Source organism: Simochromis diagramma, unplaced genomic scaffold (genome assembly GCF_900408965.1).
Source record: "Simochromis diagramma unplaced genomic scaffold, fSimDia1.1 OVJJ01000545.1, whole genome shotgun sequence".
Lineage (NCBI taxonomy): Eukaryota > Metazoa > Chordata > Actinopteri > Cichliformes > Cichlidae > Simochromis > Simochromis diagramma.
Window position 1 is genome coordinate 5,822,607 of NW_024387371.1, and position 1,098,078 is coordinate 6,920,684.

At 40.4% G+C, this 1,098,078-nt stretch overlaps 52 protein-coding genes, 4 long non-coding RNA genes and 3 pseudogenes across 145 annotated transcripts; 27 read left to right on the forward strand and 32 right to left on the reverse strand.

Moving 5' to 3' along the window:
- The window catches only part of LOC120718882, a 6,384-nt pseudogene extending 3,988 nt beyond the window's left edge, over positions 1–2,396 (reverse strand).
- Positions 2,397–14,428: 12,032 nt separating this feature from the next.
- LOC120719262 lies at positions 14,429–29,541 on the reverse strand (annotated as a pseudogene).
- A 3,605-nt stretch (positions 29,542–33,146) lies between these two features.
- LOC120719168 lies at positions 33,147–49,211 on the reverse strand (annotated as a pseudogene).
- Positions 49,212–52,891: 3,680 nt separating this feature from the next.
- On the reverse strand, positions 52,892–58,541 carry LOC120718883 (N-fatty-acyl-amino acid synthase/hydrolase PM20D1.2-like; the record flags this gene model as incomplete). Its single annotated transcript, XM_040007609.1, has 13 exons — positions 52,892–53,560; positions 53,782–53,881; positions 53,988–54,153; positions 54,231–54,302; positions 54,402–54,480; positions 54,574–54,635; positions 54,716–54,791; positions 54,932–55,051; positions 55,131–55,264; positions 55,359–55,445; positions 55,532–55,767; positions 58,205–58,291; positions 58,373–58,541. Coding segments are annotated over 13 exons (1,518 nt in total), but the record flags the coding sequence as incomplete, so codon positions are not given.
- A 284-nt stretch (positions 58,542–58,825) lies between these two features.
- On the reverse strand, positions 58,826–63,235 carry lemd1 (LEM domain containing 1). Of its 4 annotated transcripts, XM_040008171.1 has the most exons (10): positions 62,909–63,222; positions 61,678–61,786; positions 61,386–61,529; positions 61,247–61,299; positions 60,906–60,950; positions 60,640–60,783; positions 60,398–60,475; positions 60,207–60,296; positions 59,563–59,636; positions 58,826–59,398 (listed from the first exon to the last, which is right to left on the reverse strand). In XM_040008171.1, exons 1-10 carry the CDS (start codon positions 63,092–63,094, stop codon positions 59,119–59,121), a joined length of 1,203 nt encoding a protein of 400 aa, XP_039864105.1. In that variant the 5' UTR covers positions 63,095–63,222; the 3' UTR covers positions 58,826–59,118. The 4 variants fall into 4 exon arrangements, with proteins under 4 accessions (XP_039864105.1, XP_039864107.1, XP_039864108.1 ...); XM_040008173.1 differs by lacking the exons at positions 60,640–60,783; positions 60,906–60,950 and having other exon boundaries at positions 62,909–63,230; XM_040008174.1 differs by lacking the exons at positions 60,207–60,296; positions 60,398–60,475; positions 60,640–60,783 and having other exon boundaries at positions 62,909–63,231.
- Positions 63,236–80,087: 16,852 nt separating this feature from the next.
- mfsd4ab (major facilitator superfamily domain containing 4Ab) lies at positions 80,088–83,423 on the forward strand. The gene is made up of 10 exons (XM_040008363.1): positions 80,088–80,490; positions 80,589–80,787; positions 81,014–81,256; positions 81,396–81,558; positions 81,719–81,834; positions 81,975–82,148; positions 82,302–82,449; positions 82,544–82,614; positions 82,758–82,878; positions 83,005–83,423. Exons 1-10 carry the CDS (start codon positions 80,261–80,263, stop codon positions 83,112–83,114), a joined length of 1,575 nt encoding a protein of 524 aa, XP_039864297.1. The 5' UTR covers positions 80,088–80,260; the 3' UTR covers positions 83,115–83,423.
- Positions 83,424–96,334: 12,911 nt separating this feature from the next.
- On the forward strand, positions 96,335–98,303 carry LOC120719300 (CMRF35-like molecule 3). The gene is made up of 4 exons (XM_040008416.1): positions 96,335–96,568; positions 96,663–97,031; positions 97,809–97,860; positions 98,025–98,303. Exons 1-4 carry the CDS (start codon positions 96,532–96,534, stop codon positions 98,125–98,127), a joined length of 561 nt encoding a protein of 186 aa, XP_039864350.1. The 5' UTR covers positions 96,335–96,531; the 3' UTR covers positions 98,128–98,303.
- Positions 98,304–102,365: 4,062 nt separating this feature from the next.
- On the forward strand, positions 102,366–107,112 carry LOC120719020 (cell division control protein 42 homolog). Of its 2 annotated transcripts, none has more exons than XM_040007852.1 (6): positions 102,366–102,502; positions 103,037–103,186; positions 103,277–103,349; positions 103,449–103,558; positions 104,924–105,121; positions 105,293–105,902. In XM_040007852.1, exons 2-6 carry the CDS (start codon positions 103,082–103,084, stop codon positions 105,380–105,382), a joined length of 576 nt encoding a protein of 191 aa, XP_039863786.1. In that variant the 5' UTR covers positions 102,366–102,502; positions 103,037–103,081; the 3' UTR covers positions 105,383–105,902. The 2 variants fall into 2 exon arrangements, with proteins under 2 accessions (XP_039863786.1, XP_039863785.1); XM_040007851.1 differs by lacking the exon at positions 105,293–105,902 and adding an exon at positions 105,987–107,112 and having other exon boundaries at positions 102,369–102,502.
- Positions 107,113–109,847: 2,735 nt separating this feature from the next.
- Positions 109,848–112,355, reverse strand: LOC120718884 (F-box only protein 6-like). Its single transcript, XM_040007611.1, is given in 4 exon segments — positions 109,848–110,305; positions 110,532–110,690; positions 110,693–110,797; positions 112,266–112,355. Coding segments are annotated over 4 exon segments (519 nt in total). The 3' UTR covers positions 109,848–110,140.
- A 1,526-nt stretch (positions 112,356–113,881) lies between these two features.
- Positions 113,882–119,575, reverse strand: LOC120719019 (F-box only protein 6-like). 4 transcript variants are annotated; one of them, XM_040007849.1, is made up of 7 exons: positions 119,237–119,570; positions 118,818–118,934; positions 117,213–117,462; positions 116,998–117,112; positions 116,784–116,879; positions 115,307–115,442; positions 113,882–115,222 (listed from the first exon to the last, which is right to left on the reverse strand). In XM_040007849.1, the coding sequence occupies exons 2-7, from the start codon at positions 118,929–118,931 to the stop codon at positions 115,076–115,078; spliced, it is 858 nt and encodes a 285-aa protein (XP_039863783.1). In that variant the 5' UTR covers positions 118,932–118,934; positions 119,237–119,570; the 3' UTR covers positions 113,882–115,075. The 4 variants fall into 4 exon arrangements, with proteins under 4 accessions (XP_039863783.1, XP_039863782.1, XP_039863781.1 ...); XM_040007848.1 differs by having other exon boundaries at positions 119,174–119,570; XM_040007847.1 differs by having other exon boundaries at positions 118,818–119,079; positions 119,174–119,568.
- A 3,122-nt stretch (positions 119,576–122,697) lies between these two features.
- dnajc11a (DnaJ (Hsp40) homolog, subfamily C, member 11a) lies at positions 122,698–131,305 on the reverse strand. The gene is made up of 16 exons (XM_040007846.1): positions 131,177–131,305; positions 130,302–130,431; positions 130,099–130,172; positions 128,566–128,667; positions 128,292–128,420; positions 128,033–128,155; positions 127,814–127,887; positions 127,525–127,714; positions 127,351–127,436; positions 127,034–127,150; positions 126,502–126,657; positions 126,306–126,375; positions 126,044–126,101; positions 124,904–125,046; positions 124,579–124,708; positions 122,698–123,154 (listed from the first exon to the last, which is right to left on the reverse strand). Exons 1-16 carry the CDS (start codon positions 131,246–131,248, stop codon positions 123,129–123,131), a joined length of 1,680 nt encoding a protein of 559 aa, XP_039863780.1. The 5' UTR covers positions 131,249–131,305; the 3' UTR covers positions 122,698–123,128.
- Positions 131,306–132,948: 1,643 nt separating this feature from the next.
- On the forward strand, positions 132,949–410,487 carry camta1a (calmodulin binding transcription activator 1a). 12 transcript variants are annotated; one of them, XM_040007835.1, is made up of 24 exons: positions 132,951–133,081; positions 136,828–136,929; positions 145,581–145,684; positions 255,753–255,820; positions 288,209–288,344; positions 349,161–349,232; positions 375,227–375,380; positions 380,015–380,155; positions 380,778–383,095; positions 386,955–387,081; positions 387,510–387,644; positions 398,996–399,201; positions 399,329–399,525; positions 399,632–399,710; positions 399,833–400,181; positions 400,566–401,044; positions 401,836–402,014; positions 402,534–402,777; positions 403,630–403,701; positions 403,812–403,832; positions 403,955–404,154; positions 404,493–404,564; positions 404,927–404,957; positions 406,710–410,487. In XM_040007835.1, the coding sequence occupies exons 1-24, from the start codon at positions 133,057–133,059 to the stop codon at positions 406,740–406,742; spliced, it is 5,544 nt and encodes a 1,847-aa protein (XP_039863769.1). In that variant the 5' UTR covers positions 132,951–133,056; the 3' UTR covers positions 406,743–410,487. The 12 variants fall into 12 exon arrangements, with proteins under 12 accessions (XP_039863774.1, XP_039863769.1, XP_039863770.1 ...); XM_040007833.1 differs by having other exon boundaries at positions 132,952–133,081; positions 404,490–404,564; XM_040007837.1 differs by lacking the exon at positions 132,951–133,081 and adding an exon at positions 133,099–134,130 and having other exon boundaries at positions 404,490–404,564.
- A 1,210-nt stretch (positions 410,488–411,697) lies between these two features.
- LOC120719021 (urotensin-2-like) lies at positions 411,698–415,542 on the reverse strand. Its single transcript, XM_040007853.1, has 4 exons — positions 413,576–415,542; positions 413,109–413,219; positions 412,563–412,606; positions 411,698–412,468 (listed from the first exon to the last, which is right to left on the reverse strand). The coding sequence occupies exons 1-4, from the start codon at positions 413,679–413,681 to the stop codon at positions 412,355–412,357; spliced, it is 375 nt and encodes a 124-aa protein (XP_039863787.1). The 5' UTR covers positions 413,682–415,542; the 3' UTR covers positions 411,698–412,354.
- A 1,659-nt stretch (positions 415,543–417,201) lies between these two features.
- On the forward strand, positions 417,202–437,027 carry ccdc187 (coiled-coil domain containing 187). Of its 7 annotated transcripts, none has more exons than XM_040008401.1 (14): positions 417,203–417,566; positions 417,863–417,958; positions 424,556–424,618; positions 425,380–425,518; positions 425,704–425,794; positions 426,330–426,362; positions 431,566–431,644; positions 432,154–433,473; positions 433,966–434,087; positions 434,194–434,265; positions 434,350–434,484; positions 434,629–434,723; positions 434,808–434,902; positions 434,983–437,027. In XM_040008401.1, exons 2-14 carry the CDS (start codon positions 417,910–417,912, stop codon positions 435,129–435,131), a joined length of 2,442 nt encoding a protein of 813 aa, XP_039864335.1. In that variant the 5' UTR covers positions 417,203–417,566; positions 417,863–417,909; the 3' UTR covers positions 435,132–437,027. The 7 variants fall into 7 exon arrangements, with proteins under 7 accessions (XP_039864337.1, XP_039864335.1, XP_039864336.1 ...); XM_040008397.1 differs by lacking the exons at positions 417,203–417,566; positions 417,863–417,958 and adding exons at positions 417,965–421,851; positions 422,431–422,495; XM_040008403.1 differs by lacking the exon at positions 424,556–424,618 and having other exon boundaries at positions 417,202–417,566.
- A 920-nt stretch (positions 437,028–437,947) lies between these two features.
- Positions 437,948–441,818, reverse strand: tnfrsf9a (tumor necrosis factor receptor superfamily, member 9a). Its single transcript, XM_040008413.1, has 7 exons — positions 440,927–441,818; positions 440,220–440,339; positions 439,959–440,096; positions 439,791–439,863; positions 439,565–439,677; positions 439,324–439,482; positions 437,948–439,225 (listed from the first exon to the last, which is right to left on the reverse strand). The coding sequence occupies exons 1-7, from the start codon at positions 441,045–441,047 to the stop codon at positions 439,104–439,106; spliced, it is 846 nt and encodes a 281-aa protein (XP_039864347.1). The 5' UTR covers positions 441,048–441,818; the 3' UTR covers positions 437,948–439,103.
- Positions 441,819–442,205: 387 nt separating this feature from the next.
- On the reverse strand, positions 442,206–467,036 carry dvl1a (dishevelled segment polarity protein 1a). 8 transcript variants are annotated; one of them, XR_005692645.1, is made up of 17 exons: positions 465,926–467,036; positions 461,220–461,289; positions 457,445–457,566; positions 454,784–454,902; positions 451,233–451,371; positions 450,769–450,862; positions 450,552–450,621; positions 450,296–450,435; positions 449,769–449,845; positions 449,266–449,333; positions 449,064–449,141; positions 448,820–448,954; positions 448,084–448,251; positions 447,743–447,958; positions 447,460–447,509; positions 446,790–446,828; positions 445,664–445,774 (listed from the first exon to the last, which is right to left on the reverse strand). XR_005692645.1 is itself a non-coding variant. In XM_040008406.1 (16 exons), the coding sequence occupies exons 1-16, from the start codon at positions 466,093–466,095 to the stop codon at positions 445,164–445,166; spliced, it is 2,169 nt and encodes a 722-aa protein (XP_039864340.1). In that variant the 5' UTR covers positions 466,096–467,036; the 3' UTR covers positions 442,206–445,163. The 8 variants fall into 8 exon arrangements, 7 of the variants coding, with proteins under 7 accessions (XP_039864340.1, XP_039864339.1, XP_039864342.1 ...); XM_040008406.1 differs by lacking the exons at positions 446,790–446,828; positions 447,460–447,509 and adding an exon at positions 442,206–445,171 and having other exon boundaries at positions 445,280–445,774; XM_040008411.1 differs by lacking the exon at positions 447,460–447,509.
- A 126-nt stretch (positions 467,037–467,162) lies between these two features.
- LOC120719297 (matrix remodeling-associated protein 8-like) lies at positions 467,163–476,180 on the reverse strand. Its single transcript, XM_040008412.1, has 10 exons — positions 475,801–476,180; positions 472,635–472,661; positions 472,221–472,529; positions 472,005–472,106; positions 471,442–471,903; positions 468,938–469,093; positions 468,760–468,790; positions 468,607–468,686; positions 468,464–468,517; positions 467,163–468,364 (listed from the first exon to the last, which is right to left on the reverse strand). The coding sequence occupies exons 1-10, from the start codon at positions 475,814–475,816 to the stop codon at positions 468,339–468,341; spliced, it is 1,263 nt and encodes a 420-aa protein (XP_039864346.1). The 5' UTR covers positions 475,817–476,180; the 3' UTR covers positions 467,163–468,338.
- Positions 476,181–476,482: 302 nt separating this feature from the next.
- aurkaip1 (aurora kinase A interacting protein 1) lies at positions 476,483–480,604 on the reverse strand. Of its 2 annotated transcripts, none has more exons than XM_040008414.1 (4): positions 480,487–480,604; positions 477,550–477,655; positions 476,986–477,449; positions 476,483–476,775 (listed from the first exon to the last, which is right to left on the reverse strand). In XM_040008414.1, exons 2-4 carry the CDS (start codon positions 477,599–477,601, stop codon positions 476,659–476,661), a joined length of 633 nt encoding a protein of 210 aa, XP_039864348.1. In that variant the 5' UTR covers positions 477,602–477,655; positions 480,487–480,604; the 3' UTR covers positions 476,483–476,658. The 2 variants fall into 2 exon arrangements, with proteins under 2 accessions (XP_039864348.1, XP_039864349.1); XM_040008415.1 differs by lacking the exon at positions 480,487–480,604 and adding an exon at positions 480,161–480,214.
- Positions 480,605–482,408: 1,804 nt separating this feature from the next.
- rap1gapa (RAP1 GTPase activating protein a) lies at positions 482,409–537,428 on the reverse strand. Of its 19 annotated transcripts, none has more exons than XM_040008044.1 (26): positions 535,522–537,428; positions 514,556–514,591; positions 498,910–501,844; positions 497,220–497,255; positions 496,144–496,191; positions 495,654–495,692; positions 495,143–495,334; positions 494,227–494,330; positions 493,682–493,760; positions 493,530–493,583; positions 493,068–493,151; positions 492,016–492,116; positions 491,723–491,852; positions 490,676–490,831; positions 490,528–490,599; positions 490,358–490,444; positions 490,101–490,241; positions 488,714–488,845; positions 486,991–487,068; positions 485,920–486,029; positions 485,689–485,811; positions 485,377–485,512; positions 485,131–485,242; positions 484,617–484,684; positions 484,347–484,394; positions 482,409–484,041 (listed from the first exon to the last, which is right to left on the reverse strand). In XM_040008044.1, exons 3-25 carry the CDS (start codon positions 498,979–498,981, stop codon positions 484,386–484,388), a joined length of 2,163 nt encoding a protein of 720 aa, XP_039863978.1. In that variant the 5' UTR covers positions 498,982–501,844; positions 514,556–514,591; positions 535,522–537,428; the 3' UTR covers positions 482,409–484,041; positions 484,347–484,385. The 19 variants fall into 19 exon arrangements, with proteins under 19 accessions (XP_039863978.1, XP_039863989.1, XP_039863971.1 ...); XM_040008055.1 differs by having other exon boundaries at positions 501,751–501,844; positions 535,522–535,642; XM_040008037.1 differs by lacking the exon at positions 535,522–537,428 and adding an exon at positions 524,183–524,657 and having other exon boundaries at positions 485,689–485,808; positions 501,751–501,844.
- A 119-nt stretch (positions 537,429–537,547) lies between these two features.
- nt5dc2 (5'-nucleotidase domain containing 2) lies at positions 537,548–547,128 on the reverse strand. Its single transcript, XM_040008059.1, has 14 exons — positions 546,668–547,128; positions 544,568–544,752; positions 544,400–544,474; positions 544,241–544,296; positions 544,064–544,157; positions 541,340–541,468; positions 540,859–540,919; positions 540,663–540,765; positions 540,450–540,551; positions 540,248–540,329; positions 540,019–540,105; positions 538,948–539,088; positions 538,506–538,570; positions 537,548–538,152 (listed from the first exon to the last, which is right to left on the reverse strand). Exons 1-14 carry the CDS (start codon positions 547,041–547,043, stop codon positions 537,891–537,893), a joined length of 1,818 nt encoding a protein of 605 aa, XP_039863993.1. The 5' UTR covers positions 547,044–547,128; the 3' UTR covers positions 537,548–537,890.
- A 4,070-nt stretch (positions 547,129–551,198) lies between these two features.
- On the reverse strand, positions 551,199–571,386 carry zgc:162200 (uncharacterized protein LOC558638 homolog). Of its 3 annotated transcripts, none has more exons than XM_040008032.1 (10): positions 571,175–571,386; positions 568,830–569,171; positions 566,331–566,543; positions 566,001–566,153; positions 563,310–563,822; positions 561,514–562,380; positions 560,744–560,923; positions 557,114–557,265; positions 555,639–555,978; positions 551,199–553,712 (listed from the first exon to the last, which is right to left on the reverse strand). In XM_040008032.1, exons 2-10 carry the CDS (start codon positions 569,085–569,087, stop codon positions 553,707–553,709), a joined length of 2,682 nt encoding a protein of 893 aa, XP_039863966.1. In that variant the 5' UTR covers positions 569,088–569,171; positions 571,175–571,386; the 3' UTR covers positions 551,199–553,706. The 3 variants fall into 3 exon arrangements, with proteins under 3 accessions (XP_039863966.1, XP_039863967.1, XP_039863968.1); XM_040008033.1 differs by lacking the exon at positions 571,175–571,386 and adding an exon at positions 570,637–571,168; XM_040008034.1 differs by lacking the exon at positions 555,639–555,978.
- Positions 571,387–571,581: 195 nt separating this feature from the next.
- apex2 (APEX nuclease (apurinic/apyrimidinic endonuclease) 2) lies at positions 571,582–576,367 on the forward strand. Its single transcript, XM_040008061.1, has 6 exons — positions 571,582–571,794; positions 571,912–571,995; positions 572,215–572,395; positions 572,597–572,740; positions 573,209–573,278; positions 575,151–576,367. Exons 1-6 carry the CDS (start codon positions 571,680–571,682, stop codon positions 576,240–576,242), a joined length of 1,686 nt encoding a protein of 561 aa, XP_039863995.1. The 5' UTR covers positions 571,582–571,679; the 3' UTR covers positions 576,243–576,367.
- Positions 576,368–577,491: 1,124 nt separating this feature from the next.
- LOC120719121 (sodium-coupled neutral amino acid transporter 3-like) lies at positions 577,492–590,491 on the forward strand. Of its 2 annotated transcripts, none has more exons than XM_040008065.1 (16): positions 577,492–577,781; positions 581,618–581,684; positions 581,845–581,929; positions 582,029–582,144; positions 583,180–583,253; positions 583,342–583,434; positions 583,544–583,625; positions 583,736–583,818; positions 584,040–584,098; positions 584,186–584,320; positions 584,527–584,606; positions 584,696–584,796; positions 584,946–585,070; positions 587,233–587,377; positions 588,570–588,673; positions 588,791–590,491. In XM_040008065.1, exons 2-16 carry the CDS (start codon positions 581,644–581,646, stop codon positions 588,893–588,895), a joined length of 1,428 nt encoding a protein of 475 aa, XP_039863999.1. In that variant the 5' UTR covers positions 577,492–577,781; positions 581,618–581,643; the 3' UTR covers positions 588,896–590,491. The 2 variants fall into 2 exon arrangements, with proteins under 2 accessions (XP_039863999.1, XP_039863998.1); XM_040008064.1 differs by lacking the exon at positions 577,492–577,781 and adding an exon at positions 578,990–579,882.
- A 117-nt stretch (positions 590,492–590,608) lies between these two features.
- Positions 590,609–595,449, forward strand: LOC120719120 (wiskott-Aldrich syndrome protein-like). Of its 2 annotated transcripts, none has more exons than XM_040008062.1 (11): positions 590,609–590,915; positions 591,675–591,815; positions 591,907–591,993; positions 592,131–592,227; positions 592,584–592,613; positions 592,703–592,738; positions 592,847–593,045; positions 593,162–593,340; positions 593,466–594,067; positions 594,204–594,315; positions 595,181–595,449. In XM_040008062.1, exons 1-11 carry the CDS (start codon positions 590,814–590,816, stop codon positions 595,237–595,239), a joined length of 1,644 nt encoding a protein of 547 aa, XP_039863996.1. In that variant the 5' UTR covers positions 590,609–590,813; the 3' UTR covers positions 595,240–595,449. The 2 variants fall into 2 exon arrangements, with proteins under 2 accessions (XP_039863996.1, XP_039863997.1); XM_040008063.1 differs by having other exon boundaries at positions 590,797–590,908.
- A 20-nt stretch (positions 595,450–595,469) lies between these two features.
- On the reverse strand, positions 595,470–606,047 carry LOC120719117 (semaphorin-3F-like). 3 transcript variants are annotated; one of them, XM_040008057.1, is made up of 20 exons: positions 605,781–606,047; positions 605,447–605,569; positions 603,752–603,850; positions 603,508–603,644; positions 600,468–600,628; positions 600,283–600,345; positions 600,062–600,181; positions 599,786–599,879; positions 599,558–599,677; positions 599,294–599,439; positions 599,088–599,202; positions 598,926–598,995; positions 598,616–598,760; positions 598,265–598,487; positions 598,072–598,160; positions 597,930–597,971; positions 597,662–597,819; positions 597,506–597,573; positions 597,287–597,414; positions 595,470–596,889 (listed from the first exon to the last, which is right to left on the reverse strand). In XM_040008057.1, exons 4-20 carry the CDS (start codon positions 603,605–603,607, stop codon positions 596,512–596,514), a joined length of 2,220 nt encoding a protein of 739 aa, XP_039863991.1. In that variant the 5' UTR covers positions 603,608–603,644; positions 603,752–603,850; positions 605,447–605,569; positions 605,781–606,047; the 3' UTR covers positions 595,470–596,511. The 3 variants fall into 3 exon arrangements, with proteins under 3 accessions (XP_039863991.1, XP_039863992.1, XP_039863990.1); XM_040008058.1 differs by having other exon boundaries at positions 603,752–603,845; positions 605,447–606,047; XM_040008056.1 differs by having other exon boundaries at positions 605,447–606,047.
- Positions 606,048–613,039: 6,992 nt separating this feature from the next.
- On the reverse strand, positions 613,040–623,798 carry tspy (testis specific protein Y-linked). 2 transcript variants are annotated; one of them, XM_040008077.1, is made up of 8 exons: positions 622,269–623,798; positions 622,086–622,163; positions 621,892–622,003; positions 619,178–619,332; positions 616,435–616,511; positions 616,097–616,272; positions 615,853–615,900; positions 613,040–614,612 (listed from the first exon to the last, which is right to left on the reverse strand). In XM_040008077.1, the coding sequence occupies exons 1-8, from the start codon at positions 623,220–623,222 to the stop codon at positions 614,566–614,568; spliced, it is 1,647 nt and encodes a 548-aa protein (XP_039864011.1). In that variant the 5' UTR covers positions 623,223–623,798; the 3' UTR covers positions 613,040–614,565. The 2 variants fall into 2 exon arrangements, with proteins under 2 accessions (XP_039864011.1, XP_039864012.1); XM_040008078.1 differs by lacking the exon at positions 615,853–615,900 and having other exon boundaries at positions 622,269–623,795.
- A 1,307-nt stretch (positions 623,799–625,105) lies between these two features.
- On the forward strand, positions 625,106–636,501 carry si:ch211-167b20.8 (protein phosphatase 1 regulatory subunit 3A). Of its 5 annotated transcripts, none has more exons than XM_040008076.1 (5): positions 625,106–626,630; positions 629,742–629,782; positions 630,792–630,880; positions 631,212–631,261; positions 633,971–634,051. In XM_040008076.1, exons 1-4 carry the CDS (start codon positions 625,768–625,770, stop codon positions 631,236–631,238), a joined length of 1,020 nt encoding a protein of 339 aa, XP_039864010.1. In that variant the 5' UTR covers positions 625,106–625,767; the 3' UTR covers positions 631,239–631,261; positions 633,971–634,051. The 5 variants fall into 5 exon arrangements, with proteins under 5 accessions (XP_039864010.1, XP_039864009.1, XP_039864007.1 ...); XM_040008075.1 differs by having other exon boundaries at positions 633,968–634,025; XM_040008073.1 differs by having other exon boundaries at positions 625,107–626,630; positions 631,212–631,238; positions 633,971–634,083.
- A 3,276-nt stretch (positions 636,502–639,777) lies between these two features.
- Positions 639,778–645,130, forward strand: LOC120719148 (probable G-protein coupled receptor 173). 2 transcript variants are annotated; one of them, XM_040008125.1, is made up of 2 exons: positions 639,778–640,809; positions 641,924–645,130. In XM_040008125.1, exon 2 carries the CDS (start codon positions 642,091–642,093, stop codon positions 643,288–643,290), a length of 1,200 nt encoding a protein of 399 aa, XP_039864059.1. In that variant the 5' UTR covers positions 639,778–640,809; positions 641,924–642,090; the 3' UTR covers positions 643,291–645,130. The 2 variants fall into 2 exon arrangements, with proteins under 2 accessions (XP_039864059.1, XP_039864060.1); XM_040008126.1 differs by lacking the exon at positions 639,778–640,809 and adding an exon at positions 640,821–641,821.
- Positions 645,131–650,273: 5,143 nt separating this feature from the next.
- Positions 650,274–658,196, reverse strand: wdr13 (WD repeat domain 13). The gene is made up of 10 exons (XM_040008124.1): positions 658,117–658,196; positions 657,509–657,596; positions 657,150–657,381; positions 656,630–656,739; positions 656,244–656,374; positions 655,843–656,150; positions 653,406–653,586; positions 653,116–653,257; positions 652,845–652,963; positions 650,274–651,186 (listed from the first exon to the last, which is right to left on the reverse strand). The coding sequence occupies exons 2-10, from the start codon at positions 657,547–657,549 to the stop codon at positions 651,002–651,004; spliced, it is 1,449 nt and encodes a 482-aa protein (XP_039864058.1). The 5' UTR covers positions 657,550–657,596; positions 658,117–658,196; the 3' UTR covers positions 650,274–651,001.
- Positions 658,197–658,256: 60 nt separating this feature from the next.
- LOC120719149 lies at positions 658,257–660,835 on the forward strand. The gene is made up of 4 exons (XR_005692627.1): positions 658,257–659,042; positions 659,203–659,234; positions 659,320–659,389; positions 659,580–660,835. It is a non-coding gene; the product is annotated as an uncharacterized LOC120719149 (long non-coding RNA).
- A 140-nt stretch (positions 660,836–660,975) lies between these two features.
- LOC120719146 (protein-serine O-palmitoleoyltransferase porcupine-like) lies at positions 660,976–670,121 on the reverse strand. 4 transcript variants are annotated; one of them, XM_040008123.1, is made up of 15 exons: positions 669,679–669,893; positions 668,913–669,055; positions 668,622–668,814; positions 667,741–667,784; positions 667,440–667,621; positions 667,221–667,351; positions 667,088–667,108; positions 666,795–666,809; positions 666,562–666,687; positions 666,368–666,468; positions 666,168–666,244; positions 666,005–666,068; positions 665,711–665,796; positions 663,330–663,440; positions 660,976–662,768 (listed from the first exon to the last, which is right to left on the reverse strand). In XM_040008123.1, exons 2-15 carry the CDS (start codon positions 669,046–669,048, stop codon positions 662,667–662,669), a joined length of 1,389 nt encoding a protein of 462 aa, XP_039864057.1. In that variant the 5' UTR covers positions 669,049–669,055; positions 669,679–669,893; the 3' UTR covers positions 660,976–662,666. The 4 variants fall into 4 exon arrangements, with proteins under 4 accessions (XP_039864057.1, XP_039864056.1, XP_039864053.1 ...); XM_040008122.1 differs by having other exon boundaries at positions 666,368–666,687; positions 668,913–669,050; positions 669,679–670,119; XM_040008119.1 differs by having other exon boundaries at positions 666,368–666,687; positions 669,679–670,118.
- A 1,332-nt stretch (positions 670,122–671,453) lies between these two features.
- On the reverse strand, positions 671,454–677,841 carry LOC120719197 (testis-specific zinc finger protein topi-like). Its single transcript, XM_040008222.1, has 4 exons — positions 677,499–677,841; positions 677,276–677,369; positions 675,293–675,464; positions 671,454–675,089 (listed from the first exon to the last, which is right to left on the reverse strand). The coding sequence occupies exons 1-4, from the start codon at positions 677,680–677,682 to the stop codon at positions 674,031–674,033; spliced, it is 1,509 nt and encodes a 502-aa protein (XP_039864156.1). The 5' UTR covers positions 677,683–677,841; the 3' UTR covers positions 671,454–674,030.
- Positions 677,842–689,218: 11,377 nt separating this feature from the next.
- On the forward strand, positions 689,219–713,161 carry LOC120719265 (PDZ domain-containing protein 4-like). Its single transcript, XM_040008356.1, is given in 9 exon segments — positions 689,219–692,198; positions 705,988–706,041; positions 706,527–706,837; positions 706,990–707,077; positions 707,171–707,269; positions 707,360–707,422; positions 707,734–707,835; positions 710,392–711,274; positions 711,276–713,161. Coding segments are annotated over 9 exon segments (2,808 nt in total). The 5' UTR covers positions 689,219–692,138; the 3' UTR covers positions 712,424–713,161.
- LOC120719266 lies at positions 700,927–703,864 on the forward strand. 2 transcript variants are annotated; one of them, XR_005692642.1, is made up of 3 exons: positions 700,927–701,299; positions 702,392–702,547; positions 703,000–703,864. It is a non-coding gene; the product is annotated as an uncharacterized LOC120719266 (long non-coding RNA). The 2 variants fall into 2 exon arrangements; XR_005692641.1 differs by having other exon boundaries at positions 700,929–702,033.
- Positions 713,162–715,797: 2,636 nt separating the features above from the next.
- On the reverse strand, positions 715,798–746,679 carry kdm5c (lysine (K)-specific demethylase 5C). 5 transcript variants are annotated; one of them, XM_040008351.1, is made up of 29 exons: positions 739,241–739,388; positions 735,868–736,015; positions 735,172–735,249; positions 734,939–735,061; positions 734,652–734,822; positions 734,386–734,520; positions 731,772–731,828; positions 728,309–728,432; positions 727,763–728,037; positions 727,360–727,518; positions 727,128–727,247; positions 726,867–727,025; positions 725,940–726,121; positions 725,644–725,806; positions 723,956–724,075; positions 723,672–723,866; positions 723,364–723,545; positions 723,090–723,214; positions 722,844–722,991; positions 722,669–722,759; positions 721,666–722,048; positions 721,412–721,550; positions 721,125–721,304; positions 720,763–720,891; positions 719,863–720,612; positions 719,718–719,760; positions 719,439–719,638; positions 717,027–717,203; positions 715,798–716,936 (listed from the first exon to the last, which is right to left on the reverse strand). In XM_040008351.1, the coding sequence occupies exons 2-29, from the start codon at positions 736,009–736,011 to the stop codon at positions 716,928–716,930; spliced, it is 4,761 nt and encodes a 1,586-aa protein (XP_039864285.1). In that variant the 5' UTR covers positions 736,012–736,015; positions 739,241–739,388; the 3' UTR covers positions 715,798–716,927. The 5 variants fall into 5 exon arrangements, with proteins under 5 accessions (XP_039864285.1, XP_039864283.1, XP_039864284.1 ...); XM_040008349.1 differs by lacking the exon at positions 739,241–739,388 and adding an exon at positions 737,647–738,163; XM_040008350.1 differs by lacking the exon at positions 739,241–739,388 and adding an exon at positions 737,215–738,163.
- iqsec2b (IQ motif and Sec7 domain ArfGEF 2b) lies at positions 740,855–770,645 on the reverse strand. Its single transcript, XM_040008355.1, has 14 exons — positions 768,825–770,645; positions 749,000–749,294; positions 748,532–748,849; positions 747,216–748,270; positions 746,943–747,104; positions 746,543–746,665; positions 746,266–746,432; positions 745,990–746,129; positions 745,774–745,899; positions 745,567–745,666; positions 745,310–745,471; positions 744,956–745,150; positions 744,687–744,736; positions 740,855–744,389 (listed from the first exon to the last, which is right to left on the reverse strand). The coding sequence occupies exons 1-14, from the start codon at positions 769,283–769,285 to the stop codon at positions 743,214–743,216; spliced, it is 4,530 nt and encodes a 1,509-aa protein (XP_039864289.1). The 5' UTR covers positions 769,286–770,645; the 3' UTR covers positions 740,855–743,213.
- A 4,655-nt stretch (positions 770,646–775,300) lies between these two features.
- Positions 775,301–823,376, reverse strand: LOC120719058 (membrane-associated guanylate kinase, WW and PDZ domain-containing protein 1). 5 transcript variants are annotated; one of them, XM_040007933.1, is made up of 18 exons: positions 822,141–822,602; positions 809,164–809,453; positions 807,261–807,377; positions 801,433–801,552; positions 796,620–796,784; positions 794,264–794,462; positions 792,670–792,740; positions 791,501–791,662; positions 789,452–789,965; positions 787,870–788,416; positions 787,601–787,664; positions 786,166–786,552; positions 780,530–780,730; positions 780,357–780,433; positions 780,089–780,235; positions 777,485–777,623; positions 777,032–777,119; positions 776,454–776,572 (listed from the first exon to the last, which is right to left on the reverse strand). In XM_040007933.1, exons 1-18 carry the CDS (start codon positions 822,221–822,223, stop codon positions 776,566–776,568), a joined length of 3,378 nt encoding a protein of 1,125 aa, XP_039863867.1. In that variant the 5' UTR covers positions 822,224–822,602; the 3' UTR covers positions 776,454–776,565. The 5 variants fall into 5 exon arrangements, with proteins under 5 accessions (XP_039863866.1, XP_039863865.1, XP_039863867.1 ...); XM_040007932.1 differs by lacking the exons at positions 777,032–777,119; positions 822,141–822,602 and adding an exon at positions 822,686–823,376 and having other exon boundaries at positions 775,301–776,572; XM_040007931.1 differs by lacking the exon at positions 777,032–777,119 and having other exon boundaries at positions 775,301–776,572; positions 822,141–822,588.
- A 208-nt stretch (positions 823,377–823,584) lies between these two features.
- On the forward strand, positions 823,585–837,167 carry gpkow (G patch domain and KOW motifs). 2 transcript variants are annotated; one of them, XM_040007937.1, is made up of 11 exons: positions 823,588–824,048; positions 824,252–824,421; positions 824,496–824,638; positions 827,480–827,586; positions 827,902–828,106; positions 829,284–829,416; positions 829,817–830,006; positions 830,139–830,259; positions 831,854–831,923; positions 834,732–834,817; positions 834,938–837,167. In XM_040007937.1, exons 1-11 carry the CDS (start codon positions 823,726–823,728, stop codon positions 835,067–835,069), a joined length of 1,680 nt encoding a protein of 559 aa, XP_039863871.1. In that variant the 5' UTR covers positions 823,588–823,725; the 3' UTR covers positions 835,070–837,167. The 2 variants fall into 2 exon arrangements, with proteins under 2 accessions (XP_039863872.1, XP_039863871.1); XM_040007938.1 differs by lacking the exons at positions 834,732–834,817; positions 834,938–837,167 and adding an exon at positions 832,315–832,887 and having other exon boundaries at positions 823,585–824,048.
- On the reverse strand, positions 835,265–839,065 carry pqbp1 (polyglutamine binding protein 1). Of its 2 annotated transcripts, none has more exons than XM_040007943.1 (7): positions 838,951–839,065; positions 837,741–837,808; positions 837,518–837,629; positions 837,162–837,262; positions 836,769–836,978; positions 836,626–836,683; positions 835,265–835,698 (listed from the first exon to the last, which is right to left on the reverse strand). In XM_040007943.1, the coding sequence occupies exons 2-7, from the start codon at positions 837,805–837,807 to the stop codon at positions 835,548–835,550; spliced, it is 699 nt and encodes a 232-aa protein (XP_039863877.1). In that variant the 5' UTR covers position 837,808; positions 838,951–839,065; the 3' UTR covers positions 835,265–835,547. The 2 variants fall into 2 exon arrangements, with proteins under 2 accessions (XP_039863877.1, XP_039863875.1); XM_040007941.1 differs by having other exon boundaries at positions 836,769–836,981.
- On the forward strand, positions 839,026–849,643 carry LOC120719062 (mitochondrial import inner membrane translocase subunit Tim17-B-like). 2 transcript variants are annotated; one of them, XM_040007939.1, is made up of 7 exons: positions 842,051–842,163; positions 842,483–845,410; positions 848,188–848,327; positions 848,425–848,570; positions 848,875–849,027; positions 849,111–849,307; positions 849,417–849,643. In XM_040007939.1, exons 2-7 carry the CDS (start codon positions 844,940–844,942, stop codon positions 849,561–849,563), a joined length of 1,254 nt encoding a protein of 417 aa, XP_039863873.1. In that variant the 5' UTR covers positions 842,051–842,163; positions 842,483–844,939; the 3' UTR covers positions 849,564–849,643. The 2 variants fall into 2 exon arrangements, with proteins under 2 accessions (XP_039863874.1, XP_039863873.1); XM_040007940.1 differs by lacking the exons at positions 842,051–842,163; positions 848,188–848,327; positions 848,425–848,570; ... (1 more) ...; positions 849,111–849,307; positions 849,417–849,643 and adding exons at positions 839,026–839,111; positions 840,376–840,475; positions 840,560–840,623; positions 840,755–840,883; positions 841,064–841,174 and having other exon boundaries at positions 842,483–843,437.
- On the reverse strand, positions 841,547–842,101 carry LOC120719065. The gene is made up of 2 exons (XR_005692619.1): positions 842,010–842,101; positions 841,547–841,933 (listed from the first exon to the last, which is right to left on the reverse strand). It is a non-coding gene; the product is annotated as an uncharacterized LOC120719065 (long non-coding RNA).
- A 3,449-nt stretch (positions 849,644–853,092) lies between the features above and the next one.
- Positions 853,093–867,067, forward strand: LOC120719059 (voltage-dependent L-type calcium channel subunit alpha-1D-like). The gene is made up of 29 exons (XM_040007936.1): positions 853,093–853,253; positions 853,336–853,432; positions 853,531–853,660; positions 853,769–853,828; positions 853,954–854,060; positions 854,222–854,309; positions 855,599–855,706; positions 855,818–855,870; positions 855,959–856,105; positions 857,399–857,600; positions 857,689–857,847; positions 857,938–858,048; positions 858,150–858,233; positions 858,987–859,007; positions 859,477–859,611; positions 859,711–859,776; positions 859,960–860,051; positions 860,902–861,061; positions 862,753–862,880; positions 862,989–863,085; positions 863,174–863,276; positions 863,397–863,498; positions 863,682–863,806; positions 864,304–864,635; positions 864,740–864,880; positions 865,097–865,488; positions 865,796–865,908; positions 866,054–866,386; positions 866,798–867,067. The coding sequence occupies exons 1-29, from the start codon at positions 853,148–853,150 to the stop codon at positions 867,002–867,004; spliced, it is 3,999 nt and encodes a 1,332-aa protein (XP_039863870.1). The 5' UTR covers positions 853,093–853,147; the 3' UTR covers positions 867,005–867,067.
- Positions 867,068–873,960: 6,893 nt separating this feature from the next.
- sypb (synaptophysin b) lies at positions 873,961–893,844 on the forward strand. Its single transcript, XM_040007753.1, has 7 exons — positions 873,961–873,978; positions 875,274–875,339; positions 886,034–886,158; positions 886,686–886,884; positions 886,991–887,182; positions 887,277–887,589; positions 891,821–893,844. Exons 1-6 carry the CDS (start codon positions 873,961–873,963, stop codon positions 887,556–887,558), a joined length of 882 nt encoding a protein of 293 aa, XP_039863687.1. The 3' UTR covers positions 887,559–887,589; positions 891,821–893,844.
- A 2,556-nt stretch (positions 893,845–896,400) lies between these two features.
- LOC120718967 lies at positions 896,401–897,144 on the reverse strand. The gene is made up of 2 exons (XR_005692602.1): positions 896,598–897,144; positions 896,401–896,486 (listed from the first exon to the last, which is right to left on the reverse strand). It is a non-coding gene; the product is annotated as an uncharacterized LOC120718967 (long non-coding RNA).
- Positions 897,145–897,180: 36 nt separating this feature from the next.
- Positions 897,181–906,034, forward strand: LOC120718965 (proteolipid protein 2-like). The gene is made up of 5 exons (XM_040007755.1): positions 897,181–897,457; positions 903,988–904,143; positions 904,237–904,335; positions 905,315–905,411; positions 905,513–906,034. Exons 1-5 carry the CDS (start codon positions 897,362–897,364, stop codon positions 905,524–905,526), a joined length of 462 nt encoding a protein of 153 aa, XP_039863689.1. The 5' UTR covers positions 897,181–897,361; the 3' UTR covers positions 905,527–906,034.
- Positions 906,035–908,812: 2,778 nt separating this feature from the next.
- On the forward strand, positions 908,813–916,002 carry plp2b (proteolipid protein 2b). The gene is made up of 5 exons (XM_040007754.1): positions 908,813–909,172; positions 913,220–913,375; positions 913,472–913,570; positions 914,460–914,556; positions 914,658–916,002. Exons 1-5 carry the CDS (start codon positions 909,077–909,079, stop codon positions 914,669–914,671), a joined length of 462 nt encoding a protein of 153 aa, XP_039863688.1. The 5' UTR covers positions 908,813–909,076; the 3' UTR covers positions 914,672–916,002.
- Positions 916,003–918,337: 2,335 nt separating this feature from the next.
- Positions 918,338–941,743, forward strand: prickle3 (prickle homolog 3). Of its 3 annotated transcripts, none has more exons than XM_040007749.1 (11): positions 918,338–918,575; positions 927,205–927,287; positions 934,021–934,204; positions 934,381–934,494; positions 935,058–935,195; positions 935,454–935,657; positions 937,642–937,828; positions 938,572–938,913; positions 939,005–939,310; positions 939,413–939,805; positions 939,897–941,743. In XM_040007749.1, exons 1-11 carry the CDS (start codon positions 918,534–918,536, stop codon positions 940,355–940,357), a joined length of 2,454 nt encoding a protein of 817 aa, XP_039863683.1. In that variant the 5' UTR covers positions 918,338–918,533; the 3' UTR covers positions 940,358–941,743. The 3 variants fall into 3 exon arrangements, with proteins under 3 accessions (XP_039863683.1, XP_039863684.1, XP_039863685.1); XM_040007750.1 differs by having other exon boundaries at positions 927,208–927,287; XM_040007751.1 differs by lacking the exon at positions 918,338–918,575 and adding an exon at positions 930,723–930,827 and having other exon boundaries at positions 927,272–927,287.
- Positions 941,744–942,001: 258 nt separating this feature from the next.
- fam110a (family with sequence similarity 110 member A) lies at positions 942,002–945,190 on the forward strand. The gene is given in 3 exon segments (XM_040007756.1): positions 942,002–942,358; positions 943,410–944,280; positions 944,282–945,190. Coding segments are annotated over 2 exon segments (1,281 nt in total). The 5' UTR covers positions 942,002–942,358; positions 943,410–943,595; the 3' UTR covers positions 944,878–945,190.
- A 160-nt stretch (positions 945,191–945,350) lies between these two features.
- mfsd2al2 (major facilitator superfamily domain containing 2a-like 2) lies at positions 945,351–957,078 on the forward strand. The gene is made up of 13 exons (XM_040007752.1): positions 945,351–946,843; positions 947,445–947,564; positions 947,637–947,761; positions 947,858–947,990; positions 949,206–949,284; positions 949,375–949,526; positions 951,659–951,749; positions 952,199–952,320; positions 952,441–952,524; positions 952,647–952,730; positions 952,801–952,913; positions 953,152–953,295; positions 953,387–957,078. Exons 1-13 carry the CDS (start codon positions 946,715–946,717, stop codon positions 953,556–953,558), a joined length of 1,548 nt encoding a protein of 515 aa, XP_039863686.1. The 5' UTR covers positions 945,351–946,714; the 3' UTR covers positions 953,559–957,078.
- A 4,819-nt stretch (positions 957,079–961,897) lies between these two features.
- LOC120719195 (peptidyl-prolyl cis-trans isomerase FKBP1A-like) lies at positions 961,898–966,295 on the forward strand. The gene is made up of 5 exons (XM_040008220.1): positions 961,898–962,026; positions 962,128–962,175; positions 962,687–962,799; positions 965,467–965,638; positions 965,855–966,295. Exons 1-4 carry the CDS (start codon positions 961,990–961,992, stop codon positions 965,596–965,598), a joined length of 330 nt encoding a protein of 109 aa, XP_039864154.1. The 5' UTR covers positions 961,898–961,989; the 3' UTR covers positions 965,599–965,638; positions 965,855–966,295.
- A 1,539-nt stretch (positions 966,296–967,834) lies between these two features.
- Positions 967,835–975,375, reverse strand: LOC120719201 (syntaphilin). 3 transcript variants are annotated; one of them, XM_040008227.1, is made up of 5 exons: positions 975,250–975,375; positions 972,155–972,266; positions 971,583–971,714; positions 970,953–971,102; positions 967,835–970,785 (listed from the first exon to the last, which is right to left on the reverse strand). In XM_040008227.1, the coding sequence occupies exons 2-5, from the start codon at positions 972,196–972,198 to the stop codon at positions 969,495–969,497; spliced, it is 1,617 nt and encodes a 538-aa protein (XP_039864161.1). In that variant the 5' UTR covers positions 972,199–972,266; positions 975,250–975,375; the 3' UTR covers positions 967,835–969,494. The 3 variants fall into 3 exon arrangements, with proteins under 3 accessions (XP_039864161.1, XP_039864160.1, XP_039864159.1); XM_040008226.1 differs by having other exon boundaries at positions 972,155–972,271; XM_040008225.1 differs by lacking the exon at positions 972,155–972,266.
- A 272-nt stretch (positions 975,376–975,647) lies between these two features.
- On the reverse strand, positions 975,648–984,625 carry rad21l1 (RAD21 cohesin complex component like 1). 4 transcript variants are annotated; one of them, XM_040008229.1, is made up of 14 exons: positions 984,494–984,625; positions 984,026–984,192; positions 983,232–983,361; positions 982,136–982,235; positions 981,757–981,860; positions 981,532–981,639; positions 980,137–980,238; positions 979,857–979,979; positions 979,524–979,753; positions 978,620–978,701; positions 978,112–978,254; positions 977,889–977,999; positions 977,561–977,635; positions 975,648–976,412 (listed from the first exon to the last, which is right to left on the reverse strand). In XM_040008229.1, the coding sequence occupies exons 2-14, from the start codon at positions 984,170–984,172 to the stop codon at positions 976,224–976,226; spliced, it is 1,644 nt and encodes a 547-aa protein (XP_039864163.1). In that variant the 5' UTR covers positions 984,173–984,192; positions 984,494–984,625; the 3' UTR covers positions 975,648–976,223. The 4 variants fall into 4 exon arrangements, with proteins under 4 accessions (XP_039864163.1, XP_039864165.1, XP_039864166.1 ...); XM_040008231.1 differs by lacking the exon at positions 984,494–984,625 and adding an exon at positions 984,454–984,477; XM_040008232.1 differs by lacking the exon at positions 977,561–977,635.
- A 6,888-nt stretch (positions 984,626–991,513) lies between these two features.
- On the reverse strand, positions 991,514–1,004,574 carry opn7d (opsin 7, group member d). 2 transcript variants are annotated; one of them, XM_040008272.1, is made up of 6 exons: positions 1,004,219–1,004,574; positions 997,284–997,374; positions 997,049–997,193; positions 994,748–994,875; positions 994,293–994,627; positions 991,514–993,976 (listed from the first exon to the last, which is right to left on the reverse strand). In XM_040008272.1, exons 2-6 carry the CDS (start codon positions 997,372–997,374, stop codon positions 993,497–993,499), a joined length of 1,179 nt encoding a protein of 392 aa, XP_039864206.1. In that variant the 5' UTR covers positions 1,004,219–1,004,574; the 3' UTR covers positions 991,514–993,496. The 2 variants fall into 2 exon arrangements, with proteins under 2 accessions (XP_039864206.1, XP_039864205.1); XM_040008271.1 differs by having other exon boundaries at positions 997,049–997,211; positions 1,004,219–1,004,573.
- A 9,899-nt stretch (positions 1,004,575–1,014,473) lies between these two features.
- On the reverse strand, positions 1,014,474–1,018,828 carry emilin3a (elastin microfibril interfacer 3a). Its single transcript, XM_040007615.1, has 4 exons — positions 1,018,344–1,018,828; positions 1,018,092–1,018,211; positions 1,017,474–1,017,991; positions 1,014,474–1,017,255 (listed from the first exon to the last, which is right to left on the reverse strand). Exons 1-4 carry the CDS (start codon positions 1,018,502–1,018,504, stop codon positions 1,015,301–1,015,303), a joined length of 2,754 nt encoding a protein of 917 aa, XP_039863549.1. The 5' UTR covers positions 1,018,505–1,018,828; the 3' UTR covers positions 1,014,474–1,015,300.
- Positions 1,018,829–1,032,170: 13,342 nt separating this feature from the next.
- Positions 1,032,171–1,049,947, forward strand: samd10a (sterile alpha motif domain containing 10a). The gene is made up of 6 exons (XM_040008089.1): positions 1,032,171–1,032,750; positions 1,034,331–1,034,512; positions 1,043,025–1,043,193; positions 1,043,280–1,043,420; positions 1,046,163–1,046,285; positions 1,046,703–1,049,947. The coding sequence occupies exons 1-5, from the start codon at positions 1,032,738–1,032,740 to the stop codon at positions 1,046,258–1,046,260; spliced, it is 603 nt and encodes a 200-aa protein (XP_039864023.1). The 5' UTR covers positions 1,032,171–1,032,737; the 3' UTR covers positions 1,046,261–1,046,285; positions 1,046,703–1,049,947.
- LOC120719129 (uridine-cytidine kinase-like 1) lies at positions 1,047,182–1,076,096 on the forward strand. Of its 3 annotated transcripts, XM_040008082.1 has the most exons (15): positions 1,048,691–1,048,767; positions 1,059,197–1,059,384; positions 1,059,590–1,059,696; positions 1,062,768–1,062,938; positions 1,063,178–1,063,249; positions 1,063,387–1,063,576; positions 1,063,678–1,063,739; positions 1,064,823–1,064,839; positions 1,065,046–1,065,144; positions 1,065,225–1,065,318; positions 1,067,456–1,067,518; positions 1,067,619–1,067,741; positions 1,067,967–1,068,074; positions 1,068,325–1,068,481; positions 1,070,924–1,076,096. In XM_040008082.1, exons 1-15 carry the CDS (start codon positions 1,048,703–1,048,705, stop codon positions 1,071,004–1,071,006), a joined length of 1,599 nt encoding a protein of 532 aa, XP_039864016.1. In that variant the 5' UTR covers positions 1,048,691–1,048,702; the 3' UTR covers positions 1,071,007–1,076,096. The 3 variants fall into 3 exon arrangements, with proteins under 3 accessions (XP_039864017.1, XP_039864016.1, XP_039864015.1); XM_040008083.1 differs by lacking the exon at positions 1,048,691–1,048,767 and adding an exon at positions 1,047,182–1,047,286 and having other exon boundaries at positions 1,068,325–1,075,933; XM_040008081.1 differs by having other exon boundaries at positions 1,068,325–1,075,933.
- LOC120719131 lies at positions 1,050,368–1,052,895 on the forward strand. The gene is made up of 2 exons (XM_040008087.1): positions 1,050,368–1,050,721; positions 1,050,808–1,052,895. Exon 2 carries the CDS (start codon positions 1,051,228–1,051,230, stop codon positions 1,052,179–1,052,181), a length of 954 nt encoding a protein of 317 aa, XP_039864021.1. The 5' UTR covers positions 1,050,368–1,050,721; positions 1,050,808–1,051,227; the 3' UTR covers positions 1,052,182–1,052,895.
- LOC120719128 lies at positions 1,052,275–1,058,925 on the forward strand. Its single transcript, XM_040008080.1, has 2 exons — positions 1,052,275–1,057,792; positions 1,057,879–1,058,925. The coding sequence occupies exon 1, from the start codon at positions 1,052,304–1,052,306 to the stop codon at positions 1,057,347–1,057,349; it is 5,046 nt and encodes a 1,681-aa protein (XP_039864014.1). The 5' UTR covers positions 1,052,275–1,052,303; the 3' UTR covers positions 1,057,350–1,057,792; positions 1,057,879–1,058,925.
- Positions 1,074,842–1,095,963, reverse strand: si:dkey-70p6.1 (uncharacterized protein LOC570575 homolog). Of its 3 annotated transcripts, none has more exons than XM_040008086.1 (7): positions 1,095,556–1,095,963; positions 1,086,671–1,086,897; positions 1,085,673–1,085,730; positions 1,085,470–1,085,503; positions 1,083,277–1,083,824; positions 1,078,049–1,078,186; positions 1,074,842–1,077,239 (listed from the first exon to the last, which is right to left on the reverse strand). In XM_040008086.1, the coding sequence occupies exons 2-7, from the start codon at positions 1,086,802–1,086,804 to the stop codon at positions 1,076,700–1,076,702; spliced, it is 1,452 nt and encodes a 483-aa protein (XP_039864020.1). In that variant the 5' UTR covers positions 1,086,805–1,086,897; positions 1,095,556–1,095,963; the 3' UTR covers positions 1,074,842–1,076,699. The 3 variants fall into 3 exon arrangements, with proteins under 3 accessions (XP_039864020.1, XP_039864019.1, XP_039864018.1); XM_040008085.1 differs by having other exon boundaries at positions 1,083,277–1,083,623; positions 1,085,425–1,085,503; positions 1,095,556–1,095,962; XM_040008084.1 differs by having other exon boundaries at positions 1,083,277–1,083,740; positions 1,085,425–1,085,503; positions 1,095,556–1,095,962.
- Between the last annotated feature and the right edge of the window lie 2,115 nt (positions 1,095,964–1,098,078).

Below are 1,098,078 nucleotides of genomic sequence, written 5' to 3' on the forward strand. Positions count from 1 at the left end.
CAGACCGATGTAAAATCCCCTGCGTGGAGCATAGCCCTTTAACAGCAAGTACTCCAGCGCCTGAAGTATTCCCTAAAAGAAATAAATCAGCCGTTTAGCCAAATACAGGGAGTGCAGAATTATTAGGCAAGTTGTATTTTTGAGGAATAATTTTATTATTGAACAACAACCATGTTCTCAATGAACCCAAAAAACTTATTAATATCAAAGCTGAATGTTTTTGGAAGTAGTTTTTAGTTTGTTTTTAGTTTTAGCTATTTTAGGGGGATATCTGTGTGTGCAGGTGACTATTGCTGTGTATAATTATTAGGCAACTTAACAAAAAACAAATATATATACCCATTTCAATTATTTATTTTTACCAGTGAAATCAATATAACATCTCCACATTCACAAATATACATTTCTGACATTCAAAAACAAAACAAATACAAATCAGCGACCAATATAGCCACCTTTCTTTGCAAGGACACTCAAAAGCCTGCCATCCATGGATTCTGTCAGTGTTTTGATCTGTTCACCATCAACATTGCGTGCAGCAGCAACCACAGCCTCCCAGACACTGTTCAGAGAGGTGTACTGTTTTCCCCTCCTTGTAAATCTCACATTTGATGATGGACCACAGGTTCTCAATGGGGTTCAGATCAGGTGAACAAGGTGGCCATGTCATTAGTTTTTCTTCTTTTATACCCTTTCTTGCCAGCCACGCTGTGGAGTACTTGGACGCGTGTGATGGAGCATTGTCCTGCATGAAAATCATGTTTTTCTTGAAGGATGCAGACTTCTTCCTGTACCACTGCTTGAAGAAGGTGTCTTCCAGAAACTGGCAGTAGGACTGGGAGTTGAGCTTGACTCCATCCTCAACCCAAAAAGGCCCCACAAGCTCATCTTTGATGATACCAGCCCAAACCAGTACCTCCACCTTGCTGGCGTCTGAGTCGGACTGGAGCTCTCTGCCCTTTACCAATCCAGCCACGGGCCCATCCATCTGGCCCATCAAGACTCACTCTCATTTCATCAGTCCATAAAACCTTAGAAAAATCAGTCTTGAGATATTTCTTGGCCCAGTCTTGACGTTTCAGCTTGTGTGTCTTGTTCAGTGGTGGTCGTCTTTCAGCCTTTCTTACCTTGGCCATGTCTCTGAAGTATTGCACACCTTGTGCTTTTGGGCACTCCAGTGATGTTGCAGCTCTGAAATATGGCCAAACTGGTGGCAAGTGGCATCTTGGCAGCTGCACGCTTGACTTTTCTCAGTTCATGGGCAGTTATTTTGCGCCTTGGTTTTTCCACATGCTTCTTGCGACCCTGTTGACTATTTTGAATGAAACGCTTGATTGTTCGATGATCACGCTTCAGAAGCTTTGCAATTTTGAGACTGCTGCATCCCTCTGCAAGATATCTCACTATTCTTGACTTTTCTGAGCCTGTCAAGTCCTTCTTTTGACCCATTTTGCCAAAGGAAAGGACGTTGCCTAATAATTTTGCACACCTGATATAGGGTGTTGATGTCATTAGACCACACCCCTTCTCATTACAGAGATGCACATCACCTAATATGCTTAATTGGTAGTAGGCTTTCGAGCCTATACAGCTTGGAGTAAGACAACATGCATGAAGAGGATGATGTGGACAAAATACTTATTTGCCTAATAATTCTGCACTCCCTGTATACCTCAAGTCTGTTTAAAAGTAAGCTCACACAAAAGTAATATGTTTTCACACCATTAGATTGTTTTTTGTCATCTATGGTTCCTCTGCCGTAGATGAAGCCATCGATCTCCTTTGCAGAAAATGGCGGCGCTTCCCAACCATCTGACTCTGAAGCAGGTACTACATCAATGTGGGCCAGCAGCATGTATGGCACCAGTTCAGGCTGTGATCCTTTCACCCAAACAAGTGGCTGTAGTTTGCCACCAATTCATGATGAACCAAGCTAGAAGAGAAACTGTAGGGAAGGCTGACAAAACAAAAAAAATTAAAAACAAGCTGAAAGAGCAATTCTTATCTTAAATTCATCCTATCTTTCATGACTTATTTATGATAACTTTTTCATGATTATGACTTATTGATTTGTTGTTTATAGTAAAAATTCAACTACAAAAAGCATCTACTGGTTCCAGCTTCAAGCAAGTGGTGATCTATGGTAAATAAAATCACTATTGCACATTTTAGAAACTGTCGCAAGCTGTCATCTGCTAAAATTGAACTATAGAAAGTTTCATTTCACAAGTGAGATAAAAACAACTGATAGAGGAGGCTATGAAAATTGCAGCAAATGCTTTACAAATGCAATCACTGGTTACTTTACTAGGTGCACCTGTTTAGCTAGTCATTAAAACAATATCTAATCAGCTAATCACATGCAACCGAGTCAGTGCATTCAGGTATCTAGACATGGTCAAGATGGCCTCCTAAGTTCAAAGTGAGCATTAAAATGGGGGAAATAAATGTGACTTTGAACCCAGATTTGTTATTGGTTTCCGATGGGCTGGTCTGAGTATTTCAGAAACTTGTGATTTACTAGCATTTTCCCACACAGAAAAAACTGGCAGTTTTCCACTTGAACAAGTGAAGACCAAGCAGCAACATCTGCAATTCTTATAAGTAAGGACTTTTATTTGAAAATATTAGTTTTTCAATTGTTTTGGGGCAGAGTCAGCTCCTTTTCCTTACATGACTTGGCATCAAAATACACTATATTGCCAAAAGTCAAAACTCAACCATCCAAATCATTAAATTCAGGTCTTCCAATCAATTCCATGGCCACAGGTTTTATGCACCTGTGGCTATGGAATCAATCAAGCACCTAGACATGCAGATTTCTTCTACAAACATTTGTGAAAGAATGAGTTGATCTCAAGACCTCAGTGAATTCCAGTGCAAGTTCAGTCGTGAAATGTCCTTGCTACTAAATATTCCACAGTCATGTGAACAGCAGACGCTGAGCCACCAAAAGTTGATTCTGTTCATCTGGATGTAGCGTTTTCAGTGGGAGAAACGTTTCGTCACTCAGCTGACACTGAAGAAGTCACTTGGATGACTGCAGGTTTCCCCAATCTTATAAACTGTACATTTGCATAATGACTGAAACCAGCCCACTGAAGGAACAATCGGCTGGGAGGTCACCTTCATCATAATTATGCAAATTCTCATGACCATTGATCAACAACCACTGATCAAGACCACTGATCAATGTCCATTGAATACCATTCACAAAGAGTTGGGGAATGCTGCAGTCACAGCATGTAAGATGGTGAAAGGTGTACTCTTAAGCCCCCTCCGCGATTCAGAGATGGTCTTTCCCTTTTCACATAAATGGCCTCCTTGACTCCGCACTCAAACCAGCGTTCCTCCCTGTCTAGGATGTGTACATCCTCATCATTGAAAGAGTGTCCACTGGCCAGTAGGTGTAAATAGACTACAGAGTCCTGGCCTGAAGAGGTGGCTCTTCTGTGTTGTGCCATCCGCTTCACCAGAGGTTGTTTGGTTTCCCTGATGTATAAATGCTGGCAATACTCCTGGCACTTAACAGCGTAACACTATGTTTACTCTGTTGTGTCGGGGGACCCGATCCTTGGGGTGGACCAATTTTTGGCACAGCGTGTTTTGGGGTTTAAAAGCCACAGAGACGTGGTGTTAGAAAAAAATGTGTCTCAACTGTACTCCTTACACGTACGGGATCACTACAGGTTTTCGCTTAGGCAGCGCTTGTCCTTCTCTCCTGGATCAGCTGGTGCTTTCTTTAGGCACCTTCCCAGCTTTGACAAAAGTCAAGCTGGGATAACCACAGTTACTCAGAGCCTTCTTGATGTGATGTTGTTCTGCTTCCCTGGCTGCTGAATCTGTGGGGATGGTGTTCGCTCTGTGTTGTAGCGTTCTGATGACACCCAGTTTGTGCTCCAGTGGATGATGAGAGTCAAACATTAAATACTGATCCATATGTGTAGGTTTCCGGTACACATCAGCTTTTAGATGTTCCCCATTACTGATGGAAATCTCACAGTCTAAGAAGACTAACCTGCCACTTTTCATATCCTCCCTGGTGAATTTGATGTGTCAGAATCTGGCTTTGACAGTTGCCAGGAGAATGGTACTTGTCTAACTGACACAAACCAAGAGTAAAGTTTGGTGGAGGGGGTATTATGGTTTTTGGAGCATTTTCAGGAGTTGGGCTCGGTCCCTTAGTTTAAGTGAAAGGAACACTTGTGCTCCCAACAGGGAGATGGCCCTTTCCTGTTTCAACATGACTGCACACCAGTGCACAAAGCAAGACCCATAAAAGTCATGGATGAGCAAGTTCAAGATGGAAGACCTTCTTCCAACCAAATAGAACACCTTTGGGCAGGCCTGGACTGGGAAGAAAAATAAATAAAGTATCAGCCCTATACTTTATTATACACGTCCTGCCAATTGTGAGATACCATTCTGAGATAATCAGCTGGCCAAAGGAGGAAATAGAAGCTACTGACATCAAGACAAGGAAGTTCCTTGCCATGGAGGGTTTCACCCAAAGTTCAGCAACCTCAGGCTAAGCTAAGTGGAAGGAAGGATGCCGCGGACAAATGAGTGTCAGAACAACTATCCAGGATGAAACAACAACAATCCATGAGTACATCAGGAAGAGGTCCACTCTTGCTGCCCTTTTCTTGGCTTGTTCTAGCAATAGCCGCCTCTTGTGACTGCAAGGACTTTAGATTGGCTGCTGCTATGGTAAATGGCCTGCATTTGTAAAAAAAATCATTGTATAAAAGCAACAAGTCGCTAAGGACTAAGTAAGTAAGTCCCTAAAGCGTACTGTAAAGCTCTATCAGTGCTGTAAAGCTCTATCAGTGCCCTGGGGCGCACTGACAGAGGCGAGGCTGCCGGACACTGGCGCCACCGGGCCCTCTGACCACCACCAGTAGGCAAACATGGGGTTAGTATCTTGCCCAAGGATATCTGGCATGCAGCCTGGGATCAACCACCGACCTTCTGATTAGTGGCTGACCTGCTCTGCCACCTGAGCTACAACCACCCCACACTAGTACTACTGTTGACACATTTTGCTGCATCTGTTTTCAAGTTCTTTTTCTTTTTCTCACTTAGCTTTTCAGTCCCACATTTTTATTTCTTTTTGTTTGCCCATCTGTATCAACGCTTCTTCCACATTTAATTATGTTCTACAAGGTGGAATATTGTTGAGGGACTGCAGCCCTTCAAGATGGCCTGTAGCCTGTCTTATATTGACAAAGCAAAGGGTCTCACTGCAGCCACTGTGGAGCTCTACAGTAACTGGAAACACATGACCTCAACAGTAACCTGAAACCCATGACTTCCACACTAGGTAGAAACACGTCCAACATATTGCAATACGGGACACAACACAAAAACAAAGGACGTTTCTCAATTCTAAAGTACGTGAGTCCAGACTTCTTAGGCGCACACGGGAGTCCGAACTTCCCAAAAATGCAAGAACGCAGCACGATCATTTTACAATAGACCCTGCGCATGAGAAAATGCTAACTTCCTGTTTTAAGACCGGATGTAGGGTTGTAACATTTCCGGTAGCTTTATTTTGCAGTCAATTGCTACTGCGAAGGTGAACTCAAAAATCATGTCCAAAATACGAAAACGGAAAGATTACATAAGTTACAAAGAGCAGAGGGTGGTAACACTCACCATTGCTGTGTCATAAAAAAAAAATCAAATGATCAATTTTGATGTTTGAAAAGCGTAGATCGATTGTTTGTTTACATCACTCAACACAAGCAGAACTACATTACTGCATGCAGAAGACACATTGTCCACATTCAGAAGCACATCTCTCTATAGTGACAGTTCTTATGATTTAAACAGGCAAATGTCCAGCATTCAAACTACAGGTGAACAATAGTCAAAGCCAGATGTTTCCCCGTTATGTCGATATCAGTACACACCTACACAGGATGTCAACAAACCGTGAAAAAAAGCCACAGGATATAAAAAATACATGAATGATTGCAGGTAAGGTCTGTATATATTAGTATTTACGAAGGGTATGTTGTGACTTATTACTTACAATTACAGTGGTCCCTCGCTATAACGCGGTTCACCTTTTGCAGCGTCGCTGTTTCGCGGATTCTTTTAGTGCAATTTTGCATGCTTTTTCTTTTTTTTTAAGCACATTGTGTTCTGCGTCCCGATCGGCTGTAGATCATTGTCAATCTCCTCCGTGCCGTGCCGTGCTCTCCTGTACAGTACAGAATCGCTACATCGATCACTAGCAGTGTGACTCTGAAGTGCTGTACTGCATGTTTGTAAGTTTCTCCCCAATAAACACAACAATGCCGACGAAACGTTTTGCACCATCAAGGCACCTGCGGTAGCGGCCAGAAGGCAGAGGAAGATGCTAACCATCACACAAAAAGTTAGACTTCTGTACATGCTAAAGGAAGGTAGCAGTTACCCGTATTTTTTAAAAAAAAAAATTACCATACGGCCCACCGGATTATAAGGTGCATTAAGCTTGAATTAACCAATTAAGCTTAAAGTTAAATTCATTAGTTCTAAAATCTGTCATTATTATTTATAGAAAACAAATATACTGTATGTTTATTTCTCAAATAAATGTTTGGGACTGAAAACAGGTTTTGATCTTTGGTTTCATTCTATAATGGACTTTTTTTTTTTTTACGAAGGTTTGAGCTTTGAGAGTTTAAACAAGCGAGAAAAGTGTGAAACTGTTCATGCCTTTCTGAGAAAAGTGTATAAAAGTGTTGTGGGATTATAATATTATTTTATGCCATGTTATACCCCTAATTAAAGATTGTGAATTATTATGTAGTTTTAGTTTGCATTATTCTCCTGAATTAGAAGACGGTGATAACTATTGCATTTGTTAAACTGATTTGCATTACATTAGACTGCTGATTTATTGTGAATGAATGATATTGTTGTATGATGCATTATACTGCTGAGTTATAAGAAATACTGTTCGCAGAAAGTCATCGCCTTATTTGTCTGATTAGAAGAGAACAGAACATACTGGAGTTTTCTGCCCCATCTCAGCAGGAGCAGATAAACAGGGAGCCAAGGTCGTAGCTTAGGCGCCGTGTGAGAGAAAGAATGTGAAGGTTTAGGCTTTTATGATTAGGTGGGGGCCACTAGAGGCTATAAGAGTTTGATCAATGCTCCACCATTTTGAGATCTGATGCTGTCTGCGTACGGTGTCCATCTCCCACGCGTGTGATCATTAAAATCATCGTTTGACTCAACCCGGCCGGACCAGTGTTGTTATTTTGGTTTTCCTCTTGTATCCATCCCCAATATTTGAATCCGTAACAGTGTGTAGTGATGGGTTTTACAGCCTTACAACATTTTTTAAAAAAATTGTAAAAATAAAGCTGGCTACTTCGCAGATTTCACCTATCGCTGGTTATTTTTAGAACAACACCCGCGATAAATGAGGGAACTCTATATACAAATACTGAGAAATTTCAATCCCTTCTCTCTTTTGCTCTGAGGTGCGAGGGAAAAATATCGACAAGGTCGATGAACATCATCTACAGATATATTCAGTAAATGCCCAAGACACCTTGAGAAATGTAAATCGCCGCTTGGCTTGTTTTGGAAAACCCGACCATAACAAGATGCGAATATCACACGGAAACGAAGCGCCCTACAGGAGTTTCCCCACCGGAAGTAGCATATGCTAAGGTTGCACATAGTCTATTGGAACAGCAGCATACTAGATGACATCACCGTTCCGGAGTTTTTACTGGCCATCCCCTCTTAATTTAACTGTGATTAATATTTACAATGGAAATTACACATGATGTTTTTGATCTTCTCTCTTTTTTTGTTTTTTAAAGATAATTTTCAAAAAGTATCTTAAGCACTCTGGCAAAATTCGCTTTTTATGTATGATCTGTTCCATAATGTCTAAAGAGCTTCATGCAGTTTAAGCACAATTACTGCATGTATGAAAACACAAGCTTAATCTCTCTATTAATAAAAATAGTATATATGTATGCCTGAATAATAAGAAAGAGGTGAGATGTTAGAACACTTTTATATTTATTTTAATAGACACTGACCCTTACAATAGACAGCTGGGGTTTGGAAGAGAATTGAACAAATATTTAAAATATAATCGGATCATTTTTGGAGCAGCCGTCAGGATCTCCACGCATTAACATGTTGTTTTGCTCCCAGTGAAAATGTTTCCTCTTGAATTTAAATATTTTTAATGTTATATTTAATTCAGAGTCAGCTGTTTTAAAAAAGAACAGAACATTTTACATCAGGCGGTATAACAGGTGAAATTTAAAGTATACTGACAGCTCTACAAGTAAGACTTCAGTATTAAATAAAACAGTCCAGTTATAAAGCTTAACTTTAATCTGAGCCAAACTGATTTGCTCAGGAACAAATGAAACACTGAAAAAAAACAAACAATAAAATTTTTAAATGATCTAATTGACTTATATATCATGTTTAACTTGAGTAGTGAAGACCACAGGGGGGTTTGAAAACGATGTCCGCTATTGTCGCCTGGTCTAGTGAGCCTTGACCTCCCAGGTCAGCTATCAAGCTGATGGGTAACAGACGTCTCCGAAAACGTCGTCCCACTTTGGCAAATGTGTGATGTCTTGATAAATCGAGCAGATATTTGAAGTTACAAAGCTACATTCTCACCTGATGTCCTAAACGTTTATTTTGTGACCCAGAAAGAGTAATATTTCAAACTTTTATATGTACTGTGTACACACAAGCACACATATTGAGAACACGGCTTGTGCAACGTAACTGTGTTCAAATTTGAAGTCACATGTTTCCGGTTACTGTGGAGGTCACATGTTTCCGGTTACTGTGGAGCTCCGCAATTTTTTTTGTTTGTTTGTTTTTTATTAATTAAACAAATGTAACAAGTACAACAAATATGGCAACATTTTAGAGATTTTTTCCAACTTGAGATAATACCAGAACAGCCTGTATTTCAAAATATAAAAGACAGATAATGAAAATAATATAAACATAAGTAACTAAAGAAATAAGTAAAATTAATAAAAATTAAATTGAAAACTAAAAGACAAAAAATACAATTATAACCTAGGGTTTTCTAAAAGCTTTAGTTCATTGACCATGTGATGCAGATCCACAGCTTGTTTTTTGTCCATAAACTTTGCAGATGAGAAGAAGAGGCAGAGTTCTTCGTGAAAAGTGAAAAAGGATGGCTTAGTTTTCAGAAATCGACATTTATGAATGAACCCATAATAATTATCACATTTAAGACATTTTCAAGTTTCTTTTCTTTTCTTTGAGATTCAAAAATAATATCATTTTTAGAAAATTCAAGTAAGTTTGGAATCTTTGGGAAGAGCCAGTAGTGCACATCGTCCCACGGGGCTTTACAGTATATACATTCGTAAAATAAAAGTTCTGTCGAATCAATATTCCCATTACAGAAAGAACAAGACTTATTATCAATAGGAAAACGATGTCTGAGAAATTCTTTGGAACGGTAAACGCCTGGGAGTATTTCATAATGGACCTCCTTAGCTTTGGAGGAATGGGAAGTTTTAGGTCATTTGCTCTGATTTCTTTCTTTTGATCGCAGGAGAACGGTTGTGAAATGGAATTTGGATTTGATCTATATGGGGGGAAAGCATTAGTGAATAATTCTTTAATTTTAGAGTTTTTTAGACTGTTAGCTCCACAGTGGCTGCAGCCAGGTGCTCTTGGTCGACAAATGGTCATGGGTCATGTGACTTGAGTGTTTTGAACCACGTGCATCTCGGTGTAGGTTTCGACATACCTTGGCTCAGCAAGACGTGGAAAGGTTAATTCTGAATAAGGTGTACGGAACAAAGTACATCTGCACAGCAAACACTAACTGCGTCTTTATCCATTTATTAGCGCTATACAAGTTTGACATACAAAAACTACATTAACGTTTAGAGTTACAGCCATCAGCTAGTTCCACGTTGAGCACATTATATATAAAAGAAAGTTACTTTAAGCACGTTTTACTGGCAGGTTTACCTTTTCGGAGGAATCTGTCAAATTCAAGCAGCGCAGGTGGTGTTGCTTTTCTGTTTTTGAGAATGACACTGTGGGGATGCGGATTGCCTCTGGACAAATGGAGACAAATTGTTACCAAACAGAAGTGTCTCTACCTCCACCTACATCCACTACAACACGACTCCGAATACCTTTTAAAATTTGCTAGGAGCTCCTCTCTCTGATGGTGGTCAATGACGAGCGATTTGTTATTAGTCTTTTCCCAGTGTGCGAGTTGAAGTCCGGCGGTTAACGTCCAGTGAAAGAGTCCTGATAGCCGCTATTGTAAATAACAGCAGGACTGTAATAAGCAAGCTGCTAATAATTATCTTTAAAAACTTAAATATTCTTAACTTTGAACCCGACTCAGTCATTGTAATGGTTGTTGTGTTTACAGCAGAACTCGTCGACTGTGACTGTAGGCTGAATTTGCATTAGAGCCACCTGCTGGCACACAAGGACAGTCACGCCTACATTATGTAGAGAGCAGTTTTAAGAGCTTATTTCAGTTTTAGTTAAATCACCATCACCATTCGGGTGGAGAAAGAATATACAAAGCTTGCATTCAATCTCCCTCACGACGTGCAGCAAAGGTTTTTAGTAGTAAAATAATTGCCAAAATACAAAGCAAACACTTTATTGAAATACATTTTAAACATTTAAAAAAAAAATGCATGTAAGTACCATGACAAATTCTTTGAAAAGGCAATATTACAATTAGATTTAAGAAAATGGACAATTTTAAAATTAGTCCAGCATCACTTCTATAGTGACAAGACCACAGTGGCAAAATAATCACATAGAAAACCACATTCTATTTAACTAATAATAATGATTATTACTATTATTATTAGTAATATTATTGTTTCTACAGATCTTCCTCCACTTCCAACTGCTCACACAAACCTGAATCAGGAGACATCAACAAATAAGGATCACATTTTGCCTCATCCCAGACCATCAATCACTACTACAATTACTGACAACTTCTGTGCTACAGAAGTTGAATCAGAATCAGAATCAGAAAGGGTTTTATTGCCAAATGTTGAGCAGGTTTACAACATTAGGAAATTGCTGCGGTGCTTCAGTGCAAACATACTGTCATAAATTACGCTTAAATAGACATGAAAATAAAAATAAGAATAAGAATTAAAAGTGCTAAGTAGATAGATATATACATGAGTGCAGGTGGTGATCAGTGCCAAACATGGAATGATGCAGTGAACACAGCGTAGGGTCATGTGTTAGTGGTGGGAACAGTCATACGGTTATTGTTCATGTGTCCAACAGCAGAGGGGAAGAAACTGTTCTTATGGCGAGAGGTTCTGGTGCGAATGGACCGGAGCCTCCTGCCTGAGGGGAGCAGGTCAAACAGACTGTGTCCAGGGTGAGAAGGGTCAGCTGAGATCCGAGCTGCATGCCCCAGTGTCCTGGAGGTGTACAGGTCCTGCAGAGATGGGAGTCTGCAGCCAATCACCTTCTCAGCAGAGCGCACAACACGCTGCAGTCTCTGTTTGTCCCTGATAGTGGCTCCAGCGTACCACACGGTGATGGAGGAGGTGAGGATGGACTCGATGATTGCAGTGTAGAATTGCATCATCGTCCGTGTTGGCAGGTTGAATTTCTTCAGCTGCCTCAGGAAGTACATCCTCTGCTGGGCTTTCTTAATGACGGAGGTGATGGTGGGCTCCCACTTCAGGTCCTGGGTGATGGTGGTACCCAGGAAGCGGAATGAGTCCACAGAGGATGATGGGGGTGTCAGTCAGGATGATGGGGGGGAGTGGGGCTGTGTGCTTCCTGAAGTCCACAATAATCTCCACTGTCTTCTGGGCATTCAGCACCAGGTTGTTGTGGCTGCACCAGGACACCAGACGTTCAACCTTGGTTGGTGGGCTATATGCCAAACCTGACGCTCCAGGTTCTTTTTGTACCTGTGCCAATGGCATCACATGGATCCAAAACTGCCCAGCTAATTTAGTCTTTCAAGACTGTTGTAAGTGCTGTGACAGGCCGTAGAGACTCTTCTATATTTGGATTTACAAACAATCCCTGCCTTTATGGAAAAATACTGTCTTTGCATTTCCTTCTGTAACACTGATAGTGTAGAATTTATACTTGCAGTTTAAATTCATTCTTGTGATCTCCACATTGTATTTACTTACATTATTTATGAACATTACGCAACATCTAATCCAACTGGCATTACAATTATAACGGATCTGATTCTAAAAAGAATGTGCACATTTATAACATCCAGAAACATCTTTGTAATACATCATTTTCCATCACAAAGTACAGTTCTGTGCAACAGTTTAAGGCAGGTGAGAGAAAAAATGTTGTAAACAAAGAAATGCTTTCAAAAATGGAAGTGTTAATCATTTATTTTCATCAGTGAATGAACAAAAGAGAAATCTAAATCAAATCAATATTTGGATTGACCCCCCTTTGCCTTCAAAGCAGCATCAATTCTTCTAGGTACACTTGCACACAGTTTTTAAAGGAACTCAGCTGGTAGGTTGTTCCAAACATCTTCGAGAACTAACCACAGATCTTCTGCGGATATAGGTTTCCTCACATCCTTCTGTCTCTTCATGTAATCCCAGACACATTGATGATGTTGAGATCAGGGCTCTGTGGGGGCCAAACCATCACATCCAGTACTTCTGTTCTTCTTCATGCTGAAGATAGTTCTTAATGACTTTAGCTGTATATTTGGGGTCGTTGTCCTGCTGCAGAATACATATGGGGCCAATAAACAATCATTTATATTTTGTGAAAGCATTCTTTGTTTACAGCATTTTTTTTCTCACCTGCCTAAAACTTTTGGACAGCCACTGTATTTAGGAAAAAAGGCTGTATAAAAGGAGACACAAATGAAATTTGCTAGTGACGGAATCAGTCAGTCAGACGGAGGGTTTCAGCTTGTTTTTTATGGGTCAGTTATAATGTTATGCCACATTTGGACATTTGTTTTGATCATTTAAGCACAAATTCATTGTCCTTCATCTGAATTTTATGTTTTGAGGTTTGGCCTTCGGAGTCTAACCCTTGTGTGACCTAATCCAGGTTTGGCAACATATGAAATAAAATATTATTAATTATAATTATTAATAATTAGCTTATTCATTTGAGGATGCTAACTATGAAGCAAGACCCACTGTTTCTGTGTAGAAAATATTAAAAAGTAATTGGTTTTGGTTGCTGGAAACGTGTATACATTTGTAAAAATGAATGAAATTTTAATAAGATATGTTAAACACAAAGGAGTGACTTTGGTTTCACTTTGGGTTGACTTTTAAGTCAGAACAAATATTTTAGTTGAACAGAATAAGAAAAAACTACAACAGAGTACATTCTGTTGGCTCCTCAATAAAACAAATCAAAGCTTTTGAATGAAAGTTGAAAAGTACTTAGGTTTTGATGACCAAAATGACTTTGACATTTGTTCTATGACTGGTTTTAGACAAAGCTCATTACTCTATTTTTTACCAACTTAAAATATAAATTAACTAAAATAAAAAAATTTTAAAATGAAAAATTCAGAATCGTTTTTTTGAAATTAAAGTGTCGATTTGAGCAGTCTGACAACTGTTTTCAAAGTAATTAAATAAATGTAATTTGCATATAAGAGTTTTAATTTGCTACATCTTTTTTTTATTAAAAAATGTAAAAAACTCATGTATCAAATAGGACACATTGGGCCTTGAGGGAATAACCATCACATCGCTTTGAAATCTGCAAGTAAAAATCTTGCACTTACTCATGACTTTCACTTTAAGCATCTTAAGATTTTATTTTTAAGATTTCATGTTTTGGCTGCTGTGTTAATGCATTTTAATTTTTAAGGTCACTACGTTTCCATCTTGTGAAAAAGGGTAATATGCAAATTTGTGTGCAAAACCACTGTTGTGTCATTTGCTTTTTAATTAATAACTCTTTTCTTGTCTTCTTTCATCTACATTAAAGCTATTTTTATTACAGATGGAAGATTGCTACATAGGCTATATATAAACTCACATTTTCAGAAATTGTTACTTATTCTAAACCTGTTTGTAAAATTTCCTCATATTGTACTGTATATAGCACAAGTTGTAAAAAAGGAATTTCATTTTGATGTTTCATCAGAAGAATAATAGGGGAAAATTTCTGTTAGGTACAAAGTTAACTGTGATTCAGACTCATCTTGAGATTTTTAGTACATGTATACAGTATGGAATTCATTTTTGAAAGTCCTAGGTGACACAACACTCAGGCTGATGACAAATCATACTCGATCCTCCTTTTGTTATGGCTGATGGGTAATTAAAAATATAAAATGTGACACAGAGTTCAATTCACATTTACAAATCTTGGTAATCATTTTTAATGAGGTCAGCCCAAGTTAAAAAACAGCCTTCTTTAGAACATGTAGTCCAGTGTTTGATTCAAGTTAAGCATCCCTGTGGGTAGTGCTGTCATTTGTACCATTCATTATGAGCACTCCAAATCAAAAAAACATGTATCTTTATGACTGCACTACTATCAGTGTCCCACAATAAGACATATATAATAATTGGTTAATTGTATCATATCATACCACCATAGAGTTCAGAAAAAAATAGTACATCAGTCTGCATAGAGCACCAAAACTTAATCTTGAATGCAAAATTCTAGATAGCCAATTCACAGTGATTTTACTGCAGAAAGGTCAGTGCTCTATCTACTCACATATCACTGAAAAGAGTCAGTAGTCCACATAAAAGATAAAAGTACATCCCTCTTTGAAATTAGCAAAATTGTAGTTTCTGATTCTATAATGCAAAAGTTATTTAGTGCAATATCAATGATTTTGTATGCTATTCATGTGTTTATCTTATCACCAATGTTGTCAATTGCTTAGAGTTCATGGACAGAGCTGTGGGGCTCAGGGAGCTTCCTAATGTCCACAGTTCTGGATCAAATTGAAGTAAAAAAACGATCAATCTCTCGTAGTTCTTAGTGGAATCCTTTCATTGATGCCATGGAATCTGAGAGAAACAAGGAAAAAAGGATTCATGGTACCTGGAACATGAAAGTATTTTATATATTTTGCAAAGAAAAAGCGTGTCTGGCATTCTTTAAGTTACTTGAAGACGTTTCACCTCTCATCGAGAAGCTTCTTCAGTTCTAAGGTCAAATGGTGGAGAGTATCCCAGATATAAACCTAGTGGGAGTAACCCCCACAGAGGGACAAAAGGACCCCCTGATGATCCTCTAATCGCCTGAGCCAAGGTGTGAAACTGGGTGTGGGTCCCAATCAGCCAGAGTTTCGGGTGTGTTCATTGTGAAACCTGGCCCCACCTTATCATGCGAATTCCTGAGGTCAGATGGCCCAGGATGTGAGTGGGCGTTAAAGGCGTCTGGGAAGGGATCTCAAAACTGGATTTATAGATGGCAGAGAGTTTGGTGTCGTAAAACCCCGCCTATGTTCAAAGATGGTTGCTCACAGTGGACATAGATGGCTTCTTTCACTCCTCTTTCAAACCGGGGGAGCCCATGGCACAGCCATGTTTTTGTCTGTATGTAGTCTCTCTCTTCACTTGCATACCCACCACGGAGGCCGTGGAGACTGTCAGAAAACGACTACAAGAAGACAGCTCCTTGGAGGACAGGACCAACTTCACACCCGATCAGATTTGCACACTGTTAGACCTCTGCCTCACCACTACATATTTCAAGTACAACGAAGGCTTTTACAGACAAAAACATGGCTGTGCCATGGGCTCCCCCGTGTCACCTATTGTAGCCAACCTTTACATGGAGGAAGTGGAAAGGAAGGCTCTTGGCTCTTTCAAAGGAAGAGTACCCAGCCACTGGTACAGATATGTAGACGACACCTGGGTCAAAATGAAGACACAAGAAGTGGAATCCTTCACTGCGCACATTAACGCTGTGGATAAAAACATCAAGTTCACCAGGGAAGACACAAAGGATAACTGTTTGCCTTTCCTGGACTGCGCTGTGCACATTGAAGAGAACGGCAAACTCAACATCGAAGTTTACCGGAAGCCCACACACACGGACCAGTACCTCCTCTTTGACTCCCATCACCCTTTGGAACACAAACTTGGAGTAATTAGGACCCTACACCACCGGGCAGAACATGTTCCCTCTAAGCCTGAAGGAAAAAAGAAGGAACACACACATGTAAAGGAAGCACTCAAAACGTGCGGCTGTCCTAAATGGGCGTTCTTAAAGTCAGCAAAGAGGCACAGAAAAGAAGACCAGACACCAGCGAGGGAGGATAAGAAGGACAGACGCAACAACATTGTCATCCCCTATGTAGCCGGTGTATCAGAAAAACTCAGGAGAGTTTTCTCCAAGCATGACATCCCGGTGCATTTCAGACCCAGCAACACGCTCAGACAAAAACTGGTTCACCCGAAAGACAAAACGCCAAAACACAGACTTAACAATGTGGTGTATGCTGTACAGTGCAGCGAGGAATGCCCAGACCTCTACATTGGAGAGACCAAACAGCCACTTCACAAGCGCATGGCACAACACAGAAGAGCCACCTCCACAGGACAAGACTCAGCAGTCCATCTGCATCTTAAGGATAAAGGACACTCTTTCGAGGATGCCAATGTTCACATTTTGGACAGAGAGGACAGATGGTTTGAAAGAGGAGTGAAAGAAGCCATCTATGTCCACTGTGAGCGACCATCTTTGAACAGAGGCGGGGGTTTACGACACCAACTCTCTGCCATCTATAATCCAGTTTTGAGATCCCTTCCCAGACGCCTTAACGCCCACTCACATCCTGGGCCATCTGACCTCAGGAATTCGCATGATAAGGTGGGGCCAGGTTTCACAATGAACACACCCGAAACTCTGGCTGATTGGGACCCACACCCAGTTTCACACCTTGGCTCAGGCGATTAGAGGATCATCAGGGGGTCCTTTTGTCCCTCTGTGGGGGGATACTCCCACTAGGTTTATATCTGGGACTCTCCACCATTTGACCTTAGAACTGAAGAAGCTTCTCTGAGAGAGGTGAAACGTCTTCAAGTAACTTAAAGAAGTCCAGACGCTTTTCTTTGTAAGCTCTTTTGACTACGATGACCTGGATGACTGAGAACCTTCACAGACATATTTTATATTTCCCCTCTTCTATTCATGCTGCACGATCTGTTTCTAGAGTTGAGAAATAATCACTGCACGTGGAATTCTTCTTACTGTATTTATTCAATTTTAAATTGAGGTCTGCAGACATTTTGGTGAAAATATTTTGACAGTATTAAAAACTGCTGAATTCTCACCTCTCAGGGTCACCTGGCTTAAACCAAGCCGGGGAAAACCGATAAATATTTTTGGTCAGGTCGATGAAGTGTCGACTGTCTGTGTTTCCAATACAGATACCTGCACATTTAAATATGATATTAAATTACTTATAATGTCCCGAAAGATGCTTTAAAATGCTTCCAGCTAATTCATAAAAATGTCTACAAATCTGTGTGAACCCTACCTGGAGCAACTGTAACTGTTGGAAACAAGTCCAGCACCGTTTTCTTAATAACTTGGAAGCCAAAGGCCTTGTCATCAGCACCACTGATGGGTAGAGGGTCAAATCCATTAACAAGTTCTACCTTCACTCGCTGGTCGCCCACCGTATCCTTGATGATGTCCAGTACCTAAAAAAGACAGCACACATCTCATATTCATGTCAAAGTGTACATAGTAAGGCATTCATTCTCAAAAAGGACTCTACCTCTTGTACCGACTGCGCTGAGTGAATTCGTAGATTTACATAAGCTTCAGCAAGGGAAGGAATAACATTTATCTGCAGAGGGAGGAAGATATTGAATTTTTACAAAGAAAAGTAACAGGCTTAAAATCTTACTTCTTGTGAATTACATTCAATTTAAAATAATCACTGCACCTTTACTCCTGCATTAAAAAAGGTGACTGCTGTGGTAGTCCTTACAAATGCATTAGATACTGGTTTTCTTTCAAGTATCCTGAAACAAAAAACTGGTCTATTTCACTGGAACCAATCACAAGAAAACATGACATTTGAATTTATATTTAAATGATATTTAGTAGTTATTACCTGCTAAGGAGCGGAGAGAAGAGCCACAAATTCGACATTATGAACTTTAGTGGTAAACTGAACTGAAGGCAAAGAATTAGTAGTTGGTAAAGAATGAGTACATGAGTATACTACTAGTAAAGAAGTATTTAGATTACCCTACCTTGTGGGCCAGATGCTCAAAGGTGTCACCTTCAGGGCCATAACCAAATAACCTCGGCATTGGGTTGTCCTCTAGTCTGAGGAAACAGGATCACAGTTAAATCTTTTATACTAGCTTTTTAAACATGGGGTAGTAAAATTATGGAAGGCAGTGAAACATATGAACAGAGAAGCTAAACAGAACTCATTATAGTTTAAAAACAATGTTCCTCCACCTTTGACTGCTGTGGCTAAGATCCCAATGCTAGTTTCCCTGGGAGGCATCGGGAGTGACCAGGGGCCAAAGACACACTAAGCTTTATAACGGCCTGGCCTTTTTCACTTAACCCGATTCTGCAAATCATAAATCGTACACATACACATAAGATGTGATCAACACAAGTGCACAACACATGTTTAGACAGGTTCTTACAGAGCAGCAGGTCCTTCAATAGCAGGAATGATTCCATCAAGTATAGTCAGGCCCTCATCCATGACAAACAACAGCTGGACACCACGTTGCTTCAGAATACGCACTATGTTCATCGCTCCATTGAGACCACTGATCTTAAAAAAAGAGATTTGAAGAGCACAGCCATTAAAATGTGATATTTCCAATCCAATTTAAGTTTGTAATGTCTAGTGGAACTGTTAACATACTTCTTCATCATGACCAAGACCGATGTAAAATCCCTGCGTGGAGCATAGCCCTTTAACAGCAAGTACTCCAGCGCCTGAAGTATTCCCTAGAAGAAATAAATCAGCCGTTTAGCCAAATACAGGGAGTGCAGAATTATTAGGCAAGTTGTATTTGAGGAATAATTTTATATTGAACAACAACCATGTTCTCAATGAACCCAAAAAACTTATTAATATCAAAGCTGAATGTTTTTGGAAGTAGTTTTTAGTTGTGTTTTAGTAGCTATTTTAGGGGGATATCTGTGTGTGCAGGTGACTATTGCTGTGTATAATTATTAGGCAACTTAACAAAAAACAAATATATATACCCATTTCAATTATTTATTTTTACCAGTGAAATCAATATAACATCTCACATTCACAAATATACATTTCTGACATTCAAAAACAAAACAAATACAAATCAGCGACCAATATAGCCACCTTTCTTTGCAAGGACACTAAAAGCCTGCCATCCATGGATTCTGTCAGTGTTTTGATCTGTTCACCATCAACATTGCGTGCAGCAGCAACCACCAGCCTCCCAGACACTGTTCAGAGAGGTGTACTGTTTTCCCTCCTTGTAAATCTCACATTTGATAATGGACCACAGGTTCTCAATGGGGTTCAGATCAGGTGAACAAGGTGGCCATGTCAATAGTTTTTCTTCTTTTATACCCTTTCTTGCCAGCCACGCTGTGGAGTACTTGGACGCGTGTGATGGAGCATTGTCCTGCATGAAAATCATGTTTTTCTTGAAGGATGCAGACTTCTTCCTGTACCACTGCTTGAAGAAATGGTAAATGGTAAATGGCCTGTATTTATATAGCGCTTTACTAGTCCCTAAGGACCCCAAAGCGCTTTACATATCAGTCATCCCCCATTCACACACACATTCACACTGGTGATGGCAAGCTACATTGTAGCCACAGCCCCCTGGGGCGCACTGACAGAGGCGAGGCTGCCGGACACTGGCGCCACGGGCCCTCTGACCACCTTGAAGAAGGTGTCTTCCAGAAACTGGCAGTAGGACTGGGAGTTGAGCTTGACTCCATCCTCAACCCGAAAAGGCCCCACAAGCTCATCTTTGATGATACCAGCCCAAACCAGTACCTCCACCTTGCTGGCGTCTGAGTCGGACTGGAGCTCTCTGCCCTTTACCAATCCAGCCACGGGCCCATCCATCTGGCCCATCAAGACTCACTCTCATTCATCAGTCCATAAAACCTTAGAAAAATCAGTCTTGAGATATTTCTTGGCCCAGTCTTGACGTTTCAGCTTGTGTGTCTTGTTCAGTGGTGGTCGTCTTTCAGCCTTTCTTACCTTGGCCATGTCTCTGAGTATTGCACACCTTGTGCTTTTGGGCACTCCAGTGATGTTGCAGCTCTGAAATATGGCCAAACTGGTGGCAAGTGGCATCTTGGCAGCTGCACGCTTGACTTTCTCAGTTCATGGGCAGTTATTTTGCGCCTTGGTTTTTCCACATGCTTCTTGCGACCCTGTTGACTATTTTGAATGAAACGCTTGATTGTTCGATGATCACGCTTCAGAAGCTTTGCAATTTTGAGACTGCTGCATCCCTCTGCAAGATATCTCACTATTCTTGACTTTTCTGAGCCTGTCAAGTCCTTCTTTTGACCCATTTTGCCAAAGGAAAGGACGTTGCCTAATAATTATGCACACCTGATATAGGGTGTTGATGTCATTGGACCACACCCCTTCTCATTACAGAGATGCACATCACCTAATATGCTTAATTGGTAGTAGGCTTTCGAGCCTATACAGCTTGGAGTAAGACAACATGCATGAAGAGGATGATGTGGACAAAATACTCATTTGCCTAATAATTCTGCACTCCCTGTATACCTCAAGTCTGTTTAAAAGTAAGCTCACACAAAGTAATTGTTTTCACACCATTTAGATTGTTTTTGTCATCTCTGGTTCCTCTGCCGTAGATGAAGCCATCGATCTCCTTTGCAGAAAATGGCGGCGCTTCCCAACCTCTGACTCTGAAGCAGGTACTACATCAATGTGGGCCAGCAGCATGTATGGCACCAGTTCAGGCTGTGATCCTTTCACCCAAACAAGTGGCTGTAGTTTGCCACCAATTCATGATGAACCAAGCTAGAAGAGAAAACTGTAGGGAAGGCTGACAAAAAACAAAAAAATTAAAAACAAGCTGAAAGAGCAATTCTTATCTTAAATTCATCCTATCTTTCATGACTTATTTATGATAACTTTTTCATGATTATGACTTATTGATTTGTTGTTTATAGTAAAAATTCAACTACAAAAAGCATCTACTGGTTCCAGCTTCAAGCAAGTGGTGATCTATGGTAAATAAAATCACTATTGCACATTTTAGAAACTGTCGCAAGCTGTCATCTGCTAAAATTGAACTATAGAAAGTTTCATTTCACAAGTGAGATAAAACAACTGATAGAGGAGGCTATGAAAATTGCAGCAAATGCTTTACAAATGCAATCACTGGTTACTTTACTAGGTGCACCTGTTTAGCTAGTCATTAAAACAAATATCTAATCAGCTAATCACATGCAACCGAGTCAGTGCATTCAGGTATCTAGACATGGTCAAGATGGCCTCCTAAAGTTCAAAGTGAGCATTAAAATGGGGGAAATAAATGTGACTTTGAACCCAGATTTGTTATTGGTTTCCGATGGGCTGGTCTGAGTATTTCAGAAACTTGTGATTTACTAGCATTTTCCCACACAGAAAAAACTGGCAGTTTTCCACTTGAACAAGTGAAGACCAAGCAGCAACATCTGCAATCTTATAAGTAAGGACTTTTATTTGAAAATATTAGTTTTTCAATTGTTTTGGGGCAGAGTCAGCTCCTTTTCCTTACATGACTTGGCATCAAAATACACTATATTGCCAAAAGTCAAAACTCAACCATCCAAATCATTAAATTCAGGTCTTCCAATCAATTCCATGGCCACAGGTTTTATGCACCTGTGGCTATGGAATCAATCAAGCACCTAGACATGCAGATTTCTTCTACAAACATTTGTGAAAGAATGAGTTGATCTCAAGACCTCAGTGAATTCCAGTGCAAGTTCAGTCGTGAAATGTCCTTGCTACTAAATATTCCACAGTCATGTGAACAGCAGACGCTGAGCCACCAAAAGTTGATTCTGTTCATCTGGATGTAGCGTTTTCAGTGGGAGAAACGTTTCGTCACTCAGCTGACACTGAAGAAGTCACTTGGATGACTGCAGGTTTCCCCAATCTTATAAACTGTACATTTGCATAATGACTGAAACCAGCCCACTGAAGGAACAATCGGCTGGGAGGTCACCTTCATCATAATTATGCAAATTCTCATGACCATTGATCAACAACCACTGATCAAAGACCACTGATCAATGTCCATGAATACCATTCACAAAGAGTTGGGGAATGGCTGCAGTCACAGCATTGTAAGATGGTGAAAGGTGTACTCTTAAGCCCCCTCCGCGATTCAGAGATGGTCTTTCCCTTTTCACATAAATGGCCTCCTTGACTCCGCACTCAAACCAGCGTTCCTCCCTGTCTAGGATGTGTACATCCTCATCATTGAAAGAGTGTCCACTGGCCAGTAGGTGTAAATAGACTACAGAGTCCTGGCCTGAAGAGGTGGCTCTTCTGTGTTGTGCCATCCGCTTCACCAGAGGTTGTTTGGTTTCCCTGATGTATAAATGCTGGCAATACTCCTGGCACTTAACAGCGTACACTATGTTACTCTGTTTGTGTCGGGGGACCCGATCCTTGGGGTGGACCAATTTTTGGCACAGCGTGTTTTGGGGTTTAAAAGCCACAGAGACGTGGTGTTTAGAAAAAATGTGTCTCAACTGTACTCCTTACACGTACGGGATCACTACAGGTTTTCGCTTAGGCAGCGCTTGTCCTTCTCTCCTGGATCAGCTGGTGCTTTCTTTAGGCACCTTCCCAGCTTTGACAAAAGTCAAGCTGGGATAACCACAGTTACTCAGAGCCTTCTTGATGTGATGTTGTTCTGCTTCCCTGGCTGCTGAATCTGTGGGGATGGTGTTCGCTCTGTGTTGTAGCGTTCTGATGACACCCAGTTTGTGCTCAGTGGATGATGAGAGTCAAAACATTAAATACTGATCCATATGTGTAGGTTTCCGGTACACATCAGCTTTTAGATGTTCCCCATTACTGATGGAAATCTCACAGTCTAAGAAGACTAACCTGCCACTTTCATATCCTCCCTGGTGAATTTGATGTGTCAGAATCTGGCTTTGACAGTTGCCAGGAGAATGGTACTTGTCTAACTGACACAAACCAAGAGTAAAGTTTGTGGAGGGGGTATTATGGTTTGGAGCATTTTCAGGAGTTGGGCTCGGTCCCTAGTTTAAGTGAAAGGAACACTTGTGCTCCCAACAGGGAGATGGCCCTTTCCTGTTTCAACATGACTGCACACCAGGGCACAAAGCAAGACCCATAAAGTCATGGATGAGCAAGTCAAGATGGAAGACCTTCTTCCAACCAAATAGAACACCTTTGGGCAGGCCTGGACTGGGAGAAAAATAAATAAAGTATCAGCCCTATACTTTATTATACACGTCCTGCCAATTGTGAGATACCATTCTGAGATAATCAGCTGGCCAAAGGAGGAAATAGAAGCTACTGACATCAAGACAAGGAAGTTCCTTGCCATGGAGGGTTTCACCCAAAGTTCAGCAACCTCAGGCTAAGCTAAGTGGAAGGAAGGATGCCGCGGACAAATGAGTGTCAGAACAACTATCCAGGATGAAACAACAACAATCCATGAGTACATCAGGAAGAGGTCCACTCTTGCTGCCCTTTTCTTGGCTTGTTCTAGCAATAGCCGCCTCTTGTGACTGCAAGGACTTTAGATTGGCTGCTGCTATGGTAAATGGCCTGCATTTGTAAAAAAATCATTTGTATAAAAGCAACAAGTCGCTAAGGACTAAGTAAGTAAGTCCCTAAAGCGTACTGTAAAGCTCTATCAGTGCTGTAAAGCTCTATCAGTGCCCTGGGGCGCACTGACAGAGGCGAGGCTGCCGGACACTGGCGCCACCGGGCCCTCTGACCACCACCAGTAGGCAAACATGGGGTTAGTATCTTGCCCAAGGATATCTGGCATGCAGCCTGGGATCAAACCACCGACCTTCTGATTAGTGGCTGACCTGCTCTGCCACCTGAGCTACAACCACCCCACACTAGTACTACTTGTTGACACATTTTGCTGCATCTGTTTTCAAGTTCTTTTTCTTTTTCTCACTTAGCTTTTCAGTCCCACATTTTATTTCTTTTTGTTTGCCCATCTGTATCAACGCTTCTTCCACATTTAATTATGTTCTACAAGGTGGAATATTGTTGAGGGACTGCAGCCCTTCAAGATGGCCTGTAGCCTGTCTTATATTGACAAAGCAAAGGGTCTCACTGCAGCCACTGTGGAGCTCTACAGTAACTGGAAACACATGACCTCAACAGTAACCTGAAACCCATGACTTCCACACTAGGTAGAAACACGTCCAACATATTGCAATACGGGACACAACACAAAAACAAAGGACGTTTCTCAATTCTAAAGTACGTGAGTCCAGACTTCTTAGGCGCACACGGGAGTCCGAACTTCCCAAAAATGCAAGAACGCAGCACGATCATTTTACAATAGACCCTGCGCATGAGAAAATGCTAACTTCCTGTTTTAAGACCGGATGTAGGGTTGTACATTTCCGGTAGCTTTAGTTTGCAGTCAATTGCTACTGCGAAGGTGAACTCAAAAATCATGTCCAAAATACGAAAACGGAAAGATTACATTAAGTTACAAAGAGCAGAGGGTGGTAACACTCACCATTGCTGTGTCATAAAAAAAAATCAAATGATCAATTTTGATGTTTGAAAAGCGTAGATCGATTGTTTGTTTACATCACTCAACACAAGCAGAACTACATTACTGCATGCAGAAGACACATTGTCCACATTCAGAAGCACATCTCTCTATAGTGACAGTTCTTATGATTTAAACAGGCAAATGTCCAGCATTCAAACTACAGGTGAACAATAGTCAAAGCCAGATGTTTTCCCCTTTATGTCGATATCAGTACACACCTACACAGGATGTCAACAAACCGTGAAAAAAAGCCACAGGATATAAAAAATACATGAATGATTGCAGGTAAGGGTCTGTATATATTAGTATTTACGAAGGGTATGTTGTGACTTATTACTTACAATTACAGTGGTCCCTCGCTATAACGCGGTTCACCTTTTGCAGCGTCGCTGTTTCGCGGATTCTTTTTAGTGCAATTTTGCATGCTTTTTCTTTTTTTTTAAGCACATTGTGTTCTGCGTCCCGATCGGCTGTAGATCATTGTCAATCTCCTCCGTGCCGTGCCGTGCTCTCCTGTACAGTACAGAATCGCTACATCGATCACTAGCAGTGTGACTCTGAAGTGCTGTACTGCATGTTTGTAAGTTTTCTCCCCAATAAACACAACAATGCCGACGAAACGTTTTGCACCATCAAAGGCACCTGCGGTAGCGTCCAGAAGGCAGAGGAAGATGCTAACCATCACACAAAAAGTTAGACTTCTGGACATGCTAAAGGAAGGTAGCAGTTACCGTATTTTTTAAAAAAAAAATTACCATACGGCCCACCGGATTATAAGGTGCATTAAGCTTGAATTAACCAATTAAGCTTAAAGTTAAATTCATTAGTTCTAAAATCTGTCATTATTATTTATAGAAAAACAAATATACTGTATGTTTATTTCTCAAATAAATGTTTGGGGACTGAAAACAGGTTTTGATCTTTGGTTTCATTCTATAATGGACTTTTTTTTTTTTTACGAAGGTTTGAGCTTTGAGAGTTTAAACAAGAGAGAAAAGTGTGAAACTGTTCATGCCTTTCTGAGAAAAGTGTATAAAGTGTTGTGGGATTATAATATTATTTTATGCCATGTTATACCCCTAATTAAAGATTGTGAATTATTATGTAGTTTTAGTTTGCATTATTCTCCTGAATTAGAAGACGGTGATAACTATTGCATTTGTTAAACTGATTTGCATTACATTAGACTGCTGATTTATTGTGAATGAATGATATTGTTGTATGATGCATTATACTGCTGAGTTATAAGAAATACTGTTCGCAGAAGTCATCGCCTTATTTGTCTGATTAGAAGAGAACAGAACATACTGGAGTTTTCTGCCCCATCTCAGCAGGAGCAGATAAACAGGGAGCCAAGGTCGTAGCTTAGGCGCCGTGTGAGAGAAAGAATGTGAAGGTTTAGGCTTTTATGATTAGGTGGGGGCCACTAGAGGCTATAAGAGTTTGATCAATGCTCCACCATTTTGAGATCTGATGCTGTCTGCGTACGGTGTCCATCTCCCACGCGTGTGATCATTAAAATCATCGTTTGACTCAACCCGGCCGGACCAGTGTTGTTATTTTGGTTTTTCCTCTTGTATCCATCCCCAATATTTGAATCCGTAACAGTGTGTAGTGATGGGTTTTACAGCCTTACAACATTTTTTAAAAAAATTGTAAAAAATAAAGCTGGCTACTTCGCAGATTTCACCTATCGCTGGTTATTTTTAGAACAACACCCGCGATAAATGAGGGAACTCTATATACAAATACTGAGAAATTTCAATCCCTTCTCTCTTTTGCTCTGAGGTGCGAGGGGAAAAATATCGACAAGTCGATGAACATCATCTACAGATATATTCAGTAAATGCCCAAGACACCTTGAGAAATGTAAATCGCCGCTTGGCTTGTTTTGGAAAACCCGACCATAAACAAGATGCGAATATCACACCGGAAACGAAGCGCCCTACAGGAGTTTCCCCACCGGAAGTAGCATATGCTAAGGTGCACATAGTCTATTGGAACAGCAGCATACTAGATGACATCACCGTTCCGGAGTTTTTACTGCCATCCCCTCTTAATTTAACTGTGATTAATATTTACAATGGAAATTACACATTATGTTTTTGATCTTCTCTCTTTTTTTGTTTTTTAAAGATAATTTTCAAAAAGTATCTTAAGCACTCTGGCAAAATTCGCTTTTATGTATGATCTGTTCCATAATGTCTAAAGAGCTTCATGCAGTTAAGCACAATTACTGCATGTATGAAAACACAAGCTTAATCTCTCTATTAATAAAAATAGTATATATGTATGCCTGAATAATAAGAAAGAGGTGAGATGTTAGAACACTTTTATATTTATTTTAATAGACACTGACCCTTACAATAGACAGCTGGGGTTTGGAAGAGAATTGAACAAATATTTAAAATATAATCGGATCATTTTTGGAGCAGCCGTCAGGATCTCCACGCATTAACATGTTGTTTTTGCTCCCAGTGAAAATGTTTCCTCTTGAATTTAAATATTTTTAATGTTATATTTAATTCAGAGTCAGCTGTTTAAAAAAAGAACAGAACATTTTACATCAGGCGGTATAACAGGTGAAATTTAAAGTATACTGACAGCTCTACAAGTAAGACTTCAGTATTAAATAAAACAGTCCAGTTATAAAGCTTAACTTTAATCTGAGCCAAACTGATTTGCTCAGGAACAAATGAAACACTGAAAAAAAACAAACAATAAAATTTTTAAATGATCTAATTGACTTATATATCATGTTTAACTTGAGTAGTGAAAGACCACAGGGGGTTTGAAAACGATGTCCGCTATTGTCGCCTGGTCTAGTGAGCCTTGACCTCCCAGGTCAGCTATCAAGCTGATGGGTAACAGACGTCTCCGAAAACGTCGTCCCACTTTGGCAAATGTGTGATGTCTTGATAAATCGAGCAGATATTTGAAGTTTACAAAGCTACATTCTCACCTGATGTCCTAAAAGTTTATTTTGTGACCCAGAAAGAGTAATATTTCAAACTTTTTATATGTACTGTGTACACACAAGCACACATATTGAGACACGGCTTGTGCAACGTAACTGTGTTCAAATTTGAAGTCACATGTTTCCGGTTACTGTGGAGGTCACATGTTTCCGGTTACTGTGGAGCTCCGCAATTTTTTTTGTTTGTTTGTTTTTTATTAATTAAACAAATGTAACAAGTACAACAAATATGGCAACATTTTAGAGATTTTTTCCAACTAGAGATAATACCAGAACAGCCTGTATTTCAAAATATAAAAGACAGATAATGAAAATAATATAAACATAAGTAACTAAAGAAATAAGTAAAATTAATAAAAATTAAATTGAAAACTAAAAGACAAAAAATACAATTATAACCTAGGGGTTTTCTAAAAGCTTTAGTTCATTGACCATGTGATGCAGATCCACAGCTTGTTTTTTGTCCATAAACTTTGCAGATGAGAAGAAGAGGCAGAGTTCTTCGTGAAAAGTGAAAAAGGATGGCTTAGTTTTCAGAAATCGACATTTATGAATGAACCCATAATAATTATCACATTTAAGACATTTTCAAGTTTCTTTTCTTTTCTTTGAGATTCAAAAATAATATCATTTTTAGAAAATTCAAGTAAGTTTGGAATCTTTGGGAAGAGCCAGTAGTGCACATCGTCCCACGGGGCTTTACAGTATATACATTCGTAAAATAAAAGTTCTGTCGAATCAATATTCCCATTACAGAAAGAACAAGACTTATTATCAATAGGAAAACGATGTCTGAGAAATTCTTTGGAACGGTAAACGCCTGGGAGTATTTCATAATGGACCTCCTTAGCTTTTGGAGGAATGGGAAGTTTTAGGTCATTTGCTCTGATTTCTTTCTTTTGATCGCAGGAGAACGGTTGTGAAATGGAATTTGGATTTGATCTATATGGGGGGAAAGCATTAGTGAATAATTCTTTAATTTTAGAGTTTTTTTAGACTGTTAGCTCCACAGTGGCTGCAGCCAGGTGCTCTTGGTCGACAAATGGTCATGGGTCATGTGACTTGAGTGTTTTGAACCACGTGCATCTCGGTGTAGGTTTCGACATACCTTGGCTCAGCAAGACGTGGAAAGGTTAATTCTGAATAAGGTGTACGGAACAAAGTACATCTGCACAGCAAACACTAACTGCGTCTTTATCCATTTATTAGCGCTATACAAGTTTGACATACAAAAACTACATTAACGTTTAGAGTTACAGCCATCAGCTAGTTCCACGTTGAGCACATTATATATAAAAGAAAGTTACTTTAAGCACGTTTTACTGGCAGGTTTACCTTTTCGGAGGAATCTGTCAAATTCAAGCAGCGCAGTGGTGTTGCTTTCTGTTTTTGAGAATGACACTGTGGGGATGCGGATTGCCTCTGGACAAATGGAGACAAATTGTTACCAAACAGAAGTGTCTCTACCTCCACCTACATCCACTACAACACGACTCCGAATACCTTTAAAATTTGCTAGGAGCTCCTCTCTCTGATGGTGGTCAATGACGAGCGATTTGTTATTAGTCTTTTCCCAGTGTGCGAGTTGAAGTCCGGCGTTAACGTCCAGTGAAAGAGTCCTGATAGCCGCTATTGTAAATAACAGCAGGACTGTAATAAGCAAGCTGCTAATAATTATCTTTAAAAACTTAAATATTCTTAACTTTGAACCCGACTCAGTCATTGTAATGGTTGTTGTGTTTACAGCAGAACTCGTCGACTGTGACTGCAGGCTGAATTTGCATTAGAGCCACCTGCTGGCAAACAAGGACAGTCACGCCTACATTATGTAGAGAGCAGTTATAAGAGCTTATTTCAGTTTTAGTTAAATCACCATCACCATTCGGGTGGAGAAAGAATATACAAAGCTTGCATTCAATCTCCCTCACGACGTGCAGCAAAGGTTTTTAGTAGTAAAATAATTGCCAAAATACAAAGCAAACACTTTATTGAAATACATTTTAAACATTTAAAAAAAAAATGCATGTAAGTACCATGACAAATTCTTTGAAAAGGCAATATTACAATTAGGTTTAAGAAAATGGACAATTTTAAAATTAGTCCAGCATCACTTCTATAGTGACAAGACCACAGTGGCAAAATAATCACATAGAAAACCACATTCTATTTAACTAATAATAATGATTATTACTATTATTATTAGTAATATTATTGTTTCTACAGATCTTCCTCCACTTCCAACTGCTCACAACAAACCTGAATCAGGAGACATCAACAAATAAGGATCACATTTTGCCTCATCCCAGACCATCAATCACTACTACAATTACTGACAACTTCTGTGCTACAGAAGTTGAATCAGAATCAGAATCAGAAAGGGTTTTATTGCCAAATGTTGAGCAGGTTTACAACATTAGGAAATTGCTGCGGTGCTTCAGTGCAAACATACTGTCATAAATTACGCTTAAATAGACATGAAAATAAAAATAAGAATAAGAATTAAAAGTGCTAAGTAGATAGATATACATGAGTGCAGGTGGTGATCAGTGCCAAACATGGAATGATGCAGTGAACACAGCGTAGGGTCATGTGTTAGTGGTGGGAACAGTCATACGGTTATTGTTCATGTGTCCAACAGCAGAGGGGAAGAAACTGTTCTTATGGCGAGAGGTTCTGGTGCGAATGGACCGGAGCCTCCTGCCTGAGGGGAGCAGGTCAAACAGACTGTGTCCAGGGTGAGAAGGGTCAGCTGAGATCCGAGCTGCATGCCCCAGTGTCCTGGAGGTGTACAGGTCCTGCAGAGATGGGAGTCTGCAGCCAATCACCTTCTCAGCAGAGCGCACAACACGCTGCAGTCTCTGTTTGTCCCTGATAGTGGCTCCAGCGTACCACACGGTGATGGAGGAGGTGAGGATGGACTCGATGATTGCAGTGTAGAATTGCATCATCGTCCGTGTTGGCAGGTTGAATTTCTTCAGCTGCCTCAGGAAGTACATCCTCTGCTGGGCTTTCTTAATGACGGAGGTGATGGTGGGCTCCCACTTCAGGTCCTGGGTGATGGTGGTACCCAGGAAGCGGAATGAGTCCACAGAGGTGATGGGGGTGTCAGTCAGGATGATGGGGGGGAGTGGGGCTGTGTGCTTCCTGAAGTCCACAATAATCTCCACTGTCTTCTGGGCATTCAGCACCAGGTTGTTGTGGCTGCACCAGGACACCAGACGTTCAACCTTGGTTGGTGGGCTATATGCCAAACCTGACGCTCCAGGTTCTTTTTGTACCTGTGCCAATGGCATCACATGGATCCAAAACTGCCCAGCTAATTTAGTCTTTCAAGACTGTTGTAAGTGCTGTGACAGGCCGTAGAGACTCTTCTATATTTGGATTTACAAACAATCCCTGCCTTTATGGAAAAATACTGTCTTTGCATTTCCTTCTGTAACACTGATAGTGTAGAATTTATACTTGCAGTTTAAATTCATTCTTGTGATCTCCACATTGTATTTACTTACATTATTTATGAACATTACGCAACATCTAATCCAACTGGCATTACAATTATAACGGATCTGATTCTAAAAAGAATGTGCACATTTATAACATCCAGAAACATCTTTGTAATACATCATTTTCCATCACAAAGTACAGTTCTGTGCAACAGTTTAAGGCAGGTGAGAGAAAAAATGTTGTAAACAAAGAATGCTTTCAAAAATGGAAGTGTTAATCATTTATTTTCATCAGTGAATGAACAAAAGAGAAATCTAAATCAAATCAATATTTGGATTGACCCCCCTTTGCCTTCAAAGCAGCATCAATTCTTCTAGGTACACTTGCACACAGTTTTTAAAGGAACTCAGCTGGTAGGTTGTTCCAAACATCTTCGAGAACTAACCACAGATCTTCTGCGGATATAGGTTTCCTCACATCCTTCTGTCTCTTCATGTAATCCCAGACACATTGATGATGTTGAGATCAGGGCTCTGTGGGGGCCAAACCATCACATCCAGTACTTCTTGTTCTTCTTCATGCTGAAGATAGTTCTTAATGACTTTAGCTGTATATTTGGGGTCGTTGTCCTGCTGCAGAATACATATGGGGCCAATAAACAATCATTTATATTTGTGAAAGCATTCTTTGTTTACAGCATTTTTTTTCTCACCTGCCTAAAACTTTTGGACAGCACTGTATTTAGGAAAAAAGGCTGTATAAAAGGAGACACAAATGAAATTTGCTAGTGACGGAATCAGTCAGTCAGACGGGGTTTCAGCTTGTTTTTATGGGTCAGTATAATGTTATGCCACATTTGGACATTTGTTTTGATCATTTAAGCACAAATTCATGTCCTTCATCTGAATTTTATTGTTTTGAGGTTTGGCCTTCGGAGTCTAACCCTTGTGTGACCTAATCCAGGTTTGGCAACATATGAAATAAAATATTATTAATTATAATTATTATAATTAGATTATTCATTTGAGGATGCTAACTATGAAGCAAGACCCACTGTTTCTGTGTAGAAAATATTAAAAAGTAATTGGTTTTGGTTGCTGGAAACGTGTATACATTTGTAAAAATGAATGAAATTTTAATAAGATATGTTAAACACAAAGGAGTGACTTTGGGTTTCACTTTGGGTTGACTTTTAAGTCAGAACAAATATTTTAGTTGAACAGAATAAGAAAAACTACAACAGAGTACATTCTGTTGGCTCATCAATAAAACAAAATCAAAGCTTTTGAATGAAAAGTTGAAAAGTACTTAGTTTTGATGACCAAAATGACTTTGACATTTGTTATATGACTGGTTTTAGACAAAGCTCATTACTTATTTTTTACAACTTAAAATATAAATTAAATAAAAATAAAAATTTTAAAATGAAAAATTCAGAATCGTTTTTTTGAAATTAAAGTGTCGATTGAGCAGTCTGACAAATGTTTTCAAAGTAATTAAATAAATGTAATTTGCATATAAGAGTTTTAATTTGCTACATCTTTTTTTTATTAAAAAATGTAAAAACTCATGTATCAAATAGGACACATTGGGCCTTGAGGGAATAACCATCACATCCGCTTTGAAATCTGCAAGTAAAAATCTGCAATTACTAATGACTTTCACTTTAAGCATCTTAAGATTTTATTTTAAGATTTCATGTTTTGGCTGCTGTGTTAATGCATTTTAATTTTTAAGGTCACTACGTTCCATCTGTGAAAGGTAATATGCAAATTTGTGCAAAACCACTTGTGTGTCATTTGCTTTTATTAATAACTCTTTTCTTGTCTTCTTTACTCTACATTAAAGCTATTTTTATTACAGATGGAAGATTGCTACATGGATAAAACTCACATTTTCAGAAATGTTACTTATTCTAAACCTGTTGTAAAATTCCTCATATGTACTGTATATAGCACAAGTGTAAAAAGGAATTTCATTTTGTGTTTCATCAGAAATAATTATGGGAAAATTCTGTTAGGTCAAAGTAACTGTGATTCAGACTCATCTGAGATTTTTAGTACATGCAAGTATGGAATCATTTTGAAAGTCCTAGGTGACACAACACTCAGGCTGATGACAACACTCGATCCTCCTTTGTTATGGCTGATGGGTAATTAAAAATAAAATTGTGCACAGATTCAATCACATTTACAAATCTGGAATCATTTTAATGAGTCAGCCAGTAAAACAGCATTCTTTGAACATGTAGTCCAGTGTTTGATTCAAGTTAAGCATCCCTGTGGGTAGTGCTGTCATTTGTACCATTCATTATGAGCACTCCAAATCAAAAAAACATGTATCTTTATGACTGCACTACTATCAGTGTCCCACAATAAGACATATATAATAATTGGTTAATTGTATCATATCATACCACCATAGAGTTCAGAAAAAAATAGTACATCAGTCTGCATAGAGCACCAAAACTTAATCTTGAATGCAAAATTCTAGATAGCCAATTCACAGTGATTTTACTGCAGAAAGGTCAGTGCTCTATCTACTCACATATCACTGAAAAGAGTCAGTAGTCCACATAAAAGATAAAAGTACATCCCTCTTTGAAATTAGCAAAATTGTAGTTTCTGATTCTATAATGCAAAAGTTATTTAGTGCAATATCAATGATTTTGTATGCTATTCATGTGTTTATCTTATCACCAATGTTGTCAATTGCTTAGAGTTCATGGACAGAGCTGTGGGGCTCAGGGAGCTTCCTAATGTCACAGTTCTGGATCAAATTGAAGTAAAAAAACGATCATCTCCTCGTAGTTCTTAGTGGAAATCCTTTCATTGATGCCATGGAATCTGAGAAACAAAGGAAAAAAAAGGATTCATGGTACCTGGAACATGAAAGTATTTTATATATTTTGCAAAGAAAAGCGTCTGGACTTCTTTAAGTTACTTGAAGACGTTTCACCTCTCATCCGAGAAGCTTCTTCAGTTCTAAGGTCAAATGGTGGAGAGTCCCAGATATAAACCTAGTGGGAGTAACCCCCCACAGAGGGACAAAAGGACCCCCTGATGATCCTCTAATCGCCTGAGCCAAGGTGTGAAACTGGGTGTGGGTCCCAATCAGCCAGAGTTTCGGGTGTGTTCATTGTGAAACCTGGCCCCACCTTATCATGCGAATTCCTGAGGTCAGATGGCCCAGGATGTGAGTGGGCGTTAAGGCGTCTGGGAAGGGATCTCAAAACTGGATTATAGATGGCAGAGAGTTGGTGTCGTAAACCCCGCCTCTGTTCAAAGATGGTTGCTCACAGTGGACATAGATGGCTTCTTTCACTCCTCTTTCAAACCGGGGGAGCCCATGGCACAGCCATGTTTTTGTCTGTATGTAGTCTCTCTCTTCACTTGCATACCCACCACGGAGGCCGTGGAGACTGTCAGAAAACGACTACAAGAAGACAGCTCCTTGGAGGACAGGACCAACTTCACACCCGATCAGATTTGCACACTGTTAGACCTCTGCCTCACCACTACATATTTCAAGTACAACGAAGGCTTTTACAGACAAAAACATGGCTGTGCCATGGGCTCCCCCGTGTCACCTATTGTAGCCAACCTTTACATGGAGGAAGTGGAAAGGAAGGCTCTTGGCTCTTTCAAAGGAAGAGTACCCAGCCACTGGTACAGATATGTAGACGACACCTGGGTCAAAATGAAGACACAAGAAGTGGAATCCTTCACTGCGCACATTAACGCTGTGGATAAAAACATCAAGTTCACCAGGGAAGACACAAAGGATAACTGTTTGCCTTTCCTGGACTGCGCTGTGCACATTGAAGAGAACGGCAAACTCAACATCGAAGTTTACCGGAAGCCCACACACACGGACCAGTACCTCCTCTTTGACTCCCATCACCCTTTGGAACACAAACTTGGAGTAATTAGGACCCTACACCACCGGGCAGAACATGTTCCCTCTAAGCCTGAAGGAAAAAGAAGGAACACACACATGTAAAGGAAGCACTCAAAACGTGCGGCTGTCCTAAATGGGCGTTCTTAAAGTCAGCAAAGAGGCACAGAAAAGAAGACCAGACACCAGCGAGGGAGGATAAGAAGGACAGACGCAACAACATTGTCATCCCCTATGTAGCCGGTGTATCAGAAAAACTCAGGAGAGTTTTCTCCAAGCATGACATCCCAGTGCATTTCAGACCCAGCAACACGCTCAGACAAAAACTGGTTCACCCGAAAGACAAAACGCCAAAACACAGACTTAACAATGTGGTGTATGCTGTACAGTGCAGCGAGGAATGCCCAGACCTCTACATTGGAGAGACCAAACAGCCACTTCACAAGCGCATGGCACAACACAGAAGAGCCACCTCCACAGGACAAGACTCAGCAGTCCATCTGCATCTTAAGGATAAAGGACACTCTTTCGAGGATGCCAATGTTCACATTTTGGACAGAGAGGACAGATGGTTTGAAAGAGGAGTGAAAGAAGCCATCTATGTCCACTGTGAGCGACCATCTTTGAACAGAGGCGGGGGTTTACGACACCAACTCTCTGCCATCTATAATCCAGTTTTGAGATCCCTTCCCAGACGCCTTAACGCCCACTCACATCCTGGGCCATCTGACCTCAGGAATTCGCATGATAAGGTGGGGCCAGGTTTCACAATGAACACACCCGAAACTCTGGCTGATTGGGACCCACACCCAGTTTCACACCTTGGCTCAGGCGATTAGAGGATCATCAGGGGGTCCTTTTGTCCCTCTGTGGGGGGATACTCCCACTAGGTTTATATCTGGGACTCTCCACCATTTGACCTTAGAACTGAAGAAGCTTCTCGGATGAGAGGTGAAACGTCTTCAAGTAACTTAAAGAAGTCCAGACGCTTTTCTTTGTAAGCTCTTTTGACTACGATGACCTGGATGACTGAGAACCTTCACAGACATATTTTATATATTCCCCTCTTCTATTCATGCTGCACGATCTGTTTCTAGAGTTGAGAAATAATCACTGCACGTGGAATTCTTCTTACTGTATTTATTCAATTTTAAATTGAGGTCTGCAGACATTTTTGGTGAAAATATATTTTGACAGTATTAAAAACTGCTGAATTCTCACCTCTCAGGGTCACCTGGCTTAAACCAAGCCGGGGAAAACCGATAAATATTTTTGGTCAGGTCGATGAAGTGTCGACTGTCTGTGTTTCCAATACAGATACCTGCACATTTAAATATGATATTAAATTACTTATAATGTCCCGAAAGATGCTTTAAAATGCTTCCAGCTAATTCATAAAAATGTCTACAAATCTGTGTGAACCCTACCTGGAGCAACTGTAACTGTTGGAAACAAGTCCAGCACCGTTTTCTTAATAACTTGGAAGCCAAAGGCCTTGTCATCAGCACCACTGATGGGTAGAGGGTCAAATCCATTAACAAGTTCTACCTTCACTCGCTGGTCGCCCACCGTATCCTTGATGATGTCCAGTACCTAAAAAAGACAGCACACATCTCATATTCATGTCAAAGTGTACATAGTAAGGCATTCATTCTCAAAAAGGACTCTACCTCTTGTACCGACTGCGCTGAGTGAATTCGTAGATTTACATAAGCTTCAGCAAGGGAAGGAATAACATTTATCTGCAGAGGGAGGAAGATATTGAATTTTTACAAAGAAAAGTAACAGGCTTAAAATCTTACTTCTTGTGAATTACATTCAATTTAAAATAATCACTGCACCTTTACTCCTGCATTAAAAAAGGTGACTGCTGTGGTAGTCCTTACAAATGCATTAGATACTGGTTTTCTTTCAAGTATCCTGAAACATAAAAACTGGTCTATTTCACTGGAACCAATCACAAGAAAACATGACATTTGAATTTATATTTAAATGATATTTAGTAGTTATTACCTGCTAAGGAGCGGAGAGAAGAGCCACAAATTCGACATTATGAACTTTAGTGGTAAACTGAACTGAAGGCAAAGAATTAGTAGTTGGTAAAGAATGAGTACATGAGTATACTACTAGTAAAGAAGTATTTAGATTACCCTACCTTGTGGGCCAGATGCTCAAAGGTGTCACCTTCAGGGCCATAACCAAATAACCTCGGCATTGGGTTGTCCTCTAGTCTGAGGAAACAGGATCACAGTTAAATCTTTTATACTAGCTTTTTAAACATGGGGTAGTAAAATTATGGAAGGCAGTGAAACATATGAACAGAGAAGCTAAACAGAACTCATTATAGTTTAAAAAACAATGTTCCTCTCACCTTTGACTGCTGTGGCTAAGATCCCAATGCTAGTTTCCCTGGGAGGCATCGAGGAGTGACCAGGGGCCAAAGACACACTAAGCTTTATAACGGCCTGGCCTTTTTCACTTAACCCGATTCTGCAAATCATAAATCGTACACATACACATAAGATGTGATCAACACAAGTGCACAACACATGTTTAGACAGGTTCTTACAGAGCAGCAGGTCCTTCAATAGCAGGAATGATTCCATCAAGTATAGTCAGGCCCTCATCCATGACAAACAACAGCTGGACACCACGTTGCTTCAGAATACGCACTATGTTCATCGCTCCATTGAGACCACTGATCTTAAAAAAAGAGATTTTGAAGAGCACAGCCATTAAAATGTGATATTTCCAATCCAATTTAAGTTTGTAATGTCATAGTGGAACTGTTAACATACTTCTTCATCATGACCAAGACCGATGTAAAATCCCCTGCGTGGAGCATAGCCCTTTAACAGCAAGTACTCCAGCGCCTGAAGTATTCCCTAGAAGAAATAAATCAGCCGTTTAGCCAAATACAGGGAGTGCAGAATTATTAGGCAAGTTGTATTTTTGAGGAATAATTTTATTATTGAACAACAACCATGTTCTCAATGAACCCAAAAAACTTATTAATATCAAAGCTGAATGTTTTTGGAAGTAGTTTTTAGTTTGTTTTTAGTTTTAGCTATTTTAGGGGGATATCTGTGTGTGCAGGTGACTATTGCTGTGTATAATTATTAGGCAACTTAACAAAAAACAAATATATATACCCATTTCAATTATTTATTTTTACCAGTGAAATCAATATAACATCTCCACATTCACAAATATACATTTCTGACATTCAAAAACAAAACAAATACAAATCAGCGACCAATATAGCCACCTTTCTTTGCAAGGACACTCAAAAGCCTGCCATCCATGGATTCTGTCAGTGTTTTGATCTGTTCACCATCAACATTGCGTGCAGCAGCAACCACAGCCTCCCAGACACTGTTCAGAGAGGTGTACTGTTTTCCCTCCTTGTAAATCTCACATTTGATAATGGACCACAGGTTCTCAATGGGGTTCAGATCAGGTGAACAAGGTGGCCATGTCAATAGTTTTTCTTCTTTTATACCCTTTCTTGCCAGCCACGCTGTGGAGTACTTGGACGCGTGTGATGGAGCATTGTCCTGCATGAAAATCATGTTTTTCTTGAAGGATGCAGACTTCTTCCTGTACCACTGCTTGAAGAAATGGTAAATGGTAAATGGCCTGTATTTATATAGCGCTTTACTAGTCCCTAAGGACCCCAAAGCGCTTTACATATCCAGTCATCCACCCATTCACACACACATTCACACACTGGTGATGGCAAGCTACATTGTAGCCACAGCCACCCTGGGGCGCACTGACAGAGGCGAGGCTGCCGGACACTGGCGCCACCGGGCCCTCTGACCACCTTGAAGAAGGTGTCTTCCAGAAACTGGCAGTAGGACTGGGAGTTGAGCTTGACTCCATCCTCAACCCGAAAAGGCCCCACAAGCTCATCTTTGATGATACCAGCCCAAACCAGTACCTCCACCTTGCTGGCGTCTGAGTCGGACTGGAGCTCTCTGCCCTTTACCAATCCAGCCACGGGCCCATCCATCTGGCCCATCAAGACTCACTCTCATTTCATCAGTCCATAAAACCTTAGAAAAATCAGTCTTGAGATATTTCTTGGCCCAGTCTTGACGTTTCAGCTTGTGTGTCTTGTTCAGTGGTGGTCGTCTTTCAGCCTTTCTTACCTTGGCCATGTCTCTGAGTATTGCACACCTTGTGCTTTTGGGCACTCCAGTGATGTTGCAGCTCTGAAATATGGCCAAACTGGTGGCAAGTGGCATCTTGGCAGCTGCACGCTTGACTTTTCTCAGTTCATGGGCAGTTATTTTGCGCCTTGGTTTTTCCACATGCTTCTTGCGACCCTGTTGACTATTTTGAATGAAACGCTTGATTGTTCGATGATCACGCTTCAGAAGCTTTGCAATTTTGAGACTGCTGCATCCCTCTGCAAGATATCTCACTATTCTTGACTTTTCTGAGCCTGTCAAGTCCTTCTTTTGACCCATTTTGCCAAAGGAAAGGACGTTGCCTAATAATTATGCACACCTGATATAGGGTGTTGATGTCATTGGACCACACCCCTTCTCATTACAGAGATGCACATCACCTAATATGCTTAATTGGTAGTAGGCTTTCGAGCCTATACAGCTTGGAGTAAGACAACATGCATGAAGAGGATGATGTGGACAAAATACTCATTTGCCTAATAATTCTGCACTCCCTGTATACCTCAAGTCTGTTTAAAAGTAAGCTCACACAAAAGTAATATGTTTTCACACCATTAGATTGTTTTTGTCATCTATGGTTCCTCTGCCGTAGATGAAGCCATCGATCTCCTTTGCAGAAAATGGCGGCGCTTCCCAACCATCTGACTCTGAAGCAGGTACTACATCAATGTGGGCCAGCAGCATGTATGGCACCAGTTCAGGCTGTGATCCTTTCACCCAAAACAAGTGGCTGTAGTTTGCCACCAATTCATGATGAACCAAGCTAGAAGAGAAAACTGTAGGGAAGGCTGACAAAAACAAAAAAATTAAAAACAAGCTGAAAGAGCAATTCTTATCTTAAATTCATCCTATCTTTCATGACTTATTTATGATAACTTTTTCATGATTATGACTTATTGATTTGTTGTTTATAGTAAAAATTCAACTACAAAAAGCATCTACTGGTTCCAGCTTCAAGCAAGTGGTGATCTATGGTAAATAAAATCACTATTGCACATTTTAGAAACTGTCGCAAGCTGTCATCTGCTAAAATTGAACTATAGAAAGTTTCATTTCACAAGTGAGATAAAACAACTGATAGAGGAGGCTATGAAAATTGCAGCAAATGCTTTACAAATGCAATCACTGGTTACTTTACTAGGTGCACCTGTTTAGCTAGTCATTAAAACAAATATCTAATCAGCTAATCACATGCAACCGAGTCAGTGCATTCAGGTATCTAGACATGGTCAAGATGGCCTCCTAAAGTTCAAAGTGAGCATTAAAATGGGGGAAATAAATGTGACTTTGAACCCAGATTTGTTATTGGTTTCCGATGGGCTGGTCTGAGTATTTCAGAAACTTGTGATTTACTAGCATTTTCCCACACAGAAAAAACTGGCAGTTTTCCACTTGAACAAGTGAAGACCAAGCAGCAACATCTGCAATTCTTATAAGTAAGGACTTTTATTTGAAAATATTAGTTTTTCAATTGTTTTGGGGCAGAGTCAGCTCCTTTTCCTTACATGACTTGGCATCAAAATACACTATATTGCCAAAAGTCAAAACTCAACCATCCAAATCATTAAATTCAGGTCTTCCAATCAATTCCATGGCCACAGGTTTTATGCACCTGTGGCTATGGAATCAATCAAGCACCTAGACATGCAGATTTCTTCTACAAACATTTGTGAAAGAATGAGTTGATCTCAAGACCTCAGTGAATTCCAGTGCAAGTTCAGTCGTGAAATGTCCTTGCTACTAAATATTCCACAGTCATGTGAACAGCAGACGCTGAGCCACCAAAAGTTGATTCTGTTCATCTGGATGTAGCGTTTTCAGTGGGAGAAACGTTTCGTCACTCAGCTGACACTGAAGAAGTCACTTGGATGACTGCAGGTTTCCCCAATCTTATAAACTGTACATTTGCATAATGACTGAAACCAGCCCACTGAAGGAACAATCGGCTGGGAGGTCACCTTCATCATAATTATGCAAATTCTCATGACCATTGATCAACAACCACTGATCAAAGACCACTGATCAATGTCCATGAATACCATTCACAAAGAGTTGGGGAATGGCTGCAGTCACAGCATTGTAAGATGGTGAAAGGTGTACTCTTAAGCCCCCTCCGCGATTCAGAGATGGTCTTTCCCTTTTCACATAAATGGCCTCCTTGACTCCGCACTCAAACCAGCGTTCCTCCCTGTCTAGGATGTGTACATCCTCATCATTGAAAGAGTGTCCACTGGCCAGTAGGTGTAAATAGACTACAGAGTCCTGGCCTGAAGAGGTGGCTCTTCTGTGTTGTGCCATCCGCTTCACCAGAGGTTGTTTGGTTTCCCTGATGTATAAATGCTGGCAATACTCCTGGCACTTAACAGCGTACACTATGTTACTCTGTTTGTGTCGGGGGACCCGATCCTTGGGGTGGACCAATTTTTGGCACAGCGTGTTTTGGGGTTTAAAAGCCACAGAGACGTGGTGTTTAGAAAAAATGTGTCTCAACTGTACTCCTTACACGTACGGGATCACTACAGGTTTTCGCTTAGGCAGCGCTTGTCCTTCTCTCCTGGATCAGCTGGTGCTTTCTTTAGGCACCTTCCCAGCTTTGACAAAAGTCAAGCTGGGATAACCACAGTTACTCAGAGCCTTCTTGATGTGATGTTGTTCTGCTTCCCTGGCTGCTGAATCTGTGGGGATGGTGTTCGCTCTGTGTTGTAGCGTTCTGATGACACCCAGTTTGTGCTCCAGTGGATGATGAGAGTCAAACATTAAATACTGATCCATATGTGTAGGTTTCCGGTACACATCAGCTTTTAGATGTTCCCCATTACTGATGGAAATCTCACAGTCTAAGAAGACTAACCTGCCACTTTTCATATCCTCCCTGGTGAATTTGATGTGTCAGAATCTGGCTTTGACAGTTGCCAGGAGAATGGTACTTGTCTAACTGACACAAACCAAGAGTAAAGTTTGGTGGAGGGGGTATTATGGTTTGGAGCATTTTCAGGAGTTGGGCTCGGTCCCTTAGTTTAAGTGAAAGGAACACTTGTGCTCCCAACAGGGAGATGGCCCTTTCCTGTTTCAACATGACTGCACACCAGTGCACAAAGCAAGACCCATAAAGTCATGGATGAGCAAGTTCAAGATGGAAGACCTTCTTCCAACCAAATAGAACACCTTTGGGCAGGCCTGGACTGGGAAGAAAAATAAATAAAGTATCAGCCCTATACTTTATTATACACGTCCTGCCAATTGTGAGATACCATTCTGAGATAATCAGCTGGCCAAAGGAGGAAATAGAAGCTACTGACATCAAGACAAGGAAGTTCCTTGCCATGGAGGGTTTCACCCAAAGTTCAGCAACCTCAGGCTAAGCTAAGTGGAAGGAAGGATGCCGCGGACAAATGAGTGTCAGAACAACTATCCAGGATGAAACAACAACAATCCATGAGTACATCAGGAAGAGGTCCACTCTTGCTGCCCTTTTCTTGGCTTGTTCTAGCAATAGCCGCCTCTTGTGACTGCAAGGACTTTAGATTGGCTGCTGCTATGGTAAATGGCCTGCATTTGTAAAAAAAATCATTTGTATAAAAGCAACAAGTCGCTAAGGACTAAGTAAGTAAGTCCCTAAAGCGTACTGTAAAGCTCTATCAGTGCTGTAAAGCTCTATCAGTGCCCTGGGGCGCACTGACAGAGGCGAGGCTGCCGGACACTGGCGCCACCGGGCCCTCTGACCACCACCAGTAGGCAAACATGGGGTTAGTATCTTGCCCAAGGATATCTGGCATGCAGCCTGGGATCAAACCACCGACCTTCTGATTAGTGGCTGACCTGCTCTGCCACCTGAGCTACAACCACCCCACACTAGTACTACTGTTGACACATTTTGCTGCATCTGTTTTCAAGTTCTTTTTCTTTTTCTCACTTAGCTTTTCAGTCCCACATTTTTATTTCTTTTTGTTTGCCCATCTGTATCAACGCTTCTTCCACATTTAATTATGTTCTACAAGGTGGAATATTGTTGAGGGACTGCAGCCCTTCAAGATGGCCTGTAGCCTGTCTTATATTGACAAAGCAAAGGGTCTCACTGCAGCCACTGTGGAGCTCTACAGTAACTGGAAACACATGACCTCAACAGTAACCTGAAACCCATGACTTCCACACTAGGTAGAAACACGTCCAACATATTGCAATACGGGACACAACACAAAAACAAAGGACGTTTCTCAATTCTAAAGTACGTGAGTCCAGACTTCTTAGGCGCACACGGGAGTCCGAACTTCCCAAAAATGCAAGAACGCAGCACGATCATTTTACAATAGACCCTGCGCATGAGAAAATGCTAACTTCCTGTTTTAAGACCGGATGTAGGGTTGTACATTTCCGGTAGCTTTATTTTGCAGTCAATTGCTACTGCGAAGGTGAACTCAAAAATCATGTCCAAAATACGAAAACGGAAAGATTACATTAAGTTACAAAGAGCAGAGGGTGGTAACACTCACCATTGCTGTGTCATAAAAAAAAAATCAAATGATCAATTTTGATGTTTGAAAAGCGTAGATCGATTGTTTGTTTACATCACTCAACACAAGCAGAACTACATTACTGCATGCAGAAGACACATTGTCCACATTCAGAAGCACATCTCTCTATAGTGACAGTTCTTATGATTTAAACAGGCAAATGTCCAGCATTCAAACTACAGGTGAACAATAGTCAAAGCCAGATGTTTCCCCGTTATGTCGATATCAGTACACACCTACACAGGATGTCAACAAACCGTGAAAAAAAGCCACAGGATATAAAAAATACATGAATGATTGCAGGTAAGGGTCTGTATATATTAGTATTTACGAAGGGTATGTTGTGACTTATTACTTACAATTACAGTGGTCCCTCGCTATAACGCGGTTCACCTTTTGCAGCGTCGCTGTTTCGCGGATTCTTTTAGTGCAATTTTGCATGCTTTTTCTTTTTTTTTAAGCACATTGTGTTCTGCGTCCCGATCGGCTGTAGATCATTGTCAATCTCCTCCGTGCCGTGCCGTGCTCTCCTGTACAGTACAGAATCGCTACATCGATCACTAGCAGTGTGACTCTGAAGTGCTGTACTGCATGTTTGTAAGTTTTCTCCCCAATAAACACAACAATGCCGACGAAACGTTTTGCACCATCAAAGGCACCTGCGGTAGCGTCCAGAAGGCAGAGGAAGATGCTAACCATCACACAAAAAGTTAGACTTCTGGACATGCTAAAGGAAGGTAGCAGTTACCGTATTTTTTAAAAAAAAAATTACCATACGGCCCACCGGATTATAAGGTGCATTAAGCTTGAATTAACCAATTAAGCTTAAAGTTAAATTCATTAGTTCTAAAATCTGTCATTATTATTTATAGAAAAACAAATATACTGTATGTTTATTTCTCAAATAAATGTTTGGGACTGAAAACAGGTTTTGATCTTTGGTTTCATTCTATAATGGACTTTTTTTTTTTTTTACGAAGGTTTGAGCTTTGAGAGTTTAAACAAGAGAGAAAAGTGTGAAACTGTTCATGCCTTTCTGAGAAAAGTGTATAAAGTGTTGTGGGATTATAATATTATTTTATGCCATGTTATACCCCTAATTAAAGATTGTGAATTATTATGTAGTTTTAGTTTGCATTATTCTCCTGAATTAGAAGACGGTGATAACTATTGCATTTGTTAAACTGATTTGCATTACATTAGACTGCTGATTTATTGTGAATGAATGATATTGTTGTATGATGCATTATACTGCTGAGTTATAAGAAATACTGTTCGCAGAAAGTCATCGCCTTATTTGTCTGATTAGAAGAGAACAGAACATACTGGAGTTTTCTGCCCCATCTCAGCAGGAGCAGATAAACAGGGAGCCAAGGTCGTAGCTTAGGCGCCGTGTGAGAGAAAGAATGTGAAGGTTTAGGCTTTTATGATTAGGTGGGGGCCACTAGAGGCTATAAGAGTTTGATCAATGCTCCACCATTTTGAGATCTGATGCTGTCTGCGTACGGTGTCCATCTCCCACGCGTGTGATCATTAAAATCATCGTTTGACTCAACCCGGCCGGACCAGTGTTGTTATTTTGGTTTTTCCTCTTGTATCCATCCCCAATATTTGAATCCGTAACAGTGTGTAGTGATGGGTTTTACAGCCTTACAACATTTTTTAAAAAAATTGTAAAAAATAAAGCTGGCTACTTCGCAGATTTCACCTATCGCTGGTTATTTTTAGAACAACACCCGCGATAAATGAGGGAACTCTATATACAAATACTGAGAAATTTCAATCCCTTCTCTCTTTTGCTCTGAGGTGCGAGGGAAAAATATCGACAAGTCGATGAACATCATCTACAGATATATTCAGTAAATGCCCAAGACACCTTGAGAAATGTAAATCGCCGCTTGGCTTGTTTTGGAAAACCCGACCATAAACAAGATGCGAATATCACACCGGAAACGAAGCGCCCTACAGGAGTTTCCCCACCGGAAGTAGCATATGCTAAGGTGCACATAGTCTATTGGAACAGCAGCATACTAGATGACATCACCGTTCCGGAGTTTTTACTGCCATCCCCTCTTAATTTAACTGTGATTAATATTTACAATGGAAATTACACATTATGTTTTTGATCTTCTCTCTTTTTTTGTTTTTTAAAGATAATTTTCAAAAAGTATCTTAAGCACTCTGGCAAAATTCGCTTTTATGTATGATCTGTTCCATAATGTCTAAAGAGCTTCATGCAGTTAAGCACAATTACTGCATGTATGAAAACACAAGCTTAATCTCTCTATTAATAAAAATAGTATATATGTATGCCTGAATAATAAGAAAGAGGTGAGATGTTAGAACACTTTTATATTTATTTTAATAGACACTGACCCTTACAATAGACAGCTGGGGTTTGGAAGAGAATTGAACAAATATTTAAAATATAATCGGATCATTTTTGGAGCAGCCGTCAGGATCTCCACGCATTAACATGTTGTTTTTGCTCCCAGTGAAAATGTTTCCTCTTGAATTTAAATATTTTTAATGTTATATTTAATTCAGAGTCAGCTGTTTAAAAAAAGAACAGAACATTTTACATCAGGCGGTATAACAGGTGAAATTTAAAGTATACTGACAGCTCTACAAGTAAGACTTCAGTATTAAATAAAACAGTCCAGTTATAAAGCTTAACTTTAATCTGAGCCAAACTGATTTGCTCAGGAACAAATGAAACACTGAAAAAAAACAAACAATAAAATTTTTAAATGATCTAATTGACTTATATATCATGTTTAACTTGAGTAGTGAAAGACCACAGGGGGGTTTGAAAACGATGTCCGCTATTGTCGCCTGGTCTAGTGAGCCTTGACCTCCCAGGTCAGCTATCAAGCTGATGGGTAACAGACGTCTCCGAAAACGTCGTCCCACTTTGGCAAATGTGTGATGTCTTGATAAATCGAGCAGATATTTGAAGTTTACAAAGCTACATTCTCACCTGATGTCCTAAAAGTTTATTTTGTGACCCAGAAAGAGTAATATTTCAAACTTTTTATATGTACTGTGTACACACAAGCACACATATTGAGACACGGCTTGTGCAACGTAACTGTGTTCAAATTTGAAGTCACATGTTTCCGGTTACTGTGGAGGTCACATGTTTCCGGTTACTGTGGAGCTCCGCAATTTTTTTTGTTTGTTTGTTTTTTATTAATTAAACAAATGTAACAAGTACAACAAATATGGCAACATTTTAGAGATTTTTTCCAACTAGAGATAATACCAGAACAGCCTGTATTTCAAAATATAAAAGACAGATAATGAAAATAATATAAACATAAGTAACTAAAGTAACATCCCAACAACAGACTGTTCTCTCTGTTGAGGTCAGGAAAGCGATTCCGCTCCCTGAAGACCAACACAGAGAGACTGAGGAGGAGCTTCTTCCCGCAGGCGATACGGTCTCTCAATCACACCACCACACAGTACTGACCCACACATATGGTTCTTACACACACACTGGACTTTCTGGACTTTGTTTTTGCACAACACTGGTCACTATATTCTTCATTTCCGGTTAATACTTGTACAGCTGCTGTTATTGTGTATATATTTATTTATATTTAGATTTCTTCATACATTCTTATATAGTTCTATATTGTGTATTGTGTATTTTGTTGTACAGTTATTTTATTTTCAACTTTAATTTATATATTTTATCTTATTCTTCCCAGTTAAATTTACCCTTCATTCTAATTTGTGTTGTACAGTTATTTCATTTTTAACCTTAATTTATATTTTATTCCTTCCTAGTTAAATTTACCCTTTTTAATTTTTCTTTTTAATTTTTCATATTTATTTCCTATCTTATTCATAGCCTTTCCTTTTTTTGTTTTCTTTGGGTCACGAGCAGTTGTCCAAGCATTTCACTGCATATCGTACTGTGTATGACTGTGTACGTGACAAATAAAATTTGAATTTGAATTTGAATTTTAAAGAAATAAGTAAAATTAATAAAAATTAAATTGAAAACTAAAAGACAAAAAATACAATTATAACCTAGGGGTTTTCTAAAAGCTTTAGTTCATTGACCATGTGATGCAGATCCACAGCTTGTTTTTTGTCCATAAACTTTGCAGATGAGAAGAAGAGGCAGAGTTCTTCGTGAAAAGTGAAAAAGGATGGCTTAGTTTTCAGAAATCGACATTTATGAATGAACCCATAATAATTATCACATTTAAGACATTTTCAAGTTTCTTTTCTTTTCTTTGAGATTCAAAAATAATATCATTTTTAGAAAATTCAAGTAAGTTTGGAATCTTTGGGAAGAGCCAGTAGTGCACATCGTCCCACGGGGCTTTACAGTATATACATTCGTAAAATAAAAGTTCTGTCGAATCAATATTCCCATTACAGAAAGAACAAGACTTATTATCAATAGGAAAACGATGTCTGAGAAATTCTTTGGAACGGTAAACGCCTGGGAGTATTTCATAATGGACCTCCTTAGCTTTTGGAGGAATGGGAAGTTTTAGGTCATTTGCTCTGATTTCTTTCTTTTGATCGCAGGAGAACGGTTGTGAAATGGAATTTGGATTTGATCTATATGGGGGGAAAGCATTAGTGAATAATTCTTTAATTTTAGAGTTTTTTAGACTGTTAGCTCCACAGTGGCTGCAGCCAGGTGCTCTTGGTCGACAAATGGTCATGGGTCATGTGACTTGAGTGTTTTGAACCACGTGCATCTCGGTGTAGGTTTCGACATACCTTGGCTCAGCAAGACGTGGAAAGGTTAATTCTGAATAAGGTGTACGGAACAAAGTACATCTGAACAGCAAACACTAACTGCGTCTTTATCCATTTATTAGCGCTATACAAGTTTGACATACAAAAACTACATTAACGTTTAGAGTTACAGCCATCAGCTAGTTCCACGTTGAGCACATTATATATAAAAGAAAGTTACTTTAAGCACGTTTTACTGGCAGGTTTACCTTTTCGGAGGAATCTGTCAAATTCAAGCAGCGCAGTGGTGTTGCTTTCTGTTTTTGAGAATGACACTGTGGGGATGCGGATTGCCTCTGGACAAATGGAGACAAATTGTTACCAAACAGAAGTGTCTCTACCTCCACCTACATCCACTACAACACGACTCCGAATACCTTTAAAATTTGCTAGGAGCTCCTCTCTCTGATGGTGGTCAATGACGAGCGATTTGTTATTAGTCTTTTCCCAGTGTGCGAGTTGAAGTCCGGCGTTAACGTCCAGTGAAAGAGTCCTGATAGCCGCTATTGTAAATAACAGCAGGACTGTAATAAGCAAGCTGCTAATAATTATCTTTAAAAACTTAAATATTCTTAACTTTGAACCCGACTCAGTCATTGTAATGGTTGTTGTGTTTACAGCAGAACTCGTCGACTGTGACTGCAGGCTGAATTTGCATTAGAGCCACCTGCTGGCAAACAAGGACAGTCACGCCTACATTATGTAGAGAGCAGTTATAAGAGCTTATTTCAGTTTTAGTTAAATCACCATCACCATTCGGGTGGAGAAAGAATATACAAAGCTTGCATTCAATCTCCCTCACGACGTGCAGCAAAGGTTTTTAGTAGTAAAATAATTGCCAAAATACAAAGCAAACACTTTATTGAAATACATTTTAAACATTTAAAAAAAAATGCATGTAAGTACCATGACAAATTCTTTGAAAAGGCAATATTACAATTAGGTTTAAGAAAATGGACAATTTTAAAATTAGTCCAGCATCACTTCTATAGTGACAAGACCACAGTGGCAAAATAATCACATAGAAAACCACATTCTATTTAACTAATAATAATGATTATTACTATTATTATTAGTAATATTATTGTTTCTACAGATCTTCCTCCACTTCCAACTGCTCACACAAACCTGAATCAGGAGACATCAACAAATAAGGATCACATTTTGCCTCATCCCAGACCATCAATCAGTACTACAATTACTGACAACTTCTGTGCTACAGAAGTTGAATCAGAATCAGAATCAGAAAGGGTTTTATTGCCAAATGTTGAGCAGGTTTACAACATTAGGAAATTGCTGCGGTGCTTCAGTGCAAACATACTGTCATAAATTACGCTTAAATAGACATGAAAATAAAAATAAGAATAAGAATTAAAAGTGCTAAGTAGATAGATATATACATGAGTGCAGGTGGTGATCAGTGCCAAACATGGAATGATGCAGTGAACACAGCGTAGGGTCATGTGTTAGTGGTGGGAACAGTCATACAGTTATTGTTCATGTGTCCAACAGCAGAGGGGAAGAAACTGTTCTTATGGCGAGAGGTTCTGGTGCGAATGGACCGGAGCCTCCTGCCTGAGGGGAGCAGGTCAAACAGACTGTGTCCAGGGTGAGAAGGGTCAGCTGAGATCCGAGCTGCACGCCCCAGTGTCCTGGAGGTGTACAGGTCCTGCAGAGATGGGAGTCTGCAGCCAATCACCTTCTCAGCAGAGCGCACAACACGCTGCAGTCTCTGTTTGTCCCTGATAGTGGCTCCAGCGTACCACACAGTGATGGAGGAGGTGAGGATGGACTCGATGATTGCAGTGTAGAATTGCATCATCGTCCGTGTTGGCAGGTTGAATTTCTTCAGCTGCCTCAGGAAGTACATCCTCTGCTGGGCTTTCTTAATGACGGAGGTGATGGTGGGCTCCCACTTCAGGTCCTGGGTGATGGTGGTACCCAGGAAGCGGAATGAGTCCACAGAGGTGATGGGGGTGTCAGTCAGGATGATGGGGGGGAGTGGGGCTGTGTGCTTCCTGAAGTCCACAATAATCTCCACTGTCTTCTGGGCATTCAGCACCAGGTTGTTGTGGCTGCACCAGGACACCAGACGTTCAACCTTGGTTGGTGGGCTATATGCCAAACCTGACGCTCCAGGTTCTTTTTGTACCTGTGCCAATGGCATCACATGGATCCAAAACTGCCCAGCTAATTTAGTCTTTCAAGACTGTTGTAAGTGCTGTGACAGGCCGTAGAGACTCTTCTATATTTGGATTTACAAACAATCCCTGCCTTTATGGAAAAATACTGTCTTTGCATTTCCTTCTGTAACACTGATAGTGTAGAATTTATACTTGCAGTTTAAATTCATTCTTGTGATCTCCACATTGTATTTACTTACATTATTTATGAACATTACGCAACATCTAATCCAACTGGCATTACAATTATAACGGATCTGATTCTAAAAAGAATGTGCACATTTATAACATCCAGAAACATCTTTGTAATACATCATTTTCCATCACAAAGTACAGTTCTGTGCAACAGTTTAAGGCAGGTGAGAGAAAAAATGTTGTAAACAAAGAATGCTTTCAAAAATGGAAGTGTTAATCATTTATTTTCATCAATCAACAAAATGCAGTGAATGAACAAAAGAGAAATCTAAATCAAATCATGATTTGGATTGACCCCCCTTTGCCTTCAAAGCAGCATCAATTCTTCTAGGTACACATGCACACAGTTTTTAAAGGAACTCAGCTGGTAGGTTGTTCCAAACATCTTCGAGAACTAACCACAGATCTTCTGCGGATATAGGTTTCCTCACATCCTTCTGTCTCTTCATGTAATCCCAGACACATTGATGATGTTGAGATCAGGGCTCTGTGGGGGCCAAACCATCACATCCAGTACTTCTTGCTCTTCTTCATGCTGAAGATAGTTCTTAATGACTTTGGCTGTATATTTGGGGTCGTTGTCCTGCTGCAGAATACATATGGGGCCAATAAACAATCATTTATATTTGTGAAAGCATTCTTTGTTTACAGCATTTTTTTTCTCACCTGCCTAAAACTTTTGGACAGCACTGTATTTAGGAAAAAAGGCTGTATAAAAGGAGACACAAATGAAATTTGCTAGTGACGGAATCAGTCAGTCAGACGGGGTTTCAGCTTGTTTTTATGGGTCAGTATAATGTTATGCCACATTTGGACATTTGTTTTGATCATTTAAGCACAAATTCATGTCCTTCATCTGAATTTTATTGTTTTGAGGTTTGGCCTTCGGAGTCTAACCCTTGTGTGACCTAATCCAGGTTTGGCAACATATGAAATAAAATATTATTAATTATAATTATTATAATTAGATTATTTATTTGAGGATGCTAACTATGAAGCAAGACCCACTGTTTCTGTGTAGAAAATATTAAAAAGTAATCAAAGCTTTTGAATGAAAAGTTGAAAAGTACTTAGTTTTGATGACCAAAATGACTTTGACATTTGTTATATGACTGGTTTTAGACAAAGCTCATTACTTATTTTTTACAACTTAAAATATAAATTAAATAAAAATAAAATTTTTAAAATGAAAAATTCAGAATCGTTTTTTTGAAATTAAAGTGTCGATTGAGCAGTCTGACAAATGTTTTCAAAGTAATTAAATAAATGTAATTTGCATATAAGAGTTTTAATTTGCAACATCTTTTTTTTATTAAAAAATATAAAAACTCATGTATCAAATAGGACACATTGGGCCTTGAGGGAATAACCATCACATCCGCTTTGAAATCTGCAAGTAAAAATCTGCAATTACTAATGACTTTCACTTTAAGCATCTTAAGATTTTATTTTAAGATTTCATGTTTTGGCTGCTGTGTTAATGCATTTTAATTTTTAAGGTCACTACGTTCCATCTGTGAAAGGTAATATGCAAATTTGTGCAAAACCACTTGTGTGTCATTTGCTTTAATTAATAACTCTTTTCTTGTCTTCTTTACTCTACATTAAAGCTATTTTTATTACAGATGGAAGATTGCTACCTGGATAAAACTGTCACATTTTCAGAAATGTTACTTATTCTAAACCTGTTGTAAAATTCCTCATATGTACTGTATATAACACAAGTGTAAAAAGGAATTTCATTTTGTGTTTCATCAGAAATAATTATGGGAAAATTCTGTTAGGTCAAAGTAACTGTGATTCAGACTCATCTGAGATTTTTAGTACATGCAAGTATGGAATCATTTTGAAAGTCCTAGGTGACACAACACTCAGGCTGATGACAACACTCGATCCTCCTTTGTTATGGCTGATGGGTAATTAAAAATAAAATTGTGAACAGATTCAATCACATTTACAAATCTGGAATCATTTTAATGAGTCAGCCAGTAAAACACAGCATTCTTTGAACATTAAGTCCAGTATTTTATTTAAATTAAGCATCCCTGTAGGTAGTGCTGTCATTAGTACCATTCATTATGAGCGGTCCAAATCAAAAAGCCATAGGATGTATCTTTATGACTGCACTACTATCAGTGTCCCACAATAAGACATATATAATAATTGGTTAATTGTATCATATCATACCACCATAGAGTTCAGAAAAAAATAGTACATCAGTCTGCATAGAGCACCAAAACTTAATCTTGAATGCAAAATTCTAGATAGCCAATTCACAGTGATTTTACTGCAGAAAGGTCAGTGCTCTATCTACTCACATATCACTGAAAAGAGTCAGTAGTCCACATAAAAGATAAAAGTACATCCCACTTTGAAATTAGCAAAATTGTAGTTTCTGATTCTATAATGCAAAAGTTATTTAGTGCAATATCAATGCATTTTATATGCTATTCATGTGTTTATCTTATCACCAATGTTGTCAATTGCTTAGAGTTCATGGACAGAGCTGTGGGGCTCAGGGAGCTTCCTAATGTCACAGTTCTGGATCAAATTGAAGTAAAAAACGATCATCTCCTCGTAGTTCTTAGTGGAAATCCTTTCATTGATGCCATGGAATCTGAGAAACAAAGGGAAAAAAGGATTCATGGTACCTGGAACAAGAAAGTATTTTATATATTCCCCTCTTCTATTCATGCTGCATGATCTGTTTCTAGAGTTGAGAAATAATCACTGCACGTGGAATTCTTCTTACTGTATTTGTTCAATTTTAAATTGAGGTCTGCAGACATTTTTGGTGAAAATATATTTTGACAGTATTAAAAACTGCTGAATTCTCACCTCTCAGGGTCACCTGGCTTAAACCAAGCCGGGGAAAACCGATAAATATTTTTGGTCAGGTCGACGAAGTGTCGACTGTCTGTGTTTCCAATACAGATACCTGCACATTTAAATATGATATTAAATTACTTATAATGTCCCGAAAGATGCTTTAAAATGCTTCCAGCTAATTCATAAAAATGTCTACAAATCTGTATGAACCCTACCTGGAGCAACTGTAACTGTTGGAAACAAGTCCAACACCGTTTTCTTAATAATTTGGAAGCCAAAGGCCTTGTCATCAGCACCGCTGATGGGTAGAGGGTCAAATCCATCAACAAGTTCTACCTTCACTCGCTGGTCGCCCACCGTATCCTTGATGATGTCCAGTACCTAAAAAAGACAGCACACATCTCATATTCATGTCAAAGTGTACATAGTAAGGCATTCATTCTCAAAAAGGACTCTACCTCTTGTACCGACTGCGCTGAGTGAATTCGTAGATTTACATAAGCTTCAGCAAGGGAAGGAATAACATTTATCTGCAGAGGGAGGAAGATATTGAATTTTTACAAAGAAAAGTAACAGGCTTAAAATCTTACTTCTTGTGAATTACATTCAATTTAAAATAATCACTGCACCTTTACTCCTGCATTAAAAAAGGTGACTGCTGTGGTAGTCCTTACAAATGCATTAGATACTGGTTTTCTTTCAAGTATCCTGAAACATAAAAACTGGTCTATTTCACTCGAACCAATCACAAGAAAACATGACATTTGAATTTATATTTAAATGATATTTAGCAGTTATTACCTGCTAAGGAGCGGAGAGAAGAGCCACAAATTCGACATTATGAACTTTAGTGGTAAACTGAACTGAAGGCAAAGAATTAGTAGTTGGTAAAGAATGAGTACATGAGTATACTACTAGTAAAGAAGTATTTAGATTACCCTACCTTGTGGGCCAGATGCTCAAAGGTGTCACCTTCAGGGCCATAACCAAATAACCTCGGCATTGGGTTGTCCTCTAGTCTGAGGAAACAGGATCACAGTTAAATCTTTTATACTAGCTTTTTAAACATGGGGTAGTAAAATTATGGAAGGCAGTGAAACATATGAACAGAGAAGCTAAACAGAACTCATTATAGTTTAAAAAACAATGTTCCTCTCACCTTTTGACTGCTGTGGCTAAGATCCCAATGCTAGTTTCCCTGGGAGGCATCGAGGAGTGACCAGGGGCCACAGACACACTAAGCTTTATAACGGCCTGGCCTTTTTCACTTAACCCAATGCTGCGAATCATAAAACGTACACATACACATAAGATGTGATCAACACAAGTGCACAACACATGTTTAGACAGGTTCTTACAGAGCAGCAGGTCCTTCAAGACCAGGAATGATTCCATCAGATATAGTCAGGCCCTCGTCCATGACAAACAACAGCTGGACACCACGTTGCTTCAGAATACGCACTATGTTCATCGCTCCATTGAGACCATTGATCTTAAAAAAGAGATTTTGAAGAGCACAGCCATTAAAATGTGATATTTCCAATCCCACTTAAGTTTGTAATGTCATAGTGGAACTGTTAACATACTTCTTCATCATGACCAAGACCGATGTAAAATCCCCTGCGTGGAGCATAGCCCTTTAACAGCAAGTACTCCAGCGCCTGAAGTATTCCCTAGAAGAAATAAATCAGCCGTTTAGCCAAATATACCTCAAGTCTGTTTAAAAGTAAGCTCACACAAAAGTAATATGTTTTCACACCATTACAGAGTTTTTGTCATCTATGGTTCCTCTGCCATAGATGAAGCCATCGATCTCCTTTGCAGAAAATGGTGGTGCTTCCCAACCATCTGACTCTGAAGCAGGTACTACATCAATGTGGGCCAGCAGCATGTATGGCACCAGTTCAGGCTGTGATCCTTTCACCCAAAACAAGTGGCTGTAGTTTGCCACCAATTCATGATGAACCAAGCTAGAAGAGAAAACTGTAGGGAAGGCTGACAAAAAAAAACAAGCTGAAAGAGCAATTCTTTTCTTAAATTCATCATCTATCGCTTTAATTAATTGCAGCTCTGCAAGATCCCTCTGCTCCAGAAGGCACATGTGCAGGCCCGTCCTTATTTCACCAGCGAACATCTAAATGATTCAGAGGATTTGAAGAAAGTTCTATTGTCAGATGAAACCAAAGAACCCAAAGAACACCATCTCCATAGACAAGCATGGAAATGGAAATATTATGCTTTGGGTCTGTTTTTTCTGCTAAGGATACCGGACAACTTCACCACATAGAGTGGCTAATGGACAGGGCCATGTAGCATAAAATCTGGGATAAGAACCTCCTCCCCTAACCCACAACACTGAAGATGGGTCATGGATAGGTTTTCCAGCATGACCTAAAACATACTGCAAGGCAACAAAAGAGGTAAATGGTTAAATAAAGAAGCACATTAAGCTTATGGAGTGCCATAGCCAGTCTCCAGATGTCAACCCTTTAGAAAGTCAGTGGAGGGAGCTGAAACTTCAAGTTGCCAAGTCAGAGTCAAGAAAACTAAAAGTTTTAGAGAATTTCTGCAAAGAGAAGTGGGCCAAAATCCCTCCTGAAATGTGTGTAAAACTGGTGATCAACTTCTGTCTCACTTACTTAAAATTAAACTTCCATACAAACTGGAGACTGTTCTTTTTTTTTTTTTAAGTGAGCAAGCTCACATTTTCAGCAGGGGATCAAATAATTATTTCTCTCACTGTACAAACAATAAATGTTTTTGAGAAGTCCCCATACACCAAAGCAAAGAAAACTCTGAGACAGTTAAAGACAACAAGCTGTGATTGTAATGAAGTGTTTCAGCAAATATAATTTTCCCCCTGTTAACATACATGAGGCTTTTTCAGTTGTTTAGTAACAATCCAATTTATAAAATAAAACATACTGAGAAAAGGCTGCTATGTTTATTCTTATAACCGCAGTTAAATGTCTCCCACTTTGTCGGGGATGTTTGGAAAGAAGGGTGAATGTAATGTAATGCATGTATTATCCTTATTGTGAATGAAAATGAACAAGTGAAGATCAAGTAGCAATTTCTGCATTTGTTAAACATCCATCCATCCATCCATCTATTCGCTTCTCCTTTTCAGGGTCGCGGCGGGCGCTGGAGCCTATCCCAGCTGTCATAGGGCGAGAGGCAGGGTACACCCTGGACAGGTCGCCAGTCTGTCGCAGGGCCAACACACAGGGCCAACACACAGGGACAGACAACCGTTCTCATGGCACACCTGCAGCAGGTATACATAGGAATCATTTTACCAAAATACACTATATTGGCAAAGTCAAAAATCAACTGTCCAAATCATTGAATTCAGGTCTTCCAACCTGAGACTACACTAATGGAAAGAAGGACGCCTTGGACCACTGAGTGTCAGAACAACTATCCAGGATGAAACAACAACAAACAATCCATGAGTACATCAGGAAAAGGGCCACTCTTTTGTTGGGACTGCTCTGTCTCTTGCTGCACTTTTCCATGGCTGTGCTAGCAACAGCAGCCTCTTGTGACTGCAAGGACATTATACTAGTTGTTGCTAGTACAACTGTTGATGGTGCAACTGCTAACATGTTGACTAATTTGACACATTTTAGTGCACCTGTGTTTTTTTTTTAGCTACAAAGGGTAGGCCAGCATAATATTAAACTCTATGGCCAAGAATGGGATGCAACTCAGTTACTATTAGTGTGAAGGCAAACAAGCAAATACTTTTGGCAATATTGTGTATCAACGCACTGAAAGATACTGTTCCAAATAAATAGTAAAATATTAGATAAAACAGTGAATTGTGTGTCACTGACAAAGGCATCAATTAAGTATTTTACAGTGGAATTGAGGGTTACATTGTGGTTGCTGTGGGTTTCACTAACCAGCTGCCAAAAAAACAGTGCCATGAACTGCTGTGTAACTTGCTGCTTTATGATGATTATTATTTTTAAGCTTTCTGGAAGTTTACCTGTCATCAGATTTGTTCTACACTTCCAATAAAGACTAGAGTAAGCAGGTAAAACGCACCAAAACCTCAGGTCATGTGACTTGATGTTTTGAACCACGTGCATCTCAATGTAGGTTTCGACATACCTGGGCTCGGCAAAACGTCGAAAGGTCAATTCTGAATAAGGTGTACGGAACAAAGTACATCTGCACAGCAAACACTAACTGCGTCTTTATCCATTTATTGGCGCTATACAAGTTTGACATACAAAAACTACATTAACGTTTAGAGTTTGCTACAACTGACCGATCAAATCATGCGTGCAAGCGTCGACAGCTATCAGCTAGTTCCAGTTGAGCATATTATATATATAAACAGTGTTGGGGAGTAATGGAATACATGTACCGCCGTTACGTATTTAAAATACAAAAACTAAGCACGTTTTACTGGCAGGTTTACCTTTTCGGAGGAATCTGTCAAATTCATGCAGCGCAGTGGTGTTGCTTTCTGTATTTGAGAATGACACTGTGGGGATGCGGATTGCCTCTGGACAAATGGAGACAAATTGTTACCAAACATAAGTGTCTCTACCTCCATCTACATCCACTACAACACGACTCCGAATACCTTTAAAATTTGCTAGGAGCTCCTCTCTCTGATGGTGGTCAATGACGAGCGATTTGTTATTCGTCTTTTCCCAGTGTGCGAGTTGAAGTCCGGCGTTAACGTCCAGTGAAAGAGTCCTGATAGCCGCTATTGTAAATAGCAGCAGGACTGTAAATAAACAAGCTGCTAATAATTATCTTTAAAAACTTAAATATTCTTAACTTTGAACCCGACTCAGTCATTGTAACGGTTGTTGTGTTTACCCCGGAACTCGTCGACTGTGACTGTAGGCTGAATTTGCATTAGAGCCACCTGCTGCCAGACACAGACAGTCACGCCTACATTATGTAGAGAGCCGTTATAAGAGCTTATTTCAGTTTTCGTTAAATAACCATCCGGGTGGGGAAAGAATTTACAAAGCTTGTGTGCAATAAAGGCTTGTTTTGCAGTATGAAAAGGCGCATAGAAATTTTATTGAAGTACATATCAAACATTTAAGAAAAAAAAGAAAAGAAGAAAAAAGGCATGCAAGTACCGTGACAAGTTCTGTGAAAAGGCAATATTACAATTAGGGTTAAGAAAATAGACAATTTTTAAAATTAGTTCGTTTCGGCATCACTTCTATAGTAACAAGAACAGTGACAATATTATAGAAAGAAAAAAAAAAGAAAAAGAAAAAAAAGTATAAAACTGGTTTTTGTAGTTCGCTTCCACAAAGGGGAAACAAAAATCTGTCGGTGTGAAAGTAACACTAAATTAAAGCAATGTTAATCCTGTGCATAGTCAACATCTGCGTCCTGTGACTCTGCCTGAACCAGAAGCCTGTCCTCACCGTATGACCAATAGCTTAGACTCTCCTCAACATTAACATAAATAAGGTACAGGACACATGCTACAATTATGAAAACTAAAATCTGTATGTGAATGGGTACAAGATAGCGCTCCACCTCCCGTCTCTGCTGGGTCATGGGACTCACAGGACTGTCAGGGTAGGAATACTGGACAGGTCTCTGTGCGGCACCCTTGATGGGTCTCCGGCGAGTGACGCTGAAAAACAATGGAATACACATCCTTATAATTGAGTCAGAGCACTTACACCATGTGAAAGATGTTTATCTGCCAAACTTTTTTTTTTATTTTTTTTTTATATCTTTTTATTTTATCTCTTATGCAGCAAGTAAGAGTTTCAACAGGGTTTGTGTGGTACTTACTAGATCCCTGTCGGAGTGGTCTTACTGTCTGGAAGGATGTCCTTGAAAGCATCTTTCACAGGTTCCTGGGGAGGCTAGAAAGGACGGTAAAAATGAGTGAAATGACACAAATGAAACCAGAAACTGTAAAGACAGGAGCCCTGCATTTCAAGTAGAATTAAAAGATGGTGACCGTAATGAAAACAAACAAAGGTTCTGCTCCCAAGTTTGATGTACTGGGATGTTTTTTTAATTAAAAACAGAGTGGGTTGGGAAAGGAAAGACTAACCAGAATAATGACGATGCATGACATTAGTAACTGCAAATCATATACCAGAGTTTGGTAAAACATTTAAGCAATTGTTAAAGTTAATGTGCCGATTGAATTTTATAGATTGATTTAAAATAAAAATGACATCAAAGAAAGTTCAATCAACACCCCATCAAACATATATTGCTTGTGTAGTAAGTGCATGTGCATCCCATCAAGTGATATGGATCAAAATCCAAATCTTAAGAGCCAGTAAGATGTATATGACACCATTCTCCATTAATGTGGGGGAGAAAAAAAAAAAAAAAAAAACAAAAAAAAAAAACCCTCTGAAACAATTCAGCCGGCACCAAAGTTTGTGTGTAAAGTGTGACTGAACACTATATGCTCTGACCCCGTCTGACTGTGCCCAGTTTTCCTGCACACTGGTCCCATTGAACTCGCACGCATTGTCTGTGACAGACCGTGAGCTCGAATTCTCCATCTATTTACAGCAAGAATGTAAACTGAGCAACAACTCCAGCAGAGATTATGTATAACAAAAATAAAGACTGAATATGGAGCTTTAAATGTGGATCAACTTTCCTCCTCAACCATTTGAGTGATGCTGAAGTATTGAGAAGAACGTGATGAGTCATCAGTGGACTTTGATCTAGGTAGAACCTGCAAGGTATCATGTTAAAAGCAATAAAACATGATGCATCTCCATATGAATGGTAAATAAAAACCATCGAACTATGGTATGTTGAGAGGTTCACAAAGCAAAAAAAAGACTAAGGAATGCAGAGAATTTAAAATTCATAGGGCGCCTACTAAGACCAGCCTACCGTTGATCCTAATCTTGTGTGGTGATCTGCAGCGGATGTGCTAATAATCTGTGAGCACTGAGATTGACTCCGCTCTGAAGACTTTAACGCATTCCGTGAATTCCAGTTGGAACTACATTTTGTGTTCCTAGGAGGACAAGGGCGCTTAAAAAGCCAAGCCCATGAAAGAGGGGGGGGGGGGGGGGGGAGAAACAACTTTGTTATCACTTAACAATTCAGTTTGACAGAATGTTCTTGAAATGATATGAAATATCTGCAGTAATTACCAGCCTTGATGAGGGTAAAAAGCACTGTGGGTAAAAAATGTGATTCTGAAAAGTTAAAGAAAATAACATCAAAAGTTACAATTCAAATGCTTTGGCAAAAATCTGAATCCAGTATTAAAACTGCAATGAGTAACCATTAGGTGGCACTAGAGGGAAGTTTTGTGCTGTGATAGAACTGTTGAGTGGCAGTATGATACCCAGCAGATGGCAATAAGGCCAACTTACTTCCAGATTGTTAAAAAGAGAACGTTTTAAAAAAAAAAAAAAAAAAAAAAAAAAAAAAAGAAGAAAAAAAGTGACTTTCATCTAAAAGAACCAAAGTCTCTAAAATAATTCCTCACCTGGCTGCTCTCTTGTTGGGTTTGGTCTGAAGGGTCAGGTTGTTTTTCTGAACCTGTACAAGCCAGAGAAAAATACAACGTTGTGATACCAATAAAGCAAGATCTTATTCAAATAAACCCCAAACATTTCTTGTCATACCCAAGTTTTCATCCTTCTCCTGCTGCTTTTCCTCCTCTTCAGAGTCAGAGTACAGTATGGCTTTGTCTGCTTCATTCAACCTTTCACATCTGTCAGACTGTAGCAGTTTATGGAGTTTTCTTTCATACAAGACCCTAGTGGAGGCTGGCATTGAAACACAGCATGAAACCAATTTGCTCTTAAGGTCTAGGTCTATATAGATCTAAAAACCATCTGAATGTTATGTATAAAGACTTTCTTTCAATGGGAAAAAAAATTAAAAGGTGCTTAAAAATCTTTTCATAACCCTCACCAGTTATAGGCCCAGGTTTAACACCATGTTTGCGTAATGTGGCCTTGAGGTCCTCATCAGTCAGACAACTTGGAACAGGCATCTCTGCATCCTCTGGATCTTTCTTGTCCTAACAAAGACAAGATTTGCTCGATTTAAAGTGATAACAGCTGTGAGTTAAACGCCAGGAAGATCCAGGTGTGAAGATAGAAATAAAAACAGCTGGAGGCTGTCATTTATGGATCCGTTCAGTCTTCTAATCATGTTATAAGTCATTTGCGTTCATGTTTAGATATGATAGAAAAAAGATAGAAGAAGAAGAAGAAAAAAAAAAAAGCTATAAAGATTTTAAATTTTATTCACACTAAAGCCAAATAAAGTTACTTTGTTGTACCCCACCAAACCAACTGAAAAAGTAATATAAAATAAATATAATATATAAATAAATTTAAAAAAATATATAAAATACCAAATAAGAAAAAAAAACTTTGGCAAATCTGTTTTCTATTGCGATACAAAACACAAAATGACAGGACAAATTAGTAGTATTAGTCCCCCTTGTTGTTTAAATGTAAAGTAGGATCTTCAAACAAGCGCTGACTAGAGGGGGGGGGGAGAAGAAAAAAAAAAAAAAAGAGAGAAAAAGAAAAATGTATAAACTTAGGTTGCAACTCATAATTCACATTCAGGGGGGGGGGGACCAAGGAAACGTCACACATTTATTACCATTTCTCAGTTTAAACGCCTGTTCACTTTATCTTGCAGTTTCTAAAAGTGAAACTGACACAATGTTGTGCTTAGTTTTGATAGTTTACCCAAAACATGACAAGCGCCAGCGTTCCCCTTCATAACAGAGCTAGATGAGCGTGACAGGTGCGCACACGCCTGTAATGGTAGCCTCCATTACAGAAACATCTCATGTAACATATACCAACTGTACAGCAGGTGGTTTAAGTGCTTGAAGTCCTCAAGTGTGCAACAGCAAGAGGGCTGTTCGGAAGCAATGGTCCAGAGCTCCACACCTCCAAAGCACACAGCTGCTGAACTTGTGCTGCTGCGGTGTGAAAGAATTAGCATTGGCAACGTCTGGCATTATTGATACCAATTTAATGTATGGACATCAGTTGTGACAGCCGATACTAAAGAGCCGTTGCACAGAGCGAATACTTTGTCATTGTCACTCATTAAGTTCGTCTCTATTTCGAAAAAGTCTACAGTAGAAAAACCATGTAGCCACAAAATATGGACTCACATCTCCTGCACGGTCCTCCTCGTCGCTGGAGAAATCCGCCGCGTTTTTCTGATCAATGTGTTTGAGGTGCAGCGCCACATACACTGCCTTTTTGCTCGCTGCAGATGGCAGCGCGACGTTATGAGCGACTAAATCAGACTTTAGACGAGATTTAGAGAGATGGGCGGGCTCCTCCACAAACGGCATTTCACAAGAAAACAACAGCAGAATGTGAGAAAACAATACTGTTCGGTGCCCTCGGTGGAACTGCGAAGAAAGCCTTCTGCTGTAATCAGACTAGATTGAGAACAGCTGCAGTCCAAGACTTGATTGGCAGCAAGAAACTCCGCGTTACATACAGGAGACCAGTATCCAGGCTCGTTGTGAATTTATATGTTTCAGCTGCATGTAATGTCTGTTTGTTAAACTAAGTAGAAAACTGAAAATGCAGTCCAGACTTTGCAGTACAACTTTGAGCTAGAATATTAGTCAGAAAGAAAAAGATTTTTATTGTAATTTTACTTTAAAGCTAAAACTATTCATTCCCAAAAAATATTTCCGTCTAAATGGAAGTCTATTTATTAAAATTAGAGCTGGTGGAGACATACTGCCATTAAAAAGGAAAAGCACAAGCGTTTTTAATTTGTATATTTTAAGTCCCCTATTGTGATGGATACAGCCATTGACATTTAGAGGTTTATGATGAGTTCATTTTTTTTTCAGTGAGAAAAGACTGATTCTCATTATGAATTTAAAGATGTATACAGCAGTTTCAGTAAAATAATCACATACCTTTGACTTCCAGGTGTGACCCACACTTTGGTTGCTGCTGGCACTGTGATATATGCTGCTGCAGCAGCATTTTGACACGAGTGATGCATTCAGGCCGTTGAATTGGTGAGTTCTTATTTTCTGACACCTGTGAGCAGATGAAGAACAAAAGGAAAAACACTGGTTCAGGTGATTATCTGTTAAGCAGGGAATCTAATATGTCAGCAGACATTGTTTTCACTTGTTTTTAGTTACTTTTGTGACATTTACAATTAACCATCTCCCATATTGTACAATCTGACAATATATAACAGCTGTTGCTTTCCCACAAGTCCAGTGTCTGCAGAAATGTAGACTATAATATAATTCACAGAATGCATCATATTTGCATGATCAGACCTGTTTCCAGCAGTTTAACAGTAATATATATATATATATACACTTGCGCTATTTGCAATGTTGTCATAACCTTGAGGATTTTTCCACATAATGCAATTTACCAGCAAAGATAAATCCATTATCACTGTTGCATCAAGGCATGAGCTCATTGTCAAGGGTGCTAATCTCAATAATAGAGTTCACTTCACTGATTAATTCATATTTGATGTATTTCCATATTGTTGGGGTACAACAACAAGATGAAAACATCAACATCTCCTCCCAGCGCTGAAGATAAAAGTATTATCACTATGGTGATTATTCTGCAGGCTTGTCAGCATATTGGCATATCTATTCCCTACCACAAATTTTAATGTTTAGCTGCTGTTTAGGTGTAGTTCAGCTCACTCTGTGCTGACTTCTGACATAACAATCAGGTCTTGTTTAGCATACGACTGTGTTTTAAGCTCCTGTAACTTCTGATTTAGCTGAACTGGTTCTAAATTCAGCTAAGCTGGTCAGAAGCTGAAACTCAAACTGAGCTCTCAGATAGGATTAGTCTCTGTGTCCAGGATTCCTTGTCTTGCTTTCAACAAACCACTATAGATTACTAACCTGCAGAGTAATAAGAGAGATTGTTGCAAATGAATTTAATTCATTTGTTTCAGGTGCAATCAATTTTAAACAGCATCTCTATTGGAATGGAGTTGTTAAATATTCCTCTTCTTCTTTAGATGCATAGGATGTGTACATACACTCATCGGCCACTTCATTTGGTGCACCTTGCAGGTACTGGGTAGGACCTGCTTTTGCCTTCAAATTGCCCAAATTCTTAGATTCAACAAGATGCTAGGGGCCCAAAGTGCCAAGAAAATCCTCCACACCATTATGGCACCACTAGCCTGAACCATTGATACAAAGTAGGTTGGATCCATGTTTTCATGTTGTTTCTGACCCTATCATCTAGATGTTGCAGCAGAAATGGAGACTCATCAAACCAGGCAATATTCTTCCTAACTTCTATTACATATTTTATTGACCCCATGCAAGCTGTAGCCTTAGTTTCCTCTTCTTAACTGACAGGTGGTCTTGAGTTGCTGTAACTCATCTGGCTCAAGGTTTGATGTGTTGTGCATTTAGACGCACTCCTTTGCTTACCTTGGCAGTAACAAGTGAATATTTGAGTTACTGTTGCTTTCCCTTTAGATGGTAAATGGCCTGTATTTATATAGCGCTTTACTAGTCCCTAAGGACCCCAAAGCGCTTTAATATCCAGTCATCCACCCATTCATACACACATTCACACACTGGTGATGGCAAGCGACATTGTAGCCACAGCTGCCCTGGGGCGCACTGACAGAGGCGAGGCTGCTGGACACTGGCGCCACCGGGCCCTCTGACCACCACCAGTAGGCAACGGGTGAAGTGTGTTGCCCAAGGACACAACGACCGAGGCAACCTTCCGATTACAAGGCGAACTCCCAACTCTTGAGCCACGATTGCCCCGCTGATCAAAGTTCAAAGATTCTGGCCATTCTCAAAAATCCTTTTTTCTTTTCTTTTCTTTTCTTTTTTTCTTTTTTCTTTTTTAAAGAGGACTGCAGCACTGTGGATATTTTCATTTTTTCAGAACATTCTCTGTAAACCCAGGTGATGGTTGTTTGGGAAAATGCCAGCAGCTCAGCAGCTGAAATAGTGAAAGCCATCTGGCACCAACAACTATGACATGTTCAAAGTCTCTTAGTGTAAATCACCTTTCTTCCCCATTCTGATGCTCAGTTTGATCTTCAGTGGGTTTACTTGACCATGTCTACATGCCTAAATGCATTGAATTGGTTATATGTGATTAGCTGATTAGATATTTATTTAAACCAGGAGTTGAGCAGGTATACGTAATAAATTGGCTGGTGAAATGTATTAAGGAATTTATATACTCAGAAATTACATTGTCCTATTTGATATTGTTGCATATAGTGACATGCTGTTTGGCTAATAAGCTGGTATGTCTTAAAGTCTGACTTGAAATAAACTGAGTATCAGAGCAACAAGATACATCGTGACCAGAATGCAACGTCATGCCCGTTAAAGTGTCCACGGATAAAGCAAAACCGATCACCTGAACAACACAAGCGTCTTGTTAGCTCAAACACATGTAACTGCATAACTTCACTATATTGATCCGTGAATGCAAACATTACAGAAAATAACTGTTGAATTGTTGCTTATTGCCAATAATTTGCACCATTTTAGATCAGTTCAGTTAAAGTTATGAACCTGTATGCTGTTTTATGTCAATCCGCAGTGCTGCACTTGGCCAGTTGCTTTTGTGACTGACTCAGAGGAAACCGTAAAGGCCATTGTGTTAAAACTGGTGAAATGTTGCTATAGCAATCATCTCCGTTTGTCTTCAGAAGTCACTTAATTTTGTGGTTTTTAAATATCAAAACCTAAAAGATTTTTTTTAATGTACACAAAGTCTTCAGATAAGATTCAAGAAGGCCAATTATGGATATATCAAAGTCACGAGATATTCATCAGGGAGTTATTGTGGTCAAATGCTTTTTGAATCCTTTTGAAAAATCTAGTTAAAACGAGACAGCAGGCAAACCACAGCAATTCACATGTGAAGCACTTGATAAAAGTGCTGTGATTGTTCAGTTAGCTAAAGTGCAAACCATCTACTCGTGACATGAGTTTTGTCACTGATCATTGCCAGCTCCTCTAATTTATTTATTTATTTTAAAGTGATAATATTAAAACAATCGACCCTAGAACTAAATCAAGCCAAAGCCACTAAAACATTCAACATTCACAAATGTCATTTTATGCTACTTTTTGCTTTACTTTTAATCCAATTTGTTTTTATTTATTAATTACCCAATGACCACCACTGTTATTATTTCACTGGTCACTAGAAAACAATAGAAAACAAAGAACTAAGGAAACCTGGAAAGGAAATATTTCTTCTTTTTTTTAAAGTGACATAACATAAACCCAAACGCAAGCTCAGGAACTAAATCATTAGAAGACGGTACTTGGTTGGAAGAGCTGGAGGCAAAAGGTCCTTTTGGCTCAAAGGGCTCTGGGGACTCCCTGAGGGTAAATACCCACTGAAGGGCTGCCTTGTGAACTACACCCCTTTTTAAAGACTTTTGTTTTGTTTTTTTTATGCATTCACATCAACAGCAGGCATGCTAAAGTGACTTTATAGTCAGTCAGCAGTTGGTATGAGTCAAAATATTTTTCGTTTCCTTCACTGTGTATTTTCTTTTTCATTTTTAAATGCCAGTTGTTGTTGCTGCATTCATGAATGCACTTCCAAGTCTTGACCAATCGCTGTTAAACCTATGTTACTACGTGTCCCTGAAGCAAGATCTAGTACATCTCCTCTTTCATCATTTCAAAAAACAGGGTGTTTCCTCCAAAAATTAAAAGAAATGCAAAAAAAAGAGTCTATGCTGAGGCGAATAGGCTTACAAAGATCACAGAGTCCACTTTAAACGGGCAGCTGGTGCAGAACATTCCACATTACTGAATTAAACACATCTCTGTATGCAAAGAGTCGTGACTATGACAATAAACCTCCCACTAGAAAACAAAGCTCTTTGTGGATGTTTTGGAAAGGCTGGCAGCAGCAATAAAAGATTTGTTTCATTTCCTTAACCATCTGCTAAGTCGCACATTTTATGAAATCTAGTCAGTCATTTCCCAAAAAACATCCCTAGGAAAATATCTTATGTAAGCTGCAACTCAAACTGACTATATGTGCCCCCCAACTCCAAAAGTTTGATTGAAAAGAGCTTTGTGATCTCGATGCTCCAGGCTACAGCTTTGTTGATGTAATTACAAAAGATTTCAGAGGCAACAAATAGCTGGTCTAAATAAAATGCTACAAACCCAAAGTAACATAAATCATCCCGCATGCTGGGAATACTTTATTTGTAATTTATCATTCCCTAACTAGTTTGAACTGTATTTGGTTTTCCGGTTTGATTTGGGGGGGTTTGTTGGGGGGTGTTGTATATATGAAAGGAAATCACAATAAAGACACCTGACAATTTTTTTTTTTCCCAAAAAAAAACCCAAACCCCAAAATCTTCAAATAGAGTTCCTCAGTTGAAAGTCCACTGTGTATCCAATGGCTTTAAACCCTACATGACATGTTAGAAAGAACTCACATAGGAATAGAAAGCCATAAGACGCATGTGTGGTTTGATTTGGAAGGCAGTAATACACAAAGAGTGACTCAGATGCATTGAGAGAACTCATGTATTTAAGGTCCAGAGCTCGAAAACAAAAAGAGAGGAAAAACAAGGGTAGGTTTCAGACAGCATTCAGGATTTAAAACTCACATCCGCATGAATAATTAACTAAAGAAAGTGGAAGTATTCTTCTGAGGCCCAGGGGAGTAAAATGAGACTGTCTTGTGAGTCATTAGACAGTAGAAATTGTATTTTTCACAGCACAGACTCAAATAAATTGACCCCTTGCTGATGTTTGAATCTTACAGCAGTATTCTGCAAGGTCTTCAGTTCCTGAGGGGGTTTGGAGAATAATCTTTGATTAAAAATGCTGTTTTAAATCAATGTCTACAGAGAAAAGGTGCAGTGTTAATCAAAAGGATTTTGTTTCTGAATTCAAAACACATTACATAAACTATATTCTCTAGCAACCCTTGCCTGACTTCATTAAGCACAAATGAGATCATTTCCCCAGCACTGGGCACAAAGCTCTGCAATTTTTAAAAATGGCAGAGATTATTTTTCACAAAAATAAAGACAACATTTGCATCCATTTTGTCTAAAATAAAAGCCATGATACTGATAGGCTGAGCTTCATTCATTTGTTATATTTCTTTTGATATTCGTTCATACAGCCATGACTCTTGAATCCTAAACAAGTTCCAGAATTTCTGTATACTGAACCGACAGACCAGACTGTTCACCCCAATTTTAAGCACTGCTAACTATTGGAAGTGTTCTGGGCCATTTTCAACCCCTCGGTGAGTGGAGACTGAGCACTCAAGCTATGCAGGCCAAATCTGCTCACCCAGATGTCTTCTCAGATTATAGTAGCCTTTATAAAAACATGAAAAAATCTTGTGGACAGAAAGAAAAAGGGCCACTATGGAGGACAGAGGAGGCATTTGTTGACATTGTATCAAGTGTAACGCTGAGGTATTTGAGGCACAGAGAGGCCAGGTATTTGTCAGTCAGTTTTTCTTGTGCTTTTGCTGTCTCCAACTCAAACAACAAAAGCCCCATTGAGACAGCCTCCTCTTTTTTTTTCCTCTAGACAAGCACACAAAGCTTCCTGTACTAGGCTGCAACTGTCCGGTACTGAGACAACCACTTTTAGTTGCCCTTTTATGCACCTGTTTTATGTTTTACAGTACCAGCAAGAGCATAAAATACTTTATAAGACATTTTGTCTCATGATTTTTCTGCGTTTGACTTTGCTTTTTATGTGTTCGTAAGGCCAAACTTCCATACAAGGCAACTTTATTCCACAGAGATAACAAAATGAAGCACAAGCCCAGCAGGATTTCTTGAGGTTCCAATCATCTGACTGTTTGCACACTTAGATCAATATCTCGCTGGTATTGCATATGCTGGATATTCACATGACCTCTGACAGAGAGCATTAGCTACTTATTGGAGGAAAGTGTTTACTCAATCAGCCATTTCCAGGTTCAAAAAAAGACCATTGGCACCGAGCTTCAGGGAGCCTGTGCTCGTGCATGTCTCAGCATAAATTAGTAAAGCCCCTGTGTCAGTCTCTGTCCAGACGGGAAGGTGAATCTCAGCCACAGGCAGGATTAGCTTTAATCCCTAAACATCGTACGTGGTCCTTCTCAGCTGGGAGCCAATTCAGGCAATCATCATTGTCCAGATGTTTTTAAAGGCTCTTGATTATGGCTATGTTTTATCATTTTTAATGCATTTCCCTGTTTTGTAGCAGAGAGGTATGGGCAGTAAGCAAACTTTCTCCAAAATATACAGGTGCAAAGATACAAAAGCACAGCAAATGACTAATATTGAACAAATTGACATCTGGACACTGATTTTGACTGTTTATAAAAGCTGTGGAGGTATGTTATCCTATACTTAATTGTAATTAACCAAAAACACATGCATTTCACTGACAGACAAGACAGCCAAAACATGCTGAAGTACTGCATACAACATATGAAAGCGCTGGAACATTACTGAAGCTGCTTCTTTTCCTCACTGTCAGCTTTGATGAAAACAAACGTCTATTTTGGCCGGCACACTTCTTAAAGTGATGGTGACCTGCATTCATAGTGCCCGATGCATTCCTGCGCTATAAATCTGACTCTTACCTCCTTCTCCCTCTCCTGCGTCCCTCGCTGGACCAAGTATGGCATCCCGTCAGCCTAATACTGTATGGAGAGACAATGGGTAGTGGGGGGGAGGAGTTACTATGTGAGCAGGAGCTAAAGTGGGGAGACAGAGGGAGTAAAAGCAGAATGAAAACTGGGAGAGAGAGAGAGAGAGAGGGAGAGGAGGGGGGGCGCTCAGGAGGGAGATCGTTCGCTCACAATACTCTCAAAACACGAATGTGATGAAACGTTACATGAATGGCAATTCACCCCCCACACCACCCCCTGCCCCCCACAACCACCCCCTTCCCACCACTCCTCAAATACGGTAAAAACAGCAATCCAAAATCTGTCCTCATGTGGGAAATGTAAGGAAAAACAAGAGACCAAAAGAGAATGGGTCCTGATTTTAAACAAGTCCCTTTCTTTGGCTTTCTTTGAATGAGTTCTTAAGATTCGTAGTTGGCAGAGTGCCCATGGGTCCTGGATGGAAAAGGATAAAAGAGGGGCTGAGGTAGGGGGGCTGTCTATTGTGTTTGTTCCCTTCCTTTCAGTCTTGGCACTCCAGTTGATCTTTGCAGCCAGTTTGCTGAATATTCCACTCATTTATTCCTAGGTGGCATACAGAAGATTACATTTTTTTCTTATTCACAATGCCCATGTCTTCTCCCACTGATGACACAAACTTTGTCTTTTATCGTTCTCCACGTACAGCGTTGACGGTCTGGGTTTAAAATTTTAAGGCTTTAAGCCAGTGCTGCTCTGAAGAGCCTGGTGTCTTTAGAGTTTGTCAAGCTTTGTTTGGGCCTCTTTTCTCCCTCCTTTGTCTTCCTTATAGTCTATCACTAGTAGAGGGAGACTGCTGTTTTGCCTCGTGAATCTGAGCTGAAGACAGCAGGTGCTGTTGCCCCTCTCTGAGCCACACTCAATCACAGCTTTCTCCCCCTTCATCCATTTCCTCTACTAATACCCCCCCACCCCCACCCCCCACCCCACATCGACAGGGGGAGGAGGGGGGGTTTGGATAAGGAGAATGGGCTACTGTATAATGAAACACACCCTGTGAAAAGATGCAGTTCACCGAAGGTTTTAATTGAGTGACGTCACATTAGTGTGGTTAGAATGGCTTTATGAGCCATGTGGCACAGAAGCGAAGGCGATCATGTAAACAGCGTAAAGGATTAATGCAACTGTATCGCTTGACAGTCACCACTGCTGCTTGTGCTGCATCAGTGCCGCAAGAAAAGCCCTGTTTTCACTCAGTCTACACCCCCCACCCCTCTTCCTCCTTACCCACAAACCCTTCGTTCCCTCTCGCTGTCTTTCTCTCGCTTCCCCTCAAATAGACACACAGGCTTGGTTCATTACTATTCACCAGGTTTCACTAAGACACGCATCATTGCTCTGCTCTCTACAACTGTGTCGGGAGAGGCGCGGGGGGTGGGATAGGAGGACAGGGAGAAGAAGGGAAAAGCAAGAGATATCTTATGATAGAAAAGAATAAATCTCTATTGTTTTCTGTCCTTGGACATGTGTACAAACATATATTACCAGACAGCTGTATGTATGCATGAGTTGTTCTCTCCTCTGGCTGACAGAAAAATCTTCAGGGGGAGTACAGCTGGTTCAGTCCTCAGTGAAGAAATCTGTTATCCTTTGTGTGGTTTTGAATTCATCCCTTGCCTTTCATTGACTCTGCTGAGATCATACACTCTATCACAGCATTCAAATTATTATCTGCACTGATATACTGACAAATTATTTCATCCATGAAAATGGGCACAGTGCTTGATTTTCTTTCTGTGTGTTAGCTCAGTCTAAGGCATCTATAGTCTAGAGCACTTCACTGTGAAACTAATCCTTTGTTATGCTGCTTTTAATTGCACTCTTTACTCAGCTGCTGTCGCTAGATTACAATTATTCACAGGGAAATGCAAAACCATAAGACAGGAGGAAGCTATGGAACAGTGTTAAGTGGATTTACTGTTAAGTGGCGCTGCAGCGACTAGTTAGTCCTCAAAAAAAGGTATGACAATCATATGATTTGATGCTATGACCAGAAGTTCCCTGATATTAGCTTAACAACATTAGTATTTGAATAGTGTATCTTTACTGTTTATTGCTGAAATATTTGTGAACAGCCTTTTAAAAATGTAATAGGCATTTTTCTCATGAGCTGAGCGTCAGTGGCATCTGATGAGTAATATATTTAAAGATTAAATGTACTATTGCAAATTAGAGCCCATCAAACACAGTAAAATTACTCTAAGAGGTTTTAATGTGGGGCAGCATGGTGGTTAGGACTGTTGCTTTACAGCAAGAAGTTCCATGGATTTAAATTCACCATCTGCCAAAGCCTTTCTGTAAGGAGTTTGCATGTTCTCTCCATGACTGTGTGGGGCTCCCCAGAGTTCATAGACATGCAGTTAGTAGGGTTTAGCTAATTTCTGATTCTAAATTGGTCCTATCTCTAAATGGCTGTCTGTCTCTCTGTGTTAGCCCTGCGACAGACAAACTGTCCTGGGTATACCCTGCCTCTTGCCCTATGGCAGCTGGGACGGCCTCCAGCTCTCCCATGACCCTGAATTGGATAAGTGGAAGAAAATGGATGCATGAGTGATTTTAATGCCAACATTAAAGCATTAGATGAAAAAAAAAAAATCCAAATAGAGAAAAACCTAAAAAATAAATGTTTAAAAGTGAACGTGAATTAGAAATGCATTTTTCAAATGTTTTTGAATTATCTGTCAAAAACAGATGTCATACTAGAGCAAGAAGTGGCATAATTAGCTATTAAACAGCTATCAACAGAAGCAGCGCTGCTCTACTGGTGTGAACTACACAAGCTCCAGATGTGGGATCAGCAGCTGTGCTTTGAGCTGTCCTTGGTGTGGAATCCTGACTGAAGTCTTTGGATAATCATCAATGGTCCACTGAACTTAAACATCAATTGACATATTATTAAAGCCTCAACTATTAGAGGAAAAGGGTATTACTCAGTCCAGTTCTTTACAAAACCCGAGTGACATCCTCAAAGATGATTTATACTCATTAGAACACAAGAAAAGCCTTTTTTAAAGATTCATGATAAACTCTGGAGCTACATTAAAACAAACTCCCACAAGGCCAGGCCTTATTTCTCTTGCTTTCTTCTTTTTACTAATATGTATATACTACTTGTGCAACCCAAAATGTTTTGTTTGAAGTTTTTTTCTGTTTCTTTGTTATCATAATTAGAAAACTCTTTTAATTAGTGTACCTGCTAAATGTTTACTGAGGATATATTTCATTAATTTCTTCTGCAATATACACAAGAAGCAACTAAAAAGAAATGGGTTTTTTTGTTTGTTTGTTTTTTACAGGATATGATTATCCATTTTAATTCAATTCAGTTCAATGAAATTTTATTTATATGCCACCAAATCACCAAAACTGTTGCCCCTCATTGGACAATAGCCAGTTATTGTTGCCATTAATGTTGCCATAATAGTTACTGTCAAGATCCCAAAAGGGATGTTATGCAGGGTGGGATAGAAAATACACAGAACTGCAATGATGTGTAAATATCTACCCCTAAATTCAGACTAATCTAGCTTTTCAAAATGTATTTTCTAATGTTATAGAGAGAGATCATTATTTTGTTTAATAGTTCACAAGTCATGTTTGATCACGACAGTCGTTTGACTCAACATACTTACTTTTTTTACACTGGCAAATATTAGAATTTTCTTCCACAGGGAACACCATCCTGTACAGCTGGTTAGATGTTAATTGAGCTACACCTGAGATGACTTGAAGGCTGTGGAAATGCTATGTCAGAGTTCAAGACAGTTGTCTGTGTCACAAAAGTTGTTCTCACTTTACTTGATTAAATCACTGTGGTGACTCATAATGAACACGACTTTGTTTGAAGCCAATTATGTTCAGAGTTTCAGTCTAAGATCAACTGAAAGTTCTAGTTTAAGTGCTGTATACGTTCTCTGCTGGGGGAATTATAGTTCTTTATACTATATTTTACACTGAATTCTTTGTAGATTTTGTAATTATGGTTTTATGCTATTGAGTGTTGGAATTTTCTTTGTGTATTGTGAATGTGAAAGCCCAACAGGGGTAGAAAATTAGCAACAGCTATAAACTCCATATGCTGCACATTAATTTCAGCCTCCATATTGGTATGTTAAACTATTTTGTCCCTTTTAAAATAAGTAAATAACAAATATATCATTAGCGTTACAGTGTTACATAATGGACAAGAAACTGCTACTGTAGCACCTTAATCACTACTGATACTTTGCTGCTAAAATATTTATACCCACACTTCTATATTTACTCCATACTGTTACTCAGGTTGTTACTCAGGTTGTTGCACTTCACTCATTTGTGTTACTCTATTACTTATCTGTATTATTTATTACTTATTTGTATTATTTTATTGCTATTTGGTACTATTTTATTACTTGTCATTCTGTTGTTTTTATGGAAAACAACCTGGCCTCATGTAAACATGCAGTGAGAATGACAGTAAAGCTTCCTTGAATCCTTGAATCCTTTTTGACATTGATTTCTGGTGCATCAATCTATTGTCTCATTTGCAATACTTTTGCATTTAGGTTTTTTATGAGCATTTTGTCACGATCATTTGATAATAACTGATTGGAGCAGGCAGCGCTCAAATGTGTGAAGAAGAAGAGTCATACAATGCATGAAACACCCCTTTTTGCATGAGTGTACAAAGATCCTGAAGCAGGGAAGCCTGTGGTAACAGAGACTGGTGATTAACATTGTCGTGACACCAGTTATCAGTGACTGGGGTTTTTAGGTTTTGTCATTCCAGCTAACACGAAGAAAACTTGGCTATGTTGAACTTCCTTTCTTCCTTAGTATAGCCCTCTTCGTAGTGCACCTCTCTGTAATGAAAAGTGTTAGTTAGTGTAAACCCTGTAATCACTTTCAAATAACCTAATTTATTAAAGCATCATTTAAAGTCCTGTAAATAATTATAATTACACTAGATTGGCATATTCAAGCACAAAGGACATTCACAAGGGGGCGAGATCTTAACTGCATCACCAAATGCTAGGTTGAAAGCACAGAGCTTCAGAGAATGGCACTGTTTTGGCCTGCACTCATTTCTGTTTGCATACCACATTTCCCTGGCTCTATTTTGAGCCTGAGGAGATGTGAGGGGGTGCACTGCAGGGCATTTCCATCCAGGGCTACAGGGACTGTGGGAGAAATGTGGATAGGTGACCGATGTATTTCTTATTGCCTCAGAAGGACCCTGTGTCATGGCTACTTCAGCTTATCACTTTAGTTGTGTTAATGCATGATTTATGTATGCCTGCCTGAGTCGATAATTGTATACTATGTCATTGTGGCTTCTTTCTTATCATGCTCATTAAAATAATAATTTTATGTGATTATTTTTAACGTGTATAGAATTTTGAAGATGTATTTGAGAGTAGCATAGAATTAAAAGGGGTTTCTCTTCTATTACAAAACATTTGGTCCTTTGCTGAGCAGGCTTTTTGGATCCTAAATGAATGGTATATAGTATAAAGAAGCAAATACTAGAGGTGAGAGTGAGGAGAGAAGAAGGAAAACTAGCATTCATCTCATGATTCCTGTCACACTTTCCTGGCACTGTCTCTGGCCTCTGATTGAAGATTGGATAAATGTCAGCTTATGGAGATGAGAGAGAAGAGCAACATAATGCTATTTGGACCTTTATATAGCAGCCATCAGCAACTATGTACTCAACTAAAAAAAATGCTGTTCTGGAAAGGTAGACAGTAAAACAGTAAATGGACTTCATAAATATATAGTGCTTTCTGAACACTCTCTGTTCTCTGCATTCCTTTACAAGTAAGGGGGAGAATAGAGAGGACAACCGCTTAAAAGGTATCATTTGATACATTTAGTTATCTCTGAATTTGGTTCATCAACATATTTTTTCATTCTAAAGAGTCAATTGAGTGTTTAAATTTTTTTCAGAGGCAAACCAAACTGAGTTTACCTTGAATGGGATGAAGGCAATGCTTTTACACCATCTAGTGTTGAAAGGTTGAAGAGAAGCCTGCTGTTCTTGAGTGACTTTGTTCTTTCACTGGAATGTTTGAGTTTCACTTTGCAGAATTTAAACCATCTGTTTAAGAGGGTTTCAGCAAGTGAAATTAAACCAAACAATGGTGGATTCTACTTTAGATTTTTATCTTTCATCTATTTTCTGCTGAAAATGTTCCTGTGTCATTTCTGAAATTTTTATATAGAGTCACGTGAAAATGAAAGTAGACCCTCTTTCGATTCATCTGGTAATTAGGTTGTATTTACTTCATTTTAAGACAAGCTAACACCACGTGTCACTTTTTATTTAACAAAACAAATCCTAAATTTGGAAGTAGTGTACACCCTTACTGCTTCCAAAGGAATAAAGAGGAGAAGTAGCAGATGGGTGATGGTAATCAATACACTTAAATAACTGATCATGTTTTGGCATTTTGTTCATTTGGTGCATTCAAATGGGTGATAACACAATGTCAAAGAGGAAAGATATCAGCAATGATCTTAAAAGAACTATTATTGCTGCCCATCTATCTAGGAAAGATTATAAGGTGATTTTCAAACAATTTAAAGTCTGTAACTCTACTGTGAGAATGATTATTTACAAGTGGGAAACATTCAAGACAATTGACAGTCTTCACATCAGGATCTGCAATGCTCAAAGGAATTGCAAAAACCCAAGGGTTATCCTAGGATACAGGCTTGAGTTGGCATGGACAGACACGACCAAAGTCGAGATATCTGGTCATAATGCACAGTGCAACAGCATAAAACACAGCATATCTGCACAAATGCCTCATACCAGCTGTCAAGCACAGTAATGGAAGGATGATGATTTCAGCTTATTTTGCAGCCACAAGACCTGGGTAACTTGCAGTCATTGATTTGAAAATGAAGTCCTCTAAACACCAAAGTATTCTACTGTCAAATGTGAGGCCATCTTTCCAAGAGGAAAAGTTGGCCCTAATTGGGTCATACAACAGGACAAAGACTCCAAGTACAAATCTGCAACAGAATGGCTGAAAAAGAAAAAAAAATCAAGGTGTTGCAATGAGCCGGTCAATGTCCAGACCGCAAGCGGCTTGAAACGCTGTGCATAAATGAATCCCAGCAAACCTCAATGAACGGAAGCAACACTGTAAAGAAGACTGGGCCAAAATCCTTCCCCAATAATACAAGGGACTGAAAGTCATACAGAAGGCACTTGCTTCAAGTTATTGCTGTTAAAAATGGATGTACAAGTCATTCATGGGGTGTACTTAGTGTTTCACACACTGCTTCTACATGTCGTTAAATTAATATTAAACAAGTAATTTAAGTAATTTTAAAACCTGGCATAAAGCAGATGATTTTTTTATTGACCCTACATGCAATGCAATACAAAAAAAATAAAACAATATACGATTGAAATGAGCCATTCTGCACTGCTGATTCCTTTTAAAGTATATTCCAGTGCAAATAGTAATGAACTTTACATCTTTTTTAAATGTTGGCATTTCTTCAAGTACTTGTCTGAGATTTTTAATTAGAAGATCTGAGACCTTTTTTGCCACAGGCAATGTGAAAACTTGAAGGCTGCAGTCAAAATACACTCACAAGAGACTTTTCAGTGAAGTGGGAGAGATCTTATGTTTGGCAGTCTAATGTTAATTAGATGGGATTAGGTTGCAGTTTAAAAGCTCATAAAAAGATATATTTTTGTGGTTAAAAAAAATGTATTAAAAGCAATTTTAAACTAAGAGAACGTGCATGTGACTACACAAGTATACATTTTTACACAAGTATACATTTTTAAGGCAATATAAAGGCACATGAAGTATCTCTTCCTAAACTAACCAGGGTAAATAATAATTTAATTCAAAAGTAGATGTCCTGCTTCAGTAACCAGAAACTGCTGTTTATTTTTAACACTCCCTGACATGCCTCTAAGATAATGTTAGTTGACAATTACCAAAAGAAGCTGCTGTATCTCCAGAAGAGGAAATGGATGTTAATGAATGCCTGCACGTATTTCTAAAGTAACTGACCTTCATCTCCATGTCGAAGACAAATCAGTTACACATCTTACAGGGGCTAACTGTGAATCTTAAATACAACACTGTGCAGAAAGGTACAGCTACAGGAAAATGTTACTGTTTGTGAATGTTCTATATAAGAGGTGCAAAGACAACAAACAAAGAAAAGAATCAAGATTTTTTTGAAGAAGAAGAAGAAGAAGACATCTGAATAATGCATGCATCACAGTTTTGTGTTTATGGGGAAATGCAGTCACTGTAGATGAAAATAAACATTCAAATGATATACCAGATGATGTGCTGATTATTGATTGAATAAAATTGGACTAAAAAAATACTACAAATAAACAAAAAAAAATTTAAAAAAAGGTTGTCAGTATGTGAATATATAGTTCAGTAAAACTCCTAGTATCTTTTACTGCACCAGTGCCTGTTATAAAACCCCCGATTAAAGTTGAACAGAGTCAGTTTTAATGAAAAACCAGTGTTAAATTTGCCTCCACATTTTACAACCTTGCCGGAAGCCCATATTTGGTCACAACTAGTGGAGATTTGCTTCTTTTATGCAATCATTATAGGGATTAGCTATTAACTCCATTCATCCCTCCATTCATTTTCTTTCGCTTATCCAAATGTATTAAGTCCTTTATTTTATTCATACACCTCAAGGTTAAGTACTTCAACAGCTGACTCATCGCACTTCATTACTGAATTCAGATTGGGGGGGGGTTTAAATCCCAAAAAACTCTCCCAAAAATCAAAATCATGTTGGAGCCTTAAAGTGCAATTTGTCTGCTAGTTTCTCTGCATGTTGACATTAGTTCTTGAAGTGGAGGCCAAGGTAAAGACTGCAGTTGCTTTTCACACATTAACTATCCCCACTTGCCATCCTGAACTTTATACTGGGCCGGCACTACTGCTAATATGTTAAAAGTGCTGCACAAAAAAGGGGCAATGATTAAATTAACAGTCAAAATATTTCATACTGGAATGAAAGAAAAAGTAAGTAAGCTTCAGCATCCTGTGACAATGAATGTCTGAAAAGTTCCATCAGACTAGACAAAGTGTGTGCCAGTGAACTAATAGTTATAGGCACATTTATATAATATTGCTATAGACTATATATATTGACCTTTTTTTTTTTTTACTCAATTCTAAACAAAAATTATGTTTCTTAAAGATTTACAATACAATTTAGAAGCCTGAATGGATAGAGAGTGACATTGTCTTATTAATTATAGATACAGAGATTTTATAACCAACAAATACTATAGGCCTATTTGCAGTGGGCAAAAATGACAGTTGGCCGAAACACAATTTTTGTTTTGTTAACATTTTATATCATATTGTGATGTTTTTATTACACAAACTTCTTTTGTAATGTGTCTGAGTTTTCCAGGTGTCAAAGAAAAGACAACTTGTCAATGAGACACACATGTATAATTGCTTCCTGAGTGACACATTTTCCACTGTATGATTCGATACTACTAGCTTGTAGTATTTTACCTCACAAACCCGTTTTCAATGCTAATCATTGACACAATTCAAGTGGGGATATTTTTGTCGGAAGAATCTCCACTTCATCCATTAACTCGAGAGGACATCCTTTCCTGTTAAGCAATACAAAGTGGTAAGGGCTTAAAGCTTTAAAAGGGATCAGGAAACTCATTATGTTGCAGCAAGTATCCACGGAAACTCTGTGAAGCTGCTTTCCCATAACGCGTATGCAAAAGTTGGTTCTAAAAGGAAAAAAAAATATCTTCTTGAAAGTGTCACTGAGCTACATAAATTTTTATTGAGCCCAAGATGTTTCTGGATGAGCGGATTGTAACTCTGTTCAAAAGGAATGCCCATCACACACTCACTTACTGGAGTGTTTTCTTCAGCTTTGGACTCTGCATTGCTTTTCTTGGACCTACGATTTTAGACTTGCAATGTCAAACAAACTCAACACTTAGTCAGATCACCTGGGTGTTTTTTGCCCAACAGTTCTGCTTATTGATTGGCAGCTCTGTTGGTGGTATTTTCAAGAGAACGTAAGTATCACAATCTCGCAACTAGAGTCTGTGCTGTCATATTAAAGTCTTGAAGGCCTGCATAAATGACCTCTCGTTCTCTCTTTTCTTTTTTAAAGGTTGTTGACTGCTCTTGCGGCCTTATTTTTTTCTGCTCTTGTCATCTCTGTAATATTTGCCATCATCCCTCTGTGCAATAATGTCCTTGTTTTGGCCATTGCCATGGCTGTCTCTGGTTTGGCAATGGGTGTCATTGACACTATTGCTAACATCCAACTGGTGACCATATATCAGAAGGACTCTGCCGTTTTCCTACAGGTGAAAAAGTACCGACATGATCAAAATACTGAAATTCAATGAGCCGATTCAGATGTGTTTGCTTTGTCTGTCAAGTATTATCGAGATATTATATAGAGACAAAACGATGAGAATATTTGCAAAAGATTCTCAATAGGAGTGCACTGTGAAGTTAGGTGCTAGTAATATACTGTGTTCTTCAAAAACTGCAGTAAGTAATGTCCTTGGCCTTTCTACTTTTTTGCAGGCTCTTCATTTTTTCATTGGGTTCGGTGCCCTAGTGAGCCCACTGATTGCAGATCCTTTCCTCTCAGAGACAGGCTGTGGGAATCACACAGGGAATGAGACTGAGGTCATACATCATTTCAGAAGCATGCTGAGAAACAGTCCAATCGTAGAGCACAGCATACCTCTGAGCAACCTGTCCCATGGGGTAGAGAAAGAGGAGTCCAGTGTGCACTATGCTTTCTGGATCATGGCACTTATTAATGTAAGAAGCTGAACAGATGTACATGAATGAGAGGAGCAGGGTTTTGTTTGTTTGTTTGTTTGATTGTTTGTTTGTTATTGTATGATTATTGTTTCTTGAAATAAGAAAAAAAAAAAGTTGAATATTTGTGTACTTTCAGCTGCCTGTGCCCATTGCAGTCCTATATCTGATGTATCGAGAGCAGCTGATCCCATGTTGCCCCAGTGGCACGCCACGTCTTTTGGACAAGGATGAACTAGCAATGGAGAGCCAGCAGGGGGCCGAGGGCCCAGCTGTGGAACAGAATGAACATGAAGCTGGGGGTAAGGATATAGACGGAGAGATTTTTGCACCGGGACTATTTTAAAATGGAAAAATACACAATTTTTATGATTTTCCAACCAGTTTGGATAAAAAACAAAGGAATGAATTGCACTTTGTGTGCACCAATCTGTCATTTTGTGACTTTTTGCCCAGTTACAGGTCATGGGAGTATCTTTAGCTGCTGTCAGAATGATAACCTGCGCGAGCTGCCTTTATCCTTCTTTATGATTCATATTCTTGGTGGGATGGTGCTTTTTATGACTGATGGTATTGTGGTGAGTGAGGAGTGCAGATAAATGACATGGTGTTCATTTCACCTAATATTTTACACATAGTTTTATGTGTGCTTACAAAAATTGCTCCACATAAATCCCAGAAAGTAGAGCACATGAAAGAACGTCGATTTTCATTGCAGGGTGCATATGCCGGCTTTGTGTACACCTACGCTGTGGCACCACCGATGTCCTTGCCTCATAAGACGGCTGGTTACCTGGCCAGTATCTTTTGGGCAGCTATCACTGCTGGACGTTTGCTGTCCATACCACTCTCATATCGTTTCCAGCCTGTGAAACTACTCATATTCAACCTGGTAAGGCCAATAAAAAATTTAGAGGGCCATCATCACATCATATTGCATACACAATAGAAATAGAATATGCTGTAAATGTCAGACACTTGGTGATATATAAATGCTAAATGGAGCATATATCCTCTTCTTTGTTTTTTTATTTGTCTTTTACAGGCAGGAGCTATTGTTACTGTGTTGATGCTGCTCATTTTCTACACCAGCAGCGTCTTTCTGTTTGTCGGGACCTGTTTATGTGGCCTCTTTCTGAGCAGCATATTCCCTTGTATGCTTGCCTACACTGAAGACATCCTTGACTACCAAGGTAAGATGAAGTGTTATCTGCGCATTAAGAATAACTCAGCAGTAGAATGAGTGCAAGAGGTGAAGTAATAAACTATGCATGCATTTTTTTACAGGTTGTGCAACCTCTGTCCTTGTGACAAGTGCAGGGATGGGAGAGATGGTAATGCAAGTTCTTGTTGGCTCAGTAAGTGTGATGACTATCTTCATTATTAAAGAGAGAATGTGCAGAAGTTGAAAAATGGGCTTTTAATTGCGAAGAAAAAAAACAAGCCCAGTCGAGATTTAAGATTCATGTTCAGGAGTTAAATTTTGCTGTCTCATCTGCAGATTATTCAGACTGAAGGCAGCTACAGCTTCCTGCTGTGTGGAATGATAATTGCCTGCATTGGTTTTATCCTCTTTATTGGTCTCCTGCTGTTCCATCGAATGCACAGAAATTACCTCACAGGTACAGCATCAGCCAGAATCCTCAGACACTCCTTTGAAATAAATAATTGTGGGTGTGCTGAAAGTTTGTTTGTTTGTTTTTCTTTGCTCATCAACCCCCTCTCCAAACCCCCTGCCATCCAAACAGGAACCTCAAAAAAGTCAGCCATGGTGGAGGAGCCAGCAACAGAGCAGAACGGGGAAGTCAAAACAGAACAGATAGACAACGAAGAGAATATTCAAGAGAGCCCGAACTGATGTGTATTTAACCGCCGACTGGTAGAGACTGAGTATTGCAGTACAAAAAGGTCATCAAACAGTGTGTGTGCAAGTGTATCTTTTTTTGTGTGTTTTTGCAAAGCAGTACTGTTTTAGATGACAGTCTGGTCTCTTAGATTGTTTTTATAAATTACAACCTGCATTCATCAAATTGTGTTTTATTCTGTTTTATATTGCATATACAATACATGATCAACATCAGAAGAGCTTCCACCACTGGCTCCATTAGCTGTGTTCATTCTGGTTATTAGTGAAGGGGACTCGACTGGGGTCAACAGGCTGGAAAACTTCACAAATAAATAGTTATTGTTCGGATAGTTCTGCTTATGCCTCTGGATTTGTAGGGTGAGAGAGCGAGGAAAACCAAACCCAGCTTACACTTTAACAGAGCAAAGTACACCCTGCACAGATCAACACAAGTTCCTATAGAAATTGATTCCGTAATATATTTTCTTCCACATTTGGGCTGTTTTTGAGGAGATTAATTGTTGCGTACTTTCCTTAGCTATTAAAATTGAGTTATGGGGTTTGTAGTCATCCATAAAAGTAGTTCATACTATGGCATCTCCAAACTTGCTCTTTGTCAGCAAGTCAACCTTCAGGTGACCAGCAGGGAGCGATATAGACAGCATCATTATCATGATTAAAAACTTTATCTGGAAAATGTGAAATGAAATACAGTTAATCAAAAACATTTGTTCTTCCTTCCTATTGCAAAATGACCCTATTGCAAAATGGCCCTTCCTATTGCAAAATGGGAATCAGATTTATGAGTCAGCTTAGACCAAAACTTCCTGTTTCAAATATGCTTAAAAACCTTTAAATTGATTAGAAATCCAGTCTACAATTAATACAAAACAAAATACTACATAGAGTGCACTATACAGGTCAACGGATGTTCAAGATGGGCTTTACGTCTACCAGCAACTGCCCACACTGTCAAGGCAATACACTGGACAACTACATCCATGCTTTTTGGTTCTGTCCACCAGTTCAGAAGTTTTGGCGCGGGATATGTGAAGACTTACCAAAGTGTCTGAAATGTAACATTCCAACCTCCCCTCTAGTGTGCCTGTTGGACAACTTGGATGATGTCACTACAGAAATGAATACAGCCTGCATGGTTTTCACTGCGGTATGCATTGCTAAGAAAATTAACTGGAAATGAACTTGAAAAATAAAAATAATATTAAGTCTGACCAATATAGAGACCATCTAATAGATCACATGAGTCTTGATATAGCCTCTGCCACCACATTAGATCAGTACCTCTGGGCTCCTTTGATCAGCTCCATCCCCTAGTAGGGGTGGGGGGTTGTAGTTTCGTCCCGCCTTTGCTATTGTGGTTGATGTGGGGAGTAGGGATGGCCTTAGGGCGTCTGGGGATCCCCTAGGGACAATTCCCTGGCTTAACCCGGGGGCTGTGGTCACGACCTGGTTAGGGGCACTGGTGGCTCTTGGATGGTGTTTTTCTGGTGGCTGCATGCAGCAGGGCTGGGGGAGGGTCTGTGCTGGCGGACATAGGTTAATGGCCTGGTAGCCTGGCTGCCCCTGGGTGGGTCTTTGGCGGGCATGGGGCCTTTAGGGTTCTGGGGGTGCTCTGCCTCCGGTCTAGGGCTTTGGCTGGGTCTTGGGGGCTTGGGTCCTGGTTGTTGTGTCACCAAGGTTGTGGGCAGGTGCGTGCACGGGGGCTCAGCCCTGGCGCGGGGGGCCTCTGGTGCATCGGGCGAACTGGGGGCCTCTTCAACTGGCAGGGAGGTTATTACATCCTTGCAGGAGTTCTCTACTCTCCAGGAGTTCACCCTGCAGGTGGGGGAAAGATATAGGAGAGGTGGTCCTCCGTTGGTCCTCCTTGGGCTCTCGCGCTCTGGGGGCCTCTAGATCTTATCCATGCCTGCTTCATGCCCTGGGGGATGGCGCTGTGGCTCTCCACAACCTCTAGCAGATCGTAACATGCAGAAACCTTTTAAATACAAGCACGCCTGTCCACACAGCTATGCACACAGGTGTCACAGACACAAACTACACCTTTCTTGGCTGCTGCCTCAAAGCACATTGTGCGCTGTTGGTCTTGGGTGCTGCACAACAACATTCAAAATGTAGTATTTACTCTTACTTACATTTATTTAGGTTATTGCAGTGATGTTGTGTGTATTGTGTTGCTCTCTTTTTGGTTGTTTTCTCTTCTTTTTTTTTTCTCTCAACAGGTGATCCAGGTGATTTTTTTTTTCTTATTTTTTTTAAGTGCCGTCTCTCACTGTTCATCTTCCGCTCTGTTTTTCTTTCTTTCCCTCCCTCTCTTTCTTTCTTCCTTTACTATCCCCCAGTCATGTTTGTCCCATCTGTAATAACTTAAAATAAAATAAAACAAAATACAATAAATAAATAATATTAACAAAGGTCAATCAAATGGACCAATACTTGGTACCACTTGGTAAAGTAAATCTGTTGGGCATCTTTCTTGGCCTTCAGACAACAATTTTGATGGCGAAAGAACCAAACGGGACAGGCAAGAGAAAAAAATAAATGTTCTTTTCACCTTTCCTCCTATATGGCAAAGATAAATTCTTCACACTTAATATATGAATGTACTGAATACGTATAGGTTATGGAGATTAGACCATTTTAACTTATTTCAGTAACTCATCACAGCCAAAAACTGCCCTGACAAATGAAAAATAAGTATTCTCTGTGTGTCTGTACCCTTGATCTGGAAGTTCTTGATGATGTCATAGCCCATGGATATGCTGTGGTTTTTCTTTGTAGTCATATGGCAAATCCTGAGGCTGACTCCATACTTCAGTTACTTCATCCGTCAAAGACTCACAGATTCGTGCTGTCACAAAGCAGGGCATCAGTGACAGCATGAAATGTCATCAGTTATTTAATCAGGAGTGTGTCTTACTTTAAACAACCAACTTATTCTGAGGCCGTGCATGTGCTTTTGTATATATAACTGCAACTATATCTTACAGATGTAAACCTACAGAAACTGTGCGTGCGTGCGTGCGTGCGCTGTACAAAACACCCATTTTCAATGAAGATATTTGAATACTCACCACAGCTAAATAGCCACTCTTATCCTAGGAGCATTTGAAGTTACTGTACTCACAAACCATAAAATTCATATGTCATAATATTAATATCCAGGGCCTTAGTGGTGAAAAACAAAACCTTACAATGGCAACAGGTTTAGGTTAATTATTTCAGGGTCCAGGAGTTCATTTTTAGAGCCATTTCATTCAACTGCAATCCACTATAATGCTTCAAATGCATACTGGCCACACTTGTCAATATGATAAGCAGAATCAATGGTGTCCTTTCCAGCCAACACAGCAGCAGACATAAGAAGACAAGCCTTGTTGCACTTTGGTCTCATTCTGAAAGTCAGGTTTCATCTCTTCATCTGAATGTCAGCAGATATCAAATATTTAGTGCTGAACTTCAGATTTCATGATTTTTAATATGTTCAGGTGGTGAGCTGGACACCCCATGGGGTTTTATTGTGGCATTTTGTCACATTGCTATCAGGTACAGAATTATTTAAAGCTTACTGACACTAAAAGTACAAGTGGAGTAGAAGACTAGACACTCCAAATAAACAGATAAATAAATAATGTTATAATAACTCCAGGAAAACTGCTTGTCCTCAGGAGGACATTGTCTGAATGCTGGCTAGTCTCAGTCAATGTCAAATGCATACTTCCTCAGGAATTAAATAATTGAATTAATGATGGTCTGATGGTTGGCAGAACTCATGCTGGGGTGGAGGTGGATGTCAAAGCAAGTGGCAGGTTAAACAAAGAGAGCTGCCAATTAGTATCAGCTATTTGTGCATTTTCTTATCCTAGCCAAAATCTTATCCAGAGAGAAAATACTTGCTTGCTGTTTCTGCCAGTGAATCCAATACTTTGCACTGCAGTGACAACTAAACCACCCCCATACACCTAACTGTGTAAAATATTGTTCCTTAAATGAAATACTATGTTTTAAAAAATTCCAAACAAATTATTTTATGTACTCCTTCATTCTTCTGGCCATTGATCTGACTTTAAAGCACCATGTTTTTTAAACTACCCCCAAAAAATAATAGCAAAGGCATATAGAAGATAAGTTCAGGCTTAAGTGGGTGTCCACCTAAGTTAAAGACTGGATGGTTATCTTGGAAAACTACTTAACTAGGGAGATGAAACACATATGTGAATCTTAATAATTACCAGGAGCACCTACTGGACTGAAACAACAAGATACTTTTATATACAACCACAATTCCCAGCCAGTACTTTGCAAAGGAATATCTCCTACTAGGAGGTCAACAGGCTGACTCACTTTTATAGACACCTAATTTAACAAAACATTACAAAATGCTACATCTATGAAATGGGTTTATTTGCAGAAGATTTAACAAAAACATGTGACTGCTTATCAGGATTCCAGGCATAGTCTCTACAGGTATGCTTAGTCCTTGTGTGAAGGACTCTTCTATCCAAGGAAAACACAATTACAAAAGTAGTTCAGCAGCAAATAGCGAGCTGATATAAAATATTATACAAAAACCTCAAAAGACCATTGATAAATTTGTCAAACCTGTTTGTTTAGAATGCAAAACTACATTTAATACTCTCATCGAAGAGCTTTTTACTTTTTAAATTTCTAAAGTGTGGAATAAATGACAAACCAATGCCAAGAGACAGACCAAAACAAGATGAAAGATGGATGTTTATGATTTTCCGAAAGTGCAGGGATTAATGATATGAAATATGCCTTTGTGTCATGCTGTAAATTTTATGTTACTGTTGAGCAGTGACATAGGACATTAAGAGTCAACTCACACAAACAACAGACAAAATTGCCTTTGAAAACCTATTTAGGTTGCAGATATGTGATGATAAATATGTTTGACAACTCTAATCACGCCTAAAGAAGGGTCATGATATGTCATAAAGAATGATTTGCATTCAATCCAGTGCATTCCCAGGGTAAATGGAGACCTTATCTAGTCATTTCAGCTTCTATTATAATAACCCTCTATATCTTTAACTGTTTATATCATTTTTAAAGAGCTGCTGTCAGTGGAAAGCACCTTGGCTGAAACAAGAGCCTCAAAGCAGAAGTAGTCCCACTTGAATTTCCAAAACAATTTGCTGATGTGGCTGCAAAAAGCCAAAGGTCAAATAAATGTCAAGCAGGCTGAGAGTAGGATGTTTCATTTATATACTGATTTTTTGGTTACAAGTGAAAAACAATCCAGTTTAAGCTGTCACTAAGGGCATTTTGTCAATTCAGAAGAGTTAATTTAGTATACCCCAATTCTTACCTTGGGGTATAAGTCAAAGACCAATTTGTCATATATTATACACATACATTATACATTTCTTCACAAAAATATAACTCAAATATCTTAAATATTCACAAACCTGAAATGAGTTTCTTTGTATCTGGTAGAAATGATTCTCTATGTGTTATACATGAAATTTATGTAGCTAAGGGTTTTCAGATGTGCACATGGGTGTTGCAACCACATTGCTAATTTAGTCACAGGCACATGCATGCAATGGGATAGTTCTGTTTTTTGTAGGCTGACTATCTAAGTGTTAACACAAATTAGCATCATTAAAGGTTCCTCACAAAAAGTTTTGTATTAACAGTTTGGTTTTTTATTATGAGGCATAATATACAATGTGATATATCAGTTTTTAGTATGTTGTCACATTTGTCTTATGTTGAGATCGGGGCTCTGAAGAAGTTTGTTTGTGTGAGCAAAGCTCTAAACTGAAAAAATAGCTCTGTTAATTTTTCATACCTTTAGATACTATTGAAAGGCAATTTGTTATTTGCTACACGTGGAATACATAATAACAAATCAAAATATTAAAAATAATCTTCCCTTCAACATGAATAATCAAACTATCAAGTCCACTAAAGTTCTACAGTACAAATGTAATGGGTACATAAAATATTGAAACCCATAAAAGGAAACTGTAAGTGTGATTTTTTATTATAATACTGGCATCCGTTTCATCATTACTGAGCCATTAGAATGTATAATGGTACAAAATGGCAAAGAATCAAATTAGAGGAATAAAAGCCTGAGGAAAACCATACAAATGCAATATACAGTGGGGCAAAAAAGTATTTAGTCAGCCACTGATTGTGCAAGTTCCCCCACCTAAAATGATGACAGAGGTCAGTAATTTGCACCAGAGGTACACTTCAACTGTGAGAGACAGAATGTGAAAAAAAAATCCATGAATCCACATGGTAGGATTTGTAAAGAATTTATTCGTAAATCAGGGTGGAAAATAAGTATTTGGTCAATAACAAAAATACAACTCAATACTTTGTAACATAACCTTTGTTGGCAATAACAGAGGTCAAATGTTTACTATAGGTCTTTACCAGGTTTGCACACACAGTAGCTGGTATTTTGGCCCATTCCTCCATGCAGATCTTCTCGAGAGCAGTGATGTTTTGGGGCTGTCGCCGAGCAACACGGACTTTCAACTCCCGCCACAGATTTTCTATGGGGTTGAGGTCTGGAGACTGGCTAGGCCACTCCAGGACTTTCAAATGCTTCTTACGGAGCCACTCCTTTGTTGCCCGGGCGGTGTGTTTTGGATCATTGTCATGTTGGAAGACCCAGCCTCGTTTCATCTTCAAAGTTCTCACTGATGGAAGGAGGTTTTGGCTCAAAATCTCACGATACATGGCCCCATTCATTCTGTCCTTAACACGGATCAGTCGTCCTGTCCCCTTGGCAGAAAAACAGCCCCATAGCATGATGTTTCCACCCCCATGCTTCACAGTAGGTATGGTGTTCTTGGGATGCAACTCAGTATTCTTCTTCCTCCAAACACGACAAGTTGAGTTTATACCAAAAAGTTCTACTTTGGTTTCATCTGACAACATGACATTCTCCCAATCCTCTGCTGTATCATCCATGTGCTCTCTGGCAAACTTCAGACGGGCCTGGACATGCACTGGCTTCAGCAGCGGAACACGTCTGGCACTGCGGGATTTGATTCCCTGCCGTTGTAGTGTGTTACTGATGGTGACCTTTGTTACTTTGGTCCCGGCTCTCTGCAGGTCATTCACCAGGTCCCCCCGTGTGGTTCTGGGATCTTTGCTCACCGTTCTCATGATCATTTTGACCCCACGGGATGAGATCTTGCGTGGAGCCCCAGATCGAGGGAGATTATCAGTGGTCTTGTATGTCTTCCATTTTCTGATGATTGCTCCCACAGTTGATTTTTTCACACCAAGCTGCTTGCCTATTGTAGATTCACTCTTCCCAGTCTGGTGCAGGTCTACAATACTTTTCCTGGTGTCCTTCGAAAGCTCTTTGGTCTTGGCCATGGCGGAGTTTGGAGTCTGACTGTTTGAGGCTGTGGACAGGTGTCTTTTATACAGATGATGAGTTCAAACAGGTGCCATTCATACAGGTAACGAGTGGGGGACAGAAAAGCTTCTTACAGAAGACGTTACAGGTCTGTGAGAGCCAGAGATTTTCCTTGTTTGAGGTGACCAAATACTTATTTTCCACCCTGATTTACGAATAAATTCTTTACAAATCCTACCATGTGGATTCATGGATTTTTTTTTCACATTCTGTCTCTCACAGTTGAAGTGTACCTCTGGTGCAAATTACTGACCTCTGTCATCATTTTAAGTGGGGGAACTTGCACAATCGGTGGCTGACTAAATACTTTTTTGCCCCACTGTATGTGAAGCAATGGGAGAACTTTGTTTGTCCCACAGCTATTCATATCTTCAAAATAATTTTAAAGATTTGAGAAAGTCTGATGAGGCTATGCAGCAGACTGTTGTTAGAGACGAAGAAAACAACTGGATTAGGAAATCAGACTGTAAATTACGTGGTGTGGCAGGCTGATATTTAGTGCCACCTACTGTTGGAATAAATCAGCTTAATGTACCCCTTCTGAATTTCTCAGAAAAAGGATGAAATGTTAGACAGTCATTCCAAAGAGATGACAAAGAATAAAAGGCAGATTTCTGATGCTTTACATGAACATAAAAATCATTAAGAGCAAGACAGACAGATGGATGGATAGATCTGGTCACTCCCAACAAAAAACTTAGCATTTTCATCTCTGCCACCTCTGACTCAGCCTCCTGTCTTTTTGTTAGTGCCAGCATCTCCAAATCGTCGGATAAATCGTATCAGATCTCACTGACATCTTTTAAACTTCCCTGTTTGTACTTGCTGCTATCCTTCTATTACAAATCACCCTTAATATTCGTTTCCACCCACTACACCCTGCCTGCACTCTCTTGTTCAACCCTCTTGTGCTCTGTCCATTGCTTTGCATGGCTTACCCCAGGTAATTTAACTTACATATGGAAATAAAGTAACAGAAATTATACACAGCACTTTTATTTTAAATCAACAGAACGACCGAGTTTATATGCAGAGGGCACAGTTCTTCTCTTTTGTTCCCCTAAAGTATAAAGTCCCAGAAAACCGAATCTCACAAACAATTAATATCCAGCACTCTGAAAACAGTTCACACTGTAAGCATCTAGATAAATTGATTTCTTTTTCTTTTAGTAGAAGGCTTTTGAGTAGGTGTATCTTTAAGTATTTCTTTTTGAAACAAGTACAAGTAGAAGAACATTTGGTTACTAAGCTGTTACTTCATATAAAAGAAGCTCAGTAAATTTTAAAAATGCTGGAGACAATAATGAGGAAAGCATTAATCTATCACAGGGTTATCAAGGTGAGCTGTTTGGCCAAAAGAAACAGCTGAGTGTGTTCTAAAAAAACAAAACAAAACAAAAAAAACACACATAAACCCCCCACAAAACATTGGAAAATGGTAAATAAGCTGGTAAACCATGGAGCACAAAATATTGGACAAGTGAAATACGTTTTGATGGTGAAGGAAAAAAAACAACTTTTAACCACTTAAGAGACAAAAATTCTGATAAAACTGAGGTTATTGTACTTGGCCATAAAAATCTTAGAAATATTTATCCTAGAACAGTGTGATGAATCTTGGAGTCATTTTTGAAGAGGATATTTCCTTCAGTGCACATGTTAAAGACATATGTAGGACTTCTTTGTTCCATTTGTGCAATATCTCTACAATGAGTAACATCCTGTCTCGGAGTGACGCCAATAATTAGTTCATGCATTTATTACTTCAAGGCTGGACTACTGTAATTTGTTATTATCGGGATGTCCTAAAAACTCCCTGAAAAGCCTTCATTTGATCCAAAATGCTTACCAGATTCCCAATTTGAATTCGGGAGACAGACACCGTCCCTACTTCTATGATTAACCTTAAAACTTTCCTTTTTGCTAAAGCATATAGGTAGGGCTGGATCACATGACCCTGAATCCTCCCTTAGTCACACTGCAATAGGTGTAGGCTCGGAGATTCCCATGATGCACTGAGTATTTTCTTCAGCCACCTTTTCCAGTTATAATGTGTTATACAGCTCTCTTCATTTAATCATTAGTTATTATTAATCTAGTCTAGTCTTTTGTCCTGTCTTCCTCCCCTCACCCCAACCAGTCACAGCAGATGACCGCCCCTCCCTGAGCCTGGTTCTGCTGGAGTTTTTCCTTCCCACTTGCTCATAGGGGGTCATATGATTGCTGGGTTTTTCTCTGTTGTACTATTTTATTGTCTACCTTAGAATATACAGTGCATTGCAGTATAAATAAAACTAAATTGAATTGAATTGAAAATGATCAGGACAATGGAGAGGGTAAAAAAAAAAAAAAACACAAAATACCTCATGGCCCAAAGCATACTCTGTTATCTGTCAAACACGGTCGAGTTTCTGTTAGGGTTTGGCCATATGGCTGCCAATGTAGCTGGCCCCCACTGGCATTTATTGATGATCTCACTGCTGACAGAAGCAACAGGATGAATGCAGAATTATATGAGAGCAGTCTGTGTGCTCAGATTCAGCCAAACACATAAAACACATTGGACAGCAGTTCATCATTCAGCAGGACAAGGATACTAAACAAACAACTAAAGCAACCGAAGACTATACAACTACTTACTGGTAGGAGAGTACACAGCAGTGACAAAATCTTTCTTTACTTGACTGTCAAACAAAAATCTCTTCCTCATACATTGCAAAATGAAGGCTTTTCTCACTGTTACATTCTGTTGCCATGTTTTCTTATTTACTTGCCATGTCCTACAGCAGCTGTGACTCAGTAGTTAGAGCCTTCCAGCTACCAACCTGATGGTTGTTGGTTTGATCCTAAAAGTGTGAGTGTGTGCATGATAGATAGAGAGCCCTTAAAGGCATAGAGTAAAGCAGTGAATCAATGTGTAAGTCTCTAGAAATAAGGGTGCTATAAGAGGAACTATGGTACTGTATGACATTAGGATATTGAGGCAACTATATGAGGACAGTGTTAGGCTGTGTGGTCAGAGTGACAGATGGGTTTAAAGCGGTGGTGCGATTACATTAGAAAACCATCAGGAAGCCCATTCATGTTTGTGAGGTTGCCAGATTAACAGATGAGGTTAGAGAGGAGTTTGTGGACTATAATGTTTGCAGATGACACCGTATTCATGGATGTAGTGAAGGAGGACATGCAGAGGGTTGGTGGTGTGACACGGGAAATTACTGGGGATTCGTATTATTGTATTATGTTTGTATTATTGTAGATCTTTACCCTACAATGCTAATATAAAGCACTTCAAGGCAACTCTTGTTGTGATTTGGCACTTTAGACATAAAATTAAATTGAACTGAAAATTGAGATGGTGAGATGGAGTGAGATGGTAAATGGCCTGTATTTGTATAGCGCTTTACTAGTCCCTAAGGACCCCAAAGCGCTTTACACGTTCAGTCATCCACCCATTCACACACTGGTGATGGCAAGCTACATTGTAGCCACAGCTGCCCTGGGGCGCACTGACAGAGGCGAGGCTGCCGGACACTGGCGCTCTGACCACCACCAGTAGGCAACGGGTGAAGTGTCTTGCCCAAGGACACAACGACCGAGACTGTCCAAGACAGGCTTGAACCGCAGATCATCTGCTGTGGCCACTCCTAAAGGGAGCAGCCAGATGAAGAAGATCGAGAAGGTATATTCTTAATCTACCTTCTCAATCTACCTAAGATTCCTACCTAACCTAGCTAAGATTCCTAATTAAATTATCTATACTTAACAAAAAGTTATGTATTGTAAGTATATATGGCCCAAATGTTGATGACCCCTCATTCTTCCACGCTATTTTATTGAACACCTAGATTGCTCACTTGTTCTTGGGGGCCACCTCAACTTTGGACTAAATGAAGAAATGGACAGGCTCAATACAGCAGGAACTCAGCGCAACTGGCTGTTCACAAATATAGTTAAACAGTACATGAGGCATTCCGGACTTTGCGACACATGGCGTTCCCTTCACCCCAGCCGTAAGGAATATATTTTCTCCTCATATGTCCATGACTCCTACTCTTGTCTGGATTATTTCCAAGTCAGCAGCTCACTGTTGAATGACACTTCAGACACTGAGATACACCCGATAGCTGTCAGTGATCATGCTCCTGTATCTTTAATTCTAATACATAAGAAGATCATTCCGCCAAGTAAAAGCTGGAGATTTAATACATCATTGCTTAAAGATGAAGATTTTATTAAATATTTTTAAAAAGAGTGGGCTTTATATTTAGACTGTAGTGACCTGCCTGGAACATCAGCATCTGTTCTCTGGGAAGCAGGGAAAGCTGTGATGAGAGGTAAAATGATTTAATTCTCATCACATAAAAAGAGAAAACAAACATATTCAGAAATTATACGAAATCATCAAATCTTTAGAAGAAGCCTATGTGTCCTTCCAGGAACAGGAAATATTGAAGAAAATATGACCAACAAAACTAGAATTCAATGAAATTATTCATTAAAAAAACACACACACACAATTCTTAGTACAAAGACCCAACTTACTTAATTTGATAGACCATTCACGTAGTAAAAACACTGGAAAATTTTATTTACAGCTTGCAAAAATTTGGTTTTGGAAAGTCTTTCCTAACCTGGTTAAAAGTATTATATAATTCTCCAACAGCATGTGTCAGGACAAATGACCAAACATCCTCCAGCTTCTGTCACCAGAGAGGCACAAGGCAGGGACGCTCACTCTCCCCTTCACTGTTTGCAGTTTTTAATCGAACCACTAAGAGCAGCAAATCAGGAGGAAATAGTGATTAAGGGCATAAAATGATCTGGCTAGATGGAAATCGGTACCCATATCACTCATGGGAAGGGTTGCTTCAGTGAAAATGATGGTCTTGCAAAGAATCACTTATTCATTCTCAATGATCCTGAGTAAGCCGCCACTAGACTGATTTAGATCTCTGGAATCTTCTATTTTTAAATTCCTTTGGAAAGATAAACCCCCACGCATCAGCTTAAAAACTCTACAAAGACCAAGGATGAAGGAGGACTAGATCTGCCTAACTTAAACAGTACTTCTTAGCCAACAGGCTACAAGTCATCTCAGGATGGTTAAAACATGCCCTGTCAGATGAGCCCTAGCTAGACGTAGAACAGGCACTATGCAATATTATAGAGATTTCTGACCTACAATTCATTAGTTCAAACATCAAACGATATATATGCTTTAAAAGTATCAATATCAGCTCCTCTCTGACAGTATGGTGGGCGTTTCTAAAAATGACTGGCTCTTCATTAATCACATCCAAACCTACACCCATTTGGAACAACCCTGACATACAACAGAACAATAATATGATTAACTTCCCAGATTGGAGTTGTAAAGGAATTAAATACTTGAAACATATATTTGAAGGAACAGACTTTATTCCATTTGACAGATTAATTATACAGTATGGGATTAACAACCTTTCCTCCCCATCCTCAATTGAATCCCTCCTCCCACACCATCCCACCATCACACATGCAAGGCCTTTAGGTACAGGTGCATCACTGAGGGTCAGGGGAGGCATTCCTCCTTTGTCCCCTCCTGCCCCCCTGTACCTCAGTTTTATTCTACAACTTAGACACTCACATTGCTAAAACTCTCATACATATTGGGTATGGGCACACTAAAAAGCATCTTCCAGCAGGATAAAAAATGTATTATAAGATGAAGGTGATTACTTTAATCAACTTTGACTTTTTCTTCAGTGACACTTCCATTTAAGGGACTAATACAGATGAAAACTTGCCCTTCATTCAAACATTCTTTCTTTTGCGTTGTTGCCTGTTGTTGCCTAGTCCTGTGTCCTTGTTTATCGTGATGTCAAGAATTTCCTGTCATTTGGCTGTGGTATTTTGAGCAATGGGAGAGTATGACACAGTATGACATTACTGCGCAAGACCAAAGGAGAAGTTGCCTAGCTGGTGTTTTCTTACTCTTAACTTTTCATAACGACCATGAGGACCTCTGGAACATTTGTCTGCCTATTTAATGGTAATCTATCAAAAGTACTTGCCTTGCCATTTTTTTCTTCAATTGCAAACTTATCTGATTAACATGTGATGTTAAATGGTTTGGGATTTTGCAGGTCCAGCTTTCTGTTTGTTGTTGTGGATAATACAGCATGCAGCGGAATCACTTCTGCTTTCAGCTCCAGAGGTGGTAAAAGCAACAAACAGAGGGTCTGTAAAGGTGCCTTGTCAGTATGACCTTCAGTACAAAGAAAACACAAAGTACTGGTGCAGAGGAAAGATATATGAGCTTTGCAGGATAGTGGTAAAGACACCAAAGAACCGTTCTACCAACAGAACCTTCATTGCTGATGATAAGGAAGCAGGAGTGTTCAGTGTGACTATGACATCTATCAGACAAAGTGACGAAGATAAGTACTGGTGTGTCATCGCGACTCCTGGAAGAAATACCTTTACTGGTGTCAGCCTCCTCGTCTCCCAAGCAGGTAAACTTCAACTTCAGACACTTTATCATCAGATGTGCTATTGCTGATTCAGTAGTTTCTTTCTTTGATTACACAGAATAATCACCAAACTTTAAAGTTGTAAATGTAATCTATTACTACTCTAGAAAGGCCAGCTCGAGTGTTGTCTGAACCTTTTGGCTAAACTAGTTAACACATTGTTTGCCTCACAATCATGTTGTTTGTGATCTGAACGACCAAGTACGTTTCTGAGTAAGATTCTTATAATTTTCAAATCTAGATGACCATCTATATTCATCTGAGACACTGACAATTTATCAACATCTTAATCAAAGACTGATCATAATTGTGGTGGGGTTTTTTTAATGTTGCACCACCACAGCGAAATATAACCCAACCACAAGTTGTACCTTTGATTTGACCTTCTAACTATTAGCATATGAGTCTGAGAACACCTTTTAAATTACACTGCTTGTCATCTAGTAGGTAGTATGGAGCAGAAAATATATTGTATATAAAAGATGATTAAACTTTAACAAAAGCTATATTGTAAAAATGGTCATTTCTAATATTTGAATTTTTCCACTTTCAAATTTAATTGTTATTTCTCATTATTTCCATTAGCTTATAAGATATTATGTTATTATTAGATATCAGATTGTTTCTTGTTCTCAACATCTGTTGAAAACACCTGATAATGCTCTGAACTACTTTCTAATGCAATTATAAAGGGAAAGTCAGTATTAATATCATGAATATCATTTACTGACTTTTAATGCAAAGTCTTCTTATCCACAGTGACAACCCCAACCACCAGCACACAAATTACTCCAATTCAAGATGAAAAAAGGTGAGAAGAGTCTAAGGCTATTAAACTGTTTACTATATCACCATCAACTCTTTATATGTAGTAGTAAACATTAGAATAATCATCTGTCCAATACAAAAATAGTAACAGATAGTAGTACGTATAATTTATTTATTTATTTATTTATTTATTTATTTTAAATCTAGTTCGTGGGTGACTCTACGTTGGATTCTCTTTATTTTGATGCTGTGTTGTTTGGCATCAACACATATCGCTGAATGGAGAATAAAGACTGCAAGGAAAATATGACTTTGACAACCATTTTACCCTCAGAACCTATACATTAATAGATTAAGTCTTACACTGTCATCATTTTCAAAAGGAAACATGGGTAAATTGGTATTAACAAAATCCTACTAAAACTATTCTTCCAGTGGATGTTCATTCAATGTGTGACCTGAGCTGAAAATAAACCAAATGAAAAAGAGGCTTTCAGACTCTTTTGTTTTTTCTAAGTATTTAAATGATTTAAATGTCATTCATTTTAATGTCAGTGCCTAAGATAACTTTAGGCTCAACTATTGAATATCCTATCAGCTTAAAATTAACAGCCCAAAATCCTAGAGGGCCCTTGGCTTTCATTTAATTTATTTGCAGATCTCATATGGGCTGACACGATGATTGTTATTCTCTTTGCGATGAATCTCTGATATCTAAGATTTCTGTCAATATTGCATTCCACAGATCTGAAAACCATGTGGAATAAAATTTTCTTCATATTCAAACACAGGGTGAACTATTGTGAGGAGCTCCTTCTAAAAGTCAAAACACTCACAATAAGTAGGTTGGATCATTAGGATCTCTCTAAAGTTATTTGAGGATTGCAATAATATAGTTTCGCGCTTGCTTGACTTTTGCTTCTTGCCCTCAGTAATACATAATAGTCTAACAGGTTACCTGGAGCTGAAATGTAGAGTTACTATTCAAGTTAATTTATGTAAACTTGTTAAAGTGATAATCAAAAGTGGATTACACTGAAATTCCTCAAAATTTTCCCATATTATGCACACAAAGAGAAGCAGTGATGATTAGTGATCATTGTCAAGCAGATTTGATTACCCTGGTAGTAATGGCTGTAAGACGTTGAACATCTATGACTGGTGTTCATTGCCATTACACCCCTATACAATCTAATTCAATAACCCTGCATTTAATCTTATTTTATAGAAAAATATAATGTTCACTTTATCTCAGAGGCATTGAATCATTTATTCTCTCGCTGTGCTGCAATATGTGTTGCCTTTGATATTGTGTCCCTCGTGCAGGTGGGGGTGGACAACAACATCTCTGAAACCTTTTTAACTGCAGATATCAGGTATTTGTCACACGTTCCAGTAGCTATGTCAATGTAAAAGTAAGTCAGTATTCAAAATATCAGCACCATAGCACTAAAGCTGTCTGACTAATATCATTATTCACACCTGTGCTCTTCCAGCTGTTTGTGTAAAATAATTTCTGTCATGAGAGAAGAAAAAACACCAGTCCCTTCATATGTAAAAACAGACTATAAGGTTTAGGTGAAACATTTCATTTTAGTCTTCTAGGTTGTATAACCCAGACCCAATAGCTATTTCAGTGCGCATGTGGGAATGTGAGTACAGTTTTGAGACAAGAAATACATTGTTTAATGCAGTGGTTCTCAAACTTTCACAATGAGTACCACCTTATAAAATATATGGCTCTTAAAGTACCACCCTTATGACCCACATTATAGTACAGTAGTATAGGCCTATTTAACACCATATACAGTTTACATGAGACAATTTTATTTCTTATATGAATGTTATTGTCATAAACAGGATGTGACAAGTGATAATAATAACAACTGTACTGCATTAAAACATTCACAGCAGGTGGGATATCCGGTCTTTAAGTGATGAGTTGACAAACCCCGCTTCCTGTTTTTAACATGTTTTAATGCTTTGTATCTTGTTCCATTTATTCTGAACAAGCCCCTAAAAAGTTAGTGATCACTGTCGGCCTCTCTCAGTTTTTATCACCACTATTCAATTAAAGCTCAATTTTTAAAACCTTACGATGTAACTAACTGACTACTGCCCAGCCCATGCAGCAATATATTAATGACTAACCTCGTATTGTAGTTTGATTATCTCAGTTTTTCTCTGACTGAAGTTTGGTCCGTTTACAGCATCCTGCCATGTGATTACATTTGTCCCTAACCATCGGGAACCATTGCGTTAACTTTATCAAGTGGAAAAAAGTTAGCATTCATCCTCCAGCTTCACTCTGTTTATATTATGCTAACCACAGCTGTATAGTGAGCCACCACGTAGCACATCATTATATAACAGCTAGCCCAACTTCAGTAACCGTAAAACACTGTTTCGTTTTCTGTCTTAATTTATGTCGGAAGTGATAGCAGAACTGTACATTTTAATTTTTCAGAAATCCCTCAATCAGAACATGGTATATTATTTAATCTTACAATTTTGGGAGAGACTTCTTGCGTACCACTAGAGGGAGCCCACGTACCACCAGTGGTACGCATACCATAGATTGAGAATTACTGGTTTAATACAACACATCTACAGTACTGTACACAAGTTTTCAGCCACCCCTTGTTTCATTTTATTCAGTTTCCAAGGACCCATTTTCTCCTTTTTTTTATTCCATGCTATTGCTTAAAGTCTTAACCAATAGCAAAAGTCAGGCTTTCCAAGAGTCTTTCAAAGTTCCAATTCAGAAATTAGCTGTTTTTTCACTTATTTTAGGAGGAAACTTTTTCTGTTTGATAAGCCACTTAAACACTGACATATGGTTCATTCAAGAATAAAAAGGCTTTGAACTCAGGGGCTGAACCAGTGTTGGGTCTACACATAACCAGAGGTGTGAAGCAACAAAGTACAAATACTTTGTTATTGTACTTAAGTAGAATTTTCAAGTATCTGTACATTACTTGAGTATTGATTTTACTAACAACTTTTTACTTTTACTCCCTACATTTTAAACAAATATCTGTACTTTATACTCTTAACATTGGTTTAACGCATTTGAGAGGAGTTATTATTTTATAACACTGCAATCCTTCAAACTTCAAACTGATTTGAGCCTGAACAGTAACATGTGAAAGGCAATTATGTTTGCATTTAGTCACCAGGAGATGCGGCATAAAAAGAAATAAAAGATATAAAAATCTGTGTGTGCCATAGTCCGGGGTTGAAGGGGGATGGTGTTTTTAATCATTTATTTTTTGGCACAACATCCCATAAACTGCAGCTGCAGACAGGCGAGCATAAAGGCGGTAACATCTTTTATGTGACAGAATCAGCAGTTCAACTCATACTGGAGTACTGTTAACACTAGTATCTGTACTTTTCCCACCTCTGCACATAACAGACAACTTGGCAAAGAACCAATTTTAGGTTGCATTGCTAGATACTTAGTTACTTACTAGTAACTAAAATAAATTACTTAGTTACCAGTAGCCTGGTAAGTAAGTAATTTATTCAAATATCTTTGCTTTAAGATGATTCCTTTTAAAAGGCATAAAATTGTAACTTGGCAAATTTGTTAACTGTGTCTTAAAAACAAACAAAAAAACAACAGCAGATGAATAGTATCTGAGATTATTTTTCTTACAAAATGAGAAAAAAGAAGAAAAAAAACATTGCAAAGACTTGGTACAGGACCTGAGTAATGCATCTGGACTTTCAGCCTCATCCGAAATGTTCTCAGTGGAAGGGTTTGTGTCAAGAAGTCATTCTTGTGGAAGGGAAACTCGAAAAAAAGGCTGAGGTCTAACGAACTGCACAAGAACTGGACACCAAAGCATCTGATTGGCAACAGCCAACAAAAGGCAGCCAATATCCAAAGAATCCAAAGAAGAGCTTTATATGTCCTTCAACAAGCCTAGCCTCATGAGGCTGGTTAAAGAAACTGCTTGCCTTAAAGAGTTGATGCTGTGTTGAATAATAAAGGTGGATATATCAAATATTGACTTTCAAGCTCACTGGTGTTGCAAAACCTCTGTTTTGCCATTATTTCTGTATTTTCATGTATGTTTCAAGACATTTCAATTAATCACTGCTCTGATTTCCAATTTTCCTAGCAAAATCTATGCTAAATAAATATAATAATCTTCTTATTCATACGCATATCACAATCACATGTAAATCTTATGAAGTCATTCGGATACTGTGTTGTGTTTACCACCGGGAGGGGATACAAGGTGAGAGGAATTTAAGAAGATGACATCATAACTTCTGCAGCATGAACCGCGCGTTTAACCTCGTCTCAAGATACTACGTATCTTATAACAACGTGAGAGGAAGTCACCTTTCAGTCTAAAAGCACAGAAAGGAACGTTTGAAGCCTCATGCAAAAGAGTTCGTGCATCATATTAAACCTATATACAAAGAAAACGCCTTAGAATAAAACATTTACTTTCAGGTTTAGAGAACTAGCTTTTACAATGAATGGGTTTTGTAGCAACATGTAAATGTTTTACTTTGAAACTGTTGTCCGGTATTATTCCGTCTCGCTTGAAAGTCGTAGTGGAAGTCGCTACTCGCATACTGGCTGTACCAAGTTTTTGCTCGCTGGTGCCAACGCCCGGCGAAACAGACTGCTTACGTTAGCTAGCAGTGACACAAGAGGGACACGGGTACGTAGCTAAAACATGTAACCGGCATATTGGGAAGTTGTGCAGTCGTCTGATTTTGTTTGTGAACTACGCTTTTCTATATTGACCTCATAGAAACTAATGGAGCGTTTGTTTACACCCTTACGTTATCCGACTGGCTGCTAAACTAGCTAACAAGTTAGCATTGCGTTAGCAGAGTTTGCTAAATGATGCGCAAACATGATTCAGTTGCCAGTAATTATTTAAGTAGTTATCGCCACATTTTGTGACTAATGTAAAAAAATGTTTACATACACTAAACGTGGGAAGGTAATTAAATGAGTAAGCAAGTCATTAGCTAACGTTAGCCTTCAGAGAATGTTGTTGATAGCTGGGTGTGACTCTTAGCTGTTTAATTCTAGAAAACTCCGCTGTTCTACTTGGGTTCCATCGTCTCATTAAGAAGTTATTCGCAGTGGATACGACAGAACATTTTAATAGCTTAACATTGTCTTTAGGTGTCTAAAATATTGAATATTGGCCTAACCTTCGTCAGTTGTCACCTCCTCCTTGCAGGTAACGTGATAAACGTGATTGCCAGCAGCTTCAGAAAGCACAGAGATGCAGACTATCAAGTGTGTGGTGGTGGGTGATGGAGCAGTGGGAAAAACCTGTCTGTTGATTTCATACACCACCAATAAATTCCCCTCAGAATATGTACCAACAGTAAGTTTTCAACAACAAAAAAATAAATGTTTTCACTTCAATGTGCATCGTGGTTCAAAATATTCTGACATGTAACTTATTCTATCGCAGGTGTTTGACAACTATGCAGTAACTGTAATGATTGGGGGTGAACCATACACCCTTGGCTTATTTGACACTGCAGGTACAATTCATTTTAGTTCCACTTTTAGTTAAATGTGTTAGTTTTATTTAGTCTGTCTCTTGGTAAATTATTATGTGTATGTGTGTGGTCTCTCCTTAGGTCAGGAGGATTATGACCGGTTACGACCTCTAAGCTACCCGCAGACTGATGTCTTCTTAGTGTGTTTCTCAGTTGTTTCACCTTCCTCGTTTGAGAATGTGAAAGAAAAGGTATATGATTTTATTCTAAATACAGAATTTTTTTTGTTATTGAAACCCCGTAACCTGAGAAATTCCAAAATGGTCAAAATAGTAAAGAACATGAAATAGTGATAATGAAGACAAAGACAACAAGCAGATCAGGTTACCACAGATAATGGTCCTAATAAAAGAGGTTGGGGGGAGTTTTTTTTGTTTGTTTGTTTCGAGAACCAGACAACTCTTGCTGCTCCCTCCCATTTCTTTCTTTCTCTCTTTCTTTCTTTTCTCAGTTGCTGGATAATTTATACTTTGATCACTTTGGAACAGGTTTTGTGGGGAGAAATGCCAAGTCACTGATATGGATTCACCAACATCCCACTAGACCAATACCTCTAACCCTCATGTAGTGACCTCCCACTATAGGATGTGAGGGCCGCCCAAAACAACTTTAACTGGTCTAGATAAGTAGAATTGTAAACAATATGCAATAACTTTAGAGATAAAAGAAAGATTTATTGCACACAGAGCAGAAACACTGCTTGACCCTGGCCATTATTGACCCTTTCTGAGCCACCATGGCTACTTCTAATGAGGATCATCCTGAGCCATCCGTGGTGTCCAAGGTTATGACGAGCATAGTTTAGCAATAGTAGTGATGGTTCTAGTTTTATTATTGTAACTTTCCCCCCCCCATCGCTCTATCCTGTAAATAATATCAATTTGGACTGAATAGAGCCTCACATTTCCACATAACCTCACAACACGTTCATACACATGCAGCTCAGTCACACGCACTAATTTTAATGAAATGTGAAATATGCAAATATATACCTAATGTATGCATGTTTTTCTTGTTTTTTTCTCTCTGTGTGTTCCACATATTCTCTTTCGGGGTTTTTTCTGTCAGTGAACTAGGTTACAATGTTGTGCTGTGATTTCAAGACTGTATTTTATTTTTTTATCTTTTACAATCTATTGTAGTATGTAATTCAACCATACATGTTATGTGAAAATTAAGATAATATGGTTTGGTTAACACAATCTCTACTGAAGACACAAAACCCAGCCTTAGGGGGTCTAAAACTACTGTACTCTTACCGCTGGTTCTAAGCCTGGATAAATGGGACTTTAACAGCAGGTGTAAAATCTATGCTAAGTCAATTTTGGACCAAATTAAAATGTGACGACCCCTTGTAAAAATAATGGAGAAATTGAAAATGCCTATTTTAATTTTAGGAATTGTAGAAATATCTGGTTAGTTTGTGAGTTTCTTTTTCTCTGTGGTCCTCCAATAATAGAAAAGTTTATGAAAATGCAGTGCATTTTCTGGCAGTCATGTAAAATAATCTGTAGATCCCTGTTTTTGATGAGTTTGTTTTGTTTTTTCCCCACCAGTGGGTTCCTGAGATAACTCACCACTGTCCCAAGACCCCTTTCCTGTTGGTAGGCACTCAGATTGACTTGCGTGATGACCCGTCTACAGTGGAGAAGTTAGCCAAGAACAAACAAAAGCCAATCACTCCTGAGACAGCAGAAAAGCTGGCTCGTGACCTTAAGGCAGTCAAATATGTTGAGTGCTCTGCTCTAACACAGGTAAGATCTCTCATTACACAATACACTTAAAAACTGCTGTAACAAGCATGTTTCTGAATGCAATCTCTTAACATGGGTAGAAGTGTTTATGTTTTGCTAACACCACTTACCTAAAAACTCCCATCTAACACTGTGTACCTGTCTTTCTTCCTCCTTTTCCTCTTGCTGTAGCGGGGATTGAAGAACGTATTTGATGAGGCTATCCTAGCTGCTTTAGAGCCCCCCGAAACTCAGAGAAAGAGAAAATGCTGCTTGTTCTGATGTCTTCTTGAATCTTGCTTTGCCTCTCGATCGTATGCTGCTCATTCATTGTAAACAAATGTCTGTTACTAAAATAAGCCCCATGCTCTTTCAAACTTTAAACCTCTGTACCCATCAACCTTTTTCCTTTGTTTCATGTGTGCTTTCTTTTCAACTAATCTCAATAATTGTCCATGCTGCCTATTGACGATGGTGCCAATCTTTAGTTCTTCACCTTGCGGACAAGTCTGTGTAACCTGACATGTCTTTGAGGGGTGGTGGGTTGTTTTTGTTTTTGTTGGGGTTTTTTGTTGTTTGTTTTGTTTTTTTTAAGCAAACATTCCCTTACATCAGCATTGAGCTCATCCGTTGTACCCTATTTAAGCATCAGTGCTACTGTCTTTGACAGTAATATCTCTTCTTTCTTTTTTTTTCTACTGCAGCATCAAAATTTTCACAGGCTTTTGTCTTTAAGACAACTTGATCACGAGGAGAGACTTGTATAATGTTATTTCAATAAATGAAAATTTTGATTGCCATGCTCCATTTTTACTCAGCTTTCTTTTGCGCTCGCATATTTCCAGAAAATGGCTCTGTTTTGAATATTAATGTTTTGTTTCCACAGAAAGGATTAAAGAATGTGTTTGATGAGGCAATACTGGCTGCCCTGGAGCCACCTGAACCTAAGAAAAGACGTAAATGTGTTCTGCTCTAAGTTTCGCAGCAGTCTTCACACCAGTTTCCAAATCTAGGTTAACAGTACTGAAGAGGTTTTCTGCACAAGCACATTCCACTATAAGTTGAGATATTTTTAAATATTAGCCTTCTCACATAACCTTAAAACATACTTTGTGTAAGACTGATACACTTTGTCATAATTTGATGCCATTGAAATTTTGTACACAATGTGAACACTGAACGCTGACACTTAAGAAAATTCTAAGGAACACTTGGAAGTAATGTTTTGGTTTGGCCACGTTATCTTTGCAGAGGTTTTCTTGCAAAAGAAGTGATTATGCAAAGATATTTTTATAGAGCTCCTGTTTCAAGAGTCCTATAAAATAGAGCTTTAATAAAATCCCTTAAAGTTATAAATTTGCATTGACTACTTAGGTGTCTGTAGTTGCAACATACTGTAAATCCTGCTGTCATAAAATGCTTGTTTAGGGAAAGCTCCACTTAATCTTCTCAACATAGTCTTAAGGTAAATGTAAGAAACTTAAAGAAATATGGAACTTCTGGGTATGTTTTTATCTTCGGTCTGATAAAAGTGGAAAATCTATTTCACTGTTACTATAAGTTTGAGTACAACTATATCCCAGTCATTTGCTTTTTCTGACAAGCATCAAGGAGACAATGTATGTCCTCAGTGATCATCAACAGATGGTAAAGTTAAACTTTGGAAGTGTAACTACTCCTAATGCTTGGCCAGTGACCTATATTGTAAACTGCAGCACCATTAACAGGTTGAGATCCTGTGGAAGTTATTAAATTACTTAACTGATAATTATTGCCTTTGACTATCCATTCCTAGATTGTGGGCTTGAATTTAATTTGTAAATATAGTGAAAGTAACTCGTAACTTATTGACTGAAAATGTGTATGTCACTAATGAAAGACTGAAAGAACCTTAGCTGAAATCACATTAACCAGAATATATTTCTCTCTTATTTTTTATTCAATTTCAAAGTTGGGACTGTATTTTTGTTTGTAATAAAGGTTCACAATAAAGCAGTATTATGATTATTAAATCCTACTTTCAATATTTCATTTTGTCATGTTATTAGATGGTTCAAACTTGAGAACCTGCCTATAGTTACACATACATACGTTTGAACTACCAAAGACATCAAAACTGATTATTCAGTCATTTTTTGATCCAAATTTTTATTATCAATAAGGCACAACAGGTCAATGCAAACATAGTTCTATTGTTCGTGAGCCAAATAACACTTCTAAAGTATTACAATAGAATTCAGATAAACCCAGGATAATCTCATTATTGAGGCATTATTGCCTCAAATAATGAGATCACTCACTGACGCCTTCATGCAACTACAAATATGTTCTCACCCAAGTTTTAAAGTATATGAAGGAAAGGTCAGACACAACGTTCAAAAAGCCTAAGAGCAAAGCTGTATTTTTTTCAGGAATTGTAATAGCTCTTTGGTATTTAACCAACCTCAGCACAAAAATATGGTGATGTTAGAGATCCCCCATTGTGGAGTTTGTAGTCACTGTGGCTACATTACATGAAGAATGTTTCAAATGTTTTCTACAAGCCTGTTTAGATTTATACATGTGCACTGGTGGGGGAATAAAAGACATGGTACAAAGTAACTGTAAAGCACAGCAATACACTTTCATGAATACAGTATATGGTTTAATGTGTTAAAATTTAAGCTCACATTATCATTTCCAGTTCTCACGGAAAGTACAAAAGGCAGGTATCTTTAAGGCAAATGCACAGGTTTGGTTTAGGGCTGTAGCAATAATGTAAACAAAGTCACACTGCCAGACAAGCAAGTCAAGGTACACATGAACCCTTTCACACATGAATTATGACAACCTCAATCATCATCATAATTTTTTCACAAGTATTTTTATTCATCTTTAGGCATGAAAAGATGAATAAAATACTTATGAAAAAAAATCCTGATTGAGGTCATAATTCATGCATGACAGGGTGAAATAACAATAAATACAACGAAACATGTCATACAGGTATAGCAACATTAAACAGCCAGTGGGTGGCAGGGTATGGAGTGACACATCAGTGTCCGATGTAGTGGTTTATGTGCAAGTATACAAACAACGCTGACACGAATACAAGAAAACAGCCTTTGAATAGCTGCAGTGACCACTATACGTGAAAGGGTTAAATCACTGAATACTCAGTCATCTCATATCTGTAACGGAATACAAACATAAATCGTATAGAAATCATATTTGCACATTATTTGACAGAAACCTCATAAAGCCAAAAGGACAGGTTTTGTCCCCAATAACTGTGTAGACAGTCTAAAGCAAACCAATCACTCAGTGAAAGTAACTGGCTCCTGGTTCAGTAAAACTCAGGTGCTTGTGTCTGAATTAGTACCGTAGATGTTTTCATAAATGCCTGAAAATTTCAGGTGTCCCATTACATCTGGCATAAAGGTAATACAGCATTTCCATAAAGAAACAACAAGAAATCACAACGGAAAAACAACAAGAAAATACAGTGGTGGTAGTTTAATGGTCTGGGGCTGTTTAGCTGCCTCAGGACCTGGAAGGCTTGGTGTGGTAAATGGAACCATGAATTTACCAAAACATCTATTTCCCAAAACATCCTGAAACAAAATCTCCTGCCATCCATTCATGACCTCAACCTAAAGCACACTTGGGTTCTGCAGCAGGACAACGATCCGAAATACACCAGCAAGTTCACCTCAGAATGGCTTAAAACAACAACAACAACAAAATGAACACTTTGGAGGGGCCTAGTTAAAGTATTGATTTCAATCCGATTGTGGCATAACCTTAAAAAGGTGGTTCATGCTCAATCAGGAAGGGGCAAACACTTTCTCAAACCAGGGTATACAGGTAATAGCTTTTCAGATCTACATTAAGTCATGCTTCTCATTGCACCATAACGTCTCAGGATGATATACATACACATATACAAAACTTTCTATTCCAAACCTTGTGCACATATATTAATCATAGCTCCAGAAACATGAATGGATGATAAGTAAGATGTAAGAAGATTATGTGCAATTGTAGGCAAACTGTCAAAATATGATGCTAACTCTCAATATCAAACAGTCAAAAAACTGTTTTATCCATTTTGTTGGTTTAAGATGCAAAAACATCTAAATTAAAAGCAGGTTAAATAAGTTAAACATGATTAGTATAATTTCAGAGAAAGTTAGTAAGCACATGTTAAATGAATCCCACCGACTACATATGTAGTCTATGTGTCCAGTGTTGGAAATAACTCAGAGCTGCCAGTAATGTAAATTCCGAAATGTCCTTTCCACCACCTTAAATCCCTCCCTCTACGTGTAAATCAAATGTATCCCACTCCTGGTCCATATTTATGAAACACATGGGTAATCTGAAAAACAAATAATCAGTCAGACAAAAGTTGTCCTTGGGTTTTCATGCAAGCGTTTTGTTGTCATACCTGTTTCCATTCTTCACGTCCTGTGCCACAGTAAATAGTCTCAGGTGAAAAGATCTCAATAAGCTGCTTCTTTTGATCTAGCAACTCTACCCGGATATCATAACTGCCGCCACAGTCGAAATGTGAAAGAATCCTAAATCAATAACACAATCCAATGAAAAAAATCAAGAATACTTTTTTTTAATCTACACCATATTTGATACACAAACATGTATCAATAATCATTTCATCTTAGACTGAACTTTATGAGCACAAACTGTGCCTGGTGAGCCGTATGTTTAATATTTAAACCTCAAAAACCTCTAATGACACAAAAACTTTTTTTTTTTTTTTTTTTTTTTTACATTAGTGTTATTTTCATGTGCTTTTCATTTTTATCCAATGACATTTCCCATTTTATATGGAACATGGCCTTACTTATGAACAGTTACACTCACTGGCCACTCAGAAATGCCTCAATTTTTCATGGCATAAATTCAACAAGGGACTGGAAACATTCCTCGCGGACTGTATTCAAATGGTCTCCACAGTCAATCATTTTGCTTACATCTACTTTTCTTTAATACGACTAGTTATTAATAAGCAGTCTGTTAAAGACCCCATGTTTATTCTCACCAATCAGATATTTTGATATCTGGTTGGGCATGATCCATAACAGATGGACTGTAACCTTCCTTCTCCAAGTCAATCAGCTGTGACTTTATGCACATTCTGTGGGAAACAAAAATGGTTTTCATGCTACATAATGTACACACACACATTAATAAAGCAGGATTAATTGTTCAGATGCATCAGAACTGTTAAATACTCACTCAAAAGAGGTCACAAAGTTTGCTTTGATTGTTTCATCTGGATGTGGTTGCCTAATTTCCTTAGCAACCCATCTATCACCACCATTTCTCAAGATCTCCCAGCTGTTTAGTCTTTCTACAAAATAAGTAAATAAATAAAATAAGCCGTAATGAGAGTTTAAAGGTTTTGCATTTATTAAGATTGATCATGCCACCTTGTTAAGTAAAACTTGTTTTGTGGGTTCTTACCTGCTCCGTTTGGATTTTTGAGGAGATTTCTTCTCTTCTTGGACAAGAAGTAAAACAACTTCCAGTCTTGTTTTTTAGAAACATTATTGGTGGAATATCCTTCTCTTCTACACCTTTTTTTCCCCACAAAGAGTTACTGTCAGCTGCTTCCTTCCATTGACTGCACACTAACCGACAAACGTAAATCACCTGATGGGGAGGAACATTTAGGAAGATCTCCTCCAGGACCTTAAAACAGAAAGAAAGAAGAACAGAAATGTAGGTTTTTAAAAAGAGGTTTTAAAAATATATATAACTCAACCATTCTATGTAATCACTGGGATCAGTGCAGTTTCTTTTGGAGTCAGTGCCACAAGATAATTCAATTCACTTTTATTTATATAGCACCATTTCACAACAACAATTGCATCAAGGTGATTTTATATTGCAACGTAATATTAAAAGGAAATCCCCAACAATATTATCAAAGGGAAAACCAATAATAATATTAAAGGGCTGCCCCTCCCTGAGCCCAGCAGAGCTTGGCCAAGGAGGGACAGGAGTCCTAGTAGTAGTCCTACATATTTATTTAGTGTGCACATTGAAGGACATATCCTGGTCAAAAACAACTCCAAGATCCCTCACGGAGTCATTGGAGCCCAACATAACCCCATCCAGAGTAATGGATGATAGATAACAAAAATAAAACTGGTTTGTAAGTTCTCCAATCAGGGTGGATATGGCTATGGGTTAGGTGTTTAAATGAATTTAAACTGTCTGGTTCTGTGGTTAATTCATAAGCTGGAATGGAAGATTGCTGCCACTCTCCCTTCTTGACCTGTGCACTGAGAATTCTGACGGTTCATATGACTCAGTATATCAGGTATGACTCATTTAAACTAAATTTGTAAGCCAGAAAAAATCAATATGTTGATCAATTCATAAATAAGCTTGACTTAGAAGAAAGAGACCTAATGTTTAATAATCAAAATTTAACAGTTTTTCTTTTTTGGTGCAGCTGAGGACGCTATATTGTTCTTTCTCCTTTCCTCTGTGATTTTTTTTTATGTTTAAATCATGTTTTTGCTTATTTTTGGTTTGTTTTTTGATGGTCTGGGAGCAGATACAGTGTCTTTGGCGATGGGGTTTGGGGGGGGGGAATGACAGAAGACGAGAAGCTGCAGAGAGATATGCAAGACTGTAACACTGCTTCCTTGTTCCCACTCTGCTGATTCAAAAAGGGGGATGAATCACAGGTTATTCCTATGCCATCAGTTCCATGGAAGAGAACTTCTTCCTTCACTTTGACCTTGGCGACTTTTTGTTCAAAAAGGCAACTAGCGACTTTTGCTGGTGTTACTGGAGACTTATGACGACTTGAAAGCACGTCAATAAACAGCGGATAGTCCTCGCGCAGTAGTCACCCCCAGGAGATGTTCACCCTTAAGCGTCTAAACTGCAAATGAATTGCGCATGAGCGAAGCCGCCCCTCCCACCCTGACTGTAACGCAGTCAGTTCTTCTTTTACTGTTACTTTTTGTAGATCACGAGGTTTAAAACTACTTAAAAACACACACACACACACACACACACACACAAGCTCGGATAAAGGAGGTGGTTTGGAATTGTGACATTAAAAACAATAATTGCTGATTGCTTAATAAATTTAATTTGTATATCTAAATATTTTCTAAATGCATTTAACTTTAATGTCTACATTGAGATACGTGTCTGACGCTGTAGCAGCTGCTGAGGACTTCTTCGGCGGACTTTGGTCTGAGTCCGAGCTGCTTTGACTTTCATCCATAGTGCTCCTCTTCATGTCTTGGCTAACGGTCCAGGAAAATAAACCATTTCCCACGCGCGCCACGCGTTTCGTTTTTATTGGATGTGATTTAAGGGGGGGGGGCATCATGTCATCCATTTATTAAAAACGTGATAAACAGCAGATTCTAAACTTTTTTCTTTCTTTTCTTTATTTTTTAAAATTTATTTAAGATATGTATTGGAATGTTTCATTCCAATACATAAATCATAACTTTTCAAGACTGTAACATAACACATTACTGGATCTTATTTCATTTATACTGCAAGTATATACGAATTGATCATTTTTATTGATGGGATTTGCAGTCGTGTCAGCATAGACTTAAGGTAGATGCAAGAAGCCTCATAGAATATGGCATTTCAAAGTTATGTTTATCACAGCTCCGACAATATCATAGAAACACAGTAAAACACAATACACGCTAATCCAACCCCGAAAGAAATGCCACCCCACACCATTACTGACCCACTGCCAAACCGGTCATGCTGGAGGATGTTGCAGGCAGCAGAACATTCTCCACGGTGTCTCCAGACTCTGTCACATGTGCTCAGTGTGAACCTCTCTGGCAAATGCCAAACACCCTGCATGGTGTTGAGCTGCAAACACAACCCCCACCTGTGGACGTCGGGCCCTCATCCCATCCTCATGGAGTCTATTTCTGACCATATGAGCAGACACATACACATTTGTGGCCTGCTAGAGGTCATTTTGCAGGACTCTGGCAGTGCTCCTCCTGTTCCTCCATGCAAAGGCGGAGGTAGTGGTCCTGCTGCTGGGTTGTTGCCCTCCTACGGCCTCCTCCACGTCTCCTGATGTACTCGCCTGCCTGCTAGTCGCGACTCCATGCTCTGGACGCTACGCTGACAGACACAGCAAACCTTCTTGCCACAGCTCGCATTGATGTGCTATCCTGGATAAGCTGAGCCACGTGTCTGGGTTGTAGACTCCGTCTCATGCTACCACTAGAATGAAATCACCGCCAGGATTCAAAAGTGACCAAAACATCAGCCAGAAAGCATAGGTACTGAGAAGTGGCCTGTGGTCACCACCTGCAGAACCACTCCTTTATTGGGGATGTCTCGCTAATTGCCTATAATTTCCACCTGTTGTCTATTCCATTTGCACAACAGTATGTGAAACCATTTGTCAGTGTTGGTTCCTAAGTGGACAGTTTGATTTCACAGAAGTGTGATTGATTCATCTTCTTCTTCATCACTCACTGTCACTTAAAAGTAAAAGTGAAATAAACCCTTCAAAAGTGCCTGAGAGCAAAGTTGTAGTTTGTTTTTATCCCGGGATTACAATGGCTCTTTGGTATTAAACAAAACAAGAACATCAACAAAAGAAAACCGTGGTGATGTTAGACGTTTGTAGTCACTGTGGCTAGACTACATGAGGAAGGTTTTAAATGTTTCATGTTGTATGCAAGCATGCATTGATTTACACATTTACACTTGGTCTCTATATGGTGTCAAGACCAGGAAATAAAAAATATAGAAACAAAGTAACCGTAAAGCACAACAATACACTTTAATTTTTGTTTTCAAATTTCACACAGTGCTATATAGTATATGGCTTTCAAGTTTCCCTCTGAAGTATGTGTTAATATTTAAGCTTACATAATTATATCCAGTTCTCACACTACAAAATGGAAAGTAAAGGCAAGTATGTGTAAGGCAAATATGGATTAAGTCACATGCTGGCTTCCAGACAAACAAGTCAAGGTGCACAATAAATCACTGAATACTCATTCATCCTACATCAACAACAGAATGCAAATATAAATCATACTTGCATATTATTTGACAAAAAACTCAAAACTAGAAGGACAGGTTTTATCTCCAATAATCACAGTTAAACTAGCAGACAAATTAAACAAGTCAATCACTCAATGGAAATAATTGGCTTCTGACAACATCTTATACATCCAGTTCAATGAAACTGAAGGGGTTCTTATGTCTGAATCAGTAGCTGTTCTCACAAATTCCTGAAATTTTCCAGATAAAATTTAACAAATTTACAGGACAACACAAAATGTTTAATTTAATCAAATTATACAAATGTATCTTACAAATCATTACACAAAGTAAATTTTTCCAAACATTTTTTTGTTTTAATGTTGATAAACATTGGCTCATGAAAAGTTGTGGAATTAGGTTAATTGGTAACTCTAAATTGCCCATAAGTGTGAATGTGAGTGCAAATGGTTGTCTGTCTCTGTGTTAGCCCTGCAAAAGACTGACGGCCTTTCTAGGGTCTACTCTGCCTCTCGCACTAAGACAGCTAGGATAGACTCCAGCCCCCCCACAAACCTGAAAAGTATAAGTGGAAGAGAATGGATGAATGGATGGGCTCATGAAAATCTGAAATCCAGCTACAAAGTAGTGATCCTTTTATTTTGAATTTGGGTAAACTTTGAGATGTATTTGTACATGAAATAGTACTTAGCCTGTCAAATTAAACAATACTCAGTAATCTTCAGTATTGACATCACAATGACAATCACAGAAAGCAAGTTTAAGGTGTTATTTAAGGTGTTCTGTGTGAAACATTAAAGTAAATAGCTTTTCACTGGAAAACTTGTGCACATACAGAGATTATAGCTCTGGAAACATGAATAGATGGTCAGTGAGATGTAAGAAGATAATGTGCAATTGCAGGCAAACGCAGGATGGAAGAACTGGACAAATTCCAACAAGCTATGTGTCCACTGCTGGACATATTTCAACGCTGCTGTCTGTGACACGTATTCCATACCATCCAGCCCAGAACTGTGTGTCCTTGCCACCATGGCTAAAACGAATGTATCTCACTCCTGGTCCATAACCCCGGAATACATGGATCTTCTGAAAAATAAATATCAGTAAACCAAATATGCTGGTGGGTTCTGCACTGTTACTAAACTTTATTAAATTTCACTTTGTACATACCTGATTCCACTCCTTATCACTCCACTGATCAAAGAAAACAGTATCGGGAGTATAGGACTGGATAACCTTCTGCTTTGCATCCAGCAACTGCACAAGGATTGAATATTCACATCCACAATCCCATCGTGGTGCATACCTGTAACGAGGATGTATTTGTACAAAGATTAGGGATCACCAATCATATCAAGCTATGTTTTTCTCTCTTATTATTCAAGCCTTAAAAGGGATATATTCCTATATGTTATCAGTAAGTTTTGTTTAGTTCCACGGTTTCAAAAACTAAAAAAAAAAAAAAAAAAACTTCTTTTTTTTTTTTTAAAGATTACAACAGCTTACCTAAAGGTTTTTGTTAAGTGCAAATTTTTTGCATAAAGTAGGGTTTTCAAACTTGATCTCAACACCATTTTCAATATCAACAGGAAAATTCTGACCCCATGCCACAACAACAGAACTATTTGCAAAGAAGTCATGTCTCAAAAAATGTAATTTAGCAAAGCAAGTTTAGAGATATTATTTGTTTTACAAACTATTTAGATAATTTCATTACAGATCGAGAAGTATTTAAGAATGTATTAATAAACCAAAGGCCACAACAAACATGACAATACTTAACATCTAAATAATTTAATTATTGTATAGAAAACCTATATTGAAAATTTAAAAATGAACTTTTCTACTATTGCAAAAGTAGAAGTGTTATCATCTTGTCCACATCTGCCTGCAGTCTCTCTCTCATTCAATGTTCACACAGCTCCGCTTCTGTCTGCAGTTCTTTACATCCTCAGTGCTGCTCTTCAAGCCCAAACTTGTATGATTCGGCTGCTCTGCTCCAGGTCTCACTCTTTTTGCTCAGATTAGTCCTCCACACTCTGTGATCAGTTCAACTACAGTTTCCCCGCTCCTCTGCACAGACCGCAACCTGCCCGGTTCTCCATGTGTCCGTAATCCGCACTGTCACATCTCAATATTCCATCCACAACACATTCAGCCTGCAGTCATTTTTCATCTTTTATCTAACTACAGTCCGCTAGCAGCTAGGTTAATAATAACAGATGGCAAATGTAGCTATCAGTTAATTGCTAACAGAGAAATGGTTAATGTTAACATATGCATTTATAATAACGGGAGCTTTACTAACCTCTCGAAATTCTTGAAAAGTTTTGTTCAGTGTTATGAGGATTTACTATTTCATCTATCAGCGAGAGGAGGAGCTATGTGCCTGACTGTCTGCATTGGTCCTGTTTAAAGTTGTGCGTCAGCTAGAGAAGGCCCAGAGGGCTCTGTTGGTACCGGTGCTGTTGCAAATGAATATCTTAATTTTATATAATTTTTTTTCATATTGATTATAATCAAAGTATGATTTTAACAAATCTAATGTACATTTGAAATGCTTTTAAAAAGTGTACCCAAATCCTTTTTGCAACTAACTACGGAACTAACTAAAAAACTGTCAGCATGTCATGTGTATTCATCTCACCAATCAGATATTTGGATGTCTGGTTTGAACTTATCCATAAAGGTCGGGTTGTAGCCTTCCTTTTCCAAATCAATTACCTGCTCCTTTGTGCACATGCTGCAAAAACAGACATGATTTTAAAATAGTTTAACATTTAATACTAGTACATCATTTGAATTAAGCATATAAAATTAATTGCCATTTATTTTTTGGAGGACTACTGGTAAATACTCACTGAAAAGAGGTCACAAAGTTTTTCTTGACTACTTCATTTGGATGCGGCACCATAACGTCCTCTAATTTCCACCCATCACCACCATTCTCCTTTATCATCCAACCTGTCATTTTTCCTAGGAAAACAAAAACCCACAAAAGGTTTGCATCTCATTTTATTTTTAAACACACAAAAACTGTTTTTCAAATTAGTTGTTGAGCTTCAAGGATTCTGACCTTCTCCTCTTGGATTCTTGAGAAGATTTCTTCTTTTCTTGCGCAAGTAGTAAAATAACCTCCAGTCTTCAGGTGTTTTGGAAGAATCACGAAGGTTGTATCCTTCTCTTCTACATCTTACTCTCCATAAAGATTCACTGTCAGCCACTTCTTTCCACTGTGAGCACACCAACCGACAAACATGAACCACCTGTTCGGCCGGAACATGTAGGAAGATTTCCTCCAGGATCTCCAGAGGAACAGGGAAGAACTAGATTTAAAAAAAAAAAAAAATAAAAAAAAATAGCACTGATAAGAAGGAGCTTTAAAAAATAAGTTCAGTTTTCCATCACTGCACCTGGATCAATAGTCCCAGCTGTTTACATAATCTCACCATTTGAACTACATCAGCATTTTACAATATTATTGATTTCCACAGACAACACAAAAAAAGAAAAAGAACAAAACAAAAGCGTTTAAAAAATTAACTTTTCAAGCACTTCATTCATGAACTTTCATTCACAGGGTGGCTATAAAGCACATTTGGATTCCTTCTAAATGAGGTTCCTTTGTACTTGCACTGAAATAGTAACTATTTAAACTGTTTTAATCACAAAATCTAGAAACCAAAGATGTGTATGTCTGGCAGACAAAACCCTGCCTCTGAATGTATTTTTCTTTCTACATAAGGATTGTTGCTAGACTGGAATTATATTAAAAAAAAAAAAAAAAAGGAAATGTTCTGTTGTGCTATGATTGTTTTCTTTTTCTTCTGCTGACAGGCAGCTACTGATGACTTAAGCATCAGAAAAGGTTCCCCAGATGGTAAAAAATGTCAAGTTGGCCATGTTGCTTGTTTAAGTGACACAAATCTCCCTTTATTTGTTATGATGCAAGTTCAACTATCCAGCTAACAAAATCCTAGTTAATTCTCTTCATCTGGATGTATTGTTTTTTTATTGGGAACAATCATTTCATCACTCATCCAAGTGACTTTTTCCATTCTCCAAATCTGAAGATGTTTCTGAGTCACAGTCATTATGTGATGATGATCACATCAGTGTGATGCATAATCCTCTCTGCAAAAGTTTTACATTTGTGCCAATAGACGCAAAACCTTTGCACCTCTTTACCCACAAGATTCCAAAACCATTTTAGCTTAAAACCTGCGATTGTTCAGGGAATATAAAAGATAAAATAAAAAGACATCAAAGGATCCCATCTGACTCACTGGATGGGCTAGTTTCACCAATATTTCATTATATTTTGTATTCTTTCTCCTTAATGCAGATTTATGGTTCAGCAGGAATTATAAAAAAGGAATTGCAAACCCATTTGAAACTCTGTAACCTGGCGTTCACGTCTCTAAGGGGCAACCCCAAAACACTGTGATTGGTCTGTTGAGTACCCTTGTTTCCTTCTCCAATACTGCTTCGTCTTTACCTGACAATATAAAGCGCAATGAGGCAACTATTTGTTGTAAACTGACACTATATAAGTAAACCTGAACTGAACTTTATCACTTTGCTCTTTTCCGTTGCTGGCTGATGGACAACAAACAGCACATGCATAGACAAAGCTCATTCAGCAGTTACCTTGTGTTTAAAAGTCCAGTAAGGCACTCACCTCTTGAGCCGAGGACGAGCTTGCCTGCTGTGCAACAACGTAGCTTGTGCCAGACTTTGAACTCGCAGTACCATAGCTGTGACTTGCACCCATGACTTTCGTTTTCCTCTTCATGCCCTGCGACGAACCAAGGGCTGTGAAGTAGCCTGATGTTACTATACCCCCCTCGCTGTCTTCTCTAAAAACAAGTCTTTTCTAACGTCGTTGGTGCTGACCCACTTGTAGCCGACAACGCGGAAGTGCAGCTAGAGATAAGGTCCAACTGTTTTATAGATTAGAAGTCATAATGTTACAAGACTAAATTTAACCAACGACAAGTGACTCGTTTAATTTCTACAGTCAAAGTAATCACTTACGGGAATACATGGTTTGTACTCTCATGTTACGTTGCCCTTCCTGTCAGTTGCGGTGGTATTTACCTCGAGACATTCGAGCCGCCCTTCATAGGCTCTAAAATGCTACATAGGTAGTTCGTCCACAACAGTCACTCCCACTGTGATTGCACTCTCTAGCACGCAGTAACCGAAGAACACAGACTGATTATGTTAATACCGTAAAACACCGGGGATACTCCGGAAAACATACCTAGCTAACACTCTTCTAAGCCTTCTTGACGGAGACTTCCGCTATGGGTCATCCGGGGATTTCCCCCCTTTTTTTAATGAACAATTTCGAACAGCAAATAGACACTATTCATCAAATCGTTTCTATCAAATAATTTACGCAGCTTATTTCATATATACTGTAAGAAAGTTTTAAGGTATTTCTTTTTCCAGCTTTCAAACAACTTGGAATATTTTTTAAATATAATTTTTAATGCTAGAAAAGTAAATAATGAATGATAAAAAATAATAACAACAATTAATAATAATTAAAATGTTGTATTATACAAGTCTTGATGCATGCTCAAATATCCAGGTAAGGAAATTCCAGGATTTCACTTCACTGGGAGAGAAATCACTCATTCAAGTGACTTCTCTCCCACTGAAAAGCGCAACGTCCAGCTGAACAGATTCAACATTCTGGGTTATTATCCAACATTTCACATGTCTGCATTGCATAAAATCACGCAGAGATGAAATTTTCATTTTCATCTCTACGTCTATGGGTTTAGAGGATCAGTTACATTTGTATATCCGCTAGGGTTAAATACTCACTCAAAAGAGGTTGCAAAGTTTGTTTTGACTGCTTCATCTGGATGTGGTCTCCTAATTCCCCAAGCAACCCACTGATCGCCACCATTTCTCAAGATCTTCCAGCCATTCAGTCCTTCTAGAAAATAAACAAATAAATAAATAATAGTAATAGTAATGGTGTTTTAAATGTTTTGGATTTATGTGAAAATGAATCATACTACTATGTTAAGTAAAGTTCATTTTATGGTTACTTACCTTCTCCATTTGGATTCTTGAGGAGATTTCTTTTCTGTTTGGACAAGAAATAAAACAACTTCCAGTCCTGTTTTTTTTTTTGAAAAACTACAGATGGGATACCCTTCTCTTCTGCACCTTTTTCTCCACAAAGATTCGCTGTCAATCACTTCCTTCCACTGATGGCATACTAATTGACAAACACAAACCACCTGACAGGCAGGAACATTTAGGAAGATCTCCTCCAGGACCTTAAAAAAAGAGAACAAAAACAGAAAGATAAAGAGAGCACACGGACACAAGGACAAAATATAAACTGTTAGAAAGAAGTCAGTGATGTACACTAGTAAATGCATAAGGACTGAAATGTTAAGTGCATCATGTGCCGTTCCCAGCAGCCCGAGTTTATAACAAAACAACTAAGAATGTTTCAAGGTCACTGGATTCTGCCCTAACTGGGTTTTATTAAAAAGGACATTTTTAAACCTAATTTGAGGAGACGTCTGTAAATCAAATTGAAACTGGGAGCTGCTTACAAGGGAGAGAAGCTTGATAGCTGAATGCTCTGACTCACAATTTGCTTTTGGAAACTAGGAACCACAAGCAAACCTAGAATAGAAAGACCTTCACTGGGATGATATGATATTATAATGAGGCCTGGTTCCAGTAAGTATTGCTGTTGTACAATTTTGGATTCAATGGAGGTCTTTCATGGAGCTTTTTGAACAGCCTAATAATGAGGAATTACAACACAAAAAGACTACAGTAGTGCAGATTACTACTATTTACAAACCACGTTGGGTGTGACTGCTATCAGAACTGAAATCTGATATTGCAAAGAGAAGTCGAAGCGACAACAGTCTGACACATTTTAGACTCCTTAAAAACATGAATCATACGAATCTTGGTGCACTATATCTATTACTCCACCCAGCAAAGCGGGGGTGAGATATATCATAATTGTACCCAAGGCCAATGTTCGCCTGTATAAAATATTATCCTAGCAATGTTTATATTTAGTTAGAAACAAACTTTCTGGGGTCATTGGGGGGTTTGAGGCATTACTTTCCCAGCCAAAATACAGGAAAAGCATTTATTTCCAACTAAGAAGTTGTTTTTGTTTTTATTAAGTGCATATTTTCCTTTTTAAAAAGTGGTGTCTTGGGCAAAATGTTTGGCATTTACATTCAATCGAATGTAAAACCACTAGGCGTGGTTGCATTACTCGTCCAGCCAGCAGCTGACTGTGACTGGGGCCTAAAAGTAAGTGCTGGTGAAAGCACAATAGAAGTAATTAAGGTGCATATTGTTATTCTTCACTCTAACCTCAGTAGTGGGTCACTATAACAATGCGTTTACATCACTACAGAAAAAAAAAAAGTTTGTTTTCTGTAAATGAAAAACAACAAATTTCAAAATCATTCGAAATTTCGACCTAACTTTTTTTTAAGAAACAAGCTTCCGCATGAGGCAGCCCCTTCGGTTTGACATAAATAACTGAAGAGGGAAAAATGTTATTACTTGTGGACAAATATGGACTTTTTGTATCAAAATGTGCGAAACAGCAGAAATATTCTAAGTTGTAAGTTCTGAAACAAACAAAACTAAAAATGTTACAATTATGCACGATCGTAGTTCTTCTGTATCTACTATGTTTTGCCTTATGAGGATCGTCTTTTCGCCTTCATTGCGGTTTGATGAGAAGTTTTTCTTTCCTACAGGACTTTAATATCCAAACGAGGCAGGTTGATGTCAGATTTTGTGCATTTGTGGATAAACTGCCTTGATCGATTTCCGGTGTATTGGCTATTTTGCGAGGAGGATAAGGTGACTAAAAATGCAATTAACGCGGTTTTTGTTTCTGTTAACCTGATCGGTTCTTTCAAGTAACTTTTAGGGATTCTTACATCTGCCTTGAAAGATGAGGCTGACGCTGTTGCAGCTGCTGAAGACTTCTTAGGCGGACTTTGGTCCGGGTCGGAGCTGCTGCTTTCATCCATAGTGCTCCTCACGTCTTCGACAACCAGTCCAGTCCTCTGCCGAAAGAGTCTTAAGTAAAGGAAAACTGAAGTGAAACAGACGCCTAGATTTCAAGAAGTCAACTGACGTGGTTTCCTGTAAATTTCACGTGTCATCCCAGAGCCCGTTAGTCATCCCGAGCAGGCAAAGATAATGCTGTGACTCAGGGTTCCAGTATCTTTTACATTCATCCAGAAAGTGAAAGAACTGCGTTTGTTCATGGAGCGACATACAAATGCCTTCGGGGTTGTGGCAGGAGGGGCATCCACTATGAATATCTGGCAAATCAAACATGCTGAAATACCCGCACTTGTGAGTCAGGGCCAAAAGAAAGCGATTCTTCTATTTGTGGTAAAAACAAAAGAACGCTAAAAAGAAAGCAAGTTGACTATTTTCTTGGCTACAACAAAGTAAAGACAGTTCATACCAAAAGCATGACAAAAAAGGTGTTTTGGTTCTTTTTGTGTTTTTAAATAAAGGGGCAATAATAGTTCAACAACATGAGAGATAGATTTTAATCATATGGCAATTAAACAGAGGTGCATTCATGTCTTCAGTCACACAGGCACTGCAGTTTTTGTACAATACAGTACACAGAACTCTGTTATAAATTACAAGCAATACCAAAAATAAATGGATACCAAAGAGCCGAGGACACCCGGGAATTAAGATGGTAGCCATTGATTTTGGTGTCACATCAGAATTTTAAGCAGGCCGCGACCCAGTCCATAGACACAGATTAATCCAGTCTGTGATGATTTTATTCCTCTCTCCATATTTAAATGAATATAAACACAAAAAAGTAAATTCACAATTTCTGCGTAACAGAGACTTGAATCCATGTCGTATCTAAAACAGAGTTTTATCCATCTTCTGTTAAACAGTCAAGAGGTGAGTCTTTTTGGTCAGCGGGAGAGTGCTCCTATGTGTCTGCATCAATCCTGTGAGCTGTAAAGTAGAAATAACATCCACAAAGTCAGATCGGGCACGCCGAGATGGCAGATAGCCTAGCACGGTATATCTTAACAGACATTTTCAAATAAATAAAAAACAAATAAGCAAACAAATAAAAATCTCATGTTTAACATATCAAAGGACTTTTAGATTTGATGTAAATTTACCCTGCAGTCTAAAACATCTAAAACTAGGACGGGTAAGACAGAAAACAAAAGTATGAATCTGCAAGTATGTTAACTCTATAGAAATTGTGGAAATGCTGGTACTGTACTCACTTCCGGCCACTTCGTTTGGTACATCTTGCCAGTACTGGGCTGGACCCTATTTTGCCTTCTGAGCTGCCTCGATTCTTTGTTGCATAGATTCAATAAAGACTGGAAACGCTGCTCAAAGATTTTGGTGCATACTGATGGCATTACATTTAAAGATGCTGTTAAATATTTGCTGGCTTCGCATTCATCCATGATGCGCATTTGGTGTTCGACAGCATCTCAAAGATGCTCTACTGAATTGAGATCTAATGACTGTTGAGGCTGCAGAGTATAGCAACCTCATTTCCATGTTCAAGAAACCAGTTTGAGGCAATGTGACATCTGTGACATGACACACTATCCTGCTGGAAGCAGCCATTAGAAGACTGGTATAATGTGGTCATAAAGGAATGGCCATGGTCACCAACAATACTCAGGTAGGCTGTGGTGAAAATTCTCACTTTGCAGTGGTGCATTTGTGTTCGCTTGGATTTTTCTCTGTGTAAAGAGAAACCAAATCATGGGAAATACCTACAAGTTTATAAACTCAGCAACAGATTCGGACCAGAGTAAACAAACTATAGGTTTGAAAACATCCTAAAACTCTTTAGACCAGGCAAAGGTTTTCCAGTCTTCCTTTGTCCAATTTTGGGCTGGTCTGAATTGCAGCCTCAGTTCCCTGTTCTTAGTGGACAGGAGTGACACCCAGTGTGGTCTTTTGCTGCTGCTTCAAGTTTCAAAGAGCTGTGCATTCAGAGATGCTCTTCTCCATACCTTGCTTGTAAGCAGTGCTCAATTTGAGTTGCCACTGCCTTCCTATCAGCTTGAATCAGCCTGACTATTCACATCAACATGCCATTTTCACCTAGAGAACTCACTCTCACTTATCTTTTTTTAAACCCCAGAGATGGCTGTGTGGGAAAATCCCAGTGGATCAGCAGTTTCGGAAACACTCAGTTCAGTCAATTTGGCACAAATAAATATGCCACCTTTCTCCCTCCCATTCTCCTCAGCAGGTCATCATGACCGTGTCTACATGTCTGAATGAGACGAATTCCTGATATGTGACTGACTGTTAAGATATTTTGCATTTAAAAATGACTGAAGAGGTGTACCTAAAAAAGTGGCCAGTGAGTGCATAAGCATACTGTCCAAAGGACTTACATTGCTTTGGTATCCTGAGTGACTCTGTGTCTCCTGACAGGACTTGATGCATGACCCCGCGGAATTGATAGAGCACCTTCAGGCTCTTCTCCTCCCCCACACAGGGGTCGTAGAAGCCAGGGAGTCCTGACTGGAAAGGGAACACAAAGTCATGCAGCACTGCCAAGAGACTAACGTAGCGAGCCGTGGATGTCAACTTGTGAGGCTACTCTATTTTTCTGCAGGAAAACACTTAATTCTTAAAAAATTATTGGAATAAACACTATACTTGTAAAACTGACTTTTCAAGTGTTACATTTTGAGTTTGGAAGTCTTGACTTATTACCTTGGTAGCCTCAGTGAGGATGAGTTTCGAGTCTTTCACCAGACACTGCAGTGGCACGGTCACATCAATGACCTTTGCCCTCTCGTGTTTTCTGCTGTTGTCTGTGACGAACTTGCCGTACCAAGCGTTGAGGATAATGAGACCTGTTTAAGTAAGCAGCATCAACATTAAAACCTTTCTTCTGCAATAAAACATCAATAAAACACCCGTTTAGTATTAAGAGTTCAGAAAACCAAGGTTGACTATTAAACACAAATCTCTATTTTCACAGTTTGAACGTTATGTGCCAGCAGTTGCAGCTAAAGAGTCTATGAAGAGACCAGTGAACTTTTTTTTCGTCATTTGTAAAAGTAATTTTGCAAGTGCGCAATAAAAAGACATAAAAACACCATAATTCATTTTAATCACAGGCTGCATAAACAACACTGTAACCATTTATGAGTGCGGTCAATTAAATAGAAAAGAGCAGCTGCATGCCTGTCACTACACGCACACACACACTGTTATTAACTGTTACTTTATAGGCCTGAAGTCTTAAGGACCGCCGATGATACTAAAAATCAAACAATCTCAACTGTGACAGGTGTCATAAGGCAATTATCGCTCGTCAAACTCCCAAAGGTGAAAATTGTGCTGTCTGCTCAAAGCTTTTTGTTCCTCTGCTTATCAAAGACAAACTGACAAAGAAGACTAATTATCACCAGCGAAAAAGAAAGTAGCAGGGTCACAAAAATCCACTAAAAACTATAGTTCTTTATTAACTGTTTTAGCTTAATTTAAAAAGAAATTGGTGTGAACAATGCAAGTTACCTGATACTCAAAGGAAAGTCGGTTTTAGTGAACCGCTGAAGAAGATGATTACAGTGTTTTCTATGTTTTTTTAAGTGTGTGGTAGGAATTATCAACAAGTGAAAACAGAGATTTTTTTCTTTTGCTAATAAAGGATTTTTTTTCTTTTGATGTAGCCAAACGCTGCAATATGTGAGAATTTACACTTTGTACTGAGCAAAACTCAAGCCGACATCAATAGATTTCGCTCAAAATGTAAAAAACAGCTCTGAATCCAAAATAATTATATTTTTTCTTAACAAATAACATTATTTTCAGGATACCGCTTTCTTCAAATATTACTAATCTTACCCATCCGAGACTCCTCAGCTTCAATAATCCTGCGCACTGACTCCTGCATGAGCAAGACCTTTAGATATGAAAAGAGACACAAAAAATGAGGTTTTACATTGTGTGGATTAAACTAATGAATTTGACTAATGCTCTGCATTTTATCTAATCCCATCTCTCTCTACTGGCAAGAATAATACTGCTTGACAGACACAACACCTGCATCCCTTATCTAACGTTGACAACAACGCAGGATCGGCACCGCAGCTTGTAAAATACTCACAGCAGCTTCTGCCTCCTGTTTCTTTTTGGCTATATCAGAGGCCGAGCTCTCCCTTTGCTTCTCCAAATCTCTGTTGAGTTCAAAGATAAATGGAGAAATAAAATGAGCTCATAAAATCTGCCCATAATAATACATGTGGCGCTACTTCCAATAACACCGCTTGCGTGAAACAACTAAGGTAAAGAAAGTTTCTTACTGTTCCTTCTGGGCCCGCACATATGGCCGAATAATAAGCTGCTGCATGGCGAGGTAGAATACCAGTGGTCCCACTGTGGCGTAAAATACAGCACTAGGCAGGAGTTGGTCAGTCAGGTGAATAGGGAAGAAATACGTCTGGCTGGCTCTGTTAAGTCTGTGGATACAGAGTTGGTTTTAATATTTCTATCTATAGTCATATGCCTGAGGTTGAAAACACAGCAAAGTGAAAACACTGCAGAACTCCAGGTCAAGTGGGAGAGTGAGCTGTGCGCTGTTTCTCAGATGATTAATTTATGTGATATGCTCTCCTTAAGTCTGTCTGTGTCTAAAAATAAAATGTAAGCTGTACATACACTTGCTTTTAAATCATACCCCAGGAACACCTAACATCATATTGTATTGAATCCTGTGTTAACATGTGCAGATACACACTCCCAATTTGTGGAAAAAAGGAGAAATGGCAACAAGAAATTGAGGGAAACTCGGGAAACTCCAATGAATGGGAAATTGGAACAACGAGTTACACTTACTTAATCTTGAGGGAGACACCTTGGGGCACTCCCACGCTGACTGTGGCCCCCAGGACACTGTGTCGACTGATCTTCCTCTCGGCACCGTATTCTACCACAGTCCCAAAAAACCCTGATCTGCACCAAAAGCGCAAAGTTACAACCACTCTACCCATCATTTACTTTAACAGGCCAGTTCCCTGCACAACAATTATCCCACCCAAACTTCATTTAATAGAAACATTAATCACTCTAGAGTTTTACACCAGAAAAGCAACGTTAATATGACCTACAACAGGGGTTCCATTATGAACACATATTGCTCGTTAACAACATACTTTACTGAGCCCTTAATCTTCGTCTGGTCTTCATCCTGAAACTTGTACTGGTAGCTCATCATCATAAAAGTGTGAGGAATGCCAAGCTGCAGAGATAAAATGTGAGCGTTAATCTTGGTGATACTGTGATAACCGGCTGTGATTTTCAGTTAAATATCACTCCTGGCTCCTGACCTGCATTGCGAAGGTGAAATGGCTGCTCTTAGTGTCCCTCACTATGCTGGTGTTCATAGAAGACTGGATCCCCCAGCGCCACTGCAGGTACCCCATAGTGTTCTTGTCTAGGTGACGGGCCAGCACCGTGGTGAACCCAGGACGCACGCCTCGAGATGAAAACTGGAGCCCGCACTGAGCAGTCACAAAGCTGAGACAACACGCAAAATAAAGAAATCGGTGAAATTGTTCACGTTGTTGCAAAAATATCGAGGATTGACTTGTTTTTCTCTAGCACTTCTAAGCATACAATCGAGGCGTCAAGTTGCGGAATATCTTCATTCCGAGGAAAGGTCCGTGAGTGTCTCCGGCTCCCAACTCTACCTGTTTAAACACAGACAGCAAAAACGTCTCACATCTTAAAATGTCATAGCGTGTTATTAAAAACCCACACACGCCTGTTTTGTGACAAATCCCAGCAATTTACAGTACTAGGGAGTGTGCAATGCCCACTGAAAACACAGCATACCTCTCCCCACCCCTTAGCTGATGTGACTCTTCTCAAAGCCAGGTTAATAGAGCCGCCTCCGTTTCCATTGTGGGTTGACAAGGACCCAGACAGAATGGCTGTGTCTTTTGTAGTGAGAGGAGCCTGCAGTAGAATACATAAAACTGTGAGTCCTGTTATTAGCATCAAGTCAAACATCTTTTCCAAAAGCCATCACAGACTCATTGGCATCTCTTAATCCAATATATAGAAGAGCAAGAATCCTGGGGCAACCAGTTACCTCTATAGATTGTGATATGTGCATTTTGTTGATTTCCACATGTGGGACTCCACCTCCAACCATATCTTCATAGTCCTCTTCATACCGGTCAAAAAGGTCTGTGGCGTCAATGCCCACACTAATCGTTCCCTGCAAAATTATCACGAATCGATACAGTGTTTATTGAAAATTTTTTGTTTTCAAAATACTTTTTTGTTTTATTTTGTTTTGATGCACACCATTCCTGGGTTTTATTCACTTCAATGCGAGGTTTCTTATCTTCCCTCAAACATACCTTTGGGTTGGTCCTTTGCTGAAGTCTTCTCTCCTCTCGCTCTTTCTGAAGACGCTCATACTCTTCTCGAATCTCTGCAGGGGTTCTTTTCCTTTCCACCACCTGCAGGCGGAAGATATGTTATTTGAATGTAAACCGAGCAGAACTGACTGGTTGCAGATACAGGTTTACACTTGGAAACATAAATAAATAAAAATAAATATATAAATCACTCTCCCATATATTCTTCCTCTGTAAATATTTGTTCTTTCTGCATCATACTTTGTACAGTCCAGCATTATTAGATGAAGGCAAAGGTAGAACAGTTTCACACAAAGGCACCAACGCTACATTTTTTAAGGATGTTATTTTTTAATGCGTGCCTCTTGATGTTTCCATCAGCTTTCTCAAGATGTCGATATCCAGCTAAGAGATATTTGAACAATAACAAAGACAGGAGGCTTTTTCTTTTTGAATTTCTGAATATTGTTTTGTCAACTTGCAATGAATATGGTCAGAAGTTACAAGGTACTTTTGACTGCTCCCTTATTTCCCATGGGGTTACCACTGCAGACGGATCCACATATTTGATTTGGAACAGATAAGACTGGCACTGGAATTACACTAGCTTGTGAACCCCTGAAGACTGAGTTTGTGTTTTGGACCATGCATCTTTTCTATGAAAGACACAGACAAACCACAACACCACAGAGTTCTGAAAATTTAATTACAAAATTTACTCTACGTTTGGTTTTGACTAGCAACGCATGTCATATTTATCATGAATTCAATATACAGTATTTTAAGAATGAATAAGTTGACTCTTGTAATCGGTATTGTCGAAATTCAGAACGCTACAGAGCTGGTATTGAAGTTTTTCGCACGTGCAAAGGAAGTTACAGGTGTGTCAGTGTATATTACTTAATAGCAAACAATAGTTCAACACAACGACCATTCTTTCTAATTATGGATGTGATGTATGCTTCAGTGGGAAATCAACCGTGTAGGTACATTGTAACCGCAAACCCCTCTGAAACCCTACGATGTAAAGACCATCATAACCTGACGTGCACCTCCCTCCCCGTAATTACATGCCACGTCAACACAGCCCATAACTAGTGATTATCATTGATTCTTTCTATTCATTTCTAGCTACTTTTTCACTGCAATTTATTTATTTATAAGTGAGAGGATAACAATCATTGCCTCAATATAAGGAATAATAATCACAGTATCAGATTATTAGGAATCTCAAATGTCAGCAATTTCCTGGAATGAGACTGCAGAAACTATTTTAACTGATTGTACAAAACTTGAGGGATAAATATGTTTGAAGACACCAGACATTGTGGACCCAAGGGAGAAAAAAGTCCCAGCATTTTATTTGTTTCTATCGTTGCTGGCACTGGATGTAAAATATGACCACAAGGCACTCAATCAATCAATGGATCACACAGAACAATAAATGCTGGCAGCGACCTCAGCCACTCAACATAGGATATGTCATAGGCACTGAAGACGTCTAAACAAGTCACAAGTCACTGAGAGACTCACCTCCCATCCTTCAACATCAAGTCCTCGCTTGCCATAGATATCATAGATGGCACGTGCCTGAGGGTCACTGAGCACTAGAAAGAGATTCAAAATGTAAACCATCAGTATGCTTTCTTTACGTCAAAACATACTCAAGAGCATCAGCAGTTCAACACAGGGTTGAGAAAGGAATCAAAAGGAAATGGGATCAATGCTCTTCTTACCTTCATAAGCTTCGTGTACAAGGTTAAAAAGGTGCTCTGCTTGTCTCTTTAGTTCAGGATCCCGGTGTTTGTCTGGGTGATAGAGCATGCATAATCGTCTGTATGCCGCCTTCAGCTCCTCCTGCGTAGCCTGAAGGGAAAAAAAGAGAGCACAGCATAGTTACAACATAACATAACACGGATTAAAAATTGTTTTTAAAAATGTAATCTAGCCTACCATTACCCCAGCATATTTTATGTTTTAAAATCACTCGGAGTGATATTTTTATAACCGATTCGGAATCAGTTTTTACCTTCCTTGCTTAAGAATGTGGAAATTATAATAACATTTATAGTTCAGTATACTTATACACTTTAGCCTGCCAGCAAATGGTTTTCTTTTGCATAACGAATTTTCAGATAAACACGATGCTTTTTGCTGCTACGAGTAAATAATCACGACCAAAAACGTCCGATTCCTGCAGACTTAAAAAGTCAATTTATACTATAATCAGCACTGCGTGTTGCATGCTGCAGCTCCGAAGTTACATTAGCTACTTAGCACTCTCCAAAGTACATGACATACATGTGAAATTGAAAAAAAAAAACAATTGCCAGTCCGGAAACATCAACTACTACATTGCCACATAAACACACCGATTCTCTGTCCTACACAAGCAACATATTACGCTGCCAAAGCTGTCACCCCACGACTCTTCTGTGCTCACTGAAACAACCGAAGAGTTAATCAATGTCGAGGGTCACTAGTTAGCTGCCTAGCTAATGTTTCATCTATGTTTGGGAGCAACGCTTTAATAACAGCAGTATAAAGTTTATAGGACGACCGATGCTGAATCCGCACACGCAATCATTCAGATCCCAGCTGCATTTTGTACCTCTCTTCTGACATTTAGCAAGGAATAATAATCATCACTGGCGAGCTCATCATCGTCTAAGGGAGACGCCATGTTCACACCCGGTCATCTCTTCTTTGTGTCACTTATGTCGCTCCAAGTCTCCTCTTCGCGCTCTGTCGCCCCCTGGTGTTGGGATGAGCGACAACTCCGCGGCCGTTTCCTAAATGCTGACACATTGCGACGCGGTCCTGTGCATATTTAAGTTTGAATTCATTAATTGCAGTTGATGTGCTTATGAGGAATAATGCGTAGGAAAGAATTATGAAGTAACCCGGGTTTTTTTTTTTGCTTTTGTTTTGTTGTTGTTGTTTTTGCACTGCAGCCATCCGCGAATTTACTTTAAAGTTACTTTAGTGTTCATTCAACCTGATTTATTTTATTTCAGTTTTGCAAATGATACTATATAATGGCTAAATAACGTGCAGGGGAGAAATATTATGTATATACACCGAATGTTCTTTTTTATGTGAGAGAAAATGAATATTGCTCATTTTAGAGGGAACGTGTATGCCTTAATTCTAAAGGGATATTGCCTGCATCACATTCAGCTATAGAAGCAATTAAGGCAGGGGGTGAAGAAAATCACATTAGGTCTTTCATTAATTACTCTCCTCGCAATAACAACAAGCCGTTGACTGCACGAGGCGCAGCAGCAGGCAGCAGAGGAGCTGTTCTTTCAGCACCACCTCAAACACTGCATTTCAACGCTGACGGCCAGCAGCCTGTTAAAGGCTGTCCTTGAGTGGAGTGCCGCAGTTGAAGCGATTAAGCACAGTGATCTGTAATTAGATTGCCTCTAGCCATTTAACGTATATTGTCAAGCATGTGTGATTGCGCCATAATGATAGCAGTTACAAGAAAATCCTCCGTGGCATATAGCGGGTAGAGTTAAAAGTTAACTCTGGACCAGAAACAGCTGTTTACATGGACTCCACCGCCGGCAGCCTCCCTCATGGTGGAACAAGAGGTGGTATCCACATCTCCTGGAAATCAATGCAGTTTTCAGTATTGTGGTGAAATCATTTAGACAGGCCTACAGGGGGAAAAGTAGTCTGCAGGCTCCCCAATGTAAACGGACACATGATTGACAGTCTGCGCAGAGTACTGTCCAATATGTCTCAAATGCTTTATCATTTGTTTCTTTACAGGGCTGCATATTTGTCTTCAACTCAAACTCGGCGTCTTAAATACGGGAAAATGAAACTTAAAACAAAGTGCTCCATGATGGATGATTATGGAAAATTCTCTCTTTTTTTTCTTTTCTGAGGTTGAACCTCCAGTTATTAGTTGTACGAACCAGCTCGTGTCTCCAGTATCAGATTACATAAGCAGACTTTGATTAAAAAACAATTAATGAAGAACATTAGGCACTTAATTTCTTCTAATAACTGGTTTTGCGTCACTCGGAAATGACAGTGTAAAACAACTTGGGTGGGGTGGCTCAAAAGGGAAGCATTTAATATTCACAGTCTAATCAGTTTCTAAAAAAAATAAATAAATAAAGAAGGAAAATTATGAAAGCAACCTGCCAGACATTAAAGTTTTCTTTCCCTTTTTATAATACCGTCTTTTAAAGACCAGCATTGCCTCTGAGCTGTAAAAATATATTAAATAAAAATATTTATATTTTTAAAAACCCCTAACAAAATACGGCTGGTGGTGCCAAGGTGAGGTGAGATGTGTTGTTTTTCATCCCAGAGCCTCTCTGTCAGTCACCGCCTCACAGCCAATGATAAGTTCGCCTCGGTCGGACCGACTCGCCGCTTGCTCCTCCGGTCCCTCCTCGTGCTGTCCTCGCCGTGCACGCGCGTGGTACCCACGGTCGTGAGGAGGAGGAGGATGTTGCGCGTGAAGGGGAAATGGCTGCCGAAAACAAGCCGGAAGGTAAGAGAAATATAATGGGATTAATTTACTAGTATGACCGCGGTGTGGGTTTTGGAAGAGCTGCAACTCCGTGCGGAAATGACACACGCGTGAAGCCGAGCGGAGAAATTTTCGGTAGAAAGCGGCTCCGCTATTTTCCTCCGAATAGGCTGCTAAAACGTGGAGACATCACCTAGCCAGCTAATATTAGCTTGCATTCTAGCCAAGCTACTATTCCCATCGTAGCCCACATTTAAAAGCACGCCACTGGGACGAATAGCGTGGCAAAAGTGCCGTGTTTACCGTTTATTGTGCTCGGGTTCCTTGTCAAATGACGAGCAATTCAAGTTGTTAACAACAAGGCTAAGTTAATGACAACATGTCATTGGCATCGACCAACTTCTTCCCTTATTACCCAGCTTTAAAAGCGGCTTGGTTGTGTTAGTTTATATGTCAATACGGCTCTGTTTTCAAGCCGCTTTTTGCAGCTTGTTTTGACGGCATTGCAATAGGCTAATTATTAAGACGTGTCTGATTTAAAATGTAGCCTGTAAGTCTTGTTTTTTTTTATCTCTCTTTCTTTCTTTCTCCTCTTGGAGAGGGTCGTTTAGTCCCCCACCTCTTGAAGCGCGAGAAATTTCTTCGGCTTTCAGCGGATAGTGTTTATGAGCCAGAAGTGATGTATTGTTTTTAAACGAGCGAATATTAGCCTCCGTTTTCCAAATGCCAATTAATACTACTTGGCCTATATTTGGTCCGAAACACGGGCATCAAAGCGTTGTGATGCCTACTCCGCTCGCAATGCCCTATCGCACTTGAAATGCCATCACACCGGAGGAAGCAGGGAGGATGGAGAGTAGGATTTCCAGCAGCCTGCCTGCCCATTACACTACTTTACAGATAGGACAAAACGAAGACTTCCCTCCCCTCCTCAGCTGACTTCACACGGCTTGCTAACTTGAAATGAAATGCACTAGACTTAATTATTTTCCTTCTTAGTGGAATATTTTATTGCAACCCATATGCATAAGAGATTTGATCTCATTCAGACAGGCCCATGGATTTTTTGGGTGAGTAATTAAACAACGCCTGCATGAAAATAAAGATGTGATCCATGATTTTTAAACGGACCGGTTTTCCTGGCGCCTTTTCACTGATAATGGTATTTGAAGCTTGCTGGAGCCAGTTACTTATTTACAATCTCAGTGTTTTTGATACAGATGAAATGTGTATATGTTAAAATATATATTTTCAACAATGATCTTAGAATTAAACGCCTGATTATTTACATGTTATAGTTTGTGTGTATTCATACGTTTTTGCTATTGTTACTTTAATTGATTTATTGATAATTATCTAACTTTTTTATTGAACAGAATACAGTGGTAGATAATTCAAATCATATGTTCTTGTTTTTTTATATATATTTGCTGATTTATATAGAGCTTTAGGGTGCAGAAAAGAGTCTTTCTAGGTTTTTCTTTTTCTTTTCTTTTTTAAACTGGCTGCTTGAATTGAGAAAGACAACATTTTTTAATTAAAAAAAAAATGGTCCAGCTGTTTCTGAGCTGTTCTTTATGTTTTTTTTTTGCAGGGTTTAAAATTAAACAGGCGTCTGTCAGTCTTTGGTGTCAGTAACCTCAAACACAAATTCTTTTTGATGTAGAATTACTGTAATGTTTCAAATTGTCTCGGTCCATGTGAGGAGAGATGATAAAACGCTGGGATTTTAGTTGTTTGGATGTCAGTGTGCCAACCACTAAAGCGAGTCCCACCAGGGGGTGGTATTGAGCTACAGAAGCACACTTACATGAGGGATCAGTCTGCGGCTATGACAAAAAAAAAATGAAGACATCTGGTTTTGTGATAGTAATGACTTCACTATGGTGTATAGTCCTAATGAATTCATCTACATAGCTGAACTTAACAAATAGACTGTAGCTGATAATCGCGATGTCTCCCCCAACACGAGGAGCTCTCACTGCAAACCTTGACTTGAAAGTCCCATTGCTGAGCCGGTCAAGTTATTTTCAGAGTTCCTATGAGGCCGGTCAGTGGAAAAAGGAGGAGGAAGGGGGGCATAAAGAGACAGAGAGTGCTCCATACCTTCATGTAAACGCTGTATACTCTCATGCATACCTGGCCGTTAAAGCTTTTACATAAAGCTGTCGTGAATCATTCCACTTGAACCAAGTCTTTTTGGCTTTTCAGCAGGAATGTAAAACGTTTAAACGAACACAGCTTTTACAGTTTTTACATGACGTGTTCCTGAATGTCTGGCTGCCACTAAGAGAGCTCAACAGTGTTTCCTTAACCTTTTGTCCTTGTGGTATGCGGGCAGCGCCGATCGCTCTTAGCTGTTTGGCAGGTCTTATGATGGCCCATAACAACTGAGGGTTACATCTTGTGTTAAACCCAGGGGCCATGACCCAGCCTCACGTCGTGGTGTAATGTTTACATCCTGGGGTATTTCTCTCCAGCCTAACTGATCGTCTATCCCCTTGGGGTTATTTTTTTCCCCCCTTCACACTCATAAAAAGCTCTGTGTGTCCGTTACTTTAAGTACAAAGCCTGGAGGGCACTGAAAGGACATGCTTGATATGTCTCACACTGACACTGGTCTGGATAAAACTACAGCCAGTGGTCTTATGAATCCGCTAGAGCAGAAATTCCATATAGATATTTCAGTACTACAGCCAAATGTGAGAAATAAAACAAGGAGGTTTGTAAAGAAAAGAAAACACCATGTGAAAATGCAATCATGATATTAACCTCTGAATTGAAATCTTATGGTATTTTTCCCAGCCTAGCAGAATCATGTAGCACACTTTGATTAATATAAAATCAGGTAATTGCAAATCCAATGATGAAGGGAGTGTTTACTCACACTTAAAGTTCATACAGGTGTGTTAACCTGCATAAATCCAAGACTAATCCAAACAATCAATAAAGGTTGCTTTTTGAAATGTAGTAAATAAGGCCTGCGGTTTCTGCCCGTGTAGGAAGGGCTTTTTCTCATTTTTTTAACGCAGGCACAGTTTGAAAAGTTTCACGATCTTATCATTTCACTCAAAGTTCAGGGTGAAGCAGCAGGGAAACATCAAGTAAACACGCAGTCAGCCATTAACTTACAAAAGTGCTTGTGCAGCAATGGCATAAATATTTCTCTGCTGTTTTGTAAAGAAGGATGAATTTAACCTCCTTGTGATGCCAGACGACTTGCTCTGCCAGTTTTGTGTGGAATCAGGATATAGCTACATTTTTTCCCAGGCTTTTAATTGAATCAGTGAAGTATGGATGGGTGGGACCCATGTCCAGTCTGTGGTTGCTGAGACGTCTGCATGTAATAGACCTTTACCGACAGCTTTGCAGGGTCTCCACTGATTGATTGTATTGATTCTTCCAGCTCACCAATGACACAATAAGAAGTGTTACTGACCCATATCAAAACAGGCCAGAGCTATACTAACCTATATCAAGGGGCATTTTCCTTGTAGAGAGAAAAAGATTGAGTTGATGGAAAGCTTCACTGTTTTAAACAACCAATAGACAAATTCAATATGTATTATTACCCTGATTATTGTTGGTGTTATTATTATTCCCATCACATTTTTCCCAACAGCTCTTGTGTGTTTTAAATGCATTTCAAAAAACTGTGTGTAGTTTCTGTTGATGTTGCTTGCATGGGGGAGTTTGCTTAGGTATCACAGGCTGGGAGAATGCTTCTTTTCCTCGATTTTCTCTACTTTTCTCTTTGCCTCCTGAAGGACTGAAGAAAGTTCGTAATCCGGATCGAATGTACAGATCAGCAGTGTGTTATGCTGGCCATGGTCCACCTAAGAATATCAGTGATGACACAGAGACGAACAGTAAGAGTCAGTTATTAATACTGCATTGCTGCTGCAAGAGGCCACTAGCTGGCCAATCTATTATTCATCCATCAATTCATTTATTTACTTCTTGATTTCATCCGTCCCCATGCCCCCTCCCTCTTTTATTCTTCTCCAACACAACACCACCTCCGGCTGTTCTGTTGATTGAAGTGTCTGCTTTACAGGATCACGCTGTCAATAGTTGAAGTGTTGTCGTTAACTAAGAGTGATTTCAGGTTGAGGCCAGGGGATCAGGACCTGAGCAGACCCTCAGAGAGAAAGCTTACGCTTTGATCCATCAATTATGACCCAGGACTTGCTTTTTCTTTGCTTTTCTTAAACCTGTATTTGATGGAGGGGTATCAACTCAGGTTAACGGTATGTTGTAAAAATGCTGGAAAAATAAATAGTGTATGACCAAATATAAAAGAAATAGCATCCTATATATTTTTCCTTTATGGGTTAATATTCGTCTCTGTCTCCCTCTCATTTCATTTGCACTCGATCAGAACTCTAGATCAGACATCATAGAGGAGGTTTTTATGACTTGTAAAAGCCAGCTTCTGTAGGGATTGGTTCAGTGCGCTTACAAGTCTGTGCACAAGCGCTATTTTCTGTCATGACCAAAACAAGTCAATCAGAAATATAGGCCAAAGTGTTGACTTTATTTGTGGTGATTTTCCCTTCATTCCTCTTTAGAGAACATTGCCTGAATTTTAGCCTCTGTCTTTTTCCATTGAAAAAACGGTCCCCTCTAAAGCAGATTGTTCCTCTGCAAAAAGGAGTGCCTTCATTGTTAATGAATACACCAGTCTCTTCACTGCTGGGAGACTCTGTTGATCTAGGCTAGAGACTGGGTAATTAAGTGTGCTCATGTATTGTCATTTCTAAATAGTAAGTCTGAAATCACCCCCAACCCCTTGTTAGACTCTTCACTCGATATGTGTCACTGGAAGAGCTTTGCTGCACCAGATCTTTTTGGTATTTTTAACAGAGAATGTTTTGAAAGATTTAATGCCAAGGGAGTGCCAGTGCAGATCTATGAAACAGTGATGCAGACTGTAACGGGAACATTTTTGATAGACTTTTGCGTTACCCTTTCATGTGTGACAACTGTGACTGACAATACGTTTTGCCAGTGTTGCTGTTTTCCCTCATGTTATTGCATGGTATTACAGTATCCTGTTCCCATGTCAGACACCCCGTTTAATGTGTTCAGCCTGGAGGGTTTTCTGCCTACCAGGACACTCTGTAGCAGAATACAAGAGCTCAAACAAGCAGGTAAACCATTGATCTGAGTAATCGTCTGAGTAATTGTGGGAGTAGTTATGATACAGAAAGAAGGGTTTTGTTTGTGTGCATGTGTAAGCTAGAGGGAAAAAACAGAAAGAGAACAAGAGCAAGAGAGAGGGAGTGAGAGTGAGAGAGAGACCTCACCTCTGCTCTCCTTGAGATGGGATTTTTATGGATGGGTGAGCGTGGTGAGGGCTGAGAACACATAAAGAGTCATTTTCAGTTTGTTGCAGGCAGTTAACCATGTGTACATGTTTGTTGAACTTTCAGTAATAGGCGCAGGTTTTTTTTTTGAGCTGTTTGACTTTTTGACAGTCTTTGCTTATTATGCTACATTATAGTATACTATTAACTACACAGAGACAAAGTGTGTCCAGCATATGGCCATTGAGGTAATGTAAACAGTGTAAATGTAAATAGTGAAAGCTGCAATACTGCACATGTTGCATCTTGTAGCACAACAGCATAAGAAAATGTTCCCAGTGAGATTCAGTCCTATTCAGATCTCTCACTGGCATGCAGATGCTTTCTCCCTTTCCCAGCGGGGGAAAAAAAACCTTTAGCATTTTTTACAACAGCTGTTGTGTGCATTCCCTGGTCAAACAACCATCCTTGATTCTTTCACTAGACGCCGTATAATGGTCTCTTTGCTTTAGGTTTATAGTACCATAGCTGTGCTATAGCGAAGTTCACCAGTTCACTTTTTTTGCTCGTGGGCAGTTTGTAATTTCACTAGATGTAAGAGTGTTATCGAACAGGCTATGGGCCAAATGATAAAGATAATTGGTTTCCCCGTCCTACACTAAAACATAGCTATTTTAAGTCTGCGTCTACATACTCCTCTCTGTGTTCCCATCAAGAGCCATCAGGCTGTGGGGAGACCAGCCCCTGGACGATAGGCATTATTGTCGTTATTGCCAGGGAAATTTGACACTACTTAAATTGTCCTGTGTTGTTTTAAAGCTCAGCTCAGGATCTCCCACAAGTGCTTGGCTATAGACTCTCGTCTAATCAAGTGTTTGGTTCACTACTGGACAAGAGCAACCACTTTTTCTTTTAGGTACAGCCTAATCAGTGATATAGATTAAAGGTCTGCATGAATTAAATAGTGTTTTTGTAATATTTGGAAACATTTCAAGCCCGTTAAGATTAGAGATTTCAAATCAGTTTAATTAGTGAATTTAGATTTTCTGTGTGGAAATAAAAGAGAAACTTGAGAAAATCGTTGTTGTTGTGTGATATATTTAAAGCTGTATCAAGTTAATTAAAGATCAGCAGTCGATTAATTTTTTTTAGAAACAAGCCATTTTAGCTGTCAGAATTGTTAAATGAATGTGGAAATCACAGCGTTTGACCAAAAATAGTTTGTGCAAGGATTTGGGGGATTAGATGGATCACAGAAATGTGTACACATCTTTAGGCTACTGAAACCAATATCCCGTTACAGTAAATGCATTGGCCATAGACTCATGCAGGTTAAGCCCACTTTTTCTCTTTCCTCTTCATTTTTTTCACATCTCACAACTAGATTAATTGGTTTTAGTTTCCAGCGTGTTATCAGTTGACCATTTCCCCCTGGCTGCATAAGTTCATCTCTGCTTCACATTTGAACACACTTTGTCTGGATTTTCATCAAGCTAACATGTTCCCCGTTTCTACCGATGGTGTGAACTGTAGGTCCACTCTGTCACCTTCTGTATGTCTGGTCATTATATCTACTGCATGAGACATACAACACATTATACATTTCTCTACGCATTTCATGAATTTTCTTACTGTCTGTGCATGCATTAACTGCATGTGTGCTCTAGTATTTGTCTGCATGCTACAGATAGAAAGCATATATATCTTATACTTTTCTTCCTTCCTGTCTATTTTAGCAGGCCTATGCTTTTATGTTTTCATAGCCCATGGATATCTTACCTACAAACTGAAACATAATGCAGTTAATTTTTTATATTCCTTTAGAAGCAGTTGGAAAATTAGCTGCTTTAGGAAAAAAACATCACTGCTAGTTTCAAAAGATGCAACAAATGAAAGCACCACACATTAAATGGTGTTCAGGAAGTCTTGAGAAATGTCCCTTTACTTAATAAAAAGTCACAATAAATGCACGTATTTCTTCAAGGATGTTTAAGTGATCAAGATGTGACCATCATTGCAATTTTCATGTGGAAGTCTGCATCAAGGCAAAACCTCTTTGCATATGTTGTTTTTTGTTTTCAGTACAGCACTACTAATTTGTTTTTTGAATACAGCGCTTTGTAGTGGATAAAAAAAGCACATTTTTGCCTCTGTTCGCTTGACATTTTGTCACCTCAGTTGATGAAATGTGTCTGAACTTATCTCATTTGCCTAACCACACTAATTTCTAAGCTAAAGTCTTTTTTCAATTTTTGGTCCAGCCCAGTGGATGGCTGTCAAACAACATAATGATAACAGACACTGCCATAGACCTAATTCAGTTTCAGAGCACTTCTTACTGCACAGAGACGAGGGCCAAATATTTATCCACAGGACTGTTTGTTCTTCTCTGATTCACCTCCCATGTGTTCTAGGTATAGCTACAAAAGAACAGTTAGACTCCTCTTCACATCCATAAGCCATATTAGCCACTGAACTGTTGTGGAAAATGTTTGCATTCAAAGTTACTTTGGGTATGCACCACCAGCAGCGATTTGTTGAATGATCTATAGCCAAAACATTAGCTTGCTATTTCTCCACAATGTGGGCACAGATTAAAAAGAAAAACTGTCACTCCCAGTGCGCTCTGAGACAGAGACGGAAGAGAGAGGGTTTTGCGTTCAGGGCTCAGATATTGATTAAAGATTTGTTTTTGTCAGCCTTTCCAGTCTCATGACCCTCGCTCTCATCTCTAGGGTGGGGCTGGAGCAAGCTAGCATGACAGATACCCTTAAATTTGGCCCAAGTGTTTGCTTAGCAGCCAGGATCAGCGATAATCCAAACATCATCACAGAGAAATATATATATCTTTATACCCATTCGTCAAAGGGTGATGTAAATTATACAGCAGCATGCACAGACTGCCACTGTTCAGCTCATACATGGCCTGTGGTGGCAACATGAAAGCTGCAGACCTCTAGTCTCTATATTGAAAAGCATTCCTCTCCCCGTTTAGCCTTTTGTATGTGAGCTCACTCATCAAGACCTAGAATGTAATTGGCTCCAGTGTGCCAGCTCAGCTCAGCACATCCTCTCGTGTAACAAGCTCTGGTATCAGCCTGTCTTGCACTTTAGTGTTTTACAACCAAATAGTAGTTTTCTGTGGATCCTTCTCTTGGCTAATGTACAGGCAGTCATTAAGGCTGCTGTTTAAACTCCAAAATAAATATTAAACCTTACAGGGGTTCCATGGGAAAAGCAAAGAAGTAGAGTTGTTTATAGACTTTGATCAACTTCTGGTTAAGAAAAAAGAGCTACATTTACATTCTCAAAGCCAAATTTTAGTGGGTAAGTTCCTGTTTATTCACTGATCAAATCAGGCAATTTGATTAAGAAGAGCTTGTCTATATTCTCTAAACCTGCTAGGCCCCCTCAGGGCTGTTTTTGTATCACACACAAACTACAGGATATATACAAGATATCCATTCCACATTCCGCAATGGACAGATTTTTAATTAGTAAACAATACTTTGTAGGAACGCTCACAGTTTCTCCTTTGCATCAGTGGAAATGCCCGGTGGAAGAAAGACATACTGTAGCTGAAATATTGTTAGTTCTGATAAATAGCAGGTGACAGAACAAAAAGAGTTTAGAGTTATTAGAGTGCTGTAAAAGGAAACCTCAGTAATGAAGAGTTCACTTTTGTGTGTTTAAGAGCCTTGTAAGAAATGTTTTTTAAAAGACCCCATTCAAGTTAGACAAGGACTCCCAGATTAGAGAAGGCCAAAACTGAGCATCTGAGGAAGTGCCACATCTAAAAAACATGGTTTATTTAACAGCAAAAAGCACAGAACGCTGTTTGAAACATGACAGTAGTTAACCCGTTCGTCAAAGAAATGCAGTCATTCAAAACCCAGAGACAATAGCCCTATATATAATCTGATGTTTTGGTACTGTAAGGTCTCTGGTGTTTTTGTACCTGGTGTTAATAATAGCCTCCATAGTAAATGCCTAGTTTCTCTCCAGTTTATATTAAAATGGAAGGAAAAAAAACATTATCGCCGGTCCACTGAATGAATGATGTTAATGTCAAATATTAAATAAAAGCAGCAGAATTTCTTTGTGTTTTCTGTCTGGCTTAATTTGGACATTATGAAGATTTAGTATTAAAGTTAATAAAGCTTAACCTATATCTTTTCTCATAGATCAGTTAGTACTACTGTTAAAGGTTTAGTTGCAAATCATTTGCTGTCAATGAATAACTGAAATCCACGATCCGTAGACATAAACAGATACTTGGCAAATTCCCTGGAGATGCTCTGCCAGGTCTGTATTGCAGCCATACTCATTTCTTGCTTGTTTTGGGGACATTTTGCCTTCAGTCTGGTCTTCAGCAAGTGTAACACATGCTCACTTGGATTGAGGTCAGCTGACTGAATCGGCCAGTCAGAAACATTACGCTGACTGAAAAATAGTGAAAGTCAGCAGTTAAAGCCCACAGAGTGTGTCTCATTCAAATGCATTGTCCCAGGGAAACTGTTCTAAATGCACTGCATGTATGATATATTGATTTAAAATTAAATACAGAGGATTGAAAGTATAATTTTTTTCAGTATAAAATTAAGATTTGTTAACACCAAAATAAAAATGGCGAAATGCTTTTAACATTCAGAATGTTTACATGTAGCACATTAGTAATCTAATCATTCTCCAGTTTGGTGGTAACCTGATTTCAGAGGCATCCTTGTAAGGTTAAGGGATTAGGAGAGATCCAGTTAACACCTTGTTAGTCTTGCAGGGTTTACATAGGTTGCTTTGACGCTTGGGGGGTTGTTAGCTGACAAATACAAGACTGGCATTTTCAAAGTAGAAAGCAGTTATGTTGCAGTTGTGTCACCCTTTTCATGTGCGTGGCATACTGAGCCGAGATGCTTTTTGCATAATTCAGTGGTCTCTGGCAAAGTTGTAGAACCAAAGGTGCTTTACTCAAAAACACGTTGTGCAATGACCGGTGTGATTTTAAGGTTATGAAATGATTAAAACCAAGTGGGAGATTTTATTACATCTGTCAAGGTCCTCTATGCTGTTCTCATCCAAAATATTTCAGCCTGCTGGCAGGTTGAGCAGACATATCCTCTTACAGTAGATTTCTATCACAACTCTCTCGGTGAGGAAATCCTCGACATACTTGAGCTTGGTGTTGATGGTGTCATACGAGGGTGTGCCAGAGGGGAGCATTAACTCCCGAATAATCTGAGGAGAGACAGACTCTTCGTATGTACGGATGTGAGCTTTAAACAGCAAATCTTTTAGGAAGGGCGATGGCTAAGACTTTCTACTGACCTGTGAGGTATCAGAATGTGGATTTAATGTGTTTTTTTAGATCTGTTTCTTGCTCATATTTGAAGTTGTTGCTCCGAGAACGAGTATCCACATAAAACAGCTTCTTTTCATCTTTTGTCTCTGCCTCTGATCATTCACTTGCAGCATGTTATCTAGTTTTGACAGTGAAACTACTCTGGTGGTACCTAGGAGCAGATGCTGTGTGCGATTCTTAATTGGGTGAAAAAAATCATTACAGATACCTGTGAAGCTCACATAAAACAGGGTCTAGATGAGGCTACATGTAAAATAATAGGTACAGACGGATATAGCGGATACCACAGATATGCTTGCATTCCTTTGGGAGCGATGACGTTCCACCTTATGGATTATGGTATTCTTGGGATCCATCTCTATGGATCAGCTGAGTTGAATTTTCTCTATGGATGTTTCTGGGCAGTTGCACTGCACTCTTTCAGAGATATACAGCAAGCAGGCTGCAGACACTTTTGGTATAGTCTCATAATGAAGTGCACTACTGGATTATTTGTATTGGCTTTATAGTGGTGTTTTGCTTTGGTTGAACTTTTTCTCTATTTGTCTGATATCAGCTACCCCAGGGATCCATAGTCAGCACTCATATTCAGGCTTTTTTTTCCAGTCTCCCCCTTTACTTGCCCATTACGCCTAACCTACAGTTATATAAATGTGAAAGAATGCAGCTCAGTCTGTGATGTTTGCTTCTTGTTCTTCTATATTTTCAGACTATATTGCATTACGGATAAATGCTGTATTTTGCATTACATTTAGTGAATGTATTTACATTTAATTTGAACTCATAAGCACTGAATAACAGATTTATTTGCACATGCTGGGACATTACCTGGATTAAACAGCTCAACATCCAAGATTTACAGTGTAACAGACTTTAAATCCATTAGAAAAAAAGAGAGAAGAAGCTTAAAGTCTATATGAATAGAGGACAGGAATAATGCAAACTTTACTGGCAGCTACAGATACTAGACACTTCTTATTTTGCCCTTTCTTGATTGTAGACTATTCTCTCAGCCTTATACAAATCCCCATGCACACAAATGAACTGTTCCCTTTTCCCACATAGACTGTTCCGATTTTGTTCCATCTAATTGTATATTATTGTTACTGATACAAATGGATACACTGACAATTTCTCCTGTTTTTGTTTAAACTTGTTATCACTTGTAATATCCGTGCTTAGAATATTCTTATTTTTATGTAATTTACAATTTCTAACATATAGCTGTTTATATTAGATTTCTTTATGATATTGTTAATTTAATCTGTTTTGTTTTTTTCGCTCCCTAAGCAAATATAATTTGTCCACGCTTAAGTTATCTGCATATTTAAGCAAGAAAACAGCGATGGAATGAAATGAACATTTGAATGCATCCATGCAAAAGGGTCTACTGTTTCCTAATTCTTGTGAACTGATTGTGAAAAGTAAATTGAACAACATACATTATGATGTAAGCATTGGGCCTGGTAATTGTAATTATTTCCCTGAGTAATATACCACATTATTTGTGCAGCACACAGATTCCCAAATCCCCATACACTATGAAATCACTCAAGGGTGTTTATTGTGTTTAAATAATGAATAGATACAGCCTTTACAAGTTGACACTGAAAAATTTCTGGTGAGCTCCCCCGATAGAATGCATTTCACAGTAAAATAATTTAGTCGACCACAAAATAAAATGTATGCAATACTCTATCCTTAGATTAATTTCCTAATTCAGTTGGGGATAGTTGTTTTACTGTCAGCGTTTTGCTGCGGAGAGACTTGCAGACTGATAAAGAGGGATATGAGCAAGTCAATAAGGTAGGTGAGCTTGTGCTAAATATTCTTTTTTATCATGCTCTTTTTGTAGATGAACATGGACATTTGAAAATATACCTGCCCAAGAAGCTGCTTGAATGTCTACCAAAATGCACGTCGCTGCCAAAGGAGAGACACCGGTGGAACACTAATGAGGTACGGACAGCACTGCTAATCATACCTCTTTCCACTAAATCCATCTCTCTTCAAAGATAGCCGTACATAAGACACTGTTCTCTCGGGCCCTTTCCAGACATATAAATCATATGAAATCTCTCTGAAATAACAACTGCTACCTGTGATGTTCACTTTTACACCAAAATACACTGAACAATGCTGGTATACGTTACATGCTTAAATATGACATATGAAGACAGTGAAAGTGTGATTTTTAAATGTACCTATTAGGGTTTATTTCTAGCTCTTGTGCTCCCACTTCACATTACACCTGTTTCAGCATGTATCATAACTTTGCAAGAATTTGTATTTGCATTAATAACTATATTTGAAATTTAAAGTCCATCTTCATCTTATATTGACACACAGTTTCCTGTGATATTTGTTTAGATGTACTTTTGCCAACAAAGATAATTCACTGGTTTCAGTTGCAGTACGTTGTGCAGTGGATTTTCTTTTTATTTAACCTCACTTTTAAACTGAAACATGTCTCCGAGCCTGTAATTTGTGTTTACTAGAGATTTGGCAGCGCTCGTCGTGCATGAAAACCCTGTTTGTTAATGTCACTTGTAAGTTTTATTCACAAAACTTCACCCAGCGAGTTCAGCAAGCAGCGAACACGTAAATAGTGTTTTGCACTGGCAGAATGAAAGTGTTTCATGTTTGCATCACATTAGGTAAGGATGACATACCACATTGTACTTTTTTCCCATATAAATGTTTTGCTTTTTAAGATGTTAGAGATGGCCTTTGTTTTCCTTATCCTTTACCAAGAGATCAGACAGTTTTTGGTCATCATTTATTTATGGTGCTAGACATTAAAAAAAATATCATTTATACAGGAATTTGAAGTCTCTCTGGAAAGTAAGCAGTGTTTACCACAAGACTTTTTTTCCAGATCCAGACCCACGTAGACACATCCCAAATTAAAAAAATAAAGCATGCTAAAATGTTGAAAACAATAATAAATGTAATTTTCAGCAATCTTTATGATCCATTATCCACAGCGTAATTGATTTGCTCTATGGCAGTATTTTAGAGCGCAGACCAACGTCTACACAAGTCTTAAACACGAGTCCCTAACAGGGACTCGTGTTGCTTCATTTGCCTCGGAACTCATTTGTCAGCCTGCTTTCTTTCTCAGGGGATACGTTGATGAATTTATCGCTTTCATTTTCACTATTGATACATGAAAAACTTTCTTCTTTACAGAGAATAACTGGTAGCAATTAGATTTAAATACACTCCATGACAAATCTTAAAACCAATATGCAAAAATCAACCATCCATGCTCTTGATTAACAAATTGTGACCACATAAATACAGTCATCTGCAATGATGAAAGTTAATTGACTGAAAAACAACCAGATGATAAGGTACCAGACAGGCCCGTTTTTTAGAAAAAGGATATTCAAAAAGACAATCTGTCAGTAACATACAATTAAATATTATTTCACAGTGACTTTGTGTAGTCAGTCTTTTCAGAAAACACTTATGAGGGTATTAAGATATCTTACGGCGCTGATTAATACAGTAAGACCAAAGCATCTATCCTTGTACTCATCACTTCCATACTCGTGACTTTTCTTACACCTCTCTTCCAGTCTTCATTAAGTTCTCTATCATATCTTTCTCAATAGCCCAGCTGTAGTTATAAAAAATGTACAATGTGTGTGTGTTTCTAATTGGCTGGTGTTGTAACTTGTTTGCCCTGTTTGACCTGCATTGTGCTGTAAGCATTCTAAATTAATTAACATGGCTTTGAAATTGATCTCAAAGTGTAAGTCTAAGCATTTGCTCATGAACGCTGTCGGCCACAATTGTTAGCATGTCTTGTCATTTATTACCAAATTAAATCATAACAGACATATTTGAGAGAAAAAGGACCATGTTGTGTTACTGGCCTGCATATTCCTCCGTGGATTCTTGGCAGGATGATAGAAAATTGTGGGGGGAAAAAAGAAATTAGCAAAAAAAGATGGTTCTCTTGGTGTTATGGTATGCATGCCAATAGTGTTTTCCAGGGCTGAAAAGAGCAAGGCAACCTTTCCTTAAATCAAGGACATTTCTTTATTGTGCAGACCATGCAAATCAGAGTGTTTGGGCCTCACTGGTGGCAGACAGGCAGGAAGGGAGGGATCAGAGAGGCTCTTGTCGGTGCAATTGTGTGACTCTTAGTGAAAGTGACACCTCATCAATTCTGTGCATATTTTTGGCACCGGCTCAGCATGCTTAATGCACTAATTTCCCACATTTTATGTTTAAGGAATATGAGCAGTTTGGTAGCTTGGCTTCTAGTGTTCATTTGAGCCATTATTGTGCAACGTACCCCACAGTTATTTTTCTTTCATAGCGCTCTTTAGGCTGGAAAGTTTGGCCTCTTGTGGGAAAACTACAGCTATAGTGGGTTATAGCTATAGCCCACTATAGCTGTAGTTTAACATGGATGGATAACTTGGATGTGTATGTCATTTTTAAGCAAAAAACCTTCTTGTTCCTTGACTTTTAGGGTTCTTGTTTTATGCTATAATTACATGGATAAGTTTAGATTGTTGAAAATGGACAAAACAAGATATTTAAATTCATTTAAATGCACTAATAAATAAACATCCTAGTTTTGGGATTTTAGTCTGTTGTTAGGTGTTTATGAGTATATATTATAATATAATATATATAATGCTTAAATAAAGTTTTGTGGTATAATTTAAATGTTATTATTGTGAAACTATGGGTGTTCCCATGATATGGGATATGATATAATGCTTTAGGTGCTTTAGGTGTAAATGCTACAAATAGGTCATTTTGACCCATTGATGTTTGGTTCTTTGACAACATGGTGATGTTATAATATCTGATATAGATAAGAACCTGCAGGGAACTTAGCTGCACCTGTGTGCCAATCTCAGTTGTTCAGCTCCTGATTGTTTTGAGTTTGCAAACAAACGATTAGAGATTTTTATGTAAGCTAATAAAATGTGTGCAAAGATTCATCTGTTTCCAGATTTTTAGGGTTTTTCTTGTTTTATCATAGAATTACATGGACAACTTTGGATTGTTTTGTCCACTGTCTAAATAATGAGATTAAAGGAATGTGGATTTTTGTTCTGCTTTTGTAACAACACAGAACATTAATTTGATATAAATCATGTAATTTGCTATTAAATCACATCAGCTGTAATTTGCATAACATAATTTATTTAGCATTTTGTAGTACATTAATCGTGTCTCTTATTTATGCACATCCAAACATCTGGTGAACCTCTGATTTTGATTTATTTCCATTCCTAACATGTCTTAATAACTACTTATAAGTTGCACCTAACATAAAAAGGAATTTTTATAAAGAAATTGGTTGCTTATCCTTCTTGCAGCCCACATCTCATTAGAGTCATATGTTTTGCTGTTGTTTAAGTCTAGGATTATTCTGTTTCACTCTGTTTTAGAAGCTCACTTCACACATCTCTTTTTTTTTTTTTTTTGTGAAAGTGAATGAGGATACAACTTGCTGGTTGAAAACTTTAATCTGAAAAGAGAGTGAGGCGGGGCTGTGGTGTTGCCAGTGAGGTGAAGTGAAGCTAATGTAGAACTATTCATTTCTATCATTCTCATGATTCCCTTGTGTATTTTCATGAGAAGAAGGTGTGCAGGAATTCATTTCAAGCATTTACTGGAAAATTAGATAAACCAATCGAATCAAAATTCAAGGCAGAGGATGGAAGTTTAGAAGGTTGAATGGTACCCTTGTCAGTAAATCACGAGTAGCGTGCAAGGTACGGATATGCTATCAGCCTTTAAATTATCAATGGGAAAGAAGTACCTGGCTGCTCAAGAGAAAAACATGTTTTTACTGAAAGAAATGGAAAAGGATGTTGTGATTGAAGTAACACTTTTTTGTGTTGCAATAATCAGTGACATTTCTGTGATTTCTCATCTGTCAAAAATGATTCAAGATCTTAGCACACTTTATAGTGAGCAAGTTGCAAAAGAAAACAGAAAGACTCCCAATGAGTCTATACTTACTTTATTTGAGCAACTGCTTTTTGAGGCTCTCGGGTTAGACAGAGGAGTGAATCTTCATAGAATTCATCTCAGGTCTACAGCCAGCTGCTATTGTCTGTTTTGCTGCTCTGGCACAATGACCCCTATTTTGCTAGACATTTCTATTGAGATTAGAATCTTTTTAAAGAAGGACATCTTGCACAGGAAGGGCTTTAGGCTTATATCCTTTTCAAGATCAAACAGAGTGAGCCTGATGTTTGGTTATGCCGGCATGGAGGTTTCAGTACTTGAGTTGTGTTGGAGAACTGCTATTTTACCAGGGCTATTTCCCAGATGGACTTTTTGGGGGTTTTTTTTAGGTTCACTTTAGACTTCTGAATCAGGCTGTATATCATTATAGGATTCAAAGCAAGTGTCCATTGGGGAGCTACCAGTAAAAGAAAGGAGCTGATTTTATTTAGGATTGACTTTTCTGCTATACTGTTGGACTTTTTGGTCTAAATGGCAACATTTATGATGTGCTATTGGAGTCTTAAAGACAAGAGTGAGTAATATTTTCTACACCAAAACACGTTGGATTAGATCTCTCAGTGTTAGCCTCCTTGGAGAGATTCTGACTTTTAATAAGTAGTTCAAGTGTGACATTATGAAGCATTGACAAACAGAATAAATTTGCCAATTGTAGAGAGAGTGACTATATTCCTTGTCACTCCACGTTGAAAAGACGAGGCAGAGGAGTACGGCATGAAGCCTTGGTTGAGGGAGGACACTGGGCCTAAGCTGGTGTGACACCCTTAGCCTTTAATGAACGGCACAACGCTCTGAGTACTGTGAGCTTCCTCTCAGCTTAGAGGGGACTGCTTCTGAACTGGTGCTGAACCAAAACAGACAAGAGAGCATCAGCTCAGGCCTCCACCGGCCTGCTACACATTTAATGCCCCTGTCGTCAGGAATAATCCTCTCTGCCTCACGCCGCTGCCAGCAGCAGCGCAGCGTGGTGCCTACATGCAATATGCCACCGCTCAGGACAGAGCAGGAGAACCAGTAGAAACACTTAGTGGACTCACCGGGCAGCAGGCGTAGCAAGCAGGGAAACAGTGATCACAAACCACAGTAAATGAAATTAACTGCGATATCAGATACACTGTCAGTAACACTATAAGATAGGTACAATAATGACAAGCACAATTGGATGCAGTGTGGCGTAATCATTCACTCCTTATCTCCGACTAAAACATAATTTCTGTTAACCCACTCCCTGCCACTGTGGTATCTTGGAACCTGCTGTTTTGATTTTACACAACAATGCCCTTGCTTGAATACAATTACAGAGGGGAAATGAATCATTCTTTATGAATTCATTTGTTCTTTGAGAACTGTAATGATTCTTTTTCAGTGCTTTTTAAAAATATTTTCATTTAAAATATGAAAGGATAGCACAGCGATAGCTCTAAATCTCACAGATGTATTATTGTTATCTTTTCCAGCAAAAGGGTCATTTTAGCTTTTAAAACCCTCCATAATTTCATGCTTGTTTCCCTAGTCTGTTGGAAATAAATACCACAACCACCCAGCTTTGTGGCTTTCTCACTCCAACGTTATGCCCTAAAACGAAATTAATTTCAGGAAGTTTAGTTTGTGTGGGCTGGTGTCAGGTTCATGACCAAAACAAAAGTTTTGGCTTCACTTGCTGTGCTATGTGCAGGCGTGTCAACTTTTTGCAGTTTTTGCGTGCATTTATTGTTCAGTCTTACCACACTCACATCAACAAATGGTCAAAAAAAATGAATGTTGCTCATGCATTTTTATTAATGTAAGTCCTTTGGGCCACCTTCTTCTCTGACTGTGCTGTGTTCCAGCATGCAGCAGGGTTTCCTCCAGGAAATTGGTTAGCGCAGGTGGTAAGTGCTGTCCCCATCTAATCGCACCCGTAGGTGATGCAAGTCCAGCTGGTCAATAAAAACTTTAAACTAAGCAGCAAAGTGCTGTGCAGATTATTTATTACAAAGGAAATGTATGGTGCTGAGCTGAATCAAACAGCTCTTGAAGCGACTCGTTCTGTTATTAGTGTAGTTACTAGATGACAGCTGAAAACATTGTTTGCTTGATTTCCCTGCATTTTTAATAAGAATGATTTAACGTTTTGTAAGAATAGATCAGTTTCTCCTGACATTAGTGAAGGCACTCTTTATTTTAGATGAAAAAAACACCATGTGTCTAACATTATTTTGTAAACAGACAGACCTGAAGTTATAACTACTGTTTTCAATACTAGCTCAGCCAAACAAAACAAAATAAATTGAGATTTTACTTCAAGCCTCAGATTTGAACTTAAAAAACATGTTAAAAGGCTTGAGCATCCCTTTCAGAATATCCCAGCCTCTTTGAACGCTGTGTGAATGAAAGCTTTCTGTTATGAAATAGACTTATTTGTATTAGAGTGATCTGGTTAAGAATTATTTCATTCTTCATTCCTGGTTCTGATACATTTCAACCATTACACAGACCTGACCTCAGCCGTCAGTGTTTTCTATGGCCGCTCACCTAATAGAACACAAGGTTACGCTTGATTAAATGTTTATTTTTATTTGAGCTCCTTGCCATGCAAGGCTTTCTCTGTGGAGAGTAATTAAAATGACTCCCACCAATTGCAAATGTTTACAGAAATGTTCATTAGCTTCTCTGGGGCAATCAGTGAAAATTAAAGGTCATGCTTTTCCATCTATCTGTTTGTTTGTTGTTGCCTTTCTTTTCTTTGATTCTACTTTCTGGGTTAGATCCAATGTTATGTTTTGTTTTTTTTTTCCCAGTGAGAGGTACCGATAACATGTCAGCGTGTCTAGGTGAGAATCTTTTTAAAGTAAGGTTCAGGTTTTATTTATATCAGCTCGTCATTGAACTACTCAGTTGAGGTTTAGATGGCAAAATGCCTCTGCAGTTTATTCCGGCTGCTCGGGGAGCACATTTATTTAGCCACTGTGCTGCAGTGTGTCAACTTTTCACTTTTCTTTTCAAAGGGTTTTTAATGGGAACACCCAGGATAATTTATGTCTGTGTGTGGCGTGGAATGATCCTATACTTTCATCTGCTGTAGTTTCCACTCAATTACAGTTTACTAAATAATATATTTTGCTGTGCTTTTTTTCATCACATTTGGCTTGCGAAAGTAGACGACAGGAAGATAAGGAACTGGTGGAGTTTCTTTGGATGGCTGACTTCATAGTAACTTCCTGTGAGCTTGATAGCTTTACTGATTGCTAGTGTTGTAGCGTACTGTGAAGTGTCAATTGCGAGGCCACGATGTAGTGAGGCTGTTGTAATAGGAACCCACCAGTCAGGTCATCCAGGGGGTCCTGTATGCTACAGGAACCCTTTGCTTTTTCCTCTGGATGTGCACATCAAGGCAGGGGTCCTCAGTATCCTCTGAAGACAGGGGTATCCACTCAAAATTGCATGACCTCTATTGTAGCAGATACAGGTCACTCCACCTCCTGTGGGAAGCCTCTAAATTGAACCCAGCTTGTGTCTTCGATTTCTTTCTATTTCTCTCTTCCTCTGGTTTCCCTCCTTTACTCTTATCTTCTGTCTCTTTCCCTTTTCCCTCATGTGTTCACTGAGCTGCAAAGCTATTCAGGCATAGACAGAAAGATTTCTACCTTTCTCTCCGAATTGCTTGGTCAGGATTTTTCTGTGCAGAACCGTTTTGTAATGGAGTTTAACTTTATTTACTAGATAAAGGAAAATGAGTTCTGCATTTGATGTGCACATCTATGCTTCAATAAACTGTTATATTGTTCTATATACAGTAGATGTTCACCTACCTACCTGGCAGCCATGACTGGAATTGCATTGTATTATTATATTCAATATCATGATATTTTCTGTAATCTAAACATTTATTCTTGGAACTTTTTGAGTGTATGTTTTTGTTACTGAATCTGAATAATAAGCATAACTGAATAATACATTTTTCCACCGTGGCCGCAGGGTTATTGAACATGTCTATGCTCATCAGCAGATAAGGAGGTTGCCCATACTGTGAATGATTGGGAAGGTGATTCAGTGGAGTCTAAAAAGTTTTATTTACATAGACTGTAGGCAAGTATCTTGTCTTTTCTTTAGAATTTAGAAGCTGTAACCAATTAAAGGAACAATGTTTCGTTACATTTCTCAGATATATATTCAGAAAAAAGATATTGTATGAAAACAACATAATTTCCCTGATTTCAAATATCTCCAGCACCAATTAACTGATATGAAATTAACAACAAGCAGCTGCTTGCTATTTAAATTGGGGAGAAATTACAGGGATTTGGCCAAAATGGAAACAAAAAGAAAACCTAGACTCAAGTGGAGCTTGAAGAAAACGCTGCTGCTCACAAAGCAAGTACATCAGAGAAAACAAGTAATGAAAGGGACATTTGGTAACACATTGACAAGAGTAGATAAATAAGATGTATGGAAGGAGACGGCAAACAAAATTAATGCCAGCTTTACTCTTACCATTGGTACTCTGTGGAATACAAAAAATGTGGTTTAACATCCTTTGAGAAGTGTGTCAGGAGATTGCTGCATACAAGAAGGCCGCTGCTGCTAGTGTACGCTATGAAATTACTGTGTTTTGAATAATGCATAGTGCTTCAGATAAAGTATTGTTCATGACCAGTGCAATATTGTTCAGTGTGTGTACTTGATGCTTTGGGCCCACCGCCTGAACAATTAAGTACAATACATGCTGACATTAGAGTCTAAGAAAACAAGACCAAGACACGGTTTGATCTTTTTTGTATCGCAGGTTATAGAGAATAAGGTTTTCTACTTCAGCCTCAGACCTCGTACCTAACCATGACAATAAGGTGGCAGTGGTGGTACATTTAAGTAAGATACAACTGAAAACTGTACTTACCCAGACTGGCTGACTGGTTATTCGAGTAAAAGCTTCTCCACGAATTCATGCTCTCATAAAAACTAATGAGAGACATGCATATGTTTTCACATTCATTTCAGAATAATAGATGATTTTCACTCCCCTACTGTCTCTTTTCAAGTCGTATTTTTTTCTGTACTTACGAGCAACCTGATTAGTCAAACATCTCTTTACACATAGTGCTGCCAGAGCAGAAAGAAGCAGCTTTGCTCCAAAAGAGGCTCTTACTGTGATTAAAGTGGCACCTATAATTCTAGCATGTGTATGTAAACACTGACATCACACATTTAAGTTTGCTGAGATGTGTAAATCTACTCTGTATCAAACACACATTGTGCTCCCCGTGTGGATTGCTAGATCTACCATATGTTCTAACTGTGCATACTGTAAGTACAAGTGCGGATGATCATTCAAGTAAAGTTTGCTTTATTTAAACTAGGCCACACTTAGAATACTTTCTGTTTTGACACCACACAACCTAGTTTTTCTAGAGCTTTTAACATTTGATGTATAGTTCTGTGCAAAAGTCTTAGATCATCACTCATTTCTTTGTATTTCTTCCAAGAAGCAGCACTTTGTTGTAATTTTTTAAGTAGTCTTGAGCAATCTTTTGAAGTTGTTTTCTTTGGACATTGGCTGCTTTTTCATCCATTCATTTGTTTCATTTTCAGTCCAGTCCTCAAACCTAACCTTTTCCAGAAGAATCCTTTTAAAAAAATTAACACTTAACACTGACGTATGAATTATTCAAGCATAAAAATGGCACCATACTAAAGGAATGAGCCAGTGTTGTGTCTATACAGGCAAGCTGAATTTTTTGAATTAAAAAAAAAAGCCCATGCTAGCACAGTTTGGCAGGCATAAAATAGTATTTTTGCCCCAATAAGGTGATTCCCAAAGAGCTATTAGCTGAAAACTTGACATGTCTTGGCATAGTGTATACTGTATTCTTAAAAAAAAACTGAGAAAGCTTGCACTTCAGTTGATATACTGTTCGCTCGTCAGAAATGGTCTCAGTGGAAGGGTTTCTGTCAAGAAGCCTTTCTTAAGGAAGGGAAACGGGGAGAAAAGGCTGAGGTGTCAAATTACACAAGAACTGGCCTTAAAATCAGTGGTAGAAGGTCATTTCATATTGTTGCCAGGTGTACTGAAGAGGCTAGGAGAGAGGTCCGGCAGTGAGTGTCTATAGCCGTCTGTAAAACATGGTGGAGGCTCTGTCATGGTTTGTGTCTGTACTTCCAACAGCAGTGTAATCTTGTGAGAATTGATGGGATTGGGAGTGCAGAAAAGTCAGATTTCGAACCGTAATACAATACCATCTGATTGGCAACAGCTTAATTTTTCAGCATGACAATGGTCCCAAACACACTCTTGAAACCGTACCAGGGTAGAAAAGCACACAGTGGAATATATCAGTCATGGATTTGCCTCCCCCCAACAGCAGTGTGAGATCATCTTGACAGAGAATGGAACAAAAGGCAGTCAACATCCAAAGAAGAGCTTTCAATATTCTTCAAGAAGTCTGGAGAACTATTCCTTAAGACTACTTGAAGAGAATAAAACTTGCCTCACAGAGTTCAGACCTCTGTTAAAGATTAAAGGTGGTCCTATAAAGTACTGACTTTCAAGTTAGTTAGAAATGTACAACCACTATTTTTGCCTCACTTACTTCCTTTTATATTTGCATGTTTTAATAAATTTTCACACCTATTTCCCATTTTCCTAGTTCAGACACCTCATTTTATCACAAACTATAGGAGCCAATTGTTAAAATGCAGACTTAACCAGACGTTGTTTTATAACTCAGTCATGTCTTTGATAGAGCATCAATCTACTGAAACATCGTCTGCAAAAACAATTTAAATCAAATATTATTCAAATTAAAGGTAGTTATGCATAATATTATTATTGAACTGAACCAGACTTTCTGAGTGTGTTTGCTATACAACTACATAAATTCATGAGCAAGTTCTTTACATGACCTCTTACCAGTTCTGCAAAGGTTTTTCAAGGCTTAATTATATGATTAATATAGCTAATTTCTAAACTTATCTAGATACTATATTTATTTCAGTTTTATAATATTCTTGGTATTTTATACATCTTTTATTGCGACAGCACTGTTTATACATTTTAAGCTCACCAGAATCTCTCTGATGGAGCACATTCGTCTGAACAAACACTAACTCCTTGTGGAAATCTCCAGTAAAATTGTGCCTTTGCTGGGCTGAGGTTTAGTTGAGCTCGCATTTGGAAGGCTTGCCCTTTCAGTTATATTTTTGTTGTCCATTTTTAGATGTTCTAAGTTGTTTCGTAACGCTTCATGTAGCGCAGTATTTGTTCAGCTCTATTGCTTGTCCCATTTTGTATTTCACCAAGGTTAAACAACAGTGCTGGCCGGCAGAAGCACACCATGTATCTTTTTATTTTCGTTGAGAGAGTGAATGCAGAGAGAGAGGCTACTTCAGCTATTCCTCAGAGGAAAGAGGATCTTTTTTTAGAGTATCAAAGGAGCACATCATTTCCACACAACAAAATGTAACATGTTCAGATGGAACTGAGGTCGGAAGATACTTCATCTGGCACCGGAACGAGGAGGCTGCCCTGACTCAGAGTGTATGTTTCACAGACGTTCTCCAGGAAATCCCTTTGATTGTTCTTTGGACTCAGTAGGAGGCCGGGCGTTTGGGTAATCAGTAGAAGGCCACATGGGTTCTTCCGATTCATGGCATCCTTCCTGCTTACCCTGCTCACTTTTTGGTCCATCTCTTTCTATCTCCGTCTCTCTCTTGCTGTCTCTCTTGTTGTGTGTTGGTCTTTGATCTCTAAAGGTCCTTGAGAATAAGGAGCCAGCAACAACAGCAGGATGGGATTCTCTGTGGGCCGGTTTGGATCCAAGCCCATCATGCCCTTTTCTATCTGATGGACAGCTCCAGGCATGACTATGCCTCTATACCCTACTACAATAGTCCTTCATCTGATTAAACCCTTGCTCATTGTCAAAGGAGAACTAGAACTAGGGCTATCATTAACTTTGTTTGTAAGCAGCAGGGACGACTTTAAAATGTAAGCATGTATAAATCATTATATGTCTTAATAATTATTATTTTTTGCTTAAACAGAAGGGGTGTTATGCTGATGCTTGCAGTTCTGAAGAAACCTGTTTAATGGCTAAATTTTTATTTTTAGATCTCCTATTGCATGTGAGGCATTTATAGAATTAACAGACAAGGAATCTGAGCATTTGGCAGGCTGACATGACTGTGAGTAGACAGCTGCTATTTGCTCCTGTCTAAAATCTGGCTATTTCATCCAAAGGCCGTGTTGACTAACTTTGAAAATGTTTATGAGTCCAGTCTCAGATCTTAAAATGAGAGTGCTGTCAAATCACATTTATCCTATTTTATATATATACTGGACTGAACAACATATTGATATTTTATGGCACAATTCTCTTATACTAAAGTGAAATAACAAATAAACAAATTTAATACAAATAGTCATCAAGCATGTCTGCAGACCTGAAAATACAATAAATAACTGTTTTCTGAGTCTTGGGAGTATAAGGTTCTACTTTATTTTCACTGCTACTGTTGAAATATATCTTACTTTGTATCATTATTCCTACACAGGTCACCCTGACCTTTTGGATTATATATTTGTATTTCAGTGACTCACAATAGTAAAGGTTATTCCCTATAAGTTCATTGTTTTTTCTTATCAAAGCTGCCCATTCAGGCACCTTGTAGAATCCTGGTCCAGTAGGATTCAGACGTTTTTCGTTGGAAGTCCTTGAGCCCTTTTGTTCCTCTGGGCAGTATGTGAAGTCCCTTTTCTCTTTGAGATGTTTACACATCAATAAAACTGTCTGAATTTGAAAAATAAAGCTGACAAGGACATAATGATCTGTCCCACAGGTCCCAGATCCAGGACTGAGCAAGTTCTCAGAAACCTTTTTAGCACAAATAAAGTTGCAGAATAAGGAAACTCTCAGTGGGTTTTTGTGATAGATCATTTATTCTCTTTTTTTCCAATGGTCCATTTTGTAAAGTCATACGTAGGACACAAGTGAAAGAATCAACTTTGTGCGCTTGCTCTGTGTGTGTGTGTGTGTGTCTATGTGTGTATATATATATATACATATAAAGCAGTTTTCCAGTGAAGAATGAATTATACTAAACTTTGAGGAAAGTGTACACTGAAGTGATGAGTGACAGCAAAGTGAGGTGTTTATTTTATTTTATTATCTTTCTTTTGATTGAATTCAATTCTCCTGCATTGTTCTATATTCTGTGAATGAGCTGTATTTGAAAAATATATCTGTCAGAGAAAGCTTATGGAATTGCAGCAGAGGAGTTGATTGTGAGCTTCTCTGTCACAGGCTCTGTGGTGAAACGTTGCAGTATATGGTTTCTGCTGCTACTGGTGCTACAAAGAGTGGAAGGGGAACAACTTTAAACTGATCAGATACACCTTCCATTTAATGTAAAAGTCTTAATTAAAAACCTGTATAAATAATGATTTTTACCTAAAATATTTCCAGTGCTGTACTTGAAGCTACGCAGCATATTTAATCCCTCATATGTCAGAACTTGTAAAGCACTGAACCTGAAACTTACTTGAATGAATGTACCTTACAGATAGCCAATGTGGCTAACACAGCACTCTTATTCTTGCTTAGCTGTGGCTTTTACGTACTTTGACCAGTGACAGAAGTGGGAGCTGTCTTTTTCATCTTTTCATTTTACAACACTGAATGTCTTGGCTTAATATTTAGATATCGAGGTCAGACTAGTTGTAGCTTTTTTATGATGATGTATACAGGGTCGTTGTTTGACTCTACCATACTGGTTAGTGTTGATTGTTTTGGTGAAAGACAGCAGCGTTTGCTTTCCAGCTTGAGCCTAAAAGGTTGAGGTGTCAACACAGTGTATAGCTAGAGTCCATAATAACCTGTCCCCCTCCCCTACCCTTGCTTCCACTCCCCTAGCCTGTCCTTTAGCAGAACCTTGAGGCACCATTGAAATTCTGCACTGCCTTTTGAAATCTCTGTTGATGAGGCAACATAGACCCACAGTGGCTCTACTGTTCTCCCACTGCAGGGTATTTTTCAAAGTCATGTTTATATACTATAACTAGAAAGGAGAGAAAGTGCTTTGATGGTATGTAACAATGAAAATGCTTAGATATCTCCCCTGGACTGGAGGCATGGACGCTTCCGTTGGGCTGTGCTTCCCGTATGACATGTGCACTTTCTCAATAGGGCATGCTGGCAACTGTATTTCATGCAGTGACTCTTGGGTCATATTATGTGTATCCAATTCTGCGTGGCACACTGAAAAATGTTAATTGCAAATTCAGAATGCTACAGTGAGCTAATATATGTCTGAGCAGTCCTGTCTTGTATGTAGTATATAATTATATGTAATGGCAGAATGATGTAGCTTCTCAGTCTTGGAGGAATTCCATTGTCTGAGTTTTGAAAAACATATATTTTACTTTTTTAAATTTTATTTACTAGCAGTATTTTTGTGAGATGTATTTTTCCCACAAAGTGATTTTCTTGAATCTGGGAGAGAATTTTTTTTTCTCTTCTGCTTGACTGAGGAGTGATTTATGTTTATATTTGTTTTCTTGTGAAATTTCAAGTGCTTTATACATATCTCAGATTCTGTCAGATGAAAAAGGAATCTTCAAATGCAAATCTGATTGTGTCTTAAGTCTGCACTTTGCTGCTTTGCAGCTTATCTTTGAGAGATGATTGTACTTTACTATAAAGTCAGCTGCATGCACATCTTCATTAAATGCGGGTTGATAAACCATGAATTCCTTCAACCACTGTTTTTTCACATTTATTCTTCCTTGCCCGCAAAATACATCAAAAACACCCAAAAGTAATCCCGAGTATTTATCAACCAAAAACAGTGTTATCACATGACTCTGATGTCTGATGGTGTCTCTGTGTCTCTGGCGACCTTTAAAAAGACAATCTACTGTATTGAGTTTCCAAGTATCGTGTATAGTATGTGTAATTGATCATTAGAGGATGAGATATGTTCCAGTAAGACATCCCACAATGTGTTTGTGTGTGGGTTTGTGTGCATCCATCTGTGTGTGTTAAACTGTGCCTCTATTGCCATTCATGTAGTGTTGGGGTTAGGTCAATATTATATTAGCACCGCCATTGCATTTTCCACAGCCCCATGAATAATGTAAAAGTTAGATATCCCTTCATACAAATACAGCCCATTATCGCTCTGTATCCTTGGTAGACGTAAGACGTTTCATAGTTTCTTCCTACAGATTTGATTAACCTTATTGCGTGGCATCAGCATATGGTGGCCTAAAGTTGAGATAGACCCCTTTCAGTGGAGAAAGAGACCTTACTGTGACCTTGTTGGAAACAATCAATGGCCTTTATCTCCCCCAATGCATAATAAATCCTACCAAAGGGATGGTCCACACATCCCTGTAATGTATTGACCTACACCACCAACATTTATCAACCAGACTTGCTGGCTAAATAATTTAGCTTTTGAGCTTAGACTGTACTTAGTGGCGCCTAGAACAAGTTTGGCCTGCCAAGTTAGATTGATGTTTTCCACATAAAGTAAATAAATGGAGGAATGGAACTTTATTAATCCTATCAAGCAGAGAAACTGCAGTCCAACTTTTCATATCTTCTTGCTACACAGAAAATACAAAAACAGCATTCACAGGCAGGACCTGTTTTATTGAAAAGTTCAAACTGCAAGGTCAGCACCTGGGCATGTTTGTGATTCCACTAGCTCACCTCACGGACACTACCGCTAATAAAACACCTACGCAGTTAGTGTTTGGAAAAGTCAAACTACTTTGTGCCCAGAATGTAACCTTTCATCTTCTTCTGATTAGCCATTTTATCTCAAACTTCTTTCCTTTGAAAAACACAATATATTCCAGTCTACTCGAAGACAAACGAAACCTGACCCATGGCAGTATGTCTTTTATTAATTTTCTACACTGTACAATAATGTCGTGTTTACACAGTTTTTAACTGTCACATCAGGCCCTCAGGTCATACATCCTTGAATCAACATAACAGCTTAGCAGAGTAAACCTGCTTTCTTTTACAGCATAAACTACAGCTCAAGGCAGGAAAACACCCCAAATCTAGATTTTTTTTTCTTGAATACACCCTCATGTTCTCTTTTAGTGCTTGGCAATTTTTTAGAAATATTGAATATTTTTTGTTAAAATTAGTAAAGCTGGTGATGCAGGCATTTATTTGTCAAATCTTTCTGAATTATCATTAGACGTACAAGGGCATCGTGTTCTTAAAAAACAATAAAACAAAGCTTTGAATTCTGAGTCGTTAGAGGAGAAGAGAAAATTCATATTCATATTTTTCAGTGTTATTTCTTTGCTTTTTTTCCCCAAAATCCCCACTTTTCTGCTTTGCTCATGCTCCACTCCCTCCCCTTGAATATTTGCACTCTGTATTAATAAGAAATTGATGTTGCCGATGACTTTTAGTAAAGCAACCCCAGACTACCATACTCAGCATGAATACTAAACAAGAGAAAGGGACATGTTGAACCTTGATCCAAAACCTGCCTTTAACCAAATCATATTTCCCAAGATGAAAGAGGGAATTGTTCTGATAGGCTGATCAAAGCAGTGAATTTCAGTGTACTATAAAGGAACACCTGGAAACCTAATGAAGAATTCTGTTAGAGTAGTGAGGGCACTAGGCAATACATAATGCATTTGTACATAATGTTTATGTAAACATCTGCTTGGGGGTGTTCTTAACTTATTTATTTGATTTATTTCATTTGCCCTGCTGAAGATGTGCCGATCCTAATGGCCAAGTCCAGAGACACGAAGACTTATTTCAACCAGTGCTTGGTAGAGTAAGCGTACCGCACTGGTTTGAATGTGGCTGTATTAGTGATGGTTGAGGGTGTTCAGGTGGACCCAGATTTCTTTCCATCCTCCTCTTTTTGAGATTGTTGGATTATTAAATACAGAATAGAACCCGCCCCAAAAAATATCTGTTTAAATGTTGCTGGAAACACGAAGAGGAGAAACAGTCAAATGGTCAATGGTCACACTGAGATAGAGTAATTAGATACTGGGGCTTTGTGGGGAATGTTTTGCTGTCATTGTTTGGGTATCCATGTTCCCTTAGAGGGAAGGGTCTCTGCAAATCAATCCAAAGTACTTCCAGCATGTTTATCCTACAATGAAAACTTTCTTTTCTGATGGGAGCGGTCTCTTCCAGGATAACAGTGTGTGTTGTAGCCATGGACCTTGTTAAACCAATTTGAGCACCTGTGGGAGATTTCTGCTCAACAAAATCTTAAAGAAGTTAATCAAATATCAATTAAATTAAATACTAGAATCAAAGACAAAAGAGAAGATCTAATGGTACATGGTGCTCACTTTATGTTGGTTTTTATCAAGGTTTAAAAGAATAAAATATTTGAATTTGAGTATTTGATTTTTGTCATACAGTGATGCGAGCAATACTGTTAGGAAAACATAATTTTCACACGACTCTTTTCTGGAAATTCATACCAAAGTCAGACAATGCAACGTTCAGAGACACAGTGAACTGCATCTCAGACTCTACAGCCCTCAGTGGGCATGAAAATGTTAAAGTTCATCACAGTACAATTAGAAAAGGACTGAAAAAAGTGTGGCTTGTTTGGAAGGATTGCAAAAAGAAAAAAGAACTGGGCAGTGTGGCTTAGCTTGCAAAGCTGCATCTAAAAAACATAAAAATTCTAGACCAACGTCCTTAAGACAGACAGGACCAAAATAGAGATGTTTGGTCAGCACTACGTTTGGTGAAAATGCAAAACCACCTCATACCAAATGTCACGGTGGTGGAGAGGTGATGATTTGAGTTTGCTTTGCAACCACTGGACCAGGGCACAAGAAAATTATCCCAAGCACCCCAGCAAATGTGCAACATAATGACTGAAAAAGAAAAGAATCAAGGGGTTTCAATGGCCCTGTCAAAGCCCAGAACTCATGCTGTGATTGGCATGCTGCATGGGACCTTAAGAGAGCTGTGCATAAACAAATACCCACAAACCTCAATGAACTGAAACGGGGTTGTAAAGAATAGATGGCCAAAATTCTGCTGCAATGATGTGAGAGACTGATAAAGTCAAACAGAAACAGTTACTTCAAGTTATTGCTGCTAAAAGTAATTCTACAATCTATTGAATCATGGGGTGTACTTAGTGTTTTACAGCATTGCACGGAGTCCTGTGAAAACTTTCCTTTTCACATGACTGTACATTTGATCTGTATGCTAGTTTAAAGACACACACAACCACTTAGAAAAGTCCAACTCCATTGTAATGTGTGGGCAATTCATACAGTTGTACATTCATTTGTGAAATATCTTTATTTAAAATGAAAGGAGGCCCAAACAAAATATATGCATATACATAGTAATTTACGCACTACTTCTTTCAGTGTTTCTCAAGATTGCATCACTATGTATAAGCCAATAATTCCAGCTATGCTGATGTAAGCTTTAGATATGACACTGTGGCGAAAGCTAATGTCTGTATTAGATTGAGAAGAAAACAAAACAAAACAAAAAACAGTGACATTTTCAGACAGATTGTCTTGGTGGTGTGCAATAAGGCATCAAAGAAGGAATGTATATTGTCACTGCATAATGAACTGCATTGGGCTTCTTCTTCCAAACCTGTTAGCTCGACATGCTATCTTCTGCCAGTGTGCTGACATGATGGCTTTTCCAGTGAGTGAGCAGGACTGCCAATAGTGTCTGGGCTGGAATGGGCTCATGGTGTAGAAACGAGAGTGAGGCTCTGTGCTGCTCTATAAATACCCCTGTCAGGCTAATATCAAATCAGCCCCGCTCACGAAAGGGCTGGCGTGAGTGTTCGGGGTGTTTTTCAAACACGTCTTCAGAGGTCCGGAGGGTCTTGAAAGGTCAGTGTCACGCTCAATAGCACATTCGTATGAGTAGGTTTGTGCAATGATGTTCATTGTGATGGGTGTCGGAGATAAAAAAAAAAAAAAAAATTGTCATTAGAATTAATTATCCATGGGGTTATGGGACAAAGCTGTGAAACTGCGGCTCCCAACCGCTTGTGTCGTTGCCAGATGAACGACTGATTTAGACATTCACCGTACATGTGCTCTTAACATACACTGCTTTCCAAACACTGCCAAAAATGTCTTATTTGATGCCCAACACATCCACAAATTCTAATTCGATTTAGAGCACACGCAGCCTGCTCTTTTTTGTTATTTTACTTGAATTATAGCTTTAAGCCAAGCTGCTCATTTTTCAGTCTTGCAAATTAAATGACAAAATGTCTTCTTTGTCTGTTCCCTCCAGAATGCCACTTTTCTCTACTGATGCCACTATTGACAAGGCATTGCATGTGTGTCTTACACAACTGTTACGAAGCACAAATCAGAATTTATCTTTCTTTTTTTATTATTGTGGTTAAGGTTTGGTTAGATTTCAGCATAAAAGTGACTTGGTTAATTTTAGGAAAAGATTATGGCTTGGGTTAATATAAATAATGTATAAAGAAACCACCACTACTGACATTTTGTTGTCCCACACACACTCACTCAGCCTTGTCTCTCTTTGGGCTTTGTGGTATTTTAACACACCACATTACTTTCTTCTTTTCTCCTAATGGACCAGAATCCTAATTCAGCTTGTTGCCAGATTTTAATCATGTGTCATTTGTGGTGTACGGTGGCTCCACAGTGTTGGTGTTTACATATTGACTTAACAAGCAAAAATTCCCTGGTTTGATTCCAGAAGGAGACACTGCTTTAGTGACCCCTTGTGAATAAGGGAGCAGCTGAAAGTAGCTGCTTCTTCTCCTTTTCATTTTCATGGTACATATGGGGAACTATCCTCAGCACTGCTCTTAATCAGTCCTGTTTGTTAGCCTCATTACGTTCTGATTTGTTTCTAAGTTGTTTTCCAAAAAATGGGTCTCTCGTGGCTCTAGTGTTGGGGAACCCCTGATTTAAAAGGCAAACACACCTGCCTGACGCCACTGCCACAGCTGCTGGTGCCAGTGATGAAGAAGTTTCCAGGGAACGGATGATAATCCTGACACTACATCCTCCTAAGTCAGTGAGGCATGCAGTATAGATATGGATGTGTCGCTGGCAGATTGGGAGGTAGATTTCCCATCTACACCTCCTGTGGTGGCTGGTGCCTCTGGGGAGCTGCTATGTAAATAATGAATGCCTGTGGGTGTGAAACATGCACAGATAACCTTCAAGACAGGCGCGGATCAGTGCCTTCACATTAGCTGATAGGATTAAGGTTAAAATCTACAGAAACCTCTCCATAAGAAAACACAAATCTAGCTCACCGAATAGCAGGTTACATCAGTACGTTGTGTTCAGTGATAAGGAAAGGTGGAGGTAATCATGGGGAACTGGTAATAGTTCAGCAATCTGATGATGGAAATGACAGAGCGCCACAAGTCTGCCTCTCTCCACCTAAAAAAGATTTAGCAGTCTGACAAGTTCTAGAATATTTTTTGAGTTAAATTCAAGCTCAACTTGTTTAACAAAATGCAAAATTCATGAGTCGATGGTTGACAAGTCACTAGTGTATTTACACGACTGCTGAACTTCTCATATAAAATAAATACACAAACTTTAAGTCGACATGCAGTGCACTTCCTTTGTCTTGTCATAAGTTACCGGTCCCAGTGTTCAAATAGATGCTCTGTTAAGAGATGAACATATGTTCCATAAGAAAGGAAAGTACTAAAGGAACAAAACCATTCCCTCTGTTGTCCCATCTGTCTGCAGAAGGACATTGTGCACCCAACAGCGGCCTGTTAACTTCTCTTTCTCACAAGTCAGCTCTTGCTGAGCAGCCAAAGATGTCCCACAATTCCCTCATCTCCATGCTCCCAAATTGCTTCAGGTATAGTGACAATTAGAGGCTTGAGGGACAAACCCTTTAACAATGTCTGGTGCGTATTCCTGAGAAGAAAACCCACAATGGATGACCCTCAAGTCCAAATGAGGAAGCCTTGTTTGGCACTGATGCACACGTATTATGAAAACTAATTTTGTTAGCTGGGGATGGTGAATTTGAACATGTGTCCTTGTTTCTTATTATTTTGCTGTGTGGAAGAACTGTACCTGCTGGAAGAACTCATTAAACCAGAGTAATTAGCATCCACAGCTGTAACACAATGACGCCTATTTATCAAAGATATTGGTACCTGCGTGCTTCATAATGTGTTTTTGTTGGTCTGTCTGTACTTTCCGTCTGTCCCTCTGTTTATTTGACCATCAGTACAACTCTACTTTTAACAACGCAACATATTTTCTTGCATGTTCAGCTGGCATTGCCTGAAGGTCAAGGATGGATGATGTCCATCTGTCTTTGATTCTTTCCCCCTCCAGTGAAACGTTTATGGTCATAGTTGGAATGAGGAAATAGAGGGTGAGTGAAAGAAAGACTGCAGCAGCGATGAAGGGTTTGGGCATCATTGTTAAGCTGTGCTCCAGGCTGGTCTTGAAGGACGGTTAAACCTGAAGTCCAAACCCAGCATGGAGAGAGGGTTGGAAGCTAATCCCTCATCCTCAGGCAGGTGTATCACAAAGGCTAAACATATACATAGAAAGACCGACCAGGGGAGAAAGTTGGGATAATTGAAGTCTGCTAAGAAATGAGCATTTGGACCCTAAGGGGGAGTCAGCTCTGCTTTGTGGTATTACTTCTTAATGTTATCAAGGTAAAAGAGATGGGGGATTCATTCCCAACCTTTTTAACATTGTTTATTGCTACCCTATTTGGGAATTTAAGGGCGTATTGGGGTGGGAGTCCTTACAGCACTAGTGGGTGAACTGTATTTCCTCCATGTTTACATTTTTCTAAAGCTGCTTCAGGCAGAAATGTGGCTACTGGTACGACTTGTTTGCCATCAGTTGCAGTAAAACTGAATCTTAAGATGAAATGAAAAGTTTCCACGAATCCATGTGTTCTGATAAAAAGACACGTTAACAATTCGAGCCTTCACTGACCCAAAGAGAGGGAGGATGGGTGATTATTTCTGTTACACGAGCCCTAATCATTCATGACACTACCTTGTCTCTACAAGGTGTCTTTGTCTTTGACTGTCCTGATTCCCCTCAGCAGCAAAACAGCCAAAGTCAAATTGAATCCAGAAAGGAGGATTTTAAACGGAAAGATAAGGGGGCAGATATGCCTTAATCATCATTTGCTCTTGATTAGAAAATCAATGGCCTTTGATGCCAGAGTGCATGTCTGCCTTTGGAGTTAAGAGTGTGACAATGACAATGTGGACTGGAAAATTGGCCTTTTAAACAGCTACTATCTCTTTGTTGTTTGGAGCCCCATTCTTTAATGCAGTGAAAAGTCTCCTCTATCACATAATGTCTGCCTGTCAAAGAAATTACTTTTTCTTTCGCTCCTGTGTGAAACTTTGTTAAGAAATCCTTTCGAAGCTTAGAAAGCACAGGGAATTTCTTAGTTTGTAGAGCTGACTTTCACAGTATTTCCTTGATTTATGTAACAGATGAGAAATAAAGTTGTCACTCAATTCTCTGTGGCAGTTTTGAGATATGCCAAAGAGAGAAAATCTTTGATGCCTTCCCGGTTTACCTGTCAGAAAGGTTTAAAGGCACTGTGTCCCAAGTTATAGTATTGCTAGGCGGTTGCAGTCAAAAAGCCTTTGCACCTATGAACTGCATAACGGTTTTTGCTCTGTGTTGATATAAAACAGAAATATACAGTACCTAAAGCATTAACTTACTATTGCTGTATTTTTCAATACGCCTTCTGGCATTTAAAGTGGTGAATCTTTGCCTTCGTACCTTCATAGCACCTCGAAAATGAATATTTGTAACTCTAAAACAGCTGGTAAAGAAGTTGAGCAAACCGTCTATCCCATGAATAGAATATTATCTGTATCGTATCTCAGCCTACAGTGAATTTTATGTATATTTCATGCCTTATTTAACTACAACAGTCGAGTTTTCACCTCTTATTAATATGCTGTGAATGATTTTTTTTTAAACTCCTCTTACCAGGTATCTTTCATTCCCTTGTCCTCTCTAGTCTTTGCCTTTGTGCCATGCTGTTGTACTTGCTGTGTTTTTACCAGCTCTGCATATCGATCCTGCTTTATCGCCAGCCGCTCCCTTTGCAATAAGCCTGCAGGAATATGGATGAGGTCTGGTTGGCAGGGGATGCACAGCTGATTAATATGCTCTGCGTGAGGATATGATGAAAATTCACATTTATATGTCTATATGAACACTGTGATGTCTGTGCAAGGAAGGTCTGTGGTGGTGTACGAGGTATGTTAGAGCTTTGCTTCAATCCCAGTTCCTACATGTGGATGCTTAGGAAAAACCCCTTGCCATCATATTTAGCTTTTTAATGTACAGGGCTAATATTGTGAGTGGGCTTTATTTTTTATTACCAAAACCATAGCTGTCAAATGGCTGCTGGCATTGGTGCTAAACAAAACACCTTATGACAACAAAAGTAACCTGTGAGTGAATATGAGGTTAAAGAAAGTGCAAAAACAAAACTCTCTCTTATGATTTACGCCACAGCCATCCGTGCTGCTTCCTAATGACTTTGTTGCACTTTCACATCTTCGCTCGTGGCACCCTGAAGTAGCCAGTGTGTCACAACCAGCAGTTTTTACATAAAGTGTCAACGATATGACGATATGAGTATGGGTATTTCTGAGAAATCTCGAAATACTAGATGCATTATCTTATAGTTTGCCCCTGACGATCATGTACACCGTGCACTAGTGTACACAATATATTGATTGCAGTTCAAACAGAGAGCTGACAGCTTCTAATCGGTGTAAAGGTATTAGCCTTTGCTATCTGTAAATGGAAATGTCAGTATTCAGCCCCTGATCCGTTCTTCCCAGACCTAAGGTAATCTCTGGAAGATGTACAAACCAAGATGTATGACAGCAGTTTACTAAAAAGTAAACTGCTGTCAATTTAAAATGTGGATGCCATACCATTTAGACTTGAAAGACCTGAAAATAAAGTGAGAATTGTTAATAAATAAATAATGAACTAATAAATATATTAATAAGATACACTGCAAAAAATCCCAAATGTGATTTTCTAATAGTTGCAGTTAAGCTTTGTTTAAGCAAATTTGCAGAGTTTAGTTAGTTGTTGTTTTTTCTTTTTCAATTTGACGTCAGTTTAACAGCTTGTGTTTATTGTAATGAGTGCCTTAGTCAGTTGAAGGTATGTGTCACTGTGGGAAGAGTGCAGTAAAGGTGTTTGGTAAAATTAAAAGTCATTAAGTATTTGTAACCAAAGCTAGAACAGCAATTACTTAATCTCTAACAGTTTGAAGCATTTATAGGTGTATTCTCGATTTTTATGCTGCAGTAGTGACTTCTGCTATCTTACTAAGTGTTGCAATCTCGGGGAGATAAACAGAGTAAAGTTTAAAATGTGAAATTCCCTCTTTCTTTGTTGTTGGCAATACTTCATGAATATTATTGAGGGAGGCATGTTGCCATCTGCATCCTCTCCAGGCCATAATTGGGTGTAAGGCGCAGCACTGTGACAACGCTGCAAAGGGAATTGATCAGTCACCATGCAGTTAAGAAAATAAGACAATCTACCTGTAACTGGGATAAAAGTACATTTGAGTTTAGTAAGCAAAAATGCCCAATATTTTCTTGCGCTATTTTTTTAATGTATAGATGGATTTTCTGCATGTGATATCAACAAGAGCAAAAATTTAAGATGTCACCTTGAAATTTTGAGTTGTACTCTTTACCCTGATTTGCTTAATTTTATACACCCATTTCCTTGTAATAACAATTTCAAGCTAAAAAGAAAGAATCTCAAGCCAAACAGTAATGTGCTCTCATCATAGCTGTATTAAAAAAAAAAAAAAAAGATAGGCGGGAGAACATGGATAAAGCTGATATTTGTCAGAGCAGTGCAGGTAACTGCTTTTGCAGTTTTGCCCTTGACTTGCTTCAGTTGGTTTTGCACTGAATAAAAGCCTCATTTTAAGAGAATTACGTAGCCATAACAACCATCTCAGGTACAGCGTATTGTGTCAGGCACAGTTGTTGAAAGTGAAGTAGAGGCTTATTCTCCCTGGGGAATGGCCGCATCAATCAGACAGTAGTGATATGTCTTTCATTTTTACCTTTAATAGGCCTGTTTCCTGTTATGCCTTCCTGATCAGATTAGTGATTGAACACATAAGAAGAGTGGATCACCTCCAAGTAAGCCACTCAAGTACCTCCAGTGATGAAAGTTACCTTAAAGCCTGCTCTACCGTAAAAGAACAGGTTTTAACAGAATGTGACTTTTACAGAAGTGACTTTATTTGACACTTTCATTTTTAATGTTTTAATTTTGGGCTTTATTCCCTTGTTTTAGTCATTGTATTCCCTGAGTCCAAAAAGTTTTAGAGTAAACATGTTAACATATTAAGCATGCATTGGTTATACTTAATATGCATATATATATATTCTTTATTTGTGATGTGAAGTTATTCATGTAGATACATTTTTTCCTTAGTCTATCTTCATTTACTTTTTGTTTTTCGAGAGGATACGTTGTAGCTCTCTACTCTTATCCATCCAGCACTCTGTGCTCACAGCATGGCTACGTGTTCCACTGAAGCAACCCTGCTGTGTGACGGTAATGATTGCAGGTGTGTATGGAAACCACTTGTTAGCTTAACAAGATGCAAGTTACAGACAAACAAACATTATGTTTTTATTCTGAGTGAGGAGTCTGTCACACCCTCCCAGAGTGTGATTGTTCAAATCCCACCTGCACTGACGTTTCACCTCAGTGACACGTTGCCATTCAGACGTTGCCTCGTACACATACGTAAATTCCATATGGGCCAGTGTTTGTTTTGTTTTTGATATCTGATTTCGGGTTTGACTTTTTCCAATTTATGGTGCATATTGCATTATTCAGTGTAAAATATTTTCCTTGAAATGGCTAGGAAACACAAATATTAGGTATATACATTGCTCACAGAATTTAGCACTGGCCCCCTGGTAGATAGATAGATAGCTAGGTTGCACTTTAACTGGGTTGTGTTTAAACAAGAATTCCTGCATTAAGGCCACCATCTCGGATTCCACAGCTGAATATAAATAGCGGATGCATTATGTGCTCTGTGTGTTACTGAGCCCTTCTTGGCACTACTGTTTAATATGAGTACTTCTGTGACCAGAGATAAGGCCGTTATGGCCATGACAAGGCCTTGTCTTGCTCTGCCATGATGCTTCTATTGCTCCTAGTGGCGGTTTGCTCCCAGGGCCAAAAACAATATGCTGTAAATTGAGCTACGGACTCTTCAGGTTGATGTGCTGCCTGCAAACGTGATGTGATTGGGTATCGATTCACACCACAACGCTAAAATTGCCTGCCTCATGGCCCCAGACACCAATAGTGACAGCTTCAGTACAGGACAGGAAGAATGCCATGGCATGGGTCTGTGTCTGGGCGAAGATACCTTCTCTCTGCTCTCTGATCCACGCCCTCTTCTCCTCCCTCAAGAGGAAAGGATTAGAGATTAAAAGGACAGAGCTCCCCTACTGTGTTGCATGAACATATCACAGCTAGATATACGGCAATTTAACATGCCTCAGAAGCAATTTTTGTTGGCATTTTGCAATCCCTTTATATAAAAGAAAAAAAACATGTAAACATCTTCCTTTCATTAAAATGCCAGTGATATTTGCACATGAGCAGTTTTTTAATCTGTTCAAGTTTTAACATTTGCAACGCTGAACAAAGATGGGGTAGTTTTCTGCTGGCTTTTCATTCCAAAGTAGTGACACAGCACTGTCAATCTGCATTCAGCATGATTAAAACATGCCTCGGATCCTGTTGGAAGATGAATAATGCAAGAGAAATTGCTTGTGTAATGAATAAATGGCAAATAATCCTACTACAATTAACTCTTCTACATACAGTATGCAAACCAGTCATGCTCCATCTACTAGGACAAGGTGTCCAGCTAAGGAAAATCCACAGTAGCCTTGTACACTTGAATAAATATTGTTGAAGGTTTAGATGAGTTGAACATGTCTATGCTGTCAGCTTTAATGGAGGCATTGTAGTTTCAGTTTTTTGAGGTACTGACGATGAATTGGAAACTAGAGTCCAAATATTTGAATTATTTGAATGTATTTTTTGGTTGCTGTTTTCACTGCAGTTCACTAAACAGTTATCCAGCAGTTATCCTAATGTACTTACAGAAGAGACATTATAGGTGGGTGGCGTGCATCCCCTTATAATAACATTTCTGGACTAAACCTTGGCAATCACTGGGATCTTTTTTCATGGACTGTCTCTCCTTAGTTGGCAGTTAGCACTAAGAGATTCCTGTGGTAGATTTCTTAAATCACAGTGATACTCATTTTGTTTATATCTTTGCATGTATTATAATAAAATCTGATATCACCTACAAACTGTCAAAGCAAGAAAATGCTTAAGGATGAAACCCTGTGAAAAAGCTGCAGAGGACACAACAGCTTCAACCAGCTGCAAGCTGTTTAGATAGACTCACTTATGATAATATCTACACTGAACACAGTCATTAAACTCCTGGATTGAATTGGAATTGCTTCTTTTCCAAATGAGACTTTATCTCAGCGGAGTTAAAAAAAAAAAATGCTGAAAATCCAGTATTTTGTGTCATCCTTTGCACAAACACTAAATATTACAAATTTAAAAAATGAGAAGAGTATCACTTTAATTATTTAAGATATTGAATTTGTAAACATATTGCACTGTAAATGCTTTTAAATTTCAGTTGTGCAATGCAAAACACTGAGTCTCTCCACCTACACCCTACTCCTTTGGTATAGTAGGTGTTGATGTCAAAAGCTGAGGCAGTTTTCTTTACACACAGCAGAACAAAGCGTGATTTAGGGAAGTGGGAGGGCAGCTGTGGTTGATATATGTGTGTTTGGCTTCATAGGTGAGACGGATGATGAATGGATGAAGTCCACAGCCACCATAATGGTACCCTTGTGAGGGAAAAGAGGAAGGGTGTACTTGAGAGAATAAAAGTCAGCCTCTTTCAATCAGGACTACCTAAAAGTAAAATTCTTGACAATATATCCTTGTTGTGCTTTCATGATAAGCCTTATGCTTGGGGATGGGGGAGTAGGAGTATGAGAACTTAGGGGTGTCGGGTGTCGAGGGGGGGCATCAAATAAGGTGTAAGTAAGGGATTTTTCTATTGAAGAACTGAAGGAATAAAAATCTGTTTACCTGGCCACAGCTGCCTTAAATAAAGTAGGCTGCCTTGGGTGAAAGTCACTAAGGAGTTTGGTTATATTCCACAACAAGATACTGTTAATGGAGGAGCCTTTGAAACACAGAAACATGGGTATTCAAAAATGTTATTATCTCGCACATTTCCACCAGTGACATGCACACAGTACAGGGAGTGCAGAATTATTAGGCAAGTTGTATTTTTGAGGAATAATTTTATTATTGAACAACAACCATGTTCTCAATGAACCCAAAAAACTCATTAATATCAAAGCTGAATGTTTTTGGAAGTAGTTTTTAGTTTGTTTTTAGTTTTAGCTATTTTAGGGGGATATTTGTGTGTGCAGGTGACTATTACTGTGCATAATTATTAGGCAACTTAACAAAAAACAAATATATACCAATTTCAATTATTTATTTTTACCAGTGAAACCAATATAACATCTCCAAATTCACAAATATAAATTTCTGACATTCAAAAACAAAACAAAAACAAATCAGCGACCAATATAGCCACCTTTCTTTGCAAGGACACTCAAAAGCCTGCCATCCATGGATTCTGTCAGTGTTTTGATCTGTTCACCATCAACATTGCGTGCAGCAGCAACCACAGCCTCCCAGACACTGTTCAGAGAGGTGTACTGTTTTCCCTCCTTGTAAATCTCACATTTGATGATGGACCACAGGTTCTCAATGGGGTTCAGATCAGGTGAACAAGGAGGCCATGTCATTAGTTTTTCTTCTTTTATACCCTTTCTTGCCAGCCACGCTGTGGAGTACTTGGACGCGTGTGATGGAGCATTGTCCTGCATGAAAATCATGTTTTTCTTGAAGGATGCAGACTTCTTCCTGTACCACTGCTTGAAGAAGGTGTCTTCCAGAAACTGGCAGTAGGACTGGGAGTTGAGCTTGACTCCATCCTCAACCCGAAAAGGCCCCACAAGCTCATCTTTGATGATACCAGCCCAAACCAGTACTCCACCTCCACCTTGCTGGCGTCTGAGTCGGACTGGAGCTCTCTGCCCTTTACCAATCCAGCCACGGGCCCATCCATCTGGCCCATCAAGACTCACTCTCATTTCATCAGTCCATAAAACCTTAGAAAAACCAGTCTTGAGATATTTCTTGGCCCAGTCTTGACGTTTCAGCTTGTGTATCTTGTTCAGTGGTGGTCGTCTTTCAGCCTTTCTTACCTTGGCCATGTCTCTGAGTATTGCACACCTTGTGCTTTTGGGCACTCCAGTGATGTTGCAGCTCTGAAATATGGCCAAACTGGTGGCAAGTGGCATCTTGGCAGCTGCACGCTTGACTTTTCTCAGTTCATGGGCAGTTATTTTGCGCCTTGGTTTTTCCACACGCTTCTTGCGACCCTGTTGACTATTTTGAATGAAACGCTTGATTGTTCGATGATCACGCTTCAGAAGCTTTGCAATTTTGAGACTGCTGCATCCCTCTGCAAGATATCTCACTATTTTTGACTTTTCTGAGCCTGTCAAGTCCTTCTTTTGACCCATTTTGCCAAAGGAAAGGACGTTGCCTAATAATTATGCACACCTGATATAGGGTGTTGATGTCATTAGACCACACCCCTTCTCATTACAGAGATGCACATCACCTAATATGCTTAATTGGTAGTAGGCTTTCGAGCCTATACAGCTTGGAGTAAGACAACATGCATGAAGAGGATGATGTGGACAAAATACTCATTTGCCTAATAATTCTGCACTCCCTGTACTCTATGGGTATACTGTCTTCCTACAGCCATTTTCATATTAAAAAAGAAACATTACCCTGTGGTTGAGTATGACAGAATATACGTATGTGAGTGTATCGTGGCATTTGTGTGTGTGTATGTTTTCCAGCCTCTTTGTCTGTCTGTGTGTTTGCAGTTGTCCTGTCAGGTCATTTGTTGCTGGAGCTATTAATTCCCCCCAGTCCTCTGCCCCTGTTGTGCACTCATTTGCTGATATACTTGGTCTGTCATTAGTCTATATGCCTACTCTGCATGTTGGAGAGAAATATTGACATTGTCAAAGCACCGCTCATTGCTTCTGAACATAAGCCGTGCTTTTACATATCAGGTGTCAAACATAAAGGGTAAATTCATCAACACATTCACTTCAGTGATGTGGCAATTGTACTCCCCTTGGACACTGATTGGGAGAAGAGGCACTTAGAGGGAGAGAACGGAATGAGCAGCAAGAGACTGGAGCTGACCCAGCCATTTTGATGCATATGTTGCACAGAAATATTGACCAGCTCTTTAGTCTGTGACTCCCTCAGGACTAGGTAATTGTCTGTCTGTGTTTCTATTGTTTAAACTAACTGCATTTTGGCAGTCTTCCTCCTCAAATCAAGATGGAAACCTTTGCAGAACAATGATGTAAGACAATGTGCACGCACTGATCATTGGAGGGAGCTTCAAAAATAATTGTATTTTGTTGTCATACAATCTAAAAACCTATACTATAGTGCTATTAAATATCAAATTTATCTTAACATCCTGCAACCTAAACAAACCTTCAGATGTATTTAGAAATAGAACGTTTTTGGATTCCTCATAAGAAAAAGTAAAATTGAAGCAGATGCTGAATACATTTTTATAATCATCATGATACATTGTTCCCCCTGTGATGTATTATCACAAAATATTGTGTATTATCACAAGCAATTAGTTTTAAATGAGATATTCTTTGTTTTCTTGCTAAATATGATTCTGTCTTCATCAGCCTTTTATTGTTCTTTATAGGAAGAAAACATCTCTCTCTACTTATTTCTGTAAGACTATACATTGTGTGACATGTAAACAATTGTTCTGCTAATGATGCAGTGTTAATGTTAATTATTGACTATTTTATTTATATAAATAGCACGCTGACAACATCCTAAACCAAGCAAAGATCACCAAGCGAGTGGATGAACATTTACATATAGACATTGGAAAAACAGTTAACAAAATTACTGCCCACTTGGCAGAGTAACACAAGAACTGACTACAAAATGAAAGCAGAATGTGTTGTGAACAATAAAACAAAAGGCTGGACTCATAACATGCGAGTTTTTACTCACAGATGTAAATTTTCACATCAACTAATGAAAAATAGAGGGATAAAAAAATAAGTCACCCTTTTATTTTTCATTACCAATTACCAAGGGCAGGTCTTTTACTAAAAATTCATCTATGCAAAAATGCCAAATCTTTTTGTTTGTGTTGGGTTTTAATGTATATGCATGCCGTGGGCTTGGATGGGACTCGTGTTTTTCTTTTCTTTCTATATTGGTATTAAAACCTGTTCTGAAAGCAGACATTTTCAATTTGTAGATGCAAAATATTGCAACGCTGATCTTTTGATGACTTGCATCTAATTTGGAATTAGCATATCCCAGTGAAGTGTACTGTAATTTGTCTTTGATGATTGGTTCGTCTGTAATAGATGGGGGATTGCCTGAGCTCCCTACTGCCCTGTATCTCTCTCTCGCCTTCCCTCTGCTGGAGAGGCACACAGAATCTTTGAAATGTGATTTGACCATCAGAGCAGTGAGAAAGCACTAATATTTTACTGACCTGAAATGAAAGGGATTAGGTGCAAAAACCTTTTGCAAAAGGCTATCTCGATTTACAGGTGATGTTTTGTTTGTTTCTTTTTTTTTCATCCTTTAAAAAGAAGAGACTTGGATATAATCAAAAGATGTGTTCTAAAGCATAAAGCTTTGGGCTTTGAAGCTTTTCAAATGTTTTGCTGGGGGAGGCGAGGCGCTGGAACAGCATGTCTGCATTCAGAGTATCCATGAATCCCTGTCATCAGCTTCCTTCCATCTCCCTTTTCCTCACTTTTGCAAAATCTGGCTTTCACCACAGAGCAGATACAAATGCTAGATAATGAACGAGATGGCAGGGACTTTGGAAATGGGACTGTTTCAATTTCACAGCCAAGAGCAACATAGATTGCTTTTGTTTTATTGTGGGTATACGTGGCAAAAGAACTTTGCAATTATTTGCACAATTAGTTGTAATTATGGTATAAGCATTTATCTTGTGCACCCAAGAAATTCCAGTGTGTATTCTGCAGGGTAGGATAGGAAGAATTAGTATAGATTCTTTTCTCCAGAAACTGCTGGTTGTTTGGTTGACGGCAATTAGCAGCTAATACCTGTGGGATCTCCTGTCTGCTCAAACCTGTGCTGTTTTCTGTTCCACAATGATCAGACAATTACTTATGGGCTGAGAACACTTGCAGGACTACGGTTTACACTAGGCATTGTCACAGTGGTAGACTACACTGTACAGCAGTTATTGTTGTTTTCTGGTTGAGTGTTCCCCTGCCTTCGTGACACACAGATTATGATGAGGTTACATTTGCTCTGCATGCTTTATCTTAGGTAGTGGAACTAATCACACACAGATGCAAACGCTTCCGAAGTGTCTCCCCAGCCCTTGGGCTTTCTTTCCTGTATTTCATTGCACTGCCGAAGGATCTCAAAAGACATTTATTTGTGAGTTTGTGCATGGTCTTCCTGAAGTGCTAGACACTAATAAAACCTAGTTTTGTTTTGAAAGGTATTTTCGTTCTTGTTTCAGTGCTGATACGCTGCCTCGGGGCTTAATGTGTACGGAGTGTTGTCTTACATCTAATGTTGTTTGGTTTTCATGCTCTGGCTCGGTTGAGGACCTGGAAACATGTTTCTCTTTTGTAGAACCATTTATATTGTGCCTTTTTGCCTACTAAGGGTGACATCTGTTCCCTTGAATGCTCCTTTAGATTTTGTTATTTGAGATTAAGTTTTAATTAAGAAAATGAGTCATCGGCCAGTTGCAGTAAAGATGAGATGATGTTTTAGTGGGTGTTATATTGGACTCCATTCTAAAATTGGCAGTTTTTGTTGCTGGCATTTTTCTGTGCATGGACAATATCTTTCTTTCGCAATGTCAGGATCTGCATTGTTTTTGTTTCCTCTAATGAATTACAAAGGCTACATGTTAAAATGCTCTGCTGCTGACCCCATGGTAGTGCGGGGATCACGTAAACAGCATCGAGAGAGGAAAAGTGTAGAAATACTTTTAGAGACTGAAGATTTTGTTCAAGCACAACATGTTGAAAAACCCCAGAGTCGCATATTTGAATAATATTTGAAAGAATATGTTTTATTTGGTCTATTTTCTATCCACTTCACACAAACAATATCAAATAAATAAATGTGAACCATTTTATGCATAACAAAATGTGCAGACTTAAATAGATGAATAGTCTCTGCTTCCACTGCACAGCCATTTGTGTAGTTTTTCTTTATTTGGCAAAGAGTAATGCCTTTGTTGTCTTCAGTGTGCGGGAGCCTCACAGACTGTTTTCTAAGCCGGTATAGGAATCTTTCTCTGTTTTTTTTTTTTTTTTTTTTTTGGGTTGAGCAAAAAATCAAACACACTCTTTGTCTTACTAGTGTCTACACTGTGGTAGAATTTGCTTTGTGTGTTACCGTAGGAGATGGGGCAGCCGTGAAAGCATGAAACATAGAGCATGAGTGATGCTGGCGGTGCACTGGCGCTTTGCTTAGTCTACCTAATTTTGCTGAGAGGTTTTGAAACAAGCAAACCCTTAATTTACGGTCTCGACACGGTTATAGGATGATAAAAAGATGCCTTCAATTGTTTTAAAGGGCTGGAATAAGTGTGTCTGCGATTCACTAAACTCTGAAATTGCCCTCCACCACTTAAGGAAACTGAGCACTTCTGGTTTGTACATTGCTGTGAATCAGTGCTTACTACAGCATTGTGTCACATTAATATTTGAGTGCAACATATTGTCAAATAGATGTAGGGCTTAAACAGCACTTACAGTGAAGTGTACTTACTTCAACTCCTTGTTTATTTCTTCCAGAGACATCCATGCAGACGCCATAATGGTTTCCGTGTTTAAATTGAACTTGACCTCTGACCCCTGACCTCCTGCATAAGCTTGGTAATCATTTCACTTTTTTTTTGGTGCATTATGATTGATTTTAACCTTTTGCCATTATGTATCATGAACATTGCCATTATTTCTCACTGTCTTGTTTTGTTCAACTTGCTTCTGTCTACTTGCCTTATTTTGCTTCCATCTGGTTAACTGTTATAATTGTTTCAATTTGTAAAATTATAACTGTTCCGTTACCCTGATTTATTTGTGTCCCATTTATTTCACACTTGTCTCTCTCTGTAGTTTGTTATTTCCACTGTCCTTGAGCCATTAGTGTGGGACAAATAAATTGTCAGTTGTGTTTGCTAATATCTTTAATTTCTTTCTTATATTCTGTCATTTCATTTCATCATCTTTATATGATGAACCATCCAACCATGTTTTCATTGATTTCTTTAATCTATTACCAAGGATTACAACTCCCTATTTCACACATTGTGTACCGCAGTAAGTCTCTGTCAGTATCTCTCTCTTCCCTCCTCTTTTTCTCATATGTGTGTGGGTGGAGGCAATGTTTGAAAGTGACAACGCAAGGAAACTAAAGACAAAAAGGAGGAAATACGGCACAGCAGCGTATTGCAGTATCACATCCCTTGTGTGCATTGTGCTATTATTTCCTGAAATATCAACCGAACACCCACCAGTCAGACAATATGCACGGAATTGCATCGTTGTTTTTTGCCAGACGCAATCCAAAAACTTAGTGCTGGTAGACGGCAAGCATTCAGCAACAGCGATAGGCCAGTGGGCTGATGGTGTGGCAGGGCCTGGCCCAGACGTAAGGAGAGCTGGCAGCAGGAGGGAGAAGAGAGTCACAAGGTTGCAACCCAGAGCAGTAGACTTGCTTGTCTCAGCAGAGTAAACATCACCCCTCGTCTGCACACAGTAATGACTAACAGAGGGGGACGTGCACAGAAATACTATCAGGACTACTGCCTTGTCCTGCTAGACCCCACACATGCCATTCCTATCATCTCCCAGCCTTTGCATTCTGAAAACAAGCAGAGTGCTACAAGTATTATTAAAGGTGCTGCATGTCTTTTTACCTTTGCTCTTGTTTGGTTAAGGAAACATGGTCATGCTCTATGAGCCGCCCATCTTACCCACAGGAAAGACAGATGGTAGAGAGTTTTGATGTAGTACTCTGGGTTGAGACAGTTGCATATATGTCGTACTGACCAGCGTGCACACTGATTTATCAGACTCCAATCAGGAGCAGTCAAACACAGCATAACAACAGGAAATTATGACTGATTGGGAGCATCTTGAGATCTGACCCCAAGTTGTTTGACTGATTTTCTTTTAATTGGTTGTCGTCTCCCACTTGACACCATCAAAGCTTCGCGCTGGAGGTGAGGCAAACGGAGTGGTTCTATAATAATACAGCAAGTATGATAAGACGCACTGCCTTAGAAACATTTTAAAATTTGATTGCAATCACAAACTAGTCACCAGATTATTGTCCTGATGCTAATGAAGAAATGACAAGATACTGTATGATTGCACCAGTGTTTCAGCTGAAACAGGTATCTGCCAATGTTTTTCACATTTCCCATACATTTATACCTTAGTCATCTAAATTGTGAGGATCTCTGAAATAACAATAAACTGTTCAAATGTCAGCAGTTAATTTATGGACTTTGTTGTGTGGTTATATTTTTTAATTGCCACACCTCTTTTAGTGGTGTGGTGCAAATTTTCTATATCGGAGCCATCTGCTGTCCTAATGTTTTTACTGTTTGCTACTTTCACTTTCAAGCTTTAACTTTACTGTGCCCAAAGGGAAATTTGTCTCAAAATGCACAGAGTCTCAAGCATATGATACATAAAACATAAAACAGGAATACATAAAACATATGACATCAATATGTAGACCATATGCTAAAATTGTCTCCCTTTCATTATTAAAAGTACAGAGTAGTTGGCCAGTCAAAAGGAAGAAACCAGCATTTAAAGAGCAAACGCTCTTTAAAGTACAAGGCTGTGAGCTGATCAAATTCAGTATTGTTACCAGTAAGTGTGAGCTAAAATTTGAACCTCCAACTCTAGGAGCATCCATCTAATGTGCTTCCAATTAAGAGCTTTCTTTGCACTCCTGCACATAGTGGAATATATAAACACAGACAAATTTCACTTGGGTTGCATTTTATTTATCCAGCACATTTTTACTGCAGAAACATTTGTTATATCCTTCTTAACAAAAGCAAGCTGTACTTTTTTTTTGTAGTAAGGGCACACTCGCTTGCGTAGCGGGGCATTTGTTTAGGAGATACATTTTGAGAGCTTTAGAATGTATCTTATTGCAATCGAAAGCCATAAAAAGTCCATTTGAAAGTTGTTTACAACTCAAAGGTTTATCAAAGCACAATCCTCTATGAGAATTAAGGTGTGTTTCAAGCCATTCGTGTGCGCTGGTTTTTATCATCCAGCTGCATGAAGGGTAGTGACTGGAAAAGGTTGAGGACATAGTTGTAATACAAAGGAGGGGCACAGCTCTGAAATTTGCATGGTGAGGAGAAGCTGATGCTGCCTGAGACTCAGTGAAGACAAGTGTTTGCTATGCCTAGTGATGTGCGAGACAGAGCTAGTGGAAGATTATTGTTAGCATACTGAGAAAAGATCATGAATTCCAATGATTCCCCAAAGCGCAGGCAGACAATTTACTGAGACTGTGCTTTTACCCCCTCTATCTATGTATGTCACTACAGAGTGCCGTCACCACAGATGATTTTAGGTTGAGGGGAGCTGATGGTGTCCCCCTGTGCACTGATTCAACATCTGATAATGAGGAGGAAATGCTATTGCAGTTAAAAACACAAGTAATGTTTGAGGAAGGAAATAAGAGACGGCAAAGCCTTGCTCACCATGCAACACGATGAAGAAAAGTAAAATACAGATGACGGTGAAAAATTCATCCTTTAGAGCCTGTTTAATATGTGTTAAGGCATAGCATGTGAGACCTCTTAGCTCCAGTAATTTCACTACATCAAAGGCATTCCTCCTCCCCAAGCTCGTGTAGTCCTAAGAAGGGCTCATCATATCCAATCATACATTCACCCAAGGATCTTGCGAAGAATACCTCCAACCCTGTAATTTTGATCATCAAAACTGGACTAATACATGTTAGTCAACACCAAAACAGAGTGTTGTGCTGTGACGTCGATTGCAGCTGGTAGTCCTTGTCCCTCGTTGACCTGTTTTGTTAACTCTACTGCTGTATTTCACTGCCTGATTAGATGTCACTCAATTAAAAGCACATTTCTGCAGGGAGAGCAGGCTCTCTAGTTGCCATGGATGCTGTTGGAAAGGTAGCAGAACTGCGTAATGTGTGTCCCAGAGCACCATAATGAAATATCCACTCTCTTAAAGCAGAAATACACAGACAAACCAAACTTTCACACCCAATCAATGAAAGTTGTGTGGCAGGCTTTTTTTCTGTTGAAAAATTAAAAAGGATGTGCCTAGTAAGTCACAGAGGACTCACCCATTTTATAGTCAGCTATGAGGAGCACGAGGATTAATAGACCTCTTCTAATATGCCTCGCATTGGTGGTCCCTGAACACCCTGATCAGGTAAGGCCCAGCGAAGCAAAGATCATTTATAAGTGGTTCATTATTTTACCTTCAGATTCCTCTGTCTGGCATTGATTTAATAAACACTGATGTATCTCCTTGTAGAAGAGAAGTGCCATTTTTCATTTCCCAGATTTGCTATCTTTGTTATCACAGTTATCTGTTGAGCGCTGGCATTTCAGCGGTAATACGCTCCCAATCTCAGCTGTGTGCGGGAAGTGGGAAATAGTGCAATTCTTCTAGGGCAGATATTCCTTTTAATGTTTACTGAAAGATTCTTTAAAAGAAAATATTGTCTTTTATCACTTCAACTCTGTGCCTGCACGTCCAGACTTGGCTTTGTAAATGAACAGTTTGTTTAATGAAGTTCCACTAAAGTGCTCTGATTATCTGTGAAAGGATTCAACAACGTGTGACATCAACAGTGAGGTACAATAATTAATGATCTATCAATGTGTTCTGATGATTAATGTATTTGTTTTTGCAGTTTGATGGACCCAAACTGTGTGAAATAGACAATGAGCTCCGCCATTGTGTATTCCCTGTGGTGGATGGAGGAAACAGCACTGAGGCACACTATAAAAAGCACAGAGAAGTGATGAAAGGGAAGGGAAATGCAGCCTCTTTATTATTAAGGTTAACTGTCAGTAAAGGCTCACACTCCTACCCTATCGTTTTTGTAACTGAGAAGCTTGTTGAGCTTGTTGTATTTTTTTTTTTTCTGCTCAAAGGATTCTCCTCTGAAGTGTTAAAAGCAGTTTGTGGTCAGATTAGGTGTGTATGGCTCGCACATCAAATCAGGATGAAAATGAAATGGAATGATCAATTTGCCCTGCATTAATCCCTCCTCTCCAGCTGCATCCTATTGATTTTCTTGTTCAGCTTCCCTGATAACAAGAATCATTTAAAGGTCACATTTTGATGTCTGTCAAAAAGAAAACATTCTTAATGCATTGTGAGTGGCCTTTGAGGCTTATGTTTGTCAGAAAGCACAGGCTGAATCTTGGCACCTCAGACAGATTATAGAGAAAACACAGCTAAATGGGCTAAGTTGCACTGGTTAAAGGTTTGTGAATGCGATACCGCTTATAAGTCAACTATGAAAGTTTTACGATCATTCTTAGAAGCAATCCTCTTCTTTAAAAGCAGGGTAATAATTATGATGTACTAAAATTATTCCCATCCACGTATACATTTATAATTCATCAGAGGATTGCAGACGGTGCAAAACTCACTGGTGATGCATTGCTTAAAATAGCTTGCTGGATGCTGTCCTGATGGACATAGGAAAACAGTAGTAATGAGAGGCCTATGTTGAGCTGTGTGTTTACTTTACTTTACTTTTATCTTAGGTAGCATAGATAGGTTGATGTTGGTTCTAGTCTTGTTTTCTTTCTGTTTTGAAAATCAGTGTTAACCCCCGGTGCAAGATGGTACACATTCACTACTGTATGATACAATAACTGTTCAGAGACAGGCACCCCTCCTGATTTTCACAAACATCCAGTGCTGACCTTTACTTGCTCCAGCTCCAGGATATAGAGCCATGCATCATGGACCCCTGCCTCGGGCACTTAGGATTCTGGGAGGGGGATGTCTTCAGGGAGAGTTTGATCAAACGGAAAGCACGCGCAGTTATCAAAGCAGCTGCACTTTTTGTTTGTACAGTCTTATATAAATGCTAGCAACTGCAGTCAGTTAATTTACACGAAATAAAACTGCAGCAAAAAATGTTTTAAAATATTTTACTCCTACCCAAATAAAATGTTATATGTTTTATTCTCTGTTATAAAAATTAAATCGTATTCCTGTAATTTCTCAGGGGTGGCCACAAGCCTTGTACAAATTTTGATTACCATAAGCATGGGCGCAATTCTGGTGCAATGGAAAAGAAAAAGAGGATTAAGCTGAAATAATCCATTAATACGAAACATATTAGCAGGTTGTAGAGGGGTATTTTCAGCAGGTGCGGTCGGCGCGGGCTTCAGTAATGGCTAATCACATCAACTTTTCTCACCTTCATTAAAACCAGCAGACAGTTTAATGGGCGGGGAGGAACGTCTAGACTGGCTTCTCTGAAGAGAAGCAGGCTTTCTCTGGAGGCACCGGCTCTCTACTTCAAAATACAAACATGAATGTAAAAGAACCAAAAATAACTTCTTTTCATCAGTTTACAGGAAAATTTTAACTGTTGCAAATGAGTTACTGTTATTATAGTGGATGATAATTTTATGTACAAGTGCTTTGTTTAGTGGCACAGTAGGTTTTGTATGTTCTATTAGATGGTGTGCTCAGGAGACTTTAAAACATTGACTCTGCGCTGCATGTAACATTTATTTTTATTAATTCAACAAAAGAAAATCAGAGAATTGACAATTTGGATTAAACTGATAATTGTCTGGTAAAGTCAACAGAAACACTTTGGTTTCAAATGATTTAAATCGAGAAACGTGACCGCGGCGCACACTGCACAGGCTGCAGCAGCCGGAAGGATTGGCATTTATATCCAGACAAAACAACTAATAATCAATTAACAAAACAGTGAGCAATTAATCTTCTTTTCTGATTAATTGATGCACACTGTTTGAGCCTGCCTTGCGACAGACAGGCGACCTGTCCAGGGTTTATCCCTCCTCTTGTCCTATGACAGTTGCAATATGCTCCACACCCACCCACCCAACCCCAAACCTGACTTGCAGAAGTGGAGGAAAATGGATGGATGGAATGAAAATATGAACAAACTCAGTGTCCATGAATTGCATCTTTACAATAATAAAAACGACATTTTATTGAGCTTTTACATTTCTACTGGATAAAATAAATAATATTCAAAGCAAAGCAAAGCAGAATGAACACGAAACGGCAGAGGTGATATGATGTGAATATTTGTTCCCTCTAAAGCCTCTAAAATTGATGTTAGCGCTCAAGCAGTTGTGATGGTATGAAAAAGAAAAAAGTTTATTCTGTGCCAAAAAAAAAATCTTTTAGTTTCCTCACAGTTTAAGGAACTCAGCAATAGAACGAAGATGTGAGTATATGACGCGTGCCACGTGTGTAGTTGTGTGTTGTACCTCTGAGCCCATGCTGATTTTTGTATCCTACAGGGGCCCCAAATAGAGGTTGAGGAGAGCTGACTGGGTTTAGGAGAAGAGGAGCAGAGAGCCCTTCCACTCAACGCCTGGGTCAATATAAAACCTCATTACTGGGGTGTCATAGAAAATTTGTGCACTTTCTGCTCCATCTAGCAGCAATTTTGCTGGATAAGCACTGCTCTCGTTTGGCCCGTTTTAAGCATTTTCACTAAAAAAAGGCTTGCAAACAGGAAGCCATCGCTTCCCCACAGGGGCCCTGGCAGTCCATATCCCCCAGTGCTGCCTGTGCTCTTATATATATGTGGTGTTTTTATATATGTGTGTGTGTGCACGCCCGCTCCTATATGCATACATTATATAGACAGTCATTTTATGACTTTTCCCTACCGATACAGTGTAGTATGGTGGCAGTGCGGGTACAGAGCGTGAAGGGTATGGATTCCACATTTCCATCTTAAGTTGTTTTGTTAGTTTGTTGTTAGTTGGACCTCAATCTGTTGTTAAGACAGCCTTGTGCTTTTTCCCTTACTCTAAAGCTTGATGTTTTCCTGCTTTTTTCCTGTCGTGTGTTATGGGAACCATACATTTTAACCACTTTGTCTCTCATCTCCTCCCTGGTGTGAAAAAGAACATATCAAAGGAAAAATTACAGTTTCTTTTATTTCCACGGAGAAGCCGATGGGGTCAAGGAAAGGTATTCATATGTTGTTTGAATGTTTATTTTCTCATCTGTGCAAAATTGAATTTCATGAAAGCAAACAGAATGACACGTTTATAAATATGGATGCCTGAATTCGAGACAAGCCTCTCAGCCAGTGCCACACTGGCCCCATTGCTTTATGGTGGGACATTGTAATTTCTGAAAGTGGAGAGGAAAAAAAGAATGAATCAAAGGAAAATGATAAAGGATAGAAGTACCATTTGGCCATCCCTAAAGTGTTGTTCCTTTTTCTATTCTTTTTTTCCGTTTGTATACGAGCAGAGACAGTGTCTGGACAAAATGCACACAACAAAGATCCTGAATAAAACATGATCTGATAAAAGCCAAACATGCAGAAAATACTGGAAAGGTCAGAAAGAACCAAGGCCGTAATTATGGCAGGAGTATTTGCCAGGAATGCGCTAATTAAACCACAGAAAAATCTCCAGTCTCGACCTCCCCCCCTCACCCTACACCTCCACAGTAGGCCCACATATTAATCATTTGGAGGGGGGTTGTTGGTGCTGCTATACTAACGTAGTGTACTTTAAAACAAACACAAATACAATACACAGACACTCTCATAACAGACCTATTATACTTGAGACCAAACAAGAAGTAGGGCAAGAGGAAGATCTAGATTGGTTCACGCAGTGTAAAGCTGGACTGAGCTGAAGGTTGAGTAGCTTCCTGCTGAAATAAGGACTGGTACCAATCAGCGTCTCTAATTGAAGTAGGGTGGGAGGCCTTTTTTAACACTGGGGACTCTTGGCTCAGAGTAAAGGAAACAAAGATAATGGAGGTGGGCTGTGTTGTTGCGAGTATCTTAGGCAGCACCACACAGGTTAAAGCTAAGACTGGATCATGTTGTTTCCCACCTGCAGAGTTCCCTGTTAGTGCGTGTGTGTGTACATCTGTGTGTGTGCAGGACTGACTGCATCATGCTGTTCACCTCCAGTGGCGTGTCTGTAGGTGTCTTTCTCGTTAATGCCGGATGACTGGTGATAATCCAAGTGTTACCCCCTCTACTTTTGAGTTTACAATAGGTTACCACATACTGCCTGTGGGGAGAAGGGGGGGGGGAGCAAACAAACGTTTGAGTATCTTAAAAATTACCGAATATCAAACCACAATACACAGGTTTTATTTTAACGTTTTGCTCATCACGTAGAAAGAATATGAATTTTGTTATTGTATTCATTCGTGCGACAGAGCTCTAGTTGCCTCTCTCTCTCAGCTGCTCCTTACAGTCTGGTATGGGGGGAAATGTTTAACAGGCCCCTGTGATCCAGATGGCTAACTGTACACGACCTCCAGCACTGAATGATAAATGGCAAAAAAGCGCATTTCATCCATTGCCCAGCTTACTTCTCGACTGCACACTGATATTCCTGCCGAAAGTGTGGCGAAAAGCACAGTTGGATGTATGGATGTGGGCTGCACAGGAGAGGGTTTGATATAGAATAATTCCATTTCTACAGCTATTCTGCTGACAGAAGCTACTTCAACTTTTGTGTTCCCAGGTAAGGGGTTCAAGTCGAAACTACCAGCTGATCAAACAAAATGCTGTCGAGGAAGATTAGAGCCTTCTGTAATATTCTGATTGTGAGCTTATGGGAAGCTTTGGCTACATTTTGTCCTTCTACCGGAGAAGAAGAATTGGCAACTGTAAGGGTCTGTTTTCTGGTTGTTCTGAGGAACAGGTGTGTTCCCTCAACACATCAGTGCGATAAGCATTGTTCAAGGAATTTCTAATGTTAATTGTGTGTTATACCACACCCTGTGGGGTGCTCTATAAAAGCAAGCCATCCAGTGAATTAGATTGTACGTATTACAACACAGCCTGAATGCAGTATCTGAGGATTGTGCTGTGTTTTTTGTTGTGTTCTGTTGTGTTGGGCTCTCCAGTTGCCTGTTCTGGGAGTGGAGACCTGGGGCTCACTGAGCCACATAACGGCCCCTGTCAGAGGAGGCCTGCTGGCTGGCTGGAGTAGCCATAGAGAGTATGTGGCCTTCACAGTTAATCATAACGCCAACTCACTCTTGCCTGATTGTACTGGCGGCTCCAGGGATCTGCCATAATTGGATCCTTGTAAGTGGGATGGAGGAGCTAAACAACCAGATTGCTGTTTGTTTATACCTTTTCATATATTAGTAACGTGCCGAGACTTCTCAAGCAGTCTGGGACTTGTCTCGCTGCTTGCCGCTCTAATTAGTAATTCATTCTTAACATATGCCTCAATTGTGGCCCTATCCAGCTATTTGTGATTAACTCCACTTTAATTAGAGTTGCTCATGCAGACTTTGGCTCTGCGTGGATGTATAGTGGGCACTTAAAAACCACCAGCATGGGTTCATGTGGCAAAAAAGGTGCTGTTGATGGGTAGGCAGCGTTGTTAGAGCTAGAAATTTAAAATAGCATATGGTGCCAACGCCTGGGGGGAAAAAAGGTGGGGAAATAGTGTGGGGATAGTAGAGATATGTATCGTAAAGAACACAGAAACAAGAAACAAACAAATAAATCAATCAAATGAATGAAAGGTGAAATACATAAATATCTTTACATTGTTGCCACCGGCAAGCTTTCCAAAGCAATGTATTATAGCTATTGTTGAAGGCTGTGAAGGTGGCAGGTAGCGGAGTGTGATACAACTGGGATTATGCTTGATTTCAATGCATGAAAATACAAACATGGTATGAAATTGTCACTTCCAGGCCACTGGCTCTGTCTTGAATTGCATGATTTATTAACTTATACATTACACATACCAGTTCTTAAATATCAAAGCTTGATATGAATCTGTGATGGATTTTATTGTGCGCTGTGATCCCTCGACAGGCTGGAAAGACACACACTGAATTTCATCTAACGGTTTCTCACCTCTCTAATACTTGTCACCGCCCACTGGTTTAACAGCCTAACTTAATTAACTAGGATTACATATTTCTTTTATCAGTTTCTTTGCAGTAATTAAGTGACACATTTGTCAGACAGCCCCTAAGACACCTTGGGGAGCGTGTGTGTAATGAGCGTATATGTACATTTTCGTGATATCTCAAATGGCAAACACGAAGCTGCCCTACTGATATTATATAAATTTGCAAAAATAAATCAAAAAACGGTTAACACATTGGAACACTTCAATACCAAAAGCCAGTAATTAAAAGGCGACAGCTTTGCAGATTAACTGCGGAATTGGGTTTGTGGGGAAACTCATGCAGCGAAGGGGGCATTTAGTCACATGGCCCCGAGTTCCCCCACAGATAAAGCTCATTTTCTCTAGCAGTGGGGTAGAAAGAGTGGAGAACACAGCCCATTTGGTTTTGGCCTCACATGGGGCCCACAGGGGTAGCCAGCATTTTATTTAAGGTCACCAGGAATAAATGGAATTCAGACTGTGTCTGGCAGGTTGCAGTGGACAGGGCCCAGACTGGGGCCTTCCACCTCTGCTGCCCCCAGGCGCCCTCTCCATCTCTTCTCGCAGGAGAGCGCAGTCCTTTTCCTGCCTTCCATTTCACTGTCTGTAGCCCCAGCTAAATACCTCACAACTCTCCTACTTCTAATACCAGCACTGTGTCAGAGGGTAATAGCATGTTAAAATCCCCCTCAGGTTGTTCAAAAGGGCGAATGCAGAAAAAAGGATCCCAGTAGAAAAGCTCTTAATTCCATTTAGCTCAATAATGAGAAACAAAGAGAAGGGGAGGCATGGGGAGGGCCTGCATTGTTGGGCCTGCAGTGTGTAACACATGAAACACAGACACCCCATGGTAGACCACATGAGATGATCCTCTGTGGGGCGACACTATACTAGAGCCACTCTGTAATAAAACTCACAATACACTGTCAGGGGAATGAGTGGCCATCACAGTTTAAGGGCTTTTCTCTCAGGTGGAGGCAACAAAAAGCTGCAGAGATGGATCTGGCTGCCAGTCAAGCTTTGTATCAGTGACTGTGCTTTTGAGGAAATATGAGAGGCTGGACTGCTGTCCCATCACAGCATGATTCAGAGTGAGAGGGATTGGAGCTCATGCTGAAGCCAAGCTGCTCTGCAGAGCTGTGACTATTTGAGTGGGCCATGTGTTGTGCTGAGATGGGGGAGGGCCCTGCTTGCTCTACCTTCAGACCGAGGCATACTGTACAAGTGCTAAACAGGGACTAACAGCGTTTTCCATATCTGTCAAGTGCTCTGCCTAATCACTTCTCACCATTTCCAACTTGTTATCTCCTAATATCTTATAAATGTCTGAAATGTGTGAAAAGAAAAAGCTTAGTATGCATTTCAGGAGCATATGGACTATAATTGGTATACAGTGTGTAGCGAATCCCTTGCAAGCTGTTTCAGCGCATTAAAAAAATCGGAGCTAAACACAGAAGAATAATCTCTTTTTAATAACTGGTTATTTGTGAATTATATTAGTATTTATTATTATTATTTCCATTATAATATCATTAAAAACACACACAGAATGATTTCTAAGGTGGTTCATTTTTACTTTTGTTAACTTGGCTTATGATGAAAAGATAAGTAAGTAAAGTTTTTGAACCTGGTCTGTACACACGTTAATGCCGCTACCTAATTGTCACTTTCTGTGTGAAGTTTTTTTCCAGCTGCTTTTTTCCTGTTTGCTCAATGGGTTTTAAAAGAAACAGTAACTTCATCCCTCTATCCAGTCATCTTCTATTGCTTATATTGGTCTGAGTCATGGGGGCAGCATTCTCTGGAGAGATGTCCAGAACTCTCTCTACCCAGTCACCAGCTCCGCCGGAGGACAACGAGGCATTCCCAAGTCAGCCAAGAGATATAACCTCTCCAGCCTGTCCTGCCTCTGCCTCAGGACCTCTTCCCAGTGTGACATGTCCGAAATACCTCACCTAGGAGGCGTCCAAGAGGCATCCTAATTAGATGCCCAAGCCACCTCAATTGGCTCCTTTTAGTGGCTGTACTCAGAGACCCTCCCGAATGGCCAAACTCCTTTTTCAGTTTTCTCCGTGAATTAACACTCCTCTATGAATTGCCACCTTATGGTTTGTGGAGAACTTTGCTTCTCCCTGTGATTTCAGGAGCTATGGTCAATTTGATCCTGGTAGAGTCTCCCGAGACAAATTGGTTCTTGGTGAGGGACCAGACACAGAGTGATGGAAAAAAAGAACAGGGGGTCGGTTTGGCGAGCCCTGCCCTGGAGCCAGGCCTAGGGAGGGGCTCGAGGGAGTCTGCCTGGTGGCTACACCTTAGGCCATGTCTGAAGAAGCAATCTAGGCCCAAACCCCCGTATAGGGTCCAGGATTATGTGACTGGGGCATCTATTGTAGGTGCAGGTCCTATTGGTCAAATCCTACAGCTACTGAAACTAGCTATTGGGAGAAAAAGTAAATCAATAAAGAATTACACCAACATTTTGATTATTAGTATAGATCATAAATAAATGTAGAAAGTGGAAAGGCTTTTTTTAAGTAAGAAAAAACAACTTCTGGTTTGCATTTTGAATATCATCCATTAATCTTTGACATGAAGATTTTAAATTTTTGACCCTTTTTTCTTTCAAAATTCCTTCAAATACACAATGTTTGAGATTTTGCATGCATTACTTTTTTCAAATTCCTGTAAAAAAGGGGCAGAGATTTGAAATGAGATTCAAAACTGGGCTTTGACAAGGCCATTCCACACCCCCCCCCCCACTTCTCCTTTTTGAGTCATTCCTTGGTGAATTTGCAAGTATGAATGTGATCATGATTCGTTGAAAGATCCACTTTCATATCAGCTTCAAATTTTAGACAGATGGCCTAATATTATCTTCAAGCACACTTTGATATGATGCTGATTCATAGTAGAATCAATGACTGCAAGCTGCTCGATCCCTGAGGCAGAGAAGCAGCCCCAGACCATAACATTCCTATTACGGGGCTTCACAGCTGCTGTGAGGTTCTTCTCCTAAAAAGCTTTCTTTGCTCGGCTCTAAACATGTCCACTGTTACTGTGGTCAAATAACTCTAGTTTTGATTTATCTGGCCAGAGCACATTATTCCAAAAGCCCTGATCTTTGCCTTTGTGTTCACTGTCAAACTGTGTTTTTGTTCTAATGTTCTTTTTGGACCAAAAAACCCAAACTTTTTTTCCTAGCAGTCCTCCCTTGCAGGTCAAATTTGTCAAATCTCTTTCTGATTATAGATAAATGCACTTTGACACCAAACGTTGCAACAGCTTGGGGTGTTTAGACTTATTTTTTTCTGGATGAATTTGATGGTGCATCATGTCCAGTAACAGTAATAGGTACTTTTCCTTTCAGTGGCATGATTTGTTTAAAATCATTGCATATTTGAAATTCTTTCCCTTTTTATCCATATCCACATTTTTTGGGAGGAGGGGGTGGCCATAAAGAATCCTTTAAAACTTGCTATTATAGCACCAGATTGTTCAAGAAGACAGGAGCCAGGTTTAAATGAAACAGGTTTCACCTGTGACTTCTCAAAGGGTTTACAGTCATTGTTTGAACTGATTTAAAGGTTTTGGATTTGAAGGTGTGTTACATTTAGGGGTAGTTGTTACAAGCACTTATCTGTTTATTTATTAATGCTATCAAATATACTGTACAAGTGTTTATATGTAAACTCTGTTTCTAAGATGAAATGTTTCTTTTTAAAAAAAGATATGCCCAAAAAGACAATTTGAACTAGTCTTTTAATGTGATTATGAGGAAAAACTATTGTAGACTAATAAGGAGGTTCCTCTTATGTTCCTCTAAAAAATACTTAAATCAGCCATAAATATCGCATTTCCATCTGTGACCTGACAGCTGCTTTATTTGTGATATTATTCTCTTTTATAATGAAATATATAGCAGTTAAACTTGTAGTCGATCCTCTGGCATTTAGAGGATCTGACTAAATCTTACAAACATATTTATCTCTCACTCCTATTCGCTGCTGCTTATTTCATCTTTGTTGTTACGGTTACACCCACTTCAACTCTGGCAAACAATGGCAATGTTACCTCAGTCACATTTTGAAAATGCAAAATAGAGATATTTAGCTGGTGCTGATAGGCATAATTACCATTTTGTGAACTTGGTTGGCAAGTGCTTGAATTTAATAGATGTTAATTGTATGTGGAAAATTCCCTTACTCCAGCTTTAAACCTGTTGCGTTTTCAGCAAAGATGTGTCAATTTGCCAGGTCATAGAGGACCTATAATTAATGACACAATACAACTGCCTTGACTCCCATGTTGTGTCGTCCTATGTTTGGTAGATTTTTGTAAATAAAGCTAAGAGTCTAACAGTGTTCATCCTAAAAGGACGTGACAACCCACAAAGTGTGAGAATATAGTCAACGCTTCATTTGAATGGTAAAACAATGAAAAACCTGCCATGCACTTATGCTCATGGGCAAATGCATTTGTACAGCAGTGGCCTGGAAATGATCCATAGTATTGAAATGTCTTTTGAGAAAGTCCAATATAAGGGAGATGCAGTATTGTTGTCTATTGCTGTACCTAATCTTAGTACATGAAAGTATTTTAAAAATAATATTTTTTTTCATGTACTATTCAAGTAAAGTATATGATAATTACCGAGAGCCTTTATGCTCCGTCATGGGTCATATTTACAGCCTTTGTACATCAAAGGTGATGAGTACTGTACAATACCCAAAAGGTCTTAGCACAGCCTTTGATACTGGTGGTGTATGGTTCAGAGCGAAAAAAGTATGCTTAAGGATATAACTAATTATTTTTTATTCATGTCTTTTTTTCAGACTGATTATTTTTTGATGAATCAATTAAACATTTAGTCCACTTTTAACCCATTTCCCAAACTGGAGGGCATAGAGTGTCTCCAGGGAGGTATGGATGACCAAAGAATGTTGAATTGACTTAAACGAATGTGATGCATGTGATAGAATAAAGTGTTCTAGTGCTGCCACCAGTGCCTTGGTAATAACCTTTCTCTCTTTCTTTTTTAAAATGTCAATATAACGTTACATTTTTCATCTCTCGGGATGAAAAATAAGTCCAGTTTTCAGGGAATGGAGGCAAGAACAACTACTGAAGGGAGGAATTAATTAAAAGTTTTGCTAATCACTGTTTTACTTTAAGAAATGTCATTTAAGACAAAAAATAATACCTATCTCAGACTTCAACATCCTATCAAATGTTCATAACCTAAAGCTGTTCTGTATGTAACGATAAGAAAAGAAATTCCTTGTTTAAGAGAAGCTGCACCCAGAAAATGTTAGGCATTTTTCACCCACTGCTGTAGAAAGCTTTAAAATGTGTATTTTAACATTATTAGTAAGATGTTCGCTGTTGCTAATCTGTATATCGACCAATTGATTACTATAATAATCCTTTCAGCGCTATTGTGTATACTTTGGTACCTATACCTATCTAGCCCACACCACAATGCAAAATATTCAGCCTCATTTTTTTCCAAACATATGCATGGAAATTAGGTAGGAATGTGATTATGCAGATTGGGAGAAGAGCCATGGGTACCAAATGTCAGATGTCAGGTATGCATTTTCAGACCCTTGTGGGATGGAGATGATTATCATGGTAATTATTCAGCATTTGAACAATCCGTTTTCTGTGCGAAACACTGGGAAGCACATCTGCCCAGGGACCTGATGTTGGTGTTTGTCTGCTACCATAAACAAGAGTGTGTTAGTCAAAGATATAGGAGGAGACAGGAAGGCGAAGCGGGGTAAAGTGATGAAGAGAGTGCGGTGTCTGCAATTCAACTGAGCTAAACTTGGTTGAGGGTAAAAGAGTTGCTGTTCCTTGTGCCCAATTCCCTCCCCTTTCTCTTAGCTCCTATCCTCAGCTCCTTTTAGCATTAAAGAGATTGGGCTGGAAGTGGAGCAGATATCAGTCATCTTTATCTCCCAGCTGGGGGAGGGCTGGCTTGGACCCAGGTTTTCCTCTCTTTATGGTTTCTTCCCCTCTTTTTGTTTTCCCACCACGTCCTGTGCATCATTTTATACACTGTATATTCTGAGGCCAGTCTTGTGGTTTAATATGCATGATAAATTTTACTCCTGTGTTCATACCCATTATCCGTTGGACTGAACGCCCCGTTCCCAGACTCTGCCGTGCTGACAGGGAAATGTCATGCTATAGATGGCCTCCCCCATCCCGCTAGTCATTAACCCTGTGACTGGAAAGTGACCCCCAACACCTACACACCAACAGACACACACACGCAAACTACTTCAGGGCTTTGTTGTCGCTCTTTGATGTCCCTGTCAGTTCTGATGTACTCTGCTGAGCACACGGACATAGCTCAGTTCCCTTATGGCTTCCTACTCGCACAACACACGCCATACAATGCGCTTGTACTCTGAACAGACATCCATTAACTGCCAAAGGCATTGGTTAATATAATAGATAATGGACTTTACCTTGTTTTGTAAAGTGATCTGTCATGCAGTATTTAACCTCGCAAAGTTTTGTGCTCGAGAAGCTTAGGAAGAAATACATTTAATGGCTGTACTAAGACACAGCTGCGTAATATTTTCTGCTGATGTAATAGTGCAAGATTCAAATTGCATACACGTTCATCCTTCCTTGTTGAGGCCACTTGACTTGTTCTAATGATTAGGGGCAGCTTTGGCTTGAAAACTCAGTGTTCCATATCTGTGGCACTATAACCTTGACCTTCAGGTCTCCAGTACAAGGCAGACACAGAAGGAGAAGGCGGAGATGAAGAGGATACAAGGAACAGACAGCTTAAAAGGGGGTTGAGTGAGTGCACGGAGACAGGCCGGACACCTATTGGCTCCAGATGCATTTTGTGCCGAGTACTAGCTGAAAGATACAGAAATTTCCACCATGAATTGTTAATTAGGGTCGACCCAGGACAAGTCAAGCATGTAAACAGTCCAACTGGCCTTCTAACAAGCTTGACTCTTAATTTACATTCTTCCCCATTTTCTCTGGCTTCCATTATACATGAAATGCCTTATGAAAAAGTTATAAATGCATGAATGCATCCGGGAAATGGCAAACAGATTAATGACTGACAATCTTGTATATACTGTATTTAGGAAGGCTGCTGAACTATACTGCTAGTGGCGCTATTTTATCTGTAGTTAGCTGTGAGGACTCTAGAACTTTATTATGCTGTACTGTTAATATTGGCAGCGACAACAGTGCAACATAGAGATGAAACTGCGTCTTGAAGAGACAGCTGTCATTGGGCAAGAGACGGGTGCACCCTGGTTGCCAGTCGATAGCAGGGCTAAAACAATTTCTTGCCTTGTTTGTGATTTTACTGAATATATATTTGAATGCGTTATTGGAAAATCCAGTGTCATCATCATTGCTACAGGTGTATTAACTAGCCATTTGGTCTGAAGTCTTCTCTGACCCTCAGGTGCTGTTTACTGAAGTCTGCAAGTTTGGATTTAGGATGGTAGATGTTGAGCTAGTAGCCCGATAGTGCCTATGGTTTTAAGTAATTTCTGTTTTGCTGACTGTGCATGAGGAGAATGAAAGACACTTTCTAATGTATTAACTTCAAGGGGCTTTGCATCAAATCTTTTTGTGACAGCAACATTTCATTCCAGCTGCTTCCCTCTGCTTTATCTAATTTCTTTTGTTTTGGTGTAAATAAGGAATTTTTGTGAAAATTAAATTACCGGGGCCACTGGAGATTCTGCAAACACAGATGTATCGAGTGTGCATCTCCCTCTCCCACAGTCTCAAAAGTGGATAGCCAGTGAAGTTTTTAATTTATTCAATCAAAACTTTGCTACTTCTGTTAATCATGCAGAGTGGGCTGGAAGGCCCAGATCAGCGCATACGGGCACATCCTGAAATACACAAGCCTTATTTATTGAGGTTTGTGTTTTTGTATTCTGGAGTTGTGTAATGCATTCAAATAAGGGTGCAACAAGCCAAAGTCACAGTAAGTTGCTGAGGGAGTATGTCAAGCATTGTGGCAATGTTTTTATTCCTGTCTCCTTCCCTCTTCACTGCTCACCCTGCCATCAATAGATCTCATTCAGCTGAGGCTTTTCTTTCAGCCTGTGTTGGATTGTGGCAACAACTGCCTCTTGACGGAGGAGAAAGGATGGCTTGTCAAGGTCAGAACTGTGCGCTAATTAGCGTTCACCACTGAACTGCTGGGTTGACTCCCGCGCCCTTCACCCCTGAGGCCTCGTGGCATTATGTGTCTGTATGAGTGTTGTGTTTTCTATCATGTTTCCCCCTGCCCTTTCTCATCCATTGTAAAGGCTGGACATCTGAGACTCCCTATACAACATATACGTACTCTGTCATGCCCCTCATTGACTCAGATGGGGCAGTCATATAACAGACAGAGGGAAAAGAGAGGTAGATGAGGGGGTGAGTTGGAGGGTGGTACTGAGCATTAGCATCCCACTGGGCTTTGTGTGCTTGTTATAGCCTGAGATCACACAGACAGGAGAGGGCAAACGAGAGAAGGTGAGCAAGAGAGCTAGAGAACGTTTTCACAATTGCCGTAGCAGGCAATGAGAATCCAGATGATACCAACACAAACAGGAGGGATTGCTGAATAATGATGGCAACAGAGAATGCAGTGGCCAAAGTTCAGCCGTATCTTAAGGGATAATTTTAGGCCCTTCACATGGGAACAGCAATTTCCTCCAGCTCTGTGCCTAAGCAATACTACTGTGAAATCATTAGACTAATTCATCATCCTTGACTTCTTCATGTTTTCTGGTACACTATTGGGGGGAAAATGGTTGTTCTAATTGCAAGCCTTAGAAAGCAAATGTATGCTCTGAGTCCTCCTCATTGCTTCTTCCCCACTCTACTCAGAACAGTTTCAGAATTAGTCGTGAGCAGCTGTTACTGAATAATACACTGTCTTTGACAGCCACGGGATTCATTCTGATTGTCAAATGATCAGAATGTTTGTATTGCACAGTAACTTTAAATATTTTCCTCTATACCCCTCTTATTGAGATCTTACTGCATAGCGTATGTAGCCCTACAACACATTAAAATGAGTGATTTGCACTACATAACATTTGGCTAAAGATATTGATCCCATTTTGCATAAACATTATGCTTGGCAGGAAGATTTTTGCTTTATCATATTTTGTTGCTTTTTTTAATCCCTCCTACGTAGACTTGTATTGTTGTTTTTAAATGTGGCTGATATGTATTCCATCTATGTAACGCTTTGCTAGGCATAGTGAAGGAGATATGTTAACAAGTTTGCTCTCTAAGCAGCATCCATATGGATGCCTCTGCCCTGCTCCAGTCACTGTAGTGGTAACTCACAGGCCGATGAAACACATGCATGGCGCTCGCCTCCATTAATTTTTGTTTATTATGTATTTATGCTCTAAGCCCGAGATTTGCTGTGATCAAATGCATCTGTTTCGGCATGGATCAGTGGATAACTTTGGCACACCACCATCTCCATCACATCCTGCTTTCCATCTACACCTCTCCTCTGTTTCTGCTTTGCAAGCTCTCTCTCGTTTCCCCTTTTCCTCCACGCTCTCTCATCTTTCCCATTTCTCTTCCTACATTTCTTTTCTTTTTAGCCCCTAAAGTATTTGAGCCTGCATACCATGCAAAGCACTACTGTTTCTCTGAAAATAAGATCAGTTCACTTAATGGTCAAAGGGCATTTTCAGCTTTATTAACCAAATCCAGAGACTTAAATAAGCAGGTCTTGCAAGGGACAAAGCGCATTCTTCTCTCTTACTATTTCACATACTACTTGTGAGAAGAGCCCTTATTTATATCTAGAAATTCCCTCTCCTTTGAACTCAAATTAACTCACTGGCTGTATATGCTATGCAAACACAGAGGCTCAAAGATAAGGGCTAATTGTTAAAATTGTCATTATAACTATTTGTTAGGATATATATTTAAAAAAAAAAAACATGCACATGAAAAACCCCCAATATGATAAAATATATTCAGGGAGCAATGTGTGAATATTTTTTCTAAAGAATAACTTAATAGTTTTTTTTCCTTGGGATACTAATGTTTGTATCTTTGTAAAATTCTAGTGAAACTGGGGGAAAACTGTAGCATTTATTTCATTTTAAAATCTTCTTCTTCTTCTGTTAACTAACTACTGCATTAGTTACAAGGAAATATGTCCTGAGCATTTGCTGTCTACCGAATGGATTTGAGATTCAGTCTAGCATGAAAATCCCATCAGCTTCTTAGCTTGATGTAAGAGAGACATTTCTAACTCATTATGTCCTAATGCCATCTCTTTAATACTCTCAGTGCATTCTAGTAAAAGAAAGGTTTGTCCTCTCAGCACTTCTTCCATGAAAAACTACCTGTAAGTGTCTATGAACAGTTTCAGGTATTTTTTGTAGGACTCTGTAAACACATAATCCAGGCAGAATGACTGTTGAGTACAATAGTGAGTTATAGTGTCATATAATATGGTATACATGTATTGAGACACAGTGTTGTATAGAAAAGTTTGGAAAACAGTGAAAAGAATTTTAAAAAAAAATCAAACATATATCAATCGTTTTACTCAATGATACATTTAATTCATAAATTTAAAGTAACGAATCCACATTCACTTGCTGGGCTTTAATTGATTCTTTCAGAGTGGAAAAGGGCGAGAATTGTCATTAGAACCTGTCATGTGATGAAATGCCAAACTTTGATATATTCTTTGACTCTCAACTGAGTGAGGATTTAAAAAAGGACCTAACTGCCTACAAAGAATAAGGAAATATCAAAAGAAATATCAAAGCATATCCAGTGTGCAATTCTAGTGTTTGAAATGTCATTAAAAATAGAAGTTGTTGTGGAAATCAAGATAAAATCTGGAAGGTCGAGAAAACTTTCAGATAAAACTGCTGGAAGGCTGAACTGATGTACTTCACACTGCAGAAAGGATCTGTGCATAGATCCTTTGTGCAGTGTTGCTTGCACACAAACGGTTTACATCACATATGTGCAAAATGTGACCCAAGAACTTGAACTGGCCCCCAGACCATCTTAATCAAGGCCCTGATGACCAAAATATGACTATTGTTAGGTCTATAGTGAAACTGGATTTCAACAGAAGCTCAAAATTAAGCTCGTTTGGGCAAATAAACTTTTTACGTGAACACTTTTTGCTCCAACAGTAAATAAATAATAAGAATAAATAGAAAGAAAGAAATTAACAATAGGCTTCACGTGGATTTAGTACGAAATGTTTACCTAAAAAAACTGAAAAAAACAAGAATCCGCTCTTACCTGTTACGTCTGCCAAAATTGATGTGATTCAGTGCTGTACGCATTGTGTTTCAGTTCAGTTTGGCCCTTCAAATAATTTAGACAGTACGGTCCTCTGAGAAAAACCATTGCACAGCCCTGGTCGACATAGAAGAATCATCACCTCATCACAGAAGTAAATTGCTGTGAACAGATGAAGTCAAGATTGAGCTCTCTGGCCACAATCACCAGAGGTATATTTGGAGGAGAAAAGTAGCAGCAACACCTTGTCAACTATTGGGGTTATGTTGCTGCCAGCGGCACAGGAAACACGACAGAAGACATGTAAAATACCGGATGAAAAGGCGTGCGGTCAGGCAAGAAACTGAAACTGAAAAGAGCTTTTACAAGAGGTCAGCGATCCTTAAAAGCATGCCTTAAAATCCACCATGAACTGCTTTTAAAAAGCTAAACCTTTTTAAAAGGCCCTCACGGTCCCCTGGCTTGATCTTAAATATGCCGTGAATGCTACACTGCCTTAAAAATATCAGAACTTGAAAGTGAGCTGCAAATAAGAGTTTGTGAAAATTACAAAATCAATAACAGAAAGACTAGACACAAATCTGCACAGAAAAATAATTTGTAAAATGTGATATCTTGGTGTGTGCGTTTCTTTTCTTCAGAAATCATAAAAGAATGTTGCTACTGTTTGTTGTGTGTAATCGTTTTATTTGGAAGATGTTCTTCTGCTTGTATAAATTAGCGTAAATCTTAACTGTAGGAACACACAATACAGATACAACATCTTAGTTTAAGAAGGAAAGATAAAGTTTGTCTCTGCTTAGGGAAGCAGCTACTTAACCAAACTCTTTTAGTACAGTCAGCGATTGTGTGGTGCTTGAGCTCCACATGTCCTTTTAATCTCTTTGTTAGGTGAGGATGAAACTCCGATCACTTCTGCCCTGCTCATTATTTCAAACAGTTGCTTAAAGGTCTTTTTAGGTTCAGATAATGTGTTTTCTGTAAAGCATACTCAAGTAAGCTTGTCACATTATTAGCAAGGAATTAACTTGTTTTTCACAGAGAGTGTAAACGGTCAAACCTCTTAGTAAACAGAGGAACATTTGTATTTTTCCGCTGATATGTAAAGCTTTTAAAGAAAGTTAAGCTATGTGAAAGTTGAGTTTTAATCAAAAAGACGTACTTCTGTTCAGCCACTATCCTATGCTCCTCAGCTTTCCATAATCATCTGTCTTGAGGCTCCAGTATATGGCATGCATTTGTTTTATTCCGCTAGCGTATGACATCATTAATTGACTTAGGATACTGAATAGAATGGCTGAAAAATTGAACCCCAGTAGAAGACATTTGTTTTGAATTGATGATGAGAGCCTGGCCTGCTGTTTAAACAGCCTCGCAGGCTTTGGGCAGGTGGAGGAAGAAAGCTCTTATCCGTCTTCATCGTAATATCAAGGTCATGGATGGGTAGCTGAGCTAATCTCCTTCTTCTCATATCTCTTACGGAGCGAAAGAGCTGGCAGGCCTGCCGTGTATTAAGCCCTCTCCAGCCCAAGACAGAATACGATGTTCCACACAGGGAAATATGATAAACTACATTGAAACGAAATTCAGGAATGCGGAGGTCCCAGCATTCGTAAGTGATATACTGTACACATCTACACCCAGACAGCTGCTAAATCAAATAGGAGATAATCTATGCATATTCAAATTCTGTGCCAAACTATATAATCTTCGGCATCTGCTTCATTATGCATGGAAGACACCATTTTGAGCGTATATTTCCACCCAAACATTATAGCTGTGTAAGTGTACATGACTGTTAAATATTGTGCCAGCTCTATTCGGGGTCTTGATCAAAGCACAAAGCTTGTACGTGTGAGCCTAATAATGATAGACTCGTGTTGACAGATGAGATGGGCTAAAGGCTCTGAAGTACTGTATCTGAAAGAGAATTGGCTCCTCCTCTCCCACAAATAGATTTGCCCTGCACAATGTTTTATCCCCATTGTTCATTAGACTTCAGAAGGAATAATTAACAAGGCTTTAAAACACAGCTTTTATGGATCACCTGCTGTCCCCCCAATATCATTTTTGTGATTGCGCAGCAGAATACAGCAAGAGGCATTGATGCTAGCGTCTGGCACCCAAATGCCTTGCAGGATCAGTAACTCTCCAATTAAAGCAATATCTCTCAGTCTTGTGCCTGGCGCAGGAGCACTGAACTCGCCACGGGATTCGCCCATAGACAACCACCAAACTTTTTGATTACAAGACCGTGGCCTCGAGATAAGAATGAACTGGCTAAATGCAGTAATGCAACATGCAGATACATGGTGTTTTATGAAGCTGAACTGTATTGTATAATGGTACAGCAAGAACATGGCAGACTAATGGGCGACAAGGACATTGTTCATTTAAAAGTAAGAAAGGGGAAACCGGAATATTCTTTCATTTTAAAGTTTGAGATTAGGGCTAAGAATATTATCCCTTATCACAGAGTGAAGCTGCAGAGAGCATTGTCTCCTTTCAGCAGCACCCCGTTTTACATGAATCACCGTGCCTTCTCAAAATGCACAAATATATTTGTCATGTCTGGGGCCGCCAAATCATCAGGTAAATATTATCATCCAACAAGCAAACAAACAGTCTTTTGTGTGGTAGATAAAGGTGAGGCGTGCGGCGAGGTTAATGGGACCGGCCTATTAGCATTGTCACTCAGTCTGCCAGGTCTGACAGTGTAGCTCAGTCTGAGGGCCTCTCCTCCCCACGTCCACCTGCTTATCACCCAGATAAATTAACTCCGGCAGACTGGAGAGGCAGGTGGAGCGAAGGGGTGGGGGTACAGATCCTCACCTATCACAAGACAGGAACACCAGGCACAGATCGGCGCTCTGTTGACTCTAGTTAATAGCGTGGGGTCCGCGGTGTGTGTCAGATTTTTAGGGGTCCATGAGATTGACGTGTGGGGCAGCAGAGTAAACACTTGATAATTAAACACAACCGCATGTTTGTCAGAGGTGATGACAATGCCCACCGACACCCCCTCGTCCTCACTCGATCCTCCCAACTTTGTACGAAGCAACAGTTCTGTTCAGCTCAGCAGGAGTTCCTCAGACCTTAATGATAAAATGATAAATATGCCATTTGTCATTGCCTTCCAAAGGATCGGCATGAAATGTTTATTTGATGCTTGTCATTGCCCAGTGTTTCACAACTCCCTCTCCTATGGTTAAGATTTGGTTAGATTTTAGCAGATGCAGTTGTTTGACTATGGTAAAAAAAAAAACTATGTAATAATGGACACGATTTAAAAAGAAAACTGACAGACGCAGACAAGATTTTTGTCTGTTGTTATAAAATATATGTATATAAACTCCAGTAGTTGAATAGAGACCAACTTTATCATCACACCACACCTGTGGCCTTCATCAGGTTGATCTGACAATAACACTGTTCTTCCCGCCTTAGACATCGCTGGAATTTTAATCTCTCGTAACCTTCTCTGTGCAACTTAGAAGTACACGAAATTGTGCCTGAAATCCTTTTTCTGGCTTTTTAAGAATGACAGACTATGAGAGACAACAGCAATCATTTTTCATAGTCATTTTTAAACAGCACCCAGAGGTTACATGTCAGGAAAACCTACACATGGCCTTTTTTAATTAAGTTAGACATTGTATGAAATGTGCTGGTTGAGTTGAGTTGCTAGTTTTCTTGCTAAGAATGAAAAGAGTGAATTGATACCAATACAAAGTCTGTACTGTTGATATGGAGCTGTTAGCAGCACCTTTTACATACTTCAAAAGTCAGGATGCGTAGATGTTTTCATGGAAAAACAAAAGACTGAAGATTATAAATATGTGATGAAATCTATGGATTTGTGTTGCAATAAATGACCGCTGCTCTATCTGGAGACTTTTCACACCCCACAGGGCAGGATGGAGACGTGTTTTTTTGTGGAGTCTTTGCTGGAAACATGGATTGTTAATTCAAGACTTCAGAGAGACTTTAAGAAGAAACTGTGTCAATTGGAAAGCATACAGTTGGCTTTATTGGGCCTGGTTTGCCTTGTGGGTGCTCTCTGTTTAATTGAACACTCATTAGAGAGTACACTGTTATACCCTCACAGTTTATAGTGACATTCCCCCCAAATGTAACGTAATTAGGTTTAGGCAAATGGTGGGCTGAATGGATCGAGATCTGTGCTATAACTGTATCCAGTTTATTCTCTCACTGGCTGGTCATAAAAGAAATAATTTTGGGTAAAGTGTGTGACACTGGCTGGCACCCAGAGCATATGACTGGAACAGGAAGATTACAGGCACGGCTAAAAAGGATCAGTAATTGAATTCCAGAGATCCTGACGCACATTACACCAGACCAAGAGACAAGAGAAAGCTTTTTTGCTCGATGAGGGAAACTGGAGGGTAGAGAGAGGTGAGTCCTCTCAATACACAGCCCCTCCCCCTGTTAGTGCCACTCAGCAATGCTGGAGCCATTGCTGTGTTAACAGTTTCTGTTCTCACGGGACAGGAGAGTCCTAACTGTCGCCCACCTCCAGTTGGCTGAGAATGGTGAAAACCACTCCACTGTGTCTACTTTATATTGGTGGTTAGACGACGCAGCTCTGCCAAGGATTGTCTTTTCTGCTGCTGAACATTTAATGCAACCAAACTATCCATGAAAGACAAGCCAAAGGCCTTTATTAAACTGCCTGCAAATCTGCAAGAAGGAAAATCCATCACAGTGTCCAAGGGTAACAAATTGTTAAGTAATAGCTGGAAAATATTAGAATATCAGTATGTGCATCAACGTTTTGCTGCACAGAAAATTGCAAGCTTGTTATTGAGTGTTGAAATAGTTTGAAACGTAAGACATGCTGCTGTATAGCAAGAAAACATTCCTACTGAGCCCTGCATTGCAACACATTTGCAACAAAAGCCAGACAGTTAATTTCTCGCGTTTTCTTGGTTTTCTTTGTAGTCAAATGTTTCCCAGACTTCATGAAAGACCTGGCAGTTTAAATATTTTGCATGTGTAGACACAATGCAATTATTGATTGTTGAAAGACCAGTGAATGCTTTAGTACAACAGCAACAACAATTTTAGAAAAAACTTGAGTTTTTAATTGTCTTACTAATTGAAATCAAATTGAAGAGCTGTTACATTAACTAGCGTATTGAATAGTTTTCCATCACATCTGTATTTATTTTTCTGTTTTGTTTACACCACCAAAATAACACCACAATGATTTAGTTCAAATTGAACAGCGGTATGCATAAATAAGACTCCTGTAGACATCAAACATGCTTCAAGTCACACTCGTGACAAATCCTCCAAATGTAGGTATCACGGGAAAGAAATTTCACAGGTGTCTAACATCTCTCTGAATAAAAGAAGCCACAAACCCTTCTGCAATTTCGAGTTCTTGTGTAGTAATTGGAGCAAAGTGGGGGGAAGGGGAAAATCAGGAGGAGAGGTTTAAAATAGGTATAACAATTGTGGAAAAAAGAAGGAGATTGAATCTGTTAATAGAGGGTGTTGCTGAATCTCACTTGGTACCCTGGGTCTCATTAGGCCTCAACTGATGCTGCCGCAGCCCTGTTAATTGGCCGAAGCCAAAGAAATCACGTAAAGAGCAAACTGTGCTGCTTTTTCCTTTGATAGACCAAGACAAAAAAAAAAAAACTAATACCAGTGCAGAGAAATGGAAACAGATAAACAGGCAGAAAATGTGATAATTTGGTGGTAAATGGTGCTATCAAACCACTGACCTAGTAATTTACAAGCTCACAACAGCCCAGCCACCTTCCGTCTTGCAGCATAACTAAACATGACTGGTGCTGAGGAAAAAAAGTTCCTCTGCCCTCCTTCTAAAGTTTTCTAAGAGTGAGGAAGCTCATAGTGTGGATATTGAGGTGGGTGAGTGTGGTGCAGGTTGTGGGGTGCTTGAACTCTCTGTGGTGCAGGCAGTAACAGTCTTTACATTCAAGAGGGAGAAGATCAAAGAGTGCAAGTTTAAAGGGAGGAGGGGCAGTTTTAGAGTCTCTCCTCTGTTTGGGAGGCATCCAGGTATCTGTGGTGTGTATTGATGTGGAGCACCTTCGCGAGACACACTTTCCCATCCTTATTTCCTCTTGTCCTGTTGAAGCTAAACGGGCTGTGCTTCAAAAACACTGCTTTATCAAACACACCACTTAAATTGTCTCTCCCTTTTTTCTGTGCAGCCTCTCTTTTCTTCTGATAAATATTATGTGTCTTTCTGGCTGAAGCACTGCAGAGGAGCCTTCAGAGAGTGACTGGTTAAAAGTAATCCCAGAGAGAGGTTGAAAAAAGAAAAGATGCTGGTTAGCATTTCTTCAGAGATGCGGCACAGAATCATGAACAGAAGTCAGATGCTATTTCAGCATGCATTGTGTGCTTTTCCCACAGTGTTTCTTTGTCTGACCCACAGGGTCTAATAAGAGATGAAGTTCTTTCAAGCTGCTCTACAAATGACTTTGCTTTGCTGTTCCACCTGTGTCCTCCTCTGGCCTGCAAAATAATCAAATCAAGAAGTGGTTTGTCATTCAGATCAACAGAATGTGTGAAGCATAGAGAGGCCTGTCTGTGAAAAGGGGAGAGCTCCCTCTAGAAAATACATTGTGTTTTCAAAAGCTTGTACAATGTTTACTCCAGCTGAACAGCTACATGCTCGCTAGAATATGACACTGATGTTTAACTGTGCATATTATTTTATTAGCTATCCCTCTCCATATTTATTGTTTTGTCGCTATAATTATTGCACATGTCTTGCAACTGCATGGCCTTTCATGAGACCCTATTAAAAACCTGCAGTCACAGGGATTAGTGTCTGCATTCTACACAGATTGGCACAACGTCAAAATAAAGAAACCGAACTAGAGCAGGGGTAAATAGGGTCTGGCAGAGATTATAACAGTGGATATAATAATGCCGGTTTCCACTCTAATTGTGACACCAAGCCAAAGCTTTGCAATTGCCGTGCAACGAGCTGTACTCTAAGTCCACACAGCAGCGGTGGGATCAGAAATCCTCAACAACTTTAAGCTATAGTATCAGATTATGTCACTATTAATTAGGTGCTGTATGAGAACAATCCTGTACCGTGTCCTCTCCTCCCCACATGTAGCCAAGCAGGCAAGTAAACTTGGATCAATAATTACACGAGGACTGTCCTAGCTCCTCCACGGTTCTGTCACCAAATTTCACACTAATTGGCCACACCAGTGGAGAAACCCAGAAACAGATTTTTATTGAGTCAGGGTATGACCGAGCATAGTCTGGAGGGACACCTGCATTACCTAAAGTGGGTACCTCAGAAACCGAAGCTATCAATACAGATGCAGCTATAATGTTCATTTTAAATAAGGCTTGTCTGTGCATTAGGCATGCAAGCAAAAAAAGCATTGATCTGTTCATGCATAAATGCACTGCACAGTCTAGCATAATCATGTGATATATTCCCAACCAGCCAAGCATATATTTTCCAAGTCAAACTTAGCCATATGGCAGCATGCATGTGTAAGTTTCGTCTGTGTTTATTCGTATGTCCTCATTTGCCTCCTGATGCTGGCCGCTGTTATCCTGCCTATTGATTGACAAGAGTAAGAAGCCCAGGAGTACTCCAGTTTCATCTTTGTAACATCCTTTCCTTAATTCTCCTCTGCGGGTTTAATACCGAACACACAGGTCCCTCTTGACAAAAGCCTGATCGAGTGAAATGTTGAGCTACCGAAACAAAAGAGGTGAGAAACAACAACTCCTGGAAACAAAGGAGCAGTGAGACAGAGACTGAAAGGCTCTTGGCTTTCAACTGTCACAGATTGACTTGAGATTGCCATCCCAGCCCTTCCTGATCCTTGTATTAAATGGCATGATGAGGGAGAGTTAGAAGGAGCAGTGTTTATATTTTCTTATGGTTGGGGAGTTCTTTTCAGTATGTCCTTGTGCTTGTAAAGAGAGATATTTTATGGGTGCAAAACCATCCTAGAAACTCCAAGATTCTCACCAGAGTAGTCTGTCTTTGATTCACTGAGTGGCAGATAGTGGCTGTTTAAATATGGTTGGTGGGGGGGTTCGGGGGTCTGGCTAGGCACAGACAGACAGCCATCACATAAAAGTTTGCTTTCTATGCCTGACAGGTTTGGGTTTTCTTTAGTGTGTTTTTCAAGCAGGTCTTATCCAGGTAAATGAAAAGATCAAAAGCAGGGTCTCGAGCTAGCAGCACTTCCATCTGTGATGTAAGGCCTTCAGTTCTTAGATCTCGGGCATTTCTTTTGCCTCCATCCCTGTGCCATATCTCTGATGGAATTTTAATGATAACACTGAATTGTTATCTTGAATGCACTATCACTACATCCCAAACATTTCATACCCACACACAAACCCACCCACAAATCCCTGAGACCTGAATGAATGTATCCCTCCTGAAAAGTTTCCATTTGGCGAGCTATCTCTTTTGACATACTCTGCAAACACTGCATTTCTGTTTGCCTGCTAGGTTTTGATTAGTGGCAGCACTGATGCCTTTAATATTGAAAAAAAAAACAACAACTCTGGATGTACTGAGTGTTGATGAAGTGTCTTTTTTTAAGATTGGGTGAAGTGCTGTAAAAACCACCGTCTTCTCCCTGAGGGGACACACCCACTCAGCTAGGGTGAGAAAGAGAGTGCTAGTGTGATGATCGGAGAAGCAGACATCTCTGGTGTTGAAATTGAATGTGGTCCCAAGTTTGTTGTGGAAAAGCTAAAGTGACAGAATAGTAGATAATAGGTTTGCTGTAACGTCACGCCTGAGTGTATGGCCACACTTGGGCATTTCTGGAACAGTCCAGTTTCTGACGTCCTCGTGACAGGCCTCATCCTATTTCTTTTCCCGTTACACGGCTGTGCGGCGAGAGCCCATTTTACTTCCACACTTTTTGCATGCTCCGTGGATTGCTCTGTTGCCTATTACTTTGAATGCTGAGCTATCAAAAATGTCTGATTTGTTATTGATAAAGTAATGTTAAAATGGCCATAAAAATGAAACAAAGCCCATTTGTGTGTTTGCCCAGTAGGAAATAGTGCCGGCCTACTTTATTCTCTGCTTATTATTCTCTAGCTGCTTTGTTTTATTATTGTAAAGCCCATGTAATCCTCTGCACTTAAAAAGATAAGTGAACTGTGAAAATAAAAGAATTATTTAGGAACGATTATATCATAATTCTATGTTGTTTGCCTCAGTGTTTTAGTGTGCAGCAAAACAAAGGGTGGAAAAGTTTTCTGTTTTTATTTCCTCTTCGAGCCCAAATTTCTGGCCTCATCATCACTTCACCCATCTCTTTAGTGTTCCTCTATCCCCTTCACTTTCTCTCTTTCTCTTTTTTTTCTCTGAAAGTGACCTTGACGATATTCCTCCTGTGTTTGTTCAGACACAGAACTCTCTTTTTTTTCTCCTCCTTTTTTGTCTCCCTTCCCTTCCTCTGTTTTCATTAGCGGGCTCGGTCTGCCTGCCTAGGGACAGCCCTGTGCTGTGCTCACGTTACAGGCCTATTGACTTCGGAAGAGAGAGAAAATACTGTGGACATGATTCATCATCCATGAACCTCATGATACCAGTTTTATCTGTAACTTATTTTCAATAGAGGAGCACAGATAAACCACACTGCACTTTTATCACCCTCACTTTAGGCATGTCAGTAATCAGATACACAGACAAGACTAATTAACATTTTGAGATACTGCCATGTAACACAAGCGCTGCTCAAAAATAACAAAGAGTTGATACAAAGTGTGTGAGCCTAAGATTGACTGAAGACTCTTAGCTGTTCACTGCATTTTGCAATCGTATTTGCACGCTACCTACTACCTGAAATACTGATTGGGCAATTATTTTCAAGGTGGTAATCAATATTCTTTTTCAGAGTTGAAAAATTGCCACAACTGACGCGATGATAGAATAATGGGGGGGAAAAAATGTGCAAATTAATTTCTTTTTCATTCATTATGCATGCTGAATTCTCATACTGATGACAAAGCTTTTGAATGAAAACTGAGGTGGGTGTTCAGTCCTTGTTAACTTCCACGGACCAATCTGGCACCATATTGGGGATTAACCTTCGATAACATTTGTAGTATAGTATAGGCATTTTGCATCGGGTCGTTGCATCCAGTAGTTATGTATCTGCATATTCTTATGAGCTCTGAAACAATGAAGAAGGTATTGGCAGGAAGTAATAGCCCGCAGAGGTGGATGGGTGTTTTATCACACTTGTATCCCTGTAATTAACCAGGACTGCCCTGCAATTCACTGTCTGTTCTCCTATCGCTCCTTCTTCTTTTATTCCTGTCTCCTAATAGAAGAATGGGTTGGGGGTTGTCTCTGCTCATATCTGCAGCTGTAAAATTCAAGCTTTGAACTCTGCCATTGTGGCATTATGGTAATCAAAAATGGAATATATTTTGAGGAACTGTTTAATGCACAAGCACACTGTGCTCTATATACACACAGTTTTTGACCCCATGTTTCTGGAAGGAGTTGGAGATAAATTTTGTGGTGTGCTTATCAGTCCACATTTCAGTGATGATGCACCTGATAGGTTGGCAGCCATGCAGCAATCAGTTAAATGACAGACAGACAGGCTCAGTGCACAGCTGCACAGTGCAGTCTAAGCCAATTGTGTGACAATCAGAGGCTGCTATTTTAGGTTTCCCTCCCCCTACAGAGAACAGATTTCAGTGAATCAGTTGGCCCTCAGGCATCATAATTATGCAAAAGGCTGAGCAGAGAAAAGTTGTTTGTTCCACTATTGTTTTGACTTTCTTTCTTATCGCTTAATCATCTGAGGAAAGTGGCTGTGGTAATATATAGAGAGGTGCGCGCTTTTGTTGACTATAAACATTAGGCCTGAAAGCTATCTGAAAGTTAGATTAGAAATACATGTATATTTACTGAATCTAGAGGCATGCAAATGACTCAAATTTGGCATTTCAAATCAATTTTTTTAGGGCTGCTATTTTGAAAAATAGAAACATTGGAAAACATGATGTGGATCTTGCACATGCAGATTTAATATGTCAGATCTTCAAGATAAGAATTGATGGCCAGATTTAGACAGAAACGACTTTTTAAGGTATAATATAAGACTGGAGCAGTGGTGCTCAAATGTTGCTCATACGCAGGCATCACTTTGAAGGGCAGGTTGGCTTGAGGTCTGCCCATTTGAAAGGGACCTGTGAGAGGAAAGGGCACAGGCTGCCACTCGTTTTACTGGTTCTCCCCCGTGGTGAAAAACAGTGCTGAAACAATTACAGGGCACTGTGAGGTCTTTTCCCGTAGTCTGAAAATGTTATACACACATAAACACCCAGGCTCGCATGGTGAAGCCAAACTTATTAAAACTAATTAACTTGAATTAACATTTAAAAAACTTCTCGGTGCCCTTTAGAGATTTAGGTTGACTGCTGTAAGTAACATAAATCCATCCAGACCTCCAGGACGTGTGAGTTAAGCCTCTGGTCAGTCTATCAATGCAAAGTGAGAAAAGCTGTTTCACTCCCTGGGCTGCTCTCCCCCTTCAGCTGCACAGAGCACTACAAGTGCTCTTCGCACCCATGAAGGTGGAAGACTTATGTGTTAATCCTGAAGCCCCCACCTAAGCCCCTGTAATAAAGCACGCTCTCAATCAGGACCTGTCCCCTCCCTCCAGGCAAGGCAGCTTAGGCCTCTGCAATCACTAGCTGGTGAGCCACAGGAAAGCTAATGAGCCCCTTGTCTAGACGCCCAGCACCTGCATTCGTAGTTGTTCTAATGGGAGCGCTCTGGGATGTAGACAGACTGCAGGTGGAGATGATGGAGGTCTGCAAAAGGCCAGCAGCAAGCCCCCACCAGGGGGATCATCTGGTGACCATGCCATTTGCTTTTCTGAATACATAGTAGTCAAACAGACTGCTGCCACGGCCCCGATGGACGTCTTGAACTCACGGCTTACTTGAAGCTGAGCACTCACTCAACGGAGAGGCTTCTGGACTTCTGTGTAAAATAATTAATGAACTCTAATTCCATGCAAAGGTCCAGTTGTTGTTCAGTTTGTGCTTTCTACATAAAACATGCTCTGTGAACAGTTTCCTGCTCCCTGTGGATGACTATTGCACAAGATGCAGAATTGCTTTTTTAATGTGTTAAAGTGCACAGTTCGGAAGTCCTGTTTAGAAATTAGGCATCTGCTGACAATTTGGGAATGTGCCTGTGGGTGGATTCACGTGCTACCTTGGCTTTTTCATCCATTAAATTTGGAGGTAAGGATATTTATTAGAGATTCACTCTCTTTTTGTTCTTTTAGTGTGTTTGTGATACTTGTTGTTACTTTAGTAAAGAAAGAAAGTATTGTAAATAATCATGATTTGTTAAATTCCAAAACCTTTAGCTTTCACACTCTATTTTAGATAATTCCAAACCCCAGCTCTGCATATTATTAACTAACCGTTTTTGGGTTTTTTTGCCACAAGTAAAATATGTCAACACATGAACACTGATTGAGGGACCAACTAACAGATCTGAGCTGGTGTCCTAGATGTTTTCAGAATCCTGTTCAGGAGAGTAGAACACTTGTGTAAGTGTTTGTTATTCAGGTTTAATTATGTCCACGGGGCCTGGGAGTGTAGGCCAATCTACGCGGCGCCTCTTTAGCCTGAGCCACAGTGGACTGGCTTGATGTCTTCCTCTTCTTTCCTGCACTGAATGAGCAATTAAAGGTCATATCAATTAGAGCATGTTGTGGTCTCCAGACTCATTTTGAAACAGCTTGCTCCTGTTGCGCTGTCAAGAAGGAATAAGTTTACAAATGTTCAGCTTGGCCTTCTTTGCTTAAATGTTATTTTTTTTAATATATTTTGAATAAATCTCTGCTCCAACATTTATAAGTTATAAGTTGCCTGGCTTGGGCCTCGTTCCCCATGAAGCATAAGATGTATGCTGTACAGTGTATAACGCATTCATTTATCAGTTAATTTAACCTAAAGCAAAGCAGTGTGGAACTATGAGAAAACTACACTTCAATCATTCACTGGTCAGATATATTACAGTCGCTGGTGTCACAAGCAGAACAAAAATCTATTTAGTCTAAATATGGAGGGTCTATATTTTCATCTCCCTCACATTGGTTTGGAAACAATCATTCACATGGTGCCAAATGAGTGACAAAAAATTGTTTTCATTGATGATCCATGAATTCTAATGAAGAAGCATGCACAAAGAGACATATTGCAAAAGGTGATACGTGCCGTTGCCATAGCGAAGCCCCACACACCCACCCCTCTTCCCCTTTGTGTACTCCAAGATTAAATGTGTTTGTTTGCAAGTGGAACTACTGACGGAGGTTCCTCGGCAGTCTAGCAGTGAGGCTATGTGTAAAGGATGGTTGTGGTTGGGTGGGGGAGATTCCTGAAGTATGATTAGATGAATTTTAATTCATTCATTTATTCATGAAATTCAATGGGTCTCCTGTCTTGCGAGAACAAGAAAACCAAATGCCCTTGCTAGTTTCATCATCACTCTTTCTATTATATGTAAAGAAGAAATAAATTGTTTCCATCTCACACAAATAAGAAAAAGGACGAACCAAAGAAAGCAATACCAGCGCAGGGTACAAACATGATCATTGTGAGACAAGTTGTTTTGCATCAGTAGCCTACATTAATGGTGTGACACAGTTTTTAGTTTGTTTTTGTTGATAGCAGGATGTTTGTGTTGATGACAGGTGGTGTTCCGTCTGCAGACCCATTTCACACAGAATGTAAAAATCTCAACTGCTGTAATGCGAACGTTGTCATAGATTGCAACTAACTGCAGAGGGTCTCGAGGATAAGCGGTATTCTGGCGGGAGCACGGTATGAATAAAACAAGCGATGCCATGAAATATACTTTATAGGAACTTTTTTTTTTCTTAATGCCGATGACTAAAGTCATTTGGAACGGCAGCTCATCGGGGGCTTTCTTGGTGATTATCATAACCAGACCAGTGTTAGAAAGGGACCAGAACCTTCCACCGACCATCACCCACAGACCGAGTGAAGCATATTTGCGGAACATGTTTAGCAGCCACATACATCGCCATTATAAGGAGACATTTTAGGAATGTTTGGCACTTTCTAAAATTATTTTATTTTGGATTAAATATAATTTTATGTTGCATAGTTTTTCAGTCCCTAGCTCAAGAAGTGCTGGGCTGCCCTTCTGATTTATACACTATAAGAGTGTAGTTGTGGGAAGTGCATGCATATATCAATATGTGTCAGCAGTCTCATACAGTAAAGTGGGTGTCTTGATCCAGCCTGCCTCACTGTGGTTTCCAGTCCTTAGGCAGGTAAAACCAAGGTCAGCACAGTGATGATGGGCAATGCTATAAGATATTTTACGTAAAGAATATAAAAACATGTAAAACTACAACTGAAGTTGAATTCCTGACATTCCGTCACCTGTTGTTCTCTCCTGATCTAATTTTGCAACAAATGGCAAGTTGCAAAAGTCTGTTGTGCAGGGGAACTCTGTCTCACTCATCTCCACATCAAACAGCTACACAAGCAACAGCTAAAAAAGGAAAACCACAAAACAATAGAGTTGCTTCAAAGAACGAAGTTTCATAAGCATTCTCCATTCAAAACGCTTCTTTTTTAAATCCCTTTGGAAATAGTCAATTTATGTCTTGTGTATAATCTTATTCATGCATGGGGCTTAATGCCTCCTCAAGAACACATAAATCTCGCAAACTAATGGTTTTCTCTCTTTTTTATGTCTTTGGATCCTCTTGGGCTGTCACTGTCGTCACCAGGTAAAAAAACCCAACTTTTTTTCTCCCCTACTTTGATATATGTTGTGTTATACAAAGATTATAAAATACGGCGAGCACATGTAATGGTCAGATTATTTTCCTGTCAAACTCCCGTTTACATCCCTTGACCAATCATATTTGATGTTTGGCACTGAGTGCCGGAGTGCCGATGGGGTCCCCTGCTGTCTAAACAAGCCCCCACCTACTGACTGTGCAGCCCTTTCCTGAGCGCTGTAGTGGAGAGAAAAGGGCAAGAGAGCAGCGTTCAGGCGAAACAATAGCACCGCGAGGAGATGTCAGGCCCTGGGAGCTGTGAGGTGGATGATGATATGAGCCCACTGGTGTTGTTGTTTCTCACTCTGCTGAATGCTAACACATGGACCCCTGTGGCTGGGCGTCGACCCACTGTGTGGTCAGGACCCTGGCGGTAGTGGTGGGAAGGGGTACGTGGGATGTAATGAGCCCAGTCTGGACTGCTGGGCTGTGGTCTGTTGGAGCTGTTTTTATGTGTGTGTGTGTGTGTGTGTGTGTGTGTGTGTGTGTGTGTGTGTGTGTGTGTGTGTGTGTGTGTGTGTGTGTAAGCTTGCATGTATTCCTTAGTATGCCACCATTGATGCAGAGTGCCCTCCTCCTGTGTTCCCTCTTGTTGGATATCAAAGGCCTGTTGTAGTGTGACTCCACTCATCTGCAGTTGCCTGCTGCTTGCCTTTGACACTGTCCATAAAATTTAAGGCTTGATTTCACTGCCACCGTTTCACTCAAAAATTGTGAATTGACATTTTGCCAACTCATTTTTACGCCCAAGTCGCCACAGACTGACACCCGGTCAAGACCTGTGGACATCACATTGTAGCACGCTAGGTAACCGTTCCTAATGACTTTCCTGCATATAGTCATTAGAAGTCCCTTAGCGTCTTGAGTAGATGCCGTGACACCATAGGCAAAAGTAATATGCCGGTGGTAACCAAGGAATAGTCTCACAATCTTGTTGCAGATGGGGACATTTTGCCTTTTATCTTTTATTAAGGCTGTGTAAGGCTCTATTTTAACTAAAAACCATGATTTCATGACAGGAAGTGATGCCTGGCCAAGCGTCAATGTGTAACCAGTTGGGAGTCTGAAATTGCCCATGGTCAAACAATTTAGTTTTCCTTGTTTTTAATTCAAGAAAACAATATAGGAGGACAGAAAGCTACAGAAATGACCTGTCTTGTAATGGGATCAGACCAGCTACAATGCCCATCAACATAATAACTTTACAACCCGTGAGTATTAAGCAGTCATTACTACATTAATTCCTTTTTTTTTTTTACATCATTGCTCAGCACCACAAGGTTCAGACAGCACCAAAATTTCAAATACACCCTTGTAAAGTTTTGTGGTGCATTAACATACGGACCTATAAACACTTACCAAAATGATCACTAGCACTACAGTAAGGATTTCAAACACTTTTCCTTGTTTTAGTGGAAGACTAAAGGGGAGCATATTTTAAGAAAATCAGGGTATAAAAGCAAGGATCTTCAATGATCTTAAATAAATGACCTATGTGTTGATTTAAGATATCCAATCTTAACATAATATTTGAATAACTTCAGTCTGAATATCAATATCACATTGCATCGTGAGTAAAGGAGATTTAGATTATGGTAATTGCGTCTCAAAGTTTGTTTTACGGAGATGAGTAATAGCAGTGATATAATGTCGAGGTGGGTCGTCATCGTGTCTTCGCAGTATACATTCGGCAGCCCGTTTTTTTTTCGTCTGTTTCATTCTTTTTTAAGTGTGCCTGGAGGACAGCCTGCTGGCAGGCAGGGATGCAGAGAGGTTTTCTCTAGCAGTACATGAGTGAGGGAGACAGATGGAGCATGCCAGACAGTGGTTTGTGGATTTATCCAGATTTATGATGGGAGGAAGTGAGGCTGGATGTGAACAGGGAGAGTCGGGGAGGAAAGGAGGCGACGGGAGGCAGGAGGGCCAGCTTTCGGTTTCATTCTGAAACATTGGAAGCCCCTGGATGGCGGGGGAGGGTCCCAGCACAGTGGTGTTGTTGTTTGAATTGATTGTGTTTTATTTCAGCGCGTTGCTCTGTGTATTACTGCTTTGTCGTCTACAGAGGAAGGCGTCCTTGCCTTCACATTGAACTCCATTACATCCCTCCCAGGACACAGAGCTGTCTTTCAGATTGCTTGATTGGCATCTGCTGAGATTTCGCTAACACAAAGGCATCTTGTTTTATTTCCCACCAATTTGGCTTCGCTGGTCTCGCCACTAATATTAACAATACAAGATTGTTAACGCTTCCTCCCTTTGTCATGTCATTTAAATCGCTGAAAATCATGGGTAACATCAAAACAATTGCCAGAATTTGATAAACATCAGTGCCTGTCAAGATAGCAGCGTAATAAAATAGAGGAAAACGGGTGTAGTCACAAAGAAGAAAACTGCTGTATGAATTGATCAAGAGATAAAAGATGATGATAACTTATCATAGCAGATGTTTGTTTTCATGGGAAATATCACTTTGATAATTTACTTTTTTATTCCACGTACCATTGATGTTTACAAAGCTTCAAGGTTGTTAACTCCTCCTCAGGGGAGAGGAAAAAATAACAACCATTCTGGGATACAGGATTAAAAAATAGAGATGTTTTTCCTTTTTCAAAACACTGAAAAAGTTGAGCACATTCTTTTTAAAGGAACTCTGTTATGCTATGCTCTCGCAACATTTCACAGGTTAATAAAGAAGTCTATTATGAGGGAGGGGGCTGGGGGGCTGGGGACTGAAATCCAATTTAAAGAATATTGAGGGGGGATAAAAAAGCAAAATCATGTTTCTTGCCCCAAAAAGTTTGCCCAATTTTTCAGTGTCGTAGCTGCAGTTCTGAAGCGAAAAGATGACACATAACTGTGGCGTGTACATACGGGATTTTTATCCACGTTCACAAACAGCTTCTGTTCTCTTGAGTGGACCAGTGGGTTTCTGACGAATGATACCTTTCATCCTTCATCCATTGGTTGAGAATACATGGGGTTTGTTGGATCGGTAAGAATAAATCAATTTTCAAACAGCTAAAAAACATTGGGCAAGGCTCTCTCTGTAAGCCTGCCATTATTCCACTTCCCTGCATCCTCTGCTGTCTAGGATAACCCTTTTCAGGCTGGTATCCCTGCTTTTAGCCAATCGAGGGGAGGCTTCTGTTTGAGTCAACCAAGGTATAATGGAGCGTCTCCCTGTAGAGGAGTCACGTACCAATGGTTTTCATTCATTTCATTTGTAAACGTCAGGAGGGAATGGCCCTCTCAGAAAGCCCTGAGCAAGAAAGCGCTTGAGAGCGAGTGAGGAAAACCAAAAAAGCGCCATTTGAAAAGAGTGAAAAGGATCACAGCCAAAAAAGACAAGAGCAGAGAATAATAAAGGAAGATACGTCCAGAGAACAACTGAGGAAGAGAGGAAAACAGTGATAACAAAGAACAGAGAATAGCTAAGTAACAACAGTTGCATTAATTTTTTATTTGAGCTTTTACAACGCAGCAGTGATTGCAGGACTTTCGGCTTTCTCTAGCACACACAGAGTGACCTCATCTGAGTTCAACAGGGGGCTACGACTGCCCAAAGGGCACGTTGAGGGGCAGTTTTAACAACTCATTTTGTAGGCAAGCCCTAACCAGTAATGCTCAAAGCTACTGCGCAGTAGTTGGATGAAGGTCAAAGTCAAGGATATGATTCGGGAACTAAGTGTATGTGTCAGTGACTGTCCCCTGGAAACAGCCTGAGCTGTCATGGATCATATAGATAGGGAGGAGGCTGCACTCTGTATTATCTTACAGTAGAGTGACCCCGAAGTGAATTTTGGGATAGGTCGTGACGCAGACCAGTGGGATTTGGCAGTATCTAGGATGCTTTACTTTGTCAACGTCTTGATTAATATACTGACTTCCATCTTACAGTCGCTGTATGGTCCAAACCATCAGGGACGGCATAAGCAGCACACCGATGAAAGAGAGAAAACAAATCACCTCATTCTTTATTATAACGTGTGCGCCCCAGAGTATAGCCGCTAAAGAAATTAACCAGCAAATAAATAAATGACACTCATCAGTGCCTGAACAGGGGAAAAAATGAAGGTGCAAATGTGAGGAGCAGATAGTTCCTCATTAAGTTTACATCAAAAGATTTATGCAGTGTAGTCCCCCCTCTTCTTTTTTTTTTCACACTTGACTCATCTCTTTTGATTCCATTTGTGCAATGCAATTATGACAATCACAGTCTGGAGGATTGGCAAACAAGAGACCTTGTGAAAACTGTGAATGGAAAAACAAAGAAGCTTGATGAGAGAAAGGGAATCTTAATTACAAATCTGCATTAGGATGGTTGGATCCTAGTAGCCTTAGGCAGGAATGTCAAAAAAAATGTGATAAAACAAGGCCTGTTTGAAACTTCTACTGCCATCCATTCTTGTTACGTGAGCAAAAAGTTTTTATAGGTCCTGCTTGTATCGTCACAGTTCTATCTCTGTGAGAAAACAGCTTGTGCTCTGGAGCGGCACACTGCTTGATGAGCAGTGCTGCTGGTGAGAGGAGCTTTATTGTCAAAGCCCCCTCTGTCACAGCACCTCCCTGTGGCCTCTGCCTGCACCAACAGCCTGGCAGCCTGAGCATAGTGAGGATGGTTCCCTGGGTAAGGATTATTCTATCAAAGTTATACTTCACACGGTTCTTCATGCCGTTACTCTTAATTTCCCTCTTTCATAGACAAAGAGGCTCAAACAGAATTTCTCTCTCTCTGTCGCTCGCTCTCCCCCTCTTTTCATTCCACTTCCTTCTCCCTCGTTCACCCACTCCTCTACCCTCACAGGCAGATTGACTTTCTTCATCTTGCCTCCTTCATAACACCGGCCATTTTCAATTCTCCTCGTTCTCCTTCAAAAGAGCCCCCCTCTGTCTTTTCCCCACACTTGTCCCTCCCCAACCTCTCCCCACCCCACGCCTGTCTCTCTGGGGAGTTTGGAAGGGAGAAGGGGCAGTCATAAAAGATAAAGATGAAAGCGAACAGAGAGAAACAAACAGGCAAACAAATAAGACCCCTAAGTAAAGTAGCTTTTTCCATCTCAGTCGCGGCGGGAAAGACGCTGATAGGGAAACTCTGCTGACATGGGAGGGAATCAAAGCTTATTACGGGAGGGGGGATAGTGGTGGTGTGTGCATATGAGCGTGCGCATGAGTCCTTAGTAGACCCATTAAAGGACTAACCACCTAGATGTGGAGTGGATGAGTCACTACCATAACACCTGGGTAAGAAGAAAAACGTGCATTTCCATATTGTTTACCGGTCGTAAGTAAGGGTGTTAAAAGACTAATGTGTGTTAGGTGAACCCTAAGATTTGTGCTTCTGTGATGTATTTTCACATGTTTTATGATCTGTCTCAGCCTTCTTGCTAACCCATTAGTGTATGATGGTGTCTAGTAGTGTGTGCATGTTGCTGAAGTCAGAAGGACTCTGTAGGATCTAATGAGGCTAGGCTCCCAGCCATCTCAGCAGCCCAGCCTTACTTACTGGAGAGGGCTGGGTGAACACAGGGCCAGGGCAGGGAGGTAATTAGGCAGGGAGTGGTGGTCAATGACGGGCTGCCCTGCACCCCGGGCCTCCAACCTCCAGCTGCTTTGTGCGTTGTGTGGACCACACAAAAGGGCTGATGAGGAGGCACGTTGACCTTCAGGCCTGGCACACACTTCCAAGTGTGTGTACAAAAAAACCTGCTGAGCCATTGGAGTTTCAGCTTCCCTGTACACTTCCCGTACACGTCTTTTTGCAGCAGTATGTATTGTGGGCAATTCTCCTAAACTTTTAAAATCTTTCAACCCCAAAGCTCCTTGTGGAGAATTCGTGGACTGAGGAGTGAATACAAATGAGGCATCACCAATTCGCCTCAGCTGCTGGTGAAGTTTTTCCCGAATCCTTCTCGTGCTGCTTTTTTGTTCCCGTTTTAAACTTTCATCCGCCCAATCTATCCTCTGCATTTGCTACACAACAGACTATGTTAGCAAATGGCTATGTCAACTTTGCGTCCCAGTGTGTGAAGTCCAATGCTGCACAGATACAGAGTAATCTTCGCGTGGAGAAGCAGAAGATGTATTACACTGCTGTTTGTATTGTTGTTGCCTAAAAGTAAATTCTCATGCACAATTGCGGAATGAATCATTTGATCTTTAGCATCAAATAAGTCGTTGTTGGCTGTGGCTGTGACATTGGAAAATTTATTTCCTCTTCGGCTATAAAGCTGGCCATTGCCGGACAAGCATCTCTCTTAGATGGGCCACATAAAGGCACAAGACCCAATAAAAGGAATGTCACAGGAAGTGCACTGAATGTCATTAATAATAAATCACAATTGTCTGAAACTGACCCAGCACCAAGTATGGACGTAGTGGAAAACCTCGAAGTGGAGGGAGAGCACCTCTATTTATGTCAATCACAGTCTTGAATCTGGCCTTTTATTACTACAAGAAGCAATTAACCTTTCAGAAAACAGTGTCACTCAAGCACAGACAAAAGAGCATTTTGGAGATGTTCAACAAATCCTGAGACAAATGACTTTGATAAGGTTGACATTAATGGTCAACCTGCAAAAATAAGAGTACAATTCACTTCCCTTTTACATTGTTCTTCAAATATCCTCTCAATCTTCACAATTGACTCAGTCATGGTGGATCCTTCTTTATTTATACACACTGTTTTTACAAGGTTGGCAATCTTAATTAGTTGAATAGTTATGAGTGTATGTTTTCAGTTACAAATGACTAAATAATGTGATAGGTAATAATTTTGGTTGCTTGGGAGGTGTTCAGTGAGGCATGAACTCGGCACAGTACCAATAAAGCAGCAAATGGTATTGTAGCTCAGCAGGAACTCCGCTCTTACCTCTATTTTTAAGTTGGCACAATAAGCATAACTGCCTGGATCAGAGGCAGTACACGGTCTTTGAAGGGGAGAAAGATTTGAAGTACACGTGCATATGTATAAACACAAATCACATGCAAATACACAGCCATAAAAAGATACAATATAGATACTCATTTTCTAAAAGAACCAAACAAATACTTTTTTCCCTCTTCTTCTTTTTCTTTTTCTTTTTTTTTACTGAACAGCTGGACCCAGATGAAATTGGGTTTATTACACAGCTCATGTAAATAGATTTAAAACTATGCTGGGTGGAGCAGCAGGAGGGACAGCTCAGAGAAGCAGGCAGCGAGCGTGTTTTCGTTGAAGTGAATGTTTGCTGGCGAGGTCAGTGTGGAGGAATGTTTTTGGTTCTATGTGTCTTAATTGGAAGGCTTCCGGACCCCGGGGTTAGCACACCTGCTCATCTATCTGTAGCTGCAGTGGGAGTCTCCTTTATAAAAATTCAAAATGAGCCTAGAGGGTATTCAGGAAGTGTGTGTGTGCGTGTGTGTGTGTGGGGGTGGGGGGGTGGGGGTGGGGGGGAGTGGGTGTGCATAGGCAAATGTTCCAAACATTCAAAGCAGCAAAGCAATTTGGATGCGACTGTTGTGTTTGGCTGGGGATCAAAAGATAAGAAAAGGTCCTGCACGCTGTTTGATGCTGAACTAGATGAAATCCAACATTTTTTAGTTAAAAGACACCATTTAAATCCCACAAGTACTTTCTTCAAGTCTGTAAACCAAAATGTTTGCTTCTTTAAATACCACAGGTCATTCGATTTGTACGCAGCAACAGATCAACGACTGAAATGATTGAAAAGACGGTTTTTAATGCCTCTGAGTTTTTGAACAGGATACATTTAAAAATCAAAATCAAATGTATGACTTTAGTGATAACTCGAGTAAAATAGATCAATCTAAAAAAGGGTGACTATTGAAACAGATAAAGTAAGGGCTAAAACTTATTGGTTGTGTTTTTGCTGCCTTCAATGTGCTGCTTTTGTGGTCGGTTGTAAAAGTATATGTCCAAAATATGAAGATCATTTTCAGGGTGAATGATTTTATTAAAAATACCCTACTTATTGTTAACATATATTATTCTTAGCCATATTGAAATCAATCACTTTTCTGTTTGAGCCAGTGCAGGTTTCCTTCCACAATCCTGAGACATCCACGTTTGGTTAATTGGTGATTCTAAATATGGATGTGTGATTGTGAGCATGAATGGTTGCCTCTCTCGCTCTCTCTGTTTATACTGTGACAGACTGGCAACCTGATCAGGGTGTACCGAGCCCCAAATGACAGCTGAAACAGGCTCCAGCCCCCCCACAAACTTTGTGAATGACTTAAGAATGTAGGTACATTCATAAACATAGTATGACCTTTGAGTAGTGCTTAATTTTGCAGAATTTCATACAATACCACAAATACAATACAATATAAAAAAATCAGTTCACTTTTTATATATTGTATGTGGTCTATGAGAACATTATAATTATCACTCATAAAATAATTTCAAACCTCTTAAAAAGTTTTAACTTGGAGCCAGTGATGCAGAATGAGAGGAAACTCTAACTGTACTGTGAAAAACGGATTTATTGGCTGTAATGCAGATTTAATAGCAAATCTTAACATGTGATTCTTAGTTAATGTATCTAAATATTGTCTTTTCATAGGATACAAGAGACACAAAACACAGGATCAATTTAACAGAGTTGTGGTTTATTATATTGTAATTGGTATTTATTTTTGCTATGTCAGCTATTCATGGTTACAAATGAAGTGACCTTAGCTTTTTATTTCTTTTTTTTTTTCTTCTTTTTTTCAAAAATGCACCTTCCCCTCAAGGCTGTTAGATTGTAGGCCATCTTCTAAATGTTAATCTCCTGCAGATGGTTTTAAAATGAACTGTCGAGTTTTTTTGCTTTCAATTCTGACCCTGGCTTTGGAAATCCTGGGTAGATTTATTGTTTTTGCCCGTGTTTTCTGTAGTGCTGTAGTGCAGGACCAACATGCTCTGATGCGATAGCTGTTGCCTGCAGGTTTATGGATGTTTTGGCCCTGCAGTCACCACTCCCTTAAAGAGGCTCTACTCTGAGAGATTAAGACTGCCAAACCTCCACCTCTGCCTTTCCTTTTAGAGTAATTACGCAATTCTGCCTCTCTGAGCGAAGAAGGAAAAAAGGCACTCAGATTCATTGAATGCTAATTCAAGCAGGAAATTCAAAGAAGATCTACATTTTTTTTTTTCACAATATACGTACAAGGACAGGGTAAAATGCAATAATAGCTAAATATTCTCAAGCAAAATATTGTTTAGCTCTCACAAGGGCTTCTCCCCAACAAAACAAACCACTGCAAATAGGGTAGGTCTTTGAGGTCGGAGGAGACAACATGTCACGAGGCCTAGTTTTATTCCATTCTATTTATAATGGATGAGAGAGAGAGAGAGAAAAAAGCGCTGCACGGTCTGGCTGAGCCCTGGCAAATATTTTGGCATCTGGATGCTTAATATTTTATGAGATAAGTTGATGGAGTCTAGGTAGATGATGGACACCATGCAGAGTGCCACTGGTATTTATGTCTGGTAGTTATATATATCCTGATTTACTCCATGTTCTGTGGCATGAGCTTGTCATAAGACAGTTCTCTACTCCTTTTTGAGATGCATAGAGGGGCAGAGAAAGCTAGTGGGCTGACTGAGGCAATTAGGTCTATTATTAGTACGACAGTGGAAGGATTGATGCGCACAATAGTCAGTGTGTAAGCAGAAAGCCTGGCTACGTGAAGGAAATTCTAATGGTGAGAATTTCCTAGATTATATGGGCCTTCATTAACATTTTCACACATGGCTGCCTAACAAATGAGAAAAGAGCCCTGGCGTACCAGCAGATTTATCACGTGCGCACAACAGCCCAGCTAGTTCCTTCTACCTCTATACAGTGTAGACCAGACTCTGTAATGCTCTCACAGCAACATTAGCCGTGGGCACTTTGGGTTTTCTTAGCTTTTGAATAATTGGGGTGCAGGATCATGATATTGTCCCATGCTACATAAAACATAAAGGTACACAGTGTATACTAGGCCATTATTTCTATGGTAGGAGCTTCAGATAAACCGGCATTGTTCCTCACTGACAGGTTGCCCTGTCAGTGATGTCTGTCAGATTTTCCCAAATGAGGGAAGCAGGGACTTCACAACATTCTGGACTTATTCCTGTATATTCTCTTACTCCCTTAATTTGGCATGAATTGTCCCTGTTATGAACTGATACACAGGCAGGCCTCTTGCCTGCAGGGCAGGCCCACTTGAATTAACTGTGTTGCACACTTTACATTCTCTGCTCCCTGACATCTTGAGAAATGTTCCCTGGGATTTTTTTTCCCACAGAGAAGTTCATTAGAATGACAAATAGCATCCTGCCATAAAGTGGAAAACATCAACACGGCACAACAGAAACTGCGATCTGAGGAAAGTGACATGCAGGGAGGGAAATGAATTAGACTCCATTTGATTCTATGTGATATCAGTAGCCACGGCTTTGCCAGCCCATCGTTTCAAAGATTCTGCTGAATCACTCCTGTTTTCTGTAGTCGTTCTGCTTTTTCCATAGATTGGAGTTGCAGCGCTTTGTGCTTCTTCAACTTGGAAAGCCTGTGGGGCCTTTTCCATTAGCTTAGATCTAACATATTTGATTTAAGTTGATCATCTGGATAATATTGAGAGTTTCTCTTTGAAGAGTTGAGCCCAGCTCTCTAAGAGTGGTTTAATCTCCTCAATCTTGCCGTAGATGCCATGTCAGCAGCAGCTCGGGTTGGAGGTTGAGCAAAAAGGTCAAAGCTGTTGTCTCCACTCAGCTTGTATTGAGGATCGTTGTATGAACAACCTGTTGCTATGAAAAAGCCAGCAGCTTAGAGGGCTCTTCTACACTTCATCCTCTTCATGGTTGCCCTGGCCCTCTGCCAGCGCAGCCCATCGTTTCAATAATGAACGTTTTAAAGAACAGCTTAGGCAAGTGCAAACCTACCTTATGTCCTTAAGACAAAAGGAGATATTGCCATGGACAGGGGGGCTAGAAATCAATTTCCCATTTGCCGCTTTAATTTCAGCAAGATGGGCGGAGAGATTAGGGCCGAAGGCACCTGTAAACCCACTCTCTGATGAGCTTTACCTGGGCCTGCTGCACTGCATGCCCTTACCCCCTGGCTAATTAAAGTTCTCAAATTGATCCACAAACAGCATGATACAGATCTGTCCTTAACCACCCTCTGCAACATGTCTCGTTGCGAAAAGTGTCCCATGACGGAAGCACAGTTTTGGTCGTTTCCTGACATCTTTGCTACTCTCCATTAGATTGCCCATTTGCCATAATAATGAACTTTATTCTTAAGACTGGACTAACTTAATTACGCTTAAGCTTAAATACAGGATTTTTTAGAATTTTATTGTCTGTCCACAACACACAACAAACACAATTTCTGCTATAGCTCCATGTAACATATGTTGTAGACATTTAAACATGGTTGTATGCAGAGATGCTTTTCATATCACCTCTCCTGTTCCTCCATCCCTCTCTGCAGAATGAGGGCCCTGTGAGAGCTATGCTGAGGTAGCACTACTATCACACTACTATAGACCTCTACACATTGTTGGGCAATGTATGAATCTGGCACAGCCCTGTCCCCTATTTGTTTGATTTAGAACTACAGGAATTGAGCACAGTTCAAAGAGCAGCATTTTCTGCTGTTTTTCATCGTCTTACTTTACAAAAGTTATCACGGACTTTAGTTGGTCTAGTTTCCTAGCTAGTGAAATTACATAATGGCCCATCTTAGTAGTCATGTGCTGAGTTATTTTTAGAAACCTGCATGTTGCCCTTCCCTCTTGTACAATGGTTGCCGGCTCCATTGTGGTGAATTTTTAACAAGAGCCTTTTCCTAAGCCCCTCGGAGGAGTTAATTAAAGTGATAGAGGCTAGAGCTGATGAGCCACACCACCCTGACCTTGAGGCTCTGGTTTCTCCACCTCTCCACAATTATACCTGCATAATCAGGATACACTTGTGCACACACACTCTCGTGTATGTACGCACACATAGACATAATTGAGTCAGCCCAGAGGACCCCTACTCTTAATCCTGCCAGTCCCAGAGCTATGTGAATCACCATGGAAAAGCAACAGTTTTACCATGTAAAGACAATATCACAAGGGGCAGTTACACTATTTTGTAAAGACAATTTTTTGTATTTTCCAGCAGTGTCCAGTATTTGTATGCATGTGTTCAGATTTTCTGTTCTCTCCATGTCTGGCTTTTCTTCTTTCTACCTCTCGCTCACCTTTTCCCCGACTTTACTCAGCCTTTCTCTGTGTCTGACTGTCTACGGCAGACAGTATGGCCTCTGTGCAAAACAGGAGACGACTCGGTATTTGGTGATGGGGTGCATGCAAATGATCCCTCTGTCAAGGCTGCTTATTCTAATATGACAGCGTAGTGAGTTATCTGGTCCGCTCTATATTGGCAACCAGATCTGCAGCTGCCAACTAGAGGGTAGAGGAGCTCAAATGTTTGTGTGTGTGTGTGTGTGTGTTTGTGTGTGCGCGTGTGTGCCATCAAGCCAGACAGTCCGAGACAGGGAATAGATGAAGACATGCAAGAGAGAGAAGCCAGCCAAGACAGGCATCATATAAGCAAAGGATAGGAAGATGACTATGAGCGAGAGACAGAGTGTCTTCCCAGCCCTGTCCCCTCCCCACCCGTCCTACTCCTCCAGTGTTAGTGCTGTTTAGTAGAGCTGTCTCTTTCAAGAACGCCATCGAGACATGAATAAAGAGAAAATGAGGAAAAAAATGTTTTGGCGAGAATGGGGTGTCACAGCAGATAAGCATCACGAGCTGCTCCATATTTATTATGTGCAACAATTTGACTTACCAGAGAATTTAGATTAATAACATTGGGCCCCGGGAAGTAATTTCCTTTTTGCGAAAGTGATTTACATGGCGCATCGCTAAGAGAACAGCTCTCGCAGGCCTTTTTGTTGTGTCAGCTAAAAATAATGACATTTAAAGTACCAACCAAGGTTAATAGGCTTCCTCTATGGTTATGAACTTTTTGTGCCTGGCCCTCCCTTTGTTCTCCCTATGAATCAACCCACTGCTTTTATAGTTACAACATTCACACTCACAGTAAACCACCCATCTCCTCTTTTCCATCACCTCCCTTGGACACTGTTCTGCCCCTACAGCGATCCCCTTTTCAAAATGGATGTTCCTCTAAATCGTAAGGGAGTTATTTTTACTGTACAGTTACGGCTTAGCTTTGCAACAGACACTGGAAAGACTTTTGGACCATTACCTGCGATATTGGTGTAATCACTGTGCCGTGGTCCAGTTGAGCAAATGATTACTCATTTTCTGGGAAGAAAACTGCTAAACTAAATATTTCTACAAGCAGGTGCCAAAATGGTTTATTTAAATAACACCTTTTCTTGGTAAAACACAACTTTTACAGAGGTTTGGTGCAGTTATTAGATGTGGGTATATGTAAGCTCTTCTTTGCCTTTTCAAGGTTTGCTATCTCTCTGGCCATTTCTGACTCAAAGCCTCAAAGAAGCGTATGTAGTATGCTGTACAGATGGAAGCTCTGGAAATGTACTATGTGTAGTGGATGCAACTCCTACATCACTTTAGGCTGTATTCGTGGTTGGATTGGGGTAGTGGGCGGTCAGGTGCTGGGGGCTGCTAAACCTCTCTATCTCCGGTGGTAAAGCTGTTGCTTGGGCAAGACCTGCCCACTCCTGTACTCTCCCATATTTTGTATAGATCTATTTTTGATGTCAGGTCCCTCCCCATGTTGGGCAGGTGTTTTTAATGAGGTGCGCCCAACATCCTAGGCAGTCTGCAGGAGGGTAGAGTTATTGATAAATCATTAACGTTGGTAGAGGAGGTGTGGAGGAGTTGCAGCTTGCTCTCCTCTGGAGAGCTGTCTTACTCCTGAATATTTCATCGACACACAGATGTGCTGCTGTCTGTGTAACTGCTCATGACTCCTCAGCTCTGTGCGATTACATAGCATTGGATAGTAATCCCCTCTCCTCATCCACTAGATAAATCAAAAGCCAGTTTGATAAAGGAATTTCTGCCCACATCTTGTCCCAGCAGCCACCTCTGCTATCCTCAGAACCCCTCCCACACTTTGCTATAGTGTATGTGAAGAAGGGCAGCTGCCTACAACACATGCCCCACGATAGGGAGGAAAAACCAAACAAGTCTGTGTCTCATAACAGAAAGAGGTGTATTGCAAGTTTTACCCAGCTGTGGCTATGCAGTACTTCTAATGCTGCAATTCCATTAAACTTATCTCCAGTGGGGGAGACAGAGAAATGACTGCTGAGTCAGACCAGAAGGGGCCAGGGATTACTTATTCCCCATGTCATCTGTACAGAAGCGTGTAGTTCATATGCTGTCCTTATCCCCTGCTTCCCTCTCACAAGTGCTTACTCTCCTGTGATGCCATCCTCAGTACACCCATTTGTCTCGACTGTGTAACACTGCCACCTTCTGTCTGGGAGCTCTGGGGTGCCAGCAGGCATGGCCAAAGCACCCGCAGCTTACATCCAATGTGGGCGGGAGGAAAAGAGAAAATAGAAGGAGGGGTAGAACTGATAGAAAAGGAACGAGAAGGATAGGATGGAAACAGAGAGCAATAAGGGAGAGAAAGAGAGAAGAAGAGATCCCAGAGCTCACCCAGCCCTGATCAAAGAGCCGTCTCCCTAATCCTCCAGATTCAGCAGTCAGCCAGTTTCTGAGCATTTCCAGTTGCCGACAGAAAGTAAAGGAAAAACACTTGCGGCTAAAGTGCCCTGGAGTGATGCTATTTTTAATTTTTCAAAAAGGCAAAAAGTGGGACCCCCTACTGGGGATATGCGCAACGACCGGGCAAAATTAGAAGAACAAAGTACATGAAAGCAGCAAAAAAGGTATTCTTATAAAGACCAAACTGTCTCAGTGTACAGCTGTAGGTTTAAAGCAGCAGTTACTAAGTGTATTTAAAAGCAATATGGGCATGGTTTTGTGTTGCCAAAACTTGGTGTAAAGATATACTGTTATGGGTGGTTATACAGCTCTGAAAAGTGTCACTACCCTGTAACATAATACACACACAAACTGAAGCTTAAAAATTATATACACCCTGGATTTTTGCAGTCTACATATTCCTATACTAAAACACAAAGCTAAACATAAAGACCTTCCAAAAGTATGATATAGCTAGGGACAGGTGTGCCTAATGAACTGACAACTAAGTGCTTTTGATTATGTGTAAATCATATATCCAGTGGAAATGTATTTCCTATGACCCCTTTACCTACAAATAATCTGTTCTGGTGCGTCAGCCTTCCAAAGACTATAAATGAGAATCTCCAAGGCTGTAACACTGTATTCAGTAGAATTATAATGGCAAAGAGTTAATGGAAAAAAGACGAGAACTGGATGAATGCATTCTCGGATGGAGATGGAAAAAAAAGTGAGACTGGGTGGAAGGAAATAATGAATGAACCAAGGAAAGGGGCAAGGAAAAGAACGAGGAATGGGCTGAACAGGAGGCTGTAAATCAAGAGAGGGACTCGGGATGGAGGGAGAGGTGAGGTCAGTCAGATGGAGAAAGAGGGAGGAGATTTGGCCAGCAGCAGTAGAGGAGGAAGGGATAAAAATGCGTGGTGAGGTAATGGCAGTGATGAATAGCCCACGGCTGATCAGTAGAAGCCAGGTTTATGTTTGAAGATTAGATTTTAATGCAGCGCTTTGGCTTCACTCTGGTTGCAAAATAATCACAGGGGATAAAAGCAAATGAGGAATTATTTCATACAACACAAACAAATGATTTCAGACAGGTGATTGTGTTAGTTTGCCCCTGATGAGAAGAGCCTTCAGACCCTCACCGTGTTTAGGTTACAGGAAATAATTTGAGAGCAAGTTAGTTTGACATCTAAAAAATAAGGGGCCACTGAAGTCCCATGAAGTAATTTTATTTTTTAATCTTGCGTTTATAACTTGTTCTCACAGGGAGGAAACTTTTTTACATAGGATAAATCATTGCTTTCCTCCCCACGCTCCCCAACCAGTTGAAGCAGGTGGCTGGGACTTCTTGCTAAATGGGAGTTTTTCCTTCTCACTGTCACCAAGTGCTTGCACATAGGGGGGCTAGGGAGTCTGATCGTTGGGGTTTTCCCTCTCTTTAGCTTAAAGACCTTACAGAGAGCCTTGAGGCAACAGTTTTTGAACTGAACTGAATTGCACAATAACTAAAGATACTACCTTATGGGACTTTAAAGACTCTGTACAATTATGTCAAGTACCTCATAGCTGTAAACCTATAAAAACCTAATCATTATTTCGCATCCCATCCATGTTCAAAGTGGAGAACTCAAATTAAATGGATCATTTTAATAAGTTAACAGTAACATGAACAGCAGATTGACAGCCATTTCAAGAATTGTGTTGTTTGTGTTTATTGGCTTTGTTATGTCTTAATGTTTCAGTTTGGTTGCTTAGGAATAGACATGGCCATTAATGGGCTTGTTACCATGGCTGAAAGCAACTGATACAGAAGCTGCTGCATGTGTAGACATGAGACTAGACTGCAATTATGTGAATGAGATGTTCATGAATGGATTTCACTTGCGTGCTCAGGACTGAATTGCCATTGTCTATCATTTTCCTTGTGTCTAGCTAGATTTGCTGAGGTGCCCAAAATGTAAATGCATGCAGATATTCGTATCAGAGGCCTGATAAGATGTGTAACGTGATTCTTAGTTACTGCATGTAAGCCTGTCTTGCATATGCATGCGCGTGCCTGTGTGTGTCTGATTGTGAATGCGTGTGTCTGTGTGTAATCCTGACCATTAGCGGTGAAGATTCAGCTCGTCGTCTTACCAGCCATCCCGGTGGCCAGTGGGGGGACTAAAATAGTACCCTGTCTGTTGCCAAGGTTACAACATTGACAACATGATGTGGCCATTCATTCTCAATACTGTATCTCGCTGGCCTTCTGTGAGAAAGTGGCTGCTAATCTTAGCCCTCAATCTACCCGCCTGTCAATGTGAAGAGAGCAGCAGCCGAGGTATGGGATGAAGGGAGTTGGGTCAGCACCGTCGCCTCACATTGCGTTCCACTCATCAGCGGCCCCCCTCCGCCATGCACCGCCACCACGCAGCTTCTCTCCAGGCGGTGCGTGTTCCCTCAGCTTGCAGATAAAAGCCATTGGTCTCCCTCTCCTGCCAGTGTGTGATGGGTGAAAATCAGAGCTGTTTCTATGCAGACCCATGTGTCACTTTTCCTCATTGCAGGTACGCTGTGGCTTGAGGAGGAAAGAAGGGTTGAATGGCAACCAGATGGTAGTCACAATAAAACTCTAATTGAAAGATATGTTATCGTGACTACTTCAAGCTGAGGAAAGTGGTATCAAAGAGACATTCGTGCTAAGGAAAAAAAAGAGAGAAGAAAGGGAACCTCTTTTAATTAAAAAACAGTGCTCAAAGGGGCGACCAAAAGTTGAAACTGGAGGCATGTTTGGCATGAATAAGTTGGCCCTCTCCTTTGTGTGGTGACACTGACAAATAGAGCTTCGTGTGTGAAAAGGAGACTTATCTTTGATGGGTAATGAATTCAAAGTCATGGAGATGAACGTGCTCTTTGAGGTTCAGAAGGCTTTAGTTGAAGACATATTATCTCACTCCGACAAATGGAAGTGGCACTGTCGCATGGTGCCATCCCCGCGACTTGATTCGTCAAACGGCAAGTGTGATGTCTCTCTAGGCACAGCTGTACTGCAGTTGGTTCTAAGGTATTGTTATTGTGATAGCAGTTTATTTGTACATGCTGGTCATCCGAACTTGTGTTCTTTATGGTCAAGTTGTGTAATAGCCTGTGTAGCACACCTACGAGTCCCAGGCAGACAGAGAATTGATTTTTGTTGTATACACATTTCTAAGGCAAACTTACAATACAGTGAGTATGCTGCTGATGTTGTTCCAAGTCAACAGTTGCCCTAGCTGAGGACACCTGCAGGCTACTAGTGGCCAGATGCATGGATATTTAACCAGTTCTTTGTGCTGAACCTTTGTGTTTTTATGACAGACACAGTTTTCAAGATGTGCACAAACCCATTTCTGCTCAATTGCTCCCAGCGGCGGCTCCAAATAGATTTAGCAATGATACTGCGAGAGGGGAGACGGGGAGATGGCGTGAGAGAGGAGAGAGAGACATAGAGAACAATAAGAAAGCAGGAAGGGAGAGTGAAAAAGAAAAGGGGGGAAGAAAAGTCTGAAAATGAGCTAGAATGGGATTTTTGCAGTTCAGTTAAGAAAGGCTTTGAATGTATTTGAATCACAGACTTGATCTGCCAGCAGCCTATTTTTATTAGCTGCTTGACAGTGCAGCATAGTGTTGGGATTACAACCAGTGCCTGTGTTATTCAGGGTTCCTCACAGCTAAATTTGTATTTGAGCATTCCTAGCACGTCTAGGCACCCTCCTAGAACACTTTAATGCCTCTCTAGAATCTTTTTTTGTTGTTGTTTATTTTCAAACTGCATAATTTTAGTGTCATGGGTCACATATTAGGAAACAAACATGGCGGCAATTAGAAATGCTTATCTTGTTCTGTTTCTTCTCCTCGTTTTAAAAGAGTCATTCCTCATCCTAATATCTTGAGAGAATGGAGCAAAAATTCAAATGAGTTCTTTTATTACCGGCAATTTTAAAGCTAGGATTTGACATTGTTCAAACTCTTAATTGAAAAGAAATGTATCACATCCTCTTGAGTGGTGTACATCATATCCTTCCTCCATCCCCTGTGCGCTAGTTTATGTTATCTGTGGCTAATTTATGCCACACTTAATTTGGCCTTGATTGTAAATGTCCGGGGTGAGATGAGAGGCTTGTCGCTATTGTGCCTGTGCCTGAGCCGTACATGGTCTCGCAGGATTAGATGATTTTAAATTTCAACTGCGGTTCTCAAATGAGCATCTCTCTCATCAGATGAAAACCTCTTTATCATTGTGACAGTTTTTCCCATCTGCCTCTTCTCCCTCTGAGTAGAATCAGAGACAAGGATTTTAGTGTTTACACCCAGAGTGAAACATAAAATATTTTACAGGAAGGCAGAGATGTGTCCCCTCTGCCATTATTGTTGACAGCAGTTGCTTTGAGCAGTTTTTTTTAAGCATTCCTTATTACTGGCATTTGGTGAACAAATGCGGTGGATTTGTTGTAATTAAACCAGGGCTTGGCTTGGACTTGGAGAAAGATGCAGTAAAGACAACAGTTTATTTAGAATAAACCCCCCAGCTCCTGGGAGCTTCACAGGGGAACCTCCACACTCTAAATCTAGTTGCACGAACATATGAGGGGATAAAGTGGCTCTATTAAATTTGTTGACTCCTAAGATCCTCTCTGAAGCTGCAGCGTATTGCATTTGTTGGCGCTTCCATCCCTGCTAGGCTTCTCCACAGCTTCTGGGATTGAATCAGACAGTGCCCAGATCCTCACCATTGCATGAGATGAACACTATTGAATTGCTTGGCTTGTAGATCCACAATTCTAACTTCTTTAGACTATATTGAATTTACCATCCTGTGCAATCAATAATACTAAGTTTTGCAGGCAGTATTGAACTCTATCCTCACACATCTACTTGGTGGTTGGTTTCTCCCCGATTGCTCTGGAATCTGCAGGCTGTCACGTACAGAAGAACTGATTCAGAGTTGGCTTTTTAAAACAAGCTTTATAAAGCCATAGGAACATTGCAGACTTAGCCACACAGTAAAACAAAAGGAGTGTGCACCTGCTTAACTTGTAGTTCAAAAAATAAAAGTAGTCACATTCTGGCTTTAGCAAGAACGAGGGTAGGATGATATTTATCAAGGTTTGTTGCAGTGCAGATATCGAGAACAAATGTACTTTTTTCCTATATGTAAAATAACTTAATTACTTTGATAATCCAAAATGGCTTCCGGTGTCAAAAAAGACACTTTCTGGAACATTATTCTGTCCTCTGAAAGTCTGTCCATGATAGCAGTAGGCCTAGAGGGCAACAACAGCATAGCTGTGCAATGCTGTGGCATTCAGTGCATTGCGATTCACCATTGCCCCCTTGGGTAATGAAAGGCCTAATAAATGAATCCATCAGAGTGTCTGTGTGTTGCTCTCTGTGTGTATCTGGGATGCAGTCAGGCCCAGACGTGCCCAGTCTCCGGGCACACAGAGGAAAGGGATGCCATTGCTGGCAGAACTGATGAATGGGTGGCATGCCGCGCCATGACAAAGACGAATGTGACAGCCCCCATCTCCCAAAAGGGAGGCGGTACTCAACTACCAAGGGGAGATCATGTGATGCTGACCACCTCCCTTTCCTAGTTACATTCCCTACTGGCTGTGCCCAAGGTGGGGGAAGAACCAGAGTAAGGAAGAATATCAAACTGAATCCTACCAAATGACTTCTTCCCTTATGTTCTTCTTATCAAGCATGGTGTACAAAAGTAATCATAAAGTCAAAAGATGTGGGCCACGATACAGTGTATTCATTACTTTCTGTCAAGTAAATGATGGAAATAACAAACACTTCTTTAAACTATAAGTGCAGCATTTAATCATGGCTCTCGACAAAACAACAGGCTTAAACAAACACAAGGGAATTCATCAATAAATCTTCCTCGACCAGAATTGATGCCACAATCTGTGCGAGATAGTAAACAGTGGAAGGCCCGAAGCTCTATTTGGTTTTCAGCATTATTAGAGGTGGGAGGAAATTAAAGACTGCAGATCAATATCAATATTTGTTTTATATTACTCAGGTGTCCTTTGATTGCCTGCATGAGTGAGCGACTTGGAGTCTGATTTTGGTGTCTCTATCCGATAACTACTACGGTCTATTAGGCGGATCACTTATACTTAAAATGAAGAGGTTCTCGTACTTGTCCAAGTGCTTTTCAGTAATCACTTCTGTTAGAGGGCAGCTTATTATCATCAGATCTCAATGTGGGAAAAGGGTTATTGTAAAGAAAAATCTTCAGTGTTAATTGTAATTGCAAGTCAGTTTAAGATGCCATAATAGTCTAGTGTCCTACACAAGCATATGCATATATCTACCTAAATATATGGAGAGAGAATTATCCAAACAAAAGTGTTGCACTTTAATTGAGGAAAACCTCCTTGACCTCACTTCTAAACTCCTTAATAGATAGAGTCATTTTCCTTGTGGCAAGGAAGGGATGTGGGGGTCGGTTAACTATCCCCCTAAGATGGACCTTTGGTAAGAGAGAGAGAAGCAGTAAGTCAATGGGAAACTGAGATGATTAAGAGGCTTTCACTGTTAACAGAAGAGCAAGGATTGGTTTCTATTGCACCCTCCTCTTTTCATGGCCTGGTCTAGTGGACAGGCTGGTGCTACACGCTGAACAGAGCCAAGACTTGCCTATTAATAGACTATTGAGTGCTATTGATCCTTGGCTCGTGTGACACACAAGATACAATGAGCCATAGATCCCAGTAAAGAGCCGTGCCTTTCTTTTCACTTTACCACAATTGCATATGATTATAGGAGTCTGAAGATCAGTCAGAGAGGCCTATCTCTCTGTAACGACGACCAGAAGTGTGATGGTACCCTTGCTAAAAGCCGACTGCAATTTGGAAACTTTTGTCACAAATACAAAAGCTCTTGAACAAAATGGCCACAATCGAGACGCGGCTTTGCCTAGAGTGAATGCTGCCTCTCCATAATTTAATGGATATTTTGTGTGTGTGTGTGTTTTGGGGTTGTTGTTTTTTTTTTTTTGTATAAACCACTCAAACATGGGATATGTTTCACAAAGTGAAGATGCTTTCTCTTTGCATTCAAGGTGAGAACAACTCCAAAAAGCTGCTATACAATTACGGATAAATTAGAGGGATAATGATGAGGGGGAATGGTGGTTATATCAATAACCCCTCTAATGGTCAATTCCAGAATGCTGTCTGCTGTGTGCTAGATTTAGTGTAATGGATAAGGTGCCTGTTTAGCAGAGGCTTACTTGTCGCCAAACGAGGGAACAAACCTCAAATAGCCAAATTAAAAACTGAATAATAGATGAGCGATGCCAGGATGAGAGAGAGAAGAGGAGACAGCTGTAATTTCTACTCCTGGAAAAAAGAGAAGCCTTGGCATGCAATTGTTGATAATTTATAAGGGCACCGAAGAGAAATAGAGACAACAGGAGATATACAAAGTGATGTAAGAATCACCTTTACTGAAAGGCACTTAACAGTTGTTATAACACGTGGAAACACTGGAAAATCTTCCAAACATTGTAAATACTGTTTTGATTAACATTGATTGCCACTTTGTGTGAAAGACGGCCTCTTTTAGTGGGTTTTATCATTTTTTGCAGGAGCAGCAGTCTTGAATTGATGCAAACTTTTATTCTTTGTTGAAAAAACAAGGAGCGAGTTTGTTTTGGCAAAGATTTGTGCCAAATTGTTGAGTGAATGATTAACAAAAATGTGCAAATTGTTTGCTGTTCACAGGGTATCATTTTCAATCTGCATATGAAAGGCAAGAGCCTTTGAGTGCAAGAACTGTTCAATACTCTCATTCGCTTCCCAGAACACTGTGCCTGAGTGAAATTTTGACCTCTGTTCAAAGGCACTCCCAGTACCTGTGGAGTGGGCTGAAAATGCAAGAGGGATGCCACAAATTGTACCAACTATGAGTAATGCATACAAAAAATTGTTTCCAGTATAAGAAAATGTTGCACCTAGTACAAGTAGTATACAGTAGCATTAAAAAAGAAGGGACTGTGCACTGCTACATAGTTGCCATCAAGACCTTTAATATCAGGAACTGGATTTATGTAACTCATGTTCCAGGTGTGCTTCACCTTGCTGGTTTTCCAATAGTCACGATTTTTTCTGTGCACCTGCGAGGAGGAAGAAAGCAGGATTTCCCTGCTTGCCGACTGGTGATGCAAGCTGATATGAGTGGGGGCTTTGTGATCATAGAATAGCCTCTGTGGTGAAGAGGTGAAACTATTACTGCACCATTGAGTGCAGGTCATTTGCCACAGCCACCTGGCCCTCTGATCACTCCTTGGAAAGGGCTATTCATAGTTTTCTGTGACATGTGACTGCTCGGAGACCCTGGAGGGCAAAACGCTGTTCCAATAGGCCGGCTGGCCAACACTGGACACTCCAAAGAACAGACACAGGCCTGTCAATTTTCCATCTGTTTGAGGCTGGGAATACTTAGATCATCTTTCAAGAAAAGAAAAGAAAAGAAAAGCTGGAAGTTCTGGGCAGTTGTGATCCACATACAGCCCTATGTATAATATTCCAATCACTAAAAATAGCATTCCTGCTACAGATCCCCTTAAGGCACCTACAGGACTGTAAGATTTTAGCAATCATAAGTTTATTGCAACCCACACTGGATCTAATAAACTTGTCTACAACATCAAGTTTGATATACATTGTACAATGACAAAACCTTATAAATCACTGGCTAGAACACATGGCTTCAATTCCACCGCTATGTGTTTCAGTGCTGGGTCCCACTGGAGCGGTCATAATAACAGCTGAAGGATGCGTTCAAACAAACAAGACGTCTGCTGCCACAACTAGATTTTCTCCTTTGTTGAAATCTCAAATATTTATTTTGCATACTTTATCTCCATCTTTGCATTCGTCTGTGGGTTTTGATCACTGTGTCATTTCATGCATTTGTTAATAGACTTAGGACAGTCCAGTAGTCATATACTGAAATTGTGATTCCAATATTATTTGGTCTTTATATATTAATCATTGTTTATATTCTATGGCCAAAAATCACGCAATATATACATGTAGGAAAGATGAAGTCGAAATTGTTGTTTTTTCATTAACAAGGCCATTAAATTTGCCACAAAACTTTTGCTGCTCACTGTTGTGTAACAATTTGCAGTGATATTTTCCTTTAAAATGAAGCCAGTGTGGTAGTCCTAAAAAAAACAAAATTTGTTAAGTGACAACTTAAGCCTGGATCCAAAGGAGTCATTCCCTGTAGACTCCCATGTTAAAATGACTAGTTTTACATCAGAAATAATGAAGTTCATAGCCTAATACAAACACACAGTCCTAAGATTCAGGGCTTCAGAACAAACCAATGGGGGATGTCAAGCTGACTACATCAGTCTTTTCTGTACAGTGTATGGTGGAAATGTGTGAAATGCTCTGGAGAAGGAACAGTCAGTACAGTTTTGCGCTGCATTTGTCTTGCAGGGTTTACAGATATGTGTTTGCATTCACTTTAGCTGTGAACAATACAAGTAAAAATAACCACTGCCACAACTAGAAATAACTTGTGAGCACTGGAAAAAGCTGACTGGCCGTTCATTTAAAGATGTGATGTGACGAAAACAATAAATACAAGATGGACTAGTCACATCCCCTGATTCTCAGATATTCAGAAAATATTTTGTAAAATTAAACGTTAAAATAATTTTAAAAAACCTTCTCATGTCGGTGATTATCCTCAAAACTCTGAATATTTTTCAAGTCAAATCATTGTCATATATTCTGACTTTTTTTTAAAAGTAGGAGGTCATGTTTTACAACAGGAATTTCAGGTTTCTATCCCAGACCTAGACCTTCTGTTTGAGAGCCCTGCCTTCATGTAACTTCCCCTCTCAAGTTAGAGGAAGTATTTCAGATTCTATGTGCTGATGGTAGAAAGCTGGCTACCGCTACAAAGGAGTATAAAATCAGAAATACCTTCAACTGATGATTGGATTTGTGAGTTTTGACACTGCACAGTGAAGCACCATGTTTTTTTTAAGGGAAACGTCAAACTTGCACTCGCCTGTACAAATATTCCATAACTCTTTCACAAGTTGCACGTTGTAAACCACAGAACAAAGAAAGGAGTGTGTAATATATGATTCAAGGATGGTAATGTTGTTTTCAGACCCATGTAAAATTTATTTGAATTGGTTTATATAGTACATCGATCCATGTTCTTGTTTTTATACTTTTATGTTCTGTACATGTTTACATCGTGTCATGTTTAAATGGGACGCTATCTCATCAAAGTTTCAGTGCTGTTCGAAGAGCTTGAGAGGAAAGGTTTGTAATGGAGAGGCACTGAGATGGGATCTCAGCAGCATGTTGGTGAAGAAGGCCTGCTGGCTTGCCAGCTCATACACACAGATGGACGGTGTGTCAAGGGAATCTCACACACACTGATCAGAGGCTCCCCTCCCGTCCCGCAATGGGAGGAAATGGGACTGAACGAGAGGAGGAAGAGCGAGAAAAGGAGTTAATCACCGCACTAATGCTGCACTTCATCATCGTTTCCTGAGCCCGCCTGCTCACCCTCACTGCCAGCGCTTGACTGTCTACACAGCGCCCCCTGGTTTTACTTTTAACTATGGCAGTGTTTAATCCCACAGTTTGCTCATCACTTAGAGTGAGTGGAGCTCAAGTAGGATAGCATGTTTATGGAAGAGACACGCAAAGCACCAAATGAAAGTTGTTGATCCTTGAAGGTGATTCAAGTGGACGCCGATAGGGAGAGGATTTGGACAGACCTTGGCTGTTGTGCATCTGATATTTATGCAGGGCAGAATACTTTTCGTGCTTTTCCATGCATGCATTTGACACTGGTCCTTTGAGAAAGAATATTTATTTTTGAAAAGGCCCACATGTGGTGTGCTGACCCTGTGCTATGCATGAGCCTGCGTGACAAGTATGTGTGCACAAGTACAGACATATATTTTTAGAAGTGCACTTGTCTTAGTGTGTGTTTAAGTGCATGTAATATGCATGCTGTGCCTAGAGATGAATCTGAGGCCGACAGTGAAGGTGAGTAAGTTTAAGCAGGCTGCTCCTTTGGGTTTTTGTTCCATTGACAGTTACAAACAGGATCTTAGGAAGTGCTGCTGCGCATGCCCGACTACAGGGTTGGCCACTAAAACATACGGCCAAGTGCAACGTGCATAACTCATAGTCTTGCTGCCACATCCGTCCCACTGCCCCAGCAGGCACTCTCAGACTATATCAACCACCACAGCCTCTTAAACCCATTTAAGTCTGCTGGATAAAACACTGTAAGTCGCCATTCATGCCCAAGGTAATGCACAAATCCTGTCTTTGTCTTTGACAAATGCAACTACTTACATATACCTCAGTTGAGATCTTTGCGAAATTCGTGTGCTGTATAGCTAACGCTACCAATCTGTCTTTTATTTTGCTTTAAAAGCCAAAATGTTTGCTGTTATTTTCACAGTTTGTGATAAAATAGCCTCCAAAGAAAAACAACTGTCATAATCCTCTATTACTTTCAGTTATTCCAAAACAAAGTTTTGTCTTATGTTTACTTGGCTTTTTGGCACATCAGCTTACCTGACTGGTTCTAATCTACTACATTGCATATGTGCAGAAGGGTAATAGTCTGCTTTTCTAAATTTTAAAGCTAACATGCCATACAAGTGACAGTACAAAGGAACAAAGACTGTCTTTTAAGACGTGTCCATACAGTAGGCGTTAGCACGGCTGCAGCGTGGTATGTTGTGACGGCGTTGTGCGTGTGTGTGTGTATGTGTGTGACTGTGAGTGATAGAGTGACAGCCACATGACAGGACTGAGCTGTGATCACAGCTCTGTTGAGGAGACACCGTTGGCAGTGCTTGGCTGGATGCCTGTCAGTTTGTCTATCTGTCTGCTTTCTGGTCATACCGTAGGTACACATACACAATGACACACTTTAACATACCTGGATTTGGGCTTAATGGGCTCCTGTCTTTCATACCCACATTTCCACACAAACATAGTCAACAGACTCGTGGTGAAGATGCCACGGTGCAATGATTTCAGCTTTGGTTCCACATCACCTCCTGCTGATGGTGGTAATTAATTGATGAATGAGGTCAGATCGGAGATATCCAGGCACATCTCTATTCGGTTACAACCCCATCTCATCCCTGAGCTCACCTCTCTGCCACCCCCAAGTTGTTTTCTTAATGCGCAGTGCACCACATTCCCTCTGTGCTCATCTGCATAAGACCTTGGGATGAATGTTAACGATGTTTAATTAGACAAGACGTGGGATGGATGAGTGGATGGAGGCAGTGAGGCCAGGGTGGTGCTGCCCCCCGTTGGGGGGAGAGAACACATAAAACTCGCATAGAAACCGGTAAGCATGTACACACACATGCACTTGATGAACAATAAATGACCATTAAAAGGCCAAAAGCTACAGCTGAACATGACCTTACATGCGATTGGTGCATTCTAAGTTGTGCTACGAGCTCCCCATTCCATATTTCACTAACATCAAGGACATAGACCCCTCGTTGTTTAATGCAATATAAATGAAGCATTTCTAAATGCAGTATATTTCGAGGATATTATGTCGTGGGTAGTAACTGCCATTTATAGTAAATCTAATTAACCAAACTTTTATTTCTCACAGGGTTTCTGTTTGGAGTCAACTCTTTACTTGTAAAATGAATTAGCCCAACATTCAGTATTTCTGGAAATTTCTTCCTGAATTCCCTGACTCTGTTTAGAGACTTTCTAAAGTAATGTATAATTACTTAAACAGAGGGTTAATTGATAGAGTAGTGATACCATACAAAATGTTATTAGCTTTACCTTTTTGGGACTAATTAAACTCCAGCTTATTAAAATTTCTGGTCCACAATTGCTTGACTGAACATTGGGATCAATGCTAGGTGAGAGCACTGCGATCCATGCCTGAGGCCAGGAGGCTGGCTTCTCATGCTTATCTAAGACACTGAGAAAACGTTCCTGTCCCAGCTCGCTCTGTATAAACATTTCCACTACACTGATCTGTGAAAGAACATCAGGAAGCAGCTTACTGTAGGGTAATCCAGTAAATGATCGGCGTGTCATTTCGACTGTACAGCCATTGCTGAGATAAGGGGATGCAGATGTTTTCTCGCTAGCTGTTCCCCGATGAGGTGTCATTATCCAAGCTTGGTCTCAGACCTGCTGTTTTCAGCCCATCTCCTCAACTGGGTGACTGACTGTGGACTGGATGCAAAGGCACACTCACACGTGCACTTTGTGTCTATTGCTCTCTGCTGTCTCCTCCAGGCTTGTGCTTATCTTGTGGTCACGGCCAGACAGAGACACCTGCGAATGCTGTGGATTAGCATGCTGCCTGGGGTAAAGCATTTAATGTGTGCCCCAAGGATCTTGGGCTGAAGGCAGGCTGACTTGTGAGGCTGACGCAAACTCAACGGAGGCATCTTAGGGTCTAGGCTAGGATCGATGACTTCTCAAAGCTACGACATAAAGCATTTGATGAAACGGCCATTTGAGAGACATGAGTAAACACGCTTTGATTACAACAGAGAAAAGGGGAAATTGTGTTTGTTCTCTTAAAAGTCGTGCTTAAACAACAACAAGACTGCTTGTTCTCCTTTGTGTTGGAGATGCCATGTTAAATCTCCACTCTTAATTAATTTGGAGAGCACAGAGAGGGAGCGTTTGTCACCCCTGCTCTTGCCTGTTAGTGCTATTTGTCTCTGGGTGACCTTTGATTTCACACTGCATTGGTTTTCTCCTGTTATGGACAAGATGCGGTTTTTGCTGACAACAGAGGAAACCTTATCTTTTAAATAAGTAATTCCTCAACTGCTCAGTGAGTCCACCAGCAGCAAAATATTGGGATTGCGGAAAAGGCAAGCACAGAAGCTCACTGGGGAAAAGATCTCCTCTCTGTGTATGCTGTATATATACCTTTGCCTTACTCATTAAAAATTCCACAACAACAAAGTGTTTGCAAAAGGCTTTCTACACAATAGTATATAGGTTTCTGTGTGAGAGTGTATGAACAGCCTTTGGCTTGGCATCTGCTCTGTATGCGAGAGGGGCAGGTTTATCGTTGTATTGTTGAGGGGTTTAGGCAGTGACACAATAGCCCCAGCCAGGCCTTCTTGGCACCAGCTGTGGCCCAAAGCTTTAGGCTTTTGGGAAGAGAACATTGATTGGGGTGATGGTTGGAGTGACTGAGAGGTGGGACGGATGAGGGAATTGCAAGGGGATGGATGTGTTGGCACTTGGCTCTGTGGGTTCTGGCTGGGTGCTGGAGCAGTCTCCAGTAACATTGATGCATGGCCATGAATTATATTATGCCTTGGCAGCTGCTTACTCCCAGATTCATCTCAGCAGTCATTGGGTTATTTATTTATTTGTTTCCACAATTTGTCAAAGAATCCCCATGCAAGAGAAAAAAACTACCTAACAAGATTTAAAAATGAGGCAGATTTAGAGTATTTAATGAATAGGTACTTTTTCAGATACACACATTATGACAGTAATGTAAGTTTAGGCGTGGTACCAAAATTCTGACAGAATACCTAGTTTCTAACTTGATGCCATAGATTTTTTAAAAAGTGCAGCGACGTACATGACAGTTTTGTCAGAACCTCTCATGAACATCTGCTTGGAAACCTGCCTGGATAACACCTCATTCAGTAGCTGCCTGCACACTGTTTGAGATAGAAGTGATGCTTTCGGCCTTTTGTGTGACTCTGACATGGCTGTTCGGACACCTTTGTTCTGTGAGGAGAGGCCCATTCACAGTGTGCCCAGGGAACAAATTGAATCTGGTTGACAATTAATAGCCAAGCGGCATGTTTAATTAAGAGCATGTAGCCAGCAAGAGACATGAGGGAGATAAACAGAGGAGAGCTGCACAGAGCCAGACTGGGCTCACAAAGGAGCAGGCCATTGGAGCGGCTGGTTGATCGATTCCCTACCGTCTGCGAAGGCAGCCTTCACAAAGAGCATTCTGTGCCTCCCTTCTCAACGGGCTGAACTTTTAGAGGGGAGAGATGTGAGCCTGATAATGCACACGAGGCAGATGGGACTATGCAGATAGAGGCGAAAAAGTTGAGGAAAAGTTTGCTTGGTGAAAACGTCTACAAGTGAAAATCTATACAACTGCACAGACCCACTTCAGCATTTGATAGCTTCACTTTGGGTAAAATCACCTTGAACATGATTATTACTGGTGTTGAGTAGTCTCTGGCTGTGTCTCATGTGGATGGATAGTGTTACATACATGTCTGGCGCTGGAGTCTGCTGTTAGGAGACAAAACATTCATGCCAGCAAGCTGGTTTGACTTCAGGCATCTGTGACCTTCACAGTCCTACATTCCCGTTATTGTAACGTGAACACAAAGCGGCAGAGAGCCAGGAGAGAGAGAGTGGGGGAGAGAGAGGGGAAGAACACTTGACAGCTTGTCTGATAGGCCAAACAATACCGGCTATGGCCAGGCGATGCTTTGGACAGATAGCTACACACACGCGCGCGCACTCGCGCGCACTTCAATTAAAGGGAGCCCTCCTCTAGAACTAACAATCACATCATTGTCAGTGAGATGTCAGGAGCTGAGAGGAGATAAAATGATAGCAGTTCACGTGAGGATTTGACTGGTGCTATATGTGCACTTGCCTTTGCATTCGGTGTTCTTATACGTGTTTTTTTCGCCTGGATGTGTGCGCGCTGAGAGGCGAACAGAGAGATGACAAGAACAGAAAAGGAAGTTGCAGGAATGTAACTGCTTCGTGAAAGAATTAAATGTGTGTATGTGCTTGCGTGCTGTGCCGACGGTGTACACCAAGTAGCAAAAGAAGATAAAGGCATGGGTCTGACAGACAAAGAGTGATCCTTCCATGCTGATTAGTAGTTGGGTGGGGGGAGTTTCTTCTGGCTAATTGGCCTGAGCTGGAGATCTGACCGTTCGCCTTGGTAAAATTTCCAAACTGTCTTGTCTTCGTGTCTTTTCTCATTGTCTCAAAAGCAGAACATGTCACTTTCCGTGGATGGACGTGACAATTGGGCTCAGTCTTGTAGTCTTTTTCTTTTCAAAGCATTCACAGCAGTCAGATTAAACACATCACATTTTGCCCTTTTACAACATCTTTTGCTTCATTCTCTCCTCCATCTCTTTCTCCTTCTTGTCCTTCACCTCTTCTTTTCCTGCTTGTAACATCGTGAGCAAGCTTGACTTTATTGTCACATGTTGTCCTCGTATCAGAACTTTCTGCATTCAGTCCATTTCACTATGTAGTTGAACAAAGATTTTTACTTTTAACAAAGCTTCTCAGCACAGCAAACGGCTACTTTAAACAAATGTGCACCACACGCTCAAAGGCAAACATGGAAGATGCTGCCAAAGGAAAACTGCAGTTCTGGAGGAAGACCTGTAGGTGGTTCTGGGAGGCATCAAGGATTGAAAGTTAAAATTGGTTTCATGCAAGGGTGCACCAGTCATTTGGCTGCACTGAATAGTGGAATTCAGAGGATAATGTGGGCATTAATTGATTTTGGAGCTGAAATAAATAGGCTCTCAGGATCACATGAGACAGAATTCTGCTCATTTGTGCCTTTGAGGAAGACGTGAGAATCTCTCAGCCGCTTTCTGCTCGTCTTTCTGGTCCTACAGTTACCCTAAAATGAAAGCTGACATCATTTGATTGATATGAAGTAAATGGCAACCTTCTAGATTCCTCTCTCACTTCTTTTATGCATGATTCCATTGCTTCTTGACTTTTGTAGGGGGGGAAAATAATTTATGATATTTAAGGATATAATGCTCAGATTCTTACAATGTTTCCACCGGGAGAACTCACACCTCAATTATATTTAGATGACATTTAATGCCCTCTCGGTGGATTTTCACTAGAATATCTTTCTCTCCCAAAGCATAGAAATGCAACAAATGTAACATTTATGTCTGCTCGCGATCAAATCGTGAAATTATATTAGAAAGCACACAGACCTGCTGGCTGTTGGCTCACACGGCACTTCCAATATCTGCTGTCTACCAAAGCTGGAGCATCTGTCAAATGGGGGGGAACAAGAATAAGAAAGAGAGAAGACACAGAGAGAACCCTCTTGTCTAGTAAGTTTGACTGCTCCTGCAGTTTTTTGTTTTTTTTTTTACTTTTGTTGGCAAGAAGTTGGGTTTTGAGGAGGAGGATAAAAGTTCGCCAACAGAATGGGGTAACAGCCTGGAGTCTCTGCAGTGGGGCTGGGGTAAGGTCAGCATCACGGAGACTACGCCACTCTCCGTTCTCCTTGGTTGGGCTGTCAGCGGGAGGGAACAGACATCCTGCTGCATAGCTGATGAAGAAGACATGCAGCGCGGACGCCAGAGGTCAGACAGCCATGGGGTGTCAGGAAGTGAACCTGGCCACTTCCCGCCGCGCCCTGAAGCGAACCACCACAATGCATCTGCGTTTTTGCCCTGTTTACCAAGGTAGCGCTCCACATTTCCACCAAGCCTCAAACATATCTTAGAGTCTTGCCAGAAGTTAGAGCCTGCAGGGAAAGAGGGGGAGCAATAGATAAAAGAAGAAAGAGGTATAATAGAATTATTACACAAGACACATCTCTCAAGGGTACAGCAGTAGGTGGTCCCATATGGGCTTTACATCAGCAGGCACACACATCCATAGCAACAGCCACTGGGTCACAACGCACACAAATTGTGGCTGGCAAAGATGGATGTATTTCATCTCAGTCAACTTTATGTCCAGTTCACTTTTTGTCAGACACCACATGCTGCAAATCCATTCCCATGCCAGCTATTTTTTTTTTACTCTTCTAGGTTTGTCTTGTGCTTAGCTGTACACCAGTGTCTCTGCTTTCCTCCTTCATTTGTCTTTTGTGGTGATGTAGCCTCCTGTGGGAGGCGGTGGCTGACCATTGTAGTCCTTCAAGGCCAAATAATTACATCCTCTCAATGAACATCCAAGACAGCAGCTCTAGCACCAAAGCCAAAACAATCCTGCCTTCTGCCAGCTCCTTCTTGGTCCTGGTCTTCTTCTTTCTGTTACACTTTCCCTTCATCTTATAGCTGCTCGGATGCACAGTATTGAGAATAGCTGCTTGACTGTGGAATGAATATAATCATAATTGTTTGGGTTGATATAAAGATCATTTATCACAATCACTCATCAACTTTAAAATCATAATATATTCTGTTAAATTAAAAGTTTTTTATGGGTTCATTCCCTTCAGCTCTAATAACAGTCAGCTGCAGAGGTAAACAATGAGAGGCCCAGGTGGCAACTGACTTGCGGGCATCAGGAGACTTGGAGTGAAGCCACTGAGGGAGACTTATAGGGCTGAGCCTCCTCTGGTTCGACTGGCAATACCTTGTTACGACTTTTACTTCCTTCTTATTGATCTTGAACAGCTTGTCTAATAGATGCAGGTTAAATAAAGGTTCTCTACCTACCTTGGTTGGAGGTGCATTAAACGATTAAAATTGGGACTTTTAGGGATAGCACGTGACTAAAATGTAGTAATATTAAAGCATCCTTATTTTTTGTCTTGTCAAAGTCTGTCATAGTTCCTCAAATGACGTAGTGAACTGAGCTAGTTAGTATATTTATATTTAGGTAGTATAGCTTTTTTCTTTGCTTTCTTTGAATTCTGGTTAAGTGTTGCTGGTTCTGTGTTTACTGTAATTGCTTTTTGCAAAATTACTCCTTAATTCTGAAAACTTTTGTGGTACCGATCAGCCTTGATTGCAAACACCTGTTCGGTCTTTGCAATATACAGATACTGACTGACATATTAAAGGAAAAGGGAAACATTAAGCCACCTCATCACCTTACATACACACACACACACACACACACACACACACACACACACACACACACACACACACACACACACACACACACACATTTCCCCTGAGGAAAGACTCGTCTTTCTCCGCTGTTGTCACTTATGCTCAGTCTTGTTCTTGTGCATAACTACAATATAGTGTACAAAAGTGATATAGTAAACAAAAAAGAGAGTGCTGGCAGAGCAGCTGCTGTAGGTAACATTGATTGTGGGAGCAGGGAGGCGTTGAGGAGTGAGTCTCCCCAGGAGAATGCCTCCTATTTCAGAACAGTCTTATGACCAGCATGCCGAGCAGAAATGTGAAGAGAGGCATTGACCAACTACTGGAAAACATCTAAGCTATCCAGGATCAATGTCAAATTGATTCCAGAACTATGTATAATGTAGGCCAGTGGACAGCTTGTCTCGCTCTTTCCACCTCCTGTATGGCTGCGCTTCAGGAGCTGGGATGGTACATAGCAAGCTAGATGGACAAACAGAACAAAATCGCCTGAGGTGTGTTTTAAACACATTGCAAGCCCTTTTGTGGTAAAGGTGTTCATGTGTGCTAAGCAGCTATTCCTCACAGAAATGTGTTGTGCCATGGTCATGCACCTTTTGCCTTAAATCAGTCCGTTACATCAGTTGCCAAAGTTTCAGAATAGTTTGAGGTTGTGGGTACAGCCACTGCAGAACAACTAATTTGCTCGTCACAGTGGATTAACAGAGTGGACACAGTGTGACTTCCACCCTTCCCTTTCAGAAGGGAAGCCCCATGCAGGTTCTAATGAGCAGTATGCTGGAGAGGGGATTTTTTAAACCTAACACAGTACTCATAGGACAGCCTCACCCCTCTTCAACAGATGCCAAGTGCAGCTGTCAACAGCGTCATACCCTATTGTTGTTTTTGCTTTCTGAACTCTCTCATCTCGCTCTCTCGTACTGACCATTTGTCTTGATAGCAGATCAACTGCATCCTATTATGAGACATGCTCAGAAAATCTTAAAGGCAGCTGGAGGTTAAAGTTGGCTCAGATGGATTCACTCTACCTTACCACTTTTCCTCTCTTAAAAGAGAAATGTGGCTGTATGAGATTACATGGATACAGCGTGTAATACGTTATTGCCAGTGCATTAAAAATTCATGAATTATAAATTAAAAAAAAAACAAACTCAAAATGATTCAGCTAAGGTACGTTTGCTTGCAGAATTGAACCAAATCACACTTTTTAAATCACCGATATACCTTTAATGCATTTAAACTTCAAACTTTTTACTCTGTCCTTTTTAGTCAGTTTCTACTATCTAAATTTTCAGTAACTCTACTAGCCGCTTTCTCTTTTCTGTTATCTAGTGCTCATCTCTGTCTGTCTGTAACTAATTGCATTTTTTAAATTTATTTTCATTTTTTTGGGTCTAAACTTGTGATAGCTGGTACTTTGGCAAACTCCTTCCACCCTCCCCAAACACCAGCCAGTGCATTTGTGCCTGGACAGGTTGGTTTCCTGGGCTGCCCTGGAGGAAATATCAGATGACCTGGCACTCCACAGTAAAACCCAGGTCATCAGGGAGGGCTCCTCTAACCATATCCCTCCCATGGCCCCCCTTTTCATTCACTTCCTGCTTTCAAGTGTAGGGCAAGGTCAAAGCTTTGAGGATGCATTCCCCAGACTTCACCATGAGGCAGGCTGGAGGCGCTGTGCTCTGCTCTCTAACCAGACTTTTCTCCGTCTATTCTTTCACATCCTCTTGCTCTCACATATTCATTTCATTGGCTCGGGCTTTTACTGCAATCAATACTGTTGCTAAAGTTAGTTTTTCTAATACAGCTATTCATTAAGTGCATTTTCATTAGTGTCAGTAGAGAACCAATGTAACTGGAATAATGGATAAACATATGCTGTAATTGTTGAATCCTATTTTTGGGGTGATGAAGTCTGGTTTTAAATAACAGAGCTCACCCAAAAGAAAAATAAGTCATTACTCTGTTTTTACATAATGCCTAGTAAATTGTGGGTTTTAAAAACTAAGACTCGATTCTCAGACAATGATGTAACTAAGGGTATTTCAATGCAGGAGTTGCACAGAATAAAATGCACTTAGAGTTTTGTCCTCCCAGCTTTGTATTGTTCCCAGCCCTCAATTTTTCTCTCGGCACAAATGCTCTGTGGATGCGGAAACAAGAGCGAAGCATTATGAATGGTGTTTAGAGACAGGTGTCTGATCTGTCCTGAGATAATGCCAAAAGACTCCTATCTCCCCTTCTAATGGAACAGCGACAGTTGTTTCAAGTAATCAGGCCTGTCATCCAAATGTTGAAGCGCTGGTCCTCTCAACACCTCTCTTTTCTTTCCATAAATCAAAGTTGGTGGCAATGCAGGAAATCAGAGGATACAGCAAAAACAATCTGGCAACGAGTTCTTCCAGAATAGGGAATCCTCTCTGAATATCTCCATCAAACACAGGGGTCATCTTTGTCTGACTTTTGTGGAAATAAGAAAGGGCAAGGGTGAAATCCATCTAATCAGCTCTACAAACAGTTCCCATAAGATTATCACTGCATCTAATTTTAACATCATATTCAAATAAGGGATGAGCCAAATAGTGAATACTTTTTTCTGAGAGTTTACTGCTCCCGCTCCCCTTTCTTGGTCCAAAGAAGTGAAATGGGATGAATATGTTAGTGTCATCTCCAATTTCAAATAGGTAGACATTTCAAAAGATGATTCTCTCTGGAGAAAATGTTATACCTCTAGAGTGAAAAATATCATTTGAAAAGCAAGACAGTAAAAGCCAGTCATCTCAAAATGAAAATTTTCTCATGGTGGCTTTCCTTTTCACCTCAACGGTAATGGGAAAGAAAAAAAAGGACAGGGGGTGAGGTAGGAGAGGGTGGGTGGATGCTATAAGAAGAGAGAAATAAAGGGGAGACACACTGATGAGTACAGGAGTGACACCGCTTGAGGAGCATGTTAATAACGTGTCAGGCACAGACAGGTAACCAGTAATCAGGCCTTGTGACTGTAACAGGGTAGACAGAAACACACGCACGCACGCACACACACGCACACATAAACACCCTCCTCTCCATCTCCATCAGCCCTGAAACTGTTAGACTGCTCGGTCATGTTCTGGGGCAGCCCCCTCTGCTAACAGTGTGTCGCAGCTTTTACAGAGACAAAAGAAACAAATGAGATGGCTGGGTTACAACAAACAGCTCCGGGTTGTTCTTTCCCCTTGAAAATGAAAGACCCTCTTTTTTTGCAAGTACAGTGTCAATTAGAGGTGGTTTTGCTCCTGTTCACTCTCCAGTTCTTAGCTTTTGCTGATTGGCATTTATTTAGAAAAAAAGGTTGCCTTAATTCAGGATATGGCGAATACAGGAGTACAGTACAGTATATTTTAACGACACCAGGAGGTAAAACGACAGCAAAGATCATGTCAGTAGGGAGGGTGAGGCATAAACCTCATGCAAGTACAAACAACCTTGCACGAGGTGGATTCTGACCTAAGCGGGAGAGTGTGGATGGAGCTGTGTGTACAGAGAGCCTCCTCTGAATATTTCCCTAGTGAGAGAGCGTAGGCCAGAGGCAGTAAGGTCAGCAGATAGAGTCCAGAGCCAATTGACAGCTGCTGGTTTGACTTTGATACACCATCAGTGCTCAGCACAGCGCTTGCCCATTTCCCCCTCCACCCCTCTTGCACTAACCCGCAAGTGTGTTTGCTCAACCTGAACGCATGCTAGCCTCTCATTATGCCGCCCATGCAAACTTTGTCTCCTTGCAGCTGTTTAATGGCTGCACGTCTGTTTTTGTTTGTTTCCTCACCATAAGATTATTGCACCTTTATGGCTGGTCGGGGGGTTGGAATAATCCCTGGCATCTGTTCAGATAGGGAGGGGTGAGAAAGAGCCAGAGGAAGGGCCATGCTTCTTTCTTTCTTTCTTTCTTGTATGTTTAAATTTTTCTAAATATGGGACCATGTGGCCCTCTATTTCATCCTCTGCGACTGAGACTGGAGCTGTGGCTGGATTTTAAAGGCAAGAATGATGGAAAGGGCTTCGTGCTAACAGGCACAAAGGTCACTGAAGGAGCTTCTTGTTGCCGTTTATAACTCCCAGAATGAACACAAAATAACATCACAGGCACGTTAGTCCAATTTAATGGATGCAGAACAGTAATGCCTTTTGATACCTGGTTAGTTTGTGTTTTTTCTTTGAATATTGTAATTGTTGTTGTTGGCTCAGCACACATTCTCTATATGTTTTGGTGTCTATATAACAAGATTATTTGCTCATTAAATCAACAAGGTTGTTACTGTCTGCTCTTATACTTTCAATGCTGTTTTATTTTTCTGTTGCATAGCAAAAGTTGCCTGAGCTCCTTTAGAAAAGCCTCATCTCCTTTCTTTTATTTTATTAATTCAAGATGCCATCTTGTCATGGCTTCTGTGCCTCCGGTCATTATGGCAGGAGAACAAGAACTTAATCAACAGGGCATTATCTCCCAGTGTGCACCTGGAGGCAACAGAGCCAGTCATGCTACCATCCCTTTTTTGTTGGTAACCCTGACAGCCTGGAAACCCCTCACACCACACACCCTGCAGCATCCCCATGGGCTATCGCCAGTGTCTGTGCCAGGTCACACTTGTGACACGGCCTTGAAGGCCCAGTTGGTGCCTTCTTGCAGTGGTGCATATTTTAGAATTTTTATGAATTTGAAGAGAAAATGATGGAAGAAATGAAGAAATGGTCCTGGTTTATGTGCTTGCTTTATGCTGCCACACACTGGATGTGTCATATTTTTCCAGTTTGCACTTTTGAAACAGCTGCTGCTTTTGTTGACATTATTGCCCCGTGTGGGCAGGTGAAGTAACAGCATTTAGTCCCAAAGGAAGCTATTTTCAAACCCTATCCTCACAAACCAAAGAAGACAATATCTTAGAAACACATTTACTCTTAAAGGTTTGTTGACACTCCAACATGAGGTGAGACACGCATCCTTATAAACTGAAAAGACAGTGTTTTTGTGGAAGATGGCAGCAGCTCTGTCCTTGTGTCTAGCTCTCTCTCTAGTCTGACAAATGTTCTTGCTGAAGAGTGAATTACTGGCTGTCGCTGGTAATCATTAGGTTGTCTACCAGCATCCAAAGTGCTTTTTATTTCTGCCCATTAGTTTGGTGAGAAAATGGCCGGGTATGGTCCAGTGTGTTCTCCCTTACACTCAGACTGATGCAGTAGGCAGGGCAAGCATGGGAAACATGAAAGTGTTTGAAGTATCTCTATTTATGCCAGTGGCAGTTTGGGCTTTTTTTTTAAAAAGCATGGTGTCTATAGCATCTCTGTACACAACTGACTCCAAAGGATCTACTGCTTTTTCTGAAGAAGCAATACACACACATGTCAATATTGTGAGACTGGCGTGTAATTATCATTCAAAGGTTAAAGAGTGGATTGATCCATAGAGAAGTGTCAAGGGCAGATCAAAGGGATTTGGGGGAGGATCGGACCAAAAATGTTAAAAGCTGCTCACTCTCAAACACAGAGACGTCAATCTTTCAGAAAGCACCTTGATGTCCTCTGAGGAGAACCTGATCAAAGCTTTTGTAACAAAGATAGTCTCAGAAGATGATCTGACCTCAGTTGCATTCCACTTCTGTCTTTCATTTTACTTTTAGCAGTCTGCATTTACCTGGCTGAACTCCCCAGCACTGCCCCGGTTTCCGTCTTTCCTGTGTTTGCACTGCTGGTTAAACTGTCTGAATATCAATGAAGCAGTCTCACCGATGTATAACAAACACAAGAGAACAGTGATTAAAGATGACATATCTAAGCCTCACTCACTTCCTTCTCCTCTCGTCTCTTTTTCACAGGAGATCGCAGCTTACTTGATAACATTTGAAAAGCATGAAGAATGGCTAACGACATCCCCTAAAACAAGGTAAGACAATTACACTCACTGCCCTCTTTAAAACATAGGGTTTTTAAGATTTATAGTCCTGCAAGTATTACACTCAGTGAGTCCAAATTTACATTTTTGTTTTTTCCTTTTTTTTTCTTTCCAAGGCAATTTCCCTTATGCGCGGCTCAAAATTACCTTCAAGTTTACTGTAGGATGTTTAATATTACAGGGTGCTGATGGCTGTTCAGAAAAGTTTACAGTTTGCAGATAAATTATAGAATATTAATAATGACTAATAACTGCCTTTTAGCACTCCAATTAACACAACATGCACTGCTGCAGCATCTGCTGTGAATGTTATGTTAATGTGCCTCTGTCTGCACATTCGCCACTCCACTGTCTAGGTCAGATGTTACACCCCCATGTTGAACAAAATGCCAAGAGCTAGTGCTATATTTGAAATAGAATAGTTTTTCCAGCATGGGACCTAATTTATTTTATTAATATATGCAGATACATATAGTGCCAATTTGCATGTCCTCCTCAGTTTTTCAGCAAATTTCAGCAAAAGCAGTTTAATGTCAGAGAATGTGTCTGTGGCAGCACTGGCTGTGATGCCATTATTTAACATACATGGTATAATGACTATTAATGAATGCAGCTGTGATAGCAACCTTTTACATTTAACAGCATTAGATACATTTCAGTTTGAGTGTATTTGGATAATCTTTTTCGTATTATACAGCTTTAGAGTTGGCATCTTTGGCCTCTGTTGGACTATCAAACAGAAGTGTCGCACTGTAAGACCACAAAATCTTTTCTTAGCTCCAGCATATACAGCCTATTTAAACATGATCCCTTTTGCTTAAGTTTACATGTTCATGCATTTAGAATAAGCTAATCAATGTTAAATCTTTCTTTATCTTCTTTTTTTTCTTTGAGTTTGAATTGCTGTGTTGGCATTATTAGCAAACCTCATCCGTGCGTAAGTGGACTCTGGGCTTACTGGCACAGAACCGATTGCTCGCATACCCTCCTCTCTTCCACTGCCTCGGAGGGACATTGATAATAGTCCTGCATTAAAACACTACCAATTAAAATATGTTCTCCGGTTTAATTCTAGGCCAAAAGAGCATCAGGCACACCCTTTTTTTTAAAAATCAAGAATCCTTCCTTCTTCCCAAGCCACTTCTGTCTAATTTACCAAAATGAATTCAAAATCACACTTTTTTCTTTCGTGTGACCTGTGTAGTTGGCTTTACAGTCACCTTTATTTCCTCTTCAGTGTATACGCATTCTTTTATCTTGCTCTAGTACCTTAAGTGACCTTAAGGAATAAAAAAGGGATCGTAATCAAAAAAAGGCCACGTTTTGGGGTCCTGGAGAGCTACAAATGTCACAGTACTGGCATCATAGTGCACAAGACAGGCTAAAAATGACTCTTGTGTGAGATGTGAGAGACTTGTGATCCAGTGACTTTCTATACAAATGGTCCTCAGGATAGTGATGGCCACAGTCTGTCACCACTTGCTGTATGTGATGCAGTGGTCTTAGTGTGCTCAGGGATTTCAGTCCCATGTCATCTCGTAGCACAGGTGCTGATATCTCAGATATGTCATCAGGGAGCAGTTCCTAGTGTACATCTACAGATCACCTGACAACACAATAACACATCTCATGTTTTAGAGTACCTGTCTTTTCAGCACAAGATGTGTGTGTTTACTCTGTATGTGTGTTTGCCAACAGGAGAGTCAACGAGAAAGCTTGTGAAGTGTTTGTATTTTTCCAGATGTCAGTGGAAGAGTAGGGTGTAGTGATGGATGTCGGGGCCAGGAAAGGTTGGCGAGAGTCAAAGGATGAGGCGTATATGTGTGATTGATGGTAGCTGATTGATGGCTAGGCTCTACATGAAAATTTTCTGTTCAAGGTCACGGGTGAAAGGTCATGCTTGGAACACCTGTGCTTAAATGATGCCTTATCATTTGTCATCACAAATCTTCAGGTGCGTTTCGGCGGGTGTATATGCATCTGATTGTGGGTGCACCGTGTGCATGCCTGTGTGTGGGTTGACCCCTGTGGGGAATAGGCTAAGTAGGCTAATTCTCCCCCAGCCAGGGCTTTTACTCCAGGTTAGTGGGGCATGATGGGAGGCAAAGATGAGCAGCAGGGTCATACACAGAGAAGCAGAGCACTACATGGCTGCACCGCATGCATGCAACAGCTCTGACACATGCAGGTCATAAAGATGGGAGTGGGCCACAGTCAGAGCTCAAGGAGCTGACACCAGCTGTTTGACCAAGGTGTCACGCGATGCTGTACATGCCTTGAATAGAGATGGCATCCTGTCAACACGAGGAAGATAAAACGAAGTGGACCTGTTTCATACATGCATAGACGTATCTCTGGGTTCATGCTGATGCGCATACAGTAACAGTACAGCCAGTGTTATCTTTTGCTTGGGTCTGTTTCTGTTTGTTTATCGTTTCAAAATCTGAAGCATGCCAGGGGAGAATGGTGGAATGCTGAGTGATTGATGTGCTTAGCTCTAGTAATACACATTCCCTTTCAGATAGGAAGTGCAACAGTGCTTAAAATCAATACCAGTGTTCTCCCACTGACTGCTTGAACAGCACTACAGCTAATTCAGGCCGCACCTGTCAGAGCTGGGGAAATCTTTCCCTACTCGGGCCTTACACTTTAATTTACACCCACAGCCTCGCTGGCTTCCATTTCCATTAAAGGGAGAGCCTGGCATTATGGCTTTAATGAAGGCCACGGCCAGGCTGTGATTTAAGATGGCCGTTACCCCGCACCTTCACTCCACAGGAGGGAACACACTTAAAGGGACAATTAGGATTTTCCTCTACTGCATCCTTCCGGAGAGCCATACTCATTCTTTCCTTTTGGCTTTTTAAAGATGTGACCATACTGCTTCAGTTGATGGGATCTGAAGGTGCCTGTGGGAGAAAGGTAGAAACAGAAGGAAGGGAAAAGAATTGCGGTTCCAAATCTAGACAATAACATTTGATGTGACCTCATCATGGGCATAACATTGCGCTCCTGTTGAGAACAGGCATTCATTATCCATCATAAATGACACAAATATCTCCTTAAGGGGCTGTTTAGAGGTGTTTGAATGCTGACAGATGGAGTAACTATTGACTAGATGGTGTCACAGATTGGTCAGCCCAAAGAGCTAATGGACACCTGTGTGTAGTACAGAGAGAGCTCGTTATCGTGAGCGTCCCCTGAACATCACATGGTTTCATGTTGAAGCAGTTGCACATTAGTGCTTCTTGTCTTCACTGTTTGTTTTATTGAACCGGTTAAAAGCAATCCGTTGCAAAACACAGCACAGAGACCGCTTTTAAACCTGCTAGTCTACTGTATGCAGCGATACAGTAGACTAGCTGTAGCTGTTAGAAAGTTGAAGTGGTGGGTTGTGTCAGCTATTTGCTTTGACTTTTGCACTAGTTTGGAGCGCATACATTTACACATGTGCTTACATGACCACAGAACACACTCCTTCTCTCTTACTCACGCACACACACATACACGAACGCACACACACACACCCACACATTGTATATTGAAACTATCAAACAATAAGCACCAGTCCTTGGAGGGCCCTGCATTGACACTGAACCTAGCCGCCCCCACGTCCCAGCGCAATAGCCCTCTCTCCTCCCACATCCACAGCAACAGAAACAGCAGCAGCAGCACTCCAAAATGAAACCAAGTCCCTTTAGACAGCTTCCAAAGACAATGCTTTTATTAAAACCTACAGTAGTGGCGCCACCCCAGAGGCGCGGGTACACCAACAACAGAGTAGAGAAGAACTGAGAGGCAGCCTGAGATCTGCTAATGACTGTTTGTTTGCGATTGTGTATGGTGTTTGCTATTGTGTAGGGTGCCTATGAATGTGAATTTCTGTCTGTGACAGTGGGAAAGACATAGATAGAGGGGATTGTGTTTAATGCTTATGCGTGAATTTACTCATGTGTATGCACACGATGTGTGCATACACGTAAAGTTGAGAGTTCATGACTGTGCAATTATGCAGGTGTTTATGAGTATATGGAGCTACCATGTGTACATAATTACAGCTGAAACTGTGTGTGTTTTGAATAAAAACCACGCTAGTCCTGTATACCATGTGTGTGTCAATTTTGGAAGAGACTTGGTATCTGGGTGAGTCTGTCATTGTGAATAAAACCTCCATAGGCCTATGTGTAAGCTGTGTTTCTGTCATCAAGTTTGGCAAATGGTGTGAGGAAGTGCTGGACCTTCAGTGACTGTGTGTGTGTGTGTATAAGTGTTGGGGGGAGATGTGTAGGATGTGCCTGAGAAGGGCGTCTGATAGTTTTTGGTCCTAATGCTTTGTGGCACTCGTTGGCTGGCAGAGTTTCAGAGGAGAGTGGAAAAGGACAGGAGCAGCAGGAGCAAGAGAGAGAGAAAGAGAAAGGAAGAGGGTGAGGAGACAGCTCAAAGAGAGATACATAAAGAAACAAAGGCATAGAAGATGAGGGGGTATTTCATTAGCTAACACTGAAATTAAGACTCTAAGACTGCGATATCGTCCTAAATCAAGCTGGGGCTATTAAAAAAAAGCCCGCATGACATGTAACTGGAGAAAATGTTTAGTGAGCCACTGTAGTGGGACCACCCTCTTCTTTTTATCTGCATTTTCCGCTTCTCTTATGTTATTTCCATCCCAAATCATCATGGGAAAAACCGAGCTGTTTGCATAGTGACACTTGGTTGTCCCATTGTGTCGGGACAACACAATGGGTCATTGTACCCCACTGCTTCCACCCAGTCAACAGCACTGACAAGGACAGGCCTTGCAGACTGGGTGAAATAAGGCCCACCTGGGAAAGCTGGGAGGACAGGAGTCAGGTGAACCCTGATAGCATAACGTAAGAGTGAATGAAAGTGAGAAAATGAAAAATGGTCATTGAAGGAAGAGTGAATATGATTGAGCGAGAGCAGTTTAGAAAATGGAAACATGTCGATAAGAGAAGCGAACAGACGAGATGGAGATGGGAGGAATAGTGATGGATGTGGTGAGGAGAAAGGGGGGGGGGGGCATACGCAAACAGACGAAAGAGCAGGAGAAAGATGGAATGGAGGGGGATTAAGCTGACATTGGACGAGAGAGAGAAAAAAAAATAGAGTGGGTAAACAGCAGATAGAGATGGAGGGAGGTGAGCAATGGAATCAACTGACAGATAGAGAAAAGTCCTGTGGTTTTGGGGCATGGGAGGGAGAATGCAAACGGTCAATAGATTACAGCTAGTGTTGTGCCAAGTGCCAGGGCCTCAGACTCCAAGCCAACTTAATAGCGCCTCTTGTTGTCTGTCCTTTAAAGTAATGCCCAAGCCAAACCCAGGGAAGCAGCCTGAGCCCGAGGCTAGTGGAAATGGACAGGGGACTAGATATATGTTAGTTTGCATCCCAGCTGCTGTTTATTACCCTGGCCAGCTTGCTCACTAGAGACCATTCAAAAGAACATAGAACATCATCTAGTTTTATTGCCTTTATTCCCCCTACATGCAACAGGGCTGCTGCTGCTGAAGGCCAGGAAGGGCATGATCTGTCTTTGAAATTAATCCTTTTTATTATGTGCCACTTTCTGTATGGTAATAGACATTAAAGATTAGTACATTAAAGTTTAGGACTGTGGTAGAGGGCTCCAAGTTAGTCTATACAAGTTGAGGATTATTGTGTAGTACAGCTAGACAAAAGCAGTATGAAAAATAAGCATGCCTAGCCTTGTTTGTTATGCCAATATGAGAAAGAGGTGGAGAGGAGGAAGGAGTGCAGCCAGTAGCTGGCCACAGGAGAGAAGGGATAAATAAATAGAGGAGGAAGTTGATGTCAAGCAGGTGTTCAAGGAGAAAGTGTCAGCCAAGCGGGCCGAGATGGGGAGAAGTGCTGCCTCTGCAGCCTGATAATAAAGACTTAATTCAATTAGCGCTTCTGCACCGGTGAGCAGCGTGCAGGCTGGCTGTCGTGGAGCAGGCCATAGACACAGCTGAGCTCGCCCTCAGCCACCCAGGCACATAGATGTCCAGCCCTACACCGACCCAGCACTTTGCTGTGCTCTCTCTCCCCCTGGGTCTCTCTCTCTCTCGCTCACATACACACAAAGAAGACCCAACATTATTCACACCTGAGTCACTGAGAAGTCCAGTGACTAAACCCTGCATACACATCTCTCCTACACAGACCCTGTAACTCACAACACATACACACATAGTCTTCTTCACCCTCATCCCTCCCCATAAAGCAAACTCCCTTCAGCTCCTCTCCCTTTTCTGCCTTCATACTCTCCTTTGAACCCCCCTTTGCTCTCCACCTTCTTTTGTACTTTTTGCTTTCACGTTGTCACACTGCAGCGTTGGTGCCGAATCGCCGTATGTTGGCCAGTACGGTGAGGATTGTGACTGCAAGTCCCTATTTTCAGCCCATCATACCCTGGTGCCCAGTTGGGTGCTGTCCTGTAGGCATATGGTGTAGCGGAGAGCAGATCCTGGGCCTTTCGAAAACCCTTGGGGGTATTTTAAACAGCTTTCCATCCCACGCACCTCTCTATGCCATTCCCTAGAATCTGGTCTGCCACTCTCTGCTTTGGGTGCGGTCTGTGAAAGTCTGTTCATGACTTGTCACTTTATGATCCTATTGGTGTACAGTAGTAGCACCACCGAGCAGAACGGAGTCATGTCTTAAAAGCTCCCACACATACAGGAAGGTGGAGGATGGGGAAAGGAAGTGGCAGAGGACTGTGAAGAGGAGGAGGTGGAGGAGGAGGAAAAGAAAGGACAGGACACACTGCTTCGATGATACTTTTCGCTGTTATGTAAAGAGAAGGAGAAAATAGGTCCTGGGCCGTTGCCAGAGAGCATGGTGAATCACCAGCAAAGAACAGGCACGACATGAGTGTGCATAAACACACGCGCGCACACACACTGGCACACATTCTGTCCCATTTCTTCACCCCAACTGAGCTTTGCAGTACAGGAAGTACAGCAGATGATGAGTTGCCTTTTGGCACCATTAAAATGTGTAAAAACGTCAAATGGCAGGACTGACCCTTTGCACCTTCTCCTCTTTTTGCAACCACGAAAGAGCAGTAACCTGACTTGCTGTGTGCCTTACACATCAAGGCCACTAATACACAGCGCATTCAGGTTCATAGCTCCTTTATTTACTTAAACTTTGACCTTCACCGACCAGGCTGACCTCCACAGTTTGCTTTCATCCCTTTTTTGCTTGACTATTGATTTTTATTCCTTCATTTATTTATTTGATGTCAGTTGTTACCTAACCATGCAGAAAGCTGTTCCCCGGTGCACATGCCTCACTCACCATGAAATACTCAGGTTGTTCTTACCTGTCTTAGTCTGACTGAGACACTGTTGATTCTAATGAAACATCATTACATTTGTAGTAGGTGGACATTCCTGCCCGCTTCGTCAGTCAGTACTTTATTCAAGGCAAGACCCTTACTTCTTTGTCTCGTCTTTTATGAAGTAGTTAGAGTGTCGGGGATGGAATGTACTGGATAACCATGTATTAATTTTGCATTAGTGAATTAATCAATTCGAATATAAGTCAATTGATAAATTATTCAAATCTTCTTGTCATGCACATTTGAGAGGAGTGGGCAGAAGGAAAGGTGAGAACCATTTCAGATTGGATTAATTAATATTCATGACATTTTTAAAATGAAGTAAGAAAAATAGCCATCAATTCAGTTAAACAGTCATATAATTAGGAGTGTTTGATAGAGACAATTCCCACTATGATACAATTCCCTACAATAAAAAGCAAAGGGTTTGATTTGTCTTGTCTCCCTCATCTTATCATAATTTCTACAACCTTTCAAATCTTGCCGTCTTTTTAAACTGCAGCTTGACTGATAGAACTCAGAGAGAGATAAATAAATGAGAAGATGATGAATCTTTCTTATGCACATCATAAGCAAAAATAATTAACAAGCCAGTGCAAAATTCCCACCCTCCACCTGCAACCCACGGCTGGCTTGCTGAGAAGTCAGGTATTTGTTTGCTGTATTTTTAATTTTTCATCGTTCCTTGGTGTAGTCAATCATCGTCATTTTTTCTGTTTCCTAGAGGTTAGTGCTGCGCTCTGGAGAGTTATGGAGACAGGTCAGCCAAGATTTAAAGCAGTCCCGCGCCTGACCCAAAGGAAAGCACTGCTGGATACATTAGCATGATAGCGATATGATTATGTCGGAACGGACATGAAGGGTTTCAATTATTTACAGGTGATGTGCCCGTTGAATTGGCAATGAAGTGGCTCGTAAATTATCCCCTCTGTCTAATCAAGCCTCCAGCGGAATAATGGAGCAAGTACTGATGTGGAAGAAGCTCTTTCTCGTTTCCTTTCTCTCTTCAGTATTTTGGGTGTGGATTGGCTACTTTCACAGTGGGATGATAACAGTCTCCAGATGACATTGGTTGAAAGGCAAGAAATGTGCCAGCGAGCGCAGGTTTAAAACACCTCCATTTCATCACTGCTCAGTGCTTTACTGCGCTTTATGTCACCAGACAATGATACAGTGACAGCCAAGCATCAAATGTGCAGCACCAGCACCTAATGTGCACCTTGGTTTTGTGCCTGAAAGAGAGAGTATGAGAGACAGACATATAGACACACTGAAGACAGACAGGTAGAAAACCAGACAGGAAAATAGAGTGATGCTGTAATGGTTGGCATGGCTCTGCTCCAATGCAGACCTCCAAACAGAGCAACACTGTTCAGACAAAACACAGCCAGGCACCAGTCACTGGCTCATTTCTAGCATCTTCTTCAGAGGCCCGTGGCATCGAGTTCTGTTCAGCTGAATGATGGTGTATTTGATTAAAAGATATTCAATATGAGTTTATTACTCAGTTTTATGTGTCCCCAGCGAATGTGTTTGATTTCTTGTGTATCCTGCTGATATGCCGACACGCTGCGATTGATGCAACCTACAAGCTCTAACCACAATGTTAATCTCACAGAGGTTCTCAACTGTATTGAGTAATAATAAACCTATTTTAAGGAAACAAAGACAGGGATTCGCCTTCCCCACCCACCACCATCACAATCCATAATCACCTTAGGCGGTTTACAGTATAAGAAGAAGAGTGAGAAAAAGTAGAAATGAAAGGAGGATGGAGAGGCAAAGGGGAAGTGAGATAAAAAGCGAAATGTAATGGTGAGAGAGTACCACCTACCGTTCTGGTGTCTTCTGGCAGAAGACTCATTTTGAAGGGAAGATCGGGTGGTCTGTTCACAGCTAGAGCCATAGCTGTGTTTTCCCCCTCTGCCCCTCAAGAAGTGAATAAGGGGTGACTGTACCCACAATTTGGCAGTGAGAGGATTAGTGGCAAGTAGGAAGGTGGTTGGGGGCTGTTTTTTGTTTGTGTGTGCTTACTATTCCCTGCTATGCATTGTGGCAGTGGATCTGGATCTTTTTCAATCCCATGTTCTCAAAAATAGAAACATCACAAACAACATAACAAGCCAATGTGCAAGAGGAGAAGAGGGCAAAATAAGAAGCCCACTGTGTGCTGTGCTCCTGTATGTGTTCACAGTTTTATCCCAGCCTTTCTCAGACTTTCCCTGTCACCACATAACACATCCTTGGAGTCTGTTTATTCTCTGTTCCCTTTTTAATGCCTTTACAGACGGCAAATCCCCAGCAACCTCCAAAATGTCTGAACATCCCCATCTTTGCTTCTATTTCGATCGCATTTCATTTTCCTACGAACAAACACAAAGCTCACAGGGGGAGACAAAGCATTAGGGTTATTATGGGTTTAAAGCACTTAAAAGCTTCTGGCCATCCTGACACTAGGCAATGCAAGGGTCCAGAGGAGCAGGGAAACATTACGCTACAATTTTTAAAGAGAATCGAGTCCCAGATGTGTTTTCTGAAGTGTTTAGAAGGGAGCCTATGCAGGTTTATACTTTGTATGCACACGTAATAAATTTCATGCTTGCATGCAATGATTTTCCTATCTCTAGAAGCTGTATGCCATGCACGTGGAACTTGTCAGTGTTGCTTGTGGCTGACAGTATTAGCTCATTGCTGTGCAACAGTCAGATTCTGTATCACAGCATCTTAGGCTGACTCTTTAGAGCTCTCTCCCCTAGGTCACACATGGAATTTAAGAGCTTTTCTGAGGCAAAGAGGTGTGACTCGCCCTGAGACTCCCCTCTTGCTCTTTCTCTGCATCTGCGTCTCCCTTCTCTCTCTCTCTCTTACTTATTTCTCCACACTTTATTTCCCCCTGCTTTGCTGCTCCACTCAAGAGTCATGGGGCGCACACTCAGTGGTAAACCAGTTTCATTTAGTATGTTTTCACATTTTTATCCAATCATAGCATGCTCAGAGGTTTCAAAAGCCGCATGACACTTTTATTGGGGCCTAATTAAGGATCTGTGATTTAATCCATGTAATTTAATAGAGATCAGTCATGGGTATGAGGCTCTGGCTTTGTGAAAAGGAAAGCTGATACATTGCAACCCCATGCATTCTGCTACAGCGCATTAGGGTTAAAGGGCTTTTCATTAGGGCTATTATTAATGCGTGGTATGTATACGCCACCTGTTGGACAATGAGGGTGCAAAGGTCTTCGTCCTTTACACACACCCTGTGGCTTCTCTGACAGTTGTAGCTACAGAGCACAGCCTCTCGGGTGGTTTTACCGCTACCAGTAGATCAGTCTGTACTCGAAGCCATCAGTAATTGCCTCTTAGCTTTCTCGTTGTTCACATTCACATTCTTTCTGCAAACACAAAAGTGGATGAAGCATTTTCACTTGTTACTTTTGTTTTTCAGAGGTGTGTCTACATCACGGAATGCTTGGGGCTGACTGCCTTGTTATAATTGTTCAAACTACGTGTATAGTCAACGCGGGAGACTATGATAAACTTTATCTTAGATTGTTATAATATCAGTTGCTCTCATAGAAGGACTGAAATGCAATGCCGAGAAGTGCTTTCTAAGCCTTGCAGGGAGTGGCTTGAAAAAAAGTAAGAGAGACAACTGCCTGGCATTGTTCTGTCCTTTTCAGTAGCCCTTCACAGCACTCAAGCAGCCAGTTTTGTGACACAGTGTTGAGAGGGGAGAAAGCAGAAGAGCTAAGAACGGCCCGGGTTGGCTGGGGTGAGGGATTGCATGCTGGGAGGTGTCTAGACGGTCTGGGATAAGAGGCTAGACAGAGGGAGGAGAGGAGAATGGCAGAGTAGTCTGGGCCAGAGGGAGGCCATGTCGAGGGCATGGCTGGATGGGTGCCTTATCTAAAATCAGGTCTAGTCACCGTGGACCTCAGCTTCTGGACATTAACGGCACTGACAGTTGACAGGGAGAGCAGCCACTTCCTGGCCCAACACACCATCACTCACTTGTGCTTCAGTCAGAGACGTCTCTCTCTGTTTCCACCCCGATCTGCCATTTGACTCTCTGTTGTGATCCATGTAGAAAGCAGCTCAACGACTGAACCAGCTGAACATTTCTTTCTGCTGAATTTATAGTGTGTACATTTAAATGTATCTGCAAGATCTCGCATTGTTTTATAAAACAAACGTCTGGCAGTCAGCCTAGATATTCTCTGGGTCTTGAAGAGTTCCAATCTGGCTCTGTCATGATGAAGTCACGAATTTATGGGATCTCTCGACGCTTATATGAACCAAGTTGTCTAGTTGATCCTTGGTAAATGAGGAAAGAAATTCGATGACTAACGTTTCCTATGTGTAGGACTTGGTCCCATCTCTACCACTCATTATGCCTGAGCCCTACGACAGTTTGGAGGACGTTGGAGGCATTGCCACGTTGGCCATATGCTTTCCACGGCTCCTATCTGTCAGAATGTCAGGACATGGCGGGGGTGCGCTTTTCTGCACCAACAGAGGAGTGGAGCGCAACACTACAGGAGGCCCTCATTACCAACACACCCCACCAAAAGAGACTCAGGGATGGGCGAGAAGACATACTGAGCGATGTGTTTAGAACCAGAGGGTGAGCCATTTAAAAAGCACTCAACCCAAGCAACGGCCCCTCCCTCTCAGCAGCTCCATTATCACAGCAGAAAATGTGACACGGGATTTTTTTTTTAAGTAGATGCTTCAACAGATTAACAAAGTAATTAAGGCAAACAAATTGATTCGCTCAACATTTTAATTGAACTTTTGCCTTTGTGTCTCCATCTGGCCAATCCCCTCTTACCCACAGCCAAACACCTCACATGTTTATCTGAACTGCCATTAGGGAACCTATATTGTGCCCCTCACCTCTTGGGTAACAAATGATGCGGAAGCTATGGTTTTCACAACTTATTTTACACATTATAGTGTTTGCACTATCCTTGACATGCAGCATGTTTACTTTCTAGGTTGCATATATGTCATTTGGCTTTTAGTAAGGCTTTATGTCCCTCACCATTCCCAGCCCTCCATCACCACCGAGCCATTAAATTTATATTGGGATCCTGCTTTCAGATGGTCAAGGTAAAAATCAAACTTTAGGCATGGGAATCTGTAATCTATATATCTTGAGTTAGGGTGCATTAGTGGTCTGGTTGCTTCTCACGCAGGCAGTTGAAACGCTCAGTGGAGGAAGGATCCATTAGAAATCAGGCAAACTTTAAGGGACACTTTCTTTAAGACTTTTCAAGGGAGACATTATTCAAAAAGTTATCTCTGCAGGGGTAAAGCCACTTCTCAGTTGACTAATAACTATCAAAGCAACTCATCTAAATCTCTACTTTATTTTCCAAAATGTTTCGGTATGGTTTTACGTAGAATTGCTCTAGCCTTTGAATAGGTTTATTTCCGATACGTATTCATGTAGAAAATTTCAGTTTAAGTTAAATGAAATGCCGTATTCCACACAGCCAAGACGACTGGATGGTCACAAATATCTCAATATGAGTATACTTTGCATTCAGCAACAGTGTTGTGTTATAATAGATCATTAGCAACCACAAGTAGACATAAATCTGTCCTACTCGTGCTATTTAGAAATGGAAACTTGGTGCCTGATACAAACAAACTGCTCATCTGTATAAAGGCATTCAGGCAAGGATTTTGTGTCACAATGGTGTGACTGGTGTCTGACTGCATACTGGATAACGCAGTTTAGCATGCACCCTGCTCTTTTAGAGATGACCACAAGTTTAGGAGGTATTAGGTCCAGATAGAGAGGGTGGAGCTCATTGCAGCGCTACACAATGTCCCCTAATTAAATTGCTCAGTCCCATGTACTGTGGAAGCTAGCGGCTCGGCAGATGTAGCGCCATGTTAAACTTTATGTTGCTTGAAAATGGCTTCCGCTCCAAGTGCATTTGAGACAGAGATGGTTTGACTGTAAAATGATGTGTTTTATGGCACCGTTATCATGGCGATATTCCTTAAAGATGCAGCGCTGCACACTGTGGCATTCTCTGTCTGCAGGAAGGAGCAAATTGATATGAACAGATCAACAGAGCTATGCCCTTCTGGACGTCCTTGGCACCATACTTGGCCCTAAAATTGATTTCTCTCCATATCTCCTATGCCAAAAAACTCTCATTCAGAGATTTTATACTCCCACTGCTGACACATTTTGTTCAGGTTTGGAGAGGATGTACTGTTGGAATGTCATTCATTTCCTCCCACATTTTTTTTTTCCACACTTTTGAAGTAACCTAATAGTCTCACAGTGTATTTGATAGTGGTATTCATCAGTTTTGTGTATGTGTATGTTCATGTTCATGCATGTGTGAGAACTCTCAGTATAAATTGCCAGGAGCAAAGAGATTGCTTTTGATTTAATGGCTATTGTGCTTGACTTTGTGTGTGTTCCACTGTAGTAGTGTGTCCTTCCTTTGCCTCTGTTGTAGCAGGTAAACTCTCTCTGCCCAACATTATTTACACATACACGTACTTACGCCGAAGTGGCACACACACACACACACACAGGCACGGACAAATACACATACTGCCTTGGCTATGCTCCATTAAGTGGCCAGTGTCTTAAACAGGATGCTGACGTAAATGCCGGGGTTGGGAATATAGGACAGATTGTGTATACGTGTGTGTGTTTGAGTGTGCGTGTGTCTATGTTTGTGTGTCTCTGGTCTCAGTTTTATTCTCAGTGTCCTTATTGTCTCTCCCAGTGGACCCCCTCCACACACACCCTCTTCTCTGTGTTTGTGGCCTGCTGAATTCTATTGATCAGGCTGTGAAAGCTTGAATGGCTAAAGAGGAGAACACAGAGAGGCAGAGTAAATGGTATTTTGGAGCCCATGTGTGTTCTTCAAATGATGTGTGTATATGGTTATGGATTTAATTGGTGAGCCAATTAAAAGAAAAGATACAACAAATATTCCAAAGTAGCAGAGATATTTGTTTTCTTTATTATCATTTGTGATTTACTACTAGTGTTGCTATGGGCACTTGGACTTGTGTAAACTGCCTCATGTTGCTCTTTTTACTGAAGAACTGAATGGAGATTTCTAACCAGACCATATGGCATTAAGACCTATTTCATAAACTTTCCAGTCAACTAACAGGTTCTAACAGAGGCACGCACTGCATGAACACAAAAAGCTTAAATAACTGCAGGTGAAACTGCAGGAGAAAGGTCACCTGTCGTTGTTGTTACAGATGGCCAACTACAGTTGAATTTTACAGTTTGAGCAACTTTGCTGTTCTGTTTGCTTTTTAAAGGTTGAAAAACGGAAAAGCAGAAGTGTAAATGCAAGCGGCTGGCATGTTCATGCAGTGGGAAGTGTGAATCGAGGTTTCCTACCACAGAGACAAACTGCTACTGTTCAGACCCTCCCTCAGGAGGTCGACTTCTAGCTTCTCGTATCACAACACAATAGAAAAATTTGTACTATCAGCATGGTTTATTGCTTTATTGGTTGTTGTTGCTGAGAGGCTGAAATTCCTCAGACAGATCCAGTGAACCGCTTTAATCTGAAGTCTCAGACCATCAGAATATTTGTTCTTTTAAATAAAATTGTCGAAAAAAAATTGTTATAGGCATGAATTAATGCTAAATTGTGTTACGCTGTCTTGGTGTGCTATGATGATTGAATAAGACCAAATTTATTTCTGTTACTGAATTTGGTAGCCTGTTCTTAATTTGCGGATGCTTCTGCTGGCATTATTTCCGGCAATTCCCCTGTTAGGGGGCAAGGTCAATGCTAATCAGTGCTTATATAATGTATTTGCATGATCATATGGGCTTTCCATCTTAATGACACTAACGGAAAATGCTATCTAATACTTCGCTTCGAATATCCAATCAATGCACAAATGGCATCCTCTGTAGTAATTAAGAAAGCCTTGACACATGGCTAATGTTGTTATCACGCTGTTTAAACCACTGGGTGACCATTTGTGTCTTGTTGATAGGGACATTGACATCCTGGAAGGCACTGTTCCCATCAAGAAAGAAATGCATTATGGGACAATCGCTAAAGATTCATTAATTAATAGCATAGATTTTGTCTAGATGAAAAACTAGCTGAGAAATGCTGGAATCTAAATCATGGCAAAAAAATGTACCCCAGACTCAGAGACAGTTTGTGTGCTTGTCATGTAATACACACGCCATGTAACGAGCAGCGATGACCATAATCTGACTCAGTCTTGACTCTCGTGTTTGTTATGTGTAACACAGAGGTCTTCTTCTCACTTTTTTAAATAAAAAAAAAAAAAAGCCACACTTTCTTTTTTTCGTCTCCCTTCTACCCTAAGGTCCAACAAATGGTGAATGAGGTGCAAAACAAAGAGTTCTTTGAAGAACAAAGTGAACCTGCCACATACAACGACTGCCTGGAGACAAATCCTATCCCCTAGATTGCATGCTTTCAAGACAGGAGAGAGAAAAGCATCCCTAACAACAAAATGATATAAATTACCACTGTTATGGTCTATACGGTTCAATTTAATGTGCTTGTAATGATAAATTATTTTGGTTATGAATCTAAAGTGGACCTGAGTGCAGTCGGAGCAGCAGGACTGTTAGAACAATTGCAGCTGTCTCCCAGGGCTGTGGCCATTAGTCAATAAATTAGAAAGTAATTAGTTTCTGCTTCTGTGGCTCTATTTGAAGCGCTTCACACAGGTGTAATGAAAATTTATTGGAGCTGTTGATCCGGAGGAGAAAAGAAAAGTAGGGGATTTGTAGCGTGTGATTGTAATGTAGGATTTCCATCTGCTTTTCTTATTTTTTGCTTACAGTGTGACTGGTAAGGTTAGCCTCGATGACCAGTACAGTAACATTTTGTCAACTTGACAATAGGCTAGCAACTATAAAAACTTTTTAGAATATTTTGAGTTTGAGATTTTAAATTAGTCACATTTTGGTTAAAAAAACAACAACAACAAAAAATGCCCTTCTGCTTAACATAGCAAAGTAAAAGACATTTGTTCTTTGCTGGAATCTAGCAATGTGTACTATGCTCACACAAGCCTATGAGGAAGACAGCTATATCACTGGGATATCTGTTTCATTTTAATTCTCTGTGCTTTCTGGCCAGCGGGCGTCTCATCACCCTTTGTTGTTCGCACAGCACTTTCATTTTTTCCAGTGTCATCTGACGCACTGTCTCTGTCCTCTTACTCGCTCATAAAAAGAGGGAGAAAGTCAGGCTTCAGCCATCAGGTTTACCCTAATTGAACAGCTTCACATTTCTCTTTCATGCCATTGTGTGTGGATCAAGGCAGTCGCATGAAGCTTTTTGTTGGCAGACAACATCAAGGCTATTTGTTTTGTCTGGTGGAATGTAAGGTCAACAGGAGAGGGAGAACAGAAATTGGAAAACATTCGCACAAGTGCGATGTCAATGAATGGCATTAAAGACAGTGGGAGGGAGCTGCCGCGGCAGCATATGGGTAAAAAGAAAAATTAGAGGTGAAAGAGAGATGAGGCAGAGAGAGGAGGTAGTGACGAGCTGAAGAAACAGGCGTGAAGTTTTGAAGGCAGCAAAGAGAGAGAGAGAGAGAGAGAGAGACAGAATGAAAAAGAACAGAGAGGACAAGGAGACAGGATGGACGGATGGATAAGGACAATCAGGCAGATTGGTCCCAGCCCAGGCTATGGCCAATTAGAATAAAATTAGCTGGACCTTGGCAAAGGCTAGGGCGCACAGTAGGGCATGGAGGGAAGGGAGGGGAAGTGGGGGAGGTGCAAAGGGGGAGAATATCCCGGTGATTAAAACCAAATGATTAGTGGTGTGCAAGGCAGAGGGCTCAAGAACCAGGGTCACCTGAGCCTGGAGGGAGAGAGAAGGTCTAATAGTAATGAGACCAACCTTCTCTCTCCTCGTCATCGCCCTCCTCCTCTCACTACCCCTTACCTTCTTTTTTCTTGTTCACACTCCCATTTCTCTCCCGTAACCATTTTTAGTTCATCCTAAACTACTCTGGATTTACACATTCTACCGTTTTCTGTCTCCCAGTGTCCCTTCCCCTGTCTGCACCTCACAGTCTTCCTGTAGTAAACCCTGTTACTATCTATCACTGTCTCTTGCCTTTAGCCAAAGCATACACTAATGCAATTGTAGCAAGACGCAATTTAGCTTTCTGTGATAAGCAAAGATTTATGAGTAGTTTACCTTTTTTAATCACTATTGCAGATCTGCAGACATATGGTAATAGAAGAATTGAGCTACTACATAAACTCAACACAATAATGGCATTTATTAGAGATTATATATGTGCTGCTGCTTTAGTTTGAAACAACAGTTGGGCCCAAATGCAAAGCAGGAATCCTGTTTGTGTATTTTGGCTCACTATTCTGTTTTCGACTCTGTATAACAATCATTTTAGGAATCCCCAAAAATGTGACCATCAGTGTGTGAGACACCTCACATAAAAGGAGTAGCTGCAACGACTGGATGCTATTTTTTTTTTACCCGTTAGAAAAGATAAATGGATTTTTACCACATGACTAAGACTTTAGTATAGACACCAAGCTTAAGACCAGTTTGGTGAGTGTTTTAAAGTGTAGTAAGCTTCAGGATCAGGTTTTTGTAAAACAGTCTTTATACTAAACAAAGTGGAGAAACTCTTGTCATGACAGTTAGAGGTTTAGAAATTATTACCATCATAATTATTATTATATCATTATAATAAGTCTTCTCTTGGAGGACTTTAGACAGCCTCTCATGTCTTTCTCAGTTTTTTCCCACTGAGAAAACCTTTGCAAGAGAAAACTCTAGAGAAGCAGCAGAGCACTTAATCAGCTTCTTATTGTGACATGTGCCATGGTAGAGATATCATTGTGTCTATTTCCAACAAAGCAGCCAAGGTAACATCAATACGCTATGAGTCAACAGGTAATCATGCAGAACGTGCAGCGAGGTCTGCAGATGAGATGAGAGAAATCCAGCTCCTAGATGCTGTTTTAAGCTCCAACTTGCCTTAATTACAAACCTACTTGCAACCTTCTCTAAATGGCATTTGCTTTACAGTGAGCATATTCTTATCTTGCAGAGACTTTTTGTCAAGAGCAAAGAGCTAATGTTTCAGTTTAACTTAAGTATCATCTGCCCTCCTCACACCCTTCACTTTTTAAATCTTTTCCCTTTTTGTTCTTTCACAATCAATTTCTGTACTTTCTGTATCTTTCTCAGTCTCCGTTGTAGTAGATATCCCTCTGCAGAGAGGGCGAGTACAGTAGGTCTGTCAGCCCTGGAGGACTGAGAGAGATCAGAAGACATGTCAGAAGTCTGGTGGGTCTTTTCCACCTAGACCCCACTCAGGTATGTGGATAAAACCTAAAGAGAAAACGCAAATACAGCCCGAGGTCCACACCACAGGTCTGTAGCCAGGGGAGACAGGAATGCCCCCTGACTGCAGTCAGACAGACATCCTTGAATAAAGAGCGATATCCACAGGGTGGATTGCCATGTAGAAAGAATGTAATTCTGTGTGTGTTCCACAGTACTATGCGAAGAAACACGGGTAGCTGTATGCACAGTGGGAGGGAGAGAGAGAGAGGTGATAAATGGACAGTGTGCTATATGTGACCATTGTTTGAGTTGCCAAAGTGCTTTGTTGTTGGCCAGTGATTATCTGTGCTACAGAACACTATGATGAGTTTTCAGTTTGAAGAAGATGGTAGAGGAGGAAAAGTGGGCAAATAAAGGTCTTTCCTGTTGGCTACGTGTGATGACTTAGCCAAGCCAGAAGACTTATAGCACAGTCTCACACATAAGGCCGGGGGACCTGGATCACTTTGAAACCAAAAAAGTAGAAGTAGAATAAAACAACTGGTGGCTGCGCCAGAGCCCCCAATGTATTGTACTGTATTACAGTGCCCCTGAATGGCCTCCGGTCGGAGGTGAGCAGTGGCAATTTTAGCTGGCTCCTGACAGTGGACAGAAGGCCTGGTGAACTGGACGACAGTGAGGGTCACAGGTTCCCCTGGGGAGGAGATATCCCAAAGGGGGTGGGCAGATGGGGTCTGGAATGAGAGTGTTCTCAGACAGGTGGATGGTTGTCACCCTTATTTTGCCACCGCCAGCAAGCAGGTGGCCTCTCCCTCCTCCTCTTCCACTCAAGGGTCACCTTGACATGGCACTGCTTCCCCATGGGTCCCATCCCTTCATATACACTCTATACACAGACACACACACACACACACACACACACACACACACACACACACACACACACACACACACACACACACACACTTGTGCTCACACAGACACGCCAATGGTTCTCTGCTCCTCTCAGTCAACCCCAGCACCTGGGGACTGGGAGTGTAAACAGTCGCTCTCAAGGTTGAACCCAGGTGTTTCATTTCCATTAAGGCCCTCATCACATTCACAGCCTCCTCCCTCTGACTTTGGTCATAACACAGACGAAATAGTCATTAAATTTTAGATTACCTTCTCTTTGCCTTTGTAGATGTTGAGATGCACAGGGTCTATTTTAAATGTCTTTCTATGAAATAATTATCTCCCAACTCTTTGCACTCGACGCCTTCAAAAGAGGATGTTCCATTGATGATTTTTGCCCTACATCATAGCTTTGCTCTTGCCGCAACTCTAAAACCCAATATAGCGTAATTAAACTAACACAGTGACATCAATAAAGACAGAAGTGCTCTGTAATTACAGTCTGTGCTAGGACATCATAAGCAGGCAGTGTCATCACCCTAACGAAGGAAATAAATCGATGGCAGACGGACAAAGCCCCGCTTTACAATCCCCTTCTCCTCTGACACACAAAGCCAACCATAAACACGAGTAAGGCAAGAGTTTAATGGCAATCTTAAAGTTGCGGAGGCCACTAGCTTGTCTTTACTGCTCCTGCCCTGCAATACAATGGGTGCCTTGACACTTTAACCACTCCCTTACTCTCCTTCATTAGCTGGGCTTCTCTGTTTCTGTTTCTCCTCTAAGCCTGCCTTTTCCCTTTCCCTCCTCTTCTCTGTGGTGTCTAGTCTCCTCATCCTCTGGAGACACATGAGTGGCAGGCCTTCCCCTTAATAACTGTGTATTCCAATTCTGACACAGTTGCACACAAACAGACACACAGATATAAATACACACAAACACGCGGAAAAAAAAAAGTTGCACGATTCAAGATTGGCATTCCCACGTTGCTGCTTCCTGCAGAGAACCATGTGGACAGCAAGGCTAAATGTCAGAGAAAGATAGTCCACACGCACACACACATACACGCAGGGTCGCTCCCACAATCCGTACAGACAAGACGCCGCACACCGATAGTGTTTGGAGTGTGAGGCTAAATGTCAAGGGATGATGTAAATTCTCATGATTGCTTCCAGAAGTAGTTTATCACAATGCCAACGATGGCAAGACCAGTGTCTCATTGTCCTCGAAGAGCAGGACGGTAGCACTCCAGCACAAGTAGTAGACAGTGTTTGTGTTTCTGCAATCAGTAGCACTTTACAGCTTGGTCATATCATGATTACTGAGTAGTGGCAGTTTGATAACAGAGTTTTAAAGAAAATGATTAATACCCTGTGAATAATAAAGTAACCAGGAATTAGCAAAAGGGTATACCTGGCTAATATAGAAAGAAACTGATCTAACAGGGTGGTAAGGGGCCAGAAATAAAGACTGAACATCTAATCATGTCAAAAAAACATTTAAATAAAGTGTCGAAGCATACAAGTATAGCAGTATTTTTGAAACAACTACTAACTATAAAAATAATGCTAGTTAAAGATTGAGATTTGAATGTTTTGATATATCATGCCACAACCTTCAAAAACACATAAAAATCATATCAAAATCATCAGTCATATCATATCATATCATATCATATATGATATAATGTGGCTTTCTTTATATTCCAAACATCTGCTTTTTGTTAAAAAGTAATACTGCTGTATTTGTTTAGTGATGTAAGTTTTTGTTATTTTGTTACTTGTTTCTCATTCTTTTTACTTTCTGTGTAATAACCATAAATCAGAGCTGCGGAATGCTAGCTGTTGCTTTCTGTTAATATTAGTATTTTATACTAACATTGCTTTCTTATTATTACTTTGGTAATTCCATGGGTTAACCGAACTATTACCTCTTTATTATCAGTCCATCGCTATAGTATTTCAGTTCTATTACCAAGCTGTAGTGTCAAGTGTTGGCCAGAAATCTATAATAATATTTCTTCTCAGCGTCTGTTCTCTGCATCAAGGTTTCCAGCTGAGATTAGTCTGGGCTATATCCAAGCGTGTTACATGCAAACACGAGGGAGTGTATGGACCCGACCCAAGACTCAAATCAGAAATAGGGATGCCTGCCATAGTTGAGTTTGTATAAAAATTCTTTAAACATCCAGAGTAGTCTCAGGGCGACAGTAGTGCATCTTCCTTAGCCTTCTTTCCCCCTACACATCATTTGTTAAAATGAACCAATGCTAAATATGCCATTTACAAGAAATACGAGTAACTAGTGAGTTGTAAAGTTGTGTATACCACTAAATGTACGTATCACATCAATTAGTAAAACATATTTAATTCAGGAGTGTGTCTCCCTGTTGCCTTGCATTATATGCGGCACGCAGCCAGAAACAAACTCTAGTCATTCTGGGCTGTTGCCTGGACTCCCCACCCTAACTTGCTGCCTACTTGCTGAGGTGACTGATGAGCAGACTCACTGGTGTGTCAAATATGTGGGAAATAGTCAATCAGCTAGGCCGGTGTGACAAGCCTGTGTATTTCTGTGGTTTGGAAATGCTGTTTCAAAAAAGTGTGTGAAAGTCATGCTCTGTGCCAGACTGAGGATAAACATTTTATGGTTTTGGAATAGGAGAGTTACGCCTCTTCCTTCTCTGGAAGGTATGGTTAGATGCTAATTTTATCTATAGTTAGTTGACCCCAACCTGTGGGGTATTTATTGCGCTCTTGTACTACTAGGGCAGCTGTGCTCGAGTGTATTTCTGTCTGTCTGTAAATCTGTGTGTGTGCATTGTGTAGCTGATTTTTATTTTTTTTTTTTACATAAATGAGAAAAAGATGGGAAGAAAGGAAAAAGATTATGTTTTGGACTGCATAATTTATGGAGGAGATACTGTTGATGTGATTTAGTGTGTGGGTGCTCCATGAGCCACTGAACATGGAAAATGAGAAGGCAGAGGTGGCCATGATTAGAGGTGTGCCTTGTTGACTACTTTATGAGTGTATTCAGATGTGTGTGTACATGTGCACATCGATGGCTTCAACTTATAGTTGAACGGCCAAAGGTAAACATAGCAGGACACGCACAGTCTATCATCTTCATTGTCTGGGTAATAACTGTCAGTGTTGGTGTGTATTACCAGGAGAAGCTAAGTTGACTTTTCTCGTGCTTTGCTCAGTCATGCTGTGTGTGTGTTTGTATTTATGTGATTATGTGTGAGGTCCTCACCCCAGCTGATGTATCTGAGTGATCTCGGACATGTGTTAGGGGCCAAGATGAAGGGTCATCATATATAAACACATCCAGGGAAATAGAGTGTGAGAGAGCGTTGGGGCCCGTGGGACCACTTGACTAACACTCTCACCCATGAAATCATATAGTACCCAACATGTTTCTTCTGTTTGCCTCCATTCAGCTACTGGAAAAACTGATTATTTGGTCTTTGAATAACATCAACAGAACATGTCAGAAATAAAATTGCAAAGAGTCCACAGGATAACAGTGGCAGTAGACAAGAATAAGAATCAAAACGCCAGGGTTCATTTATCCATCTCCTTAAGCCGCTTAGTTCAATCAGGGCTGCAGCGGCAAAGCAGAGGATCCCAGACATCTATGTTCCCCACAACTTCTTCAATCTCCTCCTCGTTTTATGTTTTGGCTTGTCATCTATGATGATAGGTGTGGGAAGGGTACATGGAAAGCATATAGACTAACCAAGTACACAGATACGTGGCTTCAGGTTTTCTAGTCATGTATATATTTTCACCAACCCATAGATAATTCTGTTCTGCATTTTCATTACTAGTTTTTCCTTAGTGTTACATTTTAGTTTCCTATTCAGTTTAGTTTGAGTTAGTATCCAGAGTGTATTTGCTTGTTTCAGTTCTTATTGTTTAAAAAAATATTTAGCTTCAGTTTAGTTTCTGTTAGTTTAAAGAGTTTTTTCATTGTTATTCAAGTGGCACTTTTAGTGGCAATTTTGCATTTTTTACTGTCATTAGTAAAGAATAGTACAAAATATTAGTTCATTAGGGCTTTTTTCAGAAGTTTATTTTTCATTTTTATTTCAGTTAACTAAAGTGTTTTTCATACATAGATTTTTAGTTTAGTTGTATTTAACCAACCAGAACATTTTTGACACGGGAGAACCTGCTAAATAACACGGTGCTCTGGAGAATATGTTTATTAGAATATTATAATGTCTATTCAATTTGTATTCAAGTATATCTCTTTGTTTTGACTTTGAGAGAAGAATATGGTCAATCTGTTTAAGCCGGATCCTCTACTTGCACATTTTCATAGTCTGCAAAATGAATGTTGACACACTCTGAAATCCAGTGTGGATTTCTACGCTTCACAATCATTAGTGTTTAGTTATGCATTTCCATGAGGATTGTCTGCGTATTAGGCCATGCCTGGACAGCAGTCCAACTACAGCAGACCTGTTTACAGTGCTGGTTTGTTGTTCGTGATAGACATTTTAACAGCGTAGCATCCTTAGTATCAGTAGGAATGTAGATGCTAAGGATTATAGGCATCTCAAACTATTTTTTTTTCTTTGTCAAAAAGCAGAATCGGCTAGCAATTGTCCTACTTATGTCTATTTTTTTTCCCTTACTTTGTTTAACCAACCAAGGTGCAGTACAATCACTGAGCACAAATGCTCTTTTTTTATGCTACACACAGTTGCACACATTCACAGTTGGAGGCTTCCCAATGCAACTGCAGTTTGATCTCATGGCCAGCTAAGCAGCTTTAATCTGTTTTGTACAAAGTTGGATCATACTGATTGTCCCACACACTGCTCTCCTGCAGCTGTGCAAAGGCTAGTCAAAGCTCAGTTTGATGATCAATACATTAGGTGATTGCAGAGCATTTGTTACATTTATGGAAAAAAAATCAGTGAACATTACTTGTAATTGCCAACAACTAAACAAGAGCAACCAGCATGTATTATCTTTCAGTTTGGCTGTTGTGAGGAGAAATCATGTTGGAATTTTCATTCAGGGTGACATGCAGTACACTCTTACCACAGTTCTTTATGTTATGCCTCAAAGAATTTAATCACAGACATTTGCTTTTTTTTAAAGTAAGTAGCTTATCTTTATGTTTTTAATCTTTTTGTGGACAACAGCTCTCCCTGCTTAGTTAAAAAGCACAACAGTTCCATTCAATATTCACTGAAGCTCTTAGTTTGACCACTGAATTTGCTGGGAATCATGACTCTGTATTTACCCATTTACACTTGTCATTTTCTGTTATGTCTCATATAAAGATCAGACTCCCTTGATGCTTTGTATACTCAACATTCTGGCACAGTTTGTGTTTATGGAGGCGAATCACAGTGTGTCCGTGTTCGTGTAAAATCCCTATACCATACACAGGGATCAGAGAAGAAAGCCAGCGCCTTACTTCATGCAGGAATCCAATCCAAGTGTTTCTTTGAAGGGGGCTTGGTCTCAAATATGTTTAGTGTTACCTTGAGAACGTGAGCCCTGCAATGCAAGCAATGCCTGAAATTCGATTTGATCTGCATGGCCACCATCACTTGACCATGGCTGATGTCTGTCCTTCTCCCCCTCACTCTATCTGTGCCTGAGCCGCCGTTGAGCCCAGGGCTCCAATTAAACCCATGATGCCTGGCTCTGGTTGGTATGGTGACCAGACAGGGCAGAGAGAGAGCTGTGATTCCCAGGTGAAAGGTGGGATAGACTTTCTGATTCGCTCCAGCACCCAGATAGAGTTACAGCTCAATTTCAACCTCTCACCCTCATCGGTCTATCCTCATGACTAAAATAGGACCAAGGAATGGAAGGGAAAGGAAGAATAGCTTCTTCTTTTCCTACTCAGCTTTCCTGTCTGTCTCTCTTCCTTTACACACTCCTTTTTTTTATCACTCCCTCTTTTCAACCACCTCCAGCCCCCACCATAGCACTGTGCTGACGTTTTTTGTGACAGAAGGGACTCTGAGATGTGCTTTATAGCTTGGTCAGCTTGTAAAGCAGCACTTCTACGTCTGTAGTTCTGTCTCACTTTAAAAAGTTGAGTTTTTTGACCTCCCTGGCGCTTTATCCTTCTTTTTTTTCCAGTCGCGCTTACTGCTTGTACTTTGTTCTTTTACCTTTTTTGTGGACAAGGCAGGATTTGTGAATTAATCATAAGTGGTTCAATAACTGGCCTTAGCTGTGCTCCGTCACTGAGGGATCAATAGGGGAAGTTCAGTGGCACTGACTGCTCTGGAGGAGAGACAAGGCCCTCACGTCCAGGTGATCCATTAGCCTGGTCTGGCATTAGGCAAGATGTAGAAGAGAGCCTGCTCTCAGCCCATCCTGTATCTGTAGAGGCCTCTAGAGAGACATACAGTAACCCTAATTTCAAGGTCTTCTTGTGATGCCCATATTATCTGAAAAAATATGAATACAATATCTATTTCACAGTAGGAGGTGTTTTATACTCACAATCAAAACGAATAACTTAATATATCTTCATAAAACTGCTGCCAATACGCACAGACTTAAGCTCTCAATGTTTTACAGTTTGTTCTGGGTTTGAATCTCTACCTTTTGCTTCTTTTTTTTCTTTTCATGTTGTCGTTTATATTTTTCTGTTTAGGACAATCGCAGAAGTTTATATTGCTTGTTGAATGTGGTTTTAGGAGATTGACATGGAGAAATAAAAATCTTTGATCTTTCCCCCTAAATTGGGCTCTTAAAAATACATGACCACATCATTAAGTTGGTGTCTGAATCCCCCCCTGCTTCTCATATAATAGAAAGGAAGATTGTTGTTACTAATAATAAAAACCTGACCTTTTCTTGCTGCAGTCTAGTTCGACTTAGATTTAATTGCATTAGTATTTTCCTACCAGGGGAGAACATAAGCTGCTAAAACAGCAACTTTACCCCATGACATAAAATAAGGCTGTACGCAATTCCCTGCTGGCCATGCATTATTGAAAGTACAAAAGCATCCTCTTTACAAAGTGTCATAATAAGGCAGTGCTACAGGACTTAAGTTTACACTTGCACGATGCACACAGCATGTAGTTGTCAGCAGGAGCTGGGATGTAGAGAAACTTCATTCTGATGGCACCTTCATTTACAACGTACTGAGACACACCATGGATGATTTGTGAAGATTAGCGGAAAGCATGTGAGGTATGAATCATCGTCTCCGTAGTCGCTTTTTTCCAAGTAAGCATATGCATACAGTACTGACTAAAGACTGGAAATAGCATTCGCCACAAACATGATGTGGAAGCCTTTTGAGCATGCATTTGAAAGTCATCAACAGTCCAACCCAGTTAAACACATTATATGCACTCTCTCTCTCACAGGTACACACAAACATGCAGTGACAGTGTGCATTTCAAGTGAATAAAAAATGTCTTCACAGCCAAAACCTTACAAGCACTGAAATTCAGATTCCGTGTCACCTAAGCTGTACATCAAAGCTGCACATTAGTCGCTAATGCTATGTGTGTATGTGTTGACACAGAGAATGGAGAGGTGTAACCAGTGTATGACATGGCTATTTGTAAATAACATCCAAACCTCATCCACTGGCAGCAGCTGAGAGCTTTAACTCTGAGCAGTGATGGCAGCCTCCCTGAAATGTGCATGAAACCAGCTTAGTGCTATCAGTAAAGCATCACCGCCAATCACCAGCCACCCTCTCATTCCGCCGGGCTGCTGTGGACCAGATAAGAGCCACGCCACCCTCCTCCCCTACTGCTTCCATCCGCTTTATGTTGTCCCCCAACAATTCACCCACCCTCCCACAGCAATTCACCCTTATCCTCTTTACAAGGTCTTATAGGGACAGAGACACTGATGTGCAGCTACAACAGTAATTTATATTCTTTGTAAATTGTCTGTGATTTTTTCATTGAGATAAGTGTGGGGGAAACATCTGTTTTGTGCTGGAAGGCAGTGGGCCGGAGCTTGAGTTCTGTGGCAATCACCGGCAGTATAGATAGAGAGGAAGAGGGGAGGCACACGATCTGTCTCCCTATCCTGAATTACAACTCCAGGGGCCTAGCTACCCTCTCATTATTACTGTTGTATTTAGCTGAACACTGGGTAAATAAACATTGAGCTCCATCTGTACAGCCTTGGAGATCAGTATCTGACGCCATGTTTGGAAAACTTAACTTCCATCATTTACTTCAGTCTAATTCGTGTCAGCCATTGTTTTATACTCTTAAATCAGTTTTTTTTATTAAAAATATTTAGAATAAAATTCATATGTGTTTCAAAAAGTCTGCAGAGGTGAGAAAATAACACCCTAGGAAAAATAATAGATCATGAGATATGATTAAAAAGATGCATGACTTGTTCCAGCTGACTAACCCACCACACAGCCCTCATTGTCTTAATTATCAGAATGGTTTAGGGCTGGAGTCCCGAGCCACTCAGCAGTAAGGCATTACAGTGACCAGGTGCTAAGGCCTCATTGGCAGTCAAAGAGGAACGCGACCTGCGGCATCTCGACATACGCACACTAGCGGGGGAGTTGGAGGGTTTCAGAGCAGTACAGACGATGAATCTCAATCATGAGGCCATGGCAGATTTACATTTAAAGTAGTTTTAGTGTACGCCCCACTTCCTGATGCATTCGTTGGCAGGTCTGAAAGGAGCAGCTTATCTGCGAGTCATCAATTGCACGTGATGCGTCCAGATAGGGGCTCCTGACGCCAGCACCTTTCTGTTCACACATCTAGCTCAAAGATCATGTGCTGTCTAATAGAGCACCATTGCTTGCCATGTAATTACATTACATGCGAAAAAAACGCTGCAAAGTTTTGACAGCTCCAAGTGTGCGCATGTGCTCCCAATCGCATGTGTATGAACACGTGATTTATGTTTTAACTGTGATTGACAGAAACTGTAATGACAAGCATCAGTGTGTTATTGATGGTCTGTCACTCTTCGTGTTAATAATGTTATCCCCATATGGAGCAATGGGGTTACTGTGTGTTGTGCTTCTGTTCGAGTGCCCAGGGGCATATTTATCCCTCATATTTATTCTTAATAGGATTGGTTTTTGTGTAACACAAAATACAGGTGTGTATATGTGGATGTGTTTAGATGAGTAGTAGGTAGAAGTGTGGTTGTTGACACAGTGGGGTAAAGGCTGTGATGGCTGAAGGCTCCGATGGGTAATTGAGAACAGCAGGTGTCGCCTCCCTCCTGAGCCACTTCAGGCCCCAACCAGCTCACCCTCCGATCTTCAAAGCCTCTCCAGCCCAGCTCTTCTCTCCTCTCCAATGTCAGTCGAGCTTGCTAGGGAGAAAAACAGCATGTATTGCAGCATGGTATTAATCAAACCTAGAGCATCACAGGGAATGTGGCCGAGTGGGCTACGCCAGTTCACCAAGACTGAGATATTTCATTCTTGTAAGCCTTTTGACAAAAATACATTCAGAAAGAAGCATAACCTTTACTATTATAACCTGGACTACCAATTTAGTATTCTTGTCTTACACTTGAGCACACCTGCTACAATTGAGTAGTTTTAAGTCCAGTAAAAAAGTAATAACTTATACCATGTATTATGAATAATGTATGGCCTACATGTTGTGTCTTTTTTCATTTTAATCCAAGGCGATTCACCAGAGCTGTGGAGAACAGAAGAATCTCTTGTTCTCACTCAGATTTCGCTTTTTGTGTGCATGTAGCTTTTCCCTTTCTGTTTCTGTTTGTGCCGACAGGCCTTTAGACAGTAAAGCTGAGAATGTGAGCAGTTTTTTTTCTTCCTTACCTGCCTTTGGGCCCAGGTTTCCCTGCTTTGGCTTTGTTACCCATGCTGATCACGTCACCAGCCTCATAAAACCTCCACCCTCCCCTGACTTTTTCAAATCAACAGATCTGATTGAGTGAATGCCATTACCTGGGTAAATGAGTGATTCCTAAAGGACTGGACAAGGCCTAACACCACCCTGAGGGTGAAGCTTATTATCGCTGCAAACTCCAAAGAAGAGAGAGGCAGCTGTGGAGCTTGTGTGCACTTTTTTAGAAGCCTGTATTTCCATATTAATCTGCCACATTTAGGCATCTGAGACAGAGGGCCTCCTGTCACGCTTCTTTGATAACGGAGCAGTTAGCTTTTTCCCCTCATGTATAAATATGTGTAATTCTGATAAGATTAATTGAAGCGCCTAAGTATACAGTAGTAAAAGATGAGGGGGAGAGAGAGAGAGTGGGAGACAGCAGGAGGGAAAGGAGACACATTATGCCAAAGCATGCATTTTAGACTAGTTTTTGCCTAAGACCTACCCCAGAATGGGTGCCTAGCCTCTCTCTTCTGGGCCCTAAGTGCCTTGAATTGAAAATAGCATCTACCTAACAGTCCCTCAAAAATAGCTGAGCGAATAAGTTTTTGCGCCGAGCCGATAAATACGGCGTGGAGCCTCTGACACCGAAGCCTCACCCCAATTTCCAGTGCTCTGGAGGAGATCAGATAGCCCTGTGTCATTTGATTTTCTGCCTTATCTCATCCGCGCCCATCTTTTTGTCTCACGCAGAACTACATTTTAAGAAGCACACACTCCTTGTATCTTTTGAAGGACAAAACCCAGAATGATATTGAAGCGAATAATAGCATCAAACTTTTAGAGGGCCATTCCTTGTTTGATTGCTACCAAAAACAGGAATGGCATCTCAGATGAGCGTCCTTCAAGTGATATTTGGTATGCAGATCTGCAGGAGTACATGATGAGATTACAGCAATCTGCAAAGTTCTTAGCTCCAGAGTGCCATTTATGATCGCATCTCAACGATGGGTGACGTTATGGATGCTGTAAACTACAAAACAATTTATACTTTGTGTATATTGCATACAGCCATCGAGGAGTTCCACTTCTCAAGCTGACCAATAAACACGTCTGTTTAATAGTTGTTTTCTGCAAAGCATGCAAAGTACCGAACAAGACAGGGGAGTGAGTAAGGAGAAGACAATAGGAGAGAAGGAGGTGTGGGAGGGTGTAGGTGAGGGATCCTGAGACAGATGAAACAAGAGGGAGAGAGTGAGCAGGGAGCGAGGGAGGAGACAAAGACATTCCCTGGTGAACAGCTTGAGTTGACTGACGGCGAGAAGAGCAGGCTTCAGCGAGGGAAAGGGAGGAGGAAAGGGAGGAAGGGAGATCAGGAAGGAGTGAGCACATCAGTGTGTGAGTGGCGTCTCTCATTAGAAGGTGCTGTCAGGGGCCACAGAGGGGGGACTGCAGGGACCCCAGTTCCCCTCTTCTCCTCCCTCTTTACTGGCCCCTGAGATCCAGCAAGGAAAAATGATTGATGAGTGATACCAAGATAAACACACGCCCTGGCCCCTAAAGGCAGCCCTGCAAAATGATGCATGCAGCTTTATAAATAAATCTTGTGGAAAAAAATTTAACAATAAACAACAAAACAATGCAAAACAACCATTGGTTTTTCTTATTTTGTTTATTGCTACAGAAGCCACAAATCAACCCGACTTTTCCCCCCCTTCGCTTTGATGAGAGTTTTTCCTCTTTTTTGTGTTTCTAGTTTTACATATCTGTGCCTGTGTGTGTTGTGTGTGTTTTATGTGTGGAGCAATGAGCAAAACACTAACAAGGTTCACCAGCTGACTGGATGGTTAAGCCCCTTTCAGTTACACTGCCTCCTCAGCAGCCTGGGCAGGCGGCTTTCCCACTCATTCACTGTGAAGCAACAAACACTGATGCAAACCTGTTCTCATTTGGGAGAGCTCCAAATCATAGCAGCTGTGTGTGATGTGTTTATACTTGTATTACTTATGTTGCGGGGACCTAACCACATTTACATTAACTTTGTGGGGACTATCTCTGCTTCTGGGGATAAAATGCAAGTCCCCATACCACTAATCATTACAATTTCGACTGGACTCCTGGAAGACTTGGTTCAAGGTTGGGATAAGTTTAGGGTGAGGGGACGTTGCCAGGAAATGAATTTAAGTCAAAGCCATGTCCAGTGATGGAATCCCACCACTGCACTGTGGAGGTATGGACAAGTGTGTGGGAATCTGTGGAGAGTGAGCACTATGTATGGATTCATACTGATGATTCGTAACCACTGCACAATACACATAAATACTAATACATATACACATAACCATGTCTAACTGCTTCCTAATTGTTGAGAAAGTCATAAATGTTTTATGCTACACTTTCTGTTAATGTTTAACACTGAGCGGCAAATGCCTCTGTTACAAATCGAAATGGAAAGCCAGATTATCATCAAATAGTACATTATATCATTATGAGCCTACAGGCTGTGGTCTGGTGGAGGGAGAATGAATTATGAATGGAGTGTGAAGGAAGATCTTCTCTTTCCCCTAGGGACTTCCAACACCACAACTCATTTAAGTTGGATGAATGAGAGATAAGGAAGAAACCCACTCACCCCCCATGCTGCTTTCCTTACAAACTGGCCTTCATATAATTTACTCTGAGAGAAAGAGTGTCACTTTAACTCCTCACAGCACACACACTTCTCATTGGAAAAAATGTATGCTGAAGGGTGCTTTGTTCATTGTCAAATTGTGCATACCAATGCTGAAAAACACCATAAAGAAGTCTTGTCATCTAAGTCACTGGTGCATTTTCTGCCTGGCGTAGACTCATGTCAGGCTTCTTTGTACATCTCTAAAATGAGTCCCTGAGCTGTGCTGTAGCTTTGCCTAAAAATTCTTCTCATCTTATCTTATCTTTCTCTCTTTTGCTCTTCCTCTGTCTCTCCTGTCTCGACGGGTCCAGGCCGCAGAATGGGTCGATGATACTGTACAATAGGAAGAAGGTGAAGTACAGAAAGGATGGCTACTGCTGGAAGAAGAGGAAAGATGGGAAGACCACACGGGAGGATCACATGAAGTTGAAAGTGCAGGGAGTTGAGGTGAGTGGGCTGACAAGAGTTTGGATTTAGAGGGAGTAAATGGGAAGAGAGGTGGGATAGGGGTGGGCACGGGGGTGGCTACGGGGGTGGGTGTGGGGTGGGCGAGAGCCAGCCTTCATCCTGACACAGACAAACAGAGGTCTACAGTGAGCTCTCCCTTGGCTGTAATGGAGACAGCCACATGCTGCAGCCGGCTTGTGTCTCCAAGGAACTTCACCAAGAAACAATGCAGCACAACAATAGTTTTCCCTGGGAAGCCAGTCGAGTGGAACCGATTGTTTGTACCTTATTAAAGCTCTGGATGTTGCCTTTGCTCCAGAGAGCCTACATTAATCTTGCTGGCTCAAAGCAGTACTGTGAAACTAGTGTTCCCTCACCTCACTCCAAGTCACTACCCATACCAGCTGCTGCCATAAAAGCCTACTTGCGTCAGTGCCTGGCTCACCTAGCCTCTCAGTAGACTTAAGTTGGTGACAGTGTTGCTACCCTGGCTGATCTATTAGCAGTCATGTTAATGAGTCATGGCAAGACTCATCCAAAGACTCAAAGAAAGTTCCTCAGCATTTGATTATTGCTCAAGTTTTAGTTCTGGTCTCTTTCTCACATTGACCACAAGCAGTAATGCTAAAAGTACAGGAGCTGAGATCAATGATAAGGGTGGGAGATTCTGAGCTTTCTTATGTGAATGTGCTCTCATACACACACAAACCCAAGCACACAATTTACACATACATACACCTAACCGCACACCTCAGGGAGTGGTGCTGTGCATCTGTGTCACACTGTGTGACAAAGACAAAGCTCGGGCATTCTCCCAACAGGGGCTCTACTCTGTGTTTCTACTCCTCTAGATATTTGTCACTCCAAGAAAATGGCCTCTTCCCTCGCTTAGCCAGCTCAGTGTCATCTCTGGTCCTACAGTGGTCTGATAACCCATTGAGACTACACACATCAGTCCTTTTGAAGCATTAAATATGATTCCAGTTTGCGGCAGTTTTGGCTGTAAAGAAGGTTTAGTAAGCTAAACCTGTATTACTCTTTTTCAATTAATGTGTGAGTTCAGGCTATGTTTAGGCACTATTTTGTGTCTGAGCTCTGACTTTATCAGTAGCCACTGCATATATAAACCAGTACAGAGAGGAACTCAGAAATCCTTCGTCCCTTTGTGGTTTCGTTTCTTAGGGGGGAAAAATGCACAGCAGCCAAGTGACATCTGTCAGAGTTATATGGTGATAGGAAGGCAAAGTGCGTGCACTTCCACTGGATATAAAAACTAAGTTGACTGTAGAATCCCAAACTCGTAGAACACCTTTCATCATGCCTGTGTGGCACAATTCCTTACAGTCCAAAGACATGCAGGTTAACTGGTGATTGCAAATTGGCTGTAGGTGTGAATGTAAGAGTGAAGATTTGTCGCTCTGTATGTGGTACGCCGTGATGCACCTTTGACAGGTCTAGGGTTTAAGTCCCATCTCTTTCTCAATGATTACTAAGTGCAAATGATACTAAGCTCAAATAGTAGTTAAGAAAACTGAGGAATGGTGCCCTAACCCTAACCCTACTTTATATCTAAAGCAGAATATTTACTGCAAAGCAACAATTGATATTAGTTGAAAGTGAGCTTATGTCTTACTCTTTCCTGATGTCTGCTATATCATCTGTACCCATATCAGCATCCACTGAGGCAGTGCCTCCTCAGAATACTGTATTATATTTTCTATTTTCCAGCATCTATCCTGCTCAGTGCTTCAGAAAAGCAGCTGTTTTTTCTTTGGAATAACTTCCTCAATTGGAATATCACTGTCACAGCTCAACTCACTACAATTCTGAACTACAAAAAAACAAAAAAAAAATCCCAAAAGTTAAAACAGTTCTTCTTTATTAAATTCATTGCAGGCAGAATTAGTCAAACATGAATGGCAAGAGGTAAAGTCAGCAGGCTTTCTAATAGAGTACACAGTTAACAACTGCTTCTCAACTGCTTAACATAGAATACATATAACTTGGTTTTAAGACCAAGAACAATGAAAACGTTTATGGCATGTTGGATTCAGCAGTAACATTTCTGTCATTGTCCAAATAATACACAGTGATGGCTAAACACTGACAGAGATGTCAAGCATAGTGAGTATTTGGCAATCACATAATAACTATCAGTCACTGGGAGAAAAAGTAAGTATCTGATCAGTTGGTCAGTTGGTGAGTGGCTGTGAGAGGTAATTGTTAGGAGAAAATGGGCGCAAAAAAGTGTATGGTACTGCACCGAAAACCCCCTTTTGATCGCTTTGGCCGCTAGCAGATTGCTGTGGTCACCCATAGTTTGAATGGAAGATGTTGACTTGTTTGCAAGTACATGCCAACCACTTGTTGAATGGTAGTAAAACTGTGACGGCTTAATCACAAACCAAAAACACAGACCATTCCCCGTCCAAGTTCTGCCTTTTGAAACCTGTTGGTTTCTGCAGTAAGGCACAACTTTTATTTGGAAGCTGAATGTTCTCTGTTTCTAGTTTGAAATGCTCATTTCCAAGTTTCACTATTGCAAAGTCATTGGTTACCTGATATTTGCAAACAAATCAGTGTCTTCCTTGGAAACTACCAATGATCATGACAATCTGGTAGCACCGTCTTTGTGATTGATTTCTACAAGTGACAGCCAGCAACCTCCAGAAACCACTCATCAACTGGTCTGGGTTACGCATTCTTCTCTATGGTGATGGGAGGTTGCCAGGATATCACTGACCAGTCTCTAGGCCTTTGTCACTGAGCCCAGTGTTTTTTGTTGTATTCTTCTACTCATTCACCTAACTGTACCTGTATCTTTTTTTTAATCCTACTGTTTAGTTCCAGCAAATCACGAGCCTTGCATAATAGTCCCAGCCTGCCACTGAGCTTTGATAGTCCACAAGCATGTAGCCTTAACAAGCACTTGGGCAATTACCAGAAATGCATCATGCATCAGAGAAGGGAAATTCTTTAGCAGACACTATTTAGCTTGTGTCCATCAGTCCAAAAAGACTGTCATGGGCTGAAAAATTATAGTACAGTTGCTGAATATTCAACAATATGAGATAAAGAACATACTGAACTGAAATCATTATGAGTCACATGCCATGGCCGATGGCTCTTGTTGGCACACTTGTCAGTTACTTGGAAAGTGTGTAACTCACCTTCTTGTGATTTTGTCTGCAAGGCCCTATGCCTTGTAACATGTCTAATTTACTAGAGCTAATTGCTGTATTAGCAGCAGAGGTGGCGAATACTATGAACGTGAGCTTGGTGCAGAGGGAAAGCAGAGGAAGAAAATGACTTAGGACTGCAAGGCCACATGAGAGCTTGTAGAAATTGGCCCATAACTGCTATTTCATATTGTGTATATAGAAATACAGTGCAGGTCTCATCTGTGCTGACTTATGTTGCTTGGACTCTGCTGTGTCTTTCTCCATGTGCACGCCACCTCTTGCAGCCTTGAAAGACCTGGGTCATGTCCTTTAAACACCTCACACCTCAAGAATGGCAGATGAGAAAGGTGATCCATCACTGCTGTAACTACACTATGATGGATGTGATGTTTACTGTAAGCACATGCTTGACATAAATGGCTTGACTTTTGCCCTCCGTTCAGTGAATGTAGGATGGGATAAAGAGCTAGCAATTTCTTCCCAGCACTTTGCTTCAGAACAGAAGAGAATGATGTTTTTATGCATAATTCATATTACACATTCACAAGCCAGAACACAAAGAATTGGCATAACTTGAGCACATTCTCACTTGCTTTACAGGAGATTCTTTACACCGTTCACACTGTGCTGTAGATGCTCTGATTCTCTAGCCATGTAGTGCTTAATGGAGGTTCTGTGGTTATTACATGGGCCAAGTTTAGTGCACACTGAGGACAAATGTTGTGGGTGGGTCAGGCTAGTGATGTTCAGGAGCTCTGGCAAGGGAAAGGCTGTAAGCCTGGGAGCGAGGGGCCTTCTGGGGCCTGCGAGAAGCAGCCTAGCATGGCAGAAGTGGATGTCAGTGTGCTGCTGTCCTGTCTGCTCCACAGTGCTTGCTCAGCAGCCTGTGGAAAAAGATTCCACTTGTTTCTGCTTTTTACTATTTTGTGAGCTTTTCTCTGTTTGTTTTATTTCTGTCTTTTAATTCATTCACAAGACATCTCATCATTCTCCTCTACTCCCACCTCTTTTTCTTCTTGCTAACCCCATCCCTTCACTACTGTCCAAGTCCACAGTCCAGACGGACAGAACCTTGAGTTGGGCGGTAATGCTCCCTGTTCCCTAAAATTGGAGCGCAGGGCATGTTGCGGCATTAGCGCTTAACAGGCCGTGAAATAGCAGCCTGCCTTCCTGACGTCTCCCCCATCACTCCAGGTGAGTTGGCCAGACGGCTGGATAAATGAGCAAGCAGCACCCACATCAACCAGCATGCATTTGGGGAACCTGAGGAGAAATGTCCATCAGTGATTATCTCACCACACCCGGTGCTTACCAAGCTCAAGTTATTCACCCAACATCCAAAAAGACCCTTTCAAGCACTTCCAGTGACTATCTATCAGTCCGAATCCTCTTTTGCAACAGGCCTTGATAAACTATGTGTAAAAAAGAAAAAAATATCTCATCTTTATATTCAGCGTGTATGTCTCACATGTTGATAGCTCTCACGTCCTATGGCTTCCCCCTGTGAAATAGCAAAGACCTTAAACGCTTTTATTTTGGGAAACTCCAGCTGATCTCTGTTCTGCTTCTTGTCAAGCTTCTACCCCAATGCTACCACCTTTTCGTTCTGATTAGCTGTTAATGTGCGCTCAGCCTCCATCACCTCCACTCCTCCACCCCTTCTATCCTATCTTCCCATTATTCCTAAGCTTTAATAAACTCCCTCAAACACAGATCGATTTTCTCTTAAGTGAAGGTGGCAGTGCCTCTGACTTATTTCATTACCACAGGCTAATTATACCGATTGAAATGAGCTTCTCTTCTTAAGGTGTGCTGTGCTGCTCTGTGCCCCTGTGCTCCTTACACTTTAATGCTGGTACAGTTCTCTACCAATTCCCAAAATCCCTTGCCTGCATCTCTTCCACCCCACCATGCCTTCACCTAACTCTCTCATCCTCCACCACCTAAATAATCAGCTGGTAGTCCTTAGCTCCCGTAACTTGTCATTTTATGTTGGATCCACCCTAATGTGTGATTTCAACTGTGCAACTGTGCAATGAAGGAAGGTAATGGAGCATGCTGGTGGCTCAATCGCCTCTGTTCATTGATAATAATGAAGACAAATGTCAAAACATTAGTTGCTAATGTTGTAATGGAGTGGATGCTACTGGATGAGCACTGGATGCTACACTGCATTGGCTTTCAAAATCACATGACCTTCAGTATTTAACTCCTGCTTGCAAGTATTCTTGCCCTTCCGTTTGTAGCAAATCAAACATATATTTAAATTTGTAGGACTGTAATATTCCCCCGAATCCAACTTTTAAAATCCAGTCTGTCTGTTCATTTTTTGCCCAGCTGGTTAAAACTAACATTTCACTATTTCATGGCCAAATGAGTGGGTAGAGTTGGTAAGTTATAGTGAAACTGGCTGCATATCTGTGAAATAGGGTTGCTGTGGGTGACTGTATGCGTTTTAGTAGCAGTAGTAACGCTGATTTACAGATGCAGTAGCTGATATCACCAGATTGTGAGGCCAGATGTGAGAGGGCACTAAACAAAACCCCTTTTTCTGTGAGGAGGTGACACAATGCGTGCTTTCCCTCCTGTCCCTGCTCCAAGTCAACTGTGAAATTAAGATCACATTACTGATACAAGCAATGCCCAAAGCAAAAAAGTTTGTATTTTACATTTTTATTCTAACTTACAGGCTGTCTGCGAGACAACAGTCAGTTGCCTGCTCTGTAAAGGCACTAAATTGATTACTTTTTCCATCGTATTCACTCTTCTCCTGGAGTCGACTTTGTTATTCACTCTTTTTTTTTTCGCTTGCCTGAGAGCACACTAGCTCTTCCCTTTTGAATTACCTGATTGTGGAGGAGTTAAAGGCAATCTATGAGCAATATTTTAAAGAACTGTTTCCATGGTTATAACCTTAGGCTCTCACATATAGTAAAACTGAGCGGCTACATGGGCATGTGAAAGCAGTTAAGTTACCGGTCTTCTCATTTCAGGCTCAGGTATAGGGTAAACCTAAGCTTATGAAGAGAGAATATAAAAAAGCTTCATGGCATATTAATGAACAAAGTCAAAATCAATCAATACAAATAAATTATTAAGGTCCTTAAATGTTGCCATGGACATTAGAGTGCTAGAGCCTAAAATCTAAAATAGAAAACTATTTTGTTGTTGTTTTTCTGACACATTTAATTATCCTCTCTCTTCTCCATAAGGGCTCAACTGTGTTTGTTATGCTGTTATTAGCGACTGAATCAAAGCCTTCTGACATGAACGTGTTACCCTTAAGCCTTAGGAACCTGCACTTTACTCATGATTTTCCTTCAAGCTCACCGTAATTATTTTTTGTCCCTTTTATCAAACAGTTTCCAAATCACTCTGGAAACATTAAGCTCTGTATTTCATGCTGACCCAGCTATCATTGGACCATTGGACCATTTCGGTCCATCAGCCTATTTTGTGTTGGCTCAACATTAGAAAGGTTGTTGTATGGAGTGATGATATAAAGAGTGTAATATAAAGCTGTATATTATCAATACCTTCCTTAATTTAATTTACAACTGTTGCAAAATGTTGTGGTGTAGTCATGCTGAGGCATCTCCACAGGGGTCTTTTTCTGTGTTGTGTTGAGGAGGGAGGAACTCCCCTCACAAAACCAGACACAAACATATTTTAATTTGTTGTTGAACTTAAGGACATTGTCTCTTATTAGACTGAATTTAGCTACCCACAGTAGTTCCTCAAAGCCCTCCGAGGTCTCATGGAAAGGAAGAACTATCTGGCAGCTTCAATTCTTTCATTCTCCTGTGGTAAAAACAATTTGGAAAGAATAACATGTATAAAGATGACCTAAAGCAATATGACACAGCAAAATGAAAAAAACAAGATTTTGAACAGAAAAGAGAATGCTTAATAGTAGCAGAGCTGAATGTTAACAGGCAACATTTCTGTTTTCTACCTTTTCAGCGGCTCAGGCTAGAATGCTCTTCAAAGACACACACTCAAGAGAAAATACTAAGTCTTATAGTGAGTTGTGTTGTGTTTTAAAGGTCAACTCTAGTCAGGGCCTCAGATCATTCCTGGCAATGATTTGCTTAAATCATAGGTGGGAGAAAAAGAAAAGCAGGCGGTACCAGCTTTTGCCTAGTTTATACACTTTTGTAACATTTTTGTGTAGAGGCAGGGACTCAACGATCGCCTTATTTATGTTTAAAGAGTAGTTTTATTATCTTGAAAACCTATTAAATGCACTATAATGTGTACTGTACTTTCTTCAGGATATGGAGGATAGGCACCAGAGCACACAAACTGTTTGGGGAACCAACTTTGACAGGGAAACATCTGGCTAAGTTCGTCCGATTAAAAAATAAAAATAAATAAATAACATTTAAATGGGCAATACAAGACAAATTCATAAATAAATAAAATCCTAAATAAACCATGAATATATACTGGGCCACCTTTACAGACCATACCACAAATTTAAGGATAAATGGAGTATTTTAAACAACATAAACCAGTATGCTTAATTACAAGAGTAGGGTCACACTCTAAAGCTACAATATATGGATAAAAGCAGTGGGCCACTGAAAAATTACACCTAGTGCTCAGCCATGGTTATCCATGCCATGAAGCTCCCAGTAAACTATTTTATGCTGATGTTAAGACCAGAGGAGGCTGCAGTTAATAGATTAAGAGTGAAGTTAAGAGTGATGGCATCTTTTGTAGACTGTGCACCACAGTACTGCATGACCCCACTGTAACTGTACATGATTTGCTGCTAATAATAACTATTCCAATTTTATTGTATGCTTGTGTCAGTGTCAAAGTCTTGCTGGTCACATGATTGCTGCAGAAATGCTAAATTTTTGTTAACAGAATAATTAACTTGAGCTCTATCTGCTGTAACTAGGTGTTTAACTTTTTTATTGCCAAACTGCATGACTTAATTTAGCATTTGTTATGCCGATGCTAAGGGTATGCCTTTACCTAAGCCACAAGTTTCCATTTTTACCCCTCTGTCTTCATCATGTTCCTTTAACTTTCTGTGTGTATGTGTGTAATTTTTTTTTGCTCCATCTGCTTCTCTCTTTTGAAAAAGCCACTTAGGTCTCTGTTGTTATGAAGCCATTATTACAGTGAAAACCAGCCCCTATGTCAAGAACAGCAGTTTTCCTCCGATCCCTTATGGCCTTGGCAGAACCGTGTCTGCTTTCCTCAACGTGGCTATTTTAATTTCTCTCAGATAGGGTGTGCAACACTGGAGTTAGTGTTTAGGACACTACTGGGGGCCAGCAAAGGTGTTAAGGAAGAGTCATCCAGTGAGGTTATCTTCTCTTAACTCAAAAAGCAAGTACAGCATCACAGTTTGTGCTTAATCTGCAAAAAATATTGAAATGTTAACAGTTAAACTGAGATGAATTTGCTAAACTCAAGCATCTCACTTGCTGGCTTCCTTTATCTTTCTTGTTGCTTGGCTATTTATTCTGCTGGCTTCTGCACATGGCCTATGTATTATTAACCAGCAAAACAGAGGTTTAAATGTAATTTGCTGCTGTGTTGCATTTAATAACTTCAAAATCAAAATGTACCAATGCTCCAACATTCACTCTTCAAAGGAGGTATAATGAGTGGAACTGCAAAGTTCAAAGAGAATACTTAAGTGTTTGTATAGAAACATACAGTGTGAGCAACTGTGCTTCCCTCAGAGTGATATTGAAAGGTTTGATATTTTACATGAAAGAGTGCTTAAATAGTAGTTTAGCACAGGAAACAGGTTTAACCCTTTGCTTTGGGCAACGGAGGAACTATAATAGCAGATAAAAGTCTCTTCATTAGCGTTTTGTTCATTTGTGTTATCCATCTTTTTCTCTGCTTTCTATTATCTTTTCTGTTTGTGTGTGTTGCTCTGTGCATTCCTCTCTTTTTCTGTATGCTGACACATCAGCGTACCAATGCTGTTGTTTTTTTTAACAGTGATCTGCTTAGATGTTAGCTCCATCATGCCATGCAGCGCATGCATCTTTGTCTCCGCTCCGTCTTTGTTTCATGTTCATTTTAAGGATTTCTCTTGTTTAGCTTTTTGTTGCTGTTTTGATAGTTTTTTGGATTAGCAGCAGATTTCTGAGAAATCTATTGCACATTTTAATGTGAAGAGAAAATGAGTCATTTGTTTAAGCCCAAGGGGTGCTAAGCTTGTTCTGCACAGTGTGTCAACACTGTGCAGAACTCCCCTGTTCCTGTCACTACCGAATAAAGACGCATGCATGTAGAGCGATTCACCTACAGAATTCATTGCATTTACGTACATGTATAGCTTTATTATTAGGGAGTTAAATTTGTCTTACAATATGTATATATATATTCCATAAATGTGAGGGAATTTCCACACTGAACACACACACATAAGCAAATTCGGTAAAACCCTCATTTCATAAATGGTGCCTGTTATTGCTAGAAAACGTTTAAAGACAGCAAAAAAATCTCCTGTATGATAGATGAAAATGGGAGAGATAAAAATGAATCAAAAAGACTGTAGACTGTGGAAAATAAAAGACTGATGAAAAAGAGAGGAGGGAGCAAGAGAGGCTTAGAAGGTGGATGGATGGTAAGGGAGGAAGGAGGGTGGGGAGGGGGAGAGGCCAGTGTTGAGCGGGGAGGAGAGAGAAAGCCGGAATGAACGATATATAGCCCCTGGCAAACAGAAAACAATTGTTACACTGCCTCCCATAACCCACTTCAACCTTAAACAGCAGATTTTTTTCACTCAATTAATTTCTACACATTGGAGCAGGAGCCTTGGCTGAAGCTAGGCTTTTATGTGCTTCTGCTGCTGCAAGGCCTTTGCACATCTCTGTCTCTCTCTCCCTCTGTCCCTTCTCTCTCTCCCGCTGTATCTCTAGGTTTTTTTTTGCTTTTTATTTTGCTTTTTTCATCAGAAAATGAACATTCTGAATTGGAACGGCCTTGAACACTTTGAGAAATGACATCTGAATATATTTTTATATATTTTTAAATTGCATATAGGACACAAAAAAAATGCCAAAAACTTTTCTTTGAATCCCTGCTAGGACAAGAAATGACATTTAACCTAATCAATATCATAAAGCACAGCAATGCAGAGCTATGAAAACTGCTCTTCCTGCACCATGAAGTGCATGTAAAGCTTGATGGGAAGAAAGAACTTCAAAAGAGGCAGCTTTCAGCATTGATTCCAATCATCTGTTAAGAAGAAATACAAAGAGATTCATACTGGAAGGTGACAAGCTTCATACAAAGAGCTAATAAAGATAAAAACACAAATAATGAGAAGCAATAATAATTACACCCAGGCCATACCGGGTCATGGTGGCCCTATATGAATAGCAGGTTGACTTGCCTGAGGGCAGAAAGAGGGAGAGCAGGCAGAGACAGATGGACAGATAGATAGCGAAGGGCATGACTGAGCTGTGTCTGTGTGTGGTGAGTGAGGGCCAGTCGGAACAACATGAATCATGGCTCCAGTTGAGAGAGGAGGAGATCAGATCAATAACAGCCCAGAGGAGAGAGAAGAGCAAGAGAGAGAGCAAGAGGATGAAGGGTTGACACAGGAGGTGTTCATCACTGGACCACCCCGACTCCCAGCTTGCTCACCTTTCCTTTTTTTTTTTTTATCTCAAACTATACAGTTAATGTATTGAGCAAGGCACTGATTCATTTTCTGTGTGGCAAAAAAGTAGAGAGACAGCCAGTGCGCTGATATCCTAGTATAGCAAAAAAAACAAAAAAACATATATGAACACAGGTTGTAAAAAAAAAATAAGGAGACTTGATTCACTAAAAAAAAAAATATCACATCTTGACTATTTAAATGTTTATTATCAGCATTTTAATTGTTACCGTAAGTCTTATCATCTGAAGAGGTGGGGTTTTTTTGACTTAGTACTAGAGGACAAGAGTCAGCAGTGGTCATTTCTCATCAAATGACCAGTATAGCTTGGGGAAATGCCTTTTTCTAATGTATGTCTCTGTGCCAAAGGGTAGTGGCCAGTGTTGGAGTGGCTGTCTGGATCTTTAAGCGTTCTAGCACATGAGTGTACGATGGCCAAGTCCCATTCTCCACCATTGTGGAACAGGCAAGCAATTTTTCTCATCCCTCCTTTTTTATATAATTTGGTCGATAAAGGTGAAGGACGTTTCATCGCTATTTCTCTCCCTCCCGACTCCCTCCTCCTCGTACTCTCTGCTCTGTCTCAGAGTGAAATCCAGAGATAAAGCTGTGGCGGCGCTCCGTGTTTAATGGAGCTTAATCCCACAGATTTAAGATACGGAGCTGTGAGGCAATTCCCCCATGCCCATCTTCACTAACACAGAATGGTCATGTGACTATCTAATTCTGCCCTTTCAGACGCAGACAGACAGGTGGACAAAAAAGGACAAAAAAAAAACCAACATAAGTATAACTTAGCCAAGGACAGATGTGTTACTTTTATTTATCAAACATTTTGGGGGGGGAAAGGGTTGGACAGAATACTCACTCACTCATTCGCTCACTCTTTCTTATTTGCTGTAAAACTAGACATTTTTCTGCCACTTTTTCTTCAACTGTCTCTTTGTTAAAATGTGGCCATGTCTACTTTGGCTGGTCAGTCAACCTCCCTCTTGATGTGGGATTTATAAATTAATCTGCAACACAGAGAAAAATCTGAGCCAAAGTGATGAGTTTGGGGAGCCATAACTGAAAGCTTAGTGTCCACAGACAGGACTCCGGCCACGGCATCACGTCAGCACACTTGGAGAAAGTTAAGTGGGGTTGGCTGGCTTGAGACTATTTGGAGAAGCCATGTGCAGGGAAGTATTATACCCACCAACAATCCTCCTTAAGTGATGAGCTGACACTAAGCAATTTAGTATTCACCCTGCCAGTGAAAATATCTTCAATCCAAGTGCATAAAGCTCCCATGACAGGAAATATGCCAAGCGCTCTTCTTCCATCTGACTCTTTTTTGTTTCAGAATAGCCACTGTATGGTTCAATTTACCCCAAGACATGCTTGTCAGGCCTGCTTGACATGAGCTCTGGTGTCAATGTGTAAAATAGTCCACATGGATGATTGCAGAGCAGCAGTGGTTGTTAGTGGTTGTGAGTAGAGTTTGAGAAAAAGGAAATGTGCATGTTACCAAATATGACTGGTCTTTATATACACAGAAAAGCAGGCTCAAAGCAAAAAACAAGAAACCAAGCAGGCTTGGTTATTTATTCAGGTTTAACATAGATTTCAAAGAAGCATAGATTTCCTTGTCTGCTCTTATTCCACCTTTGCTCTTCTTTCCTTTATTTTTTCACTCGATCCTTAACATCCTCGACATTGTTCTCCTGCCTTTTCCCGTCTCTTGCCCTCCTTTCTTTGTTGCCTCTCAGGTATAAGACATCTAATTGTCATGGGAGCAGAGGAAACAGTGGAGTGAAAAGCACAGAAACACTGTATAGTTATTGTCCAAAACAAAAAGCGGGCTTGAGCACTCAGAAAAGCCACATACACAGTGGCATCCGGGTGTCAGAGTAGTACGGCAGGCTGAGTGTTTCAAACTCTGTCTGTGGTTGTTTATGTACGCGTGAGTGTATGTTTTTGGCAGGTGAGGGGGCACATCGTCCTTTATAGCTGCACTCTCACTGGCACTGTCACTTCAAGGTCTCAATCGCTTGCCATTCTGGGTCCCAAACACTGCCAACGCAGCCGATCCACCTCTGCCAAGGTCCTCTTCATCCCTGTGCTACTGCTCTTCTCTCTCCTCCTTTGCATAATTACCCAGGTAATTGTGGAGTAATTGACTGCATCACCTGCTCCTAGGAAGCTCTGGCATTGTTTAATAAACAGCTGGAATATGCGCCACATGTTGTTGGAGAGAAAGGGGAAGAACATATTGGGGCAGAGGGGGACAGGAGGAGGACTGAAAAAAAAAGGAGTGGAGCTTAGTCCAAAAAGCAGATAGTGCTAATTTCCCAAACATAGAAATATAGATATAACATTTTCTCAGTCAAGGCCGAAGTTGCTATCAATGGAAAACATATAATTACCTATTGAAAGATGGGTGAGGAAGGCAGTAACGTGAGTGGGAGATGGATAGATTTATAGGCACGTGGAGGAGAAGAAGCAACAGAAAGTGAGAGAGAAAGTTTGAGGCATAAGAGAATAAGATTCGGGGGTGGAGGGGTGGGGGTTAAGCGAGCCTCTCAGGGCTAATGACATTAAGGAGGTTTGATGAATCGACACCCGCTGAGTGTTATTGACGTCCCCTGAGCCTGCCCAGGCAGAGCCAGCCTCCTAGGCCTGTTATTGGCTAGCGCTGCTCCTCAATTAGACTGCCTGATTAGATTCCCTCGGTTGTGCCCTCTCATGGGGTGAGCAGGGTGGCATGATGGATGTGATGGGCAGGATTATCAGAGGGGGGTGTCACCCGTGCCCCGCCTTGGGGGCACCAGACGATGGGTTTGACCAGTTGTCACGGGGGCATGTAGGCGGAGGGCACGGGGCGCGGTGCGAGTCTCTTATTGAGGCTGTCAATCATTGCCGCTTACAAGACAGAGGCTGTGTCTCTGCACACAGATGCGCAGGAGTAATTACTATTCCATCTCCCTTGGCATCTAGATATATGAGGCTGTTCGCAACCACTGACCTCATGTGGCAACCCTTCGCCATCTTTGAATAAGTTTGAAAATGCTCAGTTTTACATATCCTGTCCTTCATTCACTAATCCTTCAAAAAGGGACCCTAAATGTAGTCGTGCTTCGATGCCGCAGGCCCGGAGTATTAAATTAGTGTGCAATTCTTTTACCTAAATGAGTAAGTGCTGCTGTCTTCTGTGTTTCTGCATTAGTCCCTCATGTTAAAGACTTTGGCTAGGATATGTCCTTAACCCTATTTTCTCTATTTCCTGGTAGTGACAGTTTCATACATCCATTCATCAACATCTTGGCTCTTATGGTGCAAAAAATGGGGCAAGTCAGGTAAGTGTCCCAATTCAGCAGTTTTGAAAGGCAGTAACTAATGATATCTCAGGAACGGGGCTGCTGCTGTTTCCCTGAGAACTTTCCTTCCTGTTCCATTGTGTGTTTGTGTGGCTGGATAGCTAGCTAATGGCCTGTCTCTGATGAATTAGAGGGTCTGACACCCAGCAAACACACTCTCTCAAGGTCAGATTACCATATCTGGGGGGTTTAACAATTTAACACAGCCCCAAGTCAGACAAGTTGGCTCCAAAGGAAGAAATTGCTTTTAAAGCAGAGAAAACATACAGTGATATCTGCTACTGATGTCCCCAGCAGTGGCTGTGATGTCAAGTGTCCATTTATTCATCTCTCTCAGTTAAGGCACTCTTGCAGTTGTGCACTCGGCAATGTTATCCATTTTCTTTATTGAAAACTGCTATTCAACTCTCCAGCCTGTGTTAGAGTCCTCTAACACCCCACAAAGTGCTTAGTGAATGTGCTCTGCTGAAACATTTCCATATTTCTTTACAATTGCATCAAGCTGTTTTCAAATACAGAGACTATTATGTTCCATTATGGAGTCTAACATATTGTTTAATGCATTGTATTGATTTATCACTGATTGTGGTCAGTGTATCAGCCTAGTTGTCAGGTGGACACTTTCACACAGATGTACACTCCGGTCTGTGTGCGTTTGACAAATTACAATTTTTTTGCACTTCAATAAGTTCAGTTTGAAAGAAAGTAATTGATGCTACATTTAAGTGCCAAGAGTGAGCTTTTTCTTTAGGTAGATTAAAGTCAATATAAGAATAGCTGTGTGGCTAGTGTAGCACTTTTTACAGCATTGTAACTACGTGCTTTTTTGGACAGCTGTATAACGTTTATTTATGCACAAAAGAGGTCAAAATACACTGAAATTAGAGAAGTTCAGTAATTCTACTGAGACTGTTGGAGGTCAGTCAATATGAAGAGTAAAGAGCTGTGTATTCAAGTGAGAATAATAGAGCTGAACAAAGCAAAAAATCTATATAAAGTTATATCAAAGGTAGTTGGTATGACAAAATCCACACTTGAGTACATTTAAAAGCAGTTGCACAGTGGCTGGTAGACTGGATCATGAGTCTTGAGTAGAATAATTTGAATAATATGCATGCAGAATACGTGAAGAGTGATGTACACTTCCATGTTTCCTTTTTGACGGTCAAGAGAGGATCATAACCTCAGAGGATTTATTAAACATTGGGTAAAATTCAAAAACAAGAAGGTCAGGTTGCGTTTCAGACAAGTTCTGGAGTAAATTCCTAAAGAGTGATGAAAGAAAAAGTAACCTCTATCAAAATGATGAAGAAATTGGGCAGAAAAAAGTACAAGCTCGTGAACCGAAATATACTACCTCATCTGTTAAACATGGTGGAGGTTCTGTTATTGCTTGGGCATGGCTGCCAGTGAAACTAGCAGACTGGCATTTATTTATGATTTCACTGATGGCAGAGGATGAATGCTTACATTCTGTGTCCTCAGATTCAGTCAAATGCAACAGAATCGTTGGTTGGCATTTCATCATACATCATTTGGACAACGATCCAAAGCTTACAGCCAGAGCGACCAGAGAGCCTTTAAGGGTGAAAAGGTGCTATTTGACTGGCAAATCTAACTGAGCTGTGTTTGACTTGCTGAAGGCCAAAATCAAGCTGAAAGTGGCTGCAATGAAGAGCTGGGAGAGGATCACCAGGGAAGATAGAAAGCATGTGCTTGAAGTATATTCCTCAAAAAATTATGAATTGGAATTTGCTTTGGCTCTGTATGTTTCTGCCCGAACCATTTGTGTCACCCTAAATGCACTAAAAGGGACCATATTTCTTTCTGTATTGATACAACTTACTCAAATTAAATAGAATCGTCATATTATTTTCAATCCCAATGTGCTGAAACAGCGAGCCTAAAGAACAAAATGTCTTTAACCGTGTAACAACTGTGCAGGGTGTGTTGTCAGGAACACAATCAAACAGACACTTTGCAAGCGTGAAAATTACATAAATATGGAAACTAAAAAAGAGAAGACATGAACTCTTATATCTAAACCAAAAATATGGACAGGCACGCATGTGTGCTCATAGAAGCAGAATGTTATACTTAAACGCATACACACATCCACCCACACACCTGCCATATGTGTCTGCAGGGAGCTGGCTAAAATGTTAAGCTATGTGCATGGCTGCCTCACGTCGACGCCTCTCTCCTTATTTCACAGCAGCACCTGGTGGTGACAAAGAGCACAGAGGAGAAAGTCTCCCCAGGAGAGGGGAGGAGAGGAAAGTCTGTCCATTCCTGAGACAACAGACTATCCCTATCCTATCATGTACTACCTGCCTGTCAATCCAACTCAGGGCAGCTTAATTTCACTTTGAATTGACGATGTTCGAGCCCATGCCAAAGTTTGAGGGATTTTAGACGTACTACCTAAGCCAAGGAGCATAATGAATGAAAAGCCCCTTCCCAAATTGATTTCAAACTAAATCAAACCCTGGTATTCAATTATCTGCCAGAGCTGCCACTGAGGAACTTTAAAAGTTGTATAGGCGGAGAAAAGGAGAGAAAGTGAGGAGAGGGAAGGAGGACTGTCGGAGCAGAATGCAAATGACTCCATCCCTGCATAGTGTCAGAACAGGTGGCCCAGTGGTAGCGCTGGGGCTGATGAATGAGCTGTTGAAGTGGAGCCCATTGCTACCTCTAGCTAGTGGCAGCTCCAATTCTGCCTAGTTAAGCATTTGGCCTCCTCTGCCAGGAAGGCTTAATTGAAGAAATCATCACAGGGACAGGGACAGATTTGGTGTTACGGGGACCAAATTGTCTGTCTGCCTAACCAGACTGTAACATCATAATAGTTTGATAATATCCATCCACTAATCACAGGAAAAGTATTCCATTACAGGATTCAGACCAGGACAAATTCCCTTTGAATTATGTTGCACCCTTGTGATTTGCTTTGGTCCAAGCCTTGTAGAAATGTCCCCCGTTTTGGCAGTTTTACCTGTTAAACTCTAAACCTAACAACGCATTTGCTGCAGTCAGAAGTCTATTGGTGTATTACAGGCTCCCACTGTTGCTTAAAAACCCCCAATAAACACAGTTAACAGAGACATACTGCTGCTTTGACTAATGTAATACATCATGTTGAACAGTACGTGTTTCGCCGCTTTTTCTAACATGCTTTTATCACTCAGTTAATTACTGCTTTAGCATGGTTTAATACAGGATTACAAGTGCTACGGGAAGACAAAAAATGTGGCATCTGCTTTTGTTTTTTCTTGATTTGTTATATTTGTTTTAGTTGAACACTGCCTGGTGGGCATTATTCACACCAGACAAGCAGACCGTGAGGCAGGGAGCAGAGGGAGCACACTCGATTGGTTTATCTTAGCAGAGACCAGTGACTTTTTTTTTTATTGTATCAGGGAGTGAGGGTAATTATTGGTAAATTACAAAAACCTGTCCTGTCAGCGATATCAAGCAGAAACCAATCAAGTCATTGACACCGCAATAGCGATCCAAAAAACAAGTAGCCTTTGGCCCCCTGCCGCACCTGCGCGCAGTGTATCAAATGTTTGGCCTAACTAATGAATGACTGGATGCAATTATAATGTACTTTTTCTAAAATCGGCCCTGCCATAGTGTTAATTACATAATTACTGAAGATGTCAGCTCCATGCGGGAGGGTGGAGTATCAGTACAGAGAGTGGAGCTCACAGGGAGGCAAGTTGCTTTGCTTTCAGAGATGAACTATAGACGCTTCTTTGATTCATGATGCCGGCTTTGTGGAAAATATCGCCTTTGCCAAGTTAATTTTGAAAAGGCCAGCATATTTGGGCAGAGACAATCAGCCTGACCTTTCTGAGAACAGCCCCAGTTTTCACTCTTTCACCTCTTTTGTGTTCAATTCCCCTTTTCTCTCTTTCTTTCTTGCTTTGTTTCTTTCTTTGTTTTTCGTTCATTTCCTCCTTTCTTTTCTTTACTTTCTTTCCTTCCTTCATTCACATCTCTCCTGTCTCTGTTTGTTGTTGTTGACGTGCAAATGCGTGACAGTAGTATCTGCTAATAGACACAACAGTTGTTTATCAACGCATTCCACTGTTAGAACGGCCTTCCTGCTTCTGTAGGAATATTTGTACAAATTTATTGGAGGCTGCCTCTATTAGACGCGGGCCTTTGCTGGGAAACGAGTATGCCTCTAGTTTAGACAGACAATTGTATTCTCCTGCGTGTGTACTTCACTAATCACGGCAACGCAGATGACTTTGCCGTTGTTCTGTGTGCTGTTATATCATGCAGATGATTGGAATATCAATTCATTCCACATTTGCAGCCTTGTGGCTAATTTGCAATGGCTGTATATCAAATGTGTCATGAGGATGGGGCACCATATTTCCCTTACAGAGAATATAGAACAGAATTTATCATTTGCCATTCAATGCGTGGCTCTCCCTGGTGCCATTTGCAATGAAAACTGAGGCAGTATGTGTGTGTATGAGAGTGAGTCAGAGAGATAGACTGTAAGTAAGTGTTAATGTATTTATATCGAGTGCGTTTGAGAGTATTTGACGCTGGGTCTGGGGCTGCAGAGAGACCAGGTATAATGGGACCAAGGCACCCAAAACAGGATGCTGATGAGGAGCCATGCTGAATAATCATGTACCATCACCTCTATTCTACAGACAGGAAGGGTTCTCCATCACAGACACAACCCCACCTTCATCCCACACCACTTTCCCCATTCAACCATCCCTAGGGATGGATCAATCAAGCTATTCCTATTTATGATCCAATGCGATACCTGTTGGCATCTGCCGATGTTGAGGACCGAACTGGTACCAGTGTTAAATTTGTACGCTGAATTAGTCACTATGACGAAAAGACGGAGAATTATTCTTTTATGTGAGAGGAAAGATCAGGCTCAACTTAAGAGGCTTGCCTAACTTTGCAAAAATAAATAGATTCAAGAAATTAATTTACTTTGGTATTTATTAGCAACATATTAAATGAAAAGAGGCCCAGGATTACGGTGAAAAAGTAAAGCTTGATTTATTTGCAGTGGTCTCATTCCAGTTCAAAGTCAGAATTATTAGGCTGCTGCACACTGCTGCCATTTACAGTTTACATTTACAGCTGCTTTCTCCTTTTTCCTCTTCACGCACAATCGTGTAGAGCAGAAAAGAGACAGCTGAGGTAAAATGCTGTTGATCGAGTTGACAACAATATATTATGTTACCGTAAGTATAATAAAAGCTTCCCAAATGTTACACTGAACCAGCATCCATGTAGGTAATTGTCAGATTTGTTCAGTCAGCTCGCTTTGACCATGGTCTGCAGTTAAGTAAAAAGCTTTTGCAAACTCACAAATGGAAGCTGTTGGTGTAGTTGGCGTGAAATACCTTCAAACTGCTGACCCTTTGCTGTTAGCTTCCTCCATGGTACATTAGCTTTGTTGCTAGCTGCTGCTGTTCCGTGTTGAAGTAAACACAGGACAACATAAAGCAGAATGGAACTGATCGGACCGCGGATCAGCTCATTGTCACCAATATCCGATTCACATATTGGATTGTTGTATCTCTGCGTGTCCCCTGAAACTAATCCAACTAGTCAACATGTCTTCATTTTGAATTTCAAGCAAGAAAGATTTTTAGAAGAAGAAACAGAAGGCTGGAAAGGTTTAGGAAAGAATAAAAACTTGAAAATCTCATAAATAATTAGGTCTATATTGCATATATTGATTATACATCATGTATGAAAAGAAGTAAAAATGGGTGGGGGTTCACAGCTCTGTAGAAGACTACATGATCAAGCTGTTTAAAAATTGATTTGAAATTCCAAAGAACCTTTGGAGCTCATCATCTATTGTACTTATTACCATTAAAGATTTAGAGAATCTAGAGAAATCTCTGTATACAAGGGGCAAGGTTGAAAATCAATCTCGGTCTCTACTTATTCAATTCCACAATGGGGAAATTCACTTATTACAGCTGAACAGCTGAAGGATGGTAACGTAAAGATATATTACGAAAAAAATAAAAGAGATATATAAGAAAAAGTGTGTACAAAAAAGCCAAAACACTACATTCTTCTGTTCTTTCTTTTAATCATATGTACTAAACTTGTCTGAAATAGATAAAGGTATGTACAGTTACTCTACTCTACAGTTACTTTACATACTTTTTCATATGTACATAAAGTGCAGTAGGATCGATAATAATATACATGGATTTTTAAACATTTATTGTTCCCTTCATGGGTATGGTACAGCACTAATGTTTAGCTACACATTTGTTAAGGCATTATTAATGCTGAATGACTTGCACCAATTTTGGAGCAACACATGCTGCTATTGAGGTGTTTGGGGTTTGTTGTTGGTGGGGTTTTTTTTATCAAAACAGTGCAGAATCATATTTTACACATATTTCAACAGCATGGCTCAGAAGTAATCTGGGTGCTTTGCTGCCTCCAGCCCAGACCTGCCAGGAGTAGAAAACATTTGGTACATTATGAGCTAAGATATATACCAAAAGAAGCCCCAAACCTTTGTACAGTTCAAACCCTATATCAACCAAGAACTGCAAAAAAACATTTCACTTTGAGAACTGCAGTAATTGGTCTCCTCAGTTCCCAAATGCTTTTTCTTTTTAAAAGAAATGATACGTTACAGTGGTCAACGTGCCTCTGTCCTCAAAAATATTTTTAAATTAAAATTGAAAATATAATTCAGTTTCAGCATTTGTGCTATTTTCTATTAAATGTTAAAGCGATTTCTAAATTATTGTTTTCTTTTTTTCTTTTTTTTAAATTTGCATTTTTTACATCATCCCAATGGGGGGAAACAGGGTTGCGCATACTGCCAACAGGACAAACTCTAGGAAAACTTTTCTAAGATTGGAAAATAATTTACCTTCTCCCTGTTCTCTTTTATACTTCCACCACTGCTTCCTGCCTCGGTAGTCTGCTGTTTTCACAGGAAATTAGCCAGATGTCCCCTGAGGTAGATCTCGTGCGCAGCAAGATATCTGCCTGTCAAGGTGTTCTACGGCTTGTGCATTCATTTGCTGCATGGAGTCTCTCACACTCTATTCCCCCTTCTTTTACCTGATGCCTGCATCTGCTCCATCATCTAAGGCTAATTCTATATGCTTTCTCACTCCAGTGGACATCTAAGGCATTGATACACATTCATCAAGACCTGACCAACAATCTTTTATAAATAGTTTATTGTTCTTGTCTTCTGTGAAGGTTTGGACAATCACTATGCTAGAGTACTACCTTGAATTTCGACCTATATTCTAGGTGTTATAACCCTGGGTAAACAAGACTTGAGATCACTCTTTTGAAGAATAATTGTTCTGCTATAAGAAGGTCTAGCCCGGTCCCTGGCCACAGTGGGTATAAGAGCTTAAATACTCCTTGACCTGAAGCACTGTATTTATCACATTTTGTTTTATGACCCCATAAAACGGTCCCCTGATGAATTTGATAGGTTATGAAAACATTTCCATCCAGTAACAGTAACAGTTTCAGAGGGACAAACCTGTACAGTAACTTTTTCCAGTTGCCATGTTCTACCTCAGGCTAGTAAACCAGTCAAAGTGCTTTATTCTGTTCTTGTTTTGCAAATCTTTTTCCTTTCCCAGTTGAGGAACATTGTGATGAGTGACTGATAAGGAAAGAAATTATTAAGTGAATGGCCCTTTTACACAAGAGATATAAAAAGAAAATAAACCAAACATAGTAGGAGAACACGATAACTGTATGGTTGTTTTTTTTTAAATTTTATTTTAATTTTTTGGTGGCAATAACTTTCTTTATGTGACTCCTTTTTAGACCATCTTGTGTTCACACTTTCGTGGTTATCATCACTTCAGGCCTTTAGTTAAAGTTGGGTTCAAGTCATTGAAATGGGTCAGATTGTGGCCCATTTTTGCCCCTCTCCATGAGAACAGAAGGTGGATGTCATTCACAGTGGGGGAGCCCAGGGAGGAGCAGCACCTCTCGGGATCTGTCCTCAGTAAAGAATCGCTGAAACAGGGAATTCAGTGGCCCAAGACTTCTGCAACACAAAGGACTGTCCTCTTGTTCTGGCACAGAGGGGATGCAGTCAGCAAAGTACCTCTTATAGCCAACACCAGAGCACTGGATTCATTGTGTCTTTTGTAGTCTTAGAGCCACTGTGCTGCTTTTTTTTTTTTCTTTTTTTAAAATTGTATTATTATTTTTGCTTAACTCATCCAGACACCTTGGTGTGCCAATGAAGGATGGAATTTTTTATTTTTTATTTTTAAAAGAAGCCATTTGGGGATGTCTGACACAGCACGTTGTAATTGCCAATTAATGCTAACTAGCTCTGAGGAAAAAAAATCAGTTCTCTTGTTTTGGTGCAGTGGAAAAAGGACTGAAAGGACAGGTCTGTGGGATCGAGGCTTTAAACATATAAATATTGCGTTTGTAGAAATGCTTGTGTTTTTTGCCAAACATGATTAAGGAAAACATCTTTTAATTAAAGATACTGTGGTGCTCTTAATAGGTTAGATTTTTTCTCAGTTATAAGTTATTTAGCAGTGAAATTTTAGATCACATTGCTATCATCAATAATCCACTGAATAGGTGTTTTGACAACCCAGCTGTTTTCTTCAGTGCATGAAGCCTACATTGTAAAAGAAAAAAAGAGAGAGTCACGTTCACACATGCTAATACACGTACAACACAAACACACAATGCAACACACTATATTTATGCAATAGGACACATTTGAGACCTGACTGCCAGAGCAAGGGGGAACGTGACAGGGGCTTAGGGGTCTCCCGTGAGCTTACACCTCCTTATTTTGTTGATTGCCCCATGAAATATTAACAGTGGCTGCCTCCCCTCTGAATAAGTCAGTAGAGTAGTAAGGGGTGAGGCCTCACACAGTGTTTAATATGTGCCCCTTAAGGCCACTGGTTTGTCTTAAAAAATAGTTATTCTTTCTAATACCTCTTATTTGCTTTACAAAAAAATTGTCTAAGCCTCTCCTTAATTTCTTTATGTCTTTTTCATTCATTTTCTATTGTGTATTCACTTAAAGATTACACTATTTTTTTACACGTTCTCTTCTTCTCTCATCGGCTAAAAAGAGTAAGACAAAAAATGAGATAGAATACAGAAGAGAGTGTGTAATAAGCAAGAAAGAATGAGCGCTGGGATTTTGTGGGCATTGCATTATCAGATAGCCATAGCCAGTGCTTTGGCTTCTTTGCCTCAGCCTGTTGTTGTCCGTATTTTTTTTTTTACCCGTGCTAAAGGGAAATGGTTGTTGAATGGCAATCTGTTTTATGAGACATGCAGGCGTTTTCTCATCCGTTTGTTCTGTTTCATCCGACACCATCACAGGCTTTCCCTCTCGCACCAGACCAACCATTTAAAGGTGACTATAAGACAAAACAGCAAATACCATGAATAAATTAATCAGATGCTTAGATGTTTATTTTTATGTAGATTTGGTAGCGTTTGGGTTGTTGTGCAACCTTCAGAGGAACCATATTGGTGAAGAGGACATATCAATGCTCTATTAGATGAGTCTTTGCTATTCCTTTTATAGAAAGTCTGACAGTGACAGTAATAAACCCTATTTGCTTCCCTGTTTCCATTCAACCCACGTGAATTTGCACACCAACTATTTCCTAATCCACAGCCATCTGGCTGTAGATGATTGAGCGCCTTTCCAGAGCATCTTGCAGTACGTTCACTTGGCATCAGAGAGTAAAAAAAAAAAAAAAAAAAAAATCTAATTTAATTAAACTGAAAGAATATCATTAAGGTTCTTAATGATGATTAATGTCTAAATAATAAAAAACATTTATGAAGTATTAGGTTATTATAGTTCTCGCTGGATGTGAAATTATTCTTTCAGGTGCAGAACTTTGTTATAACAAATAGCAACCCTCATTACTCATATCATTGGCTTCTGGGTTAGAGATTCAGACAGATCGGGAATCCATTTTATCTCTCCACTGGATACTTTCTTCTCTGTAAACTATAGAACATTCGGCCATCTACTCAGCTCTGAAACCCGCTGACAACCGGCTCTTTGTAGTTTTCTTCCTGTTGACTTATTTTCGTACTTTCCATTCCCTGTGTTAAAACAAATGGCAACGGTAGGAAACAAAAAAGAAAAAAGAGCTGAAAAGTTGACATTTAGCTTAAATGGAGGTGGAATGGGGCACAGGGATGCGGCTGTAACGATGCAGGGGAGGCTAGGGCTTCTTTTCTCTTCCCGTCCTGCTAAAACAAGATTTATGACCTCACGAATACCACCATATTTTAGCAGCTGATGTACACTGTGGGTGGTTTATCTGGGATTGAGGGCTCTGCTGTTGAGCCTATCACTGTTGGGTGTCTATGAGTTACAATGGCAACATGCAACAAAAAGGACAGTGTATTATTGGTCTGTGGTGTCTCCCATATCTTTTGAGTCCAACGTATGACACATTTTCACCACAGAGCACTAAGCATTTGTTCTTCTGTTTGTTTGTTTTTTTGCTTTTTTTTCTTACCAGATCAAAACTCAGAGTCAAAGAGAAAAATTCACGGCTCGAGGAGAAAAAGAACAAAATAAAACCCTATAAGTCAACCTCTTTTATTCTCCAACTAAAATTCCTTCTATCCATTTTTCTGGAGGAGCATGGGGAGTCATGGCGCACTGAATGAAAGAGCTTATATTCATCTGTGCTCCCTGTTTTGTGTGTCATTGCCATACCCTTTTGCTCTTCCCTCACCACTTTCCTCTGGCAGTGTAATTGACAGGCTTCAGCAGTTAAGACCTCCAACAGCTCTTTCTTCATTTGGAGACACTTTGTCGGTTTTAATCAGGGCTTTAATTGGCAGTCTGGCAGTGGGTGAGTGGCACCAGGGGCTGGGGCAAAGAGGGGACACTGACTTTCCTGAGATAGTCATTTGTGCTCCCCACCCCCCCTTCCTTCTTGTCCTTCTCTCAGTACTGCTCTCTTTTTCTTCCAACGCGTTTTCTCCCACCTGATTCTGACTCTTATTTACTCCTGGTTCCACAAATATTTAGTCATAAATCATTATGTTTATTCTTCTACTCTGTGTTTTTATTTTATACCTTTGTACTATCTGTTATCCCACAGAAACACACTGTTACACACAGATAAAAGAGTGTGCTGATGGCATTACTGATATAACACACACAAACCAAAATATAACACATTCCAGTCGCTTTATCATCATCTGTAAGAGTGTGTGTGTGTGTGAACAGCAGCTGAGGGTCCTGTGGGCTCTCGGTATTGTTTTTAAACTGGGCTGCTATGTGTAGCTGATTTCTGAGCCCTATATGGCAGCTTGTAGGACAGGCCAGTATGTGCTTCGCTCCTGCCAGTGGTGCTGAATCTAGGACACCAGGACTCTTGTCTGTGATTCTCCCTCCCGCTGAGGTGTTAGTAATGCCAGGGGACAAACTAGAACGGATTGAAAAAGCGTGAAAAATAGGTGGTGGGAGGTAGAGAGAAGTATAGATAGGCTGAATAAAGAGAATATGTCCCAGAATTCTTTGTCAGAATCTTTTGTTGGCAGTTGAAGTCCTGCTTTTGAACCAGGCGCAGCAAAGCCATGAATTGTCTGTCATTTTGATGACATGACAGTTATTGTCAGCGCTGCCCGCGCTAAAGCGTGCCTCTGTTCTAGTTTGGTTGTGTCTTGCTGTTTATAGACTTTGCGTATTTGTGCATCTGTGTCGAAGCACAATCGCAGGCTGAAAAAACACCCTATAATCAACAAGCATCCTGTGTATTTGCCAGGCCAATTAAGAGTCATTCATTTGCTAATGAAGGCCCTGTCGAGGTCTAAACTGCTCCTAGGGGCATGCAGACATGCAGTCAGCACACACACGCAGCCCTCAGCGAAAGCTCAGCGCCACCAACATAGTCATCAGCCTGTGCCCGCTGCTGTGTGCGTGCCTCGCGTTGCCCACTCAGCACATCTCACCAGCAGCCGCTAAACACTAAAAAGTATAATTGAATTCATTATTTCCTGTTTTATGACTTGTTCCGCTGTGGTTTTAATTCGTCCTGTAAAAGATGAGGCAGGCAGGCAGGCAGGCAGTTCTTCTGTATTGAATTCCCTCCAGTTCCCCTCTCCCAGGCTCCCTTGTTCTGCTACCGAGCCCAGGATTTTATGAGGTGGGGCTCTCCTGTGTCGTGGGAGCCGTCTCTACCGCTAATCAACTCCTCAAGGTTGTTACCTCCATGCCATGCAGGAGGAGGTGGAGATGTGCTGCCAAATTGCGCGCCTAGCTGCCTCTTTAATGGGCTAACTGCTTGACCTTCACAATGACTCCATCCTAACTCCGCTCTGAAGAGACGGTTCATCTGTGTATTGATTTAGTCATGAGAATATAATCTAAAAACATTTCTGTCGATATTTCTTCCCTGCCTTCAGCCTCCTGGAGTGAGATGATGTTCAGCAAGGTTATCAACAGCATCTTTGTGTTCATTGGAGACACACTGTATTTTTTTTTGCAATAAGAAGCCTTTATTTTAGACTTTCTTAGACGCGTACTTGGCGGAGTCGTTGAACAGTCAGTACCTCTGGGCTCTTCACTTCAGCCCAGCGACTGAAGATGACTGCAGTGCTTCCAGCAGTGGCTGCCTTATTGGTTCCTCTGACTCCAGAGACATTTTCCACTCTCTTCCCCCTTTTCAAGCTTCCTTTTCTGTCTTATTTTTTGTCCATACATCAATCCTGTCATCATTGCTTTATGGTCAGAGTCTCTGCAGGGTTGCTGACCTCCTAAACGCTGACCAAAATGGATTCAATGCATTCCTGGACTGAGGACAGTATCCCATGCTGTTATCAAATAACAAAAAAAATAGGTCTGTGCTAGCACCTCTTGGTGACAGAACATTGATTGACAGCTAATAAGACTTTGGCTGTCTTTGTTATAACTGTATTCGGTGTTGTTTCTTTGGTTTTCACAACTGTCGCCATATTTCTCCTTTCTGTTCCCGGACTGGACTGACTCCTGCTCCATGCAGCAAATATGACTTGTATTTTACTATTGGTGTGATCTAACAGTTTTATTTCATGGTGTCAACATGAAATTGGAATCAGATCATAAAGCATTATGGTGCTTATACAGAGATGAACAGCAGTGTAAATCAGCAAAGTGCACTTCTGGCTCAGGTAGAATTTAAATCTATTGTGAATTTTTAGTACATATGTATTTAGTGGTTGGGACGAGCGTCAGTGATGACGATAATGATCATAACAGGCAATGTACCATGTATTCATCTGTTTGTTTTAAGACCTCAATTTGGCACACCTGCCTGTGAGACATTTTGCTGTGCATGAGAAGCAGCAGACGAATAAGAGAGGATCCTGTGTCTTATGCAATTTGGAAATGTAGGCCACCTGGTTGGTATAGGGGTAAATGTGGGTCTTCTTTTGTTCCTGCCATGAGTGGGTCTTGCTCTGATGATGTCATGTGTAGTTGTTTCTATAGCGGGATCCACTGTGGGCGGCTGAGCCTGGCACAGAGGTACAGGGGGGATTTGGTAAGTGTCATGATTTCACTGAGATTCAGCAAAGCCCTAAATACAGGCTGAGATAAGCTATGTGTCAGAACACAAAGTGAAGAAAATCTGGAGACAATAAATATGCAGAAATTTAGAAACAGAGAAAAAAATGCAGGAAAAGAAATCATAAGTGTGGGTTTATATATGATATAGATGGGATATGCAACAAGACCCCCTACACGGAAGTCCTCAGTACCTTTGGACAAAGTTTATTAAGCGATAGTAAAATAAAAAAATAAGACAGGTTGTATGTGATATGCATTTGAGTAGTTTAGGGAGGAGGGGGGTATTTTCAACACATGCCTGGCACGTACAGCTCAGCCGAGCAAAGGAGCTTTGTATCCTCCTCACCAGGGGAAATAAAGAGAAGGTGAGACAAAAAAACTTTTCCATTGCTCCAGGCTACTGTTACCTGGCAGCCGCCAAGGAATTTAAAATATCATTCTGCCGCTGCATATTTTCTAGAAATCTGTGACAGACACACTTCTCTCTTAAATGTTTTCTCTCTCACACACACACAAACACAGATTGCCAAACCTTCACGCACAACCTAGAGTGGGGAGAGAGGGAGACTCCCTGGCCTCAGGCAGCAGGAGGTGGTGACTTTTGTTTTGGACGTCACTCCTGTCGATGTCTAAAAAATTATGATGTTGGTTTCTCACTGTCAAATAAGCTGCTTCTTTGACTCCCAGCCATTTGCATAGGTAGCGTTATTCCACCAGGAAATATGGGGCAGCTTCAAGAAAACTCCACTTTGGAGAAGCGGGTGGAGTAAAGGCGGGTGGAGGAGAGTAAGTGATAGTGATGGACGGTGTGATATAAATAGAAGTGGTGATGGCAGGATAATGCATGGCTCTTTCTGCTGGGCCGAGGTTTAGGCCTGTCAGTGAGACAAGGAAGAAGGGAGGAGGTGAGAGGAGAGAAAGAGAGAGGGAGAGAGAGAGAGGAAAAATGGGGGAAAGGAGGTCTGGGTGTCTTTTCCAGGTCACCGTTGGCTCCTAGAGGTGCGGAAGAGCCCTTGATTAATTATGATCATTATTATTATCATCTTGGCCAGTGGCATTAATCACCGCCATGTCAGAGTGAGAACTGGACAGGGGGCAAGGGGAGAGTAGGAGTGGGGCATTGTGGACATAGATTGTTGAGATGCTAGACACACCTCTATCCCTGTGCCTCTCACGTGTCGGTGCTCAGCATCCATATGTCGACTGTCAGTGCAACATCTATCAAGGTAGGCCTGTTGTCAATCCCACAGCTCCAAAGCAAACTGACTAAACGCAGGGTGATCAATGGAGGCTCTTTACTTGAACCAGATGCCAATAAAGTCAGCCAAGTATGAATTGACTGCTAACCTGACAGCCAGCCATCCAACTGAAAAGACTGTTTGCGAGGTCATCCATGGTTGAACTGTAATGAGTGGCTATGACAAGCTGTGTTAGTGTCAGCACACAGAGATTTGCAATAAAGCAGTTTATCTCAAATGAGTGCTGGGTTCAGGTATTGTCATCAAAAATCATCTCGAAATAGAAGCTTTGATTCCACCTCCTTATTGATACTTTGTAGGCTTGCAGACTTTGTAAGCTTTTAAACAGATTTCATTTGTGCGTTTGATTTCTTTTAAATAAGTTTGTAATGAAATCATTCTAACCGTCTTTTGGATGTTGTCAGTATTGTGATAGCTTAATACAGATGCAAATGCTTCATCATATTTAGCCTTTCACTTTCTTCATCAATTTTCTTTAACAGACTATGTTGTCTATTTTTCACCTTCACATCTCCCTTGCCCTCCATGTGTGCTACACGTAATGATAGACAGCTCCACGCAGCCGTGACAACATGAGCTGGGTGTTCGTTGCCAGCCAGCCGGCAATACTGGGCACTCCACTCTATCGAGGCGTCTCCCTGACTTTTATGAATACATGTACACAGCTCAGAGCGGCGGTGGATTTGTCTTTATAAGTCTGGGTGACACGTCCGCAGCGGCCCCACTTCATTTATTCCACTTGCGTAGATTAAGGCTGGCATTACAAGTAAGGTCACACCATGCATCAATGTTACCGCGACACCACAGCGCTGCTGAGCATGCTCAGGCGTTGCCATTACTCCGCCCCAGTTTCTCCACAGGAAATTTCTATTAATTGCTTGTTTTTTTCATCTTCCTCATACACTGATTTTCCTTATCCTCGACCCTCATATTTCTCCCCATCACAGTGTGTTGCTCTGAAGTTTGAACAGGTGTAAACATTGCTCCAGGAATGGCTTTGAGCCTCATACTGTGTCAGAACAGGTGCGCTTCTGGACAGGAGGTGTGAGGCAGGTGTTAGATGAAGCCTCGGCTCACGAGTGTAACTGTCAAAATGTCTGTGTTCCCCCTTCTGTGATGACATGTTAATCCCTAACACTTGGTCTCTTTTGGGAGCTTCTGCATCACTAAGTTTGAAAATAAACAGCAAGACGAGAAACATCCTTCACTGACACCTGAAAACTCACTCGTTTTAATTAATTCCAAATATCGTGTCCCACAATCACCGCCCCCCCCCCCCCCCCTCTTTTTTTTTAACCATTTCACTTCTTCTGTCTAAAAAAAAGCCCCTAGATGTTAAAAAAACCCTGAATGATGCTACATTGTAAAGTAGGTTATCTCAAGCTAGAAACACATTCTTGGTTAGGTTTCTCATGAGAGGAGAAGTTTGACTTTGTAAATGCAGCTCATTGGTAGCTGGTGGGCCGAGGTCCTCTCAACCTTAACCTGGCCTCTTTTAGCGCGGGGACTCAGGGACAGCAACAGGGACGGTCATTTGTCCTTGCAGGTCTGAGTCCTTGTGAGGCAGAGAGGAGCTCTTAGCTGTGTTGGTATTTATATCAGCCTGCTCCTTGTTTATCCAGGACTTTACACGAGCTCCCTTGGCCTCTTAAGTAGGGACTATCTCCTTGAAACATAAACTTGACAAAGTGGAGGGTGGCAGTTGTCAAGGGCTACTCTTTGCCTGTTTTCAGTGCTGTGGGTAAAATATAAAAGTCTGCGGAGAAAAAAAAAAAAGCTGAAGTGGCATAGCAGTTTGATGTGTATTGTTTCGTTGTTTACTATGTATATCTTATCTTGTATACTATATCTGGTGCTGATTTGTGGTTAGACTTCCTGGCATACTGTATGTGTGTCAGATGCCAGTGTCTCAGTCTTCTGCCTGTTGTCTTGTGTGAGTCTCTATCACAAGCCCGCAGTTGTATTTTTTTTCACAGGCTGTTGGGAGGATTTATTCATCTTTTACTACTTCACTGAAACAGACTCGTAACTCACGAATGAACTCCATTCCACTCCAACGCCCTGGCTTGCTGTGCTTCGAGCTCCATCCTTAGCATCTTATAGCCGTCAATCAGGCTAATCTGCTCCTGCTCACGTAGCCACAAAAGGCTTTGACATCAAAGAATGGCAGGCCTGCCGTCGAACCGTACTCCCCAGCTCTAAGCTGTCCACACAACATCTGCTCAGTCTAACACAGTCCCAAAGAAGGGTCACGGGCAATTTACAAGCAGATATAACTAAATATGATATCCTCAGTTTAATATGTTGTTGGAAGAGGTGTTTGTAAATAGTAACAGATAGGTTGTTATCATCGTTAAATAAAAGCTCCTGCTTTTTAGCGCGTGTCAAAAGAGTTTTTCATTATTACGGTTGGCTTGCTCGTGAATGTTTACAAAGAACACTCGCTTCATATTTTATAGGCTCTATTGATTGTCTTGTCACCAAGCTTTTTCCTTTCGTAGTCACTCAGGTGATAAGATTTCTCCGTCGCCAGCCTTTTGTGTCTTGACGGTGGGAGTTTATATGAAGTAAGGGCCATCACTGTCACCCCCGCATATCTAAAAATGACACATGGATGGCTGCATCATGTAAAGGTGGCATTTGAAGTGACACAGACATGTTACATTACCAATGCAATGTTTGCGGTATTGAGATGACCTCCTCTGCTCTCATCCCAGCTCTTATCCTGCCTGCCTCACCTTTGCCAAACGCCAGAGCTGTTTGTCATGGATGATTTGGTAATAAAATGAGAAAGGTGTTGAGTCAGCGACAGAAGTCTCCGTTCCACCTGGCCCTCTGTCATCCTTTTCCCCTTTCTCACACACATGCTCATTCAAGCACGCACAAGCGCGCTCACACAAACTCTCCCCCCATATCCGTTGCACAACTTACGCGTGTGCGCATTGGCCTTGACGTCTTTCTCTCACACATACAAGCACAGAAGCAACAAAATAAGTGTAAAGGTATACATGTATCTTAAGCACCATAAAAACTGTACCTTCCTCTTTTATATCCCCTGTTCTCTTTTCTAATACCAGATGTTTCATCTTCCCTCGCGTAAAGTTGGCCCCAAAGACATTTGGTAGTGCTGATTATAGCACACATTAATTTGCTGTTAAACAGTTTTATACAGCCAAATTATGGCGTGTTACATGCTATGCTAAGTGCTGGTGTCTGCCAAGTGCAGAAATACATACTGATATTAAAAATCACAGTGCTGTGTAACCCGATCTGCATTTATCATAACTCACATGACTGGGCTGGGTCAAATGACTCAGCAAGGCAAATAATTGGTCTAATGAAGTGCAAAAAGGAGTCTGTCAGAGTCCTTTTTCTGTGCCAGACACACATAACTTCACCTTATTGTAGCTACCGTTACTGACTGATGAAGAGGAGAGGATGGTAATAGAGAACCCAGGCTTGATGGGCTCTTGGGAGCTTCAGCCAACACAAAAGGGCTCCTTTCATTGTTCTGGCAACTTAAATATTTATAAGAGAGAAATTTTGTTGTGCAGGAATAGTTTGAGTACAGTTACTATGCATGAACTTTGTATGGAATACATTAGATACTGCTTACTAAGCTGTTTCTGATTTAAAATTGAATAGTAGATACTTTTGAGTGATATAGAACTGTTAATCTTGTGGTATTCAGAGCTTGTTGTTACATAGTGGACTGACAAAAAGTGGTGACCTAATGATGTTTTGGCTTCAGCTACACAGCAGAATATAGAGAGCTTTATGATAATCTGCACCATTGTAGTAGTTGAGGATCATGCATTATGCAGACTTTATGCTGTAAAGCACCGTTGTAGGATGCTCTGTGGACCTAACCACCGTCTGTTTCTTATACACCCTTCATGGACACACACACAAATGCATTCAAAATCCTGCTTATTCACATTACTCATATTGCACTTACTGTACCATCCTGCTGTCTTACCTAAGCAGTGCTGATTTTATCCAAGCACAGAGAGCAAGTAAACAACAGTTACCAAGCAGCAGCTCCTCAGATGAATATTGTATACACCTAGTCTGGCTAAGCGTTGTTGTTTATGTCAGGGACAGTGTTTATGGTGCTTGGTGGGCCTCTTAGTGCAGTTAAGCTTCTACAGCATCCCACTATGGCCATCAATTTCTGTACAAGATCGTCTGGGTTTGTGGGTTTTTTTTTTCCTCCTCTTCTCCTCCTCCCTTCTTCCGTGCTCGGCTGGTGTTGCCTGCCTTCTCCCTCGTCTCTGCTTGCCCATCTCACCTTCCTTCCTTCCAGATGGTGCATTTCACAACCTGCTAGGCACGATCAATCAAGCCCAGATGCAGACTGGGCTATTAAGGTCAGTAATGATCGGCCTTTGAGCGTTATGGGCCCGGCTCCTGTTGTAAAGCCATGCATCAAACTCTGTTCCAGCGCTCAGCTCGCCTGCCCTTAACAAGCCAGCTTAAAATATCGGCCGGAGGATACAAAATGAAAAGGGTACAACCTTATCTCTCCAAAGACAGGCCGCTGTAGCCCCAAGGTGTAATAAAACTACAGAACTTGGCCGTCGCCTGGAGTCATCTCTTTTATAAGCAATATCTTTCAAAGATCAGCTAAGCGGTGGGCTATGGGTGCTGGGTAGCGAAATGTAATGCATCACACCATGTTCCCCTGCACAGGAAAACCCTCTGCTCACTATTCAAACCTCTTCAGGAGAGGTAAGTTCTTCCATCCTTGTCTCACACATCACATGGGATTTATATTTAATAGTGTGAGAAACCCTGGAATTGAGAGGGATTTGACAGGCCCTAAACCCTGCCTCCTCTGACCAGGTACAAATGCATGACAAGGACCAGAACTAAATCACACACCAAGGAAGGAGGTGTTTTGAGGTCCTGGAAAACAGCTGCTTTGTGAGACACAAAACCCCAGTTATTTACTTTTGAAGGCTTTAAAACCTCCTTGTCTAACATGCGTTGCGGCTATACTTGTATTTAGACCAATTTATTCTTATTTTACAGTCTTTCGGTCTATGTAATGATTTGAATAGTATCCATGAGGTGCCAAGAAGCATCAACCAAGGCTCCATCTGGGGAAAATGGGTGTTTGTGAATTGTGGGATTTTTGGATGATGGATGTTTACGTGAGGAAAGATTTGTTTTTTATTTGGTCTACAATATCCTCATTAACATTTCTAGTCCACATGACATTCATTGATATAGATAATTTAGGGTAGAAAAAACTACAGAGGCAATGACAAAATTGTATAACTCACAGTAATGGCATTGAATAAGGTCTCATTAGTTCCCATGAGAAATATACAACTAAATAATACCTCAATTATATGTCAGTGTTGCAAAGAATAGCCATTTGGTTATAAATATCTATCCAAGATTAAGCCCAAAAAAACACAAAAGCTGTTTTATCTGTCCTTTATTGTTAGAAGTTCAGAATAAAGTAGACCTGGGCTACTCCAGGAGCCTACATTTTCTGACTGTACAGTAGCCATGGTTTACTTATTCCATCCATCTGTCTGTACAGGTAATTACCAGTTTTGAGCCTGATTTAGAAGTGAATTTCATTTCCCTTTCAGATTTGCATAACCCATTTTTGTAGGAACTGGAACAAAAATCAAGACCAGCTAAGACTCTGTGATTGTGCCAGTGAAAATCTAGTTTTTGTACGGAGCAAAGGATGGATCTCATAAAAAGCAGTAATATCTTGGACAAAAGCAACAGTCACCTCAGCCTGGTACAGTGTGTTATGATTAGTCTTTGTATGCAAGAGCGCTGCATGTGCTGCCAGCGTGTGTAAACATGATGCCTCACTGTGTATCAGCGAATGGGGGGTCAGGGTGTTTTGTGGTTGGCTGAAGATGCCACGGGACCCTGTCCCTGGTTGGCCAGTGGCCTTGATGTCACCCTAACCACAACACACGCACCAACGGGCAGGGAGTCCAGGTCAGCCCAGCCAGTCAGTCTGGAACCTTTGCACAGGCTCATAAAACACAGAAGCACAGAGCAGAAAATTGAAAGCATCACTGAGGTGCCATGCCTGTGCTGGGGAGGAAGATAAAAGTCTTTGGCCAGGGTTGGAAGCATCTTAGCTGGAGATGCATGCTGGGGGCTATAGGATTTAATAACCTAAGACCAGGGGTTGTGGGGCTGCAAGCACACAGTTGCAGAGCACAGTAATAGTTTACAGTTGTATGACAGTAAACTGCAAACCCCTATGATTAATAATATAGCTGTAAGGCATGACATGGCTGCAGTGTCCTCTGTATCTGTTACTATTCTGTGTTATATTTTTTTATAGATAGAGTTTGCAAACTGCATCTTGTCATTCACTGTCTTGGACATGAGACAAGTTGTCATGTTACAGCCTGTCATGAGTCTGTCTCCCAAGATCAAATAATGCCTACCCAGAGAGACACGGGTGTTTGTCGTACTGTGTGTGTGTGTGACATTTGGATGAAGTCATCACAGCTCCTGTTTGATCGCCACAGCCCTTTGTGGACATCACTATGACTAAAGCTGTCATAGAAGCAGAGGGAACATGATTTATCCTCAGAGCCACTCCTTCATGCCACCTTTGGCATTCTGTTATAACATAACTAGGCAATAAGCTGATGGATTTTTTTCCAATTTGGTCCAGGTGTAGCTCCTGTTTATCTTCCTTTCTCTGTTCCCTGCAAATTATTTTCTTCCATGCTGTGCTGTCCACCACTCCCCACACCACACACCTCTGTCTTACCAATATCTGTTATTCTCCATTTTTTAACTGCGTGTACTCATAAAGCTGATGTGGATTTTATCAGCAGAATAAAAGTGAATGTTAGCCTTAGTGCAGTGAGCCATTTCTTTAACTCCCAGCTTGACAAATGAGTTGTGACCTTGAGTAATAGTTGCCTATTATTCACAAGGCACCTGAGCAGATATAAAGATAGCTTTCCTTTCACAAAGTGGAAGGTATATACAGTATGCATACACATAACAAAAGTTAGAGGTGGAAAAATAATGCGCAGCTTGCATTTATAAATGAACTTTATTCAAACCAAATTAAACTCAAATCAAATAAATGTTCTAGCATAACCTGCCCCAGTTCTTCTGTGGATTTCAGCTGTCATTATCTCGTTTGCTTCTTATGCAGAATTTCTTCTTCTTCTTATCAATGAAAATAATTCTTTATGACTGTGCCTATGTGATTGCATTTGTTGTCAAGCTTCAGAATAAATCTTCTGCACAGTTCTCGACAAAATTCTTTCCTTCTTTCACCTAAAACCGATTCATACGTAGCAAACCTACAGTACCAGGCAAATCCCCCCACCCCGTTTTCATCATCAGCTATGTGAACAAAGCTTCAGTACCTTGATACCCACATACAGCCTCTAAATCAAATGCAGAAAATGTGATCTTAGAGTGCTATGTCATTTAAAAGTAAAATACAGCCCATGTTAGGAACCAGTTTTACTGTAGCACTTGGTTTTCATTTAGTTTTAGGTTTAATACTGCAGTATATTCAAGAGAATATTGGTTCAACCATTTCATTTTTCAAGTTTTAATCTGGTCATGGTTTATTTGAAAACTGGAAAATGCAGTCTAGTCGTCAGGATTTTTTTTTATCACACTTAAAGCTCCCTACAGACTTATAGAAGATATACAACTGTTTTCAAAGGGAAAGCCTATATACAGATATATATACTTTATATGTAAGCTAAACATATATTGTAGTTAATGGAATGCGACTAATTAATTTCTGTGAAATTATACTATTTGAAATGCGTAATCACTTCACTTTCTCACACCCACAGTCTGAAGTATAAACAGTCATTCTTTTGCTTTTGTTTTCAACTTACACACATACACAATCTAGTGTGCACTAAATTTGTTGGGTGCTATGAATAGCTACAGCCATGGAAAATGGTCTGCTTTCCTCATTTGAACTGATGAGCGTTTTTGCCTTTCTTTGTATTTTCAAATTATCGTTTTTCTTTTTTTCTTTTCTGTTTTCTGCCAGGGTCTTTTGAACTTGCAGAGTTTCCTTCACTAGTTTTTCTTCTGTTCATGATTCCAGAATTTCAGACCATCAAAAAATGTTGCTCCACCTCCCCAGTTAATGTCTCACTTGCATTTGCTCTTTGTTTTTGATGTTGCCTTAATTGCCATGTCTAACAACTTGTGGTGCAGACACAGATTTTATATGCAAATGGTGAATTAGGGAATGTATATATCAATTCATGGATTAAAATGGTAGTGCATATCAGGCTTTAGCGTTATAGATTTGATATAAAGAATGTGTATACACAATTCAGTCTTTGTGCATACTCACAGTTTTATGAATCTGGCCCACATGGTCAATACACAAGGCGAAGAAAAAACCTAAAGCCAAGGAAAGCTAAAGGAGAAGGCTGTCAAAGCTATGTATTTTATTGACAATGCATGAATAAATTCATTTCTACAGCTTGCATTTATAAATGAACTTTATTCAAACCAACCTACAGCAGCAAGTTTGTTTGGATGAGAGGCCTAATTCAGAGTGAATTTTGTAAAGGAAGAATGAATGAAATTCTAAAGTTATACGCATACAACAAATGAAGCAGCAAAGAGAAAACCAACATTGATTTTGAGAAGAACTGGATCTATGAAGAAATAGAGGAAAAATAGAGGAAAATGTGTTTTTCATAATTTAAATACAGGTCTGTTTCTATGTAATGCAACCTTAGTGTAAACAGTGGAACTAGAATTCATTTGACTTCTGCATCATTCTAGATTAACCTCTGCTGTTATCAAAACAGTTCAAGCTCTTTCTCCTGGGTTCGTTCGTAGGGAGATGGGTTGCCCGCTACAGAAGTCAGCATGAAATTGTAATCAATGAATCTCTTAATGTTGACTTCAGTGGCTTCAGTTTTTACTTCTGTACAACAGCAGAATACATATGACGGTATTATTGTTCACCTGCACTGTGTTGACTGTGATCTGTACACCCTGGAATCTGATATGGGCCATATGGGAATAGTATGACCAGACAAAAAAAACCAAAAAAAGTAAAAAAAACCAAAAAAAAAGCAGTAAATCTGAATTGAGCACTAAGGTTTCATAGCCTAAATCTCCACCATGTAACCCCGACTTGTTTCTGTGACAGTATTACAGGTTCCAAAAACCTTTATTTTTCCCGCTATCCTGTCTACCCATCCTCCTGCTCTGTCACCTCTACCCTTCAGCCCACAGAGGGCTCTTTAGCTTCCCAGGGGCCAGAGTATGACCGCTTGACCACTCTGCTGAAAGGCATGATGGGTAATAAGTGGAAATGGCAGTGATCCGGCTCACAGCTCTCGCTACTACTGCTCCCGAGCTCACAAATGCCAGTGAGTGAAGATGGATCCATCCATGGTGTGACCCCAGTAAGGGCTTTGCTGACACACCCTGTCTATCTCCCTCTCTATTGCTCACTCCCACTCTCTTATTCTGACCCTAAAAGACCACCTTACTCTCTCTCCCACTGTTGTTCCATAACCTTATCTCCTTCTTATCACATATCCTCTCTTGTCCTCTTCCCTTACTTTTCCTGCACAGTTCCACATAGCACTGTCGGTCTCTCATTTCCATCTCTATTATATTTTTTTCGGCCACTCCCTCCCTCATTCCGTAGCTTATTACCTGCTATACCTTGCCTGTCCTTTTTGTGTTTTCACTCCCTCCATCTCCTGTTTTCTTTTACCAATGCAAGCACAGTTTCCTCTCACTCTTACTTTCCTTCTCCCAAGCTTTTTCTTTTCTCTTTCTGTTACTTTTCTATTACTTTTATTCTATAACCCATCTCACCCTTCCCGCACCCTGACCCGCTCTTTTTCTCCCTCCCATTCTCCCCCTTCTCTCGGAGCTGGGTGTGCAGGCAGCTCCTGAGTGGCAAGGTGACATTGTGTGTCATATCAGCATTCCACGGCAGTCCCCTTTCTCTCCAGAGAGTAATTATTTCTTTCAGAGTGAAAGGTTCAATTTGCTATAAAAGAACAAGAGCCTCAGGTATAGAGGGAGTGAGGGTGGCAGTGCGAGGAGGGGAAGGAGGGAGGAGGAAGTGATAGGGTGGCAGAGAAAAGTGGGGGAGAAATCGGACGAAAGCTGGGAGTGGAAAAGAATTAGAGGGTGGGACAAGGAAGCAATGAAAGAGAGGAAGAGGAAAAAATAGTCAGTGAGGAGGACAAGCCAAAATCTACCCTTTGCGTAATGGACACACTGCTCTCAGACGAGAGCTTGCGTGTGTAATCTAGAGATGAAAGAGAGGTTCTATGAGGTCCTGGGTGACGTCATAGCTCCCTTGTACTTCTGTCTCGTCCAAGATTACGTCACCCAGCTGGAACTGAGCGAGGCTCACAGCACAGCCTGGCACAGACACAGAGGCCAGAGTGCACGAGTAGTGTCCAGAAAAAGAAACTGAACAGTGATTGAAAGCAAAGACATTTGGGCCTTGATGCTATCTTCTGAGCTCTGTGCTGCTCGCTTCAGCCCTTTTTATTTTCACCAGCTTCATTTTTAGAATTAGAATTTGTGCTCTGGAGCCCCTAAAGGATGTATTTTAAGAGGTTGTGGGTGCAGGCACTGAGGTATTTGTAGGTAAGCTGTCTCATTTTCCATCCATGTAAATTCCCTTTCCACTTCTCGATACCCCCCACATGCTCTTTTTGCCTCTCCCTCTATCTCGCCCTGCCGGTGAATCCTGCTTCCCACAGTTACCTGCTGTAAATTGTTCCACTCTCTCTGGTGCAGGAGTGTTTTTTCACCCCTGTGTCTTCCTGTTGGAGTGTCTCTCACCACTGGGATTAAGGAGCCTCTCCAGACAGGCTGAGGCGCTTATTTAAAGCAGCAGGCTTGTCACCAGGACTATTTTAAGTGGGAGCTTGAAAGCAATTGCTGCCGTGTTCCAGCACAATGTTGGCTATGAGTTATTATGCACTGCTTCAGTGGTAAGGAGCAGTAGAACCAAAAAGGCTTACCCTGTTGCTCTGACTGGAGCCTATAGATGAACAGGAGAATGGGGAAATGGGAAATGGTTGAAGAAGACTTTAAGACAAATGTTGCAATTTGTCAGTCTTTGTAATACGACCGGTAGAAGTTTTTGCTTTGTTTTTTCCATATAAATGCAATCACTATCACTTTTAACCTGTTCCGTCAAGTCATTTTCCTTGGGAACAGCAAGAGGCGTTCTAAATTGGTTAGCTGATAATTTCATTTTATGATTTCTAAAAAAAATTACACTGATTGCTCATAAGTACCATGCCCTCAGGCAAGTAACCTTTATATCCTATCCAAAAGCCGTTAATATTCTGTCCATATTAAATATTGTCCACCACCAAATAAATTGCATAGACTTTCCTCTGAAAGGAGCTTTTTTGCCTGCTGAATCTTTGGAGTCAGTCCCATCAACAGAAGAAGGAGATTCTTTCTAGGGAAAAGAGCTGCTGGATGCAGCTGCGTCTTGCTCTGTTGACTGAAGCGATTTTAATGTTTTATTGATTTTTTGATTTATTTTTTTCTGCTCCAGCCTCCATATACACACTCTCACTCTGTCTTTGTCATGAGGAACAGCCAAACAAGCGAAAACCTCCAGCAAGCTTTGATCTTGGTCCCCGTGTACTCACATCCGCCTTTTCCAAAACAACAACGCTCAGTCATTTTCAGACGTGCTTGATTTTGACTCACCTCCAGTGGTTCTGAATGATTATTAGTTCTCACTTTTATAGCAACAGGTATCCAAAACATCCTAGCATGACCATATAGTGTTTCGCTCCCACTCTGCATGAACATAAATTGTCAAATTAATAGGAAAATAAACCAGTATACCGGTGGAACAGAATGACAGAAAGGGGAGATAAAGCTAATCTGCATGCCCCCACCCAGAGGTATCGGAGAAAGTGGGAGGCAGGGATAAAAGAAGATGAAGAGCGTGTGAGGAGTGGAGGGCAAGAACAGAGTGTTTATGAGGCAGCTAAAGCAGCATCTGACACCACTGAATGCAGACTGTTCTCTCACAGGCATTGGAGCAAACTACACCACTCCATCTCTCATACACGCATGCAACAACATCTCCAAGGTTGTATAAATCACACCACTCTTGTTACTGAACCAGCATATCCTGCCCACCACGAACAATTACCACCCCACCCCTTGCTCAGATAACAAAGCAGCCTATCTTAATAAGCATCCACCATGGGGAGCTAATGGTCTCACTGCTCCTTTTAATTTTATTCATACCTAACTATGAGATATTAATAATGAATGCAGAGTAAACAACAGTTTAAGATGCTGGCCACGCCATTGTGGACTAATTGGCTCATTAAATGTAACATTAGGTGGGAGAGGGCCCCTTGATTGGGAGCTGTAGGCCCCAGTCAATGCTAACACTCAAAGATCATTGATCTTTACCCAGCCTGCAATGCTCTGATTAAAGAGCAATAAAGATGGGGCTGGTTCCCTTCGGCTCCATAACATTGCCACGATTCCCTGAAAGTGCCTTTAGACACTGCCCAAATGCAGACTAATATTTTGTCTTTCATGATCCTCCCACTAAACATGGCAGGGTGAAACTGGTGCTGTAGGACCACACAGACACATCTGTGGCTACAGACCCCTGAGTAACAGAGGTGCTAAATGGTCTGAGGAAGAGATCGATGAGAAAGGGACTAGCTGCGTCCATCAGGTCCTAAGCACCCAGCATTTCACCTGACTCCCCAGGTCTTGACGTGACATGTGTGCATGATTGTGTCTGTGAGTGTTTCAGCTAGTCTCCTCTCTCACGCAGCTGCCGAGGTCTCTAAAGTGCTTCTGGTCAGTGCTCTACTTCCCATTTAAAAATTAAAGAAGTCCAAAATAGACAGGGGAGAGAATCCCACAATTATGCACTGCCTACTCTGCCAAGCACTGTATTTGTTGTAGTCAGTTGCTTCTGAATTTGGAGCTGGCAAACAGCCAATATACTTCTGTGTCCTTGCTAATGCATGGCATGCACAGATGTTTATGTACTATATGGTATAATCATTCATTGCTATCTGTATATACTGGTAGAGCTCACATATTACAGTAAACAACACAGACACCTCCTCTGTGTGCATGACTCCTACACCTTTCCAGAACAACCTGGTGGTAATGGTCATTAGGGGACAGAAGTGCTCCTAGCAGCCCAGTGGCATCTGGCCTGAACAGGCTAGCAAAGCAGTTCGCTGCCTCTACTGGCCAGCTATAGAGGGCAGTTTTATAGCAGCGCTCTGGCCCGGGCATTGACTCCAGGTCTAATAAACATCCAATATGTTATCCCACCCTCACACAACAAGCAGAGATGATGCTCTGTAAAAACACAACAAGGCCTTAGATTGGCCTGCAATAAAAACCTTTTTACAAACTTTGTGAACCTATATAAAGGACTTCGATAGCACAGGCAAACAGACCTTGACCAGCTGTATAGGGACTTAAGGTGTTTCCAGTAAGAGACTGTGAAACGCCTCTCAGTTTCCGTTCCAATTCAGCAAATTTTTCTACAAGCAATAATGTCGTAGTGCTAAATTATATTATCACCCAGCTCAAACTTTAGGTCATGCAACAGGTCACCGTGGTCTTTTTCACTCAGAGTAAAATTAAGAAAAAAGCATTAAGAGTTAAGATCATTCTCACCTTTGCTATCTGATGTGAAGGTTTTCTTCCATAAAACACAAGGTCACTATGCTATTATGTACAGTAAGCATCGTGTTGGTCTTTTATCTTCCTGTTGAAACGTTATTAGTTTTGTAAATGCTGAACGGTGACCAGATCTGGTTAAAGAAAAGGCCTTGATGGTGTTTTTTCCCCTAGTTTTGTCAGTCCTGTTAAAATGTTGAGATTTACTGATCATAGCTTTTCATATTGGGAAGGCCATCAAGTCACTTTTTATTTCCATTTGCTCATGCTGCAGATATCTCTTTTTTTAATGCGCAGAATAGTTTCCCTCGGGGAGTACTATTTTCCTGTTGCCTTGGATGTTCATTTTGATAAAAATGCTAAAAGCCCAGCACTTGAAAATAAACGTCTTTCCTCCTTTAAATGGCTAATCCTTTTGACTTGCAGCTGCCACGTCCATGTTCACACCCAACAGCCATTACAATGAGCAAAGTATCTGGAGCAGCATAGCAAGAAATCAAACCTTGATAACGAGTGCCTCGAGTCTGGTTAAAGGCATGGGCTGATATCTTCTGTGCACAGCCTTCTTCCTTCCCATCTCTCGTCTGCACCCCCATCTGCCTCTCTTCCCGCTTCAAGCATGCCTGTGCTACACCCTTCCTTTGCCCTCCACTGCCCCACCTTCCTGATCTCATCTGGAGACAGAGCAGGTGCTATGGAGAGATAGAGAAAGGCTAAGAAAGGCATCTCCACCCAGGCTAATGACGCCTGCTTCTTTCTGAGCTCACTATACTGAAACAGTTTCACTGCAGCAGCCAAGCTGAAGCCAGACGGGAACAGGAAACATCACAGAAGTTGAGGCAGACTGTAGATGGTCTCCTGCAGATGAGAATGAGATTGTTACCAGTGTATGTGATATGAGAAGCTCTCCTCACATCTGCCTACTTGTAGAGTCAATGGAGCTACACATGATTTAGATATGAATATGTGTGCCTCAAAACAATCATACTGCATCTCCTAACTCATAAAATTCCTGGGATGCCAACACAGGCTCCTAATGAATTGCATATAATACACAGTTATATCACACCTCATATATAGTAATACTCAAACATAGAAATGGGGTTTTTTTCTACTTCTTTCTATCTTTGTCGCTCAGACTCTAGTGGACATGCAACATATACTCTGGACCACACTATTATTGTGGAAAGGTGGCATTTTTCAGTGACCTTTGTGCTGCCAGACTGTGATATTCAGCCAAGGTCAGCAGCCATCAGCAGGAGGCTTGGAGAAGGAGAGGCAGTTGAAAAGTTCAACCAGCATGCACATGAACACACATAGATGTACAGAGCATGCATTTGGACTTACATGCACAAACTCAAATACGGGTTATAATAGCCTATGCTCTGAATTAAAAACACTAGACCACAGTGAGTCATAAAACACACCTTGTGATTCACTCTTCCGAAAAGTCAGCAGCACACACATGCCAGTATAATAAGACGAAATCTAATATGGAATCTAATATGATTTGCAATGTCCCGTATTGAAATATAGGCACGGAAACTATAGATGTGAAATATTTAAATTACTGTGCTTGCTGAGCACGGTTAAACTAACTTTGCATACTTTTTCAAAATTGTGGACACACACATACTTCCCATCAAATGAAATACAAAAAGGGGACGGTGGGATTAACGGATCAGTTCCCAATTTCCCTCAGCCGCCCAGCAGTAATCAGATCATCTTGCACCTGACGTGAGGCCTGAATTCCATTAGGCTTTATTAGCAGTAATTATCCCTTGCCTCCACCCCATGCTGTTCTCTCACTCCCCATCCTCCATCATTCCTTGAGATCCCGACATGCCCTCTTCTCCCTACATCCTCTTTACTCCTCCCCCATTTTTTCCAGTTGTTTTCCACCTGTACCCTCACCGCGAGTGTCATAATTCTTGTGTGTTGGGCTCTTTGGCCATTGGCCACATGTTAAACCACGTATTTCTGCTCAAGGTCACATGCATTCATGCACGTGCACGTACATTATGCTTTTACTCTTTAGTGGAGCTAAAGATAAGGCCTGTACTATCCAATCAACACTCCTCACCACCCCAGTGGTATTGAGGGGCCCAAAGATGAGGTGGACAATGGTGTGCTCTTTCAGATAGTGTTTCTCACTCAAGCAGGAAGGAGCATGAGGACTACAGAAAAGGCAAAATCCTCCTGGGAACAGCTTTTTACTCCCAGTTTGTGTTCATTTGTCCCTCCGCTCCCCTCGGCTGCCTTTGGGAACGAGTCAGCACTTGTTTTATTGGCCGTTACTGTGTGTCAGGGAGCAAATCGGTTTTTACTCACAGGTGTGAGTGGAGGACAAGTGTGAGTGTTCCATTACTTTTTGTATCAGGTTGGAATTATCTGGGTGTGAATAGGTTTGCCTCTACCTTGCTGTGTTAGTGCAAAAGTTTGCGTTAATAAAAGATGTGGATTTGTCACCAAGCAAGAACAGATTTTATATTTACTTGTTTTTACATGAAAAAATTAGTATATGTGTGTATATATATATATGAGGTGTAGCAAAGTAGATGAAGGAGCTGATTCCCTCTGTGCTGTTTATTATCACATTTTGTGTAATTATATAATTACTGCTAATCACCCACCTGAGGTGGCAGTGCTCTGCGGCAACACACTATTACAGAACAAACACAGCGACCTCAGCACATCTCACACTCATTAACACACTCCTCCCTCCCTCATTCTCTTCGCCACTCTCCTTTTCTCTCGCTCTCTCTTGCTCCCTTTCTCTACGCTCATTATCTCTTGTCTTTATTTACATGCATGAAAACACACATGCGCACACATGCTTGTGCACACTTTCTAATGTAATGAGGATCCCAATCACCGTAATGAGATGAATAGCATTTCAGCAGCAGATAGGGGAAATTTATAGAGAGAAAATCTTCCCAGCAGGTATGTTTCTGATGTGAAACAGAAACAAGAAGAAAGCATCCCCAAATCACACCCGATGTTCTATCCCTTCGACAGGCAGTTGGGAGAATGGGGTAATAGTGTAGCGCTGCCATATACTGCACATTAGTTAACTGAATGTGCCAGTCTCCAAATGAGAGAGAATGAGAGGGGGGGGGGGTGGGGGGGGGTGGTGTGAGCGATTCAGAGGCAAAAGACAAATCTCACATTTCAGACTCCATTTCAAAGAACATGAAATTCAATATACCACTCCAATCTAGTGCACGCTGTCATTGCTTATGCCAGTAATAGCAATCAGAGATATTGTATTCACTCCTCTCAGCCTCCCAGTGTCAATTTATGTTTATGTTTGCCAGTAAATATATTAAATGTCATTTAAGCCTTTTCAAGAAGCTGATTGTTTTGCTTTTGTTTTGTTCTGTCTGGTTCTCACTGTTTGTCATCCCGCAGATCTTTGCGCAGGCTTTTATTAATCTGCAAGCTGGATGGCAACTCTCACTAGCACTCCCCAATGCCCCATTGTCATCTGGTTGTGTAAATATCCCTACTAAATTAAATTTTACCCTCTGCAATGGGAACAAATTGGAAAGACACATATACAAATCTAGGTATTGCATTTATACCCGTCAGTTGAAAATTGAGTGACATTTGAGTCGTGCATTAGTGCGGACACCCTCTACATTGTAATGACCACCCCTGTCTGTCCCTTGTTTTTTGAGCTATGTGAGGAGAATTCAGCAACAGAGAAATGAATTCTTTGGATTAGAAGACCATGCTGACACACATACTGAAAGGCACACAAACAGAAACAAACTGTGTGCTGCAGTAGCTAGGCGCCCACTGAGAGGCATTATGCTAGCTGACAGTACGACAGGATGGCACAGAGAGACCCCCAAACATCTCGCCCACATAATGAGACAGGGCAGGAGCACTGGGGCTTCTTCATAAAGAGGAGGGGTGTTTATGTTGGGAGGAGCTATTGGAATGTGACAGTCCTGCGTGCATCCCACAGAGGACATTCTGGACCCCTCTGTCACTAAGTGTATCTGAAGGATGCCAGCTGCAGACAGAGGCTGACATACACAGATCAACTGGCTCATATCTGCCAGGCAGAATGAATTTATCACAAGACAGAGACAGACAACACAGCCCAACCATGAACATCAGATGGAAAAGGAACTTTAATTAAGTCTGTGTGTGTCTGTGGTGTGTATGTGACAGATAACAACCTCTGTTAGGCTTAAAAAAGGCTTGAGACAGAGATTCCACTTTGCACATATTTTTTTCCCCTTTTTCTCCCATATTCCCCTTTATGAACTCTGTAGCACTGCAATTCTATCCACTTTAAAAGTGCAGGCGCAGCACTTTACTCACCAAAGTCTATTACTGTAGAGCACAACTACTGCTGGAGGCCTGTTTGTAGGTACAGTATACACAGATATATAGCCATCTTCATTCTCATCAAGTATCACTTAGGGATACACCATGTTTTCAATGAGCTAATGCGGTGTAACAACGGCTTTCAAACAGTGCCGTCTTTAGAGTAACTTATACATCTAGAAGGAGACGGTCACTGCCATAAGAAACCAGATGAATCTTCATCTGTAACACTGGCTCCTGTATTCATTTAGGCTCGTAAAATCAGCAGGCGGGTAAATTTTAGTGCAAATCTCTTGATTCTAGATTCTCTGTTTTTTAGTATTCCTCTTTGTGGATATCTTACTGATCACTGTATCTCGCCACAATGTCTGTGACTGGGCTTCCTTTTGGAAGAGCAAGGGAATGTGTGCACACAGAGATGAGGGAGACTCCAATCCAATCTCATTTAGGCAGGAGAGGGCAGAGTGCCACCAGGAACCTCCACTCAGTTACACCTGAGGGGCCTCAGCTATGGAAGGAGGATATGCAGCTTTGCATACAAATTGCTGCCGGGAGCCATTCTCCTGCCCACCTTACACAGGGGTACAGAAACGCTGGTGCCTGATTAACATGAAGGGTATCAACTCTGCTCTGCAAACATGTGTTAAAGCTTGTGATTTTCTCTTTGAGAATTGTATCCATTGCGTGGGCTCGGGTGTCTAGAAACATAGACATGGCATTCCATGACATTTTATGCGATCCATGTGTCATAAAGCTGACATAAAGGTTGACATACAGCTTACTTGACGATGGATTGGCTGTCATAAACATTGATGGCACTACATAACAAATGATCCTAAATTTTCATGGCACTGTTGTGACATTGAACAATGTCGTCTCTGCAATCGAATCCGGAGCTCATTTTCCAAGCACTGACCTAAATCTTAGTAATGTCACTTCGACCAACATGTTATGATTGAATGACTCTGTGATCGTACGCTATTTGTCATAAGAAGTCATTATACAGCGTAAATATCATAATCAAACTGTTATTTGGGAAGCCTTTATCCATGCTTTGGGGTCTGAGGAAATCAACATCTTTCGGTGCCTTTGGGATCCAATTCTGCAGCATAACTGTACATTATGTTTTACTTTAAGACAAAGACACAATAGTCTTTTTGTTTTTGAAAAGGAAAATCTCCTCTCTTTCAAATTGTGCAACAACAGTCCTTTTGCTATTTTCCCTCAATAACCTTTTTGACATATGGTAATCAGTAAACACAAATCTATATTCTGTTGTGTCCCGAAACCTTTTCCAAATTGTTCTGAAATAATAGCCTTCTTTCGCTGAGAAAGATGACATTAGACATCTCAAAATAAGAAACTAAAGCAGTTTTTGTATGCCCTTCTTCTATTTGTTCATGTGCGTGTCTGTAAGCATGTGCATATGTGTATGTGTACTCACAGGACAGCCTAGAAACTTAGGGTGAGCCAAGGAGATTGGTAGATTGGTCCCATCCTCATCAGTATGCATGGCCAGGCATCCTCTAGAACTCTTTTGCTTTTAATGATAACTGGTCCCATGCATTGTTTACTAAGATGACAGGTCTATTTTCCTCTGATTTATAGCACTGTGGCATTCAAGGAGATACTGTACTTATTACTTTAAATGCAGTATGCAAAAACAAGTCAAAGAGACAGGCAGAGGGAGGAAGAAGGGAGGGTGTGGACATAAATTAAGGGTCATTGTTTCCCTTCTGCTCCAGACCGAGCAGCTGTTTGTTGAGGTCTAGACAGAGAGTTGAGAGCCGATCACCTTAGGAGGTCATTGCTGCGCTCAGCCCTGACTCACTTGGCTGCCAGGACTCTAGTGGAGGTGGTGGCATTGTCAAACTACCCTGTCAACAACATCTCTATATTTTTTGTTTGTGTATTTGGGCGAGTGGCCGGGCTTCCTCTCTGGATACTTACATAATAACAGAGGAGGGAAACTCCCTCTGGTGGTTGAACAACAGCCTCCCACTCTTTACTGTGATGCAACATGGATCCATCTAGCCCTGACCCTTTCCATCCCCACCTCTGCTACCAAGCAATAGGAAGGAGAGAGTTAAAGAGAAGATGAGGTGGGATGTCATTGTTTTGACGGATTTAGTTACAGTAGCACAAAGATCAATTATTCAGCAGAGGCATGCATGGTTGCAGGATTAATGGTGCATGCAGCAGATAAATCAACCATTGGTCTCGAACCTTTCAGGGAGAGGGGAAACAGTACAAGACAAACATAGAAACGTGTTTGACGTTGGCATTTTATATCCATCCTTTAGCATTAGTAACCTTGAGATTTCAGGATAGAATGGGAACGGAGAACACATCCTGCCACAAATAACCGTCCAGATTTTAGGATATAATGTCAAAAAATGTCCACATTATATCATCCTCAATGCCGATTTGGCTCAGAAGGACAGAAGTGTCTCTCCGTCCTCAGACTGTGGAAGGATATGAAAAAGGAGGGCTGTAGTTGCTGTTGAGAGATTGAAACGCTGCTATATATTACAACCTCTGGAGACCTGTCGGCACTCCAACTTACCACCACCACCACCACCCCCACCACCATCCCCGTGTCTGTCTCTGTCTCTCTCTCTCTCTCTCGTTTTCACTTTGACTTTGCTCAGGGTCCTTTTCCCTTTCTGTTTTACTGTTACATTTCACATCACACCCCCTTTTTGTATTCATACAATGCATCTATCCATGTTCTTGTCTGGCTGGTTGTACTTGTATTTGTATATGTGTGCACACATCTCTCTACCTGATTGAATTTGCTACATTCAGACCCCCTCCTCCATCCTTGTCTGTTTTGGCTGCTAGGTTGTACCTGTCTGGTATTTCAGGTACGTTTTAGCCCATCTGAGTGTACCTATAATTCCCTTCCTCTATTTGTCTGCCTCCTTTATCTGTCTGTCTCTTTTATCTGTCTGCTCCCTAGCTGCTGCCCCAGCCCAATACAGCCCTCATGGCCTTTCTTCTCCTACAGTTGAAATCACATACCCTGGTCAGGCTTCTATCTTCAGACACTAAGCTTCACCCAGCCAGAATATCAAATCATTTCAGTCTCAGTCATATTTTTTTCTCAACATAATTGTTACAGTGGGACTCTCATTCTGGCCCTGCCACTATTTCAGATTTCTTCACTTTTCAGTTTTGTCCAGAGTGTTTCCAAGAGTTTGCATGAAGCCAAAGTTAACCATTGATGTCCAGATTAGAATTTCAGATAATTAAAAGCGGAGGGAATACGGATGCCTTTGGCCATATCAAAGGGCCTTCGCTCCGCAGAAAGACATTTTGCATATGAGCAATGGTGGAGGAGTGAATAAAGGAGGGAGGAAAAGGGGGAGGAAGTCAGGGAGCCATGCTAGAAGTGGGAGGATCAAAGGAGAGATGGTGGCAGAGTGCTGTCCCCTGCTGTGCAGCTCTGATAAAGACAGGTTAGCGCCACAGGTCTCCTCACTGAGAAGGAGCCAGGCACAAGGCCAGGGGAGATGCATGAACAAGCCAGCTTACAAACATCTCATAATAACTCAGGCAGAAGAAGCCCTCTGAATTAAAATGTCACTTTTCATTTGCTTTCCTTTCCCTCATTTTGGCTCACTGGCTGATTTTTTCCTTCGCTCTCATTCTCTTACGCACTCTCTCTTGTCTGCCTTACCTCACCCCCTTAACCAACCAGCTCCCCCACTCACCAGCCACACATAATATGGACCCCTTCCATTGCATTCCCCACTGTCTTCATCACAGGGCTGCCTTGGGGCTCGCAGGCCCTTCCATCTGCCTGCTGTGAATCTGCAACTCTCCCTGTCTTTCTTTGCCTGTCTATCTGTCTGTTGTTGCAGTCCTCATTTCTCTGAATCTGAGCTCTCCCAACACACACACAGTCACATTTATGATCACTGGCAAAGTAAAAAAATTTGCCTATTAGATCAATTACTCACCGATTACTATTACACAAAATAAATGGAATGTTTTGTCAGTGTTAAATGTGCCTCACAATGTCAGTGTGGTTATCTTTTAGCTGATGGCTCTATAATATACTTTTGTTTTCAGTATGATGCTGTTGACCTTTATTTAAACCTGAAAGTGCCAAACTCAAGGGTATTTGCATTAGCAGAGAAACAACTTCATGTCAAGTGTTATTATTATCATTTTAAATTCAGTTTGTTGGTTTATTATTACAATTCCAGGGGATCTAACACAGCGGATATAACATAGGAGGCAGCCTATACAGTCAGAACAAGATTGCTGCTGGTTTTATAGCACCTCAATGATCGATGTCATTACTGTCTTTGTTCTCGATCCTTTTAATCCTGCTGTTGAGTCTGGCTGTCCAAATTAGGTGTGCTGCCTTCTGCAGGGACTAAAGAGGGGTGAAGAGACTGTAGTTGTAAAAGAAGCACACAGAAGCTGATGAAGGTGGTTTCTATGCTCTGAAGTAGACCACCATCTTACCCAGAGTGTAGGGAATGGAGGGGGCAGCTATCAATCTTTAATTGGGCACTGTGGGCCATAATAAAAACTTGTCAAAGTATGGTGGAACAACATGAGGGAGAATGAAAGAGACCTACTGAGTGATATGGAAGGCCAAAAAAAACAACAAAAAACCCTGGTGAGCCTAGTGCGCTTTAATGCAGTGCATATTGGCAGGTGTCACTCTGCCTAATTTCACGCCTCCGTAAACCAGTGTGCACACAGACGATCGCCACTTCCAAGTCCCCTCACTTCCTCCCTCTAGCTAACCCCATCTCAGTCTCTGCGCTTTAATGTATAATTGGTTGCATTGGCGTGTTCCTCCTTCCACGTGAGAAACAGCTGTGGCTTGGCCCTTGCAGAACCTTTTGTCTCCCTGAAAGCTGGAGGTGCATGCCTGTATGCTCCATGTCAGGCAAAATGTGCAGCTTAAGCACTAAATAGGAGTCTGGTGACAGTTAAGGAAGCACACGGGCCCGTCCGTTCCATCTGTTACACCAGCGTCGTTTGATGTCGACTGATTTGCTTGTTCTTTTGCCTCTGTCATTTGTCCAGCCTGCTGGACTTTAGGCCAGTAGAGATGATGACAAGGGGTGAGCAGTTCAGCCAGCGGTGTGTGTACATATATGTGTGTGTTTGTATGTGACACAGTGGGACTTCCAGAGTTTGACACGAGGACATCCTGTGGCATCAGAGACAGAAACGAGTTCTGATTCTCGATGCTCTCCTGCGACCCTGTGTTGCTCCACAAACCTCACCTTCCATCCTCACCCTCTTACCCCCCAACTTTCCTTCCTTCTCGTCCTTTACCCGACCCCCCCCCCATCACTGTTCTTCCCTACTCACCCTTTCTCGCCCCTCCTTCCTGTAGTCTGTGTTTGTGTTGGGAAGATTAAGCTGCTCTGACAAAGCTGTGTTTACAAATATGCAGGCAGAGAAACAGGCCAAGCGACGCTGAATAGGAATAGAATACAAATTGCTTTTTTATCTCTCTTAGGGCCAGGGCGAGAGAAAATGTGTTTGCGATTGTTGCTCCTCCGCCTGTGAAGGATAAAGCCTCAGTACTGGGTTTGGGCTCCCTGTTAGCATTCATTCTATCCTCTCCTCTCTCTGTCTCTCTCTCGGTGTCTCTCTCTGTCCTCCCACTCCCTTTCTTCCCCCCATGCTCTTTCTCCTCTTTGTCTACTCCACACACTCTGTCTCTTTCTCCCCGGCAAAAAGATTTTTTCTTGCTGTTTCCTTGGTAATCATATCTCCTCTTCTCTCCTTTCTTCTCTCCTCCCTAACTCTCTCATGCCTCCTTGATCTGTGCTCCTCTCTCCCCTACATGTGCACTAGTCCCTCTCCTCTCACCTCATTCCCTTAATAATTTTCTCCATTCCTCTCTCCCCCCTTCATGTTTTCATACACGCTGAATATTTTTCTCTGTCACTCACGCTCTCTGTCTTTCTCTCCATTCATCTATCCCCTTTTTTCTCCTTCACTCAGTAGGACTCGTGATTTACAGTCTGTCTCAGCTCTTCCTTGCTCACACCGGAGATATTAGAAATTTTGAGTGCCTATAGATCACAGCAGGGGGAGAAGGCGTGAGCCTCTGCTAATCAGCCCTAACAGAAGTGTGCAGCATTACAAATCTGGGCTCTCTCTTACAATCAGGCAGCACGTCTGGCTGGCATAACCCACAGCAGGGAATCAGAGGTCTGTGATGTCATCTTCAGCAGGTCTCCATTGTGTGTGCATTTAGGGGCAAACAGTGGGTTGGATGTTTGCTCTTATTAATGCAGAGGACACAGTCCCCTTTTCTATGCTGTGGTACTTTTATCCTTACCTCAGCTAACATAAGCGAAGGTTAATAGACGGTCACAGAGATTCAAACAATGCCATCTATGCTTAATAAGAGGCATCAGTCTCATACTGTGATTCTGCCATTAATTTGTTATTTAAATAAGGACATGTCAGCTTTTAAGGACATTGTTGAATTTGAGATCTGTTTTGCTTGTATGCTTGCTGCAGCTAAATCTTTACCTGTAATCTTCTTCAGCTTTTCCCTCAAGGTATATGTGAATATATATTCATGTTCTGGCTTAATATCTCTTTGGCCAGTCTCCAGCACATGCATTTGTGTTTGACTAAGCGCAATTGAGAGACAGGGTACGGGAAAGCCTTCTTAGACTCAGCTGTTTCCTACCCACTAAAAATGACAGCTAAAACGTGACCTCCAACCTCGTGTCTTTAAGCTGTGGCTTGATAACCTGGCTGCTGTATGCATTACTCCAGTTTTAATGGAATGAAGTGTCTGTCATCATTGAAAGGGCCAGGCATGTAATGCAAACAGTTCCTCATTAGTCTTTTTGCTTTGTGACGTTTTTTCATTTCTATTCAACACCGGCAATCTCGAGGTCAGCTCAAAGGTTAGAGTGATAAGAAAGTGGTGTCTTGAGATAATGACCAGTTTCCATTTACCTTTTCACCTTTTACACATATACTTAGTATCCATTTGTAACCTGCCATCCCCCACGTTTGTATAATTTGCTAACCTCACGCAGACTTCTAACTAAAGCTATTTTGCTTTGTTAAGATGTTCTGGGTTCAAACAGAGATTTTGAGGACAGACCATTAGCACTTCAAAAACAAAGACATTACTTGAGGTACAGTTATAATTTAATATGTAATAGATCTCCAAAGTAAGGCCTCTTTCTGGAGAAAAGTCAGCCTAAGGGAGCGAAAAGATATGAAAAAAGAAAAACCGTGGAGAGAAAAGTGGACAGAGAAAGTTTGTTACCCTTGCATATGTAGGCTTCTTCTTATATTGTGGCTACTATAGAAACACAGTTTGACTTTTGAGAATCTGACAGAAGAGCTGCAAGGTTTACAGAGCTTTCTTTTGTTGACAGCCATCAATGAGTTGACTGCTGTCGTAGGCTGAGGTCAAGGCAAGACGTCAGTTGGCTCTTTGTGAAATGTAAAAAAAAAACAAAAAACTGCCCAGTATATTCACTTGTCCAGTCATTTCACCTCTCTTTTTGTGAAAAGGTTTTCAGCATTTCTGTTTGGCTTACTTTAAGTGAATTGGCCTTTATCCAGTGCTGCAATCAGAAAATATATAGCTACAGTAACAAAACTGATCAGGGTTTGTTTATTTGATGTGTTTATATGTATGTTCCTCCATTTGCAGCATGACCGTGTCAACTGAAATGACACAGTAAGTGCAGACCTAAAGAGTTAAGTCATGGGCATTTACTACATCCCCCTTTTCTCTTTATATTGATATGTCAAGGCAAAACCAACAACTACCTATTTAAACACAAGCATGAATGTGAGTCTTTTACTGTAGATTTTATTTACTTAGCTACCTCTGTTATAAAGAATTTCCCTTGATGCTTCTATAAGATATTTTACTTGTGGCTGCATTTTTAAGGCTGGTCTGAATGTGTTCCACTAACACAAGCTGCATTTTCTTTATAACTGTACGTAGAACGCAACTGGGAAAAACTGTATTTTGCCTCCTGTACGGGCAGTGCAGGTGTAACTTGATATACTTGTGTCTTTGTGTGTTGGAATGTGGTGGCATGCCGTAGGGCCCATGCCACCCCTCCATCCCATTAGCTGAGCCCAGCCCCTGCCTGTCTCTGCTTTAACCTTGGCCAGCAGGCTGGAGGAGAGGGAAAGTAATTCTAACCTTAAAAACCTGCTGATTAAAGCTAGTTTGGTGGAATTCGATTCCACTTAATACCTTTGGCTGTGAGCCCAGCTGGCTAGCATTAGCATCAACAGACACAGTGTCTTCAGTCAGGGAGACAGACGTGCATGGGCATGAGCGTGAGCTTCCTCTCGCATGTGCGGAAACGTGTCTATAAATCCTATATCCTCTCGTCTGTCTTTTTACCTCTGTATTCTTCTTCCCGTCTCTGATCTTACTATTATTTCTCCCCCAACTCGATATGTAATTCTTGTATTCCAACTTCACTGCCAAGGTTTTTCTCCGGAAAATGTCTTTCCTCGGTTTGGTCTTGAATTTCTAGTTTTCCTCAGCCTCAGGAATGAAGCTAGACAGAGTAAAGGTATTCAGTGTTGCAAGTGGTCAGGGGTTTCTCTCTAACTGCCTCAGTCCTGTTATTGTTTTTCTCTTGAACTTGATGTATAGCTGTGTTTACACGTCCAGCGTGACTAATTAATTCTCCTCTTCGGGGCCTGTTTATCAACTGTTTGTGTTTATTTTACAATGAGTATGCTATTTTTAGAGACAGTCATTTCCATAACATTTTTCCAGAGCATCATTTGTTTTGCTTTGTTGAGGAATTTAGGTTTGTTTTCCATTTTTCTCCTCAGCTCAGGCGCAGTCTGCCAATTCATTTTGTAGCTCGCTCAGTTTTGACTGATTTAGAAGCAGCAGCTGGTCTAGTGGAGAAGACTGGAGAGATAAATCTAAGCCTCTTTTGATTTATTATGTATAATGTCTCATCAGCCGTTGCTAAGGTCTTCAGATGCACTGAAGAATTATACCGTTACATCTTTACAAGTTGTGGCTTATTTAAAGGCGTATAAAGAAGAAAAACCTAATAAAGAAAACATAGCGGGGATAAAAAAACCACTGCCATAGTGCCAGTGCCATACCAGAGCTCTGCATTTTCCCTCTCTCATTTCTTTACAGGCATCTACTGTGTATTATGGGCATTCTGGGCATAGTGCCACCTTACCAGACACTATAGATAATTTGATTCCCACTGAACGATTGGGAGAGAGCAGAGCGGGGAGGCTGACTGTAAAGAAAGCAGGTGAAATGCAGAGCATTACGGTATCAGTCGAAAATGAGCTCATCCTCCAAACTGGAAGTGGCACTTTTCAGCCCTAAGTCATCTAATCACATCTGTATAGAGCCAGAAATCGTTGGTTGATCAATAGTCATCATGGATGCTGTCAATGGCCAGGGTAGTTTGAATTTTGCATGGTCCATGAATCTCTATTGAGTATGGATTTTGTGTTCCCTCCATGGATGGGGTTGTATAGTACTGCCTGATTGGCTGCAGTGTGAGCTCTATTTATGCTGTTGTGCCCCAGGCTGAATCACCTGCCCCAGGCATCCATATGAACAGACATATGCAAACATGCACACAAACAGAAGTACACACACACAAAATGATACATTCCCGCTAATGAAGCAGTGAGCCAGAAGTGGCTTCACTAGGTGGATATCCATGTCAACAACTGTTTAATAGTGCAAAGCAAGTCATTCAATACAGCCAGGCCTAAAAAAATTAAACAAAATCCAACAGTAGGTTATGCTCATCCGGAGCAATGATAGAATATGTGCGAACAAATGGTGAGAAGGAAATATTAGAGGATACATGAGTCTTACATAAAAAGATAGAACAATTCTACTTGAAAGAGTTGGCCTGACGTGATAAAAGGGAGCTGGATGGAGGGACGAAATCATAAACAACAGGGTTTTCTTTTACGAAAATGCCAGGCAAGTTATCCATGTACGTGCACATTCCTGTGTGCCACTAAGTGAATGTGTATGCATGTGCGCTCTTCACAGTGGGACTAACAATCCCACAGAAAGACAAATGTGTGGCAGCTTCTGACAGTAACACGTTTGCATCACGGCAGGAAAACAGCAAATTGCCAACATAAATAAGGTGCCACGCTCTGATTAGGACTGTCTTCACACATCATTATGGTCTAATGAGAGAGTTTCCCCTCTCTCTCAGTCTCTTTATAGCTGCATGTCTGCTTGCCGTATTGCCTTCACAGACTTTGCATTTTACTAGCTCCTCTCTAGCTGCGCTTGACACCTGTCAGACATGATGGATGAATGTAAGTGAGGTGTCGCCAGGGCAACAGGCAGGCCAGGGGCAGTGGTGGCCTCCAGAGGCAAGACAGGTAGCCAGTGGTGGCTCTGCTTTTATATCTGAAGGCTTTATTTAAGACAAACTGTCTGGCCTGATTGCCCCGTGTGAACTGCGGTCCTGCCCTACTTCAGATGACACCCCAATTGGGAGGGGTTTTAGGGGGCGAGGGGGTCGACGGGTGTTTGGGGAGGGGTTCAGTCCTATAATACCCTCTCATTGGGTCATGCCAGCATTTCATTGCCTTGGCCGCTTGCTTGAGTGACAACACCAAATGAATTTGCTGCATCAGTGTCTGACTTTGGAGGACACACGTCGCTGTAACTCTTTTTTCTTGCTGTCCGCAGTGACAGCACATGAATACATTATGGACACACTACTTGTGAATTCTTCTATAAACTGCTCTGTGTCATTCTTCCGCTGTGCCTCATATTCGCACACGACGCCACACTAATAATACATCCACATTTGCGTGGCCGTGTTTGTGAGCACGTATGCAATTATGGGGGGGGGGGGGGGTTCGATGTTTTTGTATCAGTGTGCAAACGCTCTTCAAAATTACACATTGGGAAACTTTACTTTTTATGCGAGGACATGTGTGTATGTGTCTATAATTATGGTTTAATTGCTTGCCCTGCGATGTGCTGTCATCTGTCACAGCTCAAAGACAGCAAATAATGGTTCTGCTGCCATCACTTTGTCACCCAGACACTCAGCATGCAGAAAGCAGCAGAAACACCAGTAACTGATATGCGTCTTGAATTACTGATAAGCGCTCAAGTATGATGAGCTTTGTGTGTATGGGCGTGCTCGTGCTCTCAACATTTTCTTGGTATGCCTTTGTATCGGGGTCTGTTGTGATTTCTTCTGTAAGTATGCATAAAGCTGTGTGCATGAGTGTCAAAGCCTGTGGTGTGTGAAAATGTATGATTCTGAGTGGGTGTCGTTTTGTGCTTGAGAACTCAATGTCTAATTTTGTGAGTTTGTGTGTGTGTGCAAATGTGTGTGTTTGTAAGAGTGAATTGGTGTTTATGTTACAGTAGAGTAAGGGTTCGCAGGCTTATGGATGTGTGTGTGTGGGGAAAATGTGTTTGATGCCTTGTGTATATCGGCAATGACAGGTGCAACAGTTGTGTTATGCTTTAAGCTGCTTGTTTGTCTGGCACGCTGCTTTGTGTGGTTGAGAAATGGAGTAAACAGAGGGAAAGGAAAGCAGCCTGGGGGCTAATTTATTCACTCCCCAGTCGCCCTAGTCACAGAGGCCTGTTGCACCGGCCCACCTGTCAATCCAGAGGAGCATGCCATACCGTTATACCATCCAACTGTACACTGCCACACCACACTCTCAGTGGGCCAAGCGCTTTAGGCTATAGCAGTATTAACCATGATATATTAATAAACGCTCTGTAATCAGAATGAACAAGACAGCAAGTTTTGTTGTTTTTGAGCGACATCCAGAAGTTTGCAATTTTCTGTGTGCTCTGAAAGTGCAAAGTCGTATCAGTGCTGGCACTGAAATTTAAAGTCAAGCGTTACACAGACAGAAAGTTGGCATTTCTGTTTGTAAGCACCTTTCACAGAACTTTCAACACATGACTGTAGTGAAATGCATAAACAGTTTAATGCCATATAGACCAGTGTCCTTTGTTGCATCACTAATCTCTTGAAAAGGGTCCAAAGTAGAGTTTGTGACATAAATGCTCACGAAACTGCACAGGAGAAATGTGCGAGACGATAGCTGTTGTAGTCGACTGTAGTAATGTGATGTTCAGTTCACTGTGGGTGTGGGAGGAAGTGTCTGCCCATTGCCAGCGTAGAGTAATGGATGGTAGAGCTATGGGAGTGGGAGGAGGCATACATCCTTTTTCAGACAGCTGTAATGGATGAGAGTACAGCAAAAAATAAGAACAGGAGGCAGTCTGCATGCATTCACCCTCTCAAACTCTCACATGCAGAGTTCAGTAGTATTGAAATGAGTTCACAAAAGATGTGAATGGAACAATGGAACACCTGGTGAAACAGTCAAGGCTAATTTGACTCTTGTTAATTGGTCATAAGACTCCTATGGGTGAACATTCTGGATATACGCAGCCTCACACATGAGTTTGCACTTGTGTGTGATGTATTTGTGTTTTAACTGTGTAATGTGCCTTTTTTTTATCCATTTGCCCAGTCTGTGTCGCTGTACAGTGCTAGCTGTAATTAACAAGGCAGTTTGATGTTGGCAAGCTACTTTCTATATATACAGGCAAACTTCTTCTGTAGGCCATGCATAGTTAACCAGGTTAAAGAAGACAAACACATAGCACACTTCAAGGTGCCTATTTATCATTAAATAATGCAGTCCTCTTTCTGCCCATTCACAGCTCCCCAGGAAACCTCCCTTTACTTACTCAACAAGTGTTGAATGATGATGCTGTACCTTCCTGTGAACATGTGCATATGTGCATGTGCACTTTGACTAACAGTGTATGTATCACCACAGCTGGTAGCTCTCCTAATTTCTCATCAAACATTTATACCAAAGAGGACTTGGATGAAGCTCAGCCCTCTCAGCCTTCTCCTCTGCCTTATTCCTCAGGGAACCAGGCTTCATGTCTAAAGAACAATCCATTTTACCCTTGCCTTTTCTAAATATTGTATCACACAAAATCACAGCCTGTGTCCTAGCTGGTGAGGGTTATGGAAGGAAGGAGTTTTGTAGACTTTTTTTTGTTGCTGCTGTAAACAAGTAAAAGCCCTGCCATCCCTTTAGGTCACCTGGGAGTCATGGCCATGAGTCTCCCAGAGAAGGATTGGGAAGGAGTGGGGATGGAAGGAGGTTAAGTGCTGCCTTGCTGCTGTTCCTCAGTGCGTGGTGCTTCGTTGCGTTTGCCTCTGCTGCCGGCTGGTGAAAAATGTCTCCTGGCCCCTTCGCCAGATATCAGGATGCGTTATCAGCCCCGCCTAGCTCTTTTCACTGTAACGAGCCCCCAGGCACAGTATTATCTGTTTACGATAAGGATATTAATAACACTGTGCTTTAGTTATGTGCAGGGTTGCCCCACGGGGTGATGGGGGGGTTGAAGTAAGAAGCACCTGAATCATTCTGTCAAAGGTACTTTCCAAGGAGGACAGGATATAAGTGGAAGAGAGGGAGAGGGAACCGGGGGAGAAGTCATATGGTTATGTAGGGACAGTGATGAAATGCTGGTTAACCCATCCAGTTTCTCCCATCAGCTCACTGTCTTTGTTTTCAAGAACAATAGCTTGGCCATCTGCCAGCAGGTCCTTGTGGGAGTTATCATACGGAGAGAAGAGGTCAGGGTTTCAAAGGTCACAGCTGCCATGGTTAGCTGAGAGGTCGGTCTATTTCCTGGACTTTACTGTTGTTTAATGTGCTCTTTTTGTCTCCCTTTTCTGTCTTTCTCTGCTACCTCACTTCTGTCCAGTGTCTATATGGCTGCTACGTCCACTCCTCCATCATCCCCACCTTCCACCGTAGGTGCTACTGGCTTCTCCAGGTAAGAACTCCCCTTTGCCTCTTTTACAGTTCACCACGCTTTAGTTTACTGAAGACTCTAACTGCCAATTCACAAGAACTTGAATGAGTTGCGTGATATCACTTTCTATTTAACCGGAGCATTTTCTCGTGACAGCCAGCAGGGACACATCAACCTATCCCTCCACTACCCCCTCTCGGCCTTCTCTTTTCTCTTCCCAGCTTCCATTTTCCTTATCTTTCCCAGTCATTCACTTTTCTGATGGCATTGCCCATACACGCCGTCCAGCACGGCCGGTATCTCAGTCAGCTAAAAGCTTTGCCATCTCCCCTGTCTAACAGCTGCAGTGATGGGCAGTAAAAGCATGATGGAAGAGGTTCCCTGTACAGTATAGTGTGCTTATTGTGGGTCGTCAAGTCTGCAGGCTGAGAGTGGTTGTAAATAGTAGTCCTTTGATCACCTACCCAATACGTCTCATCATTCTCGTTTAGCATGGCAGCTATTATTGTTGGAAGGTGTCTGATACAGCCATTCACACACCAACACACACACACACACTGTTTTAAGGGAGCATAAAGCATACACACAGAGGAAAGGAGGTTGTGGAGACTGTGTCTGTTTGTCTGTCTGTCTATCGATCAATCCATCTCTGTGTACAAGAAGAAAAAAACATCTGTGGGATAAATATACTTTGGCTAATGTGCCTCAGTTTAAATTTAAATGTGTGTACTGACTAGACTGAGAAAACATCATCACGTGCCATCGAGCCAATATCCCTTCCTCCCACAAACCCTACAACCATCCCTCCCCTCCCACATAAAATGACTGATAGTAAAACAGGAGAGCAGACCAGTGGGGGCAAAAGACAAAAGAGGAAAAACTAGGCTGAAAAATTGCTTAAATACTCTGGGAACGCTTAAAATAATTTGAGCGTTCCCACAGTAAATAAAAGCGTTCACACAAAAACTGTTTGTTTTTCTATTGCTTTATGTTGGCAGTGTGTGTGACAGATGGAAATAATTACTCTAGCAGATAAAAACATGACTCCACCTTCCTATTGGGATTTGAGCAAGCAAACCCACTTTGGTTGACTTCAGCCTAAATAATCTGGTGTTCATCGGATTACTTGCGGTGACAACCACATACTGGAAGTCTTTCATATCGCACGCAATAACCCTCTCTATTCTCTCACGATAACAGTTTATTTTACCCTGCACTTTCCCTCATGAGACAAAATGAACATTAAGCAACTTTATTGAACTGCTCTGGCCTCTACTACCTCATCCATGGCACGGTGGTATGAGCAGCACCTCTTAAGGAAATCTTCAAGAAATCTTCAAATATTTTCTCTTACAGCTTTTTTTCAAATGTTTTGCTACATTTCGTGAAACATTGATTAAAGTTCTGCACACTGAACATCAAAAACAGCTCAAAAATGCAGCAAACCACTGTAGTTATTTCACAAAAAGCTGTAACTCACCCAAGATGTTTAACTCAAAGCGTCAAGATGAAGTTATTGTGTCAATGAATAAGTCGTTGCCAGCAAAACGAGAGCTTCTTTTTTTCAATTGTGCAAAAACAGTGTGGTCAAAATGTTTAGCTATCTCATTAGAATGACTGGAATTTCTTTGCTCATCTTATAATGTCACTGACATTGAAAGCCTACTGCACCAGTCTATTATTATTCTCATGATAACTGGCTGCTTTTGTGTCAGAGTGAATACTCTTCAGATGTTGATTTCAAGAGCACAAGGTTTTACATTCTACTTTGTGAACCAAGAGAGCACTTACATTTGCATATAATGTGAAGAAAAACAGTTTTCTTTTCCCACAACAGCCACACAAGACAGACCGGTGCGGTAAACATGCAGCGCTGCTATAGATTATCGATACCCAAAAAATAATAAAAAAGTAAAATAATTATGGGATGAGTGGACGTCCTGTCACGCCCATCTCATTCACTGCGATGCCTTGCAGTGGATCAGAAGAAGTGCTGTGTGTATGTGTATTTCACCGTCCTATATTGTGTTTTCTTGTCTTCGCTACACTCTCACACGTCCTTATTCCTCTTCCACTTCCACGGCAGCCCCAACAGTCTTCACAAATTGTTGTAACTCTGTTGTGCTCAAGCACTATAAATACAGTATGTTTTACAATACTCATACTAATGACTTGCTCCTGTGTACTCAGCAGAATTTGACATTTAGAGTGGCTATTCTGCATGTGATGAGCTACACAATGAAATAATATTAGCATATTAAGGGGATGGCCTCATGATGGACCCCACCTCTCGCCCACACTCTGTTGGGATAGACGCCAACTGTCACTTATGAATTTATTATATTTTCATATGCAAGTAGTTACTGGCTGTTGGTATGCTTTTTTTCATTTGTGTAATGGCTGAGATCCCCCTTTGGCCATTTTAGTTTAAGTGATTGGGGACAAAACCCACAGTCCTTGTTCTATGCAAAAATACTTTAATATCAAAACAGCAGAATCAGATCATCCAAACCTACATTGTTTTTGGTCTTAAATCACCTTTGTGTGGTTCTACTGTTTCCCTTGTGTAGTGGAGGGATAGTAAGAGGGGATTTCATACTGAAGACTGTATAACTTTGGAAGACATCACTTGATTTGACTAATTCAGACTGCTGAATCTTCAGATTTTGTTCAGCTGAATTTCAGAATGAATATTAGCACCGAAGGAGAACTGTGGATTTCATCTTCCATCACTGACAAGGAAATGCAGTAGTAAGGAATCTCTGTGGGGCCAGTTTAGAGAGGAAGAATTTTTCAGTGATGACAACACCCTTAACTTACATATGGGTATAATGGCATTGTTTTCAGACAGGCCTAGAATGTGAACATGCTCTTTTTTCTATCCTCTCTAGCCGAAGTCAATTTCAGAGCTAGAGGAGCATGACTCGAGGATGAAAAATAGCCACATTTCCAGGGAAAGTCAGGGGAAAGTTGCGCTCGACACATACACAACACAAGGACACATGCAGACTTTCAGAAACATGTACACACCGAACTGAAAGTGAATAACACAGAGCTGAGGTCAAACTGGGTCACTCGCTTTTCAAAACTGCAACCTTCATTTTAAACCTCGCTTTCTGCCAGCTACAAGATAGACGCACATAATCACTCATGAAATTTTGAGAAGTTCACTGACTCTGCCTTTCTTTCCTTTAACTGTAGAGCATCAGTTAAGAACAACTGGTTAGTGAATCCTTGGCCCCCATCTCTTACACTGCTCAGCAGTTCTTGTTACACCCACGGCTCGAGCTGCGTGTGTGCAGCTAACACATCTACTTGTTCAAAGGAAAAAGCACCTTCTGCTGCCGGATAAAAAGCATTTATTTACAAACGTGCATTTTCTTTGGCACTAAGCATTTCTGGAACCCCAGATTTACATCTCTTTTCAGGCAGTTTATTGCAGACCATCTGGGCTGACAAGAAACCACAGTCACAGTGATACAGTGATACCAGAGGTAAAGGATTACACTTCAGGCCATATCTCTGCAGATGCAGATAGACCTTCAGCACCTCTGTCTTTTCTTGCCACTTTCATTCAGACAACTGACAGTCAGCCTGGTTACAGTCTCTTTCGTATTCTCTTTCTCTCTTTTTCCACCTTCCTCTAGTCTCTGAACTCTCTGTCCCTGACTCCCTGTGTACCATTTGCTGTGTCCATATGAGATTTGCAGGCAGTAGTCTGTCAACAGCAGAGCAGCAAGGAGACTGGAGCTCCCAGAGCGGCAACAGGGAAAGGTCACCAGTGAGTGAAAAATGTAAATATTCAGCCATCCAGCAGCCACAGTCACGGAGAGACAGGGATGAAAATAACTCCTATTACACACCACCGACAGGGAGGGAACACAGAGGACAGAGAGGGTAGAGACAGACTGTGAATGAGAGAGTGAGATGGACACAACTTTTAAAAAGTTGAGCTGAAAAAAAAACACACTGCAGGGCGAGTTGGAGAAAAAGATGCATTTAAAGATTTTAAGGAAGAAAAAAACTATAGTAGTATAGAGCGAAAGAGGACAGTGTGTCAGTATTTTTGGATATGTGTGTAACAGTGCAAGAAATCCAGAAGGCGAGAAATGAGAATGACAGACGGAGTGAGGTTAGTGAAAGGTGTTTTAGGTAGGGGGTGGGGGGGGGTTAACCAGTGGGTGTGTGCCTCTTTATCCACTCTTTATCCACTCTTTATTGAGTCAAAGCCTGGGTAATGAGACAGGGGACAGGAATAAAGACCTGCGAGGGGGGTCTTCTCTCATTCCATTCATTTTCATTTGTTCTTTTCACCTCTCACTCTCAATCTGCTCATTCCTGCCACACTACCTCCACCTCTCTATGGCATTAGACCACTTAAGAATGTCTGGCCCATCCCCGCAAATGGCTGAGACTGAAGGAAAGTACCACCACAGTTATCTGGGGTTGCAAACAATGAATCCAAATTGCTGCTGAGACAGATAGCTGCTCAGAGCGGACTGTGTGGGTTTTTACTCCGAAAAAAGTTCCCATTTCAGTGGATTTGTTAAAAAAAAGAAATAATATTAAAACTGGGTTCTGTGTGATACCGTGGTGTGTTTTCAACATTGCTAACAAAAAATAGGCGCACAATTCTCCATAAATATCCTGGGAATGTCTGGCCACTCTTTAAATGCTGTTAGTTCTTCACAAAAGTGTGCATAATTAGATAATTAGATACACCTTACACAGAGTCTTTCTAGGTACAACGTGTCATGGCACACACATACACACACTCAGTAACACAAAGGATCTTGCCTGTCCTGGTGGCACTGATTGATTCTATTGCTCCGTGTCCCCTTCTCTTGTTTAGTGCTAATCGAATGTAATTCCCTGCTTGTGCCTCTCCATCAAATCAGACAGTGGAGTTTGTGCTGGCCGGCGGGGGCACAGAGGTGGGGATAATTATGATATTAATACGGAGGGGGTCTGAGGGGAAACTTCATTTGTCCCGCTGCCTGCCACGAACACAGAGAGGGGTCAATAGCCTCTCCCGCTTTTCCTACTTTAAAGAGGAGGAGAGAGGAATGAGATAATGAAATGACTAGTAAGGCAGGAGGGAATGCTGACGACCTTGTTTCTTCACAGCTATCACTTTCTCTCTCTTACCTTCCTCAGCTTAGGCCACTCTGCTCTAGTCTCTGTCTCACATGAATACATTATTAATATCATCATTCACTGCAGTTACATTTTTCTTATTACATTAGTCCTTCAGAGTATAATGACTTTGGAACCACTTGAATTAGTGTTATGTAGGAAAATGAGTTGTCACTGTTGTCCCTGTGATCATTCCAGCACTATTAGAAAGTATTTCAGGTATTTTAATTTATGTAATAATTCAAAGGTTACCTAATTGGACAGGCAGAGTGATAACTTTGTGATTAAAGAGAACTCTTAGCGATGTAGGCTCTGTGGCGCTGTCCATGGTGCTGAATCCTACCCTCTTCTTCTTTTAATCTTTTCTAACTGTTCAACACATCAGAGCCGCCGCCCCCCCCCCCCCCCCCCCCTTCTTTCTTTTTTTTTTTTTTTTACACTTTTTTCCCCCCTTTTTGCTCTGTTGATGTATCAAAACCACCCGGTGCTTTTGAACTCCCAAGGTATTCACTTCCTATAACAAGCTCGCCAATCTCTTCAGATCAATACATCTGGGCCAGTTCTGTCAGCACATCATGTTCACGGGCCAACACCTACTCATCAGGCCTCATGCCTCATACTCAGCAGCAGTGAAGACAGAGGCCTTTTTCCAACCTAGTTAACTGAATGGGAAATGTTGAGCAACTCCTTTGCTCTGCTGATCCGTCGGTTGGTGTGTAAGCAGGATACAGTAGCTCCAGAGTGGACATGCCTGCAGGCTAAAGGCAGACAGATGGATTCTTTATATCTACCAGAGTCTTCTATTCATTCGGATCAGTTTAGTTGCCTCTGCGTTGAGCACTGGGAGACAGGTGCCGGATTCGTAGTGGCTCAGGTGATGTGTGATGACGGAGCAGAGCTGTCAGGTCCAGATTCACATCAGATACGTCCAGACTACGCAAAGCTACATAATGAATATTTCACTGAGATAAATCATGGATGAGCCTGGGCATCGTTCTGTTGATTTCACTCAGAGGGTAGAGAGTCAGAAAAACCTGGTGAGGTTTTGACTGGCTGTCTACAACCTCAGGGCAAATGGAGGCAGTAAAAATATAATTGCCTTTAGCTATGCAGTCTGTTGTTTGTATCAAATGGAAATGCACCTCTACAGAGTATTAGCTCAGATTTATAGCATATGAATTTGACTGCAACACCTGACATTACTGTTCAATTCCAAACCTCAACGCCGGACTGGCAGGAGAACAGGTGGCAGAATGTGCTATGGGAGCGAACATCAGTGTCTGCACATGCTTGTCTTTCTAGGTATGTGTGTGTGTGTGTGTGTCTCTGTGCAACAGACTTTGCTACTCTGTTACTGCACTATGGTGGGAAACCATGGTGCTCTCGGCAGGATGCTGCTGCTGGCAGGCCCCTACTCTCGCAGCCATGAGGAGAACAGCTGCTTCACGAGCATGTCAGGGTGTGAGCCATGTCCCTGTGGCTCCCCTCATTTTCCTCACTTCTCCTCCTCCCGATGTGCAGTCACACAGACACAGTTCTTTTGACGCTAACCTTCTCTTTTTACAATACTCATAAACATTCAAATAAGTTTCTCCCCCTGCTATCAACTCTGCTTCTTGACCTCTGAGCACATCTGCTGCTCCCTGTTTCTACTCAGTGAGAAAATAGTTCGAAGTTTGTCTCTGCCCAGAACAGTAACACTGGGGCTTCTGACCTCTAAACAAATTGAAGGTTATACTGGTGCTTAATTAATGGCCCCTACTGGAGCACAATCTCTCCATATGATGAAAGGGAGAAGTTGAGCTAAACCCTAGAGGCACCGGGCACCTCCTTTCCTCCTGGCAGACTGATCTGTTCCTCAGTGCCTGCGACCTTTTCTCTAGGCCCGTCGCCTAGCCCACCAGCACCGCCAATTATCACAAATCCCCCGCTGCATTTGTCTTGCCATTTTCACTCTGCAGCCAAAGAGGCGTGCGTGACCATAGACTCATGCAGCCTCCTAACCATTCTGAATCCACACAGAGAAACAGAGGCCCACAACAGGTATGTGGTGCTTAAATAATTCAGTTATCCTGAAAGGTTAAGGCTCCGCCAGTAAGGCGAATTGACATTCATCTTGCTCAAGAGTCATGCACCCGATTTCGGGTAAAGTACCCATCGACATGTTTACATTTCGAGACTTCAAGATTGATATTGACACCAGTATTTTACGTTATTCTGCTCTGTTCACTGTCCAGTGCGAGCTAAAACAACTACAAAGTCCTGCAACCAGAGCCGAAAGCAAATATCTGAGTCTGAGTTAGCGAGCGCAACAAACCCTGCTCCTGATTTGATAATATCCTCTGTTCCTCTGTAATGAACATTCTCTTCAGCAACCATTTGCTGCCTCTACCATATTAGATAATAAGAAATCCCTGGGAATTGTGTCACCAGGCAGTCTTATTTGTGTTTACTTTCTGCCTGTGCGTGTGAGAAAGCACAGAACATCAGTGGATTCACAATAAATCTGTGCTGGGCCTATCTCATGTCAAGCCATGCGTCTGCCTTTGTCACTTTGCAGGCACAGGCGTGATGGCAGAAGTGTGCACGCATCTCCCAGCTTCCCAGAGAACACTGGTCACAGCTAATGACCAGAACTGTCTGATTTGTCCTGCCCTGATTACTCCTCTGAGCCCCAATTAGCCGTGGATGAGGGCTGACATCCCGACACGATCACTTGGACGTGTCATAGTGGGAAAGATGAGCCAGGGAAAGAAAGGAGAGAGGTAAAGGGGGGAAGACAGGGAAAGTGAATGTTACAAACAAAGAGTAGCAAGAGAAGTCAGCGTAAAAGCTCTGGTAGGGCCAGAGTCATTCATTCTGCATTCAGTCAGATATTGATCTCAATTCCCCTTTAACCAGCTACCACTCATCAATGTACAAACCAACAGCTCTGATTGCAATTTCTATAATTGGCAATTTTCATTGTAAAAATCAGTCTCTGTGAGAGTGTTAGCTGTATCTATTCTGAGACAGGTTGATTTCTCTGTGGGTTAGGGATGAAGAGACTAAGGACTGTTTGTGGAAAGGATATAAGACAAAGTATTAGGTCAGTGTGGTCGAATCAATTTACTAGCTAAAGTGAACACTGAAGTCCTGAGAGCCTCAACCATGTTTTATAATGAATTAAAAACAATGCAATTTCTTTTCCTAATTGTCAGTAACAAACTCTGTTATGATCATTGCCATACAGTATCTGTTGCTTCCAATAAATATTCCTCTTCTTCTTTTCACTCCTGCCATCTTTCCCCGTCCCCTCTTTATTTTTGTGTCTTTATTTTTGTCTGCCACTGTGTCTCCCCAGGATTGCTGAGCTATTGCCCCTCTGCATGTTTTGAGAAAAATCTCTTTTTTGGCCTCCACTCTCTCCCTCTCAGTAGGGGGCAGTGCAGAAGTAACTACAAGGGCATATAAGCCTTCAGAGTCAAACCAGACTTCTTTTAGTCTTTTTTGATCTGAGTAGATGTCATATTGAACACACACGCACACACACACCCTTCAATGGAACGGCTCTGCTCCTATCCCTGTCTGCTCTCCCATCTCAAAACACACCCACGCAAACCTGAGAAGACACAGAGAATGAGAGGAGGAGGAGGGAAGAAGAGGACGACGAAAGCAAATTGCGGAAGGGAAAGAGAGGCGCAAGAAACAAGAGGTGGGAGGGGTGGAGGTACTTTGAGAATGGGGATTAGAGTTAGGAGATTAGAGGTAGAAGATGATATCATTTGGTAGAGATGAGCGGGAGCAAACGAGCAGTGCAAATCACCTAACGTTAACGAGCTGCCTCATAAATTACTTCAGCCAAGTGTATGCTTCAAGCTGAATCTGGAGAGGGCTGCATAGTGCAAAGGAGGCATATTGCATGTACTAGTCCCTTCCAATATATAAAAGCCTTTTTTTCCACACGACCCATAGTCAAATCTTGGCTTCCTGGTTTAAGTCAGACTGTGTATCCATTATGTGGCATCCAAACCATCATACAACTTCCATGATATTACTTTATTGTGATCTTTGTGGTTGTTTGTCCTTCAGGCAGTCCACACATAACGTGTGTTGATTCTGTTCTTGTGAACGTTATATATCAGAGATGCCTTAAAGAATGCTAAAACGTTCACTAGATCTAGATCTGATAGTGGTGATCAAAACTTAGGTCAGTGTCACTGTGATTTCATATCGGTCCTATTTTTGGTAACACAAATATCTATGTCTAGATAGAGCTCAAGAATGCATGCACTAACTTTGACTTCTTCACAAAGACATCATAATTCTCTGCTTAAAACAGGAGAACGTCGCAGCTCGGGATCATGAGACTATGAGATCCCTTAGAAATCACAGGCTATGAAAAGGGTTTCCGTGTTTAGTGACTTGTCTTTTAGGAATAAGTCCACTTTCTTCACTTTCACTCTCTGGAAGACAACCAGGACAGCTGGCCTTCTGTCCCTGCACCACAAGTTCATTATTTTGCTGATACAGAGCTTCAGGTGAATGTCCTTGCATCATTTGGTGAAGCTCTTTATCAGCCTTTTTCACCCTATAAGCATATCCTCCACCATAGCAAGTTTTATACTGGAATCATATATGTCAGTGATACCCAAATAAAATAAATTAAACACTTTATGTTATCTAAGTTTCACATATGGGTTTGAGCAGATATTATGTAAACTGCATAATACTTGATCAGCATAGGAATGTACCACAATGTAATTTTAGTGTTCAAATTCCTTAAACCAAGTCATTTGACATGAAAATGTATATAAACCTGCATTTTTAGAGAAGGAAGACAGGCAGAGTAGGGATATAGATGGATGACAACGACTTTTTCTGTTGTCATGTTATTAGGGGGGGTGAGGTTGTGTAGGTTAGAAGGGGAAATATACATTTCTATTTTAGCCAGGAACCCAGCAGCAGCAGAATGACTTTCACTGGCTCGATTCTAAATATTACATGACTTCCTGACGGCAGTGTGCTGTCTGAGGCTCTGTTTGGCCTGGTATTAACCTGTCCGGATAAATCAGCCGTTTACAAAACTCTATGCCCCTATCCAAAGTACTGTTTCTTCCCTCTTGCTTCCCTTATTTCAGTGGCCCTCTAGCTGCTTCACCTGTTTCTTATGCACCATTTCTGCCTTTAGACGGCTTGCTATGGTGCAACCCATTTTGTCTGTGTACAGTGTGTATATGTGGAGTTACTCTGTGGTCCTCTGCCAAGGCCCCTAACGTCATATGCAACCTGGCAGGTGACAAATAGTTTTTTAATTGCTTGCACCAGGAAAATCATTAGTCTCTTCCCTTTCCTTGGTGGGACCGGGCAGGACGTGTGTGCAATAATAATAGCCTCAGTCCGGTTTCCAGTGTGCTATTTTTGGAGCGAGTATTTTAAGGGCCGTCTCTGTATATGCCTCTGAACGTGTGTACGTATAGTACGACTGTGTGACTGTTTATGTGCAGCTGTGTCAGTGCGTGAATGTACACACACCTAGTAAGGGTGGGCTAAATGGTCCTGAGGTGCTTTTCCTTGGTTGTGAGAGAGGAGAGTGTGTTTGTCAACCCTGTTCCTGCCTCATGAGAGTTTTTCTCATTGCTGTTGCTATTCCCTAGGAGCGTGCTGTTTGTCTCTGTGTATGTGCGTTTTTCTGTCTGCGAGTGTGTGTACCTCTGCGTCTGGCAGACTCTGGCCTAGGCCATTGTGCTATAGTGCATTACAGTAGCAATCCACCGACACAGTGGCCGGCCAGATGAAGCCGTCCAGTTTATGGAGCAACCTGCAAACTCCAGCTGCTTTTGGTTGGGATTGTGCTTAGTGCTGAGATATAGTATTGATTTTCTCTCCTCGGTGCCCTTGCCATCCCTGCGTAGATATGCACCAGTGCTCAGCATTCATTCACTGAGAAAGGGGGGGGGAGGGGGAGAGAGCAGAGGATGATGTTTATGTGGCGATACTGACCCCATTCGTTCACACAGAAAAGGCGTGGAACGTGAAGTGGCTAGACAGCAGAGGGGAATTGAGTTTGTGAGGCTCAGATTGCAAGATGAACCCTGAATTTGATTTCTCTGTTATACAAGCATTTGTTATTATATAGCTCAATGTCTGAGGGTGTTTGTGTGTCTGGTGTCTTGTATGGGTCTATTACATGTGTGGGTTTGTTTGGATTTATGGGTCTAGAAGGATGCTGGTGTGCGTGCACATGGGTTTTAGCAAGCAGGGTACATCTGTGTGGTTGATCTTCTGCATTTTTGTCTTTGCTTTGAATCCCCCATCCTCATCCTCCATTCCTTCAACAACACGGTAAAACCAAAAATCAAAAACACGTTTAGACATTATTTGAAATTTTTCTGTGGAACCCCCCCCCCCCCACCTCTCCCCGGCTGCACTGCAGCGTTTTAAGTAATGGCAGTGCCTCGTCTCGCAAAATATTTCATAGATAAATGATTCAACTTAAAAATCCTATCAGGTATTTTATAAAAATAACAGTGTGTGACCTTTCTGTGAATTTTAATCTGGCGCATAAAAAAAATCTTTAAGCAATGAAAACCGAATTGAGCCTTTAGACTGCTAGTGTTAATGATACCTTTAGGTGTAAAGTACGTCAAGCATAAAAGTTCCAGTAACCACAGTGCTCTTGTCTTTGCCTCACATACGCGGGTCACATACACTGTTTTTCAAACCATATGAGAAATGCTAGACAGCCAGTACAGAAAACATTCCTCCCATTCAGTCTTTTTAGCTGTCTTTTACTAAAGGACAGTTTTTGTTCTCATGTCTGATAAATTGTATAGTTAGAAGTATCTAAGTATAAGACTATAGTGCTTGTTATGAGTACTATACATACACTGTTCATACTATACATCCTCCTGTGACTGCTAGTGGATAGTTTCTCTGTAATTCTGTCTGGCTTTTTTACTAATAATATAGGTATAAGTGCATTAAGATGACTATTGTTTGACTATTGTTGTGAATTGGCATAATTGGGTACTAATATTTTTATGTTCTATCAACAAAAGGTTTAAGACCCTTTACTACAGTAGTCCTGAATCAAATATATTTTTTATATTCTTCTTTTTAATTTTTTGCATGAAGAATTTATATGTTGCAGATTCCACCAATCTTTCTTCAGAGTGAAAAAGATTAAGCCCATTAGAAAATTACAAAATCTGTGTCCTGTTTCACAGTTTATCATAGTGTTATATGGTGGCCCACACAAGAAGAGTCACAAATTTTGGGGGTGACTAGCCAAACAGCTGAAAGCCGTTATTCTGTATATGTATGTGTGTGTGTCTATAATCAGCCTGTGTTATCCAAGCCAAGCAGCCCTACCCTGGCAGAGCTGAGACTGGGGAGACCCGGTCTCTTTCCAGATTCATCTCTCCAGCTTTGTTTGACTAAGTAGTGCCATGGTGTTGGTGTTGGAGAGGGCTGGAGTGGTAACAGCAGCAGCAGTGCAGCGTATGCGTGGGTTGCCTGAGCCAGTGGGGCTTGGCACGGGGAGGCAGCATATGTTCATGGCCAGCTTCCTTCCTCCTCTCCCATACTTATCTGTCTCTCTCGTCTCTTCTGTTTTCCCCCTCTCTCTCTATAGCTCACTTCTGTTAAACCCCACCTCCACTTTTGGCTTTGAGTGTCTTGGTATCACCTGTGGGAGACAGCACAGAACAGAGATCAAAGGGCACTTGGGATCCCAGTACCCCACCATGTCTGACTAATACCACAGCCCTTTCTTCTAACAGAGACACAGACTTACACACTCCTCTTTGTCATCTTTTCATCTGGCATGGGATCAGAGAATATTTGGTGGAGAAGCTAATATGTTGTGCCTGTAATGGGACTCTCTGGTTCATTTTTAATGCCTTTCCAGTGGTTGGTCACTCACACCTTGGCCCATCTCTGTCCTACATAAACACTGGCTGTTAGCCAAGCATGTCAGAGGCAACCATATCTGAATTCTGCCAACTACCTGCTAGATATGGACCACCATCCTGCTGCATAGCAGACTTAACTGTGTCCCAGATACCCGCAACCAGCTGCTTCAGCCTTTACACCTTCACTTTTGCTTCCTGCTCTCCTCCTTGCCTCTTGGACCAGTAAATGAACGCTCATTTGCAAGTTAGATAAATCCTTTGAATGTATTATTGATGCAAACAAATTAGCCTGTGGGCCCTAGACAATACCTAATGGAGCCTTGGCTTATGGGTGAAGTAGTTTCCAGCGAGGGCACTGTCGGTGTTCCAGGATTGATGCCTGCTCTTCTGCCCCGTAATTATTTCTCCTACAAATTATTCAGCTGTTCTGATGCAGTTTGGGGTTTAAAGCAGTGCTTCTTATTGCTGGCTATGTATTTCCAGGCCTTAACCCAGCTCCATTCATTAGTTTATTAAAGAAAAAAGACATGAGCAATTAGATAACTGGGATAAAGCCACCTAAATGAGGGGATGTGTTATTATTCAAGTTTATGCATGCTACTCATAGAATTCACTGGGGTTTATGTTGGTGCTGCTTTTTCAAGGATATTCTCTTATCTTGTTGTACACAGACACATTCACACATTTTAACAGTCTCGTATAAGCCTATTCACATATTTACAGAGATTCAAACTGGCTCGCTTTTGCAAATATGCATAGAAACACTGTCAGAATATGTGTTCCTAATATAGGAAAAGTGGGGACACATCTGGACGCGTTCATCCTTGATACAAACTCACAGAGAAAAAGCAAGTGCGAATAATTTATGCTAGAAATAGAGGCAGAGGTTGAAAAAGAATGAGAAGAAAAACTCAGAGAGGAGATGAGAGAAAGAGAGGACTGCCATACTGTCCTCAGTGATTAGGACCCAGTATTGATCAGAGGAGGTAAGGGGAAGGCAGGCTGAGAAAGGGTGGGAAAAAACAGGCCCCGGGGCTCAGACCCCAACTCTCTGGTGGCCTCTGCTCTGTTCCGCTTCTGCAAGCTGGCCAGGGCCAGTGGGAAATTCATCAAAGGGTCTTATCCCCCTATCTGTCCCACATGCACACACAAATACACATATCCATGCATAACACTGGCCTTTGAAAAACATTCTATTTGATGACATCGTTTCCCATTTTTTTTCCACTGTTAGAGATGGTAAATTAAACCTGATATGTTATTGCCACTGTGGTGAAAAGAGACAGGGTGTCCTATTCTCCCAGTTGTCTGCACAGTGCTAGTCACATCACAAGGATCACATCATCACTCTAAAACTTTGTGCCACGTGTGCCATAGATCAAACACAGACACATGTGCATTCACGGATACAGCATCAGTCAGCTGCTCATGATGGGGGATCCATATTCTCCCCAAGTATTCAGTATGTGTACAGGAAGTATTCGATACTCCGTGCTCTCCCAGGGCTAGACCTGTGTTAATGCATTTTCTCCTTTAAGTCTCTCTTTTTTCCTCCCCCTCTGCTCCCTCTGCCGGCTTTTCAGCTGACTCTGGGCTTTGGCAATCTTATTTGCCTTTCGATCCAGATCAATCTTTGTCTTATCTACAGCTCTTGAATCATAAACATTTGATAGGCTCAACCTTGACACTGACAAACATGGAGTGGTGAGGGTTTGGGGTAAGGTGCCTTTGGAAGACTTTATGCGATCCCTAAAGACTATTGAACTTTGCCGCTAAGTACAACCCCCCCAAACACAGATATACGCTCATGTTTTGTGCGCATCTCATCACATAGACACATATACAAAGTTTGTTCCAGATATATTTATGTATACGTGTGTGATGTATTATTCATAAGAAGAAGCATTCATCGCAGTGACACACCTTGAACAATTTGAAGACGTGGTGTGCTTAACAGCTTATTGTAGTTTCTGCAATTTGGCTCACCTCCGGCTGATTAACACTGCCCTCGAGTCCTCACTGTGCTTTATCTTATGATGAATTAGCTGCTATAAGAAACATGGCCTCCAAGGGAATTAATGAATATTTACCTGACATTTTTTAATTTTTTTACAGTGCTTTTTGCTACTTTATACCCTACATTTGTTATGTTATGTTATGTTATGTTATGTTATTTTATGCATTTCTAAGAGTCAAAAGATCAAAATCACACAAAACACAGTGTGTTACTTGAAACACAGACTAATAGAATTAGCCCTGCAATATTATACAAATGATTATGTGCAGTGTTGTTTCTGTCACTCATCAGGTGCATTTGTTTTTCATGAGACAAATTGGGTTGAAGTATTTTAAAGCTGTCCAAATATAGGTTACTGATAAATGGCATGTCCATTCTCTTTCATGTTATAAATCTGGATTTTTGGGGGGATCCAAGCTAGTGATTGCTTGAAGGGACCCAGCTGGCTCAGTAGACGAACTAGAAGTTGGACACGAAGGTGTGAGATGGTGGTGCACCTTGAAGATGGGGACCCCATCCAGTTTTCACATCTGATTATCTTTGGTGAATCCAGGGTCACATCTGGTCCTGCGCTGAAAGAGATGTGACGTGTTATGTGCTTCCAGGAGCTGGTTTTCTACTCTTTGTGGGTGTGCTACTGATTTGATCCTACAATATTCGTTTTGTTGTCAAAGCAAAACAAAAGATTTTGGTGAAGTAATTCTTTAATTTGCAGGGTTGATATTATAATTGAGCATATTTGAACCCAAAACATTGTCTAATCCTAAAACTAATTGAATATTTTTTTGGCATCTAAACCAAACCAGTAAGGATAAGTGAACTCCCAAAACCCAAACATGGTCTCTCTGGCAAACAACATTTCAACTTACTCCACCACCAGCCCTCCAGCCTCCTAATGTGGACTTTGTAACTGTTCAAAAGAGAAGCACTATCTGTTGCCGTCCAATACCTTGGACCACCACCAAAGGACACCTTGTGCATATCTCTGTGACACCAGCGAGATTTGACAGAATAGCACTGTTTGACGCTCTGGGGCATTCTGGTCCCACTCTCTCTTCTTGTGTTTTAATGGGACTTTCTTTCCCTCATTTTCTTTTTCTCTCTACCTCTCTTTTTGTTCCCACCTACATTTTTTGCAAAACAGCAGATCAAACTTTTACTTTTAAGTGTGTATGTGAGTGCTGCCAACAGCAGAGCAGTCAGCAAAGTGCCACCTCAGCACCTGTTCTTTAATGATTAATACCATATTGATGGTCTCAATTAATTTCCTATTACACCACCAGAAGGTTGCGGTCGCTCTGTCTCTGTCACGGCCCTGCACTTGTTTTGGGAAGCCTCTTTGTGGCAGCTGCTGGATGGAGATAGTATGCCTTTCTCTAGCTCACACGCACAATTTTACAGACAGACATACGACACATGCACGTACACAATCACACGCAGAGTAGTATCTTGTGGAAACACACACACACTATTACACGCTGCTTTGCGCCTCACATTTCATATGCTAGCACATAGATAAACAAATAAAATGTAACTCTGGTTTTTTGTTGTTGTTGTTGTTGTTGTTTAATCATTTTTAAAAGGGACTTGTGTTTTAGTTACAATGTTCAGCAGTGGTTGGAAAACGAGATTCATCTGTTTCTCTGTGCAGTGCTCTGTAGCAATTTTATAAACCACTACTCTCACCTGATTGTGTGACTTTGGTACAGCACAACCCCCTGTGTTTTACATTTAAACATGGCGCACTGCATTTTAGGCCATTTCCTGAAGGCATTGCTTTGGTTTGTGCATAATCCCCTTCCCTGCAGTGTTACATATTTGTAACAGTCTGTAAGCTACTGATTTATTCCCATGATGCAATCTTTTTGAACTGTGATTCGACATCACACTACCATGACCTTAACTGTCTGCAGACTTGTTCCTTGGATCAACTCGCAGTCAACACTGCCCCTGTTGAGATACTGGGGAAATGCTGTTTGTCGATTAGAGTGGCAGGTCCCTGATGCAGCTTTTTTTTTTTCCCTTTTTTGTTCTTTTCATTACCTTTTCTTATTCAATGCACAATGTCTCATCTCTGTACTTCAGTCCAAAAACACCTCTATATCTTTCTAATGTGCAGTGTTAATCTGAACCTTATTTTTTCATTCTGTCTCACACACACACACACAAGTACCCATTCACACACTGTCTTTATTTTTCATTTTTCATGTGGACCCAGTACACACCATTGGTTGCTAGGAAACCATTTGAGCATTTTTTTTTCTCCCATTGGTAGACGTTTGATTACCCATTTGTATGTTTTGTGTGTGTGTGTGTGTTTGCTCATGTGCATGTGCAGAGGTTTCTGCGTATATCTCCAGAGAGAGGTCTTGCCAAGCTGAGCTCAGGGACTGCTCCACTATCCAGCCCAGTAATAACAATGAACCCCTCACCCTGTTTGACAGAGGACACAGGCTCAGCAGTCCTGTGGCTACTGTCAATGTGTGAAAGGCTCCTGATGCTTTGTGGTGTAAGTACGTATCTACATATGTGTGCATTCATGTTCACAACACTTTGTGCCTGACTGGGTCAGTTCTGTGATACAACCCCAGCAGTTGTTTCTGATGCTGACCAGTGGCGTTATCTATTGTTCTTCAGCGAGCTATTGTGAAGGTAGATAGTGGCCAGGTTGGACCGTCTTGCAGCTGGGTACACATCAGTCCTCCCTGTGACTCCCTGTTTAGAAATGCACCAGCACATCTCACTCCCCTGGCTGCTCCTGTGAAGTCCTGATTCGCTCACAGACATGGGCAGAGGCACATAAATAGTACGCCTTGTCGACTGGCACAGAGAGAAAGACAACACACGCGCACAAACAAATCAGACTCAGCACTGATATGAAAGAGAGCAAGAGCCAAAGAGAGGGAGTAAAGAGAGATGGCATTAGCAATGTTTCTTCCTCCAAATGAATTGCAGTATGCCCTAAGAGGAAGAGATGAAAATAAGAGAGCGAGGTGATGAAAAAGACTCAGAGAAAGCCAGGGGTTGTGAGGTTATTGTGAGGTGGAAACAAAAGAAAAGAACCATAAAGAGAGAGAACACATGGTTAAAGCCCCACTATGTCTGAGAGGGCTTACTAACTTTCTCTCCCTGCTTTTACTCCCATGTTACTTGGTGTCACCTGCTTGGCCACTGAATTTTAGGATAACTGCCATGGGCTCTGCTAAGGCCATTATGGCAGTCAGTTGGGCTCCGGTTGGCCCTTTCTCAGCTTGCCCCTGTGTAGCATTGACTCTCACTTGGGACCACCGCAGCTAATGGAGAGGGTAGTGTGTTCTGTAAGGGCCTTAGGAAGAATAAGTGGGCTGTAAACTGTGAGTTGTGTTGTGGCAGCTAAAGGAGCTTCGATGCCTCACTGCCTGGCTTACTGCCTGACTTACTGCCTGCTTGGCATCCAGAATGCTCCTCCATATTCAGGCTCTGAATACTGGCCTTTTGCACTTTTATTGTAATGCATGCAGATACTTGGCAAGGCAACAAACACACTCCACCTTTTACTGTGGTGCATTGCACAAATAAAATATTTCAAAGCGGGGAGGAGCCACACACAAAAATAGTGGAGCACTCTCTTGGATTCTCGCAGACGTGTAGAATTGCAAAATGCACTCACATATCTCCACAATTACACACACAAGTGCACATACGCGCACACGCATACACACAAACTTGCATTCCCCCACCCAGAGTGAAGCCATTCTGCCCCTCTAAGCTGAGTTATTTAAAGCCCCGCTCTCAACTCCATCGGAGTGATTATGTGCTACTGAATTAAACATCACAGGCTTCAGCCCCTGGCTTCCTCTGAAACACACTCAAACATGCTGGCCTCTTCCTGGTCCTCAAAAGTTCCAAGTTCTGCCTTTCATATCTCCCAGCCAGTACACTAGGTAGTGGAAGTAAAGAGGTGGCGTATGAATCTTCCCTAAATCAGGATCTCCTGCTGTGCCCCCTGCTCTGCCATTCCTCTCGCATACCTTGGACACAGGCATTTGATGCAGTTCACATTAAGAAAGCCCCCTGTAAACTGACTCTTACCTTGGATTGATACTCACCCCAGGCATCATTTTAGCTTGGCACTCAGGCAGTGCTGTAATTGATGGAGAGCTAGATGCAGTAGAAGGTGAACTGTAGCAGTTAAGTTGTGCTTTGACTCTAGACACCCCAATTAGAGTGTCTGTATTCTAAACTGGGAACATTTAAACAAAGAGGTTGTCATAGATAACCCAGAGAGAAGCAGGTTCAGATAGGGGTTTGCTCTGCTACCTCGACAGGAGCTTCGGGCTGTTTGCTACCTATTTGGGAGGGTTTGACATAGGGTTTTGTTTACCTCAGTGTGTGTTTGTGAGTGTGAGTTTGCGTGTGTGCTGATGAACTGCGTGCGCATGTCTGTGCTTCTGTGTGCCGGCATGAGGCAAGGCACCAGCCAGCCACCCCCGCATTCCAAAACACACCCTTTGGCAGGGAACGATAAAGGTTCCAAACAAAAGGAAGAAGTCTTGTGACTTGTGAAGGTGAACTTATATCACCACAGAGGCAGTTGACCTTGAAATGAGCGGTGGTGTTTGGGGATGGGCGGGGGAGGGCAGTGTTTAAGAGTGCAACCTCAGTGCCAGAGGCCAGGAGGCTGCCTAATGACTGGCACCCGATGCTATCCATCACCATGCCACTGCCAGGGCAGCTGCCCCCGCATAGCCAAGTGAAGAGAGCCTTAATCACCCCTCGTACTTATTCTGCAGACTGTGAGCACATGACATGCAAGACATACATCCGGTGCACAGGTGTTCCATATTCACATGAAACCGCACAGGCAAATGCAACGATGCAAACAACAAATTCTAATATGCACTGCACATACAGACAGCATGAATATGCAGTCAGTGCACTCAATTCAGACTCACAGCTCATTGCACTCATTCTGCACGCATACTGATGTACATACACCAACTAACATACAGAAATCTGCCTCTAGACGCTCATTCAAATGCTATTTATAATCTAATGTAGGCAGACTCAGATACAAAGGCAGAGACATCCTCACCCATCCCTGCTGTATTTATGCCTTGATGCTGAATGTTTGTGACAAAACAATTGACTGCTTCTGCTTTCTTGATATTTTGTATTGAAATGGATATCCTATAGCCTGCTGGTTCAATTCTTCCACACTGAACTGCCTCAGTTTTTTTAGTGTTTTGCTTATTTCCCTGAAAGTGGAAAGGGGGGCTTTTCCCATACCTAATTTCCTGTCTGCTCTGCACTTTCCTTCAGTATGACAGACTTTGAATCCCCCCACTTTTTCAGTGTCGGTTATTTTATCAGAGTGGAACAAGGTTTCCCTCCTTCACTCCCTGGCTCATCCTTGTTCCATGAAGCATCCCCTCTCAATTAAGATTCTTTCATGTTAATGGTGTTCTTATCGCTCCTGTGCACGAGTTGTGAAAGCGAGGCCTACTATGGTGGAGTACAATCATGGAGCAGAGCTGCCTGAATGACAATATAAGAGCTGTTACCCTCATTCTTCTTTCTCTCTTCCTCTGTCTTTCCATGTATCTCTGTCTCAAATTCTCTCTTTCCCTTGCCTTTTTTGTCTCTTAATGAGCTATGGTGGACTGTTGGAGGAGCAGCTACATGGAAGAACTCCAAGAGAGTGGCACACTTGTGGCAAGGTCACAGAGACTTAACGAGACAGCCGACACATCACTTGACCACTCACACCAGATTTTACCAACAGATGTAATTTGTGCTCGAGTCTCAGTTCGTTATATCTCTGTGAAGTTATACACGCACATTCACTATTATACATTCAGCACAAAGTAGAAGGTCATTGTATCTGTCTCCACCAACATCTAACTCCGTCTTCAGCTCCATCAGCGAATCTCTCTCCCTTTCTCTCCCTCCTTGTCTTTTGGAGTAGAGCAGGGTGTATGACTTCAGGAGGAGGTAGGCATTCACTGAGAGATCGTAGGAGCACTGGCTGCCTCTAAGTGCGTGGGTGCCAGAGAAACCTGTTGCCTGGCTACAACAGCACCTTTATCCTTTGGTTGCGATGGCGATGTCTTGCATATGCATGTGTGTGCGCGTGAGTGTTGGCACTACACCTTTTTCATGCTTGTCTCGTGCGTTGTATATTAGACTGTAATTGTCTGTGTGTGCGTGACTGTACTATTTTATATGTGCATTCATTCCGTTGTATGTTGGTGTTTTTCACTGTGTTTTTGAGAGAGATCGGTGAAAGGAGGGGCAGGAAGGAGCTTCACCACCCACACAGCAGGCCTTCCGCCCCCATGGCTGACTCCCCAAGACTCCTCTAGTAATTAGCTCAACATCTATCCATCTGTTCTAGGGAGGCGCAGTAAACATTAACACAACACAGCATCATCAAAATACTAGCTACACATGTTATATTTTATGCATACATGATAAATTCATGGATTAATACATATGAGTGATTGGCACAGATGCTGACAAGCAATGTCAGGCTCATGTAAGAATATAATAATATACAAATACACAGTTGCGTATTGGTCAACGGGCATACAAGGACAAATCCCAGTGAGCCACTGCATGGGTGGAACTGTCAAAAAACCCATTAAGTTTTTACTGCCCGTCTGTCTCTTTACTGGCCAGTTCTCCGTGCTTCCATTCAGAGTGTGCATGAAAGTGTGCTGCGTGCACATTATGTAATCAATCCTCCGACCTAACCTGACCCGAGCAGCCCCTTTTTAGTCTGTTTTACTTTTTCTGTCTTCCCTTATATAATCCCAGACTAATTTAATGATCTTCAGGACAGAACTCTGTGAGGTCAATACATCTGACGTAGTAATCTGTTTTCTAGTTGCCTGTCTCTAGTTGTTTACAATGAATCCAGTTCATCCATGGCGGTGTTGTCTAAAATACCTAAAATGTTTGCACATGCAAATGCACACCACAGGTTCCTGTAACTCTGTTCTAGTCTTCCCCACCGCTGCAGAGCGGAGGCTGGAGCTCTGCCTTGAGACTTGCATGGGAAATAAGAGGAAAAAAACAACCAAAGACTACATTACACAATTAATCAATAAGTTAATGAGATCTCATTTTCTCTGAAAAAGACTATCCAGGCAAAAAGTCACCCTCAGCCTTTTCCCCCTACACTTGGAAAACCAACTCACTGATATTACACTGTGGAAAAAGAAAGCAGCCAGCAGGAAATTAAATTAAATTACCATCCTGATAGATTTATGTGACGCTTTACACTTTCATTGTGTTGTTTTCCTCTTTGAGTGGAGGTAGGCCTGAGTTGAGAGAGAACTGTTAAATGTGTTGTAAAGTAAGAGGAGAGAAAGAAGTAAAACAAGACTGAAAAAAGAGTGAAAGTTCCAGACGTTATATGCCTCTGGCTCTCTTCTTGGTTTACAATAGGTAGCAAATTCCTAATAGTAAAACGCGAACATAAAGATTACTTATATTTGGATGAGCTATAAGACTACCTCATGGTCTCTTCCTTTGTGTTGATCGTGTTATACGTGTGTGTGCATATTTGTGTAGCTATGTGTGAAAAGGTAGGAAACAGCTGGGAGTGTGGGCGTTGGAGGAAGGAGATTGTGCGTATCCACGTGTATGATTGTGTTCAACTAAGCCTTATGTGTCTTGTGAGTACATGTGTGTCTGTTACACTATGCTAATTAGTTTGTCCTTGCTCAGTCTGTTTTCGTGTGCGCTTGTGTGTTTGCGCACACTTATACATGTGCTCTATTTCTGTGCACATTCACTCCCGACTGTGCCCATAGATCCACATACATTTATGTACGCTCGTAATTGAATGAAGCTGTCTACATTCTGCGCTTTCATTCCAAGTAAAGATTGAGGGCATCTCTTGGCTATTGACACAGCTGGTGATGCCATCTGGGGGCATTGCACACCGCCTGTGCCATCTCCATCCAAACAGGGCAGCAGTCATCACCTAGTGTCCATGCCAATGACAGGGGACAAGGAGAGCAGTACGATAACACAAAGCAATGTCTAGATCCAGCTTCTGCTGCTAGTGGTGAGGGAAGGTCATCTGTCTTCCATAGATTGCATTATGTACTGCTGAACTGTGAGTGCCCAAACACATCAGAGATGGTAGTTGTTCGCAAGTTGGGACGTTTTCACAGAAGTAACTGGTTCTGTGTATCTGTGTGTCCCTCCAACCACACCCCTGCCTGATGTAAAAGGAAAATCAGAGGGACGGTGGGAGGCGGTGGAAGAGATTGTGGTTGGGGATGGAGGGGGACATAGTCACAGATTAATGGTTCACAGTGAGAGGGAGCACAGACCTACAGTAGCAGCACCTTGATTTATTTGCCACTTAGTACTGATGAAGCCTCAAACTGCAGTCACGCACGTGTTGTCACAGCATTTTTCTCGATCAAGGTCTCAGTCAGTTTGTCCATTCTTGCATCTTATTTAGCTGCAATTGCATGCACACATGTAAGTGTGATTTTGTGTGATTTACTTCTGTAAAAGACAAATAAATCTCCTTCTGTTTCTTTCAACCAACAGGAACACTCCAAGGCCAAACATTCAGAAAAGATTAACAAGCATACCCAGAGACCATGTAATGAGAGCATCTCTTCCTGTGGTTGTACCCATATGTGTGTTTGCACATTTGGCTGTGTATGGGTCAGGTGTATGTGTCAGTATGGGGATATTTTACCTTGTTTGTCTTTGTTGGTTTTAGTGACAATCAGATGTTGACAGTGAAACAGAAATGATAAAGACTGAAATAAGAGCATTCCTTGTGAGAGCTGGGTAATCAAAGCTTTTCATGATTACAGAAGTGAATGGATGTTATTCACACCTGCACAACATTCCTTTAAACGCTACCTATTATTCATAAGCTGTCAATTTAGAGAATTTGCAGAGGTAACCCAGTAACAATTTGCAGGCGGAAAATTATTGAGTTTTGACTTGGTAAATACAGGCAGAGTTAATTGAGGGCATCATCTCACCATGTGGGAGGACTTGACAAAATGCCATACGTGTGTTACACAAGCACACATTGTAATTAACACACATATGCACGTACAAATACACACATTAATGAGCACACGCACTAGTATACGCATCCAATCACACATTTGGAGATGCAGAGATACAGTCTCATAATGAGTGAGATTATTGCAGATTTCTGATCCCAGATTTGTTCTGCTGCCTGGCTACGTTTTGGATTGTGCATTTCCTCTTCTGTTCTTGGGTTTTGTTGTCTGTGTGAGGGATACCATGCAGGGTTTCTAATTCAGCAACATTTACTTCTCACCAACCAGCTGGCTTGTTCCACATAAAAGCCCTCTCATCTGAGACACAGTAGCTACGAGTACTGCATGTGTCACTATCACTCCATTATATCCTTAAGAAACCATGGAACAGATTATCCACTATGCACTGCAAAAAAAATCCTAATCTAACCAAGCCTTGTGATTGTATGTCTAATTGATCTATTTTGAGAATAATATATTATGCGAGAACAGAAAAATGTGTAAGAATGTTCAGAAGATTATGTAAATGTGGGTCTTTTTTTTATCTTAACAAATTGTACACTATAAAGGTAATTATAGAAGCTGGTTGCGTTGCATGCACATCACACAGTATGTGGATGTTTGAAGCCCTTTTGTGACCGTCAAGACTGTTATTAGCTGTGCTAACTTGTTTCAAGACTGCCCAGTAATCACACTGGATTTGTTAAGTGAAATTATTACAAATATGTGTGTTTTATCAACATAAACACATTCACACGTTTGTTTTTTCAAAGCAGTAACAACTCATTTTAATAATCATTATTAACACTCTACCCTATCGAACCTTATCAACTATCATTATTCATTTCTGTTTTTAAGTGCAATTGCATAATCGGGTCTATTTGTTGGCAAAACACAAACTGATTTTGAAATTGTTAACTCATTCACTGCCATTGACGTCTATAGCCGTCAATGGCAGTGAATGAGTCAATGGGTTTAACTCATTCACTGCCAATGGCTGGCAGTGAATGAGTTAACATGCTGTCTGTGTGAGATTAGTCTGATGAAGCTGATGTTTTAAAAAAAAATGACAGGGACCAGCCTATTTGCTTTGAAAGTCCAAAGACAGGCGCTGTCTCACCACTGGTGATTATCGAGGACTTGTTTAGCACTTGTTACAGTTTACTGCATGATGTGTACTATCAATCCCCAAAGTCTTAATTTTTTCCTGCACTATGCTGAATATCTGTCATTTATGAGACAGGCCCAATTCCCTCTCATGTACAGAAATATATATATATATATATATATATATTCACACAAACACACACACACACACACACATATACAAAAAACACACACACACACACACACACACATATATATGTGTGTGTGTGTGTATATATATATATATGTGTGTGTGTGTGTGTGTATATATATATGTGTGTGTGTGTGTGTGTGTGTGTATATATATATATATATACACACACACACACACATATATATATATACACACACACATATATATATATATACACACACACATATATATATATATGTGTGTGTGTGTGTGTGTTTGTGTGAATGAGAAGACTGAATGAGAAGCTCTTTGTAAAACTGCTGAAGTTGTGAATGTGAGATTGTGTATTATTATCTTGTTTGGTAGCTTTGGTTTTGAGAATTTTTCACTAAAATTAAGAATTAAATAAAGAGTGTAAGAAAAATTGACAAGCTGGTTTTGAGTTTATTTGTCTCAATACAATGCTTGAGCTGAATTTTTTTTTACCACTTATTTCAAAAGAATACTCCCTTTTTTAGAAGGACTGAATATCTCACTTCAACAAATCGTCTAACTGTCCTTGCAGATAAATTGACTTGTTTCTAGTCTTCATCTTTGCAAATCAAGCTTTTATTTCTTGCATTTGTGTAACCATCCTGCTCCCTCTGATTTCCCCACAGAACCCTGATATTGTGCTCGTCCACTATTTGAATGTTCCAGCGATCGAGGATTGTGGGAAACCATGTGGACCTATTCTGTGTTCCATCAATACAGACAAGAAAGAGTGGGCCAAGTGGACCAAGGAGGAACTGATCGGCCAGCTCAAACCCATGTGTGAGTTGAGGAATTTTGAAGCAGGGCAGCTTGTTTGACGGAAACACGCACACTTTTAAAATTTAAAATGACTTCTTTACAAACAAGGAAATAGCTTTTTAATCATGTCATGCAGAAGAGCAGCCTCATTGGGCAGCTTTTTGTGTCCATTAATCTCAAAATGAACAACAGTAGTCCATGTGTGAGAACTTGAGTAATACTGTTTTGGGCTATGCATGCATTAGCTTTTATTCATAGCCTTTAATATGAGCAGAGGCTGTAACAGCAAATTAGGCCTTAATAGTCTCTATGCACACCTGCATGTGCATGCATGGAAAGATTACTGGCAGCTGTTTTTGCCTGATTATTTATGTTCCAGTCCTATTATCTTATAGCTGGTACACTAAGTGCCCTCAGCACCTCAGTCAGAGAACATCTTTGGCTAGTATTCCTGCAATTTTAAATGAGTGCTTGTGCTCTTCCTGGAGCTGTCTCTTACTTGGAGGTCGAAGTTCAGCTCTTCCCCTAGACCTCTGGCACCACTCCGGCCAGACTGAGAGAGTACATCTCCCCTCTGGTCCATGAAGGAAGTCAAAGCAAAGGAGGGCAGCAAGCTGGTTATTGATTCATTTTAGTGCGTGGGAGCAAGAATGTCTGACTCACCAGAAATCCCCCTTCACCCCTTATCTGGCTCTTTCTGTCTCTCTCCCCCCTCAGTGGATTGATCTCTGTTGTTAATCAGCTTTACTAATGCTCTGTGAGTTGCATTATGTGTTTTTATGAGTCTCTCGACCTGCTCAAAGATCGAGGCAATGTTTTGGAAAAAAAAAAAGTCAGGGTTTGTCTGCTGATGATAATAGCCAAAAGGGGACCTTGTGGGGGCATTGAAAATCTTTCAGAGAGCTGTTAAGATACCTTTAACAACCACACTCTAATTCGGGCGTATCTGGCAGGGGCCAGCAGAGCTGTGACTGATATTCCAATGGCCAATTATTGGTGATGTGGCTAGGTAAAGAGGAAGGTGTCAGCAGCTTTACAAGCACACACACACACACACGTGCTGGCTGCATACCGAATAGGCAGTCCAGGCCATCATCACTGGGGTCTAGGCTGTATTGTTACCCTCATCACAGCATTAGTTTTAGGTCATTTTAACATAAAGCCTTACCTCAGGACAGTCGCTGAGCAACAACAGCCTACTGTATTCATTACATCTGTGGCTTAATGTAAAAATCAAGCACCATTTGCAGTAATGCGTAAAGTCATTAACTTTGGGAGTTGTTGGGACAAAGAGAGTGAGTGTGAGATGCCTTCTAGCTGCCAGGCTACACGAGGGGCTACATAAAGAGCAAAAAAAAAAATCCCTCTCCTTCTTTCTGTCTCTGCTTTCTGTCTTTCTTCTCCTCTCCATCCTTCTCTCTTTCTCCTGGAGCACAAGATATGTCAACATGAACTCAATGATAGAGCAACATTGCCATCTAGTGGCCATGTGAGATAGCAACCTTAATCTCAACGCAGGGAGCAGAAGCCAAAACTTGTGATGAAGTTGGCCTCTGTGAATCATGCTTTATTTATATCATAAATTAGCTCCCCAAAATATAGTCATTTTTCTATTTTGTTGTGTTTGTTTCAAGATGTTGGGTTCAAATGTGTGTGTAGTTTTAAGACTCCCCCTTCGTATATAACAGAACGTAGCAGAACTTATGCGTGCCGTTTAGGTTGTATAGTGAAACTATTGGGACAAAATGCATGGGTAACCAGCTGAACAATTTTATTTTCTCACTTTATCAGGAATGTACAAAATCTAAATTTAAACTATAGGGTGTGAGCATCAAATGCAAAGTGCAAAATTTCCACAGTACACATTTCAGTGTTTTCATGCCTGGCTTATGTTTGGAAATTGTTCTTATTTGCTTTCTTAGAAACTGATGATGGTTCCAATTTCACAAGCTGAATTTTGTCAGCACACTCTTAGTTTTAAATCAAATCGTTATTTTTTCCAGATCAATGCCAATTTTTCCAAAATAATTGCCCCCCTTTGTCTTGCTCTTCCCTTTTTGTTGTGCTTTTCACAAAATTTCACTGCACAAACCATTTGACATGTCTAATGATACAAAAAAAACAACAACAAAGGAAAAATGTGGATTTCATGGATCAGTTGAGCTTATTCTGTCTCTCCACAACAAAACACACACACACACATTCTTGCTCTCAGTCACAAAACCTTTCACATGCACGAATGCTCACACACAGTAGTTCAAATATAAGCCCTGTGAAACATGGCCTTGTCTGACCTCGTCATCCTTAACACCCCGCGGTGTTTGATGAGAAAGAGAAGTAGCAAGAAGATAGGGGGGGCTGAGGGTGGGGGTAAGAGAGGGGCATCGCTACACAGTCACGCTACAGTTCCATAGACAAGGCAGCCAGCTTGATTCACTCTTTTGGTCTAATGCAATAAACACGCAGCACTCTGCAGCTATGCCCCAAGCCTGCTGACAGATAGCGCATGAGCAGTTTTAACAAACACTCAGACAGACAGAAGGCTTGTCTCCAGGCTAGACAGACAGGGCCAGAGTAGAACAGACCAAGGCAAGACAGACAGCACTGGCCATCATATAAACTGTTGTACTCTGCTGTCCCATATAATGTCCAGTGCTGCAGAGACAACCGAGTGGGAGATGCCCAGCATCAACTGCTTTTGTCATTAGGCCTGTATGATGCTGCTCATGACAGGATCCAATCATCAGAATGATCATATGAATAGGTCGCCGTTTGGTGCCTGGGCTGTTGCTTCCACTGGGATTAAACCTAGTGGCAGTGCTCCTGTCATGTCTGCTTTATAATATAACCCTCAGTGAGAAGAGCAGACAGGCAGACACGGTGGTAACTGTACGTCAACAACTCAGAGCCTTCAGGGGTGACACCCGTCTAGATGAACAGGGCTGTGGCAATCTGGCATGAGGGATCAGGGCAGAGGGGAAACAAGATTGTTTGGACAAATAGGCATGGCGCTGCATGGTGGATGTAAGTTGTTGCATTACGCTCTCACTCTTGCTCTGTCACCCTCTCTGAGTTTGATCATCAGCACAGACATTCGTCTGTCCTGAAGCTTCCATGTTGCTTTGCTATGGACGGAAATTCACGACACCATTTTGCCTTGTTATCTTTATTAGCATCATTTCATTAGTACTATTTTGTATATTTACATAATACAAAGTCAAGAGGTTAAAGTGGTTTAACCTCCAAACACAATTTGTGCATTAATTGTAATAACGTTAGATGAAACTTGCCCCTCACATTTGTTATCTGCTTTTTTTCCTTTTTTCTCTCTTTTTTTTTTTTAGCTCACCCACAGTAGATTAATGGCTGAATAAATCTGACTTTATTATACATCAAACTGAATCCTATTCATGTTTCTATAACCTGCCACAGTTAGTTTTCTGTGGAGCGTATGATCTTAGCTTGATCACTACAGCTCTGCTGACATCTGCTGGTGACCAGCCTGTAATCTACCAAAGGAATGTAGAGCTTTCAAGTTTGATCCTTATCACAGTCATGCAATCATGTTTCCCAGCTTTTTTCACTTCAATTTAACTAGCTCTGTCTTTAATCTCCATTACCCTCACCCTCTTACGCTGTTTCCATCTCCTTTTATCTCAAGTGCAAACAGACATGCACTAAGCAAATCCTCAGCTTTTTTCATACATGCTCTGAACCTCATTCTCTTTATGTATCTCACTTGCATATTTAACCAAAGGAGGTACTAGAGTGTAGAGAACTTGAATTAAAGCTGGCTTGATTTTGTTTGATAGTCTAAATATGCCTCACTTCTGAAATATTACCTTTTTCCCCAGTTGAGAGCCTGAGCTCTGCAGCACTCAGTGATGTCTCCTACCACCTTACAGCCACTGAAACCACTATCTGTCTCATCAGAAGTGGTGGCTGCTTGACAAGTGGAGCGATGAAAAGTATTAGGAGGTGCTAGTGAGGTGTGACTGAGGCAAGCGAGTGGAGCCTTACAGGAGAAAACCTCCCTTTTTTCCTTGGTGCAGCAGCCGATCCGGCAGCAGCAGATTGGTGATGTTCTTTCCCAGAAGCTTTTCCCGTCAGAACAGAGTCATAGGTCAGGGTAAGGGTGGCGAGTGGAAAGATTGAGCTTGCTGTCACCTTCATCAGCACTCACAGAGGAGACGCCATGGAGTAGCAGCGGGCACTGACATATAGGAGAAAAAGAAGCACAACAAAAACAAGCAGTCCAATACAAAAGGCTTGACATTATGTTGAAGTGATACGAGGGGAAAGCAACCGATCAATGCTGCACTAAGAAAGGAAACAAGGGGTTTAGGGTAAGGGGGGAAATTTAGAGCTGTTTCAGTCTAATGGAGAAGAAATGATAGAGACTGAACAAATAATCAAAGGTACTGCCATTTAGATTCTTTATTGAAACTAGTCTGTCTGAGTCGGTGGATTGTTTTATCTTTAGGGAAAACCAGAAATACTAACTGTTTTTATGTGGAAACTTTTTTTGGGAGAGGTGACCAGCATGAGGTGTTCTAGTAGGTAGACAGGGAGGGCAGTGGGTGGGGCGGGGGGTTGGCGTGGCTGGTGGTCTGTTGGGCTGGCTGACATCTCTGTCTCCTCCTCTCTCCCGGCAGTTCATGGCATCAAGTGGACTTGCAGCAATGGGAACAGCAGCTCTGGCTTCTCAGTGGAGCAGCTAGTGCAACAGATTCTGGACAGCCACCAAACTAAGCCACCTCCCCGGACTCACAACTGCCTCTGCACGGGCACCCTGGGTAAGGGCTAGTGGGTGGGAAGGAGTTTATTCTATAAAAGAGAGAACTCAAAAATTCAGCGAGAGGACATAAAGATAATGTTTAGTATGTTGTAAATCAGAGAAGGTTGTTCTTTTATGGGTTGGTGATTTAATAGTGAAATCAAATGTAGGGCCCTATTATCTTTTAAAGTTCCTAATATCTGTGTCAGGGGCATATCTGAAATAGCCTCGCGCTTTTCAAATTTTATGTTAATCTCAATAGCATATTTTCAGCTGTGTTATTTCACTGACTTTTTTAATCAGAAAAAGAATGTAGAGAGTGAAGGTTTTCTAATTTAGAGAACAAATTACTCTAAGTAACCCCCACTTCCATTGTTATTTTTAAGATAACAAGGCGTGCAGAGCGTCCCATACACTTACATCGCCTTATGCCTATGAGAGGATTTATCACATGAAGAAGATTATGTTGCACAAAATTATAAATACAAAAACAAACCAATAATCCATCTTTGCCTCAGTTCATTGAATAGTAGATTTGCCTAATTTTTAAGCACTTGGAAATCAATAGAATAAATTTGCCTGTTTTACTCCCTCACACAGCTAAATCCCAAACCTCTTTTGCTCTGTTTGCCCTTGTATAGGTGCAGGAAGCAGTGTGCACCACAAATGCAACAGTGCCAAACACCGCATTATCTCCCCAAAAGTGGACCCCCGCTCAGGGGGATACAGCAGTGCCCACTCAGAGGTACAGAACAACGATGTGTCTGAGGGGAAAACAGAGCACAGTGCCCATGGTGGAGGAAAAAGCTCTGGGGGAGGGACTGGAGGGGGTAGCACCAGGGAGAAACGCAATGGAAAAGTCCACAAGCCTGTCCTGCTACACCAGAACAGCACAGAGGTGTCATCTACAAACCAGGTTGAGGTCCCTGACACCACTCAGAACTCACCTGTCTCCATCAGCAGCGGCCTCAACAGCGATCCGGACATGGCTGATAGCCCTGTGGTGACAGGGATGAGTCATGTGGCCTCTGTCATGTCTGGCCTGTCTCAGAGTGTCTTTATGTCTGAGGTCCCTGGAGACCCTGTCTACAGCATGTCTCCTACTGGGGGTCCAAATACTCACCTCATGGGTGCAGATGCCACTTCACAGGGCCTGGTGCTGTCTGTGACCTCCGATCGTCACAAATTTGCTTTCCCCAGTGGAGGTGTAGGAGAACCTGGGACTACCACTGCAGGAGACAGTCTTTCCATGTTGTCTACAGCTGGAGTGTCTGAGGAACTGGTGCTCTCCAGCAGTCTGGACTCGGGAACCATCAAGATCCCAGAAACTAATATGAACTTTGATCCCGACTGCTTCCTGAACAACCCCAAACAAGGCCAGACCTATGGAGGCAGCGCAATGAAGACAGAGGGAAACTCCTCCTCCACCTCGTCTTCCTCTGGTGGCAGTGCTAGCACCAATGGCAGTCTACAACGCTCCCCCACCATGCCAGATAATACCTACACTTTCAACTCAGCTCTCATAAAGAACATCAAAACAGAAGATACATCATTTGAGCAGCAGCTGGCCAAGGAGAGTGGCTACCAGGTGGGGGCAGTAGTGAACTGTGGGAGTGGCGTATCTGTGTCATCTGGTGCTGGTTCAGGTCAGGGCAGCCTCAGTCTGACAGCCACAGGCTCCCTGCTTCCATCTGGAGGTGGTTTGAGTCCCAGCACTACCTTGGAGCAAATGGATTTCAGTGCCATCGATGCCAAGCAAGACTATACGTCCAGCACTACCACAGTGAGCTATGGTCAAGCCATGTCCAGTCCTCACATGCAACATCAGAATCGTTCACCCAGCTTCTTCCTCCAGGATGCATCTCAGACCAGCCAGACTCAGCAGGGGAGGCCCAGCATGGGCCAGAAAACACATTTGATGGAGCACAACTCCCATGACTCTGGAGCTTATATGGGGTTACAAGTTGTAAAAACAGACTCACCTGGCAGTAATGGCCACCTTCATCACCACCATCAGACCCATCAGACCCAGCACAGAACCAACTGCAATGGAGGCTCACCCACAGAAGGGCCTGGCCAGGCTGGCTCTCTTCAGCTGCTACAATACCAGGGGGCCTTTCCTGGGCTGGGCACTGAGCACGAGGAGGTGGTTGGTCTAGAGCAACCTGGGAATGTGAATTCAGCTCAGACTGGAGCCACCGAGAATGGAGCTGAAAATCTGCTCAAAGCTGGTGATCACATCCAGGGATGTGGGGCAGGAAATGGAGAGAGAGGAGGAACAGAACGTTACCTGCAGCAGGCTTCAGATGGCGGCGAAGGAGGGACAGGAGGTGCGGGTGAAGGGGTAGCAATTCATAATGGAAACAACACCAGTGATAGCAACAACCACCCCCAACAGCAACAGCAGCTGCAGCCTCTTCTCCAAGGCACGGGCATGGTGCAGGGACTCTACAATGCTGTAGGAACCCACCAGGGTCTGGGTGGAGCAGCCAGTAACGGAGGAGCTGGAGGGACAGGCATGGAGATAAGTCTGGATCACTTTGACATCTCTTTTGGAAACCAGTTTTCTGACCTCATTAATGACTTCATCTCTGTGGATGGTAGTGGAACAGCCATGTCAGCTGGAGGGACCTTATATGCTCACCAGCTTGTCACATCTCACAACTCAGATAACCAGACCACAGCTGGTGGGCCCCCACAGCAGGGCCAGGAAGATGGAGGAGCCAGGGGCTCTGGTTACAGCCCCTCAGAGCTTTGCCTCCAACCCTGCTGCAGCCCCCAGTCTTTAAGTGGAGGGGCCAGTGCAGGAGGAGGCACAGGAGAGACCGGCTCATTGTCCTACATGAATGTAGCAGAGGTGGTTTCTGCAGCTGTAGCCCAGGGTGCTCTGGGGATGCTTCAGGCTACAGGCCGTCTTTTCATGGTCACTGACTACTCGCCTGAGTGGTCCTACCCTGAAGTGAGTTTTTTTCTTTTTGGTCATTTATATACCAGCCTAATTGTTGAAAGAGATTAGAAGGACTCACAATAGTCATATTTGTAATAGTCACTTCTGCACAAGAACACTCTAACATTTTTTAGAGTAGCCCACTCATCTAAAATGCTGTCTGAGGTGTTGTTTTTTTATACAAAAAATTTAGAAAATTAAAAAATACAATGTTAGGTATGTAAATTAATAATTGACTGAGGATTGATTATTAGAAAAAATGAATTTAATTTATTGAATCTGAGTAACAAGCTATTTGGTGATTTGACTCCTATAAAGGAACATGGCAAAGCTGATATGGTAGAAGGTAGGACAGTACCCCTGGAGTCCATATGCTGGTGATGGTGAAAATAAAGCAGACATAGACTTGAAAGAAGCTCTCTGAATGACCAGAATGAGGTGGAGATATGGAGCAAATGGGACATGAATGAGAATCTGGAAACAAAAATGCAGAACAGCACTGAGATTTAAAACACAGGCAACAGAAGCTGATTGGCTCACATAAGGCAGGTAAAAAATGTTGAGTTTTGAATGTTTGGCAAAGAAACCAAAAGAATAGAACAGCAGCCCAAATGCACAGGAATTAAGACAGGACAGTGAACAGAGACCCTTCTTATTTAACTTAAGCAGACGCTTCATATAAGAATAGGCTATCCTTATAAATACCCATTAGACTGACAAATTTATTGTTTAAATTGTATATTTTTGGGGGCCTGTTCATCATGTTCACTTCAAACTAAATTATCTGAATTATCCACAGCAAGATCTGGCCAGCACAACAACTAATGTGAAATCATAGCAAACCAAAGGTTTTATGTCAGAAAGTTGAATAGCTGTAAAGCAACACACATGATAACACGACAAATACAACAACAGTAATAGTAAAAAATGAAGTTGTCAAATTTTAATTAAACACTCACATGCATTATATTCGAAAAGACTTTGCTGTCTTTGCTGATGCAGACCCATAGAAAACAAAAGTCCTATTATCTATTTGTTATTGCTCCAACATACTCCAAAAAACAACAGCAAAACATACTCTGACCTTTTCTGTGACCCATAATAAAAAACAGTATTATATAGTACAAGCTAAGCTCTGTGTGACTGAAACTAAATGGAATTTTCTATGCAGAATTAATAAAGGAGTTAATATAACTAAAGAACGATCCTGGAAAATATGACAACCAGTTTCATCATATTAAATTTATGTAATACTTTGTTTTATTTATACATTTTATAAATAAATGGCACATAACAGCTTTCACTTGCATCTTTAATGTATCCCCTATTTGTATCCCAATAGTAGATTTTACCACAAGAAAATGAAAATGAAATATGAAAATCAGAAAATGTACATTAAAGTTTTTCTGATCCGCAAACAAGGAATGATAGATATCTCTATAAATACATAGATTTATTGCTGTTTCAGACATGACTGGAAATGGCTAAATTTAAATAATTACTCGATACTGATGTGGTCAAAAGTTTAGATACATTAATTATGAGCATGAAGGCCATGGTAATTTTAAGCTTTTAATTATTTCTTTGAACAAGAATTGGTTGAATTGGTGCAGTTTTAAAACACAAAGTGTCAAAAATATGTATATAGCTTCAGAGGTATACATACATACCCACTAATATTTAATTAAATGTCCCTTAGTTAGTAGTACTTACACCAGATGCTTTTGGTTGCCATGAATAAGCATAATTCTGGCTGGATATTTAACCACTTTTCTTGGAGGAATTTGTAGAGTTCATTTGAATTAGTTGGTTTCCTTGCACAGACCCAGGTTTTAAGCATACTTAATGGCCTATTTCTAAACAACTGCAGATTTCAGTTTAAACAATTGTACTTATGCACAAGTTAGAATTTGTTAGGATGTTCAGGAATAACCCAGGAACCAACAAGGCTCATGTGTCAGTGTGACTGTCCACAGTGAAGCAAGTTTATCATGACTGTGGATTTAGAGGGTGCAATCACAATGCATCCTACAGCGACAAGAGGTGTGGTAGAGGAGTAGAACTGAGGCTTTCATACATAAGAACGCTATACAGAATGTTAAGTATGGTGTAAGGAGTCTGGGGCTGTTTTGCTATGGTACGTTAAAATAATCAAGAAGGAAGACAACTTCCAAATTCTTCAACTTCACCTCAACTGAACAGCTACATGATTGAAACAGGACAATGATCCCAAACACACATCAGAACTGGTTTTGGAATGAATAAAGCAAGCTAAGTCTGTGCTTTTAGGGAAATCAGCCAATTTAACCTCCTAGGACCTGGCGTCCACATATGTGGACATCACATTTTGGGACGTCTAGACCAAAATACTTAATTTTTCTCTACAAGGGCCTGATATCCACTTACGAGGACATTATACTGCCACTGTTCTATCAAAATTTGGAACAAATGTCCTCATATGTGGATCTCATTTTTCTCAAAAACAAAAATTAGCTAAAAAAAAAAAAAAAAAAATCAGGTAATTCTTCATTTTTACATTCTTTAGGTCCCAATCAACCCAAATAGCAAAGAAAAATTAAAAATGCATGCCATGAAAGAGTTCGGGTCTTAGGAGGTTAAATGAACTCTACCAGTTCTGCCAGGAAGAGTGGTCAAATATGCAGCCATAGTCTTGCCAGAAGCTTTTTGACGACTACCAAAAGTGTCTGGTCGGGGTGCAACTTGCCAAGAGACATTTCACCAAATACTAGTGTAGTTTTATGTATATATTTAAACCTGCATGTATACCACTGACCCTGTGTCGATTAGAGAAAATCCAAAATAAAGTCAAACCTATGCACACAATTCTTGATTTTATTTTCAACTTACCGTGATGCAAGTGATGAGCGTATGTAAACTTTGACCACAACTGTGTTTTTCTGTTATAAAACTGACATAATTAGAATTAAGACATTATGTCAGCTTTTTGTTTGTTTGTTTGTTTTTTACTAAAGAAGGAAATATCAAGGTTTATAGAGCCACATCACATCTCTAAAATCAAGGGAAGTGAATGAAGAAAGGATTGGATGATTGCAAAAAGTAATGTAATAACTGATAATAATCGATTGATTAAATATGTTTTAATATGTTTTTTTATTGAGTAGGCAATATGGTAATAGGACAGCGCTTTCCATTATCACCTAGTAATTACAGTCACGCAAGACAGAGTGGTATGATTAGCATTAGTGTTGAGGACTAAGCATTTGTACTGCTTAAATTCCAAATATATATCAGAAAGTACTGAAAACTAGTAAGTAAAAGTAAGTTTATACCCATAATCGCATAATCGCATGATTATGGGTATACACATACCAATACCCACATAATTTCATGCAGCTTTCATGAAATTAGCCTCTAACATTGTCTTCTAAAATAGTTTTTTAAAGTAAGTTAAAAAAAAAATTAATATAGATTAAACAAAAATAGCTGCATCCATCTTCATGAATTGACCAAAGATATGCACACTAATATTTACTTTTCTTATTTGCACAAATCATGAGGTCATGATTATCCAATGACTCTGTGCTGTTAATCTTTAGTTATTTCTGTCAGCAGCAATGGTCTACTTCAGCCTCTGGAGGGCAGCAACATACTTAAACTCAGTGTGGGTTTTTTAATATGTATTTTTAAGAAAATTGGTGTGGGAGGGCGAAATGACAGCTATCCACATGGTGGCAGCAGAGATTAGTGTTAGGATTGTGTTTGCTTTACCTTGGTGTCATTCTCATCTTTCCACTCTAGGTGGCAGAATAACAATATATATGATATTCAGCAATCAGGAATGCCGACTTTGAATGTCTTATGAGTTTATCCATTTGTCTTGTTTTTTCAGGGTGGAGTTAAGGTGCTGATCACTGGGCCATGGCAAGAGGCCACCTCAAATTACAGCTGTTTGTTTGACCAGATCTCAGTTCCAGCTTCTCTTATCCAGCCAGGGGTGCTGCGTTGTTACTGCCCAGGTAAGACAGGAGAAAGCTTACATATATACATATAATATATATAATATTTCTTTGGTAAAGGGGCAGTATCATCATATGATTCATGAGCCAAAAACAAACAAAACAAATGGTCTGTGTTTTTTTTTACTTTTTGGCTAATTTATGAAAAAAATATCACTTTTTCATTTTACTGAGATTCATTTTACAATTTTGTAGTGAACTCAACAATGCTAAGTGAGCCACTGTTTACCTCTGCTGTTTTCTCTTTCATTTTGATATTTACTGTATGACAACAGTTGCATTGTAAGATGATCCCTAAGTGTCATTTTCGTTTACACTGAGAGAAGAAACCCATGGAAAGTTGAACTCATAAGCAAATCTGTCACATAACCGTGACACCTGTGTGTATTTTATATGCCCGGATGTCTCATTCCTTTCACCCTCTCCAGCTCATGATACAGGTCTGGTGACGCTACAGGTGGCTGTCAGTAACCAGATCATCTCTAATTCAGTGGTGTTTGAGTATAAGGCCCGCGCACTTCCTTCACTGCCATCATCTCAGCACGACTGGCTTTCTTTGGATGGTACGTTTCCTCTTGTATTGTCTTTGGCTCGTTTATGATGACTGCATCTGTTGCTTTTCACATTTTGCTTTCTGTTTTCTTCACTCTATCATTTTGTTACATAATCCCTCCCCATTTTTACTTATTCTATTTGAGCACCGTCCACTATGACTTTAACAATTTTGTCAGTTTTGATTAATGGTTCATCAAGCAGCTCAAATAATTTCTTTTTCTTGGCTTTTAACAATTTCTTTACTACCTACACATTTATTTTCTTTAACTCACTGGAGCCAAACAACTGTGCAGGAAATTCATTGTGATTTCACACAAATTGAATCCAGATACTCATAACTGTTATATACGGTATTTTCACAGAGCTATTGGCATTTTAAGTGACATATTTTTGGTTGTTCTTAAACATTTTATTTTCACATGTATCATGCTGGATCAATATTCCCCTTGGAATCAAATCAGGGTGTGATTAACAGCGTTTTTAGAGCTTGTACTTGAGAATAACATGCAGGTTATTTGATCTTTGAAGGTAAATGTCACCAAAAATCTCCGTATTGGCTGCTTTTAATCATTATTTCAGCTATTGCATAATCTTTAGAATCCTACTGTTCCTGGTTTTGAAAACGTAACTTTACTGGCAATAAAGTTGTATGGTAATTTGATATTTTAGTAGCTCAGCTACAGTTCCTGAGTGATTAGGGATTATTTTATTGTTTGTTTGTTTGCCTTTGCTATACAAATTTAACTAAAATGAATTATAAGTCTCTACTGTTGTAATTGGCATAATGTTTATATATTCATTGATATATAAAGTTTTTTTAATAGCCTTTTTGATTGTGCTTTCATACTGCTCAGTACCATTTTGATTTTACTGTCTCTGTCATGCTAAGAAAACTGGAGTTCAACATTTCCACTTTGACTTTGTAGTCTGCCTATCTGATATGCAAATTAAACACCACAACAGATGTGTCAGGGCACATTTTATTTTAAGGTCAGCTGGGTGACAAAATACTGTCTACATTGTCTCATCTTGTCTATATTAAATTTGGCCACTAATGAGGCTATTTGTTTAAACCTTAACAGCAATGTACTTAAAGTCCAGATGCCTTCTTTTCAAGCTCCTTAGACTACATGACCTGGATGACTGATAACCTACACAGACTTAAAAACAATGTGAATTCAGTAATAAATTTGGGTTTGTTTTTATAAGCGTTTGCAAAAGATGGTCAATTGTGAATGCTATGTGTGAGCTCCTTGCAGAAAACAGGACTTTTGAGCACCATGTAACTAAAACTGCTGCAGGGATGACAAATTTTCATTCTGTTTAAAGTCCAGTCCAGTCTGTGAGTCAGAAGACCTGCTGTACAGTAAGAGTATTTACCAGATTGTAATGAGTATGTGAGTCATTTATGTTTGTTTGTGCATGTGTCTGCTGGGAGAAGTATTGCTGCAGTGGTTGAGCATTGACAGGATAAAGTAGGGCATGGTGAAGCACAGGCTCACAGGACAGCTGCAATGCAGACGGCCCTTGAGGGAGTGGGAGTGAGCTGGCAGCTCCCATACATGGCAGAACCAGTGAATCCCTCCGCCATTCATACCCTACTGCCTCACTGGCCCATTCACAGAACCAGTTAAGGAGGAGCTGACTGTCTCAGAGAAAACACAGCCCACCCTATTACCTTACTTAAATTAACCCCTTTCTTGTCTTTATTTAGTGGTTGTCTGTAGTCGATTTTTAAAGAGGACAAAGAAATGAGCACTGGGTGCACTGGAATTTTCAGTTTTTGGTTGGATGTCATCTTTTTAGCTTCCATGCATGATGCAATGATCGATCATTCCTTTTAGAAATTAGTAGAGCGATTAAGCTCATGCAGAACAAAGCATTTGTGTCATGCAGCATGTACAGTACACCTTAGTGGTCGTTGTTCCATGTGTCCAAATCATATATGACCGTTTCTGTGCGTACCTCACTGTGGCAGGGAGCGGGGAGAGAAAAGGAAAGGATTGTTTGTGCCATTCGCTGTTGGTTACTCCAAGGAAATGTTGTGCTATGAATTAGTGTTCAAGACTGAGCCGATGCTTTTGGCGAAAGCCTGTGTGACAAAGAGCTGCGGGGTCTGTGTGGACAGCGACTTTGACGCAAAGCGCACTTTAACATCCACGAGGGTTAACGTGAAGATTTTTAAGAAATTTTTTACATTTGTCTAACATCGTTCTCCTCTACAATCACATTAAAAAAAAACCCATCACACTTTTAGCAACTTATTTCAGAAGTAGGGCAGCGTTTAATTATGTGCGCTCATCACTTGTCCGGTGTCGTGAAGCGCAACAGAGTAAACAAGAAGCGCTGCGCATATACGCGAAACAGTAATAACTAGACACGCTTTATTACCCACTTTCCAAACGTTAATGTGGTAAGATTTATTTTTCATTGTGCAGCTTGGGGGTGAGTCGCCTGATTAACTAGAACTGCTATAGGCTGCTGCCATTAGCATACGTGCCATACGTGCAGCATTTTGTCTGAATACGCAGCGGTGTGCTGTACAGCGTTCTGAGTTTGTTCTCCCGTGGAAGACTAACTGTGCTATGATGTGCTAATGGCACAGCTGCCTGCCTGCCTTGATTTGTCATAATGCAGAGTGGGGGAAGGGGCGCGCTTTTCTCTGCAGCACTGCAGGTACGGAGCCATGGGCAGGACAGAAAAGCTGTCGGAGATGCAGAACTCTCGTCGTCGCCCCACTAAAGTCCCTGAGCTCAGACCCCACGAACCGAGCCGGAAGAGGTTCGCTAGGCACAGACAAAATTACAGCCCCGCATAGCAGCACCTAGTGACTGTTAGTGTTTAAGGGAGCGTATTGACAGTACTGACTCTGAGCCCGACTACACCGGCAAGACAAACGGCAGATCGTGTACACACAATGCAGGAACGGAGAAGTGGGCGTGTTTGGGTAAACATGGTAAACTGTAGTTTGAGACGGCAGTTAGGGTTGGGAGAAGGCGAAACCCGACCGGATTTGGAGTATTGCGCGGACTCGTCTATATCTGCTTAAATATTATTATTATTATTATTATTATTATTATTATTATTATTGGGAAATATAATAATAACAGTAATAATAATAATAATAAGAGGAGCAAGATTTTATGCGCAGGATCGCGGCGCGCGCAAGAGGCGACAAGCGGGAATTAGGGCGTCTGTTTACCGGCGGCACGTGCGCACAACGTTTCCTCGCTGTGGTATTTGTCATTTTACTGCAGGCTGGGATAGCAAAGGCTACTAGAAACACTAGGAAAGTGTGCATGTGTTTGAGGTGAAACAAGTGTAGAGGAGGAGGAGGGGGCTATTAGAGGAAGAAGAGTAGTGAGTGGTCTCTCTCTCCCCCCTCTCTCTCCCCACGTCGCTCTCTTCCCTCACTTTGTTCTATTGTTGACGAGTGCACTGTTGAGATTGAGATTCAGTCTACACCAAGGATTTATGAATATTTTTTTTATTTTTTTATTCCTCCGTGTTACACCATGCAGTAGCCTGACTGCCAGACTGTCGGGGCAAAACTGCAGTTTGAGTGAAATGCAGCTTTGGTTGGACTTCTTTGGGTCAGGATGCCAGTGAATGATACCTGCATTTCCTAAAAAGACAAAGGGGCTGTATTTTTTGGCTTTGAGGTGGACTTTACCAATGGAAAATAAAATAGAAGGTTAGAAGTGTTAAGCTCAACCTTTGGCTGTAGTGCTGTGCTGTGTTGTGGTTGTGATGTGTTTGGGCTGCTTTTTTATATTCTGTACGTTTCTTGTGTTTGCCCGAAGAAGTTCCACGTTTCTTTGAACACCCCGCATGCAGAGTTATTGTATGTCACTGTGGTCATCGGTGTGTGTGCTGTAACAGAGTTTTACAGAAACTGCCTCTTTTGGCCACATGCTTCCAGGTGTTTCATGCAATTGTGCCTCATTGCAGGGCACTGGAGAGTTGACGCTAATAGTAGCCAACTCCTGACTCACGACTTGTGCTTGGACGTGTTAGACAACTCCAGACACCTTCAGAGACAGTAACAGCATTTGCTTTTGCTCACATTTTGAGGAACAAGGGAAGTTAAGTAGTAGCAGCGACTGTTTTCCAAGCCCTGATGCTTTAAGCATACATGGGCTTTCAGTTTGCACTCTTTCCTGACAGTTTTAGTCAGTTATGTCTGAACTGTGGGATCATTGTGTTTTAAACTGGTACAAGCACTGTTTCGTGAGTTAGGCTGTTAAACACGGTGTAGTTGCTTTAGTCTAGCGCATTAATGGGGTTGTTGCATGTGTGAGTTCTGCTGAGGTTACTGGGGCCAGTGTGTAGCTGGTGAAAATCATTATTCTGATGTTTCACAATTTGAATTGCATTCAAAGACAATATCAACGGCATGGACACATGAACATACCTTACTACAGCAGCCTAGTCTATCATTCAGCACCACAGTTTAGGTGGACAGCGACTTCATTTAGTCTTCCAACTTTGCTGTAGCTTAGAGCTCTCCAGACTATTTAAACTGAGAGAATTCCAGGCATGGGGTACATTTATCGACCTGTTGCTCCTCTGTGAAGTTCCTGTTTTCGATGCATAGCACATTGTGCAGTGCCCAAACTTTATCCAATTTTAAAAAGCAGTGACAGATACAAGAAAAAAGTTGCAAAGTCTTAGGATGAGTCACCAAAGTGCTTTTTCATGTTTTACACAAGACCTTATGCATATGCATATAGTGTTAATATATTCCAGAAATTTTATTTCCCACTACGATTTTTTTCTTCATAACAAAACAATGTTATGTTGTTTACAGTTTTAGAAAACTCATATTCACTGTTGCTTTAACACAAACATTGATTTTCTTGAATAAATGTGTTCTGAAAATCATGCTGAATAACTGCTTTTTTTTAGTAGGGAAACTAATGCATTTTTGAGGGCGCTCTAGTTTTTGGTGGTTTCTGGTTGGCAGCAGTAAGGACAGACTGAATCATAGTATAAATGCACTAATCCATGTGTTAAGTATACCAGTGTTAGTGGGGAAGCTGAAGCTATGAGGCTGTAGCAGGAGTGGTAATTTAATTATTAGTTACTTTGTCAGGAGTTTGGTTCCTTTTATCATCAGTCTGTCTTATTATTATAAAGTGTGGAACTATGAGTAAATATAAACAGTGATATTAAAGTAGCAAATGTTGTTTAATTCCTAATATTTTGCCCTGTAAACAGCAAAATTGGAGCAATTTTAATGCTAAACATTTTACTGCAGCCCTTGTACAGCAGGTGTACCTGTAGTATTAACGAAAAGAAGAATAGCATTAGCAGTTCTAGTAACAGGAGTGGTGTGGGAATGCTTACACCTGGAGGTGAGAGATCAGCAAGGACAAGCCATTTTAAACAGATAAGATAACTAGAAACAGTCATTTTACCAGAGAACATAATTCCCGGGTGTTCATGTGCTTCAGTTCAAGTTGCACAAATAACTGGGAATGACCTCAATTAAGACACTTTCACTGTCATTGACTGTTATTGACTTTTCTATAACAATATAATTGCTGGAATGCTTTTTCTTAAAGCACTGACACTAAATTTAGTTAGTCTATGCCTGAGATATAGTGGGGAGATGATAAAACAGTAACGCCTATCTAGTCTGATGCAATCCAGAATAACAGTTATGCAATGAGGTCTACCTCTGTGAAGCTTTCCATGTGTAGTTTCTTGTGATTGCCATCGTGTTCAGTAAAGTCTAGTTGTATTTTGAATCTGTACATTGTATTTTCCTTTAGGCTGCTTTATGTTATTAATGGATGAAACATTAGCAGTGATCTGTTAATTATTTATTTGTGTTTTTATCTAGTTGTGTTTTAAATTCCACGTTAAAATTGATTGGTTTGGCTCTCTGTCAGCTTTATTTATAAATCATTAAGGATCACATGAATTTAAGTCTGCTCACTCTGCTGTCTGTCAACAGTTGTAACAGCTGACAGAAGACTTAACTATGACTTCAACTACAGTGTTGGATAAGGATTCAGGGAAAGTGCAGAACAGGCTGAGAGTCTCTGTTGAGTGCATTCAGCCAAACTCTGTTGTCTTACTATTAATGGAAAGCTTTGGAGAAGTCCTGTCCCTTGGGCTTTGGTGTTTCATAGCAGATTGATTTATCTTTGAAATTATTTCCCCCACTCATCTCTCATTTGCGTTTCTGCCTGCAGCGGATGTGTCAAGCAGTATGTAGTTGTTTATGCAAATAGGAACCTAATGAAATGTACTTGTTAGTGTATCAACTGAACATGTTGAAAAAAAAAATCAAACTATCCTGCTTTCCGAGACATAAAACCAATACTCTATCACTCTATTAGTGGGATAGCAGGTGACAGTAAATTTCAAGGGGTGTGCACTCTTGGCATTTTACCTCCATTGTGGCACAAAGTATCTATTCTTTGTCCAGACTGTACTCGTATTGACCTGTCTATATATCTGGATGAATGCCAGAATCCTGAGAGCTGTGTTGAAGCACTGTGACCTGAAAAATTAGTTTTTGTTTTAAGACACAGAATTGCCAGGGGATAATAATTGAAAATAATGCCATTGTTGTCAGCTGTTACTACTTGTAGTTTTTTATGTACTAAAGTACATAAAAAAGTAGAGTTTTATGTACTTTTATGTACAGGTATGCCAGTGATGTAGACTTCTGGTTACCTTCACTTTGGTATTTAGTCTTGAAATTAAAAGTGTGACATTAGAGCTTATCGGCTTGTCTGTGAAGAAATTCAACAGTTTTCTGCAACTGATGTATCCAAGAGGAACATTTGTTTACTTAAAGGAAATTCAAAAGTATATCTTACCCATCTGAGAGGTTTCAGTCAGTTGATTCAGCTTTTCATAGCAGTAAACACTTACATATTAAGAACATTTAAACGTTAGATCACTCTGAAAGCTCATTTGTTGTTTTTGTACATTAGCCTTGTGACTGATTCATGAATTGGCCAGGGCATGCTCTGTCTCTCACTCTGCCCCATGGCCTTTTACAGGCTGAGGATTATAGCAGATGGATGGATTCTCAAATCCTAGTGCTAAAGTAACATAATCTTAAAAGCAAGCTTGTTTCTGTTGCTTTAAGTCTTATGCTTTGCAGATTTAAACTGTATGTTATCACTCTTCTAACAGCAGTTTAAAGCAAGGCAAAAATATAGAACAAATCCGAAACCGGTCAATACACTAAGTCAAAGTAAAGTCTGTCTTTGATCAATGCATACCCATGTGTTCCAGCTGTGAGGGCTGTTGCCAGATGGCCTGGCTCCCTTGCTTTGCATGGGCACAAATACTAGCTCCTGTCAATCAGTTCACACAGAGACCTTGGGGGAGGCTAGCCTCTGGTCTTTCCACTGGGTTACATGTGAGAATCTGACTGGCTGCAGAGGGATAATGAGGTCCAGCATTTAAACTGAGCGGCATGAACAGAACCCTGAGTTAAAAAGTGAAAATTAAAGATCTCCTCCTGCAGTTTGTCCAAAGCTCACTAAATGAATAACCCTGTAAACCCTGTAGTATTATCTCAATAGGCACATTTTTCTTGAACTGTGTATTTTCGGTTCCAAGGGTGAAATAAAGGTTGTTTTAGTGTGAGCACAAACATTACGGTGCCTCCAAGACACTAAAGCTCTATTAATAGTCTTGCCCTCACCCTCGATATCTCTGACAAGCTGCTTTTCACTTGTCACCCTTCCCTGCCCTCTCATCTCCCTTCACCCTTGTCCTGTCCTTACTGTAATCTCCCCAGCTGTTTTATTCCTCCCTCAAGCCTGTTCTCACTTTCGTTGTGCTCCAGTGTGCCTCCATAAGCAGCCCTGTCCTTCCTTCCCACATGCCCGTGTATATCAAACTATCTCTTGAGGAGCTCTGCCATGTCCCAAAGATGAAATAGATTGAATTAGGCAGGACTTTGATGTTGTGTGGATTCAAACCCAGTGCAGATTTTACAGGTCTGCTGCTCTTTGCTTGTCTCTAAAGATGTGTCCTTTGAGAGAAGCTAATGCAAAGTCACAGTAGAGCCACATTGACACACAACTTTCATAACACACAAAGGGGCACTGTAGACTCTGCAAAGATCAATTTTAACATGGAGAAAGTATACTACACTACTCTTGCAGTGCCTTTTATGAATAAAAGATACTTGAAACTGTCCTTGTGGAACAAGACAGCCACAGTCAAAGTCTGAAGTCTAGAAATGTATTGAGTGAGTACCGGTCCCAAAGTTGACCTGCTGTTCACCATTCTCATTGCTTAACAAGTAAGGAAACGATCACATCTAAAGACATTTAGTGTCTTTAGATTTTCCCATCCTCTTCAGGCATTCATCCCAAAGGTGATAGGTTTTCCTCTTAGTTCTAACAGGAGACAAGTCAGATCATCACTTGGCAGCAAATTCACTATAATTTCGAAAAGCACCCTGTTGTGTTATGTAACGGACTGTAAAGGGAGAAAAAAGAAAAGGTTCACTCTAACTGTGTTAGCTAGAGTCATTAAAATAACTCTTATTGAATAACACTTAATATGGCACAGGATAACCAACACCAGAAATGAGTTTAGATGCATAGAAGTGTGAAACAGAGCATAAAAATGTATTCATAAAAGTGAAGAGGTCTCTGTAGTTTTGTCATTTTTATCTCCAGTTTGGAAAGGAGAGGTTAGCCAGGGTCCAATTCCAGCAGGGGATTACAGTACCAATTTCTAATACATCAAAAGAGAGAAAATCTGATTCACTCACAGAAACTTAACCTGGAGTTCTTGTCTTTATAGCTTTAAGTTTACACTTCAATAGACTAAACACCATTCATTCAAGTTCTCTAATAAAAAAGGTTGTCTGCCTCGTTTTTGTACCCAGTTATATTATAAAATAGCACGTCACAGTCTGCCCTAAATATGTGAGAGTGACCACGTCTGCTGCCACACACCGTCACAAGGGAGTAAACCAGCGAGAGGGAGGCCGTTAACAACGTCACCGTGTTGTTAAACTGCTGTTTGGCTGCTCACCTTCCCTGTCTCCTCCTTCTCCCCTCCCACTCGTGTCTACCCCCATCCTCCCTCTGCAGTGGACGTGCATCGCATTTGGAGCAGCAGGCAGCAGGTGGAGATGACATCATCTGCACTGCAGCACACTGCAGCACTGGGTCTGAACAAAGACATGTCAGCCCACTGCTAACTAACCCCCTCCCTCTCCATCTATCCATGTCTCTCCTAACATGTCAGACAGTAGCAAAAGGCAGAGCAGCCCCCTTACCAAGGAAGGTTATGGTGCTGTGACTTATCTCAACCCCTGACTCCCCCTTCTGACACAGCCACTCCAGAGTCCTGAACAGGCTTGTAACTATTAACCTTACTAGGCTCAACAAGCCCCCATGTGAATAGGTTGACATGGATCTCCAGTTTACATAGAGAATAGGTAAGCATAGACCCTAAAAATAAGCTCTGTTAAAACTCCTGTTTGATATGACTGTTCTGGTCACTGTTCACTTAGGTAGTCTGCAGCACACAGAGGAAAAAACGAAGACCTTATTGTTGTCCTTTCAGTTCATTATTCTCAGTGCAGTATAATGTCACTGCGAGCAGTCATTTACCATCTAGTGACATTCGTTTCTGTTCAGCGATAGGAGTTACTTGACCTCTTTTACAGTGGCTTATAGGAGGTCCCACTGTGACATTAGCTTTCAGTGGAGCCTTGAGCCATGACTGCCAAGATACCGTAAAATGCAAATGTCATCAGGTCGTGCTGTGAAGGCTTCCCACTTAAAGTCATTAGGTCCTTACCTACGGCATCAACACTGAGAGTAGGCCAAGTACACAAGAAAAAGAGGCAAACAATTTTTTCATTATTCGCCTCTCTCTCCATTTTTTTTGCCGGTGTTCTGAGTCCTTCTCCTCCCCTTCATCAATAAGCCAATAGCACACAGGCAGACCATATACACACAGCCATGTTCCTGTCGCCTAGTTACCAGTCGGCAGCAGGTTGCCACAGAAACGGCCTCATAGTGGCTAAATGGGGAATGCTAATGCAGTCTTCTATACTCCCTGCTGCAGTGGGCTCTCTGTGCACATCCCAATCCACTGTCTGTACCCAACATGCTATGTTAGTGTGTGTGTGCGCGTGCGCATGTATGTGTGTACAAGCACTTGCTGTTAGTTGGCATGTAAGTTAGTGAGTTTTAGCAACGAGTGTGTCTTTTAATCTTGAAGTAACATATGGCACCAGGTTCCAATTCCAGTGGGTTGGCTTTTTATTAATAACTACTGAGATGCATTTTTTGCAGTGATCAAAACCAACCTGACAATATTACAGTCAGCTTAACTTTCCAATTACGCTCTGTTTTATCTTTTGGGTTTGCTTCAGTTTAAATAGTCCTTATAAGTCATTCGCTCTGTCCTTTCCTGTCTTAGCTCTTGAATTATACAGTGTGTTTCTGACATAGAAAGTATCTTGTTGCAAGCCTGAAAATATGCACAGGACAACCACGCCATAACAACCAGCCTGTATCAGAAACAGTCTCTAAAAAAGCCTGTAAACATTCTCAAGTCTAATGCACCTCTGTCCATTCAGATTTATGGGATATTTGTCTTTTAAAGGACTCTGTGCATGGGTGCAAGTTGTGATTGATTCTATACTGTCATTTTCTTAGTTCTCCTGCCATACAAGCTGATGGTAGAGGGGAAGGCTGGGACTTCAGGGCCATAATGGGCTATACTTAATCAGCTGTTGAATGCCAGCTGTACACTCCCCCCCCCCCCCCCCAGAGCTTGTCTGAATCCCTCTGAGGAAGAGTGGTTCAAATTTAAAATGGCCCTGCTCTCTGGCCAATCTTTCAACCTGTTTTAGTTTGCTGGAGTGGTGTTTGAGTGATGTGAGAAAGATGGCAGCAGGAGTTTAGTGATGGAAGCCATTAAGGAGTGATTGATAGGCTTTACAGATTATTTTAGTAAAGCCAATTGTTTTGATGAAGTGAATGATGGATGCACTTGTTTTCACTTACATTCCAGAGTGATAAATAATGATCCTAAGGTCTTGCATTATAGCTGAAAGTAATTACCTTTCCCTCAGATTTACAGCACCTCAAAAGTAGGCATTAGTGCATTCATTTTTAAATGGTTGATTGTATACCTGACGATGATTAGCCCCAAGTCACTGCGACAGTTCTAGTGCTCCTCAGAGTAACATACTGGTGCAGCTGTGGTGCATACTGTGCGATCGTTTGTCTTATCAGGATACAGAGTTGTTTGTGCTTGTACGAGCAAACACAAGACATCTTTTTCTTTTTCTCACACCAGATCCTCATTGTATGCCAATGTGTTTTTCTGTGTCTTTCTCTTTGCCCAGATAACCAGTTCAGAATGTCTATCCTGGAGCGCTTGGAGCAGATGGAGAGGAGGATGGCAGAGATGGCCAGCCACCAGCAAACGAGCGGTGCAGGGAGTGGTGGAGCTGGGGGAGGAACCGGGGGAGGAGGGGGAGGGGGAGGAGGAGCTGGTGGTGGAGGAGGTGGTGGAGGAGCTGGTGGTGGAGGCAACAATAACCAGTCACAGGTAAAGAGCCACATCATACCCCTTGTGTTGTGCTGAATGACAGTCACTGTGCTTGTCACCATGGACAGCAACCGTACAAACAGTATATGCAGCAACCAATAACGATCTGCTGTTTTGTGTCTTTGAGTGTGTATCTGGCCAAACGCAAGCCAGCAGCTCCTTTGAGAGCCGTGTTGTGGTGGTCTGCGAGAAGATGATGAGCAGAGCTTGCTGGGCCAAGTCCAAGCATTTAATCCACTCCAAGACCTTCAGAGGCATGACACTTCTTCATCTGGCTGCAGGCCAGGGCTACGCCACCCTCATCCAGACACTCATCAAGTGGCGGTAAGAACATAATTCTCTAGTACTGGGCAATGGCGCTTTGTTCTGTAATTGATGTGCACATTAAAACAGAAGTGAGATGCTAATTGTTTCCTTTTTTACCAACCAGTACAAAGCATGCTGATAGTATTGATTTGGAGTTAGAAGTGGACCCTCTCAATGTGGATCACTTCTCGTGCACACCTCTGGTAAGGGAACTGAATTTAACATAAGACAATGCAAACAAAAATGAAGAAAACCCTGGCTTGTGGTACAGATTAGCTCATTTTAGCTTTTTCTGCTTTTTTGTGTCCATCTGTATTTTATCTAGATGTGGGCCTGTGCGCTGGGTCACCTGGAGGCAGCGGTGGTACTGTACAAATGGGACAGACGTGCCCTAGCTATCCCAGATTCTCTGGGCCGCTTACCCCTGTCAATCGCCCGCTCACGTGGCCATACCAAATTGGCAGAGTGTCTGGAGCAGTTACAGAGGGAAGAGCAGCAACCGCCAGCCCCTCTACCACCTACAACTCGCATGTCTTTTTCCCCAGCCCCTGATGCCCCCACCACAGACAGCTGGATGGTCAGCTGGGCAAATACCAGTGTAGTAGCACCAAGTGGCAAGAAAGGATGTCCTGCCACCACATCAACCACACCCAGCACTACCAGCCTCAATCCAGGTTAGTAGAATGGAAGAAAAGTCACTGACTGTGAGATGCTTTATTTTCTGATATTCTGTTGCCATTTTCACACATTAATCAGATCAGAGCATTGTCCAAAGTTGCCTTGTCTCAATGTAGCTGAGAACAGGAAACAGTCTGCTTGAGATACGTTCTCGCTGTCGGACATACTTTGCTTGATTTAGTTCGTAGTGATTCCTGGATAGAGTGTGCAGGAGTCAGAAAATATGTTGCCCACTCACTCTTCACTTAGCATCACACTGACTTTTTACCAGCGAGCTGCAGTGGATGTGTGAAAACAGCTTATAACAAACAAAATGTTTATTAGTGTGCTCTGCAGCTAATTGTTGCGTGTTGTGTGTTTTTCTTTTCTTTTTTTTGCAGACTTGAGAAGGCCAAGGTCAGAACCCTCCAACTACTACAGCAGCGAGGGCCAAAGAGACCTCCCACTAGCTAAAAAACATAAACCCAACCCAGAACTGTTTCAAACTCGGCCTGACAAGGCCATGTCTGTTCCTTTGAGCCTGGAGCAGCAACAGCTGCACAAGCTGTCCTCGAGCACTAAGAGCCTGTCCTCAGAAGTCCTGAGCTCAGACAAAGGACTGTCTACTGGAGGCAGCACAGGGACAACAAGATGGACCTCCAGAGAGAGTTTCTCCAGCAGCAGCAACTTGGGAAGGAAGGCGCTGGGTGTCAGTGGAGGCAGCAGCTTGGGGAAGGAGAAACTGGCCAATCGGTTACGGCAGCGGGAACAGTTAGGGATGCTAGTGATGTCAGAAAGTGAAATGGCTGATTCAGAGCTGCTATCATATCGGGAGGATCTAGAGAACCAGGACTGCCTCACACAGATGGATGACCTGCAGGTGAGAGTAATAATTTAAAAAAAAAACATTCAATGTGGTCAGCTGATTGTGTAGAGCATGGCAAGTATTACCAGTCAATTGGTATGAGCCAATTGATGGTGCTGCTAAAGATTCTACAGCAGAAATGATGTACCATCTGATACAATATCAAATACAAGGCACATCACATTTAGTAAGTAACATTTGGCAGAAAAGTTTCAGTTCTAGCAGATCTTATGAATTCAGAAAACATTTTAAAATAAAATTTCAAATAAAAGTAAAAAGAACATTTGCAAACTTGCGTAAAACCACGTGTCACGGTGTGGCACCACTTTGATAGGGTGACATACAATACAGCTACACAATCATCATTAAAGAAAGCTTTGCAGCATTATAACCTACCACTAACAACCACCATTTTTTTTTTTGTAAGTTTTTTTTTCTGGCCTCCTGCATTCAGCAGGCAGAATACACCAGGCCTGGCATTCTGTCGATGCCCGTCACTGCATAATAAACTCTCTTTATTGATCCACTTCAATAGCCAAGGAATTGTTCCAGGGATTCAGTCTAACTACTCCTCTTACAAATGAAGTGTTATTTTTATCCTCCAGAAATATCACTGTCATCATTTTTATCCCTCTCTCCTTTCTGTTTCCCCTCTCGAATCCGCATTATTGTCGCAGCACCAAACAATTAAATTTGCATGACTACACCATAGTAAAACATAATAGGTAGTCTCTCAAACTGTATATACAGTAGAAAAAATACACTGACTCCTCACGGGTTTTCTTTTTTTTTTCTTAATAAAACAGGTAAATATGATGACTCTGGCTGAGCACATAATTGAAGCAACGCCAGAGAGAATCAAAAGGGAGAACTTCACCGCTGCAGACTCTGTGCCCTTAGACACATCAGGGGTCAGCAACACCATGAACTGGCTGGCCAACTACCTGGGAGACGTAGAACAGCTGCCAAGCATCATACATCTACGGTAAGATTCACCGTGGTGCAAGGAATAGATATAAATATAGCCAACTGGATATGCAGTACCCAGTATATTGCATATCTAGTATGCCCTCCCACCTGTTTGAATATTTTCTCTTTTTTTCTGTGCTTTGTCTAAAGGTACCTGATTTAATGTGATTGAATGTGATTTAATGGATAGATAGCCAAAGAGATTTGTACATATATGGCTTTTAGAATAACTTTCAGTTTAATTTTAATGTACTAGCTTTAAACATAATACTATAAAGGATTAACCGAAAGTGTAAAGGAATGGGATGTCAAGCTAAAGAGAGGCACTGTCTGATTTGAAAGGTGCAGTGTCAGATGTTTGTGTACTGGCTGTGAGTTTGCAAGGAGTTATATTGTTAGTTGTCGAATTGCTTTATAAAGCTGCAAGCTGTAACGCAGTGTAAAAATGGTAAATATTTTCCTTTCTTTTAGACTTAATGTAAACTGTAGAATATATAGAATTGAAGAGAAGATATGTGTCATTATCCTTCCTCAGATCTCTGTATAATGAACCCCTGACCCCATCATCTAACCCCAGTTTGAGCCCCGGAGGGTCTCCGTTGAGAGAGGGCCCCCTGGAAAGGTCAACACTTCCTTCCCCAGCTGACTGGAGTGAGTTCATCAATGCCTCCAACAGCAAAGTGGAGCGAGACCTGGCCCAGCTGACTCTGTCGGATCCAGAGCAGAGAGAGCTATATGAGGCGGCCCGCCTAGTCCAAACTGCCTTCCGCAAGTACAAGGTACAGGCCCCGGTGCTCTGGTGCCATAAGCTGTGGACTGGTGTGAAATAGATGAAACTGTTTTTGGTTTCAGGCCAGATGTTGAAGAGTTCACTTTTGTTTTTGTTTGACTCCATATGGTACTTTGTTGTAGTAAAGGGCAAGATTTTGATGTGGTTGGTTTCATGTATTTTTTTTTCTTGAGATGTACTGTTTCTAATCATGGTTAATATCTATCTTTGTGTCATTCTCTGTTCTTCTGCTAATATACGCATTACAACATATACAGAAAAATATACAAATATGTCCCTGTGGTTTCAGCATGGGAAAGGTGTGGCTTGAGCAGAGCATGGCCTTGCTTAGAAGAACGACTGCACTGTCCCTTGTGTCCCTGCTGCACTTAGACACAATTACGCTAATGCTCTCCTACTTCCTCTTTGTCTCTGTCTCTCTCTCTAAGTTAGACGTATGGAGCCTGCTACTGCCTGTTTTAAACTAGCTATCAAAACACCAGTCCTTTTCCCCTTGCCCGATCCCATTCCTCAACTCCTTACCCTCCCCATAGCTACTTTTAATAAGTTTTCGTATGACAAACTGTTCACTGTCGTTCACAGTCGTCTGTTGTGCCCATCTGCCAGCTGATGCAGAGGTGGACCTTTGTCTCTCTGTCTCCCTCTCTCTCTCTTTCTCGAAAACCTCCCCAATTTTCACGTGGGTCTGGTCCACCAGGCGTGGACTTATTCCAGGGTGGCATTCACATGCTAGTGAACCATGTCACCAGAAGACCTCAGGGACACAGAGCCACTAATATCCTCTGTGGCAAAAATGGGCTCTGTTTAAACTTCTGACCTATACCACTTTACTCTCCAACAGGGGCGGCCGCTCAGAGAGCAACAAGAGGTAGCTGCTGCTGTTATACAACGTTGTTACAAGAAGTACAAACAGGTAGGCACCATAGTGCGCAATGTCTGAAGTTTTCAAAACATAGCCAAATCTACATCAGCCTTTACGTCTCAGTACTTCATTCATTATCTTTCCCTTTTCCCATTTACAAGCTAACATGGATAGCCTTGAAGGTAAAATGTTCTCATTGCCATCAGCTGATGTAATCGCCACACTTGTTGGTTGTGTTCTTCCACAGTGTGAAGGCATAGCACTGTTCGTCAGCAGTAACGTATTGCTTTGTTCATGTCGGCAGTATGCACTTTATAAGAAGATGACGCAGGCCGCCATCCTTATCCAGAGTAAATTCCGCAGCTACCACGAACAGAAGAAGTTCCAGCAGAGCAAGAGGGCTGCCGTGCTCATTCAGCAATACTACCGCAGCTACAAGGAGTTTGGCAGGCTGAAGCCACACCACCGCGGGGCTGCTGCTGCTCTGGTGCAGCACAAACTAAGGTAGACGTTCATCCACGTACTGAATTAACTGAATCACTCGAATCTATTCATTCTGAAGCTGAGACATTATATTAATGAAGCGACCGCTTTGTTAAACTACATTATACAAAATGATGTTCTTGATTTATTGGACTTGACTTTGTGAAAATACCCTTTTAATGAGAGAAGTCTAAGCACTTTGGAGATGACTCATAGTCATTTTCAGTTTATTAATTGTAGTGTGTTTTAAATGGGCACCTTTTAGAGTTTCAGTGAAAGATAAAAGTTAAACTATGGCTCTGCAAAAGATGCTTTTCCAGACAGTGAGACGCTGTTGTCTGTCTGGTGTTTCATAGAAGTAGTCTGCTCACAAAGAGGCAGGATCAGGCTGCCAGGAAGATCATGAGGTTCCTACGACGTTGTCGCCACAGGTAGGCTCTGTCACTGTCTCAAACACACGATAACATACTCATTTATACATAGGCTAGATAGAGTTCACTGTCAGATTTACTGCAGCGGTTGGCCTAAAAGAATAATATCTCATTGAGATGATCAGTTAGTCGTTGTAGAAATTGCTGCCATGTTTTCATCCATCTCTAGATTATTTTTTTTAACTCTGTGTAATGATTTTATTTTTGTGGAAAATAAATGGGTAGTTAGAAATGTCCCCAACACCTAAGCTCCACCTCCCTTCCCCTCACTATACCTGGCCCCCACCCGTTCTCGCCCCCTCCTTCACAGTACCTACTGTGTGCTAATAGCTGTCTGGTATTGTTTTGCTGTTTATGCCAAGCCCCTTGATGGACCATAGACTGTTCAAGCGGGTGAGTGCAGCCTCAGCAACTCAGTTCGTGCCTCTCTTTCTCTCTCTCTCTCTCTCTCTCTCTCGCTCTCTCTCCTTCTCGCTGTTTATTCCGTATGCCTCTTTCTCTCTTACTTCCTGTTATGTCTCACTCTTTAATAATACAATTATCTCCTCCTGAGGTCTCAGCATTCGCATTCTCTCCCTCCTTTCCTCGCTCATTTTCTCTTTTGCTCTTTCTCTCCCACCACCTTACCCACCCTTCCTCATTCTCCATCACTATTGCTTGATGCCTGCTTGCATGAAGGCTGCCGACTGGAGCCACAGGTGGACTGAGAAGCTCAGATTTAGAGCAGAACATATCAAACTAACAACTTGCTTATGAATGACAAAATCACAGAAACACTTAACAGATACTACTTTGACTCTCTTTATCTCTGTCTTTCTCTCCTTGGAAATTACTTTTTGTTTATGTTTTTTTTCTTTTCAGCTTTTTGTGGTTATGCAGTTTGAGAGAACAGGAGGCTTTTTCTCAACCATCTTTTATTCTGCTGCATGACAAGTGGTGACAACTATGGGCCTTGCTTTTATACCTTTAGGCATGCTATGGGCCTGGTGTTTCTCAAGTAGCTGTCTGTCTGGCTGGCTGACTGTGTGCAATGTTTCTAGCCACTCGACAGACCGCGAGGGGATTTAACCCCTCTCTAACTTCTGTTTACTAAAACTGTGTGAAGCTGTGTTATGCCCACTGAATCATCAAGACAAACCAATAAATAAGCCAATAGTGTACTAAAAGATTCACCTAAATGGGGAAATGGTGCAAATATTGTATGCATAACTTAACCTCTGATTCTGAGACATTAAGATTACATGTGTTTACTCTTTTTTGGATTAGTTGTATGTTGTTCAAAACCAGATTGCCATGCTTTTAGTGCAGATTAGATTGTTAATGTTACCACCTGTTATTGCAAGTGTGTCCTCTGTACTGTGATATAGGTTTGAAGCCGTTACAGAAAACAAAAAAACCCCACACATATAGTATAAAATAGTTTATTTCTAACACCAGGACAACAACACACAGCTTTAATGGATCCATACCTCCAGGCAGTATACCAGCTCAGCATGACAAGATCCACCACTGCATCTAATCATGCAGCATCACAGTCTGCTTCTCTTCAATACATACATGTTGTAGTATTGGTCTTCTCAGAGCTAGTCTAAATCCAACCAGAGCTAGTCTAAATCCATTACAAAGTGGTGGTTGTTTACCATAAAGTTAGCCTTTACGGTAAAGCTAATTGTTGTAACAGGCACTACTTGACTGATAATGAATCAGTCCTTTGTGGAAAGTTTAACTTTGTTTAATCTGCTATTGTTCATAAAATCTAGTGTAATAATGCATGGATTTTAGGCATAATGATACTGAGCAATAATTCTATCTGTCAGAATACCACATACTGGTAGATTAGCTGAGAAAAACTGTAATTATTATTAACAATATTGTGATAATACTGTTTATGTATCTGTATTTATTTTGTCACATTTAATCCCACTTCTAAATATTTTGTTTTTACTAGTAATGACTCTGTAATTATGCTATAACAGTTCCTTTTGTTCATTACAAAGTGAAAGCATTCTGACCAGCATTTCCTTTCACAGATGGGCTGTACTTCCTACTACTGGGCTGGTTTGATATTTTTATGTGTATGTGACTTAGTAAACTCAAATCATGGCTGTTGCATTCATGGACACTTTGTTTTTTTCTGTGTTCCAGGGTGAAAGAATTGAAAAGGGCCAGGGAACATGAGACCCCTCAGAAGAGCTCCCTTGCGATGTGACATCACTCTCCTGACTCCTCTTTTCTTTTTTGTTTGTACCCGAGACATTTTACAAGAGAAACTGACAGAAAAAAAAAAAAGAAACACCACCAATGCAAGCACTGCAATTATTACTACTACTGCAGTGTTACTGGTTCAACTGCGATTACATATACAACAGCATTTTTTTCACATATCTATTCTTTCCACTGACTTGATTTTGGTTGGAGAGTGGCAACTTCTACAGGATTATAAACTAAAAGGGTAGGGGTGGGGGTGCAGAACATTAGCTTCTTGGCATTTTTTGCACTTTTTCATGGATTGCTTTGTCTTTTTTTGAATATGAAGAGGATTTGGACAGTGAAGGAAGTAAACGCGGGACAAGAGGTGTAAACTGTGGCTGCTGCAGAAGATCTCAGAGGACAGAGAGACCATGCCGAAATACTCTGAGCTCTAATTGTATTTCATAATTTTTTAAGTGACCAATCAATTCATTTGAAGAAGGGATTTTTTTTACCAAATATATTAATAACCCACACGCCCACTTCTATCCACTGCTGTAGATTAATATTCAGCTTAGCTCAACAATTCCTCCTGTCCCACTGTGCTCTACCCCACCAGTCTACCCACACAGGTGGAGCTACAAATGAATGTAGTTGGGGGTTTACCATACTGAAGCAGATGGGGGATCAAATATTTGTTTTAAGATTTCTTTAAAAAAAAACAACTATGCTTTATCATATATATATTGTCACTTTATTACTTGAATTGTTCCACACTGTCCAATGTATTTCTTCCATCATGTCCAATGTATTGGTGATCTGTATCTTCAGGCTATATGTTGTTAAATCCTACCAAGAAAAAAATGCATGACTTCTTGGCAAGAAAAGTCTTTGCTTGTGTGCTTTGGTCTAGTCTTTCAGCCTATCCTCTGGTTTTGGTTTTGTTTCCACTCTACTGGTCCACATATCTGTACTCTTCTCTATGAATTCCAACATTTCATTGATGAAGCTATCCCTGTATTGTCTGATTTCTTTGTATTTCATTTTGGTTTGCCTCGTTGGTTTGATTGCTTCTTCGAAACCTACAAAGTGGAAAAAAACCTGGCTTATTTTGTGTTGTAATGGTTATGGTCATGCAGGTTATTACTGTTTTTTTGAAGTGAACTTCAGAGCCTGTGAAGGTTTTTGAGGGGAAGATCACATACATTGCCTTGACGTCTTAGAGATTCTTTGAGGGGTCCCTAAGCTTGTCCCAAAATAGGGGTTTGACAAATCCATATTTTTGACAATTGAGCGATTTCTGTATATAAAGAAGGCTGAAAGTACGTAGGGATTAAAAAAAAAACATGTACCCAAGGGGGATTGTATTTTAGAAATATATTATTTTATTCATTAAAATGGGTCAAAAACAGGTAAGAGACAAAAACAGAATATTTGTATAGTTTCGTTTGAATGCCTAAGAAGTATGGTTGTATTGTTTGTATATAGTGTAAATACCTGGGATAAAAATGAGCTATGTGCATGAAAAGTATGAACAGAGTCAAAAGGGAAAAAAACAACAAAAGCAGTAGTGGCTATGCTCTGTAAAATTAAAACTATTTCACTATTAGAGTATTTTATTTTATTTTGATTGTTCTTGAGAAGAACATTTTGCTAAAGCATGATATTATTGCAATATGAAAAAATAAAAAATACTGTATTTAGTGTTAGGAGAAGTCTTCAAAATTATCTTAAAACAAGTATGGTTGTGTTTATTTTATTTTATTTTCATTTCTTTCTTTTGGGCTACCAAGAACCTTTTGCCAATGGTGCCAAGGTATGTGAATGCTATATAGCTTAAGAAGAAAATTAAGTTAATTTTTGCAGAACAGATAATCATCCAGTGAAATACACACTAGCACTGAAGATCATCACATCAAAACTGGCAGAGGATCGCAAAAACGTTAAGGTACACAGTTTGCAAAGAAAGTCATATTCGTGCTGAAAGCATTTAAGTCTGTCACGCGTGCACCATTTCTACAGATAAATAGAGCATTTATCAATCACCGAACACACCGTAACAAAGTTGAGTTACTTTTTTTGTTGTCATTGCAAATGGAATGTGCTGATTTCTCATTGCTGAGGTATTATCTGATCTTTAAGATTGTAAATGGCAGCCTTGCCCGTGGTGGACATATAAAACAATTCACATTGTTACTCTGTCCCTGAAAAAGATGGGAGTAAACATGCAAACTTTAATTTACAATGTGCTGCATCGACCGACACTTGGAGAATTCAGAGTTGTTCCTCGTAGTCGAGTAGTGACGGGTGTTTCTCTGTACGGTGTTTCGGTTAAAAGCACTGGATCAAGGCTGCCAGAGTCTAAATGTATATGTTGTATTCCATGTCAGAAAAACGCGTTTAGTTAAAAACCACATGTAGCATTATGTCCATGACCACATTTCTTTGCCAAGCAGCTGAAAACAAGTTTGCAAAATGAACTGTGCCAGCAGTCAAAGGTGCTAAAATGATTCTAAACAGAAGGATGGCACTGAAAGTAGTCACTGTCCTCACTACAGAGTCCAAACAACTGCAGAAACTAAAGTGCAAACCAGTGCACTAGTGCCATTTGTAATTATGAAAGATAAGATGCATTTTGTGCATCGGGTTATTTATAAAATGACAGTATAGCAGAGAAAATGTAATTGGGATGGAGGAACAATTTGAGAGATAACAACAGTAAAGCTGCTGGTTCAGAGGTGCCTGTTGGCTGCTGTTTAATCCCTATTATATATTACCACCATAAAGTCTATCCTGTATCCAAGTATTGATACGTGATTATTCAGCCAAGTGCCACTGGAAAACTTGAGTTTTGTTTAGTGAACTGTTGTCATGTTTGTTAAATTATAATTAAGCCAAATGTGTATTTTTCCAATTTATTTACTTGAGTCACTGTTTTTTTAATTGTTTGTTTTTCGCTGTTGTTTTTCCAGTCACCTGATATGTAAACGTAATTTCCAGAGTGTTTATGTAGGAAGTGCCTATATTCATATCCTAAAAACAGTAATCCAGTTTCAGAATACTTGCATTGTATCTGAGGGTGATGTGAGAGAACGCGGTCACCCACAGACAGTGCTCTATCTTCCACATAAATACACACGATCGCCACTGTTATACCATTCCACTCACCAAAGCCACAATTATATGCCTGCACACAACACTTATAATACAGCACTCAAGCTTGTCAACATGCTAGCTTTTTTCTTTCTTTGTTTTTGTCTTCTTTTCCATTTTTTGTTGGAACAGCTTGTTAAAAACCACATTTAGAAATGCCACTACTGGAGTTTGTTGCCTTGCATTCATCCTCTAGTCTGTGGTTAGAATGCGTAGCCAATGCAATGTTGCGGCAAAAAGGAGAAGGATTTATTATGCTTGCATGGGTAAAATAGTTAACTGGGTGACAGAAGTGCACCTAAAGCATGCTTATTTTCCTAGAATCGGTAGTCAGATAGACTTGTTAAAGGACTTACTGTTCTGTAAAGCAATGAACATTGGTTTGAGGTGTCACAGAACTCAGAAAGACAGAGGGCACGTGACTGAAGGGCAAACCTACTAATTGAGCCAGTGATCAATACTCAGTAGCTACTGATGATTTCATGGCAAAGCATGAGGACGGGATTGTTTTTAGACAAGCTCTAACTTTTTGTTTTGTTTTTCTTTTTTAAAATCCTTTTTAATCAGTAGATTCCCAACTTCAAATAAGACAAAAGGACAAGGGTAGAGACGTTGTGACAGTATATATAGCAACTAAGTGACACACGGTACACACAAACACACGCACAAGACACTGCACAGCACACATGCTGACATGTCAGGTGTCAATTTCACTTGTACATTGAGTGGTGAAGGCAGCATTGTTATTATTTATTTATTTATTTTTACCCAGACTGAGGGACTGGTTCACCTCCCTTCTGTATTTTACTCAGGGTGCCAAAACGGGGAGGAGGAAACAGAGCAGGACATGTGATTCACAGCAAGAGAAGCTGAAATTCAAAACCCCTTCTAGCAGACAAACAGGTTCAACAGTGCAAGAGTGAAATCTTTAACACGGCTTGCTGTAGTGTATGAACAGTTTCCTCAAAATAACCTCAGTACACACAGTACTAGAGCCCTGAAATGATGGTTGTTTATGTATATGTCTTTAAGATAAATGATTTGACGCTTTTTCGTAGAAAGCTGTCATATTATTGTGTAACTTTGGCCACTTCTTTAGGCCTTTATAATTCATTTAGGTGACAGTGTAGAGGGTATTTATGATTAAGAGTGTAGCTGTATGAAAAGCTTAAATCTTGTTTTTACTGCCATTTGTGAATGGGACGGCAGGTTAGCTGACAGTATTACTAATTTCGAGATGTTCTGTGAATTGACCTGAGAATCTGCCTTTCCTCCTCTTCTTTTTCCGAAGCACCCCAACCAGAGAAAGGTAGGCACATCAGGACAACAGAACACAAACAGATTTACAGTATATTCCACTTGTTGACACAGAGCAATAAAGAACTATTTTGTGGAGACCTTATAGACCTAGCAAAGTTTAAAATGATTGGACACATGTAGTCGACTTACTCTTATGCAAATGCCAGTATTGCAAGACAAGCATTCAGTAGTTTATGGACAGCAATTATATGGCACCCTTTACCGAACTGCACGTTTTCATCAATTCCAAACTGAGAAGAAAAAAAAAGGCCCTGCTTTGATAGAAAGCCATGGGTCCTCGACACTTTGCATGTGAACTAGTGTTAGATCTATTTTCCTCTCCTCTATAGCTGTCTTTCTCTCTGTCTTTCCCTGTTATGTGACCCAATTTTTCTCCGCTCCCAACCCCTATCTTTAAAAGTTTCATGTCCTCTTGGTTCTCCTAATGTGTTTTGCTTTCCTCCTTTTTCTCCCCTTCTCTTGTTTGTAAGTTTTATTTTTGTAATTGTGCATGTACAAGCGTCACTGACTCGATGGATATGTTTAAAAAAAAAAAAAAAAAAAAGAGATTTCAGCTGCTGAAGCCATGCAAAACGTTTTGAATTGCCCTTAAAATATGGAAGATGTTTTCTGAATGCTTTATATTCTTTCTGCTGTAAAATAATAAAAAAAGGAAAAAATGAAGAAAACTCGAGAACCAACTTTGCAAAGTCTTTTTGTTTCCTTTTTCTTAATTTACGGAAGGCATAGTGGGTTCACCTTTTACCAAGAAAAGACATATACATGATTTATTTACAATATTTTTTATTTCTGTTCAACGAACAGTGCTATATAATCTTTGACTTTCACGTCTAAAAGAAATTTAGCCATACATTGGACAACCAATGACTTTATATGTGCATTTCACAGTTCTAACTAAACCCTAATAAATCATCTTAAAGCCCCTTAGCAATATGTTTCAATCACAGATGGGGCATTTTGTGTGTGTCTGTGTGCGCGTGTGAGGGTGTGCGACTGCACATGCGCTTTATGCATGTGAGGTATTTCTTATTTATTTTGGCTGCATGTGCCAGTGTGAGTGTAAGATGTTTGATTATTTTTTTTCTTTCAGTGCAAGCCCTGCCTCGTGCCTGTTTTCAGTCACTGTTTTAGACACAGTACTTCCAGAAACACTCTGAATTCCCTCCTCTCTTCCTGAACTGTTTCCGGATGCCCAGCACATGGCTGAAAGGATTTAGGAGACTTTGTTTCTCCAACAGGACCTGAAAGACAAGATAAAGCGATTTAGTGAATTATTCACAGGGTGTTGCTCACATTACTTTGATGTTTTAGGAATAACATTCACTGAAAACCTACCTCTCTTTTGAGCCCCCTAGGAAGCAGACCTGTTGTTCTGACACCTGAGAGAAAAGGAAACATGGTAAACATATGCTGATAGCTTAGCTGTGTTTCTGGGAATGTCAGTAGAGTTCATTTAAAACAGATGTACTGTACTTTTTCTACTCTTATGATGATGGTTGCTAACCTTAGACACGGCCATGGTTTGTATGTGCAAGTAATTCCTGTGACCCTAAAGTTTAGGCCCTGTGTGCTCAATGTCAGACTATTTTTTCTGCTCTTAGATCTGCATGATGTGAAAAAAGGGGATCTCATAAAAGTACATAGATATGTTCATTTGGTTATCTCAGGCACTCGCCTCTGTTTGAAAGGGGCAAAGCTACTCTAGCAGAACACAGCATATGAAGTATATGAAGCTCAAAATGTGCAAATGAGCTTTAAAAATAAGTAGTGCTTTAGTAAGCATATTACTATGTAACTGTGTATGAATCCACATCTAAAGCACACTCTTTTCTGCAAAATTATGTCATGTAAAGTCACGTTTGGTCAATGCACGTTTCTTACCATCTCTGTTGATCTCGCCAGATATTAGAGTGGAATATCTAGGGCCTGTACCATCCTGCTCAGAGAGAGGCAGATCATCCAGACTGCTGATTCCTCGGTCCTCCGCTGATACTGAGGAGAACCAAACAAGCCCACACAGTTGGTAGGAACACCATTGAGAGGTACGGATTCGTGCTGTGAACATTTTGTAATCTAATTCTCACTGGTAATCACAATAAAGCATTCGAAATAATTGAACAAAAACTCAATCTCCTCTCTGATGGCAGAACTTTGGCATGTGAACTTTGGCAGAGCAATCATTGTTCAACACTGCAGCTCTAAAGTAATTACTTCAAGGCCCCAGGACATGACTAGCTTGCCATTAATCGTTGCAAATTATGTTTTATTACTAAAAATGCTAATCAAGGGACTGACACAGGGAATTACTTTGTATAACAGCTATAATAAAGATATTACTTTCCACTCACCAGGTCCTGGATATGGCATCTCAGCAGATTCTGTAATGGGGTGGGCCAGCAGTGGGCTTGAGGCCACAAGCACAAAGGCCCAGGAGAGAAGATGGTTACACTTCATCAGTGCTGATGGAAGTGGCTCTGATTTGCACAGAGGGTGAAAAGGAGAAATCTACGTGCTCTGCTGATCCTAACGGTGTTATATAGTTGAAGCTGTAGCCTAACCCCTTCCCACCCACTTCCTGCATGATGCACAGCAGACACAGACCTTTTCTTGCTGCCACGGACGACAACATCATCCAGAGTCGCACTCTTGTGATAAATCAACAGGTGACTTATAGTCTCAATAAAAAAAAGATGTGAGTTGGCCCATTCTTCAAGGGCATAGTCATATTTTACCTGCTCTTAAGGTTGATTGAATGTTTTTTTACTGACTTTGTAAAAGGTATCGAGGCAGGTGTTTAAGATGTCACGTCAGTGTAATCCCACGAGGGAGCAGATGGAGAAACAGGGCAGACAAATGACTAATATTTTTATACTACTAGTTCATTAAACTCTTGGACCATTTGAATCCTCTGGCTGTATCTCTGCAAACAAAGCCCAGCAAACCCCTAATAAATCTGTAATTATTTAGAGAGGTGGAGTGGACATGTTAAAATGTTGAGGGCCATGTTGTCTATAAGCCGTCTGACATTTTAAGACAACAAGAAAATGCTTCCATGGACCACTGAATCAGACTGATTGATGCATTTTATTTAGAAGCCTGGCGGTTTTAAGCTTTTATATCTGTGCTTTCACGTCTTAGTCATGCAGTAAAACGAAACTTTACGAGTACACCAAGCATCACTGCTCAGCCTAACAGAGGCTTTGCTATTGAGTATGAGATGGGTGATGGGGGGGGGGCGCAGTTATTTACAAAGTCATATTTTGCACCTCTCTGTGTAATTTGTATATTTATTAGATGTATGACGTCAGCGTTCAGTCCCTGATAATGAGAGCCAATGAAGCAACAGTGACATTTTATTTTATGCTTTGCATGCCAGACACTCCATTAGGTGTTGCTATATATCATGAAATGCAATTAAAATTTATATTCTGAATTAGTCGAGGCCAGTGTGCCAATTCCAAGTTATTTCAGCATCTATAATAGACTATGGCTCCCCCAAACTTGATGTTTTTCCTACTCTATGCAGTCCTTTTGACAATTTAATCAAGAATTTCCTCCAGGCATCAGTGTTTTTAGGAAAACATTTTTAATTGCATTTTATAATAGCATTTTTAATGCAGTGTCGCCTGATCGCCATATTCACTAAATCTTTGAATGATATTATGTACTGTAGATGGTGAGATATTCAAAATCTTTCCAACTTTACATTGAGGAACATTACTCTCAAAGTTTTCCACAATTTTTAGATGCAGTTTTTGTTTTTCGCAGATTGGTGAACTTCTGCCCATCTTTACTTCCCAGATACTCTGCCTCTTTAAGATGCTCTTTTTATGTCTAATCATGTTACTGACCTGTTTCCAGTTCAGAATGTTTGTCCAGTTGCTTCTTTTTAATACCACTGACCTTTTAAGCCTTTTTTTAGCCTTCTTCCAACTTTTTTCAGACATGTTGTGGCCATCAATTGCAAAATGAGCTATAAAATTTTCATAAATCAGTAAAATGTGTCTGTTTACACATTTTTATGTTCTGGTGTGAATAAAATATGAATTTCTAAGATGTGCAAAAATGATGTTTGGTTTATTCACATTTTACACAGCATCACAACTTTTGGAAATTGAGATTGTACTAAAGTTTATTTGAAGCATGTATAAGATTTTATCTGGCTGAATTAGACAACTGAAATTTCTCAGTAAATCACATGATAGGGTTGGGCTGGTTTCTCTGTGGGTTCACCCAAAACCTTGGCTGATTGTGATCCACACCCGTTTTCACACCGTGGCTCGTGTGATTAGAGGATCAATAGGGGGTCCACAACCCTCCCATGGGGCTTAAAATCTGGGAAAAAAAGACTCAAACTCTTTCATGGCATGCATTTTTAATTTCTCTTTGCTATTTGGGCTGATTGGGCAAAATTTAGTATTGTGCTCTAGACAACCCAAAATGTGATGTCTACACACCAGGTCCTAGGAGGTTAAGACTACGATGACCTGGATGACTGAGAACCTTTACAGACACAACTGAAAATTCCATCTCTCCATCTCAGCTCCATAATAAAATACTGAGCAGGAAAACACAAAGAAGGAATTTCATATTTGGACATTGCTAGGTGTGGTATAACAAAGCCATTCATAGTTTTGGCGATGCATACAGAGAAAGAGGCTCATAGACACAAATGACGCCTTTTATTTCATGGTATGGGAATAGCCTCGGGTGACTACTTTTCATGCACCACACAAAGTCTAGAAAGATGCTTTTCGTTGGCTTAACACCTGCTAAAAATGTGGTCACCACCAGGTGGAAACGCCATGTGCTAGTTGAATTAAATGAGACCCCCTCCGGCCCAATCTCTTTCTCTCCATCTGTTTATTTCTTTGATACTCTCAAGTTGAATTCTTCTTCTTCTTGATCTGATTCCCATGCTTGTTTGTTTTTTGGTTAATATGCCCTTATTTACCAACCTTTATCCCTGAAAACATCTGACTGTCTAAACCTCCTGAAAATCATGCATCTTAAAACTACGCCTCACATCAACAAGTTATGACAATCCAAACATTGCCATCCTTTTCAACTATGAGACCAGAGATTTCTTTCTAACTTGACAATATTTCAGCGGCACAAACGCAGCCAGCAGAGGGCATCGTTACGTTTAGAAACGTTACGTTTAATATTTGTCATTTTACACATTACAAGTAAATTGGGTTTAAATGTATTTCTAAGGGGGGAATCGTATTCTTCTAGTCAGAGCTGTCTCTCTCCAATATTATCAGTCTTAAAACTGTCAGTCTGGCTTATTATCTGTACACTGCAGGAAATGTTAGTTCTGCCTATTATTTCTGCACAAATCTAGTTTTTTTTTTTCTCTTGAAGCAGATGTTGAGTGAAATTAATTATCAGCTTTGAATTCGACAGATAGATTCCTTCCTCAGCTCCCTCTCTCAAATGTCTTTCCGTTCTTTCCCATCTCCATGCTTTGCAATTAAACCAATAAACACAGCCTACTATATTCAAACTACAGCAATAAAAAGAATACATAGTAAAGTATAGCCTATGCCGCTCTGGAAAATGTGAGCAATTGGAACGTTTGAGATGCCTTCAAGGACTGTTGAAAAATACAAATTCACTCGCTGAACAACTATGTATGCTTAGGCCTGGACAGCATTACTGGAGCTTTAATAGTATACAAGATGGGTGTCACCAACTTCAGTGTCCTGCTACCACGTGTCCAATCTGAATTCATAATCACCTTTGGCCTGAATTGAGCTCTTCTTTCCTTACAGTATTATTATTATTATTATTTTCTATACCGACCTTTTATCCTGCCTCTGCCTCTGCCACCGAAGAAACCGGGCTTTTCCTGGGATGAAAGAGCTGGTAAAACATTTGGCAATACATTTGAATTTTTATTAAGATACCGTGGCTCGTGATAGACGAGAGCCCGAGTTTCGGTTTGCACGTAAAGGCAGCATCTTTTAACCGCCCACACTGTTGCCGAACAGGAGCTGCGAAGAAGCAGCAGCCGGAGTGACAGACTGTGGGCTAAGTTTGTCCGCCCTGGCTTACCATCACGAGTCTACGGGTCTTTGTTTCTGTGATGAACAAGTACCTCCGCTTTCGCTTAAAATTCACACCCAAAGTAGAGGCGTTAGAAACGGTCAAGTGTGCTCGTGACATTTTGGATAGTTTGTAGCACAGACAGAGAAACAGGAAAGGAGAGAGGGAGGGAGAAGTGCGAGCGACTCCAAAGTTGACACTTCGCTGTCATGTTTGGTACTTGTTGAATAGGCTGTGTACAAACACAACACTGCAGTGTGTGCGTGGGCGGCTGCGTGCTGGGAACAGGTAGGGCTGCTGTTATTTTACTTTGTTCTGCAAGTGGCCTTCAAATTATGTTTACATTACATTCTAACCTTTAGTTAATGGCAACAGTAGCGTTGCTCCTGGTAGCCATTGATCTCAGCTAGTTAGTGAGTAATCAGCTCTGTGGGCGAATATTAGTGGGTTAATATCTGTTCAGTATGTTTATTACCAAATGTTTTATTTGAGGTTCGAGTTCACTATGGTTGTCTGGCGTGGAAACTCATTGCTTCTTAATTTTGCTGTATGTTAATTAAGAAACAATTTCTTTCTGTTGCCAGAGTCTTCTGTATCACCATGAGGCTTTAAGGGCACAGGGAGGACAGTGATGGCAGAGCTGGAGATTGACCAGTCCAACCTTCCACGTGTCCAAGAAGGTAGGCTTATACACTCCCACACAGACCCAACTTTAGCAGCTATAGAAAGTTCAAGAGAAAAGTGGTTCGTGGTATGTGCTGGAGAAAAGCTTTGTGTGTGTGCGTGTTTAGCCTCTATACATGCAGGTTAGAGATCATGGGCACTTACTGAGCTACAGACATGGAGCCCGTAAGAGTTTTTATTGACACTCTAGCTAAGAGCAGACTTGTCTACCCTTCTGTTTGAGAGAGAATGAGAGCGACCACTTTGTATCCTCTCATTTTTGTGTTATGACTAACTTAAATCAGTGCTGTGTATCTACATCGGATAAGAAGTGTCTTGTTGTGTGTTGTGGCTGATGCAGCAGACAGTGCAGATTTAAGTGCTGTGCTGCATGGTAACAGGAATAAAGCTGGTACCGAATTGTCTGTTAGGAAATCTAAAAAACTCTAGTCTATTTATTGCAGTCAAATTGAATTGCTTTGTATGAAGTCACGAGAAAAAAATAAACACACAGTGATCTGATGATATTTCAATCAAGTTTAATAATTGTTCAAATGTACTAAGCATCTAAAAAGAACTGATCATCTTTTATGAATCACTATCTAACAAAGGAAACGTGCGCATCATTAACGCTGTTCAAACAACTGAAGTATGAGCAGGGTTTTTCCCTGCAACAGGTTGGTCTGGCCTTTCACCAAAGGAAAATCACCAGGACAAAAATATTTTTAACCAGCATTTTCTAAGTAGGGGTTAGTTTGCCCAATCTTAAAAACAAAACCATTTTTAATTATTGCACGGCCAGAAATAACAAGCAAATGCAAGCATTATAAAAGGTAACAAAACCTCTTTGTCCAAGCTTTATTTGAACCAGTCATTTTTATGTGTGCAGTCAATCCCCCAAAAGGCTGAGCCTGGAAAAAACTTGATGAGGGTCCATGCACATGTTCAGCCAGCTTTAGGTTTATTAAGCTGGTTTCCCGTATAGAGTTTGGGAGAGCAACCACACAGGAAAGACTAAAGCCAGGTAGGCTGGAGTACAAAGTTGTTGTGTACAAAGGGTCATGTTGCATTGCTTTACAGAGATTGATCTCATGAGTGACAGAACTGGCATGCTGGATGCAGATAAGAGCAAAGAATGAGATAGCCGGGATATGTGAATCCATGGGAAAGAAAGGGGAATTCAGCTCAGATGAAGGTGCGCTGCAAAATACTCACAATTATGTGCTTGTTTTTTTTAGCTTGGTATAAATGGTGGGACAAAATTGAGCTTATTCATTGTTTGTCTTTGTTGCGTTGTAGCTGTCAGTCTACAACAATACATTTCAGCCCTTCTACAAACAGCTTTCTGCAAAATAGTTAAAAATGAAATCAGTGCATTATAATCGTTGTTGAGGTAGGATATATTCCTGTAACAAGCCATACCTACTCTATTCAGATCAAGTATTTTCTCTGCAGTACTTCCAAGCACTTTGCAACTGGTTCTCTAATGTGTGCCTTTCTCTTGTTTTGTATGTATTTCTCCTGTTTCCTATTTATTTCTGCTGTCCACTATTTCATTTTTATTCCGGCACAGTTGATGCGGAGCACCAACAATTTTGTTGTGCATGTACAGCGACAATAAAGGGCTATTCTATTTTATTCTATTCTATTCTATTAAACTGGTAACAAAGTGTATAAATTGTCGGTTGAGCATATTCTTATTTGTAGTAACAGTAATATATGATAGCAAATATAAAGCTCAAGATCCGAACTGGGTCAGCAGCCCGATCTGAATTTATCTTCAGAGTCATTTTAACCTATAGATTGAAAATTATTCAGCACAATACATTTAAAATGTTGTAAACAAATATGAATTTATTGTCTAGCATATTCAGTATAGTTAGAGAAGCGTGTATGTATGGAAAGCAGGAATGTGTATTGGCAAGAATATGGTGATACTATGCGTACCACGATACAAGCATAAATATATTTTAAACATGCCAATGTGGGTATTAAATATGAGCAGAAAGAAAAAAGCTAAGCAACGCCACAATATTGTCTCGGTGTTATTAAGATGCAGCGCTAAATTGATTTTTATCTGCTTGCATGTAAGTGTGGAAACATTCACAGGTTAGGAACTTGTAAGCTGTCGCCTCAGTGAAGACTCATTCTTTGGCATGTCCAAGCTAATGAATGGGATAGAAGTAGGTCTGCGAGTCTTTTTATCAAGGGAGATAATTCAGCACTCCACTCTTGTTTCCACACACAAAGGGCACACTGTGCAGCTTAGCATTTTCATGCTTTATTGAGCAGGGGCCAGTGCACAAACAAAGCCAGTAATAGCACCTATAAACTTGTCAATGAGGCAATTGCAGTATGTAAATCATCTGTCTGGTCACTGATTTTTTTTTTTTCTTTATCCATTATCTTTTTTACCAGACAGACATTTTCTCTTTTTAGTTCTGCGATGGTTTACTTTGTGTTCTTTTGTGCATGCATATGCTTCCTTTTTCCTAAGAGCCAAAGTTTCCCTTGTCCCTTTCCACCTTCACTTTCCTCACCATTTAAGAGCCCTGGCAAAGTCAGCTTTCTTTGTTTCCACTGCACCCCTTATCAGTTCCTGTTTTTTCCCTCCTCTCCTGCTCCTGATATAGCCTGATGTGCAGAGGGAATGCAGCTCCCAGAGGAATTCCCCCCCACCTCCCCCTCATTCCTAATTTGACTCTCACCAACTGACCCAGAGTCCCAATACCCCTCACCTCTCTTTGTTCTCCCTGACAAACTGGTCCAGTTCAGGAGTTATTTGGCCCAGTATGCTGTGTTTATAGCACAACACAAAGATCTGTGGGATGGCCAGGCACTTCGTGGTGGAATCTTGTGCAGAAAAAGCAGTGAGGAGGAGAGCAGAACAGTCCAGAGAGGAAGGGAGCGAGAGGAGAGAGCATGTGGGCGGTCGGTGGGGGATTTTGGCTGAAAATAGAACCCTTGTCATTTCTCCTTTAGCCGGTTTCTTTGTTTGGCAGGCATTTGCAACTGCTGCTATCCAAGTAGCTGTGAAGATGAAAGTGAAATATCTCTGTCAGTGTTTGAGCGGCTGTTCCTGCGCGCTGGATCATAGACATGATCTGCATAATTTTGTTTTGGAAGATCGGCTGTTAGTGCGCTAATAAAAACACATTCACCTATGTGTTTCTGTATTATGAGTGAAGGTTGCAGTTGAAAAAAATGCATTTAAATGTATGGAAAACGGACTTTTCCATACGACTGTCTAGGCTTTAAGGTCATAGCCGTGGTAGGTCCTTGCTTAAAAATTGTATATTACAAAAGTCAAACTAGTGGGAAGCTCTGTGCTATACAGTGATGCTGACTCAGGCTTTTTTGTTGTTTATTTTTTTGCTTTTTTTACATTATGTTTTTGCTTTATACTCTTTCTCACTCTCAGTGGATCTTATCCTTGTTTTTTCCAAACGTAGCATTAATTTTTTTCCCCTGCTGGATCTTTGATTCACTATCCTCTTAGAAAACTGACACAACCCTATTAAGGACCTTCATTAAGAAGCTTACAGTTGGATTGCCTGCAGTCACACTGAGCATATGTTTTTTGGGGGGGATTGGTGGCTCTGAGTGTCTCACACCTTGTTTCACAAAACCTGTTTAGAAGTAACAATTGTGAAGTCTCTGTTTCCAACCCCTATAGCAGTGCTGTGGAAAAACAAGTTCGCCCACAATGCAGACACACCCACATGCACATCCATGCTCATGCCAGAGAAGACTGTCATTTCTTTCATTTTCCCCTCATTTTCCGCTTTGCTCTTCTTTCTTCGTTGGATTCGAAGAGTAAATTGTTTGGACTTGTCATTTTGTACCGTCGGATAAAATCAATCCTTCGTCTTAAACCCTCCTCACCGGCAGACTGGACCCATAAGGGCAGGTTAGAGATCCATTTAGCGGATAGTCTTCTTAAGCTCAGCGACAGGTGTAAGTGGTAATGCATGTCTGTTTTGGTAAAATTCTCAGTGTAGGCTTGTATGGTCGTTCGTGTTGTAAAGAGGCTTCCTTTGGGGCTTTGTGCTGTCTGGGTGATTTTCATGGCCTGTGACAGTTGAGCCTCTCTAGATTGAAACCTACTCCTCAGAGACTTCTTCTTAGCAGTTTTTTTTTTTTTTTTTTTTTTTTTTTAGCAGTGTTTCAGGCATTTGGGTCGTGTGTTTTTTTTTTTTTTTTTTTTACTGTCCTATTTTCAAACAAGGAAGAGCCTTTGATTCTTTATAAAACGTTGGATACAATTGTGTTTTGTATAAATGAAGAAAATTGTATTAAGCATTATAGGATTAGGCGTTAGTGGTCAAGATAAAGTTCAACAAAATGCGAGAGGAATGCATATTTAGATAGGTATGAGTTAGATATGAATGAATGTCTTGAAACATTCTTCAAGCTTGGAATGGATCAAACACCTGATGTTATATTTGTATTCACCTGCTGTCCTGTAATCCTAATATATCCCTATTAGAATGAATGTCGACGCCACCAATTTGTTGTCGTCATCAGTATTACCATCTAATACATCTCCAGATAGTAAGTACATTTCAGAGATCTTGGTCTGCCTTTTATTTAAAACCTTTTTTGGGTAAATGTGTACTTCATTTGTCTATACACCTTTAATAATAACACGCTGCTCTCCATTAAGCATCCTCAAGCAAGTGGCAACCTGACCCCTGAACAATCCAGTGCAATTTAACACAACAGCCCTGGCACAAATTCTTTTTTTTTTTTTATACCTGCTCATATTGATAAATTTTTGTTGACAGTTATGTGTTTATTTTGAGGCTGTGGTTAAAGGTAACATCTTCCTGGACATCTGTCCATCCACTTATTCAACTTATGGTCACAGCTGCCTGGGTACAGGCTTTACCAATCTGTCACAGGGCTAGAAGGAAGAGCATTAGAAGTGTCTCTCAGTCTAAAAACTTACAAGCATCAGAAATTGAGTAGCTTTAATAGTATGTAAGCTCATGCTGGTGTACCCAATTGTCCAAGCAGTATATATCACTACTAGGTTTTCCTGAAAGTTTAGAAATATTATCTGTCTATATATCCTAAAAAAGGCTAAAAGAATATAAAAAAAAAAACCCCAACAATATCAGTGTAAAATGTGTTATAGCCTGCATATAAATTTTAAGCTTTCACAAGCTAATCAGGTTATCTTAAACAACTGAAAGCATGTGTGCAACATTTGTGGAGCCATTGTCTCCACAACCGTTACACAGCCCGCTGTGTTGGGCTCAGTGGATGGATTAGCAGAAGGACAGGTGTTTTTAATTGGCCCAGTCTCTGGCTCAGCATGAAAGGTTTTCAGCAGTGAGCTAAATCTCCTCTTAGACACTGTCCTCTGTCGTTCTTTTGCTATTAAGAAGCCTCCATTGTACGAAAAAGCAACTCTCTGGGTTCCCTGATGAAAATCTATTAGGTTGCTAAGCGGTTTTGGCGGGGTCACTGTAAGCTGTGTGAGTGGAGAAATGGAAGAGTTGGAGAAACATCTAAGCCACAATGCTGCTGTCTGTGTTCATTTTCTCCTGAGTAACGTTTGAGTTTGTTTGACAGATCTTTAAACACAGATAAGAAGCTACTGTGCCTCATTAAGGACTACTGTAAGCACTTAATATGTTTATAGTTTAGAATAACAATTGTATAATTATTTCTTATGTTATTGAGTCTATGTTAAAGTGCTAGTCTTTGCAGCATTCTCTGGTGAGAGTTCACTAATGACATGAAACTGATATGTTTTATTGCCGTATCTAGCAGCAGGTGGCCAGACTATTGGATCACAGGATATGAAAGATTTGTGGCTTGATATGGCATACCAGACAGAGTTGGAATACAGCAAGCTTGTAGTTAAAGCCTTTGGATTTATGTCAGCCTTACAGCTTTCATTCGACACACTGTACATTTGTACCATCTGCAATAACTTAAAGGTTTGCAGTCAGCTGCTCTTAAACTTTGCATATTCATTTGGTAGGCATAGTGAGCACATAAGTGAAAGAAAAGCATGCATCTCGGCATCTCTTAGCATCCTTTTAACAATGAGCGAATGACTATGTGTGTTGTACTGCTGTTACTGTTAAAAGCTGCTCACACACACACGTGTAGCACATGAGCATCGCTCAGGACGGTGGAGCTGCTATTTTGCTCTAAAAGTCTGTGACTGCTAATTTTGGGCACTTGAATCTTTCTCTGAAATGCAGCTACCCTGCTATAAACATTTTATAAGATCCTTTCATGTATTTAACAGCGATGCCAGAGTGGTGGACGGTTGCTTTTTTCATTTTAAAGGGACACTCCTCTGCTTTTGTCTGTGTCGTGTAAACATCCATCATAACACACAGCACTTGTATCCTATTGTTTCCCTTTGGACAGACTGTTGGACCAAAAGCAGCACAGTTCATCCAAAGGCTTAGCTTTTGTTTTTCGATGGAGCCATTGACATCCATTCCTGACTGCTGTCGGTTTTCTGTTGTTTTAGTAATCGTCAGCCTCTGAGAACTCCTCACTTTATTAAACACTTGTATCCCACCCCTTCATTCATTTGTGAGCACTTTGTAACTGTTTGTAAATGTTGCTGTTGTCTATTGTTTCAGTGTGCCAGTGTTTTGCTGTGCTGGAGGATGGAGCGCTGGCACACAACCTGCAAGAGCAGGAGAGTAAGTACAAAGTTAAGCAGCTATTTGACAGCTGCATACTGTGCAAGCGTCTACTAACTTCTATTATGTGAGCTGCACTCCATTCTGTCTCAGTGAACCACCACTGTATGTTGGGTTCATCTTTTCCTGAAGTATTCACAACCGCAGTGTTATGCTGCAGACTTGCCAAGGACTTTAGAATTGCACTGGTGTGCCAAATAATGCAATCCAAAACAACAGCTCCCTCGAGTATTTTAATTACGCAACCAAAATTTTATGAACACTTTTCAATAAGTGTCATCTCTCGCACTAAAACCATCTTTATAAAGGTAAAAACGTATGGCATTGCTGTTGGATTGTTTGCGTTAGATTGGATTTTATTGCAAAAACTTATATTAAATTGACACAAAGAGATAGAAAAGATTATATAACAACCAGATGTATATGTACTACATAACATATGTATTTCCATGAAAGCCTTTTTGGTTGCTGCTGTGGTTTCTCTGTACATCTTTGTAAAAAAAAAAAAAAAAAAAAGCCATACAATTTGGTATGCATTTTTAAGATTCCTCAAAAGTGTCATCACTGAAGAGCTGGCATGCAGCAAACCATGTTTCAGATAATCAAAACATTCATAATGATTTAAAATGAAAACAGATTTAAAGTTCCAATGCAATATAGTAAATATTAATTCATATGTAATAGATCAAATACGGTCCCTTTTGATACTTGCATTGCACGTTGCCTTACTATCTCCCCTTTTCTCTGCCTTGCACTTACAGTCGAGCAATACTATACCACCAACATTCTGAAGAACCAGCTTGTGCAGAATGACATCCGTGTAGCCAAGAAGCTGCAGGATGAAGAGGAGGAGCAGCAGGCCCAGCAGAGTGCCCTTCAGAGACAGGCCTCCAGACAACTGTAGGTGACTCCTCAAAGCACACTCCTGCAAAAACCACACTCTGCTACATGCAACCCTTACGCTACTGCATGGAAATTTATTGCACAAATTTGTGTCTTCTTTTACTTTGCTGCATGTTATGTTGATTATTGTATCCATAAATCACAAATATGAGAAGTAATTTTCTTCTGCGACTGCTTTGTAGAGAGGAGCAGGACTTTGAGTACGCCCGTGTGATTCAGGAAGAACTCCAGAGATGTGCTGAGGAGGCTCAGAGGAGGGAGCTGGATGATGAGGTGAGCTTTTACTCACATCTCTTTGCTTACATAGCATATTTTATTACCAACCTGTGCATAAATTTTTTTTTTTATAAAAGCAATGTGTATTTAATCTTCTTTTACAGTACCCAACATTCAAAAAAATAAATCTACCTTTATGGGGATAAGAAGAGTCAGGTTGGACCCCTTTGAAATGAGATGATGCATACATCTCAAAGGGTTTACCCAAATTTAGGAACTTTATCATAACCTTAAATGGGTTATTTACCTTAGCACCCATGCTCGCTATAGCCTAGGTTAACTGGGGAGCTTAACCATGAGCTGTCATGCATTTAACCAAATAGGGAGAAACCTGTTAGGTTTGGTAACTTTGAACATATTTGATTTAAAAAAAAAAAAAATCTTATCTTTAGCTCAGTTGACTTTGATGGAAAGTGTACTAGTGTTATAATACTACATGGCTGGTAAGCTCATCTTATACATATACAAAATCTCTCTCTGTCTTTCTGCATGTTCATTTTTTATGTGTGTGTGACCGCCAACACCTCCCTAGATGATCAGGAGAGCATCCAAACTTGGCACACAGGTACATCTTAGGCCCATGAAGGTTCTTATCTATATCAGATATTGTGATGTTGTAACTAGCAACGGGATAAAATAATCTGTTTTCAGCATTACTGTCCCTATAACACTTTATGAAAGTATTTTACCATTTTTATGATAGTTTTCATGACAGTAGTATCTAATTTATATCCACAAATTTTCAGTTATATTTATCCTGATGTCATCATAATATATTACCTGGCAGCGACCTGCTAATGTTCTAAAAGAACCTGTTTTTTTTTACCTGTTTTCTGTTATTTCAGTTTCAAAATAATTATATCTCATTCATATACATAAAAGCTGAATTATACATGATCTATCGTGTCTTCATGTTGCCTAGTAATCAATCAGCAGTAGGCTAAAATTACCCTTTTTTGCATGTATGCACCTTCAACGCCTTATAATATCATCATTTTAATGTCACAGTGCACACAGGTCAAACAATACAGTAGCATGAGCATGCATTTGTATTTTAAATGTATTTCTTAATGTGTATCTCTTTATTGTGCAAATCTATAGTTTTAAAGTAAAGTCAAGTTCAAACCACTATAGACTATTCTAAAAGATATAGACGTGCTCCTTGAATGAAAGATGTGCAAAGTAGAAAATTAGTTTTCCTCTACCAGCTACTCATTTTTGTCATTTTTAATTTAAAAGCTCCATGGTATTAACTCCGAACTGAAGGGTTCCCCTGATAATAAGATAAAAAACCTTGACAGCAAACTTTGCAAAGTAAAATATTGTGAGGGATTTGTTCCTGAAAGAGGAACAAATCCTTTCCCATGGGCATCAAGTTGCTGGCAGTAACCAGAGCAGAACAGGATACTGTATGAACAAGTTTACCTTCAGCACAAACTAATACTTGGAGAGATACTCGTTTCCCGTCTGTCCTTGGAAGTATGAGCATTTCTTTCTTTTGTTAAAAGGGATAGCACAAATATATTTTTTAACTTTTTTTTTATGATATGCATACAAACTTACAAAACAATGTGAAAAAAATCAGGTGAAAAGTAAGGAAAAATCATTTTTTATAGGATTTAGTGATGGTAAAAGGTAAATTAATACCACTGGCATTCCCCTTTTAAAGTCAGTGAATTCACACACAGCACAGGGACTCATAGGCATTTATGGCACTTAGGATGTATTTATATATCATTTAATTATGCGCCTGTTACAGGGAGTATCATATGGCTCATTCTGCTCACACTTAGGACTAACTGAGTAAATAATGAATCCCACTGGCAGCAAAGTGCTGCTCTGGGCCTCGGGTGTATCCATCGCTCCAAAAGAGGGCTTTAAAAGCACGGTCAGCTGTTTAGCACAGTCGTTCAAGCGATGATGGCTCAAGCAGTTTCACCGGTGCTTAGCTCCAGACATGGACCAGCAAGCGCTTTATCCAGAATGCATTTATATGTGCGCATTTAGTCATGCAAAACTTGCACACTGTCGTATTCTCAATTTTGTTGTTTAATATTTTAATCTCTAAATAAATCATTTAGATTCTAATAAGCTCTATTACAGAATGATGGCTTGAATGTTTTAGCCCCATTAGCTCTATGTATAGGAATATTACTTCTGACTGAAAATATTTCAACAGAAATGTATTGCTATGAAACTTTGTACTTACATTTATGATCTTGGGAAAAAGAAACCTATGACATCAGCGATCTCCTGATCATTTCATTAGCGTTGCCGTGAAATGAACAACTAACAACTAACTAATACTATGATCAGGTTCAGTTCCTTAGTTTATCAACTGATATTTGCAAAACTAGTGCCATGTCTATTATCCATAGCTGCACTTTGCTTTTAGTACTTATTAGTTTAACAAATTATGTATATTGTGACGTGTCGATGTGAACTCGATAGCATGATGACATTATCATTTAGCTGAATCACTATTTGACCTGAGTATAGCCTCAAAGATGTACAAGGTGTATCTGTTCATAAAATACAGTATTATGCAAAAGGCTCGACCCTCATTTCTTTACATTTTGCTGGGAAATAGATGCTGCAATTTAACATGTGCAAGCATATTTTTGAAATGCAGTGTATAAGGCAAAAACAGATTTTGTGCAGTTTTAAGAAGCTTAAAAGTCAGTTTTTGGTATGACCACCTTTTCTTCAACACATCCTTAACTCTCTTAGGCGAGCTTTCTTGTAATTTCTGTAAGTAGTCTTCAGGAATAGTTCTCCATTGAAGGACATTTAAAGCCCTTCTTAGGATGTTGGCTTCCTGTTGTTCCGTTTTCTGCCACAATGTTTTAATAATATTGAGATCTGGGTTCTGAGATGCTATTGTCTGTTTTCCCATCTAGCTATGCTTTTATGCACTGTGATTGGCATCAGTGTCATGATTTTAAAAAATAAATAAAGCTATTCCCATTCAGATGCTTTCCAGATGGTGTTGCATGCTGGATCAAAAACGGACAGTAATTTTCTGCATTCATAATTACATCAAAACTCTAACCATGACAGCGCATCCACTGTGTTTTAGACACTGTAGACACTCACTGTTATCCTTCTGTCCTGATCTCCTGTAGAACCAAAATATTAAGATTTGGTTTATCTCTCCATAGGACTTCCTGCCACTCATTTTATTTTAGTCTAGTTCTTGTGTAATTTGGCATTCTTAAGCCTTTTCCCTTTCTTTATGAATGGCTTTTTGACAGCCACGCTTCCACTAAGACCATTTCTAGGTGGCCTCAGTGAACACTACACGGATCAACTGAAGGGCCATGCATCAGGTTTTTGCTGAATTTTTTTTTTCCCTATTTCTTGAAGACATGTCTTTCAGCTTTTCAGATCAAAGTAGCAGATGTGTAACTTCTCTTGTCTCCACTTTAGTTTTCTCAGTGTGTTTTTTTTTAAGGACACTTTGCACACCATCCCAAGATACTCCTTGCCCTTGGTAATCAGTACAAAAATATTATTTTATGCTGTCAAACTTTGTTATCTTTGACATTTTTTTATTATGCTAACAAAATGGCAACAGTTGATGTGTTTTTGTGACAGGCTGCTAGTAACAAAGTGCCTAAAGATTCAAATTAAAATAAGCTCTTTATTCCTCCCTTCACTTTGGTCTCTTTTTTTATGCTTCAGTGATTTACAAGTAAATGTTAAATGGCTTAACAAACAAAAAACATTCCTCTGAAATTGCTCGTGTGAAGTTTGTCTCCTTAGACACAAGCTATAAAAGAAATCAGCCGTGGCTCAAGATGTGCTGTACATCTAGTTTTAATATAAACAAACATGAGCATGACCATCTGGTTCCAAATCCAAGTTTGCAATATAAATATAATGCTTGGATAGCTGTTTTTACATGTATCTATCTCCTGTTTATGGTATGGAAGTGAACCTCTACAGAGCTGTAAATACAAAAACAATTCATCTTGCAGCCAAAACATGGTTGTCCAACCAGATGGTTCTCATCAATCACCACTCCCACGGTGTTTGAATGTTCACACACAAGGCAAATCCTGCCCCCCTCAATGATGCTGTCTTGATGCATTTTGTATAACTTGCTTTACCAAAAAGAAATTCATCTGATTCTTTGAATAACATGAATGGTGTCACTGAGAAACGAGAAGTCTATTGTGCTGGAAAAAGTCATCGACTCAGCCATGAAAACTCTCCAGCTGGCCTGGTTGTCTGTTTCACATGGCTACTACAGCAAAATATTTTCTCTACATGGCAGTTTCCTTTTTGGAGAAGGCTGTGTACAAAAGCTCCTTGTTTGGAGGGTGTGAGGTCATAGAGGGCTATAAAATTCCTTGATCATTAGTAAAGGGGTTGGGTTTGAACTCTGTGGTTTACACTTTACATTAAATGTAAACCCTAGTTTACTTTTTTGGCTCTGCAGTATTTTCTTTTTATGAGTGTTGACGTGGGGATCAAATGATGGACTATTAGCGCACACGTTAGCTTGCCTTCCATAATGACGGGGAGATCAGAGGTGTTGATTAAATATTTGCCTCCCTGTAGATCGTGTCTTTAATTAAGGAACAGAAGGCATCAGGCTGTGCACTTTTAAATGCCAGATCCCTGTGGCACCGCACACCTAACCTGCCATGGCAAGCTGCTGATTGTCTGCTGATGCTGGCAAAGTGGCTCACACAAATGTCCTGATTGCAAGGCAAAAGCAGCTGTGCTTGCTTTTGCTTATGATTTATGTTGTAAATGCTGCCCACAGAGGGAAATCTCATAGAATTCACTGGTTAAATTTTGATGATTTATTGGTAGCACAAAAAAGTAGCACTCAGATACATTGAAGCTGGACCGTAGAGACACACAGCTGCTCTGGTAAGACCAGACAATCCCCTGTGACAGTGTTACTTTAAGTGGAGCAGTGGCATTGATCTGCTTCTGCTGTAAAAGTTTACTTTTTCTTAATTTTTTCTTACAGGTTCTATTCAGTCAGAGTTCTAAATCCTGTGGTGTCTCTGGCCACTCAGAACAGAATTAGTTAAATGACCGCTATTAAGATGTCACATCACCTCACAGCAGTATCAAATCCCCCAACATAACTCTGCATGTTCAATGTAGTAAGATTCCTGTCTTCATGTAAAAATGTGGTCTAAGGTTTTGGTCCATTTTGGTTGTTACCTCACCAATGAGAGCAAATCTAAAGGAGCTGCGCGAGTTTAAAGAGTGGTGTGAGGTTTAAACCGACGAAGGAATATCTGGAGTCCAAGACAGCTCTCTGCTACATTATGAACAAAAGCAAAATCATCCATATGGGATATATTAATTCATGGATAAGATTTTCCTTCATTGTCAAATTGCAGCTGTTGATTTTATCTATGTTACATTGCCCTCTGTTGGTGGAAAAGGGTACAATGTACGTGGAGCCTCATTCTTGCAGTTATGTCGACTCATAGTTCCACATCAGTGTAACCCGACCATTTATTGTGTCATTCTTTTAATCGGGCTCAGTTTTTTTGTTTTATAATTTAGTCTTTTATTTGCTCTTGGTTTTTTTTGGTTTTTTTACTATGTCATACACTAAAAGATTCTGTCATTCTTCACATTATTTTATAGAAATGCCTTACATGTTGTTGGTGAATCTTGTTGAAAACGAAACTGGAAAATAGAAAAATATCTTTGATTAAGTGCTTATTTGATGGAAGAGATCATTTTATCTGCTGAAAGTCATATTTGTGTACACACTGGCCTTGTTTCCACAGGAAATTGCCAAACGGTTGCAAGAAGAGGAAGAGGAGAGTATCAGGAGACGAAGTAGAGGGTCAGGGAGCCATAGTGAAGGTAAAGCTTTATTGTATATAGTTATGAAGGTTATTTAGAAATTTTCACATTGTTTAAATAAAATGTTTTGGGGTTTTTGGATATTTTTAGTGGTTTGCAGAAGGCTTTGTTATACTATAGGACACAACCTGGCATTATTTAGCTTCTTACTAAACATTCTTGGCTCTGCTTGTGATCATTACTGCAGCTGTATTTAAATCACTCACCACAGATACTACAAGGCCATGAACAAAAAAGTTGCTCATTTGTTCATGAATATCTTCATGTTTTTTTTGTTCTAACTTGCTCTCATGTTTGTTTTGATATTGTATTTAACGCATGGAATTACATTTTCAGCATTTGCAGGGCTCATTCTTGTATGTAAATGCATGGAAATATGTCAGTTATATTTCATCCATTTATACTAATTGTAGATTTTATTGCTGTGTTACCTCATCATTAATAATAATCACTAACAGACTCACCCACCCACCCACCCTTTTTTGTTTGCATGTTTGGCATTACCAAAGGCAGCACGAGTGACCCTGCACTGCTATCCCTACAACAGCACACACACAACAGCGTTTGCCAGGGGGAAGAGCAGTACCCTAGCACCACCACCAGGTGGCGATCCTCTACTTCTCACTCAGACATAACTGGGCCTCAGACTAACTCCCCAAGGGGGTTAGCAGCTCAGAAAAATACAACTTCATGGTCAAATCAAGGACGCCCCAATTCCATTAGGCAAATTAGGAGTGAATTGAGAGAGCCTTTGAGTGAAAATTCAGATGACTCGGACACAGTTTTCTCTGAACAGCTCTCTGTTTGGTCCCAGAGGCTGAATGAAAGATTCAACACTGCACCTGCTCAACAGCGGGCATCTTTACATCAGCCACAAGAGAGAAATTGCAGAAGAGTTTACTCTCATAGAACATTCTCAGACGAGTTCAGGGAGGAGAGAGAAGAGTGGGACGAGGACTTTTATGAAAATGGTGATCTGAATGAAGGGAGGCCTAGGAATCAGGATAAAGAGAGGAAGTACAGAGATGAGTATGATATCAGAGGTCAGGATCCAGGCTCTCAGTTCGTCGAGTTTAGAGAAAAGCGACGCAGTCACAGTGAATCTGTTCGGCTGCATGACAGGGATACACACAGCAACAGAGACTTTGCAAAGACCTGGAGCTACAAGGACAGCCCTGACAAACACGTCCGTTTTCGAGATGATAAGAGGAGCTCTCGCAGGGAGCAGAGTGAAAGCAGCCAAGTGTGGAAGATGCTGGCCCGTGTCCTCAAAGAGAGGGGTGTGCCTGTGAAGCTTGGTGGCAATGGGGCGCCACTGCAAATAAGGCCTCAAAGCAGAGACAGCCAGGTGTTTCATGGGAGTGAGGTCTCCTGCGGCGACTCCCAACCACATCAGAGAGCCTTCCACAGAGCTGCTTCCACGAGGCACAGTTTCCATGGAGATATTAGGGAGAGAAAGAGATTGTCATACCGAGAGAACAGTGGGAGAGATCACAGAGAAGACCGAGACAGGCATCATGATAATGGAGAGATTTATGAGATTAGGAGAAGGGACTCAGATCTTTCTAAAAGAGAAAGACAAGGCAGTAGAAGGTGGAGTAACAATGATGAGAGGGGAGAGAGGAATGTAAATAATTATAGAGTCAGGAGGGCAGCAAGCGAGCGGAGGCATTTACACAGGACCGCAGAAGAAAGCTTAAGCTCAGAGGAGGAGCAAGACGTGGAGAGGAGAGTAAATGTACCCCGCCGAAGAGCCCCAGGACGTAGCCAAAGTCTCAGCACCAGCAGCAGGGCTTCAACCAGGGATAGGTCAAGGCGCACAGCAGCAGGTAACACTTAGACCTGCAGCCAACTCTAATCTGCAGAGGGAAAGCTTCCAGCATGGTGCTGTCCCTCTCTGTGTACATCTGCTCCTCTCATCTTCCCTTAATCATCCCCTTATCTGGACTTGGGCTTTAGTGGTGTCTTGATTCCTTACTGAAGTGGGACGTTTTCCTGTTTCATATCTACAAAATCAGTGGTCTAAAATAGTCTTTGCTTTGTACTTTAATTCTCTACTTTTCCTTCTTCTAATTCTTTTTTTTTTTCTTTTCATCTTGAGGGTTGTAAGATAATTAATTCCAGGGAGTTGCTTTCATTTTGCATCTTTTCACCTTGTGCTGTCATTTCAAATGTCATTGTAAATAACCTTTCCCCGATTCTTTCGGTAAACTTGAATGATTAATGGGTGATGTTTGTTTTTTTTTAACAAATCATGTGCTCATCATCATCACAGTTGCTCAATTTTCTGTGAATTTGACACTGTCAAACTTCATCTTTAGGAGCACCACTTCAACCAGAGCTGAGTGAAACTAATCTGAGCCTGGGGGAGCTGCAGCAGGTTTTAGAAGATGAAGAACTGGCCCTCAAGCTACAGGAGGAAGAGGAAAAGCTGTTTGGGAGGGTAACTGATCCAAGAATTTAACATGAAACACTGTAGTTTAGAAGGTTAGCAGAAAAACAGAAGTTTGGTTTGTTGATCTGAACATTTACTTTCTGTTTCCTCACAGAACTCTCAGCCATCTCAACGTTGTCCTTATCCAGACGGGGACTTCAGAGTAGCACAAGTGGCACAGGATGAGGTGGAATGATAAACTGACATGTCATCAGTATCCGTTTATTTAACATCCAACTGATTAGTAAGATCATGCCTTTTTTTTGTGTAGGAAATTGCACGATTCATGCAGAAACAAGAAATTAAATCAAAGCGTAGATCTCGTGAGCTGGAAGGGCCTGAGTCTTGGCGTGAGCATAGGGCGATGATAAATCATCATGACAGACGAGCTGCAAGAGAGAGACAGGTTTGTTTGAACATGTGGTCAGGAATTCAAGACAAAGACAAACATATACACAGACCTGTTATGCATATGTGTGAAAGGTCTTTATTGGGTGTTTCTGCCAGAAGAGGTTTTAAACAAGCTGAGAAACCTCTTTGTTCATTTCAGGTCCAACGAGAGAGACTTGACTCAGAGGGCCTTCCTTCCCCGACTGAGGACTGCTCTCCAGAGAACCTTCCGCCAAGTCCCACCACCACTACACCGTAATTAACAAGTTAAATCTCTTAATTAATGCTGTATGTCTGATATTTCAAAAATATGGTGACTTATAGCTGCTACATTTATAGATCAGCCCAGCAGATTAGAAACATTGCAGAGGAATTGGATCCAACCTTCCAGGCGAGGAGGCAAGGCACAATGAGCCTCCAAATGGGACAAATGGGTATTTGAACTGAACTGAAATAAAACCACTGTTGAAACTGTTGAAACAATAACTTGACAGTTCCTTTTCCTCCATTGTAGGTCCAGCTACTCAGCCCCTTCCTGTGCCACAGTCAGGTCTAAATGAAATGCTTGAGGAGCCTACATTTATTCCGCCAACAAAGCGTCAAACAGACAAATCAGGACGAAGTAAATCCAAAGAGAAGAAGGAGAACTGCAAGCAACAGTGATCTCCAACACTGTGTTCTGCTGTAGGCCATACACCGTTTCTTTTATAACACTTAATCAGTTCAGCTAGAGTTCTCATTGCTTATTATTTTAGGACTAAAACTGACACGAATAGCATTCACTCAGCTGCCCCTACTAGCACTTTTTTTTTTTTAGAGCAGTGGAATAAGGAGACTTTTTAGATTCTCGATTAAGTGAGTAAAGACAACATTTTAAAATCATGGCTTTTATAAATGCTAAAGGGAAATGTTGGGTTTGTTATTGTATTGTATTTTATATGTAGTTAACCAGTATACTGTCAGCTGGATCTCTCAGTCCTCCCCAAGTTGTGCCTACACTTTATTTACATTACAAATACACTAAACCATCCAAGTAGACTTCTATGTTCTGCCACCTAGTATATAACTTCATCCCATTGTCTAAATCAGAATACTTTAATAATCCCTAAAGAAATTATGTCTAAACTAGGTATAATGTGGGAAAAATAATTATTTGAACCCATGGTGAATTTGTAAGTTTGCTCACTTATGAAGATATGAACAGTTTTTATTTTATGGTAATTTTATTTTAATGGAGTGAAACAAAACATTAACAAAAATCCAGAAAAAACACATTATATAAAAGTTATAAAATGCTTTGCAACTTGAAGCTTCAGTTCCCTCCACAGATTGGATTGAGGTCTGGAGACTTGTTAGGCCACTCCATGACCTTAATATGCTTCTTCTTTAACCACCCCTTTGTTGCCTTGGCGATATGTTTTGAGTGCTTGTCAAATTGGTAGATCCATTCACAACCCCTCTTCAGTGTTCTGGCTGAGGGAAAGAGGTTCTCATCCAAAACCTTCACAGTACTTGGCCCTGTCCATTTCCCTGTTATTGCAGTCAAGTTGTCTGTACTTTTAGCAGGAAAACAGCCCCAAAGCATAATATTTACACCTCCATACTTGTTGTAAGTATGGTGTTCTTTGGATCACACTCAGTTTCTTTACCTCCAAACACAATAGGTCAAGTTGATGCCAAAGAATTTGATTTTGGCTTCATCTGACCGTAGCGCTTTCTCCCATGTCATTTTATTCCACTTCTGAATAGTCGCACAACTGTTTTTACCTTCTCACTAAGCTTCTTGCTGATAGTCTTGTAGTCCATTCCAGCCTTGTGTTAGGTCTACAGTCTGGTCAGTAACTTCCTCTGACAGCTCTTTGGTCTTGTCCATGGTGGTGAAAACTTTGAAATTGATTCTGTGGACAGGTTTGCTTTATACACATCAGATTGCCAGTGTCTGTAATTGATTGACGGATTGTAATTGCCTGTATGTGCGGGGATATAGGCAATCTGTGGGAGCCAAAATTCTGGATTGGTTGTAGAGGATCAACCGATCCTCTGTATTTTTGGTTGAGATTCTGTCGCTCTCCATTAAAATGAAGCTACCATAAAAATTAGAGACTGTTAATTTCCTCTTAAGTGAGTAAATGTACAAATTCAGCAGGGGATCAAATAATTATTTCCTCCACTCTATTTCTTGGGGGAATCTCCAGAAGCATGTGAACATTAATCTTTACAAAGAAATAGTGACAAAGTAATCTTGTTTCAAAGCAGTTCTTGTCATGTTTGCTGTTATCCAACGACAATCAAACTAACTTTGTTTACTTTTTATAGATGGAAATCCCAGAAGTTGTAAAACTGGATCACATTAACATAGTGGTAGTGAAAGAAGTCAAAATTAAATGTAATTATTTCCCACTCGAACGAGGAAGTTCATTATACTCTTGCTGACAGCTCATGGAATAAATAAAACTATAGCTCTATGCTATAGCTACATGAAGCTTAGCTGCTACTATTACCTTTTGGAGCTTACAACTACATTTCGCAATCTCTGAAATCCAACACCAAAGACAGACTTTGAACTAAAACACTTGCATGTTTTACCAGGTCACTTTAACACTATTCCTAATGCCAAACAGGAATCTAACAGAAGTGACTGGAAATAATTTTGATGCATGTATTACTATTTATTGGTCTCTGTTTTTGTTTTGTGTATGTTGTTCTTGCTGCCACATTTAAACTCTTTTCTTTACACAACTGAAATACGACACCATGACTGCAACTATTCTGTACATAATAAATACAATCTTTATTGCTTGTTCAAAAATGAGATGTACCGTAAGTACAGTGTAAAAATACATATAATCAGTTTTATACAGTACTTTAGACAGCTGAAGACATTTTATAGGAAACCACCGTGAGACAAAATTATACATTCAAACCAAAAGTACATGACATTCATCAGGTAATATTCAGCAGGTATAATAAAGTGCTGCAGTCGTATTAAAATGTCACTGTATGACTGTACTGTAATGTTAACACTTTTTCACTGCGCCACCTGTGAACTTTGAAGTCTTTAACTGATTTTGCTTTGCTGGAGAGGTGACTCATACGCTGCTCTATTACTATAGGCGTGGGTAAACCTTTTCAGGCAAAGCCCACACAGTATATTTCTCAATTGTTCCATGAAGAAACACTTGCCTTTTACAGACCAGGGGAGCAATAGAATTAAAAAAAACAACAAAAAAACCGTTTGGTCTAATCTTGCTGCCCACTCTGCTGTTCTAGAAGAAACTAAAAGTAACACACTCTACAAGACTCTCTCTGGGGGGTTTCCGCTTGGCCCCTGGGTTTAGCTTGCATGTCATTTACATTAGTCAAGCATATTTGTTCACAGGATTTCCCAAGACATTCAAGAGTTACAGCGATAATTGGTGGATTTCCCATGTGGCACTCGTGAGGAATACTGAAAGATTTTCGCAATTGTGTTACTAAGCTTTAGAGCATTTCATTTTTGTTTTTATTCTGACCTGTTGAACGCATACTTGATCTGATAAACACTTAGTCATACAGCGTGCCTTAACATGCTCAGTGATTGTCACAGCTGAACGATTTTTACCTTTCATTTGTGAACTATTCTGTACACTCAGTATTTCACTAATAGGTCTCCCTAGTGCTTCATCTTGAATCGTAGCTTTATCTACTTAAAATAGGGAAGTCCCTTCACTGGGCTTTTTTTGACCAGTTAAGCAACAGTTGGAAAGTCCATATAGTTCCTGGTAAAGTTCAGTGGAGTGGAAGAGGCTACATGCAATAATGAGTCTAGCTACCTATTTTCACAATTTAACAAATAATAATTATAAAAAATAAAGACAAACTGTAAATGACCAACAGATAAAACAATTAAAACAACAAAACTGCCATAAACAGTAGGTAGGTTGCTATGTTATGTTGAGGCTTTGAGCATATGTAAAACCATACTACTGGGAGGTAATATAAAGGCTCAGAAAGTAATATGACTAAAATCAGTCTGTTACACCCACTTGCACACTCACCCACATCGTATTTTCAAACTGAGCAATACTTGGCAGTTTTAACACTCAGGCGTGCAAATAACAGATTAATGACTGTCTATCATACTCTTACTGACTACAGCTGTTTTACAGTGTACTGGGGCAAGTAGACTGAACTTTGAATGCAGTTTAAAAACGTAATGGCAAAAAGGCTAGCTTTTGTTCATTGTTATTTCATGACTGTGTTCACATTTCAAGATGGCAAAAAACCAGCCTGCTGTTAGAATTTACATGGTGAATAACCTATTGTTAAGTCCACTTTCTTCTTTCCCCTCTCAGAATTCCCCTTCCTCTTGTTTCAACTGACTGTGTTATTGAAGGATCACTGAAACTGTATTCAGTTGTTAAAACTGAGCAAGATGTTACAGTTTGTTTTGACCTCTTAGGCCTTTTTACACAGTAGCTTATGCTGTTCTAAAATAAAGACAGCTGGCCTAAGCAACTTGGTATAACAAAGACATTTAAAAAAACAAAAAGTGGCTCAGTATGAAGAAAGAAGAATCCCATTTTAGCTGTAAAATCCTGTTTCCTTAAAGGAAAAAGCTACTTCCATGCGGCTTTCTAGCCCAGGTCATTCCATTCATGCAATCAGCTGCTCTGAAGAGTCCTTAGAGTCCAGTGACTCTGAGCTGCAAGTGCTGCCCTGTTCCTGCTGAGCCTCATGGAAACTGCACTCTATTGCAATTAATGTCCTGGGATCATCTGAAGGAGAAAAAGAGGGAAAAAGTAAGCAATTAAAATAGTTAATCACTATGATTCAGGTGATATATTACCTAATTGTGAAATGCAAGTGAAATTACCTGTAGGATTTACAATGATTTTTTCATGAATTCTCTTTTTTGTCTTCTTTCTTTTCTGGAGGTTTTTCACAGCTACAATCATGATAATGATGATGGTGACGAGCAACAAGACAAGTATGCCAATGATAAAAAACAGTGGCCATATTGGGTCTTGAGCATCTGTTTCAAAACAGCACTGTTATAGTCAACTTTAGATCAGAACTGAAGCAGTGTGATAAGAGGAAAAAGAATCATGACTTACCAGAGTCAGGTTTAACTTCTTGGCCACGTGTTGCCTCAGGTATAACTGGATCACACTTAATGTCATTTAATGCATCTCCTTTGAACACAATCTGCTCATTTGGATTGGAGCACCTGGGAGAAACAAGCGTGACAAAAGATTCCCTGTGACTTTTCTGGGATTTATCAACTGTTTTATTCCAGCAACAGTAAAACATGGTGGTGTTTAGTAAAGGGTATTATCTTACTTGGTACTCCAGGGTTTGCACTTCTGGTGAACTTTGTCGTTAAAAGTTCCATTTGGACATTTTCTGCAGTCACCTGTGGAGACAGTCAGTGAGTTGATTTGCCATTTAAGCCAACATGTGTAGTGTCTGGGCTAAAGTTAAAAGCTTATTATTTGTACTTTTACTTACGATTAACTGTAGGTTCAAAGCCTTTTTCACACGTCTTCACACAGAAGGAACAACTTTCATCACCACAAGTAAGTCCTTTTCTACAGCCACACTTGGTATCAGTTGAGTTAGTGCAGGCTTGTAGAAGGACCTGAGCACCTAAACATACAAAAAGATTAAAAGCTCTTGTAGTACTACAGATTTCTATATTAGCCCAGAATTTAATACACTGCTGATGAAATGCTTTTATATGGTTGTGACTTAATTAATGCACCAACATACCTACACACTGTGTACAAGGGTAACACCTGAATCCTTTAGGGTCCACTGTATAGGTCCCGGGCTCACAGGGTTTACAAAGTTCTTTTAGGGTTTGACCACACTCCTCGACTAGGCGATTTCCTGCAAAAATAAGCAAGGGAGTAAAATACACATAGATTTCAGTGACACTGGCTCCATCAAAGCTATAATGCATCTTAATAAATGACAAAAGATTTCCTTTTTAAGGTTCATAAGTTATAGGATTGGGGTTTCTAGAAAAGTTTGAACTCTAATAACTATATTTACTGCTCTTACACTGGATGTACAGGAATGAAACTGACAAATTCTGTCAGTGACATTTCCCAATGATTGGATATATCAGCTGCATCATCCTTGCCTTTGTTGTGGATTAGGTGAAAAACCACTGAAACTATCTTTGGTTGCATGTGGCCACCGCAGAGGAACTCCTCAAAGGTTGGAAAACAATCTCTCACTTTTTTTTTTCAACATCCAAAGATAATAGCTTGGTTTAATAATGTGGAAGAAAAGACTTCTTTTATCTCACTCGTGAATATACAGTAGGCTAAACTGTAAATGTAGTTTAATTCAAAAGAGCGCCGTTAAAAACAAACAAACAAAAAAGCTGCACATCTGTACAAAAACAAATAAATGTAGAGTCTATCTGCAAACTTTTATGAAATTCTGGATCTTTTTTTTCCCTTTATTACCTGGGTGACAGCTGTTACAGCAAACATCGTTCCCCTTTAGCACCCATTCCTTGCAGCCCATCTCCCCAACACTGCACTGGATGCCCAAAAAGAGAACGATCAGCCAGGCGATTACAGCCATACTTCAGCTTCCAAGCCTTGAAGATGATACAGCCACTCCAGGAGAGAGTTGATTTAATCCAATCGAAGAATTATTCCAGGTATCTCTTCCACGCGGCACTAATTCGGCTTTTCTCTTTACCTAAATCTGTGTGAGCATCGTTCTGTGCTCTGCACTCATATTAAGCAGACTGTATTGTTGCGACTTCAGCAGTCAGAAAGGTTTTTAACCCTCTTGCCAGCTGAGCGCTTATAAAAAGTGTTGTCGCGGGGGACGGGGGGCGTGTCACAATGGTGTGACTCAGCATGGTACAATACATCTACATGTATAGAGAGTGTTTTGTCTTAGTCATTTTTATACAACTACAATGTATTTATTAAAAATAAATGAATTCATTCAAAATACACAAAGAGATACCAAGATATAAAGTTGTCGCTGGCTGTAGGAAAAAGAAAAGCGAAACTTTGCTCAGTACAATATTCGTTTCTTTTCCTCTACCAGTAACCAAATAAAGCCGTGATAATGTCGTGTTATGCATGCCTTCAAACTTGAACGACCGTTCAAATCTGTTCTGTTCTTCATAGAAATGTCTCAACTAGGGCTAAACTAGATTTCTTGGAACTTAGATGCAATCGCCGCAATGTGTTTACAACAGCACAGTCAAGTTCTCCACCTGCAAATGTGAAGTTAATTCAAATAGCAGCTTTACTTTCTAGAAGCTTTTGCTTCTGTTTGAGTGCATTTACGCAGTATATTGTCTCCCAATAAAGCATTAGACTTAACTACCTGTCGTGGAAAGGCTTTGTTATCACGCTACAATAGAAATAAAAGGGATTTTATCTTCATCGTAACTTTTCTGTTTTGTCTCTAACGGGGAAACAGTCATAAAGGGGGATTTTTTTTTAATTTTTTTTTACTTAATCTCCTGGACTTTATTTTGTCTATACGGTTTTATAAACAAAGCTTAAGGATGCCAATACCATTGTCTTCCACGTGGGAGTCATAGCATCATAGTATACATACAATATACACTGAAGAAATGCAAAATTGAGGTGAAATTAAAGAAAATGTACAGCATAAAACTTTTTTTAATTTAAGTAAACAATTGTTAAAATACGATTTTATTCACAACAGAGAACGCGTCATTGTTATTTAACAGATGAGTCATAGGACAAGACATCATGCCCAGAATCACAAGTTTATTTAAAGGGCATTGAAAATGTCTCGAAATTCCCCCCCTCACGGACTCTTCAGAAGATCATTATGTGTCTGGTGGCTAACACTTGTATTAGACAACACACGTGGCAAATATTCAGGTAGAAAATGAAATTAAAAGTGTTGTAAGACTATTTCTTCTAAAATGAAAGTGGTGCTTTTAAAAGTGACCTTTATTGTTTTCAGGTGCCTTTGTTTCAATTGTGTATAGCGATTCCCAAACTCAGTAGGACTTACTTCCTTTGAAAAAGGAACCGTTTCCTTACAGTAAGTGGTGTGAGTTTGGGAAAACACTGGGAATTTGCTGACAAATGATGAGGTGTCAGGTGATTACATATCTGGGGATCTTCTAGCTCATCTTCATGCTTAAATTCAAACTAACAATTTAAGTGCGAAGGGGGAAAAACGAACCAAATAAATGCACGCACATAACGTTTGTCTGCTGAGTCATGATTGTAACATCTCACTATCATATGATACTTCGTGACATTCGCAGACGAGGCCTTTGACTTTCTAATGCATCACACTCGATCGATAGCGTCGTCACGTCAAAGTGCGCGCGTGGTGTGAGACTGCGTATGTACCTCGTCTGCCAACGCACCCTAAGAAACCCTTCCCACATTTACTCCTCAACCTCCTCTTTAAAAAATTCAGCAATGAAGCACAGTAAAACCCCGTCCCAAATTTACATAGTGGCTCGGGAAATACTTCAGGGCTGTTCGGTAAGGAGTTTAGCAACACAATCTGCTGGTAAATGAGTGTGCGCTCATATTTGCATGTAGGCTGACATAAGCTTCAGAGTCACAGTCAACCTGGAACTGTCATGGCAGAAGGCTTTGTTAATGTGGGACTACACGTTTTCACTTTACCCGTTGGCCTGTATTTCAAACAGCACGAAGGCGATTACAGGTCATTGCGCTCTTCTGGGGGCTGCTGTTCTAGTAGAGTAACTTATTCTGCCTACACAGCACTTCCTTCCTGACGAGCATTTTTATTACACACCCACCATAGATGTAGGTGTGTGACGTCACTCAGCAACCGCGGCTGTGGTTGTGGGTCAAGTAGATGGGGGTCTGCACTATACAGTCGGCTTGTTGTTGTATAGCCGTTTTACAAGTAACACCAGCCCACTGGGAAAGTACACGTAATTGGTGTACTGGAAACTCCACTCAGGGGTGTTAACTGTCAAGTGTCAAAACCAACATTCAAACTTTGTTGCAACATATTAACCCATCTCGGCTATAATTGTAAATGGTTGTCTATTCTTCAGGCGACTGTTTTGTTGACCACAGGCCGGTCATGAACACCAACCACCCACGAGATTGTGTCATACATTTGAAATGCATGACACTGCTTTCTAATTAAAACAGGCAACGGCACCTTAAGCACATTTTCAAATCGCATTTTTATCATTTTATCAGTCAAATGTATAGTTTGTACAATAATATACACAAAACAATGTCTCCACCTAGTGGCATTTCACTCAGTCTCCAGGTGAGGTGAAAAATGAAGACAGTGTTTTGAACATATATATTTTTATTCATATATATATAATAAATTTCTATTTACAATTTATTCTTCTTTTTTAGAGAAAATTAAAGAGAAAGCTTTGATTGCAAACAGTGCTTCATACTAAAGGGAGGGAAGGACAAAATGGGAAAGTGCTCATAAAACTAGTGTGTGTGTTATTTCCCTCTTGTAACTATATTTTAGGTAGATACAACAGGGATTTGCCATTGTTTTGCAAGGAGATCACCATCTGAAAGCCAGGATTCCCCTTGAAGTCACTCTGAACACAACAACTAGAAGTGACAGCTTCAACAGTATGAAGAGCCATGTCCACCAAACAATGTGAGGCTTTGGCTTTTATCACACTGACTTTTCAACAAAGTCCACAACTGAAGGAGACAAACCTGATGCTTTTGTCAAACTACTTTATCTAATCAACCTTTTTGAGTTTGCTTTCACAGTTTGCTGTTGTGAGTGTCCAAAGTTTGCAATCCTGCTGATCTTTAAACATGTTTAAACTAAGTGTTATGGGTGTCAGGGTTTAATCACTGACAGAAATAATGATACATTCGACAAAGCACACCTAGGACATTGAGAAATGGCCACCGTTTCATAAAGAGTGATGCCTGATTGTCGGTCAGTCATTCGTAGTAGACAAAGTATGACACCATCAATGCAAAAGGATCACATAAATAACATCACGAAAATGTTCCAGTGTATGGATTCTTCCTTTAGAACATAGGAAAGAGGTAACCTCCTCCCCCAATAACGGTAATACTTTAAACAAAATGAATGAATACGTTTTCTTTAAAGCAGGTGAGACAGTCATGCAATATGTAGCCTAGTTGAACTAAAGGCTGGCTACAGGGTCTCCCTTATGGAAATCCTCGGATTGTGAACTGATCAAGGTTAGCGTTATTAGTAGTTGGCAGGTAAGAGCTTAAATACGCCAGTGGCAGCGCCTTGACATAAGGGGAGTGGGGCCAGAGTAATGTGCTAAACTGTAGCATTATACACAAATATGAGTTAGGTGTTCCAGTCCGAGTTTTATGTCCAGAAAAAGATTCGTAGGCCATAGTTATTGGCCTGGGTCTGGGGGATTGAGATCCAGGCCCAGCCAGCTTAAAGGCGCAGAACAGAAAATATCCTAGGTAGAGTGCACACTCCCAAAAATGTCTGCATGGCATCTTTACAGAAATCAGTACACTGAATACCACTCACGTTTCACAAACTGTACACGTCACGTCAATACAAAAGAGGGTTTTCAGCCAGAGGACCCCTGCTTGTGTGCGAGAGGACTACTCCTGTTGTGCTCTTGCTGCCTGTATTCCTTTGCTTGGACATCAGAGGGACAGACAGCAGGGGGCTGTGGAGAGGGCCAGTCAGTGTCTACATTCTGAAGTTTAGAGATGGTCAAAAGACTGAGAGGAAAAAGGAGAACAGGGTTGAAAGGGATCAGGGAGAGCTGTTTTGTGCTCACTGAGTTAAAAAGGCACTGTTCTGTCACATGATGTCAACAAAGAACTCACAGGGATTGCCCATAGCATGCTGGAAGGACTGGCGACTGGCGGTGAGCTCAGGAGGAACGGCTGCTAACTCTCTCCCAGGTGGGGCTCCAGGAGGCGTGCTACTGTTGAATGAGGTCTTGGGGGCCAGACGGGCCAGACAATAAGGGGGAGGCAAGCCTGGGGGGCCGTAGGAGGAGGCATGGCTTCGCTCGCTCTGGGCACAGGAGCCTGGAGCTGGCTGAGTAAAGGCGGCGTGGCTGTAGGTGAACGGGGGGTGGTTGTTCTGTGTGACAGGGTGGCTCCTGTGTGAATGACTGTGGCTGAGATTTGACCTTGCGTGACTTTGGCTAGAGATGGCGTGGCTGTGATGGCTCATTTGACTGGCAGATCTGTCACCACGCCGCCCTCCGCGGATTCCTGGCTCTGATTCACTGCATGTTGACCTTTGACCCTTTTCCTGTGGGGATGAACGTCTACCTTTGCCTGCGCTGGGGTTGGATCCACTGCTTCGGCTTCCTGTTGATTGGGGGGGGTAAAAAAAAAAAAAAGAAGAAACAGAGATTAACAGGTTAAGACTTCAATAGAATATAAACACCCACAAATACACAGTGAGCAGCTGCAAGTCATCAGCTACTGATGATTCACGACCGGCTACCGATAAACAAAGACAAAAGGTCACACATTAAACATCAGCTTAATAAAGACTTCCTGAACTCCACCAGAATTAAGCATAACATGAAAAGGTGCTCGTCTTTGAAACACAGTAAAATGTGTCAATGTTAATAAATACATTACTGCACTTTGTTTAAGGTGTGACCACATTTTTTGTTATGCAGTCTAGCAAAAGTCAGTCAAGGGCAAACATGATTATCTCAGTGATTTCTGCCCCAAATTCTGATGCAGCAACTGATATTATGGCTTTTTCTTATATTCATACAAACACTGAAACAGTCACAGATCATAAATATAAAGATGACACACCTGCATCAGAAAGATTACCACACAGCACTTGATGAACAACGCAGAATGACGTATTTGTTGTGTTGTCAATTTCTCAGTAATAATACGTGTCACAACTCTCAATGCTGTTAATAAACACTGCTGGCATCAGACTAATGGAGGTGTATCACACTGTTGCAAAATCAAACATTCCACGCCTCCCCTTCCACAATGAGCCCAACAGTACTGGGTAAAGTGGTGCATGATTGCCCCCTATCAGCAAGAATGATAGCACAAGCCTCAGAGTGCTCATCCTGCATCATGCACCTCCCAGCACAGTACGAATGCATGCCTAGAGGTGCAGAGAGGGAGAATCGGCCGTCAGGAGAGTCACAGACAGGATACACATGGACCAAAGAAAAATTATGGGACGGGCAGAGAGAGAAAAAACAAAAAACCCAACAAAAACCTTAAAGCTACAGTATGAGACGTGGAGAACGTTGAGCACAAGAGAAAGAGAGGAGTGGCAGAATAAGATTGAATGGTAAAATAGAGAGAGCAGCAGAGGAGGAGAGGGGGTTAGCAGGCTTACCGGTTCCCCCAGTGTCCGGGGACTACCTCCTCCTTCAGTCTACCGTTGCCCAGCAGAAACAGAGGGAACAACAGAATTACACACACCTCCCAGCCCAGTCGTTCCTCTACTACCTGTCGTGTCCTAGTGCACTTTCCCCCGTTAGCTCCAAACCAACGTAACGCCGGTGGCTGTTACTGATCCTCTATATGCAAATATGCAGAAACTGTCCCCAAGATTTCACACATGCACTCATCACCATGAATGCTTGCTCTTTTCTGAAAGCTCCCAAAGAAAGAAAACCATGACATTTTTTTGTCACTTGTCTTCCCAAAATTTGCTGATAAACTAAACCAAAACTAACCGAAAGAATGGCAACTGGGCGAAATTAAAATATGGATGAGCCACTCAAAACAATGAAAATAAGACAGAGAGATGGTAATATACAGTTTCACATCATTTGTCTGGGCTACGTAGTAAAAAAAAAAAAAGCAACATTACCCCTGCCAGCTACTTATACGTACCGCCCCAGCGCAGACAACAAAAACCATGCAGCACCATCACATTTTGATTCAAAAATCAAAACAAAAGATCATTCAAGAACTAATGGAGACACATGGACTTAGTGTTGATCATTTCAAGCTGGTGATTGATAATCACATGGTTGATCAGATCTGTTTTGTGTACACACCCAGTACTGCAGAGCTGTCCGCTGCATGACTCAAGATGCTCATGATTGACCTTGACAATACAGGACGCATTTTAGAACACAGATATTTATATTGTATTGAATAATGCAATCCAATGTCCACTTCCTGCCCAGAGAGCCAGTAAAGCTAACATTAGCATGAGCCAGACATTCGTTAATATGCCAGAAAGACTTCATTAATGTCGTGTTGCATGTTGAGCGAATATATTATATTAATCAACGATAGGCTGATGGAAAACTCGTCTTGCCCCTCCTTATTGCTTACCCTCACTGTGTTGGCTGCCTGCGCTCCCACTGTGGAAACTGTGGCATGGGTCTGAGTATCCTGGCGGAAAGCTCGGGGGTGCAGTGGGGAAAGGAGGGTAGGGGAATGGCTGCCCGCCCAGAGGCCAGGGGTTGCTAGTGGGAGGTAGTGGTGCCAAAGTGTCCTGCTCAGAACCTCCACCACTGGATCCTTCATTCAAATTGAGTGAGGCCATGTCTTGAGGAGAGAGGGAAAAAAAAGCAGCAGAGAGGGACAGAGTTAGTATAATCCTTCTATTTAAAAAGAAAATGCCATAAATGTGTGAACTGCTTAATTAATGTAGGTGTGAAAAGTGGATGTACTTTGGCAGAGGTCCCCAAAGGTATAGTAGCACTGTTCAGAGAAGGTGATCTTATTGACAGTGTGTCTCAAGTAACCGTGCTTCAACAGACTGCTCGCGTACTTCCTCGCATCGCGCCTATCCTTGAATCCTTCCACTCTGGAGTACAGCCAGTCCACTACATCAGCACCTAGCATGGCAAAGAATGCACACGTGGACATGAAGTTCAGTTCCCTGATGCGTGGAACAGATGCTAAAAATACCACTTATATGCAGCAACCACACATCGACCACAACTGCAATAGTTAGGGCAAGCAGCACAATGCTGCAAAACCTTTGAATGAAGTTAGTGGAGCTAATGCTAGAACTACGATGCTAATGCTTTTCAGAAAAAACAAACAAACCAAAAAAAAAAGAGTCTACATGACTTGAAAAAAAATACTTATACGATGTTGTTTGTTGTGTTTAGAAAGAGTAAACTACCTAAAAAATTATATTTTTAGATACCATGCATTTGAATTGATTTCAGTCTTGTAATTTAATATTGTGCTCTCTAGGAAACCTACTGATTTCTTTATTTCCCTTTTTTAAAGAAAAATAAAGCCTTACTGAGTTATTTTTATTGCTCACACTCAGCACAGAGGTTTCGATCACTATGCATGCAATGCATGTCTGCACATTTCCAAGTAACCAGCATTGTTTACAGTAATACAGCCACTGTTTCTATATAAATTTCTGCATTGGGTAGATTTTCTCACCTATAACAGCATTTGCAATGGTGATCTTCAACCACATCCTGTCTCGAATCTCTAGGCCAGAATCAGGCAACTGCATCACTTTGACAATAGTTGCCATATCTGTTTTACTTACAGACAGAGGCAAGTCATCAAACTCTGAGATGGAAAAAGAGAAACAATTTTGATCATTGTGACCTCATTATTTATAGTTCAGTTACTGAGAAGTGACCTTTTATACTGGAACAAAGCAGCAGGTAACCTTTACCATAGTGAGGGTAAGGTGCAGTTAGGGCTGTGGTGTGTGAAATCCAGGCTGCAGGATCAATGGGTCTCACTGGCTCAGCTGAGAAAATAAAACAAAACGAGAAACTTTTTATAAATAGGACAAAGTGAACACGGTATGGTTTAAACATTATCAGGTCATCATTTGCGTTGCTCCAAATATTACACCACACTGTCTGTCTTACCACGAGGGATGGTGAAGTAGCTTCGGGGAGATGGGTCCCAACATTTGGCAACAGTAAGACTAATGGGACTGGATATACATAGAAAATAAATGTTACTCTTAGAAAAATCATACACAGAAATATGCTGTACTTGTTCCCTTTTTTAAAAACACCAAAGCTGAATAATCTACTGCGCATTGTCATTCTACTGCGAAAAACTTTACGTAACATAATCAAACTTGTCAAATGTGAAAGCCGTCGATGGCTTTCATTTCCTATAAATCCTTTAATGTCAGCTACTCATTCTACTGATGAGCAGTCGACACTGACTAAGAAAGACGAAAGGTCAACTTCCAAGAAAAGTTGCAACAGTGTCCAACGGTCAAGCAGCATTATCAACTAGCTTTTCCTATTTATTTAGATCCTTTGATTTTCTATACAGCCCCATGACTCACCAGCACATTGGTTCTGATATTAATTAAATTTCATCTGCTTTCAATAATCTTCCAAGAAAGAGTCCTTACCCAGTTTTGGAAACAATCTCTCTCAGGATCCTCACAGCGTCATCATTGCTCATGTTCTCAAAGTTGACGTCATTCACCTGATTGACAGACAAAACCAACAATGTAATTTCTTTACATTTCTCGACCATGTTTTACTAACTAAAATATTATTTTGAAGTTCTGAAGAGAACTTCGATGCGTTTATGCATTTATACTGTGCACGCATTAATCTCTGCTGTTCTTTTAGGGGTTCACATGGCTGCAAATCCTAAGGTCCTTTTGATGGAATAAACCCCCACAATCATAAAACAATCTATACTGTTTGTATCGGGGCCACAACAAATTGGAAGCGTCTATCGCAAACAGAACAAAGGATGGGGAAGGAAAAGAGAGGCAGGATTCCAAGTTTTACATAAGAGTTTAACAAGGGAACTAAATACAACCGTCATTATTAACATGCAGCAAAACCTCAGAGAGATGTTGTCACTGCAACAGCAAATTCGAGGCACAATTATTACCAGTTCAAATATCTCGTTATGGAAGCGTACCTGTAGTAGCATGTCTCCAGGTTCTATTCTGCCATCAGCAGCTACAGCTCCTCCCTTCATGATAGAGCCGATGTAAATACCGCCGTCCCCCCGGTCATTGCTCTGACCGACAATACTGATACCAAGGAAGTTGTATTTTTCTGTTGAGATTAAAGCAGGGGATGAATAAAATTACAAAGACTCGGTTTGGTACTGATATGAATTCTACATTAAATTCTATGACGTAAAAAAATAGGCATGGATGCAACAGGTTTACCCATGTTTAGTGTGACGGTGATAATGTTTAGGCTCATCGTGGAGTCTGTGATACTGCTGAAAGACGATGACTGGTAAAGGAAGAAGAGGTTACAGTGAGCATATTGTGAATAAAAGTGGCAAAAAGCCCATTTCAAACAATTTATTCATGTGTTTCAAGCACTCAGTGTCAATGTCACTTTCAGCAGGGGCACTGATGTGTTTTAAGAGGTGCATACCCGGTCAATCTTTGCCACTTTGTGCCTCCGTCTGCGCCGTTTGTGTCTGCGCATCAGCTGTGAAGACGAACTCTGTTCTGTGGAACTACTGAGCCTGAAGAAGAAAGTGAAATTAAGGAAAAGATGGAATATTAAATAGGGTATATGAATAAGGCCAGAGTGAGCAATTTAAGCTATTTAGTATATTCATTGGGAATTTTCCTTAAAACTCTGTGAAGGTCTATGTACACACATACAGTTTCAACAAAATAATAAATTGTTAGCCTTACTATTCCTATTTAAATGAATTTCTAACACACGCTTCTATATCTGATTGTAGTTTAAGTGGTTAAGTCTGATTTATTGTTGCAAATTCTTCACTGTTTTTGCAGCTTTTATGAAAAGAAAAAATAACAAATCACATCAGAAAGAAGACAAAGCGACCAAGTTAAGTGTTTCAATGGCAAAACTGGAGAAGAACTTACCTGCTAGCATCCTCATCTTCTTCACTGTCGACAAATGAGCTGGACTCCAGCTCACTGCTCATTACTGAGGCACTGTCGTAACCCATGGCCGAGTCCCTTGCAGTGCGCTCTGATTTGGAGTGACCATTGATGCGAGGGACTGTAGAGAAAAAGTGCACAGCAGCAGTAAGTCAGATGGAGAGGGGGGGTCATCATTGCAGGGTGAAGTGAGAATAAGAGAGCAACCAGAAGGCGAGGAAGGAAGGAGTTAGTGAGAGTGGCTGGAATACAAAACAAAAATCATCTGCAACAAGCATTAAACTGTGATCTCAGGAAGATGTGGACATTGAACTGAAATATATCTTCAATTAGACCCTCCTGCAGGTGGAATGACATGAATTTAAAAAAAATGTAGCAATAAAAATGAAAAATAAACGCATTTTTTTAATACAGTACACGGATTTGTAGACTTTGCAGAAAACCAAGAAAAAGTAGTGCCCTCCCATCAGAGGAAAACTACCAGGTCTGTCTCCATACGTACATTGGCAGTGAGGTGGCGCAGTCTCAGGGTAACAGCGGATTGGCTGAAAAGGTCTCACAAGGCGAAGAGGGCGTGGTAGCCAACGTACTCGCCGAGAGCAAGCAAAACATTCCAGCAATGTAGTAGTTCCCATCGCTAGCTCCGCCCACAGGGTGCTCATTTGAAAGACGAGCTACTGCACATAAACACTCAATCAGCAGAGGGACCTGACATCCAGTGTTAAGACTCACTCAAACATATTTCCTCTCGCACTCTGCTGACTGGCGCCAGAGAAAACAAAAAAACAAACAAACAAAAAGCAAGTGTGCAGGTTCACCAAGCCAGCCTGAAAAATCTGCGTCTTTGTGCTCTGCTCCGTCTGTGCTAGCTGCTCTCTAAAAAGCCCGAGCCCCAGTCAGTCTATGCCCACCAGCTGGCTGTTGACACACTTCACAGCTTATCTACAATAGAGGAAGTGCCAGAAATAGGGAATACACAAAACGACAATCTATCAAGAGTGACGTGTAGTAAAACAAGAAGCGAGTGCTATGACTCAACAGCAAAGTCACGTTTTGAATGAATATGCGAAACTTTGAACACGGCATTATCGTGACCTTTCCGAAAGCTGTGACACTTCCAGCAATTGACTGTTTTGTGTGAACTCTGATCTTTAAAGAGAGAAACATGCAGTCTAAATAATTCTATAATCAATCGAGCTGCCTTTTGATGAGAATCGTTCATAAACAGAACCAGCCTATAAAAGCTTACACCTATTAAATAAAAATGTCACCTTGCTTCAAAAAACAAGAGCCTCCCTATTTTAACCAACTATCCATAACTCTGGAAAAACAGAAAAATAACACCAGCGTTAAATTAACCACAAAAAACAATAGAAAATATTCCAAAGCCCAACACCGTCCCGGGAAATAACACAGCAAATCCCTCTCACCGCAGCTGACAGCACGCCTTCTTCCAATGAACAGAGAAAGTGAGCTGAGAGTGAGGAGAAAGTATTACCTCCTCCCTGACTCTCATGCACGCAACTGTTGAATGACTGTTAATCTGCCTCTGACCAATCAGACGATGGTATCCTCCAAAGCAGAGAGAAAATAATATGTGATTTTATACGATAAGCTGTCTTCTCCCCTCCCTTCCTCAGGTGAAAACACTGTCGAGTGATTGAAATCACAAAAGCTTTGCAGCCCTAATACAACAAGAACAGGAAAATGAGCTGAAGACACTTTTTCATAACAGAGAGTAGTTTATGTTCACCAGCTGTTTTGCAGGCTTTGTGTAATACTTTAATACAAACATAAGTGCTCAGGCTTAACTGTGTCTTCTCTGACCTCAGCCTTGAAATCCTGACGGCTCTGTACAGCATAACATTTAATGCCACGGGAATGCTGCCCCCCCCCTTGTTGGCCACAGTCGTCCTCTAATACAACTGGTTAAGATACAGAACACCTGGCAGCCTTAAAACAGATCATATCCCATAACTCCATGAGGTACTCTTGCACCTGTTCTCCCTCTTAAATTTTTTAACTGCTCCATTATTCATCCTTGAATGCTACAGCGCAGGAAAGAAAACTGAGAAAGACGAGAGAGAGAGAATAGTTTGAACAAGTTTGAACATTTTAACCGATCTTTGTAAAACAGCGAGGAACGCTCGCATGTGTATAAGGTGACAGGGGAATTCCTGCTGCTGCTGCTGCTGATGATGCTGCAGGCAGTGAGGCACAGAGGTGGGAGGAGGTATCTGTCTTTACGCCTCGCTGTGTCACTCGGTGAAATTAAAGCTGAATTACACTTAATTGGACCTTGTTACACAAATTTATGAACCAGCTCCTCTCGGAGTTTCTCCGGGAAAGTATATGTGCTTCTGGATTGGACTGAAGTCAGTAAACACAGACCACGGGGTGGATAACAATGTATATTTCATTGAGTTTGTGATCCTTCTCACATGCAAAAAACAACAGATGTTCAGTTGGCTGTTAGCAGCAGCGGCAGCAGCAATATGTCTGTGCCAAGTCAAAAGCATCATCATGGAGTGCACCAGCGTGATCACGATGAAATCACTGGCTATGCTCATGTGCAGATAGTCTGCTAAGATAAATCTGTTCCCCATCTACAGCCCTCCATACAACCCCAACCTGATGCTGTAATCAGTGATGCTAATTGCACCACATAAATTAATGAGTATTTGGTTAATGAGCCTGGAGCGCAGGATGCAAAGAGCCAGGCTTGCTGTGAAGACAGGACAAAGGGGAAGGGGGGAGCGAGAGAAAGAAAGCGAGAGAGAAGAGCACAGTGATTTTTGCTGTGAGTGAAAACAATGGCAGACTGCGATTGTTTATTACTTGATGCCAAAAAACCAACTAATTTTGTCAAAAATACCTGTGCGGGACAGAAACCGGATGAAAGCAGGTACCTCTACTGATCACCAATGTGCTTATGTGGGTAACCACTGCAAAACCTTCCTGTTCTCTGTTGTGGATAGCACAGACAGCCTCCCTTACTGAAAACACTGAGCCTGCAAATAGGAGTTCTCGCGAAGGAGCAGGAAAGTGCTGCGCCTCTCCTACCGAAGAGCTTGTAATAGAAATTGCTGTAGTCAAATGTCAGCACAATAAAGCAAATGCATTTGCACTTGATAACAGTTCTCAGGAGCTTTTAAAGTCAAGATCCAATCAATTTCTTTTCCAGATGGAATGGAGGCATTTTTTTATTTCAACAGTGACTGCAACAGACTCCTGTTATAATTCAGACCTGAGAGCCACAGAAGAAACAGAAAAGAAAGACAACTACTGGCCAACTATTCCAAAAACGCTGACATACAGTGAACTTTTTGCTTTAACATAGCTGCAGTTGAACATGTACCACTTGAGCCCCAGGGACCTTTTTTCATACATGTCTACTTCCCGTCCACATTTTTTGGTGATTGACTTGTGCGGAGTATGAGAGTTAAATGAAGAGGTACTGAAAAGTAATAAGTTGGAAATGACAAGATAATTGCGTTTTTGGGATCCATCTGTTCCTGGCTGATAATACTCACGCTCAGTTTCTCGAGCTCTCCTCCGTGCGCGCTCTCTCTCTCGCTCTCTGCGGTGGCTTAGGAGAGACTCTGTACCAGTCTCTGTGTCCAGGCCGTCACGACTGCTCACTGCATTGGCACTGCAATACACGCATCGGAAAACTTCAGTCAGCTTCATAATGATGTACAAAACACAGAGTATCTCAGTCTGCCTCGCAGAAAGTGTTTCAAATGAATTCTCTAGCCAGCCTGAGACCAACACTCCCGAACATAATCCCTAGCTACAGTATACTTCTGTCTGTTATAGTATCTGTATGCCTGCCATCCAGCCTTAGGGGAATATGCAACTCATATCATGACTCTGTTTCAAATTCAGTCCCTCTGGCCAAAATAGCAATTTCATTGTTCGGTGGTATGTGATGTGTTTTTCACTAAGTGTCATTAATGACCAGATACCCTGAGAGGGAGCCATTCTGGACAATACTGGCATTAATGAGACCTATTGAAAGCCCAGATGGTGCCTGGAGCATGATTGGGAGAGAGACAGAGAAGAGAATGACAGATCGCATAAAAATTGAGAAGTGGTAGATCAGGTGTGGGCTGAGCAATAAGCCGGCCTGCGTGTACTTGAGGTCTGGAAGGAGTCTGGGGGCTCTGGAAGAGCTGGCGGGCAGATTGTTATTCTGTCAGAGGGCTGGAGACGCCGTGGCCTCAGGCACGAGGGTTAAGGGACTCACACTGCCACCGGGCTCCTAGGAAACCTGAACCCGATGAGAACTCTACTCAACCCTGTCAGTCAGTCACACGCACTTAGGCATGTATGCAACATGTATCTGACACCTGAATACCTAAATAATCACACCTGCGTAAATGTCAGTGCACGCGCACAAACAGTCAAAATCAAAGTGTATAAACAGAAAAAAGAGGCATAAAAAACCAAACCTGTGAGCAAACATCATTCCTCGTTTGAAAACAATGTTCTCGCACACCTCGGTGCCTACGTGTGGCTGACCAATGCAAATTAAAATCTCAGGAGCAGACAGGATGCCGTGTCTGCCGTGTTCACTCAGCGGGATGAAGCGCTCAATTGAGCATGCTTACATGCGCGTGCTACAGAGTACTAATGGGTGCACCTGGGCCCGGCTTCACCAGCACAGGCCAGTGCATGTATGCAAAAATCAGTGAAGATGCACACTTCAGGTGCATTTCTAGTGGAACTGATTAGAAAGCTATGTGATGATCGATGCGGTGGCCACTGCCTCGCTGTTAGCCCTGTCAAAACCTGTCAAAGGGCGCTCACCGGCCAGCCGACGGATCTGCTATTCTGGTGGAAGATTATCCGAGGCGCTAGGCTCCAGCTGTGAACAAATGCCACCCCCTTTCAATCCCCACACCTACCACCCCCTCTCCCTGCTGCCAATAGCCCCCCCCCCCTTCCATTGGGAAATGGAGATGGGTGCTTTTAATGTCTGCTAATCCGGATTACCGAGCAGAAGCACATCAGTGTGTCCATTCTCAGACCAAAACACCTATTCTGTGTGTGCTCATCAAATAGAGCCATTCACGCCGACAAACACGAGATGCATGAATAAAGCACAAAGAGAAAATGATGTGGTAATAATATTCTAGCTATTTGCAGACAGCGGTACAGGGGGGAAGGCTGGATTCATTTCAGAAAGAGGGGAGGTTCGCGATAGGGAATTCACCATGCTGTAAAAAGGCCTGGCTGTCTGACTCAAAGAGCGAAAGAGAAAGAGAGAGCGAGGCACGGAGGGGGCGGGTAAAGGGGCCGGCAGATAGTTTGCTGTTTGTTCCACAAGGTGGCGGTAGTCAAAGCTGGCTGGGAACAATAACATCATCAGGCCAGATGACAGCCAAACAGGAGTGAGCAGCCCATAGAGGGCAAAAGAGAGCTGAGATGTCAAACAGTAGATAAAGAGATACACTGAGACATGACAGATTGCATGTTCTCAATATAGAGCCTCAGCCATATTGCTCTAGTGCTGTAATGGCAATGACTCTTGGCCTCCACTGCCCCCAGCCCTTTTGGCTATATTTAGGAAGGGACTTCTCCTTAGTGATTACAGTTATATTTTTTAAATCTGCTGGTTTTAAGGCAAAGTCTGGACTCAGGTAGCCATAACGTTGAGAAAATCTCAATTTTTGAGTGCTTAAGCAATAATATCATTCAGGCCACATGTGCTTTTTTTTTCAGAGTATGGATGAATGCTCTTAGTGACTGAATACAATGAGCCTCACTTGAGTGCCAGTATTTGCCTGAAGAGGTTTATGCTGTCAAGGCTATTTCAAGAATCAGCCGCCCAAGCAGCATGCGCATCGTGTTTACATAGACGAGCGGAGTAACGCCTTACTCCATGGCTGTGTGGGCGGGAATATATACCCAAGTGGGAAAAATACTCACGCCTATGCAGATTCCCACACTGTAGTGTTAGCACATACTTCATGCTATATTCACACAGCGGCGGAGCGACCGTCTACACTCCCCATGTGAGCCTGTGACGATAAATCTCTCTGTGGCACGTTCCACGTTCTGATTAGCACATATAGCGTGCTGTGAAATGAAAAGGTCAACCGGTACGCAGGGCTGCGTGCTTGAATACATCTGCCTACACAAGTGTGTGTAATTGTGCATACATGACGAGCGGCAATCATCCTACTCACTGGAAGGACGGGGGCCGTGAGTCCCCGATGCCCCCTGTTCTCTCGAGGGGTGGGGGAAGCTCTGGATGGCTCTCCGTGCATTGAGATCCTCCATCAGAGTGTGCACTCTCTGCCAGGACCAACTGAGAAAGACAGGTTGGAGGAAACAAAATTATTCATTACAGATTAGACACATTCAGGTCAAAGACAAGCACACGTTATACCGTGCATATTTTATTGTATTCTATAGGCTGCATAGTGTGGACACAGAACTAGAAGAAAGAAACTCTGTAACCACGCAAACTCCAAGATAAACTCAGAGACAGACGTCTCTTATGTGCGAGTCCACTCAGGGGAGGCTGTGAAATTGAGATGTGGCAAAAAGGCCTACCAATGACTTCTGGCTATGCTTATACAACTTGAGAAACACTGCAAGCTACTTAGAAACTTAAAAGACTTCCGTTCTTTTACTCAGCTGAGTGTCGGTACAAAGGATGATGTACAATGACCCATCCTTTCATCTGAGCCAGAATAATGAAAGTTAAAGCAGACAGGCGAGGAAAGCCCAACAACTCTGTGGGCTGTGATTATTCTAATGCAAGCCTGGGGGTTCACAGGCATCGCTATGGTGCCACTCGATTCTCAAATAAAGAGTGGGATACTTTTCTTTTCTCCATTACAACGGATATAAGTGTTACTGCAATTTCCATCACCTTCTGTGCCTGCCGTGTACTGACTTGCTGGCTTTCTTCTCGAAACATCCTAAGAAGGAGCAGATTTCTCTCTGGTCCTTGGATCTCCAGTTTTATAGAAATTTGTTTCTATTTAAAACAGCGGCTGGTGACCAAAGTGCTGTAATTCTAAAGAAAAATCAATGACATAAAAACATAGGACAAGCTGACAGAATTGAACAAAGGAAAAATAAAATGAGAAAAAAGAGAAGCCAGAGAATAAAATGTTTTAAACTTCAGGTTTTCAAACGGGTTTTTAAATGTTTAATGTTGGGGGGGGGGGGGGTCCTGCTGTGAACGGGCAGTTTGTTCCAGAGTTTAGGAGCAGCCACAGGAAACGCCCGATCTCCGCTATGCTTTAATCTGGACCTCAGGACAGCTAGGAGCTTCTGGTCCGCAGACCTCAGCGAGCTTGAAGGAGTGTATAACTTTAAAAGATCAGAAAGGTACGAAGGCGCTAACCCATGCAGTGCCTTAAAAATAAATAATAAAATCTTAAAATCAATTTGAAAACCGACTGGCAGCCAGTGTAAAGATGCTAGTATAGGACATATATGGTGGATGCATTTATTACATTATTTTCCTTCTGGCTCTGAGAGTTTTTTATGGTAGACCTTGAAGAGAATTCCTGATATATTTTTTCCCAAATACTTTAAAATGTACACACTGGATTATTTTATCTAAGGCCTTAATCAGAATCAGAATCAGAATAATCCCAAAGGAAACGATGTGGTTACAGTTGCTTTAAGAACAACAGTAACAGATTTAACTAAATTAAATAATACAATATATTACAAAGTCACAAAATATAAGAAAAAGCTCTAATATACAAACAGCTCAATTATAAATATCCAGAATATTACAGAGATTAAATATATATGATTGAAATTAACTTAATGAACGTAACTAATTTTGGAAACACTGGACTTGCTAATCACACTGACATAAATATGTGGACCAGGTTAATCTTCTTATTACAGCCAGAATCTCTGACGGCCCAAATACGGCACATATTCCAAAAAGCACATCAGATAAATTACAGAGTATTTCAATCTAGCCCAATCTGGTTTGCAAGGACCCTCCCTGGGTATGTCTTTAAATTCCATTAAAATCACCAATAAAATAATCAAAAGCACAAACTTCAGCGGCAATTTACATAATAACGTCCCAAAACTGTAGCTTTAAAAATTGTTCGAATATGAGTGTAAAATAATTTCAGCCATGTTCCATCTTAGGCTCTGCAGCTCCCCCAGCATGATAGGCAGTATTCTTAATTATTAATGCATTACGATTGATCTGACATTGCCCCACGAGCAAATGTTTATCTTTTCATTTTATACTAAGTTTAATAGCACAGAAATTTTCCTTCCTTTTGAAATGTTTAAACATGCAAGAAAAATAAGTCTACATCAACCTCACCGTATATGTAGTCTAGTTAGTGGAATCTAATATATTTTTAATTGATTTATTGTCTGAATAACTATTAGAATAATAAGTCCAGTTAGTATGTGTGGCTAACATACGGTGTGCAGGTGTTTTAATCACAAGAATTTTTTAACAAGGAAGAAATAATGACTGCAGAGGAAATGCTGTGCAGCGACACCACAAATTGTGATTTTCTTTCTAAAACGAATACATCAGTCACTTCACCTGCAAAGTTTAACATTAAAATGATAAACGAGAAAGAAAGAAAACATAATAAAGTGTAAAATCATCAAATCAGTCTGCTGAGAGCTCTTTGAATAGTAACACATATTTGTGAAAACGGGAGCTGGACTTAAATAAAATGTGGCGCAATAATGAGGAAACATGTACATATTAGGACTAACTGTTATATAACAGTTGACTAACTGTGACCACACTTAATCACAAGCGGAGGCTATTGTGAGAGAGTATCGACAACGATTAAGTGTTATTGAGCAAGACAGTCGCTAACAAGTACACAAACACCACCATGTGGCTCTCTCTGACCTCTGACCTCCCTAAGCGGAAAGAAAAATAATGAGTTTCCCCATAGGGATCAATAAAGTACGATCTATACAAGACATTGTTAAAAAAAACAAAAAGACACTGAGCAAATTAAATTACAGACCTTCAAACTAATTTATAAATCTTTGCTGCTACTTTTGGATCAATATTTAGAGACAGACGTTCTTTGTCCTATATATATATATATATATATATATATATATATATATATATATATATATATATAGGACTGATTAAGGTGTAAATCCTTCTCTAATAAAGATAGACTGATTTAATTTGGCATAGCCTATTGTCTCTGTAGACATGGGTTCACGGTGCTGTTTGTCTTCAGTAATTAAAAACACTAGAAATACACAGTGTATGTGGCCAAAGGATTGCAGCAGATTAGGGCTGTCAAACTCATATAGTTCATAAAGAAGTACAAGTAACTGTAAATTACCATCCATGTACAAAAGAGATGAATAACTTCAGAAAAACCAAAGCAATTCCAACAATATGTCTCAGATTCTTTCACATTTAGTTACTGTTACTATCATTACATGTGAATGACAACATACTGATCGCCATGCATCTACAAAGGCACCAAAGCTAAACTAAACAACGCTTTTATCATTCAAACAGCTTGTGATCTACAAATGAGCTAAAATAATAACAAATTTCCACTCCAGTAGCATCATCAGCTCTATTCACAATGCTGAGATTTCATTGTAAAACTATAATTATTAATAACTTCTATGCAATTTTTACACTTTGCAAAGACACCCAGCTTGACTGCACCACTGAATGGATTTGGTGGGTGTATGTTTGACCCCCCTGCAGTAAATGGTCATTTTAATGGTCAACCTAAACCAGCTCTTTTGTTACCAGGGCCTGGTTTAATATCTAATGGATTCACTCACACCTTTATAGCACAGATGAACAATAGCTTAAGGTGAAGAGTGTTTGATAACTTATGTGGAGGCGTTGCATTTTAATATGTACATGATCTATGGGTGCTCCACATATCTTTGCATAGAGCTGAGACTACACAGCCAGGTGAACAGGGGCATCACGGATGAGCCATCCATCTCACTTACCCAGGACACTACTCTCCCGTTGAAGCATGGCAGCTTGGCGTTGTCATCAGAGATTTCTTCTTTGACGACCCTAGGGAGCAGGCAGACAGATACAGTCAGGCTCACTAACCAGTGGTCGGACACAGAGTTGGCTCAACAACACAGCATGGGTCGACCTGCAATGTTGCCCCACGCTGAGTGACATTCACGCATTGAAAGCCACGTTTTCAACATTGTTTTCGATCAGCTTTGCGCCCTTTGTAGCATGAAGCAAGCTCATAGAGTAGCGGTGGTGCTGCATTCAGTCTCTATCCTTGATTTATAAATATCATGGCTATCAGACCACTTACCCTGAGCACAATGTGAGAACAGAGATAGATAGATAGATAGATAGATAGATAGATAGATAGATAGATAGATAGATAGATAGATAGATAGATAGATAGATAGATAGATAGATAGATAGATAGATAGATAGATAGATAGAGTAGGAAATGCCTCATAACTGCGACAACGAGGCGTCAAGCGTGTATTAATAGAGTGATCCTGTGCGAGCGCCTCCTTCAGTTTGGCTGTAAATTCCCAACAAAAATACCTCCCAGTTACCCTTTGACCCTCTGGGAAACAGTTCAGCAGCAAGCCGTCACCACACCTGCTCAGCTTGTGTCACACAGATCAGGCCTGGAGCTTGCTGAGGGGCAGGAGACGATCTGGCAAAACACACTCTGACACAAGTCACGGGGCTCTAACATCCTAATATATTTACCAGATTCCACTGTAACTCCCTGGATGACTTTATGTGTTGTATGTTGATTGTTTTTTTTTGTGAAGGATTTTCCTGGAAAGGCAGCAACTAAGCATTTCTGAGTCTGTGGAGATCTCACGTAAGCTTCTTGGCTTTGAACATGAAAAAGGGAGAGGCATGACTTGAGAGCAGCAGGAAATCCAAAGAAGATTTTATGCAGCGGTGTCTCTGACAGCGACTTTACAGCTTTTTTTTTTCTCGTCCTGTTTGCCAGAACGTCCCTGCAACTGAAATGATTAGCCAAGCTAGTTGTGTTTTTGTGTGCACTGCCGCTGTGGGAGCTGCATTGCTGGGAGTGGTGGACAGAGATAACGTAGCCTTGTGGCTGGAACTGACGACCACAGAGTCTGCTGCTGTGGCATGTTCCACCTCAGGGAGGAAAAGGGAGGGAGGTGAGGGCCGACTCTGCCGGCCGCTCGTTAGGTAGGAAGTGTTTGCATCCTCTCTCTCAAGCTGCATGACCAGCTGTACAGTGACTTGTGAGGATGTGGGAGTGGCCTGTATAAATAAAATAGGAATGATTGCTTCTTCCTAAAGTTTGACAAAAATAAGGATTTCCATTCACACATTTGACCTGTGCAAGTGTAGTTTATGCTTTTTGGCGTGCAAAATACTTTCGCTTTGTGTTGTAAGATATGAGCTGAGACGCAATTCCAATGATAACAGCTGATGACTTTAACATCTTCCATCTGATATCAGGACCTGCTTTAGTTTCACTTCTGAACCCTAAGCACAGACGCACAAATGTACGCACAAACACACACACACACCGTAAACCCTGTTTAGAAAGCAATGTGTCTGGTGTGGGCTGCTGTCAAAGATCTGACTTCTTAGGGCTGACAGCTTAAATAGGTCTTAACAGATTTCACAGGATAATGACTAGATTTACCCCGGTGATCGTGGAATATTCCGCCGCTGGTGATATTTGTGTAGCTGGGAAAGATTAGATGTGTTTGTTTATGCTTTGAAAGACAGAGGAGGGCTAGGTTAACTTGCAGCCTAGAACAGGAACCAGAGGTGGGAGAATCCAGCCACCTCAGACCAGCCATCCAAGGACTTTGGTGGGCTCATGCTAATGACACTTTAAACAGGGAAGCAAAATATTTGTAGTCAAACAAGTTTGTGAACAGACTGACTTCAATATGCCTCCGAGTCTCACTCGGTAAACACCTCAATTCAAGTTTAACCATGTGTAAAGCTGGTAACAATAGCAAGTGTACTGTCAATGGCGCGTGACGCTTAAAATCACAAAGTTCATACGTTTCAGTTCAGTATGTGATTGTTATCATTGCAGTTGATGCTATGACATCAAATTCTGGTATAACCTTCAAATCTGTCACAATCTGTAAATGATAAAAGCAAGCAAGGAGTGACGGGAGTGCGTTTGTGCAAAAAGCTGCAGATTTTTGTCCTCTAACTACAGCAGGAGAAAGATCCCCTTACCAGCCCCCTATTTTCTGAGGCACAAACAAGACTGTTTCTTTCAGACCTTCAGCTTGGCTGCTTCCTCAGCTCCAGAGCGCCTCTGTGACTTGCATTATAGTGAGGTTTCAAACCCACTCACCACCAGTGGCAATGACAAAACGCCATATCATCACCTTGAAGTCTCCAAAAAAACCAAGTGGGTTGCTTCAAAACAACCCAGCCAATTAGCTTCCTGTCTTATGAATATGGATGAGCGAATGAATATTACTGACAAAAAAACACAAAACAAACAAAACAACTGAAGTATGAAATGTGTACACGAAATGTTCATCGCTTAATTTGCTGTGCTCTGTTCTGTGGATGGAAATGCCACATCCCCTAGTTACATGTTTTCCATGCAATTCCAAAGGGACCTGAAACGGCACGTTCACTGCGGTAAGCCGAAGCGGCCGGGGCGCAAACCGTTTATCAAATTTGTGTGGCCATTCCTTAAAGAGCTGATATGGCCAACACAAATGTAGTTCAGCAATCCCATAAGAAAATGGCAGTTTTCTCCCCTGCGCACCAGGGGGTCTACTACAGAGAACCTTGCACTGACTGCTCATTTACATTTCAAACACTGTCTATAACTGCAAGGGATTTGATGTTTTCCCTCTCTGCTCAGCAGTCTTATTCCTCCCTTGCTAATTCTCCAGCAGCCATACTGTCTGTGTGTATGCAGTGCAGCCAGCACGGCTACCACAAAGCGCTGCTTTCCTCTGTGCCTTTGACTGAGTTTGCTTCCATACTGTGCCAGTACCATACGGCACTGGACTCACAGAGCCTGAATATCCAAGCGTAACTCAAAGGCAGGAATGCTTGTAGAAATGCCTTTGTAATATCTACATGGAACTCGACCCTGTCCAGTTCACAGTGTAATATGACTGTATGCTTTATGCTTTGTAATGCATATGCGGGAAAAGAATCTATGAGGCTGTGAGTTCAGCAACTTGGAGTCATGTCTCTATGTGGAGAGAGCAAACACGCTTTGTTTGTTTCCATAATCTGCTTGTCGATCACCTGAGGCCCAGTGAGCAGCCCGGCCTGCAGCGCAAGACAGGCAGGAAGCCAGGCCTGGGGACAAAGCGGCGCACCAAGACTAGCCTGCAACCAGGAAGAGCCAGTTTCCCTCACAAGGTCAGGCTGCAGTGGAAATGCATGACGTTCGGCTCTGTAGACACTGCCTGCCTCTGCATTTCCTCAAATCATTTTTGCGATTACGCTGCTAGATACAAATGTACGTAGGCCCGTGTATGACTCCTCAGATTGGAATGAGAGCAGTCACTGACACAAATATGTCATCCTCAGCAGAGGCCTGACACAAGTTGATCTTGCTGACCGAGAGAACTGGAGAGCTTTGTAGACCTCGTGTAACGCCTGAAAACCAGGATGGGTTGACAAAAAGAGGGGCAGAAAAAAAAAAGAAACACAAGACTAAAACATGGAGGAAATATTTCTGTTCTGACATTCAGTGAAGGAAGTGAAGGTAACTACATTTTTAGGGTAGGATAAATAACAAAATATTCACATTTAAATCTTTTGCGTACACCGTTATTTTACCCAGCATGCTGTCCCCATCAACACCCCCTATTTTGCTTCTACAGACAATCTACATCATAATTACCATTAATAAATTAAATTACCCATGTCTCTCTCATAATAACATTAAATGATAAAAGCCAGTGAATTGTAGGATATAACTAGATGGCAGACAACTGCACCACCAGCACGCATTATTTAACTTTGATGTTTTCCTTAGGAGCTCTGTAATAACACAATATATTACAATGCTGATCAGAAAATTTAGTGAGACAACTACTTTAAGGATTGAATGCTGTTAGAAGAATTAATCAGAAAGGTGATAAGATGATGCACAGTCACCATCACTGCCATGTGGTTCCCAAATTGCCTTGGGATCCACCTGCAGTGCACAATATGTGTTAGTAAACAAATACAACCATATAATTCATTAATAAATAAATATTTTTAATGGTTATTTCGAACCCTGCTAAAATTATAACCAGGTACTGGGAAATAGACCATTACGAAATCTGAGAAGTTGAATATTGAGACCTCGCCAGCATTGCTCTGACAGTCATATTCCACATGGTTAATATATTGAGGTTAATATGAGAAGCAGGGGTCTGGCTCTGTGTAATGCACGCAGGTCTGCGTCATTAGGGCTCTGGACAGATCTGGTACAACTTCAAACCCTCAAGTGTCTCCTCCGCTGAGCACAGGGTAGCCTGTAATAATGAGCAGGTGCCAAGAGCAGACATGGAAACAGACACGGTTCTATATAGTTTTGCGCACATGTAGCAATCTGGCAGTCGGGATCGTTTGATGTTGTCTATAATGGTAGCTGTAATAAAAGGTGTAAATACACACCGCAGCAAATAGCAAATGAGCCACACGAACAGGCTAATAATAATAATGATCGCCGACAGTAGCCACTTACCCAAAATCCTGGTCCATGGATTTGAAGAAGAATTTGTAGCTGTTGACCGGCCGATTGTTGAGGACATTTTTAAAATCCGCTAATGTGACTTTCTCCGGAGGAACAGACAGTTTGACCAGATAAGGAGTCTCCTCCTCGTCAATGTGATAAATTATTTTAGTCTCCGCCATGAGAGTGTGAAAAGGGGAGGACAATCATGGGAAAGCAAAAAGGGTTGGCAGCGCAATAAACAGGCCTGCTATGTTACCAGCTACCCGGAGAATAACATAGCAGCGTTCCCTAATATATAACCCTGTATAGCCCGCGACGGAAAATACAACTCCGTGCCTTTGACAAACACAGCGAAAATCCAGGCATAATCGCGTTATGAGTGCCTGTATTCCTGCTCCAGTGTGAGTCGGTACGGTGGCTCTCTCGGCACTAAAACAGGAAGGGACAGTCCACATCCTTGCGATATGGAGTTGGGAATATTGCTATTTTTCACAAGCTAATTGGTTAGACAGTGCTGTCATCTAGCGGTGTATCTGGGGTGTGCGCAGGCCACCTTATACAACACACTCACACAGCTTCCTCCACAGTAGCCTACAGTCATGACATAGAACAAAGGAGGATGTGCAGCGGCCCAATGAAGCATGGATACTGCTTTCCTGTTATTATAATTGACTTTATACTGCAGTTCTTATTGCGTAAAGTAGCGTCACTTAAATTCAAGCATTCATCCGATATTTATTCACCAGTTATTTTTATTCTTATGAAAATAAAGGGAAGCCCAAAATATATGAGGCCAAAATTGTCTTATTAGTATATTGTAGAAATAACATACTCATGCAGATTTTTCTTTTACTTATTCATAACAAGTTTCTTGGTCATCCGTTCACCAGATTAAGTGGGCTAATGTCTTTGGACTCTAGAATGACCAGGTGTCCCACTTGTGGTCCCCATCTCATATACCAAGACAAATACCCAATATTTTGATTAGCTCTTGTTAACTTTGATTTCACAAGAACAGATGTGGAATGATAAGGGATGGATGCACACCTACTGAAAAACTAACAATTGTGAGAGAAAAGGAGAGTACAGGAGTCTTTCAAGTTAGCAGAACTTGTAACGTGCATAGTTTGGGTGCATACATTTCTAAGTTAGACATGTCAAAATTTAAGGTCTAAGATAAATTGACTAATTGGCTCACGTGTGGTTTCTTGGGAAACTAAGGAAGCCACTTGAAGCAAATGTAGTGTTTGCTGTTGTGAGCAGAAGAAATCTTTATTAGAGGAGAGGAACATTAAAGTGTGCAGGTGAGCCAGAGAGAAATGCAAGAAATAGTTAAAAAAAAAAAGGCTAATCTACATTTTACAATTTAGCATTACTGATATAGTAGACACTCTTTTTCCTCACAGAAGTACAGCCACACAGTTGATAACAAATACGTTCCTGTATCACTAACCAGAAGATTAATTCACGAAAATTCAGTGTTTTACAAACCAGGGTACATTATTGTTGTTTGATGCAAACAAGAATGGTTCGAGAATTTTCCTGAGTTTGCACAGACTGAGCCTATAGTCCATTGTCATAAAAGTAACAACATTACTTTTCACCTGATAAATTTTCAGTGAACCAGGTAACTGTACAGTATGTCAGTTTGGGTAACTTATGGGGAGGAGAATTTTAATCTGCCTTTCTGTAAGCAAAATCCACAAAACAGGGTAGTCCCTTTGTCACCACTGTTGAGATCTGTTTTTGTGTAGCTAGAATAATGTCATACTCGTTTCCAAACAACATTTGAAAATGTCTACAACATACAGTAAATTGAATTATGAAACATTATGATTTATATGATTTACACTACAGCAGAATTTATGCAAAAAAAAGAAAAGGAAATATCCAGATTTCAACAATTAAAAAGAGCCGTAAGCTTGCAGCTCCATAAGCATGTGCAGTACATAATAAAACATACCTCAATAAAGAGCATGCATTTAGTTAAAAAACATATTTTAAAAACATTATATAAGAAAATGCTTTGTATTTAATATAAACAAAACACTGAATGCAAAGAGGAAGGATCAAATATAAGTTTAACCATATGGTTATAACAGCTGGTGAGAAGGAAAAAAATATCTATATATATACACACACATATATATATATATATATATGTGTGTGTGTGTGTGTGTGTGTGTGTGTGTGTGTGTGTGTGTGTGTGTATTATTTTTGAAATCGGGTAAAAAAAAGAAAAAAGAAAAAAAAGAAAGATGATGTCCTTTACTGAAAAAGCTTCGTGTGCTAGGGTTACAGCAGAGGGAGCATTCCTCCTGTCCTCTCCTGGGTTTCCTGTTTTTCTCCTTTTTCTCCATGGCCCTGTATTTCTTCCCGTGTTTGCCCTGGACCTGCCAGCAGCGTCTCAGAAATATCACATTCACTTCCACATCTTCCCATCAAATTCTGCATGAGGAGGTGAGAAAGGGAAATCGTAACACCAAAATCTGCTGAAAAGATGCTAATTGTTGTGTTTACTCCCTGAAATACACAGTTTCTGCTCACCCTTATTGCAGTCTTTAGCCATATCGCGCTCTTTCATTATGTTGTTTTTGTACTCTGTCGATTAAAGTAGACACACAGAAAATGAGCTGTGGATGGAAAGCGAAGTGTGCGTATTTAATGCGTTTGGGTGAAGTTTACTGCACCTGAATTCAAAGGCTCTTGGTTACAGCAATTCAGCTCTGTGCAGTCTAAAGCTACTTCACCTCCAGCGATTGCGGTTCCCCTGTGAAGAAGTTAATGTTAGATTTATTGTAAAGTTAAAGCAGCATAACATTAACCACATGATAATGCATTACCGTTGGGATCGACCCAGCTCATACTCCAGCCCTGTAAAAAACAGAAAAAAAATCTCAAGCGCACACAATAATAACAAAATGTAACTCTGATAAATATGCTTTTTATGATGCTAAGAAACACAATCAGGTTGCAATATACAAGTAAAAACCAAGCAGGAATGTTTTAATAAAAAAATACCTCTCTTTTTGCGCCGTCGAGTCAGCATAATAAGAGCAATGACGATAAACCCCAGCAGTAAGAATGTTGCCAGGAAGTAGCCCAAATGTTGCATGAAATAACTTCGATGCTCGGGGATAAAGACATTAACCACACGTGGAGGCTCGACCCCTTCGCCTGAGAAAAGAACAGGAATAAAATAAAACTCCTTCTTCAATAACCTAATTAACTCTCCAAGAATGACTGAATATTACACATGATAAATATTGAGTGAACTCAGTAAATCCTAAAACCAAACAATACAATGTATCCTGGGGATTTCATGCTCATATTTTAAATGAGATTTATTGTATTGCTGCATTGGATTAAACTAATGGCAATAAACAAGGATCAAAATGAAATGTAGTTCCACACAAGTAGAGGTTTTTATTCCTCCAGAGGCTCTTTTTCATTTGTTCCCCAAAGCAAAACACCAGAGCAGGGAGAGCAGAGAGTTAAATGTCAAGACGCTGTTTGGCAGTAATGACTTCCAGACCTGATGTCATGCAGCTGTTATTTTTTTCTCCCCAGAAAAACACAGGCTGACCAGAAAAGTGGAGAAGTGTGAGGGAAGGGAGACAAAGTCTGTAATGTGGTCTGTCTGCATGTCTGAATTACTTTTTCATTTTAAAAGTGCTCTTCTAACAAACACAGAAGCCTGGTTTGAGCATGTATGGAAAATAAATCTGTGACATCTTCAGCAGAGTTTAGCAGTGAGGTCTACCATCTGGCAGGCCGCTCTAAACATGGCAGGCAGCAAAGGGTTTCACAGTGACCTGAACTGTCCCAATGCACCACATTTATACATCTACATAGTTACACATAATTTCAAAAACATAACAAATAGAGAACTGTTTATATTTTCTTTAATCGTTATTTCAAACCACAATGTGTTATATCACGACTACTTCTGCAAAAAGTACGCTTATAGATGTGTTGCTAATATACACCAGTAATTGGTCATAAATTAAAAAGCAGTTATATCACAGAAAATACTAAAATTGTTTAATCTCTAGTCTTTCATTAGCAGCTCAAAAGAACAGTCTAAACTAACAAAGAACTAATGAGGAAAACATGCAATGGTGTATCTGTTGTTATGCATTAAAAACCAGCCAGTCAACAGAAAAAATATTTATTCTAACTTAATTACCAACATCCTCTGAGGGGGTCTACGTATACACTGATGGCAAATAAAGCTGTCATTGCATAATGTGCCTAATATGCATGAAAATGCAAAGACATACCCAAGGTCATTGTCTCTACAGCACAACTGCTGAGAGGAGAGCTCCAGCCATGCTGTAGCAGTGGTCTATTACCATTTTCTTAACAGATCAAGTGTGTATGCTTTAATGGCTTTTTTTTTTTTTCAAATGGTGGGATACACATCATTTGCAAGTCAATGAAATAAAAGGAATCATCTTCTTTTCAGAGGCTGATATCTCTCTTGAACTGGTGACAGCTCACAAAATGCTTCCCTCATGAGTACAAGGAATAACTTCTTTTTATTTTTGTTTCATGTCATCAATAACTACGACAACAAAGTGAAAAGCTGTGAAAAGTTCCCATGATGCTTGTAATGTAATGTGGGTGAATAGAAATAGTTGTTTTTTTTTGTCTAACAAGCTCAGCGAGGTGCAGATAAGAGCTAAGTGGGCAGGAAAAAATGCATCACACATGCATTTCTTTCTAGCATAAATTTTAAATTGGCTGTCATTTCTTTAAAGGGGAGGAGAATCTATAGTCTAACACGTACTTTCATACCCTCCCCTTACTTTGCTCTTTCATGTCGCAGCTGGCCCAGATGTTGAACAGATGGGCCAGACTTCCTGTAACTGCTGATAAATATGCCTCTACCAGAGAAACGAAGGAGAGACTGGAAAAAAAACAAAACAAAAGTGGAGAAGCAGTATAACAGGTCTAGATGCCTGGTTTAGACTTCTGGAAAAATGAGGAACAAAAAACCAAAAACACAGGATGTGACCATCCACTCCAAAAAGTACTGGATGCTGAAACCCATTCCTCTGCTCAGTCTAGCTAAAATATGTCCAGATAAACAAATAAAAAAAAAAGCTCTAAATGAAGCAGTTTGTGAGGAAAATGAGAGCACTTCCATCACAGTCGATTTAAAACTGTAGACAGCTTTTTAAGCAAAAGATGCAAATAGATATCTCTATTCTATCCAATCTGCAAAACCAAATAAACAAGTATATGAAAGAATTTCTTTCTTTCTTTCTTTCTCAACTAGCTCCTGCATTCCTTGACTCCTCCCTCTTCAGCTCAAACACAAAAACAGGGAGGACTGAGGAGAAAGTTGGCAGGAGGAAGAACTGATTTAACTGACCAACTATGCATATAAATATAACAAAAAAACCCAGGAGCGGTCTTATTTCTCTGTGCACAGTTCAGCCAAAAAAAACATAGAGGAAAAACCATTTACCATGACTATGTTGTGGGAAAACAAATTTCTAAGGATTTTTGTTACTTACTTGGATCTGGTTCATCATTCTGGAAAATTCTGGGTGCTGGAGTGGAATCAGGCATGAGTGGAGGTCCCACAGTTAGTCTGAAGATGCGCCTCTCATGGAGACCACAGTAGTGATGGTGCAGGTGGCAGGAGTAAAGGCCTTTATCAGCGGGCCTCAGGTCGGAGATGAACAGTGAGAAGTCTCCTAGTGTAAAAGCATCCTCTGCCACGCTCATCTTGCTCTGGGCAAAGAGAGGTCCGTAATCCCTACGCTCTCCGGAGGCGTACAGGTCCACCAGTCGGTCGGCCTTATCAGGACGCACTCCAGGAGGCTGGAAGTCCCAGTGGGCCACCTGCTGCTGGTCCTCCTGAAGACCCTCTCGCCACAGGGGGCGCCGGTTCACACAAGGCAATACCACTGAGCTGCCCAACAGGACCACAAACGCAGTCTTCTCTCCATTCCAGTACCGCTTCTCTTTACGGGCTGGAAACACATTCAGGTGTAATAAATTTTTAGGTGTAATTAAATACATCTGCATCACAATTCAAGAAACAAATATAGTATTTTAGATCAGATAGCCTCACCTGACTTAGTGACGTCAACCTGGATTTGAATAGACTGGTGAATCTGACAGTAGTGATGGTGTAAATTACAAGTATAAACTCCTTTGTCGGTTGCTGCCACATCTGAAAATAAATAAATAAAATAATTAAAATAAAATTAACTCAATTATAATAAAATTATAACTCAGCACGAACAACGTTCATAGTGCTACTGCAAAAAAGAATGAAAAGGCTCACTGTTGATAATAAGGGAGAAGTTGCCATCACTGAAAGCAGAGTCTGGGATGAAAACGCGGCCCTTGTTGAAGGCGTTGTAGACCCTCTGGTTGGCCCCAGGTGACATGTCCAAGACTCGTTCCACAGAATTTTCCGGGCTGCTGCGGACCAAGTCCCAGTGCACCACCCTCTGACGGTCCTTCAGTCTGTCCCGGATCCACACCATGCGGGGGCTGTGACAGGGCAGGATGGCCTTAGATCCCGCGGGAAGAGTGATGTTCTTCGCCTCCACCACTACACCAAGCCTGCTGCTGCTGCTCTGTCCCCAAGCTGACACAGAATATAAACACATGTAGTCACAAATCCAGTGCAGCAAAGATGTAAATATAAATAATCCAAAATAATATGCTGTGCCTAAAAAAAAAAGTCTCTTACCTCCCGGCAGGAAGAGCACAGCAAGAACTGAAAAAAACAAAATCCAGGATGATTAGAGTTTTATCCTACTGATGATTTTAATTCACACAGCCTGCTGATGCTGCGTTATATAGATTTGTCTCCACATATTTCCATTGATTAATTCTTGAGAAACACTTCAAGCGCTTCCACCCACAAATTGGTTGAAGTGCCTGGAGAGTTTAGTTTTGATCTCGTACTGACCCAACACTGAATACTTTCAGAGTCTGAGCAGATGTGGGTTCAGTGAGAGGACAATTTAAAAGAGATAGAGTGAAACTGAAGAAACAAGCACGCGGTGAAAAGGTAACGCTTTAAAACAGAAGTTCAGCAAAGGAAGACAAAAGTAGACAAACACACCAGATGTCAACAACACACTCTGGAAATACATTTCGCTGTTTGTGTTTGCTCACTCTAGGGATTTTCCGACAGCACATTTGCTATTTCTAATGCATTTTTCCCACAGTGCTATTTCCCGTCTGTTTACTGAAAGGCGGGCAGAGATGTATGCAGCCAAAGCATACAGAGCCCCCATTCATCTCGGCTGCTGCTGGCTTGTCGCAAGGCCGTGATCCTGAGGGGATGAAGAACCAGGCTGTTATTCGGCGCACTCCAGTCAAACTCCCAAGTGTCAAAAGTCTCGGAACCAGACCAAACACCTGTTTGTTTTCACCATACCGGTACTTGTTATTATAAACTATAGAGACAAGATTTATTTCAGTAATGCAGTGAATCTTCTTTCAAGCTTTGAAATGTTTCATGCAAGTACGGTGGCAAATCAATAAATCGTCACGAGCTCGTCAGCTTTTAAAATCACAGTGATAAAAAAGATAAAAGTAAGAGAACATTAGGTTCCATTTTAAGATGAGATGACTGACTTCCTCTGTGCAGGTCATTTCAGAGGCCGGAGGCACTAACTGTAGAAGCTCTGCCCCCTCTTGTCTTAAACTGGGCCTCAGGAAGAGTTACAAGACCTCAGCCTGGGGATTTTAAGGTATGCTTATACGAAGAGGTCAGAAATATCTCAAGAAATTACACCACGAAGCACTTTCAAAATGTGACGAATAACACTTTAAATATACTGGGAGCCGGTGTTAGTGAGATAACACTGGTATGAACTGGCTGTGGTCAAAAGCCTTGCATTTGAGTTCCACTGAGTCTGTAGCCATTAGCAGCATTTTTAAACTGTGTAAAGTATTTAGATTTACTGAATGTTATCCAGAGGAGCAAGTAACGAGTGGAAACTTGCAACAATTATTGCATTGTATTGTTTTTTTGTATGCATGGTTAAATGCAGGGTTTGACATACAACACAAGTCAGTAACTGGTTTAGCAGTTTTAGCTGTGTTGCCTATCTTCACCATTAGACTATGAGAATACCTCTGCTACTGTTCTTCGATGCAGTAAACTAAATAACACTTCAAGCTGGACAAAATGACTTCAGCACACACACTGGCATCAGAGAGGAGACCTCATCCTGGAAAACTTTCCTGGCTTTTCTACAGTAGGGCAAAAACTTTCCTGCAGATGGTAAAAACAAAGCGTCTCAGCCCCTTTAATTGTCTGTCATCAGACACACACAGGCTGTTGACTCATGAGGCTGTTTTAACAGTAAGACTTAACAAGGGGCTATTGAATTACTAGTGATAATAACAGACATTTGCCAAATAGAGTGCAAAATCACTGCTGTCATTTTACTCCCCAAACTCACACACGTTGAATCACTCATTAAAATCTCAACCTGAAGGTAAAATAGCAAAACGTTTTAAGTATGATTTAAACATAAAGAATGAGTTTACTCAGCATAAAGTCTGTGATTCACCGATGTTGTTCAAGTGTGAAGTTTGCTCACAGCCCCGTCACAGGTTGAAAATAAATCAGACAAATCTGTGCAGCTGCAGACTCAACTAAACATACAAAGATACATTCAGAGGCCTGGAGGGCTTATTGACCGTCCTGTGGAAACAGCGTGTTAGCACTGATTACGTTCACTAATTACATTCTAAACCACTGCAAACATGCTGGATTATTTGTGTATGGATTGCTTTCTGCAGATTTACATGAGTTTCATCTTCACGTGGAATAATTAGGTGACGTCTGTAATTTTGAGGTCATTTATCATGTTCAGATGATCTGATGGCGCCCAAATGTCATAGCTGCCAAAGCAACATCAGCAACATCTCAGTGTGTGGGCATCTTCTCTAACCTTATGGAGGACAAATTGAGCTCAAAATTTCAGGGGATTGCCTGCTAGGATTTTCCAGAGCATAAATATGCTACCTTATCGTGACCTTGTCATTTTCTGCCATGAATGAGTAGCTACATGTTTACAAACTTGTTTGAGTCAAAACAGCACTTCTAATCTTTTCCATGCCCTGTTGTTTTGTGGCCGTTCATTAAGTTGAATCCAACCATCATAAACTGTGTTTATGATGGTTGGATCCCCCTCCTGCTCCCTCTCCTCCACGCCGTCCGGACTCCAAAAGACCCACTCGTGGTGAAACACTCATTACTGACACATATAATGACTGGCTGCTGGATTGTGCTGACTCCTCCACTCAGACCGCAGTTAACTGGAAACACATTGGGTTGAAGCCATAAAAAATCCCAGAGTCACAAACTATGGCCTGTCTACTGTATCAACATGCCAGGGCCAGTCTGATTGCATTTGATCTATTTTATTGAATAGATCACTTTGAACAAAAAAAGTTAGAAAGTGTACAGGGCCGTAGTTTGAGATTAGATGTTCATACCTACAAGGGGCTTTAAATGTAAAAATAACATAAAAAAGGTTAAAATGATGAAGATCATTGGTTATCAATACAAAGCATGAAAACACATTACATTAATCTTGCATCGGTTAACTGAGTTTGGAAAAATGCGTGTACAGCAAAAACAAAACCCAAAAAGCAGTGAAAAATACAGATGCAAGATATTTACAGTTACATATAATAGCTTACAGAGACTCTGTGAGCGAAGAATAATGAAAAGGATCAGAAAAGTATTTAGCTGAGGCAAAGCAAACCTGGCAAAGGAGTCTGCTTTTGTTACCGACTGACCTGGATGCAATTATGGCACAAAGAAAAATTTAGCAAGCGTCTTTTTTTTTTCTTTTAAAAGTGAGACGACTTAAGAGGACTTCACTTACTCTGAAGGAGAGCCATGTCGAGGAGGAACTATTTATCAAAATTGTCAGATGTTAAAAGCCCGTCAGAGGAGGTGAGTGCAAGAACTGATAAAGGAGCGCCTGAAGTTCACCCAGCAGCAGCAGGACTTTGTGTTCATGCAGACTGAGTCTACACAAGTCCCACCCTCCGCTAGCCAATGAAATCCAACACTGCAATAGTGCTAAACACTTCACAAATATCCGCACTAAATTGCACAATTGCATTTTGTTATAGAACACTGGTATCTTAACTGCATTTCGGATAACTGCACCCAAAAACACAAATCTCCGTTAAACCAAACACTTTACAATAATCCCAAAATTTTAATGCGACTGACAGCTGCTAGAAAATCATCTTATAGTGAAACAGATGATTTGCAGCTTTTAAATTAAATATTAAGTGATAGCTGCAATGTATGTGGTTACGTTGGCATTTTATTTTGTTCTACGTGTCCCACATGAAGAGTTTTTTCATGTTGGAAACTTCCACACCACTTTCTTCCTTTGTGAGTTATTTGCAGCATAAACTTCAGTTAGCATTATTTGCACAATACTGCCATCTACAGTACAACAAGAAAAAGAACAATAGCTGAAGTAGCTGACACTGTGAAAGTCAGCCTGGAGGTGAAAAAAAACAAAAATAGAAATTCAGACACATCACACCTTGAGCTTCACAGAGGGATTTCTTTATTAGACTATCTACACCATTATTTAGCTCATCACTCAAATATGCTTTAATTAAAGTGAAAAGCACACACGGCAGGTTGATTGTTAGAACAGTGTGATGTGTGGAGAGTCATCCAGGGTAAACGTTGGGACGCAGACTTTAATCAGAATTTTTCAGTTCCTTCTGTTTCCATGCTGTTTAATGAAGATCTTAGGTGTGCTCCATCCCTCTGGAGCCTTCTTCAGTCCAGCTCGCATCCAAATCTTCTTCAGATCCTCCTCAAAGCGTTTCTGTATATGATAAAGACACAAAGCTGGCTGTTTTATATTCATCTAGCTTTGGAAAACTGTAACTAGTGCAAATCAGACACACAATGATGAATTGGAAGGAATAAAACAATGATTGCATTTTTTTATCATTACCGTTTCATTATCAAACTTCAAGACATCATAGTGGGGAAAAAAAGAAATGGTCTGATAGATGTGAAAGAAAAGTCCCACCTGCTTCTTCTTTCCTCGGCCCTCCAGCACCCTCTTTCTCAAGAACTTAGTCCGTTTTTGCAGCTTCTTGTATTTATGCCGGTTCATCTTCCGCCGCCGTATCTCTAGAACATTCTTACATCTGAGTGGTGTTACTGTACCCTCCCCGTCTTCCAAAATGGGGACGGAGATAGGCGGCAGCACCTTCTCCTCCAGCAGCTCTATATCCTCCTGTGGCTGAGTGGACTCCAGCAGCGTAGGGAGGGAGTAGCGTAGTGAGAGCCAGCTCTCCAGGGGACTTACTGACAGTTTACGTGGTATGAGAGCCTCGTCCAGCTCCGGCTCAAGCTGGACCCATTGCGGAGGAGACCTGTTGTCTGCCGCTGTTGAGTAGTTTCTCAGTTTTTGATGACGTGAAGAGCAGTAAGCAGAAGCAGCTGGTTGTAGACATCCATTCAAAGTTTCTCCATGAGCTTGAAGTGCACCTTGTCATTAAGGGGAAGAAAAAAAGTCAGATTTTAATGAAATAGAAAACATAGTATTGAATGTAGGCAGACAGATATTTGGCTATTTGTTCTTACTCACAAGTTGCTTTGTGTAATAGGCTGAGACGAGGGATGATCTTTGAGGCAAACATTGTCAGTGGTTATCCAAACAAGGTCATCAGGAATGAGCTCACTGGTCCCTGGTCCTGTGGCAATAAAAAAGGACAAAGTATGGTCTTACTCTGCTCTGTCACAGCAATCAAACTAGTAATGTAACAGTAACTTCAGACTAGGGCTGGACGATATGGCCTAAAATCCATATCACGGTATATGAAGCATGCGGGGTAACGATATATATCGCGATATATTCTTTTCTTCTGTATGACGTATTTTACACACTATAAGGCGCACTTAAAATCCTTTAATTTTATCAAAAATCAACAGTGTGCCTTATGTATGAATTCTGGTTGTGCTTACTGACCTCGAACCGATTTTATGTGGTGCACAGAAATCTATCAAAAAATGTTTTAGTGTGGCTTTGGTAAGCCCACCGCTTGATGGATTGCCGGAGCATTACGGCTGCCGTAGTCAGGAGCCTTGCGGAGTGATCCAAAACTGGGTCCAAAACTCCGACACCTTTCAGGTCCCAAAGTCAAACGAACACTGCGGCATCACTGAGAGTTAAAAACTGTCTAAATTCTTTCATCTTTAATAAAATGATCAGTGTTAGCCAGAAGTTAGCTCGCTAGCTTCCACCTAAACATGATATTGCATGTTCTAACTGAGAGATTTCTGAAAAAATTCAAACGTACAGCTCTGCTATCACTTCCAACATAAATGAAGACAGGAAACTACACAGCAGTGACGTTTGTAGGGTTACTGAAGTTGGGCTAGCTGGTATATAATGATGTGCTACGTGATCGCTAGCGACACAGCTGTGTTAGCATAACATAAACAGTGAAGCTCGAGGATGAAAGCTAACACTTTTCCACTCGATAAAAGTTCATGTGAAGGTTCCTGATGGTTAGAGACAAATGCAATCGCATGGCAGGATGCTGTAAATGGACCAATCTTCAGTCAGGAGAACAACTGAGATAATCCATCCACAATAGAAGGTTAGTCATTAATATACTGCAACAACATATGAATAGAGCAGCTGTGATAGAATACAGCATTAATGAATCAATGGTACAGAAGTGGAAGAAGCAAGAAGAATGAGTTGAGTAAAGTTTGATTTATCTGACTGCTTTGTTTCGCTTAATGTGCCTTATAATCCCGTGCACCTTATGGTCCGAGAAATATGTATTTGACTTTTTTATTTGGCACACTGCAGTTTAATGTTGCAAAGCGCCTCTTTTTAACTTCAGTGGATATTATACATGGTTATGCTCAGGATATGTCAGCCCATTTCTACTGGAAATGCCTTTTGGTTAAACTTTCAGCAAGGAATTTGCATTTGCACTGTTAAATGTTTATATAGCTTTAATGCACATAAAAACAGCTACTTGTTTAAGTAAAATGAATGAATCAGGGTTTTTTGCGCTAGTAAAGTTGTGGAGTTGTATTTTGTCTTGCAGAAATTATATCGTCAGTTATATCGTTATCGCAAATTTTCAAATATATATCGTGATATATATTTTTGACCATATCGCCCTGCCCTACTATTTAGTCTATAAAACAGGGTTCACTAAAGCACCAGTCACACATGCCTAGAGACTAGACTGTGACCCCCTGGTAACAGTGCAACTACTGGTCACTTATCCATGTGCCAGCCACCTAGTGAAAATTTGTAATTTCAGCCTTTTGGCGGTTTCTTGCCATCTGCAAAGATTGCGGGTTGCTGAATGAAGTCTACGTTCATCTGACCGAGATTTTAGGTTCCAGAGTTTTCAGCAAAACTCGCTGCTGATGAAGACTGAAAGAGGCACCTGAGAGCCCCACAAAAAAAACACAACATTTAACTTTATGTAAACTGTCTTGTCCAACCAAGCTGTCTAAAACTTATTTATGATAAACCAGAAAAAAATATCACATTTCATAGAAAATATTGTTCAAATTGCTGCAGATGAATATTATGTTATTCTAGATGCAGAGTAGCTGATTTATGCTCATTTAAGACATGTTTATGAAAGAATGCTGAGAGTAATGCCAACTATTTTCTGGCCCTTTTCTTGTTTACTAATTTTGTGACTTGTTCCAGAGATAAAAACAACAACAACAACAAACATTTGTTTTAGTTCTCCAACCATAGAAATATTAGGTAAAAGCACTTCAGAATCACTTTATCTATTAAGTTCATACATGGAACTAACAAAACAAATTTACTTTTCCTCTGGCATTACACTCACACATAAATACAGTAAAATAACTATTTGCCGTCACATGCATAAAATAACGCAGAAAAAAAAGATTAATAATACCTTTTTAATATATGTTACCGGATGTTAAAATTTGAATTGGATTTCACTGCAAAAATGTGAAACATTTTGACCCTTGAGCTGGGAACTGGCTGTTCTCAGGTTCTTAACCTGTAGGTCTCACTGGTTTCCACTGTAGCAAATTATGTTTCCAGTAATTAATGTTTTGGCTAGTAAAGCTGCGTGAAAACTGCCTTTAGCCATCTCTACTTTAAGAGTTACCCTAAGTGCTGGGACACTGTGAAAGGCTTATATAATGACTGTTATCAAAACCCAGAAATAGTGGATGCTAACCCCCCTCCAGGTTTAAATCAGCGGATAATCAGGCGTCCAACAGCGGGTGATTTAAAAATGAAAATAAAAAGTCCAAACGGTAAGATAGTAAGTAAATAAATAAATAAATAAATGAAATAACAGAGACCGAAGGAAATTAAAGAATTATGTAATTGCCAACTGGCTCATCATGGCTAAACAGGCGCGTTAACCAGCAGCTCCACTTTGGACGAGAAAGCCGCCAAAACGCTCAAATATTAAAAGCTAAAGATAGAATTTTTCTGCCTTTAACTACTTGGTGGCATGTTTATAACAACTTCATTTAATTAAAGAAAGAGTTGGGTTACCTAGTATTACTATGACCCGAGGTTCCGTCTTCAATGTGACTTCAACTAACTACTTCCGCTCCGTGCGACACACATTTAAGTCGCTTCCGCTTTCTCCGTGCTGAGAAAGGTTCCGCCGAGTAGATTTTTATTCCTTAAGGCTTTGTTTTGAAACAAAATGCCCATTCTTCTTCTTCTGCTTCTTCTTCTTCTTCTTCTTCTTATTATTATTATTATTATTATTATTATTATTATTATTATTATCATTATCAGTAGTAGTAGCAGTAGTATTACAAATCTATCCCTTAAAAGCCAGGACCATGAGAGCACAATAGTTCACTCGATGGATAAAGTAGAGGAGGAGCTGGAGGTCTTTTATGCTGATATTACCAGGGATTTTGTTGGTGTAATTTTTTCATACCATCCTTGACCAAACAAAGAGAATTTAACATCACTGGTACTTTTGTAATTTTCTTGGCGGGCATTTTCTTAATTTCTATTTCAAGGTCTTTATATTTGAAGAGTTTTTCTATAACATTCAGAGTGACTGTTTCTTTCAGTAGGGATAGAAATGTCTGTTGGTCTGGATTTCTTTATCACTTTGCATTGTCATACTCCACAGTGTTTCATCGCTTTTATAATTTTATTAGTAGTATTAGTGGTACGAGTAGTATTAATATTAATATGTATTTATTTATTTTTAAGATTAGTTCAAGAAGGGCTCAAATTCTTATACATATGGTGTAGTAGGCTGACAAATCCAGTGCATCGCTCAGGTGTCTTAATTTGTATCTCTTCATAGAGAGGCAAGTTACTACTATTGTTTATGCAAAAAATGTAAACCTTACTGTAACGGTCTTTTGCATTTGATGTTTGTTGCATTTGATGTTTGTTGCATTTGATATTTGTTAAGCTGTATGTCTGGATTTTGTTCCTTTGCGCCCTCTGGTGGTGAACTGTGTAGGGTACAGCTTTGCTGTTTGAGTCTCCACCCAGCCACTTTTCTTTTGCTAGCGCACATGGTGTCTGCATGCTGCAGCTCACAGTTAGCTCCACACATGAAGAAAATATAGTTTAAAGAGTGGAAATAATTGACAAAGAAGGTGGAAGATAAGGCAATAAGGCCATAAAGGACTATTTAGCACCTCCTGGATGTCAGCTCACGAGGTTTGTGTATTTTAAATGTTTTATTTTCTGTAATTAAGGATTTTTGATTGATTGACACTACGTACAAGAGCGCATTTTGATGTGATGTTTTGTTTTATTGTTTTATCCGTGAGCAGTTCTCACGGGTTGCCAAGACCAGAAAAAACCCTGTTCTATACTACATCGTGCGTACTTCAATCCTAGAGGGTGCTACACTTACTTATTAGCGTGTTTTTTTTTTTTTAATTAACTAATTAGTATTTTATGCTACTACTAATGTGATGAATCTTCAGGCAATTATCAGTATATAAAACTGAAACATTGAGCATGTTCAAAACTTGGATTTTCCTATTTCTCTTGCAAGTCTGTACATTTCTAAAACGCCTGTGGCCGGCACTTATGTGGCTTGCAATTGTTGGGAAAAATTCGAAAACTAGTTTCGGTTATGGCTCAGTTTTATTTCCCTTTAACTCATTAAATCTGAATATGTGTCTTTCCTCCATGTGGCACAGTTGCATAACCAGGGAATTCTCCACTTTTAGATCGCTCTAGTTTTGAAAGCTTGTGGGCAGCCACATCGAATCATTTATTCATGGGGGTTTCTCACTCAGCTTTCATTAAGTTTGTGGGAAATGGAACACCTACAGTATGAAGGCATTTCTCCATATGATTTCTACTATCAGGCATTGAGACAAATAGTATTTGTGTGAGAAGAAAAGGATGGAAAGATGCTACAGCTAAGTAGCTTTCACTAAATGTTGTAATGCAACACAAGGAAAGAAATATGCAATAGATGGTAAAGTTCTCAGGGTATTTATTTACAAAAACCAAAAATAACATCAAAGACAAAACATTCATTTCACTGTAAATCCTGCTGCCCATAACTTGTTTGCTTCACTAGCTATGCTTACACCATCAGTGTGCAACATAAGGCAACTGAAATGATCAGCTGGATGTACTGTGAGATTTCCCTTTAACAGAACAGTCTCTGAAATTATCTTAATTTATAAAATCCTCTCAAAATATTTCAAATTTGAGGTTATGGAAAAACAAAATAAAAAATGCAAAAAAATTAACTTGGCAGTAATTGGTCAATCCTATTTTGAATTATCTGCCTATACATTACACATACAGTCCTCAAACTTAACATCTATTTACAAAATCAGTAGTGGTATTTAGCGTTTTTGTCTTGCTTTAAAAGCAAATAAAGGTTCACTGTTTCATTATATATCTGCATTGCAAATTTACTGCACTCAATGAAATCCCAACCCCTGAAATAGACAGAGCTTTACAGATGACAACAATATAGTTCACACCAAAACAACACAGACAGTACAAGCATATGACTGGCTGTTTGTAGTCTTTGTAGTCACCATAGAGGTACAGCATAAATACTACTTTAAAAGGAACCAAATCAATAAATAAAAAAGTACATTAGAGAGAGAGAAAAAACAGCATAATGTTGAGAGCTATCTCCATATCAACATTTAAGACAGACAAATCAGTTAAATCACTCATTGATTGGTACAGTATGTTTATACATTAGCAGATTTTAAAGATTTATGCCACAAATTTTTAAACTAGTGTGCTTAAAATTATTCTAAATGTATTAGTTTCACATTTAATCTAATACTGCTCTCCCGTTATTGGCTGCAGAACACGTGAGTGAAAAAAAGTGAGGTAAAAAAACTGAAGGCCAGGGAAATTGTTTAAATTATAAGGCCATTTCAAGGTATTTACAATACAATGCTATCTTTACCACAAACTATGATGTTAAGTTTGGTAGGTAACAGTGGGCACTGGAGCAAAGAACACAGTTATTTGCTGCAGTTACACTTGTATTTTACCCGGAAAATAATCACATTAACAGCAATGTTAGAACTTTTTATCACATTGGATATTTTGTGACAAAATACTCAAATCTGATGCCAAATATTTTGTATAACACGTACACTGGAAATCTTGATTAAGCCAATATCGTGGTTGATTTGGTAAAACCATCCAGGCAGTTCACTTGTTGCATCAACAGTCCTTCACTCAGTCTCAACAGAGAGCACAATGGCACTGTCTTTACCGTGTATAACCAGCACACCTCGGCTTTAACGAGACAACTCAGACAAGGTAATATCTCATACAAATAAAACAATTATATTTGTGCATTTTGGAACAAAGGTCAGGTTTTTAAAAAAGAGGCAAAGAACAGAGTGGAAGGAAAGAACACTGTGCAAAAGCTGAGCCCCTCTGTGCATCATCCACTCCAGTGTCCTCCAGGTTTCTCTAGATATGCTGAACTCTGGCCTCACCGAGCAGCGGACTGGCCAGGCTTTTTCTCTTTTTTTCATCTTCTTTCTCATTTTCCTTCTCGTCACTGGTCATGGCGATTGCCTGCACTTGTCTCATCTCCCAGAAGGATTGTGACTTATGGGAATGCTTTTGGAAGAGAAGAAAATTCTGGTCAAAACTTTAATACAAGTATAAGAATGTGTAGTATTCATATAATTAGTGATATTTAAAAATAAATCCAGTTTTGCCAAAACACAGATTTGCTTTCTTTTTGTTTATTCCTCAGTACTGTTGACGAGAATTATGTATAAAACTAAGACAGAAGACTGTTGTATAACAAATGCTCACAAGCAGCATTTTGGTTTAGTGCATGTGGATACTGTGTTTCGGAACCATCTGTGCATAGTAAACCTGTGGATTAAAGCCATAAGTGTGCAGAGTGGAATTCCAACCTGAAGATGGAGATCCAGGACACTACCAGGTGAGTTGAGCTAACAGTTCTGCACATGGAGCAGTCAAAATAAAAAGAACGGTATCAGTAACAAGTCACAGAAATTAGTGCAGCACTGCAGAACAGTAAAGCAGAGACTGTATTGGTCTATAGGAACTGGTCAGTCTTACAGAAGAGCATACATTTGTTGTGACTGCAAATTAAAAGAAAAAAGTGCAATGAACACAAATGAAAGCACGAGATCTTAGTATAGAGCTGGCTGATTACTCACTGATGAGGACTGCTGATTGTGTGATCGTTCCAGTTTCATCCCCTTTGCTCGATCAGGTTTACCAGGCCCTGAAGGATAGGTTAGCAATGTGTGAAAAGACTCATACCTGATATAGACAGTTATATAAATATTAAATGATACAATATGAATCATTTATGTTTTGGAAAAAAAAGAAAGCTTTTACTTGTTTTGCAGAAGAAATAGAAAGTCAACTTTATTACACGTTAAAGAGGTTAGATGAAAGACTATACTTGCTAATTAATATTCTGAAAAGATAGTTGCATATCAATTTCTCATTATATATTACACTTGTAAAAAATATTATTTTTTATTATATGTTAACATCCTCATTACAATCACAAAGCTACACGATTATTTATTAGCTTCTTATTACAATAAGTCATGAATTGAATGCATTAATTATGCATTGCTTAACCATGGGCTTTCTTCACTTTAACCCTTCCCTTTAAACTTTTAATACGCTGGACCTTGTTCACCAAGCTGTCTCTCTCACCTGGGGAGCTCCCACGACTGGTGGTAGTAGTGTTACTGTTGTTGTCCTCCAGCCAAGTGTTGTAGGGGAAGGAGTCTCGCTTATGTGGTGTTCCAGCAGATGACAGACTCTCCTGGAGAATATGGCAAGGTGACCAAGAAAACCAGATTATGTAGATTATAGTGAAAAAACAAAAATGTGATAGCTTAAATACAATTTATAATTTGTGTTTCTACGTGTAGTACATATACAGGATACACTGCTTACCATGCCTGTGTCGTATTCCTCTGTTGCCTCTGTCTCATTCTCCTCCACCACACTAGCAAAGCTGCTGGCGTTGGAGGACGAGCGGGAAAGGTCGTGAGCCTCAGGGATGGATGCGGCCCTGCCAACAAGATAAGAACTACACCCTGGGTTAACAACTCCAACCTGATTTTGTCTTATGTATAGTGATACTACATGTTAACCTAAGGGAGGATTACCCAGCAGTTACACAAATACAGGAATGGCAAAACATGCTATTTAAAATTTTCAGTGAGTGTCCAGGGGATATGGTAGGAGCCTGTTTATTATATATACCTGTTCTTGGTAGTTGTGAGCACCTCAGGAGAGCTCTGATTGGATGAATTGTCAGATTTGGGATCTTGAGAGGCGTGGCCACTGTCAGGTGTCTTCTGAGTGTTTGGGGAGTTATCTCTACTGCTACAAGTAAAAAAAAAATAGTGTGAAAAATAGAAAAAAAAGTTATTTTATGTAGACGATGGTCTACAAGTATATGCTATGTAAATGATCACAGGAATCTTCTCCCACCTCTTCTCCTGGACTTCTTGAATGTTTTCAATGCCGATGGCACTGCTTCGCCGGGAGCTGAAAGGGCCAGACTTTTTCCTGGTTGGGCTTTTCCCTGGGATTATCAGAGACTGACAGGGAAAGAGGAAAACCGTTCAGGGACAATGCCAAAATATTTCCAATACCTTGTATAATAAACTAGGTTCATTTCAAGAGCTTATCACTTTAGGTATTTATGACTGAGGAGAGCTAATGGTTACTTTGACCACTGAACCATTCATTTGTCGTGTACTGTATCATAGAGAACACTTTGGCAAAATTACAAAAACATATCATCCTGAATTACCAGGCTGAAGAGTAACACTGCTCCCTCCGAGCTGTCAGTATGATGAAAAAAATGTTAAAATATGCTTTTAGCAGCTTAATGACAAGCCCTGGTGGCAGTCTTTCAGCCAGAACAGAGCACACTAAGGCGGGAGATGAAAGATGGGTTTAAAAGCTCCAGAGCCTAACACTAAATATGCTTTCTCAGCATCTGCTTTGTTCGTTCAATCTCCCTTTTAATGCTCTCGAAATGAGAACTTTTAAAAAAAGAGGCTTTTATTTAATGTGGCTTAAAAGAGCAGTGGGGGTGCAGGGGGCGTTTTTCACAATTTCTCTGTAAGGGGCTTATTAAATTATAAATATTCATTATTTTTTAACAAATACAGAATTAAGCACACTGGAATGAAACTATAGAGTAAAACTGTAGCAGGTGTGCACATACTGCAGTAAAGCAGAGAAGAGAATAAGAGTAGAAGCAAATACTCTTAACAGTTCATACATATATTAGTCTAGAAAATATAAAAGATTGGACTTGCTAAAGCAACTAATTCACTGGAAAATGGGCAGGACTATGTTCACAGAGTAAAATGATGATGCCTTTTAAATAATATATCCTGTCTGTAGCACACAGCTTCTGATATACACATTAGGGAGCTGAAATGTGCAGAGAAACATGTTTGGCTATGATGCAAAGGAGCCATGCAAACAAGAAAAGGAAACAAAGACGGAAAGCAAGTAGTTGGAGAGTAGTTAGAATTAGACATGAACCTCTTCTACTGTTCCTATCCCTATGGCACTGCCTCGGCGTCCATATTTACTCGGACTTTTGCCTGGGACAAGCAATGACTGATAAAAACAGTGAGAAAGAAAGAGACAGAATAAGAGAGAAGAGACAGAAGAGAGAGTGGTGATGACATATGAAAAAACAAGGAGAGGTGGGAAAAAGGGGGGGAGGAGGGGAGAGAAAACATGAGATATATACAAATACATATGAGATATCATGCAGTAAGTCATGTTGTCCAAACAAACTACGAAAGGCGTGTTAGCTGGAGAATACAGGGGGAGATATTTTGGTTCCATGGGTGCGACACAGGCAGCTGAATGGGAGAGAGGAATGATACACCAGTTATGTGAGCTGTATGTCTGAAAAAGGAAAAGGAAGGTAAATTCAGCGGAGGAGGGCACACAGCATGTTATACATTAGGAATCAAATCAAGACTGGCTTATGAACAAACAGTAAGCTCATCAGTCATACTCACTGATGAAAGATATTATATAAAAGTCTAATATGTCTAATACAGAGAGAATTAACTTAATCAGTTTATATAAGATACACAGTATCTCTCAACATATACCCTACATATAACAGACAGGCCACCATATGTAGTCACTACTGATGGAAAACTTGTAACTGTAACTAAGGTAACGGTCATATTTTACTTTCAACTGGGAAAAAAAAAGAAAAAGAAGTGTCCAAACACAGACTGTATACAAAAGCTAAACCTAGTTTTCAAGGCTTTTTGATTACAAAAAGAAGTTCACTTTCATCAAAGTGTACAAGAAAACAATCCTTGACTCTCTCCATGTACCCACTAAGCATGTTCTGAGTTAGTTTTTGATCTGTGTGTTAGGTTTTTAATCATCGCTTTCAGGTGTTATTGAATACAAATTTATGTTTATTTTGCAAATTATAGCTCCCATGGTTCTCTGGGAAAAATATAAAGCAGGGTGGGCCTTTCAGATTGGGCTTATCTTATAATTGCCAAGCTACTGAGTGCCCCCCAGTTTCATAATGGGAGTTAGTCCATGCTCATGAAATCCAGTTTTTAATTAAAAAAAAAACTCAAGGCTTTAAGAAAAAGGGGCACCAACCTCATGGTGGCTGTGTCTGTCTTATATATGCAGCATATATGTGCACAAGTTTAGTTACAGCAGTAATTCTGAATAAATTATTTAAACTGAAAAACACCTGAAAAGATTTACAACTTTTCCTCTTGATGACATAAATATCAATTTCCCCAAAAAATGAATTTAAAATCATTGCGTGATTATTAAAAGAAAAAATGTAAGCATACCCACACATGATACACACTATCACACAAAGACAACTCCAACCCATGTTAGAAATGAAGTGATCGCTCATTAACAATGCAGATGCATGGGCATTTAAATCACGTGAACACAATTAGAAAAAAATGCTTTAACCCATTCAGCTTGTGTCCTAAACATATCCACTTTCATGACTGTTAAGTCAATCCGTTTTGGTAGTGGTAGACAATGTGCAACCTTTGCAAAGTGACAGTCAAGTTTAAGACTCAGGCATAATTGCTTCCCGTGTCCAAGTGTGCAGTCGCTCTCTCGCTGTGAGAAGTTAGTGCAGCAGGCAAGTAAAAGAGAAGGGGGTATGAACTCTGTTAGATCAGCAGAGGGGGAGGCAGAAGCAGCGAGGCTCACCTCGCCGTAAGTACTGGAGGAGTGGGACTGTACTTACTATCCCTGGGAATTTAGGGCTCTCTGCGGGGTTGTGGTTAAAGTTGCCGCTCAGGCTAGTGGAGACTGTGTGCGGCTTCTTGAAAGTAAGACCCATGGCATCCATAGACTGGCTTCTGCTGCGCATCACCCTCTACAGAGAGACGAGGAGGAGGAGATACATTCAGATGGTGCTGACCTCTCTGACCCCTCGGTATCACTGAACAGGCCAAGAGGAGCCTGGGGGCTGTCCCTGAACACTGACCACTACAGGCAGAGAGCACTGGCCAGATTCTAATTCTAACAGACAAGAAAGCGACAGAGAACACTAGTATGCTTTAGTGCCTGAAGGAGGTTCAGATGAGTCATTTTTATTTAGGTAGGTGATAAGAGAAGAGAGTGGGAAGTAGAAGGGCCAAGTGGCTCACAGATGTCTGACCACACTGAGTCTAATCAGAGCCTGAAGAAGTTTAAAGCCCAGTGCACCTTTTTACGAGCATGAAATAATGTGGAGAGGCAGAGGCGTCTGATGATGAAAGGAAATTATCCGTTCCATCCACATTCCCCAAATTATGACACATGAAGATGATAGGACCATATAGATACGTGAGCGGTGGCACTGAAACGTGGCGAATCACAAAACAACTATAAAGCATGAAGAAGAAAAGCTGGGAAGCAGAGAGCGGTATGTTCCAGGAGGACAGAGCAGCAGAGCTTCTCTTCATTCAGATACAGATTAAGAAAAAGCTTCTACAGCTCAGTCTGCATATAGACAAGAACAGAAGAGAAATACTGCCAGAGAGAAGTCGCGCTCATGTTCACATAAAAAAAAACATCTCTCAACAGGTAACAATGAATACTAATTAGAGATGCCACTTTACAGGCTAATAATACAATGTAGTTTAATACTAAAAGTTTGACATTTTTGAGAAATATACTGATTTACATTTCTGTTGGGAGTTAGATCAGAAAATCAGTATCAGTCTCAAATCTGTCTGCAGTATAAAGTCACAGCTAGCAGTGGGTTATCTCAGATCAGCATAAAGGCTAGAAACAAAGAGCATACTGGCACCTCTAAAACTTACTAATTAATACATTATCCAAGGGCAGAAATTGCTGGTTTTGTATGGAATAAAACGACTGAGTTGTCTGAGAACACTGTTTGCCTCTGAGGCAGGTGGAGCTTCACTCTTTTATCAGTGTTTTTGCTAAGCTAAGCTGCTGAGCTTGAATTTAAATTATGTAAATAAGAAAGCTCCTTTTGTTTTGCTTGTGCAAGTAAAACATAAAACCCTAGTTTCTAAAACAAGACTTTGAATATGCAAACTAGCTTCAACTTTTTCTTTCTGAGAGTTCTAGTGAAGCTGTCGACCTGAAGCTCCAGCCTCTGCTTCTGCTTTTCCAGTTACCTTAAAAGACTCAAAGAAGCCTCCTCCTCCAGCATTCCCATTTTCCAGCTTGTCGTCCTCTCCTCCAACACCCATTATGGCCTGGCTGTTTAAGTGGAGCTCCTCATAAAGAGTCTCCAACAAGGCCGATCGTGTTCTCTCCTGTCGCGCACACACACACACACACACACACACAGAAATGAGGCCGAGGGAAGTAAATAAAATTTTTAAGGCTGTCAAAAGACGTAAAATGTTTTAAGTCTTTCTTAAAAACTTACCTCCAATTTGGCAAATTTCTCAGCTTTGTAGCAGGCATATTCTGCATTGATTAGCTTAGTAAAAAGGAATTCATGGAATTCGGGGCCCTGCATAAAAGGATTAGAGAGGTAAGGCATCTTCTCGGAAACTAAAAGATGATCAGTGAGGTCAAAGATCTTCATCTTCTTACTTTTTTAAAGATGGCAGGGTTTGGGAGGGCGGGGCCAAAGAAAGGTACATCATCCCGTGCTGTAACTGACACCTAGAAAGGAAGATAAAGATGAAGTGCAATAAATGCTTTCAGGAGAAAACGTCAGAAATGAGAGGAAGCGGGTTACCTTGTAGACAACATTGTCGGAGCAGGGGTTGACCACTTGGACTACAATGTAAGCGTGGAGAAAGTTGGAGGCGATCATGTCTGGTACAAAGGGAGTATTTTCTTCTTGGAAAACGATGGCGACAATGTCATTTCCTATGTGCCTTTTTCTCTGCAACTGCAACACAACAGCCCAACAGCAACTTAGTTTTATACATAAATATATATACATATTTTATATAAAAGGGTGTAAATGATTATTTTCTCATGTAACAATTGACACAATGAAAGGAGACAAATGCCAAGCATTAGATGAAATGTATGAGCAAAGTTAATGCTCCCTGGAACTCCCTCCCTGGAAAAACAACTGGTTTTTCTACTGATTACTGTTAGTATCATATTACTGATAACACAAAGCCAGCTAACCAGGAATATTTCCAACTGAAAACATCTAAAAGGATTATGTGGGATGACAATTACACAGCATTTGCGTTAAAAAAGAAAAGACTACACAAATGTCTTTAATTTCTAGCACCAAATAAAGGCAAAGTCTGAATCTTTACACTACTAAGTCTATGAAACACCACCAGGGAGTGCTGTTTCCCTGATGACAACCTCCACAGAAACAGTTTGCTCAAAGTAGCCCATATGTAGCACTCACTGCTGCAGGAGAGGCTGAACATACAGGCATTGGTCTTATCTCTGTTTGTGGATGGCTTGATAGTGAATGATAGCATTTTTCATCTTGCGATCCTCAGTTTTTGTGTGAATGTGTGAGATAAAAGAGAAAAAAAGTTGCTGTGTGAGCAATGCAGTGCTACATCTCAGCTTTACAAGGAATGAGTGCTGCTCACAAACGCAGACACCAAAGCATTCGCTGAAGTAATATATCTCAAATACCAGGGAGTTGTTTTGTTTTGTTTTGTTTTTTTGTAATTTTATACTGCAGGCTTTTTGCACAACAGGGATGCACATATGCAAAATATGGTTCTGTGATGCCCAGAGGGAACCTGCCTAACCATCCTTTGAATCATAAAAGGTGTGTTAGTCTGGTATTGCATTACAGTACCTGCTGGGTGTCCCCCTCTGTGTAAGGCAGCTTTGTGGACACATGAAACATGACCTCTTTGTTGCGGTAGTTGCAGTAGACAGATTCTGTGCCAGTCTGCCCGTGAGTCACATCTAACCCTCCGCGGAAACTGCAAGCACACAGAACCATGTCTAGGAGGATATTCTCCACCATCACTGCAGCAGCGTCACCACCTTTCATGTAGCTAGTCTGATGTAAATTGTAGTGGCATCATGTTATGAAATATTAGATGGGGGATATCGAATGCTTTCAAACCACTGTGAGGACTTTACCCTTTAAAGTTATGCAGCTCAATTTTCTCTCCAAGAAACTCCAGGAATTCTACAAAGGCATGGCTCTCTTCGTTGTTGCCAAACAGCTCTTCCTCTGAAGTCTGTAACAAATAAAATTAATTTTAAAAATAAATAAACGAGCGAGCTTTTTGCAGAACGATGAGAAGAGTTTGTATGAGTACTGCATAGTTTGCAGATAGGTGCCTAATGACAGTGACGATATCTGAGAAGAAAAGGGAAAACTAATTATGGTAAGGTAAAATTGTTTTTGCTAAATAGTCAGCAGTGGCACAGTGAGAGCTGTATGTTGCAAGTGTTATTTTTTTCTGGAACAGATCGCTGGGGTCAGTAACTAGAAGCGAGACAACGTGTATCCAGTGTGTGTTTTGCACTTTTGTTCAGACACGGTGCATTTGCATTTGAGATAGCAGAGGTTGTTCCAATTAATTACAAAAGTAGAACATTTGAAATAAGGCTTTAGGAAACATTATGATTGTGATGGACTGCTGATTATCAATTGTCAGTAACTAGAGCGATGATCTGAATAAAAATGCCTCCTTTAAAACAAAAGGGATGCTAACAATACCTGGGACAAGGTCCCACGGCTCATTTCACTATTTATGATTTGCTTTCTCTGTGCAGTGAGCCTATTTGATCATGCCTTTCTCCACTTAGCATCCCTCCTGAATGTAAGAGGGTCTTTTCTATCTTTGTGAGAAGGCCAATTAGATCATTTAACATGTTTAACAATACATTTCAATTTCTGTAGTATTTCCAAAATCAAAAGAAAAGATTTCTACACAGTGATGTCTCGATTTAAAGTTAGAAAAGCACTCAACACCTCTTTTGCCACCCCACATAGTAAACAAGAGGGCCGTGATTGCCTCAGAAAATGAGAGGGTGTGCTGAAGGCAGCCACAATGACTGGGCTTAAGTGAAAGCCATAATTAAGACCACAGAGGACCAAGTATAATAAGCTTCCTTAAAAATGGATCCAAGTACTTCTACAGCACTGCTTTTGCACCTGATCACATCCAGGCTTTATTGCTTACCTGTCCAAACTTTTGATAGATGACTCCAAACTTAAAATTGTTGCTTATCACATGTTCATCGAAAGTGACAATAAGTCTTGAAGCCTGCAAAAATCACAGATATAACGTTAAAGAAGATGTATATGGCTATATCTAATTATATTTATCTGCATATATGATTTATTTCTCCTGTGTATACAAGATGTTTTTTTCCTTTTCTTTTCTCTCTCTCGTTTTTCTTTTGCTAACATGCTTCAGTGCAAAGGTTGATAAAAACCTCAATCCCATTCAAAGATGTACTGAAAAGTTTGACTGAAGGTAATATGAGGCTTGCAGTATATTATTAAATATGAAATTCCATCATTTCCCCTTCAACTGTAGGATATTGCTTAAAGCAGCTGTGAAAAAATCTAACCAGATGCTGAAAGCTCATACTTCTGGGCCTAGAAAGAAAACCCTGAAAATCTGTGATCCAGAACTTACTTTGGGATAAAGGACAGGATAAAAGCGGTCCACGTTGACCTCTTCGCAGACAAGCTTGAATTTAAAAAAGCCGTGGGAAATAATGTCAGAATGTGCTGGAAGTGTCACAGCAGCTTATCTTTAGACAAAAAAATATAAAAATGGCTTCTTACCTTGGCCATTTGGACCACATTTGGAAACTCTGTCAGACAGGAAATGGGGATCACATCGTGGTAGGTTTTCAGCTTGGTCCTGATGAAGCCATAAAGTAATTAGTGTGGGTTTTATAGCCATATAACACGAAGCAGCGTTTCTCAGAATCTATCAGTTGGTGCAGAGATGATCCGGTATGGACCATGATCAAAGTTCCCCGCCCTTGCCTCTCTTTGCCTTCTCTCCCTTTCACCATCCCCACCCACTAACTGGCCAAAATAGTCCATCTGTTACTCTTCTGTGGAAATGACAGAGCTGTTGACACTCTTGCTGGCTTTACGACTCTTATGATAACACCCCAGGCGGATGTGTGTGTCCGGTCAATGCTGGGCAATTTAGGGGGTAAAAAATTACTCTGTAGCTAGAGCTTGTTGTTCACAAAAGAGGCAAAATCTTACACATTAATTACTTCAGATTATGAAGTAACCAGGCAGACTTAAATTGTTGATTTTCTCAGACAATTGGGCAACATTGTACTGAACCCTGCATGAAAATTAAGCGTTACCTGAGCATTAGACGCAGATGTTCCTGGTCACCGATCACCTCGTATTTTAGGGAGAACACCAGATGTCCAAGGACACTGTCCACTGAATAGTAATTAAAGTGTTCCTGAGGGCACAGCATACATTAGTACCACCATTAGTATCTGTCATAAAGAGGCACATATGTGCACAACACGGGTAAATGTGCTCCAGTTCATTCATTTCCTGTCTGAGTTCCTTTGTTTACTCGTCCTCTGCTACATGCAACCAATTTTGTTTACTGGTATTATGTGTTTGCAAGAACACTTGCAAAGTGTAATGCATCTTCATTAGCCACAGTGTGTGAGGTGCCTAATTGTGAGGCAGGCTTACTGTTTGTACTTTATTATGCAGAGATTTGCTTATTTCCTATTTGTCCCATTACTGTAATGAAGAAGAAGTAATGTGAAATATTTCATGACAGCAATGAGACTCATTTGAAGAGGAAGGAAGCTGTTATAATGAGAACGTGACGTGAATATGACTTTGGCAATATCACTGTGGAAGAAAACAAATCTCTGAAAAAATTGTAGTAATTTAACTAAGTAACTTAGTACAGTTATTAATATTCTCATTAACTGTAATTTTAACCATGAAATAGAAGAAAATTTGACAAATATAATGGGGGAGCAATGGGAGAGATATTTAAAATGCATCCAGCTAAATATAATCTATCAGGGACATCGAAATGTCACAGATGATATGATTAAAAACTATGCTAAATATGGTAACTTACTCAGTTAAGTAAGTTTAAAATAGAGCTGCAGAAGAGGCAATACAAGGGGAGCCCTTAGCCAGGACTGCAAATCAGCAAATGCAAAGCTGATTTAACTTAATATGCATACTACAGTTTACTTGTCAGCAGCTCCATGTGTTTCTGTCATGTGCAGAGTAGCGAACCTTGCCCAGGAAATGTTTCCTGAAGAGCGTAGCCAGGGTGTTACATTCCAGCTTGGTCCGAGTGTTCGGGGACAGAGGCTGGAGAGGCTCCGTGTCTCCAGCCTGGCTCAGCTCATGGTTGGTCCCTTCAATCCAGTAGCCCCCAAACTGTGGCAGGAGGATAAGAGGAAAGGGGCTCTTTCTCCCCAGCACCTGTTTCAATAAAAAATAGCAATGAAACACAAAGTTACTTCTCAGAGATAGACAATGAACTAAAAATTTGACTTGAGAAAAAATTAAAAAATTAAAAAAAAAATTAAATTAAAATGAGATTAGATTAGCCTGAGTATTTACTAGTTTAATAAGAATGCTCGTAAAATTTCTGATCACAACTTGTCTTTTGTGGCTTAAATGAAGATTTTATTGAGACTTTGGATGTCTACAACACTGAGTCAACTGCTTTCAATATTTCTATGTTTTTATTGGAATAAAATAATAATAGTAACAATAATACTGCAACACAGCTTCGTACCTCATGGACACTTGGGTACGGTATGTAATCCTCCTCAGTCTGGAAAAAAAGAAAAGAAAAATGCTTTGTTTCCTCATCGAAGAAGGACAATAACAACAAAATAATAACGACTTTACATTCCCAAAGGACACTGTTTCAGAGTAATTGCATAACAGTTATGCAATGAAAATCTGTTTAGCAATGACACAGAAATCAGCCAACAATGCACACCTTAATGAAAGTAAGACTATTTGGCACACCGGTGATATAAAATGCTTCATCACTTTATAATTATAATGTGTTCAAAAGCCCCTTTCAGAACTTTAGTCTACAGAGCTTAGCATCCCACTTGCTTGTTCCTGTATGGAACATGGGCGTTTCAGTGCATTATGAAGAACACGTTGTAATACTGAATGCTGAAATAATTGCCATGTCTGTCAGAGTAAGATAAGGTGGAGCAGCCGTGGACAGTGAGAATGAATAATTTGTGTTGCTACATGAAGAGTTATACCTTAAGAGGCGGAGGAAAGGTGCACCTCTGCTCATCCATCCTGTTCCCCTGTAAGAGAAGCAGGTTAGAAAAGGACAGGAGGGTCACACAAAGTGGCACGGAAGTCCACAAATACCTAAAGTCAAGCACAAAACCAATCTATGAACACAAACTGTGACGTAAACAAAAGGCAAAAAAAATGATCAAACTCATTATGTAACAGCTCAGTTTTCCCCAGAGACGTGCAGCAGGCAACAAAGCAAAGTCAAAAAAGGGACAGATGGAAAAATACAGAAAGAGATCCATTATGGTCCTCAGAGTGAGGAGAGTGAAAGACGTTACAGACGTGAGTCTGGAAGTGACAGAGAACTTTGTTAAACACACTGCAGAAAAGTGTGAATAAGAGTCTTGGGGTTAAAAAGATTTATAAGTGACAGTCGTACAACTGCACATGGGGTGTGTCTGTACGTGAGAAGAGAGTGAGGAGGATCGATGCAGAAAAAGAGATGCAGCGTTACTAAATCAAAGCTAGATGATGGCGCCGACCATCATGGAAGACGATGCAGTCATCAATACACTGTCCGACAGTGGAAATAGACAATCCTGCGTCACGTCCCATGCAAAAGAAGAATTACTGCCAAACATGAAAGAATAGTGTAGTGAATAGTAAAGCACCATTGTGACTGCAATTCATATTTTTTAAAAAAGAAGATAAATGTGCATTTTAAAAAAATAATGCACAGATGTTCTATTATAAAACACATGTCTTGTCATTGGGAAAGCATGAATACAGAAAACATCCTTCCAGAGTCTTCAGAAACCAGGAAATAGATTCTGAGGTGAGATAATGAGCTTACAGTTCGGCAAGCCAAAGTTTCAACCAGAACGTTAACAAAGACGCCGAGACAAACACATTGACAACACTCCTCTGAAAATACTCAAAATCCCTCTCATGTTCAGAGAGATTATGAGTACTGCAGCAAAGGAGAGCCAAAGTGTTGCAGAATTAGGAAGAGACACTGGCTGGTTAGTTGCTTATTGAGCACAGCTTAGTGAGCCAAGACAAAATACAGAGATGCGATCTTTTATCATCTTACCTGCATCTTTTCAATCATTTCAAATAAATCTGGAGTCTGGAGAGAGGAGAGTAAGATTCAATGTTTAGGCTTCTTTGTCTTGAGTGCAGAGGTTAGTTTGCCTTTGACAGGCGTTAGTGAAGGTTCGCTGAGTTCAACACTTTAAAATCATCACACTCCATCCAGTGACAGAAAAAAAACATCTCTGGAACACCGCCTTTACATGGTTATTGTTAGGGTGTCAGATCTCACTGCTATATTTGCGATACTGCATGATGGGATTACATTAATTCAAGATAATGTGTGTGCAACATTCTATGCACTGCTTATTAGACATGAAAAAAACCCCGGTATGTGCATTTGTGCCAATACAGAAAGTGATGCTCTTTATGTTTCAGAGGGCTCTATTCACTCTTTACAACTGTTAATAACCCAACATCTTGCAAAACAAAAATCCAAATAGACTTTTTAAAACTTTTAGAGGGCAAGAGGTCTATATAGTCAACATTTTACGTCTACAGTTAAGGTCTCTGAAAACCCCTCAAAAAGTATAATAATGCAACATTTTCTGTAGAAGTCTTCTGAAAGATGCCAGAAATGCCTTAAAATGAACTAATTAGGTGTTATTTGATACAAACCTGACATGGTTAAGAATGTGTTTGAGCTGTTAAAAGCATGAGGACAAACTGACCTTAAAAGAAGCGTTAAAGTTTACATTTAGGAAAGCCTACAGTAGAGCACATGTCGTAAAGCTGGTAAATTACACATTCTTAGCCAGCTGTTCCCACCACTTTTAAAACAGCCAACGTCTAAGCTCATATTTATTTTAATAAACATGTTACCTTATTGCAGAACATGATCTTGTCACATCTCACCGTCACGTGTGACCGACAGGAAAATGAAAAATCGACCCCTTTCTTTAGAACGAACCACAGTTTGTCTGGACATCACATTCCAAATCGGCATATGTCATGTGAGCATAATGACAATAAATATTGCAAAAAATGATGAAAAACAATTGTCCGTGGACATATTGGTTTTCGGTAATTAAGTAAAAGGCTGAAAAGTTCAGCCAGTGAAGCCTGACAAAGTCAAACACTTTGTGTACAGAGCAATCGTGTCTTGGCTTTCAGTGTGACTGTGAGTAAAGTCCTCCACCATGTGCAAACAATAGTCCGCCACAAACCCTGAAAGTAAATAGCTCTGGGTTTAGCCAGAGATTCCCATATGGAAAACAAATGCAAATATTATGTCTAATAAGACTTATAAATTTACTATGATTTATTCATAAAAGTGGGAGCTTTCGCATTATACTCACGGAACATAACAATAAGTATAACTTGAATATGAATTGTGTTACTTTCAATAAATAGTATGAGAAGTAAGTGTTATAAGACTCATAAATCTATACACATAAGATTGATTATGAGTATGAGAACAATGGGACCTGCAATGCTTTGCTAGATATTATCTTTGGGCTTGAACAAAAACAAGTGTGCTATAAATGTCTCTCTCTCTCATATATCTATCTATTTATATATATATCTATATAGATAGATATATATGTAGATATATAGATATAGATATATAGATAGATATGTCATTAGTTTGGAGTGACTGTCTGTGCCTTAACTTAAAGGCGTCCTCTCCACTTTGTCTGTCATTTGTTGATGTTTTGTATGCAGCATGTTCCTAAAATAAAGCTACTTACATTGCTGGGTTTCTTCCAGTGTGTCTTTGTCACCATTGGAGCATAGTTGTGTTTGTCAATATTTTTAGCCATTTTTAATTCTCCTTGACAAAAAGTCCTGCAGCTTCAAAGATGTCCCAGTGTCACTGACTTCAGCAGATTTGGATTAAACGCTCCATGACTGCTGTGCCTTTCTGAAATGGCAAAATCCTAGCTGCATCGCCGCTGTTTGCAAGCATCACTGACAAAGTGTTGGATCAGACAAAGTTGGTGACAAGATCCACAGACTCTCCCAGTGTGTGCTCTAAGCATACAAGATTATCTGCAAGTTTATGTCTCAGGTTGCAGGCAAACCCGCTATTGCTTAAAGCTGAGAAGTAATCCTCTGACTGAAGCTGGAGGTGTCTAGCCTTCTGCTGATCCCTCTTTGTCGCTCTCTATCTCTCAAAAGCATTGCAGGAAGAACTCCAAATTTTATACCAACCACCTCTGCCTTTACTACTATCTGTATCCTGGCTTAGGCTGACAGGTGGCAAGAGGTGGAGTCCAACCGTTCTACGGTCACAGACAACAGCTGCAACTATGTCCTGTTTAAAGATCACCTATTACACTAGAATGAGGATATAGCATAAAGTAGATGTTAGAAAACTATGCAAACCAATGGTAGAATGAAAGTAATAAAAAGGAACAATCTTTTGATGAAAAACAAGACATCTCATTTTTGCAGAAATTGACAAAGAGGAGGCGATCCCTAGGGAGCCAAGCTAGCACACACAGTGCAGGTGTAGAGCTCAGACCTTTCATTATGAGAGCTAATAGGATCGCCATTATGACAAGAGACAAATTAAACACGCATGGCTTCCTCTTGCTCCTCTTGACTTATCAGCTGCAACGCCGTACATCCTCGCAGAGCTCATTAAAACTTCAACCAGCTCCATGAATTGGATCAGATGGATACACGTGAATGTGAAATTCACATGAAGTCTGGTTCTTTGTTCTGCATTTTCATTCCAGGGCCATTAAAGATATTTCCTGACATCTCAAATTTACAGAGCTCTGTAAAAAGTCACCCTGACTGGTGTAACAAATCAGTAAAAAAGGTTGTAAATGACATAAACATGTTTTCATTAGAAAGCTCACCCACAATTACTCACGCAACCCTTTCCAAGAGCAGTGGACAACAGTTCATGATTATTTCAACTCTTGGTTTTGGTATACTAATAAACTTCTTTCTTTAAGCGCTACGTTTCTGGTGAGTAGGATGTTTCAGTTATTTTTTTTTTTATTTTTTTTTTATCTCGGCCATTTCTGCCACCAAAATTTGAAAACTATCACTTTTAGAGTTTTGCATTACATCTCTAAGAAATCTGCAAGATTATTAATAGGACAGTTCAGTTTGAATCAGGCAATGGCCATAAGAGCTGATGGGGTTAATTGCAGATTGACCTGCTTTTCGCAGGGCTCTAATTAAAGTGATACACTCCTCGGAGTCTTGCTCCACTGAGCCCTTGTTGTACTACAGCACACCACATTACCACGCTGTCCCTAAAACTCTTTCCATGCTTTCCCTTTTTCTACTTTCTCCTCAATTAAAATGTGCAAAAAGGGGAAAATGACATAAACCAGAGTTGCTATCCTTAAATGTGTAAGTGTCAAACAAAATGTTCGACTAACTGGTAAGTCTGTTTTACCTACAGATGGTGCATGCTGCAAGGATAAGGAATGATGGTTTCAGCAATCCAATCTCTGAATTTCTGAATTCTTAATCCCTTTCTCTTCCTACTCTCCCTGCTTTCCCCAGATGAAGGCAGATTGTGAGAACTGTAAGCCCGTTCCAAAGTGTGAGGGATCTTTTGAAAGCAATCCGACACGAGTGACACTGTTCCTGTCGTTTAATCACCGAGGAGCTAGGAGCTATTCAGTTTCTAAGATCCCAAAATATCTCTGCCAGGTTTTCACATCAATCACAGAAGTGCTAAAGGTAAGCATAAAGATTCTGACAGCAAAATAGATTTGCTACGGACGTGACAGTCTAAACAGATTTATTGAAATTATTTCCTCCTATTTCATTTTCACTTTTGGCCCTTTTTCCTACACCTTCAATAACAGCAATTTAGTATTTCCTCAAACCATTTTTGCTGAAAGAAAGAATATCAGTTCTAGTATAGCTGATTCATAAAGGCAAAAGAAATGCTTTAGTGAACAGGAGGCAAGCTGAATGTGATGAATCTGAAAATGACATGACAGCTAATAAACCAGCAGGCATTAAAGAAATGGAAGAGCACAAATCTTCACACTGAAGCTTAGCCTTATGAAAACCCAGAGGAAAATAAGCAAGGCTCAGGAAAGCATAAAACAACTGTGTAATAATTGAGCCCCACTCAGTGTTATCATGCATAATTGACATTCCAATTAGGTTACACCTCATGGATGATGATGGGCATGAAGAAGCTAGTGTTTTGATTTAAAAATGACTCATTCAGGCTTTGATTTGTTTGCTCTGATGGAATCAGGCTTGTTAGGCTTCAATTTAAAAATGGTCAGCATCCGGCTGACAATTTCCTTCTAAAAATAGATTTCTATTAATTGAATCAGTCAAACATAATCATCCAGACACAGAGCTCTGTGTGCTTTAATACCACAAGTTACACAAAAGAAAGCAAGGATAGAAATCAAAGTAACACGCCATGAAACTGGGTCTAACACATCACAAGAACACTGAGCAAGTGCATCCAGACAAAAGCAAGTGTGGAGACAAGATCAGCTGAGACACGTTAAAAAGATCAAAGAATGAGGGGGTCACACAGAGGTCTTTAATATAGGTCAGCGGTCAAAGTGCAAACTCAATTTCCCCAGTCCTACCTTTTGAAATGGTGAGGCGGTGAATGGGAGCTTAGGCTGGAGCAGCTGGGGCTCTAGAGTTGCAGAAATTCGGGGGTCACTCCCATCTTGTTTCCTAAAATCAGACAGATGGAAGAGAACATTCGGTCAGAAAAGGTCACCCAGTTTGAGATCAAGCAAGAGGACAACAAAAGGTAATGCCTCAGGAAATGTTGTTGATCTAATTAGGCAAGGAAAAAAAAGTCGTATGGAGTGTACGAGGTACTTGTAGTGGTGTAAAGTCACCTTTTTGAAATTAGGTTACTGTTACATTGCTCTTTAAGTGAAGCACATTCCAACCTGACAACAAAATAAGGTCTAATTTACATCAGAAAGTAATACTACATCAGTTTTTAATTGATATTAAATTTCAAAATCCTGTTTTCCAACTGGTTTGTTTGATCTGCAGCGTCATAGTCATCGCGGTTGAAATCTGTTGAACAGTATCAAAATTTATAGCTAAGTTACATCTGACACAAACCCCATGATTTCTTTGCTGTTTATGGTATAAGGAACAATAACTTCCAAAAGATTTCACCTTTTCTTTTATCACACAATCTACCTCACAGACACCTCAGGGGTCTCAGGGAACAAGACCAATACTTTCACATTTATCAAAACAAAAGCATCTCTAATCCAGAAGAACGACACACTGAACAATACTAATGTGACACATCTTTTGTTCTAAACTCAATATCTCTACCAGAACAGCTTTCTCTGAGCGTGATGACTGATCAATACCTCTGATGAATATGGTGCTGTATTGACACCGACAACTGGTCAGTTTCCACAGCAGCCTTTTAATTTCTGCAATTTATTTCAGTCTCTTTCATATGCGTACAGCGATTAATCATCACAGAAGAACATCTGAACTGATCACGAATCAGCGATAATATCATGAATTATGTGTATGTCTGCCGGCGATTATTAAAGTAGGATACGGCAGCTACGATGAAATATGTTCAGGGTGCGGCGTACCCCAGCAGCCGAAAGGCACGACACTCCGCAAGCAGAGAAGTATTACTCTACACCCTCAACTCCAGGGGACAAAATGGAACACTCTTTAAAAAAATTGTTATTTCTCAAAGAGATAATGTGGCTGACTGTGCTGACAAAGTATTCAGTTATCTGAGTGAATGTATGGAGCTGCAGCGGATGGTCGGATGCTGAGGTCAGAGCTGCTCAAGAGGGACACTGGCTGAGATGGAAATCGGGTTTCACATGCCCTGAGAGCACTCACATTCAAATTTAGGTGAAGAAAACAGAGCATGAATCATTAGTACACCCTGCTGCCGCCCTGCTATTACACAACAAGTGAGTCTTCAATCAAGAAAAGTCCCGCAGCAAATGAAACTGGAATATTTCTAAGCTCTTTCTCAACAGGCTCACACGAAGAGCTCTCCCAAGGGAGAACAATATAGGAAAAGGCATCAGCTGTCCTGAACTCTTAATTAGAGCTAATGCTCAATAGATTGTCAGGACACACACACACACACACACACACACATTTAATTATGCAAAATGAATGAATGGTTTAAGCAAAATGTATAGTCCCAAAAAAAATCTAGGTAGTACTAGAAGCATATGTCTCCCTATAGGAGTCATATTGTGCACACATTATTATTCTACAAAAGACAGTGTACTGGGAATTTATAATATGCATACACCACTCCAGAAAAGTATCACAAAAACATGCATGAGGGTAAAGTCCAACAAATGTCCAGCACGAACTTGTCCTTCATCATAAGCATGTGGGGCAGCACAAATAACATGCTGCTGCTCGCGGACACCTGCTCGGTTCTATGTAGGACTACCATGTAAGCCGTCCTGCGGATCAGTTTGCAGCATAAAGCCACAGCCTTATCCCAACACCACAACAAATTACATAACACACCCCAGCTGGTTGGCAATGCAGCACAAAAATCAGCCGTGTGAAGAAGTCCCTGTGTGTCATCTGAGCAAACTGATGTCCTGCATGGAGCAGAGCAGGAAACTTACTCACACAGTGGTGTGGCAGCTGTACACTTGGCGCTCCCCGGGAAGTCAAGCCAGTGACCAGCACTCGGACGGATAACTCACCGTCCGCGCTCCTTCCAGAGTTAAGCTTCTCTCTCCCTCGTACTTTTCTCTCTCTCTCTCTCACTCTCTCGCTCTTATTATTCTTAATTCTCCAGCTCCAGCCCGATCACTCGCTGATTCTCATCAGTCGTTCACCTGCTGGCCTCACGCTCAGCTCTTTAGACTATCGCACACTCCCAGTGAGCATCCTCTCCGATTCTCCTCCCTCACTCTCCCTCCTCCCACCCAGTCACACACACACGTGCACGCTTTAGTTGCCACTTCCTCCATCTCCACCCTCTTTGTCCGCTCTGCAGCTCTCACACACAACCCGATACTCCAAAACCTAAACTCGACACTAACACCCACCAACCCCCCAACCAATACCACTTACAATCTCCCTTATCCCCCTTCCAAAGAAGGAGACCCCCCCTCCCATTCAACTGAGAACTACTGAAGTCTGCAGTCAAAAAGAGAAAGCATAGATTGTTAGGGTAAAGGGGGTTGTCTTTAATCCCCACACTGCCTCACAAGCCTGCTCGGGCTGTTGCTGTGGCAACCAACGTAAGCTACACATGAAAAAAAAAAACCACCCACATGCACATTCATGTTCATTATCATAGGACTTGAACAAGGTGATTATGTTCAACATTAAGCACCCAGAGATGAGCAGACATCGTAGCCTCCCCCAACACTCATTGTGCAGGATGAGAAAACATGTGTGGAAAGGTTTTTAATTACTGTAATGAGTCTCATTTAATCCCCAGATACATGTGCGTTTCCGTCACTTAGCTGACATCCACAGTTCCCAGCAGACCTCCGACTAATGTCACCAATAGACAGATAAATCCCTGCTAAATAATACTTTAATGCAGAGGAGTGTCAATCTATTGTTCCATTACTTAGCTTTTCAAAGTGTAAACCTGAACTACCAAACGGTGTGTGCGTGTGTGTGTCAGACATGAAGAGATAATAAAGGATTACAGCACATTCATCATACTGTGAACCATTAAGAGCTGTGTATTGTGATAAAAACAAATAATCCTCTCAACTCGAAAAGCTTCTTGGGTTAAAAAAGAGAAAAGAGCGAAGTCTATTATATCATTAATACAAACTTTGAAAAATGTCCAGATTACCAATAATCTGCTGAGATGCTCTTTCGAACTGTGACACTAATATCTCTTTCTCTTCTTAACGCTTAAGTGAAGAAAATCTGGTTCTTTGTTTTTTAAAGGTCCCAGTGACCTGGGGTGTAGGTTAAAAAAAAATGAAAATGTGGAATGTGACAGCTTTGTTGCGAAATATCCGATAAGAGCAGATACTGCTTAAATGCCCCGCTTAAAATCTGATTACCATGAAGTTAACACAGATTATTCGATCAGATTTCAATCAGATGAAGGGCATATGCATTTACAATGACAGCTTGAGACATAATTGAACACCAAATACTGACAAAGAAAATAGTAGAACTGGAAAAAATTTATAGCCACAAAGAGCTTTTTTTTAAAAAAAAAAAATCTGCTGTGGACAGTGATAGTTGTTTTTAAATTGACTGCATCTTTTCTGCTTCAGCATCCTCAGCAGAATCAGTAAATACCCTGTAACTGACCCAAACTGCAATAGATTCCCATCCCATTAGCCTGCTGAAATGGCCTGTGGTCACTGCTCTCCTACCCCCATATCATATCCTCTGAGAATTGCTGCTGCGCTAAAAAATGTCCTCATCTTCCACGCCCTCTCTCTTCCAATCTCACTTTGAGCTATTTTTCAACCAAGAAGAGTTTGATAATAATCCAAAATCCTTTGAGACATAAAATCAAATGATCCCAGAGCTAAGTGAATCCTGTAAATCCCACAGGATGTTCATTATTCCTGATGCAGGTTTCATTATTCTATTAATATTTCTATTTATACAACAAAATATTAAACTTCTTATAATTTAAATGTGCATCACCATGCTTAGGAAAAGTATGCCCTGCAAGCAGCTAAGAATGTAATCTGTATGATGTGTGTGGGAGGCAACGTGTGACCTGCTAGTGACCTAAAAGGCTAGCTAAAGGTTTAATCACAGAAGCATTTCACATCAGTTACACGTCTGAGGTCTCCAGCAGGCAAGATGGCTGCTCTTCGGAAATTTGAATTAATTGTTATTTATGCATAACAAGTATGTCTCCCACAGGTTGCAATTTAATTAGTGGTGGTCGACCTCAGGGGGGGTAGAACAGGAGGGCGGGCAGGGACTGTAAACAGCACTGAGCTGTAAGAAGTACAGCACTGAACGAATAACTGAAGGCATATCTCCAACAGACTGTCTACATAGATATTAATATTAAATATATAATACAGTTCAGTGTGTTCAGTGGTGAATTATGTCAAATGTTTTACTCCATCAGCTGTGTTAACTGGTAAAACAGAAGCGGGCAATGAATTTTCCCCAAGTGGCCACATGAGAAACTGGGACTGTTATGGAGGGCTGCAAAGAAATATATTATAATGGTGCGAACCTCCACAATAGTCCTAGTCTCCCATGTGGCGTCTTGTAAGAATCAGTTGTTGTGATTTAATATTAAATCCAAAATCTGAGAATCAAAGTCTATCAGAAATCCTTCATCAGAGTTCCTGCGGCACAATGTCGGAGTGTTCTCGTGCTGTTTTTGGATATGTTAAACCCTGCCTCCCATCACTCTTAAACAAATTGGCTGTTTAATCAAGCACATAATTTGTTTGCGAGGCAAAGTAGGAGTGCCAAGTGCAACTCAACTTTGAGGAAACTTTCCATCGCTATAATGATATCTCTGCAGTATACCTCTACAGAACCCTACTGTGACTATGATTGTGATGTGGTTCGATAATTATACAGCATTTTAAGTGGGTAATGAGGTTATATTAGAGGGTGGGGGAATAAAGCTGCTATGAGATGTAAGCTTATTCAAGTTGTTATTCTCCCCTGACATGAAACTCTTTGTGCTTAAGTGTCCCAGTTAGATGCAGAGTAAACAGTAAATATGACCTAATTATAATAATAACATAGCCTTTCTTAAAGGTGATGTACGTATACAACATTCAGAGCTGGATGTTTCATTAGAGCACTCGAGTCTTCGGCCAGCGTGAGCCACACCTCCCTACTTCATTTGCAACTCACAAAAAAGGGCAAGGGCTAATAGCTGTTTTTCTTTTTTTGTTTTTTGAGTGACAAATGAAGTAGGGAGGTGTTTTTTTGTTTGTTTTTTTGTCAAGTATTAGGTTGTTTCTTTTTAGATTATTATTATTATTGACATCATAAATCATGCTTGTTGAGAAGTATTTTCACTCCACTTCTTAACTTCAACCTTGCCTTTCCTCTACTTCCACACTAGAGGGGTATACTACAAACAAAGTTCAGCTCAGCCAGGCTTTCTCTGTGTTAGCTTGCTCAACAAAACTTAAAACAACAGTTGGAGAACGTGGTTAGCAGAACGGTAGCTAACGACTTTGTCTGTTAAGCCACGCTTTCTGCTTCAGGCTCACAAAAACCACGGGCCCTTTGCAAGGTCGTGTGACTCTTCCACATGAAACGATCCCCGTGAGCGCAGCCTGCTCCAATCAGACATTATCAGATGATGATGATAAGATTAATGCTGCAGAAAATTGTTAATCTTGCACCTTATTGCACAGAGTGGTAAAATAAACATTCTAATTCAAGTTAACAGCTTTATTGCCAAGTTTGGCTCTCTGTGCTGCTGTTTATTTCTAAGGTTTAAGTGCACATTAGAGCTCTGAAACATTACATGTTACTGTACCATAGCCTAATTTTTGAGCCTAAGGACACGTAGAAATTGCTTTAGTTTGTTGTCAAAGTGAAGTTTTGGGCATTTTGTTGCTTGAACAGGTGATTTTGGTGTGTTGTGTTCTGCAACTCTAGCAGTGTAAAAGAGAATTAGCAGCAGATTAGAATTAGGAATGATAGCTATCCATTTTCTGCTTCATTAAATTAATACATACAAACTCCTATGATGATGTTTATATAAAATATATTGCCCCAGTAGATAATATATGTTGCAATTAAAACATGCTGTAAATGAAAGAATCCGCGAAAAGGTTTTCCAGCTGTTTTTAGATTTAAACACATGTTCAGCATAAGTTACCGCAGTGATATAGTCAGATAAAAGGAAAGCTACTTTGGTGACACAGGAAACTCTGACTTTAAGCTCAACATAGCCCTCTAAGCCAATAATCTGGTTTCATAATACATCCCTAGGATGGAACAGAGAGCAGAGGAGAATAACAAAACAACAGCAGAAACTCTCACACTAAGCTTTGCTGTTTTACTTTCCAAATGTGCTGTAAGAGGTCAACCTTAGTATCTTTATAAATTTGGTGAATGCCAACACATTTCCAGGTACTCACATTAACTCTGATCCACTAACATGCACATGTGGATGAGTCGGCCATAAAAACGTAAAACAGCAAAAAAACAGAACAGTGTGACATCATTTTCTGTGAAAGATGCTCCATTAAGTATCTAATGAGCAAATAGCTGCTTGCTGCTATATTAATGTTGGATTCAGATATTATAGTATCTTTGAACCAACACAGAGCATACTGTGTTATAAAAAATACTGAGCATGTAAAAAAAAAAAAAAACCCGTCCTACTCTAAATGTATTTCAAGACAAACAGATTTTCTCATGAATTACATTTGTTTGTGATGGTTGACAAAAACATTTCTAGTCAAATTGTCTCATGTGTCATTAACTGTGTGGACGAGTCATCCTGTTAACCCAGAAAATGAAGGAGAATCTTCTAATGTGGTTAATGTTGTAATGAGCTCTACTGTAACCCAAACCACAACTGTTTCTGGGATATAACGAAGTAGTTTGGGGGTACTCAGACTGAAATAAAACTAAAGACATAAAAGTCAAAACCTAAAAGTTAAAGGTCACAAATGAACACAAAAATAAACGAAGAGAAAACACAGGAGTTACACTCTGTTCCTGAGGCATAATCCTGTACATGGTCCTTAAGTCCTTACGCAGCTCTGCAATTTTATCCTTATGCAATTATAAGTTGTCTTGTTGAAGGACAGTGTGTTCCCCTTGGGGTAGGGTTAGGCAGCTGGAGTTCCTCCTTGGATTCTTAAATACATTTCATATGTCGTTCAAACGGCTTCTTCAGTTCTAAAGCTGAGTCACACCCGCAGTTTAATACTGCTAGAGTCTAAATATCTGGGTATTTTCATCAGTTTTTTAGAAGTGAAGAAGCCTTTTGGGTGAGTGGTGAAATCTAAAAAAGATGTGTATTTGCCTTCAATGCCAGAATACCATGACATGGAAGACTGAGAAGCTACTAAGGCTACTAAGACTTTTACTTCAAAATGTAAAAGACACCAATTATTTATTTTAAAAACCTGCTGTTATGCTATATTTTTGGTATTTGCAAAAAGCTTGAGGGAAACATAAGCTCAGTTCTTTTTGATTATATATTCCTGTATCTTCACAAGTTTGCTGAACTGCTGCTTGGTACACAGCAGATAATATACAACGTGTCTTTTTGTGATGACAATAGTTAAAGCCAGAGGTTTGATCTCATTTAATTTGTGCACACAGTTTACAGTCTCACAGCACAAGTCATTTATCAACTGCACCATACGTCTTTGTAAATTTATATCCATATAAATGTATGACACAGACCCAACAACCACATTCTGCCGTGATGTTTTGTTTCTTATATATCAATATAACACTGATGATAAAGAAGAGTAGTACAGTACAGAAGTAACTTGACCTGCTCAAATGCACACACAAGTCCTCCAACAGCCAGAGACACAAGGAATTACAACACAAACAGTCCTTGGAAATGGCTGTGTTCCCAAGGACACCCTCCCCTACCCCCTTAAACTGATTTGAACTACTCAAACAAATGGCAGGATGATTATCTCTGGTGTAAAGTCATTTCTCACTCAGAGGCAATTTTTCCAGATGAAAAGATCTGACTTTCTGACTTGCTTGGAAAAAAATATGTTATTTTGCTGGAGGTTATGTTAAAAAAAATATGTAACATAATTCAAACGATCTTATGAGTCAGCTTTGTGTCTTAATCTGTGTGCCAGAAGGAAGTAACAAAAATAAACATATGAATTTCCCTAATCTGTTTTGCGAACCGGTTTCTGGTGCCAAGCAAATACTGGGCAAAATTTAAAAAGCAGATAAGTCTGAGAAGCTTTCCATTCCCCAGGGAACTGTTCCTCTAAAAGACCTTTTATACAAAAAGGCAGATAAGGAAATCCTAATCAGCAGTTCCTAATAAGAAACTAGAACACAAATGGTGGTAAAAAAAAATAAATAAAATATATATATATATATATATATATATATATATATATATACTGAAAACTTCAAAAGGTTCAAAACCTTTGTTAAATCAAAAGCTACAGACGAAATAAATCTGGAAATAAAATGTCTGTGGAATCTAATGCACGAGGAGGCTCTTTCTCTTGAGTCTACACTTTCCCTCATAGCTAGCCCTATTCAGTTAGCAATAAAAGGCCAGGTATAGCAGGTGGTATTGAATAAAGGATGTTCTCTCTACCAATGAGTCCTGATTTTCAGCTTCCTTATCTCTAACAATGTCACTGTGCAGATTTCCTTAGACACAAGCCCTCTGGGAAATCACAATCAGGCAGATGTGCCTTTTCTACAACAGAAGGTCACTCTAGTGTCCTTTTATGCTCTTTTGTGCTTGACATATTGGAGTTACTAGTGTAGTCCATGACACCTAACTTCATACGGTTTTATCTGTGTACAAATATCCTATCAATCAGGAATTTGTTCGCAAAACTTCCGATCATGCAAGATTTGTTAGGCCTGGGAAAGAAAAGGAAGAAGGAAGGAAGAGAATAGAAAAGCCTTGAGTCAGCCTCCTCCTCCCACTGGCTTAGCTCATCATTACTGCATGACATCTGTCAATAAACAGGCCCCACATCTTTAAAACCTTTCCTGCCATTTTCATACCTAAACTCCTGTCTTACACAGTGTGACTGCAGCAAAGCAACTTGCAAGCAATTAAGTGAACTTTAAAATCGCTGGAGGAATAACTAAGTACTGAAAATCTCAACGAATCAGATAAAGCAAAACGGGAAATGTCAAGTCAAAGTTGCCTGGGACTCGTCTCAACCTTCAGCAGCCGGCTGCGTTCTGAGCTTTATGTTTTTATAAGACATCTTCTGCTGGGCCTGGATGGTGGATGACATTTTAGGAATTGGATTATTGAGGTGGTTCGAAACAGGGGTGAGCTTGTCACTTCGGTGCTATATTAGGTCAGACAGCAGGAGACACACAGAGAAACAGTCAGGTCTGATCGGCCTTGACAGTTTGCTCTCCCAGTATGTCTGCTTTTCCAGACGACACGGCTTGACATACATGGATGAGCGTGCACAAACAAGCTGACACCGAGACCGTTTTCACAATGCAGCAGTGAGCGCATGTGCAAAGGAGACAGTCAGACGATGATGAGGAGCGACATCTCTTGGGAAATCAGTGTACACAAACAGAGGAGTGTTTACAATGACACCTCTTAACTGTTTACAAGCTAACCTCCCCCAAAAAGACAGCGGGGATGAAATAGGCCTAGGATTTAGAAAGCATCATAAAAATAGAATAGGAACTCACATCAAACAATTGGAAATATATAGCAAGGTCATTCAGCAGAAAGGAAGAAATGAATAAAACAGTAAAAAGCAGATTTGATCACCGTGGGGGAAAACATCCACAGATGCCCATCAAGTACACTTGTTTACCTGACTTACGGGCTCATTAAGTGCCAAAACTATGCACTACTAACTTTGGCCACCAGAGGGCTAACAATAAGGGAACCAAAAGACAACAAACACACAACAAAGCTCCATCGTTTTGTTAAATATGCATATGAAATACTCATATTGAAATGATAATTTAAGTCTAATATAGTTTGCTTACAAAGTAACTTCAACAAACAGGTCAAAAAATACAGAGCATTAAATTATTATATAAAAATCCTCAAGCTCGAGAATCAAACTTCTGCAAGTTGCATATCATGTTTCACATACTGAAAAAAATCATCTTATACATTTCAAGAGGGCAGCTTGAAATCAAATATATACATTTTTCCTATCTTTAATTTATGCTATTTATTGATCTAGACTGTTTTAGATTAAGTTGCCCCTTTTTATAAAATGTTTTATTTTATAAAAAACTCAAAATCATCTTGAAACCTTGTTGCAAGTAGTCTCATGTAGGCACTACTTTATGTCTCCTGAACTACATTATAATTTATCAGAGACTGTTTACATCCCCTCACCCAATGACTACCATGAGCCTCCCATCACATGTACATTTGCACACTGATACAGCTCGCAGTTGTAGTACAGGATAGAGAAAATAGTAGTTTCTACATGGAACTGCTTACAACAAGGTTTATAGATTTTTTTTTTTTAGGAACTAGGTCATAAGACATGGCTGCTGAGTTGTTATTGTTGTTGTTTTTTTATTCTGTATTTTGTTCTCTTGGTGCAATATAAGGGAGGGATGGAAAATGCCATTTAGTTTTACTATATTCAGAGAAGACAGACATCTTTATGGCTAATAGCTCTCACACTGAAACAATCTATATGAATAAACGGCACTGCAAGCCGGAGCAAAAATATGTAAATGTAATTTTATCCCTTTCATGTTCATGTTAAATTCAGATTTATAGAGAATGCAGATAAAGCTTTGCCCTATAGCTGATGAGTGTGAAAAGCTTATCAATCTAAGAGATGCATTTAAAGACTGTTTTTGCAAGAAACAAAGCTTGTTTAATGGGCAAGAATAAAAGACTCATTTTGTTTCTTTCCACGTTTCAAGCAAAGACCAGTGCTCTCTAGCTTGATTTTTTTTTCTTGCTAGTAAAAGTGGCACCTAAGGGTGGTTCAAAAGTGCAGACCTGTCCAGCATGAAGGTCAGGTGAGCTGAAGCATGGATGAGAGAGTGGGATCTGTGGTTTGTTTTAAAGAATGGGCAGTGAGTTATACAACCCACAGCCTGCTACAATAATCCATGATGCTCCAGGGATAGGAGAGCAGAGTGCACTTTTTACTTGGATGTATGTTCACATGTGCTCAGTCGAGAGAGGAGAGATACTCTTATACAACATCTCAGTATAGCCATTATCCACACTAACCCTTCTCTCCCATTGCGTCCCATCGAGGGAGCTTAGCAAGGCAGGATTATCACCAATTACAAGCCTCCCCTGCAGAGTGTGGAAACTGGGTTTGAGGATCATGAGCTTATTGTGTATGACCCACAATGACCAGATGAAAGATGATCATTTAAGATTTAATCAGCAGCAAGTGTGGAAAGACTTCATCTTAAGACTTAGTGATATTAAATGCATCAGGTCAGCTCTCCTGTCATGAATTACAGAATATTCTACCTAATCATTGGATCTATATTGTAAACAGTATGAATACAACAGAAGGATAACAAAGATAATCCTGTGTATGTATATTAAAATCTGTTTCCCAATCGGCTGGGGAATCATGCAGTTCTTATCAGCATTATCTAAAGTCAAGTCAGTCAGAAACTCACCAGAGTTTTCTTGGCCTTCCGATTCGGAAAGGTGAGCACGGCATTTTGCTGAGTTCTGTTAAAGTTTTGCTGCCAGTTTTTTACAGTTTACAGTTCAGATTTCCAGCCACGTCCAACATACAGCTGGATGCATGAACTGTCAGTGCTTGTTGATTTCAAAAAAAAGATTGTCAGATGGCACTTTCACAGTTGCTTTATCCAGGCAACGCCAATGTTGCTGATAAAAGATGATCTGCCCCGCTGGGTATAACCAGCGATCTTAATGTAAAGTAGCTTTAAACACTGCACCAAATTTTTCAAGCAGTGCTGAATTATTCCCTGATTTGAAGAAGATTGCCAAAAAACGAGTATGACTGATGAACTTGTATTATCGTATCTTGGCTTTCTAATGCAGGCCCCACATTTTCTATTTGCAGCGTCACCTCATCCAGTCAGTTGCTTCCCCCTCCTTCCCTCCTCTTCACGCCCAGAAGTCTTTTATCTCCAGTGCTGCTTTTGTGTCCTGTTTTAGATCCTCCTCTTCATCTTTATTTTGGTCCGGAGTTTACTCTTCTTCTTTACAAAGAGGTGCAATCATTCTGTCTCAGGCAGCAGCAGCTGATGGCCGGACGACAGCCTGTGCAAACAAGCTCAGCCACTGCTGAGTAATGCAGGCCTGGCTGGTAAAAGATATCCTCCTGCATTTGTATTCCAGAGGGAAGGCAGGATGATACTATGGTGGAGCACTGTTTAATGTGCTGCATTCAGACAGAGGGGGACGAGGGCCAGACACTCATGCCACCACACCTAAAAGCTTTCAGAAATGGTGTCGTGTATCTGCAGTGGCAGGAGGTGTGCATGCTCAGATCCCTGCCTCTCTCCATGTGCCACTCGCAGCAGCACTCCAACCTTGCCAGCACTGCAGAGATGGCAGGGCGGACTGGGTATCTGTTTCCCCGCTGCTGCCCATCTGCTCTAACTTTTACAGGCTCATTCATCTTACTTAACTCTACTCACTGCATTGATTCGCACATTTAAAAATGACAAAGCTGGTGTGAGTCAATGACATTGATCATCAACAGAAGAAAGCTTTAAGATTTCTAACTTTAATTGGCTGTGTTTGCTTATTGAAACGAAAGGAATGTCATTTATTACAGAAGGAACACGTACCATAAGCTTCTGGCCTTGGAGAATGTCTTGTCCACTCTGAAAAACAAAAACAAACAGCAGCTGTTACAGTCCCAAATAAATATGTTTAATTTAATGTGCTTATGTCGGCATTTCCTAAAAACAAGTACATTTGATATATTTTTTAACTTTATATCAAATAATTATAAATTATAAATGTTTTTAGACTTAATAATTAAGTCTAAAAACAAAGAGGAATATAACACCTAGTAACAGGTACATGTAGTTTCCATTCATTTGCCTTCCTGCAAGTTTACTCAGATTAATTTAAAGTGCACTTAAAAAAAAAGTTCAATGAAGTGAAAGAGGTTGATTATGCATCAAGCTGGGTTACCCTGAAATAACTCCTGCCATCTGTTAAAGCATCATTTCCCAGAATGAAGGAATGATTATTAGTCTGGTGTTTTCTGAGACAAAGTGAATCATGTTTCAGTTTAAATCGACACTTTCAGGCTCAGTGCACATTGTCACTCCAAAATAAACTATCATCTGTCCTTACATACTCTGGATAAACAGATTTAAGCAGGAGTAATCACTGGAAACAATAACCAGATGACGCAGGGTTGGGAACTCCGGGGATGAGAATGTAGAAACCCGTTTTTGCCAAAAGATGGCACTGTGCGTGCAGCAGAAGGTTAATCCTAACGTGCAATTAATAACAAACTGGGCTTGCTCTGCTCATCAGACAGAAAGATATTCATCATGATAATCAAGGCCATGTGGCAAGATTTAAATCACAAGACACACACAAAAAAGACCAATTACTTCTACTCTGAAAACATCACAAACAAATAACTACAGCTTTTCTCGGGCTGCAGCGTTTAAGTGTCTAAAAGGTGAATATTTGGTTCTGGTGAGTAAGCTGCAGATATTCCTCTTGTGTGGTTAGAAAAGAGTAAGAAAGAATACCTTTTTTATATAATATGTTATCTTACATGCTTTCCTGAGCAGTGCTAAAGATGATACACCACCTGACGGTGTAAATTAAATACAAATGAGCCAATAATGCGATTGATTTCCCCCTCCTTTCTGACTGTGTCTCTCATGACATAGAAAGGAGACATCCCGAAACCCCAAGCTGGGTCTCTGCCTGCTCTCACTCTGTATCTGCCAATAAGGCCACCATGGTTTAGAACTCTTACTCATCCTTCCGTGGAGATGATTAGTGTGCATGGCACAGCAACACCCGGAGGAGCGAGCATTTCTGGAAAGTGACTCTTGCTCTCTGAAAAACAGAAAAGCACACAGAAAACGACCATGCCACAGTAGCTACCCTTGTGAAGCTGTAGATGGGCATTTTTAGCATTTTGACCATGTTCGCTCTGATAATGTGTAATGCTTCAGGTTGCCACTTAGCATTTAACACTAACTACAAACTTCAGCTGAAGGTGAGGAGAATATTAGAGCTGTAGCAGATATTGTTGAATAGCATTAGAAATATACACATTTTGACCAGATGGTGGCACTGTAAAGTCAAACTCATTACATGCGCTATATTAGTTAAACTGTTATATTACTAGATAAGTGCATACATATTACTAGTTGTATTCTTCATATTTAGGAAAAAATGAATGGCTCAGTACAGTATCATAACCATTCAGCAGCATATAGACATGTTGCACTAACAGTAAATTTATGACAATCCATCAGTTTGAGATATTTAAGTCTTGTAAAAAGGGAAAAGACTGATTAAACATGTCATACTAAGAGTCATAGGCCAAAAATCACAAGCATAGAGCTCAGAAATCATTCTGGGGAAGGAAGTCCAGTTTCCATTCATATAAAAAGATCTCTTCATTTCATTGATTACCAAAAAATCCCCAATGAGGTAACTTAAGGACCAAGGGTTTAAAAAAAAAAAATCTTACTTCTTCTTTTGTTTATGAGAAGTTCTCAAAAACTAAATGAAAGCCTAAAGCTTCCTCCTTCTTAGAAAACTGCTTTACTGAGAGGAAACAAGCCCTGGGGGGGTTTGTTTGTTCATTGCACTGTGGAGTCACGAATCAACAGACTTGTGTTGTTACAGTAGGTTCTCGCCTGATTCCCCTCAGTGCAGAAGATCACTCATCATTTTCAGCCCCAGGCCTTCAAGTGACGGATAATGGCACCCAGATGGAATTTGTGGTGCCGTTTTATCTCAAATCTACCACCAGTGTTGATTTCACCGAGCCTAACAGACACGTGTCTGTAGATAAATCAGTGCTCCATCTTAAATGGAATTCATACTGGTTCTTAGGAGAGAAGAATAGGGCTCATGAGCCATCGGCTGTGCTCTTGTGAAGCGGCTAAAGTTGTTTTCGTATGTGCTGCATCACTAAGAATAACATTTTCCTCAACCTCATCCTGTGCTGCTCACCCAGGTTCTCAGGTTTCATGGAATTCCCATAAAATGAAATCAACCAGGGTGTGTCGAGATTATTGGAAAAAGGTTCCGAACCAGAGAGTCCAAAACAAATACAGAACATTTGAAAATCAAACTTCACCTTAGCTTGACCACAAAACATGGCACCCAGCAGCTTGGACCTCCTACAGATGAACCGGGACAGAGGAATGACAGACACGTCAAACCGACTGATTATGAAATTAACATGTTTTTTGCTGTACTGTGCTGGAAAGAATATGATGGGATAGATTCTGTAGGGATTTTGCTTTACACCAAAGACTCTGAGCTGTTAGGGTTTAGACAGGAAACAAGGAAAACTGAATCTGATCTTCTTAAGTCTCCAACTGACTGAACATACTAACATTATTACACTCATAGCAATTCGAAATGCTATTATTTGTTATGCATACAGTATAACACTATTGAAAATCACATTTCTGTTAACTGTACAAGACTGTGTGTAAATAAAATAAAGTAAAGATGTACCGGGCAAGACAACAGTCAGTGGTGAAAAAAATCCCAGCCGTAACAGCAAAACAAAAAATATTCTGTCACCGTTAGAGAGGACAAAAGTGGACTATAATAAATATGGCTGCGCTAATGCATTTTTGTATCATGAGTCATATTTTGCACATTCAAATCTCACTGTGAAAAGACTGTGGATAGCCTTGTTTTGATTTGATTTTCTAAAAAAAAAAAAAGAGAGAGAGAGAGAGAGAGAGAGAGATTAACTAGTGAATTTCACAGCCCATCACACCACAGACAGGAATTAAAGCTCAGGTCAGAGCCAAATACAAGCAAATATATATTTTTTAATGTTTCCTGTATGCTTTCAGCTAGGTATCATACACACAAATGGGTTACCATGGAAACAAACATCAAGGAGGGATGAAGGAGTCTCAAGGCGGGTCTCAGAAACGCGAGGTCATCACTGTGTCAGCGGCTGTCACACTCAACAATTGGTTAATTCAACTTAATCTGAGTTTAACTACAGCTTGCAATTTCTTCTCATCTCTGGCTAAACTTTTAAACATTTCCTTCACTTCTTTACAAAGAATTAACTTAAGCCAGTGGTGTATGTATGTATATAAAAGTCAGCAACACTGCTGGTGGCAAGTAGGTCAGCAGACAAGGCTCAGGAGTTAGACTGGAGGAAATCCAGCTTAAAGCAAAGAAGTTTGTTGTTCAGCTACAAATCTGCTGCATTAGCATGTTCTTCCCATTTTAATTCTGTATCTTAAATATGAGATGCACTGCAAATTTAACATAATCAAGATAGGGGTCAAGCACAAACATCCCAACGGTAGTTGTCACCAGCAGAAAAACAACAACAACAACATACTGATAGAAAAGAAACTGGAAAATAGCCCTGAGATTAATGTTCTTAGGGAATGAACGCATAATGATAAAGAATAAGGCCAGTGCTGTTAGTCAGTACCTTCAAACGCACATTTTAAACAAGAGTCATTTGTAGGAACAGATGTTGTTTCAACTAATGCTAAAAAAAACATGATCCCAGTGATTCCAGCTTACACAGAAATTATTCTAATTCCCTATGGCTGCAGTAAATTCTAATGGAGTCATGGGCAGTGTTACGCCCAGTTCACCCTGCAGGAGTTCGGAATAACTGAAGTCCTTGACAGTATTCGCTTAATATTCTCCAATTAAAACAGAAGTGAAAAGGCCACAAATCCTAACCATCTTATCCTATTATCGGTTGAATAAAGACGACACCTTGCTAACGTGATTGCAGGGTAACATTTGATTAGTTGCAGTAAATACTGAGTATAACCACAGACTGTACTAAATGGTTGATATCCACTGTGATTAATGTGCTGCTGTTTGACAGTTGCACTCTTGATACTTTGAAACCCAAAGTGATTAGTCAGGTGTGGGTATGACTAAGAAACCCAGGACTGCTGTTTGCTCATGTGGTAGCAAAAAAAACAACCCAAAACTTGCTTTTTAAAAGAAAGTCTTGCTATTTGGTTCATTGTGATTCTGACAGGGACCATAGTGATGTAGCTGTATTAAATGAATCTTGCAATTGAAACTCATGAGGACAGAGCTTAGCAAGGTTTTATTATCACATAGACTTTTACATAAGCAGATTTCATTTGTATCTAGAAAAATCAGCCTCTTCAGGCCACTGGGAAGAATACATGTTTACAGCACTTCTGCACTAGTTTCACTTTTCAAATGCCCTTTTAGATAAAGTCAGCGAATATAACTAAGGCTATATTCGATTAACATTATTTCAGAGAGGAGATTACACCTGGCTACACAGCCATCTGCAGACATGAGGGGCCTGAAGCAGGGAGAGCAGCTGGAGAGTTACTATTAAAGTGCAGCAACTGGAAGGACTCTAAAGCAACTTAAATAGCGCACTCTATATGAGATTTACCAGTTGGAAGGGTGTCAGCTGAGCAATTGGCTGATTAGGGCTGGTATTGATGTTAACTGCCATCAGCTGATGTTAACATAAATACTATTCATCCTGAGGGTGTAGCAAATTTCATTTCATTCCTTTGTTGCCAAGATAAAAAATAAAAAGCTGGGGGCTTACCAAAGGCTTCATAAATAACATGAATGTCTTTTCAAAACTTTGTGAAAATTCATCAAAAAGTTTGGAGAGATTTCAGTCTGTAGCAAAGTGTGTTCCACTTAAGGAACATGCCCCTATTTATCCACCAAAACTAAAGAAACGTGGATGACTGGATGAATGCAGAATGTGAGCCTATTCACTTTATTCTGAATAAGGTCTTTCTGCCCTTAAAACCTACACAAGGACATACAGTATTCTTATATCCAACTGAAGTGGAAGTATGAAGTGGACTGAAAAATATACTCAGTGAGATGCACAAGGCCTTAAGCAGAAATAACAGCTAGGGTAGTGATGGGAAACACTGTCAAACAATGATGAACGTGACCAGATCTAGACACTGTACTGTATCTCAGCCCCGCGTGGGCTGAATGAGCTCATGTCAATGGGCTCATTCAGCCCACGTTAATCAGCGCAAAGTGGCTGAATGTCCCCATTTAGCTACAGTACAGTTAGATACAGTGTATGTGAAAACAGACACATTGGTAGCGAAATATTTAGCACATCTACCACACAAACAAAACACATGACAAGCCTTTTATTTACCAGTCAAGTATAGCAGACTTGTTCAGTTATCTTTAATTTCACGTAGTTGTAGTGTGGTGTTCTGTGTTTCTCTCAGTTATATTTTAGTTACATCATGTTGGAGTAGCTGTACTGATTACATAAAGAGCGCATAATTATCTATGCCAAAAATCACAACAATCAGATTTGGTCAACTCTTGTAGCCCTGCATGTACTTCAGATAACCTTTAGGTTCAGATTTAACACGATTAACAGAAAAATTAGATCCTTTCCAGCTGTTTCTTTAATCGACCAGTACATGCCTGATGTTACAGGTTCTGTTTTTTAAGCTTATAAAAATTAAGCCTTTTGGGTCCTTTATTATGTTCCGAGGTGGTTGTCAGGCAACATAATGGTGTCATAATATATGACATATAATCCAAGTTTTAAGGATATGAATCAGATGTCATTTTCATGAAATGAAAATGGTGCATCAACGGTGCACATGGGTCATTTTAGCCCATTTGCAGCTGGTTGTTAGGCAACATAAGGATGTCATAATATCTGATATAGATAAGAACCTTCAGTGGGCTAAGATACAGCAGCATACCTGTTTGAACTTGGTCTTTTAATAAGATGAAGTTTGGTGGTAACGTTGTGAACATTAGTTAATTAACACTGCTTCTGTCAGTCTCTTCCCTCCCACTTGTTCTCCGCAGATGGCTCGTCATTGTGGATGTGAATGAGAATGTCAGAGTAAATATGCAAGGTGATATGAGAACACAGGCACTGAAGAGCCCTCTGGTTGCCTTGCAGCTCCTATTTGTTTTGCCACTGCCCTTTCAGTACTTGAATGGCCTCCTGCTCTCAAGTATCTCTATCTTGCAGTGTAATCATCTTTTTTCATCAAACAAAATCAGCTCCTCTACATTGTCTTCTCATTGTTCACGGTTAAAATTGAAATAACATGCTTTAGACAATTGATCATCAAAAATCAGAGATAAAAGCCGCTGTTTCTTTCTTTTAAGAAGCACAAAGTATGAAAAACAGCTACTTTCATTAAAATAAACCCTTTTTATGTTAAAGCTGAAACAGGAAGAGAAAACAAGATGAGCGGGGAGATCAGCACATGATCAGCCGACACATCTGCATTATTATACTTTACACTGTTTACCTGTTGTTTTTAGAAAAGACATGACTGCTCAACGTTTTCACTCACAGACTAGATCTTCTAAGAACTAAAAACTGACCCCAGATGAGGTGCAGGTGTCTACTTCCCTCTCAGACCACTTCAATAACAATATGCTTGAAGGTTATGGTAGATTCTTTGATGATGCCAGCTCTAGCTTCATCTGCTGAACCAGAACTGATTGCTAATCATGCTGTTATTGTGAAGTATTTTATCTCACACTGTGAAACAACATTTTTTCCAAAGGGTATGTGGGCTTGTTTACTTGAAGAAATGGCAGTTTCAAATCAGCTGACCAGAGAATATGTACTGCAACTGAAGCCTGCTCAGATTGCAAAACAGTGCCTGTCTTTCCATTCAGCTGTTTTTGAACAGGATTGAGAAGTATTCTTCCAGTCTTTCAATGGGACACTTCCACATACAGCATCATTGTTTAGGCTGCCTAAAGCTGTCAATGGGTTTATTGGGAGAGCATTCAGTTCATTTAACAAGTCACGGCTCTGTGTTTATCTCCGTGAGATACACACAGAAACATATGTATATGTAACATATAACATATGTTTCTGTGTGTAACAGTACTAAGGAATACTTCCAAAAACTCACATTAAAGGTCACATTAAAGCATATGAAAGTCTGGTAATTTCTGTATTCAGTAAAAGAAATTTAGAGAAAGAAAGTGGGTGCCATAACCTACCAAAGGTAAATAATCACACCTAAATTAAGTGGCCCCGCCATTTTCTTTCTAAAATTATGAGCATGCTGTGTCAAAGAAAGAATAATCTGCTGAAAACTGAGGGATCATGTTCACCTAAGTGAATGTCGACGGGATGCAGGGATGAGAGTGTCTTACAGATTACTCCCTAATGTTAGCAATCACCCTGACCTATTGAAATGCCAGTGCATTCAAAGACAACGCTAACCAGAAAAAGCACACGCTTCGCTTTATACCAAGAGCAGGTCTACGTTTCTCACTGCCTTCAATCAATGCTCCACTCTATGAGTGTGACAAACTGGGGAAAACGAGTGCAAACATATCAGCCTACTTGTTAAGAACCAGAACTCCTTACAGCAACAGGTTAGTGTAAACGGTTTGACTTTGTAGTGTTTTATTTTGTACACATGTAGAATGATATATAGACACATTTCACATCTTTATAGGTTTATCTGACCAGCTGTGCGCTCCCTCAAAAACTAACTACACTAGCTATTAACTGAAAATAACAAGAGATGCACCAATTAGGGAACAGTTAGATGTCCTCTAATGGAGTGGGCAGGGCTACAATTATGCTTTAACACTTAATGAAATATATAGACTAGAATTTGCGATTTTACTCCTATATGAGGTTTTGTTATATTACATTAGGTTTTAGCCTCTTGCCCAAGTTTCATAAAAGAAGTTGGGAGAGTTGTGGGACCAAATATTTAAACCAAAAAGTATCTGTTCCTCCTTTAATTTTTTTCTCTTTTGAAAATGAAAAACAGAGAGTGAAAAGACTTAGAATAAGGCATAATCTTCACTTCTGTGCTGCTTTTCTACCCCATTACCTTCTCACTGGGATGTGTCAAATCTTAATGTGCTCATTACTGAACACACTAGTGATACTTGACAGTTGGTAAGAACAGCTCTAAACAGCAGCAGTAGCAGACCGTGATGCATAAACGCAAAAACAGACCTAAAAAAACAAAAAACATGAGATTTCTGTTTTATGAGGAGTGTTTTCTAACATGAAAATTCAAGTTTGTGTGAAAATTTAAATGAAACTAACTTGTTGGTTTGACAAATACACTGCAAATCGGGCTAACCTCCCCACATCATAGGTCAGCTATCATGTAGCTGAAATTGAAGAAAAAAAACAAAACTACAGCTAGTTTAAATATTTACAACTGGTAATATGATATGGTTGTGTGGATCAACACGTTTGACCCTTCCACTAGTAACAGCTCACTTAGAGGAAAATCACAGCTTGCAACTCACTGAACATTCAAATTCAGCACAAAGCAGTGCTAAGCTACAAAGTATAGGACACCTGGAGACTGCAGTCCTTGGGGCTCCTGGAGGCCGAGATAAGGCCCTGAAAACATACCTCCTCTGAATGGCCAACAGCCAAACATGCTGATGTTGTCATTGCAGCCACTCGCTAAAATTGATACATTGCTCAGCCTAGCAGCAACTGTCCCAGCTAGTTTTCTACTTTCTTGAAGATACTCAAAACACACACAAAAAACACACATGCACACACACACAACGCTTTCACTGTCAGGCATCCAGTTGCACTGGGGCACCTGCTCTTTGACCATTAAAAACATTCTTGGCTGACTCTACTGCCCAGTGTCCTGTAAAAGCTCAAGTGGGCCAAATAAATACACTGCGGACATAAGTGCCCAGTGACAAACACTCAAGTGTACTGCACATATTTCTTTCCTCATAGACAAACAATAAAATATCACATCAAAGGCGAACATGAAAATAAATCAGTCTCATGCAGAAAAAAAACATAGTGCACAATTACAACAGCATGGATTCACAGGAATAGATAGAATTAGTAACTTGAATCTTAACATATTGATTTTGTCACCTTATAGCTTTTGTCACCTTATTTTACCTCGCCATTACTGTGAACAGTTACCCTAATACCTTAACAAATGACCACGAAACAACAACAGCATTAGTATCGGATGGAATAGAAAGATATCAAACTAATAAGCAGGACATTTATGACAAAAGCTGTTTTTTGCTTGCTTTTTTTAAATGACAGGATTCCAGAGCACCAGCAGCACAGACGTGCAAGCACCAATACAGACACAGAATGTGCAGAGTCATCAAAGCAGGTGCTAGAAACAGATACACAAGCACACATACATTCACACATGATATCCATCTCTGTGAAGATGAATGAGTGATCTAGGAATCAATAGGATTTTCATTCTTACCCCCCATAGGCTCCAAAAGTGAAACTCCTCTTTCTATGCGGCATGATGGCTAATGGATAGCTGTGAGTCAGTCTACTCAGTGCTGAATGGAGCCAGCACTTGTGTCACTTACGCTGACTGAGCATGTGTGTGCGTGTGCATGTCAATGTGTGTGTTTGTATTCTTTGCCTGCCGTCTGAGTTCCACTCCCACAGCTGATGTGCCCTGCCTCTTCCTTGCTCACTCGCACTCCTCCTTCGCAAGCAGGGTAGAAACGGCAAGAGGATGCGGGAGGACGAGTGGGAGGGGGCTAGAGGGAGGGCTGCTGACCATGCCAGTCACCTCTGGGAACCAGGGGAAGAGACGCAGTTTTGCTGACTTACTGTCTGTATCTGTATTCCTTCTCTTTAGCATCAAGAACATAGACAAGACACTTCATGTCTATTTTTACTTAAAATTTGTGTAGTTATAAGCACACAGCTCTGACAGCAGTGAGTCCACACGTAAACCTGGGAATAATACTGTATATGATGTCAGCAAGGCAGAGGTGCTCTTGGCATTGTGAAACAAGTCAAGCAACAGTTGTTCTCCCACCTCTTATGTCACTGGAAAAAGAGCTGGTCAAACAAGTACATCGAAAGATAATTCATCATTTTTCACAGATGTCCTATTCTAAGAGTCTTGTCACACCTGCGTGAAAACTCTAAACAGGTTTCTTATCTGTTACTTCATCTCATCTCTTGCACACCCATCACTTGCGGTATGCACGCAAAATGAGGGTTAATGAAACACACAGTTCTCCTGCTTTACTATTAAGTGAGTCAATCAAATGACGTGAAAGGCTGGACACAAAAGGAGACTGTCTGTAGACTCTCCTTTGGCAGGCTGCTGCATCTGATAAACTGGCAGGAGTGACAACAATGCTGTCATGGATTACTGAATAAAGAAGGATTGCAGTCACAAGAGTCACCCAGCTATCGGACATAGATTCACTTCCAAAGCATTTGTATTATGCCTGATGAGCACAACAGATGTTTTCATGATTTCTGTTAGGCGGGACATACGGTATGTAGCTGTGTTTATGGGAAAAGCAGTGTTTTTAGCTGGCAACAGCTGATTTGAAATGAAACGGTGTAAAATGGAAACTAAGTCAAATCTACCAAACGAGACTTTAATCTCCCAAAGGACCAATGATGTCTTCATTACATTAACTGCAATGCACTCCCAGTAACTGACCAGAGAAGCACGTAATGAATCAACGGGTGCACTAAACAAGCGCGATGAAGCTGTTAGACAATTGCATCATCTCTCCAAAATTACATCACCACTTTCCTCTGCAACAGCAATCACCTAAAAAACATTTTACCGCAGTCCTTGGCTGACTTTGTTGGTAGCAGGCTTCACCTTGTCTCTTGGCCATGTGCGAGACAATCTAACTTTATCTTACTGAATAGATCTTTGGCTGATAAAGACTTGATTGAATAATATTGATTGTTGCTGTAATTGATTTTTTTTGACAGTCAGACACAGAGTCTCACTCACGGTAAACCCTCTGGGTCTCTAAGGTGGTTGGTCTCTGAAAAATCTCCAAAACAGCTGGACGGCAGTTTGCACAATTAAGGCTACTTAAACCTGGTTGATCCCGACACTTCATCTCTAGTGCCACCTTGAGGCTGATATTAATTGTTTTGTGTGGCTACAATCATGCCAGGGTTTCCTCCAGAAAACCAGAAAACCATAACACCAACAATTTATCGTTGCGCTGATTTGCTCTAGTGATATCAACTATAGCTAACTGTGAAGTGCAGACAAAACATCAAAGCTCTGTTGGTGTAGGTGCATCTCTGGACACTGAGTGGGTGACCAGAGAGCAAAAAGCTGCTTATTAACAAATTTTGAGTGCTTTCCAATAGCCCCACACAACAAGGTATTCAGCTTCAGAGTGGCACTATGACTGATTCGTAATCTTGCTTATCTTAAAGTGAAGTGATATGCATTTCTTTTCTCTCTCTTTTTTTAACTGAATTTACCAGGAAATGAAACTCTGGAAATGAATGATATCGTTTTTTGTGGCTCTTGGCTCAAAATAAGGCACGATTAACCTTGTTAACCTCATATTATTGTAGAGTGTTTACCTTACAGGCAACTGTTGTTATGATTTGATTCTGTGTAAATAAAACTGAATTGAATTGAATAATATGTTTTTCAAAAACATGGGATAACACAGAGCGATAGACAACCTTCCGCACTGACATTCACACCTATGGGCTATTTAGAATCACCAGTTAACCTAATCCCACTAACTGCATCTCTTTGGACCACAGGGGGAAGAGAGGGAAACCATAGAGAACCCTCGCAGACACCGGGCGAAGATGTGAACTCCACCCGTAAGAAGTGGTTTGGAAAAAGTTCCACAGTAAGGTCCTCTGAGTGAAGCCACAGTGTTAACCACCAAGACACTGTGTGGCCATTCTTCAGCTGTTACCTACAGAAGGGAGCGTTTTTGCTCCTAATGTGTTGGAATCTTATTTAACGTGGCTGAAATAAGTGCAGGGCTATCAGATAAGCAGGTAAAAAAAAAATTTTTAAGCTTAACTTATGCTTCTTTATATGTTTTTATATATTATTTTGTTTCATGGCAACATTAGGCCAACAAGAGAAACACTGCTGCCTTTAACCACCCCAGTGACACACACATACACACCCACCTCAGCTTTTGTCAGGTTAAAACTTGTGTTTTGTGTAATGCTCACCCAAAGGATAATATGACATTACCTGCCAAACAGCAAAGTCTTGGAACATCATTGATCACAGAACAAGGAAACTGCTCTGTGATCAATTAACAGATCATGGACAGATGTTAAAAAGGCAAATCTGTTACAGTAGCTGATAAAACAATAAAGCCCATTTTAAAATGTAATAAAGTAAAACAAACCCAAACAAAAATAAGAAAAATACAGTAAAAATCTGCAAATACAGAACATGAGAGCAGCACAATATTGCATCAATGAGTAGTGAGCTAAAAGACTGATGAATGTGTTTTACATCCTGAAAATCTTTATATCACGTGAAACATAAACATCTACAATCAAATCATTAGTTCAATTACAAACAAACAGCTTTATAATAGTACCGCCACAGCCCAAGTCTATTTAAGTACCACTCTATTGATTTAGCCTGTCAGTCTTGTTGCTACCTTCAGTCTCCTGCCCTGACAATTCAATTAAGTACAGCAGCTGTGGTGTGTGTGATGCATTTGAATGAATGCAGCCCAGACAGAAGCCTTTAATCACATCACCTCAGGAACAAGGCCCAGAGCTCTGAGAAGCACTGGCTCCTCTTTTGTCTTAAAGGATGTGGAGGGGCAGGAAGACAGGCAGGAAAACTCTTGGGAGAACAGAAAAAAAACAAGGAGATCCTTTCCCGATAGCTTTGTCGTCGCACTTAGAGAAACTACAGACACAGCACCGTCAGCAAAAACAGCTCGCAAAGGACCCTCGGTGTCCCAAAGATGTAGATTTTCTAATTTAGGGCTGAAAAATCTAAATATCCATTATTACCTTGTTCAAATCAGAGTCCTTGTTATTTTAATAAATGACAATGATGAATGTTACTAGTACTGCAGGTGAAAATGTAGGTTGCATGCTCCCTCTTGCAGTCATTCAGCCCCATAATCTCAATAATTTATTTTCAGTCTGGGCGGTTGAAAGGGTTGCAGCAGTAGGGCAGATGTTGATGTCAAGTTGGTGTGTGGTATAAGAGGGGGTGAGGAGTGGACAGAACAGAGGTAAAGATCGCTCATTCATTTTTATGTGTTTTATGTGTCAGGAAATTTGCTCCCGAATAAATGCTGAGCCCGTCTGAAGAGAAGCAGATGCTGATTAAACAAGCAACACATGCAAAGGCTTTTGTTCAGTGGGTCATCATTTTTTATTTGATTTCCTTTAATGTATGGGTTTGTTTAAAGCCGAATAAACATTACTAATCTAATCTATTACATACTAGCATGTGGTTTAAGGTGAAGCATATCACTGCTGGCTCAACAAAAATTTTGTTCAAATAAAAAACAAGAAAGCAAACTGTTTATTCGAATGACCTTTTATGGAATTTAAATGTCTCACAATCTACAAGCCTAACAGCTTATTCTTATGGCCTTCTTTTAGTTTAACGTGTAACATAAAAGAAGGCATACTTACTTTTAAATTATCTTTTTTTTTAATTGATTCAAGGTTGATAAAATTATTAATGTTTTGGGTGAGAAGGAATAACCAGTAGATGCTAAAGAGCGAACAGCCCCTGAAAGAACGAGGTTAATCATTCCACAATATTTATACTTCACTGGGATGAACAAACTGCCTATGGTGGCTGTATACATTGTAAATATTTTTCCGTTACTTGGCTTTACAAAGAGCACACATATACGAGGATCTCTGGAGAGGGTGAGTTTGTGGAGGAAATGGGGTACCATACAAATATTTGAAGGAAGTGAATATTTAAAGGGCAGCTTTTGCGCCTTGAGGCGACTTTTGTTGTGATTTGGCGCTATATAAATAAAATTGAATTGAATTGAAATTTCTTTGAAGAATAAGAGGTGCTTTATATCTGAGTGTTTCATTTTTACTACAGTTCATTTGCTTCACTTAATGAGTCTAAGAGTGCACGGCTCTCAAGTCGCACTGGCCAGAAGACAGAAGAAGGTTTATGACTCCAATTCACTTTGTCATAATTTCAAGAAACTTTAAGTAGTATTTAATATTATGTTTCACTTTTAATTCAGCTCTCCGTCTCATTTCTTCTTCACTTTCTAAAGATCAGTTTCACATCCTGTGTTCAATATCTGGACATACTTGGCCTGCTCTAGCATGCATTCAAAAATAACAAGAAGTTACAGTAATGATTGCAGACCGTCTGACTGGAAGGAATAGAGCGAGCCCACTGACCCATCCTCCTCCCACTGAGGTCACGTGCCCCTCGGGCTTCTGGGAGCGGCTGCAAACAGCCTCACGCGCACACTGTGGCCTTTCATAGCCTTGCTGTTTGGGGGCCAGGATATTATGGTGGAAGGGGCTGAAGAAAAGAGGTGCTGTTGTAGTGTGCTTAAAGTGAATGGGCCCCATATGTTCCACCCTTTATGTGCAGCTCTTTGGTCTGGTTCCACTTCTATTAATTTCATTAGCAGGAGACTGACCATTATCTTTGGTAACAGGAGTCATTATGCGACTTTATCCCACAAAATGGTATTATCTCGAATTTTAAAAGGGATTACCAATAACTAATATCATGAGATCAATAAATCATGGCAATGTGTCTTCTTTAGACAATTATAATCTTATAGAGGAAGAGCACAACAGCCCCAGGGACATGTTGCTCATTGATCTTTTTTTTTTTTTTATTATTATTTTTGCCGAGAAAGATTTATTTCACTTAAATTGGTACATATTCAGTGCCGTCCTATCTCTCCACTGTGTCTGGGGCAGCTCTGTGATGGATGGTTCCTTGCGACTGAGAAGGACTTTGCCTTCATGCCAGGTGATCAATACATGACTCGCCACAGCAGAGATAGACTCGGCCCAGCTCCAGTCGGCTTTAAATCCCACAGTCGGTAGATAAATGTCAAAAAGCTAAAGGGTAATTTTTAATCCTGTTTCTCTCACGCTAGGAGTAAATTTGATGCCTCACATTTCCACTGCCAACTATTGCGAAATTGACCAGTGTAATATTAGCTGATTGTATTCAGATAAGGTGGCAACGAAAGGCTCAATAAGAAAGTTGGGTAAGACGCAGAGTACCTCTACACTGGGGTGACTTCAAGAGTCTACATGAGCATATATTCATTTCTAAGTGGTGCTTAAGAGAAAGCAAAGTCACAGTGCCCTCTGCTGGAAACCGGAAAGGTTCACATTAATATGAGATATGCCGCACAATAAATCAAGTATCTATTAGAATACATATTCAAATCAAAATTTTTCATCCAAAAAGACAAATTTGAATTTATTTTAACAGAAAATGTCTGATTTTAATCAGTTATTACTAAGTAATTTTCTCATAAAACATTTTTGATAAATGGAAGTTTTATTCATAAACTTTTCTATGAAAAAAAGCAAAATAAAGGGTTTGATGCCACCATTTGGCTGCAGCCTTTCTGTGTGGAGGTTGCATGTTCTCCTTGGGTCTGCATGGGTTAAAATTCTGTCACGGACTTTAAGCTGTTGTGATAGTGAAACAGCTGGCATGTAGCGTGCATTAATGTCATCAAACCTGCCTATTTTAATCATTGAACCTTTCTCCTTCTCTGCATGATTTCGTTGTAATTTTTAGGTCAAACAAATTTGAGGCATTCTTAGAGATAAGGGGAAGACTGCAAAATCGTGTGCAATCTGTAAAAAAAGACACTTCAAGTAACTGCACTAATGGGTCTTGAGAGAAATTTCCCTGATTAAGGACTTGCATACAGAGATCCATCAGAGTTTTTGGGGTTAAATGTGAGTGTGCTGTGCCACAAGAATAAAGACATCTTAATTGTTATTTAAAAGAGATTGCCTTGGAGATTTTTTTAAAATAATAATTATTTTTAAGTCTATTTAAGGCCCTTCCAAAGAATACCTCAAATAATTTGAATCTAGGTAGTTGACCCACTTGAAAATTTTCACCTGTTCTCTAATACACCAGATAGTCAAAATCAAACCAAATCAGATCCTCGGGTTTAGCATCTATTTTTGTTAAGAGCTCAATAAAAGCCTAAAGGAACTGTGTGGAGGGTCAGAGCCTCTGCAGTGAAACAGCAGGTGTCTCCAAAAATAGAGGTGAACTTCTGCATGTGTCACCTAGAAAACCTTACACTGTGGTGTCACAGAGGGCAGATGTGTTGATGAGTCAGGAAATGTGCTCCCCAGATACAATCTGGTGTGTGGAGTCTTCATAGCAGCTCGCTGGTGCAGAAACAATATTACACGATCAAAGCGAGGAACAGTACATACTATTCATTATTTATGCTGGCTTCATGCTTCAGTGAGAATTACCGTTTCCTGCAGACATATCAACATTCATAATTTCTAAAGAAGGATACCAGTTTGTTACAGATAATGAGTGAGATACAGAATAAATGATAGAATTGAATGCCTTAACTTATAATATCGAAGCCCTTGTGATGCTAGAGTTGTTAGCATTTAACTGTTTTGTACCCGATAAAAGACTTACTGTTAGTCGCGTATGTTAAATTCCAGCACAAAGATAATCGGGTTACACAGTTTCATCATCCACAGTAAATGCAGTTACATTATTTACTGAAGCTAATCAGAGCTAGCAGAATGAATCAATAGATATCATATGTACCCTGCACTGCAGCAATACTGGAATACAGTGTGCCTGCTTTTTACTGCATTCTGCACCATTTAAAATGCATCAATTCTATAAAATTCTGCAGTAATTCATTTTATCTCAGTGACTTTACAGATGACATATGGCACATGATTAAAGACCTTTATTTAAAGGTTTAGCTTCTTGTTGTTGGACTGGATCTGTGCAGTAGCGAGGTTAGGCACTTTGAAAATAACCTGTCAGAACTCGTTCTTTACAAGATTACTATTTCTCTAGTCACCTCCATCACGCAGGGGAAGGACAATAAGGATTTTCCCAAAAGACTTTAAAAAGAAAAGAAGGCCTAAGCCACTGAGCCACAGACTCAAAGTGATGCCGGACACTCCTCTGAATGTTAATGAGGCTGACTTCAAAGAGTGTGACTGTTCAGAACAGCACAGAGTAAACTAATTCAAGTAAAACTCTGTGATTATGGCCATGCACTTTGGCAGGTAATGAAACTACTGAATTAGAAACAGTGCAAAGGCAACTTGTGATGAAAATCAAGAATAAATATAGATGCAGGGCAACAGTGACTCATTTAAATCCCTTCAAAGAGAGACTATACTTTCAGTCTAATAAGCTGTTTGCACTGGTCCAACTGACATCTTCCTCTGAGTGGAGAATGCACATAAATACAGTCTGCAGATGAATAATTCAGCAGGCAGGGAAATTATCCATCCAGTCTCTTTAAAAAAAGAAAGGCTTTTATGCATCAGCATGAAGATTTAAATATTCTTTGGTTGTGGTTGCAACAGCACTAGGACAGGTTTATAATTAGGATATCTGATTTCAAAGCACAACACAGTGACTTTTAATGAAGAAAGGTGGAAAATTTATGAAAAAAAACCCCAAACATTCAGAATGCCTTTTCTGCTTTTTCATCACATTAACTATCCCTCCCCCATGTTCTCAGAATGAAACAGCACGCCCTCTAATGCATCTTCTCATCCCCTCAGAAATGTTAACGACAAAAGGCTTGTATTTCATACATCACGGGCGGGGCTGTGATTTACAAAAGGGTTCGATAATATACTGGACATCAAACATTAAAAGGGCAAGAGCACGGGAGAGAGAAAAAATGTGCTGTCACAGAGAGCAACTTCACAGAGCTGCATGTGTATATGTCTGACACGGTGCCAACGGGGCTTCTTACATGTATGATGAAAGAATGTCTCAGGAGCAGCCAGTGGCCTCACATGAACCAGCATATAAATAATACACATATAATCTAGCAAAACCTGTGTGGAAACTGACTGAAGGAACAATAAAGAAGAAAAAAGCCAATGACTTTAAGTTTATAAGGTTACTATGAGTCAGACATTTAGCAAGTCTGAATATAGGGACAGATAAAAAGAGCTCTGTTGACACAGTAATGGATCAGACAGATAATTATAGACCGACAAGTACAGTTTCAATTAAACTTTCAAAACAGTCACTTACAAAACAGATATGTAATAAAGAGGCATAAAAAGAGACGCGTTCTCATGCTTTACAGCCTCGCTGTAGCCTTTTATGATCAGTAAAGCTGAGATAACGCTTTACAAAACACAGCAGTCAAGGTGAGAATAGATAAGCATGAATATAATCTGTTTTATGTCACTGAAATGGAAGTTGTTTTTATTTTTGGCAATGTTCCATAGATGGAGAAAGCGTAAGTGATGTCCCTTCATTTTCACTAAAATGAAATAAAATGTACACTTTGTCAAAAACATTTTTTGCAATAGTGACACAAGAAGAGACCCAGAATGACTTGTGTCCCCCCAATTTCTTTGATTATAACTAAAGATGTCACAGTGGTACATGCAGTTATTAAAAAATGCATTGTCAGTGATAAGAAAATGGGGGGAAAAAAGATATTAATTAAATGTTCCACTTAAGACAAAATAGCTACAAAACAATTTGGTCCAACTGTGATTTAACCTCACAGACTCTCTGCTTGCAATGCAAGATTTGATTAAAGATTACACAACAGTGATTTCAAACTTCCCCACCCCGGGACGCTGCCAGGCCCAATTAGGTTGTTACCTTGAGGTCTCCTCCCTTTGCTCATCATCCTATTTTCTTATTTATTTATTTTTTGAAAGAGAAACCAGTAAATCTAAATGTAGTTCCATTTTATATCGTGCAGAACTCATGAATTAACAAATATATAGTGGTTTTCTTATGCATGTGCTGAACGAGAATGAAAATACAGGAAAGCAAGCCATGTAAGTCTGTTTTCTCTGTGGGGCTTCAGGGTTTCTTTTTCTGTTGATTTACTTGATGGAACATCATCTGCGCGGGGAAATCTTTCTACAGTGAGATCTTAAGCTGTGAAAGTAAAGGTCCTGTTACATTTAATAATAGAAAAGGCTGCTGCACGGTAGGACTGGCTGCCAGAGCACACTACTTGAGTGCACAGCTTCCCATGGCCACTGTAGTGACAGACAGAGAGGCACTCAGCTGAGAGCAAAGAAAAAGATTCAGTGCAAGGTAGGTGTGAACATGGAAGTGAATGGAAAGAGTTGCAGGTGAGAAGATGTTGCATAGAAAGATAAAAGAAAAAAGGATGAAGAGATGGTGCTGCAAATGGAATCACTGGTGTAACTAGAAAAATGCGGGATGGAGGCACTGAAGGATGAAGGGATGCAAGGACAGAGCGGGTGAAGCTGATCTGATCTGAAATCTGTGCACCCATTTAATTTTAAATATTGTTATACAGAGGCTTTTCTACCTGTTAAACCACATCTATTTATTAGCATGCGATAATTCTCCAAAATGGATTACTCCCATTGAAACTATATTGCATCACTCCAAACACATCCCAAGTAGAAGAGGTGAGCGCCAACAAAAATACAGAGAAAATTCCTCTGCTCAGATGCAGAATTATTCACTGAAGGCACAGAGCCATGAAATAGACTAAAACACCAGTCAGCCCCACAAAAACACAGATCACATGAGGTATTCAGTGCAATGCAGCATTTATAGCTGTAGCATGTCACTTGTCTTTATGATGTATTTATGTGTTTCTGTCAGTAAACCAGGTGGTTCCAGTCTTTACTGGTCTTCCATGCAGTCCACAAAGTTTAGAGATCAAAGCCATTATCAATCCATCCCTTAAAGCTATGAATTGTCACTTATTCTTAGTTTAATTTTACACACTCTAAAGTAGGTCACATGCTGTGCTTCTTGAAGCAGAAGTGACACTATTGCAGTCTTCCAAAAAGGGTACACAAAGGAGTAAACCATCAAGCCTTGTAGTCTAGCACTCACGATTCACAAATATGCCGAGCGCCAACACACACAGCAAAAAGTGTGTTCAATCCACACACACAAAACACCCAAAGAGACTGAACACTGAATTTAATATGCAGCCTCCAACAAGCAGTCAGCCAAACGAGGTGGTGATGTGCAAGAAGATGTAGTCCATTACTCATGCTGGAGGGTCAGACAACACACACTCAGGACTTCTCCGACAGGAAAAAAGAAGTTAAATGGATCAAGAGAAAATGTCATTTTCCATCAAATGCCACAAAGATCTATAAACAGAAAAGAACAGAAAAGGTGCTTAAAAATGCATCGTAACTGAAGATACAGCAGCAACAACCCAGAAGAAAGTGATAATAACACATAAAATTCTCTCATACTAACAAAATCAAAGCCTGACTCCTGCTAGGACGGGTGATCACATAAACGCTGAACCCCTGCTTGTGTATTCCACATTTTGTTATTACAATTTTACATTTTACTTATTCGTGTTGCACTCAGTGTTTTGAGTCTCTTAAAATTAGTTTTATGCTGTAAATACAGAACATGTATTACTCACACAAACGTACAATGCAGATCCACGCTAAGTGTCGGCAGTTACACAGCTGATTCCAGGACGGGACAGCGTGACAAAACTTGAACAAGGACCGCTATACTAGCCCTGCCCGGCTGTTTGATATCGGCTATAAGCATCCTGCACCTCGGCCACACGCTAACGACAGAAACGTGGGGAGTAGCATAACAGAGCACAGTACCTTTGCTGTTGTCTTCTGGCAGACGGCTGGAAGTGAATGAATGTGTGATGCGGACTACACTGAAGATGAATGGATGGTGCGCTGCCTAGCAACCAAACGACCAATGGGCTATTTGGTGCAAGAAAATTTGTAGGAGAAAATACACTCACGGCACACTTTACCTACAAGTACACCTTGTAGGTACTGCCTTAATTCACTCCTCAGAGATTTTGGTGCACACTGAATCTCTTCCAGAGTTTCACCACATGCCAAAGGTGCTTTGTTGGATTGAGATCCGGTAATTTGAGCACATCGAACAACTTAACCCGATTTTAGTTGATTGAGTTTTGTGGCATAGTGTGTTTGTCCTGCTGGAAGCAGCCATCAAAGAATGGGTACACTTTGTCATCGTTAAAATCACATCTAAACCCTTTCCACCTTCATGACACCAGCATACAGCATGTATCCTGCTCCTTGTCGGTCTGTAGGACACACCCCGAAGTCTATATAACTCCACCTCTTTCGCCTGGTAGACCTCTTACCTCGTTACCACAAGGCTGAGAAGAAAGAGCCTGTAAGTTAAGGAGACTCTGCTGAACCTTTTAAGTGATTACCGTGCAATGTAAAGAGATAGTTTCTCACTTGAATGCATGGTTGTGTTACACTGGATCACCGTACTGTTAATTAAAAAAAACTGAATGCATTTGTGGCATAAATGTTCCTCATTTACTGAATCACTTCAGTAGCAGGATAGCACTTCTTAGTTGTCATTTCTGTTTCATTCTTGTTTGAATCAATAGAAAGAATCCATCTATTTGTTAAATCTACCAAATTATAATCTTTGGAACTGCCTTCTGTGTTTAAATGGGCACACTACATTGAATGTTTTCCGTGCCAGCACAACCAACTTCAATGTTTTTTCATTCATAAAGGGGTGGACATGCTCAGCAGCTGCACTCAGGTAGGTTGTGTAATTCAAATGACAGTCAGGGCCCAAAAAATGTGCAAAAAAATTAAAATAATAATCCCCCACACCACTAGCACCAGCTTGAACTTTTACAAGGGAGGATTGAGCCAAGTTTCATGTTTGTGTTTTTTTTTTTTTCTTATACCAAATTCTGATCCTAGCATCTAAATATTCTATTTCTTCTATTGTCCAATTTTGGTGAGCAGCTATAGCCTATTTTCTTCAAGGATGGACACTTTAAGTGTTCAGAAATGCTTCTCTGCATACTTTGAGTGGAGTAAGTTGTTATCCGAGTTACTGTTACCTTTCGTTCGACGCAGTTTAGGATTTCTTCTCTGATGTCTGACATCAAAAAGCCTTCCTCTGTCAGAGACCTGCCGCTCACTGGATATTTTCCTCTATCATTCTCTGCAAACCCTGGACATGGTTGTGTGGGAAAATCCTAGTAACAGTTTCTAAAAATAATCAAACTTTTCTTTTCTGGCACCAACAATCATTCAACAGTCACTTAAATCGTTTTTCTTCCTTCTTCTGATGCTTGGTTTGAACTTCAGCGAGTCATCTGTTTTTAATAGCTATGCATTATTATTACAATATACAAATTGCACAAAAAGTTCAAAATCAGTAGTTCATTTTCCATGTCTACCTATTAAAAAAAGTAAATTCATGCAGTTGCAATAGAGTGGAATTTATGCGAGCATGATACATCAAAGGCGCAATGACGAGCTTAATAGAGAAAGAACTGTTACTTTCCAACCACCACCGGGCAACCCAACACCTTAATAAAACAGTAAAGAGTGCTGAACCTGCATCGGACACAGCAGGAGCATTTGTTGGATTATAGGAAAGTATCTGACAAAGTGAATGCAACAAGGAGCTTTTAAGTCCACACATGGTAAATGTGCTGTCAAAAGTGTTTTGTATGACAAAAGAGTGAAGAACAAGTCACATGACAGAGTGCTTTGTGTAGAGATAAATACAGGAGTGCTTTGAACTTCTGATTTGCCCCTTTGTGTCCGAAACAAAGCTCGAAACCCACTGGTAGAGAATACAAAGAGCTTAATAAAATAACACCATCAATAAAACTTGTAGTTCTTTATTTGTTTAAATTGTGCGGCGTAGCATTGTATTGAAAGACTTCCACAGTTAGCTACAGGAAGAAACCACAGTGTCTGTTGATCTTTTAACGCAAGGTATTTAAATGCTCTCTGGACATGAGCTACATACACGGCACCCTCCAGGGGATTTACGGGGAAAGTGCTCACTATTTTGAACAAAAGAACGGTGCCCTTCGGAGTGAGCTGTGCAGCCTCTCCTTAGATTAAAAGGAAACCCTGCTAGGTAAGACATCCTCAGGCTATCAAGTGTTTGCCAGGCTTTAAAAAACATAAAATCTTATCAGTCACTTATGAGATTCTGGCTCTCATCGGATGTGAGACATCTCCTCTAGGAAAGGGGTTTTCATGCAGCCTGTGCACAGCTGGTCCATCCACAGAGGAGCTTCATGCTGCAGAGGGGTGCGGCGGGGGTAGAAAGTGTACGACAGGTCATAATTCAAAAGACAGCTCAGAGACGTCATGTAGAGGTCTGAGAAACGACACAGGCGTCTGGAGAAGTAGGTGGGGTTGTGACACGTTCTGAAGATGCTGCCAAACTGAGGGTTGAACAGGTTCTTCGTCATCACCCTAGCATGTAAAAAAAGTGGGATAAAAGTTATGACATTGTACATGTATGAATATGTAGTCAAAGTTATGAAATAACAAGAAGTGGTAGAAGCAAGGAGAAGTGAAAAGTCCTCAAAAAAAGTAACTGTAGCTCAAGCGCTGTCATATCAAATGTTATTATCATATCTGTTCACATTTAAGGTAGGTAGAACTAATATACTTGGATGCTTTAACTGAGATGTATAGGACAGCAAAAACTGAAATTTTCCATTTGAGCCAGTGTTTGTACTGTGCAGACTTGTTAAACAACATCACTGGGAACACTGGGAGGTGCTTTTAAAGATTAAGACCGGGATTAAGATGATAAGACTCACCTGAGTTCCTCTCTTTCCTTCTGCCATTCCAGAAAAACTTGTTTAGACACGGGATCTCTGTGTGTCTAGGACATTAAAGAACAATATGAATAAATTTAGCTCTTCAAAAACATAAATATGGAGAAGAAACAATAAATTTTGTCCCTTAGATAAGTTGAGTCTGAGTTCAACAGTAGGGACAAACAACAACTAAAGTTCAAAAGTTGTCTTAACTGCAGTTTTTTGCCTCGTTTAAGCTCATACAAAGAATCCAATAACACGTTAACAGGATTGTAAGCACGTGGACTCTCACGCTGGAATCTGAACAGTTTGGTTTTTTTTCTTTTAACATTGTGTTCTGTCAACATGTTATCATGTGTTATCATTTCAGGTATGTGAGTGTTTGCCATGCGTGAGTGCAAGCAGAATATAATGTCCCAACAGCTCAAGGATTAACTCTCACCTGCAGGCGCTCCATCAAGCCAGTTAAAGCCTGCATCCAGGTGAGGTTCATTCCATACCGGTCTGTGCTCACCACTTTGGTTTCCTGCTCCAGTTCAGGTACGATGGCTGCTGTGCGCCAGCCGTGTCTCAACATGAGGTCCTGCAACAAAAGACAAAAGCGTATTGAGAAAATATGCAGCAATTTATTCTTTTTTTTTCTTCCCCTTAGAAAAACATTTGATATTTAGCAGGATGCGCAACTGTGAGCCAACACCAACATAATTAAAGGACTTTATAACTGAAACAACAACAGCGTTTTAAAGTGCCCTGAGCATGGCAGCGCCACCCACCCACTGTTAAAACCTGCTGTTTGTGAGAGGCTGCCTATCAAAAAGACAACTGGCCAAAAGAAAGAAGCTAAAATTGCTCATTTCAAATGGAAAAGGGAACAAGAGCTGCAGTAAAGCCCCAGATATTATAAATAAGCATTGTTGTAAACTATGAACAGGCAGAATAAATGTGTGGAGCTGGAAATGAGCACAATAACTCTCTTTTAATCACTTTGACTGTCTTCTGTTTGGAAGATCCAACAAATGTTGCCATGTTTTACTCTCTTATTTATTAGATACATGATTACAGACATATTCGCTGTTAATATGTTTATACATTGTGCCTTTACTTTGCACAGTAACACAAAACAGTCCTCAATTTCTGACGAAAAATTGCGGTGCTCATACTGCCATCTAGTGTTTCAGATTTCCACTGCACAGTCTGCTCTGACCCCACCCAAATGCTCTCAGGACTTTCAGAGTCGTGCAATACGTGGAGACAGATGGCATCTGGCACCGTGCGCATCTCTGCACATACTCTGTACTTGTGTATCTTTCAAATGATGTGAACCATCAAAGCTAAAAAAAAAAAAAAAAAAAAAAAAAAAAAAATCTCACTTTGCTAAATCGCACACCAAGGACGTCAAATGAAGCCACACAGGAAAATTCCTGCTGATCCCTATACCACAAAAGGTTAGTCACCATGCAGAACACTGACTCAGCAATTCATCATGATGAGATCACCGTGCTCGGATACTCACAGCCAAGTCGCTATAAAGATGATCTCCAAAGTACAGAACTTTTGATCCTCGCCACCCTGTCAGTCTGAGGAAGTCAAATAGGTTTCCCTGAAACAATAAAATCAACCACATACTCATTAGACACTCAGAACACAAGTAAAAACATGCAGACTTTTCAACGTGTAAAAACCACAGCAGTTAAATAAATCAAATGCCACAAAGGCCAATGAACAATTTTTTCATTACAGACCTGTTTGTAAATCTGTCCTTTGTCCAAACTCTTGATTTTTTCCCACCGAAGGTCACCGTTACCATCCAAGCGCCTGAAAGGTCTGTAAGAGCAACAGTTTTGGAGATTATTAAACAGGAGCACTGAAATTACTGCGCCTTATCTCATGAGAGGGATGCCGGCGCACATTCGCCACAGTGAAAAACTACAAGGAGTTACTCACTTGATACAGTCGGTAAAGAAGTGAGGTTTGTCTGCCTGCACGATGACCACATCAAAAAAGTCTCTCCAGTTTTTCCCCACCATGTGCGTCATTCCTCTATCGCTGCACACAGACAAGAAGCATAAATGTAACAGAGCGCCGGGGTGTTTATCTTTGTATTAGGACAGAGTGTACTACTGCAGACGTGGACTCCATCAAGTAGCTCACACTTACACAAAGCTGAAGGGACTGTTGGTTATGAGGAAAAGTTTCTTTCCGTTGCTGGCCAATCGATGCAAAACAGCATCCGTCTCGTCCCCTCTGAGAATGAATTTATCTGTAAAGCGAAGAAAAACAAAAATTAATTGAACTGCTGGTGTTTTTGTAGCAGGGCGCAGACAAAACCGAAAGATGTGAAAGGAATTCTTACCGAGATCTTCCATAATCCATTTGTACATGTATCCTTTGAGGTGAACCATGCCGACTGCTTCCTGTGGATTAAACGCCAATGAATGTTTTTCACAATATGTTCAGAACATTTCTTTGATCCCTACTATGAGATAAGTTTGAATTACAGTCACTTGGGAAGAAAGACCCCAATTATTTGGAAATGATTAATGACCTGTCAGTTTGCTTATTTTCAGAGGAGAAATTACGATGAAGTAGTGGGCGTGCTGTATAATTGAAAACCTTCCACCCCAGAACCAAGAGGAAAAGCTGTTATTGTTCTTCGCTCTACCAGAGAGAGTCCATTGCAAACATTTCCGGAGCTCAGCAAATTCCTGAGCGTGCAGCCGATGAAGCACGCAACACGGATATAGTCAAAAATCCAATCTCCCTATGCTCCCTTGGTATGAGCTACAGAGTGAGGCCAGACTTTGAAACGGACATTAAAACATATCATAACTCACAGAGACGTCTTTGAAGAGGTGAACGGGATCATACTCGATGTCGCTTGTGATGAAGAAGTCATTTGCTACAGCCAAGAGAGTCATCTCGGGAATGGAGAAGATATCCATGAACTGCTTCACCTTTGGTCCCTGTGGGGGGAAAAAAAATGCAAGTTAATGTTTGATTCTCACAAGATGACATTTTAACTTTATTTTGTTTAAAACAAAGCAAACAAACATTTCATGTGCCTTTTAATGTGTTTTGAACAACTTAAAAATTAAATTAAGAGCAGTTTTCAATACGAGCACTACCCAATGATGCTAAATTTATCGTCCTGTGTTTGTGTCCATTTGCGCAAGAGTTTGGCAATGCAGCAGAGTCACACAGCCAGCAGCAAGAAGCCCACCAGCAATGACAATGCAGAGAGAATACTGATTGTTGAGAGGCTGGCTTACACAGGAAAGGGAAGAACAGCAGAGTCTCTCAAAAAGAGGAAGACACACACAAAAAAAAGTGTGCATAAGAAGAACACAATGTCCGTACAGGACAATTTGCACTGTTTAATGCTCTGTTTCACTTCATTGCAGAGTTCTTCCTCATTATGACGTCTGTCCTAAGCTATTGTACAATTAACATAACAAATGAGTACAGCCCATGTTACTGGTTGTCCCACATTTTTGACACTGTCCCCTAAGTGACAAACATCTACTCATTTCAATCAATCTATAAATCTCATAAATGCACATTTTATTCACAGGAGAACGCAGAAAACAGCCAAAATGTGCCATTTAAAGAAAGCAAAAGATTTAGTTCATTTTGAATTTGATGGCACCAAACGTCTCAGAAATGTCAAGATAGGGCTGTGTTTACTTCTGCGTAACATCCCCTCTTCTTTTAAACAGTCTGGGAACTGACAAGACCAGTTGCTGGATTTTTGCTGTCTCATTCTTGTCTGATATATGAGTCTAGCTGCTCAAAAGTCCTGAGTCTGTGGTGTTTTATTTTTCTTACGATGGCAAGTCAAATGTTTTCAGATGGTAAAAAGTCTGGACTGCAGGTAAGCCAGTTCAGCTCCCAGAGTCTTCTACTACAAAGCCATGCTGGTAAATCGATGCAGTATACATCTTGGTGAATAATGCAAGAATTCAAAATTTTGATTCATCTGACCCCAGAACAGTTTGGCCCGGAAAGGACAGCAATGATTCTGGATCATGTTCACATATGGCTTCTTTTAACCTGCATTTGTGGATGGTACAGTGAACTGAGTTCACCGACAATGATTTCTGTAAGTGTTCACGAGTCCATGCACTGATTTCCAATTACAGAATCATGCCTGTTTTTAATGCAGTGCCGCCTGAGGCTCTGAACATCATGGGCATCCGATATTGATTTTTAGCCTCGTCCCTCACGCACAAAGACATATCCATATTCTTTAAATCTTTTGTTGTCATGCACTGTAGATGAAATTGTTACCGACCTGTTGAAAGTTAACCTAATTAACTGCAAAACACTCCTCTAGCTGTTCCTCCTCTAGTTTTTCAGCTTTTTGAGATGTGGCGCTGCTATTAAATTCAAAAGGAGACAATTTTTATTTCTTAAAATGGTACATTTTATCAGTTTAAACATTGGATATCATTCTATATTGAAACAAATATGGGTTTAAAAGTCCTGTGTAGGACCAACTAACTTAGTACCAAGCTGGTACCTTAAGAGAGTCCAGCTGCACCAAATGAGATTAGAGACCTATTTTGGACAGGATTGTTACAGATGGAAAGAGGCACTGTTCCTGCTGCAGGAGACCACTTAAAAGGTTCAATCGGGCGAAAATGATTAGAGTCTGATTCAAAACATTCAGAGCCCAAATTGCTCCTAATGGGCAAACATGTCAGTTTAAAGCTTGGTGACTCCCAGACCCCGCAGAGCTTTCTAATTTCCCTGCCTTAACGAGTACAGAACTAAAAAAACAACAAAGTGCAGACACAGAGTTCTCATAATCAGCTCTTTTGGGACTGGAACATTGCCTTCCAACCGATTCATGACAACAAAGGAAGAAATGAGATTACAAAATTCACCATTTGGTTCTTATGTAATGCTAAAGCCGTACAAAACCCCAACATTTGGTAAATCTGTGTACAGCAACAGATTAAATCCCAAATTCCTTGTTTGAGGAGGTCCAAATAAAACTGTAATATTTTGCTGATCCGGCAGTACTTAGGCTTTCACGTCTGTGCCAAAACAAACCCATGTTCCACAGAGAGTAAATGTACAAAAACAAATCTGGAGGCAAAGTGCAAGAACTGTGGTAAATGTAAAACAGTTCTCCACTAAACTCTGATTTAAAGTTATTGGACTACTGAACTAATGTGATTAATAGGGAGTGTCTAGTTGGAGTGTTTTAACTTTAAAATCAATATATATTCCTTAATCTCCTGAAACCCAAGCTGTTGTTTTGAGTGCTTTTTAAATTCTCCTAGCTATTTGGGATTAGTTTGACATGATAAGGATCAAAAATAAGCATCAACTTTGAACAGAAAGTCACCAAAAAAAAAACCCAACAAAAAAAACAAACATGTCCTGATTTGGCTTCATTTTACATCATAACACAGCAAAAGTCAAAGCCAGACCCTAATGTCCCCATATGAGGACGGGTGTCTCGGGAGGTTAAAAATTTTTTTTAGGTTTCTTCTGCAAATTAAAATTTAAAAAAAAAAAAAAAAAAAAAAAGAAGAAGAAGAAAGTTTTACCTTTCCATAGAAGCCACTGTCCTGCTGCAGGGGGACATGATAGGTCCCACCAAAGAGCTGAAGGACCTCCTCATCTGGCACTGGGCTCAGACCCCTGGGAACATCAAACACAAATGAATGTACTGGGGTCTAATAACACTATCCCGCAATTCACTTAAACCATCTTTCATTTCTTACCGGTACACTGTCCCCGGCTCAATGTAATGGAAGGCGTCTATCTTCATTAAAAGACCCTACAGAGGAGCAAAAATCACTGAGTTTCACTTCATGAGCTGCACAGAGAAAATGCACAATTGTGCTCCTGCAATGGTTAAAGTGTAGTTTAAAAGATTTTACCTTCTGGATGTCATAGTGAAGGCCCCGAACAGCAAAGTTAGAAAGGTAGTCGTACTTGCGAATGCCCTCGGGGTACTGTCAAACAGGACAACCAGCAGGTTAAATAAGCCTGTGTTTAAAAATCAGTTTCAAAGCAAACACGTTTGACACAACTGATGCAAAGCACACCTTGAAGTGTTCAATTAGGAATTCTCTGGCTTTGTTGTAGATCATTGCGTTGAGCGCGTTGGAATACTGCGCCAGAGTGTAGTCATAATCGAAGCCATAGATGTCCACTTCAGCCAAGTCGACCTCGTTGTTCGCGTAAATGGTGGAGGAGTTGAGGAGGTTGCACGCACCCGGCGGGATCAGGTCTGGTGCAGGAAAGACAAACGGGGAAAGACTCATTTAAATTTGAGAATCACAGATCAAATTAACCAAACAACAATGAATAAGCAAGATTTAAGAGCGCGATATGACGGCTCATTACAGCTGACTCATGTTTTAATTTAAAGGGAATGTGTAAACGACCCTTTCTGTAATGAAACTTGATGATTGTGCGCTTCTGCAGAGGAGAAAGAAGTAACTGCTGTTTTCGGTCCAGTTTAGCTGGCAAGCTCACGAGGTTGTGCAACGTGCATTTCTAAGACTAGCCCTTTACTTGACTGAGCTCAGGTCGTCCCAAAAGAACATTTTGTACAATTATACCTTCTGCCAACTTAACCTGGAAAACATAACGGGCGGCACAGCATTCACTGCGCCTTTGAAAATATTCCCATATTTTATCTGCACACTATCTCGAGTACGGTCACACAGCTAACACATGCGCACAGATTAAACACACAGTTTACATTTTGTTGCAGAGACGGACTCCAGCGCTGGCTGCAGCAGGAGCACAGGACTGAGTCACACATGACCTAAAAGTGGGGCATGGCCCCTCTGTAGTGACAGAGTTCACTGAGGGCTGCTGCTGGGAGCAGACAAAATACCTTTCTTTCTATGCCGAGTCACATTTCAAAAGACTGCATCTGACAAATTGCATTTCCAATTGGGAATGCGTGACCAGCTTTAATTAAAACCCACCATGTGGAGAACAAAAAAATGTGGTTTAAACAGAGTATGTTAGAAAAAACTTATATATACACACACATGTATATAAAAAGGCTTCTGGTCTTAAACACTTTTGAGTGTTTTCATTTTACACTACTTCATGTTTCTACTCCAGAACACTTCAGAGGGAGATGCTGTGTTTTGTTATTACACTACAATTATTTGGCAGCTATACTTACTTTGTAAATCAAGATAACATTTGCAGTTAAATCGTGACGCATATTTATAGAATAAACACTCGAGAAATATATAAAAGTACTTTAAATAAACCAAACTGTGCCCACACGCAGCATTACATTGCTGTTTACATCGCTATAACAAGGCTGCATAAGAGTTCCTTTACTTTTAATACTTTATTTTGCTCATGTACTCTCCCTTCAAATGCACAGCTTCCAGGTTTGCTGCAGACTGACAGTTATTCTGATTATTATTATTATTATGTTCTGCACATGCAAAGCAGGGCTGGCCCATGTGAACTAAATAAACAAAAACCAAAAAGCAATAATATGGAGCTAACGTTCATGTCAGTGCATTTGATAACATCACAACAACTTGTACCGACCCTAAATCCCCAAGTTCGCTTTCTCTTTTTCTTTCTTTTTTTCCATACAGTATTTTTCCATGCCTCATTTGCAGGGACCTGTTTAAACGCCCACTTGTGCCCCCTGCATGCCAAAACCGCTAATATAAATAGGACATAGGTCATTTACAGAATGCATCCGATGACATACAATCAAGCTAAGAATTGTGGTTAACCGGCCCTAACCCTAAATAATGGTGAGTGCACATTTGGCTGGATAGCGGGATGCTTAGCGCAAACACATGTTTCAGAAGGACACACAAACGCACAGTGTACGTGCAGCGTTCACCAACAGCCGCTTGAGTTGTTTTCAAGAACAAATCTTGCCAAACAGAGGAACTGACGCGTGAGCACAAATGCATCTTAAACAGGTTGCTGTGCAAAACTTTCTCCTGCATGCGTGTTACACATGGCATTAATGTGCCATCTGTGGCTAAATTGGAAAGAGGATGAACGAAATCCCTAAAAGAACAAAATGTCTTCGGCGTCAACAGAGAACCATAGCGGCTGCCACGGTGACGTGCGGGATAACCGCGATATGGGGGGCCCAAGTTAGGACAAAAAAAAGGAGGGGTGGTGGGCTGGGGGGCTCTGCTTACCGTGAACCAGCCGTTTCATGTCATTGTAGCGAGTCCACAGGTACGAGATCTGATCCATTGGAGCTGCGGTGGACGTGAAAGAACGTCTCCTCACACCACAGACACCAGGAGCACCCAGCGGCTCCTTGGCTCGCTTCTTGTCCCCAGCCGTGCATCTGTGAAGTGGATCGCTGGGTGACGGAGCGTCGCCAGTTGGTCTGTCCGAATCTGAGCCGCAACTTTCCTCTTTTGTCCCGTCGCGGCCCTGCTTTTTTCCTCCAGAGATCCTGCATGTGGTACAAAGTCTGTTCACTCTGGGGGATCTGGCCAGAGGAGGGGTCTTGTTTCCTCTTGCCCATAATGTACGTGTTAATGTGCCCACTGTTTTAAAAGACATTTTTACGACGCGTTATAATTACCATTCCTAAAAACCTCTGCCAGCTTGCCACTGGAAGCTGAAGCTAGCAAACAGATAAACATATACCCTCGTTTTCACTGTGGCCACGCCCCGGGGCGAGAGGCCCTCCATTTAAAGGGGAGGTACTCCGATTCCTGCAGCCAATCAGAAGCGCGGAACTCTCTGTATCTGTGATCAAATTCACATGAGAAAACATGTCGTCAGCGTGACTTATGTGTGTTTTCTTTAAGTTGCAGTCACATCTTGTTCTTTCGTTTGTGCTTTGCATATATGAGGTAAATGGGTGTTCTGCCACATCCTCCCCGAGAGCTGGGTATTGTTTTTGGACAGTGTGCATTTTAAACTAAACGAGGTTTTGTTGTCTTGGCGGAAATTTTTACAAAAAAACAACTAAGTAAAAACCCTGCAGGACAACGTTTTTCCGCACAAGCGTGCAGCTCTATGAGTATTTGGTGTATTTTAGTTTCGTGGTGTGCGGGGATATGCGTCAATTGCATGTGCAAATACCTCATTTATGCTCTTCGAGGGAAGAAAATGTGAGAAACTTTAGTAAAACAAACACAAAAAAATTGCAATACATAGTATTGGATAAATGCGGCATTTATATGTTTTCTTGAAGTTTCCCCCGGACAGTCAACTGCAAAAACAAAATGCATATTTGATTTTTAAAATGCAAACTTTCTCTTCAAAACCAGAGCATTATAACTAATCTTTTCCAAAGTCTTACATTTTAAAGAAACTTGCAACTGAAGCAATAGGATAAACATGGATACGTGTGAATATTTCCTTCTGTTCTGTTCTAGAGTTCACAGAGACTTTTAGTGGAGCACAAAAAAGAAAAAAAAAAGAGGGGGAGGCCCCTCTTGTGCTTGGACTATGATGAGTCACTCTTGGACAAGTATACAGAGGCCTGCTGTAGCTTCTGTAAAGAGTGCTGTAGACCAAAAGGCACAAACGTCAGTTAAACAGTGATGCAGAGCTGATGCAGATGGTTCAGAGCTAAGCCGAAAAAGAAAAAAGGTTTGTGAGGAGCCTTAAGGAAAATTACAGGTTTAGCGAGATAGCGAGAGAGGTTTAGTGAATGTAGATGACAGCTTCTGTCATCAACTTCAAACATAAAGACCTCAAGTCCACTGACAACTTGCCAAATGACCTTAATGTGTTCTGTTATTAGTTTGAAAAACTAAAAAGGCAGTCTTGGCACCACCCTCTGTGACACACAGCCCGGCTGCCGTTAATCTGCGCAACTCAGAGGCCCTTCCTCCCCTATCACAATAAAGACTTTCTTCATTCTTATGAGTGACAAGAGCCAGTTCAAAAGGTTAGAACCCCTGTAAATACCATAAAGAGACAAGCAGTCTCTGCCTCCAGCTTATGTTGACCTGAACACTACGGTGTAGAGAGTCATGTGCAATACCTCACCAGCGCAAGGCCTCTACTATCAACCCCAATCCCCAAAAAACAAAGATCACAAGACTACACCCTGACATCTGGATCAGGGTGTAACTGGAGACCTGCATATCCTTGGCTGTGTTGAGAAGGTGATAGGCTGCAATCTGCCACCGCTGCTTGACCTGTGAGCGCCCAGGACCCCGAGGCAAACAGGAAGGATTGCTGTTTTCCACTCCCACCTTAACATACACTTTCTAAAGACTTCTGCATTCCATCCAGATAAAAACGCCACACTGTTCACACATAAGCTGATTTACTGTGCTTATTACTTTTTACTTTAATGCAAAATGGTAACTGAACACCACAAAAACCCGAACGCAACCCAAAAAACAGTTCATGTGTAGTTTAAAGACACTGTTGTTCCAAAACCAGAGGAATTTCAAAAAAGGGCCACAAAAATGACGAGAAGCAAAAGCCATTTTGACAACAAGAGAAATCGTGGGAAGCACTTGGATTAAGCAAGGGCAGAAAGTGACAGGATTAAATTTGCGTTCTCTCATTCCTCTATTACATAACCTCTGTGTGTGAGCTTAAGTACTGACATCCTGGACCCTGTTTATCATTTAATCTCTATATTTATTTGCCTTATTTCTCTCTCAGAACACATGCACTGCTTGCTTTCCTGTATAGATTTTCTATATAAACAGCCTCTTTATTTGTCCTAACTTCTCACACAGAGTTCTGGAAACTTGTTCTGTGGGTGGGCCTTGAATACACACTCCAGCTGAAAATACTGGAAAGTCTGCTGCCAAATATGCGTCTCCATCCTTGAGGAAATCATCTGTAAGAGATTAGGAAACTTAATTGTCTGTTGTTTCTAATTAGTTCTGATGAGTTCTAGATTTAAATCTGACTTACGTAACTACAGGACTACAGGTTATTCGAGTCCAAGATACATATAGTTAACTAAAACTAAACTAAAATAAGAGGTGAACTTTAGAACTTGAGGAGAAGAAACAACATTGTATACTTACAAAACTAATAAAAATATAATGGAAGCATAAATGGAAAATGTGTTTAGGTTTTGTCTTTTTCAGTTTGGTCAAATTTGTCAATATGACAAATATATTTGTGCTGTAATTTCTCTTCAGAACCTCTTAAATCTTACCCTATATATTATGATCCCCCCCCCACACACACACACACTTACTTATCTACTTTACAGTCTAAGGGGCGCTGGAGCCTATCGTAGATCTCACAGGGTGAGAGGAAGGGTAGGCACAGAGTGAACAAATCGCCAGTCTGTTGCAGGGCTAACACAGAAAGGCAATCATTTACACCTACTGAAGAATCACCAATTAATCTAACATGCATGTCCTCATGCCTGTGGGAGAAATCCTGAGTACCTGAAGGGATGGGCTCTCTCCAGGTGCAGGTACACGGACGGAGAACACACAAACTCCACACATGAAGGTATCTCATATATGCAAAGCTTGCCGATGGATTGAAACTCACGGCTTTCTCTCTGTGAGGAAACTGTGCAAACCACTAGATAATCAAACCTATAGAAAAATAGCTACAATAGCTGTGGGTGAGATATATTAAGTTAAATGTGTACATTTTAATTCTTTTCTTTAGTTTTAATATAATTTATGTACTATTGTGTTTTTTTAATTGCTCTTTTCTTGAAGATGGCTTTTACTCTAATATCTTGCTATTTTTATTAGTTTGTGTTTTCATGAAGTTGGTGTGTTTGTACTGTGAAGTGGAGTTTCTCAACAAACTGCAGAAAAAATCTGCACAAAAGAATCATGTCCAGACCAATCCCACCACCCCCTCCTTTCTGACATTAGTCAAACTAGCCAGAAGAGCTTTGTGACTCTATGACCAAACTTTATTGCGCAGCATGCTGCATTATTCAGCTGTCTAGGCTTAGATTTTCAAATGAGAACTTACTGGGAATACCACCTACAAAACCACAAAAATTAACCACAAACCAGTATCCTGCTGTATTTACAATGTGATAAACTGACAGGATATACGTGCATGCAGGCATGTGAAAAAGAACACTTTTACAAGACTATGGAAAGTCCTGTGAAAAGCTATGTGGGGCATGCTCCTGTTTCCATAGTAATTGAAAGATTTGAATTGAAAGAAAGAATTGAAAACAGCTGCAAGGCACTGTTAATGAGATACACACAATTAATCACCAACAAGTGTGACCATCTCTATAAAAGCAGAAGTTATGGCAGTTTGCAGGGCTGAGCATTACACAGATCATCAGACTGTGCACTTCGCAGAGAAACTGCAAAAAAACCCCAAGAGCGACAGCTTTGACCCTACAGAGTGTTAGCAATGACTTACTGCATGACAGCTTAATTAGGGAAAGACTGAACAGGTATGACTTGTTTGGAAGGACTGCCAAAAGAAAGCATCTTCTCTCTAATTAGAACAAAGCAGTATGGGTTAGGTTTGTAAAGTTACATCTGAAAAAAACAAGACTTTTGGAGCAATCTACTGTAGATGGACACCAAAATGGAGACATCTGCCCACAATGCCCAGCATCACATATCAGCACAAACATCTCATACCATGACATGGTAGTGTCAATTCATAATTCAACTACAAACTATTGAATTATGGGGTGTACTTCGTTTTTCACAGGACTGCACAGACTCCTTTTCCCCATAAGTGTAGTATAAGAAAAATACCAAAGTCACTCACTCAAAACCACGAGCACTATACGGTGTTGGCTTGTTTTTATTCTTCATGACAAAAGTGGATAGAAGGTCAATGAAAGGTCAACTTTGCATACACATAAAAAGTTGAGGACCTCAAATGTGTTATGTGGAGTGTGTGCTTGTCAACAATTTACACAGGATGCAGACCACATAAATACAGTTAAAATATTATACAAGGGTGGCAATTAAATTATACACACATCTGCACAGAGTGACTTAAATCAATTTACAACCTTCGGTGTGAAAATGACATTATGTTAAAGTATTTTCACTTTTTAGCCAGAGTGTGTGGACTTAACTTCAATAAATAAATGGAGGAGCTAACCCGGCAGTCTACAATCTTTGATACATTAGGTCCAAATGTATTCAGAATATTAAAAGAAAGTTCAGTAGTTGTAACAGTTGTCTAAAATATCAATCAGCTAATTTTGATTCATTTAAGTTATTACTTAATCCTTAATGAGGTAACATGATTAATAAATACAAGGCATGCCAGCTAAAAAGTGAAAATATTTTACCAAAATGAGATATCACTTTTTTCAGTGCTAACACTGCTCAGTGAGCTTATTTAAAATAATTAAAACATAAAAAAAAAAAATACAACTACAGTGTTGAACTTTAGCCTCTATTTAGAAAATGTGATACTTTCTGAAACAGCAGACAAAACCAAAATCAAGGCACAAAAAAACCAAAACAAAACACCAGCTAACCAAAAATAAAACCTCATCAGCAGGATGCGGCTTCTTCTAGTAAAGAGGGAAGTTGAGTTTTAGTAAGTGTCAACATTTTCTAGTATTAATTTCTCCGTTTTCAAACAGCTTTTCCCAAATGCAATTGAAAGGACCACGATTGGTCGTGTTAAGTCAGTTTAATACATTGTAAGTTGCCTTCAGTGAAAAAAGGTGAGGTTACAGTGCCAATGTCAACCTGTGCAATGCTGTCTTCAAGTCAAAGTCCATACATCATACTGCTCTTTAAGCAGTCCCTTTAGAGGTATCAAGTGACACATGTACATTTACATGCTATTCTTCATTGCAATCCTTTAGCAAAGCAGTGTCATGCCTGAGTTCCCACACACTTTAAATGAAGCAGCTTTTTCAGATTTATTTATTCTTGATTCTAAGCCATAATGTGCAAATAGATGCAAACTTCAATGTAATGCTTTTTAAATGATCGGGTATCAGTATTTATTTCTACTTTCTATAAGCAGCAACCCCAGCAATACCTGGTATTAGCATTTCAAACTGAAAACAACACATGCTGTAGAGAAGCAGCCTGCTTGCTGTGAATGATGCTAGGTTATTACTATTCATTTATTTTGGTGGCACAAAAAGCATGATGACATTATGCTATGAAATACAAAACACGAATATTGTTTATTAGCTGTTCAAAGGAGCAAAGAGAAAGCAGATATCGAATGGAAAATGTTGTCACAGTAATGAAGAGAAATGACAATGGAGGATTTTACTAAAAGGTTTAGGTGAAACCAGGCCACTTTGTTCTAATGATGTAAGACAGTGACTTCCAAAATCTTCTTATATTAAGAGATGCAAATAGCTGTTGTAAAATAGCTGCAGCCAGCCATTGGTAATGGAAAATGAGGCTAGGTTTCAAAGCCCAAAGCCTTAAACAGTAGATTGTATACAGGCACTGTCCTGACTTGGTCTGCATAGTTTGCGAAGATGTACATTACAGATTTCCCAAATCATGCATCTCACCACTCAGTGTCTGAACTGAGGTGATGAATGTATGGCTGATATTTTCCATATGAAATGTCATGTTTACTGACCTCTCTTTAAAGGGTGTGCCTGAAATCTAAGAACCAGAAATGGCGTAATAGAAAGAGCATGTAACTGCACCACCAGTAAAAGGAAGAACCTCAAGACAACAATAAGCTCTACTTTTAAGGTAAGACTATTGGTAAGGCTGCAGTGTTCTATAAAAAACTACCTGGGAGAGCTACCACAGATCATCTAATGGTTTACCAACACTAAAAGACGCCAGATGGGCCTGACCATCAAGCCAGACTAAAGGCAAGAATGTAAGACACAGAGCCTTCAGAGAACAGATCATAGCCTTGAATCAAAGTCTGAGGACAGTAAATATTGTACAAGGAGAGTCTCTGAAATAAATACTGCCAATGGTTCAGTACAACACAAAGCCTTGAACAGGACCAGATGGAAGTTGGAACCACTTTGGACAACACAGGTAATGACTTCACAAAGAAATGAGCAGCACATTTGTCTCTTCATCCTTCTTCGGGCTGCATGCAGGCTTCTCCACTCCAAGCAGAGAAGACCAAAAGGGTGGGATGAGACTTTTTTTTTTTTTTTTTTTTAATACTTTTTTTTTCCCTGTCCATGGTTCTGGTAGGTAGAGTGGGGAATGTAGCATCATATCTGGGATGGACAGGATGTCTCAGGTCAGGGAAGGAGAAGGGAGCCAAGGAGTCAACATGAAGACAGGTCCTTATGGAGAAGAAGGGTTTTGGAGTAATGGGAGGAGTGTTTCAGCGCTACAAAGACAAGGTGAGACAGAGACAAAAAGGAAAAAAATATTTAGTTTGACTTAAGAACTTTAAAAAGTTTAGTGGAAAATGGTAAGGGTAAATTATAAGGATAAACAGATCAATACAACATAGAGCACAAAAGGTTAGCAATTTAGGGGTGATCAGTTAAAATAAGCAAAAATCTTAACCAAACTAAACACTAACCCTAAACTAAAGCTGTGCAAAAACAAGATTGTTCAAGATAAAAGCAAGCACTGAGAAGGTATTTGATCAAAGTTGTTTGTTTGGTCTGTTATGCAAACAGCATAACAATTCACATGTTAGGAAATATGAAGATGGAGTCTTGGCACTGTAAGTACGCTTTCAATTTTGGAAAAGCCTTTTTAAAAACTGCTAACGTTGAAGCATGTGTTCTTTCAGTGCCCTCTAGTTCATTACTAGCACTGTCAGTGCGCCCCAGGGTGGCTGTGGCTACAATGTAGCTTGCCATCACCAGTGTGTGAATATGTGTGTGTGAATGGGTGGATGACTGGATATGTAAAGCGCTTTGGGGTCCTTAGGGACTAGTAAAGCGCTATATAAATACAGGCCATTTACCATTTCATTGATATCAATGATAGTTTATTAGTCTCTTATTTAAAACTTGTTATAGAGAAACACTATATGGACAAAAGAACTGCACACACTGGACTTACAGGAGCTGCTCAGTAATGGAAACCATTGGCATGATGATCCCAGTACACAGTTATTTTGCTGACGTTAATGCCAGAAGAGGTTTGGAGGTCGTCAGTTACTGAGTCAACAGAGCATTGGTGACTTTTGTATGCTGTGTTGCTCAGCACTCAGTGACACCACATTTACGTGGTCAGCCACTTTGTGACTGAGTTGCTTTGGTTCCCAAAAACTTCCACTTTGCAAAAATACCACTTACAGCTAATTGTGGAATATTTAGGAGAAAAGAAATTCCATGAACTCACTTGTTCCAACAGTAGCAACTCATCACAGTTTCTCAAATGTTTGAAAAGGCAGACTGCATGGTTGGGCTGGAATTTACACTCCTGTGGCAATGGGACTGAAAACACCTGAATTCAGTGTGGGTCCAATACTTTTGTCAATATAGTGTGTAAACCAGTTCGATAGCTTAGATCTGCTGGCTAATTTACGTTTATTTTTTTATTGTCTCCTTGATGATTTAGAGTGTGAGCTCCGAGCCCTAGAAGATGTAGCTTTATTACCAGAGCTCTTACTGGCATTAGTGTGCAACTCCTCTGTGTTTCTACTTGTAGATGTAAATGATCTTTGTCTAGACTCTCTACAGATTCCGGTCATCCTGGTTCTACTTGCTGAATTGTTAACAGAGTGTGATGTGACTGCCTGGGCCCTTGACGGACTTGAATTGAACTGTGCAGAGTCTGACAGATACGTGTTATGACATGCTGCTGCTGCTTGTACAGAATTAGACCTGCGACCTGACTGCTTTCTCCTCACAGAAACATCTGATTTAGGGTTTAGATCATGATTTTGTTGGCTTTCACCCCATGCTTCACTGGTGTTAGCATACACACACACCGTTTTAGAAGAGGTTAGTTTATCTATAGAAGAAGAAAACAAAGAAGACTTCAGTCTGGCAGAAGAGGCAGGTACAACGCGAGTTGTGATGAAAGTGTCCTGACGTAAAGGGACAGAAGCTCTCCGGACTGATGCTCCCTTTTTTGATTCACTCACATACATTTTAGAGCTTAAATCACTGTTCACAGAACTGGTGGAGCCTTTATAGGTCAGGGAAAAACCACGATTCAACTCTGTGTTACAAACATCACTGACACTATGACTTCTAATAAAGGTGGCATCTCTTTGGAGACCCTTGCTTCCGCGTGAGCAGCTGCTGGTTTGGCTGGAGTTGTCAGGATAAAGAGAAAGAGGGGTTCTTACAGGGCTTGTGTGGAGGCTTCTAGTTAGAGATCGCAGGTGGTGAGTAGCAGGAACGGGGCTAGACCGTGGACTGCTCCTCAATGGAGGCCGGGCGGGACTGCTTCTGGGGCTCCGAGGGGCACGGCCTGACTTGGTAGCAAGCTCTTTGGCCCGAGAGCGACGGGGGCTGCTGTTTAAGCTGTGTGGAGACATAGGGGCCTCCAGGTCCTCCAAACGTTGAGTAAGAGCCAACTTCTGCTGGATGGCCATACGCAGAAGAGAATTCAGTGTCTTCTTCTCATCCTCAGCGGCAGCTAGCTGCCTCTGCATCTCATCCAGCTGGGTCACATACTGATCACACCTGAGAGATGCAACATGCAGCAAGAAATAAAGACAGAGGCATAGAAATACATGCTTCACACGACTTATAGTGTGTTAAATGCAAACATCAAACACCAGCAGGGATTGCAATTGAAGATTATTGTTATTATTGGTTAATTTTACAGGCTAACAAATCATTAAAAATATCACAAGCTATCACAAGTTACAAAAGCAAAAATCTTTTCCCACTGATTATTTTTTGTAGTTAAAATAAATAAATTAACATTGATATGAGATAAATATGTTGGAAAAGCTTCAATTCATTCATTCACTGGCAACCGGGAACGATGCTAACTGGAAAATGTGAAAATGTAAGTAAAAAGTAAAAGTATGTTTAAAATGAGTAATACACCCTTATTTTCATATACTGTAGAGATGCACTCATACTAGCTATCCACATGATGGCTCCACTGAACCTGATTCTAAGCAAATATCTTTTTATAAAGCTGTAATCTCTATCCTATTGGAACAGACAGTAGCAGCCCTTCATTACTGGCTCTTCTTCAATCCTTCTTAGGGATAACAACTGTCTGGAAAGGGCCTAGACGGTCTAATACATGGCCAAGAACCTTCTCAGGGCACTTTGGCAACACATAACACAATCACCAAAAACAGAAAAATAATCATTAGTGCACTCATACAAATCCCAAATAAAAACACCGCAAAGAAGAGGTTAGTGAGTCAAGTGTTATGATCCATATGTTTAACTCTTAACATCTTCCCCTTGATAGCATGGTGGTGTTTATAGTCAAACCCATGTCCTACAAACGTTAAAAGTCTTTCTTAAAGGTGACCTTGCTTGATCACCCCCCCCATCAGCACAGGGCAAAGCATGTGGTTTGTAATCTTCACGTGAACTAGTGGATTGTCCATAGGCGTAATAAGCATGGTAAGCTCATTACACGAGTGAAAGCAAAAGCTGTACCTCAGCAAGAGCGCAACTAATAAGCCTTAAAACCACTAGTACAGGGCCAAATACAATCCAGTTTTAACACATTTTAAAGCAGTTTTTTTTTATGTTTTTTTCTTCTAACTTAAATATATGATTGTGTTATATTTGTCCTCCCTGAGTCAGTAATATGTTTTGCTTCAAATCACTTGAAATGAAAGCTTACCGGCTGGCGAACATGACTCGAAGAGAAGAGAAGGTGGCAGCGTCCTCCTTCAGGGCTTTGAGCTCATTTCGGAGCTTCATCATGGTCTCTGACACCATACTCTTCTCCGTCTCATACTTTGTTTTCAAATTGGATAAGGCCAACTCTGCAGTCTGCAATAACAAAAATATCATTTACTATCAAAATGGGGTTTTAAAAGCACATTATGATCTGTTGCTGGTATGAAAACACATTATTTAAAATTATGCACTTCTTTCAAAACTAGGAATTCTGTGGAGACACTTGCATGCGATAATAAATGCCGGCCAAGAATTTAGGGTCAAATTCCTTAGATTTGAGTAGCTTCAGTGACAGCTCAACTGTTCCTGTCCTATGTGACTACAAAATTTCCTGTTAAACAGCAATCTCGGTCAGAGTTTTAAAGATCAATGAAAAGAAAAATCACTATTATGAAGAAGGCACAAAATCAATAATATGACTCTATAGTTTAAACACGCTGTATCTTAAGCAAATAGTTTGTTCTAAATCACGTTTGCCCCACTAATTGGATTGCTTTTTACTTATCTGTTCTCCAAACACAAATATCAGTGTAACAATCTCATGTGTAAATGGTTTGATTACATCAGAGACACCAGTGGACAGCTAACGTCAACAGACTTGAGAAGGAAAACTATTGTCAGTGACCACTGGCCCATCAAACAGATTACCTTAAGCGTGCGCGTGTGTATACAGGACTGACAGTTCAGGTAATGACAGAAACAGGTCATGCAATGCTGAACATAGCACATCAGAGGAGAGGTTGAACTCTCTTTCCCTCTTCCCTTTGTGCTATGTCACATCAGAGGAGAGGCTGATGTACTCAAGTTGCACAATCATGTGGGTCCAGGGGACTGTCTAGACAAGACATTGATGAGACAGGTCACCCATACTGCTTATGTGAGATTATGGATGGATAATACTCCTGCAAAGTGAGTTATATAACAAGCACGTTTGGCGTCTCCAGTTGGACTGGTCAGTGCTTTCAGCAACATGCTCTCTCACTTGACCTAATTCTCAGTGAGCAGACAATTTCCTGAAGTACTTTTATATGGGGAAATGCACAACATCAATATAGTTACAGGATTATTTTATTATTGTTGGCTGTATCTGTGAATAGCAATTGTTTTTCCAACTTTTTTACTTACTCAACCTAACGGGAAGTGCTATGTCAAACTTTTTTTTAATGTTATGTTTGCTTTAAATTTACTTGGAGTTGGCACCAAAGTAACAGACAAAAGTAAAAGCAATAGTTAGTGCGGCTGTGTGTTATTATAAACGAGGATAAAAATACTGCGCATGAACTTTGCAAAAAGCAGCTTGCACATCAAAGCTCAGCAATCAACTCAACACTGAAATCTTTTCATTTGTCATAATAAGAAAACGGTGTGTTAGAATGAATTTATTTTGTATAATCAATGATAGCAGCAATGTTTGTCTGGGCGCTTATCAATACTTAAGTGATGGTGTGTCTGGTACTGTTATTGGGATTTACTGCCAGTCTCCAGTACCAATCCCTGCTTATTATAATAAGGCTAAGCAGAATGCACTCAGTGGACTGTGGCCAGTTTTAGTTAATCTAAGGATTTGTTGAAAAGCAGATAAAATTTCACTCAAGATTTTCATTGGTTGACTAGAGGCCTATTAAGGGCTCCAACATACTTCTATGGTGATCCTGCACATAACGTATTATTGCATTCCAGTTGAAGTCAGAAAGCTGAATTCCTGAGTTCCCAGTCACAATTTTTCAAAGTCTGAGCATCCCCACCAAGCTTGACTGAACAATCCAAGATGACAGCAATAAATGTAAAGTTAAAAGGTAAAATTGTATAACTTGCAATTTGTTCTGTCACTGCTGTGTATTTACAACTTGCTAATGAAGCCATGTGCATAGCTCTGACACAGCACAGCGCAAAGAAAAAAAAAAAGTTAGTGATGCATGAATGACTCGATCTTGCTAAGAAGCAAAACAAATTCAGCAAAGCAATGAGAAACACCGAGTATTACTGGAACACACTTGACTAAGGAGTTACGTCATCCCCAGCTTTGACGTCTGACTTCTGAGATAAACAGAACACAGCATTAGGACAGCTGTGCAGACCAAGCCCTACATGTCATAACTCTTTACTGTCACCAGGGGGCAGTGTCAGAAACAACTAAGTGAATTTATAAAATATAAAGAGTTGAAGCAAAACAAAGTGTTAAAAAAACCAAACAAAAAGTGTCCACTGCAGCCACTGTCTCTGATTCTTGTGCTGAATTTGTTGATCACAAATTTTTTGTCCTCTCACACTTCTCTTGCTTGTGGCGAAAGCAACTCTCAGACAAATAACTAGTTGTACCATAAATTAACCCTAACAAGAGATGACAACTCTTTTATCTTATATCTAACACAGACTAATGGTTAAATATTAGCAAAGGCAAGGTTAATTTTCAGACAATCTGTGTAAACCAAGGTAGCTATTCTCAAAATTATGTTCATATAACAAAACAAAAACAATGAAGCCTGCCTTCTATGAGTGAAAGTGGGAAAGTATAGGAAAGCTTGATTTTAATGTCAAGCAGCAAAACTACAAACACTGACCTTAGACACAAAAGAATTACAACAACAACAACCTTTATTTATAGAGCACATTAAAAGCCTTAGGCATACCAAAGTGCTAAATTAAAGATCAAATGACATTAGTTGGCCTCAATTCTAAACAAGGCTCATTCCAAGAGACCTTTAAGCCCTTTTTCCTTTAGTACTTACTTGGATCGGCTCAACTTTGCTTGATTTGTTTTCATTACAATCGAGTACCACCTAATATGTGTGGGGTCATTATACCAACATAGCCAAACGTCCTGTGATGCCACTGACTAACAAATTGGTGGCATGCAGTCTGTTGACGTCACATTTTAGAAATGACTCGGATCGCTTGGAACCCCAGCCAAGTAGATAGTAAAAAAAGTCCCTGGAAACACTTACTATGACCTAATGGAAAACCCTAAAAACTGCATCAAGCCGTGACAATCAACCCGAATAGGTACTAATTGATAGGGGCCATTACTTATTCATAAATGGGACATACGACTTGTTTCGGTCAGTGAATGAGCTACGGTGTATATCAAGGTGCATTACAGGTGAGGTTAGTATAACTGTCAGTGGTGACAATCCTGCTAAATGAGTTTTTCCTCTGTTAAACAAATAAATTATTTTTTTAACATGTATCAACAACCTGACATACACAGGGAGGATGAGATGAAGGCGAAAAAACAGAAAGAAAATGCTTATACAAATGGCATTTGTGTAGATTTAAAGACAAATAGTTTTTCAATATTTGGCATGGTGTTTGTAAAAACAGGTTTGTCAGAGTAACAGTGGTAAGTGTGGAAGTTATGTCAATGCTGTACATGAGAATAAACATGACTGGTGACATAACACCATCTACATATATATGAATGGGGCAGTAATTGTAAAGACTGTAGCAAAGGGCTGGTGCCAAACAGCCGATACACTCACAACTTCAGCTCCTTCTGAAGTAACACTATACTTCCCTTCACTGAAGATAAAGACAAACATTACAACACAGATACTTGCTTACTGTGACCTACCTGTTTGTTAGCCTTGAGAACAGTCCTGAGGGTAGCAATCTGTTCTCTCTTGGTACTCAGAAGAGACTTGAGTTTTAACACTTCCTCCAAGAGGTTTTCATTGTCCCGCTCTGCCTCTCCACTGCTGCTTAGCCCTGAGTAGGGCACTGCACCCCTCTGACGACAAAGGTCCACTGCCACCTGAGAGAACAGAGACAGATATTTATAAGGGTTAGCAGTTAGTCTGGCAAATAACATTTCTTATATAACGGGAACAACATTTTGATAAAAAAAATAAATAAAAATCTTTATCACGAAATGATCACATTTCTTAACAATAACACTGAAGTGGCAGGAATAAATCTTCAAACATGTAAAAGAGGATTTATTTTTTGTTTGAGAATATGCACTTCTCTAGTTAATAAACTTGTTACCACCCTGTCTTTTCTTTCGGTGTAATGGAGGTTACAGTTCTACTCTGACCCCTGATAAGCCGCTACATTCACGTCCACGCACACACGTGTCACTGTAGCCCATGCCAGGCACTGGATTTGTGCAGACATGGGAGCAACTGAACTCTGTTAACAGGCTGAGCAGATTATTAGGTTCAGTGAAACATTTGTAAAGGAGTTAAGGATTTTACCCAGAATAAAAGTTTGTTTTTCAGCATTAGGGTTACAGCAAAAAAGTTTGAGAATTTGCACTGGTTACAAGTTTTAGTTCACAAAGAACTAAGTAGTGCTGGAGTACTACATTAATAAATGTCACAAGAACTACACTTTTTGTCTTACCCGAAGATGTTTTATCTGGCAGCGGATGACTGCTACTAAGTTGCGAACATTGGAAGGGTCCCTGAAATCTAGGGTGGGGGATCCAGGGCAGGTAGGAGAGTCTCCACTGGTTACAGCACTGTCAACTTCTCCCATAAACTGCAACGCTGCAGCTTTCGAAATGAACATGTCATTGGCTCGAGTCTTCTTTTGGACGCTGTGCTGGGAATAGAGGTGTGATCTTCTGGCGCTGCCTCCTGACCTGGCACCATCACGATAATAGTCCAGGGTGACCCGTTTGGGAGTAAGGTTGTTGCATACACAGATGTGGTGATACAGGTTGGACAGCTCCTCAGAGAAGGCCAGCAGCTCTTCCTGAGCAACACTTAAGTGCCCTTCAGAATCACTTGCCACTTTCCGTGTTGCTCCAATCTCCTTCTCCAGCTCACTGATGCGCTCTTGATCTTGCTTGCTGGACTTGATACACTGACGGATTTTGTCAGCCAGCTCCTGGGCCTCAGCCCTCCAACGCTCCTTCTCTTGCTTGTATCTCTGCTCCAGGGTGTTATAACGTGTTCCTGCCTGAGACAGTTCATCTCGCAGCTTTAGAAGCTCTTCGCTAGCCGTGCGCATACGCGCTTCCAGCACCTCCTTGCTCTTGGTGTCTACCTCATAGTCAAATACAGCATTGCCACCATCTTTTTCTGTCTCATTATCTCCTTTGTCATCCACCTCTTGGCTTTGTTGTCGACTACTCTGCACAGCTTCCAGCTGCTGGGTGAGAGAGCCAACCTTGTCTTCTTGCTGACTGAGTGCCTGTCTGGACATTACCAGCTGCATCTGCAGTTCCTCCACCTTGCTAGTCAGGCTGGACTTCTCTCGCTCTGCCTGGATGTACACACAAACATAACATGAGAAGTCTGTAATTATCAACATCAGTTCACAGAACAAGAACAATACTGAATGTTGATTAATTTCAAAACAAAAAGGGAGGTTATAAATGTCTGTGACACACATTTCTCCCCCACCACCTTTACTCATTATAAATTTTTAATGTCAAATAGCGACATCTGTTCAGTAGGAACTTTCAAACCCAGCCTCTTGATTTAAGTGCACCATGAATAATATATTTCCATTACATAGAGAGCAATGACAGCTCAAGACATTCTTCATTTTCTGAAGTACCCTTTGGTTTATGAAGCTTTATCAGGTGGGAGCTGGAGAAAGTGCTTGATGGAATACACAATATATATTAATGCTCCTCCTCCATCACAAAACGGATGTGGTCTAGAGCAGGAAGTGGCAGAGAGCCCTGCTAACAGCTTAGCACACAGACTAAATTGTATATCCTCCTTACTTAGCCAAGCCAGATAACAGCTTTCTATTTTACATATCTACAGTAAATTAACTGTCTAAACCTTTTAAATTCATATATAAAAAGGTCATAAGAAAGCAACATAGGGTAAATGCTTAATTATCAACTTATTGTGTGTTATTTTTCTTAACTCTGTTAAGACTATTAATGGGCACCCAAGCATCTGAGAAACAATGATACCCTAAACCCTATTTCTACTTTTAGTGATACTTGAAACTGACTGTGATGGCTATAGAATTACCACACTAAACTAATGATACTTCCATACCCAAACGTTTGCAAATTCTCGTTACCTCTGTACACAATCCATAAAACAACTTCATTCTCTTAATAACATGTAGGATTGAAGTTGCTTTTTTTAGTTCCTTTTAATCATTTGTCCTCGGTGGGATACCACAAAGAAGCATTTGAAAAAAAAGGTAAGTGTTTTTCTGTTGCTCACCTGTAGGAGCTGCTGCTTTAGTTTCTGACTGTCTGAAAAGTGTAGCTCACTCAGCAGGTCTGCGACCAGTCCAGAAGCAGGAGCACGAAGTACATCACTGTGGCGTGGGGTGGAGTAGCGATGGATGAGGCCGTTACTTTTGGAGCCACCCAAGTGAGGAGGGTTAGCAGAACTGGAAGAAGATCCAGGACCGTTATTAAAACCGCTGTCCTGATTCTCATCCCCATCCTCCCCTTCACCCTCTCCACCCTGGCCCTCTTCCTGGCTGTCATCCAGCTGCTCCAAGTGGAGCTCCAGGTTCCCCACAGAATCAAAGGGGTTAAGGGTCAAGGCAGAGAGCTCCCGCCGCAGACTGTTTTTCTGCTCCCTTTCCTCCTTCAGTGCTTCAAGGGCCTCATCCAGCTGCCTCTCTGCAATCTCCCTCAGTCTTCCAGCTTCCTCCAGCTGTCCTCGCAGCTCCTCCTGCTCCTCGTTCTTTTGGGTCAGCTCCAGCTTAATTGATTCAAACTCAACCTGAAATAAGATTAGAAGCAGGACAAGAAGACTTTCTTTGTTACTTTATTCAGCTCATTTAGTATGAATGGAAATTGTATCCCTAACATGCAAATACACTTATCACTGCATTTAGCAAAGTTACACTCACAACCAGACAGCTTCAGTAGGCAAATGAAAACTACGCTGTTTGACTTCATAGTCACCCAAACCAATAATTTTATTATTGCTATAGCATAAATGAACAGTCAAAATAAAGTGGATAAAAATGTATCCATTTAGGAATTCTAATAACAATGTTTGCTGGGCTCTTGCTAGAAACACAGTAGCTTTTAGAAGCCTAACTTAAGCTTTACATAAAGTACACATAAAATAATGCATGTTTCTTATAAATAGCTATAATATAACATTGAAATTGTCCTTCTATGATTGACAGGCTAAAGATCAGTTAGGGTACATGTGTTAACATCAAAGGGCCAAATCTGTACAGTCATGGACAATTTTTAGTCTGGCCTGGATATCATTTTAGGTTATTGAGAAATTCTGGTCTGCCAGGCTGTAGCTGTGGTCTCTGCAGGTTAAAAGCTTGCTAACACAGAATGCAACAAAATGAAAGAAAAAAAGAAAAGAAAAGTTTATACTGAGGGCAGACAATTTCAACCAAAGCAAGAAACTGGACAGCTTATGCTTTTACCAAGTGTAAAGAAAGGCCAGTGTATCTTTCTCAAGAGACATAAAATGTCTCTTGAGAAAAAACATAATTTGCAGCATTGCACTAATGTTTGAATTAAAATGAATTATTAAAATCCAAGCTAACACTAGTTCTCAAGTTCAGGCTGTTAAAAAAGGTACTTATTTGGCTATATGGTAGCTTACTACAATAGTAAGACTAATAATTGGCTAGCTTTTATGTGGACCACATTATGTGTGAAAAGGCCAAATGAGACATACATTTTGGACTCAAAGCATGTCCATCTGTCCCTTCATGTGATTCTCATTTTCCAGTGTGTCCCTCAAATGAAAATGAATGTGGTTTCATTTAAAAATTATATTCCAGACAGATAGAGATACAGATGACAAAATATTTTCTTTCAAAGTCAACTCACAGGTCACATACATTTTTCCCAAATTTAGTACTGACAGAGATGTGTATGCACATCAAGCAGACTTGGAATAACTGCTTAATACAACAACCAACATGAAAAGTTTACATATAAGTACAGTGTCTGTGGAGCATTTTCCAAAGCTGTGCTTATATTTACAAAATATTCTCACATAAAATTATTAAAACAAAAATATCTAAATTCTCAGAGCACATAATGTCCTCTAAAATGTGAAAAAATAAATAAAAAACACAACATCCCGAAATATCTTGAGAAACATGAAATAGTTACACTGAAACATGGTTGCCATGGTGCAACACACAGCTATAATTACACACTTTCAATCACACTGCATTACAAATGTTAAACTGGCTTTGGTATTCGGCTTTCAGTGGAAGCAGGTTTTATGGGAATATACTGTCTAATGAAAAACACAGGTAGTCATGAGATGAATAGCATGTCCTCTGCTGTGGGAGCTGCTTCATTTGGTGAAAAGAACAACACTATTCACCCGGCAACTAGACTGTCCAGTCTGTTCACCAGCAGCTTTTTTGTTACTGTCCTTTGAAGTTTTGACAACAAACATGTTGTGTGGTATAGTGTATTTGTTTACCTTCCTCCTCATGTGTGAAGGTAGAGGAACAAAACCTTACTGAATTATTTCTCTTCATTTCTCCATACGGTTGGAGATTAGGGTTATTGATAGAGGAGAGAGATGGGCAGAGCAAGCGAGCTCTGGCTTTGGGCATTATCAGGTTTAGCTAAAACCCTCGCAGTTACCCCACCACACTAGTCTACTTCAGGTAATTCAGAAACTCTGTAACAAAGGTAACCTGCTTTTCTGTGTCACCATGCTCTCTGGCCCTAGAAATTCTGAACACTACTGTTTCACACATCCATGTCTCCTCGTCAGCCCCTTCCTGCCCCTTGCCAATTTTTAAAAAAAATGTTTCAAATTTATACAGCAGATGGGACTCAGGGCATATAGAGTGGAGATGGGGGTTGTTTATCGATTTATTTCATATTCTTTGAATAATAAAATCAATAAATATAATGTTATACAAAAATGATTGTGTGAAGGAAGGTGACAACTGACCTGGTTTTCCTTGAGCACAGACACCTGCTTTTGCAGAGATATGTTCTCTTCCTCTAGCTCCCCATTGTCTTGCAACTGGCGCAGCTCACGCACTTTATATTCCTTTATTTCATCCCTCAGGTGGCCTTTCTCTGCCTCAAGACACTCACACTCCTGTGGAAGAAAATCCACAGTAAAATCAGTACAAAGCACAGCTTAACATGCTTAACTGTCAATTACATATCATATACTGTTAATTCTAGGCTAGAGAACTAATATTTTCTCTAAAGGGATTTAATTTTTATTTGTATTTATCACGAGAAGAGGGAGTACTGAATGAGTACACCATACCTTCTTCAGCTGGGTGGAGAGCCCCCCAAGTCTATCAATCTCTGCGTGGGCATTGCCCAGAGCAAGGCGTGCTTGCTTCAGCTCTGTCTGAACTTCCTCTATGCGCGTTGCCATGGCAGCCTCTTTACTGGCAGTCTCCTGTAGCAGGCTCTCCTCCCGGCACTCTCCATCAGCAGCTGCACGTTTCTGGCTGCTCACAGAATCTGCAAATGCCTTAACACAAACAAAAACTGATAAGGACAGCTCTAAAACACTATTTGACACACTATTGTGTTACACATAAGGGGGGAAAACAATAACATTTGACCCATATCATTATAAAGATAAGAAATGTAAACAATGTAAACAAAGGAGAGGAAATTGCACTTCTCTGTCAATTTTCAGTGGACATTAATCACCTGAGACCTGACTGCAATGAGGAAATAGCTGATATGGTTCTGTAACCTTGGACCTTAACAGCAATTTCCACATCATTTTTGCAGTTCTGCTTGTCTTGCCTTATACTATGACCCTAATAGATTACAGTTATCTAGCAATAACATGCATTTTTTCACAGTGTGCCACAACCACAGACCTTGACACACACTATGCACCAATAAGTGCTAATGAAAGAAAGATCACATAAGGGTTTTAATGAAACAAACAAGCTACTAAACATGCCTAAATGATCACTAATAATATGGTTACATAATGACCAGCACAGGAGCTCAACCCTGCCAAAACCTAAATGGGTAAATAGCCAAAAATAAAAAAGGAGGTTTACACTGATTTTAAAAATAGCTGAAATCAGAAACAGTACAGCACTTAAATTTATATGGCATTATAAAGCATCCCAGCTGACCACTTTTACTGTTATTCTTACAGATAAATTGATTAATATCAGTAACTACCCGTAAGAAGGATTTTTTTAAAAAATTTCTCCCCTTTTAATTTGAACAGGCAGATGGAATAACTGCAAAATCAGAAATCTGCCCACATGACCGGACTTAGTTTTATAGGATTAATTTCTTACATAAATCAGTATTTAAAAGCCTGTTCCAGTAATACCAAATACCTTTGTGGGTCTATAAGTATTTGTGACAAAATTTACATTAGGAAACACTTGTTAAAACATTCTTAATGTGCTAATTATTCTTCAGTTTTCTGTATGGAAACAACGCTGCATTAATCAGTTATTTTAGCAGAAATTCAGTGGCAATATGAAAACGGAGTCTAATACAGTTTTTGTACCTTTAAAATTGAGATTCAAACGATCTAGTAAATATGGTCAAGTCAGTGTTACTGTACAATGGTTATTTACTTAAACACCCCCCCCCCCCGCCCGCAATGGTGGAAAGTGCATTGTTTATAATATGAAAAGCCTATGCATTATTTCAATGCATCTATGAAAGGCATGGTTTAAACATAATCTGAGCTTTGCTGTATTGGCCTGATCTTTTATCTTGAATATCCTGCTCTGACCATATTAAATCCTTAATGCTTTAACATAACGAATCAAAATCAGCTAAATTTAGACATCCAAATTAACATATGTTAATAGCAACATGCTGACTAACTGGATGCAAAAACGTCATAATCAGTTAACACTCTTCTCCTGCCAAAATCAAATGACATGTGAGGCAAACCTGACTCAACATGTGATCACAAGACAAGACATTCAAAGTATAATATTAGGTCACAACTGTAACAGAGCCGTTATTGTTTTATCAGAAAGTGAGAGCTACAAAAAGACAATGACGGAATGAACAGGCAAATTCATGACATAGTCCACTGGCACGTGTAAAAAAAAAACCTCAACAATGGTATCTTTATATAGGACTGCAAGACCGCAAGGCAGCTCCTCAACTATGAAAGATAAAATGAATAAACTTAGAGAGATTGTGCTTATATATAATAGCAGCAATTATGGTGTTGATGGCATTTAAATTATGCCTACCAATAATGTAAACCCGTTAAACCTGATAATTATAAAATACAATTTTTGTATGGTGTCCATTGTTTCATGATTTTAATACCCTGCAAAAAATACAAAAGTTCTGTTTATTAGACCATTACTGTGAAAGCTTACAACGGGAAATGCATTTCATTGCGCACATTTTATTATATAAACAAAAGATCACACAGCAAGTATGTGATATAGGAAAACTACCTGGAAACCAGTGGAATGATGACCTCACAAGCCTACAAGGTAAATATGGTAAATGGACTGGTGTTTTTTTAGTGCTTTTCCCAATCACACAAGCACTTTTTTCTATGCTTTTCCTATGTAAGTGCTTTCTATCTAACGTTCACACAGATTCATACTCTGATGAATGCATCAGAGAGCGAGTTGGAGTTAGTATCTTGCCCAAGGATATTTGGCATGCAGACTAGAGAAGATGAGGATCGAACCACCAACCTTCCAATTAGTACGTGACCTGCTCTACATCCTGACCTACAGCCACCCAAATATATAAATAAACAATCTAAAAAAATAACATATGCCTTAGGTGCTCCTACCTCTTTGAGCTGTTGTAGCTCCAGTTTGAGAGATTCATGCTCTTCTTCCAGCTGTGTGTGTTTCATCTTGAGGGCAGCACTTTCCTCCAGCACCACCAGACCGTAGCGGGCTGCCTGTAGCTTTTCCTCTGTGGCCTCTTGAAGCTCGAGAGTCAGCCGCATCACTTCAGCCTTCAAATCCCTGCTCCCCATCTCTGCTTCCGCTTCCTCTTCTCCCTCGGCCATTGCACCTGCTTGGTCTGCACCCGCCTCCAGCATCCTCACTTAGTCTCTTGCTTGTCTGCAAATGTTTTACTGAGACAATTGCCTCCTTCACTCCTCTGCTTTCATTACGCCACACCACTACGGCAAAAGACAAAGAACGTGGTTACATAAAATACTTGGAGATAGAGGTTTTTGCATAAATTGTAGTGTGACACTAATGGAGTAAACTGTAAGGTTTAACTTTGGGATTAGTTTAATGGGATAAAAGTTTTACTAAAGCTTTAAAGACCAGGAGAAAAATCTAAGAGATTAAATTAAGATCTAGTGCTGAAAGGGCTGCACTATCAGCTAGAGTGCTTTCTGATTTTTATTTTATTTTTTTGCATGATTGTCACACGTGATGTTTCAGATCATCAGTTTCTAATACTAAGAAAGATAACACAATAAAAATAAAATGCAGTTTGTTAATGCTGATTTCATTTAGTAAGGGAAAAGCTTCTGGCCCAATGTGTAACGTAACAGCCCCTTTTGGTAAATCATATGTATTATTATTAAAATAATAATACATAAAATAATCACTTGAACAGAACATGTCTGACAAAGTGAATTAGGAAAAGAGATCTGGTGAACCTTCCCCCAGGAGTGGTCATCCTACCAAAATTACTCCAAGAGTGCATCAAGAAGAACATCTGAAGAACAGCAGGTCTGGGGGGGGGGGGGGCGCAGTTTTCAACAATAAGAAAGAGGCTGGGCAAAACTGGCATCCACAGGAGGGTTCCAGGATAAAAAAAACCCCATCACTGACTAAAAAGAACACAATGGTTCATTTTCAATTTGATCGAACCATGAATTCTGCTTACTACCACAAAATTCTGAAGGACACTATCTGACCATTAGTTCATAATAGTCCACTTAAGTATGGGAAGGTTTTTGAGTGGCCAAAGTCCAGTCTTAAATCTGATTAAGATGTTTTGGCATAACCTTAAACAGGCCACTCATGCTTGAAAATTACTCATTGTGGCTGAATTAAACAATTTCTGCAAAGAAGAATGACCCAAAATCCCTCCACAATGATGTGAAAGACTCATTGCCAGTTACTGCAAATGCCTGATTGCAGTTCTTGCTGCTAAGTGTGGCACAACCAGTTATTAGGTTTAGGGGGCAATTACTTTTTCACACAGGGACAGATAGGTCTGGACAGCTTTTCATAGCTATTGGTCCTTAATAAGCTAAATCATCATTTAAGAACTCCACTTTACATTTGCTCAGATTTTTTTTTTTTTTTTTTTGGGGGGGGGGGGGGTCTAATACTAAAATGTGTTTGATCTGAAACATATAAGTCTCACAAATATGCAAAAACATAAATCAAGAAACCGTTTTTCACCGTCTAAGAAATGATTTAGACCTAAAACAAACAAATTGATTACTGAGGTTTCCTCACATCCCCATAATTAACAAAAACAGGCTTAAACTTAAATGCAAGAGGATGCTGATGCTATGAGAGTAGCATCGACCAGTCTTCATCTTTCACACTACGCAAATTACTGCTAAACACTTGAAACAGCTGCTACACGACCAAGGCGCGGAAACAACATATGTTTACTTCGACCGGCCTGGGTGGGGCAGATTCCCACGATTTCCTCGTGTCCTCTTGTCTGACCGAAGATGGAAACACCAGCCGCTGGTCGTCCCGTGCCAAAGGATGTAGCTGCGAGTTAGTCATGAAACAAGCATCTGCTTCCTCTACGCCAAGAAACCGGTTCTCCGTGAACATGCACTAAGAGCTTGCAATTGAGAATATTCGCTATGTTTAAAAGCAAGAGGCTATTAATCAGATAAAACACATATTGACAGTAGTCAAAGACCACAGTGGAGTAACGTGGAAATATGACACAACTAGAGACAGCTAGCAGCACCAGGTTTAATCTAACGCTGATGCAGATAGCGAAACGGACTTTAGCTAGCTAGATAGCGTCTTAGCTTTGCAATTTCACCTTCCTACATAGCCTTAACCGAACGGACGCCAACAGTCTAACCGATTAACTAACTAACGGGGCTTGAACACTGTCGTAAAAAGAGCCGGATCCTATCAGGCAAGCTAATTAGCCGGACAACCATCATTAGCCTACCTACATACTCACCCTAAGGCTTTATCCCAAAGATGGCACTCGGTGGCTGCTCGCAAACGTTAGCCTTGCACGTCCAAATGGAGCTGTCTCTCTTAAAAGCAACGGTTGCTAATCACGAAACAACAGCCAAGGATGGCAGCAGCAGTTTCCCTTCCTCCCACCAGTTCCTCCACCCGTTTCTCCTCCCGAGGTCGGGTGTCAAACGCGCGCCGAAACCGCCAAGGCACGAGGACCCCCTCTAGCTTAGCAACGAGGCAATACAACCTCACTAAGAACCTTATTTTTTATTATATGGCTAGTTTTGGCCAGTTGTTTCTAACAGGGCGTGTGAGTTAAACATTAAACCCTGAAATTAAAAAATGTATATAAATAAATGAATGAATAAATAAAAGAAAAATCAGTGAGTGAATACACTTCCGGTCGTACCGTTCTTGCCTTCCGCTTTTCTTCCGGATGTGCACATTATTGTAGCTGTTTGGAGCGGTGTGTCCGCTCCAGTCATTTGCAGTGCTATACAATGAAGGTCGTTACTTGGAACATAAATGGCATTAGGGCCTTCAGAGGCGGCATAAAAAAGGCTCTTGATTCCCTGGACGCAGATGTTATTTGTATTCAGGAGACAAAAGTGACGCGTAAGTGATTAGCAATAGCTGGTTTGAAAACGCGGGAGCTGTCATCGTGCAAGGCGCCACAGTTAGAATGAAACTGTATGAAAATAAAAACGTTAACCCCTAATTTCTCCTCCACAGGAGACTTGCTAGATGAAAGGATTGCTATTGTTGACGGATACAACTCCTATTTCAGCTACAGCCGAGGGCGCAGTGGCTACTCAGGTTCAATACAAAGTTATATAACAGTTCATTTTGCATCCGTGAGCCTTGAAAGTGTTAGTTTTTTTTCGTGTATTATCATCCAGTTATATTAAGTGCCCACATTCAAGAAAGTGCAGTCTTCTAAAATATAATGCCACATTTATACTTTACTGAAAAGTTAAACATTTCCTCGTAAAACTGCATTACACCCAATTCACCTCACATTGCCGCTGTGCACAGGTGTTGCCACCTACTGTAAGGAAAGGGCCACTCCATTTGCTGCTGAGGAGGGCCTCACAGGTCTGCTGGTCAACCACAAAGATGCTGTTGGATGCTATGGTGACCACACTGAGTTTTCAAGTGAGGAGTTGCAGCTGTTGGACAATGAAGGCCGTGCTGTAATCACACAACACAAAATAAAGTGAGAGGAAATATCATATGTTAAGGCTCCTGTTTTAAGTGTGCTGCATGGCATATTTATCTGTTTACATGTGGCACTTCAAAACAAATAATCAGCAATTTTTATGTTTCTCTCCTCAAAATTCTCAATTCTTCTCAGTTAGTGGGGGAATCCCACTATTTGCTTGCCTTTTATTGACTGAGTTTTATTTTATCCCAACAGATTTCAGGATAAAGAGAAAACCCTTACTGTTATTAACGTATATTGTCCGAGGGCTGACCCAGAAAAGCCAGAGCGAAAGCGGTTCAAACTACAGTTCTACAACTTACTTCAGAGTCGAGCTGAAGCTGTACTGAAAGATGGAAGGTGAGAAATTCATAATGTTTCATTGGCTGAGCAAAACATTGTCGTTACAAGAGATGCAGGTGTATCCTGGTTTCGCCACAGATGTTTTTCTAAGGCACTGTGCTAATTTTGAACAACGCAGCTCTTCCAGTAAATCATTACGTCTTTGAGTTTTGGCAGTGGGCCACATGTTTTGCTGTCTGTAAAATAAGGCCAAACACTATCTGGTGTTTACAAGTTTATCGAATTGTAAGTTAGTACAAATAAAACAGTATATTAGAAAACAGCTGCTTCTGTGTTCATGGTTACATAGCTTTAATTTAATAACATTTATATATATTCTGATAAAATCTCAATTCTTGGACAGCAATGATGATGATGAGAAATATTTTATTTATCACACATTTGAGAAATTATTTAAAATTGTTCTTTAAATTCTACAAATGTATATAGGTAATGAGTTAATCTTTTTTATGTTCTGTTTTCCAGCCATGTGATTGTTTTAGGAGACATAAATACATCTCATAGACCAATAGATCACTGTGACCCTAGTGAAATTGTAAGTAAAATACTAATATAACATATATGTGTATGTATATATATGTGTGTGTGTGTGTGTGTGTGTATGTGTATATATATGTGTATGTATATATATATGTGTGTGTGTATGTGTGTATATATATGTATAGATATGTGTGTGTGTATATGTGTGTGTGTGTGTGTGTGTATATATACACATATATATATAATATATATACATATAATATGTATATTTTCGGCGGGGCGACCGTGGCTCAGAGGGCGCATCTGTAACCGGAAGGTCGCCGGTTCGATCCCGGGCTCTCTGTCCTGGTCGTTGTGTCCTTGGGCAAGACACTTTACCCTCCCGCCTACTGGTCGCGATATGATGGCGCGATATGGCAGCCTTGCTTCTGTCAGTCTGCCCCAGGGCAGCTGTGGCTACAACTGTAGCTGCCTCCACCAGTGTGTGAATGTGAGAGTGAATGAATAGTGGAATTGTAAAGCTCTTTGGGTGCCTTGAAAAGCGCTATATAAATCCAATCCATTATTATATATATATGTGTGTGTATATAATATGTTTATATATATATATATATATATATATAATATGTGTATATGTATATATGAGCGACACCGCACACTCTACATGTATGTATATAGTAGTATATAGGCTTTTTAAATATCTAGAATCCTGTGAAAAACTAAGAACAGCCTTACTGCTTCCATAGGATTTAAGAGGGGGAATAGCAGCCAGCTTCTTGAACAATGATTAATCAGAAGGTTCGTCCTGCTCTATCAAAGCACATGTTGTGGAAATTTTTTCGTCTGGGGCCTTCAGGTGTTTACACAGTGGCTCAGCTTTCCCAGGAATGGCTATTCCAGTAAATTCAATCGCTTGTAAAGCTCAAAGAATTTGTAAAAACCCATGAGCGACACTCTACAGGCTTTAGTTGGGTTGTTAAAATTCATGACAATAGAATTAGAAGAAGAGTGTGTCTTTTTTGGAAGAGTTTATAGGAGAAATCCTATTCTCTCTCTAAAAAAAAATAACTTAACAGCACAACATGGGTTTATGTAATAGTTCTGAACAAAGTATAAGGCTTCTGAAACGGTGTCCTTCAGCACCATATGTGGAGAAAACCAAATACAGCATATCAGCAAAAACACCTCACGCCAGCTGTCATCAGTGTGGTGGTGGAGGGGTGATGATTTGGGCTTTTTAGCAGCCATAGAATCTGTGCACCTGTCATTGAGTTGCCATGAACTCCCCTATATACCAGTGTATGCCAGAGTCAAATGCAAGGCCACACATCTGACAGCGAAAGCTTGGCAGAAATTGGGGCATGTAACAGGGCTGTGATCCCAAGCATAGCAACAAATTTACAACATAATGGCTGAAAAAGAAAGGAAATTGAGCCATTTCAGTGGCCCAAAGTCCAGACCTCAACCTAATTTAATTGCTGTGGTGTGATTTTTAACACAGCTCTGCATGAATGAATCCTCACAAACCTCAATGAATTAAAGCAATACTGTAAATATGAGTGGGCCAAAATTCCTCTACAACAATGTGAGAGACTAATAAAGCCATACATGAAAGGATTATTTCAAGTTACTGCTGCCAAAGGTGGTTCTGTTGCTATTATTTCATGGGGTTTACATTTTCATTACTGTATTAAATTACACAAAAACAGGAAGTGGGGAAACCCCTCCCCCAAACCTTATGTGCTACATGAAAAATGACTTCTACCTACAGCTTCCTATTTAATGAACAGACACAGGAGTGGGATCTGTCTCAGCAAGAAAGCAATGATCAACAAGTGACCTTAATGTAGAGGATTGAAATAATATTACATAAAATGACAGATGTTCCTATATTATGATCTATAATAATGAAACTTTCATTATTTAGGATGATTTTGGCGAAAACCCTGGGAGGAAATGGCTGAATGGCTTTTTGTACAGTGACAAACAGGAAGAAGGGAGCGATGAGGAGGAACATGACAAAGAATGCGAAGAAACAGATCCACTCCACGGTGGGAAATTTGTGGATACCTTTCGCTTTTTCCACCCAACTCGCATCAACGCCTTTACATGCTGGTCTACTCTCACTGGAGCTCGGCAGACCAACTATGGAACACGCATTGACTACATATTTGCTGACTGCCAGCTTGCCAAGGAGCAGTTTGTGGGAGCCGACATCATGCCAGAGGTGGAGGGTTCAGACCACTGCCCTGTCTGGGGGCAGCTGAGCTGTTCACTCATTTCTAGCCCAAAGCCTCCCCCCTTCTGTACTCGCTACCTGCCAGAGTTTGCAGGTAAACAGCAGAAACTCTCACGCTTCCTCGTTAAGGTGGACCAAAAATCAGCCCAATCTGAGCAGAAAAATACTTTGCCTGGTTCTCAAGAAGAGGAGGAAAGGAGAGAAAATTTAAATCCTTTTGGAGCTGCAAACATCTCTGTTAAAAAACGTTCATTGACATCTGACTTGGTTGCCCCAAAGGGAAAAAAGACTAAGACGGTAAATGCTTCTTCAAAGCCTAAGGGCAACCTCCTTGCCTTTTTTAAAACCAAAAACGTTAACCAGTGTGAAAAACCACTAAATCTGGATGAAGCTGCCAAACCACCCATAACCGAAGAAGTGTTCTCTGTCGCAGACACCAAATCTGAAGGTCCTGAGCTTATCTCTGACGGTTCATCACAGCAGTGCTCCACAGCTGATACTGACCAACATATGAACACAGAACATTCAATCCCTCAGCCCACTGTAACGCAGTCAGATACAAAGAAAGGGACATCGTCAGTGTTTTGGAAGTCGGTGCTTCGTGGACCACCTGCCCCACCGTGCTGTAAGGTCCACGAAGAACCATGTGTTCTTCGTACTGTAAAAAAGGAGGGGCCAAACATGGGCAAACAGTTTTTTGTGTGTGCACGTCCTCAGGGACATCCGTCCAACCCTGAGGCTCGATGCAATTTCTTTGCATGGGTTGACAAAGCAAAGTGACATGTTTACATTAAGGTCCATCAGTTTCAGCAACAATTGTTTTAACATTTGTCATAGTTGTATGTTGTAGTTGTTGTATTTTTCTTTTTCATATCAAAATAATAAAACACAGTAGTTTTATATTACTTTGAATTTGGTTCCATTTGTTCTAAACGCTGAAATAAGTGAGCAGATTAGATTTGTTGATTAAAGGTTCTGCTTATTCACATTCACTTGGTTAGTGAAACATTTGGGGTAATTAGATGTTTTCTTCCTTTTAGGCTGGGTCTTTTGCCTCCATCTCACCCTATTCCTAACAAGCTCTTCTAACACCACAGTCCTATGTCTCTCTTGCTATCTCTGAACACTCCTTCCCCCACTGTTCCTCTTCTTTCTTTGGCCATTGGCACCCGCTGGTCAACAGCACTGTTATGGTAATGTTGTGGAAGTCTTATTGATGATCCACATCTTGGGTATGGCAAAACTCTTACGCTAGATGCCCTTCCTGACACAGCCCTTCCCACTTATCCAGGCTTGGGACTGGCACGATGGGTGTGCTGACTCTGGCTTATGGCTTCTCATGGCTGGGTTTGTTGCTTTTTTTAAGCTTCAGCTTCAACAATTTCAGGATTATTAACTTTCCTTCTTTATATATTATTACAAAAATAGTTCTACTACTGCTTTTTGTTTTGTTTTTTTGTTTTTTACAGTTTGTTGCACCAAACAAACTATTAGAGCACATTACCTTTGGGCTAAAGGACCTTTTACCTTTTTTGTATTAACTAATGAAAGATGAAAGTCGTAGTCTGACAGGCCTGTGTATAAACACCATTTTAGTTTCTGTGTCACATAATATGTATGCGTTTTAAGATGTTAGTTATAATTTTTTGTGCACTTAGGTTGGTGGTTAGCACTGTTACCTCACAGCAAGAAGGTCCTGGATTCAAATTTCTTCTGTGTGAAGTTTGCATGTTCTCCAGATCTCTTTACCTTCCCCTGACTCTTGACTCTCCTAACATTAAAAAACATGTTTTTACCCACTAGATGGCAACAGTAGTGAGTAGATGCATTGCTGAAATGAAATGTAACTTTCCACAGAAGCACGTGTTATTCACACTACCAGCTGCATGACCGTATTACAACAACTGTTATGCAGACCAGGAAGTGGAGTATTTAAATTGGTAAAAATACATCCGATACCAATCAGTTTTAGGGTTCACAGTAGAAATATTACTTCAATATGGCAAACCATTCCATAGGTTTTTTTAAAAAAAGAAGTAGAACAGAAAGTATCAATGTCCAAATGCTCCATAAAGTAACAGCACATACCCTGATCAGTGTGGGAGTGCCTTGGCTTCTGAGAAGAGGAAATTTCTTTACGCGCGCATTTGCAATGTTGCTCCTTCCCCCATTTTTTTTCCCCCTCTGCTCTTAGAGCCAAAGAGGAGCTCATGACCTTGTGAAAAACTGCTTTTGGACTTGAACCAAGGAAGTTTGAACTTTTATCCTGTTACTTTTTTCTGGACAGAATACATTCATCTTCCTTCTAACTGTAATTAGGTGAGTACAAAGACTGGAGACGTGAGCTGCACGACTTCCCATTCCAAGACGGCAAAAGATGTCTAGCAAATTGCTGTTATAGCTACTGGTGACTATTAGTATTCATTACAGAAACAAGAAAACAAATAACATTTGCACATTTCTGCTTTAACCCTTCAGATGAGGTTGTATCTCTATTGTCATCTGCGCACGTGTTGGTCGTTGTCACAGCACAGAGGAAATTTAAATGACTAGATGAAATGAGAGATCATCTCGGCTGCAGATGCTTGCTTGACTTTTTGTCCAAAGAAACAAAGTTAAATGCTCAGGGCATGATTTTACCAGCACAGAATGTCACCTCACGGAGCATTTTCTACATCAAATATAATAGTTGCTCTGTTCACTACAAAGATAACACTCACTGTATTTGTACGCAAATTCATTGCTTTCGTTTACTGTTCTGATCTTCTAACCCGCTCTTTACTCTAAAAAGTAGTGACCTTGTCTGTTTCTTAATATGCAAAAAACAAGTCATTCAGAGATGTTAAAACAAAGCTGTGTGCATCATTAGAAGATATGAACTTATATAACAGATATGTTCCAACATGTGTGTGTGTCATGGTGAGATAAAGAAATGTGGGTGTTTCTTCGTGTAAAGCTTATATGCCAGTTACATTGAATCTTATCAACCAACTGAAACAGTTCTTAGGAGATGACATTTTAGTTCTGCTAACACCTAGACCACATTCAAAATATGTTTACATTACTTCATTTAGGTGACATAGAGTGCTTAACAAATGTATTAGACCGCCTGTCATAAAAACATTTTTTAGAAATCTCTCAAAAATCTCCTTAAAACTAAGAAGTTATAGTGCTATTTATCAAGAATATAACAAGCTGAATTCACATTTTTATACCAAAATTTGAGCCGGCACATTGGACTTCTCTGAAAAGTCTGAAATTAATTGAGCATTCAACCAAGCAAGCAATATTAAACCACATAATTTTATCTCTTCGGGAATGTGAATAAATAACTGCAGTTTGGCATTTTTACTAAAAAAATAAATAAAAATCAACAAAAAAAAATAGCATACTACTTTTCAGCTGTTTTGTAAAACAGTGAAATTTGAAAATTCACTAATAACAGCAATAATGGAATTTTAGCATTAAATATATGATTTAGATCTTAGAGCTTGTGCATACAGGTGGATTAACACATTACAGAAACACATTTGTCTTTACGTTTTAGTTTAGGTTAGCTTTCTTATGAACCTTCCATTTGGTGGTGATCCAGTAAATTTGCTGATCACTGCATACATGTATAAATGACAGGGATGTCTTCTGTTATTGATCAAAGTGAAAATATTCGCCTTTCTGAGGTGTTTGAAGTGTGTGAGAACCTTTGAAAGATCTGTAAATGTGTCATGTTTTAATGACGTGCTCTTTTCCGGTAACGCTTGAATTCAGGTCTCAGGGTTTGTTTTCAATCAAGCGCACACACAACAAATCCACTCTTAAGCACCGCCACATGTGATCAGTCTTAAATAAGCACTTATCTCCTAAGCTAATTACAATCTGCATGACTTCCAGAGGGGAGGAAAACTGTTAGTTAATATCTATTAAAGCTATAATACAACCCATCAGAGATGACACCCACCTTTCTGCTTGCATACTCTGCAATAACACGGCTGAGCTTTTGTTTAAAGACCAGAAGCCCTTCTGAATAATGAGTATGTGGGATTAGTGGAAGGTTTGAAGTACTGACTTTCTGTGAAATCCACATGTGATTTATTGCCTTGCTATACCCACTATTGTTCACACCTTTCCACTGCAACCACCTGGTGAGAGGATCCCTACAAAGCCTCTCCAACGTCAGCAGTACCTGTGTTGCTGGTTTAACAAAGGGTTAAGTATGGGTGTTCCCATTTCCTGCAGCTCTCCCTCCCAGCCTCACTAATCTCTCTCACTCTCTCCTCTCCTTACTATCAAGAAGATTTGGTGAGACTCCTAGGAACAAAGCTACATAGAACCACTAGAAGTCTGAAAATTGAATGAATCTACACAAGGATTTATTCTGTTAATATTCAGAAAAGAAACCTAGCTTTCTTTGGGAATCGCAAGGGTGAGTTGGAGCAAAAATGCGTGTCCTTTAAGTGAGTTCCTTGTACATGTTGAACAGAAGGGAAGGGCTAACTGTCAATAGTGAGCTGGTCTTGCATCAGACAAAAGCCATGTGGTAGCGCTGCTGGATACTAAGATACAGTAATATATATGTATGACCATGTTTAACCTGATATGTTTTGATTTTTCTCATCGTAAAGGTTGTCCATAGATGGGTTCATGTATCAGTTAAACATATTTAGTAATTACTAAAAGATGAACTCCCTGCAGAGGAGAAGCTTGGGTGTAAAATAAAAATTAAGACAAAAAACTCAGAAGTATTTTTTTCTTGTTATAAGCTTTTTCCCCACTCTGTGGGAAAGCTGCTCTGAGGGCCAGTGAAAACTGAAACGTGGAACAAGCAACTGGTGCGCTGGGTTTCACACTCTTTTTCAACAAGGCTTGTTGCAATTTAAAAAAAAAAAAAAGTCTTTAAATTTTGAGTTAAAAATGTATTTTTGTGGTAAGTCATGAACTAATTTAGACAAATTTTTGTTAAGGGAAGATACCAGAAATTGAACAGCTGGTTTCCCCCACCATTTGAAAGCCTGTCCCTGACATTTAGTCGTTGGTTTGTTGGTTGTGTGTGTTGGCTATGGGCCATGGGAAAGTTAGTGGGTATGTGGCTAAAGAAAGTTGCTCAAACCAAAGCTGACTTGAGGCCAATGAGCAGGGAAAGGGCTACTCTGTATTTAGACTAAAAAGCGCCATTTACACAGCAGTCCTTTGTTTATCTCAGTTGCCCACTGCTATCAAGCTCAGAGGTGTATGGTTTATTACACGTTTACAGGCCTTTTCAGTGCAGAGCGTAGGACATGTGAAATTCCAGTTTTGTGTGAAACTCTTAAGGAATGGCAAAATGTAGCGCAAGACTGACCTTAGGGGTCAGATGTGAAAACCCTGAGGGCAGTTTGGCTGAAAGAGAGGAGAAGTATCTCATGACCCTGTGGCAGGAGCACAGACCTACGCTAATTCCCAGTGCAGTGTCTCCATGCCAGCTTTGTGTGGCTCATGGCAGATTAGAGCAACATAAGTCCTACAACAACATTTGTTATTTAAAGCCTTTAATTACACACAAGGATAAAATTGAATGGCGCCCTACGTGAAACCGCCAGTTTCCCGGGAATTTTATTTTGTGAATCAACTTAGCTGTCATTTATACTTTATCTATATATATTATGTAGGAAGGAGAACTTCAAATTAAGAGTTTACAAGGATTTTTGTTAAGTTTTTCTTGTCCTTTGCAAGAACAACAATCTAGTCGTTTCTCTTTAAAAGTACATTCCCAAGCAACTCCTTCATTCTCAGTTATTTTTGGGGTTTTTTTTTTTTTTTTTTTAAGGAACCATATCTTCCCTCCAGAAAACGACCATACAATTAAACAACACCAACAAAGTCTGCTTTAGGAAGCCAGAATTAAATCTAACAACTTCAACATATATCATAGAAAATGTATAAGACGCAATGTACAAAAGCACACGACGAGGTCAACCTGCACATTTTTGTTTTTTCATAAATAATGGAAAGTTGAGAAGACTGGTGCATGGACCATGTTGGAATGTTATGCATGCAGAGTAAAACAACTAGAGTTGTCATCATACCCTCTGCTAGCATGAATATTTCCAAATTTAGGCAAATACTTTTTATGTGAATATGTCTATTTAAAAGTCTGAAAACTGCTCTTTTTTTTATTTCAGCAATTACATCAACCAACCCAACCAAAATGGAGCTTCAGAAGATGAACGGACACAGCAAAGACGATGGGTAAGACTTAGGGACTGATTGGGTGTATCTTATCACAGCAATCGGTTCAAAATTAAACTCAGGGACGTTCTAAATTTCATCTACCAAATGTGAGTGTTTTACAGCTTTTTAAGCTCATTCTACTTCCTAGTTTTAGCTCACTTTTAATCTTTGGTTGCAGGTTTGATCCAATCGATGCCTTGGCCGAGCAGGAGGAGTTTCTCCCACATAAACCTGGTGCAAAGAAAGAAACCCACTTTACAGATGTGAGTGCTTCTTTGTTTTAGTAAACTGAAATACAGTAAATACTATGTAATTTCTATCTGTGAACTCAAATGGCATCCTCTGTTGTCCTCTTGCTGCAGTTTGAGGGAAAGACTTCGTTTGGCATGTCCATCTTTAACCTCAGTAATGCCATAATGGGCAGTGGGATCCTGGGACTGGCTTATGCAATGTCCAACACAGGGATCTTGCTTTTTATGTGAGTCTCCAAGCCAAACAGAAAACCCCAGTTTTCGCTGAACTTTGTGCCCTTTGTCACTATGCATGCCTGTGTGTGTTTGTGTGTGTGTGTGTGTGTGTGTGTGTGTGTGTGTGTGTGTATGTTTCCACTCATATAGGAGAATGTATTTGCTCACACTGATGTGCTGAAATTGTCTTTTTTTTTTTTTTTTGCAAACTGAATTACAGCAGATTGATTTCAGCTTCTTGTGATTTATATTTAGTAACTGGGTAAAGTAGAATGTGTGCTCTCCTAGAGGCTACAGCAGGGCTGTTTATCATGTGAGCATTTGGGCATATAAACTATAGACTGACACAACTAAGGTTTCTGCAAACTGAAGTCGTTTTGTTTAGGACTGAGAGTTAATAGTTTTTCTTAGAAGCTAACGGTCTTTGCTTTTCTCTTATTTTAAAGATCATTTTTGTTCCTTTTCTGTAGAGAATGGTTTCTTTGTTTTCTATTTAAACTGTGTTTATCTTTCACTGTAAGGTCACAGTTTGCAATAGTAGATACAGATGGGATATAATTAATAGAGGGTCCTTATAAGGCCAGAAGTAGAGCCTCACCAGTGTGTATCATCTTGTTCTTTGTGTTTATTTGTGTTTGGGCAGGTTTGTGTGATGGCAAGGGGATAACTGATGTTTCTGTCCGTGACCTATCGGTGTACATCAACAGCTACATACAACTTCTAATGTGCAAACTGTGATCTGTCAGATTGTACATTAGAGCTCATGCACATGCGGCTTCTCTAAATCAGACTTGAGTGGTTAAATATAGACCCCACTGATCAGATCCAAGACACGCCTGGTTGGATCAGACCTGTGCTATGTGGCAGGGGGAAGGGAGGTAACGGCTGACTGGAGAGTCAGTCTCTCAAAGCCAAACTCTCTTGTGTGAGTGGGAAAAAACAACAACTAAAAAACAAAATGACAACAATCAGAAGAACTTCAGAGTAACAGAATAGTTTTGTGAATATGTTTTTTTTAAAGAATGTAAATGTCTTATGTGTTTCAGAATCCTGTTGGTCTGCATTGCTCTTCTGTCCGCATATTCCATTCATCTTCTGCTAAAAAGTGCTGGAGTTGTGGGTAAGGCAGAGAATTACCAAGCATGTAGCCACAAAGCAATTTGTATGTTGATAGCTTGAACGCATACACAGAGTTTATGTGTTTTCAGGCATCCGGGCTTATGAGCAGCTTGGAAATCGGGCTTTTGGCCACCCAGGGAAAATGCTGGCTGCTGTCATCATAACAGTACATAACATTGGAGGTAATGTCGTAAATTTTCCTTCCATTTCCTTTACCTCTGACGCCGGTCATAAAACTATATGTAAATATAAATATGAACGCAAAATACGTTTGTTTTGGTTTCTTTTCAGCTATGTCAAGCTATCTCTTCATCGTAAAGTCTGAGCTCCCACTGGTTATTCAAGCTTTCTTCGGTAAACAGGAGAACACGGGGTGAGTGTGAAAGCAATTTTCTAACTTAGAGTCACATAAATCAGTTTCATTTTTGTTTAGGAACACACTAATTTTTTTTTTTGACATCTGTTCTTTTGGCTGTCTCTTAGAGAGTGGTTCTTGAATGGAAACTACTTGATCATCATAGTTAGTGTTCTCATCATCTTTCCTCTAGCACTCATGAAACACCTTGGTATGTTTTTCATTCTGTTGCACTTTTTCTTTTTCTTTTTTTGCAATTATTAGTATTACTACTCATCCTCCCCTACTTGCATCATGTTTACACTATCCTTTGTTCTGCCTTGTTTTCATATCCTGCATTGATTAAATTAAAGTAACATTATTGCCTCCTTTTCTCTCTCTACTGTCTAAGACCATGAATAACGTTAACATTGTGCTGTTATTGCGATCCAGGTTACCTTGGCTATACCAGCGGTTTCTCGCTCTCCTGTATGGTGTTTTTTCTCATTTCGGTGAGACATTAAAGATACATACAATATAACCCACCGTGCTTCTGTTAAATATTTATCTTTGATTAAGCTATGAGCATGTCTCCCCAGGTGATATACAAGAAATTCAACATCCCATGTCCACTGGCAGATGATCATCATAACAAAACTGCTGCTGACCATTACAGTGTTGATTCTACAGCAGATGGCTTCTGTGATTCCAAGCTATTTACCATGAACCCACAGGTTAGTGAACAAACATTTTCACGGTGCCTGTGCCTAGTTTCCTGCTGTGTCATGTGTATTTTTATTTAATGATTTGCACAGCACGTTATATTTTTTGCACCGGAGTGTATTAAGTCAACGAAACTAAGGTGTGTTATGTCAACAGCAGCGTTAAGAATATAGCAACCATAACTGTGTTACTGACCTTTGCTGTGTTTTGGCTGTAGACGGCATACACCATCCCAATTTTGGCTTTTGCCTTTGTCTGCCACCCAGAAGTGCTACCAATCTACACTGAGCTCCGAAAGTAAGTTTTAATTTTTTATTTTTTTACTGCTTCACACTGTAAGTTTTCAAGACAAATTATTGTAATTTATCTGTTTTGCTTTACTCTAGTGCCACCAAGAAACGCATGCAGAATGTTGCTAACATCTCCATCCTGGCCATGTTTGTCATGTATCTGCTGACAGCTCTTTTTGGTTACCTCACTTTTTATGGTAAGATGTGACCTTTCATGGCTATACAAGTGAATGGTCACTTTGTTATTCTGCTTTGAAGTGTTGTGAGATTTAACTTACAGTACTGTGAAAGAAGGAAACCATGCAAGATACTGTATGTAAAAGGCTGTCTGCTTCTCTGTGTCCAGGCGCTGTGGAGTCAGAGCTGTTACACACCTATATTCGCGTGGACCCACTGGATGTCTTGATCCTCTGTGTACGCCTGGCTGTGCTTGTAGCTGTAACTCTGACTGTTCCTGTGGTTCTCTTCCCGGTAAGACATCAGTGATATTAGTTTAAGATAATAATTGCGTAAAAGAGAAGAAGAAGAACGTTTATACAAGATGTTGTTTAAGGGCACATGTACTATGAGAGCAAAAGGCTTAACTTTCCATATTCTTTCCATATGCTTTCATATGATGCTATAGGGACATTAAAGTGGGTCTGACTGTGGGTCCACATATAAAAATGTGTAATGGCATGATTGACAAATTTTTAGCCAATGATTGTACAACTTCACAGATAAATAGATAATCCTCCATTTTGAAACCCTGTCTGAATAAGATTTACTTTTTTTTAAATTCAATATGACCATAATGAGTGACTGAGCCCAAAAAGTGAACCAGGAAGTTTTTACACAGGTCAAGATAGAAGTTTTCCCATAGACTACTGTAGGACTAAGTCTTTTGCAGCCACATATATCGCCATCTGGTGGCATTCAGATCAGAAATTGGCTTAAAGCGCTTCTGCAAAATATGCTTCTTTTTTTTATCCTAGAAGCTACATCCGTATTTTATACTATCTATATATGTGGCTAGGTAGTTGCTAGGTAACATGATAAGTTTTACCTGTATGTCAGGTTTGGCTGTTCAGCTCTTGATCATGTCAGATTAGGTGGTGACCAAAAAAACACAGACATATGCACATGCACACACAGAGAGATAGTTTTTGAGTTTTTGTGTATTATACAAAGAAAAATGCAGTAATATAGATTTTAAAAATTGAATAAAACTAACAGAAGGGCAGCAATTAGTCTGGTAATTGACTATTTTCTACATTAGTTAATTGTTAAAGAAATATACAGACCATTGGCTAAGTAAAAACAAACAACAAACATAATCACCCTTGACATCTGAACGAACCTAAAGATACTGTAGCTATTTATTAAATCGGTTTTCAAGTCTGTTGTCTATGTAACAGTTATAACTGGCATCATGTGAGTGAGGCAGAGATGATTCATGATTCCTTGTGTGAGTAAATTATACTGACATGAATATACTGGGCCCAGTATTGAGCCCAGTGGCACTCCAAGGCAACAGTTATTTTGAAGAATTTCATTTTTAAACTTATCTGTTAGATAGGCCTGAGAAAACTTTAATATTTTTGGACAATTTTTACCCAGGTTCACACAGGTTAGAATTATGCTGCAAGTTCATAGTAAACACAAGGACACATAGCATTAAGCAGTCTATAGTCCTAACTTCTGTATTGCTTCCTAACAGTGTTCCTATCTCAGCCATAAAATCCTAACATCACAAATCAATAACTGCTAATGTGGACTCTGCATCACATAACTGGCTCTGCCAAATGAAAATAATTAATGTACTGAAAAAGTCTGACTCTTTCAGTGCTGTGCCACAGTGAAACGATGAAACCCAAAACAACTCTTTCACTTTCAGGAGTGTATTGACTATAAGGACTTTTTTTTTAACTTAACCTTCTTTAACTAATTTAAGAAGTATTAATACTTGACTGTTTGACAGACAATTTTTTAATGGAATAAAACATTTTAGTAGGAATTTTAAGAATGCGCAGTCTAAGCCCTTTAGAGTTAAATTATAGAGACTGACATAGTAGGAGCTAAATGAAGGGAGGGTGACATCTTTGAAGCCTTTGCTGAAGGATTGTGACCAGGATCAGCTACTGTACAGCTACAGCTTGCTAGTTAACACGTTGTATTATTATTTCTTAACTACGTAAAAACCATACTGCAAAAATGGTAAGTTGTGGTTTAAACAGGGAACTACTGTGACCAACGAGCCTGCTTTTGTTGTGAGCTCTAAAGGTAATGCCAAGTTTTTTCACAAAAACATGCTAGCTGGTTCTAGTTTAAAGGTCAAGCTAGCTTAATACTAAATATACAAATATGAAAGTAGTATCCAGCTGAGCATATTTCACCCACCCTTTAACTATTTGTTAAAGAGGTAGAAAAATGCTTCTGAATGTCCCTCTTTAACCTGAAACTTTAAACTATGTTAAGGTCTTGATTTTCAACATAATAAACTATTTTTTTAGCAAATGTGAGAAAACACCCATTAAAAGATTGGATAAAGTTGACTTTACCCAACAGCTTCTTAACAGCTGTTCATTTAATACTACTTATCAGTCTTAATATTTGTCATCTGATCTTATTCTTCATTTTCTTACTGTCTGCAGATCCGCAAGGCCGTGCTTCAGATCTTCTTCGCTGACAAGCCTTTCCACTGGGTTAGACACATTGGCATTGCTTTTTGTCTCCTGGTCGTGGTCAATCTTCTTGTTATCCTGGTGCCCTCCATCCGTGACATCTTTGGCATTATTGGTATGTTTACACAGCAAAAATGCAGCTGCTCAGTTCCGAAATTGGGGCTATTCTTGACTCTATATGGGATTTTTTTTACAAGCTTCGGTTAAAATCATAAATCTCTAAGTTCATGATAGTACAAATAGAAAAAATATGTATATATGGATCATTTGGAAGAATTGCGAGAAGAAAGCTTCTTCTTTCTAAAGAACATAACAACATGACATGCGTCGGAACAAATGACTCCTGGAACAATGTCTTTGGACGGATGAGATTAAAATGGAGCTATCTGGCCATAATGCACAGTGCCGTATTTGAAAAACAAAAAAAACACAGCATATTAGCACAAATACCTCATACCAACTATCAAGCATGGTGGTGGAGGGGTGATGATTTGGGCTTGCAGCCATAGGACCTGTACACCTTCCAGTCACTGAGCCAACCATGAACTTCTCTGTATGCCAGAGAATTCTGGAATCAAATATGAGGCCATCTGTCTGACAAATAAGGCTTGGCCCAAATTGGCTCATGCAACACGACAGTGATTCCAAACACACCAGGAAATCTACAGCCGAAATAACTAAAATGGCCCAGTCAAAATGCAGACCTCAACCCATCTAAAATATGGATGCATAAATAAATGCCTACTAACCTCAGTGAAATTAAACAACATAGTGTACATAGAGTATAAATTTTTTTTTTTTACAGGACTTCATAGTCTATATTCAAACTGACTTTTTCATATAACTGTAACAGATGTCATTTTCCTTTTATTCTTGGCTGTTTGATGAACAAAAATGTGTTTTATGGTTGAGTATAAAAAGGTTTAGTAAAATATTTTTATTATACTGACTAGATCATCTGTAAATCATGCTATGAATTATTTCTACACAGCAAAATCTCCAGTGTTAAATTAACACTAGAGAGTGTCTATATGGGACCACACCTCTGAGTGTTAAATACAACACTGTTGAGTGTTAAATACAACACTGTCGAGTGTTAAATTAACACTTTTGACAGTGTTATATGTTTAAAAGTAACCTAGTCAGTTTTGAAGATTAACAAAGACTAACACTGAGCAGTGCTGATTTTCTAACACTGGAAAATAACTTAAAATGTTAGAAATATTCTCTCTAGTGTTAATTTAACACTGGAGATTTTGCTGTGCAATAAATAAACTCACTTATTTATTCTGTGCTATCATCTACAGGAGCCACATCCGCCCCCAGCCTCATTTTCATCCTACCCGCAATTTTCTATATCCGAATTGTTCCTGAAGACCAGGAACCCATGCGGTCAAGATCTAAGATTCAGGTATATCCTTCCTCTATCAAAGATGGTATTAACTGTTCTTGGTCATGTTAATCTCCATATATTAGCTTTTATCTGTTCTTAATACACATGTTGTTTTCTTATCCTTTATTACTGCAGGCCATGTGCTTCGCTGCATTGGGATTTGTCTTCATGGTCATGAGTTTGTCATTTATTATCATTGACTGGGTGACTGGAGAGAGTCAAAGTGTAGGTGGGCACTAGCTGCTATAACTGAACAGAGGTACTGCACACAGAACGTCAACCAAAGCCCTCTTTTTCATTAAATTAGCCCCATCTTCTCATCCAAAGCCAAACTAGAAAGTTTGACTACACAAGATGAAGGATAACGTGAAGAGCCTTCGCCTACATCAAAAAAAACAGGAAAGTGTTTTTACATGTGATGGAGCAGGCGATATGTCCTGTACCGGAGGAGAGAACACAAATGTATGAAAATACAAAGCAAAGTGTTCTGCCTCGATCAGTCCTGTCACAGCTCAAACTAAGGATTTTGTTTGGGGTCATATATAGATTTGCAGCAAATGCTTTGAAAGAGAAAAAAAGTGGAAATTCCGTTTTTGGATGTGGACAGTTCCTTGGAATTGCTCAGTCAATGTCTACATTTCACAAATCTACTTCCTTACCATGTCAGATTTTACAGAACTTACATGTATTAGTTTTGTAAGGCAATATTTTCTTTGCCTGAGACATTTGTCAGCTATGGTTTACTTTTACTTTTATGACTGACAAATCTGCCATTTCCCCAAACTTTGCTGTTTCAGCTAATTATGACCTTCGAGGGTTAGTCTGCAGTTCCACACAAACAACTGCTTATGATCAAAAATGTTTTCAGTGAATTTAACATGGATTCTAATCAATGCGTTTAATGTGATATTTCATCCATTTAAAAAAAAATTACTGTCACAATTATGGTCATCGTGAAGTTTCCCAGTGACCTGGCAAAATACGGTGCAATTTATGGGATTTCTTTTTTTTGTTTTTTGCTGCTGTTCATGAAGGTCAAACAGACAGTCATGTGTGAGAGGTTTGTGAAAACCGAAACAAAGTTTTTATGTGAGCCTGAACATCCATAATTGAAAACCAAAGAATCTATTTATTATGTCACATTGTGAAATAGTGTTTCTTTTTCTTTCTTTCTTTTTTTTAACATGCTTGGCAAAGACCAGTTAAAGTTCTACATGAATTCATCCAGTGTTATAAATGCTGCGTATGTTTAATCAGTACCAGAAACTTTTCACTGTGTTCAATAATGGCTTCAAAGTGGACCTGTTATGCTTTCACTGTTTTTATCTCAGTCATATACATAACTCTTACAAGGGGTGTGCTCATCTTAAACAAGTTTGAAGTACTGAGGTTAGCAAGTCCAAGTAATCCTGAGAGCAGAAAGCTCAGACTTCAGACTGCTCTAAATGCTCATTTCCTTATTTGTGACAGTTTTAGCTGCTGCTGCATAAGATCTTTATTTGCTGTTTGAACCACCTGCTGTTCAAAACCTCTGTTTGCAAAGGACAGTTGGTCAGAAAGAAGTCTGTTGAAAGGACTTTGGGTGCTCTGGACCATCTGAGGGCTTGCAGTAAAGTCCACTAAGCATTATTTCAAATGAAGCATGCAAAGCTATTCTAATAGACTGAAATACTCAAAATACGAAGCACAGTGGGTCCTCTTTAAGCAAGAATTAGTGAAGTCCTTTTTTTGTTTTTAAAATGTGACTAAGAGACCTGTTAACATTGTAATTCATCCTGTACATTTTTAAATTAATTTGAATGTTGTTAACTGTCAATAAAATGTGTTTTATTTGTACATAATCGTCTCTTTTTTTAAAAATTTGTATAAGAGGTCGCATAAACTCAGCGTATCTAAAAGAACGTTACTTGAGGAGGAGAGATATAACATTGCACTTCCTCCTTCTGAAAATGGAAGTAACACGTTTGTGCTCTGGGTCTGAGCGAGAGAAGAAAAAATGTGGTCGTTCATTTCCGGCTTTGAGTTGATGTGTGCAAAGAAGAGAGAAGAGAAACTTCCTTGACTGTAGAGCTAACTATAGAGAGTATTCTGTTGCAAGGGCGCTTGTTCAAATGCTGTGCATACAGTAGTTTAGGATAACCGGTTTTATCGCAGGACCATGAGTCGTGGATCTAAAACTAAAACAGAGAGCACTCAAAGCTTTCTGCTGAGCCCACAGGAGAATGACAAGCTGGAGGAGCTGCTGGGCAGAAGGTGTGCTGTAAGTTCTTAGCTGACCCGGGAGGGGATTACCAACTGAAAGAATGTCGCTCTGCTTTATCTGTCTTGACTTGTATCCTTTTCGTTAAAAGCGTTTACCTTAAAAGAAGGCGGCGTACACTGGAGTACACATCATTCTAATTGATGCACAGTTTAACAATGGGTTGAGGACTGTTATACTTTTAACACAGCATTGTTGTACCATCATTTTCTCAACTCTCTTTTGGCAGATTATTTTCTTAATACTTTTAGTTGCTTTGTTTTTGGTCCATTTGAAGGCCTGTCTTATTTTACTCTTTATGTTTTGAAATCTATTGAGAGTTTATGTGAATTCAAGCGTTATTTGCTGACATTAGGTCATCAAAAAGTAGGTAGCTGTAACAGGAAATGGTGGCTGAACCAATTCTTCCTCTGCTGTCAGAATTAGTCACTATGCTCAGCTTTGGTCTGACAGTGGAAGTTGCCTTGTTCAGTTCTTGCTTTTGGCCTCTGAGGTAAACAATGGCGTTTACAGTTGTGACCCCGCCATAATAACAAAACACTAGATGTGCACAAGCTACACATTTTAATTACGTAGAAGGCTGCATTGAAAAACTAGGAGCATCACAAACTTTAAGCCTTATCTGAACAAATGAAAGCAGATGAGGAAGTTTATTCTCACTGCAAAGCCGCAAATTTACATATGAACTGTAATAAAGAGCTCTCAAGTTTCCTATCAGCTCTGAGCTCTTTTCATTGTCTGTCTTGTCTATGTGTTCAGTCCATGGCCACCGCAGTCGTACAGCTGTTCATGGCTCTACCTAACAGTTCATCCATGTGGAGCTTGCAGCACACTGGGGTGGCCTGTTTCGTCAAAGACAACCCTCAGCGCTCCTATTTCATACGGATGTTTGATTTAAAGGTAACCCCCTACATAATGGGTCCCGTATTAGTTAGCTTAGATTAAGTTTCTAATCTCACAAGACTGACATATTAATTCACTCTTTTTACAGGTCGGGAGTATGGTTTGGGAGCAGGAGCTCTACAACCAAATTGTGTACTCAGCCCCAAAGCATTTCTTTCATACCTTTCCTGCTGATGTAAGCACACCCCTTGTTTTAGCTCATCTTAAAGCTGTAATTATGATGTGATGTGGTGCAATTACTTCTGGTGTAATCATCACTATAGGTCAAAAATCATCATTCCTGATTCTGTGTGCGTTTGTTATACACTGTAGGACTGCCAGGTCGGACTGAGCTTCTGTGATCTGCAGGAAGCAGACACATTCCAAACTGCTGTTCAGGAAAAAATCAACCAAAGAAACACCCGTCAAGGTCAGTGAGGCCACAGCCTTTCACTGCTTTGATGTCTCATTTTAGAATTGGAAAGCAAAGAATACATTTGAAATATTATGGTTACCACTTACTCACAATTTATTTGTGTATAGATGGTTTGAGATTAATATATATGTTTGAGAAAGCACTGTGGGGGAAAAACAAACAAACATTAAAATCACACTAAATGAGGAAGTTTTTTTAAATTTTTTTATCAAGTACCCTATTCTAGTACTCTTAGAAAAAAATCGCTTCCAGGCTGATACGTGGTTATATATGAAATAACAAGTCGTTCATTTGTTTCAACGGCTGTGTGTGGGGTTTATGCAAAATGGTTTCTCTCACCTCTCTCACAGATAAGAAACAGCGCCCCCCGCACACTAGTGGTAAGATGGCAAAAACTTCAAAACAGTATGCTGTGTAAACGTGGCAAACTGTAGTGCTACATATAATTTTCTGTTTTCTTTCACTGCAGACAGAAGTTCCCTGCCTCCACTTCCACCTGAAAAAGGTGTGCAACTGCTGTCTTTGTTGTGTACCTTTTACTATTGATACATAAAATGAAACATACTAGGAACATATTAACCAGTGTGCTAATCTGGACGTCTTCCAAAAACAGGACCTAGTGGCCCTCCTTCTTTTCACATGGCCACAGTGGACATTCAAAACCCAGATATCCAGTCTTCACGCTATCGCTCGGTGCCTACACCTGCTGCTGCCTCTGCTGCGACGAGCAAAGGAAAGAAGGACAAGAAGAAGAAGCAGAAAAAAGGCCCCAAGCTCTCCAAAGCAGACATAGGAGCACCTAGTGGATTTAAGTGAGTGTATGACTCGCTGAAAATGAAGTTTTATCAGAGGTTATAGAGCAATGTTCATATTTTGTTGTTTAAATTTAACTTCAATAAACTGTTTCCTTCTTCTTTCCTTCCGTCAGGCATGTAAGTCATGTGGGGTGGGACCCTAACAACCTGGACCCTGACCTGATGCGGCTGCTGTCTCAAGCTGGCATTAGTGAAGCTGAAATGAGGGATGAAAGAACCTCTCAGCTCATCTATAATGTAATTGAACAGTCAGGAGGGATGGAGGCAGTCAAAAGGGAGGTGAACAGATCAGGTTAGACTCTCACTGCCTCGTTTTTGACTCAGTTAACTATCTCACTGTTCCAAACAGGCTGATCTCGTTGTTAAACCGTGGATGAGTTGTAATATATGTTTATACCTTCTTCCACTCAATTGTAGCTACAGGACCTCCACCTCCTCCACCTGGCAGACAGGGGCCCCTCCCTCCGCTACCAGGCTCTAGCCCCTCTGCTCCAACCCCTCCACCCCAGCGAGGCCGTTCTGGCCCCCTGCCTCCCATTCCAGGTCATTCACAGCGAGCAGGCCCGCCTCCCCAGCCACCTCCTTCTCGTGGATCTTTACCACCCCCTCCTCCATCAAGCCGAAGCGGCCCTCCGCCACCCCCGCCATCACATGCTCCACCTCCTCCATCTTCAAGGTCTCCTCATGCCCCACCTCCCATGTCTTCCCACGGCGCTCCTCCTCCTCCACCACCAAGCCAGCGCTCCGCAGGTTTTCCACCTCCTCCTGTCCCGTCTACACCCAGCAGAGGGGTTGGTGGTGGAGGAGGAGGAGGAGGAGGAGGAGGAGGGGGAGGGGGCCCACCTCCTCCTCCTCCACCACCACCACCGCCACCTCCCCAAACTTCAGTTTCTTCAGATTTCCCTCCTCCTCCTCCCATATCTGGCGGTGCACCACGACCTACTTCCACTTCCGTTGGTGGAGGAGACAGCAGAGGAGCTTTGCTGGATCAGATCCGACTCGGGAAAAAACTGAGAAATGTAAAGAAACTCGGCTTTCTCAAGAACATCTGTTACATAAGTCAAACGTCTTGATTTTCATGCTGCAACATGCCGAGATATTTGTAGAGCGTACTGACGTTTACATTTTGTCCTGCTGTGGTGTCGTGTATTACAGGTAACAGACGACCCTAATCCAGCTCCACCTGCATCAGCAGAGTCAGGTGAAGGCATTGTCGGTGCTCTCATGATGGTCATGCAGAAGAGAAGCAAAGTCATCCATTCCTCTGGTAAATATTACACTACCGGTAACATCTTTGTATATACACTCTGGTCTCTTTATTAGGTACACCTGTTCAGCTGCTTATTAATGCAAATATCTAATCATCCAATCTCATAGCACTAAATCAGTACATTTAGGCATGTAGATGTAGGCAAGACCACCTACTGAAGCTCAAACTGAGCATCAGGATAATGAAGAAAGGTGATTTAAGTAAGCGGATATGACATGTTTTGGTGTTGGTGCCGAATGGGCTGGTCAGAGTGTTGCATAAACCGCTGATATACTGATGTTTTCCTGCACAATCATCTCTGGTTCACGTACAATCGTCTGAGAAAGAAAATATCAGGAAGTTATTTGGATGAACTGCTGGATAGCAGGAGCAAACCTCTGGGGCAAACATGTCTCGTTAAAGTTAGAGGAGAATGGCCAGACTGCTTTGAGCTGTTAGGAAGGCAGCAGTAACAGAAATACTCACTAGCTGCAATCAAGGTAGGAGCATCTCTGAACACATCCAAACTCCAATCTTGAAGAAGATGAGCTGCAGCAACAGAAGACCACACTAGGTGTCACTTCCCAGGCTCTGATCTCATTCCAATAGCTCACCTTTGTAATGTGATGGAACAGGAGATTTGCATCATGGATGTGAAGCTGACAAATCTGCAGGAACTGTATGATGCTATCATGCAAATATGGATCAAAATCTCTGTGAAATCTTTCCAGTAACTTGCTGAAAAACTAAAGCAGTTCTGAAGGAAAAAGGGGGTCCAAACCAGTGCGAGCTAGGTGTACCTAATAAAGTGGTGCGTGAGTGTATGCATGCATGAGTTAAACCATCAGAGCTACAAACACTTTATATTTGTTCTGTCTTTCAGATGAAAGTGAAGATGACGGTGGGGATGACGATGATGATGACGATGAATGGGATGACTGATCTAGCTGTTCTTGTTTTTTGTGAATTTTCCACTTGCTTGAGTTCTGATGTTTGTTTTAACCCCATGAACTGTTACACTGTTACATGCGATGATCTGTTACAGATTTGTTAACTGCAAACTGGAGTATAGCTTGGATATGTGATAAAGTACTGTTTGTAGGGGATTCGTAAAAAAATGAAATAAAATGAAAGAAATATTTCAATATGAAAGATCGAAAGGAACAAATTGATGAGAATTCTGAAATGCTTATATTTTTTTCTAACACTTCCAGTGTAGGATTCATCAGCATCACAACACATAGCAGAGGTGAAAAGCGGCTCCGAGTGGAAAATATGCTTAAAGAGCCATTTAAAAAAGACACAAACCCAAAAACCAACCTGTGACTACAGCTTATGACAGAACACCAACAATACTAAATCTGAGCCAGTTTCGTTCCCATTTTATAACATACTATACATAAAAAAAAGTAGGTTCCTGTATCATATTCTCAAACGTCTGTGCAAAAATCCCCAGTTCCCTCAAATACCACCACCTACAAAGTGCATGACTGGAAGAACACTGTACGCTATACATAGCCTCAATACTCACATACTGTAGGTCACTAATGCACAGGACAGTAAGGGAGTCATTGTATGACAAAATCCAATGGAATTAGCTTAACATAAAACAATACACCTTACAAACATCGTAACACACCAGAAAACAGAACAGTTAAATGTACAACTTGCAACAAACAACAACAGTACGCATGCAAAATATGCATTCTTGTCATCGTTATGCAAGAGCAATCCAATGACTGCATCACGACCTTATATATTATATTCACAATCAATATATTACATTTCTGTTTCAAGATACTTAAAAGAGAACATACTTGTGTTTTTGCGTGTTGGAGCCCATTAGCTATATCTTACATATACTTTACATCACAGTCAGCCTTTGTCCAAATCAACACCAAAGTGTGTGTGAAATATGTGATCAACTCCAATGTGCAGTCTGTTATTCATTCATTTTTTTAACCACATTGGTAATACAGCTGTGTTTTGGAGAATAGAAATGTATGCTACAACTTAGAATGTGGTCATCAGTAGTGTAAAATATATTTCATATGTATTTACTGGGCTGGCGTTTGCAAAACCACCAATACACGTTAAGGACAGAAAGACAGCATCGCCTGCCCAATGAATAGAAGTGACACCCAAAGATGTGTCAAATGAAAGTCCACCATAAAGTCTATACAGGCCAGTGCCGGACAGTGTTGGTCCCGTCTCCTAGCCGAGCCCTTGGTCCTGGCTTTCTGTGTGCCTGCGGCTGGTGCGCTTACGCTGCTGCTGCTGTTTGGGACTGATTTGTTCCCAGTAGGACTGACAGTACTGGTTGATCAGTCTAATCTCAGGCGGGAATGGTGTAGAGGCGAGGGAGGACTGCGAGTATGGCCGTGTCTGATGGGTTTTTGGCTCTTCGTCCTCGTCTTGAGCGGTGAGAGCTAAAACGATGTCTCGGTCAAGGATGCGCAGCGCAATGCGGGTCACCGTGTGTTTAAAGTTGTTTTCAGTGGCGAGGCAGTGGTAGAGCCCAGCGTCTGTTTGGTTGAGAGACTTCAGAAGGATGCCGTGGTTGGTCTTAACAACCCCTCCGGCACGGTTGAGCTGAAGGAAAAAGGGTGAAACAGCAGATAAGTCAAAGAAAGGGAACAAGTTTAAATAATAATTTTAAATAATAGGGCAAATAATTGTCCTGTGGAAACACAGAAACAGCCTCTTATATAAAAGGTAGCAAAATGCACGTGTTCTTATTTTAATATGTAAAATTATTTTGCTTTATATACACAGGGTCTGCTGTTGCTTACAGCATTGTGTGGCTATTTCTAAGCTGGAAGAAGGGACTTTTTTTCTTTGTTTCCAGTGATCACAAACCTCGATACTTACTGGAAAAAAATAAACTCTCAGCAATAAAAGCAATAAAGATAGTTACCAAAAAGTGAAGTGATTCCTTTTGCATCTTAAAAAAAAAAAGGAAAAAGAAAAAAAGATTGCTCTTCCTCACCACTTTCCTCTTTCCTTCTCTCTGGAAGAGCCACTTTACTGTGGCCTGGGGAGAACGAGGCTGACACTCCAAGAAGGTGCTGCTGCCCTCTACTCCAAACTGCACTGTCTCTCTCAGACGTTTCTCAACTGGACATTTAGATGGTAAAAAAAAATAAAGTTAAAAAAATGCTACATTTTGAAGTTTACATCATTTTAAAAACACATAAAATTGCCACACCTTTGGCGTTAAAGCCTCTGCACTGCCTCAGCGGGTCGCCGTGTTTAACGTCCTGTCTTCTGCTTCTCCTGAGACAGAATTCAAATTCATTGAAATTTGACGTTATATTGTCACATCCTTACTTTATAGTATCGAGGTTTATGAGACGTCCCTAACCTTTTGGTTGATGGCGTGAAAGCAGAGCAACTCTCTCCATCCCAGGCACAGTAGGGGTCCCGAGCCAGACAGCAGTCAGAGCAGGCCCTGCCGTACACCCCGCAGCGGTGAAGCGACACTTGGGTCAGCCCTGCGTCTGATGACACGTACAGCTGTTGCTGTGGCAACACAAGCAAAAAAAACAAACAAAAAACTCAGCAAGTGTCTGTGGGGCATTTGTTTTAATACATGCAAAGAAATGTATATGACCAGGTTAGATTTGTCTTACTCTTTTAGATGATATTTTCATAGTCTTGACTGGTGCTCTGGTCTAAAAATGTATTAAAAAAAGAAAAATGTAAAAATAAATGACCCCTTTTCTTAGAACACACTGCACTGTGTACTTTTTAGGACCACACATTTAGACATACCCGAAAAACCTCCACTTCCTCTAGTGTCAACTCCTCCATGCTCGTTGGGTCCTTAGGCAAAACTATTACCTTTTGCACAGTGCCTCGATCTAGAAGTATGAATGAATTATGATCAAAAACAACATTTGCATGAAAAAAAAGAAAGAAATCAACTTCAACCGAGCATGTGCAATCGTCCCTGAAGTTGTCTCACCTGTCCCCAGGAAGAGCACTTCATAGCGCCCATCAACAGCATCCACCTGATCCACCACCAGGGCAGTGTACCTATAGTCCACACCAGTTCTCACCACCAGGGGGCGGCGATGGATAGGATAAACTGAATGAAACATGAGGGGATGGGCTCTGATGAAATTCACAGCCTCATCTGAAAAGTTCTTTGAGGATCGGATACCAGGAGTGAAGGTTCCTCCCGGACACTGGGTGGAAAAAAAAAAAGGAGGGGAGATTTCGTGTGCATCATCTGGTGACTTCCTTTTGATTTAAATTTCAGCATCTGGGTTTTATTCCATTGTGTCATTTTGGACATTACGTGACAGAAACCTACCGTTCCAGGCCTTGGGTAGGGAATCTTGCCAGTGTACTCTGTCCATTGATAATTATGGCCATGTTTGTGGGCAAACGGTCCGTTGAATACGTTGCGGATATCAGCCATCGAGTAAACACAGACTGCTGATCCCTTGAACACAGAGCTTGAGCACAAACAGACAATTAAGGTAATAAGTAGAGGTAGGAGACAGCTTGCACCCTACCCATGAAATTAAGTTATGTCCACAAAAATGTGTGAAAATAAAAACTGAGTTAATGAGATTGAATGAGAAGGGAATTCATTGGCCGAGTCTCCAAATATGTCTCACCCTGCTGTAGTGAAGAGAGCGTACACCATAGGGTTTCGTTCATCCTGCGTTGGCTGTATAAACACATCCCCTATTAAAAGAATGACATGCAAATCAATAACGCTATAGGCAAGTTATAATGCAACCAGTTTAAACACAGTGCTTATTTTATTATGACTTTACGTAGTTCGTCAAATCGTGTCTCCACCCCGTCTTCTCCTATCACCGAACAGATAAGACGAGCCTTCAGGAACGTCGTCCAGCGGTTCACCAGGGACTTCTGTCCTCCTTCGTCATTCTAGACAGGAAAGAAATTAGGTCAATGCATTTTATATTAAAAAGGTGAGCTGCTTATAGTTTCACAACTTGCGCAGTGTGCTTTGGCTTACCAGACACACTCTTCCCACCCTGGCTAAAACAGTGGGACTCGCCCCGCCGCTGGAGTCTAGACTCTTCTCTCGGAAAAAGAAGTACAGTTTGTCGTCATTCTTTTCTGCACTGTCAGGGATCTGCTGGATTCGAATAAACACAGGCTCTGGAGGATAAAAACAGATAAGCAGAGAGAGGATTGAGGCAAGTGGTTGTCAAAAAAATGAACGGAGCAATAACCTGTAATCAGTAATATTTACCTACTCAGACCCACACTTACTCACCGTTGAGCCATCTGGAGTCATACTGCTCTGTCCTGATTGCCGTTCTTCCTCCCATGGTCCTAAACACAGCAGCATCTGTACTCATGAAGTCGATATGTACCCCTGCATATAGATTACCATCTGCACAGGTGGGACAGTAAAAAAACAGGGTGGTAAAACAGTAGCTTAAGGAGTTTGAGAAGGAATTTAGTGGGGTTTTTTTCTGGCTATAAATCAGTCATGTCTTACTGATCAAAACTGCAACATTCTCCTGTTTGGGATCATAGGAACATTTTCCCTTCCCCGAATCCACATACCCAGGGACCAGCCTAAACAGGTAGTCCTGCAGAGGCAGATTAGATAGTCAGTATGCATGAAAATAGACCGCTAAGACATCACAAGGGAGCATGGGAAATCATAAACAAATCAGCGCCCCGGGTTGTAGCTGTGAAATATTTAGCGAGGACAAAGCTGGAGGGGTTTTGCTGTAAATGCCTCTAAGGGAACGGTAATCGTCTTGTTCACCTCTGCCCTCCAGCCTCTGTTGATGAATGTGCAGATGGGTTGGTACGCTCCTGTTCCACAAGTGTAGAGGTGGGTGCGGTTCCACGGCTCTATCAACCGCACAAAGTTGGCACATTCACCCTGACAAAGGAGAGTAAGACAAATGGAATCCAAACACTGTATCTTGAAAGCAGGAGCCTCCAACTTTTTTGAAAGAACAGGATATAAATACTTGACGCTACCTGTTTTCCCTTTCCTGTCATCTGACATTCTCCCTTTCTCTTAGCAGATGCTGGCCAGTGGATCTGTTGTTCCAAAAGCACAAATAGCCCCAAACAGTGAATTATTAAGGATCAATGCACTCTGAGACTAAATACCACATACCAAATGGCAGAGCGGATTTAGGAAGAAAGGAATTTATACACACTATGAGTGGCTCCTTGTTAACATTGTGCATGTCCAGAGCCACCAGGTACTCCCGGCTGCCCAAGTACAGACGTCCCTGGTCCTGATCCATCAGAAGTACACGGTAATCGCTGGTATTGAAGGTGAAGCTGAAGGGTCGTGCCGCTCTTGTGTCCATCAGTTCTGTTTGGAAAGTGTTGCCAGTTTGTTAAAAAATAATTACAACTTCGCCACTCGGAAAAACCAGCGTCATGTGGAGAAAATCCAGTCATATTATTCCTTTTATGCTTTTACCATGTTTCATTACAGACTTGGATGAACTTATGGTCCCTTAAACAGCATACTTCTCACTTGTGTGCAGGAAAATGTGTGTCACAGATTAAATATAACTCAACTTAGAGCATTTTAGGAAACATTTTCGCTTTTAAGATCTTAATATTTTATGCGTCCTGGCTGTCTGATTGAGTTTAAGGCACCGCGTGCCCTGTGGAGTTAGACGAAAAAGCGAGTCCCTTAGGAAACACGGTCAGTGGAACTCACGGCTAATTCTTAAGATCAGATTTGTGTTCAGCAGAGCGTAACCTGTTAAGACATGCAGTGAAAAATGTTTCCCCCTTTTTTGTTCTCCTGAAAACCCCGATTAGGCTATTTTCATCTGCTGCAAGACAAATGGACTCTACTGTGGAGGACTTTACTTCTGAAAGTTTCCATTCTTTCATCTAACAACTAGTTTAAACACATACAAAGTAAGACTCGCTCATACATCTGTGGCATGTGCAAAATTCTGACCACCATATGTGCACACTGTGACATGGCGCACTCATGGTCAAGACAGCAGGATTATATATTGACAAATGTTCACAGAGACCCTTAGAAGTGGGCTTACAGGGAATCAAGAGGAAGCACAATCTCTATATACATCAAAGCACCTTCCATTTTCCTTTTGAGGCCCGTGTTAACAGGATGCAGTCAAGGTGCAACAAAAATAAGCTATGCAATCGGATCTCCGGGCAACATGGGATGGAGTCTCAGAGGTGGGACGAGGTCTGGTTCTGTTCCCAAGAGGTAAACACAGGATAACAAGCTTCTGGACAAGCGCCACATCACTGGGTCATAGTGGATTCACTGAACAGGCTAAATGTAGAAACACCACACCCCTATACATGTCTCCATTCTCCAAAAATAGCAAACAATGTACTGCCATCATCTGGTAAACATTCAGCAAACACTTACCCCCTGACAACATTCTGACACTGACAGGGAAACACTGGGAAGGACACACAATTCAAGTATGAAGCCACAGCTGGGCCACTATGAGCTCTCGTGTTACAGCTTGACAACATATTGTCACTAAGGCACTAATGACTGCTGCCATTTACTGTAGTCCCAGACGTCTCTCGAGTATGAGCTAACTGCTGACAGCACTGCGAGGGCATAAGATTCTAAAACATGGCTTCAGTTACACTGCCGATTCTGCTCTCTAGCAACACTAATTCAAATGATTTACAGTTATTCCCATTTCGGCGCTTATGACTGATACAACTTCCCAGCAGCAGGGAAGTCAGTGTAGTGTTCCTTTCCTCTCCAGGCCTCCTGTACCCCCAGAGTGTCACTCAGCCCGGCTCATTCGTTCAGAAGAGTCACATGTCCTCCAGCCTCCTCAAAAACCTCCTCCACAGGCGCCTCAAGGGAACAAAGAGACTCGCTGTCACAAACAATGAACAATAAATCCTTGGAGTCGCAGAAAAGAATTGCAGAGTAAATCCAACTTTTTTCTTTTCCTTTTTTTGTTTGGTATTAGGGGGAAGGGTGACTTAAGTCTGCGAACGTACTCTTACGAACAATCTAGCGTTCACCTTTCAGCTCCTACAAACATCCTCCTGAAAGTGAAATTGTCAAGGACAGCTCCTGACAGATGTGAATTCCTTTTTCTGAGAGGAACACGATCAAGTTCAAGACCGAGCTTGCGCAACTGGTCAGACTTCTACTTTGTTCAAACTGCTGCAAAAACTCACTGGTATGTATAAGCTGTTTACCAAAAGGGGATTAGCGTTAAAAGTCACGCAAAAATGCACAGCAATTACTTTCTCGAGCCCCAAATGGAAAGTGTCTCCGTATGCAAGAGCTGTCAACAGCGTGTCTTTGGTGTTACAAAATCAGCTGAATTCAAAACAGCACTGGCTATAAAGCACAGATCCCGTGATTAGTTCACCTCTAATCTGCCTCAGGTGGCTTTTCTTGAAATTGTACCAAATCATAAATGTTTCCCATTAAATCGCTGCACTAGAAGAACATAATGAAGCAAGCATGTCAGCACTGCCTAGACCTGACCTGCAAACAGAAGGTCCTGACTCAATTCCACATGAAAGCGCTCGGGAACGTTATAAATCTCACTCACACCTCTAATTCTCACTTACACCAAGTTCAGGTGTGATGCCCGCATGTGTGTGTTTGTGTGTCTTTCTGCGAGTTTAAGTGACAACATGATAGGGATGCAGAAAATACCTGTAATCATCCGACATTGTTTGGATCAAAGGTGTCTTCCACATATTTGTAACACGAATCTCTGCTATTATAGTTAATGACGACAGGGAACAGACAACACGGGAAAATCCCAAACACCTGCGAAAAAAAGCTTCAAAGAAAACACTATCTGCCCCATCTCAAATCTACTCTGGCTTTCAAAAAGGTCATGATCAAATTTCAGCTGTTTCCTTCTTGTGTCAGACCGTCAGACGTCAAAAAACAAAGAACTGACAGGCCACACTGTAGTGCGTGTGGATTTCAGGGTGTGGGGACAAATTGTTGAAGGGCACTACCAGTATCCACACGTAATATCCACCTTTTGTTTTCAGCGTTGCACAGTTTGACGTGTGGCAGGAAATACGTTCTTTACATATGCATGAAACGGAAATAGAACCGCTAGTTCGGATGCGCGCGTGGGCGTATGGGTGAGTTTTTGCGCAAGCGAGTGGCTTTGCGGGAGAAACCAAAAAAGTACAATAAACTATTACGATAATCCCCGCTGACAGAAGAGTTCTAGTTAATCTGAACGAACTCACCTTTAAAGGAGAGGCGAACCCGAGGAGCAGACTGCTGCACGCCCAAGCTTCTGCAAACACAGAGGGCCAAAAGGAGGAGCTGGGCTCCAGATGCTGTCATGGTAACAGTCACGCAGGTAGCCCACAGAGATCTAAATCTGGACGAAAAGAAGAAAGACGAATGAACTATTATTATAGAGTGCCCCATGAGAAATGGGAGACATAAAAAGAAAGAAGGGAGGACAGGCAAGCTAGTCTCTCTCACTTTCTCTGATCTCTCTGATCAGAAGTTTGGCCTGCAGCCTTCCAAGGCAAGACGTCTCGTTTGGCAGGAGAGAACAACGTCCAAATCTTCGCACCTGCGCTGGAAAATATGACAGGCCTATTATTTATTTAAAGTGTAAGCGTAGTGAGTTATGTGTCAAGACTGTATAATAATACTTGTAAGTATACAGTCAGTTGGAAAAAGTCAAAAAAAAAAAAAAGAAGACTAATGCCTTGTGGTCTTCATCTTGTACACATTACAGTTTGTTTTGCATAAATTTTGCCCATGTTTCTTTTAGAAAACTGTATTAAAAAAAGATGATGAAGATGCCCATCAATGAGTCCCTCTGGTTTTCCCTCAGTCTTTTCAACAAAGCATGTCAGTGTACTTTCAGGAGCTGAGAAGTGAAATATATGACAGTTCAAAGACACAGGTAGTCCTGGCTGAAACAATTTCTGACAGTTTAGGGGTGTTGAAACGTAGCCTAACTGTTAGACCTTAACTCAGACATTTATTATGCATCTGCACTTTGCTTTGAGAGGATCCCATATAAATTATGAATACTAAAAGCTGAGTCCATAACATCCATTAAATTGTCTCCCTGAAGGTGTGCCTTGCTCGGGCTATAAGCTATCCCTCGGGCTTTTTCACTCCCTCCTTATGACATCCGTGTAGCCAAGGCCTCCAGTGCACATGGTACAAGCCTGGAAATGAGTTATTCATGGTCAAAAATGGGGTGGGATTTCACAAAAGGTTTTTTTTTTTTTTCACAATGAGCCACTCATTTATCTGACACACATAATACAAAAAAATATGCTGCCATAAAAAAGCTGATGAAACTGAAATGACTGACATGGTAAGAATTTAGAAATTTAAAACAGAAGCTGCTGGGAATACCTCACAGTCTTCTTGGCATATTCACACAATTGCTATATTTACGCACCATGGGAGCTTGATTCCTATTCGCTTTTATCAAACCTCGTATATTACTTGCTAATAACCCGTCATGCACCGTGAGATATTTGAAATGAGGTAGAGACCAATGAAAATACAAAGGTGTGAGATTTTTTTTTTGTAGTCAGCCCATGCAACATTAACATTATGACTTTATAAATAAAAACATGACATACAAAATATTAATAATAAACTGATACTGACAAATAATTAGAAAACATATTTGACCCTAATTTGAATACATAATGTCTATGACCTGCTGACTCTGAAGGCTACATTTAACCTACCAATATTTAGATGAAAATGGAAAAAATAATTAAAGGGTGAGTCTACTTGAAATGCCTTAAAAATATCGTTACAAATGCAATTAGTGGGTGTTACTAAACCATTATATTGAGCCCGAGGGACTACATGTTCGAGATGGCCTGATTTTCGTGGTATTTGTACAAGTGGCGGCACTCCTGCTGGTTTTCTGTGCTTGGGTGGGATCAGCAGTAGAGATTAAAGTTCTGCTGTGTTATTATATGGTTTCCATTTAAAGAAAAATAATAATAATTACAGGATTTCTATAACCTTGTTCTTTTTTCGGGAGGAGTGCGCGCTTACCTGTGAACTCAACATCCAGAAATAGGAGCCGTGGGCTACAAATGCGTGCACTCCAGTCATCTGCCATCCAGACCACGCTACAGAGTAACCAAACCTGAGTTAAAAGTTAAACCAGAGAGAAGTTAAATGTCCTACCTTTGATACCGGGCTTTCGGGAAAGCCGCCGTGCCTTTCAGATCCCAAACTTGCGGGATGTTACCGCTGCACTCCTCGCGTTTTGCGCCTCGGAGCTGAGCTGGAAAATCTCTGTCAGCAGCTCTGCGCAGGCATAAAACAATCCGATAGGTTTGCTAATTCCTCTTCTGAGGAAAAACCGAAGGCTAATCGGTCGCCATTGACCAAAGGCATTCACTCAACATATTTTTTTTTTAAAAAGGAGGAGGAGAAGGAGGAGGGGGAAACAACTAATCCTTTAACGCCTTTTCCACTCTTTCCAAAAAAAAAAAAAAAGAGAGAAAAAAGTTTAAACCTGGATGGCAACAACCATCACCGTGATGTGATCGAGATGTTGGTCCGCTGATCCGTAAAAGTGAGTTTGGAGGTGACTGAGTGAGATTCAAGTGACCAGGTGCAGGTGTTGGGAGAGTGTATGCCCCGCTGTCCTCTCCCTTCTGTTCTTTCCCCACCCAGCCTTCGCTCTCCTGTTGGCCCACAGCAGCATTGGACCAAACCTCTTGGTACACCATATGGGTATGTTAACCCTATCACTGCTGCTGAGTTAAACTCACCGCTCCACTCTGCTGTAAACTGCAACTAATCTATATCAGTCTAATTATTTTAGAATGCTTAAATTATTGCGTATTTTATGGAAACTGTGAAGGGCATACAGTCACTGTTGAATGTGTTTTTCTTTTTCATTTTTAGTTTCTTTGAGGCACCAGAAGGGCCACAGACTATTCTTACACATGATGCAGGGACTGAAATTTACTATTAAGCATCTAGGAGTCGGGTCTGCTACTAGGACAATGTCACCATTACTTTTCAGAGCCAGGTCAGCCGAAAAAGATTCCAGGGATTCCTCTCTGGCTGGCTCCAGCGCTCATGACAACAGTGACAAAGCAACCAGAAAGGGGGGGAGGACTGAATGTAAAGGACATCCATCCTTTTAACGGAGCCTTGAGCTTGAAATTAAAACAGCTTTTAGGGCGCCTCTCATCATTGCCGGCTTTGTGGAGAGCCCTGACGCAGTGTGGCGCACTAAAGACACAAAAGCAGACGGTGAGTGTATTCTGAGCAACAGCCCTGTAAGACAGTAAAATAAAATAAACCCATGAGGTGATGTGGTGTGCCAGTGTGTAAAAGGTCACATGGTGGGGGCAGTTCTTGGCAAAGCCTCAGAACACTCTAATCTTCAACGCTTAAATCTATCTTTAATGCACGTTTTCTGGTTTGATTCCTCATCACACCAGCAGAGTATGTGAAATCACTGACCTTATCAGAAGCTGGGTATCAGCCACATGTGATCTACAGGCGGCAAAGTGTGTCAAAATGTATCCAGGAGAGCGCCTTTGTTTCCTGCCCCACTGGAGGCATCCTTCTGTTTCCAGTTGCGGAAATGACTCATGACTGTGTGCCGGGTTCAAGTTTCCATGTGCTCTCAACTTTGGCCATGGACACCAATAAACTGACCAGCTCCCACCCTTCACAAGCACTCATTAACGTCATTTGTACAGTATCTTTCACTGCATCATCCTGTGTTCTTATCTCCCCAGCATTCATACACTGCTGCCTCAACTTGCTAAAGTCATAGCAACATCCCCTCACTGAGTGTTGCGGTTGGTGTTTTTGCTCTGTGTACGTGAGTCTATCCCTGTTAACTCCAGCATGATGGATGATTTTGTTGGAGACAGACTGTAGGATTAGGAAACAACATTGGCTGGTTTTCTGGTCCACAAAAAGCCCCCCTCAAGTGGCTCTTCTTCCCTAATGGATAGGTAATGTGAAATGTGAGGTAGACATTGATCCCTGTAGGCCAACCAAAAACTCCTGGTGAATCCTGGGACCTCAGACCCATCAATCATTTCCAGAGCCAGGGTATTGTCCCCGCAAGGAAAGACAACCTATTATTTTAACCCCCTGATGGGTTTTCATGCAGTGTATTGATGAACTGAAGAGTGTCTGAACATGCCAGCGGCTCTGAGGCATGTCCAGGGCATCACCATTACATGAAATCACCTTAAGAAGAAATTATAGGGTAGAGAAAATAAGACTATAAGACATTCACAAGAATTGTTTGCCCTGTGTTCAGTGACAAAGCTTTCCACGCAGATTAACAAGCCTTGCAATTATTATCTTACAGGTCCGAAAAAATGTAAACATCACAATGGATGAAAAGAGAGCAGGTGCTGTGCGACACTCACGAACTTCACACACCAGTGATTATCAAAGGAGAACAACTTTGGAAAACATCTTTGACATGAAGGGTGCATACGTGGCGCACATTCCAGACACAGCCTGCTCACCACACAGCGGATTGGGAATGAGGTGAGTGCAGACTTTTAGTGCAAACACTCTACAAACATAATGTAGCTTCGGCTTCTTTGAGATGGAGCACCGTCTGCAGTCGTCCAACATGCCACGTGTCTACAGGGCCAGCCAGCCCGCCATCTGCCTTGAAGACAAGACTGGCACTTTCCCTTGTAATAAAACGCAGCTGGGAGATTCAACAGCTGTTGAAGAAGAGCTCTTTCCAAATAACAAGGGGTATGTGCGTGCGTGTGTGTGTGGTTGGCAGGGAGGGTAGCTGTATTTCAAAAGAGGATAGTGAGGATGTAAGCAGATGAGTGCAAGCACAGTCCCCGTGTCTTAAAAGGTAGACCTGTCAGCACTCTTTGAAAAGTCTTTGGTAATAGCTGGTTAATGGTTAAGTGTCCCAGTGGGAGAAAAACAGTTCAAAATGTTATTTGTTTTGAGTATTTATGACTCGAGCTCTATCTTAACCTCTGCCACAGACATTGTTTGCGCTAAGAGAATTAGTGAAAAATGTGGCAAGCTGAACAAAGTGAGAATACAGTGCATGCGGGTCTTTCTTTGACAGATAAATTTGTATGCCGGCGCACATGCATACAGTGTGTGCATGTCGGCACGGAGACACAAACTCACGCGCGTTCGCGTCTGCTGCTCGAATTGAAATTAAATTGATTTCTCTTATCTCCGTCCACACCCTTGCTCCCTGCTCCCTTCGCACATATCCTTGAGACACCAGACTCCAGGTGAATTTCAATGTCAAAGACACAAAAGGTAACGCAGAAGCTGCAATCTGTTCATTCTGTCAAGAAGTTGTGTGTGTGTGTGTGTGTGTGTGTAGGTGTGCACTTGTGTGCATGTCTACAGTACGTGCAGTGTGATTGGTTGGGGATAGGCCTATTCATCTGTCTGGTGTGATCGTGGCTCTGTAACTGGGCCTAGGCGTGAGTATGCACTCTGTGATCTCCCAGATAAGAGTCATCCATCTGCTGTGTGTATCTGTCAGGGCCCGGGCAGCCCTGCTTATCACTGCACTCATCCATTTCCCTCAGTCATACTCACTCCATTCTCTTCTCATTTTAGCTGTTCTCTCTGCTGCACTACTGAAATGCTGTGCTTCATCTTGATTATCTGACGAGCAGTGGATCCCGCTCGCGTTAAAAACCCGAAGGCGTGTTTATGTGACGCGCGGCTCCTGCAAGCGTGCGTGCACCCCGAAGCGTGCACATCGAATGCAAGCTTCGCAAACAGCAGTACAAGACCTACATTTGCAGACACACACTCACGCACAGGTAGTTGTTATTCAAGGAGGCCTATCTCACACCGTCAGATTATCCACTATTGATGAGCCTCAGAGAGCAGCTCATGCCCCTTTTTTTGTACACATTGCAGGAGAAAAAATAACCTCCCCCACATTAATCACAGATGAGGAATTAGCTCCCCTGTGTTGTTCTTTCATTTTTTTTGTCACCGTTAATCGGCCTGAGATTCTTAAGATGCACTGAAAAAAAAGCGAAGAACATGAAGCAGCATGACAAGATGATTTGTGTACAGTAGCAACAAGAGCTCAACCCAGGGTAGTGTAGTTTACGCCGGAGAATCCATTTAGGATTTTGCCACCCCACACATAACAAAGGCTTCACAGACTACCCTCAGACCACAAAGCAGCCTGAGGATGGTTTTACCCTCCCAGCAATCTGTACTTAGTTTGTCACAATCAATATTGTAGGAACCAACCTCATTATTAATTCATAGTCATGAAAACATGTGGTGCTTTGAGATAGGCCAAAAAAAACTACTTCAAAGAGGAGACAAACACTGTTTCACATGGGATCACTTCATGTGGCCATAATGTGTTTCATCATCAGTATTAATAGTATAGGCCCATCCTAGACCGCATACCCCGGGTGCTGCTACAACAGGACAGGTTTTCGCTAGTGGAATATTTATAGCTGTGCATTAAAAGTGGAATCAGGGGTTTAAGTGTACCATTGCAACAGCACTGCTGGTCCTTTGTCTGGGCCTGTCCAAAAATGTCTTGCCCGTGGCTATTTGCAGTGCTACATTTGAAATGTCAGTGATAACAAACACTGCCGTCAAATCAAAGTTGGAATACAATAAAGAACAGCTGTATCTCAGCGGGTCTTCTTTGATTCTTCCCGTCAAGATGCAAGTGCTGCAGCCAAACATATCTGAGATCACTTTAATAAGTCACACATCTATAACTTATTAGAAGCGGTTCGTGTTCGTGTGAGACAGCTGAGGGAAGACTTAATCATTTCTCATTTCTACACACCTAATAGCCTAAATACTGCTGTCAAATTTGGCTGTTTATGAGATATTAGATTCACTCATTAAAAACAAAAAAAATTGACAGCTATTCTAACAATAGATTGGCTTAACCACACTGCCATCTTGTGGCTATTTTATTATCATTATGAAATCCTTTAACTCTTTCCACCTTGGAAACTTACTAGAGGGCAAGCCTTGTTTCTATGAACTGAGTGGTTTCTGTCTTGTTTTAATGCTACTTAAAGAACAAAGAGGCTGAGTGTGCATCAGAAGGTAGTGAGGGTGATCCCTGTCTATGCAGTTTATTGGGACTACTCTTGGAAAAACCCAGAACCTATTCTAATGGTTATAAAACCACTTTTTTATTAATGAATACTGAGTTGTCAAAGCTCATCTTTAAAGGTACAGGAGAGGTGATCAAATGCTGTCTTTATGGAAAGAAGAGCTAAACAGTCTTATTGAGATCTGGAACCTTTTTTTAAAGGCAGACTGATATACAATAACCTCAGTAATGTGCAAAAGTTTTGGACCACTCATCATTTCTTTACACTTTGTTTCTAAGCAGCCAGGCGTGCTTGTCATTTCTAAGTTGGCCTTGAGCAATAACACCACAATTTCTGAAGGTCTCTCACAGTTTTTCTTTAATAGTATTTTGCACCACCAAGGTGTTTCTCAAAGAGCTGTTAGCTGAACACTTGAGGAAACTGGACAAGCGATCAAATCAATGATGAATCCAAATTAGATATTTTTGGTTCACTATGTACAGAAGAGATCAAGAGGGAGAAACAACAGTGAATGTCTCCATCCATCTGTAAACATGGTGGAGGCTCTGTCATGGTTTGGGGCTGCATTTCAGCCAGTAGTGTTGAGGATCTCTTCAAACTTGATGGAATTATAAATACAGAAAAGTACTTATTGGGAAAGTGTCAGTGGCTTCAGTCGTGGATTGGCCTCCCTAGAGCCAGTATCGAAATAGTGTGGAATCAGACTGAAAACAAAAGACAAACCAGCTAACATCCAAGGAAGAGCTTTGGGAGAATTGTACAAACTCGTTTTTTCCTTTTTGTACTGTATTTGCATGTACATTTGCACATTTTCTTGGCAAAATGCAAAGAGGGCGATTTAAATCTTTTTCTCAGAAGTGTACTTGCACAACAATACAGGCACACAAACACAAAGAAACACATTATACATGGTCAGAATTAAAAGCAGGTGCAAGTGTGTCACTGAGTGCATTTGTATGCATCAGAGGATCTGAACCCAGATGTTACAGGCTCGATGTGAATAAGAGGAAGAGAGATATCCAGTGACTAGATGTTGTAAATATTATATATTTATGTTTTTAAAATTTTTTTTATTGCGTAGTGGGGCAGTGAAGAGGAACAGGTAAGTGAGGGGTAAGAAAATATTTAAGAAGCCAAACACATAGCAGCAATTAAATACATTTAGGTATATAGATATGATCAAGACGAGGATCAGAATGGTGATTTAAGTGATTCAAGTGAGTTGTTAGTGGCAGACGGGCTGGTCTGATATCTGAAATTGCACATCAACTGGGAGTTTCCCCACACAACCATCTCTAGGGTTTACAAAGAATGGTCTGAAAAAGAGAAACGATCCAGTGAGTGGCATCTCCACTGGTGAAAAACTGGTCAGACAAGAATGGCTAAACTAATTTGAGATAAGTGCAACTCCTGTCAGCAGAAACAGAGAAGTGGGTGCTACAAGTGCTACAATTCACACAGAGGTTCACCGTAAATTGTAGAATAGAAGACTAGAAAATGTTGCCTGGTCTCATGAGCCTCAATTTCTGCTGCAACATTTGGACGGTGGGGTCAAAATTTGGAGTAAACAACATTCACCCCGCCTTATATCAGAGGCTCAGGCTAGTGGTGGTAGTGTCATGATGTGAGGGGTGTTTTCTTGCCAGACTTTGAGCCCCTTAGTAACAACCGAATACTGTGTAAACACCACAGCATACCAGGATATTTTTGCTGAAAAAGTCCATCCCATTTCGACCAAAGTGTACCCATCTTCTGATGAGTCGCACCAAGTAAAAAGATCTCAAACTGGGATCTTGAACACGATAAAGAGCTCACTGTGCTCAAACGTCCTCCAGAGTCGACAGATCTGAAGCCATAAAGAGCACCTATGGAATGTGGTGGAACGGCAGATTCAGATCACGATGTGCAGCCGATAAATCCACAGCAACCGTGTGATGCTATCGTGTCGATACAAATCAAAACCTCTGGGAAATCTTTCCTGCACCTTATTGAATCTGTGCATGAAGAATTAAGCCAGCTTTTAATGCAAACAGGGGTAAAACCGGGTACTAACCATGTATACCTAAAGAAGTGGCCAGTGAGTGTATATTTGGGCATAAACTCCACAATAGATAACAAAAATTTTCTCTAGCACAGCGGTCCCCAACCGTTTTTGCGCCACGGACCGGTTTATGTCCGACAATATTTTCACAGACTTTCCTTTAAGGCAGGGGTCTCCAACTCCAGGCCTCGAGGGCCGGTGTCCTGCAGGTTTTAGATCTCACCCTGGGTCAACACACCTGAATCAAATGATTAGTTCATTACCAGGCCTCTGGAGAACTGCAAGACATGTTGAATCAGCTGTGTTGGATCAAGGACACATCTAAAACCTGCAGGACATCGGCCCTCGAGGCCTGGAGTTGGAGACACCTGCTTTAAGGTGTTGCAGGAAAATACAACAAAATAAAACCGGTACCAAAATAAAGATGATTTATTCATAACACACGGAAAAAGACCCAGGGAAACAGAGTTAACGATAAAAACGATGAAAAATAACGATAAAAACCAATAAAACCCCTGAAAACCATCCATGTCACACCCGAGCCTCAACTCTCGCGGCCCGGTACCAAACGACTCGCACATCGGTACTGGTCCGTGGCCCGGGTGTTGGGGACAGGGGATCTAGCATATGTCAACCACACAGACAAAGTGAAACAACTGTCTATTTTATTAGGTCTGAGCAAAAACTTGACATTTATCTTTAAAACAAAAAAAGAAAAAAAATTACCCAAAACAACAAACAAGTAGGTATCTGTAACTACAGTGTTCTATAAAACACAGCACACAAAATATAACCTTCTGATCATGTTTATGAAAAACCCTCCAGATTATTTGATAAATTCATCCATGGATTAAACATGTTTTGCCTTATCCAAAAGACAACGCAGAAGTATTATTTACAGGTTCCTTGCTAAGAAAAGTAAGCAATACAAATACTAGCTTTGTTACAGTGCACCCCATCTGTTGCTGTGAATTTAACATTTACTAACACTGTGCGCAGAAAATTACTTCCCCCCCACACGGCCTTGTAAGGAATATAATCACTTCATCTTATATTTCGTGCTCACAGGCATGCCATAATTTGGATTTGTAGAAAAAACAAAGTAATAAATACCATCATTTTAAGCAGATAACACAAACCTTAAACACGTTACATTAGATTAAACCTTCAATGATTTAGAAAGTAAATTTCAAATTAAGTTAAAATCTAAAAGAAAATCAAATATCAAAACTCTTCTTACTCAAGGAGTGCTTTACAAAAATCCACAAAAACGTCAAACTACGCAATGATTTTAAACACCAGAGATGGTTTACAGACTGCTGATGGAGGCTGGTGTGTAGCAAGACAGGACACGTAGAGTAGGGGAGAAAGAAAAACCCGAAACAAAACACAGGTAGTCTATTAAAACAATAATTGTTCCTACTTACTACAGTAGAGTACACGTTTCTTTATACACAACCGACAATAACCAGAGTGTGTAAATGTCTGAAAAGCCAGCACGGTTCTTTCAACGCGACTACCGCCATGATCATCCCTGAGAACAAATTTTGGTTCAGTACTCAGTGCATCTAAAATGTACTGTAACTATATCAAATTTAAACTGTGACATATTTGCTTTGTCACATGTCGATTCCTAAAAAACCCAGAAAACAAACAAACAAAAGAAAAGCCCAAATGTGACAAGATTGCTAATAAAGCCTCGGAAGGCTTCACTGTTATTTGAAGAATATGCAATGCAAAGTTTTATGCCACCAAATAGGGGCAATCAGAAAACTCACCTACACGCGTACAGGTTGTAGTACAATGCTCTTTAAATCGAAAAACAGTAGAAGAACCAGGAGGCATAATATGCCCAAGAATCTGCTTAGAAAAAAAAACAACTGCAAAAAGTGTATCAGAGTACATCAGAAGACACAGTACCAACTGTATAAAACAGAGGGGAAACGCGCTGCCTTGGCTTTGTTGTTACAGTTAAACCTGATTTAAAATGCTTCTGTGTGTTTATTTGTTATAAAAAACAAAACAAAACTGGATATTCTGTGCATAAAAATGACTAACATCAGGAAGAAGGGTTTAATGTTTGCTGTTAGTCTTCACAAACCAAGCATTCTCTTCATCCTCTCGGTCTCTGGTCCCTGCGGTGACTCCTTCAAGCTCACGTCTTCTTCTTCTTATGCTCCCTCTTCCTCTTCTTCCTCCTGATCGCTGTCGTCGGAGCCTACAGGACAAAAATCAGACGTCTATCGTTTCAATGGGTCGCTTTAATTATCCCACAAAGCAAACTTTAAAATAAAAAAGGTAAATAAAAAAAAAAAAAATACCATAATTTAAAAGAGTAGGAAAGAGGAAAACGATTATGAATTGAATCCATGTATTGTTCATTCTTTGATTTATTTGTGTTTGGTTTTAAATATAGATTTGGGGAAAATGAATTTTCTTATTTTGTTTCTTTTCTGTTTTGAAACCTAAATTGAAAGGAAAGAAATAGTGATGTTTTTTATTTTTACTTAAAAAAACAAAACAAACAAACAAACAAAAAAAACAGGTAAGCATGCAGTGAAAAAGATTTAGTTTTGCTGTAGTAATTATGGCTCTAATTAAATCCTATGAGAAATGTATTAATGAGCCTTTTAAAATTGGGAAAGCACTTAAGAAAGTCACAGCTGGTATGGCTCAAGAATGTTTTATAACACTGAAATAGACCTTATATTGCCTTATTATCCCAACCCTTCAGCTCTCTCAGGCCCCTTTCCCGTGGATCCAGCTCCCAGTTTGGGTTTAGGAGACAGACACCCTTCCTGCTTTCTAGATAAGGCTTAAACTGTTGCGGTTTGATAAAACTTACAGTTACGGCTGGATCAGAGGACCCTGAATTTTCCCTTAGTTATTCTCCTATAGGCTCAGGCTGTTGGGGGACTTCCCAAATTCTCCACTCCCCATGTGTTTATAAACCACTACTCAAGTCAATAATGTGTCCTGTAGTTTCTTGTACCATCTGTTGTTCATCATATCCCTATGCTCCTCTTTTCTATCTTCTCGGTCTGTGGATGCCTGCCCTCTCCCTGAGCCTGGTTTTGCTGGAGGCTAAAAGGGAGTTCATCCTCCCCACTGTCACCGTCCTTGCTCACATCATATTACTGTAGAGTCTTGACATCACAATATAAAGTGCCTTGAGATGAAAGTTACAGTAGAAAAAAACTGAGAAAAACTGAATTGTGTTGAAATTGCGCTCTTATTTTCATTATAACACTATAACAAAGTAAATACAAATATTTTTTCAGTCATGGTTTAAAAACTCAAATAAAACAAGATGTTTGTTGTTTTTCTGATTCAGCTTAAATAAATCAAAGAATGAAGGATACGTAGACTGAAATGCCACCCGCAGATTCAACAGCCTCCCACTGATTATTTGTGACAATGGTGAATTTGTAGCGCTGCTGTTAAGAGTGATGTCTTACCGTCGATCACAATCTCTCCACCATCCTCCTCCTCCCCTGGGCTCTCATCTGAGGAGGAGATATTTCTTGTCTATTCAGTTTAACCCGCATTACTCATACATTTAAATTTCAGCTACAACACAGCCCAGCGAGCTCAACACTAAATGGACGCAGACATCCATTTTCAAAATAAGCTAGAAGTGAGAATGAGCTTCTGTATAATGCGGGATTTGAACCGTTTTATCCGTCCCGTCTTGGCACTGACCTGCACTTTGCCCTCTTTCCTCCTCTTCTTCGCCTTCCTCCTCCTCCTCTTCCTCATCCCTACTGTTGCCTTGTTCAGCTTCACCAGCCTCCTCACCGGGTTCATCATCCGAGTCAGAGATCACAACACACTCGTCTCCGTTGCCGTTGTCAGCCGTTCTAGCCCCCGTGCCACTACTGCAAAATTAAAAAAAATAAACCTTCACATTAACAGTAAACACGCTCTTTGTTTTGATGTGCAGCCCACTCAGCTACTGAGAATACTTCTATATTTTACGGCTTACGATGTGCGTTTCTCCCACTGACTGTTAGTTGGTAGGATCTGTGAGTTTGTTTTACCTGCCGTTCTCCCTCGGTTCCCAGAGAGGAGTGAGGTAGTATCTCAGAGGGTCTCTGTACAGGTCGTCCTTAAGAATCTGAAGAACAGCACGAATTTCATTTCAGTACATTTCAATATGTTGAGATGCACATGTTCAGTTTCACACACCATGTGCATTCCTGCCAGAGGCAAATGTTTGAATAGAAAACACACAATGCACCCCCACAGACACACACAAACACGTTTTCCTGATGGCATTGTTTAAGAATTTTCCTATTATAGGGCTTCCATCAGAAAATGTAACCCTGGCGGCTTTGGTCAGGTGGGCAATTTAATGTCGCGCTCAATTAATATGGAACTATTAATTCAATCTTTTGAGGCAGAGAAAAAAAAACACACATTAACTATTAACTGAAGAGGGAGCAGCATTTGGGCCTCAGTGCGTCCCTGCACACACAGCGGGTGATGAGAGAGAGAGAAAAACAACAGGGAGTTCATTTCCCAATTTACAGCTTATACCAGCGAAAGCCCACTGAAGCACATCACTAACAAAGGGCAAAGCCTGAGCCAGCCATAAGTGAACAAATATGGACTTAGAAATGGTAAATCGACTGGTATTTTTACAGTGATTTCTACTTACTGAGCTCTGAAAGCACTTTTTCACAACACGTCACTTGGATCGGATCAGCTGCCAGTTGTGCTTGGCATGCAAAACATTTATTAATAATCGTTCATCTCTCAATAGTTAAAAACCCTCAAATCGCCAGTAATGGCAGATCAATATATTGATCGGCTTCTGCTCCATACTTACAGTGGCTTATACATTTGTAGAACATGTGAAAAAGCCGGTGTTTAAGACCGAGAGGAGATACAAGGCATCCGGCTTCAAAATCTGGCAAATATCCTGGCGCCATCCGCTGTGGCGACCCCATGTGAATAACGGAGCAGCCAAAAGAAGCTTAATCTGTCACACTCACAAGCTGATTGACGCTTCAGATTAAATTTGGGGTTGCTCAAGGACACTTTGACATGGTGGGAATCAAACCACAGAGCTTCAGATTTGTAGATGGCCCACTGTGCCCATAAGGCCCTTTTCCATTAGTACCTACTTGGATCGACGGGTTTTCCGTTACAATCGAGTACCACCCAATCGCTGTCATAGCAACGTGGCTGAACTTCCAGTGATGTAATTAGTATGCGACATGAACGCTACAATCAAGGTGGACATCGAGCGGTCTGAGGCTTTTCATCAGACTCTGAGACCACCGTGTTGTTTTTGTAGCCATTTCCTTGTTTTCGGGGTTTTAAAAATGTTGGTTTTGATTTTCGCGAACGAGACCCTCTCATAGCTCATTGATTGATGCCACTTACCAGCCAATCGGTGGCATGCAGTCTGTTGAAATTACATTTTGGGATTACCTTGGGTTGCTTGGAACCCCCTGATGGAAAACCCTGAAAACCGTGGCAAGCCGACCAGAGTAGGTATTAATGGAAAAGGGGCTTTAGTGACCTCATCAACTAAACAGGTAAAAGAGTATTTAGCTATAACATATGGGTTGGCTCTTTATTTATTTTTAAAATGTCTTTATAGTCTTTTTAAACTGTTAATTTACCATTGAAGCTTTTGTATAAAAATAAATAAATAAATGAACGCACACATTTGCCCAGTGGTGGTCAACTTGATAGACACCCTGATGTTTATATCTGTTAAAAACAAACCAAAACAAAAAAGGAAGTGTCCTTATTGGGGCTGCGCAATTATTTAACATTTATTTTCAACCTCAATTTTGGAAATCAAGATTAAATTGTGTCACATTCTCATTTTACCCCTCTCTTTTCTTTACTTGTGCCCCATCCTTAAAGTCCAACTTTACTCTCAACCAGACTGTGGAAGCTTCAGTTCACTTCACATTTATCTAGTTCAAAAATGCAATTAACTGAAAGAGGAATTTCTTCTATTTTTAAAGGGTAATAAAGTCGCCATTTTTCCAAAGTCTGACTGTAATCATGTTAACTAAATGTGACATAATTGCTTCAAGCATTTGAACTCTGACCCTTTCAGCACACAGCTGGTACACCATGCTTGCAAATAATGATTGTCTAGCAAAATCTAATAATAGGTTAACAAAATACCTCTGAAACTGTTGCAGCCTAGTGGGTCTCAAAGCTTTCGAATACAGCAACACACATTTAAAATCAGGAGATCCTGTTAATCAAAGCTTCAAATAGAAAATGTTTTACCAAGTGAAAACAGAAACTGGAGCTCCTACAACACCGTTACTAAGTCTCCAGGTCTTGATCCAGGTTGATCAGACACAAACATGTTAAAATCTGCACAGTAAATTCTAGTAAAGCTGTTTTTATTTTTCTATTTCGATCTAACCTGCCTGAAATTCTTTACCAGGCAAGGTTATTGTTTCTATTATTTGTTGCTGCTTACTGTTTCTGTTGTATTATTGTATTAAATGTTTGTGGTGGCTGCCGCTTGTCTTTATATTATATTAGGAGTACATTTTTTGCTCTTTCCTCTTGTCTTGAATAGTGAGCGTAATTGTCTGTCCAATTATTGTGTTTATTCTATTATTTGAATCATTTTTAAAAACATCTTGCCAAAGAACTGCACTTGAAAATTAGCCAGCTGACTAACGCTGCCATACTCACAGAAATGTTGATCAATGTGTTGTCCTTATAAACAAATAAATAAAATTATACTTATCGATTTATTTTTGCTACAATCCAATATGTGGGTGTACTCTTGTGTACCTGTGCTACATCATCTTGTCCTGGGCTGCTGTGGTCACTGAACCAGCTGAAAAACGTCTCATAAACACCACGTGAAGACTTCCTGGGTTCACTGTGGGCTGTCAGGTTGTGTCCACGATGCCATAGAATGGGGTTGGAGAACGACATGGGAGATCCTGAAAACATGAGCAGCCAGGATTAGAACATGATACTGAGGATATAAGCTTCCTGCTTGACATCACAAATGATTCTTTCTATTCATGTGCATGACGACAAAGAGTGAAACAGTTAAAGTAATCTCAGCCAATCCTCCATTTCATAATGCAACTGTGCTGTCTGAATACGGTGTGTGCCCTTCTAAAAGCAAGTTTCGCCACTCACCAGCCGTATTGTAACTGGGCTTTTATTTACATGAGTCCCCTAAATCAGTGGTCCTCACTTTATCTTGAGTGCCCCAGAAGCTGAAGTTCACTCTCGCATTCCATATTTTTTTTTTTTTTTTTAAATCAAACAATAAAAAGGAACCCAAACTAAAATGTATTACTTAAAGGTGCAATAACATCAGCAAACCATAAAGATAAGAAACACAATACTTTACTTATCCCAAAGTTAGGAAGAAAAACATTAACAAACATTGACCTTAGTTTCATTTAGTTTATTCCACCTGGCTCACCTGCAGTGAACCTGTATCCTATGGTTTGAAAACCACTGATTTAAATTAACTTTCAATTTAAAAACATAAAACCTGAATGTACAGAATCACTGGTAAGATTGTGGTAAAACAAACAACAAAAAACACATTTGTTGTAACTTCTGCTGCCCTTTTGGCCAGGTTGCTCCTGGAAATGAGATTTAAATCTCAATGAGACTTTCACCTGGATAAATAAACAATAATATAATAATAATGCTTCACAATGTGACACTGACAAATTTGTCAAGTTGTTTGGTTTACTTGCAACTTCTCATTCCCATATATTTTATAGGCAGCTGTAGGGCTGTGCGATATGACCAAAATCTCATATCCCGATATAAGAATTCTATCGTCCCTGATAACGATATAAAATCACAAAAATGTAACATTTTCTGTAAATTCTGTGAATCTCGGGCAGCTCGAATTGCGGGAAGCGTTTCCAGCTGGGCGTCGTGTACCTGGAGTCGAGTGTTTTAACAGATGCATGAAACTATACATTTTTAGACATAAGTTGTAACAGCCGCCGTTTTCTTTGTGAGTATTTATTACATGGCGTGCTGCGGGGAAAAGCCTGTTCTAACGTTTGAGTCTAAGGTTTATTTTTTTTTAGCACCTGGCGGCTCTTTTTTGCTTCTCATCCGTAAATACTGCACACTCTTTCACGTGATTCAGTTTATTTTGAAAAGTTTCAACAGGATCTTGAGCTTTATCGTGAAAGGTTTATGTGGAAAATAAACAAGCAGACACGCGATGATTTTACCGTCATTGTTGCTAACGACAACGCATAAAAACAGTCGCTTGTCCGTCCATAGTGTGGTTATATTAAATATAAGAGAAAGAGAGAACTTTAAGAAATTAATATAGCCACTACAATGACCATCAAAACGATGAAAAAATATTGCCGTAAACAGTTTATTTTGCGACACCACGAAACAAACGATAGCATAAAATGAAACGATAGACGTTTTTATATCGTCATCCGATATATATCGTTATATCGAACAGCCCTAGGCAGCTGTTAATGAAAATTTCCCATTTAGTTGTCATTTTCCCTTCCAAAATATGACCGAATTGGGGGAAAAAAAAGCAAAATTGATAACTCTACTTTTTAAGATTATCCTTATATGCTAGGGCTGTACTGAACCTCATTTTTCACAATACCAGTGTAAATTTTTAAATGATATTAAAATGTCATATCAATATATTATTGACACACCAATGGCATGCATTTACTTTCCCTAGCACACACTACAATGACTCAAGCCCAGACACATCTGAGAGCAAGAACTGCATGTTAGCCTCCATTAACCACTTTGTACCTAATAAGGGAGCTACCATATCAAGCTCCGACAAAGCACAGTGCTTTCCAAAACATGCAAGAAAATTGATCCCAATAAAGGTGGAAACGACAAACTTGTTCCACCAGTTGACGCAAAAACACACCGTTCTACACAAACAGGCTATTAAGGCACATGAGGAGGAGATACTAGGAGCTGGTGATGTGTGACCTAAAGTAAACAAATGCCTCACGTAAGCACTGCAGGAGCACTTCCTAGCTGCACATAATGCAACTAGGGAGTAACCCTTTCCTATCATAAGTTCCTATGTGATAGGAAAATCAAATGGTGGATGGAAATTACTCATGTAGTTGCACGGTGGTAAAAAGAGGGCTTTAAGCAGTCGGTTAAAAAGGTCGACCCAATATACAACATCCCAGGTTGAAAATGTGTTTTAATTATATTTTATTATGTGACAATACTGTGCATATGGTTAAGTAGTAGCTGTCCAACTAAAGTGTGGCAGTTATTTTATGCTTTTTTGGAGAAAACATTTGACTTATGTGGGATGAAAAATGCCCTTCATTTTGATCACACTAATAAATGCTGCAGCCTGCAAGCAGCAACCACTAAAAAAAATGTTTTGTTTTTTTGTGCACTGTCAAAAATCGTATTACTGTATTCTCCAAAAGACTGATATAATTTTGAGGCTACACTATGCTTTACCTAATATCACTTGATTTTATAATCACATGTTTATTTTTTACCTCCCATTCCGAGGTGCAGCTCTTTCATGATGATGTTGTTCTGAAAGTAAGGGTTTCGTCTGAAGTGGAAGCGAATTCTGTAGCCCAATTTGTTATTCTTGAAAGACTCAATCTGAGGAAAAAGGTAGGAAAACGTGTTTTCTTCCATTCTACAAATATGCATCAGCTGAGATTGGGAGAATAAAATGTCCTACCTCAAGATCAGTCATGTAACTAAGAGCGTCTTCATCGGTCTCATCAATGTGAGCTGAGAGATGAGGATGGTTCAACAGCTGGCACATCGAAGTTACGAAAAAACAACAGGACAAATTCACTTTAAATACTCAAACACAGCATGGCAATCGGTCGAGCGTTACACTTTCATATTTTAAGGATACAGCTGTCACCCAAAACCCAGGGATCGTTTTCGTGATAGAACTTCTCTGATCCAGATGCGGGCGCCGCTGACGACTAATCTTCAACTCCAGCCTCTGGTGAAGCCGGGCACTTTTCTTCTCAAGGGCTTCCAGCCTCATCTGTACTTGTGCCAGGAGAGCCACCGACTGCCTCAACTCTGGAGCCATCTTTACAGACACAATGGCACATTCGCCATCATCGTTTTCCTCATTTTCTGATGGGAAAGAGGAGCTCGGTGTGGAGGAAGAGCCAGATACCGATTCATCACCCTCATCTGCTTCAGGCACATCATCTGTATCCTCTCTGTCAGTGCTATGCACAGATGTGGAGCTATCTGCTGCCGCTGCTTGTGTTTTGGAGCCAACTTTTGAGGACTGGTGTCCCCCGCGCTGTTTAAATTTACTCCCTTGTTTCACCTGCTTGGCCTTTTCAGATGAACAAGGAGTCTCTTGGCTGTCTTCTCCGTCCCCCCCTGTGAGACTGGCCAGCGCTTCAGCAGCTGCTATGGCAGCTGAGTCGGATTTGTCCAGAGGAGCTGTGGGACGCCGCTCTATTTCTACTGTTTTCTCTGCTTTGTCTTTTGCATGAGCCGACTCCTGCGGCTTGTCGGTGCTACTGCTGGTGTGGTGGCTGTCAGCGCTGGAGCTGTTGACAGGCTGTGAACTGGTGCCACCAGTGCTCTCTGAACCCTGATCTGCTTTCACAGCGGCTTGTTCCTCTTTGCCATCTTTCGACTGGCCCTCGCTCCCGGCTGCTTCTTTACTCTCGGCTTCACTGTCTTTGCAACTTTCAGAACTAACCCTCGTTTTATCTGGCTGGTCACTAAGTTTTGCGGACTTGCTGGGAATCAGGCTGCCTTCATCCTTATCGGGTGATGGACACCGTTTCCTCGACGCAGAGTCAGCGGACTGTTTGCAGTCCGTCACTTCACTCATGTTAGCTAGCTAGCTAACGAGCTAGGTAGCTCGCAAGCTCGTATAAAATAAACTGAAGTGCAAATAACTGCACGACTGCGCTCGTTTCCGAGATAACACTTTTGGGGTTGACGTTGTGATCGTAGCTCAGCCTACATTCTCCATGAAGCAACAACAGGAAGCAGTGCTCGTATTTCTCTGCGGCCTTGCGGAACGCTGAAAATTAGCACGCTGCTGCTAACGCTGGTTAGCTCGGCTTACCCAATTCTTGCGTCCTCGCAGTCACGGCCGTACCGCATGCTCACAAATAAAATCCTAACAAGAAACACTCGTTCCAGATAATCAAGCCCTGCCACGCTATATCGCCGTTAAGCCGCAATCCGCCTTCTTTATAATAGTTTGTTTTTGCATTATCCGTTAGCTTACTATCCGTTCACCGACGTGATAGAAAAACAATCCTGTGATTGGCTGTGGTACGTCGCGCTAAAATGTCTCGACCAATCACATACAAGGGTGTGTTTACACAGTAATCTGTAGCGGAGCCGCCGCGGGTTTACTGCGCAGCAAGCGCAGGGTCGCGAAAATCATTGCGACAATACTGGGAAACATATTTAAGTGTTTACACGACAGCAGTAAAAAGAGACACTTTACACCACGCTGAACAAATTATGTTAAAATGAAAATATGCACATTAGCCCACAAAAAACCCGCCAGATGTAAGCAAGGACTTGGCTTTGTCTGCATATGAAATCATCTGCGGTGCCCACAGTGGCTTGTGTGGTGGTTAACTGAGTATTGCAGAACGGATGCAGCTTGGGCCTATTCCAAGAGACGATTTCACACATATGGCCATGCATTATAGCCTATTCTGTATATAGGTTGCGTAGCTTCTCCCCCTCGTCAAGTTGCTGAAGGTTATACAGAAGAATCACAAACCAGAGGTCATCTGATCCAAGATAATCAAATCCAAGCAAGAGTCATCTACAGCCAGGGCAACCCCCCGCAAAAAAAGATTTGGAATTATAAGATTATCTTGTAGCATTTCATAATGCAGCCCACAACTAACGGTGTGATTACACTAGAATTAAATGAGATTGCTATGTATTTTATCTGAATTACAATGTAATTACAATTACCTAGCAATACTTGGCAGTAGATGTATTAAAATAAGGAGGTAACAATTCAAGTTTTTACAGAGAAGAAGCAATTAAAAGTAATATTAAGTAATGCTCAGCTTCCAGGTATTATAGCAGAACCCCCCCCCCCAAAGTTTCCCATCTTACACTATAAATATAGCATGCCATAATGTTCATCATGGATGCTCCACTATTGAGTTCTCCATTTGTATTATATATAAAATGTGATAAGGACTGTTCTCCCTTTGCTACACCGGCAAATATCACAGGGCACAGGTCCATACGGTCTTATCATTACAGAGGCCATAGTCTGCATTGCGTGCTGGTGTTTGTTGTTTCTGCTATATGCACGCCAATACAAGGTATAATTGAAATTTAAAATACCAAGTTAAGCCACAAAAAGTGCAGTGATTTTAGAGTGTAAGCTGGAAAATTAGTGTTTTTCTGCTAAAATACCTGGAAATAATACATTTCTTAAAATTATTGGCAGTGTAATTTTTTTCCTGTGAAAACCTGAATTGTATCAACTACAAAGTGTTCCTTGGTAAATATATCATCCCCCTAGATACCCTTGCACTTTGAGAATTTTGTTCTTGACAAGCTCTTAAATCTTACTTACTTAGGATCCTTACTAACGTATTTCACGGCCTGTACAATAAAATACGGGCGGTATTATGAAGTCCAATCAATAATCTTTGCATAATTTCATATTTTTATCACAATGGGTTATACTTTAGATTTTCTTACCATCTCAACCACTGCTACAACTGGACTGGTATTAAATTACACTGACAGCTGTTCATACTGAATGGCAAAACTTTCCTCAGTGTGGTGGAATTAAAATGGCCTAAACTCTAACGAACATAATGTATCACAGACTGAGTCTTCGATGAATTCAGGCTTGGAGAGAGGGAATTTGGAGACGCCATCTTGAAATAATAATTCCCACCTGATTGTCTCTAAAGATGTTTCAATAAATACGCATGCAGCCTGTCTTTCCAACGCTGGCATTTATGACATTAATATGCTATTTCCAGCAGCAGGCGCAGAGCCAGGCCGAACCAAATAGAACAAGGGGGAGCCGCAGGATTATACCAACTTATCAACAAATTTAGGGCATGGAAACCCGGTAGGTCAGTGCTAAAATTAGGGGCTGGTGCTTCAACGACAGCAGTCAAACTGCCATGCATAAAGTCATGTAAAACCAGGGGATACACTATCACAAGGGCTGGCAGTAAAGACAAGGTTTCCATGGGTGACATTTAACGCCACACGTTGACTGAAGAGGCACTGTGCGTTACGCAGCGACAGCGCTGGATCATCACTGACCACAGCTGCGCAAATCATGAGTATTTGGTAGCTCTTTAGAGACGCCATATGTAGTCTTCGGCTCCTTTGAGTGTTTACGTCTGTAAAAATAATTTTAAAAAATGTCTTTTTTGACCATACCAAGCCAAGAGGGTCTTTTTAAAACGATAAAAACAGACAAATCAGGCGAGGACGCAGATACTAGGTCACCAATGGACGCCGAAGATAACCAGAATGATGACGATGATGATGATGACACCGAGGACGTCCGCTTCATCCCAAGATGCTCCCCGGTGCCCAGAAAGCGAGGTGCGTCAATTTTCGATGAGACCGCTGAGTATATGCGGATCCACTTGGCGCTGTCCGCCGGGAAGAGAGTGTCATTTGCCGACACAACAGGTGGGGATTTGGTGGATGTGAAGGAATTTGTTGCCTTTGATTCGGACGATGAAGACTCTATTGCAAAGTGGGACGAAGAGGAGGCAAAGTATCGGAAGCCTGAGCGAGAGCCGATCTATCATGTGCTCTCAGAGTTTCATGCACCCACCGGTAATGCTCTGCTGCAGGCTGTGCGCACCAATAAAGTGGAGGTTGAGCAGATGTCTCCAGCTGAGAACGATCCTCTCGCCTTCACAGGGGTAATACGAGTGCTGAACATTTCCTTCCACAAAGCAGTTTATGTCAGATCGACAATGGACAATTGGGCCACTTACTTTGATCACCCAGCAGAGTATGTCCCGGGGTCTCACGATGGAGAAACTGACAAGTTCTCCTTCAAGCTGTCTTTTGCGCCACCTTATACCACACATGGCTCTCGCATTGAGTTCGTTGTACGCTATGAAACCTCTGATGGTGATTACTGGGCTAATAACTCCTCTATGAACTATGTGGTAACTCTGCTCCTGACCTATGAAGATGATTCAGCTCATACAAACATCAACACACAGGAAAAGAAAAGTATCCTGAAACCTCCAAAAGCTTACAGGTACATTTCCTGTCACACTTGTCAGTTAGACACCCCAGAGGACAAAGACTTAGAAGGGTATTTGTGTAATATTTTGCCCAATCTCTGCCTCCCATGCCTTTTATCCGAAACATCCACAGAATTATAAGGTCACCATCAAGCCTCAGTCAGTTTAAGGTCCTCAAAAGCTGTCCATCCTATTAATCAGAAGAGAAATGCGGAGGCTCATAGACCAAAAAGGTTTTACTGAAAAAAAAAGGGATAATTTCTATATTAGTTATGTAATTACAAAAAAAGATATGGATGCCACAAAGGTAGGGGCTGTGCAACAGCTACAAAACTATACCTGATTACTAATTCACTGAGAGGTTTATGCCTGGAATGAGTATTCAGCTCAATGTAGTGGTTCTGCCCAGAGAGTGCATCCAGCCCAGAAAGAACTCAAACAGAGCAGGCTGTTCATAAGAAAAGTGGTTCGGTCTGTTGCATAATCAAAGTACAAGGACAACAGGAAAGCTACCTAGATGAGTTCACAAAGTTTTCCCATTACTAGTTTTACCTTTTACAATTACAGCCTGTAGTAAGGTACAGAAAGAGTTTTTTTGGAAGAACACTCCCTGCTCAGTGTATCAATCACCCAGCGGTGTCTGAGGCATTCAGAATAGGAAAAGGGCAGGTGTCGTTTTCAGCCGTGGCGTTTCCCTGCACTAAAATTTACCTCTGACCTTTTCTATTGGAGTCATCAGGGGAGCAAAACCATTTCAAAGGAACGGATTGGCTCCTCTCCCTTTTGTAATTAAAGGCTGGCACACAGACCCTTTTTGCTTCATTCGCTACTCCATTAAACTCAGCTAATCCCCTGATTTACTGTAATATCAACATGAAAGTGTGTGATAAATCTCACAATGTTCAAGCTTGGGCAGCACAAGCAATAGTTGCTTGTGTTGCCCAAGCTTGTGAGGACGTGTAAAAGCAGTAAGCTGAATATAAAGTGATGTAGTTGTCATGTAGGTATCCACTGCAGCTGTTTGGAGGGAGGAAGGAAGGCACCAGATGGGTTGTTAGGGATGGATGAGTCACTGATTGAAAATAAGTTGGTTTGGGAGCAGAATCTGTATCAATCTCCCACCATAACAGCCACTACAGGTTGATTAAGTGCTTTGAAGTCAGCTGATAATTGGATTTTTAACATGTTAACAAGGCAGCCAGTAAGATGAAAGGTTATTATGGGATAAAACAAGTCTAGACATGCAAATTTATTACATACTATCGAAATTAACTACATTTAGCCAAAACATTTCCACTTGAAGTAACAGATATCAGATATTAAACACCTGTGTGGAGTAGTGATGTCCTTTTGATTCAGTGTCATCTGCCTTGAGCACTACGAGTTGCTGAGTTTTGCTCGAGTTTTACTTGAGTTTTGGGGCTGAATTAGTCGAGCTTTCGTCTTGACCAGAGTCAAAAAGTGTCATATCTGAAGATCGGCCCTTAAGTAGTGCTAACAGAATCAGCTCTATTACTTTATCTACATAAGTCTTTAATGTACAACACCTACCCACACAAAAAGATCAAGCACTATTTATTCTGTTAGGTTAAGATCGGGGTTTGGACTAGACATGTGACTGAGGTGTCTTCTTGGGCCAGATGAATCTCTCAGAGTTACTTCTCAAATCTTGAAAAGGAATAATGGAACGATTAAAGGGAAATATTTTCCTTATTTTTGCTCATAACACTGTTACAATAGCCAGAGTTTTACATTTTTGGTAGTAATCCATATGAACCAAATATACGAAGCAGGTTTCAGACAGGTATAAAGGACAGACTTTTAGTCAGTATTTCTGAATTAGTTTTGGATCTGTATGATTTTTGACCCACTTGCCATTCATAATAAGCTTGGCTTAAAGAAAGACAAGCTTGAAGAGCTTGTTTTAGGTAGCGGAAGAAGGTTCACCAAGTCCCAGAATGATGGAAAACTACTCTAGCGGAGTGCAAGAATAAAAATATGGAGCTGGAATAAATCTCTTTTAATATCTGCTTGTTTATTTTTTTTCCAAAAATTCCAAAGGATTTATTTAGCTTGCTGTTCATGAGGGCGTGGTGCTAGCGTTAATTTATTCAAAAACCTAAAAAAACAAACAAATAAACAAACAAACAAAGTGCTTGGAGTTTCCCAAATTACCAAATTTAGGTCATCAATTCAGAAAGAATGTGTCAAATCTTTTTTGGATTATAAATCAGCCTCTCTCAGCTAAAATTGGATACGGGGAACAAACAGCTTCTGTAGCTCTTGTCACATGCTCATCACATGTCTTGACCTTTTATTTCTTTTGGCATCCTTTGCTGGACTCTTGGCAATCTTGCATCCCCCTAATCTCGAGCGAGAACAGTCTTCAGAGACCCTTTCTATTTCGTGATTTTGATCACTTTTCGTTAGTGTCAGATAGGCATGATAGGATTATGGAATGAACTAATATACATTTATTCTACTTAAGTCAATGTCTTCTCCTGTAATTTTGATCACCAGAATTATATTTGATACATCAGCTTTGATATTGAATATGACTTTTAATGGATTGGCTTGTGCTTGTACTTACCATTGGTGAACGAGATTCCAATTTCTATCCTGCCATCCTTGTTAATGAAACGCTCATCTAGTCCAGGATTGCAGGAACTATACAAAACGAGCAATATAATACAAAGAGATAGTCTGTGTTCAATGAAAAAAAGGTACCTAAACACGTTTGCAGCTTAACTGCATTAACAATGAACAAGTGTAATTATCCAGAGCAGGTGTTGATGATGGTGCATATACATATTTAGCATTTATAGCTCAAAATGATCTTTAAATATTAATAACACAAAAATAGTAAGTCCTGACCCACCATATGGAATCTACTCAGGCTTCAGTCAGAATAAAAATGACTGCATACTCCTTCTTACACTACATATTTTTACTATGTACAATTACGTTGTTTGTGTCTTGGCAGACAAAGCCTCTGTGCAGTGTTGCTTTGTGCGTGTATACAATAATAAACACATTTACATTTGCATCTAAAGTGTGCACAACTCAATGGTTTTGTCACGTCTTCATGTATTTCTTATAACCCAAATTTCTCTCATCTCTTTCAGTATGAACAATGATTCAGAGGATGAACTGGAAAAGGAAGAAGGTACAGAATGGCGCAAGGACTATTAAAATGAGTTAAAATGGATATAAGACTATCCTGTTTCATAGTGGGGATATCACAAGTTCACTCCAGCTCAGATTTGAACTGTTTATTTATATAGATTGCTTTGGCAGTTATTGCCCACATTTGGAGATATGGGTTGATAAAATGTTTACCTTCTCTTAGATAAAATAGGACTAAAGGGAAAATGCTTTCTGCTCCAAAAAAAATGAAATTGAAACACTCAGCAGCAATGTCTCTTTCAAGAAATCATGACCTAGTAACTGAAGAAAAAAAAAATCCACAAACCTTTTGTGAGCAGTTTCATGCCAGAAATCTTTTCTTTCAACAGTCTAAATCCACCAATCAATAGAAGTGTGCAGCCAGTTAACACTTGGGACACCATCAATGTTTCCATGCTGTCACAAGCATGAGACTGTTCAGTTCAGTTATTATTTTTATTGTGCCAAATCCCAACAACAGTTGCCTCACGGCACTTATTATTGTAAGGTTAAAGCCCCGCAATAATACAGAGAAAGCACCAACAATCAGATGACTCCCTATGTGCAAATATTTGGCGGCAGTGGGAAGGAAAAACCCCCTTTAAACAGAACGAAACTGAATGAACCAGGCTCGGTGAGGGGCAGCCATCTGCTATGACTGGTTGGGTGTGAGGGGAGGAAGATTCAGAAACAGACCCTTCTATTGTGATTTTCACACATAACGTTCTGAAGATGAGTTTCATTTAATTCCCTTAGATTATTGATTATATAAGTGGGCACACTATAATATAAATTGCACTAGAGAGCAGAGGAAAAAGTCACATTTGCCACAATCCAGCTCAGTGGCAACATATATCATTATTAGGTAAATATTCCTACCGCCAGGTAGACTTACCCAAGAGTCACAGAGGTATTTACCCAGGCTAAAAAAATACATATTTTATTTTTTGTGACTAACATAACTTACTAAACACATTCTCATAACTTTTTCATCTGGTTTACAATTACAGAAGAAGCAGGGACCTCTGAGGCTTGTCCGGGACTTCTGCGGCCTACGCCTGTGTGTCCCGTCATTGTAAAGCCGGAGATTGATGTAGAGGTAAGAGTAAAGTAAAAGAATGGGGATTGTAAGCCACCAGGAGGAGTACTGATTCATCCTTCAAAAGTTTAAAACAATCCGTTTTGATTGGAACTTGCTCCTATGTTGGCTCACCTGCCAAGAGAGGACACACATTCAGTAAATTACTTGTTGGACTGGTTAAAATGATCTTTATCTGCATGCAATTTTTGACAAATTCACATTTAACAGGTTAGCAGGCTAAGTGCTTTATCCCTCTAGACAAGCCATGTATCTAATAAAACATAACAAACATGTTTGATCAACTTTTGAACCTTATCACCATTGGCTTGGTTGTTTGTGTTGTTCACAGCTCATTGAAGCTTCAGCAACAACTTAGGTAACGTCTCGCTTCTTACTGCTGTATGTCTCTTTTTCAGTTTCTCATCACATTCATGACGCATGCTGTTCAAGTTTGTGCACACTTTAATTTGAATTCACATCTCTTGTACTTTTACGTAACTCAGGACACTAATATTTTTTTTTACCCACATGTGATCACATCTAATATCTTCTATGCTTCCATTGTTTGAAACTGTAACTTTCTTGCAGAAAGTTAGATTAAAAAATAAAATAAAAGAAAGAAAATTCAGGAATATAAAGAAAAGCATATTGTGTATATTGCGCATTCATGTGGGATAATAATAATAAAAAAGATTTCCCCCAGTGGGAAGTCATTCTTCTGAGTTTGTAGTGCTCCTGTGCCTTTAAGTCTGAATATGGAACCAATATGGATGATACAAAAATGTGTTTTATTTCATTGCTTGGAGTTTTTAAACATGTAAATGAAATCTTCAAGTATCTTATCATTAAAACTCGCTGGTAACTTTATGAGGTATACTTTCTGCAAATATCTAATCAGTTAATCACATAGCAGCAACACAACTTAGGCATGTACACAAGATGGTCAAGATGTTCTGCTTAAGCATCAGAATGGGGGGGGGAAGCCACTCTGAATGTAGCATGGTTGTTGATGGTATTTCAGAGAACTGCTGATTTTCATGGATTTTCCAACATAACCATTTCTAGGGATTTTAGAGATTGATCAGAAAAAGAGAAACTATCCAGTGATAATGCAAATAACCACTCTTTACAACCAAGGCATGCACAAAACACCTGAATGGACAGTGCATTGAATCTTGAAGCAGATGGTCTACAGCAGCAGAAGACCGCACCAGGTGCCACATATGTCAGCTAACAATGACAGAAACAGGAAACCGAGGGAAACCTGGACAAATGTTGTCAGGTCTACTGTTGTTGTTTATGCCAAAATGTGCCATAAACAACATGAAAGCATCCTGCCCTGTATCATCAGCTCAGCTGGTGGTGATGGTCCTGCAGTGTTGTGGGGAACATTGTCTTGGGTCCTTTGACACCAATTATGCATCTTTTCTACACCACAGCCACAACTGGTTTCTTGAACACAACAACGAGTTCACTGTATTGTAATAGTCAACAGTCCAGCAGAGCACCTTTGGGATGTGGTGGAACAGCAAGATTCATGTAATGGATTTGTGATGCTATCGTGTCAATATGGATGAAAATTTCCGAGGAATGTTTCCAGCACCTTTTTGAATATATGGCACGAAGAATTAGGGTAGTTCTAAAGGCAAAAGGAGGTATACCTAATAAAGTGGTCAGTGGGTATATATTCATCTGACTTGCTGCACAATTAGCATGAAGACTGAAAACATGGCAATGGAGCAAAAATGCTTCCGTGGAAATCGATATACCAGCTTCCATAATAACTGTGTATTTTAGAAGGGAAAGTTGAATTAGTTCTGCATAACATAAAAAAATTCTCACACTCCACCTCCTAACAGAATAACATGATAACGTGTGATCTGATATTAATATCTCACAATACTACAAAAGTGTCTGTTACGCTGTCCTGGCTCATTCTCATGTTTCACCTCAGCGATCACATGCATGCTTTTTCCTTTTAGCAGAACATTAAAAAAAACCCCACAAATAAATAAAGGTGAACATCATTTCCCATCATTCCTTGTATCATTCCGTAGGTTTTGAGAATCTGGGCTTTATAATTCCCAACAAACTCATACCCCAACTTTTGTATAATACATTAAAGTTACACAAAGGCATTAAAACACTGATCTCATTAGCACTCCTTTATTTGAATTGATGGTTTCCCTGAAGCTTTTTAGTCATAGATGGTTGGTCTACAAAGTGATCTTAAATGATTCAGCTGCACATTTTACAAAAAATCAACAATAAAATTCTTTTAAGTCAAATTAAAAACCTTCTTGGAAAGTAGAATCCATTTTTTGGATTAACTGAACAAATATTGCATTATACACAATTATATGATTTTTGTGAAATAGAAGAATCTAGCTACTTTCTGCTGACTAAAACCCACCTGCCCTATCTCAGCTGTTACCGTTTTCATATTTTATGTGTCCAGCTTTTGCATATGTTCTTCTTGGTGCTGTTTTTCTTGTCTGTCTTTTGGTTTTATATTGCAATGATTTCATCTCAATATGACCTTGAATGTTTGTCAGGGCAGCCTCATAGCAGGGAAAACTCCTTTTCCATTATTTGCTAATGGCTATTTTCCTTTTTTGAATAAAATCCTGTTAAAATGTAAATAAGTATTTTTAGGCATTACATTTGGTCCAGTCCCTGCTGTTCAAACAGCCACCCTCACTTCAGTATGTGTAAACGTGGGAAAACTTGAGGAGAAAATAATTAAGAAAATTGCACCGATCCAATTTTCTTCTCCTTTGGATTCACTTGTGCCGTGTGGAGTTCACTTAAAAGAAGGAATATTTAAACTACATTCGTTGTTTTGCCCTCCTGGGAGGGAAATTCGAGGGAAGGAGATTTTTTTCCCCATAATTTTAAAAAAAGATTCCTGTCCACCTCTTCATACTGCTCATGAATTGTTTGCATTTCCTCACAGCTAAAACTTCAGCATGAGTTCCTTTTCACAGAAAAGCATTAGTATGCAGTATAATGCTTTTCTTTCCTCAGCGTGCAATGTTAATGTGGAATACAAATGTTCCTCCTTTGTCTCCTAGCTATCACTGTTGTCTTGCTGTTTTACTTCAGCAGATCGCAGCTCACCCGTCTGGTCCCTTTGTCCCACCCAACCAAGAGCTTCCATCTGACGATGGCACGCTGTCCGCTCACACTGTATTCCCAGGTGAACAGTTTCCTTCTATGTCTTCCGAAACCACACATCAAACTAATTCATCCTTTGTACTCTGTGCCAGCGAATCAGTCCAGCCAAATAAGTCACAGCCTTTACCCAGACTCCACTGTGAATTAGGCAACCAGACGTCTGAGCAGCGCGTAGACAGTAGTCCCTCTACGCCGCCGCCTGCCTCACATCCTTTTCTGCAACGAGACTCCAAACCCAGATCAGACATCTCCCAGACTGGCAGAGAGGAAATCCCTTTAGAAGCATCTTGCATGTGTCTTCCTGCCACAGAGACAACAACAGGAGAGGATGGAGCTGGAGAAAAACCAGCCAGTCATCCTTGCCTTGAACTGCCTGCTGAGCGTGCCTGTACTCCCAGTGTGACACAGGGCTTTGAGCGAGACGTTGCTGTGGGAATGAGCGAACCTGTTGAAGGATTATCAGAAAGTTCCAGCAGGTCTGCAGCAAATCATGAAGCCAGTACGCTTGCACTTTTGTCTCCCGTGGCTGAGACTCAGACATCTCTGAAAGCAGAAGGTGAAGCTCTACCATCACCCGAGCTTCCAGAGAACACCTCAGTGAGTACAGGTGTCACTGAGGTGAGTGAAAACGTAACTCAGTCTGTCTCAGCCTTGGAAGAGAAGGAAGAAGCTGCACATATTTCCCCCAATACGTCATTAGAGAATGAACCAAGCACAGCGTTAGAGTTTTCCGAGCCCCAGTCTGAGCATAACAGAAACAGGAATCTTCTGCCATCTGTCATATTTCTGAGTGGAGTTGTCTCCCTCTCGATAGTGTTGCAGGAACCCACTGCCCTCTTCCTAATTGGACTAATTTTCGTTTTGTGCCGTTTGTGATTTTGCCCCAAATCTTCTGTCAAGCTAAGTGCCTTTTCATGGTTTTAAAATAAGCCATCAAGCTAAGCAACATGCACACAAAGTCCTCTTGAAGTTATGCTTATTTTATGCAAAGTCAAATAGAAGGAGAAAGTAATTATGGCGATATTTTCGTACACATTGTGTTTTCTATAGATATAATAATAATCACCCCATTTGTACAACATTGTGAACCTAGTATTAAAGCACAGTGTAGTATTAGAGCTGTTTTGTAAGTGATCACTAATCACTAACCTTTTCTTGTCATGTGGAGAGTCTCTGTGGTGTTATGTTCTAGTTTATTTAGTCACTATCACAATGCACTTTCACTGTTGTCAATGTAGCAAAGCCTGTTGTTTAAGGACTTTGACTTTTGTGAATTTCAAGTCGTTATCGCTTCAAAAACGAAACAAAAGAACAACAGAAAGATTACCCTAGTGGTAAATATAAGAGACTTACTATAAAAATGGGATTTTGTTTACAAAATGCAAAAGAAAAACATGGTCACGTGTGTGTGTTTTTGCCTTAATACTTAGTGAAAACAAGACGGAAATGGTAGCCGCTTGAGCGACAGCAAAACAAGTGGAAAACTGTTCACCTCACCGTGGCACTTTTCATTTCACAGGTCTTCCTTCTTGCTCGTAAATGCATATTATTCTTGTTGTAGCGCAGCACTCAGCTCGTAACATAATAGACAATCTCACAGACAGACGGAGGCACTGATTGATACGTTTGGAGTGGTGAAAGTTTTTGCAGTGTATTGCCATTAAACATGGTCTCATATCCTGTACCACTTTGTGTCTTTGCTTATCTGTGTTTTTCTTTTCATGCAGTCTGCAGAACAAACACGAACAACACGACAGCTTTATGCACAGTAATGACACTGCGGTGCAGAACAGATCGCATTGAAGGCACTGACACACCTTTAAAATAACATCAGAGCCTTCAGCGCCTCCACAACTCGAGCGTATTCAGCTTTGCTTGAAGTGGAAATACACAGACAGCAACATGAGCTGCGGATAGAAGCCAAAGGTCAGGCATTGCACTGAAGTCATGGCAGCTTATAGTATATACTGGCCACTGTAAGCTGAGCTCAGTGTTTGAAGGCTGAAAATTCTCTGGAAATCTCCTCGGATGTTATACGATAAGACGGCACCTCTCGTCAGGTCTACCTCTTCTTATATTTAGGACTTAGTCTTAATATTTTATCTTCATTTTTGGCCAAATAAAGCTTTAATAACTTTAAACTTTTGATCCTTGGATGTTAGGCACTCTGTGGATTATATGCAGATTACGCATTAGCCTTAAAACAGAGTATTCATCCAAGCACATTTGTATTTTGCAGACTTCTGCAGGGAAAATAGCAGGAGTGACTAATTTGTGTGGTGGTCACACACATGCAGGGTGGAAAACATTAAAAATTTAGGCAATCTGAAAGCTGTCCCAAGCAGGATAACTGGTGGGAATTTTATAAGACCCACCCTTTGGAATAATTACTGTTTTTTTCAGGTAGTCCATGTTAAGTAGTGATTTCAAAAGGAGATCTGCGAGCGCTGTGGCAATATTAAGAAACAGCAGATAGAAGGGCATCGTTTTCCACCCAGGGTGTGGCATCACCCTCAGCTTGTTTGAACAGAGGTATTTCATCACGAGAAGCAATTGCAACAGCAGGAGTACCAGCTTTTATTTAAATATTGTCTGTGACAGTGAAATCCTCCAAGACAAGACAAATCGGATTTTCCATAATACCCCTCCTTTAACTTGTCATTGTACTCCTCCAAGCGTGGCCTGTGAATGTTTATTGGTTTTATCAGGTCCATCACAGTTATCATTTCACACATATTTGCCCGTTTAGTCCTTTTTTTATTTTTTTTGTTCAGACGTTTCCATTTCCCAGATCCACAGATTTCGTTAAACCCCCTCAAAACATTTATTAAATGGAGGATAAAAACAAATGAAAAGAAATGCTTCGATGTTCAGTATTGTGCACTTATTTTTAGGCTGTACGCCTAAAGCTGTGAGCCTCTAATATATAGTTGTCATTAGTATTGACTGTTGTCCTTCAGAAGGCTTTTTAATATCATGCATCAGTGTTGTGAAAACATTTGAGCTTCTTTTCAACCAAAGGATCCATGATCCTAACACTTATGATAACTGTATTTCATGTCACCTCTGTTTAATATCAAAGAAAGTTAATATGCCTCATTAAATGGATACAAAAATTATAATTTATCATTTTCATTGAGCTTTGGTTTACTTGTACACTGGTGTTCAAAGACCCAGAACTTTATTCTGTAACAGATGATGGCATCTTATGGCATCTGCCATTGCCAGAAAGAAACAGAAGGCCTTTTGTGACCTTCAGGTTGCCTTAATGTTTTACGTTTGGAAACACAAACTATCAGTTAAATATCTAACCTCAGCATTGTGCTGCTGTCAATGTTCAACTAAGCACTGTTTGTGCCTGGTGAACATTTAGTTCTGTTTATATGTTTGAAATGACAAACTGAAGCTTCTGATTACATTCATCTACATGCTGCGTTAGATTAAAGCTCATTATAATATTAGCTAGCTTTGCCTTCATAATTTAATTCCTATTTTGTTTTAGCTGATGCACTTTTCTTTAAACACTGGGGTATTTCACATGGTTTTAACCTGTTGCTTTTGTTTGTTTTGTAATACAACTAAATAAAGTAATATAAATTAAAGGTTTTATGTAAAAAATATTTGACATGTATTTCACATTTAGTATAATCAGCTTACATAGTTTGGCTGGTTAGCGTGTTACCAGTTTCAAAGGGCAGTTGATTTCACAATAAAATCTGGGACACTCATTGTGAGGCTAAAAACTCAAATTATTGTATTAATGATAATCAAATTATTTATTTGTATATTTATATTCAAACAGTAATGCTAACAAGGTCCTAAAGACAGAAAATTAGATTTCATGCAGTAACATGTAAAACTCTTTTTTTTTTTTAACTTAAACCTAAGTAGCTCATCATTACCATGAATGATGTAGGAAAAAAAAGCAGAATATACATTAGTAAAACTAACTAACATGTCAAACTGTGCGTCCCAACTTTTGTTAATAATAAAAAATAAATAAATAAATGATGAAACGTGTTTTTTTCCCAGCCGTAGTCGAGCATATATTTTTAACTGCAGATATTTCGTAAACAGAGGTGTATCCAGAAGGGGGTATGGGGTGGCACCAGCTATGACTGAAACTTCAGTTTAAAACCTTTCTCAGACATTTGAGTTAGTAAGTTGAACTTTTGCAATACCTGACTCAAAATTTTGACATAACAGCCAGAATTTTAACTCATGAGTGGCAATTTCAAGCTTCCATACAATAGAGCATGATTTTCAGCTCCTAAAAATAAAACTAGAAGCGCAAACAACCAGAAACCGCAGTAAAAGCCTGGCAGATCCAGGAGGATATGATGCATTAGGTGATATTCATGGATTCTGTACTTCAGACAGTTCTTGACTGGAAATTATTTTCATCAATTATTAAAACAGTCCTTGTATTTAAAATTATGATAGTTTGTCTAATTACTTTTGGCCCATTGTAAATGGAGGAAAATGCATTAAAATGGCTTTAATTACTAAACAGTTAACAGATATGTGAGGGGCGGGAGCATGGGGTGGATGAGCTGAAATATAATTTGCCTTGAAACATAGTACTAGTTACTGCTAATCTTACATCACCACTGGATGAGCGCATGGATAGGAACAGTAGAAATGTAACTAAATTCATTTCCTCAAGTACTTTACTAAGGTATAGGTTTAATGTAAAGTATTAAATCTTTAGTTTATAATTATTCTGTAGATTAACTGCATTATTATAGATCAACCTACCCTGCAATATATAAGTATTGAAAATAATCAACAGCTGGAACATTAAAGAGAAATATATGTACACACATACATGGATCAATAATAGTGATCATAGTGAGATACATACTCACTATTTAGATATATGCTGATTAAAAAGCTGCACCTATACCACTGGAAGCAATTATAAAAGTCTAAGTCTTTTCCCCCACTTGATAAAAATTATCAAACACAAATTCCAGTCCTGCGCATTGGGTCATAACACAGGTCATTCCATTCATCAGCTAATTTGCGAACATTGGGGGGAGGTCAAGGCTTATTTGATTCCCAGGGTCATGATTTGCTTAATACCTGAATTAGTAAAGGTCACAGATGCACATAACTATACCTGGGGGGGCCTGATATGGGGGGATAACCCCCCCTGGAAATTATGCCCCTGGTGTCCACTGTTTTCACCCCAGATGGCAGATGGCTGTCCCTCCCTGAGTCTCGTTCTGCTGGAGGTTTCTTCTTATTAAAAGGGAGTTTTTCCTTCACTGTCGCCAAAGTGCTTGCTCAAAGGGGGTCATATGATTGCTGGAGTTTCATCTGTTTATTTTGTATTATTGTAGGGTTTTTGCCTTACAATATAAGGCACCTCGAATCAATTGTGTGTGCTCGTTCTGGTGATGTTTTTAGGTTCTTGCAGAACTTTAAATGAGATGTTTTTCCACTTTCAAAAAGGAGGCCCAATATTCTTCCAGAGCCCCCAGAATTCCTTGGACCCCGTCAGGCCCATGTGTTCCAGTCAACCCAGTTTGTCACCGAGGACAGGAGCACCAGTGTAAGACGTAGATAGTTGACAGGTGGAGCTCCTCAGTGCACCCATACTGGACAAAACTGGCGCGTCATTCAGAGAACATCACTTTCAAGTTATTGGGCCCACAGTACTGCACAGGTCCGCCTCTCTCTCCCTCCCTCCCTGCCTCCCTCCCCCTCTCTCTCTCCCTCCCGCTCTCTCTCTCTCCGAATAAAACCGACGGTTTCCGCGAATGTGCGAGCTGCCTCCTTGCAAGCAGCCATAATTGGGATTATTCAGGAATAATTCGCCTAATCCAGCCGTGCTGTTTTTGTTTTTGTTTTTCCTATTTTTTTTTCATTTGATTTCGGCAGCGTCTGCGATGTGAAGCCCTCTGTGCCGTCGCTGGATTTGTCCAAAAATCATGTATTTGTTCTGTCACGGAGGCTTTTATTTTGGACCATTAAGATGTAGTCCACCTTCGCTGGACAGCAAAACAAAGACTGCATAATAACAGTTCAGGGTAAATACATCGCCTTTTACGCCGAAAGATGGGGGAAAAGAGACGTATCGCGGCTGTTGTCTGTGTGGACTAATTGTCCTGGTGCCACTAGTCAATATAAACGCCAAGACGATTCATTTAGGGGATGCGCGATCTTTTTTTCCTCTCTAACGTTTGTGGGTGGGTTATTATAAGCATTGAAAATCTGACATCATTTGGATATATGAACAGAGCAAGATATGTTATTTTTCCACCGCGTGTGTTTCTAGGCTTCTGGAAACCCATCCTCGACGTGATGCAACATAAAATCTGTTTTCTCGGATGATATTCAGACACCAAATGAGCACCTTCTTCTCCATGAAAATGTAAAAGGGTGGCGGTGGATTGTTTTTTGTGTGTGTGTGAGAGAGTGTTTTTTGTATGCATATCCTTTAAATGTAGCTTTACATCAGTCCTCATCCTGGATTTTTTTTTTTTTTTTTGATCAGCTGTTGATTATTAGGTAGCCTCTGCCCGTCTTATGTTTATTAAATGTTGCTCAGTTCGCTTTCCTCGCGATGGATTTATGCATAACAGGTGTTGTTTGAGCCTGAGATCACACAGCAAGACCATGCAGCTTTATTATGTGCTTTTCTCTCCATTTAACGAACACTGAAGCAAAGCGACTGGGATCCCTTTTTTGTTGGTTTTTTTTTTTTTGCTTTTTTTTTTTTTTACCGTGAGGAAAGAAAGGATGCAAAAATGAGGGGATGAAAGGTAGGTTATTATCTCTCTCTCCCTCTCTTTCCATCTCTTTATCGCTCTCTCTCTCTCAGTCACACACACACATACACCCACACACACACAATAAAAAAAAATGATGGTGATTTTGACACCTGTTCATGTGTTTTTCACTCCACCCTGTGTTTCAGGCCTAGCTGCCATGGCAGCCATTTAATCAGGTGAAATGATATTTGTCAAGGTGGCAGAGAGCTGCTATGATTGAAAAAAGAATAAAGAAAAGAAAACAAGCTTACAGTTATGGCAAATCGTATTGGGTGTCATGGCCTACATAGACAAGGCCCACCCATACAAGCAGCACGACTGAGTATTGTTATCATCCTCTACCCACAAATGAGTTTGCAGGTCTCAGATTTGGTTTATATTTGATTTTTCATTCCCAGAATAAGGTTTACGTTTCCTTGCTTCAACACTGATGTCTGCCCGTGGTGATGGCAACAGTGGTTTTATCACCCTGTTGAGTAACATAACACATTTCTCACACACACACACACACACACACACACACACACACACACACACACACACACACACACACACACACACACACACAGGCCTTCGGTAAAAACCCAAATGGCTCCGTGCTCTGCCATTATATTTGTTATGTGCTTTGAATGATACTGATTACACCCTCTGCTCTTTAACCGACTGTCACGCATACACGCATGCAGAGAGAAAGCAGAAAATGTTCTTTGCTCATTTACAACATCCCTGTTTGTTGGACATGCCCAGTGTCGGTTGTACTGTGTCTGCTCCAGCCCACCCCCCACCCCCCACCGTACACCCCCATGCATTCACTCAAACACCCACACTTGCACAAAGTATGTGAGCTGTTGTATCTTAGCAACGAGCAAGGTAATTACTGAGAGAGCCAAGGAGCTGGCATGCTGTAGAGCTGCTGATCTGATCCCAGCCTTAGAGAAACAGGAAGGCAGATATTTCCACTGTGTTGCCCAACACAGCACTTCTATATTCACTGTGTTTAAATGTAAGCTTTGCTTCAATTTAGTGGCGAGCGTGTTCGACCTAACGAGCAGGTCAGACGTACTGTTTTTCGTTCCTCAAAATGTGTGTGTGTCTCTGTTCGCAGGTGGCGAGGTTGTGGACAAAGAGGAAAGATGATTCTGTCTTGTAGAAAAGATCCTTTCGGCCTCTCCTTGTAAAGACGAGAGAGCCGTGGGAGACGACGGCTGTAGGAGGATCTGTACTGTTTTTAAAGGGGCCCAAACCAGGCAGGCTCTTGTGGAAGGGGAAAGAATGGCTAACCAGAGCTTTGCCATCGACGGCCCTGGCAGTTTGCTGGCTGTGCTGGCCTCTCAGAGTGGACTAGCAAGGGGCGGCAGCAGCAGTGACAGCAGCAACAACAATGGAGGAATCTCTGCCACAGATGTGTCTGCCTACTTTAAGCTGGTCTTCTTGGGGTTGATCATCTGTGTCAGTCTTGTAGGCAACCTCTTGGTCTCCCTGCTGGTCCTGCGAGACAGGACGCTTCACAAGGCTCCCTATTTCTTTCTTCTGGACCTGTGCCTGGCCGATGCAGTTCGCTCTGCTGCCTGCTTCCCCTTTGTGCTGGTTTCCGTCCACAACAGCTCGGCCTGGACTTACAGTGCCTTGAGTTGTAAAGTTGTGGCTTTTATGGCTGTGCTGTTTTGCTTTCACGCTGCCTTCATGCTGTTTTGTGTGGCTGTCACTCGCTACCTTGCCATTGCCCACCACCGATTTTACGCCAAACGCATGACCATCTGGACCTGTGCCGCCATCATATGCATGGTGTGGACTCTGGCAGTCGCCATGGCGTTCCCACCCGTCTTTGACGTGGGGACTTATAAGTTCATTCGTGATGAGGATCAGTGCATTTTTGAACACCGCTACCTGAAGACCAACGACACCCTGGGTTTCATGCTCATGCTGGCTGTGGTGGTCCTGGCTACTCATGGCTTCTACGCCAAGCTGCTGCTGTTTGAATACAGGCACCGCAAGATGAAACCTGTCCAGCTGGTGCCCGCTATCAGCCAGAACTGGACCTTCCACGGTCCCGGGGCCACAGGTCAAGCTGCAGCTAACTGGATCGCAGGGTTCGGTCGTGGTCCCATGCCACCTACTCTGTTGGGCATCAGGCAAAATTTACACAATCAGCACCGGCGGCTGCTCGGGATGGAGGAGGTGCGATCAGAGAGGAGGCTGGGCAGGATGTTCTACACCATCACCCTGCTCTTTCTGGTCCTCTGGGCACCGTACATCGTGGCTTGCTTCTGGAGGGTGTTCGTAAAGTCCTGCACCATCCCTCATAGGTACCTTTCCATCACAGTGTGGATGAGCTTCGCCCAGGCCGGAGTGAACCCCATCTTCTGCCTCCTGCTGAACGAGGACCTGAGGAAAGTGCTGAGAGCTCATCTGCCTACTTACTGGAGGACTAAACAACACCTGCCCCAGGATGAGGCCTACTGCATCATGTGAGATTAAAATGAGCCTAAAGAGGGGGATGTTTCACGTTTTAAGGGGGAATTTGGAGAGCAGAAGGGTTGCAATGCACCTTGCTTAAGTGTCAGTGTCTGTTTTGTTGTTTTGCACAACAAAATCCAAATTTTGCTAACAAATGCAGGCACAGTGCCGATATCTGAAGAATGTTTATATGTGAAAAAATGTGTGAGTTGCAAAGGTTTGGATAGGGCAGTAGAAACGCCCTGGTAACACTTTAAGGGTTTGTACCGCTGATGACGGACTATATAATTAATAAATTGGAAAGATCACAACAATCACCGCTCCAGCTAAGTGTGTCAGATGCCATTTTAAAATAACGTTGCCTTATTTCAGAGGGACACGCCCCAGAGCTTTCAGCTGAGAATGCGTTTCTGTGTCACATAAGGCACAAAACAGACACAGAGAGGCTTGAAATCCTTGAAGAAATGTGCCGTGGACTGTGAATAGAAAGTGTTGATCAGAGCGTTACTAACTCTGAAACACATCAAGGAACTCAAAGGGTCTAAATGGATTGATAGACCACCCTGGACGCCTTTTCATGTATTTCAAAAAGAGACTGCAGAATATCAAGTGGACTCAATAACCTTGGATACATTTAAATAGCTGTTGTGATCCCAGAAGCCCCTAACATGCTTGATTTTTTTGGACTTGATTTAGGGCGTGTCAGGTTTCTTTGTATCATAAAAAAAAAAATTGCCTGTTTTCCTTTATTTGTAAACAATACATGTTAAGCAGATGACACTATTTTGAAATATGACTTGATTTCATATTGTATAGACCGTACAGGAATCTATATTCCTGTTTGTGTGTTTTTATAGAGCATTTGTGTGTATGTGTGTGAAAAAGAAAAAAAAAAAGGCAGAAAGAAAAAAAAATGCAGAGGGAAGTGGAAGGAGACAGAAAGAAATAATGATGATAGAAAAGGTTCCAGTAACACTGAGTCAATATGAAAGCAGCCTCATCTTGTGGTCTCAAAATCATGGAAAATTGAGCAATCTCATCATATGGAAATTTATCCTTCAAATGGATTTTTAAGCTGGATTTTTAATGCTAATGTGCAAGCAATTGTGAAATACAGATGGATAATGAAAAAAAGGGAGACAGAATAATTAGAAAACAACAGTTGTACATTGAAAACAGGCCATAGGATTTAATGACTTGAATGATGATGTATATTACGTTATTTGGAAAAAAAAAAAAAACCATTAGGAAGTGTACATTTATTTGCAAATGACGATCTTGGGAATGTTTTAAAGTGCTGTTTTGCTCTCACCAGAATACAAAAAAAAAGAGAAAATGAAGTGGCACTTAATTTGAATGAAACTTGAATGTTACCGTGCCATCTTATATCCCCCCCACCCCCGAACATTAAAGCCAGCACTTGAGTGTCTGGATCACAGTATGTTCAAAATCCAAACATCTTCAGGTTGTATACGACCCCCAATCTGTGTGGTGTATGAAAACTGGCAATGAATACAATGAATTGTCTCTCCAAATTACAATTCATGTGACACAAATGTCTGACCTACGATATGTTAGGCATAGATATACACGTGCAGTCAATTTTTTTTAAATGTGGACACTTGCACAGCATACTGTACTAAGCATGCATTCCACTGCATTTCATAGATTCAAAACTGGGGATTACAACTTGTACAGATGTTGTTATGGAAAGAAAAAGTGAAAAGTGAACAGAGGTCCATAATTTTTACGTCTGGCATTCCCTCGCGAGATGATATTCTGTAACTGTACAGTTTAACTGAGTTGGTTCTTTTGCCCACTCATCAATAAAGACTCTACTTTTGATGCATTCTGATTTATGACCTGTCTCGATTGCGACACGGGCCCTGTGGACAGCACTTTACACAAAATAGGCCACTTAACAGTTTGTGCAGCACAAATTGCACCCTGTGTCCATTGTTGTTCTCGAACACATACAAAAAAGCTGAATTTATGACACATCGGTCTATCATTGTACACTTCACTGGATGAAATGAAAAAGTCATCCCCTCCACTGAGCACTGATCAACAATCACTATACAGTCAAAAAATTTTGTGATTTTCTTCTCCAGTAGCATTTCAGACCTGTGGAGACAGGTGTCACACAAAAAAAAGAACTGAAAACATAAAATATATGGACAAAAGTACCAGCCCACCTACACGTCACACCTGCAGGAGCTTCTCAGCCATGAAAACCAAAAACCATGAAGCTCCTGGTGCACAGTTTTAATGCCAGAGAGGGTTTGTAACTCTACATGGGACTGAAAACACCTGATAGGCCCATAAAGTGTATCAGTGAATTATGATGTGGAGCTTCATAAAAAGGCAGCTTAAATGCTCATTTCCACCTCCATATGTTTATTCAAAGCCTCTTCTGGAGAAGCTTTGGATGATTCAGTGTTAGAAATAATCCCTATTTATCTTATACTTGGTTCATCATCTTGGTGACATCACAGAGAGCCAAAGGTAGCAGAAATGTAAGAAAGAGAGCATTTAGATCAGTTGAAACCTGAGCTTTTGGATCACAGACATTACTTGCAAATATGCTACCCCTATCCTTGACGCTAATATGAGCGTCTTCTATTGTAACAGTGCATAAATGCAGAAAATAAGGAAAAACCTAACTGGCCTTTTTGAATATAATGAAACATTCCTGCAATAAAACCAAAGGTCACGTTATGCAACTCTAGGATGTTCATAAGGTCACAATAAACTGCTGTTTATACCAGACGAAGCTAATCTTTAAGGTTCAAAGTGTACTCAACTGAATGAATGAAATGGATCCATTTGAAAGTGGAATACTGTGGAATACTGTGTTATTTTCTTTTATACTAATGGTCATGCACAGGAGTAACCTCTGGAGATGATGGGTTGCAGTAATTTCATAATCATTAGTATTTCTGTATTGGTTAGATTGTATGGTGTATTCTAAAAGATAACAATTAATACAGCAGAAAACTGAAAAAACGGCCGCTGTATAAATTATGTAAATTAAAAGTAGCTTTTTCTTTCACCTACCGTTTTCAAGTGGCAGCTGTTGAATCTTTTGTGCAAACTGCAGAAAGGGTTTTAAGGGGTATCTAATCCCTCAAAAGACCATAAAAACACATTTTATATTTTAAAATAGGCAGAATTAGTGCTCATGCTAAGATATTTGGATCAATATCTCTACAAGTATCGGGATCCTAAACGAATAGTAGACATATGATCATAGAAAATAATTTTGGATATACTTTATGGTTAACTCCTCTGCAGGATAAGAAACATCAATGTAGTGTAAAAAAAAACCCCCAGCTCATACAGATTCCACATGTACAGCAAGCCTTATGCAACAGCAGTGCTTCTGACACGTTAAAAGAAAATGGATGGCTTGGAAGAAAAATACTTCATTGTTGTAATTAGGACATGATTGAAATCCAGTCACTGTGTGGTTATGTAATGTCTTGATAAACAATTAGCCTATATTTTAAATTTGAATGAGAGATAATTTCCTTTGTCTTAATTGCTGTGCTCAAGCTGACGAAAAGGATGTTTCTATAGTGAGCAGCATCAATTGTGTGAACGCCCTCTAAATAGTCCAGGTTTAACAGGTTGCATCCAACTGTGCCTCTCTGTCTCCCCAGAACTGATGCTGAAGATTCATCTAAGCGCTTATTTTTAGTTTTCTTCCCACTTCTCTCCAAGATTCACAACAACATAGGCGGTATTACTCATTTGTGAAAGCTCACCCCCGCCCGCTGTACGTTCTGAGGATGCAGAGTGCTGCATAGGCCTTGTTGCACTGTCCTATCAGAAAACATGTGGTCACGCGGGTGAAGTTTTGTGTTGACCTCGTAGACAATTCTCTTTTTTTTTTTTGTTTGTTTGTTTTTGATCAGCACCTATCATGGCTGCTTCAAACAAAGCCGGCGTTCCTTCCTTGCAGTGTATCCAAACTTGCATGTCGCAAACTCCTTACCAACCTTGAGAAGAATGTAATCGAGTGTGAAAGTGCTGTGCTGGAAATTTTGAAACTACAGGTTCCTTTGAACGCTGTGCTTTTCAATTACTTTAATTCAATCTCTTTTTCACTTGGTAATTTCTTTCTTTTCTCTGCACTGTGTAGAGACTGCAATGCAAACTGCAGTCACAATTTGTGAGCGCAGTGATTTCCAATGCAGGGGTGTGCAGTCATTTTAATATTATTTTTTTCTAATAGTTCTTTTTACTGCAAATTCTATAATATTTTCACCCATTTAAATTTTAGAAACATTATGTAAATTAAAATAAAAAGTAAATTATGTTTAGTTAAACTAGCCACACAAAAATAATCAACAAGCGTGACACCACCATGGCCAGTGAGGCCATTCTAGCCAGTCCTCTGACCTCACACAACCAACAAAGGCCTGTAAGTGTTGCTACACTTCCTCAGAGAGGACGAGTTAACTCCACTAAACACTGTTTTCAGTGGAGCTTAAATATTATGAGTCTTCAAGTTGTACATCTAAAGAGGGGGAAATTATTATTTAATCTCGTGTTGAATTTGTAAGTTTGCTCACTTACAAAGAAATGAACAGACTCTAATTATATGGTTGTTTCATTTTAATGGAGTGAAACAGAACATCAACCAAAAAATCAGTTTATAACTTTTTCCGTAATGAGGATTTTTGGTTGATTTCTTGTGACTCCCCCCAAAAATCAAAAGCAAAATCAAGCTACCATGAAAACTGGAGTTAATTTCTTTGTAAGTGAGCAAATTTACAAATTCATCAGGGGATCAAATAATTATGTCCCACACCAAATATAGCCGTCATGAGTGAGTGACTAAAAAAAAGTATTTGGGATACAGATCAGTGGGATAAATGTTTCACAGGATGCTCAGAAGAATAACATCAGTTAAAGGATCGGAAAGAAAGAGGAAGTATTGACAAAAGCACTATATTGATAATGTGAGCAATTTGTGACAACTTACATAAAGGAACTTCCCTAATAACAGTACTCAGCAGTGCTTCAAATTCACTGCTAACATCAACATGCTAACATGGTGATCAGATTAAAAAGTGACAGCAGTTCTAGTGTTTAATTTGATGCCAAACTGGAACAAGATACACTCACTGGCCACTTGTTTGCTTATAGAACTGCCTTAATTCTTTGTAGCACAGATTCAACGAGGTGCTGGAAGCTTTCCTCAGAGACTTTGGTCCACGTTGACGTGATAGCATCACAGTGTAGATTTGTCAGCTGTGCATCCATGGTGTGAATCTCCTGTTCCACTACATGGCAGATGTCCTCTATTGGATTGAGATCTGGTGACTGTGAAACCAGTTTATGACAGTTTGAGCTTCGTGACATGGCGCTTTATGCTGCTGGAAGCAGTCGTCAGAAGATGAGTACAGCAGCAAAACTCGGTGTTGTCACGCTGTGTTGTTTAAACAATGCTCAGTTGTTGCTAAGAGGCCCAAAGTGTGCCAAGAAAATATTCCCCACACCAGACCACTACCTGCAGCAGCCCGAACCACTGACACAAGGCAGGGTGGATCCATGTTTTCATGCCGTTTACACCCAGTTCTCACCCCTGTTGCAACAGCAATTGAGATTCATCAGACCAGGCAATGTTTTAGCAATCTTCTGTTACTCAATTTTGTTAATGCTATGCAAATTGTAGCCTCAGTTTCCCGTTCTGAGCTGACAGGAGTGCCACCCAGTGTGGTCTTCTGCTATCTAGGCCATCTACTTCAAGGTTAGAAGTAGTGTGTGTTCAGCAGTGCTCTTCTACATACCTCAGTTGTAACGTGTTGTTATTTGAGTTACTGTTGCCTTTATCAATTCAAAGCAGGTTTTTTCACCCAGAGAACTGCCATTCACTGGATATTTTCTCTTTCTCACATGATTGTCTATAAAAGATGGCTGTGTGGGAAAATCCCAGCAGATCAGCAGTTTCTGAAATACCCAGACCAACCCATCTGGGACAAAAAAACCACATCACGTCCAAAGTCGCTTGAATCATCTTTCTTCCCCATTTTGTTACACGTTTTGAACTTCAGCATGTCATCTTGACTGTGTCTAAGTGTTACTGCCCTGTGATTGGCTGGTTAGAGATTTGCATTAACAATTACTTGACCAGGTGTATGTAATGGATTGGCTTATGAATATGGAACCATGGTTATCAAGAATCTGATTACATTTCTTATTAGATTAGCAAAAGAAAGAGGGCAATCACCAAAGTGAAAGTCATCCACAAGTGATACAAAATATTTAAGGTATAGAGATTTTTGAGATATTTCAATTCAATATCCAGTTTTATTTGTGTCAAATCACAACACCAGTCGCCTCAAGGCACTTTATATTGTAAAGTACAGTCCCCACAATAATACAAAGAAAACAGAAAACCCCAACAATGAAAAGAACACCGTTGGAGCAAGCAATGGCGACAGTGAGAAGGGAAAAAAAATCCCTTTTAACAGGAAGAAACCTCTGGCAGAACCAGCCGTCCCTCAGGGAGGGACAGCCACCTGCTGGGATCGATTTCACTCAGCATTAAGGCAGAATGCAAAATCAACCAAGATCAGAAAAGTCAAGATCACTGGATAGATTGCTATTCAGTAAAAAGGACTAGATGTTACAGTCCCTGATAATGCATGGGGACTGTAACATCTAGTCCTTTTTACTGAATAGCAATCTATCCAGTGCATTTTGCCACCAGATTGATGAACTATGTTATGTTTTAGTCTTTAAGACCATGTTGGTAGGATGGCCTTTATACCCAGAGAAGAATTTACCGCTCTCCATATACAATAAACCATCTCTGAACACCAGAAATGACTGTTCCAGTGTATATCTTGAAGACCCACACTATGACTAATATTCTCCTACACTGTAGGTTTGACCACTTTACTACTCTGAGCACCTCTGGTATGCACATTTCCGTTTCCAATTATACCGAGATCCATGTATGCCATGAAAAAGGCAGCAAAGGCAACTGACATTTACAATAGTTTATTGTGGATTTGTGAAATAAATTAAATGAATCAGCAACCAGCTTGACCCGAGTATACACGCGCACACACACATACAAGTTAAGTACAAACACATACTTAAAAACACCCTTTAATCTTTTTTGTGATGATTTGATATGCCTGATCCGGATTTCAGTTTCATGCACATGGTCTCAAATGCAAAACAGCAACTGAAAGCAAATAAGGCCATTTTACTACACTTGATTACACTGATTGAATAACAGTTACATAAATAGTGAACTAGATCTATGCCAGAGGGACTGTCAGTGTGATATAAAGTGTTTTTTGTTTTGTTTTTTTTGGAAAATTATGTGTTCTCTTCACATGAAGTAGGTCGTATCCACCCAACTTGAGGTCAGCCATGACACATGCATGGTATTAGTGCTCGTTCATTCTTTACAAACCAAAGGAAAAAAAAGAAAAAGCCATTTCTCAGCTGCAGCTGTAGGAGCACTGACACACACAGCCCACCTCCCACACCATGAATTTCTAAGACATCCCTACCACCTACACAGCATGGCGTTCTGATTGCACTTGAGTATCATTACATTAAACATTTGACGCAGCCTGTTACATTCCAGTGAAAATCTACAGACTTGTTATTGGACGGTTAAGGAGCAGCAGGCTTTTTATATGCAGTGGATGGAAGCTTTTTTTAATTTTTAACATGTTTTTTTTCATTAGTGGATCAGTCACTTTTGCTCACGCCTCCAGATGATGACCATGCCGGTGGAATCAGCAGATGCAAGTAAACTCTCGTCGCAGTTGAAGCTGACATCCAACACTGGACCCCCATGACCCTGCAGCTTGTTTACTATCGCCTTGGTGTTTCGCTCGACATCGAAGAAGTAGACGCAGCCATCCTCGCTGCCAGTCACTGCAGCAGAGGGAGAAACACAAAAAGAAATGGCGTGGAGACATTACAAGGACAGCTTGAGAAGATTTAATTTGGGATTGTCTCTAGGCAAGGTGCACACTAATTACTGTGACAACAACAGGATGTATATTATATATTTTTTTCTCTTTCCAGCAGAAAGTAGAATCAACACAGAATTATCTGCACACTCTAATGCATACTGGGCGAAATCAGAAATGCACAGGTGGTCACACACTGCGCCTGACAAGAGGACGGAGACACACAGCTTGTTTATTTTCCACTTCCAGCATGAAGAGAAAGTAACACAGGCTATACACGAAGGAGAGCGCTTAATGAAGGTTGAGCTTATTCAGAAATGTTGATGACTTAGCTTGCTGACAGATTTAAACAGACAGATGTTGCATGACCACCTGAAAATAAAATTATACTCCCTGAGCCTTGTTCTGCTGGAGGTTCCTTCCTGTTAAAAGGGAGTTTTTCCTTCCCACTGTCACCAAGTGCTTGCTCAAAGGGAATTGTCTGATGGTTGATGTTTTCTCTGTTCTCTGATTTGGTGCTATAGAAACACAACTGATTTTAACTGAACTTATTCAAACATTTCTTTTATATCTTTAAGAGTCTCTTTATACTTTCCATCTTCTTTTTCTATTTACAACAACAAATAATAAGAATAACAGGCCAATAAGAATCATTAGGTTAACTAACAGTAGTTTGCCTGGAGACACAAACCTAATAATAAAAACACAAGTCTTAAAAATGATTGAGAGATAGAAAATAAACCATTAAATCTAGCAAGGACAGACTTTGAGGTTGAGCAGCGTTATAGTTTATAAAAGGGGATCCACACACAGGCTCCATATTTCTGTCCTTGGACTTTACATGACCAGAGTAGCTTTAGATGAGTCACAGTTTAAAATAATCTCAGTTCATCCACTTTCTGAGGCCATTTGAGCTCTTCTCCTGACTAAACCAAGCATTTAGAGCAGTATGAAGCCTGAGTGAGGATGAGCAGAAATATTAGTTGATCATCACAAGGGAAATATTGGAATATTTCTTGAATACTGATTATACCTTTGATTGTAATCTCAAATGACTTGACATACCAACTTCCCTGGAGGATTAGCACTGGAACTCATTTTCATTTATTTACAGAACTATCTGTGTTTTGCATGCTTTTCTTGAAAACAGGGAAAAACAGCAAAAACACAGATAGTTCTTTCATGTTGTCACATATTTTATGGGTAAATTCTACTGAACTCTTAAATGCTGGCAAGCACCTTCTAAATAAATGTGTGAAAGTATCTATTTTAAGACATGAAATAGCCTGAGCTTCTGGCTTTCAGAGGTTGGACATGCATATTTTAAACTCGGCTCATTTTTGCTATAAACTTCCATAAATCTAAAATTAAGGAAAATTAAGAAAATAAATAAAAGCATAACAGGTTCACTGCAACCGTGCTGGTCTCATGTTAGCAATTTACTTCATAGGAAAAGTGCTATCTCTCAAAAATTGTCTTTTTTTTTTTGTTGTTTTATTCCAGAGGCAGTGGTATGCTATTTTGGTCAGTGTTTTACACTGAATTGCCTGCAGCAGGATATAAACTATGGTCTAATTTTGTATTCAAATATTACAGCAGGAACACTGGGAGACTTCTTACCCACACAGGCCCCCTGTCTGAAAGACATGAGGGGGCAGAAGATGCTATGAACGAGCTGGGATCCATGCTGGATGGGGAAGCTTCTCTTCAGCTGTAGTGTTCCCTCGTTGTCTACCACCCTGCCAATGTGAAGGTGGCATAACTGGTCAAATTCAGCGTAACAGCATAATCACAAACAGATATCACAAGTAAACATGTTACAGCTTTAAAATCTGCACAGTGGAAACAAAGCTGCTTATTAACTAACAGTGACTTGCTCTTGCAGACTGACCTGTACAGCAGCAGCTTATTGACACAGGCGTTAACCAGCAGCGAGGGGTCTCTGGCCTCGCGGCTAATCCAGGAACGAGCGGATATGCTGCAGATAGAGCTGCCTTCACTCACCACCAGACGCTTGGCTTTAGTAAGCTTCCCTGTGGTTGGGTCGGGAGGAACAAAACCAGCAAAGACCGACAGAAACAGATCAGCTGCTGACCCTCCAGAGCAGACATACTCTTCAGAGAAAAACTCATTATAATTTCTAATGTGGCCCTTTTCCAAATGTAAATGTGGTAGGTGTACCTGTGGCCATGTCAAAGAGGAAAGAGAAGATGCTCCCCCTGTCATCACCAGCCCAAAGGATCTTCCCTGGAGCATCAAAGGAGAGAGACAGCACGCGGCCTGTCAGCTTACTGGAGCCCCCCTTCACCTTCTTCCCAGTGGAGATGTTCACCACCTGCAGGTGGTGCTTGCTGTTTCCCACCTGGAACACAGATCCGGGAATGAAGACCTTTAATAATTCCACAGCGCTACACTGAGAAACTGACAGTGTGCACCATTTCTTTCTGTTGTAATTTAACCTGCGAAACCCAAACTTATCTTTCTCATGTTATATTTAATGAAGCGTAAATGGACACTGCTGTGACAACACGTCTTTCAGCTTACATTCTGTACATCCGTTAAAGTATTTGTCATCAAACAGCTAAGTGAAATCCAAATTATCCGTCACATTTACCACTTCACAAAGGCTGACATTTCATTCTAAAATTTTAATCAATGTCTGCACAGTGGAAGTATTCATTTAGTTATTGAGACTGGGATAAAAGGGTTCTCTTTGGAGGTTATTGCCTCAGCATGAAAGGCTTAATTTATACTTCACTCACAAAAGGGGAAACATCTGGAATAAATGTGACAATGAATTAATTTCAGAGCGTGCTATGAAGTTTGAAGGAAATAAAAGCTGTAAATGTCCCTTGAGGTTACTCAGAAAGGTAATTTCTTTCAGCCTTTACCAAAAGTGTCGGATAACTGAAGTGTGACTTTAAGCATGTGGAAAACAGTAAAGGTGTAAGCAGACATCTGGTGACGGACTACACAGTTATTGTTCAGGTTTAACTAGCGTCTCGTCTTAACATATCTTAACAACAATTAAAAACTAGCACGCACATTCAATGTGAAGCCTGCAACTAAAGTCCGAGCCCCTGAAATTTTGAATTTCAATTTTAAATGTTATATTTATCACCCAATAAGAGAATATCCATCCAGTCTACACACTCACACATTATTGACTGTCATTCATCCACCTTGCTTTAAGATCCTTTAGGAATTTCAAAGAAAGCCATCATTTATTGTAATATTTTCAGCAACTAATCCCTTTAATCCTTTCAAACAATACATATTAAAGCACAATAATGCAAAATAAAATACATCAATTATATCCTCTGCAACCAAGGATATATGCTCAGCAACCACTTTATTAGGTACACTTTTTCAACTGTTTGCTAAGACAAATCACATGGCATCAGTTCAATGTATTTAGGCATACAGACTTGGCCAAGACAACCTGCTAAAGTTCAAACCAAGCATCAGAAAGGCTAAACTATGGAAGCACTACACTGGATCCACTTAGCACCAATTAACCCTCTAAAACCCAATCGGAGCAGGCATGCTCCATTTTGCGTAACTATTTTTAAATGAACTGGAACCACGTAAGCTAGCGCAATAATTTTTTTTGCATTTGAAACCGGAGGAGTTGTACTTACAACTTATGCCATCAGTTTGTCCTAGGTTTCCTTCCACATATAGCTTTGCAAAGATTGCATAAAAAGCACTTGCAGCAACAACAATATAATATTCCAGAAACAGGCTTTGCTGATCCAATCAGCTGTTCATAACACTTCCTACGTGGAAACAGACGTCAGCGCGAACTATCGCACATCCGCCAATACCTGCCCGAAACCGGAAGTGGCATCAATTTTGCGAAAATTTAGTTTTTTACCTTCAGGGCCTTATAAGCCTACACTGGTGTTTTTTATGTTTGACTTCATGCTTTTCTGTATCGTTTCTGGGATGCTTAAAACTCAAATTGCACTGCTGGAAATAGTTTATAATAATGCACATGCTGTTTTTTTGCAAATTTGCATTATAATATTTATTTTTTCGTTTTCCCTGCAGTATATAACTAGAAACTAGAAATTTATCTAACTAGAAATATGTGTAAAAAAATGATTTTCAATTTTTTTTTTGTAGTTTATTGCACTTATTTGCAATTTATGTAGTTACTATGGACTTAATGCATAGATATTATTAAAATTTGGGCTATAACAGTTGTATTGATGTATAGCAACTTGAACTGCTCCCAAAAATGGCACTACAGCATGTAAAAATATAAAGATAAGCTCTGGCGGACTTGGTTCTATGGTAGGTTCTAAAGGGTTAAGCTTCGTTTAAACACCACAGCCTGAGTATTGTAGATGGCCATGTCCATCCATTTATGAACAGTGTACCCGTCTCCTGATAGCTGATGATAACACGCCATGTTAAAAAACTCAAATCCTCTCAAACTGGCTTCTTGAACATGATAATGAGTTCACTGTACTCAATTAGCCTCGGTTATTTAGTCATCTTTCACATTTCAGTCTTTCATTCAAGGTGATTTTCAAAAGTAACTTTTATTTCAGTTCAACTTTCTTTGTTTTGTGGTATTATCTTTTTATATCACATGTAATATGGGACTCACCACAGTAAGGTTATTATTCATGGGTTGGAAGGTGCAGCAGAGCAACTCGCTGGATTCTGGGTCTCTGACCTCTCGGATGCACCGGCCATCCTCTGTATTCCAAATACGGAGTGTCCCGTCCAGCGATGTCGACACAATGATGTCATTGCTCAGAGACCAGGCAAAGTCTGTAACTGGACCTCCATGACCTTTTAGGGTCACCTTCACACTGGGAGGAGGTGGTGAGAGTGTCATAATGGACAGAGTGCCGTCCAGTGAGCAGCAAGCAAGGAGGTGCTTGTCATCATTGGCAAACTGCAAACGTGGAACTTAAAGAACAAAAAGAGGACAGAAGCGTGGAATACATGGAGATTTTCAGTGTATACACATTGATTATAATGAATTCAAAACCATTTACTTACCAGCAGAGTCGACATGTTGATCAAATATGTGGTGCATGCCAGCAAAAGCATAATTTTCACTCAATGTTGTGTCTCCTGCCATGGCACGACTGGCCTCTGCCACTGAGGTGGGCACCAAACTGCCCGGAGGCCTGAGGTCACAAATAAAAACTGTCACATAAGCACATAATCAATAAAACACACCTCACAACCCTTGCCTACAGCTGACCACTCAATATAAGAGATCCAGTCATTACTCAGTGCCACATAACTAGAATTACGGCCAGTAAATCTAAACTAACGCATCTACTCATAGCAGAAGTAAATCAAAAATGAATTTAATTGCTTAAAGCAATGAGACAAAATGCTGGATGTGAGCTGGTCTCTGAGTGCACTCTTCTGGGTACCTCTCATCGTAGACGGCTCTGTTCATCTGGGCCTGTAGCTGGTACGAGCCTCTACTGACAGACCGGCGATGACCACGAGCCCCTTGGGCACGGGGGTCCTCCTCAAAGTCCTGACAGAGAGCAGAAGGGGCCGCAGAGAGAGAAAGAACCTCAAAGGAGTGAGTGCAAGAACTCAAGACCTCAAACAATCATGAAACAAAAACAACCAAGAAATGTTGAAAACTTGTTGAAATTACCATGCATTTTCAAGTTACTGATACTGCCCACTTACATGGGCAATGCCAGCAATTTCAACCAAGCTGCTCAGTTTAATATGAACGGGCAACCAAAGTGTTGCTTGGCTATGTTGCTCACTGATCAAAACTCACATTAAGCCTTCCAGATGGCTCTTATATCCTAAACTTCCTTTCCAGCTTTAAGTTATTTTAAAATCTTTTCCCCCCCAAATTAGTGCAACCACACCCGCCTACTCTCTCGCCTGTTCTACTTTTCCTGCCCTTTCTATTTCTTTGGGTCTGACCTCCATTCGGTCCAGTGTGGTGCGGGAGCTGCGCACACTGCTGGCCCTGAAGCTGCTCTGCTCAGACAGGGGCCCGTAGCGCAGGGCCAGCAGCTGACTGCGCAGCTTCAGGTACTGCCTGCGCAGCCCTGGCTCAAAGCCACACTTGGCGTTCTCTCTGAGCAGCTGGCTGCGTCGGCGGATGTACTGAGTTCGGAACTGTGGGAAGGTAGGCGTGCGGTAAGCATTGTACCTGGAAAAGGGGAAAGAAATGACACAGCACAGGCAATAACTCACAAATGATCCATATACAATTACACGTCTGAATGGCTTCGTCATCAGTTTGGACTATTAAAGCCAGCTGCCTGACTGAGTCTCACCTTGCGTCCACTGCCAACACCTGCTGCCAAACTGCTGCCATTCCACAAGCACTCTGGGTAAAGAGGAAGCCACTACCAGGGCAGATACCTGTCACAAGACACAACACAAAATTCACATTATTAGCAACTTTAACGGAAAAAAAAAAATAGCATGTACCAACTGTATGAGGTCGAAAAAAGACAAGCTAGTATTAATGATGCGCTGATAAAACTGAAATATTACCCCCCACCATCACATCCTCAGCGTCAAAGGTAGCAATGATTCAAATTCTAATGGCAAATGAATGGTTGTGTTACTGAAATGTTATGCAATGCGAGTTTGACACTAGAAAACAATCCGTAAGGAGAACCGACATAATCTGCTGAACGGTTTCCGCTTTTATTTTCTCGAAACAATGTAAGCAGACGAGCTAAACTAGCGCTAGCCTGTCATTTAGCAAGTTAGCCACAACATCATATGCGACTACTGCTCATAAAAAAACACTTTCCCGTTCAATTTTCAGCTTAGACACACAGTCTAGGAGCTAACAATTTAATACAGCGTATAAGACATGAATGGTGATCACAGAGCAAAGAAACTCAGTAAAATACGGCTAGAAATCGCTCACCTTCCTTAGCTTTTCTCCATCGCTGCTTTTTCTGTCAAATCACGTGACACACTGTAACCAGCCCAGTCACTGATGTGGAGCTGCTGAATCCGGATGATGATTCACAGCGTTTACATTTAACGTTACATTCAACATAATTAACCGACCGTGGATCGACTGAGGTGCAAAAGATCTAACAGTCCATTAACTCATTAAGTACACGGCTATAGGGTTTTTTTTTTTATTCAGAAATCAATAAAATATTAGGGCTTTATATTTGTTTACTTATAGGAAAAAACTATGCATGGTTTGGTTGCATTATGGTGATCACTTTGACCCGCTGAGAAGCAAAATAATCAATTGATTAATATCAGCAATATTTTACTAGTCCACACAGAAAATGCAAAGCATTGCAAATCTGAGTATAACTTAATGATCCCTGCCAAAACCATCCACTCCTAAAGTGCTGACAAGGTTGGAGGCCAATTCAGTGTAACAATATGTAGCAGAAACATTTAAATTTCTAAGGACAAAGTGTTACCTTCTATCAATGTGGGAGGAAGTGTGATCCATGACTTAGCTGAAAAATAACAACAATAATAAAAAAAAAAAACATGATCACTTTGCCTGTAATATGATGGAAATACTTTCTTGCCATGCACAATAGGTGAACACATGGTTCCAGTGGGTTCACAATGGCAGTATTACAAGGTCAGCTCCGAGGTTTCGCCTGGCTCAGCAAAGACCTGCAGAGCTGTAGGGCGTGCTGCTAAGCTGACGGGGCTCTTTGCTTGTTCATGGTGCTCTTTCTCGAAGGGGCCCCAGTGACAGAGCCATTCACAAGCACGGGCCATAAATGACCGAGCTGAACACCACATTAAGCACTGCATTCTCAAAAAAAAAACACCATCGACTCTGGAGGATAGCCAAAATGCCAGGAACAAAAGGTTAGTAGCATGCAACAAAAAAACCCTAATAATACAAAAATATATTTTAATTTATTTGCACACCAGAGCTCCATGTCCAATAAAATCAGCAAAAGCTACAGAAAAGTTGGCCTTGCTGCCAAATGTTTAAAACTAATCTGAATATTTGTGCCATTTTCAGGTAATAAGTCGGACAAGAAGTCAACTACCAAGGTAGGAACGTCATTATTATTCAAACTCTTGTCTCAATCTGCATTTTGTGCTGCTTGAGTTTATTCGTTTTACTTTAATTTCACAGCAACCTCAGAGTCCTAAAGAGCAGCCGAAGAAAGGTGATCAGAAAGGAGATGATAACAAGAAGCAAGGAGGTAAGCATTTATATTACCTATATTATTTAAAGAAAATATTAATAATAATTAGAAAAGACATTTATTTTGTGCAGACTTGATTTTGACAGTTTGGAGCAGTATATGAAATCCCCTACATGTGGCACACAGGGGTGAAATGAAGTGCTGTGTCCCCAGTGAAGGTATCTGTCTGTGTTTTATCCCCTCGCAGGACAGCCGAAGGGAGAGAAGCAATAACTTCCAAGCATTTGTGAAGATGGCTTTGGAGACACTGCTTGGGTCCTGCCGTCGTAAACATGGGGGTCCTCGGGGCAGACAGGGCTGAGCGCACCTCCCCTTCCCTCCATTTTGCTCTTTTCCCCAGAGCCTGCAGACTGTGCTGTTGTGTGGCCTGGCAATACAGCATATGCTCACCCCTGGCAGTGGCAAAAAAAAAAAAAAAATTAACCTGATCTCCATCCATCACCATCTGTCGTTCAACCTTTTTCTGTCACCTTCCTGACATTGTCCTCTTTAGCTTATTGGATGCTCAGAAATAGACTCCAGGTTTGACCAGATCTTTGCTTAAAGCAAAAAATAAAATCAAAAAAAAATCATGCAGTCCTTCTCAACTCACCCTAATGCCATGATTGACTTTGTAACAGTTGATACGTTATTTTTGTAAATCACTAAAATAAACAGTTATTTATTACAGCAGTCCATGTTTTTATGGCATTTGATTTTTTAAAAAGAAAACAAAATCTCTGAAATGTCGACACTGAATCAAACAAAGACAACATTCCAGGTTTCATTACAAATTTTATAAAAATATCACAGGTGTACCAGTGCCTTCACATTTACAGGGAAAAAACATTGACCTAAAGTAAATATCAGAACAGGTTTTAAAATACTGAGTGATGTTAGGTCTGCAAAGACTGAGCACTTGTTCTTGGGCAGAGACGAACATTCAGGCTCTAATCTAACACGACATGCTAGGCAAGAAGCAATTCCTTTGACAGTTTAGATTAAGGAAAGACAGACTGGACACTTGTATTATTTTATCAGATCATCATTAATTACATAAATGTGTCATTAAAAGCAGCCGTGTATTAAAAATCTGTAGTTAAGATTGAATATTTAATATCGTGTAATCACATTTTAAATTACCCTGATTCTAAACCTTTTTTTTTTCTGCACTGAGGAATAACAGAGTTTTAAAAATACTAATACAACCTATTCTAAGCAAGAGGAAATAATTCAGTTCAAATGAAATTAACAAATTAACACAAAGCTAAATACAAACACCAGGAAACTCCACCACAAACTTTAATTCATGGACTTACTGAATATTTGTCTTTATCTAAAATTCACTAAAAGGGAAATCATTACTGTTGACAATAAAATTGCTGCCTCGTAACCATAATCTGTGCTCTTTTCATTCAAAATTAATTCCTCATTGTCTTACACATGCTCAAGAGACAAGCTCTATTAAAGAACGAGACTCGTCATTTTCAGTTTTTTTCTTATAGTAATTCCATGAAAAGACCAAAGCTAACAGCCTAACTAACCTATAGGAAAGTTTTGTCTCTGCTGTTAACTACAATAAACTGAAAATAGGCAAGAGTAGGTCTCTGCGTAAGACCAATGGCAATTCCTCAATCAAAGGAGGCAATTAAAAAATGTCTGATGTGGTTGGGTCAAAGCTGATTTATTGTCCGCTGCTGGTGTAGCTCTACGTGTTTACCCAGAGGACAGAATGAGGAAAACGCAACCAAAAGAAGGTGCTAAGGAGACATGTTTGCATGCTCTCCTCCAACAGGTCAGAGGTGCATTGCTCCTATACCAGTGAATAGTCTGAATGCTGATTGGTTGAACCAAAAAGTGAACAACCACAGCAGCGTTCACATAAAGAGGAAAAAGTGCCAGATACTTCAAATGGCCATGATGAAACAATCCCCACTGGCTTAATATTAAAATGTCCAACAAATAAGCAGCTGTGGCCTCTATCGCTGGTGGGAGTTGATTAGGATGCTAGCTGTCTAAGTTAGCTTGTCTAAATTAAGATTTGCGGTGTCAGTGAGTGAAACTGTATTTGTTTATTCTAAAAGCACTTAGCACTAATTACTAAAGTATTGGTTGTATTTTATAGCATTTTTGTTGAATGCATTTGATGAATGCAGACTGCTAACCAAGCTAGCACTAGCTCACAATGTAGCAATACACCTCCTCAGGAAAATACGGTGCCCTCTGAGTAAAAAACAAAGTAACAAAAAGATGGTTTTAGCCATTAAGCTAAATTAGAGGCTTAAAATGGGACTTCACAAATCAATAGATGAGGCTGAGGTGGCCGTCTTTCATATACAGTCTCTGTGGATAAAGGCAAAGGACCAACAGCAAAGCAAACACAAAAAGTAACCCACATTTCCAGTTGTTCTTGATACTACCCCCAAGTGGCAGGAGATAGCTATATCAAGTAGGCGTGCACCTGCAAAGCTCTGCATAGCACCAGTGCAGAGTGGAGCCTTCGATGTTAATGATGGTTGATGAACACCAGCTTTGACAGAGGAATGCCGACTGTGTGGACTGCAGAGATACCTTATTCACAAATGTACTCGTCATTTCTTTTTGAGTGACATTCACTGAAAATTACAGTCCCAGCTGTTTCATATTCTTTTGAGCATTTTTTATTTTATCTTTTTTAGAAAGGGCTGAGTACTACGGCCAGACAAGTTGGAGGAAACTGTAAAATACTGAGAGATCTACAATTGCACTATTGATTTAGGTCATTTCATAGAAATTGTTCTCTATAAGAAGACATTGATGACTGCCACCCCTACCCTTTAAACTGAAAAGATTTTATAACATAAAAAGGGAAGAGAAACGTCGACTGAGGCCATCTGCCGCAGTCGACGCTGAAACCTAGATAATGGGCTTTATCGTGTGTCCACAGAAACAAGCGGCCAATATCCACCATGCTGATAGGTATTGATTGTGACTCACAGTGAGACATCAGTAACCGCTGTCACAACATGAGGGCCTGATAACTGCGGCTCAGATAAAAAGGGAGCGACGCAGAGAAAAGAAATGAGGAGCGAGCTATCATTTCATGGATATCAAAACTAGTCCCCAGCAGGTTAGAATAATAGATTACCCAGCCAACTTGTGGTGCAACCTGAACACTGAATGTTGGTTCGTTGTTGTATACAGGATGATTCTGTTCTCTTCGGTCTGATGCGGGATAAAGTCACAGTGCAGAAGTGCAGAACCAGTTTTCCATCTCTCATTATTACTTCCTTCACTCTTTCTTCATTTCTTATTATTAGAGAATAAGGCGGTATAATATCCAGCATCCAAATGTGACCCAGTGGCTGGTCCAGCTCAGCTCTGACCACTTCTGAATGGTATGATGGGTGATATTATCCTGTAAGGGGATGTACATAGTGAGTCCAGTAATGTGTAGTAGTATAGTGTAAACCTTTTCCTGAAAGATCTTTACAAAATGTGATTTTTTTTGTCATTACTGACTGAAAATAATTTCATCTAAGGCCTTTCATCCAGCAAAACCGTAAATTACTTTAACTGTTGATAATAAATATCACAACTAAGGTTACATTCCTATGCAGCAATTCACACGTTCATATGTCACAGTGAGCTCCACATTTTTATAGCAGGGCGTATAAATATAGACACCTTTAATCTTCTAAACATGCTGGGACTTCAGTATGTCACAATGCTACGTCAATAGCACACTGCTAGCCTTCTATACATATCCTGAATTTGTAAAGGTTCCTCAAAAATAACTCATGCATTTGGCCTAACTAGTCATATACACAACAATAATATCTAAAGCTTTTGAATACCATTAACTTGATTTCACATTTTACTGTATTTTAAAATGTTCTTTTTCCAATCTCTTCTCTTGTTCTATCCTGCAAAATGTGCGCTTTCCTCTGGGGCTTAGCATACTCTTATCATGTCTTACCTCATCCTCCTCCATAAAGTCCACACTGGAGTTGAACACTGAGCCGAGGTATGTCAAGTGCAGTATTGCCAAAGCACTGAATGCTATGTTTATCATGTACACCCATAACCCCTGTGGAGGAAGAAGGTATAATGTAAGAATAAACAAGTTCCTTACTCAATATTACTACCCCAAATCTGTAACCTCTGCAAGATTTTCATATTAGGGTCCTGAGAACCCTACACAGATTTGTTGAAGAAGATTATCAAAGAATGTTTATTAAACTCTTAAAAACTAATGCCTTCTTTTAGCCAATTTCACTTAATAATATGGCAAAATACTTAAGATTTAAAAGCACGATTTCAGGGCTTCAGTGTAATAATGTCCCAATTATGTACTATGGTTTATGCAAGCTGTTTTTCCTTGGCATAAATGATTACGTTCCCCTTCCCGGTGCTCTGCTGTGTGTTAAAAAAGGGATTTTTGCTGGGCATCCTGTCAGCAAACTCTCAAATTGTGTCAAATTAAGGCACAAGACAGTCCCTCGGGACTGCTTTAATATAACCGCAGCAGATGCGATGGCAATAAAACCTGATGTCCACACTTCTTTAGTAATACATTAAGTAAATAATCTTGTGTCTTCCACCATAATGACTTATCCTGTTATCCTGTTTGAAATTAAAGAAGGCTACAGTAAATCAAAATGTAAGATGATGAGGAATAAAATTGTTATAATTTTATTCCTCTGAGGGGAAAACAAACGGAAAAATATCTGGTGCTGTATGGAGCTAAAGTAGGTCCATTTAGAGCATCTCCTGCTCAAGCGTCACATATATGTCTGTGCAATGAGAATTTTCACAAATAAAACAGCTGGAAGAAAAGCAGTCTTTGCAGCTGTTTGCAACTCTAATGCCAACAAATCTAGTTGCAAGTCTGCTCAGACATTTGTCCTTTTAAATATCAAAAATGTCATCACTTCATTCTCATTGTATGCTATTTTTTTGTTTTGCGAAATTTCATTGAGGTGATGCATTTGAGTTTTTGTTTCCAGTTGATGGTATGGAGATATTTATTAAGCAGCAGGAAAATGAATGACATCCTCAACACATCCCTTTTCCCCCCTTATTAGCCGTGTAAACTGTTAATTGTGCAGAAGTTAATAAAGTTGTGGTCACACTATCTTAGCATCTAACTTGTCCTGCTGAAGTGGGGTGAACATAAATAAGGGGGGATGTTTGTAAGTGGGAGGTAAATTCAAATGCAGCTTTCCAAACAGGTTAGCAAATATCCCCAAACACAAGTGGGAATATTTAAGTGTAACACTCGTAGAGATGGTGAAAGACGGAAATAAAAACAGGAGATATGTGAGGATTGCTCAGCGAGAGAAATTTGATTAACTGGAAATTTAGAGCTAACCTGTGATGTTGTAATTCATTTTTAGTCTTTAATCAGATACTGGATCTATACATGAAGTGTTCCTTTTTCATGAAAGGAAGCTATTTCCCCCACAAAATGAGAAATTTCTTACTGAATAATTTGAAGTATAACTCCTGTATATAATTCAAAGGTTGCATAAAAATACCAGGCGGTTTACAGCAGGATAAAGTGATTATTTTGTAGTATTATGGTGAAGATTACTGTAATGAACTGTCATGGACTGGTACAGAGTGTGCTGTGGTTTTCTGGTCAAAATCAGGTTAAATCCAGAGCAGCTGACATTAATTTTAATTTATGATGGTTATACTGATTATATTCACTCAATGAATTCTACTTTTTATACTAACTTCATACTGTGTAGCGTTTGGAAATCCACCATGATGCATCATATAACATTTTATTGCTACATGATAAATCTTGTTAAATCCACACAGAGCAATGCATCTCAGCTGGAGCACAGGTCGGCCTGTACACAAAGAAAAGTCTACATGAGCGTTTTATATGTAGGTCTGCCCACACACACACACACACACACACACAAATATATATGGTGCTAAGTAAAAGTCTTAAGCCACCCTTCATTTCTTCATAATTTGCTAGAAAGAAAAAGGTGATTTATTGAAACGTGCTAAGATTGAAAGTCAATATTTAGTATGACCACCTTTAATCTTCACACAGCATTTTCACAGGAATGTGAACTGTTCTGAAAATAAGTGAAAAATAGAAAATGACCTTCAGAAAGCCTGGAGAACTTTTGCTCAGTACCACTGTAAAAAATCTCCTTCCTTAAAATGAGCATCTATATGAAGGCTATCAATCTTGTCCCTGTTTCAAATATGAAATGATCATATTTACTCAACTTACTCAATTCTTTTTAATAAAAATAATAATAATTGAACGGTTGATAATTGAAAGGTTTTTTGTTTGAAGAAGAACAACAAATATACGAGGGAGCTGCATTTTACCTTTTTGTTCTGGTGAGTGCAGTTTGGCAGGCATTTCTTTGACAGTATACAGGCATTAAAAATAGCTGCAAGCCTCTTCCGCAACACTAAAACACGAAACAAGACCAGTGCATTAAAACAAAACAAATAGATGAGTTTTTTTCCAGCATAAGAGGAAAATTACAAGCACTGCAGTAAACAGAAACAGTGTTTCACAGTGAGTGCAATTAGCCATTAGTGCAAACCTAAGCACCTTCTCCAAATGGAAAGGTTCTAATGTGGAAAAGAGAAAACCCCCCACAAAACTCTGCTTACCGTGCTCAACATAAGTGATGAATCCCAAAGATATTAGGACTGCACCTAGATGAAAACTCAAACCCTGTGAGGTAAAAGAGCTTCAGTCAAAATAATCCAGTTACTGATACAAAAAAAATGCATTTAAAAAAGTAATTGTAGGAAAAGTCTGTATAGGACTCACATGCAAAAGGGCACTGGCTGTATATGTCACCATTATAGCAGAGAATGTCCCGAATTTCAGTGCACTCTTAAAAACATCTATGAAATTAGAGCAAAAACATCTGTGAGCTGGTATAAGAATTTCTATTTAAATGAGCCATAATCATTACACTCACAATGGCAAACTAAAGCAAAAACAGCTGCCGCCTGTCTTGAACTCACAGGTGTGCAGAAAGCGAGACATGGGCAGATTCCACGATGTTACCACCTCCACCATTGACCGAGGAAACTCTATATTAAGCGGCTTGGATACGGTCATATCCCTGCAAAGTAAAAGGTAAATGGGCGGTGGCCTGTTATAAATGTGAATAAAGAGAAACACACTCAAGGTTAACAGGTGCGCTTGCAGTTCTAACCATTTGAGGTTGTCTTTCTCCTCGGTGAAGCCTGCCCCAGCCAGAGTAGTGGTAGTTTCACTCAAATAGCCAACAAAATAATTGCTAAAGTGAAAAGACAGTGTGTTCTCATACGCCAGTAGCCACCTAATGCAGGGACATCAAAACGGGAAGAAATAGATGAATATCACAATCCAGCTTCAAATAACATCCGACTTTACTGAGTGGTTAATACAGATGAGTAAAAAACATACTTAGCTGGTGTAGCCCTGAGTAGCATTAGGATAAAGAGAGCAATGTTAGTGACAAAAAAATGTTTATTGACTTGCCTTGTGATGATTTATGCCTCATCAAGCTGGTGAAAGTGTTGTGGTAAATGAGAGGGTGACAGGGACATCCTGGTACATATATAACTGCACAGAGAGGAGGATGAGGATGAAGTGGGTAGATACATGCAAGCATAGGTTTTGGACAAATGGTGATTATGAGGAATGCATGCCTACAGTGTTTGGTTTATTCAGAGTCACTGAGGTGGGCAATTAATTACCTGATCTTCCTCCTCTTTTTGCTGTAAACAAAGCAGGTGACAGACACATTATCTTAGCAGAACAGCAAGCCACAAACCAAGTCGAGAATACACAGGCATTTGTTTACAGTATGAATGTGTGTGTTCTCCTCACCTTCGTAGCAGCTTGTCTCCATAAACAGGTATGAAATAAGGGAAGAGGTAGGGTGCCACACAGTTGGAAATAACAAGGCAGACCTGGCTCTTCACCCAGCTAACAGACACTTTTAAAAGCCACGAAAGGCTCTAAGGAGAAGAAGGAAACATCAGCTGTTCTTTCATTTTTTTTTAATTAATCCTCACTCAGATCTAAAAGATATAGTATCGCACCTACCAGCTTACGGCCTTCTAAAGCTTCTTTGTAGCTGTTGAAGCTGATCCAGGGACCAAAGATGACTGTGCCCACAAAGTAGATATAACCCATGAACTCAATGGGTGAGGGCACACTGGTCACAACACCTCTATCCAAATCAAAGGCCAAAGAAATGGCTTTCATTGCAACCACCATCTGAGAACCTGGATGACAGCAGCAGCATTTAAATGATTGTTGTATTCCAAAATTAGACATTACTAATGGGAATATTAAAGTATACAGACAGCAATCACATTTAAGAGACAAATGATGGCTGTCTTACCTCTCATCTTGTGCCAGTTAGTGGTATCCATCATATGTAGCTCCCTGATGAAATGAAAAGGAAAGGTAGTCGTAATGAAAAGAAAAGACCATTCCTTGAGTTTTCCCAAATTGGCCAAATTCCCGAATTCACAAGCTTAAAGTCAATTGGAAATTAGGATTTAGGCGTGAATAAGTATACATCATACATTTAAAGAAATATTGGGGGAAATCACAATAAACTTTGTTGCTTTTATTTTGAATTCAGGTGCTTTTTAAAAATGTTTTACATGTGAACCAGTGTGAAAGCACGTTGTAACGTGTTGGAACCAGTGTTTATGACAGATGTGTTTGCTAGCCCCGACAGATGTCAGCTCACGTTAAAAAAGAAATCTTGATGTAGAATGCAGAGTTTTTAAGAAGACATTGACTTCTGAGCTTTTATTTACTGGAGTCATCTATAGAATTGTGCTTAGTTTACAGAGAGCAGATTGTTGTGTTTGAGGATTACAGTTTGAATCATCATTACGAGACTAAACACACAGAGAAATACAAGAAGTTGACTGATGCAGACTGAAAATGGACATCTAAAGCTTTGCTAGCGAAGCTGCAAAAGCAACAAGGACTTTTTTCCTTACCAAGCTTTACACATCCAGAGATGGAGCTGTCAAGACCAGCTTTGTGATTTGACAAAATTTGGGCTTTTTTCACTTTGCCTGTTTCACATTTTCATTGCTTATAGCAGTTTAGATTGAGTTCAGCTTATTTATGTAACCCCCACAACACTTCCAGCTTCTCATGTGGCCCCATTGGGAAAATGAATTATTAAAGAAGCTCTTTGGTTCAGTATTACACCTAATGTGTAATACTGAACTGTCAAGTAACACAAGAGGACTCTCTTACCCCAGGAGCAGGTAAATGAGCACAGTGATGGAGAGAAAGGTGCCTCGGATGGTAGAATGGCGACACAGGAAGAGGAAGAGGTAGCAGAGAAGGCTGAGAAGGACCACCCAGATCATGTGCAGCTCAAAGAACAGGTAGAGCGTGTAGAAACCTCCTGCCACTGTGACCAGGTGTTTCACAAAAGAAGGAAGACCTGACATAGCCAGATAAAAATAAAGAATAATGTATGTGATTAGAGATTAAAGTGAAGGTCTGATAACACTGGCTGGGGTGCAAAAGCTCTGTACTCACCGAACATCCAGATAAGTCGACATAGCAGGCAGATAACCAGCAGCTGCCATACCTGCTCCAGGCCCTGCTGAGCTGTGGGCAGAAGGCAGCCATGAGCGAGCTCTTGGAAAAACTTCTGTCGGCTGAACACTCCCATCACTAGACTTAGAAAACAAAGAGAAGCCAAAATGCATTTTTACAGCAACAAAAATAACATTTGTGTTAACAGTGGTGACTTATAGCTAAATACTCTTCATTAAACTTCAAATCCCAGCATGCAAAGCAATTCACTACAGATCAGTGCACATGCAGCACAGCTGCTGTTCAGAGTTTCACTAAAGATGATGAGAGCTCTTCTTGTAATTTAACATATTTTTAGTTGCATCAGACTGGATACAATGAAATACATCCCAGGATGTAAAACAATATCAATCACAATAACACCATGACCTGGGTCTCGGGCATGTGGAGAATATTTGACATATGCTATTCTGCAAGACATGCTCTCTCCGCAATGCAGTCGGCCAAGGGGATGAGTTGACTCACAGCTGCCTTCCTTCAGCCGCTGCATTAACAGTGCCTCAGCGTGCTCAGCGCTGCGCGTCCAGGGAGAAGCAAACGCATCGTAAATGGATGCGAGAAATCCGGCAGGAGCTACTGATCCTTGCAGTGAGCGGTCCTGCTAACAACCTACTTCAGAGCTACCCCCCCCCCACTTCTCACCAAAAACAGCTATGAGGCCCCCCGCCCCCAGCATGCCAGTTTGTTTTCCGTGCGTAAAACTCACCCTCTCAGAGCAGCAGGATGATCCTCGTGTCTCTGCTGCTACTTTTCCGTCCCTTTAAAATAACAACAAGCCTGGGTCCTGCTGCTGTCTTTCAGGCACACTCGGGCCAGATGATGCATATCTGGATGACTCCCATTGTCACAGCATCAGCACCACTAACCTGCCATCTATGAAGCCACGCGACGACACATCGGCCAATCTAAACCGCTGCTGAACGAATCTCAGCCAATCCTCGCTTTCGTCACCCTAATGTGACAGCAGGAAGGTCCAAACAGAATCGTCGCCCTGCATAACCCCGCGCATCCGAACCAATGAGACGTGGACAGCGTGCAGATGGACTGAAGACGGGACTGTTGTGGATGCGGAGGAATGCCCTCTCTGAACGTATGCAAAAAAATCCAATGTACCCTTAATCTACGTGATCTTTTATTCATTTAGTTCATCGATAAAATGCAAATTCAATCAGAAAGTCAGTTTTAATTTAATGTTACCATTGTGCATGAAATAAATATTTTAAACATAACCTACATTTTCTTCGTCTAAAGTAATTCATAAATGCAAACTTAAAGACAGTGGTTAGTTTGAGTGATCCCTCACCGATGTGCAACCCTAAAATATAAAGCTGATGATGATTTAAAGGCTAAAAACAAACAGTGTTCATGCGTATTTACGCATATGCTGTGTCCTTTTCCATAATTTCAACGTAGGTTTATGCTTAATATTTGTTTCACTTTCTATTTAGTCACCCATAATACTGGGTTTAAAAGAAGAACACGATCAACAAAAAGGCCATTTGACTGTTGTATTTCCTCATGTAATGGGGATTAATGGATTTTGCTTTTAAATAATTCATTTAAAAAGTCCCCTGCATCCACTTTTATGCGATATTTTCCTGGGCCTTAACTTCCTTTTAATTTTATTCTCTTTGATTTGTGGCCATAACGCCTGGCAATTTATTTAAAGTATTCTACTTTTACCTGTCAAAGCAATTTGAAAATTGTGCTTTCAAAAGATGATAAATCAATCAAATGTTTTGTTGTTGTTTACTTTTATTAAGATTGATAGGTTTTCTGCTTCCTAATAATGCAAGCTGCTTTGTAGTTATAAGTGTTAGTGAGCACATAATAAATTCCTCCAGCAGCAAAAACATAAAACAAAACTTATAAATTAAGGTATGAAAAACAAAATAGCTAAATAGGGGGGGACAAACACACAAAAGAAGCTCAATTAAATAGAAAATTAGATAACATACTAATAGGCACTACTAGAGATCATTTTTACTTGTTTTTTCACTGGTTTACTTGTCAATGTATAAACATTTTTTTTTAATATAAAGTAGGGTTTTTCATCTTTAAAAAAATGTAACACTTTGTCAGTCTCATGCTCAAGGGCACTATACATTGGAGCCAGCTTTCTCCGGAACAGTCGAGTCAAGTCTGCATTTTCACATTATGATTAATTATTAAAATATTTGTCACGGCTCAATTGCAGACAGTGCGAAAACATTCACCAGATCGATGCAGCTGAACCTAATGACCCAGAAGTTGATAACATAAAGGCTTTATAACCGCAATGTTAACTGAAAACATCTGTATGGCCAAATAGGACTTTTACTATGTAAACTGTGGTTGGCAGGTTGGATTATAGAGCAATGGGGTCCTTTTTTTTTTTTTACTTCACATCCATGCAGCAGTTAAAGTAAAAATCCTCCATGGAAAATTCAGCTGCATAGCAAGAAAAGTTCCAAGCAATGAAAACTAGTACACACCTTATTGTTGCTGTACTGCGGGGGTTTTCTGTGCAGTCAGCTCACAGAACAAGCAGGTGGTTTTAATGCAGTGTGACACACTGACAGGAAGACTGTCCAAGAAAGTTAGACAGACATTTTTGGGTCATTTTAACAATCCCTCTAGAGCCACCATCAGGACAGAGACTACTTGGTCTGACAACCTTGAACTTTCCTTCAAAACTGTTACAACTCTGTGAAATCTACGCACGAACAAAAGTCAAAAAAAAATATAATACAGCAATTTAATTTTATTACATTATGTAAAGAGCATATTTCACTTCATAAAGCTTATTTTTTTCTCTTGTTCCTGTGTCCATGTGAGAGCAAATCTAATGGGCACGCAGTAGACAGCTGCAAATCACCAGCTGAGAAATAGCTTTAGCTATTTTAACAGATAATGCTATTCCAAGAATGTGTCATTTGGACAGCTATAGCTGGTTAGGCGCTTCTTGGTGTGGGGGAAATGGGTACATGGTAGTTCAATCTTTCCATTTGTCCATGTTTTCTGCCATTTCTACATTTGAGTACATATACATACAGGTCAGCTGAAGGAGAACAAAACAAACAAGCAAAAATAAAACGTAATCAGTCCAAAGTTGTTTTTTACAAATGGGAAATTAAAACTCCATATTGTGTGCAAACAGTGCAAATATCATAGCTTACAAGTCAGAAACGCGAAGCCGAAGGTGCCTTAATCCATATAAGAGACCACAAAATGTTAATTAAATTCAGCAACTTGTAGAAACAGCAGGTGACATAACCCTGAGCGATGGAACGTGGGCACTTTTGGAGTCAAGCATGGGATCAAAACATACTGTTAATTGATATGAGATGTTCATGAATACATTAAACGGATCTGCTACACAACGGCAGTGTGGAAGATCCACTAGTGACTAAAAGCCAGCTAAGAAGTGATGTGGGATGACCACATTGGGTTTTATGTAACCAATATGATCGTGAGGAAAAATGAGCCTTTATGACCTATGACTGCAGTAAACATTTTCCCAATTAGCGTATAGTCTCAGTTGCTAGTTACAGCCCCCATTCAAGCCGAAAAAGCAAGATAAAGCAGGGTATGCTCTACAGTGAGCTGGCCTTCACAAAAACATGCTGCATCCCTTAGTACCCCTCAGTTTTACCTCTACACACACACACTTGTGAAGTCCAGTTTCAAAAAGCTAAAATGACAAAAAACAAAACAGAGTTAAAAAAAAAAAAAAAAGGAGATTAGCAATCAATGGATGACATCCCTGTGACCAATGTACATCTTTTATGAACAGTCTCTAAACTAAACTTAATTGATTGTAGTTAATGAAGGAGTGTTGGTACTATTAATTCTGCTCTCAGAGAATTTTACCGTTCACTTTAAAAATTCGACAAACACTTGATGGAGGCATTTTTAAGCTGGCAGTTGTTTACTCTAACCATAAACATAATTTATTTTAGAAAACAAACAGCATTGGTTTCACAGTCAGATCCACTTCTCATATACAGATTAAAAAAACAAACAAAACAAAACAAAGAGGACAACTAAAAAAAATGCACAAAATGTAACAAATGGTTGACGTAACTGTAGCTACATCATACATACATATGTTGCTGATCATATACACCGCATATGATCAGCAACATAAAAAGCACCTGATATCTGACAAAATAACTGTAATCCCTCAGGGCACGCATACTGGACCCTCTGGATTTGTCCTCTTCGGCATGTGGCCAGGAGCAACGGCTGTCTTCTGCTGTAGCCGCCTCTGTGGATCAGCCGTTTTTCTGGATTGAGATCTGAGAGTTTAGAGGCCCTGTCAACACCTTGGACTCTTTGTCGTGCTCCTCGAGCCTTTCCGTTTGTAGGCGTGTGCTGCACGTAAAAGTAACACCCACACGAATTCCTGGGAGCTCAAGGTTTGCCAGCAGAACCAACCATTGTAATAGTGCAATCAAGGTTATTCACGGTTTCAAGGTTACGGCTGATTGGTTTATGTATTTAATATAAAGCTGCAACTGCTATCTGTTTCCAGTTAGCTGAGGCAGATGTGAAAACTGAATTGTGTGGCAATTGTTATTAGAGATGCTTGATCATATTATTGATGCCGTTTGTAGCACACGGTGCATTTTTCCACAGACTAAAGTGATTATTACGGCACAAATTGCCAAGTACAGAATACAGCCTGAAGCCCAAATCCCACCTGGTGCAGTTTTACAACACAGGTCAGTTATCCTCTACATACATAACAGTATTACTTATCAAACAGCAGTCGGAAAAAAAACAATTGCACCTCATCACTGATTAAGAAGTGAAAGATTTTAACTACAGAACTAAAAAAAATTACATCAGCATCACAGTACTTACAAATATACCAGTGTGCTAAGAGAGGCAAAAGTGGTGCAAGTATAAGCCAAACACTACGGGTTTAATACTGAACACAGCCTTGCTTTTGTTAAAATGCCTTTTAACTCAAAGAACAGAAACACTAATAGGATAGGAGCACTAATGTTGAACATCTTAAGTAAGGCAAAAAGGTCAGGTAAGTAAACAGGTCATTCTAATCCATTATTCAGATCAGAGCATAATCTCCAGGTCATAAGCTATTCTCTCCTTTTTTTCTGGCTTAGTGTGTTCTTCTGGTGAAATTATTGGTGCCTCACTTTGTTCCTTCTTCACCGGATTCTTAACCCTACACTTTTTCGGCTTGCTTAAAATATATTCATAATTTCTTTTAACCTCTAGGAAGGCTGAGGTGAGGTACTGAGGTGAAAAGATCTTCAGTGAAGATGGAAGTTCTGTATTTCGGGTGAACAAGTCATGGTGAAATGAGGAACCCGGGTTTTCTGAGTGTCTCGCTTCTGGATAGAGTCGACGAGGCACAGGACACGGTCTCAGCAACACCGGTGGGGGGATTTCTGGTAATATACTGAATGAAGCCAAAGGTGGGGGCTTGGATAGAAATCCAGGATTTGGGGGTGTAGGAGCAGCAGTTGGAGCAGAAGTAGACAGTGGAGGTGTAACGGTCCTTGAGCTCTGAGTGTTGCCAGGTATTTCAGTCATCTGGCTTGGCTCCAGTTCATTTTCTGTCTCACTCCTGGAGGAACTGTCCTCAGGCTCAGACTCTGTTTTAAACTCTGTCTGCGGAAGGAATAAAATGTGGTTGTGACGCTGACAGAACAGCGTGCCACACCTGAGGCACTTCCTGCCATCTTTAACATGGAGCAGTTTATGACGCTTCAGTTGGTGAATCGTGGTGAAAGATCGATCACACATGTTGCACGGAAAGAGGGGCTCATCCCTGTGCACAGCATGGTGCTCACTGAAATCTGCCTGAGTTATGAAGCTTTTTCCACAATTTTCACAGACAAAGGACCTTTGTTCTTCATGTAGCCGTTTGTGTTTTACCAGCTGTGGTATATCAGTGAAGATCTGACTGCACAGTTCACACCGATAACCACCTTCTGATGCAACTAAAGGTTTCAGGAGCACAACTGGCCTTCTCTTATCTAGTTTTAGGGTGTCTGGTAGTCCTTTGAAGGGTGGTGATGTCTTATTTAAGTCGAGCATTGTTTGAGACTGGATATTTTGGGTTTCTGCTTCAGTCTCAGACACTTTTGCCACTGTTTCTCCTTCCTGAAAAACATAAATACACAAACAGAGGAAAACAATTTAAAGAATTGTAAAGAATTTATCATTAGAAGAAAATAAAAATACTTATGACAATCTTGCAACTTGTGTCTTACAAAACAACTACTTTACAACAAACAAAAACGTAGCTATTTTGCATAATGTCCAAGTAGAAAAGATATACAGAAAGAGCAAGTTGTGGCTGCTACCTTTGGCACTGAGGGGGTTGCTGGCGTCTGCATTTCTTCTGAAAGTTCACTTTCAGTTCGCATCGAAACAGACGGCTCGGGATTCGCAGAAGAATCAGCTTGAAGTGGAGCTGCATTTTCCTCTCTTCTGCCTCTTGCCTTCCGGCGATGCCTTTTTCTACGACCATAAATCCTTAAAAAAACAACAACCCACAAACAAACATATGAAGTGATCTATAAAAGTGGGTCTCATATCTAAAGTAAAAGTGTAAAAGAAAATGTTAGTATTAACGCCTTGTTTTTGTCATACACTGTAAAGCTGCACAAATTTTCAACAGTTCAGAGTCTGTGACCCAATATGTACACAGAACACATACGATGGGAGATAACTATGCAGCTTATTTACTGAATATTTATCACCCTTTCTAATTCATTACCAGTTACTGTGCCTGTTCTATTATGGAAACTGATACCAAGGGATGACCTTTGTAACCCTGACCTGGGCTGGCTATAGCTATAGGCCAGAGTAGACCTGAATGTGCTTCTCGCCCACTCAGTGAAAATGATATGGGTTTTTTAATGCTTTTGATCAGTCAGAGAAGAAAAATGGAACGGAAAACACCAGTACTGTTTAAAGTACCACAAGCTTTGAGACAACCCTCTGTCCTCGCACTGTTCAAACACACAGAGCTCAGAAACAAAGAGACGTGACAACTATGAACTATGAACCCAGCGCAGAGCACTGACTACAGCACACACATTAAATATCACACACCGAGTCAATATGTTGTTAATGTTATGTTTATAGTGATGGGCATTATAAAAACCTGTAACATTGAGCCATAAAGGCTTCATTTATGTACATCTGCAACCTTCTATTAATTGAATGAACAGGTTCTCGTAGGGTTTTATCTGTTATAGTAGCTTTTACTTTTATAATGTCGCTCCACTGGTTAAAAGGAACCTATTGTCATTTCCAAGTCCGTGCATTTAATCTTGGACTAGAGCTGATTTGCATGATTTAGAGTTCAAAACAGTCTTTATTTAGGCCTTGTTGCAGCCTACATAGACATGCCCATTGGGACATCACCCGTAGGTTATTGTGCTCCTGTTGGGAAGCCTCAATCTGAGGACCATAATTTATAAAATGAACATCACATTGTGTGCATTCACTTGAAACTGATGATGACAATTAAAAGTATGTCCTCACCATGATTAACATAATTCACTAAAGGTTCTGTCCATCTAAACTCATCACATGAAGACTTCTCAAATGACCACCACAGATTTTGCTGGGAAAAATACCGTTCTTCAGAAAAATTGTGCAAACTTTAAATCCCTACTTAAAACTTTGAAAATAAATAAGTAACCTTTGAGAAACCAAAAACGGGACAGAATACCATCACAAATTTTGGATATGAATTATTTGGATTTGGTACATGGTGTAATACCTGGGGAATATTGCACTTAACTTTAATTTCAAGCTTTAAAATCTGTAAAAATATTTGAATAATTTTGACTGCTTTAAAGGGCAGTATGTGTCCTATAGATGAGGTGCTATAAATAAGATCAATCCTTTACCTGCACAACTTGCGATTTGTGAACTCTGCTGTTGGAACCTTCAAGCATCCATCATGTTATATGACCTTAGCTTAGCTACACTCCAGTCCATATTCATTAAGCCATGTTATCAGATGTTTAGCATCAAAATGTAAGGACCTAGTTAAATTAATTTTATATAATTTTAAAGAGGACACTTAAAACAATGAAGCTGCAAAACTATCAGAAAACACCCTTACCTTAATTAATTTTTAAGCGTTTTTTTAAACTAATGACAATACAGACCAGAATAAGTAACAAAAAAGTATATTACAATTAAATTTAAAACATAATAAGTTAATTTAAAAAATTGAAAAAAAATATTATTAGAGAAACACAAAGCTATCCAACAACTTTGATCCTCACAGATTTTATCCTGACCCAACACTACTTTACATGTCTTACCATCTCACTTTTTTCTTGGGGCTTTGATTTTTTTTGGTGCAGGTAAAAACAGAAGGCACAAAGTCCGGCTTATCACGCTCCATAGATGCTTCTCCTATAAAACAAAAACAAAAATAAAAATATGTAGGGAGCTTTGTGCTAAATCCGACAATTTTAATCAACAAACCGCTTGTTTCTCTTACAGTATGTCTACAGTGCTAGCATAGCTCCAGTCTTAGCTTACCTGATATGAAATGAGCGCCACAAACGCGATCATCTTCCGTGAGTCTCGCAGTGCTGCCGTTCGCTTCTTGTATTGCTCGCAGCCACAAACGCCTCCGGTGGCCCCGAGACGGTATTTTGTAAAATTTCAATTTTTTGCTGCGGATATACCGCTTTTCACAACCAGACACGCAGCAAACTATCATTTTTGCTTTAAAACTGTTTGGGTTTTGTGGTTAGCACAGGTTACGGAAGTTATCAGAAACAACTAAAGTCAACTTCCGCTACAAAGAGGCGCGCGCAACCCTGTTGAGGACGTTACGGTGGCCGGGCAGCTTGTTTTACGTTAATGTTAGGTAAACATCAAATAACAATCCCTACATTTTTCTGTTTTATGTTAATGTTTTGATCCAGCATCGATTTTGGCAGACTGCTGACTAAAAGGAGAGTTTTACCGAGGCAGGGAGTACACCGCGAGCAAGCAGTGAACTGGGGACCCCTGCTGTCCGCACTCATATCTGTGAGCCTGATTAGCCTGTCAGCTGAAATGGTTCCTCGAAATTAAATAAAATTTAATCGGAAATTTAATTGGAAAAAAAGCGAGTTTACTCGGTTGTTAGAAAATTTCTATAAAAACAATTCGTCTATAATTTTGTATATATGTGACTAAGTCTTATTTATTATGTTCTACTAATGTAGGATAAATAAATTGGTATATTATTATTTTATTGATATTATTATTTTAATCTTGAGAGAAATTGAAGATGGCAGTGAGACCTGTTATAATGTGTGGTTTGGAGACTGGGACTCTAATAAAAATACAAGGTTAGGAGGAGGAAAACATTATGATTTTCACTGGGAGTGATCAGAATGGACAGGTGTGGAGATGAGTACATCAGAGGGACAGCTCAGGTTGAGAGGTGTGGAGACAAAGTTGGAGATGCGAGGCTGAGATGGCTTGGGCATGTGGAGAGGAGCGTCAGTGTCTATATTGGACAGAAAAGAGTAAGACCACAGAAAAGATTCATGGATGTAGTGAAGGAGGCCATGCAGAGGATGTTAGGGATAAGGTGAGATGGAAGCAGAGGGTTCCCTTTGGTGACCTCTAAAGGAAGAAACCAAAAGAAGGTTTCTTTGTTTGTTTGTTTTTAACCTGGCCACATCTACACTGGAAAAAATATTGGTAACTACCAATGATTTCTATTAAATAACAAAAAAATTCACACTAAAAAAAATCGATACATTTTGCTATTTCGATGGTTAAGTGTTATTTTAGATTCAGCTGAGCTGTAAGAAGAACACCACTGCTTTGTCCAGTTTTTAAAAACATAATCCTTTGTGCTCAGAAGTATTAGAAGGTATAAAGCAGGCATGAGACAAACAGTCTAACAGGTTTTAACCTGAAATTGTTATCTGCATTAGAATACACATCCCAAAACATGCATAATTTTCACCACAGAAGAGGCAGAGGGTCCTTGATCCTTTAAACAAAGGTTTCGCTAACGTACCATCAAGGACACTTCAAAACATATTTATTTAATTAAGGGCTAGCGTTTCCCCGACAGTGCCACGCCTAATGCACTTTCCCGACCACTTTCCACTCCCGTAACTATGAACAAAGGACACATTTGTATTCAGCTATTTTGTTCCCATTATCAGTCAGAAGAACAAAATTAATCTCCCCTAAAACTCATTTGACTTGTCCTTGGTTTTGTTTTAAAAAATGTGTCTCTTTTTTTTCAACTTCCCCTTATTGTTGCCACTTACTGAAAACACAAGTAGGCTCAAGTGTTTTCCTGACTGTTACTCAGAACAGAGTGCCGTCTGGCACTATTTTCATCTGCAGATTTTAAGGTAGCCGGCTTTGTATTTTCTCTTCTAATGGTAACACCAATGTATACATATTCGGGAGTATTCATCGGCTAAAATAGCATAAACAAGGAATTAATTGGTGAACTATTTATAAGGTACATCTGGTCAACTGCTTGTTAATTGAAATATCTAATCATCTAATCACATGGTAGCAGCTCAGTGCATTTAGTCGTGTAGATATGGTCAAGATGCCCTGCTGAAGTTCAAACTGAGCATCAGAGAGAAGAGGACAGGTGATTTGAATGTGGCATGATTATTGGTGTGAAATGAGTCGCTCTGAGTAACTGTCAGAGGCCAGAGGAGAAGCGCCAGACTATTTCAAGCTGATAGGAAGACAACAGTAACTCAGATAACCACTGGTTAAATCCAAGATATGCAGAAGAGCATTTCTGAACGTACAACACATTAAACCTTAAAATAGATGGGCTACAGCAGCAGTTGACCACCTGTCAGCCAAGAATAGGAAACGGAGGCTACAATTTTGTACCAGGTCATCAAAACTGGACAGTAGAACATTGGAAAAATGTCGCCTGCACTGATGAGTCTCAACGTCTGCTGCAAAATTCTGATTTTGGCGTCAAAATATATCATAAAAAAACATTAAAGCATGGCTCTATCCTGCCTTGTATCAACAGTCCAGGCTGGTGGGGGTGTTGTAATTCTGACACTTTGAGCTATTTAGTATTAACTGAGCATCATTTAAATGCCACAGCCTACCGAAGCGTCATTACTGGCCATGTCCATCCTGTTATAAATAATAATAATAATAATAATAATAATGTTTATTTGTATGGCACTACTTAAAACCAGTGTTACAAAGTGCTTCCCAGAAACGGATTTTAAAAGAAGAAATTACGGGGGGAGACATTATGAAGAAATTACAAATCAATAACCATAGTGTATCCATCTTCTGAGGACTGCTTTTAGCAGAACAAAGCACCATTATCACAAAGCTCAAATAATCTCAACCTGGTTTCTTGAACGTGACAGTGACTTCACTGTACTCAAATGGCCTCCACCGTCACAAGCGCTCATTCCAGTAGAGCACCTTGGGGACGTGACAGAACGGAGATTCACATCACAGATGTGCACCCAACAAACCCATCTATGAAGAATGTTTCCAGCATCTTATTGAATGTGTGGCACTATGAATAATTAAAGTAGTTTTAAAGGTAAAATGGGTCAAACCTGGTATTAGCAAAGTGTGACTAATAAGGTGTATTTGCTTTTTAGATACATATACTTTATGTGAATATGAATATGAAATGATGAAATCAAATGACAAATTAGGAAAAGCATAATTAAATGAGTGCTAATTAAATTAATGATGCTTGTTGGGACATAGAATGGTGCCATGTTACTATTGGTAACACCTGTTCTACTAAGAAACGCCTAAATGTCATCTGTGAAACAGTCCTGTGGTGAGTGGAGAAAAATGAAGTGGCAAACGTGCTAGTTTCTTTTCTTTGCTTTGTGATAAAAGATTATGCTTCTCTCAGTATTGAAAAGCCAGTAATGCCCTAAAAGAAGTTCACCGAAGAAAAACTGTCGCACTGTTTTCACTGGTCGATTTACTAGTGTGTTTATGGAATAGGGCAGGGCTACAGATAATAAATTGTCTTCTGATATCAGTGAACCTCCATGGAATAAAAGGATGTGCTCCTGCCACCCGTCTCACTCTCTGGGTGAATATCAGCATTTCACCAATAGATGTCACTGTGGTGTAATGTGGCACACTTGTGTCCTGCCCAGTTTTGGGGAGATTTTAAAATAGCACCAAAACAGCAGCCATGCCCGATATATTTATTAAATATAATTTGAATATATTCCGCCATTTCACTTCGTACTCAGTGATGTGTAACTAACATTATAATCAATCCTCCCCAATGTCCTGGCTGAGTCATTCTAAAACATTTCACTGTGGATTTCAAACCTGAATCTGTTGCTGTGATAAACGGAAAATCTAGGCTGCCTGAGGGCAGTACTATTGTGGATAAAGGCTGCTTGGTATGACAATCAATCTATAAAGCTGCGCCTGAGAGTTAAATCAATATTATTTCACTTCCACTCAAACTTCCACTGAGAGAGGGGGGAGCAGAGTTCCACTGAAGCCAGCGTTTAGTCACTGCTGAACCTGCTTGTACCACAAACAGACAAGAACCAACAGCTAACACTTGGAGAGATTTCAGGATTTGCTCATGTTGTTGCCATATATTATAACCTTTTTGTATTATTCAGGCCCAGCATACAAATCCATTGCTTCTCAGGTGTGTTCTTCAATATCTACAAGCTTGTGACCTGAAAATAAATAAATTGGCATTCCCACTGTGTCACTTCCCTCCGCCTTTCCCTCAAGGTGACTCCTCCATCTGCACCCTCCCTGGTCTTGCCAATACCTCTCTCTGCAGTAACTGTGGTATAGTAACCGGGATCTGATTCCCCTCTTGTTTTTCTGAGCTGTCACTATCTCACCTGTTTCAATGAACTAAGCACATCAATCAAAGCTCTGCAGCGTTGCTCCTGATCTCTGTGTGCGTGTGTGTCTGTGTGTGTGTGTGCGAGGGAAAGGTGTGTACGTGGGTCATCAAAGAAGGCTAGTCTAGTCTCTATGAAAGAAATGTTTGATTAAAACAACATCTGAATATATATATTGTTAACATAGTTCCTGATGACACACACAGTCCTTCCTATTCCATTCATGTTTTCATCTCCACGGCTTGCTGTTTTAGGGTTGAGGTGTGTCCTTGTACTGGCTTCATTTCAACGCACAGCACTCCCATTTTAATTACCCTCTACTTCACCCCTGCTCAGTTTGCTCTAAGTGATTGGAAGGAGGAAGGGGAAGGCAAAATAAAGAGGAGATTGATGCGAATGTTTAAAAATGTAAATAGGAATGGGTGGTCTGTCATGGGGAAAGATGGAGGAGAGGGCATCAAATAGAGAGGAGGAAGCTGAATTTGTGGTTCCTTGCATCAATCCAGTGACCAGTTTTCATGCTTTCTTCATGCTTTCCTGATTTAATCACGCTCATAAATTCCACACGCCATGCTTTTGACACTTTGCAGTGAGCGATGGACATGTTGCTACCTGGTGCTGTTGGCACCTTTACACTGCTACTGACGACTCCCTGCGTTTAACCGACAGTGCAGCAGCCACGGCTCAGCCACCTTCTCCGGGGGATCTTGTGGCTGCCGCTCCCTCCATCACTCAGTTGTTCAAGGGTTGAGCCACAACAACTCAATTACACATTCATTTCACCCGCACAGTCAAGCAGCCAAGCTCCCCTCCCCCTCGTGCTCCCCATTTCTTCCCTGCTTTGCTCTTTCTCTCTGCCGACGCCCACCGTCTCCATCTCTACATGATGTGGCTCAAAATTTCCACCCATTGCACCTTTAACCCCCCACCCCTCTCATTTTTACCCCTCTTTCACGGTTTGCTTCACATCAGCAGAGAAATACACATAGGACTCAAGCAGAACTGCAGAGAGATTGTGGGGTTTGGAGGCCAAAAGAATAAAAATGAAAGGCGAGGCGCTTGGAGAAAAACAGCATGAAATAGTGTGAAATGTGAGGGGAGGACAGAGTAAGAGTGGAGTGGGAGGAAGGTAAGATTTTCTGGAGGGAAAACAGGGGGTGAGTGGAGAGACTGGCTAATGATATATTGATTTGGCTGGGCCCGGGGCAAATATGTAGGAGTATGTGGGAGGAGAAGAAGAGTCACAGCTTGCAGATGTCTTAAAACACCTGAGTGGGATACGCTTTGTTTATTGCATGCTTATACTGGGGGGAACAGAAGCACAGTTTGTAAACATCTTTAGGCATAAAACACAGTTTATACATATAGCGCTTGCACCTAACGAGAAATTTTAAGTACATTTTAAATGGGTAATAACTCAGGAATAACGGAAGCATAGATGTCAGCAAGATCGCTGAGCTGGAACAGAATGGTATCTTCTGGCTATGAAGGCAAGCACTTAGATGGTGGGCTGTCACTGGGGATCGTATTAGGTGAGATCCCCAAGAGTGGGGGGACTAAGTGGAGGGATGAAGGTGAAATTAATGGCTTTTTCTACATCTTCCTCTCATCAATTTGGTGTTCATGTGCCCGTGCACTCATGCCCCTTTGGCTAAAGCAGAAGACAGATGCTGATATTGATTATTAAATATAAATACATCTCTTCTAGATGGATGGCTCGCTCTTTATTGATTCTAAGAGTCAATTGAGAGATTATGATAATAAGAAACATGCTCTGGGAAGAGTCTCACTGTTGGAACGGCCACACAGACGGCAGTGGGTGTAAAATTTAAGAGATAATACATTAATTTAGGAAATTCATTGCCACACTGGCAGTTTGTTAATTTGATTTCTTACCTGGCTGCTGCGACAGTTCCTCCCTGTTGTTCTTATGTGATACCAGATTCCTGCTCCTGCTGTTGCATGTGAAATTATCTGCAATACTGGCTGAGACAGTGGTTGGCATGAGCAGTTATCCGGAGAGAAGAGTTGGAGACTTCATATTGTGTTCTTTGTATTAGCGCTCAAATTAATTAGACCATTCTGAGTAAGCCTTCCTTCCTCCCTTTGGACCGCGATAATCACTTTTTTCTTTGGAAAATTCAAGTCGATGTCTACTGCACCTCTTCTTGTCTTTTCCTCGCTTAAATCTCTCAAATCCTCGTTTCTTCACCTACTACTTTAGTGGCTATTTTCTCCACTTCTACAAAACTAACTCTCAAGCTCCCTACACCCTCACTCCACTCCCTCCAGCTCCAAACCCCCTCACAGTTTCTCATTTCTTTCATCTCTCTGTTACTGCATGCAACAAGCAGCACTTTGCACCTTAGGAACATGATCCAGAAGCAGATTATATACACTGTATTCTCAGCTTTACATTAAAGTGTTGCAGTCCTTTCCTCTTTCCTTCAGCCTTACCTTCCACTTTACTGCCCTCTCCTCCATCCCTAATCAGTCTGTTGTGACATGATAGCAAAGCCTGTGAGAATTGGGAATAGAGGGTATGGAGTAGCGATGAGTGAGGATTTGAGAAAAGGTTGACATTAGGGAATAAGCCCCTGTTACCCTGACTACCACAAAAAGCCATTAATTTGTGTAAGAGGACTTACATGCCCCACATGATTGCCAGCCCCTTGTGATAGACAGATAATTTAATTCCTTATAAAGCTGAACAAGCCTCAAGTGTGTCTGCTTGTCTCCATCTCCCCTCTGCTCTTTCATAAAAAAAACATCCTTTTTATTAGGTTTTACTACATCTCTCTTTTTAGCTGAATCTCAGTTTTAAATGTTTTAGCCTTAAGGCTAAGTCCTCACTGAAAGACTTCCAGTTTTTTGCATTTATTATTTGTTAACCTTGATTTTTGTCAAGAAGTTTCATTTAAATTGAGATCATATTTGCAAAGCTAGCATGCTCTAAACCTGCTTCCTTTCCAAAGGCTGGCAAAGATCAACTTCTTTAGTTGCAGTTTCATATCTTTCTGAATACAACAAAATGTTTCAAAACACCAAGAAAGCGAAAGAGACAAGGTTTCACAAGGTTTCACAAGGTTTCACGCTGGACTTCACAACCTAATAGGTGATGTCAGTGGTGGTAGTGTCCATCCAGTCTGCCAACAAAAACAGATACCAGGGGATGACGTGAGGCGTACCCAGGCTTGTTGGTGCTGGCACCACACACACACATGACCAATGGTGAAACCTGAGAGTTGACTATACACATGCTTTCAGAACTGGTATTACTTACTAATTTTACAAACTCATATTATTTGTTTAACATTTTCTCTGTGGCTGTTGCCTCTAAACAGTCACATTTAAACAGTGAAGAAGCCACACATTCATATCTTATGATTTTAATTAACAATTACAAAATACTTGATCAACCTTTTTATTTCATCAGTTGAAGATGACATGAAAAAATATTTTGTTGGAATTAGAATCCCCATAGCGTACATCTGCACCACAGTTTTGCAGTTTATTCCAGTATTGGCATGCTCTAAATCTGTGTTCCTCAGCTTAACTTAAACAGCAGTATCATAACTGTTTAATTCAAGCGACACTCTCTGTTAAATATCTCATCAACTCTGATGCTTGATAACTAGGAAAACTGGAATACTGAGACTTTCTGAATGTCAGCAACAAATTCTTGAGTAACAATCTGAAAGGTACACATCCCTTTTTGTCCCGTCTTCCTTCTCTCACCCTTAACTGGTTGCGGCAGATGGCCGCCCCTCTTTGTGCCTGGTTCTCCCGGAGGTTTCTTCCTGTTAAAAGGGAGTTTTTCCTTCCCACTGTCATCAAATGTTTGCTCAAAAGGAGTTGTTTGATTGTTGGGGTTTTCTCTCTTTTATTGTAGGGTCTTTACTTTACAATATAAAGTGCCTCGGGGCAACTTGGGGCAAATTGAACTGAATTAAAAAGGTACTGTGAAAAATGGTGACCAGTGAGTCAATAATAACATAAGGACAGCACAAGGATTCAGAAAATCTCTAGTCAGTTTGAAGTTTCAAATTTAACACTAGCCAAATTCGCAAATACTATATTATCCACTAGAGTTTCACTGAAGATGATGAATTGCATAGAAACATCAAAGCTTTCTCTCTTTGGAGAAATGAAATTGTAAACAAGGTCTAAAGGTCGAACAGAGATCATCATTAGAGAGAAACCCTGCCTTGAGGTGTAGCCGATATCGACATAAACATGAACATAGAAAGGTGGTATCCTAGGTGTAGCTCGTTAAAATCTTGGATGAGTTCAAATCCCAGTGACCTCAACCTCAGGTCAGAGGTCAAGTCTTCTGAAAATCTTGTGAATAGGATAACTAATATAAGAAGGAAGTCACCTAGGATTTTCAAATTCATACCACAGGTGCAGCAACAAAAAATCTCGCTCAAGTTTGAATCTCAGTGACCTTGACCTCAAGGTCAAATTTTCTGAAAATCACCTAGGATTTTTAAATTCATACCATCTACTGGGAGTCTGAGGGGTAGCATTGGCAGCTGCCAGTATTTAAAAAAATATGCAGTCTGTGATTGAGAATATCATTCACAACAACGAAAAACAAAAGCAAACGCACATGATGAATAACTGTTTGTGCAGCTTTGCGCTCATATTTATTTTCTTGACGTACCTGAATTTGAGGGGCGGCGCGCGTTGTTTCCTTTTGCTTTTCAATATAGTTTTCTCAGTGCACCTCCAGTCCTAACATATTTGTTTGGCAATTGAAAAGTTGCCGGTTTGATTCCAGCCATAAACACAAATCCCCTTTAGGATTGCGTATCAGGAAGGGCATCCAGCGTAAAACTCAAATCACAACATGCAGAGCTGAAAGCTTCTGGTATATATGGCTTTCTCTGTGTTTCTGAAGACCAAAGTTTCGTTCACTCAAATAAGATTAGACACAGAGCCTCTTCTTTCATTTTCCCTTTCCATCATTCTTTCATTTCTCTGTCTCCTCACAGTCTATCTAAGCCCCCATCTCATGCCATCGCAATGCTTCTTTGTGGCACCTGGTCCTCACTGCTTCCTCTGTGAAATAGCTTTCACACTCAGCAACCTCTGTGGAATGTGAATGAAGCTGCTGCAAGGGTCATTTTTTACTACCTACCAATCACAGTCCTATGATGTGACAGCGGAGTCATAAACACATATGCATGTGCACACACACACACACACACACATACACGTATACATATATATATATATATGTATATAATATATATGTGCAAAAACCCAAACAAAAGACCCTTAAACTGTGGTTCTTTTGCAGCTTGTGTACTGGTGCTGTGCTCCTCAGAGCAGTAAATAAATAATGAGAACACGGTTAAAATTCTGCCAGTATTCCATTGCTCTGCTGCCTTTTGCCTCACGATAAAGAAAAGGAAGGCCTCAGTGGGAATGCAATTTCTCTTTTTTCTTTCATTTTTACATATTTCTGTTCCCCTCTTCTTTTATCTCCCTGCGATTATTCCCTTTTCTCTACTCTTTTATGTCTTGTTCTCCCTTAAAAAAACTTCTTTGCTGCGTCTGAAATTCACTGCTGTTGTTACCTTGCTATTCCTGAGTGTTTGCCATTAACATTTTTGCAAAACAAAAGCTCCCAATTCATCTCTCTTGTTCATTTTAGCAATGCGGAATGTGCCAGAAACACACAAAAAAGAAAAAAAGTGAAGCACTTCACATTAGAAAATAATTTGCATCTCCTTTCTTTTAAATTTCTCCAAAGGTACTCATTATTTAAAAATACTTTTAGCAGTATATTCTTTTCCTTTCTTTTAAACCAGTAATTGTCATTATCTTGTCTCACCACACCTTTAAGAACCACCAAGTTTTTTATGTATTGAAATGACAACTTAAAAGGAAAAGAATTACATGCTAAATGCTGATAAATTACGCCAACGCAGCTCTCATAGAGGACTACCAAAAAGGATTTAAATGCTTTTTAGCTTTTCCATTTAAAAATGCCCTTTTTAAAAAAATGTCAGGACAAAGGTGAAGTTGAGTGGAGATAGAGAAGGGCGGCAACCTGCAGGCTACGTCCCCTTTGTTCAGGTGGGAATGAAAGAAGCGGTGGTGGGTAATGTGAAATGACAACCACTGGTATTTAAGCTGGAGACGGATCATAATGCGAGCCAGATCTGTCCGTTTAAATGCGATGCTCTCTACTTTTCTCTTCCTTGTGGAACGGACAGTTGATATTTCAGAGGATAATAAGATAACACTCTGACATTTTGTATTGAGATGAAGATCTAAAGCGGACAGATTGGGGCTGAATGATGCACATGAGTGCAACAGATAACAAGACGACGAGATCGGCGTGTGTGTGTGTTTCCTGTGAGTACTGCTAAGTGTGTGGGGTGCATTCGGTATTACTGGCTATGCAGCAAAATACATGTAAGCCTGTTGAACCAGACACAGCCACCATGAAATCCTGTTTCAGACTGGCTTACAGCGAATAACACACAAAGGGGAGGCTGAATGTGTGTGAGAGAGACACAAAGAGGGAGAGAGAGAGCAGCAGATAAAAACAAACTAAGTGGCACAGGACTAGATGTTGACAAAAGGGTGGTCTTAATTAAATGGCAGTTAATAAGGGTCTACGTGTGATGTATTAGAGAGGATTCACACATATAAAGATGGAAAAACAGAAAAGTGGCAGGCAGAAAATTAAAAGGCTAATCTGAGTATGGCAGCATGTCATTCTTGTCCCATAGAGCGTCTCACTTTTCCAGCCTTGTGGTACTTGGCATTGGCGCTGCAGCAAAGGTGCCACTAAAGCCTTTCTAAATAGAAAATAAGTGGTGTTCTGAGTGTGAGCACAGAACTCCACAGGGAAAACTAGGGAGAAGGAATTGTACCCACAAATATCTCCCAGGCTGTGCAGATAGTTAAAATGAAACATCTCCATATGCCTCCGCCTCACCCTCCCCTCAGCAGGTCATTTTGATTACTGCAGAAACCCCTTGTTTCCACCCCTTCTCCACTTCACCAGTGATCTCCCACACAGTCATTTGCATTTTCTATCTTGGCTTTCTTCCATATCTTTCGATTTATCCTGTCACACCTGTTATTCACTTGTTTTTCTTCTTTTCCACCCCCCTGTTTCGCTTCCCTCCTTCTTTGTGGCAGCACAGAACCTCATCTAAATGCACAGCCAGTCATCAGCTCTCTACCTGCTCTGGGCATTTTTATTGGAATGAAAAAGTGCAATCATCCTTTTTCTTTCTGATACATCTCAACAAGGGTTGACACTGAATTGCTTAAATGAACCGATTCCACACTTTTCTTGCACATCTTGGTAGTACAGCGCATGAAAATCTTGATATTTCATTCACTTTTATGTGGCGTTGCTCGTTATCTTGTCCTGTCCTGCCGAAACAGAGCGCATAGACTTTCTAGTGCTTGCTCTCTTGCCTGCAGACAAGCAGACCAAGAGAGGCAGGGGAGAGGAGAGTGTAAGGAGGAGGGAGAGGGTAGCAAATGAGGTGTGGGTAAAAATTATGGGGGACTGGAAAAGAGAGCAGTGGCCCAGCCCTGGATATGGAGAGAAAGAGGGTGGGGGAGAGACAGAGGAAGAAAGAGATTATACAGTGTAAAACCAGAAGATGCAGTTTTAGTAGTAGTGCGACGTGCAGATCAGTAAGCTCCTTCACCGCTGGGGAACAACCGCCTTTTGTTTCTCCCCCTCCACTGCAGTGGGGGGGTGCATTTATCGTCTTGCCCAGGGGGAGAAGCCAAGAAGTATCCTCCAATCAGCCTTTAATGATTTCTCTCATCTTGTGAGGCTGCTGACGGTGATTTATCACTGACCTGAGACTAGCGCTGCACTCTGCACAACACTCTAACCACCTGGAATACTCGCCATGGTTTTTATTTCTTTTCTTACAAATAAATATCCTCCTGTGGATGTTTCAAAGGGAAAGACCAGAGGACAAAAGAAGGATTAAAATGGACTTACTGACTGATGTTCTTGAATTTCCTGCAGCACACTGAAGATGGACTAACTTTGACACAAGCACAGGACATATATTTTTACACCCACCACTCTAACAGAAAGGCTGCGTTTGTCACAGCGTGCCATGCCATATTTTATTCTGAAAGCATGGCAGGCTGGGAAACATCCTAAACACTCAACTGCAACAATCATGTAGGACTGACACTCAGGTAGAGGTAGATGATGATGCTGAGCAGGAGGTGGAAAGACTGGGTGACAGTTGGAACTGGCTTGCCTGCTGAGCCTGTCTGGCACTTCACTATAGGTTGATTGGCCGTCTGCTCTCGAGAGTTCGACTATCAGGTTGTTTCTCCCAAGTTATCATGCGGTTCATTGAGTGTATTTAGCTTTCCTCTGTGCTTGTGTGAGTGAGGATGCCACTCGGTGTGTGTGTGTGTGGAGTTTGGGATTACACAGCCTCTGGAAAGAATACAGGTGTAGCAGAGCCTTGAATAAAGATTAGCAGCTGTAACACCTTGTCACTGGCAGCAGACAGCGCGATGGTACTTTGAGACAAGACTTTCAAACTATGACCTCTTGCTGGAGGATTAATGATAATGCTCTGAGTAATATGATGACACTTAAAGGGCAAAGGAGGAGACAGGAATATGGCATATTCTAATTCTAGTTATCTTTGAAGGAGGCAGACTGAGGCTAATCCTAAAGCAAACGAGGATTTCAATTCATATTTAAATTCAGTGAGACAGTTTACAACAGCTTTATTTGAAGAGTTAAAACTAAAGCATCAGAATTAGTAACAGTGCAGAGCATGTCTGCAAATTCATAAAAAATAAGGTGCCTTTCTAAATGAATTAATTGGATATGTAGGATGAACATTGGTGGTACTTGTCATAAAGAACCTTGAGCTCAACAACAACCCACCCAGCACAAAATCCAGCTGATCAATGAATCAGTTTTGTATTGATTTCCCAACACAGACAGGATAGGAGGTGTCAGTAATTATAATCAATCAGTGGGTCCAACCCATGAGCAGTTAGGTATAGTCCTGAGTATGGTTTAGCTGAATATGAGTGGTTAATAACTGGTCATGACTTCTGACAACAGATCAGATAAATGCTGCAATTTGCTGTAACAATCTGCAAACTTTACAGTTTCTGTATGTTTTATTTGCTTGTATTGTTTGGAGAAGCTTTATGAAAAATGACAGTTTTGCTGATAGTTACAGGAAAATTGGCACTCCCTCCGTGCAGTAAAGCTTGTAGTTGAAAGAATCGTGTCTTGTTTCCTGTCTTGATGTGTCTGTAGGTGTGCTTGTCTTTAGGTTGTTGTCTGTGGCACGCAGCTTATCTTAGCTGCACGGCAAGGGCTTAGAGATCCAGGCTACTGGCATAACGGGCACCACCCAACCTGCCCCACCTCCCTACTCTGTGCATTTCAATAGATTTAAATTATGAAATTACTTTAAACACGCATTGATCGTTAAGTGGAGGATCAGAATAGGTAAAGAGGGTTCTAAAAAGGCACTGAGGAGGCTAAATTATCTCAGCAGCCACACTCAGCAGTCCTGGAAAGAGAGAAAGAGTGTAGTAGGTGGGAAGCTCCAAGTGGCAGCGATGATAGCAGAAAGAAAAAACAAAACTGAGGCAAATTCTTTGATAGCTGCATTGTTTGCATCTAGCGGGCTCAAAGAGCATTTTTGAAAATGTGCTTTTTGGAAGTTTAGTTCTTTGAGTGAAAAAGACTCAGGAACAGCGTGGGAGAGTTCAGCGAGAGTTCTTCTGGGAAAACTTTGTCTTTTAGTGCAGTTTTTCAAACTAAAAAGCCACTGTAGCAATTTACAGCAAGCTTTCCGTGTGATCATTTTTGAAAAGTTACTGGATAAGCACAACATTTTATGCCTGATCTATTGAATGACACACAAACCAGCAGGACTCTTGAAGCACATCTTTTCCACAGATCCAGTCAAAAATCCTTCCTGATCTACAACAAGCACACAAACTTAAACAAGACACATTTCTGCTTGCCATGGAAACAGAAACTAACACGTGGGCTCGCTGCTCTGAAACTATCTCCACGTTTAAATTTACTCTGGATTACAATACTTGAGCTGCAAACAGCACGGAAGAGAAGCGAACAGTGACACAGCCAATTAAACTGTGTTCTTCCCAGCCAGGGATGTGTTGTGTGTTACTCTGAGGACTAGTTGTATGCTACAACCCTGCGAATGAGGGTGGGGCTCTCCCACTGCCATAGACAAAGACCGCACAAAGAATCCTGGTGTGAGCGTTGGTCATCTGGGGCAGTTGTGGGACCTGCACAGCCACGATGGGGTGCAACATGTGTGTGGTCCAAAAACCTGAGGAACAATACAGGGTCATGTTCCAGGTGAGCTGTCTGTCTCCTCTCCTCTCTTTGTCCTTTGACTTTCTTGAATTTCTTTCTTCGTGAGTCTTCAAGCGGAAGTGTTTGCGTGTGTCCCCAAAGTATTCTTTGTTATTCTCTCCCAACTTGTTATTTTCCTTACAGTGAAGCTGCTGCACAGGTCACAACCACCTTTCTCAGAAATCAGCAGACGCTCAACATTTCTTGCCAACAATTTAACTAAACCATTTACACACCCAAAAAACAACACAAAAAACTGTTTTGAATCCCAAATAAATTTTGCATAAATGAGCCACTCTGATTAAAACAACAAAAATAAAATCCATAGAGTCAGCTCATGACATTAGCTCTAAATTATGTGCATAGAAAGATGTTAATGACATGTTGGCCACAGTTATTTAAACTGAAGCAAATGTAAAGGATAATAAATATCTCTAATTAGTAAATCAAAACACAACGTTAGCACCACATCACCATTTCTTCCTTCACCAACCTGATTTATATTGGTTATATTGATCGGGTCATAATGTGATTAATGAATATAGGGTGTGTGTGTACCTAATATATTAAGATCTTACAATGTCTCTGTGTTTCTGAGTGGGGAAAGATCAGGAGCCTATTCGGGCTTTTTAGGCTATGTAAGTATATTCAAATTAATTGTTATAAAATACAGCTACACAGATTTGTATCTATGCATTTTTATTTAATAACTTTCCAAAAAAGTGTGTTTACCTGTCCAGGTACTGCAGATGAAAATCAGCTCGTATTTAATAAATAGTTTTTTTTTCCTCCTGCAGTATAATTTGTATCTTCCTCATATGTTTTCCCACTTTCTTTAAAAATTGTCTGATTATACTCATTACTTCTAAATAGAATTTGTTTAAAACCTTCAACTGTTACCCTCCTTTTCTCATTTACCTACTTGTAAGTTTTTTCGGTGCTGGAAATGATAAGCTGAATGCAGGAAAATTACACGATAACGGTTGTGAAGTTACACTGTAAGTCATGGTATGTGCTATAAAAGGCTGTTTGTCCTTGACAAATAAAGAAATGAATAAAACTAGTTGCAAATAAACATCAATAAATAAAGTTAATTACGTGAATCAGCCCGACTGATGCAAACTCAAAATCATAACCTGCTTTTTCTTCTCTCCTCCGTTTTATGGATTTTTATACATGTATAAATTAGCCTAGTACCTCTTGAACAAGCCTGCTAATTGATGTATTGGAATAGTCATCTAGTGATAATAATACTGATAATTATGATAATGGTACTTCACAGTGATTACGATGATATGATCTGAGAGAACAGGGTACCACTACATGAGATGGAGAGATAGGCTGGCACAGACAAAGTAGCCTTGTGGTGCAGAGCCACAGAGGCATGAGGATGGATGGGTTGTTAAACTGGGCTAAAGTGTTGTGAGAGAGAGGGGTTGCCACGGTTACAGCTTCAGCACCACCTGCCAACTGGGACCACAGACTGAATGTGAGTAAGCTCATCTGGCTGTGCAGTGCCTAAAGGAAGCTGCTGCTCCGCAACGCCGTGATGCATGCGGTGACCGAAAAGAGGTCCCATGCTTACTAAGCATGAAAAATGCTCAGCACACATAGCTATGGAGTGCAACACTTGTAGTATCTGTGGCACCAGAAGCCTCAGCTGAAACTCTATTGCCTGCTGAAGTCGGGGTGTAAGCCAGTTAACTGGGTTGCATCTGGTGCCAAAGGCAATGCCAAGAGAGAGGAAAACAGGAAGAGAGCCCAAACAGAAGCACAGTTATGTGTCAAAGAGGGAGTCCAAGCATGTGAATGAAAGCGTCTGGGAAAGCCTGACTGTCTTTTCTCCCCGCTGCTTGTCCTTAGATGTCAAAAGTAATTGATTTGAACACTTCAGGGAGCAGGGGCGAATATAGAGGTTTGAGTGACTTCACAAATCCCCAGGGTGGAGGGTGAGGGGTGAGGAGGTGGCGTGCACAGTTTGGTATGTGATCATAAATTCAGAGCATGGGTGGATCATTCCACAATCAGTGACCTTACCTAACAAGAGTCAGCAATAACGACACTGACTGCATGCAGGTCAGCATTGTGGCAAGTAGAAAACACATAATTTCATTAATCGGGTGATTGTGAAGTCAACTGTACTCGAGAGTTGTGTCAGACATAGGCATCTGTCAAGGTTTGTCATCCCAGAGTCCATTCAGCTTGATCAGACACCTGCACGTGCCTTCCAGACGGGTGTGGTGAGGAGTGGACTGAAGAGTGACAGCCGTGAAAATAGGGTGTATGATTTGGAGCAGGCAGAAGACTTGTCATGTTGCAGAGAAAGATGCTTTCCCAAAGTATTGAGGTGGTGAGACAGCAAGACTACATACAGTGTGGTCTATTAAACATGAAAAACAAGTATGAGACAAGAGAGCGAAAGCAGATGGGGTATCAAAGCGGAGCCAAAGCCCTTGGCTTAGAGAGGCTGATCGCTACAAGTGCAATCAGAATATTATGAACACTAGAATTCTCATAAAAGAAGCACGAGCTGGTTTGTGCTAAACTGCTAAAAAAAAAAAAAAAAGTAAAACACTTAAGAAGCAAAAAAAAGCAACAGGAAGGTGATCAGAAACCTGCTTCTCTACACAAAATTCAATCAAGGTTATTTTACGGTAACGATAACTGAAAAAGCAAATCTTGCTGTGCAGATGGCTGAATAATCCAAAGATCACGCCAAGCAAAAAATTGAGGTACACGGCACTTAATCATTAAAAAAACATCATAAAAGAGAAACATAATTACACTTGCACCCCACATTTCCTGGCTTTCCACGCTATTCATTTTCCCTTTAGAGGGAAGCGGCTTTGAGCTGTTTTCCTTAACTAACATGTATAATTATACCTTCAAATTAGATGCAGTCTACTGAGTAACTGAGTCTGTCTTTAGACAATAAATACAGCGTTAAACAGCTTACAGCTACATCGCACTCTAAAACCAGCCTGTTAAATCTGACTATATCAAAACACTTGCTTCTCTTGCCAAAGGAATAAAACTCATGCATTATACATTGGGCCTCTGCTACACATACGCTGCATACTGGTGGTTGGTACACACCCATTGGCATGTTTCTAATCAATACTGCGTCCTACAGCCACAAGTAAGAAGAAATATTTCGGTTCACTTGATGAATCGCAGAGCTGCAGGCAGATATGAATATTACCAACCATTTTTTAAGCAGCATTTTATTTTACATACATTTTACAGAGTACCTGACCCACACACTCAGCAAACCTATTCCTCCCCTCTGAGCCCTTCAGCCGCTCCCTTCTTTTCCTCTCCCGTCACTGCAAAGCAGGAGGCTGTTTCCATGGCAACCTGCGTCATTAAACGGACCTGATGCGCTTTCATTCACGGTGACAAGAAGAAACATGCTGACACTCGCAAGAAGCAAACACATCAGAATCGATACATACCAATGACCAGCTGATAAAGCTGGATAAGTGCACAGAGGCAATCACACCCAGCCGGTGCACCCCGGTGTGTGTGAATGACAAAGGCAGCCGCATGCTGGCACATGTGGACAGAATAAAGACACATCTGACAGTATACTGTAACATGATTTACTACAGAAGTATTTCAACAGCATGCTGTACTGCAGTGCTATCATATTGGAGTTATGATATCATTCACCGATTATATAATTTATCTTTATTTACACCTTTTCCTATAAATACTTTAATTGAATTGGTTAAAATACTATTTTATTCTATCTAACATCTTAAAACTGGCGAGAAATTGTTTACAGCACATTTTAAAGTAGTCAGATATAAGGTGAAGTGCTGCTTCTATAAATCCTACCTAAACAATTTAAACTCAGTTGTCTCATATAGCCATTCGTTATATGTTTATACACCAACATCCTGTTCACAGGAGGAGCTAAAGATATTGACAAATACATCAAAATGAGCAGATGGAGAGTGCATTTTTCTGCCAAGACTGTCAATTCCCTCCTTCCCACGAATGGGTTTAGTCACTGGATCAACAAGAATAACTGGATCCCTCTAAGCCTGTCATTTTTTCTTAAGATAATCAAAATGATGTGTCTCGATTTTTCTTATTTTAATTTGATATGTATTTGTGAAAAAATGACAAGAAATGAGGACTGCGATGATTGACAATATCAGTATCAGTTCAGTGACCGTGATAATGATGTTACTGCAATGTCGAAAGAAAAGAAAATAATGAAATCAGTCAAATTCTGGTGTTTTCTGGTCAATTAAACACAAAATACAATTGCAGGAGACAGTCTTTAACAATACCCATACAGTCACTCAGTTATTTAGAATAATATCGGAACAATAGATGAATGACTGGAATCATTTCCATGTTATTTATTTATTAGATGGCATTTCAGCTTTTAAATATCACAGTTACACATTTTCTGTATTAGTAATCATGAAACTGGTGTGTGGAAAATGTCCAATTTTGCCCTATCTCACAGTGGCAATCCAGATCCAGATTTGGATATGGATCATTTCCAAAAGTTAATCACTTCTAAGTTGGGTCCCAGCTGTGATAAGATTTTCATGAGTAATTGTGCAAACTAACAGATAAACCGAACGATCACATAACCTTCTTGGCATCAATATGACTGTGTTTCTATGTATCCCTAACAGTGTGTTAGAAATAATTCCTGAAATGTTCATATAAAGGAAAATGAAGCATCAAATGGAGCAAAAAGGAAAAGACAAACAGGTAATTTAAAGGAGTTAAATAGACTGCCTGACAGACTGTTTGTTACCTTCTCAAGTGTCAGCTGTCTGTAATGCCAAAGGTGTGTTTGTCTATGCCCAATCTATGTATCTACCTAAGCATTTAAAGCAATTTGTGAATCCATCCATTCTCTTCTGCTTATCCTTGCGATGATCAATGTGTGAATACTTTGTTAAATCAATATCTTCTCAGTGTTATCACTTTATAATAAGACCACCACTCCAGGCTTGTCTACTTAAATTAGCTCGGTGATATCAAACAATCGGGGTTATATCTGGAGTAGGTCAGCTCTGTCTCCAGATTAATTGATTTTCTGAGGTGACTGGTGCAGCCTTCAAAGCATGGGAGGATGAGAAAAATCAATTACCAAACAAGTCAGAATTCAATAAGTCGGGGGTGGTTGGTGCAGGTATCGTTCATGCATGCTCCTGCATAAACACTGTGGAAATGCAAATGAACACAAGCTTGGAAAAACTTGGTGATGCTGAGAAGAAAAGCTTAAAGGCTGCACTTTAGATTAAGATTGATCTTATTTGTGTGGGGTTTTTTAACCTACAATGAAGACTATGTGTGAGATAATGTGCATTATTGTGTAGTGAGTCATTGCCTTCCCCCTTCTTTTTCATCTCAGCCTGTTGTACAGCACATGGGATTAATTTGCTCTTTAAAGGGCTCTCGGATAAAAACTAATTATGCATCAACCACTTAGTAATTCCCCGTGAGCTCCATTGTGTGTGTGTTTACATGCAAGTCTCGATCGCAGTGTCAGGCTCTCTCTCTGTTTACATTTACCCGGCGAATTCTTGAAAGCTTGTTTTCTACATCTCTCCATCATCATTACACCTCTCTTCACCTCCTTTCCGCTCCTTATGTCTCGTATGCTTTGCTTTCTCCGTCTACACTTTGAACTCAGCCTCTCTTTCATCTCTATCCACAACATCCCCACCCTCCACTTCACAGCCACCGTAGATACCACCACCGCCAGCCCCCTGCTGTGAATTTCGGAGACTGTTTTTTCTGAATTTTAATATAATTTTAAATGTAAATAAACTACACAAGGAGCCTGGGGATGGGTGAGCAACAGCAGCTTTTGTTTTTTACATTTTATTTTTTTGTGAGTGCATAGTTTAGCTTCTAAACCGCAAATGTACATAATGACCCAGTAACCCAGAGAAAATAGAGTACAGCATTTGGAAAGAGTGTAATGGATTGACCATCAAGTCGGATCTGAAAAGCTGCCTAACACACAACAACGTTTACCCCGCATGAAGTCATCTTAAAAGCAATCTCAGCACCTCTCATTGATAATAAATGAGAAAGCCCCCTTTTACCCCTTCTATCAGTATTCATACCTGTCACTCATGACCATGGAGCTGACTTCTAATAGCCTCTCTCTGATCGTGAAGGGCATACAGCACAGGAACAATAGAAATGTCCTACAGTGAAAAATAGATAATGAGTTGAGTGTTGCAACACACATAACACAAAACACACAAATTGTAGATTGTTAATTCCTTCATCACCAGTTGGTCATGCAGGGAGGAAGTGTCTTATTTGTAGTGAAGAGCCTCATTAAGAAAGGCAGCAAGATTTATGGAGGAACATTAGTGAGAGGAAGGTGGGCCAACAGAAATAGATGGAAATAGAGGAGTGCGAATTGCTATCTCGAGGGAAGGGACAGAGCAGACAGAACTGCTGAGGCAGCATGGCAAAATAAATGCAGAGCCTGGAGAAAACTGGAGAGAGAAGAAGCAGGAGAGGACATGGCTTTAGATGCAGAGAACAGAAAGGAATTTGATGCTATGGAAAAACACGAAAGGTAGACCCCAAGGGATGGAGATGCAGTTGCTGTAGGAGTATGTGGGAGAACCAATGTGGGAAAGAAAAAAAGTGTGGGGAACAGGAGCCCAATGCGGCAAGAAAGTTTTTGTGCTTGGCTGCACAGGGGAACATTGATTTGACATGCAATTACTGGAAGGGGACAAGATTTGAAAGAGGGAGTGGGCGCATGAAGCAGAGTGGTAAAGATGTGGCGAGTCGCAGACAGCCAAGGTCAGTGACTGTGTACAACATGAATGAAATTATACCAAGGCTGTCTGGCTCAGTAACATTGGTATGCACACATCTTCATTTTGCTGTCTCTCATATGGAATGACACCAAGAAAATTAAATTCATCTACATGTGATGTAAATGTCTTTCAATTAATGGTATTTTAGATTGAAATTTACAAACGTGTGACGTATTGGCTCTATGAGGCCCCAGTTGTTGAAGCAATGATAATATTCTGATCCTTATCCTTAACGGACTGCATAAAAAAGATGAACACATCCACTGTGACAGCAACCTGTGTTTGTCATCTTGGAGTGTCTTGAAATGCGACATAATGAGCAAGGGGGTGATCTGGCTGATAAACCAACAATCTATTAGTGCCAGCGGAGGCTTGCTGGTTAGCTTAATTAGTATAGGTTCATCAGAAACCCAGCTTTAGTCTCCCATTTGACTCTAATTGAGGCCATAATATATAAAACCAAAATCACTGTATTCAGACTTAAAAATAGCGATTATGACCACAAACTAAAAATGAAGCTAAACACCTAAAACAATTATTCAGTCCTGCTTCTGGACCAAAAGGCCCGTAGTTTTTAGTTTTCACAAATGCACTAGTAATAATATGCCAGAACTGAAATACACTTATGTCTTTTAGTTTTTCTCACAGGGAAAATGGTTTTTCCTTATAAATTGCTAGCATTCTGCTAATTGGTAACATGACACACTCCCTTGTTGGTTTTTTTAATCATTTTCAAAAGATTACTAGATATTAGAAGTATACAGTAAAGCTAAAGTACTTGCAGAAATGCACTTCACGGTAGTATAGTCTGAAGCTATATCCATCTTTTATATACAATATATATTTTATACATAATTTTCAATAGCTAGTTAGCTTAAAGCTATTGTTAGCTTCCATGCTAGCATGCAATACCATGCAAATGTCTAGAGCCATGCCATCTTTATTTATATTTATCTTATAAAGATCCAGAGTTTCTTGTAGTTTATTTTTGTTAAATTGATCATTTCATCATGATAATGATCCCAAACACAATGCCAACCAATAAAAGCACACTTAGATAGAAAAACACAATGGGACACTATCCTTGGATCTCAAAATTACTGAAGGAGTACAACTACGGCATTCCATCCAAAGAATCTCTTTGAAGAAGCATGGAGAACTATTGCTGAAGACTACTTACATTTACTCAGATATACATGAAATATTGCTTAAGAGAGTTAAGTCTGTGTTGAAGAATAAAAGTGGTCAGACTAAATGGTGGCTTTCAGTCTCATTAGAATTGTGCAAATTATGTTTTGCCTCATATACTGTATTTTAATACAAGCATCTTCCAATAAACCCTGCAGCTATTTCAATTTTCTTACCAAACAAAGAAATGAGGAGTGACTCTAGAATTTTGCACAGTACTATAATTGCAAATTAGAAATAAACCACTGAGTATAATGTTAACTGTAATTAGTTGTTTGTCAACTAAAATATTGAAGAAATTAGGGCTATTGTTATAATAAAAGAGTACTGAAATCACATGTTGTGGGAAAGCTGAATGTATAAAATATAACATTTCATTCTGTGGTGGTAGTCAAGCCAGTTTAGCCTGAATACTGAATGAATCTTTCTCCCTTAGGTTTGTGCAAAGCACTGCTTGGTATGATAAGGATAGTTCAAGTCACCTTGAAGGCAAAATCCTTGTACTGTTTCATTTTTTCTCTAGTTGTATTTTCAATAATCTTACATTTTTAATGCCCTCTCTCTGCTTTGCTGTTCGAACAGTACATGGACAGAAAGGAGAAGTTTCAAAAGCCAAAGGATATTAAAACAGTACACGTGAATCAAAACATACACAAGCAGGAGCAGTATACTGTGGCGTATATTTGGGTCTGTTTAAGAACATAAAAGTATGCTTAATAAAATATCTGAAATACCTACACTCAAAAAAATGAATGAGGTGGATTGTTCAGTGTATATTAATTATTTATTTTCATTTTACTTAAAATATATGTTTTTGTTAAGTTAACATATGTTTTTCTAATCAAGTCTACGTAATTGTGTCTATTATTCAACGTACATAATACTAATGTGTTACTTGATCGCATAACATTTAAGTTAAGTCAATTAGGATCGATATACCTTGTATATCCACAAGGTGGCAGTAATGCAAAAACAGTTGTAATGAAACCGCGCAGAACAAGAAGGTTTCACGGCTTGTGCCTGCTCATGCGCAAGACTTCAAATTTAACTGAAAAAGGCTGTTTTGGCGCCAAGCTGCTGTTTCTTTGAGAGGTAAGACCACTTTTTTCTTTGACTATGTTGTGTAGTATCTATATGTCCAGCATGGTTATATTTTGCGTTTGTCTTACAAGGCATGTTATATCGTTTGCGTGCGCTTGTTTTACATTAGTTTTACTGGGTCCTGGACATGCTTATTTTGTGGACTGTGTAAGAAACATTTTTATTGTTTTTTGTTTTATTAAGGGATTAGCTACAGGGGTTCATGGGGTTATTCTTTCAAGGGGTTATTTTTCCATTTGCTTTCTTGGGATTCCTTTTCTGTAATCCGAGAGTCGGAAATATCGAATAGGATAGCAAGGATAGCATAAAGTGACATTTAAAATCCAAAAAGTCAAGGGCGAAAGCCACTGTGACACCATTGTTATGCTCTATCAGTAATCTGTATTATGTAAAAATGGTCTGTAAATACAGCATGTTTCCTAGCGGAGTTATACATATCAACATAGTTATAAATTACAGTTTGTGAAAGTACACACTCGAGTGGACAGACAATGGAGGTCGACAGACCTGGTGATAATTGCTTCTATAGAAAGTTAGCACATGGCAGTGTCAATCTCTTGCTTTTCTTCTGAGTAGTATTTTATTTAGTTGTAATTCAAACAATAATTTGCTTCTTGAAATTAAGTAATGAATTTCTTGTTTCACTTTATAAATCTCAGATCCTGCCTTTGCCTGCTCCCTCCTATACTGATGTGGTGTATGTGGTATTGCTGAGCTTGTATGTGGTATGTGAACTGTTATACTTTTAAAAACAAAACTGTTTTATAAGTTAAGTTTTCTTTAGTGACCCATCCCATGCCCCTGTTATTTCTTCTCCACATCTGAACCATGGTAAAGGTTGCAGTTCAAGGGCCTGAGGCATGAAATTCTTTTCAGATCAGCTGTGATCAATATTTTTTGGAACTTGATAAATAACAATAAAAGCTGTAATGGCTCCTTTAGCATTTTGTGTAAATGTTTGTGTTAAAATTATAGCTTTAATGAGGTCTTTCTACATTAGTTTTAGTTATAAAGTATGTATATGTGTACATATAGTATGTATATTTACAGTACAGTATGTTGTGTTTGTTGACATATTTTCAGGTGGAAGCAGAATATGTGAGGATTACTACTGCTGCACATGTTCCAAGGCTTTTTACACAACTTGACCAATACACTGACCAGCTCATAAAAGTCTTCAAGAAAAAAGGAGGCGTTGCAGGGAAGAAAATTAGACAAACTTTGGCCCCTGCCACACAGGTGCGTTATTCTGTTGGTAGCAAAATATTATGGCTAATAAGATCATTTTCAAATTTAAACAGCTAGTGTATGGTAGCTGCACAGTGCACTTACATTTATATTAAGCAATACAAAGTTTGGTACTCAAAACGTTGGAAAATTTAAATTACCTAAACATATGTAAAATCTGATCCCTTGATTTAGGTTAAACCAGAAGTGAATGTTTTTATGTTATGTTTTGAATGCAAAAAAGATGATGCATTAGTTTGTCTTTACCTCCATTATGGACATATATAACGTGGTGGAAACCCTGCCCAACAGGTTAACTATTCATGTCCATGTGATGATTAGTTGGTCTTGTGTACATGTCTATCTGTGCAGTGGATATGTCATTCATTTTGCGTATAATGTGAGTTTGTGTCATCCTAAAGTATATCTGTTTTCTCTTCCTGTATCTCTGCCACTCTCTACAGAAGGAAACCATTGAAAAGGGGAGGGAATGTGTCCTCAGGGCACTACCTTTTTACCTGAATGAAGACCCAAGCATCCTCTTCAAAGAATAATTGGTTGGTAATTTTAGTTTAGTTTTTTATCTGTATTAAACCAAATTTTGAATAACTAATGTTGTTGCATGTTGTAATGTTGTTGTTGTTGTAATTTGCATGGAACCTGTTTAAATGTTTTGGGAAATCTTCTTGTATACCCAAACTATTTATATTTATTGTTGAATCTGTAGTCTAAAATAGTGGCGCACTGGGGTGCATGTTCCTAATATTGTGTTTACGTCATTAAAGGGTAGCTTTGGCCCTTTTTCTTTCTTTTTTTAAAACTGGATGCCATTTTTCTATGTTTTTGTGTCTAAGCTACAGCTGTTCAGAGGGAGCTGGAACAAATTACCCTTGCTATCTTTACCATCGAAAGAGCTGATGCCAGCACTCCTCCAGCCGATGTGGGTATAACCATCTAGTGTGTCCTGCATGACCTGGAAGACCTGGCCTCTGCATGTGCACTCTTAATGGGTGGGATATATGCACTGAATCTCAGTTAACCTCAAGACTGAAAGCTTTCTTTGAAGTACTTCAGAAGCTCTTCCTTCATCTGTATGTCAGCAGACTCTTGACCAAGGTACAGTTGCTCAAGAATACACTGAATGAATAAGCCAACCTTTAATTTGGATGATGAATGTTCTGTCAGATGGATTGAAGTTTTTCGGAGGCTGAATGGGAATAAAATGGTAATTTGTAAATGACAGATAAAGGGAAAATTACATTTAATAGAAATTTAGAACATTTTGAAAAGTTTGTAAACTACTACAATTTGAGAGATTTTACTGTTGTGTGTGTGGGGGGGGGCTAGTAAGAGACAATCAAAAGTATTGAGATTTAAAGGATTTAATTGAGAGATGATACTGCACCAGAAATGTTGAAGGGTGGTGTGTATATTAGCGTTCAAGGCATATTGTTATGAGGTGGAAATATGTTCATATTCAGTTTGTGTTACATTGTGTGCATTGTAAAGGTAATTGCAATACATACTAAAAATAAGGGTAAGTTAGGAGGTTGATCTGATATCCTCGTGTTGGTGTTGTTCCCAGATCATCATACTAAATGTTGTTCCAGGATCAACATTGCAAGTGACCAATCAGAATGTTGTGATGTCATACTTTTGCGACTTCGGGAAAAACCGGCGTAAAACAAAAAACTGTACTTAAGCTGCGTGAAACCGCCTCTGTCCGCCGATCAACTGACCCTAACCCTAACCGTAACCCTTTAATAAACAGTAAGCAGAATTGATATTGTCCTTGCAACATTGGAATTTCATAAATGCACGAATGGCTTGGCGCACAAAAGAATAACGTCACAACAATGTGATTGGTCACTTGCAATGTTGAACCTGGAACAACATTTTCATGATGGTCTGGGAACAACACCAACACGAGGATATCAGATCATCCAAGTTGGGAATGCAGGATGAATGTATATTTTGTGGACTTTTAAAGACGAACAATTGTTTCCATGTTAAAATGTTTACATCTGAAGTTTTTTGCCCAAACACTGGTAAAATAAATGTTGACAGTGGCAAGTGTTAAATGGTTACTGCTGTGCTGTTGCAAAAAAACTGAACGCTGACAAGCTGTTTTATTGTTAGACCATAATGTTGGCATGTTTTGCTAAAGTTTTATTTGGGATGGTGATGTAATTTTCTTTGATTGCTAATATCAGTGGACTATTTTTTATTATTGTTGTTGTTGTTGTTATTGTTGTTACATTAAATTTTTTTTAATTGTGGCTGTTGAGGTGGACACTTCACTTTGCATTGTTAAAGGAAAGCACTTCATTGGCATTGTGTTACTGGACTGACCCTAAGCAATCATTGCAAATAGCAACTTTGCTATCCATTTTAGGCACTAAAAGAAAAAAAACACTCACAGACCTTACTAGCATCACATGTGCATAACTCAAGTGTCATCTTATCAATGTGTTATGTGATCTTCAATGCGTTTTGTTTTTTTTCCTTCTATTTCTGGTAGATACAGACATTTAATTTAAAGTCTTGATGTTGCATCTGTCTACATACTGTTAATTACTAACCCTAATGAGCTGTTGTGTTTTATTTTGGACTGGGTTTACACAAATGCTCACTGAATGTGTTGGCAATAAAAGAAATTTTAAAAAATAAGTTGGATGTACTTAATTCATTTGTGTGGAACCTGTTGACAAAATAGATTTATGTAAAACTAATTAATAAAGCACAAGGTGGCTGAAAATATAATATTTGAATTAATCTAACTTAAATTTAACATTTTACTGCCACAAATAAGAAATGTGTTGAAGTAACTAATCTAAACTATCTAACCTGTAAATATATCATCTATGTTCATACAACATAACTTGATTTAGTTAGTCTTAAATATGTCTTGTTAATCTTAAGTAGTTTTTTTAAATTAGATGAACTAAAGATTTTTGCTTTAAACTAACATAATTCAATTTCGTGGAACCTGTTGACAAAATAATTTTAATTAAAGTCAACGTTTCATTTTTTTGAGTGTATGAAACATGGGTATAAATGTTTTCCCGATCAAAATTCTGAAAGTGTGATTTGCTGGCAAAAAATTATGTTACGAAGGTTTTCAGGAAAGTTCCCACTCTTCTGTAAAAAGAAGGAAAATGAAACTATGTTTTCCAGATTGAAAGATTTATGCAGAGAGGAATCACCTTTATTTTGCACAGACGAAAGATAAAAGTGTTTTGCAGACCAGAATGACTAACGTACTGAGGAAACTCCATTTGATATTTGTCAATGTTGAAGCTTAATATGCGTTTTTTCTCTGCCATTACCTTTGATCCTCTCCATTATAAGAAAAAAAGTTCTCAGTGACCCCTTTCCATTTTCCATCTATTCACAGTTGTAATTACTTTCTAACTTCACCATTTTCCTGCTGTCTTTCTTTCTCTCCACAGAAGGGTCACATAAGCAACATGCTGTGCTCTTTTGACGCTGATGGTCGATTGAAGGTCTCAGTATTCGGCTTTTTGCTTTGCTGCTTGGTGTGATGTGTCGAAGCCTTTTATATAACTTGTTTTTACGCTTCTATGTCCCTGTATGAAGTCTACTAGCTTTGTGACACTTAAGTGTATGTTTTGAGTTTTCTGTTCACTAACTTAGTGTCAGTTTTGCTTTATTTTAGGTATCTGTAGCTGTAGTTTCCCCTCCTTCATTTCCTTCTGTGAACTAACCTTGCCCATTTAATCTAACTGCTGATATGAGTTGCTATCTTCCTCTCCTCGACTTCTTGTCATTCATATCAGCATCTTTATGGTTCAGTTTTTACTAAAATTCAGTCTCTGGTCATTTCTGCTTGCTGTTTATTTTTTGCAGCTGTGGAAAATCTACAGCTTATTTCTTCTTCCTGGAACTATTTTATTTTATTCCTCTTCCTCCTCTCATTTTGCTCTTCCACTATTGAATTGTGATGTTTGTTGTTGTTGTTTTTTTCCAGGTGAATGGGAAGGAGTTGACACGTCTGTCGGGGGATCCCACCCTGGACATACGGGACCCTGTGCTATCCAGCATACTGAGGAGGGGGGCCCGCAGACGGGCGGGCTTAGCAGCAGCTCCTGGAGGCCAAGTGCCAGTGACCATGGGCATGGCCGACTGTGTGGACAGCTGCACCCAAACAGACATCAGCTTCCAGCATATGTTGACTCTGGGCAAGAGCGGCCAGCATCCCTGTGGAGCTCCACCCCCACCCGACCCTCCACCATCCCCTCCTCTGCCTCCACTCCTGGAACCATATCTACTCAATGAACTGTGAGTGGGAGCAGTTTAATTGGATTCTGCAGCATGTCCAACCATCAGACCAGAACTCACCTGCTGTGCTATCCCATGCCATTCTGTTCACACATTTGAAGTCGGTAGCTGCCCCAATTACTCAAATATTTCATGAATTTTCTCATCCTCAGCTTTATAGAGCCTGTATACTATGACCCCACAGACTACTTCGACATCAACCAGCATGAAGTGGACAGGCAGGATGAGCTGGAATATGAGGTGAGAGCCTATTAGCTACCTCAAAACTCTAGTACAGAAAGCTGATCCCCCCTTCCTGTCTGACATTCGTTACCTTTTTTCTAACTACACCAGGAGGTGGAGTTGTACAAGTCTCGACAGCAGGATAAACTGGGTCTGACAGTGTGTTACAGAACTGATGAGGAGGAGGACCTCGGGATCTATGTAGGCGAGGTGAAGACAGTATCATGAATGTTAAAACTTTATCAGTAGTTCAAAAAAGTAGTTCCCATTTGTTCATAATTCCAGACGTTATCGTTTTAGGTGAACCCCAACAGTATAGCTGCAATGGATGGTCGTATCCGCAAAGGGGATCGAATACTACAGGTAGAGGTTTTCTAAGCTAAGGTTCCTTTTCTATGCCATTACTTTATGTAATATTAATGCCTAAATCTGAAGTCTTAGATAACCCCCTGGACCACATCCTGTGTGCCTCATTTCAAAAGAATTTGCTAATAGCGCCACATTTAAGATGAATTCTTCTTGAATATTATTTCCTATGCTATTAAACTACAGAGAGGTTTTTTCAGTAGCTTAATAAAGAAACCCATTTTCCTGAACTGTGCACTTTAATTCAATCTAACATTGGTATTAAGGCTCTTACATTATCTGACATTATTCTCTCCTTTCACTGTCAGATAAATGGAGTGGACATCCAGAACAGAGAGGAGGCGGTAGCTATTCTCACCAGAGAGGACAGCACTAATGTATCCCTGCTTCTCGCACGACCCGAGATAGAGGTGAGGAAATTGGAGATGCAGTTTTTAGGGGAAAATGCTACAAAATTCAGTCAAAATACCCAGCGGAAAATGCACTGTTCTCCCTTTATCTCCCTTTTTGAGCAGCAGCAAATTTGTTTGCTTGGATATAGGTGATACTACAGACATTACATTAACATTTAGTCACAAAAATAAAAGGTAATTTAGACACAAGAACAAATAAAAGAAGAGATAGAAAACAAAAGGAATAACTTGGCGTTGTGCTTTAGTGTTTCAGGAGGCAGAAAAGCAAAGGGGTGCAAAAACACGATGAGAACACAGATAACATGAAGGGAGAGACAAAGACAAACAGTGCTTGTACTCGCAGTGCTAATGTGGCACCACTTTGTTTCACTCAAGGTCACTCTTCCAGCAGATCTGGGGGCACCGTAACACACATCAGACGGCCCTGAATAACATACCTCTGCCAAATTACTTGTAAAACCACAACACGTGTCGACCCGCTCAAATGGATTTTTCATTGCAAAGCTTCACAAGAACGCGCTTCATATGGAGGCAGGCAAAATATGTGAGAAAGCAAAAAATTTGTATGCGGTCTGAGTTTTAGTGCAGATTTAAAAGGCACTCATTAAAATGGTTTAAGCCAAACACACACACAAACACACAAACTGTCCTCTGTTTAAATGCGTCCTTGTGTTAGAGCACAAGCACTGGCTGTGAAAGGCTGACAAGATTTATATTGCTAAGGCATTGTCCCACATTAGGATTCAAGTGAGAGAGGGAGAATCATCAGAGGGAAATGCACAAGCAGAGATTAAAGAGATCTGTTGCCCTGTGGGAGAAAGAAGGAGAACTGAAGGGGATTGCCAAAGAATGAGAATGAAGACGAACCTAATCAATAGCTCGCCTCACGGTCTGCATGCAGTTCACATTCAAATCAAACCAATTAGGCAAAGAGGAGGAGGAGTGAATTGTTTACTAATTTGAGACCAAGCATTTGAAATATAACTAATTAGCTTTTGAGGGGGTGCCAATCAAGTCTGCAAATTAAACAGATTAGAAAAGACAACACCTCTTTATGAATTTAAATTCTCATTAATTTCTAAAGACTGGATCACTCTCATCCACTAATGCTGATACTTACATATCATCAAATCATTTTTATTTTCTTTTTGGCACCTAGTCCTCTCAGATTTTTTGTTTGTTGTTTTCTGTAGAGACATATTGGTAAACGGAAATCAAATGTATTTTTGAGTGTAAAAATCTTACAGAGCACTGGCTCCATCTAGTGACACAAAAGGACCCAGTTCAGACATACACTGTAGTCGAAATTAAAGCTGCTTTTATCAGTACTGCTAAGATAAAAATTGGTCCAAATTTCCACAAAAATTCCACAAATTTTCAAGGTTCTTTTTTTTTTTCATGTATTTTCAACTCTAAAACGCTATTTTAAGGCTAATAATTCAACAGCAAGTTCATAAAGGCAGTAAAGTTTAGCCGCTGAAGTACACCTTTGGTTGGAGGCCAGATTAAAAGGAGAGTAAATCTGAACTGGAGTCACGGATCCTGTTTTCCTGTGTCTGTTACCCGTATAAATAAGCAACTGCCTCCTTCACAGTCTACTACCTTTGATGTTGTTAAGCTGCTTTAAACTCACCTTACACTGTCTGTGTAAAATACACATAAATCGACACCCTTGGTATTCTCAAAAGGTTATTCTTTCTAAGATCAAGGGACTGAAACTAAACTGGTCAGGACGTTATGTAAGCTTTATTTAGGCCAGTATTTAAACTTAAATCATTGATCAGACTATTATTATCAGACTTTTGGGTTATTTAAATCTCACACTGAAAACATGTCTCAGCTGAAACGGAAATTATTTTTCTTTTGTAGACATGAGTCGGGTTTCTTTCTTTGTTTTTTACCTTTACTGTATTACATCGATGCCATTTTAATTGTGACATTCGTTTCCTTTACACATGCTTTGTCTTAGTCAGATCGTTCATAACCATACCATCACCCACCTCAACTATGCAGTTGACATAGTTAATATTAAACGTTAAATGCTGGCTTGTCTCAAAACCCTCTGAAGTTAAATAATGATACATTTGATTTATTAGTAATTGATCTAAACATTTCCACAGTTCTGTCTCAAAAATGTAAAGCTGTCTACTTGTAACCTGGGAGGGATTTTTGACAGGTCTGTGTTGATGCTCAAGTAAAAACCATTATACAGTCATTATATCGTTTTTGTCCATTAATGATTTCCACAAGGCTGCATTTTTTTCCTGACTTGATTAGTGGAATACTCTTTAGTCAGATCTCATGTCACCGAGTCACCAGGTGATTCAGAACGGCATTGCCCAGATTTTAACTGCCATCAAGAAATATGAACATATTATGACCGTATACCTGCTGAATTTCATATTGTATGTAAAAACTTACCATTGACTTTTACGATACCCATTCTTTGATTTGACCAACTTCCAAATGAATAATTTTCCTGTGTTTTTTGTCTCTTCAACAATGAACAACTGCCATCATCAACTGGTGCTGGATACACCTTTTACCTGTTAGAATGACAACCAGCTGGATCCAGATGAGCTGGAGCTGGAGCCATTAGACAATGCTGTCCACCTGGCCAGCTGTCATAGTGTGAAGAACAGCCCTTCTGTTCTGGGTGCAGGACCTGGAGGTTTTGCTGGTGTTCTACCCAGCCACAGTCATTCACTGAACAGGGATTCCCCCAGTTTGCTTCAGACAGTGCTGAGCAATAGCCAGGAGCTAGACAGTGGGGTGGGTCGTACAGATGAAAGCACACGCTATGAGGAGTCTTCAGAGCATGACCTTCTGGGAGACGACCACACTAGTGCCTCCAATACGAATGCAACCAACACACCAGGCAGCATGCGCAAATTTTTCTCCAGCCGAGGGGAAACTCCACCCTTGCTGCATTCCCAGGACCTCCAGTTTAGCACGGACTCCCTTTTAGGTCTGGAATCTGTTAATGGAGGCGGCTTGGAACAGGGGGAACGTTTGGAAAGGCCCCACAAGGCAGATCCTGTGAGGATGATGATGCCTGGGCTGACTGAGGAGGAGTGTGAGAGGTACAAAGAGCTGTTGGAAATCAAGTGTTACTATGAAAAGAACAGTAATGCTCTAACGTTACTGGGAGGTCAGGGGCCAGCACAAGAGGAAGGGGGTGTCTCACTGGATGTGAACAGGAATGAAAGTCTGACACAGCATGAGATGGCTCTCCTAGAAGAGGAACTGCGCCACTTGGAATTCAAGTGTCGCAACATCCTGAGGGCACAGAAAATGCAGCAGCTGAGGGAGCGATGCCTGAAGGCTTGGCCTCTAGAGGAAAAGAATGGGGCAAGTGTAGGGGCTGGAGCAGGAGCTGGACGCTTGGACATTAATGGTACTTTGGTCAGCGAGGAATCCTGTCACCATGCTCTTTCAGATATCAACTGAGCTTCCCGAGAGGGAGCGCTCAGATAAAGATAGCACGAGTGCCTACAACACTGGAGGGGAAAGTTGCAGGAGTACCCCTCTTGCCAATGAACAGTACCCTTCACATTCCACACAGAGTCTGGAGGGAGGAGAGTGTCTTCACTCAGCAGGTATGCAGACTCCAGCGTCCACTCGGCAGAGAGAGAGAGGAACCAGAGGGGACGGAATACAAGAAAACTTAAACCAACCCTATTCTCCCCACGCTCACAGGCGAGGGGCTGAGGCAAAGACTTCCAGCCCTGGTGCAAAGGTTAGGTCCCTGTCCAGAGATGGGGGAACCAGGAGGGGCTCAGATGGAGGAGTGAGACGTAATCCCAAAGCTAACGGAATGGCTGACAGGGGCGGTGGACGCAGTGCAGAAAACAGCCCTTATTTGTCTCGCCGTCAGACTGAAACACAGCCGCCTCAACGCTACCTGAGCTGCATGCAGCTGAGGTCCCCCTCCACCTCTGAGCAGCTGGGTGGACTAAGAAATGCTCCCAAAGAGGGCATCATAGATAATGGTGGCAATGCAAGCCCAATGAGCCTGGGTAGCACATGCAAAGATGTTACCCAGGCCCCAGGTGCTGCATCCTTACCCCTGTCTCCTCCACTGCTGCCTGCCTCCCCTCGAATGGAGTGGAAGGTGAAGATTCGCAGCGATGGCACGCGCTACGTGGCCAAGCGGCCTGTGAGGGATCGCCTCCTGAAGGCACGCGCCATGAAGATCAGAGAAGAGCGCAGCGGCATGACAACAGACGACGACGCTGTAAGCGAAATGAAAATGGGACGTTATTGGAGCAAAGAGGAACGCAAGCAGCAGCTGCTGAAGGCCCGAGAGCAGCGGCGGCGCAGAGAGTTCATGATGCAGAGCCGCCTCGACTGTCTGAGAGAGCGTGAGAGGGAGCAGGGAAGCAGCGGAGGAGGACAGCAGGGAACCGAACAACAGCAAGAACCAACTTCCATCCTGGAGTTGTGTCACCGCAGGAGCATGAAGAAGCGGAGTCGCAAAATCCTGGACAATTGGATCACTATACAGGAGCTACTGGCTCATGGAACCAGGTCTGCGGATGGGAAGAAAGTCTATAACCCCCTGCTGTCTGTCACCACAGTCTGAGGAAAGAAATGATCAGAGAGTGAGGGCAGAGAGTTAGGAATATAAGAAAGTGCCAAAGTGTTTTACTTTCAGGATGAGCAGCTTCAGTAAACCATGGCACAAATGTTAATCTGCAGAGATGCAGCAACACAAATTCATGATGGTAAATGACTGTAATGATTACAAAACCTTAGACCTGAGTTCAAAATCCAAAAGAAAAACTGTCACGTTCTGTGTCTAGAAAAACACGCAGTAAAAATGTTGTCAAAATGATCATTCATTGAAGAAATGAACTCGAAGCCCACAAATGCAATGCATTTTAAATACACTGTAGCAGACCTATAGACCTAAAGACACAGAATTAAGTAAACAAAACGATGTCTGCTGTCAGGGATTGAACCACCTGCTGTTTAACAACTAGAAACTATTTTATGATCGAAAGAATGCAGAAAAATCAAAAGTGAAGCCAAGAGCCATGCAGCTGTGAAATAAGATGAGTTAAAGTCACTTCTGTGCCATAAAACTGAACATTTAGTGTCCACAGAGGACTTCTCATTAAGCACACCTTCAAAAGAACATTTTGTGCCAGTTTATGTCGTTACAATTTCCTTGAAGTGTTCATGTACAAATGCCTCTTTGTTTTTGTCATAAGAAAGCCAACATCTTCAGCTGATCACAGATGCTTCTTGGTCATGAGGAGCTGAGCGGTGCCTTCCTTTCGGGCAGACTTGACTGTATATAGCACATTTTTCAATGATACAAAAAAAAAAATCTAGAGGAAAAAATAAACGGTGATGCACAAAGCAGCCTCATTACTGTTTTTCCAAAAAGAAACACTGTATCATACAAGCACATTAATCATTTGATAGCGTTTCATGCAAAACTAGACCAATACATTTTGGTTAGTATGCAGTATAGTTTATCTTAATGCTGACTGTGATCAAGGCTATTGCAATGCAAAATAAAGTTGAAAAAAATTCCTGTTAATTTGGTCTACTTGAATTGCAATCATAGCCAAGGGTGGGACGACTAATTTCCTAACTTCTGTAAACTAAAGCTAATTTTTCATCTGGCTTATATGCATGTTTGATATTAAGACAGAAATGTTCTTTTTTCATGTTCTTTAAAATTGAAGGCCTTTAACATAATGTAATTGTGGATGTGTCTTTCTATGACTTTGCTCAAAATCCTAGCATAGAAAAAAGAAAACATGGTGTACTCGTCTGTTCAATATTGTGAAATCCAGTGTCTGTCATTTTACAGTGAAAGCTTTTCTAAATAAATGCTGTGATCATCTTACTAATCATTTGAGAAGTCTGTCCATCCTTATCCTCATCTAAACAACCTTTCATCCAATAAATAAATCAAAATGAATATAATAATAACAATAATAATAATAATAATAGAAAGCATTGTGTTAATGGAACTAGAGCATTAAGGCGAAACTTTCTCATGTGTTTTAGCATAGTCAGCATAATGTTCATCATGTTTTAATTCAGTAGTTCAAAACTGGACCCTTTTCTTATATTACTCATCTCAAGTATGGACCCTTCCACACATATATGGAAGAATGTTTGTAGGTGGCAGTATGTAGTTCACATGTTTGAACTATAGGCAAAAATAAAGGGTAAATGAATAACGACACGCTAACGTATAAAAATTAGTATTTAGCAGTCGTTTAAATGAACTAATGATGAAGTGAGGAAGCCTGCTCCAAAGTTCAGGTGACAAAGCCTGAAAAGCATGGTTAATAGACCCGGATCAGATGATCGGAGAGAAGGAATAAGCTATAATAAGGTCTCAGTTGCTCTGCTACACACAGGAGTGTGACCAAGTAGAGTTTTATATTTAACCTCCTAAGACCCGAAGTCTTCCACGGCATGCATTTTTAATTACGCTTTGATATTTGGGCTGATTCGGACGATCGATCGATTTTTTTTTTTCTACACAATTTTTGTTTGTAAGAAAACTCAGCCACATATGAGGATATTTGTTTAAAATTTCGATAGAACAGTAGCAGTATAATGTCCTCGCAAGTGGATATCAGGCCCTTGTAGAGCAAAATTGAGTATTTTGGTCTAAATAATGCAAAATGTGATGTCCACATATGTGGACGCCAGGTCCTAGGAGGTTAATTTATAACATTTGAAAATGCATTCAAAATTTCACTGGAAGCCGATAAAGGGACGCAAGAAGAGGAGTGACATTTCAAAATTATTTGGTGCCATTAAAGGTTTGATTTTTGCTTTGTTTCTTATGGAAGAAACAAGACTTATATGGAGCAAATATGATATGAAGACATTCAATACCATTCAGTTCAACCAAACAAGTTTGTGCTTTGGGTAATGATAATGATTCTATGGCATTTACATAAAGTGGTTTGAGGAAACTGTTGTTGCTGAATTAGAAAAACCCCGTCACATAACCTCCTATGAGCAAGCACCTGGTGATAGTGGGATGAATAAACTCACTTTGAAGAGTAAGAAACATCAGACAGAACCAGGGGAGGGCTACGGGCTGCCATCTGCTGCAATTGGTTGAGGGTGAGGGGAGATCCAATTAGTAATGGCAATAACAATGAAGATCCACTTCAAAGAAAAGTTTCAATTTGAATATTAAATTTCTCATACTATAATGCACTCACTATGCAGTGGTGGCAGTACTGCATATGTACTATTTTTATTCTTTATCCTGCTGCTGTAACACAGTATGAGTGGAAAAACCATCAGAGCCATCGCTCATTCTGAAGGTCTTAAGACTCAAATTGGTTTTCACAAAAGGAAAGTTAGAAATAGTCAGTGTTATATACTGACTGTGGTGCAGTAGTCAGCTCTGCCACACAGCAAGAAGATTCTAGGTTCAAATCCAGCCACCTGGGTCCTTTCTGAAAACGGGGCACTTGCATGGTCTACCCAGATCTGCACAGGCTCTCTCCAGATACTCCAGTTAGTGTTAATGGTTAATTAGCAATAGATGTGCATGTGAGCATCTGTCTTTCTCCTCTGTTACCTGCCTCTCTTCCCATGACTGCTGGGTTCAATCTCCTAATAATTTGTTCATTCGCAGACATTTCTGAACAAGAACAAAAACACATGTAGTGAATGTGAATCCTTACAGCAGTTCTTCCATAATAACTTAATCAGTGTGTTTAACTGCATTTATAGGAAATCTATATGTTACAGCTACAAAATAATAATAATAATAATAATAATAATAATAATAATAATAAACAGGCTTAATTCTCTCCAGATAGAACTGAAAATGTTGTTGGTCGGCACTTATGTGTAAATCTTTTCCCAAAAACAAAATACCATCTCTATATATATATAGCGCTTTTATGACTATAGAAGGACAAGGTGAAAAATCAGTCCATGTTTCCTAAACAATTCTAAACCTTTTATTTTTCTAACAAGAGTGAAAAGAAACAAAAGGCAACAGTAAAATGAAAAGTTTATACACAAACTCACGACATCTGTGTGTCTGCAATATCAATAATAATAATAATAATATAATAATAATCATCTGAACAAAAGAAAACAAAATATATTGGGATAAAGTGAGTTACAGTGAAGTTAACCTTAACTTGCAAAGAGGGAGAGAATGACAGAGGGAGGAATAAAACCGGGAGTCAAAAGGATGGGAGTTTTAAAAAAAAAAAAAAAAAAAAAAAAAAAAAAAAAAAAAGAGCATAGAAGGAAAGGAGAGAGGGAGGAAGCCAGGAGGTGCGGAGGTACATTTTGGGAAAGTAGCACCAAAAACATTAATGCCTGTTTTTAACACTTCCCAAAATTTACTTATTTAGAATGCATGTCCCCTCAAAACAGCATCAAACACGAGATTTGAAACAACTACAAAAAAAGAAAAGAAAAGAAAAAAAAGAAAAAAAGAAAAAAAAGTGTATCCATGGCGCTGTTGTCTCAGATCAGTAGTCAAAATCATCTACTGCAGCACAGCTTCAGGAGTCATGCCCAAACAACAGTCTAAAATAAACCCATAGCTTATCCAACTTCAACAAGTGACTCAAGTGAAGAGAAACTGCAAATGCCGGTCCTCGTGACAGGCTTCGCTTAAACTAGCTTTTAACACAGTTGGGATAACATAGCATACTGAAAGACCTCAGAGACAACTCTAGACCAAAGACACTCCTATTACGGCAAGTCTCACATCTGTCAAGCACAGTCTTATTATGTTCACAGGAAGAATTCGTCCAGGGAAGGTGGAGAATAAAGTTTGGGTAAGACTGCGAGTCTGAACAACAACAACAACAAAAAAAAAAAAAAAAAAAAATAATAATAATAAAAAATCCGGACAAATGAGATACTGCGGTGTTATGGATGATACTGGAGTGTAGAAGAGTCACCACTCTTAGTGTCTGAATGCATAAATGAGGGGTGAGAAGGAAAGCAGAGCACAGGGGAGGTCCTGTATCTCTCTGTAACTTGATACAGTCTTCTGGCACAGAAAGCCCCTGTCCCTTCAGTTTTTCAGGCTAACTGACTGTAACGAAGCTCCAACGATGACTGCATCACAAAATCTATCAAAAAAATAAATAAATAAAGGTTAACACTAAAGTACTTTATGCATTTCAAGGTAAAAAGAAAAATCTAGAAAGGGGATATGATACCTCAGGATGGGTCTGGACAGGGGAGGGGGTGTGTCTGAAGGGGCAGGTTTTCTTTGTCTCCGAGGCATCCAGTGACCTTTGTCCTCCGTCCCCACTGCCCCCTCTGTGGCTCTTCCTCTTCCTTTTGGAGTCCTTGGTTCGCCCACGGCCTGCTCGTCTCTGCTCTTCAAGCTCAATCTGAGAGATGATGAAAGAAATGTAAAAATAAATAAATAAATAAATAATAATCAGGGCTCTAGACTAACTTTTTGACACGGGTGCACCGGTACGCCTAACTTTAAAAATGTAGGCGTACCGGCACAAAAGTTAGGCGCACTCAAATTTTTCAACCGCATCGCTTATCACTGCAGTTTTACATGTGCACTTTCTTTTTTGGGGGGGGGGGGGGGGGGAGTCCATACAGATAATATTCATTTCTAAATGATTAACTAACAAACTTGTGCTTAATGTGCTTTGTCAATATTGTAGAAAATGTTAAACTTAATCATCATCTTGGCCTCCTCTGACGACCTGTTTGCTGCTGTCTGTTGCTGAAAGGCATTGGGGAGAGGGGACACTTGGGCACTGCATTTATTGCAGCATATAATGCGTTTTCTGGATACACTGTGCTTTTTCAGTGTTCAAAGATTGATGGCACTGTGTCAGAGCACTGGCTATGAATTTCAGACTGATCAGGCCTTAACTTAACAAAAAAGTTATCAATCGTTCTTTTCATCTTTTCTCATTACCCACAGCTACATCAACTTCTGTCGGGCTGCTCACTAGGGCTGGGTATCATCACTGATTTCTATAATCCATTCGATTCCGGTTCTCAAAGTCCTGATTCGATTCAATTTAGCCTCAGACAGTCAGAAATATAATTCTGATCATTTATCAGTACCGATACATCTGAGACTTCATCAGAATTGTGAACATCACAGCACATGCCTTTGTGTGAAAGTAACTGAGAATAAAACACAGAAAAACATGAAGGAGATTTTCCTGGTCTGGCTTTTTATAGCAGATAACCTTAAAAATATTCTGCAATATTCTGCAATTTTGCATAATTTTTAGAAGTTTAAATTTCTTCAGTATTGAACAGCAGAAATTAGGCTTTCTTGTCCAAGGTCATTTTAAGTGAAAAAAGAAAAAGACAACAACGGTAGACTGGTGGGTAATAAGCGAATGAATAATGCAGAAAACAGATTTGAGACGGGAAACTGTTCCTGAAGTACACAGAGAGCTGTGTATGAAGTGTAATTTTTATCGTGGTGGAAGCAAAACCACAAAAGTCAGAGGGAATTTATGACGACATTGATCAAATGTGAAGCGCAGTTTGCTGCTTCTTTTGCTGCTGGCTCTGCGAATTTTGGTTGGAGAGAGACAAAACCTGCAGCTCAGAATCAGTGCAAAAAAGACGTAAACACAGAGCGGACCTGACGCATCAGAATCGCTAAGCTCCGACAGCGTATCCGTCTACAGGCCGTCGGGTGAGAAAGCCGAGAAAGACAAAGCTGATTCTGATGCGTCGGGTCCGCTCTGTGTTTACGTCTTTGAGTGGAATCCGTTAATGAATTGATATCGCTTTATTCAAGCTACTCACCTCTCTCTTCCACCTGCACTTTCAACTGGACCACGGCCAATCAGAGAGGTCCCGCCCCTGACTATCTCTGATTGGTTTAGTCCACAATAGGGGCATAATGTGTGTCTGTTGTTGACCACACAGAGAGTTGCAGAGATTTATTTTTTTTGTTACCCGAACAGTTGGTCACACACGACCAAATTTTTTTTTTTTTTTTTTTTTAAGTCGCACCACTGAAAAATTTGGTCGCATCTAGAGTGCAACCAATTTGGTCGCACTCTAGATGCGTAGATTTCCGCTATTCCACATATCTACAGGTAAGTAGATGCCAGACACACGACATTGTGTCACTGAACAGAGACGATAACAGAGGCTTCAACTGCAACATTTTGTAGTAAAATTAAAGTAAGCGTTTTAGTAAAATATAAAAATATTGATGACGGGTTAAGCATTTGACCTAGATGTACTAAGGCTAATGCAGAGACCTGGACTGAATGTTCCTGCCTTTCCCGTCTATCCCAAAAGCCCTTGAAGTACATGGAAGCACAAGTTCAAGTAAATACAGTGATGTAATATTTTGGATTAGCCAGAACTGAACCTTTGCCTGTAAAACTGTATTAACTTTAACACCTGACAATTTACAGGGTTTCAAACTCTAAGATTTGACTCTTTTCTTAATGCATTTCAAATAAGGAATTGCACAAAGAAGACCAACACCACACATTCTTTGGGGCCAGAGGTACATGATGTTAGTCTTTTTGTGCTTTGGTCCTGGTTCTAGTTGCACATCGAAACCAAATGAGTTTTGGAAGATTAAAATTGAACTATACAGTCACTTTATTTTCCAGTACCTGTATGAGTGTGTGTAGTGTTTCTCTGGGTGGATCAGAGGCAGCTAGCAGGACTCTGTGGATGGTATGCATCTGATCCAGGGAAACCTCCAGCAGATCTCCTTCTAGCTGCAGCTCCTCCAGCCGGACCCTGGTGTCAGGGGAAAGTTCCACTACCTGACCTTTTAGCAAGGGCAGCAGGGCCAGCAGAGACCCTACACCTGAAAGGAAGGCAGATACACAGTCAGTACAGTGCACAACTTGACTTTTGGTTAAATTAAAATTAACATGCCACCTCACCTGTAACATTTGACTTCTTTTTGATGCCATTTTCACATCCACCCTGTCAAACGGGCACAAAAACATATTAAAGATTTTGCCCTACTGGACAGCTCGGATTTGGTTTAATATAAAAATACACAAGAAGTTGATATAAGGAATTTACCTGTGTGCCATTGCTTTCCTTTGTGTTCTTTTTAGGTGAATTCTCCTCGGTTAAATCAATGACACCGTCGTCACCTTCACCTCCCTCCGAGTCGGATAAAACAATAACCGAACTCCCTTCTGTCTCCTTCTCCACGCTCTTCTCCTTTTCTGGTTCATGATGAAGAGTTTCTTTGAGTTCTTGCAGCCTGTGAAGTACCTGCTGCACCTCAGGTGTCTCCAGTGCTTCCTTAGCTCGGCCCTGCCAAGTGATGGCTCTCTCTGTGAGACACTGCAGTGCTTCACCTTCAGGCAGACGCACGGGCAGCCTCTGCAGGGCTACAAGTAATGCCAGGATAGTTTCCAGGCGCGGGCGCCGTGACCGTTGGCACCGAGGACACAAGAAGCGCGAGTCCCAGTCCCACCAGCAAAGGGGGTTTATTGGTGGTCCAGAAGAGGGTAGCAGGGAGGGGAAAGGAACACAGCCACCATGAAACCAGTCCTTACAGAGATGGCAGCGTAACTGAGGCGCACGAGGCTGCCCAGAGCACACGCAGACTGACTGGGGAGGGGTGTGGTTTCTGTTACCATTCTCTTTTACAGAGTTCTTGGAGAGACCGCATGTGTCCGTCTCCATGGGATCATCCCAGCTCCCATTCTCCTTGTCCTCCTTACAACTTGCAATGCTAAGTCCAGATTTACGCATGTTCACCTTCTGTAACCTTAATAGCGCATCCTTTTCCTGGTGTTCCCCTTCTTTGAAAGCCATCACCTACAAACAGGGCATAGAAATAGATTTACCAGTTTAGCATAAAAAAGCATTAATAATGATGGAACTTAAACACTGAAAAAAAAAAAAAACCCCAAAACAAAACGAAACAAACAAAACAAAAAAAACCAAAATCATAATCTGAATACTCACAATAGCTGCAGGGTCCCTCAAGTCCTGAGCAGAGAGTCCCAGAGTGTTGGTATCAGAGTCATCCAAAGGATCATCCAGCGGCCCTGCCTGATCTCGCCTCTCTCTCCTTTTTGCACATGGACATAATACCTGCAGGGGGGGAACGCAAAGTTTAATTAATGATTTCATGGAGGTCACAGCGCTGTACAAACCAAAATTAAATTAACTAGTACAACCTCAACACACAAGCATTTATTCAGATAATTATTTGTTTAGTAAGTATTCTGCTTTCAATTTTGGGATTCAGACATCTACTTTATCGATTCAACAATAAATGCCAAAAAAACAAAAAAAACAAACAGTATAGGACAGCTCTAAATGACCTCTAGTAGACTGTGCTGACTGCTCTTCTTCAGGAAAGTCTTGCTGGCCTTGTCCCTCCACGAGTGTGCGCTGGTCACCTGCAGTTCCAGCTGCCTCAGCTCTTCCATGAAGACTGGTAGGTCTCTGCCAATAGCTACCAGGCCCTCCAAATCATCCATACATGGGTAATGCTCCCCATTCTACAACAACACAAACATTATTTAATAATTGCAGGTATTTCAAGTATAAATCAAACCATTAAAGTGGGAGGTAAGCTAAAAGAACATAGATATTTTTTTTCCCTCACCTGAATTTCCTCCAAATCTGTTACCCATGCCCGAGCTCGAGTAAGGCACCCCTGTAGAGCCAAAATGTTGGGCAACGTGACTGGGATAAGTTGGGCCTCATTTACTATTGCCTCCAGGGTGGAGAGAGGGTGCTTTTGCCTGGAAGATCAGAACCCAAAAAATTCATTGATAGAATAGACAGAAACACTTGTAAAACAATAACACTCACTATTGCAGGGAATGTAAATTCTCTGGCCTGATTCGCCCGTCTCACCTTTGTTCGAGGCAGATCTGTGCCTTCTCTTCCCAACGTTCTGCAATCGTGAGTAGCTCCTGAAGTTCTGCCATGGCGGTCTCCACAGACACACTTTGGGGCACATTGCAGCCTGCTTCCATCAGGGTCCTCAACACATCCAGCGTCACTTCCTGCCTCTCACCTTCTTCTGTCCCAAGGGTGCACCTCACCTTGGCCAACCAATGGCCCTGTTCCTTTAGCCCCTGGAGTAAATTACACTCTGGAACCAAAACAGGCAGCTTGGCCCCTTCCTCCAACAAGGTTTGCAACTGCTCAGGGGGTGGCGAGTCCTTCCTCCAATCTTTGTCATTGATCAATACTTGAGCTCGGCTTTGGAAATCCTCCATTGCCTGTAGAACCGTCTGAAGAATGAGAGAGTACTGAGGTCAGGCTAACATCACTCACACTTTTAAGCAGAGACTCATCACAAGATTTTTTTCTTTAGATCTCAGTCACACAGCTACAAAAACCAGTCTGTGAGCCCCTGAAAAAGCACAGATAACTAGAGAAAAATGTGTATTCCCCACCAGACTGGCAAGTTGCTGGATCAAACTGGTCGCAAAGAGGGTGCTGCCCAAACGTCGTTGCTGCTAACTGCTTTAGTCAATAGAGGTCGCCTGTAGTTTGCATGAAGACACTAGGCATTTACTTTCCAAGTAGTAATTTGCAACTTTTATTTTAACAGCGATCATTATCAATTTCTAGTTTGACTCACACTTTAAGTTTCAATACTGCTTGGTGAGTAGTATACCACTTTCACATAGTGACAGCTAGCAACCACTTGCAACTGTTCCGGGAATACAGGGTTTTTCCCCTTATGAATGGCGGTTGTCAGATAGTTATTCACAATCACAAGGGCTAAAGCCTTTGTGAATGAGGTTCTAATTGTAAATGACATAAATAAAAAGAAAAAAAAAACCCAGAAGATTATTTGTTTTGTGTGAAATGTTACGTTAACTTCTTAATAATTCTGAATTCTCACCTTGACCCCCTCCAACTGGTTTATTACACAGGGCAGGTTTTGTATAGTCTCAACCAAGGACTTCAGCTCGTCCAGAGTCATCCTGTTTTCACTAAAAAAAAAAAAAAAAACAGAACTATGTCAGTGCATACAACCTAACGCTTTGTGCAAAACTTAAGCTTGGATTCTATCTTACCTAGTTGTTGAATTGCTGAGGAGCTCTGTACTTTTCTCTTGGCAGTGTGCTATATCTTTAAGAACAGTGTTGAGTTTTCTGAGGAGCTCATTGTCAGGAAACTTTTTCTCTGCTGCTTCCATCTTCAGCATCTCCAAGTAGTCAATTTCTGCAGTTCAACAGGCCTTTGGTGTTAGTATCGTCTTTTGAAATGATTATGTTTTACTGAAATTTCAAGGCTTTATGTAATTAATGCTGATTCCTCACCTATTTTGTTTCCTTCTTCCTGCTCAAGTGCCTCTTTTACTCTGTTGGCCCAAGAATCAAAGGACTCCGACCGAACTTTTAATCGATGTAACATGGCTAATAACTCATCCAGGGTGTACCTGTACCTGCAGAGTGAAGAGATAACAGAAAATAACACAGACGGTAGATGTATTAGAAAAGAAAAATACCACTGTATTTATTTTATGGCAATTGTATTTACACGTGCAAGCAAAAAACAACAACAACAACAACAACAACAACAACAGACAAATACCTGAGGTAGAGTTTTTCAGTGGGGCAGTTGCACAGATCCTGAGTGTGATAGAGACAGACCAGGCGCTCGGGACAGTTTGAGCAGGCCAGGGCAGAAAGGAAGCATGTGGTCTTACATTTATCACACTGTCTCTCATCATCAGGCAGCAGCTCAAAAGCCTCACGCTCTGCTTCGGTAATGCCCTGCAAGAAACGAGGTTTCCCATATTCTTAAATGAACATTAAATAATCATCAATACATAAATATTATTCAACTGAGGCATTATTTACTTATATGTGAATAAAATAAAGTTTGCTTCTGTGTCTCACCCTTTCCATCAGACTCTTTCGGAGCTTCCGCTCCTCCTGAACAATGATAAACATTTCCCGATGTGTAGCTGCAGCCAGATTAAGGTCTAGCTTCTCTGGGCTAGCAGCCATTTTACAGGTGAGCTCCTCATGGGAGAATACACAATATCTCCTAAGACGTCTGTAGTGCTCAATACAGGAACGACCAGCAGGCAGCTGAAAGAGACAGAGAAAAGTGATACTGATCGTGCAATATTGAAGGAGCAATGTGAAATGATAAGTTGGGACAGCGTAAACACACATACCCAATCTGCAGTGCAGAAATTGACAGCTTCTGCAAAGTTATATCCCTGATTGAAGCCACTATGGTAGGCTCTGGGGAAGGTAATGACAAACTCCCCAGCACACTGATTGGTACGGACAACCTGCCAATCAGAAGCACAGCAATCAATTTAAAAACATAAATCTTTCTAACGTGTGTACATTGTTTCCCAGATGGTTGCTTGGGCAGTATATAATATGCATATATGAGCAATTGTTTATTTGTGCACCACAAAGACATTTAACAATCAAAAATTACATGTTTTTACTCTGCAATAGGGCTGTGTGATATGACCAAAATCTCATATCCCGATAGAAGACATTTATCGTCCCGACAACGATATATATTACACAAAAATTACATTTTCAGTAAATTCTGTGAATCTCAGTCAACTCAACTTGTGTGAAGTGCTTTCAGCTGGGCGTCATGTACCTGGAGTTGAGTGTTATGCAAGTTCAAATGGCCGCAATTTTCCTTTGTGAGTATTTATTACATGGCGTGCTGCGAGGAAAAGCCTGTTCTTAAGTTTATTTTTTAGCACCTGACGACTCTTTTTAGCTTATCATCCGTAAACACCCTGCATACTATTTTACGTGATTCAGCTTATTTTGAAAAATCTCAACAGGATCTTCAGATTTATTTTGAAAGGTTCATGTGAAAAATAAACAAGCGGACGGCGGAGCCACGCGATGGTTTTACCATTGTTGTTGCTAACGACAACGCATAAAAACAGTCGCTTGTGCGTCTGTTGCCGTAAACAGTTTATTTTGCGACACCCCGAAACAAACGATAGCGTAATATGAAACGATAGACGTTTTCATATCGTCATCAGATATATATCGTTATATCAAACAGCCCTACTCTGCAAGTTGCTGACAAATACTTGGACAGTACAATCAGTGCTTCTCCAGTGTAGCCAGTGTGAGATCAGTGGCACATAAACAAGCTACAAAGTGTGGTTAGAGTGCCCAGCCAATTAACAGAGCAGATTATCATCAATGACTACGGTATGACAATAGTATGTTAAACAACTGATATGTTACTAATGCACAACAACATTTGTACTGCTGATTCTGAGATGCGAGGATGCCACCCACCACTTCCCACCACAGCACCCCCATACAGAGATTGTCAGGGGAATCTTTGCTGTGTGACAGGAAGATGTAAACAGGCAAGGTGGAAAACAGCTGCACAAACTACTGCTGCTTGTCTGTACTTTGAAGTAGAAAATGTGCAGCTGTATGCCCGCTGTAACCATTCAACCAGAGCAATACATAACCACATTTTGCATGGGTGTGAGGACGTTAATCCGCTTCTGCTAACAATGTCAACGTTACCCACACTTGGCAAACTGATAATATGACATTGGGTGTGCGCAATGTTTTGTATGATGCAAACCACCACTTGTTTTAGCCTCATTTAACATTGAATTCGGTTTAAAATGTCTTTTAAATACACATTCAATATTTGTGATCATGTCTGAGTCAGCCTGTGTGAGATGTCTAGCAGTGACTGAACTTTCAAAATAAAAGCAAACTGATTGTCTAATCGTGGATGGTGATGTTTTTTCAGACAGGGTGGGGTGGGGGGCATTTAAATGCCTCTGAGGCCTACTAAAGTAAACTCCATGTGTAGGAAACACTGGTGTATGTGATTTGATGTGACACTGACCGGGACACCATGAGCCATGAGAATATTTGGGTTCATGATGGTGACCAGCTGATGCAGGAGGTCAGGCTGGAACTCAAACAGCTCTGGTGTTAGCTTCTTCATAACCTCCTCAAGTCGCTCAGCTGCCATAGAGGGAACCCCATACCAAGTCTTGGGTTCACCCCTAGAGATGGAAGATACATGGGGAGTGAAGGGGAGAGAGTGCAAAGTTAGTCGTTCTCTAAAGTACACGTACAAATGACATACTGTCTCTGCACTTAAAAGCTTCCTGAACAAATGCATTGAGCATGCTGTACCAGTGCAGGTAGTTGATGGAGTAGCTCCAGTGATCCTCAATGTGCCAGCAGAAAGCTGAGAACACCATGCCCACGTAGAGCCATGGCACCTTCATCCCAGAGATGTCTCCATTAATATGGCACAGGAGTGACTGCTCTAGCACAGGCATCACATTCAAGTTCCACCCACAGCGGGCATATTCCTGACCAAAAAGAAAGAAAAAACAAACAAAAAACATGGTTATGAACAACTTTAATGATTAGAGATTGGCAACATTTAGTATTTTAAAGCAAAAATGGCAAAGATACACTGGTGTCTGTCTCTCCAAATGGAATAAACTGCAGCATTTCCTTCTCAATTAAAACATTTGGTCAATTAAATACTGATAAATATTTATATTTAAAAACATTTGTTGTACTTTGGACCAAAGGTAAAATCAAAAGAAGTAATTTACTTAAATAATCTTGAACTGCGACAAATTATAATTGACTTTTTTGACAGAAATTATTATAAAGAAAGTAAATCAGTCGAAAATGTAAATAAATGTCACACTGTAGAATTACATGGAACGCACAGCATGTGCAGCAGCAGCTTTGATGTGTCTTCACTGTAGGTTACCAGCAATTTTCATTTAAGCGTCTGTTGTAGTACATTTAGCACAAAAACGTTTTATGATGTAGCTGCAGTTTTACTTTTGAAACATTTTAAAGGATGTTTGTGATTTTTTTTTTCCACCTTTATCATCTTAACTCTGAATTAGGTAGGGATTAGTTTCACACAAAATCCATTCTACAATGGTGTTTTGTGGATACACTAACTACTTTCCGGCTTTTTCAGTTGACAAGATTTTCGACAGTTAATCTAAAGCCGGATACTGCAATCATCACTCAAACAAAGACTGCCAATGAAAAACTGAGCTTAGAAAATAAGAAAAACAATGCACGTACCTCCTCTTCCTTTGTGAGCTTCCTCTTGCCATTGTTCATTGGGAAGCCACTACCAAACTCTTTGGAGTGTATGTCTGCTCCGTATTCAACAGTCACGTCTTCCTCAATACTACTTACTAATCGCCAGAATTCTCTCTCTACGAGCTCAGTGGGGACCATCTATACAGGCAAAAAATATAAACGCTAGAGATTAGCCTCTCTCCATTTTAATCACTGAAGGGGGAATCATGATTCATAATGAAAAGCAAATGATACACTCACATGAACAGGCATGTTGAAGTAATCTGCTTTGAAAGTATCTGCCATTTCCCCAAAACTCTGCAGTGTGTACTCCCGTGTCGCTTGCTCAAAGCCAAAGGCTTCTGTGGGTTTTTTACACTCCTAAAAACATTAATTCAAAAAACAAAACAAGATGACACATAAAGAAAATCAAAACCTCTAAGAGTCTTGCAGATTAAAAGGCAAACACATGCTTTTAAACATTCTTACGTACTTCTGCCACACACTTAGGGCATCGCCAGTTGCCCTTGGGAGGATCGGCAAGTGGGGGTAGTAGACAGTAAGTGTGGTAGTTGTCATCACAGCCGTCACATAGCATTAGTTTCTCGTCATCGTCTCCCCGACCACACATCCGACACACAAAAGAATCCACCTTTGAAAGTCAGTGATTAAAATAACATTAATCACAAGGCTTGGAGCCAAATGATGCCAACTTTGAACCGAACATCTGAAAAACAGGTTCCTGGGAACCAAAGCAGTGATTCTCGCAAAAGTTCTAAAGAATACCATCTACCTTGTTTACAGGGCTGAATAATCATTTATGCTATAATGTAATTAGATATCACATTCATCACAATTTTAACTGCCACAATGGAGTAATCACTAACTCTACTTACACACTGAGGATTGTTGAGATTGCGTCTAAGGCGCATTGTCATTTTGGTGCAAGGTGTATCATCTTCCTCCTCTTTATGTCCTTTCCCATTCTCTTCCGCTGGTTCTTCTTTCTTCACTGCCATCTTTACTGTAACACTAGGAGGAGGAAGCTGTGGGCCTGATGAGCTCCCATCACTCTGTCTCTCTTGAGGGTCCAGGGGCTCTGATTTGATTGAGGTGTCACTCAAAGGAGGTGGTATGTTGTCCTTGACAGTAACAGTTTGAGGCAACTCATCTAAAAACAGGAGGAAGAATCGCTCAGAGTCAGATGTGGTCATTTATCACAAGACAAGTAAAATTTATATTGTGTGAGATGACTGGATGATTATAGCACACAAAAAACAAGCTTCACAATATGTCCATGTATTCAACTGTCCAATTATTGACTGGTGCCACGCCATTTCCCCCCCCCTTGAATTACTAGTGCCAAGATATACAAGCCAAAATTCATGGGCCTCAAATACAAAAATTAAAAAAGCTGTTTAATAAAGTTATAGTAATGATACCTTTCTTTCTGATGCCCTTGTCCCTTGCCACCAGTCCAAGTCCCATCATCTTAGGTCCTGCACCATAAATCTGTAACTTCTTCAATTCTGGGTTCTTCTCTATGTCTTCCTCTGTTGGTTCAGGCTGTGGACAGAAGAAGTCTTTTACAAATCAGAAAGCAAGAAACAGACAGCAGCTACTCCTCAAAGCACAAAGAGCAAGCAGAACACACAGTTAAAACATGAGAGCGTAGCAATGCATCACAAGAAGGGATTATTCTAGGTTAGAAAGTAAGGAAAAGTTAACCTACATCACAGTGAAGCTTAAAGGTTAAGACCCATCACCATCACACACATCAACAGCAGATGCAACCATTCATTTAAGTGGAGGGCACTGGTAAGGATTTTAAGTTATGTCATCTATTTAGTCAACTCAGGTTGATAATTGGTTTTACGATTCGGGTGAGAACACAAATAAATCAATAGCAGACATACAGAGTAGATTAGGGCTGCCATTCACAATTATTTTTTAAAAGGGTAAATGGATTTTGAAAAGCAATGTCAAAGGCAGGAATGCATCTCAGACACAAAGTTTCATGCTCATATAACAAAGATAAGCCATTTTAGCATCTAAAGCTGTGCTAAAACATCCCAAAAAACAGATATTATTTAGTTTTCCATTCCTATTGGATGTTTTAACTTCAGAAAAACTGCAGAAAAATGACATCACATTACAGCAAAACATGAAAACTACAAATTAGTGTAGCCACATTCTGGACTATATTGCATCTGGGAGGTTTAGAACACGGAGAAATCCAATTTAATCAAAATACTACCTGCACATAATATTAATGGGGGGGGTGAATATTTTAGGACAGTGATCAGATTTTCAGTCTGCACACAACACATGCATGACCAGCAATGCTGACAAAACCATAACAGGCCCTAATGTCACAATTAAATAGAATTATTGTTTTTAAAAAGAAAGACACAAAAGCATTTCTTGTTTAGAACAGCCATTCCAAACAAACATAACGTCTTCTCATAACATCCATTTAAGAGGTTTCCTCAGTCAGTTTAGTCCCAATCATGAAAGGATTTGGTGAAAACTTGCCCAACCCCCACTTTTTGCACACAGGTGTGCACTAAGAATCCAGTAAACCACATTCAAACCACAACCTGTCTTCCAACAAGACAGTTCATGTTTGCATATCATACCAATACTATTGCCAATCACAGCACAAAAACTGTAAATAAACAATACCAAAGACTCAAAATTTCTTTAGATAAGAGGTCAAGACATTACAAGGGAAAAAAAGTTAGAAATTTAATCAAAAAGGATTCAAAATATTTTCCCACCTGTGTGCAGTTGTACTCCCTTTAACTGACAAATGTAGCTTTGGCCGCCTAAAACATTACCTATATTGTCCTTGTGCACAATGCAAGCACCTTTTTCAGTCAGCCAAACCCTGTGGACTGAACGCAACAGATATCAAAGCAGATGAAAAGGGCTTGAGGTTGTGGAGCTATCACTCTTTGATCTGAGGCCTGTACTACAAAGCAAAGTTTGGGCTTCAGGTTCAACTATGGAGCTAAAGTCTTTGAGCTTATTCACCGCTTATGCTTAATTTATGCTACCACGGTTGTGTCCGTTTGCAGAAGTATTTGACTATAGAGAAGGATTTTCAACCAGTACAAAAGTACTCCCATGCAGTCCTTCAAAATCCCAACTACATGCTGCTCAATGTGGATAACTCTGCATATTGGTCGAAATCTGATTGAGATTGACAAGTGGGCCAGAGAAGGGAGTGACACTGAGGGCTCATCAGGAATGAGAGGAGTGCGACAAAAAGAATAAGATCAGAAAGTAATCACAAGTAATAAAATACAGACAGTGGCTACAGTGAGCACTTCGTTGTTTTTAATACTTTTTCACTTCAGCTCTTTGTATGTTACAACTTTTACTCATCTCCATGGCTGGCTCATAGACCAACAACAGCACACAAGCAAGAGTAGCCCTCGGACCGGTTGCACCGCATATTTTTGTTACTGCCCCATCTAACAACAGATGCTCTCTGCAGGTAGACAAGCAGTCCAAAGCTGCCAATGGACTTCCCACACGCTACCACTGCTGAAACATAATTTCCCCAATAGTGTGTTTCTACTGCCATGGTAAGCTACCTCTACCAGAGCAGGTCATGTTTGGGAATAAGAGTTGAACATCAACAAACACCACCAGCTAGTGACTAATCAATTCTGTCAAATATAGTGCATGTTGTGAAAGCATCTATAATTTAAAGAATTATCTAAAGTCTTTCCTTCATGAGGAGCAGTAAGAAATAGCCTTTAGAGCAAATATATTTCTAGATTTTTTGTTTTTTTGATTGTTTTTTTTGTTTTTTTAAAAACATTGCACCTGTTAATCTTTGTAATCACATATGCTGTAAACACTAGACAGAAAAACACCGGGGTGCCTTATTGAGTTGACAGACACCTTCGTGTGATTTAGTGCGACTGCAGATAGGGTAAGTGAAGCCAAATAAAGAACAGACATACTGGATATGCCTCACTTGCTTCATAGTACAGGCCCCCTGATCTCAAATGGGCAAAACCACCTAGACGACAACAATATGTTCAGAATGGCGCTTATTTATTTTAGTGCTTGAGTGCATTAAGAATCCAATATTTCGCTGTCTGCTGTCAAAATATAGTGCTTGGTAAGTGAAACCCTATTAAATTAAACCCTAGCTGGTTCTTCAGTGTGAGTGCACTCAAAAAAAAGAACACATGCAGTCACACTGTTAACTGCTGTAATGAGGGAGCAAGCCAACACAGCGCAAGTGAAAAGGCACACAGACATCCCAGCAACAAAGCATCACAAGCCAATTACTACCACACAGAAATAGCATGAGTGAAATAGAGAAGACTAGAGAGCACAACAGCCCAAAAACGAGACTAGAAAATTTTGTTTGTCAATATTGTCTATAATGAACCGTTTTAGTTAGGGCCTTGGAAGAATGGTTCTCAACAGCAGTGTCATTCTTGTATTCAAAGTCCAATCCCCTTGAATTTTTAAAATAAGATAATGTCTAGAAACACATCGATAGCATTATAAAACACTTCTGTCCAAGATGAGACTACACGGTCTCATAGTCCTAGAGCAATTTTAAGAAAAAGACCAAAGGGCTTAAATAAGAAGAAAAGAAGTCAGGGAAGTTTCTCTGCATTCAGTGTAAATCAATATGGAGATTTAACAAGAGAAGGCTTTTTATGGCAACAGTTCTGTGACCATATTATGGGCTGGCACCCCCACACTGAGAAGGGATGATTGCATGTTAATGAAAATGTTTTAGTGGTTAATTATAAAAACAAAACAAAACAAAAAAAAAAAAAAATCTAACATTTAGACAACTTCAAAGGGGGTATGGTGGTCTAGGAAAAGAGTGGGGACGTAAAGGGAGCTCATATGCTCAAGAGGCAGTACCGCAGAGATGAGTTGAGAGCCAGTGGTGAGAGGATGGGGGGCCAGATCCTCTGGACCCTGCAAAGGGAGACAATAACAGCAACAATAAACTAAGACAAGAGGAAAACAGGAGATGAAAGAGGAAGGGAGAGAGCCTGGAGAGAACAGCCAGTAGTTGTAGAGAAGAAAAAAAAAAACCCAGTGGGACATTATGAGTCCAGGATCACATCTTATGTAGGATGTACAATTATAGATCTAATAGGAGCTGCTGAGGATTGCCATTTTAGCTGAGGTTTGTTTTATTGCACGACACTTGGAATGCAGTCTAGAAAAATGAAGTTTTTCTAGATTAGCTTTTCTAGAGAGATAGAGATATTTGTAAATACAGAATTAAACAATATTGTTTATATTGACATAGCGCGATATCAATTATTTTACACAGAGACTTTTTTTTAAATAAAGCTGTGCTTGTGAACCCTCCAACTCATGCTCATTCTCAAAGTTCACCTACCCCATGGAGGGAAAATTTGAAGGTTTATGTCTATGCAGTTTGTAGTCATCAAGTTCATCATAGTCTAAGGGGCTTGGAAGGAAGCGCCTGGACTTAAGGTCCATGTCGCAAAAGTCAACCAAGTATGATGACTTGTATAAGCAATGTTAAGAGTCAGTCACCAACTTCAAAACTATCAGTCTGCATTTAGTATACAGTGCAGACTGGTAGGCAGTGATTTTTTTAAAGTATAAAACAAAGAGTAGCAGGTTACTCTGTGTGACCTTTTTGAAATTGCTGTTGTCAGTGAAGTCTGGTGGAGTCACAGCTTCCCTTTCTTGTCAGAAAGATTTGTCTGACAGCAGGTAAAGTGGTGAAGACACTTACACTGATATCGATTTCTTATAGATGGCTAAAATTCATGATGCCATCAACCTCGTCCATAGCCACAAATGACTTCAGTTGGGTGTTCTTGCCTGCTTTTATATATCGACTGAAGGTAATATCAATTATAGCTCTGACACACACACACACACACACACACACACACACACACACGAACTGAACTCTAAGTGAAAACTGTTTTGGGTCTCTAAAATAAGTGCAGAGTTTCCTGGAAATTGTAGTAAACTGTGGCAGAGAAACAAACTGCTTTTAAATAGGACCCATGAAATTAATATTATTACATTTTTTGTTGAGCAACCTGGTGATAAAAATGCTTTTGACATCCCCCCTGTTGCTTCTGAAGAATATTGTGAGGCATATATCACTTTTAGTATAAATATTTAATATATGATTTTTGGGGACAAATTACCCAGCCCAAGTCTGAACATGTGCTCAAAACTGGACGTGCTCAAAACTGGACGTGTTCAAATCCCAGTATAGTGCTGTATAAAAGCTGAAAGAAAACCATGCATTGAATAGGATATAAAGGACATTCTTAGGCAGTAATCACCGTCAGTTAACTCGTCACAACTGCACACATTAATTTTCGAAATAGTTTGTTCTCAAACTTAAATGTGCAAAATAACAATGGACATAAAAAAATAAAGAAAATTAAAATCTACAGGCAGCCATGCTGCATCTAAGTAGAAGCAGATGTGAATGTAGGTTTGTCCAAAAGTTGGGTTGTAGATTAGTAAAAATGATTAAAGATAAATAAATAAAAATATACTGTGCATTTACTTGAGTGACTGGAGAAAGTGGCAAGAAACAGATCAGAGAACAACGTAATAGCGCAAAGAGGAGCGACAGCAGAGGAAAGCAAAGCAGCGCGACAGGATGGAGAATAAGCAAACTATGATGCGCTCTGGGTGCACTCTCATTTTCCAGATACAACTGATTCACATGGGTACATAAAGGACTTGGAAACAGTAGCATGATGGCATGGTCCACTCAATAAGATTTTCAAACACTTGCAGTGTAAATGGTGTGCCTGCAGTGATGGAAGCACTGTTATTTCTATGCAAAATTATCACAGAAGTAGAAAGTGAACTGTTAAATGACACTGAAATTTAAGCATGACGGAACAGGCTTCTGAATTCACTGTTACTTCTAGATTGAACAATAAAAATGTGCAGATAAGTATGTTACACTTAGATTTAAAATGTTGTAATGCAAGATAGAAAAATCAAAGTAAACATCTAATTTAGTTGCATAATTTAAGTCCTCCTAGAAAAGTTTCTTAGGTTTGCACTTGCTAATTTTATGCATCTTTCCAGTAAATGTAACCAGTGCTGATTGTACTGCTGTTTATTTTGACCACAACACTTTCTACATAAGAAGTTTTTTAAGTCACAACAGTCACATTTTTCTTCCCTTCTATAATTATAAATAAGCCCAATCAGGCTGACTGAAAACTACATGAATACCAGGTGGTCACACACACACAGGGTTAAATTGGACTACATTAAAACCACACTGCTGCTGAAACATACTAGATTAACCAAACCAACACGAGTTTTGCATTGCTTTACAAACAACTTTTTCTGTGGTGGACAGTTTCTTTTTGAGGCAGCAAGCCTATTTGGAAATGTGATTCAACAAATGCCATTTATGTAACCAAAATACACATCAACAGAGTCATTGGTCACAGAGGTATGCAAATATACTCAAAGAGCATTAAGGACTGATAGTCTCACTCACATCAGGCTGGCAGCGGTTTGCTCTGCGTCCGTAACTGCTGATTTTGGATGGCTGCACTGACTGTCGTAGGGGAATGGAGTGAGGCTTGTACTCTTTGTCCACATCTTCCCCATCATAGTGCTTCGGCTTACAGTGCTGGTAAGTGTTTGGTTTTTTTAAGGAAAGAAAAAAAAAATTATTAATAATATTCACAGATAAACTCAATTTGAAGGCTGTCTATTAACTGATCACCCCATGTACCAAGAGACCAGAATGTAGAGCATTACCTGCAAGCTGGTACCAGATTGGAACATTTCATAGGGGTAGACAATCCTCTCATAGTGTGAGCGCAGCAGAGAACCGATGTTCTTGCCCGGAGGGTAGCCAAGCCTCTGCGCAATGCGAGCCCAGCGCCGCTCCTTACAGACCATCTCAAAACCTCCTTCATCCGTCACAATCTTTGGCAGAAATATATTTTTACCCATACTTTTTACAAACTGAACAATTTAAAAAAAATATATATATATATGAAGTATATATTTTGAGTTAAAAAATATTTTTTATTTAAACTCACCTTTGACAGGCTGAAAAGATCAAGAATGCGCCTTTCAATATGTGGAATTTTTAAAGAAGATCCCTGGATCTCCCAAAATCTGGCGATGCGGTCCAAATAATTAAGCTTCACTCTTGTCTCCGCCTAAAAACCGATGTATGGGGAAAACACCACAATTACTATAGCCTTTTCCACCCAAATAAATTACTGACAAATAAAGAAATTTAAAAAAGGGGAGGGGGGGGGGGACTCACCTCTAATTCATTAAGCCTCTGAATACGAGGTGTGAAGCGAAAACTATCCAGCTCCACTGAAAATGGAGGCTGCCAGTCCTATTTAGTAGGAAAGACATTCAATTAGAACATGTGTGCCTATGTGCTAAATCAAACTTGTGCTATATCTTGCAACAGACTATTCAGAGAGGTAAGAAAAAGAATAAAAGAGCATGGGAGAAAGGGAACACTGAGCCTATTTTGGACTTATTTGGGTTTAATGGCTTTTGGGCTCAAGAACTTGGCACAGCTTTAACCAGAAAGGATGGTTAAGGTCTTTCACTCAAGAGTAAGTGAAGCTCAAGCTGTCCACAATAATAGGCCTATCTCTGCTCTTATCAATTCTGAAGAAATTATAATACAGATTTTAAAAAAAAACAAAAAAAAAAAAAACAAAAAACACCACTGCAGGTAATTTGACTAGCACTTATAATAGCTCCTATTTGTATAACTTTTGACCAAGCCCTAAATATGAATGAAAAAAGCAAATTAGATTTAGTGGACATATACACAACTAAACGCAAGTGTAATCCTCCTTCAGGAGCAACATACATAGACATTTTAATTAATACTGTACATAGGATTCCAGAGTCATGGAATTTAAAAACGACAATAAAATTGAAGAAAAATAATTAAATACATAAATACAACATAAACCAAGTATAAGCAAGTATTTACTGGTGGAGGACGAATTTTACAGATCCCAGATTTCTCTGCAATTGGACGTATCTTGGCGATGTAGCCTAGGGGATCCTGAAACTCCTCCCATGACGGCTCAAATACTGGACACTCCGGAGGAGGCACAAATTCTTCCCCTTCCATCGCCCTGACAATAGGGAAATTGTCAAATCATACAAGTTAATAAACTCTAGCCCACTTAGTAATGTACATGGCAGCAATAATACGGAATGTGAAAAATATTTTATGTACACGAGTCTGTTAGTGTACACACAGCAATTTGAATACCCCCGGACCCAATTCATGACCTAATGACCTTTTATAGATACTACAGGACACTCCAGAGTCAAGAATACTCACAAAACTATAAGTCAGTGTCGTCATCATCATATTTACATACATGTTGAATACTTCATTAAATGTTCTCACTGACAGAAAATAAGAACAAGTGGGCGGGCTGGTGACGTCAATTTTTGCAAAGGTATTCAGGAATGTCAACTTCCCCCCTTTCAGGTTAAATCTTTGATATGTAAATTGTACTTGCACATCAGAAAAAAAAGACCCATACATGCGCAAATAGCCTATTTGCTTAGTCTTGCCAAATCATCACTTCCTTATTCTGCTCTCAGGTTTACATATATACAGATGTGTGATGATCATGTTGAAAACACTGTTTCTAGTATTCACAACAGTTTACACATTTCTTAATAGTAACATATATCATGCTGGGAAATCCCAGGACTATGATTTGTTTTTTACCCTTGAAGTGCTCCTTGTTAAAAACCCCTCCCCCATCATCAGACAACAAAACAAATGCCATGGTCTGGTAGGTCTAAAGGCCCAGTGTTGGAAGGGGCTAAGGTTTTAAGTTCTTCTTTATCATTTGGGCTACACAAGAATAATTAAATTTGATAAAACACATGAGTAATTTCTACATGAAAATGATCAAGAAGCACTGTTGTCAATGTGTACATTAAATATCTGTACCAGCCTGCAAAAAGTGTCAATCTAGTGCCTTAGCTTTTCAACGTTTCTATTTTTATTTTATTAAAATAAAAATAGAAAAGGAACTTGAAGCTGGGACTTCAGTAACATATTTCACATCCATCTAATCCCAAACAATGGCGTGGAGGCCATGAACCCTCAGATACAGAAGGCCTTGCAGCTATCACCACTCATGAGTGGGCTGGATTAGATTACTAAATAAGACAAATACAATAACCTCTTTACAGAAGCCAAAGAGTAACATCTAAACACCACTATTAAATAACACATGTAACTATTAGGTTACAACTGTTAGCTTCTACCAACTAAACTTAACATAACTGCCGTTTAAACGAACCTTACCTTCAACCAGAAGCGTAACGACAGAAATAAATTATCAGAAAATGCCTCCAGTTCCGTTATTTATAGTGGGTTAGCTATGTGTCATTCATTTCTCATCTTCTGTCACCTAGGAACTCTATTTGTGTCTATTGTCCGGCTATCAGAGGCGATAACGCAGCTTGTGGCTAAACGCTAGCACCGAGGCCTGCACTTTTTTTCTCAGCTCCGTCCCATCGCCACCCACAGTGGTAGGTAACTAGCCTTAGTTAGCTAACTGGGCGGCTGAAAAAACTAAGTCAATACTACAGCCGCAGACCAGCTAACCTACATAATGTCGCTGAAGTCGACGCCAACACGCAGCTAGTGAACATTAATCGTATATATGCAAGTTGATATGCAGTTATCTGTTGATCTGATTACACTACAACATCTCGCTGCATTCCCGTGACTGACCCGAAGACACCTCGATGTCCCGGGGTATGATAGGGATTGTGGCCGCTCTCCTTCCTCTGTTGTTGTGATGACTGGTGGCTTAGCTAACGATGGCCAGCTGTGCTCGGTCCAGTTGGCTAGCTACCGCTGCTAGCAAAGTTGACCGTTTTTTTTAGCTTCAGCTCTCCATATACTCCGGTCTGTCAAGCACACGGGCTCAAAACATGGATTGCTGATGTTCGTTTAATACTAAACGAGGTTCTCAAACTTTGTCAATTATGTCGTTATCAGTCATTTTCCGATCAACATCATTACTCTCCTCAGGCCATCCTATCTTTCTTGACGAGACGCCATCTTAGCTTTTTTCTCACGACCGAAGTACAACCTCAAATCTCTCACGTCTCTCACGTTTACTCCCTGAAAGTAGTACCCACGTAGGCAAAACACAAAGCATGTAATTGCTGCGCGACCAGTTGGGGAAGAAGTAGGTCAGAAGAAGGGAGGTTCCACTGTGTATTTAAGGGAGGAAAAAAGAAAAGTTCACATCTGTGACGCCTGCGCTTCCGCAGCACATTAACAAGTCACTGATAATGATCAGCATGATAGTGCTCTTCCGTTCTCTTCCAGAATTTCGGAAGGAATACGAAACATTAAATGTTAGCAGAAAAATGGCAAGCTTAATAATGAAAAAAATAAACAAACAAATCAATAACAGTATCAGACTTTCACCAGGTTGGTTCCTGGTTATTTATTGCCGTGCAGATCTTCCTGAAAGTTTATCATCAGGCAACACCCTTTTGTTGTGAAAAAGAAAGTTATGGTAAATAGGCTGTACTTATAAAGCACTTTCCTGGCACTTTAAGCTCTCAAGTGCTTTCTTACTAAGCCTCGTACATCCCTTCATTTACACACTCACTACATTTATATACACACACAGACACTCTGTAGGATGAATTTAGGCAGGACTCAACAACTGAATCATCGACCTGAGTGGTAGACAACTCAGGCTACCTACTGAGCCACAGCCATGTGAGATAAGGCTCTATGTAGTCCTATGAAAAACAAAGTACACCCTATGATTGAGTAGCTTGTAGGCCTACCTTTAGCAGGTAGATTTACAGGTACAGGTAGATCTGGAGATCTATCTGTTCCTGTAAATCAGGGATGGGGAAGATCTGCAAGTAATTGTTTTCTGTAAGACTCAGAAAACAAACAGCTCTCTTAAGGTCATGCTGCAGCATTTTTTAGGTTGGGTTGAGGTCTAGACTGGACTGATTGCAACTTTTTGTTTCTTTTCTTTCTCTGGGATTCTGTTGTAGATTTGTTGGTGTGCTTGGGATTGTCCTCTTTCACAATCAGATTTCAGACAGATGGTCTCACATTTGAGTCTAAAATACTTTGGCATTCAGATGGTGACTCAGAGAAATTTTGTTTTAATGCACCTTTAATGTAAATCTTCATTTTAGAGAGAATAGGCTTTCTTCTGTCAGCCTTTCTAAACAAGCCAGTCTTTTATTTTTTCTTGTAGTTGTACTGTCCTGAATATTAACATGTAATGTGCTAACTGTGGCCTGTTTCTTTGTTTCTTTTCCAAATTCTCTGACCATTTTCTGACCTTGGAGGGAATTTGCTGGGATGTCCACTTCTGGGAAGAATGTCTTGAATGTTTTCCACTTGTGAATAATCTTTCTCACTGAAAAATTATGGAATGACCTTATAACCTTTTCCAGACTGATGTGTAGCAACAATTGCTTCTCTAAGGTCATTATTGATGCTTTTCCTTCTTGGCATTGTGTTAAGATACATCTGAATGTCCCAGATCGGCAAATTGCCCACACTTGCTGATCATCAGTTGATTAAGTGCTTTTGATTAGCAGCACCTGGATGCTACATTCATCCATTCGCTTCCGCTTATCCTTTCCAGGGTCACTATCGCTATCCCAGCTGTCATAGCGAGAGACGGGGTACACCCTGGACAGGTCACCAATCTGTCGCAGGGCTAACACACAGAGACAGAAGACAACCATTCACACTCACATTCACTCACAGATTCACACCTATGGGCAATTTAGATTGATCAATTAACCTATCCCCACTACTTCATGTTTTTGGACTGTGGGAGGAAGCCGAGTACCCAGGGAGAACTCACACAAACACGGGGAGAACATGCAAACTCCACACAGAAAGACCCCAGCCTGATGGTGGAATTGAACTCAGAACCTTCTTGCTGTGCAGCAACAGTGCTAACCACCGTGCCACCATGCTACATGGATGGATGCTACATGCCCTCCTAATTCATATGGAATGAATCACGTGAAAACCTTCTTTTGAAGGCTCTATATGCTTTTAGTAAATGGCCATCAAAACTTTTATATATTAAAACTATCTGAACTGACTGTAACATCATTCATTGTTAATATACCTGTAAAAATCACTTATTGTCATTTGGTCTGGTTTGGTCTCAGGGTGTTTGTGTTGCTTTAGAGTTTTGGTCTTGCCAGTTTCACTGTTCTTCTTATTCTCTTAAGTCTTTTTGTTTTTAAATGTATTACTCCTAGGTATGATTTTTGATTTCAAATTGATATTCTCTGTTATTACACTTACCCTCATTGGTCAGTTTATTAAGTACAATTTGTCTTAAGAACTGCCTTAATTCTTTTCTGACATAGATTAAAGACGATGATAGCGTCCCACAGTGACTGCAGATTTGGAGCTTTTCTGGTTTCTAACCTCTTCAATGTCCCCTTGAATCTTGTTTGTGTGAGCTTTCTTGTCTTTGCATTTAGTTTGATTTTCATAATTCCTATTTTATGCTGAGAGGCTGCCATGTTTTGTTTCTGCTGTTTCCACTTCCCCAATCAGGCCCCTGTGTGCAGGTAGTCCTGCCTTGCTCTGTTTTGTCAGATCATCTGTTGTTTGTCATGAGTTTCCCATGTTCTTTGTTAGTTTTTGTTTCTGTGGAGTTTTTTTCTCCCCTCACATTTTGTTGCATTATGGACTTTTATTATCAGATTTGTGATAACACTCACTTCTTGTTTTACATCATGTTTTTGTAGCTGCATTTGGGTTGACTTGAGAACTGAAACGTGGAACATAAACTTTTCCCCTTTGACTTTCATTATTACGTATATTCCTCTTTATCTAGGAACGACAATGCTGCTTATGTTGAATATTTAGAGGCGAGGTCTGTTTTAATGCACGTACAAAATACACACAAACACACATCACATCACTGCAAGGACACTTTAATGTATCAGAAGCAATAAATATTCACATCTCAATTCTCTATTCTTTCAGTACACATAGTACATACACAGAAAAAAACAAAATTGTTTGCTTAAAATAATATCCATAAGTGTACTGACATATAAACTTTTTTTAGGCTTTAATTTAAGTCATGTTAACTCATTCTCTCACCCTTAGTCTGAAATGATAAGAAAAGAAAAAGAAGTTGATATTCCCTTTGGCCAACATCTCATATCCCTGTTTTTTATGTACATACTTAGTGGCACTCACATGCACGCACCTGAATACAGAATGGGAGCAGTTCATCCCATAGTTAAGATAAGAAGCCTATGTATATTATAATATGTACATTCAGGTTTATACAGTACAATCTATTCAATAAGTGCAGATATATTCATGCAAATAGAGTCAAAAAGGACACCATAAAGAAAAAAGTAGCCAACACATACTTATAAAATTCTTCATTTAATACTCCTGACTCTCTCCAAAACTTCTTAAAACCTACTTTTGATGATTCAGATCATCCAGAAATTTGGCATATTCTTCCTGTAGCTTACATCACCTGCATTTTTATACTTCCCTTGCTCAAATATTCACGTCTGAATCCAATTATACGCGCAGTTTTTCCTTTGTAATCAGTGGCACTGAAGGTAATCTACATCAGTGCTCAATTTTTACTTCAAAATCTGCAGTAGCAAAAGGAATGACACTAACACGAGGCCCACAGAGAAGAAAAAAAAAAGAACAGGAAATACAGTATGCACCTGTAGGCTATTTTACATTCTTGACTCTTGTTATGGTTTCTAACAAGAAGCCCTCAGCAAGATGCCAAGGCATCAGAAAACGGCAGCAGAGATTTCTGAAAGTAGCAGGAGAGGGAGGATTAGAAGAAGGCCATTTCTGACTTAAGACATCACGTGTGCAAAAACCACAAAACTTCATGTAAAAGCGTGCTTGTTTCAAAACAAAAAAACACACAATGAATAAATTTGATGACCGCGATATGGGGCACTGCATATGCACCCTGTATGAAAAATTCACCAATTTTTACGATCATAATTAAGCCTTTGAAAATACTGGGAGAGTCATAAGAAAAGAAAAAAAAAAGGAAACACTAACTGAGATTCATTCTGTAGATTCAAGTTTTTGTCAAGTCACACCATTCAAGAGGTTGTGCCCCTGTTTGCAAACAGAACAGAAAAAAAAGAGGAATGTCGTAAATGTTCAAATCGATTTGAACAAAAACTAAACCTCCTTCTTTATCCTGAACAGTCAATAATACTAATCATTAAAAGATGAACTGAATAAAACCATGGTACTATGAAAAGAACTCACACTTCACATAACTGAATACCCTCAACTGGATATGGCAAAGTGAGGGAATCTGTATGTGAATATACTCTCTAAAACCATGTACAAACATCTGCTGATATAATTACTCACTGATCAAAACAATTATTGGACAATATTCATCATACTCATGGCAGGTATATTATAATATCTATAAAACAGCAAGAAGCTTGATAAACATTCAAAATATATTATTATTTGTCTCATTGATTCCCATACCCCACGTTGCATTAGAAAGCCCGGTGACATCTGTTGACATGTGAAAGACCAATAAGCAAAAGACTGTCAGAAAACTGTGCACTGGTTTTAGAAGTTTTAGACAAAGCAACATATCTGAGGTCTTCTTTTAGAAAAAAAAAAGATGCCTGTCAGCAAAGCGTAACCTGCAAGAATGAACAGAGACATCATGAAGCCAAGTAAATTATTGCAAAGTCAAGGGGCAGTTTTTAATGCCAAACTCCGCTGGAATACATTTGGTGGTTCAGTCCTTATTTACATGCCCACGTAAGCAGGTGGATACCTATGGTCTCCAGTTTCCCAGTGCCGCATTATCACATCTTTGTACTGTACATGTAAATAGTCTCATACAGACTCAACTAGACTCCAAACAATTAAAACTGAGGCAATATAGCTAGATATAGATTTAGTTTCATCTTAAATATATGGCTATAGACTTCTCTGATTGTGTGTGGGAAATGTGTGGAGTGTGTTTTTGTGTAATGTTGCACATGTGTGTGTTTCTGTGGTGCCGGTTCAGGATCAAGGATGCGTCCACAGGCCGTGCCGTTTAACTCTAATTGTGCTTTCTGTCTCCGTCTACATATGTGGAAAACGGAGGTGAAAGTAACAGAGACGGAGCAAACTTCGTTTCCTCTTCTCAGTAGCGCTGCTGCTGTTACTTTCTGTCCTGGCAGATTTGGTTCTAGGCCTAGCTCTGCCCATCTCCTCCAATCTATCATCTGACCTTTGAACTCTGGAGCCCCACATCCTGCTCACACTACGGTACTTATCCGGTTGATAGGCTTGGATTTGGAGCTGCCCCCTGTACCGGTCGCTCCAGCCCCTGTCACCTGCGGCCCCTGCTGAGGCTGCCCGGGGTGCTGGGGGGGGTGAGGGGAGAGAGGTGTAAGAGGGGTAAGGGGGGACGAAGGGGGGGGTAAAGGGGAGTGTGGTGGGGGGGGGGGGATAGAAGAAAGAGGAGGGTACTGGGGCAGATACGGGCCGGCGGAGGCTGCGTGATGCGCATTGACGGTAGCGGATGGTAGATTGTGGGGCAGAGTGCCGAATATGAAGTGTGTTTGGTGGGTGCTGTGGCTGACTGGGTGTGGTGTGTGCGCGTGTCCTGGGTGGGTTTGGGAGTGTGCGTGGGGGTGGGAGAATGACAAGGTTAGTGGAGGTTTGGTACCAGGGCCGCCGGCCCCTCTGACAGAGTGTGTGGGCTGCACGTGGTAGAGGGCGAACTGTTGGTTCTGGGAATGTTGGGAGAGAGGAGAAAGGGGGGGGGGACATCCCACCACCATGTTGGCGTAACGACCCGGAAGCCCATGCTGGGAGAGCTGGGAGAGATGGGCCAGCTGCGGGTGCTGGGCGTGCGGTGGGCCAAGCGGTGGACGACAGGGTAGAGGGCCTCTCTGTATAGTATGAGGGGGCACTCCTGGCAAAGGAGGAGGGACAGTTTGGACATGGTAGCGATGGTGATGGTAGTAAGGTGGTGGCGGCTGCACGGTGCCCGCGTGACAGTACTGTGCGTGAAGTGCCTGGAGCTTGGTAGCCCCCCCTTCCAATTGGCATAGAGATGAAGGGGAGTGAGGAGGGGGCCCTCCCGTAGTCGGTGGGGGGACAGGTGCGGGGTAGGGTGGCCCCGGTGGAATAAGGGGCCCTGGTGGTTTGGCGCGTTTGCTGCCGAATAGGGAACCCAGGAAGGAACCGCTGTTGTTGTTGCTGCTCCCCCCAGGGCCGCTCCCCGCTCCTGCTCTCTCTGCACTGCTGGAGACTCCCCCAGCTCCTGTCCCAGCAGTGGTATGTTGCTGCCCCGGCCCACCCCCCACCCCCGTCCCGGGGCTCAGGATGGGGCGATGAGGCCGGAAGTCTTCTGTTCCATAGCAACCAGGAAGCACACCTGGCAGTGGATAGCGCTGGTGAGGCTGTGGGCTGCTAATGATGGAGCCCTAGAAGATAAAGTATCATCGAGTTTTAGAATAAACACTAGAGTCTTGCAATACATCCCGGTTCCCGCTTATTATCACACACAGGAAATAACTGTATCTGGAGGTGGAAAACATGCTAGGGTAAGTATATACGCACATAGTCATGCAACAGGTGTCAGTCCAGGACACACACACATGCATGTACACGCACACACCATGTACATACAGTACTTGCTCGGGAGGATAAAGAACCAATGGGGGAAAATGCAAATCTAGTGAAGGTTATAGGTCTAATTCTAGTCTTACATAAAGACTTACTTCCATTGTACTGTCCAGAGAACCAACACTGTTCCTGCGACCACGTTTCCCTGTACCCCACCAGGAAGAACCAGGTTAGCAAAGCATGAAAGATTGGAATATTTTTTGCAAAAAAAGGCAAGAGTTGCATAAGCTGTGTCTGACTGTCAGCAAGAAAGAGAAACAGGCGGTAGCAATAGAAACAGAGACCAAAATCATGCAACCCAATTCATCCCAGCTGGTAGTAATGTAATCAAGCTGAACCTGTCTCCGATGAGGCAATGTCTCACCTGTATCCGATAGGTCCCTGAGAGAAGAGCTGAGCGCTGTGCGTTTGAGACCCTCACCAACTGAGCAATTGTCATCAAAACTTGTTCTTCCCAAGGTGCCATTCACAACATCGCTCTTCACACCTACGCCTCCTCCAACCACACCTCCAGTTAGCAAGCTGGGCCGCATCACACCTTTCTGTTTCTCCAGTTCCGCTGCACATTTACACACAGGGCACAGGGGGATTTGAAATAAAATTGAGGTTTAGCACAGAGAAGAATGACCAGAAAGGATGTGAAGAAAACGAAACATTTTGACTGACCAAAAAGTAACATTATGGTTTACAGGAAAGGCCAGCAGATGGGGCTACTTACATTCAACTCTGTATTTCTCCATTTCTTGCACTTCAGCAATACTCTCCCTGAGGTCGCTAACAAAGCGGGTGCGGTCTTGCTGACTGGGTGCCATAAACACAATAAGAACCTTCCTCTCTCCACCCAGGACTGCTGAGGTCAGACGGATGCCATGAGGGTAGTCTAGATGGGGGGGGGGGAGCAGAAATAAATACTCTTGTCATCACAAAATGCACTTAAGAACAGTTAGAAGGTGCAAAACAGAGATTGCTTCTTACATGAGTTCTGGAACATGTGCACTTGCATCTCAACCAAAGGGAAAGATTGTCTGAAACTATAAGTCACTGAGGTTTTCTTCTTCTGGAAGATTTTTGTCACCTAGTACACAATAGAAATAGTATAATGATTTTTTTAAACAGGTACTTTAAGAAAAACTGACCTCTTATCTGCCACATGATAAAAAAAAATGATAATGTAAATCTTACCACGAGCAGGTCATTAAAGAGAAAGACCTCCCGCTGGTGCACTCCTGTCCTCTGAGGTCTGTTAGGGTCAGGCACCTCATAGAGCTGGCAGCAACACACCAGTCTACGATGGGGAAGGGACAGCACCTACATAGACAAACACAGCACAAATAAATGACAACTTTTAGCTAAATAGAACAATATATTAAAGAGCTTTGTATTACAGGATAAACTCACAGGCTTCTTGCCCACAATGACTCTTTCCACTGCCTGCACTTGGGACACGTGGTCATCATTGGTCCTTAGCTCCCATTTCTGTATTCTCTGGTAGATCCCAACCAGCAGGTCTCTAGGTATGTCCTGGCCATTGTCTACACCTTGAGTGGAACCAAAGAAAGCTATTTTAGAGTTGTCACACAGAAAACGTATAACTTTAGCCATATTTTAAAAGTTGCAATATGTGTTTGATGAGCTCATGTAGAGGGTAATTTGATCTTTTCTGTCCAGCAGCACCTCTCAAATTCTTGATGAAATCCTCTAGTTTCATTTTCCTCTCAGGTTTGACATTGGGACTGTACATATCTGTGTTGAGGAGGATTATGGCGAAGGCCAAGATGAAGATGGTGTCGGGATTCTGGAACTGTCGAACCAGGGTCGGATTACACACACAGTATCTCTGACTGAAGACAGAAACAAATTTTGTGTGAAAAAATAAAACAAAAAGATTATTTTCATTTTGATGCAGCATCCAAGCGACTGAAATGAATTCCTTTAGTGATCTATAACAAACCTGAATGCCTCTATAAGCCGCTCTACTTTTTGGGCTTCTCCTTGAACTTTAATCTGTGCCTGGAACTTCCTCAGAGCATCATCGATGTCCATGCCTGAGAAGTCCATCTCATCCACCACACAGCTGAAACACACACGTCAGAAGTTACAGATGACACGTCTCTACCCTCCAACTTGGATATTAAGAAAAATTAATCCTATATATGGGCAGGAGATTAAAGCTGCTTCAAGATTGCATCAATTTAGACTTGGCATGAAATATGTGAGATGGAGTGTGCGTATACACTGACATATTTTTGGGCAAACTTTCTGAAGTTACAAATGTAGATGGATTTGGATCATTCAGACATCTGTGTCTGACATGTTTTAATATATTACAGCCGTCTGTCTCAAATACTCACTCTAAAACATCTTTGTTGAATTGTTTCTGTCGGTTTCCCAGAAATTCTCCAATCATCTGCCTGCTGAGACCCTTTCTCTCCAGAATGAAGCGAGCAATGCCAACAGGAGTGTCAGACACAAAACCTCTTTCTATCAGGTACTGGATCCCCTTCTCTGGTTTCCTGTTGAAGAAAACCCACCAAGGACTTTTCTTTTTGCTCCAGTATTACGACATTCGATATATTTTTCTCAGTAAAACAGCTACTTGTGTTGTGTTTCTTAGTACATCTTACTTGTTAAATAGATTAAGACCAATACGATACTGGCGTCTCTGCACCACGTCACTGTTGAAGGGGGGCGAGTCCCAGCTATGGCGGCTCTCCCTCTGGTATGTCTGCTTGCCCAGAGGAGGCAGAGGCTCCCGCAGGCTGTCCTGAGATGAGGAGCCTGAGCTGCAGTTGACTGTCTCATTAGAGTTGGTCGTGGAGTTGAGTGAATCATTGTCTCCATCGGAGCAGCACGGCTGCTCCAGGCCCCCAGGGGGCAGAGCTGTAGAGGAGGACGACGACAGAGGGGTGGTAGGAGGCTGCTGTGGGGACGAGGATGATGAAGGTGTGTCAGGGTACTGATGGTGGTGTATAGGGTGGTGGTGATGGTGGTGGTGGGCTGCCACCTGGTGCGGGATATGTGTGGGTATGGGTCTGCCAGGAGCTCGAGTCTGGCCCTGCGCAGCTGCTGTGGAGGTGGTTCGAGTACCTGTGTTGGGGGAGTGTTTGAGGGTTCCCTGAGGGGAACCTGCACCCACACCTGGCTCCTGCTCAAAGACCAGCGTTCTGCTCAGAGAGCCTCGGTCTGAACGATCACTCATGTCCACTGAGCTGTCGCTGGGCGGCTCAATAGTGAGGAGAGGCAGGTGTGCACCTCTGAGACGATAGTCTCTACACTCTGTACACGGGGTGCTTCGCCGACTGTTACTGCTGCCGCCTCCCTCAGTGTCCCTGCTGTCCTCTCGCCCTCCCACACCGCCACCAGGACCCCAGTACTCTGTATCTGTGCTGCTAGGTGCCCGGTCAAGGGACAGAGGGGAGGATGGCATACCATCATCCATATAAAGGGTGACGTCACTGTACGAAGTAGCTGTACTGTCACCATGCATACTGAGTCCTCCTCCAGCACCCCTGCCTCTTTCTCCCAAACCTCTTTGGGAAGATGGGTTGCTGCTGCTGCTCCACACACACTCCCCAAAGTCTTCACTAATCCCTCCACCCTCCTTGCTGCCCTCCTGGGAGTCATCGCGACCTGCACGGCAGGTAAGGGCATCATCTATGGAGTCAGCTAAGGATTTAACCTAGAGGGAACAGAGGGTGAGCTGTTATGATCGCACAGTTTTCACACATCTAAAAGAAAAGAGGAAATTGTCTAAACATGAAATGATTTATCAGTAGTTTGCTTGTAAGGTCCAAGTTTGACAAGACAGGGGACGCTGGTCAAGTTTGGTTCATTATAATGTTTCTTTGTTACTTTCTGTCTCTGTGACTACCTTCATATTATATAAAACTTAGCATTAAATGAACTTGACGATGACTACTGAAAGAAACAACACTCTTACCTGCTTGGAGAAGGAGTCCTCTAAGTGGGTGTAGTCTCCTGTGCGGCCTGGATCAGGAGAGTGAGGAGGCCCCACGGCCACACTGTGGGTGAAGTTCGTTTGTGTCTGGGCCTGCTGCTGAGGCTGTCGCTCATCAAACGAATACTGCAGTCTCATGTTGGACAGGATGATGCGGCGCGTCATGCGGCTCTCTGAAGCTGAGCTTCTGAGGCGCTCAAAATTTTTGTTCATGCGATACTGTCTGAAGGCTGTCTGAATGGTCTTTGCTGCTCTGCGACTTACAAAGGAGCCACCATATTTTCTCTCCAACATCTCCACCTGAAATAGGGGAAGGTTAAAAAAACACAAGGTAAAGGACGAAATCACAGTCTGAATGCTTTGCACCCATACTGCTCCAGTGAAAATATGTTTCCTACTGCTTACTGCTTTCAAAGAACACATTTACAAATACATTCTTGCGACTGATACCTTCTTATCCTGCAGATCTGTTGATAGTTCATAGCTGTCCGAAAGAGCCTTGCATCTCTTGTTCTCCTCTTCTTCTTGCTTGCGAAGAGCCAAACTTGCAGGTTGGTGGCGTGTTCGCAACGCCCAGGCCAAGCTGGCTGAGCTGGAAGCTGTAACGCATGAAGGGCCCCTGGAACCGGAGGGAGCGTTGCTGCTGCTGTCACTGTAGCGCTCTGAGCCTCGAAGGTAAGGCGTCTGGCTGAACGAGGTGTCTTTGTGGGTGCCCGTTTCTGGACACTGGGATTCCCCTTCCACACTGCAGAAGAAAAAAGGAGTAGAAGCTATAAGAATGACTCACAAGCAGCTTCACTAAATATTCCAAAAAAAAGACTTTGAAGTGTGTTAAGTCTTAAATGGAGACTGAATGAAAAATTCTGTAGGATAGACTTAAAAACATACTAACAAGGACTTACGTGTAAACTTTTGAGCGGTGCAGAACTAACCATCTCTTAGTGGAGCTCATGATGAACTTATAGAAAAGCAATATTCTGGTTACTTTCAAGCAGTGCCCGTCCCGAGACCTGACAATATTGCTTGCCTGGAGAATAAATAGGTAATCCAACAGATATAAAAGGTCTCTGTCATGTATCGTCTTTCTTAAGAGTCCAGAGGAGTAGTTAATGTACTACCAAGCGTTTCCAAGGTTAGTAGTGTTTATGCACTTTTGCACTCTCCTTGTTTGACAAACATAACAGTAACCAAATAAGTGCCAAATACCAGCAGCACCATACTGACAGGAAAAACCAGGTTAGCGCTAGCTGTACGACAGGCACCATCAGCTTAAATACTGGAATTAAACGCACGCAATTCCTTCCAAACTCACTCACTCAGTCCATTATGCGGCTGTAAATGCAAGCAGTTAAGAGTACTGTCGTAATCCAACTGAATCCTATTTCCAGTCAGGATAGCAATAACAACAAAACCTCTCAGATATCAGTTAGTCCCAGAAGTCCTTCAGTGTCCTGTTATCCAGATTTGATGAGACAAAATCCACCCGAGTCAATCACTCAGTGTGTGTTTGGGAGAACAACTGCTGTCACATGTCCCTGCCTACATTTCCTTCTTGTGTTAGCCGCACCCCCTTCAGAAAGTTGTGTCCTGTCCCGCAACAAGGCACAGAGTGTGCAGCAAGGGTCAAGGATGTGTGGGAGCATTAGAGTCAGCAAGTGAAACAGATTTTGGCAGTAAAAGACTGGTTGTATAGTGTTAACCTTCAGTATTGTTTAGGCTCTGCATCACACAGTAATTCACATGACAGAAACATGACTGAAAAATGACTCTTTTGACCATTTTAGGTTTGAGTGGGTCATTCAGTGTCCTCCTCCCTCCCTCCCTGAGCTGTCGCTGTTCCATTGGATCAAAGAGACTTCCTGTTGTTAGAGTTTAGTTGGTAAAAACAAGACAAGGAAAAGTCTTCACGGGCAACAAGGAAACTATTTTAATTTGTTTTGGTTTTGATGTTGTAAGCGATACTGTTGAAATTCAAGCCCCGCAGTTCGACAGACTTAGAGTCGTTGCTGTCGCCAGAAGGGGAAAATACAGGGCAGGGTTTTTAAGAAGGACATCCAGTGCCTTCAAGCAAAACATGACCTAGCTAATTTATTGTTGAGTCTAACAACAACTCTAAGAAAAGCTTTAATATGTTGCATAACACAAGAGTCATGTTGAAACACAGTTTTAAAGAAGCAATTCTGACATCTACAGGATAGCCCATATTACCACAGTTAAGACAGGATCCGCATATATTATATTGTGAATGTGTAATAATATATTATAATTACACCGTGCTCACGAAATTCATCACAATACCAAGCTATGCTTTGCTTTCATTTTCAACAAGTTTTTGCGTATATCTCCTCTTTCTCTGTGCAACATCATTTATCATTCCTCCTCCTCTGCTCCTTAAATAGAGAAACTGAGAAGCGGGAGGGGGTTGCTTGGTGACGGTTGCTGTGGGACCTTTGTGGGCGGTGAGGCGGTTGTTAGGAAGAGAAGCGTGGTTGCCATGACAATGACTGTTATCACCATTTCGGTGGGTGTTGAAGATGCTCCACAGGTTGTGAATGACGGTCTACGCAATACTTGCCTTTTTACGAAAACACTAAAAGTAAGATATTTGTAAAGAGTGAATCATGAAATTACTGTATGGTCTAAACTAGCTATTTTCGATAGATCAATCTTTGGATGAATCGTTACTATATTTATGTTGGCTATTTACACATTGTCTTGCATAACCTGTAGGAATATGAAATTCTGTCTAATTCAAAGCAGCTTCAGTTGGCTTCTTTTAAGGAAACTGGGCACACAAGTGATTCTGCATAGCATCAACAGGTAGACTACTGTGTGATTTCCAGCTGTGCACGTCACTTGGAACAAATGCTACTTTCATTCAACCGCGTACCTAAAATATGAACTGAAAAGGAATATTAGAGAGCTACAAGTCCAGTTCCATATACCTGTCTCTGAAAAGGCATAGCTGATCCCCAGATTTGAGCTTTTAAGCTCTTTTAAACTCATTAAAAAGGAAAATCTAAAAATGCAAACCAAATGTAAAGGTGACAATTTCTCCACTGCCACCAAATAAGAGATCAACTATATGGATTATGTGACCATATAACTGTGTTATTCATTTGCACAGACTGTATGCTATAAGACGGGTGCAAATATCACAGATTTATGTTTCTTTCTTTGAGCGTGGGGAGAACATTTGTCACACTGTAAAATATCCAGGTTGGTGAAATATTAAAGAAAACATTTTTAAAAAATTCTCCTATCTAGGTGCAGTGCAACCCACGTCCAACTGTGCATGCAATGCTCCCTTAAAACTCTGGCTATTTTTATTTTCACCTGAAAAAAAAAAGATTTTCTCTCAGATTCAGTCAATAACAGCTACAAAACGATAAAGCCAAACTGCACAAGCTTCGGCTCAAATATGCGAGAGATATTTGGGAGACTTTTGAAATACATAATGCAATTTCTTTTTGCCCTCATCAGATCACAATAATGTTTTAAACCCTTCAGTAATTGGTTTTTTCTTACTTCACAAATAGCCTAAATAAAATCCTCAGAATATGTCACTAAAGCAGACACTGATGCTATCAAACCTGTTCTAAAACTGAACTGAAATGCAACCTCAACAAAGTTTATGCAACAGAAATGAAGCACAGCAGGCCCTATAGAAATGCTACACTTAGGCAGCCTCTTTACTGAATGTGCAACTTTCAAAAAACAAAAAAATGACAGCTGGTTATGTTTTACAGTTACTGCCTGCTGGTTCAGGGACCTCCCCAGGGGGAAAGAGTTTAATTTGGAGTTCCCTGCAGTAAGAGGCAGCCAGTAATATGCGGTAAGAGACTAGACCATGATATCTGAGTAAAAAGTTTGTTGTATAAAACATGAGTGTGGCCATATCGCAGCTGGCATCTGAATCTCATTATTTATGTAAGAAACACTGTATTCCTGTTACACAGAGAGGCTCTCTCTAGAGGCTTCCGCATAAAGACCAGCCCAGGGTTTTACTACCTCCTATCATTTAATTGGAGATGGGACAGATGGCTGGAATTTCATAAACAGGAAAGAGATTGCTGATGGCGTTTAAAAAAAATTACAGAAGTGGGTTATAGAAGTGAAATTGATAACAGGGCAGATGAGAGAAAGTGTATGGGAGCATGCGCTGTAAAGGACAATGCCAACTTCATGCAATCCCCTGCCTTTTTTCCCTTCATCATATAATATTGATGTGCTGACGGTGTGTGTATGTGTGTTTGCCTATGCGCTTATGAGAGAACAGCAGTAGGTCCGACTGTGCTATCGAACCCCCAGCGGGACATGGAGGCTGAGGGATTAGCCTCTCCGCTGTCTGCAATGAGATGCCAATAATTGCATCGATCTGAACGTTGACTCATTTCCACCTGAGCATAGACTCAGCGCAGTTATCTCATATCCTTTCTAATCTCTTCATCTCTGAGTTTTTGTGTTAATTTTTCCATTTGTCTCCGAGCTTATTACCCAGTATAACCCTGCCAAGCTGAACGTGGACAACGAAGGATAAAAAGTGAAGCGCAGACCTTCAACAAGATCCAAGCTAATTACTTTTGAGATGTGATGTGATAATATTTGCCATTAATTTCAGGACTTAAAGAGATCAGAAACCACAGAAATGAATCCTCAGCCGGAGCAGTCAGTATTCTCTTTCATGGCCAAACCGAAAGGAAACAATAAAATCATTCATGGGTCAAATCGGAGCATTCCTGCACCGCCAACACTCTCCAGCCATTTCACCATCTCAACCCATGAGCTTCCCATCGCACACATGAACACTTTACACTTTCTTCCTACTACCTGAAGCCTCCAGTTCAAAGCCCAATAAAGAGGTACTGGATGAAAATGTTGTACAACTTGTTTGGAAGGCTCAGAATTGGCAGCATTTCTTAAACCTTAACTCATCAGATAATCTCTGGCACTAAAGCAAAAAAGAATGAAGAGATAAGTGTTGTATAAAGAGACAGGGTGACAAGATAGTGTAAACTTTTATTGGAAACTGACTTCGTTTTCTCGTCTCTTATTACACTTGCAGTTTTTCTGAGCTTGACATCTGTTTTTGAAACTTCCTTTTACTGTCAAGCTCGACTGATTCACTTTCAGGTTGGGTACAGCTGATTTGGCATTTAGCATCTTGTGAACACACTTCAAAGTGCCACAAAGTGCTGACAACTCCTGCTACCAGGCATTCAAACTAACATGCCAAACATTTGCAAGGGTGTTTTAACTAATTTACTTAAAGTCATTTATTTCAAACAGACCCCATCTGGCACATGGTTATATGCTTTCTTTGCAGTTCCTCAAGAGCAGCACTCATAACAGTGGCAGATTACCAAGACTAAAAGTATGTGATCTGTCAGCTGACTGGCATTTACACTCTGTCACACAATTACCCGTCAGAGCCCATTTATATCCTTTCCTTTCCATTTTTCAGTTTATCAAATTGAGTTTCCTTCAATAAAATTGCATCTACTGAAAACAGACCCCCATTTATTATCAGTTCCCGCTGCCGTCTGTCTGTGATGGTTAAATATCACCGTCTGTACACACAGCAGTTAATCCACTGTACAAGCCATGTCATGAATTTGCACCACTGCACTGTAGGCCGCCAAAAGCACACACCGGTGTTACAAGTTGTCTCATACAGATGCCAAAATAAAGTCTTTTTGGGGTAGTTTTACACGTAAAAGAAAAGTGAAAAAGCTGAGTTCTTACCATGCTGCTACTGTCAGAGAAAGTCCCACACTAACCGGAACACCGTAATAATAAACACACCCTCTCTCGCTCTCTCTCTGCATACACACATGGCTCCTGCTCACCCCGCAGAGCAGTACAGGCTACATTCTTGACGATCTTTCGACAGCTATGAACTTCCCTCTCCCTGCCCAGCTTTTTCATCTCCACCCTTCTCTGCCAGATCACTCACACGCTCACAATCACTTGTACTCCACACGAGCAAACCAAGCAAATAAAACACATCAAAACACAGGAAATAGAGACACAGAGAAGTGCATTCATTTATTGAAGAACAAGAGGATAAATTTTAAAAAAAAACATAATGAGTGCTGTTTCATCTTGTGCTTTTGTATTTTTATAGGTTTTTACAAGTCTATGAGAAGCAAGTGAAAATGAAAGACACATGGGCTGTGTGTTGAAATGAGATGGGCAACATAACAAAAGACATGCATGTTAGTTTAATCACTGATTAAACTGGCATTGGGTGTGAATGTGAATGCCTGTCTCTTTGTGTTAGCCCAGTGATAAAACTGTCTGTCCGCAGTGTAATCCTGCTGGAGCCAACTCCGGCTCCAGCCGTGTCGTGACCCTGAATTGGATAAGTGGTTAAGAAAATGGATGGATGGAGAGTTATATGCCACAATATTAGTGAAAAATAGAGCGGGAGGCAAACAGTGACACATTTTAAAATGTAATCTTCTATAGCACGATACTACAAAATAATAATTCTCCTTAATATACTTTTATAAAAGAACCCTTTTCCGAAAAAGTTGGGACGCTGGATAAAAGTAAAGAGTGATGGAATACAAGGACTTGTAAATCACGAAAATTGTACACAGTAAACAAATAGACTGCTAAAAATGTTTATTGCTTTTTGAAAAATCCATGCTTTTGAATTTGAGGCCAACAACAGACAGAGCAGCAGCATGTTTCACACTGTGATGCATCACCATTTCTTTTAATAAAGCCCTCTGTAAGCATGTGGGAACTGAGGAGCCCAGTTGCTTCAGAGCAACACGGGTCCCCATTCTTTCTTCATTTCAGCCACTCCGTGGTTCAACTCTTCCTCTGTCGTGTTTTTACATTTCTGAATGCTCTAACTGTTTTCAACAGGTCTAAACTGCAACAAGCCCATTTTAGAACTCATCTTTCACTGTGATGCTATTAATATACATGCAAAATGTGTTAGGCAAAGCCTTTCCTGTATAGACGTCATGAAGATGTCAGCATCTACAAAACCTGTTTATCCTGTCCTGCATTTTTTGAAATGTGCTGCTGGAATAAAATTCAAAATGGGCTTGGGTTTTTAGAAAACAAAAGAAAGACCTGTTTCAACATTTAACCTATTTACAAAGTATAAATTGCATAGCTGTTGTTTACATTTTAAACACTGTCCCAACACTTTTATAGAGATTGTAAAAACAGCTACATGTGCTAAAAATAAATTAAATACAATTTGAGTAAAGAAAGCCAGTTGGTTGGAAATAACACTTTAACCAAACTATAACAACATGTCATAGATAACTATGCATTTCCTGTGTGTTCTGCAGTGAAAGGTTACCATGGAAGGCCAATGCAGAGCACAGAGTCAATCTAACGCTTAACTAGAATTACTAGTATGACTTCCTGCGAATACAATGGACTTAAGGTGTAGATACATGAGGTGGCAGATATGTATGAGCAACATTGGTGCATGACTCAAACACAATTAGCAATTAAAGAAGCACAAGCGTCATCTTCAGACATTTATACAGGAGAGAAATCCTTGTCTTCGGGAGCTTGGAGTCTTTTATTGAAGATGAAGATGAAATCAACAAGACTTGACTTTGAAGTCATGAATAAAAATGATAATAAACAGGCGGATATTTATCAGATGGAACAAATAAATTAACAGGCTAAACAACAATGTTTTTATATCATCATATGCTAGTTTCTCTGACAATACATAATCGCTGGAGACAGAGGTGTAGAGCGCTTTGCACAGATAACAAATAGTGACTACTGTGCACATCCAAAATGACATGACTCAGCTAGTGGATCTAAGATAAACATGAGTGTGACAGTAATGAGCAGGAGCTAGTGATGTGATCTGACAGCCTGATATGGCTGCAAGTAAAGAAAAAAAAAACAGCAAAGTATACAGAGAGAACACAACATTGAGATTCCATAAAGTCTAAATTAGCACACAAAAATGATACCTGGCTAAATCAGTGACAGCATACATAAAAACAAATACGGCATGCATTTCTATTTTTCTTGCTCCGATGCAGCAAGACTCAGTATTTTTGGTACACAGCGAGGTCTCGGTTTTCTGGCAGCATAAGCTGCGATATCCTTTTCACAGGTAAATGTGCGAGCGAGTCGTCGTGCGGTCAGTCACACCTCAGCTCAGCGAGAGGAGGGGCTACTGCAGCCCGAGGCAGAACAACAGAACTGATGGGCACGCTCATCCTCACCCTCCTCTCTTGGAAAGCAACATGGGACAAGCCAAAGCACGTGAAGAAACACAGGACAGGAGGCAGACAGAGCAGACAGGGAGAAAGAGAAAGAGGAGGACGGAGAGTGAAAAAAACACAACAGTATGAGACACAAAAGCAGAAAAAGCAGAAAGCAAACAGACGGAGACTGGGTGGCAATTTTAAGTTAAATCTGGGACATGAAGGGATCTTTATTAAAAAATATGCTTTCTATACACAGTTTAAGCAGCCACAGCCTTCTAATACCACTAGATGGCAGTGTTGGACCATCATGCGCACATGTGTCTGCGACTCAGTTAAAGGATAAATGAAATAAGGAGAGGACAGAGGGGGAGAATTCACCAGGTTCACTTGTGACTCAGTCCATCTCAGTCCCAAAGCTTTCTGAGGACGAGTGCTTCCTCTCACTCTTTAAAAGAAGCTGTGTGTTTTTCAGGCTGGTAGAATTGCCTAGCTATTAGTCACACCTGGGAGTGGTAGGAGACTGAAACACAGGCTCTTGAGAGAAGCAGGTAACTGGCAGACAATGATGGTGACAAATGGACTGGCCACAGCGTGAGGGAGAGATCTTCAGGTGGTTGCCAGGTTTTGGCATCGCAATGTTTCTAATGGGGTTTAAGGGGTTTTATTTATTTATCTTGTACTCACTGTAATTAGGCCCCATGAAGGCAGCCCTTACCTGTCCTCCTGCTGTAAGCTTTGGTCAGTAGAAGGGCAGCAGTACTGATGAAGACTGACGAAGCTGTGAACAGTCAGACTGGTGGGAAACAGAGTGGCAGCACTGCTCACTGCCGTAGGAGTGGAGGGAGCCGAGGTGGGCTGCCCTGAGATAGATGGCGGCCGGACACTGACAGGAAGGACCAGAGATGGACAACACACACACACGCACGCACAAACACACACACACACACACACACATACAGAGATGGAGAAACCAGAGAAAGACAGACACATACAGTCAGCACCAAAGCAGAAAAAGCGACAGGCAAAGGAAGCAATTGAAGCTGCACATTGATAGTGACAAATCATAGCAATGGTAGTACAAAGAATGGGACATTTAAGAGGAGGAATGTAATGCAGATGTGCGACAGCTAACAAAGTGTAATAACAGTAAGATGACTGACATCATCAAGACATACGCCCCCACCAACTACAAGTTTTGAGTTCTGACAGATAAGTTACAAGTGTATTAAAGAGCAACAAAAGCAATTTAAGAAAAACAAGTAAAATGGGGAAAAATGTCCCTTCGCTAAAGTTGTTAAATATGTTTTATTAGTGAAACTCAAACCACTCTAATGGATTATATAAAGCTCGATACGAGTTCTTCAGTGGGTCATCCTGTATGAAAATGGGAAACCACTTTCTGTAATGCATGCAAAAGTGCACATATAACACAAAAGCCTCTCTACGCTGGCAGAAATCAGAGATGTTCCATCTGCAGATTGCGAGTGAACGGTGGAAGAGGGAGCAGTGGTTGAGATTAGCATGTAAATGGCCGGTTTCTCGCTGGGGCCAGCTGCTGTCAAGGACATGCAGTCCCTGTCATTTTAGCATGGAAACACTGGGGGGGGGAAAGCACAGAGAGAGGGAGGCACGAATGCAGCAAAGAGAGTAAGAGGAAATAAGATAATGCAATACTTTTGCAATTCATTGTAGTTTCCCAGCTTGTTTTGTGGAGAGCGGTGCAAGGACGAGGCAGCCAAACCGAATTTTAGGGAAAAACAATGAGAAGCAATCTCTTGTTAAAGATAGACTGTATTTAATATTTTTTCCACTATCAACAAATCCAATGAAAAGACTAAACCAACAAAGACTTCATTCTATTTACAGGCTGGACTATTGTCAAACAGCAGGAGTATTGTAATGTTGCTGTCAAAAAAAGAGAAATCGATTAATAAGCTGCGAAACACAGAGCTGTAAGGCTTACCACAAAACACATGAGAACACAATACTCCACTTTTAATTATCCAACACTGGCTACCCATTTAATTGCTGTCCCCCTACTAACCCATTTACACCCTGAGATTTTCAGACAGGAACCTGCTGACTGTTTCCACTTGACTGTTCACCACAAGGGTTATGGAAATACCTACCTTGTGAACTACAGTGTCTTTAAAATCCCTTTTTTAAATTATACTTTTAAATTTTCAGGGTTTTGTTTTGGTCTCAGCTGTTTATTTATACTGTACAGTGTAGCTTTTCACTACACTGTTACAGAAAATTACACTGGACCCAAGAGTGATCTTATATTGCCCTTTTTGAAGTTTTAATACATACATCATTGACATATTTAAATCTTTTTCATAGCATCTATTCTTGAAGGCTTCTCCCTTTTTCATTTTAAGCATTTTAAGTACAGCATGTGCAGCCAAAGCCTGACATGGTTTATGTTTTGTGCCAGAGAGCACAAGGACTAGAAGACATAACAGTGAGGCACACTCTTGCACTGAGTGACATGCTCCGTCACTACTACGAACATGGGCACTGTAGTTTATTCTCAGTCAAGCCCACATACACCCTCCAGCTTCCGTAAATACTCACTAGAACACCAAATCCACGGCTGAAAATAGTCCCCGGCAAATATGGTATTTACTGCTGTTTGAGTAGCAGTAAATGCCACTACACTGTTACAATTACCAAGCATCTTTTACTGAATATACATTATTGTGACTTTCTATGAAAACAGTAATAAACCCAAATCTGCAGCTCCCCTTAGCTTAATAGAGCTTTAGGTTTTTGGGGAACAGTGGAATATTTAGCAGCTAATGAGCCAGATATTTTCCTCAGGAATTAACAGAGACAAACAGCAGAACTAAAAAAAGAGTGAATATTGTATAATAGATTAAATGACGATCCTCCCCTGTATCTGCTAGCAAGCCAGACTCAGACTCGAGCATTCCTTTATGTCTTTCTTCTCATTTTTCCATTTTTTATCTCTATTTACAGCAATTTATTACCATTTCAACTACTAACCACTTTTAACAATTTCATTTTTGTCTATTCTTTTTAGCTCACGTTAGCAAATAATTGCAAATGTTTCATATCTTACTATAATACACAAAATCTCAGTCTGTCTGTTTGTTTCTTTGTCCACAAACTCCGCCTACACCATCAGGACTTGAGCAACCGAACTTGGCACGTAGGTACATCTCAGGCCCCTGAAGGTTCTTAGCAGTACATGATAATAAGGCATCATCATGTTGCCTAGCAACCATTTAGCCATGGGTAAAATGACCCGTTTTTAAAATGTATGTACCTATAACTCCTTATAAAAGCATCCTATCGTTTTAATGTCGCAACAATAAGATCTCATTTGTACCCACAAAACTTGAATTATGCATGATATATTATGACACCATCACGTTGCCTAGCAACAGGCTAAAATGACCAATTTTCCTATACATATTGAATTATAATTTCTAATTCATTGATGCGTAAAGTACTGGGCAAACACTTTGAGTTACCCCCAATTCTTTATATTTCATTAGGAAAATGGGAAATAGGTGCAGTGATTTAGTGAAATGTGCAAGAGGCAGATCTACTGATGTGGAACAAGATGGGTTGTGCTACCCTAAAATAATCTCTTTCCATTTTGCATATGACAATAGCTACAATTAACATTGAATATGAATTATAAAACTGAACATACTGGGTTTGACCATTAAAAAATGGTTCAGCCCACAGTGTTGAAACGCTTTATTTCTTATTTTCAGTAGCAACTCATATCTATAATTGAGAGCGTGTGAAACTTAAGACTTTCTAACTGACCCACCTCATGTTGTGTAGCATTCTGGATTTTATACTTATTAGGCGGCATGATTATTTATTATACAGGCTATACAGTACATAAAATCAAATGTAACTCAAATATTTAATTATTTGTGTATATACTTGCAGCATTTGATGTATTTTACCATATACAGTACATAATACAGAATGTAACACCTGCATATGTGTAAAGAAATGGATATGATTTTCCCACCCCATCTGATTTCCATGCCACCCTAAGAAAATGTATCTAAATCTCATATATAGTATATAAAGCAGAAACAGAGCTTAAACAGTACTAACACATTTATGATACTTTTCTGCAATAATTCCATGAATTTTGACAACATACCCATCACTGTTGCCTGAAATGCATTGGCAAACCATGTCAGAGCCTTCATGTGTTTTACACACTTACTGATGACTTTAATCAAAATGGTCAAATTTGGTTAGTCACTCCATAAGATCTATTGCCACTAATTTTCAATCCAGTCCTTGTGTTTTGACATACCTCAATCTTTTCTCCCTGTTTTCCTTCTTTAAGAATGGCTTCCTGACAGCCAGGTTCCACTGACAGCATTTCTTATGAGGTTTTGGCAAATAGCAGACGAATCAGCTGAAGGACCAGATGGATCCTTCAAGTCTTCACTGTATTTTTTTTCTTTGAAAATCATCTTGCTGGTGCAAAAACGACTCACAACTTTTGCATACTACTGTATATCACTGTTGCAGCCATTGACTGATCTTATTGTTGGGTAGCTTGATCCAAAGTGATGCAATTTATGTGCAAAACGTGAAGTAACTAAAGCTTTAAAATGAAACTACTTGGGGTGAAGTCATGGTTGTGGTTCTGCAAATACTTCATGGGCTTAGTTGACAATGACAAAAGGCATACTCAGTTTTATCCCTTAATCCTCCTGATGACATAACGTTTACATATAACCTAATAGATGTTTGACAGGATTTCACTCTGACTCTGCCCTTTTTAATACTGGCTCAGTCAAAGAAGACACAGATCTACCACACTGAGCAGCGATTCACATCCCATTGCTTTAATTTTAAGAGCACTTTAAGAACTACGAGAGTGGTCGAAATTAGAGTGTTTAAAGATACAATCATGTAGGTGGAGCGCTCGTTTGCTTAGTGCAGATGAATAAAAAGTTCCAATTAGGGTAGCAAAAAACTGTCAGTGGCTATTTTAGCACCATAGTATTGAAGAAGACCACCTTTTTCATTCCTGTCTATATAACTTACACTTCAGCGCATTAAAATGAAAAGTTTAGGCGTAACTTACAAGCACAGATGTTCTATTGTTGAACATTCTGACAAGATGTTACTTCTGAAAGAAATTAAACATTCGGAACAAATAAACCCATTGACCTGTTCATCTTCAGATGGAGATGCTGAGAGAAGCAGAGGTGCTGTTACGTAAGTCTGAGCCATGCTTGTACACACTGTGTGGTTTTACACTGCCAAGATTTGTATTTTACCAGCGGTAACTAATGCCTCCTGTTAAGAGTATCCCCCCAGTGAGGCAAGTGTTGACAGGCTAATCTAGAATCTGATTTCTGCTTCATGAGCAGTTACGCCTGAATCCCCGAGCGCCATAAAAACAGACACACACACAATCATCCTCCTCCTTCTTCCATAGAAACACAAAACACACATACTACCCACACATAGTATGTACATCTCTTGTTCTATTATTAGCAGACCCACACACAATAGCAAGACAATAGGGAGAGGAGAATAAGATATGAATCAACACAAGTCAAAAGATATTAGTAAAAACAGAGAGGAACAGGAAGTACAGGCTAGAAGAAAAAGTGGTACGTTGGGAGAACGGATGAGGTGGCGTGTATTTAAAGCTGTGAGTTGACAGAGGCTCGAGGCAGGAAGAAGAGTGGGAGGAGAAAGAGCTACGCGAGAGTGGGAGAGGTTGAATACAGAGGAGGGCAAGGGTGAAAATAATCAAGAGAGAAAGAATGAAGGTAAAAAGGATGGAGATGAGGGGGGGGGGACATGATGTGGAGTGATAGTGCTGGATTCAGTGTTTCCTCAAACCTGTGCTGGGCTTGGGGGTGTCAGCGTGTAGGTGAGTGTCTATGTATAGACGAGTGAGCAGAGTGGGAGCGAGGCTCACATGCGGCAGTCACAGGAAGACATTCAGCTTCATCTTTGTGGCAGGTTTACATACCACAGCGCACATCTTACAAAGCAGCCCACAGGTCAGAGAGCACTACCATTTACATCTGTGTGGCTTTCCAGAGTTTTAATGTGAAAATCCATTCGCCTGATTTAATGGTGCGAGCCACTTCAAACTGTGCTTTCACCTTTTTTTTCCTTCTTTTTCTTCACCACTGTCTATGAAATAAGCGTGTGGGAGCGTACTGCGTCATCCCACCTCCAGCCTGACCTGGCTCACTCCTGCTGACAAACAGAGATTTTTGATGTAGCTTCAAGTAGAGTGTGTTTTTATCCCCACCACCACCACCATCTTCCACCAGTTCTTCCACAACCAACCCCCCCCCCCCCCCGGTTTTCCACCGCAAGCTTGAGTCTCCTGCTGCTTGGCAACAGGGCGGACTGCCTGTGTGGGCGTCTGGCGTTAAGTGCCAGGCAAAAGCACTGACAAGGAGGGGCATAGTTACAGTTACGATTCAAATACACATACCAGGCACCTGCTGTACCCTGTGAGTCTGAGTGCACGTGTGAGCACTTGTGCACAGGTGTCTGTGTCTGTGTGTGTGTGCGCGCACGCTCTTGATTATAACTGGATATGATTCATCCAAATGAAGAAAAATTAGGCTTCATTTGAATATGATGTGGGAGACGGAGAAGGAGTAATTCAAGAAACTGATATCACAGCAGATCACCGAAAGGGATATTCTTATTATCCAGAGTATCCAAAGAAACCGCATCCCAACTTTCCAGTGAAACAACATGCACCGTGCGATGAAAACGTGTGGCGGCACTCATCTGTCTTCAATATGTCTCCCGCATCTCCATCAAGTCGTCATTCAATCCCGCTTCTGTCTTTCGCCCTGCTCCTGCTCCCACTCCTACCCTCTCTTCACTTCTCTGTATCTCTCTCTATTCTGTGTCTCTCGCCCACAGAGTTCTTCACAGAAGAGCTCACAGCGTTCCCACGGTAACCAGTCTCCCTTATTCGGCTCCGCAGAACGTGTGCATGAGTGTTTGACAAACATCCCGCCTCAAAAGTGCCACTTATCTGCATCTGAACGAGGGGGAAGACAATGCTTAAAGTCGTGGCCGAGAAAAGACTTGGGAATCACGCCTCTGTTGGTCAGATGCTGAGTCCGGGGGCAGTACGCGCAGATTGGAGGCGATTTTGACTACAGATTAGATCAAATAGGCCGACTTAGGATAAATGTCTGAATTCCTCCACTGCACAAAGCACTTCAGACCTTGACTACCTCAAGTAGCAGCATGGCACAGGGAATTATGAGTAAATAAAGTTAAATAAATAAATAAATAAATAAAATGTCCAACTGAGTGACCCTGGGAGAAACAGGCGGAAAACATGGGAAGACCTTATAATTCAACCTCTTTCCCAGTGGATTCAGCTGAAGTCCTAAATCAAAATCAATCAATCCAATCAAAGTTGACTAATCTCTGTATGACACTGGCTTCATAATAAACTAGTGCTTTCAATGTTTATTATTCTTAGCAAACTATGAGCCATGTTCTTTTCTCTCCGTTATTATTTTAAATGCTACTGTTAAATGGAGGCATTGCTTATTGTTACAATGGCAAAAATGGGAGGTAAGGATCAAATTGTTTTTTGCCTTAAAATGAGTTAAGTCTTCATTTTTGTAAAACTTTCTAACTTTCTAACTTCTTACTACCCTTACCGACCAGTCTAATTAATCTTAGCGAAACAAGCTCCAGTTTAAATGATAGAAAGAGTGATGATGAGCAAAACGCTTGATACTATAGCGAGGGGTTCATAATTAGATCCCCAGTGATGACTGGACAGCAGCTTAGCACTCTGTCCTCCTCACTAATGACCAAGCAAGACCCATAATCTCTGCGCTAATTTACAGTACACTTGATGCTGTTAAGATGCAATCTGCACACAGCTGCCCTCAGTAAACAAAGCAATGGTGGCTGCTCCAAACACATGAGGACGGAAAAGGGAGGAGGGTATGTCAGGATCAAGATACAGGTGAGGGGAGCAGGAGGGAGGGAGGGACAGGAATGCAATATCGCAACTGTCTTGAGGACAGCTTTACAGTTTCCACAGCAACTCGCATGCACATTTCACTTCCTGTGGAAATCTTTATATCACAGCTGCTTATTTGTCTCCTCGCCATTTCAAGAAAGTCGGGTCTGATGATACATGCAGCTATAAGAGGAATGAAACTGGGAAGGCCTGTTGTTTGAATGAAAGCGGCATGGGTTTGTGCCTAGAAGCACAACAACATACTACTTGAGACAATTAACTTTAACATATTACAGCTATAATTTTATCATTTTCATTCTGTCATAAAGCCTATCTATAACATGTGAAGATAACTGCCTGATCAAACCTGTGAATCCATCAGCGTTTCCATATAATCTCTACCCCGATAACAAAAACAGAAGCTAAATCTGTGTGTTTCATCTTAATTATATAGAATATATGCAGAAAGAGGCAGGTTCAGCGGTCAGTCTACACCGGAGATGAAGCACAGGTGCGTGTTTCTAATTGGTCTGGTGATATTTAAAACAAAACATGCATTTTCATGAATCCAGACTCATGCATAGCTAAATATAAATGAACAAAACTATGACTTTTTCTTCGCGTGCATGTATGCAGCCATGAACACTCACTGCACTCAGAAATGGCAAGTAGAAGGCAACAAACACCGCCCACATACAGTTGCCTCCCACATACACACACACACGCACACACACATCCATCATTTAAATTTACATCAAGCTAAACTCCATCACTGTAATCATTAGCACCATTACGATATTTTAATTCCCGGCAACATTATTCAGTCCCGAAACCAAAAATATTAACAGGTCTACGACTGGGTTCTTGTGAGATAAACAGCATAAACAGCTGCAGCTTCACTGTATTATTTTTCTAGAAAGTCATGCCAGATCCAGAGAGAATAGATTACCTCCCATCACTTCACGCAGCATGTTTCGAGAAGGTCAGTACAGGCTCAGCCGAGCTTACCCACACATTTGCCCGGGGCCAGTTGTATCTGTGCTATCTTTGTTATCATAGGATGTAAAATTTAAGCCAAAAGGCTAAAATGAATACACATTATGAGCTTGATTTTAGCCTCAAGAATGAAAATTCAATCAGGAACAATAACCGTGCTTCAGTTAAAGGCAAGGGAAAAAAGGCAGATGAGCACAGAGGGGAAGAGAAGGAGAACAACACAAAAGTAATTTCTGCTGCTTCTCTGAGTCATATCTGCAGCAGTGGGAAACAGAAACAGCGAGGGGGAGAGAGTGAGTGTATGTACGTGGGTATGTGAGAGAGAGAGAGTTAGAAACGAAGAGTGAGAGAAGGGGTGGAGTGGGGGTTGTGAAAAGGGGATGGCTTATGTGTAGTAGAGCTACGTAAAATTAGCAAAATTGAGCTACTTCTGAAATGAAAGGCCATTATCGTTCTCCATATTCTCCCAGAGGAATTAATGTCAATTTCCGAGGGAGTAGTGAACATGCCGTCGATGGCATGTGTGGAGAGGGGAGATAGATGGAGGGATGATGGAATAAAGAGACGCACGGAGACTCGAGCACCTTCACGGGGCTCTTTGGAGCTTCTGAATTCTCCCAGTGTGACAGTCAAAGTGGAGTGAAGAGAAGAAAGATAGCGCAGATCTTTTCTTTTTTTTTTGCCATTACATAATAAAACTGCTCTGAGTATGAGCACTACTGGGGTTGTCACCAAGACCTCCTGCCTGTCATCCTATGAGCTGTTTGAGCAAACTTACATCCATGTAGCACATAAACAAGGACACAATCTCTCACCCACACAATGAACTGCCACATCTTCACGACATGACAGGCTCTATTGTCAGCACCAGGGTCGCATCAGCTTTATAATAAAGGACATCCCAGGTGACGTCCTGCAAAGCGGGCATACACACTCGCAGGAAAGACACACCGAGGAGACACACACATGCACAGCAGCAGTTGTCACCTCTGGGCCAGTGGTAATTATACTCCAGTCACACTAATTGTCTGTCTTCCTCCCTCTTTCACACATTTTTGTGCACTTACACTAGCACGTGTACTGTATAAACATGCACTTGTTCGCATACACATACATGCGGAGGGTAATACGAAATACATTTGCAGAAGTCTCCCAAAATAACCGCCGCACAGCGAGCTGTGGCAGTGCCCTCAACCCTTCTTGGAGAAGGGACTTCACGTCAAACATCATTTCACCCCAAGGCCTCAGACTCACATTGTTCACACTGCCATTAACAGCAGGAAAAGGATGAAACAGGGTTGCATTTGGGACAGCTGTTTATGGTGTGCCGCTAGGAGGAAGAAGAGGAGAGGACTTTGTTTTGATGCATTTCTTGCACGCATGGCTAATAGAAGTGGAGGCGGGTGGGGGATTAGTTTATTCAGTTTCTTTGTCTGAGATCAAAATTGTGGGTTATGTGACCCACACAGAGACACAGGGAAGAGAGGAGGGCTCCTGCTGGAGGACCAAAAACTAATTGGACATAAACAAAGGCAGCTCTCAGAGCCTTGCCTTCCCTTGCCCAGACTCCCCTTTTCATCTCTCCCTCCCTCTTATACACACTCCCGTTGACAGATGGCAAATCAGTGTGTGTGTTCCACCTTTTTCTCTTTTAGACTGAGGCATGCTGAGTAAGGTCGCTCAGTCACTTTCCTCCCCCTTGTCATCCCTTTTCCTCTCCCCCTTCCTCTCCCACATCTTCCTTCTGTCTCTCCCTCTGATCCGAGCCATATTTAGCGTGTCACAAGCACTGACGATAGAGAAATTCATGTTTGTATCTGATCCACTATCAGAGCAGAGCGTATTGTCGCTGACCTAAGCTAATAGGCCAGTTTTGGGCTAGACTGAGTCACAGCCAGACAAGCACAATATGGCTCTGCTGTGCGGGTGACTATTTATTAAATGTGGCACTTCATATGATACGCTTGTCTGATCCTGGATCCAAAGTCAGCTACAATGGCTACAGGCAATTAACAAGGGAGAATCAGCAAGATCTACATTTGCAATTCATCACTGCATTTAACACCCACATAAATAACTAATATGTGCTTCTGTCTAATGACTAAGTCGCCCCTAGGGATGAGGAGAAGGGACCAGAGACAACTCTAATCGATAAGGGATTTAGTCAAATCTGAGTCAGTCATTGATAAGAGGATTGGGACCATAACAACTCAGACAGTGAGCGAAATCCAGTAATAACTGCTAAGATGACTGCGTGTTGAGAAATACATATGCACAAGAACAAACGGCTTCTGTTACCAAGACTGCAACAATTTATTTCACAGTGAGCTTTTTCACATGAATTGCTGCCTACTCACAAAGCTTAATGCTTCCAGAACAAAAGCTGACTCTATCTGCATGTGTGTGCGTGCGGGTGTGTGCGTGGTTAAGTAAAAGCAAGGACAGATGCACTTGCTGTTTGCCAAAGCTGTGTTTTGGAGCACTCTAACTTCAGGTCAGCCTTGAGTTTGGGGGGGGGGGGGGGGGGAAAAAACTCTCTTCGAGACCAAGCAGCCGACAGTTCAGAAAAGAAAAACACACTTTGAGCAAACAGTGGGTAGATTTTCATCCAGAAATGCTTCTCTTGCCTAGAAAGTTCAGATCTTTATGAAAAAATAAGACTCTCCTGCCTGGGCCCATGTTTTCCTCAGCATACTACTATGCAACTCCTACAGGATTCACATTTAAGACGGAGATCAGTGCACAAATCATCCTCTCTGCAGGCAGAATCATACACAGCATGATGAAATACACACCTTGACCACTTATCACTCCACTCATAATCCTCCAGCACTTAGCATATTTCCTCATGGTGGTGTATTAACACATTTCATCTTAGGTTCAGTCCCATTACTGCGAGGATTATCTGATGCTTCGTACAGCCTGTCATCATGTTGGCCTATGAATGTTCTGCCACACTTAGCTATCATGCAGACTGTGGTCATTACTATAATTTAGAGCCACTTGGACAAGATTATTGACATTCATTACAGACGGAAGATAAAGCCAGCAGAAGAGGCCCGTGTATTCGAGGTGAACTTACTTTCGGCGCAAGGTGGAACTGGTGTTGGTGTCTGTGCTGTCAGTGCGTTCAAGCCGGTCTGTGGTGGAGGAGCCGCAGGAGAGACCTCGCGTCAGCCTGGTGTGGGTCCTCCTCTCCCTGCCGGGCGCTGGAGTTGTAGCTGATCCGGATATCACCTGAGTAGTTGAGGTGCTACCATTCCCGCTGCCACCGCTGCCACCAGCACCGCTGCCATGATGGATGGGCAGGGACAGGGGCTGGTTGTGGTTGTAGTTTTGCTCGGGGGTGTCCGTTCCAGGGGTACGCGGGCTGCGTTCCTGCCTCAGGTCCTGGTTCTCTTGGCTGACCCGGTCTAGCTGGCCCTCCAGTTCCTCGATGCGCCTGCGCTGCGTCTCCAGGAGCTTGGCCTGGCTCTCAATGATGTTGTTGAGCTCCAGGAGGTACTCCACTGCCCGGTTTGGGCTCTCTGGGCTGGTATCCATGGTGGGAGCCCTTCCTCTCAGGGTACGACCACCACCAGCCACAGGTTCAACCCCGTGGGGCCGAGATCCACCCTCCCCACCAGCCCTGATGAGTTGGGGGGAGGGAGGGACCAAGAAAGGCTGTGGTGAAGATTAACTATAGGCTTCAGATGTTCAGAAACAGGAACTCACAGATATTAAGATATTGAGAATGTCATAGCGACTACATATCCCCAAACATGAGGGCAAAATTTACCATTATAACATCTTAGTAGCCATTGAAAACGCCACAAAGCCAAGAAGAGAATTTAAAGCTAAAAAAAAAGTTCATGGCACTGTTGAGTGTCTGAGTTCGTGAAGTCCCAGGCATTTTGAAATCGACACGTAGCAGGTAAAGAGTTTGGGGTGTCATGATTAATGTTAATTTACTAAAAAAAATGTTTAAAAACAGACTTCCAGGCGGAGAGAGTGACACACATAAGTCTGGTGTAATTTAAGCTTTTCAGAGTTGGATAATGAACTTGCTTCGATGATTGATAGAGAAAAAGAATAAGTAGAATATGAATTTATCCACTGACCTGTGACATACACTGCTCATTAACTTTAAAAGCTCTGGCATCAGCTTTTGGTTAATTTAAAAAAAAAAACCCACTTTATGTTTTCATCGATATACAGGGGGAAAGGGGGTGGGGGAGAGGGGGGATACGCTAGTTTTGATCTACCACTAATTATCAGGCGCTGTCAATCATTATATAACAGAGAAAAATCTGCTCCTTCCCACGTTGAATATCCCCGCAGTCTGTCATCGTCGCTTTCAACCCATGATTTGATGTGTCTTTAAAGCACAGAGAGTGAGTAGAGGAGGTTTATGAAGTTCATTCTTTAAGTCCGAATCCTCCTCTTTGGTTCGCCAAAACTACATCCCGTTATTAAAAGACGAAACAAAACAAAAAACACAACAAAACAAAACAAAAAATCAAACTAGATCCCAGTATCTGTCTCGCCTTTTCATCCAAGAAAAATGCACTTTACCTCCTCGTCATGCACTCATAAATACTGATCTTCAAGATAAAACTTGTCACCTGTTAAAGGCTAAAACCTAACCGCAAGATTCTGAGGTCCTAAAGTCTTAATGACTGTTTCTAATCTTAAAACTGTACTTTTGTTTTTGCCGCTGGCGTAAAAAAAAATCTGAAATTGGTCGAAAAGAACAGGGAGCGTCCTTTCCTACTTATCTGACTCTCAGTGGCAGCAGGTCGGTAATCCATGCAGGAGAGTAGCGCTGAGTCTCCTGTGAGGTGGCGCAGAAACAGAGAGGATTTCGCTCCTTGAGCGTCTGAACCGCAGCGTTGCGTGCGCCTTTTCCTCTGGAGCGCATCCCAGACAAGCGGGCGAAAATAAGGAAGTAACTTCCGGGCAAGGTTTTCAAAATAAAGGACGAACTGTGGAGAATGAAGTACTGACTTGGGGTGAAAGTCAGTTGATTTGTGGGAAAAAACAAACACGAATTATTAAAAAAGGCGCAAATTAATAAATTAAGGTGCCCTGAGTGTATAAGCTACAGAGCGCTGATTTTCATACAAGATCACAACAAACAAATGCCACAGTCGGTGGGTTCCACAACTTCCACAACTAATGAGCACACAAGGTTGAGCTACCAAACAGTGTAAACTGAAAGTTTATCTTTTGCTTAAAAAATATAAAAGAAAAATTAACGCATCACACAGTCAGTTAAACTTGATGGATTTCAAACTGTCCACTTATGAAGTATATTATGGATCCATTATGGATCCATTTCACCTGCCGTAATGGAAATGAAAGTGCCAGAGGTGCACTGCTGAGGCCAAACCCCCAAAAAACGAAAAGATTTTGCGGTGGTCACAGCACATTCCTCTCTCTTCGTCCCTCCTGACGGATTTGACTGTGAATGTGAAAATCTCCTATATGTAAATGGAGTCAACAAAATATCCACAAAAACACATTAAAACTGTTTATTGTGTCTTCTAAGAAAACAAAGACAATATTTTAGGTATAAATGAGACAAAACAAAGTTGCACAAAATACATACAAAATAAATATAGAAATAAATAAATACAGGGGAAAAAAATACAAAAAAATACTTTAAATTACTGGACAAGACTGATTTCAGCTATCACTCTTAGGAGAGCTGAAGTTAAGTCTCAAGACTGTGGAAGAGATAATCAGGAATTCTCTGATTCTATAAGGAGAGCTGGACGTAGAAGGACTTCAACGCAGCAGAAGGACCAGTATCTGCTCCTTTGTTTGAGGAAAATGAGGAGGAGCACTGCCGGTGGCCTATAAAATGACATCCGTGTTTGTTTCTGATCAAACTGTAAAAAGCAATTTTACGAGGGTGACATGAGAATCTGACATCCTTCACACAGACCAGCACCATGTTATACTGTAATGATTGAGCGCTGCTTTCAAATTTCTATTATGCACATGCCTTCAAAAAGGTTTTCTTTCTTTGCAGTTGATAGAGAAAGACATTTTCTTTGGGTCGGTTAATAGTTTTCTGCAGGAATCTGAATGACTAGCCTAGCTGGTAAATAATACGACTGTCATTCTTGGTCATTATTTCACAGTCTTCTGAGACAAACGCGCGCAACTTAAGAGCTAATTAATTACCTCTAAACCAGGATATTTCAGCATATTAACGACCCATTTCATCCAAAAGTGACACCTTTATTCATACCTCCACACTGTGCAGCACAAAGAAAACGGCATTCAATTTTTTCCTCAGATCTCACAGGTCCTATTACATTTGTCAGATAGTGAATTTAGGAATGCAGCTTTCAACAAAGGAGCGCAAAGAAGACATTTTATATTGAAAATACTGCGAGAATCTCATTTTCTGTCTTTGTAGCTTTACGCATTCCAGGAACCCTGTTGAGCGCCTGAATCCGTGGTGTTCAGGTACGAAAACAATACAGTGCACTGCAACACATTGCAGGTGAAACATTGCCCCTGTCGTGTCAAATAACTCCCTGTTATAACATTGAAATTGCTATATTTGAAGTCGTGATTTAACCCACTTCTATAAGACAATCTCCTGCAGCTGAAGTGAAAGCAGCGCTGTTATTACTGCCGTTTTTTTTTTCTTTTCTTTTCTTTTTTTCCATTTTGCATCTGAGCTGATTTGAACAGAAGGATGCGGCTTAGGACAACACGAGAGAAAGACAGGCCTCAGAGCGCTGTTATTTTTAGTGTCAGTGCTTAAGTGCTCATATCTACGCTAAGACTCTGTAAATTCACCCGCTTCTCTTCCTGCACAGCAGCTTGGACAGGTGAGGTTGCCTCACTGTACAGTTAATACTCCACTGAGGAGTGAGGCTGTATGCAAAATGCATGCTCTAGCAAGGCTAGATGAATGATTGATCTGCTGGAAATGCTGAGATTTCAGCCTCTTCGTGGTTCTCATTCACCACTAGTTAAAGAGCTTACATCTGATTTATTAACAGACATCTCACCCACATATTGCATCTGAGTATCAGGCTGCATTTCCCCTTCTCTCTCATTCACACACACACCTTCATCTTGTGAAATCCCACTTCACATAAATATACTGCTGTCTATGTTTTTGCTGCCATCTGCTGTCCATTATGTGGACCGAGGAAAGGAACACCATCATGACCACAGAGGAAATTGGTTCAGCAGTTTATTTGCACTTTTATTAGTGTGTTTACAGTTCAGCCATACTTAGGAAATGAAAAAAAAAAAAGAATATTGGCAAACATTTATATATATATATATATAAAAAGGTCTTATATATAGGCTACCTAGCAACACTGTATGGCCGTTGGATGGAGAATACAGTATGTCCGTTTGGCTGCTGTAATGTCTTTCTGCAAACAGACAGGGAACACCACGCTTTTTATTTCTCTGCTTTGTTCCTCTGGGTACAAATGGAGGAATGACGTCACTTATGGCATCAACCTTTAAATGATTATGGAGTGCTAACAAATAACAGCTGTAACAGTCTGTGTCTCCAAATGCCACCGTAGAGAACCAACGTAATATTGCTTTAACATTTAAATAACATTAATCCATTGTGTGTGTTTACGGAAATGGCGTGAAGTGACTGTAGCTTTTCCTCCTAATGGCTTATCAAGAAAACCTGAGTATATCAAAAAAGATAATTTCATAGAAAAATAACATCTCACAGTATCCATTCAACTTGGCTTCTGTTTTTTCCCCTTCAACAGAATATTTAAAAAAAAAGAAAGAGCAAAAGAAAACGATGTGCTAATTTGTCACCTCAGATGCAACACCGAGCTCAGATTCTGCAGATTTTTTTTTTTTTTTTTAAATATATTTTTGTGGGGCCTTTTTTTGGCATGACTTAAATTACTAAACAGCCCACACACTTCTAGTATGAGAGACCTCAGAGCAAAGGTTTTCACAGTAAGAAAAATCAGTGGTTAGGATAAAGTGGTTTATGTTACCAAGGCAACTGTACGTGGCACGATGGGCACAGCACTCTTTAGAATCTAGATAGTGGTTTTGTACTGACCCCACATACACAATATTTAACAGTACTTGAAATATGCACGCACCTGATGCATATTTTGGCATCTTTTGCTGACTTCTGAAGTAGGGTACGACACAGAGCATTCTAATCCACACCCAAGCAGCATAATACAAAACATTCATGTATAAATAGGACGGCTACAATATAGTTCTTAGTCTGTTTACATTTTTAGCCTTCACAAAAGCTAGTTCTCACATTATTTGTCATCACACAATAATAAATAATATGAATAGTTAGCTGTTGTTTGTAATATCTAGATATATACTGCATATATTCAAATGTTTAGACATATTATAATATATATATATATATTTCAATATAAATCCAGTTCCATTTAGTATAGTATTTACAGTGCTTTCTGTTGTCTACAGATATTTACAGAATATACCGTTGGCTTTTAAAAGGGATTTGCATTATCACAATCAAATATAGAACAAGATTACAAGTTGAGGCAACACAAAGAGGATGCTGTACAAACACTGACTCCTCTCAGGCCAGATAGATGCGGCGCAGTGGATATGGATTACTGATTGCATTATTATTGCTCAATATCTTCATGAGGTATAAGTGAATTTCTATGTTGTGTTTAAACAGTAGGGGATACTTAAAGGGACAGCTTGACTGAAAATCAAATGTATTGTTTTTCCTCTGGCCTGCAGTGCTATTTATGCTGATAAATCAGCAGCACTGTTTGTTTCCAGAATCCATAACAACAAATGCCTCAAGGCGCTGTAAGCTGAGATGCTCACAATACTAAGAAAGAAAGCTGGTGATCCTCTATGAGCAAGCAGCTGGTGATGGTGGAAAGAAGTGAAAAAGTGTCTCCCATTCTACTTTTAGAAGAACCACAAGTAATCCTGCAATCTAACAGCGTAGTGCTTTGTTGGAATAAAATGATACGAAGAGGTTTTTAAGCCTGATTATTCAAGAATTTGAAACTACTTTGCTTCTACTGAACTACATCTACCATGCAAAAGAAAAATGTAGCTACCTAACACTAAAACTCAAGTGAAGGGGGATACAATTTAACATTTGCACCCCGTCACATGGACAAGCTTCTTGTTACAGGTAGATGCTCGCTCCTTCTACACAGTGATATGGTTGGTTAGTGCAGCACTGTAGAAAGAAAACATTTCCTACATGAAAACTGCTTACACCAACATTTTCTTTCTTAGTAGCTGGGTATCGATTTCTCAAAAGAGACCCTGCTGCTGAGTTTTTCAAAAACACGAGTGCCATTTAGTTCTATATATACACATTTAAAAAGACCAACCAGAAATAGATATCACTAAAATAATCTAGATGGACAAAAAGCACTACAAACCAGAGGAAATAAATACCAAAATTGATTTTAGGGTGAACTGTCCCTTTGAGAGAGGACACTGCTAATGTAGTGCGAACCACTGGTAGGTGAGAAAAGACGAAAGTGCAACTTAAGTAGGGCAACAGTGCCGAAGGGGAGGGAAAAAAAGACAATGACACTGTTGGGAGAGGGATAATCTTGTTTTGTTGGTGTCATTTACAAGTTAAAATATTAACAGCCAGAGACCAGCTGTAAAAAGGCACAAAGAATATGATTTCATACTACTTTAAATATCAAAGTGACTCAGAGAAAAAAAGTTGGTAGTGGGGGTAGCTGCAGAAAACAAGTAGAGGTCTAACAGTGTGAATCTGACAGAATCCGTTACAATGGTTGCTCAGTTTCCTGTTAAAAGTCAAGAGAAATCATTTCTTCTTCCCCCACACCCTGTCCGCCTGCCTGTTCTCCTTCATGACCTGAGTCAGTCTCTGCTGGCTGGGCATGAACCAAGGACCTGGCTGTGTTGTGACCAAAGAAAGAGTTGAGATACTGGCAGCGGACACACTTCCATCAGAGTGGCTGCCTTCAGAGTCTGACTCATCATCCCCCAACTGATCTATGGACAGTGTGGAAGCGAGGAAGGAGAAGGGCTTTCTCTGTGACTCCGGATCAATCATACCCACGCTTCGTAAAGGCCGCTTGACGCTGCTGCTCTGTTCATCATTGTCCTCTTTTTCATACCGATTCAGCCCTGTGTCTTTACTTTTTCTGCTGTCATCACCCCAGGACCTCTCCCACTCAGTCTCTGGCTTCTCTTCTTTCCTCAGTTCTCTGTACTCTGCTGCCATACCCCAGTCGTCATCGCTCTCCTCCTCCCAGATTTCTTTGGGCCTGGGAAGTCTTTGGGTAAGACTTGGAATTGGTAAAATGACTTCCCTCTCACCGTCTTCGCTCTCACTTTCAAACGTTTCCACCACCTCCTTCCTCCTTTCTCCCACCCTCATCAGCTTGTCCCGATTCATAAACTCTTCTCTCTCTAACATCCTCTCCCTCTCTTCGCTCCTGCTTTTCCTCTCTCTGCCCCTGCCTTTTCCTCTTTTCCTTCCCCTCTCTGCCCTCGTTTCCGTGTCACTATCATCATAGTTCCTTAGGGCATCTCTAGGTAAACTCTGAGAAGCTTTTTCTCTCCTCCTCCTCCTGTCCCTGGCTCTCCTCAACCTCTCTGTCTGATCAGACATGGGGCTTTGTAAACGCAAGCGTTGTCCTTCACCTGAGACATGTCTTCTTCTCCTTCTACTTCTCCTTCCCGTCCCTTTATCCCTCTCGCCTCCCCTTGACCTGCTTCTCCTCTTCTCTTGTGAACTGCGCCCCCTCCGTCCGGTGGAGTTTACTGCAGCCAAACCCTGCTTCTTGGGGTGATGCAGGAGGGGGGAGGAGGTGATTTGGTGCTCATGGCCTGGACAGACATTGTGTAGGGTTAGGGTGGTGGGCAGAGACAAAAGATATAGACTGAGCAGGCAGTTAAAGAGGAATGACAGCATCTATGGTAAAGAGAATTATGTAATCTGTTATTAAAGACTTCTGAAATCCAGAAAGGTGCCTTAGGTCAGCTTGTGTAATAACAGCTGCTTTTCTATTTTAGTGAAACTTTCATTAGCAATACAACACACTATGGTTATGCAATCAGGTCATTTTCTTTGTTTAACTGTTCAGTGTATGGACAGATTACAAGCTGTCCAATTACTGCTTCAGCATAGGTTTGAGAGACATAAAGCATAATGTTGTACTCTGCTACAATGTTAATTGCTAATCAAGTCCAAGTACTGTCGTTTACTTAATGAAGACAGCGATGCTGGTTTGGTAGAGAGATGTAGAGAGACAGAAAATGGGAGAACTAACAGGAACCATTACCAACCGCGTATTCTCTGTCCGTCCAATGACATAGAAGCAAGGCTCGCCTAGCTTGGAGTTGGTCATGCATAGAGACAAGCTGGAGAGCTCCACTGAGAGAAAGAGAGAGAAAGGGAATGGAAAGGAAACAAAGGAGTGGAGCAGAAAGAAGAGCAGTGTTTGGAAGAAAAACCAACACAGACAAATGAGAAATGTGGTGTGGGAGTGTTAAAAGCAAACAAGGTCAAATGAAACACAGATGTGATGGGTTAAAAGGTGGGAAACACCAGAAGAGAAAATGTTAAAAAAGTAGAGAGCATTTTAGTTAGAATCAGTCCCATAGAAAAACAGGAAACACACCCATAGCAGACATATAACATGCAAAAGCTATGAGGTTGCCCATGTTTCACTCTCAAATTTCTCTTTTGCTATCATGTATTGCCACTCTTAAAATTAAAATGTTCCCACGCTGCCTTACCATAATCAGGCACATAGCCATTTCCTCTCTTGAGGACCAGGTGGATGCGGTGGCCTCCTCTGCGGATCTGCTCGACGGCCTGGCTGTGGGTCATCCCGGCTGTACTGTTCCCGTTTATCTCCACAAGCTGATCGCTCACCTGTAGCCACACACATCATTTCACCGCTTTACAAACTGGAGCTCAGTCATTTTAATCACCAGAGTCTGAAATTTTTAGCCTTTATTTGCAACTATTAAATGTTAATGTTAAATGTCTTAAATGTTTCTCATATAATAATTTCGTAATTCCATTGATAAATACTTAAAAGTCATCCATCCATTCTTTTCCACTTATCCTCATTACAGTCGCCGGGGGGATGGAGCCTAACCCACCTACCATAGGATGAGAGGTGGGGTACACACTGCATGTCTTTGGACTGCGGGAAGAAGCCGGAGTATCCAGAGAGAACCCACCCAGACATGGGGAGAACATGCAAACTCTTATAGTCATATAGACTTTAATGTCAAGGCTTCCCCTTCAGACTTTTCAGGAAATATCATCCAAACACATTTTAGCTAACAGAAAAGATTACACGCACATGTTTTATATGGTTTCTATTTAGAAGTATGTAGTAGGAATAATAGTTTAACTGGTTCTGAGTGATGTGGGCTGGAAGTATCTGTGAGGCTGTTATGAATAGGAGTGGCAGGCAGGCAGGTACTTTTGGCTGCTTCTCTTCTCTCTTTAGTTTTGCCACATATTTACCTTTTACAGATTTTACACCACAAGCCTCCCTGAGCTTTTGAACCGGGAGAGCTTTTCACATTTTTAGGCAAATCTGAGAGCTACTACACTATGGAAACACAATAAGTAGCTCAAAATTTTAAAAACAAACAAAGAACCTTCATTTTTCAATTTTCGAATGTACAAAATTACAGTTTACAAAATTGACTGTCAATGGAGAATAAATCTCAACAAGACTGAGTGAGAAAATCTTTCATCGCAGGCTTGTGTTATTACAGGTTTGATTACAGGTTTGCAGATCTGGAAATTGGCCACAGTCTTTGCAGTGTTTACTTGGGAACGGCTGCTGTACTAGCAAAGCAAAGTTGCTTAATTTATTTCATCTTCTAGCACAGGATACACTGGATCATCCTTTCTGAAAGAAAAACAGATAATTCTGTCCTACAATTAAATAAAAAAAAATAACCTGAAAGTTCTTTCCTTTATAATCTTCACCTTCACTTTGCAAAAATGTTGGTCGTTGCGTGACAGAGTTTTGATGACCGCTGAGCTGATTAATTCAATCAGCTCGATGTGCACAGCTCTGGTTGACATCCAGGTAACGAGTACTGTCCAATGCTTGCTGTCAGCACTCCCACCTCTCGGAGAACATGTACATTAATAATTGTCCAGGATTTAAACACATTGATGCCATCCTTTAGTCTTCTCCCACGCAACTTGCGACAAATAACAGACTTGCGGATAACACAGGACATTTCTGCCAAAAACCCAGCATCCAGCTGCTTGGACTGCTGCCTCCATTGTATTATGTCCTTACTGAGATACTTTGTCATAATAGAATCTCACAAGCAGTGTGGCATTGTGATGTGTGGGACGATCAGAGTATGTTCACTTGAGAGGTCTGCAAACGATACACGAAATGCGAAGGATTTTGCTTCTTGAACAGGCTTTGCTTGTTAAACATCTTTCCCTCCTCGAGATGTCTGAACTCTTTAAAGGCATCATGTTACACAGATGGAATAATCACAACTTTCTTGCGAGAGCTCAGTTGTGGTTGACATCTGTTTGAAACATTTCCAGCCTCTGCATTTTGCACTGTGAGAATTTTCCTTAATGATGCTGACATGAATCAGCCTGGCTGAAGCATTGCAGAGTTTCCTCTAGTTTGAGAATAGCTCAAAGCAGAGCCTAATTGAGCCTCTGTGGTTCTGGACCCAGGGCTGGGAGTTCAAGTTGGATTTTAGCATCTGAAAGGCTTCTATTAGCTCTTCAGTATTTGATGATGACTAGATTTGAACATTTTGTTGGATGTTTTTCAGAGGTTTCAAAAAGATACCATAGCCATCAATGGAAATATGCAAGAAGGTGTTTTATTGTTTAGTAGTCAGAGAAGACCACAGAGACCATTTTCGTTATGTGCGGTATGAGGACAGAGACTCCAACAAAACTGTGGGGGAGTAGAGGAAGAAAAATACACATGTTTACACTGCTTTTGCCATGTAGTGCGTCAGACATGACACAGAGAAGGGTGAGGAAAAACGTGGCTCTTTTTCAACACAGGAGACTCAAATCAACAATGTTCAGTTTGGGCTAATTTAGCAGCCTTTTATAAGTAAAAACTGATTCTTTAAGCACTATGGTTGTCTTTTACTAATTTCTCACTTAGGAAAAACATGAAAAATGTGAATTCCCCTTCACATTTTTCCTTGACCTTGAGGTCAGGGAAGAGTGTTTCGACATGGATTATTAAACCACAACCCCCGACTACACAACTCTGTAGATTTTGCTGAAAAAAACATAAAAGCAAAACTCAAAGAACTTCAATGCATTCATTATATATTGTGTAAACAAGCTGAAATGCACATAGGAAACAGACTCACCTGCATTTTTTGGCTCCGTGATGCAGGCCCTCCCTCCATCAGTCCCAGAACGTAGAGGCCCATGTTGTACTCACTTCCTCCTCGGAGGCTGAAGCCGAATCCTGAGGGGCCGCGATCCAGATCCACACTGTAATACCTGGAGTCCCGCTGGGACACACAGATAAAGAGGTTTAGGTTAATATTATACACTGGCAGTTAATAACAGCCACAATCGATGTAGGAATTTCAGTGCCCGTTAGGTACGCGTGATTGAATGTGCTTCCCTCACCTTTGGACGTGACCTCTGTCCCTTTCGGTTTCTGTGACCAGAGTCATAGTCAGCAGTTTCCGGAAGGTTTGCAGAGTCTGCAAATGATAGTGATTAAGGTCTGATTGTGAAATAAGAGCCAAGCTTTGCACTGTGGCATATGTGTATGTTTGGATGCTTATGTGAATGCCTACAGGTGCTGGAACGCGGGACAATGGTAAGACGTAGAGTATTTCCTGCCCGGCGAAGTATCTGAGCGAGCTCCCGATGAGGCAGAGTCACCACCGAGCGTCCCTCTACAGCCTCTAAACGATCCCCGGGCCGGATCTGACCGCTCTTTGCCGCAGGACTGCCACGACGGACCGTCACAAACCGGTGGGGCAGAAGAGAAGCAGCTGAAATAGGACAGAATAAAACAGTTATTAGCGCATTAAAGTAGATGAGGCTGGAACACGAGATTCCATCAGGCCTAAAAAGTTTCCTCTTAACTGAAGGCTGAGAGTAATAAGTGGAGTCATAAGTAGATAATTATAAAAACAGGAAGCTTTAGCTCATCAGCACATGTGCCAGAAATCCTAAAACAAGCTATAATTTAGCTTCGGATCATTCTTGACAGGCTATTTTATGAATTACTTCCTCAAAGGAGCCTACCTAGTCCCTCCTTTCCCCACTGTCTCCTTGAAACACTCTCCTCTTCTCCCTCATATTCCCATCTATCAACCTACCTCTCTAACCACTGACACGCCGCAAACAGTTTTTCAGCTGTCCAACAATGCATCTTCCCCCTCAAGAATAAACTGTCATGGAACGCAATCTTTCCGGCAATATTTTTTTCCAACCCAAATCTGTCAAACCGCACATAACAACAAACTTTAGATCTTTAGATATCTGTTTACCCAGCACCAGTGATTCTTATGCTCAGCACATCTAAGATCCCCCTCAAACTGTAGCTTGTGTGCATTAGTATGCCACCGGCTTAGAAAACACACACACAGCAGTACTTTTATTTTTCGTGCAAGCACCTTCGAATATTTTTCTCCTCGATGTGGGAAAACGACTCTTCTCACCCTCATCAGCTATAAGACACAGTGTGAAACTGAGGTTACAGATAATACACAAGTGTGTTGTGGAAGGCGAGGACCGGACCATTAGCTTCATGTATAATGAACTCCATTTGTCTTATTGTCTGTATGAAGAGATCACGTGCAATTAAGCTAAAATGGTCAGAATCTGAGGCTGATGAGAAAAATATTCAGCAGCCTAACAATAAATTTGCTTCCTTTAATCTCCTGCACCAACTAAAAAGCTTAAATATTTTTAGCTGGACAGCTGTTTCTGTCTGCTGTATCTCTTATTTCTGTTTTTGTGTTTTAATAAACTCCCTATTAGGCTTTCCCTGACCCCACTTTGAGGGAATGCGGAGCTTTAGTGGCAGCTGGCCCTTCTAGAGTCTTGCCAGTGGCCTTATGTAACCCATCAGGCAGCATAAACATTTTGAAACCGTTATTCAGCTGAGGTACATGACGCTCAATTCTGCCCATGTCCCTCTGGTACCGAAATAGCATGTTTAGAGTGATTTAAAGAGCAAAATGAAATGCTTCGTTAACAGATTAAAATTGTATTCTTGGGGGTAGGAGTATGTCGTATGAGATGAGGAGCATGTCACATTGGAATCATGATTCAGTTACAAGGTTCAGCCTATAAATCAGAGCCCAGAGACACGAGTCCAATCTGGGCCTAATCTGGGTGACCCAGGCGGAAACAGCAATCAGGTCAAATCAAAGCCAAGGCAGCTTTGCAAATAGTCTTCTTATCATGCATAATACATCAACAGTGGCTAAACACATGAATACACATGCAACAGCGATGCTCACACGCACACGGCAGCATTGTAGAAATGCACAGACACATGTTAAGAATCTCACACACACACACACACACACACACAGTGACTCACATGCAAAAAGATGAGGACAGATGCACTCAGCCACAAATGCACAAACAGACACACAAGCTACACACACATGCATCTGAACGGACTGCATTATATCGTAGTGTCTTTTCCTCTGGCTCTCCATGTTCTCCTGTCCACAGTAATCCCACTGCGGTATGCCCAGCAGCCAGCCAACCTCTGACGTGCTGCACTGATTACCGCTCAGGAGTCGAGCAGCCCCCCTCTTCCGTAAAAAACCCTCTCTGGACCCCAGATGAGGCGGCGAGCGTGGACATCGCTACAGCAGCCTGCGGATGTATACTACATGTTGTACACCGGGGGGGAGAGAGGAGTGCTGGTTTTCAGCAGGATCACTCACATGGTAGTGTCTCTGCCAGTTAGTTAATGCTGAACATCACCGCTACAATCGAACTACCATTAGAGCTGGGACTAATCGCCTTTTACCACAAATGCTCATTATGTCTTGTGCCGTTTTACACCTGACTGGGCTTAAAATAACAACAAGATTTCCTTTCATCAGCTGTTGCTTCAATCACAAAGGCTGCATCATCATAACTGCAAAATCAACCATACAACGCATCTCTTGCAGCATCCTTTTGATCAAGCATCTGACACCTCGAACGTGTGAGCATGTGGTTCGAACTTTCACACCGTCAACACATCTGGCTGAGCAAACTTTAGAGAACAGAACGCATTATTTAACACTACCACCTCACCTACAAAGCTGAATGTGAAACACTGCACCAAACCAAGACCAACCTCATTTCTGCCAAACACACAAGAAGAAGTGGAGCAAATAATTACGTTTGGACTCCTTCACAGTTCTCAAAGCAGACTGTAGTCTCTCCAGCATGGCTCTCTGATTCGCATGCACAGGAAAACAAACAAAAGGATAAAAAAAAAAAAAAAAAAAAATCTGTGTCAAGCAGATTCACATGCAGCGGTCGACAGGAGCGAAAACACAGGTTTGCTGTCGCTTCTGTTGCTCCTCGGCGAGGAAAACATTCAGTGTAGCATTTGTAGAGTGATGGAGAGAGCGGGAGGTACGGAGCGATAGATACAGAGAGACGGAGAGAGAGTTTTAATCTTTTGAAAAACCCGACTGGACGCTTTTACTGCAGAGCAAAAGGGGTGTGAGAGAGAGAGGGAGAGTGGGCAGGAGCTTATGAGTGAGAGTGAGAGAGGAAGAGAAAGCCAGAGATGGGAATAGAAAATTATTAAGGAAAAAAAAAAAGAGGAAAAGAGAGACAGGGGTGAAATGAAGGGGAGAATGAGGACATGATGGAGATGGAGGCTTACAAGAGTGGACAGACTTTGTACTGCAGGGACAGGTGCACCTACAACCTTAATCTCACCATGAAAACACAAATGTGTGCTCGCTTGGGCCATAAAGCAAATTGAACTGCATCAAAGTGGAACAGAGCAGCTAATGCAAGACATGTAAAGGTGAGGGGGTAATACATCACTGGGATGCTGCGGCTAACCTGCTATTCATAAGCAATACACTAAAAGCTAATAAGGGGCAGGATGTGTTCGCTTCCCAGACAGAACTGAAACAATGCAGCATTGTCCCGTAAGATCAAAGATACGAGACTACTTTTCTTAATTCAAGCTTGAATATTCAATTCAAAAGATTGCAGACGTAAAAATTAAAAAAAAAAAAATCTATTCTTAAATCATTTTTGGAAATGAATGAAAGATGGGGCTGCCACATAAACTTTGTGATCTTTTAGCAAAGCAGTTCAAGCAGTTTGAACTTACAGTATTTTTTAGAGGATAAAAGGGTACGATCCATTAACAATATAAAATGCACTGTATGCTGGTGGTTTGCACGGTCAGCTAACAGCACATGTGTCAAACTCGAGGCCTGTAGAAAAAATCTGTGGCTGGCAAACCAGGTTAGACTCAATTAATTTTGGCCCATGCAGCTCTAGCTGTGATATGCCAGCTTAACAACTTAAACAATTTCACCTGCAACAATGCAATCTCTGTTTTGTAAAAGTATAGTTTGTCCTCAAAGTGGACATGAAATTATTACATTTTTCTGTGCAACCTGTTTCACTCGCTTGCTTTGCTGTATGACATTATGTAAACTACACGACCATTTCTTTTCTAAAATTACATTTCCCTGTGACAAAGTGGTCAGGCATGAACTCATTTACCACTTGTCCCTTAACCACATTGATCATTTATTCCTTGTTATTTTACAGTCAACCATAATGCTTTAATTTAGACATTGCTGGCATAACTTTGCTTAACATACTATCCCGGGTTTGTTTGTGGTAGCAGTAGTTACATCCATCACATCCATGCATGCATCCATGTTTTTTAAAGCAAATACTATTAACCATCAGGTCATTTGAATTTTCTCCTGTTCACAGGCAAATGTCTGGTAAATGATGTTTTTTTATGTTGCTTTGGTTACACTTACCATGTTTGTCCATTTATTCAGGTCCTATATTTAAACCAGGTGTGTGGGAAGGGCCACCCCAGTACTTCCTGTTTATATAGGGTCACGAGGTCATTGATTGGATCACTGGGTGTAACCAAGTGAAGGGTTTTTCATTTTGTATAGCATTGTTTATTTTCTTTAAAGTAGCCTTTTGAGTTGTACTGTATGCAGTGTTTTACTTTTCAAACCATTTAGCAGAGTAAATGAGTTTGTCAGTTTCATGCGTAATCTTATTCCTGTTCTTTGTTTAGACTCGTATTGTTTGGTCTGACCTATTTTTTTCTCAATGGTAGAGACTAATGAGGTTCAGGTGTGTGTAAAGTCCTGTATACAGCAAGAGGGATTTTTGCCTACCAGGATGGTTGTTTTATGGTAGAATGGACATGCCAGAAATAAAGTACACTTAAAAGAAACTTGACTAGTATGCTGATGCTGTCCACTTATCACCTTCCTTGCTGTTTATGTTACCACACAGTGGTTATGTTCAGGCCTGTACAACAGGCTTTTGTGAGTTAGCTGTATGGTTGTCTATATTTTTTAAATTTTTGTTGACTGGCTGAGGGGGTTTATGCCTACAAATCTATACAAGATAGTTTCCAATTAAAATAAATAAATAAACAGGACATGCATTTTCCAATAATTAAAAGGAATGTGATTCCTTCTCTGGTAAATTCATCCCACAGTCCAAGAAAGTGCAAGAAACAACCTGTCCAAGGAGTCCAGTGTGAGATGGGATAGTAGATTGTATATAATCTTAAATGTTTCAATTACTTGTTTCAACTCTCACAAAATAAAAAAATAAAAATATTGAGTTCATTTTGTCAAATAGTATGAAAGATAGGATAAATTAGGCTATGCCTTAGGGTGGTCCTGCAACGGGAATAATGAGTTGCTAGCCCAGAACCCAAGATAAACATTTAAACATTTAAAAAAAAAAAAAACCCAAATGAGTGAATGAATCTAAAGCACCGCTGTGCACCTGACAAATGGTAAGCAACTTCCTGCTTCCAAGCCAAAAGTGCACTTCATGATGAAGCAGTCACTTGAAAACAGAGGAGGTCAAAACCAGTTTTCTTTACAACCCAAATAAAACCAACCTGGAAGCCTTTAAAAGAGAAAGGTTCATTGTGCATCATGACTCATCCAGTGGCATGTGGCCACGGTGACCACTTTTTAATCTGTAATTACCTAATGGTCTTTCTGTCCACAAGGGCGTCCAAATGAGACCCGTTTTAGTGGGCATCTCACCAAATCGCTTTACCCAGCCAGAAAAGTTCAACTAATGTTGCATAATGTCCATCCAATTCTGTTTCTTTGGATTAAAAAAATACTGTGTCGCTCACCAAAACAAGTTAAAAGCTTTACTATCTCTAAAAGATTTAACCTGATGAAAGTGTCATGATAAGTCACAAGTTGAATCTTACCTTTCCCATTCTCCACGTCCTGTGAGGCAATCACAAAGCCAAAGCCTTCTCCTGGCTTTCTCCTCAGCTCCACTTCAATTCCTCGATGCCGCCGAGTTCGTTCACCGCCCTGCTTCTCCAGCACTGGAACGCCGGCAGCTTCATCCTCCAGGCCCGTGTTAATCCAGTCTTTGGGCTCCATAGTGAGGGTTACTGGAATGGACTCCAAGAAACTCGTGCTCTGGATTAGCGAGGAACGTGCTGGAGAGGGAGGTGTGCCGACAGAGGTCCGGGGCACTTGCAGTGCTTCTGGGAGCACAGAGGAATTGTCAGGTGGAGGAGGGGGACGGAGCAGAGGTGGAGGGAGTCTCCGGATAGTTCCAGGGGAGACAGCTGAATGATAGACTCCTGATAAGGAGAGTGAGAGAATAAAACCGAAACAAATAAAAACAAAGAGAATACATTTTGTTAACGATTCACTAAAAAGTAGAGCTTCTTATTTTATTAATTACTGGAGACACCACATATAACAAAAAAGGGGCTTTTTAAAAAATTGAAATAGCCCTAGAGGATAGTTTGTCCAGCAAAGTGCACTGAAACACCACCGTTATGCTCAATGTGATGCAGCAAATGTTACAGAGTAGCATCGCTGCTGAGTACGGTAGGCATTTTAAGGAATAAAGGAAAATCTACACATTAATCAGCAAATAATTTCCTCGTCAGTATGACTTCAAAATAAGCTTGTTCCTGACAAATGATCGTGTCATTCATGTTCATCATGTCTGTTAGCAAATAGGCAGCTAATTTGCCAGTAGAGAGGCAATTATTCCCAACTATTCCACTGGTATAATTGAGTTATTTCATTTCAACAGTATGTAGGGTATTGGAAAAAGAATGAAACAACTAATGTGGGGAAATGATCTAATCTAAAGAACCGAGTCTACCTGCAGGTCTGAACAGAAAATTTGGGTAAGCAGTGAAAATGGACGGAAAAAGTGAATGCATAAATGGTTAAAGCAGATATTAACAGGACAAGTGGAATTTATAGTTATAAGACAACTGTCTTATAACTATAAATCATAAATGGTGAGTTAAAGTAAAACTTTTGAACATGCCAGGTGGTAAAAATGAACGTTCTTGAGACCTGACAGAGCTACAGAGGAATGTCAGGAGGGAGAGGCTGAGAACCGCTGATGGAGCAGATTGCAAAGTAAACATCAGAACAACAGCTGCTCAATCTGAATTCCACAAAACCAACAAACATTTTAATTGGTTGGTCAGATGCAAAGGTGGAACTTTAAAAAGTTCCCATCTTTTATTCTACTGCAACGAACATGCACATTATGTATGCACATTACTAAGCTGGCAAAGCAGTTTTTTGGTTCTAGTTCTTATGCAAGTCAGGGTTGCAGGAGAGCAAAAATCACTGAATATCAAATGATTGTGAATTATTTACCTCCTCTGTAAACCAGTAAGATGACTTCTCCCCGTTTGGCGTGCTCCTGGATAATTGTTTGTACCTGAGAACAAACATTAAAAGTATTAAGTTCTGAAATTGTTTCAAACTTTTTAATCATGCAAAGTCATTTCTGATGATTCAAACTTAAGGGGTGTGAGGAAAAAATAAGCTAAAATGTTGGAAACCACTTTTTTTTTACGCACTGTATTATCTTCATCGGTTTATGTTTCATCTCCCTGGTTTTCTTTCCACTTTTTCTCCTTTACCTGTGTAAAGCTAAGGCTCTGGACGTCAGCTCCGTTGATTTTGACAACAGCGTCCCCTGGCTGCAGGGAGTTGCACTGCTTCCTGTCCCAAACTCGATTTACTAAAGCAATAGTGCCTCCTGGACCGCCAGCCGTCATGCTGAAGCCCAGGCCTCTGTCTCCTTCAGTCTGGCCCAAGGCCACTGGCACCAGCTCCCCTCCACTGAAAGCTCCAAGTCCACTGCCTACACTCATTGCCCCAGGTGAGGACATGCTGCTGGGACTTGCAGTGGGGCTGGTGTTGCCCTGGAAACCATTAAAGCCACGGTGTTGCGGGCTGTCTGGGGTTGGAGGTCTGAGATGGGAGGTCTGTGGTCTGAATAGGTGGGGATGAGTGCTGCGGGGACCACCGGGGGAAGAGGAGGGCCTTCCTGGGGACTGAGGCAGGGGTAGCCGGGACCCCGACAGGGTGGACAGGTCACTCTCAGACGACTTGGATGTTCCATAAAGTAAAGGATGACGAGGTGTCGCGAGTGAGTTATTGTTGTGATTACGGATCATTGATGCCCTGATGAAGAAGAGAAAGGAGAGTTAAAATCAATACTAAATGCCTCTGTGTTCAGAGACAGTATCATACTAAAACATATAGGGATGCAGTATCTGCCATTTAGTTTTTAGAAATAATGTCCATCTCTGAAATCCAATTTTCGCTCATCACAACATGGCAGATAGATTAACAACCCCGCAAACCGTAGTGAAGCTTAATCTAAAATGCTTCCTTTTTCGACTGGCAAGATGATTACCTGACTGATCACTGAAAATTTTGTTGCACTGAGGCTAATTATAGCCTCAGTATCCTGTTTTTAGCTGGTAGGAACCCCATGTGGTTGTCATCTATTTCAAGGTTTGACATACTGTGGGTTCAGAGATACTCTTCTGCATACTTTGATTGTAATAATTGGTTATTTGAGTTACTGTTGCAGTGTGGCCATTCTCCACTCAAGTCAACAAGGCATTTTCTCCCAGAGAACTACTGGGACAACGGATATTTTCCTTTCTTTTTTTTTCCCTCAGAGTATTCTCTGTAACCCCAACCGATGGTTGTGTGTAGATTAGCAGTTTCTGAAATACTCAGACAAGCCCGTCTGGCATAAATAGCCATGCCATGTTCAAAGTCACTTAAATCACCTTTCCATTCTGAATCACTGTGTCAGTTTAAACAGGTATTCTTGGCCATGTCTATATGCCTAAATGCGCTTATTTGCTGATCAGATAATGGGCAGTTGAACATGTGTATCTAATAAAGTGGCCTGTAGGCGTATATGTCAAGATAACCCATAAAACTGTACTCCATGAATCATTAAGGGGAAAATTTGATTTATGGTTGGCACCTTGACTCCAGACTGATGGTGAACTTGCTGAGCTAGCTACGCCCACACAGCAGTGGACAGTTAAATTTCCCAAGGGGATACAAGAAAAACTGGAAGGACTTCCCCAATGAGCTCATAAATAGATCAAATTATACTCAAATTACACAAATTAAAAGAGAATTAATCATTTAATGTCTCTAGGTATGCATTTATTTTTGCATTTAAGTTATTACCTGTGTGAACCAATCGCAGAAACAACTTCACTGTCACTTTGGCTTGCCATTGTTGGGTCGAGTGACTGCAGCCTGGCTAAACTTCTGTGGGAGCGAGGTGGGCGAACAGGGGACGAAGAGACGGCATTGCTCACACTGGAGCGTCTGTAAGGGGGCAGATGTCTGGAGGTGACAGACATGGCATTTCCATTTGTGTCCAGAGTCACGCCAGGCTCCATGTACCTCCCATCACCGTGAACCCCATTAAAGTGCTGTGTGTGGGGTGAGGGTGCTGGTAGGCGAGGTAGTTGGTGAAGAGATTGAGGTTGGGTGGTGGTGGGTGGTAGGATGGGGTCCACACTGTCCAGTAACCTCGAGTGCTTTGGATAACCATCCGGGTTGTAGAGCATTGGATACCCTCTTCTAACTTCTACATCCACGCTGTGGCCTACAGACACCACCTTGAGCATCTCTACAACCTCTTTGTGAGACATTCCCAACACACAGACGTCATTGATGTACACCAGGATGTCCGCTAATAAACCACAAACAAAAGGACAGGGATACAAAAATAATTATCACAAATTTCTTAACTTAACAACAGATTCTTTCTGTTAAACTGTTCTCACTTCTGTTATATTTTTTGAAAAATCCATCTACCAAACTACCATCCAAATGTTAATTCAATATTAATTAGAAAATTGCTTATTATCAACTAGTCTGTGCGTTCAAAGCACTCTTTTGATCTGTTTTAATCTCAAATAATTTAAAATTAACAGATTATAATTTGTTGATTGTTGCATTGTTTTCTGAAATTGTGTGTGTTTGTGCTTGCAGATGCAAAGCACAAACACACATAGCTAATGTACTCATATTTATTTAGCACTTTTCTAGTTTTACTGACTCCTCAAAGCCCTTTGAACTACAAGTCACACAATAACTGTTTTCTATGCACTTCAATCACCAGTTAACTCAAAATGTGTGGAGAAAACCCACTGCAAGTACTCTGGAGTGGATTAAACATGCAAACTCTGCACAGAATTAAACCATGAACCATCTTGATGTGAGGCAACAGTGCGGCTCATCCCACTACAACCACACTGTTTCACATCCCGTGTCTGTGTCAAGGCACCATCTCTCAAGGCACCTTCTGACCTCTGTATGACCTCTGTTCCTTATGCGGACCATATATGATCATATCTACACTGTTTTACTATTACGCTCTTTTGAGATTCTCCCATGACCCTGCAAAGACCAGCGGTTTTGTGTCCCTGCGGGACGCTGGGTGAATGCATGTGAACACAGGCAGTTCTCATGACAGTGTGCTGATGAACTCTGTCACCACTGTCCCGTGAAAAATACACACAGACATGACATGTCTGTCACGATTCCCTCAAACCACCATTTTACTTGATTTGACCGACACTGCTGGACCTAAAAATCTTTAAATCTAAAAATCTTTATCAGTAGTTATGGGTTAAATGTGACACCAAACAACCGCAGTGTACAAAAATTTGTATCACCCGTACAACAGTATAAAAATATTCATATTGCAGTCTAACTAAGCAAAATTTAGGTTATTTTTGCAGCTGAAAAATGTCAGAATGGGTCAAATTTGACCCGAGCAGTATGTAAGGGTTAACCCTTCTTACTAGTTTCATATGCTTAAGTGTGGAGCGTTTGTAAATGGAATACACACTGTGTATTTTGTATGTGTGTAGACTAATCCGACCACATAATCCTCCTAAACCAGCCTATTAACAGATATGAACTAGATCAGTCCCTGCAGAGACAGCCTGTGCCCCGGCTTTCTAGAGTGCAAATACCATGCCTAGTGCATTTGCATGAGTGTGTCTGCAACCAGCATGTGCAGTGGTGTTTATGCATGACGGCCAGATTAGAGTGTGCTAGCCCTGAAGATTAAGAACTGATCACTCACTTTCTGTGGAATATTTTATAGTGAAACCCACAGAAATTCTGACAGAAAGAACAAAAATAAGAAAAAGACACTTACACACTACCAACTGCAAAACTGTAGCAGTCATGACCATGATACATATAATCTTTTACCTGTCTTAAGAGTGGAGGGTCCACTTTCTGTCACACTGTACACCTGCAGAAACTCTCTCGGCCTGCTTCCCCCCACAATATTGAAACCAAACCCTCTGGGGCCTTTGATCAAGTGTGTGTGCACAGGGAAACCCCTGAGGTCCCCAGGCTCGTCCGTGAACCCTGCGAGTTAGCGATAAAGGTGGAAAAGAGAGGATGGGTTAATAACGATGCTTACCTCCAAGAAAAAGTCATAATAGTCCTTAAGGAAAGAAATTAAAAAATATGCCAACAGGGTGGAATCATAGAAGAGACTGAACACCGTCCTGCATGTTTACATACAATTCAGTGCTTAGAACTGACAGGTCTTACGAATAAGGCAAAAGAGAGAGAGCTGTAACACTGCAAACCAATCAGCAGATGGGCTTTTAACAAAATGCTACACAAACCAAAGCATATGGTTGGCCGATTGCATTAAAAGCAGAATCCATTACAGACGACCACCTTAAAATGGAAACATAATCCATTAGGTCGACCCAGCTCTCTACAGTAATCCAGGTCTTTATTTACTATTTACTGTTGCATCAAGAAATCTGTGCTATTACAGACTGCGCCTTTCCTTTCATGTTTGTTCTTAATTCAATCCTGCCCTAATTGTGGGGACAGAAGCAGCAATCATTTCCAGCTGTAAACATGTAAATGTTTGTACCAGATTGTGCAGAAATCATCATAATGAATATTATATCACCTTCTGCTGGTGAGAAAAGTGTACTGCACCTTGTCGAGTCACAGTGTGGCAACAGAGCGTTTCCAATCATGACAAACAGCCATCTGCAACTAGATTACGCCTCTAAACAACAAATGATGTGGCCAAATCATGAAATCAAGTTGCCAGTCACATGTCATACACGTGTCAGCCCTGCCAGTCCCAGCAGCGAGTCTGGCTCTTCGCCAGCAGCTCTGAGCTTTAGGCCTTAATCACTTACACGTCTCAGTTCAGCTAAAAGCTCATTCCATCTCATTTGGCTCTAACAAGCTGGCTGTGTCTGTTTCTTCCCTTTTTGACAAATATATAGCTTCATTTAGACTGTTCAACAGTTAAATCGCTTGCCAGTGTTTTAATAATTACACGGAATTCGAGTGAAACGTAGAGAGAAAGATAGAGACGAATGCAAACGAAAGACGCTCACAGTCGTTTTTGTAGAGGTTTTCCCTGCTTGAGGCTCGATGACTCTGCCAGCTGGTCCTCTTTGGGTTGCGTCTTGGAGAGACAAAGTTGGAAAAGAAATGAAAGCCACCCTCTTTAGAAACATAACAGCATTGGATACAATATGACAGTGCTGGAATTTATTACACTTTTGTTGAACAATAGAAACGCCTGCCTCTGCAAACAATGCAACTTTCTCTACCATCTTTTTCCAGCGTGCTAAAAGGAGGCATTGAGCAAATTGAGAAAATCACATATTCACTTTTTAGAATGAAATGAAAATGATAGACAGACAGACTCAGGTTTCTGACTTTTTTTAAATGCATATATTAAAAATATGCATAATTTATTTATTTTAAAAAACTTTAGTCTATTTATAAGAGTAGATATCTCTTCTATTGTTATCTCAGGTGCAGCATTTTTGCTGTGAATATGGAAGCCTTGACCTCCTATTGTTCAGATCTTTTTACGAGGGGCAGCCAATCAATAATCGAATAGAGAATGACTTGATTGATCTGAATTAGGAATTGTGCAAAAGCCACTGTAACAGAGTCCAAGAATCAAAAGAATTACCATAGAGAAGACCAGCAAGGAAATACAGCCAGTCAGGCTTTGACTAAAAATGCCTGAAAACAATAAATCTCATTAATAAAAATAACGTACATGTTGAATTAATTAAATATTTCTACGTCAGTGATTAGGTTCGGATTAGGAGTAGATGGGTGGGGTTCGGCCATGTTAAGCTGGTAAGTGCATGCAACCCAGCTATTGCTGGGGTTTAAAAAAAGAAGCCAGCCTTGCTGTTGTCCTGTATTTCCTGGCTTTAGCTTCATAATAAGCTGGCAGATAGAATGGTGTTATTGATCTTCTTGTCTAAAGCCTTATTCACACAGGACTTATTATCTGAAGACCTCTAGTCATTTGTAATAATTGCTCAAGAAGTCTGAGATCAAAATCTCATACAAATCTACAGGATCCATAATTTGAAAAGTTAATATTTGTACCACAGATAACCTTTTTATGGTGAATCCCAGAGGTGCTGTGGTGTTATTTATATTTTATTTGTATGAAATTATCTTTAACTTCTGCCTATTTAGAAAGACTTTTCTGTTCTCCACACCTTGCTTGTGCATCTCTGCTGTCAGAGTTGTGACTGTTACAAATTAAGGAGGGTTAGTGTCACTATACAGCATAAAGACTGATAGAAATTTTATATCCTCTTGCAGAAGAACAAGGATGATGATGAGATGGATAACCGCAATGACAGGAATCGGTAATTAACATTTTGCTGTCCTTCAACAGACTTGGCTGTTATTATGTGGCAGCCTATTATTATTAATCTTAGTCCTGTAGCTGCTGACCACAGATGTCAGTAAATTCAAGTAAAACACAGACTTCACTGATCCTGTGCGAACGTGCTGCACAAAATACAGACGTGGGGGGCGGGTAATTTCTAAATCACAAGATCCCCTTTGAATAATAATCCCATGTGAATAGAAGTTAAATCTCAGAACGTGAATAAGCCTGTTCCCTGAAATGTTGGACTATTCATTTAATAGATTTATGGCAACACTTACTCTATGTAAACTGACTCTCCTGGGTCACTGAAGGCCTGCTCCCAGTGATCGGGCATCACGCCTCTCACTCTGGCACCACTCCTGCTGCTGATGATGCCGTTTTCTATGACGTGACCATCGCCTCCGCTACTGGATGCTCGTGTGCGACCGGGAGACCGGTGACCAAGAGGGATGCTGCTGCTAACACCCGCAGAGCCTCCTGTAATTACAGTCAGAATCACTTTTATTGTCACGTGCACATGCAGGATTTTTTTTTTTTTTATGACAGAGAAGAAATACTTAACACTGATATATTATTGAACAGATGTGGCAGGTAAAAAGTTTCTCCTGCAAGCTGTAATGACCTTATTCTGGCATTTCCACTGGGGGCTGTCAGGCAAAAAGACCTGAGGTCAGCATCTCAGCTGTCTTTGTCCTTTCTCTAAGGAGGAAGAATATGTGACTATGCATGCCACACTAGCAGTAGATGAAAAATAAGCATATTTTCTTTCCTAGCTGTCCTTGTAGCTGTCCTTCAGTTCTGAGCTCCAGCATGGATTTAAGAGACGTCAGCCCTAACACTGGGAGTCCTGCTGCACGCGACAAGTGATGCTGGACCCATCCACCCACGCATCGTCACTTCAAAAGATGACTCAGCAGAGGTCAGGGTGTTGGACGGCTCTCTCAAACTCCAACCTGCCTGCATCCTGCACCGGTCCGGACTGCCTGCTGCAATACCTGACTGCTTGGAGCACGTTTCTGGATAGCTGTCTGCCTGATTTTCTCACCTCCCACACTGCCTGCCTCTCTCTTATCTTCTGTCCCATTCTGGCTCCCTGCCTTCACCCTTCTTAACACTCAGCCACCCTACCTGCCACCTCCACCCCCTACGCTGCTGCCGTGCTCCCTTTCTCTAATATTTAATCTTACACGCACCTTCTGTTCAGCTCCTGTGTACTAGTTTCATGTTGCCTTCACTTCTTTGTGCCTGCAGTCTATTCAAGTATATAATTTTGCAGTATTTGTATTTCACTCACGCTTATTCACCACAATTCAAAGGGTAATATTGTTTATAATTTATATTTTTTACTCTTTGTAGCTTGTGATCATTTGAAGGTGTATGGCTGGAGGCCCTTGTCATTTCCTTTTAATCATGAAAGCACAAAAATATCTGTATATGTGATCATTTCCTGTCTTGATCGCTGTATCTTGCAAAGCTTTTGCACATTTTTGCTTCAACTTGTGGTTATTTTGCATCTCTTATGGTCACTGTGTGTCTTTATGGTCATTTACATTTATTTCTCATTATTCCTGGACTTTTTTGGAAGCTATTCTAGTCTCTCTGGAATATATAATAGAGCACAGAAACCTCTGAGTGTTCGGGCTCTTCGTGCCTCCCAGGTTGGCTCAGTAAATGTAGGTCCATATGAAAAATCACCCATGGTCTGAATGAGAACTACTTCCAAATGTTCTCTCGCCACAAGGGGTCGCCACAGCAGGTAGCGCCAGATGTTTTTGATTTGGCAGAAAACCAAAGAGAATTTGCGTCCCCATCTGGACTCGAACCAGTGCCCTTTTATTTTCCAAGCGAATGTGTTAACCACTACAAATTTGGAGGCATCTTCATAACAACTGAATAAATATTCTTGTATTTTTATGATCTAATACCCACACTGAGTCCCAGGCAAAGGATATCTGCACTAGGACTCAAAAACAAAAAAAGGAGTACCTCACAAGTCGAAGCATTATTAGTAACAAGCTGCTTCTACTTTAAGTGCATTTCGCTGATGATGCTTTTATTTAAATATGTTTTTGAAAGTAAGCTCTTTGCATTAGTCTTTTCTCTCACTGGTGATTAATGAGCCTTTTAAGCCTTCTCTTTAAACGAGATAGTATTTTGGTCACAACTGCCACAAAAACCTACAATGACCGTATGTTTGGGGAGCCTAATGACTCGAGTCGAACAATGCTGCTTTCTTGTCGCATGATTTGCTAGTTTTCGTCCCTCACCTCTCTGTGTGCACACTTGTCTGCTTCCCTCTTTGCCTGCTTGACCCAAGGCAGCTTGACCTTCCCTTGGAGGTGATCCAGCAATCGATGAGGCCACAGCCCAACTGAGATTTTAGAGCATACTAATCATGCTAATGATTGATTAATTTGGGCATTGGAGACTGGAGCTATTGATAGAGAGACGATGCAGTATTAAGCTGCTGAATACTTTGCAGTTCTGAGAAGATACATTTTCCCACTGCTGATATGCTATATAAATAACTCAATATAACTGATAACTTCAATGCTTCATTTATGATTACTTAGATGCAGACGAACATTTATTGCTCTGCCAGCACCGGCCATAGTTTAGCTCAGCGACACTTGCCCGAGTCTCCCTCGTTGTGTATGCCTTCTGGTGCAGCCTTTTCCAAGTTGCTGAGCGATTTGCTGCGTGTGCGGAAGTTTCTGAGCAGGTTGCGGTGTTCCTGGTAGGTGATGGGGGGGCTCTCTGCACTAACGTGAACGGGCCGAGGTGTGCCGTAGTAATTCCCTGAGACGGAGAAAAGCAGAAAAGAGACACCCTTTCTTAATAAATTGAGATGCAATGAAAAAGTTAAATGTTATAATGAAATAAACTGAGATATTGGGATTAATGTACATTATGGGCCCATTCAAATCCACTGGCATTAATTTGAAGATCATTAATTTCACAAAGCCTATATGAACAGTTCAAACATGATATGAATTCATGAGATAAATAAATTGCACGATTATGCACATATATACCTCATACAACATATGCATGTACACACCTTTGTTATGTATCCCCTGAGATCATAAACTACATTCTTAGAATGAGCCATCTGCTCCAGCTCCTAAAGCAGAAATGAAATTACCTCCACCCCTCCATTTGGCTCGTGGAGATCCAAATGGGCTGAGGGAAACATTAGATTAGTGAACTCAGCAGCAAGGTCACCAGCCGTCACCGTTTACTGCGCTTTCTGCAGGCGATTGGACGAACAACGCTGCCGACACTCCAGACTGCTTTGCTGTAGCAATACGTCCGTCAATGTCACATGCAAGGCAGGTGAGGATGGCATTTATTGCTCCCATTAAACTCTTATAAATTATGGATGTTAATGTATGGAGGCTTTTTAATCAGAGGCAGCACTCTGACCCTTACAAAAGGAGGAGTCTGTGGGGAAGATACAAGCTGAGTATCACCAGTTTTCATGAATAAGCACCAAGAATTAGCCTTTGAAGCCTCCTTGTATTTACCTTACACATCGCCACTGTTAGAGGCACAATAAGGGAAGAGGGTGACAAAAGTCTTCCAGTGTTTTCTTGCTGAGAAGTAAATGTGAAGACCGATATGACATGGGTTTGATAAATGCACACTTAATGTGAGCCAGGAGACATTTAGCTGAGCTAAGCATAAAGAATGGAAATAGACTCATGTCAAAAAAACAGAACTTAAGCAACAAATCAGAGCACCTATAAATTTACAAGATAAATCTCAGTTGTGCAACATGGACAGAAGGTAAAATGTAAAGATGACAAGTTGTCTCATGGTGTTTTTTTCTGTTAACTGTTTAACTTTTGGCTCTTTTACTTGATCTCTGGTCACGTTGTTTCCTTTTTTGGATTCATGCAGCTTTCACTTGTGCGGCACCTTTTGATGCTTCTTCTTTTAGTCTGATTAAAGTTACCTTTGTTTCACTACCTGCCTGTCTGCCTTCTTTGACTCCTGCACTGGTACAAAATTGTGGTTTTAGACATAGACATAGACTTGATTAACCCCACACTGGGGAAATTCACATGTTACATGAAAATGTGAATTAGAGATATTTTAGAAAAATAGATAATAAATAAATAAAAAATAATATTGTACAAAATAAACAAGTAAAAAAAATATACAAGAGTAATTTGTACTATTTATAAGTGGTTGGTAAATACAGTAAAATACACTGTGAGATTTTTTCATTTGCGCACAAAGAGCAGTGGGAGTGATTATACCTACACATATATTTTAGCAGGTATCTATTGTATGTGTGTTTTGCCCAGCCTGACTACTGTCGGGATAAGTGCTCCGTCCTACAACATGGCTGGAACAGCTAAACAAGCTGCTCAGGGGATATCAGGTATTGTCCATAATGGACGTTAGCTTGGATAGCATCCTCCACTCACCCACCTCCTCTATAAAGTCGAGTGGACTGGCCAGGACAGAGCTGGCCCTCTTCACCTGTCTATTTAGTTGGCTCCGGCCCCTTTCCATGCTGCCATCTCCCCGGCAGACTACTGCATAAAAGATTGCAGAGACCATCACTGTGTCATAAAAGGTCCTCAGTAAAGACCTGTACACCCCAAAGTACTCAGCCTGTCGGGCAGATGGAGCCGACTTTGGTCCTTCTTGTGTAGAGCATGAGTGTTTTCTGACCAGTCCAGTTTACTGTTAAGGTGAACACCCAGGAGTTGGTTTTCTCTGGAACACAACTACCATCTCCTCCATCTTACTGGTGTTGATATGCAGGTGGTTGAATTCACACCAGATGACAAAGTCAGTGATGACCTTCACCACCCAGGACAGTAGGCAAACTGTAGAGGGTCAAGTATTGTGCTCACCAGGTGGGTGAGGAAGATCCTTTCCAGGGTCTACATCAGGCAGGAAGTTAACAACACAGGTCTGAAAATGGTTAGGCTTCCTGGGGTGCACGGTTTTTGGCACTGGACCCACACCAGAAAGTCTTCCAAAGGAGAGGGACCTTTTCCAGACGAAGGCTCAGATGAAACATGCGTGAATCTGTACATGTATTCGTCATTCACCCTTACAAAAAGACTGAGCAAAGACCCCTTGTACAGGAATCACTTTAATTCTTCATATCATAGATTCAAGGAGCAATTTAGGTCCATATTGGCATTATAGTATCCCAAAGTTCCTGCAGATTTACTGGCTGCACATCCACAATATCCCACTCCACCACATCCCACAGTTGCTCTACTGGACTGAGATCTGGTGACTGTTGAGGCCAAAAACCAGTTTGAGATGATGGGAGCTTTGTAACATGGTGTTATCAAGCTGGAAGTAGCCATCAGAAGATGAGTACACTGTAGTTGTAAAGGGATGGAAATAGTCAGCAGTCAGCTGAAACTGTTTCTCCTCATCAAGGCATTTTGCCCCAGAGAACTGCCATTCACTGGATATTTTCTGTTTTTCAGACCACTCTCTGTAAACCCTAGAGAAGGACATATGGGAAAATCCCAGCTGATCAGCAGCTTTTGAGCAGACTGGTGTGTCTGCCATCAACAACCATGCCACGTTCAAAGTCACAAAAATCCCCTTTCTCCCCCATTCTGATGCTCAGTTTGAAATTCAGCAGGTCATCTTGATTATGTCTACATGACTAAATGCACTGAATTGTTGCTGCAGTCTAATTGGCTGATTAGACATTTGCATCAATGAGCAGTTGAACAGGTGTATACAAGAAAGCAGCCAGTGAATGCATACCATGTCCCAAAAAGTTGATTCTGTTAATCTGGATGTAAAGTTTTCAGTGGGTGAAACATTTCGTCATTCATCCAGTTGACTTCTTCAGTCTTAGCAACCTTATAAACAGTACATTTGCACAATGACTGAAACTAGCATCACTGGCAAACAATGGACTGTGAGGTCAGTTTCTGGATCGTTTATATGGAGATTGTCATGACCATTGACCAATGATCAGAAGATAGGTAATAATAATAATAATAATAACGGATTGCATTTATATAGCGCTTTTCGAGACCCTCAAAGCGCTTTACAATTCCACTATTCATTCACTCTCACATTCACACACTGGTGGAGGCAGCTACAGTTGTTGCCACAGCTGCCCTGGGGCAGACTGACAGAAGCAAGGCTGCCATATTGCGCAATCGGCCCCTCTGGCCAACACCAGTAGGCGGTAGGTGAAATATCTTGCCCAAGGACACAACGACCGAGACTGTCCGAGCCGGGGCTCGAACCGGCAACCTTCCGATTGCAAGACGAACTGCCAACTCTTGAGCCATGATCGCCCTCAGTGTACCTACAGGTCAGGCTAGGTAGCAAGGGGGAAAAAAAACATCGAAATGTGTAACACAAAAGGATAATACAGAAAAACACCTCTGCACAGAAGCACATAAATGTCCACAGCACAATATTATGAAGCACGTGACAAGCAACTGGGGTGGGTAGGGGGTGAGGAGCAATCCCAAGCAAACACAGCAGCCATCCTGCCCTGCAGCTATTTTTCCAGCGCTGGGCCCAGACCCGCCGTGTTCTCCAGGAGGGAACAAGCATACACTATATTACTCTCTTTGTGCTGGGGGACCGGGCTCTTGGAGTGGACCAATTTTTGGCCCAGTGTTTTTTGGGGTCTGAAAGCCACAGAGATGCAGTGTTTAGAGAAAATGAGCATGTCCCGATGCTCCTGACACATAAAGCATCACTAAGGGTTTTCGCTTAGGCAGCAGTTGATCTTCTCTCTTAGATCACCTGGGGCTTTGACAAATGTCCACCTGGGATAACCACACTTACAGAAGGCCTTCTTGATATGATGTTCTTCTGCTTCTCTGGCCATTTTTTCTGTGGGGATGGTGTTCGCTGTGTGTTGAAGTGTCCTAATCACACCCAGTTTTTGCTCCAGTGGATAATGACGGTCAAACGTTAAATACTGATCCATGTGCGTTGGTTTACTGTACACATCAACTTTTAAATGTCCCCCATTGCTGATGGAAATCTCAGTCTAAGAAGGCTAACCTTAAAAGGCTAAAAAAAGGACAAAACCTCTAGGGTAACATTAACAACACACCGCTGCTTTCTGAGCTGAATCTGGTTGGACTTTGCTTTAGATTTCAACCAAATTTTTAAGTTCATTCAAAAGTGAAAAGTAGAAATTTAATCTTTTCAGGAATAATAATCTAACCAGCAATCCTCTGACATATAAACACCAATTTATGCTATTTATATATGTATATCGATATCTATATCTATATGTAAATTGTGTTCATCAAGGGGTTATTTCTCATTGTCTGATGTATGTTGGGTTGTCCGATCAGAATCCAGAGATGCTGTAAAGAAAGCTTTTCATCTCTCACTTTTTAACCAGAATGTAATGTACCCTGCATAATGAAACACCATCTTGCAGTCTGTGAATGCACAGGCAGTTAGCTGAAGTGTTTACCTTTGAACTTTCCACTCTCGAGCAGCGCTCCTGATTCGTCCAAAGAGAAAAACTCCTCAATAGAGACAAAGTTGTAGTCTACCCCTGAGATTTCCCCCTCTCTGGGCTGTCTGGTTGTACCTAGGAGAGAAGAAAAAAACCCAAATTATTATGTCATACATCAGCATCACAGGGCTCAATACACCATCAGTTCTGACATGGATGATGTATCAGTTAATCAAGACCCCTTTCCTCTCGTCAGGGGTCATCAATCTGAGTTCAGTGTTGAAAAAAAGTTGCAAATCAGCAGGTTATAAATAGCTTAGGATTACATAAGTACATAAGTTTGACAAAAGAGATGAAATATGAAACAACCCTATCGCTCTATACAAGATTAATTTTACTGGTTAATTCAGAGCAGTGTCAAAAATTGTCTAAAAAGTAGAAATGGAGAGAAACTACAACATGCATTGATAATTACAACCAGACGGACGTTTGCTGATTGCAAATCAATGCAAATTTGCATTGATGCAGCTCTGCAGCAAAATGTAACACCGCTTCTAATTCACCACTAAGTTTCGTGAAATTTGGCAGGGTGGATTTCTCTTGTTAGGAAACAAATACACAAACAACTCTAAGCCCCAACCTGTACGCTGGCTCTCTCCTTGGCAGAGAAATAACCAAGTCGGCTATTCTTTTGTTTTGTTTTTTTCTTTAATAAAAAGGATTTCCATGTTGTTGTAAAAGCAGCCCAAGGTGAAGCGTCCACAAACCAAACTTTACCCTTCGGCATGAAAAGCACAATGATGACAAAAGGCATTTACCAAGGCCTCTTTATTATAAACAGATCAATAAGAACCGAATTAAACATTAATGAGGCACTGAGAAAGTCTTAAAGCCGCTCTATCACCATTGTGAAGATGGAGCACTCAGATGATCAATGGTCTGTCATCATAATTGATTCACATTGACCTTGGCCTGGAAGAGAACGGTGAGTCCAAGCCATGGCAGTAAAAGCATCCTGTGTCGTTGTGGGATCACTGAGGTAACACTCTGTGCGTGCTGTATTTTAACCCCAATGCCAAATCTCCAACCAATTAAACACAAGTACAGACATGTGGTGTGAAAAATATCACACCACACACCACAAAATTATCTTTCGCAAATCCAGTGGTGTAATTTTAATTTGCAAATTGAACACTGTGGCACCCATACTGACCTTGAAACAATTAATTCATTTCCCAAGACAAAAAAGAAAAAGAAAAACCCAAACAAAAAAATCCCCAACCAAAGCCAAACTAAGGACAAATCTCTGTCCTTCTCCTAGAGGACCATATATGATGTCTGTGGATCCAGCAGGAGGGAGTCATACCCAGCTACCCTATAAAACCCATGATTAATGCACTGCTGTCCTGGGAGCAGCTCTCGCAGCCACAATGACACATACAGGACTTTATGCACACAAGTGCACACAAAGCCCCACAATGAGCCCTCACACACTCTGCAGCCAATTCACCCATGTAGTCACAGAGGCACCACACATTAGAGAGCATGAGGAATCTCCATCAGCCTGACCTGCTCTTTCTGAAGCATAAAATGTATCTAAAAGTAACCTATGATGCTCCTCATCATTTACTGTCACATAACTACTGTTACACTGGCAGGCTCTCATACCAAACATGGAAAATGTTAAAAAATTATGAGTTCCAAGTATGTATAAGAAATCCTGGGTTTCAGACCGCTCTAAGCACTTGGCTTTAGACATATTCAAGGTTAATAATTTTAATTTGATCATCAGACATTAAAACATCAGCCCCACCCATCCATCTTCTGTTTCCAGGGGCAACCAATCAGAAGAAAGCCTGCCTTAAAGGGAGGGGGGCTTAAAGGCAGGGGAGCTAATCAAGACAAGGGATGAAATGAGAGGCTGAACCAAAGCACAGTATCACATGAAAACTGATTTTTTTTTTTAACTGTGCATGCAAAGCTGCTGTAATATAGTACAAAAACAATAATATGCAGAACAGGTCAACTGTAGCAGTAACAGTCAGACAGTCATTGTAGCTCGTACTGAAAACATCACCTACCTCACTGCTATAGTTATTATTAAACTCAGCATAAGTCATAAGTCAACTTAAGAGTTAGCTTGGTAGGATGTGAGCTCAGGTTAAGCCGGAGAGAGACAAAAACAAATCAGGAGGTTTGCCCACAAAAAAAACAAAAACAACTTTTAAACAGGATTTATTTTTAAACTGCCCCACAGACGTGATAAATCTGTGTTACTGATCTTCTCTTCTGAAGCCACAATCACAAAGGACCAGAATTACCCAGAGTCAAAAGTCAAATTTCAGCCACAAATTACCTACTATACTTTGTCAGCCACTGAGGTTCCAAGATAATATTAGTCCCGTGTGAATCAGCATCACTGTGATTTGGATTTTTTTTTTTTTTTTTTTTACATTCCCTACACCTTTTCTTTTTCCATCTTTCCTAGAAGCTGGTTTACAAGCAGACTAGCTAGAACAGCTTGTTTTTAACTGAGGATGAGCAAAGGCAAGTATAAGATAAATATAAGGATTATTTCAAACTGTGAGCCATGCAAAGCTACTGTCATGTAGTGCAAAAATTACAAGATGGAGTTGGAAATTGGCACAATAGGTCCCCTTTAATGAACAGTATATGCTCAAATCACTTATGCATTTCTATATCGGTTTGGTTTCATGCCTGTTGGGCTAACCTCTTTTTTTGTGTTATACTTCCACATGTTGAGTTTTCCAGTATGTGGCTTACTGTCTATGATGGCTTGAGATGGACATTTTCTCCAGTGATGTCTGACGCTCCAGTCCCAGCTTATTAGGAAACTGTTGACCACGTTTAAAGTAGATGAGAAGGGTTGATGTGAAAAAAAAAACAAAAAACAAAAACCCTATTCTTAGATGCTTTTCTTAAAAATAAAATAAAATAAAATAGCAGTTTCTTTTACTAATTAAAGATTTGATTGCAAATCTCATGATGGCATCTGACATGTCTATGATTCTTCTCCTCCCCTCAGGACACACAGCATCACTCCAGCTGATATGGTGAGAGTCACAGATTCATTATCTATGCACCCTCCTCGGAGACATATATGACATGTCAGCGGGGAGACAGGATGGATTATTGACATCTTCTTTCCCGCCTGTCCCCGTATAAGCGGCGCTCTGATCCTCGGGGGACGGGGCGAGGGAGGGATTGAAGAGGTAATTACACAGAACTCTGTATCAACACCCAGAGAGAGCTGTCTGTCAAGATCACTGCACACAAATAGCCAACAATAAATCCTGCAGTTGAAAAGGGCACAGAGAGTCTGGGTGACATGCTGGAGCAAGCATATTAGAATAACTAAATGATGATGTTTCTTATCTCCGACTCACTCAGAAGACAATTATAAAAGTCTTTTATGGAGGAGAAAGAGAAACAGCCAGCCTTGATACTGTGACATTGGTTCTGAATCATCCAAGGGCACATGTGCAAATGCGATTATAGAACTATGGATGGGAAAGTTGAGGAGGGTCATGTAAATTCTGCAAAGCATGAATACAGAACAAAATAACAGGAATGAAAAGACAAAAAAGAACAATCTGTAAAAAAGAACAGAACACAGGGTGCAGGATTGTTTATTGAGCATGTACCTGTTCTCCAAAGCTACACAGCGATCATCCTCTCTGCACACACAGGGCTATTAGACCGCAGCCGTCCCCTCCTCCACTTTGGCACTGATAGACATTTGCTTTTAATTTAATTCCACCTCAGAATTATTGATACAGTAGCCTGCATTTACTTAGTTCTGCAATTCATTTCCATTTTTATGCACTGTCCTCTTGACTGAGCCTTTGTAATGTTATTTCTTACATCAGTGCCAGCTTGAATATCAGAGAACATTGTCTCATCAAAAGGGTTTAAGGACTGAAATAGCTCATTGGTACTGAGCACAGTTTCCAGGGAAGAACTATCTACACATAAAAAAGCGAATCAAAACTGAGGTCTTCTCGTACCATCTTTGCTTCCCTACGGCAAACACGTTTTTAAAACCTGAACTGAGGCTAATTACTCATTGTATTAGAGAATTCAACGAGGTGTTGGAGGGAGCAGTAGGAGCACGCACATGATCCTGAAGGGGGCCACAATGAGCCACTGATGAAAACTCTTCAGCTTTAAGTTCCTGTTAAACACAGCTGCCTACTTGTACAAAAACAACAAAAAGGAAGAAAATTCAGCTTCTACGTATCTACAAGTGATCAAATTTGAAATGTGATCGGTTCGGAGATGCTTGTGCTGCTATAAGCATGAGATGAACAGCATCTTTGTGGTGTCATCTTCAGCAGGTCAGGGGATTGCACTTGCAGGGGCTGAGTCTGCTTTATTGTCACTCTTACTAAAATAAAGCACCTAGGGATGGGAGGTAGTTTGCCAAGTTTGGATCCTCTGGACTGTTTCAAGTGATAAATCAATATCTAATCAATATGGATGTATAGGTATACATATATGAATCCTCTGTTTTCTCAAACTAACGTGTGAAATCATTTAACAACCATTTATTGTGTATATAAAGATCCCCCCCTTATTGATACCATTCTCATTACAAAACAACTGAAAGACTTAATGTTAATTTGGGCGATTCAGTCCCTGAGCAGCTGCTTGTGTAGATGCATGGCTAAGTAATGAGGGAGAGTGGCTAAAATTGCAATTACACTGTAATGACAATATGCATGCGGTATACTGAGAGATGCAGTTTAAACTCTTTTACACACTTCTCAACCGCTCCTTGTTCTGTCAGCGAGTGCGTCATGTGGTGCGGGGGCAGATTGTCCCACATGACCTACTTCATGGACTAAAGGAGAGATTAGCAACAAAACTCCACACTGCCACGACAAGGTTAACAATACTGACACACGAGGTGGGTTGTATATTTAACACTACCACCTGAAGAAAATAAGGGAAAAAAAGCCCCCCAGCAGCAACAACAACAACAACAACAAAAGATATTATTAAAGAAAGCCAGGAAAATACAACAAAACACAAAGCTTCTCTGATAAAACTCTACTCAGCTGTTATATCCTCTGGCTGTTTCCAGTGACGTCATATTACAGAGGATTAAGATAGCAACAGATGCACTACAACTAGCTGCCTTTGGCTGCCATTGTGCTTGATTTTAGTCATAGGCATCAAAATGAAACGGCGTTTGCAGACCACAGGCTTGATTTTCAGGACATGATGCAAACACCAGGACAAAAGAAAAAACTTGTTAAGCATGAATAGAATTAGATATCCCACCAAACAAACGGTCAAACAGCTTATGGATGTGGATTGTAAACATGAGACTACCACTCAGGAAAAGGCTCAGTGTTGTGACAATACTAATGGTTGCTGTTACAGTTCAGTCAGCTTTACTAAAAGCTGATTTAAAATATACGTATTTCTCATATGCCAATGTTTAATATTTCATAAAAAAAATAACTCCATACAAATATACACTGACACAAGAAAGTGATCAAAACAATTCTGCCGGCTCAAATGCTAATTAACACCATCGTGTTTACATGGCAGGAGCAATGAGACTGGTGTAAAAACAAAATATTACCAACTAATAAAAGAGACATGCCCTTATAAATCAGTATTTTCATTCAATTCAGTACAATTTCATTGAAATGAACTGAATTACACCTGGAGACAATACATTTGCTATTAGGGCATGCCACATGGTAGCATCAGGATGAAACTGCAGTAGACAAGATAAGATATACAAAGGCAAGATAAATACAGGAATACTGGATATAAAGATAAGAAGTGAAACCCAGGAGAGGACTTACAAGGTACAGCACGGAGGTAGAGGTTCTCTCTGATGACTTGCTGAAGTTGGCTGTCCACTGATCCGGGTGTGAAGCACTTACTCAGATACAACCTGAGGTCCTTACACAATGTGGGGCCTGAGAGAAGGGCACATAAAACAAGTTTGGCATAGAGATGAGGAAGGAGAGAGATAAGGAAATAAATCAGCTCAGTAAGCATAAACAGTCGGATGATGCATGCTTAAATTTATCTAAAGCGCTAACTTTTACTCTTGACAAGCTGGATTTAACACCAGTACTTTACAGCCTGCTGATGTCTCTATATCACTTCATAGTAGCTCCTGAGAATTAAACGTGCCTGTCCAAGTTCCTCGTGCATATACCTACAACAGCCTACTGAGGTTAATTGTTCCAGACACAACGGTAGAGGCTGTCACCAGAGGAGGCAGAGCCGATCAACACAGCGGGGCTTTGTTTCCTCTCTGATCTCTTAATATCGTCTCGCGTGCTTTACGGCCTTTGATGGCAGGCCGCGTGCTGTTATGGATGGACTGAGCGTGTCTCCTGTTTGTCACTCTGACAGACGACCATTCTGTCAGTGCTTCTCCTGAAGGCTGTCGCCGAGCCATCCACACTCCTGTCACCCCCTATCCATACTGGCTGTTACAGTGGTTCTGCCCAGGAGCAGGCAGAATTTACAGAGGGCTATTTAAAAAAAAAAGGATCAGTGATATAACTTTATTAATGGAGGCAGCATGTACATATGACTGGTCACATATGGCTGCTGCCTGTAAAGGGAAATGAATCTAGCCTGCCGCCCTTTGGGAGAAATGGCGGCTTTGTTCGTGATGTTACGAAACAGCTGCTATTTTCTAGTCTGCTGAAGAGCAAAATTCAAATCTGAACTGAATGAACTGACAATGTTTAAGCATATGTCTGAAGCCAGGAATAACAGCAATGCAAAGAAGATTTTCTGGAGCTTTGCTGTCATCAAAACCAGAGAATGAAATTTTAAAGTTGGGTATTTTTGATTTGTGTGGCATCACTGCTCTTTTTTTCCTCTCTGCAGCATTAATGCTTGCTTCCTCTCGGGACTGTAGCCTGATGTCAGTATTCCGAAGCAGGAGCAGAGGGAGTTGTAGTAGTAGGAGTAGCAGAGGAGGTGTGGTACAGAAACCCAAAGCATCAGATCATCCATCACTGTCCACACCACATGCAGTCAAGCTGCACAGAGAGGACCAGGCAGACTTCAGAAATGATAATGGATCTACCGGTAGCAGAGCGACCAGGAGCAAAGGTCCCCATTTACGCCCCTGTGGCCAAATCGGCCATCAATCTAGCGAGCAAGGCCATCGGGAGGTGCAGTCAGGTGACACTTTGGTGACATATCGTTCTGTCCGCAGCCGACAAAGACATCCGTTCCCACAGCCCCCTGTTCTAAACATCAAGGCCCCACTACGAGTGACAGGCAACTCGATTGCCACACTCTTGTCATGCGTCATCAAACATTTTGAACTCCTACCCACATGTTAACCAGTCCTCTCGACATAATTGACAAGCACAAATCAGCAGAGCAGAACACTACAGACCGACGATTTGGAGTGTGAGAGCTCGGGGGAGGGAGGGTGTTATTGTGCAGGAATATCATGGATGACAGCTTGGAAGCAAGTGTAGCAGATTGTTTGGGTGTAGACAGATGAAACAAGTGCAATGGCGTGCAAGATAAACAGTGATAAGTCACTGTAAACTGTCTACAGTAAGAGTGTGGGAATTTCAGATTAAGAATTAAGATATGTGAAGGGCCTTACCTGAAACAAAGCAGACCTGTGTTCACACATGTCATCGCCTTTGTGCCCATAATTTGCTCATCTATTTAAATGAGTTGCAGACTAATGTGTTGGCTGTTTTGGGTGCTGAGTCATACCTGGTGACACAGTTTTGATGCGGATAGGATGGGGGCAAGAGTTGAGGATACCACGGACATCTCCTAATGTCATCCCTAAAACTGGTGTTCCCCCAATTTCTAGGATGATGTCACCCACAGTGAGGCCACCACCCGGGGCTGACGTGACAAAGGGAAACTCTCCATAATCTGCTCCTCCCCCGATGGCGATCCCCAGCTCTCCCGACGAACCTTGCAGAGGTACAAAGCTGTCTAGCACCTTTGAACGCCAGTGCAGCTTCTTCACCGCCGACTTAGACATGGCAAATGAACTGTTGAGAAAAGGAAACGGGTGTTTAGAGAGCGAGCAGAAGGCGTCAGGCAATAAAAAAAGGAGGGGAAAAAGTGTCGGTTACATAACAAGGAAGAGAAAGAACCTGTGACTTCATGTTATTTAACCTTTGTCAGTTTGCAGATGCCCACTGCCTGTGGAGTTGCTGCGTTTCACATCAGAGAGTCATGAATAATTCTAGCGTCACAGGTTAGGATGGCAGCTTGAAAGTAAAGAACAAGACAACATGGAAAATGTGTCTATGTTTTATGCAAACATACAACAACACAACAGCCAAATGACTGTCCAGCCAAAAGACTGAGAGAAACTTTCCCTCATGCTCACTGTGCTCTTGGCTGACGTTTTATTTATGTGTAAACAAGCAGCACGGCCATGAGTGCACAGCCACAGTCACATGGGAAAATCGAGTGTGAGTTTGATGGAGGTATGAGAATCCATTTTCACATACTTGTCTTTATCCATACGTTTTCTAGATCATCAATAACCACGCCATTTATTTTCCTATGGATAGATTCTCCTACGCTCTGCTAGGGTGATGTTTTGTCCACTAATGGCAGCTGCTTACGGTAAAGAAAAGAAATAATAAGGCAAAGCTGTACTGAAATACAGTTTTGGGTTGTTGTTTTTTTGTTAAAACACATTTCCTGGAGAGCAGCTGTGTGTTGGGGTGGGGTGGGAGGGTGCAGGAGGATGTAGCTGGCACGGTGAAGATTTGTTTGAGTCGTCCCTGATGTGACAGCTGCACTGCCAGAGAACAGACAATGTTCCTCTGACATTATCAGAGCAGCATTGTCACCTTAACACACGGTAAGACGGAGCCACACAAGGCACTATATCACAATCAAAAAGACAAACACAATGTGGACTAAAAGCTTTAGAAGTCAGGCAGGCAGATTTAATTTCCTTTGGGCAGCGTTTGGCAGGCTTTTGCCCTCAGTTTCCAGTATTTATGCTAAGTTAAGCTACCTACCCCCCGGCTCAGGCTTCATAATTACCATAGCAACATGATGGTGATATCAAGCTTCTCATCAAACACAATTAAGCATATTTCTTACTTACTTTGGAACACCTCCACTAAGTCAATTTTGCTTAAATACAATATCCCAAATGGATACTACTGATTTCCACTTCCAGTGTGGCCAGGAAATAAGCCATTACACTTCACTTCACCAAGATGCAATCCTCTTAAAAGGCTGTGGTGACCCCTGGCTAGGCAGGGTTAACATGCACAGCACCAGACCTGGAGCTAGTAGGGAGGCCCTAGGGTCCTCTGACCCAACAGACCTAATAAGTCTGCTTCAAAGAGTGAGAGAAGGACAGGATATTTCTAATCCTTTCCAGCTGACTGGCAAATCGACTTGCAGATCTGACAGAGATCCTCTTCCATCCTCTGCTGCTGCTCAGTTAAAGAAGGGAGGTCCCTGGTGTGTGTGTGTGTTTTTATAAGATTGAATTATAAAAAACAGAACCATGAAACCCAGAAATACAGATGGGTTGTTTGTGTTTTTGCAGTGCACTCAGTGAGTAACAGGAGAGGAGAGAAAAAGGGAAAAGCAGAGGTCAGATGGAGATCGAGAGGCGCCACCCTGCCTGAGGGTTGGCGTAGGACTCACTTATTTGACCTTGCAGGACTTCAGCTCAGGCGACATGAGTCAAAACTAGAGAAATAGTTGAACCCCAAAACACACATTTCTTTCTAGAACAACAGCCTGTCACTGTTGTTCAAGCACACTTGAATTAAACACAATCAAACAAGTAGCGTTGTTTACGCCGGCATATTTCAGCCTGAAATTATGCTTATCGCTTCAGTCTTGCCAAACAGTGCCCCCAGTCCCTCTCTCTACCCCACTGTGAAACCTTCTGCAGCTACACTGTCGACCTGCTTCTCCGAAGTCAGCCAGCCATCCGCCCACACAGAAAACACAGCAATACAGCGTGCATTAAGGGTGGCGTGAGGCCAGAATACAAACAAAAGCAACTTTTTCCATTTAATCATATTGTACACAGCATCTGCATCGTCCCTTAATAATAAGTCTATAAGCCGTTGGTCTTTTCATGATTTATCTAAAGATTTCTGGGAACGTCTCAACAGTAAAAATTAAAAAGCTTAAAATAAAACCACTCATAGGTATAAAGCAGTATTCTGTTGGAACTACACAGTCGCATTGTGTTTCTGCCTAACGTGTGTTGCCTGAGATGTAGTTGTTGTCTTGACCTCCTGCGTCTGATGGGGGTTTAATGAGCCACAGCCTGTCAGGTTGTTGAAGCCTGACTCGTCCCGCTGCAGACACACACTCTGACACTCTCTCCCTGCTGTTGGTGTTGACACTACAAACTGGCCCTGCACGCTCATCTTACCATGTTCATTAAAAACACATTGTCATCAAGGCTGGGGAGGAGCAAGGGCTACTGACTCTACGCAGTGATCTTATCATGTTAGATTTAATAGATTACTAAGAAATCATTTGTTTGCATTTAATGTAATTTTGAATATGATGATCTTACCTGTATCGGACCATATCTGTATAAATCAGTTACTCCACATAGCTGAAAATTAAGCAAATACAGGAGTGGCATGAATTGCAATTCCTTGAATGGCAAGTTTTTAAAAACTGAAAGAGGAAGAAAGAACCAATCTACATGGACTTCCATGTTAAAATAAACTACAGAGCAGAAATTTCATTTAGTCTCCATAGCTAATTTTCCACCTTTATGTCAACTGTAATGACTGATTTCTTTCCCCTTTTTTAATCACTACTAACTATGTTAAGTGATAAGGTTTAAAGCCAGAGCTGGATGTTAACTAGGATAGCAGTGCAATAATGGTCTCCCAAAGACTGTATATGAAAAATCAATATAGCTTCTGGGCCTAAATGTGAAGCCTGTGTGGAAGCCTGGATTATCTCTGATGACCACTAGTTGCACAAAGAAGTCTGCATGCATAGACTCCTATGGAAAATTGCCCTCAGCTTAGTAAGCACTTTCCTAATGAGTTTGTCATAGTGCGCTATGATGCTCATTTTGATGGATTTAATTGGCAAATGGCTACTATATGAGCATGCGGTGGCAAAATAGGACTTTACAAACCAATAGATGTTATCAATGCAACTTCGTCCATGTTTTAAATAGTCTGCAGTGCCACCTCAGCAACATCCAGGAAGCCGTTTCTTCAGTTTTAGTGTGTTAAATTCTAGCAGTTTACATGTATGTTGTTTAGCATTAATTAACAGATAGCAGTTGCCAAGCATTAACCAGTAACTTAGCTTTCCACTTTCTGATTCACATATATTTATTTTTGGTTCCAAAAATCCAAGATGGCAATGGCCATAATGCTACAAAATAGGCTTCAAAAGGAGAACACAACCCAAAAGGTGATATTGCCTTTAGCCTATTGTATGAAAACACGAATGAATTTTCTGAAATACTAATTCGATTTTGTGTCGTATGAAATTTCCTTTGATCAAAATTGCAAAACGTGACTGCTTGAACTGATTATGAGATGAAAATGATGAGCTCTTAATCATCCTCTCATGCTGATTCAAAGCAAACCTAAAAATATGCAGCTATGCTAGAAGCAATGTGACTGTGTTTTAAGCTAAAGTCAGCCACATGTTCCCAATAAGCATGGCAACATGCTGAGAGATAACAGCTGTAGTTTCTACCTTGTTCTTGATCTTATCAACCATCTTATCAAATAAAGAGCAGTAAAAGGGATCCCAGCAGTTTTGCAAGGATTTGGGCCCAAACCATAAACACAGGACTAATTGAAATATTAAATTATTAAATCTTAGTTTTAAGATGTCGACAAATAAAAAGTGAATCACTGAAGTCTAAGGAGCTTGGAAAGAGAGTGACTGGACTTCATTAAGTTGCTTGAACGAAACTTAAAGAAGTCCAGCCGTTTTCTTTCCAAGCTCCTTAGACTACCATGAGCTGGATGACTGAGAACCTGCACAGGCATGTCAGACATGTATCACTAAAGTTGTAAGACTAATGAAGCTGATCCTGTGGAAACATAAATCTGTGTACTTAATGCCAAATCAATCAAGAGGTACACTATAAGGAAACAGGAACCAAGTTACCTTCACGTTACACCTACTGGAGCTGCTTGAACATGGAAACCTATGTTATGAAGCACCCAGTGCGCAGTTTTTGTGCTGATGTTAATGTCAGAAGAAGTTTGGAATTCTATGACATCAAAGCTCTGCAACTTCAAGACTCACGCTTCGACTTTGCAATAACACCACTTAGTAACTCATTGACTATCTATGAGGAAAGAAATTTCACAAATTGGTTGCAGCGGCGACATTCTTTAAAATAATCAGTGACAAAATTTTGTGAAGGCAGACTGCATAGCTAGGTGTTTGATTTTGATTTATACTTGATTTTATACATTTTATTTTTATACAATGGAACTAAAAACACCTGAATTAAAAGATAAAGAGGTGTGGTCCAATGCTTTTGTCAATATAGTATCTTTCCACTATGAAACACATCAAATAGTGACATGGAAGACAGTAGGATTCATCCACTGGGGGCTGTAATTGCCTGTACATAATTTAATAGCAATTCATTACACAGTTATGAGCTTAATATGGACCAAAGTAATTGCCCCACTAGCACTGCTATAAGTAATTCTGAGAGCATGAATTACATAGACTGAACAATATGCAGGGTCACGGATATCTAAGCCTATAAAAAGAATGCTCTATAGAGATTCCTGACCTTTAGGTCAGAAAAGAGCTGACCAATACATATCCTGTTTCACTGACTTCCTCTGCACCAGTGAGGATCTCTATAGTTTGCAACCTCTGCCTTTCAGTGTAATTTCAACCCCCACAGTGATCTGTCAGGGGCAAAACACACAACTCCTTGATTTAGTCTATTCTTAGTGCCCATTTTTTTCCTCATCATATCTGTTTATTCAGAAACTACAGTGCATGTGCTAGAGGCTACGAGTCAGTGTATAACACAAACAGCTGTGCCTCACAGATTTCTGTATGAAAATGTCTTTTTGCCCTGAACTACATGAGCACTCATTATCCACAGAACATTTGTCGTTCTTAGCTAATTAACCACAATAGTTATTTTTCCAATAAAAGAAAGCGAAAGTGCACTTTAAGCCTCAACACAATATAATAACACCTTCTGAAACAGCAGTGCAAAAAGCTGCATTTATAGGTAACAAAATCCTTTACAGTGATTAGTCTAAAAGGCCATTTTACCCCTGGCAGTTCATAGTCATGATCAGAATATTTTTATTACACGACAAATTAACTTAGCGGTTATTTCAGGTTGGATCTCGAGGGTGTTAATTTATTAAAGTTACAGAGATGAGTTTTGCCACGGAGCTCAATAATTCAAAGTCAACTTGAAGCAACGAAGCAAGGACAAGAGGGAATAGCACTTGACATTGGGCCGGACGATGTCTTGAAAGACCTTCAAGAAGAAAGAAAAAAACCCCCCCCACAGGTGTAAGCAAAACACATCAGTTAAGACGGGTGAATAATTGAATTGCTCGGTAAAAAGTGTCTCTGGTGAGGCCAGCAAAACAAGAACATCTTGTCGTGACAGATTTATCCAGCAGGGCGAAGCCAGGGTGCACAGACTTCCATTCAAAACAGCACTTAAAACAGTTTTATTGACCATACAGCTGTTAGCAATGAATTTAACCTTCGTTTTGGCACCTCAACACCTATTCTCAAAGTCTGCCTGTATCGATAATAGAGGTCCAGCTTTATGGGGAAAGCAGCGACTGTCAGCTCTCGTGATTCTCCACATGTTCCTGATGTCTATCTAGATGCCGGCCCTCATCCCCATCAAAGCCGTCTCTCAGCTTGTAGATCACTCTCTGACATAATCAGCTTTGACAAAAGCAGAGTTTGTTCAACTTCTTCCAAAGATGAGAAACTTTTAACGCAATCAGCGTTTTGCCTCTGAGTTGTTGCTCTAATCAAACGCCGCTCTCCCCAGTTTAATCATCTCATTTTAAATCTTCACGTCATTAATTGTTGTCCTGCTGCTTCACGAAGCAGCAGAACTAGTATGTGCTCATAAAAGCTTCTTGGTTGCTTTGACTTGGTGGAGTCACGCTTGCTCTGCTGTCCACATTTTGTTGCAGCTCTAAATGGAGCCTCCGGTAATGAAATTAGCCTGGGCAATTAGCTCAGCTACGATGCTCTTTGAATTTATGTAAGCTTATTTTGTATTTCATGCATGCTCGCTGAAATGCAAGGCGACGAACAGTTGTCTTTCCTAAATGTAAATTCTGGTGGATATTGATGAACTGACTTTGTGTTTTGTCAGCTAGAATGTGACCAGCATGCCTAAGCGCTCCATTTGTTGGTCTCTCTGCAAATGCTGGAAATGAATAAACAGAACAAAACAACAAAACAACAAAACAATAAGAGAGGGTTTGTTTGTTTTTATACAACGCTGCATAAGCCAGTCAGCATGACTGTGCATTACATAATAATTACTGACCAACAACACTATTGCTCCACATCAAACCTTTGAAACGGCTATAATAAATGTCCACTGACATTCATGACACTGCGTGACACTGAAGCAGAAACAGTGTTTTTACTATTGCTGATTAGATCATCCAGAGAAGGTACGGTAAACAGATGAAAAAGGAACAAAGTCAAATAATTTTTGATCCTTGTTTCATAAATGTTAGGATTTCCTGCTAATTTATTTCTCATGACTTTAAATTGAATTAAGTGTTACATTAATTATTTTCATAATCATTTAATCTCCTGCTTATTTTTCCAAATATTGCATCAACGTCTAAATCTGTAAAATGTAAAAACAACAACAAAGGCCCAGCATGATGTCTTTAAAAGGCCTAAACCAAAAGACATTTCAGTCAGATGGCAGCTCTAGTTAGTGTTCAACATCAAAGCTCCAAGCTCAGCACTTCATAATACACTCACTGCCACTTTATTAGGTATACTTGTAGTATCAAATGAATGAATTAGCTAATCACAAGGCATCAACTGAGTGCACTTAGGTAGACCTAATAATGTTATGAAGTTCAAACTGAGCATCAGAGTGAGGAAGATTTAAAGGACTTAAAAGTGGTGTTGTTGTTTCCAGAGGGGCTGTTCTAAGTATTTCAGCAATTGCTGATCTACTGGGATTTTTTCCACACATCAATTTCTGGGATTTTTAAAAAAAGAGGAAATATCCAGTAAGCAGCAGTTCTGTGGGTGAAAATGCCTTGTTTATGTCAGAGGTTAGAGGACAATGGCCAGACTGCCTCAAGCTGATAGGCAACAGTAACCACTCAGTAAAACCAAGGTATGCAGAAGACATCGCTGAACACACGTCAAACTGTGAAGCAGATGGGCTAAAGGGGCACTAGACCACATCAGGTGCAACTCCTGCGAGCTATGAGGTGGAAACTAAGACTACAGTTCATATGGGCTCACAGAAAATTGTACAAAAAAAGATTGGGCAAATGTTGCCAGATCTGATGAGCCTCACTTTATGGTGTGACATTCAGATGATGGGGTAAAGATTTGTTATAAATAGCATAAAAGCATCCTGATTTCTATCAGTTTTTCAGGATTTTGGTTGTAGAATATTGTAGGAGATTATTTTTTGGCACACTCTGGGCCCTTAGTACCAGTTGAGCAACATTTAAATGCCACAGCCCACCTGAGTACTAATACTGGACATGTTCATCCCTTTATGGAGAAAGTGTCTTCTGACAGCTGTGTCCAGAAGGATAACAAGTCACGTGTCACAAATCTCAGATGATCTAAAACTGATTTCTTGAACATGACAATGAATCCCCTTTACTCAAATGGCGTCCACAGTCACCAGATCTCAATCCAATAGACCACCTTTGGGATGTGGTGAAACGGGAGATTACAGTATAATCATGGATGTGCAGCTGGCAACTGTGTGATGCTATCATGTCAATAAGAGCCAAAATCTCTGAGGAACGTTTCCAGCATTCCTCATCCTGGAGACTACAGGTTAGAGAGTTAATTAGCAGGTTAAAAGGGAACGGTTATCAGAATGCAAAGAACACAGCCATGATTGTCCATGTGTTTTAGATTTATTTTACTTTATATCTAAAGTATTTTAACTAAACGAGTGATTGAGACACATTGACTGATTCGTTCTGACGAGATAAAATAAGGTTACACTAAATGACAGACTTAAAAATATACACATTCTACTCAGAAGAAGAACAAAATTAACTCACCTAAGCTGCCGTCACATATGGGAGTGAAAAGAGTGAGTGCAGACCTTATATAATGTGAGCAGGTGAATTCAGTTGAGCAACAAAGGAACACGGGAGCCAATCAGTAGTGAGGAAACCAGGACAGGAAGTGAGGTAAGGGAGGTGAGGAGTGGATGAGTGAGGAAAAGAACAAATGAAGTAAGACTCTTTGCTACAGGTGGATTCTGGAGTCAAAACAGTATCACTGACATGTTAAAGGAAGACGTGTAACATTTGTAGCTATGCATTACTACTCTATACAAAAGGGTGACAAATAAAACCCAATATACCCGTAATGTGTGAGGTATGAGGTAGTTGGCCTCCAAGCAGCACCAGAACAGCTTCAGAACTCCCTCGACTGATTCTTCAGGAGATGTAAATGAAAGTATTTGTGAATCATTCTTCCAAAAAATATTTCCTCATTGGTGTTTTGATGGTGGTGACGGAGGGACACATCAGTTCAGAATTTTCCACAGGTGTTCACTCGGGTTAAGATCTGGTGACAGCGAAGGCCATAGCATTGATTGATCCACATCATTTTCATAATCATTAAGTCCCTCAGTGACCCCTTGTGCCTTTTTATGGATATATATTGATTTGTACTGGCCCTCCCACTAGAGGTACGTGTGAACCCAAACCATCCAAGTATTATTATACATCCCATTGCATAACAGAGCCAGATCCTCTCACTGTGGGTCAGGAGTTCAAGGTTTTCCTTGACCGAGTGACCCTACTCTGCATAGTTTCTGATTACCTTTCTCCTGATTGACTTATTGATTACTCACCTAATCATTTATGTTCTAAATGAAAAGAGTTTGGTCTGTTGAGCCCACCAAAAAAGCTATTTGTTGTTTAATTGACATTTTGATTGGAGTTTAATTTTTGTTGTAAAATAATTCATTCATTCCATCCATAGGGGCAGCAGTTTTAGCAGAGATCCCTAGATCTCCCTCTCCCTGGCCATCTCCTCCATCTCTTGTAGGGGGACGCAAGGCATTCCCAAACCAACCAGGAGGTGTAATCTGTCCAGCACGTCCTGAGTCTGCCCTGTCACCTTGTTCCTTTAATGCCTTACCTAGGGAAGTCAAGGAGGCATCTTAGCCAGATGGCTGGACCACCTCAACTAGCTCCTTTTGATGTGGTAGAAGTGCAGCTCATAATCAATAAATTGATTATCATTATTAATTTTTTAGCTCAGTCTTTATAATCTAACTCACATTGTTTAAAGCATCATTCCAGGGTTACACCTAACTATTAATGATTGGTTTGTTTGGACTTATCAATAAGTCTTTTTGTCCTAAACTAGCCTCATTGTGACAAAGTCCATAATGACTTCCTAAATCACACAAGGTAAAGAAATTGAACAAAACCAGAGAATATTTTAGTCTTTAAAATAACTGCTGATAAATTAAATCAATTTATTTCTAACATTTCTGGCATTAATTCTGAAAAGAGCCCAGAATGCATCTTGAAACATTTATCTTGGAAGTTCAGAGAGAAAAGGGTATTTAGTGAAAAATTAGGTACCAGTGAAGAAAACAAAACCTTCAGCTGAACCCATCCCACACACTGAGAACTATAAGCTCATCTGTTCCCTCTAACCTGTGGTGAGGCACACTGCTCTTAATCTTGCAGCATCCTCCCAGGAGGTGTTGGAGGTCAGCCAAGTAAAGCATCTTAAATAACCAGTGACCTTAAATTCATGCGACTGGTGGAGTGGCAGACAGATGGAAAATGCACAGGAAAATTCTCCCAGCTCCGACTTTGTCGCCTTATCGCTTACCCACGCCCTGACCTCTCGCTCCGAACATTTACACCAAACTGCACAAGCAACACCGGGTGTACTAAACCTCCCTGATGCTCACTCTCTCTCAAATCTAGGGCATGGGAGTGCTCAACATAAAACAAACAGCAGTGGCAGATTTATAAATATAAGATTAAATGCTTGTGGGTTCAAAATGCCATGCACAGTGGCATACACATGCACTAAAGCATTTTCCACTCTTACACACTCAATATAAACTTAACACAATGAATAGCTGATAAGAATAGAAGGAATGAAAAAAAAAATTTCTCTGCACGGCATCAACAAATCCAAAAACGAGTTCATGTTTTTATTGAACTATTACTAAGCTGCTTGGGTGTTGACGACAAAAGGGGATTTAGTGTGAGATCCAAAAATTGTTGAGCTTTGGAGCAACACCCAGATAAACACACAAACACAAACACACACACCTGAAAGGATAACACCAGCTCAGTGATGCTCGCCTTGGGCAAACTGTATATTTAGAGTCACGGGATCAAGGTCAAGGCAGGAGGCACGTTAGTGGGTCACTTTATGTTGTGCAGACTCTCGGCTCCTCTGAGGACCAGCGCTGTGACAACAGGTCCCCTTTTACGCAAAAGTGGTGCACCCCTCGCCGCGATCCCAGATTAGCTCTCATCAGGAAGACGGAGCAGTTTAATTAAACACAGCAGATCAGCTCCTCAACAGTGATGATGGATAAGAGAGACCAAAAGGGAAAAGCAGAAAGAAATTAGGAAAATTCAAAGCGGATGGAAAAAATAAAAAAGGGGGAATCAGTGGAAGCCTGGAAGGAAACAGAATCCAAACAGAGAAGGGTGCGGTAACCTTATGAAAGAATGGCTGAAATCATAATAACAAAATGAATAATTCAAAAGGAAATGGGAGGGAAGGTTCAGTTCACTATAATGAGCATTTTTGTGAGGTCGCAGTTTGGTAACCTAAGCAGGCCCTCAAGTATATGTGTCTGTGTGTGCCTTCAGTTGTGTGTGTGTGGAAGAGAGATACTGCTGATTCAGTAGGGATGGGTGAAGGTGACCCTCGCTTGCTCCTGCTGCCAGTCTCACCACCTGATATTGATCCCAGTTGTCCAACTCAGATCTGACTCAAGGATACAAGGATTCATTGCCTTCTTGACATTTCAAATATGGAACTGTGTAAATTGTAACTCCACACACTAGCATTGATTAGTTATTGATTTTCTACCTAAGTCAGAGTAAACCACTTAAAGGCAGCTTCGCCGATCCAAACTGAATTTCAGTGTGTGTGCAGGTATGGCCACGAGAGGTAGTTCCAGCATGGGCATGCTTTTGTTGTTGTTGAAATTTCATATCAGACTGCACACAAACTGCTGAGAACTAAGAATAGAGCAAGCTACAACTGTAGAATTCAAAAGCAGTGGCTGGGAGCAAAGGTTTGGACCACAGATGGGAGAATGTGCCTGCGTAGCCCTGCCCTGTCAAGGGTAAACTGCCTTGAAACACACACACACACACACACACACACACACACACACACACACACACACACACACACTTTGTTTTCACCACACCTTAAAACAGCAGCATGAATATTCATGATGCCGAAGGACACAGGAGGTACATAATTAGACAATCACCAACTCCCAGATGACATGCATTACTACGACAGAGGAGAAATGCACCTCACTTCATCCTCCCCTCTTGTTAGCGGTGAAAGGGGAGTTGACATGCATTTCCACTTACTGGTGGTTAAAACTTGAGCTGGATAACTGGAAACAAAAGGGGGACAAATGCAGAATAAAAGGCTCTCCTTATTTATGTGCAAAACAGGTGCTGGATGCATAGGTGAAGCTAAGGCAAAACAAACAGTGTGAGTACCAGAGCAGAAGGAGCTCTCAGTGTGTGGACTACCTAACACACCATGTATGTTGCTCTACTAACAAATTAAAGATTTATATTAACAGCATAACCTTGACTGCTTTCTAAACCCAGGGCAATGCACGCTATTAACTCAGGGTTACACATCCATCAATTTAATACAAGATGCCTTTATCGAACCAGGACACACCCTAAACGAACTGCAACAAAGACACTCACACACGCAAGCATGTACAGAGAGCTGCCAGGCACTTGTTCACATGCATGCACACACCTGGCTGTGAACTATAGAGTGCATTTTGCAAGTCAGTCTATTTCTGAGGGCAAAATGGGTGCAGGTGCATCGAGCATTTCATTAAGACCATTTCTGGAGCAGGGGATTGAAAAGTGGAGAGAAAAAACACACACGGGCGAATGGATTTATGAAACGGGGCTCAACAAACTTTCGAAAGCCATTCAAGGGTTCATGTGCACACATATACACACAGATACACACACAACCAAGCATGCGCACGTGATTAACAACTGCTACATCTGTTAAAACTGACATTGTTATCCAAAAGATCTGCCACCCTAATCACAAACCCACATTCTTCACACTCTCTCTCACACACACACGCAGGCTGACTAGTTTACATGCATACACACACTCTCTCTCTCTCTCTCTCCTCTCAGTCCACCCTCTACCTCCCCCCTCATCTCACCTCACACACACTTGGCTTACACACAACAAATTCTCAGATTTCCCATATTTAGGGAAATACTAACCTGCCTTGCCGCTGACACACACACATCCTCTTCAAGCAGTTCAGCCTTTCAAAGAGGATCCGTTTGAACGCGTCTATATACATTGACCCGACTGAGGTTAAATGACAAGCCAGTATACTTAATTAAAATGAGTTGCTTTGTTAAAAAGCAACGGCAGTAACAGTAGCAGCAGCAGTCCGGTGTATAATTTTTTTTTTTTAAAAAGGTGTGGGAATGCAGTGATGTGTAGATGCTGCCACTGTATCCCAGACAAAGTCAGATACGATGTGCGCGGCTGACGGGATATATTTGGACACTAGTGATGCTCTGAGAGCTGTGCTGATCTTAGAGAGAGAGAGAGGGAGAGAGGGGAGAGGAGAGAGAGGGAAAATAACACACACACACACACACACACACACACTGTCGGCCAAATGTGACAGCGGCCGCTCATAATTTGTAACAGCTGCTGCACTGCTGTGGGCAAACCAGCGTGGAGGATGGATGAAAGACGTGGTTACAAATGTTTAACTTGTGCAATAAGTGTCAATAATAATGGCTGGACTTACCTCCATGTCCGCCTTACTCGCTTCAAATCCTCCCTTCCTTGTTTGCGAGATGGTCCAGGTTAATTGTTTACGGACGCATAGTTATTTGATCGATGCAACTGCAGCAGCTAACAAAAAGACCAACATCGGTACTATCGATTTGACCGGGTAGAGGTGTCATTGAACTGCAGGCGCGGTGCTCCCGGGGCGTAAGTGAGAGAGACAAAATTAGATTAGGCTTTACTGTCCGGTTGAAAGTGCGGGTATAGGCTGCAGCTGGTGCAACTAAAATGGACTTTTGCAGCGATAGAAACAGTGAAAGCATAAATGGCAAGTGAGAAGGTTATCTTGAGAAGTTAAGGAGCACGGAGGGGAGGGAATAAAAGAGTTAAAAGTACCGCCCCTGTTAGGTCTCTTTGTACCTGCAGCAGCAGCAGTAGCAGCAGCATCACTTTTCGCTTACGAGTTAAAGGCGTGAGAGCAAGATTTAAACAGGAGACTTTCTAAGCCACAATTGCGCTGCAGGTTATTTAATCCAGCGCTGGAAAGCGTGGTTTCGTAATAAAATCATAAATGTGAGGTTAGTGAAGGTGAGAATCTAGTTTGTCCTTCAGGGATGTTGCAAGTATGTTTTGGGACGTATGGGAGCCCGGATACATCGCTGGCTACTGCTTTTCGAAACACGAATGAAAACTGATTTCAAATGCTTGTAAAATTATGAAAATAATGCAGAAATAGTCTTATAAACTTTACAGTTTCAAGAATACCGACTGGAAATATTATATGTTCTTAAAATTTACCTAAATATTCCCCCAATATTTCAAATTAAAATGACTACTCGGTCCTTATTGTTTTTTAATTAAACGCAAACAATTTCACGGCACTGAGCATTATCAGGGACACGTGTTATTATAATATATTTTTCATCTGTAAATATGAGAACTATATTCGTGAACTGTGAACATTTTCTTCCTGTCTAATTTGTTCCCTCTTCCCTGTGGATTTTGAAAATCACAAAACAGGGACAGCATCGCCGTGAAAACTACTCTGTACCTTTAATTATGTCGCATGACGGAAGATGTAGTAATCTTCAACTGGCTAGAAAACGTTCTTGTGCCGGAAATAAACTACAACTACCACAAGTCTTTCCGCGTACGTCATTTTTTTCTTTTTCACAAACAACAATGGCGTCGCACGGAGCAGATGCGGGTTCCTCCAAGCCCATAGCGTCTTCGGAGGAGCAGCAGGGAGAGAGAAAACCAGCGGCCGTGTCGTTTGGTTTCACCAAAACAGCCAGTAAATTTAAACCGTTGACGAGCGACGCTCAGGCCAAGAAAGATGACAGAGATTACCTGACAGGAATTCATGGAAATGAGCTGCAAAGGTCGGCTTTTTCTGCTAATGCTAACATAACGTTTCGGTGTCATTTACCGGTTACGTTTCTCATCTTAGCTAGTCATTGTAATTACAGTGCTTTTTGACAATGAATAACTATGTATAATTGTTATATGGACACAGTTAGCAACGCAAAGTGTTATTTTGAAACGGCCCCGCCTGACAGCGCTCTAATTTTGTATTTTGGTGCAGTTCAAAGCCAAGTGAGAAACCCAAGGAGCTCATCATCCCTCTGATCCAGAAGAACCGCTGGCACAAGCCGGACCAAGTGGGCCAGAACTCAGAAAATGGAGGCAAAATAGAAAACACAGCCCAAGACAATGACTCTGTGGAGTCTCAAGCTGTTAAGGAGCTCATTGAAGGTTTGTGTAGGAAGCAGGGCTGAGAGTACCATTAGATAACACACATCGCCTAAAACTTCTCTTTACGTTCATAGATTCGCGGAGGCAGCTTGATCTGTGGCAAAATGGCCCTAAGTCAGAAAACATAAACCTCTCCATCCCCCTGTTAATGCAAAACAAAGTGCCAGAAGGCTTTGAGGATGGAGACCAAGTAAAGGTGGACCTGAGGCCTGAATCTGTAAGTATGGAGAGCAACATAAGGACATAAATTCTATTCTATTTGCTGTGCAGTTCAGTCTTATCTTGTCCATATACACTGCTGAAGGGTAAAATATTAATTTTATTTTAATACAAAGTTTACAAGTATAGTCAAGAAGCTGCACTATGTCTTGTCTATGTGAGGGTGGTGCAGGACATGGATGAGAACCGTGAGATAGTGGTGAGGTGTGCTTGTGATGGTGATGGGCAGGATGACGGGTAACGTCAGGCAGGAATGAAAGTCAGTACAACATACAATACAACTTTATTTATAGAGCACATTTAAAACCCAACGGTATACCAAAGTGCTTCACATAAAAGACAGAAAATAAGACATAAATATTATAAATATTAAATATTAGTAAATATTATATGACCTTAACAAAGTTCCAAGTACTCTAACAGGTCAGTGTCACTAATACACAGGAATAGCATAAAATGTATATCAAGTAAAACATGTTAAAAGCACACGTATAAAAGGTAAAATAGAGTAAGCCTAGGGATCAGACACAGGCATTAACGAGCAGGAAAGGCAAGGTTAAATAAATAGGTTTTATTCCATAAATCTGGTGCAGCCAAGGCAAACGCACGGTCACCTCTAGACTTCAGACGAGATCTTGGCTGAATAGCCCTTTATTGTCATTGTATATGTACAAAGAAATTGTGGGCGCGCCACTCCAACTGTGCTGGAATAAAATGTAAATACAAGACAGCAGGAATAATGGCAAACAGGAGAAATGTATACAATCAAGAGGAATATATACAAAAACAATAGAAAGGCACACACTAGAGAACAAGAATAAGGGTTTGTGTGACGGAAGAGGATGCCAGAGAAAAGGGTGAATGAAGTCCGATGAACTACTTTTTTAGACATGCCTGTTTTTATTCATATCCAGATGTTTCTACTACAGCTGAACTGGAATTTTCACGTTTCTTAGTCAGTACAGAGTGATTTGGGCAGCACAATGGTTTCCTCACACCAAGGGGTCCTGGGTCTGAACCTGACAATTAACTGGGATTGTATTGACTTTGCATGTTCTCTGTGTTCTTGGTTATTTTAGCTACTTTTCAAAGATGTGTGTAAGCTTAGTTGAGGTTATGTTCAGGATGTTTCCCACCTCTCAGCCTATGACAGTTAAGAAAATAAATGATGAAATAAGTAAATGTGTAGAAATATGGAATTATTTGTTTTGATGATAATTTTCTAGAAATCACCTTTTTTGCAATATATTTAAACAAATTTTTATATTTAGAAAAAATGGTGAAAATGGAATTAATGCATAAAAATGCAAATAAAAAAAATAAAAAAACATGCAGTATGGAATTTAAAAAAAACCCCATCAAAATGAACATTCAGGTCTGTAGCCACACAGTATATTTGGAACTACAAAGAACTAATACCTGATTGTGACAGCATTAAAGGGCTTGAACATGAAAAACCTGATGATATATCCTAAAAGACAGCTTCTTATTAGATGTTGAATTTCAGTCTTTGCTCAGGGAAAAGTCTGAAATGAAAGGATACCATAGAAATGACAATTTAAGGAACTGATACATAACTCTTGTATTAAATTTAAACTAGGTGTAAAAAAACAAACAACTTTAGTTGTCTGAAAATTTTTAAAAAATTTACTCTAATATGACAATTAACTGGAACAATATTGCACTTACAAAATGAATTCTGTTGTTTGTTTTGGGATATACCGTAGCCCATGCATGTTGAAAATTATATACATAAATTGTCTTAAATTAGTCAAATTAGTCCTGATAACATACCTGTGGAAATTTTGGTCCCCACTTAGATTTCTGTATGGACATGAGTCCATATCCTATTATATCCACATCCTATTATATCTCAACAGTGTTGAGATATAATAGGCATATTCAAATACCTATTATATTGCCCTTACAGTTAACCCTGCATTGTTTTAAAACAACAAAAACAAAACAAAGTAAAGCAAAACTAACACTGAAACCAATAAAAACATAAAGATTTTTAAACATTTTTAAAATAAACTGAATTTAAAACAAAAAAATGTTGAATGAAATACTAAAAAAAAAAAAAAAAAGGGAAACTATTATGACTGTATCAAATGTGTATAATCTACAATAGAATCTATTAGAAAGCAGTGAGCAAATAAAAAAAGCCCGACAGTGCAAACTGTCTGGTAGACTGGCTGCTTTGACTCAGACTGAAATTTGAGTGTGGGAAAGTGCTGACTCTGGACTGGGAGACACCCCTGCATACATACACAGCGACACACACTTTGTCATTACAGTAAGACTTTGGTAGCAGGCGAGCATCAGTCTCCCAGAGACATAAAGGCAACCAATTGGGTCTCTCTCTGTTTCTTTTCATGTAAAGGCCTCACATGTCTTCTCACTGTCATCCCATATCTGCTCTGTCACTGTGGATGTGACTAGCAAAACACGAGAGTCAGGGAAAATTTGCTCACGGTGCCCCTGAGCTCATTTTCATGCAGCATCCTCTGCGAGGGCTCCCAGCCCCCTTTTAGAGGAAGACCTTCAGTGGAGAGAGATGAGCAGGGCTACTGCTGCTGTAGCTGCGGCCTGTTGACTCTGAGTCAGCCGGGACCGAGTCTGACAGCCTGTGGCCAAAAGGCTGAGTAAGACCGGCATGACAAGCTGTTTCTCTCTGTCAGCTGCAACAAACTTTTTTTTTTTTGTGCTTTATAAGTCAAAGATTACATAAGCACCTTGTTTAGCCCGTTGGGAATTTTTAATGCAGACTGTGATGTCTGAATTTTTGAATGTAATATGCTTTAATTTCCAAAATAATTTTGCAGTATTTATTTGTCAGTCAACAGAGGCAGATTATGAGCGTGTTCCTGTTGAGGCTTATGGACTTGCAATGCTTAAAGGGATGGGTTGGAAGAAGGAGGAAGGCATTGGACGTACCTTTAAACAGTAAGTAATAAATTGATAGTTCTGCTACACTGACGTTTTAACACAGTGGTGTTCAAATGTATACTGAAACAGCAAGTCAACTGGCAAACAATTAATTGGCAACTGTTATGATTGCTGTATAACGGATTAATTCCTGTGGATTTTCTTATTAACCTACAACAGTGGCACAGACTATAAAACTAAAAATAACTAGTAACTGTGCATTATTCTTCACCTACATAAAAGTAAAGCATTTAAATCTTTAGCCTGTTTTACAACCTGAACATGTCTATTCATGTCTATTGATTTATTCCTGTGCCTGCCTAACTGCTATAGAGATGTGAAGCCAATTGAGCACCAGCTGCGTCCGAAAGGATTGGGTCTTGGAGCAGATCGTTCGGCAGTAAAGGACCTGGAGCCCAGCAAACATCAGCGTCCCCCAAAGCCAGGCGAGGAGCGGGGAAAGGAGGAGGAGCTAGTGATGGGTCCCGGGGGTTGTGTGCTGGTACAGTCGGGGCCACATAAAGATCTCTATGGCAAGGTAGAGTTGATCTAGAATCTGTGTGGAACAAAGTCAGCATTTCCCACACGAGGACTGTATTAGACATGCTAGCCAAGTATATTCAGTGACTCATTTGGGTATTTTTATTTATTTATTTTAACTATACAAGTGTATGATTCAATTGTAGATACTCTTCTCACAATTATTTTGCAAGTTCAGTCTGCTAACAAGTCCGCCCCCTACACCCTTTCACTCCATAGCAAATGTAAGAGATTCTAATTAGGGGTAGAGTAGAAATACAACAGCAACCTTTGAGTCTTCCTCACCTTCCTGCACCGGAGACAGGGACTTGTAACGAATATCTTTGGCAATTTATTCTGCTGTCAGATTATTGAGATCTTCTTCACCTGTTATAACAGGTACCTGTTTTATTTCATTTTCTGAAATCCCACACTCTGTCTTCTTTTTCATTACCACCATATTTGTATTTTATCATATGAAGAAAAATAAATAAATAATTATGAGACATTTCACAAAACCATGTATAAATCATGGGTTGTATTTATGAAATAATCTCATGTAACTCATTTTTGTGCGGTTATAGTAAGATGGTATTTCTGCAGACTCACTGAGGAGGGCTGCGCAACACATTTCGATTAAAGGCTAGTCAGTTTGGAACTGCTTGTCATGTAGTGTGCACCCTAATACAGATGCACAGACAGTGTCAGCGTGTAGGGGCTGGAGTGGAGTTGAGCGCTTGATGTTTGAAAACTGGTTCACTTGTTAGTCATGTGTGCCGTGGTTGAAAGGACTCCAGTTTCACCATCTTGGACTAGAGTAGTGATATAGTCCTTGTTCAGCTCTGTCGATCTGCTGCAAGCTGGAGCAGAAGCCCCCACCAAACCAGAACCAGCAGCAGATGGAGAACTGGTTCATGCTTCGGTACACAGAGCAGAACAAGGACTATCGTTCCCATCTGCAGTCAAGGCGTGGAGCTGGAGTCTGTCCAGTGGCCACTCACTGTGGGAGGCAGCTGTTTATATTGTTCAGTTATTTGTTATAAAGTTCTTGGCTATCACACACAGGTGCATACACGTACAGGCGTGCAGACACTTAGACATACACCAGGTTCTAATGTTAAAGAAATGTAACTGAAGTTAGCCATTTGTTTTGTACTACCCACTTCTGACTATGTGTTTTTCTTTGCCTGAGGTAGATAGAAGGTGTTGATCCAGACAATGCTCGAGTCATGGTGAAGTTGGCTATTGGCAGCAAGGTTGTGACGATTAGCCATTACGCCATTAAACTGGTGGAGCGCAAGGAATATGAGAAATACAGCAAAGATCTCAGTGAGTAACTCTGACTTTTAAAAAAGTGACCTTTATTTTTTTCCTGCATAACGAATTAGAAGAAATCTCACTTAAAATATGGTGACATTTCATTAAATACCAAAATTCTGTTTTGTAAAAGACTTGTATTGCTATTGTAGTTACATATAATACAGATTTATTTTTTAATTAAATATCTAAGGGATCCTGCTGTTATGCAGTGTTCTGGGAATCAGACTTATCCTTTTCAGTGACATTTCACTGAACAGAGATTTAGCCACAGCCTGTATTTACGTTAGCCAGCAGTGTTTTTCCTAGAATGAAAAGGCCATGAAGAATAACTCTTTCAGTACTGTTGTCTGTGTTTGCAAAAAACGTTTTTTTTAATGCCATCTAATACTGCTTTTCCCCCAACAATTAGGTCGCCTCAGTAAAGCCCACAAAGACAAGGAAAGGGAGAAAGAGAAGGGAAAGGATCAAGAGAGAGAGCGTCAGAGGCGGGAGGAGAACGAGAAGAGTAGTAACGGCGACAAAGTAAAACACAAGTCCTCAGAAAGAGATCGAGAAAAAGACGAGAAGAAGAGGAAACACAGAGAATCAAGTCAAGACAGGTACATTTTCACTAAGAGATGTAATATTTCAATAATGAGCATTTTAAAGTGAATTATCTGATGGTTTTTTACTTTATCATTTTAACAGCATGTTCTCTGCTTACATGTGTTCATCTGCTGTTTGTTTCGTAGAGATAAGCCTCCAGTGAAAGAAGCAAGGCGACCACCAGCTCCCCCATCCTGGCTCCAGAGAGACCTGAAAGTTCGCTTTATAGACAAAGCGTTCAAAGGGGGCAGGTACTACAATTCAAAGGTACTCCAGCTTTATTACACCTTTCTATGTCAGTTATTAACAGCTTTGAATTAACAGATTTTAATGTGTTGAAGCTACAGGCAGATAAAAAAAAATTAAAGGAAAGGGCAAGCTGATAGGGAATCGCATACCACCACAGCTTTATTGTGCCTTCATTAGATTTTGATGGGGTTTTTAACTTTTCTGACAATAGCAGGCTTAAATGGTATAACGAACTAAACAATTCCTAAATAACATCAGAAATACAAATTTATTGAAATAATTATTCATTTCATGAATGTATTACAGCCCGCACGTCTCATTGTTGCAGTCTATGTGGCACTGCATTCCTGATTTCTCCATTCTCCCTGTTATTGGAATTCATAAATAAGAAAGGAGGAAAATAAAACATTGTGTTAGCCTTGCGACAGACTGGCGACCTGTCCAGGCAGCACCCTGCCTCTCGCCGTAAGACAGCTGGGATAGGCTCCAGCCCCCCCGCGACCCTGAAAAGGATAAACGGCACAAAATGGATGGAAAATAAAACAAACACCATCTTGTGACGTGAACTTAGTTGGGAAGTAATTTAATCTAGAAAACTGGGCTGGGGACAATACGACACACTTTGTCGAACTAAGTGGTCTCTGTTTTGTTAGGTTGCTCACCTGCATCAATAAGGTGGAGTTTCAGGACTTGCTCCATTTACTACTTGAAGTTGTCATTGTTCACAGCTCACTGAGCTCAGTTGCCACTGCTGGTAGAGACTGCCCTCTGGTGGTGTTTCTGGTTTCTGGGCAGCATGCCATGATAGCTTTGTAGAAATAGATGGTCTAGTTTTGGTTTTTTTTTTCTGTGACAGTATTGAAAATCCTGCTGTCAGGATTTCTAAATACCCTACAGTTCAGCTCAATCGTACTTTGCACTGACTCTCTAAGTCTTTGAAATTCTACCGAGGCCATAAATCATTCTTGTGAAAAGAAATTCTCTCATTTGATGCTTTGATGATGGTTTTAGAGAGTACTAATATGACATGAGTAGTTGGTTTAAGATTTGGTGACACATCGAAGTGTGGCTACTTGTTTACCAGTGATGGGGCCATTATCACCCAGGAAGAGCCCACTCCCACTGCGATAGAAATGTTAATCCCCCAGAACAACTTTGCATTAAGTGCAGTAACCCCAACAGGGACAGAAAAATAGCCCTCACAGCATAAATAAGCTGGATATACCCTCATTGTAAGGTTAGGGACTCAGGATTTTCCTTTAAATTGTTAGCGGTGTGCCAGTTTGCATTAGAGATGGCTTCATTGGATGTGAAAATAAAGGACTAGAAAGCCCTTTTTAATAGCCTTTTTTAGTTTTCACACTCTATATAGAAAACTTTTAATCCTAAGCAGCTGAAATAGACGAATCACTCCTTTTGTTATCATCATATAGCATGTCAGAAACTACTTTATCTTTCACGTGTGTTCACTTTTTTGAGAGTCAGACATTAGTTGTAGTTAGTTTTAAACCAAAGTATCGGCATTCACAGAAAAGCCACAGAATGTTACTGTGATAATTTCAAACTTCAGTTTCCGTCAGAGCTCTTAAAATAAGTCTCGGTTTTTGTGCAGATGCAAGTGGAGGATGTCCTGACGCCGTCTACCTGTGTGTGCCGAACTGAAGAGGGAAGACTGTTAGACGGTGAGTTATTAGTGTGATCTCGGGCTTGCTCGGTGTTATTTTTCTCAGTCTGTGGCGTTCGTGTTTTCTGTTGCCTAATTGGAGCTTGTCAGGAAATGTGTAAAATGTGTGCTGTCACTGTCTCTGTTGAATTCCTTATTCATCTAACAAGTTAAGGTGTTTTTAGCTGCTCATAAGTTGCATGAAAAAAATTAATCACTGTTATTGTGAGGTGTTTAAGGAATAGACAGATATGACTTTTTTTGTTAGAATTTGAAGGAAAAGTATGGCTTTATTTGTTTTTGAAGGTTTGTTAAATCTCTTTTTTTCCATTTCTTTTCACATAATGATGAATAAGTTATAATTGTTGACCAGTAGATTAACTTGTAATGCTCATTTTCTTTTCCCTCAGGTTAAGTTTCCCAGGTCTGCACCTTTGCATATTTAAATATAAAGGTGTATAGGTCCTCGCAGCTAACTTTCAACAATGCAAAGCAAATATGGATTTTTTTAAAAATGGTTGAACTATCCCTTTTGGCACGACTGAATCTCCAGAATAACCAGTCTTCTATACTGTTTACAGTTAGTTAATTTGAGAGATATGTACAGTTTTAATCTGTTAGGATTATACTCAGATCTCTTCTGTCATGATAAGTTTTGTTTCTGTGTTTTGTTTAAAATGAACTTCATATTGTCCTGGCTGCAGTTGTGCTTTTTAACAGCTAACTTTACACAATGCTATCATGTCAAATCAGTCACTTTAAAATCATGTCAGCATAAAAGTGTTCAGAATCTTTAGGCGCAGGACAAGAATCTGTTTGCAGATTACTTGCAGGTAAATGGTCCTGTTGAAGAGCAAGGGGAGGGATTACTGATTATTGTTATTGCCTAAATATAACCTTGAGTTAGAATAATATTTGTACATTTTATTTGTTCTTTAAAATGTATTTGTTGCAAAAATAATAACATGACTTCTTACCACGGATATCTGCTGGCTATGGTGGAAGCATTGGTTATTGTTCTGAGATGTTGGTCTGCTGATTTAAATCTGGCAACCAGACTTCCCAGATTGGGGATTAATTTGATTCTTTTTCCTTATTGGTTATTAGCAAACATACAGTGGCTTCCAAAAGTATTTGGCCCCCTTGAAATTTCCCACATTTTGTCACATTACAGCCACAAACATGAACCAACTTCATTGGAATTCCACGTGAAAGACCAAAACAAAGTGGTGTACATGTGAGAAGTGGAACGAAAATCATACATGATCCCACACATTTGTTACAAATAAATAACTGCAAAGTGGGGTGTGCGTAATTATTCAACCCCTTTGGTCTGAGTGCAGTCAGTTGCCCATAGACATTGCCTGATGAGTGCTAATGACTAAATAGAGTGCACCTGTGTGTAATCTAATGTCAGTACAAATACAGCTGCTCTGTGACGGCCTCAGAGGTTGTCTAAGAGAATATTGGGAGCAATGACACCATGAAGTCCAAAGAACACACCAGACAGGTCAGGGATAAAGTTATTGAGAAATTTAAAGCAGGCTTAGGCTACAAAAAGATTTCCCAAGCCTTGAACATCCCACAGAGCACTGTTCAAGCGATCATTCAGAAATGGAAGGAGTATGGCACAACTGTAAACCTACCAAGACAAGGCCGTCCACCTAAACTCACAGGCCGAACAAGGAGAGCACTGATCAGAAATGCAGCAGAGAGGCCCATGGTGACTCTGGACGAGCTGCAGAGATCTACAGCTCAGGTGGGGGGATCTGTCCATAGGACAACTATTAGTCGTGCACTGCACAAAATTGGCCTTTATGGAAGAGTGGCAAGAAGAAAGCCATTGTTAACAGAAAACCATAAGAAGTCCTGTTTGCAGTTTGCACCAAGCCATGTGGGGACACAGCAAACATGTGGAAGAAGGTGCTCTGATCAGATGAGACCAAAATGGAACTTTTTGGCCAAAATGCAAAACGCTATGTGTGGCAGCAAACTAACACTGCACATCACTCTGAACACACCATCCCCACTGTCAAATATGGTGGTGGCAGCATCATGCTCTGGGGGGCTTCTCTTCAGCAGGGACAGGGAAGCTGGTCAGAGTTGATGGGAAGATGGATGGAGCCAAATACAGGGCAATCTTGGAAGAAAACCTCTTGGAGTCTGCAAAATACTTGAGACTAGGGCGGAGGTTCACCTTCCAGCAGGACGACGACCCTAAACATAAAGCCAGGGCAACAATGGGACGGTTTAAAACAAAACATATCCATGTGTCAGAATGGCCCAGTCAAAGTCCAGATCTGAATCCAATCGAGAATCTGTGGCAAGATCTGAAAACTGCTGTTCACAAACGCTGTCCATCTAATCTGACTGAGCTGGAGCTGTTTTGCAAAGAAGAATGGGCAAGAATTTCAGTCTGTAGATGTGCAAGCTGGTAGAGACATACCCTAAAAGACTGGCAGCTGTAATTGCAGCAAAAGGTGGTTCTACAAAGTATTGACTCAGGGGGCTGAATAATTCCGCACACCCCACTTTGCAGTTATTTATTTGTAAAAAAAATGTTTGGAATCATGTATGATTTCTGTTCCACTTCTCACGTGTACACCACTTTGTATCGGTCTTTCACGTGGAATTCCAATACAATTGATTCATGTTTGTGGCTGTAATGTGACAAAATGTGGAAAAGTTCAAGGGGGCCGATTACTTTTGCAAGCCACTGTAAATGTCAGAATCTGCTGGCTCTACTCCTGAGTGCTGCCTAGTTGGTATTACTGTAGAAATTCTTCAATGAATGATGCAGCGTTTCTTTTTTCTTTTCCTGTGGCAGATGTGAAGCAGGACATGCTGGAAACTATTGTCCCAAAAAGTGAATATGATTCTGTAATGGTGGTACTGGGTGAGCACAAGGGGAAGGTGAGCAAAGTAACCTCTCTGCTTTTTATAGATAGATGGATAGATAGATAGATAGATAGATAGATAATTTGTTTAAATCTGATTAGCTAATACTGATCACTATATTCCCACCTGATTCAGGTTGGGCGTATTCTTCAGCGGGACAAGAACAAGTGCAGAGCGATGGTCCAGCTCGACAGATACGAGGATAAAGTGTTCACATTGGACTATGACTCCATTTGTCACTATGTTGGGGCAGCAGCAGACCACTGATTTCTGATGTTTACTGTAATATTCACTGTCCTTTTTCCATCGACTTCTTCCCAGCTGTTTTTTTTTTTTTGGTTTTTTTAGTTATTATTCAAGTATTATGGATTTTAAAAGATTGCAATTTTGTAATAAAAACTTGTCGATTTTTTTCCCCTTGTACATATGGCAATGCAACAATTGAGAAAAAGCTGCAACAGATAATTTTCACAGTAGTCTTAAGTTTATTATCATGTTCACTGATGGGTCTAGTGACAACGAGAAGTGAACCTTTGGGTCATATAAAAACATATTTACAAATGCTCTACACGGCAGGAGTATGAATAGAGAAGCTGTCCAAAAAGTTCAGCCCTTCATTTCTGACATGTACACATTTCACAATGAAAAGAAAAGCCTGTCAAACTATGATGTTTAGCAAGTGAGCATAATGAAGACCAACTGTAGAGTTGTGGGTTTTAAGTTGCTGTCTTCGTAGTATCTGCTTTTACTCCTTGGGTAGTTGGTTTGCTGCGTTAGCCCGAAGAACAGCTCCTGGACTCGGGTACGGACGCTGCTGGAAGAGAGGCCCCGCTGCTGTGGTGTCTGCACCCGTTTTTGCTTCATTACGTTTGGGCAGCCCACTTGACCACGACCCCCTGCAAAAATGAATACGTTTGTGTTCACTGCATTTGTAATCAGCACTACAATGTCTTCTGTGTCTGAAAAGGGGTTTTGTCAAGCCTGAGAAAACAACCTTGATCAAATTGCAATGACAATCTCAGTTTGGTCTTAGGAATATTTTAAACAGAAACCCTGGAGGTTTAGATCTTTAATAGACATTTCCACAGCAGACAATTTGGCTCATGGTGGCAGGAAAACTGCAAGTGAGGTAAATTTGGTTAATGATGGTTACAGTATGTTGCATTTACAGCTACAATAAGACTGACTGCACATACAAGGATAATGAAACTAGCGTGCTGAAGTAGTATGGAGCCATTTAAGTTGTTTTTATACCTGTGCTTTCTCTGACATGCCAAGTCAAAATGCTGTTTAAAAAAAAAAAAAAAGTGTATGGCCCCTTCCCAGCGTTCACACATGTTCCTGCTCTGAGGGCTCAGAGCTCATAAGGATACGAGGCCTTTCTGCAAGTCTTTATTTTATGCTCAAGGGAATAAGTGAGTTGTGATAAAAGCTGGTCAAATTTGGTCAAATATTAAGAGTAACTTTTATGAAAATGTGAGGAAAACTAATCCAGTTCACTATGAACATTATGCTACTGCAATAAAATCTGCCTCTTGTGTGGTGCCTTGCATGAAATGTAGATTTATGTGAGCTCCCTAAACCAGGGATATCAGCTATGCTGATTACCATTTTGAATTTTGAGAGGACACACTCAAAAATTGTACCTGTGCTGTGTGAGGGTTTAGTTCTTACGTCTAAGATAAAAATGCATGATGGGAATTGATTTGGTCTGTCTCTCATAACTATTTTTCAACAAGTGCAACACAATGATTCTGGCAAAATCAGAATACCAGAGAACGACCTGTATATAGCTTATATCGAGGTGACCATCTGAACTGTACCTTGGAGCATCAGAGTAAGCACTTGGATCCATGGGGTCCATCTCATCATCTTTTCTACCTGTAAAAAATATTAAGTGTTCAATATTCAATCATGTGAAAGTTGCTGATGTGTAAACATGTAATGAATCAGATGTAAACATTACCTTTTTTGCTTCGACTGTATGGTGCTGCCTCATCTCTTCTCTGCTTTCTTCTGTCTCTGTCCCTCCCATCATCACGTTCTCTGTCCCGGTCCCTTTCCCTGTCCCTTTCCCGATCTCGATCCCTTTCCCGATCCCGGTCTCTGTGTCGTTCTCTGTCCCTGTCTCTGTCTGGTTTCTCAACTTGCTTCTCGCCTTTTTCATCTCCTCCTTCTACTAAAAACACAAGTTAAGGCAAGGATCACAAGATTAGCCATGGCTGAAATCTGTCAAAAGCAAACTGTATTCTGAGGTTGTGCATGCAAAGTAGCACACGTCAACTGTAACAGAACTGAAATTTGTGATCACTAGTGCCTCTTGAAAACATTACATTATAGAGGCTGAATAAAAGCATACCTCTTATTTTCTTGGCAGGTTTTGTTATTACTGCAGATGGGTCATTTGGGGATAACCAGGCAACCATATCTGTCTCGACATTCCAGTAATAAGGAAGACCACTGTGTAAGGAATATAAAACATGAGCGATTAATATTGCAACCACAAAATTAAATAAAACTTACTTAACAGTTTAAAAATACACTTTAGCTCTCCATGACAGTAGTTATAATGTTCAAGGACTTCTCAAGAATAAAATGAGAAACAAGAAAGAAAAAGTAATAAGCGCATTCTGATTGTGAAGTTTATAACAATCATTTTGAATTAAAGTATAAAATTCTCATTATATTAAATTATAGTATAGCAAGTGTACATACCAAGCAGAGTCAAACACTTTGTACCAGTTTGGTGGTAGATTCTCCACTCTGGTGGCTTCATAATCTACATTGTTGTCATCATAATCTTCAGCAATAATCTCCTCATCTGCCCCTGGATTAATTGAAGGGGAACAGGTTTTTTAAAAGGCATGGAAAAAAAGCACAAAACATAAGGAGAAATTCACGAAGGGTAGAGACCCGAATATGAAATCTGCTCCACTACCTTGCTCTGTTGGTTTAACAATCCCTCTCTTGGCCAATCGGGCCAGCAGTGCTGGAGGTAAAGGCATCCTGAAAGACGGAGTCCATGTGAAACTCTGTTCATATTATGGCTGAAATTCACTTGGGGTACTAAAATAACAGTTGCAGAACAAATGCTCATAACACATTATTACACAGTATTAAAATAGTCTTAGATCTGTCATAAACCAGATAACATAATACATATCATGTACTTTCAATAATATGTACCCTTTGATTAATTAGGACATATAGAAACTCATCATTTACACACAAACCACTAAGTCACATGTGGCCATAAAGTAAAATGCACATGATTACCACCATTATATAGTTTAGTGATCTTTAATATAAGCACAATTTGTAACCGTTTCATTACTTTCATGGGCTATTTTATATATTTTTTATCACCATTATGTTTAATATTTTTGGTCCACCATTCATTTCACACTTTACTGAGCACTTGGTTTTGAAACAGTTCCCATATTTACCTGTTTTTTATTCTTCATCTTCTTCTTCTTATTATCATTATTTTGTTTTGTCCATTTTTTCTGGGACATTTCTTGTTTTCTGATAAGCGGAGATTAAGCCTTTACTGTAATAATTCTATCAAAAGCAGCTTTAACACTGCCCAGAACCACATTTTTGCAGCAGACTTGTCACATCTGTAGACCAGTATTTCCTGCAATAAATTACTGCTGGCTGTTTTGATGTCGATATCACAATGATATTCCTGAATTGTAGTTTAAAGCATGTATCCTGGCAGGTCTGAGAATGACTAAACTCCTGAACTGTTATGTGTCCTGTCATCATTTGAAGTAATCTGCTCATAAAAATTAAAGTAACTCCATAATCTTAATAAAGAAATCAGTTTCTTAGGTTATGTGGCCATCGTACGCGAATCCCAGGTAAAACTTTACTAGCTCCTTATCTTATGTGTATGTGCATATATGTATTTACATATATACACATACATATATATATATTTTCTTTGTGATTATTTGTACCATGTACAATACGAACTGTTTCCTTTAACAAGAAACTAACACGCTTGCGGTGCATCCGCGGCTGCAGATGTAAGATTAACCCAATAAACAAAACTATGCGTCTCCAAAAAGCATCCGCACCACACAAACACAAATGTTACCCTTTACTTCAAAAGACTGAACAACAAGAAATAATTAAATTCTTACCTTTTCTTTCAAAAAAAAAAAGGTGGCCCTTTTTTATCGTCAAGCTAACGATACCTCTTTCCAAAACAGCATACACGGCGCGCTTAATGATGACGTAATCACGTCCTCTTGACGAAGACGACGACGTAAACAGACATGGAGGAGTATGCCCGAGAGCCCTGGTAAGATTAGATTTTAAGCGTTTGTTCGTATTTTAGAACTAATTAAGTTGGAGTCAAGTGTTGACTTTTTTAAATTTCATACTCAGCTTTGACGTGAGAGTGAGCAGAAAGGCTCTGTGGTTGTTGCGGCCTGCTTATTAAAGGCATATAAAAAACATAAAGATGTTATATGGAGGCGCCCTCTGCACACACAATAAGCTGGTAGAGTCACCTTTATCTGAAAATGTCGCTGTTTTTAAGTGACAACTGGAGTTAGGATAGAAATTAAAAATAGTTCAGGGTGGATTAATCTCAAAATATGGTTCCAAACAGGCAGTACACGAAGCTTTATTTATTTATTTATTTATTTATTTATTTATTTATTTATCAAGTTAACACACACCTCGAGCCAAGGTTGATCCCCTACAAGTCAAACTTTAATGACACTTCAAAGGAACGGGATAAAGAATCCAGATATCAGCCACTTCATTAGGCATACCTGTCCACCTACTGATTAATGTAAACCTACATTCTGTCACTTGGCAACAACATAGTGCATTTAGGCATCTGGACATGGTCATGACGCATTGCTGAAGTTCAGGCTGGAGAAGTTCAAACAGCTGATTTTTATTGATTTTGAACATCACATGATTGTTTTTGCCAGAATGACCGATCTTTTCAATATTCCCGAAACTGTTTAACTACAGCCTTTTCCCCACAAAATAATTTCTAGGGTTTTACAGAGAACAGCGTGAAAAAGAGAAAATATCCAGTGAGCAACAGTCATATGGTTTAAAAAGCCTTGTTGATGTCAGAGATCAGATGAGAGTGGCCAGACTGCTTTGAACTGAAGGCAGCAGTAACTCAAATAACCACTCCTTACAACTGAAGTGTGCAGTATAGCATCTCTGAATGGACAACATATCAAACCTCAAAGCAGCTGGGCTATGGCAGGAGAATACTAAATTGTCACTTCCCTTCTCCACACCTCATTAGTTCTTTCACTACTGTTTGACATATTCATTTATGATGTTTGATATGTTTTATAACACAAACATAACTCAGAGATGAGTATTTAGTTATTTGTGTGGCTTTAAGGAACTAGTTCTTCATCCACGGGTAATATACACTTCTCAGCCAGAACTGTGCCCATATTGTCTTCGGCTTCATCCAGACCCCGATTGATAACTTCTGCATTTTGTATATGAACTGGATGTTAGTTGTCAGATATATCTCCATTGTCAGTTTTCCTATCACATAGAAATCCATTTCTCTCTTAACGCAGCCCCTGGAGGATAGTGGATGACTGTGGAGGTGCTTTCACAATGGGTGCAATTGGAGGAGGGGTGTTCCAGGCGGTCAAGGGCTTTCGAAATGCCCCTGCTGTGAGTTCAAAACACAGGTTTTTGTTTGTTCTCTGGCTCGTCAGGTTGTTAAAGGCAGAATTCAACTGAGCTCTAATATTTCAGGGTGTTGGACACAGGCTGAAAGGGAGTGCAAAAGCAGTGAGAGTTAGAGCTCCACAGATTGGAGGTGAGCAGTTCCTGTTTTTTGTTACACATGGCAGTTAGTTAGTAATATATCATTTTTTGTGTAGATGAAATTGTTTAGGTACAGTTGGCTTCATAAAAGTAGCTGAAGTCTGCTTACTTCTTATGTTGCAGGTAGCTTTGCTGTTTGGGGAGGGCTCTTTTCCACAATTGACTGTGGTTTGGTTCGTCTGAGAGGGAAAGAGGATCCTTGGAACTCTATAACCAGTGGTGCGCTGACTGGAGCCATCCTAGCAGCACGCAGTAAGGAGCTCATTAGCTCAAAAGAAACAATACACCACTGTGTCTCTCTGTGTCAGTAAATACAGCCCCAATTCTGAAAAAGTTGGCACGCTGTGTAAAATGTAAACAAAATTTTTTTGGAATTGGGTTTCTACATTGGGATAATTAGCGTGACTCGCTGAATATTGCATTTTTCTCCAGGTGGACCTCTAACAATGATGGGCTCTGCAATGATGGGGGGAATTTTGCTCGCTCTCATTGAGGGTTTTGGGATTCTCCTAACCAGATACACAGCGCAGCAGTTTCAGAACCGTGAGTGAAGATAATTATGTTTCAGAAATGATATTTAAACTGGGCAGAACTAAGTGATTTATCAGTAGTTTAGCAAAATGTCACATGATTAAATGTGTGAGTGGTTTTATACCCCTGTACTGGTGTCCACTCCTCAGTTTGACAGAATTATGGCTGGACTTCGGCATAGAGCAACATTTTTCATCTCACTGGTCCCAGTTTTACTCACCCTCATCACACTCGTAGCAATTTTTTTGTTTCTATCAAAATGTTTTAAAGAACCTGAGGAAAATCATCCACTCTCTCAAAGTTCTTGTGCAGTTTAATTTGTGTTTCCTGTTTGATTCGTTTTTCCCAACAACACAATTTCTCACAATGTTAATGATATAACAACTTATAAAACATTTTGAAGGATGTGAGACTATTAAAATCGTTGTTTTTTTTTTTAGTGTTGCTATGAATAACCAGACAAATGTATGAACATCAGGTTGCCTCCAGCACAGCTCAAGTTAGATTTCCTGCTGAGACATGTCTTATTTTGGATGAGATTGTCACGGTTGATGTTGGCCAACCGTGGGGATGTGAGGAAAAGGAGGACCTAGGCGCGGAGCTCTGAATGCAAGCAGTGCGTTTATTTACAGTGAATGGACAATAACAATAAATCCTCAGTGCGTTCCTGACTCCCGTGACATGTCCTCTTCCCAGTGCTAGTGTTCCTTGTCTCCGCTCCTCAGTGTCTGAGCACCCCGTGCTCGCTTCCCTCTCGTCTCCACGCTTCTCCTGCGGAAATAGCAAAGAGGCAGCCGTAAGACACACACAATGCGGACTAACCATACTAACTGGCCGAGAGACTAACGTGAAGTCACGCAATGATCCAGCGTCGGATAGAGCTCCATCACACTCTTAAGCAGCTCCTCTGACGAGGCTTGATCAGCTGCAGGTGTGTGAAGGTCTTCAGGTGGGGCCAACCACCTGGCACACCCACCAGGCCTGAAGGTGCCTGTAAACAGGTGCTCCCAGATACACCTGCATCCACACACACACATATACCTGCAAGCAGGGAGAACGAGGGACAGCAACACCAAAAACACATATAATATAAAACAAGTCCATAACTGCTCAGGGACCCTAGGTAGCTCAGATCCAGGTCCCTGACAGTGATGAGCTGAGGAAAGGCTACGAAACCAAAAAGCCTGAATGCACAGCAGACCTAGACAGTAGTAATATTCATATAAATATTTCTGAGGGAAACATGGGTTATATATTGATTACATGCCAGTGAAGCATGAAAAACTGACTTTGTTGTGTCTTCTTCCTTGATTTCTCCAGCAATTCCCTTTGCAGACGACCCTAGTCAGTTACCACCAAAGGATGGAGATCATCAACATCAGGGGCAAAGGGGGCAGTTTCAGTAGAGAAGGTTCAGGACTGAAGCCAGCTGTGGACAACCAAAAGCATAACAGGAATGCCAGCACATGAACAGCATCTACCAGGATGACCAAGAGGTGGAGATACTGGTCCCTACTGGATGCTAATAGATACCTCAGGGACAAATTACTGTTTCAGTTATTTATGAGTAAATGATAATAATTTCCTCATGTTTGCACCACCTGAAAAATCAACGTTTTCAATATTTATGGTTATTTTGTTGAATGTGTAGTTCTCAAAACCACACATAGTAAATTAGTTATTATAGCAACACGTATCTATTAAAATAAATAATTTTCAGCTCATTTATATTCTCATTTATATTCTTGCTGAGAGTTGGGGACAATGCTCAAGGAACCAAATAAGTTTTATCCAAAAACTGCTTTATGCTTCCAAAGATTTTATACTTGGGCCGATTGTGTATTTTAATGACTGAAAGGCAGAAAGTTAAAGTAAGAAAACTGCACATCTTTAAAGTTTTGCATTAGAAAGATATTTATTCGAATATTAACGTTAATATTTATTTACCTGTGAGGTGTTAAAGTCAGTTCAAAGGACATTTGAGGGTTTTTTTTGTTGAAACTCAGCAAACCCTTTTTTTTTTAAAATAGTTTTTGTTGATTATAAGTGTTTGTCTAGTCTGTTATCTGTGCACCATTTGTCACTTTAATTGCCGCATAAAGCAACAAAGCACTTTTTAAAAACCTGAAAGTCTCTCATTTCCTGAAATTAGCACCATCCACAAAAAATTCTATCAAATCGATCTGGTTACAAACTGTCAGCAAATATCTATTGTAGTAAACGTACTGTGAACAATATTCCTAAAAATAATAAAGCTTCAGATGATCTTTAAAAATGTGATCGATTGTTTGTTTGTGACTTCTTTTTCAGGTAATGTGATGAATATTTTTGCAGTCTTGTGATTTACTGCTGACTGGCGCCCCCCGTCGCCGGCCTTTCGGTACTGCATACAGTGGCTGTTTCTCTCCAAGGTCCTGAAATATTGGGGTCCCAACTTGCAACTGCTTTCTTCATCTTGATGGACTATTTTCTTAATATTATTCTCTCTCAAAACTAAAACATCGCAGCAAACTCCCACAGAGCCGGAGAGTTTCTCCACCTCCACCTTCCCCTTGAAAGATTTCCCTTGTCATCCTTTTAAACGGCTCAGCTACTTTAATCCTGACGGCTGGCCGCCGCGAATATATGCACGCGTTTGTTTTAATACTCCTCACCGTTGTGTGCCCGCATAGATAAACTTAATTGCAGTCTTCATTTACACACCGCAAGAAATGACCAGAAAGCGGCTTTAATTGGATTTATGGGCTACAAACTGGCGGTGAGCAGAATGGCCCGCAGCCTCTGAGCTGCACCGGCTTTCTGCATGTGGATATGAAATGACAGGCTACAGATGGTCCTTATTTTTTCCCTTCTCTCTTTGGGGGCCAAATTCAAATCTGTGATCCATTACGCATCACAGATTTTGTGAGGAGTTGATGGTGCGTTTTCTTCAGTGATTTCGTGGCGTTAACCTGTGAAAATGGACCCGGCAAAGAAAGGTATGGTCTGTCAGCCTTTCAGGAATGTGTTTAGTATACCTCCGCGCGTAACATTTGCTATGTTTCATTGCACTGTAAAGTTATTCTGAGTGGGAACAGACAAACGTAAGATGAGCATAAACATTTTTGTCATGACGCTTTTCTGAAAAGTAACAAAACCTAACTAGTAAAATAAAAAAGGGCTTTTATAATAACCAGAAAATGCACAGCTGATCTCATATTCAAAGTTTTCTTACTAGGGCAGACAGTTTATGTCTTGGCTGCTCGTTTAGTTTGTTCACGGATGGGATGATAAAAGTACCCTCAGGCTTATTCTCTGTGCAGTGCCTTGTCAACAGGTGTTCGTGGGTCTACTTGGGGATAGGGCTGGGCTAAGTGCCACGCTGCTCCCACTAAAGAAGTAGGTCACATCTGGTCTTATAATATGAGGCCTCCGGGACAGAATACCTCCCTGTTGCCACAGCCACATGTCAAATCCTTTCCTAATTGTGTTAGATAATAAAATCTGAGCTCACATAAGCAATGCTAGAGTAACATGACTTGAAACTGTGTGCAAATGCACACTGGAACTGGACAAAACATTGTTTAACTTGCTTTTTTTTTAAATTTTTTAAATTTTTTTTACACTGAATCTATTCCCCAAAACAAAAGAAACAATTACCTTGCATGTATATATCCTTACTTACAATAAAACAACTCAACCCATGCCCAACAGAGCTAACATTCACTGTGTGTGAAAATGCGCATTTTCACCCTGCCTTTTTAATCTTTATGTATATATTGACTTATTTATTTTCAGATGGCCTCCCTGGGGGCGATGCAGGCAAATCAGACACCCTCGGGTCAACTGGCTCGGTCAGAAAAAGAGGAGGGGGCGCCAAGAAGGCGATGCAGGCAAACAAGTCTGCCCTCAGGGCCCCCCGAGCTCTTTGCTGCCTCACCCTTAGTAACCCCATCCGGATGGCTGCACTGGCCCTGGTGGAGTGGAAATATCCTTTTCTCTGAGAGAGTTGCTGTGTTTGTCTCTGCACATGTAGTGTGTTTTGGTTTGTGTATGTTTAATCCTGCATATGATGCACATTCATTAATAATCATTTGTTTCATGTATTTTTCCTGGAGAGATACATTCACAAGGCCCGCTCTTGCCTTAACTAGATTTTGCAAGCCCTTTGACATTTTCATTCTTCTTGCCATTTTTGCCAACTGTGTGGCCATGGGTGTCACCAAGCCGTTTCCAGATGATGATTCCAACCCTACCAACCACAAACTAGTAAGTGTTCAGTGAACAAATATAAAATAATTTAACAAAGCCACCAAAAATATACAGGTTGGGCCATTTATATGGATACACTGTAATAAAATGGGAATGGTTGGATACTGGATGCCTGTGTTGGCATTTCTCCTGCGGTGTTGCTATCAGTGTGTGAAGAGCAGGAGAAGAGGGTTGCATTGACAATCCAACACAATGGGCAGCACATTGAACACATTTTATGAGTGGTCAGAAACTTGTAAGAGAATAAAGTTATGTTGAAACCAAGCACACCATTGTTTTTCTTGTGACATTACCAATAAGTTTGATGTGTCACATGGCCCTCTTCCTATTGAAAAAACAAAAGTTGTATCCAAGATGGCCGACTTCTAAATGGCCACCATGGTCACCACCCATCTTGAGGAGTTTGTCCCCTCACATATACTAATGTGCCACAAACAGGACTTTAATATCACCAACCATTCCCATGTTATTACGGTGTATCCATATAAATGGCCCACCCTGTACACTATATGCCAGATCACAGATGATAGTGTGGGTCAAAGATATGTTTTTGGACACATGGATATGAATAAAACAGCTTGATAGTGAATAATTTACTGAACACCTTCTGTATGTGATACAAACTGGCACACTTTTTTATTTAGTTGTTTTGATGGCATCTCTAATCTAGAAACATTAAGGTAAAAGCCAGTGACGAAGAGGCTGGACCAGCTCGCTGTCTAAAGGGTCCAAGTCTCTACTCCTGAAGGTCATTATTATCCCAGTAGGAATTGCTAGAAACTTGTTTAAACCCACATTGGGCCGGTATGCCCAGCTCTAACTGCTTTTGTCCAAATGCCTACCCTGTTACCTAACCAAATAATCCTGCTCGTCAAACACAGACACCAGCCACTCTGGTTCACAGCATTTCCCACACGCTGACACTTGTTGAGTTGCTAGGTTTTTACTTTAGTGGCCAGGAAAACAGGTCCCCGAGGACATATTAGTTTTGTGGGCAACTGGTGAGAGCCTTTAAAGAGATGTAGCCATCCAGAAGTCTAAAACCTTACTATTAAATGAAGACTCCAACAAGTGCACAATTTAGACTTAGTCTGCAGAGAAAGTATTTATTTAGACATTTAAGCAGGGGCAAGGCATGCAAGAGGAATGGTAGACAATGCATAGCTCGTTATTTAACCTCTGTGTGGAGGACTATACTTCAGGCATCCTGACTCCTGCAAAGGGAAACCCAACTTAGTGTAGAAAGGAGAAGGTCTGTAACACTACACAGAAGGGAAGGAAGGAAAGTGAATTTACGTCTTCAACAGTGCCTCACCTTTACTTCTTAATTTGTAGGATACATGACAGATTTATTCATTTTTTAGACACATCTGTGGATACTTGGCAGTGGTGTCAGAAAGTCAAATAGACGAAGAGATCATATCGTTGGAGGATGTGTGAAGAGGAAAAAATGTTTGATGAAAGATCTTACATGGAGGAAGTCTTGTTATCTATAAACGTCAAAGAGACGCTGGTGCTTTGATCATATAGAGCTGCCTTTATCAGACTTCAGAAAGGAGGCTTGAGCCTTGGAAATATAACAAGGTTAACACTTTGTATTGTCATGTGATGACATGTCTGATCTTCTTTTACAATTTTTATGCTTTTCTGTTCCTGGTTTCTACAGCTTTACTCTCAGTAAGAAGATTTCCCTTTGCCTTCCTGGAATCATTTTCATTGTTGGATCGAATATAAGTGACTGATTCCATTCATTCATCCATATTGGTGGTAGTGCAGTGAGCGTGACCATTATCTATCTGAGACACACATGCCTGATATGTATTATCAGTCATTATTTTATTAGTTCAGTCAGTATGTCTGGTGTTCTGGTGGATGGTGATGCATTAGCGTGGAAAAAGTTGTGCCACAACCTCATTGACGTGACATCTATCTGGGATCATGACTTACCTAAACACCAACCATCTGCCTCTTCTTTCCTTCCAGCACTCTGTTTTTTTTCTGATCTCTTTTTCCAGTGAATCAAATGTCATATTGTTGTCAAATTGTAAGCAAGTTCTATTAATCATAAAAGATTCCTATGACTAAATAATAACTTAATGCATTTATAAAATAAGTCATGCAATAATTTTGCTTTGTTTGACCTAATCCTGACATTGTTTGCAGAGAGATAACAGCTGATTCGGTATTTGAGTTTGAGCTCAGACCCGTTTAGTCAAATGTGTAGTGGACACACAGTCGCAGCAGGATAGATGATAGTAGATCTCTTTGTTAGATTTCACAGAGCGGACAGTTGAAGATATTCTTCATTGGAGACTTAACTATATCCGTTATCGTCATAACTTTTGGATCAGATTTTGGGGGAGGTTACAGATTTTCCAAGCTCCATCTTCTTATATTAAAGCACTTCGTTCCTGGATTATAGTGTCAGCGTGAGGTAAAGTCCCAGTGACAGTGACATTGATTAGAAGCTTTAAGCTGAAGGTTACAGAAAAGGGATCTGTTGGCAGACTTATGCGTGTGTTAGACAGTGGGTTAAGAGGTTAGAAAGCCAACAGTATCAGCTCTTAATGTCTGCACAGGTTGTTTTTTGCATTAGGCAGGAGTAAAAACCAGTTGCAATGTGTGATAAAAAGAAATAACAGCCTCTAAATGTCAGCCCTAACAATAACTTGACATTTTCTTTAGTTTTCGTCCATTTTTTTCACATTCCGTCTGTAAAAGGTCTTTCCAATTTTACTTAACCATCCCCGTGTTACCTTTTCTTTTGTTCTCAGGAACAAGTTGAGTACGTCTTTCTCGTCATCTTCACCATTGAGACCTTCACTAAAATTCTTGCCTACGGCTTAGTCATGCACCCGAGCGCCTACATACGCAGCGGATGGAACCTGCTTGATTTCATTATCGTCATTGTTGGGTATTTTGTGTACTTTATAAAGTCACATTTTGCATCCACGAATGTTGTATTGTTAGTACGAAAAGTCAAATGCAGCGGCTATTTTCTGACTCTGCAGGTTGTTCAGTGTGATGGCAGAAGCAATGACAGATCACAAGCCCGGTGAGGCCCACCATGCTGCAGGAAAACCTGGAGGCCTGGATGTCAAAGCTCTCCGAGCGTTCAGAGTGTTACGACCACTTCGACTTGTGTCTGGAGTGCCAAGTGCGTCAACTACAATTCGTTTTGTTGGGATATTAGTATGAAGTGAAGGTTTGCACTGAGGGGGGGAAAAGACAAAGCAGCTTATTTAGTATTATCATTATTTAGTATTTTCAACATTTTGTTCTTTTTAGATACATTTTAATTGTATTCTTAACTTTTTTTGTTTTATTGTTCACATCTATACAAATTCTTCATCAAAGCAAAAATTCATTTTAATCTTAAAAGGTCAAATTTAATTTTGTTATTTAAACTTCCTCCTCTTTTTCTGCCTTTTTGTGGTTAACGTTGGTGTTTGTCTTGTCAGGTTTACAAATTGTGTTGAACTCCATCATGAAAGCCATGGTGCCCCTGCTCCACATTGGTATGCTGGTCATGTTTGTCATCATAATCTACGCCATCATCGGCTTGGAGCTTTTCATCGGGAGGATGCACAAGACGTGCTACCTCATGAGCACAGGTCTGTGTCATTCTGTGGATTTTCCATATGTTTTTGATTTCTAGACTCAAAGCCTTTTGGTCTCTTGCTGTTTCCTGTTCCAGGTCTCATGGTGGAGGATGACCCAACACCTTGTGCGTTTGCTGGGAACGGCCGCTTCTGTGTCACTAATGGGACTGAGTGCAGGGGCAAGTGGGAGGGCCCCAACGGAGGGATCACAAACTTTGACAATATCTTCTTTGCCATGCTGACAGTTTTCCAGTGCATCACTATGGAGGGTTGGACAGATGTACTCTACTGGGTACACATACATATTGCTAGATCACAGTTTTCAAGCTCCATTTTTTCTTTTGTTTTCTTTTGTTGATTGACGATACTTATCAATTCTTTATGCCTTTGTCTCTGTGCAGATGAATGATGCTATTGGCTATGAGATCCCATGGATTTACTTTGTTTCTCTGGTCATCTTTGGATCATTTTTCATTATCAACCTTGTATTGGGTGTGTTGAGCGGGTGGGTAGTCCCTGCACTGCAGGTTTCAACTTCCTTTGCGTGAATTGTGCAATGAGAAACAAAGGCGATACTTTAAAATGAATCTACCGCATGTGTCCCTAATGGTTTTCCTGTTGTTATTAAGTATGTACTTGTATTTATGAGCACAGAGAGTTCTCTAAAGAAAGAGAGAAGGCTGTTGCTCGTGGTGAGCTGCAGAAGGCGCAGGAGAGCAAGCAGATGGAGGAGGACATGATAGGATACATGGATTGGCTCATAGAGGCCGAGGATGTGGACGAAGAAGGAAACAAACGTTAGTTAGGAGAACATTTACATTCAAATATAAACTCTCAAATCCTTACATTTGTACATACTAATCTGCCTCTATGTGTTGTTGAAGGTGCTGCAATTGCAAAGAAAAAGATGATGAAGAAGTTTGGCTGGTATAAGCACAGTGAGGATGGAGGAGGTATGATAGCTGCTGCTTGTTGCTGTTATTATTTTTCATTTTACGTGATAATCTCTAACAGCCAGTACGTGTGTGTGCATTCAGCAGAGTCAGACTCAGATGATGATATAGCATACCTGGATGATGATAGTGGCTTCTGTGCGTCTCTCATGTAAGGAAACAAAAAGGTCAACGTTGTTTTAAATCATTTTTTCTGTGGAGGAGATGGTGTCATTTTATTAATGTTCCTCTCTTGTTTGATTTCTTTCACAGGGCAAAGATGATGGCCAATAGTTTCTGGTAAGAATAAGAGAAGACGTACTACACAACAAGAAGATATATTTCTCACTGAATTATCCAGAACTTTAGGCTCAGTGGGTTTAAATAAATGATGCATTTTTTCACACCTGAAACAAAGAGGACTTTCTTTTCAAGTTAATGGTAAAATAATTATGAAAAATAAATATGATATCATGATTTTATCACAGCTCAGGCAGGCACAGGCGGTTTTCCTGCTTGCACGCTAAATGCTAAACACAAATTTTGGCTAAATGAGAGCTGGTAACATAAAGTACTATACACAGGATGTGAAAATAATACAAATTGGAAATAAAGAAAACACAAAACAGATAAATTAATTTATGGGTGCAGTCTACAAAAACTATAAATCTTTGAATTAAGGCGTTTTCAGTCCCATTATGACAAGAGTATAAAATCAATCAACTAATGATGCAGTGTGCCTTTACAAACTTACTGAAAAATTGATCATCTTAAAGAGCTCACTGAATTTGAGCCCACGCTCAAACTATAGAAGGATGACACCAATGAAACAAATCAGCTTGCGAAATTTCTTCCCTCCTAAATATTCTGTAAGTGGTTAGAACTTGTAGACCGGAGTGGGATCACTCAGTACTGAGGCCAGTGGTGGGATTGTGCTATGTCATATTAATATTTTTTGACTGTACATGTCTAGTATGCGTGCAGTAAAGATGTTCATTCTACACTTTCTTTAGTGACCAGCTGTGCCAGCTGAATCACACTCTCAGGAAGAACTGCCGCGTTGCAGTAAAGACCACTAACTTCTACTGGTTGGTGCTTCTGTTGGTGTTTCTCAACACTGTGGCCAGCGCTTCAGAGCATTACGGGCAGCCGAAATGGCTCACCGAAATGCAAGGTAATAAATAGCCCCGCCCATTTTTTATTCTAACCTGTGATCCCAACCATCTCTATGCTTTGATTCTGAATGAGTCAGTGATTTAAGAACAAATGTTACTTTTTTTGTCCCTCAGAGCGAGCCAATAAGATCCTGCTGCTTCTCTTCACTCTGGAGATGTTGATGAAGATGTACGCCTTCGGTCTGCAGATCTACTTTATGGCGCTGTTCAATCGCTTTGATTGCTTTGTTGTGTGTGGCGGTATTCTCGAGACACTCCTCGTAGAATTCGAAGTCATCCCGCCCATTGGCATATCGGTGCTACGCTGCATCCGACTGCTCCGGATATTTAAGATGACTCGGTAATTAGTGATTAAACCTTACGTGAGAAGGGAACTACAAATTTCCATGCCCTATCTGCCCATCCTGATGTGTGGTCATGATGTCCTGTCATTTTTAGGCACTGGGCTGCCTTGTCTGATCTGGTCACTTCACTGCTCAACTCTATGAAAGCTATCTGCTCCCTTCTGCTTCTGCTCTTCCTCTTCCTCATCATCTTCGCCCTTCTGGGTATGCAGTTGTTTGGAGGCAAATTCAACTTTGATGAGACTCAGATGAAAAGAAGCACCTTTGACTCATTCCCTCAGGCGCTGCTCACATGTTTCCAGGTGATTTACATCTCCAAAACATCTCTCTCTTATGCTCACTGCTTAGCATTTCTTTTTATGGTGTTGATTAGATCTCCTTCCCTCTGTCTGTTGAATTCCTTCTTGTTCATCTCGGATGGACTTTTGTTACAGATCCTCACTGGAGAGGACTGGAACGCTGTGATGTACGATGGCATTATGGCATACGGAGGGCCAATATTCCCTAACATGGTGGTGTGCATTTACTTTGTCATCCTCTTTGTCTGTGGTAACTGTATCCTTTTCAACAAATGATTATCAGCAATGATATCAGCTAGAACAGTCTAAATATTAAATTTGGTCTTTAATTTCAAAAGGAATAAACAGCAATTCCTTAATTTTGTGATCAGACATCCTGCTTAATGTCTTCTTGGCTATCGCTGTGGACAACTTGGCAGGAGGTGGTGGGAAGAAAAAAGTCGAGTAAGTTTGATATATAGACTGCAGATGGATGTAGCTACAGTCACCCAAATTTGTGAACTCAGCATTATGTCCCTCTCTGGGACTATATGCACAAATATTTCACAGCTCTTCCCTACTCCTTCCATAGCAATTAAGAGGATAAGTAGCAACAAGTTAATCAGATGGAACTGATCCAAGAAACTCAGCATCAGCGAATCTCATCACCTCTTTAAAAAAGCTTAGTAGTTTGGTCTGGAGCAGGGGCAGGGAACTCCAGGCCTCGAGAGCCGGTGTCCTGCAGGGTTTAGATGTGTCCTTGATCCAACACAGCTGATTTAAATGGCTAAATTACCTCCTCAACATTTTTTGGAGTTCTCCAGAGGCCTGGTAATGAACTAAGGCGTGGTGACCCAGGGTGAGATCTAAAACCTGCAGGACACCGGCTCTCGAGGACTAAAGCTCCCTACCCCTGGTCTGGAGCGTTCAGATCTGCGTTAATACATACAGAAAGCTGTGAGAAAGCTTCTTCTCTCTAAAAACAACATGGCAGCATGGCTTAGATTTGCATCTGAGCAAATCCCATGACTTTGGGAACAATACCCTTTAAACAGACATGACCAAAGTGTAGATGTCTGGTCATAATGCATTTTTGTATCATTATCACATACCATCCCCCGTCCCAGTTTTTGTCCCTCCCACACCGAGTTTAGGTCAGCTGTGTAGGTTGCAGCTTGGTTCGATATGCTTAAGGAAATGGTGACACGTTCTTTTAATTTCTGCTGCATTTACGCGTCAGTGTATTCAATATAAAATGTTATTTGAAGCATAACAGTAGTGTATGAACATTTATTTATTCAGAGAGAAAAAGGAAGATGAAGAAGAGTGGGATGAAGATGAAGAGAAAGAGGATGAAGATGCAGGGGCAAGGAACTTTGAAATCTTTTTATATATTATATTGAATGTTTATAGAAAGCGAAGTAACCGCTGATATTTTGTCTCGGGAGCAGAACGAAGATGACGACTGGCAGGAAAATGAGGAGCTGAGAGTCATCGAAGGCCTGGAGGGTGAGTTTGATCGACATTACACCCAACAGAGAGATATTAACTATCTTGACCAACAGTGATTATAAGTGTGTCTTTATTGTAGGAGTGGCTCCTCTAAAGCCCGATTTCTCTGGGCCCAAAGAAAAGATTGTACCAATACCCGATGGAAGCTCCTTCTTCATTCTCGGAAAGAAAAACTGGTAATTTTAAATAATCATGAACCCGAGAAATGATTGAAGGGATACAATCTAATACCAGTGCAGTGCACGTGATTTCCTTCCCATTTTTCATTCTTCAGTTTACGAGTCGCCTGCCACAACCTCATCCATCACCCCTACTTCACCAACTTCATCCTCATCTTCATCATCCTTAGTAGTATTTCACTGGCTGCTGAGGATCCCATTAAATCCCACTCATTCAGGAACACTGTAAGGCCAAGCTTCACTCGCTTTTCCTGTCATATTCCCTACATGTTTACTGACTCATAATATTATCTTCATTAGACTGAGAACTGATTTAGCTTCTGTCTTCCTCAGGTGCTGGGATATGCTGATTATGTATTCACTTCAGTCTTCACTGTGGAGATCGTACTCAAGGTAACAGCTGCAGTGGCTGTAAAGAACCAAATCTAATAGAAAATTATGCACTAGCAAACCTCAGAAGTACATGGCAGTGCAATGAGTTTCTGACTTTGTTTCTTCGCCCTCTCACTCATGTTTAGATGACTGTTTATGGAGCTTTTCTGCACACTGGCTCCTTCTGTAGAAATGCCTTCAACCTTCTTGACCTGCTGGTTGTCAGTGTGTCACTCACGTCCTTCTTTCTGCAGTGAGTAGATACACGTGAAACACAAGCTGTGGTTCTTCTGTTGGGTTCTGGCAGAAAGATCAGGAGCAGTTGTAGCAAAGAGAAGAGATTTGAGGATAACTTTTTTTTAATTTATGAGCTCAAACTTTTCTTTTCTAATCTCTTTTCCTTGTTTCTTCCAGCTCAAGTGCCATCTCTGTGGTGAAGATTCTCCGAGTGCTTCGAGTGCTCAGGCCTCTTCGAGCCATTAACAGAGCCAAGGGATTAAAGGTAAACAGCTATATTCTATCTAGTTTCATTCCTATATTCATTTAAGCATTATTTCAGACAGAGCACCAAGTAAAGCATGGTCTCCAAGCTGATAACAGCTGATCCCACTGCCTACCTGCATCGGCTGATGGCTCAGCTGATACCCTTCTATGTATCCAATTAGCAAATCTCATAAAGGGTGCACCGTTCAGCCTGCTGCATCTGCAAGCCGCTTGCACCTCAGCTCCTCCTTTTCATGTCATGTCACACTTAATCAGTGTCATGTAAACTCGCTGATCACTTAACACAAATATCTAATCAGCCATTCACATGGCAAACACTAATTTAGGAGTGTAGACATGGTGAAGAGAAACTGCCAAAGTTCCAACTAAGCATCAGAAGAAGAAAGGAAATTGAATTTACTTTGAACATGACATGATTGTTGGTGTTAGACAGGCTGGTCTGAGTATTTCAGAAGGTGCTCATAGACTGGGATTCATCTCTGGGGTTCAGTGAGGATGGTCCAAAATACGGGGCCAGCGAGTAGCAGTTCTTTGGCTGAAAATGTCTTGTTGATGTCAGAGGTCAGAGGAGAATGGCCAGGCAGCTTCCAGCTAATAGGAAGACAACAGGAAATTCAAATAGCCACTTGTTATAAACAAGGTATGCAGAAGATCATGTCAGCACATCAAGCCTTGAAGCAGATGGGCTACAGCAGCAGAGCTAGCACTCCTGCCAGCTAAGAACAGGAAACTGAGATTATAGTTCACACAAACTCATCAAAAATGGATAACAGAAGATTGTAAGATTGTGACTTTTGAGTGGTGGGGTCAGAATTAGGTGTAAACAACATGAAAGCATAGATCCATTGTCTCTTGTGTCAACGGTTCAGGCTGCTGGTGGTGATGTATAGGTGTGGGGGATATTCTTTTTGGTCCCTTTGTAGCAACTGAGGATCCTTTAAACGCCACAGCCTACCGGCATTTTGTTTCTGATCAAGTCCATCCCTTTATGACCACAGTGTGGTCTTCTGTCTTCTAGTGGCTAATTCGAGCAGGATAACACATCATGTCACAAAGCTCGAATTGCCAAGCTGGTTTCTTGAGCGTGCCAATGAGTTCACTGAACTCAAATGGCCTCCACAGTCAACAGCTCTCAGTCTAACAGAGCACCTTTGGATGTGCAGCTGACAAATCTGCAGCAACTGTGACAATATTGTTGTTTGTACTGTACAATTTATTCAGTGTACATACAAAAGTGTAACATGGTGCCTTTTAGTCACATCGTTTTTGCTGTTTATATGTTCACAGAATGTGGTGCAGTGCGTGTTTGTGGCGATCCGCACCATCGGTAACATCTTAATTGTCACAACCCTCCTCCAGTTCATGTTTGCGTGTATTGGAGTGCAGCTTTTCAAGGTTCATGTTCACACTTTCAGCATGATAAGATTTTAACACCCTCAGCAGATATATAGAGTGTGTCGAGTGAGTGTTTGTAACAGTGTAACTTCTCTGTGTTTGCTGTTATAGGGCAGATTCTACAGCTGCACTGACGAAGCCAGACACACTCCAGATGAGTGCAAGTCAGTGTTTTTTTTTCACACGACATAAAGCTCTTGACAATTTCTTATCACGCTGTTTATTAAAAGATGTGCATGCATCTAATTTTAGAGGCACATTTGTGGTGTATAAGGATGGAGATATGAATCACCCCATGGTCAGGGAACGCATCTGGGAGAACAGCGATTTCAACTTTGATAATGTGCTAATGGGAATGTTGGCTTTATTCACTGTGTCAACATTTGAAGGTTGGCCGCAGTGAGTATTAATTCTACATTTTAAGTCCATTACCTCTCTAAACTATCTGTGTCATTCCTTGGGAGCTTCAGTTTATTTCTTAGAAGTTTATTGAACAACTTAGCATTTTGTTATTTTCTTTATTTTGGAAAATATTGCTAAAACAGGAAGTAACAGAGCAGTTGTAGGGACTATTTTTAGCTGAAGATTAAGTGAAAACGGCCTTCAGAGCACTACAGTCGTGGCTTAAAGTTTTATCAGTGGCACAAACGTTTATGTTTCATACACTTTGCTGCTTCATTTTTTGTTTAGATTATTTTTAGAATCGGAATAAGAATATTTTATTAACCCCAGAGAGAATTATATGGTCACAGCTGCTCCAAGACATGTTTCCATGAAACAGTGAAGAACCATCATGACATCAAGACTTTTATTGGTCAATAAATTAAAGCCATGCAAAGACTCAATATTTAGACTAATCAAAATCCAGTCCTGCCTTAAAAGTGCTCAAAATTGATCACAGTTTTTGGGGTTCTGTTTGTCTCTCTGCTTTTTAAGCACTGCCCATACTTAACATGTACTCAAAGACCAGCTTTTAATGATCCAGAAGCAGTTTGGTGGCAATCTGTTAAATTTCCAGCATGATATAGCACTTTTCACAAGGCAAAAATGAGACGTAAGAGGCTCAAAGATCATTAAATTAAAATGTCCATATCTTAATCACATCAAACATCTGTGCTCAACAATAAAAAATAATCAAAGTTAAAATAGGAAAGTATATGAAACACAAAATGTGTCGCTGCCAAAAACTTGTCATTGTGACTGTAGACCTGATTTCATTGTTCTCTAAATATATCCATCTAAATATTCACCAAGCAATTATTTGTTTCATAAATTGTTTACACATCACACAAATAATGATGAATATAGAATTCGAATTGACATTTCATGATTGCGTGGCTATGCCAAAGCTTGAACTACCCCATTTTAAGCAGACAAAAGAAATACTGTGTTTCTTGTGTGTCTGAGGGCTACGCTACAATATCACTGGGACCGTTGTTTTACAGCCTGCCTTATGAGATTATTCTTTATTACTTATGTAAAGATATTGCTACTGAAATGACATGCTCTTTTGTGACGGCACAGAGAGGAAATACATACATGAAACTATATCGCCTTTTCATGGCTTTTTTAATGGAATTTCCAAATAATAACATAAGTTTAGGAATCTTATATCAATGATTAAATGACTCAATGTAACAGGAATCCTGTGTGTCACTCGCTTTGTCTCTTTTATTTTATTTTTGCCTAAAGGCTTCTGTACCGGGCCGTCGATGCCAACGCCATAAATCGAGGCCCCATTTACAACTACAGAGTAGAAATCTCCATCTTTTTCACCATCTACATCATCATCATCGCCTTCTTCATGATGAACATATTTGTGGGTTTTGTCATCATTACATTTCGAGAGCAAGGAGAGGCTGAGTTCAAAAACTGCGAACTCAATAAAAATCAGGTTAGTTATCATTAAAAACTGTAGTTTTGATTTCAGTGTAATAGCATTCTTTCAGACTCAATCTTTTCTATCCTCTCCCTCCTCACAGCGTCAGTGCGTGTATTATGCATTGAAAGCTCAACCAATTAAGATTTACATTCCCAAAAACCCATCCCAGCTCAAATTCTGGAAAATCATCAACTCCAGCCAGTTTGAGTACGTCATGTTTGTACTGATTCTGGGAAACACCCTTACTCTGGCTGTTCAGGTACAATATCAGTCAGTTTTCACTCAGATAAAATACTAAAATATTGATTCAGGGCTGTGATGTGAATTTTTGTGTTGTTTTTCTTCTCAGCATTATGAGCAGTCAAAACTATTCACCTCCATTATGGACATCCTCAACATGATCTTCACTGTGGTTTTCACTATAGAGATGATTATCAAGCTAATGGCTCTGCGGGCACATGTAAGGTTTCCCTCTTTTTCATCAGACAATGATATTTGGCACAACTCCACTCACTGTCTGCTGTCTCGATGACTCTCACTTTGCTTGTTTAATCTCTGCAGCACTATTTCATCGATCCTTGGAATTCATTTGATGCACTTATCGTCGTGGGAAGTGTGTTGGACATTGCGGTCTCTGAATTCAGCGTAAGTTTGTTCACACAGCAACAAAATATCACCAGCTACCTTCCTTATCTACCCAAATATCTAATCAGCCAATCACACGCCAACAATTAGTCATGCAATAAATGAGTCAAATTAGGCATTTCGAGATAGTCAAGATAACCTGTTGAAATTCAGAAAGAGCATCAGATTGGGGAAGAAAGGTGATTTAAATGACTTTGAACAAGGCATGGTTGTTGGTGGAGAACTGGGATTTCCCCACACAAACATCTCTAGGTTTACAGAGAATGGTCTAAAACAGAAAAAATATCCAGTGAGCAATCGCTCACCTCAATTCGGGCGAGGTGAGCAGTTAACACACTGGGTGACGCCAGTCCCAGTATTTTCTATGCAATTTTGATGAAACTTTCCTTTTAATATCCTGAAGATTTGCTGGTATTTAGCTGCAGGGGCTAAAAGGGATCTCAGCAGCTTGGTGTCGGTTATTATGGTGCTATTATGTAGGAATACAATCAGAAGATAATTCAGATGCGAGAAGGAAAACTATTACTGCCATCAGGGTTGTCAGCTGCACTTTTATGAACAATAAACTAAACAAATGATTAAGAACTACACGATGAAAAATAATAAAATAAACCTTTCTACAATTTTTTGAGGAAGAAATTCTATATGGCTTGAAATATGTATTACTCTGAAAATGAAATAATTTGTGCTTTAATTTCTTTTCTCCTGCATGGTATCGCCTGCCTGTTGTTCACCACATGCAAAACGATGCAGGGCGGAGGCGGCCATGGTGAGGTAAGAGCTGAATTCTGAAGTACTCCCTTTAATTCTTCTGCAATACACTTTGGGTGGACAAAAGCTAATAACCTTGAGAAAAATAAGTGCAACTTGAACAACATGTCTCAGCTTTTCTACTCATAACTTAAACACTTCTGTGCTGCTCCTTGGCTGCATTTCTCTGTGATATCTCAGGGTTTGGGTAACGCCTTTGTCAGGAAGAAAGCCTTGAAACTCTTCTGGATTGGAGGAAATCAATAGTTTGAACATTCACCTTAAGGATTTCCAATCCAAATGGCTTGTGAAAAGTCCAAAAACGGTGCTCTTATCTTCAGTCTTTACACTTGACAAGCGCTTCAAGCAGGCCAGAATTAACCGTTTACATAAACCGTCCTGGCCTTCAGGACACGTTTCACACTCCTGATGACATATTTGCTTTTTCAGTCTCAGATATTTAACTATTTCTGTCTGCCGTTATTCTTTCTAGGGTCCCGGGAAAGGTGAAAGTGGGAAAGTGTCCATCACATTTTTCCGTCTTTTCCGAGTCTTGAGGTTGGTCAAACTCCTCAGTAAAGGAGAAGGCATTCGGACTCTTCTCTGGACTTTTGTCAAGTCCCTCCAGGTCAGTAGCAGCACAGAAATAACAAAAGGATTAAACAATTTCTTGTGACACCTGTAGACAACTTTTATGTAACTTTGCTCTCGACTTTTATCTGCTCAGGCTTTACCTTACGTCGGCCTCCTCATTGCCATGATCTTCTTTATCTATGCTGTGATCGGCATGCAGGTGAGTCTTTGTTATGAACGTAGGTTTAAATTTTGCCTGTTCCACTCATTGCAATTAATCAAACAGGTATCCGATGATAAACAAAACATTACCATTACATCATACAGGCTGCATCCCAGTTTATAAGTCTATAATAATAAAAAGTCTCTGGTTTTAATGACTGGTTTTTTTTTCCTCTTGTAGATGTTTGGGAAGGTGGCTGTTGATGAGGACACACACATCAACAGAAACTGCAACTTCCAGACTTTCTTTATGGCTGTTCTGGTACTTTTTAGGTGAGTCTTTTTAGCCCCCAGGAAGGGGCAAAATTAAAGGGACAAAGCTGAATTGTTGAAAAATGAAGCTTTACTTCATCCAATGGCCACTGGAGGCCGGCTACCAGAGATATTAAATTAATGTTAATAGTTACAGCCTTGTAATGAAAACTGTTTTTGGCAATGAAACTAATGTCCTCCTTCATAAAGACTCTTAAGGGGGCCTCTTAAAAAGTGTTTTGTGTTAAGGCTTACCACCTTCAGTAACCACTGGATCGGTGGACTGAACCTCTCAGCACTGCTTGTAGTATAGGTGCTTTCTGGAGCACTTTAAATAAAAAATAAAAATGTGACACAATGTGTCTTACTTTATCTTTCTTTTTGACTTTAATGAGGATCATAATTTACATGATGAACATCCTGTTTTCTAACTAATACGGGGCAGTTTCTTTGTGCAACCAGAGGTGTCGCTCCCTGCTGCTCATTAGCAAGAATGCACATTTAACGCACTTCAAAGACAGCTTTACTTTTCAGACCTGAAAGCTGAGTCATCCGTATTTTATATCTTTGTTTTTGCAGACAAAACATAAATGCCGAAGCTTCAAAATGCACAGTCTAAGAAACAACTGGTGATGGCATGGAAGCTATGTCCATCGTTTATCTACAGTCCATGGCTTTCTTCTCTCTTCTGATAATACATTTCTTTATTATAGTCTTACTCAGAATCAGAAGTTACTGTGCTGCATTAACACGACTTTTTCCTCAAACAAAAAGTGCTTCTAGTGTGAAACTTTCATGCATCTTTTCTAACATCTAGAAGGTCTAAAACAGTGTGAAGGAATCGTGATAATGCTGCTGTTTTTCCTTGTAGGTGTGCCACTGGAGAGCAGTGGCAAGAGATCATGTTGGCAGCTTTGCCTGGCAGACGCTGTGACCCAGAAGCTGACGTTGAACCTGGTGAAGAGTTCACCTGCGGTAGCAACTTGGCCTACCTTTACTTCATCAGCTTCTTCATGCTATGTGCTTACCTGGTAAGCAAAGCCACCGAAAATTAGGGATCATTTTTTTAAAATCCCTTCGTTCATCTTGTTTGTGGTAAAACATGTCCTTTCTTTTGATATAACTAAACACTCTACCTCCTGTCTCTAAAAGAAATGTAGGTATAATTAATTCTAACTCGTGTTTTATAGAATATCAGGTCAGGAGGAATCAAAGTTAGATGAAAGCAGACAGCATAGTATTACAGCTGCAGCGTACTAGCAGGTTTAAAAGCTTACCCTGTCTTCTCCAATTCCCAGCTCATCAGACAACTCCCATCCACGGATTTTATTAATCCAGGCAGCACACTCAAACCACAAAATCCCGATTTAAAAGGGCACAAATATTTTGGTAACAGTACTTTGACCATAGTGCTATTTTAAAACATTAAATGTGTCGAAAGAAGGTGGCGTTTGCCCTAGAGAGCAGGCAGAGGAGGGTCCACGTAGGATCTCATACTCTATCAAGTTGCTGCGTTCCTGCAGTGGAAATGGTAAAAACCGCAGAAAATACAGCAGAGTATAATCTGTTCCAGATTACCTGCTTAGAATGATCAGCAGTATCATATATGATTCAGACAGGGGCAGGGAACTCCAGGCCTCTGTCTGAATCAGTGTCCTGCAGGTTTTAGATGTGTCCTTGATCTAACACAGCTGATTTAAAATGGCTAAATTACCTCCTCCACATGCCTTGACATTTTCCAGAGGCCTGGTAATGAACTAATCATTTGATTCAGGTGTGTTGACCCAGGGTGCTATCTAAAACCTGCAGGACACCGGCTCTTGAGGCCTGGAGTTTCCTACCCCTGACCTAAAATATAACCCTAGTCCACCAGGAACTTTCACTGAAATGTTACAATATCAAAAGTAATCATCCAATACATAGACAATTTCAATCTTGCTATGGAACCCAATGTAATCCATGCGATTTATAATATTTACCTATGACAGACGTTGGCCTTTAATCTCTTCCACTGTTCCATGGACAGTTTTCTCAGCTTAGGCCAGGGGTGTCCAACTCCAGGCCTCGAAGGCCGGTGTCCTGCAGGTTTTAGATTTCACCCTGGGTCAACACACCTGAATCAAATGATTATTTCATTACCAGGCCTCTGGAAAATGTCAAGGCATGTGGAGGAGGTAATTTAGCCATATTAATCAGCTGTGCTGGATCAAGGAAACATCTAAAACCTGCAGGACACTGGCCCTTGTGGCCTGGAGTTCCCCTGCCCCTGGTTTAGGCGGTTTGATTTATAGCAGGGTTACAGTTTTTCTGTTCATTTGTCCTTCTTTATGTTTTCTTCCTTTGTGGACAGCTGACAAAAATCAATCCGTATGTGGTTTTCGGCCTCTAGCAGAAACCCACAAAGACCCTCCTGGCAGCTAATGTAGATCAGGACCTCTGTGTGCTGTTGGGTTTTTTAATATGTTCACAGAACTGTGGTGGCCTGACTTGCCTGTTGTGACTTTATACAAAATTTAGAAGCAACAATAATTCAAAATGTAATCTCACTACTTTTATTTGCTAAATTTACTTAAAATGTTTCCTAAATTTTCTTTTATCATTTTTACACTATACTACCGGATTATATTATACTGGACTTTCTGGATCCCTATTCTCACTTTTTTCAATAATAGATTTATTTATGTAAAACACATGCTGTTATAGTCATATCTTTCTCTCTCAGATTATCAACTTGTTCATTGCTGTCATCATGGACAACTTTGAATACCTGACAAGAGACTGGACCGTACTCGGCACTCACCATCTGGACGAGTTTAAGAGAGTTTGGTCTGACTATGATCCAGAGGCCACGTGAGAATCATTTTAGTATCATTCTCCACAACTTGTGCATTTTTTCTGTCCTTGCATACTTTGTCTTACATCTGTCTCACCAGCTCTGCGTCCATCTCTCTCCTACAGCGGTCGTATAAAACACATCGATGTTGTCACTATGCTGCGCAGGATTCAGCCGCCTCTTGGTTTCGGAAAATTATGTCCTCATCGTGTTGCTTGCAAAGTGAGCAAAAACACATTTGCTCCTGCGGATTTAATGAACAAACTAAAGACACGCATCTGACTCCTTCTGCCTCAACTTGTCTTTGCAGAGACTGGTTGCCATGAATGTTCCCCTGCATCCTGATGGCACAGTCACCTTCAACGCTACTCTGTTTGCTCTCGTGCGAACCTCACTGAAGATCAAGACTGAAGGTTTGACCTGCTGCATATAAACAAAAACACAGAAGCTCATTATTTGTGTATGAGATTACCTCACTCTTTTAATGATAGTGCTGTTTATATTAAAGGATCTGTTGTTTGTGTCCCACTCAGGTCCCATCGACCAGCAGAATGAAGAGCTGAAGGTGATTATCAAGAAGCTCTGGAAGCGCACTAAACCCAAACTCATTGATGAAGTCATTCCTCCCCCTAGAGGTATACCACAAAATTGCACTGCTTTCCAACATAATGAAAAGTAAAGAAAACCTAAAACACACTGAATATTAAATCAAGCCTCTTTTCTTTCATATTGTGTACCTGATGATGCCAAATATGTACATTTATTCATACAAGTCTTATAATCCAAAGTAATGTTTGTGTAACATTACCTTCTTTCAGGAGATGAGGTGACTTGTGGAAAGGTTTATGCCAGCTTCTTGATTCAAGACTACTTTAAAAAATTCCGGAAAAGAAAAGAAAGGGAGAGGAAATCCAAAAGGAAGGACAAAGCAGCTTCTCTACAGGTAACATAAACTATCCAACTCAAAGATCCCATGTTTGACACAACTTTGTCATTGACTCGATGCAAAATAAAATCATACGGTCATGTCTGTGTGTGAATGTGGACCCAAATGCTGACCTAAAAGAGGAGTAATAAACAAAACAAATCTTTATTTCAGTGAGGCAGAAGTCCAACAGGCAACTGACAGAAAATAAAAGGAAATAACCTAAATGCTCAAAGTAAAAGAATAAAAAATGTAAAATACAAAAACTCATGCACATACATTTTAATTGCATCTTGAACCATGTTTGCTTTCCGAGTTAAAATCATCTTTTTCATGCGAGTCTTAAACTGAGATGTGAAAGGTTAAGTTCAACTTACGATCAAATATACTTTTTTATAATAAAAAATTAATAATTATAAAAATAAAAAATCTTTTCATCCATCTTCAGGTGCTTAACTTTGCATTAAACTCATTTTTGAATGTAGGCTGACTTCAGTTTATGGATATGTTTGTAGCAAGGGCTGCGGACACTGCAGGATCTGGCTCCAGAGATGCGTCTGGCAATGGCTTCTGATCTGGAGGACGAGGAAGGTGGAGGCGATGACATATTCGAGAGTGGGCCTGAAACGTCAGCAACCCCCACTCCCTCCAGCACACCGATGCCACCTCTGGACACGCTGGTAGAGCAGATGACTGTGATCATGGAACCAGAGCCCAAGATCTCCAACGGAGGTGTGATCACAGAGCAGGTGACGGGCTTGAAGGAACACCAGAGGCCGGGATCAGAGCTGGCAGGTGTCAGCGTGGTAACAGAGCAGCCTGTGATGTCAGAACATTTCCCAGTGAGGTACGTTACTGCGTCATACGTGAATTCTCACATTGGTACTCACACGTATTCCTTCTATTTTATACCAAGGAGTTTTCTAACTTACTTGTACTCTTAACAAACAGGGCGGACTCCATCAGTGAATCGCCTCTTCCTCCTCCACCTCCACCTGAGATTTTAGTTGAAGAAGTCAAAGCTACAGAGGAAGTATCCGAGCAGGTGTACTTCAGTGAAGGAGATGCTGCAAGTCTGGCATCAGTAGACCGGTAAGGAATAATCAAGAAGGTCAAGCGATAGATGTAGGTTTATTAGGTTATTCATTAAAAAAAACAATTTGGGAAATAGATGGATTAAAAAAACCAAACAACTGAAGACAAGATTGAACAGCCTAGCATTAAGACTGGAAACAAGGGGGTAGAGGATTCAACCCACCAGCACCTCTAGAGCTCACTAATTAGCACTTTTACTCTTTGGTCGTGCAGGTATATGTATCCAGAGGCTGTTTCCCCAGTACCAACTGATGCAGGCTACAATGGCCAGAGTCTGGAAAGAGGCAGCAGCCTTGGCGAAATACCGTATGACTCTAATGGTACCAGTGGCTTCGTCAGCAATGATTACACTGACATCAACATGAATGGAGGGAGTGCTGCCATGAGTCCCACTCCCTACACCACAAATGAATATAATGAGAATGGATATCCAAGATACAGTGAGAATGGAAACGGCGTCATGACCGCCAACGGGAACGGAAGCACAATGAGCGGCGGCCATGAAAACGGCAGCAGCATCGATTACACTGGAAACGGCTACACTACCAATGAGAACAGCGGTGCCCAGTTTGTTAGGAGAAGGTTACTTCCTGCTATTCCAAAAGGTTTTCCTCCTTCTCTTCCATTCTTCAAGAGTACTGATAGACAGAGGTGGTTGTATATTTTTGGACGTTGCCAATCAGAAGAAATTTAAAATTCAAATATATTGATAATGTTTTTGGTGTTTAAATAATCTGTCAAGTGAATTTATCAAATATTACTCTTATTTTACTTTATAAACGGAACTTTTCTGAGGGGTTTTATTGGGCATGTGAACTATAACTGATCCCTGCTAATACAAACTCTCTCCACACACGGTGCTAGTCTTGCACTCAGGTCATTTTTCTAATATCTTCCTGCTTTCTGTTTCAGGTCATAAACCCGCCTTTAATTTCCAGTGTCTGAGACCACAGAGCAGCGTAGATAACCTCCCCATCCCAGGAATCTATCAAGGCCACACATCTCCAACTAGATCACGTTTGCAGGTAAAACAGTGACACGCATACACACTCAGCCTGCTAGTTTTCCTACTCATTTCTAGCTTAAACTCATAATGATATGAATAAATGATAAGAGAGCAGCCTCTCTGATCTGGATTTACTGGCTCTACTTTTGCTCCTCCTCTGTCAGAACCAGCACAGCCTGGAGTCCCGGCCCAGCAGTGTGTCCTCCATGTCGTCCACCTCCTGGGCGAACACGGCAGCAGCTGGTGCCACTCCCGTTCCAGGAATAATTGCCCCATCGGCACGCAAGGGCAAGCTCATCTACACTCCTATGATCTTGATGGATGAAGCCACAGGTACCAGTCAACCGCTGTGGAATGACGGTTCTGCCAGCCTTCCTGCAGGAAGGCGCCCCGGCTGGTACCCCGGTCAAACCAGGACGTTCACCAGTGTAAGAATGCCACCCCCTGTGAACCAGGGCTTCATAAGCAAAGGCAGCGCGGACAGTCTGGTGGAGTCGGTAAGTAGTTTTTGAGATTTTCGTAAAGGTGAAACCTCCTACACCCACTATTATGTAGAACATGGTGTATTTTAAATTCCCGTGACCCTTTGTAACTTGATTTAGTGAGACTTTAAGGCTGATATTCACCTGTTTTGACTGATTGGAACTTTTGAAACCTCATGGGGATATTCTTGCCCAGTAAAAAGGATGGCAAAACTGTTATCCATCATATTAAAAATCCTTTTAGGAACAGATCTAACCATGAACAGGATGAATGACTAAAGCAACTCTTTGCACTATCGCCTCCCTGAAATGTAATCCTGCTCATTTATTTCAATATTTGCTCAACTTTAGATTGGACGTGAGCAGCTGACAGCACGAACCTGTCTTTAATGATTGCTTCTATACTCTTTCTGTCACCAACCACAGATCTTGATCTCTGAGGGTCTCGGTGTCTATGCAAGGGACCCGAAGTTTGTGAACTTTGCTAAGCGGGAGATTGCTGAAGCTTGCCGCATGAGCCTGGATGAAATGGAGAGCGCAGCTGCTGACTTGATAGCGCGTGGAGCCACTCAGTCGATTTCTCGATTTGAGGAGGAGCTGGCTGATGAAATGAACTGTGTGATTTCTTACTGAGATCAGTTGAACTGTAAGAGAAATGTGTGAGAAACTGAGATGTGAAGTTTGTTTTTTCTTAAAAAAAAAAAAAAAAAAGGGAGAAGAAAATCTTTTGTGTGTGTGTTTGAATCTCTTTTGAAAACAAAAAGAAACATCCCACATATGAGATTTCTATCATGTTGGGTATGATGTGCTTTTGTTTGTGAATGCCAAAAACACACTTTGATTTTAAGTGTACGTGTCAATTTGTGACAAAAATTTTGATTGCAGCAGAAGAGTCAGCAGGACGCAAGTTCATTTTCTGCATTGTGCTCTCGTTTTGTACCCTACTTGAACTGTGGTCACCTTATACACGTGTGTTCAGCTACAATCAGGGAAACTAGACTCTGAAATAAGAGTGTTTTAAATCTGCACATGTAGATCAAATACTTTTCTTTACTCTTGATACAACTGAGTAAGACTGTGAGTTTCCAACAGCATTAGCTTCTTTAGAGAAATATTTAAATATAATGAATATCCTCTAAGATGCACAATGCAAACTTGTGGCGGAAATGTCCAAATTATGTTTTGGATTCATTGTGACTGAACGGTTGCGTGGCTATCCACTGTGCACAAATAAAATGAAATGTTTTCTCAAACATTCGTTAATTTTTGTTTTGCAGATGGGATATCGTTCCAAACGTTGCACGCGGTCTCAAAGGCTCTTTGTATTTGTTTAAAAGCACATACTGAAAACCCACAACAAAATTAAAGCAGCGAATTATATAATCAGACATTAATGGACCGGCAGATGGGTAACATCTGGGTTTCACTTCCCCTTTTAAAGAAAAGAAACATGCAAAGCTATGAGCCATGGATGCTTGTTATTCGGTGCTATTGTAGTAGCACATCAAGTATCTGTGTAAAATCCATTTTGTGTTAAGTAGAAAGCTTTTACTTTGGTTTGTTTAGGTACAGCTTTACCGTTTTATATTTCCTTTTTCTGTCTGTGCTCTTGATCAGAGCCTGCGCTACTGTTTTATTCAGGTTAGCTGCTAGTATTTGGAAAGGGACAGGAAATAAAAATATATAGATTGGATTACGAAAAAAGCAAAACCCTGAGAGAGTCTATGTCACAGAGAGTCACAGTGTCTATGAAATACACAGAGAGTGAAAGCAAGGAGAAGACAGGAGCTTATCATGGGAGGGGTTTTTTTGTATCCAAGGCTTATAGCAATTTAACTACAGGATGCGTTAAGGTTGGTTAAGTATTCCTTATTAAAGGCTTTGAATCACAGAGGGAATGATACCTTCATCGTGACGAATTCTCACGGTAAATTTTCCGTTTCAGTTTTAAGGTTTCTGCAATAGGACAATACTTTAAAAGGTTTTACTTGATCCAGCGCCCTTTCCAACCTTGCTTTTATTTCCAAAATTTCCAGAAGAGTTGTTAAACAGCACTAACACTGATCATAATTCTCCCATATGACATTCTTTTCACTGGCTCCGTTAAATCCAGAATTGAATTTAAAAATTTTCTCCTCCTACATAAGATCTTGAATCATCAGGATCCGTCACATCTTGAAGACCACGTATTATCTCAATAGAGCTCTTTGATCTCAGACTACATGTGTCATGAAACGGCTGTGTGCAGGCAGGAGAAGGACCCAAATGCAAAATCTCGGAAACAGGACTCAAAAACCAGCTTTATTTGCTGAATGCAAAAACAAGGCAAGGCAAGTTTATTTATACAGGGAGTGCAGAATTATTAGGAAAGTTGTATTTTTGAGGAATAATTTCATTATTGAACAACAACCATGTTCTCAATGAACCCAAAAAACTCATTAATATCAAAGCTGAATGTTTTTGGAAGTAGTCTTTAGTTTGTTTTTAGTTTTAGCTATTTTAGGGGGATATCTGTGTGTGCAGGTGACTATTACTGTGCATAATTATTAGGCAACTTAACAAAAAACAAATATATACCCATTTCAATTATTTATTTTTACCAGTGAAATCAATATAACATCTCCACATTCACAAATATACATTTCTGACATTCAAAAACAAAACAAAATACAAATCAGCGACCAATATAGCCACCTTTCTTTGCAAGAACACTCAAAAGCCTGCCATCCATGGATTCTGTCAGTGTTTTGATCTGTTCACCATCAACATTGCGTGCAGCAGCAACCACAGCCTCCCAGACACTGTTCAGAGAGGTGTACTGTTTTCCCTCCTTGTAAATCTCACATTTGATGATGGACCACAGGTTCTCAATGGGGTTCAGATCAGGTGAACAAGGTGGCCATGTCATTAGTTTTTCTTCTTTTATACCCTTTCTTGCCAGCCACGCTGTGGAGTACTTGGACGCGTGTGATGGAGCATTGTCCTGCATGAAAATCATGTTTTTCTTGAAGGATGCAGATGTCTTCCTGTACCACTGCTTGAAGGTGTCTTCCAGAAACTGGCAGTAGGACTGGGAGTTGAGCTTGACTCCATCCTCAACCCAAAAAGGCCCCACAAGCTCATCTTTGATGATACCAGCCCAAACCAGTACTCCACCTCCACCTTGCTGGCGTCTGAGTCGGACTGGAGCTCTCTGCCCTTTACCAATCCAGCCACGGGCCCATCCATCTGGCCCATCAAGACTCACTCTCATTTCATCAGTCCATAAAACCTTAGAAAAACCAGTCTTGAGATATTTCTTGGCCCAGTCTTGACGTTTCAGCTTGTGTGTCTTGTTCAGTGGTGGTCGTCTTTCAGCCTTTCTTACCTTGGCCATGTCTCTGAGTATTGCACACCTTGTGCTTTTGGGCACTCCAGTGATGTTGCAGCTCTGAAATATGGCCAAACTGGTGGCAAGTGGCATCTTGGCAGCTGCACTGCTTGACTTTTCTCAGTTCATGGGCAGTTATTTTGCAGCCTTGGTTTTTCCACACGCTTCTTGCGACCCTGTTGACTATTTTGAATGAAACGCTTGATTGTTCGATGATCACGCTTCAGAAGCTTTGCAATTTTGAGACTGCTGCATCCCTCTGCAAGATATCTCACTATTTTTGACTTTTCTGAGCCTGTCAAGTCCTTCTTTTGACCCATTTTGCCAAAGGAAAGGACGTTGCCTAATAATTATGCACACCTGATATAGGGTGTTGATGTCATTAGACCACACCCCTTCTCATTACAGAGATGCACATCACCTAATATGCTTAATTGGTAGTAGGCTTTCGAGCCTATACAGCTTGGAGTAAGACAACATGCATGAAGAGGATGATGTGGACAAAATACTCATTTGCCTAATAATTCTGCACTCCCTGTATAGCACAATTCAACAGCAAGGTGATTCAAAGGGAACAGTAGATAAAATCAGTAGTTAAAATTTTAAGTTTTGAAATGTAAGCTTAAAAGTAAAACAGTCCGGATTTGGTGCTTTATTCAAATGCAGCTGAGAATAGGTGAGTCTTCAACCTGGATTTAAATAAACTGAGTGTTTCAGCTGATCTGAGGCTTTCTGGGAGTTTGTTCCAGATATATGGAGCATAAAAGCTGAATGCAGCTTCTCCGTGTCTGGTTCTGACTCTGGGAACTGATAAAAAAAAATGGATCCAGATGACCTGAGGGATCTGGAAGGTTCACACTGGGTCAGGAGGTCACTGATGTATTTTGGTCCTAAACCATTCAGAGCTTTATAGACCAGCATCAGAACTTTAAAGTGTAAACAAGACAAAACTATACTGGGAAAATACTAATGATAACATGAAACACAGGGAGAGGAACACAGCCATGAGGGAGGATATGACATGGAACTGAGGGAGATGCATAAATACACAGAAAGATAACGAGGGACGTGGGAACACACGGGGACACAAGAACTCACAATTAAATAAACAGACACACTGAGGGAGACAGAGGGAAAAGAAACAAGGGGGGGATCTAATAAACAAAACTTAACAGAACACCCTATGCAACATAGAATTAACCTTTAAAACAGGAAGTGAGCTTAAACAAAAATGGCAAAAAAAACACAGGAAAACTCAAAACACTGGGTCAAAGTACCCAGGACCATGACATACAGTAGTACTGGCCCACATACAAAAACTTAAGCTGTCTTTGAATTGAAAAAATATGCTCAGAATGTGTTTCAAGACATGCCTTAACTGTTGTCAGTGTCATCCAATAGATTGTATTGTACATTAAAGATGGATGCAGCCACCATCATATTCACCCCTGGTTTTGGCAGTCTAAATGTTAGCCTTTTGGTAAATGCTATGTTCTGTTTTTGGAGTAAGCGGTGACCATATTCGGATGAGAGTTATGCAAGCTTCATTAGAAAGCTGCATCCATAAATTATATAAGTGCAAAGCACAGACACAGATATCTGCAAGTCAGTGCAAATTAAGAGGAGAATAAAATACAAAAATTCACTGACCAGAATTACAAAGAACGCCTGGTACAACGGGCCATGTTATTTTGGTGGCCTTTTAAAATGGTACTAACATAAGCCAAGTTTTATCTCTACAGCATTGAGAAGGTGAACTCCATGATCGTGTGTGTTACTGATATAAACAAGAGTGTGGTGCCTTTAATCCAAATAATATGCTCCAGGTTTTGCAATCAGTCGTGTCAAACCCACCTCTAAGATCTAACAATACGAGCAAAAAGAGGACGAGTCGATCATCTAACACTATGAGAAGGTTGTCTGACCAGAGCTTTAGGGCTGGCTTAAAATCTTTAAACATGCCATTCTGATGCAAACAATTGGAGAAGTGGTTTCTTGTCACATAACAGCTTTCTTAAAGACTTTCAAGACAAAGAGGTTGGATTATCTCTGCACAGCAACATTAAAACCCTGTATGATGTACCCTTTAAGGAAAGCTACCTTCTGCATTTCCAAATTTCAGTTTTTATTTCTGGACTGTACCGAAGTAGCTTTGCATAACTCGTCGTTCAAAGTATTCTACATATATCTTATACTTCATGCATCCCCTTCAGTTAATTTACTGAATAAAACAAGGAATTTAGCTCCACTCCTCCTCCCTTGAAACATTTCTTCTGATTGGACGCCCCTCCCTATTACTAGATTTTAATAGCAGGTGGCCAGATGACTGGATTAATGACATCTCCTCTCATTAACACCATACAAAGAAGAAAACTGTCTAAGGAGGATATGTAGCAGGGATTACTCGTTTCTATGCTTAACATTTTTAATATGAGCATCCACATTTTTAATATGAGCATCCACAGTTATAGCATCCACAGTTATAGTATTATACTATATATGTCAGAGAATAAGGCCCTCTTTAATCTACCCCAGGTGTCACATGGTGGGAAGTAAGTACAACTTGGACATGTCAGCAGTACATCACATTTTTTAAATAAAAAGAAGGGGTTTGAATTGGCATTTGCAGCACTTCCATACACTTCCTCTTCCCATCTAGTCATTCAAACATAAAGATGTGAAAATGGATTTTCCGTGTGCTGTTTACTTCACCGTTTGATGTGAATGTGACCAAAAATATTTTTAAACAAGTGTGAATTATAAGCACCTACAGACTTTTGCTTTTGAGCTTTATCTTTCTCTATCTGTCGCAAATCGGATCATTTGCAGGACCTGTACACCTCCAGGACATTGCAGCGTGCAGCTCGGATCTCAGCTGACCCTTCTCACCCTGGACACAGTCTGTTTGACCTGCTCCCCTCAGGCAGGAGGCTCCGGTCCATTCGCACCAGAACCTCTCGCCATAAGAACAGTTTCTTCCCCTCTGCTGTTGGACACATGAACAATAACCATATGACTGTCCCCGCCACTAACACATGACCCTACGCTGTGTCACTGCATCATTCCATGTTTGGCACTGATCACCACCTGCACTCATGTATATATCTTTCTACGTAGCACTCTTAATTCTTATTCTCATGTATATATCTCATGTATATCTCATGCACATATCTTTCTACGTAGCACTTTAATTCTTATTCCTACTTTTATTTTTTTCACGTCTATTTAAGTGCTATTTATGACACTATGTTTGCACTGAAGCACCGCAGCAATTTCCTAATGTTGTAAACCTGCTCAACATTTGGCAATAAACCCCTTTCTGATTCTGATTCTGATTCTGATTTATCTCCATCTCATCCTGTCTCGAGCCTCTTCTTCTGTCACGCCAACCCTCTACATGTCCTAACGTTTACTTTTTCAGTGTGCATTTTAATGCATAGTTTTAGACAACAGGGAAACGTTTGCTTTTTTTCATTAAAATTGCAGTGACTTTGTGAAGGCACTGTTTTTCTGCTTTTGTGATTAAAGGATTTTTTGGATGTCATATTGATCTTAATATTTTGCATCTCATTTCGGTTATTTCACAGTTACTTTGCATAACGACGATAGGTCATTATCATTATACAGGAGCAGCAACTACAGTTGCAGCTCCCGATGTTTGGCAATAAAATGCTCAGAGACATTTCTGGTGAAAACAAGGAGCCAAACCCACCTGGCCTCACTAGCACTCTATTTATGATTCCATCCTCATCTTCCAGAACTCTCGGTGAACTTTCCCCAACTTCCTTCGCAGGTTTTGGCTTTTAAAGGGAAAATATACATTAAAAAACAAGCAAACAGCTGTTTTGATAATGTCAGGTGATCGTGCTGACTGTTAATGACTAGCATCTGTTCACAAACCTTCATTGACCTTTTGATGTTCTCCTCTAAACCACTCCTTCCACTAAAGCGTGAACAGTCTCCATGCGCTCCTCTCTCCATCATCACCCCCGGGGTAGTTTCTGCTCCCTCGGAATAAAAGCAACGACGCGATTGGATAGAGTGCCCGGCTCGTCGCTACTCCACATCCTCGTAATTATTTTGACGTCACGACGCTCGTCCTGCTCGTGACGCATTCCAGCTCTTCCTTCTGGGCGTCTTCCTCCCCTGGGCTGTTCCGGATGAGACGCCTCCCTCCCCCCGCCCCTCTGATCCTCTTATCAGCGAGTAAGCGGCCAAGATGGATGTTGTAAACCAGGTAAGGCTTTGATGGGGAAATCATCTATTTCATTATTGTTTCGTGTGGTAACGATTGTTTCATTTATTAATACTCGTTTCATTTTGTCGCCCGTTTTAATGGCGATATTTTATTCTAAATGTAGACATCGAATGCGTTTTGGAGTCCTTGGACTCGAAATGTGAATTTGGGAATTAATCTTTAAAATGCAGTTTTATAGGGACACGAAGGGGTCCAATCCAATGAGAGATTTCTCCACAGCTGATGCTGCAGTGTGTGTTTTAAAGTGGCCCGCTGAGTGTCCAAAAATGAGTATGTCCAGAGATTTCTGCAGCAATGACATTTAGCTACGGAAGGAGACGATGATACCTATTATCTCAGGGGATTCACCTGATTGATTTAGTTTGCCCACGTCTCAATTAGCCCGCTGTTGCCACGATAACAAACGACAACCCTGATTAATTTCCAAGGCCCTCGCTGTATTCGTATAACCGCAGTAGGCCAAAGAGGAGGACAGGCTCCTGCATCTCTCTTTCGCTGGTCCCGAGCAGCTCATCTCTCAGACTGCTGAATGGTTTGTGTCAAAGCCATCAAGTCTTCCCGGGGAGACGAGCGGATATCAGGCTGTCAGGCTCCTCTGAGCAGGAATTTTGTCAGTACCTGCGTCATCTGCTTAATATGGATGTTTGGCTTTGTGCAGAAACAATGAGGATAAAAGTGGCCCCGCAGCCTGTGAGAAAATCATCACTGCTGCTTATTCCGGTGCGGCCATTTATTGATGCACACGGGGACACACCGCCTTCTTTGCTTTGTCGCATTCACCTGCACGCCAGCCCCTCTTTTGCCTCGATCGTCAATTAAAAAACGGGATTTCCTCATAAATAAATCAAAGAATTGCTGAGGAGTGTGCAGCACGGGAGCAGAGCGGCAGACCGCTAATCAGCTTTGTGTAATTGTAAAGCTGCAGGAGCAGCTCTGTGCCTCATTCTTACACATACAGATACACCACAGCCTTTGAAGTCTATACTACAAATTACTACACTACATCATCTCATAAGTCCACAAAGATGTGAGCTCTGGCAGGTGACTCACTGTATTTACTGCCAGATTGTTGCTGTAGTATAACAAACACCTGCAGGTGCCAGGAGCAGGCCAGGCTTGTGGGCAATGAGACTGAAGTAATGAGGTTTGTGTTTTTAATCAGCCTCATCGTGCCTGCTCGACTGAGAGGCACAGAGTTCATAAAACTAGAGTAAAGTCCAAAGCATGATGTTTTTAAAATTAAGTGCTTCTTTCTGATGTTTTTGTCTTGACAGCTGGTGGCCCAAGGGCAGTTCACGATAATCAAACAACCTCTGGGATTTATAAAAGCTCTACAATGGGTAAGTTTTCTGTTGTTACACATTTATTGGTGGCAGTGATCATGATATACAGCACCAACGAGGGAATATTTTAATACAAATTGTAATAAAATCATATTACAAAAGAAGAAATCCTGAAGCTTTTCTGTGGTTTTGTGTGATACATAATGCCTGCATGTCCCTTGATGCCATATTTGTGACCTTCTGTCACACAGAGGCCATAAAGCTGCATGGTACATTATGATGGCTATGCGTGTCGAGTCTTGGGGAAAAGACTCAGAGGTCAGACGTTTTTTTAATTGTATTTTCTTTTATTATTGTTCCTGAAACATGAACCAAGCCACTTTAATGACTGAAATCACCAAAAGGAGTTCAATTGATACATCTCTGTAAGTTGAACTGTTTTCATGGTCATTTAGGCATTAACTATCTGCATTACTGAGTACCTCTTGCTACTGTTAGCCATAATTCAGTGAATTGTTTGGCAATATACTGATTAGGAGTGGAAGACTGCAACAAAACCGAGGCCTACATGGAGGTCTGACATTTTTTTTAATGATTTCTCCTAAAACTTATCCAAAGGCCTCTTAATTACTGAATTGCACATGATTAAGTAATGCATTGAGACTCCAAATTGAAACTGTGGAGTCTCATGTTTCTTTATGGTTATGGTAATACTTGCCCCAGCAGCCCTGAGTGGGAGATACCAGCAGGCTGTATTACATCACTCTGTAGTAACACTGTGTCAATTCACTGAGGAATATAATGACAATTTGTTAAATCCATCTCAGAGGATGTGCCCTCATGCTAGTGCAATTTAGTACCCATTTTTTATGTGCAGCCTGTTCCAACCAAGCTACTCATTCATTAATTCGTCGATGCAGGGAGAAAACCCGAGGATTGCAAGGATTTGCCTTTATTTGTTTATGCTGGTGGAATATGGGACACCTCACACGCTGTGTTGTACTCACAAATAGCCAGACATCTTTTTAGATTTTCTTTGTAGTTCCATCAGGTGCTCAGCCCTTTAAGTCAGCTTTTAGGCAGAAAATGTTGCATGGCATCATGGCAACAGTTTCCCTCTTAACTGGAAATGTTTTTAGCTCACACAGTCACAGACATTCTCTCGTTATGTGTTGTTTTTCACAGTGTTTGTCCTCCATCATCATCAGCAGCATAGTGAAGAGGCTGCAGGGTGGAGAGTGGTGCAGCTACATTGCATTTTTCGCTTTCTTTCTGTTTTCCTTTGTGTCCACAGCTGGGGGGCATTTCAGTGATGGAAACAGAGGCACTACTTATGGTTATGCTACAAACTGACCGTGGTCGAATCTGGTTTGCTGTCATAATTGTAGCAGACTGCGATCTCGAAAGTGACTAAAATATTCTCTGCAATAATAATCAGATTGATATGTTTGTAATATAATAATAATACATTAATTACTATAGTCGTTTAAAAAAGCATGCTTTTCCTTTTGACATATATTAAGGTATCTAGAAGCAATAATTAAACCTTGGGTTGCTGATAGTCATAGCACCTATTCATCATTGCATTTATGAATATCCTGAACTGAAAACTTACTTCACTTGTATATTTGTTTCATTTAGGGTTTGTTTTGTTTTGATCAATTACTTGACCAATCAGTTAGCAGTGATTGCAGATGCCACTTTTACAGCTGAAATGACCAAGTAATATTATTTATTGCCATAGTTATAATGTAGTAACTGATGGTTTTTAATTATTTTTATTAAGTTGATGTATCTCTGTAGGTCGAGCTGTTTTCATCATCACTTAGGGCAGTAACTACCTGCCTTAAGGAGTAAATCTTGCTACTGTTAGCCACAATTCACTGAATTATGTTGCAATATACTGATTAGAAGTGGAAGATTGCATTGCACACACTCTCTCTCTCTCACACACACACCACTTTCCATTATCCTTACCACACCAATTCCTGCAACAACAACAAAAATGCAAAGGCAGAAAATCAATAAATTAAAGTTAGGGGACATTTAATGATTAAAAATATCACAACAGCACATCTAAAAATAGGGCTTAGCTCACAAATGACCCAAAGGTTATGTAGCTCTAATGTTTCAATTCCTCCTACATAATGAAATGTCAGAATGCATTTTTGGGAGGGTGCAGGGCGTGCCCCTCCTTGGATGGGTGCAGTAATCCCTGGCCTGTCCTCTGCTCCTCAGCCTGAGAGCACAGCTAAAACAACCCAGATGAGAACGTGTGTGCCAGAGCAGTGCTGAAAGAGTTCCACATTGTAATGGGCTCTGCAGATATGCTCGAGAATAGTCAGAGCCGTGAGTGTGCTGCATGACTCTGAAGTCCTTCCCTGGAGCTGTGTGAGTGTGCCAGCACCTCATCACTGCCTCCCTGGGTCAGTGCGAGCCAACCACCAATCAGTAGCCCGCTCAGGAGGCCAAGGCCCATGAATCATCTGTCAGTGGGCCTGCGTGCCTCAGCGTCAGGGCTAGAGGAGGAGCTCCTGGATCTACTCCTCTTTGTGGATTAATATGGGCATGCCTAACCAGTAACACCGTGTTTTTTAGGAGAGGGGATAGAGGATCCACCCATGAGAAGTATTTTTCCAGATCCTAGTGGAGGTTTTGCTGGAAACAGAAATGAGGAAGATGTATATTTGTATAGCCGAACGAATTTTTTATTTGTGCTTTTATAGAGCACATGCATCAATGAAATAGCAGCAGTTTACCAGCTGTGTACATATCAGTATTCCCATTTTTGAACTGGAGAGATGAGAGTAGTTAGAAATGAACAGTCCTGTATATGGGTTGAGGATTTGTGGTCATGCAGAAGCAAGTGAGCACTATTCTTGTTGCATGAGTGACATTAAAACAGCATACTGTATGTGTGACTAATGTGGATTTGCCCACCTCACCCCATCCTCTCTCTCTCCCTGTCTCTGGGGAATAGTGCTGACACAGCCTAGATTTGATGGATGTTAGAAGACATTGAGTTCCAGAATACAGCTGATGTAGAGCTGAACCCCAGGAACTGTTCTCAGCTGCTACATGAAGTCACTGCGATGTTGAATTTAATCTGTATTCAGATTTCTGCTCTGACTCATTCTCAGCAGGCTTATAAAGGCTGTGAGAACATGAAGTAACAGCCTTTTTCACTTTGGCATGGTCTCTAATGTGTAATAAAGGCTGTTGATTTTGTTGTAGCTCGGGGGGGGGGTTACTGTGCAGACACTCTTGGTGGTTATTACTCCAGGGCCTCTGGTGGAGGCTTAGACAGCTTGTGTTTATTTTGCTTTTGGTGTGTATTTTTTCTACACATATATGGGTCAGTTTATAGATTGCATACTAAATGACAAGTTTTTTGACACGTTAAAGATGCCTTTGCTTTCGTTAGAACTAGGATAGTCCCAAAACTACAACATCTACATGCTCTGTTATTTACAATTGCTACTTCTATCCATGTCTGGATCAATAATTTCGGAGATGGAGGCAAACTAAGTCAGACAGGGAGTGTGAGAACAGCAGATCATTTGTGTCTGAGTGTGAAGAATTGTATATCTTCTGCTGACAACCATTCAGCATACCAGGAGGGGTAGAAACCAGCCTCTGCCTCCTCGCTGTGTGATGCTGCCAGCAGTGTTACCATGGCACCTAGCACTCAGTGTGCCACCATCTCTTTACTCAGTCTGGCTGTCCCGCTCCTTCCTCTCCACAACGCCTCCCTCTACTCATTTATCACCATAAAAGTGCAGTGCTTAATTGTCCAAAGGCGCCTTCCATTTAGATTCTGTTTGCTGACCACAGATTTTTATCCAAGCTCAAAAATGATCACAGGAATGTTTCCACAAAAAGTTTACAGTCCTGGGAGACAAGAAACTGACTATCCCCTGACTTTTCCTTCAGCGCTGGTACTTTGCTTTATGGCCAATATATACATATATATATATATACAAAACACCAGCACGCCCTGCGGTTATATCTTAACATACCTCACCAGAGGCCGGAGCTTGAGTCATGATCATATTAGCGTTCCAGGATGCGCATAAGAGATCTACGTGTTATCCCGGGGTAGAACCACGCACAGTTGGGATAGAATAGTGTCCGATACATAGGGGACACTGTACCGTATCCCCATTATATCCTCTCGAGCTCTTCTCGAGCCCTTATATATATATATATATATATATAATATATATATATATGTATATGTATATATAAATATATGTATATGTATATATATATATTGGTGGGAATGCAATCTGCATTATTTCTAATGGCCAGCAGGGGACGACTCCTGTCATTGTGGAAAGAAGACCAGTTATATGGAAGTGTTTAATGTGTGTCCATAAGGCATAAACAGCAGCTCCAGTTCAATAACTGGAATTAACCGAGCTGAGGCAGACAAGTACAGGCCCAGGTATCTCAAAGCAGCCACATCCCTAACTTTAAACTTTAATAAAATCGTAATAGACTAACCATGTGACATAGGCTGGACAGTGAAGGATCACGTGAAAAAGGCCATAGTCATAGGCCTAGAGACAGTGATGATCTGGCAACCACAGAATGCAAGAGAATAATGTGTAATCCCCAACCAGTTGCTGAGTGGTTTGGTTAACAGCAATGTCTGTGAAATCGATTACTAAAGCCCAGCCACACAGGCCTATAGACCAGTCAGTGACACCCCTGTGTATTCCTCCACCTGCATGTATGTCTATGTAAGCATCATTACATACACAGGCGAATGTAAGGCATCAACTAACACTTAATAAGAGGCTGATGGTAATTTATGCAGTTCCTTTGGTTGCTTGCAGATTACAGTGGTCGCCTGGGTTTGCATGGAGTAAACCAACTTGTCTGCAAACACTCACCAGCTACTCTTCAAGCTGTAGTGAAACTGTTAGAAGGGCAACATAAACCAGAAATGGATAACATTTGGCTTCAAACTAAGGTAGACTTTTTGAAGGGTCAGCAGGTTGGCTGCGGTAATGAGGCACAACCTTTGCACACTACACGCAACAGTGGCAATCTGCTAAGGATCAAGTAACTGGTGGAGCACCATTAAACCTCTTTATAACTTATTTCAGCTAGCAACTGCTAGCAATTTGTGGGAACCACTCGCCAACCAGTTGGAGAATATGTATTTTTCACTCCCAACTGTTAACTGTGTCATAGGCGATTTTCTGGCCTCACCTTCACCTGTGTGTGTAACGATGCTTTGATCATCAAGATCTGTTATCAGATCAAAATTCATAAGTTGTTCGCCATCATGTGAGAAACATATAGCATATAGCACTACAGCAGGGGTTTCAAACATTAGGCTCATAACCCAGCAAGTCACTTTTGATCAGCGTATTTTCAAATCCAGTCCGTGCAAAACCAGTGATGATCTGATAACAGGCATGCCAAAATTTACACAAAAACTGTCCAACAGCACGTCTGCACTGGCTGTTTTGAAAGATCTTGGTGATCAAAGCAACATTAGCAACAGGCGAATTTAAGGCATCAACTAACACTTAACACTTTATGCTGACTGTATGGAAGCAGAGCATTTAAAAAGTGGTATTACCCATTGCTGATACTTCAAAAAGTATTTTTCAGGATCCACCTGGAAACATCTCATTGTGCTATCAATATCAAGTTGTTACCTAAATAAATATTAGCCTCTGCTCTGTTGCCAAGAAAGAAATAAAAAGCACCTAAGACTCTTATCATGAGTACTGTATGAGCACCTTCCTGACTTTAATAATCTGCTATGCTTTGTTGTTTTTAAGGACTCTGTAAAAAACAAACAAACTATGAATTCTTGCATATGTTAATATACTGTATTAATATTTAGCTACATCATCATGTTGCACCACATCAAAATCGGGCTCGTTACATGTTTTATGTTTAAAGGTGTGTTTTCATTTGATCTGTAAGAACAACACACAGCTGAGGCACCAAATAGTCTCCATACTGAGCTCACTCAAGAAATTTTAACCTCTAATTGTTTTGAAAATAATGAACAGTTAATAGTAACAGCATGGGTGGTACACATTTATAGCATAACACTGCAGGCTGTGTTAAGGATTGTGCTTACACTGCAGTTACTGCCCAGGTTGTAGATATTGATTAATTGCACAGTTACTTCAGCATTTGATTCTGTTATGCTGTTGGTTTGGAGTTTAAACAAATATAACACCCCTATTTATTATTGATATAAATGGTGATTTGCTCAGTGTTAAGGATTAATTGCTTGCCCATGAAGAACATAACACGGATGGACAGATTTTCTCACTTTTAGGGTGCATTTAGATCTCTCAAACATTCTGGGTTAGATCTGGTCAATTTCCAAAGCTCCAACTGGATTTCTGCACCAGAGCTACACTGCAGATGGCAAATGTTTTTTTTTCTTTGCTTTAAATTTAATAGAGAGAGAGAAAGAGAGACGACTGTGTTGCTTACGAGTGCTCTTGTCTCTCCTTTCACACATAATGCCGCCTCTTTCACATCTACAGTCATTTGCATTGATTATTAAAACCTGTTAATAAGCCTTTGGGCTTTGGCAGAGGACACTTTAAACTTAAACACAGCCCTAAAGGAACAGGGAAGAACAAAATTAAAACAATAGGGCTCAATTTAGTCACTCACTCTGTGCAAATCCAACAAACGAGCCTCCGTACTCACATTAGCTGAAAGATTACTGTAATTAGTTTAGTGTGTTTATGCCTTCTGCACGTAGGTCATACTATGAGGCTAGAGGAAGTGACGTGAGCTGGTGTGTGTGCATATGCACTCACGTGTGGGGGTGTGCCAGTGTGTGTATGTATGCATGTGTTGTGACTGACTGTACAGTAGCTGGAAGCTGAGTATTTGGTAACAGATGGTGGAGCACCTCCGTCAGATTAATAGCTGGATTTTCTATCCAATCGGATCTGGTCTGCAGAGTAGGGAGGGTGTGGTAAAAATAGTCCGACTTGTCTAATCTGCTGTTTGTGTGTGTGTGAAGAGCGAGAGGCTGCAAGTTTATCTTGCAGCAGATGACTAGCAGATGACTAGCAGATGACTCCGGCAAGACCAGAGGTGGAGGTTTGTGCATTTATATTAACAATGCTTGGTGCATGAACTCCACTACTACTGAGAGTCACTGCTCACCTAATGCGGAGTTTTTAATGGTCAAATGCAGACCTTATTATCTCCCCAGAGAACTCACTTCGATCATACTCACTGCCGTGTATATACCCCCCGACGCTAATGCTAGGTTGGCCATGAAAGAACTTTCTGCAGCCATTAACAAACACCAGAATAAACACCCCGAGGCTGCTTTTATTGTTGCTGGCGACTTCAACCACACCAACTTAAAGACAGTCCTCCCCAGATTCCACCAACATGTCTCCTGCCACACCAGAGGAGACAAGACTTTAGACCATGTGTATTCCAACCTGGCTGGAGCCTACAAAGCCACACCCCTCCCCCACGTTGGACAATCGGACCATCTCTCCCTGTTCCTCACACCTAGGTATTCACCACTCATCCAACGTGTGAAACCTGCTGTGAGGACAATTAAAGTGTGGCCAGAGGGGACAGACGCAGTGCTCCAGGACAGATTTAAAAACACAGACTGGAATATGTTCACCCACACAGACCTGGACCAGTACGCCTCATCTGTACTGGATTACATCTCCGAAACCACAGACAGTGTCACCACCCAGAAACGGATCACCATGTACCCCAACCAGAAGCCTTGGATGAACCGGGATGTTCGTCTCCTCCTGAAGGCCCGCAACACCGCCTTTAGGTCAGGAGATGCACACGCCTACAGTACAGCCAGGGCTAATCTAAAGAAGGGCATCAAAAAAGCCAAACACCATTACAAAAAGAAGGTAGAAGAACACTTCTCCAACTCCAACCCCCGACGCATGTGGCAAGGACTCCAGACCATTACAGACTACAGGACCACCAAACCCTCCCCCGCATCCTCTGATGTCTCCTTCCTCAACGAGCTCAACAACTTTTATGCTCGTTTTGAGCGAGGGAACCCCACAACCACAACCAAAGCAGACGTGACGCCAGACCACCAACCTCTGACTCTCTCCCCCACCGATGTAGGAGCGGTGCTGAGCAGGATCAATGTCCACAAGGCTGCAGGCCCTGATGGCATCCCCGGGCGTGTTCTCAGAGCGTGTTCTGGGGAGCTTGCAGGAGTGCTCACAGACATATTCAATCTGTCCTTGGCCCACGCTGTGGTACCGGCCTGCTTCAAATCCACCTCCATCGTCCCGATACCCAAAAACTCCAACCCATCTTGCCTCAATGACTTACCGCCCAGTAGCACTCACCCCCATCATCACTAAGTGCTTAGAGCAGCTGGTCCTAGCACACTTCAAATCCTGTCTCCCCCCCACCCTAGACCCCCACCAATTCGCATACCGCCAGAACAGGAGCACAGAGGATGCAGTCTCCATCGCTACTGCACTCTGTCCTCTCACACCTGGACAACAACAACACCTACGCCAGAATGCTGTTTATAGACTTCAGTTCAGCGTTCAATACAATCCACCCCTCACAACTCATCAGGAAACTGACAGACCTGGGCATCAGTTCCCTCATCTGCAAATGGTTACTGGACTTCCTGACCAACCGCCCCCAACATGTCCGGCTGGATAACCGCTGCTCATCTACAATCACGATGAACACCGGTGTACCACAAGGCTGTGTGATGAGCCCTTTCCTCTACTCCCTCTTCACCCACGACTGCAGACCTGCTGATGGTTCCAACACCATCATTAAGTTTGCAGATGACACCACGGTGATTGGCCTCATCAGTGACAACGATGAGGCCGCCTACAGGGAGGAGGTGGATCGTCTGGCTGAGTGGTGCGACACAAACAACCTGCTGCTTAACACCGAGAAGACCAAGGAGCTCATCGTGGACTACAGGAGGAATGCTGACCCACATCCACCCATCCACATTAAGGGGACGGCTGTGGAGCGTGTGAGCAGCTTCAAGTTCCTGGGAGTCCACATCTCCGAGGATCTCACCTGGACAACCAACTGCTCCAAGCTGGTCAAGAAGGCTCACCAGCGCCTCTTCTTCTTGAGGACTCTGAGGAAGAACCACCTGTCCTCAGACATCCTGGTGAACTTCTATCGCTTGCACCATCGAGAGCATCCTGATCAACTGTATAACAGTCTGGTACGGGAACTGCTCTGCCTCGGACCGGAAGGCGTTGCAGAGGGTCGTGAAAACTGCCCAGCGCATCGCCGGAGCACCACTTCCTGCCATAAAAGACATCTACAGGAAGCGGTGTCTGAAAAGGGCTGGGAAAATCATCAAAGACCCCAGTCACCCATCACATGGACTCTTCACCCTCCTGCCCTCTGGGAGGCGCCTACAGGAGCCTCCGGACTAAGACCACCAGGTACCGGAACAGCTTCTTCCCCACAGCTGTCAGACTCCTGAACTCTGCCTCCTGACATCTGACCCACGTTAACACATGGACTGAACATACACACACCCACAATGGACAACTGTACCCTCAAACACACAATAATAACATGGACTGAACCACCACTCACAACCACCAGCACTTTATATAGCCTCTGTAGAAACTATCTACACCCTCACTTATCTTAACTGCACTACTGTATAGCTCTGTGTAAATAATCATTCTGTACATTCGATAATCTTTAATCCTACAACTGTTTACAACTTGCATAGTTCCCATTTCTGTATAGCTGTATATCTCAGATTCTGTAAAGTTATTTATTTCATATTCTGTAGTTTTTCATATTTATATCCTGTTCATAGCCTGTACATAGCTTGTACTCACTACAGCCTGTACATACTTATAGTTATAGAATATTCACAACATACTTCATACCGTGTACATTATAACATACCATAATAGACCCATTTCTGTAATATACTCACATATCTATATTATTGCTAATATATATTGTAATATATCTATATCACTAAAGCACTTCTGGATGGATGCAAACTGCATTTCGTTGCCCTGTACCTGTGCATGTGCAATGACAATAAAGTTGAATTCTATTCTAATTCTATTCTATTCTATCTCCACTCATATTTGTCTGTGCTGTTTATGTGACTGCAGGTAAGAGGTGAAAAATAAGACTGAGCTGAGTGCACCTACAGTAATAATGAGGCACCCTGTAAACGAATGCACAATCACACATGCACACACATAAACAACAGTACAAAACCAATTTAAATGTACCGTGGGCAACAGGTGCAGTCAGTGCTCTGTAACCTGCTGATAATGCTGTATTTATTTGCACTCTGTGGGAATTTATTAGCACCTCGCTCTGACTGGTTGATCTTGATAAGTCTGCTTGAAACTGCAAAGGTTGGGAAGCATAGTCATGGTTGTCTAGAATGTGTCAATGATCACATGGATGGGGTTTTAAATTCAGTACATATTTTATTAAGGCATGCATGTATTTATTTTTATTCATTCATCGTAATCATGCAAACAAGCAAACAAATAAACAACAAGAAAACTCCTAACACAAAAAATTCTGCTCCTCATATGTAACATAAAGAAGTCCACATTCTCAAAGAAACAAACATGGTTGTCCAACTTTATCCTCTAATATGTATTTTATACTTTGTGGGGAAGCCAGAATTCAAACAATGTTTGTTCCTTTTTAGTGTAACTCTTACCTTCTGGATACAAATCAAGTAATTTGGCGTATTCCTGCTCCTTCTCCCACAGATCTTTGCAATCTTCGCTTTCTCGACATGTGGAAGTTACTCTGGCATGTTCAAGATGAGTGTGGAGTGCAGCAACCGCTCGGAAAGTGATCTAGGCGTAGAAGTAGAGTTTGAATATCCATTCAGGTATGGATTATATCATCACATAACTGAACTTTTAACATTTAATTGAACTTACGGTTTGACAGCCTTCTACATTAGATTAAGTTTAACAGCATTCATAAATAAATAAATATGTCCTTTTGGGGGGGCAATTTTTGTCACGAAAGACTTATTTTTATTTTAGATATGCTTGTTGTTCTGTAGCAAAGAAGCTCAGAGAAGTTTACTATTTTAGAAGCTCTAGCTAACTGAACAAATTCTGCTTGTTGCAGTAATAAACTGTACATAAAGAAAAGTATGCAGTTTCTGCTTTTGAAAAATAAACCTAATGTGGATGTCCCTTAAATCTGCCTTCTGTGTAATGGCCAGCAGGAGAAGACTCCTCTGGTTGCATAAAAGTCTCTGAGAATTCAATTCACCCAGTTTTGAATAAATTAAAATTCAGCTACAGCATGTTTCAGATTTACAACTTTAGAAACATCTGCTGTATTTTTGCAGCTCTTACACCTTCTCATCTGTGTCTATCCCTTTTTTTGTGTTCCTGCCCCCAGGCTCCATCAGGTTTACTTTGATGCACCCACTTGTAAGGGAGGAGACAAGGAGCGTCTGTTCCTGGTCGGGGACTACTCCTCTTCAGCCGAGTTCTTCGTCACCATTGGTGTCTTTTCCTTCCTCTACTCTATGGCAGCGCTCGCTGTATACTGTTTCATCTTAGAGAAGTACCGTGAAAACAATAAAGGGGCCCAGATTGTGAGTTTGTTACCTTGAAGCACATAAAAAGTACATCTTGTCTTAAATGTAATACTTCTCAATTAATGGTAGGAAAAAACAATAACCTTGTGTTGCTGATTTCCAGGATTTTGTTGTGACGGCGGCATTTGCCTTCATGTGGCTGGTATCTTCTTGTGCTTGGGCTAAAGGCCTCTCAGATGTGAAAACAGCCACTGATCCAGAGCGGGTCATCACTCTCATCCAAGCCTGTGAAGAACGAGAAAATAAGTGCCGTGAGATCCATGACCCCAAGGTCTCCGGCCTCAACACCTCTGTGGTAGGCTTAAAATGCTTCTGTTAGCGACACAATGTAAAGAGATGATACTAGAATAACGATAAGAACAAACGTTTGTCTCTTTTTTCCTCCACAGGCTTTTGGTTTCATCAACCTTATCCTGTGGATTGGAAACCTCTGGTTTGTCTTCAAAGAGACCGGTTGGAAGGCCGCTTTTGCTGGAACGTATGTCCCATCACAGGAGAAGCAGCCCGCCCCAGATTCCTATGCCCAGGAAGGCTACGGACAGCAGGACCCCTATGCCGGCTCCCAGGGAGGTTACCAGCCCGATTACGGCCAGCAGGGAGGCTACAATGAGGATGGAGGTTATAACCAGGGCTATGACCAGCAGCCTACCTCTTACTCTAATCAGATGTGAGCCTGTCCTGAAACACTACAGCTGCAGAATGGTGAGTGCAAATATGAGTAGAAAATCTGTCCAGTTTTTCTACTCACATTTTTTTTCTACTCGTGTTGTTAGAATGACATAGATATCCATTATTCAATGTGATATTATATTTTAAGCACAAATAAAGGGTTGAATGCACAAATGCTTACTACGGTCCACTTTTTGAGTCTTTTTTCACATTGCCTCTTGGCTAAAATGACAAGTACTATGAAAATGACATGGAGAAGTTTCCTGGAGCGCATTAGATTTCATCAGTAATGTTAAGATTTTCTGAAATCCAGCATGCAACTGCTTCAGAGAGCGACCTTAAACTTGTATTTTCTCTAATGGTTACAAAACAAACGTTATGAGAGAATGATCCAACACTTCCTTCATCTATGACCTCAGAAAAACACACATCCTGGTATATTTATGGTTTTCAAGTCTTACAACACAATGTTTATTTTGTAAATGACTGTCATAGTTTGAGTAAAACAGAAAGTAAATCAGGGTGTGCTTTAGGGTGTGGGCTTACTGTGAGTGCCCAATGTACTCAGTCTCTCTGGGGGGGGGTGCAAGATGGTGGCAGTCAAACTGCTTGAGGCAAGATTTCAAAACAAGAATCTACAAATCTATGGGTGGCATCACAGTGAATAAATCCATAAATCCATCTTTTATAGATCACACTTATTTTTTGGGAAAACATAAAAGTGCTTAAAATAAAAAGTTATGCTGGCTTATTAATAACTAAAGTAAAATCAAACAATTTAATTAAATTCAGTTTTATTTACGCAGCACCAAATCACAACAACAGACCCTACAATAATGAGCAAATTCATGGGCGACAGTTGGAAGAAAAAACTCCCTTTTAACAGGAAGAAACCTCCGGCAGAACCAGGCTCAGGGAGGGGCGGCCATCTGCCGCTACCGGGTGGGCCAAGAGAAGTAAGACAGGACAAAAGACATGCTGTGGAGGAGAGACAGAGATTAATAACACATATGATTCAATGCAGAAAGGTGTATAAACATGTAGTGAGTGAGAAAAATGACTAAGGAAGAAATACTCCATGCATCATGGGAGTCACCCAGCAGCCTACATCTATTGCAGCATAACTAAGGGAGGATTCAGGATCACCTGGTCCAGCCCTAACTATATGCTTTAGCTCAAAGGAAAGTTTTAAGCCTAATCTTAAAAGTAGAGACAGTGTCCATCTCCCGAATCCAAACTGAAAGCTGGTTCCACAGAGGAGGGGCCTGAAAGTTGAAGGCTCTGTCTCCCATTTTACTTTTAAATACTCTAGAAACAACAAGTAAGTCTGTAGTCAGTTTATATGTATCTGTTTACAATGTATCCACTTGTAATAGCCTAATAACCTGAGAAAGGTGAAGTTTGAAGATGTCCTCTTTTTTGTATTTTCGTCATCTACTCGATATCTTATGCAGCAGGTGATAAAAAGAAAAATTTGAACTTTCATTGTTAATTAAATAGCTTACCCGCCTCAAATCATTTGAAAGGAGGAAGAACAAAAACATCCACAACTAATGTTCTCACAGGCTTCAAAGAGATCAGGCCTATTGTGACTCCAAGGTAAAATCTGGAGGATGAAGGTCAAGGCTTTATAATTAAGAGTATGCCAGATTCAGTCGGTATCTTTCGACATTTACTGAAACAGCATATTGTTAATGTTCAGTAGTGAAGGTTGCAGGAGAAAGATCCAGTCATTCGATAAGGACCAATTGTGTACAAACATCTGACTTGCAAAGGAGCTTTTTGAAGCCAGCGACAGGTACATAACATTTTACCCAGCTCCTCTCTTTGGCCGTTGATTCCACTACCCTCCAGAGGTCTTAGAACTATGGTGAGAGAGCTTTTTTGCTCCAAGGCTGTAGACGACACTGGACAGCAAAAACTGCAATTAGTATTGAAAGATGTGAAATGTCTGCCAAAACACAGAGCCTTAGGAGAACGTGGTTTAGAGTATCAAAGCCATTGCCATGGTATTCTTGGATTTAAAACCTCACTTTGGCTTCATCTTCGTCATGATTTGTTTTCCCTGTTTGGTCAAAAATGTTTTAAAGTCCCAAAAATATACTCATCAATGTACTCAACAATCGCAAAATAATTTGCTTAAATTTGAGCAGCAAGTTCAGCAGGTAAACAGAATGTCACTTTTGCTATTGACCAATCAAATTTCAGCAAGAGAGAAAGTTACTCCACAGTTAAAAAGGATGTAACCTCAATATATTTAGACAGATTTTCTGGCTCTTTGATTTGCAAACCGAATGCTATACTTAGATCAAAAGAGCAAAGTATTGTTTCATATCAATCATACTGTATTTTTCATTAAGTCAATATCCATCCATTCATTTTCTTAACTACTTCATAACATTAGAGGTAGAGTCCACAGGACATGTCACCAGTTTAGCACAGAAAGTGAATTTCCTTTAACCACACATTCATTTTCTTAACTACCTTTCACCTATCTATGCATTCCTCGTGTATGTTAAGACGCCAGAGTACCCAGAGGGAACCCACAAAAGCACAGGAAGAACACTACTCTGCCAGCTGATTTCTTTTATCCATCCATTCGCATCCGCTTATCCTTTTCAGGGCCACGGGGGGTGCTGGAGCCTATCCCAGCTGTCATAGGGCGAGAGGCGGGGTACACCCTGGACAGGTCGCCAGTCTGTCACAGGGCTAACACATAGAGACACAGACGAACATTCACTCTCACATACATGTATTCATTCCCATAGGCAATTTAGATTAATCAGTTAACCTATCCCCACTAACTGCATGTCTTTGGACTGTTAGTGGGGGATAGGTTAATTGATTAAACATGGGGGAATACATGCAACCTCCACACAGAAATGATGGAATTGAACTCAGGACCTTCTTGCTGTGCGGCAACAGTGCTAACCACCGTGCCACCGTTCTGCCCTAATTTATTTGAATTAATTATAATTCAGCTGAAAAAAATTAATTAAATAACAGATACATGTGAAGTAAAAAGAAAAAAGTGCCACAACCTTGCAGAGGATGGATTTAGACTTTTACAGAGAGGCAAAGGTAAAGGAAAGTGGAGGCGTAAAAACAACAGCTACTGCATTCACACACATATGAACTTGAGTGGCTTCCCACTCTTAATCCATATGGTTTACTATGATGGTGGCCCACGCTGTGTAGCTATAACAGCTTCAATTCTTCTGGGAAAGCTTTCCACGAGGTTTAGGAGTGTGTTTATGGGAAGTTTTGATTATTTTTCCAGAAATACATTTGTGAGGTCAGACACTACGTCGAATGAGAAGGCCTGGCTCGCATTCTCTGCTCTAATTCATCCCAAAGGTGTTTTATGAGGCCGAGATTAGGACTCTGTGCAGGCCAGTCAAGTTCTTTCACACCAAACCCGCTCATCCATGTCTTTATGGACCTTGCTTTGTGCACTTGTGCAGTCAGACAAGTAGCATTCTCCTGGCAACCACCAAACCCAGACTCGTCCATTTGATTACCCCACAGAGAAGCGTGAGAAATCACCGCAGACAACATGCCTCCACTGCTCTAGAGTCTAGTGGCAGCATTTTTTACATGGCTACATCCGATGTTTTGCATTGCACTCGGTGATGTAAGGCTTGGATGCAGCTGCTCGGCCATGGAAACCGATTCCATGAAGCTCTCTATGCACTGTTCTGATGGTTACATGAAGTTTGGAGGTCTGTAGCTCTGCAGAAAGTTAGCGACCTCTTCCCAATATGCGCCTCAGCAGCCATTGAGCCCACTTTGTGATTTTACGTGGCCTACCACTTTGTGCCTGAGTTACTGTTGCTGTTGTTTCCAATTGTTTTTTTTGTTATAATCCCACTAACAATATATACCAGATGCTCTTCTTGACACAACCCCAAAGGGATTTGTGTCTCCTCCTGGAATTGAACTGGAAGGCTGCCACACAGCATCACTACAAAATAGAAAGATGCACAGTGAGTTCATAAAGACGATCTTGGTTTATTTATTCATAGAAGCAAAAAACATGATTTCAATTTGAGTAACTGCTCAGCTCCTTATCCTATAGCGAAATATACATCACATCATATTGTCATTTCTTGGTGTCACTGTGAATAAATAGTATCATTGTAAGCGTTTAAAAAGCCACGATTTGTTGAGTTAGTTGTATGTATGTGTAATTTATCCAATGATGTGTTTGCTGTTTATTTAACATTTTCTTTCCCTCTCGTCTTTGCTTGTCTCCTTTGCCCAGGTTGACCTTGTGATTTTGGAGTGTGGCTCTCCACCGACCACCACTTTCATTTCCACACTCCTCTGTTTGTCTGTTTGTGTATCTGTGAGTTGACAGGCGGAGGGAGGGAGGCCTGGAGGGGAGAAACCAGTGGGGCTGGGGGAGGAGATCATCACTGTGGGTGGGGGTGGGAAGGAAAAAAAAAGAGGGAAAATGGATCTTTGCTGTAACATGATGTTTATTCTCGTGATGTATTTACTGTAGAAGACAACAGAGGATTGTCTGTTTGGTTATACGAGAAAAACTTGAATACAAATACCAAAACATTCGTTGATGAACATTTATGAGAAATCTTGTAATGGAAAAGACATTTACGGAAAAAGAAAAAAAAACCACATTGTAGTAACATTTAACTTGGGAGAATGTATTTGTCTGTGCTGTGTAAATATCAACATACTGATATATATGATTATATGTACACAGTTGAATAATTGTGCACTCCATATTAGTTGTTATACAACAAATGTTGAGCACAGAGTTATTCAATTGCATTTACTTTGGTTCTGTTTAGGAGCTCACATAGTTTAGCCTTTGCCCTTAAGTTTCCATGAACTATTAATACCAACATCATCTTCTTATTTTCTCATCTCAGAATCTGGGCATTTTTTTTATGTTCGCATTATGACTTTTTTTCTAATGTATTTGATCAGCATTATAGGCAAGATTTAAGAATTAGGGTTGATGTGATGGTAAATATTGAAAGCAAATACACACATATATATGAAATGAGCTAAGAAAGTGAGACGTAGTGAGATGTGAACAGCAGTGGTAACAGTGGGTTGCTTCAACTTTATGTCCATTAAAATATATATTTTCCCATCAAATGTCACCGTCAAGAGAGGATGAATTCTTGTGACGCTCTGAATATTTTAAATCCTGACATCTAAAATAAAAAGTGCATAGGGAGAAGAAAATGGCAATTGTGGCAGTGAGCAGCTGCCTTAGCAACGTGTGTGTGTGTTTATTCGTTGGTTTTATGTAAGGGCATCAAACTCATTTTGTCAATGAACCACATCCTGTTTTCAGTCGCCTTTTATGTGGTCCTGAAAGTTGTAAGACAGAGTTATATAGTTTTTTAAATGGTGTTTCTATCACACTGTAATCAGTGGCATACATACATTAACATTAACTGTAGAGAAATGAGAATAAAGTGTATAAAATTTTAAAGACCTCGCTCATGCCATGGAATAACCACGTAATATTATGAAGCATTTTAAACAATATGTCTTCATATATAATTCGTCTGCATCTTCAGTCGTTCTTAAGCTCTTCTCTTTCTGGTGGCGAACCACTTTACTGCATGCATCCTGCTTCCTATATCTCAAAGCATCCTTAAACATATTCCAGAGGCTGAGGCTCACGGCTGCAGGAAAGCATTAGGCTACACAGTAAATGTCGTGGTACGTTCAATCCATCGTAGAGGTTACTGCACACGACACAAACTGAACAGCAGCTCTGCTATATTCTACTCAAAGCACAAAGTAAGTGTTGCAATAATTATTTATTTCCAGATATCAACACACTTTTTGATTGCCAGTCCTCCGACTGGACATTTTAGATCGTCTTTGCCGAATGGTAGGAGATGCGTCTCGATTGGTAGTTTTGCTTCCACCAGCTTCGTCACAATAAATTGTTCATCTTCAGTATACTGGTCCATTGTACAGCCTCGTATTCATCCAGATGTTTTTTTTTTGGTTTTTTTGAAAAAAAGTGAACACAAATACATAGATAAATATATAAATTCAGGGTTCTTTGATTCAGGCAGTGTAGAAGCACCTTGCTTTATCTCCTCCTCTAGTCTCCCATCTCGGTTGTTTCTCTCTTTCTTTCTCTTTCACTGTAGCTCTTATAAATATGCTGAAATGAAATATACTCTGTTGTTAGTGGTGAATGATGTCTTGTGATACTCTCTAAGCCTTTGGATAGTGCTGTGTTTATTGTGTATGATGTATTCCTATTAGTATTTATGATAATGATAAGTCAGAGAAAAAACAAAATAACCGAGACGCTCCAGAATTCTGCTGTATTCTTATTATATGGGATCCATGTGAAACGAAATGAAATAAAATTGAAATTATTCTGTTGAAGGTTAAAAGGTGTTTTTCTGTTCATATGTGGTTTGTGTGCTTTCAAATTGTTAATATAATTTACATGAGAACATAAAAAGTGACATGCCACTGAAAATGTTCTGAAGTTTCAAGATGGACAAACAGAGAAAGCTCGATCTATTTTAATGCCTGTACAGTTTCATATGGCTTCTAAAATGCTAATCATGCTCAGGTAGATGGCTCTATAGATGGCATATGTTTCTTGAAATAGGCCTACATTAAGCACGGTCACACTAACCTGGAAACTTGCACAAATTAGAAAGGCTGAAGTCTGAATACCAGGAGTATAATACAAAATGCAGTGTACAAATGACAGAAGTGAAAACTGATCTTTAAGTTCATTTTTTTTTATTTCCTTTTATTGTTTGGCGATGATGTAAGTGTAAACTACAGGTAATCTTTTGAATTTTGTACAAATCACAGCATTTTTTAAATTACATGATGAAAGCATAAAGGACTACAATTACACGTTAAAACTCAAAGTAACACTCCCCTTGTTTACGGTAACCTCTGCACACACAGAGATAAAAGCATCTTGCATTGGCGCACAGATCTTATCAGCTTGCCTGTGGTCATAACAAAAAAATGTTAAACTTCTTGCTTTCCGTTTAAAATGATTCATGCCTTATGCAGTCTTCAAAGATATCATTAGCTTGTGAAATATTTTAGGGTGTTGAAAGTATAGAGGCTATACAGTGTTTGTGAGTGCTGGAAAGCATATTTTTTATAATTCCAGCTGAAAGGTACAGAAGATAAAGATGTCTTCAAACTTTCTGTGAGAAAGCCAGCAAGCATTTTAAGCATTTGAGGGCTTTTTATGTCATGGTTACCTTTGAAAATTAAAGCTAATTTAGGTATACTTTTCAAAATATTCAGGATGAGAGAAAAAGTGAGCAGTGCTGGAATTCAACGGACAAAAACTTTTCTTTACCTTTAAGAGCTAATGTTGTTTGCAACTTTTCAGATAAGTAAAAGAAATGCCCAAAATAGCATTTTCATCCCTTTTGCCCCCATATCATAATTTGAGACAACATCCTACATTAATACTGAAAGTAAACAGTTCGACACTTCTTTTCTTTATCTGGTGTATTCATAAAGAAAGAAGGGGACGTATAATCATCTAGGTAATGTCCAAAGAGTTAGATTTGGGGTGGGAGTATGACCGACCCACGGTGATACCCCTCAACAAATGACTTAAATTCCCACTGCCCACTGGATAAGAACAAGGACAGGTATTGTAGTGGTGGAAGTAACTTGGAGGGGAGTGTTTTACTGAAGTGTTTAATTTTACTCTATTTTGTTGCTTTTTAATAGTGCAACATACTCTGAATGCAAATATTGTACTTTATGCCACACACTATATATTTTGATAATGTTGCACAGTAATAAAAATCATCTCCAGCTGCAACTTAAATACTTCCTTTTTGTTGCTCCTTTATTTCCTAATGGATCACTACTTTGCACTTTCCACTAACCACAAAACAAGTTGTCCTATTTCCCCATTTCTCATAATACCATCTGCATCATATTATGCAGTTTCCGTTTCCGCCACTAAATAAAAACAAAACAGCTAGTATCCATGACTCGAAATTTCGAGAAATATAACTCAAAATTTCGAGTTACTTTTCTCAAAATTTCGAGTTAGCTCTGCCAATCAAAAATATACGTGAATGAGGTCGCTTGCTTGTTATCCGGAAGCATATGGCGCAGAGGAACGCGCACTCAAAAACGGATCCCAACAAATTGGCGCTTGCTGATAGTAACACCATGTGATTCAGCTAATAACACAGGGATTTCATCATTTGTGAAGCCAGGCTGAAAACACTAAGCAATGTGTGCATTCACGACTGGATGTAATACCGGTTGCTTAACTGTAGCATTTGTAGCTGAGGGCTTCAGCTTCCGGGTAACGAGGAAATGACGTCATTCACGTGGGCGACCGTGGCTCAGGGGGGTTGGGAATCGCATCTGTAACCGGAAGGTCGCCGGTTCGATCCCTGGGCTCTCTGTCCTGGTCATTGTGTCCTTGGGCAAGACACTTTACCCTACTTGCCTACTGGTGTTGGCCAGAGGGGCCGATGGCGCGATATGGGAGCCTCGCTTCTGTCAGTCTGTCCCAGGGCAGCTGTGGCTACAACTGTAGCTTGCCTCCACCAGTGTGTGAATGTGAGAGTGAATGAATAGTGGTATTGTAAAGCGCTTTGGGTGCCTTGAAAAGCGCTATATAAATCCAATCCATTATTATTATTAGATTACTGATTGGCAGCGCTAACTCGAAATTTCGAGTTACTTTTCTCAAAATTTTGAGTTAATAAATCGAAATTTCGAGTTAATATGTTGAAATTTCGAGAAAGTAACTCGGAATTTCGAGAAAATAACTCGAAATTTTGAGAAAATAACTCGGAATTTTGAGTTATGGATCCTTTTTTTTTAGTGGCGGAAACGGGCTTCCATAGCATCAAGACTCCACACACGGCTGAAAATGTTTTGTACACCCGTTTTCTACATTGGGTTTATTTCTGATCAAATACCCTGCACTCCTCACGGCTCGTGCTCGTCATGCCATTTGCCACCCCAATAGAAAAAAACCTGGAAACGCCCCTGTTCACGTGCAAGTTGGCATGTCGCACTTTTTTTTTTCTTTTTTTGCTCTGCGTGTGCTCAAAGTCACAAATTATGCATATGTCAGCGAATATGATGCAAGGAAAACAATGAAAAGAAAAAAGTTGGACTGAAGCTCTAGTCTTTTGTTTAGCTTCCTGTCAGCCTTCTTGTTTTCACTTATTAAGGGAAACGGGGAAAGTATGTAATAAAGCAACATAAGTAAACGTGTAACTTGCATGGTTTCTTTGCTCTCTAGTAACCCATTCTCTTCGTCCTACATATAGTTTTTAGGGATTTTAGCGCTCTGTGCAAATAATAAAGCACAAGCACCAGCATAACAATCATAACAATTATTTGCAGTTAAATAATCCCCGGCAGCGCCACGGTATAAAGCAAATGTAAACAACCTAAAATGACATAAAACATTAAAATAACTTTGGGTAATTGCAGAGAAACAGCTCCCCTTGAGGAAAGCGGTAGCGAGCCAACGTCCGGCAGTGAACTCCTCCGCTGGTTCCTTGTCCCTCCCTCAAGTTTCCGCAGAGCTTCTGTGGTCGTGCTGGCTGGAAGCCAATCTTTCATCAAGACCTCTTCTCTGTCAAGGTGATTCATCCGCCTGAGGGGAAATAGCGACTTGCCGGTTTAAGGAAGAGCAACGATAAACCGCACCAGGGCAGCACTCTCTAAACTTTCCTCCACTAAAGAAAGAAAGAAGAACATTTGTTTAATCTGCTCGTAGTTAGGGGTCGAATACACACTGTCTGTTTAGTGAACTTTGATAAAGTACAGAATGGCTGATACAAGTGCGTCCGGCTCTCCCAGCTGCGTGGAGAGGCTGAAAAGCTACGTGAAGACCCAGAAAGGGTTCATCCTGGCAGCAGAAATAGTAAGTTTGTTCTCACTGTGATATTTGTGTGCCGCTCTGCTGTGATGATCCACGTTTAACGACTCACAGATATGGCTTTAATATGCTGCGTGTAAAGCTCACTTGTAACTAATCAATAATTTATAGATGGTTACGTGGATTTATGTTCTGTATCTATTGATTTTTTTTAATCACTAATGTGTCATTTTCCCTTTGCTCGGTTTTCTTCTGTTTTGTTATTCACATTTCTCACTCTAGTCTGTCCATATATATCACACAGGAAACGAAGCGCCCTACAGGACATGTGCGCCTTAGCATATGCTACTTCCGGTGCGAAACTCCTGTAGGGCGCTTTGTTTCCGGTGTGATATTTGTTCCTTGCTGAGGCTTTTCCAAAACAAGTCGACCAAATGGATGAATCAAGGGGCGATTTAGATTTCTCGAGATGTCTTGGGCATTTACGGAATATATATGTAGATGCTGTTCATTGACCTGTCGATATTTTTCCCTGCGCCTCAGAGCAAACCAGAGAAAGGATTCAAATTCTATGTTTCTCAGTATTTGCAAACAGCGGCCCCCCTACTGCACTTCAGAGTCACACTGCTAGCGATCGATGCAGCGATTCTGTACTGTACTGGAGAGACGGCACGGAGGAGATAGTCGGCAGCCGATCAGGACAATGTGATGTAAAAAAAAAAACCATGCAAACTTGCACTAAAAAATTTGCGAAACAGCGAGGTGAAAGGTGAACCGCGTTATAGCAAGGGACCACTGTAATTTTGAAAGTAAGTCACAACATACTTTTTGTAAATACTAATTTATAGAAACCCTTACCAGCAATCATTCATTTTTTTGTGTGGCTTTTTCTCATGGTTTGTTAACATGCTGTGTAGGTGTGTACTTGACTAGCTGATATCGACATAACGGGGAAATATCTGGCTTTGACTATTGTTTACCTGTAGTTTGAATGCTGAACATTTGCCTGTTTAAATCATAAGACCAGTCACTATACAGAGATGTGCTTCTGAATGTGGACAATGTGTCTTCTGATTTTGTAATGCAGTTCTGCTTGTGTTGAGTGATGTAAACAACTGATCGATCTAAACGCTTTAAACGTCAAAATTGATCATTAGATTTTTTTTTTTTTATCACACAACAGTGGTGAGTTTTCCCACCTTCTGCTCTTTGTAACTTAATGCGATCTTTCCGTTTTCGTGTTTTGGACATGATTTTGGAGTATATCTTCACATTAGCGATTCACCGCAAAGTAAAGCCACCGGAAATGTACAACCATACATCCAGTCTCAAACCAGGAAGTTAGCATTTTCTCGTGCGAAAGTCAAGGGGTTGTCACATGATTCGTAAGGCATTGTGGACATTGTAGGCTCAGCCAATCAGAGCCAGCGGATTTCGTTACACAGGCATTTTGCTGTAACATGGGCAGAAATATTGCTGTTCAGCGCCTTCGTAACTTGAATTTTTCGTTAAATGGGATATTCGTAAGTCGGGGTTCCACTGTATGTGCTTTATCAGAGGTTAAGGGATTCCACCTGTCACTGCTGCTCCACTGTTCTTGCTTTTGGCATCAAGGAACTAAGATGCTGATTATTACAGGTCACATAGGTTAACTCAGCCCACTGTCTCATGTGCTCACTTATAGGCTGGATATTGTCTGTAGCCAGAGTAGCAAAATGCAAAGTATATCACAATATTGGTAGTATAAAGGCTCATAAAAGGATTTTCCATCCCACATTATAGGTTTGCACATCTGGCTCTGGTTAACAGGACTGCATGCACCCTGCAAAGGCAGGAATAGAAGTATAAATGCAAACAACCTACAGCTCCTAATAATAAACTGTCGTAGTGGCAAATTAAAGTGACTTCCTGTCTGGGAATACTGTTGTACTTTACTGTCCTTTACCACTATAGAGATTGACAGAACACGTGACTTTCGCGCATTGCATTGTGGGTACAAGTGGCAACAAAATCAAAACACTGCATCAAGCGCTAGCATTTCCAGCACCGGTAATCATTAATTCTGCGGTTTTAATCCCTACTTGCATTTTATTTGCCCCAAAAACAGCAGAACACGGCAGGTCTGTACGAAGACAGACTTAACGAAAAGGCAAAAAGCAAAAAAAAAGTACAAGGAAAAAATCAAAGGAGTGAAAGGGTTAGACCCATACGAGCATACAGAGTGGAGTAAGGACGTTAGCGTGCTGCCCAACTTTCATCACGCACATATTTATTATTATATGGTCCTAAGTGTGAGTGCGTACACTCACAAAATGTTTAGTAACTTCAGATCCCTGCAACAAGCCCAGGTCCAGTTTACTTTGGTGATTTGGACTATTCCATTTGACAGCTGTTGTTACATTTTTTTCCCTTTATTTCCTGTACAGGCCAACGCAATCTATTTGTCATTTCAGGTTGTAGTATTACACAACATTTTCACATCTAATAGAAATAAAATAAGTGTTTCGTAATCCATTCAATTTGTTTTTATTTATAACTGGCATTATTGTTTCATTCTATTATAGAGTCTTACAAGAAAGAAGCAAAATTGCGTGACTTTTCGTGGCTGTTTTGATATCGCTTTCTCTCTTAACCGATCAAATCGCACTGTAGTAGCAGCTTTAAACTCGGTATGACCCAGGTTGATAGAGGGTGCCCAGTCTGGATTGTATTCCTGCATTTTGTAGGCTGGTTTTCCTACAAAACACAACGAACATTAGCCCACAAAGCCACAGTGAACAAAGCAGCAAAGCGCATCGAATTCAGTTCAAATCAATATAAGACTTATTTGTAACCTACATCAACAATTATGTTATGATAAATTACGTAATAACTACAACAGAAGACTTTGTGGAAATGCTTGGAGCAGACTAACTTGTGTTCTGGAAAGTTATATTTGGTCTTCGAATGGCTGCAATCCAGGCCATTCGTCGGCTCTTTGTTACTTCGGAAACATGGCTTGAACAATTTCTCTTCCACGACGTAATCCGATAAAAACCGATCTCTTTACCCGTCGGCTTCCTGTGGCTGTCATGCGACTGGTTTTACCCCAGAAATGATGTCACATCTTAAATCTCTATTTTCACATTAACGCCTTTGTTTGCATTTCACAGCGGTGTGATCTCTTAACACATGAGTCAGTTTAAGCTTAAATACTTTGGATAAGTTCTGTATTGTCAGTGGATCAGTATCTAAGTAAATTTACTTAAGTACTGTACTTGATGTCATTGCACTTCCACTGCTTTTCTTCTATATGTTGCAATTTACAAACTAAGATTTTTGTTATAGAATCTAGTCAGCTGGTGAAATATAACGCAATGTATGAGAATGCAAAACAATCAGCACCACTTGGAGACTCATAATAAATTCCATATGCATAGTAGCCACAAACGATTATTTTGATAGTCGACTAGTCACCGATTCTTTTTGCAATTAGTCGACTAATCAGATCATGCATCCACTGGACGTAAAACGTACAGCTTATTGCACCAGCATGCATCTGCTCTTATAGAACTATCATTAGCTTACAGCTTTAAGTGTTTAAGGTATGTGCTAACTAAAAATAAAGACAAGATGATAGTTTATTAAATTTTAATGAAATTTGCAGATTGTTTCGGTGAAGTTTAATAAACTCCTTGCTATCTAAAATATAACAGGACACCGGAGTATATTCTCAAGCATCTCACACTTCTGATAATCAGCTGTCTGCTTGACGTTTATTCAGCTGTGTAAAAACTATAACTTTAATCTCAGCCAAACCGTTTTACTCAGGAACAAATAAAATACTAAAAAAAATCCAAACAATAACATTTTTAAGTTATCTAAGTGACTCATATATCATGTTTAACCTGAGTAGCAAAAGACAGTGGTGGGTTTGAAAACGATTTGCCGGGAGTCAGGTGTTCTCACCGGCTCTAGTGAGCCTTGCCCCCGGCTAGCTATCGAGCTAGTGGGTAACAGACGTCTCCGAAAACGTCGGAGCACTTTTGAAAATATGTGGTGTCTTGATAAACTGAGCAGATATTTGAGGTTTACACAGCTACATTCTCGCCTGAAAATATGCTAAATGTTTATTTTGTGACCCAGAAAGAGTAATAAGAGTAATATTAAAACTAACTAGCTGCCGCCATTATTGGAAACTGAGCTGGGCTGCGCTATGAATTCTGGGACAGAGCTACCTCTTCTTCGGGGTTTAACGGCAGCTGGCATCCTTGTACATGCAGTGCTGCCATCTTCTGTTTCAGTCCGTTATTACACTCTTAAATATTACTACTTATTCCTGCGTCTTTTGTGATCTTACAAAGCTTCAAACAACGCGTCGACTATTAAATCAGTCGTCGACGATTTTGATAGTCGACGTAATCGTGACTATTCGACTAATCGTGGCAGCCCTAATGCATAGTAATAAGACAACAGTACGGATTGAGTAATATGATTACAGAAGCTTTGGAATATAGGACTTTTACTTGTAGTTGATTTATGTTTCCTTCAGGCAGAGAATGAATACCTTTTAAAATGTTTGTCAGCTTCACATTAAGCTCTTGAGTCGAAGTTTTACCACATCACCCTACATGACTCGAGGGAAATGACTTGTGTTAAAACAACCAAACATGTACAAATTGCCAGATATTTGTCTATTGTCTTGTGTAGTCTGGAAGATAAGTGGATCTACTTGAGGCGACTTTTGTTGTGATTTGGCGCTATATAAATAAAATTGAATTGAATTGGATGACAGGGTGGGTGCAGTTTTCTCTGTGGTGGGATTGGGTGGGCTGTCCCGGGCTCTGTGGGGCCGGGTGGCGCTGCTGAACTGGGCCCCGGTCCGGATGGGCCTGGACATTGAGGGCTATCAGGAGGGGCTATGTGCTTACCTGCTGCTCTCTGACAGGTAGCTCCATGCCCTCCTGAGTTTTAAATGCACCTTAGTGCACACATGCATCAACACTACATATGAGCGGGCGGAGGGAGGTTTGGAGTCTTCACACAAGAGCAGAGTTAATGTTCGATTCCTCCTGGTTGTGCTCGCCAGCTTGGATTATTGTAACAGTGTTTTTCTTTGTTTGAGCAAAAGGAATCTTGAATGTCTCCAGTTAGTCCAGAATGCTGCTGCAAGGCTTTTAACTAAGACACGAAAAAGAGCACATTACACCAGTGTTACATTCATTACACTGGCTTCCAGTACATTTTAGAATTCATTTTAAAATCCCGGTACTGACTTTTAAAGCTTTGAATTGTGATGCCCCTGCCTACATTTCTGATCTTTTAGAACCCCACGCTCCCTCTCGCAGCCTGAGATCATCTAATCAAAGGCTGTTGGTAGTCCCACAAACTCGTTTTAAGACCAGAGGTGATAGATCTTTTAGAGCGGTGGCCCCCAGGTTGTGGAATGCTCTCCCTCCATCATTGTGTTGCCTTGATTGTATTTATTCTTTTAAAAAGCAGCTTAAGACTCGTTTATTTAGATTGGCTTTTAATTAGATTTCTGTTGCATGTTTGATTATTAATTAGGGCTGTGCGATATGACCAAAATCTCATATCCCAATATAAGAATTCTATCGTCCGATAACGATATAAATCACAAAAATGTAACATTTTCTGTAAATTCTGTGAATCTCGGGCAGCTCGACTTGCGGGAAGTGTTTCCAGCTGCGCATCATGTTGCTGGAGTTGAGTGTTTTAACCGATGCATGAAACGATACATTTTTAGACATAAGTTGTAAAGGCCACCGTTTTCTTTGTGAGTATTTATTACACGGTGTGCTGCGGGGAAAAGCCTGTTCTAACGTTTGAGTCTAAGGTTTATTTTTTTAGCACCTGGCGGCTCTTTTTTTAATTCTCATCCGTAAATAATCTGCTCTTTCACGTGATTCAGTTTATTTTGAAAAGTCTCAACAGGATCTTGAGCTTTATTGTGAAAGGTTTATGTGGAACATAAACAAGCGGACACGCGATGCTGTTACCGTCCTTGTTGCTAACCACAACGCATAAAAACAGGCGCTTGTCCGTCCATAGTGTGGTTATATTACATATAAGAGAAAGAGAGAACTTTAAGAAATTAATATAGCCACTACAGTGACCATCAAAAGGATGAAAAAAATATTGCCGTAAACAGTTTATTTTGCGACACCACGAAACAAACGATAATGTAAAATGAAACGATAGACGTTTTTATATCATCATCCGATATATATCGTTATATCGAACAGCCCTATTAATAATGTATTTTATGTATTTCTTTTATATTACTATGAAGCACTTTGTGGTTTTTATCCTGTGAAAAGTGCTATATAAATAAATTGATTTGATTTGATTCATTTACTGTCCAGCTGGACGTGACAGCTCTATAGACAGATTATTTTCTGTTGCTGTGTGACGCTACAAAAATGTGCAGTCCTATCTCAGAGAAATTGCAGCTGATTTTTATACCTGGAAATTCCAACAGGGTAGAGGAATTTACGCAGTGTGGGTGTTAGTTTCCTGTGAAATTTACACTCATATCAAGTCTTATCTCCTCTTTTCTCTCATCTCTATCTTAGCTTGTCAGTTTTATCATCATCATCTGCTATGCTTCTTCCTGGTGTGGAGGCTACACTACGGTGCCCATATGTGAGATGACCATCTCCGCGATCTTCTTCGGCATCTTCATGATGGACCTGGACAAGCAGTTCTTAGGGATCAACTGGGTCTGGACTGTGAGTCCGCACACACATAACTGCATGCACACCCTCTGACACATTTCTGTGCTAAATTGCATAATACTTCATCTTTTGCTTCCCTTTGTGCAGGATCTGTTCCGTGCTGCAGTTGGTGCCGTCCTCTACATCATCACCTCTCTGATCAATCTCATTGGAGGATCTAGGGATGGAGCTTGTATGGCAGGCGCGGTTAGTTAAGCCAGAATGACTCAGCCTGAGTTCTTAGCTGCATACTGAATCCGCTCATACTTATTTCTCTGTTTATCTTGACAACTGATGGCTGTTACCACTGACTAATTTCGGTGCTGCCAGTTATACATGTGAAAACTGAATGCCTGGTGTTTTTTGTCACTTTTTTGTGTTCAATATGAAACACTCAGACTTTCTGAAAAAGCAGGCGCTCAACATTGAGTAATGTTCATACTGCAATACTTCCTTCCTTTTTGACTACAACTGTAGACTGTGACTTATTACCTTACTTTAGCTCATTCAAAAATTTCTAAGACAAAAAAAATCCAGATATAACACTGAATCCACGTGTCATTTAGTTTGAATGTTAGTTTATTGTTGCCAAAAACAGGACACAGTGATGACCGGAAATCAGTTTCAGACTGATTTCCCAGCCGGGACCAGGGACCCTGAAATTGATAAACCTTTAAAAAGATGGGAGTTAATGTAGTTTTTTGCCATATACTACTGGATGTACTGACAACTGTCACTGTATTACTTTGGTCATGAGGTCTGACTGAACATACTGCTGCTCTCACTGAAAACACTCAGTGCAGATTCACAAGTCCTCAGATGAACAATGAGCAATTTTGACAAGTCCCTTTGAGTGAGAGAAGTTGATCATGCTCCTAATGACAGTAGATTTTCTGTATGTTAAAGATAAATTTCACATCTCATTTCCCCACCACAACCATCCTCGTGGTATGCTATGTCTACACGTAGTCTTTTGTATTAATCACGTGTATAGCTCCAAACATGTGCTTTGCAGCTGTATATCAGGCACAAGCCTGTCCCCACATTGGCTTCTTCATGAACCAAAGTGTCTAATAGTGTGAAGAGCACAAAGTCTTCTGGCACTTAACTTTAACAAAATACTGATAATTTATTTAGATTGTATTTGTGTTAGTTGTGATTCTGATTGTCAGTTCTTGCTTCTTAGGTGTTAGGGTTGTTCGCTGGGCTGATATTTGCATACGACACCTACACAATCTACCTCCAAATCCAAAGTAACAGACAGCACTCAGCAGCTCCAACTGGTGAGAAAAACAGTTTTTGTTAATGCATTCAAAACGCGTTCTTGGCTTTATTTGATATGTGCAATTTTCTCTAATATCTTGACTGTTTTTGTTTTTAACAGATGTCAGAGTTTAAATGTTCTCACACAGAAATACTTCTGTCAAGAACACAGAAGAACCAAAAGCAGTCATTTGGGCAAAGGTTAACAGAGGAGCGGGTCAGAGAGGAGGATGGACAGTAAAATGAGCAAGTCACAGTTTAATAAATGCTGCTGCATGGCCTGAACAGATGAAATGTATCTTAAAGAATGAAGCCAGAGAAGAAGATGACATAGCCTTAATAAGGGGTGCTGGCATCTGTCTGTATGTCTACTCCATGAGGGATTCCCCTCTCAAACTTTTATTCCAACCAGAGTAAAATGGGAAAGATTATGAAAGAGCGACCTAGCACTCACAGAATCCTCAACCGATGCTTCTGAGATAATTCCATAACAGCAAAGACGCTGGTGAAGTATAACCTCCTGGGTGATAAAAAGCTTTTTAAAGCATTATTTTGGGGGCAGCAAACTCATAAAGCACTCTTTTTTTTTTTTCCAGGTGTCCCCTTAATCACTGAAATAAGAGTTCATTTTCATAATCCTTTACAATATCTCCCCATATAAGTGCCCAATGGTCTTATCAAGATGCCAAATGGCCAGACTTCCTTCTAGGAGGACTTTGGATGACGTCATCATGCAACTTGTCTAATACACTTGTCTACTGTTAATGGACTGCTGTAGTAAATAGTAACTGTGTTATTTGGGCTTCAGAAGCAACTGACACAGAGGTGGTGCTTTTTGAATCGTTTAATATTATAAATGTCTTCTTGGGGGACTTTTTTTGTACTTTCTCAGCTGGTTACACCTTTGCTTTTCTGTTATTTAACCCTCTGAAGGCAGGCGTTGCAGATTTGCAACAAGTAAAAGCTAACAACCTGATTAACCCACATACATATTTTATGAGGATTTTTTACTCAGAAGTACCACTGCAGGTATTCTTTTGTGCATTAGCAACAAAAACTTAATTTGAGCCTGAGAGGGTTAATAGTGTTCTGTGTGTTTTACAGTGCCTTAAAAGTCTCATTCAGAGTAACCAGTTCCCTCACCTTCTTCCGTTTCATCTTTTGTTTCTAAGTACTAAAACATTTGCTGATTAATAAAAATGAAATCAATCTTTGGCCGTTTTCCTTCGAGAGTTTTGGAATTTAGGACCCATAGACAGCCCATTAACTAAACAACCACACTTTTATTATTTAAAATTACATCATGCCTACAGCTCTTGGATTCTTGCTCCGGTTATGCATTTTTCTTACATTTATAACACATTTTTAAGGTGCTACAATATTTTTCTGTAGACTGTATACTGCTCAGTAGGACAGTCCATTTTTTGAACATGCTATGTTAACATTAGGATATGTACTGCGAGTCTTTCCTCAACCCCTTTGGTGTTTTTTTTTTTTCCATCTTAATATGCTTTACAAGAGTCTGTATTTTAAAAGTTCAAAGGGAAACAAAAGCCATTTTACCACAAAGAAGATCAGTTTTCTGGCTTGCTCTGTACACTCATGTGTCCTGCTAAATTATCTTAAAGTGCTTCATTTACAAGTGTATACAGTCATGGTAAAAAGTACACTATCTGTTCCAAGGTATTGCATATCAGGACACCTGGTCCTTGTCAGGTCTATAAAAATTGGGTAAATACAGCACAAGATAAACAAAAAGATGACGTGATATATACAGAAGCAATCCTGAGAAAAACTAAATACGCTCCCATGATTCAGTCATGGAATGACCTTTACTAGCAATAACTTGACGTAATCATTTTCACGAGATAAACAAAAAGACAACCTGAAATTATTCGAGAGCTAAATTTTTAAAGGATAAAATACAGTTTCAAAGCAAAGGAATTCAATGTCAAAATATAAAATTCAATTTAGTGATGATCATTTTCAAACCAATAAATTGAATTTCAAATTAGACTAATTCAAATAAAGTTTTTAAAAGCATTTATTCAAGTTACAATTCAGAATTCAGCAGAAATTAGGTTTTATTTTCGGAAGTATAGGTAAAAGGAAAAGACAGCGGCCGACAGCGCTGTAAAAAACCGTAGACTTGTGCGCAACAAGCAAGCGAATAATGCAGAGAACAGATTTTTAGACGGGAAACTTTTCTTGAAGTATACTGAGAGAGAGAGAGAGAGAGAGAGATGTCCATGAAGTGTGATTTTTATCGTGGTGGAGGCAAAACAGCAAAAGTCAGAGGTATTTCATGACAATGTCAAATTCAAATTTGACAAATAAAATTTGAATTTGACGATGTTTATGTGAAGCGTAGTTTGGATCTTCTTTTGCTGCTGGTTCAGTCATATTGTTTGTCTAGCGCAAAAAAGACATAAACACAAAGCAGGGACCCGCCGAGCTGTCGGCTTTGAGCCCCGTCAGGTGAGAAAGGCCACTTTGTGCAGAATCCGTGTTCCTGCTCTCATTTACTGTTTTAGCTGTTTGGTGGTTGTTGAAATTGTGTGCGGTTTAACCTGAGATTCTGGCATTTCCGGCAAAATTAATTTATATAAAAAAAATCGATTCAGGATTTTAATTGATATCACGTTATCCAAGCTAGAATCGATTTAAATCAATAACCAAAACACGCCCCTACTACTAACCACAAAACAAGTTTTCCCATTTCTCATAATACCATCTGCATCAAGACTCCACACACGGCTGAAAATGTTTTGCACACCCGTTTTCTACATTGGGTTTATTTCTGATCAAATACCCTGCACTCCTCACGGCTCGTGCTCGTCGTCGCTCCATGCCATTTGCCACCCCAATAGAAAAAAACCTGGAAACGCCCCTGTTCACGTGCAAGCTGGCATGTCGCACTTTTTTTTTCTTTTTTTGCTCTGCGTGTGCTCAAAGTCACAAATTATGCATATGTCAGCGAATATGATGCAAGGAAAACAATGAAAAGAAAAAAGTTGGACTGAAGCTCTAGTCTTTTGTTTAGCTTCCTGTCAGCCTTCTTGTTTTCACTTATTAAGGGAGACGGGGAAAGTATGTAATAAAGCAACATATTTGTAAGTAAACTTGTAACTTGCATGGTTTCTTTGCTCTCTAGCAACCCATTCTCTTCGTCCTACATATAGTTTTTAGGGATTTTAGCGCTCTGTGCAAATAATAAAGCACAAGCACCAGCATAACAATCTAGTTTATTTGCAGTTAAATAATCCCCGGCAGCGCCACGGTATAAAGCAAATGTAAACAACCTAAAATGACATAAAACATTAAAATAACTTCGGGTAATTGCAGAGAAACAGCTCCCCTTGAGGAAAGCGGTAGCGAGCCAACGCCCGGCAGTGAACTCCTCCGCTGGTTCCTAGTCCCTCCCTCTTGTAGAGTTTCCGCAGAGCTTCTGTGGTCGTGCTGGAGTCGCATTTCATCAAGACCTCTGCTCGGAGAAGTTGATTCATCCGCCTGAGGGGAAAATAACGACTCGCCAATTTAAGCAAGAGCAACGATAAACCGCACCAGGGCAGCACTCTCCAAACTTTCCTCCACTAAAGAAAGAAAGAAGAACATTTGTTTAATCTGCTCGTAGTTAGGGGTCGAATACACACTGTCTGTTTAGTGAACTTTGATAAAGTACAGAATGGCTGATACAAGTGCGTCCGGCTCTCCCAGCTGCGTGGAGAGGCTGAAAAGCTACGTGAAGACCCAGAAAGGGTTCATCCTGGCAGCAGAAATAGTAAGTTTGTTCTCACTGTGATATTTGTGTGCCGCTCTGCTGTGATGATCCACGTTTAACGACTCACAGATATGGCTTTAATATGCTGCGTGTAAAGCTCACTTGTAACTAATCAATAATTTATAGATGGCTAAGTGGATTTGTGTTCTGTATCTATTGATTTTTTTAATCACTAATGTGTCATTTTCCCTTTGCTCGGTTTTCTTCTATTTTCTTATTCACATTTCTCACTCTAGTCTGTATAAGGAATGAAAAGTATGTGCTTTCTCAGAGTTGAAGGGATTCCACCTGTCACTGCTGCTCCACTGTTTTTGCTTTTTGCACCAAGGAGCTGAAATGCTGATCATTAAAGGTCACATAGGTTAACTCAGCCCACCGTCTCACGTGCTCACTTACAGGCTGGATATTGTCTGTAGCCAGAGTAGCAAAATGCAAAGTATATCACATTATTGGTAGTATAAAGGCTCATAAAAGGATTTTCCATCCCACATTATAGGTTTGCACATCTGGCTCTGGTTAACAGGACTGCATGCACCCCGCAAAGGCAGGAATAGAAGTATAAATGCAAACAACCACCAGCTCCTAATAATAAACTGTCGTAGTGGCAAATTAAAATGACTTCCTGTCTGGGAATACTGTTGTACTTTACTGTCCTTGACCACTATTTTCACATGAACGCCTTTGTTTGCATTTCACAGCGGTGTGATCTCTTAACACATGAGTCACTTTAAGTTTAAATACTTTGCATAAGTTCCGTATTGTCAGTGGATCAGTATCTAAGTAAATTTACTTAAGTACTGTACTTGATGTCATTGCACTTCCACTGCTTTTTTTCTCTGTATTGCAATTTACAAACTAAGATTTTTGTTATAGAATCTAGTCAGCTGGTGAAATATAACGCAATGTATGAGAATGCAAAACAATCAGCACCACTTGGAGACTTATAATAAATTCCATATGTATAGTAAAAAGACAACAGTACGGATTGAGTAATATGATTACAGAAGCTTTGGAATATAGGACTTTTACTTGTAGTTGATTTGTTTCCTTCAGGCAGAGAATGAATACCTTTTAAAGTGTTTGTCAGCTTCACATTAAGCTTTTGAGTCGAAGTTTTATCAGATCACCCTACATGACTCGAGGGAAATGACTTGTGTTAACACAACCAAACATTAAACTGTACAAATTGCCAGATATTTCCTGTATGTTTCTGCTTTAATAGGTTCACTGTTAACATAGATCCCAAATATTTAATAGCATTCATCCACCCAATAAAGGATAAACTGAACATAGTAAACTGCAAAGACAAAAGGAAAAACAAATAAAACGGGTCAGCATTAATATCCAAAACAAAATGTTTTAATGCGTGCCACTGAGTAAAACGGAGAATGCGCTTTTTTTCCGCCATCAAACTTTTTGCTCTCATAGCTCGACAAGCTCATTATAAAGCAGCCCCTCAGATGTTGGTGGTCAGTAGTCTGCCCACTGTAAAACCCCCCCCCCCCCCCCCAAAAAAAAAAAAAATCCGCTTTGCCAGATAATGGAAATTCCAAGCTGGTGTGAAGTTTTACCCTGGGAACAAAGAATGCATGAAATGTTTAACACGCACATCTCTGGTCTGCCATTCAAGGATAGGTTTGCTTTATGCTTCACTGAACACCCTTCATAGTTTGTTTCCTCTCCTACTCATTACTTTACTGGAGACTGATAAACTCAGACGGAAGTCATCTGATGGTGGATATCTGAAATGCTTTGGAGTGTAGGGAGAAGGACCGTGGGAGCAAACAGGAAGGCAAATGTGATTACTGCTTATTATGGGTGTTTCCAGTTTAATAGGAAAAGGGGTATCTCATCCCAGCAGGCAGGGATGCAGAAGCATGCCAGTTGTTAAACCAAAAATGTGAAGGAATAAACTTCCTGACTTCACGCACAGTATTTTAGCCTCAAGGTTTCAGTGCATCACCAAATTAGGTTTAGACCTTTTTTTTTTTTTTAATTCTGCCTGTAAGAAGCATGACCATGCATGAACATGTTTGTATTTGCAGAGCAACTCGCAGGTCGCAGTCACACCCATGTAGCGCATGTTTCACATGGCACAGTTAAGTCTGTGGCAATGAGTTGTGATGAGCTAATTAATGACCTTGTTTATAATATTAAGAATGTGAACTAGTTCAGTGATTGAAGAGTGGAAATCCGTTTTTAGTGATTCAGGTTTTTTTGGGGGTGGGTGGGGAATGCAACGTGTATAATGGGTACAAATGAGTAGTTTTAAGTAAGAAGAGAGATGAAATAGGACTTTCCCTTCTTGCTCTTGCACACATTCATTGACTTCCCTAGCAACTGTTGCTGTTTGGAATGGCTCTGCACTGTGTACTACGTCTTTGCCCTCATGTTGCTGCTGACTATAAATAGCCAGCCGTTCACAACAGTTTCCCTCCCAGTCAATTCAACGAGAGCAGCTTATTTTTCTGATTTGAAAAGATCCTGCCTGGGATCTTTTAAAGCTGCCTGGTGCAAACAGATCTACTGCTGTGTGCAAAACATAAAGGTGTCAACAACTCAGAGACTTTCTTGTTCAGAGGGACTCTTGTGTAGTGGGTGTTTCTCTGTGCGACGGCCTCCTCAGTAGCCACTGCTCTCAGAGCAGCCGCCTCGAGCCCGAATAGAGCTTCTTTTGTGTAGGGCCTTGGCCTCAGCCTCCTGACTGCACTACAGAGGCAGCCTGTGCCAGTCTCAGGAACACACGAACTACTGATGCATCAGAGTTGCTGGCTGGGTGTTCGTGTGTGGGGAGGGGAGGCTGTAGTGACAGATGTAGGGGCTGGTGTCAAGTCAGTTAAATCATGCGTGTATCATATAGACTGCTGTGATTTGACACTGTCTCCTGAGTCGTCTGTGTCTGAGAATAAAACATTGCATTGAGTGCAACTGCCTTTTTTAGATGCATGTCAGAGTTAAGAGTGTGATTTTATTTAGTAAGTATTACACGACTATGATGAATGTAACCATAGATTATGATGTGATGTGCTTTCTTTAAAAGGCTCTGGGTCAAAAAAGAATCATACCTAATATAAGATTTAGGGTAAAAAAGTAAGTATATATATACTTACGTGTTTAAGACCTGCACTGATTAATTAGTAAATTCATTAGTTAAAAGAAGGAATATAATTTTTCATTCCTATGCACCATAAATCTAATGTTTTCAGTGGGTTTTAATGTAATTTCCCATTTTCCTATATATGCAGTCTTGTTTTTTGGCACGTGTGTAAGTGGCACAAACCCTGCTGTGAGGTTTAAACACAAATGTGCAGGAAAAGGATTCCCTGAATGTTGTCACAAATCAAATAAAATGAATGCCAGTTAGTGTGTTTTAGCAAATATAGTTATACTTTTGAACCTTTGAAGTTTGCTCTCCTTTACGGCTGTTATATAACTTTGTGTGAAAGCATCTGCCCACACAGTTTGACAGCGGCAACAATAGCGATATTGAAAAACAGACTGATAGTGAGCTGTAGGCTGCCTGAGTTTATGGTTTCTCCACACTGGCCGTGTTTCATTGGAGCGAGAAGAATGCACGCTGACTTTTTTTTTCCCCCCCTTATATGGAAAAATATGATGAAACAATCACTGGCTGTAAATCTAAGATGAAAGCAGCGTGTGATAGGCAGACACTGTGCATTATGCTCTGTTCAGTTGTCTCACTCTAATAGTATTTTGTCTAGAAAATAATTTGTTAGCATGAATAGCTGTTGTCATGTGAATGTTGACTTGGAAGTAGTCAAGTGGCTGCTGTAAGCAGAATAATGATGCCTTTGTTGGAGTCATTTACTGTCCAGCTGGACGTGACAGCTCTATAGACAGATTATTTTCTGTTGCTGTGTGACGCTACAAAAATGTGCAGTCCTATCTCAGAGAAATTGCAGCTGATTTTTATACCTGGAAATTCCCAACAGGGTAGAGGAATTTACGCAGTGTGGGTGTTAGTTTCCTGTGAAATTTACACTGATATCAAGTCTTATCTCCTCTTTTCTCTCATCTCTATCTTAGCTTGTCAGTTTTATCGTCATCATCTGCTATGCTGCTTCCGTGTATGGAGGCTACTCTGCGTTGGCCATATGTGAGATGATCTTCTCCATGATCTTCTTCGGCATCTTCATGATGGACCTGGACAAGCAGATCCTAGTGATCAACTGGGTCTGGACTGTGAGTCCGCACACACATAACTGCATGCACACCCTCTGACACATTTCTGTGCTAAATTGCATAATGCTTCATCTTTCGCTTCCCTCTTTTGTGCAGGATCTGTTCCGTGCTGGGATTGGTGCCGTCCTCTACATCATCACCTCTCTGGTCAATTTCATTGGAGGATCTGGGGATGGAGCTCGTATCGCAGGCGCGGTTCGTTAAGCCAGAATGACTCAGCCTGAGTTCTTAGCTGCATACTGAATCTGCTCATATTTATTTCTGTTTATCTTGACAACTGATGGCTGTTACCACTGACTAATTTCGGTGCTGCCAGTTATACATGTGAAAACTGAATGCCTGGTGTAACAAAGTTGTTGTTTTTTTTGTTTGTTTGTTTTTTTTTAAGCGGAAAAAACCAACAAACCCATTTTAAAGTTGCTTTATCATTAGTTTTTGCCTTTGAGCAGGATACACCTGTAACCTTTAAAAACTTTGCATGCAAGTTGCAGATATGTGGTGTCCTGTCCAGTATGATGTCATGCTTATATCACATGTCACAAGCATGATAGGGACCAGGGACCCTGAATTTGATAAATCTTTAAGAAGATGAGTTATTGTAGTTTTTTGCCACTAGATGTACTGACAACTGTCACTGTATTACTTTGGTCATGAGGTCTGACTGAACATACTGCTGCTCTCACTGAAAACACTCAGTGCAGATTCACAAATCCTCAGATGAACAATGAGCAATTTTGACAAGTCCCTTTGAGTGAGAGAAGTTGATCATGCTCCTAATGACAGTAGATTTTCTGTATGTTAAAGATAAATTTCACATCTCATTTCCCCACCACAACCATCCTCGTGGTATGCTATGTCTACATGTAGTCTTTTGTATTAATCACGTGTTTAGTCCCAAACATGTGCTTTGCAGCTGTATATCAGGCACAAGCCTGTCCCCACATTGGCTTCTTCATGAACCAAAGTGTCTAATAGTGTGAAGAGCACAAAGTCTTCTGGCACTTAACTTTAACAAAATACTGATAATTTATTTAGATTGTATTTGTGTTAGTTGTGATTCTGATTGTCAGTTCTTGCTTCTTAGGTGTTTGGCTTGATCGCTGGGCTGATATTTGCATACGACACCTACACAATCTTCCTCCAAGTCAAAAGTAACAGACAGCACTCAGCAGCTCCAACTGGTGAGAAAAACAGTTTTTGTTAATGCATTCAAAACGCGTTCTTGGCTTTATTTGATATGTGCAATTTTCTCTAATATCTTGACTGTTTTTGTTTTTAACAGATGACAGAGTTTAAATGTTCTCACACAGAAATACTTCTGTCAAGAACACAGAAGAACCAAAAGCAGTCATTTGGGCAAAGGTTAACAGAGGAGCGGGTCAGAGAGGAGGATGGACAGTAAAATGAGCAAGTCACAGTTTAATAAATGCTGCTGCATGGCCTGAACAGATAAGAAACAGAAAAGAAGATGACATAGCCTTAATAAGGGGTGCTGGCATCTGTCTGTATGTCTACTCCATGAGGGATTCCCCTCTCAAACTTTTATTCCAACCAGACTAAAAGGGGAAAGCTGCCAATAATAGGGAACACTTTGATTAATGCAGAGAGATTATGAAAGAGCGACCTAGCACTCACAGAATCCTCAACCGATGCTTCTGAGATAATTCCATAACAGCAAAGATGCTGGTGAAGTATAACCTCCTGGGGGATAAAAAGCTTTTTAAAGCATTATTTTGGGGGCAGCAAACTCATAAAGCACTCTTTTTTTTTTTCCAGGTGTCCCCTTAATCACTGAAATAAGAGTTCATTTTCATAATCCTTTAAAATATCTCCCCATATAAGTGCCCAATGGTCTTATCAAGATGCCAAATGGCCAGACTTCCTTCTAGGAGGACTTTGGATGACGTCATCATGCAACTTGTCTAATACACTTGTCTACTGTTCACTGTTGGACTGCTGTAGTAAATAGTAACTGTGTTATTTGGGCTTCAGAAGCAACTGACACAGAGGTGGTGCTTTTTGAATCGTTTAATATTATAAATGTCTTCTTGGGGGACTTTTTTTCGTACTTTCTCAGCTGGTTAAACCTTTGCTTTTCTGTTATTTAATAGTGTTCTGTGTGTTTTACAGTGCCTTAAAAGTCTCATTCAGAGTAACCAGTTCCCTCACCTTCTTCCGTTTCATCTTTTGTTTCTAAGTACTAAAACATTTGATTTCATTTTCATTAATCAGCAGTCTTTGGTCGTTTTTCTTCTAGAGTTTTGGAATTTAGGACCCATAGATAGCCCATTAACTAAACAACCTCACTTATTATTTAAAATTACATCGTCATCCTCAAGTTTTGCCTACAGCTCTTGGATTCCTGCTCAGGTTATGCATTTTTCTTACATTTATAACACATTTTTTTAAGGTGCTACAATATTTTTCTGTAGACTGTATACTGCTAAGTAGCACAGTCCATTTTTTTGAACATGCTATGTTAACATTAGGATATGTACTGCGAGTCTTTCCTCAACCCCTTTGGTGTTTTTTTTTTTTTGTTTTTTTTTTCCATCTTAATATGCTTTACAAGAGTCTGTAATTTAAAAGTTCAAAGGGAAATAAAAGCCATTTTACCACAAAGAAAATGAGTTTTCTGGCTTGCTCTGTACACTCATGTGTCCTGCTAAATTATCTTAACGTGCTTCATTTACAAGTGTATACAGTCATGGTAAAAAGTACACTATCTATTCCAAGGTATTGCATATCAGGACACCTGGTCCTTGTCAGGTCTATAAAAATTGGGTAAATAAAGCACAAGATAAACAAAAAGATGAAGCAATCCTGAGAAAAACTAAATACGCTCCCATGATTCAGTCATGGAATGACCTTTACTAGCAATAACTTGACGTAATCATTTTCCGCATGACTATGAGTTTCCCTCGTTGCTGTGGAGGAATTCTGTCCCGCCCTTCTTTACACTATTGCTTCAGTTCATCGAGGTTTGCAGGTATTCGTTGATGAGCGGCCCTCTTAAGGTCCCACCACAGCATTTCAGTCAGGTTGACGTCAGGACTTTTACTGGGCCATTGCGACACCTTCATTCTTTTCTATTCTCTTGTAGATTTGCTGGTGTACTTCAGGCAATTTTTCTGTTGCATGACCTAATTTGAGCAAAGCCTTAGCTGTTGGACAGATGGCCTCAAATTTAACTCTAGATATTACTTATACAGCAGAGTTCATAGTCAAGTCATTGACTCTAATGTATCCAGGTTTTGTAGCCAACAAGCTGATCTAGACCAGCTCAAATCAACACCTCTACAGCGCAATTGGTATGAGGTGTTTGTGTTCAAATGATTTTGTGCCGTGCTTACTTTTTGCATATTGTGGCACTGTGTGTTATGGCCAAACATCTCCACTCTGGACACATCTGTTCAAAGGACTTCCAGAGGTCATGTGGTTTGTTCAGCTGCAACTTTGCAAATCTAAGTCATCCTGTCATGTTCTTTTTTTTCTTTTTCTTTTTTTGACAGAAGAGGCTTTCTCCCCGCAACCCTTCCAAACAAGCAACATTTATTAATCTTTTTCCTAATTGCACTGTCATGAACTTCAACATTTAACTGAGACTAACTGAGTCTGAGATGTATTAGTTGGGCATCCACTCCTGGAAAGATTGGCAATTGTCTTGAATATTTTCCACTTGTAAATAATAGTTTTCACTTCAGAATGATATATTTCAAATTGTTTTGAAATGGTCTTATAACTCTTTTCAAACTGTTGGCAATCAAGGAAAGGTCATCAGAGATCAACCCATCAAAATTGATGGGCTGCTTGTCTTGTATTCATTTAATTTTAAGACCTACAAAGGACCAGATTCTTTTCATTAGGACATGAAATGTAAAATCTTGAACGAGGAGGAGGATGCACTTTCTTTTTACCATAACTACATTTTAGATACTGTGTATTTGTACTCTAAACTGTTTTATATTTCACTGCCACTAGATGGAAGCAGTCTGCAACTCTTCTATTGTGAACTGTTTTTCCTTATAAGCCACTACGAAAGTGTAAAACCATCTAATATCAACAAAGTTATGCTGGTGCCCCTCATCAGCAGGGCAATATTCAGATACGATCTGAAATTACTATGATTTGACACAATTCCTGCCAGGATCTGAACGACCTTGTACAGCAAACATCTGTGATCTGTAATCTCGTCTGAGTTTTTTTTTCTCTCTCCCCTAAATATTATTATTTTTGCAGTTTGTACATGGTGCCCCTACTCTTCGTTCTGAGATTACAGTGTGTTTATGTAAATCCTTTCCTACTTTGTTTTGAGCTTTGATGCTGCTGCCTTCGAATTGCAATAACCATTTATGACCCGTGTTATTTTAAAGACCTGCAGTGGAATGATAATCCGTTGTTTGGGGTCATGATGGATGTTATCAAACTATTTCCCACTGGAACTCGAGAGTAATATTAACCCCCCACCCTAACCCCATCTGTGTGCATATTTTGTCGCCCCATTAGGAATATTTAATTTGAAGCTAAAGCCAACGTGGCTGACTTCTCTTGTCCTCTGAATGTGCGTATTTTATAAAACAAAATGTCTTGGTAGACTTTACAAAACTTTGCATATATCCATGTCAACTTCCTTGTAGCCAAGGTGAAGTGCGGGCCAAAACTTTGGGACAGTCGGCTATTGAGGTCCCTGTTGAGCAGGACAGGTAAAGTTGGAGGTTCACCAAGGTTACAGGTTGCGGCAGATCCGTGTCCACACAGTCAAAATAAAAAAAGGCACGGCATCAATTTGATTGAACAATGGGTTTCAATGTGATAAATTGAATAAGTAAAAGTTTTAATGAATATTTAGTTAAGGTTTATTTGTTAACGTTGCTTAAATTTTGACTCTGCTCAAGAATCGAGAAGAATATACTTCAGTGCCTCTTTTATTTTGAAGTCTCCGCCGGAGGTTGTATTTTACACTTAAGCTAGTTTATCAGTTCGAATGCCAAAACTCCTTCCTTAGTTAGTTAGCAAAGACGGAAAGAAGAATCCGGGGGTAGTCTGCAAGAAACGGCATGTAGTTTACACCAAGCGTGTTACTTACAGTTTTTCTCGCTCGCCGTTGCTTTAGTCTGCTACTTCACCGGAAAACTGCTTTTAACGTCCAGCCAACATCATGTTCCTGCGCGGATCTAAAAAGCGACGGTCCAACCGCTCGGTAGGTGCCTATTTTGTTTTTTGTTTTTTCCCGTACATTTATACCTTAATAACTTTCAAGGTCATTTTGAATATCATCATCTTTCAGCACAAGGTAGAGTTTGGAGTGATTTAAAGCTTCCGAAGCATTTTCATTGTAAAAGCAGGCGTGAAATGAACTTTTAGTACAATGAAATCCAACGCAGAAAGCAGCCCAAGCGGAACTTCGTCCCACCTTCACCTGGCTTTTGTTTCCCTCCAACATTTTTTTTCCTACGCTCGAAATAGGACAACAAAAAATAGAATCATCTATCTGCCACAGAGTCCCACATTCTTTGTTTCTTGGATCATGCCTCAGGTGTAGTCAGAAGGGTGAATGTGCGTCATCTTTGTACCTGTGCAGGTTAGGATGGGGTAGCTGTTACCTGGACGTGTTTATTGCCTTTGTCAAGCTTTCATGCTGTGTATTCAATTATGTTGTGGTTGGAATGCTGCTTTATAAAGCAGCTTAAATAGTCAGGAGTTTAGTGACGATGGGAGAACACCTACGTCTGTTTTGACATGGAACATCTGGCTCCGCAGCTCACCTGGACTACGTCAACGTCCAGGTGAGTTCAGTGACTGTAGATCCAGCTACTATTATAACTAACCTATACATTGAAATTAACATAGAATAGGTGCCTGTCTGACTGACTGATTGACTTTGAGGGTAAAAAAAAAAAGGTATTTCATGTTAATTTGTATAAATACTCCATCGTAACACAAAGCACACACCTGTTCCTACCTGTGCATGTAATAACAGTCCTTAAGAATTAATGAATATCATGAATATTTAATGCAACACTCTCATTACACCAGCATTAGAAAAGTGAGGTTTAACTCATCTTACAGCACCAGTGTTAAACACCTATGTATATATCTTTGGGGTTTTTCCTGCATCTACAGGAAACAGTGTTGGTGACCAAAGAGATTTTGGCCTTCCACTAAAGGACAACCAGCCAGCCCAATATAATTATTTTTAACTGTTTTTCAAAAAGGAGTTCAGTTTACTCTTACTAAAGTACAGTTTGTTTGCAAAATGACTACAAATAACAGAAGAAGACATACTTCTGTTAAATAAGGTATCAAAGACTTTTTTTTTAACTACACGCAGACCAGTCATGGTTATGCAGTTAGTCACTGGCCCAAAGACCCGTTAAGCCATGAAAAACCCTTATCGCCTAACTTAAACAATTTTTAGACCTATGTGAGGCTCAGTAGGGATGAACTGGCTTTGTAATTCATGCCAGGATGTGAGATTAGAAATGATCTGCAGTTTAATTAAATGTGGTTAAATGGTTATTCATATTCCCCCTTTAGTGGCATGGGTTTCCTCTGGGTTAACTGGTAATTCTAAATTGGTTGATTTAACCCTCTGATGGATCGAGGCATACCCCATTCCCAACCTGTTTCAGCTGGGTCAGCAGCCTTTACGACATTGAGCTGGTTAAGCGGTTAAGAAAATTGATGGAAAATTAAACGTCTTCCTTTTCTTGGCAATTGAAATACATTTTAGTCATAAATTGTCATGTAATTTAACAGCACTACACAAACATCTTAATTTATGTTCTGTTGTTTTTCTTGTAAATATTCTTCAAGAAATCTTCTGCGTAAATGTGGTGTAATCGACATTGAAATGTGATAAATAAGCCATAGACTGTAGACTTTGCTCTCCCACAGTGCAGCTTTGAACACATATTTGAACAAAAGCCTTTTGATTTAGGCTGGATTACAAATTTAATTAGTGTACATGATTTGAGAATAGAGACTATGTACACAGTAAGTAAACAAGGCCCTCAGCAGCGATTTGAAACTCATGATTTCCTTGCCACAGTGTCTCAAATAATATATTTACTGAAGCACTCAAGTGCTGAAGTGATAGATTAGCCTCATTAGATTGAAATATTTCCCATATGGCTCTCAAGTAGATGTAAATATGTAAAGAAAAAAAAACCCTACTCTGTCATTCAAGATGGCGATCTCATACTTTCCCTATTATTGATATAATGAATCTGCAATTTTATCTGCTAAGATATAACCAATTTAATTGTGCTCTCAACTCCTTCCCAAATGACAGCTTGACAAATTTGACTGTGTGCTTTCTTATGCTACAATTATTTGGGATCTGAGAAGCTGCTGTCATAAGATAATGTGTACTGAACTTGCCTACTTTTTCTAGCAATAAAGATGTAGATGTGGCTATAGCTGAATTTCATTTTACTAAAAAATAATGAAACATAACAGAGGGAAAAGGGGAAGTGTCGCAACTAGAAATCCCTTTAGCTGCCTTGGTTTGAGTCTTGGTGCAGTCACTTAATTCATGGTATTAGTAACACATGTGCTTTTTCTACTGTGACTGCAAAATCAGGGTTCAACATAACCCAGCTTGGGCCAAGTAAAGTATGTATGTCCAGTATGTCAGGCAATTTCAGTGGCCTGTTCTGGCCGGTGACTGTGTTTTCACCAATTATAGTTGTACCTGTGAAGCAATGCCTTGATTTGCTAAAAGTTTATAATCAAAGTAAATGTAAGAGGAAAGGAAAGCGGGGTTTGTTACTGTCACAGGTAGACAGGTGGTTAGCTCGCTAGGTGGAGACTAGCGAGCTAACTTCCTGCTAACTTCTAACTCCGTTAAATTAAAGAAATTCTGTTTTCATGGATGCCTGGATGTTAAACTTAATTGTTACACCTGGTAAAGCAGCAACACTGATCATTTTATTGAAGATGAAAGAATTTAGCCAGTTTTTACCTCTCAGTGATGCTGTGGTGTTCCTTTGACTTTGGGACCTGAAGGGGACGGAGTTTTGGACCCAGATTACTCCACGAGGCTCCTGACTATGGTAGCCGTAATGCTCAGACAATCCATCAAGCGGTGTGGCTTCGTAGCTTACCAAAGTCATACTAGAACATTTTTTGAAAAATTTTGAGCGCTGTGTACCACATAAAATCAGTTCGAGGTCGGCAAGCACAACCAGAATTCATATATAAGGCGCACCGGATTATAAGGCGCACTGTCGATTTTTTAAAATAATATTAAAGGAATTTAAGTGTGCCTTATAGTGCGGAAAATACGGTAAACGTAGCAGAAAAGTGACAATGGTGCTGCAGGACTTACACACTCACTCACATTTACAACTATAAGTATATTCATGCAATTGTAAAATGTAATTAGCATGAGTGCAAAGAAAACATTTAATTTCTCAATAAAAAGGTTGATAACACAACAATGATTATAATGCAGGTGTAATTCTTACTTGAGCTACATCTTCTACCCATTCAGAGAGCAACAAAGCAAATGCTCAAGAACATTTATTTTATATTTTTTTAATTATTTTGCAGATTAAGATACATCTACTCATTAAGTCTGTTAGATTAGATCAGGCCAATCAGCAGTTTATAAATAAGTTAATAGTACCCCTGGGCCTGTAAAAATACATGAAGGGCCAGTAAAACTCAGATCCGCAGGTCCCAGGGGACCAATGTGGGAAGGTGTTATGTTGGACACTGAAAATATAGAATGTTTAAAGAGAGGAGCGTCCACTTAGCGTGCCAAGACCACAAAGGCCCCCGACCTGTGACCTTTCCTGTTAATGCTTAATCCATCCAACACCTCAGCGTTGAGGTCCAAAACCAACACTTAGTCATTCTCTCTTATGTGGGGAGCCATTTTTTTTTTCCACTACCTCACTCAGCCTCAGTATGGGCCACATGATATCATTCAGATGTATTATTTATCCTTTCCTTTAAATTATTGCATGTAACCCCTGGTTAGCCAGTGCTGTTGCATGCTGATGCCAGATAACAAAGCTGGCAGTCTTTCAGTTTGTCCATTACCTGGTTACATGCCACGTGATTAAACTTTATACCTACTTAGTGAAAACAAAGGACCTGATATGAAAAGTCTTGACGCCGCTCAAAGTGTGAACACATGATCCACACACCCCTGGACTTGTGAATGTATTATTTACTTTACCCACACTCGGTTTAGAAGAAACTTCCTATCACCACTCCCATCACATCCTTCACTCACAACACAAAAGGAAAACCTCTTTGTCAGGATGCAAACTTGACACTTTATCTGTGGTGGAAGCCTGAAAGAAAACACACACAAAACCTTCAGGTCTGTGTAGCCTTGATAAGACAATATAGAACTGACAGAGGCGTATTCAAGGCTGTGGGATAAAACTGTCAAACTGCAATAAATGCTATTACCTGCTTCATTTAACTGTTGGGGTATCCAATAAGATGTTGGTGCTTTTTTCATCTTTTAATTTAGTTTGAATTTGCAACCATGGCTAATGGCATGGCTAATTTTAACCCTACTGACATGGTTGAATGCATGTTTGGATATGATTCCATGTTCTCCTTTTGGCTCATTTTTAGGTAATTTTAAGCTTTTCTCAGGATTCCTAATCCTTCTTTCTTTATTACGTCACCATTGAGGCAATGCTTAGCTCTTAATTACTGTCTGCCCTTAAGTGAGTGAATAGTTATGCTTTAATGTTGACCCTCTAATCTGTTTTGTATAGTTCCAGTAAATCAGTTGATAAATTTCACTGCCTAGGGTGGCCACTTTGATATGTTTCAGTTAGTTTCCAGAGTGGATATGATCACCTAATTTGTATTAGTTAAAATCTTAAGTTTTAGTTTTTATTTGTTTGAATGAAAAAAGAAAGTTCCAAATGGTATAATGTGTGTATTACAGAACTTTGTGAAGGCAGTTCACAAACAGTCATGTCAACATCCCAAGTCTCAATAAAGTTTAAATCATGTGTAATGGGTCTTGAGTCAAACACTCACAAAGCATGTGAGTGTTTGAATCAAGCAATCTGCAATTAGTTGTGGCAGATTGCTGTGCCCTCCTGGAGACTCGTTCTGCCACAACTGATTGGGGAGTAAGTTGAAATAGAAGAAAGGAAAGAGTGTGTAGAGAGACAAGGACAAAAAATAAACTATAGGAGAAAGAAGACAAACGTTCATGACATGAAAATTTGAAAAGTTGAGAGAGAAGAAGAAATGTTCATTGGTTCATGGAACGTCTTCCAGCAACCTATAGCAGCATAACTAAGAGATGGGGCGGGTTATCAAAACTTTTGATAAAATAAAACCCCCAAATATTTTGTTTATAAACAAAAAGAGACAAATGTTCACACTCTGTTGCTTTATATAAACAATCCATAAACTGATTGGAGGATGTAATCACCTTGGTATCATCCATTAGCAGGTTATGGAGCTGAGCGACTTAACCATTTTTTTTAGTGTTATTAAACTGGGCACGACGATATAGGATAGCAACTCTTCAATCATAAGTCAGACCCTTCCTAAAGCATATTCTGGTTAATCGTTTTGTTGTCGTTGTTTTGTTTTTTTTCACAATTTCTCAGTAAGACTTAAAACTGAATATTTAAGACATAAGGTCATCGGAAAAGTGTTTACTGAGGTCACAGATCAAAGTTGGAGAGGCACGCTTTTTTATACACATTCATGCAACTGCACATGTTTTTGCAACCAGTCACCCAGTGCTGCCCAGTAAACAGACTATGGGTTTCACTCACATCTGCATTGTTCTTGAAAGTTACGTAGACTTAGAGTACAAAATCTCTGTCCAACTTTGTAGTGTTGGCTCTCCATGTCTGTTGTTATTGGGGCTGAGAGACTATAATGTTTGTCAAATTACTTGTGTTACACCTTCAGACAAGTGCAACAAACGTTAAGCATCGGTTTCACTGGTTTCTCTTACGAAAAGTGAAAACCAGTAAGGAGCAAGAAAACATTTTTAAAATCTGTTTTCTATTCCTCTGTGATGTTGATGTCATTTCTTAAAATTGGCCAGCTAAGCAGTTTTTTTTTGTGCACTGGCACAAGAAACTTTGTTAATCAACTTCTGCTTTGCTTAAAATATCAAAAGGGTGTCTGAATGGAGAGAAATTACAGCGAAAGCATAAACATATAAAGTGTCATTTAATTTCTTAACTCTTTGAATTGAAAAGCAGTAACACCCTGTAGTATCCTGAAGTGTAATCATATCAGGTCAGCTACAATTTCCAAAAGCATTTTTATCCTGCAGCTATTCACTTTCATTCGTTGAAACCTTAATAAATGCAATATGTAGGGCTGTGTTAGATGTACAGACCTTTTTTTTTAGTGTGTGCCTCCAGGGCTCGGTCTGTCACTTTGTCAGTGCGACATCTCAGCCGTTCCTTCCAAAGGAAATAACAACTGAAAGGTTCAGTCACCCAGAAATCATCTGAACGCTTCATTTAACCCGTCTTGTCACTTTTCATACCTGGCTTTGCTAACAGCAGTCCAAGCCAAATTAGCAAGGCAGCGTGGAGTAAAACTGATCCCAGTGTGTGTCATCGTGTTCTTTTTAAATGGCAAAGCTTTAAAAAAGGCATGCAAATTATAACTCATACAGTAGTTCTGGATTAACTAGTTCCCACGAAGCTCTGTGCTGTCATTAGCGAAAATACCTCAATATATCAACCCTAAAAACAGCTACATAACTCCTCAAACCACCTAATTTTTTAAAATTGAAACAACTTTTTTTTTTAGTTTAAGCCTCTGTGGTTTCTTACTCCACTAATAATATACTTTCAGCCCTCAGATGTCTGTTAGATAAGCGAAGTATCCTGATTACTAGTCAAAGTAATGTGCTGCAGTTTCTGAGATGGCTCATAAATATCTCAGCTTGGGAAAACAGGCTTAACGTGAATAACAATGATTATGTGGTTAGTGTGGCCTGAAAAATAAAGACAGGTGAACAGGCACGCACAGGTACCGTGTTGTATCACATATCTGCATTTTATTACTTCGCTTGTTAAACTCAGTGGTGTTGTTGTTGTTGTTTTTTTTATGTAGAATTTCAAACCAGTTGTGGCCAAAAAAAGTAAGAATCTCAGCAGAGGGAAAAACACTTAAGTAGCTTCCTTTTTGTTTACCAACCTGGGAAGAACTGTAAGCTTTCCCCTCTGTCAACAGTAAGTTCTTCTCAAATAAGATAGAGGTTGTGTATATTAAAGGACTAGAGAAAAAAAGGTAGAGACAGAGTAACTATACTGAGAGGGAAAGGGTGCAGCTCTCATCCTGTGTCTGCTTCCTTCCTCCCATCTCTAAAAAGAGCTTTGTGTATGCAGTAAAGCTGCAGCAATAGAACTGAGATATGAAGCGGCTGATTTAGTGCTAAGCTGCGGAGTTGCCTTCAGCAATGCTCAGTCAGCATATTTGGCAGGAGGAATATTTGGGATTTAACTACCTGTCATGTATTCCTCCATATATTTCTGCAAAACAAAGAGCGTTGCTTGAACTCACTGTTGAGTTTAATATGTAACTGTGTGGCTGAGCTGAGCTCAAGTAAACAGGTTTTGTAAGGGGATCGTTATGCCAAATTATGGGTATCACTTACCATTGTGTGTGTATTTTGTAACCTAGAAAATTAAACACCCACTGCTGCATTGATTAAAAACACAAACAGCTATAAGAATACTTTATTATGTACAGGCATGGCGTACCGGAGCACACAGTATCTACTCAAACTATCAGTGATGTTAGGTTTATGTGCCTTAAGTACAGTGTTAGTACAAATACAGTGTTAAGTACACATCACTGACTGTATATAAAAGATAGATGGGCTGGAGAATAGTGACCATATTTAGGCGAGTGGGTAGAATGCAGTTGTTGGGTAAAGGAAGCAAGCTCATTTAGCAAGCTGAATCCACAGAGCCCAAGACAGTTCTTTAACCAGGCTCTAAACCTGCTTTTTATTGCTTTTAAGTTGGAAGTATTAGCATGTAAGTCATAGATGGTATAAATGTAGCCAGTAGGATGTGGCCCAGTGATTTTTTTGACCAAACATTTCAAAACCTCAGTATTAACACTTTGGCTGCTGCCATGTTGGTTTCTTTGAGTCAGAAATAACTATATTTTGGTGAAAGGGTGGCGTGCTAAGCTATCAGCTAATGTTAACTAGAATAGAACATAGGCTATTCAAGGGCAACACAGACATCAGTATCTGCTAATTAGTCTGAAATAACTTCTACAAACATGGTTGAAAGGTCTGGTTTATGGCTCATTTACCTGACATGATACATAGACAGCCACAGCCATAGCAAAATCAACATTTTCACCTAAACTTTGAAAATAAAAACTGTCCATATTAGGGATTTCTCGTTAATATAGAAAGCAGTCTTGAAACTCACCCCTAATTCATAGTGCCCAAACCATTTTTATACCTGGCCGTTTTGTTTGCTGCTTTATCTGCACTGACATAACACATGGATATTATGTCTATCTCTGCCACTCCAAGCTTGCAGTATTCGGTAAGGTTTTGGTATAATAGGATGGGGGGTATTAATAAACTGGTTAAGACGAGTAATGACAGCCCACGCTCCCCCCACAAACATGCTAAACTAAAGGCTGAAGTGATTGAATTTAAGCACATTCTGCTTGAGGCTTAGGTGGCCTCGTTAGCTCACTCCGGTGTTGATGCTTTTCCTTCATGTCTAGCAAACACTCTATATCCTTATTCTTTTGTGTCTTTTGCCAAAAGGCACAATTGAATCATGTTCCAGTCAGAAATTACGTGAGCTAAAGTGATTTGTGTTTTTATTCAGCAGGAGGAAGAGGATCCAGACAGAGGCCAACCCTGTATGCGCTGCGGAGACCAGTGCCCCGGCTTCCGTGTCCATGGCTGGAGGTATGAACTGTAGGACTCTTAAACACTGACAGCGGTGCCTGTGAGCTTTGCAGGAAATGTTTGTTTCATACCGTAGAGTCATTTTGCCCTGCTGGACTTCAGAAGCAAAACAAAGTATAAAAGCAATGATTTTATGGCTGTTTTTTTTTTTTATGCCACTTTAGCTGGAAACGTGATTTATAGAAACATGACCCCTTAGCTATTTAATTGTTTTGCAAACAAAAAACATGTATGCATTAAAAAGAAAAAAAAGTATGTGTGTGGTGTGCGTGGTCAGTTTGTCAGGTGATAGTCATGGTCAGCGCTAGTGGTCCAAGTGGAGGAGCAGAGGAGTTTGCGGCATTTTAGCAGCCCTTTGCTGCCCGATCCCACCGGGCTAAAGCTATTACAAAAGCTATTGGGGTGTTTATAGCTGCTGGCATGAGGCCGTATTCCGTTGTGCAAAACAAGCGGCTTAAACATATGATGAACGTGCTTGAGCCACGCTATTATATCCCGTTGCACATCCACTTCAGTGACAAGATCGTTCCAAGCATGTATGAGCAGGAAAAGTGTAAAGTTATGGCTGAACTACAGATGGGTGGACCTCAAGGGCAACGGAAAGCTACATAATAATAATGGATTGGATTTATATAGCGCTTTTCTAGGCACCCAAAGCGCTTTACAATACCACTATTCCTCTTTTACTTATTTGTTCAGAGTTGTTAAACACTACCAAAGTCCCTCCTGATGAACAATTCAACCTCCTCTGTCAGGTCTGTTTTTGTGTGCTTTCTTTTGAGCCCGTCTTTCCTTGTCCTCTCTCTTTTAGTCCTTTAGTGTATATCCAGCTGGTGGGGTCTCTGGTTAGTCTAATCCTGTCAATCTTGCTAATAAGATTAGGCCTTACTGCTGTGATAGCAACCCTCTCAACCACTTCAAACCCCCCTCTGTCTCTCCAGTTTCTGCTTTTCAGTGCACTTTTCCTTTTTCAGATGGGACTTCTGTGTTTCATTACGCTTTAATGTATGGAATAAAAACAGAGGCTGCTCCAGCTCGACAAATACTACAAAGCTAAGGGTTACTGCTTGTTGTTCACATTATTTCAGAAGTTAAAGATTAAAGAATGAGTCACTTAGAAGGAAACTAGGTGATTCAACTACATTGTGCTGTGTTTGGTGCTTACAGACCCAGAAACTCTTGAGGATGATCACAGGGTTTGACACTGACACACAAGATTTATTCCTGATAATGAAGGCTGCATTTATAACCCCTAATGTGTACTACATGGTTGAGACAAACTGGCCTCGTGATGAGAGAATAAAACAAAGGGCAGGAATGTGTACTTCATAAAGCCAAAAGCCTGTAATTTTATCTTTTTCCTTTTTTAGTTTTCTCTCTATTCGGGTCAAGACAAAAGCTTAGAAGTTAGCACGGAATCTGAAACACGTGTGCCGCACTCTACCATGCACATTGATCTGTTTACAGTGCATTTAATCTGTGTAGCATTAACAAAATGCTGCAGTTCATTGTTTACGTTTTTTCATTACTCGTTTGGCTGATGGGCAGATCCGAAATGACATTGGGTGAGCTGACAAGGATAAATGTCTTGTTTAGACGTTGTAAGTCTCTTAGGCGATCCAGGAGACTGAAAACATGAAAGTGATTAAATGATTGAGATTTATAGGGGTCAGATTTTAAGACCTCGGAGTCTGGCACTAATTGCATCTGTCTAAATAACCAATTTAAACTCACACCTTTGCTGATGGAGAAGATCTTCCAAGTGACCACAGGCTCAGCTGCTGATGCTCGGTGAGAGGGAAGTGATCCATCTTCATCCTGAGCTTTATCAGGCACAGCTTAAACTGAGGTGGGGGCAGATGGTGCTTCCGCTGCCCAGCAGCAAGTGAATTGAGTTACTTTTGACCCACAGGTCCCCAACACGCTTCAGAAGTGTTCAAAGTCGCCATTGCTATTAGTCTGGGTGGCCATGCGGCAATTACTCTGTCACTAATTAGTGGCAGGGAGTTATGGGAGGAGGCCCATCTGCTTCTTAGAACCAGATCTGTGGAGAGTTCACAGTTCCCTGCTGCAGGTATAGATTATCACACCAGCAGCAGCATTTTAAAGAGTTATCGTATGGCTGCTATACTAGACCCCTCACCAGTTTTAATAATATATGCTGATTTATAGGTTCACTCACAGTCTGGATTAGAATTATTTATTTTTTCACCAGTTTTTATCTTTTTGTTTACAACTGTTTTAAGTTAGTTTCCAGTAGGTTTCCTCATTTCATTTTATTGTTTTTACCTTCAAAAATGTTCAGTTTTACTTTACGTTTGTTATTATGATATGGTTGTTTAGTTTTTGGATTGTTGTTAACTACTAAAAATTTATTTTAGTTAACGATAATTTCCTAGATAGGCTGCTTGAAGTTAGTTGTAGTGGGGCAAATTTGTCAGTATTGATTAGTCTTCTGATTATCTTCCTGATCAATCATATTGCCATTAAAGTGCAAAAGAAACAGGTAAAGCAGTAGTAAAGTAAATTTTTGTTTTCATTTCTTTGTCTGTGTAACCATCAAAATGAAAACATAATCTCTGGACTATATTATGAGCACCAAGTGTTTAGATTTAAGAAGCAACAGTCAGGTCAAAAATAGCTGCAGATTGATTTGTTGTCAGTAGACTAAAGGGATAATCTACTGTTTGTTGAAGCACCTCTGATGACTCGGATGCTGATCCTGAAAAAAAAGAGAAAACAGATCATTCTATTAAAAGATTGTAATCACGCTGCGTCTTTTTGAGCAATCATGTTTTTCCTGGTATTCATTCATCATTCATCTTCACCAAAGTCGGATGAGCCGCTATGACTTCGGAGATGTGTCGTGACTTCACAGAGACCATGAGCCATGCTGTCGGTTTGATATATCACTAGAGACACTTTGTACTCATGCATGGCCATCTTGATCACATAACATTATAAATACTCCACTCTACAGCACAGCATTGCTCACAGGATCAAAATCTGCTCCGCTTATGATTAATAACTGCATACAAGCTACAGATAGTCCATCTGTTATGAATCAGTTACAGCAGTCTGGTCAGGGGAGGAAAGACGCAGTGACTTTATGCATCGTGATTGTCACTTGATGTTTCATATCTTCAAAGGCAGCGTGAGTAAATTGAGAGGCTTAATTGAAACGTTCATGGCATGTGCACTTTAGCTTATGTTTGTGGGCAGATTTAAAAGTCACAGGGCTTGTGTGTACTTTGAGATCTGTGTTTGCATTTTGTGTAGTGTATGGTTCCGTTCAGAGCCTTTTGTTTGCGCCTACTATTGGGGCGGAGGAGCGTGGGAGTGGGGGCTATAGGGGGACATTGAAAAGAGCTGCTCAGACAGAGAAATTATCAGATGGAAAGGACCTGCCAAAGAATATCCTGCTCTCACTGACAGACAGATGGCAAGGCAGTAGGAACCTACTGGATGCAAGAACAGAACAAGTCTGCATGGGACTCCATCAACAGGCCAAGCCGGACTAATTTGTCATGGTTACAACAGGTAATGAAGAAACCAGATTTTACTGTTAGGATTAGACAGAAAAGAAACTCAAATAATAATTAAGTTGGGAGATGTGAAGGAAAATGCTTTTAGATGATTATTGTTCCTTAGGCTAACAACTTTATGTTGTTTTGTACACTTTGTAAAATTATCTGTATAGTGTGCAGTATGAGGTCATGTACTGATACTGCTGTTACTCAATCCCTCCTTGTACACAACTGGCTTATTATATATCGCGCATTACCTTTTGAGGACATGGTAACATAATAGAAGGGCGGCTTTATTTAAAGACTTAGAAATCAGTGATAGTGCAGGGTAAAGTTTTACTGGCTAGCCCAGTAACCAAAGGGAAGAAATTGTAAATCATTAGTTTCGTTTTTTTTATCTTTCCATTTAATCATTCTGTCGGTGGAAAAACACACACTTCTTATCTGTATGTTTTCAGTCAGACTATTAAGTTCATTTAGTATTATTCAGTTGCTATAGCCAGTAATACAAACAAAAGATACACCATTAACAATAACAGCATCAGTTTTACCGGACGTATCGGTGATCGTGATTTGGTTGGCTAAAGCAAGTTTAGAGGCAGACTGTGAAAGCGTCATCTGCCATGTCTTAATAAAAACAAACTAACTTTTTCTTATACATGTAAGAAAAACCCACTAAAAAACTGCACATTGGCTTCTTTTGTTACAAACTGTTGAGTGGTGTGTTTCTTGTTTGCATGCAGTAGTTGCACTTGGATTAATGCTGCATTTTTCTTGCATTTAAAAAGTTTGGGCACAGCACTACATTTCTTTTTTTAAAATCACCAGGATTTTTAACCAGTTTAAGTGGTATCATTGAATCAATCTTAAAATTCATTTAAGCGGCAGATTTCTGTTAAGTAAGGCACCACTCACGATATGTAACCCAATCAAAAACCCTCAGTGCTTTTTGCCATTTGCAAAATAGCAGCCGACAGGGACCATTGCAACTCTCAGCAGAACCTGCTCTAAAAATGTCAGGCAAGTATTTTTGACTGGATGTTGTCTCTTTTGGTTGTTCTTGGTAGAATTTTTGACTCATCAGTGCTCAACGTGGCGCTGCACATATCCAGAGGGGACAGAGCGCAGATGTGTTACATCAGAGGCTTGTGAATCAAGTAATAGAACAGGACGAGGCTCAGCACCGCACAGCTTGGTAAATGGCACTGCTGAAATAGCCCTCTGTTTGTGTGTTTCTAAAGTCATGATCAAACAGCTACTTGCAAAAGAGCCATAAAATGGGAATGTTTTAGAAAAGCTTCCTGAGTTTCTGTACGATAACTGCAGATAACCATATACTGGGGTTACTGCCTTTAGATTTATGGTTGTATATTTACAGGGCATTTGGAACATGTGCGTGTACCCCATCTTTGTATAAAAGACGAAAGGCACTACTAGACACTACTATCACATTTCTGTAGCCTGTTCTTGATTTAAGTCATACAGTTTCATCCACCAGAACAGAAATCTTGCTAAAAAAAATCACCCTTTAAATGGGTTTATAAATGTAAACAAATGTATATTTCAGTGATCTGTGACAATGTGTGTAAATAAAAGACAAAACAATGGGCTAATATCAGACAGAACGTGTTTTATCAAAGTGTAGCATATGTCAATAATTTGGCATGTGCATCTGTTCAAACAGGGACCCTAATTTGGTGAAATACCTGCAGAGGCATTTGCACAGAGAGGCATAATTTGAGATTTTCCTGTAATACCTTTATACCCCACATACTTCCAAATTGGCTCTTGTCTCGGTAACTGTAGGTTGCATGTGAGAGTTGGCACCTGCTTGTAATTAAAGCACTTGCTAATGCTTTCGTGGTGCGCAGACTGCTGGTGGTACTGGTGGGGTGAGAGGGTGGAGAATCTACCATCTGTGTCCCATAGTGCCAGGTCACCTGCTGAGCATCTTCATTCCCCTAACCTTTTATTTGCATAGGAATCCACATAAATACAGCTGGGAAACAGATTTGTGCCACTGTAGCTTAGCTTAAGCTCTCTTGCTGTGTTTATAATTATTTATATTGGTGCTAACTGCTTGGCAGCCATGTGCATAGAACATGCCAATGCAAGACAGCTGCATATACTGAATGTGCAGTTCTGGGCCTGAGAAAAGGAACTGGAATCCCATAGAAGTACTTCTCATCTCTGTTTTGTCAACTATTCAAGAATTACCTTGTGTTGGGTAAAGACATGCAGTGATTACTGGCTGTCACCTGGATGATTTTTATGAGGCAATTGATTAGAGGTGGAGTGCTCATGCATTTTACAAGCAGTTGTGTGATGGTGTGTGCGGGCTTTTTGGTCGTGTGGGGGTTGGGCGCTGATATAAAGCAGCTTTGTGCCTTGTGAACTTGAGCCACAAGTGCCAGCTGGCAGACTGTTATGCAATCGCAACCGAGATGTACACATGCAATACATGCTGCTTATGGACATATTGTTCAATCTCCAGAAAACAACAACAAAAAACGTGACACCCACGCCTCACTGTTAGCCCAGGGCACTTTATTCTGACTCTACTGGTCCCACACACAGGCACACCCACCACCAGGTTGATTGTAACAGTCTGAGGACAAGATAGGTTGTAATACGAGGCTGAGGGAGATTATTGCTCCCGTCTTCACCTCCCAGTCCTAACTGCCCCGGATTGACAGCTAAGCTTATGCCAATGACCTGATTTCCTGCTTGTTTGGTAGAAAAATACTCTGGATGTGCTGGCGCTGATGCAGATCCTGTAAGATCTTGGTGTAATGAGGGCATGAACTGGTCTGAGATAGTGATCTGTAGATTGCGTAGCCCCTAATCAGATTGTGACAACTGCTGTATTAGTAATTTGTGACGGCAGGGAGTCTCGCAGAGTGTGTGGGCCGGTTTGTGACGTAATGTTTCCAACGCAGCGTGTGTTCATAAATAATATGGTTATGCACAGTGGGAGTGTCTGCATTAATGTGGCCTAATCCTAATAAAAGTCTGGCTTAATTAAATGTTTAATATGTTTTAATGGTCACAGTGAAAAAAATCTTACGGATACATCTGAAATCAGGTTAAAAACATTGTATTTTACACCTGGCCACTCGAAGATCCAGGAGAACGCTTGGAGTTGTGTTTACAAAGATTTTTGACATTAGTTCAGTTTTGCCTCGGGAACTCCTCTGTCTCCACAGGAAGATTTGTGTGCACTGCAAGTGTGTACGAGAAGAGCATGCTGTGCGCCCGGTGCCGGGGCAGCTGGAAAAGATGATGACAAAGCTAGTATCTGACTTCCAGAGACACTCCATCTCTGATGACGACTCAGGCTGCGCCTCCGAGGAGTATGCATGGGTTCCACCTGGGCTCAAGCCTGAACAGGTAACAATCAGGGTGCACAAGAGAAGTCGAGACATAAATTAATGCTGTGCAGGCCTACGTGATGCTCATTTACTTGGACATGTTCGTGCATAGACTGGTTGTAAATTAAATTGCTCTATATTTGGATAAGTGGGTGTTTATATTCTCTATATGAGCATAATTGTCTTGTCATTCAGGTTTACCAATATTTTAGCTGCTTACCAGAGGACAGGGTGCCTTATGTGAACAGTCCAGGAGAGAGATACCGAATCAAACAGCTGCTGCACCAGCTTCCAGCCCACGACAGTGAGGTAACATCTCTGCGACTCTGACTTTGGATGCTTTAGACTTTAATATAGGGGTGACGTGCCTTTTTTAGTTTAAAAAAGCAACAAAGAAAATCAACAACCAGCCTCATTTCTTTTTATTAAGCTTCTTTCTTTTAATTTTTCTTTTTTGGGTGATTGGTAGGTAAAGAGGAAATTCGCAACTTTTGGAAAAAATAAATTATATTTTAATCTCTTCCTATAGTCATTTTTAAAGCCAGTTTTACAATAAAATAGTCTGTTAATCCTTAATAATGGTCCTTTCTGCTTCAATTATACAACAAATATATTAAAGAAAAGAATGAAAAGGTTTCACAGCTGCAACACATGAATGTCAGCTTTAACAGAGAAAGATATTTCTTGAAAATAAATACAGGGGACATGGATAACGCAGACTCTTACTTGCTATCTTTTGGTTTGGGATGAGAGTTTTACACTTTACTGTCATTAAAATAATTGACAGATAAATTGTTAATGACAGTCTTCATACATACATACTTTAGGTCTAGTTGTTTGAATGCTGATGTGAGTTTCTGTGTCTTTTTCAGCCCCAGTACTGTAATTCTCTGGACGAGGAGGAGAAAAAGGAGCTGCGTCTGTTCAGTCAGCAGAGAAAAAGAGAAAACCTGGGCCGGGGCGTTGTAAGACTTTTCCCAGTAACTATGACTGGAGCAATCTGCCAGCAGGTAGAGATTTTTTTTTCCTGTTGAGGCCGACATAAAGTTATAAACCTCACATATGAAAGCATAAAAAGAGCACGTCCAAGTCATGTAGAATGAAGTCAGTGTAGGTGCAAGTAGATACAGGCACAGCTCAGGGGCCACATGATTACAGGGCTGTGGAAGTAAATTGCTGTGCAACCTGGAGCATTTACCATTTTGTCAAAGGATATACCACCTAACTTGCTTCCCTCTGCACCACCCCACACCCATCTATTTTTCCAGTGTGGCAGACAGATCTGCGGGGGCGATATAGCCGTGTTTGCGAGTCGGGCAGGACACGGCAGCTGTTGGCATCCTCAGTGTTTCCAGTGTGCCTCCTGCAGCGAACTGCTGGTCGATCTGATCTACTTCTACCAGGATGGACAGATATACTGCGGTCGGCACCACGCTGAAAGGCTTAAGCCCCGCTGCCAGGCCTGCGATGAGGTGACTGTCTCCCCAAAATCCTCTTGCTTTTTTTTTTTGTTTTGTTTTAATATAAAATCTCAGCAACAACAGTATTAAATGTTTTTAAATGTTTCCCACAGTAATGTATTTTATTTGTATACATGAGTGCATGCAAAAAGGGGGAGTGTGAACACTTGTGTTATTAAAGAATTATATATATGAGGTGTACAAGGAAGAGTAGACTTACTTTAACAAACAATAACTGCCTCTCCACGGCCACACGCCAGCTCTATCATCCTGGAGAGAAGTTGGTGATGATAGTCTTTGTTCGTGTCCAAAGCCTGCGTGAGCTCAGTGTCGGTGCACCACCTGCTGCTACTTCTGGTTAGAGTGGCCCGCTAGCTAGCAGCGAATCTATAAAGGAGAACAAGAGCTACAGTAACAGCTGCTGCCCAAGATGGTGGAGTTTGAGTCCATCCCCAGGCAGCTGAATGAGAATGAGCCAGCAAGTCAGCATAACGTCATAAAACATGACGTGAATGGGTGAAACATTAGTGAGTTAGTTAGAGTTAGCAGTGACTGAATTTTCATAGTGAGGGCATTAGTCAGTTAGTCACAGGTGGCATTGTTCTCTAACACAAATAAAAAATGCCAAGTTGCTAAATGCACTTGGGAGGCTATTAATACAACTGGGAAGTTACACAAAATAGTTTGTTGATGTTTTTTTGCAGGTTTGTGGAAGTAAACTACAGTAGGAGAGGAAAACATATAGTTATGTTCTTAATTTTTTTGGACAGAACACAATTTTTGTATTTTTTCTCATCTGTACACCACCACAGTGGATTGTAAATAAAACAGTTAGTATGTGATTTAAGTGCAGACGTTCAGCTTTAATTAAAGGGGTTTAACAAAGAAATTTATGTTAACTGTTTTGGAATCACACACATTTTTTACATACTCCCCACTTTCAGAGGCTCAACATTAATTTTAATTTTAAATATGAAGATTTGTTTCTATGCTTGGATAAAGTGTAAAAAATGACTGCCTCAGGGGAATCAATGGACATACCAAATTCTGTTTCCTGCTTTTAGATTCACTGGCAGGCTTTTACTGCTGCTGCCTTCAGTTGCTGCTTATTTGTGGGTCTCTGAATTTAGTTTTGTATTTAATAACTGAAAATCATGGTCTGTTGGGCTGGAATCAGGTGACTTGATTTCATGTGTCCATTTTTTTTCCAGAATCTTTTTTTTAATCTAATCTGGCCTTCTTGTTCTTGATGGTTACCATTGTTTTGGAAACTCTGTATTTCCATTCATAAAGGTTTCTCTTAGTTGTAGACTTACCCACGTCCTTGATGTCTGGGCTTGACTGGATGTTATGCAGTTGTTTTTCTTAACCATGGAAATAATTCTGTCATCATGCAGTTTAGTTGTCTTCTGTGGTCTTTTGAGCCTTTTGGTGGAACAGGATGGAACAGGTTGTTGATTTGGCCACTCGTTATGATGGCCTTCCTCACTTGCATTGACATTTCTTTGGGCCTCATAAGTAAATTTATAGTGAAAAGCTAAAGTACAAATTCAAGACTTTGAATCAGCTTCAGATATTATGTCTGCTTCATTTGTCATTAAATAATAAGGGACATAAGTGTGCATGACTTCAGAATATCCAGTTCGAATATCTTTCCTTTCTCATGTAGCCATTCCCAGATTGGCTATTGTTGTATTTTAGCGTTTCCCAGAACCAGTGCATGCTATTTGTAGAATTTTCTGTTGGTGTCTTCTGGTTTTGAATAGCTCATCGCTGTGACTTAAGGGATTAGTTGAGATAGTTGACAAATGGATCTACCACAACTGACCTACAACTGGCGGTTAGACCCAGGGAGTGGCTAAGCCTACAAACAGAACGGCACTGATTGGATATTTTGTACTCTGTTTTGTTAACCTAGTTCTTCAGTCTTCTAAAGTTTACTTACTTCTGTACCTGTGAAATTACCTCTCTGTCTCTCACTTTCTTTTAAACCTAGATTATTCTAGCAGATGAGTGTACGGAGGCTGAAGGAAGATATTGGCACATGAAGCACTTCTGCTGTTTTGAATGTGAGGCTGCTCTGGGCGGCCAGCGTTACATCATGAGAGAGAGTCGACCGTACTGCTGCTCCTGCTACGAGTCGCTGTACGCAGAGTACTGTGATACCTGTGGAGAACACATAGGTACTGAACTAAGTTTAATGAATTAAGTTTTTAGTGAAGCCATGTTTTCACATTACCAGCCTAATTTGTATATACCAGCAATGTAAGTGTTTATTTGTCTTTAATCATTCCATCTTTTTGACGTCACTTCTTTATAATATTGCATAGTTTTAGCATGTTCTTATTCATCATCAGAGCCTACAAAAGGACTTATAATAATTTACTAATATATCAAGAAGAGCAGCTAGAGACTGCACACCTCCACCATGCCTGAAAATTAAAAAATCAGCATGCATGAATTAATTAAAAAAATCTGGATCTGGATTAGTTTGCAATACTTGCCTGAGAGCATGAAGATGATGTCTGCCTTTTTTAAATTGTGAATCATTTTAATAACAGCTCTGCATCATTGTAATGTGATCTCCTGTATGCTAAAGAGACCCTTTGTCTTTTTCATGTAGGATGTAGTGCTGAGTGAGAAAGGTGTTAGCTGTGATGAAGCAAAGACACGTCGTGATACTTTAAGCAAACTTTTACATGTATCCCGTAAGCAGATATTCTGATGATGGTATATTCTTACAAAGAAGCCTGTAATACACCATATTCGTTCTCTAAGGGCACATCACTCGCATCACTAACGTCAGAGTTCTAACAAGTAACTACTGACCAATAGTATAACGTGTTATGCATTGCTTTTAAATGTGCTCTGAGGTGATAAAGATTGATTTTAAAATTCCACAGCTGACACACAAATATTTCCTCAGGTATCGACCAGGGTCAGATGACATACGACGGTCAGCACTGGCACGCTGTGGACTCGTGTTTCTGCTGCGCCCGCTGTCAGCTACCTCTCCTGGGGCGTCCCTTCCTCCCTCGCAGGGGCCTTATTTTCTGTTCCAGGTCCTGCTCTCTGGGAGAAGACCCCAATAACTCGGATTCCTGCGACTCTGCTCTGCAGAGCAGATCGCCTCACCATAACAGACGGTATGGGACAGCAGAGAAACACCACAAGCTACAGTGTGGTTCTCCACTGCAGCCACTAGAGGGCATCAACCCCATTATAGCTCCTGCAAAAGACTGCATTCATACTGCAGTGGAAACCAGAGGTGAATAACGGTGGAGCTGTTGTGCAGTGAGTTCACATGGATTATGTTTTTGTGCTTATTGTAACACATTTATTTTCTCTGCTTCTCTCAGGTGTCCACTGCACGGCTCCAGTTCAGAATGGAGTTCCTTCACCCAGTCATCATCCTCGTCAAAGAGGCTCGTACTCACCTCTTCCACACATTCATTTAGGGAATGGCTTAGGTCCTTCTTGGCCCAGTGACATTCCACATTACAGTTTACTTCCAGGGAACTGTGCTATCAAACTTCCAGGCAGTAGTCCCCAGCCCGAAGGAGAGCTAAATGGAAGTACTGGACTAAGTGGTCTTAATTCAAGAGGAACCTCTACTGAAATTGACTGTAGGACTTGGGTGGAAAAGACAAATAAAGTTATGCAAGGTATCAGAAACCACTGATACTGGCATGACTATTATATGCTTCTTATAACCCTTTTTTCATTGTCTCTTAACTACAATATGTCTTCTATTTTTCTCTCTTCAGCAAATCCTCCTCAAAAGAACTCTCATGTGAACAAACTCATTTCACCTGACTCGCCTCCTCTTCCTCTGGACAACCCCTCGGTCCTCCCACCTCCCCTGCCCGTGAAGTCTCGTGACTTGTTGCCCCGGGATTCACCTTCACCAAAACTCCAGCAACCAGAGGACAGACCCTGTGACTCTCCACCCCCGCTGACTCGCAGCAACACAGCCAGAGTCAGCTTCAGAGAGCCAATCAGCAGCAGCTACTCTATGGACGAGGATGAGGATGAAGATGAGAATAAGGAGGGGCTGCAAGAGGGTGAGGAAAACCAGGAGGATGAAGATGAGGGAGAGGGAGGTTTCGGAAGCAGGTTACATCTGAAGAAAGGCGTCCCCCCACACATGGATCTGCTGGGTATGTCTTCAGGCACTTTGAATATTAACTCATTCAAATGAAGTTTTCTTTTGTGTGTGTTTCTCATAGTTACTCATTCTTTTTATTCCAGATGGATCCTCGTACCAGCAACGCCATTTAAGGCGAGGTTGGGGTCGTTCCCGCATCCCTTCAGACCCTGCTCTACACCAGGGGTCAGAGAGGCGATCTCGACGCTCGCAATCCGACAGGCCCAGGTTGGACTCCCTGGACTGGAGAGGCGAGAAAGACAGAGACAGCCGAGGCGGCTCCAATGGCTCTTCTCTGACTCTCCATCCGGGACAGTACAAACACGAAGACTGCTGTTCTACCTGCTCTTCATCCTCAGACTCAGAGGAAGAGGGCTACTTCCTGGGACAGCCCATTCCTCTACCCCCGCAACTTCGAAAGCAGCCGCCCGAGGAGGGCAAAGACGTAGGCGGAGAGGAGGGGAAGGAGGGGCAGAGGGACTTTGGCCTGAGGGGCAGCATAAGGCGGAGAAGAGCTCACAGCCTGGGTGCAAAGGACAAAGATAAAAACTGTGCTATTTCCTAACCACAAACAGCTAACCACGTTAAAAACACAGCATGTTATTTTTTTTAGATTATGGTGCACAAGAAAAAACGAATGACCATCATCATTCTGATGTTTATCGGCTTTGTGACAGCGATGTAATGTCAGATCGAGATGACATGTTTAGACTTATCCAAGGGTGAACCACAGCCAAAGTTCCTGACTTAGCAAAGGGAAGCAAAATAAACCTGAGAGAAGTCACTGCCTCCCGTTGACGCCTCATTTTGAGGTGAATGAGTCATGCAGGCAGTGATGAATGGAGCAATGTGGAGTCATTATTTGTTACACACCTTTGTAAGTTTGCTCATACTTGTTTGAACTGAACTTTTAAACACTACCATAACACACAGTAACACATGTAACCTGGGGCCAGTTTTACAGACAAGCTCTCACTGTTGTTTAAATGTGCCTAAATGATACAGTGTAAATTAAAGTCGGGCTGATGTATAAAGCTGAGGGGCCATCTCAAACTGCACAGCTAACTGCAGAAAGCGTTTTCTCTTCTGGAAAAAATGGAAGATACAAAGGATGATTACTTTAAATACAACACACAAGTCAAGCTCAGGATGCAACCATCAACTCGCTGTGTTTTCTGTTTTGAAGAACCCACAATATTAGAGTAAGGTTCCCATATGAGCAGGCACTTGACAACAGCGAGGAGGAAGAAATCATAACCAGGATCAGGGTGGAGCAGTTGTGTGGTGCAACCAGTTTGAGGTGTGAGATGAAAGAGAAGAGGAAAAAGAGGGTTGTAGAGAGGTGAAGACCAAAAAAACAATAGAAAACACAAACAGAGCGCGGTTAAAAGTTAATGACATGCGACAATGGCTTATAAACATGAGGGGAGTGGAGAAGAAATGGTAACGCTCATGTAAAGTCCCTGAGGGAAGTCCTGATGTATGGTTCTGGATTAACCAGTTCAGCCTTAATTACAAATGTAGAGAGGGTGTCTGTCTCCTGAGCCCTCTCACTCCTGGAGGCTGCATCTAAGTTATATCCAACTGACTTAAGAGCAAAGTTAAGATGGGACAAAGACTGCAGACCAGGCAAAAATATCTGTTAAACTGGCTCCAGCACATTTTGTAAAAAGAATATATTTTTATGTCTGACTTACTGTAACCACTTTCCTGTGCTCTTATGTGCAATCTGTATGTGGCTGTAAAATACTACAGTTATACTTACACTGAATAGCCAAGTAGTTTGGAGGTGACGTTTAATGACTTCAGCAAACTGTGGTTGTTTCAGACTTTGAAAATCAAAAGTGTAATTTGTGTGAGTTTTTGGAGGTCCCTTATCTTTTTTTTTGTATAGTTCAAATGAAACGCTGCAAAATCTGTAAACGTTCTTAAAGTCTGTACTCACTCGTCACTGGAGTGTCATTTATTTTTCTATGCTTGGTGTAGGTCACTGTTGTTGCTGGTTTTATTTGGGGCAAAAGCAAGAGTCTGTAACACCCTTGTGTTTCTCTGACTGTATGCTGCATATATGAGTAAATTTGTTTAACTTGTTTGCCTAAATGTGTGTACAGTCTCAGCACCGACCTTTGAACAGCAGGAACTGTCTGGATATAATGTAGAAGAATCATGGAGGGATTGGAAACGTACATGTTTTGTGTTTTTCAACTACTAGTGAGAAATACTAAAAAAATTTATTTATTTTTTTAAGCAACTTTCGACTTAACCTTTGTAACAGTTTCAGTACGTATTGGTGCTTTGCTTGCAGTTTCCTTGCTCCACTCTTGGATTCTGGGAAACGGTGCTTATCACTTTGAGAGCAGATGACAATGATAGGGTCACATGACCAAAAAAAGCAAGCCTGTGTTTTTCCTTGTAAGAGACTGATTGGACAAATCAAAAGAAGGGGGTGGGCTCAGGAGCAGCACACATGAGTTGTCAAACAGGTTTGTCCTGTGTGATTTGAAATACACGAACACACGAAGGAGAAACCCAGGTGAGACTTAGGAACTCAAGGCAACCTGTGAAGGTGAGTTTCCTCTCGATAGAAAGAAAAGCTTTCTTTACTAACTTGTATCTTCAGAAAGGCTGGGTGTGAGTTTGGCAGGGCAAGACTAGTGTGTAAGCCATTTTGTTTACCTGCCCTTCCCGGGTGTCTGTGCTTGGCTTCCTGCTTCACTCCCTTTGTCAGACGTGCCAGCACTTGACTCGGAAACATCAAATTAGAGGATCTAATTCTGCTTGTCTGACTAAACTCCTGAAATTCCCATTGTGTTTGTAAGCTACCAGCCAGTTGTTTTAATGAGATACTGTAGAAAAATTGAGGATCATTTTGGGGGGAACTGGAGACGTAAAAACAGTTAAGCCTGGAGCTCTACTAAAACTTTCCTAACTATGTCAGCAGGAGTTTAGCCCGGCTTAGGCTGGAATGGCAAATATGTAGAGAATTTGACTGTTGGATGCAGACTGTTCAAGCAGCATAGTCCATATGCACCTACAGGATCTTAAGTATGCACAGAAGAAGTCTGACCTTCACTATTTATGGACTTAAAATAGTAGGCTCCTTTTTTCCCCCAACATTAATTACTCCACAGAAGCTTGTAGTTGGCAACAGGCTGCTATATTTAAAGATGAAGAGTCATTGTTCCCCTAGCAGCTGTTGGTGTGTGTGATCTGCTCTGTATTCCCTCCAGACAATAGCTTGTTGACAGCTGTCCTGATCCACCTCCCCATCACCCCTCACACACACGCACTTGTATCACTCTTTTCACAGCCTTTCTACTGACTGAAAATGAGGTTTTATTGTGTGTTTGTCTGCGGAGAGATGGATGACTGCGAGTAATTGTTCGGATCTCTCTGAGATGGCAGCCAATGAACTTGTTAGAAGCATGGGGCTTCAGGAGAGCGATTGGCTGCAGTCTTAAATAAGTGGGAGGGTTTGTGGTTGTAGAGTCTTTGTGAAGTTTTGTAGCTCCACACAAGTTTCTGCTTGTGTTTGAAGGTAAATGTTTTCTATTCACTGGTCTCTTATTTTGTTAAGCTGCTTTTCTTCTAATTTGACTGACACTGTTTTTTCGCAGGAAGTCCAAATGTCAAGGAGCTAGAGATCAGCTGACTTGCCGAGGTTGAGTCACTTCAAATATGCCATTAAGGTGATCATGAGAGAACCATACGGCCACATAAACAGAGGATAACAGTGAGGACTAAACAGATTGAATTCCAAGGTGGCTCGGGAAGTGGACAAGGTACGACTGCCTGGCCACAAAATGCCTGTGGAAACGCTTCAACACTCCGTGAGGCAGCCAACAAAGACTGCTGTCGCTCCTACACCCCCACGCTTGCGACCCAAGGGGCCAGTGGGGCTAGATTTCTACCAGAAGTACCAAAAAGCTGCGAGCAGACCAAAGCAGAGTGCTGTGGAAAGGCTGGAGGCAGACAAGGCTAAATATGTCAAGAGTCAGGTAGCTCTTACCAAGCAGCAGCCAGTCAGGCCTCCTGAAGTGCGTAAGCCTCTACTCAGCCCCAGCTCTGCCCTGTGGCCCACCAGAAAGACCGCAGACCCAGCAAAGACAAAGCAGGAAGGATTACAGCTGGACATGGAGCACCTGAGTAACCTCATCAGTGGAGTGAATGAAGCGCCACGGTCCGGTGCAACTGCAAAGCCAAACGACAGTAAACCTCCTTACTGTGCTGCAGCTGTACACAATTTTCCCCGTCCCACTCCTGCAGGGGCACAGCAGAAAAAGGAGAAGCCGTGTCCGCCTCCACGTCCTGATAGGTTAGTTGCAGCTAAAGTGAGATTAAAAGCATCTGACCCTTGCCAACGTAGAGAGCACGAGCTCTCCTGGGCCTCCAGCTGCAGCGACGGTACGGAGAGTGGATGTCATGCCTCAGGCCAGCCCTGTGAGGACAGCAGGCAGACGACCTCAGTTAATTCGACAGCCCCTTCAGCCAATATCTCTACAGTCTCAGTTTCGACCCGGCCCAACTGCTTCAAACCTGCATCTCTTTCTCCCTAGAACAACACCAGGTCCTTCTCCTCTGAAACCTGTTATTGCTCAGTCAAAACCTGATACCTCTTCCACTTCTCCAGCCGAGACCCCAGTTCCTGCCACACCTACACCAAGCTACCCTGTTATACCTCCTCCTTCCCCAGCAATTACCCGTTTGTCTTCCACCAGCTCCAGGAAACGCCCTTCTCTAACCCGGTCTAAGTCGGACATGAGCGACAGGTACTCCCGAGCTGGGACAGAGCTGGAGCGCTTCTTCAACCTGTGCGGCTTGGACCCCGCAGATGTGCAGGAGCTGACTGGTTCTAGCTCTGACATTGTTTCCATGGCTCGTTTTCGCAGCGCGAGCGCTCCAGGGTCCGAGTGCGCGGCCTCCGGCAGAGAAGATGAGGATGAAGAGGATGAGGAGGAGGCTGGCAAAGCTGCAAATCGTGTTCCCTACGGTGTTTCTGTCATTGAGAGAAATGCACGAGTGATCAAGTGGCTCTATGGAATCAAGCAGGCAAAGGACAACTCGACAAAGAGCACCAATTTATAGGCTGGTTCAAGTCATTTATAAGCTTTGTATTAAAAATAAAAATGCCAACTTTATTTTTATTTTTTTAAGAACAAACTTGGATAAGACATTGACTGATGGAGCTCCATTACTAACCTGTTATTACACTGAAGAGTGTTTATTAATGGGAAAGTATAGTGAGTTTGTTATATCTCTTCTTTTTCCCCATACATAGAAAATGTGAGCCACAATCTTTGTTCTGAAGGTTTTTCTTGTGCTATTTTGACTTTTCAATGCTGTATTACTTTTGTGTGTCACAGCCAGGCTGTCTGGCAAAGATGTGACATCTTCATTTGTGCTGTAAATGGCTGCCATTAAAGAGAAAATGCTGCAAGAAAGTTGTTTGGTTCTCCCTGTTATGTAGAGAATACAATGCAGATACACATCTGCAGGTGATGTATGAACAATAATTTAATGGAAAAAAGTGAGATTTCACACAATTGGTACACAGTTGGCTTCTAACACTAGTATTGCCCTCCCTTGGCAGACAACCATTTAGCAGACCTTTGGCATGGTTGTCCACCACCTCTGAAAACTCCTCTGATGCAAAAGCCCTTCAGTCTTCAGTTTAAAAGGTTTGAATCTTCCATCTCTGATTTCAAAGCAATTCCTACCCAAAGGTATTTTGATATGTAGAATTCACAGTTGTGTGAATAAACAAAAGGCATTAAAAACTATCTTTACAAAAATATGTCATTACTCTGCACCAATACATGAGTGGTATTGATTTCTGTCCTGAGATTATTTCACATTTGTGTCTGTTCTGCGGCAAGCTTTGGTTTTGGCTTGAAGCTTGTTTCCACCACTGAAACCTCTTTTTTTCTGCCATGAATAAATCAAAAAAAAATTCAGGTTATTTAAAATTTTGACATCATAATTCATAATTTAAGGGTGTTTTCTCAATTTCTACTTATTTTCTCCCGAGTTTAGTGAATCAAAATTGTGACATCAAAACCCCAAACTTTGACTTATGGATGGTTAAAAAAAAAATAAAGTTTCTTTCAGTTGCCAAAACAAATTTTCACAAGAAAGATCTGAAGAACTCTGACTAGTACTGGAAGAAGAAAAGATTATATTTGCTGATTTTCCACTGAACCGAGACAAATGTTAGGACTCATCTCTGTGGAGGAATCAATAACAATAACCACATTTGGTGCAGACCAATATAGACATTTGTTTCCACTATTGTAAAACAGATTTTGACAAGTCAAATTTGGGGGTTGTAATCTCAAAATTTCTGATTATTATCTCAAAATGTTGGCTTACTAACTCAAACTAATGAAAAAATAAATAAAAAATGATGAGAATTAGTTTGAAATTTTGCCTTATTGTGGTAAATTTCTTTTCCAGTGATATAAACCACCTGACCTGACTAAGATTGTAAATATGGGTTTTACGTTGATACCCATATTTACAGTCTTACCTGCATTTCACTGAAGCTCCACAAGAGGTCACAGCCACCCATACTACCTCACTCCAATACAGCACATCAGTACAGAAGTATACTGCAGTTACTGACAATGTGGTGAAAGCGGTGGCCTTTTTCCAGAGTCAGAGAAACTCTCGCTGCAGCTGTGGAAATACAGTTCTGTCATTTTAATTTTAATATTTTTAAAACATGTTCCACAAGTTTGCTGTTTCAAACAGATCTGCAGCACTGGTAGTTCTTATGCTTTGCTGTTGAGCCACCTCATTTATTGTTAAGTCTGAGCAGCTGTACTGGATAAGAATACCCCTCTTCAAAACACAAAAGAGTTGTTGAACCAGAATCTGGTTTCAAACGGGTGGCATTCACCTGTGTGTGCAGGGACAGCGTTACATGTCCAGTGATACTCAAGTGTTAACAATGAATTGCCTTAAGAGTTTTTCAGAGCACTTCCAGACATTTAAAAGGATTTTATTCAAGCAGAACACAAACAGGAACTCGTGCAGGAAAGATCAGCAGGGGGTAAGGACCGTTTTTAAGTTGGTAAAAAATGCTCTGTTTTTTTTTAATTATCTGTAATAGTGATAGCATTACAATTTCCCCTTGAATATTATGATTTAATGTTTGCTGCAGAAGCTTGTTCTCAATTAAATATGTTAGTTTTGTCCTCTCAAACAAGCTTTCACTTGAAATCAGTGGCAGCTAGCTACTGTATTACTTTCAACACCGGTGTCAAAGTAAACTTTGTGTTTCCTACTCTATTTTTATTTTTTTCAACAACATTTTTAAGAAATTGAAGAAAAATAAAACAAACACGGATACAAGAAAACACAAAAAAATTACACAAGGTGCTTCAAAATATTCTTGTTTTCATAAAAAAAAATGAACCCTTGCATGAGTCAAAAATGTAACAAACTAGCACCCTTGTTAAATAGTGCTTTTGTTACGTTACATGGATTATAATCTAATTAATAACTGAAAATAAGACAACTGATATTTTCTGAATTTATTTTAGTTTTGTTTGACACTCCCTCCGTGGAGGAGAGACTGTACATGAGCCAAATGAACTATTTGAACTAACCACATTCAGGATTTTCCTCCATCCCCTCTCTGGTTTTCACAGGACTCAGGTGGTATTCCTCTGGCCTGCAAGCTGTGTTATGCTGTGGGTGGGGTCCCACATCTGATTACTTCAGTAGCTATTGGTATTTCCTTGCAAATTTTCCTTCTGGATGTTGTAAAGGTAAAAGTTCAGTACTTTCCATAATATAATGTTCTATACTGCTTCTAATTTTAAGTGGGTAAAATATCACAGATGGAGGCCTTCTATGTTTCCATGATTTTATTTGTGAGTCGGGCCTGGGATGCTGTGACTGACCCTCTGGTTGGATATCTTGTGAGCCGCAGTAACTGGACGCCCATTGGCAAACTCACTCCATGGTTGGTTGAGCCACACATTTAACACGCATTTCACTTTGAATTTAGATTCCTGGTGCAGCACTGTGCTCAGCAGAGCCATCAATCTTTATCTCACAGGATGGTTATTTCCACTCCATTTGGCATCTTGTCCTATCTGCTTCTGTGGTTTGTGCCACGAGGCTCGATGTCTGAGACTGTCAGCGTGTTGTGGTTCCTCACAGCGGCTTGCCTATTCGAGTCCCTCATGACTGTAAGTTGTTGGATGTTCGCAGGCACAATCACTTTCATTTCCAGTACCTTTCATAGGTAAAGGTTCAGCTTGTTGTTTGAAAATCAAGATCCTACATAAAAAGAACACCTATAGCATAGACTGTATGGTTAGTGAGGTCATGATACCCCGCCTTTCCCCCTTCTCATTTTTGATATTGCACATCCTGGATTCCTCTTCTCACATCTTAGTCCCTCCCACCAGATATGCAGGCAAAAGAGGCAAGAAAGACGAGGAGGAAGGTGTCGGGGTAACAGGAATTTAGTCAAATGAGACATCCTCACCTCAGAATTGTCTTTTGAATGATGTTTGTCACAACCTCAATAGCTCAGGTATTGTTCTATTTTATGATGACAGGTGTAACAGTATTCATTTTTTTGTTTTTTTTGTTGTTTTTATTTGGGCCGACTCAGACAACATGGCACAGTCTGACAAGATACAATACCCTTTTTTAAATCGCACACAGATACGTTGGACGGCATAAAGTTTGAAAAGACATTTGGACTAGCTAATTAAAGAGTCCTCTTGTTAGCACTTAGCAGCTCAAGCAAGATAAACATTAGGTGGGATAACAGGCAGACAACACAGACGCTCTGATAACGAACACCAGCTAACAGAGGCTTTGAATACACAGAGGAAAGTGGAGACCCCTGGGGGAACTAGAGACAGCTGAACTTACTCGAGGACAGTGACCAAGAGGAAGCAAAACTAGACACCAGGAGACAATGACTAAAAAGCAAAAGAGGAAGTGACTGTCAGTCAAATGTGAAACATCGCACACTGGTGAATTTAACAGCAAAAAAAAAATAAAAAATGGAGGAACAATTCAACAGAAACAAAATGCAGCTAACACGAACATCAGACAGGAACTGAGAGAAAAGAATATTACTGAATGCGTGACAATAAAACCTAAACCAAGGAACGATAGGAATTAATGAATAAACAGAAGTCACACCCTGAGAAATAAAGAGAACTTAAGAACAAGGAATCAGAAACCAGAGGGCCAAAAAAATAAAAGAGAATTCTGAATTTTAGCTCAGAACCCTTGTTAGCTCTTTGGTCATCTTTCTGGTGACTGAAATTCATAGTACTCTGATCCTACTGTTATTTTTGCTCCAAGCAATGTCACCATGGCTACTGAGTTTCACACCAATGGTGAAGTGTCATTTGGCATCACGTTTTTCTTCCTGTCAACAGTGCTACAACGTCCCCTACCTATCACTGAATATGTTTCTGGGAGGAGATCAGAGAGACAGGGACTCTGCCACAGCCTACAGTAAGAATATTGACTCATTTACATTCAGAAACCTCATCAGACCCCAAACTAAACGCAAAGTGTTTTGAGTTTCTTTACTTATTTGGCCAGGAATGAGTGTGGAGATGGTGGCAATGCTGCTGGCATCAGTAATTCAGGGACAAGTTGTGGCTGTGTACAATACAGAGAAGCAGGAGGCCTGCCGGGACCATGAAACACCTCAAAGCACGTCTTCACCACAGACTGCTTCCTTTCAACAGACGGTATGCTACTCTCGGGGGGGCAAATACACTCTTCTTTATTTCCTGTTATATTTGGATTTTCATATTAAACATGGCCAAGCATATATAAAAGCACGTTCAGGCTTCAGATTGATCTAGACACCAAATGTTTTATCTACACCAGTTTTTTCTACTTTTAGCTCTGTATGATGTCACTGAGGAAGCCCCACCCATTTGCTGACCGATCTTTACAAACTAGCCAATCTGATTATGTCATCATCACACAGTCACCTCCTTTCACGATTGCCGTTATGGCGCAGGTAGCATTCTCGGTGCTACGGTATTCCTGAACAATAGGTGTTGGTATAGGAGGAGAAGAAGCTAACCTGGAAGCAAAGTTTTTTCCACAAAGTCTCATCTTTCCAAACTGTTGCGTCATCCTCTTTATTACCTGCAACTCTCTGAGCTTCTGTACTGATTATCACTGAAATACCAGTAAACACTGAAATAATCGTACACTCGTGTCTCCAATCCAGCAGCAGCACAACGTACCAGGTTACAAAAAAAGGTGGACAACTGTCAGCTTATGACAGCAAGCTGAGAGTCATCCATTTGATGTCAACTCTGTCATAAGGTGCCGCTTGCCAGATATAAAAAGTTTGATTTTATAAAACTATGTAAAAAAAAAAAAAAGGCAAAGGATTCTTTAACTGTGACATCAGTAAACTCTTTCCTGGTGAATTTACTTAGGAAAGCCTTAAAGCTATCTCAGTTGCTTGTTTTAAGGCTTAGCGAATACAATGTGATGCTAATTTTGTAAATGATTGTTTTTGGTAGTGTCCCAAAGAGTCATGAAGCAGTGTGGATGTCAGAACTTTTGATTGATAAGTCGTTAACCTAAAACCCCCGCAGTGTCAGTTAGATGTGCATCAGCAACAGAAGAAACTCCCAGCTTGAGGCTTCAAAAATGAGACTTAGCAAAACAGCTGATGATGTCATGGTGGCCACGCCCATCCAGTATATACAGTCTAGCTCAGTAAGTGAATTATGTTTGAGCTCTGAATATTTTTTCTGTGACATCAATAAAATATATAGCTGTAAATGAGCATATTAGGTCCCCTTTAATGTAAAATAAAAATTGTTCACCCTTTCATAGGACTCACATTTCATTAGTAGAGCAGAAGCTTTTTTTCTTTTTGTGCTCACATAGTTTCAGGGATATCTTGTTACCCTGTAATTTACTGCTCTTTGCTTGATGTATACACCATTGTTGTGGGGTTTCTGTGTGTCTGAGGTGAACTCACATTACTCATATTATGGAGATATATGGGCACATTGTGGGTGCTCACTTTCATTGCAAATCCTCATAACTGAATCCATTACATGTAGAGTGACATCTTGATTAATGGTTAGAGTAAGTTTTGGAAAATTTATTAAATTCAATTTAAATGTAAGTCTTCTGTTTCATGATTCGACATGCTGTGTGTTCAGGGATGCTATTACGCATTGGTTGAAACAAGTGGTTTCTTAAATTACCGTTGCCTTCCTGTTAGGTGAAAGCAGTCTGGCCATTTTCCCTGTCCTCTGACATCAACAAGGTCATTTCACCTGGAGAACTGCTGCTAACTGAATATTTTCTCTTTTTGGATAATTCTTCAGAAACCCTATAGATGATTGTGTGGAAAAATCCAAATCAGTTTCTGAAATACTCAGACAAGCCTGTCTGGCACTAATAACCATAACATATTTGAGTCACTTAAATTCATTGTTCTTCTCCATTCTGATGCTCAGTTTTAACTTCAGCAGGGCGTCTTGATCGTGTCTACATTCCTTAATATACTGGGTTTCTGCCATGTAAATGCCAGCTGATTATTTGCATTAATAAGCCGTTGAGCAGGTGTCCCTAACAAAAGCCAGTGAGTCTATATCTTTACGTAGTTTGCATTTTCTTTTGGATTTTATGCGAATGAGATCGACATCTACAGCCGCAAGCTGATTTGTGTATTTCACGTGCTCCCTGTAGAAACACCATTGCGCTTTTTGTGTTTATTTATAATGCTATAAAACAATTATTTACAGTGGAAAAACTTCTGTTTTTAAGCCTCTAGACTTTGTAGACAGAATAACATGCTTTGTTTAAAAGTTATGATTTCATGTGTGCATTTTGCCCCCAGCAAAAGGCTTTCCTGACCTCAGCTATGATCATGGGTGCCTTGTTTTTCCTCTGCAGCCTGATTTTGTTCCTCGGGGTGAAGGAGAAGCAGGGTGAGTCATTCAGAGACAGTCAGCGTTCAAACACAATAAATAAAAGTTTTTTTGTTCTTGTTGAACAGCTTTGCAGAGGCGATCATGTTATCATGAGGACCTGGTAACAAATATTTCAAACCTTTATTTGTTGAGTAGGACAAAAAAAATGTTTTCATTTTCTTTTGCTTTGGCACCGTTTGTGAACAGAATAATAAACTTGTCAAAGCTTAAACTATACGTATAGACAAACCTTTGAACCTCTGAAGTGAACATTTTTTTGTTAAATGAAAACATAATTATGCTGAGTCAAAGTAATTTAGTTTGATATATGCATGGCATGGACAGGTGTAGCTGAGGACTTAAACAAAATGTAAAATTAGCCAAAGAACTCATGATTTTACTCCACAAACAGAGTAAAATCATGAGTCTGATATTTCACTCTTTTCTCTCATATGTTATATTCCCAGCCTCTCGCTGCTCTGAAGATAAAGTACGACCTTCCTATTTGAGCTCGCTGAAGATGCTCACGTGCCACGTTCCTTACCAAAGGCTGGTGCTGGGCTTTGTGTTTAGTGCATTTGCCTTTCAGGTACAACTTGTAATCATTTCTGCATATGGTTTCTCCTTCTTAATTCTGTTTTTATCCACTTCAAAGTCACATGTGAAACAATTTGTCCTTTTTTTTTCTTACCATCTGTTTTGATCTCAGATGTCCTTGGGTAACTTTGCGCTGTTTTGCAGTCATGCTGCTGGGCTGGGAGCCCAGTTCCAGCACCTCCTGCTGGTTTTACTGGTAAGGTGCAGCTAACTTAACAGACTCTTTCACACCCTGCTCTGCTGCATGGTTCAGTAGCTTTCTGGCCAGTTTAGATATGATTTGAGTTCAAAATAGAAATTCAGTCAACATTTCCACAGGTTTCTGCCTGTGTAGCAGTTCCTGTGTGGCAAATAATTCTTCTGAGAATTGGGAAAAAGTCCACCGTTTTCATCGGATTGTCGGTAAGACCTCTGAAACTTGATGATAAGAGAAATGTTCCACACCTTGAATCCTCGTTTTTGTCTCTCCCAGCTCTTCATCCCAGCAGTGATTATAGTTGCCTGTGTTCCCAGTAACCTGCTGGTCTTCATGAGTATGTGCGTTCTGATGGGATTCAGTGTGGCAACCATATTCCTGCTACCCTGGTGAGTCAGCTCCCAGCCTGAACACAAAGTTTGAGGTCCTTTCCAAGGCCCCCTGTCAGATCTAATCAGTGTCAGAGATGAATGCGGTGCACATGAATCATTCATAGTCTGTACTCAACCCTGGCCAGTGATGACTATTCCAGAAACGATGTGCTTTGCTGACCAGCCAGAACTCTCCATTAAAACTGACATGTGGTTTTGACATGTGATATGTCAACTTGTTGTGTGTGTGCTGCAGGTCAATGCTCCCAGACGTGGTGGATGACTTTGCTGTGAGACACCCGTCCTGTAAGGACCTAGAGCCTCTGTTTTTTTCCTGCTATGCCTTCTGCAGTAAACTGACAGGAGGGCTGTCTGCTGGACTCTCAACCATGACATTACAGTGAGTCAGACTCCAGTCCACTCACTTCTTGTGTTTTGTTACGTGGGTACATCACTTGGTCTGTCACATTATGTGCTCTCCTCGTCTGCAGGTTTGTGGGCTATGAAGCAGGTGCTTGTAACCATGGTGACAGAGTGGCGACTGCTCTGATCGTACTGTTCTCGCCAGTTCCCATCACACTTTTGCTGATAGGGATGGTGTTTTTTCACTTCTATCCAATTAACGAGAGGCAAAGCTTGCAGCTCCGGGAACAAATCCAGTAAGAGGCTCAGACATGTCATCTTTGAAACAGCTACAATGGAGATTTATATAATTAGAAAAAGCATCAAATTAAGAAGTGAAAACAACAGCATTAAAAGAGTTGCTCACATAGATTGCCTATAAACAGAAGCACTATGCACAAGACACACAGAGAGGAGTAAAACTGAAATCATGGGAGAACCCTACAACAGCAAAGATGGCGGTAGAAATATAACTTTCAGAGGACAAAAATCTTTCTAAAATGTAATTGTTGGGCAAAATCACGTTTGACTAGTGATTTGACATTTGTCAGGATTAGCTGTGTAGGAGGCAGATTGCAGACCCAGATGCACGGGGTACACAGGGGTCGATCCTAAAGTGAGCCTTTAATGTCGGCTATTCTAAATAACAAAGCACCAACCAGGGAATACGATCAAGATATACAGAAACCACGAGGAACACAGAGCAGGATAACACACAGCACTGAAGGTCAATGTAACAAGGGACAAAGAAGACAGACAGGGGGTGAGGAGGAGAGGAAACAGCTGGAAGACACAGCTGAACTAAATCAAAATAACAAGACATGAGAGAATTAAACTAAAACACGACACCGAAGTCAAATGACTATGAAATCATAGCACAAAGTAACTAAACAGAGACAAACTTGACACAATGAGACACAAATGGGCAACTACACAAATAACCGAAGACTAAACAGAATAAACCCTAAAAGGGATATTGATAGCAAAACTCGGCTGAAACAAGGAACTAAGGCTCAAGAATTTGGACAATAACAAACTAAGAACCAAATAGAACATTAAAATAATACGCAAACATTCAAAGTTCACAAACTGAAACCTCTGGGTTCAAAACCCAAGACCATGACATTGTTTATGTCGTGATGACCATTAAAATGAAAGATTATTTAATTAAATTAATTTTAATGCTTCTAAATAACATCCCAAGTAAATGACTGGAGGTGTTTCAAATTGTTTGCAATACTGGAATTTGTTATACAAGATGGACCAAACCACTGAGATATCAACTGCTGGTTTGTGAAGTCCACCACTGTTTAGTTTTGGTGTTTTTTTTGGTGTTTTTTAAACCAGATGTGAAGAGTGACTGCTTAAGAAACAAGCAACACCACACCGTACAACTGCATATGCTTAAGGCACTTCTTCATTGGCTTTTATATACAGTTCACAGTTGCTCATTTTGATGAACCTTTGAAGCTTTAGTTTCAGCTCATTGTATCACAACATCTTAACTGATTTCATGGCAGAAATCTCAGGAAAAAAAGACTCTTCGCACATCTATTTTGTAAGACAGATGCGTAGGAGAAGGACAAACAGATCCAGCATTGCAAACAGACTCCCACACAGTTTAACTTGGAAAGATCCCTTTTTTCTTCGTCAGGCAATATTATTTCTGACATATATTTGACAAGTAGAACAATCAACTTAGATACCCAACATAGCTGATAAAATCATAAATGTTTAGCCAGACACACAATCAACCTCATTACATATATACATATTTAGATGTAAATAATTTTCAGCCACTTCATGTACAATATAATGAACAAATACATTAAAAAAAATTAAAAGTAGAAAATGAAATCCCAGCAAAAAGTTAGAAACGTGAAAAAATTTAGCTGCAAAAGAGATATCAATAAAAAAAAGAGAGAAAAATAGACTTTTAGCCATTAAGGTTGAGGTAAAACCTTAAATACTGAGTTCATAGTTGTCTGTTATAGCATGTTCACAGCACAGATTCACACACTCACAGATTTAAGATCAAGTCAAGTCTTGGTGTTAATAAGTCATAAGTTAAGTTATTTTCCAAAGAGTTTGTTGAGAAGATTTTTAACAGGCTACTCTCTGAGCACGAGATGGTACAGAGGGAGTCGCTGTGCTCAGAATAGCACAAAGACCAGAAACAGGGAAACTGATATGCTAAGCTGCAAACAAACAAAAAAAAAAGTTTGGGATTTATGAAAAACACAAAAAGATAAAATCTCAAAGGATAATTGTAATTTTAAAAAGTATAACGCAATAAACTGACTTTGTTGAGTGAAATCACTAAAGAGAGTTCATTTTAATATAAAGCATTGAGACTCTGCCCATATGGATTGGCCAGAAGGATAGGCAAATTCAATATTTAATTCAAGGGATGGTTGAAAATGATGGACTGGAGTTGGAGTGTTAATGGCAGCCATCATTTCTCTGTATGTTGCTTAGAGAACTGGAAATAGCTAGAGTGAATTACTGAAATGTGTGCAAGTACAATATGGTATTTGTACAACTCTAACAAGCTCAAAAGACTATGCTTGGTATGAGCACCTTTGTCAAGATGGCCTGAACCTTTTCTCATTATTTCTTTAAGTAGTCTTTAGTAATAGTAAAGCTAAAGACTTTTGCACAATAAATGTAAAATTTATAAACATACAACTGACCCCCAAATGATCTTTTTAACAGCGTCATCATGCTTGCTATTATTATATGGATGAAGAGTTCAGTAAACTATCAAGACAGATTGTAAAATTTCAGTTATTCACTTCAGCAGCTTAAACCCATATGTCAGCATCTACAATATCAAAGAATGTGTAAGCAAATTTATAAACTCTTTGAATGTAAATAGCATTGTCACAGACTTGGATCAATATGGATTTTGAACATAAAAGAATAAGAGTGAAGGAGGTCTGGTTTTGTTTGTGGATTAAATCTTAAAACTTGAACTACAAAATAGTGAAAAAAAGGTGGCCAACAACATACTAGAATGAATAACAACAGAAATCTGCCATGTGAGCTGAGTTGTGTTAACAAACAGTTGAATGGGATTACATTTAGAAAGATGTGAAATGAGATTTTAGTTAAATTGTTGGAGATTATGTGATTACATTGTAAGAACACATTTTGTTCACCCATCTGCAGTATAAGATGTGTTATTATTATCTTTATTTATCAGATTTGTTTAAATGTTTTTTGTAACGCCAGGGATTACATGGCTCATTAAAATGTCAGGCAACTTGTGTTCATTAACTGGTTCCGAAGTAGCCATGGAACACAAAGTAATCTGACCCAAGCGTGCCCAACAGCACCTCTAAAGTGTATGGGCATCTTGCTGGAGTCATTATTCCATATTTACTTCCAGCTCTTTTTCCATGAGTATGCCCAGATGTCATTGTTCCAAAAGAGAGCAAAAAAAAGAAAAAGAAAGTTTTCCATAAACCTTCAACATAGTGAGCAAAAGTAAATCAAAGGAGATCATTCTCTGCAGCAGAATAGAATCATTTGCTACATGCTTTAACAGATAGCCTTACAATAGTCCTTGCAGGACTTAAACATACCACTTTTAAAATGAAAGATGGATATTAATGATAATACATTTATTATTTATTTTGTATTTTTTATTCTTTATCCAGTTCAGAAGTTACATCATCATCTTCAGAGCGAAGAGAAAACACAGAGCTGCCAACAATCCTGCAGCAGGCCCACGCTGGAGTCACATCAACATCACATTATGACTCAAACACATTAAAATTTGAGAACTTACCACACTGTTACAGTCAGGATAAAAAAAATTCAGTCAAGTCTGTTTGTTCAAATGTTTCCAACAGATCTTTTGGAAATGGCAGCAGGCATAAAGCAGCTCGGTTAATTGTAAGTCCTCAATGTCATGAACAAAGCCCTCACCAGTGCTCAGGATGGGCCAAACTGGGCATAAATGTTCCTGAGAATCATTGCGAGTCTGCCTCTAACAGGTCGCATGTGAGAGCCAAGGTGTCATGGGTTTGAGGAGTACATCCCACAGCAACTGTTTTAGCCTGTTTTAAACATGATACAACCTTCATGTCTGTACTTTGTAATTTGATGCTTCAGCAGGGAGTTGGTTCACTTAGCTTAGCATATCATTGGATCGGCATAATCTAGAAAATGCATAGCTAAGAAACTAATAGAGAGTTACAGAAGGCCCAGCCAAGAAATCTTTGCAGAACACAAGCTTAGTCCCTGCAAACTCTTTGCACACACTGAGTGGAAAAATTGTTTTAACAGGTCATGTCTTTATGTTAGGGTATCAATCTGACCTGTTTTAGCATTATATTTAGCATAGACAAATAACATTAGGTTAGATTAGATTAGATAAAGCTTTATTAATCCCTCGGTTTCGGTTCCTCCTGGAAATTCTGTTTCCAGTAGCACAGCACCAACAGAAGCTGCAAAAGAATGTAAGCAGAAATAGAAATATACCATATATACACATATACACATATATATAAATACAGAGACACATATAAACACAGAGTATATAATAGCGATAAATAGGAATAGGAATACCAGGGAATTGCACATTTCAACTATTGTGAGACAATAGTTAGTCTCAGTTAGGCAGCAGATGTTCTTTAGCAGAAATGTGTCACACAAATCAGGTTATGGCATTAGTGTTATGGTGCCATCACTCCTAACCAGAGATGGGCAGTAACACGTTACTGTAATCCGATTACTTTTTTCAAGTAACGAGTAAAGTAAGGGATTACTATTGCAAAAACGGTAATTAGATTACCGTTACTTTCCCGTAGGAACGCTGGGTTACTGCATTACTAAAACTGTGATTTTTTTTTTGCGAGAATGTCTCATGACAGTGACGTAAGCAAGTGCTACGTTTGTGACAACAGCTGTCTGCAGATCAACAGTGGATAATATATCGAGTGCGGGAGAGAGTATGAGCGTGCAGCGTTTAAAGCGTGGAAGTACTGACCTTACTTTAAGTTTGATTCCATAAAAAGTGTCAAAAACATTAGTGTCCGGTGTGCGTGGGAAGAAAACTTCTTTTTACAGCGAAAAAACCCCCCTAAACTTCCAAGCAAGCACCGAGTGCGCAAAGACGTAATGGGAAACTCACAGAGAAACTCGCGGATTCTTCCACTGACCGCCGCGGCACACCTGCACCAGGGTAAACCTCCGCCTGCCCTACTCCTGCTTTATAGGTGAAAATAGAGCAAAAGGACCACTAGTCTTTGATTTTATTTATTTTCTGCTGTGTTTTACTTGCATCTATTTGAAAGAGTGAGTGTAAACACAAAAAATATTTTATTTTATGTGCTGGAAGGTGCAGAAAATAGGTTTAAATATTAAACAAATTTCTTCCAGTCAGAGAATGTTGCATATAATTAAATTTTTGCTTGATGCATAAAGTTAAAAGATTAAAACTAATAAAACAAGTTAAAAAAAAGAGACTTTTCCATTTGATTACATTTTGTATGATGGATTATGTAGAAAAAGTAGAATTGGGCTGAAAGATCTATCGCTTTATCACCTATTCAGGTTGTAAATCGTGTTTTTAAAAAGTAACTAAGTAACTAAGTAATTAATTACTTTTGAAAATAAATAATCAGTAAAGTAACGGGATTACTTTTTTGGGGAAGTAATCAGTAATTAGTTATTGATTACTTTTTTCAAGTAACTTGACCAACACTGCTCCTAACTAAACTATTTGCTGGTGTGTATGGGTCTGTTTTAACCTAAACCACTTTTTTTTTTCTTCCAGCTCTAACCAAGTAGACTTTCTAGAGCAAAGTATGGTCACCTGGAATTTAAGCCTGCAAATCATGCAGCTGCCACCAATTCAGCCTCTAAAGGTGGATTTTAAAACAAGGGAAATTTCTCAGTAGACTCTACTGCTGCTTCAAGACATAAAGCCATCAATGTCAAAAGACACACTGTGCATAATAAGGACAGAGCAGCATTATACGATTCAGTGGGATGAGAAGGTTTTTGCCTGTATCAAAGGCTAAGGTCACACAAAGTAACCAAAAAAAGCCAGATGATGTAATCCTCTCTGCTCTTTTAATGCTGCCAAGTACTTCCACCTTTGAATTATCTATTTAACACTGCATTAGAGACGGGTGCTGGTTTAACTCAGTGGTGTGATTAGAGCTAAAAATGATTACACATAACTTACGTAAAGGAAAAGTTCAGGCAAAGGTCATATATAGGTTTCTTTAATTTTCTACTTTGTGCCACCTCATTTCATCTCCCCTCTGTCCTCCTGCCTGTGACCTAAAAGTCATTCTCAGTGAAGCATCGTGAAAGATTTCTCGTCTCCAAAAATAAATATTCAGTAGAGAGTACGAGAATAGAAAAGGGTCAGCGGACGTGCAAGGATGCACAGGTATAACCTTAGAGGAAGTTCTTTCAGCAACTGTGATGTGATGTATATAAGAAGCATGACACTTGGTTAATTGAATTCAAAGTATATATAGTGTTAAGCTGTAATGTATGTGAAATATTCTGCAGGACACTGCTGTGATGAGCAGAGAGAAGGTGAGAGTTAGAGCTTTTTTATGTCTTATACATAGTTTTCAACACTTTATGAAGCGCAATAAAAAAAAACAGTAGACAACAGTTCACAATTTAAAACTAAATAAAAAAATTTCTACAGGTCATAATATAAATCTGTAAAGTTGTGATAGTATACTTATGTTGTCAGTGTCTGTTCTTTAAGTTGGACCAAGGTCAGCAGATTTCCTGTTCCTGAATTTCATATAAATACATTATGTCCATAATCACTTATTTGTGCCATCATTTATTAAATTTGAGTGTTCTATGCAAACTGTGGCTGACCACAGCAATCTGCTAGTGATCAAAGCAGTTGCGAGGAGGTTTTTCTCTAGAAACATGACTTACAGATACTGTTCATCTGTTGTGGATAGTTTCTTAGACCTGACACTTCTTTATTTATCCTCCACTTTGAGGACACTGTACATGTTGTCCAGATATGCCAAGTTTTTGGCTAATAACGGTTTGGGAATCACTTTAGTGGTGCAAAAAAATTATTTTATACCTGTCAAACTGTGTTATCGTTGGCATTTTTCATACATTTAACTGAGGAAATAACTAGTAATTATGTGTTTTTGCAACAGATTGCTAGTAACAAAGTCCCTAAATATACAATTTAATGTTGCCTGTTATGTGTAGACAAAAGACTGTTTCATCCCTTGACTTAGGTGTATTTTTATGCTTATATGATTCATAGGTCAGTGTTAATAGGCTTAACAAAACAAAACAAAACAAAACAAACAAAAAATGCTCAGGACTGGATTGAAAATGAATGACATGGCAGCCTGGAGAGCCTGGAGAGCCTGGAGAACCAGTTCTTTTGCTTCCACATAGTAAAAAACAAAACAAAACAATACTGCAAATCCTCAGCCATCACAAATAAAAGTCACATCAATTCATTTTCCATCCTCATCTGAAATAACAGGATGTTACGGTGCTAATGTCAGTAGGTTCATGTGTTGAACATGTAACAGTGTTGCGTTCACTTTGTTGCGAAACATGGTGCATATGTGCAGGAATTCTGTAGCTCATCCCATCACGATAAAGAAACAACAAAGAAGTCAGGTGGGGTGCGGAACATGGGAAATGAAACAGTCATTCAAGTTTTTAACAATGTTCCAGATTACAAACAGTGTCACGCAGGCTGTAAACACCTATCCCAACCACAGATTTACAGTTTCAATACTGAACCTAGTTGTTTTTGACTTTGCTGCTCTGTGTATGATAATCGTTTCCAAATTTGTAGGAACACAATAGATATAAAATAGATGTGAAATAGATGTAAAAGCTGAAAAAAAAAAGGTTCAGAGTTGCAATAAGTGACAGCAGTTACTTAGATGGGTGGATATTAACAAGAGTTTTTGATACCAGTGCCAGTATCAGTTCCCCCCTGTGCCTTTATCATTTCCCTTATTGTAGAAAACGTAGAGGTATGCAAGTTTCAACTGCAATATGTCTGATTAATTTCATCTGAGTTTTGATTAGCTGTTATAAAATACAATGCACGAAGGGGCCTGAAATGCAAAAAATCCACTCTTAAAAGTGATTTGATTTTTTCACTGTGTCATTTCTTGCAACGCATTTCCTCCAAGATCTGATCTCTGCACGAGCCTATACATTTATACTGAAAAGTGTTCAAGTAACATGACTCCTCCAAGATAACCTAATACTACTTTAGATTGATTTTTTAATAATCCAAATCCCGCATGGTCATGGTCATTTCAAATGAGATCTTTCCTAATTGGGATATCTCCCGATGGGGTAAGACCTTAAAACTTAAATCATGCAGAACCCCCCCTCCCAAAAAAACCCTATATATATGTATATATATATATATATATATATATATATATATATATATATATATATATATATATGGATGATGACCAATCATCTGACTTAAATGCTCGTCTTAGTACACACGCAATCGTAAAACGTAAAACGCTTACTTGGGCCTTGTTTCCAAGTAGGATATTCTTATAAAATTGTTATAATATTGCTTCATTGGTGGATTTTTCCTCCATCCGTGCCCACTCGCTCGTCAGGAGGCCGCCCATGTCTCCAGCTTCCGCTCGCATTGTAGGGTGGTCCAGAAGAAGGATACAGCGGAGCGAAAATGGGAGTAGAAATTCAGACTATAACTCCGGGTGACGGTGAGAATTATGTGACTTGTTAAACAGCCTAATATTGTTTTTATCCCGAGAGTGTTCGCTTCATTATTCTGCCACTTTTCTCTCTGTTTTCCTGTTTTCAGGGCGGACTTTTCCGAAGAAGGGGCAGCGCGTCGTGGTGCACTATGTTGGTGAGTGCGGAGGCTGGAGCTCCGAGATTTGGACGCTCTTTAACGTTTTGAATGTTTCCTCTAGCCCCTACCTGGGTGAAAGGTGTCTGATTGGGTGAATTGTGAGACAAGTTAGTTTCATCTAACAGTACCCGAGTGCCCATTGCTTCTTCTGCTGGTTAGCATTGTAGCTAGCTTCTGTTAACAGACTGACTATTTTGACTGTTGGGCTATCATCAGCTATTCTGATGCTCGCATACTTTTATTATACCCCCGGTCTTTTAAACCGGTCAGAATTGTCTTTAATTGAGGGACCGAAGAGTAGTTAAGTTCGTTGAGCTGAAGCCTCCTAACGTAAACTATCCGGGAACCCGTTATGCTAACGCTAGCATCACGGCTAAGCAGTTAGCTCATGTTGGAGAAGACAGCCGGGTGCAGAAAAGTGGGATTAGTTATCAACAAGCCGAGCTCTGTGTCGAGTTAGATATTCAGACATGTCTAACCAGCCTTCGGACTCTTATTTCATCTCCAGGCACACTGGCAGACGGTAAAGTGTTTGACTCATCGAGGTCCCGGGGTAAGCCGTTCAAATTTAAGATCGGACACCAGGAGGTGATTCGGGGATGGGAAGAAGGAGTAGCCCAGGTGAGCAAGATTTTCGCAATGAATACCTTTATGCAGGTATTACTTAACTAGCTATGTTTTCCTTTCAACGGCTAAAAGTAACGATTGTGATCTTTCTCTCTTGGGGGGCATGAAATGCTTTTATAGTTACGTTTAACTGCGTTGCTTATATTGGGAGGTATTTAGCCCAATCTCAGCTGTAACATCTGTCAGTAGTGACGAGTATGGAAATAAATTTGTGTTACTCCAGATTGATGGTATTATTTTTGCATAAGTGGGCCTTTTTTTTTAGCCTCTTTTATTAGAACTGAATGCATCCAAATAGCACTCACAGCTCTTTTAGTGGTTTCAAGTGATGCTGGAGCATCTCTGCTCTCTTTTCTTCATCCTCTATCTGCCTTTCCTGTTGCTTTAAGTGGCACAGAGCCTGTTCCAGCTGTTAACACGCTGTTATGATACTTTGCCACCATTAACCCAGTGTAATTTTGCAATTATTACTGTTAGAAATGATTTATCTTTAATGATATAATGCTGTGATGTTTGTTCTGTTGTTTCCAGCTTGTGTTTTATTGAACCATGTAAGATTTGGGGGGATTAATGCACGATCAGATAAGTGAACAAAAGATCTATTATGCCCAATTTAGTCTCTATATTTTTATTCATGGGTTCTACTAAAGTAGCTATTATAGGATTAGAAGGGGTGGGTGATATAGCCTTAAAATTATATTACTGCTTTTCACGAAAACTTGCAATAACAAAAACTGCGATGCTGGAAAAATGTTTTATTGATGCTTGCAGGCAGCAGTTTTTATAAGTGAAAGTAAATTAAGTGAATTTTCTACATTTCTTCTCTAGTAAGTTACTGTCGTTGATGGCACACTTCCTAATTTGAAGTGTGAATGTACTGAAACAAGTTGCCAGCAGCAGCAGCAGCATTATGTCCAGTGACACAGCATAAATCAAATGCAAGCACAACAGTAGCCTAGGCACTTGTTCTTCCCTAGAAAATTTAGGTAAAAGTATAAAAGAACTGCTCAGTATTTTAGTTTAACAATAACTAAATTAACTCAGTCTCATAAGTGCTCTGAAGCTGCACAGGATGTTGTGTCTTTGGTCAAGCTTTTTATCCTTCTGCTTAAAGTCCTGGTTTTCCACCACGTAACCATGTCAGTAATTTCTATCCACTGCTTGTGCTTCCACTCATGTGGTGTGAGGCTAGCCAGCGATGCTTGTTGAAGTGATCTGTGGACATTTGGGTTGCACATCATGAGCTGTTAGTATCTGCTTCTTTGTAGCCTGGTTGTACTTGGTTGTCTGTTTTTGCCACAAGTGGTGAAACAAGTTTGTTGTTTTCACCCGCAGCATGAATAGTTTGCTTGCATATTTTGTAAAACACTGTGTTCTGTTGGAGGTTATTAAAGTTTTTAAGGTGCTAAATCGTTATTGGAGGATGACCCATGGCTGTCGCTCCCAGACATGCCCATAAACGCATGGTGTTACTATAGCAATGATATAGGTATATGACATTTTTATATCATATAAAAATTTATCTCTGTTATTGCAGATTCTCCTTTCAAGATAACCCTTGTTTATCATATACTGACCCTTGGTGCATCCACTCATTTCATCCTCCATCTGAAACAAGCTGTTTTATGTCCTCTCACTTTAAAGCAGTGATTTTCATAATGTGAGGTGCAATCATCTCAGAAATATGAAGTGAAATAGACCTTTGTAATTTAATTAATTAAATTATTTATTTAAACATGCTACTGTGATTAATTTCATTTAGCTTCTGAATAGGGATGTACCAGAAAAAGTTTGAAAACCACACCTTCAAGCTAGCCTTCTTCTGATTGGTTGCCCTTCATAAACATAAGATTTGAACCGTAGGTGGTTTGAGTTTCTGGGGTCCTGGCCTGAGCTGACTATATTAGGGATATCCCCATTTATTTTGGTGTCATTTAAAGGCAAGAATAGGGGGGGGGGGGATCTGACGCCGGAGCTTTTGCCTCACATTGTTTATTTCTGTGCTGACCTCATAATAAACATTATCCACCACTGTAACTGTACCTATCTGACAGAAAATAAGAGGAAACATGATCACTGCACACTACCATTAAACTGCTCTCTTATGATTGTGACATGCGAGCTTTCCCTGGCCAAGCTAACGCTGAGCCTTGTTTTCATTTCCTTACTCAAAGAAGGGCTAAACATGGCTTATTTAAAGCTTTGCTAATCTGTGGATTTGCAGGTTACTCCTGTTTGTGCGCCATCTACTCTCAGCGTCTTAAATGTCGCTCCCATAAGTGTTCTTTGTCTAATTTTGTTTTTCAATGGGGGTTGGAAAACGGCTCGTAAGTATGTTACTGCCACCTTCTGGCAGTAGTAAAGCACAACATCCTCCCAGCTGCTGTTAAATCTGAAAGAATTAACTCCAGGCACACATGGTTACATAATTCAGTTTTGTTTCTTCCCGCGCGCTTGCCCATCCTTACTAATAATGCCTTTGAAAAACGAAGTTCAGCATCACCACAGACTAACATTATGAAGACGGGTTTATTGGATTGCCGTTGTATTTAACTGCATTAGTTTAAGATAAACCAAGCCTGTACTATTAAGAGGCCTTTAAATAAATCTATTACTTAGTTCGATTGCGGCAGTAGTGTTTCATTTCCATTTTCTCCACAGATGAGTGTGGGTCAGCGGGCAAAGCTTATTTGCTCACCAGACTACGCCTACGGCAGCAAAGGTCACCCAGGGATCATCCCACCAAATGCCACTCTCACCTTTGATGTGGAGCTGATTGGTCTGGAGGCCTGAAACTTGTGCACTCAACTTTAATTCCACTCAGATTTTCAGGGTGAGACGTGTTTAATAATGTGAATAATCAACATGATTAGATTTGTAACACCCGGCGCAATTAGGGAAACATATGTATTAATAATCCTAAACAGTATTATCGCTCCCCACATGCTTACAGTGACTATACAATTATCTTTTATTGCTTATGTCCAGAGATTAAATAGTATGGATATAACAAGAACTTTTTTTTTTTCCTCTTCCCCCCTCACTGCAGGTTGACTCCTATCTCGGGAACATGGAGGAAAAAGGTTAACAGATGATTCCTGCATAGGACCTATGTCTGTTGTTACACTATTTCACTCTCCTTTACATTTATATACAAGTTCTGTTTTGTCACTTGCTTTAAAACGTTATCCCTTATATTATACTTTAGATTCCAGACAGTAATAAGTCATAGGCCATCTTATCACATGTATTTTGTCATATACTGCTTTGTATTTTTATGGTCGTATTTTTTTTTTTTTGGACTTCAAATTGACTTTATTGCCGCTGTTTGACTGACTAAATGCGTCTGCCACCAGGACCATGTTTTAAGTGTCATAAATACTGAATGAGTCTCATTCCTGTGGCTTTGTGGCCTTTACAATAAAATCGTATTGATTGCGGGTAATGAATTGTCTTGATTCAAAATAAGAATAAATTGTTTGACACAATATTTTTATGAATTACTTTTGTTATGTACTCTAAAATACAAAAATGCCCAGAGCATGTCATAATCAGGGGATCAAAAATCAAACGTTTTCCTGAAGAGCGTTAGAGGACCTGTAAGATGGTCTTAATTTATGAGCCAAATATACCTGCTTGCTTTAATATCCACAGCTAAAGGAGAAAAAATTTCCTCTAGGAATGGCTTATTCGAATACATTAAAGAGTGATGTTTAAGTAAAATGTTTATTTCTCCTCAGAGTTATTCTGTGTCACTTCATAGCCCTTTTTTTGTCATTTTAAGCCACAGTCAAACAGGCCCAGTGACCCTGGCAACCAGCAGTTGTTAGGGAAAAATGTGCATTCTCTGATGCAACCACGTAGGGTATAAAAATGTTAAATTCAGCTTTTCAATGGATGCTGCAGGATTCTTTAATTTGTCAACTGGCTTCTAGGCCTGTTACTGGGGCTTTGCACTGATGCATGAATAAGGTGAGACTCTACAGGTGAACAGGGTATAAAATACCACTGTGTTATTTCCCCCAATTAATCTTAAGTAAGGAATATTGAGTGTAATACTTTCTAAGTCTTAGTTTTATTAAAATTTTCACTGTCTTTTTTTTTTTTTTTTTTTTTTTTTGAGCAAAAATTGGACAAAGCTCAGTTTTTGATGGCTGCTTTTTACAGAGCTATATTTGTGTTTGTTGGTTTTTGTAATGGTCTTAAAAAAAATAAAATTATTGTTTTTTCTGTATTCCAAACTTTGAGTTAGTTTCCTTTTCTTTCTAATGTGGCATCAATTTTTTTTTTGTTTCCATTGTTTTTGTGGTTGTTGGAATATTCTCGTTTCATTTTATTAACAAATTAATCAAAAGATTCTTTCCACAGCATATTTTTGATATATTTTCTTGTTTCTCCAGACAGAAAAAAAATGACCTTTTCACCATGTTTTCAGGAATCAGATTGATATATTTATAAATCTTTAGAAACTTCAATAATATAACACAGAATCGAGCTGGGGATTTTAAAGAATGTAAGTGCTACTTAAATGGAGATTTCTAGGCTGAGAATACAGAAGCTACTTTGGGCTGTTCCCTTATTCACAAGGGGTCGCCACAGCAGGTAGCTCCACGTTTGGTTTGGCAGTTTTTATGCCGGGTGCCCTTTAATGCTGCAACTACAAAGGGATTTGTGTGTCCTCCCAGGACTGAACTGGGGATTTTTTCACCTGTTAGGTGAATGCATCAGGCTCAGAATATGTGAGAAAAAAAGTCAAAGCAACCTTTAAAGATATACATTGTAAAAATGTTCTTATAAAACTTTAAGAGGTAAGTTACTATGAAATTTCCCCTAATAATTATTGACATAAAAAAGGTTTGGCATTGCACATTTCCCGAAATTTTATATTTAAATATGCAGATGAGCTGATGTATTATCTAATATGCATTCATTTGCATAGATAATGCAATGGAGCAAAAAGTGTTTCTGCCTGTAATGTCTCGCCTTAATAATTCATATTATTATGTCTCACTAACAAAAGAAAATAGAAAACAGAAGCATGTTTTATTTCCAAGAACAAAGGAAACACAGTATTTTTTGCAATATTTGGCTGTTTCTAATGACTGAAGTGACACTGAGCAAATACAAATACATAAAGGAAATACTGTTGCTTCGGAACAAAAGTCAAACAAAAACGAATAGCGTGAAATTTGAAGACAACATTGTGCGCTGCTCCAACAGACTTTATTATACAGTAAAATCGTCTGCTTCTTCCTCACGCTGAACCTCTGATTAAACTTCTCAAAAACCTCACTGGAAGGATCCCTGAAAGCCAAACCTTTGTTCTTTTTGCATAATAAGGCTGAAATCGGTAACTACATTTACAGCACGTCATAGTTTGTGATTACAATTGAGTCACATCAAAGGGCCACTTGAAATAGATACATTATAATATTAATGCTCAAACACTGATACACTGCATTAGGCTTGACTGCAGTACAGTGAAAGAAGCCACAGTTGATGCCAAAAATAATTATGTTAATTCTTTCTAGCAGCTGTGCAGACATCTTTTTTTTTTTTCTTCATGTAAAATCAGAAAATATATACCTGTGTCAAACTGTTATCTCTTTACAAATTCACTAAAGTGCTCTCGCGACTCACGTCATTCATCTGTGTGGATCACCGGTGACTAAATCTCCAACTTTCCCTCTTTATCTCCTTAAGATACAATGTAGATAAATGATCTGAGTGTGCGTTAAAGGATGGAGCAAATCAGACTCTCTCTCTTTCACACACACACACACGCACACACACTACGCTAGTTAGCTTTAAGATCCAAAATGTAATAAATGTTGTCCTTATAAAAGTATTTTTCACAATTTAGACCTTTACATTATCTCCATTATGTAAAATAACCTTGTATTAAGCTGCAGATTTCTGCTTCTCTATCCTTGGTCACGGATGCTCTTCCTTATTCATGTGTCCCAGCAGGATTGAAATGGAGTCTATACAGTTTTCCTTATGTTGTAGGAATTAAAAAAAAATCATCCATCTGTCTGTTTCACTCTCACTAGAGTCAGTTCACATCTTTGCTTCTCGGAAAGTCCAAAACCTCTTTTCCTTGTTTGTGATACAAAAACGAATGCTTTTCCTCTCTTTTGCACCCACACCCTGTGTGCTCTGTTTATTAACTGCTTCTGAACACGTCACAAAAGTGCTGACTCTAACGTACTTTTCTGCTTTGGTGAGGCATCAGTGATGCCAAAGGAATTTCATGACTGTGACTCTCACATTCTCTGTGAACAATTTAGAAAATGTGATGATGAAATTAGAGAAGCATTCAGTCACACACTATTTCTCTTATTTTCATAATGTGTACATTGTTGCTCTGACGGCATCGCATACTGAAGGGGCTTTTTAATGCAAGCAAGAGAGTCCAAACAAACTGTGGGTTACATGCAAACCGCAATAAAGAGAAAACCACTTAAAGTGCAGGCAGTAGCAGTAAATACAGACTATATCAGTAAGGAAAGTATTTGATGTACAACTAATCTTTTGTTCTCTAAGGCAAAGCATGATCACAGACTCTAAAAATCTTATAAGTTTTGATATCCAATGCGAGGTTGAGACTGAAATGTTTTAAAGTAAAGTCAGTGTTGTGCCTGGAGAGGTTTGGAGTCTTTTCTTAATGCCAAACGTGGCTGAAAGTTTCAGATTGATGTTGTTCCGTTCATGCTGGCGGGTCTGCGGCCCCTGCCTGCACCCTGACGTCGAAGTGAATGGAGAGCCACAGCACAGCAACCTCTCAGCAAGGACCCGATGTGGTACACCGGCATGACCTCCTGTGGTGCTCCTCGGCACAGCCATGCCATGGTTGGAACCACCGGCACTGCCAAAGCCAAGAGATCTACTAGGAAGTACCGGCTCCAGTGGCACCGCTGAGCGGAATGACCTTCTTCACCAGCTCCTCCATTTTCATCCTTATTATCTTCTTCTATCTCCACTACTGTAGCTTCCTGCTTAACTGGTAGTGGAGCTATAGGGTGGGGCTGGCAGGTCTGAGGTCCCGCTGGTTTGTCCGGTTCTGATGGCTCTGCATTGTAAATATACTGAGGAAGGGATAGAGAAGGTAAAGATGATGGAAATCGTTGTTGTTCTGATGGGGTTATGTCTGCTGAGACTAAAGAAATTACACTTGGGCCTTCTGCACTGCTTTCTTCACAAAGCCAGGTCATGGTGGGGCTGCAGGCCTGGGAGCGGACCTCTGGTTTCTTCTCTGCTGCAGGAACAGGAATGGGGTTAGACTCAGTAGCAGAGACTGCAGCAGCCGTAACCGGGACTGCAGCAGCTGTAACCGGGACTGCAGCAGCCGTAACCGGGACTGCAGCAGCTGTAACTGGGGCCTCCTCCTGAGGTAAGTGCAGAAACAAGTGATGGTGGGGGAGGTAGGTGTGTCCACTGCACCTGCAGCTGCTACTGAGAGTGTGGCAGGAGTGTGAGATTGGCAACACAGCCCCACCGCTGCACAACCTTTCATAGGTGGAAGAGCGTGACACAGCTGGGGGGCCTCGGATGTGGCTCTGTGCCGGCAGCTGCTCGGACAGCAGGGCCGCCTCCAGGAGCAGGTGAGTTTGTCCTGCTGTTTGCGATGCTCCGCTTGGCTCGGGAGCACTTGAGCCGCGCTCCAGCTGCAGAGCCTCGCTGCTCAGTCTGGAGTGGGCGGCGCTGCGGGTTAAAGTGCTGGCTGGGGAACATCCACAGGAGCGAGACTTCCCACCTGGCCGACCTCCCTGCAACCCTGAGAATGGCTTGTGGTCATGGGAGTCTTGTTGCCGTACACCCAGGTTGGACCTTACCGACTCAACCACCTCCTGGAGATGCTGGATCTCCTTGCGGGCCTCTTTTAGGGCTAACTGGGCCTCGACACGGTGGCATTCCTCTTCTATCCAGTCTTCCTGCATCCTGTACAGCTGTGCCCTTAACTCATCTATTTCACAGTCCCTGATGAGGAAGTAAAGATTTTTGAATAGCAGTTATTTTTGCAGAGTCACTCATACACAGACACAGTGTAGGGAAGCACTAGGGAAGTGCAAAAAATGAAATAGCATTCATACAACAACAACTGCAATCACAACAAGGAAAGTAGGCGTATAGAGAAAAAGACTAACCTGTGCTGTAGCCTTTCCACATTTTCCCTCAGTCTGGCTCGCAGGTGTCGTATACACACCTCCTTCTGTTGAAGGGGTGTAAGGTACTGCTCTGGGGTCGGGGGCCTGATCCCATGGTTGTCGCTGCAAGCTGTGTGCTTCACCTGACGTCTGAATCACACGTGAATGAAAAAGGTTGGATTTAATCACATATGATGAGTATAAATTGATAGCTGACTGACAGTGAGTAGTAAAGTATAGTAGCATTAAACAGAAATCTGGTGATATAAAATAAAACACAAACCAATCCAACAACCTTCCAATAAACCCTTACTCTAGATTAATATCAGCCAGTTTTTGCTGACATTGTGTCAGCACTGGTAATTCAGTTCAACAGTTATTGCAGAAGCCGAGGGGTGCTGAAGTCTCAGCTGGCAAATCCCCTGTAAGAGCGTGTCAGTCCGACACAAGACTAACACATTCAGACAGTCAGTTACATCCATGGCTTTGGGCAATTCTGTGTGCAGTCCATTGAACTTGAATGTTTTATGAGAAGATGACTGAGTATAAAAAGATCTGGGGTAATTTTGGTAACATTTTGGTGTCTTATTTTCCGACTGTTAGACTATAGGAGTGTAAGTTGCATGTTACCTGGGGGTACTGGGATAAGTCCGGGCTGTAGGACTGCCCTCTGGTGGCCTAACTCGACCAGGGTAGGTATGAGTACTGGATGTGTCGCTGTGGGAATATCGCCCGCTGCCGCCACTAGTTCCCACCGAGCGCCTTGTTGGGAGATCAAATTATTACTTAATAATATTATTATTAATAATGACAAAAATCAGATTTCAATCAGCACAACTATAATCGTAAGAGGATTTTTATTTCGATGTGCAAAAATTTATAACTGGAGAAAATTTTAAAAAAAAAGCAAACATCAATGGCAACAGATACAAGACAGAGTCGAGACGCACATTCAAGAAAGAGCTGGGGTGGAAGTGGGTTGCAAAGCAGCTTGCAGATATGCAGCAACTGTAAGCAGGCTGAAGCAGCTTAAATAGCATGCCCTATATGAGCCAATTTGATGTGTAGAAAGATAGCTGCTGAGCTGGTAGGTGCTGATTTGCTGGGGTGACAGCTGAGCTTGAACTAATGCTACACTCAATACGTAATATTTTTTGCCATTTGGCTGAAAAAAAAGAGAGAAAAATGAGAAGAAACAGTACCTGCGCTGACCTGAGGAGGGCTTTCGACTCGGAGTTAGAGACATCGATGTGCAAAGGAATGTCCAACGTCTCCACGGCTCTCTCTAGAGAGGGACACTAGGAGCCCTCAGAGCTGCGCTGTAATCACCGTTACAGACACAAACATATCACAGGTAAAACCAGCATGAAGAAAACTGAAATCCAAAACCTGACAAGGAGCGTGTTTTGCTTCTAAAACACTGTGTCTTGTGTGCGGCCATTATGTGGCTCTAGGCTGGAAGGCAGTGACAAAAGTCTAACACTAACACTTGTAAAAGAAATAGTCTAGGCAGCAGCAGATAAAGCCTCCTTTCTCTGCTGACACAAAGGCGACACAGTAAGTCTACAATCAGCGCAGCTGCCTCTCTCTACGTTGTGTCCTCCCTGTCTGCAGAGCTGCAGGCAAACATGATGAAACTTCACATTAACTGCTATAAAAAGCTATAAAACAGAGACAAAGCCTCACTTTTGGTGGCTGGCAGAGTCAACAGTCACTGGGGTTATCAACTGTTCACAAATACTTAAATAGTGGAACAGAGATGGTTCCTTGTACTATTGTAATTTCAACTGTGTTAATCTCTATATTTAATTTAATATATTTCATTTCTGTCTTTAGAACTATACAGGCACTCCTGATTGTTTCTCCAACACGAAGGTTTGAATCAGTTTGAATCCCTTCTTCACAACAGCAGGTTTAAAATGTTAATGTCAGCCGTGGTATTAAAACTCAAAACAACCTGACTACTGACTGAAATACTGGGCTGGCCCACCTTTTGCCCTCAGAACTGACTTATTCCTTGCTTTCCTTCCATCTTTCAGTAAGGTGCTGGAAACACTTCTCGGAGATGCAGCTGCTGCAGATTTGTTAGCAGGACATTCCTGATGAGAATCTACTGTTCCACCCTAACATCCAAAAGGCGTTCTATTGGACTGAGATCTGATGAATGTGGAGGGCACTTGAGTACAGTGAACTCACTGCCATGTTCAAGAAACCAGTTTGAGATTATTTCACATGGCGTGCTATCCTGCAGCAAGTAGCCATCAGAAACTCAATACACTGTGGTCATAAAGGGATGGATGTAGTTAGCAACAGTAAGTGTTCCAAGAAAATATCACCCACATCATTGCACATACACCGGCATGAACCATTAATACGAGACAGAATTATTTCAATCTGCTAATATCCGATTTTAGTGAGTTTGTGTGAATACTAGCCTCAGTTACCTCTCATTGGCTAATAATAATAATAATAAGAAGAACTTTGATGTGTATAGCATTTTCAAGATACCCAAGGACACTTTACAAAAGAGTAGAAAGCAAAAAGGCTGACAGGAGTGGCACTTGCTGTGGTCTTCTGCTGCCCTAGCCTGTCTGCTTCAAGGTTCAACATTTTGTGTTTTCAGAGCTGCTCTTCTGTATATATTATAATATAATGAGTGGTTATTTGAGTTGCAGTTGCCTTCCTCTCAGCTTGAAGCAGTCTGGCCATTCTTCTCCGATCTGATTCTCCTCTGATCAACAAGAAACATCCACCCAGATATCTCCTGCTCACTGGATATTTTCTCTTTTTTCATTAATTCTCTGTAAACCATAGAAATGGTCATGTGGGAAAATCCCAGTAGATCCTCAGTTTTAGAAACCAACAACTTGAGTTTAAAATCACTTAAATCGGCCTTCCCTCCTCATTCTAATGCTCAGTTTAAACTTCAGTAAGTTGTTTTGGCCATGTCTACATTCCTAAATGCACCGAGATCCTGGCTTGTGGTTTGGTGATGAGATATCTGAGTTCAAGAGTACTAGATGAACAGGTTACCTAACAAAGTAGCCGGTGAGTGTATATTGGATTGAAAGCAAGTATTGCGTATTGACTTTTTCAGAATTTAGACTTGTTCGGTTTATTATTATCAGATATTTCATAACTGCATCTTCCCTAACTTTGATACTTATTTTTAAGACATTTAAATGTTTCTACAAAATATTGTATGGTACAATTGAGAGCCTTATATCTGCTTTTTATTTAAAGTTTATATTTAGATATTATAATAACTGTGATTGTAAATCAGGCTAAGTATTTACTAATTTAAGCAGTTTGATACATGTTGATAATGAAAAAGAATCTAAATACATATACATTCCCTGAATTTAATTATCCCATAGGTAAAAATATTGTTTTTTCGCAGATAAATCACTTGTATAATCAAGGTGATCTAATGGTAGCTACAGCCCATTTCTGTTCAGCCCAACCAGCAAAAAAAAATCCAAGATGAGGACAAAATGTTCTCATCTGTTTTCAGAAGTCTCACAGCTCTGCGTAAAGCTTAAGGAAACCTGCTGATCCACGCTCAAAATGTACCAGCTCTTCAGGCAGCTGCAGACACAACAGACCTGTAACACTGCCGCTAATGAAAAGCGCACCCAGCGAGCCGGAAGCGTCTCATTGTGCCCTATATTTAATTTCTAGGACGACGAGGCAGGAAATCTCACCTCCCTCTCCTCCGTCTGCGCAACAAGTGCTAAGAGCTGGCGAGAAATACGCAATCATCTTACGTAAGTGTGAGTTTCGGTGTTCACTGTGTAGGCGAGCAGCATCAAACAGCCGGTGCATAAAACTGTACTCAAAGCAGCATTTAGGCACTCTGCAGAGGATCCAGGAGGTGGGGGATGCCGGGAATGTTTCCGGATAAATATCACAAGGAGAGATGGGGACGGTGCGCTTTGTCCTTGAGTCATCATTACGGTATTGAATCACATGATTTTCAACATCTGTCGCCTAAAATAAGACGCTGTTAGATAAGCAGTTAAAGAAGTCTCATCACTTTCGCATGGCCAACTGACTGCAAGCGAGTCCCTAAACAGGACACCCAACACCCCAGCAGGTACTTTCTACCGAAGACAACGCTTCTAATCGAAACCGCTGACAAGCACATTTCGCCCCAGCTGTGTCCTACATACGATCATGTTGAGTAACCGTATGATACGGTTACTAAACAAGGGTATATCACCATGTCTCTGAAGCTCAAAACAAACGTTCCCTGCAGACACAAAAGACCGACAACAACCTGCATGTGAAGCGGTACCATTTGGGCAGGTGGCAGCTGTGCATCGCGGAAAAGCCTCGGTTTCTGCCTGACTTAACGGTCCCCGGTGGCAGCAAGAAGAAAAGATGCTGGTGGTGCTGATGAGGGTCCATCCTGCAGCCATGAAGCCCGCAGATTAATGAGGCGACTGCGTCTGCTGCATCGCTGCTTCTTAAAGTGACAGCAGGGAATCATAAAGCCTCATCCGGCAGGATTTACCTGCATGTCTCCGTTTTCTGACAGGTGAATCCTTTATTCTAATAAAGACAGGCAGGCTGCTGAGCACCCTGTTCAACAACCCAGGTGACGGACGGACTTGCAGAAAGAAAATCATGCTCCAATTCACAGATAAAGCAAAGTTTGTTTGCATAGAACAGAAATAAATACAAGTCTGTGCTTCGATATATGCATTTACTTTAATGCAATCCACAATGCATCAGCCAATACAAGACACAGCACGAATAGAGAAACTTCTAAATTTTCACTACTTAAATAATTAACTTTAACAACATATTTCTACCTGCTAAAGAGTCACGTTAAATACTTTGTTAAAGAAAGTTTTGAAGAATGAAGAACAGCAACATTTCAGATAAAACAACAAAGAGCTATGTGACATTTTTTTTTGTGTAACTGGTCACAGAAATAACTTCTGAGATCTTGTGTCTGGAATAAAATATACACGACAGAAAAAGCAGAAAGCAGACTAAAACATATAGAGAATTGAATATGTAAAATCAGAGACCTGATAAAACAGTCTGGCCAAGCATTTTAGGAAACGTGTTCCTTCACTGAAACCCAGAACAAGCAAACATATAAACAGAGTAATATGTGTTCATTTAATGCAGTTTATACTATTTATTCCAGAAGCTTATTTCAGTAACTTTAATATAATCTTATCAGAGTTACAGACACAGTGATTCTGCGTCATTTACAAACCCAAGCTGGCATGTTAGAAGACTGACTTCTGCTTTTTACTAATTGTAGAATTTGGGTCCAGGTGTGGCAGAGATGTCCTCATAGGGAGCGGTCTGACACAGGCGGAGGACTTCTTGTTTTTTCAGGACGAGGAAACAGAAGAAGGTGGTTGCAGCTTGCCAGCGACTGCTTCCTTCACAAATTCCCTGCAGGCTGAACGTGGGGTCTTTGCTGTCATACTGGCTCTGCTGCAAACACAAACACACACAGACAAGAGTTTAATTTCCTGTACATCACCCCTAATCCTCTCCCATCCCTCTCATTGTTAAATTCCTGTCCACGCTGACTACAGTTTCTGATATTCAGGGTTAAGTAGGGCACGGTGCAGAAAAACACAGTACAGGGTGTCCACATTTAAAATAAACTTATTAAGTAAAATTTGATTGTCAACTAATTTTGTTACTAAATGGCTGCGATCAGATGTGCTAACCAACAGACCAGCAGGTCTTTTCTTTTTGGCAAGTATAAACAAAACTTAATCCCTTTACATTTATGTATATGTTAATTCTCTCTTTTTAATGCATGGTGAAGTTGCATTTCTGGATAGTAACAACGCAAATAAGTTTCAGAAAGAGAAACAGAGACGACCCCGGTATGCTAAGCTTTTTCTGGACTTTGCTACTCTCCTTTAGGTCAAGAAGATTTGTTCAGTTTTATTCTAATTAGTAAAAGGATACCATTAAACAATTCTTGAATACAACATCTCCCTAAGGCCAACAATGATGTCCAGAAGGTGGTGAGGTTATGTCATTGACATTGGGACAACTTTCATCTTGGAACCAGTATTCAAAAAACAAACAAACCCTTTCCTAAACCTGGAAACTGGTTAGTGATTTCCTGGTGACCAAAGGTTGCTAGGGAAAAATGTGTTTTCTTCACATAGTTTCGAGTGGTTGTGGGAGGCTGCTCACACTCGCTAGATAAAATTGGTCGCAAAGAGGACGCCACACTCAAAACCTCCACGTGACTGATTTTGAACAATCAGATGTGCCCTATTTAAACCCTCAGTAGCAGGATCGCAGATGTCAAGCCAAGACTGTTAGCTGTCATTTACTCAACACTGAAATGTTTGCAGAGTAATCAGGATGTTGTTATCATATCTATACCATAACAGTCAGGTCTGAATTTTGTCTCGATCATGTGTTTTTCAGGAACCAAGTACTAATGTTAAGTCAGCTTATGTAACATCCAAACTGAAATAAGTAGACCCCATGGGACAAACAACACTCCTGTGTCCTGAACATGCATTCTTCCCATCTATTTTAATTCCAGTTACATCCAAGATGGAGTAGCTGGTGTGACTTTAATGTCCAACCATTTATTTTTAGAGTCTTACTTTTAGAGCGTTCAGAAGCTTCTGTGCTCGCCTGGTTATCCTCCTCTCCTCAAAGTCCTGGCTATTCAGCATAGACTGGAGGTAAGAAAGGCACCATATTTCAGTCAGTGATGCTGGGCACATCGCCAAGGCAGGGTGGGAAATGAACACCCGCCATCTGTCAAGTGCTAATAGATTGGAGCTCGTCTACTGTATTAGCTATTTTCACACACAATCATCCATTATTAGTTCACTTTCATTCCACAGTTAAGGTCGGTGAGAAGCAGAGGTTGGCAGAGGACAGTTTCCTGCCCTGCTTCTATTTGTAACTGTTTGTGTCCGCAAGCACCTGAGTGTGGAGGGAAGTTGACTGCGTGCTGTGCTCCAAGTAAGGCGGGTGGACAAATATGGAGTCTTCAGATGGAAGTGATGGATGAGTAAGCTCTGACCTGTTTTCATCCTGGTAGAAAGAGCACAGATTATGAGCTATGGACAATGAAAAACAGTGAAAGCAGGGGAACTATAATAAATATATATATATATATTTTTTTACATAACATGTTAATACTTACTTGTGTGAGCTGTGAGTAGCTCTCACGCTGGCTGTCGTTGACGTGATCGTGTTCAGTCAGCTCAGTGTTGTGTGCTTTTTCAGGATCAGCTGATAAATCCATGACACTGACTTCTGTAGTGAGGGCACTTCGTTCCCTCTGAGCTAAGGAGCAGGACAAAGCACATACATTAAAAACAATATAGCACCAAATCACAACAACTGTCACCTCAAGGCGCTTTATACTGTAAGGCAAAGACCCTACAATAATACAGAAACAACAAAAACAAAAGAAATCTATGAGCAAGCACTTGAAAGCAGTGGGAAGGAAAAACTCAATTTCAACAAGAAGAAGCCTCTGGCAGAAACAAGCTCAGAGGAAAGATCATTTTATTATAATCTTTCCTACTTTCTCCACCATTCTTTTGTCTTTTTACCCTTCTGCCTCTCAGCTTTAACTTTGTTATATTACACATGTACTGTAATAACAGAAACAACACCATAGAAATGAATAAACAAACATAAAATACCTTTATGCTCTTCGTGGCGCATCTCCTCAACATCCTCACGTACACCACGGCGCTTCACTTGGAAAAAACTCCTAGCAAAAAGCTGGAAATGTAAAATGTGATATAACATTAATAGCAGGGATTCACCTTTGTCTATGCGCCAAAATGCAAAGTTTAATCAAAATCAACTCATAAAATCAAAAAGCCTTTACTTGATTTAAACTGGCTTATCTATTATCTTCCCATGCACCTCCAGAACGCCTCGAGCACGGCTGCTATTTTGAGACCACTTGGTGGAAGTCTCATTGTGTCCTCTCGCACTATATACATCAGCAATGAATGCTGGATCTCCTGCAGCGTGTCAAAATGAGAATCCTTTAACTGATTCTACATTTTGTGCAACTGAAGGAACTCACAGGGAAGCAAATTTGGCAAGTGATGAGTTATGATTGTTTCAGTGTGGCCAAAAGTCTCTTGCGTTTGGATCAAACCGTGTATTTGCAGTAATCATTACAGCGTTTCCACTGTATGCCCTCCCTCAGATAACTCAGCGATTTTCAGATGAAGACAACCACCAGAAAACCCAACACAAGCTAAAGCAACAAGCATGTTGCCGGTCCCACTCGTGATGCTTTTGGTCTTTCGGGCTTTACCTGAAAACTAGTTTTAGCGATCGAATTCACTATCATTACCAAAAGGTACATTAGTTTAAAAGACAAATGAATGATTCCTCTGTAAATAGGTTTAAAGCTTGTCGTGAAATTGCAGAGTGCTCAGCTTAAATAGCAGCGCTGGAAGCTGTCCGGAAGTGGACCAGAAAAGGTTTTTGAAGGAGAAAATCATTTATGTGACTCCCAGAAAAAACAGACAATAGTGGTGATATTATTGTGGGATTAATATTGTTGAGAATGTAGCAGGGTTTCACCTCCTTTATCTGGAGCGATAAAACAGTGGAACACGGCTGTGCAAAGAGTTTATCTGCACCTCCGCTCTCTTTCCACTGCATTAGCTGCACAGTGGGCGGGGCCATGTCCAAAGGAGTGACCAGATCTGAAAAGTCAGAAAGCTGCTTTCTGATGCATTCGTTGCTCAGCTCTTTAGTCTGATCCACCACCAACTTGCGTTTCCTCTTCCCCTTCTTCCTCTCAGAGTTTGCTGAAGAAAAACAGTTAACCATACAAGAGTTTATGTGAGAAAAAGAGTGGCATTTCAGCTGTTCTGATGTGAGTGGCTTTTGATTGGCATGCTTGGTGCTTACGAGTGATGGGCACAGGTTCGAGAGCAAAGGCCTCCTCATTAGCGAGCAGGGTGGTCTGATTCGCCATCGGGGTCTCTACTTCCATGGAATCCGTTCTGTTAGCATCTGCCAAACATATGGGCTCTGTTCAGAGCAAACACAGCTCTTTACTCTCTTAATGAACAACACAATTCCCTTGCGCTGCTGTACAATCAAGCGCATATCACTTGCAGCTGTTTAAATTAAATTGAAAATGTGATTTAAATAGCTAATGTAAAATACAGTCACAATGAAATATCACCTTGCTGATCATATAAAGGCGAGCTCGGCAGGTTTTCATTTTGTGGATTCTGCTGGATGAATTCTGTGGCCTCAGCATTATCACTGGACTGCGCCAGAAAATCTACAAAGTCAGTGAAGGAAAAAATAAAACGTATAATTAATATGTTTTATTTTAATTCAATTTTAATTCTGCTATGTGAAAAAGCAAAAAAAGAGACCATCTGCAACCATACAACCATTCATTATTAAAAACTAAAAAGCAGATAGGAGCCATGCTGTGTCTCAAAGGCTATTTATTCTTTGTGTTACAGTTCAGATGTTGGATCCCTGAGAGAATACATGAACACGAGTCCTGTTAAGGACCTGAAGGCCCAGACAGACAGTCTCCTCTCACAAACACCAAAGCTAATAGCAGATGTGAGCAATCTAGGTCAAACATTTCAGTTTATAACCAGGACAAGGATTGCAAACACCACTGGAAAAAGGAGAGCTTTGATTGAGTTTATAGCATATCCTGTGACATTTTATTCAATCACCTACTGCAAGAATGGTTTATACTCCTTTTTTGATCTGTATGCATTTGGTGACAAAACACCAATTTTTAATGGCCTGCTGAATACTGATATATTTGAAAGAATATTTTCTGGCATCACAACTTTACAGTAAAGGTAACACTAGAGTCAGTCAGTATGCCAGAGAGGGATCTGTTTTTAAATATGTTCTTCTGGCTAAAAACTGACTGTAAACTGATCCTCATCAATTCACGTAAGACTACCGAGTAATCAGCACCTCCAAATCTGAGGAGTTTAAGTATCTCGGGGTCTTGTTCACGAGTGATGGGAGAAGGGAGCGGGAGATCGACAGACGGATTGGTGCAGCGGCTGCAGTGATGCAGACGCTGTACCGGTCTGTTGTGGTGAAGAGAGAGCTGAGTGTAAAAGTGAAGCTCTCAATTTACCGGTCGGTCTACGTCCCTAACCTCACCTATGGTCACGAGTGGTAGTGACCGAAAGAACGAGATTGCGAATACAAGCGGCGGAAATGGGCTTTCTCTGAAGGGTGGCTGGCCTCTCCCTTAGAGATAGGGTGAGAAGTTCAGCCATCCGGGAGGGGCTCAGAGTAGAGCTGCTGCTCCTCCACATCGAAAGGAGCCAGTTGAGGTGGTTCAGGCATCTGACAAGGATGCCCCCTGGGCGAGGTTTTCCGGGCATGTCCCACCGGGAGGAGGCCCCGGGGCAGACCCAGGACACGCTGGAGAAATTATATCTCTCGGCTGGCCTGGGAACGCTTTGGTGTTCCCCCGGATAAGCTGGAGGAGGTGGCTGGGGAGAGGGAGGTCTGGGCTTCTCTGCTTGGGCTGCTGCCCCCGCGACCCGGCCCCGGATAAGCGGAAGAAAATGGATGGATGGAATACCGAGTAAGTCAAATCCTCGGTCCTCATCCCCGAATGCATCTCCATGTTGAGCCAAGCTCTGGAAGCTCACATCCGTCAATACATTATGATAATTTTGGCGCTCATCTCCTACAATCAACGACAAGGGAAGAAATTAATAATATTCTATGACAGAATGAAATCAGGCTCAACATAAACAAAGACAATAACAACTCAACTTAAGCAAGAAAACAACTCAGCTCTTACCAATGTCTGCAAAGTTTAGAAAGTTATTTCCAAAATCCTCTTTCAGAGTGATTTCCTCTGATCGACACTGGTTCAGTGAAAAGTGGTCCACCACATCTATGTCACTGGTGTGTGGACACAAACAGAATACTTATTCATCAGGTTTAAATAAATAACAAGTAATTAAATTATGTATGATTGCAGGGCAGCCTTACTTTAGGAAGTCAACACAGAATTATAACTTAGAAAATAGGTAAGTCCACAATCAGCCTTATATTTTTTTATATATTTTATATGAGTAATCCTTCTATTCATATCCTTTTATATTGACAAGCATGTCATAAAAATCAATTCTATAAATGACAGGTTAGACGTGTTGGAGAAGTGAGGAAAACAGTGCCTGGGGTCTGGAAGCTGGGGATCAAAGGTAGTGAAATCTTCGACCAAGGTAATCGCTTTTATTGTGGCCTCAAGCCCCTCCACTGGCAGATCTGTCTGACCTGGTGTATTATGAGAGAAAGAGCATGCAGGTAAATTAAGTTTTCACACCATAGGTTTGATGAAAGACTGTTTGCTGTGATCGTGTAGAAAACCACAAATCAGCTCAAGTTCTTGGGGTTGAAAACGTTCCTTCTTAAAATATGTTGGTTAAGCACTTATGTCATAAATGGGATACCGTCTGTTACCACTTTAGATACATATAAGTGAAACTAATGCATTCTAACACATAGAGCATGTTTTCATAAATACTCCTTTCATGAATATTGCAATGTGCCATTTTTGTTGAAGCTTTTTGCTGCATTACAAATAAATGGCTAATATAAAATAAATGATTACATGGTTGGTTCAAAAACAAACAAAACAAACACACACACAGTCTTATGTACCATACACTGTAACTTTAATAAACCCAGGATTAATTGTAGGATTGTTAGACTGGATTAATTGTATTAAAATCTGAATGGAAAATTTTTTACATGGCAGTTAATCAATTTCTGAAAACCATCCTTTCCTTATTATCAGCCGATAAGACCATTTCCCACACCCATAAACATAAACTACTCTACACTCTTTTTATATTGCCAACACTTTACTCACTTTTAGTCACTTACAGTTATTTATTTACCTTTCAGTCACTTTAATTTTAAAACTGTGTATATACTGTATATTCTGTGTATTTATTATCTCACTCCTATTGCCTGTTTATGCCCTGTCCTCATCTTCAACATCACGCTGCTCTGTTGTATCTTAATTGCCCCTTGGGGATAAATAAAGTCTTTCTGATTCTGATCAGATTGTGAAATAAGTTGTGGTTCCGCTAAAATTCAGGTTTTAGCTTTATTTATTTACGAGGAACTGTCACATAAACTGTACAACAATAGCTGCTCCGATTAAAAATATTTTACAATGTTATTCTGAAAGAATTTAAATTATTTAACACACACACAGACACACACACGCGCACACACACACAAACTTCAACAAGGCGGGGTTACCTGGCCTAAAAGCTGTTTTAATCTTAATCAGGGCATCGCTGCAGTCTGCAAGGAGATACTTTGCTTTTCTGGAGTAGATTCGAACCACACCAAGGAGCAGATGACCAGATGTCCGCAAACCAATTCTCACCTACAAAGAACACACAAACTGACGTCTCAGACTCACTCTTTATATAGTTAATATAAAAGATTAACTAAAACTAGCCATTAAAAAGCGTTTTAGTTATTTCAGGGATAAAATCATGATTATTTAACTCAAAGACTAAAAAAAAAAAGTGTGTTTATTTAAACTTAAAAAAAGTAGACACCTGACACTCATCTGTACCCTGCCTGTGCTCTGTATAAACCCAGAAAAGGGAAAGCAATAGTCTTTATCACTGTGGTTAAATTTGTTAAGAAAACTATTTGTTTAATAAGACTGGGATGTCTGATTGTGTTGTGTGTCAGCTGCCTTCACTGTAAAGTTTCACGTTCATATTGTGCTATCTACTTGCCCATGGGAAAATACCTCCTATACTCTAATAATTAAAAAGACAAAAAACAAAACAAAAAAAACAAACAAACCCCAAACTAAAAATAACATAAAAACCGAAATGAACCAAGCAAATCCACTTTAGGAACTGACTGAAACTAAACGGAAAGGAAAACAGTTCAAATAGAATAGAATGGTCCTTTATTTTCATTGCTCAAGCACAACGAAAAATCATAAAGCTAATGTCAACATAAAACTATAATAACTGGCTTAAGTTATCCCATAATATGTGGTTATGGATATGCGCTTTGAAAACGTTTACCTTTGGTGAAATTATTTCTCTGATAGTTGTTTCCAGGTTGCATTCAAAAACATGGGCCTTTGTTAGCTTCTTTTCCCAGTGGGCTGCTAGCCAGATTTTGGCTAGTGATCCGCGCTTAGAAGTGAAGAGTTGTGTGTAGAACATCATGTTGGTAAGTTAGCTGTCACCTGTGAGGGAAATATCAATGTTTGTTTAATTATGTTTCACGTCTCGGCTGAATTTTCTCATGCTGATTTAGCTAAGTTTAGAAAATAGGTGCTTCCTTGACGGCTAACTAAGCCTGACTTCTACTGTCAATGTCCTCTAACGAAGTTAGCTAAGAGTTAGCTACGAAGCTGTAAGCCTATCAGAATTTTTTCAAGTGAGTTTAACTTCTATTGTTATCAGTGACGCTAAAAGCATAAAGGGGTTATAATAATTAATTTTACACAAGCGCAGTAAAGGCCCGACACAAACACAGCCGCCTACCTTAACTTTGAAAGTGCCGCCTTTTGACATTGAACAGCATAACACCGCCAGGGGTTATTCTGGCGCCATTTACGTCAATTAAAAAACAAACAACAACAGCCAGTTGATATAAATGGCCACAAATATTTTTTTTGTTAAAACTACTAACATTATAAAAGTACCTGTGGTATTAAAAAAAACAAGAAATCACACATTTCACTATTCAAGCTTAAGTTGAAAAGAAATTCAGATATTTAAATAATTTTTAATCAATTATTCATAAGAATACTTATTAGAACAGCAAAAGAGTGCTTTCCATTAGTTATGTTCATTGTCATTAAAGTTAGTCTTCCTCTAACAATACTGGTCTCTAGCTGTCTAAGTAGTGCTCAAGGACTTTTGCAAAGTGCAACACAATTTCAATTTCAATTTTATTTATATAGCGCCAAATCACAACAAAAGTCGCCTCAAGGCGCTTCATAGATACAGAGAAAAACCCAACAATCATATGACCCCCTATGAGCAAGCACTTTGGCGACAGTGGGAAGGAAAAACTCCCTTTTAACAGGAAGAAACCTCCGGCAGAACCAGGCTCAGGGAGGGGCGGCCATCTGCTGCGACCGGTTGGGGTGAGAGAAGGAAGACAGGATAAAAGACATGCTGTGGAAGAGAGACAGAGGTTAATAACAGATATGATTCAATGCAGAGAGGTCTGTTAATACATAGTGAGTGAGAAAGGTGACTGGAAAGGAAAAACTCAATGCATCATGGGAATCCCCCGGCAGCCTACGTCTATTGCAGCATAACTAAGGGAGGATTCAGGGTCACCTGGTCCAGCCCTAACTATATGCTTTAGCAAAAAGGAAAGTTTTAAGCCTAATCTTGAAAGCAGAGATAGTGTCTGTCTCCCGAATCCAAACTGGAAGCTGGTTCCACAGAAGAGGGGCCTGAAAACTGAAGGCTCTGCCTCCCATTCTACTTTTAAATACTCTAGGAACAACAAGTAGGCCTGCAGAGCGAGAGCGAAGTGCTCTAATAGGGTGATATGGTACTACAAGGTCATTAAGATAAGATGGGGCCTGATTATTTAAGACCTTGTATGTGAGGAGCAGGATTTTGAATTCCATCCATCTATCCAGAAAATATGGCCTATTTTCTTTTTCCTTTTTCGCTGCTCCCTTTAATAGTCGCCACAGATCATCTGAATCCATCTCACCCTAACCTAACATCCTTCTCTCCCAGGTAAACTAATCTACCTTAACTACCTCTACTCCTTGCAGCTTCACTCTGACACATCTCTCCCTGTCATTTGCACACATGTATTTTGTCTTATGTCTACTGACATTTATTCTTCTTCCCTCCAGGCTGTTTGCCAGTTGCTCCCTACTCTCACCATAGTTCACATTGTCATCTGCAAACGTCATACTCCATGGAGATCCCATATGTTAAGTACCTAAAGTACTCTTATGCCCCAATCACCACTACAATAAAGTTACCAGGACATACATATATGCAAGTACTCCATAAAACTGCCCACTCCCAATTCTCAACTTTTCCACCAGTCCCAGTTGAGAGTACTATTTAATATACAATATAATGTTTGATAATGTATGATAACAGCATGGAAACAACTCTTAATTTGTTATATGTAAGTACTTTCCTCAAGGAGAGCTTTAATCTACATAGAATAGAATAGAATAGTCCTTTATTGTCACTGTACATGTACAACAAAATTGTGGGTGCTGCACACCAACTGTGCCAGAATAAAATATAAATAGTAGACAGCAGGGATAAATAGCAAACAGGAATCAATCAAGAGGGATATATATATACAAAACAAGGGAATATATATAAATAATAGAAAGTCACACACTGGAGAACAAAATAGTCACAGAGTGCTTGGAGGTAGTGCAAAGAAAAGACTTGGTCTGAATAGAGTCTGTGTGTGAGTGGCCTGAGTGATAAGGTTACTCAAACATTGGCTCAGATTGGTGAGGTGCGTGTGCGTGGGGCGTGGGGGGATAGTGTTTATTGACAGTCCGAATGGCCCAGGGGAAGAAGCTGTTTGTGAGTCTGGAGGTGTGGGACCAGATTGACCTGAGGCGCCAACCAGAAGGCAGTGATGGCCCTGGTTTTACTTAGACTTTAGGTAATGCTATGTTATACTGCTTCCAACTTCTACACTAAAATCTAAACTATTCTATTCTATGCTTAATTTATTTGCTAATGATTGAGGGGGCACAGTTTATGGATGCAGTTAAGATAAGCTACTTCATATTTTGTGCATATCTGAGTGACATCTGCTTAAGATGAAGACCTTATACATTTAGATCTGAAGAAAGAGATATTAATGGGAGAAAATCACAAAGTAAAAAAAATGTAATTGTATTGATACAATAAAAGATATAATTTGTCACATTTGACAGCATGACTCCTTTTTGGTTTTAGGTTGTCCATTTGTGCAAGAAAAGCACTAAATAACTGTTTTATGTTTCTGTTAAACTGATGTTTCTTAAAACTAAAGCGCTCTCAGAATCATGTAACGATTCAATTTTTTATTTTTTATTTTTTTTACAAATTAGCTAATGTTTTATGTTTTAAAGAAAACAGCTCACAAGCAATGCTTTTCAGAGGCTTCATGCCCCAGTGGGCTTAAATTCAGTGAGTCAAACTGGTTTGTCCTCAGACTCTTAACTTATTCATGTAAAAAAAGGAAAGTCATTTAAAAACCTATGTGATTATATGATTTCTCTCACTGACAGATGTTGTATTGAAAGAAAAAGTAACAAATTACTGCGATTACTGCTGTAAAGTCTGACAAGTTTCATTTCACACATGATCAGGTGTGGATTCTTAAAGCAGTCCATCATAAATGCTTCTCATGTGGTAATCTGATGTTTGGTGTTTCTACTTCTTCTACTTGTGTTTAAATCCTCAAAATGATTTAATATATTTTTGGTCCTAATGACCAGTGGACATGTGAAGGAAAAGCACGAAGGTGCAGCACGAGACTGTCATACTGTATCTTATTTAGGAGTGCACAGACAGTTTTTAATTTTCTGGGCTGCATCCCAAACTGAATATTTTTCCCTTTAATGCATACCACAGCTGCTCTTACAAAATATGTATTGCTGCATGCAGAATGCGTACAACTGGGATATACTCCATCATAACAGCACTTTGTACTTTGACAGTCATGCATTATGTGTAGCTGACACAGACAAAAAAAACCCTCAAAAACATGCTGGCTTGCATTCTGCAAAAAGCGCCAGTATGCAGAAGCACATCTTAAGATGTAAACCTAAATACCAGTTTTGGAACGTACTGACGTACTGACTCTTTTGCCACAGTAACATTGTGGCTCAGTTTTTAGTGCTCACAGCAGAGTTCATGCTCAGGCAACGGTCTTATCTGTGGAGTTTGCATGTGCTACCTGTTATCGTGTACGTTTTCCCTAGTTTCTCCTTCAAACACATGCGGGATGAAGGTTTGATCACCTGTTTCAGTTGGAGCTCATCCCCAGGCAATGGACAGTGTCTACAGACATCCAGTATCTGCTTGGGATGTGTTAATGCAGTAATAAGTTTAAAAGTAATTTTATCCACCACTTATTTACAGCTACAGGATACATAAAGATGAATTTTATGGAATTATGGGTATTGGAAAAATAAAGATTATGTAGCTTAATGTTATTCCAATATATAGGAGGTTGAAGGAGGTGTTAGTCTTTATTTGCCACTTTGTCCTTAAGGTTTTCTGTTCCCTTGTTCTGTTCAACAAATTCAAGCATGAACTGCCTGTTTCAGATGTCCATCAGCATCAGCATTGACCTGATATGTTTATCTCCGACCGGGCGTTGGTCAGAGATAAAGATATAACACAGATAACACAAATATCTAGTCAGCCAATCACATGGCAGTAAATCACTGCATTTAGGCATGTAAGCATAGTGAAGACAACCTGCTAAAGTTCAGAGTGAGCATCAGAATGAGGACGAAAGATACTAGACTGTTGGAGCCAGATGGGGGGCTGAGCATTTTAAAAAATTGCTGATCTATTGGCATGTTCCGCAAAACCACTTTGAAGTCAAACAACTGCTCATTACAACCAATGTATACTGGGGAGCTTCTCTGAACCCACAGCATGTCAAACTTTGAAACAGATGGGATTGGCTTCAGAAGACCACACTGGGTGCCCCTCCTGTCAACTAAAAACAGGAAATGAAGACTACACTTCGCAAAAGTTGACCAAATTTGGACAACAGAAGACTGGAAAAGTGTTGCCATGTATGATGAGTATCAGTTTCACTACAAAATGGGCAGAATTTGATGTAAACAACATGAAATCTTGAAAGACTTGATTCAAACTGGTGGTGGTGGTTTAATGGTGTACCAGCTGAGCATCATTTAAATGTCACAGCCTTCCTGAGTGTTGTTGCTGACCATATCCATCACTTTATGAACAGTGTACAGATCATCTGATGGCTGCTTCCAGCAGGATAACATGCCAGTTTCAATCCACTTTTGGGATGTGGTGGAAGGGGAGATTAGCATCATGGATGTGCAGCTGACAAACCTGCAGCAACTGATGCTATCATCTCAATATGGACCAAAATCGGTGAGGAATCTTCCCAGCATTTCTATACCATGAAGAATTAGGGCAGTTTTGAAATAAGGCAAAATAAGGTCCAACCAGGTACTATCAATGTGCATCTAATGAAGTGGCCAGAAAGTGTGCATATTCCATTAATCAATAGACAGCACATTTGTTCCTCTGCTCTTTGTGGTTCAGTTTTTTATTTTCTTCCTTGTTTTTCCCCCCCTTTGATATGTGAAAATGTATTATTTCCCCCAGAAATTTATAATAATAATCATACACCTTTCTACAATATCTGTTTACATATAACTAAATGAAGGCTTATTGTCTTTCCACTGTCTTTCTGTTTGTATGCACTAGAGGGCACCAGCATGCTGGGAAAAACCAAGCAGAGCCATGGTGTCAAAGTTTGGGTTAGAATGTAACTTTCACCCTCTGTTGAAGATGAAATATAGTGAAACCTTACAAGAAGTGCACAGTAATTACTCACAGTCTATTGCAGACCTTAGTTGTAATGATAAATCTTGCTGAGATGTAGTGTTGCACCTAACACTAACTTTCATGTCTGGTTTTTCTGCTGAATAATCATTTTCAGGTCATTTGTTTTCTTTATATTTCTTTTCATTATTCTAATAAAAACATACTGTGTTTAATAAACGTATTTTATGTCAGCTTTTTAACATCACGTCCTGGATCTTAAACACTAATTTACTTAGAGAGTTACTGTAAATACTTTGTGTATTATAGAGTGCTAAATTTTGACCCCATTTTCCAAGATTTTAACTGATTTAAAATTCCACTTAAAAATTAAAAAAATAAATAAATTAAATAAAACGGACCTTTTCTGTTCATTTCCAGCACCAAATCTTTAGTCACTGTGCATGTGTTACGGTTCAAAATAATGAGTATTTATCTTATAAAGTTCATCCTTGTTTTGCATGAAGCAATTTTAGCTCAGTCCCTTCTCCTCCAAATTAAATTATTATCTGATTGGATGCTGCTCATAAAGAGGAAGTGTGAATAACAGCTGGGTGGAACCGCTGCAGTCATAGTCAGAGATATTCTCCTGGATGACCGTGTTATGGATATTTGCTCTCCCTAACATCATATAGAGCCAAGAAAGAAAATAGGCTCCATATTAAGCAATTCATTGATTCAACAGAAATCTTAGCTGATAGACTGATTAATCAACTAATTGACTGAAAAATTAGTTCAGTGTTAGTAAAATATGTGATTCAGTGCACTATAATAACCAGATACATTTTAATTTACACAGGAGGTCACAGCCTGACATCAGGGGGATTCTGCCAGGTATGACTGTGGTTTTCCTCGACCAGAGGTAAGATGAAAGAGCCTAAACCCATAGAGGAGTTTTTAATCTCTCTCCTCTGTCTCTCATAGACCTGCCTTTCTCTCACGTATCCATGTTTAAGAGCAAAAATCCTTCTTCTAGTGACCTTCAAGGCAGTGACGACTAGCAGAGAATTAAACCCGCCAAAATAAATTGTGTTTTGCACTAAAATGATGTCTTGAGTTGTCTGAGTGCACAAGAACAGTTGGTATGGGAAGTCATAGTCTGGGCTTTTAAGAGGAACAGACAAACTGAGGATAAGAGAGTTGGTGATGGAGATTGGGACTGAAAAGAGGAAATTCACATGAAGATAAGAGAAGCAGCGATTATTTCTGAAGTGGCTGTTGAATTGAAGCTTTATTTCATAATTGAGTGCTGTGCTGGGTAAACTTAGTCTTTAATGGTAAAACTGTGTACTCAGTAATAATCTCAATCATGTTTACCGATCAATTTCCATCTGGCTCTACAAACAGACTGCACGGACCAGAATGAAGAATCTCACATGATTAGTCTCAGTAATCAAAAAGGTAAATAATTGTTTTTATACACAGTTTCAAAAATGCACCCTGCTACAGTATGCACCCAAGTAGGACTATACTGCCAGTTTCTCTTAATGCGATGTGCCATATCAGTTATTTTTCTTTTAATTCCTCCTCTGGCTGTATCTCATTGCTTCCCTATATTGGTTGCCAGTGAAAGCTTATCCTACAGGCACTTTTTTTTTTCAAACTGGGGGAAAATAAATTACTTTGCATCTAAGTTGATCCTTCATGCATATTTTCTTGTGCTCCCTGTTGGGATTGCGGTTAAGATTTTCATTTCAGCTCAGTTTAGCAAAAAATACAAGTACATCACTTTAGGTCATGTGCCCTATAGATTTTACTTTTCATTACAGAGATGGGGCTTCCTATATGTTTTAAAACGCACATGCATGTAATCGTCATAGGAAAGGCAACCTCACAGTTGCAGCTTTGCTATCAACGTGAATTTTGATTTTTGATTAGCCTTCTCAGAAAGATTTCTCCTGAAATGTTGTGTGTGGCACACAAAGATGGTTGTTTCTCAAGTCCTAAAACCAAAGCTGTCCAAGGTTATCCTCATTCAGACCAATATTTATTCATTTATTTATGCCTTTTTCCCTTCCAGAAATGCCATATCCACTGCAGGACAAGCAGGACATTTGGATGATTTGGCTTCATTTTTCAAATCCAGCTTCTTCACAAAAACGCTAATGCAGTTCTCTAAAAACTGAGAGCAAATTAGTTTCATGCTCAACATGCACACCATCCCAGGAATTTTAAACAGAGGTGTCTCCTATAATGTCAATAAACTGCTTTATGGAAAATTGCATTGGCAGTAAATTTGAACCTGCTGTGCTCCCAAGTTAATGAACACCCAGCAAAGCAGCTTCCTCACAGGTAATTAAAGTGCTTGGAAAAAAAAAAATTAAAGATTGCCTCATTCACAGAAAATAAGAGCTGATTTTAAACATTCGATTATAATCTCTGTTCTACGATCGTTTTCAGTAAAATTTGTGTTTACAATTTCCCCTCATGTTTTAAAGTGTTTTTATGAATAATTTGAAATTATTTCAATCTTTCTGAAATCTCGCTTTCTGTCAGATGATGCAACTTTCTGTGCCCCCAAAACAGTGCAATGATCCGTTTGTTTTTGTGTTTTTAGTAAATAATACTAAACAAGAACTTTTTTATAATGAAATAAATACATACATGATACTTTTTAAACATATATACATACACATGATGTCACACAGCACAGGACCACATTATAAAAGAAACTAAAATTAAATCTAACATAGTTCGTTGTATTTTTGCATTGACATGGATGAAAAGACATCATCGTTGCTGTAAAGGAATCGCTTTTTTAACTGATGGATGTAAATGCATATTTTTAGCAGAAAATAAACTGCAAGACAAAAATTCTGTAAAGCAAAATAATTCTCAAGGACCTTCAGTCTTAACCATGGCCTACTTTGGAAATCTTTCTCTTTGTACTGATGTAAAATATTGCAGAAACTGATTTTCCTTGATTCCTAATCAGTTCGATTGTTTAAATAGAATGATTTGAAATGACAGGTTATTAAGTTTTCTTAATAGCGTGGGTTCCCTTTAATATTGGTTTGCTAAGATCCAAATAAGAAGAGAAGCGAGGCCCCACAACTGAAATGGGAGTTTCTGTAAACCAAAAGGAGTCACATGGAGTGCTTTTTATGAAATAAAAATCTAAACTTATGTACAAATTAATGTGGAACTATTTTGTTCAACAGTCTGTGTTTAGAAAATGACTGCAGGTTACATGCTGCACTGGAGCCCTGCAAGTACAGGCCTCTTGACTGAAGTGATCTTCTGCTTACAGCACTCTCTCTAACATTAAACCTCTCAAAGACCCTGCAGGCTGGATGAAGTGGGGAAATTTGGTTGTGTTGTTCATCCCAGAAAACTGCAGCTGCCAGTTTGATTTTATGTCTCAGTTACAGTACATCCCACTATTGACAAGGACAAAACTTTAGATCAGACATTCACTCCTACAGGCGGTGAATACTTGATCATTTTAGGTTGAATACCCCTTTACATACAGTATCACGGTCCTCAATGTAAAGAAACCTAAACAATCTTTTTCACAGTCCTTGACTGCAATACGTTCTTATAATATACTCAGTTGGCGCTGGTGGAATATTAAACATAGTTTATCCTCATGATGCACACTGAGGTACACATTTTCCTAATTAACCTTTAAGCTGGAGGGGGTTCTGCTGTCTCATTTTCTGCTGTCTTGGAATCCTGTTAAATTACTGCACATTTAAATGAAACAGGAAATAAGCTGACACAGAAGTAGACGTCAAGACATTGCAAGTATACTTTTTTGTGGCAAATCTTCTGAGAAGTTTTTGTATCATGTTTTCATTTCACATTGAAAGAGTCACTCAGAAAGGATGACATGAAAGGTCCTTGCAAAGGTGGTGAAGTCTCATTGAGACTTTATTGTTCAGTAACCTCTTTGTCTTTTTGATCACGTGTCGTCCTTTGTTTGCTTTATGAAAGAATCAGGCTGTTCCACTAGAGGAACTCGGCCTGTGGTTTGGCTGAGAGTTGGCCGACTGTCACCTCTGTGTAGGTGGATCCAGTCAGGATGCAGGCAGTCCTTTGGGGTGTCACATGACACAGAGCTGCATTGTCAGTGCAGTGCAGACACGCCCCGTAGCTCTCCTGCTGTCCATTTGAAAAGCGCGTGGAGACGCTCATGTCCTTGTTGCGCTGTGATGTGGATCCGAATCGTTCTTTCGGCTCGGACTGCGGACTGCCCCTGTAGATCATCTGTCGCAACATCGAAGTGTCTCTGTATAAACACTCGCGAAAGTTGGGCTTACACAGGAGGTAGACCATAGGGTTGTAGATGGTAGAAGACTTGGCAAACACTGCAGCAAGGGCAAAAGCAGCAGGAGGAACTTGCGTGGCATCCCCGAAAGCAGCCCACATGGCCACGACAGCATATGGAGACCAAGCAGCCAGGAAGCCTATGCACACTGCTACAGACAGCTGTGGAGAAGGAGCATTCACACATATGCATGCAGATATTCAAACAACATTGAACAAAAAACATGACATGCAGAATTTAGTTTCATGTTAGTGGCAAATTTGTATGAAAACATATATCTTAAGTATTATAACTTTAGTTTTGAATCTATCCACGCAGAAGTCTACATATGCATCAGAAGACTGTACAGAGATAAAGAAAGTAATCAATTTAATTTATAACCTTCTAATTATTTATGTTTTCATATCCTACTCAGATCCTGTTAGCTATAAAAGCTATAGTCAGTGGTGCTGAAGCGACACAGCCATAACCTCTGACCTTGACAATGAGAGTGTGTGCATTGGTGCTCTTGGCCTGTGGTGACACATGCTGCTGGACGGCCTGACGTGAGCCCCGCACGGTCAGCAGAATGAAAGTGTAGGAGAGGAAGATGATAGTGCAGGGGACTACATAGCAAAAGAAGAAAAGGCAGATAATATAAGACAAAGCTGAAAGCTCATAGTTGGGTGCATGCCAGTCAATGCAGCACGCTGTCCCATAAGGCTCAAGACCGTAATGTCCCCAGTGTGCCAGTGGCCCCAGAGCAAACACAGACGCGTAACACCAAACTCCAGCCACCAGGAGGTGGGCATGTGACGAGGAGAAGTTGTTACCTGATAAGAGAGGAAATAGAAAAAGGTGCCTTGAAGTTATTATGCTCGTTTTACTCCTGCTGCTGGTAAACTTTCTGTAGCTTTGACAACATCATGCTTATCAATTTATTCCACCCTCACCGTGGTTGGGGACACAGACTTTAAGGCAGCACACTAAGGAAAGCACTGTGAGGTTTGTCAAGCTGCAGAGACCAAACAGCACTCCACACATAGCATACACCTGGCAGATGATTTCTCCAAACAGCCACCTGTACACACAGACAATGAGTAAAAAAAATGTAATAGAGGCTAGGGCCCAGAAAACTGCTCCCTGTTTGAGTGTAACTGTAGAGTCTCAGTCACAGCTTTGGAGGGTCTTTTTATTGAGTGTTAGGATAGAAGTATAACAACAAGCTTTGGGAAGCCCTCTCCATCCCGAACATAGATTTCCAATATAATTTGTTTATATTTATTCTGCAATCTGATACAGTATTAAGAGTACCTGCTGGAACATGATCCATTTCAGTTGCATTCAGGCATTTAGGATGAAATAAACCACTTTCCAAAATGTTCCCACTTTTCCTCATTCTCATTCTTTCTTGGTTATTATTAATCTCTTCTAACAACAATAAGCCCCTGTTCAAAAACAGAGGTTCAGTTAAGCTAATTTAGAAAAATACATTTTAAATCAGGTACATTATTATTACTGGAGGCCATCATGTATCTTGTGTCTGCAAAAGTGTTCGCATTATTTTGTTTTTAAAAAGTATATTTTTGGTTGATAGATGACTATTTTCTGACTGTTTGCTAAGCTAAATGCACCAAAGAACCTCTGGATATATAACATGGAAGACTGTGTCAATAAAAAACAAGGACAAGAGACCTCACGTAAATGTGCTCCACCTTAATGTTTCTTTGTGAGCACTGAAGCTCTCCTGCAGTGCTGGAATTGCTCTTTGCAAGTCAGATTATGATCACTTTTACACGTATGAAATGCATACTAGATCGCCTCCACCTTGTAACAGCAGAGACCCTCGATTTGAATTTGAGTTTCTGGGAAGAGCAACTCACAGGCAGCTAAATCTGGCAACTAAGAATGGTGGTGAGTGACAGAGACCACAGATTTATTTTTGTTTACCGAAATGGTGACATTTTCATGACATGTACCGCAGTTTTGCCAGATGCCCTCTCTTGGGATGTAGCTGTTGAACTCAGGGCAAACTGACAGTGCAAAACTCTGTGAGTGTGAAGACAAAAACAAAAAACAAAGCCGAAAGCAAACACCTGGTAATGCACGTGACGTAACACGTCTTCGTCAGGCTTGGAAACTGCAGTGTCCTCCACTGAAGATGTTTTCATTCAGAGTTTTGCACTGTTGATTTTCCCAGCAAGAGTTGGAGTTTGAGGTCAATGATGAAAATGTAAGTAGGTATTTAGACAGAGTGACAGAAAAAAAGGAAGTGCACAAACTTTAACAGGAAATCTGTTAAAAGTCATTTTTTATAGATTTTTAGGTTAGACATGTTGTAACATGTACTCACTGGGCATTTCATTTGGTATAACTGTTTAAACTGCTCATTAAAGCAAATATCTAATTAGCCAAATACGTGGCAATATGTTGATACATTTAGGCATGTAGGCACGATGAAGACACCCTGCTGAAATTTAAAGTAAGCATCAAAATGCCGAAGAATGCGGATTTACTTTTGCTGGATTGCTGAATAGACTTGTCTGAGTATTTCATAAATTGCTGATCTACTGGGATTTTCCCACACAACCATCTCTAGGGTTTACCAAGCGCGAGCTGAAAAGAAAATATCCAGCGAGCAGCAGTTCTTTGAGTGAAGCCAGATGTCTGAGGAGAATGATGATGTCAAATAACCACTTGTTACAACCAAGGTAAGAGCATCTCTAAAAACACAGCACATTGAACCTTGAAGTAGAAGGGCTAAAGCAGCAGAAGAGGTGACAATTCTGTCTGCTGACAACAGGAAACTGAGGCTGCAGTTCACACCAGTTTACCAAATTTAGATAATAGGAAAATTGGAAAAATGTTAATGAGTCTCAGTTTCTGCTGTGACATATGAAAGCATGGATCCATCTTGGTTCTATTTCATGTCACAAAACGAATCAAACTGATTTCTTGAACGTGACAACGAGTTCACTGTAAAAGGCCTCCACAGTCTGGTCCTGATGCAGAAGGAAATTGGTGAATTCACATCAGTTTGTTAGGAATGGCACTAAATGTGGAGGCCCTTCCACATGGCGCTAGATTGAAAATATAGTTAAGGCCCACAACTACACAAAATGTTTATCAATCTCCATTTTTTTTGCTATAACATGTAGCTATTTATAGTGAATAGAGAAAATTTTTTAATGATTACTGATAAATGAATTTGAAGTTGAAATGAAATAAAAATATAGAAGGAGCTTTTACGATACCTGTGTGAAAACGCCGATGGTATGGCCAGTGGAAGTAAAGTGAGTGTCATCCCAAGGTCACTGATGGAGAGATTGATGATGAAGAACTCTGCTGGTTTCAAGGTTGACCGCTTGTGATAAGCAACAAGTAGCAGTGTGGAGTTGCCTATGATGGACAGTACACCTGTGAAAGAAAAGGAGATTGAGTTGTGCTAAAGATGGATAAAGCATAAAAAAAAATGTTGTGTGGACTCACAGAATAAGCTGTAGACTGAACCCATGAAGATGTCATGCTCCTTGGAGATGGTGGAGGTCAACACAGCAGACGTGTCTGAAGCATTTCCCATCTAAAATGTCACCACTCGAATTAATTCATGGTCAATAAAGCTGAAAATAATCCAGGAATTTACAAAAAGTCAATACTCAACTTAGGATCCTAAAAAAATGAAAACATGCAAAAAGGAAGTATATGTAGTCACTATGTAAAATCGAATCAATGCAAACTGTTTTGTTTCTGAAGCATTTCAAACACTGCACACTGTCTGTAGTGCACTGCAAGCTGTCCTACTGCTGTTATTGCAAGAAATATCTGCAGCCTACAGGATCAGATGTAGAAATAAATTAAAAAAGCCGTTTTGAAGAAAAATAATCCTCTACAAAAGCTGAGGACTGTTCATATTAAACACAAATATCTAAAAAGCATTGACAGATGGAAAAAATTAAAGCACGGTGCCATTTTTAGGATTTACAATAGGGGTACAAACGGTTGAGGGAACAAAACAGTTATGATTAAGACCAAATGTGCTCAGATTTTCTGGGAATAAAAAGCTTGTGAAATTGCAGTCTAAGCATGATTCAGCAAGCACACGTGCAATTACAATCCAGACACTGAAGTGATCGAAGAGATACATAATGGGCCGAGGTGAGAGTGTGATTCTTTTTTTTCCCTGCCATGAAACAGAGTTGACAGGCTCTCCAGGATTTCTAACCCATTGTTGGAAGATTCTTAATGGAGTCTTCTCGCCATCACTTGAAAACTGTCAGAGGCATTCATGCTTCTCATATTCTTTAGCCAGTCGGCTTCTTCTTACCCAGCTATTTGCAACCAAGATAATGATTGCTATTCAGTGCATCACTTTGCTTGATAGAAAATGAAAAATACAATGGAAATTGGGAGGGAAAGGATGGTGCAGGGACGAAATGCGGAGCAAGAGTTGGATAGCTACCAGAGATGATGTAGAGGCAATATTGATGTTCAAGGACTTAGGCAATCACAGGGATGAAGCTTCATTACTATGCAAGTCAGCACGCCAGTCAATGATGAAATGTCCAGTCAGTCTGAGTGGAGGAGACTCAGCGGAGTACAAAGCTGTGACCCATTTTAGTACCACTCAACTCCATGAACTTCATTCTTGTGTCAGCACAATAATGGATTCTCAATCAAGTAAATTTCCCCTCAGGTGTTTTAGGAATCAGTGATGGAACTGGCGTAGCACACGTTTACTATCATTCCAAAGCCTTTTCTTCCCCAAATTAATTACCTTGAAGAAACAATTCTTTGTATTTCTTTCAGCATCTAATCTCCAGTATTGATTAAAAGCAACACTGTTACCACATTAATGATCAGCCCTGTTATTGCTGTGATACAGTTTGTGAGAGCATGTGTTCTAATAAAATGTGTGTTCACTCAAATCTGTGCAAAACATGTTTTCATCTCATAAGATCTCTTGGGAGGGGAAACTGTCAGGTTTTGGAAGATTTAAAGCTGATATTAATCATAAACATCCTTTGCACAGATCTGAATGTGCACATGCTTCTCTCTCAAGTGTGCTGGTTTTTAAGCTCAAGCACTCTCACCAAGCACTGACTGAGCTTTTTCTTTTTTTTTAAATTGGCTCTGTAACTGAGAAAGCGTGCATCTTCCTTTTAACTGGATCATAATATGCTTATTTTTGCATTAGCTCCATAATAAAACAAAAGCAGCTTTGCACAGTTCAAATTTCAAAATATGATCCTTATTTATGTTATATTGGGTTTATGTGTAGCTCCTCTGTTTGACACTAAAAGACATTTAAGCTCCTGTCCCTTTATGCCAACTTTTGTCTGATGGGTTGCCCTTCATAAATACGTTTTCAGGTGGGTACAACTTCTTTAAACTGTGTCTGAGATATATTAGAGACATCCATTCTTAATTATATATAAAAGCAGCGGAGCATAGAAAAAATGTGTCATCGTTTTCAAAAAGGCTCCGGGTTCGCTGTCCAAACGGCGTTTTCAAATGTGTCCGCTTTGGAAAGCATTTTCAAAACACTGCGTTTTCCTTGACTGAAAACGCCGTCTCAGTGTGGACGGAAGGCCAAAATGGAGAGAAAAGGATGCGATTTCAAATGAAAATGTATTAGTGTGGACATGGCCCATTTGGCCCATTTTGACATCATAGCGTCACATAGTTGTTGCAGATTTGTTGACGAGTTTTCTGCTGCTTCAAGGTTTAACAGGTTTTGCATTCAGAGGTGCCTTCGTATCAGCTCAAGGCAGTCTGGTTATTATCCACTGACATCTAGCATCAACGAGGTGCTTTCACCCAGAGGGCTGCCATGTACTGGAGGTTTTCTCTGTAAACACTAGACATGGCTGTGTGGGAAAAATCCCAGCAGATCAGCAGTTTATGAAATACTCGGATCAGCATAGCGAGTGTGGAAATGAAAAGGGAGCTGTTATGGAAAGATAAACTCTGTCATTGGTCTGCTGTGATAGACTGAGTATTTTGAAGCTGAGTGGGCTATGACACAACTGTCATGTCTCTGAGCTTGCCTGAATAACTAATAATTGGACGCCTTTGATACAGGGACACGAGGACTTTGACCTCCAGATGATGACGTGAGAAGTGCGCCTTATATCACCTGCTTACCTGACTTATTATTTCATTTTTCAAGCACATGTGCACTCTATCCTTTCCTTCTCTGACCCTGTAGAATCATGTGGTTTGCAGAGGATATTTAAAATAATCTTTCTGCACTTTTACTGCTGTTGTCAGCATGACAAGTTATCTATTAAGTTTGCAACAAGTTTGCCTGAGGCAAGCTATCAAACTGTGAGATTTGCGGTGCCACTGAAAGTAGAACTGTCACTCATAACCATTAAATGTCTGTAGTCAGCGGAGATGAGCAGCCATTTAAAGGCTGACAGGCATGTCAGCGAGTGAAAGAGCAAAGAGACCACATGCTCAAGAGCAATGGTTGTGTATCTGCATGGTTTCCAGCCAGTCTCAATTTTTGATTTGTGTTTAAATGTTAATCTGTTACCCAGCATTTTCTTTCCTTCAGAAAATGTTACCAACAGGATTCGTATTTTTATCTAAAGTAAATTACCCTCTTTTCCATTATAATGGCTCTCAGTGTATGTGCATTGACATTATGAATCAGAAAATGTTTGTGATCGAATGTGAACTTAATGCAAAGTGTCACATTTAATTTTGCATGCTTGGCTTGATTTACCAGCCCTGTCCCTTGAGCATTTACACTGTTTATAAATGTACATTTCAAAGCAGTATTGAACAGTTTTTACTTATTTATGCCTTTTTGTGTTACAAATATGCTTGAAAAAAACATAACCTGAAAAGTGAAACCAGTGTGGAAGTGCCTTAAGCCTGTATTCCCTCTAATAGCCAGCAGGCACGTCTCCTCTGATTGGAAAAAAATACCTGGTTGTATAGACATCTATGAGGAAATGACCTCTGTAAATGAATTCCTGGGGGGTTTATAGTGTCACTCACTAATTTCAGGTTTAACATTATGTTTAGTTTATAAACTATCATCCTTATTAGAGTGAAACAGAAGTGTACAGTGCCATAAAAAAGTATTTGACCCTTTCCTTTTCCTTTCTTTTTTTAGTATTTCTAAAAGTAGGATGCTTCAGAACATCAAACTAATTTTAACACTAGACAAATGTAACCAGAGTAAATAAAAAATGTAGCTTTTTTTTTTTTTTTACCTGGCAGAGCTGCTGAATCAATACTTCATGTAAATAGGACCTGCCTGACAAAGTGAAGTAGGCTAAAAGGGCCTTGAGGCAACTGTTTGGCACTGTATAGCTAAATTTGAATTGAATAGAATTAAAAGATCTCTAAAAGCAACCCATCATTCCACGGTCTACAGTGAAAGATCCTTTTAATTCCTTTGGACTCCAGTGAACTATGATGAGAACCATTATCCACAAATGGAGATAAGTTGAACACTAGTGAACCTCCCAGGAGTGGATGTTCTACCAAAATCACTCCAAGCACACGTCATCAACTCATCCAGGAGGTCACAAAAGAACCCCGAAAAACATCTAAAGAACTTCAGGCCTCCCTTGTCTCCTTTTATGGGGAGTGTTCATGATACAACAGTACTAAACAAACTGGGCAAAAATGGCACGGGGGAAAAAACAATGCCGACCAAAAAGAACCCAAAGGCTCGTCTACCCAAGACTTTGGGCAAATATTCTGTTGGCTGAACAAACAAAAGTTACATTTTCAGATAGCTGGTGTAAAACGAATACACTAAAACCATGAATTCTACTCTCCACCAGAAAATCCTGAAGGATAATGTCCAGCTATCAGTTTGTACCATAAAGCTAAAGAGGACTTGGGTTATGGACAATGATCTGAAACACAACAACAATTCAACCAAAAAACTTAAATCATATTGAAATTCTTTTCATGCCTTCAATTTGACTGAATTACTAAAACAATTCTGGAAAGAAGAGTGGGCCAACATTCCTCCCCAGCGATGTGAAACACTTATCACAAATGTGTGATTCACAGCTTATTTTCACTGAAGTCAAATAGACAGCATAGCACTAGACAGTTTCACTACCATTAGGCGAGTGTTTACAGGCAAGTCAGCGTCTTCCATATAAACTATGGCAACTGTACCAACTGACTAGTGACCAAAGCAATTGCAAGGAGGTTTTTTTTGTGCAGCACCAGATGTCTGTTTGTGACCACTTTCAGCCTCCAGCAACCATTTACCAACCAGACGAGGAATTGATATATTTTCCCTGTTGACTGGTGGGTGCCCGGGCGCCTCCTACTGGTGTCTAGGCCTCTGTGACGGTGGCTCTAGCAGCTAGTTTCACAGATGGCCCATAGCCTCCAGCAACCACTTGCCAATTGGTTGACGAATACACATTTTTTCCCTAGCAACTGGTGGTTGTCAAGGACCGCTGACCAGTCTTTAGGCCTGTTTGACTGGTGCCTAACCAGTCAACAAAAAAAAAAGAAAAAAGGAAAAAAAAGAAAGCAAGATATGGTGCATACAACTCAAACTCTTGTGTTCTAGTTCAGGGCAACATAATTATACCACCGACAGCCTCACCCAGCAGCACTCTACCACACTAGACGCTGGAAATCGGTGGTAAAGCCCTTTGAGTTGAGCAGTATTTAAAATCAAAGCAGCAAATATGATGTCCAGTGTGTTGTGTGGTACGTGCCACGACGACCTAGTGAGACCTTTGTGAGATTAAAGTCAACTGTCACCCTCGCTGTGTGGAACTGCCACCTCATCTGAGAGTGACTGACAGTGACAAGCGAGTGCCATCACAGTACAATATTTACAGCAAGTTTTAGCGGCATGACAGCATGTTTGGAGGCAACTCCTTCAAACATTGCTGGGCATACGACATATCTTATGTAACCTGGAGAATTAACATATGATGCAATCTGCGTTCACATGATGTGTTTAAGAAGTCAAGCACTGCATCATATTAATGTGACTGTGAATCAGTTGTCAGCTGATGGTTGTCAGTGATTTGCGAAAAAAAATATTCTTACACATTTGGCTCAATGGAAATTGAACTACAGTTATTACAGTCAATAAGTATGAAAATCTCTGTGAATTAACAATTTACAGTTTTGTATTTGTAGCTTTATTTTTAGGCCAGAATTATACGGGTAAATAAATTAAGCAAAGGGAGATGGCGCATGATTTGATTGTAGCATAGAGCTTCCGCAGTTGTGGTAACATAGAGGACAGATTGCCATTTAGCTGATTGCTACTGAGGCAATTAATCATAAATGGTCTGATGCAAGCAGGCAATTACAAACTTTTGGTCATGTGACGTGTCGCTCATCCTAATTGGATTAACTTGGCATAAATATTTTTTAATATACAATGCTATAAAATAGCTTTATAATGTTAAGTTGTTTTATAATATTCAGATGGACCTCTGTGGCTATGTGCACATCACCATCTTCATCAGTCTATATCACACAAACTATTGTGTGATTAATCTCTGATTAGTATAGAAAAAGAAACTTTTGATTAGGTCAGTGTCATGCCCTCAAACAGCTGTTTTCATTTCCTATTTGCCTTTGATTCTCATCTGCAGTTGGAGCTCAGTCACTTTGTTAAATTATGTTGTATCCAACAGAAGGACTTCACAACAAAATCCGTCTTTGTCCACACTTATTGATTTTCTGCGAAGAGAGCTTTGAGTGAGCCACAATCACATATGTCTGCACAAGCAACAACGAAAACAACAGCAAACAGTTCATGCATGCAGGCAAACCCATCCAGATAAACAACGTGCAGCAAGCGGCTCAGGATCAAGGCAGGCTGTCTTGCAAATGGTCAGTGTTGTGACGGCTTCAACTTGGACCACCAGATAAAGAAAAGCACTCGTTTGTTACAGAGTGGGATAATCAGGATCTCGTCACTAATCCTGCCGGAGGTCCCACGAGTCGGCTGTGAGGTCTGAGCCTTCATCTTCATCATTATTACAGCTTGCACAATTCATTTTCGCTCCCTTGATTTAGTATCTGAGCCTTAAATGAATGCCCTTCACTAAATAACCTTTTAACATATCCAGATGTTGTCATGTTAGAGGAAGAATTGCAAGTCAGGAAAAACTACCAGACATTTTCACAGGAAAAAAAAGCGGATCTAAAAGAATAAAAGAAAACAAAACATACATATATATATATATATATATATATATATATATATATATATATATATATATATATATTGATCTATGTCAGCGCCTATCTCGCTGTTCACTGGTAGTAAACACTAAAAAAAAAACAAGCAAAATTTCGGGAGTCACATAAATGCGACATCATTGTATATCCCCCTCTCTTTTTTTCTGTTATTGTCTAATCTCTTTGTATTGCTCTGAAAATTGACACCCCGCGGCTACGCTGCTTACCTTCCAGGGAGGAATGGCTTGTCCTCAATTAAACTCATGGAGGCCAGGTGGAGAGCAGGACACAGAGGAGAGGAGCTTGGCCAGCCACCGAGAAGGAGACAGAGAGTGGAGGAAAAAGAGAGGGGGGGGGGGGGGGGGAAGGATAGAGAGAGTGAGAGAGGGGAGCACTGGTTCTATTTCAGCCTCACACTGAAGAGTCCGGTTAAGGTATCCTCCTCCCCTTCAGTGACATACACTTGCATGCAGCTGGCCAGGTGGACACATGCTCGCTGCATCTTACAGCATGTGCGCTGATCATTATTGTGGGCATTCAACTGATGGAGAACGAAAAGCCCACAGTGACGGCAGGCCAGAGAGAGAATAACGGGAGAGAGAGAGAGAGAGAGAGAGACGGATCAGCATAATACTGGTAAGATCCGAGTGTCACTGATGACTCAAAGTACCGCTCCCCTCCCCATTTCCTCTGCCCACTCTTACTACCACTACTTTTCCCCCACATACCCTACACTTTGGATTATCCTCTCACTTTGCATGAATGAATCGTGCATGCGATTCAAGTGTGTAAGGTGGGTTTTCCCAAATCAGTCTCCACAGCTGACTCACATGCTGCTGTGAGCTGCTGGTATCAAATCGCTTAATTAATGAATCTTGAGGTTGGTAGCCAGCAGGAGAGAAAAGCAGCAATTGATTATAAATTTATAGGAATGAAGGCAATGGTGTTCTGATGTATTTTCATTCGATTTTGAATTCAATCACGGTTTCATAATTTTGGCTTATAATGGTCTCATGTCATGGTCCCAGTTCAAAGCAAAGAATGGAAGTAGCAACAATGGCTTATGGTGCTGATCAATGTATGTCTGCTGCTGTGCTACTGGCATCTGGAATTTGATGTGTAATTTGTGACTAAAAATGAATTTTGTAGGTGGCTCTCTGTAATTTAAGTCTAAAATGAATGTGACAGCCACTTTAGAAAATAAAGTGTCATCCTCGGTCACACAGTAAATCCAGTCCTGGTAGGGAGCAGCTGAACTCCACCTGAAGCGCTGTGTCATCCCACTTTATCATACCCACCAATGCAGTTTGCTTGTAGCAGCACCACTCCCAGACTGACAGTCATGGAAAGCTGCTTAAGGGAGCGTGGGCTCACTCGCTGAGCTGTGCCGAGGCTGCAGGGCTGTCAAAGCTGTAAAGAGCTGTGCTGTCATATTAATACCTCAGCACAGGGTTCTGGTCCTTCTCAGGCTGCTCGCTCAGACACATTTAGATGAACTTAGTGTCACAGCCAGTGGCTGCAGTAGTATGATGTCCCTTTAGTGTAATATTGGACATGGCAGGAAGTGATCAGAGCAAGTGGAAATTATTAGAGATCATGTTGAAAGTGAGCACAGTCACTTTCCTTCTGGACCTGAAGACAGCACGAATGTCAAGTCACTTAGTTTTAAACAATGCTAGATCATGTTTTCATAGTGTTAGGTGGTCCAAAGCTGAGATCAGAAGAGAAATATCAGCATGATAAAATAATATAATACTTAAATAAAAAGATAAAACCCCAAATTTATATATGCAGTCAACAGACACTTTGCCTTATACAATTTTTGAATTTCAGTTTAATTTATTTAATTTAACAAAATATGGAGGGAAAAAAAACACCTTGACTATAATTATTTCATTGTATCAATGATACTAATATTAGCCTGGAAAGAGCACAACATGCACCAAAAATATTCACCAACATGTTTACTGTAATGTGCCAGAACTGTGTTCACAACTTATTTCTTTACTGTTCCAAAGTGGTAAAAAAAACCAGTCAACAATAAGGGACTTAGCAATAGCACTTTAATTTAATGAATTATACTTCAACCACTGAAAGGCTCCACAGGACTGTTAACAGAGTTTTGGAGTCTCTCACATATATTCTGAAATTGTTCTTCTGAACAACATGAATACTGAGAATTTATTCTATTAAATTCTCACTAAATCCTCCTGAATAGTACTACTGGGAAAGCAAAATGGGTACTGTCTTTTTGGAATCTCAGAATTACATCTGTGCTTTTTGCAGATGATGAGGTTTGATTGGGTCCATCAAAACATGACTTTCAGCACGCTCTGAGTGGGTTCTCAGACGAATGTGTGGAATGAGAGTCTGAGTCAATGGTCCTCTGCTGAAAAATGGTGGATTACTCCACCCTGCATTGCAGCCTGTAAGGTGTTGTACCAGAATGTAAAAATATATCTGAGCTAGAAAGTGAGCCATAGGTAAGGGTTGGAATGGCTGAAAAAATGAGGTTGTTTTACAAATAGTTAAAATTAGTTTCCAATGTAAGGTGGCTGGCCTCTCCTTTAGAGATAGATTGAGGAGCACTGACATCAAGAAGTAGAACTTCTGCTCCTTTGCATCAAAAGGAGGTAGTTTTCGTGTCTCATCAGGATTTGTCCTGAGCAGCTCCCCTTGGAGGTTTAATTGGACACTATCAGTTGGGAGGAGACTCCAGGCTAGGCTGAGAAGGTGTTGGAAGCATCAGGTCTGGGAATCCCTCAGAATCCCTCAAGAAAAACTGGAAAAGCTGGAGGAAAGGAGTTCTGGAATATCCTTCCCCGACTGCTGCCAGCATTACCAGACTTTGGATAATAGGAAGAAAATAGTTGGTTGGACGCACATAGCAGACCATAACTGAAATTGACAGACCTTTCTTGGACAGAGTTAATCTCAATTACTAAATTTCTGTGTATGATTAGGAATATAGATAAGAAACAAAATTTTTGGTACTGGAAAGCCTACGTGGTCTCAGTTTGTACTCCGTGTTCTTTTAACCTGTGATGTTTGAGACGACTTTGTTTACTCCTAGTAAACAGTTTACATGAAGAGAAAATGAGGAACTTTGTTTGTCAAACTGCAGTCTCCAAAACATGCAATATTCTCTGATGATGAGTTTGCTTTTTATTTGATTTAGCCAAAACAGAAAGTTTTGGCCAGGACATCCACTTCCTACACTGACAGCTAAAAAAAAAAAAGAAATTGGTGATTGTTCCCTGAGGCTGAGTCTGCAGACGATAGCCGATGGGTTCCTAGATTGACTCTGACTTATCCTCCAAGGAGACACATCGGTATTGCTTCAGGAAAGTCAACATTAAGCCTATTAAAATGACCTTGACCGCTGAAATGAAATGTATTGCTGTGATGTGGGAAAGTGATACTTCACCATTTATTTCCATGTAGGTCAGAGAAATATCCTTTTATATGACATCTTAACTCACTTAAAAAAAACTTTTTTAATGAAACGTTTTTTTGGAAGGTTGTTGTTTATTACATAAGAAGATAGCTGTTAAATTGAACTTTGTCTTTGGTGAACGGCTCAAGTTCCAACTGTATTTTATCACATATTTAGCAGTGTGGTGGCTCAGTGGTTATGTGTGGCATTTTCATGATATGTTTGTGCTTGTGTTTCCTTCCAGCATCAAAGCATGCTGAGTAAATATTCACATCACTGTGCCCTTGAACAAGGCACTGCCTTACAGCTGGAGTTGCTCCCCAGGCCCTACTCCTCCTAATGTCTAGCATTGGTTAATGCAGGGAATGAGTTTTCCTACAGCGATCAACAAAGGAATACTTATTTCCATTTGTTTTTTAAAAGTAAAAGTTACCCACCAAAGTCAGAAAAGACGTAACCAACATTAAATCTGACACATGAAATAAATATCAATTTACTACTCTGACAATATTGCTTAAAAGTGGCTACAAATCATTCGTTTTTCATACGTTTCTCTTCCTGGAAGATGCTTAAATCTTCCAGCTCTTGTTAGCAATGGCAGTTGACTGAGAGCAGAGGCCAACCCTCAGCCCTTTTAAGAGCATGGATTAGAAAGCTTCAGGGTACAGAATTATCTGATAAGGCCCTACAATGTGATTAATTGGTGCTGCTGGAAATTGGTCTGCTTTTTACCAATAAATAATTTGAACGAAGGGAAGCAAACAGCTTTTACATATAAAAAAAAAGTCCCTTTTTCTTTGTTTTCACATAGCTGTCAGTCTGATTATTGGATGCTTCATTCTAGACTGAGATGTTCTCGAAAAAGAGAAAATAATAAGAGTATCAAATGATTTAATTTTATTGCCAGAAAAAAAGAAATGAAAGAATAAATTACATAACAGATGATTCCCCAATATCTACTAGAGGACTGCTTTTCGTTTCAAAGCAACGACCTTGGAAAGAGATAAAAACAAAAAAGCAAATAAGTATGTTTAATACCCATTCATAGCCATGTTGGATCCTACTCTATTACTAACAATGCCATAAGCATAAGCTGGTGCTTTAGTTGATTTTCAATCATGTGTCTGTTTTCGTGTTGAGGATTAAATTGCAGCTTTAGGGTCATTTCTACCTGCCTGAGGGACAGCGAGACAGAGAATGCTGAGATCACATTGTCCTGGTCACAGCAGCCTGAGTCTCAGAAGAGAACATTTGATGCACTCTGAGGCATTTATTTTGAGCTGCAAAACAGCACTGACATGTTAAATAACTTCAACCTGACAGGAAGAAGTAAAGGATAAGATGAAACGGTCTGTAATCGATACCAGAATACAAGTAAACATGCAATGTTTATTTGTTTATCACTTTTCAGGCATCACTTTGAGACTGCAGCATGATGATGATGATTTACTGTGAAGAGATGTTGATGCAAGTGGTGGAGGCCATGACTAGGCTGAAGAAACAAAACAAAACTATCAGATAGACGACAAAACCAGTAGTGGCCGAATCAACAACGTGGTATACTGTTGATGAAGAAGCACTGCTCAGCTCTGCTCAGCTCAGCAACACTAAAAGCTCTAAAAAGACCACATATGACAACTAAAGGGAATGATTGCAGAATTGTTTCTATTGTTAAGAAAAAAAACCCTTTGTAACATCTAAGTCAAGAACAGTCTTGTTAAGGTAGGAGTATCATTATTAAGGTCTGCAATCAAGCGGATTTACAACAAACTACAAACCACTGGTTACACTTAAGAATAAGAAGGTTCTAAAAAAAATCTTCTGACCAATTAATTCAAGATGTTCTTGTATCAGCTGGAAAGAGAAAAGTATGAAGAAGAAGAGAAACAGCTCATGTTCTGAAGCATACCATGCTATCTGTCACATTATCTGTCAAACACGCTGGAGGCAATGTTATGGCATGGGCATGTATGGCTGCCAGTGGAACCAGGTCACTGGTGTTTATTGATGATGTGACTGCCGCTAGAAATAGCAGGAAGGACTCTGAAGTGCACAGAGCTGTAGTCTCTGCTCAGATTCAGCCAAATGCTGCAAAACTGAGTGGACACTGCTTCACAGTGCAAATGGATTAAGACCCAAAGTATACTGCAACAGAAACTCGAGTTTCTTAATGCAAAGAGATCAAATGGTAATAAGTGACCAAGTTAGTGAGTTTTCAAGTATTAAATAAAAACTAAATGCAGAAATACCCAAAAAGGGGAGAGGAAACAGCATTGAGTGAGGAATGAGGAACTGTGCATAAAAGACAGATCACGGGTGTGCAGGCACAGCATTCACCAGAATAGGTGGGCTACCGTTGGTACAAATGCTTCAGTCTTTAGGTGGGTGCATGAATGATACAATTCATTTAACTAATACAAACTTTCATCAGTTTTGTTTCATTATGTTTTGACATGTTTGTTAAAAATAAACATTTCACTTGACATTAAGTTTCTGTTAAATAAGTCTATTGTTAAATACAATAATAGATGTGAGAGAAACATCAGTGACTCTAGATTTTTATCATGACCCTTGCAAAAAATTGTGTTTTGATGGTAATGGAGGTTCTTAAGAAGAGGAAACATATTGATCTCAATAAATATGCAGGAGATGAACGCTAAGTGCAAACTGAGCATAACAAGCAACGCAAAAATAACGTTGATGTTTGATAGCTGTTATCGTTGCTCGCCTAATGGCACATAATGTGTCTACATAGTGAATCCTAATTGTCCAGCAGCTCTAAATACAAGCCCCGCCCCCATTTGTAAGAGACCGATTGATTTTAATGTGTTTTACAGAAGGAAAAAACATCAGCTAAATCTGATATAATAAAAAATGTGAAAATTGATGGGTTGCACATACAAAGGTCTTCTCATTCAGTTTTTCCACTCACTTAAGGAGCCTATACTATACTGACTGAAGTAAACACATCATCTTAGTACCAACATTCTCATTTAAATTGGAAACCCCTGTTTAATTGGTTCTGTTCATTGTGATCTCAAGGAAGATTAAACTGTACATGACTGACCGGGAAGGTAAATGTTGTTGAAAAAATGTGAAATGCCTTTCGGTCCATTATGGTTATAGATAGGCCTGATTCTTATCATTAAAAAAATATAATTGCTACTTATAAAATCCATCCATCTTCTTTCACTCATTTAATTCAGGGTCACAGATGGGCTGGAGCTTATCTCAGCTATCACAGGGCAAGAGGTGGGGTACACCAAGGGCAGATGACCAATCTGTTGCTAACACAGAAGCAAACAACCATTCACATTCACACCTACAGATAATTTAGAAATGTCAATTAATCTAACATGCATTTCTGGACTGTGGGAGGAAGCCGGAGTACTCAGAGAAAAAACATGCAGACACAGGAAGACCATGCACTCCACACAGAAAAGCCCCAGCTGGCCAGTGGATTGGAATAGATTTGAAGACCTTCTTGCTATGAGCCAACAGTGCTAACAACTGCACTGCAGGATGGTAGGAACCTCTTGTCCTCAATTCTAGCTTTATATATTTATCTTGGACTAAAGTATTGTAGCTTTGGTTAAGCCACAGATCACATCCTGACATAGTTCATGCCACTCTAAGATATTGTAACCTTGCTGCAACCCTTCAGCTCATGCATTGAGTTCCTCAACCTTTAAGCCAACTTTCTTCAGATTTGTAGAGCATTTAGAGCAATTTTGACTTACTTTTGTTGAAACTTTGGTAAAGTTTAATATGAGCATCACAGTTCTAATGTATGATCAGAGCTGTACTTAGGTAGAAGTACAGATACTAGTGTTAAAAATACTCCTTTATAAGTTGAAGTACTGAAACAACTTTTTTACTCAAGTGAAAGTGAAAAAGTACAACCTCAGAAATGTACTCAAAGTAAGAAAGTAAAAGTAACTTTTTGAAGAACATTTCTGCCCCCTATTTTTTTTATTAATGTAATTAGTAAACTGAATACTGATTTTACGTGACATTGGTGTAATGAAGCTAAAACCAATTTTAGTACTTCATGAACAAAAATAATATCCAAATTAAATCCAGGACTGAAGGATATATGTCAGGGAACCATAAAATACCATGTGTTGAATAAAAGAGGTCTTTAAATGTATAGAGTTTAGTTTTGTGCGACCTTGATGCTCCTGACCTCCGGTGCACATTCCATAAATTATTAAATCTCACGATCTATAGTTCATATGTGGAAGACCTTTATGCACTTCTTCCTCATTAAATCTTCATGTTTATGGAACGATCTGCACTCCACAGGTACGAATTCATTTACCTTCTGCTATCCTTTTCCTGTGTCAATTTTAATCCATGTGTCAATTCAAAAAGTACATCAAACAGTTATTCTGACTGACTTTTTATAGCCAGAATTTAAAGTTTAAACATTGTCCCCACATTTTGATTTCATAATTTGTTGTCGTCCCCAATGGAGATACTGGTGAGTCAGTTGAGGGCCTAAGCAAAAATTCCATTCCAAAAACCATTTTTATTTTGGTAACAATGCCCAAGACAGAGATGACTGTTTACGGTGTGTTATTAACGTAACGACTCACTGATCCTGGTGGGCTTCCACATTTCTTCAGTCTGATTGTTACTCAGTAACTTGACTGCTGTAGACTCCTGGAGTCGCACTTGACTCGATCACATCGAGCTGGACACACCAGGGTGCTTTACCAGTTCATTAATGTTAAATGTCAAGTAAGGAAAAGACATAACGTTATGCAATTTCTCCCCCATAGTTAAGCCTAGACTAATAGATTATTTTTTATTTATATTTAATTAGATTTAGATTTAAATGTTATTATCTGCTCACCCCTGTCCTGCTTTTTTCCCCTCACTTCCTCTTTTTCTTTTTCCAGAATGATAAACCTTCTTCACTTTCCTTGAGTGGCTTTGACTGTTGTCATTCAATTTGTTTAATTGGAATCACGCAGGGTATTTGTAATGGGAGTCACTGGAGTCAGGTGGGACTCCTTAGGGAGAGCAGGTTTCTCTAGTGTCATTGCAAACGTTTCACATTGCCACTCTTGTAATTTAAAGTTTGTCTCTCTATATATGTTATTCCTCCTGGTAGAAAGTTTGACCTCATTTAGCATTTTCAAAACTAATGATGGTTAATTTTATTTTAATTGTATGCAACTGGTCACAAACCAAGTACAAACAACTTGGACCTATTGTTGTTTAACCTGATTTTTATGATAGTAAAACTTTTCACCAATAACTTTTCAGCTGTACACCCCAAAACACCCAGTAGTGCTTCCTGGAGAATGCCAAATCCTGAAGCTTATTACTAAGTAGCCCTGAGACCTTGATTTAAGGTAAGCCTCTCCTGGGCTTCCTTGCTTCTGAGCCAGCTGTAATCAACCCTGTCTGTTCTCTGGCCATCATTATAATGGGGACAAAATCTCTCCTCTCACCTTAAACTTCTACAGAGGACATTTTATCAGATGATTCACATTTTCCTCCAGTGTGCCCCCCTTTTTACTCTGTATCCTTTGTCCTCTGTGTCTGTGCCAAAGCTTTGCCTTTTGTGATTTTGGAGCTTCCTTTGGCCAGGTACTGTTTGGGAGTTGTGCAGGAAATGTAACTCTGAATCGGATCCATGAGTGAGCAGTGAAGAGAGTCAGAGGGGACAAATTCGCCAGAGTCCTGGCTGCCCTTTCTGTCCAAGTATCTAGTTGGAAACAAACATGATTAATGTGTTGTTGTCTGGGTTTGTATGAACGTGGAGGCACTGCAAGAATAATAAAAATACGTACACTCAAACTAAGAAAAGATAATGTGGGATTTGTAGTCTAGCAGAGACAGAATAGTTTAATACTTTTTTTATGGTTTCTAGACAGTTATTCAATTACTTCCCTGCCGTGGCATGCATGTTTATCATTTTACGTTCAGTAACAGAAAGGTGATTTGGGCAGTTATATGCAGCAGTTGCTTCTGTAAGCCGTGGACATCTCTCCCACTCACTTCCTCAATATGCATGTGCAGACCTGCATCATTATTATCGAGGTGTATATTGGTCTTGAGATTGCTCCATCGCTCATCTTCTCAGCAGACATAAATTTGGTGTCTATCTCTTCCGTCTGCCCTCCTTCCCTCCGTGGCATTTTCCATCATTATTATTCACCACGTGTCTCGGGCTAAAAAGTTTTCTCACAGCAGTGGGCTCATCTCCCACGTAGCTGTCATTTTAATGGTTGTTTGTTCGATGGGGAAACAGGAACTAACAGGGGAAGGTTATTAGCAAGGTCACCTTTCGCCCCATTGTAACTGCCCAATGAGGACTGCGCTCAGAAAACTGGGCTGGTAAATTTGTAGCCTAGAGAGAGAATGAGATGTAGGCTGCTTCTGCTGCACTAAAGGGCTCTTTGGCTGTCTTTCTCCATCACCTTGGCTATAATGCAAATTTGTAATTTTCCTCTGGCAAGCACGGCCTGTCCCTGCGAACTTAATTTTTTGGAAGGGAGACATCATTTACACTCATACTTCAATGCTCCCTGCACTTTTCAGTTGAGTCTATTAATGCTTCTCTATTGCCCTCTTGTGGTGTCCTCACTCTTCTGCACCAACACTTTTCACTTCCAGAGTGAAACATGACTACAGAACTATAGCAGAGTTACAGCTTGCCTTCGGTGGCAGCAGGAGGGAGGGTTTCGAGTTTGAAGACTGGGACCTTTCTGTGTGGACTGTGCGGGTTCACCCTTTGCCTCAGGGTAATCGGGCTTTCTCCCACAGTCCAAACATGCTTATGAAGTGTATAATTGGAAAAGAATGAATGGAAGGATGGATGGATGGAACACTAGCAAGGGAAATCATAATAAGATTCAATTCATCCTAATTTTTAGTTCCTTTTAGGGAGTTGTGTAAATATTTTTGGAGCACACACCACAGTGTTACATTTGCATTATATGGGGCTAGACTTAGATATGAAATAAACTATTTTGATGGATGGATAGATTATATTTGTACAGTAGTACAATACAAAAGTACTTGGTGCATGTTTGTTGAAACTGATCAAGTTCTAATTAGCTCTAATTTTAGTTAATTAACTATTTGTTTGTTTTTCACGCTTACTTTTGGTTTCTCCAGTGTTCCTCTAGTTTCTATGCTGAAGTGTCCCTGGGTAAAATACCAAACACAACATTGCCCCTGAGTGGATCTGTGTGTGTGTGTGTGGGTGTGTGGGTGTGATAGTTAGAAAATGCTTAAAAGCATATATATTTAAGTGCTATATACGTTTATATTGTGTGCAGGAATGAGTGAATTTGACTTGTAGTAAAAAGTCCTTTGACTGCTAAGTTAACACAGAAAAGAGAACATGAAGATCAAATCATTTTTTATTGAATTGTCTGTATTGAAAAACTTAAAAATTAAACTTTACATACTTTTCATGCAGGACTGCAGTAAGAATATAGACTAATGCTCAAAAGCCAGAGCCATATAAAAACATTACATCTACACTAAATATAAGAAAAAACAATACAAAAACTTCATCATGTAAACATTATTAAATGACTGTTCATTTATGATTTCTTAAAAGCTTTAGAGTAACACAGGTGCAGTTGTTTATCTCTCACTCAATCACTCAGGCTCTGAGTATTCTTAGGACCACCATGATTAGATTTCAAGATTCAGTTGTGAGTGCGGTTGAAGTTAGCTGCCTTTTGGTTTTTTCCTTTTGTAAGCTGACAAAACATCATTATTTCAGTGCACATTCGAAACCTTTGCATTGTAAAAACTGTATAATAATGGGCTTAGTGGAACCCCTTTACGCCTGCAAAATATTTACTCTTCGCCGTTTTATAATTCATTGTCCATATGAAGTAAACTAATTCAGAGCGAAGGTATCCCCTCGTGTCTCTGCAGCCTCTAAACTCTGCTCTGTTGGCTCTGCCTTGGAGGTGCAGTTTTTCAGTTCACCTTTCAGCTCAGACAGCTGCTGCGCATGGCTAGAGAGAGTCCCACTGACTTGCAGTAGGAGACCATTTGACTGTCTCTCCAGCTCCTCCCTGATTCTCTCCAGGTCGTCTGCCAAGTAGTTTAAGCCCTTACACTGGTCCTCTACGCTGGCAACCCGCCCACCAACCTCAGTTACCTCCTTCTGGACCACCATAGCTGATCTTCGGCACCCCCGTACCTCTTCAGCTAGCCGTCTCTTCATCTCCTGCAGCTCACCTTTAAGCCGGGTCAGTCTGCGCTCACCTGCCCCAAGCATGGAAGCCTGATGTCCAACCAGCTGCACCACGCCCTTTATCTGCTGGGCCAGACGAGTCTCTCTTTGATGCCAAGAACTGTTGGCTTCACCAACCTGGTGGACCACTGTCCCCAGGGAATCCTGGAGTCCTCTCAGGGTGTGGTTAACTGAGCGCACATTGAATTTGAGGATTGTTAGCTCACCCTGGATGGAAGAATCTTGCTCTGCTTGTTCCTGCTGCTCCCTGAGGGTCAGACGCTTTAGCATGTTCTGCAGTGTAACATTGAGTGTGTTCAACTGGTCAGCTTGCATATCCAGTACCTCCTTCACATTCTGCTCCAAAGCCAGGTTTTCACTTGGCACAGCAGAGTCTCCTTGGATGGTAACTGTTTGAGGTGAGGGACATGAAGTGGTGCAGAGCATTTCCAAATTGTTGAGGTGCTTTTGCATTCTGTCCACATCCACCTCCAGTCTGCCTCGGAGTGACTCCAGCTCTGTCTCCAGAGTGGGAACAATGTGATCCTCCAGAGCAGTTGCATTACCCAGCTCCTCCAAAGCTGTTAGTAAACGACACTCCAGATTCTTCAACTTAACCTCCATTTTGGCCTCCAAAGCATGTCCAGTCGCATCTCTGTCTGGGACACCACTTGTCCTTCCAGATTCTTCACTTTTGATCTCCCCAGTCAGGTTGAGCTTGGCCTCTACATATGCCAGACGCCCCTCCAGCATTCCTTCTATGTGGTCTTTGTGTCCACCCAGCTCCACTCTCAGATGCTCCTGGGACTGGTTGAGGCCTGCCATTGACCTTTCCAGCAGCTGCACCCTTTCCGTAAGTCCACTCATCCTACCACAGCAGCTCTCAGTACCATTACAACCATTGATCTGTGCTTGGAGCTTTCTCAGCTCTGTTCTTAGGTTGATGGTGCTTTCCTGTAGAGCATCCTCCATCTGCTCCTGCCGCTTACTTTGCTGCTTCTGGCACTGACGGTGCACATCCCCAGCTTTCTCCTTGCATCGGTCCTCTGCGCTCTCCACACGCTTCTCAAATCCGCCAAGAATTTCTGTTCTGGCTGTGCTTAATTTAGCATCCATCAGTTTCTCCATAGCTCCTCCAAGCTTGCCATTGGAGTTTGATACCAAAAGATTTCTAATACCTGTTCTATTAGAAATCTTCTTCAGTGCTTCATCATGCCTCATCACTGTCACTTTGAGTTCCTGAATCTCAGCTGTCTTGGCTTGCAGCTCATTTCTAAGCTCTTCAACCCTTTCATTCAGTTCTGCGAGGTCTGGAACAACATGTCTACCATCTAGATCTCCTGTGTCAAGGTCTCCCCCAGGAATTTCTACAAACCCAAAGGTGGATGGATGAGAGGCTACATCTGGAGGGGGAACAGGAACAGGACCAGTACCAGGGGGAGCAGAGAGCAGAGCTGACAGCATCCTGTTAGCATCCTCTCTGAGTGAGGTTCGCAGGCTTTCCTCTAGCCCATTCACAGTTACCCTCAAAGTCTCTAGACCCTGGTTTAGACGCCGCACATCCTCTTCCATATGATATATTCGCTCCTCCGTCTCGCTGTCAAGAGCATGACCTGAAGAGATAAAGAGATGCTATTAAAAGGGGGACAAACAGTAAAGAAATCCCAAACACTATGCTTTGATGTGACTGCATTTTGAATCTAGTTCATTTTAAGAACTTGTTAAGAACTTGTTGTTCTTTTACTTAAAAAAAAAAAAAGAAAGTAAATTCAGGTACATCACTTTTAAAACCCAGTTAGCTTTATTGGACAGTTTAAAAATGGGGACATACCTGTGGTCTCTCCCACAGGCTGTTCACCACCAGAGGGGGGAGGAGAGGGGATTTCTTCAGGTATAAATTCCTCAGGTGCTTGGCTATTCTCATGTTCATGTTCATGGTCGGTCTCTGTGTAATGTGGCTCTTCATGCTCTGGAGCTGGCTCTGATTCTGATGGATAAGGCTGGAAGGGGATGTCTGGGTAGGAGGAGGACCTCGAAGGCCCAAAGGGATGCATTGGGAAGGGGTTAAAACTGCCAGTAGGAGGGCCTTTGGGATGACTCCATGGGCTGGCTTTCACAGCAGTGTTAACATGTGGGCCCTTGAACATCGGGACTTTGCTAGGGGGCCCCTTAAACTGGGACTCTCTCATTGGTGGGCCCTTGAATGGTGGCATCATTTTCATAGGGTGTTGATAAACTGGATGTCCCTCCATACATCCATAACCAGAGTACCCAGGGCAACAACGCCACTCCAGCTCTGTGACGGTTTTATGTGCCACCTTGTAAAGTGGCTTGTACATCAGGCGATACCTGCAGGGAGCAGCAGTAATGGGTTAAAAACATAAATTCAGTGTTTTGTACTGTGAAGCGACCTGAATTAAAATCTATCACACGAGTAGCGTTTACTCACAAAAGAGCTGGGCATTTGCGGCCCAGTGAACACTTGTTGTACTCGGCTTTTACATACGGTGCTGCTCCATCCTGTATGGTGAAGGGCACTGTATTTTCAGTGACGTAGGCACAGTGGTTCCTTTCAGAGTGGAAATCAAAGAGGAAAGAAAAAAACTTGGTCAGATACAATTTTTAAAAAATTACAAGATTTGTCACTGAATTATCTGACGTGGTGATGTGCATGACAGAGATGGAGAGAAACAGCACTTACTTGTGCCTGCTGGTGGGTTTTCCTTGGCTGTAGTGTTGACCAAGCCCAGGTTTATACTGGTGAAATTCAAATGGTCTGTAGATCTTGGTTTCAATAAGTGATGAAAATAGTGCCATGAAGACAAAAAGGCTCAAAACGCCTGAGAAAAGCATCCTGAGCATTCACGTGTCCAGTGAAAAGTTGAGTGAAAAAACTCTTCAAACTGAAAACAGAAAAAAGTATTCCTTTATCAAAGGACAGCAAAGGCAACAAATATTCAAATATTCTCCACTTGCTTGTAAAAATACTTGAATTTCTGGGTTATACAGCAAAATGCCACCCCGTGAGTGCTGATGCTGGCTGTGGTTGTAGTGGACTCCCGTGACAAAAGTCCACTGTGAGTTTGGGGGGGGACTACAGACGCCACTAAAAAGGCTCCACCGGCTCCATCTGCATATCTCCTCCCACTCAGCCTCCTCAAAGTAACACCCTATTGACAACACAGGAGGGAAAAACCCATCATCTCCCCGGTTAATGTCCCACCTGTGACTCTTTTGTGGTCGTCATCTATATAATTTTAATATATGACAATTCTGGAAGCTGCTTTCACCAACCAGAACAGCAGCTGAGCTCTCAGTAGCTTTTTTCCTTTAGTGACATCACGGCAAACCAGAGAGGAAACGCTGCATCACCTCCAACGAGTATAGTACCCAGCTTTGTCCCAAAATGGGAAGGTTATTTATTCACCCTTTAGAATATAAAGTAAGAAAGACATGCATAAACATTATATGTAGAAAAAACAAAACAAGAACATCATGTTCAGGGTAAAAGCCTTGTTTTAATATAAAAACTAAATAACAAAACATGCCTTCACTGCTGTAAGTAAGAAGCAGTCAAGAGACAGACTTACTGCTTATTCTAATATTAATGTTTAGAAGGTCTTCGAATGGATTTGATTTGATGTATAACTATTGCTATAGATTTGATTTATAGATTTTTAATAAATGTAAAATTTGATTGTATATCATGTGTTCATAGATGCCATTTTTTATCCAATTTTTTTCCAGTTATTTCTTTACATCACCCCAGAGAGATAGCCCTTTCTTTCATTTTCTTTGCTCTTTTAGCCAGTGTAAAATTGATGTGACACAAAAATTAAAAATCAGCTTCTGATATCAGTAAATGTCATCCTATTTGCCAATAGCCTGATATGAGCTGACAACACCAGTATCACTCGCTATGTGAAGAATATATCAGATATAGTCTTTGCATCCAGCATACAGCAATGTTAGATAATATGAAAACATTCAAGTAAATCCAGTTAGTTAGTAATTTGTCATAATATATAACACAGTGTAACATGAAGTAGAAGTAATGAAGTAGAAAATTCTCACATTCAGAGGCTGAAACCAGGAAATGTTTGACCTTTTAGCTTGATGCTAACATAAAAAATTAATCTTAAATATGTGCTATCAATATTTTATGAGCCCCAAATGGGATGGCACACGCATTTTCTCACTAGAACAGCCGAGCTGTGATGATAGTGTTGAGGTTATGTGACGACCTGACAGTATATGAGGTGACACATCTTGGCCTCCCTGACTTCACACATACACGTTGACACGGTCTGAGCCTTCATTTAACAGCAAACCTCCAGAAAGGGGAACAAACAGAAACAAATGCCCTGTGTTAAAGGCTTTGACAGTACACACCCATGACTGAGTGCTGAGCCCCACAATTCCACACATTCATGCACAACACGGCTCTTGTCCAGTTTAAGTTCACCGCCCTGAGTACAGAAACACGCCCGGTAGCTCCATTGCACCACAGCTAGGACACTTTCCACTTTCTGGTTATATGAAGCAACATTTTAGTTGCATAAAGCCATATAACATGGAAAGTATTGTACAAACATTGGAGGTAAACTAAGTATTTTTTTAGGCTCGTATTTCAGTTCTGCCACTTTGCAGTATTAGCTTCATACCTCATTCATTTACAAAGAAAAAAATGTAACTTTTTCTTATGTTTTTACTGCTGTTTGTTGGCAAAATTATACAAGAACTGCCAGGATGACTTTCATAACATGAATGAAAAGATGAGTCATGGGCAAAACATGACCTCATTAAGTTCTGGTCGTGATTCAGGATTCATCTATTTTTAAAACCGTGGTGTTGTTGGCAGATGATGCGTCTTTGAGTGCTACTTTTGTTACAGTTGTGGTCAAAAGTATACATACACTCTTCATGGGCAGGAATCTTTTAATGATTTATTTGATCTGGGGATTTTGTTTTTCAGAGTGAATTAACTGTGCAGCACACATCTTTAATGACTTAAAAAACAAGAATTGGGTTCCCAAGTTTGATTTTATTTCATATTTTTATAATGCACATGGAGTTAAAAGTGTACATACAGGCTCTGTATTTGGTTAAATGTTGCTTAGCAAGTTGCACCTCAACCAGACACTTTTGGTAGCCATTGACAAGCTTCTGGCATAATTCTGGCTGAATATTTGACCACTGTTCTGGGCAGAAAATTTTAGAATTCATTTAAATTGGTTGGTTTCCTGGCTCAGACCCAGCTTTTATTTTTTATTTCTTGAAAATAAACTTTGCAGATAGATTTGTTTAAATAGCTTTTATGGGTCTAATATATATACTATACAAAAGCATATACAAAAAAAGATTTAAGGAAGCATCAACAAAGAAAACTGTGAAGCAGAAGTCTCCCTGTCATTCATCTTTAACCCTTCAGTGGAGGCTAAATTGCTTATTTAATGTTGGTAAAGTTAACTCTACACATAGACTGTATGTAAAAGATGCAGCAACAATGATGTCATCAATTTCTTTGTCAAGTTTATTTTTTAAAACATATTTGGTAGAGGTGTGAATCACCAGACAACACACAATTGTGATTTTAACATTGTGTGAGATGCCGAGTGCGATTCGTAAAGAGTGAATCTACAGGTACTTGTAAAACTCTTCAACTCTTGGATTGAAATTATAGTAACTGTAAAGTTAGAACAGCCAGATCAGTAATGGATGTGTGTGGAAAAACTGAAATTATCCAGTTGTTTAACATTTAATGTAACGATTTATCACCATTTTAAACTGCAAATTATGTCCTGAAAGTTAAACTTTGGTAAAGTTATCTCACTTCAGACACTTGATTTTTGCTGCAAAATGAGATTGTTGAGGAGGCTGACACCGTCCCTGACACCTGCCATAGATGTTTTAATAAAACAGAGTCAGTCTGTGATCATATGGGGTCAGGTTGGCAATTACATGCAATCTATTTCGGATAATACACTAATTAAATTTGATAAATCAGTAAAACTCACATGTTGCTGTTTACATAAACAGGAATTCACATTTAATGGAAGTCCACAGTTAACTGTTACATTTGCACTTAGAAGCCTAAACAGAATTAAATCAGCTGGCGGCCAGCTGAGTTGAGTTCCCATGACCTGCATGCATGGAAGAAGACTCATTCAGACTGATGGCAACATGTCTGCATTTATAAATTATAGCACGCTCTCTGAGTGATTGCAGTCAGTCCAAGTCAGACTGCGGATGATTGCAGAGTGGTTATCTCCCATCATGAGTATTTTAATTTATTTAATAAAATCCCTGTCCCTGTATCAATGCAGTATCACTACACAAAATATTGCAATATAATAGTGAATAAATCTTTTTTTCCCGGTTGTCACAGTTTTGGGAAATTATAGAATCAAAGTTTTTTTTTTCCAGGATGTAAACATGTTTATTTCTGCTATAAAGCTGAGCATTTTAGCATGGGTGTCTATGGGGACAGACTCGCTTTTGGAGCCAGACGCAAGCTCCCATTAGAGGAACTTTGGTTTTTGGCACTTCATGTTTCAGCCCCTCAGGGGCCATATGTTGTACAAAAGTAAAATCCTGCTTCCTTAATAACCTCATCGTGTCTTATGTGTTGCACATCAGTGCAGAATATGGTTTTTAGTTTTAATATTTTACAATGATCACCTGGCGTATACTGACAGACTTATTTGATCTGGAGTTTCTTATTTTCCTCCTGCTGATGTCTATATGTACATGCTACCATTGCACCGTAGGCTCTGAAAAATGTGACATTCGACCTAATTTTGAACAAAACTCACATTATATCCATTACTTTGCCGAGATCTTTTGATTGACTCATTTTAGAAGCAGACCCATTTCCTGTTTCCTGTTTATACCAGGTCCCACCTCTTTTACCTGGAAACACCGGATCAGCACAGATACACAGCAGCATGTGTGTTCTTTAATATTATCCATCAGCACTTTAACCCTCTTGATTTGTAAACAAGCTCTCATTGTATCACGTGAAACATGTTGCAGAGCACATAGTGTCCGGGCTCCTGCTGGAGCTCTGCTCCTGTAAAACAAGTGCAGCTTTCTTCTCTATTCAGCTCCACCCTGAAGTTTCCCTGAATGGCATCACACAGTTACAAGTGTTTTAGCCTCCACTCACCTGCCCGTCATAATGCTTATGTCAGACTTGAGCTGTTGGTGGACGCAGGGTTAGTCCTGCATGCCTGTGAATAACTGAGCACCATATAACTTTGCAGCATATGGGGAGCTGCATTGTTGTTTCTCCTTTCTTTGTTTTTTTGTGCTTATTTAATTTTAACACCAACGGTCCAAATTCTGAACTGGCCTGTAAATCTCTTTGTGTGTGCCTTAAGTTTTCAGCTAAGTCTGTGTTGCAGGACTGTGGGGCTTTTGCAGCACTTTCCCAACAGTGCTGACTCATATAATATTTGCAAATTAAATCAGTATTGAGTTGAAGCACAATCCAAAGTGTATAAAAGATCTATATATTATTTATAGTTTCTTTTTGCAGTGAAGTAAACTTAGTGTTGTGAGTCGAGTCTGGCTTCAAATCCTCAGCAGCCTGTTTGTTTCTTTCTACTATATGATGATATAGCAACAGCTACAAAGTCAGTGCAGCACTTATTCATCATGATAACTGTAGCAAATGTTACAGCTTCCTCTTTATTTGTGGCCCTTTTTTTGTTTCTTAGAGTGGTCTTAATCCACTATTGTTTATTCACAGCTGTGTGAAAGAACAAACAGCGCCTTGCAAACTTGGAGCTTGTTTCCTGTGCTTGTGTGTCCACTTTTATGTGCTTTTTTAAATCTCTTCATGTCAAATCCGTCGGCTTTTGGTGAATCAATGTTGGCATATTTTTAAGTCAGCGTTTTAGTGTTTTAGTTGTTTAATTGGGATTCTGAATTGATTGTGAGCCCTTCTTCTCACCTTCTCAAAAGATTTAGTCAATAAATAAGACAAATGTTGGCCTGAGCAAACCTAATTTAGTGGCCACATGCGTAGCCAGGGGTCACGGCGCACTTCACAGGTTTGTTAAGAGGTTTAGTGTGTTTGTCGGTGCCAGACTCATAGCATTGTGTACACATCTGGAGACACACACACACACCTACACACACACACACATTTCCATACGGATGCAAAAACTGTTTTGCCACAAATTGGCTTAGAAAGCTCTCGTTTTTTTTCCGCTGTGATCCTTCCTGCTTTCTGTTGTCTTGCTGATAAAAAGTCTTACGTTTTCTGTTTGTGTGTGGAACAGTTTTGTTTTGTTTTTTTACCATTGCTGAAAAACATTCTACAATACTGACTGTTTTTTTTAATACATTGCATTCTGTACCCTTTTCCTTTGTTTAATTCATGAGTTTGTATTCATAAACATTTTATCGCTCAATCAAAAACCGTAAGATGACATTTCAGCAGCCTGCATACTAATAACAAACCACAGAGAGTGATTATTAACCTGTGTTTATGTATGTATCAAAACAAGAGTATAGTTGTTGGGGCAAATCATTCAGGCTCTGGCAGCACTCTGGTTAAATGGTTGCACCAAAGCCATTTTTACAAAACAGCTCAACAGTTCAACTCAAAAATCTCATGAAACATGCAATAGGTGCTGAATTGTCCAAAACTCTTAAGTTAACTTTTAGTTAATTATATAAGACTTTAATGCAGCAGAAAGAAACAGACAGGTTTCAGCTGGAGTCCTGACTCAGCATTTCACTGCCTGAACAACAGAGAAAATCCTGAGATTTCCTGGATTCTTTCCACGGTGTATATTTTCATTATATTAACAGACTCACATATAGACAGCTGGATAATTAAATGCCTGTTTGGACGGCCTTTGGGGATCCTTTAGCACTCTGCAGATTTCCTCATTGATTTGATTCAAACAGAAGAGATGCCATCTCTTCCATTATTGTCTCTTAGCCCTAGAGCTAAAGGCATTAGTGGGTTAACTGATGTTAGCTTGTTGACAGAAATTTAACCCACTGATCATCAAATTTCTGATGATTTCAGTCTCGCTAAGGTTAAGAATGTATTTGGATTGTTGATCGAAAATTTATTCAACAGGTTGACTGAAAAAAAACGTATTATTTTGCAATCCTTCTCAACAGATTAGAAAAGCAACACGCAGAAGAAAGATGGGCAAAAAGTGTAATTTATTTTGTATTAACATGATGGATTTTACAGATTAATGATATTTCAAAGACAAACAGCTGATAAGTCAATTTTCAGCTATTTTTAATTTATTTGAATGCTTTAGATGGTTTTAAACGGGAGCCATTATGATTTTTTTCATTCTATATACTGTGACACATCCATCCATCCAACCATTCGGTTCTGCTTATCCTTTTCAGGGTGGTGGGGGGCGCTGGAGCCTATCCCAGCTGTCTTAGGGCAACCCTGGACAGGTCGCCAGTCTGTCGCAGGGCTAACACAGAGACAGAGACAACCATTCACGCTCACATTCACTCGGACATCCACACCTATGGGCAATTTATTGTTTCCAACTAACTGTCTTTGGACTGTCGAAGGAAGCCTGAGTGCCTGGGGAGAACCCATGCAAACACGGGGAAAACATGCAAACTGACTAAAGAGGTCAGTGTATGTGTGAGTGATCCCTGTGAGTCCATCAAACTGCTCTAAATGCTCAATTTCAGACCGTTTTTGTCTACTTTTGAATCTCAAAGAGTGTGAATGTCCACAGTATGATCATCTCAGACATACAGCTCTGACTGTGAGCACAGAAGTCCCACCTACCAGAAGTCCAGACCTTGTGTTTGTGAAGGACAGCCAATCAGAAGAAAACAGGTTTTAATGAGAAGCATTTCCAGAGACGAGTGGGATAAAAAGGGTTTATTTTCCAACTATTTTTAAATGTGGATCACGCAGAGTAGCTTTAGTAGAGTCCATGAATAAAAACATGGAGCTAAAGTCAGTAGAATCAGTCCATTTTGATGAAGACTAAACAATGTGAATAATTTAATAATAATGATGGTAATTAAGTATTTTGTGGCCTCAGTTGGATTTCTGCTGTGTGTTGTGTTGTTCACATTGCACATTTCATACAATCCTGTCCCATGTTTCACAAAATCAACCTATGCACAATGTCTCACTGTTATCAGACTAAGACTGCCCCCTTGTGTTAACTACACCTCACTCCAGTGTCTCCCTTTTTCTTCTAATTTTCTGTTTTTGCAATCAACTGATAAAAAAATTTGGAATATGATCACAATACAAGAAACTTTGGTTCTGGCTGCATCTCTTACTGTTACAGTCTGATATTTATTTAAACAAACTGAGCCCAGTGGGTTTTTTTTGGGTGTTTTTTTTTTTTTTTTGGACTGACCAAAAAATCGAATTCCTCAGTCAAACATTAAAACAAAGCCAGGCTGCTGAGTGTAAGCCTAAAATGTCTATTATTAATATTTGAGGCTCTTTGATGTTCTCTCCTGTGGAAACTATTAATTCAAACGGTTCCTTTCATCTTTTAGAGCTCTAACCAGGCCAAATGTGCCAATGCTTAAAGTTTAAAAGGAGCACTGATGCTGCAGTCTGTTTCCTCAGAAGATTTTGCAGAAACGACTCATGTCCACACCCTGCCAATTAAACTCAAACCAGTCAGCTGGGTTTTATAGTCTAGATAAATTACAATGCCATTCCTTTGGACCGGGGTTTTGAAAAATCAGGCCAGGCAGCGATCATCAGCATTGAATTTGAAGAACACTGTGTTGATAGTGGGAGGATGTCTGGCAGATGTTGTCATCTAGCGTGCAATCATTTCAAATAAACATCAACCACATGATGCAACAGCAAACAAAACAGCAGGGGGCTCCTCCTTACATACATCTTTGGCATCTTTTGATTCTAATAAACCCAGAGAGAGCGTGTTAAATCAAAACACAAGAGTGTCACACTATTCATCACTGTGAGCAGCTGTCACTGTGAACAACTGTGTAGCTAGGAATAAAGGGCCCTATATACTGAAGGGACCTCTGGGTCCTTAAGCAACCTAACCATCCTCAGTTTTGATATGCAGCGTCAAATGCTTGTATGTCTTTTGCCATGCCTTAAAGAAGAGATGTTAAACTCATTTTACATTGTGGGCCACATGCACAGTATACACCTCACTTTGATCTTAAGTGTGCCATACCAAAGAAGCTCTCCAATCCATCATTCTAAGAAAGTTTAACTACATATTAACTACGCATTGTAAAAGAAAATAGACATTTTTATTGTAGGTGGTGAAAAAATGGGAAATGTTGTGTCATATAATTGTTTATTTATCACTTAATTACTTTGCTAGTATTACTAGCAGTGGGAGAGCTCTTCATCAATAGGAAAAGCTGCCAAACAAAAAGTTTATTCCCAGTGTAGACCTTGATCAGTCGATTCTGGACCCGGGCCTTGTGTTTGACACACCTGCCTTAAAGAAACACTGTTAAAATTTTATTTAGGCAATGATTAAAAATTGCAGCTTAGCTTAAAGACCAGAAACTGTGGAAACTACGTGACGGGTGCTGGCTGCACCTGTTAAACTCACCAAGTAAAGCACAACGTGTCTCTGTCAGACTTACTGACTGACTGAATAAGCAAGGGAGGTTCAAAATGTTAAATTCATTTTAGCTGGATTGCTTGGTGTCCTTTAATTACTTTTACAGTGCAGCTTTTCAAAGCAATTTATGGTGCTTTATAATATAATAGAAAGACCCTGGAATAGTATAGACAGAACCCCAATGAAGGGCAAAGGAAAAAAGTTTCCATTTAACAGAAAGAGACCTTTGGCATAAAGGCATAAATACCTAGGCTGGTTAAACATTTGACCTAGACCTTTATTGTTAGCACCCAAGGTCACAGTTGAACTTGAAAAAAGAAACATATGGAGTAATAAAGCATCTGAAAGAGAATGGAGAGAGCTGTACAACATACTTTAAATTTTTTAATATGACGCTCTACGATGTCACAATAATGCCATAATATACATGTTTAAAGCGCATTTTCTCAGTCTAGAACACTTCTGCACATGCAGCTGTTAATGTTTGACTTTGAATCTTTAATAGAGTTGATCATTATTTCAGTCATGCATTGTTTAGTCCTTAATTCTTGTGCAACAACATTTTATATTAGTAGCAACCGGTGACTCGCAGTCAATGTTCATGTTCAGGGTTTGTGTTTAAATGTGAAGAAGACCAGCTTTCTTCTTTACCGTTTAATAAAAAAATGCTAAACTGAGGTTGTATAGAATGCATTTAACATAATATTAAAGAGATTCATTGCTTTGTTGTACCATAAAAACTTTATATGACTTATCCTTCTCCAATACTGCATGCTCAAAGTAAACACATTATTATAAATCACCCCTTTTAAGCTGATGTTACTTATTTTCTCAGGCAACGAGTTTGCATAATGTTTTAAGCAAAGCCAGCTTATCAGATTTTACAGTCTAATACCCCTACTTCACTACATATCAGAGAAGAAAGCCTTCTACACGGCTACCGTTTTTTGGAAGCTATAATTGGGAAATGAAAGCTCTCTGCACCAACACATGCATTCAATGGATTAGACCTTTGAGCTCTTTAAGAATCTCTGTCAAATAAAAACAATGGATTAAAAAAAGACATACTGATTAAACTACCAAACATGAATAAGAAGTCTCCTGATAATAGTCCTAATTAATATCACATGACCTTATAAAAACTGACAGCATTAACTGAGAATTTGTTTTTGTCCATGCAGGACTTAACTCATTAACATCACTACAATATTTTGACACTTTGAGGTGTCGATTGAGGCAGAGCTGGAGGAGGAACAGTTTAAGATGTTATGGTTTCAACTTGGAGTGACCAGGATGAGTACATCAGACAGCTCAGATTTAGCATTTTGGAGACACAGTCACAGAGGAGGGATAGAGGATATACTGGACAAAGAATGCTGAATATGGAGCTGTCAGGCAGGATGCAACGAAGAAGAACAGAAAAGATTCATGGATGTAATGAAAGAGGATATGGTAAGGGATTGTGATAGAGTGAGATGGAGGCAGTGAAATCACTCTCTCTATAAAGAGAGTAAACTTTATTCTCAAAATCCAAAATGTCAAACTTTATTTTTTATTTTAAAGACATTCTTTGAATTTAATCTCAGGTAGAAAGAATTGTAGCATATTTTATGTGTCCATCCAACTTTTGTCATTATATATATATTAATATTACTTGAGATCTCTGCTTTCAAATTTTGGTGCAATATAAGTAAAATTGAATTGAAATGGTGTTTGATAATGTGTAAGACACATAGAGTAAAAGTCCAAAATCCAAATCTTTAGAACAAAAATAAGACAAAGCACTTTATTTATCCCCAAAGTTAGGAAATGACTGTGTTACAGCATCTTTTACTTTAAAAATATAAGTCTAGAGATCAGTTGGGTCATCATTTAATTGTCTGCTTGCTGTAGAATTCAAAACCAGCTCATGGAGCACTCCTTGATTGTCTGAATTCTCCACAAACGTACATCTGCTCAACATTCTCCTTTTAAACCAGACTAAAAATATGTCTCTGTTCTCGATTTTTTTTAATGAGGACACATTTTTTGTTGTGGAATCAATATTTTTTTCATTATTTAGTTTTTTACTTACTCAAATGATTTGTTTTTATGTGTGCAGATTCTAGGATTAGATTTTCTTTATTATTTCTGTCACATTTTCCCATTTTTTCTCCTTTTTGAAACATTTTGAGGTTAAAAATGCCATATTATCTGATCTTTTTAAAGTAAATTAATTATGCAGATTATCCAGTGATAAATATCTGGTATATCTTTCACTGATCAAGCACCATGGACACCCCTGTGCTACCTTGATCTCTCTAATCTGCTTTCATTAACACACCTACAGCACTGAAACAGCAGGACAATCATGTTTTATGATAGAGGATTTTAAAAAAAAAACTCAGTTTAATCTGTGCTTTTGTAAGTTGATAGCACTCATTTGTATTTGTTTGTGCTATCAAATGAGTACAGTGTCATGTTTTGAGTGGGTTGTTTCCTGATGTTCTGTAGAGTTCAGCCAAACTGTTATAAAACCAGAGCAGCCTGATATAAAAGCATGAAATATTTATAAATATACAAATGAGAACCAAAAGAAATTCTAGTCGAGACCTTCGGGGGCAATCCCTCAGCTATCTCCTGAAGCTCTAGTAAGGCAGAGCATAAGAAGATTCACTTTATCCTCATGTTTTTAGTTCCTTTTGGGGGGTTATGTAAATATTTTATGAGAAAACACCACAGTCTGGAACTGCAATACATGGAGTTGAGGTTAGAATATGAAATAAAATGGATGCATTGATGGATGGATGGATGGATGGATGGATGGATGATTGATTGATTGATGGACTGACTGTGTCACAGCTTGGTGGCTCTGTGGTGACTGTGGAGGTGAAGAAGACCCAAAGTGTAGGATGCAAAAGGCAGAGTTTATACAAAAACCAAGTTTTTAATACTGAAGGGCACGTCAAAGTCCAAAACATAAATCCAAAACAGCTAGACGCAAAAAGAACAATGGGGACCAAAAACACCAGGGAATTTCACCTGGAAGGCAGCAAGGCAACACAAACAACACAACACCTATAGAAGGACAAAGGACTATAAATACTTGAATGAAGCAGGAGAGAAGTGAAGGAGGTGAAAACAATTAGAACTGGAAAAAAACAAAACTGACACAGGACATAAAAGAAAACAAACCTTCAAAGTAAAACTGGGAAGAAAAACTAAAGAGATTAACACAGACATGACACTTTAGGGAAACACTAATACCATTAACATTGATAAAAGACGCAAACTAAAACAAAAGATAAGATGAAAACTAAAACTCTGACAACTAACCCAAACATCATATCCTCAAACAACAGGGAGGCTAAACACAATTATTAACCAAACCCTGATAAGAATGTGATATTTTACAGTCTTTAACATTAAGAGGGATGAGTTAAAAATACAAAATAAAAGATTTTTTGTGCACTTAATTTTAGAGTAACTGAATCTTTGTGCTGTTATATCATCTATCCTCAGCATGTGCATACATTAAAGAGAAATCAACATGTGTGCATTCATTTTGTGAAGGGATTCAGGAGGTTCACGTATATGTTTAAAGGTGCTTTTGGTACGGCTTTTTGTTTTCTCTTGGGCAGGTCACAGAGGCAGGTTCATCTGCAATTTTGGCTGATAGGTTGATCTCAGTGCCAGCCTATATGAGATGATGGCTAAGCTGGAACACTTCTACACATCCTATCTGCAAATCTCACACAGTGTGCACTGGTTAAGGTGCTTTAGACGGCCTATGGTTGCTACTTTGCAACCCACCTCCATCCTGCTGTTTCTGATTGTGGTTAATGACGCCTCTTCTGTGGGCTCTCTCACCTGAACTTTCTTTTTTTTTCTCTCTCTCTCTTTTTTGTGACTGAATGATCATGAACTAATCACATGGCAGTAACTCAATGTGTCCAGGCATATATACATGGCCAATATGACCTGCTGAAGTTCATACTGAGCATCAGAATGAAAACGAAAGGTCATTTAAGTGATTTTGAATGAGGCATGTTGTTACTGACGAACAGGTTGGTCTGAATATTTCAGAAATTAGGATGTATTGAGATTTTCAAACACAAGCATCCCACTCAGGTACTAATCTAAAAAAGAGAAAAATATCCAGTGAGCAGCAGTAATCTGGGTTTTTTCTATTGTGTATTTTTTCTGTTGTTTGATATTCAAATGACTGGTGTAAACAGCATGAAAGCAAGGAGCAACTCTGCCTTCTGTCAGTCTTCAGGCTGGTGATGGTGTAACAAGAGTGATGCTGTCATGTCTGTACAGACCACACTGTTGAATCTACACCACAAGGAAGACATTAAAACTTCCAACCCAGTACCAGCTGGTGAGAGGATATTGATCCTTAAACGGCTGTTACTGTTTGTTACCAATATATGGGAAGCCTTTCTTATCTACAGTGGTGATGAACAGAGAGAAACAAAACCACATTAATAGAAGTTTGTGAAACAGGTTCTGATAATTATGTCAAAACACAGAAGTTAAAATTAGAGCTCATTCACTTTACCCTTTAAAAAAAAAAAAAAAAAAGCAGCCCCTTTTTCTTCCGCCTTTTGCTCATCAGCCCTTTAAGGCAATGATGAAACCAAATGTAGCTTTTTCTTACTTCTGTTTACGCTTGTTCGTATTCCTTTTGTTTTAAGTGAGAGAAATAAGAAAGAAAGACAGACAGAATCTTTTCCATGGCTTTGATTGTATTTTGAGTTATGTTGGATGCTTAAAGTTTTGTGCTCTTCTGCTCCTACGGAGGTCTTTCTTTTACTCTGCGGCCAAATGTGGCCAATAAAGTGAGTGCAAGGGCAGGTGTGAGCAGGAACAGTCACCGTCCTGCAGCTCTTCTGCACAGACCCGACATAGAGGGTCCATCACAGGGAGGGCGCAGTGCCCACGGGCGCGCACAGAGCTCCCTTTCTTTAAGAAAAGGCAAAGGGGAATTCCTTATGGTGGATGCTGCAGCTATGAGAAGCCTTTTCATCCGGCTGTTTTTCAGAGTCTCCACTGGCTGCGTTAATTACAGGGCCCGGGGCTGCACTTTGAGCTCGCTGTGCTCATGCATGCTCTTGAGAAAAAGCCGCGCATCTGATTCTCACGACACGGACGAAAACCACACACAAATACGCACGCGCGCGCACATGCTCGCGCCCGCCTGAGCCCGCGGAACCAGTCAGCCAGCTGCTCGGGGACATTCTTGTCCAGTCTTCTGCAACTTCGGCTTCACAGACAGCAGCAGCCAGTGACACTGAGGACGACGTGAGCTGGTTTTAAGACGTGGTTGTTTGTTTATTTTTTAAATCCCCACTTAACCCAGCAGCTCAGGTCAGAGGATGTGGAGCGTCGCTGCTCCTGCCAGACCTCAGTGAAACTTTTGTCGGTGAGCGGAGCGCACACAGAGGGGAAGAGCTGGACCCGCAGCCCGTGTGTCGGTCACCGGAGAAGATGGGAGACTTCCACTAGGCTGTCTCCGAGAAAACATCATGGCTGTAGACGGTAGGAAGGTTACACTTCAATATTATTAATAATAATAATCAGTAACTCTTTTCTAAATAGTCCGACTTGCATTCCGCCGAAATCTAAAGCACGCTGATTCCATTACTTTAACTCAATACTTGCTAAACCAGTTTATCTGTTACGTAAGTGGCCTCAGCTGGAAAGAGCTCTCTGAAATAAAGTGCAGCTAAACGCTGCCACATTAAATCTATTAAAAACAGACTCTGTCATATACATGCATTCAGACATTATAAGAATATTATGCATAAGAAAGGAACAGAAGGGGGTCGCTGATGGTCAGTGACACAGTGCTGAAATGGACAGCGCATCCAGCATCGCCACCATCAGTGTGACTGTTGCTGTGGTCACTTTTCTGCCTTGGCTTGCTCTTAATTGAATTTACTCCCAGCAGCTAGCTTCTGAAGTCCTGATGTGCATATTTCTGATAGGTAAAGATGTGTGCCAAGTCAGAATTTTAAATACCCCAAATAAGAGCTTTAATTTAACTATATTCATCCAAAATACAAGATTAAAGATATTGCAGGCAGGCCAGATACTTCATAATTTGTTTAGTAAGGATTTTGATCATGAAAGCGTTTCCTTTCCAGTACTGGCACTTTTTAAAGAGAAGGTTTTTTTTTTCTCCATTTGAAGGGAAAAGGCTCTGACAAATAGTCTTAATTATGCATACTACATCCATGAAAGGGGCACATTTGTGTTTACAGCGGCAGCCTGGGTGAGTAACACTCTGAAGGAGGGTTCGTACATGCCTCGAGTAAAACCTCAAAGAAACCAAAAACCGCACACCAAGTTTTATTCGTAATAACCTGATAGTGCTGGTTTGCCTTGATGATTGCAGGACGCAGCCTGGCTCCGCTCTCGGTGGGAGATGGTGAATGACAGAAAAGAGAAGCACAAAGCAGGAGAAACGAAGGCACTCTTTCATCTCCTCAAAACCTCGTTTCCCCCTGACAGCCTCTCTCGTTCTGTCCTCTTTTCAAATTTTCTTAGTCAACTTAAGATATTGAAAATGCACATTAGCGCACACGCAAACACAAGCTGCACACGGAGCTTCAAACGTGGTAAGAAAATCCTTCCAATCTGGCACATGAATGTGTAATGACCCGTGGCTTTCTGCCAGAATCTGTGCCAGTAACAGCGTGTTTACTGTAGTTGCACACTCTTTAATTACTGGATGTTGGGAAGCCACCTGCTGTTGAGTCAGTTTGGATATCTGCCTGCAGGCCTCATCCTAATGATGAGAAAGTGGCATGTCTCACAACTCTACAAGCTTTTCACAAAGTAATTCTGGTACCTGAACGCTGACTTCCAGGATTCATCTACGATTTTATCAAGGCTCAGATAACTAACTCAAGCCTGGTTTGTGTCAATAGAGCAGATTTGCAGGAATTTGCTAAGCAGACCATTCCTGAATGGCAGGTTATCCATATGGTTTCAATCCTGCCTTTTGTTTCCAAGTCATGCAGAGCGAGGGAGTAGGGAAGTAGTCCCATGCTGTTTTTACACTGTCAGCAGGTCTGCCTGTCTAATCATTATACCCCCTCCCTTTATCTCTCCAGCTGCATCCAGTTTCAGTTTCTGCAGGCCAGCTGTGGAGTACAGGGCTCTGCCTGAGGACTTTAAGCACCAGCTGAGTCGACGGACAGGTGGGAACCTGACCTGGCATGACGGCCGTGGACAGAAAACAGCGGGAGGCAGAACAGTGAAGCTGCTACAGCAGCCGGGGACCGAGGCCCTGCAGGTACTGAGCACCTACATGACTTCAGCATGTCGAAAAGCGCACCTGGTGCATGTTGTCATAATCCCCTTAGGTTTTCTTTATTCTTGAAGCTCAGGGTGATATGTTTCTTTCTGCCTAATTAAGCTTGATGATGTTTGCCACAAATCCAGAGTTAGGAAAACCATATATATTTACTTTGGAATTCTAATATGTTAAAGATTAATTTAATTGCTAAAAATTTAACAAGATATGTAAGAATGCAAACCTAATCAAAGAAAAGGAGAAAGGTCCTGTGCCGATAGTTTCTCAGGTCAGACACTGAAACCTTTACTCTTTCACTCATTTTAGAGGTTTTTCTGATACTGCAGAGAAAAATAATGACAAGTTTCCGACTAAAGTTTTTCACGTCTGAAAACACAGCCGCCTATCTGGGCATGATTAGCTGGTTGCAGGCATGACTGCTTAAACTAATGGTCACAGATGTGACTGTGGTGAAATGTAAACAAGAGGGCCAGTCAGGGCCAGTCAGAAAATCAAGCATTTAAGCACCTTTAGCCAAATAAACAGACTCTATCTGGACATAGATGTAGAGCTTCTTGTAGGCCATACACTATGTCTATGATGTTACAATCCTATTTGTCCCAGTGGCTTTGCTGATCTGTGTTGAAGGCATCAAAATAAATGTGTGTGGATATATACACTTCTCTCTGTATCTCATTCCAAATGCATTGATTTTTGTAACACAGTTCACTACATGGAGATAGCCACCTCAACGCACCGTGGATGACTTACAGGTGTTGTAATAACATGTAACATCCACAAGGACTCAGAGATGACCAATATAAAAGCCTTACTTTATATGTTTATGTAACAGAGGCAGTGCATATTAATGAACATTAGCAGGAAAATATAAGATCGTTTATTTAAGTAATTATGCTGGATTAATTTAGATCCGCATCCCCTGGGTAGCTTGCATTCAAAAGCACACAAAGACACACAAAGTCAAAAGAATAATCCAAGTCCTGCATCATCCAAAGTTAAAAACGACTATAGAACTGGTTTGCCACAATGTGCTGTTTGAAATGTGGCTTAAAAGTAGGAATTCTGCTTTATTACAATTAATAAGCAATGGAAATATTTAGTTCTTTTTACTGACATGAGCTACTTCACAGTCACCTATGTTTTTAAGCATATACATTTTTAAAAATCCACTAAGATCAAAATATTGTTGTTGTTATTTGATGCTACCAGGATGAAATGAAAATTACTTTTTTGAAAATCAAAGCTTTTAGTGGCTTTTTTGAAATATGTTTGCACTGAATAAAGTGTTGTTCCACCTGTTAGTGGGCAGGTAGCAAAATCTTTTAACGTTGCATTTTATGATGTTAGATAACTTAGTAGAAGGACTTTTAAAGGTTAAATAGAGTTCATTTTGAGTCCAACATACTTAAACTTGTTTACAACGTCATGTCCTCGCCTTGCAGTGAACACGCTGGAGTGTGTACTCTCTGCTGGTTGTTTTCTGCACATCATACACACTGTTTGATATTTACTAAAAGACATAATTCCTGGACCTGAGCCAATGCCTGTGCCTGGGAGATTTTTCAAATTACTAATGCATCAATATGTTTAATAAATTGAGGGTAATCCACATCTACATAACTTGTCAGTATAATAACCATTTATAGCCATTCAGTTTCCATGGCTATTAAGCACTGTTGTATTTCACTAAAAATAACTACTGTGATTTATGTAAACTGCACCGATGGCGATATCAAGAAATTAGTGGTGTTATGTGTTTCTGGTTTTATTTTTTATTTTCCATTCCACTGACTTCTTGCATGCAGACATGAAAAAGTTGCACTGCTCATACGAGAAACTGCTGTGTTTGTTGCATTAGCAATATATGAGCACATGCAAAAACCCCTGCTGCCGTTTGGCAGCTCTCCTCTCAGATTTCTGCACGGAAAAGTCTGAAATATAAAAAAAAACTCATAGTCTGACAAATGCAGCCGGTCATCATCTATTGTTGTAAATGGACACTTTGTTAGTAGAGAATGAAAGTTGCCCTCTCCCCAGCGGGTTGGTGAGCTCTAACAGCCTTTTAGCTTTAAATAGCACAGGTCTTCCTATGCTCACACTATGCTGCACCACCACTGTGCTTGTTGACTGAGAGCAGAGAAAAGCTGAATTTATTTTGATCCTAACTGCCTGATAGTATCCAGCCTGTGCCTGTTGTTTCAGGATAATAAACAGTTAGCCATTTCTATAGATCTTCTCGCGTGAAAACGTCCTCATATCTACTTCCACTAGTCATTCTGTTCCGGTATAAATTAATAGTTTTTTGTTATCTGATACAGCATTGTCTCTTCACACAGCCAGTTTGGGCAGCAGAGACAATCCATTTATACTGTAAGCTGGCCTCATTTAAAGCTCTTGGTTACAAGTCAGAGAGCCCATGCCTTTGTCTTCACCCCATGAAAGGCTCTTTAAAAGGCTGTTACAAGCTGAAGCTAAAGCTGCAAACATAGAACTGGGCTGGGCTGATAACATAGTTGTATGCAATGCATTATGTCTTTGCTTCAATCCTCTTGGATGCACATAAAGTAGTGGTCTGTTTATTTTTGTCTCGACGCACATGAACTTAATCGGTGTTGTGTGTCTGTGCTGCATTGTAATGTGTTTACAGTATTTTCACTTCCTCCATTGTTAAGTTTTTCCACTTACTTTTTTTTTTGGCATGCTGTTCTCGTATTCACTCTGTCAGTATGCATCTCTGCCACCTCTCACAGGCATCCAAACACTCATTATGGTCTCTATAGTGTTTTTATACTTCACAGCTGTGGACTCAGAGCAGCAAAATACATATAGTAACCGCTGAAAGGAAAATTATTTGGAATGTTTTTGGTAATGACTTCATAATTTATGTGTGTGGGTTGTTGTTTTTTTTAGTGAGAATATAAACTTTATATTAACTTCTGATTCTAAGCTGGTGTGCTTAATATGCCTTAATAAAAGGTCTTTAGTGTTAGTATTCCTCAACCTGTTTAGATTTATTAATAGAACCAGCGAGAAGAGGCTTTGGTGCATGTGTTTACTGAGATATACTTCTTAAATTTTGCCCATGAGAAATAGGCCCATATTTGAGGTTTTAAAATATTAAACTACTACTGCAATAAAGGCTTCACTACACTAAAAATTAAACAATAAGAAACCAGAGCTTAAAACACAATTTAAAATATAAATAATATGAAAATATACATAGCTATACATATAAATACATAACTTTTGGTCCATATTGATGTGATAGCATCACACAGCTGCTGCAGATATGTCAGCTGTACATCAATGATGTGAATCTGCTGCTGCACCACATCCCAAAAGTGCTCTATTGGATTGAGATCTGGTGACTGCGGAGGTCATCTGAGTAGAATGAACTCATGCTCATGAAAGCATTTGAGATTATTTGAGCTTTGTGACATGGTGCGTTATACCCATCGGAAGATGGGTATATTGTAAAGGGATGGGGATGGTCAGTAACAATACGTAGGTATCAAAACTCACCTATTTAAACCTGTCAGCTGCAGTTCTTAGCTGACAGGAGTGGTACCTGGTGTGGTCTTCTGCTGCTGTAGCATATGTGCTTTCAAGATGTTGTACATTCAGAGATGCTCATCTGCAAACCTTGGTTTTAACGACTGGTTCTCTGAAGCAGTCTGGGCACTCTCCTCTGAACTCTGGCATCAACAAGGCATTTCTGTGTGTGTGTGTGTGTGTGTGTGTGTGTGTGTGTGTGTGTGTGTGTGTGTGTGTGTGTGTGTGTGTGAGAGAGAATCTCAGTAGATTAACAGTTTCTGAAATATTCAGACCAGCCTGTCTGGCACCAACAGCCACATCATGCTTTAAGTTTGAATTTCAGCAGGTCATTGAGGTCAAGTTGCTGCCATGTGATTGGCTGATTAGATATCTGCATTAACGAGCAGTTGAAGATGCATACCTAACAGAGTGGTCAGTGAGTGTATTTAAATTAGTCCTCAAGTGACCCTTATCCAACTAAATCATTGCTAGGATTTTGCGATGGTTCTTTTTCTGCCTCTAAGGGATCTCTGGCCTCAAAAAGTTTTACAACTCCTACTTTACATGACTGTGGTCAATTTTCACATATTCTGACATTTTACTGGGCAAACAGTCGTTTTATTCACAAAACAATTAATAATGAAAAATCATAACCTGCAGCCAAATTAGAAATGGAGCTTTTTGGGATTTGGGGGGATTGTTTTGCATATTGAAGGACATCTGACTCATTTTATTTTTAATGAATTAAGGGAAATGTTCACTCCTAATCAAACAATGTTTAAAAAATACCAATAAGTAGAAATCCTTTGTGCGATCACTCCAACCACATTTATTCATATACAAGCCAAACATGAGGGCTCAGGTTTTTACAACGGTAGGGTGTGAAGTTAGGAAAAACTGTTTGCTGCATAAATGGAAGTGATGAAAGGAAATCCAGAGGGTGAGAAGGAAGTCTAAAGATAAAAGCTCACCATAAAAGTATTCATGGTGCATTAGAAGTCAGTCAGAGCCAGAAAAATACTTGATTCAAACTCCGAATGTGTCTTTCTTTGTTATTTAGATCCCCATTAACTGCATTGCCACAGCAACAGTATCTGCAGCATGTCAGTGAAAATGATGCACATCACGTCCGACATGCCCGTTCACAAAAAGGCTCAGCAGTAAACCTCCCAGTGAGACAAAACTGTAATCAGAAAGCAGTAAACACTCTGAAGTGAAGCAGAATAGGTCACTTTCTTGATCAGCATGGCATGTTTTTGGAGAAATAAAAGTTTAATATCATTAGCTGCTTGATTTATTGTGTGAAAACTTCAAGACAAATTATTGTTCTTTGTGTTAAACAAAATTTACACAGGGGGGGAAAACAAACTGAGTGCACTCGGCTCCAAACCCCAAATCCTCTATTGAGTGTTCAGCTATGCCAAATACAAAAACAAACAGAATAACTGGCTTCTTATTTATTGTTGGTGAAGAGCATATCCCAGCTAAAAACCATAATTAGCATAATCTGAAAACTCTCACCAGGTGAGGCTCACACTGAGGACTACAATGACGTGACAGAAAGACTGTAAATGTCACCCTGTGTGCGAGTAAACCACACAGGACGACATCATTATAAAGTAATTTGTCATCGTGCACAGTTAAAACTCCTCTATGTCTTTAGAAATTGTGTAACATTATATATTAAATTACATTAAACAACCCAAAAGTGATTATTGATTAAAAACGTCTCGCAAAACATTAATGTTTTGTTTGTTTCAGCTCACAGCTCGAAGCCCAATGTCATTCATTCTCCTCAAAAATAAATAGAAGAATACTCACATTATGTAGCAGTTTTGTGAACAGGTCAAAGTCATTTGTATATTTCATCACAAATTAATTGCTGATCACAATAAAAGAGACTTAAAAATAAGCAGGGTGGCATGGTGGTGTGGTGGTTAGCACTACTGAAGGTCCTGAGTTCAAATCCTCCATCTGGCCGAGTGTAGTTTGCATGTTTTCTCTGGGTTTGCATGTGTACTCCGGCTTCCTGATAAGGAGGAGAATGGATGGATATTGTTGATATACTTTCAGTATCTGTATGCTTGCACTACACTCCGGTGTTAAAACCAAAAGCAAGCAAACTACTTCTTTTTTAGTTACTTTGATTTTTAGTGCAGATCACCATTGTGTTATGGAAAATGTGTTATGTTATGTGTCATGCAGGAGTGGAATACTTTGTCTGTCCTGTTAGTAAACAATTGAAAATAAAAATACATAAATAAATAAATAATAATAAAGGTCAATCAAATGGACCAATACAGCAAGGCCGTGATGATCCACTTGGTAAATTGAATCTGTTGGGCATCTTTCTTGGCCTTCAGACAGTAATTCTGATGGCTAAAAAGAAAAAAAAAGGAGTTGAATACTTTCTTTCTTCTTGTTATTATTCTTATTATTACTAATATTATATTTTAATGAAATGAATCATTACTGACATCCTATGGATCAAAAAATTGTTGGTGAAGTGATGAACATGCTTAAAAAAATATATCAAACTCACCATTTTTGGTTCTATTTTGAGAATAAGAATGTTTTTAACACCACTGCATCCTGACATATCAGGCAGACCCTCCTGCAAAACATTTGCTCCACTGACTCTTGCACATCAGCCAGATGTGATATTTTTTATCTTGCAAATGAACTGCTAAACTTGCTACATTTTTAAAAAGTGATTGGCTGATCAAAGGCGCAGCTTGATTACAACTCCAGTTTTGCATCCTGTACATCTATAAGATAAAAGAGCTGAATCTCAACATGACACTGGCCTACATGCATGTCTTTGTGTGCTTTTCTGCTGCTGTTGCTGCTGCTTGTTCACCACTCTTCTAGGGAACTTCACAGCTACACAGATGTGCCTACACTGCCTATACATATGGCAACGATCACCCCTGTGTTCTTTAATGAGGCTGAAACACGTTCTAGCCCTGTAGAGGCCCAAACTTTTCATCTTTTGATGTATATAAGGCATGTGAAATGAAATGTGATACTCAATATTCATCTTATAATCCTCCCAGCAGATGCTCACTTAATTGGCTGTGTGCACATGTTATGTACAGCGAATAAAAGACAGTGTGCAGATTTGTACACAGCGGATGATAGATGTGGGTTGTATGGATGCACAGCGGCAACAGCAGGCGAAAAGATTAAAAGAGCTTTAAGGTTCATTCAGGTTTTAAATGGAGTCTGAATTTTGTGCCGTTCCTCTGGATAAATTTTCATGGGAGACATCTCCTAGCAGTCAAATGCCACCGATAACTGAATATCTTTGGCAGTTAATGAGAGATATGCCTGTGGTAGGTTATCTATCTCAGCACAAAGCACATCAGTACAGTATGTCCCCTGTGTGAACATGTTAGTGTGAAGTTTAAGACTTTCTTTTTTAAAAGATAAATTAAGGGATACAAGTCTCTAGTGTGCACAGGGGAGGTAGAACTGGCCTTCAGCTAATTGAAGGATGATTCACTAACTCAATCCCTGGCTCCTCCTGTTGGCATGCCTTAGACCTAAATACTGAACCCAAAGAAGTGGAAGTAGTGTAGTAGTATATCTGTGTAGGTTCTCAGGCATCCAGGTCATTGTCAACTATGGAGCGTGGAAAGAAAAGCAACTGCACTTTGTTATGTTTCTTGAAGACATTTCACCTTTTCAGTTGAACTGAGGAAGCTTCTCGGATAAGAGGGGAAATGTCTTCAAGAGACTTGAAGAAGTTCAGTTGCTTATATTTCCAAGCTCTTTAGATTAGTGTAGTAATAGTGCAAAGGACTTTGAGTCGTTGAACAGATCTCACCTCTGAAAAATGCTGTCTGTTTACTTATCTTATTATCTCTCTATTTGAAAAATCTCCTTAAGCCTCTTTTTCACTAGCACATGCTCAGCTTGATTCAAGTCCATTTTGGGGGTTTTGCATTTGGTGGCAGTACCTCGTACCAGGTTAAACTCCTTCACAAGAATCAACCTGGCATTTTTAAACACAGCAACAAGGGAGATGGCTGCAAACCGAGGAGCCTCATTCACCCACGCAAACACTTTTTTTCTGTGTTTAAGTGCTTTCTGTCTATCAATCACACAGAGCTACAGCTACGTCTTCTGTGGTTGGTGCCTGTAGATTTCAAGATTTAAAGTTCAAAATAATCCTTTTTTATCTAAGACTGAGCATTGCTGTATCCTCTGTGTTCTTCTTCTGTTAAGCTACTTCAGCTACCTTCCCCTTTAAGACCAGCCTGTCTGTTCTGATTGGCTGCCCCTCAGGAACACATGATTTTAAAAGGTGGTGGATGGTTTTCTGTGCTCAAAGCCAGTGTGTGTCCTGGTAATAACAATATTAGGTATATGCACTCTGTTTGACATCATTTGGATCCAAGAGTAGAAAAACTGTCTGAAGTTGTGTATTTAGTGCCGTTTTAAACCTGAGATTTTGGTTTCACTCACCATGGCTCAGGGGGTTGGGAACCGCATCTGTAATCGGAAGGTTGCCGGTTTGATCCCCAGCTCTGTCTGTCTTGGTTGTTGTGTCCTTGGGCAAGACACTTCACCTGCCACCTACTGGTGTTGGCCAGAGGGGCTCATGGCGCGATATAGCACCCTCGCTTCTGTCAGTCTGCCCCAGGGCAGCTGTGGCTACAACTGTAGCTTCCTCCACCAGTGTGTGAATGTGAGAGGGAATGAATAGTGGAATTGTAGAGCGCTTTAGGTTCCTTGAAAAGCGCTATATAAATGCAATCCATTATTATTATTATTAATTTGCTCATACTCTGACCTCAATATGTGCAGCTTTACCCAAGTTTGATGTGAACGTCCTCTACTGCAATGGTACACATATGACAGAAATAAGGGGAAAAAAGCATTAAATGTCCCCTTATATCACTAACCCTCTGCATTTATCTGTATGTTTTCCTGTCTGCCTTCTTATCTACAGTACCGCTCCAGTGACAATTATGGGATATATCACACGAGCCCAACACAGCCCAGCCTGATCCGTCCTGTTGTTCTTTGGTCTCAACAAGATGTGTGCAAGTGGCTGAAGAAACACTGTCCACACAACTACCTGACCTATGTGGAAGCGTTCTCCCACCACGCCATCACAGGTCTGAGATAGTAGAAAAACAGTCCCACTAGTGAATTCATGAATTACAGTTTAATTGTAAAAAATGACTTTGTCATCACCTTAAAGGCCGAGCGTTACTGCGCCTGAATGGGGAGAAGCTGGAGCGCATGGGTTTAGTGCAGGAGACACTTCGACAGGAGCTGCTGCAACAAGTGCTGCAGCTCCAGGTGCAGGAGGAGGGACGCAACCTGCAGCTGCTCAGCAGAGGTGAGAGTGTGTGTGTTTTCGGTCTTCCCAGTCCTTGACTTTGAAGACACAGTTTGACATTTTTCACATTAAAATGTCTGACTCCTATTCCTGTCAATTAAAAATTAATCTTTAGCTAGCAGTGGTTTAGCTTAGCACTAAAATTACATGTTTTATGATGAAGATAGCTGGAAAAAAAATATTGACGATGGCTCCATAGTTTGTGCTGCCGTCCCACAGCAGGAGGGTCCAGGTTCAAACCCAGGCAGGCAGGCAGGCAAGTTAAAACTTGCATGCTCTCTATGGTTGTGTGAGATTTCTCCACTCTGTTTTCTCCTGTCCTTGTAAAACCTGCTGCTGTAATTATGCGTATCTGTGCCAAGGATACATTTCACTTCTTGGTTGAATAACATTGGAAAAATGTTGGTGGGTGTAGTTCCAAAACAAAGGGGCTTTTCACATGGGAGGCATTCTGCTGTGTGTCCACCTCCACCAGCCCTGCATCTGTCTGGAGTCAGGGAAGTGTTATGGCTCTCTCTGTGATGTAAATATGAGAACAGCAATGTAAACAAACAACACTTACACAATAAGCGGGTCTGTTTTCTATGTTTTCCATCCACTTTATTCAGATGAGACTACTGTGGTTTTAATATACAAAGCAACACTGTGACGGGGGCCCCACCCTGTGGGGTGTTCGGGGTAGAGCACCTGGTGGCCCATGGTGACTGGCCAGATGGAGCCTGAAAGCAGTGCATGGGTCAGCCCTTCTGTAGGCCCAGCACTCACACGGGTTCAGTAAAAGATGTGGTTTTCTTTGTTTCTTAAACCAATTTTTTGTTCACATGTCTGTGAACTACACTAAAAGCACTGCGACTTCTCATTGAAAATAATTGAATGCTAGCAGTTGTTATAAGCCAGCAGTGGAGTTTGACGTAACTTGGCTTTAAGATTAATGGAAAAGATTCGATGTCTTTAAATCATGCAGTGACATTTTTATTCAAAATTCTGTTCAAACTAGAGCTAAGAGAGATAGCAGAGAGGATTTTCTTCCATGCTTGTATTAGGCAGCAAAGTAAGACAGTAAGGCTGAAGTCCCAAAGCTAAACAACAGACATTAGTTTCCTCTGCCTGCACAAAGTCGCTGCTTACAGCTCATAAAACTCTCCTAATTAGAAACATGAGAGCCCAGTAGAAGTGGTTGCATCTTAGCTGTGCATGATTGGCAGAACAAATGAAAATCAATCAGTTAAACAACTTATCAGAAACTCTTGGCTGGCTGTGCCTTTTCAGTCTTTGGCCTTTTAAAAAAAGGAAGTAAAAGCTAAAGTATAGAAAGTCCCAGTTATTTGTTTTTGTGGGGGTTTAGGTGGAATGGATGGATGCCTGAAGAAAGAGTTTGACTCACAGCACCCTTTTAATTAACAGCAGATTGTTGGTGTTACATTTAAACAGTGTTATGTGTTAGAAGTGCTGGTAGGTGCTTCTTTTGCTAGCTGCTTTCAGGTGATTCCTGTCTTTATGCTAAGCTACTTTATGCCAACGGCTGGTTGTCGTCTAATGTAGATATAGACACGTTAGGGATGTTATGATAGTAGAAATGTAGTAGTCAGTACTAATATCAGTGTTAGTTATATGATTGTTGATACCCAATTAAATAACATAGTTACAAAAATGCGAGCAAACAAACAAACCGAATGTTCCTTGTATTTAAAATTAGCCCCCTTTATAAAAAAATGTTTTATATCACTGACATGGTGGTGGCAGACCATTTATTTAAAATGTTAATATTACAGTTGTTGACAGGACACAGGCTGAATTGTTAGGATGGTTCCCATTTAGGCTATGGAACCAAGCTGATGTCACAATGATGATAATAATAATGCAAAGTAGTTCCATGTTGACTTTTACTTCTAATAAACAAGTCTGGGCAGAGCCGTCATGGCAGCTGCACTAGTCGCATGTAGGATAGGCGCATGGTGCCTCTGTCACTTCCAGACCTGCAGCCTTGGTACAGATGTTGTCTGTAGATGTAATAAAAGGACAAAACAACCTCGACGTGGATGGGTGTGTGTTTGTTTGTGTATCTGTTTTTTTGTTTTTCTTCTCTTTCAGCGACAGTGTGTCCTTTTGCTTTCTTTGTGCTTTGACCTGTGATCTTATCTTTTCTCCTGTTTGTCCCCTTTTCTATTTTCTTTTGTATTCTCTTTACTTCCAGCTGTCGGCTCAGGCATTATTACACCATACATGTATAAAAATAATTAAATAAAAAGAAATTGGCTAGCAAAAGGAGCCTATACAGAGTTGATAGTTTATAGATCCTCTTGGCAAATCAAATATGTTTGGCACATCAGTGCATTCAGACCATGATTCTGCTTGCTGAAGCTTGTAGAAAAGAAAGGTTTAAAAACAAACATTAAACAATTATTGTCATATTTTGAGAATTTTGATATGAATTGGTATCTTCTAGTGATATCCCTTAGACACATGCTATATCAGGCCTTGTGGCATGTGTCTCTTTAGACTGAACATAAATGTTTGTGCTGATTTTTTATGCTCTAGTGAAAGAAAAGCAATAGTCATAATAAGCAGTCTGTTTTTAAAACTGACTTAATTTTCATGGACTATCCTGACACAAAATGGTATTTGTCACAGTTTGTGTTACTGTGTTAAGTTGTCCTAAATTATCTGACTGTTAAGTCTTTTTCATGGTACTAACAGCTCAGTAACAGCTAACTGACATATATTCCTGATTTGTATCTACAGAAACCGTCAGACCTCCACAGTGTTGTTCAGATGGACTTGTTTTGAATGCAGATTCCCAAAAGATAAAGTTAAAAGGCATTCATGAACCACAGCACTGAAGATAACAGACTCAAGACATGACAAGTATGGGAGTATTCCTGTTGGTCGAAAAAGCATCTGCAGAGAGCTGTAATATTGAGTTATTATTGTGTTTTATAATTATGTTGTGGAAATATTACAGTTATCAACAGAATATAAGCCTTTTGTACAGTTCTGACATTTATAGCTAACCAGAACAGTTTAATCGCTTGTAAATTCAGAGGGTTTGGGATATGTACGGATTAGATGGTCCAGCTCCCACTGAACAATATGGTGGCAGCAGTGATGTATTGTTCCAATAACCAGCAGGGACCAACACAAAATCTTTGTCTATACTTATCTGTGAGATTGAGCGGTGAAAGCTTATTATTGCACCTGTAAAAAAAAAAAAAAGTTTAAAAAACTTGCTATTAAAAGTAAAAAAAAATATCTGAAAAGTGTTCATCGTTCTGTGTTTTGCAGGGTCCTTTGGAAGGATATCCTAGCTGGATGATGGAAACACCGGAGTCAGAGTACATATAATCATGTAACATGAAATGTGAATCAGATCTGTAGGATATGTGCATCCAGCGAGCTGTGGTCTCCAGAATAAAGCTGCTAACTGGAAGTTGGCAGCTTTTCATTCCCTGTCTGCACGATAAACTGATATCATCTTTACAGACTGACAATGAACTGTGATGAAAAAGCATCATGACAATCCATTTATCAATTTATTGCCGCCTGTGATTAATTATTAATTTACTGTTCCTCTCTTACCGTCTCTTCCTCTCATTCTTCTCTTTGAAACGTTTTTTAATGTCAGAAAAACAAATTAATAAATACAAATATTAAAATTTAGTCGTTTTTTTGCAAGTGAGTCGTTAGGCTCTGTTGAGCTGAGTGGTGTGTAGTTCCTTTGCCTGGGTAAGATACTACATTACCCACAATCCCTCCGCACAGCTACGAAGAAACTATCCATGGCTCTAACCAGCCGCTACCGGCTCCGAGGTCTCAGGATCCCAGCGGAGGCGAAGTGCGGTAAAAATAATGACGTCCCGCTCGGACAGGTACACGATGCTATCAGTATTTTTACCTGTGTTTGAATTTTTTTGAATCCTGAAATAATTAATGCAGTTTTTTTATTTTATTTTATTCACATTTTTATAGTCCGCAGCAGCTTCGTCCTGTATAACGCTAACCACACTGACGCCCCTTCTCCTCTCCTCCTCCTTCCTTCACCTCCTATAAACAGATGTTTACACACCATTCCGTTAAACCCTGTCTCTGTTAGTTAGTTGTTAACTGATCAGTATCATCACGATGGGGGATGAAGGTGCATCAAATGCGCTTCAGAAATAGGTGAGCTGCATGCTGACACAGTCGTGCGTCACAGTCTCTGAAGTCACGAGTTCAATCTGTGATCATAAATAAACCTCTGCATTTCAAGCTTTATTACAAACATTAGCAAGGAAGTAATGCCTTAATCATTTTTTCTGTTGGAGAAGTTTGAGGTGGCGCTCGTTAAACTTATTTTAGCCTGTTATGATTGTAATCAGAGTACTACACGCCAGACAGTTGTTGCAGATTTGTCAGCTGCACATCCATGATGCAAATCTCCTGTCCCAGCACATCTCAGAGGTGCCCTATTAGATTGAGATCTGGTGACTGTGAGTACAGTGAGCTCATGGTCATGTTCATGAAACAAGCTTGAGGTGATTTGAGCTTTGTGACGGGACACGTGACATGATAATGGACAGAATACAAATTAAAACGCAAAAAAACCCCAAGAATAACGATCAAATAACAACAGCCAACAAAGACTCAGTGTCACAAGATTCATCGTAAAGACGAATATTAAAGAACTCGAAACTCAACCCAGTGGTCAGACACCATAAGCACTAGAATGGTGAAGCGATATTGAAGATAACGAATGATAACGAATGATTTTTACAGTTTTCAGTTCTCTGTCTGTCTTCTGTCTTTGTCCTTTGGGTTGTTGGTCAGCCGAACTCCCTCTGTAAGGGCTGAGACTGACAGTTTTCACTGTTTTCTCACATGACGTGTATCATAAGAAATCATTTTGCCCCATTTGGTTTTGTAGTGTTTCTGTTGATCAGGTCGGTGAACTGAAAGGAAGGATCAACAGAAGACATCCATCATGGCTTCTTTTTATTTAGAGGTGGCTCTATTAATACCAGCCAAGCAGCTCTTTGCTGTCAGTGTTACAGTGATCCTCTTAGACTCTGTCACTCACTTTCTCGCAGAGAGAGAGAAAGCAGGACACGGAGAGAAGAGCAGATTTTTCAGATGATTAAGGCTTCACAGGCGTGTGAATGCACAAAGTGAAAACAGACTAGAAATAGACCTGTAATTAACACGTTCACGGCCTCGGTCAGTGCTGAGGGCCGCTTGCTGTTGTTTTTGGGGAGGTTGCCACAGTGACGGGTGAGCTGGAGGGTAACAGGTTGTCGTCCGAAGCAGATATGACTCTGCTGGACTGCACAGGAGCCAGAATCTCCGGCTGCTGGTCGTTGAGGTCTGACCGCAGGTAAGATGTGGCTGACTGCAGTGTTGCTGCTGTTGTTTTCTCTCAACACAGACACCCTGCTGGTTTTCCCCCAACAAAGCTCGCATACACACTGTGGATACGTGTGTGCTATAAATAGTCTGCAACCAGGGGTTGTTGACAGGTCAGAGGGAGTGCCGTATCCGGATTAGTTTGCAGTGATTTGGTGTGAGAGCTGGGTTTATTTGGGTTGCTTGAAATGTGTCATTACTGCACATTTATAATGACCTCGAATATGCAAAACACTCATTAGTCTTCACTTCCATTCAAGATTTGTCCCATTTAGTATGCATGCGCTGTAGTAGTGCATCACATCCAAAAAAAGCAGGGTACCGATTTAGTTTCTAATTATTGCCTGTGGGAGTGTATAAGTCCAGAAAGAGTCCCCAGAGAGCATGACGCAAAAGCTAAGCTGACTTTTCCATGTTCCATAGTTAACGGTGATGTGAGCCTAATCTAAATCACTGTAATCTAAGCTGCCGTGTACCTAATAAATTACCTTACAGTCTTACTACTACACTATAGGTAAAGCAGTATTCATATTCTTTATGCCAGTACTGCACCATAACCGTAAAAGAAATGACAGTGTAACTTAAAGCTTTTGTTTTGTGGCTACAGTATCAGAACTTAAAATAGTGAAGAGAAAGAATCACAGCATGTGTTTATAGCATTGTTACGATAACAATAGTACAGCTCCACTCCTACTGAGCTCTCACAATGCCTTTATACTACAAGCTGCAGTCACCCTCACGCACACTTTTTATCTATGTGCACAAATGCCTATGGATCAACTTGGCATTCACTATCTTGAGCGTACAGCTTTTCAAACTCTCAGCTTGCTGAGGTGGAGCCGGAACAGTATTCACTGTGGATTAATCGGCTGTATACTTTCTTGAAGCATGTTTATTTCTGTATTTGTAAAATGCACAACAGTAGTAGCAAATTTCCATCCTATGTAGGGACAGGGATAGCTCAGTAGGTAGAGTGTTGGCCCCATGATTGGAAGGTTGGGGGTTCGAATCTGGCTACCCTGAGGTACCCCTGAGCAAGGTACCGTCCCTACACACTACTCACCGGGTGCCCAATGGCTGCCCGCTGCTTCACTGAGAGAATGGGTTAGATGCAGAGAAGAATTTCCCCAAGGGGATCAATAAAGTATACATTACTATAAACCACTATCTCTTTATGTTAATAAAGTGTTCTCATACCAGCATGCTAGAAAAGCTCCAGTAATTCATATGTGTAATTCCTGAAGACTCAGAACTTCACTGGAGGGATGAAACACCATTCTTCTTAATTATGGTGGCACAAACTGTCAGTGTAAAGTCTCCCAGAAACGCTCACTTATGTTTAAATGTGGTTCCTGTAAATCTCAGAGCATATGATTTATATCATCTTAGTACTGAAAGAGCTCCTTCTCATCAGGATAGAGATTTTCCTCAAAGAATAAAGGTGAGCAGTCACAACAGTGAAATTTTAGTCAAAGCAAACCTAAAAAACCTACCAGCAAAACACCCCAGAGCCACAAGACCCTCTCACTTTAATATGTCTTGTTATATCTGAGGAATAGTCTAAACTTCACATTTACTGTAACTGTAACAGTTGGTGAAATGTTAGTATTTGACCACTAGGCGGAGCTCTTGTAATGATAATGTAACTAACGCATTTTATTTTGTATGTTTTATTTTTTGTGTTGAGCATGTTAACATTTTCCTTTTTTGCCTACCGGATTGGTGTAAAGTTAATTTGATACATGGAAAGTAACCAGTTAATTTTGTAAGTATAAGGTAAGGGCAGAGGTCACTTCCTGTTTTGGGAAGTAAGGTCAGAGAAGCTGCGCATGGTGACGGTCTAGCTGTGTAAAAGTCAAGCTAAGAAAGAAGAAATAAGCCCTAAGTTCCAATTACACCGGTTTGTCTACTTGCAGGCCAAAGTGGTATGTTTGTTTATATTTTGTGAATTTTATATTGTAATATGTTTTAATGCTGAAATATAATTTTCTTGTACATTTGTATTCACCAGTTCTACGGTGTACCTGTACGTTAAGAGAAGCACAGTAAACATCAGTGAAGAAGAACTCTCGTGTCTCTCGTGTATGTGTACAAGCCGGCATAGTAGAACACTCCACTGCTCCGGAGAAGGCAACGAGATGGTTGGACCGACGCTACTAGCAAGAGACGCTACTAGCAAGAGAAGCTACTAGCAAGAGAAGTATCACATGCTCCAGCAAATGCATTGAACACGTAAAGAAGCAAGCTAACAAGTGAAAGATAGTCAAGCAAGCACAAAAGTCCGTGTCTTGGAAGTAACAAAGCACTTGTAAATTGTTATCAAGCCTCAGTTCCATTTGAAATTCAAAGTGACCTTTCATATTAAGGAGCAGCTAAAATCAAGATTTATCAAGTAAATGTTAAAGTCAAGTGAAAATACTATTAAGACAACATGGCAGATGAAAATGAAGATGCAATACAGCCCACTGAAGAAGAAAGTGCTGATGATAATTTTCAAAATGATGAAAGTAAAGAGCAGACAAATGGAGAAGAAACTCCACAGTGCTCAGTATTTACTGAAGGCACACAGTCAGAAAGCTTACGCAGAAGCCAGCGCACACGCACTCTCACTGAAAAGGGACAATCCTTACAAGAAGCCAAGTTAAATGACTTGACAAACAATTTTGAGCGAGTTTACAAGAAGTGGAAATACCACATAAACTTATTTAAAAGAATGGTGAAGAGTAAAGACATTGAGTTAATACCTGAAGCTGTAAGTGTTATAGACACTAGTATGACTGACATCTGTAACATTCATGATGAGATCAGAAAAATACAAAGTCCTGATATTGAAATGCGCAGAAGATGTGATGTGTGCATGGCTATCAGTGAAACTGCCAGAGCAAAGGCTCGGTGCCTTTTAGAAGAAGATGGTGATCCAAATAGTATACCCTGGCCTGATTCAGAGTCCGTGTATGACAGCAGTTCATCCAGCGCTTCTTCAAGGATCACATATAAGTCAAGGTCTGTCTCTGGAATGTCAAAGCAATCATCTCTGGTCACACTACAACAAAGACAAGAAGCTGCAGCTGATGTAGCAGCTACAGAAGAAGTCATTAAAATAATGAAAACACAGCATCAGTGTGAGGAAGAAATCAGAGAACTTGAAGTTGAGGATGCAAGGAAAAGAGCTCAATTTCTAACTGAGAGCACCTCAATAAAGACAAGGTTAGATGAAAAGAGAAAGGAAGTGGAACTTTTGAGAGAATTGCAAAAGCGTAATGCAGCACAAGCAAGACTGAAAGTGTATGCTGAAAGTGTGAATAGTGAGGATGAAGACAAATCTCCTGTTCATTCCCAAGTAAGACAAGATAGTTCCTTCCCGCAACCAAGCTTCCAAATGTGAACTCAAAACCATTCATCCCCTCTCAAGTTAGAGCTCCGCAACAAACTGCACCTCTCCAAGCCTCTGTCCCTCAAACAGCAATTCGTAGTGCAAATGAAACGCCCTCCACTGATCTTGTAAGGATGCTCGCTGAAGCTATCACTGCAAACAGAATCCCAATCCCAGAGCCTCCAGTCTTCACAGGTGATCCACTGCAGTATAATGACTGGAAGTTGTCTTTTCAAACATTAGTTGACCGCAAGAATCTGCCAATTCAAGAAAAGCTATTCTTCCTGAGAAAGTACGTTGGAGGTTCAGCGAAGAAGGCTATTGAAGGACACTTTCTGGTTGGAACAGACACCGCTTATCATGCTGCCTGGGAGATACTCAACGACAGGTTTGGAGATCCCTTTGTGATAGGCAAATCATATCGTGACAAGATTCAGTCATGGCCAAAAATTAACAACAAAGACACTAAAGATCTACGTGACTTTGCAGATTTTCTAAGCAGTGTTGAGTCAGCCATACCTTATGTTCAAGGTTTACAAGTTTTGCATGACTGTGTGGAAAATCAGAGGATAGCTGCAAAGCTGCCTGATTGGCTAAGTGCACGGTGGAACAGAATGGTGACAGAGTTTCAAGATGAACACAGAATGTTCCCAGATTTTAGTCATTTTGTCAAATTCCTGAATAAAGAAGCAAGAATTGCATGTAATCCTATCACTTCTCTGCCTGCAATAAAGCCAACTGAACAAGACAAGCATGCATTCAAAGACAAGCCCAAAAGAAACTACATGCTGAATGCTAAGTCACTTAGTACAAGCTCTAGTGAAAGGACAAATGTCACATGTCTCTTTTGTAAGAAACCTGGTCACACGCTTCAGAAATGTCGCAAGATAATGGACAAGTCAGTTGAAGAGAGAGTAAAGTTTGTGCAGTCTGAAAAACTGTGTTTTGGTTGCCTCAAGACTGGTCATAACTCTAAGAACTGCACTTCCAGAAGTGTGTGTGACAAATGCCAAAAGCCTCACCCAACTTGTCTACATCAAGACAGAGAGAAAAGAGACAAGGAACAAAGAAAGAATAGCCAACAACAATTTAAGGCTAACCAGGAAACAGAGGTTTCTGAAGTACAAGAGCAAGTATCTAACCAAGTTACATCCAACAGAGTTGTGCAACAAAAGTCAAAAGGTTGTACTTCCTCAGTTATCCCAGTTTATGTATCCACTGTGGATGAACCAGAGAATGAAAAGTTGGTGTATGCTTTGCTCGATACTCAAAGTGACACCACTTTCATCTTGAAAGACACAGCTCAGTCGCTCAACGCCATGTTAGAGCCAGTTAAACTCAAGATTTCCACCATAACGTCCAAAACAAAAGTTGTTTCAAGCAGCAAGTTAAAGGACTTACAAGTAAGAGGCATTTACTCTGAATCGAGAATCAAACTACCAACAAGCTATACCAGAGACTACATTCCTGCTAACAGATCACATATTCCCACAAACAAAACAGCAGAGAACTGGTCACATTTGAAACATTTATCAAAGGAGATGGCTCCCAAGCTTGATTGTGAAGTTGGACTACTGATCGGATATAACTGTCCTCAAGCATTGCTCCCTCTAGCGGTGGTCAGTGGTGATCGAGACCAGCCATTTGCACAGAAATCTTTGCTTGGCTGGAGCATCATTGGCTACAGTGACTCTGAAGGTGATTGTGAAGATGAAATAGGAGTAAGCCATCGTGTTATTGTTAGACAAGTCTTGCCAGCTGTAGGACCAGCTCACAAGCTCAAAACGGAAGTTCACTTTGTAAGCAGAAACAAAGTCAAAGAAATACTTACTCCAGCCGAGATACTTAATGTGCTAGAGATGGACTTTGTTGAAAAAAGTGTTGAAGAAGAGTCAATGTCACAAGAAGATCTACTGTTTCTAGCCAAAGTAAAAGAAGGCATAAAACAAAGGCAAGATGGCCACTTTGAAATGCCACTACCCTTCAGACAAGAAAGACCTGACTTGCCAAACAACAAACTTTGTGCAGAACACAGACTGAAGTGTTTAGAAAGGCGTCTCAGAAAAGACGAGCGCTACTACAAGGACTACGTGACTTTCATGCAAGACATCATAAAGAGAGGTGACGCAGAGAAAGTGCCAGAGGCTGAGCTAAATAATCAACCAGCATGGTACATTCCTCACCATGGCGTCTACCATCCGCAGAAGCCAAATAAGATCCGCGTCGTCTTTGATTGCTCTGCAAGGTTCCAGAATACATCGCTCAACGAGCATCTCCTGTCAGGACCTGACCTCACAAATACTCTTGTTGGAGTTCTGTGTCGTTTCAGGAAAGGACGTGTAGCTGTCATGTGTGACGTGGAGCGCATGTTTCACCAGTTTCATGTTGCCCCAAAGGATCAAGATTACCTCCGATTCCTATGGTGGGAGGATGGTAACATGGAAAGGTCCACATCAGTGTTTCGCATGAGAGTCCACTTGTTTGGTGCAGCATCTTCACCAGGATGCGCAAACTTTGGATTCAAGCATGTCGCTGCGCAAGGTGAAAATAAGTTCAGTGAAGCCACGGTGAAGTTCATGCAACGCAACTTCTACGTGGACGACGGTTTGGTGAGTGTGGATTCAGTGCAAGAAGCTATTCAACTTGTAAAGGAAGCTAGAGAACTGTGTGCCACGGGTAAGCTGCACCTGCACAAGTTCATTAGCAACAGCAAGGAAGTGATTGCTGCTATCCCAAAGGAAGAATGTGTAGCAGGAGCAACTGATCTGGATCTGGCACTAGGAGAGCCAAAGATAGAAAGAGCCTTAGGGGTCCAATGGTGTGTAAGCTCAGACACCTTTCAATTCAGAGTGATTGTAAAGAATAACCCCTTCACTAGAAGAGGAGTGCTCTCGACAGTGGCCTCAATATTCGACCCACTTGGATTCGTCGCTCCGTTCATTTTAGTTGGTAAGAAACTCCTCCAAAGAATGTGTCAGGAAAAGCTGGACTGGGACGAGCCGCTTCCAGAAGATCTCAAGCCTCAATGGGAAGCTTGGCTCAGAGACCTCCAGAACCTGTCCTCCATAAAGATATCACGTTGTTATGTCCCATCAACATCTGACCAAGTGAAGCAGTATGAGTTACACAGCTTTTCTGATGCCAGTGTAACCGGTTATGGTGTGTGCTCATACTTGAGAACAGTGACCAAGTTTGGAGAAGTACAGTGCACTCTTGTGATGGGTAAAGCAAGAGTCGCTCCTACTAAAGTGACAACCATCCCAAGATTGGAGCTTTCTGCGGCTGTAGTAGCTACGAGAGCAGCTGACTTTCTAAAGAGAGAATTGGAGATCCAAAATATTCAGGAGTACTACTGGACTGATTCCAAAGTTGTCCTTGGTTATATTAACAACGACGCAAGGCGCTTTCATGTATTCGTTGCTAACAGAATACAGAGAATCAGATCAAGTACAGAACCAAGTCAATGGCAATACGTTGCCTCTGAACAAAATCCTGCAGATCACGCGTCACGTGGAGTCATGACAAAAGAACTAGTACAGTCCAACTGGTTCACAGGACCAAGTTTTTTATGGCAAAAGGAACTACCACAAGAAGATGCTAAAGTGAAAGAGATCAGTATCGAAGATCCAGAACTCAAAGTCACAACAGTATTCGCAGTTAAGGCAAAAGAAGAGAAATCCATTTTAGAACGACTGGAAAAATTCTCAGATTGGATGAGAGTTGTGAAAGCAATAGCAAGATTAAGACGACGTGTAAAGTATGCAAAGAACTCAAAGGAAATGTCCAATGAAAGTACTACGTTGGAAGAAAGGAAAGAAGCCGAGGAGTTCATCATACAGACAGTTCAACAAGAAGCATTTGGAAAGGAAATTAAGATCATAAAGGATAAGGAGGAAGTCAGACCATCTCACTCAAAGCTACTTCAGTTAAGTCCATTCCTTGATCAACACAATATCTTGAGGGTCGGAGGAAGACTTACAAAAGCATCAATCCATCCCAACATCAAACATCCAGCCATTCTGCCAAAGAAACATCATGTGTCGCACCTGCTCATCAAACATTTTCATGAGAAGACGCATCATCAAGGCCGAGGGATGACAGTAAATGAGATACGGTCCAATGGCATATGGGTAATTGGCTGCAGTACTGAAGTATCGTCATTTATATACAAATGTGTCAAATGTAGAAAGTACAGGAAAGGCAATCAAGAACAAAGGATGGGCGACCTGCCACCAGAAAGACTGGAAGCTACCCCTCCATTTACATACAGCGGTATGGACTGCTTCGGACCATTCTGTGTAAAAGAAGGGAGGAAAGACTTGAAGAGATATGGACTCTTGTTTACATGTATGTGCTCGAGAGCTATACATATAGAAGTTCTAGATGATCTCAGTGCAGACTGTTTTCTCAATGCACTCCGTTGTTTCATAGCAATACGTGGCAACGTAGGTCAGCTGCATTGTGATCAAGGCACCAATTTTATCGGTGCAAGAAACGAGCTTCTAACGCAAGCAACTCAAGAGAAAGTCAAAGAGCTGGGAATAACTTTCGTTTTCAATCCACCTGCTTCTAGCCACATGGGAGGAGTCTGGGAGAGGCAGATTCGGACAATAAGAAATGTTCTGAAATCCATTCTTGACCAGTCAGCTTCAAGATTAGACACTTCATCATTGAGAACGTTCATGTATGAAGCTATGGCAATAGTAAACAGTCGACCACTAACGGTAGAGTCTATCAACGATCCTGTAGGACTGGAGCCGTTGACACCCAACCATATTTTGACGATGAAGTCAGCAGTGATCTCACCACCACCTGGAGAATTCGCTAAAGAAGATCTCTACCTCCAGAAAAGATGGAAACGAGTACAATATTTGGCGAATGTATTTTGGACAAGGTGGAGAAAGGAATATCTGTTAAACCTGCAACAGAGAAGCAAATGGAATAAAAACAGAAGAAATGCAAAAATAAATGACATTGTGTTATTACAAGAAGACTGTCTTCCAAGAAATCAATGGAAACTCGCCAAAGTTGTGGAAGTCACTCCAGGAGCTGACGGCAGAGTCAGAAAAGTTAAGCTTCTCATCGGTGACTCTACTAGAGACAATAAGGGGAAGCACACAACTAAGACGATTTTAGAGAGACCCATACATAAGACTATACTTTTACTTGAAGCAGAGTAAAGACTCAACATAATGTTTAATGATTAACCTTCGCTAAGTTCATTGTTGGGTCAAATTCCTTTAGGATCACACATGCTGTTGCGATAGTGTGATGGTGGGAGTGTAACAGTTGGTGAAATGTTAGTATTTGACCACTAGGCGGAGCTCTTGTAATGATAATGTAACTAACGCATTTTATTTTGTATGTTTTATTTTTTGTGTTGAGCATGTTAACATTTTCCTTTTTTGCCTACCGGATTGGTGTAAAGTTAATTTGATACATGGAAAGTAACCAGTTAATTTTGTAAGTATAAGGTAAGGGCAGAGGTCACTTCCTGTTTTGGGAAGTAAGGTCAGAGAAGCTGCGCATGGTGACGGTCTAGCTGTGTAAAAGTCAAGCTAAGAAAGAAGAAATAAGCCCTAAGTTCCAATTACACCGGTTTGTCTACTTGCAGGCCAAAGTGGTATGTTTGTTTATATTTTGTGAATTTTATATTGTAATATGTTTTAATGCTGAAATATAATTTTCTTGTACATTTGTATTCACCAGTTCTACGGTGTACCTGTACGTTAAGAGAAGCACAGTAAACATCAGTGAAGAAGAACTCTCGTGTCTCTCGTGTATGTGTACAAGCCGGCATAGTAACCGTATACAAAGAAAAGCTGTGATTTCTTGCAATGTGAGAATCCACTCTCCTCCAGTCCTTGGGCAAGACACTAACCCCAAGTTCCTCTCTGATCAGTCTGAGTATGAATGTGTGAGAACGTTAGATAGAAAGCACTTACATACAAAAGAACGGGTGAATGAGGCATGTTGTATGAAGTGCTTAAAGTGCTCAGATAGACAGAAAAGTTCTGGGTTACATTTTTAAATGTTCTTGATTTGTATTGTAATGAAAGTTGTATTTTTTTTTAAAGTTGTGCCAAAATGTCATGCAGTCAAAAGTGCAGCAGATGTCCTTAAACTGCTATTACAGAAAAACTGGATGTGGATATGAGATTTTACATCCTCAGTGATCAACAGCAGAGCTCATAAACAGTAATGTGTTTGCGTAAAGGGACAAAACTCTTTTCTGCTTGCACAGCAGGTGTTGGCATTCTAGAAATTGTATCTTGCTGTTGTTGTTTTTGACCATGAGCTCCACATTTTTTAGTAAAATATTTAAACAGGATGTTTAAGGATGGTTGGCTATGGTACAGATTTAATGCTTTCTAAATTCAGAATTATTGGAAGAAAAGAACTAATTAACTTTAATATGTATAAATGTATAATTTAATTTGTATTTGTTTGTTTGTATTCCTATGAATGTGTAGGTATGAATGTACATGTATGTGTATATGTGGCCAGCTGCATTTCTATTCAAGCATAAATTTGAGTTGCTTCTGTACAATTAGTTAATATATCCTCCTGAGAACTGAGGAACTTGAACTTTTTTTGTGATTTCCTTCCTCTTTGGAGCTAAGAGAGGCCACCCAAAAACATGAGATATCAATGGAAAGCCCCAAGATGTCCTCTATTTACTACATTAAGACTTAGTAAGCTAGCTTAAATAAGTCAAAAGATACAGACCAAATCAATTCAATCCATCTATCTCTATTGAAGACGCCATAAGTTTTAGCTAACCTTTAACTCTTAAGACCATAAGCACAAAAAAATACGTGTTAGTGATGTTAGTGTTAGCACTGTGTGTGACTGTAAATTAAGTATTTTCAAAATAAATATACATTTGCATTAGAAATCAGAGAATACAGACGACATCATTTGCTATAATAACTCCATAGGCCTAGCTGTGACAGTTTCCCTCCTGTTCCTTCCATGGATCGTTTGTTCAGGCTGTGACCTGCCCTGCTGTTTGCTGTTTTTGCAGTGGGAGCGGGGAGGACTCGTTGGACCGCCTCCTGCCCTCGGCCGGGGCCCCTCGCAGGAAGAGCGCTACCTCGCTGAGTAAAACAGAGCCTCCTCTGCTCCGCACAGGCACACGCACCATCTACACCGCTGGCCGCCCGCCCTGGTATGACGAGCACGGCGCTCAGTCAAAAGAGGCCTTTGTCATTGGTACGACACTCACTGATGATGTTGTTTGTCCTCCAGACTGCCAAGTCGTGGCTTTGAGCTGCAGAAGCTGTCCTTAATGTCCTATTCTCTCATATTATACCCATAAACATTTTAGTGCTATCACACATGCATACCAGCAGACAACATTAGACACACTCTGAAAAACACACATAATGGGCCTTTGAAATGCTGTGTGGATCTGCAGGGCTGTGTGGGGGCAGCGCCTCAGGGAAGACCACCGTAGCCAATAAGATCATTGAGGCCCTGGATGTGCCGTGGGTTGTGCTACTGTCGATGGATTCTTTCTACAAGGTGATGCCTGTTTGTGTTTTTTGTCTTTATCGATTTGGTAATTATTACAGATTATCTGTTGGCTTGTTAAAGGAAGAAATGATCTATGTGCAGAGAAAATCTTTCGGTAATCTTAGGAGCTTTTCCATCACAGACTCGAAGTAATCACTGTACTGCTGTCACTTGATTTAATAAGAGGTTGTGGTTTTGCCTTAAAATTACAGCCTTCGAATGACAGACTATTCATGTGCCGCAGCAGTGAAAATGAACCTACAGAGACCTGCAGGGGAAAAGGAACAGAGAACAATGGAGTAACATATTTCTGTTTAGGCGGAACCTGGAACAAAATCCACTGTAAGAACATCAATTAAACTTCATGTAAATCACCCAGTGTATACTAAACAAGAAAGAGTTTGAGGTTTCCACCAAGACTAAAAATTCCCTCCACAGCCTTTATGAATTGAGTTTCTGGATCCAAAAGTATATCTCACAGTTTTTATTTTAATATGTGTAAAGAAGTCTCATTAACAAAACCCTGAATCCATATTTCTAGGTGAAACTAAGCCACACCACTAGTAAAATTTTCATGTAAATTTGTTTTAGAACTTTTTGTGTAATCCTGACAACAAACAGAGCCAATCGCATAACTTTCTTGGTAGAGGTAATCAATTTGAGTCCCAGCAGGAAACCAACATATTAGGCTGTTTGTTAAATCTTCAGAAAAGATGTCAGATTAATTGAAAATTTCCATCCATGCTCTAAACTGGCATGTAACTGATACAGTGCATATTTTGTTTAGACAGTAGATTGTCCTCCATCTTGTTCAAACACAGAAAGTTCCCATTTGATGCTTAAGCCAAAACAAGTCATTATACGATCCACCATACTGTCTACACAGGATTATGGACCTATCCTGTAGGTTCATGCTGTCGCTAATGCTATAAACCACTGGATGCGCTCTACCACAGCGCCACGTGCTATTCATTACTGCAAACAGCTACGGCTCTCACCAGCTGTGAGTTACACAGTCAACAGTCCAGAAAGCACCCACTGATCTGTGATCTGTGTTTGTTTTCATAGACTCAACTTCTTTAGTTGAGATCAGTTGGGAAAACATAATCATTACAGATAGAGAGTCATAACAAGTTCCTCAGACCAACTTTTTTCTTGTAAGCCGCACACTCATAAGCAGAGATGTTCAGTCCTCTATAAGACTTTAAATCTTGCTCATGTTTCCAGTTATTTTTGTGCATTGTGGGTGTTTTTTTGAGGGAAAGACTGTAACTATTTGCTCTGCTGCAAAGGAACTCTTGATCTCAATTAAATTGGTCACATAAATAAATCTTAAGTTAGTAAATTACAAAGAGAAATGTTAATATTTATGTTTTCTGTCCCAGTGTTCAGAACCACATAATAAAAAAAATATTCATCACCATCACAGAGACACGAACCAATTATTTTGAATAAATCACATAAACTGTTATCAGGTTTAACATCTTAAAATGTGGTTTAGCCAAGAAGATGTATCAAAAGTATAATTTCATCTTTTGTTGATAGAGTCCAACATTTTAGAAACTGCAAATGTTTGTTGTCTTGTAGAGTTTAAAGGATCAGTAAAAGAAAAATTGTAGTTTGTTCGTTTATTTCTTAAATAAAATACATAGAAAATGTTAATTACCACTAACTTTCCAAATGGTAATTGAGCTAATCCACCACCCCTGCCATCCAGCATTAAATCAGTGCCATTGATTATTAAATTTGGATTTTTGAGCCCAGTAAATAATATTCCCGTCTTTATGCCACGGTCGGCAAGGTCTGTCATCTCAGTTGTGGGCAAATAAAGGCTATCTCATCTCATCAACATCATCAAATCTTCCCACTGCGCAAAGTGACATCAGAGTGACGTCTTTTATGTGTCAATTTTGGACGTCAAATTTTGGGCCACTGAAGGAGTTGTTTTGTAATGACAGGCAACGTCTTTTTTTTCTACATCTACTGAACATGTAGTGTTGATGTCCATAGGACCTTCGTGTACAGTCTATTTGTAGTCCCGATGTGGTCATTGTGGACCACTTTTCAACGTCAAACTTAGACACATTTTACACGCCGTTTTTTTTCGTTGCATCTTAAGGCTTTTTAGTCCCATGTGTCCAGAGGGTGGAGGACATGTTTTCTATAGGCTACCAGTTGATTTTTGTTTACACCTTTATTATTACCATTACATTTATTAATAATGTAAATTGCCTGCACCTATCATAGACGTCCAGATGAAGTCCAAAGTTCAAATGTTGACGTCCAAGCTGGGTCATGGTTGGACGTCCAAATTGTAGACCTAGTTTGGTTGTGTGTAGTTGTCCAGAACTAGTTGTTGACCAACGGACCCAATATAGATCTGAACGTCTATCCGACGTCCAATGTTTAGTGGGATCAGTAAATTAAGACAAAATCAGGTATGCTGAAGTCTTACTTCTCTCTTCTGCATCCACAGACAAAGGTATCAGCTAATTAATAATATAATCTAAAAGTAATAACACAACTTCACAGAAGAAAATCTGCCGTTACAATTAACAGCACAGCAATCTGTAGTTTTTGTCAGATAATTGCATTAATAAGAAGGCACCAATGCAATTGAGACGTCCATCTCAGTGACTGGCTGAGCTGAAATGAAGTCTCAGTCAGATGGTCCACGTTCCTAACTTTAGGCGTTAGCAAAGGATAAACGGGTCAGTTTTTGAAAAATTCACCCTCACTACACTTGTCACAAATGGGTACATTAACTTAAAACATCAAAGCTGTGTTTTGTGCCAGAGTTAAAACATTATTTGAATTCTGTTAAGTTCCGTATTTTAACTTTGGAGTCTATGAGGACTGACTTGTTTGCAGAGCCTAAAGAAGTCATTGGCCATTAGAAGAAGTGCAGTTGTTAGCATTATAATAAAACTGCATTTTCAGCCCAGGAGTTTAATGGTTCATATTTGTGGTAATAAGCTGATCTAAATGATAAAATAAACCCTCATTTAAAATTCTTTAAATAGTTAATCAAGTTAATGAGGAAGATCCTCTGAAATTCATCTTTATTTTGTGTCTTTCAGGTTTTATCCCCCGAGGAGCAGGCTCTGGCCGCAAAGAACGACTACAACTTTGACCACCCGGGAGCATTTGACTTTGAGCTGCTGGTTTCCACCCTGAGAAAACTGAAGCAGGGCAAGAGTGTGAAGATCCCGGTGTATGATTTCACCACACACATGAGACATAAAGACTGGGTGAGTTTGGTTTTTATTGCTTTAAAGGAACCTCAGTGTTGATTATGCCAAAGATGAGATGGACCAGAAAGAACCCCAGTGTTGAGGCAGCATTCAAAGCTGAAAATGTATTAAACTTAAATGAAATTTAAATTTTTAAAAACTATGTGTCAAAGTGACACACTGCACCTTTAATCTTATAAAAGCTCAAACGACTGCTTTCTTCTTTAAAGACTCGACTTTCCCTCCTCTTCTTGCAGAAAAATGTGTACGGTGCCAGTGTGATCATTTTTGAAGGAATTATGTCCTTTGCAGACAAAGAGCTTCTTCAGGTAAGACAGTGCATTCTTTTATTTCCTTTCTTTTGAAGAATTCTTGAGTGAAGCAGACTAATCATCACCAGGAATTGTTTGTGCAGCTGCTTGGCTGAAATGAGCATTATTGAACTGTTGGCTCTTCGCACCTGCAGCTCCTGGATATGAAAATCTTTGTGGACGCAGACTCAGACATTCGGCTCGTCCGCCGGCTCCGCAGAGACATCACAGAGCGTGGACGGGACATTGAAGGCGTAATCAAGCAATACAACAAGTTTGTGAAACCAGCCTTTGAGCAGTACATCGAACCAACCATGAGGCTGGCAGATATTGTTGTACCAAGAGGTGAGTCAGACAGGCCTCGTCTTTCCTAAAGACCACCTAAACTAAAATGTTTGGACATATTTGTTAACACTGGCTGTTCTCGGCTTTTTGTTCCCTCCAAGGTGGTGGGAATATGGTGGCCATTGATCTGATTGTCCAGCATGTTCACAGCCAGCTGGAGGAGGTGAGTCACCAAATCGCTCCGTATACTTGAGAGCATGGTGCCACCATGTGTCTGAAGGCTGAAACATGCAGACTCCCAATTCTTTGTGGGATAAGTGGCATCGGAAGAAAATACATCGAGCAAGCTTTCACATTTTTAACCCTTTAACTTTGAAAAATATTGCCAGCAAACTGAATTAAAAACACAAAACCTGAGATTTGTTGATTTTACAAGTGTTATGTGTGTAGCCATGTGACCTCTACTGTTGTTCAAAAGCCAGTGAAAAGTCCTGCAGTTGTAGTGGACGAAATGTTCCTTTATTGTGATGAACATGCTGAATCAGTCGAATGTGGCTCATCCTGAAAACATTAAAAGCTGTATATGTGTTTGAGTCACATATGATAAAATCCTCAGTGCCCTGCTGTTTTAATAAATTATCTATTCAATTAAAAAAATAATTAGGAACAAATGTACTCAGTAACTAAAACGAAAAACAAAGACTAGATGTGAATGTCGATTTTAGTTATCAAAATGCAAAGACAGAAGGAAACCAACTAAAATCATACAGGACTCTGCCAAAGTCTTGAGCCGTCCCTCATTTTTTTTGGTGTTTAAATGCAAAAGAGCTGCAGTGATTTATTGAAACATGCAAACATACAGTATATAAGGCAGAAATAGAGTTTGTACAGTTCTAATGCATGCACGTGCAAAATATTTGGTGTGACCACCTTTATTCTTGAGCACAGCCTGAACTCCTGAAGCTTTTTCTTTAGGAATAGTTTTCCAAGGTTCTTGAGGGACATTCAAAACTCTTGATTGGATTTTGGCAGCCTTTTTGTTTTGTTCTGTGTCAAGATGATTCCACACTGCTTCGGTAATGTTGAGGTCCCGGCTGTGGGGAGGCCGATCCAGGACTGAAAGTGTTTTATTTTGGTTTTTCTATCCAAGTGTGCTTTTGCTGCATTAGCAGTGTCAGGGCAGGATATTAAAAGGGTTTTTTTTTAAATAGGAAAAACAGCATCACCATCCTTATCTTCTGAAACATTATTTTTTCCTCTACTATTATTTTCATTTATCGTCTCTCTCTGTCCTCCCTTTATGCAGCGTGAACTCAGTGTCAGGTATGCTGATACATATTTTCACTTCTGTGACTTTGGTCGGCTTATTGTAATTGGAAATTTTATATTCCAACTGTGTCCTCTATGGCTTCCACACTGTGCCCCATCTGCCCTCTCTGAAAACTCCCTGCCGCCTCAGAATCTCTTTTCTCTGATAGTGTGTCGGACTAACAAAGTTAAACCTTCTGATCTGATCTGCTTTGTCTCAGGGCACTCCTGGCCTCTGCCCAGCAGACGCAGCCGTTGCCCCAGACGCTCAGTGTCCTCGAGAGTACGCCGCAGGTCAGGGGCCTGCACACCATCATCAGGTAGTGACATGTGATCATGATGTCCTTCCTGCAGTCCTATAATTTGAAATTTAAAAACGTTTTGATTCCCTCCGCCGCAGGAACAAAGAAACCAGCCGAGACGAGTTTATCTTCTACTCAAAGAGGTTAATGCGGCTTCTCATAGAGCATGCTCTAACATTTCTACCATCTCAGGTGAGTAATCTTGGTTTGAATATCTAGAATCATTACTTTTTATTAATATGATTACCCTTGCATGAAAAGAGTTGCTCATAGTGATTAAAACAAACAAAACAAACAAAAAAACAGTAATTAATTCCCTCCAAATCTCTTGAGTTTCTCATATTTTAATTCATAGTTTTGGTTTCAAGCTGACTGCATTTTGAAGCTTTAACATTAGCGTTTTGGCCCCCACCGTGTTGGTTTTTTTTTTAGAGCCACAAGTTACCTTGCATGGATAAAAGGGCTTGAGAAACAACATACCAGATAATTAATCCTAAATACACTCACCAAAACTGAATAACAAACTACTGGGATGTTCTTGACTACACAGCAAGCCATAATATTAGTCAGGTTATCAATCAAAATGCTCCAAAAGTCACCAACGGCACACACAGTGAAGCGAAGTGTTGTGATGAGTCTGACAGGTACCGTTTGGCTGCCTGTAAATCAGCGCAGCCAAATCTTTTACTCAATCATCCTGGTGGGTGACTTATAAAAAAGTCACCTGTCTCAGAGTTTTTGGAAGAGTCAAAACTATCCGTAGAGCCCAAAAAGCTTTTTTTAAAGCTGTAAAGTTGGACATTTTAAAATGGGAGTGTAAGGGGATTTACTCGTTTTGCACCCAGCCTCAAGTGGTCACTAAAGGAACTGCAGTTTTTGCACCCCTCAATGGACACAAACACGGCAACAACAACAAAGTTGCAATGTGCCTGCTGGATGTATGAAAGTGCAATACATGTGTTCCTTTAAATAGTCAAACTAAGTATGTTATTAAAACATAATCTGAATTTTACATTTCATGTTTCGTAAGTCGGCTGTATCAATTAAAAAAGTAAAATAAGCCACGGTGAACCCTGTCGGCTCCCAAATTTCAGTGATGCCTGTCACTGTCATGCAAACAAGAAGTTTTGTCTGTAACTATAGCGTTATGTTCCACATACTGTGTATGAAAACCACTTCATCTTCATATTCTATCATGACAAAACAGCTGTAAAGCTTTTTGCGATTATTTTTCTTTCTTAAGATTTTTTTTTTATTACATCTTTGATTCACTGAACTGCAGACAACCCTGTTTTCACTTTTTTCATCCTCATACCTTCTACTGTTTGCCTAGCGGTTAACAACCAAAACCACTTAACAGAACATATAATTATTTCTCTGAAAATGTACTTGTGTTAAAGCTAAGTGAACACTATTTATGTTGAATTGAGGAATGAAAAGCTGCCCTTTTTGATGTGAACTCTTGTAATAAAACTTGTTAGGCTTACTGAGTAAAGCACCTCATTAGAGCCCCCTTCACAGTTAGCTCATGCATGTTAGTCATATTATCCAGAGGGCATGTTTCATACTTCACATTCTAAATCTGCTGACTTTACCTTTCTGCATAATGAGCTGATATTATTAGCTTCTCCTCAGTCACATAAAACAGTAACAATTAATTTCACTGGGGATTTTCTTTTTTTTCCCTTTTTTCTTTTTTCTGGCAAGGAAAGCAACACAGAAATATGATAGAACTTGAAGTGGCCCCATTATGCCCATTTGCACCTCCAGGTTTTTATATTTGGATTTCTGAGGAGTAGCTTTGCATAATTCACATTTTAAAAATAAACTTTTTTTTAAGGGATTGAAGAGCCTAGGTGCAGCTCAAATCCCTTAAAATCAAATCTTCAAAGCTACTCTCTCTTGGCTGCCCCTTGTGAACAAAATCTTTTATATCAGGTGGGCGTGGCTTCTGTGCGGACCAAAGCTTCTTGCTAGTTAGAGCTGTGTGCATGAGATGACCATGTGAGGGATTTCTGTTTTCACTGCCATCACACAGAGTGACGAAAAAAAAAGAAAACTGCCTTACACTGAGTGTGTGAAGCTTGAGCTTTTGATTCATAGGGATTACCTACTGAAAAAGAAACTAAATAAGTCACTTTGATACTCATTACAGCAAAAATAAATAAATAAATAAATCTGAGAACTCTTGTGCAAATGTAGTGTTTGTGTTAAAGATCAGGTTTATATTTGTGTATTTTTTCTTTAGTGCCACTTTTTTATGTCGGTGTGTTTGTTTGTGGGGTGTTTGGTGTGTAATAAAACATCATTTCTTCTTCTGCCTTTGCAGCCGTGTTCAGTTCAGACCCCACAGGGCCATGATTACAAGGGCTGCAGTTACAACGGTAAAGGGGTAAGTGATGTTCTTGTTTTACAAGGTCTTGTTAGCTTCCAGTCGAATATGACCTCAGGGTTTCTGTCATCATGCTCGCTCTGCTGCCTCGTCTCCTCAGATCACCGGTGTGTCGATCCTGCGTGCAGGAGAGACCATGGAGCCCGCCCTGAGGGCCGTGTGCAAGGACGTCCGCATCGGCAAGATCCTCATCCAGACCAACCTCGACTCAGGCGAGCCAGAGGTAGAAAAATATGAGTCATTTACCATCAAATCCATGTGCGTGCTTTGCTTTCAAGACTTCACGCGCTCCTGGGTGTGTCTCAAAAATCACATCAAACAAAAGATGAAAATGTTTTGATTGTTTTTTAATTTTTTTTCCCTTCCACATGATGTGTGTCTCCGTGGTAACTACCCTTCCTGCTTTTGTAACCATGGTAACTGGTCTCCTCCTCTCTGGCCTCACCAGCTGCATTACCTGCGTCTGCCCAAAGACATCAGTGAAGATCATGTCATCCTAATGGACAGCACAGTCTCCACCGGCGCTGCTGCCATGATGGCAGTTCGAGTCCTATTGGTGGGTGGAAATTAGCATCATTACCCTGCAGTAAGGCAGCAGTAGGGACCCTCTCCTCTTGGGCAGTCACATGTGTTTTATTACCCATCTGTGTGGGCATTGAGTAGATGTTATTCTTTTTCTCTGGTGCAGTTTGAGTTGTATTATTCCTGCAAGGAAAACCTCAAATGTATCCTTTCCACTTAATGAGCTTCTTAAAGTGATCAAGAAGCCACTAACTGTTGTCGCTGTGATGTGTGTGGCTGAGCAGGATCATGAGGTGCAGGAGGATAAGATCATGTTGGTGTCGCTGCTGATGGCAGAGCTCGGGGTGCACTCTGTGGCCTATGCCTTCCCAAAGGTCAAAATCATCACCACTGCTGTGGACAAGGGCCTGGATGATTTTTTACATGTAATTCCTGGTATCGGTAAGCACTTCCATGCATCTTTTCATTCTTTCACGTACTGTCTTGTAAATTCAGATGGCCTGTGTTCCTACCTGTGCACACATTTTACCTGAAGTATTTTTTTTTACAGTTTGGAGTCAGCAGGAGAAAACTTTTGAATTATAGCTGACGTACAAAAATAAAAATTTAATGCAAGTTCATAAATCTTCATTAGCTTACCACACCGCCTTCAGCGTGCAGGTGTTGGGTTCATGATTTTAGCTTTGTGCAGGAAATAAAAAGCAGAAGACAAAAAGATAATAAGCAGCTGTTTCTCTAGTTGACAAATTTAATTTCTTGTACCAGCAGTTTGTAATATTATGATTGTGTCATGTTAGATTTGAAGCAAACTTCTCTTTCTGTCACTACTGAGTGAGTGAGCAACGTGAACATCAGATTGCCCACTCGTAGCTTTACAAACAGAAGTACTTACATATGATTATGTAACTTGTCCTGCAGAGAATACAAGTGAAAATACTGCAGCTGTTTTTTGAGATGCAGATGATGGCACAAATTTTTTTGCAGGTATAGGAAGTATAAGATTACACCTGAAATCTCATAAAACTCATTTGCTTATAGGCATTGCAGTCCTGAACTTTTCTCACACTTACCTGATAAAGGGACAAGTGTTAACACAAATGTCCGATGCACTCACATTGCATTTTAGCCGGTCTTTAATCTGCCTGTTCCTTAGTACAGGATCCATTTGGTATCAGATTGCATCAATGTGTGAATGGTGTAGCTAATTGTCTAGTACATTTGCTGCTAATGAGTGGTCATCCTTTGTCCTGCCTCCAGTTGCGCCATCCTGGCAGCACCCCACCTAATCCACACAGAGTATTTCTAGTAGTGACAGTGTGTTTGAAGCTGGCTATTTCCTGAAGCATGCACATCAGAAAAGATAGCTGTGGAAACCTGATCACAGCCTGATCGTAGCAATGCTATTTGAAGTTCATGTGTGAAAATGCAGTTAGGGACAGCAGTGCCGAACGCGGACATATCGGAGATCCCACCATTCAGCTTAGCCAAAATCAGGAGTGTCTCTGTTCAGCTTTGCCGAGGACCAAACGTTTGACTGCAGTGAGTCCAAAAGAGTTGCAGGAGGCGATATTGTTTAGCTGTTAAATAAAAAAGGGAAGTTAAAGAACAATTTGGTCTGCACTTTTTCTTTCAATGAGAAAGAACAAGAATTAAAACATATGGCGGCCTCTAAGGTCAAAGCACATGCAAGAAAATGCAAACAGGGAAATGCACAAGTTTATAAATGTTATAGTTACCGGGGAAAAAAACAGATAGTCTTGTGCAGGCTGGTAGTTGTGAACATTCAGTCAAATCTGCAGATGTAACATAAATCTCTACCTATCAATTTAGACTCGTTATGAACTATGGGTCAAATGTGTATAGTTTGAAAGAAACAAGTCTTGGGGCTGCATAATAAGGTTCAATCAAATAGTGCATATGTATTTATATACATAGAGTATTGTGTCTGTGTGTTTATGCAAACTGATATTTTTAATCACACTGAGACAAAAAATAGGGGTAGTTGATGTTTTTATATGCTCAAAATGGGTCATTAAAGCCCGTGGGTAGGCGGTTGCTAGGCAGCATGATGGTGTCATAATATATCACGTGTAATTCAACATTTGTGGATATAAATTAGATGTTAAGGTCATAAAATTAAAACAACAAGATGCTTTAATAAGGTGCTAAAGGTGCATAAATGCAAAAAAAACAACAAACCCAAGTCATTTTAACCTGTTGCCAGGCGGTTGCTAGACAACATGATGATGCTGTAATATCTGATGCAGATAAGAACCTACCGGGACCTACGATGTATGTGTGCGCCAAGTTTGGTTGCTGAACTCCTGATGGCCTAGGAGCGGTTTTTGGACAAAGAAACAAACATACAGACAGATATTCTGTAGCATTTGTGTATTGTTGGAAGATTTATTATTTATCTAACTGATAACAGAATATCTGTAGAAGCACAGATTTTTTTTACCAGAAATTCTTCATTTGATCACTGTAACCGAGCACATATTTGGAAGTTGAGAGTCTCCTGAATGTTTGAGCGTTGTGTGTGTAAACTGATGTCCGTCCAAGCAGTTGTTGTTTAGATTCAAGCAGGTAGGAAGCGAGTCGAGTTTAATTAGAAAGTGAAAAGTGAACATAAAATCAATTTAACGTCCTTGAAAAATACCAGTGGAAAAATAGCTTTCTCGCCATTGCTTGTAAAAAAAGAGAGAGATCTATATCAAAAGCAGAAATTCAGTTTAAACTTTCATTCAACCTTTGTTGCTATTTAGCTTTACTATCTCTTCACACTGTGTTTTTCAGTGTGTCTTATCGTTACATATTTCTCTTGCCTGGCTTCGGGGGCGATGTCTGCTCCGCTCTGAGTGCACTGCTGTGTGTTTTTTTTAGGGGACTTTGGGGACCGTTACTTTGGGACTGATGGCTTCGACAGCTGGAGTGATGAAGAGGACCAGGAGCAGCTGCCACACTGACTCAAACATTTGTGAGACTCTGTGAAAGAAAACACAAACTACTTGAAAACTGTTGTGCATCCTCCTCTTCAGGTGTAGACTAGCAAAAAAAAAAATGTTATATTTACTTTTGTGTACTGTAAATTATTATTTTTTTACTCCTCTGAAGATGATGTCTGAGTCCAGGTTTGTGCATGAGGGATATTTTGTTCTGCTCATCTTAAATATTTTAATACTGAACAGTAAAGCAGTGCCATTGCCTTTGAGGTGCAGTAAAATAATAATCCAATAACGTTATTAAATGGGTCCAGGTTGCACCAGCTGTTATTAAATCCAGAACTTAGTAAGAGCCAAAGAGTAAAGGAGTAAGTTCAAAGAGTAATGTACTAAATTTAGTTGGGCAATTAAAATATAGTGAATGTCTTCAGTAGTTTTGACTGTAGTAATGTGTAAATCTGTCATGCATATAGGGAGTTCCAGTTCAATACAGCAGCACCGTGAGGCAGCAGCAGTATGGAAACATGCTCACAGTAGCAGGTAATGTTTGCCTTGTTCACAGTCTCAGTTTTACATATTACCAAGCCAAAGTACAGCAGATTGGACCAAAGAAAAGCTCACATATGATATTATTTGAATAAAAATTAGGAGATCACCAACAGTAAGAAGTTTCTAGGCTCGATTTCTGCTGATTGCTAGGCTGTCTCCCTGTGCGTGTGTGGGCTTTCCTCTTACGAGCTTGAAGTCCAGTCGCCTTCTTTTGAAGCTCTTAAGACTACCATGACCTGGATGACTGAGAGCCTGCAGACATGTGGGCTTTCCTCCAGTTTCCTTTCGCAGTTCTAAGACATGTTTGTCAGGTTAACTGGTGATTGGTGAACTTGTCTGTGGCTGTAGAAGTGGTTAAATAATTTAATTTTTCTTCATTAATGGACATTAATGAATACATGTAATTCATCTTATAATTGTTTGGAAGTTTCACATTTTAAAAAAAAACCCATAAATTTCATCCTCATGTTGGTGCTAGATGAAAAGTTAGAGGTGCTTCTTTTTGGGGGTGAACAGCACAACAGACAATTTTGAAGGTATTTGTGTGATTCTTGAAGTCGCAGATGAACTGATCTCTATCGATAAAACCAGTTGTGTCTAAACGTAGCTCTGACTATGCTCCATTGGAGAAATGTGTGTTTTTAAGAAGAAAGACATTTCACACAATTTAGATTGAGTGTGAAACGTCTGATTGCATGAACCCTACCACCATTATAGGTCACGTGTTTGGTCATTAGTTTGACCATTTTGTGAGCATAATTTTAGACCTTTACTGTTATAATGTAATCCAACCATATCTTCATAGCAGCAAACTAAAACCAATTAACTCTTTTGCACTCATCTGAACGGCTCAGGCTAATATTATATTCTGGGTATTTGGTTCACATAGAACGCAGCAGTGATGTATAGGATTTACAGGCTATAAAAGTTAGTGTGGTGAAGCCTGTTATAAATTGGGGATATGTTCATTTGCACGTAGTTGTTGAGTCACTTGTATTTTTATAGCACATTTAAAAACAACTGGCTTGGACCCAAAGTGCTTTCCAGTCCAGGCAGGTGGATTAACAAAACATAGAGGTAAAACATGGAAGGTAAAAACAGCATTAAGAGAGAAATATGGATAAAGGAACTGGGAACATATAAAAGTAATGGCATAAACACAGTGTAATTACACTTACACAGCATTTGATCCCCTTTCTTCCACATATCCAATTCATAGGATCATAGAGGGGCTGCGGCCTATTTCAGTTGTCATGGGGTGAGAGGTGGGATACACCCTGGCAAGTCACCAGTCTTTCACAGGCTAAGAGACACAGACAACCATCTACAGCCAATGCAGAACCTAACATGCAAGTCATGGGATTGTGAGAGGAAGCCGTGGGTGCTGGAGGGACCCCACGCAGGCAGAGGAAGGGTTCCAGTCGGGCAGTGAATTTGAACCAATGCCAATTAAACCAATTAAATATTGGAAATAACATTGTTGTAGATCACTACTGTTTTTCAACTGAAAAGAGTTCTCTTTTGTCCTCGACATAAAAAAAGAGCAAAAAGTAAAAAATGTGAGCACTTTTTATCCAGTAGGGTTTATTGTGTCTTATAAATCAAATTAAAGCATTAAAATTTACTGTAAATACATAGTTACAAAGGAAACAAGTCTGAGTTTATGAATAGCTGGTGCAACAAGAAAGTGTTCAGTGAACTTTCACACTTTCACACTGCTCTAGAAGGATTTTTCTGTATGAAATGGGATAAACTTATGTCTGCTGTTGTTTTAAATTTATAGGAAAGTCACACAAGAGGAGGGATTAGATAAGGATTTAAATGTAAAACATATAAATCTTGGATTCAGGGTATGAAAAACATGAGATTTTGATACAGATTCAGTTTTCAGCCCTCACATCCACCACTCCAAGTTACTGCTGGAGTTTGACATTGTGTGTCTGTGAGGTGCCGGGTCACGGACGGTCACGGACGGTCACATGCTCACGCTTGAATACTTTAAAAGCTCCTCTCAGGGTTCACGCACAGGCCGCCTTGCTCCTCTCTGCAATGCACTTTCAGGCCTGAAGGGGTCAGTATAGCTCACATTAAGCTTCTTCCAGTATGATTTATAGTGTGTTTATTACCTTTGAGAAATGTGTTATTTTACAGCACAGGAAATGCACACGGACTCACCTGAATCACAATTTAGAGGTTTGAGGTGAGCAGCTGGAAACATCCTTGTGCTTCTCAGTTGAACTGACTGATCTGTTGCTGGGTGCGGTGTGTTAATGCTCACTTGTGAACATGTAAATAATAATGTTTCAGGGCTAAAAATGAGCAGTAAAAGATCACCTTCCTGTCGTGTTCGCGTCTCTTGATCCTTCTGGAGAAAAAACGGACTCCCCAGCCACTTTGTGACCTTATGCTGAGTGTTATCTCTCCTCTGTCTCTCTCTGATCCTCTGTTTTTTCACCATCATGCACTTTGACTGCGTCTGACGGCCTCATTCATTCATGTTTATTCAGTCATTCATGCTCCTCACAGCGAGATTATCACATCACATAAGCTGTGAACGTGGTATCATCTTCACACCTACAGAATCTCCTACTCGTTTGTTTTGGGCTGTTTTCCTTTTTTCCTTCCTGTGATAGCTCTTCGCCGAGTGGGTGACACTGTGATCACGGATGTCATACGACGCACGCTGTATTCTCCAAGACAGCAGAAGACTCGCTCAGCCATGTGACTACTGCCTCAAGGTTAACCTGTTACCATGGAGACAAGCCCACCAATGAAAATTCAGCAGACGGTTGCGCTGTTGACTGCAAGCTTTTTGTTTTAAGGGGTGACCTATTTTTTTTTTCCCTCCCCCTCCCTCCCCAACACTTCACAGCCACTCAGACGCAGACCCCGCTACTCTGGCACATGTGCACGTGCGCACAGACATGCATACGGATAAAAAAAACATGGGAATGCTACTCACACACATGCACATACATGCTCCTCAATGAGGTCTGCAAGGTTGTGCACAGAAGAAGCAAAGGACAAAATGCACAGCTTTAGATTTAAATCAGTGGGAAAACATTATGTGTTTATAAATCATTTCTCTAAAGGGCCATTACAATTATTGGGATGCATTTCTAGAGATATTTCTTCTTTCCTTCCTAGGCCTAAATACTTGAATCTACAGGCAGCTTTTAAGATCACAAGATGGCAACTGTTAGAGAAATCCATCATCATCAGCAGTGCTTGGCAAATTCTGCTTTCTGTCCGTTTTAATAACCGAGACTATGAGATAAAGCATATTTTTTTTAAAGTGCCACTTTATTACAAAAGTATAAACTTGACTGACATTTCATGAATAGTAATCTTGATATAAAACATTACAATCTTTTGCACTTAGCACTTAATTACACGCTTTTGAGTACAAGACCCTGTAGTCTGAATAGCAAACACACAACATTAGCTGCCACATTTAACTTAGCAGGGCTTTCCAAGAACACACCGTAGCTCCACGGCTTCGAAAAAACAACAAACAGAATACACTGAAATTTACATTGCAGCTGTTTTTGCAGTTTGTGTCACAAGATAAAGTCATTCCAAAAACACAACTGAACATAATAGAAAAAGATAGATTTCTTGACACTGATGATATATTTATTATTCTTTCTCTTTTGTCATGTACATACACATTGCATCAACATACAGTATAATCACATTGTTTGCTGGGGATATTTGGTCAAATGAATTTGTCATTACTGTCCAGGCTTTGTATGCAATTTCTGTGCGGTGTCCTCGGGGTGATGCTGCTTAGCCAACCATTTGCTTCACATTTCTGCAATATTTTTAACACTGATAACGGAGAGAGAGAGAGAGAGAGAGAGAGAGAGAGTTCGTCGATGGGGTGATGATGAGACATGACGTTTTGCTAATACACATCAGTTCTAGTGGAGCTTTCCATACTGCACTATGATGAAACCAAAGCAGACTCGTATGACCACGAGGAGGGTACTATGTAGATGAACAGTCCACAGACATGAGTGAGGACTGAACAGACGGGAGGATTGTGTGTATGTGTTTCTGTGTGCGTATGTGTGGGGTGGGGTTGAGTGGACTGTCTCCACCTTTAGGACTCGAGCAGTTCTCCTCAGTCTTGTTACATCTGTACTGTGTCTCTTTCAGGTACGGGAGAGAAAAATAATCCTCCCCTCTGCTGCACAGAGTCCCACTGAGCCAAAGACATCCTTAATCTATCTGGCTTTGAGCTCTACAGAGAAATAAAGCAACACACTAACAAAAAATAAACAACCAACGACAATAGAAAAAAAAAAACATTCATATAGAGGTACCACATGACAGTGCTTAATTTTTTTTCATGTTTTTTTTTTTTTTTTAGCATGCAACTTGTAGCAGGCAAAGTGCAGAAACAGGATCAACAAAGTAAAACACTTCATTTACAGACGGCAGTGGAGACAGTGTTCAGTCCATGTATAATGAAACAACATGACGGAGGGGAAGAATCTGGTCGGCTTTTTAAAATGTGAAAACGGTCGAAATTAGTCAAAGCTTTTAGGAGGAATGCAAAATATGTGCAAATTTTTTATTTAATTTATAATACTCTCATAATTGTTTCTCTTGGTCCCTGAGCTTTCAAGTATTTTGATTAGTAATTCGTTCATTTATATCCTTTAAATTCCGTCCTGAATCACGTCTTGACCAACTACAGGGAAGGTCTGTTCACAACAGACTGAGTGCTACCAAAATATTTCACACAATGCTTTGCCTTTTTCCCCCAAATAGGAGTCCTACTATATACGACTTTTTTTACCCGCTAGAATTGAGGAAGAATTTAGGCTTTTTACTTTATTGTGCTTTGCACATATGTATCAGTAAAATAGAAGTGCTACTGTTACCTACAGATTGCTCTGCAATGGTTTTGTGCTCATTTATTTTTCACTACCTTTGGATTCCTTATAAGGATAATAAATTGGACTTTTTATTCAGCCCAGGTCATAACAGAGCAACTTTACTACCTCAAGGCCTCTGGAGCCCGTGAAAGGCTTGACGTTATGACTTGAATGTAAACAGTATGTGTGGGTGAGCATGACAGGGGCTCAGCCGTCACTCCTTGTGGCATTAGCTCAGCTCCTTGTGTTGGAAGGATAGGGGGTCACAGTGCAGCCGCTGCCTCAAAGCCCTGTTACGTACATCTCCATGCCATCGTTGAAGGTGAAGATGGTGGTGGTGCTGGAGGTGGCAGAGCCCTGCTTCAGGTCGCCGATGCTCTCGTACAGGTTCTCCCCCGGCAGCAGAAGGGCTTTGGCAGGCAGGTGCTGTAACTTGGGTGTCTGCTGCGTTGGTGGCGGTGGAGGGGGCTGCTGCTGCTGCAAGGGCTGCTGGGCTTTCTTCCTCCTTGGCCGCAGGGTGGCACACATGTTAGGGGGTCTCTCTCGCTTCCAGGCGCCTCCGCCTTCCATGTTCTCATAGGCCAGATCACACTCCTCTGTCCCAATGGACTCGTAGCAGTGGTCGTCAAGGGGCCCGCCAACTGCTTTGCCCTCCTGAGGTGCCCACGTCTGGGGTTTGACCACTACACTAAACCCCCCATCCCTGTCTCGGTCCCGGTCACCTCGACCCAAGGTCCGGAAGCCGGGGTTGGCTGGGGGAGACCCCGGCACAGCTCTCTTCTTCTTTCCTGGTTTACACACCTTAGAGTACATCTCGGCCACCTGCAATCAAACAAGTTCAGAGATTATCTTCTGTAAAAAGGACTTTAAATAACCCACTCAACCTGCCATTTTATTCACACTATAGCTAACAGTTACATGGTGGAAACTTGGACAGAATTGGGTGTTTCAACAGGACAATGTTTAGTAATGGATAAGGGAAAAACAGCCCATATGCTAGAGCCACTACAGATAAGAAATTAGTACGTCTAAAGCTCACCAATTTTCTTTTACATCATTTATTAAACCTTACAGAAACCCAAAGAAAAAAGTAAGAGTTTTGCGTTGTAAAAAATCACTGCTCCCAGACAAGAAGTAGTCCTGGTCATACAGCAGCATACACAGTTTTATTTTTCAACAGACTAATCAATTAAGTTTCTTATCTGTACACTGGGGGAGTCAGGATGCACACAGATCCAGGCAAGCTGCTTCCTGTCATTTATGCTCAGTTATGTGTCTCCTGGGTCCTGCAGATATGAGGTATTCTCTCGTAGCCCTTGTTAAGAAAGCCATGGCTCCTTTACCTCTTTACCCCATAAAGACAACCTCCCCTATACCCTTAATGATGAGTTTTGAAACCTCAGTATATGTCATTAAATGCGAGGTTTGACAACTCTTTTTTCCAAGGCTAGACCTAGTAACCCATATAGGGGGAGATCATCCTCCCTAACTTCTAAGGAAAACCCAGTTTTTAAATGATTAATCAATTAAAGAATGTGCGTGAAACATCTTGTTAAGCATTCATTTAAGAGGGAATGTGGAGCTCTAAATGGGATGATCCATAGAGGGAAAAAATAGAAACCCCAGCTTACCGCAGCAGCAGACGGCTGTATATTCTCCACTGTGTGAGCACTGAGCGGGCCCAGGGCTTTATTTTGGAGCATGAGCATGTCATCATCCTCTGGAGGCTTCCAGATGTACTGCTCTCCGTTGCCCATAAACATCACTTCCTGTCAACAGAACAATAAATCACATTTGGGGCAGAGCTGGTCACATGGTCATGCGTGAATCTGCACTGAAAAAAATGAGCATTCATGAATTTAAAAAGCGGATTTTACAAAACAGACGCAACAGGGCGGATGCATGGCAAATTAACCCCTCTTAAGAATCCTGCGGCACATAAAAACATACTGGATGGATTTCATACAGGGGTGAATAGATTTTCCCTGGAAGGTGGAGCCTGCTTATATTCTGGATGACTCAATTTCAACACCTTGCGTCATCCACGGGAAAATCAGCAGTGAACAGGCCTGTGAGCAAACTGCTTACACATGTAAGCCTGTGAACTGTGCGTGCTGTTGAACTCAGGTCACAGCAGATAGAGCGACCCCCCTGACCTCACGCGGGGCAGCAAATGGTTTCCCACTGTTACCTGGAGGGGTGCACAAAGCCTTACAGCCACAGTAATAGCAGACAGTCTGCCTACACTCCTGCTGCTGCGAACATATGGAGGAGGTGACACTGCTGAGAGCAGAAATACCCCACTATCACCAAAAACTCTTCGACAAATAAACACCGCTCAGCGCCTAGACTTCAAAGAAATTCTAACATATCACAGCACCATGCACGATGTAGCCAAGTGCTCTGGAAACTGCAACACTGGCACAATTACAACCGAGCAGATCCTCTGCAGTATCAACAGGAACTGTGAAAGAAATACTCTGCAGATCCTGATCACAGCACCACAAACTGCATATTAATGCGTCGTACTGCTGCTGACAGAGAATAACAGAATGAAATAATGATCACAGTGACATTTCTGACGTTTCTGTCCAAACAGAAACTGATGGCCGCATGTTCTATGGAAACTTGTTATCCGTTTACTTGGCTTCTGTCATGTCTATATGTACAATATTGTACATATTGCTCATACATGGCTTCACACTGCTATAAGCGATCAGTTTCAGACAGCTGATTTTTTTTCTCATGGCTCTGTTCAGTGTCAGAGATTAGATATCACTAATGTGGACATCTCAGGCACACAGCTCTGGCTGTGAGCACAGAAACCCCACCCACACCTTGGCCTAACCTTCTGGTTTAGAGGAATAGCCAATCAGAAGAAAGGGGCTTAAAGGAGGAGGGACTAAAACTGCTTGTTTTAGAAAGTGGATGACCTGAGATACTGCACCAAGCTCCAGTGTAGGGAGTGGAAAAAAAAATCCAAGGCTGATCTGCACAAGACACTAAAAACTCAGCAGATAATTTTTTCTCTCCCTCTAGTCATCCTCCTTAACTTCCTTCAGTTCATAAAACCGACCACTTAAGGTGATGCTGTGTTTCTGTGGCTTATTGCAAAGGAAATATGTAGCTGTCAGGCATCAACATTACTTTGGGTTTTATTTATTTAGGAATAACTTTGCATTTATTGCTTAAATGATAAATATTACATGTTTTCCTAAGTATCGTGATGATTTGGAGAGAGTGTCATATCCGTCAATCTTTGTCCTCTCATTTCTCGTGTGCATCTCAGCAAAGTGCTGCTAAGTTTTGCCACCCAGCTGCAAAATGTGACAATGCTATCATATGAGAAAAGGTAATTAACCGCATGTTTTGGAAAGCTAAGTATAATTTCACTAGCCACGCTAAGGCCTGATTATTGCCAGACCTGTTGAATCGAGAAATTACCCAAACAGATCCTTTTGGATAAAATGATTTAAAATATTTAGAAAAACAACACATCGTGCCACAATCTAAAGAAAATCAAGAACTACTGAGACACAAAGTCATGGACATCCATCAGTCTGGAGAGCATTATAAAGCCATTTCTAAGGCTTTGAGACCCCAGTGAACCACAGTGAGAGCCATTATCTACAAATGGAGAAAACTTGGAACAGTGATGAAACCTTCCCAGAAGTGGCTGGACTACCAAAATTACACCAAGAGCGCATCAATGATTCATCCAGATCGGAAAAGAACCCAGAACAACATCTAAAGAGCGGCAGGCCTCGCTTGCTTCAGTTAAGGTCAGGGTTCATGTTTCAACAATTAGAAAGAGACTGGGCTAAAATGGCATCATGAGCGAGTTCGAAGGAGAAAAATAAACACAGATGAGTGAAAAGAACACAAATGCTCGTCCCACATTTGCCAAAAACACCTTGATGACCCACAAGACTATTGGGAACATATTCTGTGGACTGATGAGACAAAAGCTGAACTTTTTGGAAAGTCTGTGTTCCTTTACCGCTCGTGTATTACCACTGGTTATCAGTTCATGCCCAGAAGTTCAAGCACACTTGGGCTATGCAGCAGGATAATGATCCAAACCACATCATTGAGTCTGAATGTCCCCTAAAAAAAACTTGCAGGTCTCGTTGCCGTGTGGCACAAGCTATTTGGTTTAGGAGGCAATTACTTTTTCACACAGGGTCAGATAGGTTTGGATGACTTTATTCCCTGCATCATTTAAAAACTGCTTCTTTTATTTACTTGGATTATCTTTGACTAATATTAGAATTTGTCTAATGATATAAAACGTGAAAAAATGAGAAATCAGAAGGGGGCAAATTTTACTACACTGTACCTGAGAAGTTATTTTTAAGAATTATCTCGACTAAATTGAATTTTTAAAGTATCTCTCCCTCTTTTCATGAAAATGAGCACTGAAAAACGTGTGTTGTATAAAAACCACGTCTAAAAGTCATGTGGAGTCAGCATCAAGTATAAATCACACCTGTGACAAGTTTTAAAAGAATAGTTTGACATCTGGGGAAACAACCCTTGCTTATTTTCATGCTAAGAGTTAGATGATAAGATTTCTGCTGCTTTCATGTCTCTAAGGGAAATCTGAAGCTTAGCTCTGTCCACAAGTAACCATATCCTATTATCAGGGCTCACTAATTAATTTGTTTGATCTAATTTGATAAATTCCCACTTAAAACTGATAAAACTGAACAGCAAGAGAAAAAGAATGGTTTTTTTCGGGAATTACAGTTCTATTTCTTTCCTTCTGTTGTAAATTGCTCTTTTTCAAATCAGTTCTCTAGTTCCAGGTGCAAACACCAGCTGTTCAGGTGTTAGTATTTTTATAATGTGCCTGAGAAAGTTTTATTTTTCTAAACTTGAATGTGTAATTACCTCAGAAAGTACTCAAAAGCTGTTTGCGCATCTTATTAGGGGTTGGGAAGCTCATCTTGTAACCGGAAGGTTGCCGGTTCAATCCCCAGCTCTGTCTGTCTTCGTCGTTGTGTCCTTGGGCAAGACACTTCACCTACCACCCAACTGGTGTTGGCCAGAGGGGCCGATGCCGCGATATGGCAGCCTCGCTTCTATCAGTCTGCCCCAGGGCAGCTGTGGCTACGACTGTAGCTGCCTCCACCAGTGTGTGAATGTGAGAGTGAATGAATAGTGGAATTGTAAAGGGCTTTGAGGGTCTTGAAAAGCGCTGTATAAATGCAATCCATTATTATTGTGTTGTAGATTCCATTTGAAAGGGAAAAATTATAAAGTGAAAATAGATCTTTGGATTTTTTGTTGCAAACTTATTGAGATCAAAAATTGAAAGCTTATTTATAAAAGTGTTCTGACCCTCAGTTCAATGCTTTTTAAAGCCCCTCTGGCATCCTTTAGAGCATTGAATCGTCTTAGGTTAGTCTCTGCAGGCTTTGTACACCTGGATTTGGACAGCTGATCCCATTCGTTCTGGCTGATTTTAGTGGCAAAAACTTCCTCCTTCTCAAAATTATTGAATCCACTGTACTCCTGGGGGCACTCGAAGCTTTAGAAATGGTGTTGATCTATACTTCACCACATTTTTATCATGGAAGTCTACAAAGTTACTTGAACTTTATGGCTTGGTTTTTATCCTGACCTGCAGGAAGAAGCAATGTGCTTTTTGAAACTGTTCAGCTGATTTATTTTCTCATAAGTGGAGTTCGGTTTGACTTTAAAAACAACTGAAGGTTTATTAAAGCAAATTATTATTAATCATTATTAATGATCATTTCTCATGTTTAGTTTTTTGAAAAATCAATATAATAAAGGTGTTTTTAAGTTGTGGTGAATATTGGCGTTAAAGCAAGCCTTTCTTATATATGGGAACATACCTGAGTGGTGAACGACAGGTGTATAAAAGCAGTAATTGAGATGAGGATATCTGATATTGTGAGACAAACAATTCTGAAATGTTTAATAATAGTCTTTGTATAAATTAGAGAATATTTAAGCGAGAGCTCCAACTGGAAAGTTATTTGTGTAGTTTAGATCATTCTAGTCGGTGTTATTTAGCATGTTAGTGGTTTCCCAGTAGATATGGGCAGATTTTATGGAGTTGAACATATTAAACATTTATGTGAACTTTGTAGCTTGGAAAAACTTGAAGATGAGTGTCATTATTTGAATGCAGTCAAAAATATCTGCCTGTGTATTTTAGGTTGAGACCAAAGGTTTGGAATCGTTTTTTAATACTTAGGATAGTTTACTGCCTAAACTTGCAAAAATTAGTAAAGAAATTGTATCTGTATTTGGATGTGGGTGATTTGTTGACAGTTTTCTTTTTTCTTTTTTGTTAACGATGATTATTGATGATCTGTGTTATATAAGCCTATGTTTTGTTTGTTGTATATTTTCTCTTTTACATCAGGAGGAAGTTTAATGGGAATGAAATAAAGTCTAAAGTCTAAATAAAGGCAATCTCAGCGTAGAAATGCCAAAAAACTGCAGTTCCTCTTTTGGTCATTTGAAGCCGAATTCAAAAGTGAGTCAATAAGCTTAGAGTTTAATGTTAAAATGCCCATTTTTACACAGCATAATTACAAAAAAGTATGGGTTAGGTCAATCTAGCAAATTTCCTCCTTCATGGAAAGTATACTGGTAATTATTCTCTATGACTTATTTGTTATAGCTACCCATTTCTGCTGCATCAATCTTTTTTTGAGGTTTGTTGCAACTTGGCTTCATACAGTCTACAAATGCATCTTACTAACCAACTGATTACTCCAACTTCTGATCCAAACACGGTAACTTCAAATCTAAAATGTCAAACTCTTCCTATCAGATCATACAGATTAAGTTTTCAGCATGCAAAACATTTAACCCTACCAACCTTTGGGAAGGACGGGACACTGAAGGCCTCGACGTTTCTACGGGGCAACTTGGTGCTGTGAGGGTGTGGTGGAGGAGGAGCTGGATGTGAAGGCGGGGCGTGTCTTGGAGGCGGCGCCGGTGGTTCTCCCATATCCGTCCCGCTGTCCCTCTTTTGAGGCGCCTTATCTGCTTTCCTCAGCTTCCTGACGCAGGCGTACTCGGCCGTCTCCGGAGGGTGAGGGGGTGACATGACCTGGGCCTCAGGTTCGGGGAGCCCTCCTTCCACATCGCCGTCTGGGTCTGGGGGCGCCGGGGTGTTGGCAGGGACGGCCGGAGGGGCCGGAGTGTCTGTCTGCCCGGCCCTGCCTACCATGGCGTAGAGGGCATCATCAGTACGTGAAGTGGAGGAGCGCCGGCCCACTTCAGAGTAAGTGTGCTCGCCGTCCTCTCCAGTCCCAGAGGGGATCTGGGGAAGCTGCCTGCCTTGAGAACGAAGGTCAGAGTTAGACCGGCGGCTGGGCAGCAGCAGAAGGTCCGTGCTGGCTAGCCTTTTCTTTTTAGATGCCTCTGCAAGGCACATACAGCCTGCTGTTCTACCGTCCGTGCAGCCGATACCCCCCTAGGGAGCAGAACTCACAAACTATGCTCCTCTTTTACCGGAAGGTTCAGCAAACATTTGTGAACATGAATAAATCTCTCACTGGTAAGAGGAAATCTGAAGCTGACAGTAAACTGGGAACTGACATAGATGTTTGAGAATATGCATCCAAATTGGCTTCATTCCACTGCAGTGGAAGCAGGACAAGTATGAAGCAGGACATATGCTTATATTTCTTCAAACTCTCTGAGGCTACTGTCACAGTGCCCACAAACACAGTTCCCCTGTTGACTGTCAGCGATGGAGCTCCAGGATTTATCTTGGCACTGTGATTTGTGTCTTTGAGAGCGAGAGAGAGATGCACGTTCATAAATCAAGGCTGAACCGTCTAGTGGAATAAGGCTGAGTTGTAAATGTAATGTGAATTCTGTTTCAGGGTAAATTTCTCCGCGAATATGTCCTCAAATCTTTTCAGAAAAGAAGATTTGTGGATTTAGGGCCAGATTTAGGGCCAGATCGGATAGTACGGATGTGGAGAAAAAATGTTGCACTTATTTGCAATATTTACATTAATTTTTTTATCACCGCCAAGGAAGTTATGTGATTGGTTTAATTCTTTTTTTTCCTTTCTTTCTTTTCTTTTAATTTTTACTTTGTTTGTTCGTTAGCAGGATTACTCTAAAGGTTACGGATGGATGTGCATGAAATTTTACCAGAGATGATTAACTTTTGAAGTCAATCCAGATCCAGCTCTTCATCCAGGAAGTTTGGGAGGATTCTTTACCAGATAGGGCAAAATTGGACATTTTCACATCATAGCTTCACAAATACATTTCAGATTGAAATAAGAAAAAATCTGGAGATGTCATCGTGATGACCTCAAAACAATATCACAAACAAGTCTCAGGAGGGAGGGAATTTTCAGTCTCAGATGACTGTTTGAGTCAGACTGTGACCTGGAGGCTGAAAATGAGGACAAAATGAGTAAACAGATAAATATATATATGTATAAAAAATCCATTAAAGTCCTTTCAAGTGTTTCGCTTTTGAAGGTTTCTTAAAATCTGACTGACTTTTGGAGTTGAGCCAGACTTGTGTCCAGCAGTTTTCCAAGGTCTTCTTTACCAATACATGATTACAAAACTGGATATTTGTATAAATGTATAAATAATAACTATAAAGTTAAATAAGCCAAAACAGAACAGATAGTGGTTACATTTTATTTATAGTACTTCTACTTGTTATGCTGTTAATTGGCTGTTACATTTTTCAAATTATTTTCTGTTTTACCATTTCATGCACAAATTTGTTCTCGCTCTAGTGTATCTCCAGCTTTGGTGATTGACAAAACAATTACAAGCTTCTAATGCGTCTAAGGAAAAAATGAAATACCCCATCCCTCTGAAAATTCCCTCCAAACACCCCTGCATAATATCAAAAGTGCTTTGTCATGCAGCTGGTCGGCTCCTAAAGAGCTGATATCATGGTGATGCAAGGTTTTCGTGTGACACCAGCGGCATACCATATAAAAAGCCCAGGTCAGGATTAGTACGTAAAAGATGCACTCACTTTTGCCATTGCAGTTCATCTTGTTCATCTCAGTGTCTGATTTACTGATGGACCGCAGCTTCGACTGCCTGAGTATACCCTGACAACACAAACGCACACAAACAGACAAACACAGGGGCCAGTTAAACACTAATTAAGACTGAAGAGGTGCCCTCTGAATGATGGTGCGCCCTGCTGGATTGAGTTTATTCAGCTACCTCTGCTGCAATACAAACAAAACACTGAGGAGCATGTTGTCTGATACCTACCATGTCCATGAGGCGGTGTTTTCCACCCTCGCCGGGGACATTGTGTGTCTTCCCCTTCCTGTGACAAACACAACCACTCTGTCATACACGATTCAACACTGTGTGTGTGTGTGAGCCTTGTTTGTGTGCGGCTGAGTCATCCTATGACTGTGCATATGTGAGAGAGACATTCAAAGTACATTTGCACATGTGCATACCAGTGGTGGAGGATTACTGAGCACTCGAGCACTGTAGTGCAGGTTTGATGTTCTTTACTAGATTACAAGAGCCCTTCGACCACATTTAACCAGATTTCAGATTAATATGCAATTTTTTAAACAGCAAGTTGTTAAACTTTAAACCGGGCATGTCAACCTTTTTGCTTCTTTCCTCTTCAAATCAGTTTTGCATCAAAAATAAAGATTAGAAGAAATTCAAAGTTTAAAACCTTTTTTTTGTTTGTTATTAATCGTGTTATGAACCCTCACTTCTGCCTTTTGACCCTTTGCAGGGGGCCTAATACTTATGCTTGAAACCACAGGATTAAACCACTCAAGTAGGTAAAAGTAGTTCCAGCTTGGATTTTGCCAGTGGAATAGAGCTTCTACTTTATTTTACTGGCACTTCTGCTGAAGCTTATTTAAAAGGTTTGAAATAGGGATTCATTGATTGTGACTCACAGGGAATCATAATTTGGTCTAAAGATGCTGCCAATACCAATTTGTTTTTAGTCTTTATATTTTGTTTTTGTTGTTTAATTCTTCTTTGATTCTAGCAAAATAAAGTAATCTTTCTAAAGCAATATCTGACTTGTTTTATTGTCTTTCTGCTCGTATCACACAATCTTTAGCTGCGATAACTGACAAATATGAGTAACTGGCATCCATAAATCTAAACTCATCCACCAATATACCAATATCATTCAAAAAGGCCAAGAGCAACCAATATACAGATCTTAAAAATGAACATCCTGATTCTGAACATGTGTGTACGGTCATTCATGCGTGCATAGCGCTCACCTCTGGCAGCCCACGCAGAGCACCACAATAAGGATCGTAACTACAAAGGCTGAGGCAGCAGCGATAGCACCCAGCAGCAGGACCTTGCCGTAGGGAGGAGCCGTGAAGTTCAGCCCGTCCTGCATGGAGGCCATGTGGGAGCGCTGGCGCTCACTTGCTCTCACACACACTCACACTCACACCCTTACACTCATGCACGCCGGGAAGTGCCACGGTCTCACTGGGATCTGCAGGGAGAAGGCACAGAGCGGTGCTTAATTACAAAGTGATCTAACCTTTACGAAACATTAAGTACGTTAACAAAGCAGCGGAGCCAAAATATTATATTCACGGTGCAGAAGGAGAGCAGCAGTTTGAAGAGAGAGTGAATTCCCATCCAGGATGAAGCACTGAAGTGAACAGACATTACGCCTCAGGCATGTGCTGCTGCTTTACCTTGTTTGAGGGATTACCGAGCTTTGTGTCACACCTACATAGACATCAACAGCATACCTGCTCGGCAGCATAGCATCTATGTCTAAACGTTACCGCATCGATCCAACAATACATTTAAACGGGACCTACAATTTTTTTTTACGTTTTTTTTCCCTTTTCAGCAGTGAGTACATGTAAAACTCAACCAAAGTTGTCCCTAAACCAATTTGAGCAGCCAAGGAACAGAACAACAAGCTCCTGCCTTCAGCTGCTACCTTTCAGTCATTGCCCAAGATCTGTGAGTAGTGATTGTAAGAACAAGATGGTGGATATGAGCGGCAAAAGTGAGCTTCCATCAAAGGGTATCGGGGCTCAGCCAAAAGGGTAAGATGAAGAGTATTTGGCAATGTGGGAGGACTTCTGGCAGAGAGAGTCTCTCCTTTACTGCACCAAAGGAGAAAGTTGAGGTAGTTCGATCATCTGATTGGGATGCCTACTGGGTACCTCCACTGTCCAACTGGGAGGAAACCCCGGGGAAGACCCAGGTCACGTTGGAGAGATTATGTGTCTTGGCTGGCTTGGGAATGAATAAGTGTTCTCTTCTTGAAGAGCTGGAGCAGGTGGCTGGGGAGAGGGAGGTCTGGGTATCTCAGCTTTAGACTGCTGCTCTGGTCACCCAGACTTGGATACACAGCAGAAAAAGGATGTATAGCCAGATTTTCAAAAAGATTGCAGTACTTGAGTCGGCAAATCTCAGGCTACACACTTCTCTGAACACTCAATTTCAAATACTTGTTTTCTGCTCTTGACTCTGTATGATGGAAAAAAAAAAAACAGAGCAGATATCCCTAACATGGCCATCTCAGCCCAAAAACCTATGGCTGTTAGCACTAAATGTGCACACACTTGCTGTTTTAATCTTTAAATTGTGAGGGCCAGCCAATTAGAAGGATGTTATAAAAGGAAGGAGAAGGAAGCCTTTTTTTTTAAGAAAGTCTATGAACTGACAGACTGCAAGAAGACCCAGAATAAGATAAACTCTTTAGAACATTGAATTATACAAAACTACTCTAGAAAAGTCCAAGAATGCAAACATAAAGTTTGAAACAAACATAATAGGCCCCCCTGTCACTGAATACACTGTTCTAACTAAAAAAAAAGAAATCTGAGCAGTTTTGTGAGACACCGTGCTATTTTTCAGGTTGCTTTAAATGGTTAATGTAAATTTCCCTGTTTTGCTTGTTCTGCCATGAACAAACTTCCATATTGAGGAGGTACAATGAGTCACAGTAAAGCCGAACATGCCAGCAGGCAGAGTGACCTGAAACACCGAAGGAGACAAGTGTGAAAGCGGAGCGAGCAGACACACACATCTCTCCCTCTTCCTCTCTGCTGCTCGGTGCTTGGCAGACAATTTTCACATTTGGCAGCATAATATGTTTCAAGTAAACAATAAAAAACACGGAGCTATAACAAAAAGACCAAACAAACAAGCCTAATCTCTGTCAAATTATGCCATCTGTCTACTATGACAACATCTTTTCATGTGTGTTAATGCGTGTTTGTCACTTGTCTATCAGCAAAAACGCTGCAGACTGCAGGAAACATACTGAAGTTGCATGTATCTGATTCTTATCTGTTTATTCAGTTTAAAGCTACGGATTTCTTTTTAAGCAACACAATCTATTGGACTGTGTCCTTTTAGACAGACTCTTTGTAAGGTTTGCGTATGGGTATCCTCTTTAAACAACGTAATTTAGTTTTGGATTCCACGCAGACAATTTCCTTCTATTCAAGATTTAATCACCACAGACTGAATTACTTTACCAATTTGTCTGGAGTCTTGTGAGCAACATGTATCCTCTCTGAAGGTTAACCAAAGCCTTGAACACCTTCAGGCTGTTTTTAGGAGGAACTACCACATTACCACTGGGCTTTTCGGAAACAAACACATCAGCCTGAAGCGGCTCCGGTAATTCAGCCCTCGCACTGCATTCTGAGTGTGAGGCCAAATAAGGATTCAGATCAAGTGTGAATTGCTGTTATACTCTTCTTCATTCTTCCTTGTACCTGTGCACATTCACTGTCACCTTGTGATTTGGTTGAATACAGTTTGGGGTTCATTTTTCTTTGGGACAGTCATAGATTTGAACTGTATTTCTGGTGATTCTGTCCACAAATATTTTATGTACCAAGTACCTGGTAACAAATAAATTACTAATTAGTCTCTCATCCAGCTCATCAAGTCTTAGACTACAGTCCTTGTTCCTTGTTAGGATCACTGTGCATGAACCAGAACCAGTTATCCACCTGCCACAGGTTCAGCTTTTAGAGGCCAGTCCAGCTTACGACAGATCTCAGAACAGAAGGACTACCATCATCATCTTCAGTCCAGGATAGTGGAGGCAGGCAGCTAATTAATAATAACAGTTCTCATGACGTCGAGTTACTGTTTAGTCACTTCCTTTTTTATTTTGAAATCTATGTTTGTTATGAACATCAGTTACTCCTTTCTTTACCCGCCTTTTCATGCCACAACTCCTACATAACTCCTCCAAGTTGACTGATTGCCCGATTTGTTATCACCATTCAGGATTTCATGCCATTTCTTACTGTCCCCTGTTTTGGCGACTTATGAATGGTTTTGTTTGTTTTATTTGTAATGTATGCTTTTTTTGAGCATTTGCCTATCTTGATAGATTTGTTTCTGCTCTCTAACTAAACACCTGTATATAACCAGTTAAAAGTTCTGAATTTTGGTCTCCTGTGTCTCCCTGTGGGAAGGTTGCTCTTGCCTCCCAGCAAGAAAGTGCTGTGTTTGAATTCACCATCTGGCTAAGGCCTTTCTGTGTGGAGTTTGTATGTTCTCCCTGTGTCTTCTTGGGTACTCCAGATTACTCCCACAGCCAAAAGATTTGCATCTAGTGGGGCTAGGTTAATTGGTGAGACTAAATTGCCCAAAGGTGTGAATGTGAGTGTGAATGGTTGCATGTCTCTCTGACTGGCAACCTGTCCACGGTGTGCCTCTCGCCTCATGGCACCTGGGCTAGGCTCCAGCTCCCTGTGATCCTGAATTGGATAAATGAAAGAACACGGATGATAGATCCCTATAAACAAACAGTTATTCCAATTCATTCTGACTGGGGATGAAGATTTTGTTTAAAACCCTAAATGAGAACCTGAAATGGTTTGTCAAATCTTTTGTTAAATGTTGGTAGATTTCACTTGATAATGAAAACTTTGACCTTCTGATGGCCCTACAGGAGAATCACCAGACAAAATTTGCCTTACGGGAATTATAATTACCACTACCAAATTTTATGGCAATACATCCATTGAGTGCGGCTATATACTGTAATAAGTGGAAACTAAAATCTTTAAACATAAACCAGCTTTCAGCCAATATTGATCTGTTTTACTCAATAATGAATAAAAAATTGAGGGAAACACCAGTAGAATGTATACTTTGGGAATATTATGAAAATCTTACCAAATTTGATGGCTGTCTCTATCAGATATTTATTTTCAATTAAAAAAAAACCCTGCTGTGGCCTCTTCACAATAAAAGTCTTTGTTGTTCTCCAGTGGAGTTGTACTGTGAAGGAAATGTTGACTGAGTATTAGCCACATGAAAAAAAGCTGCGTGAAGTGTTGAGTTTAAAACAAAAAACAGTCAAATGTTTCTAAAGTTGCCTGAGAAACTTTGCACAACTCAGAGAATGGTGGGATTCTTCTCGCTTTTATATCAATGGTCGCTGCAGTAAACCCACAATATTTGATTACAATGACTATTATTGATTCCCGTGGCTCATGCTAACATTTATCCCAAGTTAACAAGAAAACAAGTCTAATCTCTCACATTTCATGTTATCTGATGTACCTTCATCTCTCCCACAGCCCTTCACAAAGCATGAACATGTGTCTCCATGTTGGGGGAATGTACATTTGAAGCTATGAAGAACATTTAAATAAAAGTGACCCGAGTTTTAAAGGCAGACATAATGTCAGAAAGGGGCTTTTAACATTTATTTTAGTTCCTGCTTTCTTAGTCTTTCCTGCAATCGGTTGCTCAGAACATATTGTTTAACTCAGTTAATCACATAGAGTACAAACATATGGCATTTTTGAATGTCTCTATGGTATTGTAGGAGTTTTGCTGACTTTTGCTAGTTTGCATTTGTTCCAGTAGAAATCCAGAGATGAACTCAACTGTTCCCACCATCAAATCTAATTTGCACAAAACTTCCTACACGGTCGTGTTGATCGGTTTTTATGCGCTCTGGTTAATTTTTCTATTGCAAGTTCAGTGTGATCTAGCCAGAGCGCTACACTAACGAGCTTTGTTTTCTTCAGTGATTGTTATTAGTAAGATCCATGTCACATTTTCCCACAGTGGGTAAAATGCAATTTTTAAATTCTCTGAGTGTGTCTCAGGAATCTGGTTTCACAGCACATCTGACAAAACTATTCTGACTGTGACCTGCTTTTAATGCCTCTTAATCATCTACCGGTGCTACGCCTTAGCTGAACAACTTCCAGAGCAAGTAGTCTGAAACATCATGTTGGATTTAAAGAACCATAGTCACCTAGGAGGCAATGACCAGTTAATTCATAGAGTAATTATATGTGTGCAGATTTGACAACAGAGCAGAGGAGTGGATATGGAGCGGGAGAAGATAATTAGAGAAAAGAAAGGGAAAAGATGTAGGTGTGGAGGAATAGAAAGGAGAGAGAGGAGGGAGGAAGACATGTGTGGGAGTCTTGTGGCAGGTGTTTTTGAAGACACTGAAAGCAGATGATGAAAAGAGGCTGTCACATTTCCTAACAAGGTTTCCCAGCCTTCCTTCCTTCCCTCTTGCTCCCCTGTGTCAGTGAGTGTGTCCACACCTCCCTGGCCATTCTTCTTTCTCTCTATCCCCTTGCCTCCGCCTGCGGTGTTGAGCCAGAGTGACGCCTCAGCACTGCAGTGTAATCTCTGGCCCTAGAGCTGCTTCGTATGAGCCAACCAATTGAACGTAGTGCTCAGAGCAAGAAATGGCCATCCACTGGCTGCCTTTATGCTACACAAAGCCCACCCTCCCTCCTGTCTGTGATGCTTAGTGTGCTCATTACAAACCACGGGCTCTATCCTTCAATACCTGCAGGTGTGGATTTGCCAGGTGTTGCCCTGACTGTTTATCACAAATGAGATAAGACCGTATGTGACCAGGAAACTGGAACATCATTGATCAGTATTGGTTTTGACAAATGTGGTTCTTTGATGATTCAAAATATCACATGGGAGCGCGATTTTGACTTTTGGGAGTAACAAAACGCTATTGATGTGGTTAAAAGCTCCCAAGGCTAGAGTGTAAGGTTTTGGATCCAGTTTTGTCTTCATATTTTGTATATCTTCATCTCTGCACGCATCAGGGGAGAAAAGGCTGCAAGCGCCGCAGCAGTCAGTCGATAAAGACAAAAAACAGTTAAAAATATCTGACACCGTTTCATTGATGTCAATAAATAACCTGTTTTGTTCAAAATATTTTTAAAACATGAATTGATCACATGGCCATAACGCATTGACTGTGGGAATGCAGCGATTATTCAGTTAACTGACTCACAGAAAACTGATTTGATAACTGACTAAGAGTTGAATTTTACACAGAGAGGATTTGTTATGTTTGGTCTAAGGAAAGAGTAAAAGTGACAGTGCGATATTACTACAATGCAATATCATACATTCACCACAATAATGATGGCATCACAATACAGCAATTCTACAACACATGCAAGCTATTCATCTGTGATGCATTACAATTACTGTGTAAATAAAGAAGAAAATATTGTATTTTTTGCTTAAAAAAAAAAGCTAAACTCCACATATTACTTAAAGCTGACTCATTATGCTCATTTTCATTTCCATATTTTTATTCTTGGAGTCTAATTGGCAAACTTTGCATGGTTCCCCTTTCAAAACAAACCCCGTTTCTCTTCCTCTGGGGCTCAACTCATCATGTATCTGAAACAAGCTGTTTTAGCTCCCTCTTTCAGGCAACTGTCTTCTGATTGGCTGCCCCTCATATGCAGAAAGTTTAAACAGCATGTGGGTGGAGCTTCTGTTCTCACAGCCAGATCTGTGCCTGTGATTACCCTATCAGGAATATCTGCTCTCAGTGACATCATCCAGAGTCAAGAGTAGAAAAAAACTGTTTGAAACAGTGTGTAGAACCGTTTGAACTTTCATCTCACAGGGATTAGAAATGCACTGACCTCATTATGTAACAGTATATCTAAAACAGTTTCTTCTTTTCACCACAAGCTGACTTCAGCTTCACCTTCATTCATTTGATAAGCACCACTATGAGGAGTCATGAAGCGGTGACTCTGGTGAGTCAAACTGATGGCATGTTTTAATAAAAATAGTGAAATATTTTGCTGTGTTTTTATTGCATTCCTGTAATTTCCACCTTATGACAAACTGGTTGGCAAAAATTTAGAGTGTTTATCAGATGACGCAAAAATATTTGAGAAAACAGGAGATTTTGCACTGATCTCCGATGTTTTACGGACCACAGCGTGAATCAGAAAAGCAGTCGATAGCTGCAGGTCACCTGTTGACTTGGACCTGATTGGAATGGCTGCAGAAGAAGAGGGATGGTTTACAGGACTGATGTGGACTCATACTCTGTAACCATAAAATTTCACCTTTTTTTTTTAACATGTACATGATTTCAAAAAATAACATGCTCATTTTCTCTATGTGTGGCATAAAACAAGCCCATGGGGATAAAATACAGAATTATGGTGTAAAACCCACAGAAATGCATCTTCAGGAATACATTTAACGCTAGAAGCAAGTCATACTAGTAGGCCTTTAATTTTCTAGGAACATGCACATGCACTGCATTCACATGTTTGTTCATTATTAATAATCCTGGAGCTCCTTTCAAACAAGCCCAGCCAGCCAACAGTGGCCTCTCCACCAATCTGCTCAGGTTTTGATAAACCACCTGGGAGTTCATGTGGAGCAAAAAAAAAAAACAAAAAACCTCACCCTCTGTGTGACACAAATAACAGCAGTGTGTGTGTGTGTGTGTGTGTGTGTGTGTGTGTGTGTGTGTGAGAGAGAGAGAGAGAGAGGGAGGGAGGGAGGGAGGGAGGGAGGGAGGGAGAGGAGTCTGCTATTGTGTGAGAATGTGAATTAGGTCAAATGTTTGCTTGCAACAACGACTAACCATGCCCCTGTGAGGAAGAACGCTGAAGCCCGTGTGGAAGAGGCTCCGTCTTTATCCGTGGCTGCCCCTGCCTCTGACACCATGTGACACTTTCCTATCTAAATCAAATCAGAATAAATATAATTTCTTGAGATCATATGATTGCCATCCTATCCGAAGTGAGATGCTGGAGAAATGGTGTGTTCACACTCAATGATAGCCCTCCACGAAGGGCTTGCGTGCGTGCGTGTGTGTCTCAGGGGAGGTTGTATGTATGTGGCTCATGATGGCACCCACTCAGCAGGCATCAATCACACACTGGGTGACGGTTCGGCTGCTGGCTGCCCGGCTCGCCGCGCCTCCGGCTCTGGCAAACTGCAGTGATGCTGGTGACAACAGGTTACAGACCACGACTCAAATGAAGCCGCCTGAGACCGAAAACCATGCAGGGTGTGAACGGGGATTATTTAGGGTGGGAGGAGAGGTGGAGGAGGGGGTTAAAAAAAAAAAAAAAGGAAAAGATGCCCGTGCAGGTAGATGCTATAGGCGGTTATAGAAAATGAAAAATGTCAGGCTGATGCAGTGTGCTTTTATCGTGGTTTCATTAAGCCTGTAGCTCGACACATTTTTCCCTCCCTTTTCTTCTCCTCTAATCATCAAAGCGTTTCCGATTAATTCCAGATCAAAGTGAGGATGGTAAAGGATGTTGTGTCCCTGAGGTCAGGTGGTAACTTACACGACAAAGCCTGTCCCCACCACCACAACCACCCCAACCCCCAGCTCCCCAATTTATGAGTGCTAGAAGGGAGGGAGAGGGGGGGGGGGGGGGGGGGGGGGAGGCTGCAAATGTTAAGGGCAGGTCTAACGTTAATGATCTTTTACGCTTTACAGTCAGAGAAAAACGCGTGATCGGAGGTTTCCTGTGCCCCTCTCTCGTCAAATCACTACTAAGTTCTCTGATGAATCCCTTAATTTCGGGGTTTAAATCACGCAAGACAGCGCAGTAACGCTGAGGTGGGTGCACACGTGTCTCTGTGTTAAATGTATGACCAGGGGAAATGAAGAAACGGCAGGTCGGGCACAAAGAAAAACAAGAAAAGCTGCACAGGCTACAGACCCTGGATGAATTAAGGATGTTGAGTACGTGTGCAGCTTATCGAGCTGAATGTATAGGCACATATCAATGACCCCCTCCGTTCACTCTCTCCCTCCTCCCTCCAGCCTGTCACACAGCCACGGGCACAGAGCATTGCGCTATAGCATCCCTGTACTCACTCAGCTCAGAGATTTTGGGAGGCGCAGCGTCAACCCCGGTCGCTTCCTTCAGTGTCTGCTTCCCCTCGGACCGGCCGCTCCCCGCGAGCATAATCAATCAAAGGCGATAACTTGGCTTTCCTGGGCTTCACAAAACAGGAATGCACCATATTGCATGTGGCATCCTTCGAGCGCCCGCTGACCCCCTCGTGCGCCCTGTCCGTGCTCCTCTGCTCCCCAGCCAGAAGGGAGGCTGGGAAGTGTTAACCTGCCTTTCTGCTGCCGCGGCTTTATCTCCACTATTATCTCCAAGGGCCAGGTTTCTCCTCCACAGTTCCTCAAGCCCCCTCCATCTCTGCTCGCATCCCCTCGACTCAGCTACTGTGCTTCCATGTGACACAGGCAGAGCTGGAGACCCCCCAATTGTGATTTTTGTCTTTTTGATTCTAGCGTCATCCCTCGGCAGGACTTGGAAGTGCGGGTGGAGGTCTAATATATGGAGTGACCCTGGTTTAGGAGAGTTTAGGAGGGTTTCTCAGTCCCCGCTGTAAAATCAACTGTTCTGTTAATTCTGATGCAGAAAAAATACAATTTGATCTGTATCAAAAAATTTGGAAAATTCAGAGTCAGAATTATAGGCAGTGTACTGCTGAAAATGAACAAAAATAGTTTAAGGAGTAGTATTTTTGTCCTCGAAATAACTTTTCTGGGGTTGTTTAAATGGCTGATGTGTGAGGCAAGGTTTATGGCAGCCTACAGTAAAACCTTTAGTGTCGGAAAAACTGCCGTGACCAATTTAAAAAAAAATTGAACCTGGACGTGAGATCACACATAAGCTTCACAGCACGATCATGACCCCTATAAGAGCCTCTAGTGTGAGATACATTTACCCTATCCACTTAGGTGAAAGCTGGAGTCAGGGCAGATGAGATGAGATATATCACATTTCCCTAAAGTTATTTTATGTCCAATGTGATGTAATAAAGGGATATAAAAGTAGGCCAGTGACGATTTTTCACTGGTGTAGTTTGGTGTAACCTTGCCATACGCAGACCTTTGAAGCCTTTACCTCTACCACTACCACCACCTGCTGGTGTTTTCAGAGCATTGTGGAAGCGCAACCGCCTATCAGGGCGCAGTAGACGGTGTTGCTGTATGAGGGTCGATCCGTGCCACAGAGGATCGTAGAGGACAGGTACTTTAACACTGGAAGTTCAGTAAATGTCCTGAAATAGTTCATATGTCTAATTGTTGTTTGTGTTTCATACTGGCACTAAGCATATATTCTAAACTCATCTTCCTCAAACCCTGACCAATTTGTTTTTGCAGCTTCTTTAAGCAGAGATTTTTAGAAATCTGACTGACATCCTGCTTTTGATTAGAAAAAAACATGAGTGAGTGGGGGGAATGAGAAATAACGCATCAGAGTTTATTTTACACTTTTAAAATGTGCCAGTTTTTATCTAAAACTAAGATGTATCAAGGTTAGTCCAAGTGCTATTTTACTTTAAGCTGTGTTAATATTATTTTACTATTTTAATTATACAAACTGAATTATTACAGCATCTGCTGTGCTTCGGTTCTGGCAGAAGAACATTGATTTATAAGGAAAGGAATGAAAATTGCTTCCTGGATGAATCCAGGGGCAGTACCAGGGTGGGGTAGAAGATAAATATGGATTATTTTGAACTTTGAATCATACATATCATATTTTATGTGGGCTTGTTATGGCAATTTTTTTGTTTTTTATTCTTGGCCTCTACAAAAATGATTTTGCTTGCTTTACAGTATATTTTAGGCTACAATGTGAAGCTGTTCAGTCCTGGGAGGTAATGTAAATCCCTTTGGGATTGTCTCAGGAACGATATTCACTTAAAAAAGAAAAAGAAAAAATGTCTGCCAAATCAAACATGCAGAACTACCCGCTGTGGTTCCCTCTAAGCTGAGCGAGTGAGCATTTGCGCACCGCTCACATGGTCTCCCCACACAGAAAATCTGCGCTGCACACACACAAAAAATCCAGTCTGAATTGGAATTAAAGTAAATACATGTATTTATTTTTATTTCGCTGATTTTCTGTGCGCGGAGACTGTGTCAGCAGTGCGCGATTGCTCACGCGCTCAGCTTAGAGGGAACAGTTGGGGCCCTTGCTAATAAGAGAGAAGCTACAGTCAGCTTTAATACCCTGTATTTGAACATATTGCAGTGCGTATTGCATTGCTTTTTGTTTGTTTGTCTGTGGTAGAAAGTACCATTTACTTTGCTGTTGTCTGCTGGGGTTGCAGGATCAGTGCCAGAGATGCCAACAGGATCAGTAAACTAATTCAAAAGTCTGGAACCATCATTGGCCAGAATCTGGAGGCATTTGAGTCAGTGGGGGACGGGAAGTCACTGAACAAACTGCTCTCCATCATACCCACGCCATGCCCCACAACAGAGGCAGCAGAGCGCCGTCTCCCTCAGACTTATTCAACCCCGTTTCAGGAAAACGTTCCCACCTTCTTTTCAAAACCGTCAGGCATAAGATTCCCACACTTTTAGAAG

Coding starts and splice junctions, on each gene's coding strand:
- apex2 (XM_040008061.1), top strand. CDS start 571,680: ATGAAGGTCGTTACTTGGAACATAAATGGCATTAGGGCCTTCAGAGGC. Junction 571,795..571,911: donor TCAGGAGACAAAAGTGACGC/GTAAGTGATTAG, acceptor TCTCCTCCACAG/GAGACTTGCTAGATGAAAGG. Junction 572,741..573,208: donor GCTGTACTGAAAGATGGAAG/GTGAGAAATTCA, acceptor TCTGTTTTCCAG/CCATGTGATTGTTTTAGGAG.
- tspy (XM_040008077.1), bottom strand. CDS start 623,222: ATGAGTGAAGTGACGGACTGCAAACAGTCCGCTGACTCTGCGTCGAGG. Junction 619,333..621,891: donor GCTGCACCTCGGAATGGGAG/GTAAAAAATAAA, acceptor TCATGTTTTCAG/GATCTCCCATGTCGTTCTCC. Junction 616,273..616,434: donor GAACCGAGGGAGAACGGCAG/GTAAAACAAACT, acceptor TTAATTTTGCAG/TAGTGGCACGGGGGCTAGAA.
- LOC120719062 (XM_040007939.1), top strand. CDS start 844,940: ATGGCCTCCCTGGGGGCGATGCAGGCAAATCAGACACCCTCGGGTCAA. Junction 845,411..848,187: donor ACCCTACCAACCACAAACTA/GTAAGTGTTCAG, acceptor TTTTGTTCTCAG/GAACAAGTTGAGTACGTCTT. Junction 849,308..849,416: donor GGACAGATGTACTCTACTGG/GTACACATACAT, acceptor GTCTCTGTGCAG/ATGAATGATGCTATTGGCTA.
- si:dkey-70p6.1 (XM_040008086.1), bottom strand. CDS start 1,086,804: ATGGCCTCCATGCAGGACGGGCTGAACTTCACGGCTCCTCCCTACGGC. Junction 1,085,731..1,086,670: donor CTCTGCGTGGGCTGCCAGAG/GTGAGCGCTATG, acceptor TGTTTGTCACAG/GAAGGGGAAGACACACAATG. Junction 1,085,504..1,085,672: donor AACACCGCCTCATGGACATG/GTAGGTATCAGA, acceptor TTGTGTTGTCAG/GGTATACTCAGGCAGTCGAA.
- kdm5c (XM_040008351.1), bottom strand. CDS start 736,011: ATGGAAGGGGAAGAATTTGTGCCTCCTCCGGAGTGTCCAGTATTTGAG. Junction 734,823..734,938: donor ATCTTTTCAGCCTGTCAAAG/GTGAGTTTAAAT, acceptor TTTCTGCCAAAG/ATTGTGACGGATGAAGGAGG. Junction 722,049..722,668: donor ACCAGTTGGAGGGGGTCAAG/GTGAGAATTCAG, acceptor CTCATTCTTCAG/ACGGTTCTACAGGCAATGGA.
- prickle3 (XM_040007749.1), top strand. CDS start 918,534: ATGTTCCTGCGCGGATCTAAAAAGCGACGGTCCAACCGCTCG. Junction 934,495..935,057: donor TTCCAGCCCACGACAGTGAG/GTAACATCTCTG, acceptor TGTCTTTTTCAG/CCCCAGTACTGTAATTCTCT. Junction 938,914..939,004: donor TACTGCAGTGGAAACCAGAG/GTGAATAACGGT, acceptor TGCTTCTCTCAG/GTGTCCACTGCACGGCTCCA.
- dvl1a (XM_040008405.1), bottom strand. CDS start 466,095: ATGGCGGAGACTAAAATAATTTATCACATTGACGAGGAGGAGACTCCT. Junction 454,903..457,444: donor TCACGGCCCCCGTCCTTCCA/GTGAGTAGGATG, acceptor CGTGTATTGCAG/TGCCAATGCAGTGAGCAGTC. Junction 445,775..447,742: donor AGGCAGCCAACACAGTGAGG/GTAAGCAATAAG, acceptor CCCAATCAACAG/GAAGCCGAAGCAGTGGATCC.
- LOC120719300 (XM_040008416.1), top strand. CDS start 96,532: ATGAGGACCTCTGGAACATTTGTCTGCCTATTTAATG. Junction 97,032..97,808: donor CCTCCTCGTCTCCCAAGCAG/GTAAACTTCAAC, acceptor TCTTATCCACAG/TGACAACCCCAACCACCAGC. Junction 97,861..98,024: donor CCAATTCAAGATGAAAAAAG/GTGAGAAGAGTC, acceptor TTTTAAATCTAG/TTCGTGGGTGACTCTACGTT.
- LOC120719121 (XM_040008065.1), top strand. CDS start 581,644: ATGGAGCTTCAGAAGATGAACGGACACAGCAAAGACGATGG. Junction 581,685..581,844: donor GGACACAGCAAAGACGATGG/GTAAGACTTAGG, acceptor CTTTGGTTGCAG/GTTTGATCCAATCGATGCCT. Junction 583,435..583,543: donor AACAGTACATAACATTGGAG/GTAATGTCGTAA, acceptor GTTTCTTTTCAG/CTATGTCAAGCTATCTCTTC.
- LOC120719128 (XM_040008080.1), top strand. CDS start 1,052,304: ATGCTCGCTGAAGCTATCACTGCAAACAGAATCCCAATCCCAGAGCCT.
- ccdc187 (XM_040008397.1), top strand. CDS start 421,664: ATGCACATCCATGCTCATGCCAGAGAAGACTGTCATTTCTTTCATTTT. Junction 425,519..425,703: donor AGACAGGCCTCCAGACAACT/GTAGGTGACTCC, acceptor ACTGCTTTGTAG/AGAGGAGCAGGACTTTGAGT. Junction 425,795..426,329: donor GGAGGGAGCTGGATGATGAG/GTGAGCTTTTAC, acceptor ACACCTCCCTAG/ATGATCAGGAGAGCATCCAA.
- LOC120719020 (XM_040007852.1), top strand. CDS start 103,082: ATGCAGACTATCAAGTGTGTGGTGGTGGGTGATGGAGCAGTGGGAAAA. Junction 103,187..103,276: donor CCTCAGAATATGTACCAACA/GTAAGTTTTCAA, acceptor ATTCTATCGCAG/GTGTTTGACAACTATGCAGT. Junction 105,122..105,292: donor AGTGCTCTGCTCTAACACAG/GTAAGATCTCTC, acceptor CTCTTGCTGTAG/CGGGGATTGAAGAACGTATT.
- LOC120718965 (XM_040007755.1), top strand. CDS start 897,362: ATGGCTGATACAAGTGCGTCCGGCTCTCCCAGCTGCGTGGAGAGGCTG. Junction 897,458..903,987: donor TCATCCTGGCAGCAGAAATA/GTAAGTTTGTTC, acceptor TCTCTATCTTAG/CTTGTCAGTTTTATCATCAT. Junction 904,144..904,236: donor GGATCAACTGGGTCTGGACT/GTGAGTCCGCAC, acceptor CCCTTTGTGCAG/GATCTGTTCCGTGCTGCAGT.
- nt5dc2 (XM_040008059.1), bottom strand. CDS start 547,043: ATGTCTTTTAAAACAGTGGGCACATTAACACGTACATTATGGGCAAGA. Junction 544,297..544,399: donor TTCACTATGACATCCAGAAG/GTAAAATCTTTT, acceptor GCTCCTCTGTAG/GGTCTTTTAATGAAGATAGA. Junction 540,106..540,247: donor AAGGACAGATTTACAAACAG/GTCTGTAATGAA, acceptor TTATTGTTTCAG/GGAAACCTATTTGACTTCCT.
- LOC120719297 (XM_040008412.1), bottom strand. Junction 471,904..472,004: donor GGTTGACGTCACTAAGTCAG/GTGAGGCTATCT, acceptor ATGTGTTTCCAG/CCCGTAAAGAGAAGCGGTAC. Junction 468,518..468,606: donor CCAAGAGCCTTTGAATTCAG/GTGCAGTAAACT, acceptor TTTAATCGACAG/AGTACAAAAACAACATAATG.
- iqsec2b (XM_040008355.1), bottom strand. CDS start 769,285: ATGGATACCAGCCCAGAGAGCCCAAACCGGGCAGTGGAGTACCTCCTG. Junction 749,295..768,824: donor AGTTCCACCTTGCGCCGAAA/GTAAGTTCACCT, acceptor TTTCTTCTGCAG/TGTGGAAGGGGAATCCCAGT. Junction 748,271..748,531: donor AGGACTCCTTCTCCAAGCAG/GTAAGAGTGTTG, acceptor TGTTCCCTCTAG/GTTAAATCCTTAGCTGACTC.
- LOC120719058 (XM_040007931.1), bottom strand. CDS start 822,223: ATGTATATAGACGCGTTCAAACGGATCCTCTTTGAAAGGCTGAACTGC. Junction 794,463..796,619: donor ACACAACGAGGGAGACTCGG/GCAAGTGTCGCT, acceptor CTGTAATTACAG/GAGGCTCTGCGGGTGTTAGC. Junction 780,236..780,356: donor GACAGAGGTCACGTCCAAAG/GTGAGGGAAGCA, acceptor TGTGTGTCCCAG/CGGGACTCCAGGTATTACAG.
- dnajc11a (XM_040007846.1), bottom strand. CDS start 131,248: ATGGCGTCTCCCTTAGACGATGATGAGCTCGCCAGTGATGATTATTAT. Junction 127,715..127,813: donor CGCAACTTGACGCCTCGATT/GTATGCTTAGAA, acceptor GTGTTGTCTCAG/CTTTGTGACTGCTCAGTGCG. Junction 123,155..124,578: donor ACTCAGGATACCAAAGCAAT/GTAAGTCCTTTG, acceptor TCTACTTTACAG/CTCACAGGATTGATGCAGAC.
- LOC120719129 (XM_040008081.1), top strand. CDS start 1,048,703: ATGACTCTGCTGGACTGCACAGGAGCCAGAATCTCCGGCTGCTGGTCG. Junction 1,065,145..1,065,224: donor GGCCTGCACACCATCATCAG/GTAGTGACATGT, acceptor CCTCCGCCGCAG/GAACAAAGAAACCAGCCGAG. Junction 1,065,319..1,067,455: donor TAACATTTCTACCATCTCAG/GTGAGTAATCTT, acceptor CTGCCTTTGCAG/CCGTGTTCAGTTCAGACCCC.
- LOC120719197 (XM_040008222.1), bottom strand. CDS start 677,682: ATGATAGTTTGCTGCGTGTCTGGTTGTGAAAAGCGGTATATCCGCAGC. Junction 675,465..677,275: donor CCCAAGAAAAAAGTGAGATG/GTAAGACATGTA, acceptor TGTTTTTTTAAG/GATTTATGGTCGTAGAAAAA. Junction 675,090..675,292: donor CAACCCCCTCAGTGCCAAAG/GTAGCAGCCACA, acceptor TATGTTTTTCAG/GAAGGAGAAACAGTGGCAAA.
- pqbp1 (XM_040007941.1), bottom strand. CDS start 837,807: ATGCCTTTACCTCCAGCACTGCTGGCCCGATTGGCCAAGAGAGGGATT. Junction 836,982..837,161: donor ACCTGCCAAGAAAATAAGAG/GTATGCTTTTAT, acceptor TTGTGTTTTTAG/TAGAAGGAGGAGATGAAAAA. Junction 836,684..836,768: donor ATACAGTCGAAGCAAAAAAG/GTAATGTTTACA, acceptor TATTTTTTACAG/GTAGAAAAGATGATGAGATG.
- LOC120719059 (XM_040007936.1), top strand. CDS start 853,148: ATGTTTATAGAAAGCGAAGTAACCGCTGATATTTTGTCTCGGGAGCAG. Junction 861,062..862,752: donor TCATGCTATGTGCTTACCTG/GTAAGCAAAGCC, acceptor TTTCTCTCTCAG/ATTATCAACTTGTTCATTGC. Junction 865,909..866,053: donor CAACTAGATCACGTTTGCAG/GTAAAACAGTGA, acceptor CTCCTCTGTCAG/AACCAGCACAGCCTGGAGTC.
- rad21l1 (XM_040008229.1), bottom strand. CDS start 984,172: ATGATGTTCTACACACAACTCTTCACTTCTAAGCGCGGATCACTAGCC. Junction 981,861..982,135: donor CCCCAGCTTCCAGACCCCAG/GCACTGTTTTCC, acceptor TCCACACACCAG/TGACATAGATGTGGTGGACC. Junction 981,640..981,756: donor TCTAAACTTTGCAGACATTG/GTAAGAGCTGAG, acceptor CGTTGATTGTAG/GAGATGAGCGCCAAAATTAT.
- plp2b (XM_040007754.1), top strand. CDS start 909,077: ATGGCTGATACAAGTGCGTCCGGCTCTCCCAGCTGCGTGGAGAGGCTG. Junction 909,173..913,219: donor TCATCCTGGCAGCAGAAATA/GTAAGTTTGTTC, acceptor TCTCTATCTTAG/CTTGTCAGTTTTATCGTCAT. Junction 913,376..913,471: donor TGATCAACTGGGTCTGGACT/GTGAGTCCGCAC, acceptor TCTTTTGTGCAG/GATCTGTTCCGTGCTGGGAT.
- sypb (XM_040007753.1), top strand. Junction 875,340..886,033: donor TTATAAAAGCTCTACAATGG/GTAAGTTTTCTG, acceptor CTTCTCCCACAG/ATCTTTGCAATCTTCGCTTT. Junction 887,183..887,276: donor CCGGCCTCAACACCTCTGTG/GTAGGCTTAAAA, acceptor TTTCCTCCACAG/GCTTTTGGTTTCATCAACCT.
- opn7d (XM_040008271.1), bottom strand. CDS start 997,374: ATGGGAAATGCTTCAGACACGTCTGCTGTGTTGACCTCCACCATCTCC. Junction 997,212..997,283: donor TTCAGTCTACAGCTTATTCT/GTGAGTCCACAC, acceptor TTTCTTTCACAG/GTGTACTGTCCATCATAGGC. Junction 994,628..994,747: donor AGTCTGTGTCCCCAACCACG/GTGAGGGTGGAA, acceptor CTCTCTTATCAG/GTAACAACTTCTCCTCGTCA.
- LOC120719117 (XM_040008057.1), bottom strand. CDS start 603,607: ATGACAGCATCTGGAGCCCAGCTCCTCCTTTTGGCCCTCTGTGTTTGC. Junction 600,346..600,467: donor TTAACAAGGAGCCACTCATA/GTGTGTATAAAT, acceptor TTGGAACAACAG/ATCCACTGGCCAGCATCTGC. Junction 597,574..597,661: donor TTCACGCCATCAACCAAAAG/GTTAGGGACGTC, acceptor ATTCTGTCTCAG/GAGAAGCAGAAGACAGGACG.
- gpkow (XM_040007937.1), top strand. CDS start 823,726: ATGTCGCATGACGGAAGATGTAGTAATCTTCAACTGGCTAGAAAACGT. Junction 827,587..827,901: donor ATTGGACGTACCTTTAAACA/GTAAGTAATAAA, acceptor TAACTGCTATAG/AGATGTGAAGCCAATTGAGC. Junction 831,924..834,731: donor AGAGGGAAGACTGTTAGACG/GTGAGTTATTAG, acceptor TTCCTGTGGCAG/ATGTGAAGCAGGACATGCTG.
- LOC120719201 (XM_040008225.1), bottom strand. CDS start 975,362: ATGGACCCTCATCAGCACCACCAGCATCTTTTCTTCTTGCTGCCACCG. Junction 971,103..971,582: donor ACTTATCCCAGTACCCCCAG/GTAACATGCAAC, acceptor CGTGTGATTCAG/ACGTCAGGTGAAGCACACAG. Junction 970,786..970,952: donor GTGGAAAGGCTACAGCACAG/GTTAGTCTTTTT, acceptor CTTCCTCATCAG/GGACTGTGAAATAGATGAGT.
- tnfrsf9a (XM_040008413.1), bottom strand. CDS start 441,047: ATGGCTGTAATCGCCTGGCTGATCGTTCTCTTTTTGGGCATCCAGTGC. Junction 440,340..440,926: donor CTGTAACAGCTGTCACCCAG/GTAATAAAGGGA, acceptor TTATTTTTGCAG/GAAATCGCCTAGTCGAGGAG. Junction 439,678..439,790: donor TGCAAACCCTGGAGTACCAA/GTAAGATAATAC, acceptor TGTTTCTCCCAG/GTGCTCCAATCCAAATGAGC.
- mfsd4ab (XM_040008363.1), top strand. CDS start 80,261: ATGTTTCTGGATGAGCGGATTGTAACTCTGTTCAAAAGGAATGCCCAT. Junction 80,491..80,588: donor GGTGGTATTTTCAAGAGAAC/GTAAGTATCACA, acceptor TCTTTTTTAAAG/GTTGTTGACTGCTCTTGCGG. Junction 82,615..82,757: donor TGCAAGTTCTTGTTGGCTCA/GTAAGTGTGATG, acceptor TCTCATCTGCAG/ATTATTCAGACTGAAGGCAG.
- aurkaip1 (XM_040008414.1), bottom strand. CDS start 477,601: ATGTTTGCCTCAAAGATCATCCCTCGTCTCAGCCTATTACACAAAGCA. Junction 477,450..477,549: donor CCTATTACACAAAGCAACTT/GTGAGTAAGAAC, acceptor CTTAATGACAAG/GTGCACTTCAAGCTCATGGA. Junction 476,776..476,985: donor GCCGAGGAAAGAAGAAGCAG/GTGGGACTTTTC, acceptor TATCATATACAG/AAACGCTTTGAGGAGGATCT.
- LOC120719019 (XM_040007849.1), bottom strand. CDS start 118,931: ATGAAGAGGAAAACGAAAGTCATGGGTGCAAGTCACAGCTATGGTACT. Junction 117,113..117,212: donor CAAGAATCCAAGAGGAGAAG/GTCAGAATCCTT, acceptor TTGTTTTCCTAG/GAAAAATGACAGGTTGGATG. Junction 116,880..116,997: donor AACTTTGTGACCTCTTTTCA/GTGAGTATTTAC, acceptor CTGTTTTTGCAG/CATGTGCACAAAGGAGCAGG.
- mfsd2al2 (XM_040007752.1), top strand. CDS start 946,715: ATGTCCAGTGATACTCAAGTGTTAACAATGAATTGCCTTAAGAGTTTT. Junction 947,991..949,205: donor TATTCGAGTCCCTCATGACT/GTAAGTTGTTGG, acceptor TCCTGTCAACAG/TGCTACAACGTCCCCTACCT. Junction 952,525..952,646: donor ACCTCCTGCTGGTTTTACTG/GTAAGGTGCAGC, acceptor ACATTTCCACAG/GTTTCTGCCTGTGTAGCAGT.
- emilin3a (XM_040007615.1), bottom strand. CDS start 1,018,504: ATGCTCAGGATGCTTTTCTCAGGCGTTTTGAGCCTTTTTGTCTTCATG. Junction 1,018,212..1,018,343: donor AAACCCACCAGCAGGCACAA/GTAAGTGCTGTT, acceptor CCACTCTGAAAG/GAACCACTGTGCCTACGTCA. Junction 1,017,992..1,018,091: donor CGCAAATGCCCAGCTCTTTT/GTGAGTAAACGC, acceptor TGCTCCCTGCAG/GTATCGCCTGATGTACAAGC.
- LOC120719021 (XM_040007853.1), bottom strand. CDS start 413,681: ATGAAGTGTAACCATCTTCTCTCCTGGGCCTTTGTGCTTGTGGCCTCA. Junction 413,220..413,575: donor GATGCCATATCCAGGACCTG/GTGAGTGGAAAG, acceptor GGTTCTCCTCAG/TATCAGCGGAGGACCGAGGA. Junction 412,469..412,562: donor CTAGGGGGCTCAAAAGAGAG/GTAGGTTTTCAG, acceptor CTTGTCTTTCAG/GTCCTGTTGGAGAAACAAAG.
- samd10a (XM_040008089.1), top strand. Junction 1,043,194..1,043,279: donor CTCCCACCACGCCATCACAG/GTCTGAGATAGT, acceptor ATCACCTTAAAG/GCCGAGCGTTACTGCGCCTG. Junction 1,043,421..1,046,162: donor CCTGCAGCTGCTCAGCAGAG/GTGAGAGTGTGT, acceptor TTGTATCTACAG/AAACCGTCAGACCTCCACAG.
- LOC120719131 (XM_040008087.1), top strand. CDS start 1,051,228: ATGGCAGATGAAAATGAAGATGCAATACAGCCCACTGAAGAAGAAAGT.
- zgc:162200 (XM_040008032.1), bottom strand. CDS start 569,087: ATGCTGGAGGCGGGTGCAGACCAAGCAGGTGCAATGGCCGAGGGAGAA. Junction 562,381..563,309: donor TAAAGCAGCAGCTCCTACAG/GTGAGCAACAGA, acceptor GTGTACATCCAG/GCAGAGCGAGAGAAGTCCAG. Junction 557,266..560,743: donor TTCTCAAGGCTAACAAACAG/GTAGGTCACAGT, acceptor TTGTTATTGCAG/ACTGCAGAGTTGGCCTTATC.
- rap1gapa (XM_040008036.1), bottom strand. CDS start 524,226: ATGCCGCATAGAAAGAGGAGTTTCACTTTTGGAGCCTATGGGGG. Junction 497,256..501,750: donor CCGCCTCACCATTTCAAAAG/GTAGGACTGGGG, acceptor TCCTCTCTCCAG/ACTCCAGATTTATTTGAAAT. Junction 495,693..496,143: donor CCTTTCCTCCGCCTCTTAAG/GTATAACTCTTC, acceptor CTTTTTTTCCAG/ACTGAGGAGGATTACATACC.
- LOC120719195 (XM_040008220.1), top strand. CDS start 961,990: ATGGGAGTAGAAATTCAGACTATAACTCCGGGTGACG. Junction 962,176..962,686: donor CGTCGTGGTGCACTATGTTG/GTGAGTGCGGAG, acceptor TTTCATCTCCAG/GCACACTGGCAGACGGTAAA. Junction 962,800..965,466: donor GGGAAGAAGGAGTAGCCCAG/GTGAGCAAGATT, acceptor TTTTCTCCACAG/ATGAGTGTGGGTCAGCGGGC.
- LOC120719120 (XM_040008062.1), top strand. CDS start 590,814: ATGAGTCGTGGATCTAAAACTAAAACAGAGAGCACTCAAAGCTTTCTG. Junction 592,739..592,846: donor TCCACTTCCACCTGAAAAAG/GTGTGCAACTGC, acceptor TTCCAAAAACAG/GACCTAGTGGCCCTCCTTCT. Junction 594,068..594,203: donor TCGGGAAAAAACTGAGAAAT/GTAAAGAAACTC, acceptor CGTGTATTACAG/GTAACAGACGACCCTAATCC.
- lemd1 (XM_040008171.1), bottom strand. CDS start 63,094: ATGCCGTTTGTGGAGGAGCCCGCCCATCTCTCTAAATCTCGTCTAAAG. Junction 61,787..62,908: donor AGGAGGACCGTGCAGGAGAT/GTGAGTCCATAT, acceptor TGTCTTTGTTAG/GACAAGAAAGATCCAGAGGA. Junction 60,951..61,246: donor CCCAACAAGAGAGCAGCCAG/GTGAGGAATTAT, acceptor TTAACTTTTCAG/AATCACATTTTTTACCCACA.
- LOC120719146 (XM_040008122.1), bottom strand. CDS start 669,048: ATGGGAGTGTTCAGCCGACAGAAGTTTTTCCAAGAGCTCGCTCATGGC. Junction 667,785..668,621: donor CTCATTTACCTGCTCCTGGG/GTAAGAGAGTCC, acceptor TCATTTCATCAG/GGAGCTACATATGATGGATA. Junction 666,069..666,167: donor CAGCCAGTGCCCTTTTGCAT/GTGAGTCCTATA, acceptor TTTACCTCACAG/GGTTTGAGTTTTCATCTAGG.
- LOC120719148 (XM_040008125.1), top strand. CDS start 642,091: ATGGCTAACCAGAGCTTTGCCATCGACGGCCCTGGCAGTTTGCTGGCT.
- camta1a (XM_040007833.1), top strand. CDS start 133,057: ATGGCTGCCGAAAACAAGCCGGAAG. Junction 133,082..136,827: donor TGCCGAAAACAAGCCGGAAG/GTAAGAGAAATA, acceptor TGCCTCCTGAAG/GACTGAAGAAAGTTCGTAAT. Junction 402,015..402,533: donor CCAAGCATCATACATCTACG/GTAAGATTCACC, acceptor ATCCTTCCTCAG/ATCTCTGTATAATGAACCCC.
- wdr13 (XM_040008124.1), bottom strand. CDS start 657,549: ATGGCAGCAGTTTGGCAGCAGGTGTTGGCAGTGGACGCAAG. Junction 653,258..653,405: donor CCTCTTTGACATGGCCACAG/GTACACCTACCA, acceptor ACCCAACCACAG/GGAAGCTTACTAAAGCCAAG. Junction 651,187..652,844: donor CAGACAGGGGGCCTGTGTGG/GTAAGAAGTCTC, acceptor CCTCTGCTGCAG/TGACTGGCAGCGAGGATGGC.
- si:ch211-167b20.8 (XM_040008072.1), top strand. CDS start 625,768: ATGTCTTTTTTGACCATACCAAGCCAAGAGGGTCTTTTTAAAACGATA. Junction 629,783..630,791: donor TGAACTGGAAAAGGAAGAAG/GTACAGAATGGC, acceptor TTACAATTACAG/AAGAAGCAGGGACCTCTGAG. Junction 630,881..633,967: donor AGCCGGAGATTGATGTAGAG/GTAAGAGTAAAG, acceptor GTTTTACTTCAG/CAGATCGCAGCTCACCCGTC.